Source organism: Oryctolagus cuniculus, chromosome 9, assembly GCF_051225735.1.
Source record: "Oryctolagus cuniculus isolate XC-2025 breed Fujian yellow rabbit chromosome 9, ASM5122573v1, whole genome shotgun sequence".
NCBI classification, from domain to species: Eukaryota; Metazoa; Chordata; class Mammalia; order Lagomorpha; family Leporidae; genus Oryctolagus; species Oryctolagus cuniculus.
Window position 1 is genome coordinate 128,208,296 of NC_142875.1, and position 912,786 is coordinate 129,121,081.

At 47.5% G+C, this 912,786-nt stretch overlaps 7 protein-coding genes, 5 long non-coding RNA genes, 1 other non-coding gene and 1 pseudogene across 139 annotated transcripts; 8 read left to right on the top strand and 6 right to left on the bottom strand.

Moving 5' to 3' along the window:
- Window positions 1–9,197: 9,197 nt before the first annotated feature.
- On the bottom strand, window positions 9,198–54,710 carry AMN1 (antagonist of mitotic exit network 1 homolog). 25 transcript variants are annotated; one of them, XM_089303954.1, is made up of 11 exons: window positions 54,476–54,594; window positions 53,422–53,530; window positions 50,565–50,795; window positions 30,811–31,032; window positions 29,662–29,794; window positions 27,426–27,570; window positions 23,375–23,592; window positions 22,466–22,522; window positions 19,738–19,849; window positions 13,290–13,377; window positions 9,198–10,039 (listed from the first exon to the last, which is right to left on the bottom strand). In XM_089303954.1, exons 3-11 carry the CDS (start codon window positions 50,654–50,656, stop codon window positions 9,931–9,933), a joined length of 1,176 nt encoding a protein of 391 aa, XP_089160080.1. In that variant the 5' UTR covers window positions 50,657–50,795; window positions 53,422–53,530; window positions 54,476–54,594; the 3' UTR covers window positions 9,198–9,930. The 25 variants fall into 25 exon arrangements, with proteins under 25 accessions (XP_089160080.1, XP_089160081.1, XP_089160079.1 ...); XM_089303955.1 differs by having other exon boundaries at window positions 54,496–54,535; XM_089303953.1 differs by lacking the exon at window positions 53,422–53,530 and having other exon boundaries at window positions 54,476–54,621.
- LOC127492265 (U5 spliceosomal RNA) lies at window positions 24,012–24,128 on the top strand. Its single transcript, XR_007921401.2, has one exon. It is a non-coding gene; the product is annotated as a U5 spliceosomal RNA (small nuclear RNA).
- A 7,430-nt stretch (window positions 54,711–62,140) lies between the features above and the next one.
- Window positions 62,141–230,196, top strand: LOC149124766 (uncharacterized). Of its 9 annotated transcripts, XR_016213032.1 has the most exons (4): window positions 62,170–62,639; window positions 140,817–141,038; window positions 152,048–152,239; window positions 162,476–162,919. XR_016213032.1 is itself a non-coding variant. In XM_089303970.1 (3 exons), exons 1-3 carry the CDS (start codon window positions 62,281–62,283, stop codon window positions 162,509–162,511), a joined length of 459 nt encoding a protein of 152 aa, XP_089160096.1. In that variant the 5' UTR covers window positions 62,161–62,280; the 3' UTR covers window positions 162,512–162,919. The 9 variants fall into 9 exon arrangements, 2 of the variants coding, with proteins under 2 accessions (XP_089160096.1, XP_089160095.1); XM_089303970.1 differs by lacking the exons at window positions 140,817–141,038; window positions 152,048–152,239 and adding an exon at window positions 159,804–159,867 and having other exon boundaries at window positions 62,161–62,639; XR_016213033.1 differs by lacking the exon at window positions 152,048–152,239.
- Window positions 119,572–121,065, bottom strand: LOC103348954 (RNA-binding protein 41 pseudogene; annotated as a pseudogene). Its single transcript, XR_016213792.1, has one exon. The product of XR_016213792.1 is annotated as an RNA-binding protein 41 pseudogene (transcript).
- A 990-nt stretch (window positions 230,197–231,186) lies between the features above and the next one.
- Window positions 231,187–264,057, top strand: RESF1 (retroelement silencing factor 1). 10 transcript variants are annotated; one of them, XM_089303963.1, is made up of 7 exons: window positions 231,966–232,431; window positions 233,459–233,549; window positions 240,961–241,120; window positions 246,283–246,480; window positions 254,848–260,313; window positions 261,431–261,514; window positions 263,359–264,057. In XM_089303963.1, the coding sequence occupies exons 5-7, from the start codon at window positions 254,904–254,906 to the stop codon at window positions 263,511–263,513; spliced, it is 5,649 nt and encodes a 1,882-aa protein (XP_089160089.1). In that variant the 5' UTR covers window positions 231,966–232,431; window positions 233,459–233,549; window positions 240,961–241,120; window positions 246,283–246,480; window positions 254,848–254,903; the 3' UTR covers window positions 263,514–264,057. The 10 variants fall into 10 exon arrangements, 9 of the variants coding, with proteins under 9 accessions (XP_089160093.1, XP_089160091.1, XP_089160094.1 ...); XM_089303967.1 differs by lacking the exons at window positions 231,966–232,431; window positions 240,961–241,120 and adding an exon at window positions 231,187–231,637; XM_089303968.1 differs by lacking the exons at window positions 231,966–232,431; window positions 240,961–241,120 and adding an exon at window positions 231,832–231,925.
- Window positions 264,058–292,927: 28,870 nt separating this feature from the next.
- On the top strand, window positions 292,928–363,934 carry LOC138843903 (uncharacterized). Of its 6 annotated transcripts, none has more exons than XR_016213093.1 (4): window positions 292,928–293,056; window positions 293,374–293,420; window positions 349,540–349,596; window positions 363,726–363,934. It is a non-coding gene; the product is annotated as an uncharacterized LOC138843903 (long non-coding RNA). The 6 variants fall into 6 exon arrangements; XR_016213094.1 differs by lacking the exon at window positions 363,726–363,934 and adding an exon at window positions 357,306–357,434; XR_016213090.1 differs by lacking the exons at window positions 349,540–349,596; window positions 363,726–363,934 and adding exons at window positions 295,104–295,225; window positions 300,839–302,041.
- A 2,495-nt stretch (window positions 363,935–366,429) lies between these two features.
- BICD1 (BICD cargo adaptor 1) lies at window positions 366,430–582,385 on the top strand. 12 transcript variants are annotated; one of them, XR_016213039.1, is made up of 10 exons: window positions 366,430–367,005; window positions 470,285–470,497; window positions 520,531–520,683; window positions 530,417–530,842; window positions 539,055–540,149; window positions 545,269–545,420; window positions 548,615–548,822; window positions 549,850–550,043; window positions 569,159–569,234; window positions 576,632–577,462. XR_016213039.1 is itself a non-coding variant. In XM_089303972.1 (10 exons), exons 1-10 carry the CDS (start codon window positions 366,793–366,795, stop codon window positions 576,717–576,719), a joined length of 2,928 nt encoding a protein of 975 aa, XP_089160098.1. In that variant the 5' UTR covers window positions 366,430–366,792; the 3' UTR covers window positions 576,720–582,385. The 12 variants fall into 12 exon arrangements, 8 of the variants coding, with proteins under 8 accessions (XP_089160098.1, XP_089160097.1, XP_089160099.1 ...); XR_016213040.1 differs by having other exon boundaries at window positions 549,951–550,043; window positions 576,632–577,182; XM_089303972.1 differs by having other exon boundaries at window positions 548,615–548,932; window positions 576,632–582,385.
- Window positions 582,386–590,912: 8,527 nt separating this feature from the next.
- FGD4 (FYVE, RhoGEF and PH domain containing 4) lies at window positions 590,913–809,452 on the top strand. 8 transcript variants are annotated; one of them, XM_051850918.3, is made up of 17 exons: window positions 590,913–591,339; window positions 734,157–734,309; window positions 748,707–748,890; window positions 751,912–752,416; window positions 771,691–771,780; window positions 774,445–774,590; window positions 775,844–776,000; window positions 780,305–780,443; window positions 782,851–782,909; window positions 783,230–783,376; window positions 791,523–791,695; window positions 795,794–795,824; window positions 796,017–796,109; window positions 796,405–796,530; window positions 800,615–800,755; window positions 802,206–802,346; window positions 803,778–809,452. In XM_051850918.3, exons 1-17 carry the CDS (start codon window positions 591,063–591,065, stop codon window positions 804,033–804,035), a joined length of 2,820 nt encoding a protein of 939 aa, XP_051706878.3. In that variant the 5' UTR covers window positions 590,913–591,062; the 3' UTR covers window positions 804,036–809,452. The 8 variants fall into 8 exon arrangements, with proteins under 8 accessions (XP_051706878.3, XP_089160106.1, XP_069905726.2 ...); XM_089303980.1 differs by lacking the exon at window positions 590,913–591,339 and adding an exon at window positions 591,586–591,779; XM_070049625.2 differs by lacking the exon at window positions 590,913–591,339 and adding an exon at window positions 651,257–651,503.
- LOC138843902 (uncharacterized) lies at window positions 648,552–649,156 on the bottom strand. Of its 2 annotated transcripts, none has more exons than XR_011379068.1 (2): window positions 648,952–649,156; window positions 648,552–648,763 (listed from the first exon to the last, which is right to left on the bottom strand). It is a non-coding gene; the product is annotated as an uncharacterized LOC138843902 (long non-coding RNA). The 2 variants fall into 2 exon arrangements; XR_016213096.1 differs by having other exon boundaries at window positions 648,552–648,803; window positions 648,952–649,059.
- Window positions 785,181–840,227, bottom strand: LOC103348951 (uncharacterized). 50 transcript variants are annotated; one of them, XR_016213085.1, is made up of 7 exons: window positions 840,086–840,219; window positions 839,663–839,742; window positions 823,835–824,016; window positions 812,037–812,096; window positions 802,366–802,459; window positions 801,464–801,695; window positions 785,181–786,368 (listed from the first exon to the last, which is right to left on the bottom strand). It is a non-coding gene; the product is annotated as an uncharacterized LOC103348951 (long non-coding RNA). The 50 variants fall into 50 exon arrangements; XR_016213076.1 differs by lacking the exons at window positions 785,181–786,368; window positions 812,037–812,096 and adding exons at window positions 787,319–789,366; window positions 838,779–838,906; XR_016213075.1 differs by lacking the exons at window positions 785,181–786,368; window positions 812,037–812,096 and adding exons at window positions 787,319–789,366; window positions 838,779–839,055.
- A 40-nt stretch (window positions 840,228–840,267) lies between these two features.
- DNM1L (dynamin 1L) lies at window positions 840,268–892,667 on the top strand. Of its 8 annotated transcripts, XM_008259414.5 has the most exons (21): window positions 840,287–840,556; window positions 859,395–859,542; window positions 864,731–864,769; window positions 866,538–866,584; window positions 866,956–867,027; window positions 871,230–871,316; window positions 872,907–873,069; window positions 876,167–876,287; window positions 877,608–877,739; window positions 879,611–879,817; window positions 882,426–882,546; window positions 882,754–882,909; window positions 883,163–883,252; window positions 884,574–884,666; window positions 886,905–886,961; window positions 887,579–887,656; window positions 887,977–888,009; window positions 889,438–889,614; window positions 889,720–889,829; window positions 890,808–890,967; window positions 891,213–892,667. In XM_008259414.5, the coding sequence occupies exons 1-21, from the start codon at window positions 840,455–840,457 to the stop codon at window positions 891,267–891,269; spliced, it is 2,250 nt and encodes a 749-aa protein (XP_008257636.1). In that variant the 5' UTR covers window positions 840,287–840,454; the 3' UTR covers window positions 891,270–892,667. The 8 variants fall into 8 exon arrangements, with proteins under 8 accessions (XP_008257635.1, XP_008257636.1, XP_008257637.1 ...); XM_008259415.5 differs by lacking the exon at window positions 887,977–888,009; XM_008259412.5 differs by lacking the exon at window positions 887,579–887,656.
- On the bottom strand, window positions 870,012–871,753 carry LOC138843901 (uncharacterized). Its single transcript, XR_011379066.2, has 3 exons — window positions 871,435–871,753; window positions 870,869–870,940; window positions 870,012–870,406 (listed from the first exon to the last, which is right to left on the bottom strand). It is a non-coding gene; the product is annotated as an uncharacterized LOC138843901 (long non-coding RNA).
- Window positions 892,668–893,929: 1,262 nt separating the features above from the next.
- YARS2 (tyrosyl-tRNA synthetase 2) lies at window positions 893,930–905,672 on the bottom strand. Of its 5 annotated transcripts, none has more exons than XR_016213043.1 (5): window positions 904,790–905,657; window positions 903,645–903,812; window positions 898,154–898,274; window positions 897,686–897,856; window positions 893,930–894,272 (listed from the first exon to the last, which is right to left on the bottom strand). XR_016213043.1 is itself a non-coding variant. In XM_002712678.6 (5 exons), exons 1-5 carry the CDS (start codon window positions 905,569–905,571, stop codon window positions 894,113–894,115), a joined length of 1,437 nt encoding a protein of 478 aa, XP_002712724.1. In that variant the 5' UTR covers window positions 905,572–905,648; the 3' UTR covers window positions 893,930–894,112. The 5 variants fall into 5 exon arrangements, 2 of the variants coding, with proteins under 2 accessions (XP_002712724.1, XP_089160107.1); XM_002712678.6 differs by having other exon boundaries at window positions 898,154–898,309; window positions 904,790–905,648; XM_089303981.1 differs by lacking the exons at window positions 893,930–894,272; window positions 897,686–897,856; window positions 898,154–898,274 and adding an exon at window positions 903,146–903,176 and having other exon boundaries at window positions 904,790–905,660.
- Window positions 905,673–905,843: 171 nt separating this feature from the next.
- On the top strand, window positions 905,844–907,095 carry LOC149124767 (uncharacterized). Its single transcript, XR_016213095.1, has 2 exons — window positions 905,844–905,979; window positions 906,815–907,095. It is a non-coding gene; the product is annotated as an uncharacterized LOC149124767 (long non-coding RNA).
- Window positions 907,096–912,786: the final 5,691 nt, after the last annotated feature.

The following is a 912,786-nucleotide window of genomic DNA, read 5'->3' on the forward strand; positions in this document are numbered from 1 at the left end:
TAGTGGGAGCTGGTCGTGGCGGGTTGGGTGGAGGTGAGCCAGGCAGCAAGGAGAAACCAGGAACATGCTTGGCTTTTATCTCCAACAGGTGTGGCATGGGCCAAAGTACTTGAGCCATCTACTGCATCTGTCCCAGGTGCATTAGCAGGGAGCTGGATTGGAAGCAGTGCAGCTGGGACTTGAACTGGTGCTCTGATGTGGGATGCTAGTGTTGCAGGTGGCAGCTTAACCTGCCACACCACAATGCCAGCCCAGGACCAATCCTCTCTCAAACACTACCTTCTGAGGTACATCCTCAGTGTTATAAAAACATTTCAACATTTCACTAGGCCCACTTCCTAGACACCATAATTAGATCACTTCTCCACCCTTAATCCATCAAAGATTAACATAAGACTTTAGGGGGTGGGCATCACAGGGTTACGCTGCCACTTGGGATGCCCATATCCCATACTGGAGTGCTGGTGTGAGTCCCAGCTGCTCTGCTTCTGATCCAGCTTCCTGCTAATACACCCTGGGAGCACACGATGGCTCAAGTGCTTGCACCCACAAGGGAGACCCAGGGTTTTGGTCTGGCTCGCTCTGCTGCTGTTGGCATCTGGATAGTGAACCAGCAGATGGAATATTGTCCTTTGTCTCTGCTGCTCTGCCTCTAAAGTAGATGAAAATAAAAATAACCATTAAAAACAAATGACTTCTTATAAAAAGATTAATTTATTTGAAAGGCATAGTTCAGAGAGGGAAGGCCAGATGGAGGGAGAGAGAGAGAGAGAGAGAGAGAGAGGAGAGAGAGAGATTTTCTATCTGCTGGTTCATTCCCCAAATAGCTACAATGGCCTGGGCTCGGCCAGGCCAAGTCTCCTACCTGGGTGCATGGGCCCTAGTACTTGGGCCATTTTCCACTGCTTTCCTAGACACGACAGCAGGAAGGTGGATAGGAAGTGGAGCGGCTGGGACACAAACTGAAGCCCATATGGGATGCCAGCACTACAGACGGCTTAACCACTGCACCACAGTACCCCCCCCACCCCCACCCCCAACAAGTAAGACTTTCAGGTGAAATGTCCACATGAATCTGGGGAGCCAAATCCTATTCAATCCCTAAGAATGTCCTTGGGAGCCAGAAAGCTCCACCACTTCCTGGTGTGATTTTTGGGCTAGTTAAATTCTCTCTAAACTTTAACTTCTTAATCTATGAAGTAGTAATAAAATTCATCAAGCCTGAGGCTGGTGCTGTGGTGCATCGGGTTAAAGCCCAAGCCTGCAGTGTTGGCATTCCATATGGGTGCCGGTTTGAGTCCTAGCTGCTCCACTTCCAATCCAGCTCTCTGCTGTGGCCTGGGAAAGCAGTAGAAGATGGCCCAAGTCCTTGGGCCCCTGTACCCACATGGGAGACCTGGAAGAAGTTCCTGGCTCCCAGCTTCTGATCAGCTCAGCTCTGACCGTTGCATTCATCTCGGGAGTGAATGAGTGGATGCAGGACCTCTCTCTCTGGCTCTCTTTCTGCAACTCTGTCTTTCAAATAAAATAGAAATAAATCTTTAGAAAAAAATTCAGTAAGTCTCACTTCAAAGGGTTATTGTATAAGTTAAAATGTAAAATTCGTAATATAATATTTAGTATCTAGTAGGGCCTCATTTAACAATCATGGGGAAAATGACTCAGAATTTCCTTCTCTCTCTGTGCTCTGACACCTTACAATGACTCTATGTTTTACTAAGGTTACCAAGAAACTTGTTATGTCACTACATGCCCCACATTGTCAGAATTTTACATAAAAATAAAACACTATCAAACAGATGAAAAATAATGGGAAGAATAAAGTATGTAGCATACTACTATTTACATAAAAATGTGTATATACATGTGTGCATTCTCTAGAAAGATAAGTAAGGGACTGGTAACAATGGCTGCCTTCTGAGGGAGCCAAATGGCTTGTGGGCTGGGGTAGGAAGGAATCTTAGTACTTAGTCTTAGAATTTTATACTAATAGCATGTTCTTTATTTCCATTTCTCTAATAGAAAACTAAACACCACTGCTATATATGTTACAAGTGAGGCATCAGGCCGGCGCCGTGGCTCACTAGGCTAATCCTCCGCCTTGCAGCGCTGGCACCCCAGGTTCTAGTCCCAGTCGGGGTGCCGGATTCTGTCCCTATTGCCCCTCTTCCAGGCCAGCTCTCTGCTGTGGCCCAGGAGTGCAGTGGAGGATGGCCCAAGTCCTTGGGCCCTGCACCCCATGGGAGACCAGGAGAAGCACCTGGCTCCTGGCTTCGGATCAGCGCGGTGTACCGGCCGCGGTGGCCATTGGAGGGTGAACCAACGGCAAAAGGAAGACCTTTCTCTCTGTCTCTCTCTCTCTCACTGTCCACTCTGCCTGTCAAAAACAAACAAACAAAAACAAAAACAAAAAAACCAAAAAAACAAAAAACAAGTGAGGCATCAAATGTAGCCCTTCTGATATACCCTCTTGTTCTCATACACTGCTTGGGAATTATGTGTAGCATTTGGATTAAATGCATTCTAATAATATACACTGCACTGCCACTGGGATTGGGATACCTAGGAGACTGGATCAGAGTTATATGGCAGAAATACTGGAAAAAGCAATTAAGGGCAAGTTGTTGTTTAGGCAGGAAAATAGCATAATTGATGGGAGTTTTGGAGTTGAAGTTGCAGAGTATCCTGACATCTCTCTTTCTCTCTCTCTCTCTCTAAAAGATTTATTCATTAATTTGAAAGGCAAAGTTACAGAGAGAGAGGGAGAGACAGAGAGATCTTCCACCTAGTTGTTCACTCTGAAATAACTCCATGGCCAGGGCAGGATCAGGCTGAAGCCAGGATCCTGAAACTCGATCTGGGTCTCCCACGTGGGTGGAAGGGGCTCAAGTACTTGGGTGTCTTCTGCTGCTTTCCCACATGCACTAGCGGGGAGCTGGGTCAGAAGTGAAACAGCCAGGACGTCAATGCCTATATGGGATGCTGGCATTGTGGGCACCAACTTACCCCTCTTGAGTCACAATGCCAGCCCCTTTATTATTATTATTATTATTATTATTTTGGATCTTGGCATTTCTTGATTCTTGAGCTTTGGGGGTCAGAGTTTATTATAGCCTAGTGAATCAGCCCTTGATGCTTTAAATTTTCCTTGGTGTCTACTGGGATTTTAAAAGTATAAACCTTGAATTTTTATTCAGTCTTGGTTAAAATGAATAGAAATTACAGGGTGTAATGGCATTAGATGGCACCTGAGAGGAAGTAATTCTCGAGATATTCTTTGAAAATTCCGGGTCTTCTGCTGGTTACTACTCTTCTCAGCAAGATGAGAGAAAATTCAAGAAAACTGTACTTGGAGCACTGTTGTAAATCCACTTGAAGAGGTCAAGTAGATTTCAGTTTAAATACCCATAAACTTTGTTATCCTCTGAATCATTTAGAAGAACAGCACAGGAATGTTTTTGAGGTATCCAGATGCTACTTAAAATATTTTTTAGTCTCCCATGTACATATCGGTGAGCTCTAAAATGATTTTGTAGCCTACTGGTTTGTATTAAGATCATTTATATTTAGCATGATTACTGATATCTGCTAATATGTAAATTATTCCTATTTTATTGCCCTTTTTCTTCTTTCTTTCTTTCTTTTTTTTGTCTTCTACCCTTGTTTTATCTAGTTTTAATTAAGCATTTTATCATTCCATTTTTTCTCTTAGGCTATTAATTATACTTTTTTTTTTAATGTTTGCAGTATACATTTGTAACTAATCAAAGTCTATTTTCAAATACACTGTACCCCTTCATGGGTAGCATAAGTACTTTATACAGAGTATTCCCAATTCTTCCTCCTGGCCCTTATACAATTTCCCTCATTCACTTCACTTATCCATAAACTATAATTACCAAATACATTGTTGCTATTATTTTGAACAAATTATGAGATCAACTAAGATTAAGAAAAATAAAGGACTGTAACTTTGGGACAGGTGTTTAGCTTAGCAGTTAAGACATGGGTGAATGTGCCCACGTCCCACATAAGAGTACAGGGATTGAGTCCTGGCTCTGTGTCCTGATTCCAGCTTCCTGCTGATGCAGATTCCGGGAAGCACTGGTGATGGTTCAGTTAATCGTTCCCTGCCACCAACATGGGAGACCTGGACTGAGTGCCCATTACTAGTTTCAGTTGGGCCCAGCCCTTGCTGATATCTGGGGAGTGAACCAGTAGTTGGGAGCTCTTTTTGCCTCTCAAATAAATAATTTTTAGAAAGACTTTAACTTCATTTATTCTTTCCCTAATACTCTAAATTTCTTTATATAGATCTATGTTCGTGACCTATACAATTTTCCTTCTAGCAAAATGACTTCTTAACATTTCTTGTGGGGCAGTATATTTGTTAAAAATTCCACCTACATTCATTTAAGAAAGCATTTTTCTATTTTTGAAGGATACTTTCTCTGGATACAGAATTCTAGCTTGGCAATTTTTCTTTCAATACAAGTACAGATGCTGCTCAACTTACAAGGGGGTTAGGTCTTAAAAAGTAAAAAATGCATTTCCCACACCTTAACCTACCGCACAACATAGCTCAGCAGTGCAGTGCACTGTAGGGTATCAGTCCTTTACTCTCGTAATTGTGTGGCTGACGAAGCTTTAGCTCACGTCATGAGCTCACTCACTGCTCAGCGTCATGAGAGAGGATTGCATCACACACTGCTAGTCCAGGAAAAGACCAAACATCAAGGAGGTTTCCATTGAATGCTTGTCGCTTTTGCACCATCGTAAAGTGAAACAGTTGTGAGTGGAATCATTCTAAGTCAGGGACCATCTCTGTTATACTCCTCGGGCTTGCTGCATGGTTTCTCAAGAAACCCAGTGAAATTCTTAATTTTATTGTTGTGCAGGTAAGGCATTTTATTTCCCTAGCTTCTTTCAGGTTTTTCTCTTTGATTACCTACAGTTGGAAAATGCACAGGTATAGTTTTTTGAGAATGTATCTTGCCTGGTGTTCTCTGAGCTTCTTCTGGATGTGAGATTGGATGTCTGTCAATAATTTAGGGAAACTGTCAGTTTCCATCATCCCAGTCAGGTATTTCTTAGGTTCTCCGTCTTCTCCTGCTCTTCCCATTATGTGTGGTACCCCTTTTGTAGCTGTCCCGAAGTTGTGGTTTTTTTTTTCTTCTTCTTCTTCTTCTTTTTTTTTTTTTTCTCTGCTTCTCAGTTTGGGAGGTTTCTGTTGACAAATCCAAGCTCACTGATTCTTTCCTTGGCCAAGAGCAGTCTAATTATGCCTCTGTGAAAGGAATTCTTCATTTCTGTTAAAATATTTATGCTTTCTAACATTTCCTGTTGATTCTTTCTTAGAGGTACTATATGTCTGCTTTTCCATTAGAGTCTTTAGCACATTAATCATACTATTTCAAATTTCTGATAAGCCAAAATCTCGTCCATCTCTGAGTTGGGCTCTGATGCCTGCTGTGTCTCTTCTAATTGTGTGTGTGTGTGTGTGTGTGTGTGTTTGTCTTTTAGCATGCTTTTTGATTTTCCTCTGTTGTAAAAACAGGTAAACTGGGGTAATATGAGGTTTCATGTTTTCTCTGGGTAGAGTAGGTTTCAGAGGCTAAGTTTTCCTCTAGTTTTTATCTCTCCTGATTTCTACTTCAGTACTGTCTGAGGCTTGTGTTTCTTCCAGCCGTAATCCTCTGTTCATGTGTGGTGGCCTGTTTAATGTGGAGGTAAGGTGAGGGCGAAGGGGCGTGTTCTGTGGTCATGGATTAGGTCTGTCTCTGTCAGCCCGTGCCCCTGGACTGTCACTTTCACAAATCTTTCTCAGCCTTCCTTTCCTCCTCTTTGGTGAGACAGGAAGCACAGATAGGCTGAGGCTGGATACTTCTTTTCTCCCAGGTCACTTAGGCTCTGGCAAGGCCACTGGAGGGCCAGTGTTTATTAAGGAAAATAGAATACTTGTGCACTTTTTTTTTTTCTTAAGATTTATTTATTTATTTGAAACGCAGAGTTACAGAGAGGCAGAGGCAGAGAGAGAGAGAGAGAGAGAGATCATCTATCCGCTGGTTCACTCCCCAAATGGCTCCCATGGCTGGAGCTTCACTGATCTGAAGCCAGGAGTCAGGAGCTTCTTTCAGGTCTCCCACATGGGTGCAGGGGTCCAAGGACTTGGGCCACCTTCCACTGCTTTCCCAGGCCGCAGCTGGATCAGAAGAGCAATAGCTGGGACTTGAACTGGCACCCACATGGGAAGCTGGTACTGCAAGCGATGGCTTTACCCGCTACACCACAGAGCATTATTTCACAATGGTTACTTTTCATGTACCCGCTGGTAGTAGAGGGGGCTGTTTCTCTAATCTTCGCCCTGAGAATATGGTGGTTCTCCTCCACATTCATCAAATGGGGCCTCCAAAAACTCATCAACTATACTCTAAGTGTGGGTCCTACTGGTCCTGGCTCCAGCAGCAGGGTACAGCAGGCTTCTGCTCCTGATGAGCTGCAATTCTTTGCATTCACTTGGTTTTCCAATTTTGATTTTTCCTTTGACCTTAATTTTCTGATGAATCTAGGAAGTGGTGTTGACTTTTAAAGGTATGGGGCTTTTTTCTTATGAAGATGGGAGTGACGATTTCCAATCTCTTTACACTGAAAGAAATAAATTGAACTGGATATTGGAAATATGGGTGTTACATCTATTTTTTTCTTCCTGTGTTTCTTTCCTATTCGTTCATTCAACAAGTATTTGAGTACTTACTATGTAACAAGCACTGTTTTATATATATATATATATATTTTTATTTTTTTGACAGGCAGAGTGGACAGTGAGAGAGAGAGACAGAGAGAAAGGTCTTCCTTTGCCGTTGGTTCACCCTCCAATGGCCGCCGCAGCTGGCGCGCTGTGGCCGGCGCACTGCGCTGATCCGATGGCAGGAGCCAGGAGCCAGGTGCTTTTCCTGGTCTCCCATGGGGTGCAGGGCCCAAGCACCTGGGCCATCCTCCACTGCACTCCCTGGCCACAGCAGAGAGCTGTTTTTTTTTTTTTTTAAGATTTACTTTTATTGGCCGGTGCTGCGGCTCACTAGGCTAATCCTCCGCCTTGCGGCGCCGGCACACCGGGTTCTAGTCCCAGTCGGGGTGCCGGATTCTGTCCCGGGTGCCCCTCTTCCAGGCCAGCTCTCTGCTATGGCCTGGGAGTGCAGTGGAGGATGGCCCAAGTGCTTGGGCCCTGCACCCCATGGGAGACCAGGAGAAGCACCGGGCTCCTGGATTCGGATCAGCGTGGTGCGCCGGCTGCATTGCGCCGGCTGCAGCAGCCACTGGAGGGTGAACCAACGGTAAAGGAAGACCTTTCTCTCTGTCTCTCTCTCTCTCACTGTCCACTCTGCCTGTCAAAAAAAATTTACTTTTATTTATTTGAAAGAGTTACAGAGAGAGAGGTCTTCCATCCACTGGTTCACTCCCCAGATGGCTGCAATGGTCGGAGCTGTGCTGATCTGAAGCCAGGAGCCAGGAGCTTCTTCCAGGTCTCCCATGTGGGTGCAGGGGCCCAAGTCCTTGGGCCATCTTTTACTGCTTTCCCAGGCCACAGCAGAGAGCTAGATCGGAAGAGGGGCAGCTGGGACTAGAACCAGCGCCCATATAGGATGCCAGTGCTTAAGGCCAGGGCTTTAACCCATTGTACCACAGCGAACAGGCACTGTTTTAAAGCAAGGAAAAAAAAGACAAATATTCTGTTCTCATGAAGTTTATATTCTAGAGTGGGAGACAGATTTTGATCAAATTAAACATAAAACAGGTATCAGATGGTGATAGATAGAAAAACAAGGAGGCATGAGTGAAAATGATACCAGGACGGGAGACTGATACATAGTGGTGAGGATCCCTAGACAGAGAAGGTATTGATATTAGGGGTCTTCAGGAAGTCAATGGGGAAGTCATATTATTAAAAAACAATGCATGTATTTCAAAGTATTTTTGCATCAAAGTAAGATTATCTTTTAATCCCATTTCCATGAACTTTTTGAAGTAAACTATTTTTTAAAAAAGTACTGTAAAATAGCTAATACAACTAGCAACAACAAAAACAACAAAAAGCAAGAAAATCCGGATACAAACTGCGGGACTAAGCATTTAGCCTTGGGGTAAAGAAGCTGCTTAAGACACCTGTGCTCCCTGCATGGGAGACCAGGAGGAAGTGCCTGGCTCCTGGCTTGAGATTGGCGCAGTGCGCTGGCCGTAGCAGCCACCTGGGGTTGAACCAATGGAAAAAGTAAGACCTTTCTCTCTGTCTCTCTCTCTCACTGTCTAAATCTGCCTGTCAAAAAAAAACAAAAAACAAAAAACAAAAAACAAAAAACAAAAAACAAAAAAAAACACCTGTGCTCCACATCAGACTCCCCTGGCTTATCCCCAGCTCTGGCTACTGACTCCAGCTTTCTGCTCATGGAGACTCATGGGAGACACCAATGACAGCTCAAGTGATTGGACTCCTGTTGCCCACATGGGAGACCTCGATGGAGTTCCTGGCCCCAGGCTTTGGCCCTGGCACAGACTTGGCCATTACAGGTATTTTGGGATTCAACTAGTAAATGGAGCATGTTCGCTCGCTTGCCCTCTTTCTCTTTCCCTCTTCCTCCCTCCCAAGTAAATGAATAAAATTTTTTTTAAAAAAGTGCAAATCAGTTTAGTAAGATAAATCCTTTATAAACCTTAAGAAGCTCATACCTTAGATCCTGAAACTAGTTTCTGCAAAAAAGGGGAAGAGCCTACTGACATATTAGAAATTAAATATTAAATTTCACCATGTTTGTCTGTAGAAAATTTCACAGACAGGCCTTACCCATTTTATATCTATACACACACACCACCTTTGCAGTGGCAATACATATATCCACATTATAAACATGCCACATTATAAAGTCAAGAAATAGAGTTGGATATGTAGCCCCTCCCCAAGCATGTACAAGATTCGTTATATATGGTATTTCCCCTGTTTTCATGTTTTTCACTACATCAGAGGCAAAATAAGAAATGTTTAAGAAAGCCTGAGCCAGGATCACAGCATAAATTTGGGGGTAATTTGAGCATAGTATATGTCAGAAAATTTTGTTTGTTTTTCAAAAGTTTTCTTTTCGAAACTATGACCTTTGCTATTTATTTCACAATGTGAAATCAAAAGAGATTCAGGGTACAGTCTCTGTAATGCTACTTCATATTTATTCATGTTTACACATTTCTAAATGTAGTTTTGCTAAGGAACAAGACTCACAGAAGAATAAAATATATTTGGGAAGAGTCAGCACAAAAATCAACGGAGAAAGGAGCTGGTCAAGGGCATTACAAATATAAACAAGCCCAGTGGCTAAGGTGTGATGTTGTGAATTATGACATTTACGTATTTACTTCGTGAAACAAAGAGATATATAAATTCTGTGAATACTTAACAGGTCTAGTGTTCAGCTTTGCTTTTGGCAAATGGCATTTAAATACTTCAAGAAGGTAAAAGCCAGGAAATAATTAGGAAGGAACTTTTTTCTTAAGGAAGAACAAACAGTTTATCCAATATCAGCAAATTTCTCTTTAAACAGCTCAAATGTCTACGTAGGAGAAGGAAATCTCAGGGGAAAACAAATGATTTAAAACCTTGCTATTTAAGAAACAAAACTCATGCCCTGCTCTGGTCCCTCCTCAATAGGTAAGAGTTCATGCTGGAATTACATTTCAAAAACAATGACTCGCCAAACAAGTATAGAATAATAGCAACATTGAAATGTTTAAGGGTCTGGTTAACTTCAGAGCACAAACCATGTACACAGAGTTAGCTGATTCTCTGAGAGTTATAGCTTAAATAAGATGGTAAAATAATAAAGTAGTCTTAAATTAAGTGGAAAGCAAATCTGTACAGACGGTTTCCTGGGAAAGTAGCTTTGATCAGCCTCCACAGCTTTGATGAGCTTCAAAAGGCATCAATACACAGTCCATGTCACTTGTTTCAGTTTGTTTGGGCCTACTAATCGCTGCAAGACTTCTCGTGAATGATCTATAAAAGAAAACACGATAATATATTAATTCACAATAGCTGTCAATGTTTCCTTATGTATAAACTTGAATGATAACTATTAAATCTCATAGGGTTATCTAAAGGATTAAATGATATAAAATATAAAGCAGAGTATACAAATGAGTAACATATTAATATTAAAGGTAGTCCTCACTCTTATAAGATGTAGTGTACATATCATAGTAATACTTTTTAAAAGCAGGCATTTATTGCTTTCTCTGTGATTTTTTTTACATATGGTATTTTGTTCTGTGATTTTGTTAGGTAGGAAGTCAGAAATGAGCTTATGTGCGTGTGACAAGGGCCTAAGGAATTGACATCTACAGCGGTCCAGCATCTGCATTTCAAAGTCACCTCATAACCTTCCAGGTGCAGCCCAGTATCTGCACTTCAAAGTCCTGCCTGGACCCTGATGACCTTCCAGGGGGTCCTGCCCCTTCTACCTGGCCTGTTAAACATCCTTCCTCTAAGGTGGGCACCCTAGAGAGAAGCCCCTTTGGCTAATGCCATCCAGGCTTCCCCTGTCTGACAACTTTAGGGGGAAAACTCACAAAGGAATGTTTCATTTTTACACCCAACAAGTCCTTTGTTCTGGAGAAGAAGCAGATGGGGAGAGAAAAGGCAGGAAGGCGAGACCCATCCCCTTAAAAGCCCCAGCCTAAATGTTATACCTTTGCCACACCCCTGTGTGAAATCGGTCATGTCTGATTTCATGGAGAGGTGTGCATCTGTTCTTACGGATGTCCCTACCCTAATAAACCTTGCTACTTTGCTTTCCACTGCTCTGTCTCATGCCTGACCCTTTGTTTCTCCAGTAACAATGTTATGTGGGAAATCTAGATTAAAGGTAGATTTCAAATAAATTGAAAGGAAAGGATGGACAAAGACAGATTATGGAAACAAAACCATAATGAAGGTGGAGGGATGATTCTAAGGTGGAAGAGTCGCTTCTGATCTCATTCTGTGAGGCTATTTCAAACCTAGAGCTACCACAGAAAAAGGAAACCACAGTAAGATCCCCCATGAATATAAACTTAAAGATCCTCAACAAAACACGAGCACACCGTGGCTTGGAGAGGCCTTAGTTAGCGAGACGCTGTCCATGCTGTCAAGACACCATGCAGTCAGTCCCTCAGGGTCAACCAGACTCTTCAACAAACCCGGTGACCACATGAACATCTGCTGTACTAAGCTTTAGATCTTAGGGCCATTACAGACTAACAGCTCTGTGGTCTGAATAATTAATAACCCACTGTTTGCCACTCCCGGTAAAGGAAGATAGTTTAACAACCGCTTAATCAATAACCAAGTCTGTGATTATTGACAGATATTCTTTGACTTTTTAAAAAAAGATTTATTTATTTATTTTTAAAGTGTTACAGAGAGAGATGGAGAGACAGGGAGAGGGAGAAAGAGGGATCTTCCATCCACTGGTTCACTCTCTAGATGGACACAATGACCAGTGATGTGCCAGGCCAAAGCCAGGAGCCAGGAGCTTCTTCCAGGTTTCCACATGGGTGGCAAAGGCCCAGGTACTTGGGCCATCATCTGCTGATTTCTCAGGCCATTAGCAGGGAGCTGGGTTGGAAGTGGAGCAGCCAAGACACGAACTGGGACCCATATGGGATGCTGGTGTTACAGGCTCCTCTTTTTTGATTTTTAATGTAATTGATAACTGTGATATAAATCTACCTGTTTAAACCTGATTCAATACATACTCACCCTGTAAGAGAAAGCATAAAAACTATTACCAAACAGAAGCCTATGAAGCAGTCAATTCAGAGGGCTTCTGGTTTGAGTTCTCACTTTGACTTGCTAAATAAACTCTGTCCAACCAGACTGATTATTTCAGTCAACAACAAATCCAGCAACTATAAAAAGGATTGTATACAATGAATAACCAGGATTTATACCAGGAATATAAGATTAGCTTAACATCAATTAATAAAATACATGGTATCTGTTTCCTAGCGCTTCTGTAACAAATCACCACAAATTTAGTGGCTAAAAAATGCAAACTCATCATCACACAATTTTGAAGGTCACTGAAGGACCCCAAGAGTGGTGCCCTTTTGTGATGACCCCAGAAACACAGACTCCAGACCAGGCGATGCAAAAAGCAAGAGGCAGTTTTATTTCATTTGCGCAAATGGGCTCTCTGCTGCCACAAGTGGCGAGAAAGAGAGAGAGAGCCCCGAGCAGTCATCTCACACAGCTTTTAAAGGGCAAAACCACAAGATTAACATACTATAGGGTGGCGTAAGTTCATTGGGCAAGATTAACATACTATAGGGTGGCGTAAGTTCATTGGGCAATTAGACAGTTGGGCAAAGTACATGGACAAGGGGGGTCTTTTGAGGAAGAGAAGTAGATGGTTACGTGCCTTACGTGCCTGGTGGTTTTCTTTGTTAGGCTTGAGCAAAGCACAGGGGAGGAGGCCCATGTACATAACAGGATGTTCTGTTGCCCATATCTCCAAGTAATATCTAACCGCTCCTCTGAGAACCAGTTTACTTCCCTATTTCCCAGGACCAGCACTATCTAGGGGAAAGGCTTTACTTAATGTGACCAGATTACTTAACTACTTGGCCTAACAGCCTAATATAACACATTTGTTAATATCACTGTTAGCCGTATTAATATTATTTTTTTTATTGTAACTTAAAGCTAACTGATATTTTATTTATTATAATTTTATTATGCTTTTTGCGGAGGTCTTACAGTCATAATTCTGAAATGGGTTTCACTGGAATTCAATCAGGTGTCAAAGGTCTGCATTCCTTTCTGGTAGCTCGACAGGAGAATCCAGTTTCCTGACTTTTCCAGCTTCTAGAGCCCACCACATGCCTTGCATTTCTGTGTATTCAAAGTGGGCAACATCTGGTAGAATCCATCTCATGTGGTTCTTCTCTCTGCCTCTCCCAGTTTTAAGAACCTTTATGATTACATTGGGCCTACTCAGATACTGCAGTATAATCTCCCTATTTTAAGCCAGGATTACCAACTTCAATTCCATCTGCAACCTCAGGTAACACAACATACTCACAGGTTCTGGGCATTAGAACATGGGCATCTTTGGGTGGGAGCATTTTTTTGCCACCACAGACATCATAAATCAATAGAATAAAGGACAAGAAACAAAAAATCATCTCAACAGGTGTAGGAAAAAAATCCAACACTCAGAATAAAAAGACTTAGCTAACAAGGAGTAAAAGGAAATTTCCTCAACCTGGTAATGGGCTTTTTTGGGTGAAAGTTGGTAAGATGATCCTTATATTTATATGAGAATTCTAAGGGCCCAGAACAGCAGCACAATTCTGAAAAAAACAAAAACAAAAACAAAACAAAACAAAAAACTGGAGACATGCTTCTTAATTTCATTTTAATTGGTGTTTATAGGATTATTTTGGTATTTTTCCTAGTTGTGAACATATTACCAAACATTGTATATAAATATTTGTCTTCTGACTGCATGTGTCACTCTTCTGCAGGAATTTACTATTGCACATAATAAAATGATACTTTTCCCTCCAATATAAGCATACAATATACTTTTCTATCATTTAAATATTCTGATGCTAGATGGCAGTACAGATCCTCAGTCAGTTTCCCAGGAAGGTGTAAAGTATTTAGGATGCTGCATTTAAATAGTTGAATTATGCAATACTGTGAGTTTATTATGATACAGGAGAAACTGTAGGGTCTCTAAGAATCTCAAGATTCCTTTACAGAACACACACTTAAGAAGAGCTAAAATGTCATGTATACCAATTATACTACCAGTGTCCCCCTCTGTCACATTACCGTCACCACAGTACTTGATGTCACTCCATTCCCTTTTCTTTCCTAATAATATTTAAGCCACCCTACACTAAAGGCCCAGGAAATTGCTCTATTGGGGAAAGAATACTAGATTGTGGATCAGGTGACTTTGGTTTTACCTCTAGTTCTGTTAACTACTTTGAAGATCTGGGCCAATCTACTTAAAGCTTTGGTTACCTCCATTCCCCTCTCTTTAAGCTGTGGGAGTTGTATAGATGACAACTAGTGAACTGCTCACCATTTCTCTAATAAATCTATGACCACAGAGATGGAGGCCATTTTTTGAAAGATTTATGTCAGGGTTTTTGGAACACCAGTAAGAAGAAACTATGGGAAATACAAATTTAACAAATTAATCTTTACAGATGATCAAGTAAAATGTATAGATTTTTTGTAGGTTTCTGAGCATAGGGGCAGGTGCTGTGGCATGTGAGAATAAACTGCTGTTTGGACTCTGATCTCAGAATCAACTCTTGATGCTTCCCGGTCTGGCTGAAAGGCCTGTGAGAGCATTTCAGGCATGGAAAGCCAAGACTCTGTGGCAAAAAAATCCTACACGGAAGATCCCTGTGAGACCTCAGTGGAAAGAAGGGGTCATCAAAGAAGGATGTACTCTTCTCTGAAGGGAGAACATCCACTTTACTTATGGCCATGTCCAAGTACCGATGGAGTCCATGGTCATAGAAGGCTTCCATATGGCAGCCCATGGCTAGAGCCTCGGGCCATCCCTGACAGAAAAATTAAGAGTGTTAATTGTGAAGGAACAACAGAAGTCACTGTGCATTTACTCCCCATATAGGACCTCCATCCCTAATGAGTTGTACTATGAGAATCAACTGCAAATTTTGTTCCCAACTGTACTCTATATGTTTTGTGTATGCGGGGGTGCAAATTGTTGAAGTCTATGCTTAGCATAGAGTTGGTCCTCTGTATATAAAGTCAAACTAAAAATGAACCATAATGAAGAAGGAGATGGGAGAGGGAGAGGGAGGTGGGATGGGAGGGTGGGTATGGGGGAAAGAACCAGTGTATTCCTAAATTTGCATCTATGAAAAAATGCATTCATTAAATAAAAAAAAAACTGCTGTTTGGTACACTCTTCTCTCTCTCTCTCTCTCTTTCTCTCTCTCCCTCTCTCTGTCATGCAGCCTTTCAAAAAAATAAAATAAATTCTAAACAGGAAAAAAAGGCTGGGCATATTTTTACAAAGCTCATTGCTTCATTTCAGCAGTGTGTACATGACTTCATTACATGAAGTTCTGTCCTGTTGGATTTGTAATGAATGAATGAGTTAGGAGACAAAAGGATAATGTAGGATTAACATCATCATCATCATCATGCACTGGGCATTTAGCACAGCAGTAAGATGCTGCTTGGGACACCCCATCCAAGACTGGAGTGCCTGGGTTTGAGTCCTGGCTCTGCTCTCAATTCTAGCTTCCTGCTAATGCAGACACCAGAAGACAGCAGGTGATGGTTCAAGTAGTTGGGCCCCTGACAAGCACATGGGAGACACAGCTTGAGTTCCTGACTCCTGGTTTCAGACTGGCGTAGCCCTAGCTGTTGCGGGGACTTGGGGAGTGAACCAACAGATGGACAGACTTCTGACTGTTCTCTGTTTTTAAAGATTACTTATTTGAAAGGCAGAATTATAGACACACACACACACACACACTCACACACAAAGATCTTTCATAGGTTTGTTCACTCCCCATATGGCCACAACGGGCCATGCTGAAGCCAGGAGTCTGTAACTCGATCCAGTTTTCCCACACAGGTGGCAGAAGCCCAGACACTTGGGCCATTTTCTGTTGCTTTTCCAAGCACATCAGCAGGGAGCTGGATCAGAAGTAGAGAAACCAGAACTCGAACTGGTGCCCATGTGGGATGCTGGTGAGTGTTGTAGTTTAACCAGCTGTCCACAACACTGGCCCCTCAAATAAATTAAATAAATACAAAGAAAAAATATGAAATAAAAAATGTCCTTTTAATAAGGAATGAGCTTTAATTAAAGAAAAACTCTGAAGCAAATCACTCAGGTCTTAAAATACTTTTGTTGCGGGCTCTTTGTGGTAAATCTTGACATATGCGTCCATCTAGGATTCTAAGAAAAGGCTAATCAGGCATCCTGCTGGATACTTTGGCCTTTCAGTGTAAAACATAAGGACTCTTAATGTCTAATTGCTTTACTGCCATTCCATCTAAGCCCCTGTCTGTGAATAGAAACCCATTTAGATAATTATGAGAAACAGATAAAGTGATAAGATTAACAAAAGTATCTAAATTGAACTTGCTGATAAAACTAAAGACATAATTAAAAAATTAGTAAGTGTAACAATTATTTCTGTGCTTTGATAACACCTATTAACCCACCTTACAATTTATACTATTTGCAAGAGCAGCTTAGTTTTTATGTTTTTGGCAGAAATGAAATCAAAGTGCTTCAAATTGCTTCAAGATCTAATTCACACTATGGAGTTTATAGTCTGACTAAGGGTGAGAAATTTGATAATTACTAAGAACAGAGAAGACAGGTTAATTCAGGGACTCTGATGAGAAATTATGGTGGATATTGCTAATGTGGGAATCAGGTTGCTTTGAAAATAACATAATATAGCTGCACATGAACACATACAAGTTAGTAAAGACTTTCTACAGTTTATAAATTGTATCATCTTAAATACTCATGTATGAGGGGGCTGAAAAAATTGTAGCAAATGGACTTAGAGGATAAGGTGAGTTTCCCATGAACTTTATAAAGCCCCCGTGTATGTATGAGCAATCACATGAATACACAGGAAAGGAAGCATGCTATATAAGTTTCCTTGAAAGAAGAAAGGGGTTTCATTTATCAAGAAAGGGATTTTTATTATCAAGCCAAAAGAAAAAAAAGCATGTATCTTCTCTGGAGAAAGAAGGAATTAAAAATTAGAGATAAGGTGACAATCTTAGCACACTTTATTTTCATTCAGTGATGGTCACAAAATATATAATGGTGGGGCCGGCGCCGTGGCTCACTTGGGAAATCCTCTGCCTGCGGCGCTGGCATCCCATATGGGCCCTGGGTTCTAGTCCTGGTTGCTCCTCTTCCAGTCCAGCTCTCTGCTGTGGCCCAGGAGGGCAGTGGAGGATGGCCCAAGTGCTTGGGCCCTGCACCCGCGTGGGAGACCAGAAAGAAGTACCTGGCTCCTGGCTTCAGATCAGCGCAGCACCAGCCATAGCAACCATTTGGGGAGTGAACCAATGGAAGGAAGACCTTTCTCTCTGTCTCTCTCTCTGTCTATAACTTTCAAATAAATTAAAAAAAAATATATATATATAATGGTAGCATAGTTGCAGAACTCATGGGAAAGGGGGAAAGATACAGAGGATCTGGGTAGTTAAAAATTTCAGCTTCTTGTCATCTAAAGAATCTTTATTAAAATAAAGCCACGGTGTGTGCACTCTGGCACTGTTATTGGATCTCCCACTTTGATGACAATTGATTATTCACAGGGAAAGTTGAGCTACACAGAAGGGATTTATTTGCAATTCTGGAGAGACTGCAGGACTGAAGATCAGTATTCCTGCCACTGTGCTTTGAGTCTTTAATTTACACTTGGCATTATTAAAAACTGTGTCATGTTAAGAAAATAACATTTAAGCTCCTCACTTTCCCATTCTGTAAAACTAGGAATCAGAAAAACAACATTATAAAAAAAAAAGGAGTTGAATGGGTGAGTCAGGAGTGTTCTGTACTAAAAAGGGGGAAATTGGGACAAAGTTAAACATGTCTCTTAGCTACAGGATTTCCCAGAGACTTCAACAAATCAACATTTATTATAGTAGTATGTTGCACTTCATATTTTTGGACATATAAACACTTTTTGTCTTATGCTACACCTACGATGTATTCTAGAATGCCATTCCATGTAACTAGTGAATTTGAGGAATTTCAGAACAAAGCAAAGAAAAAGACTTGACCACCAGGTGGCAGTAGAACACAACAAACTTCATTTGTGCAGCACTTGGACAGATTTGCATGCAGGAGAAGTCCCTCCTGACAGAAGACCTCAGTCTTACCACAACAGGCTGGGTTGGAGGCTGGAGTATGACATGCACCTAAGACACTTCAACTACTGAAATGAAGAGATTTCAGTAACTCTGAGAATAAGGAAAGTCAACGGCACCTGTTGGAGATTTTACCTGGCAGTAGGGAAAAATTAGCCCCCTCAGAGCAGGTTCTTAATTAAATAGTGTGAGGAAAACAAGCCTTTACGAGAACTCCTTGCATGTTCAGAATGCTGGTTAAATGCACTTGGAGCTTCGAGGGTGGATTTACAGATTTTTGGTTGCTGTTCTGAGATCCATTAACAATGGTTGCTATTGCATCCCACATATTGTGGTCTCCTCTACCTCAACAGACAGTCTGCCTACTAGGACACAATTTTCAGCCATCTTTTCATAGGTTTCTTTCTTTCTTTGAAAGGCAGACAGAGACAGAGGGACAGAGAAAGAAATCTCCCACCCACTGGTTCACTCCCCAAATGCTTTCAAGGCTGGGCTGAAGTGAATCCAGGTTTCCCATGTGGGTGAGAGGGACTCACTATTACTTCTGGCTCCCTGAGTACACATCCATAAGGAAGATGTCATCAAAAGTGGAGCCAGAACTCAAACTCAGGCACGCCACAATGTGGGGTCCAATTCTTACCGGGTGTCTCAAACTACTATGCCAAACACCCTCCCCTAACTTATTTGATGACCAGAAACCCTCGGTTTCCCTTCTTGCCATTCTTACAACAGTATACACATACATCAGACACTAAACCAATGAGTTTTTCTAGTTTTAAATTATTTCCTCACAAGTTATTAGTTTTAATGTTAAAATCACCCATGTGACACAAAATTCAAAAGGTACAAAAGCATATACCTTCCCATTCTGGTTCCTTTCACAACTTTCCCTAGAAGTAACCACTGTTAACAGTTTCTTATGTGCCCCTTTTGGCTATATTTTCTTAAGAAATGTCTTTGTCTAATATAAGATTTAGTCTTCATTACGTAAATCACTAATACCAAAATACAACACCAGGATACAGCTTTGGTTAATACTGGCTATTTAAACATAAGAAAAGACAAGCTGTCAAAGACACTTCCAGGGTTAACCTCAACTCCAAGTCAACCCAGGGACAACTGTTTAGAATGTAATTAAGAGTGAGCTGGAAGAACTGGTATAACTGGTGATTTACAAGTGAGATGCAGGTCATATTATGGGATGAGAGCCATTGAAGGGGGAATGTGAAAGGGCATGGTTTCTGGGCCAGGGTAACACACATACAGTGTCATAGCTCCAGCATAGGCCAAATGGGCTAGGACTACTTTGTTTCCTTCAGTGAGAGTTGCACGAGGCCACTAGTGCAAATTATTCTGACTCTCACTCAGTTTCGATAACAGTTAAGGTATCAGTTACTTTGCTGAGATAACAGTTAACAGGTTATTTTTGCATATTTGATGGGTGTAATATTATAAGCTTGAAATTGTTAGTGTCTACATAAAGCGTCATGCTTAATATTAGGACATGGACACTGTTGCCAGCATTTTCCTCATTATAGCCAATATTCACTGAACATTTACCAATGCCACTATCACACCAACATCACCACTATCATCACTGTCAGCATTTTTTGAGTTCTTATTATACTCAAGGGACCATAAAAAGAGGTGTCAGGTAATCATCATGACCAGCCCTACGAGGGAGATACCATCACTAGGACTATTTTACCTACAAGTGAAGAAACTGAATAAAGGAATGGGTTATGTAATTTACTCATGGTCACAGTTAAAGAAGCTAGGATTTGAAGCCAGGCTATTTATCAAACCTGTTATTAGGGGGCATCCATGGAAAAGTAATATCCGTATCTGAGGACAAGACACAAGGACAGCTTCCACAGCCTCATCCGTCAGATTTACACAATGTCCCATGTGGATTTCCTATTTAGAAATAAAGAAAACAAAAAGATAAGACAGATTTATTATAATAATATGACACGGCTGATAAAACACTCTGATAAAAAAGATAAATATCCACTTGCAAGGAAAACACATTGAACAGACCAATGTGAGTCTGAAGTAATTTGGAAAATTAAACAGTTTTAAAATTTAAATGCTTGGGGTCGGCGCTGTGGCACAGCGGGTAAAGCCGCCGCCTGTAGTGCCGCCATCCCATATGGGCGCCGGTTTGAGTCCTGGCTGCTCCACTTCTGATCCAGCAGTCTGTGATGGCCTGGGAAGGCAGTGGAAGATGGCCCGAGTCCTTGGGCCCTTGGACCTGTGTGGGAGACCCAGAAGAAGCTCTGGGCTCCTGGCTTTGGATCAGCGCAGCTCTGGACGTTGCGGCTACCTGAGGAGTGAACCAGCAGATGGAAGACCTCTTTCTCTCTCTTTTTTCTCTTTCTTTCTCCCTCTGCCTCTCCTTCTCTGTGTAACTCTGACTTTCAAATAAATAAATAAATATTTTTAAAAATTTAAATGTTCAACCATTTTATAAAACAAAGTAGAATTCAAGGATATGGAGCTATAATTGCCAACATTTATTTTTTTCTATGCTTACTTAGGTAGGTGTTCCCAACTTTATAATGTTGAGATAAATATGTATTTCCCATCATTGCATAACAACTAATTCCTGATGGTTTTGTTAGAACATATAGACTAAGTCAAATAGCTTGAGAATTTTATTAAAAATTATGGTGATTACATGATATGTTGTAAGAATTAACTAATCTAATGAATATAATGCAGTTAACATGGAACCTGGCATATAAGAAGTGCTCAACCAAGGCTGGCATTAAAACACTCTTTTCTTTTTCCAAATATTTACTTATTTATCTGAAAGGCAAAGTTACAGAAAGAGGGAAAGATAAAGAAAGAGAGATCAGTCTCCCATCCGCTGGTACACTTCCCAAATGCCTGCAATAGCCAGCGCTAGGCCAAGTCAAAGCCAGGAATCTCAAACTCCATCCGGGTATCCCATATGGGTGGCAGGGCCATGTTCTCCTGCTTTCTCAGGTGCATTAGCAGGGAGCTAGATTAGAAATGGAGCAGCCAGGACCCATATTGGATGCCAGTGTTGAGGGCAGTGGCTTTATCGGCTGTGCCACAATGCTACCCCCAACCAATGCTGGAATTTAAAATAAGAAATGCTGCCTCTGTCTTATGATGCAACTTGGAATTTGGAACATGGGACGAGAGTAATATGACGATGTCTTTTTTTTTTGTTAACAATTTTTACTTATTTGAAAGGCAGAAAGACAGAGACAAAGGCAGAGACAGATCTATGTGTTGGTTTACTTTCCCAAGGCTCCAGTAGCTGAGGCTAGGGCTGGGCCAGGTTAACGCCAGGAGTCAGGAACTCAAACCAGGTCTTCCATGTGGGTGGCACATACTTGAGTACTTGTACTTGAGTTATCACTGCTGCGTCCCAGAGTGGGGCCTCAAACCCAGGCACGCTGACGTGGGATGCAAGTCAACTGAGCAGCGTCTTAGCTGCTGTGCTGCATGCCCACCCCTATGAAAATATCTTAAGAAAAATATTTTTTAAAATATATACACTAGCAAGACAAGCAAGATTCATATCATAAATAACACACACACACACACACAAATCTCTGTGGGCAATAACTCAAGGAAAATTCTGGCCCAAAACATGCTCTGTTATTCTATTACAAAACTACTATTGCTAACATTTGTAATTCATTTATAGACTGCTTACTTCCAAAAAGGAGTTGGTGCAGCTCACTGCTTACAAGCACAATTGTATTTAAAAAAGAAAACAAAACCCTACTTTCAATAGGGAAAGGCAACAGCCAAAATTCTGTAATAAGATTCCATATCAATCACTAATTTATGATCTTTTTAAATGGCTATACAATGGTTCTCAGGAAAAAAATAGTATGATTAGAATTACTAACACTGTAGAAATATGTCAGACATGACGGTCCAAAGAACAGCACATCACATTGATAAATTTTAGCAACCTTCACCCACAATAAGACAGTCCTCAAACCTGTCAGAAGCTATGACTTACGGGAAATGAAGAACTTTCATTGGGGGGGGGTGCTGTGGTACAGAATGTTAAGCCTCAGTCTGCAGCGCTGGCATCCCATATTGGAGCCAGTCTGAGTCCTGGCTGCTCCACTTCTGATCCAGCTCCCTGCTAATGCACTTGGGATAGCAGTAGAAAATGACCTAAGTGCTTGGGCCCCCAGGCTTCAGCCTGGCCCAGCCCTGGCCATTGAAGCCATTTGGAGAGTGAACCAGTGGATCAAAGTCCTCTCTCTCTGTCTCTCCCTCTCTCCCTCTCTGAAATTCTACCTTTCAAATAAATAAAATAAATCTTTAAAAAGAACTTATATTGGAAGTAAAACAGGTTTTTATGTTAAAGCACATTTATATCTACCAGTTTTTCTTTCCTCTGGAAATAAAGAGCTGGAGGCAAAAAGAAAATTCCATGAAATACCTAACTGATAAGGCATTGGTTGTCTATTAGGTTTATAAAACAATTTCTGAAGACATAGAATCTAATCATCTTTATAGATATTTTAAAATTACCTCTAATTTCTTGGCACAAGGTCCACTAACAAGTGCGACCACACCATTGTCAGATACCTAAGCAAAGGGAAAAAGAAGCATAGCTTATAAATGGAGAAGGTACAAATGGAATTTTTCTCAATTTTACTATCATTTAGACATAGTTTTATTGTCTCTCATTGTGCAAACACATATTGTAGCTACGCACACCTTCCACATTTATTGTAACAATTGAGGGGAGCATGCCAAATTATGAAACGAGGTGAATGAGTTTCCCATGTATGTCAGAGTATGTCTGTCATGCTACCTGACCTGTTGGGACAGATTGTTTCTGTTCAGCCCTGCAAGGAGACAAGTCAGTCACTAGAGGAATTCTGCTTGCAGCTTGAGGTTTCTGCAAATAGGTCCTTATCTGGAGACAAGATGTGCGCAGAAGTAAGGAGTGTTTTGTCAAGGATTTGTAGGAGCAGCTTGATCAGACCCACGTCTCCTAAGTCACCTAATTAAGGACAGAGTTTCATAGCCCATCTTGGACTCCTGCTGGCACCAAGCCTTTACAGCACTTTGTTCCTTCTTGGTTTTGCCCTCCCTCCCCATTTCCTGCCACTTGTATTTACAAATGGTTTGTTACAAGGCACAGGGAAGATGGTTTCTTTAGCACACTAGTTTGCCTCTACCCATCTTAGTTTGTCAGCATGTCTAAGAAATTCAAATTTCTTTGCTTCAACATCTTTCTTTCCCTTGAGTAACTGTTTTTTTCATGCCATGGGCAGATAGACTTGAACTTGGTAACAATTATATTGTAATTATTTAGCCACACAAAGCATGAAGTGGTCAACAATTTCAACATTATCAAAAGTAATTAATTACGCCCTCCTAATTAGTCATGGGAATACATTGGGCAAACAGAGTCTGTTTTATTTCATTTACCTGGGTAGCTGAAAAGTCAACACATTGTAAAAAGGGGCAGTTTTTCCCTAATGCATGTAAGGATGCATCAGTAATACTTAAGCAGCCTCCTAAGTCAATGATCTTTAGCAGCCGGCAATTGAGGGCAAGGGCAAGCACTCCTTCGTCAGTGAGCTTGCAGCATCGTTTCAGAAACGCTTCATGCAGGGATGAGCAAGATGAAGCCACAGCCTTTATTCCTAGAAGAAAATGTGATTGGGTAACAATGCACTATTCAGGGATAGATACTTGTATGTGTAAGCAATGTGACTAATTTTCATTTTAGCAGTCACCAATTATATGTTAGCCTTTTTCAAAGCAGCCTATCTCTGAGGATATACTTAATTTCCAAAAAGATGCTGTCATTATTTAAAACTCTTGAAATGTTTCAGGAACATTCTACACAGTCTGTAATACTATATTCTTCACAGTGTCTTTGATGGCAAGCTTTTATTGTTCACAAGTAGATTAGCTTTCAGGAAATGACTAAAAGCCATTCAGAATCAAGTTAGATGATAGTTATATGGTAGATGATTCTTCCTTGAATTAAAATAAATATTTTTAAATAATAAAGTTAATTTTGTTTTGGGTTCAGAAAGGAAATCAAAAGTTAATGTCCATACTCTGGTTTCTCTTCAGATCGTATAAATCTTTTGCCTTTTACTAAAGATTTCCGTGGAGAGGAACAATTCTGAGTTGTTACCCAATTTTTTGAGGGCCTTGCTTTTGCAGGGCTTAAAACTAAAAAAAAAAAAAAAAACAACAAAAAAAAAAACAAAAAAAAAACCTAAAAAAAAAAAAAGAGTTAATGTCCAGGCCGGTGCTGCGGCTCACTAGGCTAATCCTCTGCCTGTGGCGCCGGCACACCGGGTTCTAGTCCTGGTTGGGGTGCCAGATTCTGTCCCAGTTCCTCCTCTTCCAGTCCAGCTCTCTGCTGTGGCCCGGGAGTGCAGTGGAGGATGGCCCAAGTGCTTGGGCCCTGCAATTGCATGGGAGACCAGAGAGGGGCACCTGGCTCCTGGCTTGGGATCGGCACAGCGCGCTGGCTGTGGCAGCCATTTGGGCGGTGAACCAGCGGAAGGAAGACCTTTCCTCTCTGTCTCTCTCTCTCACTGTCTAACTCTGCCTGTCAAAAAAAAAAAAAAAAAAAAGTTAATGTCCAAATGTAAGTTACCAGATGGCTGGAATGGAGGTCCTTGTTTCCACATAAGAATTTCAGACATGAGGCAGAGAGTAGCAATAAGCAAGGTAGCAAAGTGTAATGATGTAGTACATCCAGCAAGCCCAAAGGGCAGCTTGTCAGAAGGAACACAGTGTGCCCAGTCTGTGTTCAGACTCGGGTTTATATGGACACGAGGTGCACTTCCTCCTCCTGTTTCTCCTGCTCCTCGGATATTGTCAAAGGGCTTTCTGGGTTTGAAATTTGTGGAATTCCTTCTAAGGTTTTGTAACCCAACATTATCAGACCAGGGAGATGGAAAAAAAGCCCTCTCGGCACGGGGCCAGGAAGATTCTCCAGGGATGTCTGGGGTGGAGGTTGGAGTGGGGAGAAGCCTGGGCCTACCTACTAAGTTATTAGGACATGGGCAGAACTTTGACGTGCAAATGCTGGCTGCTTCCAAGGCATGTTTCGAAGGCTGCTTCTTGCAAACTTCCCTTCGACCTCTTCACACATAAGCTACAGTCTACCTTCCTCTCTAACAGCAATATGTATGCATCTTTTCCCCCCACCCCCGAACTTTTATTTCTTTGCTACCACCATGCTCCTCTGCTAGCCTGGACCAGTCATACATCTCACTGAGGACCAAGAAAAGAGAAGTTCCTAAATCTGATTAAACTGATGTAAATGTGCATTGCAGGCTGGTACATGACATAGTATCACATAAGTGAAAAAGCATTTTGGGATCCTGGGTCCTTTAGTCATGGACAAAATTCTAACACTGTTAAAAATACTTTGGCCGGCGCCGCGGCTCACCGGGTTCTAGTCCCGGTCGGGGCATTGCCCCTCTTCCAGGCCAGCTCTCTGCTGTGGCCAGGGAGTGCAGTGGAGGATGGCCCAAGTGCTTGGGCCCTGCACCCCATGGGAGACCAGGAGAAGCACCTGGCTCCTGCCTTCAGATCAGCACGGTGCGCCGGCTGCAGCGGCCATTGGAGGGTGAACCAACGGCAAAAGGAAGACCTTTCTCTCTGTCTCTCTCTCTCACTGTCCACTCTGCCTGTAAAAAAAAAAAAATCCTTTTGTATGCAAAATACAGTCAAGGAAAGCTGGTAGATTGATGGGTAAAACATTTTTATTGTTTTCCACATCTTAAGAATGGCTGTTTTACTTATTAGTGTCCATTATGGAAGTGGTGGTATAATCAGATATATATTTGGTCTTTGACTCCAGCTCCTGACACAGAGTTCCTAAAACCCTTGAAATTTCCTGAGTGATGGGAGTGTCTTTTGTTATTCACAATGAGCTCTTTGGGATTATACCTGAGTTTACAGTAACCAGGTGGGCCCCTAGACAGCCTCAGGATGGGGCCATTCTCCAGAGACCAAGAGATTAGAACTTCCAGGTCCATCCAGTGGTTCATGGGCACTCTATGAAAACTCTTGAACAAGCAGATCTGATGAGTGTCCTGGCTGGTGAAAGCATCCCACACTGGAGAATGATGCACCTTAGCTCCACAGGAACAGGGGCTCCTGTGCTTGGGATACTTCCTGACCTCACCCTGGTGCTCTTCATCTGGCTGTTCATTTAGGTGCTTTATAATAGTTTTAATAATATCCCTGGGTTCTATGAGGCATTCTGCCAAAGTACTGAGCCCGAGGAGGTCATGGAACCCCTGATTTATAGCTGATCAGTCAGAAGGACCAGGGGCCTGGACTTGAACTGGCATCTGAAGTGGGGAATTGTCCTGTGGGATTAAGCTACATTCTGTCAGAAGTTCATTAAATTGTAGGACACTTACTTAGTGTCAAGAGAGCTGGAGAATGGCTTTGTATGGAAAAATCTCACACGTTTGCTGTCTGAAGTGTATGAATATTAAGACTGCACTGTTTTGATTAGTTATTTTTAATAAGTTATCATTTATGTAAATATTGAAAATTTATGCTGGCTTGTAATACTGTGGATATCCTAACTTGTAACCAAGATAATTGCAAAATACAGACGAAGTTTTTCAGAAATCTATTAGCCAAGTAAGTCCTTCTTCTTTTTTTTTTGACAGCCAGAGTGGACAGTGAGAGAGACAGAGAGAAAGGTCTTCCTTTGCCATTGGTTCACCCCCCCCAATGGCTGCTGCTGCCAGCGCAGTGCAGCCGGCGCACCATGCTGATCCGAAGCCAGGAGTCAGGTGCTTCTCCTGGTCTCCCATGCGGGTGCAGGGTCCAAGCACTTGGGCCATCCTCCACTGTACTCCCAGGCCACAGCAGAGAGCTGGCCTGGAAGAGGAGCAACCGGGACAGCATCCGGCGCCCTGACTGGGACTAGAACCTGGGGTGCCAGCGCCGCAGGCGGAGGATTAGTCTATTGAGCCAAGGTGCCGGCCCCTTCTTTCTAATATTGGTACAATCCTATATTCTAAAATAAAGCATCTATATTGGGAAAAAAAGTAAAATCCACTAATTTGTGTAATAGTAATACTGAAAAATGCAATCTGCCTGGGTATGAGAAACTATGATTATACAGACTGATACAGGAGTATCTAGCAAGTTTAATCTGATGAATATGAACTGGTCATTTTTTGTTCTAGTACATCAGGCAAAATATTTAAAATATAGAGGTGTTATTCATGTTTATTTCAAATAGGTTTAAAATATAAGGTAGTAACTTATCTAATGCATTTTTAAACTTTCAGTACTAAAAGTTATAAACCAGAAACTGAATTTGGAACTTTTATCCTTAGTATGAATATTTTTATTGATAAATTCCTTTTTCAATGACATCTTCCTGTACTTTTCTCACATATTATATCCTTCTTTTCACTAAAATTATACTAGGTGGTGACCAGTAGTTTACTAATTTATGTAGTGCTAATAAACATACCTTCTGAAGTTATGGAAATTCTGTTTCCTATTGAGGAACTTAAATTTAATATCTTCAGTTTTCGGCAGTTACACAGGTGCAGGAGAGCAGTATCAGAAATGTCACAGCTATGTAGATCTAGAGTCTGAACTTCAGGATGTAAGATCTGAAACAAATATATGATTCTAATAAATTCTGTGATATAAATATCCCCCTGGGTTGGCATCAGGCACAGTGGGTTAAGCTGCAGCTTGGGACATCCACATTGGAGTGTCTGGTGTGAGTCCCAAGGCCTGGGTTACTCCAAACTTCTGATCCAGCTTCCTGCTAATGCACCTGGGAGGCAGTATATGATGGCCCATTCTGGAAACCAAGATGAGGTTTTGGGCTCCTGTCTGAGGTCTGACATAGCCTTGATTGCTGCTGACATTTGGGGAGTGAATTAGCAGACTGAAGACAGCGTTTTCTCTCTATCTGTCTTGTCACTCTGCCTATCAAATAAATAAATAAATAAGTCTTAAAAATACTCTATGTTCAGTGCTTTGGAGATTACAACAGACAAGTGGCTGATGGAAAATAGAGCAAAAACTATAGAAACATGTTCATATGGACACAGGATATGCAGAGCAGAAAATAACCAAGGCTGCTTCCAGCTGGAGGGGCTACTTCAGTGCCCCTTCAGTCCCTTGTGAGACATGAAGCACTGTTGATGGCTGGTGCAGAGGAATGGCCCCTAGACTTGAGAAGCAAAACCAAGGTAGCAGTGGGTGATTTTCCTTTTCTCCTTATAAGCATGGACTTCAGAATTTTCTTGCACCAAAATAACCTTTTAATTCCATTTTCTCATGTTTTGAAATACCCTTACAAGTGTTTCACTTATAATGTATTTCAATTTAATATAATTAAATACCCACATGGGAGACCCAGCTTGAGCTGGCCCATTCATGGCTATTGCAGGCATTTGGGGAATGAACTAGCATATGGGGGATTTCTCTTTGTGCCTCTCAAATAAATAAAATAAATATAAATTGAAGTTTTACAAAGCAAAAGTAATTCATTCTCTCATGGTTGTAGAGACTGGGAGTCTGAAATCAAGGTGCTGGCTCTGAGGAAAAATCTATTTCCCACCTCTCTCTTATCTTCTGTTCATGGTCGCCAACCCCTGGCATTCCTGGATGTGTAGAAGCATCACTCTAGTCTCTGCCTCCATCCTGATACAGACTTCTCCCAGTGTCTGTGCCTTCTCACAGCACTCTTCCCATTAGGACAATGGTCATACTGGATTGTGGACCCACCCTATTCCATGTCACTTCATCAACCCTATCTCAAAACAAGATCACATTCTGGGGTATGAGAGGTTAGGTCTTCAACATATTTTTGAAGGGAATACAGAATTCAATCCTAGTACTACCAGCTGGTAAACTATCTAGGAATAGGTAACACTATTCTCCTATTCACTATTAATTACAGAAAAGATATTTATTGCTTTACAATACTTTAAAACAAGATGTTGGGGTAGTAGTTTGGTGTAGCAGTTCAGAGGCTGCTTAGGATATCCAGATGCCATATAGGAGTGCCTGGGTTTGAGTCTCAGCTCTGCTTCTGATTCCAGCTTCTCACTAATGCAATTGCAAGAGGACAGCAGGTGATGGCTCAAGTAATTGGATCTCTGCTATCCAGAAGGGAGATCTAGATTGAATTCTAAGATCCTGGCTTCAATCTGGCCCAGCTCTGGCTGTTGTGGACATTTGAGGGGTCAACCAGTGGATGAAATACCTCTCTGTCTAATATAGTAGAGGAGGGAGGCATCAAGAAGCATGGGACAAGTTTAGAGGAGAGAGTGATTTTTAACTACTGATAATCATCCACAGGTGGATTATGAAATCAGTTTATTAGACTGTGAGACATGTTTTGTTTTCTTTTCATGAAGACAAAATAGAATGAAAAAATAGAAAATACCAACTTGTTCTTCACACAGTATAGTTACACTAAGTATGGTTTATGTACTGGATTCATAATGTAATTTACATTTCTTAGTGTGAGTTGTGACCAAAATATTTAAAATTTTTTTAAAACCTGGAGTTCAAGGGGTGCTGGTACCATGAAGACAAGAGAGGTAAACAAAAGAATAGTGGGAGAAGAGTTTAAAAATAATATTACATATGAACATTTTTATTACCTCAAGGGAAAAAAATCTGAGACCATTTCTAAACAGCAAAATATAATATGCTTGCTTTACAGTTACACATATTCTTACCTCACTTATATTTGAATCTGTTATTTGCCCCTGCATGCTCATTATTTTAATCAATCTATCTTTTATGTTGGGAGGCAAAGGCTTAATGTCTGTGATATATCTGGAAATATTCTTCATGAAACACCAAAGGCATCTGAAATACAAACAAAATAGAGTAAAATTACATTTACTGGACTGACTCCTAACACTTGTCTTCATGTTGTTTGTTAGCGCTCAGTCCTTTCATAAAACTTCGTATAGGGGCAGCCACTTGGTAGAGTGGTTAAGATGCTGCCTGGGATGTCTGAATCCCAAAAAGGAACACCCAGGCTCAAGTCCCAGCTCCACCCCTAATTCCAGCTTCCTACTAACATCCATCAGGGAAAGCAACAAATGATGACTCAAGTACATAGGTCCCCATCACCAAGAAGACAAAATGCATTTTTTAAAAAGACTTACTTATTTACTTGAAAGGCAGAGTTACACAAAGAGAAGGAGAGGCAAAGAAAGAGATCTTCCATCTGCTGGTTCACTCCCCAAATGACCACATGGGACAGGGCTAGGCCTGGCTGAAGCCATGAGCCCGAATTCCATCCAGGTCTCCCATGTGGGCAGCAGGAGTTCAAGAACCTGGGCTATATTCTATTGCTTTCTCAGGGCATTAGCAGGGAGCTGGTTCCGAAGTAGAGCAGCCAAGGAACTGAACTGGCAGTCATATGTGATGCAGGTGTTGTGGGCAATAGCTTAACCCACTGTATCATAATATGGACCCCTCAAAATGCATTTTAAATGGCAAAAACCAGCATTTCTTTTTCCTTAATCACTCCGACTCTTAAGAAACATTTACCACCAAAATTTCAGTTATGTAGTCCCTAAATAAAGATTAAACTGGGGCATCATTTTTCTTAAAAAATATGTAGGCAATAAAATCACTGGAGAAAGAACTATAATCACAGATTCCAAAGATTTGACTGTTTTTGCACAAGTCACAGAGATAGTGGACTCATGCCAAGATCAGTATATGCATGAGATAGAGTTATCAGAGCAAGCAGCAACTAAGACCCTGAGGGAGCTAAGGATGATCCACCACAACAAACGCTGGCTTGGGATATTGGTTACTTCACACAGAAAGCACCTGCAAAACTATAATTGTAGGGTGGGCTGTCTCACCTGTCCTTTCCCAGGGAGAGCAGGTCACAACAATCCCACTGAGGAGGGGCAAGAAATAATCCGGAATCACCAGAGGCTGGGAACTGTTGCTGCCTGTAAGAGCACTGAAGTGACTCGCCAGCTTCTACCCCTAACACACCTCCAAGACACAGCTTTGGAGCTGACCACCTCTCGTCCAGGTGCCCTTGTATTTCTTCACAAATTTCCCTCTCTCTCTGTAGTCTAAGAGACAAAAATGTCCTAGTTTGAACATTTCTTCAGGTCTTCACTCTCTTGTGGGGCTCCCCATGTACGTGCAAAAATTGATAAAACCTGCTAATTGTTTGCTAGTCTACCTCGTGTTAATTTGTTTCCCAGACCCAACTGATGACTCACGTAAGAAGCAAGATGGGAAGAGGAGACCTTTAGCCTTGCCTGCGACCCAAACAATTAATATATCTCATCTGTGGGTTCAGATTCCAATCATGGGAGAAACTCAGCCTTTCAACAAACACAAATCTTATTTAATTTCTATTTATAAAATACTCATACATATATACAATTTGACATTCATGAATGAATGTGATCATAAATCTGTAATCCTATTTTTGGGTGAAATCTTTACTTTTTTTTTCCCTTTTGGTAGTTTCTGTCCTTCCCTCTCTTATCCTTCCCACTCCAGTAGTTTATTTCTCTACTTTAATCTAGTAAAGATTCTTTCTTGACTTTCTGTATAAATATACAGAAATATGTGTGTGTGTGTGTGTATGTGTGTGTATACATACATTTGGGGGATCACTGTTATCAACAATGGCATTACAGTAGATTTATATATCTCCTTTCATTATTGAATAGTATCTGTGAAATTCCTTCAAAGCATAGAGCATACTTCTAATTGTCTTTTTTTTTTTTTTTTTTTTTGACAGGCAGAGTGGACAGTGAGAGAGAGAGACAGAGAGAAAGGTCTTCCTTTGCCGTTGGTTCACCCTCCAATGGCAGCAGCGCCCCACGCTGATCCGATGGCAGGAGCCAGGTGCTTTTCCTGGTCTCCCATGGGGTGCAGGGCCCAAGGCCTTGGGCCATCCTCCACTGCACTCCCTGGCCACAGCAGAGAGCTGGCCTGGAAGAGGGGCAACCAGGACAGAATCCGGTGCCCCGACCAGGACTAGAACCCGGTGTGCCGGCGCCGCAAGGCTGAGGATTAGCCTATTGAGTTGCGGCGCCGCCCTAATTGTCTCTTAATGGCTATATATTTTACAGTGTGCATGATTCATGTTGTCATGCCACTTTTGATGAGCACTGCCACTGTTCCCAGACTGTTTTTTTTATTATTTTTTTATTTATTATTTTTTTTTATTTTTTTTGACAGGCAGAGTGGACAGTGAGAGAGAGAGACAGAGAGAAAGGTCTTCCCTTTGCCGTTGGTTCACCCTCCAATGGCCGCCGCGACCGGCGTGCTGCGGCCGGTGCACTGCGCTGATCCGATGGCAGGAGCCAGGAGCCCTGGTGCTTTTCCTGGTCTCCCATGGGGTGCAGGGCCCAAGCACCTGGGCCATCCTCCACTGCACTCCCCGGCCACAGCAGAGAGCTGGCCTGGAAGAGGGGCAACCGGGACAGAATCCGGCGCCCCGACCGGGACTAGAACCCGGTGTGCCGGCGTCGCAAGGCGGAGGATTAGCCTAGTGAGCCGCGGCGCCGGCCCTGTTCCCAGACTGTTGATGTATGTCGTCAGACTGTTTCCAGAAACTCTTTAATACTTTATATTCCTCCTCCTCCACATTTTGCTAGCAATAGGTATTATTGCTTTTTATTTATTTTCTCACTTACTTCTATCTCCATTTCCTAGTCCCAGCCACATCACCCCAGAAAACCATTCTAATGCTTAATGCATATGCTTTCACTTTTGTTTCCTGTTAACCTGTTTGTTATGTGCATACATTCCTTATTTATGTATATGGCATATCTCAGAGATCTGTTTAGTTTTTCACTCAGCACTTGTTTTAAAGATTTACCTACTCTGAAACATTGGAAGGTCTGACAGGTGAAATGTGGTATTTCATTACTTTAATTTATATTTCTTTAAGCTTTTATGTAAATTGTCAAATTATGTTCTTTGCCCCTTTTGGTATTTTGATTTTTGTAGCAGTTGGGTTGTTTGCATCCTTTTATTATTCTCAGTATCAATATACATACTCTTGAAAATGTATTTTTGGTGCACATTTGGCTGTGTTTCAACCGAGTATCTGGGTGTAGAATCCTTGGCCTACAGGAATTCAATTAAGTGCCTATGTTTAGCTCTGCCAAACAAGTTTTCAAGTGGCTTTATTTACTTACAATCCTACTATTAGTGAATTAGTGCTCTTGTGGTTCATACACCCTTGCCAACATTTGACATTGTCAGTCTTCTGAATTTTAGCCATTTTAGTGATTGTATAATAGAACTACAATGTGACTATTTTTTTTAAAATTTATTTATTTATTTGAAAGGCAGAGTTAGAGAGAGAGAGAGAAGTCTTCCATCCACTGGTTCACTCCCCAAATGGCTGCAATGGTTGGAGCTGTGCTGATCTGAAGCCAGGAGTCAAGAGCTTCTTCCAGGTCTCCCATGTGGGTACAGGGGGCCCAAGCACTTGCGCCATCTTACACTGCTTTCCCAGGCCATAGCAAAGAGCTGAATCGGAAGTGGAGCAGCCAGGTCTCTAACCGGCACCCAGATGGGATTTTGGCACTGCAGGCAGCAGTTTACCCACTAGGCCACAGCACTGGCCCCCATTGTGACTTTAAATTGCAATCTCTGATCATTGACTGGAGCACATTTGCATTTCTTTATTGTCCAGCTGGATACCCAGCTTTGTTGAGTATCCACTCAAGTCTATTGTCTTGTTTTCTTTTGGATTATTTTTCTTACTGACATGGAGGAGTTTCTATTATATTCTGAATATGAGCCTTATGTTGGTTATGCACATACTGCAAATATATTTTCCCATTCTGTGAATTGCCTTTCACTTTCTTATGATGTAGCTCAATTTATCAATGTTTTCCTTCATGGCAAGTGATTTTTTGTGTGTCTTTTTATGAATTCTTTCTGTGTCCTAAATCCACAAAGATATTCTCCTGTTTCTTCTAAAAAAATCACTAGATTTATTGTTGTATTTTTCACTTTTTGACTTAAAACCAACTGGAATTGTTATTTGTTTGTCAAGATTTGCAATTTGGCCCTACTTACAGGCATATGTTAGCCTATTACTATTTCATTAATGCTGACTGAACACATGATATTCACAGCTCAGAGGAAAATGTGACTTTTTTACTTACAAGAGCAGTATCCTCAGCTTCATGTTTACATTGTTTTCCATGCCCCTCCAAATTCCATGGAGGTAGAGTTGGTGAGCCTAGATGAACACTTACTGTTACAGCTGCAATGTTTGTGTCTCTACTCAAATCCCTATATTGAAATCTATTTACTTTGGAAAGCAAATAGATCATGACAGTGGAGTCCTTATGAATGGGATTAGTGTACTTATTGAAAAGACTGCCAAGAGCTCTCTAGCTCCTTCCTCCACATGAGGATCAAATGAGAAGTCAGTAGTCTGCAACCCAGAAGAGGGCCCTCACAAGAACTAGGCCATGCTGCCCTGCAGATAGTGTATTTGCAGCCTCCAGAACTGTGAAAAGTAACTTTCTGTTGTTTATAAGCACCTAGTCTATGGTATTTTGTTATAGTGGACTGAATTTACTAAGACCCTTGCCCATGCTGTGGGTGAAGAGCATAGAATTTAAAGGATTTCCTGCTTTTGTAGGAAACTGAAAGCTGAAGCAAGGCCACCTTTTTTTTTTTTTTTTTGGACAGGCAGAGTGGACAGTGAGAGAGACAGACAGAGAGAAAGGTCTTCCTTTGCCGTTGGTTCACCCTCCAATGGCCACCGCAGCCAGTGCACTGCAGCCTGCGCACTGCGCTGATCCGAAGGCAGGAGCCAGGTGCTTCTCCTGGTCTCCCTTGGGGTGCAGGGCCCAAGCACTTGGGCCATCCTCCACTGCACTCCCTGGCCACAGCAAAGAGCTGGCCTGAAAGAGGGGCAGCCAGGACAGAATCCGGCGCCCCGACCGGGACTAGAACCTGGTGTGCCGGCGCTGCAGGCGGAGGATTAGCCTATTGAGTTGCGGTGCCGGCCGCAAGTCCACCTTTTGTTCAGATGGAGAAAGCACTTCATCTCTTAAGGTTACTTGGTACAAACATAAACTGGCCTGCATACAGAGCAGCCAGGATTTTGCATTTTTTACATACTCAACAAGATCATGCAGGTCAACGGCAGACTGCCTCTCATAACAATCCACCTCAACTTGTTTTTGCTGAACTCAATATTTACATAAGTACACCACTCTGTCAGTTACTCTAATTTCACCAACAGAGGCTGAAACCAAATCTGTCCAATCTGTCTTTTATGGCATTTCACTAAGGATGGTATCACTAGCACTCCAAGCAGCAAGAAGGCCAACCTGTAGTAGTTATGTCAATATTTATTCCAGGGTTCCAGGCTCAGTTATCTAGGAACAAGTGCGGTGGTGGTGGTGGTAGTGGGGAACAGAGACATGCAGGTCTTATTTTAAAAAGACAGGATGTGGTTAAAGTCCAGCCTATGATCTTCTGTGAAGCACAAAAGAAAATTTAGACATTCCATGACAACAATTTTCTTCATTAGGCCTTCTAATTAAAAAAAAAATCTGTCATTTTACCCATAGTCTTCCCTTAAGAACAACTGTTTCTGCCTTTGTTTTTGATAATTTCCATTATATCTCATTTTTTTTAAAGATTTATTTATTTGAAAGTCTGAATTAGAGAGAGAGAGGAGAGGCAGAGAGAGAAGTCCTTCATCTGCTGGTTCACTCCAATTGGCTGCAACAGCTGGAGCTGTGCTGATCCAAAGCCAGGAGCCAGGAGCTTCTTCTGGGTCTCCTACATGGGTGCAGGGGCCCAAGGACTTGGGCCATCTCGTACTGCTTTCCCAAGACATAGCAGAGAGCTGGATCAGAAGTGGGCCAGCTGGGACTTGAACCAACGCTCATATGAGATGCTAGCACTGCAGGCAGTGGCTTTACCTGCTATGCCACAGCCCCGGCCCCTCCATTACACCTGTCTTTAAAATATTTCAAAGTATTCTATTATTTTAAGTTCCTAAAGTGTGAACTCTCCTATTTGCTTTTTAAACCCTTCAAAGCTATTTTTTCACCTTACATGTTTAAAATTTTTTGACTATTGACAAACCCAAGATGGATTTTTTTTTTCCTTTGGTTGTTTGTCCTTTTGGCATCAACTTTAAGAAACTTCAGTCAAATTTAAGGTCACAAAAATTTACATCTGTGTTGTCTCATAAGATTTTATAGTTTCAGCTCTTACGTTTAGGCTCACTTTGAGTTAGATTTTGTATACGGTATGCAGTGAGGAGATGTCAAATTCATTCTTTGGCATGTGGATTTTCAGTTATCTTAAACTCCTTTGTTTAAAAGACCATTATTTCCCTCAATGATTTGCTTGGCATCCTTGTTGAAAATCAACTGATTATTGGGGCCGGCGCTGTGGCTCAGCAGGCTAATGCCCTGCCCTGAGGCACTGGCATCCCATATGGGCGCCGGTTTGAGGCCCGGCTGCTCCACTTCCGATCCGGCTCTTTGCTGTGGCCTGAGAAAGCAGTAGAAAAAGTCCTTGGGCCCCTGCACCTGCGTGGGAGACCCGGAAGAAGCTCCTGGCTCCTGGCTCCTGGCTTCGGATCAGCGCAGCTCCAGCCATTGCGGCCAGCTGGGGGGGTGAACCAGCGGATGGAAGACCTCTCTCTCTCTCTCTCTCTGCCTCTCCTCTCTGTGTACTTTGACTTTCAAATAAATAAATAAATCTTTAAAAAAAAAAGAAAGAAAATCAACTGATTATAAATGTGAGAGTTTATTTCTGAATCCTTAACTCCTTTCCATTGGTCTATGTCTTTTTTCTCAAGAACCATCCTGTTTTCGTAATAAGTTCTGAAATAGAGATGTGTAAGTCCTCCAACTTTGCTTTTCTCTAAGATTGTGTTTGCTATTTCAGGCTTATTTCATTTCCATGAGTTTTTAGATCAACTTTTTGATATCTGAAGAAAGTTAGCTGGGATTCTCACAGGATTATGTTAAATCTATAGTTGAAGTCACAGGTCATTGCCATCTGTTACAAGCTGAGTTGTGTCACCTCAAAATTCACATGTTGAAGGTCAAAGCCCCAGTATTTCAGATGATGACCGTTTTTGGAGATAAAGCCTTTAAAGAGGTGATTGTTAAAATGAAGCTATGCGGGTGGGCCCTAGCCCATGTGACTGGTGTTTTTATTGGAAAAGGAAATTTGGATACACAGAAATACCAAGGATGCCTGTGAACATAGGAAAGACCATGCGAGGGCAAAGCAAGAAGGCAGCCATCTACAAGTCAACCACAGAGGCCTCAGAGGAAATCAAAGGGGCAGGTGCTATTGCACAATGGGTTAAACCGCCACTTGGAATGCTGATATCAGAGTGCCCGGCTCAAATCACTGGTACCCCACACTTCTGATCCAGCTTCTGGCCAATGAACCTAAGAAGAATTAGATTATAACCCAAGTGCTTGGGAGGCCACCTAGATAGAGTCCTTAGCCTAGCCTAACCCTAGCTGTTGAAGGCATTTGGAACATTAACAGCACAGATGGAAGATCTGTCTCTGTCACTCTGGCTTTCAAATTTATAAATAAATAAGTAAATAACTTGGTTTGTTTGAAAAAAGGAAATATAATTGCTTAAAAACACAGAAAAAAAGAAAAAAATCAAATCTACCAACACCCTTCCCAATCTGCATGTCTTTTACTTCATTTTCTTGTAGAATTACCCTAACTAGAACCACCAGTAAGTGCAATGTTAAACAGAAGTGGCAACAGTGGGCATCCTTGTTGTTGATCTAAGTCTTTCACCATTAAGAACGAAGTTAGTTGTGGGTACATTAGTACCTGTCATCAGTTGATTCCCTTCAATTCACAGCTTGCTGCATGTTCTTATCATGAAAGGATGCTGGATTCTGTTCAATTCTTTTTCTGCATTGAGATGATTAGATGGATTTTGCCTTCTATTTACAAGGTATATTGCATTGATTGATTTTGATATGTTGAATCAACCTGAACTGGAATAAATCAGGCCTGAGTTGCCTTAGAATACATGGGTCATTTTTCTTGAGCTTCTTTCAAGATTTTCTCTTTATCTTTAGCTTCAGAGTTTTTACTAAATTTCCATGTGTGAATTTGTTTGTCCCATGTGAATTTCATTGAATTTCTTGGATGTGTAGCTTAATGTTTCTCGTTACCTTTGGAAAGATTTTAGCTATTGCTTATTCAAGTATTTTCTTCTGCTCTTTTCTGTTTAGTCTTTTTCATCCTCTTTCCTCTCATTTTTGGACTGTACACCACTCTTCATTGATTTACCTTCAAGCTTATTAATCTCTTCTTCTGCCAGGTCAAATTTACTGCTGAGTTTCTCTAGTAAGTTTTTATTTTGGTTATTATACTTTTGAATTTCCATTTGGTTCTTTTAAAATATTAATTACTATCTCAATGTCCTCTATTTGATGAGACAGTGTCATTTATTTTTAAAAACTGAAGAGTCAAACAATACATTATTTTAAGGTACATAATTCAGTGGTATTTTGTCCCTTCACAATCATGTGCAACACTTTTATTTAGTGCCAAAATGTTTTCATCAGTCCACATCCCTCCTTTCTGCCAGATTGTGAGAACTACCAATTTTTTGTCACTATGGATTTATGTGTTTCATATATTTCATACAAATGGATTCATACAATATGCAGTCTTTTGTGTCCAGCTTCTTCTACTTAGCATATGTTTTTCAGGTTCATCTGTTGTATAATTTATCGGTAGCTCATTTCTCCTAATGATTAATATTCCATTATACATGTCATTCTGTTTACTGACTCATCAACTAATAAAGAGCTGGGTTGTTTGCACCTTTTGGCTAACATGCATAGTACTGCTGTGAACATTTAAGAACAAGCATTTTTTTTAAATACCCCATTTGTTTTCTTGGGAAGATACACAGGAGTGGGATTTTGGTAATTCTAGGTTTAACTTTGAGGAATTATCAACTGTTTTCCTTTTTACTTCTTTAAGCATAGCTTCCTTTACTTCTTTGAACACATTTATAACAGCTTCTTTTGTCTTTGCTAAGCCCAACATCTGAGCCCTCTTAAAGGTGGTTTCTATTGCCTGCTCCCCATCCTTTCCAGTTCTTCACAACTGAGTCACAATTTGTTTCTGTTTATCTTGAAATCTTTTGTAGAAAACTGGACAGTTTAGATAATATGGAGTACCAACTCTGGGTACTTAACTCTGAGGAATGTGTTGTTTACCTTTTTTTTTTTTAAGTGATGTGGCTGGATTATTTTAGTGATATCTATTTCTCATTGTAAACAACTAATTTTACTGCTCAAGGTGCATAGTCTTGGAAACCATCATTCTAGGATAACAGTGATTTAGAAGGACTCTATTAGACTATCTCCTCTAATTACTCCGTTAAGCTGCCATGGGTATTAGATCCAGGTGTCAGCCTCCACTCATTTTAAATTTATTGCTACAGTATTTCCAACAATACCTGGGGTACAAATTGCTTCACAATCATATCCAATTCAGTTTGGACTCCTCTGCAAGGGATATTTTTTGAGGCCAGTGTTTGAGGCTTGTTTTGACTGTAGGTGGGTTCTTCTTATAGGTTTTTCTTGGTTCTTTGTCAACTAGATGGACTATGGCTTAGCTCACATGAGGTTACCAGCCTCTTTTAAACTGCTTACTACCAAAATACCCAGTTTTTGAGAGAACCCTTAGATTTGCACTTCCCTATATTCTGTCTCAAATAAAGTCAATTTCTTAATGAAGAGCTTTAGAACTTTGTTTTGTGACCTGCCATTCCATTTGGGAAAAATGAGCTACAGTCTTAGAGTTGGGACAGAGACATAAACTTGCTTTTCTTCGAGTGACACCCTTGCTGCTGGTGGGATCTAGTCTTAGCTTGTGTATTCTGTGATGGAAACCCTGTCACATGAATGATCTGGAATGACAGAGATTGGGATCCCAGTATTCTCATCAAGTCATGCTGAGATAGTTTCAGCCTTAAAAATGGAGGCTTAGTGGAAGCAACGTCTGCTTGCAATGTAGCCTCTGGGTCTGGTGGGAGGAGTGATGAGAAATGCTGGCAGTCTGCCCTTCCAATGAAGTTTCCAAATCCCTTGGGTAGAAACTACAGAAGAGGTAGACCTGTCATCTTGTCCAACTTCCATGGAGTGGAACTTCTAATCAAGCTGAGGTAGGTAGCAGGTGGTGGAGGGATGTAGCAGATTTCGATCAAATACCACAAACTCTGGGACCTGCATTGTGGCTTAACAAGTTAAGCCACCGCCTGCAATGCCAGCATCCCGTATGGGTGCTGGTTCAAGCCCCAGCTTCTCATTTCAGATCCAGCTCCATGCCAATACACCTTGGAATGCAGCAGAGGATGGCCTAAGTGCTTGGGCCCCTGCACACATGTGTGAGACTTGGAAGAAACTTCCTGTTCCTGGCTTTGGCTTGGCCTAGGCCTGGCTGTTGCAGCCATTTGGGGAGTGAATCAGTGGATGGAAGATCCCTCTGTGTGTGTGTGTGTGTGTGTGTGTAACTCTGTCTTTTTAATAAGTCTTTAAAAAAAAAACCACAGACTCTAACCATTCTTGTTAAGTTTTAATAGATTTTCTTCAATAGATGTTTCTTCATTTGCTGCATGCACTTAGGAGAATGTCCAGTAACTTTAAAAGTTGGCTTTGGGGGCCAGTTCTGTGACACAGTGGATTAAGCCACAGCCTGCAGTGCTGTATCCCACAGGGGTGCTGGTTGGAGTCCCGGCTGCTTCACTTCCGATCCAGCTCCCTGCTAAGACACTTGGGAAAGCAGTGAGAGATGGTCCAAGTCTCTGTGCCCCTGCACCCATGTGGGAGACCTGGAATAATCTCCTGGTTCCTGGCTTCAGCCTGGGACAGCCCTAGCCATTGTGGCCATCTGAGTGAACCAGTGGATGGAAGATCTCTCTGTCTCTTCTCTCTCTCTGTAACTCTACCTTTCAAGCAAATAAATACATCTTCAAAAAATTATAAAGTTTTGTTTTATAATTTTTAAAAGTTACGTTAATTTCAAAGGTGGGCAGATACATGGAACTCTCACACTATCACCTGTAAGTCCGCTAAATAGCATCAATATTTTCATCCATTTAACATGTCTGGATTCAATTAATAAGAAATACTCCTTTCCTTTCAAGTACACACTGTTTCTTTCAAATGAATTGATCATTTCAAGTTTCTTACTTTAAGGTCTTTCTATCCTAGTAGATTCCAAAACTTTTTTTGGAAGTGGTAGAGTGTATATGTGTATGTTACATCCATGTATCAAAAGGAAACCATAAAATTGTTAAGATGTGTTAAAAACTGAGATGAGGTAGTTTCCCGATACATGGCTCACGGTCAGTTAGGTCTTTCATATGTCTACGTATCATTCTAGGTATGCTAACAATGCTCTTTTACTTGGACCATTCCTCATATGGGTTATATAAGCAGCAAGCAATTCTAAGTACCTCCTACCCTTGAATAAAAAGAGTAAGCATGCTTACTTCTTATAAAACAGTGCATTCTCAAGGGCACATGTTGTGGCACAGAGGGTTAAATTACTACTTGGGATGCCCATATGTATTACAGTGCCTGGTTTGAGTCTCTTCTCCTCCATTTCTTATCTAGATTCCTCCTAATGTACTTGGGAAGCACTGGATGACAGCCCAAGTGCTTGGGCCCTTGCCCCCTTTGTGGGAGACACAGGTGGAATTCCAGGATCCAGGTTTCATCGTGGTCCAGCCCAGATGTTGTGGGTATCTGGGAAGTGAACCAGCAGATGGAAGATGTCTGTGTATGTGTGTGTGTGTGAGTTTCCCCATCACTCTGGTTTCAAATAAATAATTCTTAAAAAAAAAAAACACACACACAGTGCATTCCCCAAGCTTAGTTTTCTATTCCTAAAATGTACCCAAAACATAGGAGCCATTCCTCTGAGTCCTCTGGGACATCCCTGTGGGATATTCAGTAAAAGGAGAACTGGGGAAAACATGCTAAAGCTTAGTTGCGGAGGGAGCCAAGATGGCGGAATAGTGAGGGCGCGCAACGATAGTCCGGGAAAAGATAGTTTAATAAAAGTGGAGTTACTGTAGCCACAGGAAAAGGCTCAGGAAAAAATTGCAGAGGAAACTCTTCCGGATCTAGTGGATGTGACACGGAGGACCTACGGGGAGAGCAAGGTTGCCCACCGCGTGGAAGCCGAGCCGCGGGAGCCGCGCCACTGCAGAAGCCGAGCCGCAGAAGCTGAGCCGCAGAAGCTGCGCCGCAGAGTCTGCGCGCCAGTGCTGGAAGGGGAGGTGAGACAAAAATCTCGGTAACCCAAGACACTGGCGGGGAAAGGGAGAAAGAGCCTAGAGAGAACGAAAGCCCCACTGGGGAAAGTTCACCAGGCTGACTGGAGGAGAGAAAAAATGAACAAATAAGGGGAACCGGCATGGACATCAGCCTCTCTCTCCACTCACCTTACAAAGCCGAACAAGACAAAGAGCAGGTGCCATTTTACATATGTAAAGAGGCGCCGGCCATTAGCCAAGCAGAAAAACCTGACTCTGGTGGGGAGAAATGACAGGAGGTTAAGACCTAGTTAGTGAAAGTGTGGAGCTAACGAACTGAGACTGCGCAAATCTGAGGGGAGGGCAAGAGAACTCACTGAGTACACAAACTCGATAACCTGGGCAAACTGGTGAGAGACTGCTGAGCAATTTGAGACCACACTGAGGGCTGCATAACCTTTGTGTGGTTCCAGGGTTAAGCAAACGAATATCCACAGGGGCCAGATTTCATACATCAACTACCCTCAATTCCACTCAGCTGTGCGGAATTACTTCCCAACTGAGTCAAAAAAAAAAAAAAAAAAGAGAGAGAGAGAGAGAGAGAGAGAGAGCGCATGATCGAGTGAGAGAACAATCTGGGCACACCCTTAACCCTGAAGAACCAAACAGAGCTCTCTGGCCACACCCATCACAGCCTCTAAGGATCCATCAAAAGCAGACAGTCCACTTAATCTAGAGTCACAGTATAATGAGAAAAAACACCACACCGAAGAAACCAAAGAATATCTCCAATATGCCAAACAACAAACGCAGAAACCGAGGTAATAAGAACAAGGAAGACACTATGACGCCCCCCAATGAAAAAGACACCCCAATTCAAGATTATGAAGATGATGAGATAGAAGAAATGCAAGAAGCGGATCTCAAAAAATTGATAAGAACATTAAGAAGTTCTCAAAAACAAATTCTTGAACTACAGAAATCCTTAATGGAAAAGACAGAAAATCTCTCTCGCGAAAATGAAATATTAAGGAGGAATCAAAATGAAATGAAACAACTAGTAGAACATGAAACTGTGATAGTGACGAGAAATCATAATGAAATGAAGAATTCAATAGATCAAATGACAAACACATTAGAGAGCCTTAAAAACAGAATGAGTGAAGCAGAAGAGAGAATATCGGACTTAGAAGACAGAGAACAGGAAAATATACAATCAAACCAAAGAAAAGAAGAGGAAATTAGAAATCTAAAAAATATTGTCGGGAATCTTCAGGATACTATTAAAAAACCCAACATTCAGGTTCTAGGAGTTCCTGAAGACATGGAGAGGGAGAAAGGATTAGAAGGCCTTTTTAGTGAGATATTAGCAGAAAATTTCCCAGGTTTGGAGAAGGACAGAGACATCCTAGTACAGGAAGCTCACAGAACCCCTAATAAACATGACCAAAAGAGATCCTCACCACGTCACGTTGTAATTAAACTCTCCACAGTGAAACATAAAGCAAAGATCCTAAAATGTGCAAGAGAGAAATGTCAGATTACTCTCAGAGGATCTCCAATCAGACTCACAGCTGACTTCTCATCAGAAACCCTACAAGCTAGGAGGGAATGGCGAGATATAGCCCAGGTACTAAGAGAGAACAACTGCCAGCCCAGAATATTATATCCTGCAAAGCTCTCATTCGTGAATGAAGGTGAAATAAAGACCTTTCACAGCAAACAGAAATTGAAAGACTTTGTGGCCACTCATCCAGCCCTGCAAAAGATGCTTAAAGATGTGTTACACACAGAAACAGAAACACGGTCATCAATATGAAAGAAGGTAAACGAAGGAAACCTCACAGCAAAAGATCACAGGAAGTTCAAAACATATATTAGAAAATATCTTTGGCAAATGGCAGGGCAAAGTTACTACTTATCAACAGTTACATTGCACGTTAATGGCCTGAACTGTCCAGTTAAAAGACACCGATTGGCTGACTGGGTTAAGGAACAAAACCCATCTATTTGCTGCTTACAAGAAACACATCTTTCCAGCAAAGATGCATACAGATTGAAAGTAAAAGGCTGGAAAAAGATATACCATGCCAACAGAAAGGAAAAAAGAGCGGGCATAGCCATCTTAATATCAGACAACATAAACTATACCACAAAAACTGTTAGGAGAGACAAAGAGGGGCACTATATAATGATTAAGGGATCAATTCAACAGGAAGATATAACGATTATCAATGTATATACACCTAATTACAGGGCACCGGTTTATTTAAAAGATTTGTTAAGGGACTTAAAGGGAGACTTAGACCCCAATACAATAGTACTGGGGGACTTCAATACTCCACTCTCAGAAATAGATCAACAGGACAGAAGATCAACAAGGAGACAGTAGATTTAAACGAAACTATAGCCCAAATGGATCTAACAGATAACTACAGAGCTTTTCATCCTACACATAAAGATTTTACATTCTTCTCAGCAGTACATGGAACCTTCTCTAGGATTGACCACATACTAGGCCATAAAGCAAGTCTCAGCAAATTCAAATGATTAGAATCATACGAAATAGCTTCTCAGACCATAAAGGAATGAAGTTGGAAATTAGCAACTCAGGAATCCCTAGAGCATATGCAAACACATGGAGATTGAACAACATGCTCCTGAATGAACAATGGGTCACAGAAGAAATCAAAAGAGAAATCAAAAATTTTCTGGAAGTAAATGAGGATAACAGCACAACATACCAAAACTTATGGGACGCAGCAAAAGCAGTGTTAAGAGGAAAGTTTATATCAATAGGTGCCTACATCAAGAAATTGGAAGGGCACCAAATAGATGAGCTTTCAATGCATCTCATGGATCTAGAAAATCTGCAGCAAACCAGACCCAAATCTAGTAGAAGAGAAATAATTAAAATCAGAGAAGAAATCAACAGGATTGAATCCAAAAAAAAAAAACATTACAAAAAATCAACCAAACGAGGAGCTGGTTTTTTGAAAAAAATAAACAAAATTAACACCCCATTGGCCCAACTAACTAAAAAAAGAAAAGACCCAAATCAATAAAGTCAGAGATGAAAAAGGAAACATAACAACAGACACCACAGAAATAAAAAGAATCATCAGAAATTACTACAAGGACCTGTATGCCAGCAAACAGGGAAACCTATCAGAAATGGATAGATTCCTGGACACATGCAACCTACCTAAATTGAACCAGGAAGACATTGAAAACCTAAACAGACCCATAACTGAGACAGAAATTGAAACAGTAATAAAGGTCCTCCTAACAAAGAAAAGCCCAGGTCCAGATGGATTCACTGCTGAATCCTACCAGACATTTAAAGAAGAACTGACTCCAATTCTCCTCAAACTATTCAGAACAATTGAAAAAGAGGGAACCCTCCCAAATTCTTTCTATGAAGCCAGCATCACCTTAATTCCTAAGCCAGAAAAAGATGCAGCATTGAAAGAGAATTACAGACCAATATCCCTGATGAACATAGATGCAAAAATCCTCAATAAAATTCTGGCCAATAGAATGCAACAACACATCAGAAAGATCATCCACCCAGACCAAGTGGGATTTATCCCTGGCATGCAGGGATGGTTCAATGTGCGCAAAACAATCAACGTGATACACCACATTAACAGATTGCAGAAGAAAAACCATATGATTATCTCAATAGACACCGAGAAGGCATTTGATAAAATACAACACCCTTTCATGATGAAAACTCTAACCAAACTGGGTATGGAAGGAACATTCCTCAATACAATTAAAGCAAGTTATGAAAAACCCATGGCCAACATCCTATTGAATGGGGAAAAGTTGGAAGCATTTCCACTGAGATCTGGTACCAGACAGGGATGCCCACTCTCACCACTGCTATTCAATATAGTTCTGGAAGTTTTAGCCAGAGCTATTAGGCAAGAAAAAGAAATTAAAGGGATACAAATTGGGAAGGAAGAACTCAAACTATCCCTCTTTGCAGATGATATGATTCTTTATTTAGGGGATCCAAAGAACTCTACTAAGAGACTATTGGAACTCATAGAAGAGTTTGGCAAAGTAGTAGGGTATAAAATCAATGCACAAAATCAACAGCCTTTGTATACACAGGCAATGCCACGGCTGAGGAAGAACTTCTAAGATCAATGCCATTCACAATAGCTACAAAAACAATCAAATACCTTGGAATAAACTTAACCAAGGACGTTAAAGATCTCTACGATGAAAATTACAAAACCTTAAAGAAAGAAATAGAAGAGGATACCAAAAAATGGAAAAATCTTTCATGCTCATGGATTGGAAGAATCAATATCATCAAAATGTCCATTCTCCCAAAAGCAATTTACAGATTCAGTGCGATACCAATCAAGATACCGAAGACCTTCTTCTCAGATCTGGAAAAAATGATGCTGAAATTCATATGGAGATACAGGAGACCTCGAATAGCTAAAGCAACCTTGTACAACACAAACAAAGCCGGAGGCATCAGAATACCAGATTTCAGGACATACTACAGGGCAGTTGTTATCAAAACAGCATGGTACTGGTACAGAAACAGATGGATATACCATTGGAACAGAATAGAAACACCAGAAATCAATTCAAACATCTACAGCCAACTTATATTTGATCAAGGATCCAAAACCAATCCCTGGAGTAAGGACAGTCTATTCAATAAATGGTGCTGGGAAAATTGGATTTCCACATGCAGAATCATGAAGCAAGACCCCTACCTTTCACCTTACACAAAAATTCACTCAACATGGATTAAAGACTTAAATCTATGATCTGACACCATCAAATTATTAGAGAATAGCAAAGAAATCCTGCAAGATATAGGTACTGGCAAAGACTTCTTGGAAAATACCCCAGAAGCACAGGCAGTCAAAGCCAAAATTAACATTTGGGATTGCATCAAATTGAGAAGTTTCTGTTCTTCAAAAGAAACAGTCAGGAAAGTGAAGAAGCAACCGACAGAATGGGAAACAATATTTGCAAACTATGCAACAGATAAAGGGTTGATAACCAAAATCTACAATGAGATCAAGAAACTCCACAACATCAAAACAAACAACCCACTTAAGAGATGGGCCAAGGACCTCAATAGACATTTTTCAAAAGAGGAAATCCAAATGGCCAACAGACACATGAAAAAATGTTCAAGATCACTAGCAATCAGGGAAATGCAAATCAAAACCACAATGAGGTTTCATCTCACCCCGGTTAGAATGGCTCACATGCAGAAATCTACCAACAACAGATGCTGGCGAGGATGTAGGGAAAAAGGGACACTAACCCACTGTTGGTGGGAATGCAAACTGGTTAAGCCACTATGGAAGTCAGTCTGGAGATTCCTCAGAAACCTGAATATAACCCTACCATACAACTCAGCCATCCCACTCCTTGAAATTTACCCAAAGGAAATGAAATTGGCAAACACAAAAGCTGTCTGCACCTTAATGTTTACTGCAGCTCAATTCACAATAGCTAAGACCTGGAACAAACCCAAATGCCCATCAACAGTAGACTGGATAAAGAAATTATGGGACATGTACTCCATAGAATACTATACAGCAGTCAAAAACAATGAAACACGGTCATTTGCAACAAGATGGAGGAATCTGGAACACATCATGCTGAGTGAAATAAGCCAGTTCCAAAGGGACAAATATCATATGTTCTCCCTGATTGGCGACAACTAACTGAGCACCAAAGGGGAAACTTGTTGAAGTGAAATGGACACTATGAGAAACAGTGACTTGATCAGCTCTTGTCCTGACTGTTGATGTACAATGTAACTCTATTCATTTTAGTATTTTTTTGTTCTAGTACTATTGTTTGAACTCTGTAATTAATACACAATTATTTTTAGGTGTTTACATTTTAACTGAAAAGTGATCCCTGTTAGGAATGTGGAAAAGATTATGCTGGGTGAAATAAGCCAGTTCCAAAGGGACAAATATCATATGTTCTCCCTGATCAGTGACAACTAACCGAGCGCCAAAAAGGAAACCTGTTGAAGTGAAATGAACACTGTGAGAACCAGTGACTTGATCAGCCCTCACCCTGACTGTTGATGAACAACTTAATACGTTATCCCTCTTAGTATTTGTTTGTTTGTTCTACTTAAAACTTTTGGTTGAATACTGTAATCAATACACAGTTACTCTTAAGTGTTGAAACTTAACTGAAAAGTGATCCCTGTTAAATATAAGAGTGGGAATAAGAGAGGGAAGAGATGTGTAATTTGGGACATGCTCAAGCTGATTTGCCCCAAACAGTAGAGTTAGAAACATACCAGGGGATTCCAATTCAATCCCATCAAGGTGGCATGCACCAATGCCATCTCACTAGTCCAAGTGATCAATTTCTGTTCACAATTGATCATAATGATAGGACTAAGAACCAAAGGGAGCACATAAACAAGAATAGTGTCTGCAAATACTAGCTGATAGAATAAAAAAGGGAGAGAATGATCCAACATGGGAAGTAAGATACACAGCAGACCCATAGAATGGCAGATGTCCTAAACAGCACTCTGGCCTCATAATCAGCCCTTAAGGCATGCGGATCCGGCTGAAGAGCCCATGAGAGTATTTCAGGCATGGAAAGCCAAGACACTCTGGCAAAACAAACAAACAAACAAACAAAAAAACCTAAATGAAAGATCTCCGCGAGTGAGATGCCAGTGGAAAGAACAGGTCATCAAAGAAAGAGGTACCTTTCTCTGAAGGGAGGAGAGAACTTCCACTCTGACTATGACCTTGTCTAAATATGATCAGAGTCGGTGAACTCAAAAGGCTTCCATAGCCTTGGCAACTCATGACAAGAGCCTAGGGTGATTACTGACTCCATAAACAAGAGGGTCAATTTGTTAAGTCAACAACAGGAGTCACTGTGCACTTGCTGCTCATGTAGGATCTCTGTCCTTAATGTGCTGTACATTGAGATTTAATGCTATAACTAGTACTCAAACAGTATTTTTCACTTTGTGTTTCCATGTGGGTGCAAACTGTTGAAATCTTTACTGAATATATGCTAAACTGATCCTCTGTATATAAAGAGAATTGAAAACGAATCTTGATGTGAATGGAAGGGGAGAGGGAGTGGATAAGGGGAGGGTTGCGGGTGGAGGGAAGTTTTTGTGGGGGGGAAGCCATTGTGGTCCATAAGCTGTACTTTGGAAATTTATATTCATTAACTAAAAGTTTTTTAAAAAAAGCTTAAGTTGCCTGCTGTGCTATAAGTTTTTCATCTCTAAGTTAGGAATCCTGTATGTTTTGCTAGCATCCATGAAACAAAAGTATTAGTGTATAAATAAGGTAAGCTTTTAAATCCAAGATCTGACAGTTTGTTAATAAAAATTGGATCCTCAGAGAAACATAGTTTTATGGAATGGGAAGGACGTCGGTTTTATGATCACATTTGGGGACATGAGAAGATTCCTTGAGATTTGGTATCAAATACTCTCACCATGGTAAAGGGGGAAGGAATGAATGTCTCCACCTATTGATGCAGCTAAGTGATGAGAAATAGGAGTCAAACAAACCATGTTAATGGTTCCATGTTGGAAGAGGAAGGCATGATATTGTAAAAATTGAGCAGCAAGCCAAGTGGCTTCAGTTGGAAGCCAAAATGATTGTGGTTTCTGAGGCAATTAATCTATAATGTGGAAATATATGGTTTCAGTAGTGAGGACCTTGCTATGTGATACACCAAAAAGATCAATTCTTTCGGTTGAGCTACAGGTAGGCAGATCCTCAAAAAAGAGTAAATGTAAAGTCTCATAGTGTATGTACCTTCTTCCATAGTCTGACTTGACCAGTGAGGGTGATCAGAGTGATGGGGATTGGGATGGCCAAGATTACCAAACCCTATGGGGTAAAATGCATTGATGTCCACTGGGATAGTAACAAAAGGAACTTTCAGTCCAGACGGTTGCTGGGATGTACCCAAGGGAAGAAGCAGTATCTCTGTTCAGATGACAATGGGAAGCAAAGAAGAAAAAAGTATCCTTGTCACTCTCATCATTCCCTGGGAGCTACCTTTTCATATTACTCTGCATTCCCTACATTACCACATAGTCTCCTGTTAGCTATACATATATTAAATTCCTAATCTCTAATCTCTCAGCAGAAAGACACCAACATTCAACTAATGGGATTTGGGTAAAGTTCTGGGTTGGGAAGAGAAGTTAAAGTGACCTTATTGGTGGAGCCTTTCAGGTCAATATACTTCTGTGGTTTTCATTACTGAATGTATTATTGGTATTGATGTGTTACACGGTTAATGTGTTACACGGTCACGTACATGTGTGACATCCTTGTCCATGAATGCCACAGTAGGTTCCAGCACTGCCACTTGGAAATAAGTGATAAGGAACATGTAGTCCCCCTCAACATCCCTGTCCTCTCTCTTTCTCTCTTCCTCAGTCTTCTTCATCTTGGCCCTTTAGTATCCTCTTCTCTGAGTTCAACTGTGCAGGTTGTGCCATGTGTTTCCCATAGTAAGTGGCTTCTCTTTCACTCCAGTTCCTTCCAGCTGCATCAGAACAGAAACAAATTATACAGTTCTTAAAATGCTGCTGTGAGGATTACTGAACGGCCTATACAGACCATCCAAAAACCCCACTGGTCAAACAAAACAGTTTATTAAATTTACATCAGGAAGGAAGACCAACTTGACAGTTTTGGTAGTGTCTCAAAAGAGAGTTAGGCAAGAGTTAGGCAAGCACATGTATATTTTCGGATGTAAGCTCTAGAAGTTTAAGTAGGTCTTATCCCCCCCAAGATGGGGAATAAGTCAGGATTGGGCAAGGTTTGTGAAGTAAGGGTTAAGACTGACAAACATGAAGTCTTGAAACATGCCTAGATAAGCAATCTGTACTGATAAACGTTTGCCCTAATAATGAAAATGTTTGTCCTGAGCCAAGTGTTTATTGAAATGACTGATTTCTGAAATTTCCTAGAAGAAAAAGTTACATCAGCAGAAGCAGTCTCAATTTTCAGTTCTAAAAGCTGTGCAGGTGGTACTCAGTTATCAAGAGAAAATGAAAGTGGTCAACTACATACTGAAAATCTTCAAAAGTCATAAAGAAAGGGGTAAGGAAAGAGGCAATCATCCCATTCCACACGAATTGCTCTTGATTTTATAATTAAAAGAAATGACCCGTTGATATTTGGCCAGTTATATGGCAAATTGATCCAACAAAGAATTAATTTTTGGCTAAATGGCTTGCTTCTAATCCAAGTGATGCATAACACTTTGTCCTTTGCCTTTCTTCCTTCTCACTGTTCTCTCCCTTAAATGCAACCATGGTCTACTATCTTCTTCAAAGAGCAGTTTACTCCCTATCTCAGCTTTAATTCCTGATGTCTTTGATATTTAAAATTACATTCTACTTTCCACTTGATATTTCAAATGGATGTCCTGATTCATTTTCCCCTTAAGATTTTGTTCCTCTATAACTACCTGGTCACCATGCTCCTGGTTAACAAACTTGAAATCTGTAGTGATTTCTGATGCTCCTCTTTACTTGGTCCCTCTATTCAAAACTGTTCACCAGATCCAGATCCAAAAGACTGTCTTAGTGCTCTTCACAGTGCTGTCAGATATGGAACCAGAATCTAAGTCAAGCAGTTTTCTTCAAGAAGGGAGGCCTATCAGCTGGACTACACAGTGTGTTCAATGACAGAGCTGAATGCTATTCTGGCTCAAGCTCCTCACTTTGCTACAAACCACAAACGGCTGGCTGACCAGTTGCCAGTCTCAAACTGTGCCTTGTATTAAAAAAGATGTTTCTAAAGGCAAATATGGACCCCTTAAGTGGAGGACCTCATGCCAGCATGACAAGGTATGCCATGTGGTCACCTTTTTGCTTTATGGTCAAGTTTTACATAATTTTCTTGACAGGTGTCATTCTATTTCTTCTTTTTCATGAGTCCCAGCCACATGAATATGTTCATATATGCTCTTGACTTTCCTAACAGCTGCATAAGACTCCAAATACCTCTCCCAGGGATGGACTCTAGGTTCCTACTACCAGAAATGATCATGCAAAAAACATCTTCACAGCAGTTGGGGCTCCACTTATCTTTCTGCAGGATTGTGCAACAGTCTTCCTATTGCCAACTTCTACATACTGCAAGACTCTCTCTGCTCCCAGCACAGTTCCAAAACTCTGAGCTCCCAGCTGCTATAAAATTAAATACTTCATTCTGGGACTTTTAATTATCAGGCTTTGTTTCACTACTCTGCTGTTCACATTGAATCCTCCAGGCAAACTGGAATAATACTTTCTGGTCTTCTTACGTATTTCTAACCACACTGTGTGTTTAACACTTTACATTCTTAAATATATATTTTTAAATTTATTTGAAAGGCAAAGTGACAGAGAAAGTAAGAGATCTTCCATCTGTTGGTTCACTACTCAAATGGCTGCAAGGGCCAGGGCTGGGCCAGGCCAAAGGCAGGAACTAGAAACTCCATCTAGATACCCCATGCCAGTGGCAGGGGCCCAAGTACTTGGGGCATCTTTTGCTGCTTTTCCAGGTGCACTGGCAGGGAGCTGGACTGGAAACAGAGCAGTTGGACTCTAACCAGTGCTTTACTATGGGATGTCTCATCACAAGTGCTGGTTTAATCTGCTGTGCCACAATGCCAATCCCAGGACTTGACTCTTACTTCATTCCCTCTGAGATGTGTTTCCTCACATTTGCAACTGTGAGGTGATATTCAAATATAATCCCTTAAACAAAGCCTGTTCCTAAACTTGTATGTGTGTTCTTTTCCTCATCAGAAATTTCAAACATGTTGTTAAAATCCTCTTTTCTGCTACTGTTCTACCTATAATATAGTTATTTATATACTATCTTATACTAGTTCTACAAGTCTGCACATCCTTTATGCTAGCTATTTCCCATAATCTTCAGCATGGTGCTTCATGAGCCCTAAGTGCTGTTCAAATATATGCCTAGCTGATCTGAGCAACTACTGGGAGTAAGAACTGCAGATATTCAGAGACAAAAAACTCGATTCTGGCACAGGAATTTAAGGAGTCATTTCCATGGAACCCTCTGCAAGACTTCAGGAAAGACAAACTAAGAGGCAGGAATTAAAGCGAGCTGTAGAAGAAAGCTTAGGACACAGGTAACACACCCCTTGTTACCTTGCTTGCTGCAGTAGGCAGGAAATAATAGTAAGTCAAATAAAGGAACATTCATTATGTGCCAAGCACTATGAGCTTTACATGTACTGGCTTTTAGTCTTCATGTTCTCTATTTACAAACAAGAAAAGCGAAAGTGAGACAGGTTGTATCATCTGCTCAGAATTGTAAAGCAAGTGAACATTAGGTGAGTGGAAAGAACCCAGGTAGTCTGTCTTCCTAGCTTGCCCTCTTCACCACTACTCTAAACTGCCTTCACTGATGAAAATAAAATCCAGTTTGGCTCAGGTGTTAAAATTTACACCAAAAATTGCAAAATCTGCTTCTTAGGACTCTACACAAGTCTGAACCTACAAAGGGACAACTGGTTTCTCTTTTACAATTCCATGAAGTGAGGGCCAGGAGTTTAGGAGAAACAGGCCGTAGCCCACTGTCTTTAGAAAGGCTTCGACAGACTGAGATTGTTCACTACGCACGGGCTCAAAGCTCACGCGGGAGAGCAATCTGCAACACAATTTTTGATGCGAAGTAATGACAATAGCCAGCATCCAGTGGCGCTTATTCTACGCAAAGCATAGGACGCTGCGCCTGTTAAGTGCACTGCTCTGGCCACTCCAAGAGAAAGGCCCAGAGAAAGGCCCAGGAGAGCGAGAAGCGCTGAGTCCTCCCGGGTCACGGGGCCGGACGAGGGCAGGGCCCGGGCTGAGCCCAGAAATCTCGACCGCGGTCGGCCCTCGAGTGTCCGTGTTCGTCCCTGCGGCAGGGGCTGGGAGCCCCACGGGCGCTTTTTGTTCTGTCGAGGCTGCGAGAAGCCAAGAACCAGCGCGCGCGAAGCTGCGAGGCTGCCTGCGGGCGCGGGACCCTCGTCGGAGAGCCCGGGGCCAGGCGACCGGCGGCCAGCCCGCCCTGCAGCCCGTCTGGGCAGCCGTCCCAGGAGAGGGAGCGACAAGTCGGGGACGCAGGAGCAGAAGCGCAGCGGGGCTTCCTCGGAGGTCGGGGCGGGAAAGGGGGCCGCGCAGGGGCGGGGAGGCGCCTGGCGGGACGGGTCGGACTCACAGTTCCAGGAGCTGACTGACCCGCTGCAGGCCGGGCATCGCGGCCGCCCTCAGAGCCTCTTCCGCGTTCCTGGGGCGTCCCGGACCCTGCCAGGAACCGTCCTCCAACTACCGCCTCCTGCGCGACGCGTAGGCCCGCGTGACGTCAAGGAGTCGCCCGGCGACCGGGGCGTGGCCACGTCCGGGACCACGGGGCGAAAGCAGAGCGCCCTGCTTGGGGCGGAGCCACCGAGCGCGGGCGCGGAAGGGCGAGTGTGAGAAAATGCAGAGAAGCCCTAAGCCGGGGCGAGGGACGCCGGGAGTTGTAGTTCCTCCCGGAGGCTCAGCGCGCGGCCCAGGGCGGTTCCGCGGCGGTTCCCGCCCTGCGAGGCGGGCCGGGCCGAGAGGTCGCCCTGCAGCGTGCGCCGGGGGCTGGGCCACACGCAGCGGACTCCCGCACGGCTCTACCGTGGGGCTGGGCGTTGTCGAGGGTCGGAGAGTGGCTGCTCCCTGCGTGGGCCGCGCGCCGAGGCCTGGTTCCGACCGTTAACCCCTGACGTGGGCACCGCGTGCCCTCCCTGAGTGGATGCGGGCCCTCCGCGCCGGCACGCAGGCCCCGAGGTCGCCCGTGGGTGCTGCCGCGGGGCGCCCGCCGCCTCTCGGGGCCGTGTCCTCTTGGTGGACTCTTGGTTCTCCTGGTGGACTCCTCGGACCCGGGTTGATCTCCTCAGGGTGCCGCTCGCTCGGTCACCCCTCAGTCAGGCCCTGGGCACCGCGGTCGGAGCGGGAACATGCGGGAACGTTCCATGCTGGGCGTTGTAAGGGTCCGATGAGTGTGTATTTTAGGGTTTGTGGATCATTCTGGCTGGGTCACAGGTATTCGACGTGTGACCGAGGGGTGGGCATGTAGCATGGTGGTTAACATGGCCACCATCCCATTTCAGAATTCTTGGGTTCAGTAGGGAGTTCTGGCTCGTGACTCCAGCTTCCAGCTAATGCAGACCCTGGTGGCTGCAATGATGACTCAAGTGGTTGGGTTCCTGCCACCCACATGGGAGGTCTGGATCGAGTTCTTGGCTTTGACCTGGCACAGACTCAGTTATTGCAGGTATTTGGAGGAGCGAACTAGTAGATGGAAACTCTGTCTCTATCTGGCTCTCAAAAAAAATTTTTTTTTATTCCAATTTAATTGCAATCACAGAAAGTATGTAGGCTGAAGCTGTGTTGTAAAATTTTATTATAGACAATAGAAGTTTTAATTTCATGTTATTTTTATCTTTTTTTTTTTTTTTTTTAGCCATTGAAAATGTGAAAACCATCCTGAAGTTGGAAACTATAATTGGTCTGTGGGCAGTTTGCCCATCTGCCCCCTCTGTTAGGGTAGAGAAGCATCCGCCGCCCAAGGAACGACTCCAAGAGACACTCTCATGCAATCAGCAAGGGGTTTATTGATCCAGCATGCTGGGGCTCTCTGACACACAGGAACAGAGCAGCCCCGGGAAGTCGAGGGTCAGGGTTTTTATACAATTTTCAGAGGCACTCCACACATCATGGTACCATTTAGCAAATCATCTCATCACGCGGGAAATTCAAAGGACATCTCCCAAAAATGATTGGTGCATCCAGTGGCGGGAACGGACCCACCAAAGGTGGTTGGATGGCTTTGGGGTTGATGCCTTTTGAATTGACTGGCCGAAGTATAGGCTCTGAGCTGCTGGGGTGTACGTGCCAAACTGCAGGGTCCTACACAAGATTACGGGAAGGTTTGTGGCTTATTTGGGAACTCAGGGACAGGGAACTGGTCGGGGGAGGCAAGATACAGGAAAGGGGTAGGGAGGGGCTTCTCGCAAACAGCGGGTGAGGCAGATGTTACATAGGTTTTTTTTTTTTTTTTTTTTTAATCTTTACAGCTGCACATAGCTTCAGCTTTGGGGGAGGAGGCTTATGCCTGTAACTTTAAATCCAACTCCCCACAATCAAGTTTTACAGTGAAGAATTGAGCTTGCAGAATAGGCAAAATCAAAGAGAAAAGCAGACAGCACAACTTTCTATTTAACTGCTGACACATAGTCAAGAACAAGCTCAATTCTTCACCTCCTGGTTTAGAAATGTGGACATAATGGGCCTGTATGTGAAAGTTCAGGCTTTGTTTGAAGGATGTTAGGCAGAATCACAGATAGCTTTCAAGCAAGAGCAGGAAATGCATAGAGACCTGCACTGTGGTGCAGTATGTTAAGCTGCAATCTGTAGTACCGGTATCCCATATCGGTGCTGGTTCAAATCCTGGCTGCTCCACTTCCAATACAGCTCCCTGCTGATTTGCGTTGGAAGGCAGTAGAGGATGGCCCAGGTGCTTGGGCTCCTACACCCACATGAGAGACTTGGAGGAAGCTCCTGGCTTCTGGCTTCTCCCAGGCTCAGTCCCAGCCGTTTTGGCCATCTGGGGAGAGAACCAGCAGATGGAAGATCTCTCTCACTGTCTCTCCTTCTCTCTCTGCAACTCTGCCTTTCAAATAAATAAATAAATAAATATTTTTAAAAAGAAAAATTTTTGAAAGATAACTCAAGCTGCTTTGTGGTAAATGAATTGAAGAGTTCACAGGCAGAGGCCAGAGACCAGATACAAGTCTTGATGAAAGCCTAAAAAAATAATAGCTGCTGAACGAACAGATTCAAGAAGTACTGTGGCAGGGATCCTCTCCCGGGAAGTAGAGGAAGAAACAAAACCTGCTAAAGGCAGAAATGGTAGAGGCTTTCCAGTAGGAGGCTTTCGGAGACTGCAGGGTTCAGGGTTGGTGGGTGAGGGGAGTTGTCTGAGAAATACCACAAAAGCATATAAGTCAACTGAAGCAAATTTAATGTATGCAGGTGTAGCTCTGTGTGATAGTTGTGTGAGCAGTGCTATACCTTTTAACCGCTGAATCAAGGTATATGTAACCACATATGTACTAAAAAGTTTGAAATTGTTTGGGCCAGGGTATATAAGACAACACCCTGCTTTGTTCATGGCCCAGAATTTGGAAACAAACTCTCCCTTGGGCATGCCTGCAGAAAAAAGGAAAGGAAAGGAGAGGAGAGGAGAGGGGAGGGGGAAGGGGAGAAGGGAGATGAAGGGGGAAGGGAGGGGAGGGGAAAGGGAAGAGGGGAGGTGAAGGGAAGAAAAAGAAAGGGAAGTAGAGGGGAGGAGAAGGGAAGGGAGGGAGGAAGGGGAGGAGAGGGGAAGGGAAGGGAAGGAGGGGAAGGGAGGGAGGGGAGGAGAGGGGAAGGGAAGGGAGGGAGGGGAGGAGAGGGGAAGGGAAGGGGAGGAGAGGAAGGGAAGGGAGGGGAGGGGAGGAGAGGGGAAGGGAAGGGAGGGGAGAAGAGGGGGAGGGAGGGGAGGGAGGAGAGGGGAAGGGAGGGAGGGGAGGGAGGAGAGGGGAAGGGAAGGGAGGGAAAGGAGGGAGGAGAGGGGAAGGGAAGAGAGGGAGAGGCGGGAGGAGAGGGGAAGGGAAGGGAGGGAGAGGAGGGAGGAGAGGGAAAGGGAAGGGAGGGAGGGGAGGAGAGGGGAAGGGAAGGGAGGGAAAGGAGGGAGGAGAGGGGAAGGGAAGAGAGGGAGAGGAGGGAGGAGAGGGGAAGGGGAGGGAGGGAAAGGAGGGAGGAGAGGGGAAGGGAAGGGAAGGGAGGGAGAGGAGGGAGGAGAGGGGAAGGGAAGGAAGGGAAGGGAGGGGAGGAGGGGAAGGGAGGGGAGGGGAGGAGAGGGGAAGGGGAGGGAGGGTAGGGGAAGAGGAGGAGAGGAGAGGGGAAGGGAAGGGAGGAAAAGGGAACAGAGGGGAGGGGGAAGGGAGGGGAGGGAGAGACAGAGAGGTCTTCCTTCTGTTGGTTCACTCCCCAAATGGCCACAACAGCCGGAGCTGTGCTGACCTGAAGCCAGGAGCCTGGAGCTTCTTCCAGTTCTCTTACACAAGTGCAGGGGCCCAAGGACTTGGGCCATCTTTTACTGCTTTCCCAGGCCATAGCAGAGAGCTGGATCAGAAGTGGAGCAGCTGGGACTCAAACCAGTGTCCATATGGGATGCCAACACTACAGGTGGCAGCTTTACCTACTGTGCCTCAGCACTGACCCATTGAAGTTGTGTTTTTTTTGTTGTTGTTGTTGTTTTTTTAGTTCATTTACTTATTTGAAAGACAGGATTACAGAGGAAGAGGGAGAGAGAAAAAAAGATTTTCCATCTGTTGGTTTATTTCCCCAAGTATTCGCAACTGCTGGTGCTAGACTGGGCTGAAGCTTGGAGTGTGGAACTCAATCCAGACCCTTGCTTCCAATCCAGCTGCCTGGGAGAGCAGCAGAGTAAGGCCCAAGTACTCAGTCCCCTGCCACCCATGTGGGACACCTGGATGGAACTCCAGGTTCCTGGCTTCAGCCTGGACCAGCCCTGTTCACTGTGGGCCATTTAGCGAGTGAAACAGCAAAAGAAAGCTATCTCTCTTTCTTATTCACACTCCCTTTAAAATAAATAAATAAATCTTTTTAAGAAAGAGAATATATTGAATAGCAGTGATAGGACTGTCCACATATTTATTAATGAACACAGTAATTTTTGGGAAGAATACTTGTTGCTCTCAAAGCTGATTAGAGCTTACAAGACTATGGAAGGTGCTGGTGCTGTGGCATAGTGGGTAAAGCTGCCGCCTGCAGTGCCGGCATCCCATAAGGGCACTGGTGCAAGACCCAGCTGCTTCACTTCCAATCCAGCTCTCTGCTGGAAGATGGCCCAAATCCTTGGGCCCCTGCATGTGGGTGGGAGACCCAGAGGAAGCTTCTGGCTCCTGGTTTTGGATCAGCTTCTGGCTCCTGGTTTTGGTTCTGGCTATTGGGGCCATCTGGGGAGTGAACCAGCGGCTTGAAGCCCTCTCTCTCTTCTTCTTTCCCTCTGTAATTCTGCCTTTCAAAGAGATAGATGAATCTTAAAAAAAAAAAAAAAAAAAGACTGTGGAAGCCCTTGACAGAGCAGATGAGAACAGGACTTCTTGGCCCTTCCTATTTGTTAAGTGTTGCACAGCTGTCCCTGTAGGTCTTTCAATTGACCTCTCAATTCTTCAAAACCAGTAGAGTGAAGGTCACTGCCCAACTGTTATGAAATGTTTGGCGTTTGGATTCAAGATAGTCAAAGAACTTGGCACAGCTGTTATTCTTCTTTCCTTAAAAAAAAAAAAAACTAGAAAACAACAACAAAAAACGGTATCACAAGGCAAGATAACAAAAGTCCTAGTTGTTTCTAGCCAGTTGTAGTCATGTGTTGCGTAATGATGGGGATATGTTCTGAGAAATGAGATGTTAGGCAATTGCATTGGTTTGAGACTATCACAGAATGCACTGGCAGAAACCTACATAGCGAGGATGAATCACATGAAAAGGCCTATGATGCAATCAAGAGATGCTGTGAGCATGAGGTGGATGAGGCTACTGCTGGGATAATATGGTGCACTATTTTACAGTGAATTTTTTTTTATTTTTATTTTTTGACAGGCAGAGTGGACAGTGAGAGAGAGAGACAGAGAGAAAGGTCTTCCTTTTGCCGTTGGTTCACCCTCCAATGGCCGCCGTGGCAGGTGCGCTGTGGCCGGTGCACCGCGCTGATCCGACGGCAGGAGCCAGGTGCTTCTCCTGGTCTCCCTTGGGGTGCAGGGCCCAAGCACCTGGGCCATCCTCCACTGCACTCCCTGGCCACAGCAGAGAGCTGGCCTGGAAGAGGGGCAACCAGGACAGAATCCGGCGCCCCGACCGGGACTAGAACCCGGTGTGCCGGCGCCGCAAGGTAGAGGATTAGCCTAGTGAGCCGTGGCGCCGGCCAGTGAATTTTTTTAAACAAGCAGAAGGAGCACACTCTGTGATTTTTTAAAAAAGTATAGAGGGCCAGTGTTGTGGGACAGCAGGTTGAGTTACTGCTTGCAATGCTAGTAATCTATATCTGTGTGCTGGTTCTGGTTTCAATACTTTACAAAATACTAAAAATGATACCAGTTGAAAGCCTGTGTGGAAAAAAAAAAACCAGAATAGGGGCCGGCGGTGTGGCACAGCAGGTTAACACCCTGGCCTGAAGTGCCAGCATCCCATATGGACACCGGTTCAAGTCCTGGCTGCCCCTCTTCCGATCCAGCTCTCTGCTATGGCACGGGAAATAAGCAGAAGATGGCCCAAGTGCTTGGGCCCCTGCCACCCACATGGTAGATCAGAACAGAGTTCCTGGCTCCTGGCTATAGTCTGGATCAGCCCCTGCTGTCTGGCCATTTGGGGAGTGAACCAGCAGATGGAAGACTGGCTCTATTTCTCTTTCACTCCACCTTTCAAATAAATTAAAACCTAAAAACCAAAGTACATAAACCTGGAACACATTTGTGTATTCTCATTACCAACTATTGTACTGTAGGTAGTTGTATTTGTTATACTTTTGAATGCCTGTCGGTTTCTGGGTATGTTTACAACGCATTAGCATGAATATGAAAGAAATGCATTGTGCTAGAAGTTTACTATGAGTATGATGTTGTTACCAGCTACAGGAACTTTCAGCTCCTTATAATCTTTTTTTTTCTCAACTTTTATTTAATAAAAATAAATTTCCAAAGTACAACTTTTGGATCACAGCGGCTTTTCCCCCCATAACCTCCCTCCCACCCACAACCATCCCATCTCCCACTCCCTTTCCCATCCCATTCTTCATCAAGATTCATTTTCAACTATCTTTATATATAGATGATCAACTTAGTATATACTAAGTAAAGATTTCAACAGACTGCACCCACATAGACACACAAAGTATAGAGTACTGTTTGAGTACTAGTTTTACCGTTAATTCGCATAGTACAACACATTAAGGACAGATCCTACATGGGGAGCAAGTGCACAGTGACTCCAGTTGTTGATTTAACAATTGACCCTCTTATTTGTGAAGTCAGTCATCACCCGAGGCTCTTGTCGTGAGCTCCCAAGGCTATGGAAGCCTCTTGAGTTCACAAACTCCGACCTTATTTAGATAAGGCCATAGTCAAATGGAAGTTCTCTCCTCCCTTCAGAGAAAGGTAACTCCTTCTTTGAAGGCCCATTCTTTCTGCTGGGATCTTACTCACAGAGATCTTTCATTTAGGTCATTTATTTTTGCCACAGTGTCTTAGCTTTCTATGCCTACAAAACTCTCATGGGCTTTTTAGCCAGATCCGAATGCCTTAAGGGCTTATTCTGAGGCCAGAGTTCAGCTCCTTATAATTTTATGGGACCACTGTTGTATAAGCGGCCTGATGCCTGTATGTGGTGTGTTAACAGTATTTTAAAGATCAAAGGTGGGGCCTGTGCTGTGGCACAGGGGTAAAACCTCTGACGGCTGTGCTGGCATCCCATTTGGGCACTGGTTCGAGACCCTGCTGCTCCTCTTCCGATCCAGCTCTGCTAGGGCCTGGGAAAGCAGTAAAAGATGGCCCAAGTCCTTGGGCCCCTGCACCCGCGTGGGAGTCCTGCAAGAGGCTCCTGGCTTCGAATCGCTGCAGCTCTGGCCCTTGAGCCATTTGAGGAGTGAACCAGCGGATGAAAGATCTCTCCCTCTCTCTCTCTGCCTCTCTGTAACTCTGCCTTTCAAACAAATAAATAAAATCTTACAAAAACAAAAACAAAAAAACAAAAAACCACAAAGGTGAGTGGGCCCTCGTGATGTAGGGCAAGTCTTTGAATTGTTTTTACAATTATTTCCTAGGGACTTGGGGGCCCGTCGGTCGTACTAGAAGCCTGCCCCCCAGGTTGTGAGGTGCTGAGAACGTCTGACTCGGGGACTCTCGCCACTGAATCAGGTAGATCCGAGGCATGCTGCAGTCGCCTGCTACGCTCCTCTGCCCTGGTTTATCACAGCCACGAAGCTCCGACGTGGTCCCCGAAGAAAGCGAATCCGTGACCATTGCAGGGGCGGAGTCGGGGACGAGCGAGCCATACGATTGGCTCAAGCGCTGGCACGTGACGCGCCGTTTCCGCACGCCTGCGCGTTGGCGTCTGCTGCTGCGCCCCAGCACGCGCGCGGCGTCAGACGGGAGCGGGCGGCCTGGGCGGGGTGTGTTCCGGGGGTCGTCACCCCTCGTCCTCGGGGGTCGTGGAGGATCCGAGCCTGCGTGTGGGCACCTGAGCACTTTGGCCCTCCGCCTTCGCGTGGGGAGCGCCGTGGCCGTGTGGTAAGTGCCGAGCCGGCGTCCGCGTGTGCCGGTGCCGGGTACCACAGAGACGGCCGGGGTCCCGGCAAGGACGGGGCGTGCAGAACAGCCTGCTGCATTTAACTCAGGTCGGGGCGGCTTCGCTGCAGCCTGCTGCAATTAACTCAGTCAGGTCGCGTCCCGGATGAACAGGGAAGAGTGGGGTGCGCTCCAGCTTGGGGGCGCCACTACCGTGGGCCCCAGTGCCGAAGGCTAACCGAGTTCTGAGGAAAATAGGGTCAGGGCCGCCTTCCACGCCTGGGTTCGGGGGGCCATTGCCGGGATCTGAGCTCCCGCACCCAGCCCCCCGACCAGGCTAATCCAGTGCCCCATAAACAGACTTTAGGGACACAGGTAGATCTCAGATGCGCCATATCTAACCCTGAAAACAGGAGATTCCAGTGTACCTGACACATCGTGATAAGGAAGTTTCTTGTCCTTGAATCCTTACAAAAACATAACCTAGTGTTAACCCATCCGTGGAAGTTTGTTCTGTTCTGTTTCCCGGTTCCCACCTTACAAAACACACTGTTCAGCTGTTACCCAAAGGGAGCGCTCATTCTTTGTGTGTGTGTGTGTGTGTTTTAAATCCTGGTTCTGACCTGTTCATTAATTCTAAATAAAAGGCATATCTAAACAAACAATAGAATAAGGTCCTGGGCAGGGGATCCATTAAATGTTTTGCTGGAGATTTGGGGGTAAGAAGCTTCCTTGGTCTTGGAACAGTGCTTTCTGAAGCAGCACTCCATTTTCTCAGAATTGTCGTGCTCAGTGGAGTTAAACAGAAAGGCAGAGTATGAGAATTACAAAACAGCTGCAGGCATCCTGATTGAGAAAAACCTGAGCGTGATACCAGCTGTATGCCTGTGGTAACAATGCATTCCCGTTGTTGATCAAACCCCTGGAGGTGAATTTTCTGTTTGTTGCCACCAACATACCCTGAAAGTTAAATATATATATATATATATTTTAGAGAGACAGAAAGTTATAGACAGTGAGAGAGAGAGAGAAAGGTCTGCCTTCTGTTGGTTCACTCCCCAAATGGCCGCCATGGCCGGTGCTGCACCAATCCGAGGCCAGGAGCCAGGTACTTCTTCCTGGTCTCCCTTGGCGGGTGCAGGGACCCAAGTACTTGAGCCATCCTCCACTGCCTTCCTGGGCCACAGCAGAGAGCTGGACTGGAAGAGGAACAACCGGGACTAGTACCTGGTGTCCCTATGGGATGTCAGTTCCGCAGGCCGAGGATTAGCCTAGTGAGTCACAGCGCCAGCCGAAAGTCAAATATTCTTAGCAGGAGTTATAAGCATATTGGTGAACACTGAAGGTATAGAAATGAATGACTTCATCAATAGGTATATTTGTAGAGAGAGAACAAGACACTGGAGAACCAGCTGAGGGACACATTTATTGGATGGCAATCAAGGAAAAAGCCAGGACAAAGCCAGGATGTGGAGTACTGCAGAAGATGAACTAGTGATAAGAATTGTTAATTTCTACAAGCAGCAGAGGTTGTGAAGGACATGACTTGAAAGTGAAACGTTGTTGAGGGTCTTTGAGGTCTTGTTGGAAGCAGTTAATGGAAGGGATGAATGGGAATTGAGGAAGTGAAAATGTAAGTAGCCGAACCCTCATTATAGTAAACACTTGATGAAATAAATTGCTCCTTCTGTTCACACACATGTTGTTACTGAAGCAAATGGGTTCTTGCTGGTGAGTATGGCTAACAAACATTCTTGCTAAGGGATTCTGAATTTAAAAGACTTGCTGCAACCAACAGACAACGAGTACACAGGTTAGTTCCCAAAGCTGTACCTTCCTGCTCTAGGAGGCAGCATGATCTTGATAGCTGAGGCTATACATACTCCTTAAGAGTCCTGAGGTCATTGAATATAGAGGCAAGGCTCAGGATTGTGCAGGTGCAGAAATTTGGCATACTTCGCCATACATCCCTTGATTAGAAAATGGTTTCTGGAAGACTTTAGTATTATAAGGAGACAAATTGGTTTCTTTGAGCTGGCACCTGCACATGTCCTTGTGTTTGGGGCTGGAATCTTGTCTTGGTTGTGGTTTGGTACCCAGCACCCTTCCAAGTACAAGCTTATAAGGTAGGCTTCCTGGGACATTCTCTGAAAAGAAAGCTCAAGAGAATCTGAACTTAGTCTGTGCCTGTATTCCATTGACCATCCCTCCCCTTTGCCTAAGTCCTCCTCTGTTGTTTACAGTATTGAGAAAGAAATCTTGCTTGAGGGTGTATGTGTACTTCACAGAAGGTGAAATAGAACAATTCAGAACTATCATTTATGCAGCTTCTAGGTGTCAAATGTAAATATTTGCCTGATATCATAAACATCAAAGAAGCTTGGAGTCATTTATTTTCATGTAAAAAGTACATTTAATTGAGTTAACTTACTCTGTGGGTAGTTAAAAATCTTAAAATGTCTTCTAATGTTCTTTTAGAATTTTTTTATTGTATACACATTTGTGGGCTGCAGTGCAGCTTTTCAATACATGTGTGTAATGTGCATTGCTTAGCTCAGGGTCATCAACATTTCTGCTTTGACCTTACTTTATGATTGGATCCTTGGAACTCCTGTCTTTAGTTTGCTTATAAAATATATAACTAGGTTATTGTGAACTGTAGTCACCCCACTATGCTGTGTAACACTGGGAAGTTATTCGATTTAACTCTGATTTGGTTTCCTTTATCCAAATGCTCTCTACCCTTTCCTGTCCCTCCCAGCTTCTGCGTTCAGATTTTTTTTTAGCTTCCATGCAAATGAGGGAAAACATAGTATTTGTTTTTCTATGTCTGGCTTATTTCATTTAACATCATGTCCTCCAGATCCATCCATTTTGCTGAGAATGGCAGGATTTCATTCTTTATGGTTGAGTAATAGTCCATTGTGTGTGTGTGTGTGTATGTGTCTATATGTATGTGTGTATATATATATATATATCACATTTTCTTTATCCATTCATCTAGTTAAGAACTAGATCAACTTAGTTGATTTCGTATCTTAGACTTTGTGAAAAGTCTGTGATGAACATGGTGTAGCAAATATCTCTTTGATAATAATGATTCCATGTCTTTTTAAAATTTTTTTATTTGACAGGCAGAGTTAGAGAGCAAGAGAGAGAGACAGAGAGAAAGGTCTTCCTTCTGTTGGTTCACCCCCCAAATGGCTGCAATGGCTGGCGCACCACGCCGATCCGAAGCCAGGAGCCAGGTGCTTCCTCCTGGTCTCCTATGTGGGTGCAGGGCCCAAGCACTTGGGCCATCCTCCACTGCCCTCCCAGGCCACAACAGAGAGTTGGACTGGAGGAGGAGCAACCAAGACTAGAACCTGGTGCCCATATGGGATGCCTGTGCCACAGGCGGAGGATTAACCAAGTGAGCCATGGCACCGGCCCTGATTCCATGTCTTTTTGAGATGTACCCAAAAATAGGATTGCTAGATCATTTAAACAAAGAACTGAAAGAAATCTACAATGAAAATTTTAAAATAATTGAAAGAAATCATAACCCAAAAGTAGGATTACTAGATCATTTAAACAAAGAACTGAAAGAAATCTACAATGAAAATTATAAAATAAATGAAAGAAATCATAACGGATAAACATATGCAAATGGAAAGATGTTCCAAGTTCATGGGTTGGAAGAATTAATATTGTCAAAATGGAGCCGGCGCCGTGGCTCAATAGGCTAATCCTCCACCTTGCGGCGCCGGCAAACCGGGTTCTAGTCCCGGTTGGGGCGCCGGATTCTGTCCCGGTTGCCCCTCTTCCAGGCCAGCTCTCTGCTATGGCCAGGGAGTGCAGTGGAGGATGGCCCAGGTGCTTGGGCCCTGCACCCCATGGGAGACCAGGAAAAGCACCTGGCTCCTGGCTCCTGCCAGGATCAGCGCGGTGCGCCGGCTGCAGCGGCGGCCATTGGAGGGTGAACCAGCGGCAAAGGAAGACCTTTCTCTCTCTGTCTCTCTTTCTCACTGTCCACTCTGCCTGTCAAAAAAAAAAAAATTGTCAAAATGTCTATATTACCTAAAACAATCTGTAGATTCAATACAGTGTTCATCACGATACCAGTAACAGTCCACACAGAACTAGAAAAAATCTCCGAATTTATATGGAACCACAAATAACCCAGAATAGCGAAAGTGATCCTGAACAATAAGAAAAAAGCAGAATAAGGAAGAGGCATCATAATATCTGACTTCAAAGCATACTTCAAAACTACAGTAATTAAAACAGCATGGTACTGGTATAAAAACTGACAGATTAGTGGAGGAAAACAGAGAAACCATAAATCAATCAATGTACATATTGCTAAATGATTTGTTTCATAGATGGCAAGAAAATACATTGAAGAAAGGATAATCTTTTCAATAAATGGTGCTGGAAAAACTGGATGTATGTAGAAAAATGAAAGTAGATCCCTCTCTCTTACCATATTTGAAAATTAACTCAAGGTGGATTAAAGACCTAAATATAACACCTGAACTGTCAAAGTACTGGAAGAAAACATAGGGGAAACACTTGGAGATGTTGATGTAGGCAGTGGTTTTTTGGATAAGACCTCAAAAGCAGAACTAGGCAAATGGGATTATATATTGCAAAGGATACAATTACTAGATTAAAGAGATATCTGAAGAATAGGAAAAACATATGCAAACTACTTATCCAACAAAGGATTATCCAGAATATACAAGGAACTTAAAATAGTCAACACTGAAAAGCAATCAGTATAGCTCAGAAGTGGACAAAGGACATGCACAGATGGTTCTCAAAAGAAAAAATACAAATATATGAAAAAATGGTCAGTATCACTAGCCATCAGGGACATACAGGTCAAAATCATCATGAGATACCACCTCACCCCTGTCAGAATGGCTTATTAAAAAGATGGAGAGCAGCAAGTGCTGGCGAGGGTGTGGAGAAAGGGAAATGTTACAGACTCTTGGGAATGTGCATTAGTGCAGCCACTGTGGAAAACAATATGGAAATGTCTTTAAAAAACTAGAAATAGAATTGAGGTCTAATTGTATAGATAGGGGAAGAGCTTTTCCAATTAAAAAGGACTGTCAGACTCCCAAGATCTACTCTGTCTAATCTGTTTTGGTGGCTAGGAGAGCCTATAATGGTGCCTCCTGGACCAGGGCTATAACTTGTGGAGTCCTTTAGAAAATTATTCAGAATTTCAGGATAGCAGAACCTTAAGTCAAGGTTGGGGCCTTTCTGACTGTATCTGCCTCCTACCCATCCGTTAAACAGTCTCGGGTGCATCTACCCTCAGGACTTCCTAAGAAAGTCAGTACCAACCACTGCCTGTTCAGGAACTTACCAAAATGAAATTCACTGACAGATGCAAGCCTAGGGATGCATTTTTACTAGCAGTTTTAGAAAATCAGGCTTTCAGATGTCATGGGCTATCAAGTGCAGTCAGAGGAATTTACAGCACAGATGACGTGGCAACTCTTCATAGCACAGCAGTTAACAGCTGAGACTGGGTTGGAACATAGCATTCTGTCTTTTGGTAAAGAAAACAGGATGTTCTTGTTTTTGTGGCTTATCTCTGGATGCAAAGGTTTGAGGATTTCCTGTTAGGGCTTTTAGGAAATTCCTGTTGTTCGTGGTTTATCCTGGCATGCAAGGTTACAAGGAATGGAAGTCTTTTGTGGTGTATGAAATGATTTGTGGCCAGGGCCAGGCTAATGGCATGGTGTCCTTTCCTCTTTGACTCCTCTTTGCTTGCTGAGCCTACCACCCTCTAGTCCAATATCACCTCCATTTCCTACCCCTGGTACCATATAAAGAATACTTCATTCTAGTTTGTTGCTCTGGGTTGGTTATATAAGAATAATAGGGCCGGCGCCACAGCTCACTAGGCTAATCCTCCGCCTTGTGGTGCCAGCATACTGGGTTCTAGTCCCGGTTGGGGTGCCGGATTCTGTCCCGGTTGCCCCTCTTCCAGGCCAGCTCTCTGCTGTGGCCCGGGAAGGCAGTGGAGGATGGCCCAAGTGCTTGGGCCCTGCACCCCATGGGAGACCAGGATAAGTACCTGGCTCCTGCTATCAGATCAGCGCAGTGTGCCGGACGCGGCGGCCATTGGAGGGTGAACCAACGGCAAAAGGAAGACCTTTCTCTCTGTCTCTCTCACTGTCCACTCTGCCTGTCAAAAAATAAAAAAAAGAAGAATAGGCACAATTTACTTTTCTTAAATTATGCTATTGATTCACCTTGTAATGTATATGATGATATATAGATACATATATAAAATATATATTAAATGCAATTTTAAATATATGTACATCAAATGATTAAGTAAATGCCTTGTGTATATATATATGTGTGTGTGTGTGTGTGTATTTTCACACAAACAGAATGGGGATAAGCCAGATGAGGCCCTACTTAGTTATCCTTACTATGTGGAGGTTACTTCCAAGTAGAGTGCTCTTAACTCATCCCGGGGGAAAAGTGACAAATGGTTTTCAGTTTCTGTTTATACCTCATATTGAGTCGTGCTCCAAATCAGAAACAGTGATGTCCATGCTCATGGCATGTTGCTCACAGTGCAGTTTTTCCCACTGGCTAGGATATAATTGTTTTGGGGCTATAGGCTTGATATAAATTGTTTTGGGCTATAGGCTTGTGTCTTTTGAATCCTTAGAAGTATGTAGGACTGTGTATGACTGAGGGTCGAAGCAGGAAACAGATGAGCAAATTCAGACAGGATAAGCAAGGAGAAAGTAACACTGGGGTCATTTGCAAGGTGTATGCAGTGTTAAGGGAAAGCAATGGCAAGAGTGATCTGTTATTTTATCCTTAGCAGTGGCATGAAGCCATCATCTCTTCTGTTCCTGGGAGAGTAGAGGGTTGGGGCAATTACCAAAACCTTAAGAAAGTGGGCTCTGATAAAGCCATCCAAGAGGATTGGTGGCCTTTGGTTTGGTAAAGAGACCCAGCTATTCTGTGGCAACCCAGCCATTAAGGAGCTGGGAGGATACTCTGACCCATCCTCTATCCCCCTCATGATTTCCTGCTGGTGGCTGTTGCTACTTCCACCCAAACAGAAGTTCAAGATCAAGGGACCCCATTTAGTTGGTTTACAAAGGTCAACTCCTCAGAGCCCAGAGTAGAGAAGAATAGCAGGTGGAAGATACCCAACTCTTTTTTTTTTTTTTTTGACAGGCAGAGTGGACAGTGAGAGAGACAGAGAGAAAGGTCTTCCTTTGCCGTTGGTTCACCCTCCAATGGCCGCCGCAGCCGCCGTGCTGCGGCTGGCGCACCACGTTGATCCAAATCCAAAAGCCAGGTACTTCTCCCGGTCTCCCAAGGGGTGCAGGGCCCAAGCACTTGGGCCATCCTCCACTGCCTTCCCGGGCCACAGCAGAGAGCTGGCCTGGAAGAGGGGCAACCGGGACAGAATCCGGTGCCCTGACCAGGACTAGAACCTGGGGTGCTGGTGGGGTGGAGGATTAGCCTATTGAGCTGGGTGCCGGCCGATACCCAACTCTTAAGCAGGTCACCAATTTCCAAAGCACTTAAATGTCATGCAAATTTTGAAAATTGGTAAGAATAGCTTGCTCTGAGCAAAAATAATAATTGTGTTAGTTCCATAACAGTCAGGAGGATGACAGTTGTGACCTTTGATCAGGATGCTCAGAATCAGTGCATGACAATTTTCTAGTTAACTTCACTTTTTTTCTTTTAAGTTATATAATTCTTAACATAATTATTGGTCATTTGTTATAAAGTAAGATGCCTGATATTTCTGACAGGTAGTCAAACTTTAAAATCCTGTTACTGAGGATTCTAAGATGGCAGATTAGGGAGGGGGCTTTCTTAAAAAAATAAATAAATGGAGAGACTGCAGTCTCAGGGAAGAGTTAGGGAGAAAACGGCAGAGGAAACTCCGAGTAAATAAAAGGGACATTGTGGAACTGTGTGGAGGGTGTGAACACGCACAACTCAGGACCCCAGCACCTGAGAGCCTCAGCACAAGCTTTGGGGAGTTAGGTGAGACCAGCCTGCGGCAGCCCAAGCCACTGGCAGTAAAACTGTGGGAAGAGGCTGGCATGAGTCTGTCTTGGAGCCCTGTGTGTACCTGCCAACCTAGAGGGAAAAAAAGAGGGCATTTTTCTCTCTCCCTGACCACACAGCACTGGCATCTTGTAACTAGCCAAGAGGTGGTGGGTGGCATTGTGGACATACCTAACAGCTGTACCAGCTTATGTCTGCACGCCCAGAAAGCAGCTGAGAGGAGACAACTGAGTCTGGCTAGGAGAATTGGCAGGGGAGCTGGGTGTTCAAGACTGTGGGAGCCTTGTGTGCTGGGATTGTGAAAACACTGTGGCTGCATGGGCAGGCCCAGGGTGTGGCAGGGTCTATGGGCAGTTACTGTGGGTGGCTCCACATGCTTGGAGATCTCTGATGCCCTGGTGAGGGTCATTGCTGCAGGATCTGTGCTCACACTGAGGATAGTCTGTATCCTTTGTGTAGTTCTTGTGGCAGCATGGAGGAATATTGTATCCACTAGGGCTAGTGCCCAGGCATTAGTCTCCTTGGAGGAGAGGAGATGAACATGAGACTATACCAGCAGAGCTGATCAAACCTCCTCTCTGATTAAAAAAATAAAGAGGAGATTGAACTTGCCCAACTTGGGTGTCACCTTGGATACTCCCCTCACCCTGGAGCACTGAACAGAGTTCCCTGGCCACACGCAGCACATGCCTCTGGGTATTTGCTGAAAGAACGGACACTCTACTAAGCCACAGAGGAATAGTCCAAAGGTAAAAGCTATCACAGGAGGAAAATGCCAACAAATATCTCCACAAATGCCTAAAAATAAATGCACCAATTCAAGAAACAAGAATAAGAAAGATAATTTGATGACCCCAAGGGAACACAACACTTCAGTACCAGAATGTGAAGATAAAGAGATTGAAGAAATGTTGGAATGGAATTCAAAAAATTGATTGTAGGATTACTTAAAAGTAATCAGAAGCAAATCCACAAATTAAAAAAATCCATACGTAGCATGAATGAAATTTTTTCCAATGAAATTGAAATTTTGAAGAGAAGTCAAAATGAAATATTTGATATGAAGAATGCTCTACATAAAATAAAAAATGTGGCAGAAAGCCTTAACAGAACCAGTGAGGCAGAAGAAAGAATATCTGTGTTAAAAGAAAAATCTTTGAAAATTTTACATTCAGACCAAAAAACAAAAACAAAGAAGAAGAAGAAGAAATTAAAAAGCATGTTGGGGACTTAGGGGATACCATCAACATATGGGTCTAAGGAGTTCCAGAGGCATGAAAAGAATGGTTTAAAAAGGGGGCCAGCGCCGTGGCTCACTTGGTTAATCCTCCAGCTGCGGCACTGGCATCTCATATGGCACTGGGTTCTAGTCCTGGTTGCTCCTCTTCCAGTCCAGCTCTGCTGTGGCCTGGGAGGGCAGTGGAGGATGGCCCAAGTGCTTGGGTGCCTGCACCCACATGGGAGACCAGGAAGAGGCACCTGGCTCCTGGCTTTGGATCGGTGCAGCACTGGCCATAGTGGCCATTTGGGGAGTGAACCAACGGAAGGCAGTCCTTTCTCTCTGTCTCTCTCTCTGTCTCTCTCTCTCTCTCACTGTCTATAACTCTACCTGTCAAATAAAAAAATTTTTTTAAAAATAAAAAAATGAATGGTTTAAAAGGCCTTTTTAGTGAAATAATTACAGAAAACTTCCCTAATTTGGAGAAAGGGGACATACACGTGCAGGAATAACATAGAATTTCTAATAGACATGACCAGAACAAATCTGTACCACAACACATTGTAGTCAAACTCTTCACAGTAAAACATAAAGATTGTAAAATGTGCATGAGAGAAATACCAGACTACTTTCAGAGGATCTCCAAATAGACTCACAGCTGACTTCTCATCAGAAACCCAACAGGTTAGGAGAGAATCTCAAGATATATTCCAAATCTTAAGAAAACTGTCAAGCTAGAATACCATACCCTGCAAAGCTCTTCATTTATGAATGAAGCTGAAATAAAGACCTTCCATAACAAACAGAAATTGAAAGAATTTGTCACCACCCATCCAGTCTTACAAAAGATACTTAAGGATGTGCTACACACAGAAACAGGGTCATCACTATGAAAGAAGGTGAACGCAGAAAGTCTCTGGGTAAAAGTGCAAAGGAAATTCCAATTAAACAATAAGAATATTTCTGGAAAAAGGGCAGGGCCAAATGGGTACTTATCAATAGCCACCTTGAATGTAAATAGCCTCAACTCTCCAGTTAAAAGATAGATGGGCTGAATGTATTAAAAACCAAAATCCATCTATTTGCTGCCTACAAGAAACACTTCTTACCAACAAAGATACATGCAGACTGAAAGTGAATGGCTGAAAAAAGATATTCCATGCTAATAGAAACCAAAAAAGAGCTGGTATAGCCATCTTAATATCAGATAAAATAGATTTTAACTCAAAAACTATTAAAAGAGACAAAGAAGAGCAGTATATAATGATTAAGGGAACAATTCAACAGGAAGATGTGACTTTTTTTAAAGATTTATTTATTTGAAAATCAGAGTTACACAGAGAGAGAAGGAGAGGCTGGGGGGGGGGGTCTTGCGTTGCTGGTTTACTCCTCAGTTGGCCACAAGGGCTGGAGCTGCGCCATTCGGAAGCCAGGAGCCAGGGGCTTCTTCATGGTCTTTCCACACAGGTGTAAGAGCCCAAGGACTTGGGCCATCTTCTACTGCTTTCCCAGGCCATAACAGAGAGCTGGATCATAAGTAGAGCAGCCAGGACTTGAATTGGTGCCCATATGTGAGCCAGCACTGCAGGTGGTAGCTTTACTCGCTATGCCACAGCACTGGCCCCAAATGTGACTATTAAAAATGTATATGCATCTAATTACAGGGCACCTGGATATTTAAAAGGAATGTCAGTGGATCTAAAGGGAGACATAGACTCTCATTACAGCAGTAATGAGGACTTCAGTACCCCATTTTCATCAATGGACAGATCAACCAGACGGGAAAATCAGCAAGGAGACAACAGAGTTAATGGATACTATAGACCAAATAGACCTAACGGATATCTACAGAACTTTTCCTCCTACTGTTGAAGAATACATATTCTTCTCACCAATTCATAGAACTTTTTCTAGGATAGACCACATTCTAGGCCATAAAGCAAACGTCAGCAAATTCAAAATATCAAAATCATACTGTGCATCTTCTCTAACCACAATGGAATGAAGCTGGAAATCAGTAACTCAGGAATCTGTAGAACATATATAAACACATAGAGGCTGAACAATATGCTTCTGAATGAACAGTGGGTCATAGAAGAAATAGAGAAATAAAAAAATTGCTGGAAATGAGTTAAGATGATAATAAAACATATCAAAACTTATGGGATACAGCAAAAACAGTGATGAAAGGGAACGTTATAGCAATTGGTGCCTACAACAAGAAATTGCAGAGACACTAAATAAATGATCAGTGCATCTCAAGGACGTAGGAAAACAACAGCAAGCCAAACCCAAAATTAGTAGGAGAAAAGAAATAATTAAAATTGAAACAAAAAATACAAAAGATCAGCTAAATGAGGAGCTGGTTTTTTGAAAAAACAAGCACAATTGACATACGAGTCGCCTAAATAGCCAAAAGAAAGAGGGAGAAGACCCAAACCAATAAAATTACAGATGAAAAAGGAAAGGTAGCAACAGATACCACAGAAATAAAAAGAATCATCAGAAATTATTACCGAGAGCTGTGTACCTGCAAATTGGGAAGCCTAGAAGAAATGGATAGATTCCTGGACATATACAACCTTCCTAATTTGAGCCATCAAGACAGAGAAAACCTAAACAGACCAGCAATTGTGGTGGAAATTGAAACAGTAATAATGAGCCTCCCAACAAAGAAAAACCCAGAACTGGATAGCTTCACTGCTGAATTCTACGGGACATTTAAAGAAGAACTAACTCCAATTTTTCTCAAGCTATTCAAAACAATTCAAAGGGAGCGAATCCTCCTGAACTCCTTCTATGAAACCAGCCTTACCTTAATTTCTAACCTGAAAAAAAGTACAACAGAGAAGGAGAACTACAGACCAATTTCCATGAATAACACAGAAACTAAACTCCTCAAAATAGCCAATCAAACCAATTGAATCCAACAACACATCAGAAAGATCATTCACCTGGACCAAGTCGGATTTATCCATAGTATGCAGGGATGTTTCAACATTTGTAAACCAATACATGTTATGTGTCACATTAACAAATTGAAGAACAAAAACCGTATGATTATCTCAATAGATAGAGAAAGCATTTGATAAAATACAGAACCCTTTTATGATGAAAACTCTTAAGCAAATTGAGTATAGAAGGAACATTCCTCAACACAATCAAGGCATTTTATGACAACCCCATGGTCAGTGTCCTATTGAAAGGGGAAAAGTTGGAAGCATTCCCACTAAGAATCAAAACAGAGAAGGATGCCCACTCTCACCATTGCTGTTCAACATAGTCCTGGAAGTTTTAGCTGAAGCCATTAGGCAAAAAAAAAAAAAAAAAAAAAAAAAGCAATCGAAGGGATATAAATTGGGAAGGAGGAAGTCAAAGTATCGCTATTTGCAGATGACATGTTTTTATATATAGGAAGATCTAAAAGATTCCACTAAGACAAACTAAAAAAAGAGTTTGATAAAGTGGCAGGATATAAAATCAACACACAAAAATCAATGGCCTTTGTATACATAGAAAATGCCACGGCTGAGAAAGAACTTCTGAGATCAGTCTGATTCACAATAGCTACAAAAAATCACATATCTTGGAATAAATTTAACCAAGGACATCAAAGATCTTTACTATGAGAATTATAAAACATTAAAGAAATGAAGAAATAAAAAAATGGAAAAATCACCCATGTTCGTGGATTAGAAGAATCAATGTTATCAAAATGTCCATCCTTCTGAAAGCAATTTACAGATTCAGTGAGACATCCATCAAAATACCAAGGACGTTCTTCTTAGATCTAGAAAAAACGATGCTGAAGTTCATATGGAAACACAGGAGACCCCAAATAGCTAAAGCAATCTTATACAACAACAACAACAAAAAAACCAAAGTCATCATAATACCCAATTTCAAGACATACTAGAGGGCTGTTATAATCAGAACAGCTGGTACTGGCACAAAAACAGACTTGTAGACCACACTAACATTTCTGCATTGAAAGCTGTTGTGATAGACACCCTCCTGAAGTGGCCCCATTATTCCTGCCTCCTGGTGTTCACTACCTCATGTGATCCTCTTGCCTTGAGTGTGGACAGAATGGACTTGTGTGGCTTGCTTCTAAATGAATGAAGATGGTAATGTACGTGATTATGTTACATAAGACTGGGGAGCCCATCTCGTTTTATTTGTCTCTCCTCCTTTCCCAGTTTGGCATTAGGGAGCAGGTGGCCATGCTGGGGATGCTTCACGGTGATGAGTATGGTCAGCCTCTGATTGCTCAAGGCAGTATCCAGATGACAGCCAGCAAATATCCAGAAGACCTTAGTCCTGTGACCTCAAACTGAATTCTGCTAGAACACGAGTGAGTGTGGGAGTGAATCCCCCCGAACCCAGATAAACTTAAGGCCCATTGACACCTTGATTGTGGGACCCTGAGCAGTGGATCCAGCTGCCCTGATCACAGATGCCTACACTGTAGAAACTGTTGGTTTAAATCACAGCAGTAGAATACTAATAAAGTTGTGGTTATTCATGCCTTCTCCCAACCCGATTTTAAAATTTTATAAATAAAAGTTGTTTTAAAAACTATAAATCATTTAAATAGCCTTACTTCTCTTCTGGTCAAATTTTGTCACTGGAAGAGTTTGGGCAGCAAATAAGGTGTTGTGTGCAGGGACGACTCTTTATAAAATTCATAGGAATGTGTAGGGAAAACTATACCTGGATTTCAAAACTGTTTTTGCATTAAAATGAACTGGTACGAACTTGTTACTTTGAGAAAGGATCTAGTTTGAGGCACTAAGAATATCACGTGAATTTCAGAGGAGCTCTATCAATATGAATTTTGGTAAAATTGAAGCAAGACCAAACATCAAATTTAAAGTGAAAGTTGTGTGGAAGAATAATGAAATCAGTAATGCTGTGGGGAGAGCTTTGGGGACAGTGCCTACAAAAAATTGGCAATTTACAAATGGGTAACTTGTTTTAAGAAGGGACAAAGCAATGTGGAAGAAGAATCTTGCAGTGACAGTCCATCAACATCAATTTGTGAGGAAAAAGGAATTGATCTTGTTTGTGCCATGGTTGAAGAGGACTCACAATTAGCAACAGAAACAGTAGCCACCACCATGGATATCTCAGTTGGTTCAGCTAACACAACTCTGAATAAACTTTCTGCTTGATGGATGCCAAAGCTGTTTACTGGGAGCAGCTACAGACAAGAGAAGAGCTTTTGATGGAAATTTTAAACAAGCAGGTTTGAAGTATTTCTGCCAAGAATTGTGATAGGAAATGACACATGGTTCTACCAGTGTGAACCTGAGACAAAGCACAGTCAAAGCAGTGGCTACCAAGGCAGGGAAGTGGTCCAGTCGGAGCAAAAGTGCTATGCCTGGCTATACATATACATAAAAGACCTCTCCACCATCCTAATCCCCACCCTGTCCTTAGTCAAGAGCAAGGGTCCTGGAAACCTTATTTGGAGATGCTCAGGGCATTTTCCTTGTGGACTTTCTAGAGGGATAGTGAATAATAATGTCTGATTATTTAGGGCAGTGTTTGTAGAAAGTTAGTCAAACCCTTGGCAGAGAAATGGCCAGAAAGCTTCACCAGAGTCATTCTCCACCAGTAATGCTCCTGTTCATTCTTTCCATCAAACGAGGGCTGTTTTATGAAGGCTTCAGTAGGAAATGTGTGAGCATCCACATTAAGTCCTGGTTTTGCTCCTCTTACTTGCTTTGTTTGCTAATCTTTTTTTCCTAAAGATTTTATTTGTTTATTTGAGAGGTAGAGAAATCTTCCATCTGCTGGTTCAGTCCCCAAATGGCCACAATGGCCAGAGCTGGGCTGTTTGAAAGCCAGGAGCCAGGAGCTTCTTCTAGGTCTCCTACACAGGTTCAGGGGCCCAAGTCCTTGGGCCACCTTCCACTGCTTCCCCGCCCATAGCAGAGAGCTGGATCGGAAGTGGAGCAGCCAGGACTCAAACTGCTGCCCATATGGGATGCCGGCACTGAAGGCGACGGCTTTACTGCTGTGCCGCAGCACCAGCCCCAAGTTAAATCTTCTAATTTGATTTTGCATAAACTTTCTGAAAAACCCTTGTACAAGTGTGATTAAACTATAGTAAAGCAAGAAAATGGTCATCACACATACAGTCATACGTATATACATACATGTGCAGAACTACAGAGGAGATGTGAACAGGAAGGAGTCTTTTAAGGTACCAGAAGTGCTCTAGTTCTATGAGGCACAAAAGTTACTAATGTTATTCAAGTCTAATTTTTTTTTCCTTGGTTGCCTGTACGCTCAGTGTTGCATTTAAAATTTGTTTACATCCATGGATACAAACATCTACCTCTACTTTATTTATTTATTTATTTATTTATTTATTTTTTAAAGATTTGTTTGAAAGGCAGAGTTACACAGAGAGAGAACAGAGAGAGAAGGAGAGGTCTTCCATCTGCTGGTTCACTCCCCAGATGGCCACAATGGCCCAAGCTGCACCGATCTGAAACCAGAAGCCAGGAGCTTCTTCTGAGTTTTCCACGTGGGTGCAGGGGCCCAAGGACTTGGGCCATCTTCCACTGCTTTCCCAGGCCATAGCAGAGAGCTGGATCAGAAGTGGAGCAGCTGGGACTCGAACCGGTGTCCATATGAGATGCTGGCACCATAAGTGGCGGTTTTACCTGCTACACCACAGCGGCGGCCTCTACATCTGTTTTCTTTGAAGAGTTTTATAGTCTTAGCTCTTGCATTTAAATCTTGACTTAATGTTTGAATATGGTGTGAGGTAGAATCTAACTTTATTCTTTTGCATACTATGGTCCATTTCTAAACCTGTGTGTATGTTTACATGGATATTTATATTTGACATATTCTTCTTCATGTACATGTCATAGATTGAAAAGTGTAAAGAGTAGACAACCTCTTTGAGTACTGTTAAGAGTACCCTGTCTGTGGAGAGAGAGTGAACAAAAGGACAAATCAGCGAGATTAGTTGGGTTGCTTCATGTATTTTTGGCTGTAGCAACAGGGTGGATGATGATGCTGATAGCCAACTGCAGTGAATGCTGACAGAACATGTTTTTAGTGTGAGAAAGTTATCTCTAGGATATGTATGTTAAATCTGAGAAATCAACATCCAATGTAGAACTAAAAAGGCAATCGATGTATGAATCTGGAGCTTAGGGAAGCAAACTGTGTTATAGGCATATGTTGTGGAGTCTAGCATGCACTTGCAGTAAACCCTGGAACTGGTTGAGATGGTGCAGCAAAGAGTGTAAGTGAAAAAGAGAAGAGCCTCAGGTACCAAATCTATAAAGATCCTCAGATTTAGAAGATGAGCTGGAAGAGGTAGGTGCTGACAGGCAGATTGAGAAGGAAGGGCCTTTGAGGAAGGAGGGAAACAGTGTAATTTCAGGGAAGCTTAGAGAAAATGGTGTTGAAAGGAATTATCAGATACTACTAAGAGATTAACTATGAATTAGAGAACTTGTCATTAGATTTGGCAAGATATTAATCAGCTTTGATAGAAGACGTTATGTGGAACAAGCAGATAAAACATCTGATTGTTAGGTCAGTCTGCACAGCACACTAGGGCATTGAACTCCCAATGGTTATCATTTATTTTATTCACATTTTTCCTCCAGTTCCCTTCAAATAAGATGAGAAGGCATAATATACCATCCCCTCTTCATTGTGAGTAAAGCAACACATGCATTGGTGTTATCTGTGGTTAGCAGGTGAACCAGCAGTATTAAATACTGCATACGATTTCCAGCAATTTCACTTTCACAATGACTGCTACTGACATAATACAATGTCCAGTAAGTCAGTTGCTTGACAATGTACTTTTGCCAGTAGCTTGTTTGGCTTTATCTCTGAGCATATTTTTAGTAACTTCCAGCTGGTTTTTACAGAACTTTTGGCAACAGTGAGGATGACCTATTTTAGTAAATAAAGAGGGCACCTTTGAATAAATATCCATGGCTTTCCTTCTTCTGAACTTTAGCTAAAGGATTTTTAATTGTGTACTATATTGTTTTGTTTTAATAATAAAAAGTGTAATTGGTTTACCAGAGGTCACTGTTTCTTTGTTTTTTAGATTTATTTATTTACTTTGTTTTTTAGATTTATTTACTTATTTGTAAGGGTTACGGAGAGGGAGAGAGGGAGGGAGAGAGAGAGATCTTCCATCTGCTGGTTTAATCCCAAGATAGCCACATACAGGAGCCAGGATGTTCATCCTGGTCTCCCATGTGGGTGGCAGGGGCCCAAACACATGGACCATCTTCTGCTACTTTTCCCAGGTCATTAGCAGGGAGGTGGACCGAAAGTGGAGCAGCTGGGACACAAACTAGCGCCCATATGGGATGATGGCTTCAAAGGTGGTGACTTCACCTACTACTATGTTTTTTAGAAATCAAAGTGAGGGGCCAGCTGTGGCATAGTAGATTAAGCCTCCAGCTATGGTACCAGCATCCCATATGGGCACTGGTTCGTGTCCTGGCTGCTCTTCTTCGAATCCAGCTTTCTGCTAATGGCCTGGGAAAGCAGTGGAAGATTAACCAAGTGCTTGGGCCCTGTACCTCGTGGGAGACCCAGAAGAAGCTCCTGGCTCCTGACTTCAGATCAGCCCAGCTCCTATGGTTGCAGCCATTTGGGGAGTGAACCAACTGGTGCAAGACCTTTCTGTCTCTCTCTCCTTTTCTGTCTGTGTAACTCTGCCTCTCAAATAAATCAATGAATCTTTAAAAAAATAATAGCGAAAGCCTCATTAACTTTATGTCAAACTTTCAGATAGTTTCTTAGATGATAATACTGTATGAAAAAAGAGAACGAGCTGGATTGCTAGTTTTCAAATATGTATGTTCATGCTTCTATTCATATTTCTCTTTTTCACTTGTTTCTATGAAGTTATCTCATTTGTTTTTTACTTATCTAAAAATGGGAGTCCTTGTTGTTGTTTATATTTACAACATTCCAGCCTCTAATGCTCACATTACTCCTTTCATCACTATGTTTTGCTTTAGTGAAATACTTTCAAAATACTTTTTAAGGTTTTTATGTATATTGGCAATAAAAGTCCACACAATGGTAATCAAATAAGTACTGTGAAAATATTGAAAACCTAAGATGAGAAAGTTGGCATGTGGCATAGCAGGTTGAACCATTTGGGATGGCCACATCCCATATCACAATGTCTGGGTTTCAGTCCTGCCTCCACCTCTGATCCAGCTTCCTGCTAATGCACCTGGGAAACAACAGATGATAGCTCAAGTGCTTCAGTTCCTGCTACCCATGTGGGAGACCTAGATGGAGTTCTTGGATCCTGGCTTTGTCTGGATCACCCCCCTAGCTTTTGTGGGCATTTGGGAAGTGACTTATAAGTCTATGTCTGTTTCTGTCTTTCTCCTTCTCTTTCTCTTCCCTCTCTTCCTCCCTCTCTCCCTTCTTTGCTCCCTCCTTCTCTTTCAAATAAATAGCTAAATAACTAAATAACTTAAAAAAATAAAACTAAGATGACTTTGCTCTTGTAACTGGATGATAGTAGAGATCCACAGACAAACACACTTGACCAAACACATGTGATATCTTCTAAAATGAGATAATGACTAGAATGTAGCAGAATTTAAGATTTGAACATCATAAGATAAAGTTAGGACTGTTTCTTTTACAGGAGTAAATCACCTAAAAATAACAAGTAAGGTAAAGAAAAAAAAAACCTTAAGACAAATCCCTAAATTAAGCAGAGGGGTTGAATATGGAATGATGTTACAAGTGTAGATCTTAGGAAGATGTTGATGCTTTAGGGTTAGGGATTGATTTTATAGTAAGATCAGGAATAAGTAGTAAAATACTCTTTGTGAAGCTTTAGGACTTAACTTAAATCTGTCATGTGGATCTTCAATGTCTTTCTTCAGAGACAGGAGTAAGATTTACAAGTTGGTTTCAGGAGCTTCCCTGGACCCCATCTGATTCTAAGAAGCAGACAATGGGCAGGTGCTGTGGCATAGCAGGTAGAGCTACAGCCTGCAATGCTGGCATCCCATATAGGTGCTCATTTGGGTTCCGGCTGCTCCACTTCCAATATAGCTCTTTGCTATGGCCTGGGAAAGCAGTGGGGGATGGCCCACGTTTTTGGACGCCTGCACCCACATGGGAGACCTGGAAGAGGCCCCTGGCTCCTGGCTTCAGATCAGCGCAACTCCGGCCGTTGCGGCCATCTGGGGAATGAACCAGCGGATGGAAGACCCCGCCTCTCCTTCTCTGTGTAACTCTGACTTTCAGTTAAATAAATAAAATCTTAAAAAAAAAAAAGCAGACAAAGTAAGACAATGTCTGTATCCCATAGACATGTTGGACCTGTGGAAAGCAGTCTGTGTCTATGACGGGGGATGGAAAAAAGCACGCTGAACATCACCTGCACAGCCTAACTGGGAAGAAAAGTCCAGACAAACTCAAACACAAATGCTGGGTCTTAAGTGTGATTTCTGCTGGCCAAGACCCAGAATGCTAATATGACAGGAAGCTGCCTTGATAGGCAGAAAGCCAGGAAGAGCCATGTTGGCCTACGGAAATATTCCTAGAGCAACACAACTGGGGAAGGCGAGCCTCAGAATGACAACCTTGTGGACAAGCTGAGCCAAGGACACCCTGAGAAAGGCTGTAGAGCTTTTGGTTATTGAAAAGAATGAAAACAAACCGTGTCTGGGAGAGAGCTCTCCAAGCATGGTCAGAGGACACCAGGAGATTATGGTCAAGCAGTGAACTCACAAGATTACCAAGCACTAAGGCAATCACCATGACTGAGCGTCAGCAGAAACAAGGAGCAGTGCATCCAGATTGCCCAGAGGTTCCAAGTGCCTGAGGCTGCTTTTGTTAGTGATGGCCCACAGGTATAGTGGTTGTCCCAGAAGATTGTAATGGAGCTGAAACATCCCTATCGCTGAGTGATGTCACAGCCATTGTAATGTCATAGCATAAGGTATTACTTGGGTGGTTGTAGTGATGTTGTTGTTATTAACACATCTCTGGCACTTCCTGTTACCTATAGCATAGGACATACAGTTATATACAGTACACGGTGGTTGATAATGATAAGTGGCTGTGCTGTTGATTTTTATATTTACTGTACTTTTTATCATTCTCTTAAAGTGTATTCTTTTTAATATTTTTTTCATCTTTGTTTCTGATGCAGTTTGTATGAAAGAATTTTTAACTGAATGTCACTTAGTAATTGCAAAAAAATGTTGCAGCTGTTTTGTTGGCATTCTGAATGCTTTTAAGTAGATATAAGTTTTAAAAAGTTTACTGAAATGCAGCTTGCTGTGTTACCCTGGGAATAGCCGCATACATCTGGTATTTGGTCTCTTGATTGTCTGAAGAGACAGTTGAGTGATCTATACCACCTATGTTTGTATAAATGTATTCTGTGAGGTTCACAAAATAATGAGTCTTTTAATGACATATTGCATAGAACATACTCATTGATAAATGATGTGACTCTTGAAATTAATGTATATTTACATATATGCAACATAAAACAGTTACATTTTAAGTGTTTAAAAGTAAACCGTGTAATTTATTATTTTAATTTTTTATAAAGGTTTATTTATTTATTTGAAAGCAGAATTAGAGAGGGAGAAGGAGAAAGATATCTTCCATCTCCTGGTTTATTCCCCAAATGGCCACAATAGCTAAAACTGGGCCAGGCTGAAGCCAAGATCCAGGAGCTTCTTCCAAGTCCCCAGTTGGGTCCAAGTTGGGCCTGGGCTGTCTTTTGCTCCTTTCCCAGGCACATTATTAAGGAACTGGTTTGCAAGTGAGCAGCCAGAATTTGAGCTGCCCCTCATATGGGATGCGGGCATGGCAGGCAGCAGCTTTACCCGCTGTGCCACAATGCCAGCAACTAAACCATGTAATTTAAAAAGTGAATATTCAGTTAGAAACACTCAGAAATGAACAGAAATATTTTGGAAACCATGCAAAAAGAGATAGAAATAAAGTATATAATTGAGGAACACGGAAGAACTCAATGGAGGGATTAAGTCAAAGATTAAATAAGTGAGAATTTGTGAGTCAGAAACTATATCTGAAGAACTGATCTAGAAAGCAGTAAAGAGAAGCAAGGAAATAGAAAATATAGGGCAAGAAAGGTTAAAAGATAGGGAAGATGGAGTTCTCCTGTCCATTGAGAGCAGAAGTGGGGAATGTCCAGCCCACGGGCCATGTAAAACCTGTGAAATCATTCGATCTGGCCCTGGCAAAGCAACTACAGGTGCTTTAAGTAAATCTATAGCAGACTTTTTTATGTTGATAAATTTATATGGCCCGCAAGTGATTTGAAAAAAAGGCTCCCTATTCCTGGCTTAGAGTATGAGAAGGAGGGAGACAACGTAAAGTAGATGACAACTGCAAATTTTCCAGACGTGATGAAAAATGTAAATCCACAGATGTTGAAAGCAAGGAATTAAACAATAAGGGGTGGATCTGGTGCTGTGGCATAGTATGCTAAACTTTTGCCTGTAGCACCTGCATCCCATAGTGCTGGTTCATGTCCTGGCTTCTCCTCTTGCAATCCAGCTCTCTGCTTATGGCCTGGGAAAGCAGTAGAAGATGGCTCAAGTGCTTGGGCTCCTGCACCCACATGGGAGACCCGGAAAACTGTCCTGGCTCCTGGCTTTAGATTGGCTGTGGCAGCCATTTGAGGAGTGAACCAGCAGATGGAAGACCTTTCTCTGTGTCTCTCCCTCTCTCTTCTTCTACCTCTCAAATAAATGAATTCTTAAAAAAAATTAAGGAACAGGGACAAAAATTAAAGTATAACTCAAGAAAAAGTATGGAAATAAAATAAAGCGTGGATCCAAGAATGTAAAATGACATTTCTTTTTTAAAAGAGGAATCCAAGTGGTCAAGACCAACATATGTCTTCATAAAATTGTTAGATTTCAAAAATAATTATTTGAAGGCCAAAGAGAACCTAATCATTTCTAATGAGGAAAACTTAGGTGGATTTCGCCACAACATTCATTCTGAGAAAACATGGCAGATAAATACTAACAAAATCTTCAGGAAAAGAAGCTTGACCTAGGAATTTTATCTTCAGACTTGCTTAAGCATAGTGGTAAGCAGTTTTGAAAACACAGCATTTTAAAGAGATTGTTTCTATTAACTCATTGGAAGAATCTTCCACTGGACAGATTTTATCTAATGAGAGCTGACCATAGTGCCTAAGGAAGACACATTTAAGGACTACTGAGAAGGTAGAATTAGGTGAATCCAGACATGGAGAACAGAACAAAGTATTGTAATATGATCATTTAAAATTGGGAAGTTATGGAGAGAAAGACAAGGTGGAAGGAAGAGAATAGCTACCATTGTAATTGTTGTTCAGATTAGGGCATTGATAATACAGTCTGAAGAAAGAGTAGGCATTACAAGTATTCATAATCACCAGAATAAATGCACACATAACAGAGGAAATTTCACTGACAATTATTTTTTTACCTTGGAAATGTGTAAATTATAACACATGACATAATTATGAGTAAACATGTTAAATCAATAATTGTAATTGTAAATAAGTCAGCTGGTGAAAGGGAAAAAAGATTGTATCACAGATAAAAAGTAACTCAACAGTATAAAAGAAAAAGGAGAAGGCTGAGATTAAGAGATTTAGAAGGATGGGAGGGGCTGGTGTTGTGACGCAGTGGGTTAATGCCCTGGCATGAAGCGCTGGCATCCCATATGGGCACCGGTTCCAAACCTGGCTGCTCCACTTCCAATCCAGTTCTCTGCTGTGGCCTGGGAAAGCAGTGGAAGATGGCCCAAGTCTTCGGGCCTCTACACCAGTGTGGGAGACCCTGATGAAGCTCCTGGCTCCTGGCTTGGGATTGGCGCAGCTCCGGCCGTTGTGGCCAATTAGGGAGTGAACCATTGAATGGAAGACCTCTCTCTCTTTCTGACTTCTAACTTGTAACTCTGACTTTCAAATAAATAATAAGTAAATATTTAAAAAAAAAGGATGGGAAATGAAGAAAAGAGGGAAGTGAATGGGCACACCATTACTAGGCTAATGTAAACAGGAGAGGTCATGATCTTAATTTCAAATATGATTGAGTTCAGGACAAAAAACATTAAATGACAAGGACACATCATCTGCTGAATTCTACAGTTCAGAAGGTTGACAGTTATATGTTAGCAGAATACGTACAAATAATATACCATCAATGTAAGTATAGCCCTTCAGGCAAAAGTTATGATTTATAAGAAAAGCATTGATACATTTGTGGTAAGGTACTTTATTTCACCCTTCTTTTTTTTTTTTTTTTTTTTTTTTTTTTTTGACAGGCAGAGTGGACAGTGAGAGAGAGAGACAGAGAGAGAAAGGTCTTCCTTTGCCGTTGGTTCACCCTCCAATGGCCGCCGCTGCAGCCGGCGCACCGCGCTGATCCTGGCAGGAGCCAGGAGCCAGGTGCTTTTCCTGGTCTCCCATGGGGTGCAGGGCCCAAGCACCTGGGCCATCCTCCACTGCACTCCCTGGCCATAGCAGAGAGCTGGCCTGGAAGAGGGGCAACCGGGACAGAATCCGGCGCCCCAACCGGGACTAGAACCCGGTGTGCCGGCGCCGCAAGGTGGAGGATTAGCCTATTGAGCCACGGCGCCGGCTTATTTCACCCTTCTTGATCCATGGCAGGTAAGGTGTACCAAAGAAAGCATATAGTGGACTTAAATAATATAATAAAGTAGTACCAATTTATCTAAGTGAAATTCTATGACTCTGAAAACATAATTCAGCTTATTATAAATTTTATCAAAATTTTATTTGAGAGAGCAAGACAGAGCTCCCATTCTCTGATTCACACCCCAAATCCCCACAACAGCAGGGAGTGGAAGGGCTAGAGATTGGCGCCATCAAAACAATCTAGTGCCCACATGGTTGGCATTGTGATAGGAAATCTTACCTCCTAAAGAATCCACAAAAATCCACCAGGGCTAATAAGTTCAGTAATGTTGCCTACAACATAGTTAATATATGAAAATCATATATTTCTGTACAGCAACAGTGAACAGTAAAAAATGAAGCTATAAAAACAATTCCCAATATAATGCCATCAAAAAATATAGGGGCAGGCATTTGGTGCAGTGATTAAGACACCACTTAGGATACCTACATCAAGTATTAAAGTGCCTAGATTTGATGCTTGGGTCAGTTTCTGATTCCAGCTTTGTGCCAGTGCATACCCTGTGTGGCAGCAGGTGATGACTCAAGTAGTTGGGTCCCTGCCACCCAAGTGGGAGACTGGATTGAGTCCCTAGCTCCTGGCTGCAGTCTGACCCAGAACCAGCTGTTGGAAGCATTTGGGTAGTAAGCCAGCAGATGGGAGATCTCTGTCCTTCTTTCTCTGTCTGGTTAACACTCTGCCTTTCAAATTAAGAATTTAAAAAGTACTCTGGAATAAATGTAACAAAGGGAATTGATGATGTGTATTGAGAATGCCCATAATTGATATCCATGTTCATCGATTGGAATACCTAGTATTGTTGAGATAGCAATACTCCCCAAATTAACTTACAGAATTAAACAATCCCTCTCAAAATTCCAATGGCCTTTCTTTGCGTATGTGGGAGGGCTGAGTGTCAAAATGACATAGAATTGCAAGCGCCCCTGAATAGCCAAAACAGCCTACAAAAAGAAATTCAAAATTGGAGGGTTCACATCCCCATTTCAAGTCTTCCTTCATTGCTATAATAATCAAGACCGGTATTGGCATAAGGATATACATATAGATGAAAGGAATTAATTAAGTATTCAGAAGTAAATTGATATAGTCTTGACAACTGATTTTCAACAAGTGCATCAATTTTGGTGAGGTGGAAAGAATAATCTTTCAACATCTGAGATAATTGGATACTTTTAAACAAAGGAATGCATTTGTAACTTGACTACACACATAAAAAAGCTAAAAATAATCCTAAGACCTGTTTTGAGGAGCTAAAATTATAAAAGTGTTAAAAGATAGATACAAATCTTAGTGACACTGGATTAGGCATGGTTTTTCTTGTCTTAGATATGAAACCAAAAGTGCAAACAACAAAAGAGAAAAATAAATTTGAACTTCATCAAAATTAAACACTTTTGTGCTTCAAAGGACACTATCCAGGAATTAAAAAAGACTACCTACAGAAAGGGATAAAGTACTTTAAGTCATATAAGTCATAAGGAACTTGTATCCAGAATATGTGAAAAACTCTTTAACAGCTCAAAAGTGGAGGACAAGGTAACTTAAAAAGGGACCACAGATTGGAGTAAGCATTTTTTCATGAAAAGATGCTCAATCCTCTAATCCTTAGTGAAATGCTAGCAAAACTACAGTGTGCTACCCCTTCACATCTACTCTGATGGCTGCAATAAGTTTTTAAAATGGCAATAATAAGTTGGTGAACATGTGGAGAACTGAGAAACTCCCTTATGTTGTTGGTACAAATATAAAATTGTGCAGCTTCTTTAGAAGAGGTTGGGAGTTCCTTAAAAGTTAACCTAGGAGTGGGTGTTTGCCTTAGTGGTTATGATGCCCTTTGGGGTGCCTGTGTCGCCTATTGGAGTGCCTGTGTCTAGGTCCCAGCACTGCTTCCTATTCCAGATTCCTGATAGTGTGCACCCTGGGTGGCAGCAATGATGGCTGAAGTAGTTATCTCTATCACCCGCATGGGAGACCAGGATTGAATTCCTGGTTCCCAGCTACTCTGAGCCCTGGCTGTTGGAATCATTTGGGAATGAACCAGCAGACAGAGTGCTCTTTCTCTTCCTGTCCCTACCCACCTTCTCCTGCTCCTCTCCCTCCCCCATGTTCTCCCTCTCCCTCTTTGCCTCTCAAATAAATTAAAAATATTGTTTTTGGAAAAAATTTAAACAGTTACTATATGATGATCAACTCCTGGGTGTATTCATAGACAGTTTAAAATGTGTTATATAAAACTTCTACACAAGAGTTCATAGACGCTTTCTCCATATCAGCCAAAAAAGAGGAACAACCCAAATGTGCATCAGCTTATGAGTGGATAAATAAACGTGGTATATCCATAAAATGGAGTATCATTCAGTCATAAAAAGGAACAAAGTACTGTGCAAGGTTTATGGAAGGGTGTGTTTAGGGGAGTACTGTTGACTGAAGCAGGAAAATGTTGAAGATCAGTCTTAGAAGCATGGCTTACAGAAGCTTATTTCCTGTTCCTGAGACAAGTTTCCAGAAGCAGAGTGTCACTAATTAGTTAAACGGGTTTAAAGCCAGTGTTGGGGATGCAGCAGGTTAAGTAGTGTGGCGCAGTGGGTTAAGAATCTATGATGCACTGATTAGAGTCCCAGCTGCTTCACTTATGATCCAGCTCCTTGATAATGTGCCTGGGAAAGCAGTGAACGATGGCCCAAGTGCTTGTGGGAGACTTAGGTAAAATTCCAGGCTCCTGGCTTCAGTCTGGCCCAGACCAGGCCATTTTGGGAGCCGACTAGCAGATGGGAGTTCGCTCTGTCTTTCCCTCTAACTCTGCCTTTCGAACAAATAAATATTTTTAAAAAGCATTTTTGTTTGGGCCGGCACCGCGGCTCACTAGGCTAATCCTCCGCCTTGCGGCACCGGCACACCAGGTTCTAGTCCCGGTCGGGGTGCCGGATTCTGTCCCGGTTTCCCCCCTTCCAGGCCAGCTCTCTGCTGTGGCCAGGGAGTGCAGTGGAGGATGGCCCAAGTGCTTGGGCCCTGCACCCCACGGGAGACCAGGATAAGTACCTGGCTCCTGCCATCGGATCAGCGCGGTGCGCCGACTGCAGTGTGCTGGCCGTGGCAGCCATTGGAGGGTGAACCAACAGCAAAAGGAAGACCTTTCTCTCTGTCTCTCTCTCTCACTGTCCACTCTGCCTGTCAAAAATTAAAAAAAAGCATTTTTGTTTGTTACCCTGTTGTAAAAATGTCTTTACATAGATTTGTGGAGATTTTCTTTTATTCAACAATTGTCTTTTTTGGCTTGACCTTGATTTAAAAAAACTAAAGGAATCATGCATTTCCTTGAACCTTTCAAACTGTATAAAAACTTACATTACTCTTAATATGAGAGTACTTGAAATATTGGGGGTAAATTAAAAGGTTTATTTAGGTACAAAAAATTTTGATTTTTTCATAGTGTACATTTCCATGAACTTTTAAAAAGGATTTATTTATTTATTTAAAGAGCAGGATGACAGACAAATAGAGAGAAAGAGAGTTCTTCTATGCACTGGTTCACTCCCCAAATGCCCACAACAGCTAGGGCTTGGCCAGGCTGAGTGAAGCCAGGAGCCAGGAGCTCCATCTGAGTTTCCAAGTGGGTGACAGGAACTCAGATACTTGGGCCATCATCCACTGCCTGCCAGGGCATAAGCAGAAAGCTGGATCGGAGGTGTGCAGTAGCCAGGACCCAAACTAGCCTCTCCATTGTGGGATGCAAGCGTCCCAGGTGGCAGCCTAACCTGTAGCATCACAATGCCTGCCCCTCGATAAACTTTTTGCAGAACTCTCGTATATGTGGATTTCCAGATTTGTTAAGATTTGTAGATTAGAAATATGTTACAGGTCCAGGCTAAGATGAAAGTGTTGAAAGAGCCATGTTCCTTCGAGAGGCTCTGGAGAAGAATCTGCTCCCTTGCCTTTTCCACACTGAGAGGTTGCCCACAGTCTTTGGCTCACGGCACCCTTCCTCCTTCTGCAGTCAACACATACCATTTCTCAGACCCTACTTTGGTTGTCCTTTTTCCTTGACACCCTCTTCCTTAGGCTTCCCTTTTTGGGTATACTTGGTGCATTTGGGTCATCCTTGATAATCCCCCTATCTGGAGATCCTTAATTTAATTGCTCTGCAAACTCCTTTTTGGCCATGTAAGGTAATATATTCGCAGGTTTCAGGGATTAGGACATGGACATTTTTACGAAAGCATTATTCTATTTACCATGCAGCAGAAATTGAATTTATTAAGTACGTATCTGCTAGGACCACACTTTGTTGCTAAAAAACAAGCTAAGGTATCTCTAATGCGCCAGGAAGTGCCTGATGTGCCTGTAAAGCAGATGAATCCTGCCCTGCTTGGATTTCACAGTTATCTTTCTTCAGTACAGAGTGGCAATAAGGCAAATCCAAGGTCACATCTCCGGGGTCCCTGACTGGGTCTGGGATGAGTTTCAGACTAGTTGAAAATGCATGGGCTAATTTGTCTTTCTTCCTCTTGATTTCAGTGACAGGAATACAGGAGTCAGATGTGAATCAAAATACCGCTTTAGTATGACTGACTGAAGGCGTGTCGAAGTGAGCCTGCTTACATGTCCCCAGATACGGGCACTGGCCCCACTCCTTGCAGGCTTCCCAGCGGAGGCAGGCCTGAGGCAGGGGGCAGGTCCACTCTCTGCAAGATAGGATCTGCAAAGGGTAGAGGAATGGCTGAGCTCAGTCTGTTCTCCCTAAGTCACGTGTCCCACTAGTCACCTCTGCTTCCCTGAGAAGGAGCGAATGAGGGACGGAGGAGGACTCAGTGATTCTCAGCCCCCCTGCATGTTTGCGGCCACTCAGGAATTCAGTGTGCAGCCTGTGGAAGCGCCACTGGTCTACATATGGGAACATCAGGGATAGAGGTGCTGTTCTTCCCTGTAATAGGAGAGTTCATCTTACTACTTGTCACAAATGGCAGATTCCTGTGAGGGACACTCAGCCCTCCCTATGCTGTGAGTTCTGCATCCACAGATGGCAGCCAGCTGTGGATCAAAAACATTAGGGAAAAGAAGATTGCAAATGCATACTGTGGAAGTTTTGGTCACTAGTCCTTAAGCGATCTTATATAACAAGTTTATTTTGCATTTACATTGTACTAGGTATTGTAAGATGACTTGGGTTGGACTGGGGCATGTTCATAGGTTATATGCAGATTCCACCCCATTTCATGTGAGGAGCTTGAGGATCTGTGGATTGTGGTATCTAGTCAGGGTGGGAGGTACTCTGGCACCAGTACCCCATGGATAGCAAGGGAAGATTGTTTTCATGTTTTTCTCCCATTTACTATAACACAAATAAAGATAACTGTCTCAGTTTTCTTTTACCAGGTAAGCTAGCAACTGTTAACTTTGCTTCTAGGTTGTATTTGTGCTTTTGTTTGAAAGCACTACCTGGAGTCAAAAAAATACCTCTTTTGGGAGAGGGGTGGGTACAAAAATAATGTCAGATCAGAAAATATTATTTTATTTATAAATGCTATATAATATAGTTTTCATTTTGTTTTTTAACCTGACCATGGCAGTTAACTGTCTTCCACCTCTTAAGTTTTTCAAGTTTTTAGTAAGCCAGATAATTAAAACACAGTTGAAACCTTATTTGTTCTTTGATGACTCTTCATGATGTGCCTGTTGCTAATGGCGTGCCTCTCACTCAGTTTGTGTCATACAGTTTCTGGAATTGTCTCGGAAGATTTCCAGGAGTTAACTCACTTCACCCCTGCCTGCCTGCCTTGTCCCTCCCACCAAACCCCACACACCCAGCTCTCCTTTCTCCCCTTGCTTGGCAATCCCATCATTCACGAGCACTTCCAACACTAATTCCCTGATTATTTTTTTAAGGTTTATTTAGAATGATAGAGAAAGAGGGAGAGACTGAGAGATCTTCCATCTGCTCATTCACTACCCAGGTGGCCTCAACAGCCTGCCTGGGCTGGCCTGGTGGAAACCAGGAGCCCGGAACTCCATTCTTGACTCCCATGTGAGTGGCATGTGCCAAAGCACTTGGTCCTCCTTCTGCTGGTTTCCCAGGCACATTAGTAAGGAGCTGCTTCAGAAGCAGAGCAGCTAGTACTCAAACTGGCACTTGGATTTGGGATGTTGGCATCATAAGTGGTGGTTTGCCTCTCTGTGCCAATGTCGACCCCTCCCATTCTTAATCTTCTGTTTACGTGTGCCGTAACCATACAGACATCTGCCTTCTCCATTCTTGTTAGGAGGGCCTTGGTGAAGAAGATACATTAGATTTTACATCAACACTGTTTCTGCTGATGACTTTGGCCCGTTGTCATCTGCCACTTCTTATTTTGGTGACATCATTCCAGTTCTCCTTTGGTGAAGTGCCTGTGTGATGCTGTATTTCAGTCTTGAAGGCAGCTCCCAATGACTAAGAATAGGACTCCAGCTAAGCAAAGTCTCTCTTTCTCTCTCTTGGATTGGTTCATGAGTCTCCCTTTTGTTTTTTCCCCTCTGCTTCCTCATGTCCCTCCAGTGAAATACCTGTTATCTTATATTAGCCAGAGTGATTTTCTGTTCTTTGTGACTACAAAACCCTAATTGGCCATGAAAATTTGTATTAGTGACTTATTTCTATATAGTCAGGAAAACTCTGTTTACATATTTGGGTGTCATGCAGATTAAGCGCCAACAAGCTTACGGACTCCAGCATGGAACAGCCACAGCAGATCCATGACTCTCAACCCGGTGACCTCCCACAGCGCTGGGAGTCTTGTTATTAGTCCTTGGCCATTTGCTCCTCCGTGTTCTCCCAACAGCTTTTACAGACAGTTAACATTTCCCTGGTGCCTCCCATGCAGCCGCATGCCGCCATCTCAGCAGCCTGCTGGGGTGTTTCAGGAGTGTGAAGAGGGACAGAGGTGCCAGGTTTGCAGAATCCCAGGAGGCTTTATTCATCCTGTGATTCATGTCAGCGTCTTGTCTCTAAGCCAGCCTCTAGGAAGTAACTTGTGAAAACACTGGTCAGTCTCTTTAAGCTCACCTGCATCCTGTGCTAAGTGTAATTCTCACAGTGACTCATGGAGTGAGTGAGGGGTACTTTGCTTGCTGCTAAAATACTTCTCTTTAATTTGACTGTGTTCAGGGTCACAGCAGGGGGCTGATCACTGTAGGTTTCTGCAGTGCCATGGGAGGCAGCACTGTCCAGAGATGTCTCAGCAGTTACCAGGATTGGAGCTCTCCGGTTTGTCCTGGTACCAGGGATAACTGAAGGTTTTTGTGCCTTCTTGCTGATTGATCATCCAAACAGCAAGATTATGAATGATTTATGGAGTAAAGGTTCTTTATTTTTTAAACTTTAATTTAATAAATATAAATTTTGAAAGTACAACTTTTGGATTATAGCAGCTTTGCCCCCCATAATCTCCCTCCCACCCACAACCATCCCATCTCCCACTCCCTCTCCCATCCCATTCTTCATCAAGATTCATTTTCAATTATCTTTATATACAGAAGATCAACTCAGTATATACTGTTGCAGTTGATTTCTCAACAATGTTGCAGTGGATTGGTTTCTCAGAGGAGGTGCGTGGTGGGAGCAAGAGGCACGGAGTCACCACACAGACCCCTGGAGTCAGGTGAACCCACAGACTCCTTTATTTGAGTTAGTACAACAGCTTATATAGCCAAGACCAGCCAATCCAGTCAAGGGGCGGTCTATGCCCCAACCGATCACAGCCAGTTGCCAGGCAGTTTCCAAAGCCATCCAATCACAGCCTGTTGCCAGTCAGGCTCTTGTTGCCAGGCAGTTTCTGAAACCATCCAATCACGGCCTGCCATCAGTCAGGCTCTGTTGTCATGTGGTTTCCTCTGTTGTCATGTGGTTTCTGAAGCCATCCAATCACGGCCTGTTGCCAGGCAGTTTTTGTTGTCAGCGACCATCTTGGCATGACCTTTTCACCTCAGCGGCCATCTTGGCATGACCTTTTCACCTCTTTCCACCACAATAAAATTTCAACAGTTTGCATCCACACAGATACACAAAGTATAAAGTACTGTTTGAAGACTAGTTTTACCATTAATTCATATAGTAAACACATTAAGGACAGAGATCCTACATGGGGAGTAAGTGCACAGTGAGTCCCATTGTTGATTTTTTTTTTTTTTTTTTTTGACACGCAGAGTGGACAGTGAGAGAGAGAGACTGACAGAGAGAAAGGTCTTCCTTTTTCCGTTGGTTCACCCTCCAATGGCCACTGCCGCACCATGCTGAGCCAAAGCCAGGAGCCAGGTGCTTCTTCTGGTCTCCCATGTGGATGCAGGGCCCAAGCACTTGGGCCATCCTCCTCTGCACTCCCGGGCCACAGCAGAGAGCTAGACTGGAAGAGGAGCAACCGGGACAGAATCTGGCGCCCCTACCAGGACTAGAACCCGGTGTGCTGGCGCTGCAGGAGGAGGATTAGCCCAGTGAGCCATGGCGCCGACCCTATTGTTGATTTAACAATTGACACTCTTATTTATGATGTCAGTCATCACCTGAGGCTCTTGTCATGCGCTGCCAAGGCTATGGAAGCCTCTTGAGTTCCCCAACTCTGACCTTATTTAGACAAGGTCATAGTCAAAGTGGAAGTTCTCTCCTCACTTCAGAGAAAAGTACCTCCTTCTTTGATGGCCCATTCTTTCTGCTGGGATCTCACTCACAGAGATCTTTCATTTAGGTCATTTTTTTTTTTTTTTTTTTGCCAGAGTGTCTTGGCTTTCCATGCCTGAGAAGGAGTAAAGGTTCTTAATTCTGTCTTAATCACTAAAGAGTCTGTAAAGTAGTCTCAAAAATACAAATAGATTGGTATAAAATAACACTAGCCATAAATAAATGCAATTCCAATAATAAATTAGAAGTAGCACTGTGAGATGAAGGAATGTTGATGAACTTGAAAAAATAGTTTCAGAACTTGAAAAAATAGTTTCAGAGTATCTAGAACTAAGCCCTGATCTTTTTTAAAAAAATATTTATTTTATTTATTTGAAAGAGAGAGGTAGAGACAGAAAGAGAGGTCTTCCGTCTATTGGTTCACTCCCCAGATGGCCGCAGTGGCTGGAGCTGTGCCGATTGAAAGCCAGGAGCCTCCTCCTGGTCTCCTATGCCGGTGCAGGGGCCCAAGGACCTGGGCCATCCTCCACTGCCCTCCCAGGGCACAGCAGAGAGCTGGATCAGAAGAGGAGCAGCTGGGACCAGAACTGGTGCCCATCTGGGATGCCGGCACTTCAGGCCAGGGCTTTAACCTGCTGCACCACAGCGCCAGCCCCTAAGTTCTGTATCTTTCTATTGATTTCTGAATAGGAAAGAGGTCTCTCCTCCCCCCACCTCTCTATATACACACACATATACACACACACATATATATATATTTATTTATATAGTTTTTTCTTTTTACCTTTCCTTTTCCTCTTCCCTCCTTGCTTCATTCCTTCCTCTTTTGCTCTTTTAAATCTCCATAAATTATCTAGAACTAGCATTAAGATTTTAGATTTTTTTCTGAGTACATGTCTCAATTTTCCCTTCTACTTAAAAATTAATTTTATTTTGCCATTTTTCCACACACAACTGAAGATTTTCAATGTATAGATTTTTTTTGAGGGGGTGGTAAAGCATGGGTTTCTTCTTGTCCCTCATCAGTTCGGATCCTAGGGCAGCCTCAGCAGGACTGACAGCTTTCTGGGCAGCCCTTCCCCTGGAGTGGCTTGAAGTGGCATAAAACAGGATCGTTTCATGGTGGTGGAATGGAGGCCATTGAAACTGAGGCTGTGCAGAATTTCTGGGGGCCTGGGCTCAGTGTGAGCGATCTCACTGGTGAAGGAAGGTCATGGCTGCTCGCCTGACATCAGGTTTTGTACTTGAGGAAGATTGTGGTGCCAGCATGGGATTGCTGAGAGTATCTGATGTCGCCTGTATGAGGGAGGCTGCGGCAGGTAGCCTGTGGCAGCACTGTGAACTCTCACAGGATGTTTGCATCAGAAACGTGGGCACCACAGGAGCAGCTACAGCTGCAGGATGTGGACCCGCTGTCTGTGCCAGAAACACCCTGCAAGACTGGCCCTGAGAACCTGGTTCCATAACAGTGATTCAGGACAGGTTTAGGTCTGAAATCTTGGACCTTCCTGGGAGGAAGAGTTCCTCTTAAGTGAGCAGTGTGTATAGAACAGACACAGCAAGGTTCTGAGTCTTCGGATAGCCACCGTGAAATACCTGAAAGGAGAGCTGACAGATGGGAGTGGGTGCAGCTTTGACTTTGACATTTTCTGTATAAAGTGGTTGTGGGATCTCTGCTCTTCTTTATGTTGAGCACAAACTGAATACTGGCTCAGTGGCACATCGATGGCTTCTGATAAGCAGGGGAAAGCCTTTTGCTGGGGCCGCATTCCACCAAGAACCAGGCATGTAGAACTCTCCTGGGAGATAAACTTCCCTTCAGTACACCTTTATTAAAGAAAGGTTTATCCATGCCCACACTGTGGTGTAGCAGATTAAGCCTTTGCGTGCAACACAGGCATCCCATGTCAGAGCACTCATGTGAGTCTGTTGTGGGCATCTGGAGAATGAACCAACAAATACAAGATATTCTCTCTCTTTCTCTCTCTCTCTCTTTTTCCCCCCTCCACTCCTTCCTCCTCTCTCTTTGTCTGTGACTCTTTCAAATAAATAGTTACATCTTTAAAAAAAAAAAAAAGATTCCTCTTTCCAATCTAAGCTCTCAGAAATAATCAGTCTGCCCAAATTGAGCCAACATATCTATCAATTGAGAAACCTGTAGGACTTTAATGCTCTGAAGCAAGGAGTTGGTTATAATACTGTGGAATGTGTCCTTGCTGCTCCACTTCTGATCCAGCTCCCTGCTAAGGGCCTGGCAGAAGCAGTGGGAGATGGCCCAAGTGTTTGGGATCCTACCACCCCTGTGGGAGACCCAAATGAAACTCCTAGCTCTTGTCTTCAGCCTGGCTCAGCCAGGGCTGTTGCAGCCATCTGAGGAATGAACCAGCAGATGGGAGATCTCTCTCTTTCCATATCTCTTCCTATCTTTGAGTAACTCTTTCAAATAAATAAAAACTAAAGAAAGATAACTAATCCAGGAATTCAGATTTTACAGTCTTCAGCATACAGCTGATAAAGCCATTGGAAAAAGCTAAAAAAGGTAAGTGTTTAGAATAAAAAAAAAAAGGAAGGCTGAAAAATGCCAGTATTTTACAGAGATAAAATCAGCAGTGGAGAAGAGCAAGGAGGAGTGGTTGATGTCCCAGGAGGAAAGGGAAAGAGTCAAGGAAGACAGATGCCACAGAAATTCAGTAAGGACTGGAAAATGTGTCGAAATTTTCAACCAGGAGGATTTGCTGTGTCCCGGTGGCCGGGGGATCACAATTCCAGTGGAGAGAGATGGGGATGCAGAACAGATTGCTATAGAGCAAGGAAGAAATGGGGAAGGAGGAGGAGGCCGTGTGTGAGGACTTCTGTCTCGGGAAATGGCCTATAGGTGGACTCGTAACTGGGTTACGAGTTAACTCTAGGTTCTGCACCTAGAGTAGATAAGAAGGGTTTTAGTTTTCCTTTTTTTCCCAGGATGGTATAGAGTGAAGTTTCAGCAGAGAATTCCAGAGCACCTAGAAGCAAAACAGGGGAAGAGCTGGGACAGAGAACGTGGTGCAGCTGTGAGAGCGAGGAGGCTGGTGGAGTAAGGTCCTGAAGGCCAGAAGACCATAAAGCACAGAGGAGCGATGGCCCCAGTGTGACCTCGGCGACCCCTGCTTGGGGCACGCACACCCTCCCGCGGGTGACCAGAGATAGCGTTCGTGTCCGATTGAATGTGACAGAGGTGATGTGCTCTTTTTTTCTGAGATTGAATTAGATCTTGTGGCTTTCTGAAATGAGGTCTTAAAAAATATTGTGGCATCTGTCCTGCTGACTCTCTTTCACTCTCTGATATTTTGTTAGTGGAGATGGCTAGAAGATAGGTCCTTATTTCTGCATTAGAAAAGAATTTCAGGGGCTGGTGTTGTAGGGTAGCAGGTTAAACTGCCTCCTCCAATGCTGGCATCCCATATAGGTGCTGGTTTGAGTCCTGGGCTGCTCCACTTCCAATCCAGTTCCCTGCTAATGTGCCTAGGTAAGCAGTGAGGATAGCCTATGAGCTCGCGCTCTTGTACCCACGGGGGAGACCTGGACGCAGCTCCTGGCTCCTGGCTTTCGCCTGGCCCGGCCTCAGCATTGTGACCGTTTGGAGAGCGAACCAGTGGGTGGAAGATCTATTTCTGTTTCTCCTTCTCTCTCTCTCTCTAACTCTGCCTTTCAAATAGATAAAGAATTTCAGACATGAGATAGAGATCCCCTCTCTATCCTTTTGGGATGTTGCTGGACACATGCCTTTTTGGGTGTGAAATTTGTGAAATTCTTCCCAGGGTTTTATTTTCCAGTGTTATCATACCGAGTAGCTAGCCAGGTTGATTCTCCAGGAAGATTTGTCTGGGATGTCTCCAGGGCTGGGACCACCCACAGAGTTACTGGAACATGGCAAAACTTTGATGTGGGAGGGCCGGGCTGTGTCCTATACAAACTTCTCGTCTTTTTTGTCTTTTTTTCCTTTGACCTCTTTCACACACGTAGGCTAATGTCTACCTTCCTACCTAACAGTTTGGTATGGTGAAGCCAGTTGTCCTGTTGTAAGCAGCCCTGTGGAGAAGCACAGGCTGGGACGATCTGAGGCTTCTGGCTGACAACCGTGCTTGTGAGCTGGGAAGAGGAGCCTGTGGCTCAGTTAAGTGTTCAGGTGGCTGCAGCCCTGGCTGACATCATGGCCTTATCTTTGTGAGATCTCTGAACCAGTGAGCAAGACACCATTTTCATAGTTTCCAGTTCTTTGGAAATGGAAAACATTGGTTTGAAATTTTTTTTTTCCTGTTTGGTAGCTGCATGGTCCTGAATACAAGGCTGTGTGTCTCAATGTCTCTTCCACAAAGAGCTGAAAAAAATGTCATGCTTAACTTGCTGGTTCACCAAATATATGTAAAGTCATTTGTTAAAATTGGTAATCTATCAATTACACTGATTCTGTTCTTTGTGGATTAATATCACATTAACATGTGAATTGATGAGAATTGTGTTCTAGTAATTGGGTGTTTGCTGTGACTCTGAGAATCTGATATATTAATAAATTCTTTAAAAAGAGCATTAAAGTCCTGGGCAGCTATGTAAATCATCCCACGTTTGGAAGATATCTGTTGTGATAAACAGGAAAGAAGGGCTTTTACGTTTGCAAAAAAAAAAAAAAAAAACAAAACAAAAAAAAAACTTTAAAGTACTACAAACTTAATAATATTTTTATTATTGAAACTAATAGTACTCCTTTTTGTCTTGAATCTTTGTGATTTTGGGAAAAGCCCAGATAGGTAGTAAGCATACAGACAACAGAGGAAGGGCTAGTAACTAATTATAAGAAAACCCAAAACTCTGTGTTTTTAAAACATCAATAACACAGTTGAGCTTCGTTTTTGAATCAGAAAAAGAGGCCTGCAACACACTTGCAGTACTGGAGAGCATTACAACTCCATCTTCTTGGGATTACAAGGACTTTGGTACCCAAGAACAGGGTCTGTTCTTCCAACACGAAGCAGCCGGCCCAGCCTGTTAACATTTACCATTGCACATGCTTGCCACAGAAACAAAATAGGGAGGAGTGAACTTATGGATTTTGTAAAAGGCAAGTTTTAGTATCTTAAAATATATTCTGCTTACGAATATAATACTTTCATTGTAGAAATTTTAGAATAAAAAGTTCATGAAAAGCCTCATGTACATAAAATGTAAAGGAAGAAATTACTGGAACTGCTAATCACATTGCTGATGATAACTGCTGCTAGCACTTTTGCATAAATAAGTTCTTCAGTTTGTTCTCTCTCATGACTACTTTTTTGCCAAATTTTTGAAGTCATGAGCAGCACCACAATATTACATAGTATTTCAAAATATGTTTGTACTATTCTAAAAAGATCTTTTAAAAATTCTGAATGTGTTTCCAGGATAATTTTTTTTTTTGCCAGGTATTATTATAAGAACCCAAGTTCGAAACCTTGTATGAGGTCACCTTATCTTGTTTTATTTTGGGAAATCAAAGTGGAATTGATTTGATTGTAAAAATCAAATTAGAATCTTATCGCTGAATCCTATTAATTCTTTCCTTTTTATGCCTCTTCCTGTGATCTTAGGCCAGGCCCCTGTTTCCTAAACCCCAGATTATTGAAGTACTTTTCTGACTTACCTTCTTCTTTTTAGTCTCCTTTCCCTTTAATCTCTTTTATATACTTCATAAATGCATCATTACCCTTCTCAAGAACATGGACTGACTCCAGATTCTGCAGCAGAGAGCCCATACTGGAGCTCCAAGGGTGGTTATGATCTGCAGATTTGTTTTATTACAACTCCGTGGTATTCTGCATGTGTTTATTTAGATGGAGGGAGAGACACCGAGAGAAATAGACATAGATAAATAAAGAGCAGGCTCCCATGTGCTGGTTTATTTTCCAGTGTCCACAATGCCTGGGGCTGGGCGAGGCCAAAACTGAGAGCCAAGAACTCAGTCTGAGTCTCCCTCCTGGGTGGCAGGGGCATAGCTACTTGAGCCATCACTGCTGCCTTCAGGATCATGTTAGTAAGAAGCCGGAATTGGGAGCAGAGCCAGGAGTCGAACTGAGGCACTGCAGTGTGGGATGTAGGTGACCCAAGGAACATCTTAACCTCCAGGCCAAATACTGCTCTTGTCTGTTAATTGTGTTTATTGGTTGAAATCTTTTAAATGAGCCATATACTGCACTGATTGCTGTTACCTGCCTGGCCTCAAAATTTACAAATATGACTCAGTATTTTTTGTATTTTATGACCCCATGAAGCACTTTGTACACAGCATTCCTTAGAATTGTGCAGTGTATAACCTGTGCTGTCAGCGCAGCTCTATCCGGGGGCCTGCTGAAACCTGTGGAGATTTGAGGTAACTCTGTAATGCTGAAGCATTTGAAATATTGGAGGTTTTAGCCTCTAGTCTATATGAGCAAGAAAGAAAACTACTGTCTTGCCTAATGTGGCCATCATAGTGCCTAAGCAAGTCCATCCTGCGACAGAGCTTGGAATAGGATGGGGGGTGGGTGGGCCGGTGGAGAAGGGGTCCCCATTCACTGGTTCACACTCTTCCCAGATCCCTGCAACAGGCAGAGCTGTGCCAGGCTGAAGCCAGGAGCCAGAATTGAGCTGGATCTCCCACGTGGGTGGCAAGGAGTCAACCACTTGGTCCGTCACCTGCTGCCTCCCTGGGTGTACATTGGCAGGAAGCTGGAGTCAAGCTTAGAGCCAGGCCTCAGACCCAGGCACTCTAGTATGGGATGTTATAGTTGCCCAGCCTAACTCGTGTCCTAACCACGAGGCCAAATGCCTGCCCCCCCCCCAAAAGTATGCATTCTAAGATAAACCATGGAAAACAAAAATATTTGAAAAGCCTTGAATTCCAAGATACGCTGTAAAGTTATGTTTTAATTCAAGACAGAAGCATCTTGTTTTTCTTTTATCAGAAACAACCCAATAGTTGCCCAGTTAGAACTTCAATTTCTTCTTATTTTTAAAATTTTTTATAGATTTTATATGTTGTACAAGTGTCATGTGTCTTATATTTTTGATTATGTGAATAGTTCTGTGCTAACTTGTTTCCTTTGCAGATGCAGTTTAAAACTAGTGTGTTCTCAGATTTGTCTGAGTTCAGCAGAATAAAGTATAAAATCTCTTAAATCCCAATTCCAAGCTCTTTATAGTGTAGTGTGTATGCTATATCCCCAGTTTTCTCCTTGTTACTCATACTACACTTGAGACAAATTGACTTATTCCCCCTAATATAAACTTCACAGTTTTGGTCACATCTGGACTCCTCCTGCCCCTTCGGTTTGTCTTTCCTCCCTTAACCTTCATTGCTTCATTCTTCAAGACCCTCACAGCCCCACCTCCTTCCTGATGCATTCCTTAGCTACCCTACTTTTCATCTTTGTTTTTCCTCTGAATCTTTCAGCAACCTGATTTGATATTTCCAGTTTTCTCTCTATATATGTATTTTTCTTACTTATTTTTAGTAACTATCCTTTTTCTTATTATAAAAGTAATTCTTTTTTAAAAAATTTATGTGATAGAGTTAGACAGTGAGAGAGAGAGAGAGAGAGAGAGAGAGAGACAGAGAGAAAGGTCTTCCTGCTGTTGGTTCACCCCCCAAATGGCCACTACAGCCAGAACTACACCGACCCAAAGCCAGGAGCCAGGTGCTTCCTCCTGGTCTCCCATGCGGGTGCAGGGACCCAAGCCCTAGGCCATCCTTTACTGCCTTCCCGGGCCGCAACAGAGAGCTTGGACTGGAAGAGGAGCAACTGGGACTAGAACCTGGTGCCCATATGGGATGCCGGCGCCACAGGCGGAGGATTAGCCAAGTGAGCCATGGCGTCAGCCCCTAAAAGTAATTCTTTAAATGAGAGAAGCAAAATGAAATGTTGAGTCTCTTGTAACAAAACTAAGCATACAAGAAAAACTTTAGCTGAGTATTTGAATCATTTTGGGATGGAAAAGGATTGTTTAGTCTGATGCCCAAATTAGGAACATGAAACTGACTTTGTACAGCTGTTCTATTTCTGTATATTTGTTCTGTGCACTTAAACAGGAAGTATTTCCTTTCCTTTGTTAGGTGAGGTTTTTTGTTTTGTTTTGTTTTTTTTTTTTTTTTTTTTTTTTTTTGACAGGCAGAGTGGACAGTGAGAGAGAGAGAAAGACAGAGAGAAAGGTCTTCCTTTGCTGTTGGGTCACCCTCCAATGGCTGCCGCAGCCGGCGCACCATGCTAATCCAAAGGCAGGAGCCAGGTACTTCTCCTGGTCTCCCTTGCGGGTGCAGGGCCCAAGCACCTGGGCCATCCTCCACTGCACTCCCGGGCCACAGCAGAGAGCTGGCCTGGAAGAGGGGCAACCAGGACAGAATCCGGCGCCCCAACCGGGACTAAAACCCGGTGTGCCGGCGCTGCAGGCTGAGGATTAGCCTAGTGAGCCGCGGCGCCGGCCTGTTAGGTGAGTTTTTAACCTTCAGAAAAATCCTTGTGTGTCGTGAAGTTCTGTTGACTTCAGAAGGAGCTGACTACCTTGGCTGTAGCGTGGGAAGAAGCATCCAGGCTGTCTGCTCCTTGATCAGTGGCCATGCTTATCTCTCTAAAGCACTTGGTGCTGCCGTCAGGAGAATAGAAGTCTGTGGGATGTTGACACTTAAGACAGAAATTGTCTGTGGTACCAGAGCCTTTAGTTCTAGACAGCATTTCAGTAGTTGTTGGAAAGAAAATAATGGTGAATTTGTGGGTTTGGGGAGTGAAACTAAATGGCAGATGGGGTTAATCACTACTTTTTTAGTCTTAGAGATATAGAAAAGCTGTTGCGGCCGGCACCGTAGCTCACTAGGCTAATCCTCCGCCTTGCGGCGCCGGCACACCGCGTTCTAGTCCCGGTCGGGGCGCCGGATTCTGTCCCGGTTGCCCCTCTTCCAGGCCAGCTCTCTGCTGTGGCCCGGGAGTGCAGTGGAGGATGGCCCAAGTACTTGGGCCCTGCACCCCATGGGAGACCAGGAGAAGCACCTGGCTCCTGCTATCGGATCAGCGCTGTACGCCGGCCGCAGCGCGCTGGCCGCGGCGGCCATTGGAGGGTGAACCAACGGCAAAGGAAGACCTTCCTCTCTGTCTCTCTCTCTCACTGTCCACTCTGCCTGTCAAAAAAAAAAAAAAAAAAAAAAAAAAAAAAAAAAAAAAGAAAAGTTGTTGCATTGGAAGAAATCTATTTTATTTTCAAAAAATGCCAAAAAAAAAAAAAAAAAAAGACACTTTTGACCCAGGGAAATTTGAGGGCACTTCAAAAGCTCACAGGAAATGGAATTAGTAGTTGAGTTTAGGGGCTGGTGTTGTGTAACAGGTTAAGCCTCCACTTGCATTGTAGACATCCTGTATGGATTCTGCTTTGAGAGCTGGCTGCTCCACTTCCAATCCAGCTACCTTCTAATGCACCTAGAAAAGCAGCAGAAGATGTCCCAAATGCTTGAGCCCCTGTGTCCAGCATTGGGAGACCCAGAAGAAGTGCCAGGCTTCTAACTTGGGTCTGGCCCTGCTTTGGCCTTTGCGGTAATTTGGGGAGTGAACCAGTGAATGGAAGAGAGCTCTCTCGCTCGCTGTCTGTCTGTCCTCTCTCTGTAACACTGCCTTTCAAATAAATAAAAAATAAATCCTTAAAAAAGATGAGTTTAGTGCAAAATTGTTTTTAAATTCTTGCCATTTTTTTCATAGTGTGCATTTCCCATGCACTTTTTGAAGACTCTTGGTATGTGTGGATTTTGGGTGACAGCCCCATCCCGCATCCCAGCATCCCCATCAGGAACCATCTCAGATCCAGCATTTTTGAATGAAGGCTGTGCTAATGGTGCTGTCATTGTTCTTACCCACATTTATTTCCAACAGCCTCATAGCCAGGAAGTCATAGAACTGGGATTCAGAGCCTGATCTCTCTTTTTTTTTTTTGACAGACGGAGTTATAGAGAGACAGAGAGAAAGGTATTCATTCGGTTGGTTCACTCCCCAAATGGTTGCTATGGCCGGCGCTGCGCCCATTTGAAGCCAGGAGCCAGGTGCTTCCTCCTGGTCTCCCATGGGGTGCAGGGCCCAAGTACTTGGGCCATCCTCCACTGCCTTCCCAGGCCACAGCAGAGAGCTGGACTGGGAGAGGAGCAACCGGGACAGAATCCGGTGCCCCAACCGGAACTAGAACCCGGTGTGCTGGCGCTGCAGGCTGAGGATTAGCCTAGTGAGCTACAGCGCCGGTCAAGAGCCTGATCTCTTAACTACAATGCCAACTACCCTGGTCATTTCCAACATTAACCTAACTGGTTAGATGCTTCTTTACAACATAAAACACCCTTTCTAGTAAAATGGATTCCACAGTCTGAAGCCAACCCTTTCCGCTGTTAAACCCACCCCCAAAGCTTCTGTAAGTGGAAGAAACAAAGCAGTTATGAAGAAAAATCTTGGACTTGAGTGAATAAAATGAGTAGGTTTTGATAGTTTATTTTGGTAATAAATTTATTTTGTTTTAATAAATGACCATACTATTTGCTGTTGCCGTAGGAGACCTTGGAGAGTGAAAAGTATTCATAACAGTTACACTAAGATAACAGCTATAAACTAAGGCTATCCAAGAAATAAATTCATGCCAGGCTTGGGTCACAGCAGAACAACTTGGGCAAGTCACTGTAACCTTGTAAAGAGTGGTCCTATTTTAGACGTATTTTAAGTCCTAAGTCAGGTTTGTTAAAGAATTCATGTAAAGTGTGTGAGAAAAAGAAAAATTGAAAATGACTCCAAGATGTTTGCCCTTAACACGTAAAAGTTCTTCACTCTTGAGAAGGGAATTGCTGTGGACAGAGAGGACTTGGGGATGAAATCAGGAGTCTGTTTTGGGGTAACTTAGAGATGCCCGCCCCGCATCATGGGGACCTGCTGGCTGGGCAGGAGTTCAGAGGAGAGGCCAGACCGGGGAGTTTGCAGCTCATTACACCTAAGAAGCAAGAGTAGACACAGAAGACAGAGAGGGGAACAGGTCCAAAGAATGACTTCTCTAACACCCCAGGATGTAGATTTGGGTGATGTAGAGAAGTTAGCAAAGGATGCTGAGAAGTGGTGTTGGTGGAGATGGCTGGAATAAGGGCTCTTGTCTTGCCATAAAGAAAGAATTTCAGTCGTGAGAGTAGTGCTAAGGAGGTTTCAAGGTTTAGTAGGGTAGGGCATCCATCAGAATGGATGGGCACCTTTCCTGGTGGGTGACAGAGTGCCCATCATTCAGACGGGGTAAGTAAGGGTACATAGTATAGTGCAGACAATGCATCTGACAGGCCAGGTGGGCATCTCAGCAAAGAACTGAGCCTGGTTTACATTTAGACTGGGGCTTACAGGGAATGGGGTCCAATTCTTCCTGCTGTTTCTTTCCCTCCTCCTCCCCTGGCTTCTGGACACAGGATTTTCTGGGTGTGGAATAGGTGGAATTCCTCCCAAGGTTTTACTACCCAGTGTTATCAGACTGAGTAGCCTGCTTGGCAGTGGGCAAAGAGGATTCTCCTGGGGTACTTTTCTTGGGGTGATGGTTGGGACCACCTATAAAGTGATTGGGGTATGAGCAGGACTTTGTAGTGTAAAATCCTGGGCTGCTTCCAAGGTATGCTTCTGCCTCATTCCTTTTCATGAGTTCTTTGTTTTCCTTAAACTCCTTTTACACACTTGGGTAGGAACAGTACTAGCCAGCAAAGTAAGAATCTAGAAAGCAATGTTGCTGAAGCTGTGTGAAGAAAATGTACACAATCATATTGCAAAGTAATATACTTTCTTCATTTTACTGCATGGTATCATTTTACCTGTTTACCACCTACACTGGACTGTTGGCTTTTTAAAAGTTTATTTATTTATTTGAAAGGCAGAGACAGGGTCAGTTTGAGGGGGAACCCTGTCCAGCTGTTTGTAACATCCAGTGCTCTATCTGCATGGCTCATGGTTGGCTCAGTGCCTGGTGGCTGTTAGACTTTTTTTTTTAAAGATTTATTTTATTTATTTAAAAGACAGATGTACAGAGAGAAATAGAGAGGTTTTCTGTCCGCTGGTTCAACTCCCAGGTGGCTGCAACGGCTGGAGCTGCGCCAATCCAAAGCCAGGAGCTGCTTCTTGGTCTCCCATGTGGTTGCAGGAGCCTAAGGACTTGAGCAATCTTCCACTGCTTTCCCAGGCCATAGCAGAGAGTTGGATCAGAAATGGAGGGGCTGGGACTTGAACCGGCACACATATGGGATGCTGGCGTTTCGGGCCTGGGCTTTAACCCTCTGCGCCACAGTGCCAGTCCCTGTTAGACTTTTTCTTGATGACGTTTTCCTTCTTTTATGAAACCTTTCATATTGAGAAAATTTTAAACTAGAAAAGAGTTGCAATAATAATACAGTGGACTCTGGAATACTTTGACCTAGATCAGCAGTCATCAGCAACACTGAGCCAATGTTGGCTTTTTTTTTTTTTCTCCTCCCCTGTGGTTTGAAACTTCGTTATACATGACCCATCATTTCTTCATAATTTAATGTCTTTGCAAAAGAAGAAGTTTTTTTTATTTATTTACAGAAACCCTGTGGAATTGCAAACTTTGGGAAATGTGCTAGGGCACACTGTTGTTATCAATACGTAGGTCCCATGGAGAGTTTGCAGGATGTCCTGGAAATGCCTCTGTTCTAGCCTCCCCTTCAAGTCACTGTAGTCTGTGTTCATCCAGAACAGTTTGTCAGGCTGTCAGATATTTGTGACGGGCACAGATCAGTAGGTTTTTAGAAAGTTCATCAACCTGGATTTTCTAAATATTTCCACATTGTTAGGTTTCCTCTCCATTGTGAGCAGGAAAACACTTTAGGTGTTACTGTTTTCATGTTAGAAACTCAATGTTGAGGAGCTAGTGTTGGGGTATAGTGTGTAAAGCGTCCCGGTGGGTGTCAGCTCGTGTCCTAGCTGCTCTACCTCCAGTCCAGCTCCCTGCTAATGGCCTCAGATGGCAGCAGAGGATGGCTACAGTGCTTGGGCCCTGCACCCATCTGGGAGACCTGGATGAACGTCCTGGCTCCTGGCTTCCAGCTGGCCCGGCTCTGGCCATTGTTGCCAACTGGAGAGTGAATCAGCAGATGGAAGAGCGCTCTCGCTCTCTCTCTCTCTCTCTCTCTTTCTGTGCATTTCAAATTAACAAACCTTTAAGAATGAAAGAGAGAAAGAATAAGAAAGAAAGGGGGAGGGAAGGAAGGAAAGAAGGAAGTAATTCAGTGTTGGTTAAATCACTGTTAAAGAATGCCCGCTTCACATCAGAAACTGATGAATGTGAGATGTCACCCAGCTTAGCACACAGACAGTGATACAGACTTTAGCACATTCTGTGAATCAGGGACCAGAGCTTTGCCTGCCGCAAAGCAGTGACCAAAGTCACATTGCTGCCTCGCCCCTAGACCCTGCCTGGGACAAAGGCAAGCCATATGGACAGACCTGTGTGTGTGGGAGAGGGTCTCTGAAATACAGAGCTAGGTATATATACTAGAAGGGAACAACCCTTCCCCTCTTTCCTAATCAAGGAGGGAGAAAAATCTCCATCCCCCACAGGGAGTGAGTTTTTCTTAAGAGCAGAAGAGAAAGTGTCCTGGAATCTACTGGGAAGAAAAAGCCAGCCTCAAGGGGGGTTCTCTCCCCTTTGATGTGCAAACCCATTGTGGGGTAGAGCTGAGTCCTTCCAGAGGGCTCTCTGGGAGGAAGGGGAGTTCCCTGTCCTGGAATGTAAGATAAGACTCCATGTGAGATAAGAAAAAGTTTATTATCCTTTAAGTGGGAACAAATGGCCCCTCAACCAAGGCTATAAAGAGAAAATGCTTCTGAGGAAAGTAAAAACCAGGCTGTTATTCTCAGAGATCAGTGTCTGGGTCGTGGGGAAGGTTTTTCTCCCCACAGTGCAGAAGCTCAGACTGCGCACTTGGTTTGGAGACATCCTTTCTGCACGCCCCCTCCCATTCGGGGCCTCTTTTCTTTGATCTTTGGTCGTGCTGGGACTCTGCACTATCTCTTGTGCTTTAGGGTGTGGGCTCTATTCCCAAAATGCTCCAAGCCACAGGGTTACTTTTGTGCTGATCTCCCCAGATTTTAAAATTCCATGCGTTTACCATAGCATAGCATAGCATAGGAGATATTGTAAAAATAAAGTGATGGGGGAGGGGGAAGTGTGTGCACGCCCGCTTGGAATCTGCAATAGCAGATCACTGGATGTAATGGAGACTGAACACTTCTTCCTAATGCTGTTGCATAGGGCCTGAGATGGGAGGGTACTTGCAAAACTCTTGTCTTTTTTAAAATTTTCTTGGGGTGGCACTGTGGCATAGCAGGTAAAGCCTATTTGAGTCTCGGCTGCTCCACTTCCCATCCAGCTCTCTGCTATGGCCTGGGAGAGCAGAAGAAGATGGCCAAAGTGCTTGGGCCCCTGCACCCACGTGGGAGACCTGGAAGAGGCTCCTGGCTCCTGGCTTCGGATCAGTGCAGCTCCGGGTGTTGTGGCCAATTGTGGGGAGAGAACCAGTGGACAGAAAACCTTTCTCTCTCTTTCTGCCTCTCCTTCTCTCTGTGTAACTCTACCTTTCAAATAAATAATCTTTAAAACATTTTTTTCCTTAACGATTTATTTATTTAAAAGATAGAGTGACAGGGAGTGAGAGAATCATCCGGCTGCTAGTTTACTCCCCAAATGCCAGCAAACAACCTAGGCTAGAGCAGGCCAAAGTCAGGAACCAGGAACTCCATCCAGCCCTCCCATGTGGATGGCAGTAACTGGGATACTTGCTGCCTCCCAGACATGTTAGCAGGAAGCTGGATTGGAAGCATGGAGTAGCCAGATTTGAACAAAGCACTCTGATACAGGATGCAGGCAACCAGCTCCCACCTTTAACATGTATTCGCCTTAAAAAAATTGATTTGTTTCTTTTATTTGAAAGGCAGAGTTAGAGAGAGAGAGAGAGAGAGAGAGAGAGAGAGAGAGAAGAGAGCAAGACAGAGGTCTTCCATTCACTGGTTCACTCCCCCAGATAGCTGTTATGGCTGGAGCTGGGCCTATCAGAAGGCAGGAGCCATGAGCTTCTTTCAGGTCTCCCACATGGATGCAGGGGTCCAAGGACTTGGGTCATCCTCCACTGCTTTTCCCGGGCACATTAGCAGGGAGTCATATCAGAAGTGGAGCAGCCAGGATTCGAACCAGTGCCCATTTGGGGTGTTGACACTGCAGGCAGCAGCTTTACCGGCTACACCACAGTGCTGGCCCCTAACCTGTATTCTTATACAAGTATATTTACTTCCCCCATTTTCATGTTCAAGTCTTTGGTTTCCTGCGTCTATTTCATGACTATCAATGGCTGCTATACCTACAGAAACATTGATGGTGTTCCTTGTGGGAAGAAGGATGTGAAGTACAGGGTGAAGAGGGCAAAGATGGTTTGTCTTTATTCAGGCAGGAACGGTGTCCCTAGAGATGACCACCTGTAGTGTAACTGCAAAGAAGGACAGGAAGTGAGTTTTCAATTGGGCACATGGCCATTGGGAATAAAGTGAGAGTTCTGTTAGGGAGTAGGATTCTGGTTGTGGTGGATTATGTGTCAGCCCCACCCAGCAGTTTTACTTGTAGGGAGTTTCCTACAGTGAGTCTCAGTGTGGCGAAACTTATTGGTGCCCCTACCTGGGTCTCTGCGGGTCCTTGCACCATTTTGGTGTGCCCAGCAGCAGCTGTGGCTGCCGGCAGTGGTTCTGGCCTTCAGCCCCGGAGGATGGCCGTGAGATGATTGGGGCTAGCTGTACCTGAAGTGTATAGGCGTTTACATGATGCCACTGCACCCCGACCCCAGCTGGTTACCCATAGCCAGTGACTGTAGTGACTCCAGTTGTACAGATGTTCTGGTTCCTGGCCAAGGGCAGGCAGTTTCTGCCTCAGAACTCAGCGTAGGAACAGGCTGAATCCAGACTTCAGCTGAAACCACATTCTTGCTTCACGACTTCCCCTACCCTACCCTGCTTCCCTCTCTTTCTTACATTCCTCCACAACGGGCTTGCTCATCAGTCACTTGCCCAGGAGTTTCTGCCAGTCACTGATTCTAAGGAAACAGAGCAAAGACCCTTGGACGTGTACAGTATGACATGTACAGAATTATCATTGCATCATTGTTCATAATAGGAAGACTGTTAATAAGCTAAATATGCATCACTAGAATGCTGGTTAAGTAAGACGCAGTAGTGTTAGGGTATAAAGGACCTCTTCCTTTCACAGCAACATGTACATTTAATTAAGGTATTTCTGAGACTTCTTTTACCGGAGTTCTTAACACCTGACTATTTTGGAGACTTCTCAGAACAAAATATCCTGCTTGGCTGGAGCTGCAACCCTGAGAGCATCCCCTGGCTGGTGCATAGAACCACAAGACCTGCCAGACCCCCTTGATAGCTTGAGCTTATACAGCCATAAAGCCCCGACTATATGAGCACGTCTTCCAAGGCCTGTTGCTGCTGTTGCTGTTGCAGCCTGTCCTTACATATTGCTCTTCTTCACAGCTTTCTCTTCCTCCTCTTTGCCCTGAGCTGCTGCTTCTTAAAGCATAGCCCTTCCCCTGTGAAGTAAAACTTTGCCAACAAATTGCTGGGAAACAATCTTGATTGTATGTTGGCCCACCAAATAGCTGTCCTGTTTTGCGTATCTTCCCATGTGACTGTTGAAAACAGTGAGGTTAGGCCGGCGCCATGGCTCACTAGACTAATCCTCAGCCTGTGGCGCCGGCACCCCGGATTCTAGTCCTGGTCGGGGTGCCGGATTCTGTCCTGGTTGCTCCTCTTATAGTCCAGCTCTCTGCTGTGGCCCAGGAAGGCAGTGGAGGATGGCCCAAGTGCTTGGGCCCTGCACGTGCATGGGAGATCAGGAGGAAGCTCCTGGCTTCAGATGGGCGCAGCGCCGGCCGTAGTGGCCATTTGGGGGCGGGGGGAAACCAATGGAAGGAAGACCTTTCTCTCTGTCTTGCTATCTCTCTCTCACTGTCTCTAACTCTACATGTCAAATAAATTTTTAAAAAGCGCCAACTGAATCTAATTACAAGGAGCTATCAGATGTAGCCAAACTGAGGGGACATTCTGTGAAATTCGTAATGTTAAATAACTCAAAAAACAAACAAAAAAGGTCAATGTTGTGAAAGATAAACTAAAGAATTGTTCCAGGTTAAAGGAAACATGACTACTAAATGCACCGTCTGGTCCTAGAATGGATTCTAGACTAGTAAATCTTTTTTTGTTTGTTTGTTTTAATGTAAAAGGCATTCTTGGAACAGTTCATGAATTTATGTTGAATTAAATATACTTACAACTTATTTGTATCCACCTCTTAAATCTTGGACTGGTCTTATGATTTGCTTTCATCAGTAAAGTGAAGATGCTGTGTTATAAGACATCTGAATTTTGGCCTCAACAGGTCTTCTGGCTTCTGCTCTTGCTCCAATAGAATATTCTCTTAGACTACCACATGAAGAAGTTCAGTTTAGCCTATGGGAAGACAAGTCAATTAACTGAGGCACACCTGGTGACAGCAGTACCAAGGGCTGAGTGTATGGGTGAGACTGTCTTAGAGAAGTGACTACAGCCAGGAGTGATTCCAAGCAAGACCAGCAGAACCACCCAGCTGATTCCAGACCAGATTGCAGGTCACAGAATTAAAGCAAAAAATGGGTTCTTAGCAATGATTTATGATATAGCAAAGGCTCACTGAAGCAGACATGTGAAATCAGTTAGCTGCTTAGGTGAGACTACAAAGGGAAAATTATTCATTAGGGTCCCAGCTATTAGAGGTAGAAATGTGGAATTGTTAGGGAATCCAGAATTGATCAGATTCTGTGAATACTGTGATAACCAAATGATTCATGATTAGTGAACTCAGGAGAAACTGCATATAAACCAGGACATCTACCAGAGGAATTTATGTATTTTTTTCATGTCCTCTGTCCTGTCCTCTGTCCACCATGGTCAGTTTCTCTTAACTTTGGATCATTCTAGGAAATCAAAGCCAAAATCTTTCTCTGTTGCTGTGCGTTACTTGTCTCCTCTGACCTTTGTGTCTTAGTTCATTTTCTGTTGTTAGGAGCACAGCACCACCACTGGGAAGTTACAAAGAAAAGAAGTTTGTTTTCTCTCCTGTTCTGATCTCGGGCCAAGGAGCTGCTACTGGTGATCGCCTTTTTGTTGGCAGAGTCAGAAGATAGTGCAGGGCATGACTATGAAGAGCTAATGAGAGACCCAGCCTAAGTGACTGGTGCAGAAGGATTCAGAGAGAAATAGATTCCTATCCACTGGTTCACTCTCAAAATGCCCACAGTGGTCAGAGGTGGGCCAGGCTGAAGCCAGGAGCCAGGAGTTACATTCAGATCTCCCATGTGGGTGGCAGGGACCCGAGTACTTGAGCCATCACCCGCTGCCTCCCAGGGTGCACATTAGTAGGAAGCTGTGTCAGAATCGGAGTAGCCAGAACTTGAGCAAGCACTCTGAGCTGGGATGCAGACATTCAAAGTGGTGTCCTAGCATGCTGTATAGCAGACCCACTGTCAAGGTAATCCAACAGTTATGTGAATAGATGAATTTGTCTTAATTCAGTATTAATATAGGATAAAGCTGTTGCTGTAGCATTAGCTGTTTTTGATAAAATGCACGCCAGTTGTCCAGGCACCTTGTGTGCCCCTTCCACTAAACCTGGCACAGGCAAGACAAAAGCCAGCATTACTGCTGCAGTAGAAACACTGATTAAATTGAAACAGTCATCACAGGTAGGGGACAGAGCTCACTACTTTGTTCAGTTGAACTGCTTTTTGCAGGGAGGCAGCAAGGCAGGAACAACTCAGCCCACACAACAAAGGCCAGAATGAAAAGGTAGTAGAAATGAAGATTTTCCACAAAGGCAGGCTCATCCGTGATGAGATCACAGCCAAGAGAAATTAGCCTAAGTTGTGTTAGAGAAGCTTTGCAGCAAGGCGTGATCACACAGAATACACAGATATTCATTATGTAAAGTAAAAGAGATGGGGAGATAAGGAAGAGAAATTTCTTTGTCAGAGGTGTGATATTTTTGTCCTATGTGTCCATGTGCCAAATCTTACTCTCTTGTCCATCTTCAGATTTAATTAGATGGGCTGGGAAGCTACTCAGCCAGACCCTGTTGGTACACAAGTATACCCTCATCCCCAGGTTATAACTTGTCTTGAATTCCGTTGTCCTGAATGTAGATCCTTCACCATACTGGCTGCTGAGTCATTTTATCGGAAGTAGAGGGCCATTGCCTTTCTGTAGCAGTCAGACCAGTTTCATCAGTGTTTAAAAAATTTATAGTCCAGGGCTGGTGCTGTGGCGCAGCAGGTTAACGCCCTGGCCTGAAGTGCCGACATCCCATATGGGTGCCAATTCTGGTCCTGGCTGCTCCTCTTCCAATCCAGCTCTCTGCTATGGCCTGGGAAAGCAGTAGAAGATGGCCCTAGTCCTTGGGCCCCTGCGTGGGAGACCTGGAAAAAACTCCTGGCTCCTGGCTTTGGATTGGTGCAGCTCTGGCTGTTGCGGCCATCTGGGGAGTGAACCATCAGATGGAAGACTCTCTCTCTCTCTGCCTCTCCTCTCCCTGTGTAACTCTGACTTTCAAATAAAATAAATAAATCTAAAAAAAATTTATAGTCTAATGGGCTTGGGATAAGTGTACATGAGAGGACAAGTGTGTTCCCCCTTTTTGTTTAAGCAACTGATGTTTAAAGTAAGATGTGCTCGTTCAATGATAGCCTGTCCTTGAGGGTTAGATGGAATACCAGTAACATGTTTCATATCCCAAGAGAAAAAAGTGTTTGTGTTTTTTGGCTAAGATAAGCATGCCCATTATCTGTCTTAACCATAAAAGGTTTACCTAAAACTGAAAAAGCAGATAGCAATGACATGTTTTGAAAGTTTCACCTGTAGAACCTGTAGCCCATCTCATTTGAGATGATTGGTATAAGAATCTTGACTTTTTTTTTTTTTTAATAGGCAGAGTGGACAGTGAGAGAGACAGAGAGAAAGGTCTTCCTTTGCCGTTGGTTCACCCTCCAATGGCCGCCGCGGCCGGCGCACCGCGCTGATCCGATGGCAGGAGCCAGGAGCCAGGTGCTTTTTTCCTGGTCTCCCATGGGGTGCAGGGCCCAAGCACCTGGGCCATCCTCCACTGTACTCCCTGGCCACAGCAGAGAGCTGGCCTGGAAGAGGGGCAACTGGGACAGAATCCGGCGCCCCAACCGGGACTAGAATCCGGAGTGCCGGCGCCGCTAGGCAGAGGATTAGCCTAGTGAGCCGTGGCGCCGGCCTGACATTTTTTTTTTTTTTTGACAGATAGTTAGACAGTGAGAGAGAGAGACAGAGAGAAAGGTCTTCCTTCAGTTGGTTCACCCCCCAAAATGGCCACTACAGCTGGCACTGTGCTGATCTGAAGCCAGCAGCCAGGTGCTTCCTCCTGGTCTCCCATGTGGGTGCAGGCACCCAAGCACTTGGGCCATCCTCCACTGCCTTCCTGGGCCACAGCAGAGAGCTGGACTGGAAGAGGAGCAATTGGGACTGGAACCTGGTGCCCATATGGGATGCTGGTGCCACAGGCAGAGGATTAACCAAGTGAGCCATGGCACCAGTCCCCCTTGTCATTTTTTAATATTTGGAAACATGAAATAAAAACAGAAATGATTAAAAAAAGGCTGTAGCCAAAAGGAGTGTGGAAAATGTATCCACAGAGACATGAAGAAAACCTAATTTACCAAAGAACGTCAAATGGGTAACATCTTTTTGCATAACTCATTAGGCTTTAAACCATGAGGATTAACACTGTCAGATAAAGGAGGAGTGTTTATCTCTAAGCAAGAGGGACATTGATAAGGAATTAATGGTGCATGAGCATGAGAAATAAGAAATGAGTTTTACAAGATCATTAGCATTAACATGAGTTGGGCATCAAGAAAAGGGCACATCTTACTTTAAACATAAGTTGTTTAAACAAAAAGGGGGAACACATCTGTCCCCTCATGTACACTTATTTGTTGGGCATCAAGAAAAGAGCTGGCAGCTAACCTGTCTACTTTAGCATTACCCTCAGCTGGAGAGCCAGGTAATTGAGAATGAGAATGAATATGCATAATGTAATAGCAGAGCATGTTCCTGAATAAGTGGTTGATGAATAGTAAGCAAATGAATAATAGGGGAAAGAATCATTAGTAGGAAGAGATGCAGTTTCAGTTTTTTGCAAAAGTCTAAACACATATTGGGAATCATTTACAACTGTGGGGAGCAACTGGGAGCAACTCGGACTAGACTAAATTACTGGAATTAAGACTTACTCTATGCATCTGCTCTCCCACAATATTGCGCTGAGAATGGAGAAACAGCTTCTACACAGCTGCCTCCAGTTCCACCAATAAACAGCAGGACCTGCTCCTGATTGGAGGAGAGCAGCGTACTCGGCGTGTGGGTAGCAGAGTTGGGATTGGTGGAAGAGGACTATAAAGGAGGAGAGAGACAACATGCACCGGGAACACCTGAGGAACATCTGAGCAGCCCCCGAGAGAGCCGGCCAGCGGTGTGCCGCTTCCCCGCGGAAGTGGGGAATGTGGCAGGGGGAACCGCCCTTCCACAGAGGTGGAAGGGACGGTAGCCAACCCAGGAAGAACCAGCAGCAAACCCGGGGAGGGCCGAGCAGACAAAAGAACAGCGCAGGGTCCTGTGTCGTTCCTCCACGAAGACGGGGAGCGACAACAACATTAAGGGGTCCTGGCTGGTCTTGTAGCATCATGGTGAGAGCCAGTGAGCGCAGAAGTGTAATTAGTTTGCATGCTTTCAGATGTCAGGCCACAATTAGCAGCTTTTCCATTACTGTTCCCATCTGTAAAATACATTGGAGTGTCTGGAAGAGGTTTGTCCCATTTGATGGCAGGCAATATACAGGAAGTAGCCTTTAGAAAATTAAACACTATGAGGCTGGCGCCGTGGCGCAGTAGGTTAATCCTCCACCTGTGGTGCCAGCATCCCATATGGGCGCTGGTTCTAGTCCCAGCTGCTCCTCTTCCAATCCAGCTCTCTGCTGTGGCCTGTGGCCAGTAGAATATAGCCCAAGTCCTTGGGCCCCTGCACCCACGTGGGAGACCCAGATGAAGCTCCTGGCTCCTGGCTTTGGATCAGCGCAGCTCCAGCCATTTCAGCCATTTGGAGAGTGAACCAAAGGGTGGAAGACCTTTCTCTCTGTCTCTCCCTCTCACTGTCTCTCAAATAAATAAACAAAATTCTTAAAAAATAAAATCCTTTAAAAAAAGAAATTTAAACACTTTAAAAGAGGGAAAATGACAGTCAGGTACACCAAGAAAGTTTGCCAAAGCTATTTGCCAGCCAAAAGATGGTTGAAAAGCAGAGTCAATTTGTTTTTCTTTTAAAGATTTAAAAAAAAATTTATTTAAATAAATTTGTTTAAACTTATTTAAATAAATTTATTTAAAAATAAATTTTGGGGGGCTATCTTCTGCTTTCCCAGGCCATCACAGAAAGCTGGTGGCACCACAGGTGGAAGATTAACCTACTGTACCACGGTGCCAGCCCTTCAATTTGTGTTCTATATGGAGGTAATATAATATGATTGGGATCCTGACCAGCTAAAGTTTTTAATCTTTTATGTATAATTAATCCTATATTACCTGTTTCTATTCTTTTTTTGCTGTTAATGAGGTAAAAATGTCCATTCTATGCATTTTTCTTATTGACTAAGCAATCTGGTAGGGGAGTGACGAGTGGGAAATATCATTAATGAAATTTTGTCAGAAGGATTAATTCAAGATGACTGGGCTTTATGAGTATGATTTTGTATCCATTCTAATTCTTGTTTTGCTGGTAGAGCTAACTTTCTAGGGCTATTTAAATCTGGATTACTTTTTAGGATATCAAATAAATCTTGTATTTGATAAATGGGTATTCCGAGAGAGGAATGTAGCCAGTTAATATCTCCTAACAGTTTTTGAAAATCGTTTAAAATCTACAATGAATCTAACCAGATTTGGACATTTTGAGGGATAATTTTATTATTATTTTTGTTCCCAAGTAATTGTAAGGAGATGAAGTCTGTATTTTTCCTGTTGCAATATATAATCCAGCAGTGGTCAAGCAGTGTTTAGCATATTAAATAACTCTTGGAGTTGTAAAACATCTTGGGTTGCAAATGGGATATCATCCATATAATCAATAATATAAGCTTTTGGGTATTTTTGATGAACAGGAGCCATTGCGTGTCCTACAGAAGTTTGACAGTTGGTAGGGCTATTTAACCTGCCTTAAGGCAACACTTTCCATTGATAACTTAAGGCTGGTTCTCTTATATTAATTGAAGGAATGGTAAAAGCAAACTTTTTAGGGTCATTGTTACTTAATGGGATGTTAAAAAAACAATGTTTTAAATCAATAATAGTTAATGGGTAGTTTTCAGGATCATAGGAGGAGAAGGAAGACCTGGCTACAAAGCCCCTCTGGGTTAGATGACAGTGTTAATTTTTCTCAAATCCATTAACGTTTGCTATTTGCCTGATTCTTTTTTTTATGACTAACACTGAACTATTCCAAGGACTAGTAAAAGGTTCAGTGTGACCAGCTTTAAATTGTTCTGCTACCAACTGAAGTATTGCATCCATTTTTTCTTTGTTAAGGGGCCACTCTTCTACCCATACCAGTTTTGAAGTAAGCCATTTAAGTGGAATGCGCTGAGGACACATAACAACAGCAGCCCCTGTTAAACAGATTGATGGGAGGACTTTAATTTTGATTAGGGGACATAACCCATATATTTTTTAAAGATTTATTTATTTATTTGAAACGCAGAGTTAGAAAGGCAGAGGCAGAGAGAGAGAGTCAGAGTCTTCTATCCGATGGTTCATCCCTCAAAAGGCTACAATGGCCAGAGCTGTGTGGATCCGAAGCCAGGAGCCAGGGGCTTCTTCTGGATCTCCCACCTGGGTGCAGGGGCCCGAGCACTTGGGCCACCTTCCACTATTTTCTCAGGCCATAGCAGAGAGCTGGATTGGAAGAGGAGCAGCCAGGACTCAAACTGGCACCCATGGAATGCCAGCACTGCAGGTGGTGGCACAGTGCTAGCCCCAAATAACCCATATTGAACATTATATTTTTAGCTTGGTTAGAGGGGTAAGGTATGTTAACATAATCACCTCTCTGTGACGAAATGTCTTATATTAAACACATTTTTCAAAGTTTATTGCTTTAAATTCGATGATTACTCAATGGTAGCTAGTTTAAATGGCCGTGAGAACACACATATTTTGATCTAAAAGATTTCCTTAGAAAAATAGCTTTTTGAAAACTGATAACTTAGTGGGGAAGCATTCATTAAATATGATGACTGACTTATGAAACAACCCACTGTTACTGCTGCTAGTAACTTAACATATTTATTGATGCTTAGGCCTAAATGTGTGCTCTTTTATTTACTAGGTGAATAAAATTAGGAAAAATGGGCTCTAGGAAATAAATACTTCAGTATTCAATAGCATTTTAAATTCGGTATATAGGAAATAGTCTTGAAAAATGGTAATTGTAGGGACAAATATTGAAGACCCTCCCCAAATTATAAAGATTTTAAAAAACCCTCAGGAATAATCCTTTGTAATTTATCCTGAGAAAATAATACTTTTTGTACACCACCCTTCACATTCAGCATACCATACATTCTATATGGGCTTTCATTATATAAAATGTTTTGTCCCAGTTGTCCCCACAAGATGAAAGGGAGCATCCCAAATAGTATTTTTTTCTCCATTAATTTCTCTTCTTCAACATTAAACAAATTTCTATACAGAAATCCCAGATCCAAGACTGTGATGTAAGGAAGACCATCCAGGAAACATAATCTATTCTAGCTACCACTGGTTTTTGTAGTGCTGTCTGTAGCAGATGACATGAGAGATGTAGGCTGGAGATCTGACTGTTGCTTTTTGTTCTTCCCAAATTCTATCACCAATATTTTCCCATGTAGTTTATATCCATTTACTAGATGCAATGCTTGATATGCTATCTCCTTATTGGGAAAGGTGATAAAAGCCTGCCCCCTCATTCGCCCAGTCATCATTCGGAATTGAATTGGAGGTCCTTTTCTCTCCTTGGTAATAAAGAGCCTTAAGGAAGGAGTGACGATCAGCTCCCTGAAATAAAGACTTTTCTATTTCCATTTCCCGTGGGGTCAACTGTTTGCTCTTTGCAAATCTCTGTGGCAGGCAAAGGATGTGCTGACGCTCTGAGATCCTTTCTTCAATATCTTGGAGACGTTTCTGTATTGCTTCAGGAATTGCCCTCAGTCTTGTCCTCTTTTCACCTGACACATGGCTCTTCCAGATCAAGATTTCTGTTTCATTGAGCCCTAATTCCCTGAGAGAAGCAGTTTCCTGGTCCTTCTCATGCAGTGTCTGGAACTGGGACAAAGTCATAGTCCCAGCTGCTTCCTTCCCAAAGGGCCTGTACATAGTACCAGGAGCAAAACTCTATTTCTTAGAGACACATTCCTCAATGGAGACAGAGGTATCAAGTTGATGCTGAAGGAGGCTTTTCAGCTGTCTCTCCCCTTCTGTTTCCAGCTCCTCCAAGACACGCTCATCACTCTTCACACAGCTGTTTATCCTCTTCATGCTTCCACAGGCCCCTATCGCTAACTTGGGTGAATGGGCGAATAGCAAAATGTCTTATCTCCACAAATTGACAGCTACATCAAAGACATAGAGCCATCTGGACCTACACAATATAAGGGAAAAGCACTTTTCCAAACCTTTGACACACTGCCAGCACTGGAGATCTGAGTATTGGTTCTTAAAGAGGCCATTGTGCATAAGCAATAGCCAAGACGTGGGCACCAGTATCAGTAAGGCCCTTAAACCTTTTGCCCTTAATCAGTAACTTACATTCTGAGCTGTCTAATGTTAACACAGTATTATACAAGACCCACGTTTCCACAGTTCCTATTCCTTTATTACCAAGTTGAGTTATTTTTGACACTTTATATGGGAAGAGTAACAGTTGAGCTATCATATCTCCCTTCTTAGTCGGATACTGTCTATAGCTGAGTCCTGATTTGAACATGGCCCAGATAATCAGATCTTTAATTCCTGGATGTACAATTAATCCTTTTAAAGTCCAATTATTGGGCCGGCGCTGCGGCTCACTAGGCTAATCCTCTGCCTTGCAGCGCCGGCACACCGGTTTCTAGTCCCAGTCACGGCGCCGGGTTCTGTCCTGGTTGCCCCTCTTCCAGGCCAGCTCTCTGCTGTGGCCCGGGAAGGCAGTGGAGGATGGCTCAAGTGCTTGGGCCCTGCACCCCATGGGAGACCAGGAAAAAAGCACCTGGCTCCTGCCTTCGGATCGGCGCCGTGTGCCGGCCGCAGCATGCTGACCGCGGCAGCCATTGGAGGGTGAACCAACGGCAAAAAGAAGACCTTTCTCTCTCTCTCTCTCTCACTGTCCACTCTGCCTGTTTTAAAAAAAAAAAAAAGTCCAATTATTTCAGCCCAAGGGAAGACCAGCCGTATTAGGAGGAACCAGACCATACACGTTAGTAGGCAGTAACAAAAGGCAGAATTTTTTATAATAACCACATATTCACTTACTGGTAAATCTATGGCCTTGCTTTCTTTTATGGTTGAAATGAGATAGGAGACCATGCAGGACCATGAGTCGTAGTAGTTTGAACAGGGAATTGCTGCATCACTGGCACTGTTTGATGCTCAGGAAACTTGTTTCCCTGAGTAGGGCCCAAGGAATTTCCTTCCTTAACAAATCTAGAATGACATTGATTAGCCCTGGGGCATCCATTGTGGACAGACGCCAGGAGGTGGTGCGGCAGCAGCAGGCCCAGCAGGTTGATTGGCTAAATTGTTATGTTTACAGTCCCACTGGAAGTGTCCCATAGGACCACGTTTGAAACTGGTATTTTTAGTTTTTATATTTAACTTTGAGATGGCAGCAGCCAACACATTAGCCTGAGATGTGGAAGGGCCAGTGTCACTACAAGTTTTCATGTAATCTTCTAAGGAACCTTTAGCTGCTCTGAGAGGGTGCAGAGCTTTATTAGCATTAGTTCTTTATTAGCATTATTATTTATTAGCATATTATTAGCATTATCAAAAGCCAATTTTTTCAGTAACAAATCTTTAAGCCCAGGCTGTGAAATTGCCTTATGCAAAATGTCCTGTAGCCGTGCAGTGAGATCTGCATGACCTCACTCGTGCCTTGATGGGGTTTGACAAAGGAAGGCACAGACTTCCCTGGTTCTCTAATCTGCTCCCAAGTTCACAAACAACAGAAGTGCACTTGCAAAATGTCCTCATAAGAGTATGCCAGTAGTGTCTGCAGCGCCAGCCAAGGACCTGTTCCCATCAGCTGCACTAAGATCAATTGGAGGATTAGCTCTTTGGTTACTCAGTTCTTGTTGTTCTGCCTCGTCTTTCCACCAGGTTTGAAACTGAAAAATTCACTAGGGCTCAGATACGTTCTTGCTGTTAACTTCCAGTCATACGGAATTCACCTTTCATTATCAGCCACTCCTTTAAGGATGCTATATGTGTATAGAGAATTAATGCCAAATTGAGTAATGGCTGTTTCAGATACTTTGATCAATTTAAATATGAGGGCTTCATGTCCCCAGTTGTAGCCCCCCTCTGGAAATTGGGGGTATTCACCAGGCCCAAATGGCACACAACTCTTAACTGGAGCCACTAAGGAGAAATCCCAATAGGCTTCTAATTCTCCTTCTTTTTCGGCTTGTTTAATACCTTGTGCTATAGTTCCACCAAATTTTGTTGGTCCTGTTCCACCAAATTTTGTTGGGTCTCCCACTGGAGCAGAGGGCTCAAGGAGCTGGTTTTTGGACTCCTTAGGCTTTACTGCTGTTACTAAGGCAATCAGGAGCAATAGCTCTGTAATGCAAGGAGTCACAAGATGCTGAGTGCAAGGGCCTTTGCCCTCATGCTGTTCCTCACTCTCCTGCCCTTCACAGCTTTCCCCTCTTCCTCTTCTGTGTGGAACTCAGCACCTGATTCAGAGGAAGATACACCATTTTGCAAAGCCTGCAAGGCCACAGAGATAAGATTAAGCAGTGACCATATAGATGCTGAAATTAATTCTCCCTGTCATGAGCCTTTTTGAGAGACCTGATCACATCCCTCCATTGTGAAACATCTAAAGTGCCCTGCTGGGGAAGCCAGTAACAATGATTATTCACTTAATAGAAGAGTTCCTTGCAAGCTTGAGTCTTTTTTTTTAAATTTTTCCCAAAGAGACCTTTTATTTAATGTATACAAATTTCATAGGTACAACTTGAGGAATATAGTTTTTCTTCCCTCCATACCCACCCTCCCATCCACATCCCTTCTCTTCCTCCCACTCCCCTTCCCAGTCCCATTCTCCATTAAGATTCATTTTCTTTTCTATTTTTTTGAAAGATTTATTTATTTGAAAGAGTTACACAGGCCGAGAGAGGGAGGGAGGGAGGGAGGGAGAGAGAGAGAGAAAGAGAGGTCTTCCATCTGCTGGTTCACTCCCCAAATGGCTGCAATGGCTGGAGCTGCGCTGGTCCAAAGCCAGGAGCCAGGAGCTTCCTCTGGGTCTCCCACATGGGTGCAGGGGCACAAGGACTTGAGCCATCTTCTGCTTTACCAGACCATAGTAGAGAGCTGAATTGGAAGAGCAGCAGTCGGGACTCAAACCGGCATCCATATGGGATGCCGGCACTGCAGGTGGCAGCTTTACCTGCTACGCTGCAGCGCCAACCTCAAGATTCATTTTCAGTTAACTTTGTACACAGAAGACCAACTCTATACTAAGTAAAAATTTCAACAATTTTCACACACACACACACACACACACACACTCTATGAGAACAAGTTTTACAGTTAACTCTCATAATACAGCTCATTAAGGACAGAGGTCCTGCATGGGAAATTAGTATCCAGTGACTCCTGTTAATTTAACAATTAACACTCTTATGTATGACATCAGTGACCACCCGAGGCTTTTGTCATGAGCTGCCTAGGCTATGGAAACCTTTTGAGTCCACAGTCTCCATCAGTATTTAGACAAGGCCATAAGTAAAGTGGAAGTTCTCTCCTCCCATTAGAGAAACGTACATCCTTCTTTGATGGCCATTTCTTTCCACTGGGGTCTCTCTCACATGGGGTCTCTCTCTTCATGTAGAACATTGTTTGCTAAAAGTGTATTGGCTTTTCAGCCAGACCAGAATGTCTTAAGGGCTGATTCTGAGGTCAGAGTGCTACTTAAAGCAGTTGTTGTTCTGTGAGTCTGCAGTGTGGACTGCTTCCCTTGTTGGAATATTCTCTCCTTTTTAAATTCTATTTATTATTATTAGCAGACACTTGATCCTATTTAGATAATCACTTTAACACTTAATCCTATCTATAGTTACACTTTAACAGTTAATATGATAACTTTAACAATTAAGTTGGCATTTTTTCCATCCAGGTGAATGGAATTTGGGGTCCCATGGCAGGTTTTTAAACTGTACCCTTAGAAGGAAGTCTATAGGAATGTATGCAGAACTATACAGCTTTATAGTTAAAAGCTTCCTCCTCCCTCTCTTATTCCCACTCTTATTTTTTAATGAGATCCATCCTCAGTTGACTTTATACTCATTAACTGTATGTTAAGAGCTCAACAAATATGAAGAGAAAAGAAAAAAAAAACAGAAAAACAAACAAAAACCATAAACTGTTCCTCAACAATCAAGACAAGGGCCACTCAAGTCATCCCTTCTCCAGGTGTCAATGTCACTTCTACAGATTTTGTTCTAGGTGCTCTATTAGTTGTCACAGATCAGGGAGAACCAGGGAGAACATATGGTATTTGTCCCTTTGGGCCTGGCTTACTTCACTAAGTATGATGTTTTCCAGATTCATCCATTTTGTTGCAAATGACTGCATTTCATTTAACAGAGACCCCTGAAGAGGAAAGAATTCCCTTTAATAATTTTATATATTTGTCATGTTTACTGTCACTCTGCCCCATTGTTTTCTTGATGTCCTGAGCAATGATCCTGCCATGTGCTGCAGAACTGTTCATTTCCTCATTGTCCTTCAGCTTTCACACTTGCTCCATCTGCTTGGATGCCCTCAGTACTCCATTGCCAGAGCTGAATCAGAAGAGGAACAGTAAGGACTCGAATTGGCACCCATATGGGTGCTGTGAGTTTACCCACTGTGCCATAATGCCAGCCCATTATTTGTCTTTTCATGGTTACTGTTTGAGATAGATTTTTTCCTTTTGTGTTTCTGGATTTGATCCTTGATAAAAGGTCATAATTACCAACTTGAGACTCATCCAGATTAAGAAAAAGGATAATGTTCTGAGGTAAGAGTAGCTTTCCTGTCACTGGTCTTTACTCTTCAGTTTTTAGTTGGGAATACTGCGTTCTGTAGTTGTTAAAAGATTCTTCAGTTCATGCACTGCCAGGAAGTACTGGTTTCACCGTTGTGGACATATTTAAATAGAGGGTCATTTGTTAGCAGAGGCATTCAGAAGGCAACATTTATGTCAGTTGGAACAGATGATGTTTTGGGGGTTCCAGGAACCCTCCAGCTGTGGTGATTTGGCAGAAGATCCCATAATACTCAGAAGCAGGTTAAACTTAGTTAAGTTTACTACAACAAGGGATACCAAGCAAAGCACTAAGAAACAGTTAAGTGTAAGGTGGTATCTGCAGAAGTCCAGCATATCTCAAATCCTGACTCATCTGAAAGCACAAAGCACAGTTCATCCAGGAGTGTCTGCTCAGGGAAGCCATTCAGGTCTCTGAGGCTTAAGTGGCACTGGTCCTGCTACTGGCCATAGCGACTGAAATTCAGGACTCTGACCCTGAAACCAGGGATATAGGATCATTCTTAACTTTTGTGCAAAGCAGATTGACAGATTGGTATGGTATGATACATTGCTTCAAGTATACATGGCAAAATCATCAACAGGAGACATCGAGAACATCTGGAGGATGGCTTTTCCAAGGCAGTCATGGCTTAGGACCACCTTAGGATGTGAAGATTGCACAACTAGACCTTCTCTGTCCATTCACCTCGCAAATGGTCATCACCCTTCTAGGATATCCATTGTCAGTGGAATCTGCACAGTAAAATTCTGTCTCCCTGAGAACGATCCAACATGGGAAGTGAGATACACAGCAGACTCATAGAATGGCGGATGTCCTAAATAGCACTCTGGCCTCAGAATCAGCCCTTAAGGCATTCGATCTGGCTGAAAAGCCCATGAGAGTATTTCAGGCATGGGAATCCAAGACACTCTGGCAAAAAAACAAACAAACAAACAAACAAAAACCTAAATGAAAGCTCTCTGTGAGTGAGATCCCAGTGGAAAGAACAGGTCATCAAAGAAGGAGGTACCTTTCTCTGAAGGGAGGAGAGAACTTCCACTTTGACTATGACCTTGTCCAATATGATCAGAGTAGGTGAACTCAAAAGGCTTCCATAGCCTTGGCAACTCATGACTAGAGCCTAGGGTGATTACTGACGCCATAAACAAGAGGGTCGATTTGTTAAGTCAACAACAGGAGTCACTGTGCACTTGCTGCTCATGTAGGATCTCTGTCCTTAATGTGCTGTACATTGAGATTTAATGCTATAACTAGTACTCAAACAGTATTTTTCACTTTATGTTTCTATGTGGGTGCAAACTGTTGAAATCTTTACTTAATATATGCTAAACTGATCTTCTGTATATAAAGAGAATTGAAAATGAATCTTGATGTGAATGGAAGGGGAGAGGGAGCGGGAAAGGGGAGGGTTGCCGGTGGGAGGGAAGTTATGGGGGGGAGGCCATTGTAATCCATAAGCTGTACTTTGGAAATTTATATTCATTAAATAAAAGTTAAAAAAAAATTCTGCCTCCCCAAAAAGTTAAAAATAGATTTAATGAGGAGGAAAATCAGGTCTCAAAGACAGTAGTAAGAAATTGAGTGGATTTGTTCATGAAAGGGAGCACATACATAGTGAAGGTGATGTAGCAGTTTCAAACTCTTTGCTTAGGGAAAAAGAGTGGTTTTGTAGAACCTGAGTAACACTGAGGTGTTTATTTTTCATTTGGGGGAAGATACTTAAGCCTGTCGTTTCTTCTAGTGCAGAAGGTATAACGTCTATCTTGAAATGACCTGAAGGAACCCAGTAGGAGCGCAAAACTTAGATAAGTTTAGATGCTAAAAGGCTGAGTTTGAGCCAGATACCATGGTCACACTAGTCCTTGTGAAAAAAAGGAAATCTAGTTAGTGGCTGGCGTTGTGGTGCAGCAGGTAAAGCTGCTGCCTTCAATACTGGCATCCCATATTGGAATCTGAGTCTTGGCTGCTCTACTTCCCATCTAGTTCGCTGCTAATTCTGCTGTGAAAGCCGCAGATGACAGCCAAGTGCTTGGGCCGCTGACTCCCATGTGGGAGGCCTGGATTGAGTTCTGGACTCCTGACTTTGGCCTGGCCCAGCCCTAGCCATTGTAGTGATTTGGGGAGGGAATCAGCAGAGGAAAGATTGCACACTCTCTTTCTCTCTTTCTCTTTCTGACTCTGCCTTTCAAATAAAAATTTTTAAAAAGTGTAAACAGCTGAAAATAGAAAGTAGATGAGGAAGTGAAACTGAGTAGAAAGAAAGAGCAGAGACAGAAAGAGAATTGAGGCCACAGGGACTTTCTTCCCTTCTGCTTCCTTCTCCTTCTTCCCACTTCCCTCTCCACAAATGCTTATCAAATACCCACGATGCATCATGAACCATAGGAAGCACCAAGAGTCTTAAAATGTATCATGAGTGAGTGATCTTCAAGTAAGCAAGAGTCATGTGTTTTCAGATGTTTTCCTAATCTGTGTAAATACCCTCGGCTTATTTAATTTGGCTCCAAAAGCTCTTAAAGAAAAGGCCATTTATTGGGAGTGTGTGCATGATAGACTGATTTACAGCTGAACTGGAAAAGCTCTGTCTTTGGGAAAGTCTGGATGTTTGGTTTTTGAGCCTCGGGCTACGTAAGGGCAGTGGAATTTACGATGTGCTGTTTGATATCTGAATCTCTTCTGGTAATCCCCAGGGTCAGCTTTGTTACTCATGGTTTTCAACTAGAGTAACCCCTCAGATCACCTGACTTGATTTTGGGACCCACCAAGAGACGGTAAAACCATGTTGAAAACTTCTGCTTTGGCTTCTCCTGAAGTTACGATTTTTGTGCCTAACTTGATGGCTCCATCCGGTGGTGAAGCCCCATCTACCACCTGTGTATGAAGTCTGAGAAGCTTGGTTTATTGTTCTCTCAGCTACTGAGTTTTGGGGTCATTTTCTATGCAGCAACAGAGAAATAGTTCATCAGTCAAGGCATGAGTTGGTCATGCAGGTGTCTGGATGAAGTAATGCTGAACATAGCTTTTAATTTGTGTATTAGAAAGTACCGACAGCCACCCACCCCTGCACCCCACACAGCAAACAAGTTGTGGGATGGGTGAAGGCTATGTCTTTGTGTATTTCATTTGTTTTGTGTGGAAGCTCAGGATACATTTAGTCAGTACCCTAGGAAATTAACTATAATTCTGTAATGTCATTCAAGGTCTAGTGCATATTCAGATTTCCCCAGGTGTCAACAAAGCCTTTACTGCAGTTTTTCCCCACTCATAACCAGAATTAAATCAAGTTTCATACATCATATTTTTATTTCATGTTTAATCAAATAATTTTATATAATTATGTTGTATAATGTGATGCTGTGATATATGTATATGTTGGAATGATTAAATAATGCTAAATAACATAGCCATCATTTCACATACTCATTTCTTCATGATGAGAACATTTAAAATCTACTTTTAGCAACTTTGAAATATGCGTTATTATTAATGTGATTATAATACATTAATATACATAATTATTAATTATAGTGATCAGGCTCTACAGCAGATCCCTGGAACTTATTCCTCATGCTGAACTGGACTTTGTACCCTCTGACTAACATCTTCCCTCTTTCCTACATCTGCCCTGCAGCTTCTCTCTACTCTCTACTTCTGTGAGTTCACTTTTTAGACTGCACAGGTGAAATCATGCACCATTTGTTTCTGTGGCTTATTTCACTTAGTGTAGTGTGCTGGAGATACACTCTTGTTGTCATAAATAACAATTTCCTTCTTTTTAAAAAGAAATTCCATTATACAAAGTGGTGTATATATACACACACATACACACATGCACATATATAAATCTTTATCCTTTCAGCTACAGAGTGCTTAGGTCATTTATGTATCTTGGCTGTTGTGAATAATGCTACAAGGGGTGTGGAAATACAGATATCACTTCAACATAGTGATTTCAGTTCTTTTAGTTGTGTACCAGAAGTCAGATTGTTGAATCAGAGGACAATTCTGTTTTTAGTTGCTGTATGAGGGGCAGAGAATGAGCAGAGAATGAGAGTTCCCATCCCCTGGTCCACTCCCCAGATGCCAACAACAACTGGGTAGAATCCGGGAACTCAATCTAGGTTGCCTCGTGGGTGGCAGAAAGCTAATAGAACTGTATCCTGGGGTCTGGGTTAGCAGGAAGCTGGAGTTAGGAGCCAGAGTTAGGACTTGGACTCAACCACTTCAATATGGAAAATGGGCATTTTAATCACTAGGCCGAATACAAGGCCTTCCGTTTGATTTTTTGAAGAACCTCCATACTGTTTTCCAAAGTGAGTGTACTAATTTACATTCCCACCAGCAGGGTACATGTCTTCTCTTTTCTCCACATCCTCACCAACATGTACCTTTAATCTTTTTGATAATGACTATTCCAATAGGTATGAGCCTATAGTGAACTAGAAGAGACATGTCATGTCTGTAAGATCAGTGACAGCCAGCAGGCTCCCTCATACATGTCACAGGTCACAGGGCTGATACTGCATGCTACTTAGCAGTGTGACACCACCTGATGCAGGGATTTTTTTTAAATATTTTATTTTATTTTTTATTTTTATTTTTTGACAGGCAGAGTGGACAGTGAGAGAGAGACAGAGAGAAAGGTCTTTCTTTGCCGTTGGTTCACCCTCCAGTGGCCACCGTGGCTGGCGCACTGCACTGATCCGATGGCAGGAGCCAGATACTTATCCTGGTCTCCCATGGGGTGCAGGGCCCAAACACTTGGGCCATCCTCCACTGCACTCCCAGGCCACAGCAGAGAGCTGGCCTGGAAGAGGGGCAACCAGGACAGAATCCGGCGCCCTGACCGGGACTAGAACCCGGTGTGCCGGCGCCGCAAGGCGGAGGATTAGCCTAGTGAGCCACGGCGCTGGCCATGATGCAGGGATTTTCAGGAGACAATGTCATGTCAGCAGAAATCCAGCTTTCATAACCCTTAAGACAAGCGTATCCTTGCAATAATAGCTTAAACTGTCTTTATGAAAGAAGTACTTGGTAACTGTCTGGAAATGAATTCAGACATAAAAAAGGGGTAAGAATCCCCCTAACACTGAGAATGATCTCCATCTGGACACATCCCAGCTGGTCATCTGGCCTCTGTGTCTGTCCCGTGCTGTTCACCTGCTCCTGCTATCCGTTTTGTAAAAGTGCCAGAAAGTAGGTTAAGCCTCCGTCTGCAGCACTGGCATCCCAGTGGGCTCCTGTTCAAGTCCCAGCTGATCTACTTCCAATCCAGCTCTCTGCTAATGGCCTGGGAAAGCAGCAGAAAATGGCCCAAGTGCATGGGTCCCTGTGCCCACAGGGCAGACATGGAGGAAGCTCCTTGCTCCTGGCTTCAGATCAGCCCAGCTCTGGCTGTTGTGGCCATTTGGGGAGTGAACCAGTGCCTGGAAGACCTCTCACTCTCTGCCTATCTCTTTCTGTAGCTCTGCCTCTCAAATAAATAAATACACACACACACACACACACACACACACACACACACACATACATATGAAGTGATGCCAGAATAAACTACTTGAGTATCAGTCAATGTCTTAGACTCATCTTTGCCTGAATCCCCTAAACACAAGGTGCTATCCCATTATGTTTTTTTTTTTTAAGAATAATAGGGCTGATTATTTCATTTTTAAAGATTTATTTGTTTATTTGAAAGAGTTACACAGAGAGGCGGGGGGGGAGGGAGGAGGGAAGGAGGGAGGGAGGGAGGAGGGAAGGAGGGAGGGAGGGAGGAAGGAAGGAGGGAGGGAGGGAGGGCTCTTCCACCCACTGGTTCACTCCCCACTTGGCTGCAGTGGCCAGAGCTGCGCAGATCTGAAGCCAGGAGCTTCTTCCGGGTCTCCCTTGCAGGTGCAGGGGCCTGAGGACTTGGGCCATCTTCCAGTGTTTTCCAGGCCGTAGCAGAGAGCTGGATTGTAAGTGGAGCAGCCAGGACTCGAACTCACACCCATATAGGATGCTGACACTACAGGTGGCAGCTTTACCCGCTACACCACAGCGCCGGACCCCCATTGTGGTTTTAATTTGTATTTTCCTGGTAATAAGTGGTATTGAGCATTTTTTTTCATAGATCTGTTGGCTGTTTTAGGTGTCTTGAGAACTGTTTGTTTAAGTCTTTTGCCCATTCTTAAATAGGGCTGTTTGTTTTCTTGTTATTGAGTTGTTCGAGTTCCTTGTATATTTTGGATATTATTCCTTACCCAGTATATGATTTCCGAATATTTCCTTCCAACCCATGGGTTGTCTCTTCACCCTAGTGGTTGTTTCCTTTAATGTGCAGAAGCATTCTAGTATGATTGCCTGTTTTAAATCTTGTGTATATCACATGGAAGTTGTGTAAAATGCATAAAAACCATTATGTTTTTATTTATAAAGTAGTAGATACTAATCATTATTTTATAGAGTTTTTCCAAAGGATTAAATGACAGTAAAGTGCTTAAATGTAACTAATTGCTAAAGAAATGTAGGTTTTATCATAGTTTTCATAAACACCATTTATACTTGCTGTTGTTTTTAACAAAAAGCCAAAATCTTTAGCAAGGTGAGCAAGGCTCTGTGTGATCCTCCCCTTCACTGTGCTGTGTTCACTGCCTGTCGTATCATTCTTAGTTTTGCTTTCAAAGTTGGAGCCACATCCCTGAATGTGCCCCGTTCCCATGGCACGTCATCTTCTCCCTTCTTGGAATGTCCTTGCCTGTGCTGTGACTGGAGACCTTTAGAGCTCAGCTCACACACATCCTTGTCAAGGAGCCCGGCAGCCCAGCCCTGTACACGAGAGCTGCGCAGCACCGTTCACAGCTGAGCCTCTAGTTCTGGGGTTCTGCACCTGCAGATTCAGTCACCGTGGATCGAAATGACCTGGGAAGAAATGCTCTCTGCACTGAACATGTACAGACTTCTAAAATCATTATTATTATTCCCTAAATAGTTCAGCATGGTGACTATTTACATAGTGCTTACATTGTTGTAGGTGGTGTAAGTGCTATGGAGATGGTCTAAAATAGAAGGGAAGATGTGCATAGTTTGAATGCAGACTCCATAGCATATTACATAACGGACTTGAGTATCTGTGAATTTTGGTGTTAGTCTCCTGTAGATGTGCAGGGACCACTGTGCTTTCTAGTATACTTCTTTTTTATATTATTTTATTTATTTATTTTGACAGGCAGAGTTAGGCAGTGAGAGAGAGACAGAGAGAAAGGTCTTCCCTCTGTTGGTCCCCCCCTCCCCCCCCGCAAATGGTTGCTATGGCCGGTGCGCTGTGCCGATTCGAAGCCAGGAGCCAGGTGCTTCCTCCTGGTCTCCCATGCGGGTGCAGGGCTCAAGGACTTGGCCATCCTCCACTGCTAGTATATTTCTTACCTTATGTTTAAGGTTAGAGGTAATCAACAAAGGTTTTCTCAGTCTAATTCCATGACCCCTTGGTTCTGGGGGCAGCTTTGTCCACTGTAGGCACTTAGTCACACAGTTACTGAACTAACAGAGTATATGCCTAAGTATTTCTTTTTTAAAGATTTATTTATTATTTATTTGAAAGGCAGAGTTACAGAGAAGCAGAGGCAGGGAGAAAGAGAGATCTTCTGTTCACTGTTTCACTCCCCAGATGGCTGCAATGGCCAGAGCTGGGCCAATCTAAAGCCAGGAGCCAGAGCTTATTCCAGGTCTCCCACGTGGGTGCCGGGGCCCAAGGACTTGGCCGTCTTCTACTGCTTTCCCAAGCCACAGCAGAGAGCTGGATAGGAAGTGGAGCAGCCAGGACTTGAACCAGTGCCCATGTGGGCTGCCAGCACTGCCAGCCAGGGCTTTAACCTGCTGCACCACAGCGCTGGCCCTATGCCTAAGTTGTATAGTTGTATTTCTCACCTGACATGTCACCTCTTAAAAAACCGAGATTAAGTTCACACAAATGAAACTGCCCCATTTAAAGTGAATAGTTCAATGGCATTTAATGCATTCACAACGTTGTACAGCCACTGTGTGTATCTAGTTCCAACACATTGTATCACCCAAAGTATAACAAGTGCAACTCATTATCCTTTGCTGTGCTTCCCATCATCCACCATTCTCTGGAAACCACCTGTCTGTTTTCCATCTCTGTAGATTTTATTCTGGGTTTTCATATAAATGGAATCATACAGTTAAATTTTATATCTGGCTTCTTTCACTAAGCACGATGGCTTTTTTATAGTTTTTTTAAAAATTTATTTATTTATTTGAAAGGCAGAGTTACAGAGAGGCAGAGGGAGAGAGGGAGAGAGAGAAGAGAGAGAAAGAGAAATCTTCTATCTGATGATCCACTCCGCAAATGGCTGCAACGGCTGGAGCTCTGGCAATCCAAAGCCAGGAGCCAGGAGCCTCCTCTGAGTCTCCCATGTGGGTGCAGGGGCCCAAACACTTGTGCCATCTTCTGTTGCTTTCTCAGGCCATAGAAGAGTGCTGGATCGGAAGTGGAGCAGCCGGGACTCAAACAGGTGCCCATATGGGATGCCGGCACTGCAGGTGGCGGCTTTACCCACGACATCATAGCACCTGCCCCAAGCATGATGTTTCAAGGTTCATCCACATTGTAGCATATAACAGTTCTTCATTCCTTTCTATACCTGTGTAATGTTTAATTATACAATGGAATAATCATATGAATCACAATTTTTATTTAAAAGATTGATTGCTTTATTTGAAAGGCAGAGCTAAGGAGAGAGAGAAGGAGAGAAAGAGAAAAAGATCTTCCATCTGCTGGCTCACTCTCCAAATGGCTTCAGTAGCCAGGGCTGGTCAGGTCGAAGCCAGGAGTCAAGAGCTTCTTCTGGGCCTCCCACTTGGGTTCAGGGGCCTAAGCACTTGGGCCTTCTTCCTAGCTGGATTGGAAGTGGAGCAGCAGGGACTCAAACTGGCACCCATATGGGATGCTGGCACTGTAGGTAGTGGCTTTAACCCACTGAGCCGCAGTGTTGGCCTGCCTTGAACCACAAACTTTTTAATACATTCATCTGCTGATGAATATTTGCGTTGTTTCCTTTGTTGTCTATTCTGAACAGTGCCGTCACAAATATTGTGCAAGTATTTTCGTCTCTGTTTTCATTTCTTCGGCACATTTAACGAGGAATGGAATTGCTGGATCATGTGGTCATTTTGTGTTTAACTCTTTGTGAAACCGCCAGAGTGTTATCCACAGTAGCTGAGCCATTTTATATCCCACCAAAAATACATGAGAGTAGTAATTTCCCACACCCTCCCCAGTGCTTGTTATTTCCTTTAGAAAGAAATTACAGCCATCACAATGGATGTGAAGTCGGTATATTTTGTGATTTGTGATGCACGTTTCCCCAAAGACTAATGATGTGGAACATGTTTTCATAAGGTGTCTAGTCATTTGTATGTCTTCTCTGGAGAAATATCTATTTAATTCCTTTGCCTTATATCTTAATTAGATTATTGTCTTTTTTGGTGGGTGGGTTTTAAGTGTTCTTTTTATTCTTAAAACAACATCCATATGAGAGAGATACTCTTCCATTTGCTAAGATGTCTTTCACTTTTTTTATTAATTTTTTTGAACTCTGAATATTAGCTACTGCAAATCAGAGAAAACATGATATTTGTCTCTTGGGGTCTGGCTTATTTCAGTAAGCATAATGGTTTCCAGTTGGATCCATTTTTTTCTCTTTTTACTTAACAATGCCCTTGAATGTCGAAACTTTTTAATTTTAATGACATTCAGTTTACCTAGTTCATTATTTTACTTGTGCTTTTTATGTCATGTTTAAGACTCCTTGCCAAATTTGAGGTTGTGAAGATTTTCTCTTGTTTTCTCTAAATTTTTTAAGTTTTAGCTCTTATGTTGAGATCACTGATCCAATTTTTTAAAGTGGTCTTATTTATTTACTTACTTAATTGAAAGGCACAGTGACGGAGAGACAGAATCTTCATTTGTTTGTTGACTCCCCATATGGCTGTAATGGAATCTGGGCCATCCTCCACCGCTTTCTTTGGTGCCTTAGCAGGGATTTGGTTTGGAAGCGGAGCAGCTGGAACTCAGCCCATGGTGCTATAATGCAGGCAGCTTGTATTGGCAGTTCAGAGGCTAGAGTGATATGAGGATGCTAAGGGATGCGGTTGCATGGAAAAGTCCATCTGTAGTGAAAGAGACCACCACCAGTTTACACAGGAAAATGGGTGGGAGTAGGGTAGGGACAGAAAGACTGCTTATAAGAGAACTTGCACACTGCAGTTGGCAACTGAAGAACCTGAAACGAAATCTAGGAGTTTCCACGGTGACAAATCTGTACTTTGCACTTGGAGTTGAACTACTTTGACTTGGTTTTCTGTTTTTGCAATTGAAAGCATAATAATGAATGGAGATTGATATTCCCTGCGGGCAGTTCCTTGAAGTGGGCTTGAAAGAATTTTATCAGCATATTCATTTGAAGTAACACCTTGACCGTAGGGACTCCATTTTAGAGCCATCTTGAGAAAGCACCGTGAGACTCTGGTCAGAAACTATGATCTAAAAAGCTCAGACAATAACAGTGCACTACATCACACTTGGCAGAGCATAGAAACTCCTTAGCATGATTGCTCAAGCTTAAAAACAGATAGGCTGCACCTGGGTTAATGATAAGATTGTAATTTGTCTATGTCCTACATATGATTTAGGTCAATTCCTGGATTAAAGTCAAGATTTTAATTGAAATTGTTAAAATTGCAATTGCGATTGTCAAGATTATAATTGATACTAGTTTCGCGTAGGCCTTAGGTCAGCTTGACCCTAGTAACCATGTATTCCTCCCTGTTCTTAGCAACCATGTATTTCCCCCTCCCATCTTTGTGGTTTCTGTCTTTATAAACTCTATTGCTTTGGGCTTTGGGGTCGAGAGTTCTTTGAGGCGTGAACCCACTCGGCCACCAGCAATAAAGGACCCCAGAATTTATCACTGTATGGCTCTCCTCTGTCAGCACTCACTCAGGCACAACACAATAAACAAGGCATTCAGAAAAAGATTTGTAAAACATTGAACAAGGCATGAAGGTTGATTTTTGTCCATAGATGTGGCTGCCTACCAGTGAGAACAGTGGAGATAATCCTGCAGAAGATTGAAGTGTTTTACTGAGCCAGTGCTTTGAAGCATTCTCTTGTCCGTATCACCCCAGTGTCCAAGGGAAAAAGTTTGAATTATTGCTGCTATGCAGAAGGCTTGGAAGACTTTAGAAGTTGGTCTTATCTTTACAACTTTATAAATGCTGATAAAAATACAATATTTTTTAAACTTCACAGTGGATTTTTTAAAAAGATTTATTTATTTTTTTGAAAGAGGTACAGAGAGAGAGGGAGAGATAGAGTGAGATCTTCCATCCCCTGGTTCATTTCCCAAGTGGCTACAGTGGCAGAGCTGAGCCAGGCCGAAGCCAGGAGCTTCCCTTGGGTCTTCCAAGTAGGTGGCAGGGACCGAGGCAGTTGGGCCATCTTCTGTTGCTTTCCCCAGGCCATTAGCAGGGAGCTGGATCAAAAATGGAGCAGCCGGTTGCGTCACAGGTAGTGTCTTCTTCCGAAATGCTGCAATGCTAACCCTAAGCCTGTCTTCATTCTTTAGATTATTGGTTAGAATCAACCCTTTATGGGAGTGGGTATTTGGCACTGTGATTAAGTTACCAAGTAGATTCCCACAATCCATATGGAGTTCCTGGGTTCAAGTCCTGGCTCTGCTTCCGATTCAGATGCTAATATGCATCCCCGGAGGCAGCTGGTCTCTAGTAATTGAGTTCCTGCCACTCAACAGGAGACCCGGATGGAGTTCTGAGTTCCTAGCTTCAGGCTCGCCCAGCTCTGGTTGCTGCAGGCATTTGGGAAGTGAATCTACAGATACAAGATGTCTCTCTACCTTAAAAAATTAATAATAATTTTATTATTATAATCTCTGTAGAGACAGAGAGATGGCAAGGTCTTCCATCCACTGGTTCATTCCCCAAATGGCCGCAACAGCTAGAGGTGGGCTGATCTGAAGCCAGGAGCCAGGAGCCTCTTCCAGGTCTCCCACATGGGTGCAGGGACCCAAGCACTTGGGCCATCTTCCACTGCTTTCCCAGGCCACAGCAGAGACCTGGATCGGAACTGGAGCAGCTGGGACTCGAACCGGTGCTCGTATGGGATGCTGGCACTGCAAGCGGTGGCTTTACCTCTTAGACCACAGTGCCGGCCCCAATGATGAAGTTTTAAAAGAGATTTTAAAATACCCTCTGACCCACACACATCACATATTTCACTTTCCTTTAGCATGCACTTTTCTGATTTGCCAGTCCCAACTCTTCAAGTGAAACTTTTTTTTTTTTTTACAGGCAGAGTGGACAGTGTGAGAAGAGAGACAAAGAGAAAGGTCTTCCTTTGCCGTTGGTTCACCCTCCAATGGCCACCGCATTACGCTGATCTGAAGGCAGGAGCCAGGTGCTTCTCCTGGTCTCCCATGGGGTGCAGGGCCCAAGCACTTGGGCCATCCTCCACTGCACTCCCTGGCCACAGCAGAGAGCTGGCCTGGAAGAGGGGCAACCGGGACAGAATCCGGCGCCCCGACCGGGACTAGAACCCGGTGTGCCAGCGCCGCTAGGCGGAGGATTAGCCTAGTGAGCCGCTGCGCCGGCAAGTGAAACTTCTTAAAATAGTGTATTTATGTAAGACGAAAATGTGATTCTTTTTTTTTTTTTTAATTTTATGTATTTATTTGAGAAGTAGAGTTACAGACAGTGAAAGGGAGAGACAGGGAAAAAGGTCTTCCATCTGCTGGTTCACTCCCCAAATGGCCACAATGGCTGGAGCTGCACCAGTCCGAAGCCAGAAGCTAAGAACTTCTGGGCCTCCCAGGCAGGTACAAGGGCCCAAGCACTCGAGCCATCTTCCACTGTTTTCCTAGACCACAGCAGAGAGAGGAGCAGTGAAGACTAGAACCAGTGCCCCGATGGGATGCTGGAGCCACAGGCAGAGGATTAACCTACCGTGCCACAGTACCAGCCCCGAAAATGTGGTTCTGATAGGATATCTCTTATTCCTGAAACTGTGATTTCTCGTTTATGTTTTGGGTGAATTCATTGAAAACTAACAACCCCAAATGTGCCCGAGGCAGAGACTCATACTCAGCACATCCTGTTGGTACAGTCCTCACAGCAGGCCCAGCCACGGTGGAGGGGCCTTGGGAGCTCCTGGTTGAACTGGGTGAAAATGTCTTAATGCAAGAGAATCCTTCAACCTGGGACCATCCACCAGAGACCTGGCAGCAGATTGAAGCCACACGGTGGACTTCTGAGCCCCAAGTAGAAATGCGTTCCATCTCCTCCTCCTGGACACTGGAGGGCCGCACAGACGTCGGCTTGGGGTGTGGCCAGATAATCCTCCTCGAGCAGGAGCTGCTTGAAGGAACATGACTGTCCCACTTATTCCATGTCTTTCAGCAGTGTTCTGTGATATTCAGAGTTTAGATTTTCACTTTTATTAATTAATTTTTTTCTAAAGTATTTTATTCATTTTGGTGTTACTGTTAGTAGGGTTACTAATTTTCTAGATTATTATATGGAAGTCCAGTTGGTTTTTGTATATTGATTTCATACTGTACAGCCTAAGCAAATTACTGTATTGGTTCTGTTGTTTTTAAAATTATATTTGGTGGAGTCCTAATAGTTTTCTGTATATAAGATCATGTCTTGTGCACATAGTTTCATTTCCAGTTGGATGCCTGCATCTGCCTGCCCGCCGCACTGGAACCTCTAGTACAGCGTTGAATGGGAGTGGCAATGGTGGGCCTCCTTGCCTTGTCCCGGAGTCCTGAAGGGAAGTCATGGCCTTCCCTCATGAAGCATTAGCTGTAGGCTTTGTCTAGATGCTCTCTTCAAGTTAGAAGTCATTATTATTTCTGGTTTTGTTAGTAGACACGAGGGATCCTTCAGCTTGGGATGTTGTAGAATAATCAGCCTCAGGCAGGAGTTGCTCAAACAAAAGCTTCATTTACTTGCGACGAGTAAAAGGGACAGTAAGTAGGTATAGCTCCCTAAAGAGAACTGCCTCCCTGCAAAGTGGTTTGCCAGGGCTTTCCCAGCTAGGGCTAGGAATGAGTCCAGGATGTAGAAAAGGGGGGAGCAGGAGGGTCCTTCCTACTCTAGCTACACACATCTGCATACACTATGCATGTAAAGCTCAACCAGGGCTGGCGCCGCGGCTCAATAGGCTAATCGTCCGCCTTACGGCGCTGGCACACCGGGTTCTAGTCCCAGTCAGGGTGCCAGATTCTGTCCCGGTTGCCCCTCTTCCAGGCCAGCTCTCTGCTGTGGCCAGGGAGTGCAGTGGAGGATGGCCCAAGTGTTTGGGCCCTGCATCCCATGGGATACCAGGAGAAGCACCTAGCTCCTGGCTTCGGATCAGCGTAGTGCGGCGGCCATTGGAGGGTGAACCAGTGGCAAAGGAAGACTTTTCTTTGTCTCTGTCTCTCTCTCTCACTGTCCACTCTGCCTGTCAAAAAAAAAAAAAAAAAAAAAAAAAGCTCAACCAGGGACCGGTGCTGTGGCATAGCTGGTGAAGCTGCTGCCCATGTTGCTATCATCCCGTGTGGGCACTGGTTCAGGTTCCAGTTGCTCCACTTACCATCCAGCTCTCTGCTGGTGGCTTGGGAAAGCAGTGGAAGATGAGCCAGGTCCTTGGGCCCCTGCACTTGTGTGGGAGACCTGGAGGAAGCTCCTGACTCCTGGCTCCTGGCTTCTGGCTTTGGATCAGCCCAGCTCTGATTATTGTGGCCATTTGGGGAGTGAACCAGCAGATGGAGTACCTCTGTCTCTCTCTGCCTCTGCCTCTCCCTCTCCCTAATTCTGCCTTTCAAATAAATAAATACATCTTTTTAAAAAAAAAGAAAACCATATCCTGCAAAAAAATACATGGATTTGATTATTAACAAGCAACAACAACAAACAGAACTCAACCTCAGACTGGCTTCTTGCAGCTTTCTTTGGTTGACTGGTGGTCTGGTCCCTTCCAGGTAGAATGTTGCAAGATCAGCCTTCCTGAAGCATCTTCTGAAAAATGAGCTCCTGGAAGGAGCTGTGTCAGATTCTCCATCCTGTTCCTATTCCCCTGATGCCTGCATCCCACACTCCTGGTTCCTGTACTATATTTGGGGATGTGATGAGGAGGAAGAAAGAGCCTACAATATCAAAATTTCCAGGCTTCACCTACAGCTCATGCTGAGAGCTCTGCACCAGTAAGTCCTTAGTGTAGGCCCGGCACGTAACTGAAACCCCTGTGATCAGAGAATCTTGTCTTTGTAAGAAAAAGGAATTTCAAATATGAGACAGAGAGTAGTGGCAAGCAAGGTAGTGTGGCTTAATGAGGCAGGGTATCCATCAGAAAGAAGAGTCTCTCCAGGCAGATCTGAGAGTGGCCAGTTATTCCAGACTGGGCTAAGCAAGGTTACAAAGTTTAATAGAATACACCTGAGGCCAGGCCAGCGGCTCAGCAAAGAACTGAGCTAGGAGTGCACATTGCCTTCAGACTGGGCCTTGTAAGTATAATTAGGGTTGCAAGTAGGAAAGTGTGGACCAGGTTCTTTCAAACCTCAAACAATGAATTGGACAAGGCTCAGACAAACAAGTGTTAACAGCAGAAGTTTCTTATAATAAATTTCACTCCTTGAGCAAGCAGGCACCAGCCAGCAGCTCAGAGGCCTGAGGCCTCCACCGCACTGGTGGAGGCACTGGGTGGAGGGCCCTTAATGAGACTGTGGGCTGTCTAAGTGATATGCAGGCCATCTGGCCATTACCGTGTCTACACATACAGCTTATGAGTGAGCATTATCGTACCAATATGTTAGCTTTCAAATAAAGTTTTTCACGTACTTGAAATTTCTCTGACAAGTAATTTATCAGCCAAGAAAATAGACTTAGGGGATTTGCTCTGTTCCTGTCTTACCTGTTTAGAGTGGGATTTCTTTTTCTCAGTTTCTCTAATTAGTCCTTATCCATCTTTCTTGCCTTGCCTTATGCACTTGGCTCTTCTCTAAGGTGTGAGGCCGAGACAGATGAGAGGAGAAACACATGCTCAGGGAGAGTTTTGCAGTTTCTCAGCTTCCAGTTAACCCCACTGTCTTCTGCCTCCTGCCTCAGCCTCAGATTATTCCCATGACATTCAGATGCTCATTGTTTCCTCTGCCTTTTTTTTTTTAAGATTTGTTTATTATTTATTTAAAGGCAGAGTCACAGAAAGGCAGAGGGAGAGAGATCTTCCATCTGCTGGTTTACTCCCCAAATGGCTGCAATCGGCTGGAGTTGGGCCGATCCAAAGCCAGGAGCTTCCTCCAGGTCTCCCACATGGGTGCAGGGGCCATCCAGAGAGCTGGATAGGGAGTGAAGCAGCCAGGACTTGAACCAGCACCCATATGGGATGCCAGCACTGCAGATGGAGGCTTCATCCGCCACACCACAGCACTGGCCCCACTTCTGACTGTACTTAATCCCTTCTTAAATGAGAAACTGTAAATGATCTGAGATTTTAAGCTACTTGCAAGCCAACAAATTTCCCTGCTGCAGGTGTCCCTGTACATATAGGTAGAAAACAGAAGAACTCAGTGTTGGAGACACTTTGAGTTCTTATTCAATACGTGTTTACTCCTCTCCCCCTCCTGCTGTGGGTAAGTTGTACTACATTGGCCTGGTCCTGGGCCTTGCTTTGGCCAGTGGCCTTAAAATATTTGACGTGGCTGTTGGTTTGCTTCCTATAGTCCTAATTTGCTAAAAGTCCTAGCTCCTTGGCATGGGCCTAGAATAAGACAAGGGGAGCAGAACGAACCCAGTCTGAAACCCAGGATGTGTTCACCCGAGCCCCAGTCTGCAGCAAACTTATCAGTGATCTGCAGGCCTATGTAAGAAAAGAGAAATGCATGCCTGTTATTGTCAGTCTTTTGTTTTTATTATTTGACTTATTTATTTGAAAGTCATAGTTATACAGAGATGGAGTGTCAGAGAGAGGGAGAGAGAGAGAGAATCTTCTATCTGCTGGTTCACTCCCCAACTGGCCACAACAGCAGGAGCTGCACCAATCCGAAGCCAGGAGCCAGGAGCTTCTTGCCGGTCTCCCACGTGGTTGCAGGGGCCCAAGGACTTGGGCCATCTTCTGCTTTCCCAGGCCATAGCAGAGAGCTGGATTGGAAGTGGAGCTGCCAGGACTCGGCCGTCGCTGCAGCTCATTAGGTTAATCCTCCGCCTGGGCGGCACCTGCACACCGGGTTCTAGTCCCGGTCAGGGCCCCGGATTCTGTCCTGGTTGCCCCTCTTCCATTCCAGCTCTCTGCTGTGGCCCGGGTCCTTGGGCCGTAGCAGCCACTTGGGAGGTGAACCAACGGAAGGAAGACCTTTCTCTCTGTCTCTGTCTCTCACTGTCTAACTCTGCTTGTCAAAAAAAAAAAAAAAAAGAAGTGAAGCAGCCAGGAGTAGAACCAGCACCCATTTGGGATGCTGGAACTGCAGGTGTCAGCTTTACCTGCTACGCCACGGTGCTGGCCCTTTTTAGTTTTTTTAAAATAGAGCCTTCTTATGGTCCCAGCTATCTCAGAACTGGGAAGGAGACTTTTCATTCAACATTGTTTTACAATGTTATATTTTTGAATATGTAAACATATATATATTTTAAAATTGTGATCCTGTCAATCACGTATGCTAGGATATAGAAAAAGATAATCTTCACATTGCTAACTGTTTTCTCTGTGTCTTTCCACTTCCATACTTTTGATCTAAGATGATGATAGGGAATACGTATGGAAAGGATATTTTATATATATGTATAATTATGCATATATTATATATATAATTTATGTGTTTGAAATGTAGAGAGAGATCTTCCATCAGCTTCCTGAAACATGGTAAATTACTATTGTGGGGTGGCCCTTGGCTGGGCTTGATCATGCAAGAAGGAATCCAAGGAAGAGGCACAAGTCAAGGTGAGCAGAGAGGCTTATTTCAAGGAAATGCACTCGCTGAGGAGTCATGCAGGCAAGCTGGGGGAAGAATGAGCTGCAGTCAGTCAGGATCTGGAGGCACAGTGGGTGGTGTCAGCTTTTCCAGAGGGCTGCTGGGAAAACCCATGGATCAGTCAGAGCCGCCTTTGTTGGACTCACTGCAGTAAGGAAAAACACAACTCTGAAGAGTTTTAGCAATGTTTGGGATAAGCACAACCAGACAGATTTACACAGCTTGGGAGTCTGTCACTCCCCCTCTTCGTGGAGGAACGACACTAAACCCTGCCTAGGCTTCATATCCGAGTCACGGCACCATTATGTCGCTCCCCGTCTTCGTGGAGGAACGACACAGGACCCTGCGCTGTTCTTTTGTCTGCTCGGCCCTCCCCGGGTTTGCTGCTGGTTCTTCCCGGGTTGGCTACTATCCCTTCCACCTCCGTGGAAGGGCAGTTCCCCCTGGCCACATTCCCCACTTCCGCAGGGGAGCGGCACACCGCCGGCCGGCTCGTCTCGGGGGCTGCACAGGTGTTCCCTCAGATGTTCCCCATAGATGTTCCTGGTGCATGCCGTCTCTCTCCTCCTTTATAGTCCTCCTCCGCCAATCCTAACTCGGCTGCCCACACGCCGAGTACGCTGCTCTCCAATCAAGAGCAAGTCCTACAGTTTATTAGCTGAACTGGAGGCAGCTGTGTAGAAGCTGTTTACTTCTCTCCCAGCGCCATATTGTGGGAGAGCAGATGCATAGAATAAGTCTTAATTCCAGTAACTTAGTCCAGTCCGGATTGCTCCCCACAGATCCCCCTTTCTTTTTATTTTTGGCGTTGATACGCGCCTGTCTTCGGTGTCCTGCGGCACACACTCTGCTCTACTTGCTAGAGTTGCCACAGGCTCTTACAAGTCCTATCAATCAGGCAAACCGAATCCGGGTCCTCTCTTGGCCATGTTGTGAGGAGGTTTTTAGGCGCTGATGCGTGCCTGTGTTCGGTGCCCTGCAGCGCATGCTCTGCTCTGCCTGCAGGGGCTTACAAGCCCTATCAGGCAAACCGAATCCAAGCCTTCTCATTGCCTTTTTGTGGGGAGGCCTTACTGATGTTAATTCATGCCTGTCTTCGTGACCTGCGGCGCATAAGCTGCTAGCCGCCGCAGGTGCTCATCGCCTCACTTAATCAGGCAGACCGAATCCAAGCTCTCACATTGCAGTGTTGTAGGGAGGCCTTTCTATTTCTCTATTTCTCTATCTCCGGGCATTCCTATTTCTCCCATTTTACTTCTATCTTCCAGCATTCCTATTTCTCTCACTTTACTTCTAAAACTTCTGTTTCTCTTATCCCCGCAGCTTTCCGGCACCTCGCCCCGCCGGCGGGTTCCCGGCTCTGCGCTGCTTCAGCCCGCGCCTCTCTCATCTGGGCGGCTCGGCTTTGCGCGCACACTCCGCGGTCTTGCACTTAACCCTTTCGCGTCTGAACCACGGCCTCGCGCCAGCCCCACGTTCCCTATGTACTTGAGCCCCGCACGCTCTGTCTGCGCGCGGCAGCCTCCACGAGTCACACAGCGTAGCTTACGTGTCCGCCACTAGCATTCAATCTAAGTTCCCCGGGCTAGCCTGGCGAATTCAACCCAGCTTACGTCTCCGCCCCACGGTTTGGCTTCCCGTCCTTTGCTCCCCGGGCTAATCAGACGGATCCCAACCAGGCTTACGTTTCAGCTTCTGGTTTCAACTTTTCGCCCCCCATTCCCGGGCTTAACTTGAGAACCCCAAAGTGGCTTTCGTTTCAGCCTCGGCCTGCCCCCCGCGGCTTCAATTTCCCTAACATTTTTCTCTACCCGGTATGTTTCCCCAAGCTTTCCTCCAACAATACTCCTCCCTCATTTCTCCTGGCCTCTCCCCACAGTCCGCGTCCGAGTCTGTTTGTTCTAGCTTTCACTTTCGCTTTCGACCTTAGAGATTTCTCCCAGCTTCCCCCCGTAGTCCGTATCTGAGTCTATGCCTAGGCTTTCAATAGCTTCTTCCGGCACCCTTTTCGTCCGGCTTTTCCCTAGGCTGTTTGCTAGTCTCTCTCTCCGGTAATTTTCCCATATCTTCCCGTTTCTTCCCTCCTGAGTTTCATATCTGTCCTAAGTTTCCTATCCGTCCTAAGTTTCCTATCCGAGTCACTTCTTCCCTCCTAAGTTTCCTATCCGACCTAGGTTTCCTAATCCGAGTCACGGCACCATTATGTCGCTCCCCCTCTTTGTGGAGGAGCAACACTGAACCCTGCCTAGGCTTCATATCCGAGTCACGGCACCATTATGTCGCTCCCCGTCTTCGTGGAGGAACGACACAGGACCCTGCGCTGTTCTTTTGTCTGCTCAGCCCTCCCCGGGTTTGCTGCTGGTTCTTCCCGGGTTGGCTACTATCCCTTCCACCTCCGTGGAAGGGCAGTTCCCCCTGGCCACATTCCCCACTTCCGCAGGGGAGCGGCACACCGCCGGCCGGCTCGTCTCGGGGGCTGCACAGGTGTTCCCTCAGATGTTCCCCATAGATGTTCCTGGTGCATGCCGTCTCTCTCCTCCTTTATAGTCCTCCTCCGCCAATCCTAACTCGGCTGCCCACACGCTGAGTACGCTGCTCTCCAATCAGGAGCAAGTCCTACAGTTTATTAGCTGAACTGGAGGCAGCTGTGTAGAAGCTGTTTACTTCTCTCCCAGCGCCATATTGTGGGAGAGCAGATGCATAGAATAAGTCCTAATTCCAGTAACTTAGTCCAGTCCGGATTGCTCCCCACAGGAGTCTGGCTTCTGTGAGATAGGGGATTCTTTCAAGCAGGGACATTGTGATTGAGTCAAGCTGGCGACGTGTTTGAAATGGGTGGGTACCATGAGCTGAGCATCTCCAAGTGGGTCATGAGGAGTAAGCTGCTGCTACTGGGCAAAGTATTTTCTCAAAGGGAATGCTTGAGGGTCTGGATAGGAGAGAGACTTGGAAGGATGAACAGCCTGCTTGCCTATATAAGGTTAGCTCTGCAAAAATCCTCCCTAATGGAGTGTGAAGTTGTTTATTGATGTACAGTCTTAACTTTCTGGGGAAAAATCTTAGAGAAAGGTTTCTGTTCTCCACCTCCAGAGTTAAGGTATGTTGATGGTGAAGGGTTCAGTCATCACTTACAGAGAGGCCGAGGTGCTTCATGCACCCTCTGTCTTGGTCTAGATCAGTGACAGTGACGGACAAACCATGGGCTTTGGTGTTGTGGCACTGCTGGTAAAGCCACTGCCTCCTGTGCCGGCATCCCATGTGGGAGCTGGTTCGTGTCCTGACTGCTCTACTTCCAGTCCTGCTCCCTGCTAATAGCCTGGGAAAAGCAGGAGAAGATGGCTGTAGTGATTGGGCCCCTGCCAGCCACAAGGGAAACCAGGATGCAGCTCCAGGCTCATGACTTTGGCCTGGTTCAGCCCTGAAGGTTGTGGCCTTCTGGCGAGTGAAACACTGTATGAAAGGACTTTCTCTCCCTCTCTTTGTGTCTCTCCCTCTCTCTCTGTAACTCTGACTTTCAAATAATAAGTAAATCTGAAAACACACACATGATAATACAGATTAAACTGGATCTTGAATGTCTTCATATTTCAGATACAAGGCACTCACTTTCCAGCAGTCCTTTGCATTCTTAGTCACAAACATTTGTTTTATCTCTGCTAGGTTAAGACCACAAATAGAAATATTTACCGACTTATTCTTTTCTACATGCACACAAATGCCCATGGGCAAAATTCACATGCACTGAATAAATGAGGCCCTCTCTAGTAAAAATAAAAACATGAACAGAATAGCCCCTTAGGCCACATCTTTATTTTGTATTTAAACAAGCAGAGATTCTGGGAGTAACTGCAAAATACAAAGTTAACTGACAGAGAAATGATGAACAAATAGCATTCAAATATACACAGTGTTCATATTGCATAAATATTAACCAGTGATATTTTGCTTCCCCAGAACTTTGTTAAAAGCTGATTTGTTAAACCTGTCTCATGTGAGTTCCAAGAACCAAAAACAGTTTATTGTTTTTCTCTGATGTCCTATCAGAATTGCCTAGGGCATCTAGGTGAAGAAACTTAGTGTACAAATGGGCAGTGGGCAGAGTATGTATAAAAGCAGAACTGTGGGGCAGGTGTTTAGCTGAGTAGCTGAGATGCTCATGTCTCATGTCAGCCAAGGTTCAGTGCCCAGCTGCTCTCCTGACTCCAGGTTCCTGCTGATGCAGACCGCAGGGGATGGTGTTGATGATCCAAGAGATTAGCTTGATTGAGTTCTCAGCTCCTATTGTGGGCGTCCAGGGAGTGGGCCAGTAGACAGGAGTTCTCTCTGTGTCTTTCTGTATCTCTGCCTATCACTGTGCCTTTCAAATAAATAAATAAATATTTTTTAAAGAAAACTGACACTGTCTTTAGTGCATGCTTTTCTATACCTCACCTTGTTTCCATAAAGAAAGGCACCCTTGTCTTCATTCCAGATCTGAGTCTAAAGTCTGACCCAGCTGCCCTTTGTTTTTTGAGAGAGAGACGGGTGAGAAAGCAAGAGATGCTTTTTCCTACTACTGGTTCACTCCCCAAATGCTTAGAGCATCTGGGGCTTGGCCAGGCCAAATCCAAGAGCCAGGAACTCAATTCTGGTCTCCCTCATGGGTGGCAGGAACTAAACTACTTGAGCCGTCACTGCTGCCTTCAGGGTGTGTATTAGCAGGAAGCTGGAAACCTGGCCACCTTTGCTTGTTTCCTGTTGTTGGTAAGCCTGAAGCAGGAGGCTCTCTCAACACTAGCAGGTAGCAACCGCAAGCTAGCTGCTTTGTGGAAGACAGACGAGGAGCCATTCGCAGTTAGTTTTAAGAAAATGAGCCCTCAGATCTCAACTTCTCTGTATCGTTTTTCTCAACACAGACCTGCTTGGAATGTTCCTGAGTCAAGGCTTCATGCTGGCACCAGGTGTCGCGCGGGCCCTGCTTGTCCAGGTCCCGCTTTCTGTCTGCTCTCTGCCGCTAGCAGGCACCTGTTCTGGTGCACTGCTAGAAGAGGGAAACCTCCAGGGCTGCAGGAAGGGTACATTTACAAACCTCAGTGCTGACTGCAGGGAAGCGGTGACCCTGGTGACTGATGGTGGAGTAACACATGTTTTGCAATTGAGTTGTTTCCCAATATGTTGACTGAAAAAACTGAAAGCTAAAATTGCATTAAAAATCAATTTTTGATGATTGATTACTATGGCATTTTTGATGTTTATTTTAGAAACAGTTCAAATACTTGACATTCACTATAATAAAACTTCCTTGTCTCCATCTACCTGGTTATGCTATGAAATGTTAAATAAAATAAATCCAGACTTAGATAAGGAAAGACTTCTTTTAAAAATGAGCATTGTAATAAGGGGAGGGCTTTGTTATTGGGGAGAAAGAATTGCGAAAGAGAGATCACTTCACTTCTGTAAATAGGTTAACAGAGCCTCAGGGGACAGGATCAGCAGGTGGTGCATCAAACAGGTGATGTTATTGGATGTTTCTTCAGAGTCAGCTAATTCTGCAAGAGTCATTGGTTGTTCCACATTCCAGTGCTAATTTAAAGTCAAGGGTATGCCAAAGTTCAGAGTCCCAAGGGAAGGAGAAAAGTCTGTTTGGTCAAGTTAGGTTTGCAGTCATTTTTTTCAGGATTGGCAAGTGCAAACAGTTCAGATAATCCCTTACAAGACAAAGAATATAAGTTTGGAGGGCTGGGTTGGCCTTGTTGTAGGTACACAAAGAGGCCATCCATTGGTTTTTAGCTAAACCATCTTGGGAACAGTAGGTTTCTGCAGTAAATGGTTTGCATGCACACACAAGAGTAGAGAGATTCTTAAATGAATGCTGTTTTCCAGGAGTATGCGGCTCAGGTAAAGGTCATTGTTGACAAAGATGACCTAGATTTGATGCTGAACTTTACAACTGGTTTATGACAAGTCGGAAATAGTCCATGGGACAAATGTCTCATGAAGACATGCATTTCCAGTGGATGTTTCTTTCGTGTTGGAGTGACCGCCGACTCAGCTGCTGGTGCATCTCGGGTTCAGGATGGATAGAAAGACTCTGCAGTTTGTTTCCATAATGAGGGTGCTCAACCCATGCAGACTCTATCGTGCAGGACCCACAGTGACATTGCTGGCATCTTGATAGTTGTCTTTGGACCCAAGACTATGAGGATTCCTTGGACAGTTGCTGATATTTTTCAAAACAACAGCCCAGTTTCTTTGTAATGTGATACTGTGGGCATCTGTCATGGTCTGCACATTCCCAGTCGGACCGTGGGTCGTTGGCTAAGTAACAGGTCTCAGTGGGGTGGCCCTGTAATTGTGGTGCCTTTCCTTTCTCCACACAGTATGTTAGGGTGGCAGTAAGCATAGGTTTGTGTTTCAGATGCTGTCCTGAGAACTTTTGGCTCCTCCTTTCTTTTGTCTTTGCCTGTGGTTTAATTTCTATTTCCATAAGCACTGACCTTAGAATGACATTAAAGCCTGTGTCTCCTCAGCTTGTTGTTTTTTCTTTTTCAATACATTAATCAGTTCTCAGTGAATAAATGAATGTTTGCTAAATTACACTGATGAAATCAGTTATTGTGGGTCAGTGTTTGATACAGCAGTTAAAACACCCCTTGGGACATCCCCATCCCATATTGCATTGTCTGGATTTCAGACTGGCTCTGCCCCAATTCCAATTTCCTGCACATGCAAAACCTGGGAGGTAGGAAGTCAGAAAGGAGCTTATGTGTGTGTGACAGGGCCTATGGAACTGACATCTACAGTGGTCCAGCATCTGCCTTTCAAAGTCACCCCATAACCTTCCAGGTGCAGCCCAGTGTCTGCACTTTAAAGTCCTGCCTGGACCCTGATGACCTTCCAGGGAGTCCTGCCCCTTCTACCTTCCTCTAAGGCAGGCACCCTAGAGAGAAGCCCCCTTGACCAACGCTGGCCAGGCTTCCCCTGTCTGACAACTTCAGGGGGAAAATTCAGAAAGGAATGTTTCATTTTTACACCCAACAAATCCTTCTTCAAGAGGAAAAGAACAAGATGGGGAGAGAAAAGGCAGGAAGGCAAGACCCATCCCCTTAAAAACCCCAGCCTAAATGTGAACTATGCACTCTCTCTCAGGTTCTGTCTGGAGAGGTGCCCATCTGTTCTTACGGATGTTCCTACTCTAATAAACTTTGCTACTTTGGTTTCCACTGCTCTCTGTCTCACACCTGAATTCTTTCTTGCGTGAAGACAAGGACCTTTTGCTTCTCTGGTAACAGCAGGAGATGATGACTCATGTGCTTTGGTACCCAAACCCACTTGGGAGACATGGCCTGAGTTCCAAGTTCCTGGCCACAGCCGGGCTGTTGCACACATTTCTGGAGTAAAGCAGTCGGTGGAAAGCCTCTGTCCCTCTGCCTTCCCTCTCTGTCTCTCTGCTTTCAAATAAGACAAAAGATGAATAAATAAAAACTTTAAAAATGGATAATATCCGTTCTCAATCATGGCCATAAAATGCTAGGCATAGCAATTTTTCAAGCATCAAAAGTTTTTATCCCTTGCCCATTTTCTTATCACACATTGGTTTTGTCACATGGAATCAGAGATCTTCACGTGAGTTGCACACTTCTGATACAATCTGATTTGATGGAAAGATGAACAAATCATAACATGGTTCTAATACCAGTTTAATGATTTTGTTCAAAGAATACTGGATAGGTCAATAAGCATGCAAGCACCACCGTTAGCAAAAAGTCTTGCAATTTGCCAGGTACAGGTTCCAAGAACTCTTGTTCCATGGGTTATGTTCAGTGACAAGGGGTGAAGGTCCAGCGAGAGGGACAACCTCGGCGCTGGGAAACTGCTCAGCTGTCTCCTCTTTGCTGTGTTATACCCTGTTAGTCATGTTGTACCCCAGGGTGTGTGTGACCTACTAACGTTCTTCATGGCAGCTGCATCACATCAGGGAAAGGTTATATAATAAATCATCTAGACAGCTGGATACAGCTCACATAGAAGAAGTACAGTGTGCACAACATAACACATCTATCAGTATATTCTGAGAGTTAGTGCTGAAGAAGGTAACCTCAGGGTCAGCTTTCCAGGTATCCCTGGGCCAGGAACAAGTGTTCACTTCTCTGCTTCTCTGACAGTTAGCAAGTAATAATTGTTTAATAATTATTTCTAAAAGAATAATACGGTTGCACTTTTTGATTGACTATTTACTTTGGATTATAGTGATAAATTTTTTTTTTCAGATATAGACCGAGCTCCTACCCACTGTTTCACTCCCTAAGTGCTTGCAGTGCTAGTGGTTAGGCAAGGCTGAAGCCAGGAGCCAGGAACTCCATCCAGGTCTCCCACGTGGATGACAGGGACCCAAGTACTCGAGCCATCACTGCTGCCTTCCAGGGTCTGCATTGACAGAGAGCTGCAGTTAGGACCCAGAGGTTGGTATCAAATCCAGGTGCTCTGCTGTAAGATGTAGGTGTCTTAATCACTAAGCTAAATGCCTGCCCCTTGGTGCCGGCAATGTGGGCTAGCTGGTAAAGACTCCAGCTGGAGTGCTGGCATACCTTATGGCTGCTGATTCAAGTACTGGCTGTTCCACTTCCAATCCAGCTCCCTGCTAATGGCTTGAGAAAAACATCAGGAGGCCAAGTGCTTGTACCCCCTGCACCCACAAGGGAGACTGGGATGACGCTCCTGGCTCCTGGCTTCAGCCTGGCCTGGTACTGGGCATTGTGGCCATCTGGGAGTGAATCAGTGGACAGGAGATCTCTCTCTCTCTCTGTCTTTCCCTCTAACTCTCACTTGCAGATAAATAAGTAAACCTTTTTTTAAAATATAGTTTTTAAAGATTTATTTATTTATTTGAGATGCAGAGTTACAGAGAGACAGAGGCAGAGAGAGAGAGAGAGAGAGAGAGAGAGAGAGAGGTCTTCCATCCACTGGTTCACTCCCTAGATGGTTGCAACGGCCAGAACTGCGCCGATCCAAAGCTAGGAGCCAGTAGCTTCTTCCGGGTGCCCCACGTGGGTGCAGGGGCCCAAGGACTTGGGCCGTCTTCTACTGCTTTTCCAGGCCATAGCAGAGAGCTGGATCAGAAGTGGAGCAGCCGGGACATGAACCAGCACCCATAATGAGAGGCCAGTCTTGCAGACCAGGGGCTTTAACCTGCTGTGCCACAGTGCTGGCCTCATGTAAACTTTGTTTAAAAAAATTCCTGGGGTTGGCGCTGTGGCGTAGAAGGTAAAGCCACTGCCTGGGAAGTCTTAAGGGAAAAAAAAGAATGGAAATATGTATTCAAGGAGAAGAGAGGTGCAATGTCTCTTGAAGAACAGTGTTTTTCTCTCTTTTGGTGGATGATGTTTTATATTAGAACTTGGTGGGTCAGCTTTGTGATATAATGGGTTAAGCTTTCCTGGGAAGCCAGAATCCTATATGAGTGCCTGTTTGAGTCCTGGATGCTTCACTTATTGATCCAGCTCCCTGTTAATGCCCCTAAGAAAGCACTGGAACATGACCCAAGCACTTGGGCCACTTCCACCCATGTGGGAGACCTGGATGTGGTTCTGGGCTCCTGGCTTCAACCTGGCCCAGCTGCAGCTGTTGCTGCCTTTTGGGGAATGATACAGTGAGTAAAAAAATCTCTCCCTCTGCCCCTCTTTTTGTAGCTCTGCTTTTCAAATAAATAAATTTAAAAACAAAACAAAACCTTTGTGTTATTTAGTATTACTAGATACATTTTAAAAGTTAAATACATCTGTATTTTAACAGGTCATGGTTTACTCTATGCCCAAAATGTTCTTTGAAGCAAGTTAGAAATAGATGAGGAAGTACATAGCTTTTTGAAATCATTTTAAGTGGGAAAAAGGAAAAGTGTAAATAAATGGAAGGAAAAGAGGAGATGTTAGAATTGTGTGAACAGTATTGTTGCTGTGGATTCGTTTCTGAGAGAAGGAGCGTGGTGGAGGCAAGAGGCACAGAGTCACCATACAGACCCCGGGAGTTGGGTGAAAGCAGGCCTGAGGCAAGCAGCCTGCAGACTCATTTATTTCAATTGCTATAGCTGCTTATATAGCCAAGGCAGCCAATCCGGTCAAGGGGCGGTCTATGCCCTAACCAATCAGAGCCTGTTGCCAGGCAGTTTCCAAAGCCATCCAATCACAGCCTGTTGTCAGTCAGGCTCTGTTGTGGTGTGATTTCCAAAGCCATCCAATCATGACCTGTTGTCAGTCAGGCTCTGCTGTCATGTGGTTTTGAAGCCATCCAATCATGGCCTGTTGCCAGGCAGTTTCTGTTGTCAGCGCCTATCTTGGCATGACCTTCTCACCTTCTCATTCCACCATACAGTATTTGTTATCTGAGGGTTGTTCGCTTTGTCTTACTGTTTAGCCACTATCCTCAGACTCTCCCTCACTGTAGAACACATGTTTTCCTCTGTAGTTACTTTAGGCATTAAAACTGTGTGTTAACTGTGTTTTGAACTTCATAGCACTTTTCCTTTTTTTAAATAGTGTTAGTCCGGTAGACATGTGACTCCTCTTAGTCTCTTCATACCTCCCAAGTATTCAGTCCTGCATTTTCACTGCTTGATGGATTGTATTTCCTGTGAGTTACTTTGGCTGATACAATACAGGTTGAAGGGGCCTTGTGACAGTTTTTTGCTTGAAGAAGAGATACTTTTCTAAGTGTTCCTGTGATCATTTCCTGGAAGGGCATACCCCTAGGTAGCTGCTGGTCCAGAGACTGAGGAAAAAGTATAGAGTAGATTTGAACCCAAAGAAAAGCCTAGAATCAAATCTAGAGAACATATAACCTAAAGCACACTTGCCTCAGCCTGCACAAAGGTCCATAAGCTTGTCTTAAGTCTCTGAGATTTAAGAGATGTGGTATGCAGTATTATTGTGCTAGTAACCAATACAGTGGGATTTATCTTCTCTTTAATATGTACATGCCACGTACACATATGCATGTGTGTCTGTACATTCATTTATTTTAATTTAGTACTTTTCTGTTGGCGCATTAAAGTGACAGCCAAACATCCTTCATAATTTATTAGTTTTTCTTTGAGACATAAAAGGACATAAAATATGACTTTTTTTTTATCCGTTAGCCAAGTGATCAGAGCCAGCATCACCAGCAGTGAGGCATTACCAGTACAACATGGTCCATTGGATAATGCACCAAGAACATAATACCACACATAACTTTGGTGATTGTCTTGCCAGAAATGCATATACACAGTGTAATTGTGAGAAAATTGGACACACAAAATTGAGCTACTTTGTATAAAATAAACAGCATTCCTTAAAGTTATTAAAGTCATAGAAGATAAAGACTGAGGGACTGTCATGGGTTAGAAGAGACTAAGAAGACTTGGTAGTAAGAAAAATATAGCACCCTGGATTGGATATTGGCCCAGTGGGATAATTAGCAGTGTTTGAGTTAGAGCTGTGGCCTTGTTCATAGTATTCTATCATCATTATTACTGTCCTAGTACTCATCGTTGTTCATTGGTTATGTAAGACAATAACACTAAGGAAAGCTGGGTAAAAAACATAGACATATTCTGTACTATTGGGCAACTTTGTGGTAAGCCTAAAATTATTTCATAATAAAAATGAGCAATGAGACCATTTAGAGTCATGTTTTGCAAGAAAAATTTAGCTTTATATTTAGGATATATTTGCCAGACCACATTCCAACTAAAGTCAAGTCTCAGGTACAAATCAGGCATTGTTTTTTGTTTTTTGGGTTTCTCTTTGAAGATTTATTTATTTTGGGGCCATTGGTATGGTGTGGCCAGTTAAAGCACCAGCATCCCATATGGGCACCTGTTCGAGTCACGGCTGCTCCACTTCTGCTGATCCAGCTCCCTGCTAATGCACCTGGGAAGGTGGCGGAAGATGGCCCAAGTCCTTGGGACCCTGAACATACATGGGAGACACAGATGAATCTCCTGGCTCCTGGCTTTGGTCAGGTCCAGCTTTGGCTGATGCAGCCATTTGGGGAGTGAACCAGCGGATGGAAGATCTTTCTAAGTATGTCTCTGCCTCTCTAAGTTTGCCTTTTGAATAAAATAATTACATTAAAAAATCTTTGTCATTGTTTTTGTTGTTTGAAAGGCAGAGTTACAGAGAAAGAGGGAGAGGCAGGAAGCCAGAGATCTTCCAATGGCTGGTTCACTCCCCAAATGGTCAAAATGGCCAGGGCTGGGCCAGGCAGAAGCCAGCAGCGAGGAGCTTCTTCCAGGTCTCCCACATGGGCGCAGGGGCCCAAGGACTTGGGCAATCTTCTACTGCTTTCCCAGGTGTGTAAGCAGGGATCTGGATTGGAAGTGGAGCAGCAGGGAATTGAACCAGCGTCCGTATAGGATGCTCATGCTGTGGGCCATGGCTTTAACCAGCTGTGCCACAGTGCTGGCCTCACATTGCAATCTTGATTCCAGACTACTGCTGTTTTAAAAATACAGTTTTGAACATTCTGGTTTGCCTTTTTGTGCTCAGAAATGTAGGAGTTTTTCCAGGGAATGTGCCCGGTAAATGGAATCACTGTATCATAGGGCACATCCTTCTCAGCTTTCACAAAGAAAGCCAAATTGGTTTCCAAAGTCAACACAGCAATTTAGACTCCCATCAGCGGTGTAATAGCTTTTGCTGTTGCTCCATCCACATCTTTGCCATGACTTTATGTAACCATCAGCCTGCCCAGGTCTGTTTTCTGTTGCTGTAACAGAATATCACAGACTGGGTAATCATTAAAGAAAAGAGGTTCTTTAAGTTCATGGTTTTGGAGGCTGGTGGGTCTGTGTCGCGGGGCCACAGCTGTGAGGAGTTCTGTGCTGGTGGTGACCCTATTTCACATTGCATGAGGGCCCTGTGGAAGGGACACAACCAAGCTGACTTCTCTAACGACTCACTCTGAATCGTTCATCCGAATGACCACTTATAATGGAATTTATTCATCTTTTCCTTTGTGTTATTCCTTTCTTTTTTAAAAAATTTATTTGACAGAGTTAGACAGTGAGAGAGAGAGACAGAAAGGTCTTCCTTCTGTTGGTTCACCCCCCAAATGGCCGCAACAGCTGGAGCTACGCCGATCTGAAGCCAGGAGCCAGGAGCTTCTTCTAGGTCTCCCAAGCAAGTGCAGGGGCACAAGAACTTGAGCCATCCTCCACTGCTTTCCTGGGCCACAGCAGAGAGTTGGACTGGAAGAGGAGCAGCTGGGACTAGAACCCGGCGCCCATATGGGATGCCGACGCCGCAGGTAGAGGATTAACCAAGTGAGCCACTATTTAGGAATTCATATGTCACTGTAATTTTTCTTATTGTTTTAGCTCTTTTGGTAAATATAAGAGGTCTTCCAAAAGTTTGTGGAACATCCGTATTATCTCTTTTAAAGATTTTTTTATTTATCTGAAAGAGTTACAGAGAGGCAGAGGTAGAGGCAGAGGCAGAGGCAGAGAGAGAGAGAGAGGTCTTGCATCTGCTGGTTCACTCCCCAAATGGCTGCAGTGGCGGAGCTGGGCTGATCTTAAGCAAGGAGCCAGGAGCTTCTTCTAGGTCTTCCACGTGGGTACAGGGGCCCAAGGACATGGGCCATCTTTTACTGCTTTCGCAGGCTGGATCAGTATTATCTTTTTTTTTTTTTTTAAGTTTTTATTTATTTATTTGAAGGGCAGAGCTACAGACAGACAGAGGCAGAGGCAGGGAGAGAGAGAGAGAGAGAGAGAGAGAGAGAGAGAGAAAGAGGTCGTCCATCTGCTGGTTAACTTGGTTAACTCTGTAAATGGGATGCCGGCGCACCGCACTGATCCTATGGCAGGAGCCAGGTGCTTCTCCTGGTCTCCCATGGGGTGCAGAGCCCAAGCACTTGGGCCATCCTCCACTGCACTCCCGGGCCACAGCAGAGAGCTGGCCTGGAAGGGGGGCAACCGGGACAGAATCCGGTGCCCTGACCAGGGCTAGAACCCGGTGTGCCGGCGCCGCAAGGCAGAGGATTAGCCTAGTGAGCCGCGGCGCCGGCCTGGATTGGTTGAGTGCTTGCTCTGTGTCACACACTGCTCCAGATGCATTGTTCTTAGCAAGCTCTGGAGTCCTGGATTCCAATGGCGAGTCAGGCTCTGGCATCAGGCTCTTAGCTCCTTCACTTCCTCCTCATCCCTGCTACGATGATGCTGTTCTCCCTGCCTATTTCTACCCCTTGCTCATCTATTCCTTCTATCCAGTCTCTCTAGATTCTGATTTAATCTTCCTGTGTTTCTTAGGCCCTGTGAGTACATGCATGTGCATTTCATAACTCTTCTTTGTGACTTTACAGAGAGAATATCATAAAAAAAATCTTTGGGACTCTTTTTTCACTTAACCCCATGTCCTGGAAATTATTCCATATCCACTTGCAAAGATCGTCCTGATTGTTTTGTGCAGGTGCCTATTCCTGTGGTGTGCAGATGCGTCGTAGTTGATTGAACCATTCTTCTGTGGATTCCTTCCAATATTTCACAATTAATAGCAAAACTGCAATGACTTTGTGTGTTATGTATTTTTATGTTGTTGGAGGTTTATCTCCTTAGTAAATTCCTAGAAATGGGATTGTTGGATTTGATAACTGTTATCTGATCTCTCTCCAAAAGGGATGTACCAATTGCATTCCTACCTATAATGTCTGAAACTCTGTATTTCCTGATAGTCTTTCCAACAGAATGTGTTGTCAGACTATACTTTTAACATTTTTTCCAGTCTAACATCTTCCAGGTAAGAAATGGTATTTCAGAATGATTTAATATGCATTTTTCTGATTATGAGTGAATTTGAACTTTTTACATGTTTGAAAGCCAATTTTCTTTTTTTGAATTCTCTGTTTACTCTTTTTCCTATTTTCCTATTGAGTTTTGCTCATTTATTCCCCAATTTTTAAGGTTTCTCAGGATTGTAACTTGTCTTTTGACTTTTATTATGATCCTTGTATCATGCAAATTTAAGCATTTAACTAGTCAGATTTATTGATCTTTTCTAGCAACTGAATTTTGAGTCAGAATTAGAAAGTCATTCCCCACACTGAAGTTAGATAAAGACCTACTCATATTTGTTATCAGAGCTTGAATGGTTTTATTTCTTCCATACAGATCCGTAGCCCAATTGGATTTTATTCTTGTATATGGTATGAAATATGGATGTCTGTATGTTACATTTTCCAGATGATTAGCCAGTTGTCCTAGCAGCACTAGTTTTATTTATTTGAAAGGCAGAGAAAGAGAATGAGAGAGCAACATCTCCCATCTGCTGTTTCAAATACTCAGAAGAGTCAGGGCTAGGACAGGCTGAAGCCAGGACCCTAGAGCTCATTCCAGGTCTACCATATGGGTAGTTGGCACCCATCTACTTGAGCCATCACCTGTTGCCTCCCAGGGAGCAGATTACCAGGAAGCTAGAATTGGGAGTGGAGCCTGGACTAGATCTCTGGTGCTCTGGTCATCCCCAGCAATGACTTACCAGGTCAAATGTCTACCCCACTGGCCCCCAACACCATTTATTTAAAAGTTCCTCTTCAACGATTCAAGTTGCCACTATTGTCAGATACCTAATGGTGTTTAGATGAACAGAAGTGCCAACTTTAAATTTTTTATTTTTGTTTTAGAGTCAGAGAGGTAAAGACAGAAGCACACACACACACACACACACAAACACACAAACACAGAGAGAGAGCGCGAGAGCAAGAGAAAAGCAAGCTCCTATCCACTGCTTCACTCCCTAAATGCCCACAGTGGCTGAAGTTGAGTGGGGAATAATATGGATGTTGGGAATTCAATCCAGGTTTCCCATGTAAATGACAGGAACCTGATCGCGTTAGCTGTCAGCTGCAGGCTCTCAGGGTCTGCCTTGGCAGGAAGCTGGAGATGGCAGGCAGAGCTGGGGAGGCACTAGGCATTCTGACGCGGGACCTGGGTGTCTTAACCACTGAGTGGCTGCTCCAGACCTCGGCAAAATTAAGAATGTTTGTACTTCAAAGGACCCTATCAAGGAAGCAAAAAGAAAATACAGAAAGAAGAATATCTTTGCAAATCACATATCTGGTAAGTGACTTGTATCTAAAATTAAAGGAATTACTAGAACTCAATAATAGGGGCCGGCGCTGTGGCTTAGCGGGTTAATGCCCTGGCCTGAAGCACAGCCATCCCATATGGGTACCAGTTCTAGTCCTGGCTGCTCCACTTCCAATCCAGCTCTCTGCTGTGGCCCGGGAAAGCAGTAGAAGGTGGCCAAGTCTTTGGGCCTCTGCATCCACTTGGGAGACCCGGAAGAAGCTCCTGGCTCCCGGCTTCAGATTGGCACAGCTCCAGCTGTTGGGGCCAACTGGGGAGTGAACCAGTGGATGGAAGACCTCTCTCTCTCTCTGCGTCTCCTTCTCTCTGTGTGTAACTCTTTCAAATAAATAAATAAATCTTTTTTTTAAAAAAAGAACTCAATAATAAAGGTAAACCAACTAAAAATAGGTAAAGATTCTAAATAGACAAGTCTACAAAAAGATACACACATGCGAATTAAGCACATGAAAAGATGTTTGATATCATTTGTCATTAAAGATGTGCAAATCAGAAGTACACCGAGGGCCAGTGCTGTGGTGTGGCAGGCTAAACCTCCACTTCTACCACTGGCATCCCATATAGGTGCCAGTTTGTGTCCCAGTTATTCCACCTCCAATCCAGCTCCCTTCTATGGCCTGGGAAAGCAGTGGAAGGTGGTCCAAGTACTTAGGCTTCTGCACCTGTGTGGGAGACCCAGAAGATGCTCCTGGCTTCTGCCTTTGGATCAGCCCAGCTCTGGCCATTTCGACCACTGGGGAGTGAACCAACAGAAGGAAGACTTTTCTTTCTGTCTCTCCCTCCCTCTGTCTGTAACTCTGCCTCTCAAATAAATAAGTAAAATCTTTACAAAAAAAAAAAAAAAAAAAAAGAACTATACTGAGATACCACTTCATGTCGACCAGGATGGCTAAAATTAAAGACAGGCAATAACATGTGTTGGCTAGGATATGGAGAAAGGGAGAAAGTGGGAAGCTCACTGATTTCCCAAATGGAAACATTTGTTTTGAGAGCCAAGTGTGTGGTATTTGACTAAACACACCCAAAATAATCAAATGTCTCCAGAATGTTGAAAAATGCCATGATATAGAGATGCAGAACAAATCACAAAATGTTGGGGTGGGTAGTATAGCACCAAAAGTTATGGTTGAAGAGGAGTGGCACACTCAGCAGTCACAGTTCTGGGGCCTCAAACACACCCTAGAATGCAGGATGTTCATTGTTCTTGAATTGGAAATGCATTAAATGTTTTGTTACCTAATGAATTCTCTGAACACACTCTAGAATAAGAATTTTTTGTTTACAGTTTATTTATTTGAGAGGCAGAGTTACAGAGAGAGAGAGATGTCTTCCATCCTCTGGTTCACTCTCCAGTGGCCACAACAGCTAGAGCTGAGGTAATCTGAAGCCAGGAGCCAGGAGCTTCTTCTGGGTTCCCTACATGGATTCAAGAGCCCAAGTAGGTGGCCCATATTCCACTCTTTTCCCAGCAGACAGCTGTGTAGGAAGTGGAGCAGCCAGGCCATGAAATGGCCCCCATATAGGATGCTGACATTGCACCAGCCCCTGGAATAGGAAATTCTAATATATGGAGAAGAAGTTATTATTACCAGTGCTCTGTTGGTCTTCTAACATATGAACCACTAATTTTAATATGTAACAAAGGCAGAAACCTTTTCCATAAACACTTGCAGCGTAATTATCATTTTATTTTCATAAAAATGAGCTGTAATATGATTATCTGAAATTATATATACACAGTTTAAAAAGTTGACTTCTTGCATTTCTTTTGAATTATGTTTATATCAGGAGATTCTCTGTGGGCAGCATATGGAAAAGATACCTGTACCTCTGTGTTCACTGCAGAACTGTTCACAGTAGCCAGGCTATGTGATCAACATCAGCATGATAAAGAAAATGTGCTATCTATTCACAGTGAAATATTATTCTGCCATAAAAATGAAATCCTGACATTTGCAGCAAAGTGTTAAATGAAATAAGCCAGACAGAGAATGACAAATATCTCATATTCTCTCTGGTATGTTGAAGTTAAAAATTGTATGATATGTAAAATGTATATATTTTATCCAGATTCAAAATAGTGATTACTAGAAGTTGGGAAGGATTATGTGGGGTGGGAGTTGAGGAGATGTTGGATATTGGGTACCATAATAGAAGGGTGACTGTAACAGGTTTTGAAGTTTTTAGCACAGTGAGCTAACTATGGCTTGTGGTGTATAATATTCAGTATAAAGAACTAGAGGAGGGGCTGGTGTGGCATCCCATATGAGAGTGCCGTTTCTAGTCCTGACTGCCCTGCCTCTGATCCAGATCCCTGATAATGTGCCTGCAAAGATAGTGGAAGATGGCCCAAGTGCTTGTGCCCCTGCACCCATGTAGGAGACCCAGATGAAGTTCATCTCCTTGCTTCAACCTGGCCCAGACCCAGCTGTTGGGGCCATTTAGGGAATGAACCAGGGGTTGGAAGATCCCTCTCTGTTGCTCAACCCTTCAAATAAATAGATAGATAAATATATAGATAGATAAATAAATCTTTTTAGAATGTGCAGGATGACATGCTAACTTAAATTTTTAACAGAAATGTGTGGGGACTCACTGGAACCTCCAGAGTTGATGTGAAGATTATTATAAACGAGGTTGTTGAAGACACAGCAGATGCAGCGTGAGGACTTTTTGGAGCTTTTTTGTCTAACTCAAGGCAGAGCCTTTTCAGGGCTGACCCTCTGAGGGAGCTCCACCGCAGGAGGAAGACGCACCACTGTCCCAGGGCTGAGAAACTGCATAAACAGTCCCAAACTGTCTGACCTTCCATTTGTTTCCTTCGAGCCCGTTTGCTCTTTCCAGAGCTGTACACCTTCCTCTCCCTTTCCACTTTTGATGTTGGTATTGTGCTAAGTGCCTCACATGCATTTATGCTCAAACTCTGTTAAATGTCTTTGTCTGAAGATACTGTTTTAACATGCCTTCATGGAAATGTTGTGATGATTAAATGAGAAAATGCACGCAAGTCACCTGCGTGCTGTTCCATGCCTTTACCCCAGCTTCTCATTTGTTGGCAATATTGGGTGTTCCTTGGCTTCTAGAAACAACTCTGCCATTGATTTCCTGTGGCTTTCATCCTGAGTGCATGTCTTTGGCCAGGTACCCCCTTTCTATACTGATACCAGACATTGTGGTTTAATAAGCTGTAACGGAATTTATTTTAACTTGATTACCTCTCTAAATACTCTATCTGGGGGCCAGCATGTAGCATAGTGGGTAAAGCTGCCAGCCCTAGTGCTAGCATCCCATATGGGTGCTGGTTCAGTCCTGCTCCCTGCTAATGTGCCTGGGGAAGCAGTGGAAGATGGCCCAAGTCCCTGGGCCCCTGCACCCATGTAGGAGACTTGGCTCCTGGCTTTGACTGGACCAGCTCCAGCCGTTGTGGCCATTTGGGGAGTGATCCAGTGGATGGAAGACCTTTCTCTCTCTCTCTCTCTTTCTCTCTCTTTTTCCTTCTTTTTCTCTGTAACTCTTCCTTTCAAATAAATAAATAAATCTTGACTGGCACCGTGGCTCACTTGGCTAATCCTCTGCCTGCGGCACCGGGCACCCCGGATTCTAGTCCCGGTTGGGGCGCCAGATTCTGTCCCGGTTGCTCCTCTTCCAGTCCAGCTCTGTGCTGTGGCCCAGGAAGTCAGTGGAGGATGGCCCAAGTGCTTGGGCCCTGCACCTGCACAGGAGACCAGGAGAATGCACCTGGCTCCTGGCTTCAGATCGGCGCAGCACGCCGGCCGTGGCAGCCATTTGGGGGTGAGCCAATGGAAAAAGGAAGACCTTTGTCTCTCACTGTGTAACTCTGCCTGTCAATCAATCAATCAATCTTAAAAAAAAAAAAAGACCCTATCTGAAACAAGGCCACATTTTGAGGTTTAGGACTTTAACATGTAAAATTCCCAGGAGACAGTTTTCAACCTATAGCAATAACCCAGAGAAGAAAGTACAAGATGCTACCCATGTGGAAATAATCTATACATGAAAAGATTTGAAGGATCACAGAAAATTGTATAGGCCAGAATCTGGGAAACATGTATGGGATTAGATTCCAAATGTATTAGACTAATGATGAAAAATGTAAAATTTGATTGGGCTGCAGTTGTCAGTAGGGTGCCCTGTCCTGGTAATCAGAACTTAATGTTTTTTTTCAAGTACTTAGAAGAAGTATGAATGTTTTACCAACTTGGCTAATAGAATCTTGTGTATCGTGTGTTACCTGTTTACTTGAGTTGCCTGAACTTCACTGACACAGAGTAGAGGTGTCACTGGAAGAAAGGCCCTGGAAGCCATGGGGCTCTTGTCTTCACCAAGAAAGAATACAGGCATGAGACAGAGAGGGGAATGATAGGACTTTATTGGAGAGAGAGCATCCCTCAGCGTGGAAGGGACAGAAAGAGCACCCAGTTGCTCAGACTGGGGGAGAGTGAGGTTACACGGTTGAATAGATAGAATACACCTGGCAGGCCAAGCAGGTGGCTCAACTGAGAGGCAGAGGACTGAGCTCAGTCTGTTTGGACTCCCTAGGTGGTGGTTTTTTTTGTTTGTTTTTTTGTTTTTGTTTTTGACAGGCAGAGTGGATAGTGAGAGAGAGAGACAGAGAGAAAGGTCTTCCTTTTGCCAGTGGTTCACCCTCCAATGGCTGCCACAGCTGGCGTGCTGGGGCCAGCGCACAGTGCTGATCCGATGGCAGGAGCCAGGTACTTATCCTGGTCTCTTATGGGGTGCAGGGCCCAAGCACTTGGGCCATCCTCCACTGCCTTCCCAGGCCACAGCAGAGAGATGGCCTGGAAGAGGGGCAACCAGGACAGAATGCGGCGCCCCGACCAGGACTAGAACCCGGTGTGCTGGTGCCGCTAGGTGTAGGATTAGCCTAGTGAGCCACGGCACCGGCCTGGACTCCCTAGGTTTTTAAGGGAGTTGGTTTACCCATGTCTCCCTCTCCTCCTGGACAAAGGATGCGAAGTCCTAGCAAAGGGTTGTTGGGTAGAAATTAGCAAATTCCTCCCCAGATTTGCTGGGACAGGGCAGAGCAGAGGGGCTTCCCTTAGGGTGTCTGTGAAGGTTTTATTGCCCCATGTTTTCAGGTAACCCTTTTGGCCCTAAGGACAGAGAATTCTCCTGGGAGCTTTCCTTGGGTGAAGGGCTGGGACCTGGGAGATGATCAGGGTCTGAGCAGGACTTTGAAGTGCAAGATGCTGGGCTTCTGGAGCTTGCACACTAGCTGCTGGTCTTTAGGCCTGTCTCACACACACATGTGCTAAATTTCTGACTTCCTACCTAACAGAGGCAAGAATGAACCATGAATCTATGATATCCAGCCTGCTCTGCTGCTGACCCATACTCCTCCCTGGGACAGCCTGGAGGCCAGTTGCATCAAATTGAGAAGTTTCTGTACTTCAAAAGAAACAGTCAGGAAATTGAAGAGACAACCGACAGAATCGGAAACAATATTTGCAAACTATGCAACAGATAAAGGGTTGATAACCAAAATCTACAATGAGATCAAGAAATCCACAACATCAAAACAAACAACCCACTTAAGAGATGGGCCAAGGACCTCAATAGACATTTTTCAAAAGAGGAAATCCAAATGGCCAACAGACACATGAAAAAATGTTCAAGATCACTAGCAATCAGGGAAATGCAAATCAAAACCACAATGAGGTTTCATCTCACCCCAGTTAGAATGGCTCACATTCAGAAATCTACCAACAATAGATGCTGGAGAGGATGTGGGGAAAAAGGGACACTAACCCACTGTTGGTGGGAATGCAAATTGGTTAAGCCACTATGGAAGTCAGTTTGGAGATTCCTCAGAAACCTGAATATAACCCTACCATTCAACCCAGCCATCCCACTCCTTGGAATTTACCCAAAGAAAATGAAATTGGCAAACAAACAAGCTGTCTGCACATTAATGTTTATTGCAGCTCAATTCACAATAGCTAAGACCTGGAACCAACCTAAATGCCCATCAACAGTAGACTGGATAAAGAAATTATGGGACATGTACTCTATAGAATACTATACAGCAGTCAAAAACAACGAAACCTGGTCATTTGCAACAAGATGGAGGAATCTGGAAAACATCATGCTGAGTGAATTAAGCCAGTTCCAAAGGGACAAATATCGTATTTTCTCCCTGATCGGCGACAACTAACTGAGCACCAAAGGGGAAACTTGTTGAAGTGAAATGGACACTGTGAGAAACAGTGACTTGATCAGCTCTTGTCCTGATGGTTGATGTACACTGTAATACTTTATCCATTTTAGTGATTTTTTTTTTGTTCTAGTACCATTGGTTGAACTCTGTAATTAACACACAATTATTCTTAGGTGTTTAAATTTTAACTGAAAAGTGATCCCTGTTAGGAATTTGGAAAACATTATGCTGAGTGAAATAAGCCAATCCCAAAGGGACAAATACCACTTGTTCTCCTTGATAGGTGACAACTAAGCACCAAAAAGGAAACCTGTTAAAGTGAAATGAACACTATGAGAAACGGTGACTTGATCAGCCCTCACCCTGACTGTTGATGAGCAACTTGACACATTATCCCTCTTAGTAGTTTTTTTGTTTGTTCTACTTAATACTTTTGGTTGAATACCGTAATCAATACACAATTCTTCTTAAGTGCTGAAACTTAACTGAAAAGTGATCGCTGTTAAATATAAGAGTGGGAATACGAAAGGGAAGAGATGTGCAATTCGGGACATGCTCAGGCTGACTTACCTCAAACGGTAGAGTTAGAAACATACCAGGGGATTCCAATTCAGTCCCATCAAGGTGGCATGTACCAATGCCATCTCACTAGTCCCAGTGATCAATTTCTGTTCACAATTGATATAATGATAGGATTAAGAACCAAAGGGATCACATAAACAAGAATAGTGTCTGCAAATACTAGCTGATAGAATAAAAAAGGGAGAGAATGATCCAACATGGGAAGTGAGATACACAGCAGATCCATAGAATGGCAGATGTCCTAAACAGCACTCTGGCCTCAGAATCAGCCCTTAAGGCATGCGGATCCTGCTGAAAAGCCCATGAGAGTATTTCAGGCATGGGAAGCCAAGACACTCTGGGGAAAAAAAAAAAAAAACAAACCTAAATGAAAGATCTCCGCGAGTGAGATCCCAGTGGAAAGAACGGGTCATCAAAGAAGGAGGTACCTTTCTCTGAAGGAAGGAGAGAACTTCCACTCTGACTATGGCTTTGTCTAAAAATTATCAGAGTCAGTGAACTCAGGGGGCTTCCATAGCCTTGGCAGCTCATGACAAGAGCCTCGGGTGATTACTGATGCCATAAACAAGAGTGTCAATTTGTTAAGTCAACAACAGGAGTCACTGTGCACTTACTCCTCATGTAGGATCTTTGGCCTTAGTGTGCTGTACATTGAGATTTAATGCTATAACTAGTACTCAAACAGTATTTTTCACTTTATGTTTCTGTATGGGAGCAAACTGTTGAAATCTTTACTTAATGTATGCTAAACTGATCTTCTGTATGTAAAGAGAATAGAAAACGAATCTTGATTTGAATGGAAGGGGAGAGGGAGTGGGAAAGGGGAGGGTTGCGGGTGGGAGAGACGTTATGGGGGGGAAGCCATTGTAATCCATATTCTGTACTTTGGAAATTTATATTCATTAAATAAAAGTTTAAAAAAAAACTGCACAAACTTTTGAAAATGAGGGGTAGATGTGCTGTACAGAGCTCAAGATGCTGCTTGGAGCACCTGCGTGCATTTCTGGCACCCTGCTAATGCCCTGGGTGGCAGCAGGTGACGGGCCAAGTAGCCCGGCCTCTGCCACCCATGTGGGATTCGTCACTGAGTTCCTGGGCTTAGAATGGCCTTGCTTCCGCTATTGTGTATGTGTGAGGAGTAAATAAGCAGATGGAAGATTTCTGTCTTTGTCTTTCACTGTGTGTGTGTGTGTGTGTGTGTGTCTTTACCATTCAAATAAGTAAAACAGTTTTTTTAATTGAGAAAAAGTAACCATCAATGATTTAAAAATATAAATTGTCTAGCAAAACTGAATAATACTAGTAAAATATACCCCATATGTATTCAGTTTCTTCTTTTCCTTTTAATTTTTAGGGATAGGAGCATAAATATACAGTTAAAGTTAAAATTGCATGTAATTTAGGGCAGGCCTTTTGCACAGCAGTTAAGATACACCTTGGAACACCTGCATCCTCTCTCAGAGTAGCTGGGTTCAAGTCCAGCTTCACTTCTGATCGAGCTTCTTGCTAAAATGTGCCCAGGAGGCACCATTTCTTTGGTCCTTGCCACCCACATGGGAAATCCTGGCTCCTGGCTTTGGCCTGACTCAGCCCCAGCTGTTAACAGGCGTTTGGAGAGTGAACCAGTGGATGGAAAATCTCCGCCCATTTCTGGCTCTCTGACTTTCAAGTAAAAACATGAAAATAAATTTAAATATAAATATATGTAATTAGTTCTGGACAATTAGATCTGCTATGAAAAAAATGCAAAGTTTGATGACAGAAGCAACAGAAAGTGACTTTTGGAGAAGATTATGTTATGTTAAGTAATTTAGATAAGTCTATTTCCTGAGATGTAATAGCATGAACAGGAAATATTAAAAACAAGGATGTGGTTAGAAGGCACAAAGACAATACCAAAACAGCTGATACCAAAAGGCAGGTAGCAGCTGAAATAAGAATTTACCAATCTTGTCATTCTTCACAGATAATGTGAAATAGTAAAAGATGTAGATAATTCCAAATAATTTGAGGATTTTCAATAAATTTAAATGTGTTATGTAAAGTTAAAGAAGATTATGTGAATGCATGACCCTGTGGCAACAAATTCCATTTTGACCATGAAGTACTCAATGGTGGAATTGTTCAAAAAAGCTCATTTGAGTGTTTGTATAGCACATCTCTGGGATCTTGGTATTACCCTTTGAAGCTGTATGATTTGGGAAAATTGTTCAACTTCTCAGTGCCTTAGTTTCTTTGTCTGCAAAATGGGCACCCACAGTGGTGGTGTTATGAAGAATAAATTAGAAATGAAGTGCTGTGCCTGGCATTTGGTGAGCCTTCAGTGAATGTTCTTACCAGTACTATGTGCAGTGCACTGTCTTGTGGGCTCAAAATTTTGTATTTGGTGGCATGATTTGCAGTTTGAGCCTTGAAGCCACACATTGTTGGATTCAAGTATGTGTTGCCTGTGTCAGGTGGATTAGGGGCCAGATGTCACAGGCAAGAACAAACCACCTTGGAAATGTCCCGTTTGCTTTAGAGAAGAGAGTTGAAGAAAGATTCAGTTCAAGGAAAAGGTTCTAGAGTTAAGGGAGAGGGGAAAATACCTACTGCTGTGGTCTTTATTGCAATTAATTTAAAAATTGCTAAAAGCAGACAATGTATTTGGAAATAGAAAGGTATACCATTAAATAACTCATGGAACCAAGCAAAAATCATGAGAGATTAAGAAATACTTAAACTTAGTGATATTGAAATACCAAATATAAGAGCTTCTGGGATGCATCTAAAGCAGCATATAGTGTTATGCCTGAGCGAGTGCAAAGAGAGGAGCACCACACACTGATAAAATTTAGAGTCCTTTCTTGGTGGTGGTCGAGAGTGGGCTCCTGCCCTTAAGAACTCTCAACCCCAAAGCTCAAAGTAACAGGGTTTATAAAGGCAAAAACCACAAGGAGGGGAGGGGAATACATGGGTGCTAAGGTCAAGCTGACCTAAATCATACGTGCAACAAATGTCAGTTATAGTCTTGACAACACCAATTAGAATGTTGACATCAGTCCACTTGAAGCCTTTCTGTTTTAAGCTTGAGCGATCAAGCTAGGGGACTTCCATGTTCTGCGAAACAGCCTGGTTTGTGTGTAAAATGGAGTCCCTACTGTCAGGGTGTCACTTCATTGTTGTGAACTGCCAATGATGAGACAGGGCATGACTCCTTTTATTTTAGGGTCCAAACAACTAGACATGCAAGTAAGCACATAGGCAAGGTTATACATCAGTTTTATTCAGTCTGGTGCCCCATGACAGAAAACAGGACGGTGATGTATATCTTCCCAGAAAGGTCCATTTAGTTGCTCTCACAAGTCTACAGGTGCCCAAAAAACCCGGTGCCAATTAAAGCCGAATAATCTCCCTGCTGCCTCGGCATCCGCATTCCTGTTCTGCTTGTGCGGAGACAGGACTGCTGCCATGCTCCTAAATTTCAGGGGGGTGTGCCCCCCCAGAAGCACTTAGGCAGTGTCCTCTGTATTTCGTTACCTGCTTTGTGTGTTGACAGTAATCAAATCTGTGATTCAGCCACATCATCACATTGATCAGGAAGGTTATTTAGAGCAGGGTACCAGGTATGCATTTATTTAAGTTTAACAGAAGCTGTACGACGTCTAGTGAAGTTAAGTAACCAGTTAAGAATGCAGGGGCCTACAATCAGTCCCACAAGACCAGTTAACAGGGTGATCAGCCATGGGTTCCAGTTAAACATATGACTATGCCATCGTTGTGTGTCTTCATGGCAAGTTTCTAGATTTTCTTTTACCTTTTGGAGGGAGTCACTTATAACTCCTAATTGAGTAGCATAGAAACAACAAGTTCTCCCAGTGCAACACATAGGCTGCCTTGGCTCAAAAACGGGAGGTCCAGCCCCTTTGTATTTTGCAGCACCATTTCAGCAAGAGAACTGGCCTGATAGTAGAAGTGTTCAGTGGAATACTGAAGGTGACCTAAGTCCATGTCAGTGGCCTTAGTTAGATGAGTGAGACCCATTTCTTCTTGCACTAGGGCAGCAGTACTTAGGGCAGCCATTGCACCAAGTCCCAAACCTACCAGGATTGAGACAACCAGGAGGTCTGCTCCTTTTGCTCTATTTATTCCAGTGAGAGAATTGAAGAGAAGTAGGCCCACCCTCCAATAGGTGTACACCTGAGGAAACACATGTACTGATACACATAAGAAAGGGGCTACAGGTTCTGCATCTGAGAGAAACCTGATACAGTGGGTCGAACCCATTGTGCAAGCAAACCATGAATTATTAGGAGGGTGATAGTTTTCAACTAAAGGGGAAGAAATATTGAGTATATTCCGTTAAAAATCCTATATTTGTAACAAAGTATGCAGAAAAGTGGGTGACAAACAGAATATATTCTGACATGTAAGTATTAGGGTCAGGAGAGTTAAGAAAGTCGTAATCAGATGAAAATATGCAAGAAGCATTTCCTTGGATAGATCCAAGGGATAGAGAAGGTTTTCTAGAGGAACATGGAATACTAGAATTTATTATCTGGTGAGGGCTTTGTATACCTGTGTAATAAGACAATCTGACTTGGAGACAGAGCCAACAATCTCTTGCTAAACTGGGCTGGGTGTAGTTTGGGAGGTGATGTGTTTCCTGTAGAATGGTGAAAAGGCTGGGAGCTGTAGGGAGGAAGGGCTTACCAGAGGGTAACCCAGAGTCTGGCATGGGTCTGGGTGCTGGGGGTACCACGCGGGTGTCAGTATTTGGGCTTGCTAAAAGACCAATGAGTTTTTCTTGTTGAATAGTGGAGAATAAATCTTTGTTGTATGAGGAACCTGGACCCAGGATCTCTGGCAGGGAAAGGCTTATGCATACGTATGCCCCAGGTCAGGCCACTTCTCCACATGTTTTAATCAAGATGAGCCACTTGAATGAAAGCTGGATTGCACCTGTCCCCTCGCGTACAGCAACACTTGGTTTATCCTCTCCAAAAACTAATTTCTGCCCAACCATGAGCTGGTGGCAGTAGTCACACAATCCCAGTATGGGCAATTAAAATGACATCATTATAATAGGCCTTAACTGGGTTTCCTGGTTGGAGATAAAAACCCTGTAGGGCAGTATAGGAGGCTGGATTAGTAATTTGGTTTCCATCCTTGAAGTACGGGAAGAGATTGACCAAATCCACAGAGAAAATGACAGGGCTTATCTTCTATCCCGGTTGCCCTCTTCCACGCCAGCTCTCTGCTGTGGCCAGGGAGTGCAGTGGAGGATGGCCCAAGTGCTTGGGCCCTGCACCCGCATGGGAGACCAGGAGAAGTGCCTGGCTCCTGGCTTCGGATCAGCGCGGTGCTGGCCATAGTGGCCATTTAGGGGGTGAACCAATGGAAGGAAGACCTTTCTCTCTGTCTCTTTCTCTCTCTCACTGCCTAACTCTATCTGTAAAAAATAAAGCAAAAAACAAAACAAACAAACAAAAAATGGAAGGGCCTAGAGATGTCTGGCAGGGCCAAGGCTGGGCCACTAGCAGGTGTCCCCTTGAGTTGTTGGAATGCCTGCTCTCTGTCTCTGTCCATACGACGGAGCTGATCACCTCAAGCCGTGACTGAATACGGGGGCTTGGCTATCTCAGCAAAACTCGAGATTCAGAGTTGGCAGTAGCCAGCTGCTCCCAGAAGTTCTCTTTGTGGTGAGCGGAGTGGGGATCTGCAGAAGAGCCTCTTTTTGGACATTAGAGTGCTGTCTTACCTCGGTAGCGCTGACAACCCAGGTGGGTGGCCTGGGGCAGCGCAGTTAGGCCTTTCTCTTGGAGACTCAGTATCCTAGTTTTTATAGTAAGGACAGAAGATTTTTGGTTCCTTGTAAGCAGGAGGAATTGTCTGGAGCTGCCAATAAAATAAACATGGTGAAGTAATGACAGGTCTGGGTGTTCTTTTCCCATTGTAGGGTTGTTTAATCTTGGTTTCAGCCTTCCTATTTTGTCCATTTGTAGTGAGGGGACATCACTCTGTTGCCTAGATCCAAAGCCTGCCTCTTGAAAGGCGGCCACTGTCACGTGGACTCGTCTCAGCTCTTCTGTCCACATGTACAGTTACATGTTTGTGTTTTCCAGCACCCCTGTTATTGTACACCTTTCGATCTATCTCAGACAATTGAGAAGCGTTCATGCCAGTGAAACTGTCTAACCTCTATGACTTTTTCTGGACTTCTGAGGCTGATTGGGAGACAAAAGCCGGATTGAAGGCCCAGGCGTTTTCTGGGGCTGAGAGATAGAACGGAGGTATGTTAGATAAGTCTCCTAGATCCTTTCCAAGAAAGTCCTGGGGGACTTCTTTGGCCCCTGGACAGCCTCCATGACCTTAGGTTAATAGGTTTCCATGCTGCCCGTCTAATCCTGGCTAGGAGATGACGGTGATAGGTGGTTAATGCTCTGACCTACCAGTAGGAGAGGCTGCCTCCATTCAGTCACCGTTCCGGGGGGGGGGGGGGGCGGGGGTTAGGAGGGCCTCTGTGCTTCCAATTGGATGTGTTCCCTCCTCTGAAGTAAAGACTTAAAAGAAGCTGTTGGCAGTCATCCCACGTTGAGAGGTGGGTATGAAGGATAGACTCGCTTAGAGAAGTCAAGGCTTGTGGTTCATCAGAGAAAGGAGGATTTTGAGTTTTGCATTCGTAAAAGTCAGCAGTAGAGAAAGGTGCATAAACCAAGAACAGGCAGTTGGGCTGCTGCAAACCGGGATTTAGGGCAACCTGGAGCAGAGTTAGGAGAGGAGCAAGGCCTTGAATACGGGACCGGAAGCAGCGATGAAGAGGGGATGAGTCTCCTGTTGTCTTTGAAGAGAAACTGTCAGCCGAGAGGTTGCTCCAGGAGATGGAAGTAGCAGGAGGCAGGGAAGGAGAGTGCGGGGACACGGGGGAGGATGGCGGGAATGGAGCAGAGGGGTAGGAGGGAGGTGGGGGGGGGGCTTCATGATTTGAGTAATAATTGGCAGACCTTGTTGGAACCTCCATTGTTTTCCAGATCGGGGACTTTGTCCTTGCCACTGAGAGTGTCTGAGCACAGGCTGACGTATATTTGGAGCCAATTTGGAGGATTTACAATGAGATTCAACCACTGATCAATACGTGGAAATTGATCAGGGTGGCCGTGGAGTCCAGGAGCGGCTGCCTTTTTCCAAACTTTACTAGCAAGTAAAGGGTCATAAGACGCTGTGGGTAGCTGGTCCATAGGTGGCCATTCCACTTCACAGAAACTTCGGAGAACCTGGGAGGAACACTCTGCACCACTCTCTGGAGCAGCCTTTTCAGGAGTTCTTTAACGTGCAGTGTCGTGGGGTGCAGTGGCTTGAATTAGTTCCCCCATCTTTCCCAGTGAGAGACAGAATGAGAATAACGGAAATGAAAACCGCACAGTGACAGAAAACCAATTATATCCAGGAACGGTTAATAAGCCTTTGTTTAACCAGACCAGAGTCTCTCATCCTAACTCCATTCTGCTAAAGCAGAGGGGAGACTGTATTTGGTTTTCATCAAACATCCAATACCCTGAAGAGATTGTTTTTAAAAGATTTATTTATTTATTTGAAAGAGTTACAGAGAAGCAGAGGTGTGGGGGGGGGAGGGAGAGAGAGAGAGAGAGAAGAAAGAAAAGAAAAGAAAAAAGGAAAGAAGGGAGGGAGGGAGGGAGGGAGGGAGGAAGGAAGGAAGGAAGGAAAGAGAGAGGGAGAGAGAGAGAGAGAAAGAAAGAAAAAGAAAGAAGAAAGAGAAAGAGAGAAAGAAAGAAAGAGAAAGAAAGAGAAAGGAAGGAAGGAAGAGGAAGAGGAAGAGAGAGAAAGAGAAAGAGAAAGAGAGAAAGAGAAAGAGAAAGAGAAAGAGAAAGAGAAAGAGAAAGAGAAAGAGAAAGAGAAAGAGAAAGAGAAAGAGAAAGAGAGAGGTGTCTTTCATCTACTGGTTCACTCCCCAAATGACCACAATACCCAGAACTGAGCCAATCCAAAGCCAGGAGCCAGGACCTTCTTCTGGGTCTCCCATGTGGGTGCAGGGGCCCAAGCACTTGGGCCATCTGCTGCTGCTTTCCCAGGCCATAGCACAGAGCTGGATCAGAAATGGAGCAGCCAGGACACAAAACCATCACCCATATGGGATGCCTACTAAGCCATAGTGTTGGCCCAAGTGCCTGGGCTTCTGCCACCCAAGTGGGAGAACTAGATGAAATTCCTGGTTCCTGGCTTCCACTTGGCTCATCTCTGGCCATTGTGGCCATTTGAGGAGTGAAGCAACAGATGGAAGATCTCTCTCTCTCTTTCTCCCTCCTTTCTCTCTCTCTCTCTCTCTCTCTCTCTCTCTCTCTCTCTGCCTCTCCTGATCTTTGTTAACTCTGTCTTTTGAATAAATAAATATTTTTTAAAAAGTTTTTAAAATTTACTTTGATAGAGACAGAACACACACACTCCCATTCATTGGTTCAATCCCCAAATGCCTAGAACAGTTAGAGATAGGTCAGGAGTTAGGACCTCAGTTCAGGTCTCTGACATGGGTGGCAGGGACCCAACTACATGAGATACTATAGCTGCTTCCCGAGGTCTGCATTAGCAGGAAGGTGGAATCAGGAGCCGGAGGTGGGCATTGAATCCAAGTGTCCTGCATATGGGATGCTGACATCTTAATTGGAATCCTAATCACCAGGCCTCTGCATCACACCTAGAAGGAAGAGGTCACTTGCAGTCGTTCAAAGTCATCCAAATAATAGAAGAGGGAGAGGTGACTGTGGTGGGCCTGTCGGCTATAGATTTAAGATCTGTTTAAAAGAAAAATCAAAATTTTAACAAGTTTAGTTTAAAGATCTAATTGATGGTACTCTTGACTCATAAACTCTAGGCAAATATTCCAAAATCTAAGAAAGTCCAAAACCCAAAAACTCAAGCATTTCAGATAAGAGATACTCAACCATGTTCTCTGTAACTACTTAGGTTTTCACCCTTTGTCTCCTTCTCAATTTTATTCTTTTTGGAGTTCAAAACCACCTGATTGTGTAACAAATAAACATAAATCTAAACTTGGAATTAAATTTGAAAAATTCAAAAACACAGTAAGTTTAAAAATCAAGTTGGCTTTTATTAACCCATTAATTGGACACCCTCGCATGTGAAGGTTTAGAAATCTGATGAACTGAACTTTACACGTAGAAAAAGGCTGAAGAAGGCAAAAACAAGGAGGAAAAGGCACAGTGGTCCTCACAAAGTTACTCTCCTCTAGGGATAAAACAGAAAGGATTTCCTTATCTTTCCCATTCAAGTAAACTTGGTTGCTGTCCATCTCTTGTTGTTTATGAAACTTGTTTTACAGTTCAGTTGATTACTGAGCACTTAACATGAAGGACTGCTTTCTGGTTTGATCTGATCCTTTGGGGCCACTTCTGGAGCTCATTGCAAAACAGTGACGTTCCATAAATTTCATTTCTGCCCTTCCCCAGAGTGAAAAAGAGAGCAGGTAGTTGCTCAGCCAGAGCCTCTTTGTCTACTTGGTTGCAGTAGGGTATGGGGTTATGAACCAGTTTCCCTCCTCTCAGTGTGCGCAGAGGCTTCCTGCAGTGGACCTGTGGATGCAGGTAGTGTAGTGATGGTGGAGGCCAGCAAACTATCCATGCTGTGACCCTCACAGATGCTGCCGTTATTTTTCAGCAAACTCTGTGACCAAGGAAAGTCTGTTGTGCCTTAAGGAGTAAGCTTTTTATGCCTTAAGACTATTGTAGAAAAAAATGTTGCTTGGCTCCCTTGGGTGAATCATTAACAGCCCCATTGTTTGCCTCTCCCTAGAGGCAGACAACAAGGGAGTGTGGGAATGTAGTGTACCCCCTTTAACCAGTAACAGAGTCTGTAACTATTGCCAGGTGTGGTTCTTTGACTTTTTGTGTGATTGATAGCCATGACTGAATCTGTCATGTGTAATATGACTCATTTCACATCCACCTTGTGTAAGAGAAACTGTAAAACCTGGAACCAAACAAAAGCCTATGAAACAGCCCATGTAGATGCCTCTGAATGGAAGCCCTCACCCAGACATGCTGCATAAACTCTAACTTGGATTTTCTGACCAGATGCTGATTATTTCAGTCAACAGAGCCTGTGTGCACACCCTTCTTAATTTTCTCTGCCATTGGCATGTGGATGGAGCTGTTTCAACCACACACGGAACAAAATCCAAGGAGGTGGCTTAGCCGAGAGAAAAGCACCCTGGGTTCCTGAATCTCTTCAAGACTAGAAGCATATTGCAAGTTGGAACACCCATCCTCGACTTGAACATATTAAATGGAATACTATCAAAAAACTTTTGGGCATTAAAAGATATTTTTTAAGAAGTGGAAAAGATAGCCACAAATTGAGAGAAATTTGCTATACATATGGTCTGTAAAAGATAAATAGTTAAAAGAAACAAATCACAAATCTTCAAGAAAAAGATAATTTTAAAGAACGGACATGAAGAAAATTGGCCAACTGGAAGAATGCTCGATATCACTAGCCATCAAGGAAGTGCAGCTCAAACCACAAGAGTTAGATTGGCTTATAGCAGAAAGACAAAAAATATTGTGTGCTGGTGAGGATATGGAGAAAGGGGAACACTGTTGGTAGGAATGTAAGTTAGTACAGCCATTATGGAGAACAGTATGGGAACTTCTAAAAAAATTAAAAACAGATGTAGGGTATGACCCAACTAGTACACTTCTGGGTGTATATCCAAAGGAAATGAAATCAGCCTATAAAAAAGAGATGTACCTGCTGCCCCATGTTTATTGCAGTGCTGTTGACAATAACCAAGATAGAGACGTAGATGTGTCCATCAAGGAATGAATTAATAATGAGAATTTCACATGTATACACAATGCAGTAACATTCTGCCTTTAAAAAAGAATGAAACCCATTATTGTAGCAAAATGGTTGGAACTACAGATCATCAAATGATCCTAATCTGTTAAATGAAATCAGTCAGACACGGGAAGACAAATGCCACATGTTCTCTCTCATATGTGGAAGTTAAAAACTAATAATTTTGTGTATATATTTGATCCCAAAAAGGGACATAAGCTGTAAATTGTCATCAGTATTCAACAAGTGGGGCTGGCTTTGTCTCTTCCTCTCACTATGTGACTTTCAGATAAATGGGTAATACACACACACACACACAGACATATTGTAAAGCTATACAAATATGGAAAGAAATGTCAGACATCAGATACAGGGTCAGCCTTAAACGTGGAGGCAAAGGTGAGAGGTATATAAGATGAGGATTTAAATGTGTTTGCAATAACTTACATCTTTAGTTGGACGGTGGGTATTCCTGATGAATGCTGAGCTATTCTTTACAAATTTTTGCATGTTTTAAAAACAGTCATGTACCACATAGTGACATTCTGGTCAGAAATGGCAGCATATAAAATAAAATGGTCCCAAAAGACTATAATGGAGTTAAAACATTCATCCCACCTGTTGAAGTCCAGCCACCAAGTCAAAGAATAACATATGACTCACATGTTTGTAGTGTGCTGTGTGCTTACAGTCATATTACAACCAGAGCACATAAATTTTCTACCATTCATAATGCTGGATAATGATAAATGACTGTGTCACTGGTTTACATATTTACTGTAGTATATTTTTAATAATTGTTTTTAAGGTATGGTCCTACTTACTGAAAGAAGTTTGTTGAAAAACAGTATGCCATGTTACATGCACCAGAAGCAAATTCATAGTTCTCTGTCTTTTTTAAGATTTATGTATTTATTTGAAAAGGGGACTGACAGAGAAAGAGGTCTTCCACCTATTGGATTACTCCCCATCTTCTGGTTCATTCTGCAACAGCCAGGGTTGATGGCAGGAACCAGGAGCTCCATCCAGATCTCATACGTGAGTGTCAGAGGCTTAAGCACTTGGACCATCTTCTTTGGTTTTCCAGGCGCATTAGCAGGAAGCTGGACTAGAAGTAGAGCAGCTGGGACTTGAACCTGTGCTCTTTTATGGGATGCTGGCTTTGCAGGTGGTATCACAGCTCACTGTACCACAATGCCAGGCCTGCGTAGGTTTTACTTTTAAAGCTTTCCTTGGTAGTATTATCGAAGAACCCCTCAAAGAAGGTAGAGGAGTTGCTATAGAACCCCCAAACTGGGTCTGCTTGCCTGATGAACAGAAGGCCGATCACTGACATCAGAATGGTGGAAGAAAAGAGCTGTTCGTTGCCAAGTGTAGAGCAAGGAGCCTGGCAGCTCTTGCTTCATTCTTGGGCTTCCTGAGGAGTTAGTGGTGAAGGTTCTTACAGATTACAGCTGGAGCTGAGAGGTGCAGGATGAGTTCCTTCCCAAGTTCCTCACTGGTCAGTGGTGCTGTGACCGTCCTTTGATTGGTTGATGCTGCTGCACTCTTTAGGGAATTTCTGATGGCCAGGTATGCTCCAGTTGGTTTGGGGGTTGCCTGCAGGTGGCAGTTAACATTCTTCCCAGATGTGGAATTCCACTGAACTCTAAGTGCCCGTTACATTCTGCGTGGACCTGAAACCCCCCTAAAGAAACCCTTCAGACAATACTGGCCATCAGGATTCTTACCTGTTGGAGAAGCAAATGACTGCTTGAGTCAGGTGACTAGCACCTTGTCAATCCAGCTATATCACTTGTGTCAGTGAGTTCCTTTTGATAAGGAATAGGCAGGGACACCTTGGGCTAAGGGAGACAGACAAGGGGCTGGGTCCCATTTCTATATTATAGGTGTTCGGGGCCATGTCTAGGGCTTAGATCACCAGGTGTCGCTCCCCCTCTTCGCGGAGGAACGACACAGGACCCTGCACTGTTCTTTCGTCTGCTCGGCCCTTCCCAGGTTTGCTGCTGGTCCTTCCCGGGTTGGCTGCCGTCCTTCCACCTACGTGGAGGGGCGGGTCCCCCTGCCACTTTCCCCACTTCCGCGGGGGAGCGGCACACCGCCGGCCGGCTCTCTCGGGGGCTGCTCAGATGTTCCTCAGGTGTTCCTGGTGCATGTTGTCTCTCTCCTCCTTTATAGTCCTCTTCCACCAATCCCAACTCGGCTGCCCACACACCAAGTATGCTGCTCTCCTCCAATCACGAGCAGCTCCTGCAGCTTGTCAAATTGGTGAGAGGCAGCTGTGTAGAAGCTGTTTCCTCCTCTCCCAGCGCCATATTGTGGGAGAGCAGATGCATAGAATAAGTCTTAATTCCAGTAACTTAGTCTAGTCCGAGTTGCTCCCCACAGCCTGGTTTATATCAGCACCCTCTAAGATGTTTACACAAAGATGAAATCTGCTAAGGAAGCTCTTCTCAAGAGCAACTCTGTGAAACAAGCCAAATGCAACTTCAGATTCTAGTGATCCCAGAAAAGGTGTGATTGGGGCTGGCGTTGTGGGGAAGTGGGTTAAGCCAGAGCTCTGGACCTCCCAATTGCATTTCACAGAGCCTGTTCTGGTGCTGGCTACTCTACTCCAACTCAGCTTCCTGCTAATGTGCCTGGGAGACTGCAGATGATGACTCAAGTACTTGAGTCCCTGCCATCCGTGTAGGAGATCTGAATTGGGTTCTTTTTAAAAAAAGAAATTATTTATTTATTTGAAAGTCAGAGTTACACAGAGAGAGAGGTCTTAGATCCGCTGGTTCATTCCCCAGTTGGCTGCAATGGCCGGAGCCAGAAGCCAGGAGCTTCCTCCAGGTCTTCCCATGAGGGTGCAGGGGCCCAAGGACTTGGGCCATCTTCCACTACTTTCCCAGGCCATAGGAGAGAGCTGGATGGGAAGTGGAGCAGCTGGGACTCGAACCGGTGCCCATATGGGATGTCGGCACTGCAGGCGGCAGTGTTGTGCCCGAATTTCCCAATCAATGCACAAGGCACAGTTGGGGATGCAACAACAGAGGTTTATTTGTTACCAGCCGGCTGGGACCCCCTACCTGCGCACAGCCCTTTAGCAGTGCACAGGCAAAAGGCCCTCTCGTTTGCATAAGAGAGGTTTTTTATAGCCTCACACTTACAAGGGTTCAGGTCATCTCCTACGTAGGTTACCTTCTTATTCTCTATATGGCAAGGTATTGGGCAGGCAAGCAAGCAGCCGGAGTACAAAACTCCAACTCCTGCAACAGGTTGATTTGCTGTGGGTTTGCTGTGGGCTGAAGCTCACTCTTCTCTGTCTGCCTGCCTTCTGCACAGTCCTGCTCTCTTCTCTCCTCAAACGTCATGTGTTCTTTAAACTACAGCATTTTGGATTTGTGATTCAGAAAAGACAATTTTTTAATGTTGGAAATAAATTATTATTTTTTAAATTTCTTTATCTGAAAGGCAGAGTGAGAGAGAGTGGGACAGAAAGAGATCTTCTAAATGGCCACAAGGACCTGAGACTGGAACAGGCTGAAACCAGGGCCTTGAATTCCATGCAGGTCTCCAACAAGGGTGTGGCAGGAATGCAAGCCCTTGGGCCATTATCTACCACCTCCCAGCTGCATTAGCAGGAAGCTGGATTAGAAGTGGAGCAGCAGTGACTTGAACCAGTGCTCTGGTGTGGTGGTGGCTTAACCTGTTGTGCCAGGATGCTGGCCCCAGCACAGCAATTTGAAGAGCAACCTCAGTGTCTATTTCTTAAACCATTTATTGATTTTAATTTTTACAAATAAAAAAGATTTCTTGGGCAAGTTTTATTGAAAGATTTATTTGTTTATTTATTTATTTGAAAGAGTGTCAGAGAGGGAGGGAAAGAGATCTTCCATCTGCTGGTTCACTCCCCAAATAGCTGCAACAGCCAGGTCTGGGCCAAGCCAAAACCAGGAGCCAGGAACTGCATCTGGGTCTCCAACATGGGTGGTAGGACTCTAAATACCTGGGCCATCTTCCACTCCCTTCCCAGCTGTGTTAGGGAGCTGGTTCAGATGTAGAGCAGCCAGGATGCTGGCGTCACAGGTTGCAACTTAACCTGCTGTACCACGCACCAGCCTCAACAGTTTATTTGACCTAGTGGTTAAGACACCAGTTAGCATGCCTGTTTCCCACACCAGAGTACCTGGCTCTGGCTCCTGACTATAGCTTCCTGTTGTTATGGGTGAAAGGTCAGCAGAGGGAATATTATTACCTCGGTTCTTTGTCTCACATGGAAAAAGAATTTCCAAGTGGCCAAGCAGAGAGATTTAAAAGCAAGATTTATTAGAGTCAAAGACCTCCAGCCAGACCAGTATGGAGGGGGGCTCCAAGAGAGCAAAAGGCTGACGGTACTGGGTTTTTAAGCACAATTAAAAAAAAAAAAAAAAAAAGAAAAGAAAAAATCTATCAGACTGACACTCAGTTAACAAAGTGGGAACAAAACCCAAGACAAGATCTCATTTACAATCCTTATCCTGCCTGACTTGCTCTTGATAAAACAAAGAGCTGTCAGAAGGGTGGGATGCCTAATTTATTTTACAGTTAGCTGGGAGCTCAGTAGGAATCACCACTCCTTTGCTATTCTCATGATAAGATTGGAAGCTTCCAAGGAATAGGCAGGTAGACACTTTTGATTTTGCTGAAGACAAACCTTTGGGAGAAAACAAGTGCTCTACACCCCAGCTTTCTGCCGGGACCACCCTGACTGCCTGTTAACCCATCTGACTCCGCAGTGATGACGCAGGTAATTCAGTTCCTGCCACCCACACACAGACCTGGATTGAGTTTCTGACTCCACAGCTGCAGCCTGGTCCATCCTGGCCACTCGGGTCAGGTGGGAAGCTCTCTTTTGTCTCTGTACCTCTCAAATAAATAAATTAAAATGTTTACAAATTTAAAAATGGAGGTTTACGTGATCTCTACTTCCTGCCCCTCAGTCCTCATTAATTATAATATCAGTACTCACCCTTGGCAGCCCTCTCTGCACCCTCCCTCCGGGCAGATGATTAACTTTCTCTAGAGAGACTGAACCCCTAGGAGAAAAGAGGCAGAGATACTGACAAATGGGATTGCCCAACAAACAAGCGACCCCACAGCAAACTCAGAGTTTCCATCAGCTCTTTAGTCCCTCACTCTTAGTTATGAAAGAAACATAGATGATGAGACTTCTACAGGAAGTCTGCGTCCTGAAGATAAAGTCCAGATGAGCAGAAGAAACACCTTGGAGGGACTGAGAGACCTCTGGATCAAGGTGCAACTATTTTAAAACAGGCTTCCATCTTGTAACTTGGGCCTGACCAGGCCCTGAACCCTGAGCCAGAGGCACTTAAAACTAAATAAATGAACTCCCCTTGCAATAAACTCTCCTAGCAACAGCCAATCAGCAGATAGCAGAGAAATACCCAAGTTCCTGGTGTCTTTTCAGGGCAGATAAGGTGATTGATAACATCCCAAGACCCTGTGGTTTGGCACTACACCCCAGCAGCTGGGACCCTTACTTTAGCCAATTAATTTAAAAGGCATCAACCCAAAGCCATCCAGCCACCTTTGCTAGGCCCATTCCCGCGACTGGATGCACTAATCAATTCTAAGAGATGTGCTTTGAATTTCCCGCGGGATGAGATGATTTGCTAAATGGTATCATGATGTATAGAATGTCTCTGAAAACCCTATAAAAACCCTGTTGACTGAAGAGTCAGGGCTCTCAATTCAAATCCGCTGCATTGGTGATAGTTGAGAGCCCAGGCCCGGACCTATAATAAAACTCTCATGTGTTTTACAGCGGTATCGGCTCCTTCGTGGTTTTGGGGACAATCCAACTGGGCATAACAAGACAAATTACAAGTGAAAGAACACTTCAAATAATTCACATTCAGTCAAAGCTTCGAGCAGTGAACCAAAGATGTCTGGTTAAAACAAAGTGGGCAGCCATTTAGCACAGCAGTTACATTATCCCTTGGGTTTCCTGCTTCCCATCTATGAGTGCCTGGGTTCTCCTTCCAGGGCAGCTTCCTGCTGGTACACATCCTGGGAGGCATCTGGTGAAGGCTCAAGGCCTGGATCCCTGCCAGACGTGTAGGAGACCTAGATGGAGTTCCTGGTTCCTGGTTCTGGCCTGACCTAGACTGGGCATTGCATCATTTGGGGAGTGACTAGTGGATGGAAGATCTCCCCTTCAATGTATCTTGTTAGGGAAAGAGTTGCAGATTGGTGGCTCTTCACACAGGGCACCAAAATGTTAGTAAAGAGTAACAGAATAGAGAGGAGGCAGTGTACAAATTTACAACCAGACCGAATTTATTCAGAGAAAATAAATCCATAGAGATGGGTGACCAACTGCCTGCCCGACACCATGGAGCACGAGGCAGAAGGCCCCGACCCCCAGGGGCATGTCCTTTTTAATGAGGGCTGGGGGTGAGGGTAGGGGGCAGGAGGCAGAGGGGAATTCCTGGAACTGGGCGAGGCCTTGGGAACCTGGAAAAGAATGCAGGATGGGGTATGAAGGAAATAGGATGTGAGACCCAATTGAGTTTCAAGGGCAAGGAATACATTCCAAAATTGATCTCCTTTGGGGCCAGCACTGTGGTGGAGTGAGTGAAGCCACCACCTGCAGAGCCAGCATCCCATATGGGTGCTGGTTCCAGTCCTGGCTGCTCCACTTCCCATCCAGCTCTCTGCTGTGGCCTGGGAAAGCAGTAGAAGATGGCCCAAGTCCTTGGGCCTCTGCACCCACATGGGAGACCCGAAAGAAGCTAGTGCCGCAGCTCACTAGGCTAATCCTCCGCCTGTGGCACCAGCACACCGGGTTCTAATCCCGGTCGGGGCGCTGGATTCTGTCCCAGTTGCTCCTCTTCAGTCCAGCTCTCTGCTGTGGCCTGGGAAGGCAGTGGAGGATGGCCCAAGTGCTTGGGCCCTGTACCTGCATGGGAGACCAGGAGGAAGCGCCTGGCTCCTGGCTTCGAATCGGTGCTGTGCGCTGACCGTGGCAGCCACTTGGGGGGCGAACCAACGGAAGGAGGACTTCTCTCTCTTTCTCTCACTGTCTAACTCTGCCTGTTAAAAAAATAAATAAAAAAATAAAAATAAGAAGTGTGCTAGGCAAAGGAGACGATGACAAAATGAAATTGGCCGAATGGACTGAGAGTCTTTAGCACTGAGTTGTGTAAGGTTCTGTTGGGGTGGAGCTAGCCAAAGGATATTTAGTCACAGTGGGGGAAGGGCAGGAAGGAAAGAAGGGTGGGGGTGGGGCAGGGAGGGATTGCTCAGAACACGCTTAGAACATGCAGAGCTGAGCTTCTGAGAACACTGATAGGCTCAGCTGTTTGTGAAAAGTCTGTGGTTTTGTCTTTCCTGAACACGAGGCTCCAAACAGAGCTGTTGCTGAAGTAGTTCAACTGTTTTTGCAGACTGTGGTTTCCAGTTCTGTATTTCAAGTTGTGTTTTCTGTAGTTTCTCACTTCGTAATCCTGAGTGAGGTAAGAGAAGCTACTGCATCCTTAAGACAAGAACATGGTGGGCTGGTGCTGTGGCGTAGTCGACTGGGCCTCTACCTCCAGCTGATTTGTGTCCCAGCTGCTCCTTCCAGCCCAGCTCTCTGCTTGTGGCTTGGGAAAGCAGTGAAAGATGGGAGACTCAAAGAAGCTCCTGGCTTCTGGCTTTTGAATTGGCTCAGCTCTGGCCATTGTGGCCATTGGGAGTGACCCAGCAGATGGAAGTCCTTTCTCTCCATCTCACCTGCTCTCTGCCTCTGGCTCTACCTCTCAAATAAATAAAATCTTAAAAAAATAAAAATAAAAAAAACCAAGAACATGGTGCTCTTGCTTTGAATGAAAAAAACATTCAGAGAACAAAGAAGGGCTTCTGGCAGTTAAAGACATGATTAAAAAATTTAAAGATTAATTTTTTAAGTACAGTAATGTAACAAGGAAATGTGAAATAACTGGAAAAAGAAAGAAAATCTATGAAGTCTGTGGAGTTCAGCAGTCAAATAATGGGATTCCCAGCAAGAGGAAAACAGGGGAAGAAATCAATAATGAAATAATCCAGGGGCAGACTTTGTGGAGCAGTGGTTCAGCTGCTGCTTGGGACGTCCACATCCCAGGTCAGAGTGCCAGTTCGAATCCCTGCAACTCTGCTTGTGCTGGGAGAGCAGCAACGATGGCTCAAGTACTTGAGTCCCTGCCATCCCCAGGGCAGACCCAGATGGAGTTCCGGCTCCTGGCTTCATCCTGCCCCTGTTAAATGTTAAAATGAAGATTTGAGGAGTGAACCACCACGTGGAAAATCTGTCCCTGCCTGTTATTCTGCTTTTCTAGTGCATTTTGTTAAAGAAATAATTGAAGAAAAGTTCCCAGAACTGAAGGACAAAAATTTATAAACTAAAAAAAAAAAAAAAAGAAGAAGCCCGTCATAATTGGTTTAAATTATTCTACACAAAAGCATGGTTGTGAAATTTGAAACTGTAGCACAGAGGAGAGATCCTCATTCCAGAAAGTATGTGGTGGGTGGAGTGATACAAAAAGAACAGGAATCCAAGTGGCTTTGGATTTCTCAACAACATGGGAAGGTGGAAGACTGCAGCAAAGTTTTACAAATGCTGAAGGAGATGTTGCAACCTTTCCCTTCCCTTCCTGCCACTTCACCACACTGCCCGAGGATCATTGTCCAGATAGAAAAATCCAATAGCAACTGGACAGGAGAATGGCCCGGAAATGATTTCCAGGAACAAGGGCTCTGGGGGATTGCAGGAAGCTTTTGAACGTGACGTTGTTGAATTGAATGCAAAGTGAAATTTGCTTTCTACTTATCATCAAAGGTAGGAACTGGGAAATGCCTGCTCTTATTGGTTGTCTTCCACAGAACAATTTTTTTTTAAAGATTTATTTCTTTATTTGACAGTTGAGTTACACAGAGGGAGAAGCAGAGGCAGAGAGAGAGAGAGCAAGATCTTTGATCTGCTGGTTCACTCCGCAAATGGCCACAATGGCTGGAGCAGAGCCCATCCAAAGCCAGGAGCCAGGAGCTTCTTCAAAGTCTCCCACATGGGTCAGGGACCGAAGGACTTGAACCATCTTCTGCTTTTCCAGGCCATAGCAGAGAGCTGGAACGTACATGGAGCAGCCAGGACTCTGTAGGTGACAACTTTACCCACTACGTCACAGCACCGGCCCCACAGAACAAAATTTGCTATCAGAATTTGGTTACTATCAAACGGCCTCAGAACATGACCTTGTTGTTGCTTCAAGTGCCAGCTCTCTGTGCTGCAAGGCTCAAGGAGAAGGTAAGACTTGGAACTTCTGCCCTGGTGCTGGGTTTACATGAAGACCACTGAAGATCCTTGAAAAATACACAGAATGTTCTCTTCTGTAAAGAAAGACTTTTCCCAACTCATGAATGCCAGCTTTCCAGTGGACTCCTGAAAGGCTTCTGCTGTGGGTCTCCATGGGATGGACCTCTCAGATCTGTGCTTTGAAATAACCCTGGAAAGTGTGAATCCCAGTGTCAACATTTGCTCCACTTTGCAGTGCAGTGCTCTGTTGTACGGGCACAGTAGCCGTTGGTGAATCTTGGGAACAGATCAAAGGAACTGGAAGGCTCAGCGTGCCCCTCATCTTGTACAGTCCTGCTTCGGGCCTTAACTGCAAGCACTAACTAACCAGTGGAAGGACCAGTTTGTTTCCAGTGAGCTTCACTGCATGCCGCACAAAGGAAATCTTGTTGGTTTGGATTGCAAGAGGGTCATAATCATAACTGCTACTTCACTGCAGCATTTATTATGTGCAAAATACTTGCATGCGTGTAAAACTTAGGTAACAGAATCTCTTCGTGATTATAAAAATTATATCAAATAAAACTGGGCAAAACATAATTTGAAACCATTGGGCTTCTTAATGCTCTTAACAAGTTTCATTCTATAGTTGAATCACCTTCTGAAATACATATGTAAAATGTAAAAAATGCTGAAGAAAATTTTAACTTCTGACAGTATGGTCAGTATTGTTGTATACAAAACTTGCAAATAATTAAAAATAATAACAGTAATTAAAGTTATTCCCTACATATCTTGTTAGGGTCGAGATGCATCCACCGCCCGAGGAACAACTCCAAGAGACACTGTCATGCAATCAGCATAGGGTTTATTGATCTAGCATACTGGGGCTCTCTGAACTTGCAAGAACAGAGGAGCCCCGAGGAGAGAAGGGTCAGGGTTTTTATACCATTTGAGAAGTGGGCTAGGGTCAGGCATAGGTTATAGATTGACAGGACGATTTACAATTGTTTAATTGAATACAGGTTTGGTCCAGGTTGATATTTACCAGGGTCACAAAAGAAGGGCACATTGAGTGAGGTTACATTTGGGTCATTGTGTCACCAGAGATTTATGAGTACTTTAATGATTACGGGCTAGGTCGGGGTCATACATATGTCACCATAGTTACAGGAACATCAAGATAACATATTACTCTAGTCAGCACAGAAGTTCTTTGACCATTGTTAGGTGCACCTGGAAAACGTTAAGTTCCTGACTATGCAGGCAGGCAGGTCAGGGCAAGCGAGCAATCATTTTTCTTTCATTCGTAACTATTAACTACTAACAAGGGAGGGTGAACTAAAGGTTACCAGCAAACTTCTAGGAAATAGTCTCTGAGTAGGAGAATCTAATGGAGGGGCCTAAGGGTCTTTACAATCTTATGCTACTATTTCAATCTGTCCTAAATAACCTGCTGGGGTGACGCTGTGGCTTAGCAGGTAAGGCCGCCACCTGCAGTGCCAGCATCCCATATGGGTGCCGGTTCTAGTCCCGGCTGCTCCACTTCCAATCCAGCTCTCTGCTATGGCCTGGGAAAGCAGTAGAAGATGGCCCAAGGCCTCAGGCCCATGCACCCATGTGGGAGACCTGGAAGAAGCTCCTGGACCCTGGCTTTGGATCAGTACAGCTCCGTACTGGGCCAGGCCAAAGCCAGGAGCCTAGAACTCCATATGGGTCTCCCATGTGAGTGGCAGGGACATAAGCATTTGAACCATCATCTGCTGCCTCCCAGGATGTGTGTTAACAGGAATTTGCATTGTATTTGAGCCAGAAACTCAACTATGGGATACAGACAACCCAAGCAGCTATACCAGTGCCTTTCCAGAAGAGCTTCTTGCTTTGTTTTGTTTTTTAAAGATCGGTTTATTTTTATTTGAAAGTCAGAGTTACAGAGAGAGAGAGTGAGAAGGAGAAAGAGAGATCTTCCATCTGCTGGTTCACTCCCCAGAAGTCTGTAGCAGCCAGGCCTGGGCCTGACCAAAGCCAGGAGCCAAGAGCTTCACCTCAGTTTGTAAATGAGCCATCTTCTGGGTGCTTTTCCCAGGCCAATAGCAGGGAGCTGAATTGGAAGTAGAGCAGCCAGGGCAAGAACCAGTGCCCTTAGGGGTGCCAGTGCCATAAGCAATGGCTTTCCCTGCTATGCCTCTACACCGCTGTGCCAGCCCCCCCATGAGCTTCTTACATACTTGCAGAAGATACTTAATTCTGTCTTGAGAGTTTTCATTAAACCACAGCATGTTTTTTTCTATACATAGTCTGGTTTTGACTACATCATATTTCATAGCCACAAAGTGCGGTAAACTCTTAAGATGTGACCGAGTGATCCAAAATATTGAATTACTTGCAGTTTTAAGTCTTGTTATTGTTAGAATAATAAAATGACCAGGTGAGTCTGCACAGTTGGTTTGATGGGATCTGGAGAATTAACTACCAGTGTATTAGATACTCATTAAGAGATTTTTTTCTTACGTTGTTGAGAGATGCATGAGCATGTTGTGAAATTTAGGAAGGGAAGTGTGAGAATACTGAAGAAATAACGGTCTCAGTTTCTCCCGTTACTTCTCCTAACATGCATCTGACCCCAGTTGTGTGGTTTTCACCTGCATGTACCAAGCAGGCAGTCAAGAGTCTGGCAGAAACCCGCTGGGCATCCTCTAATCCAGCTCACTCCTGACCCTCTGAACCCGGAAGAGGTGTCAGATCCCACGGGGTGAGGGCTCTGCCCTCTCAAGCTGCCCACCACTGCTGATGCAAAGGCCCCGCTCGTCTTACTGTGCTCTGACCCACTGGCTGCAACTGGAGTTCCACAGCTCCCTCCTCGGGTTGGCTGAATTTACGCTCACAGAACTCAGGGAAACACGTTGGAAATTAAGACTCCCAGTGTCGAACGAAGATGTACAGGAAACAAGGGTATCTTGGACGAGGCAATGTACTTCTGCAGAGGGGCGTGTAGTGTCTCTGAGAGGGAGCACGTGCGCTGGGTGGGCTGTCCACTTGGTCTTCTGTTTCTGTTCTGGTCCTTGTTTCATTGGCTCAGACTTGGGCTCACTATCTACATCGTGATGGTCTAAGCTGGCAAGAATGAGGAAGTGACAAAGATGAAGAAAGATGGGGAAGTTCGAAAGTCCCAGTGGGGAAAGAGGGAAGTTGGAAAGTCCCTTTCAGCTGTTTGAATTTACACAATTCTCAGAACTGTGAGGGAGGAAACAACCTAAAATGGAGTCCCTTTGGTTTGATAGACAAGCTATTTCTCTCACACTTACATGTACAGCTTTACTATGAAAGATATTGTATATTTTTCTTCTTTTCAGGCCCTCCCCCTAAACCCACAAACCCTCCCAGTTGCCCCCAGGCCCTCTGGGCCCTACCTAGTCATAGGTCTGTTAGCGCAGGTGGTTTGGGTAGGTTCTTGTCTTCGCACAAGAAAGAATTCAGATGTGAGGCCGAGAACAGCGGTAAGCAAGGTAGCAAGGTTTATTGGGGCAGGGCATCCACCGGAACAGATGGGACAGAATCCTGGAGACCTGTCCAGTCACTCAGTCTGGTGAAAGCAAGGGTACATGGTTAAGTGGAGAGAATCCACCTGGCAGGCCAGGTGCGCCTCTGCAGAGAGCTGAGGGCTGAGCGTGCCGTCTGTGTTCCAGTGGGAGCTTCTCAGGGAAGGGGCTCACTTCTTCCCCTCCCCCTCCTCCTGCAGGACAAAGGGTTTGTTGAATGAACTCCTCCCAAGGGCTCACTTCTCAGTGCTGTTATGCGGGGTGGCCCACCTATTGCTGGGCAGAGGAGCTTCCCCTAGGGTACCTTCCTTGGAGGAAGGGACTAATGGTTTTATTGCTCAGTGTTATCAGGCCAGATAACCCATTTGGTGCTGAAGAGAAAGGATTCTCTGGGGAGCTTTCCCTGGGAGAAGGTCTGGGACCTGAGTTAGCAGGGTTTGGGCAGGACTTTGAAGTGTGAAATACTGGGCTGCTTCCAAAGTGAGCTTCTGCAGAATCTTAGCCTGATTTCTGACTTCCTACCTAACAGATCCTATTCCAGTCCTATCTACTTGTCATCTCACCCTCCCCATTGACCCAGGGACCCTCTTGGTTGCCCTCCCTCATCTGGCCCAGGGCTGCCTGATAATGCCACCCTTTGTTCTGTCAGCTTGGGCCCAGGGGATCTTAAAGGATACAATTGCACAGCCAGGTGAAGAAACACACAGGGCAAGGTCTGGAAAGTGGTTCCACGAATTTGCGCTGAGCTACCAACCTGGCTGCAGGTGCTCCTGGAAGCCCCCAAACCCAGTTCTGAGTTTTCATGGAGGCTTCATTACTCAGGATAGTCGAATGAACGTCACTCATTGGTGACCAACTCAACCTTCAGTCCCTCTCACCTCCCCAGAAGTCAGGAATGGGCTGAGTTTCAGTCACGGACCATGTGGTTGGCTCCTCTGGCAACCAGCCCCTTATCCTGAGGTTATCTGGAGACTTTTCAAAGATCTACTCTTTAACATCAGCTCAAGTGTGGTTGAAAGGAAGTTGTTAGGAATAACCGAAGAGTGTCCTTACTTTATAAACCTGAGGCTTTTCTCCAGCTGTTTCAAGAACTAAGGACAAAAGGCCAAATATCTTTTAAAATATATATTTATTTGAAAGAGTTACAGAGATGCAGGGGCAAAGGCAGGGAGAGAAAAATCTTCCATCCGCTGTTTGACTCCCCAAATGGCTGCAATAGCCAAAGCTGCACTGATCTGGTGCCGGGAGCCAGGAGCTTCCTCCAGGTCTCCCACATGGGTGCAGCGGCCCAAGAACTTGGGCCACTTTGTACTGTTTTCCCAGGCTATAGCAGAGAGCTGATTCAGAAGTGGAGTGGCCGGATCTCCAGCCAGCATCCATATGGGCTGCCGACACTGCAGGCGGTGGCTTTACCTGCTGTGCCACAGTGCTGGCCCCAAGGCCAAATAGCTTAACAGAAGATACGCTTGTTCTAGTCTCTTAGGAAATTACAAAAGTTATAGGAGCCATGAGCCAAGAATCCCTGATAAAAGCTAAAAAGTAGTGCTACAGATCATAATATCACAGCAAGGGAACGCTTAGCATGAGAAAGGCCAAGACAGTGTTTTGGGGGAGGGAGGGAGAGAGGTTGAGTTAAAGATCTTTGGTGAATTAGGATTTTCCTCCTTCATTTTAACTGTTGTCCATCTGCTTCTGAAAGACCACCAAGGGGCAACTTGGATGCCTCCATCCCATATTGGGATTGCCTGAGGTTGAGTCTCAACTTTCTGATCCAACTTCCTGCTAACACTCCTGGGAAGGCAGCAGAAGATGGCCCAAGTACTTGTGTGCTTGCCCAAGTTCCTCAGGTGGGAGACCTGAAATGAGTTCCTGGCTTCTGACTTCAGCCTGACCCAGCTGTGGCTTTTGTAGCCACTGGAGAGTGAAACTGTTATGGTGGAGAAAGCTTACCTTAGTTCTTTGTCTCACATGGAAGAAGAATTTCCACAGAAACAAGGCAGGCAGAAAAGCAGGCTTTATATAAGAAAGAGAAGTCCTGCCGAAGCAGCCTGGAGGGGGACTCCCAGAGAGGCAGACCCGAGGGGCTGGTGGTAGTGGGGTTTTTAGCCCTGTTTTGGGGAGGGGGAAGGGAACGGCAGTCAGCTAACAGCGTGACAAGGTGGGGCCAAAGCCCACCAAGAGTCCAGGTTTGGGATCTTGTCTGAAATCCATCAGAAGGGTGGAATCCTACTCCCTTGCTGTTTTCATGATAAGACTGGAAGCTCCCAAAGAGTAGGACAGGCACTTTGACCTTGCTAAAGATAACTTTTTTGGGGAAAGCAATCATTTTGTGCTCTCTTAAGAGGACGATCCTTTCCTCACTTCCCACTGGGACCAACCTGGTTGTCTGTTAACCCAACAACTCCTCACGAAACAGCACATGGGAGCACTCCATCATGCTCTCTGTCTTGATCTCTCTCTCCCTGTAATTCTTTCAAACAAATAAATAACTTGTAAAAATAAAAAATAAAATACCACCAAAATCCCACTGATCAAGCAAAAACTGACTTAAATATGCTTCTGGCAATAAAGAAGGGCACTAATGTGGTGGAATGAGAAGGCCATGCCAGGATGGCCGCTGGCAACAGAAACTGCCTGGCAATAGAGCCTGACTGGCAACAGGCTGTGATTGGATGGCTTCGGAAACTGCCTGGCAACAGGCTGTGATTGGTTAGGGCAGTTTCTCAGGGTAGGATGATAGGGCAGGTGCAAATGCTAACAAGGCGGGCTCTCAGTCTTGTTCAGCTGGTTCTGGTTGACTGTCAGTTGCAGGCTTGATGTTTCTGGCTGGTACCCAAATGGGCTGTCCCACGAATCCACTGCAACACGCTACCTTGGAAGAGTCTTGGTATCTTAAAAAATAAAACTCAGAATATTTACAGAGTTTGAGGGCCACGGTAGGGTGATTTTTATTAATTGAATGGGACCGTTCATAGCTATGAATGTTTCAGGAGATGAGGATCCTGAGGAAATATTGATGAGTAAACTTGGGAATTATTTAGAACAACCCTCAAAACTGATTGGAGGTGCAGCTGTAGAACCTCCGGAGCTGAGTCCACTTGTACAACAAACAGAAAGCCAATCACTGACATTGGGGTGGTAGAAAAGGCGGTGTTTATTGCAGAGCAAGGAGCTGGGCAGCTATCCCTGAATTCCCAGGCCCCCTAAGAAGGGATCAAGATTCTTACAGATGGAAACTGGAGTGGAAAGGCGCATGTTCAGGTCATGTCCAGGTTCCTGCTTGGTCTGCAGTGCTCCTGACCCTGTTTTGATCGTTGCGGATGTGGTGTCCTTGGGAGAATGGTGATGGTGGTAAAACAGGCTGCCCTGAATCTGGAGGATGCCTGCAGGCAGTGGTTACTTTTTGCTTCAGGCCTGGAGTTCCTGGAAAAGTAACTCCTTGGGACAGGACCTAGATGTTACCCATTGAAGAAACAAATGATCTCATGGATCCAGTGCATAGAACTCTGTGGGGCCATCTGTACCACTCCATCAGTTCCGTGCGTTGATTTTAGTAAGTGGTTTATTTGTGATTGAAAAATCAGGGCTGGGAGACTGTGGGGGACAAGTGCCTGGTAGTATCCAGCTCCTGCACCTAAGGCACTGGAGAGAGGCTTGGTTGATTTGTAGTTTGTTCTCGTTGAACAAATACTTCCTGGAGAGAGCTGCTGTCATTTTTGCTTCATCCTCGTATTTAGCACACACAAAAAGGAAAAGGATGCTTCATTCTAGAATTTGTTAACATGAAGACAAGGAAGAATGTTGGTTTCAGTTACTGCATTACAGGCAGGTATTGTGGCAGAGCTAGTTAAGCTGCTGCTCGGAACGTGCACATCCCATATCAGAGGCTGATTCAAGTCTCGGCTACTCCTCTTCTGATCCAGATTCCTGCCTTTGCATCTTGGGTAGCAGATTATGGCTTAAGTACTTGGATTCCTACCACCATATGGGGAGATTCAATTGGAGTTCCTGGCTCCTGACTTTGGTCCGGCCCAGCCCTGACTGTTGTGGGCATTTGGAGAGTGACCAGTGAATGGAAGATCTGTCTGTCACATTGCCTTTCAAAAATTAATTAATTAATCTTGTTAGTGGAGATGGGTGGGTAGATTCTTGTCTCCATGCAAGAAAGAATTCAAATGTGAGACAGAGAACAGTGGTAAGCAAGGCAACAAGGTTTAATGGAGATAGGGCATCCATCAGAATGGATGGCACCTCTCCAGACAGAATCTGAGAGAGAGTGCCTAGTTTCTGTTTAGACTGGGATTTTTAAGGGAATGGGTCTAGTTCTTCCCTCCGTTTCTCCTCCTCCCACCCCCACCCCAAGACAAAGGGTCTGCTGAGTGTGCATTAGGAAAAATGCCTCCCAAGGTTTTACCACTCAGTGCTATCAGACTGGGGACCCCCCCTTGGTGGGCAGAGGAACTTCCTCTAGGGCACCTTCTTTGGTTTTATTGCTGAATGTCGTCAGGCCAGAAAACACGTTTGTTGAGCAGCGAGGATTCTCCTGCAGAGCTTTCCTTGGGGAGAGGGCTGAGACCACCTCCAAAGTTACCAAGGTATGGACAGGACTTCGCAGGGTCAAGTACCAGGCTGCTTTTCAGGCTGCTACATTCCTCTTGGAAGAAACGTTTGTTCTCCTTGGGCTCCTCTCACACACAGGCCAATGTCCAACTTTTAACCCAACAATCTTTTTAAGAAAATTATCATAAAGTATCTGTTAACATCTAGACAAGGCACTTAGAAACTGAAGGATGTTGAGTTTTTTAAAAAATAGAACTTGTAATTCTCACTGGTATCTGGTAAGAGTTTGAAACATTTACAGTTGTTTAAAAATGTGTCCCTGAACGTATCTTGCTGTCTTCCACAGTTGTATCAACCTCAGTTGGAGCAAGCCCTGCTTGATTTAATGGCCAACATACGATGATTAAGTTCATGTTGGAGTGGACAAAAGGCTTAGATCTATTTTGGCTTCTCATCTGTGTGACTGGCAGCAGACCCCCCAACTCCCTATGATGTCCTTCAGCTGGTTCAGCCCAACCCTGCCTCGATCGGTGGCCACACCACTATCTTAAAAGTCTAGCCATGGGGCCGGCGCCATGACTCACTTGGTTGATCCTCTGCCTGAAGCACCGGCATCTCATATGGGCACTGGTTCTACTCCCGGTTACTCCTCTTCCAGTCCAGCTCTCTGCTGTGGCCCAGGAAGGCAGTGGAGGATGGCTCAAGTGCTTGGGCGCCTGCACCCGCATGGGAGACCAGGAAGAAGCATCTAGATCCTGGCTTTGGATCAGCACAGTTCCGGGCGTAGTGGCCATTTGCAGGGTGAACCAACAGAAGGAAGACCTTTCTCTCTTTCATTGTCTATAACTCTACCTGTCCAAAAAAAAAAAGTCTAGCCGTTAGCCCTAAGGTCTCCCCACTATCTTCAAAGTTCAGAGGCTGGCTCTACGGTGTAGTGGGTAAAGCGGCCGCCTGTAGTGTTGGCATCCTATATGGGTGCTGGTTCAAGTCCCAGCTGCTCCACTTCTGAAGCAGCTCTCTGCTATGGCCTGGGAAAGCAGCGGGGAATGGCTCCAGTCTTTGGGCCCCTGCACCCACATGGGAGACCCAGAAGAAGCTCCTGGCTCCTGACTTAAGATCAGTGCAGCTCCAGCCAATGTGGCCAATTGGAGAGTGAACCAGCAGATGGAAGACCTCTCTCTTCCTCTCTGCCTTACCTTCTCTCTCTTTGTAACTCTGACTTTCAAATAAATAAAATAAATCTTTAAAAAAAAAAGTACAGCTCCAGTCCAGACCTTCCCCAGTAGTACTGTGTTGGGATTTGTGTACAGAGACAAGACATCAAGGCCTTTAACAGGAAGTAATCTTTGATTATGATCACGCTTTTACTGGAATAAGACTCCTTTGAATTCATATCCAAAAAGACCCTGAACAAAGAGGGGCATTTCCTTATATATGGCTTTAGCCTCTTTGTCTCCGTTAGGTAGCTACATGCATACATTTGATTAGATATTCTGATGTTACACGGTAGCCTCAGGAGTTGACACAATACTGCCCATGGGTACATAGTTACTGATGATGTTTTTCTCCACGTGCATACTGAGCCTTATGCTTTTTAACAAGGCTTAACTCCATTGCTTGATGCTAGTAAACATGAACCCAAGCAGATAACCACATTTCATTTCCAGGATGGGTTCCTCCCCCTTTTTTCTTTTCTTTTTTCTTGCCTTCTGACCTTGGAAAGGCCTCTACTGTGGCTTTTTCATCATGTTAGTTAGAGATAAGTCTAATTAAAAGACAAAGGCCTCTACCAGGATACCACTATCTTGAGGGATCAGCCACTAGCCCAATTCTTCTCACTATCTCAAAAGCCCAGCCTTAGCCCAGATCTTCCCAAACCCGCCCATCCACTTTGTGCTATATAAACCACCAGTTTGTGCAAGATAGCATGCTCTCTGTTGTGTGTTTACAGGTGGCTCTCTGCCATGCATTCAGGTTTTTTTTTTATGTAAAGTGGTTTTTTCTTTTTTTAATATTTATTTGAGAAGCAGAGTTACAGCGAGAGGGAGAGACAGAAAGGTCTTCCATCTGCTGGTTCACTCCCCAGATGGCCTCAATGGCTGGAGCTGGGCTGATCTGAAGACAGGAGCCAGGAGCTTTCTCTGGGTCTCCACGCAGGCGAGAGGCCCAAGCGCTTGGGCCATTTTCTGCTGCTTTCCCAGGCCATAGTAGAGAGCTGGATCGGAAGAGGAGCTGCCGGGACAGGAACCGGCATGCATATGGAATGGTTGAAGCTTAGCCCACAATGCCACAGCGCTGGCCCCAGAGCATTCAGGTTTGTGAATAAACTGTTCTAGCTGTGAGTCCTTGTTTTGTCTCCTCTTTGTCTTACTCTCCTATCCTTACAGTTTGTCCAGGAGCTTAACATAAGAGCCCAGAAACACAGGTGAGAAATCAGAAAGCTTCATTCATGGCAGCTGGAGGCTCTACTGGACGCTGAGATGGCTATTCCTTCTCCCTCTTTCTGGTGGCTAGCAGAAATTTTACGGCTTACAGATTCATGGTTTGGTTACCAGAGAAGGAACAAGAGAACAAAAATGTGATGTGTGAGATGAGGCAAATGTTCCATTTCCAGGTATCTGAGGTACATGGTTTAAAGGATAGCCAAGTTCCAGTTTAATAAAGAACCTATAATTTAAGTTAGTTATAGTTTAAGTTAGTTCCTTGGTTTCCTTTTTAGCTAGAAAAATACACGTCTTAAATCTAGGGTTTTAACTCTCTCTTTTTTTTAAATAAGTAGTTTTATTTTCTCTATGTATTTGCAAAAACACATAGGACCAACACAGAACAAAAAAGAAACCTCCTCTGAAAAAGAAAAAAAAAAAACGACTGAAGTGAGGAAGAGGATGAGGAGGGCTGGAGAGGGGTTAGTGCCTTAGCTCCAAAGAGATACAGCAGCTGTGGTCCAGGAACTGAAGATATTGGGAGGACACACAGGAGGAAGGAGAAGGAGGGCTTACTGTGAGAAAGGCCACAGTGGCCACGAGGGGGCTGTGGTGGAAAGCAGCCCCCTGTAGCTGTGAGCTGAAGGTCACAGAGAGTCAGCACACCTTTGACGGGACACTGCTGCCCACCCCAAACCACGCACCCACCACTTGGCAGGTTGTAAGAAATGCGCCATAAGGAGTCTTCTCCCAAAAGCACTTTGCAGCAAATAAGGAGGACACAAAGAGGCATTTCCAAAGCCACGGCTTTTTGAGCAGGAGAAATAGGTTTCCTCTATGTTAGGGAAAAATGAATCCAGAAGAGGCTAAGCTGTCATCACACATAGGGATGGTGGCACGTCCATGAAGGCACAGTTCAGGAGCGTGCTCCACTGTGGTTTGCAAGGTATGGTAACAAGGCTTAAACTCCTCCTAGGGCAGAGCTCTTAGCATTAAAATGAAACACAAGGTGCGCTTTGGATCCTTGGTGACCTGTCTGTGCAGGCTTTCTCCTGTAGTAAGATCCCGAGCAGTCCAGGATGGGTAGGGAGTTGCATCTCTCCCTGGAATGTTATGGGAAACCTGAGACAACTTTGGAGAACATCAGGAGCTTCTAGGGTCTAGAAATAGAAATGAGTCACAATAGAGACTTTTGAGCTGTTCAGAACATTAGCTGGCAACTGCATCACTGGGTGAAGGCTTAGGTCCTGGGTGACACAGGAGCTGTACCTGGAGGGACAGTGTATGCCACTGGGATGAGCATTCCATGCGGTGACAGGTAGCTGAGTTAGCTCTTGTCTCTGGTTAACGATGAGTGATGACAAGAACAAGAGAGCAGGTGAACAAAGCAAGTAAAAGTAGATCTTTACTGAGAGACAGTGTTGAGAATTGAGAAGCAAGGACTCCTGCTAACCAGTAGGGGGACCCAAGGGAGAGTCCCCCGGTCAGGTCTGGGTTCCGGAGCTTACACAGGGGTGCAGGTCAGTGGGTCAGTTCTTCTACCTAGTTTTGATACATGAGGGGTCTGCTGTGCTTTTTGTGTCCGTGTCTCTCAGGAAACTGTCACAGTCACTGACCAGTTGACAGCTGTTACCTTGCCTGAAAGGTGTGACAGTTCAGCAGTCTTGCTGACCTGACCAATTAAGGCAGGTTATGCTAACCTAATCAGTCACCTAATCATGTTTCTGTGTGGGAGCAAACTGTTGAAATCCATACTTAATGTATACTAAGCTGATCTTCTGTATATTAAGATAATCGAAAATGAATCTTGATGTGAATGGAAGGGGAGAGGGAGTGGGAAAGGGGAGGGTTGTGGGTGGGAGGGACGGTATGGGGGGGAAGCCATTGTAATCCATAAGTCGTACTTTGGAAAATTATATGCATTAAATAAAAGTTTAAAAAAAATGACGTCTTTATTTATTTATGTCTGGCTTTGCTGAAGGAGGAGACTACCATTCTGTATTTGGAACTGAAGAGATGAATTTAAGACTCAACACAGGGGAGCTGTTTTCATTGGATATAGTGTCTCTGAGGGAAGCAGACTGCTGACCGGTGAGGCTTTAGGGCGGCGTTTGTTTCGATGGGAGAGGCAAGAGTAGGTTGACATCAGCCCTGAGTACGTGGCTTGTGTTAGCTCCAGAGACCACAGTGGTTTCTCTGGTGAGACCCTGGCTGACTTGCTGACTGTCAGATCAGCTGGCTTTTGAAGCATTTCCACAAAAGCAAGTTGACCTTGGTTTCTGAGGGTTAAACCCATTCTTCTCTAACTAGGGAATTATCCATCTTTTCCTGAAAGCAGTTAGACTGTTGAATACTCAGTTCTCTATATTAAAGATATTAATCTTTTTGTCATGTTGCTTAAATTGTTTGTTTGTCATTCAATTTAAAGATTCTTTTAAGAATCTATTGCTTGTCCACTTGCCTGACCTTCTTTGTTCTATCTTTTCCATATAAAATTGGTCATTGGCCAGGTCTTTAGTGCAGCAGCTCAGGGTGCACCTGGGGTGCCCGCATTCTGTGTTGGAGGTTCGAGTTCCTGTTCTGCTTCCGGTCCCACTTCTTGGAGCAGGTGATGACTCAATATTTGAGTCTCTGTATCCTACTTGGGAGACCTAGATTGGGTTCCAGGCTCCTGCTTTGGACCTGGCCTAGTCCTGGCTGTTGTGAACATTTGGGATGTAAACCAGGAAATTAAATATTTCTGTCTGTCTCTCTGACTTTCAAGTAATAAAATAAATATTAAAATATTTAAAAATCTTTTGCTACAAATTGCAAAAGAGATGAGAAACCCTACACTGTACATCATTAAGTCTTATTTTCAAAGCAATCATAGACTTTTGTTTTTAAAGTTTATTTTATTTACTTGAAAGGCCAAATGATAGGGAAAGACAGAGAGAAAGATAAGTTCTATCTTCTGGTTTACTCCCTAAATGGCCACAACGGGCAGAGCTGGGCCAGACCCAAGCAGGAGCTGGTAACTTCATTCGGATCTCCCACATGGGTGGCAGGGCCTGCATACTTGTGTCATCACGCCCTGCTTTCCTGGCAGCATTAGCAGGGAGCAGGATCAGGAAGCTGAGCAGCTGAGACTTGAACCTGTGTTCTGACACAGGATGCCAGGGTAACCTGCTGTACTACAAAGCTGACTACTAACCATAGACTTTTTAAAAAAAATTTTTTTTAATTTATTTGATAGGTAGAATTATAGACAGTAAGAGAGAGACAGACAGAGAGAAAGGTCTTCCTTCCGTTGGTTCACCCCCCAGATGGCTTCTACGGCCAGCGTTGCGCCCATCCGAAGCCAGGAGCCAGACGCCTCCTCCCGATCTCTCATGCGGGTGCAGGGCCCAAGCACTTGGGCCATCCTCCACTGCCTTCCCCAGACCACAGCAGAGAGTTGAACTGGAAGAGGAGCGACTAGGACTAGAACCCTGCGCCCATATGGGATGCCGGTGTCACAGGCAGAGGATTAACCAAGTGAGCCACGGTGCCGGCTCGAGGCTTTTTTTTTTTAAAGATTTATTTATTTCTTTGAAAGAGAGACAGAGAAAGAGTGAGTCTCAGTCTTCCATCAGCTGGTTCACTCTCCAAATTTGGAAACACTCATTTCTACCATATTTTATGTGACTATTTCTGTCCTTTATTTGCTATTAATTCAGTGAATTGGAAATAATGGATTCCTTGAGGTTTTAGTAGAGTGAGATGGTTGACACATAGACCAGTCCTACCAAAAGAGCCCATCGCTGGTTGAGTTCTGGCTGCTTCACTTCCAATCCAGCTCTCTGCTATGGCCTGGGAAAGCAATAGAAGATGGCCCAAGTCCTTGGGCCCCTGTGCCCATGTGGGAGACCTGAAGGAAGCTCCTGGCTCCTGGCTTCAGATCGACACAGCTCCAGCCATTGAGGCCAATTGGGGAGTGAACCAGTGGATGCAAGACCTCTCTCTCCCTCTCTCTGCTTCTGCCTCTTGGTAACTCTGCCTTTCAAATAAATAAATCAATCTTAAAAAAAAAAAAAAAAAAAAAAAAAAAGAAGCCCATAACAAGTGAACTTAACAAATCCCTTGGAGGATAAGATGACAGAGGACCCAGGTGGCAGCTTTGTTTAAATGGCTACCTCTGAACTTGGCAGACAAAAGTTACCATAATTAGTGTGCTTACTCAAGGTGGTCCCAAAGGTATGTAAATCTCAACCTGTATCTAGGGCATCCTAAGGGGAATGATCATCACAAAGCTCACAAAAAAATGTTGTGCATATTATATTAAGTTGAAAGGTGGCCTAGCCTACATCTGGACTTTTCATTATGTGAGATAATAAATTTGTTCATGATGATGAAAGAAAGGGAGGAAAAAAAGGAAGAAAGGCAAGAAGAGGAAAAATACAGTTGCTCTAAATGCAAGGGGACTTCAGAAAGTTCATGGAACTGAAATTAAAAGATTAGTTTATTTTGAGGCCAGCATTGTGGTTCAGCAGGTTAGACTGCTGCTTGCCACACTGGCTTCTCATATTGGAGCACTGGTTCCAGTCTCACCTGCTCTGCTTCTGACCCACCTTCCTGCTAAATGTGCCTCACAAAGCAGTGGATGATGATGCAAGGACTTGGGTTCCTGCCACTCATGTGGACAACCTGTATGGAGTTTCTGGTTCTTGGCTTCAGCTTGATCCAGCTATGGCTATTGCAGCTATTTGGGGAGTGAACCAGTGTATAGGAGATCTCCCCCCACACCACCACCACCCTCTCTGCCACTCTTACAAATAAGAAGTAAGTGGGTTTTTTTTAAGTATGTTCTTCTGTGCATACTTTTTTAATAATGTGCATTTTGTGTGAACTGTTTAAAGACCATTCCATATGAAAGGATTTCAAAATATTTTGCACTGAAACAAACTTAATTTTAAATATTTAAAAAAAAATTTTTTTTTGAGGCACACTCCAATACCCTGCAACTGATGGGACTGGGCCAGGCTGGAACTGGGAGCTTGAAGCTCAGTGCAGGTCTTCCAGTGGGTGGCAGGGACCCAACCACTTGAGCTGTCACCGCTGCCTCCCGGGGTCTGAATTAGCAGAAAGCAGGAGTCAGGAGCCAGAGCCAAATATTGAACTCAGGAACTCCAATGTCGGACATGGCATCCTAGCTGGCATCTGAATTGCTAGGTCAAACACTCACTCCTAAACTTTAAATTTCACTTTCCAAGAATTTTTTTGAAGCATCCCCATATACTCTCACAACATAGAGCACTTCTTTTTTTTATTTATTTTTTATTTTTTTATTTTTGACAGGCAGAGTGGACAGTGAGAGAGAGAGACAGAGAGAAAGGTCTTCCTTTGCCGTTGGTTCACCCTCCAATGGCCGCCGCGGCCGGCGCGCTGCGGCCGGCGCACCGCGCTGATCCGATGGCAGGAGCCAGGAGCCAGGTGCTTTTCCTGGTCTCCCATGGGGTGCAGGGCCCAAGCACTTGGGCCATCCTCCACTGCACTCCCGGGCCACAGCAGAGAGCTGGCCTGGAAGAGGGGCAACCGGGACAGAATCCGGCGCCCCGACCGGGACTAGAACCCGGTGTGCCGGCGCCACTAGGCGGAGGATTAGCCTAGTGAGCCGTGGTGCCGGCCTTTTTTTTTTTTTTTTTTTAATACGTATTTACTTATTTGAAAGGCAGAGTTACAGAGAGGCAGAGGGAGAGAGGTCTTCCATCCGCTAATTCACTCCCCAAATGGCCACAACAGCCAGAGCTGAGCCAATCTGAAGCCATAAGCCAGGAGCTTCCTCCACATCTCCTGTGCTGGTGCAGGGGCCCAAGCACTTGGGCCATCTTCTCCTGCTTTCCTAGGCCATAGCAGATATGCTAGATCAGAAGTGGAGCAGTGGGGACTTGAACTGACGCTCATATGGGATGCTTGCACTGAAGACAGTAGCTTTACCTGCTATGCCAGGGCACCAGGCTCTGATAGAGCACTTCTGATACCTAAAGTGCAGGGTTTTCCCTCCACACAACGCATTATTAACCAGCGTGTGCCACAGGGGACCTGAGCTGGAATCCTCTACTTTTGTTCATCTGTGACCTTCTCCACTCAGACATAGCACTAGATCCCACAGCTTGAGGGCTCGTTACCACCAGACTGTTCCTCACTTTTGTTGGAGTCACAGGCCGTAGGTTGTCTTAACAGTGCTTCTGACCAAGAGGCAATAAACTGGGCTTCCTGTAAGCCCCTTCTCATGTTCGATTTGTTTGCTGGAGCTGGTTATAGAACTAAGGGAGATACTTTACTTATATTGGTTGGTTTATTATGAAAGATATTACGAGTAGGAGGCTGGTGTGGTGGCTAAGTGGATGAGGCTGCCATCTACAACACTGGCATCCTATAGCATAGCACTTGAAGACCCAGCTGCTGCACTTCCAATCCAGCTCCCTGCTGATGCACCTGGGGAAGCATGGGAAGATGGCTCCAGTACTTGAGCCCCTGCTACCCATGTGGGAGACCCATATGGATTTACAGCCCGGACTATTGCAGGCATTTGGAAAGTGTACCAATGGATGGAAGATCTCTTCCTGTCTGTGTCTCCCTCTCTTTCATTCTGCCTTTAAAATATATATATATCTTTAAAAAGTAAACAAAATAAAAATAAATATTTAAAAAAAGAAAGATATCATGAAAGATACAGATAGAGAGATGGGTAGGGCAAGGAATTTGGAAGGGGCCCAGGGCCACTGTGCCATATCTGGGTGCCACCCTTCAGGAACCTCTACATGTCCAGCTATCTAGGATTTCCCTGAGCCAATCTTTTGGGGGCTTTGTGGAGGCGTCATTACCCTGGTGTGATTGGTTACCTGATTGACCATTGGTGATTAGTTTAGCCTTCAGCACCTCTCCTTCCCCAAGAGGTTGGGGGTGGGGCTGAACAGTCTGCAGCTGCCAGTCAGTCCAGGAGCTTGCACAACGCCACAACACTTGGAGACGTTAAGGATTTTTCTACTTGTATGCCAGGAATCTCGGACAAGATCAAAAGTACTCCCATGTGTCACAGTATCATCGTAGGCAAGAAAGAAAGAAGGAAAAGGCAGTTAGGCTAGAAATGAAAAATTGTTCAGTGAACTGACAGTTGGGAAGGAAGGTGACGTGGGGTCTACACCTGTGTAAACCAGTAGTTTTGGGACACCAAAGTATGTAGAAGCCGCCTAGGTCATTCTCTTGACTTGCTAAGGAAGCAAAATCAAAGCTTCATAAAGGTTCGATTACTTGCTGAAGTCAGAACTGTGATTCGGATCTTCAGATTCATGAATTAATAGCCAGATATTTCATTAAACACTTGGCCTGTGCCCTCTAGTCGCTTACACAGCCAGTGAGTGAGGGCGCATTTACCCAGGCAGCTCAACACAGATGATTACGCCCTCGTTGCTGTGGGTGCAGTGGTCTCTCTCAGCAAATTCCTGAGGATGTAATCAGTATTTCCCAGGAGAAATGAAGTCAGATTTTTAATTCCTGATGTACTTCACACGATCTGAGTCTGCTAGGTGCTGGGAGGCAGATAAAGCATTAATGGGCGACTCTGATGAATATATTTTCCCCTGTATTATGCTGAATAATGAGTGGGTACAGCAGAGAAAGTTTTAACGGAAGAAGGATTTTCCTGGCTGAGCTTGCCTTTTCCTGTGAAGGATGTAGTTATCTGTAGTGGTCAAAGACAAAAGCCCGACAGCTAGGTGACTGATCTTATTCAGGTCAGAGTGTCTTAGCTGAGTTGTCTTGTCTTAAACTTGTTCATGGGGGTAAACAGACTGCAGTCAAAGTTATTCATAGTTGAGGTAGTTTTGCAAGCTGCGGAAGATAAATATAGAAACAAATCAGGATAGTGGTGATTGTTGCACAGAACTATGAATAACACATAAAAATTATTCAAATGGGGGTCAGATATGTGGTCCAATAGTTAAGCCTTTCCAGTCATGGCTACTCCAATTCCAATCCAGCTGCCTGCTATTGAACACCTTGGCAGAAAGCAAATGATGGCTCAAGTACTTGGGTCCCTGCCCCCATTGTGGGAGACCCAGATTGAATTCCAGGCTCCTTCATCCTGACCCAGCCCTGGCCTACTGCAGGCATTTGGAGAGTGAACCAGCTGATGGAAAATCTCCCCCATGTATATCTATGTCTTTCAAATAAAATGAAAAAAAAATTAAAAAAAATATAAAGTTATTAAAATGAAATTGTCCACACAGGTTAAGCTGCCACTTGTGACACCAGCATCCCATATCAGATTGTGGATTCAAGTCCCAGCTGCCTCACTTCCAATCCAGCTTCCTGCTGATGCACCTGGGAAGGAGTAGCAGATGACTCAAGTACTTGGGCCCCCACCTCCCACTTGGGAGGCCTAGGGCCTAGGAGAAATTCCTGACTCCTGTCTAGCTTGGCTCATCCCTGGCTGCTGTGGCCATCTGGGGAGTAAACCAATCAATGAAAGATTTCTCTCTGTCTCTACCTCTCTCCGTCTCCTTGCCTTTCAGATAAACAAATCTTTTTAAAAGTTATTAAATGTTATGTTGTGTTATATGTTTTACCACATCCAAATTATGTGAAAAAAGATAAATCAGAAAACATATTGTAAAGAAATTTTCTAACAGCAAGAGAAACTGTACTACCTAGGAAGAAAACCATGTCGATATAAAGACACATGGTGGAGCACATAGATAATTTGAGAGACTTGGCATGTTCTGAAGTGAAGGACTCACTCACTGTAAAACTAAATTCTCTGGCCGGTGCCGCAACACAATAGGCTAATCCTCCGCCTGCGGCGCCGGCACCCCGGGTTCTAGTGCCGGTCAGGACGCCGGATTCTGTCCCGGTTGCTCTTCTTCCAGGCCAGCTCTCTGCTGTGGACTGGGAAGGCAGTGGAGGATGGCCCAAGTGCTTGGGCCCTGCACCGGCATGGGAGCATGGGAGACCAGGAGAGGCACTTGGCTCCTGGCTTCGGATCAGTGCAACGCGCTGGCCACAGTGGCCATTGTGGGGTGAACCAACGGAAAAGGAAGACCTTTCTTTCTGTCTCTTTCTCTCACTGCCCACTCTGCCTGTCAAAAAAACAAAACAAAACAAAACAAAACAAAACCTAAATTCTCCAATTTATCTGTGCATTCTACGCAACACCAAGAATGGCTCAATAGAGTTTTTATGTACACAAAGGTCGATTCTGTATGGACTGGGTCATTTGGTGAGGAGTCCTGTGACAGCAGAGGAGCCCTCTGCAAAGTGGCAGCCGAACTCTTGCAGGGACACTGAATGGCATAACCAGTGCCATCTTGGATGGTGCTTCTTGAGCTAGAGCCCAGTGTTTCCTGACCTCAGAGCGTGTGCAGGAACTAATATGAAAAACCTTCAAGAGGGCCTGTGGGGCATTGTGTGTGTGTTTGACACTCGGATGTGTGTGATGGAAAGCAGGCCCTCTGGAACTGGCAGAGAGCCACCTTTGTCTGAGCTGGGACAGAAGTCCTTGCCTGTAGCTAAGGATTTGCTGGGGCCCAGTGATCCTGTGGCCACCCTCACCCACGCTTCTTTCCGTACGTTCCTGATCGGTTACTTATCCTGCAGTCCTGCACGTGTCTACCTCATTTCTTCACTCCTTCCACATTCCACCTCTGAGGGTTGGTTTTCTGACATCCGATGGTGCTGGAACAACTCCTACACCTTAACACCAGAATTAATGGATCAAAGATGTAAACCTCTTATGAAATTTTAAAGCCATAATGAAAATGAAGAAAAGATAGTCCACATTTCTCCAAATGTGCTATTCTTTAACCAGCATTTCATAAAAAAGGAATTCCCAATGGCAAATAAATAAGTACTAACCCTCCTAAGAATGAGTAAAACTCACAATGAGTATCCCTGTGTGAATGAATGAGTTTTTGTTTTGTTTTTGGAATGACTGAGTTTTAAAGGCTGATAGAATCAGGTAAGCAGCGTGGTTTTTGGTGAGAAGACAAGCAACAGAAACCTTTGTGCCCTGCTGTTGGGAGGTACAACTGCTTTGAAAAACGTTGACGTTGAACGTACCCAGTGCTTCCTGTTCCACCCTTGGGAATATGCCGTAGGAAGCTGAGGTCAGTGCACTGTGACATGGTCAGGAGCTTTCCTGTTGGCTTTGTAAATGACGAGGTAAACTGTGTGTGAATTCTTTCTCTGTTGCTGTAACAGAATACCTGAGGCTGAGTAATTATTTACCTCAAAGTCTAATTTAAAAAAAAATGTTAAAGTTTTTTTAAAAAATTATTTGAAAGGCAGAGTTACTGAGAAAAAGGGAACTTCTATCCATTAGTTCACTTCCCAAATGGCTTCAACAGCTGGGGCTGGGCTAGGCTGAAAGCAGGGGGAGAAACTCCATCCAGGCACATTAACAGGAAGCTGGATCAGAAGTGGAGCAGTCACGGCTCAGAGCAGTGCCAGTGGGATGCCAGTGCCAAAGGCAGCAGCTTCACCTGCTATACCACAACGCCAGCATCTAAAAAATTTGGTTTTAAGTTTGATTTATTTATTTGAAAGGCAGAATATCACGGACACAGACAGATATATATAGAGAGATTTCTTCTTTCACTCTTAATGCCCATAACAGCAGAGACCTGGCCCGGCCAAAGCCAGGAGCCTGGAACTGAATCCAGGTCTCCCACATGGTTGGAAAGGACCCAGGTACTTGAGCCATCACCTGCTGCCTCCCAGGGTGTACATTTAGCTTACATTTTCAGAAGTTCCAGAGGCTAATACCAACATCTTGGCCCTGGTGAGGGCCCCCTTGGCTTTGGCCCAAAGCTGATGGCATCACAGTTGTGTGTGTTAGAGGGAGAGGTGATATGGTAGACAGGAGGCCAGGCAGTAAGGAGTGGCCAGTCTTACCCTTTTTCTAATCACTTTAACTGGGGTCCTGTGAGAACTGGTAAATGAATCCCTTCTGAGGGTGATACCCCCATAGCCCATCACCCCCCAGTGAGGCCCCACCTCTTAAAGGTTCCCCCAGCTCCCAACATCACCAGACTGGTGGCCAACCTCCCAACACATGAATCCTTGGGGGATGGCCTCACGAAAGCCACACCACAACTCAAACCCCATCTATGGAAATCCACCCAGTAATAACATAACCAAGAAACCAGAACTATGGATGTTAGTTTCCTCTGTGGAAGGAAAGAGGGCTGCTGAGTGGCAGAATTAAGAGTAAGATTCCTGGCTGTTGCCACGTCTCACTAGGCTAATCTTTCGCCTGCGGTGCCGACACCCCAGGTTCTAATCCCGGTCAGGGCACCGGATTCTTTCCTGGTTTCTCTTCTTCCAGTCCAGCTCTCTGCTGTGGCCTGGGAAGGTAGTGGAGGATGGCCCAAGTCCTTGGGCCCTGCACCTGCATGGGAGACCAAGAGGAGGCACCTGGCTCTTGGCTTTGGATCGGTGCAGCGCACCAACCGTAGCGGTCATTTAGGGGGTGAACCAATGGAAGGAAGACCTTTCTCTCTCTCTCTCACTGTCTAACTCTGCCTATCAAAAAAAAAAAAGTAAGATTCCTTCTTCCCCTTGGCCTATTGGCCATGCCTGAATTCTACCAACTCAGTAGAGTATAATTTATTCATGAAAAGGAACATCAGAGTGTAGATGAACTTAGATGACGTATTTAGGACAGAACAGAAATTTTGAACAAATAGTTCGAACAGGCTATGCAGTTTCAGATAACAAAGTTCAAGGCTCTCAAAACATGACCCTGATAAAGCAGTTACAGACAGTTTTGCCTCTGAGAGAGAATATGACCCAGTAATAGACTCAAGTGCACGTATATTATATGGTCATCAAGTTTAATTTCAAATCAAGGCAAAAGAGAGCAAGGGGTGTTTTGTCTGTTTTGAAGAAACAGGTTGTCTTCATATCACACCACATATTCTGGGAATATTTTGTACCCAGGGACGTGCCTGCTTTGAGACTCAGCTGCTCTGCTTTTGGGCTGGTCCCTGCTAATGCACCTGGAAAGGCAATGGATGATGACCCAAGTATTTGGTTCCCTGCCACCCACTTGGGAAACCTGGATGGAGTTCTTGGCTCTTGGCTTTGTCCTCTCCCAGCCTGACTGTTGCGGGTATTTGGGAAGTGAACCAGCAGATGGAAGATTTCTCTATCATAGTGGCTTTCAAATAAATAAATAAATCTTTAAAGAGAAATTAAGTCTAAGCAGAGGTATAAGATTACCAGAGTAAAGATTTAAGAAAATACAATTTTAGAAGTAAGAGGATACATGCACGTGTATATAAATATGTATGTTAAATGTGTGTGTATAAAATTTATGCCAAACCTGAGAAGAGGCAGATTTATTTTGTTTAATTTTTTTATGTTTATTTATTTGAAAGGCAGAGATACAGAGAGGCAGAGGCAGAGAGAGAGAGAGAGGGATGTCTTCCTTTCATCTGCTGGTTCACTACCCAAGTGGCCACAACATCCAGAGCTGTGCTCTTCTGAAGCCAGGAGCTAGGAGCTTCTTCTATGTCTTGGCCATAGACTTGGGCCATCTTTCACTGCTTTCCTAGGCCATAGCAGAGACACTGTGGTGTAGTGAGTAAAGCCACCGCCTGCAGCACTGACATCCTATATGTGTGCTCATTTGAGACCCAGCTGATCCAGCTCTCTGCCATGGCCTAGGAAAGCAGTGGAAGATGGCCCAAGTCCTTGGGCCCCTGCACCCACGTGGGAGGCCTGAAGGAAGCTCCTGGCTCCTGGCTTCAGATTGGCACGGCTCTGGCAATTTCGACCATTTGGGGAGTGAACCAGCAGATGGAAGATCTCTCTCTCTCTCTCTCTCTCTCTCTCTGTTTCTCTCTCCCTCTCTCTCTCTCTCTCTCTGCCTCTTCTTCTCTCTGGGTAACTCTGACTTTCAAATAAATAAATAAATCTTAAAAAAAAAAAAGAAAGAAAAACAAATACCAGAACATCTCCATGAACTCTGTCCACTGCTAGAGAAATGAGTTAGTAAGCTTTGGTACTTCTTTTCCTTGGAAAAATATCCAATCATTAGAATTATATTTATGAAGTATCTTACAATATATAAAACTGTTTTTAAAGAAAATAAAATGATCATGGAAAAATTCATGGGAGGAAAATTATCTGTGTATTAAGAATAGTAATCTTTGTATAACAGGCTGTTGAAAATGTTGTATTCTGTTTTTCAAGTATTCTTCACATTGTCATGAGCATGTATGATTTTCATCTTGAGGAAAATGTGAGTGAAAACAGAACAGCATGTTTCAACATGCCCCAACTTTTGCTAGAGGATGTGTGATGCAATAAGTTGGCCTCTTGTGAGTTTTAGGAAGAGTTGTAGGTTTTCTTTCCTCCCACACTTAAGAATTTACTTTGCTTCATGAATATCTGGCTACTGCCTTTTAAAAAAAAATTCCACTGTCTTTATTGTCTTCTTGTAATAACATAAGGGTAATCAAAAACAGTATGAGCCTGTGTGTTAGAACCATACTGCCAATTAAAGGACACCTAGAAAAAAAACAGAAAAAACACTGCCTTCTCTCCAGTTTCTCACTTCAATTATGCTTTCTAGTTGGAGACACTTGGTTTTCTTGACTTTGTTTTGGTATGAATCTTTTCCGTATCATCTGATGCAAAGTTCATTATTCATCAAAACCAGTGATCCAGCTCTCCATCCACATACTCACTTGCTCGCAGAGCCTCAGAACATGAGTGCCAGATCTGTTTGGCAGGTGTCTGAAGATGAGGCTGATGGGCTGCACCATCACCTTGTACACATTTTGGCCTTGTCCATGGTACATCATGGTGGAATCTCAGAATGATCTGTCGGAGCACACAAGTTACCTTGGAGATCAGCTTCTGCAATTTGGCTGTTGGCCTTTGTGAAGGAGGGCAAACGAACAATTTAAATTCGACAGAGTAAATATCTTCCCACATTTTGGCTAAGAAAATGTAATATTTCTGTCCTATGTGACCAATCAAAGGAATTTCTTCAGATGATTTATCTATTTGGAAACATCTCTGTGGGGAGCAGCCCGGACTGGACTGAGTTACTGGAATTAAGACTTATTCTATGCATCTGCTCTCCCACAATATGGCGCTGGGAGAGAAGTAAACAGCTTCCGCACAGCTGCCTCCAGTTCAACCAATAAACTGTAGGACTTGCTCCTGATTGGAGAGCAGCGTACTCGGCGTGTGGGCAGCCGAGTTGGGATTGGCGGAGGAGGACTATAAAGGAGCAGAGAGACGGCATGCACCAGGAACATCTAAGGGGAACATCTAGCTGAAGGAACACCTGTGCAGCCCCCGAGAGAGCCGGCCGGCGGTGTGCCGCTCCCCTGCGGAAGTGGGGAATGTGGCCAGGGGGAACTGCCCTTCCACGGAGGTGGAAGGGATAGTAGCCAACCCGGGAAGAACCAGTAGCAAGCCCGGGGAGGGCCGAGCAGACGAAAGAGCAGCGCAGGGTCCTGTGTCGTTCCTCCACGAAGAGGGGGAGCGACAATCTCCAGTTTCATCCCTCCTAATATTTACTAATCATTTACTGTATGTCATGGACTTTTTGAAAACCTCTTATACTCTAACAGTGTGTCCTTAGGAAAATTTATTATTCTGTTTAAACTCAATTTCCTTACCTGAAAAATTGTGTTGTGGTAAAGATCAAGTTAGTTTAAGGCACACTTACAAAAATAAATAATAAATAACCAGCACATAGCAAGCAGTAAATGGTACAAATATAATTTTTAAAAATATTCTCTAAAACTGTATACATTTTTAAAATGTTTGTTTTTATTTGTTTTCATCTGCTTGAAATGCAGAGAGAGAAACAGAGGTCTTTGATCTCCTGGTTCACTCTGCAAATGCCTGCAACAGCCAAGCAAAAGACAGGAGGTTACATTTCCAAACTGGTCTTCCCTGTGGGTAGCAGGGGCCCAAGTACTTGAACCATAACTTGCTGCTTGTCAGGGCACACATAGCAGGAAACTGGAATTGGAAATGGAGCTGAGACTTGAACCCAGGCACTCTGATAGGAAATGTGGTGTCCCAAGCAGAAACTTCACCCACTGTGCTATAACACCCACTCCTACAAATGTGGTTACACTCTTTTTTAGATAATTATTTCCTAGATATATGGACTTCTTGCATCATTCAGAGTTTAATCAGAGTAGCAGAAACACCATAAGTAAAGGAAAAAGGTTAGTTGCAGAAACTTATTATTGGGAGTTTTTGTTGTTTTAATAGGGATTGGAGTTTAGACAAATGTGAAAGCTAGTTAAGAAGTCTGTACAAGTCTTTCGTCTTTGTGTTATGCAGTGATCTGAAGTCATTAGGGCTAGCAGTCAGTAAAGATGGGTGTGAAGCAAGGAAGAGCAAGACTGGAAGCCGTATGAATAGACTGGAAAACACAAGGGCCAGCCATGATGTCCAGCCTGCAGGGGAAGGTGGTGCTCAACAAAGAACTGCCCATGCACCTAGCTCAGATCAGACAAGGTGGGAGCTAGAGGGACTCTGGACTGGTGTGACAGTTCCAGTAATAATTTATGTCTCCCACTGAATAAGTGGTCCTCAAAGTCTTTTGCTTTTAAGATTTTTTTAAAAAAATTGATTTGAAAGAGTTAGAGAGAGGTAAAGGCAGAGAGAGAAGGCTCTTCCATCTGCTGGTTCATGCCCCAAATGGCTGCAACAACCAGGGCTGGGCCAGGCTGAAGCCAGGAACCAGGAGCACCATCCAGGTGTCCCACGTGGGTGCAGGTGCCTAAGCACTGAGCCATTCTCTACCTCTTTCCCAGGCCATTAGCAGGGAGCTGAATCAGAAGTGGAGCAGCCAGGACACAAACCGGCACCCATAAGGGGTGCTGACACTGCAGGCAGCAGTGGCTGGCTCAGTCTTATTTTATTGGTTTGCAGATTGACATTTATGATTGATGGATTAAGGTATAGGTTTGGTCTAATTCTGGCAAGTAGGAGGTGGGCCCAGTGGGAGACCTTAACGTCATTGGAGTGTACTTTCTGGAGGGCTCTTTGTGCTCCTCTGCTTCCTGGCTTTCCAGGGAATCCACCCTTCACATGAGTTTTGCCAACTCCAGATGCCAGACCAGTGGAACCATCTGGTATAGACAGTGAGTTTGCAAAACTATAAGCTGAAATGAACTTAGTTTCTTCCTAAGAATTCATCTTAGGCATTTTAGTTGTAGTAATGACAAATGGCTAATACAAGTGGGCACTTCACCACCCTAACAGCGTGAGCTAGCAAATGTGTGATGACACATCGATTTCCAGTGCAAAAAAAAAAAATTAACACCTGCTTCTCTTAGCTTTCCAAAACTTGCCCATTTTTCTCCTGTGGCCAACTGTGACTCAGTTGTGTCAGCTACTTAAGATGGGAAACGTGGGAAGCTAGTACAAGGGCATCCATAGTCTACATTGTCCTGCCGTGTCCTACAAGGCTAAGAAATCCCTCTATTATGCTTTGGTAATTGGCCAGGTAAGGTCACCAGGAGCTTCCATTCTCTGAAGGGGGAGAGATTTTCCATTTGGCACACTGATGTCATGACCAATTTGGTCTAACAAAATAGGAGTTTATCCTTTGAGAAGTTATTTCCCTTGTTGGCTATTGCTGCCAGCAAGTACAGGGAGTCAGTTCTTCAAGACTTTCTACCTAGAGAGCGCAGCAGAGGACCCGCTCATTGTGTAGGAGTTCCACCTCCTCTGGGCCCCACAGGGACATGAGCCTTTGATGGAGATCAGGGACCGTACTATGAATTTCTAAGACAGTCCTCAATTCTTTTTTTTTTTTTTTTTATTTTATTTTTTTTTTTGACAGGCAGAGTGGACAGTGAGAGAGAGAGACAGAGAGAAAGGTCTTCCTTTGCCGTTGGTTCACCCTCCAATGGCCGCCGCGGCCGGCGCGCTGCGGCCGGCACACCGCGCTGATCCGATGGCAGGAGCCAGGAGCCAGGTGCTTTTCCTGGTCTCCCATGGGGTGCAGGGCCCAAGCACCTGGGCCATCCTCCACTGCACTCCCGACAGTCCTCAATTCTTCAATGAACTTTTCTCTTCAGGATAATTCACAAAGTACTTGGCTACATTACGTGAACCTGATCTTGACCAGAGTTTAAAGCTGTAAGGTTATCTAGATTGGTCGTTGTCTTCACTTAGGTAGTAAGACATGAAGGGATATTGCCCACTGCCAGGGTCATGTTTACCAAGGGACAATGGAGTTAAGGGAAGAGGACGAGGAGAACACTGGAGAGGAAGAAGGCAATCCAAGATTGAATTGGGAGGAATAGAAATTTTAAGGTTGAATTTTAGATCTTCTGCATTTATTAGTCTTTCCTAAGGAGGCTGAACGGAGGCAGTTTTGAATTTTTCCTTGAGAGGGCTCTTCATGGTCATTAAAAAATGTTGACCACTGGGGTGGGTCTGATGGCACAGCAGGTGAAGCCAGCACTTGGGACCCCCCACATACCATACTGGAGTGGCTGGGAAGGAGTCCCACCTCTTCTGATCCAGCTACCTTCTATCCATAGTTCAGTGGACCTATAGCAGAAGATGCCCCAAGTGTTTGGGCCCCTTCCACCCATGTGGGACACTGGGATGGAGTTCCTGGCTCCTGGCTTTGGCCTGGCTCAGCCCTGGCTGTTTTGGGCATTTGGGAAGTGAACTAGCCAATGGAAAACACTTCTGTCTCTCTTAACTCTGCCTTTTGAATAAATAAAAAATCTTTACATTCTGACCATTGACCATTTGGAATCCGTTCCTATCTAAAAGTTCTCAGAATGGCCCATGAAGTTCTAAAATGTCTGTGGTCAGATCTTGCCCGAGTACCCAGAATTTGGTGTTCTTTGTCCCGCAGGGGTGAAAAGTGGTAACTTTTTTCTGTGCCATAAGAGGCCGAGCTGACGTCCCTTTTACAATGACAAGTGTCGCTCCCCCTCTTCGTGGAGGAACGACACAGGACCCTGCGCTGTTCTTTTGTCTGCTCGGCCCTCCCCGGGTTTGCTGCTGGTTCTTCCCGGGTTGGCTACCGCCCCTTCCACCTCCGTGGAAGGGCGGTTCCCCCTGTCACTTTCCCCACTTCCGCGGGGGAGCGGCACACCGCCGGCCGGCTCTCTCGGGGGCTGCACAGGTGTTCCTCAGATGTTCCTCTTAGATGTTCCTGGTGCATGTTGTCTCTCTCCTCCTTTATAGTCCTCTTCCACCAATCCCAACTCGGCTACCCACACGCCAAGTACGCTGCTCTCCTCCAATCAGGAGCAGCTCCTGCAGCTTGTCAAGTTGGTGAGAGGCAGCTGGGTAGAAGCTGTTTACTTCTCTCCCAGTGCCATATTGTGGGAGAGCAGATGCATAGAATAAGTCTTAATACCAGTAACAGTCTAGTCTGAGTTGCTCCCCACAGACAAGTTAGTAGGAGAACAACAAAACAGATAATTTAACTGGTTTTATGTGGCATAAGAGCCTTCAGAGTGAATACCAAAGACCCAGGGGAACTGATTTTATGCTTAGGGTCAGTGAATCCTGGACAGCTCTGTTTTATCAGATATGATTGGACATACGAGATGCATCCTAATGGTAACAGACTGGTGGGAAGACCATCTCAGCCCCTGTGTTCAGATCTTTTTAGCCTCTCTGTGTGACTTTCCTTCTTCCATGGTCTGGAGCAGAACCCTTTTGGAATGAGGGTTTTATGATCCACTATCAGGCAGTGTAGGTCAGAGAACTTCTTTATGGCCACTTCTTAGCTGTGACTGGGGAATGTCTGGTCCACGGGCTGTGTAAGGCCAACAAAATCATTTGGTCTGATACTGCCAAGGCAACTGCAGGAGGACTCAAAGTTTGCTAAGTCTATAGCGGGCTAAGTTTTAAGTTTACATTTAAGGTATATTTTATCTCAAAGACAGTGTTACAGAGAAAGGGATAGAGAGAGAGAGAGGTTTTTCATCCACTGGTTCACTCCCCAAATGGACATAATGGCCAGGGCTGGGCCAGGAAGAAGTCAAGAGTCTGTGACTCCATCCTGGTCTCCCACGTGGGTGCAGGGGCCGTCCTCTGCTGGTTTCCCTGGACGTTAGCAGGAAGCTGGATGGGAAGTGGAGCTGTTGGGACTCAAACCTGTGCCCATATGGGATACTGGCATCACAGATGGAAGCTTAACCTGCTACATACACCACAATGCATGTTCCAAGCTGATTAATGTTGGATGGACTGCGAATGATGCTTTAAATACCCAAATGGCCCTTGGCAAAAAGATTCCTACCCCTGTAACCTCCTCAGAAGGGCAGGAAAGGAATAGAATAATATTTGTAGTTTTCTATCACCTGCCTTGAGGCAAAGGAATTCTACTTTCTGCGTCCTGCCTCGGGGAAGAAAGAAAAGCAAGCGGAAGAAGGGCGGGAGAAGGTCAGAAAGGACTTTGCTTCCCCGTCCTTCCGAGCGCCCTTCAGTTTCAAGGACGCAGCATGCGAAAGTGCCATGCTTCCAGGGGTCATTTTCAGAGCCCAGCACCCCACAACTTTGCACTCACGCAGAAATACCAAGAACAAAGAAGAAACGAGGGCGTAGACCACACTAAAGTTCTCTTGGGTCTCTGAGCCCAGGTTATCTGTGAGAAGGCGGCACAGTGAAAACTAAACAAGTCACGAGTCTTGTACCAAGTAGGACAAAGATTAGGAAGTACCTCCGGTGCACAGTGCATTGGAAGCGGGGCTCGCTCAGCGGGCCAGTCCCTGTGACTTAAGGCTGTTGAGCTGAGAACTCGGATCGTGTCGTGTTGACGATGAAGTATGAGACCAGTGACCACAATGAGAAGGCGATTCTAGCAAAGTTATATTGACAGGAAGGCAAAGCAGGCACTCCTGTTGGGCAGGAGGGGAGAGAGCTCCCGTATACTTGGGTACCAGAGGTTTATGTGTGTAAAACAAGAAGGACTTCATAGATCAAAGAAAGCACTTCATCTTAGGACCTCAGGATTTGTTGCTCTTTACCATAGTCTCACAGCTGGTCACGGTTGTGTGGTCACCATAAACTGGCCACCCGTCTACTTGTGTCACCCTCAGTGCCAGAGCCTGTTTTCCCAGCGAGACTGATGAAGCCCTTCGCATTAGTGGGGAAGCCGCTCACGTCCCCTGCCTGCCTGGCATTTCCACTCCGACTCTTCTCAAGGCAGCTCAGACAAGCTCTGTTTTTTTTTTTGTTTGTTTGTTTTTTGTTTTTAAAGATTCATTTATTTATTTATTTGAAAGGCAGAGAGCAGAGGCAAAGAGAGAGGTCTTCTATCTGCTGGTTCACTCTCCAGATGGCCGCAACAGCCAGCTGAGCCGGTCCGAAATCCAGGAGCTTCTTCCGGGTCTCCCACAAGGAAGTCCTCGGAAGCAGCCCTGCCCTCTTTTTTTTTTAAGATTTATTTATTTATTTGAAAGTCAGAGTTATACAGAGAGAGAAGGAGAGGCAGAGAGAGAGAGAGAGAGGTCTTCCATCTGCTGGTTCACTCCTTAGTTGGCCACAACAGCTGGAGCTGCGCTGATCCGAAGCCAGGAGCCAGGAGATTCCTCTGGGTCTCTCACATGGGTGCAGGGACCCAAGGACTTGGACCATCTTCTATGCTTTCCCAGGCCATGGCAGAGAGCTGGATCAGAAGTGGAGCAGCCAGGTCTCGAACTGGCACCCCTATGGGATGCCGGCACTGCAGACAATGGCTTATACCTGCTATGCCACAGCGTTGCCCCCACCCCCTGTTTTTCACCACTCATTTCCTCTGAAACAAATCATGGAAACAAGAATTCCTCTTCCCTGAGGTTGGTCAAAAAAAACTAGAACCCCTTTTACCCAAAGCAAGCCTTAACCCTAAAATATTACCTAACCTTCCCCTGCCTTTCTGTGCGTGAGCAGGCCATGAGGAAGTTCTCTGATCTACCTTGTCTGAAAGGAAGACCCTCGTTCCAGAAGGGCCTTACAGAGGAAGGAGAATCACACAGACCGAGCAGAGTCTGAAGAAACAGGCCCCGCTGGGTTTCCCCTCCCAGCTGTTACCATTAGATCACACTCTGCCAATCACATTTCCACACAGCTGTCTGTGCTTAACCCAAGCAGAGAGAAGTTTCCCCTGGTCCTTATGCTGAAGCCTCCCATGTCACATGACACTTCTGTTAGGTTTCTCTCCTGCTAGCCTGTCTTCTGTGGGAGTGTTAGCTGTGACCCTTGTGAGGGGTAGGGGAGGAAACCCCAGCACGTTCCACCCCTACAGTTTTAGCAAACATTGGGGAATGCTGGGGAACAGGTGGCTCTCACGGGCAGTCTGGGCTGTGAAGAATGGCTCCTTAGCAAAGGCGCTCGGCTGACGTTCGTTTAGTTTTAGGACTAGTTGGTCGGATGTGTTCCTAGGGAGTGGACATTTTGGCCGAGGGAGGTGGGAGCTGGTAAGAAGGGGTTAAGGTCACGTGCAGGAAGGGGAGGAAGGAGCAGCTGGGACAGACAGGGGGCGAGAGGGCCCCTGGGGAGGCTCAGTCCATCAGTGCCTGCCACAATGGTCAGTTTCACTTGGGAGATCACGGCTGAGAGTGGACGGATCTGACACAATGGGGCTGACACAACCTCCTTTAAAGGCGGTTCTCTGCAGTGGTAGAATATGTGCCCCAGAGCAGTCTGAACAGAACTGGGACTGCAACGGTCGCTGGGCTGTGTGTGGGTAGCCCCCACAGCCGGCCTCCCAAACTCTAGCTCTTAGCGCTTGCGTCGGTATTGGGAGTCTCCTGTGCTGTTTTTGGTTTTCCAGGTTGGCCTTGAGTTTTGTTTTCCAGTTGGGAATCCAATGCACAAGACCTATTTTTCTTCTCAGATTACTTTGTTTTTCTCTTTGTTCTTCTTTTTCTTCTTTTTTAAGATTGATTTATCCATTTGAGAGGCAGAGTTACAGAGAGAGGGAGAGACAGGTCTTCCATCTGCTGGTTCACACCCCAAGCAGCTGCAATGGCTGGAGCTGGGCCAATCCAATGTTAGGAGCCAGGAGCTTCTGCCAGGTCTCCCACGTGGGTACAGGAACCGAAGCACCTGGGCCATTTTCCGCTGCTTTCCCAGGGAGCAGGATTGGAAGAGGAGCAGTCAGGACTTGAACTGGTGCCTATAGGAGATGCTGGCACCGCAATTGGAGGCTTTACCCAATAAGCCACAGTGCCGGCCCCCTTTCCCTTTGCTCTGTGACAACAGTTAAAACCCAGCAATGATGATGGGGAAAGGATAGCTTTTTGTACGTTACTGAGAATTGCTGTGGCCTTAAAAGTAATTATCTGGGGTGGGCATTTGGCATTGTGGTAAAGATAGCTGTTGGAATGACCACATCCTGTATCACAGTTTGCGGTTCCAGTTGAGACTCATTCCCATCCAGCTTCCTGCTCGTGCACATTGTGTAGAGGTAGTAAATGACAGCTCAAGTCCTTTTGTCCCTGTCACCTTGTGGGAATCTGAGGCGGGTTGAATTCCTGGCTCAGGGCTTCAACTTGGCCTAGGTGGAAAACACCTTTCTCTCTCTCTCTCTGTCTCTCTGTTTCTGTCTTTCTCACTGTTTTTCTGCCCTTCAGATAACATAAGTAAAAAATTTTTAAAATGATAATCTGGACACAGCTATTTTGTTAACATTAAAATTTTTACATTTCCACAGTCTCTACTGAAATTCTTCCAGTACTTAGGAATTGTTTACAGTGGCAAAAGTTGGAAACAGAGTGAGTTTCAATAGGGTAATGATGAGTGTTAACTAATTATTAAAAATGACGTCGACAGAGGTCTTTGGCCAACCTGTAGTGTGGCCTCTGAACCTTCTCCTAGGCCTGAGCAGGAGGCAGGTAGGGCAGGGAAGCAGAAACAAAGAGGAAAATCCCAAGAGTTACAAAACTTCAAAATTGCCTGGTTTTTTTTCCTGCTTGCTTGGGAAACTATGTGTCTAAAAGAGAGCTGATGCAAGATAAAACTGGGGCTGGCTTTCTGGCACAGTAGGTTAAGCTGCTGCCCGCTATACCAGCAGCTGGTTCAGGTTCTGGCTGCTCTATTTGCAATCCAGCTCCCTGCTAACGTGCCTGGGAGGGCAGCAGAGGATGGTCCTAGACCTCGGGCCCATTCTACTCATGTAGGAAACCTGGATGGAGTTCCAGGCTCCTGGCTTTGGCCTGGCCCAGCCCTGGCTATTGGGGCCATTTGGGGAGTGAACCAGTGGATAAAAGATCTCTATCTCTCCCTTTGTCTGTGTAACCCTGCCCTTAAAATAAAGAAGTAAATCTTTTTAAAAAATAATAAATACAATTTTAAAAAGGTAAAACTACTTAAAGAACTGCTTCCATAGGTTTAACCCCGGGGAACACGTGTTTGCACAGAGACAGTTCCCAAGGATCAGAATTTGGCACAGAGATTGCTCACATAAGATAAAATTTCTTAAGAAATCGGTAATTTAGGTTAAATCTTGGGAAACATCTTTTGAAACAAAAATTTTCACAAAAATCATTCTCAACAAAGATCAAAACAGGAAAGTCTACCAACTGGAAAACAAGGAAACTGTTGGCACAATTCCTCAAGTTGTCAGCATAAGGGGGCTGGCTGAGCTCACAGATAATCTCAGGACTGCCCTAAAGACCCCTTGCCCAATAGCCATCCCTTTAAAAAGGCAGCCCGTGTCGCCTTAGGGGCCTCCCGTCTGTCTCGCCCTGAGCTTTGATTGTCCTGCCAGCTTCCTCCTGCCTTAAAAGAGTGTCCTTTTGCTTTAATCTTGTTGCTGCTGCTGTTGTCTGTAAGCCTCTTTCAGTTCTTTGTCTGAGATCCAGTAGAACCTTCTCGACGACGGTCTCTCAACTCCAACATCAGGCCCATGTGCACTTCCATGTGAAGTCTGGTGTCAGCACATCAGTGCAGCAAGAGCCCTACCCCCCAGCACACCTCCAGAACCTGCCCAGGTTTCTCAGCCTCCGTCCTCCCCCAGGTGACTGCTGGCCTGTCTTCAGCGAGAATCCTGTTGCATCAGTTTAGCCAGTATCCCCCAGTCCCCTGATGTATCCTCTGAGTGATTTTCTGTCCCCTGACTCCCACCCTGCTCCTCCTGGGCTGTAAATCCTGCCTGCCCTTGGTGTATTTGGAGAAGAGCCCAATTGCTGTGCTCTGCAAGACCCATTGCAGGGTCTGTGTACCCTCTGTGACAGTCCCGAATGCAGTCTTCCCTACTGTGCTTTAACAAGTGTCGGCAAACCTTTTGTTCCCTTGACACTTTAGAGACATCACGATGACTTGAAGAGACCGCTCTGACTTGTTGAATAAAGCAAGAATCAGAAGTGGGCACCATCTGCTCTTCTATAAAATGATGACTGAAATCTATGTATTTTTATCAGCACATGGCTACATGAGCATAGAGAGAAGCACTGAGGTCCATTTGGATTCGGAGGAGCTGTGGTTTACTGTATAGTAAGTCTTGCAGTCAAGGCTGCTTTCATCATTCTCGCATCTTTGTATTTCCAGGCCCACGTCTCCACTCATCTCCTTCTTGTCAAATACCAGAGCTGAACAGTCTTGACCTCTGTGAACTGTTCTCTTCCCTTGCCCTTTGTGACACCACTGTCCAAGGTTGGCTTCCCTCTCCCTGGTTGTCCCTTTGTCTCCTTGAGGCTCACCTGCTTCTCCTGCCATCAAATAGAGGGAGGGTTGTTTTCAAGACATTGTCCTGGATCTCTTCTCCCGTTTTACATTTCATTTAAGTGACCGCTTTCATACCCAGAGACATCATCAACTTTGAAAAGTGAAATTTAGAGGTGGCTGTTTGACGCCACAGTTAAGATGCCTCTTGGGCTGTCCACATCTGATATCAGAGTACCTGGACTTGACTCCTGTCTCCACTGCCAGTTACTGCCTCCTGCTAATGCACACCTGGGAGGCTTACATGATTCTGACGTGAGAGACCCAGATGGAGTTCCTGGCTCCTGGCTGTGGTGGGCATTTGAGGAGTGAACGGAACCAGGGGATGGAAGATCTCTCTCTGGGCCTTTCAAGTAAAGGGAGAAAAAAAATTTTTTTTTTTACTTCAAAAAGATGGAGCCAGCACCGTGGCACGGCCAGTTCAAGCCCAGGCCTACAGCACCGGCATCCCATGTGGGTGCCAGACCGAAGTCCCTGGCTGCTCCACTTCCCATCCAGCTCCCTGCTACTGTGCCTGGGAAAGCAGCAGAAGTTGGCCCAAGTCCTTGGACCCCTGTACCCTTACGGGAGACCAGGAAGAAGCCCCTGGACCCTGGCTTCGGATCAGCTCAGCCAGCTGTTGCGGTCACTGGGGGAATGAACCAGCAGATAGAAGACCCCTCTCTCTGTCTTTACCTCTCTCTATAACTCTTTCAGATAAATAAAAAATAAATCTTTTTTAAAAAAAGTTTTAAAAAGAAAGTTTACGTCTCTTGGCAGTTGCGTAGCTGCTGCAGGCTGGGGTGGAAGTCTTCTCCACAGATCTTTGAGGATCTGATTTCATTGAATTTTTTCTTTGAGTATTCTTTTGAACAGGATTATAAACCGTGGTCCATCACGTTAGCACTCTAAGGCTGCCCAAACAAATCAGCACGAAGGTAGCTGCTGAAACTGAGCCGCTTGCCATCTCACACGTGTGGAGGAGCCACGGCTGGGCAGGCGGCTCTGCCAGCGTTTCTGCTGAGGGCCTCCCCAGGCAGGAGTTCGCTTCCGAGCTCATCCAGGCTGCCAGCAGATTTCATTTCCTCCTCAAGCTTCCCCTGGGGCCCCTTCCTGTCCAACCCAGCGACCTTGGGGCAAACCCACCTCACGCTTCCAGTTTTCCAAAAGTCTCCCTCTGCCAGATCTCTCTGACGGCCTCCCTGATTTTAAAGGCTCCTGTGGTTACACTGGGCCCACACACAGAGCCCAGGGTAATGTCCCTGTTTCACGTAATTTTTATGCTAATTTTAATGAATTTTTAACAGATTCAATATGAGTTGTAGATACAAGTCTTATAATGATATTCCTTAACTCCCCCTCCCTACTTCCCTCCTTACTTCTACCTTTTTTTTTAGTTTTTGAGATAACAGATTTTAAATTTACATTGTAGTAAAACAGCTTAATACTTCACCGAATAAGAAGTTTAACAAGTAAAAAGCAAAAAGACTGTAGTTTAGTGGGAATATAGATGATGGCTATAAACAACAATTGAATGGAAAAATGACCCCCAAAAGATAAGTACCGTGTGTTTTCCCTGATCTGCAGTAAGTAATAGAGTACAAAAAAGTGTAATGTATAATTATTTGTATTCTAATCTGCATAAAAATTATTCTTGTGCATAAACTGTTGAGAGGAAATGGCTTAAAGTGTAAATGAACTTATTATTATCTTATAACCACACAGGAAATATTTACATGTTACATTGTCATTGGTTCTATTTCACTGAAAGAAATTATGAATGACTAATTGACCAAAAAAAACCCCACTGTATGTGGGTGTAATATCCATATTTCAAGGTCAGGTCATTGATAAGCCTAGTTTTGTCTGCATGGTCACTTTTGTAAGTAAGTACCACGACCATGGAGTAACAGTGAGATCTGAAGGTCACAGGGACCAAAATTCTACCCACTGCATCCACGGGTAGAATTCAGCAGTGCCATGAATTTGGATGATAAAACAGTAACCTCTTTATTTTCATAGAAATTTACTGCTCCATGGGCTGGCATTGTGGTGCAGCAGGTTAATCCTCCACCTGCAGCGCCGGCATCCCACATGGGCACTGGTTCTAGTCACAGCTATTCCACTTCCAATCCAGCTCTCTGCTATGGCCTGGGAAAGCAGTAGAAGATGGGCCAAGTCCTTGGGCCCCTGCACCCACATGGAGACCTGGAAGAAGTTCCTGGCTCCTGGCTTCAGATTGGCCCAGCTCTGACGGTTGTGGCCAATTGGGGAGTGAACCAACGGAAGGAAGATCTGTCTCTCTGTCTCCGTCTCACTGTCTGTAATTCTACTTCTCAAATAAAATATAAAAAATTAAAAAAAAAAGAAATTTACTGCTACGTGCCATTTCCTCCATACATGAAGGTTGACAACAAGTCCAAAATAATAGTTGCGACAGTAACTCTGTCACCATAATGTTAAGTCGCAAGTATTTTTATATTAAATTAGAGTTAATGTAGATAATTTTAATATATTATTTTTATTCATCATTTTGAAATCAATTCTTAAGTCTGCTCCTAGATCTTACTTACTGTGTCAATAAAGAAAAGCACATATCACATTTGTTATTTTGGTAACTTGTATATTGAGTTAATTTCAGTTATAATCTTACATGCTTTATGCTTTCAAAAACATTATTTTGAGGAGGGATCCATGCACTCTACCAACAGGCAGAGAAGTTTCTGGTGCAAAAGCAAAGAACTGTCATGTCCTGGTTGACATTAGGTTACTGCCATTTCTACATCCCAGTCCATATAGATGGAAAAAGAGAGGAGTTTCAGAATAAACCATGCCCTTAGGCAGATTTGCATACAACATCTACTGCCAGGTCATGTTTCAGAAACAAACTTGACAATATCTAGCTGCAAGGGAGGCTTGATTATAATTAGTAAGGCAACTTCATTCAGAGTAACTTGATATCAAAATACTAATTACCAGCATAAAGGGGAAACAGATTTTAGGGACTAATCAAACAAAGAAAAAAACAGACTAATGATGTCATTTATAGCATTAATTAATAGACATCTTTTGTAAACCAACAATTTTTGACTATAGGAATGCTAATGATGTCATGTACTTATCATTTTTCTTTATTTATTTGAAAGGCAGAGCTACACAGAGAGAAGGAGAGAGACAGAGAGCTCACTCATCCACTGGTTCACTCCCCAAATGGTTGCAGCAGCCAAGGCTGGGCCAGAGGAAGGAGCCAGGAACTTATTCTTGTCTCCAACGTGTATGGCAGGGGCCCAAGCACTTGGACCATATTCCGCTGCTTTCCCAGGAGAAAGCAGCATCCATATGGGACACCAAAACTGCACGCAGAGGCTTAACCTCCTACGCCACAGCGCCGGCCCCGTGCACTTTTCTCAAACATGTTTTATGAGGTTAGCTGTTAACAGGCCTTAAAGGTCAGTATTGTGCTCTAGAACAATTGAGGTAGAAGGCAGGAAACCTTCACTATTGGATGTCTGGGAACACAGGAGGAGCTGGCCTTTATGGTAGACACGGCATAAAGCAGTCTAATGAGTGTGTGGTGTGGTAGGGCACGCGGGGTTGCAAATTTCTTAAGGTGGAAACAAGGCAAAACTCAGTCATTGAGTAAACATGCTCTCAGGCCATGAGCCGGTGCTGTCCCTTGCACATCTCCACACTGGGGACTCTTCAGGGCCACTGTATTGATGAGTGTCACTTGTACTACAGGCTTGATGCAAAGACCAAACACTTGTGGGAAACCAGGACCACCTCAGCCTATGCACAGGAGGCAGGAGCACATCAGTACCAGTGCAGGTATGGGTACGTGGAAGAGAGGTCAGCAGCTCCATCCCACGTGGGAGACACAGGAGAAGCTCCGGACTCCTGGTTTCAGATTGACCTAGATCCAGCCATTTGGGTAGTGAACCAAAAGCTGGAAGACCTCTTTCTCTATAACTGCCTCTCAAGTCAATAAATAAATCTTAAAAAGAAAAAGAAGTGCTTCTGTCCGTAAGTCCCTAGTAGATTGATTTCACTATGTAATCTTGGATTTGGATGCTTTCTTTTGTCTCATGTCCCCGTCTGCCTTTGGTGTCCAGTTCTCCCATGTCAGGATATTCTGAAACAGTAGGCATTAAACTGTTTTGCATAAAAACCTCTTTCAGCTGTATAGGAGTGGGGTGCATATCAGACTTTCTGGTAGCAGATCTCTCTTGGGCTTGGGTTTGTTTTTGTTTGACCTGGGTGGCTATTAGGCAGGCACTGGAAAACACCTTGTCTGAGCAAGTTTAAACCCTTTACTCCACAGGTTGTTCCTAGTGAAGTGTGTGTATTAATTCATGTAAATATTGCAGAAAATCCCGTGAGTTAAGTATTATTGTTACCTCCATTCAACAGATAAAGAAACTGTGCAGAGGGATTAAGAGGTTTCCCCTAAGGTTGTGTAGCTAGTAAACCCCAGAGCCAAGATCCAAACTTCAAGGTCAAAGGAAAACCTAGGTGTTACAAATCGCAAGAATCCCCTCTGCTCCTTAATCACACAGACAGCTTTCCCTTGTTTATTTCCTCCTATAAAAACCCTTGGTCAAAGGTGTTTGATGTAGTGCTTAAGACAACAGTTGTGAGACCTGAGCCTGGATCAAGGTGTAACTATTAAATTAGGCCTCCATCTTGTAACTTGGGCCTGACCAGGCCCTGAACCCTAAGCCAGAAGCTCCTAAAAGTAAATAAATGAACTCCCCTTGCAATAAACTCTCCTAGCAACAGCCAATCAGCAGATAGCAGAGAAATACCTAAAGTTCCTGGTGTCTTTTCAGGGCAGATAAGGTGATTGATAACATCCCGAGACCCTGTGGTTTGGCACTACACCCCAGCAGCTGGGACCCTTACTTTAGCCAATTAATTTAAAAGGCATCAACCCCAAAGCCATCCAGCTACCTTTGCTAGGCCCATTCCCGCCACTGGATACACTAATCCATTCTAAGAGATGTGCTTTGAATTTCCCACAGGATGAGATGATTTGCTAAATGGTACCATGATGTATAGAATGTCTCTGAAAACCCTATAAAAACCCTGTTAACTGAAGGGTCGGGGCTCTCAATTCAGACCCGCTGCGTCGGTGTCGATTGAGAGTCTAGGCCCGGACCTGCAATAAAACTCTCGTGTGCTTTACAGCGGTACCGGCTCCTTGGTGGCCTTTGGGGACAACTGAATTGGGCATAACATTGTAAGAGCACCTGTCCCACATCTGACTGCCTGGGTGGGAGCTTCTTGCCAGTGCAGATCTGGGAGGTCAGTGATGGTTCAAGTAGTTGTGTTGCTGACACCCATGTGGAAAACCTGGATTGAGTTCCTGGCTCCAGGGCTACAGGCCAGGCTCAGCCCCACCCAGTGCAGGCTTTTGAGGAGTTAACCAGCAGATGGGAGCTCTCTTCTGTCTCTCAAATAAATAAATAAATAAATATCCAAAATAGAAATACAGACTGTTGATCTGTTTCCTTTTTTTCAATAATAATCATCTGCATTAATGTATGTGTTCCATACTACAGTGATCTGAAAAAAAAAATTATCCCCTATGCATGTCTTAGGTGCACTTTCTTTCACACACTTTAGTGAAAACTTGCTCTGACTCCTACCCTATATTGTTGCTTCTAAGATCAGCAGTCAGTAGCTCCACGCTTCAGGCTCCTCTTAATAAAACTGCAACTTACTAGAAATGCAAATTTCCAGCCCCATCCCAGACCTACTGAATCAGCAGTTTTGCAGGTGTTGTTTTTCAGTCTCTTTTTTAAAATTCTGAAAATTTATTTGAAAGAGAGGGAGAGAGGCAGAGAGAGAGAGAGACAGACAGAGGTTGATTCCATCTGCTAGTTTACTACCCAGGTACCTGTATCTGTCCCACTGGGCCAGGCTGAAGCCGGAACCTGGAACTCAAGCTGAGTCTCCCACTTGGGAGCCAGGGACCCAAGTACTTGAGCCATTGTTATGGGGAACAGCCACTTAAGGAGAAGAATTCCATGCAGACAGGACAATGAGCAAAACAAGATTTATTGAAGTCAGAGACTCCTGCCCCAGCATCAGGGGTGGTCCAAGAGAAGACTACCCTAGAGCTTGCCCACCTGGGGTCTTTTAAGCACAATTCAGGGGAAGAACAGAATAGCAGTTAACAATCAATCAGAGGGTGAGGACGAAACCTAACTGCAGGCCAGAATTGTAATCCTGTCTAGCCTGCTTGGGATAAAACAAAAAAGGCCACCAGAGGGTTGGGATAAGTCACTTAGTTTTTCCATCTCCTTTTAAAAAAAGAATTCATTTTAGTTATTTGAAAGAGTTATACAGAGAGAGAAGGAGAGACAGAGAGAGAGGTCTTTCATCCATGATGGTTCATTCCCCAAGTAGCTGCAATAGCCAGAGCTGAGTGATCTGAAGCCAGGAGCCAGGAGCTTATTCTGGGTCTCCCACGCCGGTGTAGGAGTCCAAGGACTTGGGCCACCTTCTACTCTCTCCCAGACAATAGCAGACAGCTAGATTGAAAATGGAGCAGCCGGGACTGGAACTATTGCCCATATGGGATGCCGGCACTCCAGGCGGTGGCTTTACCTGCTATGGCATGGCGCCGGCCCTCTGTTATCCTTCTAAAACTGGAAACTCGGGTCTGGCACTATGGTATAGTGGGTTAAGCCACCACCTGCAGCGCTGGCATTCCCTTATAGGTCCCAGCTGCTCCACTTCTCATGCAGCTCCCTCGTAATGGCTTGGGAAAGCAGCTGAGGATGGCCCAACTGATTGAGCCCTTGCTATCCATGTGGGAGGCCCGGAAGAAACTCCCGGCTCCTGGCTTCAGCCTGGCCCAGCTCCTAGCTATTCCAGCCATCTGGGGAGTGAACCAGCAGATGGAACATCTCTGTCTTCTCTCCTTTCCTAATTCGGCCTTTAAATAAATGAATACATCCAAAAGAAAAAAAAAACTGGAAACAGAGGAGTGAGATCAGAACATTTGTCTTATTAAAGGCAGTTTCTGGTGAGAAGCATGCATGTTTTTCACTCTTACCCGGACTTCCCGTTTTCTCATTCCAGTGGGGACCTGAACCACCTGCCTGTCAGCCTTCTAACTCATCACAGCATCACCTGCTGCATACCCAGGTATTACGGACCAGAGACTGAAGGCAGCACTGGAGGCTTATTACGCGTGTGGACTTGACAGGATGCACATCCCAAGTGGCAAGCCCCGATTTTAGCTATTCTTTGTTTTTATACCCACATCGGGAAGTTACAGGGATAGGGTTGTTCCTTGAGGCACCTAAGCATACAGAGAACCATCTCAAGCATACAGTTGGGCTTTATGTAAAAGCAAAGTATTCCAGGAACTGCTGACAGGTGTGTGGTTGAACAGTGCAGCAAAATGTCCCTAAAAAGTCCCTGAGCTGATAGTCCTTGAAGTTGGCTGCAGTAATGGGCATCCTACCCTGTTAATGCTATCATGTAGGAGTTGGTCAGAGATTAAAAAAAAAAAAAACAAAAAAAAAAACAAAAAGCCACCGTCGTGATTAGTATTAGCAGGAGACAGCCTATAGCAAGCCTCCAACAAGGGTATGTGCATAGAGCATAATAAAAATCAACATAAGTAACTCCATTTTATTTTTGTAACTTGTTTTTAAGTAATTTGTCTTGAACAACATGATTGACATAAAAAAAGGGAAAAACATGTTGAGTGTAGAATTGAATGCCCACATCTGCAAAAACAGCTACAGCCTCAGTGACAGGAGCTGATGTCTGCGAATGCTAAGAACAGAAAAATAACTTAAGACTTGAGAAAAATGCATTAAGAAGAGCATATTGGGCTGGCGCTGTGGCATAGCAGGTAAAGCTGCCACCTGCAGCGCTAGCATCCCATATGGGCACCGATTGAAGTCCCGGCTGCTCCACTTCCAATCCAGCTCTCTGCTATGGCCTGGGAAAGCAGTAGAAGATGGCCCAAGTGCTTGGGCCCCTGCACCCGTGTTGGAGACCCGGAAGAAGCTCCTGGCTTTGGTGCAGCCCAGCTCTGGCTGTTGCAGCCATTTGGGGAGTGAACCAGTGGATGGAAGACTTTCTGTCTCTGTCTCTGCCTCTTTGTAACTCTGCCTTTCAAATAAATAAAATAAATCTTTAAAAAAAGAACAGCATGCTGTGAAGAGGACCGGTCTCAGAGCTGATGCCTGCACCCTTTGCCTCCTAAAAGCTGTGACGCCCCTGATGGTCTGAATGCAGTCTGAGGCCAGACCAGTGCAGCCCCTGCGTGGTAGGAAGGAAGGTCTGAGGCCACTCTCTGCCCTCTCTGCACTCAACTTCTGCTCCCATGCTTGCGGCTCTTCTACAACCCGGTACCACCTACAGTGGGAAACACTCCCACCTGCCTACACTCAAGGAACAGACTTGGACACAAAGTACAGGAAAACCAGGCTTTTAACAGTGGCCTTGAAAGATTGGGTGTTTGGGAGGCAGGCACAGTGGGTGTAGTCCCAGCAGGGACTTATTTTCCTAACATGCAGATCCCTCCCCCATTTCTGCACTGGCTGAGTACTGTGGGGTTACAGTCTCCCCAGAGGTTACCTAAGTTTTTATTATTTTTTATAAGACAATCGCTTCTTCTCCCTCCTGTTCAAGTTTCCACCTCTGAGAAATGGCTCACTGGCTCTATGTAGTTGACCCTTCCCTATTTGACTATACTGTTTTTTTTGGGGGGGGGGATTTCAAGTGCGTGAGCTTTGTGGCTGCTACATCAGCAAGCTTCTATACTATACAAGCTGGCTACTGTCGCTCCCCCTCTTCGCGGAGGAACGACACAGGACCCTGCGCTGCTCGGCCCTCCCCGGGTTTGCTGCTGGTTCTTCCCGGGTTGGCTACCGTCCCTTCCACCTCTGTGGAAGGGCGGTGCCCCCTGCCACTTTCCCCACTTCCGAGGGGGAGCGGCACACCGCCGGCCGGCTCTCTCGGGGGCTTCTCAGGTGTTCCTCTTAGATGTTCCTGGTGCATGTTGTCTCTCTCCTCCTTTATAGTCCTCTTCCACCAATCCCAACTCTGCTACCCACACGCCGAGCACGCTGCTCTCCTCCAATCAGGAGCAGGTCCTACAGTTTATTGGTTGAACTGGAGGCAGCTGTGCGGAAGCTGTTTACTCCTCTCCCAGCGCCATATTGTGGGAGAGCAGATGCATAGAATAAGTCTTAATTCCAGTAACTTAGTCTAGTCCGAGTTGCTCCCCACAGGCTACAAGTAATTTCCAACTCAGAGCTAAGCTTTTTGAAAAGAAACCGTGTTTTTACTTCTCCCACTGCTGTTCATGCAAACTGAATTCAGTGTGTTGCTTGACTGGATTATATGATTGATCCATTGGTTTACCATTGGATTAAGAACTTGACATTTGCCTCAGTTACTCACGGACACCCCCAGTTTCCTTGGGTTTCTTAGGCCCTGTGACTTCCTGGAGTTGATTTGACTGGGATGATCAATAAGGCATGAGATTGTGGAGAGACACAAACTGTGACTTGGGTGACCAAGTAAAGTTTCCCTATCAGGACGGGGCACGTGAGCAGGAAGCTGGAATCTGGAGTGGAGCCGGGACTCGACCCAGGTTCGTGGTGTAAGGACAGAAAAGCGGGACAACGAGGAGACAGAACAAGGACTCACAGCTAGAATAGGTTTATTCAGAGACAGACCAGAGAGGGGCTCCCTCCTGGTGAGGGTGCAACAGAGAGCCACCTGGGAACACACAGCAGGGAGGGAGTGGGCCCGCCCAGACTGGTGGCTTATATAGCTTAGTGGATGGGACGGCTTGGGAGGGGCTTGGCTGGGCTGGGCTTCTGAGATAGTGGGTAGAGCTCGGGCTGGAGGCTGCTCCCTCAAGAGAGTGGTGTGGCTGGTGAGGGTCTTAGAGTGGGGGGAGCTGGGGCTAATGGCTGGACCCTTAAGATGGGGTTTGGCCGACGGTCCTAGCAGGGCAGGGCTGAGTGAGCTGAAGGGGACCGCAGGGAATTGGGGTGCTGCTGCCAAGCGCGCAGGTGACAGGCGAAAATAGCTCTAAGGCTTTTGTTTCTGACCGCTGTGCCAAAATTCTGATGCAAATAAGAAGCGAGAGGCTCTTCACGTGGCTCAGCAGCTTTCTCCGGAGCCCAGGGAAAGTGCTCTGCAGGGCCAGCGGCGCGGGCCCGGGGCCCTGAGCGCGGCATCTGGGCGGCACTAGGACCGGGAGCGGGGCCGCCCCGCGCCGCACGCCCGGGGCGGGGCTCAGCTGTGCGGGAAGCCGGGGCCTGGCTGCCCGGCCCGCCCCCGGAGGCGGACCCCACTTGACTTAAACTCCGGGGCCGGGAGGCGGCCGCGTTCCCCTGCCTGCCTGCCTGCCGGCCGGGGCTGTCCTCCGCGTCCGCGGTAAGTGGGCGGCCGGGTACCGCGCGGAGCCTCGCTCGGCTCCCGGGGACGGCCAGGCGGGGCGCCGCGGGCCGGGGCCGGGCGCGCTGGCAGCCGCGGGCTTTTGTTCTGCGGCGCGGAGCGAGCGGCGGCCGCGGGCAGCTCCAGGCCCGGCCCCCAGCTCTCCGCGCCCTCGGGCCGCCGCCCGCCGCGGTCGCTGCCTGTCGGGGACGCAGGGGCGGCGGGGCCGGAGAGGACACCGAGCCCCGGGCGCGGGGCGGGGCCCAGGCGGGCGCACGCGGTGTCGCGTCGCGGCGGACCGCTCTCTGTCGCTGGAGTGGAATAGTGGGGAGAAGAAAAAAGGACCAAAAAACCCCCCACACCTTTGTTTTCCTTTCTGTGTGTCCCCGCCCCTGTGCAGCCGAACCCGGGGCGCGGGCGCTCGGCTCGCGCGTGCAGGCGACCGTGGGCGCGCCCGTGCGGAGGAGCCGGGGTCCCCGTGCGCGAGTTCGCGCCTCGGGCAGCTGGGGCGGCGTCCCGCGGGATGCGCGCTCCCCGGGCGAGCGGGCTTTCGGGGACTCGCTCGGTGGGCCTCGAGCGCCTGCCTGCAGGAGGGAAAGCAGGTGATGTGAGTCTGCTCGCCGCACGAGCCGCTCGGCAGCTGCGGGTTTCTGCAGAGCGTGTTGACTCTCAATCAGGATGGAGTTGCACTGAGTGACGTTCCTCCCTGCCCCCTCCAGCCCCGGTAGTCGCGTTCCCTTTCATTAATGCCAAAGGAACATCGCTGAGATGGGACGTTTCTGCTCCGAACTGAGGGAACCCGGAGAAGTGTATGCATTGTAACCTAAGGGAATGGCGTTTTGAGCCCAGATCTGGCTTCTGTCCAGTTCTAGCACCCTTAAGAATGCAGTGTGTTTACTGTGCTTTCAGGGCAACCTTAAGGGACACAGCTGCACAGTCATGTGTCATGTCAGGCAAACGCGTTAGCTAGCGGGTCCTGCCACTGATCACACAGTGATTTTTTTTTTTTTTTTTTTGCTCTCCCTAGAACCAAAGAAGTGTAGATACTGTGTGCACTTAGACTGGCACGTTTGCAGGGCAATGGAAACAAGCTTACTAGAGAAGAGTTCTAGTTGAAGGTAAGTGTGATTTAATCCCCTGACCCTTCCCTTTCAGCGAGTAATTTATCTGTTGTGGAATAAAATGATTAACTCCAGATCAACACCGGTTGAAAATTAACCACAGGACACAATGGGGGTGGTGTTACAGCTGCAGAAGGAACGGGGTAGTTGGTGTGGTGCTGAGGATCCAGCCCTTCATCGCGGCCCCATAAGGAAGGGGTTGCTGGGGCGGTGGAGTGAGTGGTGGGGGAACCAGTCCTGTGCGGGCCGAGTGATGGTCTCTGGGCATCCACCCTGCAACCCCTTGCTGTGCCACCTTGGGAAGATTGGCCCCTAACTGTGTTCTCATCTGTAAGAGAACAGTAGCACCTACCTCATGGGATTACTGAGACAAGGCACGTGGGTTTCATACACAGAACACGCTTAGAACAGGTCCTGGCACGTAGTAAATGCTCTGTCCATCTTCACTGTCCTCATCATGGGCAGTGTCCCGCCATCTGACAAGCCTACACTATCTTGCAGGAAATTCAGTGCGCTCATTTTTACCAGATTCTTGAGCTGTGTGTTGATTAAGCAATCACTGTAGATCCTGCGGGGTCTTTTTATTGGAGGGGGAGGTGGTCCTTCTGTTAGGAAACACCAATCACTTGTTGGCCACAGAAGGTTTTGCCTGCAGCCCTGTTGGAAGCACAGAGTGCCCGCCTTGTGTTCTGTGGAGGTTGGCTTTTTCTGGTTACCTTCTGGATTATCGGCGGTTTATTTCAGCAGCTCTTGCTTAGGGAACTGATCTAGTCCTGTTTCTTTAAAGGTAAATTTCAAGAATCTTTGTTTTGTCTAACCAGGCCAGCTCCCCACCCCCAACTATTCAAGAAGACACAGAAAGCATTCGGTTTGAGATAAAGGAAGAGTCTCTGACCAGCCCTGGCCATAGAAATGCAAGTTAAAGTTTCAGTGAAGAATCCTTGAAAGGAGGAGGAAGTAGTCTAAGGAACCTTGAGAAATTCCAAGAGCATTGTTGTGGGCGGCCCTGCCCTAAGTACTTGCAAATGCTGGGCGCTGGGGGAGGCTGGCCTGCAGAGGCTAGTGTGTCAGTGAGACCAGAACCACGCTTTTGCTGCTCTGTTCGAAGCCTCCCAGAATCTGATGACAACTTAGATTCTCCTGGGATGGATCGGATTACAAGGCTTCATTTATAAATAAACTCTTGTGGTTAAAATTGCAAAGTGTGTTTAAAGAAATTGTATTGTCCAATTAAGTGTTAAGAAACAAAGTATAGTCAGATGGTGTGTGCGTTTTTTTTTTGGGGGGGGTAAGCCCCAAGGGAGAATTTATTAGGTTACGTAATTTTGAAGTTGTGAATGGAACCAGAATGTGAATCTGAAAGTCTTAAAGACTTTGAACAGAACAGTATCTGTGGCCTCTGCAGAGATGTCAGTAGATCCCGCAGCCCTCCCTCCACTGGGCGGTACTGCCCTCTCCAGATGTGTATCTAATCAGCTGCAGGCAGCCTGGAGCAGGGCAAACAGCCTCCGGCTCCACTCTCCACTCTGTGCTTGAGGGTATCTGTACTCTAACAGGGATGTGCTGAATTTTTTTTTTAAAAAGACTGAGAGATTTCATACAGCATGCATTCATCCAGTATACACTCAGGGTATGGTTTGCTGGTTTTTAGTATGTTAGGGTTTTGCAACCATTACCCCCGTGACCTGAAGAGTGTTTTCTTAACCCCAGAACTAGAATCTCCTGGCTCAGCGGTGGTAGTGCCTCATCCTCCCCCACCCCAGCCATCCCTGAGCAGACCCTGATGTAGTTTCCTGTCAGTCTGAAATCGTAGAAGATTTGGTCTACTGTGGTTGTCTCTCTCTAGCACAGTGCTTTCAAGGAATATATGTCATTCCTTTTAATTGCCAAATATTGCCCCATGGGCTGTATCACAGCACGCTTTGTTCATCTCGCCGTCAGTTGGCAGACATCTGGATGGTTCTCCTTCGGGCTGCTGTTAAGAATGATTGAAAGGGATTTAGGGACCTGTGCATTCAGCTCTGTTGGGTCAACACCAGGAGTGGAATTCCTTGGCCATGGAGCTGTGGGAGCCTTTGAGGAACTGGCAGACTTACCCAGAGTATGTGCGTGAGAGAGTTCCAGCTTGTCCACGTCCATACCAACACTTCCTTTTTTAATGTTTATTTTCTTCTACTTGAACAGCAGAATAACAGAGTGCCTGCAACAGTGAGGGCTGGACCAGGCCAAAGCTGGGAGCCCAGAACGCCTCTTTGGCCTCAGATGTGTGGGTGGCCATTACTCAGTGCCTGTGCCTTCACCTGCTGCCTCCCAGTGCGTGAGCAGCACGGTGATGAGCAGTAGAGGCGCTTCCAGCACAAGCTGGATCTCTTCCCAGTGCACCCGCAGCCACGTGGCTTCCACGTGTATAAGTCCTGGTGATCCTGAGGTGGTATCCTACTAGGGTTGTGACTTACATGTTCTTGATAGTGAAGTTCTGCCTCTTTTCATGTGCTATCTACCTGTTGTCAAATTGTGAGAGTTTCTTTTAGGAGTTCTTTTTAAAAATAGTTTTTTTTTAAAGATTTATTTTTTGCTCGAAACTACTTGGAGGGAGGGAGGGAAGGAGGTGGGGAACGAGAGCTTCAGTCTAGTGGGTTGTTTCCCAGATGCCCCCAATGGCCCCCCAGGCTAGCCTGGCTGAAGCTGGGAGTCTGGAAGTCCATCCTGGGTCTCCCACAAGGGTGTAGAATCCCAAGCACTGGGCCATCTTCTCCTTTTTCAGATACTTTAGCAGGGAGCTGGATCTGATGCATAGTAGCTAGGACGTGGACCAGTGCCTGTGTGTGATGCTGGGGTCATAGGTGGTAGCTTAAGCCGCTGTGCTACAAGGCTGGCCTCAGCCTCTTTCCTTATTAATGACCATAAATGTGAGCTTATTTCTGACTTGTGTTCCGTTAATCAGTGTATGCCTTTTTTAAAGATTTGTTTGAAAGGTACAGTGACAGAGAAGGAGAGAGAGCTTCCTTCTGTTGGTTCACACTCCAAGTGTCCCCAACCGCCTGCTGTGGGCCAGGAGCTATGAACTCCATCTGGGTGTCCCACTTGGATGCCAGTGACTGAAGTAATTGGCATTGTTCAGTGCCTTCCCAGGCCCATTAGTTGGATCAGAAGTGGAGCAGCTGGACTTGAACCAGCTCTGCCATAGGAAACGCAGTGTCCCAATCAGTGCCACAACACTGGCTCCAGTCAGTGTGTGTGTTACGGAAGTACTACAAGACCTTGTCAGCGGTACTCAGTTTTGACTCGGGAGATGTGGGTCTTCCCATGTGAATTTTAGGATCACATTCTTAATCTGCAAAGGTATTACGAACTTGTGAGGATTGCACCAAATCTGTAGTTCCGTTTGGGCAGTGTTGCCTTTTAGGTTTTAGGATTTTGATATGTCCCAGTAAGGCAAGGAGGCGGCTGGTTAAGGAAGAACAGGCTTTTCTTGTAGACAGGACAGCAAGACTGACTCTCAAACAGCGAGTGGGCCAGGGGCCAGTGGAGTCTGCAGAGAGATCCAGCGTGCCTGGACAGAGGGTGAGGCCTTTGAAGTCAGGCTTCCTTCTGCCTGGGTAGTAGGCAGTTGAATTTCTGAACTCCCGTCTGGGGAGGGTGGGTCTGATAGGACAGAAGACCCCCTTGACGTTTGTTTATGAAGCTGGTTGTTTATGTCTGTGGCTATCAGTGGCATCCGAGGCAGTAAAATCCCACCGTGTCCTTTCAGGGTTCAGATGTGAAGTTAACTATCTCTGTGTCGCAATGGTCTCGCTAGTCCTAATTGCCGTCTTAACAGAATCGAGTTTTTCTACCTAAGAATGCAACTGGCTCCTACTTATTTGGATCTTTAGTGCCTTTCAGCACTAAAGTGATACTCAGAGTTTGAATTCCACTTTTGTCAAATTTATTCCTAAGTGTTCTATTCCTTTTGATGTTACTGTTAGTGGAGTTGCTAATTTTCCAGATTAATAGTGAATAGAAATCCAGTTGGATTTTGTATATTGGTTTTATACTGTGCAACAGTTTTTTTTTACGATTTTTTCAATTTATTTATTTGAGAGGTAGAGGTTACAGAGAATGAGAGACAGAGTGAAAGGCCCTCTCTCCGCTGGTTCACTCCCCAAATGACAGCAACGGCCGGAGCTGCACTGATCCGAAGCCAGGACCCAGGTCCCAGGCCCCTGGGTCTCCCACATGGGTGCAGGGGCCCAAGGACTTGGGCCATCCTCCACTGCTTTCCCAGCCCACTTTCCCAGAGAGCTGCTGCTTAACGTGCTGTGCCACAGCGCCAGCCCCAACTTTTCATCTCTTAAGGCCTCTTTGAGTTGTCTCCTGATAGTTAAGCCCGTGAGTCTGTTCCCTTTGATATCTCCCTTGGGTCATCCTTGGATCATTCTTGGAAGTAAGTCTGGTTCTGTGTGATAAGTCCTTCGTTGATGTCATTGAGCTTAACCAGACTTCTCCATTTCCTGTTTCCTAGCGCAGTCACTCCGGGCGACGTTCATGCTCCGTACACTTGGGATGGGTAAAGACTGATGAGAAGGGAGGGGAAGCAGTTTGCCAGGGCTTCGGTAGCCAGCCTAGTGGAGTTGTACAGGATGTAGAAAAGAGGAAGCTGGCGTGGGCATGGTGGCACATGGGCTTAGACCAGTGTTGGGACACCTGCGACCTATGTCACAGTGTCTGGGCTCCAGTCCCAGTCCAGTTCTGATCCAGCTACCTGCTAAAATCCACTGGAAAGGCATCAGATGACGGCTGAAGTACGTGGGTCCCTGCCGTCTGCATGGGCAGCGTGAATGGGTTTCTGACTCCTGGCTTAGGCCCGGTTCAGCTCTGACTGGGAGTGAACTAGTGGATGGAAGACCTGTCTCTCTGTTGATCTGTTTTCCAAAAAAGAAAACTTCAACAACAACAATGTAAAAAAAAAAAAATGGAAGAGGAAGAGGAAACGGCCTGTAAGATGGCCCTTGTTCAGGCAACATGCATTTTCATTTTCATTGTGTGTTTTAAATTCTGACTCAGACTGGTTTTCCTTTTTTTACCTTTTTTTTTAAAGACTTACTTGTTTGAAAGATGAAAGCTGGTTCACTCTCAGAAGCCCGCAGTAGCCGAGGTGGGTCCAGGCTGAAGCCACAAGCCTGTAATGACATCCAGATCTCATGGGGATGGGGGCCCAGACACTTGGGGGCTGTTTTCTCTGCTGCGTTCCCGGGTGCATTAGCACGACTCTGGATTGGAAGTGAGGCAGCTGGGATTCAGGCCAGTGCTCCCGTATGGAATGCAGCAGGTCGGCCTCCTACGCCGTGTTGCCAGGCCCTCACACTGGTTTCTTACAGTTGATTTTCTTTGGCTGAGTGGAGGTCTGACCCTCTCTCATTACATTGTTGAAAGATAAATTTGCCTGGAACATTCTCTGAAAAACAGGTTTAAGCACGTAAACTGCTTCAGATTTTTCTGATTTTTCTTTGTCATTATTGTGTCTCATTCTTTGCTAATTCACATACATATCTTTTTTTTTTCTTCTAAGATTTCTTTATTTATTTGAAAGGCAGAGTTAGAGAAGGAGAAGCTGGGGCAGAGAGACAAAGGTGTCTTCCATCTGCTGGTTCACTCCCCAAATAGCCGCAACAGCCAGAGCTATGCCAAGCCGATCCAAAGCCAGGAGCTTCTTCCAGGTCTCCCACATGGGTGCCAGGGCCCAAGCACCTGGGCCATCTTCCACTGCTTTCCCAGACGCATTAGCAGGGCGCTGGGTCAGAAGTGGGGCAGCTGCGTCTCCTAGCTGCACGCATATGGGATGCTGCCATCCGTGGCAGAAGCTAAATCTGCTGAGCCACAATGCTGGCCCCATGTATCTGCATTCTTAAGAATTTTGTTTAAAATATCCTAGTAGTTTCGTTTGATATCATTGTAATACTGGCTTCCAGAAATTCAGTTGGGTGAAGTTGGTTCATCTTCTGTTTTGGAAAAGCATGTATCATTGGTCCGAAATTTTTAAATTTTTCGTGTGATCCCCCAGTGCATCTGAGCCGATGTGTGTTTTCCGGTGAGTAGTGATAGTGGAGTGGGATTCTCCGCGAGGCAGGACCCCGAGGCTCCAGCAGGAAGCAGTGCGGATTTGTGCAGGCACTGGTCAGTGCACGTGCATCCATGGCTGAGCCAGCAACAAAGAAGGAAATGGCCCGCTGTGCCCCTTCACAGACAGCTGCTGTTCCCTGTGCATTTTCAGTCCCTCTGTCTGTGGTTACGTGTGTTCTGATTGGATGCTCGGAGGGGCAGGTGTACACTTAACACTGCTTCGGCTGTGTTCTTCCTTCGCTCTCTGAAAGCCCCCCTCACCGCACGTTCCTGAAAGCCCCTACCACATCGCCCCTTCCGCCTGTTCCCACTTAGAGTTTACTTCCTCTTGCTTGTGTTCTGAGAGGGGCCTCTGCCACGTGAGGAGAACCTGATTGATTTGTGGTAAATAAAGGAGACAGTGAGAAGCTGTGGTTCCCTCCTGAAGCTGCCTGTCTAGTGGTCTGCGAGGGCTTTTGTTGCGAGCGTTCGGGGCATGTCCAGGATGCAGGGGAGGGGAAGTGGAAGCCCGCTTCCTGCTCACGGACACAGCTTGTTTGTTCACATCAGTCAGTCCAGCTGCCTTCCTGTAGCTGCAGCTTTCCCTCGTCCCTGGAAGTCGGAGCCACCCTGACCCCCATGCAGTGCAGCAGAGCTCCCCCCGAACACCCCTCAGGAAGACGCCTGCTCAGAACTGGCTCCAGATCCTCGCCCTGATCTACTGCCCCCTCCTGCAGGAGATGGATCCCCGGCTGCTTCCTCAGGCACGCTAGCAGGGAGCTAGATCGGAAGTGGAGCAGCCAGGACTCGAAGTGGGGCCGGTTTGGGATAGCAGTGCAGGCAGCAGCTTTACCCGCTGGGCTACGGCTCTGGCCCCTATTGACAAATAATTTACCAATCAAGCGATTGGAGTGATTAGGCTTTTGAACTTGGAGTTTGTTCAGCTGCTGTCTCAGCTGGTAAAACAGCCTCGAGTAAAGGTTTCTGGAATTTTTTTGGGCTTTTTAATTGGCCCTTATCTGTCTCTTGCCTCAAGATCGTCGATAAAGGGGTGGGGTTGGGGGACAGACCAAACTATAAGAGGATTTTCCCATGTGCTTTTCTCAGCTTCTGCAGTTAACCCTTAGCTATCTCTTGCCTTAGTAGTATTCCTTTATAATTTTATGTTACGGCTAAAGATTGGTAACACCCCTATTTCATCCCTGATTTTATTGAGTATTCTCTTTCCTTGGTTGGTCTAGCTAAGTAGGTATCAATTGTGAGCTTTTCAAAGACCCGGCGTGTGATTTTGTTGTTTTTCTCTGTTTTCTTATTCTCCCTGCTAAAGTTTGACAGCAAAGAAATGCAGTGTGGGACGACCACAGGAAAAGAAAAGCCCGAGGGAAGTCCGGGGAGAGTCCAGGATGGGCTGCGAGAGCCTAGGCACGCGTGGTCTCAGGAAGCGTAAGCGTGTGTGCCTCAACAATTGGAAAGCAGCACTAGTTTGCGTAGGTTATGTCAATAAAATACTTTCATTAAAAAGTGATGGCTTTTTACATGTTAACAGATAATTATTGGGGAACTACAGGAGGCTGATTATTGAGCTTAGTGAGCAGGATGCTGCGTGAGCGGCTGCATCCCATATCACAGTGTCTAGGTTTGAGTCCCAGCTACCCTCTGGACTCGAGCTGTCTGACTGTGTCCACCCTCGGAGGCAGCAGCAGGTGATGGTACAAGCCCTGGGGTCCCTGCTACCCATGCAGGGATGCAGGTAACGGTCTGGACTCCTGGCTTCGATCTGACCCAGCCATGGCTGTTGTGGGCATTTGGGGACTGAACCAGCGGCTGGAAACTGTTGCCTCTCTGACTTTCAGATAAAATATAAATTAAATGAATTTTTAGCAATTTAGAGTTTAAACTTGGCATTCAGATACTTCAGAGAATGTGCCTGATTGAGCGAACATGGAATTCTGCTAGAGATCTAGGTTTGTGGATTTGGTTGTCTGGAGACAAGCATTGAGCCCTTAGTAGTGCTTTCAATGCAGTAGAGTAGGTGTCACCCATCAGTTGATGGTCACCCTCATCTGGGAGGCGTTTCTCACTCTTTCTTGCTGTTTCATCCTAACTGTAGAATGCCTGGCTTCCGCATATGATAGCACATTAGGTCCCATTGCATTCGGTTTTGTGTTCAAGTCTCTGTGTGCTTTTGTTATGTGTCTCATAGATACTAATACTGCTTATTTCTTACAGGCGTTATTTAATAATACTGTCTGCTTTGGGATTGTCTGTGCTAGTTCAAGACTGACAGTATTAAGGAAGCTGCTTGGTTGACAGTTTCTCAACTGTTCTTTGCATTGGGTGGATACAAAATCATTTTAAATAATTTTTTAAATAGTTCTTTAGTTTTCATGAGATCTTTAAGAAATTGGACTGAGTAGTTACATTTATTGCTCCTTGCAGCCATTCCCTTTAATCTTTCCCCCACTTTTTTTTTGTTTTGTTTTAAAGATTTTATTTATTTGAGAGGTAGTTACAGACAGTGAGAAGGAGAGACAGAGACAGAGAGAAAGGTCTTCCATCTGCTGGTTCACTCCCCAAATGGCTGCAACAGCAGGAGCTGCGCCGATCCGAAGCCAGGAACCAGGAGCTTCTTCCATGTCTCCCACATGGGTGCAGGGGCCCAAGGGCTTGGGCCATCTTGTACTGCTTTTCTGGGGCGTAGTGGAGACCCGGATTGGAAGAGGAGCAGCCGGGACTCAAACCGGCGCCCATATAGGAGGCCAACCTCCTGTACCACAGTGTTGTCCTCATTATATAAAGTTTAAATCCCAAACCTTTCAAACCTAAAGATGACTTGGTAAGTTTTTTTTTTTTTAAATATAAGTTCTCCAGGGGCCTGCTTGGTGGCTGAGTGGATTATGTTGCTATGTGAGACCTCTACATCCTTATTGGAGTGCCAGTTCAAGTTCTGGCTGCTCTGCTTCCCATCTGGCTCCCTGCTAGAGAATATTGGGAGTCAAAGAAAGATCTCTCTCTTTGTCTCTCTCTGTGTCACTTGGCCTTTCAAATAAATTTTTAAAAACCTAAAAAATAAGTTCTTTAGATGATGAAACGTCGCATTTTATTTGTCTCTCTTTTGTATCTACCAGAACAGTTGGTCAGCACAATACTTACATCAGAAGAGTTTTCAATAATATATTTTTAAGACTTGTTTATTCAAAAGGCAAAGTGAGAGGGAGGGACAGAGACAGTAACGGATCTTCCATGTGCTGGTTCACTCTCTAAATAGCTGCAACAGTCCAGGCTTGGCCCGGAAAAAGCCAGGAGACAGGAGCTTCATCCGGGTCTCCCAAGTGGATGACAAGAATCTAATTGCTTGATTGTCACCTGTCGCATCCCTTGATTGGACCCTGATTGAAGAACTGAACTCGGGCAGTCTGGTATGGGACACAGGGCATTTGTGGTTGTCATTTTTGTCTTAGGAGAACTTAGATGTTCTTAGGGTTTATGTAACCATCCTTAACTATTTTGACAATATGGTCTGTTGACTTAAGTTTCTCAGAAAACATGCATAAACATTCAAAAGTTAAATGGAAGGAAAAGCTACAGGATTTATTCATCAAGCAAGTATTTATTGACTGTCAGACGAGCGGTGAGAATATCCTGGACAAAACCGAGTCCTGGTGCTCCTTGAAGACTCCTCCACTCTGGCATAGTGCTTATTGTTGGATTTATTACTGCAACTCTATTGCAAGACTACATGTTGCATTGGCATCATGGTGTCGTAGTTGAGCTGCGGCCTGCAATGATGGCATCCCATATGGGTGCCAGTTTGTGTCCTGGCTGCGCTACTTCTGATCCAGTTCCCTGTTAATGTGCCTGGGAAAGCAGTTGAAGATGGGGCAGCTTCTTGGTTCCCTGTACCCAAATGGGAGACCTGGCAGAAGCTCCTGGCTCCTAGCTTTGGCCTGGCTCAGGCCTGGCTGTTAAGGCCATTTGGGGAGTCAATAAGTGGATGGATGTTCTCTTTCTCTCCCTCTTTAACTCTACCTTTCAAATAAATAATAAAAAATCTTAAAAAAAAAAAAAAAAGACAACATGTTGAAATTGTTAATCGCCAGGGAAGTAAGAACAAATGAGAGTGGATATTAGAGTAAGCTTATTTTTATGGACTGCTTTGTTCTTTGCAACAGTAAAACAGGGTAAATGTGGCAGTGTAGTAGCTGTCCATCCTGGCTGGTGGTGATGTGAGAATCTGGTTCTGTTTGGTTTTGGGTCGGGACCATGCGAATGCGGAAGGGCAGGCAGAGAAGCAGTTGACTGAGGCTAGAGCGCCCTCCCGCATGAGGGAGGCGTTCCAGAGGAGGGTTGTCATTGGGGAGAAGTTGGATCCTTTGGGCCGTGTGGAAGCTTGCACAGGGTTCTGCAAATATGTCGTTGGTGTTACTGGTGAGTTGACACGTGGAGTTGGACAGGTGCAGCTGTAACAGCATCCTCTCTTGCTGTCGGCTTCTCCGTCTCGTTTCTGAGCAGCGAGGCGTTTTGTTCCAAGCGTGTCCCCCTGCACTACAGGCCTGCGTCTCTTGTGTCTTCATCCCTTTGTGTCCCTGACTATGAACCTCAGGCCTCCGCCGTCTCCCTTCTCTGTCACTAGGTGCTTAACTGCCCTGCCCCATGCACAGACCGTGGCAGTAGGGTAAGGAGCGGTTTGGGCAGCAGTGCAGAGCCCGTCTGGAAAGGTTTCTGTGAAGGTGGAGAGCTGAGAAAACGTGGGAGCTGGAGAGGTAGTTACTGTGCTGCTGTGAGAGCTCTGATGTAGACACAGGGTGAAGCCAGGGATGAAGGAGAAGGGAATGGGACTTTTTTGTCTGTTAAATCTTTAAAAATATTTATTTGAAAGAGGGAGATTCTCCATCGGCTGGGCCAGGCCAAAGCCAGGAGCTTCATCTGGGTCTCCCACGTGGGTACAGGGGCCCAAGCACTTGGGCCATCACCTGTTGCTTTTCACAGCCCTTTAGCAGGAAGCTAGATTGGAAGAGGACCATGCGGCACATGAACCTGTGCCAATATGGGATGTTGGCGTCTAAGGTGGCAGCAGCTTTCCCCACTATACCATTGTTAGGGTCCGGAAAAGCCCACCGCCCCGAGGAACTACTCCAAGAGACTTTTCTCTCATGCAACCAGCAAAGGGTTAAATTTATTGATCCAACATGTTGGAGCCCTCTGAACATATAAGGACAGAGGAGCAGTGAGGAACTACAGCATAGGGTTTATAAAGGCAAAAACCGCAAAATCGGGAGGGGGGAGAGAATACACGGTTGCTAAGCGGTTGCTAAAATCTTACAATGAGCAATTATGATCTTAAGACATAGACAAATCACATCTTCATTATTAGCCCAGGTAACCCAGGTGCAACCTTTCTACTTTCAAGCTTGAGCGATCACGCTAGGGGACTTTTGTGCTCTGCCAAGGGTGATGTAGTGCACTGCTATTGTCCGACTATTTGAGATCATAGTTTCAGACCAGAGTCTCACGGTGGGGGGGTGCTTTCCCAGAATGGAGTCTCAAGTGCTCCAAAATGGAGTCCCTACTGTCAAGGTGCTACTTCACTCTGTTTTATTTTCACAGCTGCACCAGGAAGGTTTAAACCTGTAAGCTTAAGCTTAACTTTTTACACCCGCACATATACAATTTTAACTCTTCACCATTATGCCAGCCCCTGTTTATTTTGAAAACAAAAGCAGGCAGCCACACAGAGAGTGCCCATCTCTGGTTTACTCTACAAATGTTACCAACAGCCAGGACTGGGCCAGATGAAAACTGCGAGCTGGGAACTCAGTCCGTGTCTCCCATGTGGTGGCAGTCACTCCGTCATTGGAGCCTTTGCTTGCTGCCTTGCAGGGTCGGCATGAGCAGGAAGCTGGGAGCTGGGACTTGAACCCAGGTCCTGCAGTGTGGGATGTGAGTGTCTTAACTGGTGGGCTAATCCCTGCCGCAGGTATGGGCTTATTTATTTATTTATTTATTTAAAGATTTATTTCAAAGAGTTGCACAGAGAGAGAAGGTGAGGCAGAGAGAGAGAAAGAGAGAGAGGTCTTCCATCCACTGGTTCACTCCCCAAATGGCTGCAACAGCTGGAGGTGGGCGGATCCAAAGCCAGGAACTGGGAGCTTCTTCCTGGTCTCCCACGCAGGTGCAGGGGCCCAAGCACTTGGACCATCTTCTGTTGCTTTGCCAGTTCATTGTAGAGAGCTGGGCTGGAAGTGGAGAAGCTGGGGCTCAAACCGGTGCCCATGTGGGATGCCGGCACAGCAGGTGATGGCTTCATCCACTATGCCACAGCGCCGGCCCCAGGAATGGGGTTTTTAATGTTGAAATTTGATAGGAGATGGGCCAGTTTTGTCATTGTAAGTGCAGTTTTGACTTATGAGTCTGTGTTTCATGCTTTCTTGGGGCAGGTAGATGACAGAGGATGCTGTTTGTTGAAGGAAGTATGCCGGAGATGGCGTGTGGGGACCAGGAGTACAGAAAAGGACTTAAACAGTGGGAAAAATAAATCACTTTTAGTGTAAGTCAGAGTTCAGTAAAACATGGTAGACTCGTAGGCAGTGTTTTTAAAGTTATGCTGATGAAGTAACATTAGCTTGTGGCTTTTGATTTTTTTCCTCAGAAAACTTGAGCTGTTACCTGCGCATTTTTATAAAAGTTATTTGAAAGGCAAAGTGAAAGAGGAAGTGACAGAGAGGAAGAGATCTTTCATCTGCTGGTTTGCTCCCCCAGTGGCCAAAACAGCCAGGGTTGGTTCAGGCCGAAGCCGGAAGTCCAGAACTCTGTCCAGGTCTCTCCCATAGACGTGGCAAGGCCCCAGGTACTTGAGCCATCTTAAGCTTCTTTCCCAGGTTGGAATCTGAGTCGCCAGGACCTGAACTGACACTCAAATGGGATGCCGGCATTGCTAGGGGCAGATTAACCTGCTGTGCCGTGACGCTGGCCCCCAGAGCAGATTCTTACGTTCAGCTGCACTTGATCTTGTCAGGTGAGCACCATCTGTGCCACAGGTGTGGGTGACAGGTGAGTGCCAGTCTTGCCGCTGGTGCGGGGGATGGGAGGTGTGCGGCAGAGGTTTCAACCAGAATTGATAACCGGACCATAAAAACCGTGCTGCTTGTGATCTTTATTATGACAGTTCCAAAAGTTCCAGCAGCACCTTCCATCCCAAAGTAGGGACTGCTGACTTGGAGACCGATTATCCAGTCCTTCGATTTGTAGTGCGTCATGCATTTGTCTCTGGTCTACTCTGGGCAGTTGGACTTGGGGTCTCATTACCCTTGAGTAATGTCAGATTCTTTCCAGGGTGGCTGCGGCATCTTCACAGACCTCTGTTCCCCCACTCATCCCCTCGCTCTGTGGAGTTCCAGGTGCTTTTATGATCAGTTTCTTTTTTTTTTTTTTTTCTTTTGTGTCAGCAAAGGAGAGGGAGAGAGAACAAAAGAACTCCAGAGTTACACATATGGGATGATGGAATCACAGGTGGCAGCTTAGCCTGTTGGGTCACCATGCCTGACCGTTTTGAGAGCATTTCTGTTGTGTCAATTTAGGTTTCCAGTTTTTGTTTCTTGCACATCATGCATTTGTCTCTGGTCTACTCTGGGCAGTTGGACTTGAGGTCTCATTACCCTTGAGTAATGTCAGATTCTTTCCAGGGTGGCTACTTTATATCACAGACCACTTGCTGCTCCTGTCACTGTCAAATTAGAGTTGGGTTTTACTGTGCTTTCTTGGTATTGTCAGTTGTAAAGCCTGCTGGTGTTAATGAGCACTTTTCAAAAAAGTGTCTGTACGAAGTGTCTGGTTAAGTCTTACTCTGTCTTTTAAAAGATGTTTTATTTATTTGAAAGAATGAAGGGGGCAGAGAGCATGCGAGCACACCTGCCTTTTCCTGGTTCACTCAGAGCGAGAGCAAGAGAGCGGGAGCCTGCCTTCCCTGGCTTCGCACCTTAAATGGCTGCAACAGATGGGGTGGGGCTGGGCATTGCTGAAGGAAGCAGCTGCATCCAGATCTTTGGTGGCTGGAACCCAGGTGCTTGAGCCATCATCTGCTCTTTGCCCCGTGCGTTAGCTGGAAGCGGGATTAGAAGTGGAGTAGCCAGGGTTCCACCTGACACTCGGATAGGAGATGTGGGTAACCCTCCAGGCAGCAGCTTAATCCACTGCACCACAGTGCTTGCTCCAAGTCTTAGCCTAAGTTTGTTTGGTCTGCATTTTTCTAAGACATTGTCTAGTCCAGATATGTAAGCTTTTGTTATACCAAAAAGTTTGTGGAAGTAGTTTATTTTGGTACAGATATGTTTTTCATGGTACAGAAGTTTAAATCTTGCCTCCTCATGTGTTGTGTGTTTTCTCATTCAGTGACTTGTTTTTTCACTCCCTCAGTGATGTTTTGGAGTAAATAGAAGTTGTTAATTTGGTGCATTCCATGTTGTGATTTTTCCCCCTTACAGCCAATGTTTTTTGTGCCATTTTACCAAATCTTTCTTGGATGTCCACTTGACCCAGGACCGCTCATTGAGGAGATCTTTTCACTACCTTTGTAATAAATCAGATGTCCAGACAAGAGATTATCTTTGTCCTCCTCGTCCCCGGTTTTTTGCATTTTCTTTTATTTTTAGAACCAGCTTATACATTTCTATCAAGTCCTTTTGGAATTTTTATTGGGATGGCATTGAATCAGTATGTGAGTTTTAAGATAATTGGCATCTTTAACATTCAAATTTGTGAACATGGTATGCGTTTAACACTTAGGTCTTTGCTAATTTCGCTCCTGGACTCATAATGGGGTTGTCTCTTGGTAAGCCCATCATAATAAAAAAAAAATGCATTTAATACACCTAAGCTTCCAAACATCATATCTTAGCTTAGCCTGCTTAAAATACGCTCAGAACACTCGGTTCATCTTACAGCTGAGCAGTATCTGGCATGAAGCCTGTTTTATAATAAAGCATTGATTGTTGTTGTCCTGAAATGCTGGCAGCTCAGTGCCCCGTGGAGTATCCGGCGTTTACCTGCTGAGCGCACGCGTGGCCGGCTGGGAGCTGCAGCTGCTCGCTGAGTGCTCTGCTGAATATTGCTAGCCTGGGGGAAGTCCTGGTTCACACTGACAGGACCGTGCGTTGATTTTGCACCATTGTAAAGTCACAAATTTTAAATCGGAGCCATCTGTGTTTAATTTTATGTGATATTGAAAATGGTTTTTTGGGTTTGAAATTATTGCTGGTATGTTTCTATACTGACCTTGTTTCCAGAGATTTTAATAAATTGTAACAGTATAGCCAAAAGATCTGTGGATTGTTTTGGATATTCTATATAGATTTGACGTTGGTTTGATGTTTTCCTCTCTGATTCTTACTGTATGGATTTTTTTCCCTATTCTTATGCCAGCTAGAATTTCCAATACAGTGATGAATAGGTGTGATAGGGACTTATTTGTTCTTACTGTGAAATTTTTAGCTGCCATTTATCACTACTAGGGAAGTTTCTTTTTATCCTTAGTTTGATACTATTCTTTTGTTGAAGAAAATTGGGACTTATTTTTACTTACTTGAAAGGCAGAGTGATGGAGAGAGGGAGGGGCAGACACAGAGGCAAAGGTCTTCCTCCTGTTTTTTCAGTTCCCAAATGGCTGCAGTAGCTGGGGCTCACCCGGCTGAAGCCAGGATCCGGTATCCCCAACCAGTGCTCAGGAGTTGCCAGCATCCTAGCAATTGGCTTAACCCATCGCGCCACAAAGCCAGCGCCAGAACAGTTGTTCTGGTAATGAATGGGTGTTAGGTTTATCGGAACTTACCTTGCACGTGTTTGTGTCTCTTACCACTGGGCTACTGGGAATTAGTTTTAAAATGTAAAACGTGTCCCCAAAATGAACGCTTCATCCTTAGGTGGTGGTAGAATGCTCCTCTAAGGCTGCACAGACCTGGAGATGCCTGTAACAAAGTCTCTCTGCTAGGATGCTCTTAGTTTGGGTCAGTACTGGTTTGGTGTAGTGTTCAAGGAGTTTGTCCATTTCACTTAAATTTCATATATGTTAATGTAAAGTTACCAAAATACGTACTTAACATTTTAATGACCAAAGCATATAGTGGTAACCTCTCTTCTCAACTGTTGTATTTTTCCATGATTTTTTTTAAAAGATTTATTTATTTATTTGAAAGTCAGAGTTAAACAGAGAGATGATAGGCAGATATATAGAGAGAGAGGTCTTCCATCCGCCGATTCACTCCCCACAATGCCCGCAACGGCCTGAGCTGCACTGATCCAGAGCCAGAAGCCAGGAGCTGGGAGCTTCTTCTGGGTCTCCCGTGTAGGTGCAGGGGCCCAAGCACTTGGGCCATCTTCTACTGCTTTCCCAGGCCATAGCAGAGAGCTGGATTGAAAATGGAGTAGCCAGGTCTCGAACCAGTACCTAAATGGGATGCTGGCGTTTCAGGCCAGGGCATTAACCTGCTGTGCCACAGCGCCGGCCCCCTTTTTCCATGATTAATGTTGTCAGGGGTGTGTTGATTTTTTTTTTGTTATTCTTTGTGAAGAGCCAACTTGTAACATACCTAATCACTTTTTTCTATTTTAGTTCACTCTACCTTCCTTCCTTTCCTTGAATTAACTTGTTCTTTTTTCCAATAAATGTGGAAAGCATTTCAACTTTTTTTTTTTTTCAAGTATATTTAACTTTGACAATTATCCTGTTACAAGTTCATTGCTTGTTTTTTTTAGCTATTTGGCAATTTTCAAGACTTTTCCTATAATTTAGATTGATTCCACTGTAGATTAATGGATTCGTCTGAATGATTTTTTAGCTAATTACTTTTTGGAAGGGGAGAGAGTGAATGAAGTCTTACTCACTGGTTCCTTCCTCAAATGTCAGGCACATCCCAGCTGTTCGAAGAGCTGGGAACATCTCTAAAATTAGTGGCCTGAATCCAAACACTTGAACCTTGACCACTGCCTCCCAGGGTCTGTGTTGTTAGAAAGTTGAAGTTAGGAGCTGGGACTGAGTATCAGCCAGGCACTGGGATGCAGGGTGCAAGCATCCTGAACAGCATCTTAACCACCAGGCCAGAGGTCCACCGCCTAAATTATTTTAAATCTGAGGTTATTGGTAAAAATTCTGTTGTACTTGGAAAGAATTTATATTTTGTCGTTGTTGGGTGTAGTGTTAATGTTTAATTTTTATATTCTATCCCCCCCATCATTTAGTGAGAATCCATTTTTACATATGTCAGTGTACTGTTAATGAGAGTGGAATAAACTGCTTCATCTATTTTGGAAGACAGTTTGTTACACTTGATCAAAGTACTTCTGATGACTTCTGACACAAGATTTCAGCCCTAGGAATTCCCCACAGGTTTAGCCCAAATAATGTAAAAGCAAGGATGTTCAATGTCAGAGATACTTTGGTTGGGTTGTGTTTTGTTTTGTTAAATTGTTTTAGATTTATTTGAAAGGCAGGATGAAAGAGGGAGAGAAAGTCTTCCATCTGCTGGTTCACTCCTCAGGTGGCCACAACAGCATGGTTTGGGCCAGGCAGAACTCAGGAACTAGAAATTTCGTCTGGGTCTGTCACGAGAGTGGCAGCAGCCCAAGTACCAAGGCCATCACCTGCTACCTTCCCAGACATGTTATCCTGGAGCTAGATTGGAAGCCCAGCAGCCTGGACTCCACGCAGCATTCCCATGTGGGATGCTGGCCGCCTAGGTGGTGACTTAGCCTCTGTGCCACAACACTGGCCCCAGTGTCAGATAGTTGATAAGAGCAAAACTTAAACCAGGTGTCCATCACTTGAAGACTAGTTAAATGGTAGTGTGAACAAACAGTATTCCTCTGCATTCACACTGTATTTCTCATTTATTTGAGAGAGTTAGAGGCAGAGGGAGGGAGAGACAGAGAGAAAGGTCTCTGCGCTGGTTCACTCCCCAAGTGGCCACAATGGCTGGAGCTGGGCCATTCTGAAACCAGGAGCCAGGAGCTTCCAGGTTTCCCACGCAGGTGCAGGGGCCCAAGCACTTGGGCCATCTGTCAGTGTTTCTGAGGCCATAGCAGAGAGGTGGATAGGAAGAAGAGCAGCCAGGACTCAAACTGGTGCCTGAATGGGATGCTGGCACCACAGGCAGAAGCTTAGCTTACTGTCTCACAGTGTCAGCGCACATGCTGCACCTGTAATACCACCAACCAGGTGGCCTGCAGTTCAGTTCTAACTGAACTATCTTCCTGGAGTCAATGTCAAATCAGACCAGAACTCAGTTTCACAGCCTGTCCTTACATGTGACTCCCAGAAGATACATTGGGGATTTTCCTGATACCCCTCCTAGGGTTTGGGAGTGTGCAAGAATGACTCTCAGAACTCAAGGAGATGCCATGCTGGCATTTATTCTACAGGATGTAGCCCAGGAAGAGCTACATGGAAGGTGTGCATGGGGCAAGGCACTGCAAGGTAGGGGTACTTCCTGTGTTCTCTGCGCATGCCCCCTTCTGCCGCCAGTTTGTTCACCGGCCTTGAGTGAAGCTCACTGAGCACATCTCACTTAAGAGCTTACTTAGCCTTTAGCTTTCCCCTCCCTTTATGGAGTGGAGCTGGAAGCTCCAGCCCTGAGCTCACAAGGTGTGTTGCAGCCCCACCCTGGGGCTGTCCAGCCCCCTGTCACTCCACTCAACAACATAAAGTCAAGTGTGAGCTGAAGACGCTGCTCCAGAGTAACAGAACCACCGTGGTCACTTGGGAAAGGCAGATGTTGTAGGAGCTTCGTGCTTGGGACCAGAGACAAAGACAAAGTCCTTTTCTTGGTATGCTTGTCGCCAGTGCCTACTGTCACTCAGCTCAACAGGGCTTAAGGGTGACGTGTCGGAACACACGGACACACGACTGTCTTTCTGATGAAAGGTTATTGCCCACACTCGTTCACACTAGGGCTTCACTACTCTGCATACCAGTCTGTGTAGTTATATTCATTAATCCACAGACCATAACACACACCTACCATCGAAGCAGTCTCAAAGCCAATCCAACTATAGTAATATAAGTACAGCAAAGAATATGGCATTATTCTTAATCATAGGGTCGAGGCACATTCCTTCATATTACACATGGCTAATATCTTCATAAATGCTGCATTCTCAACGTTCATTTCATGATCACAAAAAGTCCAGAGTACGAAGTCTCTGTTACCACTCGGAGAGATGGATCTCGGAACAATTGCTTCCAGGCAAAAGTTGTAGGATGACTGTCACTCTGGGCAGTAGGCTCTGAGTTCCCAGGCGGACGGCAAGGTGAGGGGTTGGAGAGGTCCCCTGCAGTTGGGTCTGGCAGCAGGCTGAGAGTTGTTGAGGTGTGGGCTCTGGTGGAGTTTGGTCCTGTTGTCACCTTGTGCTGCTGCAGAGTAGCGAGCTGGCTTTTCAGCTCCAGGTACATCAAGATCTAGAGGTTCACACGTACTGGGCCATGATCCCCAAGGGGATGGAGAGTGCTGGAAAGAGCTCTCCTGTATCCTTGCCACTCCAGGGAAAAAGGCCCCTGGTGGGGGTCTGGGTGTCAATCAATGCCATTACGGAATTTCCCGGGTGCCATCAGCTGTGTCCGGTGCTGTCAATCACTGTGCTATTATTGAGGGGACTTGGGGTTATCGTCCTTAGCCAGTTACCATACTGTCTGGAGGTGTCTGTTCAGTCTGATGGGGAGATGTTTTTCTTTGCAGACACTAAACAGCATAAATGATGTCATCAGCTCCTAGCTTAGCATAAGTAACTCCATTCTTATCTTAGCTTGTTTGTGGTTAGTGGTGCTCTGTAACCCATTTGGGACTACCATGAATTTCTCCATGGTCCACCTCTTATTGTTGGATAAGTGGTGATCCATGACCTGTGTTTGGGATTCCTGTGGGATTCCCCACAATGCTGCAGGTGGTAGACCCATAATTTGCAGTGTTGTACAGGCAGTCAATTAGATGGTTGTTTTATGTGTAATGAAATGCAACATCCTAGGTATAATCAGTAAATACAGGCAAATTGCAGACAGTGTATTTGATAGGATTCTATTCATTTTAAAAAATTTTGCTTATGGATTAGGTGGTTTTTTTTTGTTTTGTTTTGTTTTTTTGGATTTATTTATTAGAAAGGCTGAGTTAAAGAGGCAGCGGGAGCAAGGGAGAGAGGTCTTCCATCCTCTGGTTCACTCTCAATGGCTGCAACAGCCTGAGCTGGATCCAATCAAAGCCAGAAGCCTGGGGCTTCCTCTGGTTCTCCCACATGGGTGCAGCGTCCCAAGAAACTTGGGCAATTTTCTGCTGCTTTCCCAGGCACATTAGCAGGGAGCTGGATGGTGAGTGGAGCAGTCAGGACTTGAACCTGCACCCATAGGAAATGTCAGCACTGCAGGCAGCTGCTTTACCCACTGTGCCACAGTGTGGACCTCATGTTTCCTGTTTGCTTATGCCTAGACATTTGTGAGAAAGATAGGTAACATCGTATGTATACTCCTGCCATTTCTAAATTAAGCGTGAATGGTAAGAGTTTCTTAGCTATGTTTTGGAGCCCTTTTTTTTTTTTCCTTCTAATAGTGAACGTGGCTTATTTAGATTATAGAGCTTGTTGAAATAAGTGAAAGCGGGGACTGGCATTGTGGTTTTCAGTGAGTTAGACTGTTGACTGTAGCACTGGCATCACATAGCGGAGTACCAGCTTATGTCCTGGCTGTTCCACTTCCAGTCCAGCTCCATGCTGATGCACCTAGGAGGGCAGTGGGAGATGGTAGTGTTTGGGCCTCCGCCCCCCATGTGGGAGACTGCACTGGAGTCCTGGGCTGTGGGCTTAGACCTGGCCTGCCCTGGCCTTGGCCACTGCAGCCATGTGGGGTGAGAGCCAGCAAATGGAGAGGTCTCTCCCTTTCTCCCTGCATCCCCATCACTCTGCCTTTCAAATAAGTGCTTGTTTTTAAGTGAAAGCAGAAAGTGATTGCTACTTAAATAGCAGATGACAGTTGTGTCGTGAAATGAATTCCTGTTGCGCAGTCCAGAAATTTGATTGACAGTTGCCTCATTTGTTACTGTGTCCTCATCCTTATTGTTGCCGTTCCTCTTGCCAAAGTAAAGGTGAGACTTGTCTACTTTGAATTTTCAGTAATTAGGACAGACAGAGCTACTAATTTTCTTACAAATTCAGTGTTTCAATAAACAATCTTTATGTCTTGCAGATTTTGATGCTGAAAACAACTGGCTTTCAGATAGCTGCTGCTGTGACAGATCAACCATGAACTGGAATGCAAAACCAGAGAGTGCGCCGTTGCCACCACCGTATTCTAAAAGTCAGCCTTTCCTGCAGCAGTCTTTGATAAGCCAGCTTCTGAACCCCTCCCAGAGTTCTGTTGGCTACCCTGGAAATCAGGAAACATGCATGTATCCCAGTAACTCCAGCTCCGTGTCACAACCGCCGCCGAGTATCCGGAATTACAAGACACCTCGTCAGGTTCCTATTCCTGATGCGTATAACAGGACAGTGGTGACCTCACAGACTTCGGTAGAAAGAATGACATTTGCAAATGTCAGAGGACTCAAACAGCCAAGTCATAATTTGCCAGTGTCTTCAGGAGTTACACAGAATGTATGGGTGACCTCACCCGTGAGGGTGTCTGTGCCCTCCCATTCCGGGGCCAGTGCATCCCATCACTCTGGCCTTGGAGCCGGCGCGTCCAGCGTGCACGTACTGCAGAGCCAGCATGTGACATCGGACGCCTATTCCATGCGCCTGCAAGGGGTCCCTTCAAATTCTGGAAGAGGTCCTGCCGGTTTTCAAGGAAATCAGGGACTTAACCAGTGTTTGTCAGAGCAGCAGGTTGATTGGTCACAGCAATATGGATCTAATAACTCAACTTACCCAAGTTATAGGCCACTTCCCAGGCAGCACAATTACTCACCACACAACTTCTTGCAAGATCCTCCTGTTCAGAAACAAAACCTCGAGCCACCTGTCTTGTTACAGATTGTGCCATCTCCGTCGTTGCAAGTTAAAAATCTCCCAAATCCTTCCCTGACTTCACAGCCAAAGCAGACGGCAACTACACCATCCTATCACTGTGCTGCTCAGACCGAAAGAAGACTCCCCCCTCTTCTTCCCCGGCCCCCTCCCCCTCCTGCTCAGCCTCCCCTTCCTCCTTCTTACCCCTGCAGGTACGCGAGTCAGCCTTCGCCAAGCACTCAGCCTGTGAACAGACTCTTGTCTGTGGAAGTGCCCCAGAGTCAGGAGACGTACCCACCTGGCATGCAGAAAGATGCTTACAGAGGCTTCCAACAGCAGTGGCAGAACACCAGTGAGAATGTCACCACAGGTGGCAAATTCTGTGGCTTGAAACTGAATACCACTGTTAAACAGCCTTTCATTGAGCCAGTTAGACCTTCTGCGCCTAGTGTTCAGGCCCTTGGTCAGAACAATCAAGAGAAAAGAACTGATTCTTGCAATTCAGCGCCAGATCCAGTACTGGACACATATATCACAAAAGAAAAGCTAGTGAGAGACATTAAAACTTTGGTAGAAATCAAAAGGAAATTTTCAGAACTTGCAAGGAAAATTAAAATTAATAAAGATCTTTTGATGGCAGCAGGTTGTAGTAAGATAACTAACACTGGTTACAGTGAACCAGGTAAAAAATCCGAATTGCATCTGAAAGAAACGGCCAAGATCCAGCCCAGTCCACAGCCTAGCCTGGTAGCTCCAGAGGGCTCAGGGGGTCACCCGGCAGCCGTGGGACCTGCTGAGGACACAAGGAGAACACACTGCAGGGTGAATCCCGCCATTCAGGAGATCAACTGCAAGGAGTTAGATCAAGTCAACTCTGTCTGTGTACAGGAGTTGCCAGTGCCGGACCAGGTTCATGATCTGAAAGTTCTGACTTTGAAGACACCAGGTGCTGATGTTACCCAAGCAGCACCGAGTAACACACAGCTGCCATCAGAAAACTTTGTTGCCGTCGAACAGAATACCCCAGCCGTTTCTGAAACAATTTCTGTTCCCCAGACTGTGCCTTACGGGGCATATGTACATCAAAATAAGCTACATCTCAATTTACTCGCCCAGAATGAGGAAACTCAGAGTAAATTATTAAAAATTGCCCCACAAATGATTCAGGATTCTAAAGCAGACAGTTCTGAAGTGAACCCAAATACCCAAATCACAGACAACCAATTGACTTTAAAAACAGGAGCAGTGCCAGGTATTTCTAATGTAAATGTTGAGGCTTTGGGGAATTCTCTCTGCCTTGAACGACAGTCTTCCTCAGAAGGAATACTTGGGCAGAGTCAGTGTTCTGTGGAATTGTTGGCAACTTGTCTCTCTCTCTGGAAAAAGCAACCGCCAGAAGCTGTGGAGGATGAACAGTCAGGAACAAACAGAAAAGCGGTTGGAATTTCAAAGCCCGTGGAAGTCTGTGTCAGGGGTTCCGTTGCAGGAAATTCTCAGAACAGAGTAAACTCACAAGAATCCGTTTTGTCAGCACTATTGCAGAACCATGAGTCTACCAGCATTAATGTAACAAAGGGAACAGAACTGCAAATTGCTGTAGTGACACCCTTGATTCTTTCGGATGTGAAAACCTTGTCTCAAGTCAAAGAGGTGACCCCTGACACCTCACCTGACGTCATGTATCCAGTCATCAAAGAAGGTAGCGTTTGCAGCTTGCAAAGTCGCATGGCCGAAAACCCCAGACTGCCGGCTGCTTTGAAGGTTGATGCTGTCGGACCAGCGGCAAGTACTGCAACATCAACCAAGATCTTCCCACTGATGGAGAAGGAAAAGCACAACAAGGGAGCCCCTGGCAGTGTAGAAGGCACACCAGCTACCGATAAAGGAGGGGCCGAACCAGAACCAGGCGTCCGCTGTCCTCCCAGTGCCCACGAGACCTCATTTGAATGGAGCAAAAGTAGTGCTGTGAGTGACATGTTGCAGATTGACAGCATCTGTTCCCTTGTGGAAGGAGATACCTCTTACAATTCCCAAATAGCAAAGATATTCAACTGCTCCCCGTTGAGAAAAGTTGAGCCGCAGGAAATTTGTGTACCCAGTCAGGAAGTGACGAGTAGTAGCCAACAGAAAGAACAGCTAGATCATGCTGCTGAAGATGATGGCTTTGGTTTTCAAAAAGATAAGCTTGTACAGGGTGCAGATGTGTCCCCCGAAGAAGTCCGTCCGCCAGAGCCCCTGCGACCTCCAGAACTGCCGTCATCCGAGTTCCTGGAAGCACGTGGAGGAGTTGCAAAGACCAGCAGTCTGGAGCGTGCCAGTCAGACAGAAAGCACAGCCATGCCACAAGATGCTTGTCCTCGGGAAACCGATGTAGTTGGCAGATTTTCTGCCCAAGGTCCCCCAAGCCATGAGCTGGATGATGATAAAACACCCGTCTGGTACCTACAGGACCAGCTGTCAGAACTTTTAAGAGAGTTTCCCTACGGCATCGAGGCTGTGAGCACACGTGAATGTTGTGTGCACAAACAGATGACGCCTGGGATCTCAGATCGCACTTGTGATAAGACCACTGAGGATGGGGACTCCAAGGACTCAGCAGACCGAATACAAATCACAGTGTTAAGCTCAGAGCAGATGAAAGAATTATTTCCCGAACAGGATGAGGAGCCACCTGACGATGTCGTCAGAGTGACAGAAACTGAGCAAGAGAAGCCTGTCATAGAAGCAGGGAACCCAAGTGACCTGGAAACACCTGCCAAAGGACAAAGTAGCGATTCTGTGACCCTGGACTCAGAAAAAGACAGCGTCCACTGCTGTGCCTGGGGCTGGCTCTCCATGGTCTATGAGGGAGTGCCCCAGTGTCGTTGTAATTCCATTAAGAACTCAGTTCCGGTGGAAGAGAAAGGCAGGGATGGGGGTCCTCCTTTAGAGACCACCAGCTGTAAGCAGAGTGAAGGAGCCTCTGCTACGGATGGTCCTGTTACTGTATTGGCCGATCTTCCCAGTGATCCAAACGTGACGCTGACTCGTGGAGAAGAGAAAGGTGATCTTCCTGAAACACAAGGAAGCACTACAAAAGATCTGGCCAGCATGAAGCAGAGTACCCCAGAGTGGACAGCAAAGGAAGACATTGATGAGTTTTCTCCTAAATGTGATAGGGACGATACAAAAGATAGGTCTCAGTCAAACCAGAATGACTCCACCAAAGGTAGATCTCAGTCAAAACAGAAAAACTTGCCAAGCACGGAGCAAGAACCCAGTGGTCAGTTTTCACCTGGATGTGAGAACAGCAGTACAAAGGGCGCATCCCAGTCAAAACAGGGTAGCTCACTGAGAGCAGAGGGAGAATCATCTGGTCAGGGTTCCTCTAAGTGTGGCAGCAACAAGCTGAAAGACAGATCCCAAACCAAAGAGAAGGGTTCACTAAAGACAGAGCTTTCAGCTAGATGCGACAGCAGCAACACGAAAGGTGCATCCCATTCCAAACAGAGCAGCACCTCGCTAAGGACAGAGCAGGACCCAGCTGGGCACGGTTCATCCAAATGTGACAAAAAGCCAGATCCTTTGCCAAGTCACAAAAAGAAACGGAAACTGAAGTTCCACGAGGTAACATTTCACTCCACTAACAAGATGACGGCATTCTGCGAAAAAGCTTCTCAAGGGAACCTGCACAAGAAAACACAGACCCCTGGGTCAGTCAAAGCAGTGACAGGTTTCGTGACGCATAAAGATCAGTGTAGCAGGGGTGGTTCTGGGATGCAGTCTGTGTCACCAGAGAAGACAAAATTTAAATTCAAAGCAGGGGGCTCCAGACTCAAATATTTGGAGAAAAGGAAGTTGGACGTAGGGCACGTACTGGATAACGAGGTAAAGAAGAAGAAATGTGACGGACAGGAGCAGGACAGACATGTGGGAAGTGCACCCTCACCGGGTGACACTACGTCCAGCCCACATGAGAGAACCAGTGTGCAAGAAAAGACGGCAGCGCCCACTGCTACGTCCTCAGACTTGAAGCATGGTTCGTCCAAATTTAAGAGAGTGATAACGGCCAAGGAGTATTTACAAAGGCAGAAGCTTAAAGAAGCAGTGGGTAGTAAGGCGCCTAAGGAAACAGGAGAGAAAGTTGTGCCGAGTGAGTCTGAACACACGACACCCAGCAGGCCTCAGCCGCTCGCGGGGAGGTGCGGGAAGTCAAGTGAGAGACACAGTAGTGGGGGGTTGACCTTCAAAGAATCGTCAAGTACTTCTGCAAGCCGTATCAAAAACCTCAAAAGCCCACATTCTGAGGAGTCTAAAACACACAGCATCTCAAAGAGCAGTAAAGGAAAAGCTGATGGGAAGCAGCCTGACAAAATGAGCGTGGACAAAACCAAACCGGACAAAGAACTGACCCATGTAAACAGTGATGTGGAGTTCAGCCCTGTGCCTCCCCAGGCAAAGGATCAAAGGAAATCGTATCTGAACAGAGTCGCCTTTAAATGCACTGAACGGGAAAGCATCTGTCTTTCCAAGTTAGAGAACTCACCCAGGAGGCTGAGTGATAAGGAGCAAAGACAGGACGATAAACCTGCAGTGAAGGAGACCACAGAGAAGCTAAGCATGCTGGAGTTCAAGTTATGTCCAGATGTGCTGCTAAAGAACACGAAGCCCGGGGAGGAGCGCAAGGATCAGAAGCCTCACGTGAAGGAGCAAGCCCCTGTGCAAGGTCCAGTATGATTTTCTGGGTGTGAACGGCACTGCTGAGTGGCAGGTTGCTGCACGGGCTGGCACCACTGCTATCCGTGTGGGTGGGAAAGACGCAGGTGCTTCACGCCATTGCTTCGTGTTCTCCTGGGTTCACGTCTCACGGGGCATGTTGGGCGTTGTGCTGTTTATTGGCCTTTTACTATAAATTGGAGTGAACTACTAATAATGACTAGACCTTTATAAAGTTGTAAGGTTTTTCGGATACAGATTACTTAGGACCAAGAAGGCTATACTGTGAAAAATACCTCAAATCGTTTTAAGAGCCTTGGTTTTGTCATTTTTATTTTGGATTTATAATGTTAAAGTAACTTGGTCAGTTTGAACCTTGGTCCTTAATATTGGGAGATTTGTGATGATACTTAGTATGGAAATCTTTCTGTTCCTGTATATGGTAATGGGTCAGTTTATTATTATTTATTATTCAGTGACTGTTACCACTAAAGTTACGGTGGTAACGTCACACCTGCTCACTGGATACCGTCCTGGGTTAAATGATGTCTCTTGAGTCCACGGGTGCCAGCAGGGTCAATGGTCAGCTCAGTGCAGTGCAGGAAGGAAGCGATGCACTGAGGGACACGATCAGAAAACTAACAGGCTCGAGGTGAAACGCTGTGCTTTTCTGAGTGTGTCTGTTGAAGTGTGTAACTTGGTAGGACAAATGTCCATTTTTGTGGAAGGTGATAGTGGTGTGTGCTTTGTAGAAAACTGGTGGTTTAAACAGGCCCTTTCATACACAGGCTCCTGTGTATCTGGAGCATCGGAAAGCGGGATGGCCCTGCCAGTGCTTCCCATCCCCTGTGCTCTTAGATCAGGTGCGACGCCTTGTGTGTAACCTCGCAGGCGGGAGGTTGGCATGCTTTGAAGGCAGTTTGTTGTCTGTTCAATTTTGAGATGCTTAGCGCACTTGTAACTGGACAAGTCATTTTTTCAGGTTCCATGAGGGTTATGTGATATGTGGGTACACTGTGTCTACTACCTTCAAAGATCTGTTTTCAGCTTAAATGATTTTCCTTGGTAATAGTACTGGAGAAAATGAATACTAGTATATAGATATCTGAAAATAAATATTTAAATAGTTTCAGGAATAAAAAGCACAAAAGAAGACTGGTTAAAATGTGTAACTACGAAGAAAAGAATGCAGGAAGCCAGCCAAGAAATAGGTAAAATCATCATCTATTTAAATCTTTAATTTGCTTCTCTACCAATTTCATAAACATTGCATTTTGATTATGATACAGTTGTGAAGTGTAATTTTTATCCATGTTCTTTATTCAGTCATTAAGTGTGTGTATGAGTGTTAAGACTTTCTCTTGTTCTGTGCTGTGGGCTTGAAAGCTGAGATTTATTTTAATAAGAAACCCTCCTCATCACAGTCAGATAAGAGATTGGCAATTAGTCCTGTGTAGGACCAGACTGTATTTGAGGTTTTCTTAGTCATTTGGTCCCTTAGCTGGTGATTGATTTCTGACACTGTGTTGAGAAAGGGGCTATAGTTAATATGCGTGTAGGTCATTTGTAATGAATCTCTGTTTACCAAAATAGGGAACAAGCTTGAGTTGGCCTGCCAGCATTTACCAGCCCTTCCATTCGCCAGTTGGCTTAACAGTTCATTTAATCATCCAAACAATGTTGATTAATACATTACCAGTTCATACATGAGCATTTATTTCATTTAACTTAAGTTACATCAATAGTAACTCAACTAGGGATGTGAATCCAGTCCCCCCGCATTTCCAATTCCATAAGGCATGGCTTCTGAGGTTTTTGTTGTTGTTTGTTGTTGTTGTTTTTTAAATACTTATTTCTAAGAGTTACATAGAAGGAGAGACAGATCTTCCACCCACTGGTTCGCTTCCCAAATGGCTGCAGCGCTGGGCCAGGCTGAAGCCAGGAGCTTCTTCCAAGTCTCACATGTGGATGGCAGGGGCCCAAACCCTTAGGCCATCTTCAGCTGCTTTGTAGTGGTGCCACTTGAGTAGTCCAAGGCTTGTTGGGGGCAATGACTGGGGAGGAGTGGGGAGTACACCTAAGGATCAGGCTGAGAACAGGAGCCAGCCGTCTCTTGACAGATGCCACAAGTTCCACAGGACTATGAGTAAACACAAGATTGGCATTTGAATTTCACAACAAGTATTGAAGGGCACATGTGGCAAGTTGGAATCATCATTCAGGGTAAGATAAAAACATGAAGAAGTTCCAGATTCCATGGAAAGCAGTGTAGAGACCAAGTTTGCATTTTTAGTCTTGACCGAAAACATGACCCACCCAGGTAGAAAGAGGCAAAGTAAGCAGCAAGTAGATAATCCAGACTCCTCATAGAAGGATGGTGGGAGGCAAGCTAATTCAGACAGAGGGAAAAGTAGGAGATAATGGCTCAAGTAACTGGGTTCTGTTAGGGAGAGTGAACTGACTTGCCAGCTCCTAGCTTCAGACTGGCCAGGCACCACCTGTTTTGATCATCTGGGAAATGAATCATTGGACAGGAGATCTGTCTGCCTGCTTCTCTACCTTTAAAAAAAAAAAAAAAAAAAAAACCTGGGGGAAAGGCAAGATACCTTGCATGGGCAATCTGTAAAATACAAATATACAGCCAGAGTGTACACAACTTCTGCTTACACTCTTGCTCCATTTGTTTTTAAATCCCTAGATGAGTTTCCCTTTTTGATTGGAGACCCACAAGAGAAGGCGCTCCATCCACTGATTGAATCCTCAAATGGTGGGATGGCTGAACTGGGGTGAAAGGCAGGAGCCCAGAACTCACCCAGCCCAGGTCTCCCATGTGGGTGGCAAGGACCTATTTCGTTAAGTCGTCACCACTGTTTCAGGGTACACATAGTTGGTAGGAAGCTGGAATCGAAAATGGAGCCAAGACTGAAACCTATGCAGTCCAGTGTGAGACAGGCATCTAAGGAGATGCACACTCCTTCTGTCTGAATTTTGATTGATTTTACATTGGTCACACCTGAGATGAAGAGTAACAGTAAATAAACTTTTGTTTCCTTAGATGTTAATCCAAGACTCTGCAAAAGAAGCATCAGTGCGCTTGGATTTGAGACTCTACAAAACCCTGCGAAAGATTCAAAAGCGATGTTTCAGACCTACAAGCAGATGTACCTGGAGAAGAGGAGCAGGAGCCTGGGGAGCAGCCCTGTGACGTGAACACCGTGAGTGCCGCTGGCAAAGCAGTGGCTTCTGTTCAGAGTGTCTTGCTGGAAGTGACTCGGTCGCATAATCAAGATTTCTTGGTCAGAATTTGTTTACCACTTAGGTTCTGTGCTTCGCTGAACTAGCTTAATGAAAATGGCTTGTGACCTTTGGGTAAGCAAGCGTACGTGGATGGTGTCAGTCAGGGAAGCCATAAGGTATTTGAACTTCTACCTGAATCAGGTTTACCATTATTTCAAAAGGCATGCGTGTGCAAATCTTGGAAATGCTGACTTTAGGTCCATCGTGAGGGAGGACTGTCACTTACTCTCTGGTTTATTAAACTGTAGTTGTACATACATTTTTGTTTCTAAGCTCCATTAACAAAACTTATTTTTCAAAAGCCCACTGTGAATATATTCTTAAGTATTTTATATCTAATTGTAAACTTTTTTTTCCAGAGGTCTTGTTTTCTACTTGTTAAAACTGAATGCAATTTTTGGATAATGTTTTGACATTACTTTTCATACTTGAAATAAACATTTATTTTTTAAAAAAACTAGATCTGAAATCTTACTGTTTGGATTTCTTTGTGGTTTCTTACCCTCACAACAGGTCACACTGTAGAAATATTTTAAAGTCTGAAGTGAAAAGCTGTCAGTGGCTATTTTCAGATTACATTCAGATAAGAAGATAGGAGTTTCACATTCTGGAAATTGCAAGAAAGCGTGATAAACAAGATGTAATCACTTTAGTGTTTGGAGGTTTTCTTTGTCCACTAGGAAAGTATTGGTTATTATAAAATAATGCTGCACAGGATGCTTCAAAAAGTGAGAAAATGGAATTAAAAGGATAATTTAGTGCAGGCTTTTTTTTCCATGTTAATTTTCATCTTACTTGAAAGGCAGAGTAAGTTAAAGTGAGAGAATTCAAGAAGAGAGAATGTGTTACCATCTACTGGTTCATTCCTGTAAATGTCCCCAACAGCTAAGGTGGTGCCAGGCTGAAGCCAGGAGCTGGGAATTCAATCCATGTCTTTGGGGGTGGCAGGGACCCTACTGCTTGAGCCATTATGCCCTGCCTCCCAAGTGTGGAATTTAACAGAAGCTTGAATTGGGGGTAAAAGAATTCAAACCCAAGTACTTTGATATGGGATGTAGGTGTCCAGGGCAGCAGCATAACTGTAGTGCCACCTACGTAATGCATATGGCTTGCGTTTTTAAAACTTCCAGAAGTTAGCATAGTGGCACGGTGGTTTCAGGTGCTCCGTGGGATCCCTGCATCCCACATTGGGGTGCCTGGGATCAAGTCTCACCTTCAGTTGTGGTCCATCTGCCAGTGCACAGCTGAGGATGCAGTGGGTGATGGCCCCAGTACCTGTATCAGTGCTGCCCACCTTGCAAACCCAGACAGAGTCCTGGGCTCCTGCCAGCCTTGGGTTTTGTGGGCATTACAGGAGAGAATCAATGCTTAGAAGATACCTTTGCCACTCTGCCTGTCAAATTTTAAAAATTTTAGAACTACAGGCCGGCGCCGCGGCTCACTAGGCTAATCCTCCGCCTAGCGGCGCCGGCACACCGGGTTCTAGTCCCGGTCGGGGCGCCGGATTCTGTCCCGGTTGCCCCTCTTCCAGGCCAGCCCTCTGCTGTGGCCAGGGAGTGCAGTGGAGGATGGCCCAGGTGCTTGGGCCCTGCACCCCATGGGAGACCAGGAAAAGCACCTGGCTCCTGGCTCCTGCCATCGGATCAGCGCGGTGCGCCGGCCGCAGCGCGCCGACCGCGGCGGCCATTGGAGGGTGAACCAACGGCAAAGGAAGACCTTTCTCTCTGTCTCTCTCTCTCACTGTCCACTCTGCCTGTCAAAAAAAAAAAAAAAATTTTAGAACTACAAAATGAAAGCTCAGTTGTCAGTAGAACCATGCGGAAAGTGAATTTTGGCTTCAGCTTGGATATTGGAACCAGTCATTAGGAAAACAGCTGTGCAGCTTCTGGGGATATCTGAGAACATACATGATGATTCGGAAAGGGCACTGGAATCACTTGTCTTTGTGCACCCACGATGGTATGTAAGTTTGTGAGACTGTTTTTTCCCCCACATACTTCTTGGTAGACAAAGTGTACAAGCAGATGGGAGATTTCAGCAGCCCTTAAGCATTAGATTTGTAAAGATGTGAAGCAACGGCTGTCTTTTTTTTTTTTTTTTTTTTTTTCAAGAAAATGTTGCATGTGCAACCATATATTAGTATTTTTATTGCAATGTCTTTAAAATGCATTTTAAGTTCTTGGAGATTGGATGAATAGCCTTTGGTATTCCTCAGTTTAATATTCTTTTAAAAAGAACAGAGTCTGGGGGGGGCTGCATTGTAGCATGGTGGATAAAGCTGCCACCTCTGACACTGCCGCCCCATTTGGGCCAGTTTAAGGCCCAGCTGCTCCACTTCCAATCCAGCTCCCTGCTAATGGCCTGGGAAAAACAGCAGAAAACACCCCTACCACCCATATGAGAGACTGAAATGAAGCCCCTGGCTTCATGCTGGCCCAGAGTTGGCCTTTGCAGCCACCTGGGGAGTACAGTAGTGGATGGAAGGTACATCTCTATTTGTGTCTTCCTCTTTCCCTCTCTGTAAGTCTCTGAGAATAAATAAATCTTAAAAAAAAAATAACTAATGGGGCACAGTGTTGGCATGGCAGTTTAAGCTACCACCTGTGGTGGTGGCACCCTGTATAAACACTGGTTTGAATCCTGGTTGGTCCATTTCTGATGCAGCTCCCTTTTAATGTGGCTGAGAAAGCAGCAGTAGATGGCCCAAGTGCTTGGATACCTGCCACCCACGTAGAAGACCCTGATGGAATCCAGCCTCCTGGCTTCAGTCTGGCACAGTTCCAGTTATTGCTGTCACTTGGAGAGTGAACCAGCAGTTAAAGACCTCTCCCTCTCCGTCTCCATCTCCCTCTCCCCCTTCTCCTCTCTCTGTAACTCTGCCTTTCAATTCTGCCACTTAACAGTGGCAATACTGATGTTTTACAAACACAGATGGAGTTGTTGAAATTTTGATCATTGCTGAAAAGTCACCCTAAGTGTTTAAATACTCTTAAATTATGCAACCCATTTAAAGTTGACATAACTGCTCAGTAAAGTTAAATTGGCTGCTCAGCTTATTCTTTAATTGCTACATTGTAAGAGCAACAGAGGCCTCAGGAGAAATACCGTGTAAGGAGAAGTGGCAGACACCTGAAGAAGTGGCTATAGAAGGAAAATAGTGATAGATTTGAATTAATTTCAGAGGAAGCAAAAACATCATGGATTAGCATATTTTTTGCACCTTATCTCCTGGAATCCAATTTGCAGACACTCGTTTTCATACCTAAAACATGAAGCTTTGTGGAAAGCTCAACGTGGGACAGGCTTCCAAAATGAGTGGAGTCTTGAAGCCGCCCATTGAGGCAGTGGGAACCAGGCACAGTGTTAGGAGGAACCATACGAAAAGAAAATAAGGTGTCATAACCTTGAGCCAGGTCGATGCCGCCTCTTGCCTGTCTGTATCCAGGTGAAACAGCTCAAGACGGAGAAGAATTCAGGACTTGTAAATATAAATAATGTTGCATTGTTACCACCATCTCCACGTCTAAAGGAAAACATTCCCAGTTCAGTTTCTTCTAACTCTAGGTATTTAAAGAGAGCTGAGAAGGATTTAAAGTTCTTGATGTTAATGTTTAAGCCAGAGAAGACAAAACAGAGTATGATTGAGCATTCCACCTCAGCTATAGTACTTTCCTATTGATTGTCTCGTCAGAACAGCCAAGGAAGCCATCAGGACCCAAAAGTCCTTGGAATAAGGAAAACCTGTGGTGGGTTGCCAGATTGCTTTACTCAAAAATTGGGAGATGTGGCCATCAGGGAGTAAATGCACCTTGAAGAAAGCTTTGCTAGGGGCTGATACCAGGTCAAAGCTAACTAACACTGTAGTGATAACATACTACAAACATGGGTAATAAGTAAGCTACAGCTTAACTGGCCAGTAGGGTACCCATGAGCCACCTGGGGCAGTTGAGCACTGGAGGTGATCTGGTCCCAGTTCAGAAGGAAGATGAGCTGTGTAGGTTTGACATGGGGGAGGGGGAGATGGAAGGAGGGAGGAATCTTGTTTCTCTGTCTCACCGAGGGGTGATCCGCATGGCCTCATGACTGAGGAATATAGGGCAGACAGTGAAGAGTTCTGGGACATGTTACCTTGGATGTATTCATGTGAATCTCAGAATTGACTGTAGAGTTCTCATTCAACAAGGAAGAAGACCATCTCAACATTAGAAAAGAGAACAGAAGCCATCTCTGATTGAGTCTCACAGCCTTTCCCTGTGATTCGTGTTGAAATGCAATACCCTGGGAAAATCTATGTGCACATACTAATACACGTTTGAATATTCACAGAGACTTCTCTGTAGATGTCTACAGTTGATGTGCTGCTGCCTTCCTCTGCCCTGTCATTCCCAGGAGATGTTAAGTTGCTGAAGGCTCTTGCAGTCACGGTGCCTTAGTGTCATTGAGGTGAGGGAAGGGTCTATCCGTAGTGTCAACATTCTGCTAAGATAAGCCGTTACTAACACTTAAATCTGAGATACAGTACAAGGATCAAGCCATATATCAACTTGTTTTTAAGAGACTTGAAGGTGCAAAATTTCATGGAAAAATGAAAGTGAAAAGTAAGTTGCGCAAAGAAAAATTTGCAATCCAGGTGTAATACACCGTTTTCATGAGCTTTTTATTTTTTAAAATGTATCTTGGTTTGGTTTATAATGTTCAATATGGCTCAGATAAAATTAAAAAATGTTCACTCTTTCCCTTTCCTTTTTCTCATTTTCCCCTTTTTTTTTTTTTTTAGTTTTTTCAGGTAACATAGGCAAGGGTTTTGTCTACTAAATAAAGAGTACAAGTAAAAAGAGACCCTAGTTTAGCAGAAATGCAGGCAACAGCCATAAACAATAATCAAATGGAAAGATGACCACTTCATCCTTATATAGTAAATTTTGTAGTAATCAAATCATTGAAACAGTAGTATGCCATTATTTTATTAACTGTTTGAAGGAGTTAAAGACGGAGAGATAGAGCTCTGCCCACTGATTAACTCCAAAGATGATTGCAACAGCGGGGGCTGGACCAGGCCAGTGGCAGGAGCCAGGAGTTTTCTTGAGGTCTCCCATGTGGATGCAGGGACCTAGACACTTGGTCTATCCTCCAGTGCTTTCCCAGGCATATTAGCAGGGAAAGCTTAGCCCACTGTGCCACAGTCCCAGACCTGGTATAACATTCTTTTTTTTTTTTTTTTTTTTTGACAGGCAGAGTGGACAGTGAGAGAGAAAGGTCTTCCTTTGCCATTGGTTCACCCTCCAATGGCCGCCGCGGCCAGCGCGCTGCGGCTGGCACACTGCGCTGATCCGATGGCAGGAGCCAGGTGCTTCTCCTGGTCTCCCATGGGGTGCAGGGCCCAAGCATTTGGGCCATCCTCCACTGCATTCCCTGGCCACAGCAGAGAGCTGGCCTGGAAGAGGGGCAACCGGAACAGAATCCGGCACCCCGACCGGGACTAGAACCCAGTGTGCCAGCACCACTAGGCGGAGGATTAGCCTAGTGAGCCACGGTGCCAGCTGGTATAACATTCTTAACCACCGGTTTGACAAAAGTATAAAAGTTTGACAAAACTGTATTTACAGCAATACTGGTAGGGACATTTCCTTTTTTTTTTTTTTTTTTTTTCCAGCTACCACATAAAAGGAAGAACCTACAGTATTTGTCCTTCTATGTCCTGGTCATTTTACCCAACATATTTTCCAGGTGCATCCCATTTTGCTGCAAATGTTCTTCTGTAGCTGAATGATATTCCATTGTGTAGGTATAGCACATTTTGCTTCCTTCATCCAGTGGTGGAGGCCTTGGTTGATTCCGTATTTGGCTGTTGTGAACGATGCTGTTTCCCTGATGGCTAGTGATGTTGAGCATTTTTTCATAATATTTTGGCTGTTTGTATTTTTTCTTTTGAGAACTGTGTGTTGAAGTCTTTTACCCATTTATTAACAATGTTGGTTGTTGAGCTTTTTAAGTTACTGATAAATTCTGGATATTAATCCTTTGTCAGATAGGTAGCTTGAAAATACTTTTTCCCATTCTGTTGGATGTCTCTTCACTCTTGATAATTTCTTTTAAAGAAGCATCTGAGTTTGCTGTGTGGTTCTCGTGGCAACACAGATGAATATTGTACCCATTGGGGCTAGCACGTGGGCATTGGTTGCCTTAGAGAAGAAGAGGTAAGGACAAGGTTATGCCAACAGCTCCTCTCTGACCCATGCCCAACTTGGGTGTCACTTTGGTTACTCCCCTCACCCTGAGTCACTGAGCAGAGCTCCCTGGCCACAGCCAGCACATGGTTCTGGGTATTCACTGAAAGAGCAGACACTCCACTAAGCCATGGGGCCATAGAGCCATAGCCCAAAGATAAAAGCCTTTGGCAGGGAACTGGCACTGTGGTGTAGCAGGCAAAGCCACTGCCTGCAGTACCAGCAACCCATATAAGCACCGGTTTGAGTCCCGGCTGCTCCACTTCTGATCCAGCTCTCTGCTATGGCCTGGGATAGCGGTAGAAGATGGCTTAAGTCCTTGGGTCCCTGCACCTGTGTGGGAGACCCAGAAGAAGCTCCTGGCTCCTGGCTTCAGATTGGTGCAGCACCAGCCATTGCGGCCAGTTGGGGAGTGGACCAGTGGATGAAAGACTCTCGGCTGTGGGGAGCAACTGGGAGCAACTCGGACTAGACTAAGTTACTGGAATTAAGACTTATTCTATGCATCTGCTCTCCCACAATATGGCGCTGGGAGAGGAGAAAACAGCTTCTACACAGCTGCCTCCAGTTCAGCCAATAAACTGTAGGACTTGCTCCTGATTGGAGGAGAGCAGCGTACTCGGCGTGTGGGCAGCCGAGTTGGGATTGGCGGAGGAGGACTATAAAGGAGGAGAGAGACGGCATGCACCAGGAACATCTAAGGGGAACACCTGTGCAGCCCCCAAGAGAGCCGGCCGGCGGTGTGCCGCTCCCCCGCGGAAGTGGGGAATGTGGCAGGGGGAACCGCCCTTCCACGGAGGTGGAAGGGTCGGTAGCCAACCCGGGAAGAACCAGCAGCAAACCCGGGGAGGGCCAAGCAGACGAAAGAACAGCGCAGGGTCCTGTGTCGTTCCTCCGCAAAGAGGGGGAGCGACACTCGGCCTCTCCTATATCTGTGTCACTGAAATAAATAAATAAATCTTTTTTTTTTTTTAAGCCATCAGAGGGGGGAAAAAAAGTGTCCCCACAAATACCTAAAAATAAATGCAGAAATTCAAGAAACAACAATAAGGAAGTCAACATGACACCCCTCAAAGGAACACAGCAATACTTCAGTACTAGAATGTGAAGATGAAGTACTTGATGAAACGCCAGAATGGGATTTTAAAAATTACTGAGAATAACTCAATTAGAAGCAAATCCATGAATTAAATCTATACATGACATGAATGAAATTTTTCCCCATGAAATTGAGATTTTAAAGAGAAAATAGGACAAAATATTAAAAATGAAGGATTCAATAGAAAAAAAAAATGGAGTGGAAAGCCTTAACAGAATCAATGATGCAGAAGAAAGAATATTCAAGTTAGAAGATAAATCTCCAGAAATTTTATAGTCAGACCACAAAAAATTAGAAAAATTAAAAGCACTATTGAAGATTTATGGGATATTATCACACACCCCAGCATCTTGGGTCTTAGAATTTTCTGAAGATGTGGAAAGAGAATGGATTTAAAGGCCTTTTTAGTTAAACAATTTCCAAAAATTTCCTCAGTTTGGAGAAATAAAGGGACGTCCAAGTACAGGAAACACATAGAACTCTTAATAGAAATGACCAGAAAAGATCTTCACCGTGACACATTGTAGTCAAACTTTATTCAGTAAACCATAAAGAAAAGATTCTACAATGTGCATGATAGAAATGCCAGATTATTTTCAGAGGATCGCCAATTAGACTCACAGCTGACTTCTCATCAGAAACCCCACAGGGTAGGAGAGAATGGTGAGATATATTACAAATCTTTAAGAGAAAAAAACTGTCAACCCAGAATACTGTACCCTGCAAAGCTCTCATTTATGAATGAAGGTGAAATACTTTCCATAACAAAAATTGAAAGAATTTGTCACCACCAATCCAGCCTTACAAAAGATGCTTAAGGATGTGCTACACACACAGTCATCACTATGAAAGAAGGTGAAGGCAGAAAAACTCCCAATAAAAGCACAAAGGAAATCCAAGTAAACAATAGTAATATTTATGGAAAAGTGGCAGGGCCAAGTTGTTACTTGCCAGTAGCCACCTTGAATCTAAATGGCCCCAACTCTCCAGTTAAAATATACAGACTGGCTGGCTGAATGGATTAAAAAACAAGACCCATCAATTTGCTGCCTATAAGAAACACATCTCACCAGCAAAGATGCATGCAGACTGAAAGTGACCAAAGATAGTCCAAGGTAACAGAAACCAAAAACGAGCTAGTGTAACCATCCTAATATCAGACCAAGTAGAATTTAACACAAAAACTGTTAGACAAAGAAAGGCACTAGATGATGATGAAGGGATAAATTCAACAGGAAGGTCTGACTATCATAAACATGTATGCACCCAATTATAGGACACCTGGCTATTTATAAGAAATGTTAATGGATCTAAAGGGATACATAGACTCCAATACAATAGTCATGGGGAATTTCAATATTGCATTTTCAGCAACGAACAAATCAACCACACAGAAATGCAGCAAGGGAACAATAGAGTATCAATACTACAGACCAAATGGACCTAACAAATATTTACAGAACTTTTCATCCTACAGGTGCAGAATATATATTATTCTCACCAGTGCACATAACTTTCTGTAGGGTAGACCACATGCTAGGCCATAAGGCAAGTCTCAGCAAATTTTTAAAAATACCATGCATCATCTCAGACCACAATGGAATGAAGCTGAAAACCAACAACTCAAGAATCTCTAGGGGCCAGCACTGTGTCATAGCCAGTAAGTCTGCCACCTGCAGTGCTGGCATCCCAGTTTGAGTCCCAGCTACTCCACTTCCAATCCAGTTCTCTGCTATAGCCTGGAAAAGCAGTAGAAGATGGCCCACATGCCTAGGCCCCTGAACTAATGTGGGAGACCCAGAAGAAGGTCCTGGCTTCAGATCAGTGCATCTCCGGCTGTTGTGGCCATTTGGGGAGTGAACCAGTGGATGGAGAACCTCTCCCCCCCTCTCTCCCTCTCTCCCTCTCTTCCCCCTCCCCCCTTGCCTCTCCTCTCTCTCTGTAACTCTTTCAAATACATAAATTTTTTGTTTTTCTTTTTGACAGGCAGAGTGGACAGAGACAGAGAGAAAGGTCTTCCTTTGCCGTTGGTTCACCCTCCAATGGCCGCCGTGGCCAGCGCGCTGTGGCCGGCGCACTGCGCTGATCCGATGGCAGGAGCCAGGTGCTTCTCCTGGTCTCCCATGGGGTGCAGGGCCCAAGCACTTGGGCCATCCTCCACTGCACTCCCTGGCCACAGCAGAGAGCTGGCCTGGAAGAGGGGCAACCGGGACAGAATCCGGTACCCCTGCTGGGACTAGAACCTGGTGTGCCAGCGCTGCAAGGCGGAGGATTAGCCTAGTGAGCCGCAGCGCCGGCCCAAATATATAAATCTTTTACAAAAATCTCTAAAACATGCAAACACAAGGAGACTGAATAATATGCTCCTCAAAGAATAGTCGATCATAGAAAAATCAGAAGAGAAACTAAAAATCTTCTGGAAACAAATGAAGTTGACAATACGGTGTATCAAAACTTTTGGGATACAGCAAAAGCAGTGTTGAGAGGGAAATTTATAGCAATTGGTGCCTAAATCAAGAAATTGGAAAGGCACCTAATAAGCTGTGAGTGCATCTCAAGGACCTAGATAACACACCAAACCCAGAATTAATAGGAACAAAATAATTAAAATTGAGTAGAAATAAAATTGAGATAAAAATACAAAGAATCCATGAAATAAAAAACTGTTTGAAAACATAAAATTGATACATTGACCCAACTAACCAAAAACAAGGGCAAAGATGCAAATCAATGTTGAAAAAGGAAATGTAACAACAAATACCACAGAAATAAAATGAATTCTCAGGAATCACTACAAAGAGCTGGATTCCAACACATCAGGAAACCTAGAAGAAATGGATAGATTCCTGGAGAAATAGAACCTACCAAAATTGAGCCATGAAGACATAGAAAACCTCAAGAGACCAATAACCAAGATGGAGATTGAATCAATATTAAAGACCCTCCCAAGAGAGAAAAGCTTAGGACTAGATGACTTCACTGCTGAATTCTACCAGACAATTTAAAGAACTAACTCAGTTCTTTTCAGGCTTTCCAAAAACAATTGAGAGGGAGGGAATCCTCCCACACTCCTTCTATGAAGCCAGCATCACTTTAATTACAAAACCAGAAAAAGATACAACAGACAAAGAGAACTATAGGCCAGTTTACCTGATGAACAGACATAAAAATCCTCAAAAAGTCCTAGCCAATTGAATCCAACAAAACATCAGCGAGATCATTCACCCAGAACAACTGGAATTTATCCCTATTATGCAGGATGGTTCAACATTTGCAAATCAATACATTTGATACACATTAACAAACAAAAACCATATGATTATCTCAATAAATACAGAGAAATCACCTGATAAAATACAACATCTTTTCATGATGAAAATTGTAGGCAAATTGGGTATAAGGGAACATTCCTCAAAATAGTCAAGGCAATTTATGATAAACGCATGGACAGAATCTTACTGATTGGGGAAAAGTTTGAAGCATTCTCACTGAGATTTGGAACCAATGTTGCCCACTCCCTGCATTGCTATTCAATATATTCCTGGAGATTTTAGCCAGAGCCGTTAGGCAAGATAAAGAAATCAAAGGGAGGGTCTGGCGCCATGGCACAGTAAGTTAATCCTCCTCCTGCATCACTGGCATTTCATATGGGCACCAGTTCTAGTTCTTGTTGCTCCTCTTCCAGTCCAGCTCTCTGCTGTGGCCTGGGAGAGCAGTGGAAGATGGCTCAAGTGCTTGGGCCCCTGCACCTGCATGGGAGACCCAGAAGAAGCACCTGGCTCCTGGCTTCGGTTCAGTGCAGCTCTGACTGTTGCAGCCATTTGGGGTGTGAACCAGCAGAAGGAAGGCCTTTCTCTCCCTCTCACTGTCTGTAACTCTGCCTCTCAAATAAACCAACAGGATACAAATTGGAGAAGTGAAATTCAAAATTTCTATTTACAGATGACATGATTCCAAATACAGAGGATCCAAAATACTCCACTAAGCGACTATTGGAACTCACAAAATAATTTGATGAAATGCCAGGATGTAAAATTAACACACAAAAATCAGTAGCCTTTGTATATAGATAATGCCATGGCTGAGAAAGAAGTTCTAAGATCAATCCTATTCACATTAGCTATCAAAAAATTAAGTACTTTGAAATAAATTTAACCAAGTATGTAAAAAAAAAAAAACTGATGAAAACTATTAAACACTAAAGAAGGAAATAGACATTAAAAAATGGAGAAATCTTCCATGTTCATGAATTGGAAGAATCAGCATCAAAATGTCTATACTACCAAAATCAATTTACAGATTCAGTGCAATCCCAAACTACCAACAGCATTCTTTACAGATCTAGAAAAAATGATGCTAAAATTCATGTGGAAACACAAGTGACCCCAAATAGCTAAAGAAATCTTATACAACAAAAAACAAAGCCAGAGGCATCACAATACCTGATTTCAAGACACTATAGGGCAATTATAATCAAAGAAGCCTGGTCCTGGGGGGAAAAATATGGATAGACCAATGGAACAGAATAGAAACTGCAGAAATCAATCTGCATATCTATAACCAACTTACCTTTGACCAGGTAGCTAAAATCAATCCTTGGAACAAGGACAGTGTCTTCAACAAATGGTGCTGGGAAAACGGGATCTCCACATGCAGAAGTATGAAGCAAGACCCCTACCTTACACCTTACACAAAAATCAACACAAAATTGATGGAAGACCTCAATCTATGACCGAAACCATCCAATTATTAGAGAAACCAATTATTAGAGAAATTATTAGGGAAACCCTACAAGACATTGGCATATGCAAAGACTTCTTGGAAAAGACCCCAGAAGCACAGGAAATCAAAGCCAAAATTGACAAATGGAATTATATCAAATTGAGAAGCTTCTGAACTGCAGAAGAAACACTCAGCAAAATGAAAAGGCAACTGACAGAATGGGAGAAAATATTTGCATACTGTGCAACTGATAAAGGATTATAGCTAAAGGATTTATATCCAGAATACATAAATAGTTCAAAAACTCAACAATCTAGTTAATATATGGGCAAAGGACTTGAACAGACATTTTTCAAAAGAGTAAATCCAGATGGCCAACAGACATATGAAAAAAGTGTTTAAGATCACTAGCCATCAGGGAAACGCAAATCAGAAACTACAATGAGATTTCTTCTCACTCCCATTAGAATGGCTTTTCTGTAGAAACGAGCAGACAACATATGCTGGTGAAGATGCAAGAAAAATGGTACCCTGATCCACTGTTGGTGGGAATGTAAACTGGTACAGCCATTGTTGAAGACAGTATGGATATACCTTAGAAATCTGAATATAGACTTACTGTATGACCCAGCCATCCCATTCCTAGGAATTTACCCAAAGGAAATGTAATCAGCATATGAAAATTATCTGTACTCCCATGTTTGTTGCAGCTCAATTCACAATAGCTAAGATGAAATCAACAAAGGGGTCAGTCAACTGAAGAGTGGATAAAGAAATTATGGTATATGTACACCATGGAGTACTACACAGTGGTAAAGAAACAAGAAACAAAAGCCTGTTGTTTGAACAAAATGGATACAACTGGAAAGCATTATAATTAGTGGAATAAGCCAGATAAACATGATATGTTTTCCCTGATCTGTGCTAATTAATAGAAATCCTAAAAGGTAAGGTAGTCTATAGAAGTGAAATTGATACTTCCTGATGTAATATCTTTGAACAGCCATTGTCTTGACTGTTGAGGAACAGGTTTGTTTTTTTTTTTTATACTATTCATTGAACTCTTTAGTGTACAATTACTCTTATGAATATATAATTAATTGAAAATAGATCTTAGTAAAAAAATAAGAATGGGAATAGGAAAGGGAAGAGGAAGAGAGGTGAGAGTGCAGGTGGGAGGGAACATAGGAAGAGAAGAATCACTGTGTTCCTAAAGTTGTATGTATGAAATGCATGAAGTTTGTATACCTTAACTAAAACATTTCTAAGGTAAAAAATAATAAAGAAAAGCATTAAAAATACTTGAACAGTTAAGAAAATCTTTCACTTCTCTGGTTAAATTTATTCCTAAATATTTGACATTTTTGTGGCTGTTGTGAATGAGATTTCTTTCTTGCTTTTTCCTTTAGTGTGCTCATATTAACATATAAAAAGCTGCTGTTTATTATGTTTATTTTGTAATCTGCAACTTCAGTGAATTGGTGTATCAGTTCTTAAAGGCTTTTAGTGGAATGTTTAGGTTTATCCTTGTGTAAAAACATCCAATCTGCAATATATTTTGACTTCCTCTTTTTCTAGTTTTTATTTTTTTAAGATTTATTTATTTATTTGAAAAAGTTACAGGGGGAGGGAGAGATAGATTGTCTATCCACTGATTGACTTCTCAGCTGGCTACAATGGTTCAGGTTGGGCCAGGCTGAAGCCAGGATTCAGGAGCTTCTTCCATATTTCCCACATTGATGGCAGGGGACCAGCACTCGGACCACCTTCTGCTGGTTTTCCAGGGCCATCAGCAGGGAGCTGGATCAGAAATAGAGCAGCTGGCACTTGAACTACTGCATATATGGTAGGTCAGCATCGTAGGCAGTGACTTTACCCGCTACACTGCAACACCCGCCTCTGACTCCCTCCCTCCCACCCCCTCAACCCCCTTTCTTTTTTTCTTTCATATTTATTTATTTAAAGCACAGAGTTACAGTAAGGGAGAGACAGAGATCTTCTATTTGCTGGTTCACTCCACAAATGGTCGCAGTGGCTAGGTATGGGCCAGGAAGTAGCCAGGAGCTAGGAGCTTCATCCAGGTCTCCCATGTACCATCCTCCACTGCTTTCCCAGGTACATTAGCAGAGAGCTGCATAGGAAGCAGAGCAGCCGGAACTTGAACTGGAGCCCATGAGGGCGCAGGTGGCGGCCCTCCTGCCCTTTAGTTTTTGTGCTCTCTACATGCTCTTGCTAATCCTCCCAGTACTGTATTGAATAAGAGGAAGCTCCTGGCTCCTGGCTCCTGGCTTTGGATCAGCGCAGCTCTGGCCATTACAGCCAATTGGGGAGTGAACCATCAGATGGAAGAGCTCTCTCTGCCTCTCCTCTTTCTGTGTAACTCTGTTTATATTTGAAAGAGGGAGAGAGAGATAAAAGTCTTCCATTCCACTGGTTCACTCCCTAAATGACCGCAATGGCCAGAACTGAGCTGATCCAAAGCCAGGAGCCAGGAGCTTCTTCCAGGTCTCCCACACAGATGCAGGGGCCCAAAGAGTTGGGCCATCTCCTACTGCTTTCCCAGGCCATAGCATAGAGCTGGATCAAAAGAGGAACAGCTGGGACTCGAACCAGCACCCATATGGGATGCCAGCGCTGCAGGCTGGGGCTTTAACACACTGCATGAGAGCACCAGCCCCTGATGGAAGACTTTTGAATACTGCTTCAATCTCATTACTTTTTATGGGTCTGTTTAGATTGTCTGTATCTCTTTTTTTTTTTTTTTTTTTTTTGACAGGCAGAGTGGACAGTGAGAGAGAGAGAGACAGAGAGAGAAAGGTCTTCCTTTGCCGTTGGATCACCCTCCAATGGCCGCCGCTGCAGCCGGCGCACCGCGCTGATCCGATGGCAGGAGCCAGGAGCCAGGTGCTTTTCCTGGTCTCCCATGGGGTGCAGGGCCCAAGCACGTGGGCCATCCTCCACTGCACTCCCTGGCCATAGCAGAGAGCTGGCCTGGAAGAGGGGCAACCGGGACAGAATCCGGCGCCCCGACCAGGACTAGAACCCGGTGTGCCGGCGCCGCAAGGTGGAGGATTAGCCTATTGAGCCACGGCGCCGGCCCTAGATTGTCTGTATCTCTTGATTTAATATTGGTAGGTTATGTGTATCCAGGAATTTACTCATTTCTTTGAGGTTTTCCAGTTTATTAGCATGTAACTTTTTTTTAGTAATTTCTTATGATTCTTTGTATTTCAGTTGTAATGTCTCCTTTTTCATCCCTGATTTTATTTGAGTTTTTCTGTTTGTCTAAAGTGTTGTCTGTTTCATATGACTTTTTTTTTTTTTTTAACGATTTATTTATTTGAAAGGCAGAGTTAGAGGGAGAGTCAGAAAGAGAATCTTCCACCTGCTGGTTTACTTCCTAGTTGGCCACAGTAGCCAAGGCTGAGCCAGGCCAAAGCCAAGAGCCAGGAACCAGGAGCTTCATCCAGGTCTCCCATGTGGCTGCAGGGTCCCAGGCACTTGGGCCATCCTCTGCTACTTTCCCAGGCCATAGCAGAGAGCTGGATGGGAAGTGAGCAGCCAGGAGTCAAAACAGCACCTGTATGAGATACAGGTGTCACAGGCAGCAGGTTAACCCACTAAGCCACAGCACTGCCCCCATGGTTTATCTCTTTTGTTTATCTTCTCAAAAGAAAAAAATTTTTTTTTGTTTTGGTGGGTTAGGGTTTTTTTTTGGTCTCAATTTCTTTTATTTCTGTATTGACCTTTTTCATATCTTGGCTCTTGCTGATTTTGAGATTTTGAGTTTGTTTTTATTTTTCTTTTTAAAAGATTTTAACCCCTGTTTTTGTTTTTCTAAGCCTTCAAGAAGCATCATTAGAACATTTATTTGAGACAATTTTCTATTTTTAATGTAATCACTTGATGCTATAAACTTCTCTCAATACTGCTTTTGCTATATCCCAGAGGTTTTTTTTTTAAAGATTTATTTTATTTATTTGAAAGAGTTAGAGCAAGAGGTAGAGACAGAGAGGTTTTCTATCCACTGGTTCACTCCCTAATAGCCACAACAGCCAGAGCTGAGCTGATCCCAAGCCAGGAGCCAGCACCTTCTTCTCGGTCTCCCATGTGGGTGCAAGGGCCCAAGCACTTGGGCCATCCTCCACTGCTTTCCCAGGCACATTAGCAGGGAGCTGGACTGGAAGTGGAGCAGCCAGGACTTGAACCAGTGCCCATATGTGATGCCAACACTACAGGCCAGGGCTTTAACCCAGTATGGCACAGCAGCAGCCCCTATCCCATAGGTTTCAATACACTGTGTTTCAATTTTCATTTGTTTCAAAACTTTTTTTGATTCCTTTATAACTTCATCAGTGACCCATTGATCATTCAGTGTCCTGTTTAATTTCCATATGTTTATGAGTGTTCTATTGTTCTTGTTGCTTTCTAGTTTTACTGCTTTGTGGTCTGAGAAGAAACATGATTAAAATCTTTTTAAATTTACTGAGACTTGGAGCCCATGTTGTGGCCTGAGCGGTAAAGCTACTGCCTACAATGCCAGCATCCCATAAGGGCACCGGTTCATGTCCTTGCTGTTCCACTTCTCATCCAGCTTCCTGCTGATGGCCTAGGAAAAGCAGCAGAAGATGGCCCAAGCATTCGGGCCCCTGCTACCCACATGGGAAACGTGTGAAGATGCTGGCTTCTGGCTTCAGCCTGGCCCAGTGCTGGCTATTTCAGCCATCTGGGGTGAAAACCAGCAGGTCGAAGATCTCTCTCTGTCTCCCTCTGTCTCTATAACTCTGAGTTTCTACATAAATAAATAAATCTTTTCAAAAATAAATTTCCTGACACTTGATTTGTGACCTAGTAAATGGTGTAACCTAGAAAACATTTCATGTGCTGCTGAGAAAAATGCATAGTTTGTGAAATGTCATGAAAATACGTGTTAAGTTCGTTAGCTCCGTCGTATGGTTTAACTCCCATGTGTCTTTATCAGTTTTCTGTCTGGATGATCTGTCCATTGATGCCATGTGGTGTTGAAGCCACCCACTGTCGTCACATTAGAATCTGCCTGTACATTTAGGTCTAGTAGTATTTGCTGTTGCTGGATATTATCAGTGTGGTCTTGTGATGGCTGTATATATATATTTATGATGGTTTTATTATCTTTTTTGCTGAATCAGACCTCTTATCAAAATACAGTGTCCACTACCCCTTTTTCTTTTTGCAGCTTTTGATTTAAAGTCTGTTTTATCTCATATGAGGATAGCTACTGCAGCCCTTGTTTGGTTTTCATTTGAGTGGTGTGTCTTTTTCCAGCCTTCTCTTTCAGTCTGTGGATTTTTGTGGAGTGAATTTCTTGTAGAGCATTTAGTGGGGTCTTGGTTTTCTCTTTTTTATCCATTCAGCCAACCTGAATCTTTTGACTGGTGAATCAATCTGTTTACGTTCAAGGTTAGTGTTGGTAGACAAGAACTCACACTTGTCATTTTGTTGATGGGATGCGGATTCTACCTGCTGTGTTAGTGAATTTGGTGATGTCGTGTGATTTTATGATGTTTACTTCTGATAAGGGCCCCCTTGAGAATTTCCCGTGAGGCTGCCGCGGTGCTGGTGAATTGTCTCGGTTTTTGCTTTTCTGGAAAACAGCGTATTTCTCCTTCACTTCTGAAAGATAGCTTCACTGGGTATTTACTGGTTGGTTCACAGTTTTGTTTGTTTGTTTGTTTGTTTGTTTTTTCCTGTTTAAGACCTTGACTATATGACTATATCGTCTCATCCTGTTCTGGCCTGGAGGTTTCTGCTCAGAAGTCTGCTGTTAGTATACTGGGTTTCTCTTTCTGTGTAACTTGATACTTTTATCTTCAGGAGTCTCTGCTTGTCCTCAACTTTTGACAATTTGAATACAACATGCCTCGGAGAAGAGCCTTCTTGGTGGAGGCTGCTTGGCGTCCTTTGAGCTTCCTATATCTGAATGTCTGCGGCTTCCTCAAGAGTTGGGAAATTTTCAGCTGTTATTTTATTTAGCAGGTTCTCAGTGCCTTTTTCCTTCTCCTTCAGGAATACCTCTGATGGAAGTGTTTGGTCATTTGATGGTATCCCATATTTCACACAGACTTTCTCCATTCTTTTTCATTGTTTTCTCTCTATTCTTGTCTGATTGGGTTATTTTATAAGTGTTGTCCTTGAGATCAGAAATTCTTTGCTCTACTTGGTCCATTCTGCTGTTAAAGTTTTCAGTTATATTTTTATTTCACTGATTGAAGATTTATTAGCCAAAATTTCCATTTGGTTCTTTTTAATGATTTCTATCTCATTAGTAATATTTTTCATTTTGGTCAGTTATTGATTTCCTCATTTTTTTTTAACGATTTGCATGTTTGAATGTCAAAGTTTCCGAGAGAGAGGGAGAGACACAGAGAGAGAGAGAGGTAACTTCTATCTACTCATTCATTCCCCAGGTTGTAATGGCCAGTCCTGGGTGAGGCTGAAGGCAGGAGCCAGGAGCTTCTTCCAGGTTTCCCACATAGGTGGCAGGGACCCAAACACTTGGGCCATCTTCTGCTTGCCGAGGCTATTAACAGGGAGCTGAATTGAAAGTGAAGTAGCCAGAACACAAACTGGTGACCATAAGGGATGCCAGCATCATAGGTGGTGGCTTTACCTGCTATATTACAACATGGTCCCGGTTTTCTCATTTTTTAAGCTATCTGTATTTTATTGCAGACTGCCATTGCAATCAGTGTTCTGAATTCTGTTTCTGGCACTTCTTAGATTACCTTCAGTTCAGCATCTAAATCCAGAGAACAGTGTGTTCTCTTGGAGGTGCCATGCTGCCTGGCTTCTTTCTGTCTCCTGTGTCCCTGCATGATGTCTGTGCACCTGATGTCACAGTCTCTCATTGGTGGAGCAGGTTTTATTCGAAAAGAGTTTGTGGTCAGGTTGGAACGCAGGATATCACTTGGCTTTCTGCTTTGGCTTTGGTTCTGGGTAAGCCCAGAAGTGTAGTCTTTGAGTGATTTCTTTTGCTTTAATCATTGTCTGTTGTGTCTGTGACACAGTGGTCTAGTCTGTTGCAGTTTGTAGGGATAGAAGTGTGACTTTGAGACGAATGTGGGTTTGCTAGGGTGTGTGTCCTAAGTCCACAGAGAGTTTGGTGTGACCCACTCTGAGGATTGTGATAGCCAGGAACACCTTCTTGATGATCCCAGGGCTTGGGGCACCAGTTGCTGTGGTTCTACGGCCATGTGCTGTGGATGAGGTCCCTTCCTCACGTTCTGTTAGGAGCATGCAACTGCTGCTGTGGCTTATAGTACCAGCAGCTGTGGTCCCGGCACTGGGGGATGCCAGCTGAACCCTGCTTCAGTCCTGCAGGGTGCCTACAGGGCATGCGGAGCTTCTGCTGTGGAAGGTGTGACTCCAGAGAGGTGGAACGCAGGTAGGTCATTCCCTGTGTCCACCAAGTAGATCCCGGTGAGACTGAGGAAGTTAGAATTGTTATGACCTGTGTAGGGTTCCGTGGGGTCATTCCCCAGGTCTCCCAGGGAGGCAGTGTTACTGGTGCTTGACCCCAGAAGCCACGGGGAAACCCCTCCGCCCCCGATCACTAGAGTGAGCGAGCGTAGCTCTGGGGCTAATGCCCTCAAGCTCCCACAGTTTGAGGCAGGGGATCTGTTCTCTGCCCTGCAGCTGGCCTTGACCGCGGCTGGCTCGGATGGCTTCTGGGAACAGCACAACAGATCCCGCTTTCACCTTTGTGCAGCGGAGTGTGGCACTCCAGGGGTGGGGGGCAGTGTGGCTTCCCGCCTCAGAGCCCAGCAGTGGCTCCATCCCCAGTCAAGTCCCCAGCTGGGGTACGAGCCAGCGGGGGCCTGGAATCCTCTCAGTGGGAGTGCCGCCCTGGGCCGGCCTCGGTCCCGTTTCTTGCTGTCTCACGGAGTCTTCCTTCTCTGCTCACTTCCTGCCTGAGAGTCTCTGTGAGTTGGACCCTTGGAAACGTGGCTCTCCCCCGGGTTTCTCTCATGTGCTAGGGCGGCTGAAGTCCGTGTGGCTGCACCTGCTCAGCCACGTTGCATCCGCGCCTGGCTGCTGAGGTTTCCATCTTCCTTGTTCTCGGAAGCACGTGGAGGTCTCCAGAATTGCACCATTTCACGTCTTCTCTTGTGTCGAGGTGAGGGCCCCTCTGAGAGGGAGGTTCGTGGAGATACCACGGGCAGGTCCCTGGGGGCCTCCGGGGAACAGAGCTCCCCATGAGCTCTGAGTATCCCTCCTGCACTGTCCTGACAGATGATTCCTTTTCTATACTACTCGTTAGGGTTTTCCTTTAAAAGTTATTTTTTTAAAGTGTTTTTGTTTTCATTTTTTTATTAAAATAATTTTTTTAGATTATTTGAAAGGCAGAGTCAGAGAGACAGAGATTCTTCCATCGGCTGGTTTACTTCTCAGATGTCTGCAGCCAGGGCTTGTCCAGGGCTTGCCGTCTGGGTCTCCCACGTGGGTGGCTCAGGCCCAGTCCCTTGGGCCATCCTCCACTGCCTTCCCAGGCACATGAGCAGGGAGCTGGCCTGGAAGCAGAATACCCGGGACTCAGTCTGCCCTCCAGTGTGGAATGCGGGGGTCACAGGCAGTCGCTTGACTCGTAGTGCCACAGCGCCAGCTGCTTCACAGCCTTTATAAAATTTATTTTTGTTTTTGAATAAAATAGGACTGGGTGCATCCCATGTTGGAGTGCCTGGGTTTGAGTCCCGGCTCTGCTTCTGATTCCAGAGTCCTGCTAGTGTAGATGCTGCGAGGTAGCAGATGATGGGTCACCCCACGGGAGACCTGGAGTGAGTTCCGTGCCCCTGCATTTGGCCTGGCCCAGCCCTTGCTGTTGGGTGCTTTTGGGAAGTGAGCTGCTGGATGAAAGACATCTCTCTGTCTCTGCCTTTCCAGTAAATAAGTGTCTATAAGGGTCAAAGGTCAAAACTATGTAACTAGAATCTTGGAGAACTCTTTTACCCCTCCTATCTCCTCCACCCTGTTTCCCACCATACCCCACAGGTCCCCTATAGGTACCGTCCTCTTTATTGTCCACTTTATTTACCCTGTGCTCCCTCCCATCCCCAGTACAACCAGTATGAGGGAGCTTCAAATTGTTGACAGAAAATGGAATTAAAAGGTTATAGTTCCAAAAAAAATTGAAATGAATGCAAATGTGAGATCTTCAAAATGTTCATGAAAAATGCATATCACGAAAAAGGTATGCATGTATTTCAGAATTTTTTTGTAGCAAAATTATGTTTCAATTCCATTTTCCCACAAGCTTTGAGGAGTACCTTCGTAAGTATGTAAATTCTTACTTTCACTTCCTCGTTTTTTTCACTTACCAATATCTCTATTTTCAGATTGAACAGATCTTCCCCATTTTTGTTTGTACCTCATTCTGTGTCTCTTGATTTATCTAGTCTTGTTTGGATACGCAGAATATTAAGTTCTTAGTCTAGGGGAGAATTTCCTTAATTCACTCCTTTTGGAGACAGAATGCGTAGGTAGTTTTTGTGCTCAAATTCAAGAACACTCTTTATTAATGAAATGTAACTGATTACCTGCTGTGATAAGTAAATATCCACAAGGAAGCAGGAGGTCGTATTTACCTTTTTATTTATTTTTTATTTTTGGACAGGCAGAGTTAGACAGTGAGAGAGAAAGAGAGAAAGGTCTTCCTTTTCCATTGGTTCACCCCCCAAGTGGCTTCTATGGCCGGCACGTTGCAGTGGGTGCACTGTGCCAATCCGAAGCCAGGAGCCAGGTGCTTCCTTCTGGTCTCCCATGGGGTGCAGGGCTCAAGCACTTGGGCCATCCTCCACTGCACTCCCGGGCCACAGCAGAGAGCTGGACTGGAAGAGGAGCAACCGGGACAGAATCCGGTGCCCTGACTGGGACTAGAACCCGGTGTGCCGGCGCTGCAAGGCAGAGGATTAGCCTAGTGAGCCGTGGCATCAGCCCGCATTTACCTTTCTAAATATATAAGATGACTGGAATACAGAGAAATAAGATCAAATCACTGATTAAGCAGCAGTGCAATCGTCAGACAACCTCTGCTTTGATCCAAAGCACTGGAACCAGCCATTACAGTCCCTTTCTTACCAGGAAACATTTCAGTCACATGACTGACACCAGCATTGTGCTTTCGTGGAAATGTGTGTTATAAAAACCTATGCACCACTTTCAAACTCTGAGCACCCAAATAAACTTTCCTTGTAACTCTGTTTTCCACAAGCTGTTGGAAGTACCGTTGTACTCTTATGCAGCTGCGAGTCTTGCAGTAGACGCATCGAGAAGACTGAAAAGGGGCGGGTATTTGGCGCCGTGAGCAGGACTCTGCCGGGGATGCCCACATCTCCTAGTGGAGTGTTTGCGTTTCATTTTCAGCTCTGGCTTCTGATTCCAGCTTCCTGATCGTGCAGAGTCTGGGAGGGAACAGGTGATGAGCCAGGTCCTTGGGCCCTTGCCTCCCACATGGGAGACACAGATGGAGGCCCTGGCTTCTGGCTTCAGCCTGGCCCTACCCCAGCTGTTTCAGGTATTTGAGGAGTGAACCAACAGATGGAAAATCTCTCTCTGCTTTTCAAAATAAATAAAAATTATTTTCAAAAGGAATAAAAAATGTGGAATTACTTTTAATAATATATTTATCTAACCCAATGTGCGTTATTGCCATGTAATTAATATTAAAAATTATAAGCAGCATACTTTACATTCCTTTTTGACTTTCTGACACTGAAACCTTGAACTCTTAGATTTTTTTTATGCCGATCCTAAACTGGGTCTGCATTTCAAATGCTCAGTAGCTGTTTGTGGGTAGCGGATCTTCCCTGCTGAGCTTAATAAATCCCATGTGAGTAGCTTTCTCTGGTGTACTGTTGGGAAGTTGCTGAAAATTTAAATATTTTTTTATTTGACACAGAGAGAGTACTCGCATTGGCCAAGGCTGGGAGGGAGGGAGGTTAGAACTCAGTCCAGGTCTTCCATATGGATGGCAGGGATCCAACGACTCGAGCCATCTCTTACTGTCTCCCAGGCTGTTAGTTAGCAGGATGGTAGATCTTTCCTATGGAGAAGCTGGGTGGTTACTGTTACTCATGCTTTGCATCTGCTTACCCCCAGTTTATTAATTTAGTAAAGGTACATTTATTCATTTTAAAGTCAGTTACAGAGAGAGAAGGACAGGGAGAGGGGAGTCTTGCATCTACTGGTTCATTCCTCAAATGGCTGCAACAGCCAGGACTGAGCCAGGCTGAAGCCAGGGACCAGAAGCTTCATCTGTATCTCCTACCTGAGCGGCAGGGGTCACTTCCATAGCCTTACTGCTGCTCAAGGCACTGCATTGTCTGGCTCCTGCCTGTTCACGTCTCTGCACTCCCCGTCTCTCTCTGTCTCTCTTTCCCAACACCCAAGCCTTTGCTCTGGTCCTTGTGCGCCCTGAATTCTCATGGCACTCAAGGCTCTCACACTTGCAGTCCCCTTCCTGGGCACATTCTCCTCCCACGGCTCTTGGTCTGCACTCTCTCCTGCTCCTCTAATCCACACCTTCTGGATTCCGGTGTAAATAGCATTTCCCAGGACGGGTTCCTGGCTGCCCAGCCTGGCTTGTCTTGACGCTTTGCTCATTTCCCTTGCACTCTGCCTTCTTCACGGCACGTACCTACCCACCTCTGAGTGTCCGGGGCGTCTCTGGGCCGTCTTTCCCACAGGGCTGAGTCCTGTGAGGCCCCCTGCTCCTGTGCACCCAGTGCCCCCCCCGCCACAGGTGCTCCAGGGATTTTTGTGGAGCAGATGAATGAGTCTCCAAAACTCCCCGCACCAGGGGCTGGTGTTGTGGCACAGTGGGTTAAGCCGCTGCCCGTGATGCCAGAATCGCCTATGAGCACTGTGTGGAGTCCCGGCTGCTCCGCTTCCAGTCCAGTTCCCGTTAATGCGCTTGGGAAAGCAGAAGAAGAGGCACAAGTGCTTGGGCCCCTGCACCCGCCTGGCCCAGCCCTGACTGTTGTGGCATAAGAGAAGTGACGCAGCAGATGGAAACTCCGTGTGTCTCTTCCTTGTCCTCCTCCTCATTGTCCTCCTCCTCCTTCCTCTTCCTCTCCTTCCTCCTTCCTTCTTCCTCTTTCTGTAACTCTCCCTTTCAAATAAATAAATATAAAAAAAACCCCTGCATCTGCATCCCAGTGCTTTTTGTCAGCATTGTCCTCTCCATAGAACATTTTGTTGAAACAGCTGACTGCTTTCCCAAGCTGAAGTTCTGATGGGTACTTACTAAGACAAATCCTTTTCTAGTTCAGTGTGGGAAATATCGTCACCTGTTCACCCGACGGATGGACTTGGATGCAGGAAGTACAGCAGGCAGGCACACCTGTTGCAGCTAGAGCACGCAGTTTGGCTCTTCATTGGCTGAGTACCGTGGAGTGTACAGTCTTCCCGGATGCCACCTAAGTGTCCTTGTGTCCTTATGAGATTATCTCCCTCCGCCCTTCCTCGCCTATTTCTCAACACCAGTACCTTGTGGTTCCTTCTGCTGCATGGCCACTCCTAACATCCTGTCTGCCTGGGGACTTTCCAGGTGCAAGAACTGTGGTGGTTGCCACATCTGCAGTTATTTACGCAAGCCCCCAGAACTGTGGTGGTTGCTATACCTCTAAGCTATTCACTCAATTCAGCCAGCAGTCATTTTAGTCCATTTCTGTGTTGAAAATGGAGCTCCTGATGTTTGCTTACACTCAACTACAACTACATTTAGGTAGGAAGTCCTGGAGCAGTACCAGGAGACATTCTGGACTTTTTTTCTCTTCTTTCTTAAAGATTTATTTATTTGAAAGTCAGCGTTAGAGAGATGGAGAGAAAAAAGAGAGGGAGATCTTCCATCTGCTGGTTCGCTTCCCAGATGGCTGCAATGGCTGAGCCAGGAGCTTCGCCTGGGTCTCCCACGTGAGTGGTAGGGGCCCAAAGACTTGATCCATCTTCTGGTGCTTTTCCCATGCCATTAGCAGGAAGCTGGATCAAAAGTGGAACATTGCAGACAAAACCAGTGCCCGTAACGGATACCAGCACCACAGGAGGTGGTTATACCTGTTGTGCCACAACTCTGGCCTCTCTAGACCTTACAGCATCGCATTGCAAAAGCCCCTCTGGGTGAGAGATTCTGCAGTGGATTCTTGCCTCCCTGGCTTGTCATCATGGGTGCTCTCTTAGCAATATCCCCCACTGCATGGTGCCTGCCCGTGATCAAGGAGTGCATGGGGCCTCTGGAAAGCACTGAGGCACTGTCTCATGTATTGAACTGAAAAACTATTGGACATCATCTAGGGATCCGCCAGTGTGGGAGGAACAAAGTTCTGCAGGAAGTAAGACAAAGGCTCTGATCTTGGGGAAGTTACGATTCAGCAGGAAGCAGGAACTGATTTCTTTAAGATTTATTTATTTGTTTGAAGGGTAGAGTGACAGAGAGAGATCTTCCATCTGTTATTTCATTCCCCAGTGACCGCAATGGCTGTGGCCAGTCTTCACTGCCTTCCCAGGCACATTAGCTGGGTGCAAGTGGAGCAGCTGGAACTCAAACCAGCACTCCCATATGTGATGCTGGTATCACAGGCAGCAGCTTAGCTCCCTGCACTGCAATACTGGCCTCTAGGTACTGATTTTTAGAACTTAAGTCACACTTTATTTTTAAGACATGTTTGAACAGGAAAAAAAAAATAAGGAAACCTTCTGTGCATCCCATTGTACTACTTTACATTTAAGATTCTTCTTCTAAAGTCTCCTAGTTTTAAAAAATACATTTAAGGGGACTGGCGCTGTGGGGTATTAGGCCAAGCCTCCGCCTGCAGTGGTGGCATACCATACAGGAGCTGGTTCATATCCTGGCTGCTCCTCTTCCAATCGGCTCTCTGCTAATGCCTGGGAAAGCACTGGAAGATGGCCCAAGTTCTTGGGACCCCTCACCAGCATGGGGGACCTGGAAGAGGCTCCTGGCTTCAGATCAGCCCAGCTCCATTCATTGCAGCCATTTGGGAGTGAGCCAGCAAATCAAAGACCTCTCTCTCTTTCCCTCTGTATCTCTCTCCCAAACAAATAAAATAAATCTTTTTAAACATGCATTTTATATTAAGATCTCAATATGAACTGTGAAAACTGCTTTACTCATTTAAGTCCATGGGCAAAAAAGTGATAGCAGCTAAGGGAATGCAGCACCAGATGAACATGGACAGCATCTTCCCGAAGTTTTCCGTGAATATATTTTTTCTTTGTAATTTGAAAAAAAAAAATACAGGAAAGCACAGAATAATATAACCAACACATGGTGGAGAAATGGAGTTGACTACAGAATCTTCTCCCAACCAAAGGAGCCTCTTCCCAAAGTCAGTAGCCAGGGAAGACAGTGTGATTACTGAGCAGGCGTTAACTTGAACGTGACCGGCAGTCACAGGCGTTCTGAGGCCGTGCGACAGAAGGAAGTCTCCCTGTTCTACAGCAGGGCAGACACAGCCTTTAACACGTGCGCCTTCTCAGGATGGACAGAAGGGCCCTCACATACGAGGAGGCAGCACCCCTGGGCCGCACCTCGCTCACCCTGCACTCACCGGCTTTGTTCACTGGTTTTATACAAAGGAAAAACAAACCTTTCAGATGTGCACAAGAAGAGGCGGCACTGCTATCTGGAGCAAACTTGCCTGCCTGCAGAAGTTGGACTCTTGTCCCACAGGGCCCCAGAGGAAGGGGCAGGGGCGTCCTCGATGGTTACACTGGGGTTTCAAAGTGATCTCAGGCCCTGGGTTATAAAGCTGGCAAGATTCACGTCCATCCCAAAGGGCAGAGAAACAAGGAAAGCTTTCAGAAAAGGGCGGGTTGATCTCTTCTCTCGCTTTCAACAGGGAGAACTAAGGCTTGGGTTTAAGCTCTATATTTGCCCTTACCCAGAATTTACAAATGTCACATTCGGTTGTGTTTGCTGAAACTTTCTTAGTGAAGTTCAAATCCCATCTGTGTCAACCTCAGACTCTCACTTCTTCCCCCGAAGCCACCCCGTGCTCCCCACCCCCCTGCCTAGGCGGCTTCGTTCCTCTTGTGGCTTTGTCGCTGTCATGCACTTCATCTCTACAGTTTTCGAATTAGAAAAGGTCTCTTGAAGAGTGTGGCACATAGACAGTGTCCTGTCCCCTGTGCCCAGCCTGGAACAAAAACGGAACCACAGATGGGGTGCCCAGCAAAGAGAATCCCACTGCACATTGCGATGTGTGGGGCCCAAACTCCTGCCTGGGAGTGAGGAAGAACCTTGACTTTGCTCCAGGGATCCCAGCAAAGAAATGAGTGATCCGCTGAGAGATGACAGTGCCGGAAAGCCCTGGCCACGTGGAAATCTGTCCTGCCCTGAGGCCTGGGTGTTGCTCAGGTCTCTGCACACCTCCCTCCTGGCCACTGGGACGTCCCCCAGCCTTGGTGCTAACGTCCAGCTGGAAAGTACCCAGCCTGGCGACCAGGGTACGTGTGGACACGACCACAAATAGCAACAGGAAGAGCTTGAGCAACAGGTGCGGGTGGCTTGTCACTTACCGAGAGGGTATCACTGCCACATAAGGACATGGAAGGTTCTGTCAGCAAATGGATGCTTAGGAAGATGCAGAAGGCCAAGGCCACACTGTGGTCCTCAGTCTGTGCCTCCCCTGACGTCCACGTGCGCCAGGGCTGTGTGCTCTCTGCCTCATGCTGCCACTCGTCCCCTGGACTCAGGGGCCCTGGGCATCCCCAAGGCCTGTTCAGGGGCTTCACGGATCAAAACCAGCACACAATAATACTGAGCTGGGATTTGATTGCTTCGTTTTCTGTTCTCGTGAACGGAAGCTGGAGCCTTCCAGAGACCCCATGCGACACTGAAGGCCTGAGAACCCCACTGTCCTCAGCGGGCTGGACACCAAAGAGAGCCACGGAAGTGTTACCCAACGGCCGTCTACTCAGTGAAAACTGGGGGAGGACACTGGGAAAGCATAGTCCGGCTTTTTATAAAAATGTGTTGATTATTGTTTGCGGCTGCTATTTATGATATGCACTACTAGATACTTCAAAGTTCTTAGTTTTCATTTATAATACAGTAAACACAAATAAATGTAAACTGCAAAGCATTGTTCACTGGAATCCTCAACAATGTGCTTTTATTTGAGAGGCAGAGAGAGAACGCCCATCTGCTCGTTCATTCCCCAGACGCCTGCCGGAGTTGGGACTGGGCTGCACCAAGCCAGGAGCCGGGAACTTAGTGTCCTATGGGTGGCAGGGACCAACCACCTGAGCCATCGCCACATCACCGCAGCCTCTCAGGGTGTGCCTTAGCAGTCGGCTGCGGCCAGGGGCCAAAGCCAAGACTCCACCTCCAACTCTGACGTGGGATACTGGTGCCCTAAACCAGTATTCTGTTAGATCCAACGACAGCCCTCTCAATTTTTTTTCAGTACAAATTATGAAAATGCATAAAAATAAATTTTTCCTGAGCCTAAAACATCCACGAACCGCTGCTAACACACCATGTGCTTTTCTGCTTCACTAACGGTACAGCCCTTCTCCATCTACCACATCTACCACCTTCTCCATCTACAGAATGCCTGTGCATGTTCTTCCACTTCCTGCAAAGAGGTCCCACTCTGCCACCTTGCTATTTTACTACTGATTCTGTCGTTCATTGTTGCATTGTCACCTTTTACCTCTAGCTTTAAAAAAATTTATTTGAAAGGCAGACAGAAAGAGAGCATCCATCTGCTGATTCACTCTCCAGATACTCAGCTGGGATCAGCGGGGGAGGAGCCTCCTCAAGCCGGGAGCCAGGAACTCTACCTGCATCTCCCCTGGGGATGGCAGGAAGCCACCTACTTGAGCCATCATCTGCTGACTTCCGGGTATTCATTAGCAGGAAGGTAAAATCAGCAGTGGAGCTTGGACCCAGGCACTGTGACATGGATGTGGGCATCTCAGGCAGCATCGTAACCACTGCCCCAATGCTTGCCATGACCTCCGGTTTTGAAGGTCAAACATTTTAAGTAGCGTGGAGTGATACAGCTTACCTTAAAAAAATGGTAATGAACCAGGTAGATGCGTGTTATTCTTGAAAATTGTAAATGGGCTGACCGGTTTTTCCTCCTTTTGTCTGTCTTACCGTTTCCCACCTACATACATCAGTGACTGGGGTGGCAGGGATGACCACTGGGTCTGCTGTAGCAGGTGAGGTCCTTTAAAGCTGTTTCTAAATCTACCACTGCGTGGTCTCGGGTTGCCACAGGTGCAGGCCCTAGAGAAGGGATTTGAGAGCAAGTCATTTCCCTGGGAGCTGAGCTCAGGAAACCCTGGGAGGGAAATGGCGAAGTGAGCCTGACCGGACAGGGAGCTGACGTCCAGCCGGCTGCGCCGTGAGTAACCGTAGCTTAATCCCGCCGGGGCCTCTGAGGGTTGGGGCAAACGCATGCTTCAGAGTTGTGTCATGGGATGGGTGAGGGATCTGGGATATTAATACACCAGCTGCCTTCAGCCATTGCTTCTGTGGTGCTGGGGGTGGGGTGGGGGGAGCAGAGCGCAGAGTGTTTAAATTCCAGCTGCCAGGGAGAGCTTTGACAGCTGGAAGTCAGCCAGGCGCCGGCTCCACGGTGAGGAGAAGAGACGGCACCGCCCGGGGCTCCTGCAAACGCAACGCACAGCTTCCCATGCTGAGCTCTTTGTGGTTCCCCAGGCGCGGAGGAGCTGAGATGATGGGTGCCAAGTTCCGTTGTGACGCAGGTAGGAGTCGAAGAGGGAGACCCAGCACGGGGAGTTGTCAGAGCTGGCCCCTTCACCTCTGCTCGGTGGGGACTCGCCATCAGAAGATGGGTGGGCCAACGCCGCCGTGGGAAGGGGCATGGTTTCAGAGGCCGTGGCTAGGCAGCCAGGGAGCCCCTGACCCACTAGAGAGGGGAGCCGGGCTGGCTTTCTCCATCCCGAGTTGGAAGCTGGCAGTTACCGCCCAAGGCCCTGGGCACCAGCTCACACCTGAACCCGTCTCTTCTCCACCGTCAGACTTGGCACTCTGCCAGCCTTCGAGCCCCTGCCGACACGCACGTGTCACAGGCTGACCTGTGCCACCTGCACAAACTCCGTGTCACGCGCTCCATCTTTGTGTCCTTGGCGGATCTAACTCCTTTCTTCTCGTCGCCTGGCATCCAGCGTGTATTTTCTTTGTGTCAGCCACACTTGACCTGATACTGACGCTAGCTCCTCGTGTCGCCAGCCGTCTGGTGTGGCTCCTCCAACTAGAAAACACGGTGGCTGCCGCAGCATCGGACAGAATGGGGCCTCCCCACGGCTCTCCCAATCCCAGCTCAAGGATCACCCCACCTGTGGTGTGTGCCCTCACCCTTCCAGGGGGTGTTCATGGGACCTGACCTCGCAGATCCCATTACACAACCTGCACGCTGTTGGCACAGCCTTTCAAACCCTATCTGGTGACAGAGCTGCAGGCAGTGGTTGTACCACCCCCACTGCGGGAAACGGGAGCTGCTTTGAGGCAGCAGGTCCGCCTTTACCTCTCTATTGCTTCTGACCCTTAGAAAACGTTCAGAGTGCGCGAGAAGAAGTTGAGTGACGTCCTTAATCCAAAGCCTCATTTGAGCTTTCTGAGGGATCTTCAAAACATTCACAGACAACGAGGAAAGCAAGGCATGGATTTGAAAGCATTATTTTTGCACCAACATGATTATCTTTTAATTCCATGTTCTTTCTGAAGTTATCTCGTATTCAATACAACGAAAGATGAAGAGGGGGATTGGTGGTTGTCTGTGCAACGCGCAAGTTCCACAGTTATTTTGAGCTAAAGCTTGTTTTGTTTGGTTGTGGATCTGTGTCATTTGAAAGCTTACATGCCGTCCCTAGACCCGCCTTCAAGGGTACTTCTGAAATTCAGCTCTCTCCCTCCTCATGAGGGAGGTGTTAAGGAAGAAATCACTAGAAGTGCCGAGACTCCCTTCAAACCAGTTTGGCTTTCAGCATGTATTTGGAGCACAGGCCAAGAACTACTTGGAAGCCCAAGCTCAGCCAAACAGATGGCTCCCAGTTTACCAGATCTTCGCTTCTCCAGGACGAGTTGTGGTCGCTTGAACAGAACCCCCAGGGGTCTCCTGTCCCTCAGAGCAGTTCAGCCAGGAGTCCTTGGAGCCCTGGCAGGACCTCCCTAGGAGGTCTCAGGAATACAGTTCCTCTGGGGTCCCTTAAATCTGCAGGGCCCCAGAACTTGGCTTTGGGGAGCCACATCTCACCCTTGCCCCACATTTAAGCAGTGTTGTCCTTAACGGTTTTATTAAGGTCGGCTGGGATGAGCTTGGTAGCCCAGTACGTTGCACTTGGCCCTCTGCTGTGGTCTCAGAGCAGCTGTGCTGTGAGCAGAGCGCTCATATAAATGGGAAGCACCATCTGCCTGCCTTTTCACAGCGCTTGCCAGGCGTCCCCCAAGCCACGCCTCCCGCCTCGAGGACCGCAGTTGCACGCAGTGCATCCAGCCCTGACTGCTGCGGATGACGGGCTCCCTGAGGTCTAAAGCGATGGAGGGACAGGTACTAGACGCTGATGCACTGATTACCTGCCAGGCGCACTGACTAGGGAGCTGCACAAAGCCGCAGGCTACCTGGTCAGGGGTTGGTTAAATGTAAGTGGAGAGGACTGAGCAGTCTGACCTTGATATGTGGAGGAGGGTCTGGACACTCCTGCTTTAACCCCTTAAGTCCCAAGTTTTCAACTATGTGACTATTTCAGTGAGAGAATATTGAATTCCAAGTCACCACAAGTATATTTATAACTCAATTTGAGTCTTTATAGGTGTTCTGTATGCAGAACAATGGAACATAAAAGGTTAGTAGTTTTATTGTAGGTTATATAAACACATACAAGGGTGCCTCATGGGAAAAGTTCATGGACATGCAGGTGTGGGGCCCTGCAGTGGAGTAACCACTTAGAATGCCTACATCCATGTTGAAATGCATGTTTCAGTCCTGGTTAGTCGATCCACATCCTGCTTCTTGCAGATGTACACCTGGGAGGTAGCAGGTGAGGACTCAAGTACTGGAGTCCCTGCTGCTCAGGCGGACAATCCATATGGAGCTCCTGGCCCAGCTGTATGTGTTGCAGGTGTCTGGGGAGGGAACCTAAGATGGTAAATCGATCTCTCTCTCTCTCACATAAATAACCGCTTTCTAAGTTCTTGGAGAGTAGAATTAAAACAAGTTTATCTTTGGTGTAAATAATTTTTTAAATATATGCACAATTCTTTTCACAATACATATTTTCCATGAATTTTCTGAAGACCCTTCATATGCATGGTTTTGAAATTTTTTTTCATCAAAATAAAACTTGGTGGCAAATACTTGGCTTAGTGGTTAAGACCCTGGTGTATCACATCCTATATCAGAGTGCCTGGGTTCAAGTCCTGGTTCCACTCCCAATTCTAGCTCCTTGGGAGGCATTAATGATAGCTCCAGTAACTGAGTTCCTGCCACCCACGTGGGAGACCTGGGTTGAGTTCAATCTTCAAGCTTCAGCCTGGCCCAGCCACAGCTGCTGTGGACATTCGCAGAATGAACCTGCATTTCAAATAAATAAAAATAACGATTGAGAGAGAGAGTTATAAACAGTGAGAGGAGAGACAGAGAGAAAGGTCTTCCATTGGTTCACTCCCCAAATGGTTGTTACAGCCAGCGCTGTGCCCATCCTGTGCCAAGAACCAGGAGCTTCTTAGAGTCTCCCACATGGGTGCAGGGGCCCAAGGACTTGAGCCATCTTCTACTGCTTTCCCAGACCGTAGTGGAGAGCTGGATTGGAAGAGGAGCAGCCGGGACTAGAACCAGTGCCCACATGGGATGCCGGCACTGCAGGCGGAGTATTAACCTACTGTGCCACCGCACCAGCCCCCAAACAAACCTTTAATTCATTTCCCCACAAACTTCTTGGAGGTCCCTCATATGTATTGTGTAAACCTACAACCATTTATGTATTAGGTTAATTTTTTTTTTACCATACTCTAAGTGCAAGCTATTTTTTTAAACATTTATTTATTTATTTGAAAGGCAGAGTTAAAGAGACACATAAACACAGGCACAGAGACAGAGGTCTTCCATCTGCTGATTCACTCCCCAGATGGCTGCAACAGCCAGAGCTGCACCGATCCAAAGCCAGGAAGCCAGGAGCTTCTTCTGGGTCTCACGTGTGGGTGCAGGGGCACAAAGACTTGGGCCATCTTCTGTTGTTTCCTAGGCCATAGCAGAGAGCCAGATCTGAACTGGAGCAGCTGGGACTTGAACCAGGGCCCATGTGGAATGCCGGCACTGCAGGCGGCAGCTTTACCTACTGTGCCCCAGCACCAGCCCCCTATTATTTTTTAAGATGCCATTTATTTATTTGAAAGGGAGAGTTACAGAGAGAGAGAGACAGAAAGATCATGCATCTGTTGGTTCACTTCCCAAAAGGCTACAAGGGCCTGGGCTGGGCCAGGCTGAAGACAAGAGCTTCTTCCAGGTCTCCCACATGGGTACAGGGGCCCAAATACAGGGCCATCTTCTACTGCTTTCTCAGGTGCATCAGCAGGGAGCTGGATCAGCAGTGGAGCAGCTGGGACTCCAACTAGCACACATATGGGATGCTGGTGCTGTAGGTGGAGGCTTAACCCACTATACCACAATGCCAGCCCCAAGGGCAAAGCTCTTTTAAAAAGTCCTTAATGAATGAAAAATTAAGTCTGAACTTGAGTTTCTCAAACAAGCTCTTGATGAATGTGTAAATGACACAGAAGATGTATCAACATTTTCTGGATTCAGTGAAGGTTCTGGTAATACTTGGGGTACATGGAAAACGCAAGACCCGATCTGGCCCGAGAAGGATCTGTGTCTATTTCAAACACTCCTAGACAGTTCCTTTAGGAAATCTACCTGCACTGTGGGAATCTCGTGGATTGGATCCAGGTTGGTGTCTGCAAGAAGAAGACAGATGAGACCAGAGACAATCAGGCAGTAAAAAAGCCCCCAGCAGCAGGTGGGACTGGTGGAAGGACCCCGCCATAGGGGGCTTCCAGTCAAGGGGTGTCCACAGTGCTCCTGGGGGTTGGTTTCCACAGGTGCTTGGGCCCAAAGCTGACTGGGTTTTTGCACTTCTGGCTGTTGCTGCTTGGGAGAGGACTTGTGATACCCTTTTTTGGTCTTTGCTTTTTGCAAGGTCCTCACAAAAAAAAAGTTTTTGGATGGTATTTTTGTGGTTAGGCTGGTTGGAAGCGGGGCACATCTGGGCCCTCAGTGTTTAATGCCACATCCTGTTCCACGAGCATAAACATGCAGGCAAGAGGCTGTGAAACAGAATTTTGATCAGAGGCAAAGGTGAGCTTCAAGATAGTCTGTTTGCTCTCCTATCTCTAGGGTCTGAGGACCCCTGTCACGTAACACATGCAGGCACACAAGAGAATTCTCTCTTCCCTGGGAAGTGGACTTTCCCTTTAGACTTTGTGATAGCCATTCTTAAAAATAATTAATTAATTTGAAAGGCAGAGTTACAAAGAGGGAGAGACAGAGCTCTTCCATCCACTGGTTCATTCCGGATATGGCCCCAGCGGACTAAACTGAACCACAGTGCTGGTTCCAAGGAAGGAGAAAGATTGCAAGAGTCTGTTTTCCGTGCCATTGCTAGGCTGTAGTCTTGGTGGGTTTGGGCTGCTTTAATAAAATGTCATGGACCAAGCAACTTGGAAACAGTAGAAATCTATTTCTAACTGTACTGGAGGCTGTAAGCCTGAAATCAAGATATGCACATGGTTAGGATCTGGTGAGAACAGTCTCACAGGTCGCTGACTTCTCATTGTATGGTACCATGGTGGAATGAGGGCCAAAGAGCTCTTTGAGGTCCCTGTGCCGAGGACACTAATCCCAGTCCTGAGGGCCAACCCTCGTGAGCTAATTATTCCCCAGATCTCAACTGCTAATCCCATCTCACTGGGTGTCAGGACTTCAACACCTGGGTGAGTCGTTCAAACTCCTCCAGTTACCAGTGACATGCTGAGCTGTCAGCATGTGTCCTGCCTTATAGTGAATCTAGGAACATACTGTCCATCTTCAACTTGGCAAAATCCAGTTTTTCAATATCATTTTCTCCATTACAAGAAAATTACCCTACAAACAAATTGGCCTAAAAGGTGTGATATCAGGCAGGTATTTTGTAGGGCAGTGCAGTACCAGAGGATTTTCTCTGACACTGAGATCTCAAAGCTCATAATCTAGGATCGCCGCTACAGAGCTTGGCTTACCAGTACTTCTGAGTGACCCCAGCAGCTTTACGAATTAGTGCAGTGAATATTCTAAGTGTGTTTTTAGTTGATGGCATTAGTGATGTCCAAGGAAGGTGGATTGGTTGAAACATTTTAGAAATCCATCCATCCTTGCGTGAACAGGGCATAAGAATTCAGAGTTCTGGAAGCCTACAGCCCTAAGGATGACATCTAAGTCTTGTTCACTGAACAGCTTGCCTCCAGCCATTGATTCAGAGGATTTGAGATTCTTGAGGCTGATGCTCATCCTGATGTCAGGATGGACATCTCCACTGGATGTCCAATTCACCTGAGACAACAGTTGATGCAAGGATATGGCTGTATTCAGAGACCAGCAGTCTTGTGGTGTGGCAGGTAAAGCCACTTGGAGTGTTGGCATCCCATTGGGCACTGGTTTGATTTCCAGCTATTCCACTACTGATCCAGCTCCCTGCTAATGCACCTGGGAAAGCAGTGGAAGATGGCACAAGTACTTGGGTCCCTACACCCACGTGGGAGACCTGGAAGAATCTCCTAGCTCCTGGCTCCTGGTTCCTGGTTTCAGTCTGGGCCAGCTGTGGTCATTGTGGCCATTTGGGGGATTGAACCAGTGGATGAAGGACCTTTCTCTCTGTCTCTCCCTCTCAAATAAATAAATAAAAATATAAAAAAAAAACAAGAAAATTTACTTAAAAAAATCCAAATGCTGGCCTTGTGCAGACAAATTTTACAGATTTATTTATAACTGTTAGAAAACTGAACACTGAAATTTGTTTACTGAAACATTTTGACTTGTGTGATTGCTTTGTGTCCTTGCATGTATATTAAAAATCCACACATAGGTTAAATGAAAAAATTTCCAGTACCTGATTTCTGCCCCCTATTTTTCACGTGCAGTCATGTAGTTAGGAACCTTTTGACCCCATGGGGAAAAATATCTAATGTTCAGAGCTGCCGATAACAGGAACAAGAGAAAAATAATTTCTTTTGAGAATGAGTTGTGTCCCATGGAATTTTTTTTTAATTTAAATTATACAAGTTTCATGTGTTTCACATAAACAGATTTAGGAACATAGTGATGTTTCCCACCCTTCCCTCCCTCATGCTCATGCTCCAACCCGTCCTCCTCCTCCCTCTCCCATTCCCAGTCTTAATTTTTACAAAAACCTATTTTCAGTTTACTTAATGATCAAAGTTAACCCCACACTAAGTAAAAGAGTTAAGCAGTACGAAGGAAAAAACACTGGGGGCCGATGCTGTGTCTTAGCGGGTGAGGCCTCCGGCTACAGAGCCAGCATCCCATATGGGCACCAGTTCAAGTCCCGGCTGCTCCACTTCCTATCCAGCTCTCTGCTATGGCCTGGGAAAGCAGTAGAAGATGGTCCAAGTCCTTGGGCCCCTGCACCCACATGGGAGACCTGGAAGAGGCTCCTAGCTCCTGGTTCCTGGCTTTGGATTGGCACAGCTCTGGCTTTTGCGGCCATTTGGGGAGTGAACCAGCGGCTGGAAGACCTCTCTCTCTCTCTGCCTCTCCGTCGTCTCTCTGTGTGTAACTTGACTTTCAAATAAATAAATCTTCAACAACAACGACAAAACCCAAAACACTGTTCCTCAACTGAAGAGACAAGGTCTCTAAACAATCATCTGATCTCAACATGTGCATTTCACACCAATACATTGCATTTTAGGTACTCTGTTCGTTACCTTGGATCAGGGAAAACATATCTGTCTTTCTGGAACTGCCTTATTGCACCGAGTAGAATGGTTTCCAGTTGTGTCCCTCTTGTTGTAACAGACAAGATTTCATTTTTTAAAACAGCTCAGTACTGCACAGCGTATATATCACGGTGGAGTCTCACACACGTTCTCTTCTCCCATTGTTACACAGTTGGCACGGATGGCACACAGGTTGCTTTCTTCAACAAGGCCGACCAGAGAGGCCACACACATCTGCGAAGCACCAGCACCTGCACTCTGCAGCAGATCTGTTTTGAAGTCCTGAGCAATTTCTCACACCAGAAGCTGGATGGGGAATTTGTAAATCAGAAAATCTGTGGACTTTTTTTTTTTTAAGATTTTTCTTTATTTGAAAGGCCAAGTTATGGGATGGGGGAACAAGGGAAGAAAGATTTTCCATCCATTGGTTTACTCCCCAAATGGCTGCAATGGCTGGAGCTGGGCTGATCTGGGGCCAAGAGCCAGGAGCTCCCTCCAGGTCTCCCGTGTGGGTGCAGGGACCCAAGCACTTGGGCCATCTTCTGCTGCTTTCCCAGGCACATTCGCAAGGAGCTGGGTTTAAAGTGAAGCAGCTGGGACTTGACCGGGCAACCATATAGGATGCTGGCACCTCAGGCAGTGGCTTAACCTGCTACGCCACAACACTGGCCCCTGACACCTGTCGTAAGAGAATTCTCAGGTCTTGTGCCTGAATCACTGTAGGTATTTGTATCTGCAGGCTACTTCCTGTATTTGCCAGCTACTTCCTGGGTGCTTGCCCACAGGTTGATTTGTGGTCGGCTGCTTTGTTCAAACCATGGGATAAAGACTTACTCCATTGCCCTGTGACTGGAGCTGCGGCTCTAGACAACAGTGGCGATGCAGGGAACTCAACTGAAAGGTGTCAGTTCTAGACCAGCCAGTGGTGTCAGTTAAAACTACCATAGTGGTAGCCGGCGCCGCAGCTCACTAGGCTAATCCTCCGCCTTGCAGCGCCGGCACACCGGGTTCTAGTCCCGGTTGGGGCATCGGATTCTGTCCCAGTTGCTCCTCTTCCAGTCCATCTCTCTTCTGAGGCCTGGGAAGGCAGTGGAGGATGGCCCAAGTGCTTGTGCCCTGCACCCGCATGGGAGACCAGGAGGAAGCACCTGGCTCCTGGCTTCGGATCGGTGCAGCGCACTGGCCATGGCAGCCATTTGGGGGGTGAACCAACGGAGGGAAGACCTTTCTCTCTGTCTCTCTCTCTCTCACTGTCTATAACCCTCTCTCTGTCTCTCTTTCACTGTCTAACTCTGCCTGTCAAAAGGAAAAAATAAAAAAAGCTACCATAGTGGCAAATTCCTTCCTTACCTGAAGGCTTTCTGTTGCCTTCTCCCTGCAGTCAGTCCCTGGATTCCTTAAGCAGGTGTTATTTTTCTGTAACAAACCTTCCAGCTTTTATTCATTTGACTCTGAATAGGGAACTGGAGCAGTGTTCTCTTTATGTTTGCCTGTGTGTGATGAGTCATGAGGCGAGAATGTGGGAAGGAGAGGCTGGGTGTGGAGGAGCTGCGTTGTTTCTACCTCTGCAGATAACTGGGTGTTGCAGGGCACAGGGGAGTGACTTGCTAGGGATGACTCAGTCTGCCAGAAGGAGCCTCCTAGGTGGCCATGACCTGTTTCTCCAGCTCTTCCAGTTTAAATTTTTGCCAGTCTCCAGGATGTAGACCACTGGTTCCCAAAGTACAGTCTCCAGGCGCACAGCATCGGCCTTGTCTGATCTGGGGAGGATTCTGGAGAGCCCGTGGTCCCAGAAGCTCTGGGGCTGTTGAACACGTTGCTCAAGCGTTCTCTGAGGTTTGAGAAGCATCAGGTCAGAGCATGCTGGTCCTTCTGGGAGTCTCTTCATGGTTGCCCTCATCGCCTGCTTCGTCTATGCCCAGCAGTCATGATTTTCCAAGACTGCTCACAGCGGTCACTTGTTTTAGTGCTGTGTGTGTAAGGGATAGGGCCACAAAAGAGGACCCACACATAATCTTGGGGTTGAAGTCACAAGTAGGAAAGCATGGGCGTTCTTTTGAATCTTGAACAATGAATTGGACAAGGCTCAAACAGGAAGTGTAATGGCAAAAGTTTCCTACGAGAAAGTTTGGTGCCAGCGCTGTGGCACAGTGGGTTAAGCCACTACTTGGAGCGCCACAATCCCACATTGGCAGCAGTTCAAGTCCCGACTGCTCTACTTCCAATCCAGCTCCCTGCTAATGAATCTGGGAAAGCAGCCGAGAATGGCCCAGTTGTTTGGACCCTGCACCAATACGGGAGACCAGATGAAGCTCCTGGCTCCTGGCTCTGGCCATTGCACTGCAGCCATTTGGAGAGTGAACCAGCAAATGGATTATCTCTCTCTCTGCCCCCTTCCTCTCTCTCTGCCTTTGGAAAAAAGTTAAAAATAAACTTCGGCTTTTAAAAAGGCAAATTGAGGCAGGCTTCTTCAGCTCTCACCTGTGCCCCTCCAGGACTCCGAGACACAGAGCTGAGCCACCACTGCACTCTTGCTGCCACCTCCCAGACAGACGTGAATGTCTAAGACTGGTGTTCGTGAGACCTACTCAGCTACCCCATGCTAAGAGTGTTCCTGGAGAAAACTTGATTCATGGGGCTGAGCAAGGAGATGGTGCAGGGTGAACTGGGAAAGCTGAGAAAAGCAGATTCCAAAACTCTCCGACAGCAACGGCATCTGCTTCCCTGTATCTCTGTCCATCTCAGCCTGGAGGCAGGAGGCAGGAGGCAGAGAGAGGCTAACTGGAGAAGACAGGGCAAGAGATGGATAAAGGCTACTGGAGAAACTGAGAAAAAGAAACCCCAGTTTAAACTGATAAGACAGGAGCCAACCAAACCCATAGCTCACATTCCTTGATGGATAAATTCCTTGTCAGAAAAACTGAGGTTTGTAAAAATCTTCTCTTAAAAGCTAAAGTAGGCCGGCGCCATGGCTCACTTGGCTAATCCTCCACCTGCGGCTCTGGCACCCCGGGTTCTCTCTCGCTCCCTCTCTGCCTCTCTTTCCCTCTCTGTAACAGTGCCTTTCATATAAATAAATCATTTTTTTTCAAAAAAAAATAAAAGCTAAGGTATAGGTGTGAGAACGTTCACTTAAAAGCTGTATGTGTAGACATGGTAACAGCCGGATGGCTTGCACTTCATGTAGGGAAAGCCCATTCTCATTAAAAGCCCTTCTCCCAGGGCCCAGCGTTGTGGTGAGGTAAGCAGAGCTGCTACCTGTGATGCTGGAATCCCATTTGGGCTCCACTTCCTATCCAGCTCCCTGCTAATGTGCCTGAGAAAGCAGCTGAAGATGGCCCAAGTGCTTGGGTGCCTGCCTCGCATGTGGAAGGCCAGATGACCCTCCTGGCTCCAGGCTTTGGCCTGGTCCAGTCCTGACCATGGCAACCATATGGGGAGTGAACCAGAAGATGCAAGAGCTCGCTCTCTTCCTCTCTCTCTGTAACTCTGATCTTCCATCTGCCAGTTCATTCCCCAAATGGCCCCAATAGCCAGGGCTGGGCCAGGCTGAAGCCAGGAGCCTAGAACTCACCCAGGTCTCCTATGTGGGTGCAGGGCCACGTTCCCCTGCCTCCCCCAGTGCATTAGCAAGGAGCTGGGTGGAAGTGCAGCAGCTGGGATACAAAGCCTCGCTCTGGTATGGGATGCCGGCATCCCAGGCGGCCGCGTCACTCACTGTTCCAGAACTCTGTCCCCCACTCCCTGTTCTGTTTTCCTCCGTGGAGCTGTGCTGCAAGTTCCTTTTGTAGACAGTGGGATTGAAGGTCGGACACAATGCGCTGCCCCTGCACTCGCTAAGCTCCAGCGCCCAGGCTTCGTGCCCTTCCTGGGACGTGAGTGTTCCTATCCCAAGCTTGTTTATCTTCTTCCCTCTTCTTGAAGCTTCTCTCTGACCAGGTGTGGCTCTTTCTCTTCTCTTAGTTTTAGCCTGAAATGTCACCTCTCCTTCTTTAACCACCATCCTGTTTCAGGCAGCCCTCCCCTTTTATTCTTCAGAGAAGCACTCTGTTACTTTTTTTTCTTTATAGCATTTAATACGGTTTGTCATGAGCTGTTTCCTTTGTTCAACATTTGCGGTCTATTCCGCTGTTGTCAGAGCTGCAAGTGTGAAACCATCGATCAGGTCTTTTTGAACCTCAAGCAATAAATTGGATGAGACTCAGACAAATAGCAAGTGCAATAGCAAAAGCTTATCACAGGAAAGAAGTTCCCTCCTTCAGACAGCAGGAGCAGCCAGCAGATCTGACCCTGTCTGAGGTCCCTAAGTGTTAATGGCTTCTCTTTTATAGGGGTGGTTAGGCACTGGGTGAAAGACCCTTAATGAGGTATGGAGATTCTCTACCTATGCAGGTGCCCTGGCCATTGTCACCTCTGTATACACCGCTTTTGAGTGAAGATTATTGTTCCTGTATGTTAACTTCTAAGTGAAGATTTCTCCAAACTGGCGGTTTCTGACAATTTATCAGTTGAGGAATTAGAACGCTGCGAGCTATGGGGTGTGCCGGCTTCCTGTCCTACCTGTTTAAACAGGGAGTCTCTGTTCCGTTTCTGCACTTAGTCCATGGTCATCTCATGCCTCGACTCCTCCAGTTGGCCTTCTCTGCCTCCTGCCTCAAGCTCGACAGAGGCAGAGATGTAAGAAAGGAGAAACGGAGGCCCCGAGTTGTGGGATTGCTTCGTTCAGTTCTCCCACTTAGCCCTGCCCTGCGCCCTGTCTCACCCTCACTTGGCTTCTGTGCTCGGCGATCGAGGCTACCGTAGCTGTCCTGTTCACCTGGGCTCTGCAGAGCTGGTGATTAGTAAATACTTGGTGGATCAGTGACTGAAGCATCCTTGTCCACGCTCTCACATGACCTCACAGAGACCCAGCCTCAAAAGAAACTCACACAAGAGACTCAGAGATGGCTCTGCTTCACCTCCATGGGGCCTGGAGTTAACTCTGACTTCCGAAACCTGTGTGCTCTTGCCTCGGAGTGTACGGTCGTGGGGGTGGGGCAGGAGAGGGCAGGTGCTTTGTGTGTCCCCTTTATTTATCAATGTGTAGAGGGGAGTGTTGATGCAGATTTCGTGAGTGAACTAGAAGAATGGGGGCCCCTGCCAGTTGCACATTGGACTGGCCATAAATACTGGAATCTGGACTCTGTCCAGTCATGCTGCACAAAACACTCATTGTAAAGAGAAACTCAGAACAGCTTCGATTTGGGTCAAGGAGAAGAACTGTCGGCAATGCTGTGTCTGACTCGTCTAGAGTGAGCTGAGAAAGCACTCAGTGAGGGGTGGAGAAAGCGCACCACGGTGGAGCAAGGCAGGCGCGTGCCCAGCCCTTCGCTCGTGCTCTGCCCTGAGAGTTTTGCCTTGGAATTTAGGGCAAGAAAATTCCCGCGTTTCAAACCACTTGAATTACAATTTTCTGTTATTGGTTTGGATGTTTTAATCAGTTGTAGATAAAACACCCAGCAAGGCGGCAGACAGCGCGGTATCGTAGGTTAAGCCTCATTTGGGGCTCTCACATCCCATATCGGATCACCTGGAACTGAGTCTCGCCTCTGCTTCTGCTTCTGGTTTCCTGTTGATGCACCCTAAGAGACAGCAGGTGATGGCCCAAGTGCTTGGGTTCCTACCACATCCGCCTGGGAGATCCAGGTGAAATTTCTGGCTCCTGGCTTTGGCCTGGCCCAGCCGTGGCTGTTGTGAGCATTTGGGAAGTGAATGTCAGAAATGATCGTGGTGTGTTTGCATAAAAGACAGCCGATTGCAGGCGTGATAGTAGGCGTCAGCAGCATGTGGATAGGGAGCTGCGAGAACCTCACAGCAGGTTGACTGTTGAGCCAGCTTGGCAAACTGTGCACCACTTGTTATCTTTGTAACCTTCAGCAATTCTGTAATCTCTAACAACCAGATGTCTGGTACACAGTGCTCTTGCCTCTGAGTTCCTGGTGCGCTGATGATCCCGCGGTGTAACTCCCCTTCCCCTGTCCTAAATCGGCCATTACCCCTCCTTCACTCTGCCTTAGGTAGCCTCTCAGGTGTAGGTGCACCTCCCAAGTTTCGGTGAGGAGTGGGGGAGGGGACTTCTGCATGGCGGGGATAAAAAGAGCTGGATTTCTGAGGGCGGTGCCTGCTTCCACCCCCTGCTCACTGCTCCCAGTACCAGGTATCAACAGACACCTCGCTTTCCGCTTCCTTTATGCTTCTGAATCTAATCTTTAGTAGGTCGGTGGTCTCAGGTGGGCTTACTTCCCACAGTGAACCAACATATCGAAGATCTCTTTCTATCTCTCTGTCCCCCCATATATAAGTGCTTCTATTTATTTTTTCCCACGAATTCCCTCCAGGTGTCGGTCAGCAGCAGGTAAGGAAGCACCCTGCTCAGAAGCCCTGAAGTCCCCATCTGCCAAGCCCTTGGTCAGTTGCTCTGTGATTGCTGAAGTCAAACTGGACACAGCATCTGCCCCGAAGGTGCTGTAACTCCAGTAAATTTGCAGAGTGGACAGGGGCAGCGGGCGCCACAGCTGCCCAGGAAGCCAGTGTGCAGACCTTGAGTGAGACTGAGTGACGGCTCATTCACATCCTTCTGCTTGTGGGGCGTGCAGTTACCAGGGAGGACTTTAGCCTGAGAATAGGGAGACCAGGTTTCTTGGTTCAAGTCTAGCACCGAGTTGCCATGTGGCATCAAGAAGCTCACTGAATGTCAGCAGCCTGAATGTTTTCTCATTCGCGAAAATGCAGGAGCTTGGTTTGAGATGTTCTTCAGAGATGCCTTGTTTTTGTCCACACCTAACTACTCGTATCTGTGTGTAGAAACAAGTGATGCCGGCGCCACGGCTCACTAGGCTAATCCTCCGCCTTGCGGCGCCAGCACACCAGGTTCTAGTCCCGGTCGGGGCACCGGATTCTGTCCCGGTTGCCCCTCTTCCAGGCCAGCTCTCTGCTGTGGCCAGGGAGTGCAGTGGAGGATGGCCCACGTGCTTGGGCCCTGCACCCCATGGGAGACCAGGAGAAGCACCTGGCTCCTGCCATCAGATCAGCGCGGTGCGCCGACTGCGGCAGCCATTGGAGGGTGAACCAATGGCAAAGACCTTTCTCTCTGTCTCTCTCTCTCTCACTGTCCACTCTGCCTGTCAAAAACAAAAACAGAAAAGAAACAAGTGACATGTTCTTCTGGGTTTGCGTCTACCTCCCTTAAGTGCGGTGTTTGGTGTGTTTTGTGGAGGCCTCACAATTACTAACTGCTGTGGTCTGCAATGATTTGGATGCCCTTTGTCTCCTAAGGATTCAGGTACTGGGAGGTGGTGGAACCTGGAGGAGGTGGGGCCTCTTGGGAGGCATTAGGTCCCTGAAGGCACTGCCCTCAGAAGGAATCTGTGTTGTGCTTGTGGGACCCTGGGGGGCTGTTATAAAGGACCCAGTCTTGGAGAGGGCATTTGGCCTGGTAGGCTGCTGGTTGAGACACCTGCGTCCCGCGTCTGAGTACCTGGATTTGACTTTGACCGCAGATTCCGGCTCTCCATTCCAGCTTCCTACTCATGCAGGCGCTAGGAGGCAGCAGGGAGGGCTCAGGCGACTGGGCTCCTGCCACCCACCAAGAGACCTGCCTTTGGTCCCCCGCTCTGTGGAGGGTTGTTGGAGGTGTTTGCAGAGTGCTCTAGCACATGGGAGCTCTCTCTCTTTCTCTCTCTCTGCTTCTCAAATTAAAAAATAAATAAATAAAAATGTTTTTTAAAAACCCAGAGGAAATCTGGCAGGTCTCTGCCTCCTGTCTCATTAGTTGAGTTTGCCCTCTTGCAGCTGCTGTCTTGACATGATCCGTCACGTGACAGAGCCAAGGTGGCCTCAGAGCAGCTGAGCCAGTGCCAGTGCCAGGCCCTTGAGCCACCAGAAGGCTGCTCGCCTGGAAGCAAGAGAAAGCAGCAGAGGGTGACAGCGCAGTGAGGTCTGGGTTCCCAGTGCCAGGTCTGAGCAGCCACAGCCCCACACGTGAGGACCGCCAGGAGGGTCTGTCGGTGGAGGAATCGAGAGGCTGGCACTCGATCTCAGGGTCTGGGCTGCTGCTGCCTGCGGTGCTGAGTGTTCAGTGGCTTCTTTGCCTCTTGCCTCAAGTCACTGTTGGGGATTTCCTAGGCCAGTTCTCAAAGACGTACAGTCCACCCGAGAACCTGGGCCACACACACTTGCGTGTGTGCCTAGGTGGCTGAAGCCATCGGTAGCCTTACACCGCTGCACTCTGGTCTTTTATCCTGTGGTTTCCTTTGTTGCTGGGTTGTTGGCGCCCAGTAGCAGTTGGAAAGGGCTGGTGCGGGGTACAGGGAGGATGGCTGGCAGCTGTTTTTCTTGGATCTGGCTGTGGGTTGCGGAGCCAGATGCTTGTTATTCTCTCCCAAGCCCTCTAAGCAATCTGCCTTGGGTCTTGTGACGGGGGTGGGGGGGTGGTTGTGGAAGGGGTTTATAGGGAGAAAGCGCATTCAACTCAGCCTTGTCCTCGGGTTCCGAATGTGGGGGGTATGCCCTGAAAAACCAGGAGTGTTGGTGTTCTGTGAGAGAGGCTTGGGTGTATAATTTTTTTTTTTTTCACAAAACTGATATTTTACCACATTCTTAGTTTCTTCATGACAAAATAACAAATCATTAAAAATGTTATAAGGCAATTTAATGTTAATTACTAATGTTTTCAAAACAGTAAAATTATGAAAAATCTTATTACATTCACGTGTATCAAACTTCAGTGAACAAGAAACGAAAAGTGAAACTTGCTGGAGAATATTCAAATGTTTTTTCAGTGGGTTTACGTCACACTCCTGCTGCACGTGGTATAATTTTTAAAAAGTGAATCAATTTAGAAATGTAGTCTCCTCCTGCAGCATCGGTGATCTGTTACTGAAAATTGGTCGTTCTGTGAAGGACAAATACACCCACAAGGAATAAATGCAGGCAAGATGGAGAATGAGCTGTAATCAGTAAGGTTTGGGGCTGCATTTTTATACTACAGGGACGTAAAGGGGTGGTGTCTGGGGCGGAGCTTAATGGAATATGCAAAGAGGTGGAGCTTCCCGCGGGCTCAAGTACCTCTTGTTTCTTGTCCTTTTTTGGAAGTCTCAGAAGTGTCATAGCAGGTGCATCATGGGAGTGGAAGTGTCAGCCATGGTTATGTCATTATAATGACCTAATAGGCACTGCGGGGATGCAGCCTACAGTCATATTAGATAATTCTAGCTGGCACTGGTTGTGGTTTTTTTTTAAAGATTTGTTTATTCTGGCATTGATCCTAAATTGCAACATAGAGGAAGTTGCAGTTTCTGCTGTGCGGAAGAGGGTGGGGTCTGGCAATACACTAGAAAGGGATTTGGATGGTGTGACTGGGGCTGTCACACAGCGGGTCATGCAGGACTGCTGCAGGCTGGGGCTGTCACACAGCGGGTCATGCAGGACTGCTGCAGGCTGGGGCTGTCACACAGTGTGGGTCACGCAGGGCTGCCGCAGGCTGGGGCTGTCAGACCTCGGCTCTTTGCTGCTGGCTACCTCCCTGGCTTCATCGTCTGCACATGGAAAGGAACAGAAATGATTCCTTGTCTCAGTGAGGCCAAGTAGCACATACACAAAGGGGTACTACTCAGTCCTTACAGAGAAAGGAATTCCGTCATTGGCTGGGTGCCAGTGAGTCCTCTGAGGTGTAGACAGAATCTGGAGATGTGGAAGGCCCAGTGCTTTGCTTCTTTGACCTAGGTGGGACCCTGACGGCCCTATGGGAGAAAGTTACTGAAGAAGCGAGTTGACTTTCTACAAAGTCAAGGTGAAAGATCAGAACTGCAGCAGGAGGCAGGTGAGAACTTGAGAACGTGCAGGAGCGAATCTGAGCCCCGGTGTGCTGGGGAGACAGGACGATGTGTTTTCAGAAAAGGCTTGGCTGCATAGGGAAGACGGGAAACTCTGGTGTGGACAGAATTTCCAAGACCACCAGCGTGAGGTTCTGATCCAAGATTGAATCAAGTGCTGTCTAAGCAGTGTTGCAAAAATTAAACCTCCAGAGAAGAGGGGTCCCTTCACTCAATTCCAAAATGGTACACCAAACAGGTCTCTGTTAGAAGAAGGCGCAGCTTAGAAAAAATGCGTTGACTCCTTTGAATTTGATTAAAAAAAAAAAAAAGTAAGGCAAACCGTTGTAGCAGATCTGCAAGCAAAGTCTTGGTGTTTTCCTCAGTGGGCTAGTCAGCTCTGAGGTCTTTCCTGCTGGGTGGGACTAGAAGTGTTGGCCAAGACATGTGGAAAGTGTAAGACTATTTATTTCTGAGACCACCCTGGAGACAATGACCATGAACTCTTCACGGACTGGAGAACCATGCCCCACACAGTGACGGCACCTGAGGACACACACAGGAGCCGCGAGCAGCTCTTCTCCTAACTAGGGCGAGAGGGGTCCCTGGCAACAAGCCCGAGTCACTGTGCGACCACAGGTACCCCTGCCCCCCGCCCGGGTCTCTGCACTGTCAGTCATGTCTGTTAGCCTCACTTGTCAGAGAAATGGGCCTCCAGCTCCAAGGCCAGGAGCAGCAGGAGGGAGGAAGGCCTGTGAAGAACCGTTCCCAGGGTTGCCCGCCTGATCGCCTCCCTAAGCCGGCCTGAGCCTCGCCTGGGGAGGCGGAGCAGTCACAGGCACGCTGCTGTGCCTGAGAAACGTGCGGTCATTCTAGACACGGAAGAACGAAGGCGCTGGGACCCTCCCTGCCCGTCCGTCTCGTGGGACCTCACAGGTGTTCACGTCTGCACCCCTGTGTAGACACCAGAAAGGGCGATTTTGTGATGCGACGAAGGACAAGACTGTGGCAGTGACCACCCCGAGACCACAGTCCAGAGGCGCTTCCTGGGCGGAAGTCCCTCCTGTGGTGAGCTCCTCCACACATTCACCCTTCCCGTCTTCCAACCACTTCCTGTTGGGGAGACGCTGACCTCAGCACGGTGGTCCAAGTGACCGCTGACCCCGGGAGTCAGCTGGCCTAGAACTCAGACCCGGTCTGTGTTTGCTACACTTGGTTAGCTTTTATGCAGCTGTCGATGTGGGAGATCATAGGACTCAAAACCCTAGGGGGAGTTCACACCTGCAAACTGGCCCTTCCTCCCAGAGACTGGCTCGGATCCCAGGTCCAAAGCAGTGGATCAGTGGAGCCTGGTGGTTGCAGGAGTGGGAGCTGTACCTCAGTGCTGCTGGGTCTCCCAGGCCCCCGCCCAGACGTGGCACAGCCTGCACCCCCTACTCCCCTTCTACATTCTGCGAGTTCTTTGTGAAACTGTAAGGAAACTCACAGCCTCGTCCAGAAGGCGGTGGAAGAGAGCTTTCCAAGAACACTTCCTCCGTCGCTTCAGGGTCTGGAAACTCCAGGACCCATAACCCTCTGTGGGCACTTCTGGGAGCTCCACCTGCATCTGGGACCCGGGCAGCCCTGCTGTCCTACACCGCCCACTCTCAACCCCTACACCCTCCCAGCCTAGAACCAGTGCCAAGCTTACAGGGAAGCCTGGCTCCCGCCAGCCCTGCTGCCCCTGGTGCCTGGAATGAGGTTGGGTGAGAGCGAGAAGCTGCCATGGACCCTGCCACGCCCCCATCACCACCCATGACACTGATGTTTCTGAGTGAGTCCCAGGACGCAGCCATCCCGTGGCCTCTTAACGTCATTGGATTTTGCAGGTGAGGCTGTTATGACCACATTGAAGTGACTTTGTTGTTAACTAAAAAAAGAAGAGAAGGAGGCCGGCGCCGCGGCTCACTAGGCTAATCCTCTGCCTAGCGGCGCCGGCACACCGGATTCTAGTCCCGGTTGGGGTGCAGGATTCTGTCCCGGTTGCCCCTCTTCCAGGCCAGCTCTCTGCTGTGGCCAGGGAGTGCAGTGGAGGATGGCCCAGGTGCTTGGGCCCTGCACCCCATGGGAGACCAGGAAAAGCACCTGGCTCCTGGCTCCTGCCATCGGATCAGCGCGGTGCGCCGGCCGTAGTGCACTGGCCGCAGCGGCCATTGGAGGGTGAACCAATGGCAAAGGAAGACCTTTCTCTCTCTCTCTCTCACTGTCCACTCTGCCTGTCAAAAAAAATAAAAATAAAAAATAAAAAAAAATAAAAATAAAAATAAAGAAGAGAAGGAAATGATGCATTTGCGACAACACAGATGAACATGGAGGACGGAGTGAAATGACCCGGGCAGAGGGACAAACACGCCATGACCTCCCTTCTGCGTGGATCTGACTGAGCAGAACACATGGCAGCAGAGGGTGGGAGGGTGACTACCGGAGTCGGGGATCAGGGCGTGGGAGAGGGGGCTGCAGGGTGCAAAGCTTCAGTTACAGCAGGGGCTGTGCTGGCTGACATCTGCTGCACAGCATGGGGGCCACAGGGAGTGATGATGTGTTGTGTACCCCGGGTTTGCCAAGAGAGGAACTCTCAAATGTTCTTGCTAGGAAAAATAAGTACGTGGGGTGATCAGTATGCTAATTAGATTGTGTTAATCATCCCACGATCTATACATAGTTCATAGCATCACTTTGCACCCACCACATTGAAGGCACTGCAAAAAGTTCATGGAAGTGCACATTTAAACACACACACACACACACACACACTTATTTGAAAGGTAGACTGACAGAGAGAGAGAGATGGAGATGGATAGAGATTTTTCCATCTGCTGATTCACTCGCCAAATGTCCACAACAGTCAGGGCTGGACCAGGCTAAAGCCAGGAGCCAGGGGCTCCATCCAGGTCTCCCACTTGAGTGGCAGGAACCCAAGTCCTTGGTGGTCATCTGCTGCCACCAGGTGCATTAGCAAGAAGCTGGATCTGAGGTGGAGGTGGGGGGCCACTGCTGTGTCATAGTAGGACATGCCTCTGCCTGCAGCACCGGCATGCCATGCAGGTGCCAGTCCCGGCTGCTCCACTTCCGATCTATCTCTGCTAATGCCCTGGGAAAGCAGTGGAAGATGGCCCAAGTGCTTGGGCCCATGAACCTACGCGGGAGACTGAAAGGAACTCTGGGATCCTGGCTTTGGATCAGCTCAGCTCTGGTCATTGCAGCAATTTGGGAAGTGAACTAGTGGCTGGAGGACCTTTTTCTGTTTCTTCCTCTCCCTGTAACTCTACCTCTCAAATAAATAAAATCTTAAATAAAAAAAAAAGTGAAGGTGGGACTTGATCCTAGGTATCCCATGTGACAACTTAACCCACTGTGCCCAAATGACTGGCCCATGTTAACTTTTAAGTGCATTTTTCCACAAACTTTTAAAAGTAGCCTTGGGACCAGCACTGTGGCACAGTGGGGTTAAGCCACTGTCTGTAGTGCCGGCATCCCATATGGGTGCCAGTTCAAGTCCTGGCTGCTCCACTTCCAATCTAGCTCCCTGCTAATGTCCTGGAAGAGCAGCAGAAGATGGCCCAAGTCCTTGGGTCCCTGCACCCACTTGGGAGACCTGGGAGACCTGGAAGAAGCTTCTGGCTCCTGGCTTAGGCCTGGTCCAGCCCCAGCCATTTCGGCCAATTGGGGAGTAAACTGGCAAATAGAAGATTTCTCTCTCTCTCTCTCTCTCTCCCTCCCTCCCTCCCTCCCCATCGCTGTATTTCTGCCTTTCAAGTAAATACATAAATCTTTAAAAAATAATAAAAGACTATGATAAAAGTAGCCTTGAATATTCAGTAAATAAAAGCCAAGCCAGCAAACACATGGCCTACAACTCCCCTGACTCCCTCCAGGATTTTGCCACTCACTCCCACCTCCACCCCCACCCCCACCCCTCCTGCTCAGCGGAGTCTGGTTCAGGCTGTGTCAGGCTGTGTCTGGCCTCTCTCCTCTGTCACAGTAGCCTTGAGTAGAACCATCTGTGCGTATTGAACTTTGCTTGGTGCGTTTTTCTTTGACACAGTCGGTGGTCCTGTGTTAACTCCCTTTATCACGCTCAGTGTCACAATTTCCCAAAAGTGTAACCAAGATTCAGCTAGTTACCTCCAAAGCATAAGGTGCCAGAACAAAGCACCACAAACTGGGTGGCTTAAAAAACCAATTTTCCTCTCTCTACCCTGGACGCCAGGAGTGCAAAGTCAAGGTGTGGGGAGGACCCTGCTCCCTGTGAAGGCACTGAGCTCGGACCGGCACCACGCCTTTCTCTGAGCTCTGGATACTGCTGTCGAATCCTCGGGTTCCTGGGCTCGCAGACCATCTGTGGGGTTCCTGGGCTCGCAGACCATCTGTGGGGTTCCTGGGCTCGCAGACCATCTGTGGGGTTCCTGGGCTCGCAGACCATCTGTGGGACTGCTGCCTGCAACACCGCAGATGCTCTTCCCGTCACTCTGTCCCTGCGTCTCGTCTGCTCTGTGGATGGCACCAGTCACTAGGGTCAGGGCCCACACTGTTTCAAGTGTGGCCTCATCGTCCCTTACATCCTAATTGCATGTGCATAGATGTTCACAGGTACCGGGCTCCAGGCTCTGACCTGTGTTTCTGGGGGGACACAGCGCAACCCCCACAGCTGTGAAGACACAGCAGGCGTCAGCACTGACAGCTGCTCTTCCCGCCTGATCTTGCTGAGAACTGTGATCCGGGTGGGCTGTACACCTCCCTGTGTAACTCTGGGCTGGAGACGTTGCGTGGAGGAACACGGACGCCCTGGGGAGCTTGGACGTTGGAGATGAGGAGGCGTCGGTTCGGGGGCGGGGCTTGCCTGGGGCGCGCTGGGTGGGCGAGGAGCGGTCCCTCTCCACCTGCACCCTCGAGGAGGTGGGGGGTGGAGCTTCCTCAGAGAGAAGCCACAGATGTGTCGGAGACACCGCCCGCAGGCCAGGAGACCTGGTGTGTCAGGCCACGCTACAGGGCGTGCACCCCTCCACAGGTGGGCGCGCCGCACAGGGGCCTCTGCCTTAGACCTGACTAGAGAGGAGGGGCAGACTGGGGCTAAGGCGCAGCCGGGGTGAGGGTGCAGCAGAAGTCCCGGGCAGCGGAGCGGCAAGTGTTCCCCTCGTGCTCAGCCAGTTTAGTTTTCACCCCAGCACGCCGATGACGACGATGAACGGAAGGCTGGAGAATCTGTGCTTGGGCCTCTCGCAGGCACACAGAGGGCTCGTCGTGAGAGCTGCAGGAATCTTGAACCAGGGTGGGCATCTTACCGCAGTCTCATGGGAGGGATGGGTCTTCCAGCAAAAGCGGGGAGGTGGGAGTGGGGGCTCAGAAACGCAAGGCTGGGAGGCAGGCATTGTGGTCTGCAGGCTAAGCCACTGCTTTGGAAGCCCGCTTCCCATTCTGGAGCACTGGTTAGAATCCCAGCTACTCTGCTTCCCATCCAGCTTCCTGCTAATGTGGCTGAGAGGCAGTGAAAGATGGTCCAAGTGCTTGGGCCTTTGCCACCCATAAGGGACACCTGCTCAGAGATCCTGGCTCCTGGCTTTAACTGGGCCCAGACCTGGCTGTTACAGCCATCTGGGAGGTGAACCAGTGAATGAAAGATCTGTCTGTTCCCATCTCTCTGTGTGACTCTGACTTTCAAATAAAAATAAATGAAAAAGAAAATTGAAGGTCCAGGAAGGTAGTTCTTTGCCACTACTGCTTTCTGTGGGCACAGGGCTCAGGGCAAGGCCAGCAGGGCTCCATGGCCTGGACAAAGAGGGACCCCAGTGTCACTGAGTGAGGGTTGTCACTTTCTGCCTTTTTGTTTTTTTGAATATTTATTTCATTTGACAGGCAGTAGGACAGAAAGAGACAGAAACAGGCAGAGAGCTCCTATTAGATGGTTCACTCCCCAAATGCCAATGACAGCCAGGGCCAAGTCAGGCCAAAGCTAGGAAGCTGGAACCTTGGTGGCACCTTCCTCCTAGGGTGCACATTAGCAGGAAGCTAGAATCCAGAGGGGAGCCCAGACTTGAGCCCAGGGATGCCAGTATATGGAATGCAGGCATCCTAGTCACCACTGTAACCATTAGGTAGGCCTAATGCTTGCCCTGTTGCAGGAGGTGACCCACTGAGGCCAGTGTCACTGGTGCTGAAAGAAATAACCAGAGCAGTCAGGTAGAGTAAGTAGTTAGATTTACTGAACACACTGCAAGGGAGCAGTGGGCGGGATAGCCGGAAGCTAACTGCTGCTTACAGACCATAATCCCGGAGCCATATATATGACAGCAGGTTGCCACTAGTGAGGGGCTTTCCCACCACCAGGTGCTTCAGGTGGCCTCTAGATACCCCCTGATGGATGGACAATAATAAACATTTCAGTGAAGGTCTTGTCTTCTGCAGCTGCTTCCTACTGGACAGAAGTGTTGCGTTGGCCCTGCCTAAGGTCGTTGGTCTGTAGGGATTCAGGGTGCCCAGGGTCCTGGCTGCAGGGACACAGCAGGTGATGGAGTCTCGGGGAAGAGGTGGTGATCTGTTCTGGAAATATCTGCTCACGTTATTCAGGGGCAGTAGGTGGCCTTGTCTGGAGGAATTTGATGTTGAAGGAGTCCGTATCCTTGTTGTATTGCCATTTTGAAATAGATGTGCTATATTATGGAGGAGATGGACTCAGTTTGTTCAAAAGAGGAGGCCTAAGAGTTAAGTTGAGAGGAGTGGTTTTAGAGGAATCCCCAGGGACAGCAGAGAGGATGGAAGCCAAGGTCTCCACCCAGGGAGTAGAAAACCCAAGCCCAGGGTCTCTATTGCATGCACTCTGCGAGGATGCTTTTATTTATTGCATTGTGGTGTGGCAGTTAAAGGCACTGCCTGTGATGCTGGCATCCCATATGGGCACCAGTTTGAGTCCTGGCTGCTCTACTTCCAATCCAGCTCCCTGCTAATGTACCTGGGAGAGCAGCAGAGGATGGCCCAAGTGCTGGGGCCCCTGCATCCATGTGGGAAACATGGCTCCTGGCTTTGGCCTGGCCCAGTCCCGGCTGTTGTGGTCATCTGGGGAGTAAATCAGCAAATGGAAGATCTCTCTGTTTCACTCTCTCTGCCTTTCAAATACATAAATAAATAACAACTTAAATTTTTTTCTTATAAGATTTATGTATTTTATGCCTTTTGTGACCTGCTCAAACCTTCTGTGCTTTTCTTACACCTTTTGCTTTTGCCCTTTTTCTTTTCCAGTCCAGAGTAAGCCAGTCATTCTATTTGGGGACAAAAATTTCATATACAGTATGTTTTCTTTATCCCCCAAACGAGTCTATTTCCTTCTTTTTTTAAAGATTTACTTATTTATTTGAAAGAATTACACAGAGAGAGGAGAGGCAGAGAGAGAGAGAGAGAGAGAGAGAACCATCCGCTGGTTCACTCCCCAATTGGCAGCAACGGCTGAAGCTGCGCCAATCCAAAGCCAGGAGCCAGGAGCTTCTTCCGGGTCTTCCCAGAAAAAGTACAGGGGCCCAAGGACTTGGGCCATCTTCTACTGCTTTCTCAGGCCATAACAGAGAGCTGGATCGGAAGTGGAGCAGCCAGGATTTGAACTGGCACCCATGTGGGATGCCGACGCTGAAGGTGGTGGCTTTACCCGCTATGCCACAGTGCCGGCCCCTTTCCTTCTTCTTTTTTTTTAAAGACTTATTTTATTTATTTGAAAGACTGAGTGATGGAGGGGTAGAAGGAGAGGGAGAGAGAAAGAGAGACTCTTCCATCTGTTCCCTCCCCACATAGCCGGGTGGTGGGAGCTGGGCCAGGATGAAGCTGTGAGTGGCAGGGGTCCAAGCACTTGTGCCATCTTCTGCTGCCTTTCCAGGGCCATCAGCAGGGAATTGAAACAGAAGCAGAGCAGCTGGGACACAGGCCGTCACTGCAGTGTAGGATGCTGGCATCGCGGGCAGCAGCCTGATCTGCTACCCCTCAGTGCCAGCCCCTCTCTTTCCTTCTTAACCTCCTCACCAGGAATACATTCTTATGCATTTAGCTTCCTTTTTTCTTTCTGTCTGCCATATCTACCGGTTCCTTTAATTTACACTTTGAAATAATCCTTTAAAAGTCTCTAAAGCTACAAACCTCTCAATAAAAGTCAGAGCAGACTTTCACTTAATACACAGAACACAAAGAACATTGTAACTTCGTCTGAATGATGTGTTCTTAGAACCTTTGCTGGCCAGCAAACCCAAGCACAAATGTACAGGCAGAATCAATCACAGATGTATACACAACATTGTTTCAATGCGGGCACAAGGTGGGAAAACTTAGGTACTTAAAAAAGACAGATCTCTGGCCAGAAGTGGCGGCACACAGTGGGCTGCAGGCACTGTGGCAGGCTGCCCAAAAGTGAGCTAGCCTGTCTCCAGTGTGTCATAAATGGCTGCCAGTCTCAGAGTCATCAGCCAGCCTTGGGTGACAGTGTCCTGCTTCTTGAAATGTACACCATCCATCATTTGATTTTTTCCCCATCGTTTGAGTCACTACTCCCAGTCCTGTTCCTGGTTTCTCAGATACAAAGTGGTCAAACAGCTTCATCAGCCCCTCCCTGGGAGTGCTGTGTGCAGACTCCAGCATTAGGTGTGAGATCACCCAGCAGCGGATGTAGTTAGCATCCCTTTTTGAAATGGGGGACCTTTCTAGAGGGTTTAGTTCTATAAGACTCATTTGCAACAGTTACTATTGGGAATCTTGTCTAAGAACCCTTCCTTGAAAACCTCTTGGTTTTATCTGTTTGTTTAGGATTGACACCGGTGACCCCATGTTGAGTTGTGTTTTCTCCTTGTGACCAGGATCCTTTGCTGGAAACAGCACTGATAATCACCCTGTAGCTAGGTTCTGTTTGTGCCCCGTTGCCAAGTTGGGTTTGACCTGGTGTGGATCTGTTCCCACGCTGGGAGGGAAGTGTCTGATGACCAGGAAGCAATGTCAGCAACACGTTCAGCTGCATTTGAGGCCAAGTTTTTAGAAGGTGACTCTTAGGCTGACTACCTAGAGTCGCTGTTCAGTGTATCAGTTCCACAGATGCCAGTCATCACTCCAAAGTGCCAGGCCCGCGTTGTCTTGCTGGCGATTGTACTTCTGTAGAATTCTGACAGGCAACAGACACAAAGCTCAAAAAGGAAAATATATAACAAAGCCACCCAGAACATAGCACAGTGAATATGACCCATGAACAGGGCCACAGTCTAATAGCAGACACGTTGTAATCGACTGTTCACGCAGGGGCAGAGGGAAGGTGTCTGAACCATGCGGCAACCTCAGATCCAGAAAACTCTCGAGGCTGAAAAGTTAGTCCAGGGCAGACTTGAATTTTTTTTAAACTGTAACACCTAATCTTCTGAATTTAAGGGACCTAAGCAGTGCCAGCTCCATTTGCTCACTGCCTCACTGCAAGGCTGGACACTGTAGTAGCCAGGCAATCTGTGCATGATTTTAGATATGCCAGTGTCTCAGCTGTACCAGGCTATGACATGGACAGGTTCCTAGAGAACTCATGCCAATGCTCACACTGCCACACACACACACACAAAAAAATCCTCACAACAGCTTTTTGAATTTTAGAGGAATTAGTTAGTGGGAAAGGTAAACATTCCCATTTCTGGACATTCTCTGGACAGAGAGAGACAGAGAGGTCTTCCATCTGCTGGTTTACTCCCCAACTGGCTGCGACAGCTGGAGCTGTGCCCAACCAAAGCCAGGAGCCAGGAGCTTCTTCGGGATCTCCCACATGGGTGCAGGGGCCCAAGAACTCGGGCCACCTTCCACTGCTTTCCCAGGCCATAGCAGAGAGCTGGATCAGAAGTGGAGCAGCCGGGACTCGAACCAGCACCCATATGGGATGCAGGTGGTGGCTTCACCTACTACGCCACAGTGCCGGCCCCCTCAAAAATCTTTGAAAATGTCCCTGGGTCCTCTCTTTTCAACAAGATAACTTTCATGGCTAACAACACAGTAGGACCACAGAACTTTTATACGTTTTATATAATCTCTACAATAGTGGCAGCAATAATGTAGCCAGTTAGGGACCAGATTCAACTGTAGTTATTAAGGGATCGCTCAAATACAGCAAAATAAGTATATATCCAGAAACGATCATCACTTGCAGAGGTACGTGGTAGTATACGGCAGTGGGTTGCTATTAGCTAGGGTAAACCCACGCCCACACTTCTTGTCTTTAACCTCTTAACATTTACTCTTTTTAGACGCAGTTTCATTATCTTTACAAAATGGATCTCACAGTTGTGGGATGCTGCTGCCACCAGGTGGTGGTGCCCATGTAGTGCCCACCAAGCCTCAGACGTCCAGTAACCTCCAGTGGGCTGTGTGGGTTCCGGTTTTTTGTGGTCCCTGGAAAGAAGGCAGAAAGAGGAGACAGAGACCGAGCTGCACAGGGAGCAACCTCAACAGAGACAGGTTGCTTTCTGGAAGGAAAGAGGGGCGACACTACTCGTGGGAAGACTGCGCGTAGGGCACGTGTGGGGCTGGGCTTCCATCTGGCTGCAGAGGGAGCTTGCTGCCGGCGGGAAGTTGAGGGGGTTTGTCCAAATCCTCTGGGAACTTTCCCCTTCGCTGTTTCACAGGATGCTTGAGAGGTCACGAGCGGGTCTTGCGCAGAGTAGCGGGGGCTCTTCTGGCAGAAGGGACATAGTAGGGGAGGGTGACACTTTGCAAGCCTTATTGTCCTTTAGTGTGTACCCCAGGAGTGTTACCGGAGAAGCAAAAGGTCCTTGTCTTCACGCAAGAAAGAATTCAGGTGTGAGACAGAGAGCAGTGGGAAGCAAAGTAGCAAGGTTTATTAGAGTAGGGACATCCGTAAGACCGGATGGGCGCCTCTCCAGACAGGACCTGAGAGAGAGTGTGCAGTTCACATTGAGGCTGGGACTTTTAAGGGGATGGGTCTTGCCTTCCTGCCTTTTCTCTCCCCCTTCTCCTTTTCCTCCTGAACAAGGACTTGTTGGGTATAAATACGAAACTTCCTTTCTGAATTTCCCCCTGAAGTTGTCAGACAGGGGAAGCCTGGCTGGCATTGGCTAAGGGGGCTTTTCTCTAGGGTGCCCACCTTAGAGGAAGGATGTTTATCAGGCCAGGTAGAAGGGGCAGGACCCCCTGGAAGGTCATCAGGGTCCAGGCAGGACTTTGAAGTACAGATACTGGGCTGCACCTGGAAGGTTATGGGGTGACTTTGAGATGCAGATGCTGGACCGCTGTAGATGTCAATTCCTTAAGCCCTTGACACACACACATAAGCTCCTTTCTGACTTCCTACCTAACAGGAGTATGCGAGAAAACTCATGGGATACAGAAAGAAAACACTATCTCATTTTATTTTGTCAAAACGGCAAGAATTTAAATTTTCATAATACTGCAACATGGCTTCCCACTGGATTCCCCCTCCGAATCCAAGCCCCGGTCTGTGCCGCCTTCTCAGGAGAGAGCTGAGCTGCACACAGTGGCGGTTCTCCTCTCTGAGCTCCCTGTGAGGCAGCACACGGCAGGCTGTGCGTGCCTGGCAGGGGGAGAGAGGTGATGGCCCACTTCCTGCTCCATCTGTACACAGAGGTCAGGAGGACACTGGTCGTGCCTGAGCCAGAAGCAGCGGCCTCACAGCAGTGCACACGCACAGCTGCTTTGCATCTCCAGGTCAACAAGGGAGTCCACAGCTCTAGGACTTCCAATCAGTCATAAATAGCAAGAGAACCATGGGGCCGGCACTGTGGCATAGTAGGTTACGCCCTGGCCTGAAGCACTGGCATCCCATATGGGCACTGGTTCGAGTCCCAGCTGTTCCTCTTCCTATCCAGCTCTCTGCTATGGCCTGGGAAAGCAGTAGGAGATGGCCCAAGTCCTTGGACCCTGCACCCACATGGGAGACCCAGAAGAAGCTCCTGGCTCCTGGCTTCGGATCAGTGCAGCTCCAGCCGTCCTGGCCAATTGGGGAGTGAACCATTGGGTGGAAGACCTCTCTCTCTGTCTGTCTCTGCTTCTCCTCTCTCTGTTTAACTCTGACTTTCAAATAAACAAATAAATCTTTTTTTTTTTTTTTGACAGGCAGAGTGGACAGTGAGAGAGAGAGAGACAGAGAGAAAGGTCTTCCTTTGCCGTTGGTTCACCCTCCAATGGCCGTCACGGCCGGCGCACTGCGGCCGGCGCACCGCACTGATCCGATGGCAGGAGCCAGGGGCTTCTCCTGGTCTCCCATGGGGTGCAGGGCCCAAGCACCTGGGCCATCCTCCACTGCACTCCCTGGCCACAGCAGAGAGCTGGCCTGGAAGAGGGGCAACCGGGACAGAATCCGGTGCCCCGACCGGGACTAGAACCCGGTGTGCCAGCACCGCTAGGTGGAGGATTAGCCTAGTGAGCCGCGGCGCCGGCTATAAATCTTTTTTTTAAAAAAAGAGAGAACCTTGACAGCACTGTGACCCTCCAGCCAAGTCCAGCCCACGTGTTTCATTAGCAAGTTGTGCTTGAAACCCAGCCACACACCTCATTCACTGTGTGTGCTGGCTTTTGTGGTCTGAGGACAGGCTAAGCAAGAGGAGCCATCTTTATGCATCCTTGGGTTGCACATCTTTGGATTCAACCAACCCCAGATGAGAAATACTTGGGAGAAATAAATTGTGTGTGTCCTGGACATGCATAGACCTTCCCCCCTTATTCCTTAGACAACACTGTGCAACACCTACGTAGATGGCATTTGTATTTTCTAGGTGTCACAGGTAACCTAGCGGTGACTGAAAACATGCAGGAGTTTGTGCTGTGCAGAGCTGTACAAACATGCTGTCACTTTTCGTGAGGGACTTGAGCACCCACAGGTTTTGCATTGTGGGGCTCCTGTGGGTAATCCCCCAACCCAAAGGAATTCTGAAGTGACTTGTCAGCCCCTGTGCTAGGCGATCCTTGAGTGAGCTTTGCCCGCACGTGATGGTGAAAGGCGGGACTGCTCACCATTTTGTGCCGTATTTCCAAGTTTTGGTTGAGTCTTCCGACCAGTGTTTGAAAACTTTTGGTGTACAGTTTATCTCTGCTACCTTCAGTTAGGCCATGTAGTTCCAATGCCCCAGGTTTCCGTTGGCTCAGGGTTTTCAGACCCCACGCTCTGTCCGAGGAGATGCTGAACACAGTCTCTTTCTTGTGGGGGTAGGAAGTCCCCCGTGTGAAGCAAAGGGTTGCTCTCCTGAGGGGATCCTGGGCCGGTCTGAGAAAGGCGAGCGAGGTACTTGAGTACCAGAGGCAAAGGACAAAGGGAATTGATCCATCATAGTAACTGCTGGAGGGGGAAGTTCCCATGTGAGCCTCAGCGGGTGACAGCAGGCAGGCCCGGGACACTGCGTTCTCCTCCACTGGCTCAGCCCCGTCCTGCCTCTCTGATGAGCCTGAGCTCTCCCTGCTGACCCAGCGGTGCAGTCTAAGCTCTCCCCTCACAAAGCCCACCACACCCAGGCTGTCCCCACTCCTCCCAAGCTCTCTCCCCACTATCTCGGCAGCTCAGCCTCAGTCCAAACCCCCTAAGTCACACTCGCCCAAGCTCCCCCCATCTCAGCAGCCCAGCTTGGCGTGGGTCCCCCGTGGCCCTTCCCGGCCCCCCTGTGCTGTATACACCGCTGGTCTCTGTCCCTGCGGTGCCTCTGCTAGGAAGGGCGCCCCCCAGGCTTAGTCTCTGGATTAACCTGACCTGGCCGTGGCTTCCTGCTCCATCTCCTCTTTCCGCACAGAATTGACTCTGAGCTCCACAGGGTTTTGGGAACCACCCCAGCGAGTCTTTGGATTATAGAAAAATAAAACCGAGGTCCTATTCTGGAGTGGAGGCATCTCAGGCAACGGGAAGTGAAGCTGGTTTTGGTCAGCATCATAGAAGCGTGCCTTCTTATTGTGCCTTCTTTCAGTAACATTTGCAACACCCTCTTCACACTGAATTACACTCACCATAGTAAACAATTAGTACAACACTCAAGCTGAAATACAGATGAGTAAGAAAAGAAAAAAAGGCATACTTTATGCTAACGGTAGTATCTAATTAAGTTGTATAGTCTGCTTTGGAAGCACCCAGCATACCAGAACCAGCCACTGAACGCAGAAGGCACCAAACTACCAAAGACAAAGGACGAATCCAGGATTACCTGGGGTGAGGGATGGGGTGGTTGGAGGGCAGAAGGAGGGACAGGACAGTGAGGCTGCCCTGACAGGCACCTGGGCTTTCTCAAGAGATGTTAACATTCCAGGCATTCCGACAAGGGACACTCCAGGCTTGGCTGGCAGGACAGGCCCCACAAGTACCTTTTAACAACTCTGTTTACTACCCCAGACACTTGGAGTGGCCATCAGGGTCACCTAAAGGGCAAGTGGGTGGTGACAGCCCCTGCAGTGCTGGGATGGGATCACTAGAAGGCAAGAGGAACACTGTGGGGGTGGGGGTGGGGGTGGGGAGGGCCTCTGGACTGAACGATGAGAATGGCATTGGGTACAAGTGCTTAAGAAACAGTGATGGGGCATTTCCAACTCAAATATCACAAACATTATGCTAATATGTAAATAACATTTACATTTAAGCTCAGGTATTTATAAACAGTTTTTAAAAATCCTCTATCAGGCCGGCGCCGCGGCTCACTAGGCTAATCCTCCGCCTAGCGGCGCCGGCACACCGGGTTCTAGTCCCGGTCGGGGCGCCGGATTCTGTCCCGGTTGCCCCTCTTCCAGGCCAGCTCTCTGCTATGGCCAGGGAGTGCAGTGGAGGATGGCCCAGGTGCTTGGGCCCTGCACCCCATGGGAGACCAGGAAAAGCACCTGGCTCCTGGCTCCTGCCATCGGATCAGCGCGGTGCGCCGGCTGCAGCGCGCTGGCCGCGGCGGCCATTGGAGGGTGAACCAACGGCAAAAAGGAAGACCTTTCTCTCTGTCTCTCTCTCTCTCACTGTCCACTCTGCCTGTCAAAAAAATAAAAAAAAAAAATCCTCTATCAGTGTGTATGGAGGGACCCTGGAGCTACCGCTGTGTGTGGAGGGATCCTGGAGCTATCACTGTGTGTGGAGGGACCCTGGAGCTATCGCTGTGTGTGGAGGGATCCTGGAATTTCGCATGGGCTGAGGAACCATTTTGCACTGGGAGATTTTTCTGCACGTTGTCTAACATCCCCCTGCCCCTCCCCTCAACACGAACACTAAATGATATTGGTGCCCACGGAAATCCTGCTACCCCAGTCTCCATCAATGGGAGGAGGAAATTTGCGAATATGTCTAAATTGTCCTCTAGGGGGCAGTGCTGCAAGAGTGGAGAATGCCTTGGGGAAAGGTTAGGCAGTGTGATCCTCTTGCCTGGGGTGCGGCTTAGGGGTAAGGAGGAGTGGGGCCAAGGGAGAAGAGGGGGACAGAAGGATATTTTTGTCCTCTTGCTGTCCTCCTGGGGAAGGCTGCAGTGTGGGTCTTCCACATAGATGGGTGGCTAAGGTGACACCTGACACCTTGTGCGTTTTAAATTTTCCTTGATCAGTGTGTGTGGTATAGAAAGCTGTAGTAAAAACACTCCCCTATAAAACAGTGACATGCAGGGCTGTCTGTATCTACATGTGTGTGCACTAGAGCACTTCAGAAGGTTCATGGAAAAATGGAATGAAAAGCTTTCAACAATACACAACTGACATTAACTTTTAAAAGACCTCTCTTACATATATTTCAAGTTTTTTTGCACCACAATAAATGTATCGTTTCCACGATCTTCTTGAAGTCCCCTCATATGAGTGTGTACACATACATGTATACCTTATGTATGCACACACACATAGGGTCATCATTCACTGGACTGCAGAAAAAGTGGAGGCAACCACTAAGGAGAGGAGAGTAGGTTTAAAAAACAGAATAAACAAACCTATGGCACATCCTTCCATTTTTGTTTTTAATGATTTATTTATTTATTTGAAAGGCAGAGCTACAGAGAGAAAAGGAGAGAGAGAGAGAGAGAGGAGAGAGAGAGGAACTTCCATCTAACGGTTTACTCCCCAAATGCCTGCAACAAGCAAGATCAGGAGACAGGAACTCCACCCAGGTCTTCCAAGTGGATGGCGGGAACCACGTAGTTGAGTCATCAGTCACTGCCTCCCAGATGCACTTGTATGAAGCTGGATTGGAAGTGGAGCAGCTGGGACTGGAACTGGCATTCTGATACAGGATGTGGGCATCCAGGCGACAGCTTCACCTGCTGTGTCACAGTGCTTGCCCCACTGTAGCCACTTTTTAAAGACAATGAGGCAAATCAGTTCATCTGTCCTGAAGAATATCCTCAATGGCAACAAGGCTATACATATGATGGGCAGAGAAATAGAATTTTTAAAAATACAAATATTATGGGCCGGCGCCGCGGCTCACTAGGCTAATCCTCAGCCTAGCGGTGCCGGCACACCGGGTTCTAGTCCCGGTTGGGGCACCAGATTCTGTCCCGGTTGCCCCTCTTCCAGGCCAGCTCTCTGCTGTGGCCAGGGATTGCAGTGGAGGATGGCCCAGGTGCTTGGGCCCTGCACCCCATGGGAGACCAGGAGAAGCACCTGGCTCCTGGCTCCTGCCATCGGATCAGCACAGCGTGCTGGCCGCGGCGGCCATTGGAGGGTGAACCAACGGCAAAGGAAGATCTTTCTGTCTCTCTCTCTCACTGTCCACTCTGCCTGTCAAAAAAAATAAATAAAATAAAAAAATACAAATATTATATACATAAGGGCCGGCACTCTGGCGCAGTGGGTTAAAACCCTGGCCTGCACTACTGACATCCCATATGGGCGCCAGTTCATGTCCCGGCTGCTCCACTTCCTATCCAGCTCTCTGCCAATGTGCTGTGAGGATCAAATGAGACGGCGTGCTTATCCTTTATCCAAGATGCCTGGGATCAGGATTGTTCCAGACTTCAGGGTTTTTCCAATTTTGGAATGTCTGTATAGGCTCTCCTGCCAGTGTAATGGCCAAAAAGCTTTGGATTTTTGAGCATTTCAGATTTGTTGGTTTCGGATTACAGATGTTCAATATGCAAAATGTTTAAAATCCCTGTGATATACATGGGATACCCTAAACCTTTGAAATGTTTAAAATCCCCTGCAATAAATATAATCCTGCATATATTAAATGCATTTAATAAATATTATATAATTTTTAAAAATGTAATAAATACTTAATCCTGCAATAAATATAATCCCCTAAACCAGTGCCTAGTCTTTATTTCTTCTTGAAAGTTTCTACTGTTGTTGAGCCAAAAGATGGCAGCAGAGGGAAAAACTCTGTAGTCTGGTAGTCTGCAGGCAGCTGCCTGCTGGTGGACTGTGATGCTGGCAGTGAATTAACTTGAAATCCAGGTTCCAGTCTCCTGCAGAGGTAGCAATACTAAGCAGAGACTTGTGTGCAAAAAGAAACATAGTTTGCTTGGCAGTGAGGGAATAGGCACACCTTCACAGGCAAGTGTGGGTCCTCTATACAGAGAAATATACAACATGAATGGGCCAAAGAGTTCCCCATCAGCTGGGGAGAAAAGAAACCGAAAACAGTACCTGTGTGAGCAGGAGGATGGGAGAGGGGAGACACTCCATTCAGGCACCAAGAGACAGGCATGGCACCTGGAAGTGAGGTCTAAGGCATAGAGAGAGAAAATAGCAGTGGCATTTTTTTTATTTTTTAGATTTATTTTATTCGTTTGAAAGAGTTACAGAGAGATGGGAAGAGGCAGAGAGAGGTCTTCTATCCACTGACTCCCCAAATCACGGCGGCAGCCAGGGCTGGGCCAGGCTGAGGCCAGGAGCTTCCTCCAGGTCTCCCACATGGCTGGCAAGGGCCCAAGCACATGAGCTAGCCTCTGCTGTTTCCCAGGTGCATTAGCGGGGAGCTGGATGGGAAGTGGAGCAGCGAGATTTGAGCTGGTGCCCATATAGAATGCTCATTGCTGGTGGTGGCTTGACTCATTATGCCACAAAGCTGGCCCCAGCAGTGATACTTCTAAGCAGAGTCCATGGTGGAAAGAGAGGGCTCTCCTGCCTTCTGCTTCCTTTTATCTTCTAGGTGCCCAGGTCCTGGATGTAACAGATGCATTGTGGGAAGGCAGGCACCCTGACTGACAAGTAGAAAGGCATCACCCAACTCCCCCCAACATGTGCCTGAGCGCCACAGATCTAACTAGATGCATACCTATTTCTAGCTCCACAGACCTAACTAGCTGCTTGCCTGTATATCCTATATCAATGTGAATTTACCTGGTTGACTACTGCGTCTCTATCAGAATTTATCAAAGCTGTACATATTCTGAATCGTGACGTGGCCAAAAGGACAATCTTTAATACGTGGGAGCTTGCATTTTTAGTGTTACAATAATTGCTCTTGTAATCACATGAAGTTTTCACACGTATCCATCTTTTCAGAAGACTTGATGACAAAGCCGGGTCACTTGTCCTGCAGAATGTCCGAGTTCTGGCTTGAGGGACACTTCCTTCTAGTGTGACTTTTTCCTGTCTTCCCAATGTTTCCTACAGGCTGCAGGCTTGCATACATTGAGGCCCAAGTGCTTGGTTATTGTAGGGCCAAATGTTGCATCACATTCCAAACGATGCACTATCTGGTCGTTGTCTTTTGGTGGGCGCTAAGATGGATCAGCAAATTCAAGCGGTGGCAACCTAACCCTGTGCTGCATCTATTAGCACCATTGTTTGAGTCCTTTCATTAGGAGTTGTAAGTGTTGACTTTCTGATTCTGCATTTATTATCTGGAATTATTCTGTATAGAATTCTTAGCTATATAGACTGCTTGATCTCCAGGAAATGCTATTAATGTTGGAAATGCAATATAATTTCTCAGTTATTGCCCTTTCATTTTCAATTTTTTAAAGATTTATTTATTTGAAATGCAGAGTTAGAGGGAGAGAGTGAGAGAGAGAAACTTCCATCCTGTGGTTCACTCCCCGAACGGCCACAACGGCTGGACCTTGGCTGGTCCGAAGCCAGAAGCCAGGAGCTTCTTCCAGTTCTACCATGTGGGTGCAGGGGCCATCCTGTGCTGCTTTCCCAGGAGAATTAGCAGGGAGCAGGATTGGAAGTGGAACAGCTGGGACTCGAATCGGCACCCATATGAGATGCTGGTACACCATAGGTGGTGGCTTTACCCGCTACACCACAGAACCGGCCCCCATTTTCAATTTTTATGGTAATGTGACTAGCACTCTTCAGTCCATTCAATCTGGTTTTTTTTTTTTTTTTCCTCCGTTCATCTTCTTTTAAAAAACATATCATGGGGGCAGGTGTTGTGGCACAGCAGGGTAGGGTGCTGCCTGGGATGCCTGAATCCCACATCAGAGTCTCGCCCTGCTACCAGTTCAGCTCCCTGCTAGAGAGCACTGAGAGGCAACAGACTATAGCTCAGTTACTGAGTTCTTGCCAACCACAAGGAGACTTGGACAGAGTTCTTGGCTCCTGGCTTTGGCCTGGCCCAGCCCTGGCTATTGTGGTCATTTGGGGAGTGAATCAGTGGATGGAAGATCTCTCTGTTTCTCTACCTTTTCAATCAATGAATAAACATTTTTTAAAGAATTAAAGTATGTATTATGTATTACTCATGTTAACCAGCTGGAATCATAGTTCTTCTCGGTGGTCATGTCATTTGCCTTGGACCCGGGGGAGCCCCTGCAAGCCGGCTCATGGGTGTCTTGCTGTCTGGTGTGTCCCTGGCATCAGCACAGATGGCGTCCCTGCTTTCTGGCACGGTGAGCTCTCCCAAGTCCTGCGTGTCCATTTTCTGTCCCAAACCTGGGCGAGGCCTCATGCTTTTTAGTGAGAAATGGTATTTATTTATTTTTTTTAAAGACTTATTTTATTTATTTGAAAGACAGAGTTACAGAGAGAGGTAGAGACAGAGAGAGAGGGAGGTCTATGGCCGCAATGGCTGGAGCCAGGAGCTTCTTCTGGGTCTCCCATGTGGGTGCAGGGGCCCAAGGACTTGGGCCATCTTCTGCTGCTTTCCCAGGCCACAGAAGAGAGCTGGATTAGAAGAGGAGAAGCCGGGACTAGAACCGGCGCCCATATGGGATGCGGGCACTTCAGGCCAGGGCTTTAACCTGCTGCACCACAGCGCCAGCCCCGAGAAATGGTATTTAATTTTGGTCATTTTAATGGAGGGGTGGTGGCTTTGCATTGAGGTTTCCCTTTGCATTTCCCTGACGGCTAATGATCTGAAGCATCCTTCCATGTGCTAATTGACCCTGCATATATTTTCTTTGGTGAAAGAGCAAGCTTTCACCCATTTCTAAAAATGGCATCTTCTTTTCATCATGCAGTTGTAGGAGTTCTCTCCATAGTCAGAATTGAGTCCCGTGGCCTGTACGTGTGGATTCTTCCCCCATCCCTGGCTTGTCTCTGTTTTCCTTCATGGTGTCGGACAGTGAACAAAAGTTCAACATTTTGATGAAGTCTTAATGTTCTTTCTTTCATGATTTTGACTGTTTTGTTTCCTCAGATACCTTTAACTACTCCAATGCTGTAAAGATATTTCCCCCTCTATGTTTCCTAGAAGTTATTTATGATTTGGTTTATCATGCACTCTGAATTAATTTTTATGGGTAGCGTAAGATAAAGATTTCTGTTTTTTTCTAGAACAATTTGTTTTATATATAGATTTTTTTAAAAGATTTATTTATTTATTTGAGAGAGTTACATTCAGAGAAAGGGAGAGACAGAGAGAGGTCTTCTGTCCACTTGTTTGCTCCCCAAATGGCTGCAATGGCCTGAACTGTGCTGATCAGAAGCCAGGAGCCAGGAGCTTCTTCTGGGTCTCCCACTGCTTTCCCAGGCCATAGCAGGGAGCTGGATCAGAAGTGGGGTATCTGAGACTCGAACCAGCGCCCATATGGGATGCCGGCATTGCAAGCAGCAGCTTTACCTGCTATGCCACAGCACCAGCGCCGCCCTACTTTTTTTGTTGTTTAAAATTTTATTTATGGGGCCGGCACTGTGGCGCAGCCAGTTAACGCCCTGGCCTGAAGTGCTGGCATCCCATATGGGCGCTGGTTCTAGTCCCGGCTGCTCCACTTCTGATCCAGCTCTCTGTTATGGCCTGGGAAAGCAGTAGAAGATGGACTTGGGCCCCTGCACCCACATGGGAGACCTGGAAGAAGCTCCTGGCTCCTGGCTTTGGATCAGCGCAGCTCCAGCCATTGAGGCCATCTGGAGAGTGAACCAGTGGATGGAAGACCTCTCTCTGTCTCTACCTCTCTCTGTAACTCTTTCAAAAAAAATAAAATAAATCTTTAAAAAAATTATTTATGTATTATTTGAAAGGTGAGTTGGTGGGTGCCTTCCATCCATTGGTTAACTCCCCAAATGGCAGCAACAGTGGGAGCTGTGCTGATCCGAAGCCAGGAGCCAGGAGTTTCTTCCAGGTCTCCCATGTGGGTGCAGGGGCCCAAGGACTTGGGCCATCTTCCATTGCCTTCCCAGGCCATAGCAGAGAGCTGGATCAGAAGTGGAGCAGCCGGGACTCAAACCGGTGCCTGTATGGGATGTAGGCACTGCAGGCAGCGGCATCACCTACTACTCCACAGCACCAACCCCTGGCTAATTTTTAATTGGGGTAAAGGTGCAGTCTGATTTGCAGTACACAGACACAGTGTGTAATGATCAGCTCAAGGCAATTGGCATATCTGTCACATCAGCTATTTATCGTTCCTTTGCGTTGGGAACATGAAAAATCTTACCCAGTAGTTACTTTGAAATACACGATTCATTGTTGTCAGCCATAGTTCCTCTGCAGTGCTTTGGAGGGTTAGAAGTTACTCCTCCTGTCCAACTGTACCCTGTGCCCATTAATCATTCTCTCTCCTCCCCTCCCTCCCCTGCACTCTTTCTGGTTCTGGTAACAGCTATTTCATTCTTTATTTCTTTGAGATCAGGTTTTCAGCTTCTACATATAAGTGAGAAAATGTGGTAGTTTGTGTCTGACTTGACTTGCTTAACACAAAGTTCCCCTGTTCCATCCATCTTGCTGCAAATCACAGAATTTAATTCCTTTTTTGGTGAATAATGTTCTGTGTATCTGTACCACATTTGCATTATAAATTCATCTACTAGTGGACACTAAGGTTGATTCAATATCTTGATTATAAATATATTCAATATTTTGGCATCATTTTAAAAAACCAACTGGAAATGGGCATGTGGCCTAGTGTTAAGACATTGGGTAAGGTGCTTGTATCTCCCCCCAGGGTACCTGGCTTTGCTCTCTGCCTGCTGCTTCCCCATAATGCAGATCTGAGAGGCAGCAGTGATGGCTCAAGTGCTTGGGTTCCTGCCAGTCATGGGAGGGACCTGGATGGGGCTCCTAGCTCCCAGCCTCGGCCTATCCCAATCCCGGCTATTGCAGGCGTTTGGGGAGTAACCAGTGAGTGGGCGCTCTTTCTCTTCCTATCTGTCTCAGTTTCGTTGTCTCTTTGCATCTTGTATTTTTAAAATATCATCTGATCACATATTACATATGTATGGGTTTATCTCCAGACAGTATTCTGTTCTGCTGATTTACATATCTTCCCTATGCCAATATGAAAATATCTTGTTGATTGTAGCTTTACAGGAAATCTTGAAATCAGATTATACGTCTTTAAACTTTGTTTTCCTTCTTCAAATTGTTGTTTTCCTTCAATTTCCATGATAGTTTTAACTTATAAATATCTACGAAAGAGACTCCTAGGAATTTGGGATTGGATCGAAGCTACAGATCAACTTGGGAAGCATCGACATTTTAGTAATAGCAAGTGTTTTTACTGATGAGTGTGGTGTATCATTTTATTTATTTAGGTGTTCCTTTAATTTCTCTTAGCAATAGTTTGTAGATTTTCTGTTCTTTGAAAGAAAAGCAGAGTGACAGGGAGAGAGAGAGCTCTTTCATCCGCTGGATCATTCCCCAAATGCCCACAATAATAAAGCCTAGTCCAGGCTGGAGCCAGGAGCCAGGAACTCCAGCCAGGTCTCCCACGTGGGTGGAAGGGGCTCAGGTACATCATCTACTGCCTCCCTGGGTGCTCGCTGGCAGGAAGATGGATTGGAAGTGCAGAGGAGCTGGATACAAACCAAGCGCTTGGACACAGGATGTGGGTGTCCCAAACGGCAGGTTGACATTCTGTACTGCAATGCCTACTCCAAGTTTTAGTGTTTTTTTTTTATTAAAATCTTTCAAATTATTTTATATCTTGGATGTTCCTATAAACAGTACTCTTTTTTAAAGATTTATTTATTTATTTGAAAGTCAAAGTTACAGAGCCACAGGGAGAGACAGAGAAAGATCTTCCATCTGCTGGTTCACTCCCCAAACGGTCACAACAATCAGGCTGGGCCAGACTGAATCTAGGAGCCTGGATCTTCTGTTTCTCCCACATGGGTGTCAGGGTCCCAAGCACTGGTTCCATCTTCTGCTCATTTCCCAGGGTCATTAGTAGGGAGCTGGATCAGAAGTGCAGCAGCCAGGACTTGAACCAGCACCTACGTGGGATGTCGCAGGCGGCAGCTTTATTCGCTGCACCACAGCGCCGGTCCCATGGGTAACAATTTTCAATCTTCCATTGATTCATTCTGTAAATATAACTAAATATTTAAAAAAATATTTTTTGAGGACAGCATTTGGTGCAGCAGATAGGGTACCACTTGGGAGGCCTGATCTCATATCATAGCGCCTGGGTTCAAGTCCTGGCTTTGCTTCCAACTCCAGCTTCCTGCAATTAAATGCTCTGGGAGGCAGCAGATGACGAGTCAAGTAGTGGGATCCATGCTACCTTTGTGGGAGACCTGGACTAAGGCCCAGGCTCCTGGCTGCAGCCAGATTCAGTCCCAGCTGTTGTGGGCATCAGAGAGTAAACCAGCAGATGGAAGATCTCCCTCTCCCTCTCCCTCTCCCTCTCCCTCTCCCTCTCCCTCTCCCTCTCCCTCTCCCTCTCCCTCTCCCTCTCCTTCTCCCTGCTTTTTAAGTGAATAAGTAGTAAATTTAAGATGTTAAAATTTTTTTTGAAAATTAATTTTAGAGGCGGGGGACAGAAGAACAAACTCCCATGTGCTCTTTCACTCACCAAATGCTGCCAACAGCTGAGGCACAGGAGCCAGGAGCTGGGAACTCAAGCCAGGTGGCCCACATGGTGGGCAGGAACCCCATTACGGAGCCATTGCTGCCTCCCGGTGTCTGCATTACCAGGAATCAGATGCTACAGCTGGGGTGTAGGTATCCTCACTGGCATCTTAACCACTAGGCAAACTGTCTTCCCCACAACCAAATATTTATGGTTTATTTACGTGCATATCTTTGCTCTTTTAAATTTGTTTATTTATTTTCATTTTTATTTGACAGTGAGAGAAAGAGAGAGATCCATCTTCCATCTACTGGTTCACTCCCCAAATGCCTGAAAGAGTTAAGGCTGGGCCAGGCTGAAGTCTGGAGTCCTGAATTCATTCTGGGTCTTGAACACAGGTGGCAGGAACCCAAGTACTTGGCCCATCACTTGCTGCCTCCTAGGGTCTGCACAAGCAGGAAGCTGGATTAGAAGCAGAGGAAGGGCTGGTGCTGTGGTGCCCCAGCCTGCACTGGCATCACACATGGACACCGGTTTGAGTCCCGGCTGCTCCTCTTCTGATCCAGCTCTCTGCTGTGGCCTGGGATAGCAGTGCAAGATGGCCCAAGTGCATCTGTTTGGGAGACCTGGAGGAAGCTCCTTGCTCTTGCCTTCAGATCAGCTCAGTTCTGGCTGTTGTGGTCATTTGGAGAGTGAACCAGCAGAATGGAAGACCTCTCTCTCTCTCTCTCTCTCTGTCCCTACCTCTCTCTGTAACTCTGTCTTTCAAATAAATAAAATAAATCTTTCAAAAAAAAAAAAAAAAGAAGAAGAAGAAGAAGAGGAGGAGCTGGGATTCAAATCAGGCACTCTGACATGGGATGCAGGTGTCCCACGGGGCATCTTAACCACTGCACCGAAAGCCCACCCCTGCATGTGTATGGTTAGTACCTTTAGCATGGGTCACTAAGAACTGGGATGTTGGGCCACAGCATAAACGCATTTGTAATTTTGCTAGATATTCACAAATTCCCCTCTAGAAGGCCTGAACTGTTTGCTTTCCCACCAGAAATGTCTAAAGGAGCCTAGTTTGCCCACAGCCTTCCTAACAGAATATGTTTCACATTTTGGAGCTTTGCCACCAGATGAGTGAGAAATGGCTTTCCAACATGATTTTTAGTTTGCATTTGGGGAATATTGTTAATGCCACAGATTTTGCCTTTGAACAGGAATTGTGGATCTTTCAAAAGGGGAATGGTCTTTAGTCCATGAATTTGATGTTAGGTTTGGAGCTGAATTTTTGAGCAACAATCAGTTAGTTACATGTGAATTACACACTAATTAACTTAAACCCCGTGACTATTTCATGGATTAGTCAAACGCTTATTTCCTTTCTTTTTCTGCCACATGATTGACAGCTGTTTTAGCAATCATTAACACTCGCCTCACTAGCTGGGAAGGTGGTTAGTATAAAAATGTCATAAACTTAACCCCCCTTCCCCGACCCGACTGACTGCTTACTCCGCATTCCGTTAGTTAAATAATAATCTTCCCCTGGGTTGTTGATTTTAGTAATGCGTGTTGATTCTCTGCCACCTTGGAAAAGTGTTGTCAGAGCTACACAGGCCCTGAAAACCCAGGCTCTAGAAGACGGTGTGGTGAGTGGAGTGGCCACATGGTCATTTACGTGAGGAACTGCACTTCTGAACTGTTTTTCATATCCTCATTCAGTTTTCAAACTAATTTATTTTATTTATTTGAAAGGCAGAGAAAGAGAGGGGGGTCTTCCATCCGATGGTTCACTCCCCAGTTGGCTGCGATGGCTGGAGCTACACTGATCTGAAGCCAGGAGCAGGATCTTCTTCCAGGTCTTCCACACCGGCGCAGGGGCCCAAGGACTTGGGCCAACTTCCGCTGCTTTCCCAGGCCACAGCAGAGAGCTGGATGTGAAGTGTAGCAGCCAGGACTCGAACCGGCAACCATATGGGATGCCTTGCTATTTGTGACTAAGGTCACTGGATTAGAAAGGGCCTCAGTCACTGGCAGGCACGTGCTTACAGGCACATGGTTTAACTGGGACGACAGCGAGCCGGGTCCACACTGTAAGGAGTGTGACAGTGGCATGGCAGTTCTGTTATCACTGACAGGTGTGCCCAGCTCTCTCGCTCTTCATGCATACCGATGACCAGACAAGGGCCCTTCTTTGCCGGAGTGAAGTCAGGCTCTGAAAACCCAAAGCAGAAGCAGAGAAGGTGGGGGGAGGGGAGGTGTGTGAAGGAGCCTGCAGCTAACTTACCCTGTCCCAGAGTCAGGGTGGCTCTGGACACCCTGTGTGAGGGTGGGGGCCCCCCAGGGGCCGGGCCACCAGCTCCTGGAGCTGTTCAGGTCAGAGCATCCTGACTATGTCTCCTGCAGGAGTCTCCTGTGTGAAGTTTCCCCTGTAGACGTCAGGCCCCTGAAGACAGGGATCATGCCCTGCACGCCTGCACTCCTGGCCTTGCTTTCCTCCCCCGTCGGCGGTGCTGCCACCGCAGTCAGCTGTCGCCCAGGTCAGTCATTCTTGTCTCCTGACACAGGAGAAGCCAGTGTCTTCCCCGAGGGCAGGGTAGACTGAAGCTTGTCGGGGCAGTGTTGTAGTGGGGCAGCTAAGCAGCTGCCTGCAGTGCCCGCGTCCCATGTAGGCGCTGCTCCACTTCCCATCCAGCTCCCTGCTAATGCGCCTGGGAAAAGCCGTGGAAGATGGCCTAAGTGCTTAGGCCCTGCACCCATGTGGGAGACCCAGATGAAGCCTCTGGCTCCTGGCTTCAGCCTGGCCCAGTGCTGACTGCTGCAGCCATCTGGGGAGTGAACCCCCAGATGGAAGGTTCTCTCTCTCACTGTGTGTGTGTGTGTGTGTCTATAACTCTGTCTTTCAAATGAATAAAATAAATCTTTATAAAATAAATAAAAGAAAAATAAATCCAACTTGATTAGTGGGTCTGCCTGCCCGAGTCCAGGCTTAAGTCAAGACGGGCAGCCTGCTCACTCCACAGTTTCTGGGTCAATTTAATTGAAAGGGAGTGTTTATTTTTAAAGTTGATTGATTGATTTTTATTTATTTGAAAGGCTTAGGAAAGAGTACTTCTGTCTGCTGGCTCACTCCCTAAGTGTCTGCAAAAGCTAGGGCTTGGCCAGGCTGAAGCCAGGAGCCTGAAGTCAGTCTGGGCCTGCTACCTGGGTCACAGGGACCCAAGTACTTGGTCCCGCATCTGCTGCTTCCTAGGTGTGTGCTTTAGCAGGAAACTGGATCAGAAGCAGAGCTGGGACTGGAAGCTGGGTGGGCTGACTTGGGATGTAGGCTCCTAAAGCAGTGGCTGAACCCCTTGCACCACATTGCCTGCCCCTGAAAGGGACTTCTCTTAAGTGCCCGCTGGGACGTGGGTCCTGCCGTCGTCCCAGCCCATTCCCTGCACAGCGCTCTTAGCCTTCTCTTCCTTGCTGGTGCAGTTGGCTGGGTTCCCTGCTGTCCCAGTTTGGTCCTGTGTTCTTTCTCGCGGTCCCTGAATCCACAGTGGTACCACAATTTTCATAGTAAGTTTGGCCAGTGCCCATGGACTCTTCTACTGAGGTCCTGGTCAATTATCATCAATTTCACTATGGATTCCAGTCTAGATCAAACACAGTCACATCCCCCTTTCCAACTCTTTCTATCTTACATACACACACACACACACATACACATACACACACTCCTTTAAATTTCCAAAAATTTAAGACGCTGCAGGGAGGTGTTTGGCATAGTGGTCAAGACGCTGCTTGAAATGTCTGCATCCCAGATTGGAATGCCAGGGTTGGAGACCCGGCTCTGGGCAGGAGACAGCTAAGGGTTAACTGGGGAAGCGGAGAAGCATGAATTCCAAACGTCTCTTCTGATCTCAGTCTGTTTCTCCTGATCCCTGTGGTCCCTCCCTTATCCTTGACCTTGAGGCAGGAGACAGAGAAGGGCTAACTGGGAAACAAAGAAAAAGAAACTGCAAAAAACCTCCTTGCTTAGGGACCGTTTTAACAGCTAAGACAGCAGCTGAGCAAACTCTAAAAATTCTAAAAGCCCACTTGCTCTAAATCACTTGATTGACAAGCTATCAATAAATTGCAAGCTTTAGAACATCTTCACTTAGATGCTGTACGTATGGAGGGGATGACAGCCAGATGGCCTGCAGGTCAGAGGATCTCAGCACCACAATAAGGGCCCCTCACCCAACATCCTTCCCTCCAGGTACAGGACACAGTCACTGATGCCTTAGGGGCCTCAGGACTCAGTCTCCATCTGAGCTTTGATCTGTTGGCCAGCTTCTACTCTCCTAAGAAGAGCACTTTCTTTCCCTTTGCTGTTATACCTATCGTCTGTGTCGGCCCTGTTCAAGTCACTGTCTCAGGTTCAAAAGAACCCGGTCCCCGCCTTCCTGTACTTGACTCCTTCTTGACTTGAGAGTAGCTCCGCTCTGCGTTCCAGTTCCTGCTAATGCACACCCTGGGAGGCAGCAGGTGATGGCTCAAGGAGTTGGGTCCCCACCACCCACATGAGAGAACTGGATGGAGTTCCCGCTCCTGGCTTCAGCTTGGCTGCTCCTAGGGCTTGTGAGCATTTGCAGGTGAATCAACGTAGGGAGGTGTTTTCTGTCTCTCTGCCTCTTAAATAAGAAAAGTAGGGGTTACAACATCAAGATCCTGTCTCGCTTTGGGAATTGGTTCTGTTACCAGTATGTTTTCTCAGTCCCAGGTCATTTACTTGTGTGTTTCCTTCTAGCTCTCTTCCGGGTCACGACAGCTCCCAGCAGGTCTAAGGCCAGACATATATGTGCTTGTGAGAATAACTCCTCTTCACAAGGACTCCAGGGATGAACAGCCAAAAGACAACCTGGCTCTGTCACTCTGTCCACACAACTAACCTGTCATGGTATTTTAAAATATTTATTCATTTATTTTTATTTGAAAGGCAGAGTTACAGAGAGGCAGAGGCAAAGGGAGAAGGAGAGGGAGAGGGAGAGGGAGAGGGAGACGGAGATGGAGACGGAGACGGAGACGGAGAGGGAGAGGGAGAGGGAGAGGGAGGGAGGTCTTCCATCTGCTGGTTCACTCCCAGATGACCACAACAGCCAGAGCTGGGCTGATCTGAAGCAAGGAGCCAGGAGCTTCTTCCGGGTCTCCCACAAGGGTGCAGGGTCCCAAGCACTTGGGCCATCTTCTATTGCTTTCCCAGACCATAGCAGAGAGCTGGATCGGAAGTGGAGCAGCTGAGACTCAAACCAGCACCTATATGGGATGCTGGCACTGCAGGCAGCGGCTTTACCTGCTACACCACCGTACCAGCCTCTGTCACGGTATTTGAAAGAATTACTGTGTTCCAGTGATTTCCTTCCCCCTGCTAATAGTTTATCTGAAGTGGACGCTTGACCCATTTCTGGCAAGTGAGATGGAGCAGAGCTCACCGGGAGGGATTTCCTTTCTGAAAAACATGCACAGGCACCCAAGGCAAAGCTCTTGCTCCCTCTCCCTTCTTACCGGCTCGGGGTGGGTGGGGAGCGTGTGGGAGCACCGGGGGCAGCCCGACTGCCACTGAAAGGTGACGGCAGGGGACAGAAGCCAGCAGGCCCAGCACAGCCCAGCGGGAAGAGAGCTGCCTCCCTGGGGGCACAATCGGCAGCTGGACACAAGCCTGCCCCAGCCCACCTCTGCACTTGATGGGGGAGAAGAATCCTTGCTTAGTCTTTAGGTCTGGAGTTGGGTTTTCGTTTCCTTGCCAAAGCAGGCGTTGCTGACTTGTAGGTAATTTTCTCTCATTAGCACATCAGCCTGGTCTTATTTCTAGACTTATTTTCTAGCTTCTTGTGAGCTCACAGCCATGCGTTCCTGATCCAACCCTCTCTTGGAATTTTATTTCTCAATGCCACACCCTAGGTTTGCGCTGTATTTGTTCACCTGCCCACCTGTGCTGTCAACACAAGCTCTGTAGTCTCTCTCTGTAGTCTCTCCACAGCTCTGTAGTCTGCTCCAACATGAATATTACATTTTATTTAGAAGGATTTGTTTGTTTATTTTAAAGGCAGAATTACATAAAAAGAGGGGCAGAGAGAAAGATTGATCTTTCATCTGCTGGTTGATTCCCCAAATGGCTGCAATGGCTTGGGGCTGGGCTGAGCCCAAGTCAAGAGCCTAGAATCTCATCCAGGTCCCCAACACGGGTGGGAGGGACCCAAGGTCTTTGCCATCATTGCTGTGTTTCCAGGTGCATTAGCAGGGAGCTGGATCAGAAGTTTTAGGGGAGATTACAGAATTTCCTGCAGTGCCAGCGACCGAGCTTTCACATTTATTTGAGAGGCAGAGAGAGAGACAGACAGAGCTCCTGTCTGCTGATTCATGCCACAAAGGCCTGTAATGGCCAGGCCTAGGCTTAAGCTTTTATATAAGCTTACAGAAATATCCATGTCCTTTTTTTAAAAAAAAATTTCCATTTTATTTGAAAGCAGTGAGACAGAGAGCACCCATGTGGGTGGCAGGGACCCAAGTACTTGTTGCCTCCCAGGGTGTGCACTAGCAGGAAGCTGTATGGGAAGAGGAGGGGCCAGGACTTGAACCTGGCACTCTGATACGGGACGCAGCGCCCAATGCCAGCCCCCACATACTGCTTGTATTGTTTTTAAATACTGTGGTGATCTACTTTAGAGAAGTTGGATACTTGGTTATTTTTAAAAAAACAAAACAAATAAAAAGCCCATGTGAAATTTGCCTCTGGAGTAACATGGTCAAGGGAAGCATCTGCATCCACGCAAGTGGGTGGAAAAACCAGCCCATGGGAGGTGCCTTCTGCGCTGCTGGGCGCTCACATGGGATCTGGATAAGGGCACGCCCACCTGGCCCTGGGAGGTCTGGCTGAGCTGGAAGGCGGGGCTGCCTCCCACGCACTCACACCCAGCACCTTAGGAATGAGCACATTTTTACACCTTAAGAAAAAGCCTGTAAATTTCTTTTTTTTTTTTTTTTCTGTGTTAAACCTTACATTGGTTTCCCCTTCTAAAGGCAGTGTTTGGTAGTTCAGTAGCATGAGCCAAGCTGACAGGCTGTCCTGTAGGCTGTCAAGGGCACTGACAAGTGACAGGGACACGGCTTTTCCTGAAGGGTTCTAGGCAGTTGTCCGCCCCACTCCTCAGGACGGTGACAGCACGGGATGTCCTTTCAGTGCTGGGGGACACCCAGAGGCAGCCTGAAGGCTTCCTGCTGCTGCCAGGAAGCCGATGCCCTAGAGCGAGGCCCCTCTTTGCATTCAGCACTGCTCTGCTCAGATAAGCCGCCGGTCTCCCTTTGACAGCGTGTCTCCGAGAAGGGTGGCAACTGTGCGGAGAAGCTGTCACCACACTATAGCACAACACGTCCACAGTCTCAAATCCACAGAGGTTGCAGATCCCATGCCATTTGCTGGACATAGTCATTCGGGTGGCTGCGCTGGGGTTGTCCACACCAGTCGTTGTTCACGGTTGTCCCAGAAGAGGAACTGGCTGTCTGCAGAAGTGCCTGGTGTTCAGGAAGTGGACTGTGGGAGTTCCTTTAACCCGAACCACGCTTTTAGTATTGACCTCGTCTTGTGAGATAGGAATTTTATGCTGTCTGAGCAGGAATCCCAAGACTGAAAATTCATAAGACAGCTCCACATAAGAACAGAGGAGTCTATCATGGCAGCTTCCTTGTGTGGCCCCAGGTCCAGGCAGCAGGTGGTCTGGGCAGAGCTGCAGCAAGGTTTACCCTGCACAGAACAGTGCAAGACGCAAGGTTTTAGGTATTTACCAATCGATGGGGACAGGGGATTTCTATGAGCTTTTTGAAAACTCCACATATACATGGATTGTAAGGTGTTTTCCACCAAAATAAGCCTCTCTTTTAATTCCATTTTCCAGGAAGTTTTCTCAGCACCCTCATGCTTCTCAGTACTTTGAGGATATCTGGTGGATGAAATGCCTTGATGGGGTCTTTCCTAAGAGGTCAGTGCTGTTGTTGGAGAGCCAGGGCCTGAATCCTGTCGTCAGCACCAGGCCTACCGCCTGACCCAGGTGCACTTTCACTCACTGCATGAATGAACCCCCCTATTCCCACCTGCTGGGAGAACAGTCATTTCCCTAATTTTTCCTAGGTTCCTGCACAGGGGATTTGCTTAAATGAAAGCAACGTGTAATAACTAACAGTTAAAGATGAGGGGGGAAGAGAAAGCAGGTCATTGGGAGGAAAATTAGTCTTAGAAGGCTGGATCACAAGACTTGCGGGATAGATGAGAGCTGCTTTAGCTTAGAGCAGGGATCAGAAAATGACCACATCAGGCCAATGCCTATCTCTGTAAAGTCCATGAACCAAAAGCAGTTTTGTACCTTTAAACATTTTATTTATTTAATTTCATTTTATTTGAAAGAGAAAGAGAGAGATCTTGCATTTTGCAGGTTGCTTCCCAGTATGCCTGCAATAGCCAGGGGCGGGTCAGGCCGAGGTCAGGTTCAACCTGGTCCTCCAGTGTGGAGGCAGGGACCCAGGGACGGAGTCATCACCTGCTGCCCCCAGGATGCACGCCAGCAGGAAGCTGAGCCCAGAAGTGCAGGGGGACCTCAGCCAGCGTCCTGACATGGGGTGTGAGCGCCCAGGCATTGACCGCAGCACGGCGTCAAATGCCCATCCTTAGTTTTCACGTTTTTTAATGGCCAAAAAATAATGATCAAAATGTTGTGCTGAGCGAGTGCTGACAGAGGAGCGCCACACACTGAAAAAGTTTTAAAGTCCTTTATTGCCGGCGGCCGAGAGTGGGCTCCTGCCCCAAAGAACTCCCGACCCCGAGGCCCAAAGCCACAAGGTTTATAAAGGCAAAAACCGCAAAATCGGGAGGGGGAATACGTGGTTGCTAAGATCAAAAGAGAGTACATAGTTACTGGGGTCAAGATAACCTAAGACCTAAGTGAAATTAATATCCATTATAATCTTGACAATACCAGTTACAATCTTAACAATTATCAATTATGGTCTTGACATTAATCCAATTATTAGTTTTAGTTAAATGTAAGACATAGACAAATCACATCTTTATCATTAACCCAGGTGCAACCTTTCTACTTTCAAGCTTGAGCGATCATGCTAGGGGGTTTCTGTGCTCTGCCAAGGGTGATGTAGTGCACTGCTATTGTCCGACTATTTGAGATCATAGTTTCAGACCAGAGTCTCACGGTGGGGGGTGCTTTCCCAGAATGGAGTCTCAAGTGCTCCAAAATGGAGTCCCTACTGTCAAGGTGCTACTTCAAAAAGAAGACTGATATTTTGTGACAAGTAAAAAATGATAAGAAATGGAAAAGTCAGTCTCCATGTGTTGGGTTTTATCAGTGCCCAGCTGTTCCACTTGCTGAAGCATAAGCTGTGGCCGCTTTCATGCAGTTTAACAGACACATTGAGTTGTGACACAGATCACGGAGTATACAGAGCCGTGGTGCTTGCTGCTGGGCCTTTCCCAGCTGCCAGGTTCAGAGGCTACAGGGTTCTGAGTGTTCTTAAAGGTTTATTTATTTATCTATTTATCTGAAAGAGTTACACAGAGAGAGGAGAGGCAGAGAGAGTGAGAGGTCTTCCATCCGCTGGTTCACTCCCCAGTTGGCTGCAATGGCCAGAGCTGCGCCGATCTGAAGCCAGGAGCCAGGAACTTCCTCTGGGTCTCCCACACAGGTGTAGGGGCCCAAAGCCTTGGGCCATCTTCTACTGCCTTCCCAGGCCATAGCAGAGAGCTGGATCAGAAGAGGAGCAGCCAGGAATTGAACTGACACCCATATGGGCTGCTGGCACTGCAGGCAGTGGCTTCACCTGCTACACCACAGCACTGGCCCCACGTACATTTTTCATAAGACACACTTTTCATGAACGTTTAGAATACTGCTTGTGTGTATGGATTTCAATATTTTTTTGAACCAAAATAAACTTGCCTTTAAACCCCATTTTCCAGGAACATTTTGAAGCATTTTCATATTAACGAAATATGAAAAACACTAGGCAGTTGGCTGTGGTTTTCTGCGTAGAATGTAGGTGCTCATCGAAGCTCCTGTGATGACTGTAATATCCCAGCTTTGCCTTGACGTGGACAGAAGCCACAGGGATGAGTCATTTCATTCCATAAACCTTGAATCTATTTTGCTGAAACAGACAACAACTGAGCCATATTTATATCATACTTTAATAACCCAACAGTGAAAAAAACTATGAATCTGGCCCCTTTTCTGAGAAGAAAGTTCACATAAACTACAATTTCTTTTATATGCATCTGAAGCAAGAGTCGTCTTCTTTTTTTTCTTGCTTTTTTCTTCCGTGATCTCTAGAGGTGAACACTGAGTTCTGGAAAGGTTTAAAGCTTAAGCTGAGCACAGTCACACCGGCTTTCAAACCTGGGGCTTGGCGTTTAAGGCGAGTCTTGCATTTCAGCGTCTGCAGAGTGAGGATGATGACTTCGGTGTCACGTTCCTGGGGCTGTGTTGGCATCAGGGGAGAGGTAGGAGTAGGAGCCGAGGGTGAATTCCTTTACCAGCGTGTGCAGAGCTGGCTGCCTGGCGGGCCATGGGCAGCTGGACTCTGTGCCTTGAGTGCCATGGCACGACCAGGAAGTGGCTCCAGACTCACAGGCGCTTGCTGGTCCTCCTTTATCCCTTGCCTAGCAGGTGTGGCTGTGGATGACTGATGGAGCACCTCCAGGGAGGCCCCAGAGACCTGCTGATTCCTGCCTTTTGCCTGACTGTGGCTTAAGGACCCCAAAGGATGATAATCTCACTGTGGAACCATGTGGCACATTCATCGACATGGCTCTTGCTTAGTGTCAGGAGTTTCATCCTTACATTCTCTGATTGGGTATGCTGCCTGTTGGGTGACAGCCCTTGGACCTCCCGTCTTGTCTAGGTGAACCTAAATTACCTAGGGTCCCAAACATGGAGACTTTGGTCTGTTTCTCCTTCCCCCTCTTCCCATCTGTCATTGCTAGGATGCCACGGGTGTCTCATTGTCCTGCGGCCCCAGCTTGCCCAGGGCTACGCTGTTTGGATGTATAGATTGGAGGATAGGGAGTTAACACCACCAAGTGGCCTTTCTATGGAATTTCACCCTCCAAACTGCACTGTGTCAGTAATAAAAGTAGTATTAGAGGCTTTTCTGTTTGCCTTATTCCTTGGAATTGTTTCTCAGTTGGCCTGGAAAGCAGGTGGGAAGAGAGACACTGTTTGCAGGTTCCTCTCAAAGACTTGATGAAGAGTCCTTTTCTGGGACAGTCACACAGGAAAAGGAAAGAAATGAATATTGAGCCTGGAGTCATCAGCCCCAGCAAAACACGACTTTTACACACAGGAAGAGGAATGAAATGAAATGAATATTGGGCACAATTGTTAACTGACCTACTTTGGTTACATAACTGACCTATCTTGATTTGGACTTTTTGGACAGGGCTCAGCAAATGCCCTTAGTGAGAGCTAGACTGGAGTAGCTACTTCTAACCCCCACTGCCAGATTGTAATGAACGAGTTTCTGACAAAATTAGGCCACCTTGCACCGATATTTATTGGGCATGCACTTGTCCACAACCAAACACACAACAGTTCCTGCGGCCTATCCTGGGCCAGTCCCTGACCTGTTAGTGCAGTTCCTTCGCGAGAGGCTCATTCGCAGGCAGAGGGTCAGCATCCTGGGGGCAGGCTGTGGTTCACTGCTATCCTCAGACAACAGAATCTGCTGGATCTGTGGCTGGGAACAGGAGGCTGAGCCTCGCGGTTTGGTGCCCTCGCTTGGGGAGCAGGCCCAGAGCACCCTAGATCTTTATACCCTGTTCTGCAAGGGGGGCACAGATACTTTACCCAGTTCCCTGTCTGGACCACCACCAATTTTTTACCACCAAGAGCTCATTTCTCATCTAATAGTGTTAACTGACAAAGTCTCCAGGGAGGTGATTTGGCCTAGTGGTTAACACCTGTGTTGGGATCTCCACATTTCATATTGGGGGGCTTGGTTCCAGCCCTGGCTGTGCCTTTTTTTTTTTTTTTTTTTTTTTTTTTTTTTTTTTTTTTGACAGGCAGAGTGGACAGTGAGAGAGAGACAGAGAGAAAGGTCTTCCTTTGCCATTGGTTCACCCTCCAATGGCCGCCGCGGCCGGTGCACTGCGGCCGGCACACCGCGCTGATCTGATGGCAGGAGCCAGGAGCCAGGTGCTTCTCCTGGTCTCCCATGGGGTGCAGGGCCCAAGGATTTGGGCCATCCTCCACTGCACTCCCTGGCCACAGCAGAGAGCTGGCCTGGAAGAGGGGCAACCGGGACAGAATCTGGTGCCCTGACCGGGACTAGAACCCGGTGTGCCGGCGCAGCTAGGCGGAGGATTAGCCTAGTGAGCCACGGCCTGGCTGTGCTCTTGATACCAGCTTCCTGCTAATGAGTACCCTAGGAGGCAGCAGATGATGGCTTCAAGTAGATGGGTTCCTGCCACCCACAGGGGAGACCTGACTTGAATTCCTGGCCCCAGGCATTTGGGAGGTAAACCAGTGGATGGGAGCTCTCTGACTGCCTGTGTCTCTCTGTCTCTCAAATAAGAAAATATTTAAAGACAAAAATAAAGTCTTTAAAACAAAGCAAAGTTCTTACAGGCCAAGGCTGCCAGCCAGTCTTCTGCAGGGCTGGGGGAGTTTCTTAGAGGTCACTGAGTCATGTACATGCCGCGTGCATCACGCATGTGCCGGGCCACAGCCTCTGCAGTGGCTTTGCACACTCAGTCATACAGACTTACACCCTCTTATTGCCATATATGGAGCAGAGACACACTGACACGTTTCCCGTTTTCACACTCATTTGCACTCCTATGAGGATAAGGTAGAAAACAACTCAGTGTTCTCCATGGGATGCTTGAGTGCCCATTTTATTATTCTTTTTGCCTTCCCTTTCAAAGCTGGAACGTATTTTTTATTATATGCTGTTAGTGGAATGATTCAGGGTTTATCCAATGCCTCCTTCCCATTCGCCCTCAGCTGTAAGTTTTCCTTAGGCCAAATAGTAGCCATAGTTTAATTTCGCACAGTAGGCTTGGTTTGAGGTCATTTCCATGACCACTCTTCATGGAGTCTGTTTCTCTTTCTCTCTTAATCATTCCCTCTCTCTCTCCCTCAATCGCTCTCTCTCTCTCCCCTCCCCCCCACTCAAAGTCATCGTATTTTGCACAGGTTTCAAAGATGGTAATCTCTATTCCCCCAGATGAATGAACCATAGGAACCCACGTCATGCCCTGGTGAGCTCAATGGAGACACAGGGGGAGTGAATCCCTGCAGTCTCAGGTGTATTCCACAAGTTGTGGTTTGCATCTGCAGCATTCGTCTGTCAGAATCCATCCAAGAGAGCCAACTAAGATATGGACCCAGGATTGTGAAGGAAACAGCAGTAGACATGGTTTGGTGGTCTTGGGGCTCAGGGAATGGTATCCCCCCAATATGGAATGTTTTGGAATACTGAGTAATTTTATCTTAAGTAAAAAGCCTTAAAAAGTATTCTTAATTAAAATTTTATTTAGGGGCTGACTCCATGGCACAGTAGGTTAATCCTCCTCCTGCGGTGCCAGCATCCCATATGGGCACCGGTTCTAGTCCTAGCTGCCCCTCTTTCCATCTGCTGTGGCCTGGGAGGGCAGTGGAGGATGGCCCAAGTGCTTGGGCCCCTGCATCCACATGGGAGAGTGGGAAGAAGTACTTGGCTCCTGGCTTCGGATCGGTGCAGCTCCGGCCGTTGCAGCCATCTGGGGAGTGAACCAATTGAAGGAAGACCTTTCTCTCTGTCTCTTCCTCTCACTGTCTGTAACTCTACCTCTCAAATAAATAAATAAAATCTTTTAAAAATTTATTTTATTTGAAAGGCAGAGAGGCAGAGATAGACAGACAACTCCCATCTGCTGGTTTACTCTTGATTTGCCTACAATAGTGGGGGCTGGGCGGGGATAGGGGGAATGGGGAAGACCACCTTGATGTTGCTCTTGTCCTGAGGAGTTTCTTTTCCAGGAACCCCAGGCCCACAGCATAAAGTAAGCACCACCTGTGTGCAGCCCCCAGGCTAAAGGAAGCCCACTGTGCCGTCACCATAACTCCACAGGTTAGTCATAAAAATCAACTGAGATGAACAAGATGACAGATCTTTGTTAGGTGGAAAGTTTTGAGCAACTCCAGTGATTTTTTAAAAAAGATTTATTTGTGTATCTATTTTAAAAGTAGAGAGAGAGGAGAGATAGTGACAGGCAGATCTTCCATCCACTGGTTCATTCCCCAAATGCCTTCAACAGCCGGAGCTGGTGGAGACCAAAGCCAGGAACCAGGAACTCCATCTGGGTCTCCCTCAAGGGTGGCAGGGACGGTTCAAAGGAAGGCCATGAGCATCGCTGACCAACCAGGAACCTGGGCACGCACTGAACATGCAGCTCTCAACACAAACTTCAATCTCACAATCCCTCAGGGAGCCCAGGAATTAAACAACAGCTGCCTGGCTCCTAGTTCTGTGCTCTGTGATAAACACCTTCTCCCACAACCTTGGTGTCAGCGATTGGCTTGCTGTGCGTTGGGCGAGCGGACCCGGTTTCGGTTTTGGGGGTCTGTGGCAACTCCAGCCAGGTTTGGGTGTGTTCTTGTGTTCTGTATCACCACTTCCACGTGGGCGGCATTTGCTGCACTTGTCCTCTGCGCTGTTCACTTGTACCAATTGCTTCAGCAGTGATGTTTGGAGACATGAAGAAGCCGTCACCAGTAGTGTTTCCTTCGTGGGGCTCCTTCTGAGTGCCTTGAACCTTAAAATTCACTCCTGATTTGTGGATGTGCAGGTTGGGAGTCGTTTGGAGATAATCCAGATTCCTGGTCTTTTTTATTCAGGTCTCTGCTGAGCTCCTGGTCAAACTGAGGACAAAGCCTGAATAAGTGTGCAGTCAGGTAAGAAAAACCTCCTGAATCTCCTGTGCAATGGGAATTGGCTGATTGAGTTGTCAGGCCAGTTCTGTTCCTGCCTGTCCCCTCTCAGGATGTGGCCACTGACCAAGAGGAACTGTTCCTGTCATACCATTTGTGGGTCTTTTTTTGTTTGTTTGTTTTTTGACAGGCAGAGTGGTCAGTGAGAGAGAGAGAGAGAAAGGTCTTCCTTTGCCGTTGGTTCACCCTCCAATGGCCACCGCGGCTGGCACGCTGCAGCCGGCGCTGATCCGATGGCAGGAGCCAGGAGCCAGGTGCTTTTCCTGGTCTCCCATGGGGTGCAGGGCCCAAGTACTCAGGCCATCCTCCTCTGCACTCCCTGGTCACAGCAGAGAGCTGGCCTGGAAGAGGGGCAACCGGGACAGAATCCGGCGCCCCGACTGGGACTAGAATGTGGTGTGCTGGCGCCGCAGGGCGGAGGATTAGCCTAGTGAGCCGTGGCGCCGGCCTTGTGGGTCTTGAGTTCCTGTAGGTCCACTCATTTTGAGAGCTTGGGTTGTTACCTTCAAAGTCTGTGCAGCTGTTGTTTCAACCCCCATCCCCTCTCTTTGGGCTGTGATCAGTGGATGACAGCAGGAGCAGCCTTGTGGGACCAGGTTAATAGGCCTTGACACAAGCAGGCTGGCCAGGGCCTACCTGAATGACGTCATCGAGTCATCGTAGGCATCGAAGGAGCCTGGGACACAGTAATTGCCCAGCAGATGTTATCTGTGATTACGCGGACCACGTACACCCTCCTAAGTGTGGTTCCGGCATTGCCCTTTCTGTGAAACCACCCTGGCACCTCCCACCAGCACAGATATCCAAAGTCATCGCAGGAGGCTGGTGTGTGGCACAGTGGGTTAAGCTGCCGCTTTGTGGCACCCCGCACCTCACATGGGAGTGCTGGTTTGAGTCCCGGCTGCTCTGCTTTCAATCCAGTGTCTTGCTAACGTATAGCCTGGGAGGCAGCCGGTGATGGCCCAAATATTTGGGTCCCTGCCACCCTTGTGGGAGACCCAGATGGAGTTCCTGGTTCCTGGCTTTGGTATCCACCAGCTCTGGCTGTTGAAGGCATTTGGGGAATGAACCAGTGGATGGAAGATCTGCCTGTCACACTCTCTCTCTCTCTCTCTCTCTCTCTCTCTCTCTCTGCTTTTAAAATAGATATATACACAAATAAATCTTTTTAAAAAAAGTCACTGGAGTTGCTCAAAACTTTCCACCTAACAAAGATCTGTCATCTTGTTCATCTCAGTTGATTTTTATGACTAACCTGTAGAGTTATACAAGTATTATTTTTCTTTTAAATTTTATTTATTTTAACTTCATTTGAAAGATAGAGAAAGAGGGACAGAAACAGATGGAGAGATCCTTCCATCCACTGGTTCACTCTCCAAGTGCTTGCAATTGCCAGGACTGGGCCAGGCTGCAGCCAGGAGCCCGGAACTCAATCCAGGTCCCCACATATGTGGTAGGGACCTAACTACTTGTGCCATCACCTGCTACCTCCCAGTGTGAGCATTGGCAGGAAGCTAGCATTGGAACTGGAGCCAGGACTCAAAGCCAAGCACTCTGGTAAGGGATGTGGGTTCCCAAGGGGTAGCTTTACTGTGCCAAATGTCCATATTGTTATTAAACAGATACCATTATTATTATTATCTAACATAGAACAAAACTGAAGCCCAGCGGGTTTGCGACTTTATCAAGGCCACTCGAGACATGAATTCAAGTCTCGTGACCTCTTGTTTACTCAGCATTTTGGTAGACAACATGACTTGTGATTCTTGGTTATTCTTTGAGGAAGTGGCAGAGGAGAGAAGTTCTAACACAAGTTGATGAACATCACTTACTAGCCCTAAGGCCTTGAGCTCGGTGCATAACCTCCCTAAGCCTTTGTTTTCTCATCTGTAAAATAGCAATATCGTCTTATTATCCTCAGTCTCCCTATTGTAAGGGTTAAATTAAATGACATATGTAAAATCTTAGAATAGGGCCTGGTACAGAGTAGCATCCAAGTCATTTTTTTTTCTGATTGTGAGAAATAAGGAAATGCAGGGCTTTATTTTGTAATACAGAGGCCATCCTATGGCTGTGTCCCCATTTCCCACTCCACAATTTTTGCATGTTTTTCACTCTAGGAGCAAAGTCTTTTTTTTTTTTTTAAATGTTGAGGATGGGTGTTTGGCACAGCCGTAAAGATACTGTGTGGAATGCCTGCATCCGTATCAGAGAACCTGGGAGCAGATTCCAGCTGGGCCCTGATCACAGCTTCTTAACTAATGCAGGCCCTGGCAGGCAGCCTGTGCTTGGCTCTAGTACGTGGGTCCTTGCCCTCCACAATGGAGACACAGCTTGAGTTCCAGGTTCCTGGCTTTGGCCTGGCCCAGCACCAGCTTTGGCAGGCATTTGGGATTTGGGGAATGAACAAGTGGATGGAAGCTCTCTGGGTCTCTCTGTCTCTGCTCAAATTTTTGAGAAAAGGACAAAGGAATAAAGCTTTGAATACCAAAAGCTTGAACCCAGCATCCATCTCCCAAAGAGTAGCTGCCCTTTAGTTATGTCTGCAGCTGTTTGGCTCTGTTTGCTGTCCTGGTACCCTCATGAAAATGGGCAAGTGTGTGTGGGGACCTCATTAGCAGAAACTAGAAGAGAAACTAGAGAATGGTGATGGAATGTGCTTTGTACTTAAAACACAGAAAAAGCAAAAATTCCAAAGAATTCCAAGAGAAGCTAAAGGGGTAGCATTGTGGTATAGGTTTAAGCTCCTGCCCGCAATGCCAGCATCCCATATGGGTGCCAGTTCGAGTCCCAGCTGATCCACTTCTGATCCAGCTCCCTGCTAATGTGTTTGGGAAAGCAGCAGCAGAGGGCCCAAGTGCTTGTGCCCCTGCATCCAGATGGGAAACCTGGAAGTAGTTCTGGACTCCTAGCTTCAGCCTGGCCCAGCCTTGGCCATCGCAGCCATTTGGGCAAGTAAACCAGTAGATGGAAGATTCTCTCTCTCTCTCTCTCTCTCTCTCTAACTCTTTCAAATAAACACATAAAAATAAAATATAAATAATTTTTTTTGTAAAAAAAGAGAGAGAGAAGCTAGGAGGTTGATTTGTATGTATAAAGCAGTGCCAAAGCATTTAAATTCCCTCCCCCAGCTATAAGGGAGCTTTTAAAATGGAAGTGATGGCCGGCGCCGTGGCTCACTAGGCTAATCCTCCGCCTAGCGGTGCCGGCACACCGGGTTCTAGGCCCGGTCGGGGCGCCGGAGTCTGTCCCGGTTGCCCCTCTTCCAGGCCAGCTCTCTGCTGTGGCCAGGGAGTGCAGTGGAGGATAGCCCAGGTGCTTGGGCCCTGCACCCCATGGGAGACCAGGAAAAGCACCTGGCTCCTGGCTCCTGCCACCGGATCAGCGCGGTGCGCCGGCCGCAGCGCGCCGGCCGTGGCGGCCATTGGAGGGTGAACCAACGGCAAAGGAAGACCTTTCTCTCTGTCTCTCTCTCTCACTGTCCACTCTGCCTGTCAAAAAAAAAAAAAAAAAAAATGGAAGCGATTATAGCAAACCCATTGGTTTGACTTGGTTTACCAAAAGTCATCCGGGTAAGGTGGTTAGTTAGCCATGGCATCGGCTGGGTTTCTATGGCTGCAAAAATACTCTTCTGCCCACAGTCTTTGCAACAGAGAAGTGTTTTATTAGGATATGAAAATCACTTGGTAATTCAAGGAATTTTATTTGAAGCTCAAGAACAAAACACAAGGAGTAGCTGTGTTCCTGGAACTGGGCGTGTTTTAAAAGGACAAGAAGAGAGACAGAGCACGGCAGTGTTCCAGGGACTGTGTGGCGTGTGTTTGCTTTAGGGTGATGGCTCCGTTCTCAGGAAGTGAGCTGGCAGCTCCCTCGGCAGGACCCACCTGCAGCCTGCTCACTGTGAGTGTGTCCTTGGTCACCTCTGCTTCCTCCGTGACTGACTCCTCCTGGGCTCTGTGCCCCAGCTTCCTCCCCACAGACCACCAGAGATAACAACAGACCCCCCCTGACCTTTTTAATAGATGAAAGGAAGACACAGAGACCCCAATGGGAAACTGCAAGAGAAGAAATACACATGATAAAATGAGACTGAACCAACAGCGTTTAGCACTGCAAACTCTCTCCAGGGGCTGGTTCCATAGCATAGTGGGGAAAGTCCTGCCTGTGTCACCAGCATCCCATGCAGGTGATGGTTCGAGTCCCGGCTGCTCCACTTCCAGTCCAGCTCCCTGCTAATGGCCTGTGATGGCTCAAGTACTTGGATCTCTGCCACCCACACCGGAGACTCTTCTTGAGTTCCAGGTTCCTGACTTTGGCCTGGGCTAGCCCCAGCTTTTACAGGTAAAATCTGTTTGCCAAATTGAACACCAAAAGCTTGAACCCAGAATCAATCACCCAGAGACTAGCCGCCCTTTAAGTGAGTTACGTCTGAGGCCATGTGACACTGTTTGATGTCTTAGTACCCTCATGAATGTAGCCTAGCACTGGCCTGGTTCTATGCCAGGCCAAAGCCAGGAGCCAGGAGCTTCTTTCAGGTCTTCCATGTGGGTGCAGGGGCCCAAACACTTGGGCCATCTTCCGCTGCTTTCCCAGGCTCATTAGCAGGGAGCTGGACCAGAACTGAAGTAGCTGGGACTCGAATGTACACCCACATGGAATGCCAGCGCTGCAGACGGCAGCTTAACCCACTACACCACAGGCCACAGTGCTGGCCCCTACAATGGTTTCTTTTCAATTATTTTAATTTTAATTAAAAAAAATTTTTTTTTGACAGACAGAGTGGACAGTGAGAGAGAGAGAGACAGAGAGAAAGGTCTTCCTTTGCCGTTGGTTCACCCTCCAATGGCCGCCGAAGCTGGTGTGCTGCGGCCGGCGCACCATGCTGATCCGAAGGCAGGAGCCAGGAGCCAGGTGCTTCTCCTGGTCTCCCATGGGGTGCAGGGCCCAAGCACTTGGGCCATCCTCCACTGCACTCCCTGGCCACAGCAGAGAGCTGGCCTGGAAGAGGGGCAACCGGGACAGAATCCGGCGCCCCGACCGGGACTAGAACCCAGTGTGCCGGCACCGCTAGGAGGAGGATTAGCCTGTTGAGCCACAGCGTCGGCTTCTTTTCAATTATTTTAAAATTTCTTTCAGTGCTTAACCATGAGCTGCCCCAAGCCAGAGGTCTGCCCATGTATTTTGCCGTAAGTCCTCATCAGTACTCCTCCATACAGACACTGTTGCTCCCTGAATCGCTGATGGGAGGAGGAACTCGCCCCAGGGCACAGAGGCAGGAAGTGGCTCTCACTTCAGAGCCAGGCGCCAGACCCCGAGGCCACTGGGTCCTTCCAGACCAGACTGAAGGTACCAGGCAGCGTCCGTGAAACGGAAGATCCTCCCAAGACTTCTGCAGGGGACAGGCATGAGACGGGCCAGGCGGGAGGCCAACGATACACACCTGGTGGCATATTCAGTTGCTAAAAGTGGGCCCCAGTTTGAGGCCCTCCAGCGGACTGCGGATGGAGGGAAGTCTGACAACTGCACACCTCACAGGACCCCTGAGACAGAGCAGACCAGTGTCTCAGGAGGGGAGCACCTCTGCTTGGCGGTGACACGGGCCAGGGACAGACAATGCAGCTGAGGGTTCCCAGCAGTCTCTGTGCCTCAGCCCTGCACTGCTAGCAGCTCCGTCCCCTTCCCTGCCAGGTCAGCACACCCACTTTCCCATGATGCACCGGAGCGTCCTCCATCATGCACGAGACGCCATGATGAGCCCATGTCTGCTGAGCTCCATGTGGGGACACCATAAGACCTCCTATGGGATGATTGCTCACGCTGAACCCTGTCCAAACTGCACCCCACCCATACGTTCAACTAGGGAGCCACCCCTACAATAAAGGGGGTGACTGATATGGGGTACCAGTGATCCTCCTCGTGGGGCTGCCCACACTCACCTCTGAGTGTGTACTATTAACTCTAATCTCTTTAAAATATCCTGTTGCTATTCTTCTACTTTATCTATGCTCTGCCTTGAATTCCTCTCCATTCCCACAGCAGTGGGAAGATCGGACATAAATTTATTTTATTTTATTTTTATTTTTTGGGTATGAGATATAGGTACCTTTTTAAAAAAGTATTTATTTATTTATTTGAAAGGCAGAGTGACAGAGAGGCAAAGGCAGAGAGAGAGAGAGGTCTTCCATCTGCTGTTTCCTTCCCTAAGATGCTGCAATGGCTGGAGCTTCGTTGATTGGAAGCCAGGAGCCAGGAGCCTCTTCCAGGTCTCTGATTCAGCTTCCTGCCAATGTGCATCCGGCAAGGCAGCCGGCTAAGGCTCAAATCCTTGGGCCCCTGCCATCCATGTGGGAGACCAAGATAGAGTTGCAGGCTCTTGGCCATGGTTGGAATGGGCATTTGGGGAGTGAGCCAGAGGATGGAAGATTTCCTTCTGTCTGTCTCTGCTTTTTTCTCTCTGTCTCACTGACTTTCAAATGGAATGAAACCAAATTTTAAATAACTTGTTATATGTAGGAAGAATCTTCAGTTTTCTTTTAAAAATGTATTTGCCTTTATTTATTTGAAAGGCAGAGGGAAGGAGAGAAAGAGGGGGGGAAGGAGAGAGAGACTATCTTCCATCCATTTGTTTATTTCCCAAATTCCCACACCAGCCCGGGCTCAGGCAGGTCAAAGCCAGGAGCCAGAAACTCCATCCGAGTCTCCTGTCTGGGCGGCAGAGACCCAAGTGCTTGTGCTGTGTGGTCACCTGGGGCCTCCAGGCTGCTTTAGGAGGAAGCTGGATCAGAAGCAGAGGAGTTGGGACTCAAACCGAGGTATCTAATATGGGATGAGAACCACCCAAGTGGTAGCTTAACCCACTGCACCACAACACCCACCCTGTTTTTCTTTTCTTAGTATAGAATCTTCTTTTCTTTTTCACACTTGAAAGAAATGGGAGCAGTGGAAGGAGGAAAGGCATTTTCTGGGTGGCTGGGACACCTCGGAAAGAGGTGCGAGTGCCGAGTTGACAACTGGCTAGGTCCTGGGTACGACTGGCCATCAGATGGAGGTGAAGGAAGAACACGGGTTCTGTTTTTATTCAGTTCCTTTGGAGGGTACACATGTACTCATGTGGGGAAACAGGCTCGGGCAGAGGGGGGCAGCAGGCAGGCTTTCGAGAGGGGCCTGCAGACGCCCACAGGCTGATTCCTGGTGTTACCATGAAGAGGGAAAGCCCACCACGAGGAGATGTCTGTGCCTGGGCCAGGCTTGGGGCTGAGTCCTCGTTCCCCGTCTGTCCCCCCAGGGTCCACCCCAGTTTCCTCTCACAGCGATAGACAGGGCCTTGCCCCTTCCTGCATTGCACTGAAATGATGGTTGCCCCACTGGCAGCCTCTGCTGGACCCCTCATTCCTTACCCTGGAGAAGCACCCTCGGCACCGTGCCCAGGACACCACTGTGGCCAAAGTGGTGAGCTCTCCTATCTCCTTCTGTTGAGGGGGGTGAGGCTGAGCTAGATGAGCTGGGGGTTGTTATAACAGGTGTGTGCATGTGCACATAGCCCCCTGCACACACACACGGTACTGGAAGGAGTTAGACTGCTTCAGGGACCCCACCTCTTTATCCTATCTGCTCCTTAAATATGGGAGCTGCCCAGGATCTATGCTTAGTCCTCCGTTCTCTTCATCCTGCAGACTCTTCTTGGGCTGTTCCAGCTTCCACACAACTTTCCACGTGCCTTAAATCTCAAGTCTCCACCACGGACAGTCTACTGACATCCAAGAAGCACTTCTAGTTTCTCACCTACTAGCTTTAGATCATCACCTTTGTTTTTTATTCCCTAAATCTTTGACAACTATCGCTCCATCATGACATGGGGGGGCCTGAGGGTGGTGGGGGCAGATGTCTGGCACACACTGCAATGCCTGTATCCCATATTGGAGGGCCTGGGCTCGAGTCCTGGCTCCTCTCTGGCTCCAGCTTCCTGCTAAGATCCTTTGTGGGAAGCAGCAGGTGAAGCCTCAAGTACTTGGGTCCCGGCCACTGAAACGGGGGACCTGGATTGAGTTCTGGGCTCCTGGCTTTTGCCTGACCAAGCCCTGGCTGTTGCGGGTATTTGGGAAATGAACTAGCAGATGGGAGACTTCTCTCACACTCTCTCTGCCTTTTGGATAAAAATAAATGAATATTTTTAAAAAAGAGTTTAAAAAGCTACCACATGTGGATGTTAAAGTGGGACCTCACCCACCTAGTCCTGCCAGCAGTGGTCAGGGACCCAGGACCCTTGTGTCTTGCTTCTCAGTCTGCTTGCCTGTCATTGTCAAAATTATTTCATGGGCTAGGACGACACTTGGAGCTTTGGATGCTCTGGCTGCATCCCAGTTGGTGGGGAGAAGGAGGAGAGAGGGGCATACCTCCTCATACCAAGGACACATGCTGGGTGCCCCCACACTACTTCTGCAAAATCCAACTAGCCAGGTCACAGCCACGTGGCCAGTTGATTAACTTACAGTTTAAATGCATGCTCGTTTATGACATGAGCATGTGCACACCAAGATGCTGGGGGTTCTAACCCTATGGAAGAGGAAGGGGCATCTAGGTGGAGACTCTAGCCATGTGCCCTACTCCAAGATTTAATTCATCAGCTGCTTCCTTTTCCATACCTCAATTTTCTGGGCTCCTGCCCTCCTGCACACTCTGCTTCTGGACTGGTGCCACTCCCCACCCTTTTATTCTCACACTTGAGCCTCTGGGAAAAAGCACACAGCCACGTGGCTTAGAGTGTCTTTAGAAATTTAGATTTTCACTCTTCAGCTGGGCTTCTGATTCAGCTAGTGACCAAAATTTATTTGAAACAATCCGTATAATCCTTGAGCCATAGCACCTTATAAGGCCTTGGATATGTTTCTCACTTTAGCTGCTAGCACAGTTTGATCACTGAAGTTGTTGCCGAAATAAGATTTCTGGGGAAGAAGAACTGGTGTTCCGAAACAGATGTCTCAGAACATTGCCTCAGATCAAGAAAACCAAGGCTGGTCAGTGGACAAGTCCTGAAGAAATAACACTCAGTAGTCAACACTTTTTCATCTTCTTTTAAGGAAAGAGTGAGATTAGCCTGTATACTGAGTGTGGTGCAAATGCTTCTGGTATTTATTGAAAATAAATAGAGGATGGTTTAATATTGAAAAAAGAAGTAATGGTATGCGAGTGTTCCCTGGGTAAGTAAACACTGATGACAAAAATAGAAACATGAAGAATTCTGAAGGCATCACCATTAACAAAGCAAAAGCAAAAGCAGCTGGGAGGAGCAAGTATTTGGTCCAGCAGTTAAGATGCTGTTTGGGACACCTGCATCCCATATCAGGAAGCCTGGGCACAAATACTGGCTCCGTTCCAATTCCTGCTTCCCATGTGTGCAGACCCCAACAGGTAGCAAGTGATGGCTCAAGTAGTTTGGTCCCTTTCACCCACGTGGGAGACCTGGGGTTTAGCCTGGTCCAACCCTGGTTTTGGAAGCATTTGGGGAGTGACTTATTGGATAAAACATCTCTCTCTCTCTCTCTCTGCTTTTCAAATAAGATGGAATAAATGAATAAACTAATTAACAGAGAGATGAGGGGGTGGTGGTGTTTATGACACTGGTGTCCCGTATCAGAGTGCCCATTCCAGTCCTGACTGCTCCACTTCTGATCCAGCTCCCTGCTGATGCTCCTGAGAAGGCAGTGGATGGCAGCCCAAGTGCTTGACCCCCTGCTAACCATTTGGGAGACCAGAACAGAGTCTCTGGCTCCTAGCTTCCATCTGGTCCAGATCTGGTTATTACAGACATTTGGGGACTGAAGCAGCAGATAAAAAAATCTCTCTGTGTCTCCTTCTTCCCCGGCATTCCAAAAAAAAAAAAAATCTTTAAAAATAAAAACAGGTGGAAAAATACAACCCCAACTTAAATGGAGTACCTGAAGAATACAGTGCCTTTCTAGAGGGGTGGGGGCAGGGCTGCCCCGTGGCTAAGAAGCAACCCCTACAAACACAGAGACTGCTAGAGGCCGCTCATCGGGGCAGAGAGCAGCTACTGGCTCCGCTGGCCTCCTGTACAAAACGCTTCTGCTTTGATTGACGAGCATCTTACCAAGAGGGGAGACAAATGTCAGCTGAGGTGGCAGAGCTGGGAGAGCTCCCTGAACAAGCACCAGGAAGCGTGGCACACAGGGCTCAGGAAATGCCCCAGGGAGAGGGCAGCAGTAACCTCTAGGGGTGATGCACAGCTGGGGACTGCGGCAGCAGCTCCCAGGGCTCGCACCCGGGCAGCCTGGAGACCAAGTCCTTCCCCAGAAGGCGCTGACCATGTGTCTCCCTTGAGGATGCACCTGCAGGTCTCAGAGTGTGAGCATTTCCTATCAGCAGAGCACCCCACCTTCTCATTGCATAGTCTCCCCTGGGTGCTTTCAGGGGACATGGCACTGTCTCTGCACTTCTTGAACTTAAATGTAGCTTCAATGCAGTACAGTTTGGTGTTGCCCTCTCTGTTCTACACAAGCTACTCTTGTCATTGGCGCCCACCTCCTTGTTGCCAGCTGCAGGGTGTCCCACTTGGCCTTGATCTCTGGGTGGCTCTGACCTGGGGCTTATTCCCTCACTCCCCAAAGGCTCCCTCTTTGGTTCCCTTTCAAATGCTTCCTTGCTCCAGATTTTCCTCCCACTGCTGACTGGTGCCTCTCAGTTTCTTTGCTAGTTTTTCCTTTGCAACCCAGCCTTTCCTAGGGGTACCCTAGGGCACAGTCCCTGTCCCCTCCTCTCGTCTATTTATATCCCTCCTTAAGAACCCCATCCATTTCCAGGGATTGAAATACCCTCAAGTGCTAATGATTTCCAGAGGGAAATCGCTATACCTCCCAAGACGTCTCAGCTTACTTCTGGCCTCACATCAAGTCGTCTGCTTAACATTTCTATTCAGATGTCTCCAAACCTTGTATGTCCAAAACAGAATCCTCAGTGTCTTGGAAACTGGCCGCCTCCCATCCTCTTCATCGAACTAAATGATAAACTGTTTTCCCAAATGCCATGTCGGGAAATTAAATCTTGTTCTTGACTGCTTTTCTCCTGCCTATGCCACATCCAGTCTTCGGCCAGGTCCTGCAGTTCTGTCTTCCCCTCCATCTCGAGCCCCTGCTGTTCCCGCCATTAGCTCAGCCCAGGCCACCCTGTTTCTTCCTTGACAATCACAGCAGCTCCCAGAGGCAACTTCACTTCTATCTTTGGATACCGCCAACATTTTTTCTTGAATGCAGTAGTTCTATTAAAAACATTTTTAAAAAGATTTAGTTATTGTGGTCAGAACTGTGGCACGGTAGGCTAAGCCTCCACCTGTGGTGCTAGCATCCCATGTGTGTGCCTATCCAGTCCAGGTTGCTCCTCTTCCAATCCAGCTGACTGCTTATGCACTGGGAAAGCCATGGAAGATGGCCCAAGTTCTTGGACCCCTGCACCTGAGTGGGCGACCAGGAAGAAGTTCCTGGCTCCCTGCTCATGGCTTCGGATCAGCTGAACCCCAGCCACTGCAGCCATTTAGGGAGTGAGCCAGTGGGTGGAAGACCTTTCTCTGTCTCTCCCTCTCTGTCTGTAACTCTACCTCTCAAATAAATAAATAAAATCTTTAAATTTTTTTTATTATTTATATGAAAGAGTTACAGAGAGAAAGAGAGATCTTCCATCTCCTGGTTGATTGCTCAAATGGCTTCAACCAGGGCTGGGCCAGGCTGAAGCCAAGAGCCTTGAACTCCATCTGGGTCTCTCTCATGGGTGGTAGTCACCCAAGTGCTTCAAGTGCTTGGGTCATCTTCCACTGCTTTGTCAGGCACATTAGCAGGGAGCTGGATCAGAAGAGGAGTAGCTGGAAACTGAACTGGGGCTCAGATGGGATGTGGCATCTCAGGTGGTAGCCCAACCTACTGCATCACAGAGCTGGCTGCAGTTGTGATTTTCTTAAAATAAAAATGAGGGCTGAGGCGGTGGTGCAGCAGGTTAAAGCCCCAGTGGGCAGTGCCGGCATCCCATGTGGACGCAGATGCAAGTTCTGGCTGCTCCGCTTCAATCCAGCTCTCTGCTATGGCCTGGGAAACAGTAGAAGATGGCCCAAGTGCTTAGCCCTGCACCTATGTGGGAGACCTGAAAGACACTCCTGGCTCCAGGCTTTGGATTGTCCCAGCTCTGGCCATTGTGGCCATGTGGGGAATAAACCAGTGGATCGAACTCCCATCTCTCTGTCTCTACTTGTCTCTGTAACTCCATCTTTCAAGTAAATAAAAAATCTTAAAAAGGAGAAAAACTTTTAAAAATGAAATTATTTCCTTTCCTAACTAAAGAATAATCAGAGGCCCCCTGCCCTTAGAATCCCAAGTCCTTATTCTGACATGCAAGGGGGTACCAGGCCCATGCTCTCCCCTGGGCAGCCTGTCTCTGTGGGGCCTTGGGCCGGCTCCCTGGTGCTAATGAATTCTCAGCTGGTCTGGCTTTCATCCTTTGTACTCTCCAAGGTCTTTTTTGCCTTGGGGTTTTACGCAGGTTGCTCCCTCTGCTTGTAGCTAACAGGAAAAACCTTTCTTCAGAGAACTCTCCATTGATCATTCTTTTTTTTTTTTTTTTTTTGACAGGCAGAGTGGACAGTGAGAGAGAGAGACAGAGAGAAAGGTCTTCCTTTTGCCGTTGGTTCACCCTCCAATGGCCGCCGCGGCCGGCGCGCTGCGGCCGGCGCACCGCGCTGATCCGATGGCAGGAGCCAGGAGCCAGGTGCTTTTCCTGGTCTCCCATGGGGTGCAGGGCCCAAGCACCTGGGCCATCCTCCACTGCACTCCCTGGCCACAGCAGAGGGCTGGCCTGGAAGAGGGGCAACCAGGACAGAATCCGGCGCCCCGACCGGGACTAGAACCCGGTGTGCCGGCGCCGCTAGGCGGAGGATTAGCCTAGTGAGCCGCGGCGCCAGCCTTCCATTGATCATTCTTACCTTCACCTTGCCCTTGCTTTTACTCCAGCACTTTTTAAAAACACGTGTACTACTTATTATGAGCCACATGATATTCTCTTCACTGTCATTTTATTAGATTAAATGATTATCCCCTTTAAAATTTTTTTATTTATTTGTTTTACTTACTTTAAAGGCAGAGAGGGATGGAGAGAGTGGGAGGGAAGGAGAGAGGGAGGGAAGGAGAGGGAGAGGGAGAGGGAGAGGGAGAGGGAGAGGGAGAGGGAAGGGAGGGAGGGAGAGAGAGAGAGAGAGAGAGAGAGAGAGAGAGAAAGGATCTTGCACCTTATTCTCCAAGCACCTGCAACAGCAGGATTAGGCCATGCTGCAGCCTGGAGCTGGAAACTCAGTCCAGGTGTCCCACGTGGGTGGCAGGAGCCCTGCCTCTCAGGGTGCACATGAGTAGGAAGCTAGAATCAGAAGCGGAGCCTGGACTCATCCCGGGCAATCCAGTAGGAGATGCAGGCATGCCACGTGGCATCTTAGCTGCCATGCCAGATGCCTTTCTGAGGGAGAGGCGTCTGTAGCACCCACAGCTAGCAGGTGGTAAACTCGGATCTGACCCCAGCAGACCAGTTTTTAGTCTCAACCACGGTGCTATATCCTGCTGTCAGTGTCGTAATCCGGAATCATTCTAGTACTTTGTCCTTTCGGTTTTTGTTGTTATTGTTCGTTTTGTTTTGTCTGTCTCTCCCAGAACAGAAACTGTGACCTCAGGAACATCTCACTGGTCATTTACCATTGTGCCTCGTACAAAATGAATGCTTAATAAATGTCTGTTTAAGGAGTGAATGGATGAGTGATAGCAAGAGAAATCAGTACTCCTGTTCATCTTGACAAGGCTGCTCAGGGATTGGCTTGAGTTAGCATGTCACAAAATGTGATTTTTTTCCTAAACATTTGTAAGTAAGTGTTCTGTAAGCAACTGGAGGCTCCTAGAATAAAGAAGTATAAGGAAACCTTGCTTTGAGGAGTGGTTCAAGAACTTACTTTCTGGGGTAGAAATTTGGTCTAGTAGTTAAGTTACCGCTTAGGATGCCGGCATCCCCTATCAGAGTGCCTGGTTCAAGTCCTGCCTCCTCTGCTTCCCATCCAGCTTTCTATAACGTGCACTCCAGAAGACAGCAGGCGATGGCTCCAGTGCTTGGATCCCTGCCACAGAGAGCTGGATTGAGTTCCTGGCTCCAGACTTCATTCAGCTGTCTCAGCTCTGGCTGTTCAAAGCATCTGGGGAGAGAACCAGCAGAATAAAGATTTTTCTCTCTCTGCCTTTCAAAGACAAGGAAATAAAAATTTTAAAACAAATTATTTTCTACATACTTGTCATTGATATATATATATACACATACATATTTATAATTGGTATACATGATTATAGTAACCTGCAGAAATAGAAGGGCATGGTGTATGAGGAAGTAAGCACTCCTTCATGTTAAATACCTACACATATAGTTGCTTAGTTCAACATTGAACTAAGCAAGTTATTCTTAAAATTATTTATGCATTTATTTTTACTCTATTTGAAAGGAGAGAGAAAAAGAGAGAGAGAGAGAGAGAGAGAGAGAGAGAGAGAGAGAGATAAAGCGCCGTTGGTTCATTTCCCAAATGCCTGCAACAGAGCAGCCAGGGTTGGGACAGGCTGAAGCCAGTAGCCTGGAAACTCCATCATGGGTGGCAGGGACCCAGTATTCAAGTCACCACCTACGGCCTCCTAGGATATGCACTAAAGGAATGTTGGATCTCAAGCAAAATACCTGGGACTTGAACCAGGCACCGCAATATGGAATATGCAAATCCCAAACAGTGACTTAAATCTCTGTGCCAAACGCCTACCCCTGAATTCAGCAAAATTTTAAAGTATTGCTGGATGTGCTTGGATGAAGTTGGACTGAAGGTATTAACAGAAAGGCATCCGTCAGAAAAACGGGGCAGGATAGAGCACAGAGAATGGGCAGCATGGAAACTTAGACAAAGGAAAATCACGGAGCCCAACTACTGTCTCAGTCCTTGCCAAAGCAAAGGGGGATCCAGGCAGTGTTCTCCAGCCAGTGGCCCCTTTGGAGGGCTATGCTCAGAGTGCTGGCATGAGCAATGGCCAGGGACTTACCTGGATGAGGCCGGTGAGGTGAGGGGGAGCAGGTGTCATCAGCAGTGGGCCATCCTTCCTCAGTGACACAGAAGACAGAGGGGAGCAGAGGAGGGACTCTCAGCTGCAGGGATGGGGCGATGTGTTCCTGGTCACCCCCTATCTGTAGGAGGTCAGAGTTCATGGTGCCTCCACATTTTGAGTGTTTTCTCCTTTGACTTACCGACTTCTTAGGTCGGATACTCACACGAGAACACACTGCTGGGATGCTCAGCACTTGGAGGGACTCTTTCGTGCCTTTCCTGAGGCAGTGCAAATCGCCAGCAGACAGCCTGCTGGGGTTGCTCATTTGCCCCCTCCACAGCAGCAGCCTCTGTTTTAGTAAGAAAACTGCCCTGTGTGCTGAACACATTTTGGCCGCTGAGACAGCGTGGGAAGAAGTCCCCTGGAGAGTGGACAGGGGCTAGTTAGACCCAGTAGTCACCCAGGCGTGTGAAATTGCTCCTTTTCCTTTTTTTTTTAAATTTCATTTTTAATTTTCATGTTAATTAACTTTTAGCAGATTCACTATGATTTGTAGACACGGACGTAAGGAATCCTTGGTTGTTCTTGGTTCTCATCTCCCCGGGTCTCTGCCACCGCTTCTACTCTGCATTCGGCTCTTTGTGTCTCTTCCTCATTGCCCTCACACTGACTCCCCAGGCGTTCTCTGGGGGGCTCTCAGGAGCCTGAAATGCTTGGTTGCTGAGTTTGTGTCCGTCATGTGTGAAGACCAAGTCCACGGAGGGGTCCTGTGCAGGGCTCTGCAGCGGGATTCAGATCATCAGTGGTCTTGCGGAGAAGATGCTCATGGGTATGGACTTAACGAATGCCTGATCCTGCACACATCAGCCCTCCATGCCTTCTTCTCCCATTACAAACGGGGAGGGGGTCCTGGTTCCTGCCTCAGACAGTTGTTGTGTTTGGAAAGAATGGTGCGGCAGACCCAGAAGCAAGCCTGCACGTGGTCCAAGAACTCTTCAGTTCAAATGTTTATTGTAGGGTCTTGCTGATGCCTTATATGGGGAATTTCGTGCTATTATCCTTTACTGAGCAATCAGAGGCAGATGGCACTTTGACAGAACCACCATTGGGGTTAGGAAGTACAGCTTCTGGAACCTTACGGGGCGCCTGCTGCCTGGCGGTGCTTTTCTGAGCCGACTGATCTTGGGATAAGATGGGCACAGCACGCCGGCCAGCCCGGAGGACCAGGCCGGACCAGAGATGGGGGAGGCGGGCACCTCGGAGCGCGTCAGGCCTTGGAGACGTCGCGGTTGTTGGGTGAAGCAGGCCGGGAAGGCTGTGCGGGCGCCCACCGCGGTAGCCTGGCTCGCTTTTCTCTGGAGCAGGCGCCCACTCCAGGCTTTCCCGAGCTCCAGAGTGGACGCCCAGGTCACCCCCGGGGGCTTGGACGTGCGCCGGGACAAAGCCAGCAGTGAACGCCCGCCCCCCACCCCGTGCGCACATCCCGCCGCCCCCGCCCCGACCCCGTGCGCCTTCCCGGCGGAGCAGCTGGCGGCGGCCCCGCGCGCCGGCGGGAGGCGCCTCGGGAGCGCCCGGCCGGTCCCGCCCCTCCCCGCGCGCCGACTCCACGCTCCCCGCCCCCTCCGGCGGCGGCGGCAGCGGCGGCCGCGGCCGGGCGGGACCGGAGGGCGCCGGGAGCGCCTGCATCACTGGGCGCGGGCTGCAGCGGAGCCGGAGTGAGCAGGTGCAGCGAGGAGCGCGCGCCGCGGCCGGGTGCTACTGCAGTGGCGCGGCCGGGAGACATGGCGGCCGCGCGCCCCTGAGGACGCGGAGCCCGGAGCCCCCCGGCGCCCCGCCCGGGCCATGCGGCGCGGCCCCTGAGCGCTCCCGGGGGCCGGCGCCCCGGACGCGGTCGTGAGCGCCCGCCGCGACCCAGCATCCGCGCGCGCGCGGCCTCGGCTCCCCGGACGCGCGGCTGCGAGCCGGCGCCGCACTCTGCCTGGCGTCCCCGCCGGCCTTGGCCGGCTCGCTCCGCCGCCGCCCGTGCGCCTCCTCCGCCTCGCGCGCCGGGGCTATGGCCGCGGCCGAGGCGCTGCAGACGGCGGACCAGTACCAGGCCGAGATCGAGCGGCTGACCAGGGAGCTCACGGAGACGACGCACGAGAAGATCCAGGCGGCCGAGTACGGGCTGGCGGTGCTGGAGGAGAAGCTGGCCCTGAAGCAGCAGTACGACGACCTGGAGGCCTCCTACGACGGCCTCAAGCAGGAGCTGGAGCAGCTGCGAGAGGTGAGGGCGCGCGGCCGGGGCTGCGACTGGGCCCCTGGGTGGGTGGGAGAGGCTGGGGCGCCCTTTGTTTTTCTCCCGAGAGGAAGATCACCCACGAACCGAGTCGCGGGCTGGAACGTGGTGGGGCAGTGCCCGAGGGGCGGAGAGGTCGGAGGGGTCCCCGAGGGCGGCGTTCAGCGGCGTTGGAACGCGCGCACCCAACTTCTCTCTCCGTTCGGTGTCGGCTCCGTGCCGGTGACCGTGACCGTCCCGGGTTTGCGCCCCAGGACGCGCGGTTCCGGATCTGCGCCAGGTGCGCCGGGTGGGAGAGGGAACTGTGGTGCGGAGAAGTCTTGAGCAGTTCGGGTCGCCGGGGGCTGGGCTGGGCCCTGTGGCCCTTCAGGTCGTTGGGCTTAAGGAGACGTTAAAGCGATTTTGCTGCCCGACGCAGCCGCCAGTGGGTTTGCCCCTGAGGCCCGGGAACGGGGAACTCCCCTGCGAGTGCTCCCGGGGCGCCTCGCCTGTCGGGGGCCGGGTGGCCCTGCGTGTCCGAGGAGGCACACGGTGTGGGGATGACGGTGGCCAGGAAGCCAGAACACCGCACGTCGTGTGTCCTCCCTGCTGTTTGAGGAGCGCCGTCTGCTTCCCCTGGTCGCTGAGGCGCTGGGGGTGGCAGGGAACTGGCCAGGAATGCAAATGAATATACACAAGTCTGTGTTTTAGGCGCCTGTTGGCGTTTTAAAAGCTAATTCTTGTTTGACATACAGTGTTCTCAAAATCTTTTCTTACAAGGTAAGTTTGTGTTTTTTTTTTGGTGGGGGGAGGTGTCGTGTGTTGTTACAGTTAAAAAACATGATTTATAACCTATCCGACACCCAGCCTTCTAAATGAGTACATAATACAGTAAGCATTTATACTTTCGGAGATGCCTTATTTTCTTCTGATGCCTAAATACCAAGAAATTGATGTAGTACATGTGCTTAAAAACCCAAGTGGAAATTAATTTTTATGTATCAGGCTGTCAGTGTCTAGTCTGTGCTTTGTTTTGTTTTTTAAACCGTGCGCACGTCTGTTCTCAGCAGCGGCTGGATTTGTTTATATTTTCCAAATTGGATTAGGTCTTGGTCTGACATGTGTCCGTGCCGTGGCGGGAGCCTCTTGGAGGAAGGCGACAGGATGAGGACTGTAATTCTTGGAGCTGTGTTGCTGCTGTCTTCACCTCTCCGCGCTGATTAGCGGAGTGCAGAGCAGTCGGTGTGAGGGCATCACCTTCTTGGTGCAGGAGGGGTTTCATGTGCTGAAATGGAACGAAACTTTGCCTGGCCTTCCTGCTTGACTTCAGCTAGGGAGTCTGTCCTTGCACTTCCCCTGCGTGGTGAACCTTGCTGCAGTTGGCTGTGGCGTTTAGAAGACCACAGGCTCTTGAGACGAGAAACCTATTATTTATTTACTTCAAATAGACACACAAAATGGTTTGTGTTTGTCACTGATGACATGATGATTTGAAGCATATACACACCATGGAATGGTTAAATCTATCTGATTGTTGCAAATATGTTACTTCCTAGTTATTTACACAGTGAGAACACTTACCCACTGTATGCATCTTTTGAGAATACAGTGTAGCTTCATTAACTGTAGTTGTCTTGCTGTGCCATGGATCTCTTCAACTTATTCCTGCTGTGAGAGTGACATTATGAATCCTTGGACTAATACCTCCCCACCCCTCCTCCACCCAACCACCCCAGCCTCTTGTAACCTTCCTCCGTCCCTCCCTCCCTCCCTCCCATCTTTCCTTCTTCGACTTATTGCAAAGGCATAGAGAGAGTGAGCGAGAGAGAGCGAGAGAGAGCGAGAGCTCTTCTGTCAGCTGGCTCCTTTCCAAGTGCTCACAACAGCCAGAGCTGGGCCAGGCTGAAGCTAGGAGTTGGAAACTCAATCTGAGTATTTCACACAGGAGACAGGAAGTGATGGTAGAACTTGATCCCAGGCACTTAGATGTGGGATGGGAGTGTCCCAAGCAGCAGCTTAACCACAGTACCTGCCTCTGACATTTTCCTAAGAAAACTGGAAGTGTAGAAAGTGACTAGTAAAGGGGGAGGCCTTGTGGTGCACTGGTTAGGGCTGCCATGTGCAGTGCTGGCATCCCTGACACCAGAGCTCCTGTCTGAGTCAGCTGCTCTGCTTCTGATTCAGCCTCTGCTCATGCACTTTGGAGGCAGCAGATGATGGCACTGGTACTTGAGTCCCTGCCACCCATGTGGGAGACCGGGATGGAGTTCCTGGCTCCTGATTTCAGTCTTACCCAGTCCCAGATGTTGTGGGCATTTGGGCAGTGAAACAGTGGGTAGAAGATCTCTTTCTCCCTTTCCCTCTCTTACTTTGTCTTTCAAATAAATAAATTAGCTAGTCTTCAAAAACTATTAGTTTCATTATCAGTACTGAGAAAAATGAGGAAAAATGTTTTGTAGGAATAATATCAGTGGTTTCTTAATGCAGAGTAATGAAAATATCATAATTTTTCTTTTTTTAAAAAATATTTATTTATTTGAAAGGCAGAGAGTTACAGAGAGGCAGAGAGAGAGAGAGGCAGAGAGAGAGAGAGAGACCTTCCATCTGATGGTTTACTCCCCAAATGGTTGTAATGGCTGGAGCTACACCAGTTTGAAGCCGGGAGCCAAGAGCTTCTTCTGGGTCTCCCACATGGGTGCAGGGGCCCAAGCACTTGGGCCGTCTTCTAGTGCTTTCCCAGACCATAGCAGAGAGCTGGATCAGAAATGAAGCGGCCGGCAGTTGAACTGGCACTCATATGGGATACCAGCACTGCAGGTGGTGGCTTTATCCTCCTCCCCCTTCTTAAAAAAATTTTTTTTAAATTTATTTGAGAGATAAAGTTACAGACAGAGAGAGGGAGAGACAGAGAGATAGATCTTCTATCCACTGGTTCACTTTCCCAATAACTGCAATGGCCGGAATTGAGCTGATCCAAAGCCAGGAGCCAGGAGCTTCCTCTGGATTTCTCATATGGGTGTAGGGGCCCAAGGATTTGGGCCATCCCCTGCTGCTTTCCCAGGCACATTAGCAGGGAGCTGGATTGGAAGTGGAGCAGCTGGGACTCGAACTGGCGGCCATATGGGATGCTGGTGTTGCAGTCCAGGGCCTTAACACGCTGTGTCACAGCACTGGCCCCCATAATTTTTCTATAAAAATATGTAATTTTTAAATACAAATTTTAAGTAGATTTTTTTCTATGTGGTAGGATGCTAATAATAACTATTTAGGATTATTCTTGCCAAATGGCACTTATTTATATGTGCATTTTGAGCTGCATTTAGCATAAGTAAACATATTTAAGTTTTTAATAAACTGGCTAAATACAGTTTTATGAAAATATATTTTAGAATAAAACCACTGTACTTGATTATTTGATAGCAGGACTTATGGCTTTCATGCTGTTGATGCGATTTATACTTCAGTTGGATTATCACTTAAATGAGCTAAAGCAGACTCAAGTAGTGTTTTCTGTTGGAAAAGTAAGTCTACCATATTGGTGCAAACTGAGGCTTTCAAATGATGATAGCCTAAAGAAGCCATTTTTGCAAAACGTATTTTGTGAGTGGCCTGATTTCTTCATGATCAGGTTTATGTAGTAAATGATGTAATACGGTACCTGTAAAATCAGGCATAAACAAAAGCTTTGACTTATTCTAGGCTCTTTCAGCAAATATGATTCACTGGAAAACCAGCAGGCCAGTTTGTGGGAATGTGAACAGAGGACCACTGCCCCGAATCCGCGGTGGGCATTGCTGGTTCGTGTGTGGCAGCCTGGCTCAGGCTTACCAGGTGGCTCCGTCTCCCAGAGTGAACAGCTAAGGGTGTTGCCGCCTTCCTTCCTGGCTGGGTCCTGCTGTGACAGTAACACAGCTGAGTCATGTGCCTGAAGATGTGCCGAATCAGGGGGAGGGATTCATTCATTTTCTTGTGACTTCTAACGCCAGCGCAGTTGCGTTTTGTCCTGCCTGCTACTGTTGAGGGCTTTGCCTTGAGCCTGATGACGCGGACTCTGCCGTTCTGCACGCCGAGGAGCAGACTTGCAAGCAAAGCACTAGGACCTGAAGGAAGGAAAGGGCCGTGGCCTTTGCCACGCGGCGTCCTGCAAGCAGCGTGTCCCTGGAGGGCTTGAGCAGCTTTGTAGTTTCACACACGGTACCTGCTCTTCAGCGGCCCGGGGGCTCCTGTGCCCCGTAGTGTCCAGGCCTGGCTGGTGCTGTGTCTGGGATGTGTGTGACTCAGCTCTGAGTGTCTGTCACTCAGGCCAGAATAGCATCTGAGAAGAGTCCTAAAGAAGCTTTCGGGAATAGCTTGAAAACTAAAATTATCCGTACTTAAAAATCTCTCCATGTCATGTTTGTTTACTTATTTATTTTTTTGGCTTGATAAATGGTTGCAAAGTGAAAGTTGCGATGTAATATGTAGTAGAGTTTAAAAGAGCCCCTGGGAAACAGGTGACTCAGCATTGCTGATGGCGCTGTAGGGAAGCTGGGCTGAGAGCTTCGGGGGAGTGCGCAGTGAGCGCCCAGCAGTCCCAGGACCTGAGCTCGCGTCCTCAGCACTGACCCAGAGTGGACAGCTTTGTGCTTTCTCGGGATGATGGGTAGACACTGGGTTCACCTGTACACAGGATTAGTTTTCTCTCTCGTGTGCTTAGGAAGGTTGTTAGCTCCTTTCTCATCTGTGAATTCTAAGTCAGGAAATCATACAAGGAAAAACCTGCAGGTTACATTTCCACTCTATGAATAAACACGAAGAGGAAACGAACACTTTATCAATTCACTTAGACTATCATTTAACATCTTTCATATTGCTTTTCAAGGAGAAATGCTTACATTATCACATTAACGTTAAATTAGCTTAAAAATTCAAAATGTGTCATCATATACTTTGGAAACTTTACAAACAACCTCAGCTAGCAAACTCAGTTATTTTCAATTCTGTCTGTTCTGTTTTTGAGCCAGTTGCTAGTCTTGAACCATCCCTCCTTTTAACTTAAACTCAAGCTGTCATCAGTGGTAAGTTGCTTCTCTCTCAGATACCGTTTTGCAAGGTTGTATGATCTTTCATCACATTCACTGTGTGTTACATGGACACCAAGAGCAGATAAGTTTGACAATTAGAGTTTCTTCCTCGAAGATACTCTTCCCCATCATTGTTTTCAATGCACTTATATTTGGTGCATCCCCAATTTGAAAACATAATTGCTTCTGTGTTGAAACAAGTGGTAAAGGACATTCCTATTTTTAAAAAAGTTTTTTTTTTATTTATTTGAAAGGCAGAGAGAGAGGGAGAGTCAGAGAGAGAGACAGACAGAGAAAAATCTTCCATCCACTGATTCATTTTCCAAATGACTTCAGTGGCCAGATCTGGGCCAGTCTGAAGCCAGGAGCCTGGAACTGCATCTGGGTCTCCCAAGTGGATGGCAGGGGTCAATCATTTGGGCCATGTTCCACTGCTTTCCCAGGAGCATTAGAAGGAAGCGGGATTGGAAGTGGAGCAGTTGAGACTCAAAGCTGTAGTGCTTATATGGGATGCCAGTGTTGCAGGCAGCAACCAAACCCCGTGTGTCACAATGCCAGCCACAGGACTTTAACCCAGCCTTGTACCTGGGACTGAGGCTTGGGGGGCGGGGGGGGCGTGAGGGAGTCGGTCAGAGTCTTACTGTTCAGCAGCTCACCACAGTGAATGACAAGTCCAGGGGGCAGGGCAGGTGAGCCACTGGGAGAGGGCAGCAGCCACACCTTGTCCTGGGAAAGGAATTGAACAGTGTCTGTGTTAGCTGTCTTTCATCTTATCTCACTTGATCCTTGAAGTTAGTCAGAGGACTTTCTCACAATTTTTGCTGATAAGAAAATAAAAAAAGGAAAAGTTGTTGTACTGTGTACAAGGCTGGTAGAGGACTGGGTGGTTTGCATGCCCTGTCTCTGTGCGAGGCAGACACTGCTTACACTGGGACTTAGAGAGCTTAAGAGTCCTTCTTAAGGCTGCAAAACCAAGTGGTAGACGTGGTTCAGGGAGAAGCCCACGTCTGTTCTCTGCGCCGTATTCCTCCAGGGGATGAAAACTCTCTGCCAAGGCCACTGTGGAGTTTAGAAGATGCTGGTGGTGGCCACAGGGGTGAATTAGAGCTGTGGGGGGGGGGGGGCAGGCAGTGGCCGTAGGGATGGTGAGGAGGGGACAGTCTGTGGCCATGTATGAGGTTGGCACAGCACTGTATTGGATGTGCCTGGAGGTGCAACGTGGGCGACTGAGCCAAGCTCAAGTCTTCTCAGGATGGAAAGGAGGTGGTTCTGTTTGCAAAGGCAGCTACCATGGGGAAGAGCAGTTTTAGAGGGTCAAGGTCATGCCGAAGGTGTATGAGCACTTTTAGGAAATTTTATTTGAGAGGTAGGGGCAGGCAGAGACAGCGTGCAAGGGCGATGGAGAGAGCTCCCACCGACTGGCTCAGTTCTCAGATGCCTGCAGCGGTGAGAGCTGGGCTGAGACTGAAGTCTTCCAGGTAGGTGGCAGGGACTCAGTGACTCAGCCATCAGCGCTGCCTCATGGCATGCACCTTAGCAGGAAGCTGGAGTTAGGAGTGGGAACCGAATACGGAGCCCAGGTCCTCTGGGGATGCAGGACTCCTAACGGATACCTTGACTGCTGGGCCAAATGCCCACCCCTTGAGTACTTTTAATTCGTGTTTTCTTTGGAAGGGGCATAAATTACATGACAAATCCAAATGCTGAAGTCTCAGTGTAATAAAACAAATGCATAAATTGTGCATTTGTCATCTTATTTGAAGCTAATTTCTAGCATATGGGATATATGAATGGTTTCACAATGTTTTCACCAGTTAATTTGATTGCATTCTGAATTAGGAGAAATGTAAACTAATAAGCAGAGGACTAAGAAGCTGGCTAGGCCCAGTGAGGGTGCAGAGGGCAGCCTCTGTGGGAAACCAGTCCCTGCTGACCCTCAGGGTTGCCTGATTGGGGCCAACAGCATTTGCCAGTCTCTGAGTGATTCTTGGGGGTGCATCGGCACTTTTCATTTCAATTGGCCTTTTTCTGTTTTTGGTCACAAGAGTGTTAAGCATTGCAATTGGGTACTTATGACAATTTCTTGCAACTCTCCAAGGTAGAGAAAATCACACACAAATGAATTGTTTCCCACTTCTCTCCTCCCAGTCCTGTCTCTGTGGTTAACACGTTGGTGAGCATTTTTTTATACTTGTTCTAATTACCTTTGCACATACTGTTCCTGCGCTTTTGTTTTTCTCAAAACAGGTTCTAACCACATACATCACTCTGTACCTGGTGTTTTTTTGATAGTATGTCCTTTTATTTTATTTTGTTGTCTTTATTTGTTTGAGAGGCACAGAGATAGAGGCAGAACTCTATCCACGGGCTCACTCCCCAGATACCTGCATGATCCTAAGCCAGGGTGCGTCAGGGTCCAAAGCTGTGCGCCAGGCACTAAATCCAAGTCTCCCATGTGAGTGTCTGGAGTCATCATCACTGCCTCCCGCGGTCTGCATTCACAGGAAGCCAGAGCTGGTTGGTGAACCCACGCACTCCAGGCATCTTAAGCACCAGGCCCAGGGCTGCTCCTGGTCTGGCTTTTTTTTCTTTTTTTTTTTTTAATTTTTTGACAGGCAGAGTGGACAGAGAGAGAGAGAGAGAGAGAAAGGTCTTCCTTTGCTGTTGGTTCACCCTCCAATGGCCGCCGCAGCCGGTGTGCTGCGGCTGGCGCACCAGGCTGATCCGATGGCAGGAGCCAGGTGCTTCTCCTGGTCTCCCATGGGATGCAGGGCCCAAGGACTCGGGCCATCCTCCTCTGCACTCCCTGGCCACAGCAGAGAGCTGGCCTGGAAGAGGGGCAACCAGGACAGAATCCGGCGCCCCGACTGGGACTAGAACCTGGTGTGCCGGCGCCGCAAGGCGGAGGATTAGCCTAGTGAGCCGCGGCACCGGCTCTGGTCTGGCTTTTTACACCGCACTATTTCTTGGAGAGAGCTGAATTTTGAAGAGACTGATTTAAAAAAATTAACTTCATTTTATTTGAAAGGAGGAGAGAGAGAGTGAGAGCGAGAGCGAGAGAGAAAGGACTTCAATCTGCTTGATTATTTTCCAAATGCCTTCAATAACCAGGGCTGGGCCAGGCAAAAGCCAGAAGTCTATAACTCAGTCTGTGCCTCCCACCTGGATGGCACAGCCCAGGTATTGGAGCCATCACCTGTTGCCTCCCGGGATGTGCGTTAGTAGGAAGCTTGATTGGAGTCATAGTAACTTGGGACTCCAACCAGATGCTCTGGTAGGTAATATGGGTGTCTCATGCAGTGGCTTAACTTCTGCACCAAATAGAGGCCCCAAGATACTGATGATTTTTAAAAATGTTTGTTATTTTCATGTACTTAAAAGGCAGAGTGACACACACAGAGAGAGACAGACAGAAGGAGAGATGCCCTTCCCAGATGCCCTCAACATCCTGGGCTGGATCAGGCCAAAGTGAGGAGCCCAGAACTCCATCTGGGTCTCCTGTGTGAGTGGGAGGGTTCCAAGCACTGAAGCCATCATCTGCTGTCCCCAGGGTGCACATTAACAGGAAACTGGGTCAGGAGCTGAGTAGCCAGGACATGAACTGGCCCTCTGATATGGTTTGTGTCCATCCTAAGAGGCTACTTAACCTGCTTTCCCACAGTGCCAGCTGCTTACCACTGATATTTCAAGTGTGGGAAAAAAATGAGACTGATAAGAGAACTATGGAGCATTGGGGAGCGGGGGTGACCCTGCGAGTAGGGGTTGGGAAAGGTGGCCCGGGTTGGGCCGAGGATAGCCTGGTGGTAAATGAGGGGCAAAAAGTGTGGGGTGTGGGGGTGAATGCGGCTGCCCTGTGGCAGGCCTGTGTGATGATACCAGGGCAAAGATGGAGAGCTTTGAGGGGGAACGGGCAGTGCCTCTGCTCCTTGTCTTGCTGGCTGGCCGTGGAGGTCCATTTGTCAGCACAGCGCTTGGCTGCCTCCCAGGGCCAGCAGGAGCGGGTCCTGCAGTGTGACCACATCCTGTCGGTGCCCGGCCTTGGGGAAAGGCCAGGATGACTCAGGCACTTGGACCTTATTATCTTATCCCATCTTTGTCCTCTGATCGAGATTTGAGTTCATCGATGAGGATCCTGTCCAGCATTTCCGATTGAGCGTGCGTGCTCGAGCTGGGCAGGAGAGGGAACGGAGCCGGGGGTCGTTTGCAGAGGGGTTCTTGCTGTTGCAGTGGAGGGGTTATAAAAGGAGCAACTGACACCTTATCCTCCTGGGATTTATCACATTTTCCACAAAATTAAGGTGTTGGAATGATCTCTGATTTTTACTGGCTTTAAATTTCTGAGATGCTACTGATGTTGCTTATTTAGCTGCCTGCCCTTTGATTTTCTTTTTATGATTTATTTATTAGAAAGGCAGAGTTACAGAGAAATATTGATCATTCTTCTGTTATGTTGGTTCACTCTCGAAATGGCTGCAACAGCTGGGACAGGGCCAGGCCTAAGGCAGAAACGTCGAACTGCATCGTGGTCTTCTGTATGGGTGCCACTGGGCCAAGCACTTGGGCCATCTTGCACTGCTTTCCCAAGTGCACATGCAGGGAGCAGGATCAGAAGTGGAGCAACCAGGACTCAACTCGGTGCTCATATGGGATGTTGGTGGCACAGGTGATGGCTTAACCTATTGTACCACAATGTCAGCCCATACCCTTTGATTTTTATATCCATTCTGCTTTTCCAGTAGTGCAGAATAATCCTGCTTGCTTGTACTGATTTCACCTGGTCTTTGGAGATCTGTTCTCCACTGTTTTCTGTGTTTTTCTTCCTATTTTCTCTCTCATCACTCAGTTCTCATCAGGATAATCTACCATTTTTTGGTGTGATTTATTTATCTATTTTTAGTTATTTGGAAGCTGGAGTGAAATAGACACATACTCTTACACACACACACACACACACACAGAGAGAGAGAGAGAGAGAGAGTTTTTCCATCTGTTGGTTCATTTCTCAAATGCCCACAACAGCCAGGTCTGGGCCAGGGCAAACCCAGAAGCCTGGAAATCCATCCAGGTCACAGGGGACTTTAGAAACTTGAAGTGAGTCCAGATGGAAATGGATTTGAGCCAGGTGTTCTGAGGAGAAAACTATGATTTGAAATTTTTTCAAATGGGACAACAAATCCAGTTCATAGTTTTTTTTTTTTTCTCTTTTGCTTTTTAAAAAAGACTTATTTGTTTGAAAGGCAGAGTGACTGAGAGGAAGAAACAGACACACACACATACACAGTGAGAGAGAGAGAGATCTTCCATCCACTGATTACTTTCCAAATGGCCACAACCACCAGGGCTGGGCCAGGCCAAAACCAGGAGCTTCTTCTGGGTTTCCTGCATGGGTGGCAGAGGCTCAAGTACTTAGACCATCTTCAGCTTCTTTATTGGGTGCATTAGCAGGAAGCTGGAGGGAAAGTCGAGCAGCCCAGACTAGAACCAGCACTCATATGGAATGCTGATGTCCCAGGCAGCAGTTTATCCCACTGTGCCACAGCACTGGCCCCCAAACTGGATGCATTTTGAAGCTGTATGATTGCATTGAAGCAGGTCTGCAGACTCAGTCTTTGTTTTCATGTGTGCACACACATGCACATACGCAGACACACATGCATACATGGACATGCACACGTGATTATATATTTTGTTATTTACAGCTATTCCAATGTCTTCTAGTCTGAATTGTCAATTATTCGCATCCTGTACCAGTCTGAATTTTTCTTTTTGCCTCAGATTGCCTGTTACTTCTTGTTTAGTCCCACTTATTCACTCAGACATTGGTATCCAGTGGCTACAGTGTTGGGCACCATGCCATTTGCTGAAGACGCAGGTGAGCAAGGTGCACCATGAACCTGTCTATGCAGAGCTTATGTTTCAGACCTGGAAGAGAAGCAGTGAACACACACACACACACGCAGCTCCGTGGTGAGAAGTGCTGTGAGGGAAGGGTCAGAGACTGGCAGGGGAGGGTGAGACTGGCAGGGAAGAGTGTCCTCAGGCCAGGTCTCCTCCAGTCCTGCATGCTGAAAAGAACTCAGTCATAATGGAGACCGGGGAAAGTGGTGTTTAGGAAGGGGGACAGGTGCAGAGATCTTGGAACCCTTTTGTAGTTGTTAGGGGGGAAATAATTGGTCATGCGGCTCTGTAAAAATAAGCATTCAGATCTGAGAAATACTTGTTCTCTTAGGTAGCTGTATCATCTTTGGGTTGTTCTAATGGGCTGTTGGGTCTTGCCATTGGAGCTGCTTGAGCAGAGCCTAGGTTTCACCTCCCTGAGGTCTTCTCAGAGAAAGGGTAGAAGCAGACTACACGGCTGGATCCCCTGGCTGATGGATTTGTAGCACCACTGCTGCTCCAACCCCCCCCCCCCCCAGGGCACTTCAGTGGCTCGCTGGAGGTGGAGCCTGCCCTCAGGTGTTCATCCCCTCCCCCTACAGACACCGCAAGGCTGGGAGCAGTTTCCAGCTCTAGGCCTCTATGTGAAGAAAGCAGAGCTGGGAATGTATGAACTTACATAAACGTCTCTATTTTCCAGAAATAAAGACCCTGTAAAGCATAGAGAAATTGAGCAGACATCATTAAAAACTTAGCTGCATTTAATGTTCTGTTTTTGAGGTTTGTTTGAAGTTTCTTTTTAAAAGTGATTTGTTTCTCTTATGTGTGTATTTTGTTTGCAGTTTTCGGTTTTGGAGTTGATTATGCCAGCTTTACAAGATTGTAAATGGAATAGTAGAAAAGAGTTCTTTGTGCAGTGGATAACTTAGGGGTTATTTTCAGTTGTTCTTTTTGTTATATGTGCTTGCTCTTTTCAATCATTTTAAGGAGAAAAACACTACTCTAAATGTAATATTTAAGTGCTGTGTTTCCATCTTTAAACTTAGAATGGAAAATAAGAAACCTGTTTACACTTACGTGAACACAGTAACAGTAGCAATTTCCTTAAGAATGTTTTGCACAGTTGGGCATGGGACTGCAGTAGAAATTCTCTTGTATCCTGCAGACTGATATGGAATCAAATGTCGCTTCTGGGGAGCCCTGAGCCATGCATTTTTGAAATTCAAAGAGGTTTATAATATAACATAGATGAGCTTTCCTGATAAGGGTCACTGCTGCCTGTTTGCTATATGGTTTTTCTTTCTTTCTTTTTATGTTTTTTAAAGATTTATTTATTTATTCGAAAGGCAGAGTTGCAGAGAGGCAAAGAGCAAGAGAGAGAGAGAGAGGTCTTTCATCCGCCAGTTCACTCTCCAGATGGCTGTAACGGCCGGAGCAGGGCCATTCTGAAGCCAGGATCCAGGAGCTTCTCCTGGCTTTTCCACGTGGGTGCAGGGGCCCAAGGACTCGGGCCATCTTCTGCTTTCCCAGGCCATAGAGAGCTGGATCCGAAGCGGAGCAGCCAGGACCTGAACCGATGCCCATATGGGGTGCCGGCACTGCAGGTGGCAGCTTTACCTGCTATGCTGGCCCCTAGATGGTTTCTCTGAGTCTTTCTGAAGTTGACCTCAGCCTGAGGTTACTAGAGGAAGACAGGATGAATTTGGTCTTCTGCATGACTTCCTCTGTTGAGCTGGACATACTGCTGTCTTGCAGAGTTCTCTCTGATACACAACCTCTTCTAAACCACACACTGGCTTTCTTCCTGCTCCGTCTGGTGTGTCCAGACCCTTAAGCTTGAAATCTCACAGAAATGTTGTTAGGGAGAAAAATCAGGAGGTAGACACTTGGCCTAGCCATTAAGATGGAGTTCCTGGTTTCAATACCTGCCTTTGGTTCCTAACTCCAGCTTCCTGCTAATGCAGACAGTGGGAAGCAGTGGCACAGGCATAAGTAATTGGGTTTGTGGCACCCACATCTGAGACCTGAATTGGATTCCCAGCTCCTGGTCTGTCTCCAGATCTAGCCATTGTGGACATTTTGGGGGTGAACCATGGAATGGGAGCTCTCTGTTTCTGTAAGTTTGTTTCTCAAAACAACAGCAGCAACAACAAAGCTTAAAGAAAGTAACAATTAGGGAAAAGAAAAGAAAAGAAATTACATTGTTTTCTAAGACCAATTATAAGTACCTTTTGACTTTTTTGAATTTTTTTAAAAAGTGGACAGAGGTCCTTAAGTAATGTTGGAACTTGAGGACTAGCTGTGGCTTGCTAATCTGCTTCCAGTGACCCCAACAGCAGGAAGCTCCTTTTTGGCAGTATTTTAAAATAATTCAGAACTAGAACCCTACTTCCTGTTTTTAAAGGAAGATTTGTTTATTCATTTGAAAGGCTGAGTTACACAGAGTAGGAGAGCAAGAGAGATCTTCCATTTGCTGGTTTACTCCCCAAGTGGCTGCAGCAGCCAGGACTGGGCCAGGAGGAAGCCAGGGGCAAGAAACTTCATCTGGCCATTGAAGCCATCTGGGGAGTAAACCAGCGGATGGCCTTTGCCTCTCTGTAACTCTGCCTTTCAAATAAATGAGTAAATAAATCTTAAAAAAAAAAAAAAAGAAGCAGTAGCAGCTGCTTCATCAGTTCTCCCATATGGGTGGCAGGGATCCAAGCACTTGGGTCATCTTCCACTGTAGCAAGGAGCTAGATTGAAAGTGGAGCAGCTGAGACTTGAACTGGTACCCATATGGGGTACTGGGGTTGCAGGTGATGGTTTAACATGCTACACCGCAATGCTCGCTCCTAAAACCCTTTCTTAAGATAATTCTCAGGCCTTATGCCTTAATCATGGTCAGTATTTCCAATCAGGTTTTTCTTTTTTCTTTTTCTTTTTTTTTGACAGGCAGAGTGGACAGTGAGAGAGAGAGACAGAGAGAAAGGTCTTCCTTTTTGCCGTTGGTTCACCCTCCAATGGCCGCCGCGGCTGGCGCGCTGCGGCCAGTGCACTGTGCTGATCTGATGGCAGGAGCCAGGTGCTTCTCCTGGTCTCCCATGGGGTACAGGGCCCAAGCACTTGGGCCATCCTCCACTGCACTCCCGGGTCACAGCAGAGAGCTGGCCTGGAAGAGGGGCAACCGGGACAGAATCCGGTGCCCCGACTGGGACTAGAACCCGGTGTGCCAGCGCCGCTAGGCGGAGGATTAGCCTAGTGAGCCGCGGCGCCGGCTCCAATCAGGTTTTTCAATCCAGTGCATGTGTTTCTTGTGGCCAAATGAACAATGTATCTTTGTAAACTGGCTTGGACACACTTGGATGCATTGTATCTGTGCTGCAGTTGATCTTCTAGTTCCCAGTCACCACGAATGAAGTGAATGATGATCATTCATTCATCGATTCACTCACATACGTTATTGGCAGATGAGAAAGAAATAGTGTTTATTTGTAAGTTACTTATATGCTGTTGAGAGCAACAGAGAATAGGAAATTTGTGTCCAGTATTTTACTGGAAAGCAAAGTTGTGGACTTCTGTGTCGGAGCAAACTGTAGCTCTGTGATTTAGGCCACACTGAGAGCGTGGAGCGTCAGTTTCCTCCTCCGTGAAGGGGAGGGAGTGTCACTGTCTAGTCGGGAAGCCACACAGGAAGCCTTCAGGATGGAGCCTGTTGCACGAAGAGCTGGTGAGTGACGGCTTAGACGGTGGTGATCATCAGAATCAATAACAACAGAAAGGACTTGGCGGAGCTGGATCAAATGCAAGTTCAAGGGATCAGAGGACACTGCCTGACTGGCAGCTTTTGCAGGGCTTTGAAGAGTGGTTAGGGATTTCCAGGGAGGGAAGCAGGACAGGGTACTTTTGGAAGAGGAAGCAGCGGGAAGCCCAGGGAGGAGGTGGGAGGTGAGCCTGAGGGATGTGTGGGCCAGCCACAGCCTCAGCACAGTCAGCTGAGAGCCAAGGCCTGGGGCCTCTGGGCAGGTACCTGAGCTAACTTGGGGTCTGCATGTAGTTGCAGCCTCCCACGCCCCTGGTGGGTGTCCGGGTTTGTGAACCAGACAGTGGCAGCTTCCCAGTCTTAGCCCTGGTGCCACCATGTTGCCCTATTGGCTGGTCAGTTTGGGACCTCTGTGCCCACTGTCCTTCCACTGCTCCTCATGGCCCCAGAAGCTCACACAGCCCTCTGAGAGCCACTAGTGCCCTGCGTTCCTGTCTTAGCCTCTGACTTGGACGTTGAACCCTGTGCACACTTGACTCTTCCCTTGCCTGCTGCATTTGCTGCAGCATTGGCTGTTTTCCTGCTCTCTGTTGTCTGTTCTCGCAGTTGCCACTCATTCAGGTTCACGCTTTGCTTCTGTCTGGGACAGGGTCACCACTGAGGTCAGGAGCTCCAACCTTGTTCTGTTTGTCCTGGGAAAAGCAATGAAGTGTCAAAGCATGGGAACAGCATAGTTAGCTTCCTGTTTTAAAATTGCGATTTTTGACTTAATTTTGGCAGTGCTGAGCTCTAGGACTTTTGACTAATCTTCCTGCTGGTGACAATTAAAAGAGATGGGTGAAATATAAAAACCAGCCCTTAAAATGCATGAATGAATGGCTGCTTATTAAGGGTGCTTAGAAGTTAAAGCAGAATCCTCAGGAGTGGGAATTTAGTGTGGAGGTGAAGATACAGCCTGGGACACCTGGGTCCTTGTTTCACTCCCAATTCAAGTTTCTGGGTAACACACACCCTGGGAGGTCGCAGGTGGGTCCCTGTCAACCACGTGCGACATCTACATTGAGTTCCCAGCTCCTGGATTCAGTCTGAACTACCCCAGCTGTTGTGGGCATTTTGGGGAGTGAGCCAGTGGATGAGGGTTGGATGTGTGTCTGTCTTATCTCTCCTTTGCAAATCAATAAAATAAATGGGTGGGAAACTAAAAAACAAAACAAAAGTGGAAGCAGGTATTGTGGTGGCATGGATTAAGCTGCCACTCGGGATGCCTGCATCCTGTAACCCAGTGCCTGGGTTCAGGTTTCTGCCCCTACTCTTCCCGTCCATCTTCCCACTAATGTGGATGCTGGGAGACAGCAGGTGATCGCTCAGGCACTTGGGTCCCTGTCTGACCACATGGGAGACCTGAATGGAGTTCTAGGTCCTGATGTCTGCCTAGACCAACCCCAGCTGTTGCATGCATTTGAGGAATGAACGAGCAGATGGAAGATTCTGCCCTCACCCCACTGCTCCGCTTTTTGAATAAAAGAAAAAAAAAGCAGGCACCTGGGAAGTAAGCAGTGCATCCAACCTGACTTTTGCCTGTGTGCATTTGCTGAGTCAGGTGAAACGGAGCCACTTAGCAAAGAAGAGCGAGTACAAAGCTTGGAGTCCCCCACCTTGGGCTCCATGGAGCACATCCCAGCGGTAAGGGAGGATTGGATTAAGTGTCCTCTTCCATCTCCGGCCTGGACCACGTGAAGACCTGTGTGCCTCTCCCCAGACTCCTGTCCCTCCAGCTGGATGTCACTGAGGTTTGCAGACTGTTCCCGCAGTGTGTGTGTGTGTGTGTGTGTGCGTGCGTGTGTGTGCGCGCATGCACACGTGTGTGAAATCCCCACAGTGGTAAGGTCAGACCTGAGTTGAGTGTGCTCCCAGGTTGGTCATGGCCTGCAGCATGTGTCACACCTGCTCTGCAGAAGTGGAGCAGTCCAGTGTCAGGGCCGGTGTGAGAGAGTCACTGCAGAGGCTGTTCTCACAACAACGAGAGCCTACAGTGAAAAAGAAAATCACAGACTGCACCCTGAGCAAGGCCCCAGCGTGTCCACATCCTTGCCTGCTGCCTTTCATTGTTGTCTTTGGTGGCAAGGCGGCGCCGATCTTGTCCTTCCTTGGCGTTGCCCACCTGTGGCAGGTGGGGAGAGTCGTCTGCTTGCAGGTGTGGTTTGCACCTGGTGACTGCTGCTGAGGGGGCGTCTTCCTCCGTGTTAATGCACATTTATGGCTGCACATCGCTGAGATGCTTTTTCATTTGCTCTGCCCATTTTTCTTTCTGTTTGATAGTTTGTTATTTTTGTTTATTTAAAAGGCAGGGGAGTAAAAAGACAAGATGGTCAGATAGATCTGCTAGTTCATTGTCCGAATGTCCTCAACAGCCAGGCCTGGGCTGGCCCAAAGCTAGGAGCTGGGAGCTCAACTCACACCTCCCACGTGGATGACAGGGACCCAGCTACTGCCGCCTCCCAGGGGTGCATTGTGAGGAAGGTGGAATTGGGAGCAGAATCTGGACTTGAACCCAGGCACTCCATGCAGACATCCCAAGTGGTGTCGTGACCACCATGCCAGGTGCCTGCCCTGTCGTGCCCATTTTTCCAAGGGGTTGTGTATCTTTTTCATATTGACTGTGGGAGTCTCTTTGCCTGTGTACTTGTGTCTGTTGGGGGGGGTGTCTTTTTCTAGTCTGTGGCTTATCTTTTCATTCTCTCTGTGATGTCTTCTATTGAAAAGAAGTTCCTACTTTTACTTTGGTTGAATTATCCTCTTTGGTGCTTATAGACTGTATTTTTTTAATTCTTATTTCAGCAGTTGTTACTATAAGGCCATAAAAACATTCACCTTTATTGTTGTGTCAATATCTTATGGTTTGCCTTTTTAGTATTTATTTTTTATTTTATTTGAAAGAAAGAGAGAGTGGGGGAGAGAGAGAGAGAGGGAGAGAGAGAGAGGGAGGGAGGGAGGGAGGGATCTTCCATCTACTGGTTTACTCCCCAAAGGTTTCTAATAGCCAGGGTTGGGCCAGACCAAGACCAGGAGCCTGGATGTTCACCCAGGTCTCCCACATGGGTAGCAGGGTCCTAAATACTTGAGCCATCTGCTGCTGCTGTCCCAGGTCATTAGCAGGGAGCTGGATAGGAAGCAGAGCAGCCAAGATTGAAACCTTTGCTCTGATGTGGGATGCTGTGGTGTCCTAGGTGGTGGCTTCATCTGCTGCTTCACAACACCAGCCCTGTGTGGTTTGCCTTTTACATTTAAATCCTTAATTCTCCCCAGAACTGATAGTTGTTTTTGGTGTGAGGAGTCTAATTATTTTCCATAATTTTCTCCCTATAAAACTTGGACAGCCAGTGATTGCAGTACCTGGAATTCTAGTTGGGTCCCACATGTGGGTAGCAGGGACCCAAGCACTTGGGCCATCTTCTGCTGCTTTCCCAGGTGTGTGAGCAGGAAGCTGGATCAGAAGCAGAGCAGCCAGAACTCAAACTGGCACCCATTTGGAATGCCAGCATTGCAGGTGGCGGCTCAACCCACAGTGGCACAAGGCCAGCCTCCCCCACCCCGCTTTTGTTGCTTTTGAACAAGCTCCTGTTCAACTTAAAATATCATCTGAAATCTCATATTAGCAGCAGCTCTATAAAAACCATTCCTTTGGGTATTTCCCTTTAGTTGTAGTTGTTGGAAGAATACGTTTCTCCTATTAATTTCTCTATTGGACTGTGTAGATATAAATAATATTACAGTAACATAGAATTTAAAACTTTTATGGAGAAGGCTCAGGTGAATTATTAGGTTGGAATTATTTGCTTTTTATCACTTTGTATTATTTCATTTTCAGTATTGTGAAAAATGTAACTGTTTCACCTCTTTAAAAAACCATTAGTAGTGTGATTTGTGTTCAAATAATTTTAAACTAGTATTTTTTCCTGTATGTGAATGGCTTAATTATATGTTCAAGCCAAAATATTGGAGGTTTTTTCCCTTCATAAGATGAATATATATATGGAAGTAAAAGTATTTTTTGAAGATTTATTTATTTATTATTTGAGAGGCAGAGTTACAGAGAGGCAGAGGTGGGGGGGTCTCCCATCTACTGGTTCACTCCACAAGTGGCTGCAATGGCTAGAGCTGTGGTGATCCAAAGCCAGAAGCCAGGAGCTTCTTCCAGATCTCCCATGTCAGTGCTTGCCCAAGGACTTGGGCCATCTTCCACCACTTTCCCAGGCCATATCAGAGAGCTGGATCGGAGGTGGGGCAGATGGGTCTTGAACTGGTGCCCATATGGGATGCTGGCACTGCAGGTGGCGGCATTACCCACTACTGCACAGCACCAGCCCCAGCCCCTGTAAAAGTACTTTTTTAAAAAAGTTTTTTTATTTACTTGAGAGGCATAGTTACAGTCAGAGAGAGAGTTCATCCGCTGATTCATTCCCCAAGTGGCTTTAATGGCTGGAACTGCGCTGATCTGAAGCCAGGAGCCTGGAGCTTCCTCTGGGTCTCTCATCTGGGTGCAGGAGCCCAAGCACTTGGGCCATCTTCTACTGCTATCCTAGGCCATCAGCAAGGAGTTGGGTCAGAAGTGGAGCAGCCAGGACTTGAACCAGGGCTCATATATGATGATGGTGCCGCAGGCAAATGTTTAACCTTCTCTACCACAGTGCTGGCCCCTAAAAGTATTTTTTGAAATGTATTTTATTTATTTGAAAAGCAGGGCGATGAGGGACTTGGGGAGAGATTGATCTTCCATCTAGGGTCTCACTCCCTAAGGCCCTCACAAGGGGCCTGGGGCTCTATCTGGGTTTCCCCGTGGGTACCAGGGGCCCAAGTCCTTGGTTCGTCTTCTGCTGCCTCCCCAAGTACGTTAGCAGGGAGCTGGAGTAGGAGGGAAGCAGCTGGGACTCAATGGCTGCCTGATACTGGATGCAGGCATCTCGTTCAGGGCTTAACCTGCTGCACTCCAATGCCTGCCTCATGCATTGTTCTTTAACTTGTCTTTCCAGGGTTCTATACATTTAAATAAAATCACATTTTAAAATCTAGGTGTAGTCCTACACATCCCACTTGCTGCTTGTCTCTCAGCTCTCTTCCTAGCTTCGGTTGGAACCTTTGATTTAGCACTCTCAAAGTGGCTTTTCTTTTTCTTAAAGAAAAGTTACATTTATGTTGCATTATTTTCGACTCTTCTTGGTCTGAAAAATGTGCTTGTGAGCGTTTTTGATGGGTGCTGTGTTCATTTTCTGTTCCTGTGGAGGCAGGACTTGCTCTTCGCCACATAAAGCTGCCACCGCCTGCTGGCCCCTGTGACCCTCAGGGGCAGGCTCCCCACTGCCCTCCCAACTGTCAGCAGCAGTTCCACGTTTACTCTGAGGTTGATGACAAATACTGCTCTTGGAAAAACCTCTTTCTTATCTTTTTTTTTTTTTTGGACAGGCAGAGTTAGAGAGACAGAGAGAAAGGTCTTCCTTCCTTTGGTTCACCCCCCAAAATGGTCTCTACGGCTGGCACGCTGTGCCCGATCTGAAGCCAGGAGCCAAGTGCTTCCTCCTGGTCTCCCATGCAGGTGCAGGGCCCAAGTACTTGGGCCATCCTCCACTGCCTTCCCGGGCCACAGCAGAGAGCTGTACTGGAAGAGGAGAAACCGGGACAGAATCTGGGTCCCCGACCAGGACTAGAACCCGGTGTGCCAGCGCCGCAGGTGGAGGATTAGCCTAGTGAGCCGCGGCACCGGCCTCTTTTATATCTTTAAGAGTTAGATGATGACTTAGGATGTTTCAGATTTCCCGTTGCAATGTAGAAGAAAACCTCGTGCGACATTAAGAACAATACCACTGCAGCTGGGCAGAGGAACGTGCCACTAGTAATGCTGGTTAACTGACACTGGACTCCCAAACTGAAGATCTTAAAGAATTCCTATTTGTACATAAGAAATGGCAGTATAGACATTTACTTATTTCACCTGCTATGTACTTGGCATTGTTAGGTGGGAAGGATACAGAGTTCCCGCCCTCAGGGGAAAACTGATCTAACAGCACGCACTCTGCAGCCAAAAAGGTGGGAGAGAATGAGAGAGCGCACAAAGCTGGGATTGCAGCCATTGTTAATTTATTAGGGACTGTCAGCCTGACGCGTGTCCTGAGCAGCAACAAGATGTGAAGATGCCTGTGCCGTGATGCAGGAAAAAAGGTTTATGACAAAGAGGGCTGTGGCCACCCAGAATGTACTTGGCTTTCTCAAGAAATGTGAGCATTTTAGAGGTCAGGTAGGAGACATTCCGGGCACAGGTAAGAGCCTTGAGTTTCCTTAGCAACTTTGTTAATCCCCTAGTATTTGGGTCACCTGGAGGTCGGGCTAGCTGCCATTATATCCCAGTGGATCCCAGCAGGTGAGTGGACGGACAGGTCAGGGAGTTAGCAAATCAGTCAACAGTTCTAATGACATGTGCTGAAGAGCAGGTAAAACAGAACTCAAGAATGACAAGACCGCAGGGGTGCAGTAGAGGAGGGTGGTCTGGGATTTCCAGGGCCAGGCACGGCCTTTCAGAGGAGGGGATCATGGAGCGGAATCCCAGGTGGTGAGCAGGAACAAGCCGGGAAGGTGTGTCCATATCCCAGGCTGAAGACCTTGTGGCAGGAGCGAGCTTGGTGCGAGGGCAGTGGCATGGATGTCACTGGCCTGTTGGGTACAGCGGTCCTTGGTGGTGCAGACTCTGCTGGGCCTTGTGAGACCGTGTGGCTCATCAGGAGGCTAGTGGCTTCCCTGGCCCCAAATGCTTCATGACGGTGGGGACCCAGCTCTGAAGCCCTGGTGACTGCCAAGACACAATTGCACATTCTAGACACCCCCTCTTGGCCTCCCCTCTTGGGGGGCAGTATGGCCCCCAACCCAGACTCCCATGCTACTGGGGGAAGAGAGGAGCAGGTGTGAGAGAGGACTGTGGAGAGGTGGACGCCAGCGGGCCCCTGAGTCTGCATTTTACCCTGAGCAGAACCCCGGGCACTGGAGCGATGCGATCTGGTAAGTTTACGAGCATCCCTATGGCTGTTACTGCGGACCGGACGAATGAGCCACGTTGGATGCTGCTGCTGCACGGGTTCAGTGAGAGACAGTGGAGGCTGTGCTCCGGGAGCCTCCGCCAGGGCTCGGGAATTGATCTGAGTCAGGGTGGTCGGAGGGTTTGCGGGTCCTCTGGATGTGAGACACAGAGGAAAGGGAGAAATCTGGGTGACTCCGTGGTTTCTTTAGAAGGGGCTACAGCAAGCAGTGTGGAAGAATCAAGTGATCAGAAGATATGAAATGAAGGAACAAAATAACCTTTCACAGTTAAAGTTAGGAGATGGAGTATATTACATGCTTTGTTAAATTCTTATGGATCTCAGTTTTTGGTGCTTTCTTTAAAAATAATTTACAAATGAATCTGGCAATATGTTTATTTTTTGGAAAGGGTTCATGCATTGACAGGAAAATAGGCATCATTCTACAGTTCTCACCCTCTGTGAGGTGATTTACTGGATTTCAGTTGGCTCCCTTTCATAATTCACATTAAGGGCACAACTCATTTCCTAGTTTCTATAACAGAGGTACAGTGTTGCCATTTTTCTTTCCATAGGGTCAAAAAACCAGCCCCATTCCTTACTAAAATGGATGTCGGGCTTTTTTAAACTGAAGAGTTAAAGTAATTATTTCTGGGAAGTAGCAGGTGCATTCCAGATCAGGAACATGGAGGCTGGGCCAGAAACGTACCCTTAAGCTGGAATTCAAGTGAGAAGTCTGAGTGGTGGAAGTAACAGCTTCCTCTCTCCCAAGTCTCCACCAACTCACGTCAAAGGATGTGCAGGTGTCGCCGTAGCCCCGGGGTCCAGCAGGCAGGTGTGCTGGACCGGTCAGAGGCTGTGCCATCTTTACCTTTGTTCACCGATGCCGTGCAGGATGGGACAATGACTGCTGGCTCATTGCTTCTGGAGTCCCTGGTTCTACGGTAAACATCCAGGGACCTGAAGGTCGCAAGCACAAGGCCCAGAGCCCAGGTGTGAGGCAGGAGTCAGCAGGTGGTTGGGAGATGCGGCTTCCCTGCTGGCCGAGAGGGTGCTTCAGCAGAAGTCGCAGAGCTCCTACTAGGGATGTTGAGGCCAGGAGTCGGGCGCTTGATGGGTTTGGATCATGCAATGCCCAGGTGGTCTTCAGCACCAGGACTCTGTCTCTTTCAGCACCGGGTGCCTGTCTCCCTCACTGCTCCGGAGAAATGCAGTCACGGGGCTGGTGTTTGGAGTAGTGGTTGGGACCCCGTTTGGCGCGCCTGCCTCCCTTCTCAGAGTGCCTGGCTTCCAGTCTCACTCTGCTTCTGATTTCTCCGTCCTACTCATGTATACTTAGGAGTCTTGGATTGAGTTTCTAGCTCCTGGCTTTGGCTTGGCTCAGTCCTGGCTGTTGTGGCCATTTGCGGGAATGAACCAGCATGGAGTAGAGCCCTGTCTCCCTGCCTTTCAAATAAATGAATAAGAATATATCAGTCAAGTCACAGTAACAACAGCTGTGGCCATCCTGCGTGGGTTCTGCAGTGACTCCTGACTGTTGACCCCGCAGGAGCAACGCCACAGAGAGCAGCGCTGGCGGCCACCCCGTCTCGTCTACAGCAGACCGGGCCCCACGCTCAGAATCCATCTGTGACTCAGCAACATCTCGTTTCAGTTACTGCTTTTTCAGGAAGGAACCACACGTAGAAACCTGGGTGTCAGCCTCTCAGAGCACGGCAGGGTTCCCTTAAGTCCTGGTGCTGTGTTCCCGTGTGGCGTCAGAGGGCCGGAGTGGAGCCCTTTCCCTTAGAGGGGACGTGAGTCTCCAGTCCCCCTGTGCCCATGCTGCCTCCTGTGCAGGTCGCCGTCTGCTTCCCTCGTGGATGGCGTCTACCGCCTGCATTTGAGTTTGACTTCAGATTGTCCTGCTGATGCGCCTTCAAGGGAAGAGAAATAGAGGAGAAGGCAAAGAGGAGAAAGGAGGGGGTAGAAGGGTTCAGGTTCGGGACGAACCCTGGACCTGGCTTGAGAGCCACCCAGAGTTCGCTCCCTGCTCTGCCTCTTGTGTCTCAAAGCCTCTGTTTCCTCATCTACTGAGCAGGAATAATAAACAGGATGGATGCTGTTATTATTACTGTTACTTATTTGAGAGGCAGGGGGACAGGGAGAGCTCCTACCCACTCCTTCACTTCCCAGATGACCCCAGTGACCACAGCCTGGCCAGGTTGAAGCCAGGAGCTAGGGACTCAGTCCAGGTCTCCCACATGAGTGGCTGGGTCTCAACTACTTGAGTCATCGCTTGTTGCTGCCCAGGGTGAGCGTTAGTGGGAAGTGCTTGTCAGGAGCTGGAGTCAGGTCCTGAACCCAGTCACTCTGATGTCGAACGTGGTGTCTTAACCATCAGTGTAAACACCCACTTCCTGATGGTTTTTTTAATTAATTAGTTTTATTTAAATGTTGGACATGCACTTGGATCTCCCATCTGTGCTGGTTCACTCCTCAAATGCCTGCATCAGTTGGGGTTGGGCCAGGCTGAAGCCAGGGGCAGGGACTCCATCCAGGTCTCCCATGTGGGTGGCAGGGACCAAGTATTTGAGCCGTCACCTGTTGCCTCCCCTGGTGTGCATTAGCAGGAAGCTGGAATTGGGATCAGAGCCAGGACTTGAGCCCAATATGGAATGTAGGTGCCCCAAGTGGTATCTTTTTTTTTTTTTTTAAAGATTTTATTTATTCATTTGAGAGGTAGATTTACAGTTAAAGGGAGAGACAGAGTAAGAGGTCTTGCACCTGCTGGTTTGCTCGCTAAATGGGCCCAACAACCAAAGCTGAGCTGACCCAAAGCCAGGAGCTTCTTCCAGCTTTCCTTTGCTGGTTCAGGGGCCCAAGCGCTTGGCCCATCCTCACTGCTTTCGCAAGCCACAAGCAGAGAGCTAGATCAGAAGAGGAGCATCTGGGACACGAACCAGTGTCCTTATGGGATGCCGGCACCACAGGCGGGGGCTTAGCCCACTACTCAACAGCGCTGGCCCCCCAAGTAGTATCTTAACTGCCTTGCAAATGCCTGCCCCTGCTGCTTGCTTTTGAGTGGCATAGCACATGCAGGAGCAACTGGAAGAGCACTGTGCCTGAAGTCCATGTCTTAGTGTGTCACTAAGTGTTGTGTTAACTAAATACCTGAGCAGAGCCGTTTGGTCAAGTGATGGTTTATTTCATCCTGCAGTTTGAGGTTTAGATCCTTGATCCACTGTGAGCTGATTTTTTAATAGGGTGTGAGGTCGGGGTCTTAATTCAAACTTATACATGTAGAGATTCAGTTTTCCCAGTGTGATTTGTTGAAGTGGTTTTTGGACATTCTTAGGAAATTAAGAAGGCAGTTCCTTGCGACAGCCAGATTCTGTTAGCATCTTTGTTATTAGCTTTCTTGTGACTCCAGTGGCAGCTATTTTACCTGGAGCTGAAACTCTCTTCCAGGTCAGCATACCTCTGGTTGTCACTGAACACATTGAATTTTAACATTAGTTGTCTTATAAACAGGTTACTTTGCTTTTACAACCCAACATAGTACTCTTAAGTGTTTGCTGTGGTAACGTATCCCTCGGATGCGTATTTTTTTTTCCCAAAGAAACCTTTATTTAATGAGTACAAATTTCATAAGTACAACTTTAGGAATATAGTGATTCTTCCCACTATACCCACCTTCCCACCCTCACTCCATCCCACCTCCTCCTCCTCTCCCATTCTTAGTCCCATTCTCCATTAAGATTCATTTTCAATTAACTTTATATACAGAAGACCAACTCTATACTAAGTAAAGATTTCATCAATTTGCACACACATGCACACACACACAAAACTGAGAACAAGTTTTACAGTTAATTCTCATAGTACACCTATTGTGGACAGAAGTCCTGCATGGGGAGTTAGTGCACAGTGACTCCTGTTGTTAATTGAACAATTAACACTCTTTGCTGTGATGTCAGTGATCACCTGAGGCTCTTGACATGTGCTGCCTCGGCTATGGAAGCCTTTTGAGTTCATAATCTCCGTCAGTATTCAGACAAGGCCATAAGCAAAGCACAAGTTCTCTCTTCCTTCAGAGAAAAGTACATCCTTCTTTGATTACCACTTATTTCCACTGGGGTCTCACAGAGATCTCTCATGTGGGACATTTTTTTTTTTTTGCCACAGTGTCTTGGCTTTCAATGCCCAACCAGAATGCCTTAATGGCTGATTCTGAGGTCAGAGTGCTATTTAAAGTGGTTGTCGTTCTATTAGTGTGCTGTGTGGACTGCTTCCCATGTTAGAACATTCTCTCCTTTTTAATTCTATTACTATTATCAGATGTTTGATTTTATTTATATGATCAGATGCATATTTTTTTAAGAAGGCAAAAAGTCACAGGCAAAAGGGACCAAGGGGATGTGTCTGGTGGTGAATGTCCTGCAGGTCTCTTGACCTTTTTGTCTGGCATCACATAAGCCTTTGGCATGTGGTGTTGCTGTGGGCAGCTCGACCCCCGGCTGGGCCTGTTCCTGGGTCTTGCCTCCAAGTGTGAAAGAATTCAAGTAGGAGACACAGCGGTATACAGGAAAGCATGATTGATTGACAGGGGCACACACTCCAGTGGGAGTGTGGGCAGCTCCTATTAATGAGGGAGGAAGAGCTGCTGCCCCACTAAAGTTGAGTTCATCCTTTTTTTAAGTTTTTTTTTTTTTTTTAATTTTTTTGACAGGCAGAGTGGACAGTGAGAGAGAGAGACAGAGAGAAAGGTCTTCCTTTGCCGTTGGTTCACCCTCCAATGGCCGCCGCAGCTGGCACACCACGCTGATCCGATGGCAGGAGCCAGGTACTTATCCTGGTCTCCCATGGGGTGCAGGGCCCAAGCACTTGGGCCATCCTCCACTGCACTCCTGGGCCACAGCAGAGAGCTGGCCTGGAAGAGGGGCAGCCGGGACAGAATCCAGCGCCCTGACCGGGACTAGAACCCGGTGTGCCGGTGCCACAGGTGGAGGATTAGCCTAGTGAGCCGTGGCGCTGGCTGAGTTCATCCTTTTATAGGGTTGGGGGTGTGATGGGGCCCAGTGGGTTAAGCTGCTGCCTGCGCTGCTGACATCCCATATTGGAGTGCTGGTTCTAGTACCAATGGTTCCATTGCAAATCCAGCTCCCTGCTAATGTGCCTGGGAAGGCAGCAGAGAATGTCCCAGGTGCTTGGGCCCTTGCCACCCATGTGGGAGACCTGGATGGAGGTCCAGGTACCTGCTACAGCCTGGGCTGTTGTTGATGTTTCAGGAGTGAACTAGCAAGTGCAACCTCTCTCTCTCTGTCTCTGTCTCTTGCTCTCACTCTCTGTCTTTGTGCTCATGCTCTCACTCTGTGTGTCACTCTGCCTGTCAAATACATACATACATACATACATATGTACAACAGGTGTGGTGCCCTGGGCAGGGCCTAATTAAATATTGAAATGGAATCGGGTTTGGATGGGGCTTGAGGACTGCTTGCTTCGCATCCTGTTTTGGGGATCTTGGACGTGTCATGGCTTCTCCACGTGGGGCTGGAGCATGCATGTGGACATCTCTGGGAGGGCATCATGGTGTCTCATGTGGGATGAGAAGTCAGGCTCAGCTACAGGGCGGGGAGTGGGTGTGCAGCACCTGCAGCCCTCCTGGATTGGGTGGGAAGAGGCTGTGGCTCGGATGCTGCTGGCGTCTCTCCGCTGCAGCCAGTGTCAGGCTGTGTTACTGTATGGTGATGAGACTTACCTGCATCTGATTCAATGGCCTCTCTTGACTGCTTCCCAGCAGCAAGGCTCCAGGAAGTGCTCCAAACTGTATCAGGAGGTCTGGATTTTAATTCACGTTTCCAATTTACTGGTAACCAAGGCAAACATTTTTATTCAAAAAAATCGCTAAATCATGCTGGCTGCCTATTCCACGTTCTGTGCCAGATGGTTAATATGCCTTTGACAACACCCTCCATAGCTATGAAGTAGACATTTTTGTTATTTTCATTATATAGATGAGAAAATGGAGGCACAGATAGATGAGAATTTTTCTAGTGTTCAAAACAAAACTTGTATTTTTTTTAAGATTTATTTATTTACTTCAGAGGCCTAGTTACAGAGAGAGGGAGAGAGAGGGAGAGGGAGAGAGAGGGAGGGAGGTCTTGCATCTGCTCATTCACTCCCCAAATGGCTGCAATGGCTGCAGTGGCTGGAGCTGAGCCAATCTGAAACCTGGAGCCAGGAGCTTCCTCCAGGTCTCCCATGCAGGTGCAGGGGCCCAAGCACTTGGGCCATCTTCTACTGATTTCCCAGGCCATCAGCAGAGGGCTGGACTGGAAGTGGAGCAGCCGGGACTTCAACTGGTGCCCATATGGGATGTCATTGCCGCAGGCGGAGGCTTAGCCCACTACGCTACAGCACCGGCCCCAAAATATGTATTTTTTTAAAAGATTTATTTATTTATTTGAAAGTCAGAGTTACACAGGGAGAGAAGGAGAGAGAGAGAGATAGAGAGAGAGAGAGAGGTCATCCACCTGTGGGTTCACTCTCCAATTGGCTGCAACGGCCGGAGCTGCACCAATCCAAAGCCAGGAGCCAGGAGCTTCCTCCAGTTCTCCCACATGGGTACAGGGGCCCAAGGACTTGGGCCGTCTTCTACTGCTTTCCCAGGCCATAGCAGAGAGCTGGATCAGAAGTGGAGCAGCCGGGTTTCCAACCGGTGCCCATATGGGATGCTGGTGCTTCAGGCCAGGGTGTTAACCCACTGTGCCACAGCACTGACCCCAAAACAATGACCCTGTAGTGCTAGACTTACACATTGCTGGCTATGTGTCCAGCAGGTCTCTAAGTGCTTTACGTCTATCAGTTAATTCAAACTCAGTGAGCTGTGCACTCTGGGTCCCTGGAGCTTTTTCACATACCCCTAATGCCTTTGATGTAGGTTTTACCTGGCCTCAGGAACTTCCTTAGCTGGCCCTTCTGCTGTAAAGAGGGGGTGACACAGGGTCAGGGACCCTGAATCATGTCCTTCAGATGCCCGTAGAGTTTACAGCTCAGTGCTGGCCTCTGTTCTCAGAGCTGCTGCAGGCACTCACAAAGAAACTAAGCCCCAGTCCACCCTTAGGCCCCAGCAGACTGGAGCCCACCTCTTTGCCTTTTGAAAAGAAACACCCAGGCCCCTGCCACTGACCAAACAAAGGAAGTCCACGTGGTCTGTAGACCTTTCAGAGGCCCACACATGAGCTTGTCATGCACTGCTCATCCCCAACTCTGAACCCGATGCCCTCGGAGAGTCTGGGAAGTGAGCAGTAGCTGCCCCACTCCTTGCTCTGCGGTTAGTAATAAACACCTGTTCTTTGTCTACCAAAAACGAGTACTTACATGGACACAGGTCTGTATTCATGGTCTGTAAATTGTCAGTTAACTCCAGATGGCATGGGTGGAATATTGTACATTGCTGCACAGGAATGAAGAATTTTCGGATTTGAGAGTTTTTATCCATTAAAGTGACCAGGGGGATGCAGAAAAGCTATGTGCACATCAACTTCATGAAATGGCATGATGCTAACTAATAACTTGGTCCTTTCGTAAGTACAGTTGAAAATTCAGTTTCCTTAAAATGTTTGAGAGAATTTTTTCCATGTTATTACTTAACCATTGTCACCACTTCCTAATTTGAGAGACTCATGATCTGTTTTGTGCTATAATCTGTCTGGTTGCTAAGGTGATGGCTTTAAAAATGCTGTTCCTGGGGCAGGCATTGTGGTGTGGTGGGTTAAGTCACCGCCTGTAATGCTGGTATCCAATATGGGTGCTGGTTATAGTCCTGGCTGCTCCACTTTCCATCCATCTCCCTGCTAATGCACCTGGGAAAGCATCAGAAGACGGACCAGGTGATTGGAACCCTGCACCCATGTGGGAGACCTTGACGGAGTTCCAGCCTCCTGGCTTTGGCCTGACCAAGTCCTGTCTGTTGCAGCCATTTGGGAATCGAATCAGCAGATGGAGGGTCTCTCTCTCTCTCTCTCTCTCTCTTTCTCTCTCTCTGCTTCTTTCTCTCTGTAACTATACTTTTCCAAAAAACAAATAAATCATTAAAAAAAAAAATAACGCTGCTACTGTTGGTGCTGAATTAGATTCCAGTGCACTGTCCCTGTGTGTGTCTGGATTTCTTACTTGGACTTGCTGTGGTTCTGTAAATATGTGTGTGTGTGTTTAAGGCCCTGGTTTTATGGTTTTCTTTGCATGTGCAGCATGATGAAAGACAGTTTTAGGCCTCCAGTTAGATCAGAATTTCAACCGTATGTAAACTAGGTAACAAGCTGCTGTAACCTGTTTCCTGTCTGCTACACACTGTCAGGGCCTGGTAGTTATTGCTGATGGATTCTCACATTGAAGATAGCTTTTGCAATTGCATATGGCAGGCACAGAGCTTTTAAGAAATACTGATACTAGAAAACTTGTTGGCGAGTGTCCATTTCCAGAATTTTCCAGAAGATCTCATAGCAAATGGGGAGTGGCAGAGCCATCTGTCCCTGCAGATCTAGGGAGCTCAGCAGCCCTGCTCTGTCTTTGTAGTGAGCGGTCTTGCTGGGCTGTAATTAAGCCAGCAGCAGGGGCCTCGGTGTTGAAGGGGCCGCCTTTGTGCTCCAGGCCATGTTATTGTGGAGTGGGTAATTTTTTTTTCCTGCCTGGGTCATGATTTAGCAGCAGGATGGTCTGGGCTTCTTCCAAGAAGCCATGTGTTTCCCTGAAAATAAACGGCGGATGAGTTCTTGCTGGAGATTATAAGAAACTGTTAGATAAAAGATTTTCCTTTTCTCTTGTTTGAAACAATGCTAAGTGTTTATCAGTGGCTCTCCAATGAATTGTTTGTTGCATTGGTTTCCTTGGGTGTGGCAAAGATGGATCTTTTTCCTCCCATGGTAGAATAATTTTAGAAGAATGCAATATTTTAGGCAGTGCCCAGTGGTGAAACGACAGCATCTTGCATTTGCTTGGGCAGTGCCTATGCTGGACTTGGGTGGATACAGAGGTTAGTAGGGCCCCTGAACTGGAAGGCACAGGCACTCACCAAGTATCCTCTGTTTCTCTGTTGGCACAGAGAAGCCAGGTTTCTGTTAGACAGAAGAAATGAACTCAGGTCTAATGCAATGCATGCTGACTTTAGTTAATGTAATCTGTATTTCAAAGTTGCAGAGGCAAATGTCCGCTATTGTGTTGATTAGCTTGAGTTAGTCACACCATTATATATATATATCTATATATATATAGATATAGATAGATGTAGATATAGATATAGATATAAACACACATATGTATATCACTGTATGCCATACAATTTGTATATACATATATAAAATTATTTGTCAAATAAAAAAATATATCTTTGGAAAATATTTTGTTTCTTAGAAAGAAATGGAAAGAAAAAGAAAGATGGAAAACAGAGAAAAGGAAACAAGAGAGATCCACGGGTTCATTCCTTCACGGCTGTGACGTCCAGGGCTGAGCCAGGCTGAAGCCAGGATACAGGAACTCCATCTGGGTTTCTCATTTGGGTGGCAGGGGTCCAAGTACTTGGCCGTCTTCTGCTTTCCCGGGTACATTGGCGGGGAGCTGGATTAGAAGCAGAGCAGATGGGACTAGAATCAGTGCTCACATGGGGTGCCCGTGTTGCAGGTGGTGGCTCAAGTGCTGTGGAGGATACTGGCCCCGGCATTGGATTTGCATGTCCCGTATTCCTTTTTTTTATTCTCACCTTCACAGCTTAAGTTTTCTCCGGCAGCCAGACCTCCCTCTGCCCGCCGTTCCTCCCCATCCTTCTCACCCCTGAATGCTACGCTCAGCCATCTGCCTGCCTGCCCTAAGTGTAGCTTCCTGCTTCTTTATGGAAACAGAACCAACTTCCTAGCTCTTGAGCCTCTGTCCACGGCTTAGTGCAAAGCGGACTGGGCAGTGATAAGATGAGGTGCAGGTCTTTAAGTCGAGGGTGGAGGTCCTGCCTTCCATTGGTTCGAGGCATCATTTCAGCATGAGATGTCTGGGTGTCCAGTCCCGGGTCCTCCGTTGTTCGGGAAGCATTTCACGGTGTTTCTTTTCCTGGAGCCATGGCTGTGAAGTCTGTGATTGCTGTGAGGACGTATTAGGTGCTTCACAGGATGACATAGATGCGTTGGAGAAAGCTCAAGTTACTGACCTGTACACACAGGAATTGCAGATCTCCTGCCTTCTTCTTGTTTGTTTTTCATGTTTATTTATGAGAGAGAGAGAGAGGGAGAAAACATGAACACTCCCCATCATTGGTATTCATTCTGCAAATGCCTGCAACAGTAGGGGCTGGGCTGAGGCCAGAGCCAGGAGCTAGGAACTCAATCCAGGTCTCCCTCATCCTTGTGCCATCACCTGCTGCCTCCCAGGGTCTACATCAGCAGGAAGCTGGGGTCAGGACTCAGGAGCCAGAGCCAAGCACTGACCCCAGCTACTCCAGTGTTGGACATGGGTGTTGTAACCAGTAGACCAGATGCCTGCCCTGCCTTCTTTTAGAATTGCTCTTTTTTATTGAAGTGAAGTGTAGCATGCCATAGTTAAGAATTATAAGTTCCAGCTCACACTGAACTATGAGCTTGGCCGTGGTATAACCGTGATACATCGCCAGTCAGGTCCTGGCCTGGGCTCCTTTGTGGGGCGGAATGCTGGCTGTTAGTTTCTTTGGGCAAATAAATGACAGTAGTTACATCTCTGCCTTCTCACAATGTGCATGTCAACGGTTCGCCTGTGTCTTTATAGAAGCAGAGCCAGAAAGCAAAGCGACACTGATAGCTGCCATCAGCAGCATGGAGGGACCAGAGCAGGGTGGCTGTCCTGCTTCCATTCACGCTTTGTGATTGAAATCTGGCTTCCGGGGCCCGGGAAGGAGAGCGCACTGGTGAGCGTGGCACTGGGCCCTCCCGATGCTGTGAAGATCCCCTGCACTCCGGGGTCTGGTAACTGCAGGAGGGTGTGAGCATCGGAGGCACAGCTCACTGTGTGTGTCTTTGCCTTTGGCCGGAGCGCTCCCTGTCCATTGCCTTTGGCTTTCCCTCTGTCTATACTGAGTCTGCTTTTAGGAAGTACAGATTTGTGAGTCACACAGGACAGAGGGTTGACGTTCCTGTTTAATAAGAACTCAAGAAAATGATACTGTTCAAGAACCTCTGTGGCTTGTTCACAATGTGTATTTCTGATTTATTGTTTTACCCTGCTGACTGCCTTTGCCCAGGCTTTCTTAAAGATGTATTTATGGGAGGCTGGCACTCAGACACCACCTGCAAGGCCAGCATCCCATATGGACACCTTTGCCAGTCTTGACTGCTCCACTTCCCATCCAGCTCCCTGGGAATAGCAGTGGAGGATGGCCCAAGGGCTTGGAGGTCCAGAAGAAGCTTCTGGCTCCTGGCTTTGGCCTGGCCTAGCTCAAGCTGTTGAGGGTGTGTGGGTAATGAACCAATGTATGGAAGACTCCCCCCCCACCACCAAAAAAAAAAGTATTTATAGTGTCTGCATTGTGGTGCAGTGGGTTAAGTTGCCACCTGCAGTGCCAGAATCCCATAGGGGTACCTGCTGTTGCACTTCCCATCCAGCTCCCTGCTAATGCACCCGGGAAAGCAGCAGAAGATGGCCAAGTACTTGGGCTGCTGTACCCACAGGGGAGACCTGAAGGAAGCTCCTGGCTCCTAGCTTTAGCCTCGTCTAGCCCTGGATGTTGTGGCCATCTGATGAGTGGACCAGCAAATGAAAGATCTGTGTGTGTGTGTATGTTACTCTACCTTTCAAATAAATACATCTACAAAATTTATTGAAAAAGATATATTTGTTTGAAAGAGAGACAGAGAGGGAGGGGCGAAGGAGTGGGGTTGTGGGGTGAGAGGTGGAGGGGCAGGAGGGATGTCAAGATCTTACATCCACTTGTTCACTCCCTAACAGCTTAGCCAGGCAGAAGCCAGGAGCCCAGAACTCCATCCAGGTCTCCCGGTGAGTGCAGGGGTTCAAGCACTTGGGTCATCTTCCACTGCTTGCCAAGGCATATTAGCAAGGAGCTGGATGGGAAGTGGAGCCGCTGAGACTCAAACGGGTGCTCTGATGGGGGATGCCAGTATCACAGGTGGTGCCTTTTCTCGCTGCACCACAACACCAGCCCCTGCCCGATTTGTTGTGCTTCTGTTACTAACTAAAGTGGCAGAAATACAATCCTGTCTTCGTAATGTCTAGGAAGAAAACTCATTCAGAGGCCTCCCCTTTGGGCAGAGCCGCACTTCCTCTGGTCGCCTGTCCAGAAGCACCTGGATCGGGTTTCTCTCTTGTCCATCCCCACTTCTGGGCCTTGTCCTGAGCACTGGTCCTTGGCTCTCTGCAGCGCCTGACACACCACTGATGATCGAGACATGTTTGCTGAATGAGCTAAACAGAGTCTATTTTTTTAAAAAAGACCTAGGTCTCACCCAAGTTTGGCATTTTTCTGAACAAAAGAGAGATAGTTTTCTAGGGAGGAAAATTTACCATGAGACGCAGAAAAGGCAGGGCAGTCAGTTCTGTGAGCTACATCAGCAGGAGGTCCACTGCCGGCAGAGATGCGCAGTTCAGGCTTTGGAGATGTCAGGCTACGGTTAGTCACATTCAAGTTTTCATTTTTTAGGTCAAGTGATGACATGGCGGCGGCGTCTGTCTCGAGCTAACGTATTAAAGAGGAAGGAGGTGCAGTGTGTGGCTTTCAGTGTAACGCATTTGGAGAACTCTCGTTTCCTGTGAACAAAAAATGAGAGCAAACACCTTCACTGAAGATGGGGACGCACACTGATTGGAATTTTTTACTCGGATGTGCACACACAGAAAAGTTTGTTGGTGAAAATAGTCAGGGTGGGTGTTGTGGCGCAGAGGGTCAGGCCACCACTTCAGATGCCGGCATCCTCTGCTTCCAGTCCAGCTGCCTGCTAAGGCACCTTGGAAGGCTGCAGATGATGGCCCAGGTACGTGAGTCCCTTCCATCCACACGGGAAACCAGGATGGAGTTGCAGGCTGCTGCTTCAGCCTGGCCCAGCCCTGGCTGTTGAGGGCTTTTTGCAAGTGAACCAGTGATGGAAGGCTTTGTCTCTCCTTCTCCCTCATTTTCCCTCTCCCTCTTTCTTTCCCCTCCTCCTCCTTTCTCTGTTACTTTTCCTTTCAAATTAGTATATCAGTGTTTTTAGTTTTTTTTAAGATTCATTTATTGGGGCTGGCGCTGTGGCATAGTGGGTAAATCTACCACCTGCAATTCTGGCATCCCATATGGGTGCTGGTTCAAGTCCTGGCTGCTTTACTTCTGATGCAACTCCCTGCTGTGGCCTGGGAAGGCAGAAGAAGATGGCCCAAGTCCTTGGATTCCTGCACCCGCATGGGAGACCTGGAAGAAGCTCCTGGCTCCTGGCTTCAGATCAGGGTAGCTCCGCCCATTGCAGCAAATTGGGGAGTGAACCAGCGCATGAAAGACCCCCCCCCCCATCTGTCCTCTATGTGTGTAACTCTGACTTTCCAAAGTCACAGTTAACACGTAGAGAGGGAGAGACAGGGAGATATTCCATCTGCTGGTTTACTCTCCAGATGGCCACAATGGCTGGGGGTGGGCCAGGCAGAATCCAGGAGCCAGGAGCTTCTTCTGGGTCTCCCACCAGGGTGCAGGAGCCCAAGGACTTAGGCCATCATCAACTACTTTCCCAGGCCACAGCAGAGAGCTGGATCAGAAGTGGAGCAGCTGGGACACAAACCAGCGCCCATATGGGATGCAGCACTGCAGATCATGGCTTATCAGTGCTGTACCAGTGTCAGCCCCGATGCTGAAATTTTAAAACTCCACACATATGAGGAGGTCTTGCAAAAGTTCGTGAAAAATGTGTAATGCAGGTGAAGCCACCACTTTGAATGCCAGCATCCCATAGTCTGAATACAGGTTCGAGTTCTGGCTGCTCTGCTTCTTGCCCAGCTTCCTGCTAATGTGCCTGGGAATTCAGTGGAAGATGGCTCAAGTGCTTGGGCCATTGCTATCCCTGTGGGAAACCACAATGGAGTTTCTGGTTCCTGGTTTTGGCCTGGCCCAGCCCTGATTCTAGTGGCCATTTTGGGAGTGACCCCATGGATGGAAAACCTGTCTCTCTCTCTCTCTCTGTCTCTCCTTCAGTGTTGTGAATATCAAAGTTTTGGTACCCAAATAAGCTTATCCATCACCCTCTCCCAGGCCAAATCTTCTTTTTTAAAAAAAGGAGGGCAGAATGGTGGGTGGTGGTGAGAGGAAAGAGAGGGAGGAAGGGAGAGGGAGGTAGAATGATATCTTCCATTTGCTGGTTCACTCCCCAAATGTGCACAATAACCAGGGGTGGGCCAGGCCAAAGGAACTTCATGCAGATCTCCTGTGTGGGTGGCAGGCACCCAAGTGTTTGAGCTGTCATCTGCTGCCTCCCAGGTACACCAGCAGGGAGCTGGGTTGGAAACCGGGAGTAGCTGGGATTGAACCAGGCACTCTGACATGGGATATGAGCATCCCAAGTAGCAGCTGAAATTGCTGTGCCATAACACTTGCCCTGCAAGCTCATTTTTTAATTGAATTTTTATTTTTGTTGTTTGAGAGGTGTGTGGGGTGGGGGAGTGAGAGAGAGAGACGAGACAGAGGGAAATTGATTTTCCATTTGCTAGTTCACTCTCCAAATGCCTGCAATGGCCAGGGCTGGGCTGCGGTGGAAGCTGGTAGCCAGGAGTGCAATCCAATTCTCCCTTGTGGGTGGCAGGAACTCAGTTACTTGATCCATCATCTGTTGACTGCTGGTGCCTGTGTTGGTAGGAAACTGAATCAAGAGCCGTAGGAAGCCAGGAATCAAACCCAGGCACTCCAGTGTGGGATCTGTGTGGCTTGACTTTGTCTTAACTGCTAGACTCAATGCCCGCCTCACATTATACCTTCTTAGATGCAAGAATGGTATGGTCACGTAGCCCCTGGCCTCATCTACACTGAATAGAGAATCTTCAGGACATGTGTGAAATCATTCCACTTCTCATAAAAGCACCTGGTAATTGCTTTCATTAATCAAGGCAGGTTCATATACTATCTACTTGCATAACTGTCAAAAACTCTATCATCTCTAAAACCTTGTATTTAGCAAATTAAACTCCTGTTTCCATCATGGAGATTAAGATTGAAATATTAATCCAAACTGCTCAGATTCACTTCCTTCCCCTCCCTTTTCCTGATAACATGAATTCTATACCTCCACAGCAGAGAGCAAGGCTGCATTGTCTGTCACCCCACAGCCCAGAGCTGTTAAGTTCAAGTATGATGTCATCCATTGACTTTGATGGACAGATACCAGTGCTGTTATTATGGGCGGGGCACTGCCATTGTTTTTTGTGTAGGGAAGAGCTGGCAGTGTCCTGATGGTTGACAATGGACTGAGGCTTAGAAGGAGACCCGAGTTTCTTGAAAGCAGGATTCTTTAATTCTTGTCAGTGTTTTGATCAGTACCAGCATGCATATATTATCTCTGCATTTTTTAGCACTCTGTGTTGGACTCCTACGTGTTGTAGTCTTGGCTTTTGAGGGAGAGCGAGGGAGGGACGAGGAAGTGAAGAGCTGGGTGCTGAGTCCGTTCCTGCAGTGCCCAGGGCTGTGTGTCTCCAGCATGAGCAGGCAGCCGCTGACTCCAATGAGATGAGGGTGTGGATCTGACAAAACCTGGTAGAAGAAAGGCTGAGAGGGGCCAAGGGGAGGCTTGGAGAGATTCATCTTTGCTGTAGTGTTTATGGCCCATGATTCTGCTGCTTTCTGTTGGTAGCTCACTGAGCACCAGTGAAGTTGTCCGGTTCTGGGTTAAGTCTGTTTATTACGTGGGAGACCCTGAAAATACTTAAGCTGCTCCTGGCAGTAGAAGGGGGAAGGAGGCGGGCGATGCTAGAATAATCATCATCCTTTACTAGTCTGATAATATGCAAATGCCTTTGGCTCCTGGAGAAACAAACTGTATACAGAGATGGCAGGACTTTAAAAAAATTGTATTTATTTATAGAGAGACAGAGCTCTCCTCTGCTGGTTCCCTCCCGAAATGCCTGCAGTAGCTCCCTGGCTGGGGCAGACACCCAGAGCTGGGAAGTTCATCCAGGTTTCTCACATGGGTGTTAGCAATCCAAAGCTTGAGTACCACTGCTGCTTCCCAGGGTCTGCACTGGCAGGAAGTTGGAGTGAGAAGAAGAGCTGAATATTGGATCCCAGTGTTACTGGAGACATACCCCTTTGTGAGCCTGTGGATTCTTGCCTAATATTCAGAGAAGAATTCTGAGTGCTGGCATAAATGAATGGTGCAGTGTGATAAGTTTTAAGCTTTTTATTTAGGAGAGAAATGCATAGGAAAGTGAGGGCCCCTCCTGAAAGAGCGAAATCTGGATTCATACCGAGTACCTAGAGCCAGCCATGTGGAGGAGCATGCAAACCAGGAGGCATGGAGTGGGCGACCCAAAGGCCACGCACACCGATGGTGCAGGGGCAGCAAGCAGGTCCAGGGCAAAAGGAAAAAAGGGCCAAAAAGGTTTAGGCCCACTGTGTATCAGGCCTTTTATCCACTTCCGAAGGGGAGTGGCTAATTACCCTGATTGGCAGGTAGGCACACAAATGTGTCATGTGGTCACACAAGGGCGTGGTGAAGGTGTGGCCTTCCAGCTCACAAACCTGATGCATTTTATCCTGTATGCCTGCCTACAACACAGGCACTGTGATATGGGATGTAGGTGTCTGTCCCAGGTGGTGGCCTCACCTGCTATGCCACAGTGCCTGCTCCAGGATCAGGTGTCTCTCCTGGTGGGCTAAGCTGCCCTGAAACAGGAGCTTTGGAGCTGGCTCTTAGAGGACCTAATTGATAGAATTTGATGATAAGTTCGATTTGAGTGTTAGTGGGAGGAAGTTTCTGTGTGTGTGTATTTTAAGGCTGTAGTTTTCCAAGGGTTTTAAGGAGAGCAGCTTAGGACGAAGTTGCCAGAAGGCAGCAGATTTGTTTTCTGTGCAGTGTACTTCAAAAAGTTTGCAGGAAATGGACTTAAAAAGGTTAAGTTTGGGGGCTGGCATTGTGGGGTAACAGGTTAAGCTGCCACTTGGACACCCATGTCCTGTATCTGAGCACTGGACTGAGTCCTGGTTACTCTGTTTCCCATCCAGCTCTGCTGATGCGCCTAGGAAGACAGCAGATGATGGCCTAAGCACTTGGGCCCTTGCCATCCTCCTGGGAGACATGGATGGAGTTCTTGGCTCCTGGCATCAGCCTGGCCCAGCTCTTGTTATGGTGTGTTGTGGCCATTTGGATAGTGAATGAAAGATCTTTCTCTCTCAAATAAATAAATATGTAAATATTTTTTTAAATAAATGTTTTGGAGCAAAAGATTTTTAAATCCATGCTGACAAGGTGTCTTCAAAAAGTTTATGAGAAATGCATGTTAGTTGGGAAACAGTCCACACAGCAGACTCATAGAATGGCAGTTGCTTTAAGTAACGCTCTGACCTCACAATCAGCCCTTAAGACATCCTGGTCTGGCTGAAAAGCCCGCGAGAGCATTTCAGGCATGGAAAGCCAAGACACTGTGGCAAAAAATGTTCTACATGCATGATCTCTGTGAATGAGACTCCAGTGGAAAGAAGTGGCCATCAAAGGAGGTACTTTTCTCTAAAGAGAGGAGAGAACTTCCACTTTGCTTATGGCCTTGTCCAAATATTGATGGAGTTTGTGGACTTAGAAGACTTCCATAGCTTAGACAGCTCATTTCAAGAGCCTCAGGTGGTCACTTACATCATACATAAGAGTGTTAATTGTTAAATTAACAACAGGAGTCACTGTACACAAATTCCCCATGCAGGAACTCTGTCCTCAATGAGTTGTATTGAGAGTTAACTGTAAAACCAGTTTTCAGGGTTTTTTGTGTGTGTATCTGTGTTGTGCAAATTGTTGAAATCTTTACTTAATATAGAGTTGGTCTTCTGTGTATAAAGTTAATTGAAAATCAGTCTTAATGGAAAATGGAACTGGGACTGGGAAAGGGAGGAGTAGGAGGGTGGAAGTGTGGGTGGGAGGGCGGATATGGTGGGAAAAATAACTATATTGCTAAAGTTGTACTTATGAAATTTGGATTCCTTAAAAAATAAAGAGAATGCATGTTAGGAAAAGCTATGCAATGAATAGCATTCTTTTTTTGCAGCATAATAAACTTGACTTTTAATTTCATTTCTTCTTGACATTTAGGAAACACCCTCATACTTAACTGTCGTGATGATAGTTATAGATGCAAGCCCTCCATGTACAAGTGGGAGTCACGTGATCTGTGTCTTCACTTGTTCTGAGTTGTCAGCTCTGCTCACATGGGGCTGGGAACCAGCTTCCGGAAGGTTTGGGTGGAAGGCTTTCTGAGAAGTTCTTTGTCCTGGATCTCTTATTGGACTTCAAAGATGAAGTCCCCTCTGCTTGTCTCCTACCTTACTGGTGCTTAGGATTTGGTATCAGAAACATTGTAGACTTATGTAATCTCTAGAAGAGGTTTAAAAATAACAAATGACCCCCAAGGCTGGGTGGGTTTTGCTCAGGTGAAAATCATTTTCATAGAGCGTTTGATTTAGTGAGAGAGAGAAAGTTCTGGGCAATACATAAGGTGAGAAAATTTTATTTTTTCTACCAGACATTTTGTAGTTTTTTTTTTTTTTTTTTGGGGGGGGGGGTGTTAGACTGACAACACTGTTGACATTTCCAAGAGTGCTTTGATTGTGGCAGACAAATCTACTAAGTCTAAGTCAGTTGCATTCTTAACCAGCTGTGTTAGCAACTATGTATCAGCAAGTGTTGTAAAACTGCCATGTGGGAGGCCCTGTACTAGGTGCTGGATATACAGGAGTCCTGGCCTCATAACGCTTAGAGTTGAACAAGAAAAACAAAATCAGATTTCCATATTTCTGGTTATAGTGATTTGTGCCTGCAAGTAAAGACTCTCATACCCCATTTAGTTTTATCTTTCACTTTTCTTCCTAATATTTCCACCAGCATAAATTAACAGGTTTTTGTCAGGCTTATTTAACAACCAACCTTGCAGTTTTCCCTCACACATTATTAACAGTTACCTGTTAGCTGTGCACAGTCATGCCTGACGTCCATGATAGCTTCCAGGTTTTCAACTTGGGGAAGCAGGTGGATGCTGATACTGTGAACTCAAATGCAGAGAAAAGATTTGAGATTTTTGTTAGAGAAAGAAAGCAAGAGAGAAAGCTCCCATCTACTGGTTAACTTCCCAAATGCCTGTAGTGGCCGGGGCAGGGCAAGCTGAGCTGGGACCTGAGACATCCATTCAGGACCCACATACTTGGGCCATCACCTGCCGCCTCCCAGGGTGCTCATTAGCAGCAGGCTGGAATTGGGAGTGGAGTTGGGCCTTGAATGCACATATTTCAGATGGCATGTGGGTGTCTTCAGAGATATGCCAGATGCCCACCCCAGACTTGAGATTTAGAAAAAAGTGATTGAACAGATGGCATAAGAAGGAACCACTACCAGGGTCCGATGCTGCAGCATCGTGAACTAAGCTTCTGCCTGTAGCACCGGCATCCTGTGTGGGTGCCAGTTTGAGTCCTGGCTGATCTTCTTCCAATCCAGCTCTATGCTAAGACCTGGAAAAGCAGTAGAAGATGGCCCAGGTGCTTGAGCTCCTCCACTCATGTGGGAGACCTGGAAGAAACTCCTGGTTCCTGGCTTAGGATCAGCCCAGCTCTGGGCCATTGCGGCTACTTGGGAAGTGAACTAGCAGATCGAAGACCTTTCTCTCTGTTTTATTTATTTATTTATTTATTTATTTATTTTTTTTTGACAGGCAGAGTGGATAGTGAGAGAGAGAGACAGAGAGAAAGGTCTTCCTTTGCCGTTGGTTCATCCTCCAGTGGCTGCCAAGGCCGGTGCGCTGTGGCCGGCGCACCGCACCGATCCGATGGCAGGAGCCAGGTACTTATCCTGGTCTCCCATGGGGTGGGCCATCCTCCACTGCACTCCCTGGCCACAGCAGAGAGCTGGCCTGGAAGAGGGGCAACTGGAACAGAATCCGGTGCCCCGACCGGGACTAGAACCCGGTGTGCCAGCGCCGCAAGGCGGAGGATTAGCCTTGTGAGCCGCAGCGCCGGCCTTTCTCTCTGTTCTTTCCCTTTTTGTAACTCTACCTCTCAAATAAATAAATAAAATCTTTAAAAAAAAGAAGTGGAAGGGGGAACTACTGAGCAGGCAGGTACAAGTGCACTTCTGCAATTCAGGAATGACTACTGAAAAAGCCAGGAAGTTATCAGTGAGGAATATTAGTATGTGTCCTGCTCTACTTATGCACTCGGTTTCAGATCATCATGTCTGAGTTGTTTGTTTGTGAATGGGGTTGAGTAGAGGAAGGAGGAGAAGAGGTGTGAGTGGAGTCCTGGCGAGCACCAGCCCGCAGGGCCAGCAGAGGCAGGGGGTGCCGTGGGAAGGGCCTGGGGTGAGCTCAGAGGGCTACATGCAGGATCAGGGCTGAGGACGCATGGAAACCGACCCTGGGTGCTCCCAGGATCAGGGGCCAGTGCTGCAGTGCGGGCAGGCAAGATCCACCCTGCAAGGCAGCTGGATTGTCACTCAGAGGTCAGGTGGCTAGTGGTGGTGCTATCCCTTAGCCACTGTTGGGGATGTTTGGTTTTTTGTTTTCTGAAATATGAGAATTTATTCTTAATATATTTCTGGCATCAAAGTTTATGATCTTGATCTTTGTTGTCTTTGTATAAGGCCGAAAGAGACACATTGGCTGCTCTGACATTCTGAAAGCAGGTTCCAGGAATGTCGCTAACACTGCGACCTTATCAATCAAATCCATGAAGCAGAACGTCATCATTTTCTCAGTCAAGTTCAAGCAGCTGTCGCTGGACACAAAGGCTGTGAGTTTCCTGCCGTTCTTGATCAGCTGGGCGCTGGCCCGGTTCCTGAAGGCAGAGCTGGACTGTTTGACTTCCCCTGCTTTCTGCAACATAGTTTCCTTGGCGTGAGAAGCACCTTTGAAGGGGTTGACCTTCGGGGCTATGTCCACATGGCTTTCCTGTCCTGCTTCTTAGCTGCCTCTGGTCCCACCCATGACCAGAAGAGCACTTGAAAAAGCCATTTCTGATTTTCTAGCCACATAAAGAATCACACAGTAACTTGATGTGGACAGAAATGTACAGTTATTGTGGGGAACTTGGAAATACAGCATAAGATAGTACTTGAAGGGTCACAATAGAGAAGATTCCTGGCGGTGTGAAGACCACAGCACTTGCCTGTCCTGCCGGTGCAGGCCTGAGTGAAAGAGTACTGTGGACATTTGACTTGTTATCAGATGGGAAACTTCCTTTTCGTTAGCAGCTGAGGTTAAACAAGAAAAATTTCTAGGTTATTTAAGTTAAAATGATCTGTGACTAAAATAATTGATATTCAGTATTTCACTGCTTACTAATTTTTAAAAAGTATTTGAGGGGCAGAGAGAGAGAGAGAGATTGATTTACAGAACTTCCATTCGCCGGGTCACTCCTGAGATGCCTACGGCAGCCGGGGCTGGGCTGAAGCTGGGTCTGGGTGCTTTTCCCACGTGCATGGCAGGGACCCAATTACTTGATCCATCACCTGCTGCCTCCTGGGGTCTGCATTAGCAGGAAGCTGGAATCAGGAGTGGGGCAGAGCATCTTAACTGCTGGGCTAAACGCATAGTCCTCCCCATTTTTTTTTTTAACATAACATCTGCTTCAGAGTCTGTAGATCACTTTAAAAAGCCTTTTCCAATTTTCTAGCCACATAAAGAATTACACAGTAACTTAATGTGGGCAGAAATGCACAGTTATGGCAGGGAACTTGGAAACACAGCATAAAATAGTACTCAAAGGGCCAGAGTAGAGAAGATTGCCCACGAGGCAGGGCTCTGGGTCAGTAGACTGTGACTGTCAGCCTGGGGAAAATGCTAGTGTGTGTGTCAGGACCGCAGCTGTCAGAGTGTAGCAGAGAGAAATGGCAGTGCTGGCCGTGTGCAGCCGCATGGGGCAGGGAAGGGCACCTGCTGGGGCCCTGCAGGGGTCAGCCTGACTGGCCCGGCTGTAGAGACTGAGACTGACCAGTGGGGTTTCCTGGGCCTGATGCAGTTACACTGGCATCAGGCGGATCACGAGTCAATACTGATCCCACGCCCTCCGCAGCAGACGCCGCCGTCCTGGCTTTCTGGAGAGCCTGCCTTTGAGAAGACAATGTGATTTTCCCATGGAAGTCCTTCTCTGACCTTTCGGCAAGGATATAATTCTCATTGTGAAACAAATGTCAGTTACGGTTTTGTGCGCCAGTTTCTGTGGGTTCTGTCTGCGAGCAAGAGCATCCTCAAGTCTGAGGGAGCCTGGCCTGGGAGGAAGCTCCCAGTCCGTGGGTGCTGGCCCGAGTCGAATGGTCGAATGCTGCAGGCTGTGCTCACTCTCAAGGTTGCCTGACAGGCAGGTGTGCAGCTGCTGTCCTGCTGGAACCCCTTTGTTCCCCCATGACGCCTTCTGCTGGGAGCTTTCATAGGTTGCTGTTGTTTTTCTGAAAGGGATACAATTTAATATGCTAAGAGTTCCATGACTATAGACAGCAGCCATTACCTATGTGCAGAGTGCAACGGCATTTGTAGGCATGGCGGACATGGCTGTGATACCTCTCTGGATTTCCTTGTGTTCACTGACCGGGAGCAACCATTCCTGGGCTGCCCTATCCTCAGAATCAGGGACCCTGCGTGGCTACGTTGGGTTGGACCTTGTGATTGATGGCAATGATACAAGTATCTTCTTGTGTGCCAGACCTGATTTGGTTATTCCTGTAATTTTGCCATAAGCCACACAACCTAATAATCTAGCCTATCTTTCCTGTGTTTCTATGTGTATTATACAAGGATCCATATTTTTTCTGCAGTCAGCAAATAGATTTTGCTAAATTTGTCAAAGATGAGTTATCTTAACATGACCTGAAATGTAGAGCAAAGTTGAAGCTTTGGCTATTTTAGGTGAAACACAAAAAAGAAGATGAGTGTGAGGGTGTGAAAGATGCACAGGAGAATGAAGGCAAGACACGGACCCCATCTGACTTGGGAGGATTCTGGCCCTGTGCCCCTAAAAAGGAAGGGGAGTCCGTTCGGGATTCCCTGATGGTGCCCATCCTAGTGCATTTGCATTGCTCGAACAGAAGGACGCAGGCCGGCTAACCTTCTGCCCGCGGTTCTGGCGGCCGGACATCTGAGTTCTGGCTAACAACGCGCTCAGCGTGCTGAGGGCTCACTGCCCGCACCCGCCCTGTGGAGGGGCAGGCAGGCTGTGTCCTCACATTGTAATCCTTCTCTTACTGTCACACTGAGTATCTGGTTCCAGCAGTAGTAGTGTCAGTAGTTAATTTTGGCTGGTTTGATGGTTTTTATCTAGGGATGTGAGAAAAAAGCAAATTTATGTTTTCTTTTTATGAATTTGTTTTTTTATTTGAAAGGTAGAGTTACAGAGAGAAGGAGAGACAGAGAGATCTTCCACTGGTTCACTCCCCCAAAGGACTCAACAGCTGGGGCTGAACTGAAGCCAGGAGCCAGGAGCTTGTTCTGTGTCTCCCATGTGGGTACAGGGGCCCAAGGACTTGGGCCATCTTCTGCTGCTTTCCCAGGCCATAGCAGAGAGCTGAATCAGAAGTGGAGCAGTTGGGACTCAAACCGGCACCCATATGGGATGCTGGCACCGTAGGTGTAGGCTTAATCCACTGTATCACAGCGCCGCCCTCCCTCACTGGGTTTCCTTGTGCTCCGTGACAAGGGGACCTTCCAGTCCTGTGCCTCCCCATCCTTTGAATCAGGAACCATCGAGCTGGATCAGAAGTGGAGCAACTGGACTCAAACAGGCACCCAGACTGGATGCTGGCACTGCAGGGTGGCAGCTTTACCTGCTGTCACGGCACCAGCCCCGAGGCCCCACTCTGTTTTAAGTGGCAGGTAGATGAAGGTGGGATTAAAAGGACTGGGCTTGGGGACTGAGCAGAGAGAATGCCGTTCTGAAGGACTCCTGGGTAGGATCCTGCTCTTGAGCTGTACACAGGCCCTGTGTTCACATCTGTGAACTTGGGGGTTTCATTTCTGTGCCAGAGACAGGTCAGTTCCAGGGCTGCTGTGTTACACACCTTTGGGGAGTAGTGATGGACACGGCACCCCTGAAGTTAGGCAGTGCGGCACAGCAGTGACCTGGAGTGGGTCTGTGACACCGGTGTGTGTCTGATCCTCTGACATGTTGTAAAGCTCTTGTTCTAAAGAGGAGCGCCTCGTTTGCAGGCAGAGAAGGCACACAAGACTCAGAGCAAACTCACTGGGGCATTTCCTTGTCATCCTTAGGGCCTTTCCTTCTAAATTTGAAGTAAACTGCACTGTGCACCTAAGACATGCTGGCACATCTCTGTATTTCAGCAAATACTCGGAAAAAAGTAGGATCCACTGCGTTCGTCGTCGTTGTCTTTTTTTAAATATTTATTTTATTTATTTGTAAGAGAGTTATAGAGAGAGGTAGAGACAGAGAGAGGTCTTCTATCCACTGGTTCATTCCCCAGAAGGCCGCAGTGGCCAGAGCTGCGCCAGTCTGAAGCCAGGAGCCAGGAGCTTCTTCCGGGTCTCCCACGTGGGTGCAGGGGCCCAAGGACTTGAGCCATCTTCTACTGCTTTCCCAGGCCATGGCAGAGAGCTGGATCCAAAGTAGAGCAGCTGAGACTCAAACTGGCACCCATATAGGATGCTGGCGCTGCAGACCAGGGCGTTAACCCACTGTGCCACAGTGCCGGCCCCATGTTTGTCTTCTGTGTAGGCATCTGGACAGATGGCAGTGGGTTTCTGGGAAACGGTAGCAGAGCCAGTTGCCTGCAGAGGTGACTTCCTTGATGTCCAAGAATACTGAGATTTATGTGGCCGGAGACACAAAGCCAGAGACAGCGTAGCCGGGTACCAGCCGCAAGGGCGGTTCCCAGCTCCCCGCCTGTTCCTCATGCAAAGCGGCAGCCTCCAGTGATGGAGTCTGGACAGCTTCCAGCAGGAGACAGTCGCTCCCTCCCTTTGCAGTCTGTACCTGGCGCCCCTGCTGACTCTCCGAGCCCCTGGCTGTGTGCCTGCCTGCGCACCAGGTGCAGCTCGTTAATTGCTTGTATACACTGTGATCCTGGGATTTTGGGACAGCCTTGCCTAAAGCGGTTACATTTTTCATTCTTCCGAGAGATGTGTGTGTGCCTAACCAAGCACCATAAATTGCCCAGCGTTTATTGAAAAACAAAGTGAGCGCAAGGTCGTGTGTCCAGGGATCCCCAGGCCTGCTGCTCAGCACTGAGACGACTTTGTGTGAGGCTATGACAAACGCCATCAGAGCCTCTGGAGTCTGTGAGGCACAGAGAGGACCAGAAATGTCAGGGAAGGCGCCCGAGCCAGCAGGAGGCAGGAGAGCTACTGCAGAGAGCGCCCTGAGTCACGGCGGGAGCCGTGGGGAGCAGTTGTGGCCAGGTGGACCCCCACCGCCTGCACTTTCTGTACTGCCTCGGATTTGCCTGTCTGCCTCCTCTGGCCATGGTGGAAGATGCTACGCCACCCACAGTTCTGAGGCTGGGCCTTCTGTTTAAGCATCCAACAGACCCAGTGCATTCAGGTCCCAGCCCCGGCTGCCAGGATGAGAGAAATCGATGAGCTGCCTGGGGTCAGGTGTTTGCTGCCAGCCCATTCTGCTGTAACCGTGGAGGAAGATCGGTGCGTGCGTGCGTGTGTGTGTGTGCGAGGGAGGGAGGGAGGGAGAGAGAGAGAGAGAGAGAGAGAGAACAGGTCTGTGAGACCCAGCACTGAAAAAACAGATAACTGAGCAATGTTGAAACAAATTTTCCTATTTATGCATTTATCTCTATAATCATACTTATTATTATTTTAAGGAATTGAAACCCACCTACTGTAGCAGTAATAGGATCAAAGTAATACACAGCCACGCGCGGCTAGGTTTATTTCTCACCTGACACCTGAAGCTGAGAGAGGGTTGTTGAGTTACATTCCAGGAGCTCCGGCAGTCCAGCTGCTCTTACCAAGTAGTCCGCCAGGCTCATGGAAGAAAAGACCCAGAAGACCCAGATTACTGAGTCACTGCTGTGTTGATCAGCTCTGAAGTCTTGGAATCAAGACTTACCCAACTCTAGGATTTTCCTGGCAAACTTCTCCATCTTCATTATGGACCTTCTTTTCTTTTCTTTTCCTTTTTTTTTTCTTTGGACAGGCAGTTGAACAGAGAGACAGAGAGAAAGGTCTTCCTTTTCTGTTGGTTCACCCCCCCAAATGGCCGCTATGGCCGGCGCTGCGCCGATCCGAAGCCAGGAGCCAGGTGCTTCCTCCTGGTCTCCCATGCAGGGCCCAAGCACTTGGACCATCCTCCACTGCCTTCCCGGGCCCCAGCAGAGAGCTGGCCTGGAAGAGGGGCAACCGGGACAGAATCCGGTGCCCCAACCAGGACTAGAACCCGGTGTGCCAGCGCCGCAGGCAGAAGATTAGCCTAGTGAGCTGTGGCGCTGGCCAATGGACCTTATTTTCTGTAAAGTCAGTATTTTTTTTTCTGGTGCTGAAAATTCTGGACCAAATGCCTCTTGACCCCTCTTCTCTCTCAGGCCCCCATGACGCTCTCCTCTGCCCATCTCCCTCTCCCCTCTCTACCTCCAGGCTCACTGAGAGCTCCTTGTCTCCCCTCTGTGAGGAGGTGCTGGGTTTGGATCATGGCCTCTGTTCTTTTCTGCCTATTTCGTAGGTTTTCCAGGGTCTTCTGCTAGGGAGACAGGTCCCAGCCTTGACCTCCAGCAACATTCCCATCATTTTGTCCATGCCAGGCAAATTCTTCCACTCAGCTAGGCCTGCTATGGGGCCCTGTCTTGGATCTTTCTGTCTCTCTGAGCCTGGTATCCCTTTGTTTTCCTCTTTGTGACTCCCCATTACTGTTCCATGAACACCGAGCAGGTTCTCACGGAGAACCTTCTTCACTTTTCCCCTGCACGGTTTTTTGTAGGGTCCAGTGATCATAGCTAGGAATCACACCGGAACTTCTTAATGATTTGCAAAAGATAGATGCCTTGGGCTCTGTTAGGATTAGATTCTCTGTTAGGGCCTGAAAATATTTTTTTATAGATTTATTTATTTGAGAGATGGAGTTACAGACAGAGAGAAAGGTCTTCTATCTGTTGGTTCACTCTCCAAATGGCCACAGCAGCCAGAGCTGCGCTGATTCGAAGCCAGGAGCCAGGAGCTTCTTCTGGGTCTCCCATGTGGATGCAAGGGCCCAGGCACTTGGGTCATCTTCTGCTGTTTTTCCAGGCCATAGCAGAGAGCTGGATGAGAAATGGAGCAGCCAGAGCTAAAACTGGTGCCCATACAGGATTCCTGGTGCCACAGGTGGAGGCTTAACTCACTAGACCATAATGCCGGCCCTGGGCCTGAAAATCTTGAAAAATACAGGCAAGGTCTGTACTAGGGGGCTCTTCAGTGGATCTGCCAAGTGTCTATGACCAAGGATCACCGCCCTGGTATTTGCTGCCCTCTGGTCACTCACCATCTTGAGAGAAGTTAATTTTTTATGACTTACTTTATTTGTTCAAAATGATGCAGAGTGATAGAGAAAGAGGGAGAAACACAGAGAGAAAGATTTTCCATCTGCTGGTTCTCTCTCCACATGGTAGCAATGCTGGAACTGGGCCAGGCTAAAGCCAGGAGACAAGAACCCCATTTGTGTCTCCCACGTGGATGGCAGGGGCCCATGCACTTGGGCCATCTTCTGCTGCCTTCCCAGGAGCATTAGCAGGGGCTGGATTGGGAGCTGAGTAGTGGGACTTGCACTGGTTCTTGGTGAGAGCGATTCTTTCAACGCCCCTGAAATGCTTCCTTTGCCAGAAGCCACCTCCTTGCCTGGCACATGAAGCTCATCAGTCTGACCGATGCTCACTTGCTCTCTGTGTGGTCAGCTAGTGTTTGCTTTATATGCCACATTCATGCTCATTTTCATGACTTTGCTGATCTCTTTTTTTCCCTTGAGAATCACCTTCACCAAGCATTCCCAGAGATTATAGCTCATGTGGGTCTTTTGTCTCATGCTTCTTGTTCTATAGTGGCTTAAATGGTTGGGTTGCAGTTACCCATAGCCCACATGGGAGACCTGGATTGAGTTCCTGGCTCCTGGCTGTATCCTGGCCCAGTCCTGGCTGTTGTGGGCATTTGGGGAGTGAACCAGCAGGTGGGACCTCTGTGTGTCCATCTGTCTCTGTCTGCTTCTCAACAAACCAAGCCAAACACCACCAAATACATTTGCTATTATCGTCTGTGCTCTTATAATCCAGTACTTGATTCTGCCCTGTGCTATATAAATGAAATATTTTCTATCAGCTAGGAAAGTCTTTGGTGTCCAGCGCAACCTAGCATAGCCTGGTTCTCCCAATCAACTTAGTTGTACTTTGAGTAGTATCTCCATTGATGGGTTGTACACAAAACTCCAACTTGGCCGGCACCGCGGCTCAATAGGCTAATCCTCCACCTAGCGGCACCAGCACACTGGGTTCTAGTCCCGGTCAGGGCGCCGGAATCTTTCCCGGTTGCCCCTCTTCCAGGCCAGCTCTCTGCTGTGGCCCGGGAGTGCAGTGGAGGATGGCCCAAGTGCTTGGGCTGTGCACCCCATGGGAGACCAGGAGAAGCACCTGGCTCCTGCCTTCGGATCAGCGCGGTGCGCCGGCCGCAGCGCGCCAGCCATGGTGGCCATTGGAGGGTGAACCAATGGCAAAAGGAAGACCTTTCTCTCTCACTATCCACTCTGCCTGTCAAAACAAAACAAAACAAAACAAAAACTCCAACTCTATCCTGTATCCAAGAAAATGACTCCGACTAGTGATTTCCTCTGACTCCAACATGTCACCCCACATCGTCTCTACAATTAGGCAGAAAAATGACATCTGAGAAGTCAACCTTTTTGCTCTTCTTTCTTTGAAAGGCTGCTATTTAAAAAAAAAAAAAACTATTATTTTTTAAAAATCTAGTATCTTGAATGGCATTTATTTTTTTTTTTTCTGTTAACATATTTTAAAGTGTGTTTAATCCCCAATGCAGATAAAGCCCTAAAAGCAGATGTGGGTTTCCTCTGCCTTGGTGCTCCTTCAGCCAGTTAGCATCCCGGCACATCATCGCAAAGGCACAGCCATCATTTACACTCCTTATTACCCAGGGGACATTTCAAACTGTGGCCGAAATGCATCCATCCCTGGCATCGCCATCTGTGAGTGGAAGCGCCATAAGGTGGAGAGCAGGAATCTAATTGATATGCAGAAAGGGAAATTTCAACTGTCCAGATACACAGATTAAAATTCAACCTTGGTAGGCACGCGGTCTCAGCTAAATTTTTTATCATAAGTGTCTGGCTCATGAGCTCATTGTTTTAGGAGAAATACAGCCTTCTTCTCCATCCAGATAAGAACATTTCAAGGTCAAAGTGTTATCCTTTCATGCATGTTTTATTGTAAAAAATGTATGGTCTCCAGAGGAAGGAAACTATAAAATACAAGGAGAGAGCTGGCTGTTGTTGCTACAAAGTGGCAGTCTTACACATTTCTGTTGTTTTCAGAGACCTCAAAATTCCTGCCAGAAAAAAAGATAGGAGATGCCTTATTTTAGTATTTCTGCTGTTGGGCCGGCTCCATGGCGCAGTAGGTTAATCCTCTGCCTGCGGCACCGGCATCCTATGTGGGCTCCAGTGTTGCTCCCCCTCTTCACGGAGGAACGACACTAAACCCTGCGCTGTTCTTTTGTCTGCTCGGCCCTTCCCGGGTTTGCTGCTGGTTCTTCCCGGGTTGGCTGCCGTCCCTTCCACCTCCGTGGAAGGGCGGTTCCCCCTGCCACATTCCCCACTTCCGCGGGGGAGCAGCACACCGCCGGCCGGCTCTCTTGGGGGCTGCACAGGTGTTCCTTCAGATAGATGTTCCCGGTGCATGTTGTCTCTCTCCTCCTTTATAGTCCTCTTCCACCAATCCCAACTCTGCTACCCATACGCCGAGTACGCTGCTCTCCTCCAATCAGGAGCAGGTCCTGCAGTTTATTGGTTGAACTGGAAGCAGCTGCGTAGAAGCTGTTTCCTCCTCTCCCAGCGCCATATTGTGGGAGAGCAGATGCATAGAATAAGTCTTAATTCCAGTAACTTAGTCTAGTCCGAGTTGCTCCCCACACACCAGTTCTAGTCCTGGCTGCCCCTCTTCCAATCCAGCTCTCTGCTATGGCCTGGGAAAGCAGTAGAAGATGGCCCAAGTGCTTGGGCCCCTGCACGCACCTGGGAGACCGGGAAGAAGCACAGTTCTGGCCGTTGTGGCCATCTGGGAAGTGAAGACCTTTCTCTCTGTCTCTCCCTCTCGCTTTCTATAACTCTACCTCTCAAATAAATAAATAGAACCCTTAAAAATATTTCTGCTGTATTAAAAGAAGAGAAGCAACACGGAGCTCAGCGTTTGTTAATATGTTAAGATATATTTGCTTACAGTAATTGAGTTTTATACCAGAGACTTCAAATCTGTTAAAAATGTCCCCAACTTCATGTGACACACACCTGAAGGAGTGCTCTGAGGCTGCTTCGCCACAGGTGCCAGGCCGTCCAGAGTGGCTGCTCCAGGCCCACGCTGACTTCAGAAAAGGTGTCACTGTGTACAAACAAGAACACCTGTCACGTGGGCGTGGAGTCCTGAACCCGTCCTATTCATAAAGAGAGGACCATTCTCCCAAAGTCTGTCCCGGAGGCTGGAGACCAAGCCGCAGCTCCCGTCAGTCCGTGCGGGCTGTCCAGTTCCTGGAGAGAGATGCAGGCCTTTCGACAGTAAAACTGCACTTGGAGCAGGTTGCACTTGCCGGGTGTTCGGAGTGGGGTCCAGGCTTGCCGTGATGCCGTGGCAGGAGATAGCCCACCGCGAGGGGCAGGGGACACGGGATCTCTGTGTGGGAGGTGCCTGTGCATGTTCTGTCTCTTCTGGTGCACGCAGTGCCACCTTCTCCCTGCCTTGGATGGGCTTGCTCTGAGCCCCTCGGGTGTAACTCAGGGGTTGTGAGCTCAGGCTCAGAGCGCTGCATTGCCCAGGTCCAAGGCTGCCCTGGTGAAAATAGGAGGGAAGGGCGTCAGAGCTGGGGTGGCCGAGCCCCGTCTCGCAGGAAGGCCTTTGTAAGCAGCCATTTGAGAGCTGCTGGGACTAGACACCGACATAGTTTCCTCCAAAATTCCAGTAGATTTTTTGGTGTTCTGGGCCCCAGGGGTTTACTACGCTTTTTTCTAAAGAGCTGTTGACTGCCCAGCAGGTCTGCATTTTGAAAGAACACGTGCTGGCCCTGGTGTGACCACAGCAGATGTATGTCCTGCAGAGCTGCTCCTGACACAACCCAAGAAGGCCACCTGCCTTCTGTGACCTTTGTGGCTCATTTGCAAATTACTTGTGATCAACTGTTTGAATTTTCCTCTGCAAACAGGGAAAACTGTAGAGACTTGTATATGTATCATACACATGCACGCACATGCAAATCAGAGGGCATGTCCAAAAGTCTATGGAGAGATGGGATGAAAAGATGAGTTTATTTTGGTACAGGAAAATTTCAAAATCTGTGCATACAAGGGGGTATTCAAAAAGTTCATGAAGGGGCCGGTGCTGTGGCATAGAAGGTTAAGCTACTGCCTGTGGTGCCGGCTTCCTATGTGGGCATTGGTTTAAGTCCAAGCCGCTCCTTTTCTAATCCAGCTCGCTGCTAGTGCACCTGAAAAAGCAGCAGAAAATGTCCTAGATATTTGGGTCCCTGCACCCACGTGGAAGACCTGGAAGAAGCTCCTGGATCCTGGCTTCAGGCTGGCCCAGTCTTGGTCACTGTGGCCATTTGGGCAGTGAAATAGTAGAGGAAAGATTGTCTCCCTCTCCCTCTCCCTCTCCCTCTCCCTCTCCCTCTCCCTCTCCCTCTCCCTCTCCCTCTCCCTCTCCCTCTCCCTCTCCCTCTCCCTCTCCCTCTCCCTCTCCCTCTCCCTCTCCCTCTCCCTCTCCCTCTCCCTCTCCCTCTCCCTCTCCCTCTCCCTCTCCCTCTCCCTCTCCCTCTCCCTCTCCTCTCTTCCTCTCCTCTCTTCCTCTCCTCTCTTCCTCTGGTTCTACTTCTCTGTAACTCTTTCAAATAAATAAATACATTTTAAAAAAAGTTCTTGAAAAAAAAAAAAGTTCTTGAAAATTGTATATTTGAAAAAGTTGTGCATGGATTTCAGAAATTTTTTTTACATCGAGATAAACTTATCTTTTAATTCCATTTCCCATGCACTTTTTGAAGTTCTGTTGTATATGTGTGTGTACACTTAACTGTGTGAGAGATGTTTTGTTTAGTGTTGTTAAGTAGTAGGATGTGTACGAGGCACTGTATTTACTAATGTGTGTGATTTTATTTCTGTATTTTAAGATTAGTACCTATTTGACAGCATTTAACATTGAGATCTAAGAATAAAACTCAGGAAATCCTTGAATTTTAACCTTTAGACAATTTCTCAAACATGGTGGTGCTCTTTTATATTGGGTAAATGCTGCTAGCTCTTATAGTCACAATAGCTTCAACATTCACACACCAAGAAGTGCTTTTGGGGGCTGGCGCTGTGGTGTATCAGGTAAAGCCACCACCTGCAGTGCCCGCATCCCATATGGGCAGCAGTTTGAGTCCCAGCTGCTCCACTTCCAACCCAGCTCTCTGCTATGGCCTGGGGAAGCAGTGGAAGATGGCCCAATTGCTTGGGCCCCTGCACGCATGTGGGAGACCTGGAAGAAGCTGCTGGCTCCTGGCTTTGAATCTGCAAAGCTCTGGCCATTGCAGCCATCTGGGGAGTGAACCAGTGTTTGAAAGATCTCTCTCTCTCTCTCTCTCTCTCTCTCTCTCTGCCTCTGCCTCTGCCTATCTGTAACTCTGCCTTTCAAATAAATAAATACACCTGTAAAAAAATAAAATAATAAAGTAAGGTGCTGCTTTACAACTGGATCTTTAAAAAAAAAAAGTGCTTTTGTAACCAAGCTGATCACGTTTCACAGTGATGCCATTGTTTAATCCTCCCAGTTGTCTCCTGGCCTAGGTGTCATCTCACATAATCATGAACAGAGTGGCGGCACAGGGGCAGAGGCAGGCCCACAGCCCGGGCTCGGAGCCCCTGCCTGCTGCGATCTTTCTTTCATTTTGTTGCACACGAGAGGGAGGAGTGGCCTCTAGTTTAGGCTTTTAAGTGTCTTATTCCTTATAGAGTTTGTGTGAATAGTCCCTGGGTAGTACGGGGAATGTCTAAAAGCATGGCTTCCATCGTGAGAGTCTGGGGCGGTGAGTTCTGGAGCTTTGCTTTGTTCAGCTGCATGAACTTGGGCAGATTCCTTAGCATCTCTGCCTCAGTTTTCTGGTTCGTAAAACGTGTGTTAATAATAGTGCCTGCATCACAGGGTTTCGTGATTTGTCTAGCTAGCTACCCACCTACATATATTTATATGTAATTTTCACCCTCTGTCTTTGTAGAAATGTATATAATATATATAATCTATACATATCCACATACACATATTAACAGACACAGACACACAGATGGATAGTGAATGAAATAGTAAATATAAAACACTTCGAATTGTAGCCTGAAATATGATATGTATGTGTTAATTTAATTATTATTTTTCTAATCCTCAAAGTCTGATTTTCATAGGGTTGAAACATCATAAAGTTAGATGTTAATTGGCACAGCTTTTGAAAATATTAGATATTGATTCTGCAGATGAAATACTTTAGAGTTGCTTTATCTGTCATTGCTTTGAGTCTCGGGTCTGATCAGAGATGAGCACTTCAGGCCTGCCTCTGAACATTGCTTTGAATTTCAGTTTTTATGCTTATGCCTTTAAAAATGTGCATTATTTTCATCTACTTAAAAGGGAGAGAGAGAGAGAGAGAGAGTGCGCGCTTCCATCTGCTTGTTCATTCCCCAGATGGCTGTTAATAGTCAGGACTGGGCAACACTTGCTCCAGGAGCTCGGAACTGCAGCTGGAGCTCCTAGTGGCTGACAGAGGCCCCAGCACTTGGGTTGCCATCCGCTGCCTCCCAGAGTGCATTCGTAGGAAGCGGAGTAGCTGGGACTCAAGCCAGCACTCTGATAGGCAATGGCAGAATCCCAAGCGGTGACTTAACACACTGTTCTACGATGTCCACCCCAATACCTTTTCTGTGTTGACACAGACATTAGTGAGGGCACTAGTCCTACTCTTTGGGGTATTAAAAAATGTACCTTCTCTTGAAAGAGTGAAATATTAGGACCGGTGCTGTGGCAGAGGGAGTAAAGCCCCAGACTGTGGCACTGGCATCCCATACGGGCACTCTGGTTCGAGTCCCAGCTGCTCTACTTCTGATCCAGCTCCCTGCTAATAGCCTGGGAAAGGAATGGAAAATGGCCCAAGTGCTTGGGCCCCTGCACCTGCGTGGGATACCAGATGAAGCTCCTGGCTCCTGGCTTTGGCCTGGCCTAGCTGTGGCCATTGTGGCCATTTGGGTAGTGAATCAGCAGATGGAAGATCTCTTCCTCTCCGTCTCTCTCTTTCTTTCCCTAACTCTGCCTTTCAAATAAATAAGTCTTTTAAAAAAAAGAAAAAGAAAGGGTGAGATGTCGATGGGAGTAAATGCAGGTGTACTATTGCTGTTCATATTTTTGGACAGCATTAACAGATTTTCAGACCCCGCCTAAGCAGTTTAGGGGATGGGGCAAGAAGGCGAACGAGAGACGGTACATCTTACGTCTGCACATTAAAGATGGTGAATCAGGGTGCCCCTCATCTTCTCTGCTCTGGAAGCAGACTCTGTGCACCATACACAGAGGATAGTGTCGGGGCTTCGGACCTTGGGCCTCCTCGTCCCGGCTCCTTCATCTCCCCGGCACCACCGGCAGCTTGTTCCCAAGGTTGTTCTCTCTCCCCCTCTGTTTCCTGTCTTTCCTTGGCCAAAGCCCAGTTAACTGTGCCTTAGAAATCTCCTTTTTACTTATTTATGTATCTTTAATTTTTCTTTATTTCTTTCTTTTATAAAGATTTACTTATTTGTTTGAAAGGCAGAGAGAGAGAGAGAGAGAGAGAGAGAGAGAGAGATTGATTCCATCCACTGGTTCACTTCCCAAAGGCTACAAGAGCCAGGGCTGGGCCAGGCTGAAGCCAGGAGCCAGGAACTCCATCCATGTCTGCCAAATGGGTTGCAGAGGCCCAAACACTTGGGCCATCATCCACTGCCTTCCCTGGAGCATTACAACTTAATTTGTTGGGTTCCTGCCACCCACATGGGAGATGTTTCCTCCTTTCAGCTTTGGCTGTTAGGGGCATTTAGGGAGTGAACTCCATATGGGAGCTTCCTCTCTCTATCCCTCTGTGTCTGTTGGTTCGCTTCTCAAGTAAATTAATTTTTACTAGAACAGGTTAACTGTGACTCTATAAGCAATATCTTGATTTTCTGTCTGGATGCCTTAGTGACACACTATTTAATACTACTCATAATCTTCTCAGATCCCATAACGAAAATGATTTGATGTCATTATATATTCAGATTCATCTAAATCCATTCTCTCACATGACTTACTGCCCCCAACGTGGGCATGGCACGTTGAACCTGAGAACACCCCTTCCTAATCATTACCCGTCATAACTTCAGACTGAGCGATGACATGAAGCAGAGGGAGCTCACTGTAGAAGAGCATTAGTGAGATCAATATGACTCAGCCAGAGATGGACTCCATTAACGGGATGTCAATATGGCCCGTCGCTTTCCACGGCACTGACATCATGGTTGAGTTTTCTCCCTGGGACTCCAGGAGAGAAGAGCTTTGCTTACCGTAATCGCTGCGCTGCCATCACTGCCAGGACGAAGTCTTCTTGGATGTTTTGCGTGGTCATCGCTCCTGGTGTCAGTCTGTCTTTTTTGGTACCTAACCCCTGATCCTGACTTACCCCAGTGTGAGTGTTAAGGTCAATAAACTGGACACAACTTGCAGTAAGCTGCGGCTTCTAGAAATCGCTGGTGGTCTCCACTGCTCAGAGAATGAGATAAAATGAGAGCAGGCAGAGCTTCAGTCGGATTATACACACAATCATGTTACGTATCTTGTTAACGTCTGATCTCCAGCTCTCCTGTGAGCTCCTTAGGAGCAGGGGTGTGGATTTTGTCTGCTCTTGTCTTCCCATCACCTAGTATGATAGAGTGGGTGGCAGCTCGAGGGCACTGAGTGAGTTTCTGAGTGTGTTTGTAATTTTGCACGAAGCTGTGGAAGCTGACTGCCTCGGAGCTTCCTGGGCCATGGGCCTGGTGAAAAGGCCCCATGCTCAGGAACCCGCAGATACCACTGCTGCTTCTAGAACCACGCTGGGCAAATGAGAGGCCCTGACCGCACCCGTCCACAGCCAGGCAGTGAGGCAGGGACAGCTGGCGGCCCCAGCTCAGCGACCGCAGAGACCTCACAGAAACAGCCGTACTTCTATCTCACTTGTGCCTTTTGGTCCTGCGTGAGTGTGTCTGCTCAGTGTACCCCGCCCTTAGAAACGTAGCCACTGAGGAGTGTGAAGTGTGGTTGTTAATATCCCAGCCTCCGCTGGAGAGAGCGCTATGAGCGCTACTCTATCCGCTCCTCCACAGTTTTGAACACTCTTTGGAAGAATATAATATAGGCGAAGATTATTCAGTGCCAAATATCAGTTGCCATTTGTAAATAACAGGGGTCGTGGTTAAGAGTAAGGCTTTAGGGGCCGGCACTGTGGTATAGTGGGTAAAGCTGATGCCTGTAGTGCTGACATCCCATATGGGTACCAGTTCGAATCCTGGCTGCTCCACTTCCCATATAGCTCTCTGCTATGACCTGGGAAAGAAGTAGAAGATGGCCCAAGTCCTTGGGCTCCTGCATCCACATGGGAGACCTGGAAGAAGCTCCTGGCTCCTGGCTTTGGATCAGCGCAGCTCTGGATGTTGCGGCCAATTGGGGAGTGAAGCAGCAGATGGAAGACCTCTCTCTCTCTCTCTCATTCTCACTCTCACTCTGTAATTCTGACTTTCAAATAAATAAATCAATTTATAAAAACAAAATAAAAAAAAGTAAGGCTTTAGTGATGCATCCTTTTCCACCTCTGTGGACCAATTTCCCTATCTGCAAAATGGGTATGATCTTCCTTCAAAACCTGACTTGTAGGAATAAGTGAGATGACAAAAATGATATGTCTGGCTCTGTACCTGTTAAACTTAATAGCATTTGAAATTTCATGGTTTTTAGTTCTGAAGTTAACGTATTTACTTAGAGAAGAGTAATCTCAAGCTCACAGGTATTTCTTGCAACTGTAGAATTCTAAAACAGGGATCTTAGCTTTTGAAGATTTTTCTAGTATTTCTACCGGTTGTAAAGAGCACAACACCTGAACAGCCCCAAACTAAGACTGATTTTTCCTGTAGTGTTTGCCTCCGAGTGCAGGAGCAGTTTCTTTGTTTCATGCTTCCTGTCCGCTTCTCATTCGCTGATGTGGCAGGGGAGGCTTTATTACGTGCTTGGTGTTGGGATGAACAGGGACCCCTGCTTTATTTGGGTGATAGGCATTCTTGCTTTGATATTTTTAAGATTAGTGTGTGCCCCTTGTGGAGAATTTTGGCAATCAGGAAGTATATGGAGAATGATACTAAATTACCTATAATTACGCAGTGATAGAAAGCTGTTGGTAGCAGAATGCTATTTTTCCTCCCAGTTTTTGCTGCATAGTTTTAAGAAGATGTTCATCTTGGCATCTTGCTTGTTCACTCAGGACTGCAATGTTAGTGGGTTTTCATGTCATTCAGTTTCCTATGAGGGGTGGGCATTTGGCTCCGTGGTTAAGGTACCGCTTGGGATGCCTGCGTCCCGTATCAGACAGCCGAGGTTCAAGCATTGACTGTATTCCTAGCTCCAGCTTCCTTCTCTTGTAGGCGCTGGGAGGCAGTAGTGACGGCTCCCTGCCGCTCATGGTGGGAACCTGAATAGGGTTCCCAGCTACTGGCCTGGCCTGGCCTAGCCCTGGCTGGTGCAGGCATTCGGGGTGTAAACCAGTGGATGAGAGATCTCTGTCTCTGTACGAGGACTGCCGTCTCTGCTGTTTCAATCTTGTAGTGGTATCTTTTGAACATAGATTCTAATGGTCACCAAACACCCCATGTGCCTCTTTATCTTTCTGGCTTCCTGGTTTGTTGGGTTAGAATTGTGAGACAATGGTGTTAGGCAGTGGCCTGTGAACACAGCACACAGGTGCCACTCTCAGGCCTCTGCAGCCAGGAGCTGTCGCGTTTCCTTCACTCCTCCCCTTGCGCTGGTGAACTTGGAGGTGGCATTGTGGTCTGATGGAGGGGGCCGTCAGTCTGTTTTCAGCTTTTTCTGAGTGAAATTAATGTTCATTGACTTAAATCATTGAGACCCACAGATGTGTCTGTTGAAGCAACTTCTGTTCTTTTCCTGATGGTTTGCAGAGTGTGTCTTGTTTTCTAATGGTGTTGATTTGCTCTTACACTATTTTTCAGTCTTTGCCATTTCAGCCCCTGGGCTGTTACACCCCATTTCTCCTTAGTGTGCTAACTAGTCACTTCTTTCTACCACATACGCAGAGAATGCATCAGTATGCATGCTTTGAAAGTGAAAGAATAAGGAAAGTTTATTACTTTGTAGTCTGTTTTTGTCTCTTTTCTATTTTTCCCTTACATCACACTCGTCTGTCTTTTGGACTGCAGAATTTTCCCTGCGTGGTGCAGAGTGGATGGACCGGGAGAGCTCCCTGCTGCTGCAGAGACTGGGAGGGAGGGTGGGAGAAGAGGGCTTGCGGTGCCTTTGCTCGGTGTGAGGGTCGGAGGGGAATGCACTGCCTGCAGGCAGAGTGCCCTTCCTGGAGCCTTGGTGCTTATAAGAAAGACAGATTGTTCTTCAAGGGCCGTGAAGGACAAAAGCGAATCTATTAACCCTGTAGGCAGCAATCTGAGGCTCGGGAAAATCATCCACTTGGCAAAAGGGACTTCAGAAGGTCATGGGCGCCAGTTGTCAGGGTTTGTGTTCTTCATCCAAATTATTCTTAATGAGCTCCGCAGCTACTGGACCTCCTGACAGTGTAGCGAGATGGCACAGCGGGGCTCTCGGGTGTGGTGAGCGGACACCACCCTGCTTTGGCTGACGTAGAGGCAGGGCTCTTGAGAAAGATCCAGAAGGAGACCGTGATGAGCTGGACAGAGTTCTCCCGGAGAGCCTGAGGAGTAGTTACAGAATTGCAGTTCAGGTGCAGTAAAGGAGGAAGGTGAATTGGGCGCGTGAGCATACAATGGAGTGTTCTGAGAGGACAGCCTAGGTGACTAAGAGAGATTTGTAGAGACTACACAGTCTGCTGTTCAGATGTGTGTAACGTATCCGAGGGGCAGGTGTTTTCTGCGGCTGTTAGGATGCTGGGTGGAATTCCGCGTCCCCTGTCGGAGCGCCTGGGTTCCAGTCCTGGCCCGCTCCCGATTCCGGCTTCCAGCTAATAGACACCCTGGAAGGCAGCAGGTGATCACTGCCACCCGTGTGCAACCTGGATTAGCTTCCTGCAGCCCAGCCTTTGCTGGTGTCGGCATTTGGGAAGTGAACCAGTGGATGGGAGATTCTGTCTTATGTCTCTGTCAGTCTCTGTGTCCGTCTATCTCTCTCTTTCAAATAAATAAAACATAAATAATTTTTAAAAATGGACAGTATTTGAGCTGACATTGTTGTCGAGAGGATGTGGAGTGCTGGTCAGACGACGGAGGCTCCGCCTCAGCCTGATGGACAGCCTGACTGACCGATTGGCAGATGTGTGCGGATTCCTCTAGGTGAACCCAAACGCAGCCAAACCAGACACCAGGAAGCTGCAGAGCTGTGCATTCCCTTGGGGAGTCCTGGGGGCTCTTTGTGAGTAGGAACCTGTGGATAATCTTGGCAGTCGTTTCTGTGAATTGTGACAAAGGCCCTCTGCAGGGAACAGACCATGCGGTTCATGAGACGGCGGTAGGTTTTTGTCAGTGGCAGTCATGCTTAATCAGGGGCAGTTTCTCGCCCACCCCTGCTCCTACCCCAGGACATTTGGCAGTGTGGAGACATTTTCATCATCGTAACCGGGGCACACGCTGGCACCCAGTGGGCCGAGGCTAGGGTGCTGCCCGCCACCTAGCAAGGTTACAGCAGTCTTCCACTCCAGTCCCTGATGGGAATGGGGCTGAGCTTGTGAAGCCGAGAGAGAGAGAGCAAACCAGGGAACCTGACTTGATATGACAAACGAGACAGAAGCTGGAAGAAAATGAAACTAAGCTCGTTGTGAAGTGTCTCCCAGGCCCAGCCCCGAGGTGGGTGACAGACAGGGCACCTGCCTCACTGAGGTTGTGGGTCAGCAGTCGCTGCAGTCCTAGGCTGGAACCCTGGCCTGGGGATGAACTTGAGACCTCCCTGAGCCACAGGGAAGATTAGCAAGTTCTTGCCTTGTTGGCTTCTGTGAAACACACGTGGGAAAAGGTGAGTAAACGAGCGGACCGGTGCCAGGCAGGCTCCAGATGCCCGGTAAATGGTAACCAGTGTCAGTGCGGAAGTAAAATCGAAGAGATGTCTGCAGGTAAGGCTGCCGCCTGCAGTGCCAGCATCCCATATGGGCGCCGGTTCGAGTCCCGGCTGCTCCACTTTCTGATCCAGCTCTCTGCTATGGCCTGAGAAAACAGTGGAAGATGGCTCAAGTCCTTGAGCCCCTGCACCCACACGGTGTCGCTCCCCCTCTTCGTGGAGGAACGACACTAAACCCTGCCTAGGCTTCATATCCGAGTCACGGCACCATTATGTCGCTCCCCCTCTTCGTGGAGGAACGACACAGGACCCTGTGCTGTTCTTTTGTCTGCTTGGCCCTCCCCGGGTTTGCTGCTGGTTCTTCCCGGGTTGGCTACCGTCCCTTCCACCTCCGTGGAAGGGCGGTTCCCCCTGCCACTTTCCCCACTTCCGCAGGGGAGCGGCACACCGCCGGCCGGCTCTCTCGGGGGCTGCACAGGTGTTCCTTCAGATAGATGTTCCCCTTAGATGTTCCTCGTGCATGTTGTCTCTCTCCTCCTTTATAGTCCTTTTCCACCAATCCCAACTCTGCTACCCACACGCCGAGTATGCTGCTCTCCTCCAATCAGGAGCAGGTCCTACAGTTTCTTGGTTGAACTGGAGGCAGCTGTGTAGAAGCTGTTTTTCCCTTCTCAGCGCCATATTGTGGGAAAGCAGATGCATAGAATAAGTCTTAATTCCAGTAACTTAGTCTAGTCCGGGTTGCTCCCCACACACGGGAGAACCAGAAGAAGCTCCTGGCTTTGGATCAGCACAGTTTTGGCTGTTGCGGCCATCTGGGGGAGTGAACCAGCGGATGAAAGACCCCTCTCTCTCTCTCTCTCTCTCTCTCTCTCTCTCTCTCTGCCTCTCTGTAACTCTATCTTTCAAATACTTAAATAAATCTTAATAATAATAAAAAGATGTCTACACCACAGTGTTTGCATTGGTTATCGCTGAGAGCTACAGTCTGAGTGTCCCCAGCAAAGCTGCAGCTGCAGGTTAATCCCACTGGCCAGGATTCCCAGGGTGGAACACAGCGTCTGGAGGTGAGCTCTCTGGGAGGTGGTGGGCATTCCTGAGTGACAAGCGTGAGACTCGAATCCAAGGATCTTCTCCAGGAGAGGAGAGCCCGGAGTCATGTGATGCCCGGCGCTGCCTTGGGCTGTGCCAAGGGTCCCTCCCCGGCAAGCAAGGCCTCACCAGAAGTGGCTGCCAGAGCTGGAGCTTCCAAGCCTTCGGCCCCATGAATCAAATGAATGTTTGTTCCTCAGTGGTTACGTAGTCTGTGGTTTGAGGTACAGCAACAGAACATGGGCTGGGACCCTTGGTGGTGAGTTTTAGCTTTGTTTCCTAGATTATCTTGAGTTTTTCAAACTGCAATATGTATTACTTTTATTTATTGTTTAAAAAAGATTTATTGATTTATTTGAAAATCAGAGTTACAGATATAGAATGAGAGACAGAGAGATCTTCCATCTCTGCTGTTGGCCACAATGGCCGGTGCTGGGTCAGGCTGAAGCTAGGAACAAGGAGCTTCCTCTGGGTCTCCTACATGGGTGCAGGGCCCCAACACTTGGGCCATCCTCCACTGCTTTTCCTAGGCTTTTGGCAGGGAGCTGGATCAGAAATGGATCTAGCAGTGGGGACTCGAACTGGCGCCCCTATGGGATGCCAGTGACACAGGCGGTGGCTTAACCTGCTACATGACAGTGCTGGCCTCTGTATCACTTTTATAATAAGAAAATAATAAACTTGTTTAACATCAGTTCAAAAGGAAGTTTCAAATTCTGTATCACAAAGTCTAAGTTTTCTTCTGTTTTTAAGAAAGGTAGGTTATCCAGATCACAGGACCATCAGATGTTTGCAGCTACTGCCTAATTCATGAATGTGGAAAGCTGTGACTCTGTTACTGGAAAGAAATAGAAGTGAGAAAATGGTTTTGATTTATAGATGTTTTATGGGAATTTATAGTATATAAAAATACAAATTTTTATACTAAAATATAAATATACATCATCAAACATGTGGGTACTTCAAAAAGTTCATGGAGAATAGAATTAAAAAATAAATTTATTTCAGTCCAAAAACATAGTCTTTTCATAATACACATTTTCCATTAACGTTTTGGAAAATATTTATATCTTTAAGCTTAATCCTGTAAAAAACTTTGTTTCACTAGATAACTCCCATTCTCTGACAATGCTTATTACATATTTTATTATTTTGCTTCCAACTTTTCTTTAGACATCCTGAAATTCTAAGCTAAGTTTTACACTCATCAAGGAAATGGTATTGACTTTTAGAATTGGAATGTTTATTTTTTCTGTTTCTTCCCAATTTCCCCCTATTTTTATCATTTCCTTTCCATTTTGTTATATGTGCCTCTTGGTAAGCTGTCTGAAATGCTTTTTGGAGTGAGGCAAGATATGAATTCAATAAATAAAATATGACTAAACCACTTACGCACAAAATCTTCTTGGGACCAAGCCTAAACATTACTTATATAAAAAGATCTGATTCCCTCCCTCCTTTGGGAATATTGTTTGCTTGCTTCCTCACATTGTACTCTGCTTTCAAAAGGTTCCTGAATTTTAGTTAACAGAAGGCTAATGGGTCTAGATTCAGCAGGTCAGGCTGCCATTGCAAAGTGTCACCAGGAGATAGAAGGGTCCACGCCTGCTTCCTCTGGCTGAGGGTCTTTGCAGCTGAGCAGAGGTTAGAGGAGCATGGTGTTTTAGGATTTGGAGCCGCATCTGAGATCTTCTGGCCCAGTGCTTCCCTGCCTGGGTGATGCTGGTGATGTTGGGGACAGTTTAGGTTGTCACAGCTGGGGCAGTTCTGCTGGCGTGTGGGGTGGAGGCCAGGGCTGCTGCTGAACACCTTTCCGGGCCCAGGACAGCCCCACACCTGAATGGCAACCCTGCCACAGCTGTCACACACATGATGCTGGGCAGCTGTTGTCCGCCTGCCTTTGGGGAGTGTGGAAGAATCAGTTTCCCAAAGAGGGCGATAAGCCCCGCAAGCTACTGGTGACCTGGAGTATCCCAGCAGCGTGTCTTTGGTCAGAGGGGATCGGCCAGGTTGGTTTGATCTCAGGTCCCTGGCTGTACAGAGATGAATGACAAGGCTCATTCACCGTGAAGCCTGAATCTTAGGAGAAACAGACTTGCAGAAGAGCCGCCTTGCTTCTTGTCTGCTGAACTCGCCTGGGATCTCTCATCTCGGCACGTTTGTGGCTGAGAAAGGACTTCCTAGAGAAAAGCCAGTAGACGTTAGAGTCCAAGGCCTCTCGCCTAGACTTAAAGTGGATCCAGCTGAATTCACCTTGTTCTCAGCCCTCACCTTCCTTGGTGGTTCCCACAGTGCCGGATCTGTTCAAGGTGGGAAGAACTCAAGACTCGGACCTCTTGTCTCATTGCTGTGTAGGAGGGTCTGAAATGTTTACTGCAACGGGACTTTAAACAGATTTCTTAAAAGATTTATTTGAAAGGCAGGGCATTAGAGAGGGTGGGGGAGGGAGGGAGAGAGCGAGCGAGAAAGAGAGAGAGAGAGAAAGTGGATCTTCCATCTCCTGGTTTACTCCTCAGATGCCTGCAACAGCCAGGGCCAAGCCAAATGAAAGTCAGGAGACCAGAGCTCAGCCTGGGATTCCCAGATGGGTGGCAGGAACCCAGTTACGTGAGGCATCCGTGCTTCTGCCCAGGGGGCGCATTAGCAGGAGGCTGGAATCTGGAGAGGAGCCGGAATCTAACCTGGGTCCTCCTGTGTGCATCTCAGATGGAGGCATCTCGGGCAGGGTTGTAACTGCTATACTGAACGGCCACCCCCAGGGTTTCAGGAGTGACCTCAGAAGTTCTGAAGGGAGTAGCACGGGCGTTTGTGCATTCATTCCTTTGTGTGCTTCCCCTGTGCCAGGCGTAGCTTCACACCTGGGGACCCTCTGCTGAGTGAGACCGTGTGGACTCTGCTGCTGGAGGGCTTGCATTCTAGATTCTAATTGTATTGACCTCAGTGCCATGCCATGGCCAGCGCCAAGTCACCCTGCATCCCATTCTCATCTTTAACTAGGCGTTGTTCAGTTAAACCTGCAGGTGACAGCATCGCCCAGGTAGCACGAACAGCATAGAAAGCCTGTGTTCACCGCCCACTCAGCCGCTCCCAGCTGGCTGCCCACGGCTCCTGCTCAGTGCAGGCACGGCTTAGCTGATCACCCTCACCAACTTGCACTTGGGCTGAGAAAAGCTGCTGTCTACTTGCTCATCAGCTGTCTGTGAGAACTTTACCTTACACCGTCACTCTGGCAAACACTCTAAAAGAAGAAAAATTAACTGCTAGAGTCCTGCACACCTACTTCTAGCTTTCTTGCCTCTCCTCTTACAGGGGGAGTAGCTCAGAGACTGATACACCACTTCCTAACCCGATTCTCGTCAACCTTTCAGCAATGGGTAGGCAGCTGCTTTTCTCTGACTTTCCTCTCTGAAAAGTTACTCCAACATAATGTCGTTGCCAGATAAATTCCTCATACGCTTCTCTAAGAAATGGCGTGCTTTTGGAACTCGACAAATACTGGTTGGATTAATGAATGTGAACTCTTTAGGAACTGCTGACTCCACAAATGGTCTCTTTATAAGATCTGCAGGAACAATTTTCATATTAAAACAAAAAACCAGTCTGCTCCTTCCCACAGCTTTCACACAATGATCTTGAACATATTTTAATCTTGTTTATGGCAGGAAGAAAAAGGCGTCATCACATTTTTCCTTTGGGTGTTCATTGTTTTCCCCTTGAGTTCATAGGAGTTCTTTGTCTGTGGTGAATGTCGCTGCTTTGTCTGTCCTGAAAATAGCTTCCCCTTCTGTCCTTGCTTTCCTCTTGGCTTCATTTATGTGTCTTTTGCATTGCAGAAATGCAAGATGGCCCTACAGCCAAAGCTTTCTATTTTTTCCTCTGTAGTTTTTTTATTTTCTGTTTCATATAAAAATATCTACCAGATCCCTAAGTTATATAAGTATTCTGAAATTTCTTCTTAGGTTTTTCAATTTGATTTTCTAGTTAATCACTGGAGCAGGTCCTTATTTTCTTCCAGTTGGGTAGCCCATTTGGTCACACGCTTGAATTTTCCGGCCCTCTGGAGTGAGTGACCCCTCTGTCTGTGTTCACGTCCGCCAAGGTTTCCTGTTCTGCTGTCTGGTCTGTTCACAGGCTGTTGTCCGTGATGTCTGAACTCATTGTCGTTAGTGGAAATTAAGACAGTGAGGACCTCATTATTCTTTTTTTACAGTTTCCTTGTTTATTTCCAGATTTGTATTTTTCAGTATATGGAATTATGAATCATTTCATTCACTGAGCTCCAAACGCTCATTTGGAGTCTGACTGGAACGAATCTTCTGGTTCACAAGAGTGGAATGTGTGTTCATTCATTCAAACTTTTATGCTTTTTTAACCTGCTTTTATTGTCTTCTTCATGGAGGATGCCTACCTTTCCTACACTTTTTGTAGTTTTTTAATTCATGGTATTTAAAAATGTTTCCCTATCTGGTTGACAGTTACTGTACAGATAGGTTATTAATTTTTCTAGTGTATTGTCTACTTCATAGCATTCATTGTTGATCTTCCTGGTCTGTTTCCTGTCTTTCATGTAAGTGCAAGGTGGACTGTAAGTCCTTGCTGTCTGTGTTTGTCCCACATCCCAGCAGGCTAACTGGATGGATGGATGGATGGGTGGGTATGCAGAGTCCCAGAGGAGTCAGTGATCTTCTCTGCTTCCCCTGGCCTTCCTTTGTGCTGGTGTTTCTAACACGCATCAAGCTTTTACATCCTTAACTGACTGCTTTAAGTAAGTTGGGATAGTCCCCATATTTTCTTAACTTTTTAAAAGCAACTTCATTAGAATGAATTTTATATGTCATAAAAAATCCATTTAAGTACAGATGTCGTTAGTTTTTAGTAACTATTAAGTGGTAGAACCATGACTGTAATCAGATTTAGAACATTTTTACCCCCTAATGGGGTCCTTCATGTCCATTTGTAGTTAATTCCTGTTTCTCCCCTCACCTGCAGCCTCAGGCCACCATCAGCTTACGTTTGGTTGTTGGACATTTGGCTGTTTCCACGTTGGCTGGCTGTGAGTGGTAGGAGAAGGCTCAGGAAGTTTATGGTGGGACGGGCATTTGGTGCAGTGGCTCAGATGCTGCATGAGGTGCCCGCCTCTCATATCAGGTGCCTGCCTTCGAATCCTGCCTCTGATTCTGATTCCTGCTTCCTGTTGATGTGAATCGTGGAAGGCAGCAGCTGAGAGCTCAACTACTTGGGTCTCTGCCACCCATATGGAAGACCTGGGTTGAGTTCCTGGCTCCTGGCTCTGCCTGGCCCATCCTGACTGTTGTGGGCGCTTGGGGAGTGAACCTGCAGATGGCACACCTCCCTCTCTGTCTTGTTTTCTGTCTTTCTACCTTTCAAATAAGTAACAGTTTTTTTAAAAGTTTATAGAAAAATGGAATTCAAAGATAAGTAAGTTTTGGTGCAAAAATTTTGAAATCTGTACACATGAGAAATGTTCAAGATCATGTAAAGTACATATTCTGGAAGAACTACGCATGATTTTCAGTTGTTTCTCCACCAAGATAAACGTTATCTTTTGATTCCATTTTCCATGAGCTTTTTGAAGTGTGCACATGCTGCTGTGAACCTCACATACAAGTCTTTGCGTGGGTGTCAATTTTCATGTCTCTTCAGTAGGTGCCTCGTAGTGGAATTGCTGGTTCATTTTATGGTTTTTGAAAACGTCCCAAACTATCTTCCCAAGTGGCTGCACCTTGGATAACAGTTTCTCCTTCCTTAACTCTTCTCCCGATTTCTGCGTGTTTGAGAGGTGTTGTTTATACTGCGGTACACTTTACATGTGATAAGGTGCTCACATCTTGCGCATACAGCTCAGTGGGTTTTTGACAGATGTAAATGTGCATGTCCACAACCACCACATCCTTCAAGACAGGAAACATTTGCGTCACTCCAGTGATTTCTGTCATCATTGATGAGACTGTTTATTCTGGAATCTCATATAAAGCAAGGCCTTTGGCATTGGCTTCCTTTGCTCTGGGTTTCATCTGTGTTTTTGTGTCAGTCTCAGTGTCCTCTCTGTCATTTCTGTGGATACAGCACTTTTTGTGTGTTCAGCTGGTGGGAGGCATTGGAGCACTTTTTAGTTTAAGGTTATTAGGGAGAAAGGTGCTACTTAATGTTTTTGTGGACCTGATTTCATTGGTCTTGTATAACAGTGTAATTGTTAATCAAAAGGTTGTTGTATGTTATTTACTGATTTTTGTCTGATGCTGAGTCACCTTAGAAAATTCTTAAGAATCACAGTTGTGAAAATATCATGTCTTTGATTTTCTGTACAGTTCTACAAATTGCTGATGTATCTAATTTTATCTTTATGTGATACTCCTACTGGTTAATTTTCTTGTGCAGAATCTCTGAGATGTTCAGTAATATCTTAATACTAACAGGGATATTTGGCATTCATGTTTCTGAAATGATTTTGGTTCATTATCATGTAGTGTGTTTTTGCAACCTTTGTCATATTTATAAAGGTTTTTTATCTTCTTTTACTTAGTTACTGAATTTCTTTTTTTTTTTTAAAGATTTATTTACTTATTTGAAAGAGTTACACAGATAAAGGAGAGGCAGAGAGACAGAGAGGTCTTACATTCAGTGGTTCACTCCCCAGATGGTTGCAACAGCCAGAGCTGTACTGATCTGAAGCCAGGAGCTTCTTCTGGGTCTCCCATGTGGGTACAGGAGCCCAAGGACTTGGGCCATCTTCTACTGCTTTCCCAGGCCATAGCAGAGAGCTGGATCAGTTGTGGAGCAGATGGGATTCAAACTGGAGCCTATGTGGGATGCCGGCACTGCAGGCGGCGGCTTTACCCGCTACACCACAGTGCTGGCCCTTATACTGAATTTACCAAATATATTGTGGAAATTCATTTGCTTTCCCCCCCTAATTGTTGCATAATAAATTATGTTTATAGATTTCCTGAAAATGAACTCTTGGCATTCCTGAAATAAATCTTTAAAAAGAGCTAAGGTAGGAATAGGATTCTATTGGAAAGGGAATCTAAATGATCCACAGACATGAAGATACTCAACTTTAGGTTCAGTCTGGAAGATGCATATTAAAACAACATTGATACACCTCTTTTTATCTGTCAGGGAAAAGCATGATGATCCTCGGTGCTGAGAATGCAAGAAAAGTATTTACCAGAAAGAATATGAATTGTTACAGCCTTTGGGGAAGACTAATTGGCCAAATATTTAAAAACTAATAATATGTGTAGTTGGTAGATCATCAGTGTCATTGATTCAAGTGTAGGAATACAATGATTGTTATTGTCACTCCCCCTCTTCGTGGAGGAACGACACTGAACCCTGCCTAGGCTTCACATCCGAGTCACGGCACCATTATGTCGCTCCCCGTCTTCGTGGGGGAACGACACAGGACCCTGCGCTGTTCTTTTGTCTGCTCGGCCCTCCCCGGGTTTGCTGCTGGTTCTTCCCGGGTTGGCTGCCGTCCCTTCTACCTCCGTGGAAGGGCGGTTCCCCCTGCCACTTTCCCCACTTCCGCGGGGGAGCAGCACACCCCCGGCCGGCTCTCTCGGGGGCTGCACAGGTGTTCATTCAGATAGATGTTCCCGGTGCATGTTGTCTCTCTCCTCCTTTATAGTCCTCTTCCACCAATCCCAACTCTGCTACCCACACGCCGAGTACGCTGCTCTCCTCCAATCAGGAGCAGGTCCTGCAGTTTATTGGTTGAACTGGAGGCAGCTGTGTAGAAGCTGTTTCCTCCTCTCCCAGCGCCATATTGTGGGAGAGCAGATGCATAGAATAAGTCTTAATTCCAGTAACTTAGTCTAGTCCGAGTTGCTCCCAGTTGCTCCCCACAGTTATGTATTATTCTGTAAGAGAAGAAATAGAAAACCATGAAGCTCATCAGTACAGCAGTGAACAAAACCCATGTCATGTACTCACCCATGGGATTTATCCAAGTAACAAGAAGAGCGAATTAGAGCTTGACTTACTGATCTGGAGGAGTTTCTTAGATTTTTTAGAAATACATTTATTTATTGAGATGGAGCGAGAGAGAGAAATGCTCTGTGTCCTGCTGGTTCACTCTCCGTAAGCCCTCAGTGACAGTGACTGGGCCTGGGCCAGCCTGAAACTGGCTGCCGGGGACTCCTCCTGGTCTTCTGAGTGCTTCCCAGTGTCTGCACTGGCAGCATGCTGGGGTCAGGGACTGGAGCTGGGACCTGAATCCAGGCAAGTCCAGTATGGGCTGTGGTTGTCCTAGCTGGCAGCTTAACTGCAAGGCCAAACGCCAGCCTCTGCTTTTGTTTGCTTGTTTGTTTTGTAGTGAAATGAGTGAGTTGGCTAGAAATGCACATAGTATAATACAGGTTTTCTAAGACCATCAAGAGCTAGCACTGTGACAAAGTGGGTAAAGCTGCTGCCTGCAGCTCCGGTATCCCATGTAGGCACTGGTTCGAGTCCCAGCCGCTCCACTTCCGATCCAGCTCTCTGCTGTGGCCTGGGAAAGCAGTGGAAGATGGCCCAAGTCCTTGGGCCCCTGCACCTGCATGAGAGACCTGGAAGAAACTCCTGGCTCCTTGTTTCAGATCAGTGCATCTCTGGCCATTGTGGTCATCTGGTGAGTGAGCCAGTGGATGGAAGACCCTTCTCTCTTTATCTCTTACTGCCTCTGCCTTTCAAAATAAATAAACAAAGTCTTAAAAAAAGAAAAGGCAATAACTGGTGCACATGTACTTGTTATCCTGTAGCAAAGGAAAAGATTTGGAAGGTGTCCACTGGAATGCTGATTTCCTGGCCCGAGGAGTGGACATGGCTAAGAGTTGGCGGGGTGGGTGGGGGGAGTTGAGTTTACCAAGAAAAGGAAGGAGATAGAAAAGAAAGAATAGAGAAATACACACATATATTGAAAAGGAAATTAGTATTTTTAAAGATTTGTTTATTTGAACGGCAAGCTTAGAGAGAGAAAGACAGAGGGAGAGATTGATTTTCCATCCATTGGTTCACTTCCCAAACGGCCTCAATGGCCAGAGCTGGGTCATGCCAAAGCTACAAGCCAGAACTCCCACACGCATGCAGGGGCCCAAGCACTTGGACCATCTTCCACTGCTTTTCCCAGGTGCATTAACAGGGAGCTGCATTGGAAGCAGAGCAGCCAGGACTCAAACCAATTCTCCTAAGGATGCTGGCATTACAGGTAATGGTTTAGCTCACACTGTCACAGTGCTGGCCTCCAAAAAGAAGTTATTTTATCAGAATATGAATATGTATGTAAAATAATATTTATTGCAAGAACTTAAATAATGAAAAAGTTTGGAAACAGCATAAAGATTAGCTTAATGAAGTGATTTGTACCTGTTGAGTGACATAAATTATTTAGAATGTATATTAAATGAAAATTGAAATTTTAAGAGAGTATGTACATTGCCGCTCTGTTTTGTGCCAATGTGAGTGTGTGATCATAGGCATTTATTGCTTTTGTCTTTCATGTGATGGGGAAAAGGAGCAGAAGCTATTTCTAGAAGTCTGACTCACTCAAACACTTACAGACATACTCCCTAAGTTGTACTTCTCTTGGGATAGCTGTAATTTAGTGAGATTTCATCAGTGCCTTAATTGAGTGGCAGGCTGATTAGGGCTAGGAATTCTTTCCCAGCAGTCTGTGTGTCACCCTCGCAACTTGCAGTAGTTTTGATTCACGTCAGGACATCACCATTGCACACGGCCTGCAGAAGAGAAAGGGGACAGCATTGAAGAGCTCAGGACATGAGCATTTAGAAAGAACAGGACCCTTGGAGGACCTGGAAGAAGCTCCAGGCTCCTGGCTTCGGATCAGCCCAGCTCCAGCCATTGCAGCCATTTGGGGAGTGAACCAGTGGACGGAACACCTTTCTGTCTCTCTGCCTCTGCTTCTGTAACTCTGCCTTTCAGATAAATAAATAAATCTTTTTAAAAAGAAACAGCAGGCCCTGACGTGTTGTCCCCTGACTTCAGTGCATGGTCCGTACCTGGTACAAGGAGACAGCCTGGACCACCGCTCTGGCCGCGAGGGAAGCTGTGGTTTCAAGGAAGAGGCAGAAAGCCAGGGTGGGGCAGGGCCAGGGCTAACCGGGCAGCAAACCTGGCCGGGTTTTCAGAGGTCAGTCTGGGATGTGACTTGATGAGAGTTTGACTGCCTTGGCTTTGGTGTGACCTGGAGCCTCTGTGCCTGGGACGTGCTGGCCAGGGGAGGCTCCATGGCAGAGGGAATCTCCCCAGTTAGCGATGTGGGAACTCGACCGCTACCTCTCAGTTCTGAGTCATCTCTAAATTTGTACAGTAGCTTAGTGACTGGCTGGAGAGGCAAAAACTGGCACTCCCTGTCCCCTAATTAGAGAGTGACTCTGTTCCTGCTGCTGGCCAGGACCCTCCCAGGCCGGTCATCACTGCTGGGGGTTCCTCTGTCCAGCACCCTCAGCAGTGGTGAGTGAGGCCCCGTGTGACTTCACACCCCATTTATCAGGAGCAGCTGGTTTTTCTGTGTATCCTAGGACAGGTGTGGGGCATGCGAGGCATTAACCAAAGAGGACACGCTGCATGGGCGCCTTCTGCACGTTCATGGGGGAAGATGACATGAAAAGAGGTTTATGGGTGCAGAAGCTTTCGGAAATCCGTGCACACAAGGTGGGGGGGGGGGGGGTCCAGAGAGTTCATGGACAGTGTACACCGTGAAAAATGTGCACCAGAATAAACTCATGTTGTAATTCTGTTTTTCCGTGAACTTTGGAAGGCCTGTCATATTTTGTATTTTTTTTCCCAAGGCTACTGAGAGTCAGATCCGGGTGGAAGAAGGTGTCCCAGAGAGGGCTTGCCCTCCACGGCAGAGAGAGCCTGCCTTGTGTTTTTTGCGTGTGCCCACTCCAGACGCGGTTCCCAGCAGAAATCATTCCAAGAATGCACTTGCATTTAAAATAAACGATCAAGTCAGTTTCCAGAAGCAGTGAGCAGCACAAAGTGGCCAGTTCGTGCTGCTGCTGTATTTATGAGTCGTATTAACTGAAGTTGAACCTGACAGGAAAATATTGATCCCTTCTTAAAGTAGAGAAAACACACTTGGAGGTCGGTTGTTTTTCTCCGTTATGCTACCATCTAACATGGTGGTAGGCTGACTCCTCAAGGAATCTAAACTGCTTGCTTGAATCCTCCTGTGCTCAGTTGACTAAAACTCTGGGAAGCAGCAGCCTGTATTTTCTTTCAATTGTTGTGCCTGAGCGAGTGCTGACAGAGGAGTGACACACACTGATACATTTTGGAGTCCTTTATTGCTGGCTGTTGACAGCGGGCTCATGCCCTAGAAGTCTCGACCCCGAAACTTAAAGCAACAGGATTTATAAAGGCAAAAACCACAAGGAAGGGAGGAGAGAATACATGGTTACTAGGGTCAAGCTAACCTAAGGCCTCTGCGAAACTAGTACCAACTACAGTCTTCACATTAATCCAGGTGCCGCCTATGTGGTTTAAGCAATCATGCTAGGGAGTTTCTATGCTCTGCCAAGGGGATGCCGTGGACTGTTATTGTCTGAGTACTGTTACTGTCTGAGTTTTAGATCATAGTTTCAGACCAGAATCTCAAGGTGGGGGGTGTTTTCTCAAGATGGATTTTTGAGTGTTCGAAAATGGAGTCCCTACTGTCAAGGTGCTACTTCACAATAATGCAGATTTTTGAAAATTGTGTGATGATGGCGTTGTCGGCTGAAGTCATTCCTGCCTTTGATGTGGGGCTACAGTGGGTTTGGAGCCCAGGACTCACCCTGATGCTGGATAAAGAACCAAAGCCCAGGGCAGTGCTGTAGCACAACAGGTTAAGCTGCCACTTGTGTGGCTGTGCCGTCCCATATCACAGTGTGGATTCCAGTCCAGGCTCCTCTGCTTCTGATCCAGCTCCCTGCTGCTGCGCCTGGGAAAGCAGTGGAAGATGGCCCAAATATGTGGGCCCCCGCGCCCACGTGGGGGACTCAGACTGAGTTCTGGTCTCCTGGCTTCGGCCTGCCCCAGCCTAGTATAAGCCCTTCAACTGAGCAGACAGTGGACCAAACGGAAGCTACGTGAGCGAAGTCTGTGTGGCTGTTGCAGGCATCTGGGGAGTAAACTGGTGGTAGGAAGATTTCTCTCTCTCTGCCTTTAAATTAGGCAATTTAATTTAAAAAAATTTTAATTTTTTTCTGTAGCTTTAGAGGAGTTTCAGGATGAGATGAGAATAAATATTTTGAATTCTGAAAGTTGGGATATTGCTTTTTTTTTTTTTTTTACAGTGGAATCAGAATTGAATTTGGGGATATTTTTTACTTTGGAGAGATGCATAAAATAATTTAAGCAGTATTCACAGAAAAATCCACTTTTCCCCAATTTATCATATTTATGGCTATGGCATATAGTATTTCTGTGTATAAAGTAAAAACAATTTATTCTTGGACTTGGTTCGTTTTCTAATTAACCCTGGAAATCACTGAAGGTTACTCTCAGGAGCTGTTATTTTGTGTGTATAAATGCAGTACAACATTTGTTTAATCTTATGCTCTGTGTCAAAGATCACATTGAAATGCACTGTATATTCTAAGTGCATTTTCAAATGCAGCTAAGCTAACGATCCCACTGGAAACTGTTACTTCTCCTTCACTGGTGTGTGACATGCAATTAGATTTTCTTAGCAACTGTTGCTCACAGTTGGAATTTACTTGTGGTTCCAGCAGAGGAAACACTGAGCTCTGTAGTTTCAGTGTAATTACATTCTTCTCATCAGTGCAGCAAAGGCGAAACCTGACCTGGAGGGCTGCTTGCGGCGGACAGCAGGGAAGATGTGCGCGGAGCCCGACCCAGCTGTGGAGTGATGGCTCTTAGTGGCATTTTGTGTCCAAGACAGATGTCACAGCAGCTTTTAGTCAGCTGCTGGAAATGAAAAACTGCCAGGGTGTGCTTGGTCGGTGTCCTAAACTCATCCCGTGTCGGATCAGTAAAGGGGAAACGGCACTGCTGCTTGTGCACCACGTTCCGGAAGCTGGAGGTGCATAGCTGACTGGATCCTCCTGATTTTGTGAGGAGGAGGAAAACGTGACGTCCGCTGGCACAGACAGCCCCTTCTGCTTCATGTTGTAGTCGTCCGCTGGCACAGACAGCGCTGTCTGCTTCGTGTTGTAGTTTCCTGATTTTTTCCTTATCTGTACGTTTCTGTCGGAGCAGGTGATTTGCTGGCAAGGGCAAGGCTCTTTGCAGTCCCCACTGTGTAACAAATCTGCACTGACAAGAGGAGATTTGCAGCTTTTCTATGCACGAAAGTTTTGTCAATGTTTGAGATTTTCAAAGGGTTGAACATTTTAAAAAATATGTATGTATTTTCCTTTTTTGTTTGAAAGGCAGGGGGAGAGAGAGAGGAGAGAGAGAGAGAGAGAGAGAGAGGCAGGCAGAGACAGAGAGATCTTCCAATCAGCTGGTTTACTCCTCAGATACCTGCAACAGCCAGGGCTAGGCTAGGCTGAAGCCAAGAGCCGAGAACTCAGTCCAGGTCCCCTCTGGGTGGCAGGGGCCCAGGCACTGGGGCCATCTGCTGCTGCTCTCCCAGGGGTATTAGCAGGGATCTGGATTGGCAGGGGAGTGCTCTGAACTGTAACCAGGTACCCAGTACACAATGCAGGAGTCCCAAGCAGGGGCTTAACTGCTGTGCCCAATACCACCCCAAATGTTGAAAATTTAAGGAGAATTCAAAACATTGTTACCAATTCTCAGGAAGTTTGGGGAATCTTGTTTCTAGAACAAAGATGACCCAAGTGCTTGGGCCCCTGCACGCATGGAGGAGACCTGCAGGAAGCTCCTGGCTCCTGGCTTCTGTCTGTCCCAGCTCTAGCCATTGTGGCCATCTGGGGAGTGAACCAGTGGATGGAAGTCTCAGACGCCCTCTCCCTCGCTCTCTCCCTGCTCTCTCGCTCTCTGTTGCTCTTTCTCTGTAACTCTGCCTTTCAGTTAAATAAATAAATATTAAAAACAAAAAAAGAACTTAGCGCGTCTGGCGGGTTGGACAGTTCGCGTTTCTTATCTTTGTTTCCATGAGCCTCTCAGCCATCGTGCTGTTCGTTGAAAGCAGCAATGTTGGTGCTCGGGGTCAGGGCTGCCGAGGAAAGCTGTGACGGTTTCAGCCGTCTGTGGGGGCAGCCAGTGCAGTGCAGGGCCTTGCAAGGCGAGAGCGTTTGTTGATTTGATTTCATGCCACACTGACTGCTCAGGAGTGCAAAGCCTGGCATCAGGAGTTGACTGTAGCTAAAATGTTACATGGGAAGTGACTCTTTCCATCCTCAGTAAAGACCTAATGAGAATTTACTTAAAGTAACATCAAAGGGAGTTAGGAAAGTGAAACTTAGGATGTAAGTAAATGAATTACCTCTGCGTTAGCTTTCAGTTTCTTTTTACAAAACAAATTAAATCTTTTATTGATACATAATAGATGATACACAAGTTTCATTCTTCTATAATTGTATCTGCTGTCATTCAATTTAGATATATTGCGTAGGAAGTGCCAACAATTTTTTCCTTTCAGAAGATTTATTTATTTATAAGTCAGGGTTAGAGAAAGAGAAGGGGAAATGTTGAGAGAGAGAGATCTTCATCCTCTGGGTCACTCACCAGGTGGTCACAGCAGTTAGAGCGAGCCTAGGCGGAAGCTAGGAGCCGGGAGCCAGGAGCTTCCTCTGGATCTCCTTTGTGGGTAGCAGGGGTGGATCTTCCACTGCTTTTCCCTGTCTCTTAGTAGGGAGCTGGATTGGAAGTGGAGCAGCTCCTATATGGGATGCTGGTGCTGCAGGCAGTAGCTTTGCCCAGTATACCACAAGGCTGGCCCCACCAACAATCTTTTTTTTTTTTTTTTTTTTTTTTTTTTTTTTTTTTTTTGACAGGCAGAGTGTACAGTGAGAGAGAGAGACAGAGAGAAAGGTCTTCCTTTACCATTGGTTCACACCCCCCAAATGGCTGCTATGGCCGGCGCGCTGCGCTGATCCAAAGCCAGGAGCCAGGTGCTTCTCCTGGTCTCCCATGCGGCTGCAGGGCCCAAGGACTTGGGCCATCCTCCACTGCACTCCCTGGCCACAGCAGAGAGCTGGCCTGGAAGAGGGGCAACCGGGACAGAATCTGGCGCCCCGACAGGGACTAGAACCCGGTGTGCTGGCACCGCAAGGCTGAGGATTAGCCTAGTGAGCCGCGGCACCGGCCACAATCTTTTCTGTTTCTTTTCTTTTTTTTTTTTTTTTTTTTAAATCAACTTGGAATAATTGATTCTACATACGGGGTGCAGTGTAGTATTTTGCTACATGTATACGATGTGTGTTGATCAGAGCAGGGCTGTTGACACGTCCACCTCTGTCATTTCTGAATGTTTGGAGTCTTTGAGCTTCTAGTTCTTCATAAAGTAGGCAGTAGGTTGTTGTGAACCATAGTCACTCTGCTGTGCACACGGCACTGGAACTCCTGTCTGTTTAGGTTGCCTGCTATCCAGCTTTCCTCTCCCCACTCTCCCCACCTCCCCTTCTGCCCTCCGTTCCTTACTGTTCTGCTCTCTTTACCTTGAGCTTGTGCATATGAGAAAGAACACGCAGTAATTCTCTTCTCCGTGTGGCTTGTAACATCGAACATAACGTCCTCTACTTCCATCCATGTTGCCGCAAATGACAGGCCTTCATTCTTTTTAAGGCTGAATAATACTCCATTGTGTTTATGTGCACAACACATTTCTTTATCCGTTCTTCTTGTTGATGGACACCTAGACTGATTTCCATATCTTTGATATGCTCATTTCATTTTCCTTGGGTCCATACCCAGAATTGGGCTTGCTGACATCAGGTGGTAGATCTATTTTCAGTTTCTTGAGCAAAAATCTGCTCCACATCTTGGCTGTACTAATTGACGTTCCCTCTGACAGGGTATAAGGGTTCCCTTTGCTTTGCTTCCTGGCCAGCGTTTGTTATTTTTTGCTCTTTGGATAGCAGCCATTTTGAGTGGATGAGATCCTGTCTCTTCCTGGTTTTGATTTGCATTTCCCTGAAGGCTCATGATGGTGATATACTTGTTGGCCACCTGGATTTCCTCTTTTGAAAACTGTCTCTTCAGCTCACTAGCCCATGTTTGAACTGGAGTTCTTGCTTTGTTCTTCCTGAGCGGTGTTGACTTCCTTCTATATTCTAGATGTGGATTCCTTGTCAGATGGGTGCTTAGGTATCCCGCCCCTCTGGGTTACTCTGCAGACTGTGTCCTCTGCAGTGTAGAAGCTTTGTAGTTTGATATACTCCCATTTGTCTTGTCTTCTGTTGACTATCTCTTCAGGATTTTGTCTTGAAAAAAATCTTTATTTATGACCGTGTCTTAAAGTGTTTCCACTGTAGCTTTAGGCCTTATAGTTGGCCTTTTTGAACCATTTTCAGTTAATGCTTGTATAGGAATCAAGTTTCATTTTTCTCCATGTGGGTACCCAGTTTTCCCAGCACTGTGTACTGAAGAAGGTGTCCTTTCTCCAGTGTGTTTTTGGCACCTTGTTGAGATTCATTTGGCTGTGAATATGTGGCTTTGTATCTGGAATCTCCATTCTGTTGTTCTGTGTGTCTTCTTATGCCAGTACTGTGCTATCTTGGTTACTGTAGCCCTGTAGCAAGCCCTAGTTGTGATGCGGCTGGTGCCATGGCTCACTAGGCTAATCCTCTGCCTTGCGGCGCCGGCACACCGGGTTCTAGTCCTGGTCGGGGCACCAGATTCTGTCCCGGTTGCCCCTCTTCCAGGCCAGCTCTCTGCTATGGCCAGGGAGTGCAGTGGAGGATGGCCCAGGTGCTTGGGCCCTGCACCCCATGGGAGACCAGGATAAGCACCTGGCTCCTGCCTTCGAATAGGCGTGGTGCGCCGGCCGCGGCGGCCATTGGAGGGTGAACCAACGGCAAAGGAAGACCTTTCTCTCTGTCTCCCTCTCTCACTGTCCACTTTGCCTGTCAAAAAAAAAAAAAAAAAAAAAAAAAAAAGGAGTTGTGATGCTTCTGGGTGTTTTTTCATTTTTTCGTTTTTTTTTTTTTTTTTTTTAAAGATTTCTTTTTTTTTTTTATTTGAAAGGCATAGTGACAGAGAAAGGGAAGGAGAGAGACAGATATTTTCCATGTTCTGGTTCATTCCCCAAGTGGCTGAAATAACAAGGGCTGGGCCAGGCTGAAGCCAGGAGCTGGGAACTTCATCCTGGTCACCTATATGGGTGTCAGGGGCTCAAGTGCTTCAGCCATCCTCCATTGCCTTCCCAGGCACATTAGCAGGAAGCTGGATTAGAAGTGGAGCAGCCAGAACCCAGTCCAGCGCTGATGCAGGATGCTGGTGTCACAGGTGCTGGATTCACACTCCAGGTTTGTTCTTTTGGCTCGAGATGGCTTTGGTTATTTGGGGTCTTGTGAGCTTCTGTGTGTATGAATTTTAGGATTTTTCCCCTTGTGGAGAACCCCATTGGTATGTTGATGCAGATCACATCAACTTAGTGAATCATTTTGGGTAATTTGAACATTTTAACAAGATTAATTCTCACCAACCATGAACATGGTAGGTCTTTCCATTTTGTGTGTGTCTTTTTCTGTATCTTCCATGAATGTTTTGTAATTTTCATTGTAGAAGTCATTTACGTCCTTAAATTTGTTCCTATTTTATTTGTAGCTAATGAGATTTCTTTCTCAGCAAGTTCATTATTGGTGTATAAAAATTTTCTGATTTTTGTTGGTTTTGTATCCTGTAATTAACTGAATTGTCAGTTCAAGTAGTCTTTTGTCAGAGTCTCTAGGTTTTTTCTCTGTATAGAATCATGTCATCTGCAAACAGCAATGATCTGACTTCTTCCCTTCTGATCTGGATGTCTTGTATTTCTTTGTCTTGCCAAATTGCTCTTTTTGTTTTGTTTTGTTTTGTTTTTGTTTTGTTTTTTTGACAGGCAGAGTGGACAGTGAAAGAGAGAGACAGAGAGAAAGGTCTTCCTTTTGCCATTGGTTCACCCTCCAATGGCCGCCGCGGCCGGCACACCGCACTGATCTGATGGCAGGAGCCAGGTACTTATCCTGGTCTCCCGTGGGGTACAGGGCCCAAACACTTGGGCCATCCTCCATTGCATTCCCTGGCCACAGCAGAGAGCTGGCCTGGAAGAGGGGCAACCGGGACAGAATTCGTCGCCCCGACCGGGACTAGACCCCGGTGTACCAGCGCCACAAGGCGGAGGATTAGCCTAGTGAGCTGCGGCGCCGGCCTCAAATTGCTCTTGTTAAGATTTCCAGTATTGAAGCAAGATTTGTGGTGTAGTGAGTTAAACTGCCACTTGATACACCTGCCACCATATCAGAGTGCCAGTGGAGTCCAGCTCCTATGCTTCCTGTCCAGGTCCTCGTCAATGTGCCCAGGAAGCTAGGTTCCTGCCATCCCTGTGTGAGACTCTTGGTGGAGTTCCTGTCTCCCAGCTTCTGCCAGGCCCAGTTCCAGCAGTCGCAACCATAAAATGGAATGAGCCATGGATGGAGGATTTCTTTCTCCATCTCTCCCTCCCTCTCTGTCACTCTGCCTTTCACATAAGTAAATAAGTAAACTTTAAAAAAGAGACTTCCCACCATGTGTCGAATAAGAGCAGTGAGAGTAGACGTGCTGTCCTGTTCCAGTTCTTAGAAGAAACGATTTATCTTTCCCCCATTCCCATGTTGGCTGTGGGCCTGTCACATGTGGCCTTTCTTACATTGAGGTACATTATTTCCACACCTCATTTACTCAGAGCGTTTTTGTTGTAATGGATTTTGTTGACTGCTTCTCCTAGCTCATGTGATTTTTGTCCTTCATTCTAAGTGATTTGTTAGGTTTGTGAGTTTGTGAGTGTCAAACCATCCTTGCACACCGGGGATAAATCCCACTTGATCATGGTGAGAGTTCTTTGTGATATACTGTTGAATTTGATTTGCTAGTATTTTATTTAGAATTTCTGTGTTGGCCTTCATCAGGGATACTGGTTTTTCATAGCCATGTAATTCTTTAACTTTTCTTGAGTGACACTTTTCATGGTGACTATCAGCAGGTGACAGCAGTAACTGTCAATTCAACTACAGAAAGGTTTCTGAGGACAGCGGCCTCTGCACCCAAGCAGATTGCAAATAAATTCTACATAGAAACTGTGTCACCTGAGAGAATTCGAATTTCAAACCATTAGGGAAGTTTACAGTCATGACTTCAGAACAGACTAATTTTGCGTAGTACCTTTAAACATTTTTTGTAAGATTTATTTATTTACTTGAAAGGCAGAGTTGGAGGGAGAGACAGAGAAAGGTCTTCCATCTGCTGGTTCACTCCCCAGATGGCTGCAGTGGTTGGAGCTGGGCTGATCCCAGAGCCAGGAGCCAGGAGCTTCTTCGGCTACTCGGGCCTTCTTCCACTGCTTTCCCAGGCACAGCAACAGGGAGCTAGATCGGAAGTGGAGCAGGTGGGACTTCGACGGGCGCCCATATGGAATTCTATTGCTGTAGGCAGCAGCTTTACCTGCTACGCCATAGAGGTGGCCCCTGAACTTTTTTTAAACTTTATTTGAGAGGCAGAGAAACAGAGGCAGAGATCTCCGATTCTCTGGTTCGCTCTCCAAATGCCTGTAATAGCCAGGGCCAGGCAGGCCAGGCCAGTCAGCAGATAGCCAGGAACTCCATCTGGGGCTCCTACTTGGGTGGCAGGGAATCAGGTGCTTCAACCAACATCCATTGCCTCCCTGGATATGCATCGACAAGGAACTGGGTCAGAAGCAGTGTAGACAGGACTTGAACCCGGTACTCCAATGTGAAAGGTGGGTGTCCCATCTAGTGACTTAAGCTGCTGCACCAAATGCCCACTCACATAGCACATTAAACAAAGAAAGCATTTCTGGGCAAGGCATTTGGCCTAGTGATTGGATTGCCTCTTGGAACCCTACACCTTATACTGGAGTGCCTGTATTTGGGTTCTGGCTCTGCTTCTAGGCCCAGTTTCTGCTGAAGAACACCCTGGGAGGCAACAGTGATGGCTCCAATACTTGGGTCTCTGCCACCCACGTGGGCGACCCAGATGACTTCCACACTCCTGGCTGTGGGCTGGCCCAGCCCCACTGTAGAGGCATTCGGGGAGTCAGCCAGTGGGTGGAAGATCTCTGTCCATTACTGTCTCTTTTCTCTGTGCCTTTCAAATTCATTTAAAGCATTTGAAACCCAAGTATACTTTCAGTGTGATGATCAGACTCATGTTTAACTTCAATACCTTGAGTACAAAACAGGAAAACTGGATTAAAACCCTCTGTTGGAATGTTTTACACTTTATACAGAAAGTAAACTAAACCTGTTAGACAGTTGCACATATGATCCTTGAGTTTTCTGACAGGTTTCAGCAGCTGGCCCCTGGCCTGGTAGTTAAGATGCCTGGTTGAATGCCTGGGTTTCATGCCTGACTCCAGCTTCCTGCTGACGCACACCCTTGAAGGCACTAGTGATAGCTCAAGTATTTGGGTTCCTGATCCCTGTGCAGGAGACCTGGATTGTTCCCAGTTCCTGGCTTTGACCAGGCCCAGTCTAGGCTGTTGGAAGCATTGGAGGAGTAAAACCAGGAGATGGGAGCTCCCTCTCTGTGCCCCTTCTTCTCTTTCTCCCTCTGAAATGAACACATTTTAAAAATAAAGTAAAGCATTCTTCTTCGTAGCAGCCAGATGCTGCCACCCTGCGCATGGCCGAGTTCCCACATCTGCTGTCATCTGTGGCTTCCCGTTGCTTCTCTGGCTCTCCTCTCCATGCTTAGCTGTGTTGCTGGCCGTGATTAACACCTCCTCCTGCCACTGCACTAGTCGCTGCTGCTGATGGGGCGGCTGTGGCCACTTGGCCCGACACAGGAGCCAGAGCTTGGGTTCCCAGGCTCCCTGGCCTTGTGGGTCCAAAGTTTGGTTTGCTTGCTTGCTTGCTTGCTTGCTTTCCTTCTTTCTTTCTTTCCTTCTTTCCTTCTTTCTTTCCTTCTTTAATTTGACAGATAGAGTTAGTGAGGGAGTGAGACAGAGAGAAAGGTCTTTTTTCCATTGGTTCACCCCCCAAATGGCTGCTACGGCCTGAGCTATGCCGATCTGAAGCCAGGAGCCAGGTGCTTCCTCTTGGTCTCCCATGGGGTGCAGGGCCCAAGCACTTGGGCCATCCTCCACTGCCTTCCCGGGCCACAGCAGAGAGCTGGACTGAAAGAGGAGCAACTGGGACAGAATCCGGCGCCCCGACCGGGACTAGGACCCAGTGTGCTGGCGCCGCAGGCGGAGGATTAACCAAGTGAGCCACGGCGCCAGCCCCTTGCAGGTCCAAAGTTTGAAGGAGGGCTTCAAACTTTGAAGGAGAAACCGTGGTAGCTTCAACCCTTCCCCAAGTGCTTTCTTTTTTATTTATTTATTTATTTATTTATTTATTTATTTATTTTATTTTTTGACAGGCAGAGTGGACAGTGAGAGAGAGAGACAGAGAGAAAGGTCTTCCTTTTGCTGTTGGTTCACCCTCCAATGGCCGCCGCGGCCGGCGCACCACGCCTATTCGAAGGCAGGAGCCAGGTGCTTATCCTGGTCTCCCATGGGGTGCAGGGCCCAAGCACCTGGGCCATCCTCCACTGCACTCCCTGGCCACAGCAGAGAGCTGGCCTGGAAGAGGGGCAACCGGGACAGAATCCGGCGCCTCAACTGGGACTAGAACCCGGTGTGCCGGCACCGCAAGGCGGAGGATTAGCCTAGTGAGCTGCGGCGCCGGCCTCCCCAAGTGCTTTCATTGTTCTCCAATCCATCCCGCTGCTGCCGTATCCACCGCCACCTCCGCTGCCACCAGAGCTGCCGTGACCACAGCTGTCGTTGCCACCCAAACCAACTCCACAGCCACCACCGAATTTCTGAACCTCCTCAGCCCCCGTGGCGGGGTGCGGTGCTCACCGTCTCCTGCTTGCACAGGCATGTGGGACTTGCTGTTGAGGCCGGTCAAGGTGTGCTGTTGCTGGGTGAGGGTCTGTCCATGGAGGCATGGTCCTCAGACTCAGCAACAGCAAAGCCCCTGTTCCTGGCCCTGCCTCCGGCAGCCGTGACGGCTGTCGCTTCAGCTTTCCCACGCTGTCCAGAGTCATCTCGCAGGTGGTGTTCCTCACTGTTGTACTTAGTGCCACCCACGCGGGTTCTTCCCCACAGTGAAGTGGGCGCCTGGGGCTGGAGGATCTCCTTGTCCATAATCCCACAGCACTCCCATCGCCTTGTGTGGCCTTGCATATGTGGCTGTGTCCACCTCCCCTGCAGTCGCCTACAGGACAGACTCACAGCCCTGGAGCGCGTGTGCTTGGGTCACTCATCACTGCACGGCCCGTGAGCGTCTCCATTGCTCCAGACTCCCAGCGGTTGTTCCACAGCCCAGCCCTCTCATGAGTTTCTGCAGTGCTGGGCTCCTCAGAGACCCTGGCCCAGACGGGAGGGCGGTGGGGCTCCCAGGACGCTTCCACGGCAGTGTCGTGGCACAGATGCTCAGCTTTGGGTATCTTGGTTTTCAGTGTTTTGTACAAAGATTATGACACCCTACGGAGACATCAGATTTGTTCCTGTTAGCTGTGTTCCTGCAGAAACACCCTTGTGGTTTCCTGATGGTGCGTGTGATTCCAGAAGGTTGCTTCTGGACCAGTTGTTGGGAACACGCTGTGTGTGTGAGCTCTGTCTGGATGACGAGGGACAGGGCCTAGCACGGAACACAGGCGCCCGGCCACACTGCAGGAAGTTCTCGGCTTCCACACGCTCCCCTGCACCCGGGAAGCGGCGGCTCTGCCATCTCTCAGCCACAGAGAACCCTTCCCCATGACCTGCGAGGTGATTTCCCGAGACGTCCAAGGCAAAGGGGATCGCTTTGTCCCATTCTGTAGCATGTACAGGAACGTGTTATTAACCCCAAGCAGCAGTTTATCATGCTTCTGAAGGGCCTCATGTGCTGTGCTGGTTTGCCTCCTGGGTTATGATGTGGCGACAGCCAGCCCCAGCATTCCAGAGGCTTCCGACAGTAGAGGTTCTTCCCTCGTGCCGTGCTCAGACGTCCACTGTGGGCAGCTCAGTGCTGTCGTGACCACACCCTTTCTGGAGTTTCTCCTGGTGATTATCAGAGATGTCAGAGTGGACAGCCTGGCCGTGGGCTTCTGCTTAACTCTGTGTTACATTTGCAAGAGGACTGGGACTCTGGGAACTGTTTATAAAGGTCTTATAAGAGAGTATCTACATTTGTCTGTTTGTAAAAAGTTATTTATTTGAAAGGCAGAGTGGGGGTTTCTTAAATAAAAAAAGAAAAGAAAGGCAGAGTAGGGGATGAGATGTCTCCATTCCTGTTTAACTACCCCTGTGCCTAATGGCTGAGGCTGGGCCAGGCAGAAAACCAGGAGCTGGGGACTCAATCCGGTCTCATGGGGGTGGCAGGGACCTAACTACTTGAGCCATCACCTGCTGCCTCCCAGGTCATGTGTGTGTGCATCTGCTTTTCTTTTTTATTTATTTATTTATTTTTTTACAGGCAGAGTGGACAGTGAAGAGAGAGAGACAGAGAGAAAGGTCTTCCTTTGCCGTTGGGTCATCCGCCAATGGCCGCCGCGGCTGGCGCACCACGCCTATTCGAAGTCAGGAGCCAGGTACTTCTCCTGGTCTCCCATGGGGTGCAGGGCCCAAGCACCTGGGCCATCCTCCACTGCACTCCCTGGCCACAGCAGAGAGCTGGCCTGGAAGAGGGGCAACCGGGACAGAATCCGGTGCCCTGACCAGGACTAGAACCCGGTGTGCCGGCGCCGCAAGGCGGAGGATTAGCCTAGTGAGCCGCGGTGCCAGCCGCGTCTGCTTTTCATTACTTTAAAATATCTGGAAACCTGGAAGGAAATTCTGTGGAGCCAGCTGGTTTATCTGAGCTCACAGTTTGGGTTGCAGGATCCAGTGGCCCCGTAGTTGGGCATCTGGTTGATGGTGTGTGTGGAGGCAGGATCACACTGTGAAGCGGGAAGCAGATCGGGAACATCTAGGATGATCTTGAGTTCAAATATTCCAGCTTCTCGTGAGAACCACCCTCCTTGGGCTCACCCCCAATGGCCCAAGACTTCCTGCAGGCTCTGCTTCTTCAATGGCATCCTTGGATCATGTCTGCACCCTTCACCCATCAGCCATGGACAGCAACACAGCAGAGTGTGCTTTAGCAGGAAGCTGTAATGGGGAGCAGGTACAGGCACTCCATTGGGGGATGTGTACATTTTCCGTGGCATCTTAACTGCCGTACCAAATGCCCAGCCCCATTTCTCTGTTCAAAGAACTATTTCAACTCCGGAGCTGAGGGATATATTAAAAAGAATATCGGATTTAGGAGGCAAAATGTCTGGGCTGTGTTGTCCATTGTCTTACTGACTGTGTGCATTTGGGCAGATTATTTGAACCATTATTATCTGCATCTCGAGTTCTTCTATGATAGACTTACAGGGCCTGGAGTAGTCACTCACCTCTGAAAGCCTTCTATTTCAGCCAGGTTTTCTCTCCTTAACTGCTTGTTATTCACACCTGGAGGGTGAAGTATTAGAATGAAGTCTGCCCATGTCAACATTACTTAAATCTTTGTCCCAGGAAGATAAGACAGTAAATTAATAAATAACTCCACTGTTGACTTTAGGAAAAGCTTGCAAATCAATTTATCAGGACAAACAGTTTGCTCATCTGGGCAAACAGCTCTCTTACAAGAACAGTGTATTGCTCACCTGGGCAAACAGCTGACAAGCCTGTGGAGGAATGACATTAGGCACTGTGGTTATGAAAATGGGTTGGCTGAAATGCTGATTTATTTTACTGTCTAACTGGGAGTAGAGTATCTTATTCTGTGAACCTGGATATGTGCCCTGACTAGGGTGCATCTCTGCCTGGTTTGTTTATTGATGAGGTTAATTACACCAAGATTAGTGAGGTCCTGGATACTGGGTTTGGTATAAAAAGTTGGGCGAGGAATGGGTGCTGTGGCGCAGTGGGTTAAAGCCCCAGCCTGCAGTGCTAGCATCCCATATGTGCTCCAGTTTGAGTCCTGGCTGCTCTTCCAATCCAGCTTCCTGCTAATGCACCTGGGAAAGCAGCAGAAGATAAGTGCTTGGGCCCCTGCACCCATGTGGGAGACTTGGAGAAGGTCCTGGCTCCTGGTTCAGATGGGCCCAGTTCTGGCCATTGTAGCCTTTTGGGGAGTGAACCAGTGGATGGAGGACCTCTCTCTCTCTCTGTCTCTTCCTCTCTAACTCTTTCAAATAAATAAAATAAATCTTAAAAAAAAAGTTGTACAAGCAAAACCAATTTTTCTATGTTAAACATCATTTATAGATTTATATCAGCAACATTTGCTTGTGATATAGATTCTAAGACATTCATTTTTCTGTTAAAAAAATACAGTGTTAGGGTTACAGGTTAAAGCCTTGGTGTCTTAAAGCTGCAGAACACAGAGGTTCATGCCATTGCTTATCCAACATTTCAGAGCTGTGTATTACTTTGACAGGAAACAGAGCATGTGTCCATTTAGACTTAAAGCTCGCGTTTACCTCCGTTGCTTAAACATTCTCCCTTCACTATGCTCTGAAGACTACCTGCACCCTCACTTCTTGACCTATCCTGTGTCAAAGTTAGTTTGCTCAGAATTCCTCCCTGCGTCCCTTCACCTTAGTGGGCGCTGCATGAGCACGTTGTCAAGTGTGCAGCCTTTATTTATGAACCTGGGTGGAAGCACTCTGTCCTTCCAGCCACTGTTCGATCTTAGGAAACTCAGCCGAGGTGTGAAGGCAGCTCCTCAGGGTCTGGAGTTGGAGCTCAGAGTGCGCCGCAAAGGAGAGGTAACCCTGAGAAAGACTCCCCGGGAGCTGAAGGCTCTTCCTTGACAAACCCATTTGCAGTGTGGACTGAAAATGATACCGAGGTTCTTAATTTTAAAAAGGGATAAATTATCATGCAGAACAGACAATCTTACCTTCTCCAAGTCTCACCCACAGGTGCCTGTCTTTCATATTCTCTTTCTCCCTCCCCTCTTGTGTCTTCTCCCTCTCCCTGCCCTGTCACTACTGGAATTAATGGGAGTTGAGAGATGGGATGAGGCACAGAATGAAATCAAAGGAAGTGTGCAGTGGATTGAGAGTTAAATAATATCTGAAAGAGCAGCCATGTATAACCAGGTACCTGAAATTTACTTTATATAGCAGAAGAAGTTTTAAAAATAACGATAGCTGTAATTGTGTGTTAATATAAAAAGATGTAAAATGTGCCACCGTTGGTATAAAGTGGAGGGAGAAGTGGAAGTGAAGCCTTTTTATATGTGATTGAGGTTACCATCCTAAAATGGAATGTCATAGCTAAGATGTTTTACATAAGACCATGGTAACCACAAAGAAAGTATCTCTAGTAGAAACCCCAAAACGTAGAAAAGGAAACTAAAGCATTCTACTACAAAACAGCAAAAAGCAGCGCTGTCGGGGAAGATGTGGTGTGATGGGTTATGCCACTGCCCGGGTGCCCACATCCCAGGTAGGAGTACCCGGCATCCAGTCCCACCTCTGCTTCTGATCCAGCTTCCTGGAAGGCGGCAGGTGATGGCGCAAGTACTCGGGTCCCTGCCACCTATGTGGAGACCTCTCTGGAGTTGCTGGCTCTTGGCTTCAGCCTTACCCAGTCCTCATTTGTGTGGACATTTGGAGAGAGAACCGAAACTGCTCTGCTTCCAGTCAGCTTCCTGATAATGCACCTGGGAAGGCAGTGGAAGATGGCTCAAGTTCTTGGGCATCTAATGACCCTGAGGGTGTCAGGAATGCAGCTTCAGGCATCTGGCTTTGATCTGGTCCAGACCTGGCCTTTGCAGCCATCTGGGGAGTCAGCCAGCAGATGGAAGATTCTCTCTCTCTCTCTCTCTCTCTCCCTCCCTTTCAAATAGATAATAATCTTTAAACAAGGAAGGAACAAGAAAATCAGAAAACAATGAAATGACAAGAATAAGTAGTTAACTATCGATGATTACTTTAAATATAATTTGACAAATTGTTCCATCAAAAGATAAAGAATAATTACATTTATTTCAAAACAAACAAACAAACAAGATCCAATAGTGTGCTGCCTCCCAGAAACTAACATTTGTCTTTGGGCACACATAGGCTGAGTGTAAATGGATGGCTGTGCACACATGTACCACATATACACAGATGGCACTTCAAATAGACTTCCAGTCAAAATCTGCCCCAAGAGGAAAGGGTGACTTTAAATAGTAAGACAGAAGGCAGTTCATCCAGAGAGCCAACAGTGTGCCAGCACTGGAGCTGTGCAAAGGGAATGCAGGCAGCCATGGCTGCTGCCTCCAGATCTGTGTTAGCAGCACACTGATGGCAGGAGCTGGAGCCGGGAACTGAACCAGGTGCTCCCACCTGGGACCCAGGTGTCCCAGCTGGGTCTTACCTGAGATTTCACTCATTTTTTTTTTATTTATTTATTTTTGACAGGCAGAGTGGACAGTGAGAGAGAGAGACAGAGAGAAAGGTCTTCCTTTGCCGTTGGGTCACCCTCCAATGGCCGCCGCGGCTGGCGCACCGTGCTGATCCGAAGCCAGGAGCCAGGTACTTCTCCTGGTCTCCCATGGGGTGCAGAGCCCAAGCACTTGGGCCATCCTCCACTGCACTCCCGGGCCACAGCAGAGAGCTGGCCTGGAAGAGGGGCAACCGGGACAGAATCCGGCACCCCGATGGGGACTAGAACCCGTGTGCCAGTGCCTCAAAGCAAAGGATTAGTCTATTGAGCCACGGCACTGGCGAGATTTCACTCATTTTTTAAAATATCTGCCTCTCCAATTCCAGTTCCTTCATTCTCCCTATCACCTGAGAGCATTGGTGGGGTATGAGCTAAGACTGCAGTATTTGGGCTTGTGGAAGACACATTGATTTTATTGATTGCAAGAAAAGAATCTGCTTATGCTTGATTTTTTCTTATAATTAGGCTTGGAGGAAGAACCCAAAAGTCTTCATATTTTCTTAAGGACAAAAGGGATCCGTGTAAAGGATGGGTTAGCCAGCAGGGTGATGAGCATGTTCTAGGAGAGACACAGTTGAGCGCCTTACGGGAACCTGTTACAGACAGACTGCACACTTTCATGGTGACAGCCGCAAGTGCGCCTAAGACAGGAAGGAGTCTCTGCCCAGCGTGGCTTAGGGTTCAGATCCTTTGTGTGGTGAGCGTTCCCAGACCTCACCTGTCTCACGTGCTGTGAGTGACTTTCTGACCCAAAGCTCTGAGTAATAAACACACGTCACATTTCTTACAAATCAAGTAAACCACTGTAAGGATTTGAGGGAGAGGACCAGGTGTGAGTATCCTTAATAAGTCTTCTTTGGGGGGATGACATTAGGCTCTATCTTATCTGTTTATGGGAACTTTAAAAAGTGGAAAATGGAGTTAGAAAGTGAGTTTATTTTGGTGTAAAAAGTGTTTGAAATGCATGCATTTTTCCTGGTAATAAACACTTTCCATGCGTGATTTGAGGACCCGTTGTATGTGTGTTCATCAGTGCCCCAGGAATAACACAGTCATAGTCAGGGTCAGGGAGGGGCATTGCCCTCAATGGGGACCCGAGCCTTGATTGAGTGCCCTGCTGTGTGCCATGCCCTTGCGGGTTAGTCTGCCTCTCCCCTGCAGGGTCAGGGAGGGGTGTTGCCCTCACTGGGGACCGGAGCCACGATTGTCTGAGCGCCGTGTGCTGTGAGTGGTGCCCTGGCACGTTAGTCTGCCCCTCCCCGCAGGCTTTCTTTGGAGCAGTTGGGAAGCATCCCTAAACCTCCTGCCTTCTTTCCCCCTGCTCCCTGTTAGTTCTTCAGACAACACGATGTTGGCCCTCGACTCTCCTGGCTACCGAGGAACCCTCTGCCTGTCTCCTCCCTCTGAGGCCCTTGCTCATCCATTTTTCTACTTCCCTCTCGTCGTTTTGCTGTCAGTCATTTTCTCAGGCCAGCGTCACAAAAGAGTCCCCGGGACGGTTACTGGGTCTGTGGCTCTGGACAAGGTTCTTTGATTTCTCGGGATCATTTTTCCCTTTGACGTCTGGGGCCAAGTTGCTGACTTCTGCTTGCCTGCACCTTTATTGAAACCCCTGTTTCTGTTCCAGCGTGTGCTCTGAGTATTACGCTCCTGGGTGGGCTTGCGAGAGAGAGAAAGACGTGAATCTCAGCCCAGGGAGGGGTGAGATGTGTAAATGGAACAGAGAAAAGAAGGAAGGATTTAGAACAGAATTTTTCTTAAAAAGGTGTATTGATTGATTGATTTATTCGAAAGGCAGAGTGGTGGAGAGCAAGAGAGAGATCCATCCATCTTCCATTTGCTAGTTCACTCTCCAAATGGCTGCAGCAGTGGGGCTGGGCTGCACAGAAGCCAGGAGCCTGAAACACCATCCAGGCAGGAATTTAAGTACTTGAGCCATCACCTGCTGTCCCCCAGGGACGTTAGCTGGGAGCTGGGTCAGAAGTGGAGCTCAGGGCTCGAACCAGCACTCAACACGAGATGTGGGCATCCCAAGCCCACATCTGTCACTGTGTCACAACATCAACCCCAGAACAGAGTTCACTGAGCTCCTGAAAATTTCTGGCAGTTCATTAGAAGTTGAAAATTAAACACAGCATCACTTAGGGTTAGGGTTCAGCCACACTGAACATAAATGGAGTCCCGGCCGTGCCGCAGTCACCAGGGCCCAGGTTCCTTCTCACAGTCTTTGGTCGCATCCTCAGTGCTGGCTTGCGTGCCTCAGTCTCCCTGTGGTCACGAGGTGCTGTTGCTTCTCCATCCATCAGGTCCGCGTTCCAACCTGAAACAAAGTGAAACCGTGAGAGCAGCATCAGCTCACGTGAAAGGACTTCCCAGCTGCCATGCAGTGAACCTCCGCTCGCGTTCCTTGCCCGTCCCTGGGAGGCAGAGAGGTCAGGAAGCCCGGCCTTTGGGCGGGAGACACTGTCCGCCCACGCGGCAGCAGCTTCTGTGGTGAGGAGGGGAGGAGAGGATGCCGCGTGCAGACCGGAGCGCGGCACCTGGATGGCGCTTCGCTCTCCCGGAGCCTCCACGAGCTGCTGCTCCACCCTGCCGGGTGTCATGTATCTCGTGGGTGCTTCTGCGGAGGTTCCTCGTGCTGGGTTCCTGCCTCCGTGCTACAGTGCGCAGGAGAGTGCAGCATCTGGGAGCTGGCTTCGCACGCAGGCCCTGCCGCTCACCCTGTTAACCTGTGAGCAACATGAGGGATAATGTGACTTGTTATTGTGAGTAATGATTTTAGGACGACCTCCAAGTGCAGGAGCAGGGTGTATGAGGACAGCGTGTGCCATTAATTCACTTTGTCAACCAAGAAGAACTCAAGTGCCCAAAAACAGGGCAAGCAAACAGCTGGTCAAGAAATGGTTTTCCTGGGGCTGGCGTTGTGGTGTAGCAGGTTAAGTGGCTGCCTAGGATGCTCCCAATGTGAGTGCTGGATCAAGTCCACTTTTGTTCCAGTGCCCTGCTAATGGCCTAGAAACGCAGCAGAAGATGGTCCAAGTACTTGGGCCTCTGCCATTCATGTGGGAGACCTGGACGGAGTTCCTGGCTCCTGTCTTTGACCTGGCCCAGCCCTGGCTCTTGCAGCCTTTTGGGGAGTAAACCAGTGGATGGAAGATCTCTGTCTCTTCCTCTCCTTTAGGAACTCTGCCTTTCAAATAAATAAGTATTTAAAAGAAAAAAAAACCTCTTCTCTTCCTATTAATTAATAATAAAATCTGTCCTCCTACAAGCTAGTCTCAGCTGGAATGTAAGACTGTCTAAGCTGTACTAGCACTTCCATGTCAGTGCTACTTCTTGCTAATGACTGAGTTCAAGAATGGTCGCTTGTTCCTCTCTTGTTTGTTTCCATAAGAGCCAAGAGCCTGCTGTGTTTTTTCTTCTGGAATAGTAGATGGGAACTTCTAAGATTCATGGAAAAAAGGAATTAAAAGAGGTTTATTATGCAAAAAATTTTTTTTTAAATCCACACAGAGTTGATTCACACTATGCATTTTCCATGAATTTTTTAAGGACCCTGCCTATGAAGTGACCTTTGTCCTGAAACAGAATCTCCTACTATGGTTCTTTTTTATTATTATTTTTTAAAGATTTATTTATTTATTTGAAAGTCCAAGTTACACAGGAAAGAGAGAGAGAGAGAGGTTTTCCATCTGCTGGTTCACTCCCCAATTGGCCGCGACAGTCAGAGCTGCACTGATTCGAAGCCAGGAGCCAGGAGCTTCTTCCAGGTCTCCCACATGGGTGCAGGGGCCCAAGCACTTAGGGCTTGGGCCTTCTGCTGCTTTCCCAGGCCACAGCAGAGAGCTGGATCGGAAGTGGAATAGCTAGGGCTCGAACTGGTGCCCAAATGAGATGCCGGCGCTGCAGGCCAAGGCTTTAACCCACTAAGCCACAGCTGCCTGCCCCCTGTGGTTCTTTCTTCTGCTGAGCCCAGAGGTGGAGTTGTTGCCTCTGTGCTGCCCCCTTCCCTGCGAGGATGGCGTGGAGGCCTCAGGTTCTCAGAGCTGAAGAAGGGCTTGCGTGTCAGTGAAGCCTCCAGCCATCCTCGTCCAGCGGGGTGGAGGTGTGCCCTCTGACCTCCAGCAGTTGGGCACCTGCTCGCACAGACAGTCCACGGCTGTGTGCTGGAAAGGGGAGGAGGAAAAATAAACAAAAACCCAAATAAACAAGAACTCTTGAGGAGAGATTTGATTCTTGGTTGGGAAAAAGGAATGTGACATTTATTAATTTTAAACTGGGAGACCTGGAATATAACTTACAATGACTTAAAAAAGTAATTTTCTTTTATGTATATTTCAATGACAAAGGCACTCCTTGAATAACAGCCAAGGAAAACTATATTTTATGCACGCTTTACCTCTGTTTCCTGTATTTTATACGTGTTTGCTCAGAAAGCGTGGAACTGGGGAGCTGGCATCCTGGCACAGCAGGTTTAGCCGCTGCCTTTGACTCCAGGATCCCACACAGAGGCCTGGCTACTCTGTTTCCCATCCAGCTTCCTGCCAATGCACCTGGGAAGGCAACAGAGGATGATCCAAATTCTTGGTCACTGACACCACATGGGAGACCAGGCAGGAGTTCCCCACTTCTGGCTTTAACCTGGTCCACACCTCGCACTGTTGCCGTCTTTTGAGAAGTGAGCAGGTGGATAAAGGATCTCTCTGTCTCTGTTGCTCCCTCTGTCTCTGTTGCTCTTTCTTTGAAATCAATCAATCAATCAATAAATAAATAAATATTTTTTTAAAAAAGAAGTAGAACTGTACCAAATCTGGAGAATTTCTTTCTGGTTGTTCTACTCAGAAGTGTGTGTGTTTCGGTTTGTGTCTGCACAGAGGAGTTCAGCTAAGCAGGCAGTCTCGTCCGAGTTTCCTTGCTGAGCAGGTGTATTTCTGCTTGTGCTGACTCTTACGGTCTCCATACTGGGTGGTGGCTGCAGTCAGACTAGACGGCGTCCGAGGCAGGCGGGGGAAGCTGATGAGACCCAGCAGAGCATCAGCGACCGTTTACAGGAATTGTGGGAAGGTTGTGTCTGATGTTTTGGTTCCTTTGTCTCTTGACTTGTGTCACCCTGCAAACAAATTAAAAACTCAGAAGCCACAGAGAGCTAAGGGAAGACAGCCTGGGGAACTATTGGCCCAGAAAGGGGATGTATCTTTTAGGGTGAGCCAAGTTCACTGAGATAGATGTACGTTATTTTGGCCATCTGGGGAGTGAACCAGCAGGTGGAAGACCTTTCTTGCTATCTCTCACTCTCTTATCTCTCTCTGTGACTCTGCCTTTCAAATAAATATAATAGATATTTTTCAAATAAATATAATAGATCTTTTTCAAATAAATATAATATATCTTTTTAAAAAAATTTTATGAGTGAGGTTGAGAGGATGTAGGGTGCCCCTTCTCAGGGAATGTCTGTTCATTTCAGTATTTGTGGATAGCAGTGAGGCATTATGGGAAAGCCTAGACACACACACATCTATGTCAGTATGATTTATGGCTGACTTGACCCTCGACTTCAGAGAAAAGGGGTGGAACATTAGATTGTGCGAGGAGAATTGATTATTCATAAGGAAAATAATTAATATAGACCTGTACTTCATTCCATCCACAAAAGTCAATTTCAGGTGGATTAAGAGCCTTGAATATAAAAGGCAAAACTTTTTAACTTTCAGAAGAAATGTGGGAGAGCTTTTTGAGCTTGGGAGAGGGGTGTGTTTATTTTAAATAGCAGATACTTGTAGGATGGGGAGAGGGCTGGACCCCAGAGCACTTGAAGGTCAAGGATGTTGCTTCATCAGCAGATAGCAATGAAGGGGGGGGGGGGGGCGTGAGGCAACCAAACAGGAATGAGCACTGGGGAGTGAGGAAAGAGGCCCTGAGTGCCCGGTGAGGTGCTTGCTTTCCATGGAACTGATGGGTTAGCTCAGAAAGATGAGCACTCAGAAGCGGGAACTTGACTGGTTAATGAAAAGTCCAAGACTTTTCCCCTTGTTTGGAGTCAGGGAAATGCAAATGAAAACCACAGGTGAGGTCAGGACACATTTTGGGAGGTCTGCATCCCACCTTGGAGTGCTTGGTTTGAGTCCTGGCTCTGCTCCGGGCTAAAGCTCCCTGCTCATGCACACTGTGGGAGGCAGCAGGTGATGGCTCAGGTATTTGAAGTGTACAATTTGGTACATTCTGAAATATGCATACACCTGTGAAGTCATCTGCCTAACAAGGGAATGAACAGATCCATCACTCCAAAAATGTTTCCTGGTCCTTGATCCCCCATAACACCATACTTCTGTCCCCTCCGAGCCATATCAGCCATTAATCTGCTTTCTGTCACTATAGATTTATTTAATTATTTATTTGAAAAGCAGAATTACAGAGAGGAAGGGAGGGAGGGAGGGACAGGGAAAGAGGTCAGTCGGTCTTCCATCTGCTGGTTCACTCCCCAAGTGGCTGCAACGGCTGGTGCTGTGTGAATCCGAAGCCAGGAGCCAGGAGCTTCTTCCAGGTCCCTCACATGAGTGCAGGGGCCCAAGGACTTGGGCCACCTTCTACTGCTTTCCCAGGCCACAGCAGAGAGCTGGATTGGAAATGCAGCTGCCAGGACTCAAACCGGCACCCATATGGTGCAGCTCTGCAGGTGGTAGCTTTACCTGCTACACCACTGCGCCAGCCCCTCTGTCACTATAGATCAGTTTGTTTTCTCAGTTCACATATAAATGGAAATTGACAAAACATGCTCTTGTGTGGATGGTGTCCCTGACTTAGTGTAATTATTTGCAGTTTAGCCATGCTGTCATGTGGCTCAGCAGTTCATTCCTTTTTCTTGCTTTGTATGGCTGTACCACAATCCATCTGTTCCCCTATTAATGAACATTGAGTTTACAGTTTCTGGTTATCTCAAAGCATCCATGAACTTTTGTGGACAGGTCTTTGTGTGGGCACATAGTTTTTCCCTGAGTCAATAAAAACTAGGAAATGTAATGGCTGCTTCACAGGGTAGACATAAGCTTGTAGTAGTTCATCTTTATTGCGATTTACAAAATCATTGGTCTGCCAAAGTTCAGGAATAAAACTCTTCCTTTGCCAAAGTCTTTTTTTTAAGATTTATTTATTTACTTGAAAGAGTTACACACAGAGAGAAGGAGAGGCAGAGAGAGAGGTCTTCCATCTGTTGGTTCACTCCCCAGTTGGCCGCAATGGCTGGAGCTGCGCTGATTTGAAGCCAGGAGCCAGGAGCTTATTCCGGGTCTCCAACACGGGTGCAGGGGCCCAAGGACTTGGGCCTTCTTCCACTGCTTTCCCAGGCCATAGCAGAGAGCTGCATTGAAAGTGGAGCAGCCGGGACTCGAACAAGCACGCAGGTGCAATGCTAGCACTGCAGGTAGTGGCTTTACCCACTACAGCACAGCGCCACAGTATTTTGGAAAGCACCCAATTAGGGGACATGCGCAACAGTGTTCATAGCTACGTTGTTTGTCATAGCAGAAAACTGGAAACAAGCAAATCACGTGTTTTCAGACCAGATTACTGGAATAAGGAATATTTATTTACTAGGCCATAACAGTGGAAATAGGTGAGTTACAGCTGCACTAATGAAAATGGAGAATTTGTAGGAATCTAGTGTTGGGTTCAAAAGCAGGTTGCGGAAGAGTGCCTGCAGGAGGATTCCATTCTATGAATTCCAGCGGCGAGCAGTATCCCACGGTGCATTGTGGACAGGCATGCACGTGAATGGTAAACTAAAGAAGACAGCAGGTGCCGAGCTGCGGGCAGTGTTAACCCGCGGAGGGGCCGAGGGTGTGGGGGACGCCGAGGAAGTGCGGGCAGCAGTGTCGCAGCTGAAAGGCCTCTCAGTCTGTTTCTGACACCCCAGAAAATCGTTTTGATGTTACGTTTTGTGCTTAGGTCTTAGCATTCATTTTCTTAGTGGATATTCAATATATATGAGCAAATTTAGAAAAATCTTTGAAAAGTTGGGATGGAAACTTATAAAGCAATTCAGAAAGTAGCCAGATGTAAACCATCAATGGTAGAAGAAAATCCTGACTTTGAGTAAATATATATTTGAATTATAGGCCATTAGATATTATAGTGGGCAAATTAGGGGCACTGAGCCAGGTTATCATGGAGTATTTAGTTAAGAAGTACAGAGGGCCAGGCATTGTGGTGCAGTGGATTAAGTTGCTTCTTGGGGCGCCCACATCCCATATTGGAGCGTCTGGTCTGAGTCCCCACTGCTTCATGCTTCCTCTCCAGTTTCCTGCTGATGTGCCTGGGAGTTATCAAGGCCCAAGTCCTCGGGTTCCTGACACTCATGTGGGAGACCCAGATGAGTTCCTAGCTCCTGGCTTTGGCCTGGCCCAGCCCAGGCTAATACAGGCATTTGGGGTGAATCTCTGTCTCTCTGTCTCTTTGCCTCTCTCCTGCCTCCATCTGTCACTGTGACTTTCGAACAAATAAGTAAGTAAATAAATAAATATATATTTTTAAAAAGTATATGGCCGGCATTGTGGCCTAATGAGTGAAGCCACTGCCTGCCATGCCAGCATCCAATATGGGCACCAGTCTGAGTCCTGGCTCCTCTGTTTCTGATCTAACTTCCTGCTAATGCACACCCTGAGAGGAGCAAGTGGGGCTCAAGTGCTCAGGTCTGTCACCCGTGTCGTAGACACAGACCGAGTTCTGGGTGCCTGACTGTGCTGTACGTTTAGGGAGTGATCCTACAGATGGGAGTTCTGTTTCTCTGTGTTTCTCTTTCTGCCTTTCATATAAAATTAAGATAATTTCTAAAGAGCTAGAAACCAGATTCTTTGCTGATATAAACCTTGAGACATTTCTGTTTGTGTTTTACATTTATAATGGCTTCAGGGGAAAGAGCCACATCAAGGCTCCTGTCCACTACGAGGTACTGTCCACTCCTGTCCACTACGAGGTGTGGGCAGCTGCTCCCCTAAGGGAGATCCGTGACCTCAGGGCTTCCTCAGGAGACCCAGGAGAACCTTGACCCCTGTGGGGTCGGAGCTGAGACTTGCGAAGGGCAGGGGAAGGAGGCTGACTGATGCCGAGTGACCATTCATGCTCCAAGGCCTTCTGCTGTTTGCTTTCTACCTCTTCTCTGATCCCCTTACCTTTTAAGACCAGGCTGCTCTTTACCTTATGGTAAATGTTGTTACCCTTGTCTTATACATGAAGTAACTGAGGTATAGAAATTGTAACCTTTGCCAAGGATTTCAGAGGAGGCGCACTTAAACCCAAATGCGTTTCGATTCCAAAGCACTTCTTTCTGCTGCTGTTGGTGTTGAGCGCTCGTGAATTTGCACAAAGGGCTGTTCCGGGTGACCTGTGGGTTTCCCCATCTGAGCCTCACAGCATTATGACGTAGAAGCTGCTGTTGTCCCGCCTTACAGATGAGAAAACCGAGGTCTGTGTTGAGTGACGTGCCCAGTGTCCCACAGTGGGAGCAGTGGTGGCAGCTCAGGAGCCTGCACTCTGAACCCTGGGACGGCAGCTGCCCGTGCAGGGTCAGACTTGACCTAACTGTTGGCGAAACCTTGCATCTCCCAATAGCCTTTGAGCTCCGTGAGCCATGGGAGCCTCTTCTTCTGGCCAGGTGCCTCTGGGCTGCCCGTGCCCAGTGAGTGCGTCTCTTCAGGTGGGAGCTTACTCTAGGATGCCCTGGGGTCTGGGGAGCGACCCTCAGCCGGGGCTAGCGGGGTGAGCCAGGTTCTGCTTTGTGCTGTCTCAGATCCTGTGGGTTCCTTGTTTTCCACCGAATGAGAATGCATCCTTAGAAGAACTTTCAGTCCTCCTGAGCCCTGAAACCCTGGTCTGTAAATGGACTTTTGTTAAGGATTAGTTTAAAATGATCACTAAACAGGGGCCAGCGTTGTAGCACAGTGGGCTAAGCTGCTGCTTGCAGTGCCGGCATCCCATGTGGGTACTGGTTCAAGTCCTAGCTGCTCCACTTCTGATCCAGCTCTCTGCTGATGCACTTGGGAAAGCAGTGGAAAATGGCCCAAGTCCTTGGGCCCCTGCATCCACATGGGAGACCCGGAAGAAGCTGTTGGCTCCTGCCTTCGATCTGGTCCAACCTTGGCTGTTGAGGTCATTTGGGAAAGGAACCAGCAAATGGTAGATCTCTCTGTCTGTCTCTCTCTCTCCCTCTGTCTCTGTCTCTACAACTCTACCTTTTGGATTAAAAAAAAAAAAAGTCGCTAAACATCGTTTTGATGTTTTGACAATTCATTTTAGATGGCATTATCACTCATATCCTTGCTTTGTTTAAGTGTTTGGAGCAGATTAAAATAAAAGAAACCAAGACAGTGGGATAAATACAATGCAAATTCAAAATAGTATACAGAAAATAAGAGACAGTTCTATCCAAAATTTCAGTTATTGTAGTTACTGCTATTGAGTGATCCATGCTGCATTTCCTGGCAGTGGTGGCAGCAAAAATACAATTGGTCAAATAATTTCTGTTCATTGTTCCAAAGGGGTGAACTGGTTCTTTAGGGAGAGTGGGTTACAGTGACAGGCCACTTGCCCACCCTTTCCTTCCCTCCAGTTAAATCCTGTTGAAATGTGAAGTACTTGCTGGAGCTAAGGCACTGCGGTAGAGACTTGCAGGCCTGGCAGTACTGCCCTGCTTTCTTGGTGACATTTAAATTCTAACCTGGCCTGGGCAAGGCCAGGCTCCAGACCACACCCTCCCTGTGGCTCTCTGCTCGCCCTCTCTCCGTGTTGCCCTCTGCCTCTGCACTGTCCACCATGGTAGCCACCAGCCATAGGAGACCACTAAAGGTAACCAGAAAATGAGGACTGTGGACACTGGAGCTGACAGTGAAACCCCAAGCAGTGTCTTGAATACAGATGCTGCGTGCGTTGGGAGCAGGATGGCCAGAACTACAAGATTCTCACCTCTGGCCTCAGGAGGTCATTTGTTCTCTGATAGGTACCACATTAGGGGCCAGCATTCACTCAAGAGGTTCGGTTTCGGGAATCCCATGTCCAGGGCAGAAGGTCGCTTCCGCCTGTATAGCCCCCAGGCTGACCTAGGTCCCCTTGGCCATCACAGCAGCCAGGTGACGTGCACAGGCAGCTCATGCAGAGCACCTGTTGCTGCCGTGTCCTGACCGCTAGGACGACACCCACCCCATGCTGATTTGAATCATTGCTTATCTGAGGGGTTTGTGACGCATCGCTGTCGTTCTGAGAGTCGAGTCCCAGCTGTACCGAAAGGCAAAAGGCGTACTCGGAAAACTGTCTCTGACCCTCGTTCCTCTGTTTTTCTACTCCTTTCCTGTCCACCTATGGGTAACTGTTTTCCTAAGTAGACACGTGTGTGTTCTTTTTTCTTTCTTTCCTTCAGATTGACTTATTTATTTGAAAGTCAGAGTTACAGAGAGAGAGGGAGAGAGAGAGATGGCTTCCATCCACTGGTTCACTCCCCGTTTGGCCACAATGGCTGGAGCTGGGCCCAGCCAAAGCCAGGAGCCAGGAGTTTCTTCCAGATCTCCCATGTGGGTGGCAGGGCTCCAGCATGTGGGCCATCTTCTGCTGCTTTTCCCAGGCCATTAGCAGAGAGCAGGATATGAACCAGCACCCATGTGGGACGCCAGCATTGCAGGCAGTGGCTTTACCCACTACACCACAGCACCAGCCCCTCACATGCTGTTTTCTACAGGATAACTTTTCACTGTCTTTCTGTGATAATGGGCTTTGTGAATGCTGTCTGACAGTTTTCTTTCTTCATGGCGCTGTTGAGAACTGGTCTGCCAGTCACTGCTCATGTATTCGAAAGCTAATGAAACCACTCTTTCCTTTCTTGGAAAATACTTGCAGGATTTTGTTTCTATAATGAAGATGACAACATGAATTTTGATGGGTTTATTAGCTCTCAACAGTCTATTATTGGATTTGTCTAAACTGATAAAATGAAGCAGGCAGCAGTGTTCTGCAAGCTTTTTTAAAACTCATTCTATATTTTTTGCAGGACATTTAAAAACTGTCTTTGTGAATCAACTTTGAATTTTTTCCAACATCAGTTAGAGCTAATGGACTGTAAATGAATGACATGCTTTTTGTTTTTGCTTTGGAGGTCTTTCGGGGTAGCTTTTCTCATGTACAGAACTAAGCAGCACGTTCTGACTGGATTGTTTCATCGTGCACTGTTTGCTTCCCCAACACTGCAGGCATTTGGGCAGTCCTTCTCCATCCACCGGAAGGTCGCTGAGGATGGCGAGACCCGGGAGGAGACGCTGCTGCAGGAGTCGGCGTCCAAGGAGGCTTACTACCTGGGGAAGATCCTGGAGATGCAGAACGAACTGAAGCAGAGCCGGGCCGTGGTCACCAATGTCCAGGCCGAAAACGAGAGGCTCACAGCTGTCGTGCAGGACCTGAAGGAGGTGAGCAGACCAGCCACTTCCCCACCGGAGGTTTGCGGGGGGAGGAATCAGCAAATTCACCCCGCAGGAGAGAGGAGTAGTAGAACGTTCGCTTTCATCACAGCGGCTGTATGAAGCAAGTGGCTCACTGTACTGATGCTGCATTTTTTTTCTCCCTTAGTAGTGGAATGCTGGCTTGAGTTTTTCTCTCTTTGTTGTTTTGTTTTGTTTTGTTTTTTTAAGAAGCAAAGCTGTGGTGTGTTGAGTGCTTGGGAAGCGGCCTTGCTGTCTCTGCAGAGGTGTTTGGAAAATCGCCACCTTAGCACTTCCTCCCTTCACGTTTACCTGTGTTAGTGCAAAGAGGAGAGAAATGGTTGGAAAGGCTGCAGGCCTGGTGTCGGCACTAACTCCAGGGCAGCAGTGTGGGCTGGGGAATGAGCCCGAGAGGATTAGTCTGAGAGTCTGGCTGTGCACAGCCCCACGTGCTTTTTTCTGGTTGTAGAGAAAGCAACAAACTGCAGGCAGCCCAGGTTGGGTCGTGGCATCTCCACGAGGTCCTGAGCCTTTCCTGGTCTCAGGGTTCTCTCCAGCTTCTCCCAGGCGGCAGTGTTTTCAGAGTGGCTGAGTCCTTTAGGGAAGCTGGGAGAGCCAAAAGCACCTTCGTCACCCAGCGCCTTTAGAAGCAGCCCCTTCTGTTGGAAACTGCCCATTGTATCACTCACCGTGTCTTTAATGTGAAAGCTGTAGGAAAGGCACAAATGTCCTAGAACCCCAGCCATTGAACACCCCCAAAACTAGCTGGAGGAGTTGCTGTGGAATCCCCAAAACTGGATCCACGTTCCGGATGCACAGTAACCCAGTGATTGACACTGGGATGGTGGGAAAAGGCAGGCGTTTATTGAATGCACAGAGCAACGAGCTAGGCAGCCAGTGCTCAGTTCTCAGATTGTCCAAGCGAGTGAAGGCGGTGCCTCTTAGAGTTCAAAGCCGGGAATGAGCAGTGTGTGAGCGGCTCATGTGTGGGCCTCTGCTTGTCCACAGCGTGTGGCCTTCCTTTGATTGGTCAGTGGTAGATGCCAACGTGTCTGGTTTGGAATGGTAAAGATGGGCTGCAGGCTTTCTGGGTCTGAGGGTGGACTGGGGGTTAGTTTCTGTGGTCAGGGCCCGTGAGTTCTGCAAATACTCTGAGACGAAAAGCCGGTGTTGAGTTGACACCTCCAGGGGGCAGTTCGAGTCTCCAAGATTCAGGCTGTCTTGCCCTAATGTCACTGTGATAAAGAATGCCCCAGAACGTGTTAGAATAGTTGCTACAGAGCCAAACTGACTCTACTCACTCAGCATACAGAAAACACTCACTGACATCGGAGTGGTGGAGGAGAGGAGTTTATTGCAGAGTGCAGTGCAAGGAGCAGGCAGCATCACTTTATTTCTGGGTTCCCATGGGGTGAGGGGGTGAAGGTTCCTAGAGACTGAGGTTGGAGCTGAGAGTTGCACTTTGATCTCCTGTGCGACTTCCTGGTTGGTCTGCAGTGTTTGTAGCGAGATCGTGTCCTGTAGGGAATTTTGATGATAGCATAGCGGCCCCCGTCAGTCTGGGGGAAGTTACATTTGGCTCAAGGCTCCAGACGAGACCAAACATCAAGATGTCATTTATTGGAGAAGCAGATGACCTCATGGGTCTGGTGACTAGAGGACCTTGTAGGTCAGCAGAACCATGTCCTCAGCTCAATGAGTTAACTGAAGCATGGGGCCTGATGGTGTCCAGCACCTGCCTTCAGGGCTCTGGACAGCGGCTTGGTTTTGGCTCCCTTCACTTCGGAGTTAATCTTTGCCACTGAAGGCATCAGGATGAGTGGGTCAGCTGTACTCCTACTAACAGGGGCCAGGTCTGCAGCCACGGAGGCCCATTTGTGGGCATTTTAGTAATTGAAAAATGTGGGATGCAGAGACGGTTCAGGGTGCAACGTGAGAGAAGCGATCCACTCATATCCTTTCTTGAAGTTAACGATATACTGCAAAGAGGATTGCACTACTGTGAGATCCAAGTTGTCTGAAAGTCCTGAAATGTAATCAGCAGTTGGCACTTAGACACATCCACATACCGTGAACTGACAGAACCTGGACAGGTTTCTGCTGTACCTGCCTTATTATTCTTCGATGTGCAGCTGCTGGAGACTGAGAAAGGAGTCAGCCTAGCGTAAGCAAGTGTTGGGTGTGAGAACACGAGGCCATTCAGGACACCCTGCCTTGTTTCCCTCCGGTGCAAACCATGAGAAACCAAGCTGCTCTGCGGTTACCCAGCTGATGCATCGTTTCGCTGTTGTTTTTGCTGTCGCTTGCCTGCCTTTGGGGTGACAGACCCTTCTCCTCCCAAGGAGTTGCCGTTCGTCTTTCTACCTGCAGAGGCGATTGACAGAGCATCCCACTGACAGGCGTGGTCTGTGTGCACGTGCTGGTGAGTGCACTTAGGATAAGCTCACCAGGCTAATCCTCCGCCTGTGGCGCCGGCTCCCCAGGTTCTAGTCCCAGTTGGGGCGCCGGATTCTGTCCTGGCTGCTCCTCTTCTTTCCAGCTCTCTGCTGTGGCCAGGGAGTGAAGTGGAGGATGGCCCAAGTGCTTGGGCCCTGCACCCGCATGGGAGACCAGGAGAAGCACCTGGCTCCCGGCTTTGGATCAGCGTGGTGCGCTGGCCACAGCACGCCGGCTGCAGGGGCCATTGGAGGGTGAACCAACGATAAAGGAAGACCTTTCTCTCTCTCTCTCTCTCTCTCTCTCTCACTCTCACTGTCCACTCTGCCTCTCAAAAAAAGAAAAAAAAAAAAGATAAGCAGAAGGAATTCATTAAAATGCGGATGCAGGTTAAGAAAGAACTGTGGTAGCAAAAGCCAAACAGATTTGAAGGAGTCCTTCCTTGAGAGCCATCCTGAAACTTGAGTGAGCGTTGGACTCCATGGAGAACTGATGGAAACACGAATCCTGGGCCCAGATCGCAGATGTGATTCAGTAGATCCAGGGTCCCACCAAGCTACACTTCTGACAGCACCCCCGGCGATGTGGAGTCGCTGAATTGGAGACCACACATGGAGACTGCAGATGCAGGTGTTGTGGCCTCCCTGATGCAGAGGGAGGGTGCGTCAGGACACTCATGACATGGGGACTGTGATAGGCACCTTGGTTTCCAGAATGATTCATGGGGCTGGAATCTGATTTTTCTGTGTTTTCCATAGTTGGTTTGCAGGAAGAGGATCACCTGTTACATACAGATTTATGGTTTTTTATCTGAAACAGCTCAAGTCAATTTAGCCAGTAAATGTGTTCATCAGGTTTGCCAGGCCACTGAAAGAAACATAAGCAAGTTGACAGTTCTCTGGTCTTCAAAGAATGCAAAACGTCCTGGGTGGTCATCCTGACCGGACGACAGAGGATGCCTGTTGTTTGCATGCAGGTTTCAAGTTTTGATGCAGCTAATAGAATTATTAGTGTTAGGAAGTGGAAACCTGCTGCAAAGGGAGAATGGGAATAAATTGTGGTTTGATCATATTAAGTCGAAACCTCAATTTCAATTCAGATTTGCTTTTATTGTAGGCTCGTGTTTTTATTGTTGTTCTCTGTGCCTCGACTAGTACAGATCATGTAATTTAGCTGACGGGAGACATGGTGGACCAAGACAACAGGCAAGGATAGCCTACCCAGAAGTGTAGCAAGTCATCAGCCCGACAGATGCTGTAGAACTAAGAATTTAGTTAATGGAATCATATTTATTTACCAAAAGGAATCACCTCTTCTTTCAGTAATATTGTAGCTCCTGGCAAAGGTGTGTTTATTTGTGTGTTGTGTGCAATATGGTAGCTTTCCACATATACTTATGTGTGTGGGGGAGGGGGGGTATGCAATTGTGATTCCAAGCCCAACTTCTCTTCAGTACATGGAGTTACAGGAGAGTGTTAGGAAATCAGTCTTCTAACCTTAGCTCTCCTAAGAGTTTATTGTTTTCATGGCATTTGAAACATTTACTTTAAAGTTCTGTTGGTATACAATAAACACAAGTGTTAATAATAACGTTCTGCATCTTTTGTAAAAGATATTGTTTGTGAAAGATACTGTTATTCATTATGTAGATCTTTATTCTTAAGCTAAAGGAACATTAGATAAATGTCTGTAATTGTTAAAGTGCTCCTTTTTTATTAAATACAAAGTTGATTTGCTGTCATTTTCACCAGCTGGCCCTATTTCTGCCCTCTGTATTTATTTATTTTTTATTCTTTGATGTACACAGCAAAAGGGGTGGCTTATTGCACACATGTTAGACTCAGCCACGACTGAGAACAGAACTGGCGTAGAAAGTCAGCAGCCCAGGGCGCAGGGCTATGAGGGACTGTCTAGGCATCAGCAAGAGGCATCTCACAAGTAGTTTCAGCGATCCAATAGCAGGGGAAATTTCAGATCGTTTGAGAGACAAGTCGTGGGTAGTAGCGGGCAGTCCAGGTGCTGTCCCCAGTGCCCCGACCTCTGGCCATCATAAGCACACATGCCAGTGGTTTACTTCGACCTCTGTCTCATGTTTCCCTGGCGCTTCAGCCTCACATCTGCTTCTTCCTCCACTTGGCTCTCATGGCCTGAAGGATTCCAGAGCAGAGAGAACTTATTTAAAACAAAAAACAAAAACAAAAACAAAACAAAACAAAATCAGTTTTCCTATTCCGCTTGACAGTTCAAACCCAGGCACAACACCACCCTCAACTCTTTGTCTTCTGCTTTTTAGGCTGAGCAGATCTAGATGCCGTGACACGTGCTCACGTGACGTGGCTTCTCACACTGACATCCTATTCCCTTACAAATGGTGTCTGCTTTTAGCATCATTCACACTATCAGTTGTCTTCACTCCTGTTGGAAATCCTTGGAAATTTGGGCCATTGGACTTGGGGATTTTTTTTTTTTTAAGATTTATTTTATTTACTTGAAAGTCACAGTTACGCAGAGAGGTAGAGACAGAGAGAGAGGGGTCTTCCCTCCACTGGTTCACTCCCCAGATGGCTGCAACGGCCAGAGCTGAGCTGATCCAAAGCCGGAGCCAGGAGCTTCTTCCAGGTCTCCCATGTGGGTGCAGGGGCCCAAGGACTTGGGCCATCTTCCACTGCTTTCCCAGGCCGTAGCAGAGAGCTGCATCGGAAAAGGAGCAGCCAGGACTGCCCCTGGGTTTTGAGCTTCTCAAGCTTGCAGCTTCCGGTTTATTCTCTGGATCTTCTCTTCAGTCCCCCGAGCTCTCTGCTTTGCTTTCTGTAAACCAGATGCTACTCAGGGGCCTGGGAAACATCAGGGACCCCAGCCCCAGTGGTGTGTGATTGTCGTCAGTGTTGAAAGAACTAAATATGTCCAGAAATTGTTTCCTTCCACTCTTTGGCATCTGCAACTTTGCTTTAGACTGTACCTAACATTTTGCTTAGTCATGTTGCGTTCCTGTAGAAACTGTGGATTAAATGCCACGCGTCCAGCCACCAGCACTTTGGTCAAGGTTGTGGGGAGCAACTCGGACTAGACTAAGTTACTGGAATTAAGACTTATTCTATGCATCTGCTCTCCCACAATATGGCGCTGGGAGAGGAGAAACAGCTTCTACACAGCTGCCTCCAGTTCAACCAATAAACTGTAGGACCTGCTCCTGATTGGAGGAGAGCAGCGTACTCGGCGTGTGGGTAGCAGAGTTGGGATTGGTGGAAGAGGACTATAAAGGAGGAGAGAGACAACATGCACCGGGAACATCTAAGGGGAACATCTGAGGAACACCTGTGCAGCCCCCGAGAGAGCCGGCCGGCGGTGTGCCGCTCCCCCGCAGAAGTGGGGAAAGTGGCAGGGGGAACCGCCCTTCCACGGAGGTGGAAGGGACAGTAGCCAACCCGGGAAGAACCAGCAGCAAACCCGGGGAGGGCCGAGCAGACAAAAGAACAGCGCAGGGTCCTGTGTCGTTCCTCCATGAAGAGGGGGAGCGACATAATGGTGCCGTGACTCAGATATGAAGCCTAGGCAGGGCTTAGTGTCGTTCCTCCATGAAGTGGGGGAGCGACAAAGGTGTTCGGTAGGCAGATAGTGTGAGAGCGGCCTAAGGAGAACAAGCACAGTGTGTGGCAGCCTCTAGCCCCCGTGGAAGCTCCCCAGTGTTTTACACAGCAAAGCCCTGCCCACTCCCCAGTGACTTTATAGCTGGTTTCAGCCTTTCCCCCAGAGAGAGCTCCTCTCTGCCCAGTACCGAGGGCTGCCCTGTCTGCTAGCGCTGGTAATACAGCCTGGGGAGGAGTTCACCTGTTCCACACCCAGCAGACCCTTTGTCCGGAGGGAGCGGGGAGGATCAATGGCGCGAAGAACTGGACCCCATATAAGCCTTATATGCCGCAGTCTGAGTAGAGACTGCAGGATCAGCTGTTTCCCGAGATGCCCGCCTGGTCTCTCACGTGCTTTTCAGCTTTCTGCTCTCAGCTCCCAGGTCGTCGCTGAGACGCCCGCCTGGCCTGCCCGGTGTATTCTCGCCGTTAGGCTGTGTAACCCTGCCTGCCGAGTCAGGATGGCTGGGCGCTCTGGCAGACCTGTTTGGAGAGGTGCCCAGCCATTCTGATGGATGCCCTACCCCAGTCAACCTTGCTGCTCTGCTCACCACTGCTCTGTGTCTCACACCTGCATTCTTTCTTGTGTGAAGACTGGGACCTCTGTTCCAACCATGTCTGCTAACAAAGGGAGAGCCCTTATTCTGCTCTCTAGAAGTGTCATTGTTTCTATGTGGTACATTGATAGTTCAGACATAGTGAGAAACTAGAAATCGAGAAACCTGAGTTCAGATCTCACTCAACCACGTTACTAGTTGTGTGGTTAAATTTCTCATTTCTCCTATGAATACTGTTATAAGAACACTCACCCTACTCCTTATGTTTTTTTTTTTAAGATTTATTTATTTATTTGAAAGGCAGAGTGACAGAGAGAGGGGAGAGAAAGAGATCTTCCATCTGCTAGTTCACTACCCAAATGCCTGCAAGCAGCCATTGCTGGGCTAGGCTAGGCCAGGCAAAAGCCAGGAGCCAGGAACTTTATCCAGGTCTCCCATTTGGGTGGCAGGGACTCAAGTACTTGGGCCACCCCCTGCCACCTCCCATGTAAGTTACAAGGAATCTGGATTGGGACGATGGGGAGGTGGGACTCAAACCAAGGTGCTCTGACATGAGATGCCTGCACCCCTACGTGGTGGCCCAACCTGCTGTACCACAATGCCTGCCGTCCCGTGGTTTGATGGGGATAAACAGATATGTTTAATGGAAGTACTTATAAAAAGTAGAGAACTGAGGAAATGTGCCTGCTCTGGTTGTCCTGTGCACACACCAAAAGAAAACCAAGCCTTTATTTAACATCCAGTGGTTGAAGGAGGGTTGCTGTGTGGTTGCTGTTACGTTACTGGTTAACAGCTTTTCCCACCTGGCTAGTCCTTGAAAGGAATCTGTGAATACTCAGTGCAGCATCTATTGTGCTGACCTACGACCTAAGTTATGGGAAAACTGAAACTTGTTGTATATCACAAAGTGTTTCTTATAGTCTCTGATGTTTCTGCCCAGGGAATTGGTCACTGGAAGCCAGTTTACAGACAGCTGAATGAAGTGGACATTGCCGCTGAGTGTTAATTTTATGTCCTGGGAAGTCTTGTCCTGCATGTAGTTGCAAAGGTGCATATTTTCCTGACATGGCCCGGTTTCCCTTCTGCTGCCTGTACTTGTTGGAAATGGACGTTCCCTCCTTCTAGAATGAAACAAAGCACCAAACAGGGAAGAATTGTCATTGTTTTTAAGGTGGTTTGTATAACTCATAATAGTAGCAGAGCTTACCTGTACTGAGAGCTTAACCATGTGCTGAGATAATACTTAGTGCTTTTTCTGTGTTGAGTTACTCCTTGAGTTCTCTCAGTGAACCTGCCAGGCACCTGCTGTTTCTGTCCCCCCTTTACAGTGGGCTGGGAGAGACCAAACCTCTTCCTTGTACTGGAACCCCAACCAGGCAGACTCACACCCACAGAGCCCACCTGCTGGTTTATGAGTTCACAAGAGAGAGCTGTCTTTCTGTTGACATTCCACTGTTGTCTGTAGCCTCGTCTGTATTCCTGTGGAACTCTGGCCTTTCTACTTGGCCGTATAGAGCTCTTTGTTGGGCGAGGCATTGAGCCTGTGATTGTGAAGTAAATTGAAAATAAAAAATAAGGTTTCTTTCAAAACTTGAATATTCCTTTTGATTAGAAATTTGAAAGCAAAGTTTAACAAGATGAAGACAGCTCACTTTTGCATAATTGAGATCTGAATGTGCTTTTGGGAAAAATAAAACACATACGTGTTTTTTCTTTTAGGATTTATTTATTTGAAAGACAGAGTTAGAGAAAGAGGGAAAGGCAGGGAAGAGAGATCTCCCATATGCTATTTCAATCCCCAAATGGCTGCAGCAGCCCGGGCTGGACCAGGCTGAAACCAGGAGCCAAGAGCTTTTTCCAGATCTCCCTCCTGGGAGGCGGGGGCCCAAGCGCTTGGGCCATCTTCTGCTGTTTTCCCCAGGCTATTAGCAGGAAGCTGGATTGGAAGTCGAGCAGCCGGGACATGAACCAGCACCCGTATGAGATGCCAGCATTGCCTATGGCAGGTTACCCAGCTTACCACAGTGCCATCCCCATTAGCTGGTTTTTTTTTTTTAATTTTTAATTTTTTTTATTTTTTGACAGAGTGGACAATGAGAGAGAGAGACAGAGAGAAAGGTCTTCCTTTGCCATTGGTTCACCCCCCAATGGCCTCTCATGTGGTGTGCTATGGCTGGCACACCGCGCCGATCCGAAGCCAGGAGCCTGGTGCTTCTCCTGGTCTCCCATGGGGTGCAGGGCCCAAGCACCTGGGCCATCCTCCACTGCATTCCTGGGCCACAGCAGAGAGCTGGCCTGGAAGAGGGGCAACGGGGACAGAATCCGGCGCCCTGACCAGGACTAGAACCCGGTGTGCCGGCGCTGCTAGGTGGAGGATTAGCCTAGTGAGCTGCGGTGCCGGCCCCATTAGCTGGTTTTTAATCGGGTGTTTTCCTTACATGAGATTTGAGAATTCTTGATATATTCTGGATACGAGTCCCTTTGTCAGATGTGTGATTTGTAAATGTTTTATCGCAGGGTGTGGCTTATCTTTTCATTTAAAAAAAAAAAGATGTATTTATTTATCTGAAAGAGTTACACAGAGAGTGAAGGGGAGAGAGAGAGAGCGAGGAAGAGAGAGAGATATATATATATAGAGAGAGAGAAGTCTTTCATCCACTGGTTCACTCCCCAAATGGCTGCAACGGCTGGAGCTGTGCTGATCTGAAGCCAGGAGCCAGGAGCTTCTTCCTGGTCTCCCATGTAGGTACAGAGGCCCAAGTACTTGGGTCATCCTCCACTGCTTTCCCAGGCCATAGCAGAGAGCTGGATCGGAAGTGAATCAGCCGGAACTCGAACTGGCATCCATAAGGTATGTCAGCACTGCAGGTGGTGGCTTTACCCGCTACACCACAGCACCAGCCCGCTTTTCTTTTTCTTAGAAGTGTCTTTTGAGAAGTAAGAAGTGTTTTCATTCTGATAGAGTAATGTGTAAAAAAGGTTTTACTACGTGGCTCATGCTTTTGGTGTCAGGTTTAAGAATCCTCCCCATCTCCATTTTACAAAGATTTTCTACTATATTTTCATCTAAAAGCTTTATGGTTTTTCATTTAAATCTATGATTAATTTTGAGTTAATTTTTTATAAGCTATGAGGTTTAATTAAATTGAGGTTCTTTTTAAAAGCGTATGAATGTCTAATTATCTCAGCACCACTTGTTAAAAATTGATGTTCTTTCTCCACTAAATTGCCTTTGCACCTTTGTAAAATTCAGTTGGCTGATTGTCGTACAGAGCTGTACTTGCTGCCACACTGTCGTGATGAAATCGGATCGGTACCAGGAAGCTAGATCGTTATGCTTTGTGGACCCCTGGATGTGGTTAGGATTCAGCTTTGAGTGAGATGGAGAGCTGCTGGAAGTGTCAGGCCACAGAGTGACGCGACTGTGTTGGGGCGAGGACGGGAGTGCGAAGTCACTGAGTCGTGCAAATATGAGGACAGGACCGTGGACCGGGGTGACGGGTGGAGGGGAACAGTGGCTGTAGGCTGAATGTGCTCTGAGAGGGAGGCCAACATGGCTTTCTAACGGCTCAGCTGTAGAGAACGAGCCTGGAAGGAAGAAAGAGAATTCTGGTCCAAAGCCTTCAGCTTGGAAAACTTGACAAATGGAATTCTCCTCTGCTGAGCTTGGGAAAGCTTCAGCTAGAACAGGTTTTTTGAGGGCAGATTACAAGTTCCATTTTGAACATGTGAAGTTTTAAATTTCTACTAGAGCTCCAAGTATAGACTTGGTAGAAGAGAACGGCCCGGAGTTCGGCAGAAAGATCCGGGGGCAAAGGTACAAGTTCTGGAGTTACCGGCAGATTTTCAGGCCCTGGTGCTGGTGAGATCAGCCAGGGCAGAAGAGTGGGCAGAAAGGAGAAGGGGGCCGAGCGCCGAGCTGGAGGGAGGGGATAAAAGGGTAAAAGGCCGAGGAACCCAAAAATAATAGGGAGGTAGGAAGCAAGTAAGGAGAGCTTGGTTCCTGGAGGCCAGATAAAGAAAATGGGATGAGGGAAGGGAGCGGTCCACAGTGCAGGTGCTGCTGGCCGGTTAGAGAGGCAAGGGGCTGGGTCCACCCCTGGGGTCCTCACCCGCCTCCACGAGAGAGGTTTCCGTTGCGTGGTGGGAGCAAAGCCTGGTTAGAGTAGGTTTAAGAGAGGATGGGAAGGGAAGCCTTGGGGACCGGGAGAAGAGCCCGGCTTCCCATGAGGTCTGTTTGTAAAGAGGAACAAAGAATCGCGGAGGAAGCTGGGGACGAAACGCGCTCCAGGCCATTGTTGGCTTTCTCTCCTCTTTCGGATGGAAGAAATAGCTGCCCCGGCCTGGGAGAGGAGGGGAGCGTGTTCTGAAGTCCAGAGAAAAAGCAGACTGGCCAGGGCAGCTGATGTGCTGGAGTGCAGGAGTGGGGTGAAGCTGGTGCAGAGTGCGGGGTTACCGGTCACGAGCAGGGAGGCTTCCTGAGTGGTCACCCCCATGCGTGTGTGCAGGTGTGGCCCACGGGCGGGTGGGGGTGGGGGAGGCTCCATGCAGGCCCTGCCTGGGCTTGGGTTTCAACGCTGAAGCAGAAGGCGGGGGAGGTGCTGGGCTTTTGAAGAGACAGAAGTGAGAGTTTGCTCCTGGATAGGAAGAGAACATCCCTAAAAAAAAAAAAAAGTCTGTAGGGCTCACCGTTTGGTGCCATGGTTAAGGCGTGGCTTAGGACACCCATGTTCCGTGTCAGGGGGCCTGGATTCGAGTCCTGGCTTCTGCCTTATTCCAGCTGCCTGGTGTTCTGCATCCTGAGAAGGCAGCAGGTGATGGCTCAAGTACTTGGGTCCCTGCAGTACATGAGCAAGAGTCAGATTGAGTTTGTGCTTCCTGGTCTCAGCAGGCTGTAGTGGGCATTTGGGGAGTAAACCAGCAAAGGAGAGAGCTGACCTTCTCTCTCTCTGTCTCTCTCCAATGAATAAGTAATTTTTTAAAAAAAGGAGTCCTAGAAATTGAGAGCATCCTTATGGGTCCTGAGAATTCCAGAGTTTAAGACCAGATGTTGACCATGAACTGACGTCCTGGTGCAGTGGGGGAGGCCAGCAATGCTGGACGGTGCAGAGTGAGAGGTCACGCACAGGGGCTAGGGAGCAGGGAGCAGGGAGCAGGAATGCTTTGAGAGCAGCCCCGGGAGCAAAGGCGCGTGTGTCCCACGTCCGGGTCCTGGGCTGAGGGCTGGGGAGAGGGCTGCAGGGGAATGAGGGTTTTGCTGAAGCAGGGTGAGGCGTGCGTTATGCATGTCTGGAATCCTGACGCCGGCTGATGCCTGCGGGCCCAGAGTCAGTGGTGATCGATCTGTCATAAAATGCAGGCATTGTTGTTGTACGGGGGACAGTTAATCTCTGTGTTTAAGGAATCGATGTTCTTTTTGCTCTGATGTGAGATGTCGGGGTATCATATTTGTTGCTGATGAATATAAAGCAGCTCTCTGGTAGTGCTCAACAGTGATGTCAGGTGATCTTTATTCCAAAATATCTTTTGTCTTTTTGAGGTTATATTGGAGCAGTAATAAGGACCTGGATCTTCATCATCTCGCACTTTGGGGAGAAACCTGAAGAATTAAAGCATATTTTAAATATTCCCAGTGTCCACGTGTTGTGTAGCATTTAGACAAATAGTGCTGTTTGGATTTGTGACTGTTTTGTTTCTGCACTGGGCAATGAGAAGGGGCATCAACCTCTGGCCTGAGGTGACAATTACATCAACTTCCTGTGCAGTAGCCAGCCATTTAACCCGTGCCAAATGGAGAATTAAATAGGAGGTGCAGAGGAGGTCAAGCTGAAGTCAGAAACGGCGAGAGCGCGTTGTCGGGACACTCTGCCGAAATGGCAGCTCCAGAGCTGACCTCAGTTAAAAAAAAAAATCAGTTTCAGAAGTAATCTCGCATTGTCTCCTTGCCTTTCTGCAAGGTCAGTAAGTTCTGCTCAGTTACCATTCATCATTTCCCAGTAATACGCCTGAAAAAGGCTTCTGTTTGAAAGGTAGGAGAGGGAGCATGTCGTGAGCGTGTGGAAGAGGTTTCCGCCTGCCCTCGCTCCCTTCCCTCCTCCCTGTCCGTCACCAGCTTTCCACCTTCTGGAAAATGATAAAGATCCATGCACAATCCGTTGTGTGCACCTTGATTCTTGGGCTAAAAATAGCTCAATTCAGCTTCATGCTTTTCCCTCCCACCCCAAGCCCAGGTTTTGCAGCCCGGGAGGAAGAGGAATGCTCAGTCAGCATTTCAGCTGGGTGCTTACTGGGCGATTCTAATTTTTTTTTACATCTTGACCTCTATTTCCAAAGAACATCCTGCTTGGCAGGGCTAGCCTGATTAAGATTCCCTTCAGGTATTGAATTCTCCGGAGGGAATTGACAGCTCAGTCTCACGATCGAGGGTACTGAATCTCCCCAGGACTTGGTTTCTTGAAGGTTATAGGAAACCAATACTGAGCAACCTAAAGAGTGAGCTTAGTGATGTCATAGTGAATTTGGATGTATATCTAGAATTATGCTTTTTAATGTTCAGTCAACAGATGTTTTGAAAAACAAATGTACAAGATGTTCAAGAGTTCTTCAAAGGGCGTAGCGGGTAAAGCCATCACCTGCAGTGCCAGCATCCTACAGGAGCTCTGGTTTGAGTCCCGATCTAGCTCTCTGTTGTGGCCTGGGAAAGCAGCAGAAGATGGCCCAAGTCCTTGGGCCCCTGAACCCACATGGAAGACCTGGAAAATGCTCCTGGCTCCTGGCTCTGGATTGGCACAGCTCAGTCTGTTGCGGGCAACTGGGGAGTGAACCAGTGGATGGAATACCTCTCTCTCTCTCTCTGCCTCTCTTCTCTCTGTGGAACTCTGACTTTCAAATAAATAAAATAAATCTTAAAAAAAAAAAAAGAGAGAGAGAGGAATGTTTAGTGTAGTGTTAAGATGTCGCTTGGGATGCATGTACTTTTTTTCAAAAAGATTTATTTACTTGAAAGATGGAGTTAAAGAGAGATCTTCCAAGCACTTTTTCACTCCATAAATGGCTGCAGTGGCCGAAGCTGGACTGATCCAAAGCCAGGGGCAGAAGCTTCTTCCAGATCTCTCATGTGAGTGCAGGGGTTCAAGGATTTGAACTATCTTTGGCTGCTTTCCCAGGCACATTAGCAGGGAGCTGGATCAGTAGTGGAGCAGCCAGGACTTGAATCAATACCCCTCTGGGATGCTGGTGCCACAGGTGGTGGCTTTACCTGCTACATCATAGCACCTCCCCCTACCCAGCTTACTTCTGATGCACACCCTGCGAGGTAGCAGATGATGCATGTGCTTGGGGGGCTGCCACCCTTGTAGGAGACCAGATGAAGTTCCTGGCTCCTGGCTTTGGTCTAGGGCTCTTGGGGGCATTTGTGGAATAAGCCAGCAGATAGAAGATTTCAGTCTTTCTGAGTCTTAAGTTAAAAAAAAAAAAAAAAAAAAGGATGTAGTAATTAACGTTGATACCAGTTCATAGAGTCAGGGTTGCTCACTGCTTAATGGTCAGTACAGAGCAAGGAGAAAACATTTTATTCAAGTGGCCACCTTGAGGAGGTGGATATTGTGATCCCAAATATGCTGGTCCCCACCAGTCAGTCATCAGGGAGACTTTCCAAGGAGAAAGGGTAGGGGGGAGTGGGAGAGTTGGGGAAGGAAGTGGGTATAGTTGATTGACTGTCAGGCAGGTTTCCAGGGTGGGTTCTCAGGTCACCCTAACACGTTAGGTGGACGATTTTTGGTATGCAGCTTGCCTGTCTGCAGCTGGTGATCATATGTGTTTTCTTTATCTGAGGTCTGCGGTTCTAGCCATTTCCCTGCAGTTACCTGTGACATTTTAGATAAGCATTGTTTATCTGCAGAATTGCACAGACCCTCTAATGAGTCCCAAGACTGGCAGCTAGCCTGTGAAAACAGGAGGGGAAGATGTATCCAGTGTGGTTACCAGGTGAGGTAGAAGTTGGGTACCTGCACAGAGAAGTGGCCTCTGCGTGTTATCTGGGTAGCCAGCGATTCTGTAGTTAGAATGAAGGATGTAAAAGAATGACTGCATCAGGACAGCACGTCCCCTGTTGCCCCCAACAGTTAATGACAGTGACCCCGGGACATTGTTGAAGAACACCTTTGAAACTGGTTGGAGCAGTCACTGTGGAACCCCTAAAGCTGCGTGTGTCTGCCAGCCTGTGTGCTGGCGAGCAGGTACTGAAATGAGACCGCTCTGGCCCCTGGGTGATCAAGAAAGCCCTTTCTTTGTGGTGCTGCACAGGGTGAGGAGTCAGGCAGGTCTGCCTCAGTTCTAGACTCCTGCGGGGGTTAAAGACTCTTCAGATTGAAGTGGGGAGTGGGCACGTGTGATCAGCTTGTGCGTGAGCCTGTGGTTGGGTCACAATGCGTGTGACCTTGCTTCGATTCACAGGGACCAGCGTGTCCATTTTGAAATGGGAAAGGGGGCTCCTGTGTGTCTGGGGTGAAGGGTAGCTGGGGTCTTACTCTGTCTGCTCAGGGCCTGTGAGTTCCTGTAAGCTGAGGTGTGAACCAGAGGGGCCCTCGGAGTCGTTGTCGCTCAGGGTCTTGGCTGGGCCTTACCCTCCGTGGATTTAGTGAGTCCCTCTCTGCGGAGGGGCTGCAGGTTGAGGGAGAGACACTGGGGCCTGATAAAGTCTTTGTCAAAGGCATTAGGGGCAGGCACTCAGCCTCTACTGAGGGTGATAAAACAGTGTAGCATGTTGGAATCAGTGCTTGCCAGTGAGTTGTTGTTATGCTGTCCATTTTATTATCATCTCTTTAAGGAGCCTTTTGCCATGGAGCAATCCCCGAAACTTGTTGGAGAGGTTGCTGTATGACCTGCAAAAAGCTTTAGCTTGCCCGGCACACGGAAAACCAGGGGTTCTGGAACAAGGGAGGCTTGTATTGCAGAATGCAGAGCTGGGAGGCCCTGGATTGCCTGAGGGCGTAAAGGAAGTGAGTCTCACCGTTCAGAGTGGCGCATGAGGGGTGTGTGTTCAGCTCCTGGTCAGGTCCCGGTTGGTCGGCAGTGCTCAGGCCCTTCCTTGATTGGTCAGCAAGACCATGTTCTCATGATGGAAAGGTGGCCTTCATCCGGTCTGGGGCTGCCCGCAGGGGTTGTTCCCCCCTGAAAAGAAACCCCTTGAGCCAGTAGCAGCCATCAGGAGGTTAATTATGGGAGAATTTTGCAGGGCAGGTGGCACTGCTCCCTCCGTTGCATGAGTTACTTTTAGGAAGTGGTTGCTTAGCAACCGATGGCAAGGACAAGGACACCTTAAGCTAAGGGCTGGAGGCTGGCAGGCTGGGCCCTGCTCGTACCTTGCATCTACCTTTGAGATACTTTATACGGGTTCGAGTTCACTTTTTGGACTCTCCCCTCCCCCAGTTGCCATACAGTTAAATACAGAGCAAGAAGATTTTGTAGGGTAGGGTTGAGCTCGGGAGGACCACACCATGAGTGTTTTCATGGCCCCAAGCACCAGTGTTTACCCCGCTGGGAGCTGTGCACGTGTTGATTTTGTGCGGCTGCTGTTACAAAGCACTACATGTTTTGTGGCTCAAAACTCAAAAACTGATTCTTTTCTAGACGTGGGGACCAAAAGTCTGCAGCTTACTGGGCTCAGTGCAAGTGTTGGTGGGGAGCACTTGGTTCCTCCTCCCGCCTCCCTCCTGTTTAGCTTCTAGAACTGCCTTTGGTGTTCTGTCTTGCACAGCTGCAGCAGCACGGCACCTCGTCTTGGGGTCGTTTCGCCATCTTCTGTGCAGATCTCCCACGACTTCCTCTTTGGGGGACACTGTGAATAGATTTAAGATCTGCCCAGGTCATCCACGGTCTCAGAATCCTTCATTCAATTGCATGTGCAAAGTCTTTGTTACGTTACTGAAAGCTCAGTCCCTGTCCCCGGTGCCAGTTCAAAATAATGAGGACAAGGTTTGGGGATGAAGGAAGCAATGTTTAGTCTGTCCACAGATAAGCGGAGAGCAGACAGCGGTCTCAAGGAACCCTGCCTGCCGGATGAGAGTGTTTGGGGTTTTTAAAGAGGCTGCAGGAACCGGTGCTGTGGCGCAGCAGGTTAACGCCCTGGCCTGAAGCGCCAGCATCCCACATGGGCACCAGTTCAAGACCTGGCTGCTCCACTTGTGATCCAGCTCTCTGCTATGGCCTGCGAAATCAGTAGAGGATGGCCCAAGTCCTGCAACAGCGGCCATTGCCACCATCTGGGGGAGTGAACCATTGGATGGAAGACCTCTCTCTCTCTCTCTCTCCCTCCCCCCCCTCCCTCTCTCTCTCCCTCCCTCTCTCTCTCTTTCTCTCTCTCTCTCTCTCTCCTGCTCCCTCTACCTCTCCTCTCCTCTCACTGTGTAACTCTGACTTTCAAATAAATAAATAAATCTTAAAAAAAAAGAGAGACTGCAAGAAAGGTGGAACTGGAGGAGCCCCCACCCCACCCCCACCCCCCAGCCTCTGGTTTGGGGTTTGCTGCTGAGGTTTGCACTTTGTTTCTGTTTATTGCTTCTGCAGAAGAAGTTGAGATGAGGAACAAGGCTGTGGGCACCCTAGGACAGGGGCAAGCGGGAAGCCAGCAGTGCAGCCCTGAAGTATCAGCAAGTTGCTCTGCTGGTGTGATGGCCAGGTAGGCTACGATCAGCCTGGGAGCTGTACACAGATGGTAGCTGCTTTGTGCCCCAGACCTGGGATTCCCCTAACTGGAACCCTTCCAGACAGTACTGGCCCCCAACATTGTTACCTCCTGAGTCTGGTGGGCTGTCCCGCTGTGTCAGTGCAGTGAGGTAAGGGAGGCGAGTATGGCCAGGGGACCGGGGCCTGATGGTGTCTGTGTTAACATTGAAGGCACAGTATTGGAGGCTCAGTTCCATCAGCATGTAGCGTAACTTCCACAGGCTCCAGGATATCCTGGGCCATTTCTCAGACTGCGCCACCTCCCCCCCACTGGAAATGCATGTTCCACAGCAGTAAGAAGGAGAAGAAAATTAAAGAGGAATAGGAGATAGTAAGTGTGCAGCTTTGGCTACTGGTTAGTTCTTGATTCCATCTTGATCTGTGGGAGGCACATGCTGTGAGAACAAAGGGGGCGGATATGTTTAAACTTAATAGGTTTCGGAAGAGTCGGTGATACCCATCTCATTGCAGTGTGCTCACCCATTCATTGATTCTGCATTACGCTTTCTGGCTGGGGCCAGTCAGCAGAGGAGGGCGATGAGTCACTCCAAGGTCAGACAGTGTTATTACCCTCTTATTGTGATGGGCAAATCCACCATTAAGCTTCAGATTCAGAGAAATACTATTGCGTTGGCAAATGCTTTCGATGTGTACGTGCAGTGAGTCATATGTAGCCACGATTTTCCAGGCTCTGTGGCAAAGAGAAATGGAAATGTTGTGCTGCATTTTAATTTGCTACAGAAATGTTTTCTGTGACAGTGACCATTCCCTAAAGCACCTACTGTGTGCCAGTGCGGTGTCTGACACTGCTGGAAACAACAGCACGCGTAAGGCATCGTCTGCCTGTCTCAGACTGCTCCGGGGAATGAAGTGAGTGTGTGGTCCATTCTCCCCATGGGCTGCACCTCCCAGGGTAGCTGCCTGAAACCAGCAGGCAACACCTGACTGGTGTCCTCCGGGTGCGCAGCCCGAGGAGTGCTGTGGGAACCTCGAAGGGCCCATCCAGGACTGTGCAGCCCAGGGGACACCCTGCTAGACTTACTGTCAGGTTCTTTGTGTATCGGATTGCTCGTCTCTGCCAGCCTTGGGGTTGATGAGTTCTCTGTGAGCATCCTGTGAGCTGTGCTCCTGATGTGAGACGTGGGTGGAGGTCAGGATTAGGGAAGTTGAATATGACAAGGATCCTCATCACTAGCTTGGTTGAAAGCGCTCTGCTCTGCTCCAGGTACCGCTGGAGACGGACTTGGCCCAGCAGATTCCTCCATGTCAAGGGGAAGAACACTCATAGCTGCCCTTTTTAGGGCCTTTAAAAGAAGTTAGATGACCAGGAAATTTTATTGAATGCGAACAATGTAACATTTTATGTTAAAGAAGATGCACAAGAGAACATTAAAGAGTTTGTTAAGACTTTGCAAATCATGGTAGTTGGAAGCTTTGCATTTCATTTTTAGAGCTAAGTACAGATTTTGTGAGTGTGTTCATCTCCTTATTTGCCACAGTGTGACAAATACTGGTTATGAGCATGTTGACAGAGTAACCTCAGGCAAGTGGATCTTCCTCTCTGGGCCTCAGTATTATTGTATCTGTTAAGTGGGAAGAATGACAATACCTGTCTCATGGGAGTGTTTGAGGATTAGATGACTCTTTACCTGTGACACACCTGGAGCTGTACCAGACACGGAGTTAGCACTGAGTCAGTGTTAACTATTGTATATTTCATAGCTGCTTAAAATATTTTTAGGAATATTTCTTTTTTAGAAAAGTTAATTTATTTGAGAGGCAGAGTTAAAGACAGAGAGAGGGAGAGAAAGAGAGAGAAGTCTTCCTTCTGCAGGTTTAGTCCCCAAATAGCCACAATGGCTGGAGTTGGGCTGATCCAAACCCAGGAGCCAAGAGCTTCTTCTGGATCTCCAATGTGCATGCAAGGGCCCAAGGACTTGGGCCATCTTCCATTGCTTTCCTAGGCCATTCGCAGGGAATTGGATTAGAAATAGAGCGGCCAGTGCTCGATCCAGTGTCCATATGGGATGCTGGTGCTGCAGGCGGAGGGTTAACCTACTTTGCCACAGTGCCTGCTCCAGGAATTTTTCTTAAGGATTCCGGAAGTAGAATGACTGATCAAATGGCACAGGACTCTTCTCCTTTTAAAGGTTATACATGTAACTATATTGCTTTCCAGTAGGATTAGGCCAGTTTGTTCTCACTCGTAATAGAAAAAAATTCCTATTTCAAAAAGTCCTGGCGAGCACTCAGCTTCATGATTATTTTCAGGTTGCTTCTTTGGGAGGTAAATAGTGATGGTTTAGTGTGGATTCATAAGGTCATTGAGGGTGGCATGTGGTTTACCTTGCCCATCATTGTGCCCTGACACAGAGCTTGGTATAGAATGTATATGTATATGTGTATATATATGTATATGTATATGTACATGTATATGTATATATAATAGACATCCAGAAAAAAAGTGAAATTTTGCTGCTCTCATTAATTTGTGGAAGAATTAGTGTATGATTTAATTATTAATGAATGAATTATTTATATTGCATTATTTATTAAGTCTCAGTGATTCTGTTATTTATGTGTGCGTCAATACATTATTGATTTTTCTTAATCCTTTGCTGTGTGTGCTGGGTGGTTTTGGACTTTGACCCTTGGCTCCCTGAAGTTGCTGTTTTTAATGTTCTGGTTGTGTCCTGTGTGATTCTTTCATGCTTTTAGGCATAGAAAGCTTACTCTTCACCTTTCTCAGAACTATACAATTTAAGGCTTCTTTCTCTCTGTTTTTATGATTTAATTTTTACTTTAATGCTTTGGTGTCTGTGAGATTTAGTTTGGTGTGTAGAACAATGTGGGGGGTTAAAGTAAGGATTTTCCTGGGACGGCTTTGGCACAGCTGTGAGGCAGTGGCCCGGGATGCCCACACCCCTTACTGGGCTGGGTTCCTTGCTCTGCTTCCCTTGCAGCTTCCTGGCGATGCACGTGCTCGGAGGCTGCAAGGTGTAGCTCTCGCACGTGGGTCCTGGACACCCAAGTGAGATACCCACATTGAGTTTGGGCTCCTGGCTTTGGCCAGGCCCAGTTCCAGCTACTGGGGCATTTGGGGAATGAACCTGTGGGTGCAAAATCTCTTTCTGTGTGTCTGTCTCTTTTTGTCACTTTTCTTTTCAAATTCAGAAGATTTAATTAAAAAAATTTTCCCCAGTGGCTAAGTGTCACAGCATCATTTACAGTGTGGTGCACCTCTTTTAATAAGAGTAGTAGATTATTAGAAACAGTTGGAGTAGGTGAATCAGAATCAGTTACAATCTTTAAAAAAGGATATTTTAGTAAGTTGGAGAACAAGAGAAAACAAAGAATTAGTAAAGTTATTTTCTTTTTTTTTTTTAAGAATTATTTTATTTATTTGAAAGAGAGTTACAGAGAGAGGTAGAGACAGAGAGAGAGAGGTCTTCCATCTGCTGGTTCATTCCCCAGATGGCCACAACGGCCAGAGCTGTGCTAATCTGAAGCCAGGAGCTTCTTCCGGGTCTCCCACAAGGGCGCAGGGGCCCAAGGACTTGGGCCATCTTCTGCTGCTTTCCCAGGCCACAGCAGAGAGCTGGATCGGAAGAGGAGCAGCCAGGACTAGAACCAGCGCCCATATAGGATGCCGGTGCTCCAGGCCAGGGCTTTAATCTGCTGCACCACAGCGCCAGCCCCAGTAAAGTCATTTTCAGCTCAAGTGAAGAAAATGGGCATATTAAGTATTTCTTACAATATACAACTTTTGCATCATTCTTTAAAACATGATTTACAAGCTTTTAGAATTGTTGTAAATCTTAGGGTTTAAGGATTATATTTCTGATGAAAGTCTCTAGACTTTCCTTTAAATATCATAAAAAGAGAACAGTGTGAAAAAATTTTATTTTCCCTAACCTGATTTGTCTGTAGTAGGTTTTGATTAGCTTCCCACAGCATAAATAATTTAGAGCCTTTACATTTCTTATCAGCTCCAAGAAGAGAATTATATATCAGGAATCTTCAGAAAGTTCACAGAAAATATGTATTATTTAAAAAATTTATTATTTCAACTTTTGCACCAAAATAAACTTGTACTGACATATCTGAACAGTATCTAGTTTGAGACACTAAGGGGGATAAGAGAGCACTTTGAAAAGTGCCCCGTTGGATTGGCATTGTGTCACAGTGGGTAAAACCACTGCCTGCAGGCAGCACCACCATCCCATATGGATGTCTTTAAAATAAAAAAAATGTTAAAAAGCCCCATCAGAGAATGATAAAATTGAAGAAAAAACAACCATCAAACTTGTAATGATGCTTGAGTATAGAGGAGTGATAAAATCTTTGATGCTTAATGAAACATTAATGGGGACCATGCCCCCCACCCCAAGAAATCAGCATTTCACAAAATGGATAACTCATTTTTAAAAAATATTTATATATTTAATTTTTTGAAAGTAAAAGTTAGAGACAGAGATCCTGCATCTGCTGGTTCACTCTCCAAATGGCTGCACCAGCCGGGGCTGGGCCAGACCGAAGGCAGGAGCCAGGAGCTTCTCTGGGTCTCCCACATGGGTGCAGGGGCTCAAGCACTTAGCCATTTTCTGCTGCTTTCCCAGGCACATCTGCAGGGAGCTGATCAGAAGCAGAGCAGCTGTGACACAGACCGACACCTGTACACCACAGTGTCAGCCCCTGCATAACTCATTTTACAAAGTGGGGAGATGATGTTGAAGATGAAGCCTGTGGATGGATGGATAGGTGGATGGGTGGGTGGATGGATGAGTGGATGGGTGGATGGATGAGTGGATGGATGGATGGGTGGGTGGATGGATGGATGGATGAGTGGGTAGATGGATGGGTGGATGGATGAGTGGATGAATGGATGGATGGGTGGGTGGATGGCTGGATGGCTGGATGGTCAGTTTGTGAGGAAAAAAGTCTTGTTGGTCCATGATTGAAGAAGACCAGTGATAGCCATCAGAGCAACAGCTAACACCATAGGCCTCTCAGATGGAATGAGAGTCAGATTTTCCTTCTACAAATTTATTTACTTTATTTCTTGGAAGGTGGTGTGATGGAGAGACAGACAGAGAGATCTTCCATCTACTTGTTCACTCCCCAAATGGTTGCAGCATCGAGGCTGGATCAAACCAAAGTTAGGACCCGGAACCTCCAACCCAGTCTCCCACGTGGATGGCAGGGACCCGAGCACTTGGGCCATCTGCTGCCTTCCCAGGCACGGTAGCATGAAGCTGGGTCTGAAAGCGAAGCAGCCGAGACTTGGACCAGCACTGCTATGTGGGACAACCATGTCACAAGCAGTGGCTTCACCTGCCGTACCTTAGTGCCAGCTCCTCAGCTCGTGTTTTAACAACTCCTATGTACAGGACGATACTGCAGATGTCCCAAGGAGTTCAGCCCAGCATGCTCCTTGGATAGACACACACTTCTATTTGTTTCTTTTGTTTCTGTTTTTTGGTGGCTCTTTTGTTTCCAATTCATATCTAAATGGTCTCATTCAGTTTCCAGATTATCAACGTGCTTGTATTCTTGACAGGAGTTCAGAAGACTAGCTAAGGCTTTCTTTTTATTTTTTTTCTCTTTCTCTTTATATTGTGCTAATTTAGTATCTCTTCTGGGAGTGATTTTACAAAATCACTCTGCGTGTATATGTGTGTGTGTGTATTCTGTCTAGTGTCTACCTCTCTGCCTCTCAAGTAAATAAATTACAAAAAGAAATAATTAGTTTAGTTGTCTATAGGGAAGAAGAATCGTTTTTGATCAGCTGTTCAAAAATTAGGACAACTACTTTCCATACATGCTGTCTAAAATGAAATATGAAAAACAGGCATTTTCATAAGCAGACATTGAAAAAGCCAATACTACTTTTTTTTTTCTAATTTATTATCTGAAAGAGATTTACAGAGAGAGGTAGAGACAGGGAGAGAGGTCTTCCATCCGCTGGTTCACTCCCCAGATGGCCGCAACGGCTGGAGCTGTGCTGATCCAAAGCCAGGAGCCAGGAGCTTCTGCCAGGTCTCCCATGCTAGTGCAGGGGCCCAAGCACTTGGGCCACCTTCTACTGCTTTCCCAGGCCTCTAGCGGGGAGCTGGATTGGAAGTGGAGAATCCAGGACTCTAACTGTTGCCCTCATGGGATGCCCTTGCTGGAGACGGAGGCTTAGCCTACCACGCCACAGCGCCAGCCCCGCCCGGAGTCGTTATTCCTGAGTATTTCCTAATATTTCCCTAGATACATAGGGTGGTAGCGATTGTGCATGCCGGCACCTTTAATTGCTGTGTTTTGTGTAATTTCCATCCAGCGACAGCACCAGCTCTTTTGTGGGCAGGCGTCACCACCAGTCTGGCCCCTCCCCAGCATCCAGACAGGTGTGTAGGAAGTGCCGTGCCTTCCCAGGTGCCGTGTCTTGATGCCTCACCTGTAGCATCTGTGTGGGAATCTGCCCGCAGCCCGAGCGAATAAATAGAAGACGGACCTCCCCCAGATCTCCCCTCCTCTGTTCAGCGTGTAGCTCTCAAGAGCAGGGCCTCTCTGTGTACTGTCTCCGTCCATTGGGACAGGCTCATCGTCTGTCTCTCCCTCAGTTGAGCCTTTGAATCAGATGAATGAAACTTGGGCACGGCTTCTGGAATCCAGTGAATACGATTATCTGGTTTCTCTCTGGGGCAGTTAGGGAGGCCCCGTGAACCACTGGTGACATTGCTTAAAAAGCATTCCTGGCCGGCGCTGTGGCTCACTAGGCTAATCCTCCGCCTTGCGGCGCCGGCACACTGGGTTCTAGTCCCGGTCGGGGCACCGGATTCTGTCTCGGTTGCCCCTCTTCCAGGCCAGCTTTCTGCTGTGGCCCGGGAGTGCAGTAGAGGATGGCCCAAGTGCTTGGGCCCTGCACCCCATGGGAGACCAGGAGAAGCACCTGGCTCCTGCCTTCAGATCTGGCCGTGGCGGCCATTGGAGGGTGAACCAATGGCAAAGGAAGACCTTTCTCTCTGTCTTGCTCTCTCTCACTGTCCACTCTGCCTGTCAAAAAAAAAAAAAAAAAAAAAAAGGCATTCCTGTTACGGTGAGTCTGTTTCTTCTCTTTGGGTGTTTTTTTGTTTTGTTTGTTTGTTTGTTTGTTTGTTTTTCCTCCCAAAGCAGCAGCACTGAGTAGGTGCACTCAGTACTTTCATTGAGACTCGCTTGTCCTTTCTGGGACTCGATCCTGGCCACAGTGCCAGAAGAGAGCTTCAGAGGGTTCGTGGAAGATGGAATTACAGGATAAGTTGATTTTGGTGCAAAACAGTATTTTGAAATCCATGCATCATTTTGTTCACATGGCGTGTTTTCCTCCAGCTTGTTGTAGACTTTCCCTGCTGGTCTGCTCGGGCGGCCATAACTACACATCACAGACCAGTGGCTTCAGCTGCAGAAATGCATTCCTGGCACTCCTGCTGGCTGGGATGCCTGACATCGGGGTGCCTGCTCATTGGGGTCCTGGGAGGGCCTGCCTCTGGCTCGCAGCAGCTGTGTTCGCATGTGGCCTTTCCTCTGTGCTTGAAGGGGGAGAGACAGAGAGACAGAGAGAGACACACACACACACACAAAACACTCCCTGGTGGGCGCTAATCCCATGAGACCAGCACCTCCAGCCCCCTGACTTCATATAAACCCTGTCTCCTCCCAAAGGCTTAGGGCTTAGGGCTTAGGGCTTGCAGTTTCTTCCTGTTTGAGGGACACATACATTCACAGGCCGTGCCCAGGCCTGATCCCTTGTCATAGGGGTGGAGGTGGGGAGCTGGTGCTGTGGTGTAGTGGGTAAAGCCGCCGCCTGTGATGCCAGCATCCCATATGGACACTGATTCTATGGACACCTGGCTGCTGCACTTCCGATCCAGCTCCTTGCTAATGTGCCTGGGAAAGCAGCAGAAGATGGCCCAAGTGCACCCACATGGGAGGCCTGGAAGAAGCTCCTGGTTCCTGGCTTTGGGCTGGCCTATCCCTGGCCACTGTGGCCATTTGGGGAGTGAACCAACAGATAGAAGATGTGTGTGTGTGTGTGTGTGTGTGTGTGTGTGTGTGTCATTCTCTGTAACTCGCTGTTTCAAATAAATAAATCTTATATATAATCCAAGTATGACCCTCCCCGTGCTCCTTTATTCTATAATGTGTATTGGCGCCTTCTCTCTCAGAGGCTTACGGCTCTTCTCTTGAGGAGGGGCTGCTCATGGGGAAAGTGTCCACACTTCTGTGTTGCCGTCGCCTGCCTGAGTGCCGTCACCTGCCTGCATTGCTCACACCCGCCTCCCTGCTGCTGCCGTCTCCCCCAAGGCCGTGGCTCCTGGTGGCCTCCCTGCCTGCTGTGCTTTGTCCCAAACATCTGCTTGCCCCCACCGATCAGGTCTCAGCTAAATGTGGTCCCTCCTAGCATGTCCCTGACACCCCCACCCCCAGAATTATCCCCTGGGCCACTGGTCTGTAGCCCACAGTCAGCGTACAGCCAGGCTCGTGGGAGTCCTACCCTTATAGGTGTCAGTGTGTGGGTCTGTCTTGTAACAGCAGGCACTCCAAGGCGCCATGCCAAGGCCCTGCCACTACTTACTGGTGACATAGAATCCCCACGGAGTCTGTGTCATCCTAACTTTGTATCAGATTGTCAAACTGCAGCTTAAGGAGGTCAGCTCACACAGCAAGTCAGAGCTCGGGTTTACCCAGTGGCATTGAGCGTGTGGTAGCAAAGCCAGTGAGAGGTCCCATTTCCCCAAGGATGATGTGAATCAAGAAAGATCAGAAGCAAGAGTGTAAGGAGATAGTGATGATTAACGAAGGGTAAGGCATTTTGTAATCAAACAGACCTGAGTTAGAATCCTTTTGGTTCTGCTGCTGAGACTTCAAGACCTCTCTTATCTTTTGTTTCTTATCTCTAAGGAAGAAGTTACTAGGATTGCAAGAGACCAGAAACACTGACACTAACAGTTTCCCCTTCAGTGTTAGCTAGATTTTTCTTGAATTGTATTAAGAAAATTCCTTATCTAGGTACTTGGTGCAGCACCAGGTAGCAATAAACATTTAACAATTTCCTGTTAATGATATAAAAGGTTTTCTAAGCATCACTAGGAGGGGAAATTGATTCAGAAATCTGAAAGCTGTGGAGAAATGATCAGATGTTGTCCAAGGGCAGTAGAAATACATGTAATTATATGCACTGGGATTATTTTAGTGTTCTGGGATATAGCAAACATTGCTTGTATGAGGATGCTTGAAAAGTTTCATGGGGAATGGAATTAAAAGTTAATATTTTGTGCAAAAATTTTTAAAATCCATGCAGTTTTTTCATAATACACATTTTCCATCCATTTTTGAAGCTCTTCTTAGTATGTATGGTGGATTCAGTGGTTGTAGGGACTTGCATAGTGTTTGTCAAGCCTCTGTAGCTCTTTTTTTTTTAGGATTTTATTTATTTATTTGAGAGGTAGAGTTACAGCAAGAGGGAGAGACAGAGAGAGAGAGGTCTTCCATCTGCTGGTTCACTCCCCAAATGGCTGCAACAGCTGGGACTGGGCTAATCCAAAGTCAGGAGTTGGGAGCTTCTTCCAGGTCTCCCACATAGGTGCAGGAGCCCAAGGACTCGGGCTGTCTTCCACTGCTTTCCCAGATGCATTAGCAGAGAGCTGGATCTGAAGAGGAGCAGCTGGGACTCGAACCAGCGCCATATGGGATGTCGTCGCCCCAGGTGGAGGACTAACCTGCGCCGCAGCGCCGGCTCCCCGTAGCTCTTCAAAGACTCAGAAATGTTGGTGAAGATGGGTCATGAGGAGCTTGTGCACGTGGAGAGTGGTCGTGTGATTGGGTCCAGCCACCCTGCAAACGGTTTGTCCTCATTGAACAGAGCTCCTGAGGTGCAGCACTTCCAAGCCTAGAGAACCTGGCTCTTGTGAGTCAGAAGACGCAGACACTGAAATGCTTCGTGGCACTGTTGGTACTGGAGAGCACTAGAAGCAGCCCAAATGCCCTCCTACTGTAGGACTAATAAAGTACGACTTAGATGATGCTACCTCATGTCCACGCAGTTAATTCAAGTCGTCGCATGTGGTTACATGTTACCAGTTCTCATTATTAATGAAGACATCAGCTCATTTATGTAGCACGTGTTTCACTGGATGCCTACCTTACAGCTTGTTCTTCTAGTCTCTTGTTTAAATCACTGCAGATATTTGGCTTTAATGCGTAGGGCTGCCGTGAAAATGCTTGTCGTGGAAATGTGAGTTTCTGTTGCTTTGGGGAATGCCTGTTCAGCTTTAATAGAGAGTACCTGACAATATTCCAGAGGTTGTCCTAGGGAATTTGCCCAGTAGGAGAAATTTGTTATTATACATCTTAGAAATACTTGATATTTTCTTTCTGCTTCATTGTAGCCTCTCTGGTGAGTGTGTGCTGCTAGTGTATATTAGCTTTAATGTGAGTTTTCCTGATGACTAATGAAAGTGATTTCTTTTCATTGTTGGTTATTTGATATGCTATTATTTTCAAGGTGTTTATTAATACAGAGATCATTGGAAACATGACTTAACAGGTTGATTAGGAAATACCTATGTAAGGCAGTGTATCAGTGAATTGAGAGAAGTTATCCCACAGGGACAGACAACTGGAGAAAGTCTGGCGCTTAGCACACAGGGCTTGTTTACGTCTTGCTCTTGATGCACGTGTGCTTCGATGGTCAGAGATGCTTCCTGCCACCATCGTTCTGGCAGCTTGGAGGGAGGGACTGTCCCAAAATGGGGCATCGTTGGCCTCCAGGAAAAGAGAGGTGACAGCATGATGGATCACACACACTCTGAAAGCTTCTACCCCAAAGTGGCAAGCCCTTGACTTCCACTCATATTCCATTGGCCAAAGCAAATCCTGTGTTCAGGCTGATGTTAGTGAGTGGACTGTGTACTTGTCTCAGGGGAAGCGGCTCCGAGGAAGAGGCGGGAGATACCAGTGAACCAGAGTGAGCAGTAGCATCTCTTTCAGGTAGAACAGGCTCCTAAGAACATCGCTTTCTGGTGGAAAACCCAACCTGTGCATCTGTGGGCTGCCCCCCCCCCCAGTTGCATGTCCTGAACTCCTTTTATCTTGTATGTCATTTAGCTGCCAGCATTTTTTTTTTTTTGACAGGCAGAGTGGACAGTGAGAGAGAGACAGACAGAAAGGTCTTCCTTTGCCGTTGGTTCACCCTCCAATGGCCGCTATGGCCAGCGCGCTGTGCTGATCTGAAGCCAGGAGCCAGGTGCTTCTCCTGGTCTCCCATGGGGCGCAGGGCCCAAGCACTTGGGCCATCCTCCACTGCCTTCCTGGGCCACAACAGAGAGCTGGCCTGGAAGAGGGGCAACCGGGACAGAATCCGGCGTCCCAGCTGGGACTAGAACCTGGGATGCCGGCGCTGCAGGTGGAGGATTAGCCTATTGAGCCGTGGCGTCGGCCACTACCAGCATTTTAAAAAATCATTTTTATTCACTTGAAAGGCAGAGCTACAAAGAGAAAGAGGGATGGACAGAGATCCTCCACTCCATCCACTGGGTTGGAAGTGGAGCACCTGGGACTCCACTCAGCACCCATGTGGGATGCCTGCATTGCAGGCCATGGCTTTACCACTGCACCACAATGCCAGTACCAGCTGCCAGCATTTGTACAAAGTGCAGATTGCTGACAGGAAGTTGTAAGCTGCAACCAGAATCACTCAGAGCCTGGTGGCAGCCGCCCTCCCAAGTGGGTGTGCACGCCTGGTGCTTCGTGACGCTGCCTGCCTTCCCTGGTGCCTCCCAGACATTTTTCACTTAGCTATAATCAACAGTGAGTTTCACTCTGCTCCCAGGACTTGCATGCCTGCATATGCCTGTGTGCCCATTCATTTACAGGTGTAGAGGTATTTCAAAAAGTGAATGGGAAATGGAGTTGAAAGATAATTTTATTTTGGTGCAAAATATTTTGAAGTCCACGCATAGTTTTTGCACCCTTTTCATGAATTCTTTGATGACCCCAGGGACCCTTTGGAATATCCACTCTGACCAGAATACTTTGAGGGTGTGTGTTGTTATTGCCGTACTGTTCTGTCCTCCTGTGTTGCATTGTTATTTGTTTAAATGCTGCCATCAACACCTTACATTGATCTCAGGTGCCACTGCTGGGCGTGGCCCACGGGCTGGAACCCTGCACTCAATCACCAGCTTATCTGTGACTCCTCACCAAGCTGCTGGTTGGATTCGGGGCTGGGTTCCTGCCCAAGACCCTTGGGATTCCCAGGAGAGCACTGTGGTGAGTGCACTCTGCCTCCCGCGCTGATGTGAGCCCACATCATCACCGGTTTTGCCCAAGGATCTGAGCACAGAAACTGCTTCTGGACCTGTCGGTTTTCCTGCTTCCTCTTCCTCGTTTGACTTTCTGTTTCAATTAAGCAGCCGCTCTGGCAACTAGATCACTCGTGTAAGAGTTGTGATTTCCTGGTTAGGCTGGAGAATAGAGGGCAAACAGAAGCAAGCAATCTCAGAGGGTGGCTGTGAGGGGGGCCTGCGTGACCCAGGGTTCCCACAGCACTGACTCCTCATCTCATTGATCCATTTAAGCATTTACTGATTATCTGCAAGTGTGCCCAGCCCTGCGCCAGGGAATTCATCCACAGCTGGTACAAAGATGTCATAGAGTTGCACAGAGTGTAGACATCAGTGATCGTCTTTATCGCTTCCTTGTTTCTCACCTTGACCCAGAAATACATCCACTGTCACAGGGCACTTCTGGCCTGGTGCTGACCACTGCAGTCTCTCTTCTGTGCAGATCTGGTTGTCTCTGTGGGGGTGGGGGGCAGGGGGGGTGTTGCAGGGAGCGCGTGGGCTTATGTGACGCCACCGAGTCAGAGGCTACCTTGCTGTCCACCTTCCTAGGAAAGGGTCAGGTAGAGGGGAGGAGACCAGTGTCTCCCCAGGGTCATTTTTAGGTCAGGGCCTTTTCTGTACTGGAGGATTGCGTGACCTCTGTCATGTCGCTGCCTGGAGGAGATCCTACCACCTGGGTGGTGTTGGCACCAGGGGTTCCCAGCAGAATCAAGCAGCGGGGTCTGGGGGAACATGGCAGAGAGGGCCCATCAGGGTCATCGGGGCGGGGAGTCAGGTACCTGGGAGGCAGAGGGGCCCGGAAGTGGATGTTCCTGGAAGAGGCAGGGCAGGAGCAGGGGACACAGCTGCTGCCTTGACGGGATGTGTTCGTGAATCCAGGAGGACAACCCACGGGACTCTGGGAAATAATCACAGGGTAGCGTGTGCCCTTCCTTGGTGAGCGATGTTACAGGAGCTGATGGGGCAGATCTCATGATATGTGGGCCGTTGCTATAAAGTGTGGCCCCGATGCTTGTCTGCACACTGTTCTCCCTCTCCCTGTCCTGCAGCCTTTATAGGAGCTCAGCACCGAGAATCCTTGATGACATACCCTCTTCTGGCCTCCCCACTTGAGATCTCTCGGGTCTGTAGCTGAGGCTGAGGGGAGTCCTGAGCTCCGGGGCCTCTGCTGTCCCCGCGTCTTCCTTCCCCGCTCGCTCTCCCAGTTCCTTTTCCTTTCTTACCTTTCTCCGTGACGTCCTTGCCTCTCCTTTCCTGTCGTCACCAGCGGCGGCCCTTGTCTTGGTTCCCTTTTTGCTGACAGAGTAATGAATTATAATTCAGAGAGGCGAGAAAATAGGGAGAGTAACGCCAAAGTTTATTGAAATCCATTCTGAAGGAGGAACGGGACAGTTGAAAGAGCGCATGGCACCCTTTCTTCCTGGTTGGGGGCTTTTGTCCCTACAGCCTGAGGGGTGTTGACTAGTGATGTGGCCATGACACTCATGATGGGCATTTGTGATTGACGTCTGGGCATTGTATATCTTTGGACTCTGCACATGTAGCTACAAACTAGATTTTTATAGTTTGCCTGTGCTCCCATTTTATGAATATACTTGAACAACCAGTTAAACTGCAAAGTGAGCTGAGTGGTCTTGGATAGGTCCTGGGTGGAAATCAGGGTCCCTGGTCCCTCCCTGGGATGGTGAGAGTGTTGTGACCCCCTCCCCAGCTGCTCATGCCTAATTATCTGCCTGACACCACCTTCTTTATCTCTGGAAAAACAACACAAAATGAGATAAGTAAGGTGGGCACAGTGGATTGCATGGTGGCCTCTGAAAAGTATGCCACCTAGCGTTGGCCTTCAGAGTGTGACCTCATTTCCCTTGGGAACATAATTCAGGTAGGGATCCAGAGATGTTACCAACTTGGGTTAGATGAAAACTTAAGAAAGATGCCCTGACTTTGTCTTCTGGCTACAGGCAGAAACTCAGAAACAGGCAAAGAGCAGATGGCAGGCCAACAATAAAATACACAAGGAGAATCAGGTGAGAGTTCTCTGTGAATCCGAGCAGTGAGTTCCTGATGTGGGGCTGCAGACCGAGAGCACGGTGCCCATGGAGAACAAACAGGGCCACAGCCTCCCACTCCGGGCAAGTCTCCTTGGCTCAAGGACTGGACACCCACTCGGGGAGGAAGTGTCAGCAGGACGAGAATATGCTTGACCTCCTAGGAGACTCGGGTTCCACGGAGGGCCCAATCGTCCCGTGCCCTTCCCCCAGCCCTGGGAAAGAACCTGCAAAGCCTGCGCAGCCTCCTTGGTGCCTAATTGACAGTGGGCAGGCAGCCCACCCTGCCATTAGCCCGCTGTGTGGACCGAGTCCTGGCGGCTTCCACCTGCCGCTCATTAGAGGCGTTGCTGAACACGCTTCCCACGCGGTCCTTGTCTGTTGACAGCCGAGAGAACCTGCTGCTGGGAGCAGGGCGCAGTAGGCGGCCTTTCATAGATGCACAAAGGCCGGCCACGCCGTCTTCCCTGCCCTGAATTTCAATGAGCACCTTGGACAGCAACCCCAAGCGCTTGCCTGACCACCAGAGCCAGGGCTGTGCTGGGGAGTGTGTGTGAGAGGCAGTGTTCAGCCTGTGCTCGGGCAGTATTTCACAGGAGTATCCGGTTAGTAAACTCCTGTTTCTTTACTCTTGTCACAGTTTTACCTAAACTCTGATAACTACCATTCTCTCTGCTTAACCTTTTAGTGAGCTGAATAGTGAACTAAGATTCATTCCCACCCACCTCTGTGAGATGGCTTTGGTTGTTCAGTGGCATTTCACTCAGTCAGTTCTGTTTCTTTCAAACTTTTGTGCTTTTGGTACATTCTCCGGAAACAAACTGATAAATTTTTAAGAACTGAACTTTCCAGGAAGCCAGGACTGCTTTTTGTAAAGAATGAGCCCTATCACAAATGTAGAGAGCCTGTTAAATTCTGATTTTGAAGCGATATTGTATTATTTTCTTGCTATTCATATATTAAATGTTTTATTAATAACTACTATTTTTTGAAAGATTTATTTATTTATTGAAGGCAGAGTGACAGAGAGAAAGGGAGAGGGAGAGAGAGAGAGAGAGATCTTCCATTTGCTGGTTCACTCCCCAAATGGCAGCAAGCTAGGGGCTCAGTCCACATGTCCCTTGGGGCTGACAGGACATCAACTGCTTCACACATCACCTGCTGCCTACCTGGGTGCACCTTAGCCCAAAGTTGGATTCGGAATTTGGGCCAGTGATCAAACCCAGGAACTCCAATATGGGCTGTGGACATCTTAACTGCGAGGCCAAATGCCCACCCAAACCTTGCTTTTTTCTGAATTTATTTATTTTTATTTATTTGAAATGCAGAACCACACACACACAGAGACGTATACACAGAAAGAGGGAATGGGAGAGAGAGATTCTTCAAATACCTACAATGACTGGGGCTATGCCAGGCTGAAGCCAAGAGCCAGGAACCCCATCCAGGTCCCCTACATGGGTGGCAGGGATCCAGGTGTTTGAACCTTCATCTGCTGTCCCCCAGGTGTGCAGCGCCTGAAGCTGGATTTTAAGCGGAGACAAGACTCAAACCCGGCACTCCACCGTGGGATGCGGGCATCCCCAACAGCAGTTTAACTCACTGCACCACAGCACCACGCCAGACCTTGCTTTCTGTTGATACTCACATTTTCTCCCTTAAATTCCTCCTCTTTTATCATCCCCTTCATGATTTTTCCTTCCCTCTGTTTCAATGTTTAGCTCTGTTTTCACCAATCGTGTTGATGCGTATTACTTCAGTTTCTGTCTGCTCCTATCCCTTTCTCTTCTCAGTAAACATCCACATACAGTCTGTCAAAGCAGTGAGCTGTGGACTTGGGTGCTGTTTGTGCTCTTGGGTCAGGTCCTTTTTTTACAACAAGGCCACAGTAGAATCTATGAAGTGAGATGCAAGAATATTTGCTAGAGATTGAACTATTTCTGGAAATTTGTGCATCCAACTCTGACCTGTACAGCACAATCTGGATTTCAAATCCATTTAGTACATTACCTGAGTTGCCTGATTGAACCTAATGGGTTGTTTTATTCCCATAACTGTGGTATCAGGGCAGTGTGCATAATTGGTTATCAGAAGATAATATCAGAGAAGAAAATGGTGAGGCTGTCGTCTGTTATGGTGCTTCACATGTTTAAGTTAAAATAAAAGAGAGGTGTAGGTGTTTCACAGAGTGGCTTAGTCACTCTTGTTTTGAAGTGCCTGGGTTCGAGTCCTGCCTTTGCTTCTGATCCTGCTTCCTTCTCATGTAGACACTGCTGCTGTAGCAGTGGTGGCTCAAGTGGTTGGGATATGAGTTGAGTGAGATATGGATTGCACTCCCAGCTTCTAGCCCTAGCCATTGCAGAGTGAGCCAGTGTGGGAAAAATCTCTGTCTCTCTGCCTTTCAAATAAAATGAAAATAAATGATTTTTTTAGTTAACAAAAAATAAAAGGTAAGCAAGAGATAACCAGTCTAGTTTGGAAAATGATCAGTGGTTGCCTGATCCAAGGCAGAGTACACAAAAGAGAAAAAATTCTAGCATTTTACCTGCAAACACTTGTTCTAAACAAACCAGTACACGGGGTTCACAAAGCCACATTTTATTAATCAGAAATAATTTGGGCTGGTGATGTGATGTAGTGGGTTAAGCTGCTGACTACAGTGCTGGCATCCCATGTGGGCACTGCTCCACCTCTGATCCAGCTCCCTGCTGCTGTCCTGGGAAAGCAGCAGAGAATGGTGAATTCCTTGGGCCTCTGAACCCACATGAACCCACATGGGAGACCTGGAAGAAGCTGCTGGCACCTGGCTTTGGCCTGGCCCAGCCCTGCCATTGAGGCTGTTTGAGGAGTGAGCCTGTGGATGGAAGATTTCTCTCTGTCTGTCTCTCTCTCTCTCTTCCCCCCTTCCTCTCCCCCTCTCCTCCCTCCCCTTGCCTCCCTCCCTCCCTCTCCATAACTCTGCCTTTCAAATAAATAAAATAAATCTTTTTTTTTGTAGTGTAATCTTTTAAGGAAGCTTTTATTTAATGAATACAAAGTTCATAGGTACAACTTTAGGAATATAGCAGTTTTTCCCCGCATACCTGTAATCACCCGAGGCTCTTGTCATGAGCTGCCAAGGCTGTGGAAGCCTCTTGAGTCCACAAACTCTGACCTTATGTAGACAAGGCCATATTTAAATTGGAAGTTCTCTCCTCCCTTCAGAGAAAGGTACCTCCTTCTCTGATGGCCTCTTCTTTCCACTGGGATCTCACTTACAGAGGTCCTTCATGTAGATCATTTTTTGCTACAGTGTTTTGGCTTTCCATGCCTGAAATGCTTTTGTGGGCTTTTCAGCCAGATCCAGACACCTTAAGGGCTGATTCTGAGATCAGAGTGCTGTTTAGGGCATTTGTCATTCTATGAGTCTGCTGTGTGGCCTGCTTCCCATGTTGGAACATTCTCTTCTTAATTCTCTCTATTGTTAATACCAGACAGTGGGTCTTATTTATGTGATTCCTTTGACAATAAATCCTATCTATATGATCATCTACACACTTAATATGATCACTTTAACATGTAAGATGGCATTAATACCATGCAGCTTAATCAGATTTGGAGTCCCATTGCAAGTTTTTAGCTTTACCCTTAGGGGTTAGTCTGTGGAAACGTGTGCCAGACTGTACATCTCCTCCCTCTCTTATTCCCACTCTCATATTTTACTGAGATCTATTTTAAATTGAATTTAAACACCCATGAATAATTCTGTGTTAAGTAAAGAGTTCAACCAATGATATTAAGTAGAAAAAAAATAGTAAAAAAAAAAAAAGATAATAAACTATTCCTTGACAGTCAGGGCAAGAGCTGATCAAGTCATTCCTTCTCATAGTGTCAATTTCACTTCTACAGGTTTCCTTTTAGGTGTTCTATTAGTTGTCACAGGTCAGGGAGAACATAAGATATTTGTCCTTTTGGGACTGGCTTATTTCACTAGTATGATGTTTTCCAGACTCATCCATTTTGTTGCAAGTAACCGAACTTTGTTTTTTTTTTTTTTTTTTTTTATTTATTTATTTTTTTTGACAGGCAGAGTGGACAGTGAGAGAGAGAGAGACAGAGAGAAAGGTCTTCCTTTTGCCGTTGGTTCACCCTCCAATGGCCGCCGCGGCCGGCGCGCCGCGCTGATCCGATGGCAGGAGCCAGGAGCCAGGTGCTTTTCTTGGTCTCCCATGGGGTGCAGGGCCCAAGCACCTGGGCCATCCTCCACTGCACTCCCTGGCCACAGCAGAGGGCTGGCCTGGAAGAGGGGCAACCGGGACAGAATCCGGTGCCCCGACCGGGACTAGAACCCGGTGTGCCGGCGCCGCTAGGCGGAGGATTAGCCTAGTGAGCCGCGGCGCCGGCCTGTTTTTGTTTTTTAACCACTGTATAGTAGTCCATAGAGTACATATCCCATAATTTCTTTATCCAGTCTTCAGTTGATGGGCATTTAGTTTGATTCCATGTCTTAGCTATTGTGAATTGAGCTGCAATAAACATGGAGGTGCAGAGAACTCTTTTATTTGCCAATTTCATTTCCCTTGGGTAAATTCCAAGGAGTGTGATGACTGGGTTGTATGGTAGGGTTAGATTCAGGTTTCTGAGGAATCTCCAAACTGTCTTGCACAGTGGCTTAACCAGTTTGCATTCCCACCAACAGTGGATCAGGGTACCTTTTCCCCTACATCTTCCCCAGCATTTGTTGTTTGTTGATTTCTGTATGAAAGCCATTCTAATGGGGATGGGCTAGTAATCCTGAACGTTTTTTCATGTGTCTGTTGGCTGTTTGGATTTCCTCTTTTGAAAAATGTCTGTTTAAGTCCTTGGCCCATCTCTTAAGTGAGTTGTTTGTTTTGTTGTTGTGGAGTTTCTTGATCTCTTTGTAGATTCTGGTTATTAATCCTTTATGAGTTGCATAGTTTGCAAATATTTTCTCCCATTCTGTCGGTTGCCTCTTCACTTTCCTGTTTCTTTTGCAGTACACAAACTTCTCTATTTGAAGTAATCTCATTTTTAATTTTGGCTTTGACTACCTGCACCTCTTGGGTCTTTTCCAAGAAGTCTTTGCCTGTGCCAGTGTCTTGCAGGGTTTCTCTAATGTTCTCTACCAATTTGTTGGTGTTGGTTCATAGATTTAGGTCTTTAATCCATGTTGAGTGGATTTTTGTGTAAGGTGTAAGGTAGGGGGTCTTGCTTCATGATTCTGCACGTGGAAATCCAATTTTCCCAGCACCATTTGTTGAAGAGACTGTCCTTGCTCCAGGGATTGGTTTTAGCTCCTTGATCAAATATAAGTTGGCTGTAGATGCTTGGATTGACTTCTGGCATTTCTGTTCTGTTCCATTGGTCTATCCATCTGTTTTTGTAAAAGTAACAGGCTGTTTTCATTATAACTGTCTTGTAGTATGTTTTGAAATCTGATATTGTGATGCCTCCGGCTTTATTTTTGTTGTATAGGATTGCTTTAGCTATCCTCCATATGAATTTCAACATCATTTTTTCTAGAGCTAAGAAGAATGTCTTTGGTATTTTGATTGGTATGGCATTGAATCTGTAAATTGCTTTCAGAAGAAAAAAAAACCTCACAGCCCATTGAGTGGATTATAGATGATCTTGCTGCTTGTTCAACACAGTACCCCAGTTACTGGGTGTGTGGCATGTGGGCAGGTGCCTGCACACTGTGGCACCTTGCTGACACAGCATGAGGCCATGTCGTGCTACAGCAAAGCTAAGTATAGACTTCAAAAAATAAGAATTCTATCAGCATTCACCAGATGTTTTGCATTTTACACACAGTCTCAAAGAATCACAAAGCACCTGGTTTCATTTGGATGAAATGTCTGAAATAGGCAAATTTCTATAGACAGAAAGTGGGTGAATAATTGTTTATGTCTTCAGAGGATGGGGCCCTGTGAGGTGGAAGCTGCAGAAACACCTAGAAAGTACACAGATAGGCATGTATGCTGTGTGTATGAATGTGAGAGGCAGAGAGAGAGAGAGGCAGAGAGAGAGAGAGAGAGAGAGAGAGAGAGAGATCTCCCACCCACTAGCTCACTCGCCAAATGCTCCCAGCCGTGAAACTGGGTCAGCTAAAGCCAGGAGCTGGGAACTCACTCCAGGTCTCCCAGGTGGATGGGAGGGACTCAGGTACTTAGTCACCACAGCTGCCTCCCTGAGTGCACATTGACAGGAAGCTGGAGCCAGGTGTTGGCGCTGGGTGACAAACTCAGGGGCTGCGGTATGGGATGTGGGCTGGCCAGCCTCTCCAACACCGGGTGAAATGCCTCCCTGGCATTAATTTTTGAGTTGGTGAAGATGTTCGGACATCTGCCGTGGCAATGTTCATGACTGCAAGGGTTCTTCCAACAGTTTATGGGAAATGAGTCTATTTTGATGTGAAAATCATTTGAAATCTGTGGATAGTTTTCTCATGACATGTACTTTTCATGGACATTTTGAAGATCTCTCATGTGGCAATATTAAACATCACTGAATGGTATACTTTATATTATTTAAGATTTGTTTGTTTGAAAGGCAGTAACACAAAGGGGGAGAGAGAGGAGGGGCAGAGAGAAGGGGGAGGTGGGGGAGAGAGAGAGAGAGAGTGAGTTAGTTCTTCCATTTACTGATTCAGTTCCCCAGTGGCCACAATGGCTAGGACTGGGCCAGTCTGAAGCCATGAGCCAGAGTCTCCCACATGGATGCAGGAGCCCAAGCACCTGGGCTATCCTCTATTACTTTCCCAGGCGTATTAGCAGGGAGCTAGATCAGAAGTGGGTTAGTCAGGACTTGAACCAGTGTCTGTATGGAATGCCAGTGTCACTGGCAGCAGCTTAACCCAGTATATGCCACAGTGCTGGCCCCTCAGTGGGATACCTTAAATGAATGAGTTGTAGATGTATCAGTTTTATCTCAGTAGAGTTGATCCCAAAGATCTTACATGGAAAGATTTTCTGTCAGATACATGTTCCACCCAACTAAGATGTGATGTAAATGTTTAGTAATCAACTTCATTGTTCTTCAGTCACCTTTTTAGCAAGTAAGAAGAAAACACTGTCAGAATCTGAGGAGCCTAGACAGAAATTACTTATTTTGCACCATTCATTTCAGCAGTTGTTGGGGGAGGGCGGATGTGATGTTTCTCTGGAGATTTTGCTGACGGTCAGTGTTGGAAATGAGGGGCTCAAGTGTGGACTGGTTGTGAGGTGGGCTGGACCGTGGCCCCCGAGGGAGGCAGGTGCCCAGGGTTTCACCTTCAGTCTGGGAAAGTTAACCTTCCATGGTGCCGCTTATTTCAGAGTGGGGTTTGTGGACACTTCACAGTGAGAACTGTGGAGTCTTGGCTTCCTTATAGCTCTATTGCTCCTGTGTCAGGATGGGAAAATTTTTCCCTGTCCTCCTCCGATAGCTGGCTGGACATGAGACTTAGACTGATGTGAGACAGATAAGCAGAAGAAAAGCACACACATTTTCTCAGCGTTTTACCCATGCAAGAAAAGGAAAAAAAAAAAAAAAAAAAAAAAAAACAAAAAAAAACAAAGAAGTGGCTAAGACAACAGATAACTTATGTATCATTTAGACCAGGAAATCACAAGTTGTGCAGCAACAAGACAGAGGGGCTTGGGCTAGGGGTGGTGAACCGTGGGGTAGTAACTGAAGGTAGGCACACCAGTGGAAGATGAGGTTCTTTTGGTGAGTGTGTGCAGGTCTGTTCAGCCGTGGCTGACCGTCTGTGGTGATGAGTGTGTGCTGCCCTTCCTGGCCCAGCGGGGGCAGGTTGCTCAAGAGAACACATGTCAGGTAGGAAAGGTGCTTCCCAATGCCCTTCCTGCATCTCCCGTGACTGCAGCTGGGGGCAGGCAGCGTACCAGCCCATCCTGACCAGTGTTCCTGACGTGAAGCTGATACACCTATAATTCACTCATTCTGAATGTGCCATCTAGACAGGTAGAGTTATAGATAGTGAGAGAGAGAGGCAGAGAGAAAGATCTTCCTTCTGTTGGTTCACTCCCCAAATGGCCACCACGGTTGGCGCTGCACCACTCCAAAGCCAGCAGCCAGGTGCTTCCTCATGGTCTCCCATGTGGGTGCAGGGTCCAAGCACTTGGGCCATCCTCCACTGCACTCCTGGGCCACAGCAGAGAGCTGGACTGGAAGAGGAGCAACCGGGACCAGAACTCGGCACCCACATGGGTTGCCAGTGCCGCAGGCGGAGGATTAACCAAGTGAGCCACGGCGCTGGCCCCTAGTGATTTTTAATATTGCTGTATATGAGGGGGCCTTCAGAAAGTTCATGAAAGATACATATTGTGACAAAACTTTGCATACATTTCAAATTATTTTTGCACCAAAAATAAAATTATCATTTAGTTCTGTTTCCCAGAAACTTAGTGACATGCCCTCACAGTTGTAAGCATTGCCACAGTCAGGGTCAGAACATTTTTATCAGCTCATCTCAAAAATGACTTTCAGGGGCCAGCATTGTGGTGCAGTGGGTTAAGCTGCCACCTGCAGTGCTAGTATCCCATATGGGTGCCAGTTCATGTCCCAGCTGCTCCATTTCCTGTCTAGCTCCCTACTAATGCACCTGGGAAAGAAGCAGAAGATGACCCAAGTGCTTGGCCTCCACACCCTTGTGGGAGACCTGCAAACACATCCCAGCCTTCTTCAAGTCACCCCAGTTTAGCCAGTCTGCAAGTGATGAGACTGGGTGATGGGTGCAGCAGCTATGTGTGGGTGCACCTCTGGGTCCTGGGGACACTGATGTCATGGCTCTCAAACTAGGTGCATGAGAGGAGACCAGGGTGCCAATAAACCAATCAAATGGTGATAAACACTCTGTAGGTCATCCTGTGTGGCTTCGGTGAGTGTGGCTGCTTTGAGTGCAATGCCTGGGCAGTTTCCTGGAGAGACGAGAGGCTGAGATGTCAGGGAACGAGCGCTGTGGACAGGGAGGGGGACATCCATGCAGAGGGGGCAGCTGGCACCATAACACTGCAGCAGGACACAGCTTGAGGTCTCTCAAGGACCTGCAGAGTGCCACAGAAGGGAGCGCAGTGAGCGAACCAGAGAGAGAGACATTGTGAATCCTTGAAGCAGGCCCTGCTCAGCCACACAGGGTAGCCCTGGTAGGGACTTGAGGGTCACCAGCATGGAGACCTGGGGAGGTTGCCTGAAGGGAGCAGCAGAATGAGGCTGAGCAGAGTGAGCAAGTCAGGTGAGAGCTTACTTACCTGGAGGCCCAAGAGGAGAAAGCAGTTCAAAGAGTGTTAAAGACCCTGGAAGAAGCCCAGTGGGAGGAGAGCACAGACGGGACCCCATGGCCGGAGGCAACGTCCAAGCCATTGATGGCTTTGACAAGGCCAGGTTCAGTGCTGAGCCAGGGTTGCGAGGGATGTGATGAGACAGAGGGCTTCTGTGACCACAGGAATGGAAATATGGGTGCAGAGGCCAAAGCTTAAGAGAGCACTTTGTATCTTTAAGCTGTGTGCAGCAGAATGGAAGAGATAAGTGGAAATGAGGATGGGAGCAAGAGTCACACACACACACACACACACACACCCCTTCACAAACCCACACCTGCATACACACACCCACAATGTCCTAGGAGGTAAGGTTACAGTCGGGGAGCGTGGGAGGGACTGACAGTAGCAAGAGAGAGACGTAGAAAACTTCCTCTACTGTGGACATGCACTGTGACCATTTGGACCTGGGTGATTCAGGGCTTTTTTTCTTTTCATTATTATTGTTATTTATTTGAGAGACAGAAAGAAAGAGAGCAAGCCTCCCATCCAGTGGTTCACTCCCCGGACTCCTGCAACAGGATTGAGTGAGGCTTAAACTGAGAGCAGGAAACTCGATCCAGGTCTCCACCTGGTTAGTGGAGCCATCACTGTTGCCCCCAGGACGTGCGTTAGCTGGAGGGGGGGTCAGGAGATGGGAATCAAACCCAGGGACTCAGATATGAGACACAGGCGTCCTAGCCAACATCTTCACTGCTAGTCACACACCTGCCTTTTTTATTTTTCTGTTGTTTAAGTTTTGTATTCATTTATTTGAAAGAAAGAGGTGAGGTAGCTGGATGTGTGTGCCTGAGTCTGAGTGTGTGATGACCGTGGGGTCGACGCTGGGTCAGGAGGGCAGTGCAGAACCTGGGTTGCAGATGATAGTTCAGAGGTTGCTGAGGGGCTGAGCGGCCAGGTGTGCTGTTGACATAACAGAGGGTGCAGGGGTGGGCGGCTGATGGGGGCACACGAGCAAAGGAGGTCGTGGACCTGAGAGGCCGGGGCCTGTCCCGGGAATCTGTCCTCCAGCAGTGCCAGCAATCTCCTTTCCTTGCAAGGGATAACCCCAGCCCTGTTCTCCTGGGGTCCTCACGGGAGCATGTGCAGGTGGGGGTGTGGGCAGTGCAGGTGGCCAGGTCATTGGCGCTCTCCAGCCTCCGACCCAGGGCTGAGAACTCCCAGGGGCTGAGGGGAGGCAGGGAGAAGTAATGTCCATGCCTCTCGAATATTTTTTTTGTAAGGTGATGGAAAATGAACGTTACCGTCTGGGGCTGGCAGGGCAGAGCTGGGCGGGAAGTGACGCCTGCTCTGCCTTCCTCCTCCTCCCCGTAAAGCTGCTCCACCAGCCCCGGCCAGGTGGCCTCCTTCACACTGCTCCAGGATCCTGCTTGGTCCACCCAAAGTCATCCTCCCTGTAGTTACCTGTGGGACCCATCACGTTCACTGTGGTGTAAAATTTTTCTTTGTTTTTTACAACTCTGTTTAGTGCTTTTCTACTCATTCGGGTGTTGCTATTATTAGGATTACATTTGTCATCGCAACCATTGAGGACCTGTCAGTTCTAAGCTGCTCCTTCACCTCCCCCCAGACCCACCCCGGCTTCCCTCGCATCTCTGTCCCTGGGCCATGGGAGCTGCTTGTTGCTACCCTGAATCCGTGAACTCTTCCTGCTGTCAACATCGCCAGGCAGCACATAGCCCGAGCTTTACTTGAAATGCTTTGCTGTTCCCCGGATTCCTTTGTGATAGAATTTCCTGCGAGATTCTCTTTGCACCAGCTGCTTTGTGTCCTAGACTACAGCCTAGGGAAGAAGTTTAAAGAGTGCAAGCGCTGAGAAGGTTAGCAACGCCAGCCTGTCCTTTACCGTTTCATTGTGAAATAGCGCCAGCCATAAGCACGTGCTGACAATAGCAAGGTGTCTTCTAGACGTTTCGGAGTTTCTCTCTTCTCTTTCCGCCGGTGCTCAGCTTCACTGGGACCCTGGTGATGAGCTCATCTGACGGTTGCGTGTTTCAGCTCTGCCCTCAACACGAATCCCACGGTGCTTTTGTTGGCAGGCTTCTCCCTGGTGGGAGCGGCTGACTTCCTCATGCGTTTAGTGCTGTCTGTGCACCTTGCCTTCAAGGATCTACTCAAAACTGTCTTCTCTGAAAGCGCTCCTGACTGTCCCGAGAGTGACTGATCTCAGGTTTCAGTGTGTGAACCTTGGCTTGTGTCAACAGTAAATTGTCTGTGCACCTGGCGTCCTGCTCTGCTCTCTGTGTTATGTTATCGAGTCCTTATGATTCCGCAGACTCTTAACTTTAGGGTCCCCATTTCATGGATGAGCAGACCAGGGTTGCTAAGATCTCATGGGACAGTAACTGTGATTAGTGTGTTAAGGACTCTCGGTGTTTTAATGGGCGGTGTCATTACTTTTTGTCTGTCAGTCTTTGTGTGGTAACAGGTGTTCATGTTTGTATTTTCCTCTTGCCGGTGATGGAGGGAATGTAGGATTCTGCATGGCGACACATCTGTGTTCATTCACATGCACCGTGAAGAATGAGATGGGTCCCCTCAGGTTAACACCCACTGCCCCGAGAAGCTGGGGCTCAGGTCCCGGGAGGGGAAGGCTGAGCCCCGCTGTGGAGCCTTTTTCTCCCTTTTTCCCTGCTCTGTTTTCCTCGCTCTCAGTATTCCTGATGCACGGTTGCAGTAGCACCCAGCACCATCCTGTCCGAGGGAGAGAAATAGAAGATAAATGTACAATGTTGCCTGGTGTGGAAAGCAACTCTTGCAGCATGTTACGCTTATTAGGGAATTAAAGAACGTTGCGTGGGATGTGATTTCTGGCAGTTCACACAGCAAGGATGTTTAGCAAAATATGTGAGACGCATTTGCTGCCTCTGGGCCTGTGTCTGCGGCAGTGCTGCTGTCTTTGCCCTCAGCCGGCCGCCAGCCCGGCCTCTTGCTCCTCCTTGATTAGCCTCAGGGGTTTGTGTCACTTACAGTGCCGGTCCCTGGTCAGTGACCCTCGCCAGCTCTGCTGTGGTCTTCAGCCTCCTAGTATTTTACTGTATATGGTGTGTGGCTAATTCCCAGGGTATACAAATGTGTAGTTCATGGTTAATCCCTGCTGTATGTAGATGTGTGTTTCATTTTCTTTATAACTAACTGGATGCCAGTTAATTATCTAAGGGATTCGGTAAGTGCTGGTGCCATGGCTCACTAGGCTAATCCTCCGCCTGTGGCACCGGCACCCTGGGTTCTAGTCCCGGTTGGGGCACCGGATTCTGTCCTCGTTTTCCTCTTCCAGTCCACTCTCTGCTGTGGCCCAGGAGGGCAGTGGAGGATGGCCCAGGTCCTTGGGCCCTGCACCCACATGGGAGACCAGGAGGAAGCACCTGGCTCCTGGCTTCGGATCGGCGCAGCGTGCCGGCCATAGCGGCCACTTAGGGGGTGAACCAGTGGAAAAGGAAGACCTTTCTCTCTGTCTCTCTCTCTCTCACTGTCTAACTCTGCCTGTCAAAAAAAAAAAAAATAGAGAAATGGAAAAATATTATTTTCATGTTTTTGTGAAATAAGTGAATTTAATGAAATGCTGTAATCTGACTTTGTAACCAGATTAGGGGGCTCTGCTGTGTTCAATCTGCACTTACTGAGCCCATGAGCTCCAAGTGTTGTTCACGGAGCAGGGAATAAAAATGTTTCTGTCTCCAGGAAGCTCAACAGCATCTTGAAGAATTATCACAAGTCTGGTTATTTACAAAGTTACGTAAATTTTGTTTAGAAGTTTGCTGTTCTTGCTTTATTCCTCCTTCTAAAACAACAAAACAAAAAGCCATCATCTATTAAAAAGTTTTTATTTTTTGTTTAACCATTTGCATCCTTCTTTTATTATTCATACTGTAGTTGTAAAGGCCTAAAAGGTGCCAGTGGTTATAGGCACAGCTATGGACAAGACAGAAAAGGCGCATTGTATTCAGATGTGAGAGGAAATGTAGGAAGTGTAGAAAATACAAAAATCTGTGCTGGCGCTGTGGCATAGCAGGTAAAGCTGCTGCCTGCAGTGCCAGCATCCCATATGGGTGCCGCTTCGGATCCCAGCTGCTCCACTTCCAATCCAGCTCTCTGCTATGGCCCTGGGAAATCAGTAGAAGATGGCCCAGGTCCTTGGGCCCCTGCACCTGTGTTGGAGACCTGGAGGAAGCTTCTGGCTCCTGGCTTCCGATCGGCACAGCTCCAGCCGTTGCAGCCATCTGGGGAGTGAACCAGTGGATGAAAGACACCTCCCTCTCCCTCTCCCTCTCCCTCTCCCTCTCCCTCTCCCTCTCCCTCTCCCTCTCCCTCTCCCTCTCCCTCTCCCTCTCCCTCTCCCTCTCTCTGCCTTTCCTTCTGTCTCTGTGTAACTTTGACTTTCAAATAAATAAATAAATCTTTAAAAAAGAAAATACAAAGTCAACAGCCAGTGTCAAGCTTTGGAGTTAGTGCTGTTACCCTGCCAGTTATTTTCAGCACATATTCTATGGTAAACACTGAGTTGCAAAGTAAACCATGCAGAGTGATTGGAGGGGAGTTGTTTTCTATCACTGTTCAGGGAATGCTTCTCTGAGAATTTGGCGTTTCAACTGAGACCTAAATGGCTGGTAGAAAAAGCCCCTTCTGGGCAGGTGTTGTGGCATAGTACACTAAGCCGCTGCTTGGGCTGCCCCTGTATAATATTGGAATATTGGATGTGGGGTCAAGTCTAGCTTCCTCTTCTTTTTTTTTTTTTTCTTTAAAGAGTTAGTTATTTGAAAGAGTTACAGAGAGGGAGGGAGAGAAGATCTTCCATCTGCTATTTCACTCTCCAGATGGCCAGTGCTGGGCCAAGCCAAAGCCTGGAGCTCCATCTGGGTCTCCCACTTAGGTGGCAGGGGCCCAAGAACTTGGGCCATCTTCTGCTGCTTTCCCCAGGGCACAGTGGGAGCCGGATGGGATGTTGGCATTACAGATGGTGGCTTGACCTGCTACACCACAGTGCCAGCCCCCGGCTTCCACTTCTAATCCGGCTTCCTGTAAAGTACCTGAGAGACAGCAGCTGATGGCCCCAGTACTTGAACCCCTGCCACTACGTGCAAGACTTGGATGGAGTTGTGGCTCCTGCCTTTGGCCTGGCCCAGCCTTGGCTATTCTGGCCATTGTGGGGAGTGAACCAACAGATGAAAGATCTCTCTCCCTCCTTCCCTCTCTCCCCTCTGTCAGTTGCCTTTAGATAAATAAATAAAAACTTTGTAAAAAGAAAAGAAAAAGTAGAGTTCTCCGAGATTCTGGGAGTCTTTGGGTAGGATTCAGGAAGCTTTTACACTTGGAGAGAAAAGATAATTAGATCTTTCTAATTATCACTCAACTGAAATTTAGCATTTTCTTCCATTTGAATAAGGACAACAAACTCCTGTAGCATTCCCAGCATCTATTACTTGCCAATCAACAGAAAGTGCGGATTTGCATGTTTTCTTATCACGTCTCTGCTTTCACAGGTATCTTGAAATATCATCCCTGCTTTGAAATTGTGGTTTTGCTTCCATCTGCCACACCTATCACTGTATTCGTTATGTGTAACCGAGGGCTCCCCAAATTCAGGAGCTTAAAGCAGTAACCCGTCCTGTGTCTCAGCACTGTGCACTGAGCTTGGCTGAGAGTCTTTGAGGGCCGGCTTGGAAGAATTACTGAGCTGTTGACAAAGTGAGAGCTGAAGTGAGAAAAGCCAGCGGGTCTGGAGGCAAGTTGGCTAAGCAAGGAGCTCCGACCTCGGAGAGTGCCTTTCTAAGGTCACCGGTTAGGCTGGACAGCCTGGGGATTGATTACATTCCACAGGATATCACGTGACAGGGATGCAGTCTTGAGCTTTGCGAATGACAGGGTGCAGAGTAGATAAACATCTGATGTCCTCAGGGCCTTAGCCCTCCCTGCCCGGTTAGGAGTTAGAGTCACGTGTCTCCGAGGCACGAGTCTTGCACACCGTTTCTGCTTTCATCCTCACCGGACCTCGGCTCTTGACCGACTGTGACCAAATGTGGTCACACCCCACTGATCACTAGCTTAGATGAGGGCTCAGTCTTGGCCTGTCCTCCCCAGCCCACATCCTGTCTTTATCCTGACCAGTCCAGGCTTAGAAGAGAATCATCTTAAGGCATCCTATGACCCATGATACCTGATCACCTGCTACCTGATCGAGTTCTTCTTCCCTCACCTTTTTATTTTTTTAAGAATTATTTATTATTTGATAGGCAGAACTACAGAGAGAGGAGAGACAGACAGAAAGGTCTTCTGTCTGCTGGTTCATTCCTCAAATGGCCACAGCAGCCAGAGCTGAGCCAATCCAAGGTCACTGGCATCACTGGATCAGAAGAGGAGCCTGTGGTGTAGCAGGTAAAGCTGTGTGGTGCCAGTATCCCACATGGGAGCCGGTTTGAGTCCCAGCTGCTCCACTTCTGATCCAGCTCTCTGCTATTTAAGGCCACCACAAAACACACTAAACACTGGAGTTAAGGGAAAGGGTCAATTGACGGGGGAAATCCTGTAGGCCTGAGGGAAGGGGTAAAAAGAGAGGATGGGGGGTTTGAGAGAGAGAAAAAAAGAGAGTAAGAGAGATCTGGAGAGAACGGATGTATGGGAAGCAGGTCCTGTTGTACCTTTGCAGGGGGGGAGGGGCAGGGAAGTACAAATTGGGTGGGGGTGGAGCTGATACCTGTGGTTGGGCCATCTGGTCACCTGGCTTCCAGCAGTGGAAGTGGGGGCTAGAGCCTAGGATGGTGTCAGGTCATAGATGGCTCCACAGATAAGACGGCACCATCTTACTAACAGCTATGGCCTGGGAAAGCAATAGGAGACCTGGAAGAGGCTCCTGGCTCCTGGCTTCAGATTGGCCCAGCTCTGGCTGTTGTGGCCACTTGGGATGTAACCAGCGGATGGAAGACCTTTCTCTCTGTCTCTGCCTCTCTGTAGTTCTGCCTTTCAAATAAATAAATAAAATCTTAAAAAAAAAAAAAAAGAAAGAAAGAAAAGGAGCAGCCAGGACACAACCCGGTGCCCATGTGGCATGCTGGAGCGCAGGCAGAGGCTTAGCCCAGGCACCACAACGCTTGCGCCTCCCTCCTCTTTCTGATGTGTCCGTTCTGGGACTGCCTTTGGCAGGAGTCCTGTGTGTACACTTAACCCGAATCGTGTCCCCTGCTCCTTGGGCGTCAGCCCCCTCCTTGCCTTTGCTGCCGTCAGGGTTGAGCTGGACCCGTCTCCCCTCCACTTGTGATGGTCTGGAGTGAAGGTTGCCTTACTATTGCAGCAAGTGCGAGAACGATTGTCCTCTGACAGTCTGTCTTCTCAGCAGAGTTAACGGCCCTATCCTCCGCGATGCTGAGCTCATCACTGTTGAGAGTGTCTGCCTTGGGATGACCTCTGTGTCAGCTGGACGTGGGTCAGAGATTTTGGAGCTGGGTTTATCATTTTTACATGAACAGGTTTTGAGGTTGTAATTTGTTGGTTTCATGGAGGCAGGGCGAGCTATACGTAGGCATCAGATCAAGCAGAGGGGAGACGGGAGGTCAGGGCCACAGGAGACTGTTTGCAGGTAAGATGTATACAAGAGAAGCCGGACGGGGGGCGTCTGAGGCTCTCAGGACAACCAGGTTTCCTCCTAGAGTGAGCCTCCCTCGGGACAGGGCCCTGTAACGGTGTCCAGTGCCTGTGGCAGTCATGCCCCCACCTGCCCGGGTATCACTGGGCGGTTGGCTTCCCTACTGATGAGTGGCCTAAAAGAGCAGTCTTTTAGGCCCCTCTGTTCTGCAGGTCAGATGTCCAAGTTCAAGGTGTCAGCGGGGCTGAGCACCCTCTGACAGCACTAGGAAGCAGCTGTCCGTTCCTCCTGCAGCTTTTGCTAATGCTGGCCATTTCCTTGGCCTCACTCCAGTCTTTGCCTTCTGGTCCCAGGGCCATCTCTTCCCCATGTCTCTTCCTGGGTCTTCCCCAGGGACACTGCAATATTGGATTGGCCCACCCTAATGACTTCATTGTTACTTTTGCCTTTGTAAAGACCCAGGAGTTACGCCTGACCCATGCCCTGCTGGGGAGATGATTTAACCTGCCCAGCAGGTGGCTGGACTCTGTATGTACAGAATCACACAGGATACAGTTTTCTCAAGCACCTGTATTTCAGTCAGCAGTGCGTGAGTGAGATTAATTCCTGTTGCAAACAGCAGCAGTGTGTTCCTTGTGAGTCCTGTCAGCAAATTACGGCCTGAGGACAAGTGATCAAGGTTCGCTTTTTCCCTCCCGCGGAGATATACAAACACTGCATAAGAAAATGTGCTCTCCGGCTTTCACAGTCTTCCCTCCCCAGCCACACACACGTTTCTCTTTCAAATAGAAACCAATCTGATGAATCCTGACTTTACATCTGGTAATATGTTATGGATATATTTCCATTTAAGTACAATGATGTTGACTAGCATCTTAACTTGGCTTCTACATCTGACAATACATTGTGGACATATTTCCACCTACGTACATTGATACTGACTAGCATTGTAACTTCTACATCTGATAACACATTGTGGACATATTTCCACTTAAGGACATTGAGGTTGACCCCATTCTTTTCAATAACTTTATAATACTGCATTTGGGGGGTGCATCAGAATCTGTTTCCTCGTTCTCCCAGGGTGAACATTTAGATGATTTCCAATTCTCTGTGTGTGAGAACACATGGATTTATTGCTCCATTTGTTTACGTCTGAATATCCATTTAAGGATGATTTTCCAGCTGTCAGATTGTTGGGATTTTAGGCGACTGTGACCAGATTGCCATTCACTGAAGGCGGTGCCCATTCCACTGGAGGCGGTGGTGTTGCTGTGGATCGTGGCCCAGGACTGCACGCATGTCCGCTTGCAGAGCCCCGGGCTAGCGCGGTTTTCAGCGGACTCTCTTGTGTGGTTTCAGAACGGCGAGGTGCTGGAGCTGCAGCGCGCGCGCATGAAGGACGAGATCCGCGAGTACAAGTTCCGGGAGGCCCGGCTCCTGCAGGACTACACGGAGCTGGAGGAGGAGAACATCACGCTGCAGAAGCTCGTGTCCACGCTCAAGCAGAACCAGGTGCGCGGGGCCGCCGGGGCCGCGGGGGCGGGCGAGGCGCCCCTGCTGCTCAGGAGGGAGCTGGCGACCGCGGCTTCTCCCTGCAGTGCAGAGCAAGGAACAGTGCGCTTCTGGGTGGCGTAGCTTACAGTCAGCTGCGCTGGGTGAGAAGGCAGGTGCTGGTTTATGCTTTAGCTCTGTGTTAAGTTACTTGGGGAGAAAGTCGGGTACATGGTAACAAATTGAACCTGAAGAGTTCTTGTTGTGAGCCTGGGCCTAGAAGCTGAAGGTGTCCCTAGCATCATGTGTCTCTCACCCATTTTAATTTTATTTTAGTTGCTTTCAAATCATAGTGGAAAAGGGACTATCAAGAATAAATCAATAAGAACAAAACTGGAAGGAAAAGACACACCCGATTCTTTCAGCTCATTGCAAAGATTACATGTGTCCATTTCAGTAATTCTTTTTCTGGAGGGAGACTCAGATAACTTATCTGATGGGCTCGCATTGTTTTTTCCTAGTTGTTAGTAATCAGTTGTTAGCATTCTTGAATCTGTACTTTTAGAGCAGTTTATCTGTGAGCACAGCTGCATCGAGTGGTTAAGCAGAGGGGCGTTGGAGGCGGAGCTTCTCTGGGGGCTTCCTCAGCCACAGCCGCTGCTCTGCCGGGATACTGCTGTGACCCCAGAACCCTGCGCCTGGTGCTGTCCCGGGCTCCTGCCTGCCCAGAGCTGTGCTTCTGCCTTCGCTCCCTTCCCAACTCAGTATCTGCATCCAAAGCACAGGTTTGTTAGGTCCAAGGGTTAACAGAAACAGGAAAAGTCTAGGGAAAAAAATCCAAGTATTGATAGTCACACTTTGATTTTCTAATCTCTGCCATTTACACTGGGTTTGGAGTTGGGGGGTCAGGGCCCAAGGGAAGGAGCACGGTGTCTAGTAGGGGGGCCAGAGCCCAGGGGAAGGGGCACGGTGTCTAGTAGGGGGGCTCAGGGCCCAGGGGAAGGGGCAGGTGTCTAACAGGGGGCTCAGGGCCCAGGAGAAGGGTCACGGTGCCCAGTACCAGAGCAGAGGGCAGTTTCAGCTTATCCCCCAATTAATTAATAAAATAAAAGCTAACAGAATGCCCCTGTGTGGTTCTCCCTCGTCCTTACCCTCTCGCACTGAGCGCTGGGAATGCCGGCAGCCGAGAGCCCGCAGCCGCGGGGGCATCGCAGGTCGAGATCTGGATTCGGTGGATGAGCTCACAGTGGAGACATTTACACAGAGAGGGATTTTAAAAAATGCACTCCCCAGACATTTCCTAAAATAAGTAGGGTGTTTTTTTCTGGCTTGTTTTATGAGTCACTGGTGGAGAACTTGAGGACCTGAGCAGGTTTAAATATAAAGTGGGCCTCCCTTCCTGGGGTCCTAGCTGCTGTCTGCACAGGCAGGACCCCGCCTGGGAGACAGTGACTGTGCTAGAGGGCCAGGCTGCTGTTAGCTCTCAGGTGTCCTTGGAGGACAGCCGTGGGGGGAGCCTTCAAGACCCCAGAAGCCCCTCGGCGGGGATCCCTCCCTTCAGCCTGGCGGAGGGCTGTCATCACTACCTGGGAATCCGATGGTTAACTCCAAGGTGGTTTTGTTTTCAACAGGGGAAATTTATACAACTCCTTAATTTTATTTTCTAAATGTCAAATGGTAATGTCACTGCCTAATTAATTCCAAATCGCTTTCTGTACAGAGGGCCACTCTGGCTTAGCCCCTGACAAGAGACTGCCCTGTAAGACTCTCCCGGTTACAGAACACTGTCTTCCCCCGCCGCTGGCCTTTATTTACAGAGTTGGGCATCCATCACAAACTCTCTACTTAGTGTGCATTAAGTGTAATATTTTACGTACAAACACCACGGATCTTTTTAAGAAGACAATGGCTGGCATTCATCCCCAAGTGTGTCTGAATGTCACTTTGTACGTGTCAGCTGAAGTCATCAGAATCTACGTAGAGAATCAGGCTGACATCTGTCCAGCTGGTCACACTGAGGGTTTACACCTGGAAACAACCTGCCAGGCGCCTGAGCCGCCTGTGCCTGAGTTCGGTCCCTGGTTTCATCCATTTGTACAGGGTGGGCTCACCCATTGCCTCAGGTTTATACGAAGATTTATGCGTGGCTGTCAATCACATCACTTGATTGCTAGCAGACTTGATTGTCACTGATGAAAAGGGCGATGCGTTTCACTCCCAGGCTAGGTGTTACCTGCAGGGAGAGGCCCTAAGACACAAAGCTCCCTCCTCTTACACTCAGTAGGTGTCTCCTTGCCCACAGCGCAGGTTCATTGAAAGGTCCTGTTCCCCAGGAGCCAGCTGCAGGGTGGAATCTGCTCTCCCCAGCTGACTCCATGGCCCCCTGCAATCTTCAGTCCTTCTCGCTGCCACTCCCCCCCCCCCCAGGTGGATGTTCCTCCAGCCTGGTGTTGTGTTTCTAGACAGCAGAGCTATCAGGTTTACCAGATGCTTGGTGGAGAGATATTTTTTTTTTTTTTTTTTCTTCCTCCTTTGGACGTTTCCCTTTTTGGGTCACGATTTGCTGGTGATTTTTAACTAACTGTTGTCTACTGAGCATCTCTTACTCCCTCTAGTGTCTGTTAATGCATTTGTTCTCTGCCTCCTTCCACTAAGATGTAATACTGTAGTAGGCATTAAATACATACTTGCTGCAGGAATGAAGCAGCTACTTTCTTTCTCTTACATTCACAGCTCAATTTAGAGAGGAAACTAAAAATTTATAATCAACTCTACAATTCTTATTTGTAATCCTGAGTGTAAAATATTACACTCAGGGAGTATTAGCATTAATGAGCTGCATTTGAAAGTTTAATCATAGCCGGCGCTGTGGCTCAACAGGCTAATCCTCCGCCTTGCGGCGCCGGCACACCGGGTTCTAGTCCCGGTCGGGGCGCCGGAGTCTGTCCCGGTTGCCCCTCTTCCAGGCCAGGCCAGCTTTCTGCTGTGGCCAGGGAGTACAGTGGAGGATGGCCTAAGTCCTTGGGCCCTGCACCCCATGGGAGACCAGGAGAAGCACCTGGCTCCTGCCTTCAGATCAGCGTGGTGTGCCGGTCGCAGCGCGTCAGCCGCGGCGGCCATTGGAGGGTGAACCAACGGCATAAGGAAGACCTTTCTCTCTGTCTCTCTCTCTCACTGTCCACTCTGCTTGTCAAAAAAAAAAAAAAAAAAAAAAAAAAAAAGAAAGAAAGTTTAATCATGTTCCTCTGTGTGCAGGTGTGGTTCTGTATCCAAAATAAAATCAAGCCTAACCTACACATAGTCTACACCTTTGTAGTTTTTCAAGTTGAAATATCTGAAAGCAGTGTAGAAAGAAGTCAACGCTGAGTTTCCCAAGAAACCACCAGAAAAACCCATCAGTCGAAGGAAGCTGTTGCCAAATCTCCTACAGTGATGTCTCCGAAAGGGAGATTTCAGGGGAAGGGTGGTCAGGTTCTAGAACTCTTGGGAAACTGCGTCCATGTGCCTGCTGCACAGCTGGCCAGCCGCTGATACCCTGATGCCGGGTGCTGGGAGAAGGCAGGTGCTGCTTTTGTGATGTGCACGGCAGGGAGTCAGGCAGCTACTGCTCAGCTCCCAGGGGTGGGGAGTGGGTGAGTAGCTGGTGAGCAGGTCTCCGGTTGGTCCACAGTGCCCATGGCCTTCCACTGATTGGTCAGTGATAGGCGCCAGTGTTTGCTTTGTGTTGGCAAATGGGGCCCTCTGGGGTCCAGGCCCAGGCTGGCTGTGCCTTATTTGATCAGGTCCTGGAGTTCCTGGGAAGCTCTCAGAATAGAGGCTGGCGTTGGAGTTGGAGTCTTTGTGGTTGGGGTCTTGTGGGACAGACCTCACCCTCGTGCCTCCTGCATGGCTTGCTGCGTTCATCTGTAGCTGCGGGTTGGCTGGAGTCATCCACAGGAAGACGGGGGCTCCGAGGAGCTTCCTGCTGAGGGGGAGTTACTGGGGCCTGATGACATCCGAGTGAAAGAGGTTAAGGGTTGGCTGCCTTGATGGAGCTGCAGGAGCTGGATTTTGCGTGGAGGGAACTGGGCACAAGAGATCCAGTTCATGGCCGAGCTTTCGAGAGGGAGGCCCAGCAAAGGGTCGGGGGGTCAGCTGGGTCGCAGCCCCCAGGAGCAGGCAGTACCCCCAGGCACCACCTGCTAGTGTCTCGGCCCAGTACTGCTTGACTCTGCAGGACGGCTGCCCAGCCCCAGTGTCTGCACACAGGGCAGGAATTTGTGTTTGTTTGAGTTGTTGGAGACATGATGGTGAGAGCAGGGAAGAAGTAATAAACTCGTGTCCGTCACATCTCACGCATGGAGCTGATTCTCTCAGCGCCATTCAGTCCTTGCTCTCTGAGCACTGAAAGCTCTTGTTAAAATGAACAGTTGAATCCTGTTTCTGTTCTGAAGAACATTCCCTCCAGGGCCGTGTTTCTGTGTCAGGTACCGTCCTCAGAGACCTGGGAGTGCTTTCAATTCAGTTTTATTTCCTTTAAGCACTGTTTCAGGAAACCAAATTTTTTAAAAAAGATTTATTTTTTTATTTAAAGGCAAAGTCAGAGAGATACAGAGACAGAGATCTTCCATCTGCTGGTTCTCTCTCTAAATGCCCGCAACAGCCATTTATTTTTTTATTTAAAGGCAAAGTCAGAGAGATACAGAGACAGAGATCTTCCATCTGCTGGTTCTCTCTCTAAATGCCCGCAACAGCCATTTATTTTTTTATTTAAAGGCAAAGTCAGAGAGATACAGAGACAGAGATCTTCCATCTGCTGGTTCTCTCTCTAAATGCCCGCAACAGCCAGTGCTGGGCCAGGCTGAAGCCAGGAGCCAGGAGCTTCTTCGGAGTCTCCCACTTGGGTACAGGGGCCCAAGGACTTGTGCCATCTTCTACTGCTTTCTCAGGTGCATTAGCAGGGAGCTGGATCGAAAGTGGAGCACCGGGTATCGAACCAGCATTCTTATGGGATGCTAGCTAGCACTGTAGGCCGTGATTTTACCTATTATAACACTACACTGGCTACCAGATAGTTTTTAAATTTTTTAAAAAAGATTTATTTATTTATTTGAAAGTCAAAGTTACACAAAGAGAGAAGGAGAGGCAGAGAGAGAAGGGGAGAGAGAGAGAGAGAGAGAGAGAGAGAGAGAGATTGATTGATTGATTGAGATTCCATCAGCTAGTTCACTCCGCAATTGGCCGCAACGGATGGAGCTGCACTAATCCGAAGCCAGGAGCCAGGAGCTTCTTCTAGGTCTCGCCCACGAGTGCAGGAGCCCAAGGACTTGGGCCATCTTCTACTGCTCTCCCAGGCCACAGCAGAGAGCTGGATCAGAAGTGGAGCAGCTGGGACTCAAACCGGCGCCCATATGGCATGCTGGCCCTGCAGGTGATGGCTTTACCCACTATGCCACAGCGCTGGCTCAGGCCAGATGTTTTTTTAAAAACAAAGTATGTATTCCCTGTGGGAAGGCAGATAACAAATTCGTGGTGTCAGGGTTAGCAGCACAAGGCCAGATTAAGGCCTTTAGGTTCGCTGGGCTCTGTGGAGATCATGGTGCCCAGTCCCAGTCATCGTGCAGGTAAAGGCAAAGCTGCCCAACTGTGAAGCTACAGAAGGAATCCCAGTGAGGTCTGGGCGCTGTGCCTTAGTCAACAAGGAGTTCACAGTCTGCAGCGAGAGAGCAGAGGCAGAGAGAGGTCTTCCATCTGCTGGTTCACTCCCCAGTTGGCTGCAACAGCCGGAGCTGCGCCGATCCGAAGCCAGGAGCTTCCTCCAGGTATTCTAATGGGGGTGCAGGGGCCCTAGGACTTGGGGCATCTTCTACTACTTTCCCAGGCTCAAAGCAGAGAGCTGGATTAGAAGTAGAGCAAGCAGCCAGGACTCGAACTGGTGCCCATATGGGATGCCAGCACTGCAGGCAGCGGCTTTACTTACCATGCCACAGCACCGGCCTCTGCAGTAGGTTCTTGACTTAGGTCTTAACACTTGTGCGTTTCCCAGAGGCCAGCCCCAGCCCAAGGCTGAGCAAGGTGGAGTAGTGAGATGAACAGCAGGTGCCTGTACCACGGGCCAGGGAAGCTGCCCAGGCAGCCAGAGATCAAGTCTTAGAGGAATTCTAGGCCATCAGCTGAATAAAGATCACAGTTTAAAAGCTCTACAGTGGAAAATAATATCCCCAAGTCTAGGTCAAGGGTTAGCAAACTTTTGCCAAAAAGGACCAAACAGTAAATACTGTAGGTCTTGCAGGCCAGCTAGTCTCTCTTACAGAAACCCCCCCCCCTTTTTTTTAAGATTTATTTATTGGGGCTGGCACTGTGCTATAGCAGGTAAAGCCACTGCCTGCAGCTGGCATCCCATATGGGCACAGGTTCGAATCCCAGCTGTTCCACTTCCGATCCAGCTCTCTGCTATGACCTGGGAGAACAGTAGAAGATGATCCAAGTCCTTGGCCCCTGAACTCATGTGGGAGACCCAGAAGAAGCTCCTGGCTCCTGGCTTCAAACTGGCACAGCTCCAACTATTACGAACAAATGGAGAGTGAACCAGCAGATGGAAGACTTTCTCTCTCTCTCTCTGTAACTTGGACTTTCAAATAAATAAATAAATAAATCTTTTAAAAAATGATTTATTTATTTGAAAGGCAGGTTTACAGAGAGGCAGAGGCAGAGAGAGATCTCCCATCCACTGGCTCAATCCCCAAATGGCCACAACGGCTGGAGCTGATCTGATCTGAAGCCTCCCACATGGGTACAGGGTCTCAAGGACTTGGGCCATTTTCTGCTTTCCCAGGCCATAGCAGAGATCTGGTTCAGAAGTAGAGCAGCCTGGACTTGAACCGGCGCCCATGTGGTATGCTGCCACTGCAGGCAGCAGCTTTACCTGCTATACCACAGTGCTTGCCGCCTCCCTTTGTTCTTGTAATGTGAAAAGCACCGAGAGGTGATCTCTAAAGGAGTAAGTGTGACTGTGTTCCAATATAACTTTATTTATGGGGCCTGCGCTGTGGCGCAGCAGGTAAATCTCTGGCCTGCAGCACTGGCATCCCATATGGGCACTGGCTCAAGTCCGGGCTGCTTCACTTCTGATCCAGCTCCCTGCTAACGTGCCTGGGAAAGCAGCAGAGGATGGCCCAAGTCCTTGGGCCCCTGCATCTGTGTGGGAAACCTGAAAGAAGCTCCTGGCTCCTGGCTTCGGATCGGCTTAGCTCCGGCAATTTCGACCATTTGGGGAGTGAACCAGCAGATGGAAGACCTCTCTCTGTCTCCACCTCTCTGTTTAACTCTGTCTTTGAAATAAATAAATAAATAAACTTTGCTGATGAAAATAGGTGGTGGACTGGGACTGTTCCAGAGTTGTAGTAACATTTAACAACGTCTGGTGTAGGCCATTAGCTTCCCACAGATATAGAATGTAGGTCTGCTGTGCAAACTGAATTAATGCCTGCAGACGTAAGCGGTGACGTCATCTGGGGCACAGCCAGAGAGCTGCTCAGAGACTGAGGAAGGCCGGAGAGAGCGTGTCCCACGTGGTACCAGGAAGGGAGAGATCATGAGAAGATGACTTTGCCGGAATTTCAGCCAGGCTAAAAGGAACCGGGTGTGGGACTCAGCCTGAGTTGCCCTGAGCAGTTCCCAGCTGGCATTCCATAACCACTGTGGGGCACCCCCTGCTTCTCCCTCCCCAAGCAGGAAGGGCCCTGCTGATGTCCAGACTCCCTCCTGCCAAGCCACTGGCTGGGCACGCAGTCCTGGTGCAGGTGCTTCGTGATGGACAGGGTGGAGCCCTACTGTTCCTAGACCGTGGACAGGCGATCAGCCTCAGCATGTGGCCGGAGGAGGGAGTGGCATAGGAGGAGCCTGGTCCCCGGGTGACCTCAGAGAACAGGACTCCCTCCTGGCCCAGGACCTCTTCCCCCAGACCCTTCCCTGATCTTGACCAGGACACCCTCACTCGGGTCTCTGCCACTCCAGCCAAACCCCCATCCCAACTCGCCCTGTACCCTAACCTTTTCCAGGTAAGCGATTACGTGAGGTTGTACAAAGAATAGGAGAGCAGTTGAAATAAGCAAAAGTGCTGGTGGCCTATGATTCCTGTTCTTCAGTTTTTAAGATCTTTTTCTTTAAAATTCAAGTTCAAACTGCTATAAATGGGGAGGTAAATACAGTGGCCAGCATTGTGGCACAGAGGGCTCAGCTGCTGCCTGTGACACTGCCATCCTACATCGAGCGCCAGTGTGAGCCCTGCCTGCTCTGCTTCCCACCCAGCTCCCTGCTCATGCACCTGGGGAAGCAGAGGAAGATGGCCCCTGCCACCCAGACGGGAGACCCGGATGAAGTCCCAGGCTCCTGACTTTAGCCTGGTCCATCCCTGGCTATTGTGACCATTAGGAAAGTGAACCAGCAGATAGAAGGTCTCATTCTCTGTCTCTTTGTCACTTTGCCTTTCAGATAAATCCAATAAATGTTAAAATAAAATACATATAAAACTAAACCCAGTTTATCTTTGCATCTGCTATCACGAGGACTTATTATTTTTTCTGGTTTATTTTTTGGTCACAGTATTCTGTTATCCAGCAAAGGCATACTGATGAACAGAATTCTGTTTTAAGCTTGAGGAAGGAGCACTGGAGCACTCATAGGGATGCTTAGGTGAATAACTACTTTCTGTACCGAGAAGACGGGGTAGTTGTGGAGGTGAAAAGTTGATTGAGAGGTCGCCTGTGACAGGGACGTGGAGGAGCCCTGAGGCAGGCAGGTGGGTGGGCTCAGAAGCCAGGTCCCCGCCACCTGTGTGCTTTCTTGCCCAGGAGAGTGTGTGAACAGACTCATTGTGTTGATGCTAATATAGACGTGGTCTGTTACTGGATGCCTTGTAATTGTTCTCCCAGAATCTATGCTTTAGCATGTACACATTTTCTTTTCTTTCTCATCTTACCCTCTAACCCGTTTTACTGAGTAACCAAATGAAAGGAACTAATGATGACCGTAAAAACTTTGCCTGGAGTGTGAATAGTCTGACACATGATTACCAAAAACATCCCTGCCTTGTTAGGCAGACATTGCCCCCTTGTGACCATGGAAACCTATAAAAGAAATCCCAAGGGGAACAGACATCTTGTTCATCTTGCTAAGAATTCAATTACATGTGTGTGTTCCATATATTTGTATCATGAATCATATGTCTTTATGTTGCATTATATCTGCTTCTATGCATGCATGCTATACATGGGTAGATACATGTATGTATGTTTTTACATAAGTATGTACATATGTATGTGTATGTTTATACATATGTATATGTGCATAAGTTACTGTATGCATGGGTAAGTTACATATGCATGGATAGATACATGTATGTATGTTATGTATACATATGTATATGTGTGTAAGTTACTGTATACATGGGTAAGTTACATATGCATGGTAAGTTACATATGCATGGATAGATACATGTATGTATGTTTATGTGTGCATATGTATATGTGTGTAAGTTACATATGCATGGTAAGGTACATATACATGGGTAGATACATGTATGTATGCTTATGTATACATATGTATATGTGTGTAAGTTACTGTATCACTTGAAAGGTGCACAGTGCGCCTTCATGATCTGTTTTGTAGACGAGCACTGTTAGTTTTAATGGTTAAGTCCACTGGTGGGTTTCAAGGCAGATTGGTGGGACCTAAAGTTTAGCTGTGTGAATCTTCCTTGTCCTATCTGATTCAGGTGGAGTACGAAGGCCTGAAGCATGAGATCAAGCGGTTCGAGGAGGAGACTGTGCTGCTCAACAGCCAGCTGGAGGACGCCACCCGGCTGAAGGAGATCGCGGAGCACCAGCTGGAGGAGGCCCTGGAGACCCTCAAGAACGAGCGGGAGCAGAAGAACAGCCTGCGCAAGGAGCTGTCGCAGTACATCAGCCTCGGCGACAACCACGTCAGCCTCTCCGTGGACGGGCTCAAGTTTGCCGAGGACGGGAGCGAGCCCAACAACGACGACAAGATGAACGGCCACATCCACGGGCCCCTGGTGAAGCTGAACGGAGACTACCGGCCGCCCGCCCTGCGCAAAGGGGAGCCCCTGCACCCCGTCTCGGACCTGTTCAGCGAGCTGAACGTCTCCGAGATCCAGAAGCTGAAGCAGCAGCTCATGCAGGTGGGTGCCTCGCGTGGGGCAGGATGGGGTGCCCGGTCTCATGTTTTGCTCCTCATGCAGGTGGGCGCCTCGCGTGGGGCAGGATGGGGTGGCCAGTCTCATGTTTTGCTCCTCATGCAGGTGGGCGCCTCGCGTGGGCAGGATGGGGTGGCCGGTCTCATGTTTTGCTCCGCAGTGCCTCCTTACATACTGCATACTCAGCCAGAAGCTTCCAGAGTGCAATATTTTAGGACAACGTGATGGGAGGGGTGATGAAGAGGAACCTGTCATTTGTGTCACCATAAGAAATGAATATTTTAGAACCGCAAATGAGCTTGCAGTCAGGTGTGAAAAATGACAGCGCCTTGACGTGTTTCTGACAGAAGTTGTCAATGGCTTTATACACAGTGAGTGAGATATCAGAAAGTGCATTTGCCATGACTGCCCTCCACCCCGCCCCGCAACTCCCACACCCTTAGCTTCCACTGAATGGTTCCATTTCACCACAATACTTAAGGCCTTGAAGGACACAAAGGGCTTTCTGTATACAAATTAGTCCGGATGTCATATGATTTAAGAATGCAGAACAGGCGGAAATGTGAAACATGAGCTACGCCCTACATGTTGAGCATCTTCAAAAGAAAGGACTTGGGAAGGGTCCTGACCTTTAGCCTTGCGTCCCTGTGGAAGGATTTCCTGTTTGCATTCTTGATCCCTGCTCCTACCTGCCTGGGCCTGGTGCTGATGGAAGTTCTGGGGGAGTAGCAGCAGCTTCAGTGCCAGCACCGGCGGCTTCTTTGTACCGTGCACTGCTGGACTCTTCCTCGATGTTCTGAGCCAGGGGTTCGCGAGTTCCCTAAGTGATGAAATTGGAGGCTTCATTGTCAGTCTCATTCTTAGCCTCCAAGACGGGGTTAGTGGACTTAAGGTCCGTTGGCCATGTAAGGATGGTGAGATCATTTGGTCTGGCCTTGCCAAAGCCACCACAGACAGGACTTGAAATTCAGTAAATCTATAGCAGGCTCATTTTGAAGTTGATCCTTTTGTGTGGCCCATGAATGATGTTAGAACTATCCAAATGGCCCTTGGCAGGAAAAGGATTCCCTGCCCCTGCTCCCAGGTCTTCATGTATAGCTGATAATTAGAGGCTTGTTAAGAACATGGCAGTCTCTCATTTTTATGGTGAACAGAGCTGTGATTCTCTGCCTCCAAAGAAAAGATGACTGAAAAATTAAATTGGCAGATGTAGGAAGAGATTAGAGAGCCAGGGAAGTCCATTTGTTAACTTGTTTGCCTTTATTAGCGTATCAAAAGTTAGCATATCCTGCACCGCACACGCCCAAGGCTGTGGCTACTGAAAGAGAACACATTTTTGCAGTATTTGATTTGAGTCAAGATGAAAGGGTACACCCAGAGAAAGAAAATTAATCTCATGGAGCTGGGGTTTGACACAGCAGGGTTAAGCTGCTGCCCGTGTCACCTGTATCCCATACCAGAGTTCCCTTATCCAAGCAAGATTCCTGCTTGCTCTGCTTCCAGTCCAGCTGCCTGCTGTTGCACTTGGAAAGACAGCAGAGGATGGCCCCAGTGCTTGGGCCCCTGCCACTCACGTGAGAGACCCTGATGGAGTTCCTGGCCCATCCCTGACCATTGTGGGCCTTTGCAGAATGAACCAGCAGATGGAACTTCTCCTTCCCCCTCTGTTGCTCTACTTGTCAATAAAATAAATCTCTAAAAACAATGAATTTCATACAGACTCCCTTGGCTGGAAAGTACAGTTCTATGTAAGTAATATCTTCATATCCTGTTTGCTCAGCACACGCTAACACAACAGCTTGGTAGAAATAGAAAAGATAGTTCCTCTTGAGAAAGTTTGACATGCTAGATATATTCCAAAGAGTCTGTGCTCCAGATTAAATAGCATTAAGGCAGCAACACTGACTTCTAGTTGTTGTTTTTTGTTTGTTTGAATAAAGTAATCACTTATCTTATAATCAGCATTTTTAAAAACAGCATATCAACTCTTCCTAAAAATATATTTCAGAGTGTTGGGTCGTAGTCCCAGAAAACATTTCTTCTCATGCATTGTTTCTTTACAGTCTGAGTTTCCGCTTAGCTGTACATCCCCTCGGGTTTCATTTGTAGAGGGAAAGATGGTAAGCGCATCACAGGAGACATTGCCTGTGATTACTGTAATTGGCTCTGATGCTGATGACACTTGGCTGGGATGTGACAGTATGTGAGTCACGAGTGATGTCTCCTGCCAGCCCCACTATTCCAGGCGACCTCAAGAGGGGCTGGTAGCAGGCACTGGAATATGGCGGTTGGAAACACTTGGGCCAGGTGAGTTTTGGAATTTGGAGTTAAATCTTCAGAATGTAGAAAGGCAACTCTGTTGTGAGGTCCCGCCTGGAGTCAGATGTGGCCCCAGGGATCCTGGGATGCTAACATTCATGTAGTGCAACATGTGCGTATTCACACGGAGAGAAAAATGAGGCTCCACGCAGGCCACGCAGATGCCCTTGTGCTACCTGAGAATCCGAGATTCTGCAGAATCTGCAGATTGCCACCAAGTGACTTCCGAAGGACCTTGCTTGGACCTCTCTGCATTTTGAAAGCATGGCTCCTGCAGGTATAGCACCTGCTGTGCTGGTGGGCAGCTCCTCCTTTCGCATTGCTCAGCACACCTGGGATGCGAAGGTTTGTATTTTCACCATCCCCTGTGCTCTTAGGGTGTCTGATGACTGGAGCCCCAAGCACCACGTCTGAGTGAAGGCCGTGTGCCGGCTCCTGCGCCAGGTTGGTGTTGGCACTGTGAAGATGGTGATGGGCAGGGCTGTTGCTATGATGCCCTCTGCCAGGCAGCATGCAGAACTGAAAATCATCTTGTGATTAAGAAGGACCCCCTTGCTGGACAGGAGGAATAATAAGTTCAAGAGATCTGTTGTCTGGCGATGGCGGTAATCAATGCATTGTAGGGCAGTAGTTAATAACAGTGCATTGTGGGGCAGGCATTGTGATAAAGTGGGTGAAGCAGCTGCTTGGGACACCTACATCCCAGACTGGAGTGCTGGTTTGAGTTTGGGCTCCTCCTCTTCCAGTCCAGCTTTCTGCCAGTGCATCCTGGGAAGCAGCAGGTAATAGTTCATGTGCTTGGACCCCTGCCGCTCACATGGGAGACCCAGATGGAGTTCAGGCTCCTGCTTTAGCCTGACCTAGACCTTGCTGCTGCAGACATATAGGGGGTAAACCACTGGCTGAAAGATCTCCCCCTTTGTGGCTCTGCCTTTTAGGTAAATAAATAGGGACTGGCACTGTGGCGTCGCGGGTCAAGCTGCAGCCCACAGCGCCAGCATCCCGTATGGGCGCCAGTCCCAGTCCCGGCTGCTCCACTTCCAGTCCAACTCCATGCTAACGCATCTGGGAAAGCAGTAGCAGATGGCCCAAGTTCCTGGACCCCTGCCACCCAGGTGGGAGACTGAGAAGAAGCTCCTGACTCCTGGCTTCAGCCTGGCCCAGACCTGGCTACTGGGACCATTTGGGGAATAAACCAGCAAGCAAAAGATCTCTGTCTGTGTAACTCTACCTTTCAAATAAATATTCTAAAAAATAATAAAAAGAAAAATAAACATTTATAAAAAAGTGGAGATGCTTGTGGCCCAGCAGGTTAAGCCACCACTTGGGACACCCGCATCCCACATCAGAGTGCTGGTTCAGGTCCTGGCTCCTCTGCTTTCTACTCAGCTTCCTGCTAATGTGCCTGAAAAGGCAGCAGATGACTACCCAAGTCCTTGGTTCCCTGCCACCCTAGTGGGAGACCTGGATGGAATTTGAGGCTCCTGGCTTCAGCCAGGTATAGTCCTGGATATTGGGACTATTTGGATAGTAAACCAGCAGCAGATATAAGATCTTCATCCATCTGTCTTTTGTCTCTTTCTCTCTCTCTCTGTCATTCTGCCTTTCAAATAAATAAATCTTAAAAACAGTTATTCGTGGAGTCAATGTTGTGGTGCAGTGGGTTAACCAGTGGATAGACTTTGTCTGTCTGTCTGTCTCTCTCTCTCTCTCTCTCTCATTTTTTAAAGATTTGCTCATTTATTTGAAAGGCAGAGACAGAAAGAAGTGTGTGTGTGTGTGTGTGTGTGTGGAGAGAGAGAGAGAGAGAGAGAGAGAAATCTTCCATCTACTGATTCACTGTTCAGATGTCTGCAACAGCCAGGGCTGGGTAGGCCGGAGCCAGGAGCTAGGAGCTTTTTCTGGGTCTCCCACAAGGGTGCAGGGAACCAAGGACTAGGGCCATCTTCTACTGCTTTCCCAGGCCATAGCAGAGTGCTGGATAGGAAGAGGAGCAGCCAGGACAGGAACTGGTGCCCATATGGGATACTGGTGTACGCTGAACCTACTATGCCACAGCACTGACCCTGGGAACAAATTTATAAAAACAATAAATATGTGGAAGTAATACATCTATTAATTAGCTCCAGTTAGCCTTTCTGCATTGTATACATATTTAGAAACATCATGTTGTACACAACACATATGCACAATTTTTTGTGGATTAAATTTTTGTTTAAAAAAGAGCCCTTTTGAGAGCAGCATGCCTGAGCCATGTGCTGTTTTCTGTCTTGATAGCCCATGAATTATGCTTCCCATCTTTAGGGATTTCCTTAACCTGGTTCTTTAAGAAGCCATCTCTGCTTTCTTGGGCAATGGCTGTCGGGAGTGTTGGCTGAGTCGCTCTCTTCCCTGCGTCTCGCTTGTAAAGAGATGGGAACCAGGGAGCCCCACAGCCCCTTTGCAAGTAGAGACACAAGGACGTCAGGTCCCCTGCGTCAGGGGACGCTGGCATCCTGCGAGAGACAGTGTGGTAAATGCTGCACAGAAGCTTCTAAGGACGCCAGTTTGCGTGGCGCCTCCCAGAGTCGTGTCAAGTACGTCTTGCAGGGTTTCCCAGGTACCTTAAAAAGTTCATGGAAAATGAATTAAAAGGTTAATTTTGATGTCAAAGCTTGGAAACGCAGACATAGTGTTTTTCATGATATGCATGTTTCACAAAGTTTGTGCAGACCCTGGAGGTAGCGCCTCTGTGGAAAGGTTGTGAAGAGCAGCGGGGACAACGAAGAAATTAGGTGCAAGTGAAAAATGTTCCGTGGAGTTATTATTGTCCGGGAAGCTGCCGCCAGTTTTTGAGGTGCCAGGAAGATCCCCAGTACCATTTCATAAACAGTCAAGAAATAAACCACAGACACAATGGGGAGAGGCAAGGGGCCGCCTGTGTCTGAATTGGGAGATGCTTTCCTTCCCAGAGGAAGGGGAGTGGGTGTTTCACAGAACTAAACGAGGGTGCTTCAGCAAGTTTGTAGAAAAGTTGAATTGAAAGACAACACTAGGACAGGGGTTGCAGTGCAGTCAAGGCACTGTCTGGGACACCCGCATCCCATGTCACAGGGCCTGGGTTCAGGTCTAGCTTTCTGCTAATGCGTACCCTGGGAGACCCGGTTGGAGTTCTGGGCTCCTGCTTCTGTCCTGGCCCAACACTGGCTGTGGCAGGCATTTGGGGAGTAAACCAATGGATTATCTGTCTTTCTGTCTCTGTCTCTCTCTCCCTCTCTTTGTCTATGTGCCTTTCAAATAAACAAAAATGAATTTTTAAAATAATGCTCATTCCCCACAATTTTTTCTAGGTTATGTAATAAATTATAAGAATATTTTAAATTGCATCAGAAGGCCGGCGCCGTGGCTCACTAGGCTAATCCTCCGCCCTGTGGCGCCAGCACACCAGGTTCTAGTCCCGGTCGGGGGGCCGGATTCTGTCCCGGTTGCCCCTCTTCCAGGCCAGCTCTCTGCTGTGGCCAGGGAGTGCAGTGGAGGATGGCCCAAGTGCTTGGGCCCTGCACCCCATAGGAGACCAGGAGAAGCACCTGGCTCCTGCCATCGGAACAGCACGGTGTGCCGGCCGCAGCCCACCGGCCGCGGCGGCCATTGGAGGGTGAACCAACGGCACTGTCCACTCACTGTCCAACTCACTGTCCACTCTGCCTGTCAAAAAAATAAAAATAAAAATAAATGGCATCAGACATGCGAGCTTTCACATAACACAGAAGCACATGCGCAGTATGCAGTAGGGAAGTGTTTTATCCTTCCAAGAGTCGCTATAAACCTGACGGCAGGCTTTGAGAGTGAGCAGCTCAGTTAGCGTCATCCTTTGTTTGCTGGGAGAAATTTTTCAGGATATTATTGGATAGATTATTTTGCTGTCCTCAAGACCTGGTTATTTCAAATAGATTAAAATTGACATTTTCCAGTGACAGTCAAGTACCTTAATTAGTTTTATTAGAGTGAAAATAAGTGGATCCTGTCTGGAAAAACTAATTAGATTCCTTGATCTATGTAAAGGAGTCCTCCATGCCTGTGCGGAGGTTTCTGCCTTTGATAAGCAGCCTCTACTCAGCTGGGCAGTCGGACTCAGCAGGAGAAAGCACTTGGCATTTTTCCAGCATTACATCGTACATTTGACTTCACATGTAATATGAGAAAATAATATTATTTCTGTAAAACTAAAATTCATGTGTTTTGTCGTATCCTTATGGATATGGAGAAAGAGTTGTGTTGTTTGGATCTCCTCTTCGAAAGACAGTTTTAGGGCCGGGCATTTGGGCTTGCAGCAGTAGGGGTGCGCTGTTCCCATATTGGGGTTTGGTGCGCAGCTCTGGCTCCTGACTGCAGCTTCCGCTGATAGAGACCCGGGAGGCAGTGGTGACAGCTCGGGTGCCTGGGTTCCTGCCCTGACGTGAGTACCCGGGATTGAGTTCTAGGAGCCTGGCTTCAGCCCGGCTCTGCTCTGGCTGTTGTGGGCATTTGAGGACTGAATCAACAGAAAACATCACTCCCCGTACCCCTCTCTCTCTGTTTGTGTCTTTATCTCTCTGCCTTTCCTATAATAAACATAATTTCTTTAAAAGGTGCCATTAGTGGTAATTTGCTGTACATTCTATAAGAGTTTAAAACAAAAGCATTTTTGTGAAAAGATAGACATTTTGTGAAATGTGAAAACTGTTTTATGTAGGATATGGTAACAACAATAATAATGGTTAATATATACTGTATACCTGTACTAAACAGTTTACGAATATCGTGTTCAGGTTTTCTGACAAAATAACCAGCCGTGCTTTGAAGAAACAAAACCTGGTTCTAGGTAAAAGATGAAGATTGTAGGAAGTGAAATAAGGCAGCTATCTTTAGTCACTATAGAAGACTATAATTAACTCCGCCAGTCTCTCTTGGATAAGATCTTCACAGTGGAGATTAAAATAGAAACACTTAAAATGTATAGCAATTTTAAACCTTAAAGTGCTCTGCATTTATGAATTCAAAGCACAATGAATCTTAGGTTAAGCCCCTAGCCTTCAAAATCCATATGTGACTTAAGGTACTCTGAGCTTAATCACTAGATGAAAATATAATAACAGAATTTTAGAAGATTATATGTGATTTACTAATCATTCTCTTCTTCTTTCCTTTTTTTCTGTTGGGGGGTGGACTGGGAAGAGGGAATGGAATATATATAAAATTCGGGTGCTGTTGACTTGATTCCATCAGAAATGGGTATGGGACATCACACACGAAGGATGCTCTCTTTGATGCTTTTTGGAGGTGCTGGTGTATTTATCCTTTTAGACTTAGAAAATGTTTACGTCAGAAATGAACTGGCAGAGTACATACAAACTTCTAAAGCCATCACCTCATTTATCATAACGCTTTTACATCTAAAACAAACCTGTGACACAGCGCATTTTTTAAATCTAATTTTATCCCCAGCCTTTTCCCACTGAAGGGCTTTTTGGAAACATTTTACCTATAATCATGTTATAAGTCAAATAGTATGTAGACTGTTCAGAGGAAAACTCCTTTAATTTTCAAGGGAAAAAACAGCAGAACTCCTGCAGTCCGTGCTCACAGAGCTTGCTTACAATGCCAGTATTAGAATGTTTAGCAGATTTCTCATCACCCTCATAAAACATTCAGCTAGCTTGGCTACTCCTCAAGTACCCTATTATGACTGATGTATTTTTAGATTGACTTACCAGAACTGCTGAAATAAAACACACACTGCAGCTTAATTTGAAATAATGGGGCTGTTGGCTCCGGTGCAGGGGTTGTACGTGTGCCCTTGCCCGGCTGTGAGTGGGTTGTGGTCACCAAGTCGTTCAGAGGTTGTCTTTCGCTGTTGCAGGTCGAGCGGGAAAAGGCCATCCTGCTGGCCAACCTGCAGGAGTCGCAGACACAGCTGGAGCACACGAAGGGGGCGCTGACGGAGCAGCACGAGCGGGTGCACCGGCTCACGGAGCATGTGAACGCCATGAGGGGCCTGCAGAGCAGCAAGGAGTTCCGGGCCGAGCTGGACGGGGAGAAGGGCCGGGACTCGGGGGAGGAGGCCCACGACTACGAGGTGGACATCAATGGCTTAGAGATCCTCGAGTGCAAGTACAGGGTGGCGGTGACCGAGGTGATCGATTTGAAGGCAGAAATTAAGGCTTTGAAGGAGAAATACAACAAATCGGTAGAGAACTACACCGAAGAGAAGGCCAAGTACGAGAGCAAGATCCAGATGTATGATGAGCAGGTGATGAACCTTGAGAAGACCACCAAGGAGAGCGGCGAGAAGATGGCCCACATGGAGAAGGAGCTGCAGAAGGTGACCAGCGTCGCCAACGAAAATCACAATACCCTCAACACAGCCCAGGACGAGCTGGTGACGTTCAGTGAGGAGCTGGCTCAGCTGTACCACCACGTGTGTCTGTGTAACAATGAGACCCCCAACAGGGTCATGCTGGACTACTACAGGCAGAGCAGAGTCACCCGCAGCGGCAGCCTCAAGGGGCCCGACGACCCCAGGGGACTCTTGTCGCCACGACTGGCCAGGCGGGGCATGTCGTCCCCCGTAGAAACAAGGACCTCATCTGAACCAGTTTCAAAAGACAACACAGAGGCCAGCAAAGAACCCAGTCCAACCAAGACCCCCACCATCTCTCCTGTCATCACTGCCCCGCCTTCATCTCCAGTATTAGACACGAGCGACATCCGCAAAGAGCCAATGAACATCTACAACCTCAATGCCATCATCCGGGACCAAATCAAGCACCTGCAGAAGGCTGTGGACCGGTCCTTGCAACTCTCTCGCCAAAGAGCAGCGGCCCGGGAGCTGGCCCCCATGATTGATAAAGACAAGGAGGCCTTAATGGAGGAGATCCTCAAGCTCAAGTCCCTGCTGAGCACCAAACGGGAGCAGATCGCCACGCTGAGGGCAGTGTTGAAAGCCAACAAGCAGGTAACCTGCTCCGCAGAGCTGCCTTAACACATCCATCCTGTGACTACTGAGTATCCACTGTGCTCAAGATGAGAGTTCCGATTCCGGGGCAGTGGGAGGCTACCGCAGACCCTGGCCCAGGGCCACATCTCAATGTGGTGATTATCCTGAGTGGATGGGTGACGTAGGAGGAGCAGGTGTGCCCAGCTTGGTGGAGGAAGAGCAGAGAAGGTTGAAGGAGGAACAGTGATGGAGTAAGTGCAGGGGTAGATAGGCAGCCTGGGTGATGCTAAGTGTGGAAGCCAGAGCTGGTGTGGGCTGGTGTAGCAGCTTGCACCATCCAGAGAGACAGCTGCCCTGGCAGGCGGCTGGAGCACGCAGCAGAGCATCCGTCAGACACGATGCAGGAGTCTGAGAGCTGATAGCCAGGACCCAGCTTTGGAGCAGGGGGTGGGGAGTTGAGGGGGTGAGGGGGTTGAGGGGGTGAGGGCTGTTCAGGTTCAAGATGCATAGCCAGATAGGAAAGGCATGCCATGCCTTTCATCCTAGACTTAGAGAAACAAGTCGTAGATAAACCATTGAGTGAGGGGCTCAGGGATGACAGGTCAGAGGGTGAGAGTGGGGTGGAATGAGAGAGAGAAACACAAGGAGGCAGACTGTTCCCAGGAGGTAAACAGTGTGGAGCCCCGTTAGCAACATGGAGTGAGAGTATATGAGCCCTAGCTCTACCAGTGGCCACATACCTGAAATTTGGGGTCAGTTGCAATGTTAAGTTACCTGAGTCAGAGCTTAAGCAATAGGGAGTTTTTCCTGACCATAGCTCTGTCTTTGAGGAATGAGTAGGAATGTTACAGCACGAACCTGCCTGATTGATTTCCTGGGCTCCCTGATGTCTGAGCATATTTTCTGTCCTTGAGTCGAACCTCGGTGGAAGTGCTATGAAGTATGGGAGAAATACTGTTAACTCCTGTTCGGTTATTGCTCTGAAAGATAGCCTTGGAGCACGGGTTTGAGGATGGGGCCGAGGGACTGTGCACAGCGGAATGAGAAGCAGCAGGCGTCAGATGGCCCTGTGCAAGTGCGGGCGGTGCTGGTGAGCAGAGGGCTGGAGCTGCTACTCCCTGGAGAAGGAAGTCGCTTCAGATCCAGACGCGGTTTCCTTTTGCCTTCATGGGGGGGGGGGGGCACACTGTAGTGAAGTCATCTATCTACCAGGCAGCTTTCTGCTCCTCATCTCCAGTTCTCAGTCCCTGGAGACAAATCGGAGGTCTGTTCCACAAGCGGTCATATTACTCGCACTATGAACGTGTTTTATATAAACTCCAAGATCAAAACGGAGCTTTGTTTTGTCACCCTGAGGAAGTACATGTGATTTGGGTGACTGTAGAGTCTAAGGATCTGATTCCAGTTTAGGCCACAGCAGAGGAATTTCTTAGTGTGACTCTTCTATAACCCGACGCACCATCCTGCAGCACTCTTGGTCAAGGCTTCCTCCTGAGGGCTGAAATGTCACAGCCCAGCACTGAAGCTGACGTGCAGGATAGGAAGCCTGAGAGACTCCTTGCTGAGCAGGCATTCTCCAGGGATGCAGAACTAAACTGCTAGGCATTGGCTAATGGCGTACAGGACAGAAGTGCCCAGGGTTTTGGAGGGATATAAACCATGTTGTCGGGATTCCAACAGATGGGAGCCTCCCGAGCTGAGTTTTCCTTTGCACAGTACTTTGTGGTAGCATTTGCATTACATTAGAGACACAGCCCACATGGTCTCAGTAAAAAATGAGAAGAAAACATGTTTCTAGCCATGCATTTGTCCCAGGAGAGCACTTCATAGAGTGTGTGAGAAAATGGAATTAAAAGGTGCATTTATCTTGGAGTAAAAAATTGAAATTGATGCATACTGTCTCCATCGTATGCATCTTCCGTGAACCTGTTGAAGACCCCTCCTACATTTGAATGACGTTAGGTCTGTTTTTTGGTGCTGATGTGCCATAAATAGCATCAGTATCAGCAGATGTCATGCATTATATTTAGACACTGTGAAATGCTATTTATGAAGGCCAAGAGGAGAATTCTGTGGTATGGGGAGAAGGGGAATCTTCCTGTGTTAAAATAGGCATTCTGTATTCCCATCATGCTTTCTGTTGTACTTGAGGCTTTTTTGGTAGATAGTGTCTTCTGACGAAATAAGCAAGTGTGGATGGAGCCCCATGTCATATCCTAATCTGTGCCTGCCGCTCAAGAACCGAAGAAGGCAAATGCATGGCCCCTGCCTTCCGCAAGAGGACTCTGGGCCGTGGTGGGTGGCGGAATACAGACGGACACTTGCAGTTGGACGTCCCGCGTGCCCATGTCCAGGTTATGGGGACGTTGCAGAGGAAGCTGTCTGTGTTTCCTAAGGAAAGACGTCACCAACACTGTCACACCTGGGTTTGTCCCTCAAGGACAAGAAGGGGACAGAAAGCCCAGAAGGCAGGAGGAACCAGTGAGATGAAACAGGGTGGTGGCTTCAGGGGGTGCTTGTGAGGTCTCTGTGGCTGGAAATTTGATTTTTTTAGAAAAACGTTATTTACAAAGCTGGCTTTGGAGAACGTAGTGAGTGCAGACATCAGCCAATGTGCTGACGGGTCACAGCTACTCTGCGTTACTAGGTTCTGAAGAAGGTTGGTGCTGTGTGTGGGCAAACGAATGCACAAGCAAAGCCGGGTGTTGGGGCACTTCACGGGCAGGGAATGAGCTTGTCTGTGGCAGGTCTCAGCCTCTGTCATCTGCCCCTGTCCTCCCTCTAGACGCTGACCATGTCACTCTGTGGCTTAGCTTATTTGTTGCAACTGCATTTTCACAACTTAACTAAAGATCTGTTCTAAAAGAATATGTATCTAAATGTTTAAAAAACTCAACAGCTGCGGCCAGCACTACACCACAGTATGTTAAAGCAGCACTTGTGATGTACTTGGGACTTGCCTGCATCCCATATTGGAGCACCAACCACATTCCAGGTGCTCCACCTCCTGCCCAGCTCTCTGCCAGTGTCCCTTAGAAATCAGTGGAGGATGGTCCAGTGCTTGGCCCCTGCTGTCTAAATGGGAGACCCCGGTGGAGTTCTGGACTCCTGGCTTTGGGCTGGACCAGTCCCAGCTATTGTGGCAGTTTGGGGAGGCCAGGCTGGAGGCTCAGCAGAGAGGCAGAGGGCTGAGCAGGCAGTCCAGTTGGACTCTCTAGGTTTTTAAGGGAGTCTGTTTACCCACCTCCCCCACTCCTCCAGGACAAAGGATGGAGAGTCCTGGCAGAAGGGTGTGTTGGGTAAAAATTAACAAGTTCCTCCCCAGATTTGCTGGCTCCCCAGCAGAGTAGGGGGTCTTCCCTTAGGGTGTCTGAGAAGATTTTATTGCCCCATGTTATCAGGTAACCCCTTTGGTCCTGAGGAGAGAATTCTCCTGGGAGCTTTCTTTGGGGGAGGGCTGGGACCACCTGGGAGGTCATCAGGGTCTGGGCAGGACCTTGAAGTGCAAGGTGCTGGGCTTCTGGAGCTTCCGCAGTAGGGGCTGGTCTTCAGGCCTGTCTCGTACACACGTAGGCTCCATTTCTGACTTCCTGCCTAACACTGCCATTGGGTTCATTAAAACAGGGCAGCCATCTGTGTCTACAGACCTCGGCAGTTTGTGTAAGGAAGTTGAAGTTATCCACACCAGACACCAGATGACACGTTAAAAGCCAGGGTGGTCTTCCTGGCAAATCCCATCAGTGATGGGGCTTTTTCACTAGTGATGGGCTTTTTCATTGGGTGTTAGATGTTTTTTCTATGTCTGGTCTACCTTATGTAAAAACTGTGTGTCTGGTTTGAATCCCAGATGCATACCATGTGCTGTGTCTCAGACAAGCAGTTGCTGAAGATTTGCTGGTTTTGTGCACTGATTCAGTGTGTGTGTGTCTCACTTCCTGCTGTGTGCCAGGCTGGCTCTGGATTTGAAGCACTAGTAATTCCAAGACCTTCAGACATTCCCATGTCCCAGAATGTGGGAAAAAGAAATAATTCAATTCGTCCAGTGTCACAGAATTTCTGCTTTTATGGAGATTATGAAGAATTCAATTTGACTGTAATTCGTGACTTTGAACCAGTAGTATACAAAGACTTAGAAAATGATAGGGTTTTTTTTTTTTCAGTTCTTTTTCTGAGACATATAGCATGGATTTATGGCTTCTCATATACTCATGTTATAAATTACAGTGATCTGTGTCTTTTATTAATGTTTCACACCTTCAGAGTGCAAGTGACACAAAAATACTTGAATTCTAGCATATTTCAGTTGGAAGTTATGCTTTCTTGCTAATTTCTTTTTTAAGGATTTATTTACTTATTTTAAAGTAGAGAAAGGCACAGAGAGAGAGGGAGAGAGAGAGAAATCAATCTATCTTCCATGTGCTAGTTCACTCCCCATGTTACCGGAAAAGCAAAGGGTCCTTGTTTTCACGCAAGAAAGAATTCAGGCGTGAGACAGAGAGTAGTTGGAAGCAAAGTAGCAAGGTTTATTAGGGTAGGGACATCTGTAAGAATGGATGGGCGCCTCTCCAGACAGAACCTGAGAGTGCGCAGTTCACATTTAGGCCGGGGTTTTTAAGAGGATGGGTCTTGCCTTCCCTCCCCCTCTCCTTCTTCTCTTCCCGAACAAAGGACTTGTTGGATATAAATATGAAAAGTTCCTTTCTGAGTATTCCCCCTGAAGTTATCAGGCAGGGGAAGCCTGGCTGACATTGCCCCACCTTAAAGGGAGGCTGGTTATCAGGTAGAGGGGGCAGGACCCCCTGGAAGGTCATCAGGATCTGGGCAGGACATTTGAAGTGCAGATCCTGGGCTGTACCTGGAAGGTTATTGGGATGACTTTGAGATGCAGATGCTGGACCTAGATGTCAATTCCTTTGGCCTTTGTCACACACACAAAAGCAGGCATTTGGGGAGTGAACCAGTGAATGGAAGATCTCTTTCTCTGTCTCTGTCTCTGTCTCTCTCTCTCTCTGCCTTTTAGATAATATTTAACTGAACCAGTCTGTTTTCCACTTGAGAAAGGAAGCGATAGGCAGAGGTCTTTGGGGCGGGTGGTCCTGGCATGCACCTTGTAAGCCCCGTGCTGTTTATGCTGCAGACAGCCGAGGTGGCGCTCGCGAATCTCAAGAACAAGTATGAAAATGAAAAGGCGATGGTGACGGAAACCATGACCAAGCTTCGGAACGAACTGAAGGCTTTGAAAGAGGACGCTGCGACTTTCTCATCCCTGAGAGCGATGTTCGCAACAAGGTAACACTTTGCCTTCCTAAAGTTGGGTGTGGTCCTGTGGGGAAGTCTTGGAAGTCACCCAGTGGGTCCTCGTTTCCCTGGGTGCTGAGTGTATTGGGTGCACGGCCCAGGACCATGAAGTGTGAGGAGAGCACTTGGCCTTCCACTTCCTCCTTCTGAACCGGAACCACCAGTGCTGCTTTCCGGAGCCCTCCACTGGCCACATGGGCTAGGGCAGTTCTGTTCCCTACAGATATGTTCAGATGCATATAATAGATGTTTCTCCAGAGCTTATGTGCCCAAGAGGGCTGGACCAACAAAAGGCACGTCCAGGTAGGGAAAAAGAATGTTTTTCTAAAATAACTAAATTTCATATTATCACCATAGAAATCTGTTTCTGTGACTAAAGTATATCAAAAGTGTTTATTAACCCTTGGTATTGTGTGAGAAGGTACCTTCATTATCAAGATTAATATTTATCATAGCAGCTAATTAAAGACTTTAATACTTTGTGAATTAAATTAAATTATAGTTTTTTAAATTTTTGTTTAAAAGCAGAGAGGGAGAGAGAGAGAAAGAGAGAGAAACACAGAGAGACTGAGAGAAGAAAGAGAGCTTCCATTCTGTAGTTTACTTCCCAAATGGCCACAACATCCAGGGCTGGGCCAGGGTGCATGCAGGTCTCCCACATGGGTGGCAGGAACCCAGGCACTTGGGCCATCTGGTACTGCCTCTCAGGTGCATTAGCAGGGAGCTGGATAAGAAGTGGGGCAGCTGGGCCTCTCTGATATGCGATGCTGGTATTGCAAGTGCTGAGTTAACCCACTGTACAACAACACTGGCCCCTAGATTTTGGTTTTTAAGATGTGATTATGTGTGTGTGTATGTATATATATACAAATATGTATGTGTATATATCACATTATATATAAGTTCAAATTTTTCACAAAGGCCCGCTAGTTACACAAATACTAGTTTCTGCCTCCTCCCATCAGTTTCATTATGAGGCACTATTGTATTTTATTTTCTGACTTGAAGCAATCATTAAGCTTGTGCTGGTTCAAGGCTTCAGCATCCTGAGGTTGTCAGTATACTATTGAAATACGTCTTTTGCTATCATAGTACAGTGCCCACTCCATCCTCCCATGCCAAAAAAAAGAAATTATGCATCTTGTGTGATAAAAAATTCACAAAACATCACTGGCTGTATTTGCAGATTCAAGATAACTTACATATAAGAAAACAGCCTAGGCGTAGTAGAATTCTTCTAGAATCTGTTGGACTACGTCGTGTGTTGGTTCAGAGAATGTGCAAGCTTGGTGATTGACTTGCTGGGAGATGGTGGTGGGAAGGCTCTGGAGGGAACACAGGGAGCTGGCTGGAGGGACCCCGAGATGGTGGGATGCGGCCCCTCTGTGATGAAACAGATCAGGATTGCATCGAGAATCAAGGAAACTGAAATTTCCTCTTAGGAAGAAAAGTTTTAAAAATACTTTAACCGGGCTTCAGATGTCTCAGTCTTGTCCATTCGCACAGCCGTTTGTTCAGGTATGGGAGCAGCCCTGCTCCACAGTGTTTCTGAAGTGTGGTTATCCGACCAGCCAGAGTCAGTCCTGGGTCCTGGGATTCACATCGTGCCTTACTAAGCTCTGACTGTTCTCCTGACCCGCGTATCCCCGTTATGCCTCTGAACACTCAGCGTTAAAGATGACGGTGCCCCTCCTGCGTTTCAGCTTCTTTGGCTACAGAGCCTGCTTCTCCTTGACAGCGCCCAGGCCAGTGCTGGTTACCAAGCTGTACCATGCGTTTTGGGTGACTCTGTGAAATCACGATCCGCAGATGCATGAACGGTATTTGCTATTAGTGTCTTGGTGGGCCAGAGAACTCAGGAAAACACTCCCAGTGAGCAGGTCTCCACCCCACTGCTTCCTTCTCAAAGCACTGGGGTCAGGTTCACCTTTGGTGGGGAACAAAGATCAGTGGGCAGGTACTCCTGCTACGGCTCAGCCTGTACTGTCTGCATCAAACCCTGGGAAAACCTTGGCTTCCTTGAGCAGCATGAGTTCAGTGAGAATATTGTTTTCTAACCCAGGCAAACCTGCCACATGGACAGCAGGGGCAGCTGCAGTCTGTAGCAGATTAAAATAAAACCTACACCCAGAGATAAAGGAGGAAATGTTATTTTGTAAGCGTGATTGTTTTGGATGCTATGGGCATAGCCCATAGCCAGCTTGCACAAGGGTCCAGAGAATACAGTGTTATGCCCTAGAAATAGCCATTGTCCCTCCTGGAAGGAGCTGGGCATGGGCGTGAGGCCTGACTGCCTTGTTTGCTGCCGCCAAGCAGCGCCCTCTGCAGGTGTCCCTGGGTTTCGGTTGCCTGTTCTGAGTGTCCCCATTTCTCTGCTCTGTTCTTTGTGGTTGTTCTTCTACTGCAGGTTCTTGCCATTCTGTTCTAGGAAGACTGAGTGCCTAAATCCCACTCACCTTCATTACAGTAGTCCCTGTTACACACAGTGTCCCCGGTCAGTGCCTGAAACTCTGGATCGTACCGAACACGTGTATGTACTGGCTTTCCCCTACACGTCCATACCTGTGCTGCAATGTTATTCGTTAATTAGGCATAGTACCAAATTAACAATAACTAATAACAAAGTAGGACATCCATGGAAATACTGCAGTAAAAGTTACGTGACTGGGGCTGGCTCCGTGGCTCACTGGGTTAATCCTCCGCCTGTGGCGCCAGCATCCCATATGGGCGCCGGGTTCTAGTTCCGGCTGCTCCCCTTCCAGTCCAGCTCTCTGCTGTGGCCCGGGAGGGCAGTGGAGGATGGCCCAAGTGCTTGGGCCCTGCACCCGCATGGGAGACCAGGAGGAGGCACCTGGCTCCTGGCTTCGGATCGGCATAGTTCCGGCCATGGCGGCCATTTGGGGAGTGAACCAGTGGAAGGAAGACCTTTCTCTCTGTCTCTCTCTCTCACTGTCTGTAACTCTACCTGTCAAATAAATAAATAAAATCTTAAAAAAAAAAAAAAAAAGTTACGTGACTGTGGTCTCGCTGCCTTGAAAGAGTCAAGATAAATCCGGGTATTGTCAGGGCTCAGCTGAACGTGGTAACTGGGCCTGCGTGGAAGGGTAGGCGCCCGTGCTTTGCAGCGGAAGTCCCCATTTGGTCTCCAAGTTTCCCTCCCTGACCGTCTCTCTCTCTTGGTCCAGATGTGATGAATATGTCACGCAGTTGGATGAGATGCAGCGACAGTTAGCAGCCGCAGAAGACGAGAAGAAGACTCTGAACACTTTGTTACGAATGGCTATCCAGCAAAAACTCGCCCTGACCCAGCGGCTGGAGGACCTAGAGTTTGATCATGAGCAGTCCCGGCGCAGCAAAGGCAAGCTTGGGAAGAGCAAGCTCGGCAGCCCTAAAGTAAGTGGGGAGGCGCCCGTCACCGCGCCCACCGTAGACACTTACCTCCTGCATAGTCAGGGCCCACAGACACCCAACATTCGGGGCAGCAGTGGCACTCAGAGGAAAAGGTATGCGTGCAGCGATCGGCATTAGCGGGGTGCGGTGGCCAGCTGTCAGTGCACTGCGAGAATCTCTGTGCTCTCGTGGCCGTGGTGGAGGCTGGAGGAGGGGAGGGAGGCAGAGGCACGGAGCAGGAGCCAGCTGGTTGTCGTCCGGGTCCCTCCAGATCACAGCCTGTGCTGATGGTCTTACTCCTCGCTGTCCCAGAGCCCGCCTCGTGTTTATCCTCACGTCCCTTGCAATGTCTGTTCGTATCTCTGCTGCTCTTGGTGTGCTTCAGCAAGCCTCTCCCTTACCTCCAGCCTAAAAGGTCCGTCCTGGGAAGGAAGCTGTGTTCCACCTGGGTTCTCGTTCTCGTTGCTCTTGAACGGGGAGTGGACATGAATGGGTTCTTAGGGAGAGGTCTGTCCGTGTCGCCACCACCGGAGCCGGGCTGACACTGGGCGTCTGTTTAGGTGGAATGCAAACAGTCCCTTGGGTACCAGCAGGTTTTTGTGTTTTTTCATGGGGTACGTGAATATTGCTCAGAGAGAGCTTTCGTGAAATATTTAGTCACTTGGTTTTGTGACCTTTGTCCAGGGTTCTGGCTGTCGAGTTACTTACCCTGTATTTCCAGTCGATGGGAAAATTTTTTAATTTAGGAACTGTCCTTTAAGAATCAAATAATACAGATATTTTTCTCTTGGTGGTTCATACTGTCTAACTGAAAAATCTCTTTTCCAGCATCCAAAACTGTTTTCAAACAGGGTTGTATCCTGATGTGAAAACTAAAGCAATTAGCAAAAAGTTTGATTTTTATATATATATATATTATATTTTAAATAAATGCCAATATAAATAATGTTGTCACTGGTGAGGCGTGGAAAGGTAATTAAAGTAAAACTTTTTTGTTTCCTATATGTATTTTTCTTGGATCTCCTGCAAGACAATTTTCACCTTCCCTTTGTGATCAGAGCCGTCCCAGGACGCCAGGGGCTTCCTACCTCCAGCATTTATTAAGCGTTCCCCCTGATCCCACCTCCACAGAATCATTTCTTCTGAAGGGCTCCCCTTCCATGGGTGACTTCCTCCAAGGGCAACGGCTCAGCAAGGAAAAAAGGTTAACCGTGGCTCCACCAGGTAAACATTTTTTCCTTGGGTGCATGTGGTGCAAGTGGTTAGTTGGACAGACAGCACTCCCCTTCCTTCCGACAGCTCCCGCCCTCCCCCGCAAAGTCCAGCGCTGTGCACAGGGCCTCCTGGGGGCTCCTCAGCCACACCCAGACACCCCTCCTTAGCAGTCCCCAGGGCTGCCCTGGCCCTCGCGCACCAGGGATGGGAGATGGGAGTTGGAAGGAATGGGATAGGAGAGGGACATAAATACCAGGTGCCTTGCAGGGCGCGACTCTGGACCCTTTGTGCAATTTGGTGGCTCACGGGGACCCCATTGTGATCAGGTGCTGTGTTTCTGGCCATTTCTAGCGTGATTTTGGCAGAGGGGAACCGAGTTTAAAGCTTGCCTCTCGGGCTGACCTTCTGTAGGACTCAGGCGCTCTCCTCAATCGTTACGCAGAAAATAAAACTAAAATCCTTGCAGGTTTTGCTTTCTCAGGAACACTGAGATTCTTGTAGTTTCTAAGCACCCATTGATTTATGCTTACGTCTGTGCTCCTGGTCTGCTTTAGCTGCTGTTTGTTTCTTTCTCTCTTTTCCCCAAGGAGAGGCCTACATTGATGGCTAATAAAGAAAATGTAATTCTGCCAGAAAGAGCATCCTTTTGAGAAGTGCCTGTGGCATTTATCATGTGGCTATTAGAACCAATTCAGGTTGCTGTCAACAGTTGCAAACCCAGAGATTTCACACGAACGTCTCTGATTCTGGTCTCTCTTGAAAGCTTCTGGATTTCTGGCAGCCCAGGTCCGCACTCCCGTGTGTCAGTTGTGTGCTCTGCAGTTCGCCACATTCACCCCAGCCCCACCCCTCCCCGTCACAATCCCCAGCCTGCCAAGGGCACTTCCGCTGTCTTCTGGCCCCTGCTGTAGCCTTGGAATCTGCCACCTTTGTCGTGGAATTGGCTTTAAAATTTTCCTTCCGTTTTACTTTAGTTCCTGTTAGGAAACCTCAGCTCTAATGCTTTCCTGATCTAGTTCGTGTCATCAGCCTGCTTGCTGGGGTTAAACAGTGTAGCGATGTAGCACAAACTCGGAGCTCGGGGAGTCAGGCTCGGCATTCCCACAGGACTCCAGGAGCCGGGGAGTGACCAGGAGCTGGAATGGCTCGAATGAAGTGAGCAGCTGCTGCTGTTTCTACCTTTGTGGTTCATGTCCTGCTGTGGGAGTCACCTAAGTCACAGTCATTAGTCAGGACACCTGCCCTAGGCAAACCCCACAACAGCCTTCTTTTTTGTATTCCAAGTGGATTAAAAAAAAAAAAAACTTAAAAGCAAATTGGTATATTAATAAATAACTCCTGTTGTATCTCAATTAAAAAGATGATATGCCAATAACATCGATATTAACTGTTATTAAATATTTACAATGATAACTTTTCATTTTTGTATGGCTGACTCTTGTTTGCATGACTGTGTGTTTACAGCATTATTGTTACATTGTGGAAGCTGCTGGCATTGTGTCATGAGCTTCACCATGCTACTGCCTGACTGTTTTTTGTGTTTAAAGGTTGTTGTAGGTTTACTGCAGGGGGTGCTGAGCTGGGCACTTCTGCCCCTCTAGTTCTCTGCTGAGATGGTTTTCCATTATTTGTTCTGTCACCCAAGGCCACCGGGTACATCCTCATGCATTCAACATCCCACCTACTCAGTGTCTGCTCAAGAATGAGTTACAGGTTGAACATCTTTATGTTTTTTGCTCCGTTTTGATGTTGCTGTCAAAAAGGATCCATCAGTGTACCGGAAGCCCCACAAAACATTCTTCTCATCATCACTTGCTCTGATCCTCCCTGCACACACACACTGTACATGTGCGCGGCTCTCAGGCTGCTTAGCAGGCACAGATGAGGGGACCAGTCTGTCGCCTTCAATTCTCTAGTTCTGGAATATCGGAAAACAGTGTTAGACACGATAACTGTATGTAAGATGAGAGCTAAAAATAAGGTGGAATTCGGAATCATCACAAGGCCAGGAAATCACTTGAATGACTACTTAGCATATTAATAAGCCTCATATTTCTTATAATTGATTTCAAGTTTAAATAATAAAAAAAGAAAAGGAAATTTTTACTATAGCTGAGGAACGGACAACTCTGTCTTGCAGTCAACCAGCTCAGTCCTGCGTAATCGCTCACCACGTCAGTGCAGCGGCATTTTCTAAAAGGCCCTAAAGAAACGAATTACTAAACTGATTGTACATACCAAAGAAATTATACCTTTAATAGATATTTGCAGTTTTAATGTTATTTTTCCTTAGCTGCCCTATTATTTATAATTCTTTTACAATATAAAGTATTTCCATTAAACTGAGAAAAGGAAAATATGCCATGTAAACTCAGTCTTGGGTTGCCTGCAAGACATGTCTTAAGCCCATAGGACATGGTGGTTTTTACGAGCATTTTTTATTCATGAGTTTAATATAAATTATTGATTACTGTAAAATGTGCTGGCTAGTAACAATATATGTTAATCTTTTTTAAGGCATGATTCCCTATTTATGAAAATGTTTTTTGATAAGCTTTGTTCTCTAAAATATAGTTTTAATGTTTTTTCTATGGTTTTAATTATTCTAACAAGCAGACGTGTGTTGTTCTTCTGTTGGGGAACATCAAGATGATTATATAAATAAACAAGAAATTTGTTTAATTGTTTTCATCCCTCGGTTGAGGAATGAGAGGGATGTCAGTAACTGAAAGCACCGAGCGGGCTGCTGACTGTTCCAGGGCTGCTTTCATGGTGGCTGCGTCTCCGAGGCACCCACAGAAAAGCCCATCATGCGCAGGCCCAGCGCCTTGTTCCTGGAGATCCGGCTCTGGAGCAAGGCGCTGGCTCTCAAGCCTGGGACGTCTGTACTGGCTGATGAGAACCCAACGCCGGCGGACCTGCTCTCTGGGGGAACGTTCTAGCCTTGTCTCTGGCTGTGGCTCAGCGTCTGCTCCCTCAGCCCTGGGCATGGTAGACTTGCTGGCCATACCTGTGGGCTTTTTTATTCTTGACTTTATCCCTAGACCGCCCACCCACCCCAGGCTTGAGGGTCTGGTGTGTGCTTATCCTAGCTGTCATAGTCTGTGCTGTCGGCTCTGATGTGCTGGAACCCAGGGGCCCTGTGGTCTTCCGGGAGTTGGTGAGCAAGCAGCAGACGGTCTGTCTTCACAGAGTCCTGGGCTCCCTCATCCTTTGCCATGATTTCCTGGCCCTACACAAGTAGAGCAGCAAGAGCAGCAGCAATAAAACAGGATCTTGCTTTTAACCAACAAGCACAGTCAGCACGCCAGGATACGTAGATGGAAGCCGTGAGACTCGCAGGCACAGGATGTCACTGTGTCGTGGAGGCCGGATGGCAGCATGTGTACAGAGAATAATTCGCAGGCATCACAGAGCGAGTTTGCGTGTCTTTGAGAAGTGACAGCCTAGTGATCTGCTCTCTCACGTCTTTTCAGGTCCCTTCTTCCCCACACCCCTACCTCTTTCTCTGCACCATTACTGAACCACTGTGAGAGAATGGTGGTGTTTAGAAATCTGAATTATTTTGTCTGTGATATTTGAATTTTGACGGAGTTTTAAAGCCATTCACAGACGTGTGGTCACTTCAGATAGACAGCAGCACACAGAGACACGGTCGCAGTGGGCATGGCCTCCGCAGTTCATTAAGCCAAGCAAGTAGGCGTTGTCTGCTTGCTGTAGTGCAAATCCGGTGTCCCCGAGCGTGTGCCCAAACAACGTGTCTTTCATCAACCCATTTGCTCGTTGACTCATTCATCAGAATTTAACGAAATGTGTCTACTGGGCACCTGCTGTGTGCCAGGCACTTTTGGCAATTGGTGTACAGTGATGTTCCCCAAACACGCAGTGTCTAGTAGGGGAGACAGCAGTGAGTGATGTCAGGAGATGTTCCTGGAATAAAGGAGGTTTGGGGTTCGGAAGTCCTCCCACATGAGCTGTGAGTGACCAGACCTCGATAGGCAGGTGTTGGTAAGGAGAAGAGCTTTAGAAGACAGGAGGTCAGCTTTGCAAAGTTCTCGAGCTTGGGCTAGGACCTGGGCAAGGACTTGGAAGGGACAAGGAGGTGAGGCTGGAAAGGCGGCCTGGGCCTGGGAACAGAGGACTGGATCTCTGAGAGCAGAGCAGGTTCCACGGCAGAACTGACAGACTGAAGACTAGAATCAGGTTCTCATGTTATAGAACCGTCCTCACAGCAGGCTGGACGTCAGATGTGAGGAAGACAGAGAGGCAGGCAGGGGCAGGCGTTGGCACAACAGTAAAGACCCCGCCTGGGACACCCATGTCCCATGTTGGAATGCTTGGGTCCAGATCACAGCTCCACTTCTGCTGCCAGCTTCCTGCTAATGCACCCCCCTGGGAGGCAGCCTGATGGCTCAGCCCCTGGAGTCCTGGCCACTCTGTGGGAGGCCTGCATTGAGTCCCACGCTCCTGGCTTCGGCACAGTCCAGCCCCAGCCATTGTAGGCATTTGAGGAGTGAATCAGCAGGTGGAAGATCTCTCTGTGTGTGCTCTGTGTTTCTGTCTCTCTGCCTTTCAACTAAAAAGTTAAGTGAATTTTTAAACAATGTGCGAGTGACCCAGCACAGAACCTAGCGGAACGTGCAGACAGCAGGGGCGGGAGATGTTACTGTTCACGTGTGTCCCGTCTGGTGGGAGAATTCCAGCTGCTTTGGAAATCCAGGTGTCTTGGTGCAGCCAGCCTGCTCCTGCTGCCTGTGCTCCTTGGTCTCCCGTGTTTTGTGTGTGGAAGTTGGTAAATACTTCCTTCCCGGTCAGACAGCCCCAGTATCGTCTGTTCCTGCAGAGACCTCTCTAGCCACGTGTTCCCACTTCCCGGTATCATTGCATGTTCTCATTCCACAACCCTCGGTTCTTGAACCCATAGGAATGAACAGCGCTCTGTTGAGGCTTGGATTTTGTTCTGTGTTTTTTTAAGACACCTGTAGGTGAGTGTAGGCTTTTATATATGTGTGTGTGAAATATATAAATATATAATACTTACATATCCTATAAATATATTTAATATATTACATATTTAGAACATTTAATAATGAATGTTTAAAATGTTTAAATATAGTACAGAAATATATGGTTGCTTATTTGAAAGAGTTACAGAGAGATCTTCCATCTGCCGGTTCATTCCCCAGATGCCTGCAATAGCCAGGGCTGGGCCAGATCGAAGCCAAGAGACAGGAGCTTTGTCTGGGTCTCCCACTTGCATTCAAGGGCCCAAGCACTTGGGTCATCTTCACTGCTTTCCCAGACAGTTATCAGGGAGCTGGATCCGAAGTGGAACAACCGGGACTCGAACCGGCACCCATATGGGAGACCAATGCTGCTGATGGTGGCTTTACCCAGCATGCCATAGTGCCAGCCCCTTGGATTTTCCTCTAACATGGATTCCACAGTTCTTTCCTATAAAGGAAGGCCTGAACATGTCCTGATGCCGGGCAAGAGCATATTGGATTTAGTTTGGCAAAAAAGATTGTTTAATTTAAAAACATTAGTTTACAAAATTACCAACCACTTGTTGAAAAATGTATTTTTCTATGAATGTCTTATCCCAGTGTAGTATGTAATTAGAAATTGGTTCAGATCTCCAAATTTTAGTGAATGGTGCATCTTGTAAGGGTCTTTATTTTATTTTATTTACTTTTTTTTAAAAGATTCTTTATTTATTTATTTATTTGAGAGGCAGAGTTACAGACAGAGGGAGAGACAGGGAGAAAGGTCTTCCATCTGCTGGTTCACTCCCCAGATGGCTGCAATGGCCAGAGCTGGGCAGATGTGAAGCCAGCAGCCAGGAGCTTCTTCCAGGTCTCCCATGTAGGTGCAGGGGCCCAAGCACTTGGGCCATCTTCTACTGCTTTCCCAGGCCATGCAGAGAGCTGGATCAGAAGAGGAGTATCTGGGACTAGAACCACCGCCCATATGAGATGCTGGTGCCACAGATGGAGGCTTAGCCCTCCACGCCTTAGCGCCGGCCCAGTTATGTTTTACTTTACAGTGGAAATGTGTAACACCCTCATATTTCTTGTTGATTTTACCTCCTCGAATGCTAATTTTATTTTTAGAGGAAATCTTTTAGTATAGAATGATCTTGAATTAGAACATACAATGTTAAGAATGTCATCTGGGATAGTTCTTCATTAGATCCTCTTGCTGTAATGAGAGAACTTCATTAAAACTGAAAAAAAAATAGGAATTAGTCTAATTTTCCCTAACCAGCTCAAGTTTTGCTTTGTTCACATAAGTACTCAGTATCCTCAAATTGAGCTCATTGTTTTGCTTATCGGTCAGATAGCTAGCTTCATATGAAAATATTTTAGCCATTTAAGATGATACCCCAACCCTTACCCTTTCTTATTTTCTCTTGCAAAGAGAATCAGGTCTACCAGATTGGCCATAACATACATAACCAGGCGAGCCTTAGGAGGTCCGGTCTGGGTAGAATTCTCTGCTTCCGCCTCTGTGGGCCCCCGGGAGGCTGGAAGCTCTCTGAGGGCAGCAGCTCTGTCTGCCTGGTGGTGGTTTCTCCAGGACCTTGCACAGTAGCTGGCACAGTAGACCTTCAGCTTGCTGGGTAATTGGTAATCGGTCCACATTTTCCGCAGTAGCTGCAGATGAACAGTGCACGTCAGGTATGCTTGAGTGTAGGTGATGCAGTAAAATCCGCATCACAAGAGCATTTCAGTACATTTCCAGGTCAGTTAAGCACTTCTGGCCAAATTTTTTACACACTGCAGTGAACTTACTTTTAATTCCCTTCCAAGTGGAGTTCTTTCTCCTGGCTCTGGCCTGGCCGGGACGTGAGGAGTGAACAACAGATGGAAAAGTTCTGTCTCTGTCACTCTGCCTTTCAAATAAATAAAATAAATAAAATGTACCAAAAAAAAAAAAAAAAAAAAAAGGAAGCTTAAAATGTTTCCACGTGCAGGACAGAAATTTTTTTTGCCAAACTATTAAATGATAGTTATGAGATGTTATGCTTGGACCAAAGCTGTCCAATAGAAATGCCACATGAATTTAAATTTTGTGGTAGCCACATTAGGAAAAGTAAAAAGCAGTGCATGAACTTAGTTTCCATGATTTACTTAGCACAGCATATCCGTAGTATTATCTCAACAGCTGATCCATGGAGCAGTCATAGAAGGGATCTTCCCTCTTGTGTTTTTCTTACCAGGCCTTTCAATGCAGCATGTCCCCTGCACTCACAGGAGCGCTCCCCATTTCAAGGGTTCAGCACCCACCTCGAGCTGGTAGCAATTCCAGACTTTCCTGCTTATCCATGGTTTTAACTAGACTTAGTATCTGCAGAGAAATCTCATTTGTGTTAGATAATACCTACCTGATTTTAAAGGGTTTAAGATGGTACATAAACTGAAACATTAGAAGAAATGTTGATAGTGATAAATTGATTCTGCTCTGTTTCTGATTAGTAGTAATGCTCTTCTTTTCTAAAAAAAAAATTCAAAGGCAGTGTTACAGAGAAAGATGGAAGACACAAAGAGAGAGAGAAACAGACAGACACACACATACACACTCAGAATCTTCTACCTGTTGGTGCATTCCCCAAATGACCACAACAGCCATGATGGGCCAGGCCAACAGCCAGAGCCTGGAATTCCTTTGGGTCTCCTGTGTGGGTGGCAGAGGTACAAGTACTTGGGACAGCCTCTGCTGCTTTCCCAGGAGCATTAGCAGGGAGCCAGATCCAAGTGGAGTAGCTGGGACTTCAACTGGTGCCTCTGTAGGATGCTGGGTGACAGCTTAACTTGTGATGCCACAATGGCATCTCCAGTAATGGTCTTTAAACCAGACAAATATGAAGTGCTTTTGAAAATTTTTATTACTTACTTTCAGCTACTTGAAAGGCAGAGAGAGAAGATATATTGATTTATTTCCATTTGCTGGTAGACTCCTCAAGTGCTTAAAATGGCCAGGGCTGGGCTAGGCCACAGCCAGAAGCTGGGAATTCAATCCATGTCTCCCACATGGGTGGCAGGGCCCCCAGCACTTGGTCATCATCTGCTGCCTCCCAGGGTGTGTATTAGCAGGGAGCCAGCGTCAGAAGCAGGGGAATCAGGACTCAAACCAGCACTCTGAAATGGCTGTGGATATCGCGGGCAGCAGCTTAACCCACTGCGCCAGAACACCGGCTGCAGCACGATGTTTTATGTCCAGAGTATAGCGTGCAAACACTTCCTGTTTGCAAAGATTTTATATCCAGAGTATAGCGTGCAAACACACTACCTATTTGCAAAGAACAGTAAGACAGTTTACTCAGAGAAAGCCGTAACATGAGAGCACTTAAAAAAAATTCATGGAAAAATGGAATTCAAGCAGCCAGTATTGTGGTATAACAAGTTAAGCCCCTGCTTGGGCTGCCCAGATCCCTTCCTGGAGCGCTGGTTCCAGGCCTGGCTGCTCGATACGTCCAGGCCAGCCTCCTGTTACTGCTCCTGGTGGGTAGCACATGATGGCCATGCACTTGAACCCCTGCCATGCCCGTGCCTGGCTGTCACAGGCATTTGTGGAATGAACCAGCGGATAGAAGATCAATCTCTGTCTCTTGGTCTCTCCCTAGGTGTTGTTCTCTGTGTCATTCTGCCTTTCAAATAAATGAGTCTATTAAAAAAAAAAAAACCAGAATTAAAAGATAAGTTTGTTTTGGTACAAAAATTTGAAATCCATGCGTGGTTTCTGTCACAGTGCCCATTGCCCGTGAATTTTCTGGAGACCTCTGCTAGGTCTCTGCTGGGTCCAGCCGGGGCGGGCTGCCTGTCCTGCAGGTCCTGAGCATGTCAAGACAAGCTTGCAGTGAGGAAATCCTGCGGGGTCTCCTCCCAGCCTTTGGACTCTCTGATGCTGTGATTCGAGTTATTCCCCCTGTCCCTGGGTCTGAAGAGAGAGATTCAGATATCACAGTACGACACAGGCTAGCTTCCAAGAAATAGGAGACTTTTTTTTTTCCAGAGAAAAAGGAGAATTCCCATTCTCTAGCATGACAGAGCATCGTGTTGGGCACTGACGACACAAAGCAGAGGGCGCAGAGTTCACGCTGAATCCTCAGGGTGCAGACACCTTGACCTCCTTCCCCTGACCGCTGGGGTACAGGTTCCACGGGTGCACAGGCACCGCTGGTTGGATTCAGGGCTGTTCCTGTGGAGCCCAGCAGCTCCTCTGGTGGATGCACATTCCTCTGGTCTGTGTGGACCCTGGATTCAGGGGCTCCCCCAAGCTTGAGGGGCGCTGGGCAGCATGCAGGGGCGGAGTAGGGTGGTGCACAGCTAAGAGCTCACAGGAGGCCAGTGCTGGCTCTGCACGGCACCTGTGTTGTAACTGCTTGAGTGGCAGTGTCATCCCACAGAGTCCACACCTGGGCTACTTACCAGGACCCAGGAAGTAGAGAGCTGCCCAGCACACCGTATGTGCTGTGGGTCCCTCCTGCCTCACCCATCGCCCTAGTGGCCTGCTGATTCTGTCCGGTTTTCGTGACCGCTTCCCCAGTGCACTCTGCCTGAAAGTGCTCAGAGGGAAGAGGAGAAGCACAACTCAAAACGGTCAGCCTGCTCCCTTCCTGCCTTTGCTCTGTAAAGCATGAAGCCATAAAGATGTCACGGAGCCATTCCATTCATTGTCCTTTAGTGGTCACCTCACAGCCAAAAGTGGAGTCACTGATAACACGCTCGGTGTCATAAATGTAAGGATTTTGTGGCAAAGTGGAATTTGCTTTGGCTTCTCATCCTGATTGCAACCAAGAGCTGCCCTTTTATTTTTGGCACAGAGATTCTTTCTGTCACATCTGTGAGCCCGGTCCCCCCGTCTTGCTGCCGTGGCATGACTCAGCGTTCTCAGAACCTGGACTGACTTCCATTGTTCCTCTTAAAATGATGATCTCTCAGAGACAACTATGGATAAGTTTTAATGGTTGCATTTAGGGAAACGAATGAAAATACGCATATTTATTTTGCAGAATAGCAACCTGAAGCAGGACTGTCATTTTAGCTAAACTTATTTTTAGTGAATGTGCATATTGGTGTTTTTGGTTTTTGATTTTGTTTTTACTGGAGCAGATAGATTTTCTTCATGTTGAGAACTTGTGTGTGGCAGGCATTGTGGCACGGGGTTAAACCTCCGCTTAGACACCTGCATCCCATGTAAGAGTGCTGCCTTGACTCCTGGCTCCGCCACTTCCCATTGTTAGAGGCAGCAGATGGTGACTCAAGTGCTTGGGTTCCTGTCACCCTCACAGGAGCCCCAGGTGGAGCTCCAGGCTCCTGACTTTGGCCTGGCCCGATCTGGATGGTTGCAGGCAACTGGGAAGTGAATCAGTGGGTGGAAGATCAATCTCTATCTCTTTCTCTTTCTCTCTCTCTCTCTTTCTCTCTCTTTCTCTCTCTCTATCTCTCCTCTGTTCTCTCTCTCTCTGCCTTTCAAATAGATAAAAACAAATAAATGAACCTTATTTAAAAAAACTGCCTGTTTTTTTATAAAAAAGAGGAGCCGCCTGATTCGCTGTGTTTTGAGCCCCCTGTTCCTCCCTGGACTTAAGATCTTGCCTTACTACAGACAGGGAATCAGATTACATCACAAAAACTGAAATCAGGAAGTTACAGTAGGACAGGGGGCATTCGCCGTGGGTCAGACAGGGCCCATGACCCTGGTAAGGCTGAACCAGGCACGTGCAGCCAGTCCCTGGACAGCTGTCTCTGGCCTTCCAGGCAGTCCTGGCCTCCTCTCTGTTCATAGCATCCTTTGAAAAACTAGTGTAGTTCTTTCCCCGGAATAGTTATTTATGGAATAAGCCATTATGTAATGACAGTAGAATCAGTTAAACATAAACTTTTTTCTCTTTTTATGCACTACTTGACATCAAAAGCAAAAAGAGGTAAGTTGTCTATCAAACTGTAGGTCAACCTTATTTTCCTCAGTAGATGTATTCTGAATAGCTTTGCTTCGATTGAACTTCTGTGAATCTGGTAATTCTATGTCAGGAAGCTTGTCGTTATAGAGCCTTGTTCTTTCTTTGACAAATGAATGAGCACCTTCTGTAAGCTTGGATTTTGAAAATTCCCGGTTTTTACACTCAGTGCCTTTGCTCTGACCCAGCGATGCAAGCACACGGCCTTTGGAAACACCTGCTTTCATTTGGGGATGTCTGACGTGTTTCCCCCAGAAATGTGAACCGAGTGTTGTAATTATTTCTCCTTTTTAAAGCAACAGCAAAAAGCAAACACACTAAGAAACAACCGGCATTGGTACAAGTCTGTGATTTCCAGACTCATCGGTTTACAGAAGAGAATACTGCCCCTCTCTCAGTACTTCATCACAGGATTTTTTTTTTCCAGAAAGGAAGAAATTATTAAATTAAATATGAAATAAGACAATCAAACACATTTCAATGAGTTGTGTCTCACATTTTTTTCTGGTTTGGGATCTGGTTTGATCTTTGATCTGTGTAGTAGGCTCTCCTTGTCGTTGGTTTACCTTATTTGTCTTTGGTTTCTTTTTGATGAGTTAATGCTGATGTTGAAGAGGTCTGGCCAGGTGCTGTTGTTGCCTTGGCTTCCCAAGAGCAGTCTCATGGCCTCGCGTGCCCCCGGGGCCAGCTGGCTTTGCTCTTGAAAAGGTCATGGCTAAACCAATGGTTCCATTCTAGAAGGCGTCCAGTTGGAGAAAGAGCCTGGTAGTGACTGCCCTTTTGCCTCTTGGTGCCACTGTAGGTTCATTTCCCGCTCATTCTCTTTTTCTTCCTGCTTAGGCTGTTGATAACACATGGTCAGGGTTGAATGGTAAAGTGCTCAGAAGCAGAGAGGCCGAGCACACCAGCGGGCATGTTCACGTCTCTGGTTTTTGAGATTTGCAATAAAGCACAAGTGGCTGTGGCTGTGGCTTTGGTCATGGGATGCTCATCAGTTTCACAACCAGGAGCCAGGTGAAGAAGCCTTTTCTCATCTGGAACCGCGGAAAAGCCTAGGCAGCTCCCTCGCTGCTTCTCTGCGCTGTGGAAGACGAGCTCACGGTGGGCTGTGAAGTGCCCCCACGTCTGCCGCTGGCCCCCGGGTGACGGCAGAGCGTGCGCGGGCTGTACCTGGGCGGATCGACAGCCCCTGATGCGTTTCTGCAAGCCCGTGCTCCTTTTCTCCGGAATGTTTAATAAACAGTGGTTATTGTTCTTGGCTATCCCGGGAATAAACACAAAGTGAATCTGCTGTGTTAAACCCTGATGTAACTATGGGTCTGCAGTGTGTGGTGATAGAAGGTAGCCGGTCACAGCCCTGCAGAGGGCAGATGACACACTGGCTTCCCAGCTGCGTTCACAGGCAGACGATATTGCCTGGCAACAAGGGATGAGAGAGCCAACTCTATGTGTTTGATTACAAGATGCTAAATGTTGTTCACACTTCCATTTTACTGGTGTCACTGTACCATTCAATTCAACTTTAGAGTTTTAAATCTTCCTTAACTGCTGTTATTATTAATGTCAATGTTTCTATCTCATGCTGTCATTATGTTTCTTTACATAAGATTGCTAATATTGCTATCTCAATATTTTTCTTTTTTCCTAAATTCTGCCCTCTAGCTGGCTGTGTTTTCGGTTAATGCGTTTAGGAGTCCGTGGGGCTACTTAAACATTCATTAGTACAAAGAGGTTGTATTTTGATGCTTCTTTCCATTAACTTTTCTGTTATTTCACTAACACATCATTTTGTAGATTTAGTGAGGAATAATTTAGTATTCATGGTATTTGACACATCTTAAATGTTGGCGATTTAAATTATTTTCAAGATGTGTACATCAGAGTCTTATCAAAAAGAATAATTGATGACCCGAGATCTCTAATTTTAAAATCTGTATCAGGCGGTGCTTGCTCCTTCTTCCTCCTTTTGCTGGAAGAATGTTGTTATGGACAGGTGTGTCTAAATCGTAAGCTCCTTCTTCACCGGGCGTCCAAACGCTGGCCTGGAGGAAGTGCCAAGGGAGACCCAGGAGGCCCCTTGGGGAGGTGGAGCCAGCACGTGAGCAGGTATTTTGCACCACATGCAAATCCTCTAGGCGAACTGCCATGGGGAAGCCAAGAATCAGCAGGCAGCGTCCTGAGATCCCTCCAGGAGCTGAGTGGGGAGGCTGGGAGAGCAGTGGCCAGAGGCTGTGCAGGGGAGCTCAGGAGTTCAGGGCCAGCAGCGCTTCCTTCCGGGGTGGTCAGGGCTAGTGGCTGCAGGAGACGGAGGAGAGCGTTTCACAGGAGTGCAGTGGGAGGGGTGCAGGCGCCAGGAAGCAAATGCAGCACATGGTCTGTTTTGCCTTTCTCATTGCATTGCTGCCAGTAGCATTCCCAGGATTCTTGGAGCTGGAAACCTCGAGGTCACACCGACTCCCTCCTTTCCTTTCTCCCTCTTGTCCAGTAGACAGACCCTAAGCTGATAGTCACGCAAACCATGCAAGATTGGGATTTACTGTCCTCATTTGGCAGCTAGGGAAACTGAGGCTCGGAATGGTTAGGCCGCTTCTTCAGTGGCCCTCAGCTGCTGGCTGGTGGAGGTGGGATCCCTGATGGACCCTAAATCTCCCGCTGAGCTGGGGGAGAGAGGATAGCAAAGAAACCACTGTGGAAGTGGCAGGAGGCCACGGTGTCCCCGGTACCCTCCTTGCCGCAAATCCCACTTAGTGAAGAGTTTGGGAGAGCACGGCTCGTTTCGCAGAGAGAGGGAAGCAGGACACGGAGGAGAGCGGCTCTGTGCTTTGATCCCCTGCGTGGTGTGAATCCCTCTAGCTCTGAGCTCCTTATGCAATCGCTGTCATAATAAACGTTCTGACTTTTCTCCTGTTACTTTACCATCTGTCCTTACTGAAGACTTAGCGAACGCTAACTGTATTCTAAGGAGGTGTCCAGCGTGGTGTCCATTTGAAAAGAGCGGCAGTGTCCTCGCCTGTGAGAGCAGTTATTCAGACAGGCGTATTCAGCCTCTCACACAGGCTGTGAGATAGCACGTCCACTTACCAAGGCTGATAACCGAGTGTCTCACCAAGAGGCCAGTGTGTTCTCTTTGGATCGTGAATTGCATTTCTCCTATTTTGACATTATGAGGGGTCTCTAAAAAGATCACAGAAAGCGTGTGTGATGAAAAAACTGCCTGGATTTCAAATTTTTTTGCATCACCCTGAAGTTACTTTTTCATTTCCATTTTTCCTGATTTTTTTGAAGTCCTCGCCATGAGGGAGGAACACACACACCCTGGTCCCTGTCACTTTTCTTCTTGAAGCAGTGTTGCTCAGAGTCAGGGACTTTGCGAGGACAGGAAGAGACGGCAGGGCCGGGGCAGGTGGGGTCAGAGCAAACCCCTCGATGCGTTTGCCTTTTCATCCAGTAGAAAAGAACAGACTGACGACCTTGAAGCTGACCTTGGGGAAATTTCTGGAAATGGATGGGTTTTCTGTGTCTGATAAACGGGACAGTTGGGGAAAGCAGAATGGCTCGTGCTGGACAACCCTAGTTCCCTGTCTCGTGAAACCAAAGGAGAGTGGTAACATCGTGTCCCTGAAGTTCGCCAGACTAACCAGCAGGTCTCTCTTAATACCCTTGATACAGATGGAGAGATCAGTTCTAGATGATAGTATACTCGCTCGCTCGGATTCAAATCTGGGTGAATGACCTGTGCAGAGGTCATGTTTCACTGATTGATATTCAAACAGCGAGAACTCTGCTCAGCCTGGCCCTATCTGAGTTAGGGATACCGCAGTCACCAGTCCCGGTGATCACATTTTCCTATTTGAGAGAGAGAGACCTGGGAGAGGCAGTTAAATGCTAGATGACAGAAGAGGATCCCGCAGCGGCGTTGGAGAGGAAGAGATGAAATGTGTTAGGGATTAGCACAAAGGGGATGGGATCACAGGAGTACCTGAAATTCTAAAAAGCAGCAGTGCAGGATGGAGGGAGCATGGCTCAGCACCGCCATCCGTGATGACTCAGCGCCGCCATTCGCACGCCAAGCAAACGCAGCCTGCAGCAGCAGTGCGATGTCGCTGCTGCAAAAGCCGTGCTGCTTTCATGGACTTAGAGTTAGGATGTCTGACAGACCAGACCAGACTGAGCCCTGCTGATGTCCGCCAGCCACGGTCTGCACACGTGGCTGCCCTCGGCACACCTGCTCCCTGGAGGGCTTTACACCCCAGGGGGAGCCGAGGAAGCAGACATGATACCTGCTAAGGAAGAACTTGGATTCTGTGGCCTTAAGAGTCCCCAGGCGACAGAGGGCAGCACCCAGCAGTTTGTGGTCCCAAGGGAGGGAGGGGTGGTATGGAATATAGCATCTCAGAGAGGAAGGCATGCCTTAGTTCTCAGGTCAGCAAAACAGAAGGGTGGGGTGTGGGCCGTGCAGTAGGAGACCACCTGCCACAAAGAAGGACTGCTTTGCCCCAGTGCCAGACCCCCTGGAAGCCGCCAGCCCTGCCCTGTCCCCCGGCTGGGTGCGGCTCTGCATGTGAGCCTCACTCACGGGACCCTCAGCAACTCCCACTGCTGCACGGGGCCGGTGCCCAGCCACGCTCCTGCCTCCTTGACTCCGTCCACACAAGGTTCTCCCTTCTGTCCCAGCCAGCCACACCGGGCTCCTGGATTCCTTCAGGCATTGGATTTCAGCACATTGGCTAATTTTCGCAATTGCATGGAGTCATTTAGAAACAGAAGCCTGAGAGAGAACTGCGTGGCCAGCTTTCTCTCGCTTCCAGTGAAATATGTGACCCTCAGCCACATTTGTTTAAAAACCGGATGGGATCCCATTCCCATACGCTTGGTCTTGTTTGGTGCCTTGGAGGCGTAGTTCAGTTTTGTTTCCTTGACTCTATGACCCTGATAATTCTGGGAGTCACTGGTGTCAGCTGGAGAGGGAGCCAGAGGATCGAGTAGAAAATGGACCATTTCCTCTGAAAAGTCTATGCTTAATCATTGTTCCACCCCCTTCATGTGCACGGTGGTCAGGGAGTGATCGAAGCAGTCGCAGTTTGAGCAGCGTGTCCTGTGATGCCAGGCTCTGTCTGTTCCTGGCGGGAGACAACATGAGAAACGCCAGAGAAGTTAGCCTTACGGTATACGCGAGACTCATACAGCCCCAGGTGCCAGAAGCTCTTCTTTCCCTCATCGTGGCAACAGTGGAAATAGAAACTGCGGAGTGTCGCCAGGACTTACACCCGGTGGTTAACGTAGTGGAGAGATCGCATCCTGCTGGCCCAGCGAGTGCTCTCCTCCACCGTGCGTGCGTTCTCGTCCACCTTCCTGTCCCTTGTCATGGGAAGCTGCCCTTGCTGTGTGCATCAGGACACACCTGCAGCCCGGAGGTGCCTTGTCCCTGTTCCTGGGACACTGACAATCTTTTGGGAGTGCTGTGACACTCTGCAGGCCTTATGGTTTTAAGCTTACACAAATCCTGGCTATGGAAGGCCAGGATAATCCTAAACCCTTTAAGTTGATGATAAAATGTCTCAATTTAATTAATCGAGGCCACCAACTGTGGTTGCTAGGAAACAGTTTGGCTGACGGATTTTTTCAGGTGCCAGCTCCAGTGTCACCCTCTCTGGGGAGTGTTCCCTGGCCACCTAGATGTAGATGAGCTTGGTTAGGCTTATTCTAATGTAATTTAGTTGCACTTCCCCTATCATAGCGATCAGCAAATGCCATCTCCACCTTAGTGGACTTCGTTAACTTAACAGAATTCCTCTCTTTCTGCCCTGTAAATTGGGATCAGAAAGACAGAATCCAAGGAGAACATGCATCTTCAGCGCCTCCACAGGGCACACCTGGTGTCATAGTTGTCACCTCACGTCACCGTCACCATCGTCACCGTCACCATCGTCACCATCATCGTCATCATCGTGCCGCTTTATTGTAATTGCTCATGGAGCGTGTCTGTCTGTCTCGGTCAGTCAGTCAGGAGCCAGCACTCGCAACATCTCAGGTCCCTCCCGCCACCCGGTGGGGCTGGAAGTGAGCAGGACTGGTGGGCTGTGGACCCCAGGAGGGCTTGACAGCTGAGTCAGAGCAATAGTGTAGGTTCTTTTTTTTAGTTGAGTTTTTTCATCTACATTAGCTTATCTATGGAACTGGCTTTTTATTCCCTTAAGGGCAACACTTAGATCAATCAGTGCTTATGAATAACACATGCAAAAACCTGCCTAACTAGCCGGAGGCAGTGTTAGTTCTAAAGAAAGAGGCAGCAATGCCCACTCCAGATGTAAGCGCATCTACTGCACGCCAGAGTGAACTGCAGTACACCGTGGTCCTGAGTGTCCCTATTTCATCACAAAGTGTGTTTTGAGTGAGCCACAGTCTGCCCTGGCAAAGCAAGGTATTTGTAAGATAAGTGAGAGGTGCAGAAGACCTGTGCCATTGTCAGCCTTGGATTCTCAGCATCCCATTCCACAGAGGTTGGCCTCCGCTCAGCAGAAACCTCACTGCCTGGCATTGCAGGTTTCTCTACATCATTTACCCAAGTCCACCAGCAGAGGGCAGCACATGCCTGCCTGACTGGCGCCTGCTCAGAACAGTTGTGTGAATCAATCCACGCATTCCTAAGTCACCATTCACATAGGCAGGGCGTTGGGAGAGGTCAAAGGAGCAGGGATCTAGAAAGACAAACAAATGCCTCCCCTAAGGCTCTCAGTTTCTACAAAAGCAAATCACTGGAGCCAATCAAGGTACAAAATGGGAAACGAGAATTAAAGGGAGAGAACAGAATCCCCCGAATCTGAGCACATGAATGTGTTTCCGTGGAGATGCTTTTCCTGGGGAGGATGAGCCACTCAACAGGAAGCCTGCCTCCTCTCTCCCGTCTGTAAGCAGGGCAGAGCGCGGAGAAGAGTCTGCTCCGTGATGGGGTTCTCTCGCATGCACCTGCACCGAGCCTGCCTTAGGCTGACTTCTAGTTTTATCACAGAGAGCTGCAGTGCGTCCCCAGCATCTGAGAAGCATCAGCTGTTTTCATGAATGTCAGTATTCTGGAGTTCACTTGGCGGGTGTGTTACAACAGATTAGACTGGGTTTAGAAGAAATGAAACTGAGACTATGCACTTTTAAAGGTAGGTCCTCGTAGAACCCCACAGCCCCAAGGCTGTGGATCCAGAATTTGTGATCATTTGACTCAAACAAGGGATTTCCTTAGCAGATACATAGTCTATCTACACAGTTAGCAACAGGAAATACATTATTAAAGAATATTTTTAAGTCTAACGTAGCTTTTTAACTTGCTTGCTAAAATCTTTCTGCAGAAATAATAACATATGAATTTCTACCTCACTTCCTGGGTGTTTGTGGTACAGGCAGGCTGGTAGTAGCAAACAGTCTGCTCGTTGGCTGTGGTTAGGACACCAGGCAGGCACACAGCCGCTCTCGGAGTCAATGATTACCATCTCCCATCAGTGAAGCGTGCAGTTCTGCTGGCTAGCACTTGGGTGACCTCCCATGAGTTACAGGATGTGACTTGGAAATGGTGAAAACAGAGCCAACTGGAGTTCCTGTCTCCATCAATCCAAGTTCCTAACAATTTACTGCCTGATAAACATGCTAAGATTTCTGTTAACCAGTCTTGGTTTCAACCTATGAAATCCATTTTCAGGAAATTACAAAGATGATTTCCTTGTGCAATATCCTTCCATTTGTCGTGGACAACATGCCTTTTTCCATGTCCTGATGGGATTGACAGTGAATAGCAGGTCATAGTGCTGAGCGAGGAGCCACTGGCATGTTCAAGTTCAGAATCTGAAGGTCTTTTGTGATTTCAACAGACCCTTTATTTTTATATACTACCAAAGCAACAAATAGAAATGGCCACGTCTGTCCTAATGCACTGGAGAAGTCTCGCTACTAATTTTATGTCACTAATTGTGTAACGCTGCTTTTAATTACGAGAGAACAAAGGCCTGTCTCTTCTTACTGGCAACACTGGGGCTGGGGCAGGGGCTCCTCAGGAAGCTGTTTCCGGTGATGCACATTCCTCACTAAATCTCGCCGCAGCCGCTCTAGTTCTTGTTACTAACACCTTGCTGTGCCGTCTCTTTGTATCCATGCCTAATTTATCAGTTTCTTGTAGATTGTCAGCAGCCTGCTCCCTCCGTACCGCCACAGTGCTCACAAGTAGCTGGGAGGACAGACTGCCCGACGGTCAGGTAAACACACACCTCCTTTCTCTCTGTGCCCAGCTGCATGCTGCCTCCTGGGACCCCAGGCTCCTCTCCCCAGCACCGCACTTAGACTGTCCTCTGTTGGAGTTCTGGAGTGGGCTGCCCACACACATACGGGGCCGCTGGAGTCCGTGGGTCTCCAATGGGAAGACTAGGGAGCTAGTGTGCATCTGTCTGAGTGAGGACATAACTTGGTCAGTGCGGTGCGTCATTCCCTTCCAAAATACAAAACCTGGCATCTGACACTTGTCGTTCACCCTTCAAATATACTTCTCTGGCGAACAGATGGGAGGGTGGCCAGGAAGGGGTGTCTCCCATGGGTGTCTCTCTGCCCGCTGTCCTCTTCATCCCTGTACTTCTGTGGCAGGAAGGTCCTTTGCTAACACACTAACGCCTCTCTCTGACTGTGGCTGGCTGTAGAGCTGTTTGAGCCGTGTACGTAACCGTGACTCTGTTCAACCTCGCCGCAGCGGGAGTCTACACTGGTGGTGCTTGCAAACACAGGCCCTTAACCCAAAGCTGGTTCTCCACAGAGCACCTGCAGGCTCCCCTGGGGCCTGGGGCAGTGCCCTGGTGGGGTGACACGTGTTGGAGGCAGACTGATTGCGTGGAGCAGCTCGGAGTCTGGTTGCTCGGCTGTGCATCCGACTTGTGGCACACACCAGGTGTGCAGGCTTGCAAAGTCGCCCTTGCTGCCAGAGGCTCTCCTTCTGCACTTAGAAAGTGAGGGTGAGAGTCCATTCCTGGGGAAATTCAGAGAGGTGCGGGCGTCTGTCATCAGGACTGACTGTTCAGATCATGTCTGCCCTGACCTCTGATCTGCTGGGCAGAGTGGACAAGGCCACCACTGTTGAAGTGTGTCTAGCAGAAAGCTGTGAATGGGAAGACCGGGAGGAAACTTTGTAACTTGAATCTTTGTAACTTGAATCGTATTTCTTTTCTGAGAACCAGTTTGACTGGAGAGTTGCGTGCCTGGCTCCATGCCTTGTGAGCGCGCACAGTTAAGTTCCTTGCCACCTGCACAGGGATGATGTACCATAAAGAAAGCAGCCAGGGGGCTGGGCATAGGACACTGTGGTTAGGACACCGCCTGGGACGCCCTCAGCAGCCAGGGGGCTGGGCATAGGACACTGTGGTTAGGACACCGCCTGGGACGCCCTCAGCAGCCAGGGGGCTGGGTATAGGACACTGTGGTTAGGACACCGCCTGGGACGCCCTCAGCAGCCAGGGGGCTGGGCATAGGACACTGTGGTTAGGACACCGCCTGGGACGCCCTCATCTCCTGCCGCAGGGTTTGGGCTCGATCTCGACTCTGCTTCCAATGCCAGTTTCCTGATGATGTGTACCCTTAGAGGGAGCAGGTGCTGACTCAAATGCTTGGGTCTGTCATCCACGTGGAAGACTTGGATTGAGTTCTGGGCTCCTTGCTGTGGCCTGGCCCAATCCCAATTATTATGGGCATTTGGAAAGTGAACCAGCAGATAGAAGATCTGTCTCTGTCTCTGTCTCTTCCCCTCTCCCCCTCTCCCCTTCTCCCTCCCTTCTTTCAAATAAAATGAAAATAAATAAAAAATATGAGAAAGAAAAGCAAGTGAATTGATGGTGACTGTTGCTAGTGTCTCCCTGTGTGCACACCGCATGGCCCAGAATGGCTGTCACTGCTCCTTGCTGAGGCACAGGCAGCATCCTGAAGAGGGGCCGTGTCAGAGCCGCTGAGAGTGGGCCTGGCTTCCTTCCTGCCAGTGCCTTCACTGCCCTTTGGCCCCTTCCTGGCAGAGAAGTTCTTCCCTAGACAACATGTGGACTCTTAGATGGCCCAGACGAGGGCACGGCTCTTTGCACACGTGCATCGCTGCCGGCCCCCATTAGGAAGGCACAGCTATACGTCTGTGTGACAATGCAGAAACCTGGGTCTGGGGACGTGAAGCAGCCAGTTCAGGGCCTCACACGAGGCCACACTGGGGCCAGGGACTGTGACAGCACAGCCACATAGCAGAGCAGAGCGTCCCACAGGGTCCCAGCCACTCTGCTGCAGACGTGGGCATCCTAAATGTCTCAGGCCAACAGCTACTCAAATAAATAGTTCTTCATTTTTTAAAAAAGATTTATTTATTTACTAGAAAGGCAGAGTTACAGAGAAATATCGATCTTCTATCTGCTGGTTCACTCCTCAGGTGGCTGCAGCAGCCTATGCCAGGAACAGGAGCTCCAGCTAGTGTCCTACACGTGTGTAATGTGCTGTGCTTGCTTCAGCAGCACATATACATGTATGTAACATGCTTTCCCAGGCACATTACAGCTGGGGCTGCGCCAGGCAAAAGCCAGGAGCCTGGAGCTTCTTGTGGGTCTCCCATGTAGTCGCAGGAGCTCAGGCACTGGGGCCATCTTCCACTGCTGTCCCAGGGACTTCAGCAGTGAGCTGGATCGGAAGTAGAGCAGCTGGGACTTGCACTGATGCTTATATTGGATGCCAGGAGCACAAGCAGTAGCTTAACCCACTTTGCCAATTTTCATGTACTTGAAAGGCAAAGCAGCAAAGAAGATTAGAGGGAGCTCTTCCATCTCCTGGTTCACTTCCCAGATACCTGCAGTAGCTGGGGCTGAGCCAGGCCACAGCCAGGAGCTGGAAGTGCCATCCAGGTCTCCCTCGTGGGTGGCAGGGGCCCAAGCATTGAGCCATCATCTGCTGCCTCCCAGGGTGCACTAGCAGAGAGCTGGATTGGAAGTGAAGGAGCCAGGACTGAAACCCAGGCACTCCAGTATGGGATATGAACACCCCAGGTTGTGGCCTCATCCACTGTGCCACATTGCCCACCCGTAATAATATGCTTCTTTCAGATTGTCAGTACATAGTGTGCACAATATGATTGCATTTTATACAAGTTAAAATAGTAATACTATGCTATAAAACAGAAATCTGGCTTTGAGAAATCTGGAATAGTGAAACCAAATTTAAATCATCACTAATGACATAAAGCCAAGGTGTTGGGTCTGGCAAGCCACCACCTGCGTCTTGGCTCCGGGGACACCTGCCAGACGGTCAAGCTGGAACCTTTGTCCTCCTTTATCAAGAACAGCCTTGAGGGGTGGGTGTTGTAGCGTCAGGGTAAGCTGCCACTTGAGTTCTTGCATCCCATATCACAGTGCCTGGTTCAAGGCTGGGCTGCTCCACTTCCCATCCAGCTTCCTGCTAATGCCCCTGGGAGGCAGCAGATAATGACCCAAGTACTTGGGTCCCTGCCACCCATGTCACAAACAGATGGAGCTCCTGGCCTCTGCCTTTGCCTGGTTCAATCCCAGCTGTGAAAGGCATTTTGAGAGTGAACCACTGAACAGAAAATATCCACCCACCCACCCCCCTTCTTTCTGTTGCTCCGCCTTTCAAACAAACAAACAAACAAACAAAAACTCCTCTTCCACCCCTATGAGGTAGAAAAAGAAACAGAGAGAATCCGAGTACTGAACTACATGAGGTCAGCAGAGTGCACCCTGCACAAAGTGCCCACTCCACCACGCTGGCCGTAACTGAAGTCCTGCAGATTCATAGACTGGGGGAGTTTGTGGTGAAGCTCCCCTGGCTTCCCAGCCACCCAGCCGCAAGAGACTCAGGGGTACCTTCTTTTCTTTTCTTTGAAATATTATTGATTTGCCTTTTTTATAAAAATATTTATTTTATTTGAAAAGCAGAGCTACAGAGAGAGGGAGAGAAGAAAGAGACCTGCCACCCATTGATTCACTCCACAAATAGCCCCAACAGCCAAGGCTGGGCCACGCCAAAGCCAGGAGCCAGGAGCTTCTTCTGGGTCTCCCACCTGGGAGCAGGGACCCAAGCACTTGGGCTGTCGTCTACTGCTTTCCCAGGCCATAGCAGAGAGCTGGATCAGAAGTGGAGCAGCTGGGACTTGAACTGGTGACCACATGGGATGCCAGCATTGTAGACAGCAGCTTAACCAACTACACCTCGGTGCCACCCCTTATTTATTTACTTTTTTTAAATTCTTTTTTAAAAAATATTTATTTTATTTATTTGAAAAAGAGTTCTAGAGAGAGGTAGAAACAGAGAAAGAGAGATCTTCCATCTGCTGGTTCACTCCCCAAAATGGCCACAGTGGCCAGGGCTGGGGCAGACTGAAACCAGGAGCCCAGGGCTTCTTCTAGGTCTCCCATGTGGGTGCAGGGGCCCAAGAACTTGGGTCATCCTCTGCTGCTTTTTCAGGCACGTTGGCAGGGAGCTGGATTAGAAGAGGACTCAAACCGGCGCCCATATGGGAGGCCAGTGCTGCAGGTCAGGGCTTTAACCTTAGTGTCTGTGACTTTTTAAATGACAAAACCTTGCAGCATTTTCATGTTAATCCTTTATTTTTTAAAAAAATAGATTTTTGGGCCGGCGCCGCGGCTCACTAGGCTAATCCTCCGCCTAGCGGCGCCGGCACACCGGGTTCTAGTCCCGGTCGGGGCGCCGGATTCTGTCCCGGTTGCCCCTCTTCCAGGCCAGCCCTCTGCTGTGGCCCGGGAGTGCAGTGGAGGATGGCCCAGGTGCTTGGGCCCTGCACCCCATGGGAGACCAGGAAAAGCACCTGGCTCCTGGCTCCTGCCATCGGATCAGCGCGGTGCGCCGGCCGCAGCGCGCCGGCCACGGCGGCCATTGGAGGGTGAACCAACGGCAAAAGGAAGACCTTTCTCTCTGTCTCTCTCTCTCACTGTCCACTCTGCCTGTCAAAAAAAAAAAAAATAGATTTTTATTTATTTGAAAGGCAGGGGAAGGGGCCAGAGCTGTGGTGCAGCAGGTTAACGCCCTGGCCTCAAGTGCGCATCCCATGTGGGCGCCGATTTGAGACCCGGCTGCTCCTCTTCCCATCCAGCTCTCTGCTATGGGAAAGCAGTAGAAGATGAGCCAAGCCCTGGGACCCCAGCACCCACGTGGGAGACTTGGGTGGAGTTCCAGGCTCCTGGCTTCAGCCTGACTTAGCCCTGACAGTTGCGGCCATTTGGGGAGTGAACCAGCGCATGGGAGATTCAGATTCTCATTTTCTCTCTCCCTCCCACCCCCGCCTTTCAAATAAATAAATATTTTTAAAAAATGTTTTTCAATAAAAAAAAAATCTTCATGGGGGATTTCCTCACCTCTAGTCGCATTTAAAATAATCTGAATCCAGATGTGTAGTGTTGTCTGAATCCAGATGTGTAGTGTTGTCCTAGGGAACTCAATGATTTTCTCCCTCATCATCAGCATTAGTTATGAAGACCCTCCGGAGCCTGAGTGTGATACATGTAAGCTGGAGGCTCTCGGGGTGGACCTTTGGCCTGGTGGCTAAGACATCTGCATCCCGAATGGAGCACCTATGTTCCGTTCTTAGCTCTGGCTCTGGATTCCAGCTTCCTGTTAATGTGCACCTGGGGAGGGAGCAGGGGACGGCGCACATACATGGTCCACGCCACTCACAGGGCAGTCCCTGATGAGGCTCCCAGCATCCTGCCTCAGCCTGGCCTCAGCCTGGCAGGTGTGGGCATTTGAGAAGTGAATCAGTGGATGGGCACTCTCTTGCTTTGTCTGTTCCTCTCTCTATCTCTTTGCCTCTCAAATAAGTAAAATTTAAAATGGAGGCTTGCGGCTGGCATTTTTGCCTAGTGGGTTAAGCCTCCTCTTGTAACACTGGCATCTTCTTTGGGTGCAAGTTTGTGTGCCAGCTGCTCCACTTCCGAGCCAGCTCCCTGCTAATGTGCCTGGCAAAGCAGAATAAGGTGACCCAAGTGCTTGGGCTCCTGTACCCACATGGATGACCTGGGTGAAATTCTAGGCTTTAGCCTGGCCCAGCCCTAGCTATTGCAGCCATTTGGAGAGTGAACCAGTGGTTGGAAGATCTCCCTCTCTTTGTTTCTCCTTCTCTCTCAATAACTCTGTTTATTTACTAAATAAATAAATCTGGGCTGGGTCAGGCGAAAGCCATGAGCCAGGAGCTTCATCCATATCTCTCACATAGATGCACAGGCCCGAGCACTTGGGCCATCTTCCGCTGCTTTCCCAAGCCATTATCAGGGAGCTGGATTAGAAGCGGAGCAGCTGGGACTTGAACCAGCGCCCATGTGGGATGCCAGCACTGCAGGTGGCAGCTTAATACACTGCACCACCTATCCCCCTTCAGTCACTTTTACACCACCAAGCGGAAATAAGCAGGGAGGGGCCAGCACAGTGGCTGTTGTGGCCATTTGGGGAGTGAACCAGTGGATGGAAGCCCCCTCTCTCTGTAACTCTGCATCTGAAATAAACAAATAAAATCTTAGAAGAAAAAGCCCAGCAGGGAGCACCTGCCTTCCACAGGAAGTTGAGTGTTCTGCAGAATCTGGACGAGGCAGAGAACTGGAGTCCTCCCATCTCTGGGGCACTGGCAGCATCTGCGGGAGCCCATTAGAAATGTAGCATCTCGGCCGGCCGGCACCACGGCTCACTAGGCTAATCCTCTGCCTGCGGCGCCGGCACACCGGGTTCTAGTCCCGGTCGGGGCGCCGGATTCTGTCCCGGTTGCCCCTCTTCCAGGCCAGCTCTCTGCTGTGGCCCGGGAGTGCAGTGGAGGATGGCCCAAGTGCTTGGGCCCTGCACCCCATGGGAGACCAGGAGAAGTACCTGGCTCCTGCCATCGGATCAGCGCGGTGCGCCAGCCGCGGTGGCCATGGAGGGTGAACCAACGGCAAAGGAAGACCGACCTCTCTGTCTCTCTCTCTCACTGTCCACTCTGCCTGTCAAAAATAAAAAGGAATGTAGTGTCTCAGTCCTACACTTACTGCATCAGACGTCTTTGTCAGGAAGAGCAGCTTCCGGGGGAGCATTCGTAGGGCTCTTCCCTAACACATTTCATGTTTCTTCTTAGAGCTTTTTATTTATTGTTGTTATTTATTGTTGTTATTTATTGTTGTTATTTATTGTTGTTACTGATTTGTTTGGTAGGCAGAAAGACAGAATGCTCCCATCGGCCAGTTTATACCCCAGCTGCCTACAAGTCCCCAGGCTGGGCAAGGCCGAAGCTCAGAACTGGAGTTCAATCCAGGTTTCCCACATGCGTGGCAGGCACCCTAGGACTTGAACCGTCACCACCGCCTCCAGGATCTGCATTAGCAGGAAGCTGGAGTCAGATCCGGTGTCCTGGCTCTGTGTCCCCGCAGGTGGGGGACACGGGCAAGCTAATTGCTACACCTCGTGCACCAGTTTTGTTTCCAGTGTCTGGTTTTGCAGTGCCGCAGGTGTCCCGGCATGCTTTAGACGGGGACCGTGCTTTCGGCAGAATTTCCAGTCGTGTCGCTGAACTTGGCGCGACTGTAACTGTCTGAACCTTGCAGGCGTGTCTGGCCGCTGGCTCCTCACTCACGGCTTTGTTTCTCCTTTCCAGTCCTGATGCAGCCGTCCCCGAGGAGCAGCCGCCGGGCAGCTCCCAGTGCGCCCCCCTCCACTGTCTGTCCAAGCCTCCTTACCCCTAGTCTGCATCTCCCGTGGACGAGCACCTGGGGTGAAAGCCTGGTGGCCACACGCGGGACACTGCCCACGGTCCAGCGGATAGCTGCTTCTCACTTGTTGGACGTGTGATTGGATGGACGCCCATCGCGTGGAAGACGGAGAAGGTTGAGCCGAAGCAGAGACCCTGGAGTGACAAGATCTCGTGGTTTCCCTAGGTCACACGTACACTTCTGCCATCGAATGAATACAGTTCAGTTACAAGACAAAATGCAAGTAGGACGCAGGAAACACCTATGTCAGACTGCTGACTTGGCCTCCATAGCATGAGAGAGACCCGCGACCACGTTGTATGCCTGTACTGGGACGTCATCTTTCCTCACTCCAGATTCGGCTGTAGAAGTTGATTCCAGTAGCTTTCATCTTGCATATTTATTTTGTACTTTCTCTGCTCTATGTTTTATGTCTATAAAAATAACTTCGGCGAGAGGTGAATTTAATTCATTCATTTTCAAGGAAGCATCATCTACTCAGTTATGTCTGAGTTTTGAGTTAGCTTGAACCTGGAATTGGCTGGGTGGGGGTCCGTGTTCTTGCACAAGATGAGAAGGGAGGTGCATCCGAATGGTAACAGTACCTGTGTTTTGCTGCTACGCTGATGTCGTTTGTGCACTTATTTCCTAATCAGTAGCTCATTAACTGCTGGTTTTTTTTTTATTTTAAACTAGAGTTCTTCACTGAACATTATTAAGTAAATCTAAGAGAGAGACTAAGTTATGATTCATTGACTTATTCGAGTTTTCAATTTGATTTTTAATGCAATTGAGTAGATGTATTGGTGCTGCCCCTGTGTGTGTGTGTGTGTGTGTGTGCGTGTGTGTGTGTCTGAATGTCAAAGAAGGCTAAAGAACTTGAAGGGAAAACATGGTGTAGTTAGTGACCTGAATTTTTTTTACTCCTCCCATACTCCCAAATTTAGGGTTCTACCATGAATCTTTCCTGCTAAAAATTATCAAGTATAGATGCAAACATACACAGATAGGTAGATACAAGTTAGCCGTTGACTGATTAGTTTACCCAGAAAGTGTTCAGATCTTGATTCAAATGGTATGTTTTGTTATATTTTTTTCATAGTGAATCTTCCTTGCCAAAAAGAAGAGATAATAAACCTTAGCTCACTGTCTACCTTTGACAAACACTCAGGTGCCTACAGCCCTCCTGTTGTATTGAAATAATAGCTGTTCCTGATGCGTTCACAGATTCTGCTGGGTGCGTGTGTGACTCGGTTTAAGGCAGTGGCTTTTCATAATGAAGTTTATTTTGCTCATAACCGACAGACAAGGAAGGCGGCTTGTTGCGCTGAAAGGCCTAACACTTTCGGGCTCCTTAACTCTCAAGGGCTTCCCACAGTGGCTGCTCGTGCTGAGTGCTTGCTTTCCGGTTGCCTTAACATATTTAGAACCATAAAGGTTTTACCACTTTCCACGTAACTTCTCTTGGAAACGCAAAACCATCCTGACTGTTCACACAGGGGAGTTAACACTGTAGACCCAACAGTAGGGCGTGGGCTTACCGGGGTAGGTGGCCCCAGGAGGCCAAGGGTAAGTTGGAAAGCACTGGACAGGCGACTCGGATCAGCCACAGGTCCGCTAAGTGCTGGTCACTGTTACCAAAGCAACCAAGAAGTGCTGCAGTTACAGGAGTGCAGCTGGGAGGAAGCAGTTGAGAACTTCACGCAAACAGGGATTCAGGCGAACGAGCAGAAACAGAAACAAAACCAGTCTCCGTCCCGTGCTGCTCCCCGCAGCCCGGCTGCCTGCTCTGTGCTGCCTGCACTGCCCTGCTGCCGCCGGCCCCGTACCCGCCCGCGAGACGGTGCGGCCCGAGCCCGAGCCCCGCTCGGGAAAGCTTGCCCCTGTCTGCGCTGTTTCTTTTTCTTTTTTCCTTTTTCAAGCACCATGTGTTTAGACCTGAGAAGGGACGTAGCTGCTAGGTTGACTTTTAATAAAAACTCGTGGTGCCTGAGGGAGAACATGCCTTTTTGAGAAGTACCTCAGAACATCCTGTCAGTGTTGTTCCGTGGGCCTGCAGGGCTGTCGGCCCGTCCTCAGTAGGCTGTCGTGCTCCTGTTCCCTTACTGTGGATCGGCGGCCCCACAAAAAGCCAGGTCGTTACAGAACCTTTCATTTCTTCCAGTGCAAAACTTACCATTAAGTCTAGTATGGTCTGGTGTTATCTCAGATCTTCACGGAATGGGAAATGCTTTAGTTTTCTGAAAATCTTAAGTTTAGCAAAACTTCGCCAAGAAGATCCAGAAACGTGGCAATACAGTTCTCATTTTCAGCACAAAAGTGGGTGACAGTGCCTACGCAGGAAGACAAGATACCATGCATTTCCATTGTGGCGTCAGTTAGTAGCTAAAACAGAGTGGGAGCTGTGTTTGTTTATAAACCTTTCAAGTGAATAGATCTGTGTGGTAGTGACCAAAATCAGTACCTGCAAAGGTAACATCAGGATTCAAAAGGAAACTGTAAAACAGAAGAACTAGTGGAAATCAGAAGCAGTGAACCTCAGACTAATTGGAGACATCCCCCGGGAAGAAATGCAGACTGTAGAACCAAGACTGAATTACCGGCTAACCGGGCAGACACAATGAACGCAGGTTAAAAGTAACTCGTGGTTAGCTAAGGAATCAGGTAGTTTTTTAAAGTAAGCACAATTATAATACTGAAAAGAATAGCTCCTATGCAGAACGCTTTTCTTAAATGGAACTAGAAGGGACCAGTCACCTGCTGTGGCCTGGAGCGTGACGGACCTTGGTTTAACCGCAGTGAACTCCGGATTCTCCAGACCCCTTTGAGGATCCAGTTCTAGACTGCAGTGAAAGGGATTTGGGGAACTGAGAACACCAAGTCATTCAATGATTGGGAAAGGACCTGTTGAGAAATTACACTCTGCTTAGCCTAACAAGAAAAGGTACAGCAGTGAGCTTCAAGAAAAGAGAATTGAATAAGTGATGCGTACGAGCCAAAGGTATCACCTCTGAGAACAGAGTAAGAAAGGCTTCGTGTGTAGGATTTACATTAACTCTAGGAAAAAGATATGTAGGAATGGAAAGTTAATCATTGAAGTCCATAACCAAAAGGAAGGTTTTAAGTTGAGTATTTGGTATTTAGTAAGCAGTAAGTGCTAAGATATCTTAAAATAGTACAATTCTGGGAGTCCATGATCTTGTGATCCTTTTATTTTAAAATTTAAGATACATTGAAGTTTTACTGGCTAGTCATAAAAGAGTTTATCCTTTGACAGTAGGATAGCAATCTTAATTTTTGCAAGATACATGGTTCAAAAAAAGTTGATTTTTTGCAGCTATATTTCATAATATTTTCAGAGTTGTCCAGAATGTAGTGATTTTGCTATTAAAAAAAAAAAAAACTCAATTGTCAAAGTCTAGAAACCCAAATTTCTTGGGACTAGTCCAGAAATAGAAGGTATGCAACCCCTTAGGTGGAGGAAATGCTTCTCAAATTTTATCTTTTCTCAAAAGGATCTTCACTCTACAACACTGGCTTTCTCCGTGCTGTGGAGAATACCCTATAAAAGATAAATTCTGTATCACACAAGTACGACACATTGGTCCAGTAAACTAAGGATGTGGAAATTTCTTAATCTGCTGTTTAAAATCCTGTACTGTTTTCAGGCAGAAATTACAAAACTTGAAAAAGGAGAAATGAAATGCAAATGTAACATATAATTGTCATGCCAAAAGATAGAATCTGCCTCAGAAAGACCCCCAGGGGAAACCTGTGGTTTTCCACTGAGGAACAGCTGGCTCCACCCAGGGATGCCACACAAGCTTTGATCTTGTAGATGTCCAGTAGGACTAGGCTGGAAAGAAACTCTTAGGTAAAGGTCATAATTTTAAAAGGTTGACTCTCCAGTTCTCTGTTTATAAGCCAGAGTGATTTAAAGTGAAGCTTGTATTTGGAGATTGCGAAGAGTTTCAAGAACGTGTGTTTGAGCAAGGCAAACGTAACTTCTGATCAGTGCTGATCGGAACAGTTTTTTAGTTTGACATCAATTTCTATGGACACACAAGACCAATCTAGCTCCCGAGCGACCTTTTCCACCATCTGCAGTAATGCTCCCAGATGAGTCGTGTCAGCAGTTGAGTTCATCTTTATTCCAGTGGCAATTTTAACTGCCATAGTCCCTGAGGAGTTGTATCTGTAGCCTGATTCTACTGTGTTGACACCAGAAAGATTTCCACGGGACCTCTCTTTTTTCTTTACTACTCCAAATGTAATTGAACTAATGTTTTAGCTTCAGCTAGGTTCTCCAGTTGAGGATTTTACAGAAACATATTCTGTTTAAGAGGAGCACTTAGACTGCTTTAGTGCAAGGGCTGGAGAGCATAGAGGTATGCGGTAAAGTGTTTGCGTGAGTTATTTCACATCATGGAAGCTTTCCTGTATTCAGAAAACACGCTACAGAACTCATTTCTCTTGTGATCTCTCCGTTAGGGATGTCAGGAGATGCTTCCCTCTGTCTGCTCTCGTTTCTGTACTGAAATGCATGGTTCCAGGCCTCAGTGTATATTCATCCCTTTCCTCTGGGGTTAGTGGAAATTTGCCCTGTTTTAACTGAAGCCTGGCTACACTGCTGAGCCAGGTTATGTCTCTGAAAGGAGTTTAGTTACTGTAGACCGTTAACTGAGAGCACATTTTCATTTGAACTTCTTTGAGAATGATTCTCTGATCATTAGGGTTCTCCGATGAAAACATGGAGAAGCTAATCTGATGCTTCTTAGTGGGAACATGTTTTTCTTTTTAAACAGTCGTTTTCAAACACAGATCATGGAGCTGTCAAGTAAAGGGAAGTGTCATCATTTTGTAGGAAAATTGTCTTTCACTGATCACGGAGATACAGAATGAATCATGGGCTTCGTGGATGTGATTGTGCTACATATCTTCAAGGAGAGATAACCATTTTAACATTATTGCCACAGATTTAAAACTCAGTGGGTTGACTGTTAGTCAACTAAACATTTCTTTGAAAATGTTTTATGGCACTTTGGTATTCAAGTCAGTGTTTTTATTTGTGTGATCATGCATATGTGATGAACCAAACATGATTCTGGTATTGTATTTCTTTCTCATATTAACATTTGTATCATGTGTGGCCAACCCTGATTTGTATACTGTATGATCGTTGTACTGATTCAGCTAATCTGACCTTTAATTGCAGGTTTATTCTTACGCCCTTTGGGATTATGTAATGTGAAGAGTTTCCACCTAATAATAATAATACCACATGAAAACATGACTAAAAGACTGACCCAAGATGCTTTTTTGTTGCTAATTCTTTCTAAATATCCTAACTTCAAAGAAAATGTTCTCAAAGACATACATTTATTCAAAGAATTCCTATGATTTAATATTGCTTGTCTTCTTCATTTTCTTTTTTTATTATAGACAATCCTAAGTGTCTCATGGCAGAAGCCATTTGCTCTATGTGCTTGTATTGTGTACCTGATCATACTCTCTATGGTTGGAAAAGGCACTCCGGTGCTAATAAAACAATGAGGAGCCAATATATCAATCCCTATATCTTGATTTATGTCACCCAATGGAATATGATGTCATGCTTAACTTTTTCCAGTAAATAAACCGGTTATCTTTTGTTCATTTCATCACTGATACCTTATTACCAGTTTGAGCAAGTTCTGTGTATGTCATTTTCATGTATACTTAGAAAAAAGCAGAAAATGAATTTCTCCATGAACTGAACATTTTTTTTATTCAAAGTGAGACCTTATTTGAACTGAACACCAAGTGCTCTGCTCCAACAGCATTTCTAGGGCCCCTAAAAGAGCATGCGCTATCCCTCACCCTCTGTCCTATTCATACCCCTTCCGAAAGGAGGACCCTCTGACCTGGATTCCTCCAGGGGACTTGCCAGCACCCCGAAAATCCTGCTCTGAGAAAGCCAACAGTAATGCAAGAAGAACACAGTGTGTGCTCTACTCTGGGGGACAAGTCGTTGCTGTCTTTCCTATAAAGGAAGAGCCAGGTCTCAGGCCTTTGAGGGCGGTTAATTTACCTGCTCCTATAGATACGTCCTGTAGTAAATCCTGCTGCTCCGGGGAGCTGTTGGCTTTGAGTTGATTTTGTCTTAGGTGGGGGAGGGGAGGAACCAGACAGAAGATGGAGTCACTGGGGTTGTAATGAGAAGAAACCGATACTGAACTCATCATTATAACTAATCAAATTTACCTATCATGGGTACCCAACAATCCCCATAAAGTTGCCTGCTTATCTGTTATGCAAATACAACACCAGAACCAATGATATATAGGCTTTCCTAAAAATCTCTCCTTTTTGTTCTTCCAAAAGCTAGTGTTTTTATTTTATTCTTTAAAAATATTTATTTACTTAAAAGGCAGATCATCAGAGGTGGGAGACAGACAAGTCTTCCATCTGCTGCTTCACTCCCCAAAGGAGGCAACGGCCAGGCTTGCTGCAAATAGAAACCAAGAGCTTCTATCCAGGTATCCCTCATGGGCGGCAGGGACCTGAATAATTGCACCATCATCTGCCGCTTCCCAGGATATGCAGTAGCAGGAAATTGGATCAGAAGCAGAGCAGCTGGCACTCTGACCTGTGCAGGCATCCTAGGCGGTGGATTAACGCACCACGCCACATTGCCTGCCCCACCTGGGTTTAATCCTGAGTCCAGCTTTCTGCTGATGCACCCTGGGGAGGCAGCAGGTGATGTTCAAGTACCTGTGTCCCTGCCACCCACCTGAGAGACCTGGATTGGGTTTTGGCTCCTGGCTTTGGCATGGCCCAGCCTGGACTGCTGCAGGCATTTGGGAAGTAAAGCAGAATATGAAAATGGTCTCTCCATGTGTGTGTCTGTCTGTCTCTGCCTCAGATAAAACAATGAAGGAAAAAACAATTCAAGAGAGTGACCGCAGCGCATCAATAGCCACACCTGAGGTCCTTCCAAGCACAGGGACATGTGTGGCTGCTGGGTCCCTGTGTCTCAGAACCCAGTTTGTCCCAGAAGATGCTCAAATACCTAGTGAGGATCGTGCCACTGACAGTAGCTACCCAGACACTAGGTTGTATTTTCACAGAATGGATTTCACCATTTTTGTGCTTAGAAGAAAATGATATGTTCAAGCTTTGGGGAGGAAAATTATTGGCAGTGTATCAGAGTTATGATGTTGAATCTTGGATTCCTACCATAATCCAGTGCAGCCATAACATTTCAACTCAGAAGGTAGGAACTCTGACTTATGTGCCATGTTGTGCCGAGGTTATAAAAATCTTTCAAAAATAACTCTTCAACATAGCAGCAGTAGCCTTTTTAATTAGTGCATATGAAAGTAAAACTGATTTAAGAACACTACAGACACCTTCGTCCTTCGACTTCCTTTGAAGTCCTCAATTATTAATAATATCAATCAAATGTCACAGGAAGATTTGCCTCCCTTAAAAGAGCTATTAGCCAAAGATTAATAAGTGATTCAGACCAACTTTTCTTACAAATACATCAAAGGGAAGAGCAATTACTTACTGAGACCCACTGACCTTGAACATACGGGCTTTCATGTATAGTGAACTTCTGTATATGTAAGGAAGGAAAAAGATGAGGATGCTCTGTTCTTTTGCCTTAGATACAGCCCCAGTGTAGACCGGTAGAAAGGGTTCTCTGTAACCCAGCAAAAGGTGTGGAGAGAGGGCCGGTGGGAGCCAGGTCCCGGGGTAGGTGGATGCCTTTGTGTGCTGTTTTTCTTTGTCAACCATGGAAATAGATCAGCTACTCAAAAATGAAAGAGAAACAAAAACATGGCTCTGAAAAATCTCCCAGTGAAGCCAAAAATAGCAGCTCAAATTCCAGAGGAATATTTGTTCCAAAGTAGGCTCTGTCGGTTGGACTATTTTTTAAAGCAGAGAGTTTTGTTCCTGTTCTAGCCCTGGCACTGAGGAACTCTGACTTTGGTCTCATGTTAAAAATGAGGATAAAGAAGCCTACCGGGCAAGGTTGTTACGAAGGTTAAGTGAAATACATAACGGCATTCAAAGACTGTTTCGCCTTTGGTAGTTGCTATTATTTTTTAGTACCTCAGTGTCCAGACTGTTGGAGTCCTGTACAATGACATGGATGACATTCATCCATTCACATATACCTGCATTCGTTCAGCAATTATTTATTTTGTGCTCTAGGAGCTTAAGATACATTGAGGGGGGAAAAACCAAGAAGGTTCGTGGTTTTTGAAGTTTGTATCAAGTGTGTAAGCATAGAAGGAGCAGCCATACAAAAAACCAGATATAACAGGGATATAAACATCGAAGTATGTTAGATGATCAAACTGTTATGGAATAAGAAAGTTCAATGGAAAAAAGATGGTGTTGGATTTGCATAGGGGGGCGGTGCTCAGGTAAATTGGGGTGCTCGGGTTGGGCCCCGTTAGGAAAATGACACGAGAAAAGCTCTTTTCCCATCATGGTTGGCGTGGGTTTTAAAAATACTGAGCTACACATATTCCGTTTTCTCAAAATTCTAAGAAATCTTGAAATATCATCAAACAACAATTACCACTGAGAGAGAGAGAAAGGCAGCGGACTTCTGTCTGCTGGTTTATTCTCCAAATGCTTTCAACAGCTGGACAGGAGCCTGGAGCTCCATCTGAGTCTCTGCTGTGGGTGGCAGGGACCCAACAGCTGGGCCCATCATCTACTGCCTCCTGGATGCATCAGCAAGAACCTGGGATCAACAGCAGCACTGGACTTGAACCAAGACACCACGGTAAGGGATGGAGGCATCCCTGGTGATGCCTTAGCCACCGCACCAAATGCGCCCGCCCTGTTCCTTAATTCCAGCTCTCTCATCCCTGAAATACTCTTCCGTCAAAATTTTCTATCAAATTAAGGGCATCTTGTAAAATATTTTTCCAGAAGCTTCCTCATACAAAGGTAAGAAAGAGACCATCACGTTGCTAACTGCGTTAGCTGTTTGTCGGGTGTTACCGTTTTTGTTAGATTTGTGTAGAACCAGCCGTAAACTTTGGCTCTTTCAGTAGAATTAATAGCAGCATACATTTAAAATCAACTTTATTCACATGAATAGTTGTCCTTATTCTGGATGAGTTAATTAGAAAATAAAGGCCACGTTACTAAGTATTTAAGTTACGGGAAAGAATTTCATCACATTCTGTGCAGAGGTAAGTACAGTACCTACTTAATAAATGTCAGACAAAGATGAAAGACAAGTCAAATGATGAAAATCTTACCTGTCTGAAGTCCAGTTAGTTCCTGTGAAAAATTACTTTTGCCTAGCAGGTACAAAAATAAAGCTGACTTGAATTCAAATATAGTTACAAGTTTGTGATTTATTAAATTTATTTATTTGAAAGAGTTATGGGGTGGCAGGGTGGGGGGAGGACCTTCCCTCTACTGGTTCACTCCCCAAATGGCTGCAACCATTTGGTCTGTGCCAGGCCAAAGCCAGGAGCCAGGAGCTTCTTCCAGGTCTCTCATGTGGGTGCAGGGGCCCAAGCACTTGGGCCATTCTCTGCTGCTTTATCCGGGCCATTAGCAGGGAGCTGGATCGGAAGTGGAGCAGCCGGGACGTGAACCAGTACCCATATGGCTACAGCGCTGGCTCCAGTTTTGTGATTTTAACTACACACATGAAATCAGGAAAAGGATATGTGTGGAAATATGCTTTACCTGGAATGAGGTTATCTGGATTGGATGATGGCAGCCTACCAGCATGTGTGATATCATGGGATGTGCACGTCTGTGACTGGAATGATTGTGATGGCAAAAACAAATTTTCCGAGATGCTCCTCAGAATATATTTTACTGGACGGTGAATATTCCGAAGTCCACAGTTGAATACAGGGTGCACATAACTCTTGCCTTTCTGTGCTTCTAGAAAGATGCGGTCTGCACATTTCACACACATATCCTAGCTCAGACGCTTCATCAGAACTCTGAAAGTGAGGGGTGGGCATTGTGGCACAGCAGGTTACATCAGAGTCCCAGCTACTCTGCTTCAGATCCAGCTCCCTGCTAATACACCCGAGGAACAGTGGGTGATGACTTACTGCCATCCACGTGGCCGACCTGCATGGAGATTCTGGCTCTTGGCTTCAGCCTGGCCCAGCCAGAGCTGTAGTGCATATTTGAGGAGTGAACCAGCAAATGGAAGATCTCTGTCTATATGTCGCACAGACTCTTTGTCTTTCAAATACATACAAACATACATCTTTAAATAAAAAACTCTGAAAGTGAGACCAGATCAAGGGAGTGGAATTAACCTCGTGTTTCTTCTGTGGTGAAAACGACATGAGCTCCGGCGAGTGCGTGGTGTGAGTGTCAGTTCTGTGGCCCCTCAGTAACAATGCTGCCTGTGATGACACTGAGCCTTCTCGTACCACAGTCTCCTTCCTGCCCCCAGCTCACAAGGCGGCCACATCTGCATATCTCAGTGGAATCGCAAACATTCCTTCGTGATCAACCAGTTGAGGAAAATTACACCGAGTGCCCAACACAGGAATGTGGAACAAATGGGTGCTGAAGTGACAGCATTCTCTGGGCACTTGCAACCCTTAACTGACCAGTACTTGGGCTTCCAAAGTGGCCATGACATAGGACACTCAACAGAGCAGAGCACAGTTAAAGTCTTGTCCACATCTGATACCTGTTGGAAACAGGAGCTGATGGCTGAGTCTATTTTCAGGTGGAAAAAGTGCCTAAGGTGCTGAACGAATCACTCAAGAGCTGGTTGTGTTTTAAATATAGATCAGCAGGGCCGGGGTGATAACTGATGATCATACCAGTGAGGTGGTGGCGGCTGTGTCAGCTTTGTAGTTTCCAGATCCTGGTAACAGCAGAGCCTGGCTCATGACACTTATCCCTGCCATAGCCACTCTTTGTTCCTGGACAGGAGCTGCATCACAAAGTTTGGGAGACACCTGCTCTGTTTCTCAAACAGTGACTGGGGTAGGCCTTCAATGCAGCCATTAAGATGCTGCATCCCATATGGGAGTCCCCATATCAGGTCTGAATCCTGAGTGCAACTTTCTGTTAATGCAAACCCTGGGCGACAGCAGGTGGTGGCGACTCACGTAGTTAGGGCCCTGCGGTCCACATGGGAGACCTGGCTTCAGTTCGGACTTCTGGGCATTTTGGTGGGGACCCAGAGTGTGGGGTTCCTCTCTGGCATACATGCTCTCTTTCTCGCCCTGAGTTCCTTCCCTGTGGTAACCCTTCATCCTCATCCTCCTCACCAGGCCCGGCCAACTCATCTCTCAGACCTCCCTCCATGTCGACTTCTTCCACAGAGCTGATCAGCCTCCATCTCCTGCAGTTTAGGCGCCACGATTCTGGGGACTGGGTGCTTTAGAGAGCAGTTGCTTTCTTACCGGTTTCCAAATGACTTTTAAAAGATAAATGACAGGCCGGTGCCGCGGCTCACTAGGCTAATCCTCCGCCTTGCGGTGCCAGCACACCGGGTTCTAGTCCCGGTCGGGGCACTGGATTCTGTCCCAGTTGCCCCTCTTCCAGGCCAGCTCTCTGCTGTGGCCAGGGAGTGCAGTGGAGGATGGCCCAAGTGCTTGGGCCCTGCACCATATGGGAGACCAGGATAAGTACCTGGCTCCTGCCATTGGATCAGTGTGGTGTGCCGGCTGCAGCACACTGGCCGCGGTGGCCATTGGAGGGTGAACCAATGGCAAAAGAAGACTTTTCTCTCTCTCTCTCTCTCTCACTGTCCACTCTGCCTGTCAAAAAAAAAAAAAAAAAAAAAAAAGGATAAATGACAAAGCACTACCTTTTTAGGGGCAATAGTGTTCCATTTAAGTACAAGCCTAAACTTGTACCATGACAGTCTCGGGTGGCACCTGAAATTTATGCAAGCCTTCCAGGAGCTATATGCATATATACATGGCCAGACCATATGGCAGGTCATCAAAAGTTTATGGAAATGTGTATTATGGAAAAGCTGCATAGATTTCAAGTAGTTTTGCACAAAATAAACAATTCTATTTTCCATGAACTTTTCCAGTTACACACACTTACACAAAAAAACTCCAGCTATCTCGGTGCATGCCAACTCAAAATATCCTACAGTTTGCCAAGTTTCTGATAAAGTAAATGTAGCGTTTCTTTAATTAGGGCTTCTTGAAATTACCTTCTGTATGTCCACCCCCATGCCCCCAGCACAGACAGCATGATTCATAACTTCCTTCATACTTTATCAATTACCTCAATGACATTTCTGTAAATTCCTACCCAGTGATGCATCAAAGCAAATAATATATCTTACTGGCTGGACTTTTAAAATGTTCATTTATTTATTTCACTCAGAGGCAGAATAACAGAGATTTCTTCCATTCCACTGGTTCACTTCCCAAATGCCCACAAAGTCAAGGCTGGGCAGGGCTGCAGCCAGGAGCCTGGAGCTCCATCCAGTTCTCCCATAGGGTGGCGAGGCCCCAAGCACTGAAGCCATCATCTGCTCCTTTCCAGAGCACGCTAGCAGGAAGCTGAATGAGAAGCAAAGGATCCGGGACTCAAAGTTTTGGGCAAATGAAAGGAACTTGTCCTAAGAAAGAACTAGGAATGTGTATAAAGATTTTAAAATATGTGAATGAAGAAACACAAAATGCTGCCCCAAATATCTGTAGAAAGATACCCTTTTGCCCTATACAGCTTCTTACTGCATTTCTTATAGGAAGAGTTTGGGGGCTGGCATTTGGCAGAGATGGGCAGAACCACTTGGAACTTCCGTATCCCCTGAGTGCCCAGGCTTGGGTGCCAGCTGCACCCCCATTTCCAGCTTCCTGCTGATGAGCGCCTTGGGAATAGCAGGTGATGACTCCAACAGTTGGGTGCCTGCCACCCCAGGATGGGACATCTGGGTCAGTTGCGGGCCCCTGGCTTTGGTCTAGCCCAGTTCTAGCTGTTGTGGGCATTTGGGGACTGAATCAGTAGAGAGATACAAGAACTTTATCTCTTGCCTTTTCAATAAAATGAAAACTTAAAAAAGTGTTTAAAAAAAGTGACCATGTTCTGAGAAAAGTATTTCACCGTGTGTGTGTGTGGGGGGGGGGTTAGGGTTAATTCTGTAATTAATTAATTCTGTTCGCCCTTCAAGCTAGGTTGCTGGTACCCTGTCAATGATGGCAACACCATCTTTTCACCCAATCTAATATTGCTAAAACTTTGCGTTTAAATTGTAGGTCACTTATACCTACAGGGGTGTCAGTGTTTTGGTACTAATTTATATTGGAAATTATTTAAATTTTATGGCCCAGCAGATAACACTGCGATTAACACGGCAAAGAGAAAGGATGGGCGCAGTACAGCGATATGAAGATGATAAATCCTCAAAGAGCAAAAGCTGCTTAAGTCTTTTGGGCGGTGTGCGCACTGGGGGGCAGCCAGGGAGCCGCCTCCCGCAGCGCCCCGGGGACTGGGCTCGCGCAGGGCTTTCAGAGCAGGCGCTGGGGCCCTGCTTCCCCTCGTCCTTGCTGGAGTAGCCAACTCAGCAGAGATCACCGCTGATCCATTCCCCAAGATGTGGGCCACAGCCAGCAGGCACGGAGCCCCCTCCAGGGTCCGCCTCGGCAGGAGGCTGCGTCCGAAGCGGGGCAGCCGGGACCCGGACCCGAACCTGCACTCCCACGAGCAAGGCAGGAGCCCCCGGGGGCGGCCTCCCTGCAGCTGCAGATGTAAAACGCGGTTGCTTTCATGTGCTATTTCGCAGGAGTTCAAAACGCGTGACCCCCGACACAAGTCCACAGCGCATCCGCGAAGAAGCTGTGAGAAAACGCGGTCTGGTGGGCTCCAGGCGCCTTGGGCTTCACGGCCGTCCGCGCACGGCCCCCTCTCGGTCCCCAGCGTCGCTCCCGCCAGGGTTTCCTCGTCCCTGAGCAGTTCCAGGACGCGCGGGAGCTCGCCGCTACAGACGCACGCCGGTCGGCCGAGGCAGTCCCCAGCGGCGGCACCATCCCCACCTTTCAGGTGGGGCGTGGCCCTAGGGTGGGCGTGGCCTCCCCGCCCCCAGCGCCGCAGGTGAGCGGCCGCAGGTGCGCACCGCGCGGCTCCGCTCGGCCAATGGGAGGGCCCGCCGCGCGGCGGGGCGGGCCGGCTCCCGGGCGGCGCCCCGGGCTCTCGCTGGGCACGGCGAGTCCTTGGCTGCCTACACGGACGAGGGCGGCGGCGCGAGCGGGCTGGGCTCCCTGAGCTCTCCGCCTCCGAGCCCACTGGCCTGCGGCGCCCGGCTCGGGGAGGACTCGGCGTGTCCCGGGAAGACCGGGGCGAAGAGGCACCTGCCGCGCCCCCCGAAGCATGCAGGCGACGCCCCCCGGGGCCCAGGCGCCGCCGAGGAGCCTGCCCAGCCCTCACCGCGGCCCGGAGGACGGCGAGCGACCGGGCGGCGCCGCGGTGCGGGCGGGCGCGATGAGCGGCGAGGCCGGCTACAACTTCAGGCGGGTGGCGATCCGCAGGAAGTCCAACCCCGCCTACCTGCTGCCCGGGACCCCCCGGCCCTGGAGCAGGCCCTCGCCGCACCTGGGACGTCCCGTGACGGCCACCTTCTCGGCCCTGGCGCCCGCGGACGCCACAGGTGAGCGCCTGGATGGGTGGGGGCTGGGCCCGGAGGCAGCGGGGCAGGTGCGGGGCTTGGCTAGGTGGGGGGCGCGCGGCAGGTGAGCGCCTGGATAGGTGGGGGCTGGGCCCGGAGGCAGCGGGGCAGGTGCGGGGCTTGGCTAGGTGGGGGGCGCGCGGCAGGTGAGCGCCTGGATGGGTGGGGGCTGGGCCCGGAGGTCGCGGAGCAGGTGCGGGGCGCGCGGCAGGTGCAGGGCACACGGCCACGTGCTGGGCTCCCTGCAGGTGCGGGGCGCGCGGCAGGTGGGCGGCGTGCCCAGTGCTGCGGCCGTGCAGGGAGCCAGCCGGGCAGGCCCGGGTCCCAGCGGCCGCCCAGGCCTGGAGCTCCTCACCGGTTTGGTGCGGTCCTGCGGAGGCGCTGGGCCACGAGGTCACGTTCAGAGAATTCCGGAAGTGGAGGTAGAATTTTTTGCTATAGTTTGTGTAGGAACCAACAACACCTGGCCCCGCAGCCCCGGTCTTGTGCGTGACCTGGGGCCGCACGGCGTGGAGCCCCGGTTCTGCCGAGCCCCGGGCGCAGCCGCCAGGGCTGTGCGCCCGCGGATCCGGCGTGTGGGGATTGGAAGTCCGACCTTCCCGGGTCGTCTCGCTGCGGGAAGAAATCCGCGCGGTGGCTCGCACCGCACCGCCCTCTTCCCCACGTGTTTCTTTCTTCCGAGCGACATCTCCGGAACGCCAGGGATTTTAGTTTTTCTTGTTTGCAGAACTTTGCTTTGTAGCCAGCGTCCTGTCTGCGGGATGACCTGCGGTTTCGGTGGGAAGCCGCTCACCGGGGCGGCCCAGCCCTGGGGCCAGCACAAACCGTGCGGGGGCTTTTGCTTCCTGCCCCCGGTGTTGTTACTCAGCAAATCTTTGAGGGTGATTTCAATGTGGCAAGTCTGCAGCTGTCCGTCCGCTCCTTCCCGACGTGCTACTGGGCAGAGAAACGCGAGATGGGCCATGAATTACTAAAGGCTGCTCTTAGGGACCAGGAGAGATGTAAACACTGAATTTCCCCGTCTGCAGAATGAGGGCACGGTGAAGTCATTTCTGAAGTCTGCTCCAGTTTTAGGTGTGATTCATTTGAGAATGAACGGAAGAGTGTTTTCTCCTTATGAAGTGAGATTGCTGATTTTTTAAGGTTCTTATTAATTTTTAAATTATTTAATCTACACAATTGATTCATCATCCGCTGTTGAAGGTAACAGGTTCCCTGTGGCGGGGGAGCGATTGTGAAGTAGGGGTGAATGGAATAGCCGTACATCATTGCTACAAGAGGCTGGGCCTACACAAGAAAGTTTCCTTTTTTCCTTTTCTATTTTTTTCTTACTCCCTGACAGTCCAGAGCACTTGTAAAGAGAATTCAGCTGTAACTTTTCTGCCTTTGTTACATTGTCTCAATGTGTTTCACTGTTTGAAACTCAGAGTTCTTGATGTTATTTTCAGGGTTGAAAAATAATTACTGTATCTTAACAGGTGCAGCTGTTCCCTGTCCCGTAACACAGTCTGTGGCCTATGTGGTAGAATAAGCTAGTGGTGTTGGAGACGGGGTAGCCTTAACCTCCTGAGTGACCACACCCTGTTCATTTGGGGGAAGGTAAAAACATTTTAGAGAGTACTTGTTTCCTTGACTCCAATCTGCCTCCCCGTTAAGTCTCATCGAGTTGTCATTACGTAATTAGATTCCCCCATCAGAAAAGAAACCAGGCTGAATTCCAACCAGTGCCAGTAGCCTTTCTGTAGCACCCAGAAATGACAAAATTTAGATGCATTGCAGAGTGGACATTAGTCAGCGCCATTGAAATGTCACTTTCCCTCTTAAAGAAAAAGGAACAAAAACTGAGAGGCCCGTAACTTGGCAGGGAGAGCAGTTGAGCAGTATTGTGCTATGTTCTATGGTTATGAAACCCACTATTTTTAGAGTTCTGTGCTTTTGAGCCAGAAATAATGAAAAGAAAGTCTACCGGCTGCACCCTTTGTGTTTACCTGAATGCGAAGCTCCTCCCCGAAACAAAGCCGAGAGCTGCAGGCTTCAGTCCTGGATGCGAGTTCTAGTCCCTGTTCCATCACTAGCTGTGTGTTGGGCGGGAGGTGCTGCATCTTTTTGATTTTTGTTTTGGGAGCTATTTTATTTTTATCAAAGGCAGAGAGACACAGATTTCTCATCCCCAAGTCCCCACCACAGCCAGGGCTGGACTAGGCCAAAGCCAGGAGACTGGAACTGCATGTAGCTCCCACATGCGTGGCGGGGAGCCACCTGCTTGACCCTTTACCTCTCCACGGGTGCACATTAGCAGGAAGCTGGAATCAGATGCCAAGCCAGGACTTGAACCCAGGTATTCTAATACCAGATAGGGCAACTCAAGTGGTGTCTTAACTGCTGCACCAAACACCTGCCACAGTCCAAGTCTTAATTTCCAAATTTCTTTTTTCTACAATGAAGATAACAGTCCTTGATAAAACTGCTGGGGCGTCTCAGTAAAATTAACAACCATGCTAGATACACCAAGGAGTCATTACGCATCTTTCTGTGGCCCAAAAAATTCTGGTACCATGACAGGTGCATGGGAGGTATCCTACAAATATACACTTGCATTAATATTCTCCTTCTGGGCCCGGCACCGTGGCTCACTTGGTTAATCCTCCACCTGTGGTGCCAGCATCCCATATGGGCACCGAGTTCTGGTCCCAGTTGCTCCTCTTCCAGACCAGCTCCCTGCTGGGGCCCTGGAGGGCAGTGGAGGATGGCCCAAGTGCTTGGGCCCTGCATCCGCATGGGAGACCAGGAGGAAGCACCTGGCTCCTGGCTTCGGATTGGCACAGCACTGGCCGTAGCAGCCGTTTGGAGAGTGAACCAATGGAAGGAAGACCTTTCTCTCTCTCTTTCTCTCTCTCTCTCTCTCGATAACTCTACCAGTCAAATAAAAAAAAATCAAAGAAATAAAAAAAAAAGAAAAAATTCTCTTTCTAGGGTGCTGCTTTTGGCTACTCTGTACTAAATGCATTGCCTGTAGTAAGAGCTGTTGTACACACATACAAACTCCCATAAATTCACTGTAGCCACTGGGTAGATTGTATCTTACGCCCATTTTACAGCTCAAGTAATTGGGGTTCAGAGACTGATGGAGTCATTAACGGTTGGTTGGTTAGCAAGGTTTCAAGTTTCAGTGTCTCTTGCTGGGAGGCACTGCTCTCTCTCCTTGCTGAGCAGTTCTGGAAGTGAAGAGATAAGAGACAGCAGGTGTTCCTCAGTCCTGGAGGGGAATGTGTTGACTATTTTAGCCCCATAAGTTAGAGTTTAAAGATCCTAAAATCATTTAGTTACCTCTCAAATTTGTCTTTTCTATTATAGAAAATTTATCATTCAAAGGAATGTACATACACAAATTAGAATTTAAAACGTTTTGCTAGGGGCCAGCACTGTGGTGCCAGCATTCCCATATGGGTTCTGGTTCCAGGCCCAGCTGCTCCACTTCCAATCCAGCTCTCTGCTAATGGCCTGGGAAAATAGTGGAAGACGGCCCCAGTGCTTGGAGCCCTGCATCTACATAAGAGATCTGGAAGAAGCTCCTGGCTTCTGATCAGCCCAGTTCTGGCTGTTGAGGTCATTTGGGGAGTGAACCAGTGGATGGAAAACTAAATAACTCTCTCTCTCTCTCTCTCTCTCTCTTTCTTTCTTTCTTTCTCTCTGCTTCTCTCTCTCTCTGCTTCTCTCTGCCTTTCAAGTAAATAAATCTTTAAAAATGAAAGTTTTGTGGGCCTTGCACGATGGTGCAGTAGGTTAAATCTCCGGTCTGCAGCACCAGCATCCCATATGGGCACTGGTTCTAGTCCTAGCTGCTCCACTTCTCATCCAGCTCTCTGCTATGGCCTGGGAAAGCATTGGAGAATAGCTGAAGTCCTTGGGCCCCTGCACCAATGTGGGAGTCCCGGAAGAAGCTCCTGGCTTAGGATCAGATTAGCTCCAGCTGTTGTGGCTATTAGGGGAGTGAACCAGCATATAGCATACCTCTTTCTCAGATTCTGCACATCTCTCTTTCAAATAAATAAATCTTAAAAATTTTTTTTGCTAAATATGATCATGCAACTTTTCAAGAGCGTTTGGTCCTTTGGTGTGAGAATCACAAATTGTGGTTTTCTTTCTTCCATCTTCTTTTATACTTGCCTTGGTCCAGTTTTTTCTGTGCCTCCTTTTTTTTTCTTTTTCATAGTTGAATCTCTGAATCCCTTGGGCATTCGGGAGAGTTTATATACTGAATGTTGTTTATTCTTATTTTTAAAAAATCTTTTTAATATTTATTTATGTGAAAGGCAGGGCAGTAGAGGAGGAGAGAAGGCCAGAGACAGAGAGGTTTTCCATCTGCTGGTTATCTCCCCAAATAGCCACAGCAGCCAGGCCTGGGTGAAGCCGATGCCAGGAGCTTGGATCCATGCAGGATTCCTACCTAGGTGGCAGGGGCCCAAGTGCCTGGGCCGTCCTGTGCTCCCTTCCCAGGTGTGTTAGGAGGAAGCTGGCTGAGCAGTGGATCAACCAGGATTTGAACTGGTGCTCTGAAGTGGGCTGCTGGTTTCCCAAGCTGGGGCGCGCCGGGCTGTGCCACAACTCTGGCTGTGGGGAGCAACTCGGACTAGACTAAGTTACTGGAATTAAGACTTATTCTATGCATCTGCTCTCCCACAATATGGCGCTGAGAAGGGAGAAACAGCTTCTACACAGCTGCCTCCAGTTCAACCAATAAACAGTGGGACCTGCTCCTGATTGGAGGAGAGCAGCGTACTCGGCGTGTGGGTAGCAGAGTTGGGATTGGTGGAAGAGGACTATAAAGGAGGAGAGAGACAACATGCACCAGGAACATCTAAGGGGAACATCCGGATAACATCTGAGCAGCCCCTGAGAGAGTCGGCCAGCGGTGTGCCGCTCCCCCGCGGAAGTGGGGAAAGTGGCAGGGGGAGCCGCCCCTCCATGGAGGTGGAGGGATCGGCAGCCAACCCAGGAAGGACCAGCAGCAAACCCGGGAAGGGCCGAGCAGACAAAAGAACAGCGCAGGGTCTAGTGTCGTTCCTCCGCGAAGAGGGGGAGCGACATCTGGCCCCTAGTGTTGTTTCTTCTGACTCTGTAGCTGGGTTATTTCCGCAATTTCTTGGCAATCCTCAAGGGCCTGCATTGAAGATGCCTTTCTGTCCAAACAAGGTGCTTGTGACTTCAGCCTGGGACTGCCTGTTGTTAGCCTAATCACTTCAAGGTAGTGTCCGATTGAACTCAGCCTTCCTCAGGGAGGTCGTGGTGGTCATTGTCGGTGGTCGTTGTTCCACGTAGGCCTGGCTTAGGTCCACACATGCTCTCTTGAGTTTGCCTGACTCCTGTAGTCTCTGTCATTGCGTGGAGTCAGGGTGACCCTCATTCCCCCAGGGCTGTGCTTCCTGGCGCTGACACTGGCTCGAGGGCAGCGTGGGGATGGGTTTAGCTTACAGCTCTTGTTCTTCCTGCCCTTGGCACCCCTGTTTGCTTGTGAGGCCAGCAGTATGTGTGACAGCATCTCTATTGTGGCTCACTGAGAGCCTCTGGGAGCCTTCCTGTAGAAGTGCTGCTCCTTTGGCAGTTCCCCCAGGGCTGCTGTCCTGAGCGCATGGGCAGGAGAAGAGGGCGGGGGACTGGGTAAGAGCGTGGAGCTGAGGGCTGCAGACTGGATTCTGCTCCCGTTCTCGCTGTGGGAGCTTTCTGTAAAATCAGTGGGATCCCTGCCGTGCTAGAGGGGAGCAGACAGGATGCATAGAGGCTTCGTGGCGGGCTCTTCTGCCAGTCATTTTCAGAAGCAGGACTCAAAGTTGCCTGTGGCTTCAGGGCCCGCCTGTGTCATCCCAGCTCCCGTGGCTTCCCAGGGCTCTGTGTGGCCAAGGGTGAAGTAGTAACAGTGGGTGATGCCCGTTCATGTGTGTGAGGGCTAACATTGTTTGTAACATGATGAACGTACGTGATATTTATAGGCATCCACTGATTTCTGTCTAGTTCCCATTTTCAGGCCTTTCTCATTCATTCATTAGAAAGGCAGAGAGGGAGACACAGAGGGATTTCCCATCCTTTGGGTCCTTGTCCAAAGGGCCTGCATTGGGACAGCGGGTGTCCCAGCCTCCCACCTGAGTGCCGGGAGCCTGAATACTTGCACTATCACTTCCACCTCTGTTGGAGTCGGGAACTGGGCAGGGAGTGGGGCCAAGGCACTCAGGGGGTGTCTGCCACCCGCCCCCTGGTCGGTGCCTGGCTGCACATCCTGCCCTGTGACAGGGCTTTTCCACTTGCTTCTGGTCCTTGGATCCCACCTTGCTCTCCTCTTCAAGTAGACCTTAACTTGGCCCTGGAAGAGCGAGCGCCTACCTTGCCCTTCGGGCTTGGTGATGTTCTCTCGGGAGATGACCGGCCCTGGGAGGTTGCTCATCCGCTTCCCCTTGCGGTTTGCACTTTCCCCTTTGACTCTCTTGGCCTGGAGGGCCTCCCTGGCTTCTTGGGCTTCCCCGCCCCCGCCCACGTCCTTGCCCTCAGCCAACAGCTCTACAGGAGCCGTGATTCCTCAGGTGGCTATGTGCTCCTCTGTGACACAGGTGCCTTGTTTCACTCTTTGGCCCTGATGAGAGCTCATTTTCTCCCTCTGCCCAGCCCCCTCCTCCTCTCTCATTTCCCTCCTCCTCCTCCTCCTCCTTCCTCCCACCCTCTCTCCCTTGGGCTCAGCCACCCTGGAGGGCACACTCAGCTTAATTGTAGCTGCCCTGCTGTGCCCGGGGTCTGCAGGGAATGTCAGCCTGCCCTTAGGGAAGGAGCCTTCCTGCTGCCTGGTTCCTGTTTGGCTTCAGGTGTTGTTCTGGGTCAGCTCTTGTCCCTGCTAGCTGTCTGTGCGCCAAGCCAGCCACCAGTTCCTCATCTCCTGGGCTGATTGTGTTGTGTCCCTTGCCTCCCTTCCTCAGCGTCAGCATAGATGCCCGTTCTGCACAGCCTCCCCTCCCATTCGCTTTCTGAAATCTGGAAGTGGGTCACTTCCTTCCTGCACTCCGAGACCTCCTCTGGCTTCCAGCTGCCCGTTACTGCTGCTTAGAATGGGGTGTTTCACATCCCAGTCACCTTAGCGTGGGCTCAGTCTTTACCAGTAACTCCTTAGCTCTGTACCTTTAAAATTCATGCAGATATTTCCTCTTTTTTTTTTTTAAGGTTTGTTTATTTATTTGAAAGGCAGAGTTACAGAGAGAGAGAAGGAGAGACAGAGTGATTTTCCATCTACTGGTTCCCTCCCCAAAGGCTACAACAGCTAGGGCTGGGAAGCCAAGAGTTTCTGAGGGGCCCAAGCTCTTGGGCCATCTTCTTATGCTTTCCAAGGTGCATGAGAAGGGAGCTGGATTGGAAGTGGAGCAGGCAGGGTTGCAACCGTAGCCCATAGGGGATGCCAGCATCACAGGTGGTAGCGTAGTCCACTATGCTACAGCACCGGCCCCAACAGATACTTAATCTTACTTGCTCTGTTGAAGCGGGACTCGTCATGTGTGGCTCACACGTGAGGAGCTGTGTGCGTGTTTCCAGGTCACATTGGGCCTCATTTGCAGAGCGTTATCTTGAACTGGTCACTCTTCTGCCCTGAGATGGACTTTAGCACCAGCAAGTGTTCTGGGGGCCCGCAACCAATTTAGTGACACTGCTTCATTTGTGCAGGAATAGGGAGAAAACAGGTCCCCCTGCAGTGCCCTTCCATTCGCTGGAAGGAACCTGTCCACTGCACCACCTGCGGTGTCTACAGAAACCAGCAGCCTCTACGCCCGAGAGGTGAGGAGTCAGCGTGCAGAGCCACGTGCGTCAGGAGCCACCCTGGCCGCTGCTTGTAACTTCAAGTGCAGTGCAGTATGATGATGAAAAGGATGTCACCAGATTATGTCATAGTCAAACTTGACTTAAAAAAATTACTAAAAACTCTATGCAGAAAAATAAAGCTTTTGAACAATTTTTTTTCTTTGTTGAACTGGAGAGTTAGAGAGCCAGCATTCCTACCACTGGTTCATTCCACAGATACCCACGATGGCTGGTGCTGAAGCCAGGAACTCAATCCATGTCTCCCATCACTGCTGCCTCCCAGGGACTGCGTTAGCCGGAGGTGGAATTGGGAGCTGGAGCTGGGGTTGGAACCCAGGCACTATAATAAGGGATGTAGGCACCTTAAGTGCTAGCGCCTATGCCTGCCCTGAACAAAATGGTTGTTGTTTCCTCTGCAGAAAGTTGCCTAGAATGTAATATGTTGATACCATGAAGCATGCCGCCCCAGGGCTGTCATGTTGATAACACAACAGTGTTGTGACTGGAGCCACTGAGTCCACTGTACCTGAAACTGAGGCCTCAGCCTGCAGTTTGTGGAGTAGGGAGGGGGAAGCTGTCACGCAGCTGTGCTAGGAAGGTGGGTTCTGCTCAGAGGGCTTGGAGTCAGGCCTGCCTTGTGCTACCGCGTTACAAGCAGCTCTCTTAAGAAAGCAGGGACTCAGAAGTGCGTGATTAGAGCCACTGTTAAGGTGTAAGATGGGGGGACCTGCAGGAAAATAATGAAGAGACCTAAGAAATGGTTGAGTTTTGTGCGTGGGGGAGACCTGGTAGGGAGGGCTGGTAGTCTGCCCTCAGAATGTGGTGTGGCAGGGGTGGGTTTCTGCCACAGTGCAGTTGGGACTCCTGCAGCCCATGTCAAAGGGTCCAGATTCAAGTCCTGGCTCTCTCACTTCTGCTGACCTGTACCTGCGGGAGGCAGCAGGTGATGGCTCAAGTTCTTGGGTCAATGAATTCCTAGTTTTGACCTGACGTAGCCCTTGTTGTTGCTGGCATTTGGGGGAGTGAGGATGGAAGACCTTTCTATCTGTGACTCTCTGCACTTGCCTTTCAAATAAAATGAAAAGAAAAAGTATGCTGTGTGGTATTGGGAGTCCAAAGTGGAAGGAGCCCAGTGCTTGACCTTCGGTGGTTCCCATGCTGGGAGAGGCCATGCAGTGCATAATCATTTCTGCAGCACATTGTTTTGTGTAAAGAGGAAGGCACACGTTGTGCTGGGCCCAGCCCCGGGGAAGACTTGAGCACGTGACTTCGGCCTTCAAGGTCACCCCTGCCTGTGTCTGCTGGTCTAGGCGTCTAAGCTGGAGCAGCATCCTGCTGACATGGTCAGGAAATCCACACCAGGCTGGAAAAACAATCTCGCTCCCAAGTCCTATTCAGAGCCCTGTGCCAATTAATTCCATAGGATCTCTGTGTTCTCTTTCCAAACATCCCTGTATCCTCCGTTCCAGTTTGCATTTGATGTTTCTTAAAGATTTATTTTGCGTATTTAGAAGGCAGCTAAGCTTGCCAGTATGCCACTAATACCAACAGTTTTTTGTGTATTTCGAAGTCAAGAGAGAGAGACAGTGTTCTCCCATCTGCTGGTTCGCTCCCCAAATGCCTGCAAGAGCTGAGGCTGGGCCAGGCCAAAGTCGGGGGCTGAGATTTGAATGTGGTCTCCCAGATGGGTACAGGGACCCATGAACTTGAGCCATGTCAGGTGCATGAGCAGGAAGCTGGAATCAGGAGTGAAGCTGAGACTGGAACCTGGCATGTCGAGCAGGGATGCCGGCGGTCTAAGCAGCGGCTTAACCCACTGTGCCGTGATGAAGCCCTGAATTCTGCGGAATTGGGATGCTTCTTGAAACTGATGTTGTTTTAAAAAGTTTGATACATGCGAATGTAGATTGGCCTCCATTTTGAAATATAATCACACAGGAGGCAGCCTTGTGGCTCAGTGGGTTTAGCTGCTGCCTATAACGCCAGTCAGTATCCCTTAGGGGCACCAGTTCGGTCCCAAGTCCTGGCTGCTCTGCTTCAGATCATGCACCCTGCTGATGCAGCAGGGAAGGCAGCAGAAGATGGCAAGAGTGCTTGGGCTCCTGCCACCCACACGGGCACCCAGATGGAGTTCCAGGCTCCTGACTTCCGCCTCTCCCAACGTTGGCTTTTGCACCCATTTGGGGAGTGAACCAGTGGATGGAAGATTCTCTGTCTCCCTGTAACTCTGCCTTTCAAGTAAATAAATAAATATTTAAAACATGTGTGTTTGCACAGTGTTTACTGCCTGTGATTAATATAGTTGTTAAATCTGCTTCTGGGTTATGTTACTGAGTAGACTAACGGCTCCCCTACCACCTCTCTCCTCTAGACCCCAAATAGTGACGTCATTTTCCTGAGCTGTCAGTTGCTCAGCACTCTGTTAGCCCCTTGGGGTCCCCAGTACCTTCCAGGCATGATCTTGTTCATGACCATCACAGGCAGGGCTGGGGCCCCACTGTGCAGATTGGGTACCAGGAGCCCAGTCAGGTTAGCAGGTGGGGGAGCCAGTAGGTCAGCCGTGCTCTTTGCTCCTGCGCTTTGCTGGCCAACATAGATCTCACCTTGCCTGCTTTGAACACCTCTGAGTGTAAGGGTGTTAAGTGTTGGTCTTTAGTAATGGAAAAAAATGTCTTCCAGTGATAGTCTAAACAACAGGTCCACTTCTGCAGCTCATGACGCTGCCTTCAAAATGGCATTTTTCAAGGGAGAAACAGAAACACACTCAGAGAAGGTCCTGGAGATGGGAACCAGAAAGAGTGGCCTACATCCTGCTGAGAATACTCGCTTGGCCTCAGCCCTGCACGTCTGGCAGCCGGGCCGACTCTCTGGTGCCAGTCCTGAGCAGGGTGATAGTTACGGGCTGAACTCTGAAGTTGTGTGAATGGTATTCATTTGCAAGATGCCTGCTAATTTTAGGTGTTCTACAGCTGAAGCTGCGTGCTTCCTTTTCTCCATTAAAAAAAAACCTCAGTGGGTGGACGTGCAATTGTGTGTGTGTGTGTGTGTGTGTGTGTGAGAATGTCAGGCCTGCTGGTGTGTGGGGCAGAGCACTTTAATTTTTCTGCGAGGTTTTTGTGTCACATCTATGCATAGTGGCACTTGGGTGAGACTCCACAGAGCGGAGATGCAGGACGGGGACTGACGAGGGTGCTGATGAGAGCCCCTCTGTGGTGCCTTTACAGCCGGGCAGAACTCGGTCACTGCCTCTGAAAGCCATGAAAGAGGGGAAGTGGAGAGAAGGAGGAAGCAGGGAGGACCTGCCAGTGCCCCGGTCCTTGTTCCTGCCCAGCGCGGGGCCCAGCGTGGGCGTGCCCAGGGCCAGCTCAGGAGCTGCCTGCCTGGCTGGACGCCTGGATGCTGTTGTTAACCTCGGAGGTTTGCTGTAGCCACATAACAGGCACTGGGGAGGTACAGAATTGGAATTGAACGTTGGAAGGTACTCGCCCACCGCCACGTCAGTTGGCTGCTGTTACTCTGTGACATCATGAAAGCCCCTAATATGGTGGACCCGAGAGAGAGAGAGAGAGATTGAGATTGAGCAATTGAAATCCTGCCTGCTGGTTCACTCCTCACATTCCTACCCTGGCTGGTGCCGCTAGGCCTGGACTGGAGTCAGATGCCCAGTCCAGGTGTGCCATATGGGTGATGGGAACCCAGCTGCCTGCGCCTCCCAGGGTCTGCGCCAGCAGGATGCTGGAGTCGGGAGTCAGGAGCCAGAGCTGGGCGTCTGAGCCAGGCCCTCCATGTGGGATGCAGGTGTCTTGGGGACCAGGCCCAGCGCCAGCCCCTGGTTGTATCTTGGTGGTTGCCTGTGTAGACTTCAGGAACCCGCTGAGGGCTGCGTGGCTCTCAGTGCGTGCAATTCTCTTACTGCAGTGTTGAGTCTGTCGGCTGCCCACCGCGGGAGTTTCTTGGGTCCCACAGCAGCTTGCACTTTGTCTTCTGGACACTTCTCACTCCGTACTGTGAGTCCCAAGGCCATTTCCTTCCGGTCAGTTCCTGCAGATACTCCAGTGCCTCCTGCACAGATTGGGTTTTGAATGGGCTGTTGAAAAGTTGAATTGTTTACGTCTGCTTGTTCTCTCTCATCAAAAAATATCCCTGCTCAGGAGGAGATTAAGAAAATAACTCATTGATTAATTTTTTTGCTTTTGAGTTTTTTCCTTACTGATGTGTTGATTGACACATCCTCTTATTGTAGACTGGAAATTTCTGGCACCGAAAGCCTTTTCATTTTTAAAAAGCATTGATTGGGTTCATCTGCTGTGGCGGAGCTCTGACCTTTCCCAGCGCCTGGTTTCAAGTTGTGAGCCCTGTTCCTGGACTCCGTCCTTGTTCTATTTCTCTGCTTTCCCCTAACTCCGTAGAGTGTGCAGGGCATTCAACAGTACCTGGATGGACAGCACTGGTATCTGGGGATTGCGTTTTTCTGTACATGTTCGGAAGTAGCCTTGTGTTCCGTTCTGTTCCCGAGCCCGCCCCAGCACACACTTTCATCTCCGTGAGGGCAGGGGTTTTTGTTGCGTTGTTTCCCAAGTGCTGGCTTCCTCCCGAGTCCCAGCTTGTCCCTACCGTCTGCTTCTTCACTCCTGGGGTTACCATCTCAGCCGGGTGTTGGGGGCAGGCGCCAGGCCCAGGCCCTTTGTGCTTGGGGCGCCAGCAGTGAAGCCCCTGAGTCACTGTGGGCTGCCGTTTGGACAGGAAGCGGAGGAGGAGGAGGAGGAGCCGGAGCTGGCAAGGAGCTGATGGAAGGATAAGGTGATGATAGTAGCAGGAGCTGGCCTGGGGCCCTCGGTTCATACAGTTCTCGGCTGTGTACAGGGCTGAGTATTCCTTATCCCAAATGCAGGGACACAAGTGTTGTAGATTTCAGAGTTTTTTGGATTTTGGAATATTTGAGTATAAGGTATGGGGATGAGACCTGAGACTAAACACGGATTTATCATACACCTCGTGTGCATATAGCATGAAGATGATTTTGGAGGACATACAGATTTTAGTTTTATTTATTTATTAGAAAGAGAGAGAGATTGGTATTCTGTCTGCTGTTTCACTCCCCAAATGCCTATAACAACTGGGGCTGCCCCAGGCTGAGCCAGACCCCTGGAACCCCACCCTGCTCTCCCACAACGGCGGCGGCGGGGGCGGGCGGCAGGAGCCTCCTTGCTAGACCACCACCCACTGCCTCCTGGTGCGTTAGGCGGAAGCTGGATTGGAAGCTGGATTGGAAGCAAGCTGTTGCGGGGCTGGACCCAGGCACACCAGCACGAAATGTGGTTCCCAGTGGGGCCACCATGTCCACCCCCTAAGCTGTCTTTTTAATAATTTTGGGGTGCAACGCCATTTCATGATTGTGGAATTTTCTGCCTCTGGCACCCTGTCAGCGCTGAGAAAGCTCCAGCTTTCAGGGCGTTGCAGCATTGCTGGTGAGGGGTGCTCAGCCTGTGTGAAGAGAAGCATCCTTTCTTGTTGTTGTAGTGATGCATCGAACCTTCACGTGAGCATCCTGGGAGCAGGGCTGTTTCTCAGCCACCTGGAAGTGTTCCTGGCTTATCTGAAGTGTCTGTTAGATCCTTAGTGAGTGAGTGGAATCCTGTGCAGTGCTAGTTTGTGTTCCTTTCTTCTAAGCTTATTGGAGAGACAGGGAGACAGAACTAGAGATCTCCTATGCGCTGGTTCACTCCCCAGGGGGAAGCCAGGGGCCAGGAACCCAATTAATCTCTCATATGGGTGGCAGGAACCCAGTTGCTTGAGTTTCCAGGATCTGCATTAGCGGGGAGCTGGAGTCAGGAGGCAGACCAGGAATTGAATGCTGGCGTTCCAGTATGGGAAGCAGGCTCTTAACTCTTAGGCCAGAGCCTGCCCCTGAATGCCACATTTCGGAAGTATATATTTTCTGCCAGCCCAATATGTGAAAATCTAGTTTACACACACATTTTATCACTTCTTTAATTTTTCTCTTATTTTCACACTTTTCTAAAATAGGATTCCTTTACAGAAATTTTCCGTGGTGCATTTGAGAGATGTTTGTGCTGGTAATTGCATACAGTAGTTCACAAGGACAGGGCATCCTCTCGCTGCACCCATTCAGGGTAGTCGTGCCCTTGTTAGTTGTTTCTTTGAGACACAGTTGAATCTTTGAAGTTTGTTGATTGGGTTGGGAGTGGAAATCAATCCGAAGTGAAAATCCTTTGGCAAAGGGAAGGAATTGGCTCTCTGGTGCCTTTAAACCTGACTCACGCATCCAGGTGAACCTTCCCCTGTTTTCTAACTCCCTCACATGCTCCATCCCTATCTTGCCCTGTTCATCGATGGGGCATTTTTGAAGCTGTGGCCACTTACAGAATGGGTGGAGACCTTAACCGTGATGTGTTCTGTTAGCTGACACTGTGTGTATCTAATTTGTGGAGAAGTTGGTTACCTTGTAACCGAAAAAAACAAAACCTGGAATCTTGATAGTTTCTTTGCCTCTTCCAGATGGGTACCTTCCAGGTATTCCAGGTATGTGAAAATGCTTTTAAATTCATAGGCTGAATTCTTTTCTCTGCTCCTTAGAAATGGTGTGGACTTTTCAGAGATGCAAGCTTTAATCTTGCTGTCTTCTGCAAGAGAGGCCATTTCCTTCATGAAAACTGGGATTTTTGTGCATCTGGGCCCACCATGCTTCCTTCTTGGGTGTAATGAACTTGATTACTTCTCAGTGCTTTATGCTAGGAGGCTAGGAAACTGCTGTAAGCATCTGTGGAGTCTGATGTTGAGATGATGATGAACTTGATAACAAGGTCCCAGTTTGGTGTTCTGACCCTGGTTTGTTGCTCTGCTGTTCAGTGTTCAGGAACCTTTATTCTGCCAGGAGCCAGTTGGATATTTATAGCATCATTCATGGGCCGTTCAGAATGAACAACTTAAACATGAGCCTGCCATAGGTGTATTGAATTTCAAGTTCCACCTGCGGTCACCTTGGCAGGCTTGATAGGACCCTCGGGGCTGGGTGCTCTCACCCCTATGAGTGAACGAGATTTATTATAAACAGCACACATTTATTACGGATGACATGATGTTTCAAAGTATGTATACATTGTGGAATGGTTCATTACAGCTAATTCACACAAACATTCCCCCGTTTTCTGTGTTGAGAATACTGAACATCTACTCATTCAGCGATTTGCAAAATACAGTACATGGTTATTAGCTGTGGTCCCCGTGTTGTTCACTAGGTCTCCCCAGCTTCATTTCTCCTGGCCTTGGACGTCTCCTCCCTAACCCCTGCTGTTTTCCCTTCGACTCTCTGAGGTCAGTGGTCTTAGGTGCTCAGGGAGGAAGGTCATGTGCTGTTTGTCTTTCTGTGTCTGCTTCATTTCACTTCACATGGTGCCCTCCAGGTTCCCCATGGTGTGACAAATGGCAGGGTTTCCTTTTCTAAGGGTGAATACTTATTACATGCCGATGGGCAGGAAGGTTGATTCCATGTCTTAGCAGATGGAATAATGCTGCATCCAACGTGGGGCAAGACAAGGGCACTTCAGAAAACTTCATGCAAAGTGTATGTTATCTGCAACCTGCCTCTTCATGGATTTCAGTCTTTTTGCCAACATAAACTTATCTTTTAATTCCATTTTTTCCATAGGCCTTTTTTTTCCCTTTATGTATTCACCATACTGGTGTCAGTTCCTTTGGGTATGTGTAGCAAGTAGTGGAATTGCTGTGTTAAATACAGGAGTCTGATTTTTCATTTTTTGTGGCATTTCTTTATTGTTTTCCATGAGGATTTTCCCACCACTACTGTGTGAGAATCTCCTTTTCTCCGTCTCCTTGCCTGCACTTGTCTTGGGGATAACAGCTGCTGTGTTTTAATTTGCATTTCTCTGATGATTGGGGAATGTGACCATTTTTTTTATACATCTGTTGGTTGTTTTCTTGTGGGGTTGATCTTAGGTCTTTTGCCCATTTTTAAATCACAGCATTTTTCTTGCTGTTGTTGCTTGAATTCCTTTAAATGTTTTCCATTCTCTGCTCTTTCACACACCTGACTAGATACATACATACCATAGTAGGAACAGTGTTCTGTATGTTAAAGTCACAACCTGCATATGTTTTCTCTCTTGTCTTCTGTGTGGTTTGTGGGTCACACCAGCCACAGCCTTTGGTTTCCAGTGGCCCTTCCTGTTAGATCTGTGTGAGATCACAGGAATCCATGTGGATAAGTGAAATCGGACAGGACCCCCTAAAATCTACACAAGAATGTGGCCCCTTAGAGTTCCCCAGAAGTGCCATCTGGGGTGCCACTTATGCTACCGGAATTTGGGGTACCCTACGATTTCACCATGTGCTTACTAATAAATCCCCAATATTAATAAGCCCAAGAGGATTTTTGCCTAATATTTAGAGAAGAATTCTAAATACAGGCACAGATAAACAAGGCAGCATGGTACATTATAAGCCTTTATTTAGTGAGAAAGGTGCATAGGAAAGTGAGGGCTTTAGTAAGAGAGAGAAGTAAATCTGGGTTCATACCGAGCACCAGGAACCAGCCATGTGGAGGAGCATCTAGGCCAGGAAGCCTAGGGTGGGTGGCCTGAAGGCCACGCGCCCTGGAGGCGCAGGACTACAGCCAGCCCCCTCCTGGCAAGAGGCCAGGGAAGAAGAGAGGGGCGTAAGAGAAGCCTGGACACACTGTGTCCCTGGCAGTTAACCCACTTCCAAAGGGGAATGGTTAATTAACCTGATTGGGTGGTGGGCACCCAGGTGTGGCCAGGTAGGGGCATGAGGTCACACAGGGGCGTGGTGAAGGTATCAGGTAGTGCGTGAGGTCACACGGGGCGTGGCTAAGGCGTGGTCTTCCACCTCACAAACCTAGTCAGTTTTAACCTGTGTGCCTGCCTACTTCATAAGGACTGGTGAGCTTGCTCAGATGGAAAGTGGTTGGTGACCAGAGGCTTTCCCGTAACTGTTGAGGCTGGTGATGGGGTTCCCGGATGTTTACGATGCCCATGGTATGGTATTTGGTTAGGGTGGGGTTTGGGTGTGTTTGCCCTTGGCTGTGTCCTGTAGCATGTTCACCAGCACCTAGGCCCTGTGACTGCACACACTCATGGCTCTGGGGACAGTTGCCTCATGGGGACAATCACTGATTCATTATGAATGTATTGAAGCTTGAATTTACAACAAAATGTGCTGTTTTTGTCCTTTCATTTACTATCATCGCTGGGCTCCTTGGTCATTTGGGGCACCTTTGGTTCTTTATTTTGAACATGCCCAGGTTTGAATTTGTTTCCTGCTTGTTTTTTGTTGTCTGTGTTGTGGGTTTCAAGGGTAGTCAAGCCCTATATAGTGTTGTTTTACTGTGGGAAAATTCCAGATACCAAGTGCATCATAGCCTTAGGGTGGCCGTCCCCATGTCGGCATTGCACAACACAGTACACACGTGCTTGTGGTGCTGCTGGCGTGGACATGCGTGCTGTGTGGCTGATCATGTAACAATGTCATGTATAGTTGTGTGCAGTGTGTAATACTCAGTAATAGACGACTGTGATCGGTTTACTCCTATGCGCAATACTTTTTATGGTTGGTTTACAGTGTATTCTGTTTGTAAAAGAGCAGCACAGCTTGTCATGTGGGCAGCCGTCTCATGCATCACTCTCTGCTGTGACTCTTGATTGCACCATGTTGCCTGGTGCTTGATTTAATCTTGTCTTGTTTGCTGTGGTCCTGGGAGCTGTAGCCCGAACCACGTGCACACCGTATAGCCCAGGTAGGAAGCCCAGTGCGGTTTCCGCAGCCATGCAGTTGCCTAACATTGCACTGAGGACAGGTGACGGCGGTGGAGAAGGTTTCTGTGACCCACAGAGAAATGTACACCATTGCTGTAGCTTCACGTTGTAGAAGCTTTCCCACTGTCTGACGGACCTGTTAAATCAAAACATTTTTTAAAAAAGTGTTTTGGGGAACAGTACATGTCCCAGTTGCTCCACTTCTCATCCAGCTCCCTGCTAATGTGCCTGGGAAAGCAGCAGAGGATGGATGGCCCAAGTACCTGGGCCCCTGCCAACCACATTGGAGTCGAGGATAGAGTGCCTGGTTCCTGACTTGAGCCTGGCCTGGCGCTGGTGGTTGGAGCCATCTGGGGAGTGAACCAGTAGATGGAAGATCCTTCCTCTAACTCCGACTTTCAAAATAAAATGTTTTTTTGAAAAAAGGCCTTCAATTTAAATAAAAGATTTTACTTATTTTATCTGAAAGTGACAGAGAGACAGAGATCTCATGTCTGCTGGTGTCCTGCATGCCCTGTTGGGAGAGAAGGCACTTGCCCCTTTTGTCCTTGGTGCCCTGAAGCCCCTGTGTGTGGTCAGGGGTGGTAGGGCTGGGGTGCTGGAGAATGGGTGAGCAGGGCTGGGCAGCCAGAGGGGGCGCTGTGGCCTTGCTTCGGCTCCTCAGTCTCTTCTGCCCTGCTCCCAGGGCTCTGCTTTACCGTGTTGCTGTCACAGGGCCCTGAGGAGGAGGTGAGCAGAAGAGAGGGGGCTGGAGCTAGGGGTGCTTTGAGGGGGTCCTAAGGAGGCCCCAGAAGAAATGGAGGCTGTGAGGAGAATCCATGAAGGCAACGTTGGGAGGTGTTGCTGTGGAGTGGACGCTGCGTGTCTCGGGCCTTCTCCCTTGCGGATGGATGTGCTGTCATGCTCACTTTCTATTTGTTACAGGAGCAGAGAGAAAGACTGAGAGTGACAAAGAGACAAAGAGTGACAAAGAGAGCTCCCATCCGCCCATCCACTTCCCAACTCCCCACAGCCGCTGGAGCTGGACTGGGGTGCAGCAGGAGCCTGGGAACCCAGTTGGGGTCTCCCAGCGTGGGTGGTAGGAACCCCGGGAGCTGGGACCCCAGCCACTTGAGCTGTCAGCTGCTGCCTCCAGGTTCTGTGTTAGCAAGAAGCCGGAGTTGGGCCAGAGCAGGGTATTGACGCCAGGTTCTTGGAAGTGGGAGGGGCGTCTTAACTGGAGGGGTGGCTGACTTGCCCAAAGCTCTCAGTGCTAAGAAGTCATAGACCTGGGATGCATCCTGGCTGCCTAGTCCAAAGCCTGCAGCCTTAACCATGGCGTTATTTGGTCATCATTCTGTTTCAGGGCGGGCAGTTGACTTAGCAGTTAAGATGGCCACTTGCCATATTGGAGTGCCTGGGTTCAATTTCTGACTTCATTCCTTATTTCTTTTTAAAGACTTATTTATTTGAGAGGCAGAGTTACAGAGAGAGGGGCGGACAGAGACACAGCTCTTTCATCTACTGGTTCACTTGCCAAATGGCTGTGGTGGCTGGAGCTGGGCAAATCCAAAGCCAGGATCCAGGAGCTCGGGCTGTCTTCCATTGTTTTCCCAGGCCATTAGCAGTGAGCTGGATTGGAAGTGGAGCAGCTGGGACTCAAACTGGCGCCCATATAGGATGCCTGCTCAGGCGGAGGCTTAACCTACTATGCCACAGCACCAGGCCCCTTTGCTGCTGATGGGTGGTGCTAACGTGTGCTCTGGGAGGCAGCGGGCTCAGGTACTGGGGTCCCTGCTACCTGCCTGCCTGAGAGACCTGGATTGAGTTTCTGGCTCTTGGCTTTGCTGTGGTCCAGTCCAGCCCTGGCTGTTGTAGGCATCTGGGGAGTGAACAGGAGGATGGGACATCTCTGCCTTTGTCTCTCTGCACCTTTCAAACAAAAATAAATACAAAATTTAAAAATAAATTGTATTTCTAGTTCATGGAACTTAGAGGTACAAAGTTGTTTATCCTCCGTAAGAAGGAATGAACGTGTCAAGGACCACAAGGGGTAGACGTGCTGCCCCCTCCTCTGTTGGAGCTGCTGTCTCTCCTGCAGGACAGCGCTCTGATTCCTCTCCTTGTAGCCTTGTGGCCTTCTGGTTTGCATTGGGGACCTGTTAAGGTGTATGTGTAAGTAGAGTCTAGGTTTTTTTTTAAGGCAGGTATTTTTTAAAATTCATGTATTTGAGAAGCAGAGAGTGACGGACATTTTTAAGGCTGGGGAGTAGGTTGCACTCAGTACCCATGTAGCTTAGGGCAGGGTCAGTGAGCCAGGCTTCTAGCCCTATCAGGCTATTGCCATCTCACAGATAAAATCTCCAGTTCTTTGCTTTAGTAGTAGCCTCGTGTGGGGCCAGCATTGTGATGCAACCTGTTAAGCCACTGCCTGCAACCAGCACCCCTTGTGGGCGCTGGCTGGGGTCCCGATCCAGCTCCCTGCCCCCAGGAAAGCAGTGGAAGATGGCCCCAGTGCTTGGGCCCTGTACCCACATGGGAGACTCAGATGGCTCCTGGCTTTGATCAGGACCAGCCTCAGCCATTGGGGCCCTCTGGGGAGTGAATCAGCAGATGGAAGATATCTGTGTGTCGAACTCTGCCTTTCAAATAAGGGAGTGAATTTGTAAAGAGATGGTAATAAAAGTTACTTCAGATGGTTACAGCTTGTGAGCCCTAGTCCTGGAGCCCTCTGAGGGTACATTTTGGGATACAGTGAGCTCCTGGTTAAAAAGCAACCCCCCCCCCCCCCCCTGCGGACTGGCAGCCCTGGGGCGGGGTCTCGGAGGCCCAGCTGTGTCCAGGTTTCAGAGCTGGGTGCTTGTTCTGTGCATTGCCGCATTCCTCAAGGCTGGGGCCCTTCCTGGTGACAAGAAGAGGCTTTGTGAGGGACCACAAAGGCCAGCAGGGCCTTGTGCTGCAGTCATCAAAAAGTCGGAGCGAGGAGAACGGCGTGGCCTTCAACTTCAGCCTTTTGCATTTGATGACGACAACAATTTCAAAGAAGGGAAAATATTTGAAAGGGCCTAAAAACAAACTTAAGTAAGAAATTGTAAGTTTTTAAAAAGACGGGCTTTTAGAAAACACTTCATTGAGATAAAAGATCCCACGCTATGTGTTTGCCCATGTAAAGAGGACACACTGAATCTGGATGAAGCAGTGATTTTTTAAAAAGAGTTTTTTAAAGATTTATGTGATTTTTTGAAAGTCTGAGTTACACAGAGAGAGGAGAAGCAGAGAGAGAGGTCTTCCATCCACTGGTTCACTCCCCAATTGGCTGTAACGGCTGGAGCTGTGCTGATCTGAAGCCAGGAGCAAGGAGCTTCTTCCGGGTCTCCCATGCAGGTACAGGGGCCCAAGGACTTGGACCATCTTGTACTGCTTTCCCAGGCCATAGCAGAGAGCTGGATGGGAAGTGGAACAGCCGGGCCTCGAACCAGCTCCCATATGGGATGCCAGCACTACAGGTGGCAGCTTTACCCACAATGCCACAGCGCCAGCCCCAAAGTTTTATTTATTTATTTTAAATAAATGAATAATATTTATTTTATTTTAAAATATTTTAAAAATATTTTATTTATTTGAAAGACAGAGTTACAGAGAGAGGGCCTCCATCCTCTGGTTCAGTCCCCAAATGGCCACAATGGCCAGAACTGAGCCAATCCGAAGCCAGGAGCCAGGAGCTTCTTCTGGGTCTCTTTGGGGCCCTAAGATTTGGGCCGTCTTGCACTGCTGTCCCAGATGCATTAGCAGGGAGCTGTAGCTGGATGGGAAGTAGAACAGCTGGGTCCTGAACTGGCACCCATTTGGGAAGCGGGCCTCACAGGAACTGTCCTAACCTGCTGGGCCACAGCACTGGCCCCTGAAGCAGTGATTTTTAATGCTCTTTTCTCTGTTCAAAAACAGCTGAGTTTAGAGCTGGCAAAGACCTCACAGAGGTGGAACTTCTTCAGGTCTCAGCAGAAGCTCTGCCAGCCTTCAAGAGGGCACTGTCTCAAGTGCTTGAAAACAGGAATGCTTTCTACCAGTGTGTGCGACAATTATGCTTGAGCAGGTGACTGACGGTGTAGCCAGAGGTGCTGACCTGTTAGGAGCAAGGGTTGTTGATGAGGGAGGAAGCACCTGTGCACGCCGCACCTTTTTCGGACTTTTGGGCATGTGCATGGATTCCCCTTGAAGGAACGTGAGGGGAGTGAGCTGTGATGATGGGTCAGAGTCCTCACGGGGACCGGAAGCCTTGCACTTGCCACGGTAGGATTTGCACCTGAGTGTGTAGAAGGTGCAGTGTTTAGTGCAGGCTCAGGAAGCAAATCCTTCGTCGGAGAGCAGCACTGGTCATGTGGCTCTGTAAAGATAAATTTCATGTATGCCTGATGTTGGGGAAAAGCATCCATTCTTTCTTTTTTCATTTTATTTTGCGATTTTTTTTTCTGCCTTAAAATATTTTTGGAAATTTGACAGCTTAGCCTTCACCGTGATTGAGGAGTGATTAAGTTGCACCTGGCGACCGTGGCTTTTCATTTGGCTCAGGACTGCCAAGGTGGCACACGGTGGGGTGCCTGGGCGGGATCTGCTCCTCTGGGAGGCGGCGGAGGCCCCCGTGCTCCCTCTGAGTGTTTGCTGATGGCAAGATCTCAAGAGAAGAGGTGGACAGAACTCACCTTGAGGTCCACGGTGGGCGCCTTGACTTCTGGTTCCTGTGAAGGCGTCTGGGGCAGGAGTGTGCTGGGGCGGGGCAGTGTCAGGTGACCACAGGAGGCCAGAGACTGGGGCCAGGCTTGCTCTTCTTGAACACCCTGCGGATGCCGAGGGAACCCAGATCAGCCACCATTAGTCCACTCAGGAGGGTGGAGCCCCACGACCTTTCACCCTTCTTCAAGGTTCCCGTGCAGGAGCCTCTGGGGGACACAGCACACCCACACCACAGCAGCGTCTGTGCTTGCCCTGCTGCGGAGCTGCACTCACACGTCCCAGTCCCGTCCCGTCCCGTCCTGGTTGGGGGGGGGGGATGAAGGCTGCTTTGGGATGGGAGCTGGGCTGTGCTCGGAGGTGTGAAAAAGTCACACTTTGCAGGGATCTAAGATTTCTTTGCTAAACACAGATGCGAAGGAGCTCCTGTAAGAATCTTCTGGCTGCAATACTTCTGATTTTTCAAGAGAAGACTAAAGGCTGGGAGTTTATACAAAATTTTCCAGTGTTTGCAACTAATTTAAAAACATGTAGTCATTCTGTGCGCTGAATGAAGTGTGCCTGTGGGTGGGTCCAGTGTGCTTTCTCTGCACAGATTACGCAGAAAGTAATCTCTGCTGTCAGCTGTTGGAAAGTTCACGGCTGAGGCACTGCTCTGGCCTCCGAGTCTCTGTCCCTCCCACTCCTAGTTCCTGACACCCAGTCCCCAGAGCAGCAGTGGTCAGAGGTGGGGCCATCAGCGTGCTGCTCCCGGGAGCTTGTTCCCCTCCCACAAGGAGAGCACGGCCACTCAGAGCCGTCGTTGAAGAAGGAGCTATCAGTGGATACCAAATCTGCGGGCACCTTGACCTTGGACTGCAACTTCAGCAGATGTCAAATGCAATGAAGTTCTGCTTGTAAAGTATCCGGTTGAAGGCCTTTTGTAAAAGCAGCTTGAATGGCCAAGATATGCCGTGTCATAAAAGACAGATTCGCAAGGGCTGGCGTTGTGGCACAGTGGCTTAAGCCACAGCCTGTGTTGCAAGATCCTGGATGAGCCCCCGTTGAAGCCCCTGCTCTTGCACATCTGATGCAGCTCCCTGCTATCACACCTGGGCAAGCAGCAGAGGGTGCCCACGCGGGAGATGAGGCTGGGGTTCCTGCCTCCTGACTTCCTGCCTGGCCCAGTCCTGGCTCTTGGAGGCATTTAGGAGGTGAACAAGCAGACAGGAAATACCTGTGTGTCTCTGCATCTCCCTCTCCCTCGCCTTCTGCCTTTCAAATAAATAAGATAATCATTAAAAAATGAGAGTATGCATTTGAAATATGGGTAATGATCTGTAGGGCTTACTAGCATTCTGGTCCCACATCGCCATTTGCCATAAGGCGAATCACTCAGCTCGAAGGGCCCACGCCTCTACTTACAGTGCAGATCGGTGCTGATTGGTTCCCTGTGCGAGCCTTGGTGGGCAGTCCAGTGCCTCACACACAGCAGGCACTCAGATATTTCTTGGTGGAACTCAGTGTAGGTGAGGAATAAGCCTCTTTTTCCTGTGGTGTTATTAGTGGCAGAAGGTATGTATTTCACAGCTTGTACGTCAAATACTCAAAAACTTTTCCTCCTCACAGAGCGCAGGGACACTGGTGCAAGATGTGCGGTGTTCAGCAAACACTAGAGGTGGCCGCGTCCCCCGCCCACGGTGTGCAGGTGCAGGTGAGACCCAGGCCTTGTGCGCCCTCACCCGCTCCTTCGTCCACTTGGGCAGGTGCTGGCTTGCGTGGTCAGAGCATGGAGCTGCCGAGGGGGGTCGGTCCATGCCTTCATGGAGGCCATCGTCTGCAGAGGGCAGTGAGCAGAGCAGGTCCCCGCACCCTGTGGTGCTGGAGGCGGTATGCCCACAGACATGGGTGTGGTGAAGGCAGCCGTCGCTTCTCTCTGAGAGCTACTTGTGGCAGGTGTTTAGCTCTTCAGTGGTGAAGACACGAGTTAGGACACCTGAAAGAGCTGCGTGGATTTTAATATTTTTGAAGCAAAATGAACATTTTTTAAAAAGATATATTTATTTGAAAGGCAGAGTTAGAGAAATCTCCCATCCATTGGTTCACTCTTCAAATGGCAGCAACGGCCAGGGCCGGGCCAGGCCAAAGCCCGGAACTTCTTCAAGGGTTCTTCTGGGTCCCCGACATGTGTGCTTGGGCCCTAGCACTTGGCTCATCTTCCACTGCTTTTCCAAGTGCATCAGCAGGGAGCTGGACTGGAAGTGGAGCAACTGGGACTCAAACTGGCCCTACACATGGTGGCTTAATCTACTGCACCATAGTACCAGTCCCTTAAACTTTTATTTTAAAAAACATGTTATGTATTGAGCAAAAGACAGTATAGTTATTATTAAAAAATTGAGAACAAGAGACAGAAATCTCCCACCCGCTGGTTCATTCTCCAAATGCCTGCAGTAGTTGGGACCCGGCAGGCCTAAGCCAGGAGCCAGGTCTCCCACATGGGTGTCAGGAACTCAACTAATTTAGCTATCACCTGCTGTGGGGCGTGGATTCACAGAAGCTGGAATTAGGGCCAGAGCTGGGACTTGAACCCAGGCACTCTGATAGGGGATGCAGGCATGCCAAATGGCATCCTAACGACTAGGCCAAATGCCCATCCCTAACGTTACCTTTAATTCCGTTTTCCACAAACTTGTACAAGTAGCCTCACATTTGTAGCTATCTATTCATACACGCACACGTCTACACATTTTCTAGGAATCAGGAGCTCACCAGGCTCCGCACACCCAGTGCTACCTGCCAGCGCGAGACCCGTTCCTGCTCTCCCCCTGCCGTGTCTGTAGCGTGCTTTCCTGAAGACGAGGAACAGCCTGCATTACCCCTCACCCCTGTGCTCCTCGGTCGGGCTCGCTGTGCGAGCAGCCGCCATCGCCGCAGGCCGCGCTTGCAGCAGTCTGGCAGCACGGGGGGGCCACGTGGGCCCCTCGGTGGGCGGCTCCTGCCCCCAGCTGGTGCTCGGCTGTTTCTGAGCGCGGGAGATCCGAGAGGGTGGGATTTTCTGTGCTTTGATCTGGGGTCGAGCCTGTGAAGGGCTCCCTGAGGTCTTGCCTGTACTCTGTTAATTTTAAATTGTGTTTTATTCGAGTTCAGTCTTTTCATGTAATTCATTTTGTCTGTTTTGTCTTTACGCACGATAGGGGTGAAGAAATTGCCCAGTAGTTGTGATGGTCCTCCGGCAGTGCTGTTGTATGTCACTACTGCTCGCTCAGCACGAGACGTAGTATACAGTGTCGTGTATATTTTGGGGGAGTAAAGCCGTGTGTTTGTTGATCAGCGTAAAGTACACAGGTGTTGGACCTGATGGACAATTCCTGCATGTTTGCCTGGAGTCCTCGTCGCTGAGATGCGCTGAGCCTGTGTGACCACATCCCACTGCATGGTGTGATGTGTGCTTCTCATCCATTGAGAGTTCTCAGATTTGACAGTGCTGTCCAGCCATCCCCAGTAGTGCATTAGCTTCTTTGGTGTGTGTGCTATTCCTTAGTAAGGTGGGTTTTTCTGTTGAAAAATGCACACGGAGCAAGTCACTGCCTAGGATCTGCTCATCCCCTAACTGCAGCAGTAACCGAGTCTTTTCCCAGGTTCCTGGGAGACGCTGCTTCACAAACAGTGGGTGTTCCCTTCGGGGTTGGGGGATCCTTCTTGTGCTTAATGGGAAGCTTGGTGAGCAGTCCTTGAATTCACTCCTAGATTCAGACTGATGACTTTCCAGTTCTTTTCTCTATTGCATTTCCTGCTGTGACACCTGCCCTGCAGAAAGGAGTGTTCTGGGATGCCTTCCTATTCCCCATTATTTCCCAGGGTTTTGGGGAACAGTTGTGCAAGGAGAGGGCTTATACCTGTGCGTGTGGTGTGTGGGGACTCAATGCTGTCGTCCCTCTGTGATCTGGAGGTCACACCTGCAGCCCTCGGGGGAGGGGGGGGCTGTTCTGCCCCACCAGTGAGCACATTCCCTGTCTGAGTGGAGTCTGGAGAGGAGGGAAGGTGCTGGGCAGGTGAGTGGGGGGCGTGTCCGGCTGAGGAGGGGCAGGTACGCTACAAAGCCCTGCACCTGGCAGGAGGGGCAGTTTGGGATCCCAAAGCCCAGGGTACAGCCTCCATGATCCCAAGACAGGTGGAGGGGGGCTTCTCTTGAGCCTTCTCCTTGCTTTTTGAACCACAGAACTCTTAGCGGCCACAAGTTTGTTAGCAGTTTATGGGAAAGGAGGGGCCACACTATAGGTTCTGTTGAGCCTGCTGTCTGGGAAGGCCAATGGTAAAACAATGAACCTTGTGTGCTGGCTGTTCCCAGAATGTGGTACAGAAGTTCTGGGAGGCCTCGTGGGTACCAGGGTTTCTCCCCTGCTGGCTTTGGGAAGTTCTTCCCCATTGCTTCCCCGTCCCTTAGCTCAGCTCCGGCTGTGTGCAGGGGCTGGAATCTGCCCACTGGAGCTTGAGACCTGATTCTGGGGTACAGGTTCTCATTTCCACCTGACCTGGCGTAGAAACTATTTTGCTGTCCGCTCCGTGCTGCTCACTCAGGGTCTGATCTTTGACCTCATAGGACTTCGTTGCTAATTGATGTTTAGGTTTGGGTTCTCATGGAAGACTTCAGTGAATTGAATATTGCACAGTAGTATTTGGATTTCTTTTGGAAAGATTGGTAGAATTTAAACTGTTTTTTGAGAGGCAGAGACAGAGGGAGGGAGTTAGTAGTGAGTGGAGGGACCTCTGCTGCTCCACTCCCTGAATGTACACACAGTGAACCAGCTGGGTAGGGCGGAAGCTGCAAGCCAGGAACTTAACCCAGGTCTCCAGTGTGAGTGGCAGGAAGCCAGTTACTTAGTTACTTGAGCCATCACTGCTACCTACCAGGGTGCACGTGAACAGGAAGCTGAAGTGAGGAGCCAGGAATCCGCTCATGGGCTTCAGGATGGCCTGTGTCTTAAGCAGTATCTTACCTGCTAGGCCAAATGCATGCTCCAAGATTGGTAGTATTTAGAATGAGAATGTTGGATGTATTTAACTACATCCAGTATAATGAAAGGAGAAGTCTTACTAAGGTTAGTCTACTAAAGGTTAGTCTTACTAACCCTCAGTTAGGTCCTTTAAAATGATGAGGTACAATTCCACAGTAACCTCAGAAACAATGTTACTCTCCCTGTGTTCTGTAGAGCAGTAGTCTGGGTTTTGCACGTGCATCTCTTGTTCAGGAAGAGTGAGCCTGTGGTGTTAGCACAGTTCAATCAGCCTGACCCGAGGTAATTGTTTCAGACTGTAAGTGACTTCCAGATACGGCTCATTTTCCCTTTGGTATGCCTTGTCACACTTTGTTTTTTAGCACTTGTTTATTGGCTCGTCATCTGCCCCATTCTGTAGACTGAATATCCGGGAAGGCAGGAGCACACCTGTGTTTACTACCGACCATGCACCCAGCACTTCGCAGGATGCCACATAGATCAGGTGCAATAAAGATTTATTGTATGAGTAAATATCCTGGGAGATAATTTTGTAGCAGGATGCTGATTAGCATGTAAAAAGTTCTGTAGTGGACGTTCATCTTCTTCCTCTCGGGCAAGAATGGCTCGTAGTGTTTGTTCATAATGAGACCCCTACCGCCCAGGAAGGTGGTGTAACCTTGCTCTCTGGTGTTCAGGTGTCCATGGAGAGAATCCACCAGAGGTAAGGTGTGAAAAGATTACAAAATTGTGTGTTTCCCCACCTATCAGGCACGTCATGGAAGTGCAGCAGGTGCACTGGTCACTTCTCTTCCTAACTCAGTCCGCACTGCAAATGAGTAACTCCAGAGTGACTTCAGGGCGTGAGCATGTGCAGCCCACACAAGTGTTTCTGCCTTTTCTGTCGCCTTCATTAAAGTATTCGCCTCCAGGGGGCGCTCACCTCAGCGATTGAGATGCTGTTGAAGACGCCCACTCCCGTCGTCCCCTGTCCCCTGTCCCCTGTCCCAGACTCCAGCTTTCTGCTAATGGGCTTCCTGGGAGTTAGCAGCAATGGCTCAGGTACTTGAGTCCCTGCCGCCCGTGTGGGAGATCCGGCTTGAGTTCCTGGTTCCAGCCCAGTTGTTGTGGGCATTTCGGGAGTGAACCAGCAGATAGGGGGAGAGAGTGCCTGCTCTCACTCGCTGTCTCTCTCTGTTTCAAGTGAGTAAATGATCAAACCAAGGTTGTTAGAGCCGTATTCTGTGTGCTAAGCAGTTAGCTTTGGCTGGATGACTCATGCTCCTGAGTTCGTGGAATTGAAGCCGTTGGCTGCAATTCTCGGAGCCTGAATGACAGGGGAGGTGGTGACTCCTGTACCCTCAGCACCACACAAAACACAGGGGTGGGGACCCGCGGGGAGTGTGTCTCAGATTTCCTTCCTTCACTGTTTTGTTGTAAATAATTATGCTAGAGTTGTCAGATGTGGCTATAGGAACAGAATGAAGCTAATTTGAGGGTTTCTGGGTGACCCATCCTCGAGGGATTCTTCATATTTATGGACTTCAACTTGGTTTTAGTCATGGAGCATCCAGGTCTCCCATGTGGGTGGCAGGGGCCCCAAGGACTTGGGACACCGTCTGTTGCTTTTCCAGGTGGGTTAGCAGGAAGCTGGGTCTGAGCAGAGCAGCCAGGACTCGACCAGGATACTTCCCAAATGGCTGCCACGGCTGGCACTGTGCCGATCCGAAGCCAGGAGCCAGGTGCTTCCTCCTGGTCTCCCATGCGGGTGCAGGGCCCAAGCACCTGGGCCATCCTCCACTGCACTCCCGGGCCACGGTAGAGAGCTAGACTGGCAGAGGAGCAACCGGGACTAGAACCCAGCGCCCATATGGGATGCTGGTGCCACAGGCAGAGGATTAACCAAGTGAGCCACGGTGCCGACCCCAGAAACCTGGCATGCATACTTGGGTATGTTTTATTTGCCTTTCTAGACGTCTCCACGAGATGCTTCCTGTGCAGGTTGTTGTTAGATGGAAGCTTTGATTTTGGCATTTTGTTAATCATGTAGGTTTCATCATCTTTTGTTTTTTAAATCACTAATGGTTGAGAGGTGGGCGCTGTGGCATTGTGGGTAAAGCCACCGCCTGTCACGCTGGCATCCCATGTGAGCGTCATTTATGTCCTGGCTGCTCCACCTGCAGTCCAGCTCCCTGCTGGTGGCTGGGAAAGCAGTGGAAGCTGGCCACGTGGGACACCTGGGTGTCCTGGCTCCTGACTTTGGCCTGGCCCAGCCTTGGCCATTGTGGCCATCTTAGGAACGCATCAGTGGATGGAAGATCTCCCTCTCTCTCTCTGTAACTCTGACTTTGAAATGAATGAATAAATATTTAAAAAAAAGGAAAGAAGAAAATGACTAATACTTCAAAATCAGGTGCCAGAGCATAGAGCTGAGCAGGTGACTCCTTTCATCAAAGGATTATTTTAAGCAAGATTTAATTCTGTTTGTCTCCAATGCCGCAGCTTTGTTGTACGCTTTTTTCAAAATGTATTCCCACAAGATCCTAAGGCTTGCTTTTGACCGCATAACATGCTGGTGAATGCCGCAGATCCGGGACGAGAACCTCAGAAACTTCTAGAGGTTTCCCGTTTCAGCCTCGGGATTCGGGTTTCTGACAGCGGACCTGGTGGTAGTTGATTTCCTTTCCTTCCGGGTGGAGTGACAGAGCTGGAGGGTGTTTGAAATACTTGGGCGCTGAGAGCGCAGACCGAGGGTGCTTCGACCTGCTTGGCGGGGGCCCTCGTGCTGGGGAGCGTGTTCATTCCCGAGGTGACTGCTGCAGAACTGTGGCTGGCCTCAGCTCCTCTCACAAACACGCCGCGGCAGCAGGCAGCCCCGGAGAAGCGGGAAAGATGGCATTCGACGCCACCTCCTCGTTGCGACGCCACCTCCTCGTCGCTGCATGTCCTGCGGATTCCTGAACAGTGATACTAGCAATGAGGAGGGCTCGGCGGGAGCAGTCGGTTGCACGCGTGGTTGTTCTCTGCTGTGTTGAGTAACACCTGCCCGTGCTGGTTTCTTAGGGTGCTGTGCTGTCACCTGTGATGGTCTGTTTACAGTCAGAGCTTTCTTAAGCGTCAGGAAGCCTAACAGTTTGGTTGGTGTAGACGTTTGAGACAAACTCTCAGGATAACTGTGCTAACACCTCCTGTGTCCATTCTGAAATATGTGTGTGATCAGTACCCCGTTTCTGTGATTGCCAGCAGAGCCTGTCCCCTTCCTGGCTCCCTGCAGGGCTGGGTCACTGGCAGTACACTTTCCTCTAACTGTTGCAGTATTTTAACACATGGAGGTAGCCACCTGAAATTAGGAAGAGAGCCATCTACGTAATAGATAGGAGGGCAGGGTCCGTATCAAGACTTGAATCTGAGAAGTGTTTCTTAAGATCAGACCTTTTTGTGACCTCTGGAGCGTGTTATGTACTTGGGCCACTGGAGGGCAGAATGGTCCAGCGTAAGGTGTCTGGAAACACTTAACTTTCCTGGATGAGACTGTTGGCTCCCTGGATTGCTTGATCCCTGGGAAGGAATATAATCCCAGCTGATGGTCGCAGCGCCCTGGGCAAGATGTCTGAGGTGGTCTTACCCCCTCTGTGAACTCTTGTGTTTGCTACAAGACTGTGTTACTGTGTTACACGTTGAAATTGACTTGAATAAAATCTTCCCCAATGTGATAGCTCTCCTATAGCCATTATTGAGAGCACTCTAAACTGCTTGGAACCAGGGGAAGCATTACACCAGGTGCTCCATGGTCCGTGTGTGCTTTTGCCCTGTGATGGGAACGCGGCCGTGTGACTGCAGCTGTCCCTTGGGCATCAGGAGAACATGTTGTGAATGTGTTGAGAGGGGCAGGGGAGGAGCAGCCTCCCTGGCCGTGTTCCTTCCTGTTTCCTGTTTTCATGCCATCTGAATAATTGTCATTTGCTGGCTGTGTTTTTTAGTAAAAGGATACGGTCCTTTGGATTTACTGGAAGTGCCATTTTTAAGAGAATTTGTTCTGCTCAGAAGTCCAAGATAGATTCAGAAGGCAAAGGAACTGGTGGCTGGGTTTATTTATAATCTGGTTAGTGGGGCTGATATTGCTATTATTCATCTAATTTGGAATCTACTTAAGGCAAAATGGTAAAGTTCAGGATGTGCTCTTACAACTTGAGTGTATTTCATCTAGAAAGAATTAATCAAAGTCATCAAAAGGTGTGCTGCAGGAATTGATAAATGTCCAGGAAACCTAGACCTGCCGCGTCTTCTAAATGAAGAGGAGCATCCTTTGCCACAAAGAGACGGGGTCCTTTGAGAAGGCGGCTGCTGTGGACACCAGGCCTGGCGCATTCTTGAGTGGCCTGGGCTGTGGCCTCCCACTGTGGGTCCAAGATGCCAAGGTGGTCAGGCCACCAATGAGCCGGGTTCCTTTGGCCTGTTCATCACTGCCTGCTTGAATGTACATCGTTTCCATGTGACCAAGGTGATGTTGGGGACAAAGGGGGAATGGGAGAACACAGACTTGTGTAATTTAGTCTGAGCTAGGTAATGCCTAGCAGTGTATTTGACCAATTAAATTATTTGGAAATATTAGATTTAAAAAATATTTAATATTTGGAAATATTAGATTTAACTATTTAGTATTTGGAAATATTAGATTTTTAAAAAGCCGGCAAGACTTCTGTCCTCTACTTGTAGGTTATTTCATTAGAAAATTACTTATGGAAACTATCAATAAAAACAGTGTAATTGAAGGGCATGGAGAGGGGGATGATGGACAGAGAGAGAAATGGTGGTGGGGATAGAGAGAGAGAGAGAGAGAAATCAGTCTTCTACTGCTGGTTCATTCCTCAAATGCCAGCAACACCTGGAGCCAGCCAGGCCAAAGCCAGGGATTCAGTCTGGGTCTCTCACATGGCTGACAGGGACCCAAGGACTTGAGCCATCGCCTGCTGCCTCCAGGGTGTTCCTTGGCAGGAAGCTGGCCTGTGAAGTGGAGCCAGGACTGGAAGCAGGCACTCCGCATGGGGGATGTGGGTATCCCAGGCAGCATTGTAACCATTGTACCAAATGCTCACCCCAGGAGTGTAGTTAAGTATTCTTTTTAACATTGTTTATAGTTTTTTAAAAACTAGAAATCAGAGTTACATGAAGGACGATCATTGTGAGACATTTCATATTTTGGCTAAGTGTGCCTGGTCCTGTTTTTGTTTGTTCACTGAATTCAGCATTGTGACACCTAAATAATAATATGTAAAGATTTCATGGTCCTCTTGAGACAAGGAAATGGAATAGCCAGATTATCTTTCTTCCTTTTAACATCTGTCCTAATTTTGGAACTTGTATGAGAGCAGCCTGCAAGTATACATGGGGTCTTTAACAAGCATGGAAATGCATAGCATACAAAAAACACGCATGGAATTCAAAAATATTTTTGCACCTAAATAAAGATAATTTTTAAAAAAAAAAGTTTATTTATTTATTTGAAAGGCAGAGTTACAGAAAGACAGAGGGAGAGAGGTCTTCCATTTGCTGGTTCATAGCCCAGATGGAGATGGGCCAGGCGGAAGCCAGAAGCTAGGAGCCTCTTGTAGGTCTCCCACATGGGTGCAGGGACCCAAGTGCTTCCACTGCTTTCCCAGGTACCTCAGCACAGGTGAGGATTGAAAGTGGAGCAGCCGGGGCTCAAACCGGTGCTCAAAGGGGATGCCGGCGTCTCAGGCACTGGCCTTACCTACCACGTCACAATACTGGCCTCAATACATGTATATTTTAACTCCATTTTTCTTTTCTTTCCTTAAAATGTATTTGAAAGGTAGAGTTAGAGACAGAGAGAAAGTGTGAGCTTGCACATGTCAGAGCGAGCATGGTGGGGGGTGGGAGACCTCTGTCCCCTGGGTCACCCTAAAATGGCCACAGTGACCAGGGCTGCGCCACTTGAAGCCAGGAGCTCCATCCAGGTCTCCTACATGGATGTCAGGGGCCCAACATTTGAGCCCCTTTTATTGCTTTCTCAGACCATTAGCAGGAAGCTGGATCTGAGGTGGAGCAGCTGGGACCTGAACTGGAGCTTCAGCCAGGGGCTTTACCCCCGCACCACAATGCTAGCCCCATATTTCTGTTTTCTGTGAACTTTTTGAAATACTCTTGTGTATCACAAATAGGCTGTAGTGTTTTTAGAATGTGGAGGGAAAATTTTAATGTCTGTTTGGTAGGAACTGTTACAAATAAAGGTTTGTGCCTGGCTTTTGAAATTAAACACAGACTCATATATGCAGTTTTTCATTTGAGAGATGAGCAAGGAGAGAGCTCCCATTAACTGACTTATTCCTCAAATGCCCGTAGCAGCAGGGGCTGAAGCCAGAAGCCCGGAACTCAGTCGGGGTCCCCAACATGGGCCGCAGGGACTCAAGCACTTGAATTTTCACCTGCTGCCTCCCATGATGCACCCAGCAGGGAGCTGGGCTCTGGCAAAGCCAGGGCTTCACCCCACGCCCTGCGATATGAGTCACGGTGTCCTCACCACCAGGCCAGATGCCCGATGCCCACCACAGTGTGTAGTGAGATTCTAAGAGGTCATAGGCGGGCCCAGGATGTGTGTGTGTGTGTGTGTGTGTGTATAATGGGTGAGACTCCTTTATTAAAATGATAAGCTTATCAGCCATCATTAAAATTATTACATTAGTGTTTGTGCCCGGAAGAGCATGGCACACATACAAATAGCATGCAAATTGCATCAGACCTTGAGATGCTAACTAATGTCTGGGCGTTTGCTCCAGGGTTTCTTGACCTTTACCATCCTGGCCCTTGTGAGCCTCCTGTGTCTTGGTCTTCTACATTTTTGTCCTGTGAGGAAGCCACTGTGTGCTCTCATTTAAAACTAAGCTTGGTTTTTGTCCAAATAGATATCCATACATTTCTAAAAACAGACCAACAGCAGGAGGCAGTTTTTAAGTTCAAAAATGCACAGCTTCCTGCCCCCCACGTTGTTGTAAGGAAGCAGCAGCCGGGGACAGCAGAGGAGGACCTGCCACCCCGCTGTGCGTCAGCCTCACGGATGTCAGTATGAGCCCCACGCCAGCCTTCTGTGGTTGCTGTTAGGAAAAGAGTTGCAGATGGGTGCCTCTTCACACAGGGCACCGTAAATGTTAGGAAAAGAGGCACAGACTAGAGAGGAGGCAGTGTATGAATCTTCAGCCAGACCAAATTTATTCAGAGAAAATAAATTCGTAGAGGTGGGTGACCAGCTGCCCACATGCACGCTGCTGGAACACCTGGCTGAAGGCCCTGACCTCCAGGGGCCCGGCCTGGCCTTGTTATAATTTAGTAGAGCTGGGGAGCGGGATGGGATAGGGGGCAGCAGGCAGAGAGGAATTCCAGCAGCTGGTCTTCCAGGTGGCTGTGTGGGGTGAGGTATGAAGGCAGCAGGGTGTGAGACCCAACTGAGATTCCAGGGCAAAGAATAAATTGCAGTGAGCGAGAATGGCTGAGGTTGAGGTCTTTGTTCCATGCGTTGCACCCCTAGTAACTGAGGAAGTGAGGGTTCTGGGCCAGGACCTCTGCCCCTGGCCCCCGTGTTCTCCCGTTCCTTGAAAGCCAGAGACACAGAAAACACCCAGCTCAGCATCTGTCCAGGAGCAGGTGTCTGCCAAGTGCAGGTTTCCTGGGCTTCCTCCATGTTTCCTCCTCTCATTAAAAACAGATGACAGCAAGGGCCTAGGGCGGTGCTTCTGCTGTTGGGAAGAGTGTCTCTTTGGGGACCACTCGCGGAGAGCAGTGGGAGGTCAGGGAGGCATTCTGACCGGAATTGTTGAGAGCTGTGTGAATGGCATTTTTTTTTAAAAAAAGATCTTTTGTTGTTTGAAGAAATCAGCCTTTGCTGACGGCTAGAAGGCCCAGGCAGGGTTGTGACAAGCCCAGGTGCCAGGTCTTGATGAGTGTGGCTCACCACCCCCGCGTGCTGGGCTGTGATTGCGCCGTCCACCCCCACAGTGTAATGCTGCAAGGTGTGGTCTTGAGTCTAACCCGTGGGAAATGCTGTCTCCTGTGGGGCCTGTGACCCTCTCGCCACTAGGTGGCAGGAGGGAGGCAGGGGTTCTAGGAAGAACCAGCAGGTGAGGGAGCCCCACCAGCTGCACCTGCAGCACTAGGAGCAGGGTGTGGCCAGTGAGGGCTACAGGGCAAGAGTCGATGCTGTGGAGTGTCTCTCCGTGCCCTTACTCCCATTCTACCCCTGTGATACAATTTATTGCTTAGGATGTCTCATCTCAAGGTGTAAGTCCTAAAATCTCAGCTGTTGGAAACTGCAGAGCTCTGCCATTGTGGGGGCAAGGCACAGTTAGGCTGTTGTACAGATGCACAAAGAAAGGGCCACAGATGGCTTCCCCAGTCTCACCATTAACTGCTGATGGTCTTGTTCTGTGCATTCCAGTTCTGTACCAGTTAAGCTATTGTTTGAGTTGTCATCTACGTGGTTGGAAAAAAATAAACAAAACTAGAGCCTGGAAGATGTTCTCGACTCCACCTTCTGTTGACCGTAGGTGTGTGGACCCTGCACAGCCGAAACCGGACTGTGCCGGCCTGCAGGGGCTGAGGACTGCCGTCGCCATCACTTAAGATGCAAAACTGTGCGGGTCCAGCGGCCACCATGCTGGCCTGTCATCACAGGCCACAGCTTCGGTGCGTGCCTGGCATGCAGTCTGCCAACACTCCTGGAATTAATAAAGGCTTCTCCCTCTGCGCTTGGTGTCTCCCTGATGATGCTGCTGTCTGTGTGCCTCGCCTGGCAGATGTGTTTGTCCTCTGGGTTTATTGGGGATCAGCAGGAAGCAAAGTGCAGAAGTCAGGGGGGAGGTTTCCTCCCGGTGAGCAGACTTTTCATTGTCTTCCTGCTCCTTACCAAGGCAATGGGCTTTTGAGAAGCAGTGTTGCCATGGAAACTGATTATGTAGTTCCTTTCTCTGATTTCCAGGAGAACAGTGGAACAATGGCTTGTGGACTTCTTCACCGTGGCCCAGTGGCCCAGTACGCCCCTCTCTGTGTGCGTGTGTGATGATGCTTACCCCTTCTGGGTGCTGGTATACATGGGTGTTTTTTACTGGACCCACTCACAGAATGAAACCATTGTTTGAAAAAGATACATGAAGACATATTCTTTCTCTGGTCTTTTTTTTCTGTCTTAATGGAAGCCTTGCAAGTTGCCAGCATCCAAGGGCCAAGTTCAACATGAGAGGCTTACATTACTGGAAATACATAAGGTTCAGTCTCACACCATCTTGTTTCTTGTGCTTGCTTGCTCGCTTTCTCTCTCGATGAATTTTATTTATTTGAAAGAGTTACAGAGGGAGATAGAGACTTGAGAGAGAGGTCTTCCATCGGCTGGTTCACTCTCCAAATGGCTGCACTTGCTGGAGCTGTGCTGATCCAGAGCCAGGAGCCAGGAGCTTCTTCCAGGTCTCCACACAGATGCAAGGGCCCATCTCCTACTGCTTTCCCAGGCCACACCAGAGAGCTGGATGGGAAGTGGAGCATCCAGGATACGAACTGGTGCCCATATGGGATGCTGGCACTAAGGACCAGGGCTTTAACCTACTGTGCCACAGCACCGGCCTTCTTGTTTGTCTTCAAAGATCCTCTAGGGATCAACATTGTCATCAGCGCACTCCACACACACTCGCACCGTGGCTGATGGGACCAGAGAAAACGCAGCATAAGGACTGCGAGTCACAAATCACATTTCCGCTAAAACTTTTCCTCACCCTGTGTTTCTCTTGTGGGGAGGTTTTCACCTCATTTCTTGCAGTTCTTGGATCAGTAGGCTGTGTTAACTCACATCACATACAGAATATACTTAGGTGATTTTAGAAATCCAAGTGTGAAGTCCCACGTGGAAGTCTGGCTGCTCTCGGAACAGAGGTGGCTGGGGTTGGCGGCTGGGGTTGGCCGTGTGCTCCTTGGGCAGAACCTGCAGGCGTGGTCTGGTTTGCTCCTCCGAGAGAGCCTGTGGCAGAAAAGATGGAACTGCCTCTGGCTGCAGAGCTGCCACCACCATGAGAACCAGCCAGCAGAACCCACGGTAGCCGGTTATAAGTCACCAGCTACTGGAGAAGAGTCAGGCTACAACCTGTCTGCAAGCTGAAAGTCTGGAAGTGAGAACTTTTTCACTGTGTAATTAAGAATGTCACATTATTACAGATAAGAATACTGACTCTTGGGGTGGGCATTTGGCCTGCCAATTAAGCCACTGGTTGGGATCCCATATCAGAGTGCTTGGGTCCAGGTCCTGGCTCTGCTCCCAGTTCCAGCTTCCTGCTAGTTTACATCCCGGGGAGCAGCAGGTGTGAGCTCAGGTAGCTGGGTTGCTGTCACCCACCTGGGAAACCTGGATGAGGTGCCTGGCTCCTGGCCTCACCCTGGCCCAGTCCTAGTCATTGTGCGCAGTTGGGGCAGTAAACCAGTGGATTGGAATTCTGTCTCTCAGCACCCTCACCCCAGCCCCAATGAAATAAAAAATAAATAAAATACCAACTCTTAAGCCAGAAAAAATAGTTTGAGTATATTGACTTATCTACGGTGTCTTCCTTTGGAGGAATGTGGATGTATTCCCACCAATATCTGAGTTCTCTCTGCAGCAAGCCCGGGAGCTTTGTGGCTGTGGCCCTGTTTTTGGATCTGTTGTCTTCTTCGTGTTTTTGTTCTGAACACCTGGGAAGCAGGTGGAGTCCTTGTTGGCAGCGCTGGAGTGGGAGCAGGGATGGGGAGGGAACTGAGGTGGGTGCTCGGGCCGCTGACCACCACCCACCTTGCAGAAGTATTGGCTCTCATGGGGCGAGCCACCGGGTGCTGGGGATGAAGACCCACCACCCAGAATGGCAGAGGAATAGCGCCACGTGGTGTCCTGGCCACTTGGACTAAGAGGGTCGCCTGGCAAACACTGTTGCATTGTGTTTTGTTAAGCGACTCCATGTGGGATAAATTGTCTTTCTGCACTAAGGAGACACTCACTTCTCACAGCCAACACTAGGCAATGCCATAGGTGGAAGTGTTCCTTTGGTTTCGATTTCCTTTAGCACCCAGGTCTCTCTTAGTCACATGGGTCCCAGTGAGCCTGCATACGTAAACTGTATTAGTCAGAGGTTTGGAGAGTACTGTAAAAGTCTTGATCCTGTAAGAGACTATAGGAAATGGACAAGCAGGGCATTCATACGCTATGATGATTGGAAGGTGAGGAGCTGGCGGAGGAGTGAGGATGGATCGGGGTCGGATGTGGAGGGCTGGGTTCCGCGCCCTGCTCCTCCCTGGGCTTGCTGCTGATGCAGACCCCAGAGGGCGGCGTGGCCGTGCAGGCAGTTGGGTGCCTGTCAGCCAAGGGACACCAGGGTTGTCTCCTGGCTGCCATCCGAGGGGAGTGAACCAGTGAATGGGGGAGCTCTGGGTCTGCCTCTCCTCCCTGCTTCTCCCTCCCTCCTTCCTTCCCTCTCTCTCTCCCCTTTTCAAATTAAAATTAAACAAAATGATTTTGAAGGAGTAAAAGAGGAGAACGGAACTGGCTTCAGAACTCAGTTCTGCTGGCGGTGCAGTGAATGGAGGGATTTCCAGGCGCCCCGAGCGCCGTAGGCTCCAGGCGGTCCCCCAGCCCCTCACAGTGCCACAGCGCGGCTTGCTGGAGGGCACTGTGACAGGGAGAAAGGTGAGGCTCGCCCTGGTCAGGGGAGGCCACTTGTCCCTCCTGGAGTGACGCTTCCTTTCCTTTGTGGGTGTTGACTGCACGGAGCCTCACTCTGACTTCCAAGGGCCACCCCCTGTGTGAGCTGTACAAACAGAGACTAAGAGTGTGTGTGTGTGAGAGAGAGACTGCATGTGTGTATGTGTGTGTGTGAGAGAATGTGTGTGTGAGTGTACATCGTATATGTGTGTATATATACATGTGAAAGAGTCTACATTGTGTATATATGTGTATATGTGTGTGAGAATATGTGTATGTGAGTATGTGTGTGTGAGAGATTGTGTGTTTGTATATGTGTGAGAGAAAATGTGTGTGTGTATATGTGAGTGTGTATGTAGGTTGACTGTAAGGAGTTGGCTCATCTGATTGGGAGGCTGGATCTGCAAGGTGGTCTGGCCAGATCACACCAGGGGGCGCCGATGGTGCAGTCCATGTCCAAGGGTGAAATTTAAAAAAAAAGGAAGAAAAAGGAGCAAAGGTGGTTGCCGAAGACGCCCAGCGTGCCCAGGAGGCCGCTGCTCACGTTCTGGGCAGGCCTGCAGCTCTTGGCCTGAGGCCCTGAGTGCTGTATGCAAAGTTCCAGGCTGGAATTCCTCCCGAACACCTCTAAACCTGACACAAAGAATTAACCCCGACGTCGGAGGCTGCCAGCCCTCCCACGCCTCTGCCCAGAACTCATCAGCTAAACCCTGTAGCCCTAGGTAGAACTCTGTAGAGCGGCTGGAAGCCAGCCGGTATAAAAGACAGCACTTTATCGGGAGCAGCCCCAAGTGCAGGGAACTGAGGGGTGTGGGGAGTGAAGAGAGGCCTGAGGGCGTGTGACTGGGACGGTCACCTGTCAGGAGGACGGCTGTGATGCGGGCACAGCGACGCTCTCGTCTCTTGGTGCCTGGACCGCAGGTTACTGTGCCCTGTGCAGTTCTGGGACGCGGCCTGCACATCTGTAAGAAGGTGCCACCTGGGGGCCTTTGGGCGTGGGCCGTGCACCCAGCCCGTGGAGAATTCCCGCCTCTGCCTGCTGCTGACTCATCAGATGCAGCTCTAACCGGTCAGCTGAAGTCAGGAGAGGCCAGCATGGGACTGAAGTTCACGTGGAGGTGGAGTTTGGACGATGCTGTCCCAGATAAACCCCGGGCAAGGCCTGTCCGTGGAGGGGCGGTGGCAGACGGTTTTCTCATGGGTGCCTCACGGATAGTGGATTTCTGTAAAATCTTCCTCTCTTTCTACATTGGTTCTCTTTTCTCTTGCTTACCACTTGGGAGGTTTTCATCAGTGTTTGCCTCTTGTATGAAAAATGCCACATATGAAGCTGTTTTTGGTATCACAATTTTTTTTAAATGTCATGTTTCTCTGCTTATTGAAAGAGTTTGAGTGTGTGTGTGTGCGCGCACACATGCTCCCGTCCGCTGACTTAGTCCCTGGATTCCCTCAACAGCCAGGGGTGAGCCAGGAGCCCACCCACGTCTCCCACATGGGTGACAGGAGTCCGGCCACTGGAGCCATCACTGCGGCCGCCCGGGGTGTGCATTATCTAGAAGCTGGAATGCAGAGCTGGAGGTCAGCCCCAGGCCTTCTGTGTGGGGTGCACGTGTCTTAACCGCTAGGCCCACATGCTCGGCACTCGGGAATAGAAGTGAGTTCTGTTCCTTGGGGCACTATGAAGTGAAACGAACTAACCTTAAGATCAGAGTAGTTGGCTGGTGCCGTGGCTCACTGGGTTAATCCTCCGCCTGCAGCGCTGGCATCCCATATGGGCGCCAGGTTCTAGTCCCAGTTGCCCCTCTTCCAGTCCGGCTCTCTGCTGTGGCCCTGGAGGGCAGTGGAGGATGGCCCAGGTGCTTGGGCCTTGCACCTGCATGGGAGACCAGGAGGAAGCACCTGGCTCCTGGCTTTGGATTGGCGCAGCGCCAGCTGTTGCGGCCATTTGGGGGGTGAACCAACGGAAGGAAGACCTTTCTCTCTGTCTCTCTCTCTCACTGTCTATAACTCTACCTGTCAAATAAATAAATAGAAAAAAAAAATTAATAAAAGGATCAGAGTGGCAGTAAGTGCCTGCTACAGAATGCCATGGAGCACCTTGAAGAGTGGCGTGTTTTTTATGACTTGGATTTTCGTCGTGTTCCATAGAAGCCTTTTTCAGGCTAACTTGCAGGAGGAGGTGGTGTTTTCTTCCCCGGTGATCTCGTATGGCAAAATGTTCATTAAGTATAAATAGCTGTGCGATGCAGGGAACAGCTCATGTGGCGGCTTCTGATGCTGTTCTAAAAACAGACTCGAGCCGCCGTGTGGTGGGGGAGAGGGGCGGAGGCGACCCGGAGCAGGTTCAGGTAGCTGCGTGCCGTGTTCCGCGAGGGCCCCAGGTGCCTGTACCCGAATGCCTTTGTGATTGTGAAGGTCGCCTGCTTGCAACGCTTGCATGTATCATGTAGCGGGTGACGGTCTCGCTCGCGTGGTGTCCGTCTCCCCGATGTTTCTCTGCATAATACAAAGAGTTGTGCTGCTGTTTTCAACTTGATTTTTCATATATCTGAGAAAATGTCTGCATCAACCTTTCTAATCTGCTCCCTTTATTTTAAAGACAGCATAGTGTTTCTCTGTAGCTGTACTGCAGTTTGTGTAAGCCAGTTCTTCTTTTTTTGTTTTTTATCTATTTGAAAGGCAGAGTTACAGAGACAGAGAGATGTTTCATCTGCTGGTTCACTCCCTAAATGGCCTCCACAGCCAGAGCTGGGCCGAGCTGGGAGCCAGGAGCTTCTTCCGGGTCTCCCACATGGGTGCAGGGGCCCAAGCACTTGGGCCATCTTCTATTGCTTTCCTAGGCCACAGCAGAGAGCTGGATCGGAAGTGGAGCAGCTGAGACTTGAACCAGCTCCCATATGGGATGCCGGCACTGCAGGCAGCAGCTTTACCTACTACACCACAGCGCGGGGCCCCAAGCCAGTTCCTTTTTAATAGGTGTGTGGGTTGATATTCTTGTTTGAAAACATTTTTCTTTAAAAATGTTTATCTTTGTTATTTTAAACCACTGAGCTTAATGAGTTTTATGTATGTGTATGTATTTGAAGGAAGGAATGACAAAGGGGAGATAGGATTGTGCATCCACTGGTTCCCTGCCTAAGTGCCTACAGCAGTGAGAGTTGGGCCAAGCTGAAGTCAGGAGTCAGGAATTCGAGCTAGCTCTCCCTCGAGAGTGCCCAGGGCCCGAGTGCTTGGACCATCGTTCATGGCCTCCAAAGGGCGTTCGCAGGAAGCTGGGTTGAAAGTGGAGGCAAGACTCGGTTGCAGGCCGTGTCTGTGGGAGCAGCCGTGCGAGGCAGCGGCTTACGCGGTTACGGCACACCTGCCCGGACGTTCTCTGTGCAGCAGACGCACTTGTGGAGCAGAGACCATTTCTGTGCTCCTGGTGAAGTGCACCGAGAGTTGATCTTTTCTAAGAGCTGGCCTGTGCGTCCACGGCCGGGTGAGGGAGCTGCTGTGAGTTTGCCTGCTGCAGAGACGCGGGAAGCTTCCCTGCTGCCTGTCTGCTGTCCTGGCCACACCTGGACGGATCCAAAGAGAGGGGTGACTGGCTCACGTGAGGGCCCCTTGAGTCCAAAGGAGTGGGCAGATGACAGCAACTGGCTCAGCATAGGTTCTTGGTGGACCTCATGATGGTCCCAGTCTGCGGTTGGTGTTAGTGACAGATTCCGATGACCTCGGCTCCTGAGCCGCTCACCATCAGCCTGAGTTGGTGGTGTCTATACCCCTTGCTGACGCCCGTGTGCTATTGGGAGTGCTCTCAACACACAGGGCCATTGTTCAGGTTTGTCCACTCCCAGGACTGTCAGCCAAGGCGGCCATTGCCCATCTGTGGCCAGTCCTCCACCTTGGTCTCATTCTTCAGTGCTGAAAATGAATGGAAACTCTTTTTTTTTCTTTTAAAGATTTATTATTTCAAAGTGTTACTCAGAGAGAAAAGGAGAGGTGGAGAGAGCGAGAGTGAGCGAGAGCGAGAGATTAGTCTTGCATCCACTGGTTCACTCCCCAGATGGCCGTAATGGCTGGAGCCGGGCTGATCTGAAGCCAGGAGCCAGGAGCTTCCTCCGGGTCTCCCATGCGGGTGCAGGGGCTCAAGGACTTGGGCCATCTTCTACTGCTTTCCCAGGCCGTAGCAGAGAGCTGGATGGGAAGTGGAGCAGCCAGGACTCAAACAGGCACCCATATGAGATGGTGGCACTGCAGGCAGCGGCTTTACTTGCTTTGCCACAGAGCCGGCCTCCTGAAAATGGAAATTCTTAATATTTGTCATGGCAGCTTGAATTTTTTTTTGACAGGCAGAGTGGACAGTGAGAGAGAGAGACAGAGAGAAAGGTCTTCCTTTTGCCGTTGGTTCACCCTCCAATGGCCGCCGCGGCCAGCGCACCGTGCTGATCCGATGGCAGGAGCCAGGTGATTCTCCTGGTCTCCCATGGGGTGCAGGGCCCAAGCACCTGGGCCATCCTCCACTGCACTCCCGGGCCACAGCAGAGAGCTGGCCTGGAAGAGGGGCAACCGGGACAGAATCCGGCGCCCCGACCGGGACTAGAACCCGGTGTGCCAGCGCCGCAAGGCGGAGGATTAGCCTAGTGAGCCGCGGCGCCGGCCAGCTTGAATATTTTTAATACAAACATTTAAAATGTAAGGTGTTCCAATCTGTGAAACTTTTTCGTTACCTATACAATACTCAAAAATTTTGGATTTTAGTGTTCACATTACAGGTGCTTGACTGCTAAAGTCTGTGGAAGAATTCCAGGGCCCTAAAGCTGACATCTGAACCCCTTGGGGTCCCAAGCACTTTGGAGAAGGGAGATTCAACCCCTGTTAATCGCGGAGATGCGGAAGCTGTACCTGCTTTGTGTCAGTGTTGTGACGTTGATCCCAGGTGCTCCGCTTTCAACGTGGAGAAGGAGAAAAGGTTTATCCTGCTGTACGTTTCTGCTGAGTCGCTGGTATGCCCTGAGCAGGGTCTGTACGCCGCAGCGAGCTGGGTCTGGGCTGCTTACTGCAAGGTAGCCAACCCTCCACCAGCTGTGCCTGAGCCCGAGGTGTAGCGTCCTTGAGTCCAAGTGAGGCCCCTTACCTCTGCTGGCAGGCCAGCAGCGCTGCCAGCAGTGGGTGTCCCTGAACCGTTACGTCCCATCGTCCTGTAGTTGGCACAGCCTTAAAGGCTTACAGGGAGTGGTATGTCAACCAGTTACAGTCACTTTGAGATAACTCTTATGTCACTGAAATCGTCACACATTTGAAAACAGAGTTAAACCCTCCGAGTGGGTTTTCCCACGGCTCCCTCTGGGGGCTCACTGTGGATGTGAAACACTCCGCAGGTCTCTCTGAGACAGGACCTCGTCACCCTGGACAGCCTTCCAGCCAGTGTCGTGTGAAGATAGCCTGGGCATCCTAGTTGCTCTCTCTCTCTCTCTCTCTCTCTCTCTCTCTCTTTTTTGACAGGCAGAGTTAGACAGTGAGAGAGAGAGAGGCAGAGAGAAAGATCTTCCTTCCGTTAGTTCACCCCCCAAATGGCTGCTATGGCTAACGCACTAGGCTGATCCAAAGCCAGGAGCCAGATGCTTCCTCCTGGTCTCCCATGTGGGTGCAGGGCCCAAGGACCTGGGCCATCCTCCACTGCCCTTCCGGGCCACAGCAGAGAGCTGGACTGGAAGAGGAGCAACCGGGATAGAATCCGGTGCCCCCACTGGGACTAGAACCCGGGGTGCCGGCACCACATGCAGAGGATTAGCCAAGTGAGCTGCAGCACCAGCCCTAGTTGCTCTCTTGTGTCTTGTGCCCATCCTTCGCTCTCTCCAGTGCTTTCTGGATGGTTCTGGGTTGCAGGCCAGGTGTCTGCACAGCAGCCACTCTGTCCCCTGGGGGCTGACTGCAGAGCTGGGCCCCATGAAGTCTGGAGACCTCAGGTCTCAGAGTCCCAGCAGCCCCTGGAGTGTTCCTGGGGCCCACAGAGAGTCTCACCCTCATGTCCCTGGGGCCACAGTTCACTCACAGCCCCACACTGGCTCTGTGCCCCGAGGCCATCTCATACTTGGAGCGTCTTTTACTAATTTGCAGAAATGAGGAATAGTTCTGTCTGGAACCCAGCTCCTTTCTATTGCCTCTGAAGAATTCAGAGGCTTGACAGGGAATCAGTTTCTTTTCTGGGTCATGTCATAACTCCTGCATTTTGTGATGTGCAGGTAAACCTGCCCAGAGCCTGTGTGTCCACAGAGCGCCCTGCCTGTCTCCCACATCGCTGCTCTGCGGGGGTTTGCCTTTAGCCTGTGGTGCTCATTCCTTCAGCCTCGCATAATATTTCCGTCTAGTTTTTCCTGTTTTTCCTAACAATCGCCTCTAGACCCATCCATCTTTAACACCTGGATGGAAAGTCATTCTTCACTTTGGACTTTTTGTTAAACCAGAGCCCCCACTTTGGTGCCGTGTGTTGTTCAGGATACCTGTTGCTACGTAACACACCACCCGCACAGGTAGTGGCCTCACACACGGTGTTTTCTGGCTCTCGATTTTGCAATTTGGCTAGTCCTGGGTGAGGAATGAGGAATGGTGGCCCCTGGCTGCGTGTGCTTCTGCGTGGGACTTAGCTATCATAGACCGATGTCCCCTTCCGTGCCGGCGAGTAGCTTCTGCCACGGGGGAGCTTGCTGGGCCTTCTCCTCCACGTGGGCCTCTCTGCTGCGTGTGGCTGCGTGGACCTTCTCACAGGCCAGCTGGGCTCCAAACGTAGGAAGCAGAAGCTGCCCAGACTTTCCGAGACTGAGCTCAGAGCTGGCACAGTGGAATTTCTGTTCCCTTCTGTTGGGCAAAGCGGTCTGAAGCCCAGCACAGGGTCAGGAGGTAAAGAGAGACTCCACCCTGACTCTGGGCGGGGGTGTTGACAGTGAAACCTGTCACTGTCGTTGGTTTGCTACCATGCACTTGCTGCTTTTTGAAGGTGCTCAAAAGACGTTGGGCTCGAGATGATGAGTTGTGGGGGCTGGCGTGGTGCAGTGAGTTAAGCTGCTGCTTACAACTCCTGTATCCCATTTGGAAGAGCTGGTTCCAGTCCTAACTGCTCTGCTTCTTATCTCACTCCCTGCTAATGCGTCCAGGGAAGCAGCAGGTAATAGCCAAAGTACGTGGACCCTTGCAACCCTTGTAGGAGGCCAGGATGGAGTTCCAGGCTCCTGGCTTTAGCCTGGCCTGGCTCTGGCCATTGTATCCATATGGGGAGTGAACCAGTGGATGGAAAACCTCTCTGTTTCTATGTCACTCTGCCTTTCAAACAAATAAATAGGTCATTTTTAAAGAAGTGATTGAGTTGATCAAAAGTGATTGCTTACTCTTGAAGAGGCTTCCAGACCTGGAAGGAGGTGAAGAGAAATTAAAAGGCTTTTAGGAAGCGCCTCTGTTGCTTTCTGTGCAAGTTTAGGTGCTTTGACTGGAGTCTGTTTTGGAGGAATTACACTTTAAAATTCCTCATCCACAGAATCATTCTCTGTAGCTTTTGGTTGTGTCAGGATTTGCGCATGTTAGGGAAGCGCGAATGCATTTCTGTCTTACTGAATCTTAACCGTGACTAATTTTAGCAGCGATTGCCTGATGCCCTGTGACGTGTAGAGGGAATGGTCCCTTCCACGGACGGCTCTTCTCAAAATAGAGACTGACCGCCATTGAGGAGGCACCGGCGGTGGGAGGCGGACTCCGGGGGCGCTGTGGACAGGACTGTGAGAGAGCAGGAGGCCGGGTGTGGGAGGAGGGAGTCCCCGGGCCTTCTGTCCCGAGGAGCCTCTCCGTGCAGCTGTCTCCGCAGCCCGAGAGGACAAACAGATGGCCGCAGAAGTTGCCTGAGCTCTTCACCCACATCATCTGTTAGGTTTGCACCTAAATGACTTCCTGTGTTTGTCGGGCAGTTAACTTAGTAAATTGGTCCCTGTCCCATTTGGAGTTCTGTTAAAAAAAAAAAAAAATCCACTTACTGTTTTTCTGTAATAGTGGAAATTTACAAGCTACCTATCTTATAACTTCCAAGTTCACAGAATCTGACTGGCATTAACACTTTGATCTTTCTTTCTTGTTTTCAGCTTATTGTTTCTTAGACTTTTGGTTTCATGCTGTCGGCTTTGGTTGTACATTTTCTTGATAGCATCAGTAAGGTGTTAAAAAATGAAATAACTTGAAAATATTCAGTTTAATTTGTGCCAATGTCTGGGGCAGCACTAACTTCTTGTGAGTGTCTGTGTGCTGTTATTTAATTAATTAGTTTATTGGCAGAGTCAGAGAGAGGCACACTTGTCTGTTCCCCATATGCCCACATGGCCAGGGCTTGGTTGAGACTGGGCTGGGGTCAAATCCAGGAGCTGCAAACTCAACCTACGTTTCCCATGTGGGTTGCAGGGACCCAGGTCCTTGAACTGTTAATGCTGCCTCCCGTGGTGTGCATTAGCAGAAAGCTAGAATTGGGAGTGGCACCAGGATTAAAACTTAGCTCTCAGCTATAGGATGTTGGCATCACAGGCAGTCTTGAGAGAGATTGATTGATTGATTGACTGATCTTCCATCCCCTGGTTTACTCCTCAAATGGTTGCAATAGGCAGGGCTCAGCCAGGCTGAAGCAGGAGCCTGGAACTCGGCCTGGCAAGAGCCCAAGCACTTAACCAGGTGTCTTAGCAGGGAGCTGGATCAAAAGCCGAGCAGCCAGGACTTGAGCCAGTGTTCCAGGATGGGATGCCAGCATTACAGGAGGCAGCATAACCCGCTATGCCCAGTGCGGGCCCTACCAGGCAGCGTCTTAACCATTAGGCTGAACCCCTGCCCCCTCTTGTGTTGAGTTAAACTCTTCCATCCCTGGGTAGTTGCTGGGCGTGACTGACAGTTCCTTTTCTCTGGACCTCTCTCCTTGGTTCTTCTCTTTATGCTTTCTTTACTACCTTCTGTGCAGCCTGCTGAGCCTTGGTGCAGGGTGGAGGGTGGACACACGGCATAGTTGGGGATGCAGCCATGGGCAGTGTAGATGGGCCCTGGTGATGATGATAAGCGGTGTGAGATTGGGGATGCTGGCATTGTGGCGTAGCAGGTTAAGCCTCCACCTGTAGTACCGGCATCCTACATGGGCGCCGGTTATAGTCTCTGCTGCTCTACTTTTGACCCAGTTCCCTGCTCGTGTACCCAGGAACGTAGCAGAGGTTGGCCCAGGTGCTTGGGCCCCTGCAGCCACATGGGAAACTCAGAAGAAGCTCCTGGCTCCTGGCTTTGGCCTGGCCCAGCACTGGCTATTGGAGCCATCTGGGGAGTTGGGGAGTGAACCAGCAGATGGAAGAATGCGCCCTTGCTTGCTCGCTCACTCGCTCTCTCTCTCCTTCTTCTCTGTAACTCTGAGTTTCAAAAACAAAAAGATTGTGTATGGGGGAACCCCCTGGCCTCTTCTTAATGCTCTCTCTCTGTCCTGATGTCAGGGTAGCTGGTGCAACACCCTTACCCAGAGTTTCAGAAATGATATCCACATTCTTGGTTTCTCAAAAATTACCTCCTGCATCTCCACAGATTGTAACTCCATTTGTCGGGAGATGTGCTAGGCACGCGATGCACTGAATGATTTCTGCGAGTGACCGGTGTGGCTTCTGGCAGACCCAGGGAGGAAACGCCTGCTCTCTGCTGCGTGGTTTCCAGTCTCCATGTCCTTCTCTCACAGTCACAGCTGGAAGCTGAACGTGGTGTTCCGGAGGCCCAGCAGTACACCTGGGAGTCCTGGGCATCTCTGAGTGTTCGGTGCCCTCTGCCTTCACTACCACCCTTCAGTCATCGTTAGGACTTTATTTCAGGGCTTGAAGGGTCGACTGCGCTCTCCGCATTTTAAGTTGTTAATGCATCCTTGTATAATTTGAAAAGCATTCTGAGGGGGTGGGTGCTGTGGCGCAGTGGGCTAAGCCTCCACCTGCGATGCCAGCATCCCATATGGGTGCTGGTTCGAGTCCCAGCTGCTCCACTTCTGATCCAGCTCTCTGCTATGGCCTGGGAAAGCAGTATAAGATAACCCAAGTCCTTGGGCCCATGTCCCCACGTGGGAGACCTGGAAGAAGCTCCTGGCATTGGATTGGTGCTGCTCTGGCCATTGCGGTCAATTGGGGAGTAAACCAGAGGATGGAAGACACCCCCCCACACACACTTTCTCTCTCTCTACCTCTCTCTAACTCTATCTTTCAAATAAATAAATCTTTAAAAAAAAAAGTATTCTGGGTCCGACACTGCAGCATAGCAGGTTAAGCTCCTGTTTGCAGTGGGTGCCAGTTGGAATCATAGCTGCTCCACTTCTGATCCAGCTTTCTGCTAATGGCCTGGGAAAAGCAACAGAGGATGGCCCAAGTGTTGGGCCCCTGCCACCCATGTAAGAGACGCAAAGTTCCAGGCTTCTGACTTCAGCCTTCCCAGCCCCCGCTGTTGTGGACATTTAGAAAGTGGGCCAGTAGATGGAAGATCTCTCTCTCTCTCCCTCTCTCTCTCTCTCTCTCTCAGAAATTTCTAATTCTGCATTTCAAATAAATCTTTAAAAAATATACCCTCTGTTTCGCTTGGGTGGGTACATGACTTCTTATTTACCTGCCGGGTATTGTCATAGAATTTTCATTTCTGGGTTACATAATTCGAATCCCCTGAAGATTTTCTCCTCCATCTCACGTTCCCCCGAAGCTTCAGTAGATTGTGTGACTCGTCACATACGTTCACTCTTTTTTTTATTTTTATTTTATTTTTTTATTTTTTATTTTTTGACAGGCAGAGTGGACAGTGAGAGAGAGAGACAGAGAGAAAGGTCTTCCTTTGCTGTTGGTTCACCCTCCAATGGCCGCCGCGGCCGGCGCGCTGCGGCCGGCGCACCGCGCTGATCCGATGGCAGGAGCCAGGAGCCAGGAGCCAGGTGCTTTTCCTGGTCTCGCATGGGGTGCAGGGCCCAAGCACCTGGGCCATCCTCCACTGCACTCCATGGCCACAGCAGAGGGCTGGCCTGGAAGAGGGGCAACCAGGACAGAATCCGGCGCCCCGACCGGGACTAGAACCCGGTGTGCCGGCGCCGCAAGGTGGAGGATTAGCCTAGTGAGCCGCAGCGCCGGCCACGTTCACTCTTCATCAGAGTTGTCTGTCCCTGGGACTGTCCTGCAGACCTACGCAGCAAAGGGTGTAATTGTTCAAAAGCCAAATTCCTGGAACAAGGTGAGCGCGACCAGGGATCCCTGAAATGCGCTCCTCTGGAGCCTCCTCTTCCCAGGATCAGTTTGCACCCAGACCACACCTGTTGATGCGTGCCGTGGTCATTGGTCATCGGGGTCTGGCCTCAGGAAGGCTCTGCGGCCCGTGAGCGGGGAGGCTTCCCCTGCCCTTGCCCCTGCTGTGCCTACCCTGCGACCTGTCTTAATGATAAACTTCCCTTCCAGGCCCCATTTCATTCATAATTTCTATAAAACCCATTTTTCAGCATATTTTGCGTATTTACCCCAAAATAGGCATATTTGAGTTTTTCTTGATTTTCTTTTAAACTTAGTTAACCATGATAATTTTGTTTAGATTAGTACTTTTTTATTTTAGTAGCACTGAAAAGTTACTTCTAGATTATAATTCATGCTGCCTTTTTGGGTATATTCTAGTGCATTTTATTCTTTTTTAAATGTTTATGTATTTTTCTCTACTTGAAAGGCAGAGAGAGAGAGATACCTCTTTTTAGAAGATTTTATTTATTCAAAAGGTAGAGTTAGAGAGAGGGAGGGGGAAATACAGAGACCTTCCATCCACTGGTCCCCAAATGGCAGCAATGGCCAGGGCTGGGCCAGGCTAAAGCAGTAGCCATGAGGTTGATCTGGATGGGATCCAAGGACTTGGGCCATCCTCTGCTGCTGTCCCAGGTACACAAGCAGGGAGCTGGATTGGAGGTGGAGCAAGTAGAACTCAAACTGGCGCCCATGTGGGTTGCTGACGCTGCATCCTGCAGCTCAGCATCATAATGCTGGCCCTGAAATACATATCTTTGGGGCATAGTGGGTATAGCCGCTGCCTGCAGAGCCGCCATCCCAAATGGGCACCAGGTCGAGTCCCAGGTGCCTCAGTTCTGATCTAGCTCGCTGCTATGGCCGGGGAAAGCAGTAGAGGATGCCCCAAACTCTTAGATCCTTGGACCCACGTGGGAGAACCAGAAGAAGCTCTTCACTCCTGGCTTTGGATTGCCCCAGACCCAGCTATTGTAGCCATTTGGGGAGTGAACCAGCAGATGGAAGATCTCTCTCTCTCTCTCTCTCTCTCTGCCTCTGCCTCTGCCTCTCTGTAACTCTGCCTTCCAAATCAATAAATAAATCTTAAAAAAAAAAAAAGAAATATGTATCTTTCATCCACTGGTTCACTACCCAGGTGCCCACAGCAGACAGGGGTGGACTAGGCTGAAGCTGGGAGCCCAGAGCTCCACCCAGGTCGCCCTCCAGCCAGCTGTCAGGGGCACAGGGATGCGAGCCATCGTCTGCTGCCTCTCAGAATGCAGTAGCAGGAAGCTGGATCGGAAGCAGAGCAGCTGGGACTGAAATTGGCGCTCTGATACAGGCTCCTGTCTTTGAAGGCAGTGCCCCAATGCTTGCCCTTCATGTTGCTTTTTTTTTTTTCTTAGAATTTTAAAGGATTTCTTTCTTTCTTTCTTTAAAGGGTGAAGTGTAAGGAGAGAGAGAGTTCTTACAGCTGCTGGTCTCCCCCCTACCCCCTCCAGTTCACCTCCGCTGAAGCCAGGAGCCAGGAGCTCCATCTGGGTCTCCAATATGGGTGGCAGAGGCTCAAGTACCTGGGCGTCTTTCACTGCCTTCCCAGGCACATTAACGGGAAGGTGGATCTAGTGCAGCAGCAGGGATTGGAGCTGACACTTCAGTGTGGGACTGGCATCACAAGACGCAGATTAACGCACTGTGCTGTGACACTGGCCCTCTTCACCTTGGTTGTAGCAGTGATAAGCCCATGAAAACTACAGCATGCTGGGACAGATGTATAGTTTAGCAATTAACATGCCGACCTCCCACATTCGAGGTTCTGGTTTTGCGTCTCGGTTTTTGTCTCCTGACTCCAGCTTCCCATTAATGCAGACCCAACAAGGCAACAGTGATGCTTCGAGTGATTAGGTCCCTTCTACCCACAAGGGAGACCTGGTTTGAGTTCCTGGCTTCAGCCCTGGCTGCTTTGGACATTTGGGAACTGAAACTGCAGATAGGAGCTGTGTTTCTGTCTCTCAGAAAGAAAAAAAAAAAAAAGAAATTTAAAGATAGAGGTGTAGTCTATCCTTTTTTTTAAAAAAAAATATTTACTTATTTGAAAGGCAGAGTTACAGAGAGGCAGAGACAGAGAGAAGTCCTCCATCCACTGGTTCACTCTCCAATTGGCCGCAATGGCCGGAGCTGCGCCCGCCAGTCCAAAGCCAGGAGCCAGGAGCTTCTTACACGTGGGTACAGCCAGGTCTCCCACGTGGGTGCAGGGGCCCAAGGACTTGGGCCATCTTCTACTGCTTTACCAGGCCAAAACAGAGCTGGATCTGAAGTGAAGCAGCTGGAACTCGAACCTGCACCCATATGGGATGCCAGCATTGCAGGTGGCAACTTTATTTGCTATGCCATAGCACCTGCTCCAAGGTCTATCTTAATAAAGAGAGAGAGAGAACGTGCCTCTGTTGTGGTATAGCAGGTTAAGCCTTCACCTGGAATGCCTGCATACCATATGGGCACCGGTCTGAGACCTGGTTGCTCCACTTTTGATCCAGGTCTCTGTTAATGCACCTGGGAAAGCAGTAGAAGATGGCCAAGTGCTTGGGCCCCTGCACCCACATGGGAGACCTGGAAGAAGCTCCTGGCTCCTGGCTCCTGGCTCTTGGCTCTGGCCTTGCCCAGCCCAAGCCATTGTGACCAGAAGATGGATGACATCTCTCTGTTTCTCTTTTCTATCTTTCAAGTAAATAAAAAGGGTTTTGGTTTTTTTAAAAAGAATAAACAAAATGCTGATGAAAGAAATCACAGATCTAAATGGGGAGACATAGTATATTCATGGATGGAAAGATTCAATATGATAAAAATGTCAGTTTTCCCAAATTGAAAATAATACCTAGTTAAGTTTTAGCAAGGTTTTTGTAGCCATAGACAAGATTATTCTAAAGTTTACATGGAAAGTCAAAGTAATTGGAATAGTTCACAATTTTGGAAAAGAATATTGGAGTAAAGTCACTGTTTCCAATTTTAAGACTTACACAGTTATGGTCATCCAAGCTGTAGCATTGGAAGAGGGATAAACAAGTAAAGGAAAAAAATATTGAACCCAGAAATGGCAACAGAAAAGTACAGTCAACTAATCTTTGACAAGGCTGTAAAAGCTTTGCAGTCAGAGAAGGATGGTTGTAAGCCATTGACTATCCGTGGACAGAAAGATGAACTGGAAACCACAGAATCAAGTTAGATTAAAATGGATCCTGTTTTAAATGTAAAACATACAACTACTGAAGTTTAATAGGAAAACATAAGAATCTATGAGTTGGCAAAAAGTTTAGTCATGACACCAAGGGCATGATCCCTTTAAAAAAGGTTAAATTAATTTCATGAAAACTAAAAACTTGTGCTTTAAAAGAGAACCAAAAAGGCAAAACCACAGGGGTGAATTGGAAGTCTGACAAAATACATGAAAAAATCTCAAAACTCAATGGTAAAATAAAACCAAACAGAAAATGAGCAGACAGCATAAAAACAGATTTTGCCCGGAAGGATACAGATAAGCAAATGTTGACACTTACTATTGCATATCAATTGCACTTCGAGGCATTTACCCCAGAGAGAGCTCCTACAGGCATGGTCACACTGGTTCTATAATAGCCTGACATTATAAGGAATCAAAAGTTCTTCAAAACACAAATGGCTCAATCAGGTAATCATGTATCGACAAAGTAGCATCCTACACAGTAGGTGGAGGCATGCTCTGCTGATGGACACGAGGCCTTGAAGAGTCTGAAGGTCATTGTGCTGAGTGAAAAAAGGCCGTCTGAGGCTGGCGTTGTAGTGTAGGGGGTTAAGCTGCTGCCTGCCGTTCCAGCATCCCGTGTGGGTGCTGGCTGTTCCACTTCCAATCCAGCTCACTGTTAAATGGCCTGAGAAGAGCAATGGAAGATGGCCCATGTGGTTGGACCACTGCCATCCACATGGGAGACCCAGAGGAAGCTCCTGTTGAGGCCTGTGCATTGTGGCCACTTGGGGAGTGACCCAGCATATACAAGGTGTGTCTCTCCCTCTCTCTTGTAACTCTGTTCCTCCATCTCTCCCTCCCTCTCTGTAACTCTTTTAAATAAATATATCTCTTTTTTTTTTGACAGGCAGAGTTAGAGAGAGAGACAGAGAGAAAGGTCTTCCTACCATAAGTTCACCCCCAAAATGGCCACTACGGCCAGCGTGCTGCACCGATCCGAAGCCAGGAGCCAGGTGCTTCTCCTGGTCTCCCATGGGGTGCAGGGCCCAAGGACCTGGGCCATCCTCCACTGCCTTCCTGGGCCACAGCAGAGAGCTGGACTGGAAGAGGAGCAACTGGGACAGAACCGGTGCCCCGACCGGGACTAGAACCCGGGGTACCGGCGCCGCAGGTGGAGGATTAGCCTTGTGAGCCGCGGCGCTAGCCTAAATAAATATATCTTTAAAAAATAAAAAAAGAATGAAGGTAACTTCACAAAATCAGCGGTGTTTGGGATTCCTCTTGCTGGACGTTATGTAAATGAGAGAGTGATGGAGATGGAGAACAGAGAAGTTGCTGGAGGTTTGGGGTGTAGGGGTGAGGGGAGGAAGACCCTGGGTGTGACGACAGGGGTCGCACAGGGAGTGGCCGGCGGGGGTGGCAACACCGTGGGTCTTGACTGTCGTGGTGTTGACACAGATCTGTACAACAGGCAGAACGGTGTTGCGTGAACACTCTGTCCCAGTGCCAGGCCCTGGTTTTGATGTTGTGTTAGCATTGGAGGAACTGGGCGAAGGGTGTCCTGAGCTTCTCTGTGCTATTGTTGCAACTTCCTGTGAAGTCTGATTATTGCCACAGAAGAAGCTGTAAAGAATTACCCGATCTGCAGACGCACGCTGTGCATTAGCTTCGGGTTCTTCTAAAATAGTTCAGAGTGGAGCGTTGGGCACAGTGGTGAGGGTGGTGCTGGACATGCCCCTGTGCTGTGTTGGAGAGCCTGAGTTTGAATCCCACCCCAGCTCCTGATCCAGCTTCCTGCTGGCCCTCAGAGGCACAGGCATGGCTCACGCACCTGGGTCCCTGTCATCCGTGGGGGGGGCCTGGATTGAGTGTGTGGCTCTTAGCTTTGGCTTGGCCCGGCCCTGGCTGCAGTGGGCATTTGGGGAGTGAACCAGTGGATGGGAGGTGTCTCTGTGTCTTCCATAAATAGAATGAACTTCAGGAAACTTACTGAAATGAACTAAAATAAAGTGAATTTCCGTTCCTTGGTCACAGGAGCCAGCTCGGTTTCAGGTGCTCACGAGGCTGCTTTATGGCACGGGCAGGTCCCGAACATGTGCGTCCTGGGGGAGGGCCAGCAGGTAGCCTGCACTGAAGAGGCGTCCCCGTGTGTGGTCAGTGCGTGTTCCTGGTAAAGGAACTCAAATCTGTAAGTCAGACGATCATAGTTTGCAGCAGTCAAGTGAAATAGAAGAAACAAATTTAGTGTCCATTTTTAAATACTATGGGGCTTTTTAGGCTGCATCTCACATGTTAATAGGAGAAGGAAATGAAACTTGAGCCTGAAGTGTGATGTAGAAGCAAGTTGGCTTTCCCTGACCTGCCAAGGCAGCCTCCATTTTCTCCGCACATGCTGTGTTGCAATCACGAAGGAGGACAGCACCGGACAGCACCAGGCAGCTGGCCGGCAGGGAGAGGAGTTGCACATGTCCCTCCCGCTCCTGTGACTCCGCGACCAGCTTAGCAGTGGCCGCCAGCCGTTGCAGAGGAAGCGTGGGTTAGCAGTCAAACCTCTGCAACCAGAATTCTATTTCTGGCACAAAATGACCCTAAGGAAGTGACAAATTTACTCTTCTCATTCTTTCTCACAGCCAACCAGCAAGTTCAGACAAAAGCAGCGGCTGCTGGGTGGACTCAAAATCTTAAAGAGGTGGTCTTGCGAGAGTGATCCTGTGATCCCCGGCTACCTGTAAAACAGCTGGCTTACCCCTACATTAATTGCAATGCTTTGAGGAATTTAGTTATGAAGATAACCATGTGAGGTAGAAAGGGGAAGTGTATTAGGCATAAGAAGTTGCAGGTTTTGAGCTCGTTTTCTTCTGCTTACCCCAAAGGTGCAGAACTGAGATGGCGTCAGTTTCACCATCTGCAAAATGGGGCCAACAACACTTTGTTAAGGCTGCTGTAGGCAAGCATGCAGTAAGTTAACTCTGCAGCTGCAAATCCTCGTAATAGTAATTTTATCAAGGCATGGTATTTAGTAGAGGTGGTCATAGGAGCAGTCACATAGCTTAGCTTATTCTCCTTCTATGAAGCTTTGTATTTATGGGATCTACGCTGTGGCTCACTTGGTTAATCCTCCACCTGTGGCGCCGGCATCCCATATAGGCACCGATTCTAGTCCCGTTTGGGGTGCCGGATTCTGTCCCGGTTGCTACTCTTCCAGTCCAGCTCTCTGCTGTGGCCTGGGAAGGCAGTGGAGGATGGCCCAAGTGCTTGGGCCCTGCACCTGCATGGGAGACCAGGAGAAGCACCTGGCTTCTGGCTATGGATCAGCATAGCTCTGGCCATGGCAGCCATTTGGGGGGTGAACCAGCAGAAGGAAGACCTTTGTCTCTGTGTCTCTCTATCGCTGTCTAACTGTGTGTGTCAAAAAAAAAAAAAAAAAAAAAAAAGCTTTGTATTTAGCCATGTGATGTGTTTGGGGAGAGGGAAATTACTAATTTTAACTGTGTAACAGGTGGTTGAAATCATGGTTCCTAGAGACATTCTGAAATTTAAAGCATGTGTGGCTAAATTGGCTAAAATCATTTGAATTAAAGCCAAGAGGTATAAATCTATTTTAATAAAATGCAGCAGGCAAGATAAAAACAGTGGATTCAGGAAAACAGCACATGATCATGACAAAAATTGATTTTAAAAAAGGCTGTTTATTTGAGAGCAGAGTTACACAGAGAGGGAGAGGCGGGGGAAGAGATCTTCCATCCAAATGACTGCAGTAGTTGGGGCTGAGCCATCCTGAAGCCAGGAACCAGGAGCTGCTTCTGGGTCTCACATGTAGGTGGCAGGGGCCAAGCACTTGCGCCATCATCCGATGCTTTCCCAGGCATATTAGTGGGGAGCTGGACCAAAAGAGGAGCGGCCGGGACTTGACCCAGTGCCCTGATACGGGATGCGGATACAGGATGCTGATGCGGCTTAACCTGCTGCACAACACTGCACCCCCCTCGATATTTTCTGTAGCTGCACTCATGTAGTATCTGAGTGAACAGTGAAAAGGGGTTAGTTGAGTGTAAAGATATAGTAATACCTGTGTATCATCCAGTTTAGTATCAGCAGACATTCCACGTGTGTTTTCTTTTCCATTTGTCTCCTAGGCAGCTCAAACAGTGAAAGGAAGTCGGGAGTGAGGTCTGGCGTGTGGTTGCTTTTGCTCAGGGTGCAGAGCAGTGGGGCAGGGCAGTTCCAGTTTTGGCCCAGCTCCCTGATGTGTGGTCAGCTTGGTTTCCACAGCGCTAGAGAGAGGGAACCAAAAACGCTGATGTCTGCATTCGGGTTCATCGCTCTGAGCGTGGCTCCTGGCACTTCCTGACTGCAGAGTCGCACCCAGGGCTCACGCAGCCTGGAGAGGACAGGGGTGTGGGTGGGTGCAGCGTGGACAGCATCAGCCTCCAGGTGGATACCACCCCCCTCTCCTCACATCTCACTGCTGCACCTTTCGCTTTACAGGGATCGGCTCTGAAGCCCATAATAGTAGTGCTCCCGGACAGCGGGTGATGGTTGCAAGCAGGTAACTTGTTTCAGGGTCGCCACCCCATGACAGTAGTTTAAGAAAGAGCCAGTTGTGAGGGATGTGCGTTCTGGAGTGCCTGGTTCAAGACCCAGCTGTTCCTCTTAGAATCTGGCTTCCTGCTAATGCGCCTGGGAGGCAGCCGGTGATGGCCCCTGCGTCCACACAGTAGACCCGGATGGTATTCCTGGTTCATGACTCGTACCTGGCCTGTCCCTGGCTGCTGCAGGCATTTGGGGAGTAACCAGCAGATGCAAGATATTCTCTGTCTCTTTCACTCTAACTTTTAAATAAATCAGTCTACCTTTTTAAAAAGCAATCTAATCAAGGGGCAGCCATTTGCTCTGTGAAGATGTTGACATCTCTTATCAGAGCACCTGGGTTTGACAACCATCTCTGCTCTGGACTCCAGCTTCCCACAGATGCTGACCCTGGGAGGCAGTGGACAGACTCAGGTTGCTGGGTCCCTGCCACCCACGTTTAAGACTTCAGCTGAGCCGGCGCCACGACTCAATAGGCTAATCTTCTGCCTGTGGCGCCAGCACACCGGGTTCTAGTCCTGGTCGGGGCACCAGATTCTGTCCCCGTTGCCCCTCTTCCAGGCCAGCTCTCTGCTGTGGCCCGGGAAGGCAGCGGAGGATGGCCCAAGTGCTTGGGCCCTGCACCCCATGGGAGACCAGGAGAAGCACCTGGCTCCTGGCTTCAGATCAGCACGGTGCGCCAGCCGTAGCCATTGGAGGGTGAACCAATGGCAAAGGAAGACCTTTCTCTCTGTCTCTCTCTCTCTCTCACTGTCCACTCTGCCTGTCAAAAAAAAAAAAAAAAAAAAAAAAAAAAAAAAAGACTTCAGCTGAGTTCCTGGCTTTGGGTCTGGCCCAGCCCCGACCCTCACAGGCATTAGGGGAATAACGCAGTGCATGGGAGTTCTCTGTGTCTCTCTCTCCACCTACCAGATAAATTGCTTTACAGAGAGTTAATTATTTAGACTTGCAATGCCTTGGGCATTGCTTTGCAAAAACCAATCAGTAACTGTGCAGGGCAGATAGCTTGTCTAGGGCCCTGCCTAGCCTAGCTTAGCCTTCTAGGCCTCTGTTTGCTCATCCATGTAGTGGGCAGATGTCTAGATTTCTGACACTGTGATGTTACCTCGTCTCTCCACAGTCTCACATGCCACCACTGCTTGGTGCATATTTATTGTGCTATACTCAACAGCTTTCTCAGGACTCTGAAAATACTTAAAGATAGTTTTCGGTTTATTTCTCTGTCAAAAACATAGTAATTTGAAGAAGTGATAGTACAGTGTAGAACCGAATGTAGAAGCTGGGGTCTGCTTGTGGCCACATCGAAATGTCACATAGAAAGGGGAATTAGAGTTTGGATTAGTATGTGAATGCTGGATCTTCCTGGCGATGAGTGCTTAGGGGCTGGGAAAAGTTTGTTATGTGAGACAGTAATGAAAAGATTCAGTGACAAATGAGGACGGACTGTTGCCCCGTGGGTGCCTTTCCTCCTCTGAATCCCGCTGCGTTTGGATGAAGTTGGTAGGGTTTGCTGTTGCTTGCTGCCTGTTCTGGGTAGGAAATGGGCACCCCTTCACCCATGGGGACGGGGGACCAGGTAGGGAGGTTCACTGGTCAGCACTTCTTAGAGCTTTCAGGTGACAGCGACGGGAGGGCCTCAGGTCCTTGTCTTTCGGGCTGGCTTCTTACCTGTCCAAGGGCTGCAGCTGCTGTAGAATTCCGTGTGGTTGGCCGCGTCCTTCCCATTCCACCCGGGGTGTTCTCGAGCCCTCTGGCTCCGTGTTGAAATCCCTTCTTGGCGTGTTGAAATGCACCGCTTGCGTAGCTCCTGGCGGCCGCATCACTGCTGGAAGGGTCGTTGTGAAACAGCTGTGCACTTCCCACTAGTGCATTCGCAGCCGCATCGGGCACAAGGTGTGCGTGCGTGTGGGGTCTGAACGCAGGATGCCTGCAGCCCGGCCCGCCGGCCGCCTCAGGAAGCAGGGGAGACGCTCCACGGAAGGGCCAAGGCGCGGCTGGCTGCCGTGTGAGCGGAGCCTCTTATGGGGGGCTGTGAGTATTGCTTTTCTGCACTTGATGCTTCTGATGCGTCTCGGATGAAATCATTGGGATTTATTGAGTCTGCAGGGTGTGTCGGGAGATGAGGTCGCTGGTCTTGGACCTTGTGCTGGTCAGCGATGGTGACAGAGTGCTGTGATCTATTTAGAAAGTTCCAAGCTGTGGTTTGTGCAGAAAGGTGTGCTTCAGATTTTCATGGTCCAAGAGCAGCCTCGGCAGGGAATGGCACTGCCCGCCGTGCCCTCTGCTGACAGGTGAGGCCAGCTGGGTTTCACGCACGGCTCCTGCCGGCCCTCCTCACCCGTGAGGAGTTCATCCTATCTTTTCTCCTATTCCTCGTTCAGAATCCTGCATTTCTAGTATGTGATTTCTCAGAGTATTTGTGTCTCTGATGTTCTTTTGCTTGTCAGTTACTTGAAACTAAAATTTCTTTTTCTAAAACATTGGCAAGGTTCGTTGGAGACAGACAAGTTTAAAATGTTCTTGAGTGCTAGATCGCTGAATATGGTTTATCAAACTCTGGCATCGAGTTGCCTCGACCAGATCCTTCTTCAATCCTGGTGACTGTATTGATCCTGTAGTCTTTTTAGGTGAACGTCTTTGTTCAGTTAAACCTTTCTGAACAGGTGCTTTTGGTGGCTAAGGAGAAAGACCAAGAACGCTCGGGTGGGGGCTGCTGACATTTGGAGGTGCTCTTCCTCCTGTGTCTTTTGTTCTGTAAGGCCCATGGATTTGGTACTGCACTTCTTCCCGTGCTCCCATTCTCTTCATGTCCAGTTATTTCAGCTTACTGAAATCGCTCAGCAAGTACTCATGTTAGTTGCGTATGATACTCTCTCCCATCCACTGTTGCTAGGTATTTAAATACTTTAAGATTTTTTTTAAAAAGACTTATTTATTTGGTTGAAAGAGCTACAGAGAGGCAGAGGCAGAGAGAAAGAGTGAGTGAGTGAGTGAGTGAGAGAGAGAGAGAAAGGTCTTCCATCTGCTGGTTTACTCCCCAGATGGCTGCAATGGCTGGAACTGCACTGATCTGAAGCAGGAGCCAGCAGCTTCTTCCAGGTCTCCCACTGCTTTTCCAGGCCATAGCAGAGAGCTGGATCTGAAGTGGAGCAGCCAGGACTCGACCCCACACGCACATCCATATGGGATGCTGGCACAGCAGGCTGTGGCTTTACCCGCGATGCCACGGCACCGGCCCCAAGGTTTTGGTTTTTAATAGCCATGAGAAGAGCTCCATTTTCAAGAGTATCTTGCAAAAAATGCCTCAGAGGGAAGCCCCATTGCACTTGTTCCTTTTTGTTAGCTTTTTAAAAAATGTTATTTATTTATTTTTTTTTTTAGAGATTAATTATTTCTTTGAAAAGCATAACGACAGAGAGAGGTTGAGACCGAGAAAGTAGATTTTCCATCTGCTGGTTCACTTATGAAATAGCCACAGCTGGCAGGGCTGGGCCAGGCTGAAGCCAGGAGCCTAGAACTCGGTCGGGGTTTCCCACTATGGCTGGCAAGGACCCAAGCACTCAGGCCATCTTCTGCTGCTTTCCCGGGTGCATTAGCAGGAAGCTGGATTGGAAGTGGAATAGCCGGTACTGCAACTGGTGCTCTCATAGGAGATGCAGGTGCCCTACTGCACCACAGCTCCTGTGCTGACCTTAGATTTTTAGGGCCATATGTTCTATTTAGATTTTGATTAAGTGTATTTTGGGCATTTATTGAAATTCAGGAATCTCTCAGGATTTCTGTACGGCAGATAGCCTCTGCTTTTATCAGGGAGGCAAAGTGGAGTGGCGGCCATAGCACTTTGGCAGAGAGCTGGACTGTCGAGGGAGCTTGAACGAGGACTCCAGCCAAAGCAGGTCCGTCTCCGCCCCGAGCTTCCTGTGAATGCACAGCTGGCTCTGTGCATCAGGTGGGTCGGGGAGGAGTTGCGAGAAAACAAGTTCACAAGCCCAGGCCACAGTTTCTCTGTTTGAGTAGGGTTAGGAGAGGCCTGAGCTCGTCCCGGTCGTTCCACCACAGGGGGAAGAAAAGGCTTTCTCTGTTCCTTCTCCCTGCAGGGAAGCCCCTGTGCCACAGCTGTGCGCCAGGCGGAGCCCTGGCCCGCGCTGCAGAGTGTGTGCAGCGGGGCCGAGCACTCTCCGGGACTCCTGAGTGCTGCTTGTAGGTGAAACCTAGAGCTTGAAGACAGATTTGGGTAGAACAGCAGTAACTGGGGTAATACGATGACGTAATCAAACATGCACATTGGGAGCCTTCAAGTAATTCTGGGTCAGAGAGTTGAGAGCTGGGTGTGTGATGCGAGCACCCCAGACGCGTGGCTGTGCGTTTTCCGTGCTCTGTCTCTGCGTTGCTCGTTTCAGTGGTAGGAAGGAAAGTAATCGCCTGGTTTCTCTGTAGCAATGAATAAAATACTACTGAATGTGGGCTGTACTTGGAAATAGTCATAACTTCTCATTTTTAATTTAAAAACACAGAATCTGGTTACTGTGAAATTCCAGATACATGTGTTGTGTAAACATTAAAAAAGTCACCGAGGGCTTTGTTTTGGGACCTGTATGTTTTGTTCTGCGGTGACAGGTGATAAATATTTACCTTGAAGAGTAGGAGCCGCCTCGGGATCCGCTGCCGACACAGGAGCGCCGGCTCTTTCCTCGATAGCTGCCTCCGTTTTCTTTGTCTTGTCGGGGATGCAGCTCTGCCTCCCCCCGGCTCTCTCCAGGCGTGCAGACGGTGCGTGGCTGCGCGGAGCATCAGTTGCTGACCGACCCAGCTGGGCGTGTGTGGGCCAGCGTACGCGCTCCTGGTGTTTCTCCTGCCCATTGGTTGAGCGTTTCCCACTCTGTGGATCCCCTGGCATTAGAGCTGACGGCTGCGTTGCACACGGAGCTGGTGCTGCAGCCGTGACCTGGTTCCTGTGTAGTTTCACTGGTGACTCAGTCTTAGCTCTCTTAGCTCTGGAGGGGTACAGTCGACCTCTGATTTTCTTTGGAAGTCTCCTGGAATCAATTGGAATGGTTTTATCTCCTACTTTTTTATTTTTTTATTTTTTATTTTTTTTTATTTTTGACAGGCAGAGTGGACAGTGAGAGAGAGAGACAGAGAGAAAGGTCTTCCTTTGCCGTTGGTTCACCCTCCAATGGCTGCCGCGGCCGGCGCGCTGCGGCCGGCACACCGCGCTGATCCGATGGCAGGAGCCAGGAGCCAGGTGCTTTTCCTGGTCTCCCATGGGGTGCAGGGCCCAAGCACCTGGGCCATCCTCCACTGCACTCCCTGGCCACAGCAGAGAGCTGGCCTGGAAGAGGGGCAACCGGGACAGAATCCGGTGCCCCGACCGGGACTAGAACCCGGTGTGCCGGCGCCGCAAGGCGGAGGATTAGCCTAGTGAGCCGCGGCGCCGGCCTATCTCCTACTTTTTTTAAAGACCTTTTAAAAATATATTTGAAAGGCAGTGTTACGGAGAGAAGAGACAGAGAAGAGAGAAGAGGGAGGGAGAGGAAGGATGAGAGAAAGATCTTCCATCCTCTGGTTCACTCTCCAAATGGGAGACGGATGGGACAGGCCTAAGCCAGGAGATTTGTCCAGGTATCCCATACGGGTAGCTGGGGCCCAAGCACTTGTGCTGTTCTCCACTGCTTTTTCCAAGCACTAGTAGGGAGATGAACAAGGAGTGACAGCAGCAGAGACTAGCAAACTATGCCCCATCTATCTGTCTTGGTCTGATTCTGTTTTTTTTTTATTGAGTTATTTTATTTATTTGAAAGGCATAGTTACAGGGAGAGAGAGAGACAAGTGAGAGAGAGAGAGAGAGAGAGAGAGAGAGAGAGAGAATATGAATCTTCATTACACTAGTTCACTCCCCAAATGCCTGCTATGGCCAGAGCTGAACTGATCGGAAGCCAGGAGCCACGAGCTTCTTCCAGGTCTCCCACATGGGTGCAGGGCCCCAAGCACTTGGGCCATCATCTGCTGCTTTCCCAGGGCATTATCAGGGAACTGGGTCAGAAGTGGAGCAGCAGGATGCTGGCATTGTAGGTGGAGGCTTAGCCTGCTAGGCCACAGCACGGGCCCCTACCCTGTATCTTTCCCTGACAGAAGTGCTGCAGATTTCTTTGGTAGGTCAGGTGGGACATGATGTTGGCTTTTGGGAAGAAAGCTTATATGTAAAAGAGAATAGAGAAATAAAAGGAGTTGACCCTTGATCCTGTGTGATACACTTTAGCTCCCAAATCCTAGTCGTACTGTCCATTGAGCTCCTGTTAGTACTTTGTGTCACATGTGTGTGCGTGTTATTTCTATCCTTAGATAATCTTGTAAGGTAGGTGACATGGGGCAGGCACTTGGCCTCCTGCTTCAGGAGCGTACATCCTGTGTTAGAGTGCCCGGGGTTGATTGCTGGCTGCAGCTCCTGATTCAAGCTTCCCGCTAATGCAGACCCCGGCACGCAGAAGGTGATGGCTCAAGTAGTTAAGTTCTTGCCACCCTGGTGGAATACTTGGGTTAAATTCCAAGCTCCTGGCCCTGGCCCCAGGCATCGCGGGCATCCGGAGAGTAAACCAGTTGATGGGAGCTCTCTCTCCCTATGGCTGTTTCTTTGAACAATGTTGTCCAAGTTCATTCTTTTCAAGTTAGATCAACATCCTGCAGGCTATAGACATATTTTCCTGTAGTATTTCTGGAATCCTTATTGTTTTGCTTCTCACACTGAAGTCTGTGACCCCTTTGGAATTGATTTACATGAATGATCTGAGGCACAGGAGTCAAGATTGACTTTCTTTGTCCCATGTGGGTACCCGTTGATGAGCACTTGTTGGGAAGACAGTCTTGTCTGCTGTACTTCACTGGTGCCTTTATGATCTCGATGGTTTTTATTTATATCTTTAAAGTTTCATTTTCTTTGAAAGACAAAGAGATCTTCGATCGGCTGGCTCGCTCCCCATATGTCCACACCAGCTGCAGCTAGACTGGGCTGAAGTCAGGATGCTGGAACTCAGTCTGGGTCTTAGGCTTGGGTGGGACTCAAGTCCTCGAGCCATCACTTGCTGCCTCCCGGAATGCGCATGTCTGGAAGCTGGATCAGAAGCAGAGGTGGGACTTGAATTCTGGCACTCGGGCCTGGGGTGTAGGCATCCCAGGTGGAGCTTAATCCCTGGGTCGAATGGATGTCCTCCTCTGATTTTGACTGAGAATTATGACTTCAGATGTTTCTAAAACGTAGGCTGTTTGGGGGACTGGAGTTTTAGCCTAGCAGGCTAAGCCTCTGCCTTTGATGTTGGCATCCCATGTGGGCTCTCCACTTCTGACCCAGCTCCCTGCTAATGCGCCTGGAAAAGCAGTGGAAGATGGCCCAAGTCCTGGGGCCCTTGCACCCATATGGGAGACTCAGAAGCAGCTCCTGGCTCCTGGCTTTGGAATGATCCAGCCCCAGCTGTTGTAGCTATTTGGGGAGTGAACCAGCAGATGGAAGATCTTCACTTCTCCTTCCCTCTCCTCTCTGTAACTCTGTCCCCCCCCCCCCCCCCCACAGGCAGAGTGGACAGTGAGAGAGAGAGACAGAGAGAAAGGTCTTCCTTTGCCGTTGGTTCACCCTCCAATGGCTGCTGTGGCCGGCGCACCGCGCTGATCCAAAGGCAGGAGCCAGGTGCTTCTCCTGGTCTCCCATAGGGTGCAGGGCCCAAGCACTTGGGCCATCCTCCACTGCACTCCTGGGCCACAGCAGAGAGCTGGCCTGGAAGAGGGGCAACCGGGACAGAAACCAGCGTCCCGACCAGGACTAGAACCCAGTGTGCCCGCGCCGCAAGGCGGAGGATTAGCCTAGTGAGCTGCGGTGCCGGCTGTAACTCTGCCTTTTAAATAAATAAAAAATAAATCTTAGAAAAAGAAAATCTAAACCATCTCACCCACCGACCCCGTGGGCCTTGTTTCTATTTGATTTCACCTAGTGTAGTACTCTGAATACTTTCTTCTTAATAGCCAATCTGATTTTTTTAAAAAGATTTATTTATTTATTTGAAAGTCAGAGTTACACAGAGAGAGGAGAGGCAGAGAGAGAGAGAGAGAGGTCTTCCTTCCACTGGTTCACTCCCCAGTTGGCTGCAATGGCCAGAGCTGCGCTGATCTGAAGCCTGGAGCCAGTGAAGTAACACCTTGACAGTAGGGACTCCATTTTGGAGCACTTGAGACTCCATTCTGGGAAGGTGCCCCCCCCCCCCCCCCCCACCGCGAGACTCTGGTTTGAAACTATGATCTAAAACAGTTGGACAATAGCAGTCCACTACATCACACTTGGCAGAGCATAGAAACCCCCTAGCATGATCGCTCAAGCTTGGAAGTGGACAGGCTACACCTGGGTTAATGATAAAAATGTGATTTGTCTATGTCCTACATATGATTAAAACCAATACCTGGATTAATGTCAAGATTATAATTGGAATTGTTAAGATTATAATTGATACTGGTTTCGTATAGGTTTTAGGTCAGCTTGACCCTGGTAACCATGTATTCCCCCCTGTTCCTAGCAACCATGAATTCCCCTCCCGATTTTGTGGTTTTTGCCTTTATAAACCCTGTTGCTTTGGGCTTCAGGGTGGAGAGTTCTTTAGGGCATGAGCCCGCTCTCCACCGCCGGCAATAAAAGACCATCAAATTTTATCAATGTGTGGAGCTCCTTTGTTTGCGCTCGCTCAGGTACAACACCAGGAGCACCCCCCCCCCCCCGGGTCTCCAACATGGGTGCAGGGGCCCAAGGACTTGAGCTATCCTCTACTGCTTTCCTGGGCCATAAGCAGAGAGCGTGATTGGAAGTAGAGCAGCTGGGTCTCGAACTGGTGCCCATGTGGGATGCCGGCGCTTCAGGCCAAGGTGTTAACCCACTGTGCCATAGTGCCGGCCCCACCAATCTGATTTTTTTAAAAACATTGATTTATTTGAAAGGCAGAGTTACAGAGAGACAGAGGTGTTCCATCCACTGGTTCACTGCCCAAATAGCCACATCAGTCAGAGCTGAGCCATTCTGAAGCCAGGCGCCAGGAGCTTCTCTTGGGTCTCCCACATGAGGGCAGGGGTCCTAGGACTTGGACCGTCCTTGCTTTCCCAGGCACGTTAGCAGGGAGCTGGATTGGAAGTGGAGCAGCTGGGACTCGAACCACTGCCCATATGGGATGCTGGCACTGCTGAAGGTGTCTTTACCCACTGCACCACAGCGCCATAGCTCTAAAGAGAGTTACCTACAGAGCAAGAGACATGGAGAGAGATCTTCCAGCCACTGATTCACTTCTCAGTTGGCTGCAACAGTGCTGGACCAGGCTGAAGCAGGAGCCTAGAGCTCCATCTGGGTCTCCCATGCGGGTGGCAGGAGCCCAAGCACTGGGTCCATCCAGTACAGCACTCCCAGGCACATTAGTGAGCAGCTGGATCAGAAGTGGAGCAGCCCAGACTCTAACCAGTGTTCGCGTTAGATTCTGGCATCACACGCGGCAGCTTAACCCACTCTGTCATGATGTCAGCCCCAACAAATTTGATTTTTAAATAGTCTCTAAGATAAAGAATTCCATAAAGACTAAGTCCTGGCCGGGAGGGAGTAATGGATGTTGGAATACTGCCTACCGTAAAAGCTGTAAACATTGGCACCAGTGCTGCGGCCCTGCAGGTACCACGTCATTCATCAGTTCTGCTGGACTAACATTTCCTGCGAATCTGATGCCATAGGCAGTTCATCAAAGGCAGCTGGAGCTGCATCCTGGCCCTCAGGGAGCTCACAGCCCAAGACAGTGGCTCTCAAACGGGGCTCCTGGGCTGGCACCCTCAGGGCTTTGTTTGCTGGAACAGGTGACTTTGCAAATGCACTTTCCTCAGTAGATGGAAGGCTATTCAGACTTTCTCTCCTGTATTGTTTTGCTAAGCGTGTCTTTGAAAGGAATTTGTCTGCTCACACATACATTATACATACAGTCATCCCAATATCACTCATTGTCCTGCACGTAAAATTGTCTGTCATTCCTGATCAATGTGGACAGGGAGTCAACAGTTTTTAAAGATTTATTTATTTGGCCAGCGCCGTGGCTCACTAGGCTAATCCTCCACCTAGCGGCGCTGGCACACCGGGTTCTAGTCCCAGTCGGGGCACTGGATTCTGCCCCGGTTGCCCCTCTTCCAGGCCAGCTCTCTGCTGTGGGCCGGGAGTGCAGTGAAGGATGGCCCAAGTGTTTGGGCCCTGCACCCCATGGGAGACCAGGACAAGTGCCTGGCTCCTGCCTTGGGATCAGCGCGGTGCGCCAGCTGCAGTGCACCGGCCTTGGCAGCCATTGGAGGGTGAACCAACAGCAAAGGAAGACCTTTCTCTCTATCTCACTGTCCACTCTGCCTGTAAAAAAAAAAAAAAAAGAAAAAGATTTATTTATTTATTTAAAAGGGCAGAATTACAGAGACAGAGAGAGATATGGATGTTTCATCTGCTGGTTCACACCTCCAAGTGCCCATAGTATCTAGGGCTGGACCAGGCTAAGTCAGGAGCCAAGAACCCCATCCTGGTCTCCCACGTGGATGACAGAGACGCAAGTACTTGGGCCACCTTCTACTGCTTTCCCAGGTGCATTATCAGGGAGCCAGTTCAGAAGCAGAACAGCTGGGTTTTGGACCAGCGCTCTGGTATGGAATCTGGCATTACAAGTAGTGGTTTAACCTGTTGTGTCACAAGGCCAGCCAATGTGATGCATTTTTTAAGACAAGAACCAGATGATAGCATCGCAGTTACTTGTTAAAATTCATGTTTCTCCCAGGCACGAATCCTGAAAACCCTCTGAAGTGAGCGGCAGCGGTTAGGTGCTGGTTAGAAACCTCGGCATGAGTCCTCAGCTCAGCCCGAGGAGGACAAAGCCGGCGCCGTGGAATGAGGCGGGGCATCTCCTGGCCACCGAGGTTTTTGTGTAAAGAAACTTGAGATTAATGTTGTGACGTTTATTGGGCTGTTAGGAAATTATGTTCTGAGCAGTGGCAGGGACTATAAAACACAAATTAATTAAGTGGCTTAATTACGTCTCTAAGTCCTTTTAAGCTCAGCTACCTGACGTGAATGAGAAAAAGTGAAGCAGCCCTTCCTTTGTAGAATATATCCTATGCCTCTCTTTTTTTCCCCTAAGATTTTATTTATTTGAAAGGCATGGTTACAGAGAGAGAAAGAGTTAGAGAGAGAGAGAGAGAGAGAGAGAAAGGGAGAGATCTTCCATCGCCTGTTCATTCCCCAGGTAGCCCAGTGGCCAGGGTTGGGTGAGGCTGAAGCCAGGAACCAGGAACTTTGTGCTAGTCTCCTATGTGGGTGCAGCGGCTGAAGGACCTAGGCCATCTTGCACTGGTTTCCCAGGCACGTTAGCAGGGAGCTGGATCAGAAGTGGAGCAGCCAGGACTTGAACCGGTGTCCACGTGGGATGCTAGCGTCAGGCAGCCATTTTACCTGCTATGCTGCAGGTCCAGCCCCTTTGTTTTGCTTTGTTTTGCTTTCTGAAAGAGGGCCCTGTGTGTGTTTCCCTGAGGGGAAGTTGTCACCTGCCCTTCCTGACCCGCAGATGGAAGAACAGGTGCTCTCCCCAGCTCCCACCTGTTTCACAGGCCTGCCAGCTGTGAGGTTTTCCAGGTACCCCGAGCCTGACCTGTGTCATGTCCTGGGGTCTTCCCTAGAGCAGGCTGCCACGCCCTGTGCCTGCATCTGAGACGGAAGCCTCAGGGCTCAGAGGATGGAATTGGCAGTAAATTGTGGGGCTTGGATTCTCTTGTTATTATTTGAAAGACAGAGAGAACAGAGCACTGTTCTCTAATGGCTCACTCCCCAAATGCCAACAAACAGCCAGGGCTGGGCCAGGCCGAGCCTAGGAACCAGGAGCTCCACCCAGGTCTCCCGTGGGGTACAGGGCCGTCTTCTGCAGCCTCCCAGGGCATGTGTATCAGGGAGTTGGGGTCCCGAGCAGACTGGCACTTGCACTCTGATGTGGAATGCAGGCATCCGAAGTAGAGGCTTAACTACTGCACCCTATTCCCATTTCTGGAGCAAGGATTTTTATCAAGACTTAAGGGAGATACACCATGCAGTACAGATTTGGAAGCTTTCAGAAATAACTGCCCATCCCCCTGCACACGCACACCCACACTACTGCTGCACATCAGTGTAGAACACACACATCCCCCCCACTGCACATCTGCACACCCACACAGCCCTGTTGCACATCGGTGTATAACACACACATCCCCCCGCACATCTGTGCACACACCCGCAATTTCTGCACATGCACACCCCTGCTGTGCACACACTGCTGCTGCACACACTGCTGCTGCACATCTGTGTAGACACACACATCCCCCCGCTGCACATCTGTGTAGACACACACATCCCACCGGCTGCACAACTGCACATGCAGACCTGATGCACATCTGTGTACACACATACTCCTGCACATCTGTGTACACACACCCCTGCTGCACATCTGTGCACACGCACATCTGCACATCTGTGTACACACACACCACTGCTGCACGTAGAACCTGAAACTCAGACACTTCCCTGTGTTCACGAGTTACATGCACTTTGGTCTTGTTCTCAAAGCACTGTGCCTGCACCGCGTGGCTCTTCTCTTTCCTCTACTTCTCTCTTTCTGGGGTTTGGGTGTTATCAGACAGATGAGAGGCTGCACATAAATCGTGGGGTGTCACCAGGAACAGTTCCGCTGATCATCACAGTTGTACAGAATTTGCCTTTATACTTTCTTGATGAAGTCCGGTGGAGCTTAGCTGAACCGATTCTTATTTATTTATTTATTTATTTGACAGATAGAGTTAGACAGTGAAGTCTTCCTTCCATTGGTTCAGCCAGGAGCCAGGTGCTTCTCCTGGTCTCCCATGCAGGTGCAGGGCCCAAGCACTTGGGCCATCCTCCACTGCCTTCCCGGGCCACAGCAGAGAGCTGGCCTGGAAGAGGAGCAACCGGGACTAGAACCCGGCGCCCATATGGGATGCCGGCGCTGCAGGTGGAGGATTAACCAAGTTGAACCGATTCTGTGTGAGTTTGATCCAAAGCTGTAGTTGTGTGCATGTTTTTGGTCCTGGAAGATACTTTTTGAGCTGCAAGGACTGACTGTTCAGCCTTGGGCTTCTTGAGGCTCCTATCTGAATTGGGGTGCTCTTCCTGGCCTGTTTGTAGTGCCGGTGTTCTGTTAGTTTCTGCTGAGTGACATAGGTGTGGTCTGTCTGTGCTGCTTGCTTGACACTTGTCTTGTTGGCTGCTTCCCGTCTTCCCCCAGAAAGGTCAGAGTCCCTCTGAAACCTTAAAAACCCACCCACAGCGAGGGACCAGCGTCTCGCCCCGCAGCCTGTGCAGCGTGGAAAGGAAGCGTATGGGTTGTGCAAACGAAAAAGGCTTGTGTGTGGAGCGGTCTTTGACCTTAGTCCTTGGCCCACTTGACCGAGCTTCTTGCCGATGTTTTAGGTCCACTTGGGGATTAACATACCTCATGCAGTAACCCGAGTGTGCGGTGTGATACGTGTGGGTTTCGCTGGAGCCCTCACTTGCAGACTTACTGTAAAGAATTCAGATGTCTGTGTTCCAGTTAGCTGCGAGTGAGTCACTCAGGAAAATCTGGGCAGGAACCAAGAGCGTGCAAGCAGCCGACGGGAGCAGCTGCCCGTGTGCGCCCCCTCCGCATGGGAGGGTCTGGGGGAAGGGACATTCGCTGAGCAAGACAGCGGCACACAGCCCGGTGAGGAGCTCACTCCTGCTGCTCTCATTTACTAAGACAGCTTGTCACTCCAGTTCAGTGGAGAGCGTGCCCGGGGCCTTGGTGGGCCTGAGCTAGCGTCCTGGAGTTGGCCGCCCAGTGTAGACTTGGCCTCCTCCAGGCTGCCTGTTCCCTTTGCTGTGGGTGGTGCCAGGGCGGGCCTTGGAACAGCACGTGCCTCTCGGAAGTGCACACCCATCACAGGCGAGGTGGGCCATCTTTTGAATGTTTCTGTTAACCAGGCTGCACGACCCATCTGTCACCAAACCACGCCAACTGGACGCAAAGTACGATTTACTTCTATGTGGGTTTTTTTTTTTCCCTTGTGAAGTACTCCATGCCCTCCAACTATGCTTTTATTCTTAAATTCCCTTTACAGATAAACCCAAGAGAAAAAAACAGTCAGATAAAAAAAAAAAAAAATTTGGATCATGTCAGCCAAAAATATGAAATTGTTGGTAACTGATGTAGGGGAATCCTGCCTCTGTACAGAACTTGTATTTTTTTTAATAAAGATTTATTTATTTATTTGAAAATCAGAGTTACACAGAGAGAGAAGGAGAGGCAGAGAGAGAGAGAGAGGGAGAGGGAGGGAGGGGTCTTCCATCTACTGGTCCACTCCCCAATTGGCCCAATGGATGAAGCTGCACTGATCTGAAGCCAGGAGCCAGGAGCTAGCTTCCTCCAGGTCTCCCACACTGGTGTAGGGGCCCAAGGATGTAGGCCATCTTCTACGGCTTTCCCAGGTTATAGCAGAGAGCTGGATCAGAAGTGGAGCAGCTGGGACTCGAACTGGCGCCTATATCGGATGCCGGCACTGCAGGCGGCGGCCTTACCCGCTGTCCCACCAGAGGTTATATTTTGTGCTTTCAGTGTTTGTGACTGGTTGTGTTGCTTAATGTGGTTGCTTAATCAGTTTCATTATTTACTTATTACTTACTTACTTATTTATAAAGGCAGGGTAATAGGGAGAGGGAGAGAGAGATCTTCCATCCACTGGTTCACTAGCCAGAAAGATGCAGTAATTACCAGGGCTATGCCAAAGCAAAGCCAGCAGCCTGGAACTCCATCCAGGTCTCCCTTGGGTGGCGGGGGCCCAAGGACCTGGACCATTTTCTACTGCTTTCCCAGGAGCACTGGTGGAGAGGTCATCAGGAGCAGAGCAGCCAAGACTTGGCCTGGCACTCCGACAGAGGACGCTGGCAGGGCCAGCAGCCGCCTACCCTGTTGTCCAACAATGCTTGCCTTTCACCTGATGCTTCTACGCTTATTTCATTTCTAGTTGGAATAGGTGATTTAAAAAAAAATTATCTGATAGCGCTCTCAACCCTTGGTTCCCTCCCCAAATGCCTGCAGAGAGGGAGGTGAGGCTGGGAGGAAGCCTTTTTTTTTTTTTTTTTTTAACACAATGTAAAATGTTTTAATTATATCTGCACAAAAACCATATTTTAGGTTTATCTTGAAACATATATAGATATAGATATGACATATTATATACAGGACTAGGTCCAAACTTGTACATCCTTCAGTCCAAGGTGGAATAACATTGTTTAACCTCTTCAGTGGCCCCGCTCTCCCAAGTAGTTAATACCATTTAAAAATCTATTCCCAGTAAACTTCATCCACCCACATCATTCCCCACATAAATTAAACTTTAATTGCAATAGCAAATGACAGTATAAAGAAATAGATTATACATAGGTATCAAGTATCCTTTTGCAGCTTTTTATTTTCTCAGATAACTATATATTAAAAGCCTATTAAATCTGCTTGAGCCTCATTGCAGGTTTCCTACCGGTTTGGCAGGAGCCCCTCTTACCCGAGCCATCATCACTGCCTCCCAGGGTCTGCCCTGGCAGGACGCGAGCATGGGGTCCAACCCAGGTACTTGATGTGTGACAAAGGAGTGCTAACTCGCTCGACTCAATGGCTACTCCAGGATAGGGTGTTTGATTGTGTTTACTAGCCACAGACTAAAAGCTAACAAAGCATCAGCCATTGTCAGGGAGTCTGAGCAAGAGTGAGGAGCCTGCAAGGTGAGGGTGGCGGGGCAGAGCCGGCGGCATTGTGCGGTGTGGGTCCGAGGGGCTCCTGTGCCGCCTCGGTTCCCAGCTCTCTGGGTGCTCGCCCATTCGTCCTGCCCACGCCACCCACACCCCCACACACAAGAGTGTCCCTGGGGCAGACCTTTCACAGTTGCAGCGTGCCATGTCCTTCTGCAAAACCAGTATTTGTTCTTGTCTTTGCTTCTCCTTTTTTTCTCTTCTTCCTAGCACAGTAGGAGACCCCTGGTCCCTAAGGCGTTGACTGCCACCGTGCAGGAGAGAGCACAGCAGGTGCTGTTCCCCAGCCCCTCCCCTGCAACAAAGCACCGGAGCAGAGAGGGCAAGCAAGGAGCAGAGCAGAGCCCAGCGCTCTCGGTTTCTAACTATGGGGCTTCGTGCCAGCTAAGGGCTTACAACTCACTCCTGAGCTAAGTGCCGGGGCCCTGGGGCACCCCTGCCCGTGCTGGGTGCCAGGACACTCGACCATTTGAAGGGGAGCACAGCAGCCTGCACCAGACACGGTGCCAGCTGCCAGCCCCCCGGACCTCCGGTTTTGCTGTGAGATCGCACTAGAACCGTTTCTCTTGGCTGATCCAGTTGGCCGCTGGTGCAAGCAGGTGAGACTCCCCGTGGAACAGAAATGAGGGGAGCCACGTGTGGTGGTAGCTTGTGGCACGAGACAGGGCAGAGGGCCTGGAGGCGCCCCTCTCCCAGGAGTGGGTCCTGGTAGAGGTTTGAGTGTGGGGTGAAAGCAGCCGTGGTTCTTGCCGGTGGTGTGTGTGTGTGACATCTTCAAGCAGCTCCGGTTCACCCATCCGGAACGGTTCTCAGGTCGCTGGGCCTGGCGACTCAGTAAGCGCAGGTCTCAGGAGCTGAGAAATCTTGCCGAGAGGCTGACCACCCTGCGCTTTGAAGGCGCTTGGGAACCTCTGACTTCGGGTTTCTTCCTGGATTGATCCTGGAGCCGAGGAAAAGAGCCAGGAGGAGCTGGGTCCGGTGAGGCTGGGCAGGCGGGCGGGCGAGCCGAACCCCGAGGCACCTGGCACGGGGTGCCCGCAGCAGGTACCGGCGCAGTGCTGTGCCCTGGTGTTTGAGGAAGATAAATTATCAGGCTTTGCTGTGTCCAGCCCCTTATATCTTGAGGACCTTTACGGGTATTGTTGGTTCTTTGTCACATGCTCTGCCGGGTACATGTGGTGCCCTGTTAGTCGATTCTGGGTGGTGTCGCTTAAGGCTCTGTTGTGGTAACAGTGTGTGGAACACGCACAGGTGTGCCTGGCACTGGAGGGGACACAGCCGCCCACTCGCCTTGCTTCAGTCTGAGTCATGCCCAGGCAACCAGTTTTCCAGAAACTGCGGGTCAAGTTTTTTTTAAATTTTTTTAAAGTTTTTCTTCTTCCTCTGTGTGTGTTTTTTTTTTTTTTTTTTTTTTTTTTTTTTGGTCTCACTAGTTAATAGAGCCAAGCACACAGTGGAAGGAACATTGAAAACCATGTGTAGGAGGGATAAATGTTATTAGAAAATTGTTATCTATGACATAAAAATTTTTGGAAAGCAGGAAAGGAAAATATCGCCACTATTTCCTCCTCGTAGCTGCTCTTAAAATTTTGAAGTCCGGGTAAGCCTGGACTTTTGTTCCTAAGAATCTCTCTTTTTTTTTTTTCTTTTTAAAATATTATTTGTTTATTTGATGAGCAGAGAGAATGAGAGCGAGCACCTGTAACCACTAGGTCACTCCTCAAACACCCAGGAAAGGCTGTGCGGGGGCCAGAGCAGGAAGCCGGGGGCAGTCCTGGTCGCTCACCTGGGTGACGTGACCTGATGAGTTGAACCATCACCTGCTGCCTCTCTCAGGATCTTTGTTAGCAGGGAGCTGAAGTCAGACCCTGGAGTCGAGTGTTGTTCCCGTACCCTGACGTGGGTGCAGTGTCCTAACACCCAGGCTGAACACGCACGCCTCTTCTTTCGTATGTCATCCTTTGCCTGTAGGGTGTGTTCCTGGTGAGCGTTCGATTTTTCTGTTAGTTACTCCGCCTTCCAGGACTCGGTGGGGCACAGTGACTGAAACACAGTGTTTGTCCTCAGACAGATGGGTTCCCATCCAGGCCCTGAGGCCTTACGCAGAGCTGCGTGTCTGAGGCCCTGCTGGGCAGTTAAGATACCGCTTGGGACCCGCACGCAGTGTCAGAGTGCCTCGTTCTGGTTGGCTCATCTGCTCCAGATCCAGCTGCTGCTCACGTGCGCCCTGGCAGGCAGCAGTGGTAGCTCTAGCAGTTGGGTCGTGGCTGCTCGTACTGTAGATGCAGATGGAGTGCCAGGCTCCTGGCTTCAGCCTGGCCCAGCTGCAGCATTGCTGGCACTGGGGAGTGAGGCAGTGGATCAGAGTGAGCTGTCTGCCTCTTTGTTTCTTTGACTTTCAAATAAAATTTAAAAAATAAAAATAAAAATAACTCTGAGTCCCAGTGTCCACACCTAGAATTTGAGGGTAATGGTGCCAACTTTGTACTCTCTGGGTTGTTTCAATAGAAATATTTTTTTTTAAAGATTAATTTATTTATTTGAAAGGTGGAGTTGAAGAGAGGTAGAGGCAGAGAGGAGAGAGAGGTCTTTCGTCCGCTGGTTCACTCTTCAGATGGCTGCAACCACTGGAGCTGAGCCGATCCAAAGCCAGGAGCCAGGAGCTTCTTCCAGGTGTCCCATGTGGGTAGAGGGGCCCAAGGACTTGGGCCATCTCCCACTGCTTTCCCAGGCCATAGCAGAGAGCTGGATCGGAAGTAGAGCCGCCAGGACTCTAACCAGCACCCACATGAGGTGTTGGCACGGCAGGCAGCGGCTTTACCTGCCATACTGCAGTGCCATGCCCTGCTAAGTTTTTGTTACAGGATCTAGCATGTACCAGCCACTCATTGTCATTAATAAAATATCACTGGGGCCGATGCTGTGGCGTAGTGGGTACAGCTGCCACCTGCAGTGCCGGCATCCCATATGGGCAGTTCAAGTCCTGGCTGCTCCACTTCTATCCAGCTCCCAGCTAATGGCCTGGGAAGGCAGTAGAAGATGGCCCAAGTCCTTGGGCCCCTGCACGTGGGCCAATTGGGGAGTGAATCCGTGATGGAAGATCTCTCTCTCTCTCTCTTTCTCTGCCTGTCCTTCTCTAACTCTTTCAAATAAATAAATCTTTTAAAAAATGAAATATCATTAACTGTACTCTTGCCATGTATTTATTTTTTAAAGATCTGTTAATTTTTTGAAAGCCAACGTGACACAGAGAGAGAGGTCTTCCATCTGCTGGCTCACTCCCCCGATGCCTGAAGCAGCCAAGGCTGGGCCAGGGCAAAGCCAGGAGCTCCATCTGCGTCTCCCAGATTGGCAGTAGGAATGCAAGTGCCTGGACCACGATCTGCTGTCTTCCCGGGAGCATTAACAGGAAGCAGCGCAGCTGGGACTCCAGCCGGCACTCTGGAATGGGACGTGGCATCCTGGGTGGCAGCCTAGCTCACTGCGCCCTGACTGCCAGCCTGTGACCGGTGCTTGATGACTGGCGGTCTGTCCGATGGCATATGTCATTTGCATCACCGTTCACCTGCTACCGGGCCCTCCGGTTTCCTGCGAGTTTGCTCTGGGATAGCACATTGTGTGTCTCCTCCCTCTGTTCCTCCAGCACTCTTGTTCAGGGCTCTCGGTGTGCAAGGACCTCTGCTTGGCACTGGAAACACAGTGTCAGTGTGGCCTTGAGGGGCTCCCAGGGCAAGGGGAGATGTGCACAGGAACCTGCGACCTGCGGCAAACACCCTCGCTGCCCAGACCCTGGAGGAGGTACAGGAGGAGGACGGCATGTCCGCTCCATCTCGGGGCAGGTGGGCTGGGAGGGAGGGAGGGAGTCAGTGGTGTGAGGAGCAGGTTTTTCAGCCAGCTGTGACATAAGACATGACAGTCTCCTGAGCAGGCGTGGGGAGGGCAGAGTCCAGAGGTGGGTGATGAGGTGGCCCAGGCCGGGTAGGAGGGGCGGAGGCAGGCTGTGAGGTCTCCGGGAGGCGATGGGTTTCCCAGAGTTTAGCGGAGGTCATTGGAAGGGTGGGATCCGTGTTTCCAGACACAAGCATTTGAGAGGACCAAGTATGGGTGGGGGGAGAATCAGGAGCTTGGTTTTGAGATGTTACACCTGAGATGCTTATTAAGTACCCAAGCCAGGGGTGTGGGATGCAAGGATCTGGGCTTCGTGGACAGACAGGCCTGTCCCCAAGTCATAAATGCAGGAGGAGTGAGTGTATTTCTGGTATTTGTAACATGTTGGTACTTGGTACTCTACCCATTCTTCTCTTTTTTAGACAGGCATAATTCACTTTATTCTTCTTGTATAAAAAGCTATCCTGTAGCCACAGCTGGAGTCTGGGTGCTCCGCTCAGACAGCCTGGTGTGGGTCTTTCCAAGGTGGTCTGTGAATTTCTGATAAGGAGACTTGGTGAACACAATCTCTTTCTGAGGTCGGGCGGCACAGAGCTGCAGGTCTTGGGGACAGCGTTGAAAGTGGCCTTGGCAAAGTTGCCCAGGGCGGCAGTGCACCCCTGGCTGGGTGTGGCAGTCATCAGTGCCAGCCAGAGCAGCAGTGTCTTGGGAATAGGGGAGGATGATGCCAGTGCCCCTGGGAGCAGGAATTAGGCCCCTAGCACAGAGCCACAGCGTCGGGCCACCTCTGCCTCTGCCTCTCCCACTTCCTCTCTGTAGCTCTGCCTTTCAAATAAATAAGTAAATCTTAAAAAAAGAAAAAGACTAGGCAGTGAGAAGGTTTAGCATCTTTAACTGTTTTTTATTTCGCACCTTCTGTCTCTCTGTTGAATTTTCCTTTGTTTGTCCCATTAAAAGATCATTCTCCTAAACTGGTTTACAGGTTTCTTGAAGATAATATTTCCTGGTGTTCTTTTTTTTGTGATTATTCTGTTTGTTACTAAGCCCAACAGTAGTGATATTTTGATAGCTCTTTTACACAGGACTTGTGCTGATGTATTTACATATGTGGGTACTTCGCTGAACTGCTGGTACTGTAAGTAATATCCGAATTGCTCCTTTAGATTTTTTATAGGAATCATATCACCTGGAAGTATTAGTTTTGCCGTTTTTGTGTCTCACTTTGGTTCACACCAGGAGTGGGAGTCGGGGCGTAAGGCGGGGTGGTCACAGGGTGGGGGACAGTGTCTGAACGTCCAGGCACAGAGCACAGCTTTGGCTTTCTTTTAGACTCACGTGCATTGCTTCTCTGCTGTGCCCTTATAAAAGTCGATTTCTGATGGATAGTTTGCGTGTATCAGTAGATTACCTGTAGCAGGTATCCAGCCCTGGCAGCTTCTGATTCGCTGGTGGGCCCGGGGGCGGGGCCACCCGCTCACCTGCAGAAGGACCGCAGTGGTGGTTCAGAACTCACGGTGGAGCTGAGGCTCCAGTCAGAGTTTTACGTCCGGTAGCCCCCTCTCAGATTCAGCACACACACTGACTCGAGTTTTCCCTAAAAATTATTTATACATAAAACCACTGATTTTTAGCACTTTATTTTCAAACTCAGATTTTTGCAAATACGATTAAGTACTTGCTTAGAAATCCTCATAAACAAACCCAGCTTTGAGCGGATCGCCAATCAGAAAGCGTCTTGGTAGTGCCACTGAGGTTTCTAGAAGGCTTCGTCTTGACTTCTCAAGTTAACTTTCCAGTTTCTTTTCTTTTTTTCCTGTTGGTCCAGTTGAGTCTCTCGTGACCTTTGTCCCTGAGCAGGCCACGTCTGCTATCTGAGGTATTAGGACTCGGTGCCACCACGGGCAAATCTGTGGAAAGCTTTTAGCTGGCCTGCCTTGCCTTGTTTAAATAGCCAAACACCTGCTAGGCAAGCCCTGCGCATGTGAGCGGCTGTATATGTTCCTCCCTCCAGGATTTGTGAGGCCGGAGTACAAAGGCAGCGATTGTTACCCAATAAGCAGTAGTCACACACTCCTACCAATCGCCTTAGGAGGGCTGGTTGCCATGGAATCCGCCATCTGTTCACTCCCCGCCAACGGGATGTGATTAGCCTGGCTGGGCTGGGGACTGGAAGCCGGGAGCCTGGGCGGCCCCAGGTTATCTGCCATGGACTGGGCTGGCGGGAGGCTCCGGGGGGCTCGCTGGAGGAGCAAATGAGGGCGCTTCGGTGTGGCCGTTCCTGACTGCTGGCTGCGACGGATACCTTCGGCTTCAGAAGGTGAGTTCCCGGCTGCCAGCTCCCCAGCTCCTACTACGTTTGGCATGGCGCATGATCTCCATGTGGTCCGAGGAGAGGAAGCCGCCAGCACGGCACGCTGGCCTGGTGGTGGTGTTAGGCTGCCCGGTAGTGCCCGTAAAATCACCTGCTGACGTGGGAAAATGAAAGAACAATTGCTTGACCTTTAAACGCGCTCCTGCCTGTGAAATTGCGTTAGGACCCCGCGTGTGGCTGGGGAGGATGTCTGGTGAATTACACCAGTGTTTTTTCTGAAATACGCCCATGGCCACAGTGTGGTTGGCGTCCCTGCTCATTCTTTGCAGCGTGTCTCGGGTCAGGGACGTTTGTAGGTTATGATTTTGTTAATGATTATCCGGGCCCACATGACCGACCCCCCGTGACCGGCTGCTGTTTGCAAAGGAGGTGTTTGTACAGTTTTCTTTTGCAAGGCTTTTGCACAAGTTTGAAGGGCCTGAGCAATGCGGGGACGATGTGACAGCGCTCCAAGGGCAGGCTGCAGGCTTGGGGACGCAGGAAGGGGGCACCGCTAGGCAGATCGGCTTCTCTCTCAAGGGCTCCCTTTGTTTTTCTATTTCAGCAGCTCCTTAAAATGTGTGTTGCGTATTGTAAGCGGCCGAGGGAGATTTTCGTCCTAACAAATGGATGACTGACATTTTTCTGGGCGGCCAAGAGGTTGGGAGCTGAAACAAGGGACTTCTGTGTCCTGTGTCAAGCAGCAGTGTGTTGCCCTCCCCAAAACTCTGCCCTGAAATAGCACAGGGAGGAACAGAGAGAGTGCTGCCTACACCCCGAGACTTGTGTTGTAAGTTTTTCTGGCATTTACGCCACAGCGCCCAGTGCTCAGGGGCTCCAACCAGGTCCTCCATTTTTTTTTATGTGATCCAGGAAGGGCGGCAGAGAGAGGCTGTGCGTGGGGAGTTGGGTTCCTTCTACCCGTGCCTTCTGCTGTGGTCTTGGGCATTCCTGTCGCCGGCTGGGTGACTGCCCAGGCAGCCAGCGAAGGTCATTGATTTTCTCTCGTTAATGACAGTGTGAAATCCGATAGGTGGAAGACGCAGGCTTCCCGATCAGGTTTCCAGGCCTGACTGTGACTTGTGGGTTCCTGGAGTAATTTGTCATTGCCTTAAAGATTCGTACTGCCTTTTGCAATCTCTCGTCCGTGTATATTACTTCTTAGTTGGTTTTTTGTTAGTAGGCACAATTAGATTAGGTACCTATTACTGGTCAGCTCTATGAGCACCTGCTATTCACTAATAATATACATCTTAATGCTTGGAAATCATCTTAGTATCATGTGTGAAAATGTTCAGGCTGATCTTACGTTGCTGGGGTATGACTTTTGTCTGTAAAAACCAGTCATTCATAAGAAATAAGAGGTTGGGGTGGGAGGATGAGGGTGTTCGTGTTGCTTTAATTACCGCGTAGCTTAGCAACCTGAACAAGCCCCCGAGTGATTGGGTGTGAAGTGTGTGGCTTGCGGTGCCCAGGATGTCACGTTGAGGCCACGGAGCTGGGCTGCATGGTGCTGTACGGTCTCGGGTTCTGGAGGGCTGGGGAGTTGCTGCCTGTTTTTATTACTGAGTTAAAGTTTGGAGGTTGAGTTTTGAAAGCGCATGTTGATGTTCAAATGCATCCCAGCCTTTTGTGAGGATGGGCAGGCACTTAGTCGCTTACTTTGATTTAGAAGCTTATTTCTTAATGTGCTCTTTGGCTCCTGAGTAATGAGTGATACAACCACGCGGTTTTGTAGGGCACTGTCAGAAAGCTTTGTCACCCACTGACACGTCATGAAGGGGTTCTTGAGGGTAGCACTTTCCTGAAATGGGTGAAGAGTGGGCCCCCGGGACAGCCGCAGGCATGCCTGTGGCACCAGCCTGGCCTTGAGGGCGTGTGGTTCTGGGTCCTGGTGAGATGCCCACCTCCACCTTCTGTGTGCACAGCAACTTGTGCAAATGCATTTTTCCAGTCTGACTTGCAGGGCTCCTCTGAAGGCCTCTTTCTCAGTCTCACCGTCCCTGTATGGGGCGAGGGAGAGTGGTGGCTAGAGGTCAGTGAGTCTAAGCTGCCTCCAACTTTTCCGACTCTTTTAAAAAGAATTTGATTTGTATTTGAAAGGCAGAGAGACATACACAGGATGTTTCATCCACTGGTTCACTCCCCAAATTCTCACAGCAGCCAAGGCTGGGCCAGGCTGAAGCTGGGATCCAGGAAACTCCAGGTCTCCCGTGTGACTGGCAGGGACCCGACCAGCCGAGCCATCACCTGCAGCCTCCGAGGCTGGATTTCACCAGGAAGCTTGGAAGCAGAGCTGGGATTTGAACCCAGGCCCTCCAGCGTGGAATGTGGGCATTCCACCTCTTGTCAGTCTTACAGAACCTTTGGATTTTACTGAATGATGAGTTTATGTTCAAATACTATAAACCTAGCCTCGATCCAAGGTTTGTAAAATTATCATATAGGTGACAGACGTGAAACTCTGGTTAAAATGCTTATTGAAACCTGTAAGGGTCTGAGTAGACAGCACATCAGCCCACACTAATTCAGCTCCGTCTCATCTTTGCTTCTGCCATTGACACATTCTGCCGGAAGCTTCCTGACCAAGTTTTATTCAGACAAGAAGGTCCAGGAGGTACCAACAGTGCTTCATTTCTTAAATTTTTCCTCCTGTGTCTGATTGACACATTTGCCTAAGTCCTAAATCGAGACGCTCTGTTTCTTTGCTTTGGAGTACAGATTGGTAATGCAGTTTTGGAAGTTAACTGTGGGGGGCCCTTGTGGTCCCACTGGCTGTGCTGTCTGTGTTGCTGGGAAGCAGGGTTTGGCGAGCCTGCAGCTGCTCTCATTGGTGCTGCTGCTGCTGTGCCCACGTGTCTTTGGCACTGCACCTGTTAGCGTTTTTCATGACTTTGTAAAAAAAAAAAGAAGTGGGGTAGATGGTTGGACAGCAGTTATGAATCACTGCTTAGGATGCCTGCGTCCCATATCAGAGTGAGTTCCAGCTCTTCCGATCCAGCTTCTTGCTAATGTGCACCCTGGGAGGCCACGGGGGATGGCTCAAGTAGTTGGGTCTCTGCCACCCACATGGGAGACCCAGCCTGGTAGAGTTTCTAGCTTCTGGCCTCAGTCATGTAGCCTCAGCTGTTGTGCACAGGTAGGGAGTGAACTAGTGGATGGAAGCATTATCTTTTTCTCTGCCTTTCAAATAAATGAACAAGCAAACAAACAGTTAAAAAAAAAAGTAGAGATACTGAAAACTGCCCCTTTCTGCCCTCTTCCACAATGCCATTTTGCCTGGCTGCAGGGTTGCAGGGATGGGTTGATGGCTGCATCCACAGAGGGTGCGGGAGGAGCAGCCTGAAGGCAGGCATGAGCGCCGTGGAAACTTCCCAGAGCTCTGTCAAAGTCGCTGCGTTTGCCGGCGTCACCCCCTGCAGGAGCCTGTGCCATGGGCGTGGGCTTGGGCAGCCGTTCTGTGCCATCCGGGTCTGTTGGTGTGCAGCCCCTGTGTGTCTGGAGAATCAAAGCAAACTTGCCATAAATTGGCGAGGAGGGGGCCTTGTGGGCGGTGCTGGGTCTTGGAGCATCCTGTGTGGGCCGTGTTGCCTGCTCATTCCTTCGCCCCTGTGTGAACCCACGAGGAGCCTGAGGAGTTCTGTGAGTCTAGGAAGACCTTAATCGCGGAAGAGTTCTCTGTGTTACACGTGACCCCCACTCCGGGGCTGTTCTTTTGAAACAACTGTTTTGAATGACTGACTTTTCTTCCTTTACTTCCTCCTTGTCTGTCTGAAATGCCATATTGTGTTTTGTTTAACCAGTTTCCTTGTCCTGAGCTGAGTGAAACCATGAGACACAGGGTGTTCCCATAAGGCAGGCGGACAGAATCTGCTGCGTATTTTTAGATCCGTCTCCTACACTGCCACGTGTTTATTTTCGCATAATTCAGAGATCCCAATCTAAACATGATCCGTGGTGTAGAGCCCCTGCTTGTACAGAATCCCAGGTCATGGAGATGAAGCAGCTCGCCCAGGGTCAGAGAGCCTCGGAGTGGTGGAAAGAGCTGATGGCGGGCGGCTCCGCGCAAGGTCAGCCGACTGCACGTGGCCCCCCAGGGGGAGTGCATCTGGGGCGTCTCCCGCAGACCCAGCACTCGTGATTCTCCCCTGGGCCTGGAGGGCGCACAGGTCTGCAAGGTGATTACCACAATGTCCCTTTGCCTGACCTTGTTGCAAAGGAGCAGCCGGACCAACCAGACGCTTGACCCTCTGCCTCCCAGCTGTGTCTACAGGGAGTTAAAGCGCCGATAAGAATGTTGATGGTGAGGGTGCCAGGACTATGGTGGACGGGGTGCTGGGGAAGGGAGCCCCAAAGACAAGTGCCTCCACTGTGGGGCGCACACCTGTCACCTCTTGAGGGTCACACACGGGTTCCACAGACTCGGCTGCAGACACAGCATGCTCCGGCCGACTGCTTCCTCTTTCCTCTGCCCCGCTCACCTGACCACTTGGTCCACTCGGCCCAGGGCCTCCCTGCCCCCTGTTGGTGATGTTGCTGGCATCAGTGTTAACCTCTCATTGGTTTGTCAGTGATTTTGCTGAACGTTTGCTCTGTGCTGTCAGGGATGTGGGGGCCCTGGTGACAGACACGAAGGGCCAGGACTCGGGTGACATTGGAAGATGGAGTGAACGGTGTCATTTCCAACTGTGCCAGTTGTGTGGAGATGAAATGCGGCATGTTGCGGGTGCGTTCCGGGGCGGTGGGTCTTAGCCTGGCGGGGGGGTGGGGGTGTCTCCCTGGGCAGACACCGGCGATGGAGGTGGGAATGCAGGAGAGCCCACCATGGGGCCCGGATCACGCTGACGAGAGTGCTCCAGAGCTATGTTGGCTGAAGCGTCACCTGTCCTTCAGTGCTTTCCAGGACAGCTTCTGCAGGCTGGGGTTAGGCACAGCTGTGCATTTGACCCCTGGATGTCTCTGGCCTGTTGCTTCACCCCGCCACGCCTCAGTTTTCCCACTTGTTCTCCCTCCTAGACTATTGCAAGAGGTCGAGACCCACAGTGCAGTGAAGCCCTAAACATGGTGAGGGCTGGGTATTCTCTGAAGGGCCTCGGTGAAAACCCCTTGAATCTTTTTTTTTAAAGATTTATTTTATTTTATTTATTTGAAAGACAGAGTTACAGAGAGAGGTAGAAACAAAGAGAGGAGGTCTTCCATCTGCTGGTGCACTCCCCAGATGGTCGCAACGGCCAGAGTTGCGCCGATCCAAAGCCAGGAGCCAGGAGCTTCTTCCAGGTCTCCCACACGGATGCAGGGGCCCAAGGACTTGAGCCATCTTGTACTACTTTCCCAGGGCATAGCAGACAGCTGGATCGGAAGAGGAGCAGCCAGGACTAGAACTGGTGCCGATATGGGATGCTGGCACTTCAGGCCAGGGCTTTAACCCGCTGCGCCACAGTGCTGGTCCCAGCCCCTTGAATCTTTTTTTTTTTTTTTTTTTTTTGACAGGCAGAGTGGACAGTGAGAGAGAGAGACTAAGGTCTTCCTTTTTGCTGTTGGTTCACCCCCCAGTGGCTGCTGCGGCCGGTGCACTGTGCCTATCCGAAGGCAGGAGCCAGGTGCTTCTCCTGGTCTCCCATGGGGTGCAGGGCCCAAGCACTTGGGCCATCCTCCACTGCACTCCCGGGCCACAGCAGAGAGCTGGCCTGGAAGAGGGGCAACCGGGACAGAATCCAGCGCCCCGACCGGGACTAGAACTCAGTGTGCCGGCGACGCTAGGCGGAGGATTAGCCTGTTGAGCCGTGGCGCCGGCCGCCCCCTTGAATCTTAAAATATCTGTTCCTATTGGCGGTGGGAGCCTGACAGGGCCATCAGCCCGCGTTTTTAAATACTGATTTAGGTGAACGGCAGAAAGAGAAAAAGAGCTGTCCCATGTGCTGGTTCACTCCCCAAAATGGGCAAGGCTGGGCTGCAGCCAGAGCCGGGAACCAGAACTCCATGCAGCTCCCCCAGTGAGCACCAGGGACCCAGCCCCCTGAGCCATGGGCACTGCCTCCCAGGGGCCACCTTAGCCGGAAGCTGGAGTCAGGAATCCAGGTTCCGTGATGCGGACTGTGACTTGGTTAAGTGGCATCTTAACAGCTAGGCCACATGGCTGCCCCGTGCACACCGTCTTGTGTTCCCTCTCCCCTTGTTGAATTCTGGCCGAGGAGCAGGAAGAGATAGGATGTATGCTCCCCCCAGGCCCAGCTGACCACCGTGAGACAACTGTGTGCCGTGGGAGCCGCGACGTAAGGAAGAGGGTGCAGGGCAGAGGGGAGGGGTGAGCCCCTGCGCAGCAAGCTGGGGCTGGGGTCTCCAGTTCTGCACAGGTGATGGCAGGGTGGCATGGTGGGCAGGATCTGAGCCAGGGCGGGGCTCGAGATGGAGACTTGGCCTGGAGGGGGTACGTGCTGGATCCCAAGAGGGGAGATTTCTGAATAGTGGTCTGCACAGAAGTAGTCTGCAGTTCTACCCTCCGAGAAGAACCGGCAGTTCAGTTTGATGGGAACGTGGGAGGGAACAGGAGCCTAGGCAGCTGGAGTCCCTGCCCCTCCCCTGGGGCAGGCCGACCTCGCCTTCCACCTCACAGCCACAACACATACCCGTCGCATCTTACACTTAGTGCTGAGATTCCGAAGTCAGCACAGAGGGTGGAATTTGCATCCAGCCAGAAAAGGCCTTGAAACGTCCCTTGGGAAGGCTGGGCTATTTTTTTTTAAAAGTTTATTTATTTGAGAGGCAGAGTTACAGACAGAGGCAGAGACAGAGAGATCTTCCATCTGCTGGTTCACTCCCCAAGATGCCCGCAATGGCCCGAGCAGCGCCGATCCGAAGCCAGGAGGCAGGAGCTTCTTCCAGGTTCCCACCCAGGTGCAGGGGCCCCAAGCACTTGGGCCATCCTCCACTGCTTTCCCAGGCCATAGCAGAGAGGTGGATTGGAAATGGAGCATCCGGGACACGAACCAGTGCCCACACCGGCTGGCCACACCACAGGCGGAGGATTAACCTAGTACGTTGTAGCTCCAGTTCTGGAAGGCCTGTGTGTGTGTGTGTTTTCCTGACCAGCTCGGTTGTGTGCTAGGTGACAGCATGACTGACGGGCATTTTGGGGCCAGCAGTGTGGAATACAGACCGAGACTTAAACTCGGGCTGAGAGCTCACCCTTGGAGCGTCACCGTGAGCCGGCAGGGCAGTGGGGCTGCCACGTTTGCGATGTCTGCCTGGCTCCCTCTCTCTGCAGGGCCTGTGGCGTCTGTGTTTGTGTCTCACACGCAGCTGTTTTCCTGGGTCTGCATTGTTTGGTTTGAGCAAGTGAAATACAGTGCTGTGTTGGCACACCAGACACTGTGAAGTGTATTCATTATCTCATCTAATCTTCAACAAATACTCCAGATAAGGGGATTTATCCTCATTAAATAAAACTGTTGCTAGGAGATGATATTTCCAAGGTCACTGACCGTTAAGTGATGGACTAGGGTAGAAACTCTGGTACGTTCTGACTTCAGCCCTGTATGCTGAGCCTTTATGTTTCATTTTCTTTATTTACAAAGCCATTTGTGCCACATAAATAGGTCAAGATTTTTTTGAGCCGTAGATTGAGTGAGTGTTGGGATGGTACGGAGGGAGGGGCAGGAGGGAGGGAGGGAGGGAGCCAGAGCTCTTCCATCTGCTAGGTCGCTCCCCAGGTGGCTGCAGCAGTTGGAGCTGAGCCAGGCTGAAGCCGGAAGCCAGAAGCCAGGACCTGCACTCGGTTCTCCTGCATAGGTGGCAGAAACTCAAGTGCTGGAGCCATCGTTGGCTGCGTCCCAGGCTTGTTAGCAGGGAGCTGGGTTGGGAGTGGAGTATCCATGGCACAGGCTGGCACTTCAGTGTGTGATGTGGGAGTCCAAGATGTAGCTTAACCCACTGTGCCACTTTAAAATTTGCTGTACGCACATAATAACAGAAAAATTGACTGTTGCGGCAGCAGGTTCTAGAGAGGTGAAGAGATGAGCCACTGTCTTTGCGTGAGCCGTTGGGTGGTCAGGAACAGTCCAGAAAGGAAGACACACAAGTGACAAAGACGTGAATAGGTGTGCATATAACTGGCAATCAAAGAAATACACAAAGAACTCTTATTTTACTACTAGAACTTTGTGAACGCTCGTATTCTGGGTTAGGGCAATTGCCTACTTCACATGATACGGTAAACTGACAGATCTTTTTGGAAAACATTTTGGTTGAATTTTTTTTCTTAAACATGTATTTATTTGTTAGAAATCAGAGTTAAAGACAGAGATAGACACACAGAGAGAGATTTTGCAACTTCTGGTTTATTCTTGAGATGACTGCAACAGCCAGCTTAATCCAGGAGCCAGGAGCTTCTTCCAGGTCTCCCCCGTGGGCACAGGGGCCCAAGGACTTGGGCCTCTTCTGCTGCTTTCCCAGGCCATAGCAGGATGGGAAATGAAGCAGCCGGGGCATGAACCGGTGCCCATATGGGATGTTGGCATCACAGGTGGTTGTTTCATCTGCTATACCTCAGTATTGGCCCCATTGAATATGTTTTATCCTAGAGAATAAGTTGCAAGGATGGGATCCCCTTGTAACTATTTTTTTTAAACTTTTATTTAGTAAATATAAATTTCCAAAGTACAGCTTATGGATTACAATGGCTCCCCCCCCCCCATAACTTCCCTCCCACCCACACCCCTCCCCTTTCCTGCTCCCTCTCCCATTCCATTCACATCAAGATTCATTTTCAATTATCTTTATATATAGAAGATAGATGTAGTATATATTAAGTAAAGATTTCATCAGTTTGTACCCACACAGAACATAAAGTGTAAAATACTGTTTCAGTACTAGTTATAGCATTACTTCACATTGGACAACACATTAAGGACAGATCCCACATGAGGAGTAAGTACACAGTGACTCCTGTTGTTGACTTAACAATTCAACACTCTTGTTTATGGCGTCAGTAATCTCCCTAGGCTCTAGTCATGAGTTGCTAAGGCTATGGAAGCCTTTTAAGTTCGCTGACTTCGATCTTATTCTGACAGGGTCATAGTCAAAGTGGAAGTTCTCTCCTCCCTTCAGAGAAAGGTACCTCCTTCTTTGATGACCCATTCTTTATACTAGGATCTCTCTCACAGAGATCTTTCATTTAGGGGTTTTTTTTTTTTTTTTTTTTTTTTTTTTTTTGCCAGAGTGTCTTGGCTTTCCATGCCTAAAATACTCTCATGGGCTCTTCAGCCAGATCCAAATGCCTTAAGGGCTGATTCTGAGGCCAGAGTGCTATTTAGGACATCTGCCATTCTATGAGTCTGCTGTGTATCCCGTTTCCCATGTTGGATTGTTCTCTCCTTTTTAATTCTATCAGTTAGTATTAGCAGACACTAGTCTTATTTATGTGATCCCTTTGACTCTTAGACCTATCAGTATGATCAATTGTGAACTGAAATTGATCACTTGGACTAGTGAGATGGCATTGGTATATGCAAACTTGATGAGATTGTATTGGAATGTAACTTTAAAGAAAAGGGATGTCCGCAGGTAGAAACCACATTAAGGTGTCCATGGAGTCGGGGGTCCTGGAGTTCCTAGAAGGTTAACATTAGTTATCTGCAGGTTTTTTTTTTTTTTTTTTTTTTTTTTTTTTTTTTTTAATATTTAAAGATCTGAAAGGCAGCACTACAGAGAGGCAGAGGCAGAGAGAGAGAAGTCTTCCATCTCTGGTTCACTCCTCAAATGACCACAATGGCCGGAGCTGCACCGATCCCAGGCCAGGAGCCAGAGCTTCTTGCAGGTCTCCCACATGGGTGTAGGGGCCCAAGGACTTGGGCCATCTTCTACTGCTTTCCCAGGCCATAGCAGAGAGCTGGATCAAAAGAGGAGCAGCTGGGACTTGAACCAGTGCCCCTATGGGATGCCGGTGCTTCAGGTGGTAGCTTTACCTGCTACGCCACAGTGCTGGTCCCATAGTTATCTACAAATTTTAAAATCACTTTTGTATTTACAGTTTTTTCTGTTCATTTAAAAATGATTATCCACAGTGACCTTACAGGAATTTTATAATCATGAATGTAAACTACTTTTTATTCCCTGATAATTAGAAGTTTCAGCTGTGGCCTGGGCTGTACAAGAATGCCTTTGCTGTTGGTGGTGGTGTTCCTGCGGGGGAGGTACACAGTGGGAAGAGATGGTAAGGCTTTGCAGAGAAAATTCACCTGTCACAGACTTGGCAGAGAAAATTCACCTGTCACAGACTTTGCAGAGAAAATTCAGCTGTCGTGCGTGTGCAGCTGGCTGATTTTCAGTCTTTTTCAAGCAGAATTCTGGGAGGGGAATGAATTTGCTCTAGAAAGCTTTCTTTAAAAAAGGAAAGCACTAGTAAGCGTCGGAGGAAGACGCCGTCATACAGAGCGGGTGCCTCTCGCCGGAGCGGTGAGGAGCGTAGCAGTGCTCGGAGTCTGTGGTGGAGCGGGAGGGGACGGACCTGAGTCGGGTCCAGAGCGGGATGGTTGGCGGGGACTGCATTATGTTGGAAAAGTCGTTGTGAGGCCCGGGTGGTGATGGGTGTGGAGTGGGAGTTCGGGTTTGGATAGTTGTGGACAAGAGAGGGCAACCCTATTGCTTGCCCAATGGCCGAGGTGTTTTCCTTGTTCACTCTCCAATGAGGTGAACGCTAGGTGGTACAAAGCCTGGGTTTGGAGGGGCTCCCCTGTGGGCCATCTGCTGGTTTTTTGAGTTTAACCACGTTCTGGGAAGAAAACGTGAGAGGGAGCAGCCCTGGGTCTTCGGTTTGGGTTAAATGATGACAGTGATACAGCATTAGCTCTATTTCAAAAGTCAGCCGTCTTGTTGAATTTTCAGGTGTAAAATTCCTTGAAGCTTCACAGAAGTAACTGATCCACATGGTGAGGACCTGGAGTCTTACTGATATGTGTGTGAGTCGGGGGGGGGGGAGTTTGATGTGTGGTGTTTGCGTGTGTATGTGTGTGCGTGCGTGTGTGGGGTGTATGTGGTGTATGGGTCTACCTGGTGTGTGTGCATGTGGTATGAGTGTATGTGGTGTTTATGTACATGCGCACGTGTGGGAGTGTAGGTAGGTGGATATAGGGTGTATTGGTGTGTTTGGGAAGTGTATCTGGGTTCATGTGGGGTATGGGTATATGGAGTGTGCAGTGTGTGTGTATGTAGTTTGTGTATGCACATATGCATGTGTGGTGTGTGCAGGTGAGTGTGTGGGAGTCTGTTGTGTGGGTGTATGTGGTGTGTGTATGTTCATGTAGGTGTGGAGTTTTTTGTTTTTTTGTTTTTTTTTTTTGACAGGCAGAATTAGAGGGAGAGAGACAAAGGTCTTCATTTTTCCGTTGGTTCACTCCCCAGATGGCTGCTACAGCCGGTGCACTGCGCTGATCCAAAGCCAGGAGCCAGGTGCTTCTCCTGGTCTCCCATGCGGGTGCAGGGCCCAAGCACTTGGGCCATCCTCCACTGCCTTCCTGGGCCACAGCAGAGAGCTGGCCTGGAAGAGGGGCACTGGGACAGAATCTGGCGCCCATATGGGATACTGGCACCGCAGGTGGAGGATTAACCTGGTGAGCTGCTGCGCCGGCCAGGTGTGGAATTTGTGGGGTGTATGTGTGCCTGTGTGTGGGGTGTGGGTGTGTATGTGTTTTGTATGCATGGGTATGGGGTGTATGTAGTTTTTATGTGCATGCATGTGTGCATGTGTGGTGTGTGTGTGTGGAGTCTGTTGTGGGTGTAATGTGTTTGTGCACTTGCGTGTGATGTATGTGGTGAGTGTGTGTACACCTGTGCATGAGTGTGGGGTGTGTGTGTATGGGTGTACATTGTATGTGCAGTGTGCATCTGTGTGATGTGTATGCACATGTGCATGTGTGTGGTACGTGTGTAATCCATCTTTTTGCTAAAGTAAAGGAAGATTTAAAGTGGTTCTTTCTGTTCTTGAGAATGATGGAACAGTTCTTGAACTGAAACAATTTCATTATTTTCTAAAACACTTAGATTTCCCTTCCTAAAAAAATGGGCTAGGAATAAAATTATTCATCTAAATGGGTCAGTAGAGTAAAACTCCTTGAATTGGTTTTCTGCTCTCTGGGATGTGGAGTCTGTCCTGTGGTCATTGCCGACTTCTACACTGGTTCTCCTGAGTGTGTCCTGCACACCAGGTCAGGGCTGGTTTCAGGGCTCTGGGGTGGCATCTTGATGGCGCCCAGCTCACTTGGCTTCTCTTCAGGCTCGTGTTGGTGGCACACGCTTGGCGCCCTTGTCCTCTTTAGGGCTTGTCCTGTGACCTCGTGATGCCTTGTGATGGACGGTTGTCAAGGTGATAGTTTGTTCTCTCGGTGGGACCAGGTCTGTAGCTGGTGGACTAGCAGTAGCCAGTCCAGCGTAGCTTGGCTGTCTGAAAGCCACGTTGCTGTGAAACAGGCCTAGCTTTTTCCCTGCTGGAGAGCATAGATGAATTTTAACATCTTAAAAAAATGTGTTTTTTTAATGATTTTTTTTTTTTTTGCTAGTTGGGAGTGAAAAGGAAGCAGTGTAGGAGTCAGATGCTTCGAGGCGCAGGTGGCAGCTGTTGGTCCCGTAGCTTGGCCACCCCGAGCTGCCGCTTCCATTGTGCAGAGGTGCAACACCTTAACAGAGGGGCTGTTCTCTTCTCTGTGGACCTGGGCAGCAGGAGAACACAGTTGGCACAAATATTTCATAGAGAACAGCTCAGAAGCACCTGTCCTGCCACAGGCAGGTTCATTTCTTGGCCTGGATGTTCATTTACTGAACACGTGTTTTCTGTGTGCCAGGCTTCTGCTCTTAGTAGCCACCCTTAAGTAAGTTCATGGTACGGTGCAAGGTCAAAACCCGTACGAGGGTGCGTGCAGAGTGCCGTGCATGGCTGCAGAGAGGGGATCAGGGTCAGGGTTTGGGCCCAGGCCAGGAAGCCGATGTCACCTTGAGCAGCTCTGCCCTGGATCTGAAGGGTAAGACACAGGATCTGCCAGGCGTGACGGGCACTTCCTATCAAAGGAACCGAATCCATGAGAGCTTGAAAGCTGTAGAAGAGTGCAGTGTGGAACACAGGAGAGTGGTGTGAGTGAAATATCGGGACTGGCATAGCGGCGCCGTGGGGTGGGCTTTGTCCCACTGCCGTGGAGAGAGCCCTGGAGGTCTGCGAGCTGGCACACAGCGTGTTCCTTTGTAAGAGGTGACCTTGATAGCCCTGTGGAGGAGGAGGGGCTGCAAGGTGCACTTTGATGAGGGCCAGATGGCACAGGGCGGAGATGAGTCCTCGGGGTTGAGACAGTGGCCCGTGGATGTGGACGAGATGGAGCTGAGGAAGCTCAGGGAGCAGAACTGGGAGGACTTGGGGGTGAACCAGGTGTCCGGATGCGGTGAGGAGTGGGAGGTGGCAGGCACAGCTCCGAGGCTCCTAGCCTGGGCAGCAGGGCAGATGGTGCATCCCTAGCCAATACAGTGGTTACGTTTTTACTTAGGAACTGCTTTAAGTTGCTCATTAGGTGTCCTGCTGGTTTAGATCTATGTGTGAAATTTGTATTTTTTTTATGATTATGAAAACAAATGCCACATAAAATCAATATTAGTCTGAATTGGATTAGCTTCTCTTTTGCAGAAAAGGGAAATGTGACTGTGAAAGGAAAACCATGAGAGGTTTTAAAAGAAACTTCCAGTTTTTCTTCATGCATCACACTTGAAATTCTTTTCCTTTTTAAATACTCAAATATTTAATTTAATATGTAATAGAATATTTAAATATTTGAAAGGCAGATTGACAGAGAGAGGGGGAGAGACAGAGATCTTCCATCGACTGGCTCTCTCCCAAATACTGACAACATTCAGGATGGGGCCAGGCTGAAGCCAGGAGCCCTGAACTCCACGTGGGTCTGCTAAGTGGGTGGCAGGAGCCCAGGCACTGGGCCACCCTCCACTGCCTTCCCAGAGGGATTATCAGGGAGCTGCATCGGAAGAGCTGCTGGGCCTGGACCCTGTGCTCTGATAGGGGCTGCTGGCTCACAGGCTCCGGCTTAACCCATTGCACCACAGTGCCGGCCCCACACTTCCGATTCTGACACTTTTTATCCTTGCCAATTAACTGAGCTTTGCTCTGTGGGGTGTGGGGTGGAGAGGACCAGAAAACAAAACAAGGTTCTTGCGAGCTGACCGTGTAACACTGAACAGTGAGTGTATATCCGTGCAGAAGTCTCAGGGCTGCCCACCCCGCCGGTGGGTTCCTGGTTCTCTGTGCTTCAGTGGAAAGCACGTTAGCATTGCGGGTCTTGAGGCAAGAAGTGCTGTGAGAGGCTGCTGTGTGGTTTGCTGAAAGAACGTGTTACCGTAGCAGTTGGCTCCTTGCAGGCACCCTCCACTACGGCGTTTTGCTGCCAACCTTTTCCCCCAGCTGCTGTGCCCTGTCTGAGCTCCAGAGAGCGGCTGGGAGTTCATCCATAGTCTCTCTCCCTAGCCAGATTGCGTCGACATCTCCGGCTTTCAGCTCCGCGCACTTCGATTGTCGGCCTGATCTGGGCTGAAGAAGTGGTCGTTTCCCATTTTCCCATTCACAGCCGGGAGACGAGGAGATCTCCCTGCGTGGAGCGAGAACGGGGACTCACACGTTGCCCCGTGTCCCAGCCTCTGGCCGGGGCCCCCCTCCGGTGGGAGGGTCCTGCTCCCTTCCTGTCCAGCGCCCCCGGATTGGGGGGGATGCTATGGGAGTCATGGGCTTTTGTCTTTATCATCTGTGCACTCCCAGGTGCTTGCACAAAATCCAGCAAATGGAAGGTGCCTGAGAAAGCAGCGGATGGAACCAGTGAGGGCAAGGCCACCCAGGCTCCTTCATGGGGAGAGTGGCTGAGGGGGGTGACGGGCGCCCTGGATGGACAGCAGGGCTGGCCACGTACAGGCAACAAGAATGTTTCTGAAAGCAAGAAGAGCCTTGTCGTTTGGTGCAGGTTTGTTGGGTTTGAAAGCCTGCTTTCCCATTATCTTTGCTGACACTCAGCACTGCACATGTGGCACCACTCCCAAGAGTTGTATTTCCCTGTTTCCCCCTCAATTAGATAATTCGTAACTGCTTGCGTCTTTTTTCTGATTTTAAGATTTTTAAAGTTTATTTGAAAAGAACGGTTACAGAGAGAGAGAGAGAAATCTTCCGTCTGCTGGTTTACTCCTCACCTGCAACAGCCAGGGCTAAGACAGACCAAAGCCAGGAGCCAGGAGCTTCTTCCAGGTCTCCCGTGTGCGTGTAGGGGCCCAAACACTTGTGCCATCCTCGGCGGCTTTTCTCAGGCCATTGAGCTGGATCGGAAGTGGGGCAGCTGGGATATGAACAGGCGTCCATGTGGGATGCTGGCATTGCAGGTAGCGGCTTTACCTGGTACTCCACAGTGCTGGCCCCTGCCTACCCTCTTTTAATCTGAAGGCAGACAGAAGGCGTACTTTAGCAAGCACAGGAGCATGCTGGTGGCTGGGTAAGGATGACAGTGTGGCAGAGGAAGGCGGGTGCATTGCAAGTCCTCCGCTTTCGAGGGAAGGACGAGGGCGCTCTCACACGGGAGGGAATCAGGCGGATGAAGTCGCTCCTTCTCCAGCTAGTAAGTTCATTTTAATAACTAACACTCTGCTGATGCCAAGCCAGGACGTGATGTAATAGTTAGAATTGTGCAAAGCGGAAGCTGAGAGAAACGGTAGCAGTTCTAAGCAGGGGGAAAAGCCCTTTGAAAAGTTCCAGGGTGGACTTAAGTAGCGTACTGGTTAGCCGCAGCAGCGTCGCCTGTCTGCGCCGAGTTCATCCATGCTCCTTGATGCCAGCCTGGTTTGTGAGAGAAGAGGTGGAAGTGATAGAAGTTGTGTGTTCTAAACATACACACTGACATTGGTGTGCTTGGTAAGTCACAAAGTGTGTGAACAAGGGGCCTTTTAGCACAGACCCTTACATATAAGATAGGGTAAAAGTGTGTGTGTTTTTTTTTTTAAATGCTAAAACATTGTATTTGTTTGAAAGACGTGGAGAGAGACAGGCAGGCAGAGATCTCTCATCTGCTGGGCTACTCATCCAATGCCTGTTTGGCCAGGAGCCTGGCACTCAGCCCAGGTCTCCCCTGTGAGTGGGGGACCCAACAACCTGAGTCGTCACTGCTGCCCCCCAGGGTGCACATTAGCAGGAAGCTGGAATTAGGGGCAAACTGGAACTCAAACCTGAGCACTCCAATATAGGGTGGGGACGGCCCAAGCTGCGGTTTAACCGCTGTACCCACATTTAGAGTAGAGTTTATTTCAATGGAATAAAAGACTTTGATTTGAAACCCCAGGGTGGTTATTAGGTGGTTTCTGTGTAAAGAACATTGAAAATGTATTTTCTAGTAAAATGCCTCTGATTTGGAAAGATGGCAGTGGTTGCATTCATTATTGCAGTAAAACAAGAAGAAATGGAGCACTTTAAGATGGATGTTGTATCCAATCAAGACACATCAGTACAGTGAATGTTGCTGCGTCCTCTGTAGCAGATCTTCCAGTTACCGTAATTGAAAGTGATCGATTTCAAGTCTGGTGTGGTTTTGGTGAGTACCCAGAAAGTTGCAAGGTGCGCAGTAAAGCTTCTCCGTCGACACATTGGCGTCAGCAGATACCGTGTGCCTTCTGCACACTTGGGACTGGCCTGGTTGGGGGCGGGGGTACAATTCACCAGTGGTTTTGTTTGACTGTGAGGCAGGTCCCATCTTCTCCCTGTTTTGAGTACCAGTGCCTCTGTCTGCACATGTGTAGCTCTCTGTTAGGGTCCCAAGGTGGCAGAGGAAGGGGGTATGCAGGTTTCTGGTAGTTGATAGGTATTCAGTTTGCAATGGTACTGGAGATTCCCGCCCCATGTTGCTTTTTTTTTTTTTTTAAGAATTATTTATTTTATTTGAAAGTCAGGGTTACACAGAAAGAGAAGGAGAGGCAGAGAGAGAGAGAGAGGGGTCTTCCATTCCATGGGTTCACTCCCCAAAGGACTGCAACGGCCAGAGTTGAGCTGATCCGAAGCCAGGAGCTTCTTCCAGGTCTCCCATGTGGGTGCAGGGGCCTAAAGAGTTGAGCCATCTTCTACTGCTTTCCCAGGCCATGGCAGAGAGCTGGATCGGAAGAGGCGCAGCCAGGACTCGAACTGGTGCCCATAAGGAATGCCTGCGCTTCAGCACCAGGGCGTTAACCCGCTGCGCCACAGCGCCAGCCCCTCCACCTTATTGCTTTGATCTTTGTGCTTGTAGCACGCGGAGTTCATGTTGGATCCTGTCTGCTGTCATCGTAGCATTAGCATTGGTGCTGTGGCCGGCTGATGCCGCATTCGGAGCTAAATGCATTTCAGAGGTAATTTGGAGATGAAGGAGTTACCACAGTTGTGGTAGCATCAGTTGTGCAGGGTCCTCGTGAAAACCTGTTTAGGAGAACAAATAAATTCCATTTGTGTGCTAGGAGTTGCCCTCTCCGGGATGGTGGTTTGTGAATTCATAGCATCCTGCAAGGTGAGAAGGTGAGCTGTTTGCATGCAGGACACAGGAAGACTTGAGAGATTGTGCCAGAGAAGTTTAAGAAAGACACCTTAGCATTCCTAGTATTGATGAGCTTCTTGTACCTTCATTCTGCCTGTGTGTCCAAGACATCTAGTAGCAAGAATCTTGTTCATGGAAAATATGCGTTATTTCAGACTACATTTGCAGTAAAGTTAGGTTTTTGTATTTTTGAGAGGCGGAGAGACAAACAGGTAGAAAGATCAAGAGCGTGCGCTGTGTCTGCTGGTTCACTCCCTCAATGTCAGAATTTCCCGAGGCTGGGCTGGGCTGGGCTAACCCAGGAGCCGGGATTTCAATCTAGGCTTCCCATAAAGAACCCAACCACTTGAGCTGTCACTACTGTCTCCTAGGAAGCTGAGGTCAGGAGCTAGAGCCTGGTGTTGAACTCAGGTGCTCTGATGTGGAATCTGGCATTCAACCACTGGACAGGAACGGTTACCCAATAAGCTTTTTTTTTTTTTTTTTTTTTTAGACGGATTTATTTGAAAGGCAGAGAGGGAGAGCGTGCGAGCCAAGCACGTGCTTCCGTTCACTCTTTCCCTCCCCAGATGGCTGTAGTTGCCAGGGGCTGGTCTTAGCCAAAGTCAGGAGCCCGGAGCCAGGAGCTCCGTCTGGGTCTTACATGTCGGTGACGGGAGCCCAGATACTTGGGCCGTCTTGTGTTGCTTTCCAAGGCTCCTTAGCAGGGAGCTGGATCACAAGTAGAGCAGCCGGGACTGAAACCAGTACTCTGGTATGGGATGCTGGCATTGCAGGGGGCATCCTGGCTTGCTGTGCCACAACCCCCTCCCCCCAAAAAAAACCTCCTTTCAATTCCATTTTCCACACGCTCTTTGTAGCACCCTCATGAGTGGTTCATGTGAGGAAGGGCAGAGGAAGGGCAGTGCACGCTCTCATCTCCTTCTGTGCTGGCATGTTAGGCACAGCTGGTTAAGTCGACAGAGATTCCATTACCCCGGATAGTGGAGCCTGGCAGTACTTGGCAGGAAGTGGCTGTTGACATCAGAAGTTATGCAATGGCACAGTCCTTAAATGAGCTGTCAGACCGAAGACCCTGCGTCATAGGGTTTTTACGAGAAGACAGATGTTCCCCGTTTGCTAACCTTTCCTGTCAGGTATTTAGCAGGTTCTTACCTGGCACTTAGACGAGAAAAAAATGAACATAACTGTCCCTTTGGGATAAAGGTGACATTTGATTGAGTTAGAGAGTAACTGTGATTGGGAGCAGTGGAAGATGCATCAGAGCCATTTTGAAAATGATTCCTTTATTGCCTAGATTTTTTCCCCCCACTAAAGCTAACACAGGTCTATGTGTTATTTTTAAAGAATTTATTTTTTAAATTTATATTAAGACAGCAGATTTCATGTATTTCCTGTGTAGTTTTAAGAGCATGATGACACTTCCCTACCCTACCACCCTCTCTCCTCCTTCCTCTCTTATTCTTCTTTTAATTTTTACAATGAAATACTCTTTGTTTATTTTTTTTAAAGATTTGTTTATTTATTTGAAAAAGTTACAGAGAGAGAGAAGGAGAGGCAGAGAGAGAGAGAGAGAGTGAACCACCACCCGCTGGTTCACTCCCCAACTGGCAGCAACAGCTGGAGCTGCTTCCGGGTCTCCCACGCGGGTGCAGGAGCCCTAGCACTAGGGCCATCCTCTACTGCTTTCCGAGGCCATAGCAGGGAGCTGGATCGGAAGTGGAGCAGCCGGGACTCGAACTGGCACCCATATGGGATGCCGGCACTGCAGGCCAGGGCTTTGACCTGCTACGCCACAGTGCCGGCCCCTCAGTTTACTTTATAATCACAAGCTTAACCTTCCCTAAATAAAGAATTCAACAAGTAGTAAGTTGAAAAACCACTGTTCCTCAGGAGCATAGACAAGGGCTATAAACAGTACGTCTCACGTCAATTTTGCTCGTATACATGAACTTTTTTTGTACTCTTTGTATTAGTTGCCACAAATTAGGGAAAACGTGATATTTGTCTTTTTGGAAATGGCTTATTTCACTAAGCATTATGGTCTGCAATTTAGTCTGTGTGCTGTGAGACAAGATTTCATTTCTTTTTATGGCTGAGTAACAGTCCACAGTGCACATGTACCACACTGTCTTTATCTAGCCATCAGCGGGTGCACACCTGGGTTGATTCCGCGTGCTCACCCCGGGGACTCTGATGTAAAGAAGGGCTGCAGGTAACGGCTTCATGTGCTGATTTCATTCCCTCGGCTAAGTTCTGGCAGTGGGATGCTGGGTCATTTGGTAGATCATATTTTGTGGTACACTTGTTAATATAATTTCTGCATGTGTACTCAGACTTAAATACAAATCTTTTTAATCCTGTTTTAAAATCTTTGAAATATTCTTAGAGGGTTTTTAGACCACTGTTTCAAAGAATTTGGAAAAAATTTGTGTCACCTTCGCAGACGCAGGGCAGATGGGAATTTGCTCCAATTTCAAGGAAGCTGTCAGTATGGTCGTCAGGTGGGATTAAACGCGTGTGCTGTGAGAAGTGCTGAGTGTTCACCTTGCTCGTTACAGCCGTGCACACGTATTGAAGCGTCGCGCTGTACCCCATCAGTCTGTACAGCTAACTTCTTGTCTGAAAGGGAAGAGGGCCTGTGTAGCAGGGGTTAGCAGGTGCGGCCCGAGGTGTGCTGCTTCCCCCGAGAGCGCTGAGTCCTTCTCTCTCTCAGCACTCGGGCTGCAGCATTGTGAAATCGCCTCTCCCTGTTTTAGAAAAGAAAGAAGTGGGTTTTGTCACGCTGATTCCTCCGTGTTTGACCTTTACCGGGTCACTGGGAACTCTGTTTTTTGTGTCTTGCCGTGGTACCTGTGTCACGGGGACGTGTGCACGTGCAGGGGAGTGTGCCCGACATCACACGGAGCTTTGGAGAACAGTGCACAGCAAACCTTCCCTCCCGCCTCTGCACCTGCAGCAGTGCAGGGGCCCCTGCAGGCTCCTTGTCGCTCATCTGCTGAGAAGGGCCGGCTCACTGTGATTGTGTCGAGAGTTGGACCCAGGACGCGTGGGGCTCCCGATAATGAACTGGGCACGGCTGGCCCCTCCTCGCCAGCTCTGGGTGTTCTGAGGAACACAAAAGCCAGCAGAGTGCCCTGCTTGCGTTCCTGTGTCCATCCCTGTGCAGAGGAACCTGCTGGGGGCCTGGGGACCGGGACCCCAGGTAAGGACCCGTGGGCCTGCACCCTGGGAAGAGTCCTGGGCTGAAGGAAAATGAGGCTGAAGGAAGTGACCAGCAGGACTGATACAGCATGCCCAGGTGCCTGGCACCGTGCCGCGTTCTCATATAGTGGTGGAGACGTTGTGATACATGCACGTAGCGTACTGTGGGGACCTTGTGATCAGTGTGGCAGACTTGGAAGGGATTTCAGCAGTGGGCCTGTGGCACAGGGGTTAGGTCACCACTTACAATGCCTGCCTCCCACGTCAGGGTGCGTGCTTTGTGTCCAGTTTTCTCTGCTTCCCACACAGCTTCCTGTGAAGGCACACCCAGGGAGGCAGCAGGTGATGGCTCAAATACTCGCATGTCGGCCATTCACGTGGGAGACCAGATGGAGTTCTGGGCTGCTGCCTTCTGCCTGCTCTAGCTGTGGCTGTTAGTGTTTGGGGAGTGAACCAGTGGATGGAAGATTTCTCTCTCTGTCTCTCTCTCTGTTTCTTAGCCTTTCAAGTAAAATGCATGTATAAAGTAAATAATTATAAATTTAGAAAGAAGAGATTTCAAATGTTTCTGACTTGCAGCGTGAACGTTAAAAATATTTTTTCCTATTTGCCCTGAGTAGCTCACGCCTGCTGTTTGAAAACCGAGTCCTTGGCCGTCCGTGTTCCTTGTCTGGATGCTGCGTGTATTTGCCTTTGCTGTGCTCTGTCGATCTGAGGAGCAGCAGCAGCGCCCCATAATCAGAGGGCCGTCGACCAGTGCAAACTCGTCTGTCTTAAGCTCCACTGGGGATTAATGGGCAGATTAAATGTTGTGTCTTCAGGGCTGTGAGATATTTTATAATCCTTAGCACAGCACTGGAAGTCCGTTCCCGTTACTGTGGAAGTTGGTGATATAGGTTGCCGGGATGACACTTGGAAAATTTCAGGCAAGTAAACTTAGTTTATCTGGTACCGCTCATCATTTCAGGCCTATATGGTGGAGATGGGCTGTTGGTTTTTGTTTCGTTGCTTCCTGATGTATCTTTTTTATTTATTTATTTTTTGACAGGCAGAGAGGACAGTGAGAGAGAGAGACAGAGAGAAAGGTCTTCCTTTGCTGTTGGTTCACCCTCCAATGGCTGCCGCGGCCAGCGTGCTGCGGCCGGCGCACTGCGCTGATCCGAAGGAAGGAGCCAGGTGCTTCTCCTGGTCTCCCATGGGGTGCAGGGCCCAAGCACTTGGGCCATCCTCCACTGCACTCCCTGGCCACAGCAGAGAGCTGGCCTGGAAGAGGGGCAACCGGGACAGAATCTGGTGCCCCGACCGGGACTAGAACCTGGTGTGCCAGCGCCGCAAGGCGGAGGATTAGCCTAGTGAGCCGCGGCACCGGCCTCCTGATGTATCTTTAACCTTACTTGCTAACAGTCACTTACAGTTATCTAAGAGGTTACTGGAATATAGATCTACTAACGTGTCTTTTTCTTTGGGGTTTTCTTTGTTACCGTAATTTGCTTCTGTGATGGCGTCAGATTATTTCCAGGGGGAGAAGGGAGAAATAAGTAGAGAGGATGATTTGAAAAACAGGACGGGGCTGGTTATACTGAGGGCGTCTTTCCACATTCTGAATTTGGCCCTGAGGAGTATCCGGGCTAACACCACGGGCTCTGGCGGCTGCTCTTACCCAGCGAGCCATAATTTAGGATCTTGGGGGGAAAAGGAAGACAGAAGTTGGAAGAAACATGAATCGGGCAGCTGATCAAAAAACGAGAGACGAGAGCCTTCCCGTTTGTCTCTCCCGAACTCGGAGCACGCAGCTGCCTGTGCTTCACCCTGTGTGTGACCTGGCCAGGCCAGAGCCCCGATGGTGTTTTCTTAGAGTCTCGGAGGAGCCTTTTCTGGAAGCTGCGTGGTTATTTCAAAGTTGGAAAAAATAATAGTTGGGTTCCTGTGGAAATTTATGAAAAGAAAACATTTTTCTGGCCTCCCTTCTCAAAATCGGGTGATGGGCAGGGGGAGTATGGTTTGGGAACTTGCTTTGAAAGCAGCGCAGCGAGGGCTGATGGAGACGGGAGCGGAGCAGCACCTGCAGGATTGCCGGAGTGTGGCTGTCGCAGGGGGTGTTCCGGTCGCCTCGCTGGGGATCCTCAGCCTGGGCTTCTGTCTCTCGGCTGCCCAGTGGACTCCTGCTTGTCCCTCAAGATAAAGAGTGCTGTGGCCTGTGCTATGGTGCAGTGGGTCAGGCCGCCACCTGCCACCCTGGCACTCCATGTTGAAGCTCCAGCTGTTCCACTTTCCCATCCAGCTTCCTTCTGACGAGGCTGTTTAAGCAGTGCAGGTATGGCACAAATGCTTGACCCCTGCCACCCGCATGGGAGACCTGGAGGAAGTTCCAGGCTCCTGGCTTCAGCCTGGCCCAGCCCCAGCCATTGTGGCCATTTGGGGAGTGCACCAGCAAGTGGGAAGATCTCTTTTTCTCTGTTTCTCCCTCTCTCTCCCCTCTCCTCCCCACTCCGTGACTTTGCCTTTCAAATAAATAACTCAATCTTTAAACACACAAAGTATAAAGGGTACGCTCTTTAAAGCCACTGTCTGCCCAGGCCATTAGGAACAAGAGCGTGAGTTGAGAAGGAAGGTTGCTACTAGAAGACATCCTGGAATTTGGTGTGTGGAGAAGTGGCCACAGCGCCAGGACTGGTTCTGACAGTGTTGGCGCTGTGACAGGGATGTGCTCGGCTCTGCACAGGATCTTGTTCAGGTGTTTGAAGTCCCAAGTCTGGGGTGTGTGTCTGGCACAGAAGGTTAATCCCCACATCCCCCGCTGGATTGAGTCGGTTTAGTCCTGGCCGCTCCATGTTTCCCATCTGGCTTTCTGAGAATCATCTGGGGGGCTGCTCCAGTACCCGTGTCCCTGTCACCCGTGTCAGAGACTGGGTGGAGCTGCTGGCCTGCGCCCAGGTGTTGTAGGCATCTGGGGAGTGAACCAGCAGATGTCTCCCTTTCTCTCTGACGCTTTGCCTTTCGAGTAAGGAAATAAATCTTAAAGCCCAAAGTCCTAAGATAATGGTACCAGGAGAGCTGACACTTTATCCAGTCGTGGTGCTTAGGAGGTGGGCCTGGTGGGAGGTCCGTGGGCGCCCTGGGCAGGTCTGTTTCGGAAGACAGCTGGTTATAAACGCTTGGGAGGACCCAGCCCCCCAGGCCCTCTCTCTCCTGCCTACCTAGCCATGTCTTCCTTCCCGCACACACTCTCTGCCACTGCCTTCCACTGGGCAAACCCGATCTTGGACTTGGGCTTCCAAAACCGTGAGCTGAGTCTGTTCTCTGTATAACGTTAGGCTTCAGGCATTACTCATTATAGTGATGACGTTAGGAGAAGCCGGCCAAGTGTGAAAAGCAAGTTAGGAAAAGCCGAGAGAGGCTGGGCACATCGGGAAGTGAGATTGTACGGTGGAACATGTTCTAGTCACAGTAATTGTTTGACTATAAATTATACACGAACAGTTTTGCCCGTTAGTTGTACGTTAACAACTGTGACTGTTGCGCAAGTGCATGGTTTTGCGATACTGAGTCCGTGTGTTCAGGTGTGCAGGCATCATCACCGTCTCCAGAACCATTTCACCGTCCCCAGTTGAAATTTTGTACCATGTCGCAGGTGCAGTGGCTTTTGCTGTCTGTGCACTAGAGCGGTGCAGGTGGACAGTGTCACAGCCAGTGATGAAGGCTGTGGGTGGGGGTAAGAGCGGCTCCCGCTTGTAAGGAGGGCACCCCAGTGGCAGGTGGGTGAGATGGAGAGGTGGAGCGGGAGGCAAGGTGCACGCAGGAAGAACAGACATTTTACCTCCCTCCGTGAGAGAGTGTGGTTTACATACAGGAAACACGGTTTTTCCAGTTGGCCGAGTCACTTCGCAGCAATCAAGTGGCATCCAAAGAGACTGTCTCTCATAGTGGTCAGAATCTTAGACGCATTGATCAAGCAGTTTTCTTTTTGCTTAGAAATAAGATAACAGAAAATAAAAGCAAGACTTTATAACAGCCATGCTGGACTTGGAGAAGATACTTGCGATGTAAAGGAACTCTTGGGGCCAGCGTTGTGTAGCTGGTAAAGCCGTTGTCTGCTACACCAACATCTCCTATGGGTGCTGGGGCAAGTCCCAGCTCCTCTCTTCTGATCCAGCTCCCTGCTAATGTGCCTAGGAAAGCAGTGGAGGATGGCCCAAGTGCTTGGGCTCCTGAACCCACATGGGAAACCCAGACCAACCTCGGGGCTCCTGGCTTTGGTCTCACCCAGCCCTAGCCGTTGTGGCCATTTGGGGAGTGAAATAAATAAAAATGAATATTAAAAAAAAAACAGGAACTCCTTAAAGATTCCTACAACTCAATAAGAAATCAGAAGAGAGGGGTCGGTGCTTTGGCATAGAAGTTGAAGACTCCACCTGCGGTGCCAGTATCCCATAACGGCACTGGTTCGAGTCCCAGCTGCTCCACTTTTGATCCAACTCTCTATGGCCTGGGAAAGCAGTGGAAGATAGCCCAAGTGCTTGGGCCCCTGCACCTACATGGGAAACCCAGAAGAAGCTCCTGGCTCCTGGCTTTGGCTTGGCCCGGCTCCAGCCATTGCGCCCATTGGAGGAGTGAACAAGCAAGTGGAGGACCTTTGTTTCTGTCTCTCCTTCTCTGTGTCTGTAGCTTTACCTCTCAAATAAATAGATAAAAATCTTTTTTAAAAAATCAGAAGAGAAAACTCTGAGAATACAGTTCATAGTAGTTTTTTAAAAAGCTTTTTTTTAAAAAAAAATTATTTATTTGAAAGAGTTACAGAGGAGGGAAAGAAGGAGAAGGGGAGAGAGAGAGAGAGAAAGAGAAAATCTTCCATTTGCTGCTTCATTCTCCAAATGTCTGCAATGGCCAGGGCAGGGCCAGGCTAAAGGCTGGCTTGGGCCATCATCTGCTGCTTCCTCAGGCACATGAGCAGGGAGCTGGGTTAGAAGTACAGTAGCCAGACTCGAACCAGCACCCATATGGGGCACCAGTGCTGCAGGAGGCGGCTTGACCTGCTGTGCTGCAAGAGTGGTCCGCATAGTTTTTTAAAAAGGATAGTGAATGTTTATCAACATATAAATTGTTGACCAGGAATCTACAAATTAAATTGTTTTAATTAATTTATTTTAAAGCTTATTTGAGAGACAGATATGTGTATGTATGTATGTATATTTATATTTACACATGTAGACTGAGATCTCCAGTCCAGTGGATCAGTGGCTGGTGCTGGGCCTGGTTGAAGCCGGGACCGAAAATTCAATCCAGATCTCTCACATGGGTGGTAAAGAGCCACTTGGCAGGGCCTAAGCCATCAGCAGACACCTCCCAGGGTGCGCATGAGAAGGAGGCTCAGAAAGCAGCCAGGACTTGAACCCAGGCACTCCAGCATGAGATCTGGGCAACCACACCAATGTCCCAGCTGCAAAACCAAAACCCCACCTGTAGAAAAGCAAACTTAACCAACAAGTGGCTTTTTTTTTTTTTTTTTTTTGACAGGCAGAGTGGATAGTGAGAGAGAGAGAGACAGAGAGAAAGGTCTTCCTTTTCCATTGGTTCACCCCGCAATGGCTGCTGTGGCTGGCGCACCGCACTGATCCGATGGCAGGAGCCAGGTGCTTCTCCTGGTCTCCCATGGGGTGCAGGGCCCAAGCACTTGGGCCATCCTCCACTGCACTCCCTGGCCACAGCAGAGAGCTGGCCTGGAAGAGGGGCAACCGGGACAGAATCTGGCGCCCCGACCAGGACTAGAACCCGGGGTGCTGGTGCCTCACGTGGAGGATTAGCCTAGTGAGCCTCAGTGCCGGCCTAAGTAAGAGTGGCTGTTTTTTAGTATAAAATGTGCATGTGGGTCTGGGTGTGTATGTATGTGTGTGGTCCAAGCATCCTGGGGGCGATTACTTCAGATTCTCTCTGAAGCCTGCTGTGCTGTGTCTGCCCCAGGCCTGCTCACCAGGGGTGCCTGCCATTCTGAATTCTGCTCATCGCACCTTCTGTCTTGCCTTTGTGCCACCCACGGCTGTACAGGCTGTACAGTCATCAGCAGTGGGCCCTGGAATGTTCTTAAACCTCCTGTAGCTGGAATCATACCCTGTTCTGTGACTCTTCGCTCCTTCTTGTTTGTCCGATTGGCCGGTGTGGAAGTGTGGTTGTATTCTGTTTGTTTTCCCTTTTGCACAGTACGTATTAGATCATATGCATGCACTCCAAACTTGCCAGCACATTCCTTGTTTCCACATAGTAAATTGGCAAAGATTTTGAAGAATTAATAATTAGTCATGGGCATGGGGCATAGTGATGAAGACACCACTTGGCACACAGACGTCCTGTATCACAGTGTCTGCTTTCAGCCCTGGCCACCCCACTGCCAGTTCCAGCTCCCTGCTGATGCACAGTCTGGTTGGCAGCTCATGATGGCTCAAGGGTTTGGGTCCCTGCCACCCAGGTGAGAGACTCGGATGGAGCTCTTGGCTCCTGGCTTTGGCCTGGCCCGGACCTGATTGTTGAAGGCATTTGGGGAGTAACGAACAGATGGACGATACTCTCTCCTCTCTCTGTTTCTCTGCCATTCAAGTATGAGGAAAATTAATATTTTAAGAAATTAATAATCAAATACAGAAATGGCAAAGGAAAGAGAGAACATACATATTGGTGTGATTCTTGGGAGGTAAAGTTGTCAGTAAGTCATGACAGTTCAAAGTGTGCATGCCCTACGTTATCAAACCCAGTTGTAGTAATTTCTCCAAGAAGTACTCGTAGAAATGGAGGGAAATGAAATAAAATGCAAGGGATAAATAATGTGTATTAGTTAATGTTGTGAAGTGAGGATGGCACAGTGTTCACGTAGCGTCAGGCTGATCTGTGCACAGCCACAGGAGGACAGACAGCAAGGCACCTGGGCGGGGGGGCACTGTCAGGCAACAGGAGCTACTGGAGCAACCCTCTATGGGCACCCCCCACAGAAGGGGGCAGCACCCTCAGATGGGGTAGGGCTGATTTTCCCCAGGGGCTAGTAGTCAGTACCGCGCAATGTTTCATGGTTCTCTTACTGTGGTGTTTTTCTTATTACTACTGTGTTGTCCCAAGTGGACCATGATGGGGGAAATACTGACAGCCAGGGAATGTCACCCCTGGAGTCTGTCTACACCTGGGTTTGCCTGTGAATATAGGAGGTGGGTGGTTTAACGTTGGAAATCCTTATAGATGAGACTGTAAGTGGGAGCCAGGACTGGAGCCAAGGTGCTCCGAGAAAGGGTGCAGGCACACCAAGCAGCATCTGAACCACTGCACCAAATGCCTGCCCTGGTAACTATTTTGAATCAAAGGATAGAGGCTCAAGGATCTCAGATTGGCTTTGAACATCTGTGCAAAAGCAACCGGCGTACAAAAGTGTTCCAGCAACAGGATCTGACTGGCAGGGATTCAGGAATTTCATTAGGGCTCACGGAGATGCAAAATGGAGATTATGCATCAATTGGTGTTGTTTGGTTTTCATATTGTGTTAAGCCTCTGAGGGAATTGTTTAAATACCACATTGTTACTTGACTTCAAAAGATTGTTGTAATAAAGGGCAGTGCTGTGGTATAGTGGGTAAAGCTACCACCTGCAGTGCTGGCATCCCATGTTGGCGCTGGTTTGAGTCCCGGCAGCTCCACTTCCCATCCAGCTCTCCGCTATGGCCTGGGAAAGCAGTAGAAGATGGCCCAAGTGCTTGGGCCCCTGCACCCACATGGGAGACCTGGAAGAAGCTCCTGGCTTTGGGTTGGCCCAACTCTGACCTTTGCAGCCATTTGAGGAGTGAACCAGTGGGTGGAAGCACTTTCTTTCTGTTTCTCCTTCTGTCTCTCTGTAGCTCTGCCTCTCAAGTAAATAATCTTTATTAAAAAAAAAAAAAATTGTTGTTAGAGTACTAACAAGGTGCAGGTTAGAGTCCCTCTGTGGGCACAGAATTGCCCCAGTTAGATAACTCTGGAGACCTGAGGCTGTACTCGTTTGTTGGTCAATGGAGTAAGAATTTTCATGATTTTTGTTTATTGCGTGTTCTGTCTCAACAAAGTCAAGTACTAACACACACTTGATTTGATTTTCCTGTTACCATGTCATCAAAATATGTTGATTAGCAGAGAATGCTTTCTTGAAACTAGCTTTGCCATCATGATATGGAGGTTTTCCATTCTGTGACGGATGATGTGCTGGTTAGCTTTAAATAAAAATGCTAAGACAGGCATCTTAGTTCCCCATTTGTTTTTAAACACTGTATATTGTTATAAGCTTCAATTCAGGAAGCATGGATTGCATACGGGAATCTTCACTTTGGATCATGTCCATTAAAAGCAGTAAGCTGACAGAAATACGTAAATGAGGTGCAGTATACTGAAGGGGGTGCTAGACCAGAAAAAAACCCTGAAGAAATATGAATAAAGTGTGCATTTCAGTTAATAATGTAGCAATGTTTGCTTATTAATGTAACACACATACCATACTAAGGTAAGATGTTAATAACAGTGGAAACCGGGTCTATGTTACATGGGAAACGTATGGAAAATATTTGTAGTTTTCTGTAAATTTATATGTACTAAACAAAAAGAGTTTCTGTAAATCCTTATAATGTAGTAAAAACATCGGTTTTGGAGTTTAAATAAAATAATTTAAGTAGGCATTCATAAAAAGAAAGTTGAGTTCAATATAGTGAAAACAGCACCGTTGTGTAATACCGCGCGAATGCCTGGCAGGACAAGGGAATGTTTGCAGAAAGATCTCTCCGAGGAGAGATGGAAGAGCAAGTATTGAGTACCAGGTATTTTGTGAATAGCTATGGGTTGGTTAGCATGGATTTTAGGCTTTTTCCAGGATTGATATCTGTGACAAAAGTCCTTAAAAAAAAAAAAACAAAACCTTTTAATTTGTGATTTTATTTGAAAGGCAGAGAGACAGAGAATGATATTCCATCTTCTCTCCAAATGTCCACAGCAGCCAGGCCTGGGCCAGGTTTCAAAACACCAGGAGCCTGGAACTCAGCCCGGGTCCCCCATGTTAGTGACAGGGACCCAAGTTCTTGAGCCGTCACCCACTGCCTCCCAGGGTGCGCATTAGTAGGACGCTGACTCAGAAGCGGAGGAGCCTGTGCTCTGACCGCCACCCTGATGTGGGATGCAGGAATCTTAACATTTGCACCAAATGCCTGCCCCTTGCCCCCTGACGTAAACCTCAACCTTCACAAGTAGGCAGTGTGGAGAATTAGTTATATCACTTCTTAACTGGTCAGGATCTTCTGTGATCACAGAAAACAGATGCCGTTAGCCAGCGATTTTTCTCTCCCATTGAAATTGAGAAAATGAATGGCTGACCACAGATCACTTAGCTTGGAGTGTACACCATCGACACAGACCATCGTTTTCCTGGCTTCTTGCTGTTTTTAAAAAAGAACAAATCGCTTTCAGGGGCTGGTGCTGTGTGGTATGGCGGGTAAAGCCGCCACCTGCAGTGCCGGCATCCCATATGGGAAACTGTTCGAGTCCCAGCTGCTTCACTTCCGTTCCAGCTCTCTGCTATGGCCTGGGAAGGCAGTAGAGAGTGGCCCAAGTCCTTGGGCCCCTGCACCCACATGGGAGATCCTGGGGAATCTCCTGGCTCCTGGCTTCGGATCAGCGCAGCTCTGGCCATGCGACCATCTGGGGAGTGAACCAGTGGATGGAAGACTTTCTCTCTCTCTCTCTCTCTCTCTCTCTCTCTCTCTCTCAGCCTCTGCCTCTCTGTAAGTCTGCCTTACAAATTAATTAATCTTTTTTTTTTTTTTGACAGGCAGAGTGGACAGTGAGAGAGAGAGACAGAGAGAAAGGTCTTCCTTTGCCGTTGGTTCACCCTCCAATGGCCGCCGCGGCTGGTGCACTGCGGCCGGCGCACCGCGCTGACCCGATGGCAGGAGCCAGGTGCTTCTCCTGGTCTCCCATGGGGTGCAGGGCCCAGGCACTTGGGCCATCCTCCACTGCACTCCCGGGCCACAGCAGAGAGCTGGCCTGGAAGAGGGGCAACCGGGACAGAATGCAGCACCCCGACCGGTACTAGAACCCAGTGTGCTGGCACCGCAAGGCAGAGGATTAGCCTAGTGAGCTGCGGCGCTGGCCACAAATTAATTACCCTTAAAAAAACAAAGTGCTTTCATGTGCTCCTTAATTTTTAGAAAATTAGGGAATAGTTTATGTAGAGTGAAATATGGGACAATTCTGGGTGTTGACAGGCCCATGCAGCTATGCAGCCTGTGCCGTAAGAACAGTCTGGTACAGAATGATCCGATACAGTCCCGTCGGCGTCCAGAAGTCCATCGAGCCCCTCCGTGGTCACTGACCCCCGGCCTGCACTCTGACGGCCTGGGCAGGCTTGCCTCTGCTCGCCTTCCCTTCCAGGGCTGCCTTTGCTGGAATGTCGCGCAGGATCTGATAGGAACGTGGCTTTTTGAGTTAGCTTCTTTCTGCTGCAGTGCTGTCCCTAGTTCATTCCCTGTTTTTGTTTTTTAAAGATTTATGGCTGGCACTCTGGTATATGGGGTTAAGCCTCTGCGTGCCAGTGCCAGCATCCAATATGTGCGCTGGTTTCAGTCCCGGCTGCTCCACTTCCGATCCACTTCTCTGCTATGGCCTGGGAAAGCAGCAGAAGATGGCCCAGGTGCTTAGGCCCCTGCACCCATGTGGGAGACCTGGAGGAAGCTCCTGGTTTTGGCCTGGCCCAGCCTCTGCTGTGGTGGCCATTTGAGGACTGAACCACCAGATGGAAGATCTCTCTCTTCTCTCCTCTCTCTTTATCTCTGCCTTTCAGGTAAATAAATGAATCTGTTTTTAACAAGAGATTTATTTCATTTATTTGAAAGGCAGAGTGATGGCAGCAGTGGTGTGGGCAGGGGCTGGGGATTTGCATGCTCTCATTGACTCCCCAAGTTGCCTTCATGGCCAAGGTTGGACCAGGCCGAAGTCAGGAGCCTTGCCCTCAATCCTCGTCTCCCACAGGGGTCACGGAGACTGAAGCGCTTGGGCTTTCTTCTGCTTCTTTCCTGGGCACATTGGCAAGAAGTTGGATTGGAAGTGGAGCAGCTGTGACCCTAGATGGGATGCTGACATCACAGGTGGTGGTCTAACCTGCTGTGCCACCACACCAGCCCGCATTCCTTGTCACTGCTGAGTGGCAGGCCACAGTGTGGATATCGCTGCTTGTTTATCCGTTCACTAGCTGAAGAAATTACGGCTGTTTCCACTCGTCAGTAATTTCTGAGTAAACCTCATGGCCAAGCATTCGTGTGAGGGCAGGGGTTGGTGTCTGCTGATGGGTGCCTGGGAGACAGGCCTGCAGTGTACGGCGAAAGTGCTCGCTCGGCCGTGCTGGAAGCTCCGAGTAGGAAGGGCTTTGAAAAGTTCAGGCAAGTGCATGTCATGAAAAAACTATACAGGCCGTTCAAGAAGTTTTTGCACCGAATTTTTCATTTGCTGAGGTCTCCATGTGTTAAGTATTCTAGAATTTACGTGTATGTTTGCAGTAGGTGCTGCACGTAAGTGTAGATGATCCACTTTTGGACACCTGAGATTCGGTCATAATGTTAGGTGTTATTTGTTGATTTAAAGTGTATTTAGGGGTATGTGTGTATGCACACACACATGCATACACACACACACACATATATAGTGGGGTGTGCTCTCCTCGAATTCCCATACTGGCCAGGGCTGGAACTCATTGTAGGTTTCCCTGGTCGCTGGCAGGAACCCAGTCACTTGAACCCTTACTGCTGCCACCCAGGGTCTGTGTTAGCAGGAAACTGGAGTCAGGAGACACAGGAATATCTCCACCCCCACCCACCCCCCACCCAGTGCTCTGGGTGCTCTGATGGGGTTGGAGCTTCCTGACAGGGCTCCCGATCTGCAGGCTAAGCACCCGTGCCCCTTCCTGAGCTCCTAGCACTTACAGACCCTGTCATGGTTGGTTTTGGTCTAGAAAGATTCAGAAGTAAATACCATTAGATGTTAATCTCTTGCATAGAAGTGAATTGAGTTTCCTAACAGTTATTCTCAGTCCAGCTTTCTCTTCTGCAAATTAAGTTCTTATTACTTACAGAGCGGCTTTTCTTCTATAAAACGGTGATAAATGATTGTTCCCTTGCACGGAGGACTCAGTGAAATGCTAATTGGAAAGTGCTTAATGTAGCACTGGGCACAAATTAAATGCTAGCTGTAAAAAAGGGAAAGGTATTTGTTTGGAAACCAAATCTAAGGCTGTCATTTAAAGGTTGCCATGAGGGCTTAGGAAGAACAGCCGCTGGGGCATTTTTGTGAGAGAAAAATGTTCTGCTTTTTGCATTACTGAAGTCTGCCAAGGCTAAGTGGTCTTGAAATCAGATCCTGTCCGTCTCCCTGCCGCGGTGAAATCTGAAGACAGATGGGTGGGTGGTGTTTGCGAAGGGAGAGGAGACAGCCCAGGGATTTTTCTCTGATTTCTTTTCCCCCAGGTCTCATTGTTTGCTCTTTTTTAGAGTCTGGGTAAAGGTCACCCATGCCTTACATGCAAGCGAATTTATTAGGAAGTGCAGCTTGTGTTAAAAAGGGTGGATAGGCTCCGTGTACTGATGGTGAGGGACGGCTCCCCAGCCCATCACATTTGTGTGGATGCTCAGCGATGTCACATGTGTGTGACATGTGTGTGATGGTCCCGGCAGGTGCGTGATCGAGCCAGGCAAGGCTCTGACCTCACCCAGCGCTTCTCAGAGTGTTGGCCCACATCAGCAGTCTGGGCGGCACCTCCAGGCTCATTAGGCTTGCAAACTCTGTGGCTCCTCTGCAGGCCCCCCAGGGATCGGTGATGTGTGTCTTCCGCCAGGGTGGGGATGGGCGTACAGGCACACGCTCTGAGGTCCCCCACCCATGTCTGGACCCTCAGAGGAGCAGAGTAGAAGTGCTGTTGCCCACCCCAGCACCGGGAGGGCGGTGTGTAAAGCCTCCGACCTCATTCTGATCTGACAGATATTTTAATCGTGTCTTTTTCTAGCCTGCACAAAAACCTTTCACAACACTGATTAAATTATGCAAGCTTGGTGTAAAGTGAGCACTAAGTGTTGTACCAGCTGAACAGTGGCACCAAGTGACTTTTAAAAACTTGGTTTCCTGGGCTTGGAGGGTTTTGTGCGGTGTTTCTGTATCCCACACTCTTCCGCCCTGGTCTCGCTGCAGAGGCACAGGGGCCTGTGACCTCATTCAGAACATCTGGAACCTGTGGATCCTGAATCCGGTGCATCCTCCGTCCAGACTCAGGTCAAAGGGGAAGGAATGGTCCTGATGTTAGCTTTTGGAGAGCATCAGTAATAGCTGAGGCATTAGTCAGTTTATAAACAGTCCTATTCCCAGTGGCGTTTCTGGCACATTTCAAGTCTGCATGCGCCCCTGTGGTTGTTTATTTTACGGTAATAAATAGAAGCCGCCCAGCCTCACAGCCCGGACTGCACGGCAGCAGCTGGAGCCCGGGGGTGTGGCAAATGCGCCTGGGACGTCTTTGCACCCTGAAGCCCCAGCGCCCTGGCCAGAGCTCCCGGCTGGCCCCGGCTCAGCTGGGCTGTCCGAGACGCTGAAGCAGCAGGGAGGGTGCAGAGCTTGGCCACTCTCTTCTTATGAAACCGGAGTGCCTGACTATCAGCGTCCGTGAGTCATGTCCCGTGATCGCGGTAGGTGGTTTCACCTTCTTGCCTGTCGCTCTCCTTCTTTCCAGCGTGTGGGGGTCAGAGCTGAGTGCCTCGTGCTGGGGGGCGGAGGGTGGCAGAGTTTAGGAGTGAGGTGCACCTTGCCACCGGCATCTTCACGGTTCCTGGCTCTGTGAGAAGCTGCTTCTGCATTAACGTGAGAGCTGGATTTCTCCGGCTGTTTTGCTAACGTTGGTAAACTCTGCAAATTCAGTCATTGAGAGGGAAGATGCAGCGAAAGGAAGCAAGGTGCTCTTCTTTGCCCCTTCTTCCTTCTGGCCGCTCTGACCAATTCTTTTCGGGTGACAAAGCATTTTCAGTGAAAACAGAGTCCCCCACCACCCGGTGTTTTGTTTGTTTTTGGCACAGCAGCGGTGGAGAAGCCAGGGTGAGATAACCGGGTGGAGACAGGCGTGGTTTTGCTTTCTAAAATGGCCAGTGGTCAGTTCCAGCCACCTTGGTTTCCTGGGCTCTTGCAGAAAGCAGATTCCTGAGAAACTGAGTCTTTCAAATGGAAATGAAATTCTCCGGTGTGGCAGAAATGCCATCATGTGACCGGAAGCGCCTGCTGGAATAGTTTGTGAACGCTGCAGTGGGTTCGCTTTGTGGCGCTGTTTTCCTGTCGCTCCCGCATGGATGTGTGTCTCTGGAGAGGGCGTGCACGCAGAGCCGGCTGCACTGAACTGGGTGCTGGCCGTCTGGGGCAGCTCCTGCCTTCCACAGGACAGGTGAGGGCTGGGAGCCCTGGGGTGGGGCTGTTCCCCTGGGACAGCCCGGGCCCCTCCTGCAGTTGGCTCTGCTCCCTGCGCCAGTAGTTGCTGAGGGTGGAGTGGCCCCGGGCCCTGCCTGCCCTTGGCCTCCACCACCATTCAGGCAGAAGCCTGGGTTCCCTCACAAATGTTCCGCCACTGTGAAAGGGGCACGTGTGTGCCATCTCCCCGTGGCTCCTGCTCGCACTCTGTGACGTTCACGGGAGGAACGGCTGTGAAAGAGAAGTGTGTGCATTCTCACACACTCTCCCTCTCTCCCATCTCTGCAGTCTTAACTCCACATGTGAGGACTGGGAAGAGTCTTTGAGTTGAACTGGGCGTGGGGTGTGGGAGGTCAGTGTGCCCCTGCCTCTGCTCTGGTGGGCAGCGGCCCCTTCCCCACTGGGGGTTTCTAGGCTCCCCTTGAGGTTTGTAAACTGAGAAGCCCTTCCGGGAGTGCTTCCTGCGCTGTAAGTCATCTCAGAGTAATGTCAGTGTCTGTCGCTGCTGATCGTGTTGTCTGTAGCAGTTTTATCTTCTTCAGTGACTTGGAAAAAAACTCTTTTTTGGAAGAAAAACAAAAGATTATTTGAAAGGCAGTGATGGAGAGGGGTGGTGGAGGGGAGGGGGAAGAGGGAAAAAGGGGGGAGAGATTTTTCTAGATCTTCCACAAACACACCCCCTTCACTCCCCAAGTGGCTGCACGGGCCAGGGCTGATCAGGCAGAAGCCAGGAGCCTGGAATTCCATCCGGGTCTCCCGCATGGGCGCAGGGGCCCATGTGCTTGGGCCATCATGCACTGCTTTCCCAGGCACAGTAGTAGAGAGCTGGATCAGAAGTGGAGCAGCGGGGCTCGCCGGTGCTCACATCCGATGCCATCTCCATAGGTGGTGCCTTGCTCCACTGCACCACAGCACCACAGCACCGGCTCCTCATTTTAGTTGATGCTTGCAGACAAACTCTTTCCGCATGGAAAATGAAATACGATACAATTAGTCTGTTTATTATATGTTGAAGCCTATGTGTCACTTACATTATCATGTAGCAATAAAGTATAAATTTAACCAACTCTCCTTAGGTAGTGGAATAAACCACAGGAAGTCAAGAGAATGTAGAATGCCACCAGATATTCCAGGGGAGGCAGGGTCAGTCCATTCCACATATACAGGGCCTTCTCTTAGGTGCTCTGAACGTCTGTCCATCCTCACCCCCTCTGTGATCCATCCTGCGCAAGCTTACCATCTTCAGTTCTGGGTACAACAGAGGTGCTCTTTTGCCTTTATAAGGAGCTCATTTTTCTAATGCCGTTAAAAAATTTTTAAAAATTTATTTATTCATTTGAAAGGCAGAGTTAGAGAGGCAGAGGCAGAGGCAGGAACTTTCATGCATTAATTCACTCCCCAGATGGTCGCAATGGCCTGAGCTGCGCCAATCCAAAGCCAGGAGCCAGGAGCTTCTTCCAGGTCTCCCACACGGGTGCAGGGGCCCAAGGACTTGGGTCATCTTCTTCTGCTTTACCAGGCCACAGCAGAGAGCTGGATCAGAAATGGATCAGCCAGGACACGAACCGGTGCCCATATGGGATGCTGGCACTGCTGGTAGCTTTACTTGCTATGCTACAGTGCCAGCCTAAAATTTTTTTAAAACGTTTTCTTTGTTTGATGTATTAGGGAGAGAGAAAGGGAGAGACAGAGTTCCCATCTACTATTCATTCATCAAAGGCCCACAGTCATCAGGACAGGACTATGTGGAAGCCTGGAGCCAGGAACTCAGTCCAGGCCTCCCACTTGAGTATCAGACACTACACCACACAGGTGCCTCACCTGGCATCTTGCTGTTTTATAGATGTGTTTATTTATTTGAAAGGTACAATGATGGAAAGACAGATCTTTGATCTGCTGGTTTACTCTGCAAATGCCCATAGCAGCCCGGGGTGGTCCATGCTGAAGCCAGGAGCCAGAAACTCCATCTGGGTCTGCCCAATGTGTGCCAGGGACCCAAGTATTTGGGCCGTTAGCTGCTGCCTCCCAGGCACATGAGCAGAAGCTGGGACTCAGTGGCACTGCATTGTGGGATGCAGGCCTTCCCAGTGGCTTAACCTGCTGTTCCGCGATACCACCCCTTAGTGGGTATCTTCAATGGTTGACTAAACATCCATCCGTGACCTGCATCTTAAAATCCACATTCCACAGTTTGAATGTATGGGCTGTTATTTGCCACGTGATAATATACTTGATGAGAATAATGATTTCATGGCCTCTTAGAAACATGAAATCTGTCGCTCCCCCTCTTTGTGGAGGAACAACACAGGACCCTGCGCTGTTCTTTTATCTGCTCGGCCCTCCCCGGGTTTGCTGCTGGTTCTTCCCGGGTTGGCTACTGTCCCTTCCACCTCCGTGGAAGGGCGGTTCCCCCTGCCACATTCCCCACTTCCGCGGGGGAGCGGCACACCGCCGGCCGGCTCTCTCGGGGGCTGCACAGGTGTTCCCTCAGATGTTCCCCTTAGATGTTCCTGGTGCATGTTGTCTCTCTCCTCCTTTATAGTCCTCTTCCACCAATCCCAACTCTGCTACCCACATGCCGAGTACGCTGCTCTCCTCCAATCAGGAGCAGGATCAGCTCCTGGAGGTCATCACACAAGTTGGCAAGAGGCAGCTGCGTAGAAGCTGTTTCTCCTCTCCCAGTGCCATATTGTGGGAGAGCAGATGCATAGAATAAGTCTTAATTCCAGTAACTTAGTCTAGTCCGAGTTGCTCCCCACAAAATCTATTTGACTATAGTCAGTAAGTAAGTAGGGGCCGGTGCAGTGGCATAGTGGGTAAAGCCTCCACCTACAGTGCTGGCATCCCATATGGATGGTGGTTCAAGTTCCGACTGCTCCACTCCTGATCCAGCTCTCTGCTGTGGCCTGGGAAGGCCGTAGAAGATGGCTCAAGTCCTTGGGCCCCTGTACCCGTGTGGGAGACCTGGAAGAAGCTCCGGGCTCCTGGCTTTGGATCAGCCCATCTCTGCCATTGCGGCCATTTGGGGAGTGAACCAGTGGATGGAAGACCTCTCTCTCTCTCTCTCTCTCTCTCTCTGCCTTTGCCTCTCTGTAGATCTGCCTTTCAAATAAATTTTAAAAATCTTAATAAATAAATAGATAAGGGTTGAAAATGATTATTTTTATAATTTTGTAAATGTAAGCCCCCTAAAGACCATGAAACTGGTGAGGTTACCAATTTATGTGGAATGTCGTATGGGGTTTTTTTCCGCCTTTGAATACTACTCATTTTTGTCTTTATCTATTTCAATTGGAGTTGCTAATTTAGAGTGCAGAACAGTGAAACAGTGATAAAAATAACAAGCAAAGAGGGTATTTTTGGTGTCCCTTTGGTCTAAAATTGACTATGTAGATACAGCGTGAGAACCAGACGTGCTCAGCCAGCAGAGGTATAACTGTGTTCCTGGTGTCATCCTGCTTAATAGCCTCGTCTTCCAGGAGGCCGCAGGGCCCTCTTACGCAGTCCTAGTTGTGTGCACTGTAGGTTTAGAAAATAGAAAGCAGCGGCGAAGAGCAAGGGGTGCAGGATTCTTCCTCTTCTTCTGTGGGATTTCCGCACTAAAAGGTGGCATTGGAGCTGCAGCCTGCTGAGAGGAGGACCAGCCTCAGGGACGTGACACTGGCTGACCCGAGCGACAGGTAATGCGGTGGCTGGCTTGGGCAAAGAGCAGTGTGGCCTTGAGGATGCAGACCTGACCCCCCTCGGGTAGGTGGGAGTCTGAGAGCGGCTGCACCCTGTGCGAGCTCCAGGCTTTGTCCCGTGAGCCTCGCCGTCCCACAGAGGTGTTTTCAACAAGGGAGCGATGACACTGGTGCCACCCTCAGACGACAACTTAGTGAAACTCTTCATGTGTAGGGGCACAGGTAAACTAGACACAGCCAAACCATGACTCAAGAATGCAGTTTTAGAATTAGGGAAGTGGTTATCTTTGATGAACTGGCTCATTTTTTCTTCCTAACTTCCTCCTTCTGTCAGCCAGAAAAGAATATAGGAAATAAAAGATAAGCTGGGTGCAACATTTGCTTTTTTTGGTGTTGCGTGACTGCAACAATTGTGTGCACTGTTAGAAGCTGAACACAGTGCCTTGTGCTCCTGCCGTAGAACCCAGCCAGGGGGCAAGTGTGCAGTCTGCTGACCTGATCCCACAGCAGGGAAGCAAGGAAAGCAAGTGGCTAACTGCGAGAGCTGTCCAGTTGGTCAGATGTGCTCCAGACAAAGACTTCTGAGGGTTCTGTGTGCCTGCCCGCCCCCTGTGCCTAGGCAGTGTCCCTGGAGCGGGAAAAATGTTTTTCTAATTTTTAAGGAAGTTAAGTAACTTTCCCATGGTCACAAAATAAATCATCAGGCCAAAATTTTGACCTTTCAGCCTCTGGTTCTACTAATCCACTCTGTTTTCTCCTGGGGGAACCAAAAGCAGCTTCCCGGATAGCCAGAGCCTTGCTTCTCACAGCCAGGCTGCCGGGCTGGAGCAGGTGCGACTGAAGATGCAGCTGTTGGCTTCAGAGCACTGGGTGGCGCCTAACGTGGTGGAGCTCATTCCGTCCATTGTTGCCTTGCAGCTGAATTTGGGTTTAAAAAGTGAAGGAACAAGAGCAAGTGCAGAGGGTGGAGTGAGGAGGGCAGGGCGGGGGGTGTGCAGGGGAAGTCAGCCAGAAATGTCTAGAAGGTGAAGCTCACTGAAAGTACTCAGCAGACGTAGCATTAGGCTGGGACGTTTGGGCGGCTGGAGGTCAAGTTTAGAGAAAGCAAGTTCAGAAAAATAGTCAGGGGGAGCAAGCACAGAATGACGCAGCGTCTCCCAGGTGAGGACGGGGTTGCTTATGGAAAGGGTGGGTTCCCTTTTAGAAGAGAGCCGGCATCCCTTCCTGGTTCCTGGTGCCTGAGTAAGTACCAGCAGTTGCGTGCTGTTTCAGCAGCGTCCCTGCTGAAGCGGCTGATGCGCTGGCCAGTTTGCTTTTCTTTCCCTCTCTGGGCGTGCAGATGGATGGCTGTGTGTAAGTGGAAAAAGCTTGGCAGTGGCGTAGATGGTGGAAGCTGGGGTTGGCGTTAACTTGCAACCCAGACACCTGGCTTGGCCCTAGGTCTGCTATAAAAACTAACTTTGGCCCTTCAAGGTGTTTTCTTCTCTCCTCTTTTCTTTCTTAAATGCTTGGTGCAGTCCGTGGACGTTTTCACATCATTGCTTTGGGAATCTCCCCTCCCCTGATCTCTGCCGGCCAGGACTCTGCTCTGTGTCTTCAGGTCTTCTCCTGGTGGCTTTTCCTATAAATCAGGGCATGTCCGGGTTGTCTGCAGAGGCGCTGCTGGGATCGTCTGCATCCATAGAACGTTTCTGATAGCAGATGTGCGGGATTTTTTTTCTCACACGACTCTGGCAGCAGCTGGATGTCCTAAGGCATCAGCTCAGTTCTGGCACTGGCCACCTGTGACCGGCCAGCCCGTGGGCGGCAGCAGATCCCAAATGCCTTGTGCCACAAGACTGCCTCTGCTTTAGATGCCAGTCAAAAGCCTGGGCATCCCATAATTCCAGCTGACTGGCCGTAGATTGGAGGTCCAACCAGTCCCTGGGGTTGTTTGCTGAAATGGCTGATGGAACTCAGAAAAGCAGGTTCTGTGGTGTCCGGTAAAGGATATTATGGAAGATACGGACGAGCAGCCTCATGAGAAGCTACTGGGTAAGGTCCAGAACTTTCCCCGATGCGGCAAATTCCACAGGCCTGAGACAGGGGTCACATACTTGTTTCTTATTAGGACACAGACCTGAGACGGGGTCACATACTTGTTTCTTATTAGGACACAGACCTGAGACAGGGGTCACATACTTGTTTCTTATTAGGACACAGGCAACCTCACCTTCACAGCTGAGCAGGGGGCGCCATGCTTGTGTGTAAGTTGCCTGTGACTTAATCAAGAGTCATACGGTGCTGTGAGCCCCAGAAGTTGGCAAAAAGTTGGATGTTGGGTTATCAGCCTGAAATGACAGGATTCATCTCTACTGTGAATGCTGACCTGACCCAAGCTTGCGCCAACACCAAGTAGGTGGTTCCCAGCCTGGACTGCCCACTGGAGACACCCAGAAGGCTGTATTGTACGCTGGTATCTGGGTGCCATCCCCAGACATTGTGATTCTACAGTTCCTTTTTGAAGTTCCACAGTGATTCTTTTTTTTTTTTTTAAAGGCAGAGTGGACAGTGAGTGAGAGAGAGACAGAGAGAGAAAGGTCTTCCTTTGCCGTTGGTTCACCCTCCAATGGCTGCTGCGGCCGGCACACCACACCTATCCGAAGGCAGGAGCCAGGTGCTTCTCCTGGTCTCCCATGGGGTGCAGGGCCCAAGTACTTGGGCCATCCTCCACTGCACTCCTGGGCCACAGCAGAGGGCTGGCCTGGAAGAGGGGCAACCGGGACAGAATCCGGCGCCCCGACCGGGACTAGAACCCAGTGTGCCGGTGCCGCAAGGCAGAGGATTAGCCTAGTGAGCCGCGGCGCCGGCCTCCACAGTGATTCTAACAATAGTCGTGGTTGAGAATCACCGACCGAAAGGCATTATTTTAGAGAGGTGGTTAAGGCCTTCTCATCAGTCAACTGGCTCACATGCAGCAGCGATCGGGAGGAAATAATGTGTGCTAAAAATATGAGGAAGGCAACTGACACAAGAGCATGCTAGACACGGAGGGTCTAGAACAAGAGGAAACCAAAGATGATGGCCCGTGGCAGTATTAATTTAGTAGATCCGTCCCGGCGTGGGTCATGAGCCAAGAAGTGCTGGGTCCGCTGTGCCACGATGCTGCCAGTGAACCCCCTGAACTGGAGGGGTTGTCTGGTCAAGGCCTTGCTGCTGCTGGGGAAAGAACTGGGCCTGGAGAATGACTGCACTTGTTCATAGTTTGTTGCTTTTTTGAGGTCAAGGTCTGTGCACTTTTTCTACAACAGGCCGTATCGTAAATATTTTGGGCTTTGCAAGTCCTCAGCTCTGCCAGAGCAGTGCACAGCATGAGCGAGCGAGTGCGGCTGTCTTCCAGTAGAATTTTATTGGCAAAAACAAGCGGCCAGCAGGAATTGGCCTGTGACCTGTTGATTGCAGATGCCTGATTGAGGGGGTTTAACCCTTGGGAGGCGGGCTTGCTCTTCCTCCCTGGTGCCTGCCAGTTCCTGCCCTCAGGGGCAAGGTGTTAAGTAAGCTCCTGTGGAATCAGGGCCTATGTGCCACTCATCCTTCTCTCTGCGGTCGCCAGCCCCTCCTTTCACGAGGGTGAGAAGTAGGCTCGTGTCTCTGAGATGCAGAGGAAATGCTGTGGTGGAGTTCCTGAAGTGACTTAGAGATCTGAATTTGCTCTGTGGACATTATTAGTATCTTAGTTTCTTAAGATGGAGTCTGAGAGTTCATTTAAAATTTCAAAGTTTTTAAAAAATATTTATTTATTTATTTGAAAGGCTATTTATCCAGATGCATCCTGCAAATGCTTATCTTCATGGATAAAAGAGTTATTCAAAATACCACCCAAATATTCCCTTTTTCCAACAACTGTTCTTCCCCTCGGTCCAGGGTGTTTGGTCCCAGCAACTCTGTACCATTGCTATGATTGATTAAACTGTCTAGCTCAAGCTAGGCTAATGGAGAGAGAGAGAGAGAGAGAGAGAGATGCCATCAGCTAGTTCACTCCCCAATTGGCCCAGCACTGGCTGATGTAGGCATCAGTTATACCTCTCAAATAAATAAATAGAATCCGAGAGAGAGAGAGAGAGAGAGACAGACAGACAGACAGACAGACTGACTTGCATCTGCTGCTTCACTCCCCAAATGTCAATGCTCAGGGCTGGGTTAGGCCAAAGCCAGGAACCAGAAGCTTCATCTAGGTTTCCACAGGTTACAGAAGCCCAAGTACTTGGGCCATCTTCCACTGCTTTCCCAGACATAGCAGCAGGGAGCTGGATTGGAAGTGCAGCAGCCAGGTTTGAAACAGCGCCCATGTGGGATGCTGGCACTGCAGCAAGGGGCCACAGCTCCAGGCCCTTCAGAGTATTTCTTAAACTTGGTTTTGTGATGTATTGGGGGATCTTAAGTGATTTCTGTGAATATTACCAGTTTATGTGGGGAGTATACTCTTTGTCAGTTGAACAAATACTAAGGGATCATCACAGGCCCTTACTCCCATACAGGAAATAAAGCTCTAAGGCATGAACCCATTCATTTGTTTGATTGTTTATTATTTGTCAGGGAGCGAGAGAGAGCTCCCATCCAAATGTCCAGAACAGCCAACGTTGCTGGTTGGGACTTCATTGCAGGTTTCCCATGTGGATCACAGCGACCCAACCGCTTAAACCATTGCTGCTGCCTCTCAGGGTCTGCTTCAGCAGCAGAAAGCTGGCGTCAGAGCTGGAGTGAAACCCCAGCGCTCTGGAGTGGCACAGGCGTCTTGACCTGGGTCTCAACTGCTGCGCCAAATGCCTCCCACGTGGGTGCAGGGGCTCAAGCACTTGGGCCATCCTCCACTGCTTTCCCAGGATGCAGCAGAGAGCTGGATCGGAAGTGGAACAGCTGAAATACAAACCTGCGCCGATATGGGATGCGCACACCACAGGCGAAGGCTTAGCCCACTGCACCATTGCACTGGCCCTACCTCGTGGTTCTTCAATTGTGTTATTGGAAAGCCCAGGGTATTTGGCGGCTCTATTCTGCCTGGTTTTGACTGAAGAGCCACAAGTCAGGTGTGTATAACAGAGATGTAGCCAGTGAGTGAAAGCCACAGGCACTTACAGCTTAAACACGTCCCTTGAGTGCGCAGCACTGCACGTTAACAAGTCTGCCTTGCTTTATCTCGGGGAAATTTTTTGAAATTTTTGTTTGCGGGGTCAGGGCTGGGTGTAGTGGGTAAAGCTACCTCCTGCAATGCTGGCTTCCATATGGACTCCGGTTTGTGTCCCGGCTGCTCTACTTATGATCCAGCTCCCTGCTAATGGCCTGAGAAAGAAGTGGAAGATGGCACAAGTGTTAGGGCCCCTGCTATATATGTGGGAGACCCAGAAGAAGCTCCTGGCCACCAGCATTGTAATGGCCCAGCTCCAGCTGTTGTGGCCATCTCGGGGAGTGAACCAGCACATGGAAGGTCTCTTTTTCTCTAACTCTGCCTTTCAAATAAATAAATACATCTTATTTTTTTTTTATTTGAAAGACTGGGGTTGGGATGTGGGGGAGGGGACATCTAGATTCCCATCACTGGCTCACCTCCCAAATGCCTGCAGTGGCCAGGACTGGGCTGGCCTGGAGCCAGGGCCTGTTTTAGAGGAAGCTGCCTTTGGATGCTGGAGCCAGGAATTGAACCCAGGCATTCTAATGTGGGATGCAGGCGTGGTAACCTGTGGCTTAACCTCTAGGTCAGATACCTGCCTCCTCCTTTTAATTGTGCATGTGTCTGTGTGTGTATGTCTGAGGCGGGGGGAGGAAGAGAGAGAGAGAGCGAGCGCTCAGAGAATTCACAAGAGGAACAAATGGAGGCACAGAGCACGCTCACTGTTACATGCTGTCCCTGCTGTCAGTGGTAATAGTTAGAAGAACAGTAGAGACAGTTAAAAGCAACTTGGCTGTAAGCTGTGTTAAGTTTTAATTTTTATTTTCATTTTATTTGCAAGGCAGGAAGACCAAAAGACAGATGTATCTTCCGTCCTGGTCCACTCCCCAATGCCTGCCTCAGCCAGTGCTGGGCCAGGCAGAACCAGGAGTCAGGAGCCCTCCAGTCTCCCTCGTAGGCGGCAGGTATCCAACCACGTGAGCCATCCGCTGCTCCCCCCGGGATGAGCCTGAGCAGGAGGCTGGATCTGAAGCGGAGCAGCCAGAACCTGAACAAAGCGCGCCTGTGGGATTCAGGTGTTGCAAGGGCCAACCTGACTTCTGTACCGCGTGCCTGCCCGTAACCTACGCTGGATGAGTTTTAAGGTGCAAGGCCATTCTGCTAGGAGTGCGGTGTTTCTGTGGCACTCGGGCGAAGCGTTTCCCAGCGCGTGTGCTGAAGCCGTGTCAGCACCAGTGTGTGCCTGTCTGAGGTGTGCGCTGCCTGTGTCGCCGCAGCCTCCTCTGGAGGTCCCGGGAACAAATCAGTTGAAAAAAGGCCATTTTGAAAGCGAACGGTTTTCCCAGGTGAGCACAGCCTTTTCCTGCCACCCTGTTGGTATCCATATGGGTTCTAAGTCTAAAGTAAGAAGTCAGGCTTCCCCAAGATACTTTTAAAAATTTATTTGAAAGGCTGACGCACAGATGGGCGGAGATCTCCCAACCACTGTTTCCTTTCTCTAATGCCCTGAACAGCTAGGAGTAAGCCAGGCCGGAGCCAGGTGCGTGGGCCTGCATGCGGATCTCCCACGTACGGGAGTGGCAGGGGCCTGGGTCTTGAGCGATCACCTGCCGCTTCCCAGGGCGCGTTAGCAGGAAGCTGCAGTTAAGAGCGAAGCAGGGACTCAACCCCAGGCACTCAGAGGAGGGATGTCTCAACCCCTGCACCAGACACCTGCCCTGCGAGTCAGGCTTCTTAGCAGATGATTTGTTCGGCCTGGTCTTGGGCTTGAACTGACAGGGAGGGAGGCAGCCAAGCGGAGGGACCGGGCCTGTGTTTGCTGCTTAGAACGAAAGGCCGTGATGCCCTTAGTGCAGAGGTTCCGGCCCTGGTCTGCTGCCTGCCCGCGCCGCTCTCTGAGTTGACCGTTCTTTCCCTCCGGTACCGAAGGCGGCGTGCACACGAGGCAGCTTCCTCTGGAGCGTGGCCTGTGGTTACTCGCTGGTGTGTGAGGGCGTGCATGGGGCGTGGGCTTCTGCAGGCGAGAAGGTGATAGAACGAGGAGAGCAGACTGACCGGGCTGCAGACTGTGGTCTCATCTGGGGTGCAGGCCATGGGCTGCTCCCGGCTGACTCCGTGCACAGTGCTCAGGCACCCTGGGTCCCTCCCCTGGTGCTACTTCTGTGAGCAGAGCTTTGTGGGTTTGTGCAGCCGAATGGTGGCCGGCAGGTCAGAATTTCAGTTTGTGGTTTTCGAGTCCGGTCACGGGGGCAGCCAGGGTGCTGGGTGGGAGGTCAGGAGCAGGGCCGGCAGTGGAGGTGGGGTCTCTGGGAATAGCCAAGGCCAAGCTGCCGGGAACATGGAAGGTGTCCCTGCGCTAGCTTTTCCCAAGACACATTCCGAAGCGGCAGTTCCTCGGGTGCTGTTGGCTTTGGTGTGTAGTGGAAAGATTCCAGAATACACACGTGGCTCCAGGTTAGACAGGTCAGAGCTTCTACGCGCCCTCTGACCTTTGACTGTGCAGGAGGTGGGGTACACATGTCTGCGGTAGAATCCTGGCACTTGGCCATCTGGGGCTGGGCTCTTGTCACAGGAGTGGTTCCCAGGTCACACTCGAGGGACAGTTGCTGAGCCCTCTGGGCTTGGGTCTTAACCCCGTGGGGACAGGGAGGATGAGGAAGGAGCGGGCAGTCCCCGCCCTGTGCTGTGGGCTCTCCTGCGGTGCTGCGGCCCTCCTGCAGCCCAGCCCTGGCAGGTTTTGTTCCTGCTTTCACAAAATGCAGGAAATTGGGCCTCCCTAGAGGAAGACAGACCGGTGATGCAGCCCATAATCAGTGAGACTAAAAACACAAAATAAGAAATGGCTCAGAGCCTGGGTATAATTGGCCTTGAATTGGGCAAAGAGATTTTCCCCTCTCCCTTAAAACGCACATAAAATAATGTTTTAAAGAAAATTCCAGGGCAGCCAGCATCCCATATGGATGCCAGTTCGAGTCCCAGCTGCTCCACTTCCGATCCAGCTGCCTGCTCATGGCCTGGCTTGGGCTCCTGCCACCCGCGTGGGAGACCTGGATGGAGCTCCTGGCTCCTGGCTTCTGCCTGGCCCAGCCCAGGTTGTTGTGGCCATCTGAGAACTGAACCAGTAGGTGAAAGATTTCTCTCTCTGTGTAACTCTGAGTTTCAAATAAATAAATTAAAAAATATATCTGAGGCCGGCGCCGCGGCTCACTAGGCTAATCACCTTGCGGCACCGGCACACCGGGTTCTAGTCCTGGTCGGGGCGCCAGATTCTGTCCCGGTTGCCTCTCTTCCAGGCCAGCTCTCTGCTGTGGCCCGGGAGTGCAGTGGAGGATGGCCAAGTGCTTGGGCCCTGCACTCCATGGGAGACCAGGAGAAGCACCTGGCTCCTGCCATCGGATCAGTGCGGTGCGCCGGCTGCAGCGGCCATTGGAGGGTGAACCAACGGCAAAGGAAGACCTTTCTCTCTGTCTCTCTCTCTCACTGTCCACTCTGCCTGTCAAATAATAATAATAATCATAATCATAAAAAAGATATATCTGAAAGAATAGAATCTGAAAGCAAGATGATTGGAAGTTGAGGGCTGTGAGGTGTAGGGGCAGTACCAGTGGCGTCGGGGCGGACCGCGGTGTCAGCAGGGTCACGGCCCTGCCCCTGTCAGCCCAAAGCTGTGTTCTTTGTGCATCCCTAGAGGTGAGGATTGCTACCCTGCCAGACTGGCAGGGAATCTAAGCGAGTGTCACCCTGTGCCTCCTGGTCCCTGCTCGACAGCCTGTGGGACCCCGCTCTGCGCTCCTCTGCTTCCTTGACTCCTGTTCTCAGCACCCGGTCCCTGGCTGGTGCAGCTGCTAACTCTCTGCCATCAGTAGGGGGCTGGGAGTGGCGAGGCAGGTGTCCAGGCCAGTGGAATCCTCCTTGCCTCTGTCCCCTTGAGCATGAGGTACCTGAGGGTGAGGGTTGTGTATTACTTGTCTTTCTGTCCCCCATAATTAGCTGAGTTCCTGGCATTTTTAATTAGGGGGTTTATCACTCAGTACATTTCAATCAGTGGGGAGGGGAGAAAAAACAGTGGCATCAGCAGAAAGTTGGTGCCTCTGTGACGTTCTTTGCAGTTGACCATGGCTGTTCTTAAGTATGTTGTACTTGGGAGGCATAAGGATAAAATCTGCTGATGGTAAATTTTTTCTCAACTTTTATTTAATAAATTTCCAAAGTACAACTTTTGGATTATAGCAGCTTTTCCCCCCATAACCTCCCTCCCACCCGCAACCATCCCATCTCCCACTCCATCTCCATCCCATTCTTCATCAAAATTCATTTTTTTTTTTTTTGATAGGCAGAGTGGACAGTGAGAGAGACAGAGAGAAAGGTCTTCCTTTGCCATTGGTTCACCCCCCAATGGCCGCTGCGGCTGGCGCATTGCGCTGATCCGAAGCCAGGAGCCAGGTGCTTCTCCTGGTCTCCCATGGGGTGCAGGGCCCAAGCACTTGGGCCATCCTCCACTGCACTCCTGGGCCACAGCAGAGAGCTGGCCTGGAAGAGGGGCAACCGGGACAGAATCCGGCGCCCCAACCAGGACTAGAACCTGGTGTGCCGGCACCGGTAGGCAGAGGATTAGCCTAGTGAGCCGCGGCGCCGGCCAAAATTCATTTTCAATTATCTTTATATGATGGTAAATATTGAAGTGCTTTTGAGTGGTCTCGGACACTTCAGTGTGCTCCTTGGAAAATGAGTCATGATGACAACAAGCAGTTGTGTTAACAAGGAATCAGTGTCCATTGGAGCAAAAGTGAGAAACGTTTCTGTAAGGCAGGACATCACAGTGATGTTGTGCTGTGAATCCTCTTCTCTCGCTGCTAGTACTGTTACTTTTATTGAATAAGAGAGTCCTGCTCGTTGTACAAGGTCTTCATGAACACTTCATTATTGTATTTGTTGTGGTTCTGCTAGTGTTTCTCCCACATGGTCTGTTGGTAATCCCCGAGCTAGAGAAGGATCAGGCGCTGAAGCAAATGGCAGGTGCCAGGCTTAAGCCCGCATGGCAGGTGCAGGATGATGGGGCTACATTTCAGACAGTGGGAGGAGAGATGTAAGCAGATAGGGCAGCCACAGAAGGAGGCAGGAGACGAGGGCCATAGGGGGTGCAGGGAGGAGACACCAGGCGTCTGGTCCCCTCATCACTGCCCTGGCGCCCTGTGGCGTCTGAGCTGCTGTTTGGATCCTGGTGATCGTGTCTGGGAGCTCTTTTATGTCAGTTATCAGCCCTGTCTGCACAATGCTTAGAGATGTTCGTGGTGTATTCATTAGAATCAAAGCTCAAGGTCATTGAGAATCTTGGTTCTGGGGCTGGCATTGAGGTGCAATAGGTTAAACCTTCTTTCAGCTCCTGTATCTCATATCCAAGTGCCAGTTGGAGTTCCAGCTGCTGTGCTTCTGATTCAGCTTTTTTTTTTTTTCTTTGAAGATTTACTTAAGGGGCCGGCGCTATGGTGCAGTAAATTAATCCTCCGCCCGTGGCGCCAGCATCCCATATGGGCACTGGTTCTAGTCCCAGCTGCTCCTCTTCCAATCCAGCTCTCTGCTGTGGCCTGGGAAAGCAGTGGAGGATGGCCCAGGTCCTTGGGCCCCTGCACCCATGTGGGAGACCGGGAAGAGACATATCTGGCTCCTGGCTTCAGATCAGCGCAGCTCCGGCCGTTGCAGCTATCTGGGGAGTGAACCAATGGAAGGAAGACCTCTCTCTCTGTCTCTCCCTCTCGCTGTCTGCAACTCTACCTCTCAAATAAATAAATAAAAAAATAAAATCTTAGAATAAGTTACTAATAAATTAAAAAAGATTTACTTAAGAGAAACGAGGAGAGATACACAGAGAAAGATATTTTCCATCCGCTGGGTCACTCCCCAAATAGCTGCAGCAGCTGTAGCTGGGCTGGTCTGAAGTCAAGAGTCAGGAGCTTCTTCTGGGTCTCCCATCTGGGTTAAGAAGCCCGATCACCGGGGCCACCTTCCACTGCTTTCCCAGGTGCATTAGCAAGGAGCTGGATCATAAGTGGAGCAGCCGGGACTCGAACTGGCACCCATATGGGATGCTGGCACTGCACGCATCAGCCTTACCTGCTATGCCATAGTGTTGACCCTGATCGGGTTTCTTGCTGATGCTGCCTAGGAAGGCAGCAGAAGATGGCCCAAGTGCTTGGGTCCCTGTCATTCATGTGGGAGACGAGACCCACATGGAGTTTTTGGCTCCTGGGTTAGGCCTGGCCACAAGCCCCTGCTGTTGAAACCATTTGGAAAGTGAACCTTTGGGTGTGTGTGTGTGTGTGTGTGTGTGTATGTATCTGTCCCTCTCTCCCCTCCCCATCATTCTGCCTTTCAAATAAAACTATAAAAGAATTTTTAGGGCCAGTGTTGTGGCATAGCAGGTGAAGGTGCTGCCTGCGAAGCCAGCATCCCATATGAGCACTGATTGGAGTCCTTACTGTTCCACTTCTGATGCAGCTCCCTGAAGACTGACCTGAAAAAGCAGCAGAAGATGACCCAAGTGCTTGGGCCCCTGCACCTGTGTGGGAGACCTGGAAGAAGCTCCTTGCTTCCATCTGGCCCAATGCTGGCCATTGCAGCATCTGGGCTGTGAACCAGTGATGGAAGATCTGTTCTGTCTCTCTCTAACTCTGTCTTTAAAATAAATAAAAATAGAGTTAATTTTTTAAAGGAATCTTAGGTTCTGGGCCATGTGACTGTTTCAAAACTCAGCATTTACCTGCATGTGTGGATTCGACCCATTTCTTACCAGGGTAGCAGGAACACATGGAGTTTTGATAAATTTATGACTGAGTCTCTTCTGCACAGTTATGCTTGGCAATAAAAGAAGGGAGCCTTGGGCTGATGTTGTGTAGTGGGTAAAGACTCTGCCTGCAATGCTGGCATCCCACATGGGTGCCAGCTCAAATCCCTTCTGGTTCAGCTCCTTGCTGATGGACTTGGAAAGGCAGCCGAGGATGGCCCAAGTACCTGAGTCCCTGCCGCCCATGTGGGAGACCTGGGTGCAGTTCTGGGCTCCTGGCTTCAGCCTGGCCCTGCCCTGGCCAGACATTGACACTATTTAGGCAGTGAGTTGGTGGATGGAAGACCTCTCTCTGTCTGTCTGTCTCTCCGTAGCTCTGCCTATCAGAAACAGGGAGACAGCTGTCAGGGAGAGCACAGGACTCTGAAAGCCCCTCCTGCTCAGGTGGCATCCTCAGGAATGGCTGTGTGCAAGTGGGCAGCCTGCATTTCTCCTGACTCCTTGGGCTCTGGTGGCTGCACTCGCAGTGATGGGGGTGCCATCATGTTGAATGTCATGTGTGTTCCGCTGAGCACGACCGAAAGGGCATCTTCTGTCCATGCATGGGGTGGGAGGGCTGCTTCTCCTTCCCTTCCTGATACGGTGGGACATGGGGCTGTGGCTGAGAAAGCACCACACCACGTACAGCAGCTCACACTGGCTGAGCCCTCCGCAGCCCGCGTGCAGGAGGACGCGAGGCCTCGCCAGTTAACATTGACACGTGGGGATGCATGAGCCCCACGAGGGTGGGGGGGGGTGTCACCCTCTGGAGCCCACATTTAAGGTTCAGTGATTGGCAGTTGGCTATATGACAGGTGCCAGGGCCATGGGCTTCACTCCTAAGCTCCTTGAAACTGGAGTGGACCCATGTAGCGGGATGCGTCTTCCTTGACCTAACAGACTTCTAACGCGGGGACCACAAACCCTAGCATTCTTCAGAAATTTTGTTGTTAGCCTTTCAGGGTAGCAAAATCAGGTCAAAATGAAGATGGATGGGTATTTGGTGTAGCAGTCAAGATGTTGCTGGGAGGTTCATATCCCACATCTGAGCCTGGATTTCAGCCACAGGTCCGCTTCTGGTTCCAGCTTCCCACCAGTGCATCTGGGAAGGCGGTGGGTGATGGCTCCAGTAGTTGGGTTCCTGATACCCATGTGGGAGGCCTGGATTGAGTTCTAGGCTCCTAATTTCCTCCTGGTCAGGCCCCAGCTTTGTGGACATTTGGGAAGTGAACCAGTAGATGGAGGATCTCTCTGCCTTTCACACAAATGTATAAAAATGGACTGAAATCATTTGGTAAACAGTTATGGACCATGTTTGGGGGGAAATTAAATATTTCATCATGATTTTTAAAAATTACTTTGCTTTTAGTGGACGTATGCTTCTTTTCTCTTGGATGCACGCACATGTCATTGCATATGCTTACGCAAGACACAGTAGTAAAAGTTGCATTTCTATGCTTGATATTTGTCCAGCTTTGAGACTTACAGATATGAATTAGCTGCAGTTACCTGCCTTCAGGGCCTATTTTGAATTCATAATGCTTTTGAACTCAGAAGACATGAAGCCATTTGCTTTACAGATAAAGTTCTTTAATTTCAGGAGACATCAGGTGATGAGTTTGAAATATTGGGAACCTATAGTACCCAATAGTTTGCAAGTCTGCTTCATTAAAATTACAGCTGATGATAAATGGAAACATGAACTTACATTGCTTTTTGTTTGTTTGTTGCTGTTGCTCTTTTTAACCAAGCGTCTGGATAGGTCCACAGTTCCAGATGTTCACACATCTGCTTCTGTTTACGATTCTGCTTGTGCTGTGATGAAAATCATTTGGGTATAATCAGTTTATCTCCTCCCCATCCCACCCCCACCCTTTTGCAGGATATTTAGCACTTGTTTAGAAGTAACCTTCAGCATTTCAAATTTGCTTTTTAAGATTTATTTTTATTTAGTTGGAAGTCAGTTATAGAGAGAGGGAGAGGCAGAGAGTGATCTTCCGTCTGCTGGGTCATTCCCCAGATGGTCGCGATAGCCAGGGCTCGGCTGGGCTGAAGCCAGGAGCCTAAAACTCCATCTGGGTGTCCCACATGAATGCAGGGCCCTAGCACTTGGGGTATTTTCCTCTGCCTTCCCAGGTTTATTAGCAGGGAGCTGGACTGGAAGCAGAGGAGCGAGGACTCAAACCAGCACTCATATAGGATTCTGGTATTGCGGACGGCAGCTTACCCCACTGTCGCTCCCCCTCTTCGTGGAGGAACGACACAGGACCCTGCGCTGTTCTTTCGTCTGCTCGGCCCTCCCCGGGTTTGCTGCTGGTTCTTCCCGGGTTGGCTACTATCCCTTCCACCTCCGTGGAAGGGCAGTTCCCCCTGGCCACATTCCCCACTTCCGCAGGGGAGCGGCACTCCGCCGGCCGGCTCTTCTCGGGGGCTGCACAGGTGTTCCCCTTAGATGTTCCCCTTAGATGTTCCTGGTGCATGCCGTCTCTCTCCTCCTTTATAGTCCTCCTCCGCCAATCCTAACTCGGCTGCCCACACGCCGAGTATGCTGCTCTCCTCCAATCAGGAGCAAGTCCTACAGTTTATTGGCTGAACTGGAGGCAGCTGCGTAGAAGCTGTTTTCTCCTCTCCCAGCGCCATATTGTGGGAGAGCAGATGCATAGAATAAGTCTTAATTCCAGTAACTCAGTCCAGTCCAGGTTGCTCCCCACACCCCACCGTGCCACAATGCTGGCTCCAGCGTTTCATGTTTTTTATAAAAGAGATATTTGAAATTTTAGGTAGACTGGGCTCTAAATCAGCTGTGTATTTACTTGTCAGGATGTAGAAACATCTCTCTTGAAGTAGCTAGACCAACAGCTTTATGGTGTGCTAGGCACAGAATGAACAGGGGCCAGTGGCAGGTGATGAGGTCAGTGTGGTCACGGGGTCAAAGCCAGGTCACGTAGAGCCTGCAGGCATGGTGAGATTGGACTCAGAGGGAAGTGCGGAGCCAGTGGGGAATTGAAACACAGAAGCTGGCATGAGGTCTGAGCCAGTCTCCCTGGTCCTGGTTGAAACTGTAGACTGTGCTGAGGACAAGGGAAGATACAAGATCTTTCTGTAATCCAGGTCAAGGTACGACATTTTAGGCCAAAATAGTATCAGTGGAGGCCGGGGATAGACATTGTCTCGAAATACTTTGAAGCCAATGGGATTAACTGATAGAGAATACCAGGAGGAGAGATACTTCCACAGTTTCAGCCTAAGCATAAATGGACTTGCCACAAACCAAGGTGGAGAAAACTCTCTGGTGGTTGGTATGGGGTGATAGTTGGGCAGATTGGGGTGTGTGGCTTGTGCCAGCTGTTAGACTGCATTAGACTGGTGAAGACGCTGGCAGACAGCTGCCTGTGTCCATCCGAGTCCAGACGAGAGGTCTGGAGTGGAGAGGCCCCTGGAGTCTCAGCCTGTGGCAGCCCTGAGGCTGGCTGAGGTGTCCCGGAAGTGCTGTGCAGGTGGGAGAAGAGGAGCCATGGGACTGGAGGGTTACAGAGCTTTCAGCGGATTTCTTGCCGTGATAGAGATAAGAGCAGCTCAGTAGATCTTGAGGTTTTCTTCACTGGGCAAGAGATAAGCTTTTTTGTTTAAAAAATTCAGTTGCCGCAGTGGGCATTTAACCTAGTGCTTAAGACACTTGCACCCCTTATAGGAGTACCTGGGGGCAGTACCTGGATCTTCTAACTCCAGTTTTCTGCCAGGGCAGACCCCCTGGCAGAAAACAGTAATGGCTTAAGTAGTGGGCTTCTGCCATTCCAACCTGGAAGACCTGAATTAACTTTCTGGCTCTGAGTTCCAGCCCCATCCAAGCTTTCGTGGGCACATTGTGAGCAAACGTGCAGACAAAAGCACGTTCTCTCTCTCGCTCTCTTTTTAGTTTGTGTGTATGGCCCTGAAAGAGATCAAGAATTCTTAAATTCATCATAATAATATATAACATAAATTTACCATCAGAGCCATTTTTGAGGGCACCCTTCAGTGGCATCCGGTGTTATCATCACCATCATCCTTGTCTTGAACTTTTTTCGTCTTACAAAACTGAAACTTTGGGCCGGCGCCGTGGCTCAATAGGCTAATCCTCCACCTTGCGGTGCCGGCACACCGGGTTCTAGTCCCGGTCAGGGCGCCGGATTCTGTCCCGGTTGCCCCTCTTCCAGGCCAGCTCTCTGCTATGGCCAGGGAGTGCAGTGGAGGATGGCCCAGGTGCTTGGGCCCTGCACCCCATGGGAGACCAGGAAAAGCACCTGGATCCTGGCTCCTGCCATCGGATCAGCGCGGTGCGCCGGCTGCAGCGGCGGCCATTGGAGGGTGAACCAACGGCAAAGGAAGACCTTTCTCTCTCACTGTCCACTCTGCCTGTCAAAAAAAAAAAAAAAAAAAAAAAACTGAAACTTTGTACCCATTACCCTTCCTCCCCACACCATTCTACTTTTCCTCGAATTTCATCATCCTAGGTGGAATCATATGGTGTTTGCACTTCTGTGACCAGGTTATGTCAGTTAAAATAATGTCCTCAGAGTTCATCCATTTTGTAGGTTGTCAACATGTCCTTCCCTTTTATATAAGTAGTCCATATATTTTCATTATAAAACATTTAAATTATGTACTTACTTAGGAAAACATGAAAATTCTCATTCTTTTACCTCACCCTCAATTCCCAAAGTTAGGCTTGCAGTTTTTACCTCTATTGTTATCTATCTATCTATCTATCTATCTATTTATTTTAAGATTCATTTACTTGAGAGGCAGAGTTAAAGTCAGAGAGAGGAAGAGTCAGTGATCTTCCATGTGCTGGTTCACTTCCTAGATGGCCACAACAACTGGAACTTGGCTGATCTGAAGCCAGGAGCTTCTTCCTGGTCTCCCACTTGGGTGCAGGGGCCCAAGCACTTTGGCCATCTTCCACTGCTTTCCCAGGCTGTTAGCACAGAGCTGGATCAGAAGAGGAGCAGCCAGAACTTGAACCGGTGCCCACATGGGATGCCTATGCCACAGGTGGAGGCTTAACCTATTATACCACAGCACAGGCATCTACCTTTATTGCGTTTGATACATTTAAATTTTTCTTGTTTTAAAAACGATGCCATACCATGTAATACTGTTATTCAGTTTTCTGTCTTTAATATCTTGGCGATCTTTCCACTCCAGTGTTGTGTTGACTTCCCATGAGTAGGAACCTTTATATACTCAGGGCTGGCTTTTTTTTTTTTTTTAATTTTATTTAAGATACACAGAGTTCATGTATTTCATATATACAGATTGAGGAACATAGTGACACTTTGAGCCCTGCTCTCCCTCCCAACCATGTCCCACACTTCCTCCTACCTCTGCTGTTCCCATTCTCACTTTTTTACAAACATCTATTTTCAGTTAACTTTATATACATAGATTAACTCTACACCAAGTAAAGGTTTCAACAAATAGTATGAAGAGAAAAAACCACTGCTCCTCAGCAGTCAGGACAAGGGCTGTTAGAGATCACAGGATCAATTTCACTCCTATAGATGATTTTTAGATACTCCATCAGTTACCACAGATCAGGGAGAACACATGGTGTTTGTCTTTTGTGGACGGGCCTATTTCACTGAGTATAGTGGCTTCCAGTAGTATCCATTTTGTTGGAAATGACAGGATTTATTTCTTTTTTTTTAATGTTATGTAGTATTCCATATTGTATATATACAGGAATTTCTTTATCCAGCCTTCAGTTGATGGATATCTGGGTTGGCTCCTTATCTTAGCTATTGTGAATTGAGCTGCCATGAACCTGGGGATACAGATAGCTCTTTTATATGCTAATTTATCTTTATTTGGAGAAGCTTCCAGGAGTGGGATGGCTGGGTCATATGGTAGGTCTGTATTCAGATTTCTGAAGCATCTCCATACTCCACAGTAGTAGCACCAGTTTACACTCCTACCAACAGTGGATTAGAGTACCTTTTCCCCCACATCCTCGCCAACATTTCTTGTTTGTTGATTTCTGTATGAGAGCCATTCTTACTGGGGTGAGATGAAACTTCATAGTGGTTTTTAAGTGTTTTTCCCTGTTGGCCAGTGCTCTGGAACATTTTTTCATGTGTCTGTTGGCCATTTGAATTTTCTTTCTTGAAAAGTGCCTGTTCAAATCCTTTGCTCATTTCTTAACTAGGAGTTTCTTGAGCTCTTTATAGATTCTGGATATTAATCCTTTGTCAGTTGCATTGTTTGCAAATATTTTCTCCCATTCTGTCGGGGGCCTCTTCACTTAGCTGAGTGTTTCCTTTGCAGTGTTGAAGCTTCTCAGCTTGATGCAATCCCATTTGTCAATTTTGGCTTTGATTGTCCAGGTGAGATTCCTAGAAGTATAATTGCTGGATCTGAAGAAGTTTCTTTAACTCACAATCAAATTTTGTGTCCTTAGACCCTTGTGTTTTGATTACAGTTTTTTCCTAAATTTATTCAGCTCTAGAATTTTTGGAGGAAGCCATTTGAAAGAATTCTCTTAGATCTTACTGTAGGCCTGTAGCCCCCATCTAGTCATGAGAGCACATCAGAGAAACTGAGAACATAGCTGACAGCTATGTCATGTGAGACAGAGGGGCCTGTGTCATGGTGTGGCCAGTGATGACACTGCCTGGGGTGCCAGATCCCATATGGGTGCTGGTTTGAGCCCTGGTGGCTCCACTTCCAGTGCAGCTTCCTGCTAATGTGCCTGGGAAAGCAGCAGAGGATGGCCCAAGTCCTTGGGCCCCCGCACCCACGTGGGAGATCTGGAGGAAGCTCCTGGCTCCTGGCTTCAGCTCAGCCCCAGCTATTGCTGCCATCTGGGGAGTGACCCAGTGGATGGAAGATTTCTTTTTCCCTCTGTCTCTCCCTCTCTCTGAATCTCTACCTTTCAAATGAATGAAATAAATCTTTGGGGGTGTGTAGGAGGGAAACTACTATTTAAATACTAACAAAATGTGGTTAGTTAAATCTGTGCTCAAAATACCAGTTTCATTACACATCATGCCTCCAAATTTTGGAATCTTAGTGCCCCTGTGTATATGACAGTCTTGACTAGGTGAACCATCTGGCTATGCTTTGAGTTTAGTTCCCTGCTACGCAGCTGGTACCCCAGTAAGGATTGTCTCCAGGTGTGAGAGCTGAGTTGGGCACAAACACGAAGAAAGCTCCTCTTTTTTTTTTTTTTTTTTTTTTTTTTTTTTTTGACAGGCAGAGTGGACAGTGAGAGAGAGAGACAGAGAGGTCTTCCTTTTGCCATTGGTTCACCCTCCAATGGCCGCCGTGGCCAGCGCGCTGTGGCTGGTGCACCGCGCTGATCCGATGGCAGGAGCCAGGTGCTTCTCCTGGTCTCCCATGGGGTGCAGGGCCCAAGCACTTGGGCCATCCTCCACTGCACTCCCTGGACACAGCAGAGAGCTGGCCTGGAAGAGGGGCAACCGGGACAGAATCCAGTGCCCCGACCGGGACTAGAACCCCATGTGCCAGTGCCGCAAGGCGGAGGATTAGCCTAGTGAGCCGCGGTGCTGGCCGAAAGCTCCTCTTTGGACAGCTGCTCTAGGAGATGCCTGCAGATAAAGTGCTAACGAAATGGTGATTCTTAGAGGCGGACTTCCTTTACCCTAATAGGTTTGACCTGTACTCGTGGGCGGCGTGCTTTTCCTGTAATGGGCCAGAGAAGTAAATATTTTTGGCCTTGAAGCCACATGTGGTTTCTGTTTATGTTGTTCATTGCTTTTTTTTTTTTTTTAAACAACTCTTTATAAACGTAAATATTATGTGTATTCCTCACCATGTTTTCCTGCTTCATGGTAGTGGCTGAAGTTTGTAGACTTATTTTAAACACTCATCTGGAAATAAAGTCTTTGTGGATTTATTGCCACCAGCATAAGATCTGTAAGTGTGACTTTGATGAGATGACAAGGAAGTGGATGCATGATTCATTTCCTTTTGTTGTTCTAATAGTTATGTATTTGAAAGACAGACAGTTATAGACAGAAATCTTTAATGTGTTCCTTCACTCTCCAGATGGCTGCAATGGCCAGGTTTGGACCAGGATGAAGCCAGGAGCCAGGAACTATAACTGGGTCTCCCATAGGTGGCAGGGGCCCAAGCACTTACTTGGGCCATCCTTTGCTGCCCTCCCAGGTACCTTAGCTGGGAGTTGGGTTGGAAGTGGAGGAGGCAGGACTTGAACCAGTGCTTGGGATGCCAGTATTGCAGGGCTTAACTTACTGTACCACAGTACCACCTCCATAGTTGGTTTCTTCTCACAGGAATTTTAGCACATAATGGGAGACATTCTCTATAAATGTAACACTTGTAAAACCCACCATACCCTGAAAGTTTGTTAACCAGAAATTAAGTGCCTAAATAGTTTCCAGTTTCAGATTAATATTTATGTAAGGTATGTTCAATTTCTAAATAGCCCAGTTTTTATATATATATATATTTTTGATAGAGTGGACAGTGAGAGAGAGAGAGAGAGAGAGAAAGGTCTTCCTTTGCCGTTGGTTCACCCTCCAATGGCCGCCACGGCCGGCGCACCACGCTGAATTGAAGGCAGGAGCCAGGTGCTTCTCCTGGTCTCCCATGGGGTGCAGAGCCCAAGCACTTGGGCCATCCTCCACTGCACTCCCTGGCCACAGCAGAGAGCTGGCCTGGAAGAGGGGCAACCGGGACAGAATCCGGTGCCCCTTTAATATATTTTTATATGTAATAATAGCGATCTATTTTCTGAAGGTTCAGTTTGATTTGTTTTCTCATTTAAACTCTTACATGTTCCTGTGTGGAGTTGGATTGCTGCTTGTTGGTTGGTTGGTTTTTAAAGATTTCCTTATTTATTTGAGAGGCAGAGTTACAGAGAGAGGGAGAGGGAGAGAGAGAGAGAGAGAGATCTTCCATCTGCTGGTTCACTCCTCAGATGGCCGTAATGGCCAGAGCTGGGCCAATCCGAAGCCAGGAGCCAGGAGCTTCCTCCAGGTCTCCCACGTGGATGCTGGGGCGCAAGGACTTAGGCCATCCTCTGCTGCTTTCCCAGGCCATAGCAGAGAGAGAGCTGGATCAGAATAGGAGCAGCCAGGAGACAAACTGGCCCCGATATGGGATGTCGGCGCCAGAGGTAGAGGACTAACCTACTCCACAGCGCCGGCTCTGCTGCTTGTTCTTGTGAGCTGAAGGTCATGGTGTGTCCTTGCTGTCAGTCACGCTGTGGCATCTTCCTCTGGCCTGTGGTTGAGCTGAAGGGCTTCACGGTTTCTGCCTGAATTCCGTCCTGCCCTGCACCCCAGCAGGTGGCCTAAGCCGTTTTAGGAGTCCCTGCAGGAAGAATGACCAGGTGCCCCTAGAGGCTAGGTGGTCGCCTGGGACAGTGTAGGTGTTGGTGTGAGGGGTGGGCTTTGCCTCCTTCACAGGTTTTCTAAGGTGGTGTGCAAGTTCACACACTCCAAGATGCTGGCCTTTCTCTCTCCTGTTTGCATTGTGATAACACTCTGCCAGACAGTCTTCTTCCAGTCTACGTTCCTGACAACACTTAATCCAGCTGACACATAAGCCGTGTTAGCAGGAGACTAATAATGAGAATCCCATTCCCTTTCCATTTTAGCACTGGCTTTCTGATGTCCCAGATAGTATCCACAAGTATTAATATCTTCGAAAATCTGCTGTTCCAAGGTCAATGTTTAGGGGAGCCCAGAAAAACTAAAGCAGAAGTGTTGTTTTCATCAGTATTTATTAATCATTTGGATTGAGAGGGAATTATTTTCTAAAGATTTCTTTATTTATTTGGAAGCACAGTTACAGAGAGGCAGAGGCAGAGAGAGAGAGAGAGAGAGAGAGAGAGAGAGAGAGAGAGATCTTCCATCCTCTTGTTCACTCCCCAAATGGCTGCAACAGCTGGAGCTTGGCCAATCCAAAGCCAGGAGCCCGGAGCTTCTTCCAGGTCTCCCATGTGGGCACAGGTGCCCAAGGATGTAGGCCATCTTCCACTGCTTTCCCAGGCCATCGCAGAGAGCTGCATCGGTCTCCCACGCAGGTGCAGAGGCCTAAGCACGTGGGCCATCTTGTACCACTTTTCCAGGCCATAGCAGAGAGCTGGATTGAAGTCGAGCAGCTGAGACTAGAACTGGTGCACATATGGGATGCTGGCACTGCAGGCGGTGGCTTTATCCGCTGCACCACAGGGCCAGCCCCAAGAGGGATTTTTTTGACTCACATAGTAAATCTTTATAACATCTTGACTAGCTCTATTTTTAGATAATTGAGTTCTACAAAAGATGAAATGCTGTGTTTCTTAAATGGCAAACTTTGATTCAGTTATTGAGACTTCCTGGTAGGAGTTTTGTTTTCTTTTTTTTTATTTCATTTTGTTACAGATTATTTATTTGAGAGGTGAAGTTACAGAGACAGAGGGAAACATAGAGAAGGATCTTCCTTTTGCTGGTTCACTCCCCAAATGTCCACAACAGCTGGGGCTGGGCCAGGCTGAGGCCAGGAGCCTAGGTGTCCCTCTTAGTGCAGAAGCCCAAGCACTTGGGCCATCTTCCGCTGCTTTCCTGGGCGTGTTAGCAGGGAGCTGCATGGGGAATGGAGCAGCCAGAACTCAAATGGTACCCGTTTGGAATGCCAGCCTTGCAGGTAGCCGCGTAACCTGCTGTGCCATATCCTGCCACCTATTTTTTCTCTTTTTAAAGAAATATTTATTTGAAAGAGCAGATTGAGAGGAGAGATTTCTTCATCCACTGGTTCATCTCCCAGTGGCTACGGTAGCCTGGTCCAGGCTGTGTGGAGCTGGGACGTCCATCTGGGTCTCCCACATGGGTGCAGGGGCTCAAGCGCTTGGGCCTTCATCTGCTGCCTTCCGAGGCGCGTTAGCAGGGAGCTGGATGGAAGGTGGGGCAGCCTGGACTTAAACCCAGCACTCGGATGCAAGTTGCCAGGGTTGCAAGCCACAGCGTAACCCAGTGTGCCGCAGTGCAGGTCTGGTCCCTTAAGGAAAGCTGAGTGTGTTGCTACTGTCACATCAGCCAGAAAAGAGGGACACGTAGTAGGTGTGCAGAGAGAAAGCAGCGAGGTAGGACTCGTGTCAGAACAGAACCGTGGGGTGGTCTCGTCCCCTTTGTCCAGCAGCACGGTAGATCTCAGAGCTGGGGCTACGTGCATGTGGCGGTATCATCCGCATCATCTCACCAGGCTTCCCATGGAAACACGGTCACTCTTCGCATGGAAACACGGTCGCTCTTCGCTCGCCGTGGCCGTCACGAGGAGCCTGTGCGAGGACTTATCGCGGTGGGGGTGCGGGCGTGCGTGCACGCGTGGCTGTCTCTCGGCGAGCCTGCCGGTCAGCTGTCACGTCCCTGCTCTGCCGCTTTGTTCCTCACAGGCGATGACTCCGGGCTGACCGGGCACCGCAGAGGAACGCTTTTAACGGATTAGCGTGGGGCGCTCCGTGCTCTCTGCCTCCACCCAGCAGCTGTGGCCTGTGTGCACTCCCCCGTGAGGCTCCTGCAGCGTGTGCAGCGAGAGCTTCCCCGGGAAAGCCCTGCGTCCAGGCCAGCGCGCACGGGGAGAGCGCGGGGACAGAGCCCGCTTCTGCCTTGCGGGGCGGAGGAGCCTCGTGCCATGCCCACGCGCGCGCTGACCGGCCCCCTCTCTTTGTGCTCCCACAGGCAACAGTACCTGTCCAAAGATCGCCTTGCTTCCCCCTGGTTTGACGAGCAGCACCGCCAGTCTGGTTGATCTGCGCGTGCGTCATGACGCAGCTCAGGGGATAAATGGGAAGACGCCGGCGAAGCGCGCAGCTGCGAGTCCAAAGCCGCAAGGTAGGCCCGCCGCGCTGGGTGGCCGGGGCAAGGGAGGCGTCAGGCGCCGCGTCCACCCGTGAGCCTCTTGGGGCGCTGCTCCCCACGCGTTCCTGCAGTTCTGTGTTAGGGTTCTTCCCCCTGGCCGAAGCGTGGAATGAAAGAGCGAGGCCCTCGAAGGCGTCGCGCAGCCGCCAAGCTGCACTGTGGCCTCTCCGGTCACGCTGGATGCCAACTGTTCAGCTGGGACGCAGCGCTGGGCACTTTCAGAGTTACTGTGCTTTGGAAAATCATTTTGTGTTTTATGATGTGTCTAGTTTGGTCTCTCTTCTTGCAAAGAAAAACGTGTCATAAGCACGGATGATAAAGGAGCTGGCGTCACTCTGTGTTGTAAGGATTTCTGAATGAGCCCCTGTGTGACGCAAGGCCGAAGGCTGAGTGCCCCGTGTGCGGGAGGCTGGTTTTTCTGTTCCCGCTACCTGGCTGGCTGCGTGGGGTACAGCCTGTGGCGCTTAAGCAAACCCAGATGAGGGTGGTTCAGATGAGCAGCCCTGCCCGAGCTCTCGCTGGTTTTCACTGGGCCTCTTCCTGTTGCTCTGTGTGTAAACAGAAATGTTGAAGGTATTTTGACCGTGGGTTAAGCCATTTTATATGCAAAACATAAAATTCCATCTTGTTCATGCGACCTGAGTTAACCGAGGTCAGTGAGCTAAGACTCCAGGGGCTGGCGCTGGGGCGCAGCAGGCTAAGCCATTGTCTGCTGTGCCGGCATCCCTTGTGGGTGCTGGTTCAAGTCCCGGCTCCTCCGCTTCCCATCCAGCTCCCTGCTAATGAACCCGGGAAAGCAGTGGAGGATGGCTCATGGCCTTGAGCCCTTGCACCTATGTGGACACCCAGATGAAGCTCCTGGCTTCTGACTTCAGTCTGGGCCAGCCCTGGCTGATGTGTCCATTTGGGGAGTGAATCAGCAGATGGAAGACTCTCTCTCCCTTTCTCTTTCTCCTCCTCCTTAAACACCCCCCCCCCCCCCCCCCCCCAGTATTCTGACTTTCAGAATAGCCATCTCCCAGTGGCTACGGTAGCCTTGTCCAGGCTACCTTAAAGAAAAAAATATATAATTATACTTACATAATTGCCTGGATCAAAAGCCTTTCCGAGGGAAGCTAGGTGGTGTGAGTTCGTGGTGTTTTGTGTTCAGGATACTGGGGTAAGTCTCAGCACTGTCTCTCCTGAGCCACTGTGCTCTGACATCGCCCCATTCCCTGCAGAGACGTTTGACCTTACTTCTGCTATTCAAGTCTATGTACTGGCATTTAAATACATATTTCTTTCCTCTTATAAAAATGAGTTCACTGTATATGTTTTTCTAAAGCTAAAAGGAATATTTTCAGATATTGAATAAAGTCATGAGAACCTCATGCCTCTTTTTTCACGTGGTCCCGTCCATTGTTTGCCCTACCCCTGCCTGTGGCTGCAGTTTTAACCTCTGCCTTATGCTGGCGTTGATATTCCCCTGTGCCTTAGTGCATTTGAGCTTCTGTAACAAGACACCAGCAGAGGAGGAGCTGCTGAAGACCGGAAGTCTGTCTCACGGTCCTGGAGGCTGGGAAGCCCAGGGTGAGGGGCTGGTGGGTCGGGCCCTTGCCGGCCGTCTGTGCAGCACAGCCTCCCACGGTGGCAGGCAGCAGGTCTGCAAGTCCTCTGTAAAGGTGTGCATCCCGGGACTCATCCCCGCCCGGAGGGCCCTGCTCTCCAGGCAGTCACCGTGCCGGGAGGATGTCCCTTCCTCACTGTGTCTCATTCTCTGCAGTCTGTCCTGCTGTGTTTATCCACCTTCAGTAACACTAACCCATCGCCTCTTTTATTAATTTATTTTATTTATTTGACAGAGTGAAAGAGAGAGAGAGAGAGAGAGAGAGAGAGAGAGAGATGTCTTCCATTCACTGGTTCACTTCCCAAATAGCTGCCACTGCCAGGGTTGTATCAGGCTGAAGCCAGAAGCCAGGAGGTTCATGCTGGTCTTCCATGTGTGTGCAGGGGCCCAAGCACTTGGGCCGTCTTCTGCTGCTTTCCATTAGCAGGGAGTTGGATCAGAAGTGGGGCTGCTGTGCTCATGTGGGATGCTGGCGTCACAGGCAGTGACTTTGTACACCACGCCACAGCACTGGCATCTATGCTAATCTTCAATATTTGAGATGGTGTCTCAGGAGTGAAGCTACATCTTGGTATTGTAAGGTAAGTTTTTGAATAGATTCGACACTGTTTGCTGACAGTGTTGTTTTTTTTTTTTTTAATAGCCAACATTTTAAAATTAATTTTCATTCTTATTTGAAAGTCAAGGGCAGAACAAGATCGTTCTTCTTCTGGTTGGCTCCCCCAGAGACCTGCATCAGGCTAGGCTGGGCCAGGTTAAAGCCAGGTGTCTCGAACTCCATCTGGGTCTTCCACATGGACTGCAGGGACCCAAGCACTTGAGTGCCTCCCGGGGTACCCATGAGCAGGAAGCTGGATTGGAAGTGGAGAGACTGGGACTTGAACCCAGGCACTGTGGTGTAGGATGCAGGTGTCACGAGCAGTGACTTAGGTGTTGCACCAAACACCTCCTTGCACAGCCCAGAGAAACTACTTTCAAGTACAAAGTCTTCGGAACCTTGGAGTGGCCGAGGCGGAGAGGGAAGGGCGTGTTGTGGGCACTCCCTGCGTGGGGAGAGGCTGCAGCTTTCGCGTGGTGGAGGGCTCCTGGGCCAGCACAGCAGTTCTCAGCTGGAGGCAGTTTGGGGTCCCCCTCCCCAGACCCTCCCTGCAACGTTATATAGTAGCATCTGGAGACGGTTTTCCTGGGAGTTGCTGTGGGCGTTCCTGCGGCGGCTGGAGGGTACAGGGTGGTGTGGGCGCGCCACGCCCTGCAGTGAGGAGGATGCTCCCCGCAACTCAGTTTCTCCAAACTGGAATGGCAGTAGCGCTGAGTGTTAGAAAGGACCCTAAAAAGAGCGCATAATTAAACCTCTGCGTGGATTTTTTTGATTTTCTTATGTGGAGTGCTAACGAGCTCACCCCTATGGTTTATTTTGGTCATTTTAAAAGGGGAGACAGTATTGAGTATCTAGATTAGTGGTGACTGCATGGTATATTCTCTGGAGCCATATAGAGTTCATGGTTCTATTTATGAATGACCAATAAGTAAATATCTTTGAAGAATTATATATAGTTTTTAAAAAGATAGAAGAGCTAAGTTTTATGTGAGCCATTAGATAAACTTGCATTTGGATTTAAATTGGAGTGTGTCGATTTTGAAGTAGATTTGTTCAGTTGTTACAGCTTGTTATGTCAGAGCCTCGGAAAATTCCCTGAGGCCTTGGGACAACAATGGCTTATTCACTTGCAGCCCATCAGACCCCTCGAACAAACACATCACTGAGCAACTTCCAACATAAGTCTTTCTTCTTGTTCACCACTTTTAATACTGGCCTGTTTCCTGCCCTGTGAGACAGCATTCAAAATAGCTTCTGTAGCAGTTAAACATGATTATTCTGTTTCCTTTAAGAGCTTTGATCCACATTCTGCATAGTCCATGACCATGTTGGTAAAGCTTACATATTGTCACATGATGTCTTGAGCACTGTAGGCCTGTGTTGAAATATTGCCCCATGCCCCGAAAAGATGTGCAAATATTATGTGCTAATCAAAGCATATTTTGAAAATGAAGAGTTAAATAAACTTGAAAAGCCACATTATTTCTGTGAGTAATTTATATAGAGTACTCAGACCTATTTATTTACCTCTAAATTAAAGCAGGCCATGTATAATATTCATCCTTTTAAAAGTACATTTAAAAAATGCACTTATATAGAGCCAGTTTTTTATTTTCGTGTTAAAACAGGAGGAATTGAACTCTGCTGATGATCTGGAAACTTAGACTGGCAGCTAGTTTCTCTCCTCATTCTCTTTAATGACTTTGCATGCATATATAGTGTTGTGTAATTTTTTTTCTATTTAGGTCTGTAAATTTGGCTATAATAAAGTCCACTCTGCAGGATGTTTCCAACTGAGCATGTGCAGAACTGAACCGCTGGTCATCTCTCCCGATGGCTCCACCCCCGCATCAGAGGATGGCGGTCCCGACACCCTCCCAGTTCTCAGGCCAAAGCTCAGGCTCACTCTTCTCTCACAGTGCACATTTGATCTGTCGGGGGACCTGCCTTCAAAGCTTGCCTCCGGGATGGGCTTTGTAGGGCAGCAGGTTAGCTTCCACCTATGATGCCCACATCCCGCCAAAGAGTGACTGGGGTTGAGTCCCGCCTCTGCTGAGATGATTCAGATTTGTGCTCATGCCCCTGGGAGGGTAGGAGCGGTGGTGGCTCAAGTACTGAGTTCCTGCCACCCACGAGGGAGACCCAGATGGAGTCCCTGGCTCCTGGCTTCCGCCCAGCCCTGACTAGTGCAGGCATTCAGGGATTGAACCTGTGGATGGAAGATTCTCTCTTTCTCTCTCTTAGATGAATAAAAATTGAAGTAAATAAGTAAGAATAAAAGCAGGCCTCTGGAGCAGGTGTTTGGCCTAGCGGTTTACACGGCTGCAGCCCATGGAAGATACCTAGGTTCCATTCCCAGCTTGGATTCCCATTTCACCTTCCTGCTATGTGTGTGGATCCCTGCCACCCTTGTGGGGGACCTGGATGGAATTCCCAGCTCATGGCTTCTGCTTTGGCCTGTCCCGCCTCTGGCTATTGTAGGCATCAAATGAGACGGCAAATGGGAGTGATCTTTCCCTCTGCCTCTCCAACACCAACTCAACTATCTCTCACTACCTCCTTTAAAAAAACAACTTCTATTTATTTGAAAGTTAGAAACAGGAGACAGGGAGCGCTCCTCTGCTGGTTCACTCCCCAAATGCCCGCAACAGCCAAGGCTGAATCACACTGATGTGCTTGAGCCATCACCTGCTACGTGTGCAGTAGCAGGAACACAGGAACGGAGAGTGGAGCTGGGACTGGAACCCAGGCAGTCTGACAAGGATTGCAGGCTTCTCAAGCTGTGTCTTAATGGCTGCATCAGTGGCCCACCCCTCTTGCTGCCTCCACAAAGCCCCTAATCTGCTGCCTGCGTTTCCATCACAGCCTGCTCACTGTGGCTCTGCCTCCGCCCTGCTTCCTGTGTGTTCCCAGCACAGCGGCCAGAGTGGTGCAGCTGGAGTTAAAGCCGCCTCCCCACACGTCTCTGCTCAGACCTCTGCAGCAACGTCTCATCTCCCCGCGTTCAGAAATCCCTGCAGTGCCCTCGAGGTTCTACGCAACCCCCAGACCCCCCTCTGACCTGGGGCCTGATTTAGCCTCCTTGCTCCTTCTGCTGCCTTGGCACTGGCATCCATGCCTTACCCATCTCCAGCCTAGCCTGGCAGAGTGAAGCTTCCCAAGTGACCCCCTTCACTTCTTCCAGTCATGCGCACATTCCAGGTCCTCAGGGCTGCTTCCTACATCCACCTTTGAATCCTTAACTCTGTCGCCCCCTTCTCATGCCCATACTCCAGGTTCATTTATCTTGTTCTTGTAGCTCCCAGCCTCTTTCTTCCTGCTATTGTTACGTATATGTTGCTGCTTGTTGTGTATATGTTTATTTGAAAGGTAGTGTTAGAGAGATCTTCCATAAGATCAGTCACTCCTCAAATGGCCACAATGGCAGAGATTGGGCCAGGCCAGAACCAGGAGCCAGGAACTTCTTCCAGGTCTCCCGTGTGAGTTGCAGAGGCTCAGGCACTTGAGCCGTCTTCCACTGCTTTTCCAGGTGCATTAGCAGGGAGCTGGGTCAGAAGTGGAGCAGCCAGGACTCGAGCTAGTGCTCCTATGGAATGCCGGCGTCACAGGCGTTAGCTTAACCTGCTGCACCACAATGCTTGGCCCCATGCTTGTTGTATTTTATTATTATTTCTTTTTACTCATTTACATACTCAAGTGCTTAGAGTAGATATGCAGTAGATGTCGAATATACAAATGACGTTGAGGATAAAATTCCCGTGTAGATGCTTCTCCACAGACGGGCTGCATCCTGCGAAATGCATGGTTGGGTGAGCCTGTGGCGGTGCCGGGTCCTAGGATGTACTGACAGCTGGCCTGGCCCACTACCCAGCTGAGACAGGTGGACCAGCTCCTTGCTGCAGGCTGAAAACCCATACAGCACGGTCCTGGGCGAATACCTAGGCAGTTCTAACAGAATTTGCTGCTACATATTTATGTCTCTGAGCAGAAAAAAGTGATGGTAAAGATGCAAGGCGATTGGTGTTTTTAAGTCCTGTTACAGCCTGTGACTGTGAAGACTGTCCCTAAGGTACTGAAAATGCTGACTTTCTTAGTGGTTTTATCAGTTAAGTGCACTGAGGACATAGGAGAGTTCACATGACTCTATCCTAATGGTCACTCCTCTGGCTCCGCTGAAGTGGCGCCGTATTGTGGATTAATTTGCATGTGCTTGCTTAACAGTGAGGTCTTTGGGCTGCTGTTCTGTGGGAAGTTCTGTGTCCCTGTTGTCAGTCCTTTCTGGTTCTGTGAAATGCAGAGTCTTCTGGGAAGAGTGGGTGGGGTTGCTGAAGGGTTTGACCAAAGGCGTCGCTGCATTTGGAAGCTTTGTGTGCCACCACGGAGTTCCATGCAGATCCCAGAAAAGTCTTGTTCTTCCTCAGCCGGCGCTCAGCCGGGAGACGCCACGTTCAGCTTGCGCGCCAAGATCCTCAAGCTCATCAGCAAGAAGCCGGATGAGTTCAAGTTGAGCGTCCCAGGTGCTCCTGGAGCAGGAGGTGAACTCGGCCCTCCAGGCTCAGTGAAGGGAGCTGAACCTGCCAAGGATGTCGAAGTTGGTGGTGCCAGGAAAGCCATCCTCCTCCTCCTCGTTCCCCTTCCACGCTGTAATCTCTCCAGAAAATTCCAGTTCGGCTAGTATGGAAATTGGAGGAAAAGTTCAGTGGGAAGCATGCCGGCTTTATTGTTCCGAGGAGGAGTCTGCCGAGGCCAACGTGGAGAAGCCACAGGACAAATAAGCAGAAGTGCCCCAGGAACCGCCCTCGGATGGCCGTGCACAGAGCCGTCTGCAAGCCCTTGCACTTCTCGCATGAGACTGTGGGCCCGAGGGTCTGCGTGCAACCGGGTGGCAGGCAGCTCAGGAAGGTTGTTCTGGACACAGCACAGCAAGTGATGTGCAGCTGAAGGTGGGCAGCGTCTGCAGGCTGGGGCAGGCTCACAGGTGAAGATGCTGGTTTTGAGCTCCCAGAGTTTGAGTTCTAAACACGAATGACTAAAGTATGGCTCACCGTTTTAAAAAAAAAAAAAAGTGGTTAAGTCTTGTGTTGTGTGCTTCACGGCCATTTCTGGACAAGGCCTTCTCTGCATGTTAGTTTTTTGAATCTTTGAGAAGAGCTGTAAGATTAGATGATGAAATCGTCTTCTTCCTTAGAAATTGAACTTAGCGTGAGATCAGAGGGGACTGGACAGGTGTGTGGGAGCCGTGAAGAGTAAGACCCATTTTCCAGTGTCCAGGGAGACCGCCGTTGTCCCAGAACGGGACAGAACAGCAGGTGCACTGTAAGCTGAGAACTGGGCTTGAGGCAGGTTTGTTAGGGGTGACCAGGTGGACCAAGGGAGAATCGAGGACCTTCCAGGTCTGTGCCAAAGGCCTGGAATGCCTGAGACAAGCACTGTGCACACACAGTTCAGGGTGGCGGGGACTTGCTTTGTATGGAATGGTAGCCAAGAGGTGAGGCTGGTAGGAAGCAAATTCCCAAGAAATATGTTTCAAAAGAAAACAACCACACCGGTGCTGTGGCATAAGTGTTAAGCTGCCTCCTGCAACTCCGGCATTCCATATGGGCGCCAGTTCGAGTCCCAGTTGTTCCACTTCTGATCCAGCTCCCTGCAAATGTGCCTGGGAAAGTAGTAGAAGAGTGCTTGGGCCTCTGCACCCACATGGGAGACCCAGAAGAAGCTCCTGGATTTGGACTAGCCCAGCTCTGGCTATTGTGGCCATTTGGGGAATGAACCAGTAAATAGAAGATGTCTCTCTGCCTCTCCCTTTCTCTCTTTGTAACTCTGCTTTTCAAATAAAATTAAAAAAAAAAATCTTTAGGAAGAAAAGTAGAAAACAACAAGCTGTGAAGGTATCCTTGTTAGTATGTCACTTTCATTTTATTTCTTTGCATTAAGAAATTTAAAAAGAAGGTTTATTTATTTGCAAGGCAGAAAGAGAGCCTGCATCCCATATGGTGCCGGGTTCTAATCGTGACTGCTCCTCTTCCAGTCCAGCTCTCTGCTGTGGCCCGGGAAGGCAGTGGAGGATGGCCCAAGTGCTTGGGCCCTGCACCCCATGGGAGACCTGAAGGGAGCACCTGGCTCCTGGCTTCGGATCGGCGCAGCGAGGGCCGTAGCAGCCATTTGGGAAGTGAACCAATGGAAGGAAGACCTTTCTCTCTGTCTCTCTCTCACACATCTAACTCTATCTGTCAAATAAATTAAGAAAAAAAAAAGTGAGAGAAGAGGAGGAGGGGAAGGGTAGAGAGAGGAAGAGGGAGGAAGGGGGAGAGAGAAATGAGATGGGAGAGAGCAGGAAGTGCAGCTTCCCGTGCTCCACCCACCTCCAGCCCTTGTCGTTTGCATTTTTTTTTTTTTTTTTTTTGGACAGGCAGAGTTAGAGAGAGAGACAGAGAGAAAGGTCTTCCTTCTGTTGGTTCACCCCTCAAATGGCTGCTACAGCCGGCACGCTGTGCAGATCCGAAGCCAGGAGCCAGGTGCTTCCTCCCGGTCTCCCATGCCCGTGCCCAAGCACTTGGGCCATCCTCCACTGCCTTCCCGGGCCACAGCAGAGAGCTGGACTGGAAGAGGAGCAACCGGGACAGAATCTAGCGCCCCAACCGGGACTAGAACCCGGGGTGCTGGCGCTGCAGGTGGAGGATTAGCCTAGTGAGCCGTGGTGGCGGCCATCATTTGCATTTTTGATCTAAATGTATAGCCAGGTTTTTATTTAAGAGCCGAGTTTTATGTGTGGGCCTTTGGTGCAGTGGTTAAGACACCACTTGGTGCACCCGTCTCCCATATTGCATTGCTTGGATTCAACTCTAGCTGTGCTGCCAGTTCCAACTTCCTGCCCGTGCTCACCTTGGGAGACAGCAGGTGATGGCCCAAGTACTTGTTTCCCTGCCACCCTCATGACTCAGACTGAGTTGTAGCCCAGGCTTCAGCCTTACAGCATTTGGGGAGTGAACCAATGAGTGGAGGCTTGCTGTTTTCTGCTCTCAGTCTCTCTGCCCTTCAAATAAATAACACTTTTTTATAAATTTAGTTTATTTATTTTAAAGGCAGAATTAGAGATTCCCATTGGCTGGTTCACTCCCCAGATAACCACAACAACCAAGGCCAGGCCAAAGACGGGAGCCTGCAACTCCATCCGGGTCTCCGACGTGGGTGACAGCGTCCCAGGCACTCCGGCCATCTTCCTCTGCTCTCCCAGGCGCATTACAGGGAGTTGGATTGGAAGTGGAGCAGCTGGGACTCAAACCGGCACTCATGTCAGGTGCTGGGTGACACATAGCAACTTAACCTGCTGCACCACAACACCAGCCCCAATAAATAACTCTTTTTTAAAACTAATTTAGAGTTTTAAATGTAATGAATTACACCTGCTGGTAGTTTACTCAGATATCCAGAAAGCACTTGGAAAGGCTGACCCCACCCCACCCCCCCTAAAAAAAAAAATAAAAGAGGAGAAAGAGAGGAGGGAAGGTTGAGGCTGAGAGTGAGTGGGGCCTGGCGCTTTTTCGTGGAGACTGAAAGCGTGGTGGGCGGCTGCAGTTTGCGGGGTGTCCAAGCATCTCAGAAACACAGCCTTGAAGGGAAACTTCCTTCGGGAACTTCTTTGACTTCTGGGGTTGCCCCTACTGCCTTTTTTTTTTTTTTTTTTTTTTTTTTGGATACAAAGCACTGAGTTGGAACTCGAGATCTGGCTCTTTCATGGGAATTTCGTTTTCAGCATCCACAGTCCACAAGGTGTAGTTCCTTGGGAATCCTGCCCAAGATGTCTCCGAGTTACTGGTGAGGTAACTGAGAGGTGAGAGTCACTTCCGCTCTTCCGTGAGTTCCTTTAGGCAAAGCACGCTCCGTAACGCCCTGATGAATGACGGACCAGAGGATGGAGTATTCCTCTCTGAAGACAGTGCCTGAGATGTTTTTGTCTGTACGCTGTCTCTGCTCTCTTGTTAAAGTGTGTGTCCTGACAGCTGGCTGTGCATTCGCATTCTCTCCCATGCCAAATTTGATGTCTCCTCTGTTTCTGTGGGGATGCTTTAAAAAGTTACAGAGAAAGAGAATTAAGAGAGAAGGTAGAGTTGGCGCTGTGGCATCGCAGGTAAAGCTGCCGCCTGCCGTGCGGGGTCCTGGCTGCTCTACTTCTAACCCAGCTCTCCACCGCGGCTTGGAAAAGCAGTGGAAGATGTTCCAAGCCCTTTGGCCCCTGCATCCATGTGGGAGACCTGAAGGAAGCTCCAGGCTCCTGGCTTTGGATTGGCCCAGTTCCAGCCATTGCAGCCATTTGGGGAGTGAACCCGGGAATGGAAGACCTCTCTCTCTTTCTGCCTCTGCCTCTCTGTGACTCTGCCTTTCAAATAAAATAAATAAATCTTTAAAGAGCTAAGGTTTGTGGTATAAAACAATTTTGAACTTCTATAAATGCAAGGTCTGTATTTTAATTTTTGAAAGATTCATTTGGAAGGCCTCTTGTAATCACTCTTTTATTTTATTAGGATTTATTTATTTGTTTATTTTGAAAGTCAGTGGGGGCGGGGAGGAGAGAGAGGGAGAGACAGAATTAAAGAGATCTTCTGTCCACTGGTTCACTCCCCAGATGGCTGAGCGACCAGGTCTGGGTCAGGACCAAAGTCGGGAGCCAAGAGCTTCCTCTGCATCTCCTGTGTGGTTGCAGTGGCTCTCCTCTGCTGCTTTCCCAGGCGCGTTAGCAGGAGGCTGAATTGGAAGTAGAGCAGCTGGGACTCGAACTGGCGCCCATATGGGCTGTTGGCATTGCAGGTGGTAACTTAACCTGCTGTGCCACATGCCAACCACTAAATGTTAGGTCTTTAAAAAACTTGGTAGGGGGGCTGGCATTGTGGCTTAAGTACCGCATGAGCACTGGTTCAAGTCCTGGCTGCTTCACTTCTGGTCCATCTCCCTACTACCGTCCCTGGGAATGCAGCAGATGATGCCCCAAATATTTGGGCTTCTGTACCCACCAGGGAGACTGGGTGGAGCTCTAGGCTTCGGACTCTGGCCTGGCCCAGCTGCAGCCATTGCAGCCATTTGGGAAGGGAACCAGTGGATGGAAGATCTTCTCTATCAGTCTCTCTCTCTGTCATTCTGCCTTTTAAATAAAGAAATATTTAAGAATATTCCTAGAAAGTGTGTATTATGAGAAAATTACGTATGAACTTAGATTTTTCTTTGCACCAGTACAAATTTCTCTTTCAGTCCTATTTTCCCATGAATTTTTTGAAGCCCTCTCATACTTGCCTGGTACCCAGTCCCTGCCTCTGTCAACATTGATGAACTCTCTCCCCACAAGTTTTTGAAATCTTGGATGTAATTCTAATTCGCTCTTTTTTATTTTTTAAATATTTTTTATTATTTATTTGGCAGATAGAGTTAAACAGTGAGAGAGAGACAGAGAAAGGTCCCCCCCCATTGGCTTACCCCCCAAATGGTCGCCACGGCTGGAGCTACGCCAGTCCGAAGCCAGGAGCCAGGTGCTTCCTCCTGGTCTCCCACGTGGGTGCAGGGCCCAAGCACTTGGGCCATCCTCCACTGCACTTCTGGGCCACAGCAGAGAGCTGGACTGGAAGAGGAGCAGCTGGGACTAGAACCCGGCGCCCCCCTAATTCACTCTTACTTGGATTCCAAAAATCTACCAAACTGTGCAAGTAGTCACTGTAAATATAATTGTGAATAAAAGCAACATATTCCCACTCCCCAACTCCAACCTTGTGGAGATAAGAGCTTTAAGTCTGTAGTATATTTCATGTTTTCATCATTCTCATTACTACTTAGTTATTGCAAAGCAAATTACTGTGTTCACTCTGGGGCAGCGGGCAGTGGGCAGTGTAGGTTGGGCAGTCGATGGAGTCTGACTGGTCCGGGATCCTTTGTAACTTCAGGCGTCTCCCAGGGACTGCTGCTGTGTGATGAATGGGGGATGCTGGCTGAGTAAACTTGCAAGGAGAGACGAGTCACTGGCAGCAGTTTCAGCACACAGAATTATAAAGGACGTGTGTTCTTCCTCTTCCAGTGTTCTAGTTTAAAATGTAAAAGCTGTTCCTAATAGTAAAAATTTTTTTTGAGGGAAAAATTTCCTGTAAAGTCCTGTAGTTTGCATTTGTTTCTCACCAGAGCTTTTGCTGTAAGATTTACAAATACACATACAAATACTGTTCCTTCCTCCTGGGTGCTGCTACGTGCCCCCTGAAGCCATCCTGGAAAATGCTGTTTGCATAAAAGGAGAGGTCCCTTTTTTGTTCAGATTTTCGTGTTCGTTGCGAGAGGCTCCAGCGACTTCTTTGCTCTGCTCACTGCTGGCTGCTCTGGGCTCTGGTCCCTGCGCGTAATCAGATGGGAACTGGCACTGAAGTGAGGCAATCTAGGCCAGGGAGCAGCCGGCCCCCGACAGCCGGAGGGAGGACAGCGGAAAGCCGGGCTGACCAGGCGGCCGGGGAAAGTGGGCCACGGCAGTGGGAGGGGGCGTGCTGCCTCTCCCTCCTTCCAGAAGGTGGGAGAAGGGTGGGGACAAGAAAAGACATGACTGTATCTGACCTGTTCAAACAAGGTGTGGAAAAACATCTATGTGGGCCAGTGTTGTGGCATAGCGGGTAAAGCCACTGCCTGTAGCACCGGCATCCCAGGGGGGCTGTTTGGGGGTCCTGGCTCCTCCACTTCCCATCCAGCTCCCTGCTATGGCCTGGGAAAGCAGTGGAAGATTGCCCAAGTCCTTGGGCCCCTGCACCTGTGTGGGAGACCTGGAAGAAGCTCCTGGTTTCTGGTTTCAGATCAGCAAAGCTCTGGCCATTGCAGCCATCTGAGGAGTGAACCAGTGGATGAACGGCCTCTCTCTGTCTCTCTCTCTCTGCCTGTCTGTAACTCTGCCTTTCAGATAAACAAATCTTAAAAAAGAAATACGTATACGTTACAGTCTTTGAATGTGAATATTAATCTTAGAGCGAAATCATGGTGGTTTTCAAAAGTTGCGTAATTGTACTGATCACACACCCAGAGCGCCCTGTATTTTCTCATCTGCATTCTGTTCCGGAAATTGCGTAGCATTCCGTGTTTCACCATGTAAATGTTACTGTTAATGGAGCCAGGGGCTTGCTGACTAGCGCGTGATGTGTAGAATGTCTATGCACGGCCGCTGGGTGGTGTAGCAGCCCACAGCGCACAGCTTTGCTGTCCCTCCTCCTCCCGCTGCGGCGCTGGTCAGGAGCAGCAGCGGTGCTGATAATGGAAGGAGCTGGTGTCTTGGTACCAGGCATAGCATCAGCGCAGCCTTGCTGGCCCAGGCAGGTGCCTTTATCCACTTCAGATACAAGTAATGATTCCTCCCCAGAGGACTATACATTGTAAACTTTCCCCAAGAGCGAAAGAGATGCAATGCTTCTGGTAAGATGCTCTATGTACTTGTTAAGATGTATTTATTTATTTGAAAGAGTTATAGAGAGAGATCTTCCATCCACTTGTTCACTCCTCAGATGGCCAGGACTGGGCCAGGCGGAAGCCAGAGCCAGTAGCTTCATCCAGGTCTCCCATGTAGGTGCAGGAGCCTAAGAACTTGGAACACCTCCCGCTGCCTTGCCCAGGCACAGTAGCAGGAAGCTGGATTGGAAGCGGAGCAGCTGGGATGCTACCTGCTGCCTGTGTGGATGCTGGCATCACAGGTGGCTCCTTTACCTGCTGTAGCAGAATGCCAGCCCTGGGAAGATGCTATGTAGATGCAGTGTTATATTCTTAGGTATTGTTTCATTGGCTTCTATGCTGTTTAACTTAGTAATTCTGGATTCTGGTTTATCTGTTAGCGCTATCACTAAAACATCTGTTTTGTAGCAAACAATTTCTCTGGCATTCAGTTTCAAGGTCAGCTGTGTTAGCTCTTACAGAATTTGGAACACAGTGGCCTCATGTAGGTTCCTCTATGTTTAATAATGCCGTATTTAAGAGAAACTAAAATTGAAAGAGCACTGTAATTTGAAGATGAGATTTCTAAGGGCCACAGTGCAAATGTCCCAAATAAATGGAGGTCTTCTGGTTAAAGGTCAGTTTATAGTAGTTGGATAAAGCTGAAGATAAGTGCGTCCAGCTCAGCAGAATTTTTGTCGGTGAAATCTTGCATTCTCTTCTTTTTCTACAGTGCCTCCAAAGCCATTACACCTGCAGAACTCACCTTCGCCCAGTAAACACCAAAATCCCAGGCTCAAAGCTTTATCTAGTGCACAGCCGAGGATGGAGGAGATTAAGCCTTCCTCCGCTCCTTGTGTCTCAAAAGAAAAGCCCAGTAAGGTATCCGATCTCATCAGCCGCTTTGAAGGAGGCAGGTAAGAGTCCATTCACCACGGGAGGAGGAAGAGGGAAAACGCAAGCAGATTTTTGTAACGATGAGAGAACCCCAGCTTTGCTGGCTCAGAAGCATAGTATCTTTCTCCGTTATCTTGCCCTAATATGAGTTGTCATTTACTCTGTCTGACCTGTGTGCAGCCCCCGAGGCCACCAGCTCTTCTGCATGGCTGTGTTCTCCTGCCGTCCCCCTGTGTGTCACTCTGTGGGTGTCGCTGCTCATGGTGTCACTCCTCTGTCGGGGGACTGGGTGTCGGTGGGAAGGGGCCAAGGTTTGCCGCTTTGTCTCTTCCTTAGTGTCTGTGTGAGTGTGGCTGGTGGGCTTGCCTCATCCCTGGGGCCCTCTCGGCTTCCTGACCTATTTTATTTCACATGGGTCATTCATACCCAAGCAGGTGCAAAGCCTGCTGGTACTAAATAAAAAAAGGTAGGTGGAATAAAGCATATTTCTTGCTTAAATATGAAAACAAGCCCTTTTCTACTTGTGAGACCCTCACTGGGGCAGGCATCCTGGTGCAGTGGCTTTAGCTGCTGCTTGGGTTGCCTGCCTCCCATATCTGGGAGTGTCTGGAATTGAGTCCGACCTCAGCTGCTGATCCAGCTTCTTGTTAATGCACCTGGGAGGCAGCAGACAGTGGCTGAAGTCACCCACGTGGAGGATTTGGATGGAGTTCCTGGCTTCAGCCTGGTCCAGCTCTGGATCTTTCGGGATTTGGGGAGTAACCACTGGATAGATCTATTTCTTTCTCTTTCATTTTGTGTGTGGGTTGGGGGGAGGGCTTTCATTGTTATTTATTTTTAATTTTGGAAAGACCCTCACTTGTTTCTCCAGAGGCTTTTGATAGGTTTCCCATCACTGGCTTAAAAAATTTTAAATCACTGGTAAAAAAATGTAAAAAGAAATTATCTGATGGATTTTGTTTATAACACCCAGAAACCTGCACTTAAACTGTGAACAACTCCTCTTTCAACACTGAGTTCAGATATCTCCATCCACTCCAGTGTAATCTGGGCTGTGGCTTCCTATTAGATGATTTCGTGTATTTATTAGATTCACTGTCACTTAGCTAATGAAATCATAACTTTGGAAATACGTTCAGAATCACCTGGGAACTGTGACCAAGCACAAAACTGCAGTGTCCCTGCTGTAAAATGAGACTATATTTAGTTCCAAGTTCTGGAGAAAAGTGATTTAGAAGGCGGCCTTCATTTTTCATCCTGATCAGTTGTGGGAGCTTCGGCATAAATATTAAGTGTCCGTATCTGCCTTCTCAAGTAGGATTTATAAAATACTTTTGCCGTCTTGAATTTTAACTGTTTACTGGGATGATTTAATCTCATTACAAACATCCATTGTTTCTCAATCAGTTGACTTAATAACAGCAGAGCCCAGCCCCTGCTGTTGGCAGACTCCAAGGGGCTGCCCCCGTGTAAGGAGAGGCTGGTGCCCCCTCCCCACCCTGCCACATCCCCAGCTTTTAGGAGCAGCTCTGGGTGGGGGGTGCTCCGTCACTGTGCGCATTGTTTTGGATTCTTCCCTACACATGAGAAATGTCTGCTGTTTGTGCACTTAATACCGATTTCAGTTGATTCTTTGATGTAGAGCCTGAAGCTTTGCTCCTAGGACAGATGCACTGTCTGTTACCAGGGCCTGGAGGCAGGTGTGTTGTGAGTCCAGACTTGGGGGTGGGGCTTGGGGTCTGGGCACATCTGATAGGACGGCATCCTTTGTGCCTGAGCCCCCTGCCAGCACAAGTGTGACACCTCCTGGCAGGCTGTCACCAGCACACCCTGGGTGGATTCATGCTTCCTTGGGTCTGGAAGACTTGGGTGGGAATGCTTTTCAGCCAAGCGCCTGCAGGGTGGTTTTCTGCTTGAGTGCTGGTTGTCCCCACTTCCCCCGGCACTTTGTGGCAGGGTGGTAGAGTCCCATCTGAGGCCTGCAGGAACCTGACAGACGGTGACGGCCAGGCTGCCCTCACCTTAAGACCTTCCCTGTGTGTGACAGCATTGTCCAGTGACACTGTTTCAGTAGGAAGAGTCCTCTGAAGCAAGTGCATAGACTTTGTGTTTTTGCTGTGGTTTCCTTTTTCCCCTGCCTCTTTCCCTCTTTCTGTCTCACCTGTGATGGACTTCAGGATTTCAGTCATGAATAACATTTTCCTGCAGACCTCAACATTGGATTTTCCCAAGGAGACGGCAAAGCCAACTGTTTTCCTCTGTGGTTTGCTGTCTATAAAACAACAAGAATCGTTTAGGTTCTGGTTCAACTACTGCCTTTCCTAACCCTTTCCCCTCCTGTATGTACCCCAGATCTCCCCTGCATGACACAGCACACGCACACACTCACACACACACTCACACACTCACACACTCGGTGCAAGGAGGGGGTCTTCGAGCCGCCGGATCACTCCTCAAATGCCGGCGACAGCTGGACCTGGGTCAGGCCAGAACTGGGAGCTGGGAAGTCAGTCGTTGAGATCAGCCACAGGGGTGGCAGGAACCCCATTACTTGAGCCATCACTGCTGCCCCCGCGTTCTAGCCCTCAGAGTTTCAACCTCTGTCTCACTTGTAAAGAGGAGATTGGAGGAGGTCGAAGAGACCATTAGGAGGGTGATGCCGTGTGTTCAATACAGCCTTTGAGAATATATTCTGCTTTCCAAATAAAAATATATTTTTGTTCCATAATCTGTTCCTGCGTTGAAGGCTGGCTGTAATTGTTTTCAAAACGCTCAAGTTAAAATCTCAGGGAGAGACTTGGCTGAATGTGACTTTCTTATGGTCGCGTCTTAGGACGAACTAGTGACAGTTCCACACAGCCCACGGAGGTGTCCAGACCACTCCGTTGTCTTCATTTACATGCGAGCAGTGTCTCAGGAGGAATGTTTGAAGCAGACATGGGGGGAAATGCGCAGAATCGCAGACTGGCGCGGGATAGCACGTCTTTACTCCACCTTTCCCCTGCGGATGGTTTCATGCTTCTCTTTATTGTATCTTTCAGTGCGTTATCAAATTGTACGGATTTGAAGAAAGATTCCGCTGCGAACCCAAATGCTCCCAGAACCCCCGCAAGGCACGGGCTGACAGCCTCCCCGCCACAAAAGCTGCTCTCCCCGCCCCCGCCCCCCACACCGGGCAATGGTGCCAGTCAGACTCAGGGCCCCCAGACTTGCGTGGCTAACGGCGTGATGGCCGCAAAGGGCCAGACCTTGAGCGACGAGGACAAGGCAGCCCTGCCGAACGCCGAGGCGCCCACGCAGCCTTCCCAACCCTTGCTTGATGCGCACTTGGTGAACGGAGAGGGAGACGCGGCGGCCCCTGGCCCCGCATCACCTGCTGCCGCCGACTGTGATGCGATGGCTTCGGAGGACAGCAGCGGGACTCCCGGCGGTGGCTCCCAGCTCCCGCTAGCAGGAGCGGCGGACTTGGAAGCCAAGGCACAGGAGAGGGACGATGGAGAGAGCCCTCTGGACCCGGAGCAGCCGGACCATTCGGCGGAGATGAAGGTAGAGCGCGGGGCTCAGCGGGTGCGGCCTGCTGCCCTTGTAAACCCTCAAGCCGCAGCGCGGAGCCCGGCGCAGGCGAGGCGCTCACAGCGGCGGCTCCAGGCCCTGCAGGCTCCTGTGCTCCTGGACCTTCCCCCTCCTGCACCGGCAGCAACTTCACTGTTTCTCTCTGTGTTGATGTCTCTTGGGGTATCAGGAGTCAGAGCAGGGGAGACTCGGATGGAGGAAAAGCACACGTGTGCTCTTGTCTTGTGGGAAGCCAACATTCCTGGGTAGGGGCCGGGGTGGGTGCTGCATCCCCCCACTCCCCGGGTGAGGTCCAGGCAAGAGCAGGTTCCACAGTCTGCGGTTTTCAGAAGTTTCTTGTCTAGTTGAAGACATAACAGACTTGGAAGGTGAATTCACCACTTGCTACTTGTGTGGCCGTGAACATGGAAGTATTTCCAGGTTATTCAGTGGATTAGATGTATAGCTCTAGGCTTCTTGTCTTTTTCATGTTTCCTAATTGCTACCAGTTTTTTGGTTTTTTTTTTTTGTTTTTTTGTTTTTTTGACATGCAGAGTGGACAGTGAGAGAGAGAGAAACAGAGAGAAAGGTCTTCCTTTTCCGTTGGGTCACCCTCCAATGGCTGCTGTGGCCGGTGCACCGCGCTGATCTGAAGCCAGGAGCCAAGTGCTTCTCCTGGTCTCCCATGTGGGTGCAGGGCCCAAGCACTTGGGCCATCCTCCACTGCACTCCCGGGCCACAGCAGAGAGCTGAACAGGAAGAGGAGCAACCGGGACAGAATCCAGTGCCCCAACCGGGACTAGAACCTGGGATGCTGGCGCCGCAGGTGGAGGATTAGCCTAGTGAGCCATGGTGCCGGCCGCTACCCAGTTTTTTGATCAATGGCTTAATCTTGGCGTTCAACAGGCACCTAAGGATCATTTTAGTTCAGCAGTTCCTTTATAGGAGAAAGAATGGTCCTTTTCCAGGTCACTCCACTGTGTGTCACCAGTAAAGCCCAGGGCTGACTCTAAGGCTGTGCTGTGTCTCTGATGCAGCAAGAATAAATGGATGAAGGCAGGAAAGGTTGATGGATGCAGAAGCCACCGATAATGCTTTAGAGAAGGCAGGAGCGTGGCCAGCCGCGGGTTCAAGGCCTGTCTCAGGAGGAGGTACACCTGGATGCTGTTGCTGTGCGCGTGCAAAATCTCAGCTCCGAGAAAGCTGACCTGCTGCTGAAGCAGATACGGGGACTTCAAAAAGTCTACGAAAAAAGGGGAACTAAAAGTTTACAGTTGCCTTGGTGGAAAAATTATTTTGAAACCCATGCGGGTTTTTTTTTTTTTTTCGTAATATGCATTTTCTACATATTATGCAAACAAAAGGGGGAGGTGCCAGCCTTGTGGCGCAGTGGGTAAAGCCACTGCCTGCCACACTAGCAACCCATACTGGCTCCTGGTTGGAGTCCTGGCTGCGCCACTTCCAATCCAGCTCCCTGCTAATGGGCCTGGGAAAGCAGCAGCAGATGGCCCCCGTGTTTGGGCCCCTGCAGCCTTGTGGGAGACCTGGATGGCGTTCAGCCTCCTGGCTTCAGCCTGGCCCAGCCCTGACTGTTGTGGCTGTTTGGGAAGTGAGCCAGGGGATGGGAGATCCATCTCTATCTCTCTGTCTCTAACTCTGCCTTTCAAATAAATAAAAATCTTTGGGAAAAAAATTTTTGTACCAAAATAAGCTCAATTGCATTTTTCTACAGATTTTTTTGAAGTCCCCTCATATTCATAATTTACTTGTGTCACAGCAGAAATCTTTGTATAATTCCATGAACAAGGCCATTGGAAACTGGTGAGCATTCTGCTTGGGGAGTACTGGTGAACATGGCCTTGACAAAGGCCTGGGGATTTCTTGGATCGGAGGTGCTATGCGAGTGTCACCATACGTTTCCCTGGTGTCAGAAACTGTTCCCTTCCTGGAATACAAGAACAGAGCTTCCCTCTCTGAGTTATTTAGTGTCATCAGTAAGAGGGACTTAGGTGGGATATTGGAAGAATTAAAAATTTGATGATTGTAGGAAAATCTGTAAATGACAGATCCAAGTCTTAAATCTCTCTAGGAGCCTTTGTGGTGCTGTGTCCTAGTTTGTGTTAACAAGGGCAGAAATTCAGAAGGGCTGATACTATAAAATGCAATTGGCGAGTGCTTGTGGAAGCTTAACTGACGTGCAGTCAATCTCCAGGTTCAGTTTTCACTGACCCTGAAAAAAAAATTCCAAATGAAGAAGAGTCCATGCTTTCTTTCTTTCCAGCTAGTGAATTAATTTAAATGCTGACTGTTCAGCAGGGAAAGTTTAAATAAGGAAGTGAGTGGGAGAGAATGAGTCATGTTTGGTAACATGATCTGAAATGGGTAGGAAACAGCGCTGCAGCGAGTGGGTTCTTCCTGTCTGCACACCGGGCTCACTGCGAGGGCTCTGTGCCGAGCCATGGTGAAGGGACAAGAGCATTAGGACCAAGAAGCCGGGCTACGCTTGGGATGATGCCACCAGCCAGTGACTACGGAACAGTGAGAGCTGCTCCTATCCGGGGAACCGTCTCAGTTAGTGATAAAGCCTGGGGTTGCGGGTGGTGTGTGGTGTTTTCCTGTTGCTGTTATTATTGACCGCACCTTGTCCCCGTGAGTCTGGCTTGGTTTGGGAGAGATGTGGTTAGGACTTGGCTGTGAAACACAGCGGAGCCCAGCTGGCCTTTCTTCCTGGTGTTCCTGGAGCGGTGGATGGTATGCGCTGCGTGTGGGAGGGAGGAGAACATTTTCTTCGCAAGGCTCTTGCTCCAAACACCACGTCTTTCCCAGCTCAAAGGGGACACGTCTGGTTTATTCATTCATTTGGGAGAGACTTGGGAGAGAATGTTTGGTTTTAGTACTGATGTGCTGGTGCTACCTCCAGCTCTGAGGTTTTGTGTGTTTCCTTCCCCTTGTTTCAGAATGGAAACATAAATGTTAGTGATGCAACCTGGCTAATATTGTCAGGTATATTTTACTGCAATGAAAATGGAAAACCTTTACAAATGGAAGTGTTAGTACTCTTAGAGTAGCTCCAACAAATGGATCCCAGAAGTCTTGAGGCTACTTGTGGCTTGTCCACTAACTAGCAGTGTGAGTTTGAGTCAGTCAAGTTGCTCTTGGGTTTAGCTGAAGGATGTGAACAATGCACCATCCGAAGGCCCCATCCAGTGATAACACTGTAGTTCTGTGCGGCCCTATGTAGGGATATTCCCCCATGTGCTTTGCCCTCCCAGTCATCAGCTGCTTTATAACCTAACGTGCTGCACTTCTCAGGCATAACAATATTTTGAATCTCACTATGCAGGCAAGTAAAAAAAAGAAGTTATTCCGATCTTCATAGAACTGGGTGTACAGATTTACATAAGCAAAGCCAAATAAGTTTTCTTTAAGCCAGTATTGTATTAATGGGCATTTCCCAGATGCCCAGTACGAGTCAGGGAATGAGGAGATGAAGAAAGGAGGGGACCAGGTAACTGCAGAGGTAACTGGGAATCACAGGTGCACATCGCACTGCGTCACCAACAGCTGTTCATAACTGTTTGGAAGCTGATTTGAAAATGCTCTCAGCTTGTGAACTGGTTCACTGATGATCTGGAATATTTTCATCAAGAATTGCTTTCATTGGGAAATATAGACTACGTAACTCATTGAAACTATCGGCTTCAGCTCATTCTAGCAAAGCTACACTTTAGCAGGGATAGGATTTTTGCACTGCTACACGAAAAGAAAATTGTTAGCACTCTGACACCTTGAGCTGTTGCCTGCAAGGTGGTAACAGTGTCTTTGAAGTGAGTGTAATCTTGATTTCAGCAGGTTAAGCGACTGAAATCTGCAAGAGCGGAGATGTTACAGGAAATGTTTCTAACTTGTAATTACAGGGACTAAAATGCAGAGCCGTACAGTGTGTGTGTGCGCGTGTGTGTGCCTGTTTGCCTTGGAGGCGTCCTGTAGGCGTGGTGAATTTGAGCTATCATAAATAAACTACATGAAGTATACTCTGTTTAGGAGACTCAGGTACATGGGTCAGTGCATTTTAAGATGAATTTCATTTAACAAAAATGCTTGCCTTTTCTTGAATGTTTATACCTCAGTTTATAAGCTTCAGTTGTCTGGAAATCATCCAATGAGAATGATGCCTTCCTTGATAGCGTCATGTAAATGAAGACTTACCTTGGTGATTTCATGAGCCCTTTAATATCTAGGAGGAATGTTAACAGGCTGCGTTGGTTGGTTTTTCCCACATTGATTCTGTTTCCTTCCTCTGGATTTCCTACAGTCAACCCAGTGGCAATGGGTGGGGCGGGTGCTTGCTGTAGCGGTCAGGCAGTGCTGGGATTGCCCTTGTCCCACATCAGAGACCTTGGCTTTGAGCCCCATTCGTATCCAATCCAGCTTTCTGCTAATACACACGATGGGAGGCGATCGATGATCATCAAGTACTTGGCTGTGTGGGGGACCAGGATGGGGCCCTGAGTTCCTGGCTTTGGTCTGGCCCAGCCCTGGCTTTTGCAGGACATTTGGGAAGTGAACGAGCAGATGGAAGATCTCTCTCTCTCTTTTCTCTCTGCTTTCCAAATAAACTAATTAAATACATGGAAAATGTTATGAAATATAAATGTATAGAGTTGTACTTTAAAGTTTATATAGATAACATACCTCTGTTACTGGCAACAGAAGTTCAAAGTTGTGATGTATTAAAACTCTAACAACAGTTTTAGTAAGAATATAATAAGGGCTGGTGCTGTGGTGTAGCAGGTAAAACTGCTGCCCGCAGTGCTGGCATTCCATATAGGTGCTGGTTCCCGTCCCAGGTGCTCCACTTCCAATCCAGCTCCCAGCTAATGTGCCTGAGAAAGCAGCAGAGGATGGCCCAAGTACTTGGACCCTTGCCACACACATGGGAGACCCAGATGAAGCCCCTGGCTCCTGGCTTCAGATCAACCTGGCTCAGACAGTTGTGACCATTTGGGGAGTGAACCAGTGGATGGAAGACCTTTCTCGCTCTTTGTAACTCTGCCTTCCAAATAAATAAAAAAATCTTTTTCTAAAGTGGGAATATAATAGGGTTAGAGGAAAAAGATGATTCTTCATTTGACCTAAGTTGATAGAAACTCTGTAATGAAGGTGAAGGAGGGACGTGCACAGTCAGGACTTGGGGAAGCATTAACTGTTCATTTCCTGGTTGTTACAGATTTTGAAAAAAAGATTTATTTTATTTGAAAGGCAGAGTTTGAGGGAGATGGATAGACAGAAGTTTCCCATCCACTGGCTCACTCCCCAAATCGCTGCAACAGCCAGAGCTGGGAGGATCTAAAGCCAGGAGCCAGGAGCTTCTTCCAGGTCTCCCACGTGGCTGCAGGGGCCCAAGCACGTGGGCCATCTTCTACTGCTTTCCCAGGCCATAGCAGAGAGCTGAATTGGAGGAGGAGCAGCCGGGACTCAAACTGGCGCCCATATGGGATGCTGGCGTTGCAGGCGGTGGCTACACCCGCTATGCACAGCACAGGCTCTGACAATTTCTTTAGGTATCAACTAAGAACAGTGGTGGGCCCGTTTTACAGCTTTAATAGATGTTATTTCATTTCAACAGTTTTGGAACAAAGAAAAGGAAGCTTTATACAGCTAGTGAATGACAAATCTGTCAAAGTTTTTACCATTCGGTTTTCTGTGGGGCTGACAGTTTCCAGTGAAGACAGAGACCCTGTGGGATGTAAGCTCCACTAGGCAGAGTCACCACATCCCTCGACTCGAGCCAGCACCCATATCGGATGCCGGTGCTGCAGGCAGAAGCTTACCCTGTTAGACCACGGGGCCGGCCCTGTTGCTCCTGATTTTTAATTCTCAATGTACTTATATAGGCCATGAGGGTTTATAACTGTTACACGGAATTAAAAATCTTGTCCTGGGGGTAGGAATGACAGAAGCGAATTGAGAAGCAAATCACGAGTAGGAAAGCCAGAGCTTCGCGCCAACAGAACTCACTTTTCTTCTTCCGTTCGTTTCTGCCCACTGCGCTCAGTTGCAAGTCTCAAAGTTGCTGATGAACTTCATTGGCTGTACTGTTTGGCATTAAGGTTGTCTGAGAGTTAAACATCATGCTTATCTTGGTGGTCTGTTTCTTTGTGCTGGGCAACAAGTTCTATTTTTTAAGATTTAGTTATTCACTTGAAAGGCACAGGGACACACACACACACACACACACACACACACAGAATGGGGTAGGATGGGGATGGGAGAAAAAGAAATTCCTTCTATACACTGGTTCACTCTCCAAATGGCTGCAACAGCCGTGTCTGGGCCAGGCTGAAGGCAGGAGGGTGGTTTTCCATGTGGGTGCAGGGGCCAGGCACTTGGGCCATGTTCTGCTGCTTTCTCAGGTGCATTAGCAAGGAGCTGGCTCGGAAGTGGAGCACTGAGGACTGGAGCCTGTGCACCTGGGTGGGTGCCAGTGTCACCGAGTAGTGGCTTAACCTGCTGGGCTGCCCCACAACAAGGTGTTTTTTTTTTTTTTTAATTGACAAGTGGAGTTAGACAGAGAAAAAGGTCTTCCTCCTGCTGGTTCACTCCCCAAATGGCTGCTACGGCCAGCGCGCTGCGCCAATCCAAAACCAGGAGTCAGGTGCTTCCTCCTGGTCTCCCATGCGGGTGCAGGGGCCCAAGCACTTGGGCCATCCTCCACTGCACTCCCAGCCACAGCAGAGAGCTGGACTGGAAGAGGAGCAGCCGGGACTAGAACCTGGCGCCCATATGGGATGCCGGTGCTGCAGGTGGAGGATTAACCAAGTGAGCCAGGGTGCCAGCCCCATAGTTTTTTGTTTTTTTGTTTTTTGTTTTTTGTTTTTTTTTTTTAAACTGTACATTTCTGTCAGTTCACATCTTGGACAACTATTAAGATCATGTTAGATTCAAAGAGAAACAGTAAGTTCTCCCTTGTTGTTTCCTCTGTTGAAAAATCAGTTTTAATTGTGGAAAAGTGGAAGTGCAAGCGAAGAAGCAGTACGGCCCTTCTTATCCGTGCTGTTCGTGTTACCTCGCAGGCGCCAAGGGCGGATTTTACTACAGGAGTTTAAAATGGTGTGTGCAGGAGGGAAAGCTGCCCCGCCGCCCATGGGCATAGTTCCTAAAAATCCTGACAGCCGGTTTTCTCGGTTCCCTTGGAGCTGAGTGGTGAACTCAGAAAAGTGTGTTTTTAGCTGCTCAGTTTAGCGTGTTGGAAAGATACAGAAAGACTCGAGAAAAACGAACTCCAGAGCCTAGATCTGCACACTCAGCCCCTGTTGTGTTTCAAAGGTCAGTGGGCCAGGCTCACTCTTTGGGTGCTGGAAGTGCTGGCGAGAGCAAACGCATCCTGTCCCAGCCATGGGCTGAAGGCAGGCAGAGAGACAGGCCTTGCCGCGGCACAGTGCACGGAGCACTCTGGAAACGGGAGTGCTGGCTGGGGCCAGGCCGCTGGGGAACAGCTGAAGTGGACTTGAAGACACAGTGGGCCAGTGCTTCGTGGTCACCAATGGCCTGTGCTGGGATGAGGGGACCTGTGAGCCCGGAGCCAGAAGCAGGAAGGTGGGGCCGTGGTGGTGGGAGCTTCAGACTGAGGCGGGAGGGGCTGGGGAGGTGAGTTGGGGGTGGGGCGGGGGAGAGGAGAGTAGGTGGAGGGCCTGGCTTAAAAAGAGGAAGCTAAAGACAAGTTGCATGGGTTTCCTGTGCTTAGGTTTTACGTTTTCCTGAAAATAACAGATACTTTTTAAAAGGGGGTTTATTTTTAAATGGAATAAAAGTTAATAATTCTCATCGAAAAACAAGCAGATGCAGCAAAGCCTAGAAAATATAAAAACCCACCCATATTTCCACTACCCGGAGAGAACCACTTCAGCGTTCACTGTTGCTGGTTGTTTTCTGAACTAACATTTGAAAGCCATATTCAGTAGCGTAATGTGTGGCCACTCCAGATCCTGTGTTGTTGGATCAAACATAGGTACTTTCCCATGTTAATTCGGACTTCGACAAGCCTAATACTGTGGCCTTGGAGCACTTAATTACACCATGGAAGGGACATGATGACACAGCTGTGGGTTTTAGAAGAATGAGTCAGATCAGAGGAAGGTCAGCCGGAGCAGGGTTCAAGGTTAGGAAGCCCCTGCACTAGCCCAGCTGTCAGGTGGAGCGGCCTGGTGAGTGGGAGCATGGAAGGAAAAAAACACGAACATGGAATTAAAAAATAAGTTTTGTATAAAAAATTGTCTTCAGTCCATGCTTCATGGGAGGTCCTCAAGAAGTTGGAGGAAGGCAAAATACTAGATTTGATGTCTTGAATTTAGGGGCTCCTGGAAGGTCTTTGTGAAGACATGCACTACAAGATGGACTATTGCAGAGACATTCTGGCTGTTGGTTAGACGTGAAGGCTGTGGACCTACAGCACCTGAGTTCACTCCCAGCTCCGTCCACTTGCTGGCCGATGACCTCAGACAAGTCGCTTCATGTAGGTCTGCAGGCCTGGGCCTCCCAGCAGTTCGTGACAGCAGGGACGGTGGTGCGGCTGTGGATGGGGGAGGCTGTGGAGGTGCTAATGAGCTTGCGTTCCTGCCTCCTGAAAGGCGTCCCTCTGGAGATGTTCACTAAGCAGGTGGAGCCAGGGCTCTGGAGCCAGGAAGGAGGGTGTAGGAGGATGCACATGTGGCAGGACTGCTGCCAAGTATGATGAGCAGGAGCCGGAGCGGGCTGAGCACTGGCGCTGGAGAACACACATCCTGGGACGGGAACAGAATGGGCCGTGCAGGAGGAGAGAGTGCAGTGTTTTGGAAACAGGGACTGATGGGGGTGGAGGGCACAGCTATATTGGTGACTTTGAGGAAAACAGCCTGGTCCCCACCTAGAAGACAGAAGTAGGAGTTCCCCCCGGAGACCTGGGCCTGCAGTGGGACTTCATCGCCAAACCCCTCCCAAACTCAGTGGACTTGGGTAACTGGATGCAGCTGAGTCGACTGATGCTGCCTATGCATCGTGGTCAAGGTGCTGCGGGGACAACCGAGAGAAGACTTGACCTTGAGACCGATGGTTCAGGGTCTGCACGCGACCGTTACAGCACCAGGAGGCAGTGAGCCAAGAGCTGCCAGATAAAGCCGGCGTTCAGGCAGGATTCGCTGTGGAAGCCAGGGAGCATCTGGGCTCAGTGGGGCGAGGAGGCCCTGCAGACCACAGTGCTGGGGTGGCTCCTGGGCCTGGTGCGTGTGTCAGGAAAGAGACAAAGTAGGAAGCCACAGGCAGACCGGGTTATTCCTAAGATAGAGAGTGAGCTTGGGCTGGTCCAGAATGTCCTGCGAGGTCACAGTGTGCGCTGGGAGGGGTGTGGGCTGAGGCTGAGTCTGGACTCGGGCTGAGCTATGGGGAGAGAGTGTGGGAGGATGGGGAGAGCTCAGGCCGATGGCTGGACTCTTCAGGTGGTGGTCCAGCAGTCCAGGTGGGGCGGAGCTGTGTTAGCAGGGCAGAGAAATGGGGGCCTGCTTGGTGTTACGTAGGTGACCTAAGCTTTTTGCCCTTGCTCCGTCACCGACGTGTGGATTTGGGCTGTGCCCCTGGAGGTCAGTGGGATGCTTACAGGAGGAGGGCCGTGTTGGTTCTTGTCCCACGGGGACAGTGAGCATGAGCAAAGCCTGAGCCTCCTGTGGCAGCAGTGGGAGTGGCGGGCCCCCAGGGAGGAGGTTCTGCAGGAACTCACGAGGGCGGGCTCTTTCATCACATGAAATGGCCAAAAAGGGTGCGTCGCTCTTGGATTGGCTAATTGAAGGGATTGAAATTATGTCCAGTCCACAAGGCAGAAAGGGTTTTAGAGGCACACACCTTTGATTGGTCTGTGAGTGTAGGGTTGACAAGCAGCCATGGAGACAGGAGTGTAATCAGCGAGTGACGGGTCTTTGCTTACCGGCAGGGTCGGGGACCGTTCTGGGCTGTGTCTAAAACACCTGCTTCTTTGCTTAGCGGCCCCCAGGACGAAGCAAGTGACGTCTTTACCACCCTTTTAGGGGTCTCGCTTAGCTGCCAGTGAACCCACCTAATGCCTCGCATTGTGACCCTGTTTCTGAGGGCTTTGGTCTGTGAGAGTGGGGCTGATGAACCAGAAACGGGCAGGATCTGGTGCTGGAACGTCATTGTGTAGAAGGAACTGGTTTAGTGTGCCTGAAGGAGAAATGGAAAAGTAAGACCTGGGAGACATGGCAGTTAGCGCGTGCGGCTTGAAACAGCGCATAGAGGGCCATTCCCGCAACCTGGTGGACAAGAGCACAGGCTCACAGGCAGGCGCTCTGGGTCTGAGTCCTAGCCCGGGCGCTAATGAACTCTGTGACCTTGAGTAGAGTAAGGTCAGTCTCTCTGGCCCTCAGATGCCTCTGCTGTGAAATGGACATCATGGATCTGCTTCATAACACGGTTAAGAGGTGTGGATTGTTTAATAGTCGTGCTTAAAACAGAGCCTTGATGCCTACGAGTGGTCGTGTCTCCTCACTCACAAGTCAGGGTACCAGACCCAAGACCGGAGATGTGGTTGAATGGAGTCCCACCTTCTGTCTCCTCTGCTGGGGGACGGGCACCTCTCTGCGAGTTCTCATGGGAGCTGCGGGGTTCCTTGCTGGACTGAGAGAACTGCCTGCCTCTTCTTGTTAACCTTGCTTTCCTGGTGTGTGTCTCGTGCCCCAGGACCATTGCTTGTCACCACGCGAGGCCCTGTGGTGGGGGTGTATGAGGGTTGTTTTTTGACAGGCAGAGTGGACAGTGAGAGAGAGACAGACAGAGAGAAAGGTCTTCCTTTGCTGTTGGTTTACCCCAAAATGGCCGTTGCGGCTGGCGCACTGCGCTGATCCGATGGCAGGAGCCAGGTGCTTCTCCTGGTCTCCCACGGGGTGCAGGGCCCAAGGACCTGGGCCATCCTCCACTGCACTCCCGGGCCACAGCAGAGAGCTGGCCTGAAAGAGGGGCAATCGGGACAGAATCCGGCGCCCCAGCCGGGACTAGAACCCGGTGTGCCAGCGCCGCAGGCGGAGGATCAGCCTGTTGAGCGGCGGCGCCGGCCAAGCTTTTAACTCTGGGGAAATGTTTATGACAATTACTTGGATGCTCTACCTTGAGGTGGGTTGATTGAGTTACTGCAGGTGTGTGGATGTAGTAGGTTCTTCTTGGTGCCTATTTAATTTCTGCACAACTCAGTGTTTAGTATGTTCTCATGTATTCCAAATGGGAGGTGTAAGAGAGCCACGGCTCTCTCTTTGCCGTCGCTGACTTCCTGTCTGGCCTCGTGCAGGTAACCCAGCCTACGTCCTCCGTCTCAAAAGGATGTCATTTAAGCACTCGGATCAAGGTGCTTCTCGCCTGTTCTCTAGGCTCCGAGCAAGCTTTGCTGGGCAGCGTGCAGGACCTAAGTTTGGGGAAGCATCTGTGCTGGGATTGCCCTCACAAAGCTTGCTAAATGAGTGTGCGGCAGCAACCGGCCGCTTGTGCTGTGGCGCTGTGTGGGAGGGACCTGCACAGAAAGATTGTGTGCGTGTCCCCCGTGGGTGCTCTCTCTCTCTTTTGTGCACAAAATGTGAACTTGGCAATGAACTCCCTGCTGGCTACCAATCTTCCTGAGACTCCTGGCCCTCCTCGGGGTATTTTTACATGATTTTCCCTGAACGTGAAGTCTCCGTTTGATTGCTCCCACACCTGGGTTTGGACCGTGGTCTGGTCAGTGAGCAGCTTTATGGCTGAGGGAATGTCTCCAGGCTCGCCGAGATGGAGCTTCCTCACCTTCGTGGCAGTGGTGAGGATGGCATGGGAGGGTTCGTGCGAGGCGTGGAGAGCAGGGCACATAGTATGCACCTGGGGATCCACGCAGATGTCACTGGATTACCTGGGGCCACGTGGAAGACTTTGATGTCTGGCACGACCATAAAGTGACTTACCAAAGTGTTGATGCATCTCAAGAAGTAGGAGACACGACAACATGTGTTGCACATGTGGTTGCACATGTGAACGGGCTTCTGGGAATGCAGGGGTATCTGCACCTGTACAGCCCTGTGCCCTCCAGGCCACGGCAGAATATAACCGACTACAGTAGGAGCTCCCAGGACAGAGAAGTCTCTGATGCTGTATAAAGCTGATGACTGTTTACTGCAGATCGTTCACAGCCTCTCCTAAGTATATGGGACGGACCACAAGGACTTGTAGTGTTTTGGGGAAGTTAGAATCCCAGGAGAGCATGTCTGGACGCCTGATGTTGTCCTTGGCTGTGGGCGGGGCAGGGCAGCTGTGACTCGCTGGCTCTGCGCGAGCGCGTCCTGCCTGCCTGGTTAGAGCGCCCCCAGGAGCTGCAGCGGGGGCCGCTCTGTCCTGCCGCCTGCCACAGGGCAGAGTTGTGCCCAAAGGTCTGCAAGGGGCTGCCAGAGCCGGTGCCACCTGCAAGTGAGGAGACGAGACCGAGACTGTGGGATGTGCCAGAGGTGGTGGCACAGTGACTGACAACTGGGCTGTGCCTGCGTGGGGCGGGCAGGAAGCAGACCCCTCGACAGGGTCCTGGAGGTGCAAAGACAGAGCCGTACCCAGGAAGCGCATTCAGCAGCGGAAGACAGAGAACTGCACGCTGGGTCACTGTCACGCAGTGAATCTCCCAGTTTCAATTCTGGTAGGTTGGATACGCCCTGGCAGTCAGCTCTCAGTATACCCATGGACTGCTGTGCATTTGCAAGTTTTTTAAAATTCTGTTTAATTTAAAGATGGAAGGATACCAAAAGATGAGTTGCCTTCAAAACACCATTTATTGAAAGTATGAATCAGGCCGGCGCCGTGGCTCACTAGGCTAATCCTCCCCCTGCGGTGCCAGCACCCCGGGTTCTAGTCCCTGTTGGGGTGCTGATTCTGTCCTGATTGCTCCTCTTCCTGTCCAGCTCTCTGCTGTGGCCCAGGAGGGCAGTGGAGGATGGCCCAAGTGCTTGGGCCCTGCACCTGCATGGGAGACCAGGAGGAAGCACCTGGCTCCTGGCTTTGCATTGGCGCAGCATACCGGCTGTAGCGGCCATTTGGGGGTGAACCAACGGAAGAAGACCTTTATCTCTGTCTCTCTCACTGTCTAACTCTGCCTGTCAAAAATAAAGTATGAATCATAAGTATATTTTGCATAGAAAAAATGGGATTCTTAGGTCAACATTGTATATCTTTAATGAAGTGCTAAGCACAAAACAGGTTCTGTAGTTTTGAAGTGGCAAATGTTAAACAGAATCTACCCATTTAACTGTCCTTTTTAAAGAAAAACTAGGTTATTGTCCTAGTGAACTAGCGATTTTGAAATTACCTGACTCATTATTTATATGTAAGTCTAACAGTGCCTCATGCATACAGATAAATCGTATATTTCTCCAAAAATGTGCTCATACATGAGTTCCAGTGAAGTAGGTTTTTTAAAGTTGGAAGCCATTTTATTCTTACTATGTTAAAGTGGCTGAATTTTGTACACTTGATAAATATTACTAACATGCTGAAAAGTTTGCTTTAAATAGGAGTCCTGTTGGAAAACATGAGTCATAGATAGCACATCCCTTTTTGGGTGACTTTGTAAGCGGGCGGTTGCGTCTTGGCAGTCTGGGTGCTTGTAGGCACCTATCACGGCCGTGGTTTCTGTTGCAAAGAAGGGTGCGGGTGAGCGCCAGACTACATAGCCACTGATGACTGCCATCAGGCGCTCTCCTGCGTGGACGGAATCGCACCGTGTGACCCTGGGAACCTGAGCGTTCGTTCTTCGCTGTGTTGCCTGTAAATCATGAGTAATATTGGTTCCTGCTTCACAGAGTACTGAATTTATGCAGAATGCTTTCACAGTGTCTAGCATAGAGCAAGCAGTCGGTGAACTAGTCGTTAGCTGTTGTTAGGGTGAGATCATTGTTGTGATGAATCTAAAACAAGGCTGAGGGAGTGGATGACTTCCTCCGCTCTGCCACTCAATCCCCAGTTGCTCTGCTGCAGGCCTGTGTGTGAGGGCTGAACTCACGCCTCAGCAAGCTTGCTTGTGCTTCCCTGTGTGTGTTAGTGTGGGCAAGGTCGGGGAGCTGATGTGTGCAGCACCATCTGTGTGGAAGGAGCAAAGCTTTCGCTAATACCTGCTGGCATCTCCCTTGGATTTGATAAAACATGACCCGGATATCCAGTTTGCCAGGTTCAGCAAATGCAGGCTTTGGAGTCAGCACAAGCTTGTTGTCCGTAAGCATCCTGTTGAAGGTCCGGGAGGGTTTTGGAAGGCCTCTCTGGGTGTCTGAGCGCTAGCAGTGGTAGAGAGCACGCCCTGAGTGACAGGCTCTGGCTTGTGAATGATGCGTTGCCTTATCACGGCACAAGTTCCCCTGGGTGACTTCCCTTAAAGATAGCTGTCAGAGGCTGGGTTTGCAGTGTGGCAGTGAAAGCCGCTGCTTCGGAGCCCCGCATCTCGTCTCTCAGTTCCTGGGTTCAAATCCCAACTCTGTGTCCGGTTCCAGCTTCCTGCTCTGCACAGCCTAGAGGCAGCAGGTGATGGCCCCAGCAGTTGGGTTCCTGCCACCCACGCAGAAGACTCCGATGGAGTTCTGAGATCCAGGCTTCCAGCTGGCCCAGCCTGGTCTGTTACGGGCTTGTAGGGAATGAATCAGCAGATGGAAGATACCTTGCTCCTCCTTTTTCTCCCTCTCACCCTCTCCCTCTTGCTCCTCCTTTCAAATAAATAAAGAAGCTTAAAAATAAGATGGGGCTGGTGCTGTAGTATAGTAGGTAAAGTCTTTGCCTGTGATGCCAGCATCCCATATGGGCCCTGAATAGAGACCCTGCTGCTCCACTTCCAATCCAGCTCCCTGCTAGTGAACCTGAGAAAGCAGTGGAGAATGACCCAAGTGCTTGGGCCCCAGCATCCACCTAGGAGACCCAGAAGAGGCTCCTGGCTCCTGGCTGTGGATCAGTGCAGCCCCAGCCATTGTGGCCATCTGGGGAGTGAACCAGTGAGTGGAACATTTTCTCTCTCTCTCTCTCTCTCTCTCTCTCTCTCTCTCTCTCTCTCCCCCTCCCTCCCTCCCTCCCTCCCTCCCTCCCTCTCTCTCTCCCTCTCTCCCTCTCTCCCTCTCTCCCTCCCCAGTGTGTGAGTGTATGTGTGGCGCGTGTGTGCGTTTTGTATCTCCTTCTCTCTCTGTAACTCTGCCTTTCAAAAAAAAAAAGTAAGCAAATAAGTACATCACCTTTATTAGAATAAAATGAAGGGCTTACGAAGAACACACTGCTGATGCTAACACCAGTAGGGATGTCTCTCGAGCATTCTTCTAACAGAAACAAGACTCAGGATGCACAAATGAGGGGACTTCTGAGTGTGTGGAAATGGAGTTCAGTTTATTTTGATGCAGAAATAACGAGTCCATTCATCCATTTTTCATACTACTCATTTTCCATGGAGCATCTGGAAAACGTGTCAGTGCGATTCCATTCACTGGACACTGTGTGAAAGGAATCGCACGAGTGGTTCCCAGGAGCTGGCGGTAGGAGTCTGTGGTGGAGAGGGGCTGGCTCCATGAGGCATGGACAATGCTGGGGCCTGGGTGACGTGTTCTGTGTCTTGGGTTGTATGCATTTGTTCATACTCCTGTTTCTTCCCCTGAAATGCAGCAGGTTGCTGATACGTTTACTGTGCATCACAGATTTTGAAGTCACATTTTAGTTTCATCAACTTCTAATTCTTTTTTTTAAGATTTTTTTTATTTGACAGGTACACTTATGGACAGTGAGAAAGAGACAGAGAGAAAGGTCTTCCTTCCGTTGGTTCACTCCCCAAATGGCCGCTACGGCTGGCGTGCTGTGCCAATCCGAAGCCAGGAGCCAGGTGCTTCCTCCTGGTCTCCCATGCGGGTGCAGGGCCCAAGGACTTGGGCCATCCTCCACTGCACTTCCGGGGCACAGCAGAGAGCTGGACTGGAAGAGGAGCAACCAGGACTAGAAATCGGCACCCATATGGGATGCCGGCGCTGCAGGCAGAGGATTAACCAAGTGAGCCACGGTGCCGGCCCCACCAACTTTTAATTCTTGGAAGTCGTAATCACTTAAAAGTTGCTTCAGGGGCCGGTGCTGTGGCATAGCAGGTCAAGTATGACGATGGCATCCCTTACGGAGACAGGTTAGCGTCCCACCTGCTCTACTTCTGATCCAGTGCTCTGCTATGGCCTGGGAAAGCAGCAGAAGATGGCCCAAGTGCTTGGGCCCCTGCACCCGCATAGGAGACCGGAAGAAGCTCTTGGCTTTGGATCAGCCCAGCTCAGGCCATTCCAGCCATTCAGGGAGTGAACCAGTGGATGGAAGATCTATCTCTCCCTCCGTCTCTGTAACTCTGCCTTTCAAATAAATAATTTTTAAAATTGGAAGTTGGTTGGAAGGTTTTCAGTTCCATGGAATATCCTGCATATGTAGCACAGGCCTCAAGTGTGCCACGTAAGTCAGGATGCTTCTGGCTACAGAGAACACATCACTTGGCCTACCTGCACAGACCGATCTCAGCTTGGTGGCCATCCCAGAGGCACCAGGAGCTCACCTGGTACTCCCAAGGAAGATCAATCCCAGGATTCTCCCTGAGGAGTAGCAGGCCAGCATGGCAGCACCATGGGTTAATCTGCTTGCGATGCCCCCATCTCACATGAGCCCTGGTACAAGTCCCAGCGGCTGCACTTCCGATCCAGCTTCCTGCTAATGTGCTTGGGAAAGCCGTGGAAGGTGGCCTAAGTGCTTGGGCCCCTGTCCCCAGATGGCGTTCCAGGCCCCCGCCTCCAGCCTGGCTGTTGCAGCCATTTAAGGAGTGAACCAGCAGATGAAAGATCTCTCTTTGCATCTCTCCCTCTCTCCCTGTCATTCTGCGTTTCAGATGAAATAAAGTCTTTAAAAAAAAGACAAAAGAAATGGAGTGGAAGGGGACGAGGATGCTAGCCAGGCCAGCAGCGACGCCAGCACTTTACTCTGTGTTACGTTAAAGCAAAATGTTGACTCGTGCTGGAATTTGATGACTGTGTCATTTTTATTTCAGTATTTCTGAGGCCATAGGTCATGTAAGCACTGTTATATTCCTTGAAGACTTGATACAAAAAATACTTCATTCCATGCTGTAGAAAGAAGCAACACAGTAACTTTGCACGTGAGAGAGGATGTTGTGTGGAAAAGTAGATCTCATTCATAGAACTTTGTAGCATTTTACAATTTTATATAATTATAGCATTTTATACACAATTTGGAATGTCAAGTTATTAGACACTGGCTTAAAAAAGGCTTTGGTCTACTTTGCTACCAGTTTTTCCTAACCTCATTGTACTGTGTCATCTTTTATATTGATTGGATATTCCCGCAGTGTACTTGGTAAAATTTCTCAGACTAAAGACTTACGTATAAGATATAAAATGTGTTCTAATCAGGCTGGCGCCGCGGCTCACTAGGCTAATCCTCCGCCTAGCGGCGCCGGCACACCGGGTTCTAGTCCCGGTCGGGGCGCCAGATTCTGTCCTGGTTGCGCCTCTTCCAGGCCAGCTCTCTGCTGTGGCCAGGGAGTGCAGTGGAGGATGGCCCAGGTGCTTGGGCCCTGCACCCCATGGGAGACCAGGAGAAGCACCTGGCTCCTGGCTCCTGCCATCGGATCAGCGCGGTGCGCCGGCCGCAGCGCGCCGGCCGCGGCGGCCATTGGAGGGTGAACCAATGGCAAAGGAAGACCTTTCTCTCTGTCTCTCTCTCTCACTGTCCACTCTGCCTGTCAAAAAAAAAAAAAAAAAAAAATTAAAAAAATAATAACAATTAAAAAAATGTGTTCTAATCAGACAAGCTCAACAGCTTAGAATGGTTGAAGTCAGCTCTGTGGACGAGGAATGGAGACACAGCAGGCTGTGAAAAGGAAATCCAGTGTTAGACACCCAGAGAGACTCAGCAAGAGATAAGTAGCGCAGAGAGAATGGGAAGAAGAAGGGTTTGGGGACGCCATGGCCACGTTTGCACAGTGGTCAGACGTGCTGTAGATGGGGGTGTGTGCTGTGACAGCAGAGGTGCAGCGAGTACACAGTGTGAGGAGTCCGTGGGGACGTGGACAACCCCGCGCAGTAGTGGTCCAGGCTCTTTCATCAGTGAGAACAGCACTGCCGAAGGCTGTTCATCCTGTGAGAAGGACCGACCATAGTATGCGGGATTTTAGAAGGAGTCAGCATGCAGCCCTGTGCAGATCGGGTTAGAGCCAAAAACACTGGAACCAGATCATATGGGAACTGGCGATTGGCCTGAGCTTGCGATGAGGTGCACCACACAGGGTGGCAGGGATGAGAGAGCCTCAGGAGAAAGGCTGGAGGCAGCATGCCACCAGCAGGACTGGCCGGCCGGCGGCTGAATGTCCGTAATAATTCAAGACTCCAAAGCCAGCCCCTGGGAAGGGATGGCACCGTTAGCAGACCTGGAACGTTGCAGGTGGAAGGGAGGGTGCAGGTTTACCGGAAGAGGTGAGTTTGGTCTACCCCGCCGGCATGTCGGAGAAGTAACGTGCGTTAGCTGTCGTTGGGGGTGGAGGTTGCTACTCCTCCCTCCCTTCCTTTGGACGCGCTTGCTGAGTGCCAGTGTTTTTATTGAAGTGCTGCGCTAGGCACAGGAGGTAGCACAACTAGCAAAGAAAAAAATGTCCCTGTCATCCCGAACACTGGCAAGGTTTACACGTATGTTGAGAGTTTGAATACATGTATACCCAGGAGATAATAAAGTGGGGTTTACAATCATGGGGGCAGAGAGCAGTGGAGGGGGCGTAGACGGATGCCTGGGGCTCATCTTGCTGCTTCCCCTCCTATTACCTGTGGCTGAAATCGTTCACAGTAAAATGTGTCTCTAAAGGCAAAAAGTTGCCTGCGTAGAGCTAATAATTAGGACGTCTGAGGGAGGGATGAGGTCATTTCCAAAGAGTGGCCTCAGAGAGGGAGGGAGAGGGGGGAGGTCTTAGTCCTGGGCCCTGAGAAAGAGCACAGATGTTTCAGGGGGAGGGACAGTGCTGGTGGCTGCAGGGCCACAGAAACAGCTCCCGGTCAAGTGCAGCAGATCCCCGTTTCTAGCTGTGGTCGGGGGCCCTTCCCGGCCTCCCTGGGAGCTCTGGGGTACCTGAGAACTCCGGAAGTGTTTGGGTCAGGGCATCTGGGGAGGTCTTCCGTGCCAGAGAAACATGAGCCAACGCCTGTCTAATGTGGGAATGTCTTTTGTGTTTTTAGGAGACTAATGAGCAAAAACTTCACAAGATCGCCAATGAACTGTTAGTCACAGAAAGAGCTTATGTCAGCCGGCTGGACCTCTTAGATCAGGTAAGCTTTTCCCTTTCAGAATTATCTTACAATTGGGCATTGCTTTAGAAACTGCAAGAGGGCTGTTTTTGGCTGGTGAAAGTATTTGGTCCAAGGTCAGCTTTATGGGTCAGTTCACTCTGGGTATTAACATTTCTAAATCAAAGCAGTAGGGGTTTCTCTGACACGCAATGCTTTTCTCTGGGCCCCCAGGAACATCCCTCATGTTCCACTGGGTCCGTCTCCTTTGCTGTTGAGCACTACGTGAGTGATCTTCACTGGTGCCATCACCTTGTATGAAAAATTAACTGCAGTGCTTGGTGTAAAATTTCCCATTCAGTATATGATGAATCCATAGAAGAGTACTTCAAAACATTTGTGGAAAATCAAGTTAAAAGATAAGTTTAGGGCAAGGTGCACATAGCAGGTACAGTGCTGGCTAGGATACTTGTGTCCCTCTTAGGAGTACTTGAGTTGGATTCTTAGCTCCAGCTCCCAATTCCAGCTTCCTGCCAGTGTACACCTTGCAAAGCAGTAGGTGATGGCTCAAGTATTCGGGTCCCTGCTCTCCATGCGGGAGACCTGGATTGAGCCGCCACCTTCTGGCTCCAGGTGGGCATTTGGGAGGTGAACTGGCAGATAGGAGCTCGCTCACGCGCGCGCTCTCTTCCTCTCTCTCTCTCTTTCAAAGTAAAGAAAAAAAAATCTGGTTCAAAAATTTTGAAATTCACGCACACAAGAGGTCTTCCAAAAGTTTATGAAAACTGCATATTATGAGAAAACAATTCATGGATTTCAAAGTGGTTTTGCACAAAAATAAAGCTTATCAGTCAAATCCATTTTTCCATGAACTTTAAATACTGTAATATGTGAATCTACTTTGTACATCTTGTAGTTTGTGGTGTAGACTTAAATAGCCTTTTAAATATGCATCTGGCAAGTAGGATTTTTTTAACCATTGAAAAGTGCATCGTATGATTAATTACTGAATGCTAAGGCATCTTAATGCTGTTTCAGCAATAAAGACAAGACGTTCGAAAAACTTGTCTGCTCATGCAGATTCCTCCTGTTAGAAGAGAAAGCTACTACTACGTTTGAATGTTCGTTCCAAGAACTGTCTCGCTCCTCCCACTGGAGAACTGAATTCCATGGGAACAGGCACTCCTTGGCACTGCTGCTTGTCTCAGGAGCCAGTGCCACGCCAGCTAAGGTGAACCTCCGGGAGCCTCTGTGAGCCTTGTGTTCTTGGGAATATTCAGTTGGTGGCCCAAATACCTGTTTTTCAAGGGATTTCATCACAAAACACCATCAGTTCATGTAGAGTTTGCACCCTTGAAACAACTTCTCTGAATCCCAGAGCTGAAACTTCACAGTGTTCCCAGAGTGGAGGCATGGCTCTCCCTCTTACCACATTGTGTTTTGCTTTTTTTTTTTTTTTTTTTTAAGTCAAATTAACTTACTTGCTGAGTCTTTTTTTTTTTTTTTTTTGACAGGCAGAGTTAGACAGTGAGAGAGAGAGAGAGACAGAGAGAAAGGTCTTCCTTCCATTGGTTCACCCCCTAAATGGCCACTACGGCCGGTGGGCTGTACCGATCTGAAGCCAGGAGCCAGGTGCTTCTCCTGGTCTCCCATGGGGTGCAGGGCCCAAGCACTTGGGCCATCCTCCACTGCCTTCCCGGGCCAAAGCAGAGAGCTGGACTGGAAGAGGAGCAACTGGGACAGAATCCGGTGCCCCAACTGGGACTAGAACCTGGGGTGCCTGTGCTGCAGGCAGAGGATTAGCCTAGTGAGCCGCAGTGCCGGCCACTTGCTGAGTTTTAATTATTACACACAGCCTCTAAGGACATAATCTTGTGTTCTTTTGGCCTCCTGAGAAAGTGCAGTAGAGGTGAATTTAGAAAATCAGCAAGCATCTGGACACTGAGAAGGAACTGGGCTCCTGCTAATGTTGAATGGAATGCTGGGGCAGCCATGGAGTAGCCCCCATGCAGTGGGCTGAGGCTGCCACAGTTCCGTGTGTTTTAAATTGTCTTGAAGGTGCCTGGCAGCAGGTGCTGAAGATCCGCTTCTCCCAGCACCCTTGCACTGCGTTGCTATCCTTTATTATTATTTTCTCATAAATAAGTAAACATATCAGAACGGAAAGGAACTTTGGTTCATTCATTGGTCACATATTAAGTACCTGTTATTGGGAAATAAATCCTGACATCCTCTCCTTCCCAAGGAACACGGTTTTAATAGGAAAAATGAGAATAACTACAGTATAAAGGGCAGTGTGTCATGTCATAGAAGCCATTCACAACATAAGGAGATGTTAAAAAAAACCCAAAGTATGACATAGATGTAAAGTGTCTTCACATCTCTGACTCAAGCTGCAGGCAGGAAGGGTACATTCTGTTTGCCTCCACTGGAAACTCCCTGGCACAGAACAAGTAAGTCCTCACAGTCCCTAGAGAGGGGCATAGCCTAGGTTAGAGTCACAGTGTGCTAATTCTTACTCCTGGTGCTTCTGAATCTAAGCTTATACTCACTTCTGCATTCCGTACGAAGGTGATCTTCTCGAACCATGAATTTTTCCATTTGTGCAACCGAAAGTTACCATGAGCCAACACATTTGTGCCTAACCCCGCACCAGCTGGGGAAGCAACCAGTTTGAAGTAATGTTTGTTTTCTTCTCTTGTTCAGGTCTTTTATTGCAAGCTCTTGGAAGAAGCAAACCAAGGCTCCTTTCCAGCAGAGATGGTGAATAAAATCTTTTCTAACATTTCCTCAATCAATGCCTTCCATAGTAAGTTCCTGTTGCCAGAGCTGGAGAAGCGAATGCAGGAATGGTAAGAGGAGCAGAGAGCACACAGGGGCCGTGGCCGCGGCAGGCACACAGGGGCCGTGGCCGCGGCAGGCACACAGGGGCTGTGGGCACACAGGGGCCGTGGCCGCGGCAGGCACACAGGGGCTGTGGGCACACAAGGGCCATGGCTGCAGCAGGCACACAGGGGCTGTGGGCACACAGGGGCCGTGGCCACGGCAGGCACACAGGGGCCGTGGCCGCGGCAGGCACACAGGGGCCGTGGCCGCGGCAGGCACACAGGGGCTGTGGGCACACAGGGGCCGTGGCCGCGGCAGGCACACAGGGGCTGTGGGCACACAGGGGCCGTGGCCGCGGCAGGCACACAGGGGCTGTGGGCACACAGGGGCCGTGGCCGCGGCAGGCACACAGGGGCCGTGGCTGCAGCAGGCACACAGGGGCCGTGGCCGCGGCAGGCACACAGGGGCTGTGGGCACACAGGGGCCGTGGCCGCGGCAGGCACACAGGGGCTGTGGGCACACAGGGGCCGTGGCCGCGGCAGGCACACAGGGGCTGTGGGCACACAGGGGCCGTGGCCGCGGCAGGCACACAGGGGCCGTGGCTGCAGCAGGCACACAGGGGCCGTGGCCACGGCAGGCACACAGGGGCTGTGGGCACACAGGGGCCGTGGCCGCGGCAGGCACACAGGGGCTGTGGGCACACAGGGGCCGTGGCCGCGGCAGGCACACAGGGGCTGTGGGCACACAGGGGCCGTGGCCGCGGCAGGCACAAAGGGGCCATGGCCGTGGCAGGCACCAGGGGCTATGGGCACACAGGGGCCGTGGCCGCGGCAGGTACCAGGGGCTATGGGCACACAGGGGCCGTGGCCGCGGCAGGCACACAGGGGCCGTGGCCGCGGCAGGCACACAGGGGCTGTGGCGTTCAGCTTTTCCACTGACAGAGAAATGCCACACCCGGCATGCAGACATAGCTAGACACTCGTGCTCAGTTTCTGCATCCAAGCCCACGGTGGAAACTGGGACATTCCATCGCAGCGTCAGATGGAAAGCACTTCCTCCCCGCGCTCCAGCCGGTCTCTGACTGGCGGCTATCGGGGGTTGGGAGCTTCCAGAGCTCCATGGCATCTCCCTGCCTGCTGCTGCTTTCTGTCCCAGTCTCCCCACAGACCAGAACTGGAAAGGCACAGGGGTGTGTGTGCAAAGGGACTGCTTCGTCTGCGTCCCGTCCCTGGGATCACCGGTGAGATGTCCTGATGTTGTGCTTCTGTATTTGGAACAGGGAGACCACCCCTCGGATTGGGGACATTCTTCAGAAGCTGGCACCGTTCCTCAAGATGTATGGAGAGTATGTGAAAGGGTTTGACAACGCGATGGAGCTGGTTAAAAACATGATGGAGCGCGTGCCTCAGTTCAAAGCAGTGGTTGAAGAAATTCAGGTAATAGGATTGTTGTGGTCGAGGACCTGCATACGTGTCTCCGGATAAGTCACAAGGCCCTCTCGGCCTGAGGTGGGGGTGTAGGGACGTCAGCTACTCGGCCCAAATCCTTCCTGCTCTGAATCCGAGAGAAAATGCCCAGGTGCACCTGCCTCCGCTCGGCCGAAGGTTCTCCACTAGGTTTGGAGACCAGCAGTCCTTGAGCCACCACCCACTGCTTCCCAGGCGCATTAGCAGGGAGCTGGGTTAGAAGCGGAGCATCTGACACTGGAGCTAGCACTCTGACATGGGAAGTGGGTGTCCACTCACTGCAGCACGGCATCTGCCCCCAAACTCAGTGTTTCCCTTATTTGCATTGTGATTGCCTGGGTTTGAGCTCTGCTTCCACTTCCGATCCAGCTTCTTGCTAGTGTGTATTCTGGGAGGCAGCAGTGGTGGTTTATGTAAGAACTTAGGCACCCGCCACTCATGTGGGAGACCGTGGCTCTGGCCTGGCACAGCCCAGCTGTTGCAGACGTTTGGGGGAATGAACGGGCTGGTTCGAGTTCTGTGTGCTCTGCTTTCGGTCCAGCTCCCTGCTGGTGCACCTCGGAAGGCAGCGATTAATGGCTTGGGCCCCTGCTGCCTATGGGAGATGGGGATGGAGCTCCTGGCTCCTGCCTGACCCAGACAAGGCTGTTGGAGCCATTTGGGGAGTGAGCAAGTGGATGGAAGATCTGTCTCTGTCTCTCCTGTCTCTCTGTCACCTTGCCTTCAAGTAAATAAATCTTTAAATAATGATAAGTTATTTGCAAGCCCCCCAGAGCCTTTCATGTGTCCCATCCCCGTGTGCACGGCCCCCAGCTGCCGGAGGAGATGGCAGCTGTGCCCTGCCTGCCTGAGCTGGTGGTTTGCTCAGTCTCAGGCAGGAATCTCTCTGCACACACACCCAGCTGAACGCCAGCAGAGCCATCAACCTTCCCCACCCACTACCTCAGAGGCCTTCACCTGCTGTGTGTGTGCACCGCCCACACTCCACATGGAGTGAGCCCCTGACAGCCTCAGCACAGAAAGTGCCAGTCCTCACGCCTGTGCTGCCTTGGCAGGCGGGGCTGCCGGACTCCCACTGTTCTCACTCGCAGTCCGACAGTTTGCACAGCACATGTGCTTTTCAGACTGTTGTATTCCTGCGATCAGTATCTGAAATGCTGAAATGGTTTTGTCAGTGATATACAGCCTTACAGCTGTTTTTAAAATTTGTTAGAGAGAGAGAGTGAGTGCGTGAGAGAGAGAGAGAGAGAGAGAAAATCTATCCATTGGTTCACTTCCCAAATTCCTCCAACAGCTTGAGCTAGGCCAGGTCCACGCTGGGAGCCAGAAACTCAGTCCAGGTCTCCTGTGTGGGTGTCAGGGACCCGGTGTCCGAGCTGTACTTGCTGTGTCTCAGGCTCTGCGTTAGCGGGAAGCTGGAACCTGGAAGAGAGCCGGGACCCAAACCCAGGCACTCTGATACGAGATGAAGGCGTCCTAAACGGCACCATAAAGGCTAGGCTGAGTACCGGCTTGAGGTTGGATTTAATAGCAAGTATTTGCTGATCTGCTCCCTTAGCCGTGGCGGGAAGCCCTGCCTCGTCCCTTCCCTCCTTGGCCTGAGCACCTCTCTTCTCTCACGGTCTAGCCCTCCTCTGCTTCCTCCTCTGGTTTTGTCACTAGTCCTTCCTCATGATGGTGAAACCTGGGCTGAGCACAAGGCTGGCATGCCCCAGCCTTCTCTCTTCAGACCCTCAGTGAGACCACGTCTTCCACACCTCTACCCATGCCAGGAGATGCTTCTGCGCGTGTTGTTCCTAGGCTAGTCCTCTGTCCCTAAACTCCAGGTAACATCAGTTGTGCACAAGCGTCTGCTGTCAAAACAAAGCCAACGTGTTTTATTCCTGTCTTTAGCTCTCAAGCATATTTTTCTCTCTGGCTTGTACGTGCCTTAGAGAGAAGATGACTCGGATACAGGATTAAACAGTTGATTAAACAGTATCATTAATCTCTCATTCACCGCAGCTCCACCTCTTGGCTCTATCTTGTGTTTGTTACTTTTCCTTTCCATCCATGGGTTTGATTGACTGTGAGATAGCGTGTTCAAGGTGGGTAGGCTGGCATTTCTTGCACAGCAATGCTCACTAAATCATGGTGATGGTGGGGGGCGGGAGTAGTTGTTATTGTCCTTTCAGGCTGAATTCTGTCTTTGCAGCACCTGCCGCCTCTGGGTCATCAGGAAATGACCCAGGCTCTAAACAGTGGGAGGTTGGGAATCACCGACCCTGGTCTGGAGTTTACTCACTTGGCCTTGGAAAGCTCTGGTGTCTGAGCTGCAGTTCATGTGAAAATTTGAAATTCAGTAATAATTTCCTGGGTTAATATAATTGCTTTGTTGGGGAAAATCAAATGAGCTCATTAAACCTGTAAAATTAGTACCTTACACTTTATATTAAGGAAGGTTAATATTCCCTCTACTTCCATGCCCTGTTTCTTTCCTTCTGGTCTACAGTAACGTCTAGACCAGCTGCTGCTTCTCCCGTGAAGCCACACTGCAATAAGTTCATCCTTTTTATTTTAGGACTGATTGATTTGTAGGAAAGGCAAGAGTTAGAGAGAGGGGGAGGGAGGGAGGGCGGGAGGGATCTTCTGTCTGCTGGTTCGCTCCCCAGATGGCTCCAAGCTGAAGCCTGGGTGCCTGGAACTCCATTCTCATCTCCCACAGGGGTGCAGGGACCCGAGTACTTGGGCCCTCCTCCAGTGCCTTCCCAGGTGCGTCAGCAGGGAGCTGGACTGCAAGTGGCACAGCAGTGGAACTGTGATCCTGTGGGATGACAGTGTCACAGGCGGAAGCTTAGCCTGCCGGGCCACAGTGCTGGCCTCTAGTGGGTTTGTCATAATAGAGCTCAGCGCTGATGCTAGCAGCCCCGTAGACAGAAGCCTGCAGTGGCTGCCGCACATTAAACCCGGCCTGGCTCTGGAGGTCCCTGGCGTTCCTCACTCACCACCTTCCCTTCTTGTTTGCCCGCTTCCCCTCGCTCCCTTTCATGGAACAGGTTTCACAGCCCCTGCCTTGGCCCTCGTGCTGCGCATGCGCCCTGCTCCCACTCACTTCCCCTCCCACCAGCGCATGTGCTGAGAGAGGCTGTGCTAAACTCGCCTTTCTCTGTGAAACCGTCAGTTAATTTTGCTGCGAACGCAAAACCATGTCCTAATACACCTTCTGCATCTTGCGGTGCTTGTGCGTGGTGTGAGTTTGATGAATCTTTTAATCAGGTTTCTGTTTTAAGAAGAACATTAATATGACTTGCTTTTCCCCCTGTTAACAACTATTTGGAAAAAGCAAGTGATACAGATTAAATTTTGCCCAAAGTAACAGAGATCTATTTGTAGAACTTGGTTTCTAGTGAAACAGAATGTATTGGCCTAGTGAAAAATTAAATTTTTTAACAGATAACAAGATGCCCAAGTCTTGTCATTCTTCATTCGAGTCTTTAAGTTCAAAAGGAATGATGATTATGATAGGCTCACTAGGAAATAGTTTCTACTAAGTCCAAAGTCAGTTCATACAGTTGTGCTTAGTGAACCTCATGAACAGGTGCATGCTTTGAAAAATCTCTGACTTACTGGCATGACTTCACAGTCCCTGGTAATGAGTAACTGAAGTGGTTGCCAGCAATCTGGAACTTGCTTGCCTCAAATTTAGATCTCTCCTGTCTGTTCTTCCATGAGATTAATGGTCCTCAGACTTCAGTGTTGTAATACAGGTGTTATTTGAAATGCACGTTCTCCTCTTTCCCCAAAGATTGAGATTTCGTAGTTTGAGGTCGGGTTCAGAGCCCTGCCTCCGTGGGGGCACTGTGACACAGCAGGTTAAACTGCTATACCAGCATCCCATCTGGGCACCAGTTTGAGCCCTGGTCACCACACTTCCGAACCGGCTCTCTGCTAATGCTCCTGGAAAAGCAGCAGAAGATGGCCCGAGTCCTTGGGCCTGCACACCCGTGTGGGAGACCTGGATGGAGCTCCATGTTTGGGGGCGTTGGCCTGGCCCAACCCTGGCTGTTGTGGCCATTTGGGAAGTTAACCAGCGAGTAGAAGATCTTCCTGTCTGTCCCCCCTCTGTAACTCTGCCTCTCAAGTAACTCTAAAACAAAACAGAACTGCCTTTATACAGGCGCCCAGCACCTCGCTTGGTGATCACACAGTCATGCTCTCTGTGGAAGAGCTCTGCTGCTCTCCTGTGTTCTTAGCGTGGTCCCGGGACTGTGTTTCTGACAAGGTTTCTCCTGCAGAAGCAGAAGATCTGCGGGAGCCTGACGCTGCAGCACCACATGCTGGAGCCCGTGCAGCGGATCCCCCGCTACGAGATGCTCCTCAAAGACTACCTGAGGAAGCTGCCCGCCGGCTCCCCGGACGGCAACGACGCCAAAAGTAATGCTTTCTCTTTTCTCCCCCGTTCTGGACTAACCAAGTGGCCAAGCAGCCTTGGGGCTCCCAAGTGGGACGTGTCTCCCAGCTCCCCTCGCCGAGTATTGCCGCCAGAAAGTAATCCTCGTGGAGGTTGTTATCGACACCTCTCAGTTAGGCAAGTTGAAGCTGAGAGCAGTGCCAGTCACATTTCTCCTGTGGGTTTCTTGTTAATCACTATGAAATGCAAAACTGTAGTCTCAGAGCCATCCGGAATAGAGACTGCGTCCTCGTAGGAGGAACAGCCGTTCAGAATGACCAGTGCTGCTGTGTAGTCAGATGAGTTGGTGGATACCAGACGGCTAAGGTGGCATTTGCTGTAAAAATAACGTAAGCAGCCTTGGCCCCGCCTGCCCTACAGCATAACAGGAAATGGTGCTTTTTTGTTGTCCAGTAACATTTGTCTTAAGAAAATGAACTCCAGTTTTCTTAGTTGTCTTTTACTTTTTCATTTGATGATAATGAAAAAGTCATGAGTTGAAATTGTGAGTTTTCTTAGGCAGTTTTAAAAATGAACTGTAAAGGGATGAATGGAAATTTAAGATAGAAATGGCTTGGTGTTGAGCAAGTCCTAACCATGATGGAGTATGATACTGAGACACGGCCCCTTTTCCCTGTTATTTCTTCTGTTTGAAGTGAGCCTCGGTGAGAGAGACGAAGAACACAAAACCTTACCTTTGGTCTTGAGCACAAACTGTCTGATTTGTTTCTCAGGACATCCAAGTATCTTGGTGACCACAGAAACTTCTCTTCTTCCCTTTGTCCTTCTAGTTAGAGTAAACCTAACTCGCCACCTTCCTCTAGTCACCTGCTTCCTTGGAACTGGCCCCCCGCCATTTTCCACCCATCTCGTGTTAGTGCTTGTTTTGTTTGTTTTCAATTTATGTAAGAGAGAGAGAGAGAGAGCCCGCCTGCTGATTCACTCTCCAGATGACTTTCTGATGGCCAGGGCTGGCTCAGGCTGAAGCTGGGAGTAGGGAGCTCAATCCAAGTCTTCCGTGTGGGTGGCAGACACGCAACTACTTGAGCAGTCACCACTGTTTCATGGGATGCGCATTAACAGGAAGCTGGAGTCTTGCCTAAGCTGGGACCCAAACCCAGGCACTCCCCTATGGGATGTGGGCATCTGCCTGCCTTCTTAACTCCCAGGCCAAATGCCTGCCCCGAGTGCAGAACTGGGGCTTGGAGACAGAAACACCATTGCTCTTCCTCAAACTTGTGTCGTAAGCATTGGCCCCATCCCATATTGTCCCCTTCCTCTATCCTCAATTGAATGCACAGAATTGCTCAAATCAATATAGTTCTCTAAATTGTCAGTAACAGTTCAGTGTCTTCTATACTCAAAGCCTTTGTCTTCCTTAAAATACCTGTGTCAGGAGCAAGGAGGCTGGTAGCATAGTAGGGTATGTGACTACTCTTCTTGGTATTCCATTGCTACTCACACTAAAATTTTAAGGAAATCACAGAAGTAGGGCTCACGAAAGAGACCTAAGAGTAGGAGGGAAAGCAACAAAAGTGCAGTCTGTGCGGTAATGCTAAGACAGAACATGTAGTCCAGAAGTGATGGGGTTGTTGTGGTCACAGAATGAGGCATGCCAGTATCACAGGAGAGAAAAGAAGGGAAGAAAACAGGACGTGATTGAGGACGGAGAGGGAGTCCCTGGGGTTGATCCGGCACAAGGCCTGGGCTTCCACAGCTTCTCATCAGCTGTCCCTGGAGCGTCCGCGATGTCCACAGCAGAGACTGCCCGTCCCCATCTGTCACCCCCACCTGCCCCAGCAGCAGCACCTTCCAACACTGGCACCGGGAGAGTCCCTTTCACCCGATCCAGGCTAGAACTGTGAGTGCTCCTTCCCAAAGAAAACTGGTTCTACTCAGTGGTTAGTTTGCCCATAAAACTAGTGCAATGCTACCACTGCAATGTTGTAGAATTTGGGGTTAGAAACAGGATTGACATCTGGCCCTGCAGTAACTTGGCTGTGTGTCCTTTCCCAAGTGGTATTACCTCCTGATGCACTCGCCATCCAAGGCTGTGTAAGGATTACTTACTGTATCTATGGAAGCATCTGGCAAAGTGTCTTGTTAGTGTTACTCTTAAGTGCTTGTTGATTTTGAAGTTCTGACGTGGACTAAATATTTATGAACCTCATTAGCATATATGACTTGGTGTAAGGAAATGCCCTTCAGTACCGCATCATCAGCTCACAGTTGAACTCTGAAAGAATCCAGTTTATAAATGGAAACTGCCACTGCTTTCGGTGTGGATTTGCTCCCAGATTTCCTCTTATTTTAGTGTGTAAGTTATTCAGCTACCTAGTAGTCTGGGAAGGACAAAGCATATTTATTTGCTTTTCTTTTTTTCCCATTTAGAATCACTTGAAATTATATCTACAGCAGCAAGCCATTCTAATAGTGCAATAAGAAAAATGGTAAGTGGTTTTTAGAGGAGACAGGAACCTTCTGGTTAGAAAACTGTCAATAATACAACCTAATACTCTCTGTAGGTTTGAGCCAAAGTGAACTTACAGAGCTGAACAAAATAGAACATTTACAAAATGTTTCATGTTATTTGGAATAATCCTCTCCCTTCTTTAATCAGGTTTGAATTTACTGATACCTGGTACATTTTATATTCAAGCGTACGCTTATCCTTTCTGAACTATCCTGATTTGAGTTAAGGTCATAATTTTATTAAAGGTATTGAGTCAGAAACTCCTTATTGTTGATCTGCTGTGTTTTAATTTCTTAGGAGAACCTAAAGAAACTCTTAGAGATTTATGAAATGTTGGGAGAAGAAGAAGACATTGTAAATCCTTCAAATGAACTCATAAAAGAAGGGCAGATCCTCAAACTGGCTGCTCGGAACACGTCGGCACAAGAACGCTACCTTTTCTTAGTGAGTATTAGCGTTGGCAGCACACCCAGCAGTGACTCGTCAACACGGTTGTATGCATCTCAGAGGGCAGGATGCCTGCCTGCCGTGCAGGTAGATGCAGCCCGTTTCACTCAGTGCCATCGGGATTCCATGTAAGGCACCGAAGCGGCACTGTTTTTCTCTTGAGTTTTCTGCGTACTGAGAGGGGGCAGTGCAGTTGGGCAGCTCACAGGGAAGGCAGTTCGGCCTTGAGTGTGTGCAGGTGTGGACTGACATACTTGCTCACATCCTCTCCTTTGGCTTGTTGCAGACTTGCGCTTTCCTTTCATTCTGTAGGATAATGGGTACCACTTCCTGGACATCTGTCGGTGTAGCGTTTCCTGACACAGTTCTCTCAGTCCTCTGCAGTTGCTATGTTTAGCCTTTCCAGGTGAAAAAACATACGTGCACAGTTGTATGCCGTGTGCCTAAGATCTGGCCGGCAAAGGTTCGTGAGCTTGCGTCAGTTCCATTCTGCTGCAGTCAGTCCTCGTCCCTTCCTTCACTTCCTGGAAATGACGGTCAGCCTGGGGCTTTTCTCTCGCGTTCAAGACCCTTCCTGGGGCGTCGGGACAGTTCGTTCAGTCTCTGTCCATGTGGCCTTCCTTCTGTTTACTAATGTATTTCAGTTCCTTTCTCTAATAAGGCGATCATAAGGATCCTACTAGCAGCTAGCATTGACATTACATGTGAGCTACTGTCAGACCGTTACTAAAGGCAGAGCAGCAAAGCACACTGGTACCGAGGCTGCCTGGCGCCTGCCTCTGTGCTGCAGGCGCCGTCTCATGGGGCTGAACCTGCGTGGTCAACAGGACCTTAAGAGCCACTTGGGACTCCTGCATGTCATATCCAACTGCCTACATTTGAGTCCCACCTCCTTTCCCAATCCCAGTTGCCTGCTGTTGTACACTCTGGGAGACAGCAGGCGATGGCTCAAGTTGTGGTGGCCTGTATGGGAGACCGGTTTGAGTTCCTGACTTCTGGCTTCATTCTGACCTGCTTCTGGCAGACACTTGGAACATGAGCTAGTAGATGGCAGATTTCTGTCTCTCTGGTGTTCAATAAAATAACTTAACAATTCATAGGGATATTTGTCCCGTGACCCAGCCGTTTCACTGTAAATTAATTTACCTCAAGAAAATCACAAGCATGTCTACACAAAAACTTGGACATCAGTAGCCAGCAAATGCCAGCATTATTCATAATAGCAAGAGTGGAAACTGCCCAAATGTTCGTGAACTGATGAGTGGTAAACACAACGTGTGTATCTGTCCATTGCGATTTAACGTCAAAGAAAAGGAGGTCACCATGGACGAACCTCGAAAGCAGTTTGTCACGTGGAGGACGCCACAGAGGCATCCTACATGTTTCCATGTGTTTTAAGTGTCCACCACAGGCAGAAGAGGTAATAGTGGTGGCGAAGAGTGGATAGGAAGTTTCATTTTAGAGTCCTGAAATCTAGACCTAGTGATGATGGTCTAGCACATTACACTAAAACCCATGAATTGGGGGCCAGCTCTGTGGTGCACTGGGTAGTCACTGCAGTCCTCGCACCCCATATGGGCACTGGTTCAGGCCCCAGCTGCCCTACTTCCAATGCAGATGGCCCAAGTGCTTAGGCCTCTGCACCCACGTGGAGACCCAGAGGAAGCTCCTGGCTTCAGCCTGGCTCAGCCCTGGCTATTGGAGCCATCTGGGGAGTGAATCAGCAGATGAAGATCTCTTTCTATCTCCTGCTCTCTTTCATATAAATAACTCTTACTAAAACAAAACAAAACATGAACTGTACATTGCAAAAGGGTGAATTTATTAGTAGTTGGTTCTTCAGTAATTTTTAAAAACATAGAGACATACAAAGGAACTATAAAGATTCTGATTTGTGGCAAGCAGAAGTAGCTCAGCTTTCTCAGTCTATGAGAATGAAACAGAAAATAAGCATGTGTTATCTCATGCCAGGAGTCACAGTTCTACTACTCCAAGTTCTGTCACAAAGCATCAGTTTCACTAGTATTCAGGTATGGCAAAGCCAACAGATCGGGAGTGGACTGCTGTGGAAACGACAGAGCCCAAGAGGAGTGAGCACGCCCTACCAAGGGGAGGGGGCAGTGGCAGGCGCCTGGATCAGTAGGCAGTAGGAGGAACCCACACAAAACGTGGCCCAGAGCCTTCCGCATGGTTTCCACGGCCAGGCAGGGGCAGGGCAAGGTAGGGGTGGCCAGTTAGAATCCTTTCAGCGGGCTCTCTGTCATGAGGACCCTTGTCCATGGCTGCCCTGGTGGTGGTCAGAGCAGGACACTGCACGAGGCGTGGTTGGAGGCATGAGCTCTGGATCCATCTGTTTCCCCCGTGAAAGGGGGCTCATGAGGGAGTGCTTCGCTCCCTCCAGGAGCTGGGCCATCCCTTCCCTGCCAGCAAGGCCTCAGCATGTCAGAGATCAGCACACAGAGTCAGAGAGGCTCAAGACCCTGTGCTGGGCCACATCCCAGCATTAGTGCCTTCCCTCTGCCTTCGTCTCGAGTGCTTGGGTCATCTTTCTTTCTCTTCTTCGTTACAGTTACAGTCTCTGTAGTTAAAATTTTAGCTCTGCATCTAACCATTTGCCTTGCTTTAATTTTCACATTGTGAATCATTCTGGAAATAGTTGTTTGGTGATTATTTTGATGCTGAACCGAATCAGGCAGCTGGCTGGGGGAACAGGGCAGTCAGTGGCCTTGGGGAAGTGCCCTCGGCGTCGCAGCACTGTACGCTGTCGGACATAGTGCACCCTTGCTTCCCAGGAGAACCAAGTCACAGGACAGGGCGTTCAGGGAAGCCACAGCCATCTTCTGAAATACGCCCATCTCAGGGTCATTCTGAGGACCTACCTGCCCCGGGACTCCCTGTGCCTGTCAGGGTCCCCTCGGCATTTTTTTCCCATGGTGCATCTTGCTCTTCCATGTATAAAAACTTGAGAAGTCCCACTTTTTTCTTTTCTCTATGAAAGAAAATGGAGGCTAGTTTTCTATTTCCTACTCGAGATGTTATATTTCTCTATTTAGAATCTGATCTCAGGATGCAAATGATCCGCTTGTGTATGTATTTGAGGGTATGTAAAATAGTTAATGATAAATGGAATTTAAAACATCTATTTTTGTGTGGAAAAATCTTGAAATCCATCCATACTATGAGTCTTCAAATAGTTCATGGAAAATGTGTATTATGAGAAATTACAAATGGATTTTGAAATTTTTCGCAACAAAGTAAGCATCTTATAATTCCATTTTCCATGAACTTTTTCAAGTACCCTGTTAAAACAATTATTTGGAAGGCACAGAGGTAGACAGGGACACACAGAGATCTTTTATCTTCAGGTTCACTCCCCAAATTCCCACATTGGCAGGAATGCAATCCAGGTCTCTCTTGTGGGTGGCAGGAACCCACCTACTTGAGCCATCACCTGCTCCCTCTTAAAGAGTCCACGTTAGCAGGAAGCTGGAATTGGAACCGGAGCCAGGAGTGAGCCTGGACAGTCCAGTGTGGGATGCAGGCGTCTCAGCTGGTAGCTAAAACAGCAGGCCAATCCCCCACCCCTCCCCTCGCTTCTGCTTGCCTCCACACCGGACTGTCATGATTAGTAGTGTTCTGTGTTGACTAAATAACCGTATCTGACATCTGAAAGGTTCTAAAACAAAGGGCCCAGTCATCCCATAGCAGGCCCCAAGAGTTCCTGTTCCTGGCCCTCCAGTCATCCTAGTCCACAAGTCATTGTAGCTTGAGAGATCCAGGCATTTCCCTGTATTTAAATTCTGAATGAAGCCAAGTCCTTGAAATTGTCTCCAACAATTCACTCTGACCTTCTAAAACAGAGTTTAATGAAATTGTTACTGATCAGAACATGAGAATCAATTATTTCAGTCAAGAGGCTTGAAATAAACACTTGAACACTTGAAGGGGTGCCTCCCTGCATCATTTTTATTCTTAATGTTTCATACTTTTATTATTTTGCATCCAGAGAATTTAACATACAACTTAAATAAGAATATTTATCTGTAAAGGCAGAGTGACAGAGAGGCACAGACAGATCTTTCATCTGCTGATTCATTCCCCTAATGGCTGCAGCTGTTGGGACTGGGCCAGGCTAAGGTCAGGAACCAGGAACTCCGTCCAGTGGTAGAGATTCAAGTACTTGGGCCACCTTCTGCTTGCCCAGGCACATTAGCAGGGAGTAGGATTGGAAGCAGAGGAGCCAGGAATCGAACCCGTGCTATGCTGTGCTCACAGGTGGCATTTAACCTGCTGTGCCACAGTGCTGGCCCCACTCCTTATGATGTTAATAATACTGAGACTGGCCTCTAGGTTTTGTCACAACGTAAGACTTGCAGAAAGTGCTCCAGTGACCACTGCTTCTGAGTCATGGGCATGGGAGAGTGAATCACCTGCCATGAAAGAGAAAGTCTAAATGCTTTGTGCTGCAGTTGCTGTAACTTCTTCTTTTTGTACCGGGGAAACCCAGAGAGAAATAACTTTCTTTGTGGAAAGTGATGGTGGCTTTTTGCACAGGAGCAAAGTTCACGGAGGGAGCAGGCTCAGCTAACTTCTTTACAAACACAGCATCGTCTATCTAAACAACACGGTGCTGTATCCTGCAACAGCTCTCACCAGTGTAGAAGAGAATCCAGTGTGTGCGTAACCGCAAAAGGCACAGGCTAAGAACCTCCGTAGTCACGTTTTTGTGTATTATCAAATAACAAGACTTGGCCGAACTTTATACAGCACACCTGAGCACAAGAATCAGAATGCAGAAATCTTACTCTCACAATGGTCACGGAGTGGGCAGAAACAATGTGGTGAGTGTTGATGGCGTAAGGGTGCCTCTCTGCCTGTGAGGACACACTGTGGCACCTGCAGCAGCCTCAGCCTGGACCACACCTCCTCTGGAGGCGGCCTCGGCAGAAGAGGTAGAGGAAGGTTAACATGGCGGTTAGTCTGCCAGCTTTGCCTTGATCAGAGGGACAGTGAAGGGAACCCTGGAGTGGGCAGTTTCCTCACAGCTTTGGATGCTGGGCACCCCAGCGATGCTGAGGTTGCCACACTCAGAATGTAGTGGCCAGTTAGTGATAAAGGCACAGGTCCCCAGTCAGAAATCTGAATGTGAAGTGTCAGCTTGCTGGGGTGTATCTAAAATGTACTTAATACTCCTACTCCTATTTTTTTTTTTTTTTTGTAAGATGTATTTATTTGAAAGGCAGAGTTACAGAGAGGCAGAGGGAGAGACACAGAGACGGTCTTCTTCCATCCACTGGTTCACTCCCCAAATGGCCACAATGGCTAGAGCTGTGCCCATCTGAAGCCAGGAGCTTCTTCGAGGTCTCCCATGCAGGTGCAGGGGCCCAAGGATCTGGGCCATCCTCTGCTGCTTTCCCAGGCACATTAGCAGGGAGCTGTATCAGAAGTGGAACAGCCAGGACTCGAACCGGTGCCCATATGGGATGCCGGCGCCACAGGTGGCAGCTTTACTCACTACGCTACGGCGCCGGCTCCTTAGTACTCTTATTTCTACACTCTCCAGTGTGGCACTGAAATTTCTGACACTGGTTACAGGCAGTTACAAAATGCTGTACAAGAAACAACTTGTTAGAAGTTTGCTTCCCGAATGAGAACAGTGGAGCATGTTACATAAACACGTTGGGATGGTTTCAGCGTCCGTCCACCTTTCTTATCTTCACGGCAGTGCAGGTCGGCAGAGGGGGCCTGGCAGGACGGGTCCTGCGTGACTCCCGGCTGAGAGGGAGGCTACAGTTGCTGAACATGACACTTAGTTTATGCAAAGCAGTGCTCTAAGCACGTCACGCCTGTTTCCTCATTTCATCTTCTCGGCACTTTGTGGCTTCTGCAGAGAATGGTCCTGTGGGGCGGCGTTTTGCACGGCTCCGGAGAGGCAGGGTGGGGCCGACGCTACTCTTCGTCCAGCCTCAGTCTGCACCGGCAAATGCCTGGGAAAGAAAAATCTTAGAGAAAATCTGAGAAATAATGTGGGTGGGCGTGTGGCAGAGCAGGTTAAGCTGTCTCTTGAGATGGCTGCATCCCGTAGCAGATGTTATCATATCAGCTTCTCTTCTTGGGACCTGGCACCCTTCCACTGTACCTGGGAGGCAGCATCTGATGGTTCATGTACCTGGGCCCCTGCCGCCCAGGTGGGAGACCCGGATGGTGTTCCTGGTCCCTGGCTTCTGCCTGGCCCAGACCTGACTACTGGGGACATTTGGGGAATGAACCAGCAGATGGAAGATCTCTCTGCTTTTTTTAAGTAGATAAAAACAAACCTCTTTTTTCAAAAAAAAAAAAAAAAAAAAAAAAAAGAATATTAAGTAAGAAGTATGGTCCATCTGGTAATCTCACAAATTAACCCAAATATTTAGTCTAATCCCTTGTTTCAGCATATTCAAAAATGAATTAAATTGTTTTCACAAAGTCACTGAAAATGAACTTTTGGCTTTCTCACATAACATCTTTCATAGTCCTGGTTAGCAAGGGCTGTTTCTTGTTGATTAAAAATAAGGAACTGACTTGGGAGGCAGCAGTGACTACTTAAATAACTGGGTTATTGAGCCCATATGAGACCTGGAGTATGTTCCCAGCCCTCTGGCTGCAGCCTAACCTCAACCTAGCCATTGTGGCCATTTAGGGAGTGAACCAGCAGTTGAGAGTTCATATATAGCATGTGACAGGCTCGCTCGCGCGCGCGCGCGCTCTCTCTCTCTCTCTCTCTATATATATATATATCTGCCTCTTAAGTAAATAAATAAATCAGAAATGAGACACTGTAGATAATTTGTATTTCAAAATACAGTTCTTAAATTTTAAATATTTATTAATTTGAAAGAGTTAGAGATAAAGAGGCAGAGAGAGAGGTCCTCCATCCAATTGGCCACGATGGCTGGAGCTGTGCGATCTGAAGCCAGGAGCCAGTATCTTCCTCTGGGTCCCTCATGCGGGTGCAGGGGCCCAAGGACTTGGGCCATCTTCCACTGCTTTCCCAGGCCATAACAGAGAGCTGGATCAGAAGTGGAGCAGTTGGGTCTCGAATTGGTGCCCACATGGGATGCTGGCGTTTCAGGCCAGTGAATTAACCCCTGCGCCACAGTGTCGGCCCTTATAGTTCTTCATTTTAAAAGTAGTTCTTGTAAGTAATAAGGCCCTGTCTTTAGAGAGCTCTTGATAAAACGGTGGGCTTTTCTTTGAATTCAGAATGTATATGCTAAATTCTTAAGCTAGATCCAGTTATTCATAATCCTTGAACTCTGTGATCGAGTACATGACGGAAGTCTTAGGCATGTGGCTCATTTTATTTATTTGCTTGAAAGTCAGAGTTACGCCGAGAGGAGAGGTCTTCTCTCCCCCATTGGCCACAACGGCCAAAACTGTGCAGATCCAAAGCCAGGAGCCAGCAGCTTCTTCCAGGTCTCCCATGTGGGTGCAGGGGCTCAGGACTTGGGTCATCTTCTACTGCTTTCCCAGGCCATAGCAGAGAGCTGGAGCAGAAGAGGAGCAGCCGGGACTCCAACAAGCGCCCATATGGGATGCTGGCAGTGCAGGCGGTGGCTCTACCTGTTATGCCACAGCGCCGGACCCATGGCTATCAGGTTCAGTGTGCCAACTTGACAGGTTCTAATGATGTTCAAACGACTCAAGTGTGTATTTTTTAAAAACTTGATGATAAACCCAGTGGTAAAAAATAATTGTTAATTTTTTTAACAGCTGTTTTAGATTTGCCCTTAAAACACATTTAGAAATTTTGGAGTATAAGAACTTGAACTTGCAAGGGTAAGAACTTCATTTCCTGGTGCATCTGGTACTGCAGGGGTAACTACTGAACGAGTGTCCTTAAAACATGAGTACAAAATCATGGGTGGCTAACATAAATTTCAATAAAATATTTGACCTGTGAAAGGGAAACGCAGCTTTAAAAATTTAGGGATGTGAAGATTGTCAATAGAAGCATAAGATCTCAAAGTTGCAGTTGATGTTCATGCTCACGTACAAGTAGCACAGCCCTGCACATTCCACAGCGTTCCTGTCCAGGGCTACTCGGGATCATGGCTGACTTTCCCTCATCCTGACAGCTGATAGGCATTCGGCTTCCTTGCAGTTCAACAACATGCTGCTCTACTGCGTGCCCCGATTCAGCCTGGTGGGCTCTAAATTCACCGTTCGAACCAGGGTTGGCATTGATGGGATGAAAATTGTAGAGACGCACAATGAAGAATATCCGCACACTTTCCAAGTGTCTGGGAAGGAGAGAACACTGGAACTGCAGGCCAGGTAAGGGACGTCCCCATCACACAGCCTTCTGCAAACGTGGTGGCTTTTCCTAAGCTGCTGCCGCAGGTCGCTGGGAATCTGGTTGGGTGCACGTGGAGAGCTGGGAGCCTGTCAAAGGCAGGAACCTCTGTTGATTGCAGCACAAAGGCTGGGGTCGTGGTTTGCGGACAGTAGCATTCAGTCAATTGGTTGAATGTTGGGAATTTTTAGGCACTCAGCGTCAATTTGTTGCAATGAAGCCAACATCTTGAGAATTGTAGGAAACAGTTCTTTCTAGTCCTCCCGCATTCTGTCACCCTATTTGTCCGCAAATGGGTGTCACTGGTTATTTGTCCATGCTGAGCTGGGAGTCTTTCATAGGCTGGCGTCTCAGGAGTATTTTGAAGACAGTGTTGCTGAGGAGGTGGCGTGGTAAAGGTAAGGGTTTTCCTGGCACAGCTGGAGGCCACGCGAAGGGGATCTGGGGCTCAGGGAGCCCCTGGCCAGCAGCACTGCCAAGGCATGGCTGAAAATAATGCTTTTCTGAGGGAGTGGGAAAGGACCAGCGTGCTGGGTGACACTCCTCTAGCTCAGCCATGCTGGGGCTGAACAAAAACATGAGAACCAGTGTAGGCGATCCCAGCTTCCTCACACAGAAACCTCTGGAAGACAGAGTGCTGTCAGGTTTTCATGGAACTGCTCCAGGAGCAGTCACCTGTTTACCCTGCAAAGGCCTGGCATCCTGCAAATCTGGATTCTGCAGAAGGTCCCGGGTCGGAGTGTTGAGTGCAGATCCCAGGGCTGAGCGCGCACACACCCCAGGATCCCGGAGAAGGTCCCGGGTCAGAGCATTGAGTGCAGATCCCAGGGCTGAGAGCACACACTCCAGGATCCCGGAGAAGGTCCCGGGTCAGAGCATTGAGTGCAGATCCCAGGGCTGAGAGCACACACCCCAGGGTCCCGGAGAAGGTCCCGGGTCGGAGCGTTGAGTGCAGATCCCAGGGCTGAGCGTGTACACACCCCAGGATCCCGGAGAAGGTCCCGGGTCAGAGTGTTGAGTGCAGATCCCAGGGCTGAGCGCGCACACACCCCAGGATCCCGGAGAAGGTCCCAGGTCAGAGTGTTGAGTGCAGATCCCAGGACTGAGAGCACACACCCCAGGATCCCGGAGAAGGTCCCGGGTCGGAGTGTTGAGTGCAGATCCCAGGGCTGAGAGCACACACTCCAGGATCCCGGAGAAGGTCCCAGGTCAGAGTGTTGAGTGCAGATCCCAGGGCTGAGCGCGCACACACCCCAGGGTCCCGGAGAAGGTCCCGGGTTGGAGTGTTGTGCAGATCCCAGGGCTGAGAGCACACACCCCAGGGTCCCAGAGAAGGTCCCAGGCCGGACCAAGAGCCAGGAACTCCAGCCTGGTCTCTGACTCGGATGGCAGAGGCCTAAGTGGTTGGGCCATCTTCGACTGGCTTCCCAGGCACATCAGTAGGAAACAGCATCAGAAGCAAAGAAGGTGGGACTTGAACCAGCACTCTGATATGGGATGCTGGTGTTACAAACAGTGCCTTAAACCAGCTTTTCGCAATGCCTACTTCAGAAATTTTTTCTTTACTTTTTGTTTGGGAGGCAGAGCAACACACACACACACACACACACACACACACACACACATATACATATTCCGCAGCTGTCAGTTCAACCTTCTGCTCCACGTGCCCATCCCAGGCCTTTTCTCAAGTATAGGTAGCACTTTACTACATCCCAGTACAGTGTATCATAATCATTCAAATTAATACTGGAAACATAGTCATTGCATTTCTCACTGCTCTAGTTGTGTTAGGTTAAATGGTATTGCTGAAGACCTGTAGTGAGTCGTTAGTGATTTCCATTGGGTCCACCATGGCTCTCTCGAGAATGGTCACAAACCTTTTAGGTCCAGGGAAGAAACAGGGTCAGAGGCATTGCATGCAACTGAAATTTGGGTGTCTATTTGAGACGCTTTTGCAGCCAAGTCGGGGAAGAAAAGGGTCCAATTTTCTTGCTGAGGTATGAGTCAGCCTTAGCACTGACTTACTCACTTTGCTTACTTGTCTACCTTCTGAAGGAGGAAAAGTAATTTTTTTCGTAGTTTGTATTCAGTGGTTTTCATTGCTAAATGGAAACTAAAAACAAAGCATTTAAGACAAAAATTTTAAAGGCCTGCATGACTAAAAAATGAGCATAAAAGGCTTGTCATATTTCAGAGTGATAATATGCAAACTGTGCTCCCAGGGCATCTGTGTCCACTTTTTAAATTCTTTTTAAAGATTTCTTTATTTATTTGAAAGGACAGAGAAAGGTCTTACTCCACTGATTTACTCCCCTAATGGCTACAATTGCTGGGACTCTGTCAGGCCAAAGCCAGGAGCTTTTTCCGGGTTTCCCGCAGGGTGCAGGGGCACAAGCAATTGGGGCATTTGATGTTGCTTTCCCAGGCACATCAGCAGGGAGCTGGATCGGAAGTGGAGCAGCCAGGACTCGAAATGGCACCCACATGGGATGCTGGCAGTGCAAACAGCAGCTAAACCCTTTGCCACAGCGCCCGCCCCCTTTTTCTTTTTGAGGGGCAACACTGAAGCACGCAGGTGGACCACAAGCAGTATATTCCCTGTACAGGCACAGATTTCAGGCACACCATGGCACTCAGCAAATTTGCTGGGAAGATGGACGGTGTTCCAGGAACAGACGTCCAGCTAATCTCACGCATATGGGAACCCCAGGGGAGGGGCGGGCACTTGGTGCGGTGGTGGACACTGGCAGTCCATTACCACAGGGCCTGGTTTGAGTCCTGGCTTCCAGTTTCCTGCTAAGGTGCACCTTGGGAGGCGGCAGATGGCTCGTACTTGGGTCCTTGCCGCCCATTTTAGAGCCATGGCTGTTACAGGCATTTGGGAAGTGAGCCAGGGGATGGGATCGGACTTGAAAACAAAGGTTTTAAAAACATATATGGCAATGAGGCAGGAGACACTCTGGCTGGAAGTCAGCCTTGGCTCTGGCTAGTGAAACGTATGCAAACAGCCCACTCTTGGAGGTGTTACCAGCTGAGGGCCCAGGAAAGGAGATGTGACAGAGACAGCATGTGACAGCAGCCCTTGTCCCCGCCACCACCAGGGAAAAGAAATGAAGGAAATTTGCATTAATAGGACAGAGAGACATGACTGTAGTCAGTCCCTAAGGATAATACTAAATGCTAGGAGGATCCACTAATCTGTGAAGCCTCTCTCCTGCAGGCCTTTAAAAATGTTGTGTTTTGTTTATCTATAATGGGTTAGGAATGGCATTGCCTGACCATCCAGGAATAAGAAAATTAAACTGTTTATCACAGGAAATGTTAAATTGCTCCCTAAGGCCTTATGTAGATATTTTAGATTCTGTAGGATAATTATAACCTTTTTAAAGATGGGCTGTGATTAGCAGCCTTTAATAGCCTTCATTTGTTTTCAGAAATTGTACTTTTCTATATTTATACTAGTTGAGATACACAAAGCCCCTGGAATATATGGTTAGATTCTGATTGTTAACCAGGGTGAGGGGCAGTATATAGTAACAGAAGCCAAACCCATGTCTCCTTATCAAAATGCACGTGTACCAAATTTAGTAGATAGCGTGAACCTCTGTCTAAACTGACTTGTTCAGTTGCCAGTAATTTTAAGACATTAATTTTTTATTTGAAAGGCAGAATTAGATACAGGGAGAGACATTGTCTCATTTGCTGGTTCTCTCCCCAAATTGCCCAATGGCCATGGCTGGGCCAGCCTGAAGCCAGGAGCCCAGAACTCCATCTGGCTCTCCCACGTGGGTGCCGGGGCCATCTTTCTCTGCTTTCCCAGGCACATAAGCAGAGAGCTGGGATGGAAGTGGAACAGCTGGGAACTGAACTGGCCCCTATGTGATGTCAGCATTGTAGATGCAGCCTAACCCACTATACCACAGCCACCCAAGATCATTTTTAATTTGGGTTGTAATAACTTGAAGGGCATGTCTGAATTTTTTGGGATGTTCAAACAACTCGAAAGCATATTTTTATTTACCAAGTGTAATTCATTAATGTCCCTTGCACTCACTTTAATTTTGTTGTGTTTTTAGTTCTGAGCAAGACAAAGAAGAATGGATCAAGGTAAGCCTGATTTCTTTCTTGTCTTCAGTGCTGTCTGTCTGTAAGCGAATACATAAATGAAGATACTCATACTGTTGTGTCAAATAGTCATCAGAACAAGCTGGCTTAATTTCTAAGGTGATTCCCACCTGATGTAGAGTAGATTCAGCAGTCTGCATGGATAGATACTCTAATGTGTCCTGTGAATTTCAGGCCCTGCAAGAGACTGTGGATGCTTTTCATCAAAGGCATGAAACCTTCAGAAACGCAATTGCAAAGGATAACGACATCCACTCCGAGGTTTCTGTAAGTTGAGTTAAATACTTTTAAGGTTTTTTTTTCCTCTTTGCAGTTGGAGGAAATCCGTGTAAACATTTTGTTATGCAACCTTCTCCCCTGGCCGTGCCAGAACTACTTAGGCAGAGTCTCATGGTTTTTTAAATGAATACACTAGTGACTGCTCAAATTCATTCAACCTTTTTTCTTTTACTGGATCTTCAGTTTGAGAATGCAACTGAAGTATTCTTATTAAAGTGGTTTTAAAAAATAGTCGGGTGGGACTGTTGCTTGTCTATTAGAACTGAGTCTTTCTCTCTTTCAGACTGCTGAGCTGGGGAAGAGAGCCCCCAGGTGGATCCGAGACAACGAAGTGACCATGTGTATGAAATGTAAGGAGTCCTTCAACGCGCTGACCAGGAGAAGGCATCACTGCCGAGCATGTGGACATGTGAGTGGGCTTTCTTGGTCACGGAGGTCCTCAGTAAGTGTGTAAGCAACACACAGCCAGCACCCTAGAGAGAAGAGTTTCACACTACTACAGATGGAGTAAGAAAGCAATCAGCCGTGAAGACGGAGAGGATTAGTAGTAGAGGAAGATTTGGAACCGAATCTAATGAGAAAAAGCAATACCTGACTGCAGGGTCGGTACTTAAGCTTAGGCTGAAGCGGTGAGAGAGAGCAAATCCTAAGGTGGGAGGCAGTGGGCGCGGGCCTTCTGGCACAGCAGGTGAAGCTGCTGCTGGCGACATCGGCATCCATCTGGAGCACCAGTCTGAGTCCTGGCTGCTCCGCTTACCATCCTGGTCCCCGTTAATGCCCCGGTGATTGCAGCTGAAGGTGGTGCAGGTGCTTGGGCCCCTGCCACCGCACTGGGCGACCGGGATGGCATTCCAGACTCCTGCCTTTAGCCTGACCCGGCCTCAGCTGATGTGGGCCATTGGGAAGTGAACCAGCAGATGGAAGATCTCTGCCATTCTGCAGTAAAATCTTATAATCAATCTTTTAAATATTAGTATGTTAAGTATTCCAGAGTGAGGCTGATTTGTTCTGAGTCTGCCAGAAAGTTCTGGGGCAGGAGTGAGATGAGTAAGGGGAAAAGTGGCATTAGCAAGTTGATGAGAGAACCAATGGCCACTGAAAAATCATCATTTTTGAGAAGACAATAGGAGAGGTATTTGAATCAGACTGTAATGAGTAAGGGAAGTCTAGACTTGGTGGGAGAGAGGGTGTTGGTTTGAACTTTGTAACTTCAAAAATGTATGGTCATGTTTACGTTCTAACAAGCGAGTTAGAAATGTTGACGAGATGTTTGAGCTTGGCCTGGCAGATGTGATTCATTTTCTGGTGGTGACACCGTGGGTGTCCACAGGAATGGACAGCTATGGTTGACTGCCTGCGACGTCAGAGTCATGTGCATGTTTACGTGAGCCCGCATGGTGGTAGACTGGAGAACCGTGATCCATTGTATAGACTCTCCAGTGCGTGAATAGGGGCAGGCGGGGGAGGCAGAGAACTGGGCAGTGCCAGCAGCTTTTGTAGGCAAGAGCAGAGTGAGAGCCTCCAACCCCCAGCTCTCAGAGGTGAGATGAGAGGCTAAGGGGCCTCTGGTTCTGAGAAGAGCCTGAACGTCCGGAGCAGAGCTTCCGAGGGCAGATGGTGGACTGAGCGCGACTCACCTACATATGAGGCGTCTGGGCCGTCTCTGGGGAACCGAGGCGTGATGAGTGGTGTCTGCTGTTTGCCTGGGGCTTGCTGTGCCCTGAGAATCTCGGTGGTATTGCTGATACTCCTCCCCGGCACGGGAGCAGGAAGCCACAGCGAAAGCAGTGGAGCCGGGACAAAAGCCGGGCACCCCACAGAGGTCCATCCTGCGCCTTCATTTTTAGTTTTCAAATCGGTTTTCCTTCCAAATCTTTAGTTCCAAAACTTTAGTTTTTCAAATTAATTCTAGTTCATGGTGGCTTACTTCCTGAGATCACTGATCATTTCTAACTGTGGGTTTATACTGGGTTCTTTCTTAGGCCCTTTTCCAAACGCCAGCATTGTCCAGCTGAAACTTTGAGTTGGCCTTACTCACTTACCACTACTATTTCAGCTCACAGCATTTCTTTTATGTATTCATTGCATCTTATTTTGGGGTGTAGCAATGTACGTCAAGTTCCTTATCCAATTGCCAGTTCACTAATACTTAATACCACAGGTAACATTTAAAAGCCATGCTGCTGCATCTAAGCATAAGCTGATCGTGGGCTGATTGGCCCTGGAGCTGAGTTTCCCACGGGAAGAGCGAGGAGCATGCACTCAGGCTGAGACAGGCAGTGGCACGTGGCTTGTGTCCTTTCTCCTAAAGGCTTGAGTAACCCCAGAACCATAGGATTACAGTGTTGTATATTCAGACATAAGAGTACTCCAAGAAATTCATGGAAAATGGCCTTCAAAGATGTTTGTTTTGGAGCTCGTGTTGTGGTGAAGCATGGTAAGCCACCATGTGGGATGCTGGCATCCTGTATCACAGTGCCACCTACAGTCCTGGCTGCTCTGCTTTCGATCCAGCTCCCGGCTACTCTAACTAGGAAAGCACTGGATCGCAGTCCAGTATCTGCCACCCATGTAGGAGACCCAGTGAACTGGCTCCAGCCTGGCCCACCTCCAGCTGTTTTGGCCATTTGGGTGACTGAACCAGCAAATCAAATGGCATGGTTTCACATTAAAAAAAAAAAAAAAACAAAGATACTTTGTTTTGGCACAAAAATCTTGATATCCATGCATAGTTTTCACAGTTTAATAACAGGCATTTTCCATAAACTTTTTGAGGACTCCTCCCTATGTTTTTGATATGTCTAAGGCAATTTTTATTGATTGTTCTTTTAGCTTATTGTTCCTTGTACTGAAGATTTATTCTTTTTTCCCTAAAACTAATAAGGCAGGTTTCAGATCATAATGAAATGGATAGCAGACATCTTTTCTCTCAGGGTAGAACATTCACAGTCTGTCCTTGCATTGGCTTGAAATGATTTCTACTATTTACACAGTTGCCTTCAGTCAACAAACTTCCTACGACATGGCTTATATGGGCCTCTACAAACTGGGGTTAGGAGAGGATAAACAATTACCTTATAATAGGGAAATATACTGTGGAGAAAAAATACATACTTGATTCATACTTGCTCAAAATGTTTATTGCATGCTTGGTGAGCAAAACACTCAAGGACAATCTCTCCTGGAGATTGATGGCCAAGGGTGAGAGAGAAACAATCCAGTAATCGCATGAGTCTGTTTTTAGAAACCATACAATCAGGACCTCAGCTGCCTGCTACTGTGTACCCCAGGCGGCAGCAGGTGATGGCTCAAGTACGGGGGTCCCTGTCACCCACACGGGAGACTTGCATTCAAGTCCTGGTCTCCTGCTTCAGCCTGGCACAGCCCTCACCATTGTAGGCATTTGGGAAGCAAACCAACGGGTAGGAAATCTCTCTCTGCATGATTTTCTTTTTTTAAAGATTTATTTGAAAGGCATAGAGAGACTGTCCATCTGCCTGTTCATTCCCCAAATGGCTGCAGCTGGGTCTTCCCCTGCTTTCTCAGGCCGTAGCAGAGAGCTGGATCGGGAGTGGAGCAGCCCGGACTTGAGCCAGCACCCATTTGGGATGCTGGCTCTGCAGGTGGCAGCTTTACCCACTACGCCACAGCACCGGCCCCTGAATAAATAACTTTTTATGAACTAATACAGTGAATTTTAGCATGCACTTGGACGAGTCTTCCTGGAGGAAATGAGATTTCAGTCAACATATGCGGGAGGAGCAAGCTCAATTTCAAAGTAGAGGTGAGAGAAGAAGGGGCAGGGCCCTGCTGGAGTGGGTGCAAGATCAACTGTCAGAGAAGACAGCAGCGGGGGCAAGTGGGCAGAGGAGGAGTCACACTGGACTTAGCTTGCTGTCTCCGCAACCCCAAGAATAAAGGGAAACCCGAAGGATTCTAAATAGAAGAGGAACGTAGCAGAGTAGCGTTTTTCAAAGAACATACGGTTGCTGCTTGGAGGGAGGCGAGAGAGAAGCCTGGCAGGCAGCAAGGACCTGACACACAGCTGAAGAAGCGGTCCAACCCGGGCCCGAGGTTAGGTGACAGACACTGGGGACTTGGAATGCGATGAAGCGGTGAGGTGGCCAGAGGGGCTGGGAAGGTCCCTGCTGTAAGCAGGGTGAGGTGGATAAGGAGAGCCCTGGGGGCCGGGAAGTGTGCGCTCTCTTGGGGAGGTCAGCGATGAGGCATGCGGAATTCTGAAGAGCCGACGCCTGCTGCAGCCTCAGACGCTGCTGCTCCTCCGGAGGCCGGCCGGGGTGCGGAGGACGCGGGAGCAGACAGAGCCCAGCGCAGCCGCACTGCAGCAGCTCCACGCGACGCCCTGGTTCTGGGGATGCACTTAGTCTGATACACAGCTGCCGTCTACACTGAGTGCATAAGAAGTCAGCAGCTGCACCTGAGGAAGTGTTGTTATCATAGTCACTCTTCTTTACCCTTCTTTTCAATTTAAGGTGGTTTGTTGGAAGTGTTCCGACTACAAAGCTCAGCTCGAGTATGATGGTGGTAAACTGAGCAAAGTCTGTAAAGACTGTTATCTAATAATCAGTGGATTCACAGACAGTGAAGAAAAGAAGAGGAGAGGAATTTTAGAGGTAGGAAATGTTAAATATTGGCTATATTTTAGATTCTTATATAAACAGCATACAGAACTCTTTACCATGAGGAATACAAATTATTATTTCTCTTTGTTATTTTACCCAAACTGTGTTAAAAACCAAGATTCACAGTTTTGTTCTGTATTGCTGACTTTTGAGATCTGATCTGGCTTTATAACGTTAAACCAACAGCATTTGTGAATGAAATATATTGATGTTTGTGGTGGTAGCCCTAGCCAAATATTGGAGTATTAATTGGCATCTTTCCTAATGCCAAGAATATATTTCTTTATAGATTTTCTCTGAATTTTAAAGCACTGCGTGATATTCTTCTAATCTGAAGTACTATTACCTAAAAAAATTCATTTTAAAAGTCTCGTTATTTATTATGGTCATTTAATAGTGACAGTAATCTGAAGACTGCATTGAAATATTTTCAGGTGCCTCAAGTACATATGACTCACAATTTAAAATAAATTCATACCCCCATTCCAAGGAACTAGAGTATATTATATCTAAAATAAGTTTAATATCCAGAGATATTAAACTTCAGGCCATTTTGTCAGTAATTTCATAGTAGCTTGCAGTCTGAAAAACAGGCACAGGATCAAAATTCTATGGGTCTGAAGTCCCAGGCCTACTTGGTTTCAGAATTTTAAACTGCCAGTAGGTGTTTTAGGGAGCATATATACCGTTTAAGTGTACCTCAGTCTTTTCCGTTGAACTTCAAGGTCCGTTAGGTTTAACTGTAGGCCCAGAATTGAGAAGTTTCATGCTGAATTCTCCTGGCGTGGGTGTTGCCTGGACAGCAGGTCAAAGGCAGGCTTCACTGCCCCCAGGAACTCCCTCCGTCCCTGCAGTCAGTAGCAGCAACTCCTCAGGCGCAATATCCTGAGTCAGACAACTTGTTTTGAAGGTGAGTTTTCAGGCTGTATTTCTGAAATAAAAATCTCTAGCTAGTTTTCTAATTAGGGTTCAGGGAAAATGCAATTAAATGTTGTAACAAAATCAACTTTTGAAATCATGCATTTTTCTTAACATGCATTTCTTACAAAGTTTTTGAGGATTCCTTGTTTGCTTGAATTTGAAAAACTTTTTGGACCATAGTACACTTATTTTTCAACATGTGGGTCTATTCTCGTATTTAAACCCTGTCCCTCAAAGATATTGCAATTAGTGATTTCTCAGTGTTGCAGTGGGAATTAAGTGACATAGAACATTGAGATAAGAAAAATACCTGCCCAGTAAGCGGTCAAGAAACGTTTTATCTATTTAAATTCAAGGCATAGTCATAGTTTGAGTATTTCTCTGTGTGATAGTGTGTTTAAATACTAATTGCAAATGAATCTTTTCTTGGAGAATCCAAGGACACATTTGATCTAGTCACAGTGCACTTGGTAAGTATTTCCCACAAGGTGAATTCTCTCGCCCTGTTTTATTTTTCTAGATCGAATCTGCAGAAGTATCTGGAAACAGCGTGGTGTGCAGCTTTCTTCAGTACATGGAGAAGTCAAAACCCTGGCAGAAAGCTTGGTGTGTGATCCCCAAGCAAGACCCTCTCGTGCTGTACATGTACGGGGCCCCCCAGGTATCCTAAGCACACCTACCTGACGGGACGGAGGGAGGCGAGAGGATGGGTCAGACCCCTTCGTTGCCCCTCTGTGGAACAGGAAAGCTCAGGCAGCTTCTCTTTGTCACTGACTGGAAAAGAAGAAGCAGTTAGTGTAGGCTGGTTCCTCCTCACAGCAGCCACTTCTTTATTCTGAGGTCCATGGGGCCCCTTTTCCCCTCTCGGCCCTGTCCTGTGGTTTGAGAAAAGGCTGGGTGAGTGAGGGTGGCAGGTGGGAGTACCTGTCTCAGCAGGTTGTAACTACATACTGTAGACACCAGTTTGAGTCCTGGCTACTCTGCTTCAGATCCTGCTCCCTGCTACTGCACCTGGAAAGCAGTAGATAATGGCTCAAGTACTTAACTCCCTGGTGCACATTTACAAGATCTGGATGGAAATCTCTGCTTGTCGCTTTGACCTAGCTGCCATTTGGGGTTGTGAACCAGTGGATGGAAGATCTATTTCCATCTCTTTCACCCTGGCTTTTTTTTTTTTTTTTTTTTTGCTTGTGTTTTACTCTATGGATGCATGCTGGGAAAGGGCAGTTTTAGAGAAGGCATTTAAATCAATCTTCAATTAACATGTTTCACTAGCAATTTTTGAGAATTATGTGTATAGGTCTGAGGTAAATCTAAAGGAACTGGTAAGTAGACTTAGCTTCTAACAGGAGCAGCATCAGGTACTGAGTTACATTGTCCTTAATCACCACTTAAGTAAATTATGAAAATAGTTTGTGTATATATAGCATTTTAGCCTGTGTCTGCATTGACTACAAATGCTACAGTATGTATTTTTTTCTATACTTTTTTTGCATAATGAATGAATGAATGAGCAAACAAGACTACTTTTGGTACACTTTATGTACTCAGAGAGCTCTTACTTTCTTCCCTGTTCCACTATGGAGAGCTGGATGGGGTCCCTCACAGAGCACAGAGGGTAGACTCGAGCTCACTTGGGGGTCAGCTCTCCACTTACTCCCGCAGCCTCATGTACAGGCACACTGGGTACCCTCCGCCCATGGAGAGTCACAATGAGAGGCTGCTGGGGGCAGTGGTAGGAACAGAGGATCATTTCATTTTTATGTATTTGAAAGGCAGAGAGACAGAGGTCTCCTATCTACATGTTCACTCCCCAAATGCCCACAATACCTTGGGCTGGGCCAAGTCAAAGCCTGGAATCTCAGGCGAGGTCTCCCACGTGGGTGGCAAGGACCCAACCAGTTGAGCCAGCCCCTGCTGACTCCCAGTGAGCACACTAGCAGGAAGCTGCAATCAGTAGCAGAAGGAAGCAGAGCCCCAGTACCCCGATTCGGGGTGCCGGTGTCCCAACTGCATGGCAAATGCCCACCCCAGGGAGCATGGGCCATGCACGGCGAGCTCACACACCTCATGCTCTGTGTTTTCCCCTTAGGACGTCCGAGCACAGACCACCATTCCCCTCCTGGGCTACGTCGTGGACGACCTGCCAAGGAGTGCAGACCTGCCACACAGTTTCAAACTGACCCAGTCCAAATCTGTGCACAGTTTTGCTGCAGATAGCGAGGAACTGAAACAGAAGTGGCTAAAAATCATCTTTTTAGCTGTCAAAGGTGAGACTCCAGATGGTCCCAGTGAACATCTAGCCACCATGGATGATCATCCTGAACCCAAGAGAAAATCAGACTGCTGAACTCTGGACCGGCCACAGTGTGGGGGGTCTCAAGACTTACAGCCCAAGACATTCCCAGCTCTCCTTCCTCATCTCTTAGCACTTTATGTTGGAAATAGAGGCTCACAAATGCATCTCGGGGGACTATTTTCCTATGTTTATGTACTCTTAGTGAAATTAATGTGCAGAGCCGTTCTCCTGATAAAGTTTTGAAATAATGTGAAAAATGGAATTTTTAAAGAGATTTCTTGATTATGTACTTTTGTCTTGAAGAAGAGGGTATCAGTAGATTACACCGTTATCAAGTTAGAATGGGCCACTTTCATTTAAGAAATCCTTTCACATCTTCTCTTTCACACATAGGATCTGTTAGAGTTTGAAAGATATACCTCCATGTTGCCAAAATAGATCTATGGTGAAAAATACAGGGACAGTTTAGGCTACTGTATTAACTTATTTAGTTGATAAATCTCAAGCTGCATAGATGATTTGTCCTTTTAAAACAAGAGAAAAAGGACAAATTGTTGGTGTTCAGACCTTCAACTTAGTAGGATAAGATACTGTCTTAGTATTTCTAGGCAAACATGTATGAAGTACATAGCAATTATGTGTATATAGTATTAAATTTCAGCATATATACATATACACCCGCACCCCCCCATACCTCCTCAGCTTTAGGTTCATACTTATCTCTAATTTATTTTTTTAATATAAAGCATGTTTTATCTTGAGACTGAGCAGTGTGCTAAATTTAAATGTGTTTCTAGTGATTGATGTTTTCCTGATTGGAATTGAAGGGTATTACTAATTTCCTAAGAAAAAGCAGTAACTTATGTGGCATGGGAGATATATACAAACACCCCCAACAGTATTTTTAGGGTGCTGTATGTCTGTTATGTGTCTCTCTAAAACAGTGCCTCTCTTAGAAGGTGCTATTAATACCTGTTAAAATAATAGAATACACGGGTTTACTATTGCTTCAGTCTTGATTATTCTGAAATTCAGTTGTGTTTTCGTTACTGGGATGGTCCGAGTCATGGGTTATCTTTTACAATCCTGTAATTGGCGCAGTAGTTAAGATCAACATGTACAAAAAGGTTCACCAAAACCCGAACTGTCGAAGACGTGAGGCCTTAGGACAGACGTGTGAAAACTCCGTTTGCTGGAAGGGTTTCCCGTGCCAGGAGACTGCGGAGATCGGTTTGTGAGGACTACTCTCGGTAACCGTGCGGGCCAGTCCCCTGTCAGACGTTTCACAAGATCCACATACCCAAGCTGTGTCTGGGTGCGCAGTGCAGATCGGGAGTGCAGGACAGTGATATCCAGTCTCCTCACCAGAGAGGAGACAGGGGAAACACAGTATTGAAAAGGCACCATTCTAAGGGCAGCCTTCTGAGAGGTCCAAGTGCCTGGACAGTGAGAAATGTTTCCCCTTTGTGGATCAAAAAAAGTTTAATTTTGTCGCGAAGGCTGCTCTTCACACTGTACTTGGGCTTTAACTGTGGTATTAAGTTAACTGTTTATCTTAATCCTTTTCTCCCATTTGTACATCCATCTGCTAGAAATCCACAAAAATCTAGGTGTACTCAGCATTTGAGACCCCACACATTTACTTAGCCCCTACTGCTTTAAGACTTATGCTCGTGTTTTTTCCCCACTCCAAAGGAGCAGGTGAACCAGTGATGGCTGACAGCATGACTGTCTGCTTCTCCACAGAAGGAATGCCATCAAGATAATTAACATTAAACCAAATACCTGGAGCCAGAGAGAGAGAAAGGTAGTCCTAGCAAATCAAGAGCAGGCTTATAGAAATTTGACATTATTTCTCTTCTGCTTGCCAGTCTTTTCTGTGTGTGTGTGTCTAGTGGGCATCAGTGAGAGATACTCATGTGTTCAGAGTGGCTATGGAGAAAGTTAAGCTGCAGCTATCAATGATGATTTGGTTTTCTTAATCTCAACCAATAATGACGTGGAATGATTATCAGGGGAAGCTAGAACTTGGAAGTATCTGGGCTAATTACAAGGTTTATGAGTGATCATTTTTAAAAAGTAATGGAGAGCGCTGGCGCCGCGGCTCACTAGGCTAATCCTCCGCCTTGCGGCGCCGGCACCCCGGGTTCTAGTCCCGGTCGCCCCTCTTCCAGGCCAGCTCTCTGCTGTGGCCAGGGAGTGCAGTGGAGGATGGCCCAAGTGCTTGGGCCCTGCACCCCATGGGAGACCAGGAGAAGCACCTGGCTCCTGCCATCGGATCAGCGCGGTGCGCAGGCCGCGGCAGCCATTGGACGGTGAACCAACGGCCAAGGAAGACCTTTCTCTCTCTCTCTCTCTGTCCCCTCTGCCTGTCAAAACAAAACAAAACAAAAAAAAGTAATGGAGAGCAAGGAGATTACAGTTTCCCTGCCATTACGTTCTTCTGGCATAGAAATAACATGGACACACTCACATTTTGGCTCAATGAATACTAATGTTATTTAACTTAGTGAGAAAATACTCATATAAAGACAATACTTATTATTGTGCTCAACATTATCTGTAATTCTTTTTTAAAATCGGTCCAAGCACTTGGGCTGTCATCCACTGCTTTCCAGACACATCCCAGCAGGGAGCTAAACTGGAAGCAGAGTGACTGGGACTCTAACTAGCACTGCAGTGTGGGGCTCAGGCATCCCAAGCAGGGGCTTAACTTGCTGCACCACAACGTCCACCTCTCTTTTTCTATGAAGAAATTTCAGTACCTGCGAAGAACTTCAGGTTAGCAGAGGAACCGCAGTCGCCATTTCCCCTGGTGAAGAATCACTAATGCTTTCACTGGGGCCGAGGTAGTGAAACACTTTGACACAAACTAAAGACCTCCAGTGAGACTGGTCAGGAAGACATGCAGCGTCTTTCCCTTCTGAGACGCCCGAGCAGTCACACCAACTTGAACTTGAAAAAGAACAGTGGTTGCTTTTCTAAATTCAAAGTCCCACTCCAAAGTTAAAAAATACTTCCTGGGTGAGACTGCGTCTCATTACAAAACACTGTTTTCTAAACTTAAACTTCGCTTTTCTGGAAAATCAACCATGTGGTATGTTATCAAACTTTCTCAGTGGGGCTCAATAATGAAGAATGCCACCAGCCATTTTTGTAATGATGGCATCTACAGTGCCATTGTGTATGCAAGCAATAAAACTCTTCAGGGTATGGTTTTATACTAGCACACGTATATATAGAATTACCTTTCTCGTATAATAATTCAAATTGCTGAATACAGGGAAGGGAAATAGAGGGTGAGTGGAAGGGGGTATCATTTCTTGGAATTAAATAATTAGAAACATTTTTACCTTTGCAAAGGCTATGGACACAGAAGCAAAGCAAACTGGAACTACCTGATCAAGCTGCATTTTGGGGCCATGCCGTTTAAATAGACAAAAGGGTTGGCGTACTGACTCTTCACTGGATGACCCATCCTCCAGTTTTAAAAATTACCTGACTTTCCTTTTAAATGTACCCTGTCCCCATTACATACACACACACGCACACACTTAGATTTCTTCCAAATAGCAGTGGTTCCAGTCATAAACCAATAAAGAAAAATATAGAAGCAATGGTACTGCAGGGTTATTCAGGATTCATCGATGTCTTCCATCAAATATCCCTGTGCAAGCTCACAATTCTCCTGTACTTTTTCTGTCTCTAAGGAAACAGGGTGAAGGTTTTGATTTTGGATTTTCCTTCACATTTTGTATCTCATTCCAAAGCCTTGAGTTCTTAATCTGAGCATGTTGTCCATGATACATCTACAGTAATGGTCTCTCTGGGATATGTATATGCATATCCTGAGGAGTAGGCACCAACAGGACCAGGAAGCTTTCAGGGACAACAGTCCTGCTTTGTTTTCTTCTTCTAGGTATCCTTGCTATAATGCAGAGCAGAGGATTAAGTAAAGCTCCTGCATCCATGATGTTCTTAGCAGGTCTAAGATTAAGCACATGGTATTTATAAGCTAAGATTAATTTAAAAGGCAAGAATATCTCAGTGTTTTCATTCTTAAACTCTGTATTCTCCAGGAATGTATTAAAAGACCTGTGGCTAACCAGTTCCTATTCTTAGGACTGTATTGGCATCTGCAGGTGATCATACTGTTTCCTCATTCTTACCAATTTTATTAAAATCAAACTGCTCTTTATTTTCATATTACTATCTGCTATGGTTCTCCAGATGTAGAGAATATGAGTATTATACATAGAGACCATTAGGTCTAATTTAAAAACCCTGTGAATTTGTATGTGTATATATGTGTAAAAATACTTGATTTTCAATTCTTCCCATAGGAATGAAGGTTTTATAGAATTTTTAACTTAAATATTTTACCATAATTTACCTGAACTTGAAATATGTAATTTACCCTTATCTGTGTCAATTCTCTTTAGTCATGAGGAAGATGGCTTTGCTTTCTTTGCAGATAAGGTAGCGAGGAATGAGGTCAAGACAGATGTGGGTACGAGGAATGCTGTTCTTCAGGTCAGAGTGCTGTGTTAAGAGGAAGACAAACCTTCAACTGCAGAAGGCAGATACACTATAAAAATAGAAATCTATGTAGCTGTATGTGGATGGGGACCCTTGTACCTATGCTTTTGACCTTGGCCTCTAAATTATAGAGTACAGTATCTTTCCAATACCTTTTCCATCACTTTTTGCTTAAGAAGAATTCCATTCTTTTATACCATTCTCTGTTCTCCTGACTGAGGCAGAGAAACCACTCTTCAGTCAGTCGTGGGCTACTTTCGGGACTGAGCATTTAGCAGAGTGCGCCGTCACTTCTATGTCTGGAGATGAAGTAGCACAGGGCATCTTCAAGTTTTTTCTCGACTTGGGGCCACTGACAGTTAAGTGGAGGGTTGCCCCTTTCCCTATAGCTGTGGTAGACTTAGTGAAAAGATCAAGAAATCTCATAGCATATTTCAATAACAGAATACTACCAATACAGAGTTTAACAGTAGATGTGGGAAGAAATGCTCTATCGGGACTATTAGCATTAACAGGACTGCATTATACATTACACTGTGTGTGGGTATTGGAATGTATCTGTCAGTAGGGGTCTCTTCACTAGCCAAACAATCACATCTGTATAGTATCCAACTTTTTAACCAAATTAGCATTTCATGTTGTGACAATTGACTGGTGAGTGTTACCTGGGTTTTTCTTTTGAACTGTTGACTGATAGATTTGCAAAGTGTGTTACCAGAATTCTACAGTTGGCTCAAATGTGAAGAAGTGTACATGACCAGTAATTTCTTTTCTAGCTGTATGAATGTAAAATACTTGCAGATAGTGTATATACTGTGTAACATATGTATATTTGGTCATAAGGCAGAGAATTAGAAACATTGTAAAATTAAGCACTTTAATTCCTATTAAACATTTTTATCTTGTAAATAAATATGTCCTTAAATTAATTCTAATGTCTTAGATGTTATTTCATCTAGGATTATACATGAGGGTACTTCAAAAAGTTCATGGGAAATGTAAAAAAACTAGGCATGGATTTTAAAATTTTTTGCACAAAATAAACTTATTTCCTGATTCCATTTTCCATGAACTTTTTTTGGGGGTGTGGGGAACGCAGTAACACCAAGACATACAGAGATCTCCCATTCCCTGATACCCACAACCATGGATGGGTGATAAGGCCAAAGTCAGGAAACCAGAGCCCCATCAGAGACTCCCATATGGGTGGCTAGAATGACGCCGGGACTTGAACCGGGGCACTCTTTTTTTAATTTTTTGGACAGGCAGAGTGGATAGTGAGAGAGAGAGAGAGAGACAGAGAGAAAGGTCTTCCTTTGCCGTTGGTTCACCCTCCAATGGCTGCCACGGCTGGCGCACTGCGGCCGGCGCACCGCGCTGATCCGAAGGTAGGAGCCAGGTACTTATCCTGGTCTCCCATGGGGTGCAGGGCCCAAACACTTGGGCCATCCTCCACTGCACTCCCGGGCCACAGCAGAGAGCTGGCCTGGAAGAGGGGCAACCGGGACAGAATCTGGCGCCCCGACCGGGACTAGAACCCGGTGTGGCAGCGCCGCAAGGCGGAGGATTAGCCTAGTGAGCCACGGCGCCGGCCTATCTTTTAAGATTTGAAAGCAGAGGTGGGGGGTGGTAAGAAACAAGTGCTGCCCAAATGCCAACAACAGCCAGGTGTGGGCCAGCCCCAAGCCAGGGACCAGAAATTCCTATCAGGTTTCCCGAATGGTGACAGGGACTCAAGAACTTGAGCCATCACCAGCTGCTCTCTAGACACAGTGCCAGGGAGCTGGACAGGAAACTGAGGCAGGACTCAATCCCAGGCCCTCTGGTATGGCATGCAGTGTCTCAAACTGTGGCTTAACCTCCACAATACCCTCCCAGGCTTCACTTTAAATGCATTACTGGATCACTATGTCAGACCTCTTCTCTATTCAAACTTCCACCCTCTCCTCAATCATTTGTGCTGCTTGAGGGCCACCTCTGCTACTTGACTAAGATCAAAGCCAGGGTCAGGCATTTGTTGCAGCAGTTAGGCTGTTGCTTTGGACAGCGGCATCCCAAGGTCAGTGCCTGGCTCGAGCCCTCGCTCCTTTTCCAATCCAGCTTCTTGCGGATGCATCCTAAGACTCGGCAGAGGATGCTCCAAGTGCCTAGATGCTGGCTTTGGCCTGGTCCAGCCCTGGCTACTGTGAGCAGTTGAAGGTATGGGATCTCTGACTTTGTCTCTCAGCCTTTCAAGCAGAATGAAGAAAAAAATTAAAAAGAAGCCACCATCATCAGAGGATTTCTATGGTCTCCCCCATCCACATCACATCACCAGATTCTTTCCTGCCTTATCCACCTTCCTATTTGAGCCTATCCCCAACACCAGAGCTCTCACCATACTCCCCTTCTGGTAATCACAAATGCTCCTCTTTATTGGATTTATTAAAAAAAAAAAAAAGATTTTATTGAGAGGCAGAGTTACAGACAGGGAGGGAGGGAGGGGAAGAAACAAAGAGGGAAAGGGAGGAGAATAAACAGGGGAGAGGGGAGGGAAATAAAAAGAGGGGAGAGACAGAGGTATCTTCCAACTGCTGGCTCACTCCCTAAAAAGCCACAATGGCTGCAGCTGGGCTGATCTGAAGCCAGGAGCTTCCTCCAGGTCTCCCACGCGGGTGCAGGGGCCCAAGCACTTGGGCCATCTTGCACTGCTTTCTCAGGCCACAGCAGAGAGCTGGATCGAAAGAGGAGCAGCAGGCACAGGCACCAGCACCACAGGTGGAGGCCTAGCCCACTCCGCCACAGCGCCGGCCCCTCTGTAATGGATTTTTCTGTCAGCTGTTACAGCTTTTCCACATAGACAGCGTCACCCCACTTCCCCTTCCAGGCCGCGGGTTTTCTTCCTGTTCTTTGGACAACTGTTCGTCTCTTTTGCTGTTTTCTGCACTTCTCAGGGGTCTCAGGGGTGAATATATCCTGGATTCTCTTACTTGTTCCACTGATAATCCATTGGTGACCAATAAAGGCTCGTGCTGTCAGCTCCCAATTTTCTATCTACAGTTCTCTCTCCCTCGGGACACCACATTTATCAAACCACTTAAATGTCAGCTCCACCTGGCTGTCTAAGGGACAACTCAAATTCGACACATTCCAAATTAAAATACCTTTTCCCAAAAAGCCTCCATCCCAAACCTTCCCTGTCCCAGCTGACAGCAACTCTGGTTTTTATGGTGCTTGGGCCAGAAATGTTTCTCTCGGATTCTCAGACTTCACATCCAGACCACCAACAAGTTCTGTCCGCTCCTCATCCAAACGCATCCAGCATGAGATTCTCGCTGACCAGTCCACTGCTCCCATCCTGCTCTGAACCACCGTCGCCTCTGGCCCTGCCCGTCCAAGGGCTTCCTCATCAGCCTCGAAGCTTCTACCTTTGCCTACCACTCTGCTTCCCTCCTGTCTCAATCCGTTTTGTGCTACTACAATAGAATGCCTCCGACTGGGCAATGCATAACGAACGTGAACATGCTGACTTACGGTTCCAGGGCTGGGAAGTCCAATTTCACGGTGCCTGCACCAGACAGAACCCCTCCTGCTCTGTAAGAGGGAGACAGTGGGCTGAACTCACTCTTTTATACTGAGCAGCAACTCCGCCCATGAAGGTGGAGCCCTCGTGACCTAGTCACCCCTGAAAAGCCTCGCCATTTTTTTTTAAAGATTTATTTATTTTTTGAGAGGCAGAGTTACAGAGAGGGAGGAGACTGAGAAAACTGTCTTCCTTCTGCTGGTTTACTCCCCAAATGGCACCAAGAGCCGGAGCTGGACCGATCTGAAGCCAGGAGTCAGGAGCTGCTTCTGGGTGCAGTGGCCCAAGCACTTCCACTGCTTTCCCAGGCCATTAGCAGAGAGCTGGATCAGAAGAGGAGCAGCCAGGACTTGACCCAGTGCCCAAACAGGATGCCAGGGCCACAAGCAGGGGCTTTACCGGCTACACCACAGTACTGCCCCAAGGCCCCACCTCTTTATACTGTGACAGTGGCAACTGAATTTAGAGATGTGTTGTCAAGGGGACAAACGTTCAGACCACAGCGCCGCCAGTCACACTTACGCAGCCAACCCCTCCAGGTGCTCCCCGTGTCTCTCAGAGTGAAAACCTAAGTCCTTAGGGTGGCCTCATTAGGCCGATCTGTCTCCCAGGTCTCCTTGCTTCTCCTTCATCAAGCCAGGCACACTCCAGCCTTGTGAGGTACACGTGGTTTCCCTTTCCCACAGTGCACCCTCCCCAGACAGCTGCCTGACTAATGCTTTTGCCAACTGAAAACCTGTGCTGGAATCTCACCTCCTCAAGAGGCTCACGTTGACACGAGGGTTGAATTACAAGTGTCTCCACTACCAGAGTGGCACAGGGGTCCCTCAGTAGCCATGGAGACTGGTTCTGGACTCCCACAAATAGCAAAACCTGCAGATGCTCTAGCAGCTCACTCAAGACGGCAAAGTGTCTGCCAGGAACCATGCATGCCCTCCTGTATATTCTAAATCATCTCTACATTAGTTGCACACCAAATACAACATGAGAACTTCGCAAAGACTTGTTATACTGTGTTGTTAGGGGATAATGACAAGAAAAAACGTCTGTACGTGTTCAGTAGAGATTTGTTTTCCTGAATATTTATCCTCAGATATAGAAACCATGGGACATAGAGGGCCAATTACACTAGTGCTTTTTCTAAAACAGCATCTTATAATGTACAGATTTTAGTTTTTTTTTTTAAAAAAAAACATATTTGAAAGCCGGCGCCGCGGCTCACTAGGCTAATCCTCCGCCTAGCGGCGCCGGCACACCAGGTTCTAGTCCCGGTCGGGGCGCCGGATTCTGTCCCGGTTGCCCCTCTTCCAGGCCAGCTCTCTGCTGTGGCCAGGGAGTGCAGTGGAGGATGGCCCAGGTGCTTGGGCCCTGCACCCCATGGGAAACCAGGAGAAGCACCTGGCTCCTGGCTCCTGCCATCGGATCAGCGCGGTGCGCCGGGCGCGGCGGCCATTGGAGGGTGAACCAACGGCAAAGGAAGACCTTTCTCTCTGTCTCTCTCTCTCACTGTCCACTCTGCCTGTCAAAAAAAATAAAAAAATAAAAAAATTAAAAAAACATATTTGAAAGATAGAGAAATAGAGGTAGACAAGGAATTCCAATACTTCACAAAAGCCTACATCAGACAAGGCTAAGGTGAAAGCCAGGAGCCATGAACTGAATCAAGTTCCCCATGTGGGTGGCATGGACCCACTTATTTGAACCATTACCATTGCCTTCCAGGGTGCACATACACAGGAGGCTGAAGGCAGGAGCTGGAGCCGGGGCCGTGTATTGAACTCAGGTACTGCAATATGGGGTCAGGCATTTTAACCGCTGTCTTGACCCTGAAGCTAGCTGCCCACCCCCACTGAGCATGTTTACTTTCCATTCTATGTCTACATCTACCAGAACAAAGTTCCACAGGGCAAGAGTTTTTAAAATCAGTTTTGATCACTGATGTCTCCACTTCCTACAACAGTGCCCAGCACACTGTAGGCACTCAAACACTCACTGGATCTGAAACTTTACATAGAAGGAAAAATAGAATCTTTCTTCCAGAGTGTCAGATGATTAAGGTATAGACTTTTGCAGTAGAGACTAAGATGAAAAGAAATATTCAATATTTTATGAAGTCAAATTTTCTTCTTAATAACAAAGCTCAATTCCTGGTGAAGAGCTTAAAATATTATAAAGGACTTCAAAATATAATCATGGGCCGGCGCCGTGGCTCACTAGGCTAATCTTCCGCTTCGCGGCACCGGCACACGGGGTTCTAGTCCCGGTCGGGGTGCTGGATTCTGTCCCCGTTGCCCCTCTTCCAGGCCAGCTCTCTGCTGTGGCCCGGGAAGGCAGTGGAGGATGGCCCAAGTGCTTGGGCCCTGCACCCCATGGGAGACCAGGAGAAGCACCTGGCTCCTGCCTTCGGATCAGTGTGGTGTGCCGGCCGCAGCGCACTGGCCACGGCGGCCATTGGAGGGTGAACCAACGGCAAAAGGAAGACCTTTCTCTCTGTCTCTCTCACTGTCCACTCTGCCTGTAAAAAAAAAAAAAAAAAAAAAAAAGGTGAAAATCTTTGTCAACTTTTTCACAGCAGGCTCCTGCTTTCAAAAATCAGTCTCAGGGTCAGTGTTGTGGCATAGCAGGTAAAGCCATCGGCTGCAACATCAGCATCCCATATGGACTCTAGTTCAAGTCCCAGTTGCTCTACTTCTGATCCCACTCCCTGCTACTGTGCCTGGGAAAGCAACAAAGGATGACCCAAGTGCTTGGGCCCTTGCACCCACTGGGAGACAATGAAGAAGCTCCTGGCACCTGGCTTCAGCATGACCCAGTCCCAGCCATTGTGGCCATCTGGGCAGTGAAGCAGCAAATGGAAGATTTCAAAATCTCTCCCTCTCTGTAACTCCGCCTGTCAAACAAATAAGCAAATATGAAAATCTGGTTTAATCCTTGGCTCTGGATCCCAGTTCCAGCTTCTGGTCAATGCAAATCCTCGAAGCAGTACTGATGCCTCTAGTGGTTGTGTCCCTGTTACCCACATAGTAGGTCTGGACTGAGTTACTGGTCCGTGCATTTAGACACCCCAAGTCCTGGCCATGGCCTGCCATCTGGGAAGTGAACAAGTAACAAGTGTATGGGAGCTTTCTCTCTCTCTCTCTCAACCGCCCACCACCATCACAACACTGGCTGTGAGCTAACTGGAGAAGGTGGCCACTGTTTGAGAAGGATCCAGAAGCACACACAGATACACATCCTGAGGAAGCAGAGCTGGCAGAATGGGCTTGACCCAGGGTCTCCTTTCATAAGAAAGCAAGCGATTCATGTTTCGTTTGCCCTGAAGTAAAAACAAGGTTGCTTGTTCTTAACAAAGGAAATCTGCTTTTGTACAGTAAGATTGAGCCTCACAGCCTATTATGACATTTTCAGAAGAAATGGTATTTTTTTCAGAGATATTTAAAAATTTATCTGATAGTCAAAGTGACAAAGGGAAGAGATAAAAGAGAGCAACAGAGAGAGAGAGAGGGAAGGAGAGAGAGAAAGAGAGGGGGAGGGGAGAGAGGGAGGGAGGAGGAAGGGAAAGGTATCTCCCATTCATTGGTACATTTCTCAAATGGCTGCAATGGCCTGGACTGGACCAGACCAAAGCCAGGAGCCTGGAACTCCATTTGGCTCTCCCATGTGGGTAGGAGGCATCCACGCACTTGAGCTGTCATACCCTGCTTTCCCAGGTGCATTCGCAGAAACCTGAATCAAAACTGGAGCAGCTGGGGCTTGGATAGCATTCTGATACAGAATGGGGGTATCTGAAATGGCAGCTTATCCAGTAGTGACACAATGCTGACTCCGTTTTTTTCTTTTTTTTAATGTTTTTAAAAAGTTTTCTTTATTTACTTGAAAGGCAGAGTGACACAGAGGCAAGCATAGACAGAAAGAGATCTTCAGATGCTGGTCATTTCCCAAATGCCTACAACAGCTGGGGCTGAAGGAGGCTGAAGCCAAGCACCAGGAATTCCATCCCAGTCTCCTGCAAGCTGTCAGGAACTCAAGTATTTGAGGCATCATTTGATGCCTCCCTGGAGTATTAGCAGGAAGCTGAATAAAAAATGGAGGAGTCGGAACTCAATTTCAGGCCCTCTGATATTGGATGTGGTGAGTCTCAAGTAGCAACTTAACATGATGCACCACAACTTGGGCCTCTAAGAAATGCTATTTTTAGGGTCCGGTGCTGTGGCATAGGTCAAGCCTCCACCTGTGGTGCCAGCATCCCATATGGATGCTGGTTTGAGTCTTGGCTGCTCTACTTCCAATCCAGTTTCCTGCTAACAGCCTGGAAAATCAGTGCAGGATGGCCCAGGAGGAGCTTGGGCCCCTGCACTGATGTGGGAGACTTGGAAGAAGCTCCTGGCTTCAGATGAGCCCAGCTCTGGCTGTTGCAGCCATTTGAGTAATGAACCACTGTACAGAAGACCTCTCTATGTCTCTTTCTGTCTCTGTAACTCTGCCTCTCAAATATATAAATCTTGGGGCTGACATTGTGTAATACTGGGCTAGGCCTCTGCCTGTGGCATTGGCGTCCCCTATCAGCACTGGTTTGTGTCCCTGCTGATCCTGTTCCAGTCCAGCTCTCTGCCATGGCCTGGGAAAGCAGTAGAAGATGGCCCAAGTGCTTGGGCCCCTGTACCAATGTGAGAGACTGGAAAAAGTTTCTGGCTCCAATGGGCCTAGTTCTAACTGTTGCAGCCATTTGGGGAGTGAGCCAGAGGATGGAAGGCCTTTCTTTCTCTCTTTCCCTCTCTTTGTAACTCTACTTCTCAAATAAATAATTAACATAAATAGATCTTTAAAAGAAATACTTTTATATGATAACATATATATATTTATCATACACAGAGTAAAAACAATACATTGCACAAAGATTAAGACTATTGTTTCCATTTAGAATCATGTTGTGTTCCAGAGAGGGAGGAACACAGGTCATCCTAAAAATCATGATGTAGCTGGCTTTTCAATGTCTGCTCGATGCGTACGTGTATGCCTGCGTGTGCTTGGGGAGCAGCGAGCAAGGGAGCAGAGTGCAGAGACTGAACCATGGCATCGAGTTGCACATTCAGGAGGAAGAACTCTCCACAAAGAAATACTATGTGCTAAACAAAGTCATGGTACGTGCTGAGTACACCCCTTTATAGAATTTTGATTTGTGAACCATCTTAATGTTTTACACACACATACCCCACCTGTTTTTTAAAAAAAAAAAAAAAAAAAAAAAAAAAACTTTTAACAGGGGCCAGCACTGTGGCACAATGAGTTAAAGCCCCAGCCTGTAGTGCCAGCATCCCATATGGGTACCAGTTCAAGTCCCAGCTGCTCCACTTCCAATCTAGCTCCCTGTTAATATACCTGGGAAAGCAGCACAGAATGGCCTGAGTTCTTGGGTCCCTGCACACACCTGGGACACCCAGAGGAAGCTTTTGGCTCCTGGCTTTGAATCAGTTCAGCTCCAGCCACTGCAGCCATTTGGGGAGTGGACCAGGGGATGCAAGACCTCTTTTTCTCTATCTCTGTCTCAACCTCTCTCTGTAAGTATCTTTGAAATAAATAAAATAAATCTTAAGAAACAAATCTATAATGGAACGCAAATTTAATCAAGAGAACTCATCCATATATCAAATGATACTGAACAATTAACATAATGACACTGAAGACAATATCCTAAAGACTAGCAAAAGTATTTTTAAAGTTTTATTTATTGCCAGCACCGCGGCTTAATAGGCTAATCCTCCACTTAGTGGCGCCGGCACACAGGGTTCTAGTCCCGGTGGGGGCGCCGGATTCTGTCCCGGTTGCCCCTCTTCCAGGCCAGCTCTCTGCTGTGGCCCGGGAAGGCAGTGGAGGATGGCCCAAGTGCTTGGGCCCTGCACCCCATGGGAGACCAGGAGAAGCACCTGGCTCCTGCCTTCAGATCAGCGCGGTGCGCCGGCCATTGGAGGGTGAACCAACGGCAAAAGGAAGACCTTTCTCTCTGTCTCTGTCAAAAAAAAAAAAAAAAAAAAAAGTTTTATTTATTTATTTGAAAGGCAAAGTGACAGAGAAACAAAGAGGGTGTGGGGGGGGAGGGGAGGGGAGGGGAGGGGAGGGGAGGGGAGGGAGATCTTAGTAGGAAGGTGGAATAGAAGTAGAGGTAGGACTCCAACCCAGGTATTCTGAAATGGGATATGGGTATTCTAAGCAATAGTTTAATTGGCTGTACCACAACACTCGCCCCTAAAAACTTCTCAACATGGTATGCTGACTATACATGCTGAGAATGCAACAGATATTGAACACTAGTTAGCTGTTTGTTTTTCCCAGTGGTATGACCTAGCATTTCTGACATTACTTTTCCTCCCTCCCTCCCTCCCTCCCTTTTGAGAGGCAGAGTTATTGAGAGAGAGAGAGACAAAGAGAAAGATCTTCCTTCCGTTGGTTCACCCCCCCAAATGGCCACTACAGCCAGTGCGATGCGCCGATCTGAAGCCAAGAGCCAGGCGCTTCCTCCTGGTCTCCCATGTGGGTGCAGGGCCCAAGCACTTGGGCCATCCTCCACTGCACTCCCAGGCCACAGCAGAGAGCTAGACTGGAAGAGGAGCCACCGGGACAGAATCTGGCGCCCCGACAGGGACTAGAACCCGGTGTGCCGGCGCCACAGGCAGAGGATTAGCCTAGTGAGCTGCGGAGCTGGCCGGGAAGTTTCTTATTGTCAGAGAAAGCAGTGGAAAGGTGGAATGTGAGACTAAATCCTATACAGGAATGACAACAAATGAATTATTACTTTGTCAAAGCTAATTTATTACTGGATTGGAATTAAAAGTATCATTATGAACTTGTGCTTTCATTAGCTACGTAGGTGTCTGTAGCTACAGATCAGATATATACATTCATAGATACAGAGGGGGATATATGTGTGTGAATATACACATAAGTAATGGCATTCCAAGAGCAACAAGTGCAGCTGGTATCCATTTTATTTCTACAAACCATTTTTCAGATAAAGGAACCAGAAGCCCCCAGAGAAACACATGATCTGAGGGATGGGGGAAAAAATTTAGGATAAACCTGGAATATTATATTGTGGCCCAAAATAATAAAGTACCTAAAGCATGACGAGAACATGTCAGAAGGATCAGAATCCAGCTGACAGTAGAATATAAACATTAAAAGTGACAGCAACGCATGCCAACATTGTGGCACAGCAGGTTAAGCTGCTGCCTGCAACACTGGCATTGCGTTTGAGGACTGGTTTGATTCTCAGCTGCTCCTCTTCAGATCCAGGTCCCTGCTAACACATTTGGAAAGCAGTGGAACAAGGCTCAAGTACTTGGGCCCCTGCACCCATGTGGGAGGCCTGGAAGAAGCTTCTGGCTCCTGGCTTTGGATCGGCGTAGCTCCGGTCATTGCGGCCAATTGGGGAGTGAACCAGCAGATGGAAGACCTCTCTCTTTCCCTCTCTGCCTCTCCTCCCTCTGTATAACTCTGACTTTGAAATAAATAAATAAATCTTAAAACAAAAACAAAAACAAACCTGGCTTATAGCCTTCAAAAATGTTAAGGTCATAAAAGAGACAGACAGACTGAGGAGACGTTCAGGTTGAAGGTCTGTAAAGGCACGACAACTAATGTACTGTGTATGTAATTCAGACTGGAACTATGCTCGCTAGGGTTTTTGTGTTTGGGTTTTTCTCTCTCCCCTAAGGATAATACTGAGGCAATGGGTGAAAACAAACATCTAGAGATCAGACAATGACACTATACTCTGTCTTTACAGTTACATCATAAATGTGTAAGAGAAAATCCTTACTCCTGAACATATACACTGCAGTATCTGAGGGCAGACAAGCACCATTTCCACAATGTACACTCAGTGGTTTCAGAGATGAGAATAAGCAGAAGAATGATAAAGTCAATATGGTGAAAAAAATAACAAATGGAATATGGGTAAAGGGCAAACTGGAGTTCTTATATTAATATAACTTTTATGTAAGTCTGAATATATATATTTCAAAAATAGTTTTAACTGTTTTCAGGAAATGTAAATTTTCAACACTACTTATGTATTTGGATAGGAACAATGACAACACCAAACATTCCTGAGAACATGGACAACAGCGCCTCTCATTCATTGACAGTGGGAATTTAAAATGGCACAGATACTTTGGAGATAGCCTGGTAGTTCCTTACAAAATCAAACACACTCTCGGCTGGTGCCGTGGCTCACTAGGCTAATCCTCCGCCTAGCAGCGCCGGTACCCCGGGTTCTAGTCCCGGTTGGGGCACCGGATTTTGTCCCGGTGGCTCCTCTTCCACGCCAGCTCTCTGCTGTGGCCTGGGAAGGCGGTGGAGGATGGCCCAAGTGCTTGGGCCCTGCACCTGCATGGGAGAGCAGGAGGAAGCACCTGGCTCCTGCCTTTGGATCAGCGCAGCGCGCCGGCCGTAGCAGCCATTTTGGGGGTGAACCAGCGGCAGGAAGACTTTTCTCTGTCTCTCTCTCTCTAACTCTGCCTGTCAAAAAACAAAACAAAAACAAACATACTCTTGTCATATACACTAGCTAGCAATCACACTTGCTATAATTTATCCAAATTATTTGAAAACTTATGTCCACACAGAAACACACAGCAGCTGTTTATAGCAAATTTATCCACAAGTGCCACCATTTAGAAGCAACCAGGATGTTGTTCAACAGGTGACTGGATAAACAATCTACGGTACATTCAGACTATGGAGTATTATGTAGCTCTAAGAAGAGAGGATCCAGGAAGCCATGAGAAGAATGCCCTTCCGGACATCGTCCACTGAACAGGCTGCAAACTGCATGGTTCCCACCACGTGACATTCTGGGTCAGGCACAACTATAGAGAAAGGACAAAGAGCAACGGCTGCCAGGCAGCTCTGAGAGGGAACCGGGAGCAGACAGATCCTGGAGGACTTTGAGGGCAGTGAAACCGGTCTGTAGGATACTGTGGTGGTGGACTCACCCCTTATGCATTTGTCACATCAAGGGAACACCACCCAGAGGGAACCCTCCTGGAAACCATGAGCCCTGCTGAGGGTGTGTCAGTGTCAGGTCCATCACACTGCCCTGGTGGAGCAGGCTGACAGTGGGGAAGCTGTGCCTGGGCGAAGCAGGACATTTAGGGGAGCTCTGCTTTCTGTCCAACTTTGCCGTGGACCTAAAACTTCTCTAAAATATAAAGCGTAAAAGGAAGAATGAATATTTTGATGGAGGGGTTGGCGCTGTGGCATAGTAGGCTAAGCAGTGCTGGCATCTATGTGGGTGTTGGTTCATGTCCCTGCTGCTCCTCTTCCAATCCAGCTCTCTGCCCAAGTCCTTGGGCCCCTGCACCCATGCGGGAGACCCATCAGCAGCTTCTGGTTCTTGGCTTCGGATCGGCCCAGCTCTGCTCCTTATGGCCATTTGGGGAATGAACTAATGAATGGAAGACCTTTCTGTCTCTCCCTCTGTCAACTGTTTATTTTCCTGAGTTGTTTCTAAGCTTACATACTGCGACTTTTTCTTCCTCTCTTCATACAAGTGAAAATTGTTTAAAGAAATAAAGGAGCAGGCATTTGGCCTAGCACCGAAGACACCTGTAACCCACATAAGAGTACCTGAGTTTGATACCTGACTTCAACGTCCTGCAAACACAGATGCTGGGAGACAGCAGGGGATAGCACAGAGACTCACATGGAGTTCCTCAGTCGTGGTTCTTGCAATCCTTTAGGGACTGAACCAGCAGATGGGAGCGCTCTCTCTCCCTCTTGAACAACTGCTTTTTTAAAAGCTTTATTTATTTATTTGAAAGTCAGAGTTACAGAGAGGGAGGGAGGGAGGGAGGGAGGGAGAGAACAGCATTAATCTTCTATCCTCTGGTTCACTCCTCAAGTGGCCCAAATGGCCACAGCTGAGCAAGGCCAAAGCCAAGAGCCAGGAGTTTCACCTGGTCCCCCATGTGGCTGGCAGGGGTCCAAACACTTGGGCCATCTTTCACTGGTTTTCCAGGCGCATCCTCAGGGAGCTGGACTGCAGGTAGAGCAGTAGGGATGCTAACCAATGTCCATATGGATATGGGTCAGCTTCACACCGCAGCTACTCTGGCCCCATTGAATACACTTAAAAAATTAAGAAAAATATAATCAGATAATTGTGTGCTTACTTTATCATTTTAAAGGTCTATGATGACTTTGAATATTCAGTACTGACAGATCTTTTTTCTGGGAGCACACAAGTAACTACCTCCATATTTTCTCATTTCTCTAATGAGAAGATACGTTCTTCACAAACAAAGTAGTCTGGATATTTTAAAATAGGTGAACAGTTAATAGATATCAAAACACTGTCACAGTATATTTATATGTCAACACCCAAAGAAAATTTCTGAACTCACAAATCTGCAATTTAATCTACTATGAGATTCCTAAATATGAAGTTAAAACCAGAGAAACATCTGATTTTAACCAGAGATTCTAGAGTAGAAACACAAACCAATATGTACATTATAAAATTACACAAGGAGCTCATTTTGGTCACTTGAAGTGTTGTTTTTATACCTGCAATGATTGGCTTATTTCAGGATCCAAAGTAAACTAACAGATTATTGGGAGGAAAATACTGTGTTGGCAAGAAAAGAGTGACACATTCAGTATGTCTCCGACCTCCCCAAATCCCTGAGTTCCTTCATGCATGTCGGCCAAGGAGCTGTACGTCATTTACTAATGTATTTTCATTTGTTTAAAAAAAAAATTCCACAAAGACCTGCGCTTCTACTGTTTTCAAATGACAACAGAAAAAGTTTGGTAGAACAAGTTCTACGTTTCAGGATTCAGAAACAGAAACCAAAACCAAAAGAAAAACAAAATCCATGAAACCAGTATGAGATTAAAGGATGAAAACTATGGAAGAGCTTTTTCCGACTCTGCTTCAAACAGCTAAAGACGAGACCAGGGGCCGGTGCTGCGGCTTAGTGGGTAAAGCCTCTGCCTGCAGTGCCCCCATCCTACATGGGCTCCGATTCAAATCCCAGCTGCTCCACTTCCAATTCAGCTTCCAGCTAAAGCACCTGGGAAAGAAGTGGAAGATGGCCCACGTGCTCGGGAATCTGCATCCATGTGGGAGACTCCAAGTTTCAGATCAGGCCAGCTCCGGCCACTATGGCCATTTGGGGAATAAATCAGTGAGTGGAAGATCTCTCTCTAACTCTCCACTCTCTGTAACTCAGTCTGTTGAATAAATAAATATTTTTTTGAAAGCAAAGACCAATATACAAGAACTCAAAAACAGGAGCAGGCATTTGGTCTAGTGGGTAGATGCCCACATCCCATATGGGAGTGTCGGTTCCAGCACCATATCCACTTCTGATTCCAGTTTCCTGCTAATGCACACTGTGATTTGGTTCCTCCCACTCATATAGGAGATGTGGACTGAATTCCAGGTTCCTGATTTCAGCCTGGCCTAGCCCTGGCCAATGAGAGCATTTAGGGAAAGAACTAGTGTATAGGAAATCTGGCTCTCTGCCTTTTAAATAAATATAATGAATACATGAAAACTGAAAAATAAATCAATGGGAGCCTGAATGTCTTCAAGTTTTCTTCTCTGAGTTTTCCATTTTTTCCCAATACTAAAGCTCTACTTAAAGTTTAGTAAGAAACATTATTAACAAACTGCTAACATCCACCTTATCTAAGAAGATACCACTGGCCCTCTGAGACATCAGTCACATGCATTATTACTTACACAATGGTGTTGGCTTAGGGGCAAATCCAACCTTTCTCTTGGCCTTCATATGTTTTCTGTCAGTCAGGCAGGGATCCACAAAAAAGGCAAAGTTCCTCGCTCCCACACCTTGTCTTCATAATCATCACCTGAGCCCCAGTCCCAACTTGCATGTGTCGCTTGGGTCTTTGTGTTCAGATTTTCTGGACGACAGAACAAGCAAAACACAACACACACATACTCCTTCAGCTTCTGCCGACGGTCTCACTGTTTATGAGGCTCTGAAGTGGCCCATTAGGCCAGTGTGAAACCAGGACCTAGTGGAACACACAGCTTCCTAGGTGAAATGATAATCTGGTGCCCTTTAAAATTAATCCTGTTGGGGTGGCCACTGTGACACAGTGGGTTAAGCCGCTCCTTGTGGCACTGAAATCCTATCACACTGCACGAGAAGAAACCGCACCTCTGCTCCTAACCAGCTTCCTGCTGATGCTCACCTCGGAAGGCAGCAGACGACAGCTAACGCATGTGGGAGAGCTGAAGGGAGCTCCTGGCTCCTGGCTATGTCTGGTCCAACTCCAGCTGTTGTGGGCATTTGAGGAGTGAAACTTATTTATTGGAAAGTCAGACACAGAGATACACAGAGAGATCCCATCCACTGGCGCTCTCGCTCGCTCACTCTCTACTGCTTTGCTTTTCAAATAAATAAAACTAAACTAAAAAAATTAATCCCATTTCAATGCTTGCTCAACGTTTATTTTGAGCAAGGAAAGAATGAAGAAATAAAACCTGGGGGCAGCTGACAACCTCTTCTATTCTTGATTCTTCAGTATGGGGAAGAGAATTGTACTCAACGACTGACAAAATAAAAGGACATGGAATCCACTGGACCCAGTTTCATGAGAAATCTGTTCGATCACTTATTGCTGCCCAAGAGTGTCCCTCAGGACTCTCAAACGACAACAAGTAACCACTCTCTACTTGAGAAAATAATTGACAATCTTCTCCATGTCACCAGGTTTCCACAGTGCCCAGTGCTCATTCATGTTCTACCATCTCTTGGACAATGACAACATGAGGGCTCCCAGGCTAGCGAGCCCCTCACCCAGCTCTGCTAAGAAGAGCAGTATGGCCAGTGGCCTTTGGCCCTTGATCCTGCTCTCTATCTCTCCTACTCCTTAAACCATGAAAGGAGGTGCAGGTGTTTGGCAAAGTCGTTAAGGTGCTGCTTGGGATGCCCACCTCCCATGTCATCACCCACAGTGATGGGTTCAAGTCTTGGCTCCGCTCTCCATTCCTGTCTCCTGCTACTGTGCATCCTAAGCAGCAGCCTGTGAGGGCTGAAGAAGGTGGGTCCCTGCTACTCAGGTGGGAGATGCAGACAGAGTTTCTGGTCCCTGGTTTTAGCCTAGAGCAGCTCTGGATATTGTGAGAATTTGGGGAGTGAACCAGTGGGTGTGAGATCTATTTCAAATAAATAAAAAAGTCTTGAAAAAGGCAAAGCAAATTCCTCCAAGCTTGTTCACTTCAGAAATTATGACTGAACCCTAAGGGACAGAGTGTCATGGCTCGGTCCTGAGTTGAGATCAAATATAAGGTATATCAGAAATGTCATGGAAAAATGAATCTAAGCATAGTTTTGTCCCAATACACATTTTTTTATGAACATTTTCAAGACCCTTCATGTAAGTCTCTCAGAGATTCACTATTCTTAGTTTGAGGTCCTATTAATTTTATTTAAGGTTGCATCCTAAACACTATCCTATCTTCAAAAATAGTTTTTCATGGTAATGGCCAAAATTTGCAGGTTTCATACATGCTAAATACTATTCATACTAACTTTATACAAGTAATTTCATTCTTATTCTTCCACTATTTATTTAGAAACCTGCTTATTTCCAAGATTTCACTCTTTCCAAAAGTGCTTCAAGGAATATCTGTGTCTTGTTCAGAGTGTTACCTGTGCTTTAGGTAAAAAAAGGAAAGCCCCTCTGGCAGGTGATTCAACTGGGAGGAGAAAGGAACACCTGGCAATCTCATGGGAACTGTTTTTTTGACAGGCAGAGTGGACAGTGAGAGAGAGAGAGACAGAAAGAAAGGTCTTCCTTTTGCCGTTGGTTCACCCTCCAATGGCCGCCGCGGCCGGCGCGCTGCGGCCTGCGCACCGTGCTGATCCAAAGGCAGGAGCCAGACGCTTCTCCTGGTCTCCCATGGGGTGCAGGACCCAAGCACCTGGGCCATCCTCCACTGCACTCCCGGGCCACAGCAGAGAGCTGGCCTGGAAGAGGGGCAACCGGGACAGAATCCGGCACCCTGACTGGGACTAGAACCCGGTGTGCCGGCGCCGCAGGTGGAGGATTAGCCTAGTGAGCCGCGGCGCTGGCCTGGGAACTGTTTTTGAACTACACAAACTTATCCCACTCCTGCTGCACCTGTGATGCACCTGGGCCTGCATCCTGCCAGGTGGGCAAGGGTGTGTGAGTTTTCTCCCAAACGATTCATTCCTTTCTTCTACTTGCCACCCCCATTTCTATGAACCACTAGGATAGTTGAAGGAGACCATTAGACTTCAGTCTGCACCACGCATCCTGTCCTCATGTGACTGCTGGCCTGGCCTGCTCCCCATGATGTCATGCCCTCCTGCTGCCCACCCTGCTGCCCCAGAGCTTCACTGAGGGTCTCGGGTGAGCTCAGCCTGTTTCATTGTTGACTGCAATGAAAACCGACATAGTGTCTGGTCGAATGAGACAAAGAAATGGAAGGATCCATAAAAATCCTTTTTCAAACAGCAAGCCACTGACAAAGGAGAAAGGAAACTGCAGGGCGGCCAGAGTGAGTTCCTGTTCTTCGCCTCTCCCCGTTCCAGAGCTGTGCTTCTCAACCTTATTTCCTACTTCAACTGCCCTCCTTCCCCAAGGACATTTGGCAAAGTGTGACATGATGGTTATCACACCTGGGGCAGGTGTGGGGTAGTGGGCTCCTGGCATCTTGGAGGTGGGAGCCAGGGATGCTAATAAATACCCTATGATGCAAAGGACAGTGCCCCCCTCACACCCTACTGATAAAACAATCACCCGGCCCCAGATGGAGACTGGCGAGCCCTGCTCCAGAATGTGCGTTTCCAGCTGCCCACTGCTCTTCTGCTCCCCCACTGTGGATGAAGCAGACCCAGACTGCCACCCGTCAGTTTTCTGCAACCCCATCCTTTCTCCTGCCTCTTTGTCCAATGCTCTACTTTCCCCAGGTCCCAATGGAAAGATGACGACATTTAACCAAACAACTTAATGACTTTAAATAATTTCCTCTGATAGTCAGTCTGTAGTTGGCAAACCTTGAGCAGTAAGGTTCTTGAGCAACAGGACTCCGTATGCCTTACATAACATCTGGGAAATTGTGCAGAGATGAGAATAGACTGAGTCCCGCTGCACTGGGAACATGATCCGTGACCTGCGGTGTTTTGGCATCACTGTCCTTACATGGCCTTGAATCATGGCTGCTGAACTTCATTCTTTTAGAGCCATTTCTAGTTCTCTAGATGAACGTACTGCTTTCTTTGGATATTCCTCCACTTTCTCAGTCCTTTGAGCCATGACTCAGATCCCAACAATTACTCCTCGCTCCAAAATGTTACTATAATTAGCATTCCTATTGAACTTAAACATACAACAAGGAAACAGAACTGATGTTACTTGATAACATACTTGACAAAACATATGCCTTGAAGACAAGTGCCCTTTGCGGAAGTTTTTAAAAAACGCTTAACATTCAGGTCTGAATGTTTTATTGCATTCATTTTACCCACTGTGTTCGTTTTGAACTGCTGGGTAAGATTGAGCCTGCAGAATGAACTTTAAAGATTTAACAACAAAAGGGTTGATAAAGGGTCTGGCTTTCACACCTGTCTTCAATGCATCCGCACTAGATTTCAAATGCATTTATCCACGCAATGAAGAGCTAGGAGCAAAGAGGGAAATAGCTGATGTGTGGTCCCATCAAAGACCTGAGCAAAATGCCAGCTGCTTGTATCTACCACACTTTTGGGACTCTACTAAGCATCAGTTTCCTCCTTACAATCCTGTAAGGTAAGACAAAGAAATTAAGACTCAAAAAATACATGAGAAAACCTCAGGGCCATACAACTAAGCAGTGGCAGAGGCAGATTCTAAGCCCAGATCCTGTGGGATCAAAGCCGATGCTAAATACTAACACTTAGTATTATGGGGCATATGTTCTGAAAGAGCTATATGGTGGGGGCAGAAGGAGCTCTGGCTCCGAGGTTCAGATGTCTGCGTCCCACAGAGGAGTGCCCGGGCTTGCTACTCAGCTCTACTACCACTAGCTCCCCGCTAACATGACCTTGGGAGGCAGCAGGGATGGCTCAAGTAGCTGGGTCCCCACCACTCAATATTTTATGGATAAGGAGACTGAGGCTAAGAGAACTTACACTGGGGCTGGCACTGTGGCATAGCTGGTAAAGCCATCTCCTGTGACACTAACAACCAATATGGGCGCGGGTTTGAATCCTGGCTGCTCCACTTTCGATCTGCCTCCCTATTAATTGCCTGGGCAAAGAAGTGCAGGGTGGTCTGAGTGCCTGGGCCCTTGCTACCCACAAGGTAGACTTGGAAGAAGCTCCTGCTTCTAGGCTTCAGTGTGGCCCAGACCCAGCTGTGTGGATGGAAGATGGATCTCTGTTGCTGACTTTGTTTCTCCCTCTATGAACTCTTTCAAATAAATAAAGAAATCTTAAAAAAAATTTTACATCTAATTGCAGATGTGAAGAGGTAAATGGTAATTTTTTTTTAAAATATTTATTTATTTGAAAGGCAGAGAGGCAGAGGCGGAGAGAGACACAGAAAGAGGGAAATGTCTTCCATCCGTAGGTTCACTCCCCAAGTGGCCTCAACGACCAGAGCTGGGATGATCTGAAGCCAGGAGCTTCTTCCAGGTCTCCCACATGGATGCAGAGGCCCACGCACTTGGGCCATCTTCTACTGATTTCCCAGGCTATGGCAGAGAGCTGGACTGGAAGTAGAGCAGGAGGGACTCGAAGTGGCGCCACATGGGATGCCGGCATTGCAGGTGGCGGCTTTACCAGCTACACCACAGTGCCAGCTGCAGAACTTGGTTTTCAGCATAGTTTGACTGCTGTAAAAACTGTCCTTCTAAGAATACTCATACAATGTATGGCCCCCACCACCCTGTGCCATTTCCACAACCCCAAGTAGCCCTCTGTGCATCATCTACCAAATTGTATTACATGATCCACGGCAAGCAATGCTGGTCTCTTTTATAGGCAGAAAAAATTAAAGTTCAGATAGTGTGCATACTGTATCCAAAACCACACACCTCCCACCATGCACAGACTAAGTAAGGAATGTTTATTGAAACTCACCCCAACAATTATTTTCAAGCTCTATCAGAGTGAGTGCCTGCTGTATGATGGAGGCACCACTACAGCTCTAAAAACACAGTGTTTTACATACACATGTGCATACACTTACATGCATTAAAAAAGAATGAGGTGAGGGGTGGCCACTGTGGCACAGCAGGTTAGCCTGCTGCTTGAGAACCTGCACCTCGTATCAGAGTGCCACTATAAGCCGCAGCTTCTGACCCAACTTCCTGTTACTGTGCACCCTGGGAGGGTAGCAGATGATGGCTCATGTAGTTGGGTCTCTGCCAACTACCTGCGAGACCCAGACGGAGTTCCAGGTTCCTGGCTTCAGCCTGACCAGGCCCTGCTTGTTGTAGACATTTAGGGCCTAACCAGGGGACATCACATCAATCTCTTTCCCTCTCTCTCTCTGCTGTTCAAAAAAAAATTTTAAAAAAAAAAAAAGGCCTCCCTTTATAGTATTCAGAAGGAACCAGTCCTGTTGACAATCTTGATTTTAGCCTCCAGAACTGCGAGACAATAAATTTCTGTTTATCTACACCAGTCAGGGAGTGGTGTTTTACAGAGGCCCTATGGAAACTAACACACTCTTTCATGAAATTTCTGTAGTAAGAGGGAATTAGATGTTTACAAGCCTGCTAGGATGGCCAGAGTCACTTCAGGAACTACTCCCACATAATGCCACTAAACTGGTGCACTGACAATCACGGATACGTTTGTGCCAGCCAGGAGCTGGTTCCCAGGATCTCCTTACCTCGATCACCATCTGAGATTCAGGGAAACATCAGTTCTAGAACCACATTATGGTTCTCATGATCCGTACAAGAAAAATAGATGCCTTGTATAACCCCTATCTCTTTTTTATTTTTTTAATTTTTAACATGTATTTATTTGAGAGGCGGACAGGGACAGGGACAAAGTTTCCATCGACTGGCTCACTACCGAAACGCCTGCAATGCTTGGGGCTTGGCCTGCTGAAGCTGGGTGCGCAATCCACATGTCTCACATTCGTGGCAAGGACCCAATTACTAGAGCCATAGCAGCTGCCTCCAAGGCTCTGCACAGCTGGACTGAAGCTAAATTCCTCTTCACATAAAATGTGGGCAAACTGAGCTGGAGAGGAGATAAACAGGAAGGTGCGAGGAGCTTCTAAGAATGCCAAACATTAAGGGCTCTGTTGTAAAGAGGCTAGTGGGAAATTCTGAGCAAGAGCAGGTGAAGTGGTCTAAAGACTGGGATGCTACCTGTTGGCTTTGCTGTGAAACAAAATGACTCTATGAACTCATTTGGAAAACGTGCCCCGCATCTATGAGGTTACAAGGATTCAAGGAAGAGCTAAGTTCTCTGGGTGTGTAGGTGAGGACCAACCAGAAGCAAACACTCAAGAGAGATTGGACAGGATCTGAATGCCCAAGTTGCCTTGTCCTCCAGAGCTCCTGTGCTGTCACACTGCCCTCTAATGGGCTGTCATTATCTTGCCAGAATCAATTTCTGGCTTCCGAACCATCTGGCCCACTCCACCATATGCAAACAATTTCCTGCACCTGCTAACTATGTGTGTTAGGCTTGAGGCCTAAGGAATCGTGCAAAGGGATTAAAGTTGTTTACTTCACCATATTTGCAAAATACAAGCAGTTTCCAAAATACGACAGAGGCATCCCCATGAGAGTTGTTATTTTTATGTTACTGTTGAGTCTACAAACAGTACTAGGATTTGAAGGAATGGATAGTGGCAGCCTGGCTGTGACTAATGATCAAAATGTTGGCCTAAAATGACACTGGGCACATACTACAAAAATAGTCTCAATGACCTTCTCCAAGAGCTATTCATTGCCAGTTATTAATTTAATTCAAAATTAACTTCCTCTTATTAGGGATTTTTAGTTAGAACAAAGCCAGCCAGCTCCCCGGCTAAGTAACTTGGCAGCTGCTCTGACGAGGAGAACTTGCCAAGCCAGCCTCATGCGTGCTGGCTGGGTTTCACTGCAAGTCCTGGCTGTAGTTGCACTGGTCGTGAGCAGCTGAAGTCTGTGACCCCACAGTTTCCAAATAAAAGAAAAGGAGCCTCAGGTCCACATGGCCGATGTTACAGAATAAACAGCATACCAGGTAGTGGAGAAAACCAGCAAAATAATCCACCTCTACCAGTACTGAGCTCACAATTAGTGATGTAGGGGTGGGCTGGAGAAAATGTTACCATCATGTAGACAAACTAGCAGTTTGTCTTCCAGCAACATACAGTGCTGGGCCAAGGACTAAGTGCCTAGCAAGTACTTAATAAAAATGAGAGGACTTTAAAAAGTTCATGTGAAAATGTAATTAAAAGATGTTTATTCTCATGAAAAATAAATTTGAAATTCATGCCTAGTTTAAAAAACTTTTAAATTTGCCGGCGCCGCGGCTCAATAGGCTAATCCTCCGCCTAGCGGCGACGGCACACCGGGTTCTAGTCCCAGTTGGGGCGCCGGATTCTGTCCCGGTTGCCCCTCTTCCAGGCCAGCTCTCTGCTGTGGCCAGGGAGTGCAGTGGAGGATGACCCAAGTCCTTGGGCCCTGCACCCCATGGGAGACCAGGAAAAGCACCTGGCTCCTGGCATCGGATCAGCGCAGTGCCCCGGCCGCAGCGCGCCGGCCGCGGCGGCCATTGGAGGGTGAACCAACGGCAAAAGGAAGACCTTTCTCTCTGTCTCTCTCTCTCACTGTCCACTCTGCCTGTCAAAAAAAATAAAAAAAAACTTTTAAATTTGTGTTAATTTTATTAGAAAGGCAGAGACAGAGATCATCCACCCACTGATTCAGCCCTAAATGCCTCTAACAGCCAGCACTGGGCCAGGGCAAAGCTAGGAGCCTGGAACTCCACCTGGGTCTCCCAAGTGGATAGGGACCCAGTGCACGAGCCATCCCCTGTGCCTCTCGGGCACATTATCAAGAACTCGGAATGGAAGCAGAGGAGCTGGGACTCGCTTGCACCAGGCATTCCAATATGGAATGCAGGCATCACGGCATCTTAACTGTTCTGCCCAATGTTTGTCTTCATTCCTATTTTTTTCATAATACACATTTTCCATGAACTAATTTTTTTGACAGGCGGGGGGAGGGAGGAAGGAGGGAGGAGGGGGAGAGAGAGAGAGAGAGATGGAGGGAGAGAGAGAAAGGTCTTCCTTTTCCGTTGGTTCACCCCCCAGATTGCCGCTGCGCCGATCCGAAGCCAGGAGCCAAGTGCTTCCTTTTGGTCTCCTATGTGGGTGCAGGGCCCAAGCACTTGGGCCATCCTCCACTGTCTTCCTGGGCCACAGCAGAGAGCTGGACTGCAAGAGGAGCACCGGGACAGATCCAGCACCCTGACTGGGACTAGAACCTGGAGTGTTGGCGCCGCAGGCGGAAGATTAGCCTAGTGAGCCACAGGGCTGGCCTTCCACTAACTTTTTGAAGATCTTTATGTTTTCAATGAATGAGAGAATGCATGATGAAGAATGACAGCATACTGCAGGGTTACGAGTTTGCTGAACAGCCCATTTTCATCCTTGCTCTGCCACATACCAGCTACGTAGATGTACCGTCTCTAGAGGCCCAGTCTCTGCATCAGTAAACCTATCTCATTAGGCTATTATAAAATGCTTAGCATGGTGCCTTGTGCACAATTAGCACTCAATAAGTTACAGCTTGATAATACTGTGTGACATGAGAGCAATTAATAATCGGAATTAGAATTCCTACCTTGTTGCACAGCAGATTGAGCCATGGCCTGCAGTGCCACAACCCATTTGAGTCTGGTTCAAGTTCCTTGCTGCTCCACTTCCAGTCCAGCTCTCCACTAATCTATCTGGGAAAACAGTGGAAAATGGCCCAAGCATGTGGGCTTCTGCCAAATAACATCAGGGAAACCCAGATGAAGCTCTTAGCTTCTTCCTGGCTTTGGCCTGTGATGCCCTGGGCCACTGGGGTCATTTGAGGAGTGAATGAGTAGATGGAAGGTATCTATTTCTCTCTTTAACTCTTCCTTTCATGTAAGTAAACAAATCCTCAAAAAAAAATTCTACCAGGGGCCAGCACTGTGGCACAGTGGGTTAACGCCCTGGCCTGAAGCGCTAGCATCCCATATAGTCGCCGGTTTGAGTACCGGCTCCTCTTCCGTTCCAGCTCTCTGCTACGCCTGGGAAAGAAGAAGATGGCCCAAGTCCTTGGGCCTCTGCACCCGTGTGGGAGACCCGGAAGAAGCTCCTGGCTTCATATTGGTGCAACTCCAGCCATTGCAGCCAATTGGGGAGTGAACCATCGGATGGAAGACCGACCGACCTCCCTCCCTCCCTCCCTCCCTCCCTCCCTCTCTCTCTTCCTCTCCTTTTCTCTGTGTAACTCTCACAAATAAATCAATCTTTTTTTAAAAAAATCCTACCTTATATGCTATACATGTACATTTCAAAACATGGGACACTTACTGAATTTGGGAATAAATTTTTTGCTTTATTATTTTCATTTTGTTTGACAAGCAGAGAGTCAAAGACAGAGTGACAGAGATTACCCATTTGCTTGTTCACTCTCCAAATGTCTGCAATAGCTAGGGCGGGGACAAGCTGAAGCCAGGAGTCTGGAACTCAATCCTGGTCTCCTGTGTGTGTGGCAGGAACCCAAGTACTTGAGCTATCACTTGCTGCCTCCAGTATCAGTAGCAAGCTGTGTAGTCAAGACTCAAACCAAGCACTCTGATACAGGATGTGGGCATTCCAAGGGGCAACTAAAGTGCTATGCCAAATGCCTCCAGGAATTTTTAAAAATGCGAATAAAGGACATTATTCTCTCAAATCACTTTATCCCACGTGGAAGGAAACATGACCTCTGCAGAGAGTGACTCATATTCTTACTGTTCCACAACCAAAGGGACAAACATTTTGTTTCAAGCTTGTTAGAAAGCTCTTGGGGAAGCAGTCCAACAGTGGTGCTTGGGTCAGGCCCACCCCTACAACAGGCACCTTCACCCGATGTGGTGAGCAGAAGGATGGTCCCTTAAGAAATCCATGTCCTAATCCTGGAATTTGTGAATTTCACCTGGCTAAAGGCCCTCTGCTGATGCAATTAAGGACACAGACCCTGAGGTGGGGAGATTAGCTTGGGTTGCCCAAAATCTTATTTTTTAAAAATATTTATTTATTTGAAAGTCAGAGACTTTTCTATTTGCTGGTTTGATCTCCAAGGGGCTGAAACAGTAAGGGCTGAGCCACGCTGAAGTCCGGAGCTAGGAATTCCATCCAGGTCATCCATTTTAGTGGCAGGGACTCAAATATCTGGGCCATCATCTGCTGTCTTCCTTGGAACATTAGCAGGGAGCTGGACAGAAAGCAGAGTGGCCAGGACTCAAACCAGCGGTGCCAGCGTCCCAAGTGGCGGCTTCACTCACTAGACCACCAAACCAACGGATCTAACCATGGCTCTTAAAAGCAGAGGCCCTGGCTGGCGCCGTGGCTCACTAGGCTAATCCTCCACCTGCGGCACCAGTACTCCGGGTTCTAGTCCCGGTTGTGGTGCCGGTTCTTTCCTGGCTGCTCCTCTTCCAGTCCAGCTCTCTGCTGTGGCCCAGGAAGGCAGTGGACGATGGCCCAAGTGCTTGGGCCCTGGAGGAGGAAGCATGTGGCTCCTGGCTTCAGATCGGCACAGCGCACAGGCCATAGCGGCCATTTTTGGGGTGAACCAATGGAAGGAAGACCTTTCTCTCTAACTCAACCTGTCCAAAAAAAAAAAAAAAAAAATTTGCTGGTGGTGGTCTGAGGGCAGAAATGCAACAAGTTAGCAAGATGTGGGAATGAGATCCCCAGCACGGAACATGAGCCGACTGCACAATCTGGAAAAGGCAAGGAGATGGCTTCTCCTACAGAGGTTGGAGAAGGGTGTGCGGTCCTGACAAAACCTTGATTTTAGTTCACCAAGACCCACAGCAGAATTGTGAGCTGCAGAACTAGATGGTGCATCTTTGTTGGTTTAAGCCCCTAAGATTGTTGTGATTTGTAAAGGCAGCAACAGCGAACTAATACACTACGGAAACACGGTGGAAATCTGAGTGCTGCTCCTCCCTGCACCTGCTCAGCCCAGTGTGCCCCAAAAGCCTGCACCTCCCAGGAATAAACTTGTCTGAGAATGAAACAGACAACAGAGGAGCAGCAATAAGAGGTGGACTTCTCATTTGCACTGAGACACTGGCTCCAGTCAATTTTTTTTTTTTTTTTTTGGACAGGCAGAGTTATACAGTGAAATAGATAGAAAGGTCTTCCTTCCATTGGTTCAGCCCCCAAATGGTCACTACAGCCGGCGCTGCGCCGATCTGAAGCCAGGAGCCAGGTGCTTCTCCTGGTCTCCCATGCTGGTGCAGGGCCCAAGCACTTGGGCCATCCTCCACTGCCTTCCCGGGCCACAGCAGAGAGCTGGACTGGAAGAGGAGCAACTGGGACTACAACCTAGCACCTATATGGGATGCCAGCACCGCAGGCGGAGGATTAACCGAGTGAGCCGCAGCGCTGGCCCTCCAGTCAATTTTTTGAGGCCAGTGAGTTTGTGCAACATTTTGTCATTTGCAAGGAAGCCACACTGTAGAGGAAATACGGCTACAATCAGAGACAAAACAGAAAAGCAGATCCCCCTCCCAACACCAACCTTGGAAAGTGGCTGTTCCCAGATAACTAGTTCAACAGTGCCTACTATTATCCTGTTTATGGAGGGAAGAGACCCTAAATTCTGCTTGTGTAAACTCCAGTCATAAATCCATGCTAATAAATCTGCCCCTGCTATCTCTTTTACAAACATACCAAACCTACTAACCATTGGAAGTGTGGTCCTAAGTCATGCAGGCTGCAATCTAAACCCACCAGTGCTACAATGGCTAAGGTATAATGCTGATGACCCACACATTTAAGAAACTTGGCATTGTTGCTCAGGTCTCAGGAAATGATTCCAGCTGAGCCCACTGGCATTAATAAACTGCTTGGATCCTCCACTGTCTCTGGTGCCTGTTTGAACTACCCCAGGTTTTTCTCATCCCAGGTTTCTGTAACAGTACTGTCTAAATCACAAAGATATGGTCAGAGAGAGATAGCTGAAGAAGTTTTAAAAACGTCTTTTGAGGGGCCAGTGCTGTGTAGTAGGTTAAACCCCTGCCTGCAGCATCAGCATCCCATATGGGCCCTGGTTTGAGTCCAGGCTGCTCTTCTTTCGATCCAGCTCTCTGCTTATGGCCTGGGAAAGCAACAGAAAATGGCTCAAGTGCTTGGATCCCTGCACCTGCATGGGAGACAGGGAAGAAGATCCGGCTTCAGATCGGTCCACCTCTGGCTGTTGTGGGCATTTGGGGAGTGAACCAGCTGATGGAAGACCTTTTTCTGTCTCTTCCTCTCTGTAACTGTACCTCTCAAAAAATATTTATTTTAAAAAAAGGTCTTTTTGGGCCAGCACCATGGCTCACTTGGCTAATCCTCTGCCTGCGGCGCCGGAATCCCATGTGGGCACTGGTTCTAGTCCCAGTTGCTCCTCTTCCAGTCCAGCTCTCTGCTGTGGCCCGGGAAGGCAGTGGAGGATGGCCCAAGTCCTTGGGCACCTGCACCCGCGTGGGAGACCAGGAAGAAGCTCCTGGCTTCGGATCAGCGTAGCTCTGGCTGTAGCGGCCATTTGCGGGGTGAACCAACAGAGGGAAGACCTTTCTCTCTGTCTCTCCCTCTCACTGTCTGTAAATCTACCTGTCAAATAAATAAACAAAAAAAATCTTTTAAAAAGGTCTTTTGAGACCACATGTGATAATGGCGTAATGAGATTCCACAACTACCCACTGAAGAACACATCATCCTACTTTAGACAAGAAAAGAAACACTCACAGACTAAATGCTTTTCTATAAGCAGGAGTGTTCGGAACTCAAAATGCAAAACCCCAAATTGATTTTCTATGTTTCCTCCAGTGAAATAAATTGCACACAGAGTATCCTCCCTTATGTGGAAAAACAACTGCTATCAAATTATAGCCAGTCTTTTTCAAGGCCTCATCCCTTCCTGTTTCTTATTCTCTGTGCCTGATTAACTCAGTCCTCTAGAACCTACACAGCTCTGGAAATCTTGTTTAAAGTGATGGGCGGTGGTAGCGACAGCACGACTTTTGAGCGATAGCCAGGATGAGATCTCTTCTCCTTTAAAAAAAAATCACATGTGAATACAAGGCTCTGCATGGTCTATCCCAACAGATAACTTCTAATGTGAATCGAAACATACAATGCATGCAAAATCCATGACATTTTGCCTTCTGAAATACATGCATGCCTGTTCTGCTAATTTTGCCACTACCAAGTAGAAACGGCTGCTAGTGCCACAAATAAGAGACAACACTGGTAGTTGCTCATTTTTGCCTTAGGGCATCTCAACCTTCAAAGCCCGTGTCTAAGCCCACGAAGCTTCATTAAAGGTCTATCCCCTCCGTCTGCCTTTTCTTGGAAGGAACAGAACTCCTAGTTTCCTCTTTAAGAACAGAAGTCCTAGCAACAGAGGGCTGAGAAACAGAACAAGTAATACTATTATAGAATATTAGCATTAATAGAAGATAAACGAAGTTGGAACAAAATGCTTTGCTGTCCCTTCTTTGGACTGCTGAAATGTTTGTCTAACTTTAATGCTGGATTTCTAAGTTTGTTTCTTTTTTTTTTTTTTTATTTATTTATTTCAAAGGCAGAGTACAGAGAGGCAGAGGCATAAAGAGAGGTATCTTCCATCTGCTGGTTCACTCCCTAAATGGTTGCAATGGCCGAGCCGAACTGACCCAAAGTCATGAGCAAGGAGCTTCTTTCTGGTCTCCCATATGGGATGCCGGCGCCGCAGGAGGAGGATTAACCATGTGAGCCATGGCTCCGGCCCCCTGGCCTGGATTTTTAAGTTTCAAAAATAAGCTTTTGGCCGGCGCCATGGCTCACTAGGCTAATCCTCCGCCTATGGCGCCAATACCCAGGGTGCTAGTCCCGGTTGGGGCGCCGGTTCTGTCCCGGTTGCTCCTCTTCCAGTCCAGCTCTCTGCTGTGGCCCGGGAAGGCAGTGGAGGATGCACTAGGGCCCTGCACCCGCATGGCAGACCAGGAGGAAGCACCTGGCTCCTGGCTTCAGATCAGTGCAGCGCGCTGGCCGTAGTGGTCATTTGGGGAGTGAACCAATGGAAGGAAGACCTTTCTGTCTCTCTCTCACTAATTCTGCATGTCAAAAAAAAAAAAAAAGTAAGCTTTTATTTATTTTCATTTACTTGAAAGGCAAAATGACAGAAAGAGACGTTTCATCCACTGGGTCACTTTCCAAATGCCTTCATCAGCCAGGGCTGGGCCAGGAGCTCAGAACTCCATGTCAGTCTCCCATGTGGGTGCAGGGGCCAAAGCACCAAGCCATCCTTTGCTGCATCTCAGGAAGCATCAGCAGGAAGCTGGACCGGAAGTGGAGCAGCAGGGACTCACCCAGCACTCTGATAAAGGATACGAGTGTTCCCAACAGTGGCTTAACTGTGCCACACGGTCTACCTGAGCTCTCAATTTTAATGTATATATTAACATACACATTTCACTTACTTCAAAGGCAGAGACACAGAGAGAGACAGTTTCCTTGGGAAGCATGTTGGCTTCTCAAAGCCCACTCAGCTGGGCGTGGGCCTGGTGGAAATCAGTAGTCAAAAATTCAGTCCTGGTCTTTCACGCGGCTGGCAAGAATCCAATTAAAAATCTAATTAAGCCTCCCATGGGTGCACATTAAGACGCTGAAAAGAAATGGAGTCGAGGCTGCAACCCAGGTATTCCAAACACGATGTGGGTACTCATGACGAACACCTGGCCCAAATTCTTGCTTTTCCTAAGAACCGAAGGGAAGGTTCACAGAACGTCAGCAGATGCCCGAACACCACTGAAGTAGATCTTCAGGCCTGAGACAGTTTACATATGGTTTGTCCCCTCCAAACCTTATGCTGAAATGTAATCCTCATTCTGAGATATCAAGACGTGCAACAGGTGACTAGCAGGTGACTGGCTCCACCCTCACGAGCGGTTTAATCTGTTTATGTGACTGATGGATCCATGGACTAACAGCCTCGCTATCGAGCCAGCCTGGCCAGGTCTCTCCCCAGCTCCGCCCGGCCGTACGATGCTCTGTGCCATCTGAAGCCCACCTGCAGTACCGTGTATCAGAGATTGCAAACAGGCGGAGACAAGGTCTTACTGTATCTCAAATTTCGTTCACTCGTTCGAAGCGGTTTCTTACGCACTTAGCATTTGTGCTGCTGAACCCATCGAGCATGTTCCCCGGGGCCAACGTGGGCGCCCAGCGGAGTGCCCAGCGCACAACTTCAGCCACGGTGGGTGTCCTGACCTCCTGGAAACTGAGTGCAGAGGCCTCAGAGCACCCTAGGCGTGTACTTACAAAGGGGCCATCCCCTGTGCCCTGCGTCGCAGGGTGAACTCACCTGCTTCGTGTCTCGGCCCAAACGTCACCTTTACGAGGCAGGAACCCACCCGAGGGCGGGCGCACAGCAAGGCATGGCATCTGCCCGAAAAGAAAGGCACCATTCAGGAACGAACAGCCGGAGCAGAAGTGAGGGAGGCAGACACCAGCCTCGACGTCCCCGGCCACGCGGCCACGGCGAACGCAGCTTTACACGCACTTCAGAGGCCGAGAGCCCGCTCCTGCCCCCACCGCACTCCCACACGCTCAGGTTCGGTTCCGAACCAATGCCCGGGGGGACGCGCGCACCCTGGGGCGGGCAGAGCTGCACCCGCCGCCCCAGCTACCGCCCCTGCGGCCAAGGGGGTTCCCCCACCCGCCCTGCTCTCGAGGACACTGGGTAGGCGGGACGCCACTGCCGCGCACTCACACCCAGCGTGTTCACCTGCCGCGAGCAGCGGAGCAGCCATCAACGCTCCTCCTACTCCTTCTCTCCCCGCCCCTCTCCTCCGCCTTCCGACCGGAGACCGACAATCCCCGCCCCAAGCACCCCTGCGCGCTCGGGCCCGCCCTGCCGCGTGGCCTCCTGGGAGCCCGAGGCGCCCCCGAACTTCAACTCCCGGCAGCCCTTGCTTGCCCCGCCTCCCTCGGAGCGCAAGTCCTGCCGGGAGGGGGCAGGGAGCGGGCGGGCCCGGTCCAATGGGGGCCGGCTGCCGAGGAGAGGGCGGAGGAGAGGAGGAAGGAGGCGGACGCTGGGCCCCGTCCCCATTCATTGCCGCGGCCGGCCGGGCGGGGGTCCGGTGTTTTCGGAGTCATGGAGGCGCTGATTCCTGTCATCAACAAGCTCCAGGATGTCTTCAACACGGTGGGCGCCGACATCATCCAGCTGCCTCAGATCGTCGTGGTGGGGACGCAGGTGAGCGAGGAGGGCGGCGGTCGCGCAGGCCAGGGCCGCGGCCGCGGGCGCCTGGGCGGAGGGCCTTGCCGGGGGCCGCGCTGCGCCGGGCGGAGAGCCCCGGGCCCGGCTGGCGGCGCGGGGCGGAGCGGCGCGGCGGGGCCGGCGGGCGGAACCCGAGCCCGCGGGCGGCGGCCAAGGGCAGCTGGGGGACGCGCGCGGCCGCGCCGGGCTGGCGGGGGGCTGCGGCGGGCGGCGCGGGGGCCGCCCTGCCCGGGGCTGCGAGGTCGCGGGCGGCGGGCGCGCCCGCGTGTTTCCCGGCCCTGCTACCCCTCTGGGCTTCTGCACCGCCGAGCGGGGTCGGACCAGCCAGCCCTCCGGCCCGCTCGCACCTGGGGTTCCGGGGGGTGCTGGGGAGGAATATTCTATTTTTCTGCGGAGACTGGTGTGAATTTTTTTTTTTTTTTTTTTTTGGTCTTCCACGGTTTTGTGATCGTGACCTAAATTGGGCATCAGGTTTTCTGGCCTTTTTCCTGCTGGCTGTCACAGATAACTCCTAATTTTTTATATGCAGAAATATTGAGGAAATGCACGTTATTTGTAGAAAGACAGAGAAGTATTGGCTTCGTTTTCTTTGTTGCTTTTCGTGACTGAGAAGGAAGCATATTGGAGTGTACGGAGATGCCTCGTAAAGATGTACTTAGTACGTGGGTTTTAAATACCTTTATTTCTTACTAGGGACGGGGACGGGTTCCCCGACGTTTTCCACGGGTTGCTTTGCTACATCTTGTTACAAAATGAAAACACAGGGTAAATACTAAGAGAAGGAGTGTAACCGCCATGTCCCGGCCTCCTGTAGATGGAACACCTGTGAAAAACTGAGCAGTAAACTCACCGGTATGGTAACTGATAAATTCACAGAGCTGAAGACTGGACTTGATGGGTTCATGTCAGGATACGCAAAACACTGCGTACCTAGGAAGCCCTAGAGATCCTGGACTTTTTTTTTTTTTTGCATCTTTTTTTAAATAGTTAAGCAATATAAATTATTTTAGAGGCACATTTCTTGGGTAGGATTGGTCCAGGTTCTGCTCAGTGCTTTGGCTACATAGTCTGGCGTTTGTCACACTCAGTATTGTTGTGATTGGAGACTGAATCAAGTACAGTAACTTAGGAGCAGTATTTTTTTTTTATTTGACAGGTAGAGTTATAGACAGAGAGAGAGAGAGACAGAGAGAAAGGTCTTCGTTCTGTTGGTTCATTCCCCAAATGGCCGCTACGGTCATAACTGTGCCGATCTGAAGCCAGGAGCCAGGTGCCTCTCCTGGTCTCCCATGCGGGTGCAGGTGCCCAAGCACTTGGGCCATCCTCCACTGCCTTCCCGGGCCATAGCAGAGAGCTGGAAGAGGAGCAACCAGGACTAGAACCTGGCACCCATATGGGATGCCGGCACTGCAGGCAGAGGATTAACCAAGTGAGCCACGGCGCTGGCCCAGGAGCAGTATTTTTATTGAACATATTTTGTTAAGTTTGGGGTATGTGGTAGGTGCCCTGTAAATATTTTAAATGAGTGACTGTTGCTCACTGTGACTGGATAATGTCCTAATGCACTAGGACTACAATCAATAAAACTGCTCTGTTCTTGTAAATAGTGTTAGAGAGACAATGATAAGTTAAATCTTTGGGAGTAATTTGAAAGTGCTGCTTAGCTGGTGACCAGAAACATTGCATATGCTTTTAAGGGAGTCTCGGTCCTTTCTCAGCATGAAGCAGTAAAAGAATGAGGGCTATAGTATGTCAGCATAAATAGTTCAAAAGCAAGGATTTTTCCTACACAAAATAGTTAATTCCTTTTTTTTTTTAAAGATTTTATTTATTTATTTGAGAGGTAGTTACAGGGAGAGAAAGAGAATGGCCTTCCATCTGCTGGTTCACTCCCCAGATGGCCCCAACAGCTGGAGCTGGGTGGATCCTAAGCCAGGAGCCTCTTCTGGGTCTCCTCCCATGGTGAAGCATAGGGGCCCAAGCACTTGGGCCATCTTGCACTGCTATCCCAGCCCATAGCAGAGAGCTGGATTGGAAGAGGAGCAGCCGGGACAGGAGCTGACGCCCATATGGGATGCCAGTGTTGCAGACAGCGCTTAGCCCACTATGCCACAGCGCTGGCCCCAATAGAGTTCATTTGGATCAGTTAACCTGTAGGTTGGTGAAATGGAGAGGGCTTAGGGAGAAAAGCCAAGATCCCATTCTGAAAGCCATTAACCTGTGCTAGCGAAAGCCATCCTGCCTTGTGACAGCTTATGCTACATTTGCATAGTGATGCTTGAAATTTCTCATGACATCAGTTTTTGTGCTTGATTAGTGAGGGATATACCCATCAAAGTCCTTATTAACTAAAAATCAATCTTTTTTATTCAAGCATGGAACAAATAAAGAATAGAAACAATTTTTCTCCACCATTTTCTTTGGTGTGATGAAAAGAAAACCACTCTTCTACTAGTTGTGATTAGTAAATATCTCAGTGGGGATGATCATATCATAAAACAGGGGGTTTCTGTCTTGCATATTACCTGTGCCTTAAGTGGCTGCAGGTTCCTTCTTACAGTGATCTCAAACTTGAGTGCACATAAAAATCACTTTGAAAATAAGCCTTCTGGATCCTAACCCCTAACCTATGGCAAGCACCATAGGTGTGAAGTTTGTAAGTGTGTGTTTGAGTACTAGAATGTTTGATGCTAGAAAAAGCAGGAATGACCCCAGAAGCAGAGTCTAAGGCATACTACCATTCAGTGTCAGACTGATTTGGTGGTATTCTTGCTCTAAGACCTCAACTCCCAGACAACATTTCCTGGCCCTGTTTTTCTTACTTTGAAGATTTATTTATTTATTTAAAAGTCAGAGTTATAGAGACTCAGAGGTAGAGAGAGAGAAGTCTTTCATCTGCTGGTTCACTCACCAGAAGCCGCAATGGCTGCACCAATCTGAAGCCAGGAGCCAGGAGCTTCCTCTGGGGCTCCCATGTGGGTTCAGGGGCCCAAGGACTTGCGCCATCTTTGACTGCTTTCCTAGGCCATAGCAGAGAGCTAGATAGGAAGTGGAGCAGCCAGGACTTGAACCGGCGCCATATGGGATGCCAGCACTGCACGCAGCAGCTTCACCCCCTACACTACAGTGCTGGCCCCAGCCCTATATGTTTTAAATTGTATTTTTAAGCTTTAAAAAAATATTTATTTGATGACAGTGACAGAGCAAGAGGAAAGACAGAGATATCTTCTATCCACTGGTTTGTTCCTAAAATGCACATATCAGCCTAGGCTAGTCCAGGCTGAAGCCGGGACCCAGGAATACTATCCAAGAAACCCACATGGGTAGTAGAAACTCAAGTACTTGGGACATCACCTGCTACTTTCCAGTTACATTAGCAGGAAATCGTAATTGAACCAGGCATTCCAGTATGCATTTGGGCATCACAAACAGTGGCTTAACTCACTGTACTTCAATGCTGCCCCTAAACTTTGATTTTAAAAAATATATATTTCTTTAAGAAGGAGAGAGAGAGATCTATTTCATCTGTTGTTAGTTCACTCCCAGATGCCTACAATGGTGGGGACTGAAAATGGTCTGAGATGCAGCTGGAAGCTGGAACTCCTGTGTCCCTCATGGTTGGCAGGAATCCTATTACTTGAGCAATCATGGCTGCCTCCAAAGGTCTGCATTAGCTGGAAGCTTGAATCAGGCTGGGTATGGAGCCCAGAAATTGCCATGTGGGACGTGGCCGTCTTAATCGTTAGGCCAGACATCTACCTCTCAGCTTTGATTTTTGTTTCAAAGATTTGTCTTTTGAAAGCCTCAGTGTCAGAGAGACAGATCTTCCATCTTGTACAATCTCCTCGTGCCTGCTAGGTCAGTTCGGAGCCTGGAACTCCATTGGGTGGGTCTCCCATGAGGGTGTTAGGAATCCAGGTACCTGGGAAATCATGTGCAGGAAGCAGGATTGGGAGTGCAAGGTAGCTGTGCCTCAGATGCCACTCTGACATAGGACGCATTGTCCCAATTGGAAGCTTAACCCACTGTGGTACAGTGCCTACCCCTAAACTTTGATTTTTAATATCCCCCAAATAATACTTATCTGTGGCGCTAGAGCAGTGGAGGAGTTGAAGGGAGGGGATCATGTGTACAGGTATAAATCATTCACATTTTTTATGATTTACCTAAATAAATTGCTTTCTTTCTCCACTGAGATCGGCTGTATGGAAAGAGTAGAGAATGGGGAGAGAGAAGGTTGATACTTTTAGACCATGGTGTACTTTGCAGGTGGAGAAGGAGATAAGACTTAAAACAACCTTTTTGACTCACCTTGGGAAATTTAATCACTATTTCTTAAGTTGAGACTGGAAGGGGAAGCCCTGCAGGTATGTGATCCACACCACCACCCATACAGGTATCTCAGTGCAGATGACGTGAACCTAGACTCTGCTTAGTGTTCCTAATAATGTACTTTCACTTCGCCTTTTATTTAGTTCTTTCAGCACCCTATTTTCAGTAACTCAGACAAGTCTAAAAGGAAAAGAAATTTCAGTTTTAAGCACCAATTTGTAAACCAGTTTTTAAACATTAAAAAAATTGAAATGTATTCATATAACTTAAATTGACTATTGGAAAGTATACAATTCAGTGGTTTCTATTATATTCACAACATAGTGTGACCATCACCACTATCTAATTCCAGAATATTTTCACTTCTCTGAAAAGAAACTGCATACTCATTAGCAGTCACTCCTCCATTTCACTCTGTCCCAGCCCCTGGCAACCACTGTTCTACTTTCTGTGTCTATATGAATTGTCTATTGTAGACATTTCCTATAGATGGAACCATACAGTATGTGGTCTTTTGCTTTTGACTTTTGCTCAAAGCAATGTTTTTTAGGTTCATCCATATCATAGCATGTAAGAGAATTCTATGTGAGTATAGGTTCGTCATCCCTAATCTGAAAATCTAAAATGCTCCAAAGTCTGAAACTGTGTCCACCGTGATGTCCCCAGTGGGATGTTCTGTACCTGACCTGAAGTGTTTGGTTGCAGTCAAAATACATGTGCAGTAAAAACGCTTGTGCTACAAAATTACCTTTAGGTTATGTGAATAAGGCTTATATGAAACATAAATGGATTTTGTTTTTACACTTGGATCCTATCATCATGGTTTCTTATTATATATTCATATATGCATATATTGCAAAATCTGAAAAACAACTCTGAAGGACTTTTCAGTGCTGAGCATATCAGATAAGGGGTACTCAGCTTGTACTTCATTTCTTTTTATGGCTTAATAGTATTCCATTGGATAGATACAGCTGCTGTTTATTTATCCATTCATTAATTGATGGACATTTAGGTTGTTTCCACTTTTTGGCTTTTATGAATAATGCTGCTGTGAATATTTTGTAAACAAGTTATTGTGCAAACATGCTTTAATTCTTTTGAGTGTACATATAATTAGGAGTATAAGGATATTTCAAACTCTTCGTAGAAAAATGGGCTCAAAAAGCAAGTTTGGTTTGCTGCAAAAAAATTTGCAAGTTTTTATGGACAAGTTTTTGCATGAACCTGTTTTAATTCTCTTGAGTGTACATCTTACTAGGAGTATAAGGATACTTCTAACTATTTGTAGAAAAATGAGTTCAAAAGGCACGTTTGGCTTGGTGCAAAAAAAATTTGAAATGCATGCATAGTTTTGCTTTTTTGTTTTTTGTTTTTTGTTTTTTTGACAGACAAAGTGGACAGTGAGAGAGAGAGAGAGACAGACAGAGAGAAAGGTCTTCCTTTTGCCGTTGGTTCACCCTCCAATGGCTGCCTCGGCCGGCGCGCTGCGGCCTGCGCACCGCGCTGAGGCCTGCGCACTGCGCTGATCCGAAGCCAGGAGCCAGGTGCTTTTCCTGGTCTCCCATGCGGGTGCAGGGCCTAAGCACTTGGGCCATCCTCCACTGCACTCCTGGGCCATAGCAGAGAGCTGGCCTGGAAGAGGGGCAACCGGGACAGAATCCGGCGCCCCAACCAGGACTAGAACCCGGTGTGCCGGCGCCGCAAGGCGGAGGATTAGCCTATTGAGCCACGGCGCCGGCCAATTTTTAATAATAGGCATTTTCATAAACTTTTTGAAGACCCTGTATATACATAAATTTCAGTTTTTTGCTCCAAAATAAACTTACCCATTTAATTCCATTTTCTTTTTTTTAAGATTTTATTTATGTATTTGAGATGTAGAGTTATAGACAAAGAGAAGGAGAGACATAGAGAAAGGTCTTCTATCTGCTGGTTCACTTCCCAAATGGCTGCAGTGGCCAGATCTGGGCTTATGTGAAGTCAGGAGCCAGGAGCTTCTGACGGGTGTCCCATATAGGTGCAGGGGCCCAAGCACTTCGGCCGTCTTCTACTGCTTTTCCAGGCCATAAGCAGAGAGCTAGATTGGAAGAGGAGCAGCTGGGACACGAACCGGTGCCCATATGGGATACTGGCACTGCATGCGAGGGCTTAACTTGCTATGTCACAGTGCCGGCTCCAGAAGATTTTGAGTATCCTCAGAATTGTGGGTCATATGGTAACTTTTAATAATAGTTGAAGAACTGCAAGTTGTTTTTGATTGTGACTGGACCATTTCACCTTCCCTTTAGCAGTGTGTGGGGGTTCTAATTTCTGCACATTGTTACCAAGGCTTGTCTGTCTTTTTGAAAGAACTAAATTGTCCTGGAATTGTTTCTTTGAAAAACAAACAAAAAACTTAGTACTCCTTTCCCACTTCCTTCACTTAAGACCAACTTTTTTTTTTTTTTTTTAAGATTTATTTATTTATTTGAAAGGCAGAGTTATGGGGCAGAGGAGAGGTTTATTGATTGTTTGATTTTCTATTGCTGGTTCACTCCCTAAATGGCTGCAGTGGTTAGCCCTGAGCCAGCCTGAAGCCAAGGAGCGTGGAACTCAGTCTGGTTCTTCCATGGAGTGGAGGGGACCCAGTATTTGGGCCATATGCTTTCCCAGGTGCTTTAGCAGGGAGCTGGATTGAAAGTAGAGCAACCAAAACTTGAGCCTGCCCTTATGTGGGATGCTATGATTGCCGGACTGTTTTCCGAGTTTGAAGCCTCTTTCTTTTTGACCTATAAGTGCTGCTGTCTACATTTAAGTTCTTTCTGAAAGCTTGGCCTGTCCTTCCTGATAATTATACATTGTTCTGTGTCTATAGAGGTGATGAGTCTGTTAGGTTAGTAATTTGGTGCCAGATACTGCTTTTCCCTATTTCTAATACATTGTTTTCTCTTGTTTCTTGTAGTTTCTTTGTATAGTCAACTACTAACTGTTTTAAAATTTTTAACAAAAAATTGAGGTGAAATTAATATAACATATAATTTTATTTTTAAAGATTTATTTATCTATTTGAAAGAGTTAAACAGAGAGAGAGGTCTTCCATCCGCCGGTTTACTCCTCAGTTGGCTGCAATGGCTGGAGCTTTGCCGAACTGAAGCCAGGAGCTTCCTCTGTTTGTTCCCATGCGGGTACAGGGGCCCAAAGACTCGGGCCATCTTCTACTGCTTTCCCAGGCCATAGCAGAGAGCTGGATCAGAAGTAGAGCAGCCGGGACTAGAAACGGCACCTGTATGGGATGCCGGTACTGCAGGTAGTGGCTTTACCCGCTATGCCACAGCACCAGCTCTTAACATAAAATCTTTTAAAAATAGTTCAGTGGTATTTAGTAGATTTATGATATGAAACTGCCAGTTTTGTCTAGGTTGAAAACATGTTCATCACAAAAAAAAACCTGTACCCATTTAAGGATTTTCTTTTCTTCCTTCCCTGCCCCTGGCAAACACTACTGTCAGTCTGTGGATGTACTTCTTCTGGATAATGCATAAAAAACAGACTCGTACAGGCGCTGGTGCTGTGGCAGCAGCTTTGCCTGCTGTACTACAGTGTTGGTCCCGAAAGTTTTTATTTTCAAATGAAATCTAATTTATCAATTTTTTGTTTTGTTATGCTTTTGGTGTCATATCTAAAATATTGCAAAGTTCAAGGTCAAAAGGATTTATTGTGTTCTTCTAAGTGTTTTAGTTTAGTTTTACAGTATTTATTACTTTAAGTAAATTTTTGTTTTGTATGAAGTGAAGTCCAGCGTCATCTTTTGCATATGCCATCCAGTTGACCCAGCACCATTTGTTGAAGAGACTATTCTTTCCCAATTGAATAGTTTTGGCGCTGATGTTAAAAATCGGTTGACCACAGATCTTTGGATGTTTCTGGAGTCTTGGTTCTTTATGTCTAGCCAGTATTATACTGCTTAGTTTGCTATAGCTTTGTGGTATATCTTTGCCTTTTTTTTTTTTTTTTTTCTTTTAACACTTAGTTTGTTTATTTGATAGGCATAGTGACACAGCTAGAGAAGGAGATCTTCTGTCTGCTGGTGCATTTCTGAAATAACCTCACTGGTTAAGGCTGGGCCAAGAAGCCAAGAGCCAGGAACTCCATCCAGGTCTCCCATATGGATGATAGGGGTCCAAGTACTTGGGCCATCTTCCGCCGCTGTGCTGTAGTGAGCTAAGCCTCCACCTGCATCACCGGCAATCCCATATGGGTGCCAGTTCATGTCCTAGCTGCTCATCTTCTAATCCAGCTCCCTGCTATGGCCTGGGAAAGCAGTAGAAGATAGCCCAAGTCCTTGGGACCCTGTACTTGTGTGGGAAACCCATCAGAAGCTCCTGCCTCCTGGCTTTGGATCGTCTCATCTTTGGCCCTTGCAGCCATTTTGGGGGTGAACCACCAGATGGAAGACCCTTCTCTCTGTCGCTTCCTCTGTCTGTAACTGTACCTCTCAAATAAATAAATAAAATCTTTTAAAAAGGAGGGGAGGGGGCCGGCACTGTGGTGCAGTGGGTTAAAGACCTGGCCTTCAGTGCCAGCATCTCATATGGGCACCAGTTCAAGTCCCAGCTGCTCCACTTCCAATCCAACTCTGTGCTGTGGCCTGGGAAAAGTCCTTGGGCCCCTGTGCCCACATGGGAGACCCAGAGGAAGCTCTTGGCTCCTGGCTTCGGATTGGCTCAGCTCTGGCCATTATGACCATTTGGGGAATAAACCAGCAGATGGAAGACCTCTTTCTCTCTGTTTCTTTCTGGCTCTTTCGCTCGCTCTCTCTCTTTCAAATAAATAAAATAAATCTTAAAGGAGGGGAGGAGGGAACTGGACTGAAAGTGGAGACTTAAACCCATGATGGGATATAGAATGGCAGCATTGCAGGAGTGGCTTCATCTGTTGCAATGCAATGCCGACCGTGGTAGTATCTACTAAAATTGAGAGGTCTGAGTCTGCTGACTGCTCATCTGTTTCATACTGGTTTGGCTATTTCAGGTCCCTTACCATTCCATATGAATTCTACTACTTTAAAAATTATTTTCATCATTCCACAATCAGATTGTTCCTGAGAGTTTTCTTTTTTATCTTTTTTCATTTTATTGTAAAGACAGTGAAACACACACACATGGGGGCAAGAGAGAGAGCGCGATTGAGAGCAAGCTTCAGTCTTCAGGTTCACTCCCCAAATGCCTACAGCAGCAAGAACCGTGCCAGCCTAAGCCAAGAGCCAGCAACCTCATCCAAGCCTCTCATGTGGATGGCAGGGACCTAAATACTGGAGCCGGCATCTGCTACCTCCCAGAGTGCACACCAGCAGGATGCTAGACTGGAAACAGAGCTGTCAGGACTTAAACCAGGCACTCCGCTGTGGGAGTCGCAAGAAGTGACGTAACTTCTGTGCCAAACACACAGCCCTTTATAAGAATTTTATGTTAACTTACTCATTTCTGTAAACCAGACCATTGGGATCTTAATAGGGATTGCACTGAGTCTGTAGATTGCTTTGGTGAATATTGCCATCTTAAAAACAAATGTTAACTCAGCGACACAATTTTGGAATGATAAGTTTTTCTGTCAGCACTTCTGGTTATTCTACTGCCTGTGGTCCACATGATTTCTGATGAGGAATCCCCTGTATCTATTTTTTTTTTTAAAGATTTATTTATTTCTTTATTTGAAAGGTGAAGTTACAGAGAGGCAGAGAGAGAGACTGTCTTCCATCTGCTGGTTCACTCTCCAAATGGCTGCAGTGGCCAGGGCTGAGCTGATCCAAAGCCAGGAGCTAGGATCCTCCTCCAGGTCTCCCATGCAGGTGCAGGGGCCCAACCACTTGGGCCATCTTCCACTGCTTTTCCAGGCCACAGCAGAGAACTGGATTGGAAATAGAGCAGCCAGGACTCAAACCGGCACCCATATGGGACTCTGGCAGTGCAGGCGATGGCCCTACCCGCTATGCCACAGCACAGCATCAGCCAGTATGTGTTGTTATTTTTTTTTTTTGAGATCACTTGTACATGACGAGTTGTTTCTGTGTCTTGAATTCACCATTTGTTTTTGTCTTTCACCAGTTTGATTATAATTTTTGACTAAAAGTGAATCTCTGTGTTTATCCTACTTGGAGTTCACTGAACTTCTTGGATTATATGTTTATGACATTTACCTCTTTTTTTTTTTTTTTTTTGCTTTTATGGGAAAAGTGGATTTTTATGGATGTGACTTTTGCTGTCCAAGATTATGTCCTATAATATATCTCAATCATTTGTTCTCTCTTCGCTTCTGTAAGTCAGAGAATGCTAGACTTGTAAAGGCTGTTAGATCTTTAGCATTTTAGAAAGTTTGGATTCTGGGTCGTTGGTGTATTAAAATTGAGTTATAGTTGTAATAAGTAATCAACATAAGAACATTATTTTAACATAGCAAATTAGGGATTTTAAACATCAGATTTATATTTTGTCATTAGGTAGAAGGTTTGAGTTATAAGGTAAAAAAACTGGTTAACTCTTCAAAATACCTTGAGATTGACATTTACATTTCTTTCTTCTTCTTCTTCTTCTTTTTTTTAAGATTGATTTATTTGAAAGGCAGCTTTACAAAGATGGGTAGGTAGCAAGTGGAGACCGAGAGAGATCCTCCATGCACTGGTCCACTCCCCAAATAGTCACAATGCCAGGGCTGCGCCAGACCGAAGCCAGGAGCCAGGAGGTTCCTCTGAATCTCCCACATGGGTTCAGGGGCCCAAGCCCTTGGGCCATCTTCTGCTCTCCCATGCACATTAGCAGGGAGCTGGATTGGAAGTGGAGCAGCCGAGACTCATACGCGTTGCAGGAGGTTTTACCCACTATGCCACAATGCCAGCTCCGAGATTGGTATTTCTAAGAATATTGAGAGATGAATTTTAAGAGAAAGAATCTTCAGTTGTTTCAAAATAAGTTAAAAAATAATGAGTATAGGGGCTGGTGGTATGGCATAGTGGGTTAAGCTGCCACCTGCAATGCCAGCATCCCATATGGGTACCAGTTCGAGTCCTTGCTGCTCCACTTCTGATCCAGCTCCTTCCTAATGCTTCTTACATTAGGGAAAGCAGCAGAAGATGGCCCAAGTGTTTGGGCCCCTGTACCCACATGGGAGACCCAGATGAAGCTTTGGGCTCCCAGCTAAAGTCTGTCCCAGCCCTGGCCTTTGCAATCATTTGGGGAGTGAACCAGTGGATCAAAGACCTCTCCCCTTCCCTCCCTCCCTTCCTCCTTCCCTCCCTCCCTCCCTCTCTCTTTCTGGGCCTCTGCCTTTCCCTCTCTGCAACTCTGCCTTTCAAATAAATAAATAAATCTTTAGAAAGGATTAAGAGTACATCTTTATCTGTTATTAATATCAAAAAGAATTAAAAAACTTAGCTTACACAATGTAAAATAACCAGCCTTAAAGTGGCATGAGTGAACATTTATAATTCAGTCCCGCCTGATGCTGGTTATCTGAGAAGAATTGCTGGAAATAGAACAAAACCTTTTCAGTGAACGGCCACATTTCAAAATACAAATTTAAAACACTATAAATCCCAGTCTAGTGTGGAAGAAATGAAGAGACTGCACTAAGATCTGGCATACAAATCTGCAGCTGCTAAATACAATGCAAGGTAATGAATCAGCTCTGGGAGGAGCTGGAGGTGGAGCTGAAGGACAGTGAAGATCTTGGCGTGCCAGTGGAGTCGTCTTTGCAGAGTGTGCCAGCTGCGACTGGCCACTTTGGAACTCCTCTAGCTATTCACTGTCTTGGAAACGGCGTGGATACTGATGATGGTGGATGTTAAATCACCAGGGGAAAGCAGGCACTGACATAACCAAGTGTTGCAGGAGCCAGCCCTATTTATAGTGCTCAGTCTAGGTGAGAAATAAAAAAAAGGAAACCACACACATTTTGTATAGTTTGTATGTTTTTAAGACACAGCGATCTTAAAAAGTGACTTTGTTACCAGTATTTAAAAATTGGTGGATTTAGCTGAAAGGCCCAGGTTTCTAGTTTTTCCTTAAAGAAATCAAAATCCAACTCATTCCCAGTGGACCTGAATATCACCTTCTTTAGATGGGTCAGCCAGGATCTAGATGGCCTAAGCTCTTACTGCTGCCAGTTGCCTAACCCTGGCTGCTTTGCCATTTATCATTATATTCTCTTTTTTTTATAGTGTGAAGAGAGCAGTGAAATATTTTGTTTCTACATGTGTTTAAGAAGGGGAAAAGTTGGAGATTATTTGGGTTATATAATAAAACCCTGTTAACTTGATACCTAAGTTTACATAGGCAAGCTACATAATTTTTCTTAAAAAAAAAAAAAAAAGGCTAATTCACCTGTAAAATGAAGTTAAATAGCAACTCCTTGGTAGAGTTGTTAGATTTAAATGAGGTTAACCACTTGAAATGGTGATGGTTACGTATTATGGTCAGTACTGTTATTACTAATTAAAACGGTTGTACTTTAAAAAAGACTAAATTTTAAGAAAAGTGATTAAGTTTTGGCTGATGTAAGAAGTAGTCCTATATTTTTAATGCATAGACAAAATGTTAGAATACCATGACATTTTAAACAAATACCTTTATTGAGGTATTACTGATTTTCCGATGCCATCTTGACAGAGATCTGGTGTTCTCATTCATGAACTTGTCTGGGAAATTCAGTTAGTGATCTTCTTAGTTCTCTGGGGCTGCCCTAACGGAAGACTGCAGGGCGCTTTCTCACAGTTCTGGGGGCTGAGGAGTCCAAGGTCAGTTACCCGCGGGTCTGCTCTCTCTGAGTCGCCTCGCCCTCTGCGGCCTGCAGCTGGCTGCGTTTCTCCCTGCATCCTCACATGCTCTGTGTTCTGTGTGCGCAAATCCCTGCCATCTGTATATTCAAATTGCCTCTTCATAGAGGCACCTTGCATTACGTCAGCTTGTAGTAAGCCTGCTCTGATTGCCTTGCTTTACTTTAACCGCTTTTACTTTAACCAGAGGACAAAAGAATTAATAACCAAAAGGTAAAAGTTCTCTAACACTGACTTAAGACATTTTAAGATCTCAGTTGCTGGATATAAATACTGAAAGAAGAGACATACCCTTGCTAAATTTCTGAAATGAAAACAAAAGGAATTAAATACTTCTAAATAGAAGGGTCTTGAAAGGGAAAGAAAATCAGACTGGCATCAGATTCGAATCTGCAACAGTAAATGTGAGATGCATGGAGAAATGTTGTAAGATTCTGGGTTCCTAAGGAAATTAAAATAATTTGTGTCCACCCATATTACTGTAGCCATTCTTTTTTCTTTTCTGATCTTTTTGAGAATACTGTGGTTTGGATGTGGTTCTTCCTCAAAGGTCCGCATACTGGAGGCTTGGTCATGTGCCAGAGAAATAAACAGATGAAAAGTTTTAGTGTGAACCTACACATCCCTGTATGAGTAACACTCATTTGCATTATTAGCGTGCGTGCCCATTATGTAGAGAAGACTTGGGGGTGGTGTAGGAGCTTCATTTTCCAAGATGTCATAGTCCAGTTTGGAAGTGACTAAGGCAGTTCCTGTCATTTTGTTCCTATTGGAACACCACGGGAGGCAGGGATGAAGTGTTCTCATCCAAGAAAGAAGGTGATATGTCAGGTGCTTTCTGGGCTGACCAGTCACCCTGGAATGCTGGGTCTGTAATTTCTCCAATTTAGGTTTCTGTGGATTCTAGAAGCACCAGATGAGTCCTCGGACTGCCAAAGGCCACACACAGGCCAGTTACAGGGTACTATCCACCTTAACGTGAGACTCACTGTACATCTGAAGTGTTTGTATTTTTACCAACAGGCTGTGGCATATAAATATCAAGAAGTTCCACTAGAAGTCAGAAAGTATATTTCATTTCTACAGGAGCTTTGGTTATACAAATTAGATTTTATTGCCTCAGAGGTAAGACCAGCGTATTGATGTCAAACTTGGTACCAATGTCATGCTGACTCTGAGCATCCCTCATTGCCCTTCCAGTGGGGCTCCCAATACAGGCCAGATGAGGACGATAATGGTCTGGTCTCAGCAGTGCCCCAAAGCTCTGGACCATGTAGCCTCTTTAACCCTTTTAAGAAGGAAACATACGTGAGTAAATAACAAGAGAACATTATGGCCTCTTCATTTCCTGTCTAAAATAATGAGAAAGGAAACAGAAATACCATCTGGATTGCTTACAGTCCTCTTTCGCATGGTTGAGTCTAGTTTTGTTTTACTTAGCTGTTAGTTGAGGCAGAGACAACACTCTAATTTGCTGGTTCACTCCCCAAGTGCCTGCCAACAGCTAGGGCCAGGCCAGGAGCCAGAAACTCACTCCAGGAACCACACATGGGTGGCAAAAACCCAAGTACCTCAGCTGTCAGTGCTACCTCCCAGTGTCTACATTGACAGGAAGCTGGAATCCCGAGCTGGAGTCAGGGATCAAATCCAAGTACTTGAGATTAGGACACAGGCGCCTAACTAGCGGCTCCACTTCTAGGCAGACTCTTGCCCACTGAGTATAATACTTGATCTTTCTATCAGAACTGGTCCCTTAAGTTAGTTTAGATCTCTTTTATGGAGGAAAATGTAGAAATTTGTTCGCACACATACGTCCCTGGTTTAGTTACACTGTCCTATAATGGTCCCTTATAAGAATATATTACAATTCTTTTTTGTTTTAATTTTTATTTATTTACATTTCCCTTTATATGAAAGGAACAGAAAGAGATGAGCAAGGTTATCCGTCCAGGTTCATTCCTCAAATGCCTACAATGGCTGAAGCTGGACCAGGTCTCCTTTGTGGGTGGCCAAGACTCATGTATGTGAGCCATTACTACGGCCTCCCAGGATATGCATTAGGAAGCTGGAACCTGGAGTAGAGCTGGGACTTGATTCTAGGACCTCCAGTGATAGAAATTAACATGTTAGAAACAAGAAGATTCAACATATGTATCACAGAAATTCCTAAATAAGAAAATCATAGTAAGAGAACAGATATTAAAAATTAACAATTAAGACAATTTTAATGAATTAAAACAGATTGGAATGACATTTTGAAAGAATACGGCACATACCTGAGAATGTTAACACAGAAAACTAAAACAGAGATGGCCTAGAAAAATTACTGGACTTCAAAGGAATAATAAAAATCCTTCAGACAATCAGGTGGAAGTCACAAAGCCCCTTCTACATGAAGGAAAAATATTATTGTCATACTTTGAATAGCAACATTTTGAAAAAGAAGACAGTATTCATATGTAAGATACTCAAAAAAGTACAAGTTAACAGTTTTACATATAACCTAACTGAGTGAGACAGAGACAGACAGATATCTGCTGGCTCACTCCTCAGATGCCCCCAACAGATTGACTCTGTGAGGTCACAGCCAGGAGCTCAGATCTCCCCTGTGAGTAGCAAGGGCCCAAGCACCTGAGACATCTGCTGCTGCCTCATAGAATGCATTAGCCGGAAGCTGGATTGGAAGTAGAGCAGCCCAGAACCCAAACCCAGGCTGAAGAGAATGCAGGCTTCCCATGATGCGCCTTAACACACTGAGCCCCAATGCCTGACTGGAGATGCATCAGTATCGAGTTCCTGACACATTAATTAAACCAAGACCAAATGAGAGTTTAAAAGGAGAAAATGATTTGTAAAGGGGTGATAAGGAGGATAGAGGGATCATATGGGAAACATTTAGAAAATTGTTTTCAGTAATTATGTTGCTAGTGGTAGTATTGGCATTATTTCAAGAATCTGTATAATGTGAAATGAAAAGCAAATAAGTGATTTTTTTTTTGTGGTGCAAAGTTCTATCATATACTACCATTGAGAACCACAAATCTTGGTATAGAAGAAAGAATAGAGATAACTGAAGGGGGTGGTGCGTGTTGATATATGAGTTGATAGGAGGTACCAGTGTTGGTATCTGAGATAAGAGAAGCTAGCAGCTGGTGCTGTGGTGTAGTGGGTAAAGCTGTCGCCTGCAGTGCCAGCATCCCATACGGGCACTGGTTCGAGACTTGGCTGCTCCACTTCCGATCCAACTCTGCTATGGCCTGGGAAAGCAGTAGAAGATGCCCAAGTGCTTGGGCCCCTGCAGCGCCAATGTGGGAGACTAGGAAGAAGCTCCTGGCTTCTGAATGGCCCATCTCCAGCCCTTGTGGCCATTTGGGGAGTGGACCACCAGATGGAAGACCTGTCTCTGCCTCTGCCTCTCTCTAAACTACCTTTCAAATAAATAATAAGTCTTTAAAAAGAAAAAAGAATAATGTAAATATGCAATCCTAGGAGTTCTTTAAAATAACGTATTCTCCTTTCCCTACAAACAATAACAACAAAACCAGACAGAAAGAAGAAATTAATACAGAAAACATGACGTGGCAAAAATAATAAAAGACATACTTGACTGATGAAATCAACTTAATTGTCAATGGAAAACTCTGGTCAGGAAAAAGAACATAAAAATAAAATATTAGAAATAAGAAAAATAACAAATTCTAAGAATATTATGAGCCTGTACATTGAAAATCCAAGAGAATTAGATGATTTTTTTTTAATGGACCGCTTTCATCAGACATAAAGAACAGGAAATTTCTGTGTTTATTTCAGAGTACAGAAACAAAATTACAGAAAGTAACTCCTTTACTTCAAGAGGGTCGTTCCGGCCCTGTATACCAACACCTAGCAGTTCCAGAAAGTCTAGCTCACACTCAAGCCGTGCAATCTTTAGGCTGACTGTTCACCATTCCTGGCAGAAAATTGGAGGAAGGAAGACAGAATCCGGGTATTTCTTGCCCTGTCTGGTACTTCCTGTGTGAAGGAGCCTTGGCTGGTTGTGGCTCTCCTTCAAGTCCTTCCTTGGGGTGGACGAGGGACGTGAGCGCCTCCGGTGACTAGCCTGCTGCACGTGCTAGCCCTTGTGAGTCTTCCTTGAGCCTTGCCTGCGTTTTGTAAGGAGTCCCTTTGACAGTAAAGCCTCTGTAAATTAGCCTAATGTACACTTAAAGTGTATAGTAGGGGCTTACTTATTTTTGGTATATATTAGATGCTAATATGGCACCTATGTTAGATTTCCTGAGTGTGATCATTGTACTGTAGTTATGGAAGAATGCCTTGTTCTTAGGAGTTAACGTGCCACAGTTCTTTGAAGTAAAGTGTCCTGAGATGAGTGAGTAAATTTCAAATGGAACAACAAAAGAAAATATGTATATGTGTGTATAAGCAGAAACAAAGCAAATATGTCAGTTTTGGTAAGTCAATCTGTGTTTTGGCATATGAGTGAGTGTTTGCTTTTATTGCTACAGCTTACTGGTATCATTAAAAATCTCAAACTAAAAAGTTGGGAGACAATGTTCCCAACAACAAGAAATGAAATGTTTACATTATGGATTAAACAGCTTTATTAGTAACAGGAAATATCAAATACTAGCATTTGAATGAACAGATCACTAAAAGAAGCATAACAGAAAACCCTTGAAAAAGAATCCTTGACCTCAGTCATAAAGAAATGCAACTTTAAATGAGCTGCCAGTGTCCATCAAAGTAGCAAAGATTCCAAAAGTGATCATGCCCAGTCCTGATGGGGATGCAGCAAACTGAACACATGGTGTGGTGTTCAGCCTGGCAGTACTTTTGAAAGCACGGCAGTCTAATTTAAATGAACTAAATCTAAAGAGGTAGCAGGATATTGAGTAACGTTGTATGTATAATAAGCATACACACTGCAGTGTTGTTAATAATAACAAAAAACATTTAAATGCCATCAGTTAGGGTGTGGTTTTACCATATAGTAGGCTACTGTTTTAACTATTAAACACAGAAGTTAATACATTGATATGGAATGATATCCCTGATCATTATATTAAAATATAAGCAGATTAGAAAAAAATATCCTCCCCATTAAAGTAAAATCACCACATTTTATGGCATCGGCGGCACCGGCACCCTGGGTCCTAGTCCCTGTTGGGGTGCCGTTTTCTGTCCCAGTTGCTCCTCTTCCAGTCCAGCTCTCTGCTGTGGCCCAGGAGTGCAGTGGAGGATGGCCCAAGTGCTTGGGTCCTGCACCCGCATGGGAGACCAGGAGGAAACACCTGGCTCCTGGCTTCAGATCGGTGTGGCGCGCCGCCCGCAGTGCGCCAGCTATAGTGGCCATTTAGGGGGTGAACCAACGGAAGAAGACCTTTCTTTCTGTCTCTCTCACTGTCTAACTCTGCCTCTCAAAAAAAAAAAAAAAAAAAAAATTCTGGTTCACTGAGAGCAAAAAAAAAAATAGCAAAATTATGGAAAGTGGGGGCATTTACTTGCTATTTTTGGATTTCTTTTTTTTTTAAAGAGGTAAAAGTCTCCATAGAAAAATGTAACTAAATTTTATTTTGAAAGTCTACTAATTTTCCTTTCAGATAATTTCTCTGTATGCTGCTTCGTTGTTATGGTTAAAGAAACTCACCGTGCTCTTTTGTATTTTGTCTCCAGAGCAGTGGGAAGAGTTCTGTGCTGGAAAGCCTAGTGGGGAGGGACCTGCTGCCCAGAGGCACTGGCATTGTCACCCGGAGGCCTCTCATTCTGCAGCTGGTCCACGTGTCACCAGAAGACAAACGAAAAACAAGCGGAGAAGAAAATGGTAAATTTCAGAGTTAGGATGCAGATTGTTTGATAACTCTTTCCTTTTTGGTCTATTCTTAAAAATGTCTGAGTTGATTAGGCAATTAGAAATTAATGCCTATAGCAAAATCAGAAGTCCCACAAAGAGAAGTTAGAATGCATCTTTTTCAGAGTTAAAAAAGAAGTTTCTGTTTTTGTTTCTTTGAAAGGCCGTGAGTAAAGTTACTAAGAATGGTCCTTGTTTGTGTAATTGAACTTAGTAAACAGGAACCAGTTATTTTAAAGAAAAAGTTTTTAATTCTGTTTTGAAGTGTTGTAAAGTTTTTTATTTTACGTTATACCACTGATTGTTTTTTTCCTTGATTTATAATGTAAGTCATTTAGATTGTTGTCTGAAGTTTCCATTTTAAATAAAATTTTTTTGTTTGGCATCCTTACCTTCTATTTTCAGGTCTTGGCATGTACCTGCTAATTTTGATTCTTTTGCCCATGAATATAGGATGAATGAATATTGCTTATAGAAGGAGACTTTAATTTTAAGATCGTTTTTAGTTTTTATCCTCCTTCTCTTGCTGAGGTCTAACTATATAGCACTTACTACTTTGATTTTTAAAGATCTGCCGCTCTACTGTGTTCAGTATTAGTCTCCAGCTAACCTTTCTTAAGGTCCCTTTAGTGGACTCTGAACAGAAAGGATGGAGAATGGAAATAATGCGTGTTTTCCTTTAATGCAGATTTTAAGTTGTTTATTAAATGTATATCCTTTATTAATCATACTTGTATTACTGGTGTTTGAAATGTTTACTGAGAGTAAAATATTTAATCTTCCTGTTTAGTTCAGTGTTTGGCTCATATTTTGTTTCTTAAGTCTGTAAAATAGTTCTAATTATTAAATGAATTTTGCAGCAGAATACTGTGTGTTTCTTTCTTTAAAACTTTTTTTTTTAAAGATTTCTATGTATTATTTGAGAGGTAGAGTTACAGACAGAGTGGGAGAGATAGAAAGAAAGGTCTTCCATCCACTGGTTCACTCCCCAGTTGGCCACAACAGCTGGAGCTGAGCCGATCTGAGGCCAGGAGCTTCTTATGGGTCTCCCACGTGGGTGCAGTGCTTGGGCCATCTTGCACTGCTTTCCATAAACAGTGGAGCTGGATCGAAGGAAGAATAGCCAGGACACGCACCGGCGCCCATAGGTGATGCCATTGCTGCAGGCAGAGGCTTAGCCTGCTATGCTGCAGCACTGGCCCCTACTGTGTCTTTATCTACAGAGATCTTCTTTCAATGTAGTTCTTTTTTAGAAAAAAATAAACATTTATTTTCATTTTACTTGAAGGCAAAAAGAGCAAGCTAGCTTATACTGGTTCATTCTCCGAATGCCTCCGGCAGCTGTGGGCTGAGCCAAGCCAATTCCAGGAGCATTGACCTCAATCTGGGTCTGCCATGTGGATCTCAGGGATCTAACCCCTTAGGTCATCATCTCTTGTCCCCCAGGGTGTACACTACCAGGAAGCTGGAGTCAGAAGCAGTGTCATGGTCAAATCCAGGCACTCCAGTATGGCATGCCAGCATCCTACACAGCGTCTTAACTGCTGCTGTGCCAAATGCCTTCCCCTCTTTGCCATTTCATTATACTTACATTCTTTAAAAAAAAAAAAAAAAGATTTATTTATTTGAAAGAGTTACAGAGAGAGGTAGAGACAGAGAGGTCTTCCATCCGCTGGTTCACTCCCCAAATGGCCTCAATGGCTATAGCTGAGCCGATCCGAAGCCAAGAGCCAGGAGCTTTCCCCAGGTCTCCCATGTGAGTGCAGGGGCTCAGAGACTTGGCCTGTCCTCCGCGGCTTTCCCAGGAGCAGTAGCACATTAGCTGGGAATTGGATTGGAAGTAGAGCAGCTAGAACTTGAACTGGTGCCCATATGGGATGCTGGCACTGCGGGCCAGGGCTTTAATCCATTGCAACATAGCACTGGCCCCCATTCTACTTATATTCTTATTTAAAATGGGATGATAGTGTTGACAACATTGAAGTTGCTTTAATTTCTGTATCTGATTTATTTCTTCATTTATTATAGGAGCTCTGGGTTGTGATGGCTTGATTTTTTTAAATTTTTATTTATTTATTTATTTATTTATTTATTTTTGACAGGCAGAGTGGACAGTGAGAGAGACAGAGAGAAAGGTCTTCCTTTTCCGTTGGTTCACCCCCCAATGGCCGCTGCAGCCGGCACACCATGCTGATCCGAAGCCAGGAGCCAGCTGCTTCTCCTGGTCTCCCATGCGGGTGCAGGGCCGAAGGACCTGGGCCATCCTTCACTGCCTTCCTGGGCCACAGCAGAGAGCTGGACTGGAAGAGGGGCAACCAGGACAAAATCCGGCGCCCGACCGGGACTAGAACCCTGTGTGCCGGCGCCGCAGGCGGAGGATTAGCCTATTGAGCCGCGGTGCCTGTGATTTTTTTTTTTTTTAAAGGGAACATCTATTATGACTCTAAAACATTAATCACTGAAGCAAGTTAATAATGTAGATAGTAACAAGGACTGTTTCGTGTAGACTGCTGGAGAATATGTAGAACTTTTAATTATGTTGGGTAGCTTCTTGGTATGTTATTCATCACTTTGCATTTCTGTAATATTTATTTTTGAAATCTTGAACCTTAAATTTAGTCTTCTTGGTTTCACCTGTGGTTCAGCTTCAGAGAGAACAGACGAACACTTTCTAAATTTAATCCTTCATGATTTCTTTTAAACAAACTTACTGAACACCTTAACTAAGACTTAAGAAACTGTATGGTATAAAATCTTTTTGTTAAATTTTTGTCCTGCAGCAAGCAGGACTGGGTCAGGGTGAAGCCAGGAACTAGGAACTCAAGCTAGGTTTCTCACGGGGTGGCAGGGACCCAAGTACTTGGGCCGTTACTACTGCCTGTCAGGCTCTGCATTAGCAAGAAGCTGAATTAGAAGTGGCGATGGGGCTTGAACCCCGGCACTCTGGCATCAGATGCAGTGTCTTAGCTGCTACGCCAAATACCTGCTACCAAGTCTCTTAACTTGTCATTGTCTTCAGTCCCTTCGAAGGCTAGATGATATCCTGTGTCTCAGAAGCTATTTGCAGATATGGGTAGTTTCCTTAGTACATTTCAGCTGTTACTGTTTGCTCCTTGTTGTGTGTCCCCTGTGTTTTGTTGACGTCTGTCCTTGATGGTCAGTAAATCTGCAGATCTTCACCTGTCTATGATTTCTTTTGTCAAGCTTAGTGCTTATTGTATGTATCGTTCTACATGAGTATGCACACATGCATGTGAGTATGTGTGTATATGTACTTACCTTGCTTAAAATCATAACTCAGGTATCCAGAATACAAAATAGTTTTCATAAATCTAAGCGCTGAATTTCATGTGATTTTTTTTTTTTTTTCTAGGCTATGTCCTTAACTTCTTGTCAGAGCCGCTCTACCCTTGGGATAGTTTTAACTTACCTTAAATAATTCTAACCTAGAGGAAATTCGGAATCATTAGTCAGCTAAAAGAGTGAGAACTGACAGCCTAACAGTGGGAAAGAAGGGAGGAAAAAGAAGCAGATGTAAGGACTTCAGAAAACAAAAAAATCAGTCACTAACCATTTTGTATGGGGGTTTACAGCCTGTGAGGGCTTTGTGATTTAAAGGCCCAAGTTACCAGTAATAGGCTAAGAGCAGTACATTCTGAGAAGCAGAAATGAAATCCATTGCAGATATGTCCATCCAAATTACCTAAAATATGCTAGTGTTCAGTTATGAGGAAAATTTATGGGCGTTTTTCATTCTTCCAGGTACATAGGATACATTGAGGTGTCAGTATGTAGATTTATGGTATTCTCAGCTTGTCCTCCACTTCTAGTGTAAAAGAATTTTCAGTTAAATGCTTATTAAAGACAAAATGAAACTGTTTTAGAGTTGGATGGTGGTTTAGTTTGAACCTCACAATTATCTTTCACATTTTGTTAAGAAATAATGAAGCATTTCTCAGATTTCCTTTAAGACAAAATTCAAGAGTGATGTTGATGAGAGGTTGACATTGTGCTTTTTTTAGTATAGCTCTGGACAATGTCCATGGAAACTTGGAACAGTTGCAGGAATTGTGTTTATTTTTGGAAGAGAAAGTTTGTTTAAAGCAAGTTTTAATTTTTTAATATAAATATTTATGCTTTATAGGATAATGCTTACAAATCTGGGTGTAATTTGAATATTTGTTCCCATGCAGTTGAGTTACCTAATTGTAAAAGCCATCTCCCAAAAGGCAGTAAGAACATAGAGTTGGTCTTCACTGCTTGGAGGGCTGTGCTGTAGTCTCGAAGTAGTGGACTCCCTCTGGATTTAATGTACAAAGGGGGGAACATTCGCTTTCTGTGGTGGCTTGTTAAGTTCATTATGTATTTCAAAGAAAATACCCTCATTAAAGCTCAGCATAGCTAACGGAGTCTGTACTGGCGTATACTTATCAACTCTTAAGGCCTTCGAAGATTTCCTTAGTATACTTTACAGACTCTTTTTATTGGGAAATTTGTGTTTTTCCACAGTAGGTTATCAGCTGTCTCGGGCAAAATTTTAATTTTTTAAAAAAGATTTATTTATTTATTTATTTGAAAGAGGGAGGGTGAGACAGAGATCTTTCATCTGCTGGTTCACATCCAAAGTGGCTATAATGGTTCAAGCTGAAACCAGCATATTGGAACTCCATCCAGATTTCCCATATGGGTGACAGGAACCCAGGTACTTGGGCCATCTGCTGCTGCCTTCACAGGCACATAGCAGGGGAGCTGGATCAGAAGCGCAACAGCCGGGACTTGAACCAGTACTCTGATAGTGGATGCTGACACTGCAAGCAGTGGCTTAACCTGCTGCCGCTCCACAGTGGTCCCAGACAAAATTTGTAGTAAATGAACTTGTAAATTCATTTGTATCAGAGTTAGAAACAGTGGTGACATAATTAATTAGAAGGGATAATGTGCTTTCTGTCAATGTTAAAAGTAAATTATAACACTATGCTTTGTTTACATCACTTAAAATACTATATAATTGTCTAATTTTAGCTACAAAGTTTGAATAACTGAATGCTGTGTGCATTTGAAGTGTGATCAGGTTTTTGCACATTTAATTTTTTAAAAAGGTTTAACACTTTAGGGATAAGCACTAAACTCACCATTCTGTGCTGTTTCTCTTTAACTACAGACCCTGCTACATGGAAAAACTCGAGACACCTTTCTAAAGGTTTCCTTTCTCCACTTGTTTTTGGCTCTTTCTCTCTCCTGCCTGCATGTGTGCTATGTACTCTTACAGGCTGTGTGCATTTTTTTTCTTCATTTTTATTTGCCTATCCACATTGATTGCAGGTTTTAGTGGTTCTTGCTATCTTTTTGGCATTGCATCAAAATGGAAGCTTTTATGGTGGTGAATGTAATTTATTTTATTTTTATTTTTTAAAAAATATGCTTGTGAAGTCAGGCCTTTTTTATGACAAGGTAAATTAAAAAAACATCCTTTTGCTATGGAGTGCCTGCCTTTGTGAGTTCTGTTCACCCATATTACTCCAGTCCTCCAGACTTCCTGGAAGAAGGTACTAAGCGTCAAGTAGGTGAGCATTTTACTTGGAAAAAGGATCCAGTTTTATTTACCTTTGTTCCACCAGAGAATTGAACCCCAATATGTAAATAGGTGAATATCTTACAGTCATTTTTATTTCTATTTCAGGTAGCTTATTTGCTTAATAAGCTATTATTATACTTAATCACTAAGACTTTCAACTTCTCTGAATTTGGCAAAAGCAACATAGTTGGGGAGGAAAAGTTAAGTTCTGTTTGAACAACTAGACATGTCTAGCTTCTCTGGGAAAGGAGAATGACACTTGCTCCCCAAGTTTAAGCCCACCTCACACAGTGCAGATGTTGTCCTTTCTTCTGCCAAGTGCTGCAGGAACAGAACTCTGGTCGACACCTGATGGAGGTGACATCTCCGTACGGTGCAGATTCCAGGGTTTTGTTTTCTTTTTCTTGTCCTCCGTTTCCCTTCTTTCCTTTCTCCAGTTTTAAGGGAAAACAGTCTTTTTTTATAGATTTTTTTTTAATTTATTTGACAGGTAGAATTATAGACAGTGAGAGAGAGAGACAGAGGGAGAAAGGTCTTCTTGCCGTTGGTTCACTCCCCAAATGTCCACTACAGCTGGCGCTGTGCCTATCAGAAGCCAGGAGCCAAGTGCATCTTCCTGGTCTCCCATGTGGGTGCAGGGCCCAAGCACTTGGGCCATCCTCCACTGCCCTCCTGGGCCACAGCAGAGAGCTGGACTGGAAGAGGAGCAATCGGGACTAGAACTGGCGCCCATATGGGATGCTGGCGCCTCAGGCGGAGGATTAACCAAGTGAGCCACAGCGCAGGCTGGGGAAAACAGTCTTGACCTTGAGGCAAAATGACCGTGAAAGGCTTCTTGTTTACAAAGCTGCTAGCTCCCTACTAGTGAGAGAGCTCTTTAAAGGAGTAATAAATTTTGCCTTTATAGATAACCAAGAGGAAACCAAATTTAATTGAAAAACCACCCGTTTCACTCACATGCTGAAATTTTTCCTTGTGTGGTATTTACAAGGTGTAATATACTTGCACACCACTCACTGGGATTCTTTATTTTTCTTCTTAGCCGATATCTACTTTAGTACTTCCATCACATAAACTGCTATTGCATATAGATGTGTAAAGACTATACCTTTTACTGTAATACAGTTATTCAAGCAAAAATGAAGAGAAGTAGAGACTTTCATTCATGAATTCTGGATTTCAACTGGTGGGAAGACTTGTGAGTGACTCTACCCGAAATTGGTTATTGAAATGATAATTTTTAAATATGAAAAATATAATTTAGCAGTTCTTAAAATTCTTGTTAGTTTGCAGTTGATGGCAAAATAGAAACAGGTAACAGTTTATTGTGTTGCTGACTAATGATAAAAAGCAATTTCCACAGTTTCCAATAAATAAGTTTTTCTTTTTCCAGGGGTAGAAGCAGAAGAATGGGGTAAATTTCTTCACACCAAAAATAAGGTAATCACACAAGAATATATAATGAAGAAATACCATGTTTGCATAGTAGTTGATCATTTAATTTCTTACTGGTGGTATGTTCTGTTATTTTGAAGCAACTGTTTCTTGTGAAATAATTCTTAGCAACATTGCTAATCATAGTAATTTATTTGGAAAATAAACTTTAATTAAGCTCAGTTATCTCAAATTTGGAGATTGTTAACTGTTGTGGAACCAGGCAGCTTTGGGAAAATGATAAAAATATGAATTTGTTTACTAATTCTCTGAAGTAAATCAACTGATATCCTACAAATACATTATGGGTATCCCCTTTCCCCACATAAAAACCTTTGATTTTCAATATTGGGCTTTTTCTTCCAATAATTTTGTAGCTTTACACAGATTTTGATGAAATTCGACAAGAAATTGAAAATGAAACAGAAAGAATTTCAGGAAATAATAAGGTATGCATTGTTTTTTAGAGCTGGGGCATAAACATCTGTCAATATTTAATTGAGGGTATTCTGTATATAATGTATGAAGGGCATTATAAATTCATGGTGCTGGACCCTGAAATAAGTGGATGATTTCCACTAATAGATAAAAACTTTGCTTATAGTCCTTGTTGTTTCTTAGAGCTTTTATATAAATCACATATTTTATCTAGGAGTTTATTTTTTACTCTATCTTACACATACAACTTTGTGATTTTGTAATTGTTCTACTTAATACTGCCGTAGTACATTCTCTGTTTCTGATGGATGGATTGTACTGTAACTCAGGGGGTACTATGTAGTTTATGAGATGAATGTATTTTTGAAGAACTCTTAGTAAGCTTAGACTTGTGAAAACAAGCGGAGAAAAATCAAGTAGTTTTTACAGTAAAAATGAAAAGTAGTACACTACCAGTGGATTGCTTTCTTTTTTCCAAGACTGAAAATCTAAAATAGGGGGAGGCCTTGTGGTGCAGTGGGTTAAGCTGCTGCCTTTAGCTTCCGCATCTCATATGGTCTCTGAGTTGAGTCCTGGTTGCTCTACCTCTGATCCTGCTAAAAGTGCCTGGGAGAGTGGGAGGATGGCCTGAGTGTTTGGGCCCCTCCCCCAAAGTGGGCACCCCAGATTAAGCTACTGGCTTCAGCCTGACCAAGCTTCCACCATTGGGGCCATATAGGGGAGTGAACCAGCTGATGGAAGATCTGTCTGTAACTCTGCCTTTCACATAAATAAAATCTTAAAAGATGAGGGGACTGGCCCTGTGGCGTAGTAGGCTAAGCCTCTGCCTGCGGCCAAGCATCCCATATGGACACAGGTTCTAGTTCCAGCGGCTAGTTTTCTGATCCAGCTCCCTGCTATGGCCTGGGAAAGTAGTAGAAGAGGGTGCGAGTGCTTGGGTCCCTGCACCCAAGTGGGAGACCTGGGAGAAACTCCTGGCTCCTGATTGTTGGGCCAGCCATTGTGGTTATTTGGGGAGTGAACCAGCGGATAAAAGATCTTTCTCTCTGTTTCTCCCTCTCTCTGTCTGTAACTCTATCTCAAATAAATAAATAAAAAATCTTAAAAAAAAAAAAAAACCAACCTGGAATGGGCATTTGATGCAGTGATTAAGGATCACATTGTGCAGAAGTATAACAAGTGGCTGAAAGTTGGATTACCTTGTCCTCAGTCCTGTAATTATGTCAGAGATAATTTTGGCTTCTTTGACATTATTAATCATAACACCAGCCTGAATGTCTCTCCTATGATCCCAGTATATTTACTGAGTTCAGTAAAATTGGTGGTGATTTTACACAGTGCTAGAGATTAGAGACTGTGAAACCGTGGTGATTCAGAAGTGAGTTTTTAGTGACACTAAATTGAATGTAATGAAAAATTGGGTCTTTATACCTACAAGATATTTAATTTATTCAGAGGATATAATTTACTTATTTAATAGGCTTTTTCATCCAGAGTCTGAAAGACGAAATGTTTGCCATTCTCAAATCTCTGAAAAATCTCCTTTCCTAAATTAGGTTTGTAATAAAGTAAATGATGCTTGATCTTAGGTAATTTTATATGACTGAATATATAAATGATTTCATATGCCTAGTATGTAGCCCTGAAGGATTTAAAATGTCCATGAGATTGGAGTTGTAAAGGCATTTGGGCAAGTCTTTGTACTGGACATGATAAGGAGTGCCATGGCCATGAAGATCCTGAGAAACATACAACCCAGGTAGTGACCCTGAATCACTTCTGCACAGTGGGGCATTTAAAATGGAAAAGTAGTTCAGAGTAATCTAAAACAATCGTAACTCCATAGGGAACTCAGAGTAATGGATGCTCAAAAAACCTTCTGGGGAAATTAAAATGTTCAGTGGGTTAAAGAGGGGAAGTTTACAGTGGATAAATAGACAAGAGGACAGATTAAAGGATAAGAGAGTAGGTACCAAGACAAGGTAGGAACATCTCAGTGTCTATTTCCCTTTTGTGTGATTTGAGAGGCAGAGAGAGAGGGCGAGAGCAGGTGAGCCACCTTCCACTAGTTCGCTCCTCACATACTGCGGTAATGGGGCCAGAGCCAGGGACAGGCTGAAGCCAGGTCGCTACAGGCTCTTGAAGCTAGGAGCCAGACTCAGTTCAGGCCTCCTACCTGGGTAGCTGGAACCCAGTCACTTGTGCTGTCCTTGCTGCCTTTCAGGGTCTGTGTTAGCAGGGAGCCAGAGTCAGCTGCCAGAGCTGGAAACTGAACCAGGCACTCCATGGACATCCTAACCAGAGTCTAATCACTAGGCCAAATGCCTGCCTCTTAGGTATCTTAATATCTGGCTAACTCAGTCCTAAAATGTATAAAGGGCCCATGGTGAAAAGGAGGGGGGAGTCTGTAATAATCTAAATCTAGTCTACAGAAGAAAAAATTAAAGGTGATCTCTCACCATCCGAATTTTGACTTTTAATTCAGGGCCCTAATGATTCAGGTACATTTTTTTTTTCTGTCCAACATTTATGTTTATTAAAAAGTGACAAAACCCGTACAAGAAACATAAAATCACAAATTGCTCATGACTCACACAGTAATCTGGAGAGCCATCATCACCTCGGACCCTCTCTCTGCTGTGGCTGAGTCCCCTTCCTCTCCTTGGCCTCTTCCTGCAGTACCTCCCCTTTTCTTAGATTTCACCTTGGGGGCCCAGTGCTGTGCCAGAGCAGCTGTTCCAGTCTCAGCAACCCCACTTCCATTCCAGCTCCCTACTAATGCCCCTGGGAAAGCAGCAGATGGCCCAAGTGCTCAGGCCCATGCACCCAAGGGGGAGACCTGGAAAAAGCTCCTGGCTTCAGCCTGGCCCAGTCCAGGCCGTCATGGCCATATGGAGAGTTAACCAGCATCATGATAGAAGACCTCTCACTCTCTGTCTCTCCCTGTCTCTAACTCTGTAACTCTGCTTTTCAAGTAGGTAAAATAAATCTTTAATTTTTTTTTTTTTTTTTACCTTAAGTTTAGCATCCCTGTGAAGGGCGCTCAGAGGGAAGCAGTCTGGTAGAATAAATTGGGGAATGGCATTTCCTCTAACTCCGTGTATCCAGCTGTACAGGTTTCTGTTCCCCTGGGTCATTTTCACAGCTTCAAGGTGTGTGTTCATGCTGGCATCTGCACCCATGGTTGTTCCATGGACCTGTGTCCCATTCTTCAGTGCAGTGGTTACACTTTCATCACTCAGTTTCACCAAAAATCCCACAAGCTTCATCCAAGCAGCACAGTCCCCCTCTCAGTTCAGTAATGGAGAGAATGCAACCACCTTGGACAGACTGGGCACATGAGTGGCCTGGAACGTGTACTCCAGGGGCTCTGGACGAGGACTTGGAGCACTGTGGATAGACATGGAAGCACCAGCCCAGATGTATTTCCTTAGAAATTTCTTATCACACTAGTGTTGCCACTTGATATTCAAAGATCAAGAACCGAATTGATCCCTTCCCCCTTTTTGTAGCACAAGAAACAACCTCACTATGCAATAACCCTTTCAAAAATTGCGTATTTTCATTTTATTTACAAGACAGAGAAACAGATGTAGATCTTTGATGTATTGGTTCACTCCTCAAATGCCTGCAACAGCTAGTAGGAGCCCGAAATTCAGTCTGGTTCTCCCACATGGGTGGCAGGGATCCATCACCTGCTGCCTCCCAGGGTGCACATTAGCAGGGAGCTGGATGCTTGAACTAGGTAATTAGATATGGGATACAGATGTCCCAAGCGATTTGATTTAACCACCTTTCCAAATGTCCGCCCACCCGCCCATCTGCCCCATCAAATTTAATTGAATAATTTACCTGTGTTTCCTTGTCTGAACCTCTGGCACCTCTTAAATTTGGATAGTGAGAAATATGTTGTTTTGTTCAGCACTGTATTAAACATATTTAAGAAATGATACATGCTTAGAATCAAGAGAAAAGAAAGCAAACTACAGGGGAAATAAATTGTTCTTATTATTGGTATGGGGTTCAGTAGTATTATAACCCAGCTGACTTATGTCCCATGTATTTCAACAGGTTTAGATTTTTAAAACGTTTTATAGATTGTGATGTAATACATTTTTAAAAAGATATAATGTTTGCTTGAAATGAGATTTACTACAGTATTGCATTCTTCATTGAATTGTTAATATAATTTTAATATATATTTTACTTTTAGGGAGTAAGCCCTGAACCAATTCATCTTAAGATCTTTTCACCCAACGTTGTCAATTTGACACTTGTGGATTTGCCAGGAATGACCAAGGTAAGGAGTCATTGTTACTCATTGTGATTTTTGGTTATGTTAATTTTTGCTTGAAACATTGTGGTTTTTCCCTAACCCCGGGTGAGAATAACCAGCTTCTTTTTGCAGTCACACTTACCTGTTAGAAGCATTTGATAGAGCTGAGCCTTCCTTGAAACACTCTCTCTACTTGGCTTCCAGGATACCATACTCTTCCGGTTTATCTCCAAGCTCACTGGCCACTTCTTTCAGTCTCTTTTGTTGATTTCTTCTCATCTCCCCGTTGTCTGAACAGTGAGTGCCCCATAGCTCAGTTTTTGGACTCCGTCCCCTACATGATTTCTTCAGATCTTGTGGCTTTAAAATACTTAAGGTTCTATATGTTGATGGCATTCAAGTATCTCCAGATATTTGTATATCTGTCTGCTTGACAGATAAAAAGCTACTTCAAAAAGTTTGTAGAAAATGTGTATTAAGAAAAACTGCACATCGATTTGAAAAACTTACACACCAAAGTAACATTTTAAATTCCATGTTCATGAACTTTTTGAAGTACCCTTGTACACTTAAGTGTCTTGTAAGTGTTATAGATCTGACAAGTTGGATACCAAATTCCTAGATTTGACCCTTTTTTAATCTTCTCCCCTCTCAATAAATGACAACTCCCTTCTACCAATTGCTTAGCCAAAATTTGTAGTCATCCTTATGCTTTTTATTCTGCATTACACTTCCTGTCAGCATGCCCTCTTTGCTGTCCTCACCTGTACAGGACACCCAGAACGCTACTGTGTCTCATTAGACCAGTGTCAATTCACCTGGTTTGGTTGGTACAACAAGCAAATAAATAACAGCTCTTTCTCATTATCTGCCTGTTCTTAACTAAGCAGCCAGAGTGATGGTATTAAACATTAGACTGTGTCCGTCCTCGCTAAAAATTCGCCCCAGTAGCCTCCCATTCCACTCAGAGTAGGAGCCCGAGTTCTTACAGAAATCTAAGTGTCTATTTGGTGTCTCCATACTCTTCTTCTGACTCTTGCTCCATGCTGCTGCCTGCTGTCACCCCGCCTGGGACTTCCTTCCCCAGACACCTGCGTGTGCCCTTCCCTTTCCACCTTCACTTTCTGTCATTCTCTCAAAGGTAACAACCCAGTTTCAGATCATCCCTGCAGAGTCTACGTTGTATTTTTTATAGCCCATTCTACCACCTGGATACTATGAGTATTTGTAATCACTACAACACAGGTTTATGAAGGCAGAACGGTTGGTCTGTTTTAGATTCACTGCTGTATTGTACTCTGACATGTCGAAAAGGACCCGAAGCATGGTAGGCCATCAGTAGACCCTGGATAACTGAATGGAGTTGTCTCTCAGGCAGTTAGCACTGACTAGTCCTTCACATGGGATCATGTTGGTCAACTTTGGATACTTGCAATAGTTAAATTTTGCTGTTTCACACATTAACCAAATTCATGCATACCCCTGTAGTATCAATTTCATTATGTTAACAGTTTGCAAATAGAGAAATAACCTGTAATTTGTGAATTAATGACGGGGGGGGGGTTGCTGAGTTGATTTTATTATTAGTTCCTTGCTCATCTCTGTTTGGTTTAGGTGCCTGTAGGTGATCAACCTAAGGATATTGAGCTTCAGATCCGAGAGCTCATTCTTCGTTTCATCAGCAATCCCAATTCCATTATTCTCGCTGTCACTGCTGCTAATACAGATATGGCGACATCAGAGGCCCTGAAAATTTCAAGAGAGGTAGATCCAGACGGTAAGGACAGGTGTTAATATTTAATTAGATGCTTGATTGACAATGATAAATCTCAGGAAAGGAATTTCTATTTTTAAAAGGAATATTTCCAGTTATTAATACAGAGTTTAAAAAAGGAATGCTTTCCTACTTTGCTTATAATTTCAAATAGAAATTCTGATGAAAAATAAGTTTGTCAAGTTGCTGTACAGGCTAGGCAAAAATAATTCACATAATGTCTGTATCTTTAATGGTTACCTTTTATTTGAGAAGTGGACAGAGAGAGAGCGTCCCATCCACTGGTTCACTCCTCACATGCCTGCACTGGGTGAGACTCAGCCAGGCTGAAGCAGCGAGCTGGGAACTCAGTCCAGGTCTTCCACGTGGGTGGTAAGAATTCAGCTATCCCCAGGTGTGAATTAGCAGGAAGCTGGAGTAGAGCTGGGACTGGTAGCCAGGCAGAGATACGGCAAGTGTCCCAGCTGCATCTTAACTGTTAGATCAGATTCCTACCCCTAATGACTTTAAATAATAAAATGCCTTTAAAACAAAAAGTTTCCTAAGAGGTATAAATATAATGATTTAGGTTTATGAATGGCTTTTTTTTTAAAATATTTATTTATTTGCAGGAGAGATTTATCTTCCATTTGGTTTACTCCCCAAATGGCTGCAACAATTGGAATTGGACTTATCCAAAGCCAGAAGCCAGAAGCTTCACCTGGGTCTCCCACAGGGGTTTTAGGGGCCCAAATACTTGGTCCATCTTCCACTGTTTTCCCAGGCATGATAGCAGGGAGCTGGAATGGAAATGGAGCGGCCGAGACTCAGAACTGGCACCCATGTGGGATGCTGGCATTGCCGGTGGCAGCTTTACCAACTAGCTCAACTCCAGCCTTCAATGCTGACATTTTTTAAAAAGCTTTTTTTTTTTTTTTTTTTTTAATTTGGGAGACAGCAGCGGCAAGAGAGAGGAGAGAAAGAGAAAGATCCTCCATCATTGGCACAGTCCTCAGATGCTTGCAAGAGCTACGACTGGGCCATGCTGGAACTAGGCACCAGGAACTCCATCCTGGTCTCCACCTGGGTGGCAAACACTCAAGTACTAAAGCCATCAGCTGCCTTCCAGACTGATTAGCAAGAAGGTGCATTGGAAGAGAGGGGCTGGTGCCGTGGCAAAGTTGGGTTAAGCTTCCGCTGACATCCCCTTTAGGAGTGCCGGTTTGAATCCTGGCCTGCTCCACTTCTGATCCAGCTCTCTGCTGTGTACCTAGAAAGGCAAAAGATAGCCAGAATACTCAGGCCCCTGCCAACCATGTGAAGACAAGAACAGAATTTCGGGCTCCTGGCTTCAGCCTGACTGTTGGTGACCAGCAGATCTCTCTTTGACACACTGCCTTTCAAATAATAAGTGATCTTGAAAAAGAAAAAAGAGGAGGAGGTGGTAGAACTTGATGCTACACATTCTGACAGGGGACATGAGCATCGCAAGCAGCAGCTTAACCTGGTGTACCCTAACATTTGTTCCTGGATGGTTGACTTTTTTTTTTTTTTTTTTTTTTAAAGATTTGAAAGAATTAGAAAAGAAGGAGAGGCAGAGAGAGAGAGGTCTACCATCTGCTGGTGCACTCCCCAGTTGGCCACAATGGGCTGGAGTTGCACCAGTCAGAAGCCAGGAGCTTCTTCTGGGTCTCCCACGTGGGTGCAGGGGCCCAAGGACCTGAGCCATCCTCCACTGCTCTCCCAGGCCACAGCAGAGAGCTGGATTGGAAAAGGAGCAGCCGGGACTAGAACCGGCGCCAATATGGGATGCCGGTGCCGCAGGCGTTGGATTAACCCACCACGCCACAGAGCCGACCCTGAATTAGCACTTTTAAACTGACCCTTTCACCACAGATATGGTCATACTTCTGATCTGGTAATTGTCAATCTGGAAATACATAGTTAACAATAGTATTATTTACAGTATCAAAAAATTAAACCAAGGGCCGGTGTTGTGGTGCAGCAGGCAGAGCCACTGCCTGTAATGCTGGCACTTCTCATCCAGCTCACTGCCACTCATGTAGGATACCTGGATGGAGTTCCAGGCTCCTGGCCGCGGTTTGACCTATTCCAGGCTGTTGTGGCCACTTGGGGAGTGAACAAGCAGATGGAAGCTCGCTCGCTCTCTCCTTGTTTCCCTTTTCTTTCTGTAACTCTGTCTTTCAAATAAATAAAAAAAATTAAATTAACCTAATATGGCCGTCGTAGGACTGAGGAATTGATAATGAAGTTTAGGAAGGGTGCTTGTTACTGAAAAATGCCCTATGTAAAACCTCATACTGTGAGCAGTTAGAACTCTTGTATATTGCTGGAGCAGGTGGTATAGCCGCTTTAGGAAACCGTGTGGCAATTTCTGTGAAGTTTTAGTTCAACAATCTGATTCTTGGTATTTACCTGTGTTAAATGAGAACCTGTGTTCATTTAAAAGCTAGTATGCAAATATGCATGGAAGCTGTATTTATAATTTCTAGAAACTAGACATATCTCCCAAGTGGGGAGCTAATAACCAAAATCACAGTACATCCATGCAATGAAGCACTCCTCAGCAATAAAAAGAATGAACTACCGATACAGCAACACAGGTGACTCTCAACTGCGTTATGCTGAACAAAACAGCCATAGTCAAAGGCTGTGTGCTATATGATTGCATTATAGAGCATTCTAGAAAAAGGTTAGGCATGGATAACAGGTTTGATTGGTTAGTACAAGAACATTTGAGGGGCAGTAAAACTGCTTTGTCTTGAGGTGTTGGTGACACACCTGTTTGCATTTGTCAGAACTCAACTATACACCAACACAGTAAACTCTGAACATACTCTAGAAATACATATAAGAAAGTCTGTCCTAAAAGGTAATACAGAATTATATGGGCAAACAAATTTTTATATTGTACGTTTCAAATTATAGTGCTTGTAAGCAAAGGTTATAAAAGGATTACTAAAATGATGACAGATTAAAGTGGAATTGTAGATGAGAATTTTTTGTGATTAATAATACTTAGTGGCTTTATTTAATGGATTAATTTCTCGGTTTTTTTTTTTTTTTTTTTTTTTTTTTTTTTTTTTTTTGCATTTATCAGGTCGCAGAACCCTAGCTGTAATCACTAAACTTGATCTCATGGATGCAGGCACTGATGCCATGGATGTATTGATGGGAAGGGTTATTCCGGTTAAACTTGGAATAATTGGAGTAGTAAACAGGTTAGCATTCAAAAATGCAATAAGAATTGCAGTACTATCATTTTAAAGCAAGCCTACATTTCTAAAACGGGTCAGAAATGTGATATTGTTTTATTTTCCCCTCCTTTTACTATACTGTTGGCATTGCTAAAGAATTGATTGCTCTAAAGGGAAAAGCTTCCTCTAGATATTTATAATGGAAAATATTTTCTAAACAAAGCATCACAAAATGGAAGACAGTTTAATAGCCAGACTTGAAGAGTTGTTGCCTGTTAAGTTCAGTTATGTATGAGAAGGGCACTGGGCAAGGAAAAAAAGTGTTACCAGTTTGTTCCCAATGAGGACAAAATTTAAGGTGGAAGGATGTGAATAAATTCATTTAACTCCTACCACTAGGATTAGATTGGATTTTGTATAATTGCCAGGATATTATTTAGAGCAATTTTTATTAAAAGTATCCTATTATAAATAGCTAGTTTTAATAATTATAGAGAAGGAAACTATTATGAAGTGTCTAGGTTTTAGACACTCTGAGCATTTTCCAAATGGTGTCCCTTTGAACTCTCGCAGCACTCTGTGAGGTGGGTGTTGCTGTCTACTTTATAATCAGAACACTCAGGTTACATATTTGCCAAAGGAAAATGGCTAGTGAAGAGTAGAGCTGGATTTAGATGATGCTCTTAGCCCGAAGTCTTTACATGGTAGGTAATCTTGAGACATGGCTGCTGTTCCCAATCCTTGTACAAACCAGATGGATATGTAATATGGGTTTAAATGACTCCTAACCTCTGTGGGTCTTAAGCTTTTTTTTTTTTTTTTTTTTTTTTTTTTGCTAAGCAATACCTAAGATCTATTGCTGTTGTCTACTTATTCACATATCTTTCCGCCTTATCCCTACTCACCTCCCCATCCGTCTGCTCCCCATTCCAACTTCCCTTTCAGGCAAGCGGTTGGCATAATACTGTTGGTTACATTTATAGATGATCACTCTTCAATTTGAATTAATTATTTTTGGTATTAGTTACCTGTCCATGGATGAAATACACAGTTGATTAAGATACATTTCCATTTTTGTGCCTGTACTGCTCTTGGCTGCCGTTAATAATGAGGCTTATGCATGCACCAGTTGCTGTAAGTCACATGGTCTGAATCCTGGCTTGTTGTAAAATAGGGTGGTACCTATCACGAGAAATGATTCTGAGAATTAAATAGAATAACCCATGTCATGTATCAGGGAGCAAAGCCTAGTGTTAACATTACTGTCATCCCTTTCATCATAAAACAGGATGAGAGGACAACAGTTGACTTGACTTGAATAGTTTTGTTGTTTTTCAACTCTAGGAGCCAGCTAGACATTAACAATAAGAAGAGTGTAACTGACTCAATCCGTGATGAATATGCTTTTCTTCAAAAGAAATACCCGTCTCTGGCCAATAGAAACGGGACAAAGTATCTTGCCAGGACTCTGAACAGGTAACATTTTTTTACCTTTTGCAAATGAGATGTTCTTGTTTTGCCAATAGGTACTTGAGATTTACAAAGCATTTTCAGTTCCCTGCATTTCCATCCTGGGTTCCTTATGGTTTCACTTTTGGTTTCTGTGTAATAGGTTCTTGGAAATCAGACGTCTCTATTTTTATTTTTATTGGGATGGCAGACATTAAATCGTCCTGTACTCTAGAACACTTAAGTGAATTTTAAATGTTGTAATTATGACATTTTTGATGAGTTCTGATTATTTTGATGATTATAGGATAGAACTAGATAGCATATGACTGAATTTCAGGGACTGAATTAAAGTATCTAATTTTCACATCATCCTTTTTAAATTTAGAATGTCTTCTGTTTCTATTCATAGTAGAAATAATTTAAGTTGTAGGTGTAGGGACTAGAAGATTTTTCTAGACGATTTACAAATGACTGAAGTGAAAGTCACTTCTTTTACTTAAATCTTTTCCCTAAATTAAAGGCTTAGGTATCTGGATCCTAGGAATACTGATTTTCACTATATTGGCTACCCATGGCAGAAGTTAAGTCAATGAAACCCAAATTAAATAGGTAGCTTTGGATCGAATAGCTTACTTTCTTTGTGGTAAATGCAATAATATGAAAATAATTTGCTTATTTAAAGTATATATTTGGTTCTCTAGCATTTGGTATAATTTGATTGGTCAAAGGCAAATTTAAAAGGAATGACCAAAACAGCTTCCTTTGTGCCACTTTTTTTCAGACTAAGTATTTATTACCCTAATCTAAGACTGCAGTATTTCCTGCGCATGTGAAATAGGAAAAATCTAGAAGAGTGTTTTCATCCTGTTCTCACACAGCAGAGGATGCTTCTGACATGAGATCTGTGGTTTTCTCCCCAGTACACTAAATACTCAGTTCTCCGGTGGATTCTAGCTGGGTATCTTCTAATTTAATTCAGTCTGACACTGCTTCCCTAGAGACAGCATCACACGCCTTTGCTGGGTGCTCAGTCCCAGAAGGCTGCCTGCACTTGAGACACTAGTGGAAGCACGGGCTGCGGCCTGTGCATCTGACCGATGGGCTATGAACTGGGTTTTCCGTGATCTTAGCAAGTTTGATTTGAGGATGGGGACATTGAGCTTGATTAGGTGGTAAAATTATAATTATATATATTAATATATATCTCGAAAACGGCATATCATATATATGGTCAGCTTTATAAATAGTTATAAGGCATACAACATATGTGGGCAGTTTTATAAACCCTAAAATGTATTTCTACACATTTTTTAAAGGATATTAGAAAAGATAAAAACGAACAGCCAGACGGAAGAGATGCACAGGGCAAGGCCTGTGGGAAAGGGCCTGAAGCTCCCGTGCCCTCTCTGGGCACATCATGCTCAGAAAGCTCCATGTGTTCATCTGCCCACAAGCTTCACGTGCTCTGTCCTTTTTGTTTTTCTGGAAGCTGCATCCACACACATGGTTGATCACATTATTGGCTATTGTGGGAATGAGCTCAACCCTCAGCCTCTGTCCTCTCCCCAGAGTTTGGAGAGTGGGGCTGACCACTGCTCCTTCCTGCCTTGGGCTTTCTCGTGACCAGCCCCCATCCTGAAGCTCTCCGGGGGCCCCGGCCACAAGTCATCTGATTCCTATACAGAAACACTCATGGCTCTGGAGATTCCAAGGATTTTAGGAGATGAGTGCCAGGAAATGTTCAGAAAAGCTAAATACATACTTTGTAACACTACACCTGCCAAGACAAATGATTTAACGAGTTTTTCCCAATGTTTGCATTTTAACAGTAAGACTTGTTTGGGGCTTCATAATACACACTCACACTTTAAAATCCTCTCTCTGATGTTTGTTAGGCTGCTGATGCATCACATCCGAGATTGCTTGCCAGAGCTGAAAACAAGAATAAACGTTCTAGCTGCTCAGTACCAGTCTCTCCTGAACAGCTATGGGGAGCCTGTGGATGACAAAAGTGCTACTTTACTCCAGCTTATTACCAAATTTGCCACAGAATACTGTAACACTATTGAAGGAACAGCAAAATATATTGAAACTTCAGAGCTGTAAGTAAGACATTTTTCTGTAGATTTGGGTACCTGGATTGCTGGATCCTTTTGTTTGTTTGTTCAAGTGACATTTAACTCAGATTATCTGACTACTAAGCTAGCAAACAGGAAGACCATTTTGTAGAAATGATAAAATGCACCCTTCACCTCACCTTACTTACCTCACTACAGCACGGCAAGAAAATGGACATTGGAACAATCCATGGCACTTAGACTTCACGTTACACTCACACATCTGTGTGTGTGTGGTTCTGTGTCCATTTTGTGACGCAGATGGTCTGTCACATGAGTTAACTCCAGAAACAGAGTATTTAACAGATAAAGTACTGAATGGTTATTTCATATATGCCATATAGAAGGAAATGAATATTATCACAGTAGGTCTAAGCAACAGTGGGTAAGGCAGGTTGAGGTAACATGAGGCCTGATTAGGTGGCGACAGTATAATTATTTTAAGTATTTAAATACAGCTTATAAAATATACATATCTCAAAAGTGCACACGTTTATGGACAGTTTGGTAAACAGGTGATCAGTTATCTGTCCACCTAATCAAGGTTTAGGATGCTGATGAGACCATTTATCTTTGTCTCAGGACTGGGAGAGCACCATACTTGTGACGTTTGAGTTGGCGCTGAGTGGTGTGGGAAGGTGGGAAGGAGAGGGTGTTTTGGGCTGGACAGCAGTAGTGCAGATGCATTTGGAGGACAGCGTGCATGTGATGGACACAGAGGCAGTGAGGCTCTTGTCAATTTGTAGAACTTCCATAGCTGTTGAAAAATATAACTGTCTTAGAGTAGTGATCCACTTATTAGAAGTGCAAGGTTGGCAGCAGAGAGACTGGTTACTGGTATTTTTAACCATTTTTAAGGGCGCAGTACAGTAGCATTAACATGTTCATAATGTTGTATAACCATCCCTAGTATCTGTTTGCATCATTTCTTACCACCTCAGCAGTGGTTGCATATCTGCTAAGCCACTGCTCCCCATTCTTCCCCAGTTCCTAGAGAACTCTAACTCTGGGTCTTGATTTGCCTGTTCTACATAAAGCACATAATCAAAATCAGACTATCATTTTATGCTTGGCTTGTTTCAGTTAGCATAATGTTGGACTACTAGTACATTTTGCCTAACTACTGTTAATAAAAAAAAAGAACTGCCTAGCCCTGAACACAGAGAGGGAGGGATGGTTTGGAGACACACAATGAAGGTATTTGTAGAATCAGCTAGACTTGAGTCAAGCACAGGAGAATAACGTGCGCAGGACTGAGGTCAAGAGAGTTAATCGTCTAGAGCAGAAATGGGCAGATGACAGCACACCAGTTAAGGGTGATGTTTACATTGTAGAGATGTAGACACTGTCAGTGGAGAAGTGGAGTGACAGGGGCGTATTTGGCGACATGAGAACATTACACAGACCTCAGATTTCAGTGTTCCTGAGTCTCGTTGGAACAGGGCCATGTTGATGTGCAGTACTCTCTGTAGCTGCTTTTGTGCTGAATGGCAGAGGTAACCAGTTGCCACAGCCCAAAACTTCCAAAATCTGCACCATGGGGCCTTTTAAGGAAAAAGTTACCAACCTCTACTCCAGATGGTCTGCCAGCGGACACAAGGCAGCTTCCGGTGCTTAGAGAGCTTACAGGCTAGTTGAAGACAAGGAGGACAGAGACAAGGTGTACAGCCATGCTTAACTGATGGTTTATGTCAGCACAGTCATAATATATATGTGTATTTATGTACACTTTTCAGGAAATGATTGTTTTTCCAATGAAAAAAATTCAGGGTAACTCCAAATTGAGAACCTGTGGAGATGGGAAGGAACTAAGTATAAATGTTTATCTGAGTCTTTCTTAGAAAGGAAGGCATTTGTTTTTTTAAATTTTTTTTATTTGACAGGTGGAGTTATAGACAGAGAGACAGAGAGAAAGTTCTACCTTCCATTGGTTCCACTCCCCAAATGGCTGCTATGGCCGGTACTGCACCGATCCGAAGCCAGGAGCCTCTTCCTGGTCTCCCATGTGGGTGCAGGGCCCAAGCACTTGGGCCATCTTCCACTGCCCTCCCGGTCCACAGCAGAGAGCTGGACTGGAAGAGGAACAACCGGGACTAGAACCCGGCGCCCATATGGGATGCTGGCACTGCAGGCGGAGGATTAACCAAGTGAGCCATGGTGCCGGCCCCAGAAAGGAAGGCATTTTAAAAAATATTTATTTGAAAGGCTTAGTGGCAGAGAGACAGATATCTTCTGTTTGCTGGTTCACTCCCTAAATGGCTGCAACAGCTGGGGCTGGGCCAGGCTGAATCCAGGAATCTGGAACTCCATCTGGTCTCTCACAAGGGTGGCAGGCATCCAAGTATGGGGCCCATAATCTGCTGCCTTCGCAGGTCCATTAGCAGAAAGCTGGAGCAGAACTGGAGTAGCTGGTACTCAGACCAGCACTCCCATGCGGGATACAGGCATTCCTGGTGACAGTCAGCCCCTGTGCTACAATGCCTGCCCCTAGATGAGTTGTTTAAGCTTTAAAACTTACAGAAGACTTTTAACTTGCAGCTTCTTTAAAGTAATGCTAAAAATAAATAAATAAATATACTTGATTGCCTTTCAGATGTGGTGGTGCTAGAATTTGTTATATCTTCCATGAGACTTTTGGGCGAACCTTAGAATCTGTTGACCCACTGGGTGGCCTTAACACTATTGACATTTTGACTGCGATCAGAAATGCTACTGTGAGTATGCTTTTTATCTTGTAAAAATCAAGTTAAAGCTTTTTAAAAGCCGTACATGAAAATGAATTTACAGTGCGCTACTTTGCTCTTTCACTGGAAATTAAGAAGCCCTTTGAACGAAACATACCACACGTGATTATTCCTTAACCTTTGGGAAGAGCTGAAATTGCATGTGCTGTAATAAAAGCTCTACGTTCATTTCCTCAGGGTCCTCGTCCTGCTTTGTTTGTGCCTGAAGTTTCCTTTGAGTTGCTGGTCAAGCGGCAGATCAAGCGTCTGGAGGAGCCCAGCCTGCGCTGCGTGGAGCTGGTCCACGAGGAGATGCAGCGGATCATCCAGCACTGCAGCAACTACAGCACGCAGGTAGCCGCCGGGCGGCCGGGGAGCGGCCGGGGAGCGGGTGCGGGGCAGCAAAGCTCTAAGATGGGCTCAGAGCTAAGGTCTGAAAGTGTTGTGAAACGGTACTCTTAAATGTGATTTCCAAATCCAGTCCATCACAATCAGTGTCATTTCAATGCATATTCTTACATGTAACTTCCAGATTCAGCACTTCAGTGATTAATTTCCCACTAAAGGACATCAGTGGTTATGTTGTCCTTGCTTCCATCATAAACAGGAACTGCTGCGGTTTCCTAAACTTCATGATGCCATCGTTGAAGTGGTGACTTGTCTTCTGCGTAAGAGGCTGCCTGTTACAAATGAAATGGTGAGCTACTGCGTCATAAATCATCAGTTGTAATCAATACTAGTAAAAGTTTAAATTTTAGTTTGGCTGCTTTGTTTATACAAAAATTTGGTTTTATTGCAGTTTAGATCTAAGTAATTTGTGAGGGAAAAGTGAGTTTCGTATTTAAAAGGAACACATTTTCAATAATTCTTCTAAGAAGTGCATTTTTTTGGTGTTTTAATCATTTTTGGCTTGCATCCACAAGTTTTCATGAGACTGAATAGCTTTACTGTATTATGCAGTGGCACTGCTTTGGTTTTTAAGATTTTATTTATTTGAGAGGCAGTTACAGGAGAGGGAGAGACACAAGGAGAGCTCTTCCATGTGCTGGTTCACTCCCCAGATGGCCCAGCAGCTGCAGCTGGGCCTGTCCAAACCCAGGAGCTTCTTCCGGGTCTCCCACACGGGGGAAGGAGTCCAAGGGCCTGGGCCATTGCACTGCATTCCCAAGCACATTAGCAGGGAGCTGGATCTGAAGTGGAACAGCCAGGACTTGAACTAGCGCCCATATGGGTTGCTGGTGCTACAGGCTTAGCCACAGTGCCCGCCTCCTAGTACCACTGATTCTAATGACAAATTGTTTATTTTCAGATTTGAAAATGTATTTACCTGAAAGGTAGAGAAACAGGGAGGCAGCAGGTGGGGAAAGGAGAGATCAATTTTCCAACTGCTGGTTTACTTTCCAAATGCCTGTAACAACTAGGGCTGGGCCATGCTTAAGCCAGGAGCATAGAACTCCATCTAGGTCTCCCCGATGCATGGCAGGGTCCCAAGTACTTAGGCCTCTGTTTGCTGCCTTCCCAGGTACGTTAGCAGGGAGCTGGATGGGAAGCAGAGTAGTCAGGATTTGAACAAGGTCATCTGATAATGGCACACATGTGTCCCAAGCAGCAGTTTATCCTGCTGACCACAACACCTGTCCCTTAGTTGTGTTTTCAGTAATTAGCTTCTCCATTAGTAAACTGAAACCCAATAACAAATTCTTATTATTTGTGAAGTAGATCAGAGTAACCTGGCCACTTCTACAGTTTGCTTTGAGGAGATAATACTGTTCATCCACCCCCCCCCCATAGAAATGCAGTTTTAGATGCTGAAATGTAAGTAATTTAAAAGCAAGAGCAAATTATTAGTTGGCATAACTTATTAATTGGAGTATAATTGTATGTATTTCAGCATGAGTTTCTTGTACTTTTCACATTGTCAGTATTGTCTGTATAACAGTTACACACATACACATACGTTTCTCAAAGTAAAATTGTGTTGACATATTTCTGTGTTATTACCCCAATTTTTTTTCTAGGTCCATAACTTAGTGGCAATCGAGCTGGCTTATATCAACACAAAACATCCCGACTTTGCCGATGCTTGTGGGCTGATGAACAATAACATAGAGGTAAATGCCGTTTAGCTGCTTTTTCAGAGACAGAAACTCTCTCACTCAGTGTTACCAAACCTGTTGAACATGAAATAACTACAGACAGACCGACATTGGTGCCTGTTCCATGCCAGGAAATACACTGAGGGTGTTACGTTGCTTTCTTAAATTTGATTCTCAGAACCACCTTGAAGCATTCTTCTTGGTTTCTGTTTATGGAACTGGAACGCAGAGGAGAATCTGGGCATGCGCGGACGGACGGCCGCAGCGCTGTCTCCCTGCGTTTCAGTGCCTGTCACAGTTCACTCTGCTCCCAGTGTGCACAGCGAAGTGTGGAAGATTGTTCTCATCTGTCCTGAACGCGGGGAAGGAAGCGTTTCAAGGAGTGCTCAACTCCTCCTAAATCTTGGAAAGCAGAGTATTGTCTTCCCCGTACTGACGTAGATGCATTTCATTTCACAGTTGAGGACATTTGATGTAACTGTGACAAGTTGTATTCTGTAAGAGGCCACATGGCACCAAGGCTGGTGGTTAGAACACTTTATCCAGATGCTATTTTTTTTCTTTGTCACATCTAAGATCAGTTCATTTTCCTGCTTTACCTTAATTTAGTAGCGGGTATTAGGAAACATTTTTGTAGTTATAGAGCTGGAACTTTTCAAATCGTGAGAAAAAATTCCAAAATACTGACATTAGGCACTTTAAAACACTCGGAAAGTGGACTATGTTATGTTAAAAATCGGCACATTGGGGGCGGCGCCTGTGGCTCACTTGGTTAATCCTCCGCCTGCAGCGCCTGCATCCCATATGGGCGCGGGATTCTGTCCCGGTTGCCCCTCTTCCAGGCCAGCTCTCTGCTGTGGCCCAGGAGTGCAGGGGAGAATGGCCCAAGTGCTTAGGCCCTGCACCCACATGGGAGACCAGGAGAAGCACCTGGCTCCTGGCTTCGGATCCGCTCAGTGCGCCAGCCGTAGTGGCCATTTGGGGAGTGGAACCAATGGAAGGAAGACCTTTCTGTCTCACTCCCTCACTGTCTAACTCTTATCTGCCAAATAAATTAAAAAAAATAAATCGGCACATTAAGTTTTTCTAACATTGAAACCAGCTTCATGAAAGACTTGTGTCAGGAACAGTTTTATAAACTGTTTACAAATGAATATGCCTATACTATATATACAAAATTAAATCACTACAAGGTGCTTTATAAGTTACTAAGCAGTGATTGTGAAAGTTATTAAAAAGATTAAATTGACTCATTTTCTTGCACTGAATGATATTCACTTTTCTCATTTCATGCTATAATACAGACAGTTTATAATATAACATGGTAAGCATGATCTATCTGCTTAGTAGATAGGAAAAATTAAAATTCATTCTGTATTCAACCTTAAAAGATTTTTTCTGACTCAACTGCAAAATAATTTTACTTTAAAGTCTATTATAATCATGTCATTTTAATCAATAAATACAATTTTCCAATAAAATTTTAAAAAATGAATATGCCTCTGATTTTAATGACTGTGCCAAAAAACAAAACAAAAAACAACTTTAAGTGGATATTCTCAGTGTCCACAATATCCCTGAGAGCAGATGTTAGCAGAGTAGAAACCAGGGCTTAGAGCTGGTATCCTGTCCGGTTAACAGAGAGCAAGCCTCACCAGCTGTCAGTCACAGCTCGCTGGTGATGGACTAGGGTGATTCTTTCTCCAGATTCCTTGCCTTTTGCTTTGTAATCCCTCTTCAAAATGTAAACCTTAACATGCTCTTAACTGTTGATCCTGAAGATTGTTGAAGTCTGTTTTTTTGGAATGGGAGTTTGGTGCACTGGCTAAGCCCCTGCTTGGAACACCTGTGTCCTAGTGTGAGTACCAGGACTTGGCCAGGCTGATGCGAGGAGCCTGGAACACCATCAGGGTCTCCCACATGGGTGGCAAGGGCCCAAGAAGTTGGGCCATCTCCTGCCGCTTTCCCAGGTGCATCAGTAGGGAGCTGGATTGCAAGTGGAGCAGTTGGGACTCAAATTGGCACTCTTACATGGGATACCAGTGTCATAAGTTGTGCCTTAACCCAACCCTTCTTACCTGTTTTCAAATATGGTAATTATGGCATGAATGCCAACATGGGAGGATATCTCTAAGGAATCCCAATTAAAATGAACATTTAATTAAAATGAGCTTCAATTAACATGACTTTTTCAGCAGGTGTATGTCAAAGTACTGTGATGATCGTTCTTGTTTTGCTTGTTATGTTTTATAGGAACAAAGGAGAAACAGACTAGCCAGAGAATTACCTTCAGCTGTATCACGAGACAAGGTAATGGCAAGATTTTAAAGCCTATTCCCAATACTCAAAGATGGACTGATACGACTAAGATACTTTGCAGTCCTGATGAATAACTTCTTGTAAAACTCCATGGGAGCTATGTAATCAAGTAAAGGTATACAAGTTTAAAATGGGCTTTGAGTAATTTGAAGGGAATATGGTTTTGAATTCACTGAAATAAATGCTTACAGGTAGTTTATAAGCATTAGGTCACCTTTTTAAAAAAAAAAATGGTGGCTTTATCAACTTTAAAATTAGTTCAAACAACCAGTGACTTCAATAAGGGATTTTTTTGAAGAGGGAGGAATAATGTACACGTAACAGGTTTTGATTGTGAGCATTACTCCTAACAGTTGTATATGTTAAAACGTGCGTGTGAAAATCGGTTACCTTGAATTCTTGTCAGACAAGGTCTTAGAAACAGCAAACCTGAGAAACTTAACACGGGCAATCATGGTATAGTAAGAAGGCAGAACGAACAATTTTATCTCCCATGATAACTCGTTTTTCATGTTATTTTTGTTAGAGGGGAAAAAATTCACATTTCTAGAAAGTTTCTGAATGCATTTTGGCATCCTTGATTTTTTTCCTGCATTTCTTGCCTTTAGTCTTCTAAAGTTCCAAGTGCTTTGGCACCTGCCTCCCAGGAGCCCTCCCCTGCTGCTTGTGCTGAGGCTGATGGCAAGGTCTGTTCTCACTGGGACTCTGAGCCTGCATGCCTAGTTATGTGGTGCAACGTAACCTGGGAAGAGTACTCTGAATAGAAGAATTGTAATGTGGGATTTTGTACTAAGGTCAGATGTTTCAGTCTACTGGACATTACCAAACTATGTAACGATGCACACTGTATAAAATATTGCCGACATGCTTTTGCTTGCAATGTAGAAAACGCACACCGAAAAAGAAGTAATTTAAAGAGGAAATTATCCTGCCCCTTTTGAATTTCAAGCCACTGGTATTTAAATTTTGCTTGTTAAATTGCATGTTTTAACGTATCTTTTAACAGTTAATTCAGGACAGCAGAAGAGAAACTAAAAATGTGAGTCTCTTACAAACCACTGGAGAGCCTGTTTGTACAGTGGCATCTCTCTTGTCTGTTATGTTCTTAATGTTCCTTTTACCTAACCCATGTACGACTGCTTCTCTTACCTTGGAGGATTGTTTCGAATGTAGTATTTTGGTAGAGAATTAAGATTTCAGGGATGGAAATTGTACTTTTGGACATTTCTTCTTTAAAGGGTCTGAGAACTGCCCAGTACTAATGGATAACCCTCTAACGCTTTTTTCTTAGACTTCTGGTTAGCTTGCACTTGTCACCCTGAAGATACAGCGAGTTCAAAACAAACGGGGACTGGGAGAATTTGGAACTGCTAGTAACCTTTTTAGGGGAAAATTGAATAATGTTCAAATTTTTCAGACCCATCCCTATTTCTAGTTTCTCTGCCATTTAGCTCCTCCTACCTTGGGTCTAGATTTATAAGATTTGAATCTCAAAGCCCTATACAGAAGTCTCACCTTCCTCAGTGCACTGTGCTCAGTTATCGAGCCATCATCCAAATCATCACACAAGTTTTATTTCATTCATGGCTCACATCAGATGTGCTCATTTTCCTTAATATCTCATTGTTCTTCATGTTTAGTTGGCAGGCACTTACAATTTAATGACTAATATTTGTGTATAATAATAATCTGCCTTATTTAGATGTCACTCACATTAACATTAGAGACAGATTTTGGCTGGTACTTCAATTTACATGGCTACCAGAACCTGCCGTTTTTACCATACTATTCCTTTTAAACTTCAATAATCCATTTTGAGATTGTAAGGTCTTAAGCATCTCTTTCAAAAAAATTATGTTTCCCCATTATTGTGGCGCGTGTGGATTGTGGGTGTGGACACTCAGTAGTGGCGGCACCGGACCCTCTCGGGGCAGGCACGAGGAACTTGGCTTGTGCCGGCTGAGGCGGCTGACACTGACTGTCAGCCCAAGAGCAGGGAATGTGGTTTCTACTTCTACTTTATATTTTTCCTACCATCTAAATTGAGAAATCTGATCAACTCTTAAGTTGGATAGGACTTGTGGAGAGACTGTAGTTCAGTGGTGTTTCAGATTACTTTGAAGAAATGGAACTGAATGGTAGTTCTGTTTTTCCTTGTGTGTGCTTGTAATGAGTATTTTGGTTTTAAGGGCACATTGTACTTCTTCCATAATGTAGTCCTGAGGGGTGGAAGAAGAGGACCTAAACTGGCTGAAGTGTGGCAGACAGGGTACAGCAATCTCATTTAGACAGCTCAGTCACACGCCTCACCTCCTGTTCTTTCTGACGCCATCATCCTGCTGAGTAGTCGAAACTGAGTGGGTCAGGATTTGTGTTCTTGACTTCTGTCACAGGCAGCTCCCTGTGTTTAGTAGTTCGTGTGAGATGCAATGTAGTTGGTACAGGTTTTGGAACGTGTTTTCCTCAGGTTGCAACTGGCGGTGGTGGGGTTGGAGACAGTGCTCAAGAACCAACAACAGGCAACTGGCGGGGAATGCTGAAAACCTCAAAAGCTGAAGAATTATTAGCTGAAGAAAAATCAAAACCAATTCCCATTATGCCAGCCAGTCCACAGAAAGGCCACGCTGTCAATCTGCTGGACGTGGTAAGCCAACAGGATCAGGCTTCGCTCATTTAATGTGGAATGCTAGCTGCTGCCATTTCAAAATGGCACACAAGTAAGATTTTCTTCCCCTTTCGCCACTTCCAGCCGGTTCCTGTTGCACGAAAACTCTCTGCCCGCGAACAGCGAGACTGTGAGGTTATTGAACGACTCATCAAATCCTATTTTCTTATTGTCAGGAAGAATATTCAAGACAGGTGAGTACTGATTCGTGTAAGTTAGCACAGTTAATGCTGCCGGGAGAGTCCGTGGCCAGTTTTGAGAACACATGTGTTTAAAAGTATTTGGGGGATACTGTTCACCCTAAATCCACTCAATTCTGCAGCTGTTCCAGGAGACTCAGCACAGAATGATCTGGACCTGGTGGTCATGTGACAGCTAGAAAAAGCTGTTAAGAAATCAGATACTCTTTGGTTCTTCCTGGTAACCACAATCTTAGCCAGGTTGGAAAGTATTTTCTCTAAATTTTAATCCTGATGAATGATTCTGGCTAGGTAATACTACCTTACCTTTTTGATTATCAAAGCAAATGCGTTCACCAGAAGGGCATGCTTTTTCATCATTTCATGTGTCCCCATCTAATGTTCCTTTTCCTTTATGTTGCCTGTTACGTCATTTTGTGTAATATTAGGAAGAATCCAAATGTAGTTGTACAGTGGCCTCATTCTGAAGCAGCTTTTGCAATGGTTTTAGTTTTTCCACAGAACCGTGCGTCACCCCATAAAGAAACCCTGCCCTCTCTGCCTTTCCTCCATGGCTTGGCCTGTTCTGGACGTTTCCCCCGCGGGTGTAAGGCTCATCCTAGCCATCTGTGTCATGGCTTCTTTCACTTACTAGGCCTGCATCCAGGATTTCATCCCTTCTCAGGGCTGAGTATTATTACATTATATGGGTATACCGTATTTGGTTTATCCATTCATCAATTTTTATTGTATTTCCAATTTTTGGCTACTGTGAATGTTCACAGTAGAGGGTTGATAAAGGATAATAATGGATGAGATTAAAGAAGGTAAGTTCTCACTAATTGTGGCTTTTTGTATTATTTGATTTTAATTAAGCAAAAATCCAAAGGACAAAATTATGCCTTTAAGGAAATACTCAAAGTACAATAATATTATTTAATTTTTAAATGTAGAATTTGGAATAAAACTTCATAATTTGGTTTTGTTTTGCAGCGTGCCAAAGGCAGTAATGCATTTTTTGGTGAATCATGTGAAAGACACTCTTCAGAGTGAGTTAGTAGGACAGCTGTACAAATCCTCCTTATTGGATGATCTGCTGACTGAATCCGAGGACATGGCACAGCGCAGGAAAGAAGCAGCTGACATGCTGAAGGTATCAGTGTGCATTGCTTGAGGTTTTGATACTGAATATACAGACAGTTTAAGATCCATTCGGAACCTTGCATGTGTATGTATAAACTTTATAGCTTTTGAAATTGGCATTGGAATAAAAAATCCCAGATATGATACTGGTTAGTATAAATCTACCACATATAAATTAGAGAAATTGCCTCATATGTTTCAGTTATTTTCATAATTTAATAAGCATATCAAGCCTTTTTTTTTTTTTTAATGCAGGCATTACAAGGAGCCAGTCAGATTATTGCTGAAATCCGAGAGACTCACCTTTGGTGAAGAGGACTATCTAATAGAGACTGCTGATAGGAAACTCGCTGGTTACTGCCTGCTGGAGTAGAATTTTATTTATGAACTCCTGTGATTACAGTGGTACGAGTCTGCTCATTGTAAAGACTGGCTATAAACTGAAGCGTATACTGTGTACTGCAGAACAAATCACACATTTAATCCACATAATAAATGGCTGTTTCTAAAGTTTTCCAGTACATACAAACACATCAAGTCGTCTTACTGCAGTTTTTCTTTGAACTTAGAAGGAACTGTCGTGTCTAGCTGTGCAGTTTGCCTGTGGTGAGATGACCTTGTAGCCTGTGTGCGTAGACTAAAGCTGTGCCGCCGTCTCTGCCGAGGAAGGGCACCGAGACCACCCTGCACAGCACCGCACTGCATGCACTCTCGGCGGCCTGGCAGTCCAGCCCCTCACCTAGATGACTGCATTCCACCCGCTCTCCCCTCTGCAGTCCAGCCGAGCTTCTCTGCAGCCCTCGACACGTCAGGGAGGAAGTGGCGTGCAGCTAGTCACGGAGCCCTTCTATTCCTGGGTCTGCACGGCCCTAGTGCGTTACAAATCAAAGTGTTTTATTTTTACTTAAACCTGGAATCTGAGTAAGAATCCCAGCGCCCTGCATTAGCAACAAAGCTCGGTACCTGACCCAGTGACCGACCTGCTTCCACCTTAGTTCGCACTGCATGAGATCCTGACGCCAAGGACCACTGTGTTCTGACTTCCTTGCCTTGCAGCATAAAAACACGCGGAAACACGTGCTCTCCTAAAGGCTGGGGTGGGGGGACGACTGAGGTTTAGAACGTGAACATTTGAAGAAAAGTCCCCAGGCAATTCTTGGGATGAACCACATTACACATTTTAAGATAGGATCGAATCGCTAAGATACCTAGTTCCATGTTGTGCCAACAGTTAACACGTTAAATTATATACTACAGACTGAACAAAAGAACCCCAGTCTGTCTGATACAGGATATGGTACTACTTTGATCTGTTAACAGTACCATCCTGAGAACACATGGTAAAACGTGTTTGTTGGAACACTGAATCTGTCATCATCCCCCATCAGTTCTGAAGTTACAGCCATCTACGATTTACTTTAGCTAACTGATCAGATGACTTCCATTCTAGCCTTTCAAATTTCTAAGGGAAAACACTTGTAACGCACCTTTCTCCAGCATATCAAACAGATCACAGATTGAAAATGTCAGCTTCAAAGACATGCTGTGGTAATTACTTGCTAGTACTACACACTTTGTACAAAGTAAAACAGGCAAGAAACTTAAGGAAAGAGTAAACCTTCCTGCGTGAAGTTCTGGAATGTAGAGATAATCTCTGGATTTTCCTGTATGTTCTTGCTGTGTAAATAAAATTGTTGGTATGAAATGACATTACAGTTTGCCACTAAATGGTTTCTGCCTAACTCTTCCCTTGGGAGAAAATTTGAACTGCAGCTTTGTAACATTTATATTTACTTGGAGGGCCCAGCTCTGTGGCGTAGGTGGTTCAGCCTCTGCCCGCGATGCCAGCATCCCATCTGGGTGCCAGCTCAAGTCCCAGCTGTTCCCCCTCCAATCCAGTGCCCTGCTAATGCACCTGAGAAAACAGCAGAGGACCCAACTACTTGGGCCCCTGCACCCAGTTTGGAGACCACAAAGAAGCTGCTGGCTTCAGCCTGGCCCAGCCCCTGCCACTGTGGCCATTTGGGAAGCAAACCACAGAATAGCTTGCTCTCCCCTTCCCTATTTCTGCCTTTCAAATTTAAAAAAAAAAAAAAGTACTTGCAGTCCATCTGTACTGCTAATACTATACCAAGAGTTACTACACTTGCATTCCTGCATATGAAGGTGGTGACTTGCTCCAAGCAATGCAAGGAGCAAGCAGAATGTGAACGCTAATGCCATGCTGTGCTGCCTGTAGGTTTTCAGTCCTCTAGGAAAATGGAGGTGCTACTACTCTGATTTTGCAGATGGTTCTGGAGAAAAACCTGCCTGATGGGCTTGAAGCCGAACTCAGTCTGAACTCCAGGTCCTTTAATGGTGACCTGAAAACTTCCTCTAGCTGGCCATTTTAATAACAGCATTACTTATTTGATGTAGTATGTGCCTCTTGTATTTTTAGTCACTTGATTTTTCAGTTTATCTCAAGTTGCTTGGGAGCAGAAGGTAAAACTTAAAAAAAAAATCTTCAAGTTTCTAAGTTTTAAAATCTTGCTGCCTTCAGGAAGGCACTGACCAAACAAGGCTGTGGTAAACAGAATTACACTGAAACACGGGCGAGGATTGGAAAATGAAGTTAGAAACTTTGTGAGAAGTCCCGTCCAGGACTTCCTAATGCCACCTGTGGCCTTGTCCAGCTTTTCTTTCTAAGCAGAGCTGTACTTGCTTGCTGAACACCACAAGTGTCAGAAACTGACGTTTCCCATCCTGGACTCCCCGGAACACTGCCGGTTTTAGAACAGCTATCAGCCCTGGCGAGCTCCTAGCTAGCTGACGGGGAGCGACCGAGGGCCGCCCGTCATTCCCAGGAGAGCCGGGGCAGGATGGGGGAGGCACTGCTCCTCCATCAGGTATTGACGAGCGATCAGCCCTGGAAATCAGGGGCGTCCCTGGCAGTCCTTAATGTTGTGGGTCAGGAAGAGAAGAGCCCATCGTTAAACAAGACCTGATTTATTAACCAGCCCATAAAAAGAGTTAAGTTACTTACACTGAGACCTGGTGTACAGTCCACTCTGTTTTTTGACTCGCACAGGCAAAGGTATAAGTTTTGGAGCCAACATTTTTTATGCTTTGAGAATGAAGGATGGGTAAGTTTGAACAACCACGAGGAGCTTTCATTATAACTGAAGCCATTTTATTACGTAGAAATTCCGTTTTCCTATTTTAAGTAAAGAAAGTCCATTCTTGAGAATGTGTTGTCCAACAACTAAAACACTCTCGGGATTTGTTACTTGTCTGTGATTAATACTGACTCCGCCTTCTGTGATCATCCGATACCTGGAAACAGAAACGCTTGGTGACTAGAGAGCCAATCACTGTTACTTCTTCCAAAAATACACCGTGAATTCCTTCACCAGCGCCTTGAACTAGAACACCGCTCACACGCCACGACTCGGAAGGCAGCTCCAGGGCGGCCTAACAAGCTGCCCGTTCAGCGGTGGGAAGGCCAGAGCATCGCACAGCTCCTGACAGAACCACTCCGTCGGTAGTGGCTTCAAAAACGAACGGGAATAGTGGAGTTCCTATTTCTGGGTGGACAACTCCCCCATTTTTGAAAAACTGACAGAAACAAACTTCCAGAAGTAAGAACAATGCTGCTTTTAGTAAGTGACCCAGGAAACGTAACTCACAACTATAGTTTTATCCATGGAAATCTTTAAGAAACTCGTTTATAAAACCAAAACTCCTTGCAAATTACAAAGAGACTAAGCAAGCACTAGCAAACTGTTCAATCAAAACACAGTGGCTGATCTCATTCTAGACTACTGGAAACCTGATGGCACATGCAGAACTGTTTATCATCCACTTCAATTTTTTTTAAAAAGACTTATTTGAAAGACAGAGTTACAGGGAGAGGCAGAGACAGAGAGAGAGGTCTTCCATCCACTGGCTCACTCCCCAGATGGCCGCAATGGATGGAGCTGTGCCAATCTGAAATCAGGAGCTTCTTCCTGGTCTCCCATGTGAGTGCAGGGACCCAAGGACTTGGGCCATCTTCTGCTGCTTTCCCAGGCCATCACAGAGAGCTGGATTGGAAGTAAAGCAGCCGGGACTTGAACCGGTGTCCATATGGAATGCCAGTGCTTCAGGCCAGGGCTTTAACCTGCTGGGCCACAGTGCCAGCCCCATCCAATTCATTCTATAAACACAGTTCTTACTACATGCTAGGTATAAATTTTAAATAAAGGGTACTGCAAACTAGCAGAGAACCGAGGATTTATGGACGAGAGCGGTGACTACAGGGAAAGCGGCACGGACAACTACAGGCTGCTCTTGGAGCACTGATGAGCGTGGGCTGGAAACTGTCCTCAAAGCAGAGCCACCTCGTCTGACTGCAGTGAAGAGCAGTTCCCTTCCCTCGCTGGCCAAGGAGAGGGAGGAACTAGAAAAGTAAGATTCTGAGGTGAGGACTGGAGCGCCGAAGCCTCGGACGGCCTTAAGATGGCAAACGCTGAGGGCTGGTGCCGTTGCTCAGCGGGTTAGGTCACCACCGCAGTACCAGCATCCCATATGGGTGCCATTTGAGACCCGGCTACTCCAACAGCCCTGGCTGTTGATATCTGGGGAGTGAACCGGTGGATGGAAGATCCCTCTCTGTGTAATTCTGATTTCCAAATAATAATATATATTTTTTTTAATTAAAAGGCAAATGTTGGGATAAGTGTTGTGGCGCAGTGGGTTATGCCACAGCTTGGGAGGCATGCATCCCATCACCAGTGCCTGGGACCACGCCCCGCCTCCTCTTCTGATCCGGATTCCTGCTAATGCTCTTGGGAGGCAGTGGAAGATGATAAAAGTATTTGGGATCTTGTTACCTACATCAGAGACTTGTCTGGGGTTTCTGGCACCTGGCTTTGGTGTGACCCAGCCCTGTCACTCCTCTCACCCCATATTTCAAGTAAATAAATAATTTTATTTTCCAAAAAGACAAATGTTGGTTTTCTCTGATCTGAATGAGTTAGCAAATAAAATTAACAAACGAATGTACCTGGTTTTATAAAAATCAACTGTAAAATATTTTCTATGTTAGAACAGACCTCTTTTTTAGGAAACATAATTTTAGGCTCTTAGCTAGCTTCCAGTTTTGTGCACAGACCAACCTGTTTGCTTATACAATGTAAAAGATAAAGTCATGGGGCCAGTGCTGTGGCTCACTTGGTTAATCCTCCGCCTGCAGCACCAGCATCCCATAAGGGCACCGGGTTCTAGTCTCGGTTGCTCATCTTCCAGTCCAGCTCTCTGCTGTGGCCTGGGACAGCTGTGGAGGATGGCCCAAGTGCTTGGGCCCCTGTACCCGCATGGGAGACCGGAAGGAAGCACCTGGCTCCTGGCTTTGGATCGGCGTAGCTCCGGCCACAGCAGCAATTTGGGGGGTGAACCAACGGAAAAAGGAAGACCTTTCTGTCTCTCTCTCTATCTCACTAAGTCTATCTTCCAAAAAAAATATAAGATGCAGTCAATATTACTTAAGACCCTGGCTAAACCAGGTATGGGTCTTAAATAGTGGTAAAGTTTCCAGTACCAGCACACACATTACAGGAAATGTTCAAAAGAAAAAAAGAAAATCGGCCGGCACCGCGGCTCACTAGGCTAATCCTCCGCCTAGTGGCGCCGGCACACCGGGTTCTAGTCCCGGTCGGGGGCGCCGGATTCTGTCCCGGTTGCCCCTCTTCCAGGCCAGCTCTCTGCTGTGGCCAGGGAGTGCAGTGGAAGATGGCCCAGGTGCTTGGGCCCTGCACCCCATGGGAGACCAGGAAAAGCACCTGGCTCCTGCCATCGGATCAGCACGGTGCGCCGGCCGCAGCGGCCATTGGAGGGTGAACCAACGGCAAACGAGACCTTTCTCTCTGTCTCTCTCTCTCACTGTCCACTCTGCCTGTCAAAAAAAAAGAAAAAAAGAAAATTGTTGGCATCAGCAATTACTGTAGGAAAATATATCACATCACCCTCACCCTCAAAATGAGGGTATAATAAAGACACCAGTGTTTGATACCAGGAACAATGGCTGCTTTCTCTATACAGACAAACCTAAGGCAAACAATCCAAACTACCAACGGAGAACATTTATGAAATACTACTCAAACTCAAGACAAAAACCTGGATTTGTTCAAATTCCTACAGAAGAGGCCCCCTGAGCCTCTGTGGCTAACACCTGGCTTTCTGCATCTCACCGCCCATTTAGACAGGTGAGCATCAGCAATACGCCCGGCTGCTGTATGGAGTGCTGTGTGCACTAACACGCGCGACCTACTCACTCACGATGAACAAGGCCACCCTCCGGGGGCCTGTCGTGTTGCTCCTAACAGACTCACAAGGTTCTGCCACGGGCTTCCTTCATTTTCACACAAGCTGCGGGGCGCCCCCTCCCACACACACAGATCCAGCCCAAGTATGAGAAGGGCCGTGTGACCGTGGGCCTGTGTCTGTGACCTCAAGTTGTAAGCACATCCCTAAGCCCATGGACCGCAGGGTGCAGCAGGGAAAACTGGCTGGGCTGACAGGAGGAGGGGCGGCGTGGCACCACCTCGCTCCAAGGGGGACAAACGACTGTCAACAGACGCACGCTCAGTTCTCACTATGTTCTTGGAACGGACCCAATTTCTGCAGGAAAACACGCGCTCTGGAACACGCTGTCAACGGTCACGGTTAGTGGTGCAACCCCACTGATGCCGAGTGTCCCACCATCTTACCCGCGGGGGCCGTCTGGAATGGCGTTGGCTTTGCGGCACGTGTCTAGGACGCTGGTTCCGGGGTCGAGAACTAACTCCGAAAACGAAGCTTCTCTGAACAACTCCTTGAGCTCCTGATCAGACAGCACCTCGAGCGCATCGATGCTGCTGTGATAGAGGGCCTGGGTGCACCTGGGGACACGCGGGGAGGGCCACGTCACGCGCCGCTACTCGGCTGCACATCCCGACGCCCGACGCCGGCGTGTGCGCCATGCCAGGCTGCAAGCACAACACGCATCTTGTCGAATTCATAAACTTCGTTCCAGACCACCCTTCTGCCCAGTGAGCGGGCGATTCTAACGCACCAGACTCAAACACCGACCACTGCTGTCCGCAGTGAACGCCGGGGTCACCCGAGGGCAGCACAGGTGCCAACGCCCTCAGGCCCAGGGAGTCAGGAACCGTGTGCGCACCAGCGAAGGCGGCTACCTTTTGGCGGAGTCCAGGCCCTCTCGGCCATGAACGAGCTTGGTGACTTCGGCAGCCAGTCGCTTCTGCGGCACCCGCTTCTCTGGCTCTTTGAGGTGCAGCTGCATGAGGTGGTCAATCTCTGGAAGGGGCAGGAAAGTGAAGAGCTTCAGGTACCTTCGGGACAAGAAACCAGGGCTTCGTTTACATCACACGCCTCGTGTTCACCAGCAGCTCGCTCACGCCAGCAACAACATCCTGCTGCCCTTGAACTTCTGAACTCTTCTACACAGAACGCAGACACGCGGAAATGCACACAAAGCGACAGAAGACAGAGACCGAGGGTCACGCTACTTTGCCGAGCTGTTTGTGCACTTTCAGCCTGGAAGGCCTGGGCCAGTTCAGGCGCCCCGCACCTGTCCTTTCCTGACAACCAGAGCGCAGTGACGCGAGAACCATCCCGCACAGCCTCTCTGGTGCTACAGCACCTACACAGAGGCCCAGGAAGCCCAGACACAGCCTTAAGGGACCATCTCCGTGACTCCCCCTGCAGTTAAAAAAGGCAACCCCACCCCGGCCCAGTGAAGCCCTCGTGTCACAGCCTGGAGCGGCCCTCCCAAATAACCGCCATTGGGCCTCACAAAATCATTCCTTGGTTTTGCCTGTTTCTAAGACTGCACAGGAACCGACACGGTAGGAGCCAGGTTTGTGCCTGGCTACCTCGGCATGTCGATCTGTGGGAGATCATCTACGCTGCTGTGTGTATTTATCTACACATTGCACTGTGCACATCTATCTATGTTACTTCCAGTTCGGGATAACTGCTAGTCATGCTGCCACGGACATCGCCATACGTGCCACTTGCTGCACGCATGCACTCACGTCTACTGCGTGTGCACGCAGGGAGGAGCTGCACGGTCACAGATCACATGCACGCTCAACTCTGCTGAGTGCTGCCTAATATTCCTGCCCGCTGCTTCTGGCACTCTTCTCTCGCGCCACCCTGGAACACCCTCAGTAGCACGCGGCGCTGCCAGCTCTCTCGGGGTCAGCCACTCTGCAGGGTGGGCAGTGCTGTCTGTTACGCCTCCCATTTTCCTTCTCACTGAGGCTCAACACCTTCTCACGTTTGGGGCCTTCTGTATGGGATCTCTGTGGAAAGTATGTTCAAGTCTCCCTCCAATTTCCTGCTGCCCGGTCTTTCTTAGTGGTCTAGAGAAATTCTTTATATGAATTTCAAAGTAAGCTTTCTCTGTTAGATGCATGACCTTAAAAACAGTTTCCTGGGGCCGCCAACGTGGAGCAGTGGGTTAAGCTGCCTTCTGCGGCACCAGCATCCCATATGGGCGCTGGTTCAAGTCCCAGCTGCTCCACTTCTGATCCAGCTCTCTGCTGTGGCCTGGTAAATCAGTAGAAATGGCCCAGGTCCTTGGCCCCTGCACCCACATGGAGACCTGGAAGAAGCTCAGGGCTCCTGTCTTTGGCAGGCCCAGCCCTGGCCACTGCAGCCTAAGGGGACTGAACAGCAGATGGAAGATCTCTCTCTGCCTCTGCCGCCTCTCTGTAACTCTTTCAAACAATAAATCTTAAAAAAAAAAAAAAAAAGGTTTTTTAAAAAAAGCATCGTTTCCCACTCAATGTGAAGTTTCAAGAACAGATCTTCATTCTTAGTCTGGCTTATCAGTCATTCTGACTCCCAAGTCATAAAAATACTTTTCATACTTATGTTCCAAGAGGCTGGCTTGTCGTTTATTATAGACAGAGGTCTAGAAGCTCCCTGGAGCTGACTTTTATGTGTATTTAAGTTTTCTTCCCCACAGACATCTAGTTATCTGAGCAGCATCTTTTGAAAAGACAGCCTTGGCCCACTGCTGAAGTGCCTGCTTTGTCAGAGACGAAGTGACCAGGAGCAGGGGCTTCCACAAGGTCACAGAAGATGGAATTCTGAAGAAGTAACTTTACTCGGGAGCAAAAGATTCTGAAGTCCACGCAGTTTTCCTACAACGCATTTTCCATGGACTTTCTGAAGACCTCTCATATGCCACTCTATCTGGATTCTCTAATCTGACATGATTTTGGTTTAAGATTTTGGTTTAACACGATACAGTGGTTAACATTCAGATTATTTATTTACTTATTTACTAAAAATTTATTTATTTGAGAGACAGAGTTACAGACAGGAGAGGGAGAGACAAAGAGAAAGATCTTCCATTTGCTGGTTCACTCCCCAAATGGCCACCATGGCCAGAGCTGGGCTGATCCAAAGCTTCTTCTGGGTTTCCCACGTGGGTGCAGAGAGCCAAGCACTGGGGCCATTTTCTACTGCTTTCCCAGGCCATAGCAGAGAGCTAGATCAGAAAAGGAGCAGCTGGGATTCGAACCAGCGCCCATATGGGATGCCAGTGCTACAGGCAAACGCTTAAGTTACTATTCCACAGCACTGGCCCTCACTGGGGCCCACAATATCACAGCTGGGCCAGGCCACGTCAGAAGCTAGCAACTCCACTGGGGTCTACTATGGGGCAGCCAGGGACCCAAGGACAGAGGCCACCACCTGCTGCCTCCAAGGCACGCTAACAACTGGACTGGAACCAGAGACAGGACTTGATCCCTGAAACTCCAAAACGGGGTGTCCCAGGCAGTGGTTTAACTCGCTGGGCCAGAATCCCTACCCCAACTCTATCTCTGTAGACCAGGGCCAAACAGAAAATCAATCTTCCAAACATGTTTCAGTTCCTGGGGCAGGCGCTGTACCACCGCAGATTAGGCCGCCACCTGGGACGCCCGCACCCCACACTGCAGTGCCCGGTTTCAGTGCTGGCTACTCTGTTTCTAATCCAGCATCCTGCTGATGTGGTTGGAATGAGCCGATGACAGCCCGAATACTGAAGTCCCTGCCACCCAGGTAAGTACAAGACCCCGATGAAGTTCCTGCATCCCGGCTTCTGCCCGCCGAGTCCAGCTGCCGCAGGCATTTGGAAAGTAACCCAGCAGATCAGATTCTGTTACTCTACCTTTCAAATCAATCAGCCAATCAATAGGTTAATAAATCTTTACAACAGTACATATGAGATCTATATATACCAGAACCAGAGGACTGTATCACCTAGTACGCTAAGAATAAATCAAAAGAAAACAAAAACCTAAATTACTATAATTTTCTAAGAAGCCATCTTCTACTCCATTCTTCCTGTACATCTTAAAATTAGCTTGTCAAATGGCCGGCACTGTAGCACAGTGGTTAAAGCCCCAACCTGCAGTGCCAGAAACTCCTAAGGACGCTGGTTCGAGTGCTGGCTTCTCCACTTCTGATCCAGCTCTCTGCTGTGGCCTGGGAAAGTAGTAGAAGATGGTCCAAGCGCTTGTATCCCTGCACCCTCGTGGGAGACCCAGAATAAACTCCTGGCTCCTGGCTTCGGATCAGCTCAGCTCTGGCCATTGCGGTCATTTTGGGGAGTGAACCAGGAGATGGAAGACCTCTCTCTCTCCCAGTCTCTATACCTCTCTCTGTAACTCTTCCAAATAAATAAAATAAATGTTTAAAAAAAAAAATTAGCTTGTCAAGTTTCACAACCAAAAATCAATTTAGATATGGCTGGGACTGTATAAAAAATTGCATCAAATTTAGAATTCCTACATGGCATGGTATAACTCCCTTAAGTATTTTTTAACAGTATTTTCTAATGTTTTAGCAAAGCCACATACCTTAAATAATTATTCCTATTTTGATAATAGATGAGTATCAAAATGATTCTTTAACTTTTTCTTGAGGCTGCGTGGTGGCACAATGAGTTAAGCAGCCACCTCCAATGCCAATATCCCATATGAGCTCTGGTTCAGGTCCTCACTGTTGCACTTCCAATCCAGTTCCTTGTTAATGTGCCTGGGAAAGCAGGAGCAGATGGCCCAGGGATCTGAGACCCCGCTACCCACATGGGAGACCCAGATGGAGCTCCAGGCAGCTGGCTTTGGCTGGCCCAGCCCCAGGCGCTGCACCCATTTGGAAATGAACCAGCAGTTCGAAGATCTCTCTTCTCTCTCTCCCCCTCCTCACTCTCTGTAACTCTGTCTTCCAAGTAAATTTTTAAAATCATAAAAACAAACTTTTTCTTCCTTCAGATATATTTGCTTTCTCATTAACTTATATTCTTCCAAGAGTTTAAGGCTGTGTGAGCTAATGGCAAAAAAAAATTTAAAGATTTATTTTTTTGAAAGAGCAACGAGAGAGGTAGAGGGAGATAGAGACAGAGAGAGACCTTCTTCCATCTGCTGGGCCACTCCCCAAACAGCCTCAATGGCTGGAGCTGAGGCAATCTGAAGCCAAGCCAGGAGCTTCCTCCATGTCTCCGTCATGGGTACAGGCTATCAGCAGGGAGTGAGATCGGAAGTGGAACAGCCGGGACTCAAACCCGCACCCACATGGGATGCCAGCACTGCAGGCTGGGGCTTTAACCTGCCATGCCATAGCACCAGCCCTGAGAAAATCCTTTTTCAAAAGGAACTTTAGGAGCCAGGCGAGTGGCACAATGGGTTAAGCCGCTGCTCGGTATGCCGTATCAGAGCACCAGTGAGAGTCCCAGCTGCTTCTCTTCCAATCCAGATCCCTGGTAACATGGCTGGGAGAGTGGTGGAAGATGGGACCCTGCACCCGTGTGGGAGACCTGGAAGCAACTCTGGGATCCTGGCTTCGGTTCAGCCCAGCTCTGGCTGTTGTGGCCATTTGGAGAGTGGACCAGCAGATGGAAGACCTCTCTCTCTCTCTTTCTCCCTGTGTCTGCAATTCTTCCTCTCAAATAAATAAACCTTAAAAAAAAAATCCTGGGAGTGGCGCTGGGAATGGGGGAGGGAGATGGTAGGATCTTTAAAGGTGTTTTATGCTACATACTTCAGACACAGGCAAATACGGGTACTTAAGATGAAGAATCAAAAATATAACAGGCCAACAACAGCACCTCAAGTACTTACTAGATACAGGTCGAAGTCGGTGCTGAGTTTCCTAGCCAGCCACTGTAGTTTTCATGTTACCTACTAACCAGCGGTGACTCTGGAACACAGTGAACATGGCCACGTTCTGTGACGGGCTTCACTCCTTCAACAGAACCTAAGCAAAGTAAGAGTACAGGGGCCGGTGCCGTGGCGTAGTGGGTAAAGCCGCCGCCTGCAGTGCCGGCATAACTTATGGGTGCCAGTTCAAGGCCAGCTGCTCCACTTCAGATCCAGCTCTCTGCTATGGCCTGGGAAGGCAGTAGAGGATGGCCCAAGTCCTTGGGCCCCTGCACCTGTGTGGGAGACTCCAAGGAAGCTCCTGGCTCCTGGCTTTGGATCGGCACAGCTCTGGCCATTGCAGCCAATCGGGGAGTGAACCAGCAGATGGAAGATTCTCTCTCTCTCTCTCTAACTCTGACTTTCAAATAAATAAAATATTTAAAAAAAAAAAAAAGGAGTAGAAACGACGCCTACGGATTCAAGGGCTCCCATTGAACAGGGGCTGATGACACTGGCCAGAGCTCACCTCTCCACGGCGCTGTCCTGCTGCCTGAGGAAGAACTGATACAGCTCAAACGGAGACGTCCTCTCTCTGCTGAGCCACACGGCGTTGCCGGCCGACTTCCCCAGCTTCGCTCCTGTAGTGCTTGTGATCAGAGGAACCATGATTCCGAACACATCTTCTCCCGTCAGCCTGGGCACGGAGAAGAGCGTCAGGGTCGGCGCAGGCCCCCAGCTGCTGGCAGCTCGCAGTCTGAACTCGCTGGACCCCTGACTCGGGATTCCTGTCGCTGCCTCCACTGCACTTCCACACCTGCCACCCTGCCAACCCGCAGCAGGGACTGGAAGCCGTGAAAGCGTGGGTGGGAAGAGGGAAACGGGGTGAAGAGGGAGCCAGGAGGACGCGGCAAAGCAGCTGCTTTACAGAGGGCTGAGTTTTGCTGTTACACACGTGGGCTGGTCCCCACTTCACCGCCCTCAAGAAAACGTCGTTAAAACACAATACTTGGGGCCGGTGCTGTGACACAGCCAGGAAAGCAGCCGCCCACCGGGCACGCATCCCACATGCGCACCGGTTCCAGTACCGGCTGCTGCATTTCTGACCCAGTTCCCTAACGCACCTGTGAAAGCCGGCAAAGAGGCCCAGCCCGGCTGTTGAGGCCATCTGGGCAGAAAACCAGCAGACAGAAGATCCACCTCTCCCTCTCTGTAACTCTGGCTTTCAAATAATAAATAAATCTTTAAAAATACACTTGTCAAGTATTTGGAGCCGCAAAAATTGAGTTTTTCTTTAGAATGCCAACCCAAGGGCTGAGACCAGCCTCCCAGAGGATACGGAGCTAAGGCGGAGCCCAGCAGGGCAGTCAACAACTGAAGGCAACTCAGAAACAGAGCCAGGGCGACTTCGAGGAAGCCAACAGAACACGCCCCATGTTTTTGGGGGTCCCCTTCCTGCAGAATTTCTGGATGAGGCCCCCAGCGCCTAATGCCCTTAATTCGACCGGTGAGGTCTCCCAGTCCGTGTAACCCACGCCATGACAGTCCCTAAGTGAGGATAAACCCACAGAAGCCCGAGGGCACACAGCACCCCACCACGCTAACAGTGAACCAGAGGCTACGAGCGTGCGAACGACTGGCCCCCGGACTTCTCCGGGGTCTCAAGGCGCTTACTTGTGGACGAACTCGTATCCGGACGTGATATTGCCCAGCTGGTCAGAGCCGCCCAGCTGCACCCGGCATCCGTAACGCTGGAACAGGTAATAGAAGTCGTAGGCCTGCAGCACCTGGTAGAGGAACTCGGCCAGGCTCATGCCCTCGGGGCTCTTGAGCCGCGTCTGCACGCTCAGCCGGCTCAGCAGCGTGCCCATGCGGAAGTGGCCGCCCACGGCCGCCAGGAAGTCCACCAGGTGCTGCTGCCCGTACCAGGCCGAGTTGTCCAGCACCGTGAAGCTGCCCCAAGCGCGCCCGTCGCCGAAGAGCTGCTGGTGGTTGGCCGCCAGGGCCTCGAGCCCCGCGCGCAGGGCGCGCGCGTTGGCGCCCACGCACTCCGCGCCCAGCGCCTCGCGCTCCTTGGTGCGGCCGCTCGGGTCTCCCAGGCGCGCCGTGGCGCCCCCGACCAGCGCGATCACGTTGTGGCCCGCCCGCTGGAAGTGGAACAGGCCCAGCAGCGCTAGCAGGTGGCCTACGTGAAGCGAGTCGCTCGTGGGGTCGAAGCCGCAGTAGACGGTCTGGGGAGAGAAGCTGCCCGAGCCACGGTCGAAGAGCTCTGGGAGCTCCGTCTTCGTCCCCCTCTCCGGGAAGAACTCTTTGAACAGGCCCCTAGCCTTCTGCGCCGCCAGGACACCCTGCGGGCCCGAGTGCGCCCCACGCAGCCCCGAGCGCAGGACTCTAGACGGGCTCGGGGCACCAGACCACCGGGCCCGGGAGCAGCACCGCAGCATGGGCGCCGCCATCTTGGCGACGTCGCGAAGGGGATGCTGGGAGGTACGACGCGCTTCCTGCGGCCGCCGAGGGCGCGGCGGTATTTCCTGCGCATGCCCGGGCGGGGCGGTTGCTCGGTGACGAAGCCGGCGCGGGCCCGGTCACCTGACTTTCCCTGGACGCTATGCGCCTGATGGTGGTCCCCACGCCACAGGGCTGTCGGGAAGGTGAAGGCCGCACTTACCGCCTGGAACAGCGCTCCAGGAATGTTAACTTCAGGCTTTCAACCTAGGGCTCGGTTCCGTGCACGGAGCCGAGCCCTGGAGTCGGGAAGGCAAGGGTTTAACTCGAGATACGAAGTGGGCGTGCAGAGTCGGTCCCCCGGTGTTCGTCACTACCTCCTGGAGGTGGCGGCCTTGTCCCGGCTGCAGCCACAGCAGGTGCAGGGTACTTACTAGTGGTCTGCTCCCGGAATCAAATCAGTAATCCCACGGCCTCGGCTCCCCGGGCGCCACCGGCGCTCCCCGCACAGCCGCCGCCGTTCTCGTGGGCGGCGGGCCAGCCGGGACCCAGCTCCGAAACCCCCTTCTAGAAGCTGATGGCTCGGGGTCAACACGCTGTCGCGGGCGGGGAGCTGCCTGCGCTCCGAGATGCGGGCGGATAGCTGGGGGCCGCACCTGCGCCCGGTGAGGGAAGCCGGCTGGGCAGAGGCGCTGACACCCCCCCCCCCACACCCACCCACAGGCTGCAGCGGAGACCCCAGCCGGTCTCCCGCGGGCTCTGCGGCTGGGGGTTCCTGGCAGGGGCGTCGCGCTGTACCCTCGTTGTCCTCTCACTGAGGGACAAAGCCTGGGGCGGAGGTGTCCTCGCAGCCGTCGGGAACCGAGACTCCCAGCTGCTGGGGATTGAGTGCATCGATCCGGGAGCAGAACCCGGTTCACCTGCAGGGGTGGGGAACGTCCTGCCCACGGGCTGCACAAGGCCTGCGGGATCGTTTGGTCTGGCCCTGCCAAGACAGCTACTGGCGGGACTAGAAATTCAATGCGCGCACAGCAGGCTGATTTTCCAGTTGATAATTTTCTGTGGCCCAGGAGAGAGGTTATAAATATTCTAATGGCCTTTGGCAGGAAAAAAAAAAGTTTCCCCGCCGCAGCACCAGTCCCTCCAGGACATTCCTATTCTCCTCTATTCAGATGGTTGGATAATATTTTTAAGATCCATTTTTTAAAAAGATAAGCATGTTATCTTAAACATTTTTTTAATTTTATTTCACAGGTAGACAGATGAAGAGATAGATCAACCTATAGATCTATCTTCCATCCACTGGTTCCTTCTCCGATTGTCTGCAACACCCAAGAGCCAGGAACTCAACCATTGTGTCCTGTGAGGGTGGTAGGGGTCCGACCACTTGAGCCATCCGGCGTACACATTAGCAAGACGCTGGAGCCTGAAGCAGAGTGGGGGTTCTCAGATATTCAGTTTGGGCATATGGGCTGTAGGCATCCCAAGGGCAGCTTGACCAGTGGAGCCAAATGCATGTGCTTCAGCCATTTAAATCTGCAGTGCAGTCTGTGTGTCAGCGACTTGGGGAAGGGACGCATCAGAGAGCAATATCGAGTAAGCCTGGAACTGGGGCTTCCATTTCTCACAGTCAGAAGCCCTGGCTATGACCAGAGGAGCCGTGCACGGGGGCTCCCCTGTGTGCCCTCGGGCCTGGGGCTCCAGCCCTCACCACAGCTTCCTTGGCTTTGGGAGAGGCAGGAGAGGACCTGAGTGCCCACCGGGGTCTCAGAAGGAATCCCTGTGAGAGTGGGCGGCGAGGACAGCCGGCAGCCCCGGGCAGCCTGGGACTGAGAGATGCTGTTTGGTGAGGGTGAGCGGAATCCCAGAAGGAGGGTGCAGTTCACTGATGACAGAGGAGCAGCGTCCTACCGTGTGAGCCGGTGGGCGCCGAGGTCTGCGTGTTCACGCTCCTGACACTTAGAGCTTGCGATGGGGCAGACACTGTTCCGATGGCCCCGGACACTCATGAGCAGAGGAAAACCCTGTCCCTGTGTCCCGGGAAGCTCTGCTTCTCTGAGCAGCCCTGTTCTCCCCCAGCCCCCTTCTGCTGACCACAGGTCCTTTTCTGCTGCCCGTCCTTGGGGCCGAGGCCGGGCGTGCCTCTCTGGGCATCGCTGTGGCCGGGAGGGAGACTTCTGACGAGGGAAGCACGCTGTTTGCAGGGGGATGGTGGTTCATGTACAGAGGGAAAGGGACCCTGGGCCACAGAATTCAAACCTTTCCTCTCGGGACATCCAGTTTGCAAATGCGTCTCCTTCTCTCCACTGAGTTCTTCTCTTGTAACCTTCCCCAGCCCCCCACCCCACCCACACCCCCACCCACCTCTGCTGCTCTGAGCTCGGTCACAGCCAGCAGTCCCCCACAGCGTGCTCCTCCACAGGCCTGTGGACAGGACCATGCTTCGTGGGTGACTGGAAGCCACGGGAGTGCTGTTTGCTGCTGTGGGGAGAAAAGTAGGCTTGTCCCTTGGAGACACCCTGTGTGATTGCATTTTGAAAAGCTTAGTTCAAAAGGGCAATGCCTTCAATCAAGATAAGTTTGAGACTTTCTCATTTCTTAATGGTCCTTGGTAATTTTCTGGTCTCTCTGACCCAGTGAGTAAGAGAAGCAATCAAGGCATCATTTCCCTTCCTGCAGGCTCAAGTGAATTCTCCATTGGAGAAGCAGCAAAATTACAAAACTGCAAGCAGTCAGGGCGTATTCTGCAAGGCACTTCCATTTTCCCCCATTGTCTGTAGTGCAGCCTTATGTGCTTCTGTTGTAAGCATCGAATGGTGTGTAACCTCAGGAGAGTCTGGAAAGTTCTCCGCTCTGCCGAGTGTTCTGTACCATCATAGTGGGGAGCTGTAGGTGTGGGAGTTTGCCTCGACTTCCTTGGGGAAGTCACAATGCTCAGGCCATGGTGTCCTCTTTTCATGAACAGGTTGTATTAGGGTTGATTAAAGCCTCGTCCAGCTTTAAATAAAAAATAAATAAATAAAATAGCAATGCCTGTTTGCTATTCACAGCCACGGGTGTTTTTCTTCACTTGACCTTCAGTATTTAAACCACCACGCCAGGAGGAAATTGGGAAGGTACTCACCTGTCTCCTCTTTCAAAGTTCGCTGCGTTAGGAGAAGCCAGTCCATGTCAGTCTCTGCCCGGCTATCATGAATCAGACTGCTTTATCACAAGTTTTGAAAAGTGCAAGTTGAGCAAGTGAGCACCAACCAATGAAAACATGCACCATATTTGCAGAAATGTTCGTTCAAGACCAAAGCACCGCTTTTCAGATTCAAGTGATTCTGGTCATCCTTGATCTCATCCGAAAGGCTGTCCCTGGGCAGGAGATCAAACTGCAGAGATAGCAAATGAAACTCACTCCTCTGCCTGCTCAGAGCTACGCCCCCTAAAACCAAAGGGAGGCAGAGATACCCACACCCCTCTTTCCAGTGTGTGCCTCGTGTCACTCTTGTCCCAGCACAGTTTAAGAAGGGTTTAGGGAAGTGGGGACCAGAGACGTTTTTGTCGCTGTCGCATTGTGACCAAGCACAAAGGTACTTCAGAAAGCTTGTGGAGTGTCAAGTATTGTGACGCTGCCACTCTGGATACCTACACCCCATATCAGAGAGACTGGGATGTAGTCCCGCCTCCACATCTGATCCAGCTTGTTACCAATGTGCCTGAAAGGCAGTGAGTGATGGCCCGTGTACTTGGGGTTCCTGCAACCCATGTGGAAGAGCCAGACAGTTCTGCCCCCAGGCTTTAGCCTGGATCAGTCTTGGATGCTTGGGTGTTGCAGGCATTTAGGCATTTAGGGTGTGAATCTCTCTGCCAGCAAAAGATGTTTTTCAACCCTGCTGCACAGGATGTTTAAGTAGTTTTAAATACAAGAAATACAACAGGCTTTTAAGAACTCCATGGAAAATGTCCATTATGAAAAAAAAAATGATGCAGTTAGGGTTCTAAATATGAGTTGGGTTCCTCTAATTCTATACCTCTTGAGAAATCGAGGGGAAGAGGTGGAGGGGCTGTCTTCTGACACTGTTTGTCCAGGCTGGCAGGTCACGTGAATGCATTCTGGGTAGAAGAGGCAGCTCAGTGTTCCAGTGTCTGGCCTCCAACTTCCTGGGTGCTGAGAGCAGTTACAGAAGTAACAGAAGCAGCCGTGGCTCCTCACCCACATTTCCGACGTGCCACTGGTGGAACACAGCAGTTCCAGTGGTGGCCCCTGGAGTTCAGCTCCCTTGGCTCCTTATCAGACCCCTCGCTCCTTATACACCCGGGGTTGTTTCTTTCTTCACTGACCCTTGATTTCCCAATTCTCATCCGACTCATTTCACCCTCCTGGTTCTGATTTAGTGGTCTCCCAGCAGCCATCCGATTGTGACTTGAGAGGCCGTCTCACGCAGTCACAGGGATATCAAGTTTGGCATCAGATGTGGCATCAAATCCTCTTCAGTGATCGTGGGCAAAATCACTTAACCTGTAGAGGCCTCAACCTCTCCACTGAAAAATATGTAGTGATTCTGATCCACCTCCCAGGACTGTCAGGAAGACTAGTGCCACCTGGGGGAATAAGTGCCTTGCATAGCACCTGGGGTGTAGAGTTATAAACGAGAGCTGTGTGCCACTTCCATAGTTCTTACTGTTGAAGTATTACTGTGTGTCTGACTTGCATACACTTTGGCCCCTCAAAGCTCATGACCTAATCAGAGAAAGTGCTGCTCCCACATCCATGTTCTGTAGTGAATAAAGCCATCTTTGAGGACACCTGTTTCACAGTACACATGAGTGACATTCACATGCTTGACTGCCCCAGGGATCGAGGGACGCTTCCGTGCTGTGATCCCCAGAAGGCATATTGGACTCTACATGGGAGAGAATGGCATTGTTGCAACATGCAAATGTATGCATATATTATTTTTATTTATTAATTTGAAGGGCAGAGTTACACAGGGTGAGAGATCTGCCATCCACTGGTCCACTCCTCAAATGTCCCAACAGCAGGGGCTGGAACTCCATCCGGGTCTCCCACCTGGATGGCAGGGCCTGAAGCACTTGAGCCATCATCGCTTGCCTTTCCAGGCACAGCAGCAGGGAGCTGGACTGGAAGCCTAGTGGCTGAGACTCAAACCATCACTTTGATATGGGAGTCCGGTGTCACAAGTGGTGGTTTAACCCACGGCACCACAAAGCCACCCCGATATCTACATATTTATATACTGGTTTGTAAATTATGCTGTATATAAAAGCAAACAATTCCCACACTTTTATCTGCGACCATTTTCCAGCTACTTCCACCAATGAGAACATTTCTCCAATCTTCCTAAAACTACTCTTTTACTCACTCTGGCTTCGGTTTTCTGGTTGGTCCCTACTTCCTATGCTTTGGACTACAAAGCTGAGCTGATCATAGGGCAAAAACCATTGTATTCTCTTCTGTCAGTGATCAAAATCCTGAAAAGCCTGTTGTTCTGTGTCTGAACACAGTTGCTTCCTGAGTTTTTCATTCACTTTTCCAACTGTTTTCAGTGCAAAGACCAGTCTGCTACCAGTATCTGTCTTTGTAGAAAAGGAAATGCTTCAACAAACGCCTTTGATTGAATGAATGAGAAAACGCTGAGGATCCTGAGAACTTTCACCCTGTTTTCCTTCCAGGTGTCTTTTGTGGTCTCTCACGGACTGAAAAGTTTTCCTTTGAAGAAATTTCAGTTACAGTTCCCGTAGCTTGTTCTTTTCTCTGTATTTCCCTAACCTAGATCCCCACCAAGATGGCATTCAGTGTTTATTAGGGCATAAATATGTGTCATTTAAGTTGCAGTGAAAGGCACAGATTTCTGCTTGGGCTACACGCTGTTCTTGGCTCCCTTGCAGGTCGAGGGTCTTACTCTAATAGACTTCTCCACCTTCATTCCAGGAACCCTTGGACAGCAGAAAACAAACCACTTCTCACCTGGTCTCCAAACCTTGTTTTGGTCATGAACTCCCATCAGTGAAGTTTGAGCATCCAATGTTTCAATGTGTATGTGTGTGAGAGAGAGAGAGAGACAGAAGCAGGGACAGAGGGAAACGCGCAGTACTGAAGTGATGTATACATAGTCACACATCCACAAAGTGAACTAAGATATGAAAGTTCTGATTGTTCACCGTGTGTCCCAATGGCAAGTGTGCGGCTTCTGTCGCTTCCACACTTCCCATTCTCAGAGGAGTGCCCTGCAGTTCAGAACACAGTACAGCTGAGTCGCCGCCCTGCCGTGCTAATTCTCCCTTGGCTCTCTTGATGGGAACGTTGTAAAACTCGCACGGAATGGCTTTTCAGTTTCTTTTTTCTCTCCCATGGGCCTGCCAGCTCTCCCCAGACCTGGTTTTTGGGTTTCTTAACATAATCCTTCTTACTTCAGCCCCAGCTAACTTAATCCTGGATTTTCTTTTTCTTGTATGACTTCTGTTTTATCGCCTTTTCTCTTACTCATTCTTCTTAGTTGAAGTCTTGTTTTCTCTCAGGGAAACTATCTCCCATCACATTTTGACGTTTAGTTACACGTGGACAGGGCTTTACCCAGCACTGCTCACAGGGAGGGAGTTCTTTCTCTGAGAGTCCACCTGGAGTCTGCCCAAGATGGAAAGGACCTGGAAGCCACTCAAAGACTAAGCAAGCTGCCAACCGGGTGGAAAAGTGGAAAGTAAGTTGGGATTTCCCACATGTAAAAATCTAAAAAAGAGACATGAATAGAAATAAAGACTTTGCTACTTTTCATTAGAAAAGTAACCCTTTTCTGCAAGGTAAGAGTTGTAATCTTCGCCATTTCACCATCCTGTGCTGGGATCAAAAGCCCCCGGATCGAATTGGAGGCCTTTTAAGATGCACCCAGTCTTCTTCCAGAATAGAACTGCTGCGGACCAGTTTCCTTGACTTCTTCATCTGTTACATCTTCGTGTAACAGTGAGAGTAACAGACCTTCTTTCCTTCTTTCATTTCACATCGTACGTGGCAAAGCTTCCATTCAGTACCTGAAGGGCACTTGTATTCTTTCCTGTAGTCTGATCTAAAGCTGCCACGTAATTTAACCAACACTTATTGATGATCAATAGCACCAGTCCATAGCTATTACAAACATTGCTGCGTGACTCTGGCCTCAGAATCAGCCCTTAAGGCATTCAGATCCGGCTGAAAAACCCATGAGAGTATTTCAGGCATGGAA

Bases quoted from the DNA above. Each gene is read 5' to 3' on its own strand.
- AMN1 (XM_089303953.1), bottom strand. From the start codon at position 50,656: ATGTTGAGGGGGACTACATGTTCCTTATCACTTATTTCCAAGTGGCAG. The intron at 22,523-23,374 runs GTAAATGAAATA...CCCTTTGCTTAG, and splicing joins TTGACTTTTCAGCTACCCAG to GTATCTGACAATGGTGTGGT. The intron at 19,850-22,465 runs GTAATTTTAAAA...ATTTCTAAATAG, and splicing joins CTTGTGCCAAGAAATTAGAG to GAAATCCACATGGGACATTG.
- LOC149124766 (XM_089303969.1), top strand. From the start codon at position 62,281: ATGCTGCAGTCGCCTGCTACGCTCCTCTGCCCTGGTTTATCACAGCCA. The intron at 62,640-229,101 runs GTAAGTGCCGAG...TTCTCATTCCAG, and splicing joins GGGAGCGCCGTGGCCGTGTG to TGGGGACCTGAACCACCTGC.
- RESF1 (XM_089303967.1), top strand. From the start codon at position 254,904: ATGAACTGGAATGCAAAACCAGAGAGTGCGCCGTTGCCACCACCGTAT. The intron at 260,314-261,430 runs GTCCAGTATGAT...ATATTTAAATAG, and splicing joins GGAGCAAGCCCCTGTGCAAG to TTTCAGGAATAAAAAGCACA. The intron at 261,515-263,358 runs GTAAAATCATCA...TTGTTTCCTTAG, and splicing joins GGAAGCCAGCCAAGAAATAG to ATGTTAATCCAAGACTCTGC.
- BICD1 (XM_089303971.1), top strand. From the start codon at position 366,793: ATGGCCGCGGCCGAGGCGCTGCAGACGGCGGACCAGTACCAGGCCGAG. The intron at 470,498-520,530 runs GTGAGCAGACCA...GTGTGGTTTCAG, and splicing joins TCGTGCAGGACCTGAAGGAG to AACGGCGAGGTGCTGGAGCT. The intron at 550,044-576,631 runs GTAAACATTTTT...TCTCCTTTCCAG, and splicing joins GTTAACCGTGGCTCCACCAG to TCCTGATGCAGCCGTCCCCG.
- FGD4 (XM_051850918.3), top strand. From the start codon at position 591,063: ATGCAGGCGACGCCCCCCGGGGCCCAGGCGCCGCCGAGGAGCCTGCCC. The intron at 776,001-780,304 runs GTAATAGGATTG...TTTCTCCTGCAG, and splicing joins CAGTGGTTGAAGAAATTCAG to AAGCAGAAGATCTGCGGGAG. The intron at 783,377-791,522 runs GTGAGTATTAGC...GCTTCCTTGCAG, and splicing joins AAGAACGCTACCTTTTCTTA to TTCAACAACATGCTGCTCTA.
- DNM1L (XM_008259414.5), top strand. From the start codon at position 840,455: ATGGAGGCGCTGATTCCTGTCATCAACAAGCTCCAGGATGTCTTCAAC. The intron at 882,547-882,753 runs GTGAGTATGCTT...TCATTTCCTCAG, and splicing joins CTGCGATCAGAAATGCTACT to GGTCCTCGTCCTGCTTTGTT. The intron at 888,010-889,437 runs GTGAGTCTCTTA...TGTTTTCCTCAG, and splicing joins GCAGAAGAGAAACTAAAAAT to GTTGCAACTGGCGGTGGTGG.
- YARS2 (XM_002712678.6), bottom strand. From the start codon at position 905,571: ATGGCGGCGCCCATGCTGCGGTGCTGCTCCCGGGCCCGGTGGTCTGGT. The intron at 898,310-903,644 runs GTGAGCTCTGGC...CTTGTCCCGAAG, and splicing joins CAGGACAGCGCCGTGGAGAG to GTACCTGAAGCTCTTCACTT. The intron at 894,273-897,685 runs GTAAGATGGTGG...TTCTGTTTCCAG, and splicing joins ATTCCAGACGGCCCCCGCGG to GTATCGGATGATCACAGAAG.